Raw genomic sequence first — 1,123,759 nt, 5'->3', positions numbered from 1 at the left:
GAAAAATCTGCTATACGTGTGAGACATGGTACCCTTATTTTGCACCTGCAGGTCTCCTGATCAGTGCTTGAAGGTCACTGTGACCTGGCAACTGGCAACAATTTTGGCACTGCACCAACGAACTACTGCAGGGGTCAGCAAACTTTTTCAGCAAACTTTTTTCACCACTGTCCCTCAGACCTTGTGGGGAGCCAGACTATATTTTGAAGGGAAAAAATGAACCAATTCCTATACCCCACAAATAACCCAGAGATGCACTTTAATTAAAAGGACACATTCTACTCATGTAAAAACATGCTGATTCCTGGACCGTCCACGGGCCGGATTGAGAAGGCGATTGAGCTGGATCCGGCCCACAGGCCTTAGTTTGCCTACCCATGAACTACTGCAGTAGTTCTGGAGTCCCACTAACAGGTAAAGGTAAAGGTAAAGGTAAATTACAACAAGCAATTATTTATGGATTGAGTGGAAGACTAAACCCCAGGAAAGTTCTTTAAACTTAATTAAACTGGATTTTGGTTCAACAACATTCCTAAAACAATAGTGCCACCTGCAGCTGGCCTGGTACAATTATCCTGGCTTTCCCAGCTATTCACCTATTATCCATTTATGTAAAATTACAAATAAACTTAAAACCCTGCTAATGTATTAACCTGTGTACATTGCTTCTGTATATATGCACTAAACATCTTCCACTCTTCCTTAAATTCATATAGGTGATATAAATATACATATTTAACAATGGATATGCAGCATGTTGACAAATACAGTGGTGCCTCCAGTTGTGCACGGGATCTGTTCTGGGGCTCTGGTCAGATCCTGAGGAATTCGCAACCAGAGGTGCCGCTTCTGTGCATGTGTGCGGCGCGGTAGAGCGCTTCTGGGTTTGCCACTTCGCATCCTGAAGGGTACGCAACCAGAGGTGTGCGTATCCAGAGGTACCACTGTAATGGAACCAGAGAAGGGACTAGAGGAAAGTAAATTTGTTTTGTTTTTGCATTGTTTTTTGTTTTTGGAAAATCAATAAAATATTATTTTTTTTAAAAAAAAGACAAGTGTTTGCCAGAATGATGCGGAGAGCAAGAAAGATCACAGTTACGTCTTTACTCCACAGACGAGCAGAGTCCCTACAGCTTGACTCTATAAAACCTGCCCCACTATTGAAATGCTTTGCTATATCTGCTATATATGCAGATGTTGGTTCTCTAAGAACCTCCATTTCAGCTATAATCTGCTGCTGTTAGGTTATTAAGTAATCTGGATGTACTTGGATTTCTGCAATTTTTAAAAATTGGATTCTTTTTTAAAGCTGCTAGGTCTTTCAGAACTGTCCTATTATTTCTAGCAAGGTAGATTCTATACAGAGAAAGCTTGCATGCTGCAGAGTGGTCTGTTGACAAGACATGCATGTGGTTTGTATTTTTCTTCACTAATGAGCTTATTGGTAGGCAACTATTTGCCAGCTCCACTACTGCATCTTGGGGATAAGAATACTGGACTATCTCACAAAGTTGTAAGAATCATTTAGAGCTCCTTAAATTCTTTACGGATTATTTTGGTAGAAAATGCATTTTCTCTTATTTTTGCTTTTTATACCAGTTATGAGTGTTTTATTTCTTTTTTCTCCGGAATCTGTTTGCTAAGAGTTTTGATTCCTCCCCCCCCCCAATTCGTATTTTTTGTTTTAAATGTAACAGCTGTATCATTTTCTCTGCTTCTATAGTTTCTAATTCTTTCCATTTTATTTGTAGCTTTTTAAATATGCCCTTTGATCCTCTTCCTCTGTGTAGTTGTTCTAAAAAGGAGATTTCCTGTTCTAATTGATATTTTCTCTCTCCATTTTGTGTTATTTGTTTAATTTTATCTGAATATAAGCACCACTCATGACTGTCTTCATAGTTTCCCCAAAACAAACTGGAGCTTATTCCTCCAGTATTATTTTCTTTAAAGAAATTTGCTAGTGTTTTTGTAAACTTTACCCTAATCAGCTGATTTGGGCTGAAGTACCACACTGGAGCAAAGTCAAATTTTGCACAGACTGGTGCATGTTCTGCTATTTTAATGTCTCCTGTCTGTGTCCCTTGCACTGCATTCAGAAGTGAGGCAGAAGTTAAATCTAGATTGTGAGCTGAAAACTGGAGCCACATGTGAGTGACTCGTTTCCCCTGGGTTCATGTGTCTCTCAGCATATGTCTCTTAATCCCCACTCTTGCAGCAGTCTTGAGAGTTTCAGCAGCTATCTACCTTCTTAAAGTTCCAGTGCACGTTTCTTTTTCTAAGCAGAATCAGCCAAATGCTTATGATAATCCTTTTATGTTCCAATTAAGTTCACTGTCAATTATTAAATCCCTTACACAACAAACAACACAAGCAACACGATGACAGTATACTAGATAGCACTGCAATTCTTATTGCATAATATGCATAATTAGTACAACAAAAACAAAATTATTAAATCCCTAGCAGCTCTGCCCAAAGTTATTTTGCAAGAAACTGACCACTATTTGGTACATAGACAGATGCCAATTAAAAATCCCTTCAACAAATGCAAGTCTTCCATTTACATCTCTCAGCGCTTTAGTAGTTTGGAAATTAAATAATGTGTGTATTAATATGCCTATACCTCCTCCTTAGCTTGAACCTCTTGCTCTGAACCTTTGTCCCACCCATGACTGAATAAAACATATTTTTTCCAATCGGCTTTGTGTGTTTCTGGCAGGAAAAATATTTGTGGGTCCCTTTTATAAAGAAATGCTGCTGTCTTAGTCCATTTTATCAGGTTTTCCAAGCCCTTCACATTTAAAGCAATTGCATTTATACCTGTACTCATTCATGCAAATAATCACTACTTTTCTCGGCCAATCCATATCTCCCATGTACTGTATATTAGTCTGTTTGTGTTCATTGGTTGGATCTCCAACAGGTCTACTTAAGTTCTAAGCCATGGAACCTTCATAAAACATTCAATAAATAGTTCGGTATGTGCCCAGCAGAGGGCACTCCAGCACCGTCAATGGAATAGAGCAGCAGTTTCAAACTTCTTTTTCTGGGCCATATTTTCAGAATAAAAATATGCTGGCACCAGACTGTTGCTGTTTTATTGGTAAGAAATGCATTGGAAAACACAACCAGGATTGTCCTCAGTATCTCTTGATGCTTTTGCTCTCATTTTGAAAAGATATCTATCCATATTCTGCAACACACACACACACACACACACACACCCATAGAGAGAGAGAGAGAGAGAGAGAGAGAGAGAGAGAGAGAAAGAACACCCATATGCACTATATTTATACACTGAAATGTTTAAATGTTTCTCCGATTGTCCTTGAATCTTCCCATGACACATGCTATCCTCTCTTTCCACACCAGTGCACACAGTGTAATAAGAAAATCTATTTGAAACATCTTAGATAAAAGCGGGGGGCATATTGAAATGGAACATTAGTTTTCAAATACAGCTGTACCTTGGTTCTCGAACAGAATCTGTTCTGGAAGTCTGTTTGACTTCTGAAAACCAAGGCGCGGCTTCCAGTTGGCTGCAGGAGCTTCCTGCACTCAATCAGAAGCTGCGTAAGCCGCGTTGGACATTCAGGTTCCAATGAACATTTGCAAACCGGAACACTCACTTCCGGGACTGTGGCGTTCGGGAGCCGAAATATTCAAGCTGCAAGGCATTCCAGAACCAAGGTACGACTGGGTACCTTCTTTGAGATTGCATTTTTAGTCCTTTCTGCTCTGATTGCTTTGTTTCTGTGGAGAAGCAGCTTTTCTTTGTCAACAACATTATGTCATTAAACAGTTCTATTTTGATGTCCATTCATTTTATGTCAGTTTCTCTCTGAAGTGTGGGTGTTCCCACTTCTGCCCCATGGCCCATTGATGGTCTTTCAGCTATGCTGTACATTTTCCTCCTGGGGTATATACCCAGCCTCTGTTTTTCACATGTGGTGGATGATCCCTCAGGTATACCTATTTTGGGAAAAAGTCTTTCATGAAATGGGACTCGTAACGCAAGCACCTTGATTCTAAAATAGCAATATTGCCTGTATTGGGTGTGTGTGTGTGTGTGTGTGTGCGCGCAGAAGGTTAATGGCCCAACCAATGACCGCAGCACAATTGTCTGTAGCTGGGGACTGGAGAACGTTAAATATAAATTTATTTGAGATTTGTGGTTGGCACAAATCTGCAGCCCAGCTTTGACAGACAAGTTAACTGACAGGGTATGTGGATACGGAAACCAACAAAAGGACAAGGCACCCCATGTCTGCAAAAAATGCTTTGACTTCGTTTCATACAGTATTCTTTTACTGCAATAGGCTAGGAGTTCCAAAGTGCAGGTGCTGCCACACTAAATAGTGCAGTACAGTGCAGGTATTATGTGGAATCTGTAGTAGTGCTTGAAACTACTGAGGGGAAGTTTTCCTTATTGTGATTTCACCATACTCTGTATTATTTGAAAAGGAAAACACTTATTCTTGCTTCTAAATAAGCAGGGTGGTAGAAGAGCCTGCGCAGCAGCAATCTCCTCGCCTACATCATGATCAGTGGGACTTATTCCCTAGGGGGCGATGCATAAGATTGGCTGCAATCCTATGCACCCCTTGCATCCAGCTTGTGCCCCAGGAATCTGCACAAACCTGCACCAGAGAACTGTAGAGTTGGAAGGGACCCCCAAGGGTCATCCAGCCACCCCCTGGCAATGCAGGAATCTCAACTAGACCATCCCTGACCGATGGCCATCCAGCCTCTGTTTAAAACCTCCAAGGAAGGCGAGGCCACCTCCTCCCGAGGGAGTCCTTTCCACTGTCGAACACAGCTCTTCCCGCCAGAAAGCTCTTCCTGATGTTCAGATGCTGAATCTCCTTTCCTGTGACTTTGAATCCGCTGGTTCGAGTCCTCACCCTCCGGAGCAGGAGAAAAGAAACATGCTCCGTGCTCCGACAAAAACAAACCACCTGCATGGCGATGCGTTTACTTGCGAGCAAGCGCCTTTCCTTGCGGAATAAAACGTGGTCAGTTAAGACACTTCTGCAAACCTGTCAATTGACCGCTGTTATTATGGTCACTTTAGGGTTGCCATACAGTGGTACCTCGGGTTAAGAACTGGAGGTCCGTTCTTAACCTGAAACTGTTTCTGTTCTCATCCTGAAGTAAAGTTCTTAACCCGAGGTACTATTTCTAGGTTAGTGGAGTCTGTAAACTGAAGCGTCTGTAACCCGAGGAACCACTGTATATGGAAGAGCAAAATAATAATATACCGTATATATATATATATTTAAAAAGAGGACCTTGCGCCGGCTATTCAAAGCGAATAAATTCAATTTGTCTCAATTTGTTACTCCCCCTTTAAAAAAAAAAAAGGGCACGTAGCAACCTTTAATTATTATTGCAAGTGAGTAGCAGCCCTCGGAGGGGGCTTTTACTCGCGAGCGCAGCATAGGATCGGGTCCGCACGGAAACTGAGTGGGTGGGTGGGACACCTCTACCTACGGGCAATAAATAGCAATCAGCGCTGGGCGTCCGAGGGGCTCCTGGCTTCGCTCGGCTTTCCAGCGGCGAGGCAACGTCCCTTTGACAAGCCAGGAGGAGAAGGAGGAGAAGAAGGAGGCTTCGGGGCTCCGGCAAGCAGAGGCAGCAGAGGCTCCCCAGCTCCCCCGCGGGCAGCGGGGCCCGGCGCGCTCCGCCCCGGGGAGGCCGGAGCAAGAGGCCGCGAGGAGCCGGTTTGGGGGCGGCGGCGGCGGCGGGAGAGGCGGCGGAGGCCTCCGGTAAGAGGGGGAAGCCAGCCGCGGGTCCGGCTTCGCCCTCCGCCAGCGACTAGGCCTCTCCCCGGGAGGAGGGTCGGGAGGGATGCTGGTGGGGGACGCCATGCAGCGGAGCGGGGGGCTCGGCAGTCGCCCTTCGAGGCCTGTCCTGGGAGGCGGGGGCGGCCAGGGGAGGGAGGGGGCGAAGCGCTAAGGACCGGCGGGGGCGGGGGGGTGGAATGGGGCTGGATGGACTATGGGGGAGCGCTGGCCGGCCTCTGCCCCCCGGGGGTGGGTTTTGACGCGGAGAGGGTTTCGGGGCTGTAGCTATGGGCTTCGCCGGGAGCACCTGTGGGGCGGGGAAGAAGGGGGAGGTGGGCCGGGGTCGTCGGCGTGGTTGGGGGAGGGAGGCCTGATGGCCGGAATCGTCCCTAGGAAGCCGTGGACGGTCTTGGTCCCCTGCCGCCGCCCGCTGGGGTGGTCTAGGGGTGCAGGGGGTGGGTGGCTTGGGGGGTGGTCTAGGGCTTTAGGGGGTGGGTGGCGTGAATGCATGGCTTGGGAGTGGTCTAGGGGTGCAGGCGGTGGGTGGCTTGGGGGGTGGTCTAGGTCTTTAGGGGGTGGGTGGCCTGACTGCATGGCTTGGGGGTGGTCTAGGGGTGCAGGGGGTGGGTGGCTAGGGTGCACGGCTTGGGGGGTGGTCTAGGGGTGCAGGGGGTGGGTGACTTCGGGGGTGGTCTAGGTCTTTAGGGGGTGGGTAGCCTGACTGCATGGCTTGGGGGTGGTCTAGGGGTACAGGGGGTGGGTGGCTTGACTGCATGGCTTGGGGGTGGTCTAGGTCTTTAGGGGGTGGGTGCCTTGGCTTCATGGCTTGGGTGCCTTGGCTTCATGGCTTGGGGGGTGGTCTAGGGATGCAGGGGGTGGGTGGCTTGGGGTGGTCTAGGGCTTTAGGTGGTGGGTGGCGTGACTGCATGGCTTGGGGGTTGTCTAGGGCTTTAGGGGGTGGGTGGTCTGACTGCATGGCTTGGGGGTGGTCTAGGGCTTTAGGTGGTGGGGGCCTTGGCTTCATGGCTTGGGGGGTGGTCTAGGGGTGCAGGGGGTGGGTGGCTTGGGGGTGGTCTAGGGCTTTAGGGGGTGGGTGGCGTGACTGCATGGCTTGGGGGTGGTCTAGGGGTGCAGGGGGTGGGAGGCTAGGGTGCACGGCTTGGGGGGTGGTCTAGGGGTGCAGGGGGTGGGTGACTTCGGGGGTGGTCTAGGTCTTTAGGGGGTGGGTGGCCTGACTGCATGGCTTGGGGGTGGTCTAGGGGTACAGGGGGTGGGTGGCTTGACTTCATAGCTTGGGTGCCTTGGCTTCATGGCTTGGGGGGTGGTCTAGGGATGCAGGGGGTGGGTGGCTTGGGGTGGTCTAGGGCTTTAGGTGGTGGGTGGCCTGACTGCATGGCTTGGGGGTTGGTCTAGGGCTTTAGGGGGTGGGTGGCGTGACTGCATGGCTTGGTGGTGGTCTAGGGCTTTAGGGGGTGGGTGGCCTGACTGCATGGCTTGGGGGTGGTCTAGGGCTTTAGGTGGTGGGGGCCTTGGCTTCATGGCTTGGGGGGTGGTCTAGGGGTGCAGGGGGTGGGTGGCTTGGGGGGTGGTCTAGGGCTTTAGGGGTTGGGTGGCCTGACTGCATGGCTTGGGGCGTGGTCTAGGGCTTTAGGTGGTGGATGGCCTGACTGCATGGCTTGGGGGTGGTCTAGGGCTTTAGGGGGTGGGTGGCATGACTGCATGGCTTGGGGGTGGTCTAGGGGTACAGGGGGTGGGTGGCTTGGGGGTGGTGGTCTAGGGCTTTATGGGTTGGGTGGCCTGACTGCATGGCTTGGGGTGGTGGTCTAGGGCTTTAGGGGGTGGGTGGCCTGACTGCATGGCTTGGGGGGGTGGTCTAGCGGTGCAGGGGGTGGGTGGCTTGGGGGTGGTCTAGGGCTTTAGGGGGTGGGTGGCGTGACTGCATGGCTTGGGGGTGGTCTAGGGGTGCAGGGGGTGGGTGGCTTGGGGTGGTCTAGGGCTTTAGGGGGTTGGGTGGCCTGACTGCATGGCTTGGGGGGGTCTAGGGGTGCAGGGGGTGGGTGGCTTGGGGTGGTCTAGGGCTTTAGGGGTTGGGTGGCCTGTCTGCATGGCTTTGGGGGTGGTCTAGGGGTGCAGGGGGTGGGTGGCTTGGGGTGGTCTAGGGCTTTAGGGGGTGGGTGGCCTGACTGCATGGCTTGGGGGTGGTCTAGAAGTGCAGGGGGTGGGTGGCCTGACTGCATGGCTTGGGGGTGGTCTAGGAGTGCAGGGGGTGGGTGGCTTGGGGTGGTCTAGGGCTTTAGGCGGTGGGTGGCCTGACTGCATGGCTTGGGGGTTGGTCTAGGGCTTTAGGGGGTGGGTGGCGTGACTGCATGGCTTGGGGGTGGTCTAGGGCTTTAGGGGGTGGGTGGCCTGACTGCATGGCTTGGGGGTGGTCTAGGGCTTTAGGTGGTGGGGGCCTTGGCTTCATGGCTTGGGGGGTGGTCTAGGGGTGCAGGGGGTGAGTGGCTTGGGGGGTGGTCTAGGGCTTTAGGGGTTGGGTGGCCTGACTGCATGGCTTGGGGCGTGGTCTAGGGCTTTAGGTGGTGGATGGCCTGACTGCATGGCTTGGGGGTGGTCTAGGGCTTTAGGGGGTGGGTGGCATGACTGCATGGCTTGGGGGTGGTCTAGGGGTACAGGGGGTGGGTGGCTTGGGGGTGGTCTAGGGCTTTAGGGGTTGGGTGGCCTGACTGGTCTAGGGGTGGTCTAGGGGTACAGGGGGTGGGTGGCTTGGGGGGGGTGGTCTAGGGCTTTATGGGTTGGGTGGCCTGACTGCATGGCTTGGGGTGGTGGTCTAGGGCTTTAGGGGGTGGGTGGCCTGACTGCATGGCTTGGGGGGGTGGTCTAGCGGTGCAGGGGGTGGGTGGCTTGGGGGTGGTCTAGGGCTTTAGGGGGTGGGTGGCGTGACTGCATGGCTTGGGGGTGGTCTAGGAGTGCAGGGGGTGGGTGGCTTGGGGTGGTCTAGGGCTTTAGGGGGTTGGGTGGCCTGACTGCATGGCTTGGGGGGGGTCTAGGGGTGCAGGGGGTGGGTGGCCTGACTGCATGGCTTGGGGTGGTCTAGAAGTGCAGGGGGTGGGTGGCCTGACTGCATGGCTTGGGGGTGGTCTAGGAGTGCAGGGGGTGGGTGGCCTGACTGCGTGGCTTGGGGGGTGGTCTAGGGGTGCAGGGGTGGGTGGCCTGACTGCGTGGCTTGGGGGTGGTCTAAGGCTTTAGGTGGTGGGTGGCTTGGGGGGTGGTCTAGGGGTGCAGGGGGTGGGTGGCTAGGGTGCATTGCTTGGGGGTGGCCTAGGGGTGCAGGGGGTGGGTGGCTAGGGTGCATGGCTTGGGGGTGGCCTAGGGCTTTAGGGGGTGGGTGGCCTGACTGCATGGCTTGGGGGTGGTCTAGGGCTATAGGGGGTGGGTGGCCTGACTGCATGGCTTGGGGGTGGCCTAGGGGTACAGGGGGTGGGTGGCTAGGGTGCATGGCTTGGGGGGTGGTCTAGGGCTATAGGGGGTGGGTGGCCTGACTGCATGGCTTGGGGGTGGTCTAGGGGTGCAGGGGGTGGGTGGCCTGACTGCATGGCTTGGGGTGGTCTAGGGGTGCAGGGGTAGGTAGCTGGGGTGCTTGTGGGGCTGCATGGCTTGGGGAAATAGTTCTAGGGCTGCAGGGGGTGGCTGAGGTCTTAGCATGGGCATAGCTAAGAGGGACAGGGGCAAATTGCCACCCAACAAGTAAATAAAAATAACTAAGTGGGGTTCTGCCCCCCAACATGAAGCCTGCCCCCGTAACGTGAAGCCTGTTTCCCCTAACACACCCTGGCTACACCCATGGGTCCTAGTGGTGCTGAATGGCTGGGTGCTAGTTGGGGATGCAGGGGTGGGTGGGGGAAACCCCTGTTTTGGCAGAAGAAGGGGGCATGAGGCATGGCTGCCAGAGGTGCTCTCTGGGGTGTTCAAAGAAGGCTGGGGGAAGAAGCAGGAGGAGTGGGAAGGGCTGGCATCACTGAGCCCTGTGGGAGTGGAAGAAGGGTGCTAAGTGTTGGCTCTCAGTGAGGCATAAGCAAGGTCTGAAGGTGCCTGGGACTAAGTACTGGGTTGTGTTTGAAAAGCAAGAGGGGATTTTAAGCTCTGCAGGGTTGCAGGAACAAGGGAACTATCCCCGTTGGGGTGGGGGTGTTGGTTGTCTACATGGCTTCAGAAAAGTCCCTGTAGTGGAGAAGAAGGTGGGCACGAGGGGCTCTGTGGCTTGTGCCAAGAAATCTCCCTGTGGGTTGCAGGAGCCCATGGGCTGCTCCCTCATGGAGTGGGGCTGGGCTGCAGGTGGCGAGTGGCAGTGTGGGCAGCTGCATGGAGATAGGGAAAAGCCTGTGGGGAGGAAGTAGAGAGCATCATAGCTTTCCTCACACATTCTAGAGAATATTGGCTGTGTTGGGTAAGGTTGGGGCAAGGAAAGAAGCATGTTCCTTAGCAGTGGAGAGGGTTTGCCTATGGTGGTGGTGTTTTGTATGGGTAAAGGAACCCTATGGGATGGAAGAAAGGGGATAGTGGGAAGTATAATGGGGTTAGCACTCTGTGGGGCATAAGCAAGGCTCTGCGTGCGGATGGTTGCCTGACACAGGGGTCTGGTTCGCTGAGTGGGTTTATGTGTGGGGGTCTTTAGAGGCTCTGGAAGCCCTTTTTTGGGCAAGAAGGGTTTGCGAGGTTCAGCTCTCTCTGGACCATGTGAGGAAGGCTCTGTGTGGGGCTGGGTTGTGGGATACTATTTATGGCATTTATGGCTCTTCAGCCAACTCAGGGTGGCATTCACTTGGCTCCCGTTTTATCCCCACAACAGCTCTGAAGCAAGTTAGACTGGGAGATTGTCCCATGACCACCCAGTGAACTACATGGCTGCGTGGGGATTTGAACTCTGGTCTCCCCAGCCCTAGTCTTCACACTGTACAGCCACTACACCACAATTGCAGCAAAGGCCTTTCCTTAAGGAGATGAGTGGGCCGTGGTAGTAGAGAGGGTTATTTGTTGCCCTAGAGGTGTGAAAGAAGGATCAATGTGCAAGCCATAGGAGAGTGGAGTGGGCCAGCACTCTGTGGGGTGTGAGACATTATTGGGATTGGGCTGTGGGGATTAGAGGCCTCTGGAATGGACTGTGCTGCTTTCTGAATTGGCTCAGGGAGTCATGGGCGTTGGGGGGCGGGGGAAGCACGTCGAATAACTTTAGGGTCTGTCAGCTCTGTGGTGCAGGAAGCTGAGGACCTGTGGAGTGGTCTATGGCAACATTACTGTGTATAATTTAAAGAGGGACTTGTTGCTGTATGAAAGAAGAGCAAGAAAGCCGTTTGGGCCTAGGGAAATAGTTGAAGCCTGCTCACAACTTGGGCTTGGCCGTGTAGGGTGTGTTTACCTCTGCATGTGTTATTGGAGCTGTATGTGAGAAGGACCGCATGTGCAGTGTGTGTATGTTTGGGTGCATGTGCTTCAAGATGAGGATGTACTGAGAGGCCCACTGATTAGAAGTGTTTGGGTCACATATATGTAATGTGGAAATGCTTCAGGGTGGATTGAAGGAAAAAGAGCTCAGGGCAATACCTGGGGGAAGGTGTTATTTGGGGGTGGGCTTAGGAAGTAGCAGCTTATCCAAAGGGGAACATATATGTGGATGAGGAAGAAGAGGTGTTGTGAAGTCCAGTATTGAAAGCTGAGGGTAGTGGAGGTCTCATTTTATGGATAATAATAATAATAATAATAATAATAATAATTTGAACCCCACCCATCTGGCTGGGTTTCCCCAGCCACTCTGGGCGGCTTCCACAGAGACCAAAAATACACTAAAATATCACAGATTAAAAACTTCCCTGAACAGGGCTGCCTTAAGATGTCTTCTGAATGTCAGATAGTTGTTTTTCTCTTTGACATCTGATGGGAGGGTGTTCCACAGGGCAGGCGCCACTACGGAGAAAGCCCTCTGCCCGGTTCCCTGTAGCTTTGCTTCTTGCAATGAGGGAACCGCCAGAAGGCCCACAGAGCTGGACCTCAGCGTCCGGGCAGAACGATGGGGGTGGAGACGCTCCTTCAGGTATACTGGACCGAGGCCGTTTAGACTCAGGTATACTGGGCCGAGGCCGAATGGACTCAATTTGTGGGAACTGTGTTTTACAATTTACTCTAGTGCCTTTCTGTGGCATATACACCAGAGGGAGCTATGTCCCCTTTTAGATATGAATTGAAGGAAGCAGATGATTGAAGACTGCATATCTAGATTGAAAGGAGGGATGGATTTATATGCTATGGGAAGCAGGAACTGCTATCTCCAAGTATTGGTAGGGTCTAGGAAGAGCCAATGTTAGGCTTGGATTGAGGAGAAGTGTCAAATTTCTGCTTGACTATGCTTGATCACATAATAGAGTGAACTTGGTTGATCATAAATTGGCATAATATTGGCCTAACTGCCATGACCCCACAATATTTCCAGTGTGTGTTTTAGTCTTTTTTGCCTCACCGAGACCCAGGGGAGATAAAAGGGTAAAAATAAAACCAAATAGCTCCTTGGATAATTTTATTATCTTTAAAAATCCTTCAATAGGTAACTAACAAAAACACACTAAGAACAGCAAAATTCACAAGAACAGCACTCAAAATTCAGAGTAGATAGGACCAGTAAAATCAGTTTAAAAGCCTGGAATAATAAGGTATTTGATGGTCCCAAAATAATTTCAGAATAGGTGAAAAGCAAGCCTTTCCACAGATGGTCTGCCACAAGCAGGGCACAGTTGCTGAGAATACGGTACTCTTCCTGCTTGCAGAAGAAAGGGCATCATGTCATCCTATCATATCAACAAATGTAATTATATTTTGACAGTGATGGGTCCCTGTATAAGGGATGAGAAGGGTGGTTAGGAGGAAGAGGAGCATGAGGGTGTTTCTGTCTTGTCTTTTTCTAAGGCTAAAGTAATATAAAGTACAGTTATGTAAAAACAGTATGCCATCCTTGAAGATGCACAGAGTTGGGTGGACAGATTCTGGAGAAGGGACTGTGAAGATGGAAGCAAAATAGGATGCCTGTGTTTAGGAAGAAGGGGTTGAATTATGTTACAACCCACACTGCAGCATGACAATACTAGTGCAAGTCTACTGCTAACCGCTAAAAGGTCAGTTGCATCACCATGCAGTGTGAATGTGGTTGCAGCTGGACCATTATGGTGCAGGTTGTATATATCTTTCACTATAATCTTCTGCTCAGCCATAAATTCCTCTCCGGTGTCTACCATCATGCAGTATTATTGAAGATAGGAACAAATTTCTTTTTGATTTGCTTCATAAAACTTCCTCTTCTGTTTGTGGAACGAAAGTCCTAACAGTCCAAGTTTACCAATGGGAACCAAGATACAGGCAGATGAGCCTGCTACTGTAGTTGAGGTTTTTTCCAGCATCATTGGACACTTACCAGGCTATCGAGAAGTTATTTATATGTGCTACACTCCAGTTCTCTTCTGTGTGATTTTAATTTTTAAGATAGGATGCTTTCTGGTTATTGTTGTTTTAAAGTATGGCATAGGACATTATATAGCCCATTTCAGCGTTGTGTTTGAACTTCATTGGGTGTATGTATTTTACTGGGATGTTTATTAAGAAGCAAGATAAGCAGCAGCACATGTGGGTGTACACCTGTGATCAGGTGTTTTTTTAAAGGATGGGAACAGGTGATGGCTTTACCAGCAGCTGCATTTTATTATTTGCTCCAGTTTCCCTTGAGTCTTGCAATTTGGACCCTGACATCTCAGAAGAGAGCTGGCAAGGATTTGCCAGTATACTTTCCTAACACATTAATATAGCAGACTGAGGAGTATTTTGTTATGCTCTGACTTGAATACAAAAAATAAATAAATCTGCTGAGAACTTTGGCATTTTAGGAGAGAATGCAAACTATACAAATTGGAATATCATAATTTCTAGTGCAGAGCTTAAAGACAAACTAGAAGACTGAGAAGGGAAACACACTACAGTGTGGAGGAATGGAATTCATGACTTGTATTCTGAAAAGCCAGAAAATCTCAAGATAAAAAAAAATTAACTGGATTATATTGCCTTTCGAAGTAAACTGCATTCCAAGGTGTGTAATTAATTATTGCATGGAGTGTGAGGAACAGATTTCCCTAAGTTATGTTAAACTAAACTTGGAGTGTAGACATCTTATGCACTTGACCTTTGTTATAAATGAAGCAGTAAATACACATATACAGTGTGTGTATCTTGCCTTGAAACTTGACATAGTTGTGAGTGAATTGTGGAAGCATTTATTTGCCATGTTAATGGAAACTAGTTCATGCATGTAACACAGAAACTGCATTGCTTGACTTGACTGTGGGTTCTCTAAGAAGACAGAATGGTTTTTGATTACTGCAGATGCTCTTTAAAAGCAATAGTTATTTTATTTTTAACAGAAAAGAATGTTTGACTTGTGCAGTTTACATGTTCTCATGTATTGGAAATAGCTTAGTTAAGTCTAGAGACTTTTCCTAAAGTACCCATTTGCTAGAATTACTAAGCAGTGTTTATAGATATTTGTAGATGTGTAAAGTTTCAGAAAGCAGTTTTTGTGTAGTTTGTTTTAGACTTCGTTAAAATATTTTTATACCATTTCCCCATCAGTTCAATTTTAATTTTAAAGAGAGCTTGGATACATTAGCTGCAATTCTTTCATGGCTATTAGAGCTTGAAGGGTGTAGTCCTGATTACACTTGCTAGGGAGTAAGACCAGTGGAATTCATATCTGTGTAAACATAGTTTGCAACGTGCCACGAGTGTGTATTTTATCTCACTTGGTTTCTTGGTTATCTTACTGGGTTTCTTTCAAATTGGTTCTTGGTTGGCATTCTGTGACATGCTTAGTGATTTATCCAGGAGTGGTGTGTATTTCAGCTGCAAATGCTTTTTTTGTATCTGCATAGTTTTTCATGTGTGTGCGTATTGCTGGGAGTTTGGATTTAATTTCAGACTCTTCCGTAGTTCAATAAGAGATCCTATTGGGACTGTGTGTTGTATTTAACACTCCTCACAGTGTGTATTATATCTCTTCCCTACCAACACTTTAGGATGATTGTATGCCATTTCTAAGATGACTGTATATCATTTTAAAGATATTTTGTGCTTTTAGAAGATAACCTTTAAAACAGCAAACAAGCAAGGTTGCAATCGCAGTGAGCTCCATTGAAATAAAAGGCCCTTCATTCAAAGTAAATTTGCAAAGATAGGGTCATTCTGCAAGAGCAAACAGTTTTAGGTCTAAATGTGCCTCTAATTTTAATTCAGAAAATAGTGTACTTGTCAGAAATTTGGAAAACAGGTCCAGCTTGAAAGAGGTGTGTTTAATGTCACCTTGCATTGTTTGCATGGTGCAAGCAGCTGACCCTAGTAACTATTTAGAATATAAAGGAGCATTCTTTATTTGCTCTTTATCATAACTGCTCCTCTTTAATTGTTTTTCTAAAGGACCTCTGGACATCATGAATCACACTGTAGTATATGATACCTCAGAAACTGTGGAGTTCTGTGCTTTTCATCGACTATATCTTATGCCAGTAGTGAAAATGACAATCTGTATAGTGCTTCCAGAACCCACCGGACCTACCTACATAGTCCCAAAGTGGGAAGTGATTGAAAAGCTGAAGAAAATGGTTTGTCCAGACCGGTTCGCCAGTGTTAAGGTTACCAAGAACACTAAGGGTTTCATTCTGTGTGAGGGAGAGGCAGACACCAATCGCGTGTTTTGTAGGCTGAAGGAAAAGCTTCATGGCAAGATGATAAACCTCAGTGGCTTCAAAGATGATTTGCAAGTGGTTGTCATGGAGCCACCTTCCAATCCGCCAGCTCCTGAGGAGTTGGAACCCACTAGAGAATTGCCAGAGGAAGACTTAGCAGAGCAAAGCAAGGATAGTCCTGGTTGCATCTATTTGGAAGGATTGCCATGCAAATGGTTTGCAGTGAAAGGCTCAGGTAGTGAATCACCAAGGGAAGATATCTTGAGAGCAGTGTTTGAAAATTTTGGGAAGATCAAGAACATAGATATCCCTATGCTTGACCCTTATAGGGAAGAAGTGGTGGGAGGACGCATGAATAATTTGACTTTGCGTTCCCTTTTGAACCTGCGGACATTTGAAGCTTTTGTCCAGTACCAGGAGTCCACATCTTGTTCAAAAGCTATGGAGACATTTAAGGGAATGAAGCTGGTGTTTAAAGGGGATGATGGAAAAGCTCTTGCATGTTACATCAAGGTAAGAAGTATTGCTTAGGAGTAGCTATTTTTAGTCTATTGCTGTAAAAACTTCCAAGTCTTATGCCACCTGAAAGGCTGGCAGTTTTATTTTGGCATAGGCATTATGAACTATTTTCTACCATAGGTGGAAGTGCCTAGTGATGTGGAATCTAGTCCCATGAAAGGATATGCTGAATTAAATTTTTCATGCATCTGATGGTGGGAGTCATTTTCCACAATTAATCTGCCACCCTTTCAGGTGGCACCAGAGTTTTTGTGTTGTGCCAGGGATGGGGAACCTGTGGATCTCCAAGGCTGCTGGGCTACAGCTTTTGTCATCCTTGACCATTAGCCATATTGGCACAAAGTTGATGGGAGCTCCAATTCAACAACCTCTGGAAACCACATTCTTTAGGAAACAGGAGTCCTTCCGTTCGTGGAAGAATCTTGCAGAAGCCAGCACTAATGGAAGAGGAGGTGAAGAGATGTTTGCCTATCTCTCCTACAACCTCCTATACCCACTTCCATGCTGTTGCAAGGGGTCTCACAACTCACTGGAGCAGAACTGAAGAGCACAATTCACCCCCCCCCCCGCCGCCGCTGCCATATGGTTTTGACAGGTTTGGTCTTCTTTATATGGGGCATCTGCTTCCATATACAGAAACTTTGAATGATTACTCACAACTTCCTAAAAAATATACATTTTTCTGGGGCTACCTAACTGGAATATCTTTTAGCATTATTTGCATGTTTGGTCTTTAATGGGTATACAATTGCAGCTTTGAAAATAATTTCACTTTGTTCACCTCTTAAATTACTTGGATTTGATTTTATTAAATGTATGTAGCCTAGTCACACGGACACCTTTTAGTTCTTTTCATTTTCAGCACTGTGGTTTTTAATATGGGAGAGGTTTGAAAGATGCCCAATTCTCATTTTAAAATTGAGGGCAAATAACAGCTGGTTTTCAGAGCCTTAGGGATATCCCATGGGTACCTTCACATGACACCTGTATTCTGTTTACACCCTATCCCAACTGAACCTTTAAACTGCCTTTATAATTCCAATCCCCAGCTCCAAAAATAGAAGCTTGCAGTGTGGCATAGGGACCAGGTGGGAAGTGTTTGTGTTCATGCTGGGTTACAATCACAAGCAGTTATTTCTCAGTAGCACAAGTTCCTTTACTTGAGCATGAGTCTCCCTGCCACCCCTATGTCATCTGTGTTGGACTGCATAGCAAAGGCCTTCTTTCTGGTATGGAGATAGTTGAGCCAAAGTGGTTTAGGGAATGTCCCGATGCTGTTAAAGCTCCCTGTGTTCTATTTGAGATCTTGAAATTGGCTCTGGAGACCTTGTAGATTTTGTATGCTTGAGTGAGCGATACTACAATTTGTACTTCTTTGATTTTTAAACAGGTGACGTCTGATACTACTGATCATTTCAGTGATACTGCTGTAAATCAGAGAAACCTGGAAAAAACAACTCTGCAAAAACTAGAGAGAGCGCGAAAGAGGAACGAAGACAGAGGGGGAAAAGGGATTGAAAGGTGAGGAATCTCTGTGGCTTTTTCTTTTTTCTCTTAAAGAGAAGATTGAGCATACCCTGTTAGTGGGGAAACTGAGATAAGAGGATTGTTTTTTGTGGCTGTGGGGGCTCCATACCTTTTCTTTGCATAATGGCAGCTGACATTGTGTACCAAAATCAGCTGGACCTTGTGACTTACCTAAGTTTATGCAAGGAGAGAAAATCTGCGTACTTTCCCTTTTTTAGCCATTTTATTAGTTATGCATAATTCAGATTTTGTTTAGTTATTGGGATATCTATGTGAGATAATGGAAAATTTGCCCCCCAAGTACTTGAAATCTTTTCCAGACACCTTTCTGCCTCCCGAGATTTCAGCAGGCATTTATACATAATATGCTCCTTGCCATGAGGGCTAGAAACATTTCTTTTAAAACAAACAAATGAAAGTTGAGTCTTGGGAAATTAATTTGTTTACCTGGTACTAAATTGTGTGCTCCTGTAGCATTCAAATAACCATGATTATTTTACTGTCTTCCCTAAAGTACATTTCAGTGAAACTGATAAAGCTGAAGGACTTTTAACAGAAGGCTGCAAACATCAAAACACTGTTTCTCACTTCATGTTTTATCTGCAGCTGTTAATAGTGTTACAAGCCATCCCAATCTCCGATCAGCATGAGATTCCAGGGGTTCCGGGTGCTTAACCCAGGGTTTGTGTTTTCTTTTGGAAATGAGGCACAGTGGGGACTGTATGTCTTTAGGATATATGGTTTATTTACACATATATGCAGCCTGAACCTACGATGGAGGGGTTCACAGCATTAACACCCCAAGAGAGTGACCATAGCCATAGCCTTAGATTTAGTAGACACCAAACATTGTGCTCTGCCTCTCTAGCTTTCTAGCCTGCAGCTTTACTTCTAGATTATCACTCCTAAACTCTGCCTTCCACAGACACCCCCCCCTTTGCTCTCCTTACTAGGAGGCTAGCTTGGTTTGAGTAGTTTTGAACATTTGCTAGTTCCAGGGATTAGAAGAGTCTGGCATCCACAAACTCAGAACAGTATCTGTAGGTGTAAACTTGATAGTAAAGACATCTAGATTACTGGAGAAAACTAGCAAGATATAAGCAGTCCAACTTTTGGCCATGGGATTACTATCTGGTTACTAATTTCATGTCCTGCTATTCAAAACATGTTTCTATCAGGTAATAATAATAATAATAATAATAATAATAATAATAATAATATAATGATCTATACCCCACCCATCCGGCTGGGTTTCCTCAGCCACACTGGGCGGCTCCAAACATAATATTAAAAACACATACAAAAATCAAACATTAAAAACTTCCCTATACAAGGCTGCCTTCATACGTCTTCTAAAAGTCAGATAGTTGTTTATTTCCTTGACATCTGATGGGAGGGCGTTCCACAGGGCAGGAGCCACTACCGGGAAGGCCCTCTGCCTGGTTCCCTGTAGCTTTGCTTCTTGCAGAGAGGGAACCACCAGAAGGCCCTCAAAACTGGACCTCAGTGTCCTGGCTGAACGATGCGGGTGGAGACGCTCCTTCAGGTAGCTGTTATTGGGCGACTGAAAATCCAGCAGACTCCAAATTCTGCCATTTTACTGTTCAAAGACTTCCTGATTCTGCCAAGGGGAACAAAAAAGGAGTTTAAAAAGGATATTTTTGCCATTTTAGCTGTTGGTTATATAGCTGCATGAATTTTTCCATAGATGCTTAGTTCTTTTCTATTAGTTCAGAGTTGCCTCCTCATGGTAATTAACAAATAGAAACTTGCCTTCAGTGAAAGGGCAATATGTCCTTTGCTTTACGTTAATAGATAACAAGTGACGGTTCTGTATGAGGATGAACCTTAGGCGCATAGTTGCAAAAGACCTTTTTTTGCAGTTTGTTTTATCAATTGCTGAAATTCTGTATAACAGCATTATGCCTACACTGAAGTTAGATCAATTTTTGTGAGAGAATATAATATAATTTGGTTTTTAGGTTTTGCTGCTGAGTTCAAAGATAAATGTGTGTCACTACTTGTTTTCTCAACCTTCCTTAGCTCTCCAGAGGGCTTCTTCAATGCCAGATTACATCTGAGCACATATGTTCTTATTCTGCAGGGAGCCTTGGGCTCCACCTTCTTTGTTGCATTCAGAACAAAAGTTGTTATGCCAAAAGACTGAAATAGTAACACTAGATTTACGAAACTCTCAACAAATTCAGCTTTTGCAAGACTTTATTTCACCCCTCCCCTTTTTAAAGACTATTTAGCAATTAGGATATAAAATGCAGACCCTCAGGCCCAGGGATTTCCTGTTACAGGTAATTTGCAACGTATGCTCATTAAACTTGTGTGCGTTTAGCTTTATGAGGTAGGAAAAAAAAAATTAACAAAGGCAGGGCAGAAAATGGGTGAGTGTCTGGGGAAAAAAAGACTTGGGCAAGCCCAGTTGCAATGTGTTTTGACTACACACAATTTTGGCTTTAGGTGCTATCCCTGGTACATAGCTCCTCCATACATTGAGAGCCACCAGTATGTACAGAAGTCTGAGTTGGCTGCGCACCAAAATTGTTTCCTAAAAAATCAACAAGGATTTTACAAAATATTTTTTCTCATCAGGAATCGTTCTGGCCTATAGAACCCTTACAAAATCCTTTCTGCAATGCTTCTCAGGCTTTATGAGAACTCTGGCACACTTTCTCCGAATTAAATTTGGAGAGACGTGCTTCATTCATGCTCCTGGAAAAGGTCTACGTTTATACTATGTACGTTACAATTCACCTGCCTTTAGAAGGGCCCTCCTAGCTAGAAGACGGCAAGGTCAGAGCAGTGATTCATGCACAGACACAACAGACCTCTCAGACCAGGACGTTCTATGTTACTCCATGAGGAGTGGTAGAATGATCCATTTACATCCAGTGACAGGTTAGGAGGAGGAAAGATCAGAGTAGTGACTCACACATATACCAGAAGCATCCTCTTCTGTGGCTGGGTACTTTTGAACTCACAGGAGCATTATATATGCTCATGTGACATACTAGCAGTTTTCACACAGCACAGAGTTTGGGAATTAGCTGCTCTGTTCAGTCTGTAGTAGGGCTCAGCAACTTACAAGGTCAGAACTGCTTAGATCTGCATTCTGTATCTTGAGACCATTTTTGTGGCCTGTGGAGACATAGAAATGTTGACTGGAGGTTAGGAACAATGATTAAATTGAAAGCAAAGTGGTCTGTAGCTCTGACTGTAAAAAAGAAGAGCCGAGGTCAGCAAATGCACAAGGCTTCCAGACGAGTGTCTTATTTCTTTTCTTGAGCTGGGGAAGGTGAAAGTGTTTGTATATAATCTGTTAGCTTTCATAGTGCATCTGAGCACTCCCTGAGTAGTAATAATGATGCCTGTTCAGGAGTGATGGGGAATAATCCTAGCGTTTGGCATCATTATAATGAAGCCAGTGAAGGGCGGAAGAAAGTTGTTAGGTTATCAGTATTGCAGGTATGAACACACTAACAGTGCAGCAGGAATGAAGGAACATTAACGACATGTAGAAACTATTCTGTAAGAATTGGGGAGAAAAGTTTAAGATGGGTTTCTTAGCTTTTTTAAAAACAAATATAAGTGAACATGCTATACAGTGGTACCTTGGGGTACAGATGCTTCAGGTTACAGACTCCGCTAACCCAGAAATAGTACCTCAGGTTAAGAACTTCACTTCAGGATGAGAACAGAAATCGTGTGGCGGTGGTAGCGGGAGTCCCCATTAGCTAAAGTGGTACCTCCGGTTAAGAACAGTTTCGGGTTAACAACTGACCTCCAGAATGAATTAAGTTCTTAACCCAGGGTACCACTGTACTAGATTTTTATTTACTAATCATTTCGTAAAATTTATACAGTGGTGCCTCGCAAGACGAAAAGAATCCGTTCCGCGAGTCTCTTCGTCTAGCGGTTTTTTCGTCTTGCGAAGCAAGCCCATTGGCGGCTTAGCGGCTTAGCGGCTTTTAGCGGCTTATTGGCTTAGCGGATAAGCAGATAAGCAGCTTAGCGGCTTAGAAAAAGGGGGGGAAAGGAAAAAACCCCGCAGGAACTCGCAAGACATTTTCGTCTTGCGAAGCAAGCCCATAGAAGCGCCTCCAAAACGGAAAACCCTTTCGTCTAGCGTGTTTTCCGTCTTGCGAGGCATTCATCTTGCGGGGCACCACTGTAGACCGCTTGATTGTAAAAAAACCAAAAACTTCAAAGAGGTTTACCAAAAGATAAAACAACCCAAAAATACTTATCCCGAAGCTACTTCAACCCAAGGTATGACTGTATTGATGTAACCAACACATGAACTACTGTGGCAAGGCTTTCCCAGTCCAGGAATGGCCACAGCTGATGAACCAGCTGTAGTTGGTAAAGGGCGTTGCCAGCTGCTGAGGCTACCTGGGCCTCCAGTGATGTAGGTGGATCTGGAAGCACCTCAGTCTGTGAACCTTCTCCTTCAGGGACAGTGCAACCTCATCCATGGTAGGAACTGACCAATTTCTCAGACAAGGGAGCTGCTCACCCACAGTGCCTCTGTTTTGCCAGGATCCAAGCTCAGCTTGTTTGTCTTCATCCATTTCGCTATTGCCCAGGGATTGCTCAGGTTCATTGTATTGGCATCAGAAATGTATTCAGTGCAAATTATCCTTGCTTTTCAATCAGTCCAGAAGAACCACATCACTAATCTAAAATAGCAAAAGCAGTGGCGGATCTAAGCTTCAGGGACCCTAATCTTGGAGGGTCCCCAGAAACGAGTTTATCCACACATGTACAGTGGTACCTCGAGTTAAGTACTTAATTCGTTCTGGAGGTCTGTTCTTAACCTGAAACTGTTCTTAACCTGAAGCACCACTTTAGCTAATGGGGCCTCCTGCTGCCGCCGCCACACCGCCGGAGCATGATTTCTGTTCTTATCCTGAAGCAAAGTTCTTATCCAGAAGCACTATTTCTGGGTTAGCGGAGTCTGTAACCTGAAGCGTATGTAACCCAAGGTACCACTGTATATAGCATTCCTCCCATAACTCAAAAACTATAAGGCATAGGATTATTTTTTTTCACACCAGTGATTTTGACATGTGAGATAATCTGTCCAGTATAGTAATTTTAATCAAAATCTGAGATGTAGCAGTTAACATTTTTAAGTGTGTGTGTGTGTGTGTGTGTGTGTATGGTGATCTGCCACGGAATACCCCGTTGCAGATAACAGTGGGTACCCAGACCTTGTTGCCGATTGTGTAGGGGCCCGCATAACAGTTCAAAATGTAGGTGTGCCACTGAGCAAAAGTGCCACACCGTTGAAGGACCGGGTGCAGGCACAGGGTTGTGAGACTAGGTTCATTATTGTCATGATAAACCATGGTTTATGGCAGTGTTTGAAATAGCTCATGTAACTTTAGATGCAGTACTGGGAAATGTTAGGACCAGAAGATGTTTCAAGAGAGAGCTGCCCTGAGGTTATCTTCAAACATTTTGCATCTCCTTAGAATGTGTGAAGTATATATGTTTACATTCCAAAACACAAATTTGTAGGAAGTGTTCTCTCTTGTGTCCAAACAGATTTCAAGGGTGGAAGCCCTTCCTGTTACCTCCTTATCTTCCCTTCTACCTTGCAAGGGTTAAAACTGTAAAATTATTTCCCTCCCGCACCTAAATTGTCCCATATCAATAATTGCCTAGAAAACGACGCAATGATGAAGAAAAGAAAACTGGAGAAGGAAAGAGGAAGTATAAGCACAAGAGACATGGGCAAAGGAAGATAGATTGGGATACAAAACGCCCAAAAAAGCAGCGGAAGGTAACAGATGCGGAAGATTTATGGACAGAGAAGATGCCCAATTGGGAAGAGAAGAAACACGATTTAGCTCAGAAAAGAGAGGAGTCCATGAGGCTGCTTTCCCTGCTCTTAAACAAAGTAAAAGTAAGGATATAATTTTCAAAATATTCTAAGGGTGGTTTTTTTAATGTTTTTTTAAAAATATATGTAATAAGTTGTGGACAACTGTAGGCATATATGATAGCAGAGTTCGCCACAAGTGGGCAGTAGGTTTCTCAGTTTCCACATCCAAGGCACACCACATTTTGAGGCACTGAACTGGGTGCACTGGGAGATTTACATGTTGACTTTGAGAATGAAGCGATTTAAGTAAAGCAAGATGTAAGGCTTTTGATAACTTCTTCTTTTCATCCTGTGATAAAAGATCATACAAATGCTTGTTGGTGGAAGTTCTCTTTTCATATAGGAAATTGCTGTGAATTATTGAGGTGGGGCTGAAACTTGCTTTCTTGTGTGGGGTGATTATTTTAGTAGAACGACTCCAAAGTTATCATTAAAAAAGCGAAAGCAAATAAACCGGCAATTTGACTATTGCCTATGGCAAGTGACTTTCATTAATAATTATTTTTCCTCTGAAAACAGGAAAATCAAGCTGGCTTGTATCTTAAAGGCTATGATTTGTGCAGCTTTGTGAGCCTTTTAAGATGTGGTTTGAAGTGAATTGGCATTTAAAAAACAAAAAACACAGGTTTCCTTTCTGGAAAAATTGAACCGCCTCAAACAGCAGAGACATGAAGTCTTAAGTGTGTTTCCCAAGCAGTGTATTTTGGGTCTTGCTAAGACTGGCAGGGAGGGAGGCAGATTTCACCCATGAGGTACAACCCACAGGAAGGTTATGCATAAGTCCCTTTTTATGGGGGTGGGGACGAGCTGTTAAAACACAACAATGCTTTTATGCAGCTTTTGCATTTTAGTAGAATCACTAGGACAAAGTAATCCATCCATGTTGTCCTCCAACTGCTCTTGGACTCCAACTCCTGCAATCCCAGGCCATTTGACATGATAGGAGTTGTAGTCCAAGAGCTTCTGGCCACACACCAGGTGCATTCTGGCTTGTTTGACCTGGGTGGGTGGATGCCATTTGGATTTCCTGTCTTAGGCACTGAAGAGTCTTTGACTAGCCCAAATTGTACATAAAATCATTTATCATTAGGCTTTGCTGATTTACCCGTATTTGCTTTCTGCTCAAGTCCCTTGTTCTGTTGCGCTATAATTCTTTCTTTTATTCCCCCCCTCCAGGACGTTGCACAAGCATCCGAGCAAATAGGGGGCCCTCTGCTGAATCTTGAAATCAAAAGGGAGAATTGCTCCTTTGCATCTCAGATACAGAATGCACCAAAGGAACAAGTAAACTGCCTTGGGCAACAAGAGTCGAAGAATAAGAGAGAATCCAAGTGTCAGTCAGCTCAGTTGGCGGATGCTTTTATTGAGGAGAAGCAGCAGCAGCAGCAGCACATTCCATTTAAGTTGCCTCCATTACCTGATCCGTTTTGGAGAAATACTTTGAACAGGCCAGTCGCTGAAACCATCACCACCTACGTAACACACAGCCCCCATGACAGCCGCTCGTTTGGGTGCTCCCCTAAAGATTCCAGGGAGAGAGAATTCAGGAAGCCCAAAGCATATGAAACTGATGAATTCACACATTATTTACTCAACTACTATCAAACCCCAGAATATGCACGGGACTTTCCAAGGGTGGATAACCCAGCGAGTAAGTCTCAGTGGCAGAGGGTGGTGTATTTCAATAAGGACAGCTTCCAGATTAACCTGCAGAACAAAGATAGGCAGTGCATGACGGATTTGATTTGTGTACCAAATACCCAAGAGAAAAGCTCCAGACGTAGTGATAACTGGGAAGTAATGGATGAGGAACCCGAGGTTATGCCAAAAAGACAGGCATGTGCTAGGGCGTTTGCCAAAAATTATCGGGGCAAAGATCTGTCAAATGAGGCTCAAGAAGGAACGCTGCGTGGTAAATTGAATAGTCGTGTCCTAGTAAGTGCAGCTCATGATAGAAAATCTCAAGTAGAAGACACTGAAATGGTGGCTATGGCCTCACACAAGCTAGTTGGCCGTGTGAATAAATTGAAGGATGTATTGGAAGAGATCAGCAGTGATTCTGAATCCTTCAGTGAGGCACTTAATGAGTCACGAAGCAAAAAAGAAAGAAAAAATGGTGGTGGCTGCAAGGTGTCACCCTTCGGTCAGAAAATGGTGAGAGATTTGTCGATTTCTGTCCAAAATGATTGTTGTGGTGCTCAAGGTATTGAATGCAGCAAACACAGTTTCTTCTCACGCTCTGAGTACTGTGAATCAGCAAGGCACTCCAAGCTAAAGCTTAGGACAACATACAAAAGAACCAGCAGCAAAGTAAGGGGTGAAGAACAAAGAGTCAAATGGACATCTAGTGATGAGGAGAGGGAAGCTGATCGGAAAAACAACAGAAAGAGATATTCCGGAAACAATTTGTCTGATGATGAACCACAGTTCTTTAAAGCAAACCATTGTGAAGAGATGGAGTCTCTTGGCAAGATGTCCCATCACAAAATGAAATGTAAAACTCATCACACCATTCCAGGGGCAGTAAAAGCAAAAGATGCCACCCATTCGGGCGGGTCTCCTTTTCAAGAAGCTCACCCAAAGGCAGATAAGGGGAATGTAGACATTAATAAGACCGGTGAGAATGGGTGCCAAATAAATGAAAAGCAGAGAATTTTCAAGGCTAGCGCAAGAAGAGTGGTGTCAGGGCAGGAAGGAGAGGTGAGAGAATTGGTGAGATGGTGAAACAAGCGAGTGGGTGGAATAGGATGGGGGCAGCTTTCAGTTTTTGGAAGCCCTTTTTGGCGTTAATGAGCAGCTCCTGCAACGGGGACATTCTTCACTCCAGGAGGTTTTGCTGCAACTCCTGGTTTTCAGGGGACTTGCTGTTAAGAAAATAGGTGGAAACAGATTCCTGAAGGATGCCCTTTGTTTCCTGTCAAAACAATTCAATCCATATGCAGAGACAGTCTGTGGAGAACTTGGAAGAAGATGCTAACTTGGTTGGTCTTGGGGGGTGATGGGGGTGGTTCTTGAAAGCTCAAATTAGGCCCTCTTAAGGACTTAAAAATAAATCACATTTGGTGATTTGGGTGCTCTGCTTGGGCTGCTGTGCATGCTGGCAGAGCACGAAAGGGCAGACACAGCTTGGCAAAAACTGGTCAACAGATTCAACATCTGTACTAATGACCAATTTTTTTTTTTTATTAAAAAAAGTTACTGCAGTGCATGATTGAAGCCATGTTGAATGGTCTACTCAGAATCTGAGCCAAGTGAAGTGAATGGTCCCTGCCGATTTCGGAGGGAGCCACAGAATATGAAAATGCTCCCTAGTAACTGTACAGTTAAAGGAGTTAGTTGAACAAATTGTTTAATTTATAAGATTAAAAAATGAAAGTGCCTCCTCAGTGATGTCAGAAAGGGGATGGTGTGAGAGATGAAACATTTATCCAAAAGGCAGAGAAGGAACGTGTTTATAATTTACTGCAGACGTGGAAATTTGAGATACTCAAGCTTTTTTTTTAATTATTATTATTTATTTTGCAAGAAGCCTTTTATTTATTTAGAAAGATTTATATGCCACTTAATCAGAAAACTCTGCAATTAGCATAGCTTAATCCAGCATTGGGCAGTATATGCTGTGTGCCAGATTCTGCTTCTCAGTCCAGACCCTTTTTGTGGCAGGTCCCTTTGGGTTTATTGGAATGGTTTGAGTAGAATAACAGGTGCCCTGGTTTGAATGGCTATTCCCTTTAATTCTGCCTAAATCTTCTGCCCTTTATTATCCAGCTGAGGGCAAAGTTACACAGGACACAGGAGAGCCATTATCAGATTTCCTGCCATTCATTTTTTCTTTTCTTTTTTCTTTTGAAAGAGCAGTTTTCAGGGTGCTCGGATGGCAATCATAGTAGTGGAGCTGGGAGGAAGTGTTTAGCCCTTCCTACCCCAGTCACTTTACTAATAATAAGTAACTCCCTACTAGCGTCAGGGTAAGGTGGAAATGTGGGCATGATAGAGGTAAGGTTGGGCCCATATCTTATGCCCACCTTATATATATATATATATATATTTGGGGTGGTGGTGATGGTAAATGCATAAATGGAGAGCGAGGTAAACATTCCATTCCCAGCTGTTTATTTCCCCCTCCTGTGCACCCAGCAATTTTTCCTTGCTTACCAGGATTTGGGAAGATAGTGGGAAGCTCCCAGAGCCTGGTAAACAGCCCTTGCCTTGTATGGGGGGGGGGGGAGGGACAGTTCTGGGGGTTCCTGACCACACAACTTTGCTTTTGTGCATGGGCACCTGGAACAGAACCCTTGCTTTAAGTGGCGGGCCAGTTGTATCTGTTTTTCCCCCCTGCCATGGGACAGAAGTCAATGGCAGGAGGGGACTATAGGTGGGAGGAAACAGCAGGGAAAGGGAGAGCTTAGCACCCCTAGAGCCCAGCATCCCTGCGCCAGTCAAAGCAGGATGCACCAAGGTTGCTTTAAAGTGTCTTTTTCTTTTTTCTTTTTGTCTTTTTTTAAAAAACAAACTCGTATCAGGAGACCAGGAACTCACACAGAGTTTGGCCCCCAAGTTAATTTATTTTGAAGAATAGGTGGGGCTTGAGAGGGGAGAGCTAAATTAAAATCATGGTTGATGTTGTGTGAGAACCAATGAAATTTCCCCCAGTCCTCTCCTAAATGTCACAGAATTAATTTCATTTCATTTCAAAAGACAGAATTAATTTCATTTCATTTCAAAAGACAGAATTAATTTCATTTTCATTTCAAAAGACAGAACTAGAAAGCAAGAAGTCCATATTTTCACATGTACTTCACAGGCTAGGGGTGCTGTACTTTGTATTCGATGGATCTGCTGAACAGGGAATGCTTTGAGCAGTGAAAAAGGGGTATGAAATCTACTTAAGTGCTGGTTGGTATTTTGTTCCTTGAGTAAGTGACCTTCTAAGCATAGCTATGTAGTCTGAGCCCATAGAAATTATTCTGTTCAGTTATTGCTTATAATTTTATGAAACATGGAACGGGCAAAACAAAGACCGTCAAGGACTACAACCTGGAACCATTCTACTGACAAGAATAGGCAGTTCCGAGGGCTGCAAGCTAGGTTGTCGCTTGTTGCACCAGATAGTCACAGCTGTAAGAAGAGGAACAAATTATAGTTTGAGTTTTTGCTTATACTTTTAATATGCTTTATTTATTTCATGTCATGGTAATTTTCATGTGAATAAGCGTTCCCTAGCATACCATCCATGTTTGTTAACCTCTGCTCCAATAAAGTAGTAATGAAGCAATGTATGCTGATATATTCTGTGCTTAGATATATGTTTTGCGTCAGGCTCATGGGTGGTGGCAATTTCCGCAGTCCTCTAAGTTTGTCTTTTCTTTAACGCTAACCTAGTTTGCAAAAATTGAATGGATTTCCCAATGCAGCCAACAAATGTTTATTTAATCTGAAAGTAATATTTTGCACTTGGGTTTTATTTATTCAGTTAGATCATTTAGTGCTCTTCGGCCCATGGCTCCCAGAGTGGTTCACATACAATCAAACTAACACGGTGCCACTGTAGCCTTATAATCTAGGGGGGTGGGAGAAAGGACACACAAGGGGAAAGGGACAGGGAGGGAAGGAAGAGGAAAGTAAAAAACCAAAACTCAAGCACCAATTTCTAAACAGGTGTGCTGTAATGACCAGCTGGCACAGTAAAAGGGTCTTCCGCAAAGCCAATGAAATGAACCGTGCTTCCTACCTCTTCCACGGAGGCAACCTGATGGGATGGAATGGCTACCCCCAAATGGCAGTTAAGGGGAGAGGACAGTTGAGGGGTTCCATTTCCCCCTCTGGATCTTCACCACCCTGCAGTGAATAATACATTTTACATGTGTGTGCATGTTTTTAGTACACGGTTTGTACACATTTCATTTTATGACGGCAAGCATGATATGCAGTGCTGGGGAAACAGGCCTTCCTGCATGGTAATCAAGAGGGGCTTGTGGTATCATCATAACCCTGCAGCTCATATCATCTGTTGGAGGTTGCTGATCCTCTGCAAAGGGCGAAAAGTGGCAAAGTGCTCTCAGCGTAGGTCCCTTGGAAGCATTGCTGAACATCTTACTTTATTTTATTCTGCCACAAACCAGCATAACCTAAATAAATAGCATAACAGTATGAATCTAAGCGAACAATTATTGAATAAATGGGAGCAAGAACCAATTGTAGATTAAAACATACATAGAATATTTGATTAAGCATAAATAACGGGTGAATAAATAATAATAATAATAATAATAATTTATTTATACCCCGCCCATCTGGCTGAGTTTCCCCAGGCACTCTGGGCGGCTCCCAATCAAGTGTTAAAAACAGTACAGCATTACATATTAAAAACTTCCCTTAAGATGTCTTCTGAATGTCAGGTGGTAGTTTATCTCTTTGACATCTGATGGGAGGGCGTTCCACAGGGCGGGCGCCACTACCGAGAAGGCCCTCTGTCTGGTTCCCTGTAGCCTCACTTCTCGCAATGAGGGAACCGCCAGAAGGCCCTCGACGCTTGATCTCAGTGTCCGGGCTGAATGATGGGGGTGGAGACGCTCCTTCAGGTATACTGGACCGAGGGCCGTTTAGGGCTTTAAAGGTCAGCACCAACACTTTGAATTGTGCTCGGAAACGTACTGGGAGCCAATGCAGATCTCTTAGAACCGGTGTTATGTGGTCCCGGCGGCCACTCCCAGTCACCAGTCTAGCTGCCGCATTCTGGATTAATTGCAGTTTCCGGGTCACCTTCAAAGGTAGCCCCACATAGAGCGTGTTGCAGTAGTCCAAGCGGGAGATAACTAGAGCATGCACCACACTGGCGAGACAGTAGGGTCTTAGCCTGCGTGCCAGGTGGAGCTGGTAGACAGCCCTGGACACAGAGTTAACCTGCACCTCCATGGACAGCTGTGAGTCCAAAATGACTCCCAGGCTGCGCACCTGGTCCTTCAGGGGCACAGTTACCCCATTCAGGACCAGGGAGTCCTCCACAGCCGCTCGCCTCCTGTCCCCCAAAAACAGTACTTCTGTCTTGTCAGGATTCAACCTCAATCTGTTAGCCGCCATTCATCCTCCAACCACCTCCAGGCACTCACATAGGACCTTCACCGCCTTCACTGGTTCTGATTTAAAGGAAAGGTAGAGCTGGGTGTCATCTGCATACTGATGAACACCCAGCCCAAACCCCCTGATGATCTCTCCCAGCGGCTTCATATAGATATTAAAAAGCATGGGGGAGAGGACGGAACCCTGAGGCACCCCAGAAGTGAGAGCCCAGGGGTCTGAACACTCATCCCCCAACACCACTTTCTGGACACGGCCCTGGAGAAAGGAGCGGAACCACCGTATAACAGTGCCCCCAGCTCCCAGCCCCTTTAGATGGTCCAGAAAGATGTTATGGTCAATGGTGTCAAAGGCTGCTGAGAGATCCAGCAGAACTAGGAAACAGCTCTCACCTTTGTCCCTAGCCCACTGGAGATCATCGACCAGTGCAACCAAGGCAGTTTCAGTCCCATGGTGAGGCCTGAATCCTGATTGGAAGGGATCCAAATGGTCCGCATCCTCCAGGCGTGCTTGGAGTTGTTCGGCAACCACCCGCTCAATCACCTTGCCCAAGAATGGTAGATTTGAGACTGGGTGATAGTTGGCCAAATTGGCCGGGTCTAAAGATGTTTTTTTAAGAAGCGGTTTAATGACCGCCTCTTTCAGCGGGTCTGGGAAGGCTCCCTCACAGAGGGAAGCATTCACCACCCCGCAGAGCCCATCGCCCAGCCCTTCCTGGCTCGCTTTTATCAGCCAGGATGGGCAAGGATCAAGTAGACAGGTGGTCAGTTTCACTTGTCCAAGCAGCCTGTCCACATCCTCGGAGGTAACAGATTGGAATTGATCCCATGTAACAGGACCAGACAGAACTCTAGCACTCTCCCGCCCTGTCCCTGCTCCCACGGTGGAGTCTACCTCCTTCTGAATCTGAGCGACTTTATCTGCAAAAAACTTTGCAAAAGCATTGCAGGAGATCTTGGGGTCCCTACCAGGCCCCGGTGGAAAAAGTCTCCTGCTGCTGTTTTCTGCAGATGCAATGGAGGTGGCGAAGAAGGCCCTCTTCGCTGTTGCCATTGCCACTTGGTAGGCTCAACGTTGAGCTCTAGCCCGTGTCCGGTCTGATTCAGAATGAGTTTTCCGCCACCGGCGCGCTAGCCATCTCAATGATTGTTTCATCACCCTCAGCTCCGGGGGAAACCACGGGGCTGTCCGGGCTCCATGCAATCGGAGAGGGCGCTTCGGAGCCAGACAGTCAATAGGCCTGGTTAACTCCGCATTCCAGTGTGCCACCAGGGAATCAGCTGAAAGGCCATCAACTTGGGATAAAACATCCTCTACCACTCTCTAGAAGCCAATTGGATCCATTAAGTGGCGGGGGCGGACCATCCAAATCGGTCCTACCTCCCTGCAGAGGGGAAGGGTCGCAGAGAAGTCCAGTTGCACCAGGAAGTGATCTGACTGTGGCACTTCTTTTGTTTCGCTTTTAGTTAGTGTCAGATCACCAACATCCGTAAACACCAAGTCTAAGGCATGTCCGCGGCTATGAGTTGGGCCAAACTTATTCAGAGACAGCCCCATGGAGGCCATGCTTTCCACGAAGTCCCGAGTGGCCCCTTGTAAGGTCGTGTCGGCATGGATGTTAAAATCCCCCAGGACAACCAAGCTGGGTGTCTCCAGGAGAACATCCGCCACGACCTGAAGCAGCTCGGGCAGGGAATCCTTGGTGCAGCGGGGAGGTCGGTACACCAATAGGAATCCTGTACTGCCCCTATCGCCCAACTTCCAGAACATGCACTCAGAGAACTGGGTTTTCCCAATAGGACGCCTGGTGCAAACTAATGACTTCCTAAAAATCACTGCAACCCCCCCCTCCCCGCCCACAAGGCCTGGGTTGCTGTGCGTAAGAGAAACCTGGTGGACAAGCAGCGGCAAGGACAGGCCCATCTGCTTCATCCAACCAGGTCTCTGTCACACATGCCAGGTCAAATCCTCCATCCACAATCAGGTCTTGGATGGCAGTGGTTTTATTCATCATTGACCTGGCATTGCACAGCAAAACTTTCAGGTCATGTGGGTTTCCCTTGCTGATTCCTGTATCCCTGGAGGCAGGGATAGTCCTCAAACAACGACTAAACCTGCCTCCTCGGTAATGACATGGCCTGGTCTTAGCATAACTCCTCCTCCTGCCCGTGATCACTGAGATTGGGTGTCCCAATACACCCCCCCCTGTGGAACCTGCCCCAGCCATTCTATTGGCTGAGGCCCATTCCGGGCAGCCCTTCCCCTTCCCCTTAAAAAGCAAATTACAAACTATATAATAACTTAACAGAATAATAAAAATAAAAACAAAGCAAGAAACAATAGTGCTCAAATTAAACTACTCCCCACCCTGACAAAATGCTTATCCGACCCCAAGAAAAATTAAAATAATAAAATAATATGATATTATAAAAAACAACCACCACCATTTAAGGTGCTGCAAATTAAAAGCGCTTAAAACATTTAAAACCATTTTTGTCCCTTGCTGCAGGTAGCTGCTCAGGCCTCTAAACTTTAGTGGTGAGTGCAGGCCCAGCCCCCTAGGCCCGATGGCGTTGGCAAGAGAGGGAGCGGTCTACCCAGCACTCACGCAGGCAGCAGCAGCAGCAGCAGTGTCCCGGAGGCCTTGATGGAGGCCCTCAAGCTGTGGCGGTGAGTGCAGGCCCCAAAAACTATTAAGAATTAAAAAGACCAGTTAAAACAGCTTTATGGGGTGGTGCTTCAGTGATACAGATCTAACAATATGGGCCTTCATTTTAGGACTGATTTGTAGCATAGACCATCCTTCGACGAGTATCTATCATGACAGCGCAGAATCTTGCGCCTGAATATATGACTTCTGGGCTTTCATCCTGTAGTAATAGGGAAATTTTGTGCTGTTCTGAATGCCCTGGGAATTTATATAGGATGGGCTGGATAAACCTGGCTCCAATGTCTATATAATACTGGCAATAAAGAAGGGCATGCTCCATTGTTTCCTGTTGCTCAGAGCCCATGGGCATTTCCTCCCCTCGTAAGGTATCTTCTTGTAACGGCCTTCCTGGACTGCTGAAGGGAGGGCTGGACAACGGGCCAAGGTGAAAGACCTTCGCTGTTTTGGTATTTCGAGGTTAGCTATGTATGGCATTTGGGAAGTCAAGTATCTTCTAGTTTCACTAATTAGAAATTTTGGGGACCTGGCTAGGTCTACCTGTCTATTGCTGAACATCAAATCTCCATGGAAGTACGCCACAACTGAAGTTGCGTTTTATAAGAGCCTCCTAAGAGAAGGCTGTGTGCTTCTATGCTCCACACAGCTTTTGCTAATGCTCTGATTCGAACAAAGACGTAGCTCTTGCATCTTAAAATGAAATGCCAATACAGTGGTACCTCAGGTTACATGCACTTCAGGTTACATACGCTTCAGACTCCACTAACCCAGAAATAGTGCTTCAGGTTAAGAACTTTGCTTCAGGATGAGAACAGAAATCGTGCTCCGGCGGCGCAGCAGCAGGAGCCCTATTAGCTAAAGTGGTGCTTCAGGTTAAGAACAGTTTCAGGTTAAGAACGGACCTCCGGAACGAATTAAGTACTTAACCCGAGGTACCACTGTATGGCTTTTTCATGGCCCTTAACACCAAATGAAGCCATGGGGCATCTGAGATGTCACCCTTGGATTGAATTTAGGAGCTGGGTTTGTGTGCTCCTCCACATAGAAAGAAAAGATTGAATGGTTCAGGGGAGTATTCCATGTTTCGGTGAATGCAGAAGCTCCTTGGTTCGGTCATTCACTTCTGTGGGGAGGACAAGTAAAATCACCCCACTGGTAAAGGTAAAGGGACCCCTGACCATTAGGTACAGTCGCGGACGACTCTGGGGTTGCAGCGCTCATTTCGCTTTATTGGCCAAGGGAGCTGGCGTACGGCTTCCGGATCACGTGGCCAGCATGACTAAGACGCTTCTGGCGAACCAGAGCAGCGCACGGAAACGCCGTTTACCTTCCCGCCGGAGCGGTACCTATTTATCTACTTGCACTTTGACATGCTTTCGAACTGCTAGGTGGGCAGGAGCAGGGACCGAGCAATGGGAGCTCACCCTGTCATAGGGATTCGAACCACCAACCTTCTGATCGGCAAGTCCTAGGCTCTGTGGTTTAACCCACAGCGCCACCTGCAGCCTCACCCACTGATAATCCCAGCCAATTTCCCTCCAGGGAAATTGCTCCCCAAACCTCCAGAGATAAAAAGCAAATACTTCTTCATATGGCACTGCAGAAGATAACTTTAGCTAGCAGCTCCCTTATTTAATCGCTCGGGAGTGTCAGTTTCTACACAAAACTGTGCTGAACTATTTCCCTGCTTTTTATGTGCTGCCAGAATTTCTATATATATATATATAGAAAAAACACTGGCTAGGTTGCCAAAAGATAAGACATGTGCAAAGTAACCTTGCAGATGTTTTCTAGGATGCTTTGTCAAATGTATTTTTAAAGCAAGTGTGAATACGTGTTCTGATTCAAGCTTGTACTGCTTGGGGGAAATCTGTCTTACGAAAAATAAAAAATATTTATGTAAATTTGTTTAAATGCTAGTTCCTGATGATTATTGGCAAGCAACAACCAACATAGTGTATTGTTTTGAAATTAAGGTGGTTCTAATGGCCAGGCAGTTGAGAAATGGCAAGAAAAGTGAGAAACCTTTACAAGGAGGGAGAAAGAATATTAAGTTTACCATCATCTACTGCAGGTTTTTGCTCCTCTTGCTTGCACCCATATCATCTGGAGGTGCTAAACCAGCCACATAAAATTCGATTGCTACGTTCTAGCTTTGTGTTCGTCCCATGAACTGAGAATTGATTCATAGGCCAGACTTTTCAGTAGCAGAAGGGCTTATAGAAAGGAGGGAAGATGGCTGTTCCACGACAGGCAAAACTAGTGCTAGAATAATTTAATGCTTGGCCTTTGCCCCATCAAGAATGGGCCTTGGGCTCAGCTGCCTGATTTGCTCACAAAAACAGGCTGGGCCTGAGGCAATAGGAAGGTTTGGTTCTCTGTTGCAATTACCATGTTTCAAAACCGCCAGTGTTGAATTTCCAAAAAGAAGTGTCTGGGTTAAAATGTTCCTGTGACCTCTGTGCCTTTTCAGTACGCAATTGAAAGTCTTAGTTTTTATTTCTTTATTAAATTTGTATACCACCCTTCACCCACTGATCTCGGGGCAGTTCACAGCATGTTAACAGGGTTTTTTCATGTTAATCATTTGTTGATGTAAGAAGCTAGTGTAAAAGGTAAAGGGACCCCTGACCATTAGGTCCAGTCGTGACCGACTCTGGGGTTGTGGCGCTCATCTTGCTTTATTGGCTGAGGGAGCTGGCGTACAGCTTCCGGGTCATGTGGCCAGCATGACTAAGCTGCTTCTGGCGAGCCAGAGCAGCACACGGAAATGCCGTTTACCTTCCCACCACAGCGATACCTATTTATCTACTTGCACTTAACATGCTTTCAAACTGCTAGGTGGGCAGGAGCTGGGACCAAAGAACGGGAGCTCACCCCGGGACTAGCTAAACTAAACTAAACTTGGAATCTGGAAAAGGTGCCAGGAATCCCAAATCAGTTTGATGCAAGTGCCCTTTGGCCACACGAGTGACCAGGCAAAGTTTGGGAAGAGCCTGAATTGCAGTGGTGGACAGGTTTTAATTCCATCCCTCCTCTACCTTATCCACTCTGGAAGTGGCCTATGCCATAACACTGTGTCTTCTTGCTGAACCCCAGTGTGTAGGCTTGCTGTGGCTGTCATGTGGCAATTGGAAAGCCCACTGTACATACTCAGAAACATTCTTTGTCACCTGTTCTAGAAGCAGAGAGAAGGGGTGTAGCTAAGGGGCAGAACGCTTGCTCTGCATTCAGAAAGCGGCAGGTTCAACCCTGGGCATCTGCAAGTAGGGCTGAGAAATTCCCCACCTGAAACCTTGGAGACCTGGTGCAGTCAGCATGGATGTTATTGTGCGAGGCAAACCAATGTGCTGACTTGATAGGAGGAACGTTCTGAACTAAGCCTTGGCTTTGTGGTTGAAGAACCTAATTAAATTGTGAACATTGCACACAACATGGTTTGACACAACTTTGCTTGGAAAATGTATTGCAAGTGTCTTTTATTTATTTATTTATTCTCCAGCAGCAACATTCTAGCTACCAGCTGGTACCGTGGGGATTTTGAGCTCTTCAGTTTGCCACTGCTTACATAAATATGAAAGAATCCCTGTCCCAGTGGCATAGAGATTGGTTATGTAAAACCTAGTTTCAGACAGTTAAAAAAAGGTGGATTGAGATCCATAGAGATTTATAGAACTTCCTTAGTTGGAAGGTGTGAAGTTACTGGGAGATGCAAGGATAACAGAGCAGTTATTATTATTATTATTATTATTATTATTATTATTATTATTTGTATATCGCCCTATACCCACAGGTCTCAGGGTGGTTACAACATAAAACCACAATATAAATATAAATAAAAATACATAAGAATAAAAACTCAATAAAACCCCCTCCCAAGCACATTTAAAAAGGGCATTGGAAGTCAATCAGCCAAAGGCCTGATTAAAGAGGAATGTCTTTGCCTGGCGCCTGAAGTTACCACCCTCCAGACTTCTCAAGGAGGAGGCACATGAAGAAGGGCCTCAGATGATGATCTCAGGGTCTGGGTAGGTTCATATGGAAAGAGGCAGTTCTTGAGGGGCATTGTGGTCCTGAGCCATCTAAGGCTTTATAGGCCAAAAGCAGCACTTTTTATTGGGCCTAGAAATTAATTGGTAGCCATTGCAGCCAGACCAGGATCAGTGTAATATGCTCAAACCTGCTCCGGTGAGCAACCTGGAAGGCACTCCAAGCCACTGAGGCCACCTGAGCCTCAAGTGACAGTAAAGGATCCAGGAGAACCCCCAAGTTACATAGGTAAAGGACCCCTGGATGGGCTAATCTCTGCTTTCAGGCCGAGGGAGCCGGCATTTGTCCACTGACAGCTTTTCCAGGTCATGCTGCTAGCACAGGGGTAGGCCCAATGGTCTTCTCAATCCAGCCTGCAGACAGTCTGGGAATCAGAGTGTTTTCACATGAGTAGAATGTGTCCTTTTATTTAAAATGCATCTCTGGGTTATTTGTGGGGCATAGGAATTTGTTCATATTTCCCCCCCAAAAAATATAGTTCAGCTCACCACATGGTCTGAGGGACAGTGGACCGGCCCATGGCTGAAAAAGGTTGCTGACCCCTGTGCTAGCATGACTAAACTGCTTCTGGTGCACGGAACACTGTGACGAATGCCAGAGTGCACAAAAACGCTGTTTACCTTCCTGCCATAGTGGAACCTATTTATCTACTTGCGCTGGTATGTCTTCAAACTGCTAGGTTGGCAGGAGCTGGGACAAAACAATGGGAGCGCATCCTATTGTGTGGCTTTGAATTGCCAACCTCACGATCAGCAAGCCCAAGAGGCTTGGTGGTTTAGACCACAGCACCACCAGCATCCCTGCTCCAAGCTACATACCTGCTCCTTCAGACGAAGTGTAAACCCTTTGAGAGCAAGCCACCTCCCACCCATCTGGCCTAGGGAACCACCCACGAACAGTGCCTTAGTCTTATCTGGATTGAGCTTCAGTTTGTTGGATCCCATCCAGTCCATTATAGAGGCAAGACACCATGCAATTCCATGATACATTATTACAGAAACTACTTTCAACCTATAGAAATTAAGAGAAAAGCACTATATATAGCATGTGCAAGTTTCTTTGTGTTGTCTAATTTCCTATCTCTGAACTTTTTAGTAGTTCAAAAGGAGTCTAAAGGTACAAAGCCAAAAAATGGGTGGTCGAATTATTACCCTAAAATAGTTATAAATCTAGTCATAACCTTTGGAATTCTAACTGAAAGCCTACTACCCTACTTGAATGTGCTACATTGGAGAAAAATTCAAGTGCAGTTCAAACTTGATGTGAATTCATATTTTTTAATTGGGTGAAAACTTAATTTTCAGGGGAGATTTAAAATAATTCCTGCTTTCCTAAGTGTTTGGGGGAAAATACTGTTGCCTGAAAAATAGAGTTCTTAAAATACAGTACAGTGGTACTTCAGGTTACATATGCTTCAGGTTACAGACTCCGCTAACCCAGAAATAGTACCTTGGGTTAAGAGCTTTGCTTCAGGATGAGAACAGAAATGGCGCAGCAGCAGCAGGAGGCCCCATTAGCTAAAGTGGTAGCTCAGGTTAAGAACAGTTTCAGGTTAAGAACGGACCTCCAGAATGAATTAAGTTCTTAACCCAAGGTACCACTGTACTTAAAAGTATTAGCCATGAGTGTATGCAAGTATGTTATTAACCATTTTATCACTGATCTGGTTGCTGCCCTGGGCCAGCCTAAATCTGTGTTGATAGCAGGGGTTAGGCCTCAAAAATATTTCCTTAAATGATGCTTTGCCACTCAATGGTGCCCAAAATCTTCTGCTTAGTGGCTTCAGTTGACTCTTGTAAATAGAATAAGAATACCTTAGTTGTGTGAACAAACCAGTACATTGGAGAGAGGGCTTGTGTTGTATGTGTTATAGAAAGTTATGTTTCTTGCCCTTCCACAGGGCTGTTCTTACCCAATTTCTTATATTGTGTTGAAAAGCTGTGAAGTAGCTTCAGCCTTGCTCTACTGAATGTGTGAAGACTGAAATAAATATCTGATTAGAAACCCACTGCTTATTTCATGAGGAGCATTGGAAGGCACACAAGTGAGAGATTCCATTATAAACACTTCCATTTCCTGTGACCCAGGAGTGCTAATTACTGCTGGTTAGTTTTCAATCAGACAATGAGGCGCCAACTTTTAAGGAAGATTTTATTTTGCCATTGAGAAAACAAATGCATGTGTCTTGAGTTGGAAACACCCCCCCAAGAGACACAGCAGTACAATTAAACATCATTTAGTGTACTATCAGTTAACCTTCCAGGGGTAGGTCATGATATACTTCACCCAACAAGTGACAAAAAAATCTAACAAAATCTTGCATTAGAAACTGAGAATATCCAGCAGCAGCTGAACTTTTGTTCTTTATCATACTGGAAATTCAAAGAGACACCACTTATTGCTTTGTATAAAGAATGCAGGAAAGAAACTAAGTCATGTAAAAAATAAAACACATTGGTACAATAACCTTAATCCAATCAGTCCCACTGTTGGGGTTATCTAAATGGGTCTGTGTGCTTGTTGTTTCAAGCTATTTACCCATAGTAAGGCCAATCCTAATTTCATTTTTGTCTTCTGCACTTTGCAAGGGTTCTGTGGTACAGAGTCAGCTCATACAGGGCACAGAAGCTGAGAGCACCTTGCAGCTGTACAGTAATGGTGAGCCAAGCATCTTTGAAGTAATGGTTGTCTAATCCTTAAGCACTGTAATCAGTGTATGCTGGTGAGCTTCCAAAGAACCTCTCAGCTAAGGATGCAGTTCAGGCTTCACAAAATCAAATTTTAAGCCATACATGAACTATGGCTATCTAATCTAGGCTCCACAACATACACTAACATCAAGGAAGATATTCCTCAGACCTAAACAAGTCTTTCTGCAGGTTTTGAAGCTGTTGTTTTCCCATTTGTCTGAGGCTGCATTGGTGGATTTTTTCCAGGTCCAGTGTTCATGGATCCTGCTTGCTCCCAGACCGTTCTAATGAAATCTGATGCAGGGGCTTTCGCCATTGGGTTGACCCAGCAAAGGCAGATGTTTATATATACCCCATATTTGGAGCAATACATCACTAAGGAACCATATAATAGCCCCTACTCCCAAATATTAACAGTAATCAAGATTCTGAGTAAACCATACAGAAGCAACTTGCAGTAGACATAAATCGAGAATATGTGCCCGAATATGGGTTATGGTGGAGCTGTAGTTAATAAATAGAGGTCAGATTTTTTTAAAAAAATAACAACATTGCTGCTGTAAAGGAATGGAAAGCTTTTTGATCCCCTTCGATTCACCATGAATACAGGAAAGGGAGAAAAACTCTACCTTAACAAATACCTGCTATCTACCAAGCTGGAGGCCTTTTGGGAAGCACCATTAAATGTATGGAAACTGCACAGCATCAAGACTTGGGTGGCTGCCCCCTTTATTTACCAAAGAACTGGGTTCTGTTGTAACCCCACTGCCAGATTTGTATCACATTATCTTTAAGAAGTTTAGTGCTGACTTGGCAAGGTTATGTAGGAATGTAGATTTAAATGTATTTAATTAAAGATAATTCACATACTATTTCTAAAACCAGAACTGGTGTTTAGACTGAGAGAAAATCGGAATGCAAGATTTTAAAAAAAACAACCCATAACAATTTCAAGATCGTTCTCCACTAATCATCCTTCCGAGCCTGAGCATCCTTAGGTTTCTCTTCTTCTTGGGCTTTCTCTTCTTCTTGGGGTTTTCCTCCTTCTTGGGGTTTTCCTTCTTCATCATCTGAATATACAGTGTGCTCTTCCCCATCCTTCAGCAGCTTGCCCACATAATGGTATTTAACTGAATGAAGACCAAAGAAAAATACTTTAGTAAACATCCACAAACTTTGGGTACCAACACTTTTGTTGGGAGGCAGTTGTGGTGACGCTTTAAATGTAAGGTTAGAACATCCTTGATACCAATAGTGAAGTCAACAGAAACCCGTTCTGTTTAGATTCTGCAACAGGAAAATTTGGATTGTGTGTGCCAAGAAGATGACAAGTTTTTATGCAAATACCTGCAGAAAATTTCCATGGGTTTGCATTAAAATAGCTCCTCTGTCTTGCAGCAGCAATCCTAACTGCACTTCCCAAAGAACCAATTCCATTCAACTTCAACCTGTGGCATTCTGGATGATGTAGGACTCACAAACTCCAGTTAGCCTCAGCCAGCAGAACCAAGGGTCGGGAATGAGCGCTGTAGTCCCAACTTCATCCAGAAGGCCAACGGTTCCTCAAACCTGTCTTCAGGGATTTGCTTCTGAGTAAAGATGCTTGGAATCGTGCTATGTATGGAATTGTACTAATAGCACTGTTTTTAGTTAATGCTAATGTAAAACAAATTCATCTGGAAAACAATGGCCAACTCGTTTAGGAAAAAAGTGAGACGGGTTCAATCTCCAATCCATAATCAGTTATTGACCAATATGATATCGTGGGAGGGTGTAAAAGATTAAAAGTTTTGGGGCAACAACATTTGAAATACTTACATTCGAACTGTTGTTCCCAGTCGCTCAGGGTCTCTCTCTGGGTGGCATCAAGATCAGAAAGATCATCATGTCCCTCCTTCAGAATCTCTCTATCCAGGCAGAAGGTGGCAAGGCCTCTGGATGCATCCCTTCCACCAAAAATCCCATAAGGACCATCTTCAGAGAAAAAGAGTGAGATATTAGAATGCTGATACCTGCCTGACCATAAGGGGTTGATAACAAGGTCAAGTACACATGACATGCCAAATGCCGGCACTCACATCCCCTCCCATTTGGCCTCTAAGCTTCTGACATGAGTACTTAAAACAGGTGTTCATAATTACCCAGAAACCTGGCTTTTGACCACTTGTGACTAAGTGAAGCCTCCTGGGTGCCCGGATGGCACCAGACACCTCCATCTGGGGATCATTGGATCTGGACTGTTTCTACACATTAGGAACACACCCTGTAGAATTCTACCAGCTGTATTTTATCTGCACAGCCAGAATGCATTTCTGGAACCAAAATGCTTTTTTTTTTTTCTGAGCAGGAGCACTCACCATTAAGAAAAAGAGGTCAGGATAGGCCAATATATATGTGTGTGTGTTGCTAATATGTAGAAACAGTTCTCCCTCCAGCCAGAATGGCTGCTGGTCAGGGACCTGTGGGAGGCTAGTGGTTCCATATTCCTGGTCTGCACCAAAACTTAGAATTAAATGCAGCTCCCCATCTCTCTTCCTAGGGGAAGTCTTGAGTTAGCAGCACAGGCATTATGGGCAAGGTCACCCCCACCCACTGTATATGCAATTCTGGCAGGCTTCTCTATGGACTTTAGACAATAAAGATGTAAATCAGTAACTTTCCTAGTTCATCACTCCCTGATTTCTCTGAACTGTTGCTGGAACACCATAATTTTATTTTAAAATTTCTGTACAATCAAAATCTGTGGGTTTAAAAAAAAAAATATTGGGAGGAGGGGGGAATCCCCCTCAATTTCCCCAACATAGATTCACTTTCATCATGAGGTCTAGAAACATACGTTAAGATTGGATTATAAATTCCAGGCTCTGAAGCCGCCTGGTAGGAATTACTGAGACACTTTCAAGAAGAGTATGATCTATGCTTGGGGAGGGAATGGGTGTGTGTGTGTGTGTGAGAGAGAGAGTGTGCGAAAGAGAAGTAAACAACAACAACAGACAACAGGCAGCATATTGTGAATAAGGAACAAGGAGTAGCAGAAAGAAACTATGCAAAAAGTAGGCCATATGAAACTGTTGCCAAACAATATTTGCCAAACAACATTTAGGGACATAGAAAGTTTTGGCAGGCGAAAGATTAAAGTGCTTGCTGACCAGGAGCAAAAAGGTATGAGTGGAGATTACTTTGAAGCCATTCCAAGCTTCAGTGGCATGTTGCATCTGAGTTCACTGGAGACTTCAGATCTCCTATCAGTTATGGTGGACATTCTGGCAGTTGCTCTCAGTCTAACCTACCTTGCAGGCTTGTTGAGAGGATTAAATAGGAGGAACTCCAAAGTATGCAGCTCTGATAAAGCACCCATGGCTACCTCACTGTAAATCAGCAATAGGAGGGGGACGATTTGTGGTGAAGTGATTGGGGGAGAGGTATGGATGAGGTTAAGAGGGTGCTTCAGCTCCCAACCCCCACACCTGCTGCTTGTATTGGAACTTTTATTTTGGAAATAAAATCCTTTCTTACTTCCATGCAACAACAACAAAACAGTTTGTTGCCATTTTGTTAACATTCATTTGCCTGCAAAAGTCTAGTTAGGCCCCAGGCTCTTGCAGAAAGAGCGGGCCACAATTAATCATAATCATCCATCTATCTTCCACAGTTGAATAAAAAACAAAAGTTGTGGAAGAGCCATGGTATATGTTTAGCTAGCTACACAAAGGGCTCTGTATAGATCCTGCGACTGCACACTCTGGCCTTTCGACTTGCCCAACATCTGGGTTGAGAGAGAATGGAGAAAGTTTGAGGAGAAGCTTCTGGGTCTTGTGCAACCACAGGGATTGCATGCCAAGCAAAGCTCACCTTGAGAGGGGCTAGAAAGACAATAGGCCAGAGTGGTCACCTCCCTCCCCCTTTCAGTGCCTGGGGTATAATCCCCTCTACAGAACAAGACTGGCTGGTTAGGCAGGGAAACAAGAGGGAAGGGAACTGGGCAGAGTCTCTCCTTACATCTGAAAGGCTGTTTCAGTGTACCTCTTCCCAGTGTTCCCAGTACCTGAGCCTTTTAATCTAAAGATGAGGAAGACTTTAGTCTTGTTGGATCTACCAGTGAAGAGCCAGGCACACAACACACATAGCATTATTGAAAAAAGCAAGGTGGTGCCTTGAACCGGGTGCCTCCCTAGTGCATTCCAAGCCTAGGAATTTGTTTCCAGCACCGGAACTGAATTGAGCGCACAATACTTTCACAATAAACGCCTGCTCCTTACCAATAAGCCCCCCCCCCCATTTCTGCAGCTTAGTTGCAGTCTACAACAACAGGTGGGCAGAAGGTAGATCAGGCTATATTAACATCTCTGGATGGAATTGCAGATATTCCATACCAATCTGCAAATCACCCAGAGATATTAATACAGCCTGATCTATCTTCTGCCCACCTCTTGTACCTGACACCAATCCAGATGCTAACCTTTCATATGTGTACTCAACATGATTTCCTTCAAATTTCTACCTGCCTCTCACATTCTGTGTTTCTCTTTCCACTGCCCTGGAAACCCGTTTTGCAGAGTCACACAAAACTTGGTCTTGTGAAACAGCACACCAGTTCTAAGCTTCAGGCACAACTTTAATGTGGGGACCATGGCAAACAAATCTCTGGAGTCCTAAAGGGCTTTGGCTGCTAATTTAAAATGAAACAAAGAAGCAACTGAACATCACCCACTTCACAATCATCTCTCAGCTTCTATTTCCCATCACAACTGGGGCAGAGCTTCACAACTGCTCCCTACTGCAAGTCAGGTGTGCACACCTTCCCTCTCCCAGGCCCCCCACCCATGCTTTTTGCACAGAAAGCCCGCTGCAGGTCAAGAATAGACTGTACTGGCCTAGGTGGGCAGACAGTATCACAGTTGAATAATGCTCTCCAACCAACAAAAGCACTCAAATGAGGGGATGGAACAAAGAATAGCTTACAGAGAGGCATTTGGCCTCCACGTTCCTTGCCCCTATTGTAAAGCAATGTTTCCCAAACTTGGGTCTCCAACTGTTTAGGGTCTCCAGCTCTCACCATCCCTAGCTACCAAGACCAGTGGTCAGGAATGATGGGGACTGTAGTCCAAAAACAGCTGGAGACCCAGGTTTGGGAAACTGCTCTAAAGTGCCATGTAAATTGATGACAATGTAATAACAGTACATAAATATTTTCTCCACTCCTGTCACAACAGTTTACCGTAAATCCCTCTCTCACACAGTTTCAATCAGGATGGCTGATCAATTGGAAAATGGTCAACTATTTAATTCATATTTATACACAGTGAGAAAGTAGATGGCGCAACACATTATAGAGCCCCAACGAAACAGCTGACCCACAAATCATTAGAGGTGCCATCAAAGCATGAGATTACCCAATTTTAATCACTATTTACAGGTGCAGCAGTTTTTTACTTAGCAAATGGGTCAGGATTTTAGGCACTGACACCAAACCACAACACCTAACTCAGAATTAAGATGGTGAAAAGAGAAAATAAATTCTTCAAATGCAAACCTGTAGCAGAAGCCTGGATTTAAACTATACATTCTTGGGAGGGTGGAAATGAACAAATGCTGCCATTGTACTAGTTATTCCAGATTGATATAAAGTGCTGATCAGCACGGAGGCAAATACCCCGATCCAACGAAAGCTTACTCGAGAGCAAATATTAACTGCTCAGTAAGTCTAGACATGGCCTATGGCAGCCCTGTAGCTTGGCTATTACCCAATTCCCTCTTGAGTAAGCGACACTGAAATCTGTGGAACTTTCTTCCGAGCAAACACAAGCAGGTTCAAGCCTCGCAAACCTCAACCTAGACCCAACAGCATTCTGCTTCGAAAATATCATCCCAGCTACATATATATATTTTTTTAAAAACCCGAATTCGACTGCAAAGCGAGACACACTTCCCCGCGAGCAAAAGCCCCGCCAGGCAACTCCACGGGGCTAACCTCTAGAGTAGACCTCTCAGCAAACACGTACAGGCAACACTTGCCAGTTTAAGTGGCTTTTCCGGCAAACGACTAATTGCTCTCTTACAATATAAGAAATACTGGCTTGTTTGGAAAGACTCTACTGAATCAATTTCCAACGCTAGCCCAAAGTGGCCTTGCCGGGAGGTAAAGCAAACTGACTCAACAGGCAGACTGACCCGGAGCGTGCCATGCAAGATTGCACAATTCGCAACCACCACGCCGCCACCCTCCTCCTCCCCCCCCCCCAACGAACTTCTGCCTGCCCCGCTCCCCCGCCCCCCCCCCCGCTGTAACTGGGAACGGAAAGGGCGCAACAAAAATATCATACCCGGCCCGTAAAACTTCCTGGCGCGGGACACGTCGAAGACCTTCCCGTTAATGGCCATGAGGATACGCTCGTTCTGGACGCCGTCGAAGGGGCGCAGCTCTTCCAGAGTAAAGTCGCGGCGCTTGAGCTTCGGCAGGGGCGGCCCGTCTTCGTCGTCTCTTTTCTGGATGGGTTGGGACCGATCCCCCCGGATTATCTTGTAGAGCAAGTAGCAGCAAAGGCCCAGCAGCATCAGGTTGAGCGGGGAGCTCAGGATCGCCATAAGCAGACCCGGGTCATCGGCCTCTACGTTCTCGTTGCCCGCCGCTGCCGCTGCCGCCGCCTCGTCTTGAGTCATCCTGGCTGGTACTTTTGCGCTCGCCGTGGGTATCCGGGATCTGTAGCCGGTGGTCTCTCGGTTAGCTCCTGGGGTAGCTCCTGGCTTAGAAAGATCCAAGGCAAGAATCCAAAGGAACAGGACTCGGAACAGGCCAGGCGAGCGAATATAAAGAGGAAGAGGAGGTGGAGCCGGGGCGGGCGCAGGATGAGCTGGGATCCAATGTACGGAGAAGTGGGAGGCGCGCAGCCGGAGACGGGGTGGAGACTGAAGCGCCGCCGCGCTTCGGAAAAGTGTTCGCAGGTGGGCGGGAGAGGAGAGAGGGACCCGATCCCTATGCAACTCAGGCCGGTTTTAGAACAAATTGCCTCGATCAGTGACAAAAAAGACTTCTCTGGCTTATCCAACAATTACATCAGGCCAGGAGTGCCGATTTGAATTGAATATTTGCACACACATACACCCCCCCCGCGTAATTAATCCTATGACGCAGTGCACGCACTCCATTGAATGGCAGTGCCCTTTAACTTTGTCGGAGCCTGGGGTCCTCAAATATTTAATTGGGAGGCCAAATACACCTGTGCTCCTAGAAGCTGGCTCCTATGCATAAGGCATAGGATTACAATTACAATATGCTCTTTCACAGGCAATTCCTATTAAAAGCGGATTAAAGCAAGGATATATATTGGCACCATTCTTACTTAATTTTTATATCAACAATTGCATTCCTGATATGGCATCCCATGTTTTGCAAAGTGTGAAGTGCTCATTCCATTATACAGTATACTGATAACCAGTGCTTTTTTCTGGCGGGACATTGGGGGGTATGCATACCCCTAAACATTTTGTAAATCGAAGTTTGGCCTCATTGAGAGGCAGTATTTCAAAATGAGTAGGAAAATGTTGTTGTTTAGTCGTTTAGTCGTGTCCGACTCTTTGTGACCCACTGGACCAGAGCACGCCAGGCACTCCTGTCTTCCACTGCCTCCCGCAGTTTGGTCAAACTCATGCTAGTAGCTTCGAGAACACTGTCCAACCATCTTGACCTTTGTCGTCCCCTTCTCCTTGTGCCCTCCATCTTTCCCAACATCAGGGCCTTTTCCAGGGAGTCTTGTCTTCTCATGAGGTGGCCAAAGTATTGGAGCCTCAGCTTCAGGATCTGTCCTTCCAGTGAGCACAGGGGCGAACGAAGGCATCGTGACACCTGGGGAGGGGCGTCGCTACGTAGGCCGCATATGCAGCCTTGCTACATACGACGCATGCACTGTATGTAGCGATGCTGCACATGCACTGTACATAGCGGTTTGCCCCCAGCGCCACTCCAGCGCCATATGGACAGTGCTGGGATCCTCTGCTCATGGCTGCAGCCGCAAACAGAGGATCCTCTACATGTGGCTGTACAGTAGTGCCGATGGAAGGATCCCACCGCCGTCCATATGGACTCAAGCAGCACTGGCAGCAAAGCGCTATGTCCTCTGCTCGCAGCTGCAGCTGCAAATGGGATATCCTCCACATACACCTGCAGTGGCGCAATGGTTGCTCGTGATGCCATGGCGGGGCGAGCCCCCACGGGGTGCCTTCTTGTCACCCCCCCCCCGACATGGCACCCAGGGCGCAGCCGCCCCCGCCCCCCCCTCCATTGCGATGCCACTGAGTGAGCACTCAGGGCTGATTTCCTTCAGAATGGAGAGGTTTGATCTTCTTGCAGTCCATGGGACTCTCAAGAGTCTCCTCCAGCACCATAATTCAAAAGCATCAATTCTTTGGCGATCAGCCTTCTTTATGGTCCAGATCTCACGTCCATACATCACTTTTTAAATACCTTTTAAATACTTTTTTAAAAAATACTTTTTTAATACTTGGATTTGTTGCTGTGTAGATATCCCTTTTAAATAGGAAGAAAGCTTTTAAGTCCTTAAGTGGTGAGGGGAGAGACTTCATCAGGCAAGGCCTTCTTCCACCTGCCTTGCCCCACCCTCCAGTCTCTGCTTCTCAGTTTGTATTGTATTATTTTATGCACTGTGGCTTACTGTTGTTTTATTGATTGTAGTTTAGAAATTATTTATTGTAATTGTTAATAGTGTATTTCTGTTTAATTTTTATATGCTCATATTTAATATTATTCTATACTAGTCTAATGGTTGTTGAATGTTACTTTATTTGATGTAGGTTGCTTGTTTTAAAGTTATGTTTTATTATTACATTTTTGTATTGCATTAGATTGTTATAAGGTGTACATTCTTTGTTTCTTCAGCTTGTAAACCGCCTTGGGTATTGTAAGATAGAAAGATGGTATACAAATTAAAAGTGATGATGATGACAACTACTGGGAAAACCATAGCTTTAACTATACAGACCTTTGCTGGCAAGGTGATGTCTCTGCTTTTTAAGATGCTGTCTAGGTTTGTCATTGCTTTTCTCCCAAGAAGCAGGCATCTTTTAATTTTGTGACTGCTGTCCCCTAAACATTTTTTTTTAGGAAAAAAGCACTGCTGATAACCTAGTTTTGCTTTCTTTGAATAAAATTGGACTTAGAAGGATGCTAGTTAAATCCAGGCACATGGGTGTAGCTAGGATTTATCGGGGGGGGGGGGGAGGCAGAGCCTCAGTTAGTTAAGTATGTTTTATTGATTTACTATGCCCATGTTTGAGGGACGTGGGTGGTGCTGTGGTCTAAACCACAGAGCCTAGGGCTTGCTGATCAGAAGGTCAGTGGTTTGAATCCCCGCAATGGGGTGAGCTCCAGTTGCTCGGTCCCAGCTCCTGTCCACCTAGCAGTTTGAAAGCATGTCAAAGTGCAAGTAGATAAATAGGTACCGCTCCAGCGGGAAGGTAAACAGCGTTTCTGTGCGCTGCTCTGGTTCGCAAGAAGCGGCTTAGTCATGCTGGCCACATGACCCAGAAGCTGGGCCAGAAGCTGCAGACAAACGCTGGCTCCCTCGGCCAAAAAAGCGAGATGAGTGCCGCAACCCCAGAGTCACCTGCGACTGGACCTAACACTCCTTACACCCATGTTTGGGCAACTGTGTAAAAAGGAACAGCTAAAAGTAAATTATACCAAATATTACCAAAAGTATATTTGGTAAGAGGGTTCCTAAGTCCAGGTGGCCATTAGATGGTCATATACACGAACAAGTAAAAGGTAAAGGGGACCCCTGACCATTAGGTCCAGTCGTGGCCGACTCTGGGGTTGCAGTGCTCATCTTGCTTTACTGGCCGAGGGAGCTGGCGTACAGCTTCCAGGTCATGTGGCCAGCATGACTAGGCCGCTTCTGGCAAACCAGACCAGCGCATGGAAATGCCGTTTACCTTCCCGCCGGAGCAGTACCTATTTATCTACTTGCACTTTGACGTGCTTTCGAACTGCTAGGTTGCCAGGAGCAGGAACCGAGCAATGGGAGCTCACCGCCAACCTTCTGATCGGCAAGTCCTAGGCTCTGTGGTTTAACCCACAGCGCCACCCGCGTCCCTCATGAACAAGTACATATGTTTAAAAATCTAGGATTACTTATCATTGAAATCCAATTTGTTTGATGGTTTGGTTGGCATCCACCTGTCTTGGGGGATAACGGAGGAGTGGGCCTTTGGGGGTGAAGTCAAACTATTGGAGAGTTACAGCAACTGCTGCAGTGCATAGCTATGGGTCTGGGGGCAGGGCAGGGGGTTGGCTTGCCAGGTTTCTTGCCCTGGGTGAAGCCTCCATTGAGGCTTCCATCCTGTGTGTGTAGGCAAATGTGCATGGGATATGTTCCAAACTGGGTCTTTGACCCAGATGAAAGAAAGCCTAGTTTTGCCCCTACCTGCTGTGGCTGTACAGACCAATACGGGAGAGCAGGGGTTAAACTAGGTTTTATGTCCCTTGGGTCAAAGGCCCATGAACATGCATTTGCGCGCACACACACACACACACACACACACACAGAGAGAGAGAGAGAGAGAGAGGCTGGGAACCTCAGTGGTGCCACTCTGGAGGTTTCACCCAGGGCAAAGACCCCTGGCTAGGAGCCCCCAACCCCACCCATAGCAATGGCACTGCATGAGAGACATGTTTTGTTGCAGCTGGAGCAGATGAAAGCATCCGGTTGTGCTACTGCAGATACACCATTGCATTTCTTCTCTCTGTGTTCCTCCCAGCAGTCATTTCTCCTCTGGTCACTGCTGTGGATGCAAGACCTGACTGTCTGTCTCCAGGCACTCCGGTTGTCTTGCAAGGAATCATGTCACGTTTGCAGACATCTTTGTAGCACAGCATTGAACTGCCAACAGGTCTAGTGCTTGAAGCCAGCTTCCCTGGGGTTCCTGCCATCTTCCCTTCTGCAGATACCCAAGGACATAACACAATCCCTGGCAGGCAACCAATGCGCCAGCCAAGACAGAACACCCCTTATCACTGCTCATTGCTCTACTAGATACTCTCAAATCAAGGACAACCACTCACGGCCCCATTATCTGGAGACGCTTCCTTTTCCACAGTTATGCAGGGCTTTTGTTGAACTTAGGTTTCAGCAGATGCCTTCGGCATACTTGGAGGGGGAGAAACTTTGGAAATAGGACCAGAAATGCACCTATGGATGTAACTAGGTTGAGGACATCATGCACTATTTGTTGATTTGCCCATTATATACGATGACCAGAGTTGTTGTTTTCAGATTAATCCCCTCTCAGATTAATCCCCCAAGGAAGTGATCGTTGAACTCTTAGACAATAAATACATACAAATTACACATCTGGTAGCCAAATTTGCTCTGGCAGCTAAGAAGCTTTGCTTCAGTTGTGTTAATGCATTGTGATTTCAAAATTTTATGCTGTGGAATTTTACATATATGTTGCCTGATTCTAAATGAATGTCTTGCTTTTTGCCCTGTGGTGTTGTGAAGACCAATGGCTGTATACAATAAGTTTGATTGACTGATTGATCTACACATGCACACCATCCCCTAGGAGGAAGTCCCATCGAGTTAAACAAGACTCAAAGCATCCTATTAATTCCCCCCACATTCTCCATCCTGGACATAAGCTAACTTCTGCATAAGCTTTGTGTAAGCAAATTGGGATTGAATGCTCAATAAGCAGGTTGGAGGAGCTCTGGAATAATCAATATGGGGGCCCTACACTGCAATATTTTTTTTGCTAAGAACCCACTTGCTACAAACATAGCTCCATAAGAAAGTAGTCCATGAAACCCAAGGCTGGACCACACATGAGACAGATGGAGGCACATGCCTTGGGCAGCAGAATCCCATAGGAGGAGGGTGGGCCTGCCACCACCATTGGAAAATCACTGGTGGCAGCTACCAGTGAGATCTCTCAGAGCTTGCCTGAGATCTTGCTGTTGCTGCTACTTCTCACTTATCCCATGCAGGGGGAGTGTCCTGCTGGTCTCCTGCTACTGCCACTAGAGAAACAAGGAGAAGCAACTATGGCTTCCAAGTTCCAGCGAGATTTTGTGGACTTCTCACGAGATCTCGCCAGCACTTGGACCCTGAAGCCACATGCAATGCCGGATTTAGGGTGGTGTGGGCAGTTCCCCCGCACAGGGCGCAAAGTAATAATAGTAATCTTTTTTTAAAAAAAGCCTATATTTATTCTGGTACCTACTGAGAAGATCCAGTAAAAAAGCAACTGTACTAAAATAAATTATTGTGAAAATAAGAATATTGTGGTGTGTGCGCACCATATTTTGTCTTCATTCAGGATGCCATATTACCAACACCCATCCCTGCCCATGCAACCCTGGTCAGTGAAGTTGTAGCGGCAGGAATACTTCACCTTCCATTCTGCCTCAAGTGATGAAAAGGGATGGGCTGCTACTGAAAAGAGAACAGCGAAAGGACAGTTTGTTCATTTAGAGGTACTGCATGCGTGGAAGTTTCTTTTGAGCTCTTCCCAGCAGTTGTTGGCATGCATCTGTCTTTAATTTTTATTTATTTATTTATTTATTTATTTATTTATTTATACCCCACCCATCTGGCTGGGTTTCCCCAGCCACTTTGGGCGGCTTCCAACAAAACACTAATATACAATAACCTATTCAACATTAAAAGCTTCCCTAAACAGGGCTGCCTTCAGATGTCTTCTAAAAGTTTGGTAGTTATTTTTATCTTTGACATCTGGTGGGAGGGCGTTCCACAGGGTGTGTGCCACTACTGAGAAGACCCTCTGCCTGGTTCCCTGTAACTTGGCTTCTCGCAGCGAGGGAACTGCCAGAAGGCCCTCAGCGCTGGACCTCAGTGTCCAGGTAGAAAGATGGAGGTGGAGACGCTCCTTCAGGTATATTGGACCGAGGCCATTTAGGGCTTTAAAGGTCAGCACCAACACTTTGAATTGTAATCGGAAACGTACTGGGAGCCAGTGTAGGTCTTTCAAGACAGGTGTTATATGGTCTCAGCAGCCACTCCCAGTCAACAGTCTTGCTGCCGCATTCTGGATTAGTTGTAGTTTCCGGGTCACTTTCAAAGGTAGCCCCACATAGAGCGCATTGCAGTAGTCCAAGCAAGAGATAACTAGAGCATGCACCACTCTGGCGAGACAGTCCATGGGCAGATAGGGTCTTGGCCTGCGTAGCAGATGGAGCTGATAAACAGCTGCCCTGGACACAGAACTGACCTGCGCCTCCATGGACAGCTGTGAGTCCAGAATGACTCCCAGACTGTGCACATGGTCCTTCATGGGCACAGTTACCCCATTCAGGACCAGGGAATCCTCCACACCTGCCCGCCTCCTGTCCCCCCAAAACAGTACTTCTGTCTTGTCAGGATTCAACCTCAAATCTGTTAGCCTCCATCCAAGAGACAATGGAGTGTGCTTCTCGGGTCAAGTCAAACCACTGTGCTAGTAACACGGAAGTGACCTTCCTGGGGCTCAAGCCTAGGCAGTGTGCATGGATGTCCTAGGTTGCCAAGGTGACAGGACCCCACTTTGGGCCTTGCTGATGTTGTCCAAAGGAAAGCAGAGCAATGTTTGGCACCAGATTGGCTGTGGGGGTTGCCGGAAAGAGGCATACAAGATGCCATTTAAATACTTTAGGGCAGAAATTTTCAACTTTTTTGTGTCTACAGCTCCCTTGACCAACTACATTCTTTCTTCGCCCCCCCCCCCCGTGGGGCTCAGGAGCCCAGTTATATCACCCCTTGCTTGCAGAGCTGGCAGCCTCTCACCCTCCCTTGTGGAGGGTTCCCTCAGCCTCCTCTCCTCCTCTGCCCTCTCCTTGGGAGTCCTTTGGGCAGCTGCTGCTGCTGCCCTGGGTCTCTGAGCTGCCCCCCCTGCCCCAAAGAGAAGTGCCCCCTCACACTGCCCCACAGGGGTATGGGACTTTTTTGTCCATTCCCAACAGCAAGGGCTGGTGGGCTGGGCTCCCATGCCCGCTTGCTTGCTCACTCCGAGGCTACCTCAGCTTCTGGCAACCAGCACCCCCTGAACAGCCCCAAAGGCACCATTAACATGTGAGCTTGTAGCCAGGGCTTCAACAGCTGTGCTAGAGACAGAGACCTGAGAGGGCATCAGAGGAGGGAGGGAAGGAAAGAGGGACAGAGGCCAGTGTTGTCTGCAACACCCGTGACCATCATTCAAGGCACCCCAGGCTGCCATGGCACACTGGTTGAAAACCACTGTCTTGGGGACTCCACTCCAGATTTGTGTAGGGTTTACTCTTTTGCCTTTTCTTCTCCCAAAGATATTCCACATGGCAGCAAGTTTTAGGATCAGAGTTTTCCTTCTCCTAGATGGGCTACCTTCCCAGGCTGACAAGTCCCACCTGCCCCTCACTTCCCTCTACAGCACAAGCAGAAACCACCTTCTTGACTATTGGACCTACTATTGGTCCTAGCCCCTCAGCATGCAGGGAAGTCCCTAACTCGCCGAGGGTTTGACTACCCTCAACTGGTTTAGCTGGCCAGTCGAAGCTGTTTGTGATGGCCTGGGATTTGGACTCAGAGGCTGAACCTGAGGAATCCCAGCCTGCACAGGAGTCCCCGCCTCCAGAACCAGCTGAGTCGGGGCTGGGGCCTGAGCCTGAGCCTGAAGGGTCCTCACCTGTGCTGGGTCCTCAGGTGCAGGCACCAGCTGAGTCTGCTCTGGCTCCTGAGGTGATGGAGGGCCCATTGCCTGCAGGTGCTCCACTCTCAGCCCTGTCAGGGGAAGCTGAGGTTGCCTCTGGGTCCGGTAACCCCCCAGCCTCTCCTGAGCTGCAGAGGCTCAGGGCAGAGAGGCAGAGGGAACTAAGTTCCCTCAGGAGGAGTGCTCGCCTCCAGGCCAGGAGAGGCGAGTCACCAGAGCATCGGGGCCACTGTTGTGGCTGCTGTCACAAGCTGATAGCTTCTAAGAGCCACAGGTGAGAACTAAGCGCAGGGTGGGGAGTGAGATATTTGCTCTCCAGTCATGAAATGCTTCTTCTCTTCAGCAGCCCCACAACCAGTCAGTGGTGGCCATTGGGGGAGGGGGAGAAGTGCTGTGGGGTAGGTAGGTTTGTTTTCAGCCTTTAAACCCTACACCATTTTGCCAATGGGGGAGGGAGCTTATAAAAACCAATTCCATTATTATTTTATTACTTAATACACTTGAATCCCCTTCCAGGCTTTCTTCCTAGTTGGGATCCAGCTAAGGCAGCCCTTGACCTCTGCCTACAAAGAGATGACGCAAGGAGAAAAGGAGATTGCAGGAACAGAGATGCAAGCTGAAGCCAGTTGTTATTGTTATGACTACTTTAAGTCATCAGTATCAACTGTGGTTCCAGCGGCTTTGCCCAAGGTAAAGAACAGCTATACCCCTGAAAGAGTCTTTGCACACAGATTCAAAACCCCCAGAGCAGACCCAAAAGCAAAGCTGGTGACCATGCTAAGGCCTGGCCTGGAGGGAAAGCACAGATCTCTCCCCTCCCCCCCATACATTTTATTAGTTTTACAAATAAAAAATACAAGTAAACACACATCAATAAAGTCATTCTGTACGTGGAGATTCTCTGAATCTTGCAACTTTCCCCCATCCCGTCCATGGAATCTTGTTTTAAACATCTGCAATTGCATATTAGTCCATACTCCAGTTTTTATATCAAACCATATTATCCATAATGTTTTTTACACTACAAGTGAGTCAAAATCCTGCTCTTGTTTCCATCTGCTTGCAGTGGTCTCCTAAATAACTTATAAAATTTTCCCATTCTTTTATAAAGTTTTTATCCTCTTGGTTTCTGAGTTTTCCAGTCAGCTTTGCCATCTCAGCATAGTCCATCAACTTTGGCATTCTTCTCTGGTAGGGACTATCATCTTTCCAGCTCTGGGCCAATAACATCCACACAGCTGTTGTTCCATACACGGGGGTGGAGGAAGGGGTATGTGGTAGGAGTGGGCCGCCCCGAGTGTCACAACTGAGAGGGGGTGACAAAATGCCGGGCGGCACTCACCACGGGGCCTGCAGCGCATCTGAGCCATGCATATCTTCTGGCAGAGATGTGGTGGCTTGGGCACACGCAGGCTCCCCACTGCCCAAGCGGTCCGCCTGCTGCCTCCCTCCCAGCTGTAGGGCGGCTGAGTGGGAGGAGGCAGGTAGACTCCTCGGAGGCCCCGTGGAGTGTCCTGCCCCAGGTCGCCCCACCCCCGCGGGCAGCTGGCCCCGCCCCTGGGCACGTGTGCCACCCAAGGCGCCCAATTGGCTTGCTCTGTCACTGTCCATACATGAAAAGTCTTTTCTGCTCCTTCAGAATGTCAGTACAGTCATACCCCGGGTCAAATATGCTTCAGGCTGAGCACTTTCGGGTTGTACTTCGCGGCAACCCAGAAGTAATGGAACGCATTACTTCCAGGTTTCGCCACTCGCGCAGGCACAGGCGCTCAAAATGACGTCATGCACATGCACAGAAGCGGTAAATCACTGCATGCGCAGATGCGGGTTGTGTTCGCTTCAGGATGCGAACGGGGATCCGGAACATACCAGAGGTACCACTGTACCTGTTGTTGTTTAGTCATTTAGTCGTGTCCGACTCTTCATGACCCCCTGGACCAGAGCACGCCAGGCACTCCTGTCTTCCACTGCCTCCCGCAAACTCATGCTGGTAGCTTTGAGAACACTGTCCCACCATCTCGTCCTCTGTCGTCCCCTTCTCCTTGTGCCCTCCATCTTTCTCAACATCGGGGTCTTTTCCAGGGAGTCTTCTCTTCTCATAAGGTGGCCGAAGTATTGGAGCCTCAGCTTCAGGATCTGTCCTTCCAGTGAGCACTCAGGGCTGATTTCCTTAGGAATGGAGAGGTTTGATCTTCTTGCAGTCCATGGGACTCTCAAGAGTCTCCTCCAGCACCATAATTCAAAAGCATCAATTCTTCGGCAATCACCTGTAATTCCTAATAAAAATGCTTCTGGTTTGAAAAGCACAGATTATGGAAGAGACACATGATGTTTTTGAAGAAAAGGAAGGAGGAGTGGTAACTTTGCAGATGTCAAGGGAGAGTTACAATTTGGGGCCTGACATGCAGACAACAAAGGAGAATAAAAATTCGAGGTGGAAAGTTTAGACTGAGCTGGAAATTATAAATCTGAGAGTGGAGCACCTCATAAGCACTAATTTTAAACACGAAGGGTCAACTGGAAAAAACATGGATCTTGTTGGGTCAGAGCCCCTCCGAGCCTTGGGGCTTAACCTAAAGGACTATCCAAGAGGCCAGCAGAGAGGAACTGAGGATGACTTGAGAGCCTTGGACGTGAGATCTCCAGGCTAAACAGTATTGATTGATAAACACTTATTGGGGACCAAAACCGGGAAAGGGAGGGGATGGAGTTTGGTAATCCAAATGGTACATAATTATTAATTACTTTGTTTTAACTTGTTTTGTTATTTGTATGGAAGCTGGGAAAGCCGTGGAAGGAAAAAATTGATCGACTTTAAGAAATATGTTAAAGAATAAGAAGTGATGTATAAGATATTTAAGATTAGATAAGTTAAAATTGGTTTTAGAATGGTTAAAATAAAATGAAAATAAGGGATGCAAAAGTAATTTAATGGAAGAAAGAGGAAAGGTAAAACAACAGTATGTAAAAAATTATTAAGTGAAGGTTGAGAAATAAGTAATAAGGATTTGCAGGATTAATAACTTGAATGGGAATACAAGAAGGGGAGGAGTGAGGAGGTCTGAGAAAGAAGTTATATGAAAATAAGTAACTGAAATTTGATTTGTTTTTAATTGTCTTTTTAAAAGTTTTTTGTATTTTTTGTTATTTTTTCTTTTTCTTTTTTTGTGTCTATGTTTATTATTGAAAATGCTAATAAATATTCATTTAAAAAAGAAAAGAAAAGCACAGATCGTAGCCCCAGCTGAGATGATGTGCCTGTGGCTTAACCCCACCTGGTTCCAGAGACACTGGGCAGCGTGCCTTTTGGTAGCCTGTCTTGTTGATGCCCCCTCCTAGGCTTAACTATCAGTATCAATAGCTTTCCAAGGGTGGCCATGCTGCTCTGGAGCAGAAGCATACCTAGGTTCCTTTGCACCCTTGCAAGGAGCTGTACTAGTGCCTCCAACCCAGGAGAGCCACAAAACAGAAACTCTGCTTTTTGTTGCCTTTCGTGCTCCTCCAGTGACTTCTTCCTCGGTCACTGGGTTCGAGTCTGCTCTGCTTTGCCTCCCGTCCTCCTCCTCCTCCGCCTCCATTGGTCTGTCTGTCTGCCTGCCTGCCTGCCTACCTTCATCCCTCCCAGCCAACTGCAGCTGGAGTGGAGAGGCCCAGTTTTTGCACCCCCTAAGCCAGCAACCTTGGCAAGGGCCAACCTGGACAGCTCCTAGGTTGCTCTGGAGCACCCATGCCTCTGGAAGAAACTAGACTTTAGGGATATTAAACTGGAGGCTCACAGACCAAGCTGCCTAGGGTGGAGGGTCTCAGGCAGGGGTCAGTGCTGGTGGGAACTGGTGGGATATTGCACCCCTGGCAGTGGGCCTGGGAGGCCAGGTGCTTATGCCAGGCAAGAGAGTGCACTGGTGACAGCCACTCGGTGGATTGATCTAGTGCATGCGGCAGCCATATTTTGCACCAATGCCAGCAGTTGAGAACACAAGACCAAAGCCTTGTGTTTCCCAATGCATTAGAAATACCAATGTTGCAATCACATTGCTGCTGCTTTTTCGTTTGCCTAACCAAGAACAGGTATGACAAGGTGCCTCTTAAAATTAGGATGAAGCAAGTAAACAAGGGGATTTACAAGCACCTTCTTCTTATCAATAAATTTGGATATGGATCTCCTTCCTCTTTTTCCACAACACCGGTTGTTCTAGTTTAGCTAAATGGGTTTCTCTAGTACCAAGAAACTCACCTTTCTTATTCTCAATTTTTTTAATTGGTGTTCCAAATTTATAACAAATATAACACACAAAAAAGAAAAACATTACAATATTAAAAAGAAAAACGAACATATAAACACCTATCCTTTCTAAAAAGCCAATTTATTCATTGTTAAGTGACTTCCTCAAATCCCCCCAACTGAATTTCAATGGATCTCCAATATCCACTTTCTCATAAAATTAACTCATTCAAATTGCTCTCTTCATTCCTTTTCATAATATTCTGAATCCAAAATGTTATACAATTAAACATACTTTAATCCTAAGCCAATTTGGTACTTACAAGTAGTTCTACTTATATTATATTAGAATATCTAGCTAAATAATCTTTAAATTTCTTCCAATCTTCTTGGTATACCTCCTCTTTCTGATCGCGGATTCTTCCAGTCAGGTCGGCCAGCTCCAGGAAGTCCAACATCTCCACCTGCCATTCTTCCACTGTTGGTATTTCTTGCAATTTCCAATTTTTGGCTAACAAAATTCTTGCTGCAGTTGTGGCATACAAAAAGAAAGGAACTCACCTTTCTTATCTCTTTTGTTTATTTCTTTACTTGCAGATTTATATATTCACCTAAAAGGCTCTCAGGGCAGCTTGCAAAAGCCACTACCAATGCTATCTCTGCCCTCAGGCTTGCAGTCTGAAGAAAAAGGCATGACACACAAGGAAAAAAGAATGGGAAGGAGGCAGGAAAAACAAGCACAAGTTCACAGAGGTCACAATACAGTGTGAACTGACATTCAAGCAGTATCTTTTAAAATACTTTATACTGTAAACCACCCTGTGCTCTTCCGATGAAGGGCAGTATATAAATTCCCTCACACCATGGGTGCCAACATTTATTGGGGGGAGCAGGTAACCTGTCCCCTGCATAATTGATCACATGATGCGGTACACACCATTTGAATGGCAATACCCTTCAACTGGGACGTGGGTGGCGCTGTGGGTTAAGCCATAGAGCCTAGGACTTGCCGATCAGAAGGTCGGCGGTTCAAATCCCCGCGGCGGGGTGAGCTCCCGTTGCTCGGTCCCTGCTCCTGCCAACCTAGCAGTTCAAAAGCACGCAGTGCAAGTAGATAAATAGGTACCACTCCAGCGGGAAGGTAAACGGCGTTTCCATGCGCTGCTCTGGTTCGCCAGAAGTGGCTTAGTCATGCTGGCCACATGACCTGGAAGCTGTACACCGGCTCCCTCGGCCAATAAAGCGAGATGAGCGCCACAACTCCAGAGTCGGTCACGACTGGACCTAATGGTCAGGGGTCCTTTTACCCTTCAACTTGGGGGGGGGGCGCTGCTGTGAAAGACACAGCAACTCGGGTGCTCTGAGCCCAGCGGCACTCACAAAAGCAGTTTTGGGCCGGCACATGCCTGCTGCATTGTTCTCAGCTGCCCTCCTCCAACAGCTCATGACGCCCTGTGAGCCCAGCACCATTTTTGTGAGTCTTGCAAAGCAACACAGGGCTTGCAGGATGCCGTGAGTGCAGCCTTCAAAGCTGGCCGGCCGATGGGCTGATGGTGGTCATAGCGGCGGTGCGCCCTGCCCCACAACTGTGTGTACCCAGGCACACACATGCCAGCCCCAGGCACGGGCAGTGGTTCTCAAGCTTCGCCCACCCTCTGGGCCACACTTTCAGAATAAAAAAATTGCTCTCACCAAATTTTTAATTGATAAAGAAATACATTAGAAAACAAAAAGAAACAACTCGTAGCTGTGCTTGATTTATAACACAGAAAACAACTACTTTATAATATGATCCTGGAACACCCAGAAAGCAGATGGATAGATAATTTATTATGGTCGGAGATCAGCTTAACACCCAGAAAGCATAAAACAGTGCAGTTACATAAGAACACTCCCAAAGTATAATTAATAAACAAGCCTCTTACATATGTACCTTAAATATGTATACAAACTCAATGGGAGGCATGAGCTTGCTATTGCCAGGTAACCTCATTTATATATCAGGTCCAATTTGAGACTAACAAACTCTCATCTCCTCATCAACACAGTGAAAAGCCTTTCTCTTTTCTGATCTTTCGTATTTGTCAGAGTTGAAAATCCCTCTTCACAACAATATGTCATGGAGAACTGTAGAAGAATAGCCAGTGATCTTGAAGAGACATGTGGATACTGTTTCTGTTTGTATATCCAGTGAAATTAGATTGATACTATACTGTGATACACTTTACTGAACTGCTTAAATGTTTCTTTGATTGTCCTTGAATCTTCCCAGCACACTTGCCATCCTCTCCTGCCACACATGTAAAAGCCATAATCATGCATTAATGAAACTTAAGCATGCAGGTTATATGAGACTCATCTATTGCAATTATTTGCATGTTTTAAACAGATTTTACATATGTATATCGTTTTAATTCTATTAATATTTAATTGCTTTTTCATGATAGCTTTTTCTATGCTCGAGTTCCGTCAGGGGAAAAGGTGGAGTTTAATAAATAAAGATAAAAGATAATGAAAATATATAATAATGCCCCCTGTAATGTCCTCTTCATGGGGTATTTTTTCCTGTGATCTCCAATCTCAACACCTTTGACTTCCTAAAAAAAGTTCAACAACTTTGGCTGCCCCCCCCCCATCCTGGCTATACCCATGCTTCACATAGTAAAAGACAGAGCTATAGCCATATGTTTATTTTGTCACACCAAGAATAAAGGTAACTATGTTAACACATCAGAAGAACTCTAAAATCCATATTAGGGCAGTGCCTTTATTAGGCCTATGTAAATGCCATGAAATAGTGTGAAAAATAGTCTGAGTCTTAAAATTATTGTTGCAATTCTAGTCCCATCTTTTACCATAAGGGGAAGAAGTACTTCCACAAATGTTCACCATGGAAGAATTAATTCAAGACTATAAAACAAAGGTAGACAAAATAAAAGAATCACTGAAGTCTACACACCTAACTGCAGCTATTTATTATCACTTTCATTATCATGTATTAGCCTACTTTCATCCAAGGGTCACAGAGCAAATTACAGAATAAAAGCACAACAATGGATAACACAGTGGCTTGATGAGTCAGTGTGTCTGGCTTTTAACCAAAACATTGGTGGTTTGAGCCCACACAGGCATGGCTGTGGGCAGGATTTGTGCATTGCAGGGCCTAAAACTAGATGACCCTTGGGGTTTCTTTCAACTCTATGATTCTCTGAAAAACAAAAGAATGACACACACACACACACACACACTCCAACACATTAAAAAACAACAACCCCTTGGATTGTTTAATTAGCCAAAAGTCTGGGAGAAGAGGAATATTTTCACCTGGTGCCTAAATGCATGTGATGAAGGTGTCAGACAAGACTCCTTGGGGTGAACATTCCACAAACACAGAACTGATGCCGAAAAGGCCTGTTCTCTAGCTGCTACCTCCCCAGGTGTCTCACAGAGGGGGCATACAAAAAAGAGTTTCAGATGTTAAGTCACAGTGTCCAGGCTGATTCATATGGAGAGAGGCAGTCCTTGAGGTATTGCAGTCCTGAGCCATTTACCGTATTTTTCGCCCCATAGGACGCACCGGCCCATAGGACGTACCTAGTTTTTTTGGGGGGGAAATAAAGAGAAAAAAATTATTTCCCCCCCAGGTGCGGGGCTGGGGCAGGGGGAGCCCAGTTTCCCCCGACCCCCGACCCCAGAACAGGCTGCTATCTGCTAGCCGTGGGAGAGCCGCGTGACTTCGTGCGGCTCTCCCACGGCTAGCGGAGCGCTGCGCGAAGCCTGAAGGTTGGGGGTGCTGAGCTCAGAGCGCCCCAAGCTTCAGGGTGCCAGCAAGGTCTCCGCTAGCCATGGGAGAGGTGCGTCTCCCACGGCTTGCGGATAGCTTCCTGAAGCCTGGAGAGCGAGAGGGGTTGGTGCGCACTGACCCCCTCGCTCTCCAGGCTTCAGCGAAAGCCTGCATTTACCCCATAGGAAACACACACATTTCCCCTTCATTTTTGGAGGGGAAAAAGTGCGTCCAATAGGGCGAAAAATACGGTAAGTCTTCATAGGTCAAAACCAGCACTTTGAATCAAGTATGCTGCCTTGCCCCTGCAAGAGCAGGTGCCCAGTGCTCTGGCAACCTCAAAGTCAGATTACTGCAATGTGTTTGAGGTGAAGCTGCCTCTGAGGACGGTTTGGAAACTTCAACTGGTGCAAAATTTGGTGGCCAGGTTGTTCCAGGTCCAAAATACAAGACAGATTTTACATATGTATATAGTTTTAATTCTATTTATATTTCATTGCTTTTTCATGATAGCTTTTTCTATGCTTGAGTTCCGTCAGGGAAAAAAGCAGAGTTTAATAAATGTAAAATATAATAAATATATATAATAATGCCCCCTGTAATGTCCTCTTCACTGGGTATTTTTTCCCTGTGATCTCCAAGCACAACAACTTTGACTTCCTAAAAAAAGGTAACTATGTTAACACTTAAGAAGAACTCTAAAATCCGTATTAGACATTGTTGTCATTTAGTCATTTAGTCGTGTCCGACACTTCGTGACCCCCTGGACCAGAGCACGCCAGGCACTTCTGTCTTCCACTGCCTCCCACAGTTTGGTCGAACTCATGCTGGTAGCTTCGAGAACACTGTCCAACCATCTTGTCCTCCGTCATCCCCTTCTCCTTGTGCCCTCCATCTTTCCCAACATCAGGGTCTTTTCCAGGGAGTCTTCTCTTCTCATGAGGTGGCCAAAGTATTGGAGCCTCAGCTTCGCGATCTGTCCTTCCAGTGAGCACTCGGGGCTGATTTCCTTAAGAATGGATAGGCTTGATCTTCTTGCAGTCCATGGGACTCTCAAGAGTCTCCTCCTATTAAGTAGTGGGTGGACATAGCAGACGACACAGAGATTTCTCCAAGTAGTTCTTTATAAGTAAGCTGGAACTGAACTGAACAGTGAACAGCTCAGCTGGCCTACTTTTATAGGCAGCTGGCATTCAATATATCGTAACAACAACAGCCCAGGGTTTCCTGCCTAAATTAACTTACGTGGACCTGTGAAAACTATATACACAATCCCCCCTGGTGACCAAGCTGAGAACTTCAATACATAATACCCCTCCCCACCAAGATAAGGCATTCTTTACAATCATAGTGGTTCCATTACATACAGCACTACCCTTATTGATTCAGTAAGGCACATAAGCATATCAATTCCAATTTTACAAATTTGCAGGCATAACTGTTTCACTATCAACTATATTGTCCGTAAGACTCACGATCACATATTAATTGACCCTATTCACCATACAGCAATTACATGTGCAGTTTGTCCGGTGAACATAGTCTTTTAAATAAGCTGGGAGCTTGGAAACCCTGATGGACCGCCGAGGGCCAACACCAGAGTTTGGGTGGCCGCCCAATTCTGGCTGCGACTGTGGTGTGACCAAATGTGGCGTTGAGCCTGAGTTCCCTGGCTCCACTGCTGTCGAAGGAACCGCCATGAGCGGACTTGGCGGACGGTCAGGGATGGCAGTGGTCCAAGTCTCTGGAGAGCCAGGCAGACCCACCAAAATGGCTCGGCTCGGCTCCACGCCCGCAGGTTGTAAGGAAGATGTAGGTGGAGCCTTGCCTTCCATTAGCGTCCGCTCTGGAGCTTGTGCCACAGTTGGGGGCATAGCGGTAGTGTCCAAATCCCCAACCCTGTGCCTTAGCTGGTCTATGTGCTGGCACCACAAGCGTCCATTCTTGAGTGCCACCTGGTACGAATGACTCCCACTTCGTGACAACCCAGAACCGGCCGACGCCTACCATGGGGATGTCGTTTCCCTGGTAGTCTCTCAAATGTATGCAGTGTGCATCAAGTTGCCTCTTGGACAGCTTGGGCACGAGTCTTTTGATGGTGCTCCAGGATACAACGGACAAGGCAGACCCAGTGTCAATCTCCATGTCACACGGAGCTCCTCTGATGAGCAAGGTGACGTGTAGCTTGTGACACATAGGCGAGTTGGTTTGGCTAATCGTGAATCCGGATGAGCAGTGGCAGTTGGTGAGGGCGAAACAGCTTCTGCTGGTGGACCGGAGTGAAGACTTGGACTTGTGAGACGGTGAAGAGGGCGTGTCGGACTGAGCTGATCAGTAGACCTTAGCAATGTGGCCCCTTCTGGAGCATCGCCAACAGATGGCGTCTCTGAATTGACACTTGATACGGGAATGATTGCCTCCACACCCAGCACATTCTGATCTGTCCTTGGACCTCTGTTTGAACTTCCCGCATTCCCGCTTCGTCTGATGCACATCTTTGCCTTCGCTGGGGGGCGCCTCGTTACTGCTGGCCTCCTTGTGGTGAACTGGAATTGGCTTCTCAGCAGGATGTGGGCTGCTGTCTTTGCGAATCTCCTGGGTGGAGAGTTCAGCAGCTTCTGAGGCCGCAGCCTCCTCGATGGTCTTCTGCAGTGTGAGGTCTGGCTTGGCGAGAAGACGCTGCTGCAGATGATTGTTGGAAACCCCCTAGACCAGGCAATCCATCAGGGCATCGTCTAAGTCTTGGAACTCACAGTGCAGTGCGGCCTTTCAGAGGGCAGCGATGTAGCGGTTGATCAACTCCCCCTCTGCCTGGTCCCAGTGGTAGAACGCATGGCGGACAGCAATTTTGGACGGCTTTGGAGCGTAGTGGTTTTTTAGCTTCTCTTTTAGCACGTCCCACGGCACTGCCTGGACGGCGCGACCAAAACTCGGGCTGTCTCGAACACTTCGGGTCCACAGAGGCTGAGGAATAGGCCCCACTTATGCTCCTCTGACCCTTTCATCAGCTTGTTTGCTTGGAGGTAGCAGGCAAACCGAGCGAGGTATGAGTCCCATGATTCAGAGGCTGGTGGGCGATGGATGGAACACACTGCTCTAGCCAGTACGGTCAGCTCTGAATTGGGTTCTGTTCAGTGATGTCGCTCAGTATTTTAGCTCAGTGATTCCACTCAGTGAGTGTTCGAATCTGGTTGTGCTCTGATGTCCATCCAATCCCACCTTCGTCGCCAGTATAAAGTAGTGGGTGGACATAGCAGATGACACAGAGATTTCTGCAAGTAGTTATTTATAAGTAAGTTGGAACTGAACTGAACAGCAAACAGCTCAGCTGGCCTGCTTTTATAGGTAGCTAGCTGTCAACATTGTAACAACAACAGCCCAGGGTTTCCCGCCTAAATTAACTTACGTGGACCTGAGTGAAAACTATATACACAACCCCCCCTGGTGGCCAGGGTGAGAACTTCAATACAGAACACCTCCAGCACCATAATTCAAAAGCATCAATTCTTCGGCGATCAGCTTTCTTTATCGTCCAGCTCTCACTTCCATACATCACTACTGGGAAAACCATGGCTTTAACTATACTTGGGTTCCAACTATACTTTTGTTGGAAAGGTGTTGTCTCTGCTTTTTAAGATGCTGTCTAGGTTTGCCATCGCTTTTCTCCCAAGAAGCAGGCGTCTTTTAATTTCGTGACTGCTTTCACCATCTGCAGTGATCATGGAACCCAAGAAAGTAAAATCTCTCACTGCCTCCATTTCTTCCCCTTCTATTTGCCAGGAGGTGACCAAATAGACCAGTGGCCATGATCTTAGTTTTTTTGATGTTGAGCTTCAGACCATATTTTGCGCTCTCCTCTTTCACCCTCATTAAAAGGTTCTTTAATTCCTCCTCACTTTCTGCCATCAAAGTTGTGTCATCTGCATATCTGAGGTTGTTGATATTTCTTCCGGCAATCTTAATTACGGTTTGGGATTAATCCAGTCCAGCCTTTCGCATGATGAATTCTGCTTATAAGTTAAATAAGCAGGGAGACAATATACAGCCTTGTACTCCTTTCTCAATTTTGAACCAATCAGTTGTTCCATATCCAGTTCTAACTGTAGCTTCTTGTCCCACATAGAGATTTCTCAGGAGACAGATGAGGTGATCAGGCACTCCCATTTCTTTAAGAACTTGCCATAGTTTGCTGTGGTCGACACAGTCAAAGGCTTTTGCATAGTCAATGAAGTAGAAGTAGATGTTTTTCTGGAACTCTCTAGCTTTCTCCATAATCCAGTGCATGTTTGCAATTTGGTCTCTGGTTCCTCTGCCCCTTCGAAATCCAGCTTGCACTTCTGAGAGTTCTCGGTCCACATACTGCTTAAGCCTGCTTTGTATAATTTTAAATATAACTTTGCTAGCGTGTGAAATGAGTGTAATTGTGTAGTAGTTGGAGCATTCTTTGGCACTGCCCTTCTTTGGGATTGGGATGTACATTGACATTCTCCAGTCCTCTGGCCACGGCTGAGTTTTCCAAACTTGCTGGCATATTGAGTGTAGCACCTTAACAGCATTTAGGGCTGTGTAAATGCCATGAAATAGTGTGAAAAATAGTCTGAGTCTTAAAATTATTGTTGCAATTCTAGTTCCATCTTTTACCATAAGGGGGAGTGCTTGCACAAATGTTCACCATGGAAGAGTTCCTTCCATCAGCTTGGGCTGGTGGCCCAGCTACGCCCCTATCTGGACAGGAATAGCCTAACTACTTTTGCCTATGCTCTGGTAACCTCTCAGTTAGATTACTGCAATGTGTTAGAGGTGAAGCTGCCTCTGAAGACAGTTCAAAAACTTCAGCTGGTGCAGAATTTGGTGGCCAGGTTGTTCCAGGACCACAATACCTCAAGAAATGCCCCTCTCCCTGTGAACCTACCAGGACCCTGTCATTATCATCTGGGGCCCTGCTCTGTGTGTCTCCTTCACAAGATGTCTGGAATGCGGCAACATGGAAACATGTGGCTCCCTTTGTGGGTCCCCATGTCACTCGAGGCTCAGGTGGCCTCAGTAGCCCAGCATGCTTTCCATCAGCTTGCGCTGGTGGCCCAACTACACCCCTATTTGGACACGGAAAGCCTAACTACTGTTGTCTATGTTCTGGTAACGTCAAAGTTAGATTACTGCAATGCGTTATACATAGGGCTGCCTCTGAAGGCGGTTCAGAAACTTCAGCTAGTGCTGGATTTAACAACCAGGTTGCTCACTAGAGCAAGAGGGTTTGAACATATTACACCAATCCTGGTCCGACTGCATGGGCTACCAATGAATTTCTGGGCCCAATTCAAAGTGCTGGTTTTGACCTATAAAGCCTTAAATGGCTCAGGACCGCAATACCTCAAGGACTGCCTCTTTCCATCTGAAGCAACCCAGATCCTGAGACCATAATCTGAGGCCCTCCTTTGTGTGCCTCCTCCTCTTTGCAGTGGCTCCCCGTCTGTGGAATGCTCTCCCCAGGGAAGTTCACCTATTATACACCTTTAGGCGCCAGGCAAAAATGTTCCCTTTTAACCAGGCATTTGGCTGATTTGAGTGACATCCAATGCCCTTTTAAAATGTTGGGAGTTTTTTTTTTGGGGGGGGGAGTATTGGGTTGCTGTTTTTATTTTTATTATATATTTTGTGGTCCTATATTTTGATTTTGTTCTGTGAACTGCCCTGAGACCTTGATGCATTGCAGTGATGTTGAGGTTATCAGAACATAGACATAGTGTCAGGGAACTGACATCGGAGCCAGAAGTGGAGGCAGGGCTCCCAAGCGATGCCGGAGAAGGGCCAAGCAGGGAGAGAGGGAACTCATCGGCTGGGGAAGGAAATCAGCATAACACCAGGGATAAAGGGGGGCGGTTGGGGGAATCGGAGAGGGGTCTCCAGGACTCTTTGCTGGAGACCAGCGGGGAGAGCACAGGTCCTCCTCTGCCCACACTCACCCTGCGCAGAAGACTTCCGCGCAGGGAAAGTAGGCGTAGACTTGGCGTCAAAGAGCTTTTGTGCTGGAAGAAGTTTAAGAAACGCCCACTGCTAGCGACTGAACAGCCACGATTCTGCTAGCGACTGAACAGCCACGAAGTGAAGGGCTGTCCAGTCAGGAAAGGTTTAACCAGGCTACCTAGCCAGGTGTGGTGGCAACTTACGCACGAGCAACCCCCATACATTCATTACACCAATCCGTCAGTCACTGACGTTGCTTGTGCACAGCGACAGGCAGGCAGCACCATGAGTCAAACCGGAGGAGCTGGTGCCACGGAGCAAGCAGCTGGAGTGCAAAATCTGGTGGAGAGGAACCGGGATTTGGAACAGCATGTGGCTCTGCTGACGGCGTGGCTAGACGAAAGGCGGACTCAGGATGCACAGGTCAGACCCACCTCCGTCGCAAGGAAGGTACCGGGACTGGTACACAAGTTTGGGGGGAAGACCCAGGACTATAACACGTTCCGAACGGAAATAGAGTACGCTTTGGAACTGCAGCATAATGACTTTGCTGATGATGGGGAAAGGGTAGCCTATATTATTGGGCATCTACAGGATGGGGCCCGGGAATGTGTTAGGCCCCTAATGGCGATGCAAAATGCTGCCTTGAAGGACCTTAGGGATTTTTTTAGCGCGATGGACGCAATGTATTCCAGTCAAGTGGAGCAAGATGTGACTCGACGGCAATTGATGGGGTGCAAGCAGGGGAGCCAAGCAGGGGAGCCAATGGTCGTGCTTTGCCATGCTGATCCACCGGCTCGGGTGGGATCTGGACTCTGAGCCCATTAAAATGTTGTTTGAGGAGGGGTTGTCCCCAACGGTGAAGGACGAGCTTTACCGCGCACCCCGCCCGCAGTCGATGGATCAGCTGATCAAGGCTGTGCTTGCGATTGGAGTATGACAGGAAGCGCGGGCTCAGGAGAAGCGCGAAGGGAGAGGGGAACGTTGCCATGACTACCGCATTCCTGAAATGCCGAAGCAGCCTTCCCAGCTGGCTGAGCCAATGGAAATAGATGGCGCGCGTGTGCGTGAGGTTTCTAACTCCAGTGAAGGTCACAAGACGGAGGGAAAGGATTGGAAAACCTCCAAGAAGTGTTTCCTCTGCCAATGGCCAGGATATTTTGCCAGGGTCTGCCCTCAAAGAAAGGCATGGCAAGGGATGGTGGGAGCCGCTGGCTGTGAGGAGGAGGGGGAGAAGGGGCAGGAACAGGGAAACGCCAGCGCTTGGCTGCCATTCAGCGGGCACAGCAGCCAGGCCAGCAACCAATAGAAGTGCCCCAGCCAGACCCCCCCAAGGCAGCTATAGCCATAGAAGTGGTGCTAGAACTCCCGAATGGGCACCCAGTCAAGGTGAAGGGGCTACTGGATTCAGGCAGCTCCTGCAATTTCTTCAGCAAGGACTTCGCTCTGGAGCACCAACTCCACCTGCTGCCCCTAGATTGCCCCTTGCAAGTGACCACCATCGATGGCAGAGAACTTTTGGGAGGGGAAGTGACGCACCAGACCCCACCAATGAGAATGAGGGTTTCCAGGCATACGGAAACCATTGCCTTTCACGTAGCCTCACTGGCAGGACCCCCAATAATATTAGGGATGAGCTGGCTGGCACTACAAGATCCAGTAGTGGCATGGCATCAGCGGACAGTCACCTTTGGATCAGCTCACTGCTTGGAACACTGTCGGGGGGGGGGGAACCCAAGGATGACCGTGGCCAGGGTGGCTGGGATGGCGGTGGAGCCTAAAGGGGAGGTGCCACCACAGTATGCTGACCTGCAGGAGGTCTTCAGTGACAAGGAGGTGGATAGACTACCTCCCCATAGGCCCTTTGACTGCCAAATCAACTTACTCTCAGGGGCTCAGCTGCCGGTGGGTAAACTGTATGCCATGTCTGACCGGGAAATGCAGGAGTTGAGGGAATTTATTGACAAGAACCTGAAAAGAGGTTTCATAAGAGAATCAAAGGCGGTGGGGGGCAGTCCGGTGTTCTTTGTGGACAAAAAGGACACTAATCAGCCCAGATTGGTCGTAGATTTCAGGGCCTCGAACCTTGTTTCAGAACCCGTGACCTTCCCAATGCCCAGGATTGATGACATTTTAACACGGGTGAGGCAGGGAAAAATTTTCACCAAGCTGGACCTCAGGGGAGCGTACAATTTGATTAGAATGAGGGAGGGGGACGAATGGAAAACCACCATGTTCACCCCTCTGGGGGCCTTTGAGTACTTAGTTATGCCATTTGGATTACAGTCGGGCTCCGCCTGTTTTCAAGTTTTCATGCACCACGTGTTGGGGTCCCTGCTGTACAAGAGCTGCGTAGCCTTTTTGGACGACGTCTTAATCTATTCGGACAATGAGAAGCAACATGTCAGAGACGTCAGGGAAGTGCTAAAGAGACTGCAGAAGCACCAGTTGTGGGTCAAGCTGGAAAAATGCCAATTTCATGCCAGAGAAGTCAAGTTTCTGGAGTACAAGTTGTCAGACAAGGGCCTAGCTATGGACCCCAGCAAGGTGCAAGCGGTGCTGGAATGGAAGACCCCCAAAACCCAGAAGGACGTGCAGAGGTTCCTAGGGTTCAGTAACTTCTACCGGAAGTTCATCAGGAACTTCGCCCACTTGACAGCGCCCATCACAGATTGTCTCAGTAGCAAAAAGAAGTTCGTCTGGACAGAAAGTGCCCAGCAATCCTTTGAAAGGCTGAAGAAGGTGTTCGCTTCAGAAGAGCAGCTCCTACACGTGGATCTGCAGAAGGCAATGAGGCTGGAGACCGATGCGTCAGACCGGGCCATCGGGGCGGTACTGTTGCAGCTGGGGCCCCAGCAGAGCTGGAGGCCGTGCGCCTTTTTCTCGAGGAAGCTGAGCAAGTCGGAGCAAAACTACACGGTGTATGACCGCGAACTGCTTGCAATTTATGCAGCATTTCAACGATGGAGACATCTGCTAATAGGAGCGCAGCACAAGATCCAGGTGTGTACGGATCACAAGAACTTGGAATACTGGAGGACTGCGCGAGTACTCAACCAGAGACAGATTCGATGGGCACAGGAGTTCTCCAAGTTTTTCTTCGAGATCCGGTACGTGCCGGGAGAAGAGAACGTAAGAGCAGATGCTCTCTCCCGGAAGCCGGAGTACATGGAAGGAGAGGGCCCGCCGGAAGTCAGACACGTGTTCTCCGAGGACCGATGGGTGTGTGGGGGAGTGTTGGTTGGGAGACGAGAACTAGCCGGGCTTACTAGAAACGACGAATTCGCTCAAACAAAAATCAGGGAACTCCGGGATGGAAGGGAAAACCAGGGAGGGTTTGAGGAAAAGGAAGGGGTACTGTACTACAAGGGAGCGCTGTATGTATCGGGGGAGACCTTGAGGGGAAGGGTACTCAAACAACTCCACGACAACCCAACAGCGGGGCATTTTGGTCAACACCAAACCATGTTGCTGGTCACCAGGCAGTTCTGGTGGCCAAGGGTAAGGGAAGATGTACGGGAATATGTACGGGGGTGCGACCACTGCCAGAGGGCAAAGGGGGAGAGGGCTGCACCCGCAGGGTTACTGGAACCCGTACCCACGCCAGGAAGACCCTGGGAGGTGGTATCCATAGATTTTATGACAGATTTGCCCAAGTCAAGGGGGAAGACAGCAGTCATGGTAGTAGTCGATCTGCTAACAAAAATGTGCCATTTCATAGCTTGCTCACATGCGGTAACGGCTGAGGAAACTGCCAGGTTGTTTGTAGATCACATCTTCAGGCTGCATGGGGCTCCCTCGAGGGTCATCTCAGATCGCGGGAAACAATTTACTTCCTGGTTCTGGAGGAAGCTAATGGGTTTGCTGCAGGTCGAGGTAGGCTTCTCGACGGCGAGACACCCGGAAACCAATGGGCAAACAGAAAGAGCGAACAGTATACTCCAGCAATACCTACGCTGCTACGTCCGCGAGAGACAGAACGATTGGGTAGAGAAACTAGCGCTGGCTGAATTTGCGTACAATAATGCTGAACATGTGTCCACAGGAATGAGCCCGTTCATGGCCAATTATGGGTGTCACTCCAGGGCCTTCCCGGGGAAGGGGGAGGAAGGGTGGAGCGTACCTGTGGCAGAGCAGTTTGTGGAAGAAATGGAGGCCTTGCACCAGCAACTTAAGATGAACTTGGAAAGGGCCAAGGAAATTTACAAGAGGCAGGCAGACAAGCACCGTCGGGAAGGGGAGACCATACGGGTGGGAGACCGGGTGTGGTTGTCAACCCAAGGGTTACCTTTTAAGGGAGGGTGCAAGAAGTTGCGGCCCAGGTGGCTGGGACCTTTTGAGGTAACACAGCAGGTGAACCCCGTGGCATTCAAGCTCAAGTTGCCTGACAGCATGAAAATATACCCGGTGTTCCATAGGTCCCTACTCTCACCGTACAGGGAGGGGCGGGAATTCCTTGGACGAGGGAAAGAAGTCACCACGCACCCGCAGGTAGAGGAGAGGGAACACCACAACCAAGCCACGGAAATACTCGATTCCAGATGGCGAGGGCGCCAGGTGGAGTACTTGGTAGCCTGGGAGGGAGAACCCAAGTCAGAAAACACGTGGGTTCCAGCGGAGGCCATCAATGATGGGTATCTTGTGGAGGAGTTCCACCGCCTGTTCCCAGATAAACCTAAACCACTAGCGAGATTCTGGGAGGAGCAATTTGGAACCATGGAGGATGAAGAAGATTTTGTGGGTTTTCCTGCCTCCGAAGAGGAGGGAGGAGAGGCGTCAGAGGAAGAGGAATCAGACTGGGAGGGCCACCACGCGGGAGGAAGTTGGAGTGGGTGGGAAGCAGATTTTGAATCCTCAGGGGATGACGACAGCTCCTTCCGGGGATTCCCAGCATCCTCGGCCAAGGAAAGGGACGAAGTTGGGTCAAATGGGCGGGCCGGAGGTGGAGGGGGTCCTGGGGGGGAGGTGGATGTCAGGGAACTGACATTGGAGCCAGAAGTGGAGGCAGGGCTCACAAGCGATGCCGGAGAAGGGCCAAGCAGGGAGAGAGGGAACTCATCGGCTAGGGAAGGAAATCAGCATAACACCAGGGATAAAGGGGGGCGGTTGGGGGAATCGGAGAGGGGTCTCCAGGACTCTTCGCTGGAGACCAGCGGGGAGAGCACAGGTCCTCCTCTGCCCACACTCACCCTGCGCAGAAGACTTCCGCGCAGGGAGAGTAGGAGGAGACTTGGCGTCAAAGAGCTTCTGTGCTGGAAGAAGTTTAAGAAACGCCCACTGACGGATTCTGCTAGCGACTGAACAGCCACGAAGTGAAGGGCTGTCCAGTCAGGAAAGGTTTAACCAGGCTACCTAGCCAGGTGTGGTGGCAACTTACGCACGAGCAACCCCCATACATTCATTGCACATAGTAATTAGGTTATCCCTGTTTTTCCTTCCAAAATCTCCTATAGCGTGTAATTCCTTCCTTGTCACACATTTTTCTGGGTGACTAGAGTCACTTTTTTTGCAGGGGGGGATTAGGGCATGTACCAGAAATCTAGGTTTGCACAATTAAAGCGGATTCAAGAGCTACATTGCCTTAGTGCAACAAATCCATTAAAAAGAAAAGATACAGGACTTTTGTTAGGACTTGTGGTGAGGAAATGCATTGAAAGGTGTGAGATGAACAAATGGTTCACAAAGAATGTGCAAGCAAATCAAGATGAACAAACTGTGTCATATAACTTCCCACCCCAAACAAATGTTAAATAAAGATCAAATACAGTCTAACTACTGCACACGTTTTGTGCAAGACAAAGGTGTACCTAGGCTTGATTGCACCCTTGGCAAGGAGATGTATCAGTGCCTCTGGGGTCTGGAGAGATCATGGATCAGAAACTAAAAAAGTTTGCTTTCTGTCGCCTTTTGCACACCCCCAGCGACTTTCTCTGCAGTCACCAGAGTCAGGTCTGTTCTGCCTCCCCTCCTCTTCCTGTTGGTCCATCTGCCTGCCTGCCTTTCTGCCTTCCTCATTTCCTCAGCTCACCTGCTTCCCTTCTGCCTCCTTCATCCCTTCCCTCTTTCTTCCTTTTTCATTCTCCTGCAGCTCTCACCTGCTCTCGCTGTCTTCCTTCCCTCTGAGCCATGCTCCACTCACACTTCTAATAGTGCTGCTGACCGACTTGGGAGTGGGCTCTGCAACAGTCCATGCCAGCAACCCGGAGGTTCCCAGAGGCACCTTTGTGCCTCACCTGGCCGCCCAGAGCAGTGGAAGAGTAGCCCGGGGACTGGGTGGATGGGTGGGTGGGCTCCTAGCACTCTGAGCCAGAGCTCAGAAGTGTGATTTTAGTGTGCCCTGCCCCCTTGGTAGGGTCCAACCTAGCCAACCCCTAGGTACAACCTTGGTTCAAGCAAACCAGGATGAATGCTAAAAAAACTGGCCACTAGAGGACCCTTCTGTTTATTATGCACTGCAAATTAAATGCCCCCTGCTGTGATGCAAGAGCTTCGCTTGCGGAGAAACAATTAATTGACTTTTCTGGAATCTATGGTTTTGTTGATTAGTCGTGTCCAACTCTTCGTGACCCCATGGACCAGAGCACGCCAGGCACTTCTGTCTTCCACTGCCTCCCGCAGCTTGGTCAAACTCATGCTGGTAGCTTCGAGAACACTGTCCCACCATCTCATCCTCTGTCGTCCCCTTCTCCTTGTGCCCTTCATCTTTCCCAACATCAGGGTGTTTTCCAGGGAGTCTTCTCTTCTCATGAGGTGTCCAAAGTATTGGAGCCTCAGCTTCACGATCTGTCCTTCCAGTGAACGCTCAGCGCTGATTTCCTTCAGAATGGATCGGTTTGATCTTCTTGCAGTCCATGGGACTCTCAAGAGTCTCCTTCAGCACCATAATTCAAAAGCATCAGTTCTTCGGCAATCAGGCTTCTTTATGGTCCAGCTCTCACTTCCATACACCACTACTGGGAAAACCACAGCTTTAACTATACGGACCTTTGTCGGCAAGGTGATGTCTCCGCTTTTTAAGATGCTGTCTAGGTTTGTCATTGCTTTGTCTTCTAATTTTGTTGCTGCTGTCACCATCTGCAGTGATCATGGAGCCCAAGAAAGTAAAATCTCTCACTGCCTCCAATTCTTCCCCTTCTATCTGCCAGGAGGTGATGGGACCAGTGGCCATGATCTTAGTTTTTTTGATGTTGAGCTTCAGACCATATTTTGCACTCTCCACTTTCATCCTCATTAAGAGGTCTTTAATTCCTCCTCACTGTCTGCCGTCAAAGTTGTGTCATTGGCATATCTGAGGTTGTTGAACCTATGGTAGCCATCCATTGCTAAGGATGATGGGTAATTTTTGCCTTCACAGCAGCATGATCTCCAAGGACTTTATTCTTTCTCAGGCCTGGGAAGGTAGAAATAAGTTTGTTTGCCCCGTTATCGGGCAGGTGGCTTTTTGGGCAGGGTCCGGGCCTCCCTAGTAAACAAGCCTATTGCAGGCTGGACTGTCTTCCTTTCACCAAATGGGCCAATGGCAGCAGGAGTTAGGAAGCGTTCCCTTGGGCACAGGACCAACTGACCGGTTGCGTTCCTTGGAGCTGCACCCAGGGGAAGTTTAAATGCTCAGCTTGCAGGGCCATTCGGCACCTCTCTCACTGTGCCAGTTCTCCCACCCACCTACACTCATATTACGGTTTTTTCTCGGATGGTCCAATTTTGCTATGGACAATGTCAGTTGACTCATTGTGAGGGACCAGGCAGGAATCCCTTCCCCCCTTGGCTAATTGGAACCACCATTTGGGTTTTCATCTACCTCAGAGCAAATCGTCACAACTTCATAAGGCAGATAGGCATTGGGTAAGCCTAGTCTTGGTTGGAGGGGAGATTGTAACCTCCGCCTGCCCCTCCATGGATAAGGGTATCCTGTTAAAATGACCCGGGAGGAGTTGCTCCTGTCTGATACCCAGATGGGGGCTAGGGCCATAACACTCCTCCAACAGGGACCGCTTGGGGGATGCCCCAGTTTGACGTAGGTCATAGGGTGTGTGTCCCGCACATCAGCTTCACCCTTAGAAACACTCCCAGTGTCTAAAGCGTACTGACTCCTCCTTGACTGGAAAGTCAAGGAGGAGGAGGTAACAGCGGCCATGGTGAGGTGGTCACAAGATTTTCGCCATTCTATAACTATGTTCCAATGGGAAAATTTGTGGAAGAACAATTGGAAATTCACAAAGTGTTATACTACTAGAGATAATTTTCTAAAAATGCAACACCGATGGTGCTTAACACCCTGGAAACTTTTAGAAATGTATAAAAGTGTCCCAAGTAATTGTTGGAGATGTGGAGATAATTCAGGAACTTTCTACCACATGTGATGGTTATGTAAGAAAATACAGGTACAGTCATACCTCAGGTTGAATGTGCTTCAGGTTGAGCGTTTTCAAGTTACGCACCGTGGCAACCTGGAAGTAACAGAGAGCGTTACTTCCGGGTTTCACCGCTCACGCATAGCACAGATGCGCAGTCGCGTCTTACGTTTTATTCAGGATGTGAATGGGGCTCTGGAACGGACCCCGTTCGCATCCAGAGGTACCACTGTATTCTGGGAGAGTACTCACTCAGAACTGCAAAAAATGCTAAATATCTCTTTTAATAAAAAAACAGAGGCCTATCTCCTGGGAATTACCGATTTGGATATTCTGCAAAAAATGAAGAGTATCTTTTTATATGCTACGGCTGCAGCAAGAGTTCTCATCACAGCAAAATGGAAGAATATTGAAATTCCCTCTATACATGAATAGATCCAAAAGCTGACAGAATATGCCATATTAGATGATCTATCAGAAAAAATAAAGAATAAACCAAAACAGGAATTTGTTTCAAAATGAGAGGTTTTCAAAGACTATTTGAAATATAATTACAGTAGTTTAAATTCTGTTGCAGCATTTGAGGAATTTCAGTAAAGCTGCAAGTTAGACATGAAAGTTAAGATATATTGAGAAAAAGTTAAATTATGATAAAAGTGTGTATTAGCAATAAGTTATATAAAATTAAAATAAGGAATAGAAGGGAGGTTGGGTCTATAGTGTTAAGACCAATTTATGTTTTATTGTTTGTTAAGAAAACTTTGTGTTTATTGTTATTCTTGTGTGTAATTTTGTATTTAAAAATTTTAAATACAATTTGTTGTATTGATTAAAAAAAAGAAAAAGAAAGAAACACTCCCAGTGGACAGGCGGAGTTACATACGCTGTTACTTACCACAATTCCCATGGCCAAACTTCACATCTGTAACCAATAAAGTTGTGGCCTTATTTGATCCCAAAAACCAATATGCCATGTGTTGTCTAGTTATTCACACCTTAGGGAACAGGGTGGTCATGGGGCCTCAATATGCAAATGTTGCCCTCCCTAGTCCAAAACCACACTCAGCAAAAGATATAGAAAAGGCGATGGTATCCTATTTTAGAGTCCTCCTTCTGCCTTGACCAGAGATGCAGATTACTGGCTAGTGTAGGATTCTGTCAGCTATTCCTCAGCACCTAGAAGAGTGCCAAAATTTTGCTACACTTGAACTGGAGAAGGCGACGAAATATGGGAAATAAGAATTTGAAAAGTGAGGCTTTTTGAAAACCAGTTATTATATTTTGCTGTGAACAGGAAATGCTCCAGGCTCTGATATGAAAAAAAATGTGTGCCTACAAGTAAACTGCAGTGTTTGTGCTCTCTACATTGGATTGAGATGATGAAAAAATTGTAGGTCATGAGAAGTGGGCATTTTGGGTTGCGGGAGGGAAGGCAGCTGTCATATTTTTATACTTATGGGATGCAAAGGCATATGGTGTCCCAGGTATAAGGTCTCAGCAGGTTGCAGTTTTTGGTTAATCCACAGAACTGGCGCACATGCACGCGCGCGCGCGCGCGCACACACACACACACACACACACACACACACACAAAGTTCTGTTTAACAGTGCGACAGACTTCCATGAAAGGTGGTGGACTCTCTCCTTCCTTGGAGCTTTTTAAGCAGAGGTTGGATGCACAGCTGTCATGTGTGATTTAGCTGACATTCCTGCATGACAGGTGGTTGGACTAGATGACACTTGGGTTCCTTTCCTACTCTACAGTTCTATGATTCTGAATTTATATTATTTTAGTTACAGATAGGTAGCCATGTTGGTCTGCCATAGTCAAAACAAAAAATTCCTTCCAGTAGCACCTTAAAGACCAACTAAGTTAGTTCTAGGTATGAGCTTTCGTGTGCATGCACACTTCTTCAGATACACTGAAACAGAAGTCACCAGACCCTTCTATATAGTGAGAAGGTGGGGAGGGGAAACTTCCGTTTCAGTGTATCTGAAGAAGTGTGCATGCACACGAAAGCTCATACCAAGAACTGACTTAGTTGGTCTTTAAGGTGCTACTGGAAGGAATTTGTTTTGTTTTGACTATGGCAGACCAACACGGCTACCTATCTGTAACTGTGTTATTAGTGTTATTGTGGTTTTCGTTGTATATATTTTTTTGGTTGTTGTTTGTATTGAAAAAATGATTAAATAAATTTTTAAAAAATATATTGATAAAAGAAGGAGGATTTGGGATACCAGACTTAGAATTATATCACCAAGCATATCTACTGTCAGGTACACAATTCTGGAGCTACTTTGGAATATTCCTTTGTAGCACCTGTAGAAAGATGGGTGGCACTTGGGTCTAAATATATGAAAACTCAAGAAGCTATTGAAACAATAACATCAGTTTGAACGATATGGCACCACATGCAACAAAAAATATAAAATTGACCTTTTCTCCCATGACAAAATGACTTTGTGGGGAAACCAGTCTTTAAAAACTGCTTCCTTCCAGTAGCACCTTAAAGACCAACTAAGTCAGTTCTTGGTATGAGCTTTCGTGTGCATGCACACTTCTTCAGATACACTGAAACAGAAGTTTCCAGACCATTCTATATAGTGAGAAGGTGGGGAGGGGTATTACTCAGAAGGGTGGTGGGAATGGGTGATTGGCAGATAGCTGTGATGAGCCTGTTGACGACTCTTAACGACTGCAATAGGTCTTACAGGAAAAAGCAAGGGGTGAAAAGGTGAAAGATGGCTTTGTCATGTATAATGAGATAAGAATCCAAGGTCTTTGTTCAGACCAGGTTTCTCCATTGTTTTGAGTTTGGTGATAAGTTGTAATTCAGCAGCTTCTCTTTCCAGTCTATTTCTGAAATTCCTTTGTAGTAAAACAGCTACTTTGAGATCTTGTATAGAATGTCCTGGGAGATTGAAATGTTCCCCTACTGGTTTCTCTGTCTTGTGATTCCTGATGTCCGATTTATGTCCGTTTATTCTTTGGCGTAAGGTCTGGCCTGTTTGTCCAATATAGAGAGCTGAAGGACACTGTTGGCATTTTATGGCATACACAATGTTAGACGATGAGCAATTAAATAGTCCCGAGATGGTATGTGTGATGTTGTTGGGGCCAGTAATGGTGTTGTCCGGGTGTATGTGGCAGCAAAGTTGGCATCTGGGTTTATTGCAGGCTCTGGTGCCAGTGTCCGTGTTAGGTCTGGTTGTAGTATTATTGTGGGTTAGGAGTTGTTTAAGACTGGGTGGCTGTCTGTAGGCAATGAAAGGTCTTCCTCCCAGAGCTTGAGAAAGAGAACTGTCATTGTCCAGGAGAGGTTGTAGATCTCTGATGATGCGTTGTACTGTTTTAACTTGGGAGCTGTATGTGATGACTAGAGGTGTTCTGTTATTTTCTTTTTTGGGTCTGTCTTGCAGCAAGTTCTCTCTGGGTATCAGTCTGGCTCTGTTGATCTGTTGTCTAACTTCATCTGTTGGGTATTTTAGTTCTAAAAAGGTTTGCTGTAGATCTCTTAGGTGAGAGTCTCTGTCTGTAGAATTGGAACAGATGCGGCTGTAACGTAGTGCCTGGCTATATACAATGGACTGTTTGGTATGTTTGGGATGGTAGCTAGAGGCATGTAGATATGTTTGTCGGTCAGTTGGTTTACGGTATAAGGTGGTGTCTATGTGCCCATCCTGTATTTTTATAGTAGTGTCCAAAAAATGTATTTCTTGCATAGATTGATTCATTGTTAGGTTGATTGTGGGGTGAAAATCATTGAATTTCTGGTGGAAGGTGTCCAGGGTCTGTTGACCATGTGTCCAGATGATAAAAATATCGTCAATGTATCGCAGGTACAAGAGAGGTTTGAGTGGGTAGGAGTTTAGGAAACGTTGTTCTAAATCTGCCATGAAGATGTTGGCATACTGTGGAGCCATGCGGGTGCCCATTGCTGTGCCGCTGATCTGAAGGAACAGGTCATCACCGAATTTGAAGTTGTTGTGGGTAAGGACAAATTGGCAGAGTTTGGTGGCAAAGTCCGCTGTGGTTTTATCTGAAATGGTGTTCCTTATAGCTTGTAAACCATCGTTGTGTGGGATGTTGGTATACAGAGATTCCACATCCATAGTAGCTAGTATAGTATTGTTGGGAAGATTATTTAAAGATTGTATTTTCCTCAGAAAATCTGTGGTGTCACGTACATAGCTGGGAGCACTGATGGCATATGGTTTCAGAACAGAGTCCATATAACCGGAGACACCCACTGTAATAGTGCCAATACCTGAAATGATGGGGCGTCCTGGATTTCCTGGTTTGTGTATTTTAGGTAGAAGATAGAAAGTTCCTGGTCGAGGTTCTGTTGGTGTGTTAGTGAGGATCTGTTCTTGGATGTGTGGGGGTAGCTCCTTAACAATCTTGTTCAGTTTTTTTTTGTATTCTTGTGTGGGGTCTGAGTCCAATTTTATGTAAAAGGCGGTATTGGAAAGTTGTCTGGCATTGGCACTATTACAGTGGGTGTCTCCGGCTATATGGACTCTGTTCTGAAACCATATGCCATCAGTGCTCCCAGCTATGTACGTGACACCACAGATTTTCTGAGGAAAATACAATCTTTAAATAATCTTCCCAACAATACTATACTAGCTACTATGGATGTGGAATCTCTGTATACCAACATCCCACACAACGATGGTTTACAAGCTATAAGGAACACCATTTCAGATAAAACCACAGCGGACTTTGCCACCAAACTCTGCCAATTTGTCCTTACCCACAACAACTTCAAATTCGGTGATGACCTGTTCCTTCAGATCAGCGGCACAGCAATGGGCACCCGCATGGCTCCACAGTATGCCAACATCTTCATGGCAGATTTAGAACAACGTTTCCTAAACTCCTACCCACTCAAACCTCTCTTGTACCTGCGATACATTGACGATATTTTTATCATCTGGACACATGGTCAACAGACCCTGGACACCTTCCACCAGAAATTCAATGATTTTCACCCCACAATCAACCTAACAATGAATCAATCTATGCAAGAAATACATTTTTTGGACACTACTATAAAAATACAGGATGGGCACATAGACACCACCTTATACCGTAAACCAACTGACCGACAAACATATCTACATGCCTCTAGCTACCATCCCAAACATACCAAACAGTCCATTGTATATAGCCAGGCACTACGTTACAGCCGCATCTGTTCCAATTCTACAGACAGAGACTCTCACCTAAGAGATCTACAGCAAACCTTTTTAGAACTAAAATACCCAACAGATGAAGTTAGACAACAGATCAACAGAGCCAGACTGATACCCAGAGAGAACTTGCTGCAAGACAGACCCAAAAAAGAAAATAACAGAACACCTCTAGTCATCACATACAGCTCCCAAGTTAAAACAGTACAACGCATCATCAGAGATCTACAACCTCTCCTGGACAATGACAGTTCTCTTTCTCAAGCTCTGGGAGGAAGACCTTTCATTGCCTACAGACAGCCACCCAGTCTTAAACAACTCCTAACCCACAATAATACTACAACCAGACCTAACACGGACACTGGCACCAGAGCCTGCAATAAACCCAGATGCCAACTTTGCTGCCACATACACCCGGACAACACCATTACTGGCCCCAACAACATCACACATACCATCTCGGGACTATTTAATTGCTCATCGTCTAACATTGTGTATGCCATAAAATGCCAACAGTGTCCTTCAGCTCTCTATATTGGACAAACAGGCCAGACCTTACGCCAAAGAATAAACGGACATAAATCGGACATCAGGAATCACAAGACAGAGAAACCAGTAGGGGAACATTTCAATCTCCCAGGACATTCTATACAAGATCTCAAAGTAGCTGTTTTACTACAAAGGAATTTCAGAAATAGACTGGAAAGAGAAGCTGCTGAATTACAACTTATCACCAAACTCAAAACAATGGAGAAACCTGGTCTGAACAAAGACCTTGGATTCTTATCTCATTATACATGACAAAGCCATCTTTCACCTTTTCACCCCTTGCTTTTTCCTGTAAGACCTATTGCAGTCGTTAAGAGTCGTCAACAGGCTCATCACAGCTATCTGCCAATCACCCATTCCCACCACCCTTCTGAGTAATACCCCTCCCCACCTTCTCACTATATAGAATGGTCTGGAAACTTCTGTTTCAGTGTATCTGAAGAAGTGTGCATGCACACGAAAGCTCATACCAAGAACTGACTTAGTTGGTCTTTAAGGTGCTACTGGAAGGAATTTGTTTTGTTTTGACTATGGCAGACCAACACGGCTACCTATCTGTAACTTTAAAAACTGCGAAAGAAATGGTTGTATGGAAGAGGTGGATGAATTTGGGTATATTAACATTACACCAACTGATAAATGAAGAGGACAAATTTAATACATATTCCGTTTTAAGAGACAAATACAGATTACCTACAAATGCTCAATGGCAATATCTCCAGATAAAACACTTGCTAACCACCATCTACGGCAGTTGATTAATTCTTACACACACAAAAAACAAAAACAAAAAAACAAAAAACCGGCCATCAACCTATATACCGTAAATCTTTGTTACTAGCAAACCAATGTGATATACAGGTATTGAGGGAGGAATGGAATAAAGAACTAGAGATCTCAATTTTGACCACACAGTGGGAAACTGTTTTAAATGCCCTAACAAGGGCATCCCTGGACCTTAAATTGAGGCTCATACAACAAAAAATAATATTTAGAATATACTGGATACCATTACGTCTGATTAAAAAAGGGCTATCTAAGGTATCTAACTGTTGGAGATGCAATAGGGATAATGCTTCTTGTAAAACATGTTTTTTTCATTGTCCTATATTGAAAGATTTTTGGCAGAAGGTAACTGAAACTATCAACAGAACTGTACGGAACAACCTTACATGTATACAGCAAAATATCCTTTTGAATTATATGCCCAGCACATGGAACCTTACAAAAGGACTGTATGAGTGAACTCTCCATGCCCTTATCATGAGGAAAAGACTGATACTGATGAATTGGAAAAATAAAAATGCGGGTCCCTTCTTCAATTGGATTGAAGACATACAAACTCACAACATATGAACAATTTGCATATAAACGCAGACTTGCCACAGGCAAATTCAATGATATTTGGAATTCATTCTTACAAATACTGTAATAGGTTAAGATCTGGTGAAGTAGGACCCAGAAATGGAAAGAAGACAAAGTTGCAACACAAGAAGAGTGGCAGATGAAGATGATGGACTATGCCCAAATGGCAAAATTAACCGGGAGACTCAGAGACCAGGAGGAGAAGAAGTTCAAGAAAGAATGGGAGAAATTTATAGTGTATTTAAAAGAGCATTGCAAACAATTAAAAACTTTGGCAGGATAAGAGTAATAATTGTACAGTGGTACCTCAGGTTACATACGCTTCAGGTTACATACGCTTCAGGTTACATACGCTTCAAGTTACATACTCCGCTAACCCAGAAATATTACCTCAGGTTAAGAACTTTGCTTCAGGATGAGAACAGAAATCATGCTCTGGTGGCGCGGCGGCAGCAGGAGGCCCCATTAGCTAAAGTGGTGGTTCAGGTTAAGAACAGTTTCAGGTTAAGAGTTACGAATTAACTTCTTAACCTGAGGTACCACTGTAATATAAAATAATACAAAGGAAAAGAAAATAATATTAATAATAATTTAGAAAAATTGGATAAGCTGAATGAAAATAGGGAATGTAATGGAAACCAGAGAAGGGTGGTGGGAAGTCAAAGGATCCAGAGAATCTTACATGTAATGGTGAATGATATGTTTTGATGGAAATTATATTTGTAAAAATTAATAAAAATATTTGCACAAGGAAAAAGATCTGGTGAAGTACAATAACAACTTTGTAAAATACCTTGGTTCTCGAACTTAATCCATTCCAGGAGTCCGTTCGACTCCCAAAACCATTCAAAAACCAAGGCGTGGCTTCCAATTGGCTGCAGGAGCTTCCTGCACTCAAGTGGAAGCCACGTCGGACGTTCGGCTTCTGAAAAACATTCGTAAACTGGAACACTTACTTCCGGGTTTGCAGCATTCAGGAGCCGATTTGTTTGACAGCTAAGCCGTTTCAGAACCAAGGTACCACTGTATACAGTTTCGCCCCCCCCCTTATTTTCAATTCTACATTGGTTCTGTTTCTCTTTTTCTGTTTCTCTCTTTTCTTTTTGTCTCACCATGTTTAGTGCACATATAATTATGTACTTTTTTTTACTTTCAATAAAGATGTCTCGGGGAAAAAATGAATGAAAACATTAATATTAATAAAACTAATAATAAAGAAGTTAGGGAGAAGGGCTGTAGCTCAGTGGTAGAGCATCTGCTTTGCATACAGAAGGTGCCAGGTTCAATCCTCCTGCATCTCCAAAAAGGGCTGGAAAAGGCTGTGGTCCGAAACCCTGGAGAGCTGCTGCCATTCAGTGTAGACAGCACTAAACTAGATGGACCAATGGCCTGACTCTGCATATGGCAGCTTCCTTTGTTCCCAACTTTTCATTAGGCAAATTGTGAATGGTCCAGAACTACCACTTCCAGTAGGGTAGCCTAAATCTCTTTGCATGCCTACCTGGCAGTAAGACCCATTGTCTTTAATGAGGGTTGTTCCCAAGTAAGATTGTAGCCTTGGTCTGTCGCAGCAAGGAGAACAAAGAGTCTTTAAGATGCCACGTAATATTGCACCTTAGCTGTTTTTCCAGAACAACCAGTAGATAAAAGCATAGGATTATAAAAGACTTTTTGGGCCATTCTTTGCCAACCCTCCAGATGTTCTGGACCACAACTCCCATCAGCCCTGGGACCTGTAGCCCAGAATATCAGGAGGCCAAATAAACGGGCAAAGGCTATGCAGGTCCCCTAGTCTAGAGCTAAAGCATCTCCAGCAGATAAGCTGACCAGCCCCTGCTTGAAAATCCCCATCTTGGTTCACAGGGGACCTCTGTCTCTGAGAACCTGCACTGGTGGACTCCAGTTCCCATCAGCCCCAGTATAATCTGTATTACACAATATATGGAGGACACCAGGATGGTGAAGGTGGCCTTTACTTCAGAACTGGGGAACCTGTGACCCTCCAGATACTGATGGACTGGAACTGCTATCAGCACCAACCAGCACTGTCACAGGTCAGGAAGGATGGGAGTTGCAGTCCAGCAATACTATGAAACTAAGTTTAAACTTCAGGCCCCTAATCCCAGATGGGCCCCAGAAACCTTAGTCCACATTGCTTAGAAATTTGAGGTCAATTTGAGCTGCATTACTTTTTTTTGGTATATATTTCAACAATCCCAAAGCTCGAGAGTCAGTAGCACAGATGTTGTAAAAGTGTGGTGATCTGTTGTGGAACAACCCCATTGAGAAAGAGAACAATGGTTACCCAGACCTCGTTGCTGGTTGCAAAGGGGTCTCCATGACAGTTCAAGCCTCAAAGCCCCCAAAATGTACGTCCACTACTGACCAAAGCTAAGACTTCATGCATCTGATGAGGAGGCTTCTAGTCCATGGAAGCTGATGCCACAACACAGCAGTGCTCAACTTATTTGCAGGGAGTGGGGAAGATAGGAGTGCTCTTAACACTTTGTTGGGGGAACCTGTGGCCCTTTAGATTTTGCTGGAATACAGCTTCTGTCATCCCTGACCATTGGCTTTGCTGGCTGGGGTTGTGGGGGCTGGAGACTGGAGTCCAGCAAGGGCCTTAGCTCAGTGGCAGAGCATTGCATGTGTAGGTCTCATGTTCAATCCCTGCTGTCTCCAGGTAGCACTAGAGGTGTCCCTCATCTGAAACCCTGGAAAGCTAATTCCAGCCTACGTAATACTGAGTGAGATGGACCAATGGTCTGACTATGTATAAAGCACCTTCCTATCTTCTTAACATGCCTCTGCCTTCATGATATCCAGAAGCCTCGCACTACCTTGGTTGACCACAAACTTGACATGAGCCAACAGTGTGACGCGGCAGCTAAAAAAGCCAATGCAATTCTGGGCTGCATCAATAGGAGTATTGCATCTAGATCAAGGGAAGTAATAGTGCCACTGTATTCTGCTCTGGTCAGACCTCACCTGGAGTACTGTGTCCAGTTCTGGGCACCACAGTTCAAGAAGGACACTGACAAACTGGAACGTGTCCAGAGGAGGGCAACCAAAATGGTCAAAGGCCTGGAAACGATGCCTTATGAGGAACGGCTAAGGGAGCTGGGCATGTTTAGCCTGGAGAAGAGGAGGTTAAGGGGTGATATGATAGCCATGTTCAAATATATAAAAGGATGTCACATAGAGGAGGGAGAAAGGTTGTTTTCTGCTGCTCCAGAGAAGCGGACACGGAGCAATGGTTCCAAACTACAAGAAAAAAGATTCCACCTAAACATTAGGAAGAACTTCCTGACAGTAAGAGCTGTTCAACAGTGGAATTTGCTGCCAAGGAGTGTGGTGGAGTCTCCTTCTTTGGAGGTCTTTAAGCAGAGGCTTGACAACCATATGTCAGGAGTGCTCTGATGGTGTTTCCTGCTTGGCAGGGGGTTGGACTCAATGGCCCTTGTGGTCTCTTCCAACTCTATGATTCTATGATTCTATGATTCTACCTTGACTTGTGCCTTGTTGACAGTGGCGGACCAAAGTTTTGAGGCCCTGAAGCTTGAACTGTCACAGGGGCCCCTTTGCAACAAGCAATGAGGTCTGGGTAACCACTGTTCTTTGCTTCATTGGGGGTTGTTCCATGACAGATTGTTGGCATCTGTCTGTCTCGGGAGACGATAGAGGAGTGCACCTTTGGGAATGAGGTCAAACTGCTGGAAGATTGCAGCACCTCCTGTGGCTGATGTAGGAGAGATATGTTTTGTGAAGACCAACATCCTGGGTCAGGACATTGCCAGCACATCATCATTGGTGACCACACGCTTGAGGTGGTAGACAAATTTGTCTACCTAGGCTCCACCATAACCACCAGCTTTTCCATTGATGCTGAGCTGGACAACCGTTTTGGCAAGGCAGCTATGGCAATGGCTGACCTCTCCAAAAGGGCATGGGAGAATGTGATGCTAACATCCAATAGTGTGGCACCAACTTGAATAAAATATTGGCAGGGGTGTTGCCCTGCCTCTCACTAGAAGTTCACTGGAAGGAAGGAGGGAGAGGGAGGCTGGAGCCAAGCAAGCCCAGCCCTGGATGAGGACCTCTAGTCAGGCAGAGGTTGTGCCACCTTCCTCCTTCACCTGGTATTTCCAAGACCCAGGCAGCCAGACTCCAGGCACGGGAGGCGGTGCTGCCCTGGCTGGTGTTGGTGGTGAGAGACTGAGCCAGAGGCTTGCTGGGGGACGATGGCAGGTCCAACTCATGCACCGCCCCTTCCTCTTCCTGCCTGGTTGCCAGCAGGTGGCAGCGGAGGCCAATTTCCCTCTGTGACGTGTGTGTGTGTGTGTGTGTGTGTGTGTGTGTCTGCTCATGGGGGGGGCAGGACCAGGCCACGCCTCTGGAGGGTAAGAGAGGAGGGAGAACACTCCGGGAGAGAGGCAGACAGGTAGGTGATTGGATGTCTTACTTGCACTTTCATGCTACGGTGGCAAAGGAAAAAGTACATCAAGAACTCAGGCCAATGTAAGTTTCAATAGTGGGAGTGATCCCTACTCACAAATCAATAGTCAATAGTAACAAAAACTAATCCATTCAAAAGTATGTATTCTGACAAGGATTACAAACTCAAATAGAGATTACAAACTCAAATTCATAAAGATATGTATAACACAATAATTCATTTCAAAGATTTTCTCTTTTTCACTCGACAATAATGTTGATCCTTACAATTTATCAGCTTGCATATGGAGACTCTGTTTCAATCATAGATAAAAAGTCAGAAGTCAATTATGGATTAGAAACCAGGACAGGGCCCTGTTTCGATGTTTGCCTTCATCAGCTGGAAGTATCAAATATTACATGAAAATACATTTAAATTCTAAATTATCATAAATTATAAAACAGCCCTGTCCTGCTTTCTAATCCATAATTGAGTAGGGACCACTCCCACTATTGAAACTTACATTGGCCTGAGTTCTTGGCGTACATTTTTCTTGGTATATTTAATAACAAGAACTCCAACTTATTTAATGGTGGCAAAGGAGGGTGGGTGGCTCACCAATTTGAGGGTAGTGAAGGGGTGTGTGCCCCTTAAAGTTGGAACCTATGGAAGGTCCACTAAGCTTGCTTGTTGAGCCCACTGCCTTGCAAAAGTGAGTCGTGGGCAACTTACAACCGTCAGGAGCAATGCCACAATGGCTTCCACTTCAGAAGGATTTTGGGTACACTGGCAGAGGAAGAGGAATGTGGGGGGAGAGCACCGCCCCTGGCAGCGTGATCCCGGTGGGGTGCCATCGCTGCTGCCCCCCACCTGTGCTGGGTTCCATGCCGCCGCAGGCAGCATGCCCCGCCCTCAGGAAGCACACCCTGCCCTTGCAGGTGGCGCGCCCTGCCTCTAGGATGTGCGCCAGCCCCGCCTCCGCCTGCTCTCTGCCCCCCCCCCAGTGCCGGAGCATGAAGCTCTGCCACTGTTTGGGTATCACATGGCAGGACAGAGTTTCTTTTAAAAAATATATATTTTATTTTCAATTTTTTCTAATAATAACAATTTTCTTATACATAGATATCAAACCCAAATTTACACTGACCTCCCCATTTCCATTCCCCTCTTATTATTTTCATTGTATTTTCCCCCCACTTGATTTCCAATTATTTCCATTATTTTTCCACTTGATCTCCAATTATTTTTCACAGCTGATTCTGCATTCATTTCATAAATGGTACAACAGTCATGCTAATGTTTCCCCATTCTTGCAGTGTTCTTTAAAATAATCTATAAAGTTTTTTCCAATCTTGACTAAATTTTCCTTCATCTTGGTGCCTGATCTTCACGGTTAGTTTTGCCATTTCGGCATAGTCTATCATCTTAGTCCTCCATTCTTCTTTCGTTGGTATACTTTCTTCCTTCCACTTCTGGGCAAGTAACATTCTAGCAGCTGTGGTCGCGTACATAAACAATTACTTTTGCTTATTTGGTACTCCATCTCCTAATTTTCCTAGTAAAAACAGCTTTCCCCATTATACAAGTGGTATATTATACCCTATATCTTGTGCCCGGTGTATCATTACACCTTAACCTCTTCATCTTTCGTCTCCCATTCTGACAGTAGTTTGTACAGGTGAAACCTCGAAAAATCCCCAAATCTCTTTTCTGATGAGAGCAGCTTTTACATCTCACTTGGAAACGAAGGACCCAGAGTCTGGAGGAAGACTGGGGAGGCACACAATGCCAGATGCTTGAAGTCCAGTGTGAAGATTCCACAGTCTGTGTTGATTTGGGGAAGCCATGTCATCAGCTGGTGTTGGTCCACTGTGCTTCATTAAGTCCAGGGTCAACGCAGCCGTCTACCAGGAGATTTTGGAGCACTTTATGCTCCCTTCCACAGATGAGCTTTATGGGGCGGCTGACTTCATTTTCCAGCAAGACTTTGGCACCTGCCCACACTGCCAAAAGTACCAAAACCTGGTTCAATGCCCATGGGATTACTGTGCTTGATTGGCCAGCAAACTCGCCTGACCTGAGCCCCACAGAGAATCTATGGGGCATTGCCAAGAGAAAGATGAGAGACATGAGACCGAGCAATGCAGAAGAGCTGAAGGCTGCTATTGAAGCTTCCTGGTCTTCCATAACACCTCAGCAGTGCCACAGGCTGATAGCATCCATGCCATGCCACATTGAGGCAGTAAGTGATGCAAAAGCGGCCCAAACCAAGTACTGAGTACATATGCATGCTTCTACTTCTCAGAGGTCCAATATTGCTCTATTTGCAGTCCTTGTTTTGCTGTTTTCAGTTAATATTCTGAGATTGTTATTTTGGGGTTTTCATCAGCTGTACGCCATGATCATCACAATTATAACAAATAAAGGCTTGACATATCTCGCTTTGCATGTCATGAGTCTATCTCATATATTAGTTTCACCTTTTAAGTTGAATTGCTGAAATAAATGAACTTTCCCACGATATTCTAATTTTTTGAGTTTCACCTGTACATTTTTGATAACAATTTCTCATTGTTTTCCAATAATTCCTTTTCGAACTCCTTCCCAAAGCCCGTCCCTTTATCGCATCTGAATATGTCAATTAACTGATCATATTGTAACCAATCTGTTAACAGAAATTCCATTTCATTATATTCTTTCACCCTTAATTGATTTTCTGATTCTATTAACAGATCTTTACATGTTGCCTAGCAGGGGCGCCGACTTATAAAAAATATTGGGGGGGCCCATACCGGGGTCCTGCCCCGGGAAGTTTTCTAAATTTTAGATGAAAATTAGTGAGTTTTAAAGTTTTTAAAAAGTATTTTAGAGTCATGTGATCAACATTAGAACCCCGAAAACTCGACTCTCTATAACTCCACACTCCGGGAAACTCGACAAGCCTGAAACACTTTTTGGCTTTGAAAAAAGAAACAAAACATAAACACGCACGGTATTTTCGTAAAAAGCTAATTTAATTTACAGTAACAATTATGCTTATAGACTATTACAGAGCAGTGAATATATAGCTCTGAAAAGACTGAAATGATATTTAAATAAATCCTAAACTATCATTAAAAGAATAAAACATAAAATATTGCTGTCGCACAGTAATAGCACTTTGATTAATAAGTGAAATAGCTAATTTAAGCTTACTTTGAATAAGGCTGAGGGTTCATTAAATAAAAATAATATCTCAAAGTTAATGCTTTAATACAGTTAATAAAGTTAATACAGTATGCCTAATACTGTATGTAAATACTGTAATACTGTATGTAAATAACGGGCTTTAATTGGGTCTTACACCCTAAAAATATTTAAGTATTTGAAAATAACTAATACAGTACTATAGTAATATAGAAATACAGTACTAAACTAGTACTAATATTTCGAAACTGAAAATTTAACATTCTGTATGTATTTAATTCTCTATTTTATAAAGATTTTTAATATCTGACAGTGAGTTTGGAGTAGCCCAATGCAAAAATCCTGAGGATCCATGTGGATCCGTGCTTTGTAACCACGTTTTTGCACCACTGTGACCCTAGGCAACAGTGGGTGCGTGATTTTTTTGGTGCAAGATGTAGCCATGAACATGCTATGTGATCTGATGGTGAATTTGGGGTGACCCAATGCAAAAATCCTGAGGATCCATGTGGATCCGTGCTTTGCAACCACGTTTTTGCACCATTGTGGCCCCAGGCCACAGTGGGTGCGTGATTTTTTTGGTGCAGGCTGTAGCCATGGACATGCTATGTTATCTGATGGTGAATTTGGGGTGACCCAGTGCAAAGATCCTGTGGATCCATGCTTTGTAACTACGTTTTTGCACCATTGCAGCCCCAGGCAACAGTGGGTGCGTGATTTTTTTGGTACAGACTGTAGCCATGGACATGTAATGTGATCTGATGGTGAATTTGGGGTGACCCAATGCAAAAATCCTGAGGATCCATGGGGATCCGTGCTTTGTCACCACGTTTTAAATGGGGAGGGAAGGAAAAACACAGAAGGGACAAGAAGCACAAGAGGGGTGTGCGGAGAAGCAGCTGGCTAAGAATGCAGGGGAGGAGTTTAACGGGGTGGGGGGGGAAAGGAAGGCAAAAGTCCCCCCCCCAAGCCAGCCCTCTCTCTCTCTCCCACCTGCATGTTTTACGGCTGTCTGCGAGTCCCTAGAGCACGGAGAGGAGGAGGTGGTGGGCTGGAGCCTGCACGCAGTGTGACTAGGAAAGAATTAGAAGGAAGGACTCGATCCTTTCCTTAACCCTCTGCTTGCCAGGAGGGCAGGGGATTCCCTGCTCTTTGTTGAGTTTGAGCAAACGCAGCAACAGAAGCGGGTGGGCAGTAAGACCCTGAGGCAGAATGCAGGAAAGCAGCAGCTTCCGCCTTCCCTCCGCCCGACCGCCCGATCTTATTTTTGCCTGATTTTTGCCTATTTTTGCCCCTGCGCTCCGGCGAGTCAGCTCCAGGGACCACACATTCGCTCAATAACACGCACAGACATTTCCCCTTACTTTTTAGGAGAAAAAATCTGCGTGTTATAGAGCGAAATTTACGGTAATAATTTTCTTAAATTATTGGGGGGGCTGAGCCCCCCCAAACGATTTTTTGAGGGGGCTCAGGCCCCCTCAGGCCCCATGGAGTCGGCGCCTATGTTGCCTAGTATCCTTTCATATTTACTTTTTTCAGAGATATCGCTTCCAATGGGGAAAGCCACCAAGGTGTCTTACATTCTAACAAATTTTTATATTTATCCCATACTTGAGAAATTGATTTCCTTATAATGTGGCTCTGGAATCCCTGGTGCACCTTTGTTTTCCCATACCGTAAATAGGCTTGCCAACCAAATCTATTATCGTCTCGGTAGGACAGAGATGTGCTTTCCCAAGCTCACGTTCCCAGCATGATCACACTCCTGTTTCAGCGATGTCTATGCTGGGTTGGTCATGCCCACAGAATAGAAGATGGAAGGATCCTTGATGACATGTTCTATAGGGAGCTGTCTTTAGGCACCAGGCCTTGGGCAGACCAACAGCATTGCAGAGATGCCTGCAAACATGACATGAAGGCATGGCAGATCACCACATTGTTTTGTTTTAAGCTAGGAATACATCTCAGATTTTGCTTTAAAATTGTGTACCATGACACTCCACCTTTACAACATCTGTGCTACTGAGAGTGTTGAAATATATAGAGAAAAAGAGAAAAATAAATACCAAACTTTTAGAAGACATCTGAAGGCAGCCCTGTTTAGGGAAGCTTTTAATGTTTAATAGGTTATTGTATTTTAGTGTTTTGTTGGAAGCCGCCCAGAGTGGCTGGGGAAACCCAACCAGAGGGGCGGGGTATACATTTTTGTTATTATTATTATAGAACAAAAAACTAATCAATTTGAGTTGTGCGAATCAAATTGTGTCTACTGGACCCAAATCTTTCAAGCAGTGTGGACTGAAGTTGCTTTTGGGGCCCATCCAGGATTAGGAGCCCTGAAGCTTAAGCTTTCTTAGTTTCATAGTAGCTTCACCCCTGCCCAGAGAAGACACTTTGGTGCTGCTAACACATCAAAAACAACATGGGAATGACCAGTCTCTGCAGCCACAGCAGGTGCTGTGATTCTCCAGCAGTTTGACTTCACCCCTAGAGGCATACTCCATTGTCTCTAGAGACAGCCAGCAACACAACCCCTGACTCCCTCCAGCTTTTGTCAAATCTCCCACTCCCAGGTTTCTAACAACAGCAGCTAAGGAGGGCTGTCATGAAAGATAAGTCACTCCCTGTCCCCTTGGCTTTGGGTACTTTGAGCACCCACTGCCTTGCTAGTTTTCCAGATGCCTCCAGTTCTCCACCACTGCCACCCTTGTCTGTTCATTTCTTCCCTTTCTGTGACCTGGAAGCCCCTCCTTGCACTTCCTGATCCGAAAACCCTGTAACGCTTTAGAGAAAGAGAAAAGCACTCTGCACATGGTCAAGTATGCTCTTGCCTATTTTTTCAAATCTGAGCGTGGGTGAAGGGAGGGGAAGAGAGAGGGAACCCAAGCCTGCTGCAGGATACGCAGGAGCCTGGGTGGTATGAAACGAATGAAGCTTAAGTTTCAGGACTCCTAATCCAGGAGGGTCCCCAGAAGAGACCTTAGTCCACATTGCTTTAAAAAATGAGTCCCGTGTACGCAATTTGAGTCGCATGGCTCAAATTGATTTTTTGTCGCATGTATTTCAACAATCCCAAAGTTTGAGAGTATGTAAGCACAGATGTTGTAATGGTTACAACCCCATTGAAGAAGATAACAGTGGTTACCCAGACCTCGTTGCTGGTTATGAAGGGGCCCCCATGAGAGTGCAAGCTTCAGGGTCCCCAAAATGTAGGTCCGCCACTGAGAAGGGGGAGGAAGGGGCGGCAGGCAGGCAGGCAGGCAGGGTGGGTGCGTGGGTGGGTCTCGGCGCCTGGTTGCCGCTCCGCCCGCTGAGCGGCTGGGGAGGCCGATGGGCGGCGACTTGCTTGCTTGGAGAGGCAGGGCTGGGTAGCAGAGAGGGCGGAGCTCGGAGAACCACAGAAGGTGCCGCGGGAGGGCAGGACGCACCTGGGGAGACCCACTGGATGTAAGTAGCGCCGGCACCGGGGCAGGGAGGGGAGGAGCGCGCTAGAGAGGAATTTGGATCAGTGGCTTCGGCGGGGGAGAGGGCTTGGCTGGAATAAGCCTGGATTCAGGGGAGGCAAAAGCCTCATGCAGCAAAAGGGACCGGGTCCTCCCTTGCGACGCCGGGGGTGCGGGAGACGATCTGCTTATTCTTTGCCCCCAGGAAAGAAATGGGGGTGGGGTTCTTGATGGCGCGCCGGGCACAGCGCTGCCCCCGCACCTTTCTTCTCTCTCTCTCTCTCTCTCTCTCTCTTACGCCGCGGAAAGCTCAGGGCAGGAGGGTGTTGCAACCGCGGGAAGAATGGGTGTGGGAATAAGGCAATGTTCTAAACAAGGGTTTTATTGGGGGCGGAATCCTACTTGGAAGTACCCCCTCTGATCGCGATGCCCCGCCCCTCCAACCCCTGAAAAGTTTGAGGTCGCGTGCTCTGCTTCTTCTGAGGGAGGTGTACACGATCCCGGACACGAGAGGTCCCTTTTCTTCAGTATCCCAGAGCTCGCTGGACCCTAGTGGATCCTGGCACACATTTTGAATTTCGCGTGTGACTGGATCGCAGCTGTCATTAGTGTGCTTGCGTACGTGCGCGACTGTATTTTAGTTCGTATTCTTCCAGACTTTAAAATACAACTCATCACAGGCCCTCAGGAAAGTGTGCAACTCTTAAATCAGAGATAGGGAATGAATGGCCTGCCAGATGTTACTGGACTACAACGCCCATTGTCCCTGGCCATTGGCCTTGCTGGCGGGGGCTGATGGGAGTTGGAGTCCAACAACATCTCGGGAGGGCAGAGCTTTCGCTGCCTTTGCCCTAACAGCTTAACTGAATGCACGCACGTTAATAATTGTGAATGGAATGAGAAGTGTATAGCAGATTCAGGGAGAGATTGGGAGCAGTCTGATCGAACTCCTGGCATTCTAAATGTTCTTGACTCCCTGGTTCTCATTCTCAAAGTGGTCCTTTGGGAGATTTGGGTGCTGACCCGCCCTTTAGAATGAAGGAATGAGCGCTTTCTCCTGAGCTCCCGGCTTATCTGACAATGTTGTGATTGTACGAACACGAAGTGCTTCTCTTAAGAGCCTGAAATCTCTTGCGTGATGGCATTGGGGGCATGCACCCCCTCCCAGCCTTTAGAATTTAATCTTTGAGGGAGGCACCGCTAATGCAGCCCGGGGATGTCAGTACTCAAGATGTCAAAAGGCTCCATCTGTCTATTTTAAGAATACGGGGAGGCGGAGGGATTAGCTAGGCTGGCTAGTTAGACAGCCAAGCGTTCCACCATATGCTTTCTAATTTTCCTTCTTTCTCCCTCCACCCCATTTCTCTCTCTCATGTGCGTGAGTTTGGTTGCCCTTGGGGGATGGTTGCTCTTAATTTATAAGCACAATTTGAGCCACTAATTGAAGATCCTTAGTTATTCTAGTTGCACTCAATTCAGTGTCACTTCCCCATACTGTATTTCCCTTCCTAAACCTTCACCTGAGAGGTTCAAAAGTACAGTATTCTGTTGTTGTTTCTATTGCTGGACATATTTTAGCAGGAGGGGTGGGAGCGGAGATCTGTTTTATTATTAGCATTTACGATAGCAGGCTCCCGCACTCCCCATCTACAGTTCTTATAGGAATATCATTATAGCAGCTATTTCTGCATGGCTACCATATATTTCAATAATTCCACACAAGCTTATTTATGCTGGTATTTATGCGCTTTCCTACAGGTAAGATCAAAACACTTGCTTGCATTAGGGCATGGGTGTGGAACTCCCGAGCAATTGGTGGACTGCAACTCCCATCATCCTTGACTGCTGGCCCTGCTGACTGGGGCTGCTGGGAGTTGGAGTTCAAAAGCAGCTGGAGGATCACAGTGTTACAAACCCAGTTTGGGGTGGAAATGCACAAGTTGGTGCTAGTGCTTCTGCTTACAGTGGTACCTCAGGTTACAGACACTTCAGGTTACAGACTCCACTAACCTAGAAATAGTACCTCGGGTTAAGAACTTTACCTCAGGATGAGAACAGAAATTGTGCTCTGGTGGCGTGGCAGCAGCGGGAGGCCCCATTAGCTAAAGTGGTGCTTCCGGTTAAGAGCAGTTTCAGGTTAAGTACGGACCTCCAGAATGAATTAGGTTCTTAACCCGAGGTACCACTGTATTAGGGCTGCCAACTTACTAAAGCAATTTAAAAAATAAAATAAAAAGGTGCATTTTAATCATGGCAACAGGTTCCTTGCCCTTGCATGATGGACTGTACAATCACAGGACATGTTGTAGATAGCTTTCCCAGAAGAACTCACATTCTTCTGGAATAATTAAGGTTATTCCAGGAACAAATACATTGAAAAGTGCTTTCTTTTGATATAGCTGTTTTTGGTGGAGGGAAATGACCTGACCTGCTTGGTTATTGGGAAATAACCTGACTTTGCATTTAGGGATGGGGAACCTGCAGCATTTCCAGATATTGGTAAACGTCAGCTTCCCAGAGGGACTTGGGGGTCCAGCACTATGAAACTGCACCAAGCGATATTTTATTTTATTTATACCCACTCTTCCTTTTCCTCTCTTTTTAAAAAAACAATATTTTATTAAAGCAATATATTAAATAAACTAAGTAACATAACAAACAAACAAGATACACACTGTTATTGCTAACATGGGCAATTTTAACTTGGAGCAGTTTGATTTTTACTGTCTCTCTGGATGGACAGTAACAGCTTTCGTTTGTTTTAATTTGTTATGCTTGTATGAATCATTGCCATTAATAATAATAGTAATTGCATTGCACTTCTCCTTTACTCCTCTGTTAGCTGCCCTGGAAACATAAATTCAAACTACATTTTGTAAATGTTTAGGGCTCTGGAGTGCAGGGAAGGCAAGTGGTGCTGCTTCATTTCTTGAATTTCCTTCCCATCCATTTATTTGTTTAGGTTTTCTTAGCACTGGAAACCACTGTGTGAATGGAAAGCAATAATTTTAGACTCTGGTTGCTTTTGCCAGCACCTTGGCACTGTCTAATGAGCACAAATTCCACTCCACAGAACAGGGGTGAAGACACAACCTCCAGATGCTACCAACGTCCAGCCCTGCTGGGTGCGGCTGATGAGAGCTGGAGACCCTCAGCTTTTGGAGGGCCACAGGTTCCCCACCCCAGCACTAAATTGTGATTGACATCCATCTGTCTTGAGAGACAATAGAGTGCACCTACAGGGGTGAAGTCAAAACTCTGTGTGGGCAGCACTGAAGTGATACCCCTGGGGTGCAAACCTGGGCAGTGTCTATGGTGGTCCTGGGATGCCCAGACAACAATATCCTGCTTTTTGCTTCACTGCTGTGGTCCAAAGGAAAGGAAAGCAATGCATTTGGCACCAGCTTGGTTACAGGAGTTGCCAGAACGAAGCGTACGAAGCACCATCCAACTGCCTTAGGGACTCCACTCTGGATTTGTGTAGGGTTTACTCCTTCGCCTTTTCTTCTCCTGAAGATCTCCTGCAAGGCAGCGGAGGGTTAGGATCAGAGCTTTCCTTCTCCTAGATGGGCTCCCTTCCCAGGTTGACAAGCCCCATCTACCACTTCTTGAAATACTTTGTACACTGGAGCAAATAGCATATTTTCTACTTCTTTACGCATAGCGACCTCTGGATATTTCGTTATCCTAGCAAATAAACGTTTTCACATCTCCAATCAATCTCTGCCTGATGCTTAATTGCATTTTTAAATCTGGTGAACATAATCTAATACATGGTTTTAATGGGAGAAAATACACAGGGCCCCGGTCAATAGGCCTGATCTTCTGCCTCTTTCCTTGCCTCCTACTGGAGGATTGCTGCTAATCTTTGTCTTTCTAGCACAGCCGCTTGGTTAGGCTCTGTGGTTAGCCTCCGTATCATTAGTTTCATAATGTGGGCATCAAATGATGCAAAAGAAGAGCAAGCACAGGGTAGAAGCTGCATCTCCTGATTTCTCTTGGGGTTGCATGAAAATGTTACCCTGCAAAAAAATTTCAAGGGAAAGATGTGCTTTCAGGAAGCAAACAAACCTACTTTTGTAACAACTTGCATTTTTCTCTCTGCTCATTTGCAGCTCTGGTGAGGTACTTTTAATATTTCTCTCTCCCCAAAATTCTGCACAGCAAAGAGACCTGCATAACCTACTCAGCATCCATGCCACTTGACTTCATCTTCATCTTCAAATTACCTGCAATTAGGGATGGAAGGATCTGTCAATTCCGGTTCTCTCAGTTTCTCGTTTTTCAAATCTTAAATTCAGTTCTCCACATTTCTGCAGCAATTTATGAACATGTGGTAGTTTGTTTGTTTTTTAAATCCTCATGGAAATTCTTCAACATTCTTGTGCGAATGTCTTTTAATAAACACATTTTTGTATGCAGTTTTGACAGATTCACACATTTTTGCAAGCAAATTCTCGTTTAATATAATGGATTTCTGTGTTATTTTCACTAGCATAATCATTTTTATGCACACTTTTATCTAATATATGCCTTTCAGGTGGTAAACATTGTTTGGAGGAGTGCAGCACAAAATTTAAATAAATATAAATTTCAGTAGATGAGTGTGCTTTGCTTCTTGGATGATTTCAAAAAGTGCAAATTTGATAGAGTCACCTTTAAATGCAAACTAAATCAAATTTCTCCCTTATCCCATGAAAAAGCTACAAGTAAATTGTGTAGGTATTCTGTAGGTACTCTTCTTTCTTCATTGCTTTTCACCTCTTTCTAGTACACCTCCCCACTAACATACGCATTTTGCACGCCCTTTATAAATGCAGTATACCTACTTTTGTGTGCATATTTTGGGACAGAAAATCTGGAGAAATGTGTGATCCAACTACTAGTACTGCTGTGACCCACAAGCAGCTTTGGAAAAGTCAAATCAGGTTGATCTGCTGGAAATAAAGTGGACAAATTCTTCCTACTCTCCCTGGTATTTTGCACCTGAGTTCCTGAACCCGCCTTCAAAGATGCCACTGCCCCTTAACATCTGTTTACTCCACTTCAAAATGCAAAGTATGAAACTGTTTGGATTGTTCCTATGACCCTACACTGCAGGACTCTGTACACCTTAAGAGCTTGAAATGAATGCATCAAGATCGTTCCCCCCTGCTGTGGTTCAAGAGATGTTCTCACGGTGTTATACACATCAGAGCAGGGTTGTCTTCCGCCAGTGCTCAGGACCTGCTTGGTTTCTTTGCCACTGTAGCCCCATCTCCAGAACTCCTATTCATGAAGCTGTCATCTGCACATGTGTGCACATTTCTAAATGCACAATGGGTATCTCAAACGTACACACCTGATTTCAGTACAAAGTGAATGTGGCTTTAAGCTTTATAGTCTGATTGATGCTGGTTTGAGAGAGAGAGAGAAAATGCACCAAACAGCATTATTTTTCAGGAAACTGCAGGACTGTTTTGGTTTGTGGCTATCGTAAATGCAGCTTCAAGAACTAGCAGTGGGAATGCACTGGCTGAGGAGTAAAGTGTGTAATTTGTACACAGCCTAGGCTACTTATTAGAAGAATGCAGCAAGCCAGGCAGAGATCCTTTGCATGTTGCTAACACGTACAGATTTGAGCTCAGCTTTCACACCAGATGTTCCTCTTATTAACAGTATTCGTCCTCAACTTCACTTGATAAACCTGGGTTTTGTCTGAGCTTGCCTGTCTTCTTCCCTGAGGAATTGTAGAGCAGGAAAGCAACTCCTTGTAAGGCGTTTTTATTTTTTATTTTAATCTCTCTTTTTTTTTTTTGGTGTGCTTGCCTGCAGAGCTTCTTCTTTGATGGTGCTCCTCTGTGTTGGTTCCACCCCTCTTCCCCCAGTGAGTTGCAGCTGGGCAGGTTGCCAAGCATAGAATTGTCACTCTACTTCCAGACGGAATGAGACAATGCTCCTGACCATTCTGTGCCTCCAGTGGCTGCCTTGGTTTGGGTATCTGCACCAAGTGATACTTCTTAGGACTGATGTCGAAGATGGAGCAACCCCCAGTGAGGAACAGCTAAACCTTTTGTTTGGCTGAGACAAATAGTCCTGTAATGAAAAATTCTGTAGCGTCGCATCAAGTGAAGAGCCCCCCCCCTCTTGATTTTTCACTATTGGGTGGCTATTTACTTAACAAAATTTGCATGCCGCTCAGCCATACATAAGCTTCCAGGAAGTGGTTTCTAAACAATATGAAGTATGCATTAAAATTGACATTAAAAACAGCTTATAACAAAAAGCAAAATGAATAAAATCAACAGTTAGAAGTATGCATTTCTAAGCCAAAATTACAGGCTATTTGTCTTTACTGGTCTGAGTAGGTTCACCTAAACTGAAACTGTATTAGCAGGTGCTGAAGAGAATACAGGGGAAGCACCAGGATAATGTCAGTGGGCAGGGAGTTCCAAAGTGTAGGAGCCATCACACTAAAATATCAGCCACTTACAAGTGTGGAATGAACATTCTTAAAAATGCCAGTTCTGCAGCTCTAAGTGTTTCATTGGGCATATGTAGTGTCAGCTGATGTTTCTGTAGCTACCTGAAGCTGCTTGCTCTAATGGCTGCTGATGGCTAGGCTAGGAGATGCTGTTTCACTCGCGTTGATGGCTCAGGTGGCTACTGAGGAATGATGTGCCCCGCAAAATGAGGTCTGGGAAAGCAGTTGAGAATTGCAATATTGCTAGCACAGGAGGCAGAGAGTTCAGTTGTGCTTGTAGTCGGAAGGAGGAATCCAGAATGTAGCAGCTAGCCTGGTGTCTGGGATTGGTTGACCAGTCCTGAAATACCTACATTGGCTCCCAGTATGTTTCTGAGTACACTTCATTTTTTTTTTTAATAATATTTATTAAATTTTGTTTGACAATAAATATATATAAAAACATATCAATTTCAGATATCATCATTTCATAAACATCCTTGGACTTCCTCACGCCTCTTGTTCCTACTCTCTAGACTCATAGGTTTTACCAGCAAATTATTAACTTAATTTAGTTTATCTAATTAAAATTTCCCAATATTCAAATCTCAAATTTAATCTTTTAGATTTCTTTTGTCAAAGGTTAATTATAGGATACCATTTATCCACAATTTATCTTATTTTTCAGTTACATTGACTTTTATACATAAAGGTTATTAATTTGTTAGAGCCTTGATGTTACAGATCTTACATTTTTCTTAACATTCATACAGTTTACAATGCTTTTGCAGATAGTCTTTAAACTTCTTCCAGTTCTCCTCCTCCAATTCTTCTCCCTGGTCTCGGATTCTGCCAGTCATCTCATCCAGTTCCATATAGTCCATCAGTTGCATCTGCCATTCTTCCAGTGTGGGCAAGTCTTGAGTTTTCCAGCCTTTAGCAATAAGTATCCTTGCTGCTGTTGTAGCATACATAAAAAAGGTTCGGTCCTTCTTTTGCACACTCTGGCCGACAATGCCGAGGAGGAAGGCCTCTGGTTTCTTAAGAAAGGTATACTTAAATACCTTTTTCAGCTCGTTATATATCATTTCCCAGAAAGCCTTCACTCTAGGGCACGTCCACCAGAGGTGAAAGAATGTTCCTTCAGCCTCTTTACACTTCCAACATTTATTATTATCAGGCAAATGATATATCTTTGCAAGCTTGACTGGGGTCATGTACCACCTGTATATCATTTTCATAATGTTTTCTTTCAAGGTATTACATGCCGTAAATTTCATACCGGTGGTCCATAACTTTTCCCAGTCAGCAAACATGATGTTGTACCCTATGTCCTGTGCCCATTTTATCATAGCTGATTTGACCGTTTCATCCTGTGTATTCCATTTTAGCAGCAAGTTATACATTCTTGAAAGTATCTTAGAGCTGGGTTCTAACAGTTCTGTTTCTAACTTTGATTTTTCCACCTGAAATCCTATCTTTTTGTCCAACTTAAAGACTTCTTTAATCTGAGCATAATGTAACCAATCTCGCACTTTATCTTTTATTTTCTCCATACTCTGCAACCTCCAGTTATCTCCATCTTTTTCTATTATTTCCCAATATTTCGGCCATTTGGCCTCCATATTGAGTCTTTTCGGGGCCTTAGCCTCCATTGGTGATAGCCACCTTGGTGTTTCTGAGTACACTTCAAAGTGTTGGTGCTGACCTTTAAAGGACCTAAATTGGTCCTTGACCAAGAATACCTGGGCCAAAATATTGGGAAATATTAGAAAAAGATGGAAATAATTGGAAATTGCAGAGTTTGGAGAAAATGAAGGATAAAGTGTGAGACTGGTTACATTACGCTCAGATTAAAGAAGTGTTTAAAAATGACAAAAAGTTAGGGTTCCAGGTGGAGAAATCGAAGTTGGAAACAGAGCTGTTAGAACCTAAGGCTAAAGTACTTTCAAGAATGTATAACTTGCTGTTGAAATGGAATACACAAGACGAAATGGTTAAATCGGCTATGATAAAATGGGCACAGGATATTGGGCATAACATTATGTTTGAGGACTGGGAAAGGTTGTGGACCACTGGGCTGAACTTTACTGCATGTAATGCTTTAAAGGAAAATGTAATGAAAATGATATACAGATGGTACATGACCCCAGTTAAACTTGCCAAAATATACCATTTGTCTGATAATAAATGTTGGAAATGTAAAGAAAATGAAGGAACATTCTTTCACCTCTGGTGGACCTGCCCTAAAGTGAAGGTCTTCTGGGAAATGATATATAATGAGCTGAAAAAGGTATTTAAGTATACTTTCACTAAGAAACCAGAGGCCTTCCTTCTGGGTATTGTCGGCCAGAAGGTGTTAAAGAAGGATAGAACATTCTTTATGTATGCAACAACGGTAGCAAGGATACTCATCGCTAAGAACTGGAAAACTCAAGATCTACCCACACTGGAAGAATGGCAGATGCAGGTGATGGACTATATGCAACTGGCGGAGATGACTGGCAGAATTCGAGACCTGGGAGAAGAAAGGATTGAAGAAGATTGGAAGAAATTTAAGATTTATCTACAAAAATATTGTGATTTAGAGGAATGTTAATAAGGATGCTTGGTTATAAATAATTGGCCATCACTAAATTGGATTGGAAATTGATGATAAATGAGATTAAGAGAAACAAAAATTTGTTGGAGAATTGTTACATTATATTGAATTGAGTGGTTATAAATTTGCAAATAAGATGATAATTTGCTTGAAAAAATCTATTAACGATGTAAGTGGGAGCGGGAGACGTGAGGAAGTCCAAAGAAGTTATGAAATTTTGTTAAAACAAAGCAATGCTGTTTATTATCTTTGTATTTCTTTTACAAAAAACCCTAATAAATATTTTATAAAAATAATAATAATAATAATAATAAAAAGACCAAGAATACCTGAAGGAGCGTCTCCACCCCCATCGTTGAGCCCAGACACTGAGATCCAGTTCCAAAGGCCTTCTGGTAGTTCTCTCACTGTGAGAAGTGAAGCTACAGGGAACCAGGCAGAGGGCCTGCAGTGGCACCGATCAGATGTCAAGGAGATTAGTAACCATACAGTCAAACCTCAGTTGCCGAATATAATCTGTTCCATTCATCTTCGGAAACATTTGACAACCGAGGCATGGCTTCCGATTGGTTGCAAGAGCTTCCTGCACTCAAGTGGAAGCCGCATTGGACATTTAGCTTCCAAAAAATGTTTGAAAACCAGAGCATTACATTCCAGATTTTCAGCGTTTGGGAGCCGAAATGTTTGAAAACGGGGCCATTCAGGAACTGAGGTTTGCCTTTAGAAGACATCTGAAGGCAGCCCTGTATAGGGAAGCTTTTTCAGATTTAATGTTTTCTTCTGTTTGTATATATGTTGGAAGCTAGAGTGGCAGGGGCAGCCCAGTCAGTAGGGTGTCGTAAACTTATCATCATCATTATTATTTGTTAAAGAGGAGGACTATGTAGATGCTGTTTGTTTTGGGGGAAAGTGATACTGAGTCACAGAGTAGTGCTGTCCGAGTGCCTGTGTTCTCCCTCCATGCTCAACTCATATATATTTGTAAATATATAGATATGGGTGGGTTGGGGACTACTCTTAAGCATCCAGTGCTTTTTCCTTCTAAGGAAATGGAGCAAACCCATTATCATTGCAATTTTTACTGCTAAGAAGAGGAGGCGGGGAGGTTGTGAATGAAACTGGATCGTGTCAAACCAACAGGCGCAATGGCAATTCAAAAACCCTTTGCTTGAAATTGTAGGAGGGGAGAGTGCTCTTACATTTAGGTACTCTCTGCAGTGGCGTAGCGTGGGGGGTGCAGGGGGGGCCGGGCGCACCGGGCGCAACATCTGGGGGTTAGGGGTAGGGGTAGCGTTAGGGGGCGCAAATCCACGGGTTAGGGGGCGCAAATTATTTGCCTTGCCCCGGGTGCTGACAACCCACGCTACGCCACTGACTCTCTGTTCATCAGGTTCCCATGGGCACGTGAAAGCCACTGTAAGAACATGATGCTGAACTAGATGGGCCATTGGCCTGATCCAGTTGACACGTCTTATGGTCTTAACTGGGTGAATATTCAGCCTATGCCAGCTGAGTTATATGTGGCATGAAAACGTTTGCTGTGCCTGTGTAATAGCCCTAGTTGTAGGAGAGGACCTAGCTACGGAGACTGTAAAAGCAGAATATGGAAAAATGAGAGGAGATGTACTATTTGGGGCATGCTGTTATATTTGACAAGGAGCAATATGGATCTCATTATGAAGATCTTTCATCTCCCACCCCACCTCACTGCCCCATCGTCATTATGCAAAGCCTTCTAAAGCTTAGGAAAAAGTATAACAGCATTTCTCTCTGGCTTCAATTTCCCCAGCACTAGGCAATCCAATCAATAATTTTTTTGGTCATTGGTTTAGCAAGGAGAATGAATTGGTCCTGCTGCTAAATTTTAAACTCAGTTTTGTTTTGAGTTTTCCCTCTCTTTTTGATGAGGTTTCCCCTCTTAACCATTTCCTGCATTTATTGCAGTTGACAGCTTTTCCCATTCAAATGCCTGAAACGTTTTAGTTTGGAGCTCAAGTTCCAAGCTGGCATACAGAATGTAATCCTTGGGAAATCAGTTCTGAGCGATATTAAATTGTACAATTTCAGTTTTGATCTCAGCCTCTCTTTTTCTGGGCTTACTCTGTTGGATCAAACTGGGGAAGGAATTTCTATCTCACTCCCTGAATTTACTGGTATTTATTGTATCTATATACAGTGGTGCCCCGCAAGACGAACGCCTCGCAAGACGGAAAACCCTCTAGACGAAAGGGTTTTCCGTTTTGGAGGCGCTTCGCAAGACGAATTTCCCTATGGGCTTGCTTCGCAAGACGACAGCCCATAGGGAAATCTCCGGGACAGTGGGGAAGCGCAGCTCGTCTTCCCCGCTGTCCTCGGACCTCCTCCGAAGCCTGGCGGCGGGGCGGGGACACCTCCTCCCGCCGCCGGGCTTCGGAAGGATGCCCCGATGCCGGGCGGCGAGGCGGGAACGCCTCCCCCCGCCGCCCGGCTTCGGGGCATCGTCCCGATGCCGGGCGGCGGGGCGAGAAAGCCTCCCCCCGCCGCCTGGCATCGGAACGATGTCCCGAAGCCGGGCGGCGGGGCCGCGAAGCCTGGGCGCACTGGCAACTCTCCGCAAGGAGCGCTCCCGCTGCTTGCGGAGAGGTCCGCGAAGCCTGTCCTGGACCTCTTCTGAAGGCAGGCGGGGGGCAAAAGTCTTTGTCCCCCCTGCTTGCCTTCCCGGGAGACTTTAAAGCGCCCGGACAGCGGAGAAGTCCTCCGCTGTCCCGGGCGATTTTAAAATGCCGCCCGCCAGAAGAGGTCGGGGGAAGGCGGTTTCCATAGGAACGCATTAATTGATTTTCAATGCATTCCTATGGAAAACCGTGCATCGCAAGACGAAAAACTCGCAAGACGAAGAGACTTGCGGAACGAATTAATTTCGTCTTGCGAGGCACCACTGTACCGCCCTATACCCAGAGATCTTAGGGTAGTTCACAGAAAGATCATAATATATAAAATCAAAATAAAATCAATAACCCCCCCCAAAGAGCCACATTTTAAAAGGGCATAGTATGTAAATCAGATCAACCAAAGGCCTTAAAAAGGAACGTTTTTCCCTGGCACTGAAAAGTGTATAATGAAGGCGCCAGGCAAACTTCCCTGGGGAGAGCATTCCATGAACGGGGAGCCACTGCAGAGAAGGCCCGTTCTCAGTTGCCACCCTCCGGACCTCTCAAGGAGGAGGCACATGAAGCAGGACCTCAGAAGATGATCTCAGGGTGTGGGTAGTTTCATATGGAAAGAGGCGGTCCTTGAGCTATTGTGGTCCTGAGCCATTTAAGACTTTATAGGTCAAAACCAGCACTTTGAATTGGGCCCGGAAACTAAATGGTAGCCAGTGTAGTCAGACCAGGATCGGTGTAATATGCTCAAACTGTCTTGCTCTGATGAGCAACCTGACAGCTGAATTCTGCACCAGCTGAAATTTCCAAACCGTCCTCAGAGGCAGCCCCACGTATAACACATTGCAGTAATCTAACCTTGAGGTTACCAGAGCATAGAGAACAGTAGTTAGGCTATCCCTGTCCAGACAGGGGCATAGCTGGGCCACCAGCCAAAGCTGATGGAAGGTGCTCTGGACCACTGAGGCCACATGAGCCTCAAGCGACAGCAAAGGATCCAGGAGGACCCCCAAGCTGTGAACCTGCTGCTTCAGGGGAAGTGTAACCCCATCAAGAACAGGTGATCTCCCAGCCATCTGGTCTAGGGAACCAGCCCAGTCTAATCTGGATTGAGCTTCAGTTTGTTGGCTCTCATCCAGTCCATTACTGAGGCAAGAATCTGGTCCAGCACTTTACTGTCCACTTCCACCTGCAGATGTAAAGGAGAACTAGAGCTGAGTGTCATCGGCATACTGCTGACAACGTACTCCAGACCTCTGGATAACCCCACCCAGTGATTTCATGTAGAGGTTAAGCAACATGGGGGATAGGATTGAGCCCTGCAGAACCCCACATTGAAGGTTCCATGGAGCTGAATGCACTCCCCAAGTAACACCCTCTGGGGACGACCATCTAATTAGGACTGGAACCACCGCAAAGTGGTGCCACCCACCCCCAGTTCAGAGTCACTCAAGAAGGATACCATGGTTGATGGTATTGAAAGCCGCTGAGAGGTTGAGAGCAATTAACAGGGACATGTTTCCCTTGTCTCTCTCTCGACACACGTAATCATACAGGGCGACCAAAGCAGTTTCTGTGCCAAAACCAGGCCTAAACCCCGTTCCAGGAAATCAGTTTCTTTCAAAAGTGCCTGGATCTGGTCTGTGACCACTCACTCCAGAACCTTGCTCAGGAAAGGGGGATAAGCAACTGGCTGGTAGTTAGTTAGGTTTTCTGAATCCAGGGAAGGTTTCTTAAGGAGTGGTTTTACCACTGCCTCCTTCAGACAGGCAGGGACCACCCTCTCTCATAAAGAGGCACCGATCACCTCCCTGGCCCAGCCAACTGTTCCCTTCCTGCTGGTTTTCGTGTGGCGAGTTCCCGCCCCCCCCAGTGGAAATAATGACACATGACACAATTATTAAGGTTAATGGGCTAAATAAGGCCACAACTTTTATTGGTTACAGGTGATGAGCGCTATTGGCTTAGGCATTGGTCCTAACCGACTATATCCAACTTCAGCCCGTCCGCTAGAAGTCTGGGAAGGGTTAACCACCAGTAGGGGGAGTCCTGCTGATGCACATCAACTAGGAACTCCCCCACTACCACCGCTAGGGGGCATGCCTTAGGCCCTCACCTCCCCAGGCTTTGGACAGGGCCACCCCCCCCAGAATCCTTTACCAGACTACCCTTCAATATGCGGGGCAGGTGATGGCGTAACCTCCCCTCTTCCATCTGCAGAGCGATACCAATGCCTAACTGCCAATACCAAGAAAGTTGTGATGATTTGCTATGAGGTAGGCAAAAACCAAGTGGCTGGTGCCAATTTGCCAAGTGTAAAAATTCCTACCAGGCCCCTCAACGGCAACCAACCATGGTCCATAGCAAGGTCAAAGAACGAAGACCTTAAAGGGCAGGAGGGTGGGAAAAGCAGGAACAGTTGGTAAGCGGCAAAGAGGGAGATCCCCGACTGCATCCTGCTTTAAATAAGGCAGGCCACACCCCCAGAGCCAGCTGATTGGCTGGCCAAGAGGTGACGCAGCCAGAAATCTCCCCAATTGCGCGCGTGTGGTGGGGCTGTGAAGCCTGCAACTCCACCTCCTCCGAAGCGCAGAAGTGGCTTTATCAGCCAAGAGGGGCAGGGGTCTAGAGCGTAAGTGGTTGCCCTGACTGATCCAAGCACCTTGTCCACATCCTTGAGCCTTACCAGCTGAAATTCATCTAACACAACAGGACTAGACTATGCTCTGGACGCGCCATGAGATTCATCTGCTATAACAGCAGAGTCAAGGTCTTGGCGGATGCAAGCAATTTCATCCTCAAAATGCTTTGCAAACAAGTCACAGTGCAACCTGGAAAAGCTCTGCCAGACGACATAATGAAGAGTTGTTAAGGGTTGTTAGATGCTGTTCACAAGTTCAGTATGTTCAACAGCCATTATGCTCCTTGAAGAAAAATTTCTTAGCCCCTAGCCATCAAAAGCACCTGAGCAAGCAGCTTCAGCAAACTGCAGATCAGTTGATGACTGCTGTTCATTAGCAATCAACCAAGTGGAACAAACAAACAAGATGATAATCTCTTCATGGAGGCAGACAACATCACAGCATTTTCATTGCACCAGGGATGGGGAACCTGTAGCTTTCCAGTTTCTAATAGGCTGCAACTTCCACCATCCCAGACCATTGACCATGCTGGCCAGAGCTGATGGGAGTTGCAGTCCAACAACTTCTCAAGGGCCACAGGTTCCTCATTCCTAATTTACAGAACTATTTGTCGCAGTGATACAAAAAAAAGCATAGCTGAGTTCATTGGTACTTGCTTCTGGCTGAAATAGAAACCTTCAGTCCTCTGCAAACTTGCATGGGAGTAAGGGCTGTTGAACATGGTGGGAGTTAAGGTCGTAGTGGATAGCTTGATAAAGACATCGACCTAGTATGCAGCAGCTGTGAAACAGTCAGGAAAGGAACTGAAAATAAAAGTGACCGTATCTTGATGCTGTTATACAATTCTATGGTGTAAATGCATTTGGAATACTGTTGGAATACTGTTCTGGCCACCTCTCCTCCAAAAGGATATTGCAGGGTTGGGGGGAAACCCAGTACAGTGGTACCTTGGGTTAAGTACTTAATTCGTTCCAGAGGTCCGTTCTTAACCTGAAACTGTTATTAACCTGAAGCACCACTTTAGCTAATGGGGCCTCCTGCTGCTGCCGCGCCGCCGCAGCACAATTTCTGTTCTCATCCTGAAGCAAAGTTCTTAACCTGAAGCACTATTTCTGGGTTAGTGGAGTCTGTAACCTGAAGCGTATGTAACCCGAGGTACCACTGTAAAGGGCAGACAAAATGATTGAAGTGGTGGAGCAATTCCCCTATGAGGAAAGGGTGCAGCATTTGAGATTTTTTTTTATGTTTATGGAAAAGGTGAGTAGGTGCTGGCATGACGGAAACCAATAAAATTCTAAATAGCATGAAGAAGGTAAAGATAAGTCTCCCCCCCTATAATAACAATATAACTTTTTGACATCCAATGAAGCTAAATGCTCAGGACAGATAAATAGCAGGTATTTCTTCACACAGCACATAAACTGTGGAACTTGCTTCTGCAGGAGGCAGCAATAGTCGGTCCCCAATTGAGATGGCCGTAAAAGAGGATTGGACAAATTCATGGAGGGTAAGGCTAGCAATAGCCCTGAGTGCTCACTGGAAGGAGCACCTGAAGCTGAGGCTCCAATACTTTGGCCACCTCATGAGAAGAGAAGACTCCCTGGAAAACACCCTGATGTTGGGAAAGATGGAGAAGGGGATGACAGAGGATGGGATGGTGGGACAGTGTTCTCGAAGCTACTAGCATGAGTTTGACCAAACTGCGGGAGGCAGTGGAAGACAGGAGTGCCTGGCGTGCTCTGGTCCATGGGGTCACGAAGAGTCGGACACGACTAAACGACTAAACAACAACAACAAAGGCTAGCAATAACTATTAGCCACAAGAGCTGTGCCTTGCCTTCATGGCTGGAGGCAGTAGTGCTTCTGAATACCAGTGGCAGGAAGCCACAGGAGCATAGCTGTCAACGTTTCCCTTTTTCAAAGGGAAATTTCCTTATTCCGAACAGGATTCCTAGCAAGAAAAGGGAAAAGTTGACAGCTATGCATAGGAGGGGAGAGGTCTCTTGGGCTCGAATCCTGCTTGCAATTGCCAGTTCCCCACAGGCATCTGGTTGGCCACTGTGAGAACAAGACCCTGGACTAGAAGGGCCTGATCCACAGGCTCCAACTTCTGAGTAAACATGCATTGGATTTTTAATCAACATTTACCAACCCAGTTCTCCCAGATGTCCTGGATTATTTACTCTCATCAGCTCCAGCTAGTTCAGCTGTGCTTGTTGGGGCTGATGCAGGGTGGTTGTTACCCAAAACACCTGGAGGGAAAATAGTTTGCTGAAGATTGGTTTTATTGACTTCATTTTCAGTGTTTTTTATTTATTGGCATAGAGGTTTTTGTCAATTTGGTGGTACAGTTGTACCTTGGTTTTCAAACAACCTAGTTCTTGAACGTTTTGGCTTCCGAACGCTGCAAATCCAGAAGTGACTGTTCTGGTTTGCAAACTATTTTTGGAAGCTGAACATCTGATGGGGCTTCCATGGCTTCCAATTGGCTGCAGGAGCTTCCCGCAGCCAATCAGAAGCCGCACTTTGATTTCTGAAAGTTCTGGAAGTTGAACAGACTTCTGGAGCATATTTTGTTTGACTACCAAGGTACGACTCTATATAAATCTTGTCAAGTAAAATATAACGGGGATCTCATTTTTTTTAATAATAAAAAAATAGCTGTAGGGAATAAGCTACACTGTTGCATTGCTGAGAGAAATTACTTTCCTCAACAACTGGCTATGCAGCATGCTAGAAAGGATGTCCCTTGCTGTATAATTTAGACTCCTAATGGCTAGAGGAAATAACTTCTCCATTGCTGCTATTAACCTGTTGACACTGTTTTCTGTTCTGCTTCTTTTGGGTGCCCCAACATTTCACAACAGCCTATTTTCTGAAATCACTCCAATAGCAGGGATAGGCAACCATCGCCCCTCCAGATGTTGCAGCTCCCATCATTATAGCTGTCAACACTTCCCTTTCTTTAAGGGAAATTCCCTTATTCTGAATAGGATTCCTCGCAAGAAAAGGGAAAAGTTGACAGCTATGCCCATTATCCCTGATCATTGGTTCTGCTGGCTAATGCTGATGGGACTTGCAGTCCAGAAGCATGGGGGGGGGCGGTGCCACAGGCTCCCCATTTTTGCCATATAGAAAGCTGCCTTGCACTGAGTCAGGGCTGTTGGTCCATTTAGCTAAGGATTTGCCCTGGCAGGCAGTAGTTCTTCAGGGCTGCAGCCAGGAGCCTTTCCTGCCCCTTTGCTTGGGATAGAATTTGGGACCCTCTGCGAACAAACGCTCCTTTTTCTTAACAGGATTGCAGCTTGCTAGTTTGCCCCATCCTTTTTCGTACGTCGTGTTTCAAGTGTGTGTTCTTCTTTAATAGTCGGCAGAGTCCCTTATTAGCCATGGGCGGGGTGGGGGGGGGGAGAGAAAGAGGCGGAGAGATAAACAGATGGTATTTAGGGCTCGAGATGCTGTGGTTTTGTAGAGTTTGAGAGAGACAGAGACAGGAGAGGGGAGAGTTAACAATTCTTACCCATGTATGGAACAAGCACAACCTTCTTTGAATCCTGTTAAGCAGAGCCCGTGGGCCTCAGATCAGGAACTTTATCTGGCTAGTAATCTATAGGCACGCTGGCTTTCGAGTTGGTGTGAGGGAAAGCCGGATGCTAAGTGCTTAGTTCTGATAGAAGGAAGCATCGCTATATGCACGTGAGGAGTTATTAAATATATACTCACACTGACTGTGTATGAGATACCATGGCTGCGTTCTACAGCTGTCTGAACTTTAAAAGGTAAGTGACTTTAATTATTCTTCGCTTCCCACCTCCTTCCCCCATATTTCTTTTGCAGCGTGGAGACTTTTGCAAACACTTCTTTTTCTTCCTTTAATCATTGTATGATATTGTATGCAAGAACAGGGACCGCTTATCAATTGTTTTAGGTTGTAAGCCTGCAGGCAGAATCTGTTGGTTTTTTTTAAAAAAAATTGCTCTGTGTAAATGTCCAGGTCTTAGGTGTTTAAGAAAGACCATTCTTTTTTCACATGCAAAGGATGAAGCACCAAATGAATTATCTGGCTTTCCTGAAAGTGTAACTTTTGATATAGAAATGGATAATGGTAATTAAGGTTGCAAATGTACCTTGGGGTGGTGTGAGATAGTGGGAGATGCTTCTGCATAAATATGAACTGAATCACTGCAATCCTGTTAAGTTACCTGGAAGTAAGCCTCATTGAATTGAAGTGAACTTACTTCCGAGTAGACGTTTTTAACAATGCAAAGTGGGATTTCCAGTATGAAAGTGTGTGTGCTTTTATTGTTTCTATAGTGTTTTTAAATGTGCATTATTAGTTAGAGAAGATGCTTTCAGGTGTGCTAAGTTGTTTGTGAAGTTGAAAGCAGGAAAATATGTCAGTGTGTCAAGTTCTTGGAAACTAGTTGGATTTAAAACACTAAATGGAATTGAAGATGAGAGTGTTCCACTTGCAGAAAAAAATGAAGGTTTTTTTAAAAAAAAAATTTAAAAATGAGTGTGATATTATAAAGCAACATCTTTGCAGTTTTAAAACAAATAGGTTCTTATTTGTTTTGATTAATTGCTCTGTGGCTGGAATCCATGCAGCAAATTGCAAAAGGGAAGAAGAATGGAACAAAGCAGGGTTATGTCTTTGTTGTTCTTCTTTTTTATTAAGTTATGGTCCATTAATTTTAATATGTACTTGTCAATCACTGAAATTAGTCATTTAAGAATGTGTACTACTTCCAGTGTAGTATCAGAAGAGGTGTACCAGCTTCTGGGAATTGCAAGTTTGGAGAGTGCTGTTGCATCCATGTCTGCCTTAAGGATTTCCCATGGACATCTATGAAAATAGGATACATGGAGTTTTGGTGTGACCCAGCAGGAGTCGCTTTATGTTCTACAGAAAGCAGCTTTGCCAGTCCTATACATGGTGCATTGCTGAGCAGAGGGCCTGCAAAGTGCCTTTTGCTGTGGTGCCCAGGTGTCCAACTCCAGTGGCTGTTGGGTACATGGGAAGCACTGTGGAAGGGAGTTTGATGGACAGGTGGTTGGCCTGCACAGCTTTGAGAGGTTAGCAAACCTTCACTCCTTTCAAACCATGGGTTATGAAGCTGGCTTTTTTCAGCAAACCATAGTTAAGGTTAGTTGCGCCATTGGGGTGGCAGAGACCCCAAAAAAATTTCAAGGAGGGGCCCGGGCCCCCTCAAAATTCCCTGGCGGTCATGTGCACATGCCACAGGGTGTCACACATGCAAGCTGTGGGGTGTGCACACAACACATCAGCAAACCCTGTGGCGCATGCAATTGACTTGCCCCACAGTGTGTGCATGTGGTGCGAGCATGCTGTGGAACACACTTATGTCATGTGTGCATGCCCCTCAGTGTGCACACACAATGTGCTGACGTCACATGGCCCCAGCCACCTCAATCACAGGGGCAAGGCAGTGTGCATGCTTAAGGTGAACTACAGTTTGTCAAGTCTGTATGCAACACTAAATTGCAGCTGATCAGAAATGGTAATGAAAGCTTCTGATGTCTTCCTTTTCAGGTGTGCTAAAGGAGGATAATTAAAGAAGGGGACATGCAAGGCTCACCTAGACACCTTCTAGTCACTCCAAACCAGTGGTGGCAAACCTATGGCATGTGTGCCAGAGAGGGCACTCAGAGCCCTCTCTGTGGGCACACGCGCTGTTGCCCCAGGGCAGTAGCTTCCCAGCCGGGGGTGGGAGAGGAGGAGAGGAGGGCTCTTGCATGCTGTCCAAAGCCTGCGGCACCAGGGCCTGGCAAGTAAGCGAGGGGCTGAGCAGGCATTGACTTTTAATGCGCCAGGGCCTCCCACCAGTCTGTTTTTCCTACTTGGGAGTAGAGATGGGAAGGCCTGGAAGAAAAAAAACAACCAGGAAAATTGGGGGGAGGAGAGAAACCAGGGTTTTGTGCCTGGTCCCCCCCCCCAATTTTCCCGGTTTCTTTCCAGGCCTTCCAGCACCCCCACTTTGGAGCTGGCTGCCGATTGACACCAGGCAGGTGCTCTCACTGTACCTTTTCTGGCAACTGCTCAAAACATTTTGGTTAGGGCCAGCCCACCTGGACAGGTAGAAGCTGCATGCCATTTACGGTACTTCCTTTTAACCACTGCTGACTTTAATCATCTTTTGAATACTCTTAAATACCTGCTTTTAACTGTTTTATCAATCATTTTAATATTCTGTTGTATATTTCTGTAAACTGTTTAGAAAGCTCTCTTACCATCATGCGATGTATAATATATAATAACAAATTCAATTAAACACACACACACACACACACTCCTTTTGCATTCAAACAGAGTTTGAGCCTTAGTGCAACATAATAATAATTTATAATAATAATAATTTATTATTTATACCCCGCCCATCTGGCAGCTTCCATAGAAACCAAAAATACAGTAAAATATCACACGTTAAAAATTTCCCTGAACAGGGCTGCCTTAAGATGTCTTCTGAATGTCAGGTAGTTGTTCATCGCTTTGACATCTGCTGGAAGGGCGTTCCACAGGGCGGGCGCCACTACCGAGAAGGCCCTCTGCCTGGTTCCCTGTAACTTGGCTTCTCGCAATGAGGGAACCGCCAGAAGGCCCTCGGAGCTGGACCTCAGTGTCCGGGCAGAACGATGGGGGTGGAGACGCTCCTTCAGGTATACTGGACCGAGGCCGTTTAGGGCTTTAAAGGTCAGGACCAACACTTTGAATTGTGCTCGGAAACGGACTGGGAGCCAATGTAGGTCTTTCAAGATACTATTCAGTAACTGGATGTTGGTTACTTCTGGGCCTGGCATGCAAAAAATTTGCCTTATGCTTTGCCCCGGCTGTCCTCAAGTAGAGATGGAAAGGCCTGGGGGGAAAATTGGTAAAATTGAGGGGGGGGGGACAGGTATCCATCCCACCCCACCCACGTTTTCCCCCAAAGCAGTTTTTTAAAACTCCATGAGAAAAATAAGAAAGAGGAAGAGCAAGAAGAAATGGAAAATGATAGCATTACAGTGGTACCTTGGGTTACATATGCTTCAGGTTACAGACTCTGCAAACCCAGAAATAGTACCTCGGGTTAAGAACTTTGCTTCAGGATGAGAACAGAAATTGTGCTCCGGCAGCGTGGCAGCAGCAAGAGGCCCCATTAGCTAAAGTGGTGCTTCAGGTTAAGAACAGTTTCAGGTTAAGAACGGACTTCCGGAACGAATTTAGTATTTAACCCGAGGCACCACTGTAGTTCAGAAAATGAGATAGAATGAACCGCATGTATATGTTGTGTCTTCTGGTTTTGTTTTTTTAAAAAGCACTGCTCAAAGGGTAGACTTTCTATGGAGCTTAAATATTGAGGCGGACCTTAACTTTATGTGCTGTTGGTGCTAAGGGGCAAATCTGATTATTTTTTATGTTTATGGTTTCTTGCTTTTTTTGTTGCTTTTGAGGGAAAGGGGGTGGCTACCCATTTTATTGCAAGCAATACTTTTATCTACACTCTGTTTCACGCAGTTTGTAAAACTACTCCACCCTGAACGTTTTTTTCCAATTTTTTCAATTTTTCCATTTCCCCCCGGGAAAAAACAGGGCAAAAACCTTTTTTCCCCCTCATGGCTTCAAAATTTCCAGAAATTTTACATCTTTACTTGGGAGTAAGTCACCCTGAGTTCAGCAGGGCTTAACTCCCAAGTCAGTAAGCATATAAAGACTGGCAACCTAAGACTGGGTTTACAAGTTCGCTGTGCTTTCCGGCGGAAGCCAACAGAGAAATCCATTCCGTGGAGGCTGCGATCAAATGGCAGCCAAAGAAATGGCAAAATATAATAATATATATTATTTATACCCCGCACATCTGTCTGGGTTTATTTTATTTTTTTAAATATTTATTTGTATGGGCGCACGCAGACAATCATTACTATCTTATATTAAAAATTGGGAGATGGTGGCTCTTAGTACAGCCCTCCAGTGTACAATAGTGGCCAAAATTGTGGAACCTTCTGGAAAAAATGTATTTCCGAGGTTTGATGGTTCATAACACCACTTTGTTTTGGAGTAATACCAGTGCTTTTTTTTCTGTGGTGATGCAGGGGGGTGCATACCCCCAAACATTTTGTGAATTTAATGGGCGAAGAAATTCACTGTATTTATTTTCCCCAATTTGAACTGTATTTATTTTCCCCCGGTGGCAATTTTCTTGAGTCAAAATGACAGTACCCCTAAACATTTATTTTTTTTTTTTAGAAAAAAAGCACTGAATTATACTATAAAATTATATATCAATGGAAAGATAATTTAATGAAGAATGTAATGCAGTAACTTTTAGGAAGCATTATTTATTACAGCAGCAGTCATAAAGAAGAAACGTGAAACGCACAGAAAAAACGAGAGACACAGGTTAAATTGCCGTGTTGGCACTTTGCGATAAGTGGGTTTTGGGTTGCAGTTTGGGCACTTGGTCTCTAAAAGGTTCGTCATCACTGCTCTAAACCATGGCAATAAATATTGTTTATTATGGCATCTGAATGCAGCCCATCTCTTGGTTGTGACCTGGGAAACCTAGTTGTAATTAGGAATGGGTGAATCTGCCAGTTTCAGTTTCCCATACTTTATCATTTTCCCCATATTAAATTCAGTTTGTCGCATTTCCACTTCAGTAGTCCTCATGAAAATTTGTCAGCGTTTTCACGAGCATTGCTTTTAATATATACGTTTTTGTACGCAGTTTTCCCTAATGTAACACATCTTTGCAAAGCAATTCCCCCAACATAAATGCATTTGTGTGTGCGTTATCATTAATATATGCTTTTGTATGCACACTTTCCCTAATATACACATTATTGCACAAATTGGGTTTTTGTTTGTTTGTTGTTTGTTGGAAAACTAAATCACAAAATTCAGAGAAATGAAAAATTTAAAGGATAGTTGTGTTGTAAATAACTATACAACTTTTGGAAGACCCCTTAAGACAGCCCTGTACAGGGAGGTTTTTTATGTTTGATGTTTTATTGGGCTTTTATATTTGTTGGAAGCTGCCCAGAGTGGCCGGGGCAAGCCAGTCAGATGGGTGGGGTACAAATAAGAAAATTATTTTAATAATAATAATAATAATAATAATAATAATAATAATAATAAAAATTTGGTTTGTGTATTGTTTTGGTAAGTGTGAATCTGATTCACATTAAATTGCAATCCAAACTGAATATCTGCGCCCCTCCCGCATCCCTAGGTGTGGTCGCTGGTCTGTGAGATCTCAATCAGAATGCCAAAATAGGTAAGATGAAACTTTTAATTTGACCACTCTGGCGTTGTAGTGTGTGTGTGCATGGACACACACTCTCTCACACTCTTTAGGGTTGTATTGTACTCATTTCACAGAACATCTTCCTTCTGCATGGCAAGGGGTGCTGTATAACTCTGAACTTTGCCTATGCCAACAAAAAACTCTGCTGTACTTATTTCTTTCTCTCTCTCTTTTCTTTCCCCATATCGTCTGCCTTTCTGGAGCTCAGAGTGCAAATTAAATCCGTGTTGTTTGCAAAAGTGGTGTAATTTTGATTCTCAAGGTTTGCTGTTTCTTAGAGAAGTAGGTTATCAATGACTGCTAACCCCGAGGACTAGGTTCTGCCTCCAGTGGCAGAGATTAGAGTACAGTACCAAGTTCTGAAAACCATGGTGAGGGGAGAGTTCTATTGCACTCAGGTCCTGCTTGTGTGCTTTCCATAGACTTCTTGCTGACCACTGTTAAAATAGGATATTTGGCAAATTGGTTCTAGAACCACAGATTCTTCTTTGGGGGGGGGGGGTTCTTCCACCCAAAAACAATCTTGATTGAAACTTAACTTATATACATAATAACCAAAATTCCCAATGATTCCCTCACATAAAATATAATATCTAAATTGCAACAGCTGCATAATTATGCACTTAATTATAAAATGCAGCACTCACCCTCTACTTCCCTCCATAGCAATTCAACTTCTTTATATTTCTTTCTACCTTTCCCCCCTTGCATTCTGTAATAATTTTTTTTTGTTAAATTCTGATTTTTCCTTTTCTTTATTGGTTTTGTTATTGCTTACATTTTTTATTCTAAGCCTATTAGCATGTCATTTTTTAGAACAATATTTTGACAATATTTTGGACAATCGCTATTTAGCACCATTACATTACAAAACAATAGGAAATTATTATCGAAAATTTACACTCTGTTATTGGACTATGATTTGATGGATGAAGAAGTAAAAGAAACAATGGTCAAATGGGCACAAGATATCGACCACGCTTTATATTTAGAACAGTGGGAGAAACTCTGGCGTGATGATATTTGCTTTACCGCCTGCTATATGATAAGGAAAATTTTGTTAAAATGTTTTACAGGTGGTATTTAACACCACTTAAACTCACCAAAATTTATAAATTAAAATCCAACCTTTGTTGGAAATGTAACAAAGAACCTGGAATAATAATTCATATGTGTTGGGGTTGCAAGGAAATAAAGAAGTTTTGGGGAATAATCCAGGAGGAACTTAAGAAAATGCTTTAAAAAACCTTGATAAAAAATCACGAAGCTTATCTGTTAGGGTTGGTTAGCAAAGACATAGTACATATGAAAAAAAAAATTTTTTTATATGCAAGAACAGCTGCCAGGGTAGTGATTGCCACTAAATGGAAATCCCAGGACACGCCAACAAAGGAAGAGTGGATTTGTAAATTGAGTATATAGAATGGGCAAAATTAACTTCAATTATAAGATATCAATCAAATCAAAAGTTAAGAATGGAGTGGAAGTATTTCGAAGATTTTATGTCAAAATATAGAACCACAGCTTCTTATTATATTCTAGCATGTCAGAAGCTACACAAAATATTTGGCATGCAAACCTTTGGGCAGACTTGAGATTGGACACCCCTAAAAATGTGCCATAAATTATATTTAGTTCTCCTCTCCTGTGCCTCAATCCTTTTCTCCTTATCTCAAACTGGCAGCGCCGTCCTATTGCTAGTGCAAAGTGAGAACATAAGAAGACCTTCATAGACCGCAGTATGGTCAGGGAAATCCAGTCACATAATTTTTGTTGCATCAGTTACTAAATATGGAGGTGATCATTATTATATTGGAGTTTATGGATTGGGAACCTCAAGGCTAGATTGCTGCAATGCACTGTATATGTAGGGCTGCCCTTGGGCCTCATTCGGGAGGTCCAGCTGGTGCACAATGTGGTGATCAGACTATTGATACTTACTTTATTTATTTCTTTACACCATTTCTAGAGCACACACACTCTCTCTGTGCAATGTGCAGAAAACTTTAGGCAAGAACAGACCACTTAAGCGACAAATATTACACAAATACAGAGCTAACTTATAAGAATGTTACATTAATACGGTACAAAGCATAAACAGATATCCTGCAGCAGAAGGAAGGAAAGAGGGAGAGAAGGCAGCTGGCTGGAAGAGGCATCGTGGGGAGAGGCAATGGAACTCAAATATATGCTTTATTAACAACAGTGCAGTAACTCCCCCTTACATCTCAGACCAGCCAGTACGGAGAAATTATCTTAGTGCTCTAGATAGTATACCCTGTGGGTGTGAGCTTAATCTGTTTTCCGTCTGTTTTGATGCCATGTGCACAACTGCATGCAAGGCTTAACATCTGCACATGTACTCGTTCTAGAAGGCAACACTTTATGCTTGGTAATTGTTTCAAAACATTTCAGTAAAGTTTGTAACAACAACAACAACAACAACAACAACAACAACAACAACAACAACAACAACAACAACAACAACAACTGGTTAACATCAGGCCACCTATCTACCTTGCAAAAAGCAGCTGCCCGTGAGAGGCTTTTGTCGGTGGGAGTTTATTTTCTTTTTCTTTTTCATGTCCAAAGATCTTTATTGAAACTTAACATATATACATAATAACCAAAATTCCCTTCTCTTGCGGGGGGCCCAATTAGTGCCATTGCCTTCTGTTAAGAGTTTGGGTGCAATCCTTGACGCCTCCCTTTCCATGGAAGCGCAGGTTACAGCAACAGCCAAGGCGACGTTTTTCCACCTTCGCCGCATCAAACAGTTGGTCCCTTACCTTTCCTGCCCCGACCTGTCCACAGTGATCCATGCGACGGTCATCTCCAGGCTTGACTACTGTAATTCGCTCTATGCAGGGCTGCCCTTGAAGCTGTCCCAGAAACTCCAGCGGGTGCAGAATGCTGCAGCGAGGCTCCTCACAGGATCTCTGCCATGGGAGCATATTCACCCAGTGCTTTTCAAGCTGCACTGGCTCCCGGTAGAGTACAGGGTCAGATTTAAGGTGCTGCTTTTGACCTTTAAAGCCCTTCACGGCCTAGGACCCTCGTACCTACGGGACTGCCTCTCCCGGTATGCCCCACGGAGAGCCTCAAGGTCCATAGATAGCAACACCCTAGTGGTCCCGGGCCCTAAGGAAGTTAGATTGGCTTCAACCAGAGCCAGGGCCTTTTCAACACTGGCTCCGGCCTGGTGGAACGCTCTGCCTCATGAGACCAGGGCCCTGCAGGATCTGATTTCTTTCCACAGGGCCTGTAAGACAGAGTTGTTCCGCCTGGCCTTTGGCTTGGAGCCAATTTGATTCCCTCCCTCTCTTTCTTTTTTCTTTTCCTTTCTCCTCCTGCGATGAGGCTACATTTTAATATTTTAATGTTAATTGTTGTATTTTGTTTTTAAGTTGTATTCATTCAACTTGCTTTTATTATTGCTTGTTAGCCGCCCTGAGCCCGGCCTTGGCTGGAGAGGGTGGGGTATAAATAAAAATTATTATTATTATTATTATTATTATTAATAGGGCTAGACCCTACTGAGCCCACAGACCGTTAGTCTGATTAGCTGCAGCTGTTCAGAACTCTCCCCAAATCAGCCCACCTGAAAAGGAGTTGCCTCTTTGGGCCACCCACTTTATTGTTTCATTGGACATTGTTATGTGTGTGGTGTCCCTTTCCCTAGAAGGTTTATGTTTTCCTCTAGACCAGGGTTTCCCAAACTTGGGTCTCCTGCTGTTTTTGTACTACAGTTCTCATCATCCATGGCTACTGGATCTGCTAGCTAGGACTGATGGCATTTGTAGTCCCCAAACAGCTGGAGACCCAAGTTTGGGAAACACACCTGTAGGTCATTTCTTGGGTGAGAGGCTGGATGTGGTCTGGACTAGTGGAAGTGGTTTCATATTCCTGAAGTGCACAGAACTGTGGCCCTTCCCAGGTGTGAGGCAGAAGGGAATGTGGAGTTTTTTTTGTCCCAGGTGAGAGCTGGTGTGTGAGTCACGCCCATTTCTTATTTTTGTAAATTTCTCCTTGTGGATGTTCCCCTGACACAGTCCTCTGCTGCTTGTCTGTGTTCCTAAGGTAGGTCATGGATGTTGTATGTCTGGGTCAGGGGGGTGGATGGGAGCTGGACTGCCAACCTTGTGGTGACAGGTTGGTGGGCATTCTCTGTGGTGGCCCCTAAGTTGTGGAACTTCCTCCACATCTGACACCTTCATTATACAGCTTCTGCAGGATGCTGAAGACAAATCTCTGTATCCTAGCTTTTGATACTTGAGGTGTAAATTCATAGGACCCACCTTATTTTTATGATTGTATGTTGTTTTAAGCTACTTTTTTGAATGATGTGTTTTAATTTTGTAACCTGCCCTGGGACTTTGGGTGCAAAGGGTGGATAATAAATAAGTATAATCCCAGTTCAATCAGTGAGATCAATGGCAAGAGTGTTGTTGGTCATTCCCCAAGCTGGTGAGGCTCATTTGACAAGAACAAGAAACTGAGCCTTTAGTGTCATGGGCCCATTATTGTCAAATCTCTCTGCCAATAGAGATTCATTGGGCGCCTTCTGTGCCAGATTTCAAACGCCGCTGAAAACTTTTCTATTCAGTCAGGCTTATGCTGGCAATTAAGAATAGGTCTCTCCGTAACAGCTGATATCTGGTTCTAACTTTTTAATACGGTTTTAATTCTATGGCACTGTATTTTATTTTATTTTTTAAAAATCAGTAGTGATATCAAAACATTTAAAGTAAATAAGTAAGTAAATACAGTATTACTGTCCTGTGTTATCCTGCAGAACACAGTTATTTTTTTCCAGATCAGAAAGGCAGGCAACACGGTCGTACCTTGGTTCCCAAACGCTGAAAACCCGGAAATGTTCGGTATACAAATGTTTTTCGGAAGCCAAACATCTGATACGGTTGTCTGCTCTTTGGGGTGGTGGTGGTGGGGCGCCTGCACCAATCAGAAGCTGTGCCTTGGTTTTTGAACATTTCAGAAGTCAAACAGACTTCTGGAATGGAATAAGTTTGGTGCTTTTGTTTTTGCTATTTATTTTGCGTTTTTGTTTTTGAGACTTTTTCTGTTAATTTTTATCATCTACAATACTGTCTTATTTATTTTATAGTACAGTATATTGATTATTGCTTTTATTTTATGGATCAGTGGTCTCGTTAGATAGTAAAATTCATGTTAAATTGCTGTTTTACGGGTTGTTTTTAAAAGTCTGGAATGGATTAATCTGTTTTGCATTACTTTCCATGGGAAAGTGCGCCTTGGTTTTGGAATGCTTTGTTTTTGGAACGGACTACCAGAATGGATGGGACGCAGGTGGCACTGTGGGTTAAACCACAGAGCATAGGACTTGCCGATCAGAAGGTCGGCGGTTCGAATCCCCGTGATGGGGTGAGCTCCTGTTGCTCGGTCCCTGCTCCTTCCAACCTAGCAGTTCAAAAGCACGTCAAAGTGCAAGTAGATAAATAGGTACCGCTCCGGCTGGAAGGTAAACGGCGTTTCCATGCATTGCTCTGGTTTGCCAGAAGTGGCTTAGTCATGCTGGCCACATGACCCGGCAGCTGTACGCCGGCTCCTTGCCAATAAAGCGAGATGAGCGCCGCAACCCCAGAGTCGTCCGCAACTGAACCTAATGGTCAGGGGTCCCTTTACCTTTACCTTACCAGAACGCATTAAGTTTGAGAACCAAGGTACCACTGGTTGGATGGTCTAAGCAAACACGGGGGAAATGAGGTGTGGCCCACTGGCTTGATGTAGAAGCTCCCCTGTTCAATTCCTGACATCCCCAGTTACCTGGTTTGGGTAGCAGATCTCAGCAAAGCCTTCACTTGGCGAGCCACTACCAATCAGAGTAGATCACACTGGGCTACTGTTGTGGACCAGTGGTTATAGCTCAGTATGGCCTTCCTCAACCTGGGGCTTTCCAGATGTCGCTGAATGACAACTCTCATTGTTCCTGACCATTGGCTGTGCTAGCTGGGGCAGATGGGTATTGAGGTCAAAAAACATGTGGTGATTACCAGGTTGAGGAAAGTTGGCTTGAGGCATCTTCCTATGCATCCTCCCAGGGGTAAGGAGTGGCTATTAAAAGCAGCGCATAAGCAGGCACTAAATGCCTCCCTCTCCCATGAATATGTGTGCAGCTTACTTTGCAACTAGATTCCAGCCCCCCAACCCCTGGTAAGTTGACTGAAGAGAGTTTGTTGGCAATGCAAGAACTGAAACCACAATGCCTGCCTTTCATTTACAATCTAGAGGCTCAAGGATGGGGAGCTGGGTTTTTTTCCCCCAGGGGTGGGGGAAATTAGTTTTTGTTTTGGCTTGGAGATTAAATGTTTATGGCAAGTGTCCCTCCAGGAATGACTGCCAAAAGTGTACCCTTCCATATTGGAATTCCCTGACCATGAAACATCTGCATTGAATACACTTGGAATCAAGTCTGCCAGCAAGGGATGGAAGGGGAATTCAATTTTGTCTAAACTGCCTCCTGTTCCCCATTGGAGCTGGGTTGTTTTTTTTTTTTAACCTACCAATTGAAGCATAATTGACTCTTTTTCTTAGAACCTCAGAGTCTTTCCTGGTATTTTGAAAAGAAAAGAAAAAACACCAAGCATTTTTAGACTTAAGCTCTGACCTAACACCAGAAATACAATACCATAACTTCCTTGTAATGGGTAGAGGTGGGAGAGAAAAGCTGTTGGGAGAGGGGGCAGAACTGTGCTGATTTTCAGTTTCTTTTTCTTTTTTTTAAAGAAAGAAACTCCAATGTGGCTTTTGTACAGGGGAGCAATGGGTGGGTGGAGTGTCTCAGGTAAGTTCCTGAACCAACAGGGCAATAAAGCCCCAGGAACATAATTACCTTATACGGAGTCAGAGCACTGGTCCCTCTACCTGAGCATTGTCTGTACTGACTAGCTGTGGCTCTCTAGGATTTTGGGTGGGGGGGGGGTCTTTCCCAGCCCAACCTGGAGATACTGGAGATTGAACCAGGAATCTCCTGCATGTAAAAGCAAAAACACCACCATAGACTTAGGATCCTTCCCCAGCTGTGGTGCATTAAAAAAAAAAATCTTGGGTGGTGGAACTGGATGTTTGGTGCATGGGACCCGCTTCTCAACGAAGAAGCAAGAAGAACCTCAAAATGCTGTTTTTAAAAAGGAGTATTTTATGAAGTAGCAAAATCTCCTCTTAAAATAGTGTAGCACTTCTTCAGGGAGAAGAACAGGAACAGCGAAATCAAAAATAAATAGAGGCTGTTATAGACATACCCACTGGTTATAATTGAAGGAGCCATCCTTTAAAAAACAAGCACATCTTAATACAACAAACCTAACTAAATCCAAACACAGCTGCAGCCAGAGGAAAAGAACACATGGTATCCTACCAAATCTAAAGGCCTGTGCATTTTTTTATTTAAAAAGCCATTGTTGTTGTTGACCATCTTGCTGTATGAAAAAAGGGGAGGGAATTTAAACATCTATATGAAACCGCTGGAGAGATCATCCGGGGGTTTGGGCTGGGTGTTCACCATTATACTCAGCTCTACCTCTCCTTTAAATCAGAACCGGTGAAGGCAGTGAAGGTCCTGTGTGAGTGCCTGGAGGCAGTTGGAGGATGGATGGCAGTTAACAGATTGAGGTTGAATCCTGACAAGACAGAAGTACTGTTTCTGGGGGACAGGGGATGGGGAGTCCTGAATGGGGTAGCTGTGCCCCTGAAGGACCAGGAGCGTAGCCTGAGGGTCATTTTGGACTCATAGCTGTCCATGGAGGCACAGGTCAATTCTGCCTACCTGTTCCACCTGGTACAATGGCTGAGACCTTACCTGCCTGTGCACTGTCTTGCCAGAGTGGTGCATGCTCTGGTTATCTCCTGCTTGGCATAATCAGACTTCCAGGACACATTCCAGTCAGGGAAAGACACATTTGAGGGCAGGCCAGTGAGGGGTGTAGCTTGGGGAGGGCTGGATAGTTGCATTTGCCCCCCTCTGCCTGAGTTTCCCTAACTCCTGAGACAAGGGAACTAAAGGTGTCCTCAGCCCACACATCAGAGCTGGTCATAGGTGTGTGTGGCTGATAGCATACATCAGTGTGCTGACACGTAGTGTGTGGAGTGTGGTTTTCATCTAGCTTCTCACCTGTGCTTGACCTAGAGCAGCAGTGGTGATCCTGCAGCATTCCAGGTGTCTGTGGACTCCCAATGCCCCTCTACCACAGTCAGCATGGTGATTGGTCAGGGCTGTTGGAAGTTGTAGTTCAGCAACATTTGGACAACTACAGGCTCACCAACCCTGGTTCGGAGGATGGATGTGCTGCAGCAGGGAAGGTATAGGGCAATGGGCCTTCTTTCTCCTCCCTGCCCAGGCACTGGATTCCTTCTGGAGACAGAACAGGTTTCTTCTGACTGGGAGATGCCCCTGTGCATGTGGAATAGCTAGTGGAGATGCTCCTTCATCCCCAGCCACATTGAGCATTCTGGGTTACCTACGGTGCCCAGATTGTGTGAACTCACCAGAAGTTCAGAGTGACCAAGTGACAGGAGCCCAACTGCGTCTCTTTAGGATGTGTATTCGTTTATGACATTTGGGTTGCCTTGAATGCCTGTGTCGGGTGATTTCTATTACAGAGGCAGTGCCGTATAGGTGGGGAGAAATCGAGGCAGCATGAAATTCAAGACCTGTGGCTCAAAGAGGCGTTTGTTCCCTTGGCTTGACTGCTACGTAGCAAACCATTTATTTTCGTTTCTTTCACCAAAGAGACTTGCCTTGTCTTTCATTCCCTTTGGCTTCCCCAGCTAAGCCTGTGTAATTGTTTGAAAAGCATTTCCTCCTGTTACATTTTTTTAAAGGGGGAAACCCACGAAACCAGCTGTTTTCTATTAGATTTTGTTTTACTTGCGCATGAACACACACACACACAACTCTCTTCAGCAATAAAAGGCACTGCAGTAAAGCCTGTTCAATGTGAATGGCGGGAAAATCACACACACTTCTCCATACAGATGTACTTACTACTATTCCTCCTCCTCCTCCTAATACATTAATGTGTAATTGTATTTAATCAAATTCCTTTCTTAATGCTATTATTATCTTATTATATTTGTGATACTTAAGAGAGAGCTTGGCATCTTAGACCTACCTCAGCTCTGAATGTGACCTATAGCTTGGAATGTGTGTATTCTTTAGTTACATGAGAACGTGGGGCGGGGGGGGGGACACTGGGGAAGCTGTGTGCCACCAGATGTTTTGGACTACAACTCCCATCAGCCCCAGGTAAAATGGCCAATGGCCACGGTTGATGGGGCTTGGAGTCCAGCAATATCTGGGGGGGGGGGGGACAGAATCTCTGACTCCTGTCTAGGATGTCAGAATAAGTGCAGAATTGAACTTCTTCAGCTGTCCTCTTTACATACACACAAGTTTTCAAGCAACTTTCTGGCCCTTTGATTGCAAATATATGCTTGAAAGTGTATACATGGTTTGCAACCTGTAATTGATTAATTGGTTATATTAATTGATTCTAAAACCTTCTTTTAACTGATTAAAAGATTAACTGGATTATCAGTCAGCACATTTCAAAAAAGTTCATTATTTTTAATACAATACTTATATAAAGGGTTGTATCAAGTGTTTGTCCTCCTTACTGTAGACCTATTGATGGGCATGACTTAGGCCCATTAATTTCAAGTAAAACTTAGTTGGCTGCAACTCAAAAACTGTAACTGCTAGGTACCATCTTAAAAGAAGGCACACCCTTCCCCCCCCTTTACTTCCTTACATGAACATGCCCAAAACATTTAAAGATTCTCCATTCCTGGAATAAAATTAGGATCCACTTGCTAGCTCACCAGCGATACCTGGCAGAATTCAGGAGAATGAGGAAAAGGCAGGGGCTGCCCAGGATGCAGCACTGAACCTTGTTATCAGAGCTGAAGCCTGTCTGGACCTCTGCCGTCAACTGCATAGAAATGCAAGAAAGGAAGCAGATGGTGGGTTGCGGAGGAGAGTGTTTTGCAAGCTAAGCAAGTCTGCAACCCTTCTGACTTCTCTGGTATGTGGGCATGATGGAAGGGCAGTCCGTTGGTTGCACTGCAGAACTGGGATTTTTGCAGCCCCGAACTGAGGGACCCTATAATAAAGCACATCAGTTTAGAAAGATAGTTACATGAGGGAGCTCTGTGGCTTTATCTATCTTTTCATTCCCCCGCGCCATTGGATCAGATCTGCCCCCAGTTTCCACTGCTATCATCTGGTGGGACTTGAGCCTAGTCCTTTAATGAACCCAGTAGTTAGGTTAGCCAGAAACCTCTCCACTTTGAAGAAGAATTGTTTATTATACAGTCACAATAAATTTTTGTACAGAAACAGAATATGTGTCACAACAATGGGAAAACAAATACTTCTAAATATGCAGCCAAATCAGATGTGGACAGCAAGGATAAGTTCCTATTTTAGTCCCTGCTCCAAGGGGGGTTAGACACAGTCCTGTTTCTTTTAAATTTATTTCTAAATGACCTGGCTTCTTATATGCATATTGTTGATTCTCATGCTCTGTCTTCACATCTGCTGTTTTCTGCTGTTGCTGCTGTATTTCCATTTATTGAGTGATAGCTCATATTCTCCGTTATGTAGATCCTTTAACCCCTTGGCACAGAGGTGGGGGTTTTTTAAGTCTAAAAAAAAGCCATAGAGTCTGATCTGTGAGATTCTTTTGCCCACGGGAAAGAAAAAAAATTAAACATTCTAAGCATTTACTGTTTCTTCCCCCTCTTAATGCGAACGTTGATCCCAACTTCCTGAAAAGTGGTACATGTCCTCTTGAGAAGCAAGGCTGTTTGTTGTTTTTGGCTGGAGAATGGGGTGTTATTGAAAAGTGAGGGAAAGACCATTTAGCTCCTGTGCAAACATATCTGTGAAATAACCCAACCCCCCCCTCCCCGGTTTGGTATGCACAGAGTGGTTCTGTAGGACTGCATCAGAGACAATGTTTTCCTTCTTTGCTGGGCGTGAAACTATATCCCAGTCTATCATGAGTACTTCAGAGTGTGTTCACATCTAAAGTAATCTTTCGTTTTATCATTGGAAATTTCAGAGAGACTGTCATGGCGACTGGAGTTTATGAGATAGAGCCATGTGAGGTTGAAGAGACAGAGGAAGAATGTTCAAGTAAGTAAATATATTGCACTTTTGATGGCTGCTTTGAAGATGTCCTGATCTATGGGTTGGCAATGTAAGCTGAAACTCTGGCAAGGGTCTACTTTCTCTCTCTCCCCCCCCCCCCCGCCTCCTAGAGTAGCCTTACTGAACTGTGGTCCTCTAGGTAATTTTGGGCTACCACTCCTATCACATTTGACTATTGGCCATGATGGCTGGTGCTGATGAGAGTTGTAGTCCAAAAACAGACATGGATGCCACTCTGTGGGGGAAGGCTGTTCTAGAATGGCCCTCATGAACAGCAACAGAGGCCTGAATGGCAGCATGGAACAATGGCTGGCTGACTGCTGTCCAAAAATGTTTTTCAAAGTAGCAGCTAGGGATGGGGGAGCAATTTGATTCAGTTCCCATTGAAAGGTGTATCTTATCAAATTTGCACTTTCCAAAACTATATGAGAACTGAAAAGCAGCCATTGTTCAAAATTCACGCTTATCCAAATGTTGTGCTGCAGTGCCCCGTATCAACCAGCATTTTTTCAAAAATGTGAGTATATGGGGAAAGTGTGCATGAAAAGCAAATTCTCAAATGCATTGTATGAATTAGGAGAAGTTTCTTGCAAAAATACGTATATTAGTCAAAACCGCATACGAAGATACGTTTCTTAGGAGGGATTCACAATAAAATGCTAGTAAACTTTCACTAAAACTTTAAAAAATTGCAGATTGCTGCATAAGCGTTGGGAACTGGATTTAAGACGGGGGGAAAGCTGAAAATGAGAGAACTGAAATAAAACAACAACACCTGAAATTGACAGATCCTTCCATCCCTAGTAGTAGGGTCTAAAATTTCCTGTCTAAAATCCTTTGGGGCAGGCTGCAAATGAGCCTCCCCCAGAAGTTGTCCCTATAGTCTAGGTGCCACCATCTGTGTTTTGCTTTCTCGCATGCACTGCACACACCAAACTATGGACTGTGTAGGGTTGTCCTTAAGATATCCTGATGTTACACTGTTTATGGAAGCCTTTAACACTGAATTCCTGGCAACTCCAAAACACAAACATGTTCAGCGATGAACAAAAGCGGATCCTGCAAAGTCTACTGCTTTACCAGTTTCCCTGTCTCTTAGATCAAGATGCCTAATCACTATCTGCATCAAACTACGTGGCTTAAGTCATGTTAAGTATGTTGGCTGTGGCTGACATCTCTCTCCCACAGAGCAAGGCAGAGAGAGAGGGCAGGTAGCAGCCTGGAGTCATTGTTCACTCCACAAAGCAGTTACTGTGCAAGCCACTCTGCAGCTCATGGTGGCACTATCTTGCCCCTGCCATGCATGCTGGCACGAGGCGGAGAGAAAACATTGCTGACAAAATGATTAGCTGGCGGGGAGGGGAGGAGATGAATTCCCATTGAAGTGATGCTTTTGTTTTCGAAGGAACCCACCAGCTGTGAGGATTTTTAAAATGTCAGGTGCCCCTGTTTAGTCAAATAATAGAATATGTGTTGAGCCAGGTTCTGGTCATCTCATGACTTCTTTGCATCAAAGATATGTGCAATGCAGCTGGGAAAAATTCTCATCTTAGAGGGAAAGAATGGGGGCGGCGACGGCATGGAATTATGTGTAATAATCTACACATTTAACAAATGTATGAGTTAATTGTTAGAGGAACAGCACAATGCTTTCCAGGCATGTGAAGGAGTGTAAGTTTTCTCCAAAATCAGACAGATCCATATTTGCTGCCGATTGAAAAAAATCGAAACTTTTGCTTTTGCCACTAGCCTTTAAAAAGCCACCACTGCTAATTAAGGAAGCAGCTGAACTAGTTTCGTGCATTGTTAATATGTGGTATTTTAGCATAATCTTGGGTATTGTTCTTGAAATCTTCAGTTGGAGTGGAGGCTATAAATGGCTTTTCCATCACATTATTATTATTTCCTCCAGGGCTGCTAACAGCAATCAAACAAATAAAATCAAAGTGAATAAACTACAGCTCTCATCAGCACCACCAAACATTGCTAGTAGCCAGGGAAGTTGAACTGTAGCTCAGCTACATCTGGAGTGCCAAAGTTTCCCAACACTTGTTTTAATTGCTGTGGGTATTACAGTGTTGGGTCTTTAAGCTGTACGCTGCCTTGCTATATTTCTTACGAAAGTGCCATTTATAAACAAACAATATTTTAAACCAATGCAGTATAATAAGAATGAAGTAATAAAATACAATGGGCATGGGTGGTTAAACCACAGAGCCTAGGACTTGCCGATCAGAAGGTCAGCGGTTCGAATCCCTGCGACGGGGTGAGCTTCCATTGTTTGGTCCCAGCTCCTGCCAACCTAGCAGTTCGAAAGCACGTCAAAGTGCAAGTAGATAAATAGGTACCGCTCCGGCGGGAAGGTAAATGGCATTTCCGTGCGCTGCTCTGGTTCGCCAGAAGCAGCTTAGTCATGCTGGCCACATGACCCGGAAGCTGTACACTGGCTCCCTCAGCCAATAAAACAAGATGAGCGCCGCAACCCCAGAGTCGGTCACGACTGGACCTAATGGTCAGGAGTCCCTTTACCTTTACCTTTAATAAAATACAATACAGCAGGCAGCCATTAGTTGGACATACTGTTGTCTTCCATTTTCTCACAGTCATAACGCCAGAGAGGTTTCCCCCCTTCATGCCAACTGCTTTGACGTGACACTTTTAAAATTTTCTTTGTGCAGAGAAGAAGAGATCAAGGTTTCAGACTTTTAAGAACTTTTTCTCCAAGAAGAAGAAAAACAAGGAGCAGCTGTCCTCCCTGGGAGAAATAAAATTAAAACCAAGTCAATCCAGTAGTGATGTCAGCATCCGAAACCTTGATTCCTGCATACTCCATTTGCCAATAGAGCCTGGGTAAGGCAGTGCAATCGTCTTGTAGCAACAGGTTAAAAGCAAGAATTGTCCCACAGCAAGCTACACATTTCATTCATGCTGGTGCACAAACAAATCCCAGTGCTGCAGCTGGAATGCCAGGAATTTCCTCTTTTCCATTTGCAGCGTGCCTCAAAACAGCTAGTGCAGTAAAAAACACACCCTCTGGACTGTTTTAGCTCACAGAAGCGCTGAGAGATGGGATTTGACCGTCTGTTGTCTAAAATCCACCCAGACAGCACCAGTTAGCATGGGTGCTGCAGGTGGGTTCGTCAATATTTTATTGTTATCATATGGTACCTGAAATATTATCATGGCCCGAGCAGCTATTTCATACCACGATTGTGGGAGGAACATGACCTTATCCCTCCACCTCCAATATGCAGACAGTGGCAACACTCTGCAACTAATAAAAAAGGATCTCTATAGTCAAATCTTGAACTTGCAGCAGTCCAAAATACAGAGCGCAGATGTGCACAGTATTATTGACTAATACAAGGTATTATTTTAGGCCACATTTCCACGAAGAACGAAGTCCCCAAGGCTGCTTTGTATTGTGTTTTGCTGTATGCAGCAGTGAACACAGGAAACACGGAGTTGGAATGGGTCACCAAAGGTCCTCTAGTCTGACCGCCTTGCCAATGCAGGACAGTCTGGCAGGCCAGTGTGAGAGCAGAATACTGGACAAGAAAGCTCTGACTCAACAGAGATCTTCTTACATGCTTATTTGCTTCTCTAGCCTCTGCTCTTAAAAACCTCTAGCAAAGGAGAGTCCACCACATTCCAAGGAGGCCTGCTCCTCTGAGCAGTGGAAACTACTCCATTAGGATGAATGGTGCACTGCTCCACCAACCTCACTCTGACCCCCACCTTCCTGTCTTCTTACTAACAAGCAAGACAGTAGATGGCACTGTGTGTCAGCTTTCGCCTCCTCGTTAGTCTCAATGGTGCCCTTGCAGAATTCAACAGGGAGGAGGATGAGAACAAAACCAGGAAGAGTTGGCTGTGCCTGTTGTTGGGTCTTGCTTCACCTACTGTTGGGCTTCCTGCTTTCTGCCCCAACCCTCCCAATGGGCACCATGACTGCCATGGATTCAAACCACTGATCTTTCTAGCCCAGCAATGGCTGTTCTCCAGGGTCTCCTACAAAGGACTTTCACAGCCTCTGATTATTTATCTGGCTCTTCTATAGGCACTAAACTAAGGGTCCTGCCCTGCTTTCTATGTTACTATGGTTTTTATGGTTAAGCCACCTTGGCTGCTACTTGTAGAAGCACAGCAACTAAGTTTTCTTAAGTATATATAAAATAAGAGTTATAATAAATAAAGTACTTTTGGTGGCAGATCCACCCAACCAGGTGCCCTCTAGATGCTGTTGGACACCAAATCCCATCAGCCCAACAAGTAGGAGCAATAGTCAGGCATGATGGGAGATGTAGTTCAGCAATATCGGGGGCTCCAGCTTGGGAAAGCTGGAGTTACTCTCTAAGACCCAGGAAGCCTCTTTCTCAGCTTAGCTTTGAATACTCTGAGTGCCTTTTTAAGCTGTTATTTCTTAGCCTTGGTGCCCTGTGCATGGTATGTAGGAAAGACAGCCCTACCTTACAGGACTGTTGTAAAAATTAGTATGTGTATGTGGAGAATGTAAGGCAGAGATGGGAGCCATCCAGACGTTGTTGGACTCAAATTCCCATCAGCCCCATAAACCCTTGCCAGCAAAGACAGTGGCTAAGGATGCTGGGAGTTGGAGTTCAGCATCATCTGGAGAGTCATAGCTTCCCCGCCTGTGACTTAAAGAAACAACATTTTTTAAAAGGCGTTAAAATATAGTTTTTTAAAAAGTCTGAACTGCCTCTTTTTCCCATTTCAGATCCAAAGGGAACATGGGAAACAAAGCCTTATCTCATGACAGTGTTTTCACAGTGTCCTCTCCAGAAACCTTTCCAGGGGTGAAAGCTTTGCAGGTAAGAGGGCCTTCACCTCTCCAGAGGGTTGTGGTTTCTTGGTTCAGTTGAGGATTCTCCAGGATCCCCCTTTCCTTCCAGCACAGTTCTGTCACTGAGAACCAGATGCTGCCACTGTAAGTGAGATCATATGAACTCACCAAGGAGGAGCATGTTTTTCAATGCATGGTGGCCTCATAAGGCGAGAGAATCTCGCAAGTGAGCTCACTCAGTCTTGTTGGGACACCTCCCCACCCCCCTTCAGTCTTCCATCTCTTTCTTTTATCATGTATCTTGGGAAAATAACTTCTGGGCCCATGCTTGCTGCCGAGCCTGTGCCATTATTAGTAAGAGACACTGTCGCCATGTTTTAGGATGGGAGCATGGTAAATTAAAGCCTTTCAGCATAGCAAAAGTGACTTCCTTTTCCAAGTCAGAACTCATTCTTTGAGTGGCTGTGGATATATGCAAATTCCACATGAGGATGTGCATCAAGACATTTGTCTGAATGAAGATATTGTACAGCCACCGTTCGCTCATTTCTGCCCCTTCCTTTTTCGTGTGTGTGTTCTCTGAATGAGCACATTTTTCATTGGGTTGATACAAATGCCACAGATTTCAGAGCTCAGGCCAATTTTTTTTAAAAAAATAATATTTATTAAAGTTTCAAAAATTACAGAAAGAAAAAGTAAAAATACCACATTAAACAAAAACAAAACAACACATCGCAATATATAAAAAAGAAAAAAACAGAGAAATAAAACCCATTAAACAAAAACGAAAACACAAAGAAAAATACATCAGATCTCCTCATTACTAATCTTTCATTAGCTTATTTCCTTGACCTCCTCACACCTCCCTTTTTTGTATTCTAGGTCAATTATCCATTTCAGCAAATCCTTTCCCTCTTTTAAAATTTTTGTCCTGTAAATTCTCTTAATATAATGTAACTTTACTTTTCCTCCTTTCACCAGTTAACAGTCAGTTATTCCCAAATCCTTTATATCATTCTTGCTAAAATCATATAATATTATTCCAACATACTTCTAACAGATATTAATTTTACAATGTTTCTGTAAATAGTCTTTAAATTTCCTCCAATCTTCCTCCACCGACTCTTCTCCCTGGTCTCGGATTCCATATAGTCCATCACCTTCATCTGCCATTCTTCCCGGGTGGGTAAATCTTGTGTCTTCCAATACTTTGCAATAAGTATTCTTGCTGCTGTTGTAGCATACATAAATAAAGTTCTGTCCTTCTTTGGCACCAATTGGCCGACCATGCCCAGGAGAAAGGCCTCTGGTTTCTTCAGAAAGGTATATTTAAATACCTTTTTCATTTCATTATAGATCATCTCCCAGAAGGTCTTAATCCTTGGGCACGTCCACCAAAGGTGAAAGAATGTACCTACGGTCTCTTTACATTTCCAACATTTATTATCGGGCAGATGATAGATTTTTGCAAGCTTGACTGGTGTCATGTACCACCTGCATATCATTTTCATTATATTCTCTCTTAAGGCATTACATGCCCAGAGCTCAGGCCAATTGACACTGCTTTAGAGAGACCACACAGCAGGACTCAGTTACCCACCAGGAGTTCTTTGAAGTGCTGGAGATCAACTTTTGGAACGTTTCTCCCCTGTCTCCATGTTCCATGAAATGTGCATGTTATTATTATTATTACAAGCTATGCCCAATACAATTGTAACCATAAGGAACTCGTTTCTTGCCCTCCATATCCGATAAAAACTGAAGTTATTGGTTTTTGCAACCAGCATCACATTCTGAAGTTTGGTCACTTCCAGGTGACCTGTTTATTGAGATTTGTTTGCTGGGAGGTTAGATGATGTTGTACTGAGCAAATGTTATCCCACACTTCCCATTGCATTTCCCCAGTAGTTTCCTTATTGTAAAAAGTCCAGCCTTGTGGTGGAAGTGGATTTGACATGTACGAGCTGCAAGTCAACCTCAGTGGTGCAACCTGAATTTGCCAGGATGTACTTGATCCAATAGGAATATTATTATGTTTGGGTCCTCCAAGGTCTGTCCCATCCTGTTGCCCACAAAGCTAGCCTGCTGTCCTCAGGTACAGTGGAGGAGGATACTATCATTGCCAGTGTTGAAGAGCAATTAAACTCTCAGGACAGCTGGTTGAATGCATATAGAGCTGTGGAAATGAAGAGTACCATCCTGTCCTAGGCTTCGGGTAGCAAACTCTCTTGGGCTGGCCCAGGTTGCAATGTAAGGGTAGAATGGAAACCAGAGCAACCTTAGCAGCATTGTACTTACCAAGAGGGCTGCACCTCCTAGTTAAAAAAAATGTTTGACGACTCCTGTGTACTTTTATTCCTTCCTTTCCTTCCACCCAAACAGCTTCAGTTACAGCCTAACCTCGTGTTTCGATCGCCACCGCTTGTTATCCCCAGCAAGAGAATGGAAGAAGTGGGTGGCATTTTGGAAGACGATGGCTTACCCAGAAGTCCTAAGGGAATTTCCACCCTCCATGATGTTCTGATTTGTTCTGCAAACAAGGTATGTGCTGTGCCCTTTTGAACACAAGGGATAATAGAGAATAGCACTTTGGGGGCACTTTTCCCTCACACTATTAATGTTCTTGAGGTGTGGGGAGAGGGAGTGGGGTATCCTGCTGGCCCCTGTCCTGGCTATCCAGGCATTGCAGAATGTGAGGCAGAATGTCCTTCTCTATACATGTAGGCTCCTGCGTGGTGTGTGTGTGTATGTTCCAGTCACTGGGAATGATCAGCTTTCATGCATTAGGGCAGGCTGTTTCCAACAGGGGATGAGGACATACAGTGCCACACTCACAGCCCTGCTCTCTCCTTCACACATTTTAAATTGTACTATTGCATTTATATTACCACTTTCCTCCAAGTAGCTCAAGGCATAGTACATTGTTCTCCCTCCCCTTCCATCCCTGCTTTATCCTCACAACAGCCCTGTGAAGTAGCTTACGCTAACAGAGAATAACTGGCCCAAGAGCACGCCATGAGCTTTATGGCTGGGTGGGGATTTAAACCTTGGTCTGCAGTGTTTTAACCATGGCACCACTGTTTAATCATGTGAAGGATAATGCCCGAATAGGTCTATTATATCATGAGGTGTGGTGCCTCTGCCATTTGGCAGGCAACAGCAAATGTTTCACTACACGTTTCATTTCCTTTTCCTCCATTCCAGCTTTATTTAATATTAATTTGGACAAATCCTGATAGTTCTCCAAATCTTTATGGTCATGGTGGTTTCCCTCCCCACCCCTTTTTAACCCAGTCCTCAAATCAAGAAAAGAAAAGAAAAGAGAAAAGAGAAGAAAAGTGTGTGTGTGTGTGTGTTAAAGGGTAAAAGTAAAGGACCCCTGGACAGTTAAGTCCAGTGCTCATCTTGCTTTTCAGGCTGAGAGAGCTGGCATTTGTCCACAGACAGCTTTCTGGGTCATGTGGCCAGCAGGACTAAACTGCTATTGGTGCACATATACATGTATATGAATAAGGGAGGGGAGCAGGGTTTGAAACTCCCATTGTTCTTGGCGCATTTTGCGAAAGGGAATTTCATTAGCGCGAGCAGTTTCTGAGCTCTGGGCGTAGTACTGCGCCTAAGATTTCAGATTAAAACTGCAGAGTGGAAGGAAAGGAGGACCTTTTTCTGCCTCCCCACTTCCGGTTACTCTCTGAAGGCTGGAGAAGAGACGCTCTTAAGAATATAAGGGGGGTGGGCAGGGGAAGGATTAGACCATGTGAAAAATGAACATAATATTTCAGCTGCAGTTCATTCATTTTCAGCTTTGTATTCTTGTTATAAAAAAGTGTGCTTAAACATTCCATTGTTGTGCCATAGCTTAGGTTTAAGGTGCCATTTAGCTCCTAGCTTTCATATTCCAGTTTCTGACACTGGTGGGGAGAAAGACATTGGTCTGCTGGAGCCCTTCTTATTTTACAAAGTGGTGGCACTGAAATGCATACCGAGTGTTCTTGAAGCATGGAAGAAACATAGGGTTGTATTCAACGAAGTCCTACTCGGAGTAGAATCACTGAAATTAATGACCTGAAGTTAGACCTTATCTGCACTATCCATTTAAAGCAGTATCATACCATTTTAAACAGTTCCTACAGAGAATCCTGGGATTCATAGTTTCTAGAGGGTGCTTGAGTGTTGCCAGGAGACCTTATTTCCCTGACAGAGCCACAATGCTCAGAGTGGTTTCACGGTCAATCCCTCTTCACAGGGAACTCTTCCCATGGAAAACCACCCATAGAAATTGCAGCTTGCAGCTTGTGGTTTTAAGGCCCCTGTTCCTCTTTACTTTTATTTTTATGCGAATCTGATTTGGAGACGTCTCATGAAGCCAAAACAGAGAAAACTCTCAGGAGAGCCCTGCTGAACCAGACCAAATGACTGTCTAGTCTTGCATCCTCTTTTACACAGTGGCAAGCTAGATGCCTCTGGGATGGCCAGAAGCAGGGCATGGGGGCAAGGGTCCTCTCCCGCTGCTGTTGTTGCATAGCAACAGAGGTCCGCTGCCTCTGCTGCTGGAGGCCATAGCTAGCTATCATGATTAAGAACTTTAAGGAGACTTGGCTAAAGCTTTCCAGTGCACCCCAAAGCTTTGGAAGCAGCAGTTTATTGAAAACACTTGCTAGAACTTAGAAACCAAACATAACTTTGCACTGAAACGTAACAACTTTGTCCTTGCTCTGCGCAGGCCCTTTCCTGAAGAGCACTGGAGGGGTTCAACTCACCCCTCAGCTATGAAGTCCCCTGGATGCTGCCCGCTGTCTTTCAGCCTAGCCTACCTTACAGGGTTACTGTTGAGGATAAAATGGAAAGCGGGAGAAGGTTATATGCAGTGCTTCTTTCCTGGGGGGGGTGGGGGGTGCAGGGGTACACATACCCCTAAACATTTTGTGAATCTAAGTTTGGCCTCATTGAGGGGCAGTATTTCAATATGAGTAGGAAAATGAGGGTACCCCTAAACATTTTTTTTAGGGGAAAAGAGCACTGCGTGTATATCACCTTGAGCTCCTTGAAGAAAAGGTGGGATATACAGTGGTACCTCAGGTTAGAGACACTTCAGGTTACAGACTCCGCTAACCCAGAAATAGTACCTCGGGTTAAGAACTTTGCTTCAGGATGAGAACAGAAATCGTGCGGCAGCAGCAGCGGGAGGCCTCATTAGCTAAAGTGGTGCTTCAGGTTAAGAACAGTTTCAGGTTAAGAACAGACCTCCGAAATGAATTAAGTTCTTAACCCGAGGTACCACTGTAATAGCAACAAGTACAACCCCATCTGTCCTAGTGCAGCTATTTTGGCAGTGCAAGGATAGTTGCCGGCAATATTGTCATAAATGCATGAGAGATGGATGCTGTGTTGACATTCCTCCCCCCACCCCCGATTTCCCCCACCCCCTTTGTGTTTTCTCATAACTGTCCTTTTTATGTGCCATCCTGGAGAACGCTATACCAGCACCATGCTTCCCTGACTTATCCCTTTCCCTTGTTTTATCCTGCAGTCCTCAATCCCTGCCCAGCGCTATAACTCTTTGAGTTTAGGTGGCACAGACAGTGAAGATGACCAGGTAAATAGCCATTTTTCCAGCTGCTGCTGAAGCGGCAGCCTTTTGTACTTTTCCTGCGGTGGCAGAATTCAATCCCACACAGGACCAGACAGACCCCGTTCCTCCATAGCTTCACATGGGTCTGAACGACCTGTCCTTTTTTATTATTATTTCTGCCTTCGGGGGTGGGGCTAATTGTAAACTGAGCTGTAGAAATAAATGGTGCTTTGGTTTAATTGGTTGTTTTATGTATAAGGCTTGTTCTGGGTGATTGCCATGTCTGTGCTGGCTTTGCTTTTTCTTCTTCTTTTAGTAGCATTATGAAATAGGTCTTTTAAATGGGACTCTGGGAACTGTAGCTCTTTGAAGGGAATAGGGATCTGCTATAATTCTCAGCACCCTGAACAAACTTACAATTCCTAGGATTCAGGGGGGCGGGGGGGGCGGAGCCACAGCTGTTTAAAATTGTGTGGTGTTGATTTAAATGTAGAGTATAGCACAGATGGGACCTACCTTGTGCACACCAGGCCAATGTCCGACCTAAGTTCAGCCTGTGAGTTTTGTAGGGATTGGAATCCTTAACTTTCAAAGTGTGTAGTGCAGCAATCTCTATCAATAATATTATACTCACTTGATTGGACAACAGCCTACTTCAGTGCAGTAATTTTCCCAGGTCTAAAGGTGGAATCTTACCTACTTATAATGTTTGTTACGTGCTTATACATCTGAGTATTTTAGCTTCTGAACCCATCTAGGCCAAATTGTTGTTGTTGTTTTTAGCACAATAATCACATGTATAGGGGAGACCTGAAACCTATTAAACTTGTCTGTCTGCATTTTTCAGGTCACCTCAGAATCCGCCTCCAGACCCCTTAGCCCACAACCCTCTGCAGTTGTTGGGAGTCCTACCTTGCCATACTGCCACTTGCTTCCTGTTGATTTCAGCCGTCCACCCATTCTGCTGGGCTGCCTCGACACCTCAGCAGCCAAGCACAAGATTGCAATAAACCCACGAAAGCAGAAAGCCTTCACTCACAAAAAACAAGCTATTTCAGTAAGTGCCTTCTGGAGGTTGGAAGAAATTCTCTCTTATGAGCCTTCCTGTTTGTTACGATATTCACACAGGACTCTGCTCCAAGAATGTTCTTGCCCAGATCTCGTCAACGCTTGCAGCAGAGTGAGGCATCAGAATGCTGAGCTGACAGCAAGGACTGTACTACTTTGAGTTACTGATGGGGGAGCATTGCATTTTGAATTGTTGCCTTTTTTATTAATTGCAAGAAGAAAACTAGCCTCACAAGGAATGGGATGGGCTAGTTTTCTTCTTGTAGGTTGGTAGATTACTTTTTTAAAAAAAGATATGAGGGATGATCCAATTCCTTCCTGGTTCTTTTGGAAGAGATACTTCCTTATGGTTTTTTGTAGTCTGTAATTTTTGTAGTCTTCCAGGCTTTGGGAAGGGTAGGTGTTAGATTCATGCCATTTTATCCATTCGACTTTGCCACATTTTATTGGTCTATTGTCGTAAGCTGCCTTGAGGTCGAGGGGTGTGTTAAAACAAACGTGTTTCCTTTACCTATGGTTCCATCAACACTGTTCTCTTTGGATCTTGTACAGAAGCTCTTGAAGAATAAAAGTTTGATGCAAAACAAAGGAATCATTTCCCCCTTTCACTTTCCATTCTAAGTTCCCAACAGCGCCTTTCAATATTACATTGTGAAATTGGTTGGCTGCCTTAAAAAGGCAGGCAGCTGATCAACCCCCAACCCCCTTTTTGTTGGTTGAAAGCCCTTTTTGTTTATGTTCAGTTTAAAAAATGGAATCTGTGCCCTCTGCAAATTGTCTGAACTGTCTTTCTCTTTCACGATAGGTAAAAGAGGTGGCAAAACAGCAAGGCCTTCTCAAACCCAGAGAAGGAAAACCAGACCATGAAAAATTACTTGAAGAAGATGGTAGAAAAAAGGAGGGCTTGGCAGGTAATGGCCTCCGTGTGTGTGTGTGTGTGTGTGTGTATGCGTGCGCGTGCAAGAGTGTGATCATGCATGTGCCAGCACATGTGGGAGAGTGTGAGGAAGAGTGTTGAGGTTTGTATTGGTTCTGTAGACCACAGACCTATGGAAGAACACATTGTTTGCAATGCAAAAGGTCCCAGGTTCACTTACCAGCATCTCCAGATAGGGATGGGAAAGACTTCTGTGTGAAACCCTGCAGAGCCAAAAGCAGCTGGTACCTCCCACCATTCCTCTGCATCCAGCCAGCCCATGACATGGACCAATGATCTGACTCTGCTTCTTGTGTTCTTTAACCATCTTCTTCTCTCCTCCTTTCTTACTTAGGCCTATCAATCCAGAATACCAGTAACTTAAATGGGAGTCAAACTAATGATGCATTATCCATGACAAGGGCCTCTGATGATTTGCATTATTCTTGGAATGCTGGCTCTGGTGCTGAGGAGAATTGCAGATTAGAATCTGAGAACCAGAACCGTATGGAAACAGATCTCCAGGCTTCTGTAACAGTGTCCTGTCCAAATCCACTGTCCTCTCTAACAAAGCACAAAGAAGAAGAGATGGAGGAGGAAGGGGTGAAAACAACTGGGCAACCAACTGATAACGTCATGTCGAACTCACAGAGCTCCGTGAAAGAGATCATTGAGAAATTTGAACCTTTGCAGCCTGAAACAGAAAATATTAGATGCTTAGATGCTGCCTTGCCTGGGAATAGCATGGATAAGGACCCTGATGCAGCAGAAGAGTGTCACAACATACCTTGCCTACAACCTTTAGATCAAAAAGCAAAAGACTCCATTGATGGCAGTGATGCAATACATATTTATAAAGCAGAAGATAGACTTGGTGACAGGGACAGCTCGGTCACGCTTCAGGAAGACCCTGCACTGCACGGTCCACAGTTTTCTGCATCCACTATGGAGGCTCCCACAGAAGCAGAGAAGGCCGTAGACTCAGCCCTTGAAAAACACCAGATACCCAAAGAAGTTACAGGAGGACATTCTGCAGATATGGAAATTCAACTGTGCAAAGGCCACACAAAGCCAACAGCCTTTCCACAGGGAGGACCAGCCATATCAGATTCCCAAGTAGATGAGCTTCCACTTCACAGTGCCGTGGGTGAGAAACCTATCCACCCAAATGAACCTTATTGTTCTGATTTGAACAGCAGCCAAGGCGGGCAAGAGGATGCCAGCTTTAGAAACCTGAGCAACCCTTCTCTGGTAGGTATGTCCTCTGCAGGATCCCCCAAGGTTGCTCCTAAAAGTAGCTGTTCTGATGACGAGGCTGGAGACTTACCAGGAAATGTGAAAATGGAAGAAAGCAAAGGTCCAGATGAGATTGCCAAGGCCCACCCAAAGTCCACTTCTGCTAGGCCTGCCAGGTTCACCATTGCATCAGCCTGGCAGAGGTCTCTTTCGGGGGGTTCGAGTTCCATGGATAGTTCCTGCCCTGGAAGCACCCCTTCTTCACCCATAAGACCAGAGTTGTTTGAAGGAATGCCCCAGTTGGATGCAGCCACAGAGGGATATATAGTAAGGAGCCCAGAGTGTCTTGACAAGGGTAATGGGACTGTTGGCACCAACTTAAATTCTGCAAATGAATGGCCAAAAGAAAATATGCTTGACCGTGAGAACCCATTTGGGGTTAAGCTGAGGAGAACACCCTCTCTATTGAAATACCGAACCCAGCAGAAGCATCACGAGCCTGCAAAGCAACTGGCATCTGTGGTTCCAGGAACCTCTTCTACTTTGGTCAAAGAAGATCTGATGCCATCAAGTTCTGGGAAGCCTCCCCAAAATCTGACAGGTGGCACTCAAGCTTCGGTTCCAAAACCCATCTTCCAAAAGGAGAACCACCCCATCAAAGCCATCAAACCTGACGAAGATGAAGCCAAGCAGCAGATAGGCAAGCTCTCAGGTATTTGTGTTATTATACAAGCCAGCTGCTTTAGAGGCATCTGCTTGTTGGCTGCTTGGTAATGCATGGATGCTCAGGAGAGTGCTACATGTTATGGCAGATGTGGGGAAACAGCTGTGTTTCATGCTGCAAACATCTGCATGTCGCCCAACAGATGATGCTGGAATCCAGCTTCCATTGGCCTGAGCCAGCATAGCTAGTGCTCATGTACGATGGGAGTTGTGGTTCAACAAGTTGTCTGTATTTGGTGTACATAATTACTTTTATTTCTTAATGTGTAGATTGCATTTATGCCAAAATTCCACCCCTGTATATACATTCAGAAAACCACGTTTTTATACAGGTTCTGTGGGCTTGGCTGCACTATGAACACAGTGGACTTTTAAATTGTTATTTTTGTGCATATATACAATTTCAAGTTCACAGAACGGGACATAATAAACCAATAAAAACATTTGAGTTTACTTTCATTCATTCCAAAAACCCATCAGTCAGATACATAAGCACTACGTCAGTTAGAAATAGATCATCTGAACCATAGCTTGAACAGTTTTTGCAGTTTTTAGGATGCATTTTGACATTTGAGACTTTGAATAACTGTAATGCAGGGTTTGCTATTCAGCTGTGCATTGACATGATTTGAATTCCTCTTCTTGGAATGATGCACTTTGCAGAGTCTGGATCAATAAAAGGGTGTTGAATAACTTTTCTTTTTTACAAACTGTGTGTGTGTGTGTGTGTGTGTGGACTTGAACAGACTTACTAAGGATTAATAATATACCTCTATTTCCATGGGCAGTAGCTTTGTCATATCAGCCACCCTCTGGTCTGCCACTGCTGCTGTTGAATGCTAAGTCAGTGCTGAATTCTAAGACCTCCCTTACCACAGAATCTGATTGTGGATGAGGAGGCTGAACTAGTCTGTATCACTGAGACCTGGGTGAGCAGGGTGCAGTTGGTCTCAACCAGCTTGTACCCACCTGGGTACTCAGGGCAGCATCAGGGCATGAAACAGTTGAGTTAGGGTCATCCAGAGTTTTGGAGTTTTCTTTTACATCTGCTGGTGTTGCAGTAGATGTGCTGGACTGTTGTTTTTCCTCTGTAATGGATTGGATGATAGTCAACAAACTGAAGCTCAATCCAGATAAGATGGAGGCACTGTTAGTGGGCGGTTCTCCAGACCTGCTCTTAATGGGGGTTCACTCCTACCCATTAAGGTTCAGGTACATAGCTTTAGGGTTCTTCTGGATCCATTGCTGTCACTTGAGGCTCAGGTGGCCTCAGTGGCCTGGAGTGCCTTCTATCAGCTTTAGTTGGTGGCCCAGCTTCACTCCTTTCTGGATAGGGATAGCCTATACTGTTGTCTATGCTCTATTGGTTAGATTACTGCAATGAAGCTGCCTCTGAAGACAGCTCAGAAACTTCAGCTGGTAGCCAGGTTGTTCCAGGACCACAATACCTCAAGGACTGCCTCTCTCCCTATGAACTGACCCGGACCCTGTCATTATCATCTGGGGCCCTGCTCTGTGTAGCTCCTTCACAAGAGGTCTGGAATGCGGCAAAATGGGAACATGTGGCTCCCCATTTATGGAATACTGTCCCCAGAGAGGCTTACCTGGGGCCACCTTTACATATCTTTAGGTGTCAAGCAAAAACTTTCCTCTTCACCCAGGCCTTTCACTGATTAAACAATCTACAGCCTTTTAAAGTGTTGGTGGGCGGCAGCGGGGGTATTGTTTTGTTTCTTATTATGTCATGTATTTTGTGTTTTTATGTTATGTATTTTGTGTTTTTATACTGTGACCCTTGGATGAAGGGAAATATATACAATTGATAAATAATAATAATCTTACATATTTGCGATTGTGCCTGTCCGTGTGTGGATTAAGTGTATGTGATCGTGTGATTGCAGTCCCCAAACAGATTTTTTTACCAAGGCTGCATGGCGCTCTGCATGCGTCAGGTGCACCGGGAGGGAGGCCAGTGTGAAAGTTTGATCAGTTTCTCTCCAATCCCTAGGGAAAACCCCGGCCTCACATCTGGAAAGCACATCCTCTGAACCAGCATGGATTCTGATGGCAAAACTAAAGCAGAAAGGCTTCCAGGGTCACCCTCTTGCGAAAGAACAGAAATGCGAGGATAAAACCTCTGCCAAAACTGAACAAGGAGGGGAGAAGCGCAGCAGCATTTCTCAGCAGGAAAAGGTAGGTGCACACTGACCCTTGTTCATATCATTTAGCGGGATAGTTTTGCAGGAAGCTCTCCGTTGGTATACTCGGAGATTGACTGATAGTTTTATTTCTGATTTTAATTTTCAGTAATTGTGCACCTTGAGTACGTGTGTGTGTGTGTGTGTTGTTATGTAGAAAGCTGCTTCATCAGGTCAGACTGTTTGTCCATCTAGCCCGTATTGCCTACTCTGACTGGCAGTGGCTCTTCGGCTTTCAAGCAGGATTCTTCCAATCCAGGGCCAGCACCAAGGGCAGGTGTTACTGGGCTCTTTTCAAGGCCCTGGCCCCTGACCACTGCCACACTCTGCATACAGACTTACCTTCCTGCTCCTCTTTGCGGTCACTGCCTGTGTTCACCTTCTGTATCTGAACATACGGGCAGTGATGAGCGAAGGGACACGGCTGCACCATCCACAGGCCTTAATAGGTGGTTGTCTGGAGCAAGGAATGGGCAGCAGTGCCTCAGAGAGCAAGAGAGGAGACAAAGAGGTGTCCAAAGAAGCACCTCTGCGGAACCTAGAACCAGCATTGTTCCCATCATCTGCTACTTAAGTACCCCTTCAGCTTTGGCTACCAGGGATTAAACTGCCTATGCTCTGCCACTGAGCCATGGCCACTCTCACTAATACGTTTGGATATCAGGATTTATTTTTTTAAGAGCCTAACTCTCCAAAACTTGACTTCAATATTGTGACAGTTGCAGGGAAGGAAGCACATCCTGCTTCGTTTAGACATGGTCTCTGGGTTTGTGTGTAGGGTACTTCGTGTTGGTGTCATGTGAACAATTGGTTAATTGTACACAGTGCTTGGGCTCTTGAGTTGAGGAGCACATCCCACACGTCTTGATGTTCTGAGATAATGCTTCCAGGTGCACTGGGTTACCATAGTAACACCAGTGGAGGTCGAGCATATGACTTCCTGAGAGCTTCACCCTCTCCTCAGTATAATAGTCTCTAGGGCAGGGTTCCCTAAACTTGGGTCTCCATTTGTTTTTGGACTGCAGCTCCCATTATCCCTAGCTAGCAGGACCAGTGGTCAGGGGATGATGGGAACTATAGTCCCAAAACAGCAGGAGGAGACCCACGTTTGGGAAACCTTGTTCCAGGGCATTGTGTTCATTATGTATGTCCTGATGTCTGTGTCCTGACGCATGTCCTGATGCTACCCTGTTTCCTGTCGGGGGCTGACTCTGAATCTGTGAGAGTCAGCAGAAGAGGCTGTGGGTCTGCAACCTTGGAAAACGACTGTTAGTCAGTGGATGGAACAAAAGTCTTTCTCAGTATAAGTCACTTTCTTATGTTTCTATGACTGTTGTGGGAGTACTTTATGCACAGAAACTGTTCATGGCTCAGCCAAGCCATTCATCTTTCAGATGGAACAGTCCTGCCGTGGTAAATCTTTGTTTAGGAAGCCAGAAGCCAGTGCCAAGTCTGCACTCCCCTTTGATGCTTCAACCCTGGTCTGTATAAATCAAAGTTACTTTTCATGTCTTTCGTCTCCGGGGTCTGATATATTGGACAAAAGTGGGAACTGAGCCTGTAATTAAGGCTTGATGAAGTTAGCCTGGCTCTTAAAAACGTTTATGTACGTGTTTTTCAAATGCTGCTCAGTTTTAGATTTTTATAGTTTCTAATTTGCATGTAAGTTTAGTGATAGGATTTTGATGGTGACTTGCAAAGTGGCATACAAGCTGCAATGTAGGAAGAATCCCTCTGGATCATAGCTGTCAACCTTCCCTTTTTTTGAGGGAAATTCCCTTATTCCAGCGCTGTTTCCCGCTGCTTCCTGCTGCTATCCCGGATTGTTAGATATCCTGTAGACTGTCCCCGGGACAGGTGAGGCTGCTGATCCCTTATTTTCGAGGCTGCTGATCCCTTATTTTCAAATCTGAAGGTTGACAGCTATGCTCTGGATTTGGTTTGCTTACTAGGCACTTAAACAAGGATTTGACTGTGGCTTAGAGTCCTGATTAATACACTGACATTAAACCAGAGTTCCCTATTTCAGTAGTAATTAGGATGCAATTGCAATGGGAGGAAGGGAAAAGGAGTGCCTGGGCCTGAAGCTCACTCCCAACTTTCTAAACCACTGTTTGTTAAACTGGAAAAACCATTGGGTGAAATCCAACACTAGTCATATGTTACTGATTGAAGTCAATGGACTTAAGTCACTCAAGCTTCATCTGCTCTGCAGTGCATGAATTGCATTCTTCTTTTTTGCCTTATAGCAAACAAATTTTACCAGTGAGAATATATTGAAGAAGACCAGTGCTCCTCAAGTACGTACACTTGAGAGTAAAGTCCCATTGAAGATGGCTCCATCAGCTATAAAAGGTATTAAAAACTGGAAAAAAGAACAGGAGTGGTTATTTAACCTTCCCCCATTGAGCTCAACTAATGTGGAAGGGATGTTTAAACTTTGATATAGCACTGTGCTTGGATGGAAATAGCAGCTATTTTTGGATATATTGCAGGATGATGCATGCATGCAATTCTTCCATGGGCAGTGAAAAACTTCAGGGGCAGTCTTCACTGAGACTTGGGTTCATTTTGAAGAAGATTCCTGCATAGTGGGAGGTTAGCCTAGACAACCTTTAATCAGCCAGGACATATAATAATAATAATAATAATAATAATAATAATAATAATAATAATAATTTATTATTTATACCCCGCCCATCTGGCTGGGCCTCCTCAGCCACTCTGGGCGGCTTCCATAAAAACCAAAAATACAGTAAAATCACATGTTAAAAACTTCCCTGAACAGGGCTGCCTTAAGATGTCTTCTGAATGTCAGGTAGTTGTTTATCGCTTTGACATCTGCTGGAAGGGCGTTCCACAGGGCGGGTGCCACTACCGAGAAGGCCCTCTGCCTGGTTCCCTGTAGCTTTGCTTCTCGCAATGAGGGAACCGCCAGAAGGCCCTCGGCGCTGGACCTCAGCATCCGGGCAGAATGATGGGGGTGGAGACGCTCCTTCAGGTATACTGGACCGAGGCCGTTTAGGGCTTTAAAGGTCAGCACCAACACTTTGAATTGTGCTCGGAAACATACTGGGAGCCAATGTAGGTCTTTCAAGACCGGTGTTATATGGTCTCGGCGGCCACTCCCAGTCACCAGTCTAGCTGCCGCATTCTGGATTAGTTGTAGTTTCCGAGTCACCTTCAAAGGTAGCCCCACGTAGAGTGCATTGCAGTAGTCCAAGCAGGAGATAACCAGAGCATGCACCACTCTGGCGAGACAGTCAGATAGGGTCTCAGCCTACGTACCAGATGGAGCTGGTAAACAGCTGCCCTGGACACAGATTTGACCTGTGCTTCCATGGACAGCTGTGAGTCCAAAATGACTCCCAGGCTGCGCACCTGGTCCTTCAGGGGCACAGTTACCCCATTCAGGACCAGGGAATCCTCCACACCTGCCCGCCTCCTGTCCCCCAAAAACAGTACTTCTGTCTTGTCAGGATTCAACCTCAATCTGTTAGCCGCCATCCATCCTCCAACCGCCTCCAGACACTCACACAGAACCTTCACCGCCTTCACTGGTTCTGATTTAAAAGAGAGGTAGAGCTGGGTATCATCTGCATACTGCTGAACAACCAGCCCAAACCTCCTGATGATCTCTCCCAGCGGCTGCATGTAAATGTTGAAAAGCATGGGGGAGAGGACAGAACCCTGAGGCACCCCACAAGTGAGAGCCCAGGGGTCTGAACACTCATCCCCCACCACCACTTTCTGAACACGGCCCAGGAGGAAGGAGCGGAACCACTGTATGACAGTGCCCCCAGCTCCCAGCCCCTCAAGACGGTCCAGAAGGATGTTATGGTCGATTGTATCAAACGCCGCTGAGAGATCCAGCAGAACTAGGAAACAGCTCTCACCTTTGTCCCTAGCCCACCTTTGTCCCTAGCCCGCCGGACATCAACCAGTGCGACCAAGGGAGTTTCAGTCCCATGATGAGGCCTGAATCCCGACTGGAAGGGATCCAAATGGTCCGCTTCTTCCAGGTGTGCCTGGAGTTGTTCAGCAACCGCTCGCTCAATCACCTTGCCTAAGAATGGAAGATTTGAGACTGGGCGATAGTTGGCCATCATGGCCGCATCTAAAGATGGTTTTTTAAGAAGCGGTTTAATAACCGCCTCTTTCAGCGGGTCTGGGAAGGCTCCCTCACGGAGGGAAGCATTCACCACCCCACGAAGCCCATCGCCCAGTCCTTCCCGGCTAGCTTTTATAAGCCAGGATGGGCAAGGATCCAGGAGACAGGTGGTTGGTTTCACTCGTCCAAGCAGCCTGTCCACATCCTCGGAGGTAACAGATTGGAATTGATCCCAATCAACTTGACTAGACAGAACTCTAGCACTCTCCCACCCCGGTCCTGCTCCCACGGTGGAGTCTACTTCTTCCCGAATCTGAGCGATTTTATCTGCAAAAAACTTTGCAAAATCATTCCAGGAGAACTGGGCCCCAATGTTGCAGGTGGTTCCGCTAAATTGTGAACCACCTGAAAAAGTCTCCTGCTGCTGTTTTCTGCAGATGCAATAGAGGTGGTGAAGAAATTCTTCGCCGTCGCTATCGCCACTTGGTAGGCTCGACGTTGAGCTCTAACCTGTGTCCGGTCAGATTCGGAATGAGTTATCCGCCACTGGTGCTCTAGCCGTCTCAACGATTGTTTCATTGCCCTCAGATCCGTGGAAAACCACGGGGCTGTCCGGGCTCCATGCAATCGGAGAGGGCGCTTTGGAGCCAAACAGTCAATAGCCCTGGTTATCTCCACATTCCAGCGGGCCACCAGGGAATCAGCTGAAAGGCCATCAACATGGGATAAAGCATCCCCTACCACTCTCTGGAAACCATTTGGATCCATTAAGTGGCGGGGGCGGACCATCCGAATTGGTCCCACCTCCCTGCAGAGGGGATGGGTCGCAGAGAAGTCCAGTTGCACCAGGAAGTGATCTGACCATGGCACTTCTTTCATTTCGCTTTTAATTAGTGTCAGATCACCAACATCCATAGAGGTAAACACCAGGTCCAAGGCATGTCCGCGGCTATGGGTTGGGCCAGACTTATGCAGGGACAGCCCCATGGTGGCCATGCTTTCCACAAAGTCCCGAGTGGCTCCTTGTAAGGTCGTGTCGGCATGGATGTTAAAATCCCCTAGGACAACCAAGCTGGGTGTCTCCAGGAGAACATCCGCCACGACCTGAAGCAGCTCGGGCAGGGAATCCTTGGTGTAGCGGGGAGGTCGGTACACCAAAAGGAATCCTGTACTGCCCCATTGCCCAACTTCCAGAACATGCACTCGGAAAACTGGGTCTTCCCAATAGGACTTATTTACAAACAAACAAGCAGAGCACAGGTGGAGGTACAGTGTTGACAGTTCTTCCAGGAAAGTAGATCCACTACCTCCCCTTCAACATGTTTTCCATCCTTCCAGCAGAATTTCACTTCTCTTTGTGAATTTAGAAAACTGCCTTTTACTTAATCAGGCCATGGATCTATCAAATTTGGTGCTGTCTACCCTGATAGGCAGGGACACGGGTGGCGCTGTGGGTAAAACCTCTGCGCCTAGGACTTGCTGATCGTCAGGTCGGCGGTTCGAATCCCCGCGGCGGGATGCACTCTCGTTGCTCGGTCCCAGCGCCTGCCAGTCTAGCAGTTCGAAAGCACCCCCAGGTGCAAGTAGATAAATAGGGACCACTTACTAGCGGGAAGGTAAACGGTGTTCTGTGTGCTGCGCTGGCTCGCCAGATGCAGCTTGTCACACTGGCCACGTGACCCGGAAGTGTCTTCGGACAGCGCTGGCTCCCGGCCTCTTAAACAATATGGGCGCGCAACCCCAGAGTCGGACACGACTGGCACGTACGGGCAGGGGTACCTTTACCTTACCCTGATAGGCAGCAGCCATCCAGGACTTTAGGCAGAGTCTCTCCCAAGGATTGCCAGGGATTGAAGCTGGGACCTTCTGCATACAAAGTAGATGAGCTGTAGCTCTTCTTCCCCTTCTTACTCTGCCTTAACCACAGTTTATTGAAGCACAGCGACACAGGCACCACAGGCACCATCCCTTAATTGAGGAAGACAATAATTCCTGCACACTTTACAGGATCAGGAAGCCATCCCCTAACCAAGGGACGGGGAACCTGCAGCCCTCCAGGTGCTGTTGGAATCCAGTTCCCACCATCCTTGACCATTGGGCATGCTGGCTGGGGCTGATGGGCCACCTCTGGAGGGCCACAGCTTCTCGCTTATTGTTTTAAGCCAGTGTTTCTCAAACTTGGGTTCCCAGCAGTTGTTGGGCTACAATTTGCACCATCCCTAACCGCTCATCCTGCTAGCTAGGGATTGCATCCTCATTAAGCAAAACTTTCCCGGGTAGCATGAGACCTTTTACAGTCTGGCCCAAAGGAGGTAGCAAAACTGATTAGAGCTCACTGTGACTTGTTGACAAAGCATTTTGAAGAATAAATCACTTGCATCTGCTGAGAACTCATCTCCAGTGTTACGCAGTTTAATCTCAAGGGGGTTACATGGCACTGCTTTGTCCTGTTGGATGAGTTTCAGTAAGGCCCAAGGACACAGACATAGCGCTTGGATCGGTCAGAGCGACCGCCTGTTCTCTGAACCTCGGCCCTCTTGGCTGATAAAAACTAGCAGGGAGGAGACAGCTGGCTCGTCCAAGGAGGTGATTAATGTTTTCTTGTGAGGAAGTGGTTCGTGCTTGCTTGAAGGATGCAGCGATAAGACCACTGCTTAAGAAACCCTCCCTGGATTCAAAAAATCTGAGCAATTTCCTGTCTGTTGTCAATCTCTCCTTCTTGGGCAAGGTTCTTAAGCGGGTGGTGAAGGACCAGATCCTTGCTTTCTCAGAGGAAACTGATTTTCTAGATCCACTTCAACTGGAGTTTAGGCCCAATTTTGACACAGAAAGTGCTTAGGTTGCTCTGTATATTGATTTTTGTCAGGAGAGAGACAGGAGAATTAATTCTCCTTGACCTCTCAGCAGCTTTTGATGGCATCAACCATAGAATCCTTCTGTAGCAACTGTCCAAGCTGGGGGGTGGGTGGCATGTTTTGTGGTGGTTCCGTCCTACTTGGGTGGTTGTTTCCAAAGGGTGATGCTTGGGGTGTGCTCTTCAGCCCCATAGAGCCTACTTAATGTCCTCCTTTTCTCCCCAGCAACATCTGTTAGAACAAAGCCTCAGGAAGCCCCTCAAATGGAAAAGGAAACGAGGCCATTGCCAAGCCTACCAATGTCATCATGCAGTCCTGCTGAGCCACCTTGGCTTTCTCTGGCCAGGAAAAAGGCCAAAGCATGGAGTGAAATGCCTCAGATTGTTCAGTAGCCATTCAGAAGAACTGTCTACACTGCCAATAGCTGCATTAATAGCATATACTAATGTCTTCACTGTGATCATTTATTGAGGGTTTGGAGGGATGATAGGAAGCACTGGTGAATGGGGGGGGGGGTTATTTCTACCACACATTTAATACGAGAGTAACCATTGGAATTATTAACACACTGGTTGCTTTTCACTGTAAGACAATAATTGCTCCAGGAATCTTTGGCCATATGTTACAGTATCAGTGTTAAGGTCAAAGACTCTGCTGAGAAGGACCTTGAAGGTGGTTACACATTTCCCATTAAAAAAAAAGCCACCTGAGACACAGTATTCCTGCACTGTGTGGAAAATATTGTGCTGGTATTTCTGGCTTTTCTGTTTTCTGCCAAAAAGACAGAAACCCTAAGCAGGCCCTGGATTGCCAGTGGCTGATGGTGAAGCTACAAAGATGGTGGCTGTGTTCTGTTCTTCAAATAGTGAACTTAGTTTCCTAACAGCAAGTGCAACATCAGTGCCTGCTTTGATAGTAACCAAAGACATCTCTCACACACAGACTTCCTATTGTATGGGAGATATGGTTGTGCAAGGAGACTGATTGTACCGATTTTCCAGATGTTTAGAGTCATTCCAAAGTACTTGTCGCTCAATGGAAGAGGTACCCAATGTGGTGCTCTCAAGATGCTGGACTACAACTCAATCCACCCTGGCAAGTGGGACCATTGGTAAAGGATGTTGGAAGTTGTAGTCCTAGCATCATCTGGAGGTCATCATATTGACTGCCCTTGTGTGAAGACCCAATGGCAATTCATGGTAACCCTTTCAACTCCATTTCCCCCAAACATCTACTGCTGCCCAGCCTAGTTTTTACCTATACAGGCAGCAGAATAGCAGCCATGACTTCGAGGTGTGTTTATTTGTGGAAAAGGGCACAACTGGATAGTGCTGCTCTTGGCAATGGATGATTGCCAGTAAAATAGCACTTGATTCAACCATTCAGGAATGTCCGCATGCCTGTCCAGAACTGTCTGCAAATACAACAAATCTAGTTTAATATTTTTTTCAGGCTTTGGCATAGATGTCTGAACCAGTTATGAAAGAGCATACGTAACACCAAGCAGAGTTGAGTTTTCTGGCTGAGCATACTTGGAATCTGAATCTGCTGCAGCCCCTTAGATCTTCCAAAGCATCTTGTCGCTGGCGATGGATGATGTGCATAGGTTGTTTCTGTTCCCTTCCAAGGAAAACAGGAAGCCTTATAGTTGCTCAGGTCTTCCCCTGTTCCTTATGACCCTTTTGAGCCCCAGTCCAAGAAACTGGCTGTGAAATTCTAACTTGGGATCAACCTCCGATACCAGACTTTGCTAACCTGGTGCCCTTCAGAAGTTTTGAACTACATCTCCCATCAGCTCCAGTTAGCACATGCTGGCTAAGACTGATGGGGCTTGTAGTTCAAAACACCTGGAAGGCACCAGGTTGACAAAGGCTGCTCTACACATAATGATGTCTTCCTTTTGCACTAGGTATTTAAAGCAGTATCATACCACTTTAAACAGCGGTGGCTTCCCCCAAAGAATCCTGGTAACTTTGCCATGGGTACTGAGAGTTGACCCCTGTTCCCATCACAGTGCTACAGTTCCCAATCAATCCTTCTTCCCAAGGAATGCTAGGAATTGTAGCTCTCTGAGGGTTTCCTAACAACTCTCAGTGCCCTGAACAAACCACATATTTCGGGATTCTTTGGGGGAAGCCAAGACGGTTTAAAGTGGTATGATACTACTTTAATAGTATAGTGCTGGTGGGCTATTGTCTTGGAATGCTGTCCTGCCATTCCTGTCCCCTTCTTCTATGTAAAGGATACACAAATCAATACATTCCTGGTTTCTGTTCAGTTCTTTATTCTTTATTCTTTAAAAAAAAAAAAAAAGAAATGTCTCTTTTGAAATGTATGGAATTTATATATGTTTTTGTAATCCTTGCCTTTCTGGAGCACATTTTCTTTTTTTGTATTTTGTTCCCACACTTTGTTTACTATTAAATTCTTTTGTCACAATTGACTTTTGGTTTGTTGTGGTGGCAGGGAGAAACACATTTTAAAAGAAGACAACACCTTTAAATATCCAAGATATTTAATATCCAACACGTTTAAATATCCACTTTCAACTGCCTCTCTCACCCATTTGCTAAACCAAAGGCACACATGCTGTTTATAGCATTAAATAGATGGCGATGTGGGACGCGGGTGGCACTGTGGGACGCGGGTGGCGCTGTGGTCTAAACCACAGAGCCTCAGGCTTGTCGATCAGAAGGTCAGCAGTTCAAATCCCTGCGACGGGGTGAGCTCCCGTTGCTCGATCCCAGGTCCTGCCAACCTAGCACTTCGAAAGCACGTCAAAGTGCAAGTAGATAAATAGGCACCGCTCTGGCGGGAAGGTAAACAGCGTTTCCGTGTGCTGCTCTGGTTCGCCAGAAGCGGCTTAGTCATGCTGGCCACATGACCCAGAAGCTGTCTGCGGACAAACTCTGGCTCCCTCGGCCAATAAAGTGAGATGAACGCCGCAACCCCAGAGTCGTCCATGACTGAACCTAACGGTCAGGGGTCCCTTTACTTTTACCTTTTAGATCTACAGTGGTACCTCGGGTTACATACGCTTGAGGTTACATATGCTTCAGGTTACAGACTGCTAACCCAGAAATAGTGCTTCAGGTTAAGAACTTTGCTTCAGGTTGAGAACAGAAATCATGCTCTGGCGGCGCGGCGGCAGTGGGAGGCCACATTAGCTAAAGTGGTGTTTCAAGTTAAGTACAGACCTCCGGAACGAATTAAGTACTTAACCTGAGGTACCATTGTATATTTATGCTTCGAAAGTTTTCACTTGGGTTCCTCCCCTTTGCCTGCCAGTAGAGGGCAATAGGACACCATTTTGGAAAAGTTTTTTATTATTTCGTTTTATAATGGCAATCAACACTTTTTTAATACAATTAATTTTTCATTGTGGATTCCTGTTCTAGGAAGATAAAAAAAAATCCCTAAATCAGCTTGTTCTATTTCATGTGTGGCCCTGGTTTGGTTTATATAGTTGTACAGTGGTACCTCGGGTTAAGAACTTAATTCGTTCTGGAGGTCCGTTCTCAACCTGAAACTGTTCTTAACCTGAAGCACCACTTTAGCTAATGGGGCCTCCCACTGCTGCCCCACCACCGCACAATTTCTGTTCTCATCCTGAAGCAAAGTTCTTAACCCAAGGTACTATTTCTGGGTTAGCGGAGTATGTAACCTGAAGCATCTGTAACCTGAGGTACCACTGTAGTTAAGGCTGCAATCCCATGAATCTGTTAAGTCACGTTGGATTCACTAGGAATTACTTTAGGCTGCAATCCTTTGCACGTTTTCCTGGGAGGAAGTTCTGCTAAGAAGTGTGTGGAGTATTAGGGGAAGAGGAGTACCTCTGGTGGGGGAAATGTTGTACTCCTTCTGAGGTAGCTTGTCCATCTTTCGCCCCCACCCTGTGCTCAGAGCTCACCTGTGGCCCCTAGAAACTGTCAGCATGACAACACTGCAACATTGACAGTGGCCACACCACAGGAAAAGCTTTGACTGGCTGATTAAACCAAGTGAGGGCAGCTGATGGGTCTCAAACCCTCAGTGAATTAGGCACTTCCCCTGCATATGAAGAGAGGCTCTGGTGAATTGAGCTGACAAGGCCAATAGTGGGTCCAATGGTCAAGAAGGTTTCTGCACGTGCTGAGGAGGGAAGTGAGGGGCAGATGGGACTCGTCAACCTGGGAAAGGACCATTTTCGGATTATCTGAGAAAATATTACAGTCAAATGAAATCACAGGCAGGACTTGAGGAATGATAAAGGAATGTAATGTAGGGTATATGTTTTGGAGACATACTACTTTTACGGCAGTAGATGAATGATTTGAATTGAAACGTCACGGAATAAAGGGTGGGAAGGCAAAAGTATAAGGGAATATTGTACTGAAATTGATCTGAATTTGTTAAATGGTTTAAAAACTCATAAAATTTTATTAAAGCAAAAAAGGAAATGGTCCCCCCCCAAAATAATAATCCTTTTGAGTAGACATGCTTAGGATTGCGATTGTTAGTCCCAGCGGAAGTAGTGAGACTTCTTTCCAAGTAAACATGCATTGGTTTGTGCTGTAGGGCTACTATCTGCACACCTATCACAGAACTCTCTAGTATTTATGGCGAAATATGCAATAGCTTCAGACAGTAAGCCTTATGAACATCTGTACAGGACTGTGGATTGCATGTCCAACTGAAAGCAATGGAAGAAATTAAGTTGACCAGCTGGCATCAGTGGTGGAGCTTCATGCTCCGGCACGGGGGGGGGGGTGGAGAGCAGGCGGGGGGGTGGCCTGGCATGCATCCTGGGGGCAGGATGCACTGCCTGCAGGGGCGTGGCATGTGTCCTTGGGGCTGGGCGTCCCGCCCAAGTTGTGAGGCTGCTGCTCCAATCAGCCCTGACCATCGACCATGCTGACTGAAGCTGATAGGAGCTGCTATCCAATGACAAGGAGCTTGGACCATATGATACTTGTGGCCTGCTCTACAATTCTATGAGTCTATGAACAAAAAAAATCCAGAGAACAACAGGTTCCCCATCCCTACATCTGAGACTTGTTAACCCCTCCCACATCAGCATCATCTTTTAAAATTTTAAATTATTCAGCTGGATTATCATCACTTCCACTGGCCTTGTTATTAGCAGTGCCCATTTGACTTCACTCTCCAGGATGTCTGGCTCAAGGCCAGCAACCACACCTGGGGTGTATGAGACATCCATATCTTTCTGGTATAATTCCTCTGTGTATTCTTGCCACCTCTTCTTGACGTCTTCTGCTTCTGTTAGGTCCTTACCACTTTTGTCCTTTATTATGGTAATCTTTGTACAAAATGTTCCTGTCAGTTAGGAGATGATGTTCTAAGCTTGGACCTTGTAGCTCAAAGAGAATGCCTGCCTGAGGAGCTTCAAGGCCACTGACTAAATCCCTCACAGAAATAAAACAATGCACATCTCAGATCCATGGGGCCTTGACATTTCTGCATGGAACTCAGTGTACAGTGGAACCTTGGGTTGCAAACATGATCCGTGCGGGAGGCACGTTCTCAACCCGCACTGTTTGCAACCTGCAGCACTGTGTTTGTGCATGCGCGGGTTGCGATTTGGTACTTCTGTGCATGCGCAAAGCGCGATTTGGTGCTTCTGTGCGTGCTCAAGTACCGAAACCCAGAAGTAACCCGTTCCAGTACTTCCGGGTTTGGCGTGGTGCGCAACCCAAAATCGCGTAACTTGAAGCGTCTGTAGCCCGAGGTACCACTGTACTGTATGGAACTCCTGCATGGAACTCTGTTCACTGCGTTGCAGTGAATGGTGCTTACTTCTGAGTAGGGGTGGAAAGACCTGACAATTTTGTTTCTTACAGATTATCATCCCACCCACGCCCCACCACTGTTTCAGATTCAGTTTTCCACATTCTACAGCAATTTGCAATGTATTAGGAGAAATTTTAGTGCAAATTTTTGTATGCCGTTTTGACTAATGTATGCTATTTTTGCAAGCGATTTCTCCTAATACTATGCATGTTTTTGTATGTGATTTTCACTAATATAGTTATGCACACTTTCCTCTAATATATTATTTTTTTGTAAAAATTGTTTGGTTGAAGAGCTGTCTTAAAAATCTGGGTAAATGTGAATTTGATAGATTCACCTTTAAATGCAAACTGAATCAAATTTATTCCCCATCACTGCTACTAAGTAGACCTAGATGGGATTGTACTCTTGTTCATTCACCTTACTTCACATTTATTGACATGTTTTAAAATATATTCATTTTTTTTAAAGTTTTCCTCCCAACTTTCATTGCAAATGTTGGGAGAGAATCCACTAATCTCTTGTCCCCAGCTTTCATTAAATCTTTGAACTTTTAGACTTTTGCAAATTGACAACTGATTTCTAGCGATTTGGGTGGCTATGGAAGGAGATGAGATCTGACCTAGAAAACACGAAACAGCAGCTGCAAACTGACATTGGCTGCAAACTATTGCAACAAACAATATAGGTGATGAAGGGAAATAAGCTGCTCTGAAAAGGTGTGAGGAACTGCAGCGAAAGTAGGCTAAATATTATACTACATAGTAATAGAGTCTATTACACAGAATGAGCGGAACAAAGCAGAACATTCATAATGCAGGGATTATGGCTGAAAAGGAATACCGCTGTAACTTAACCCTTAGGAAAGAGCATTAGGCCTTTGAATTCTCCAGGGGAAAATATTGGAAAGCTGAGAAACAGAAAGCATATTGCTAATGTTTTATGTCTCTTTATGTAGAGTTAGATTATTCTGCTGGAACCTGAAACCCCTGATGTTACAAGGGGTATATTTTCATTCACTTTCCTTTCCCTGTCCCATTAAAAGCCAAGCCTTCAGTATTTGGTTGTACAGAACCACTCTCTAAGGCAGAATAGCCAGTTTTGCTGTTGTCATCATGCAGAGTGTAAGTTGACTTGCTTGTTGCAGGTGACCTCTTGCAAAGCTTACCTTAGTTAGCAAGGGTGACCTACTGCCCTCCCACTGCTTCTGGACTTTAAACCCCATTGACCATGGGGAGTCCATCAAGAGGTTTTCCATCCTGTCCTAAAGACTAAAATAATCCAACTCTTTCTCCAATTCTAAACCAGTTCCATGGTTCTGGGGAGCAGGAAAAAATGGTTCAGTTTCAAATTCTGCTGTTACAGGTCTACGGCTGAATAAGTGCAAGACAATATTGCCTTTTGAAACCTCTGTGTGTACACAGCTTTCTTGAAGCATTACCTTTCTTTTCCTCATAGCTCTGGTGTTGTTTATCTTGCAAATTTGGTTTCCAACTAGCTACGGAAAGTTATTTGTGGAGGCAGCCATGACTAAGATTGGATATTTATTTGTTACCTTATTTCAGGGGGGACACACGCAGACTTTTTAAAAAAATCCTTATTTTGATCTAGGACTCTGTAACTTTTAGTTACAGAGGCTGTGGTGAAGACTGCAGGGCCTGCTCCCTTCCAAGGTCTTTTCCAACTGGCTCAGGCCCTCATTTGGAACAAACTTTTGGGAAAGTGAGGGAGGTTGTTCTGCTATTGCTTCCCTGTTCCAAGTGGCTAATGAGTTTTAAAATGCCCTTAAGCAGTCGGTGGCATTTTAAATTTTTCTTTCTTTTTCTCCTTTTTTGCTTTGTTGGGGGTGGGTGGGTGGGATGGATATCTGGTTGGGGATTAATTTTAGTATAATTGTTCTGTTTTTGTTTTTTGTTGTTTTATTGGTTGTTGTATAGTTTGTGTCTTGACCAGATGGATACTGGAATCAGCAAGGGAAACCCACATGACCTGAAGGTGTTGCTGTGTAATGCCAGGGCAATGATTCATAAGACCACTGCCATCCACGACCTGATTGTGGATGGAGGACTTGACCTGGCATGTGTAACAGAGACTTGGTTGGATAAAGCAGATGGGCCTGTCTTAGCTGCTGCTTGTCCACCAGGTTTCTCTTACGCACAGCAACCCAGGTCGTGTGGGCGGGGAGGGGGGGTTGCAGTGATTTTTAGGAAGTCATTAGTCTGCACCAGGCGTCCTATTGGGAAGACCCAGTTCTGGAAGTTGGGCAATAGGGGCAGTACAGGATTGCTTTTGGTGTACCGACCTCCCCGCTGCACCAAGGATTGCCTGCCCGAGCTGCTTCAGGCCGTGGCAGATGTTCTCCTAGAGACACCTAGTTTGGTTGTCCTAGGGGATTTTAACATCCATGCCGACACGACCTTACAAGGGGCCGCTCAGGACTTCGTGGAAAGCATGGCCTCCATGGGGCTGTCCCTGAATAAGTTTGGCCCAACTCATAGTCATGGACATGCCTTAGCCCGGGTGTTCACCTCTAGTGACGTGGGTGATCTGACACTAAGTAAAAGTGAAACAAAAGAAGTGCCATGGTCAGATCACTTCTTGGTGCAACTGGACTTCTCCGCGACCCTTCCCCTCTGCAGGGGGGTGGGACCAATTCGGATAGTCAACCCCTACCACTTAATGGATCCAAATGGTTTCCAGAGAGTGGTAGGGGATGCTTTATCCCATGTTGATGGCCTTTCAGCTGATTCCCTGGTGGCCCGCTGGAATGCGGAGTTAACCAGGGCTATCGACTGTCTGGCTCCGAAGCGCCCTCTCCGATTGCATGGAGCCTGGACAGCCCCATGGTTTTCTTCAGAGCTGAGGACGATGAAACAATCGCTGAGACGGCTAGAGCGTCGGTGGCAGAAAACTCATTCCTAATCTGACCTGACAAGGGTTAGAGCTCAACGTTGAGCCTACCAAGTGGCGATAGCGACAGTGAAGAAGACTTTATTCAACGTCTCTATTGCATCTGCAGAAAATAGTAGCAGGAGACTCTTTCAGGTGGTCCGCAATTTAATGGAACCACCTTTACCACCGGGGCCTTGTAAAGACCCCAAGATCTCCTGCAACGATTTTGCAAAGTTTTTTGCAGTCACTCATATTTGGAAGGAGGTAGACACCACCGTGGGAGCAGGGCTGGGGCGGGAGAGTGCTAGAGCCCTGTCTGGTCAAGTTGCATGGAGTCAATTTCAATCCGTTACCCCCGAGGATGTGGACAGTCTGCTTGGACGTGTGAAACCAACCATCTGTCTCCTTGATCCTTGCCCTTCCTGGCTAATAAAAGCAAGCCGGGAAGGGCTGGGCGATGGGCTCTGCGGGGTGGTGAATGCTTCCCTCTGTGAGGGAACATTCCCAGATCTGCTGAAATAGGCGGTCATTAAACAGCTTCTTTAAAAAAACACATCTTTAGACCCGGCCAGTATGGCCAACTATCGCCCAGTCTCAAATCTTCCATTCTTGGGCAAGGTGCTTGAGCGGGTGGTTGCTGAACAACTCCAGGCATGCCTGGAGGATGCGGACCATTTGGATCCCTTCCAATCGGGATTCAGGCCTCAACATGGGACTGAAACTGCCTTGGTCGCACTGGTTGATGATCTCCGGTGGGCTAGGGACAAAGGTGGGCTAGGGACAAAGGTGAGAGCTGTTTCCTAGTTCTGCTGGATCTCTGAAGCCGCCCAGAGTGGCTGGGGTACAAATAATAAATTATTATTATTATTATTATCATTATTATTATTATTATTATTATTACCCCGGTTATGTAACTGGGCCACAATGCAACAACATGTAGTTCTAATGAACCCCCCCCCGAACTCCATGAGTTCAGAAAGGTGTTATCTGTCAAGTTGGTACAGCAGCAATAGCTTTCCTGGCTTTGTTATGCAGGTATGCATAAAGAAAAGGGAGCTTTAGGCTGGAGAGAGCAGAAGTTTAGACAGGTTAGTAGGTCTTTGAGTACAGCAACCTCAGCCAACCTTGGTGCCTCTGGATGTTTTGAACTGCAGTGCCCATCAGTCCCAGCCAGCACTGATGGGATTTATAGACTCATAGAATCCTAGAACTGTAGAGTTGGAAGGGACCTCGAGGGTCATCTAGTCAAACCGCCCCCCCCCCCCCCCCGCAATCCCAACAACATTATACATGACACATGGCCATCCAACCTCTGCTTAAAAATCTCCAAGGGAGGGGACTCCACAACCTCCCAAGGGAGTCCGTTCCACTATCAAACAGCTCTTACGTTCACAAAGTTCTTCCTGTTTAGTCAGAATCTCATTTTTTCTAACTTGAAGCCAATGGTTTGAGTCCTACACTCCAGAGCAGGAGAAAATAAGCATGCTTCATCTTCCATGTGATAACCATTTAGATATTTGAAGATTATTATCATAACTCTTCTCAGTCTCCTCTTTTCCAAGCCATACATACCCAGCTCGTTGAACCTTTCCTCATAAGGCTTGGTTTCCTTGGTGGCCCTCATTTGCAAACATTCCAGCTTGTCAATAGCCTTCTTATAATGTGGCGGCCAGGTGTTGTCTGACGAAGGCAGAATAGAGTGGTACTATTACTTCCCTTGACCTTAACACTCTACTTCTGTTGATGCAGCCTAGAATAGCATTAGATTTTTTTTGCCACTGATAAAGCCAGTGGGAGCAGTATCTCAATCTGTTAAGCTTATGGTCTAAGACCCCCTCGATCCTTTTTACATTTCTGCAGATGGTTCTTCCTTGCCTAAATGTAAAACTTTGCATTTGTCCCTGTTGAAATGAATTTTGTTAGTTTGGGCCCAGTTCTCCAATCTGTGAAGGTCATCTTGAATTCCATTTCTATCTTCTGTGGCATTAGATACCCCTCCCAGTTTGGTGTCATTTTCAATTTTCCTGAGCATCCCCCCAGCTCCCTCATCCAGAACTCTGCAGCACCCCACTTGTCACTTGTCCCCAGGATGACAAGGGACCTTTGGTTCGGTCAGTCAGCCAGCTACAAATCCACAGTTACCTTGTCCAGCCCAATTTTACCACCCTCTCTGTAAGACTATAATGGGGGACATTTGTCAAAAGCCTTAATGAAAACAAATACACTACGTCCACAGTATTCCCCTGATCCACCAAGCTTGTAACTTTGATTTTAAAAAAAAGGCTTGTGAATTGTATTGGTGAGAGGATAGTTGGAGAACCTCAGGCCTGTGGGCCAAATGTGGCTCTCCAAAATTCTCTGTTAAGCCCTCAGGACTCTCCCTAGGCCATGTCTCCTCATCTCCTCAGGCCACACCTTTCATTGGTCCCCCTCAAGTGCTTTTACCTGGCTGGAGTGGGTCTGTGCAAGGATAATACCTGGCTGGAGAAACATGTCCTTGCGTATATCTGATTTTATATCTGAATGTACACCACCCACTTTTGTCTTGTTCCCACCTACCGATAACCCTAAATACACTGGTTTATGATCTTAGGCCATTTTCTCTCAGACTAAACCTACATCATAGGGTTCTTGAGAGGACAGATTTGAGGTGGGTTAGAGGAATGGGAAGAACCCTATGTGATGACTTGGAGGAAAGGTGAGCTATAAAATAGATGCATACATTAAAAGCTAGACTGTACTATGAGAAGTGTGGGTTTAGCTAGCCCTGAGCTAATCTGTGCCTCACTTTATACCTATCAAAGGTGTGTGTGTGTTTTCACTCTCCAGGTATTGGGTGTCAGATTTCTGTTGCAGAAACAGAATGTGTGACTACGCCCCAGTCAATAAGCTAAGTAATAATGTGCAACCTTCTGTTACAAAACAACACAATGACATCCCATATCAGTTAAGCCACCAACACACGTTAGTCAACAAACAATTTTTTTATTAGCAAATCACAGATCACCAAAGCTTTGATGCAAAATGACATAAGAACACATACAGATTTTTTTTTTTTTAACTAGACTATGAAATACATTTATAACATGACAAATCAGAATGCACTGGGGAAAAAATTCCTAATCAAACCTAACAGAAAGAGGTAGCTGAACCATGATAAGAATTTATACTTAATTTCACTTCAAGTTCATTGTAGTGCAAACTTTTGCTTGTTTATTAATTCATTCATTTTTAAAGAATGCTGTACAAAGTGATGTAATTTCGCAATTTCACAGGAGGTTGGCTACCTTGGGGCGGCTTAATTTCTGGCATCAGAAACATTTTATTGTTAATGCAGGGCTAAGACAACCGAGACCCTCCAGATGTTGTTGGATTGCAACGCCCATTGCCCATACTGACTGGGGCTAATGGGAGTTTCATTCCAGCAACATCTGGAAGGCCAGTGGTTCCTCACCCCTGGTTTAATGGGATTGCTGAGGAGCAGCAACTTAACCTATTTGAACTTTGGCCTGTTCTACACATGCAGACTAGCTGAGTTGTTGAGAGTACTGCAATAGTAAAATGGGCACTCCTTCCATCTCTGATATTTAAATGCGACTGCTGCGGCATATATAGCTAGAGCAGTACAAACCACACGAAAGAATGAAGCTTCAGTAGGCTTAAAAATACCAACACCTTAAAATCTGCAGAACAACAATAAATCTTTACAAAAAGCCCTAAAAGGGGCGGTGCAGTGTGTGTGTGTGTGTGTGTGTGTGTGTGTGTGTAAAAGATGTAGGATTAAGTATGTTCAGTGACCAATGCTGAAAAAAAAGGGAAAGGGAAAGGGAAATGGAGTGGACATGGAAATGAACAGGAAATGTTAATGCTGCAACATTTTGTTGCATGCCCCACCTGTACTACTACAAACTACAGGTGAGGTGCCATTTTAAAAAATATACATTTCATTAAACAAACCAACATAACTCATTGCATGTAGAAATCTTATACAGCAGAAACTGGGTTGGGATAAAACTTACTCCCTCAGCCAATAGGCTAGTTTTCTACTTGCAGGGAGTTCCTAAACCAACCAACCCTTAAAGGAGCATTCACACATGGTGCAGTGCAACTCAGGAACAATCTGCCACCTTGTTCTGCTGTTTGTGTAGACTAGGCCGAAGCCTTGACAGAAAACATTTCAAAGCATAAAACACTGGTTTTGCTACACTACGGCTTTGTAAACCTTTTCGTTGCTCAAAATTTACTCTCAAACGAATTTTCAAAATCTTCTTCAAAAAGTAGTATATGGCTCATGAAGTCTGAGAAGCTCATAAATAGCAACTAACAAAAGTATTCAGGCACTTCAAATCCAGGAGTTAAGTCATTCTTGTCGTATGAAAACTTCAAAGTTTAAAGGAACAACAGACATCGACCTTGCCAATGCCTGTCCAAGTTTTGTGGTCTCTAGGAGACTGTACGTCAAAACATCCTGAAAAACCAAGAGAGAAACTGAGACAGATCAGTCTACTAAGTATCACAACTGCATATTATTAGATTTCAGGTTTAAAAAGTCTCTGCTGATTAATTGTATGACTTTTTAAGGCCCACTCAGGAATTCCACTGGCACTACCCAACAGACGGAATTCTAACAAGAACCCCCTGGTCCTCCTCTTCATTATTGCAACAGACCAGTTCACACTGGTGGTGAAGAGGAGTACATCCCATGGCTGCTTGCTCACTGATTAGCCCCTGCCTGAACAGCACACAGGTGTGAGCAAGTGATGAGGAAAGGGAGAAGCAGAAGCAACAGCAACAGGTTGCTATGGTGATGAGGAGGCAGACTCACTCATTTGAGGGAGGCCTTTGACAAGCGCCCCCCCCTTAAAACCCCCATCGAACTGGCTTTTGTTAGTCTTGTTAGTGGGTAAAGGGCTGCAGCCCAAAGCTACACTCTTGTATACACTTTCCTGGGAGCCCCACTGAACACACAGCTGGCCCTACTTCTGAATAAACATGAATAGGACTGCACTGCTAGAGCTGCAAAACTTTGCACAGGAATTAAAAACAACCATTCTAAAAATAAACATATCATCTCTCCCCCCCAGACCGCCTCAAAATACTGTACATGTGTGGCGGCAGGCAGCATCTCAGCAGGGCGAGAGAAAGAGGCACCCACCACATGAGGATTTTGAAGTCCGTGTATATATTTAAAAAAATTCATTTTTTTAAAAAAAAGTTCTTTAAATATCTGCAGCCCACTCCATCAGGGTCATCCTCAAAATCCAGTAAAACCTTTTTCAAAACAGTTTCATTTAACGGATTAATTTAAATATTGAATCGTTGATATTCTACCAATCTGGCTAAGTACCATAGGCTTAATATGTATTGCATGCTTAAGATTTCCCCCCAGATATAGCATCTCCTCTGACTTGGACTATATTGAAAGATGGCCTGAAGGGGGTCTCTACCAATTAGGGCAAACTGTAGAGGTGCAGAACTGTAAAAAATCATGATGGCAGTGGCATCATGAGTCCCCTTATTCAGCCATTCTCAATGTCACTCAGAGAGAAAGCAACAATTCAGTGTTTCCACCCACAAGAAAAGCTGTTGTCCACATTTCTTTTACACACCCTTAATGGACCTGCACCAAATTCTTATGTTACCAATATGGCAACCTTCCTAGTAACCAGTGGTTACCAGTGGTTTAACAAAAAATAGAAAAGATTTGGGCAAGACCCATCCAGAGAAGATAAATATAACTCATTGCAGGCCAAATTTTCCATTACTGGTTACATAAATTTATTCAGCTCTGCTATATGCAAACTGCCATTGTCCACCTTCCAGAAAGGTCTTCTACCTGAGGAGGTGAGTATGGGCGCACACAACCAAACCACACAATTGCAGTGTTGCTTTGCTCCCTATTTGTGACTGCATATATTTAATGAGTTGCTTCACAGTACAGTTTTGGTCTCGACACATCTTTGGTTTCTTTCAGGCAAATGCGCACACAAAATTCTGGCCACTTTTGAATGAGATCATTTCCGTTACTGTTTTTCTTTTTCTTTTTTACACTATCACTTGGAGTGGTTGGGAGGGAAACCGGCACAAAAATCCACAGGTGGGAGAAAAGTCTCTGAGGACCTAGTGCTATATAATGCCTGGAGTTACATAGTGCAACAAGTGAGGAAATGCATCAACCAAAAGAAAAGAAAGACAGGTTTGCATAAAGTACAACATGCCGATTTACATATGGATGCACATTTGGAAATAATAATAATAACAACAACAATAATAATTCATTAAACTGAACTTCCATCTTCAAATAGAGCTCTTCAAATGCAGAGAACTGTCCTCCAAAATAGAACACAATGGAGATTTATGTAGAAAGCAGTGAGTCAGATTAGTAGCGTAAACAACTTTGACTTTTTTCATGGGCATTTTCCTCAATTGCTTTCCACAATTGCTAGAGCACAGCCAATGAGGCGGCGGAGGTGGAGATTACATCCTCTGCCCCAGTTCCCAAGTCTGTTGTAAGCTACAGATCTGTAAGTACTTGGGGAAAGGACTTTTCTAATGGTGGCAGTACTGCTCTGGAATTGCATCCCCATTTAGGTCCACCATATATCTCTTTAAGTGTCATAGGGTTGCCCCTTCTTCGAGGAGTCATTTATGTAATAGTGCATTAGTGGCAGATTTACACTAGGCTGTCCACATGTCAGGCCCTTTTTTCATCTGGAACTCACTGGAACTCAGTTCTGGCACCTCTCAGGTGGGCGTCATTGCCATAGTAAGAGAATAAGGGAGGCATTCATGGTGAGTTCTGGCACCTCTTTTTCTAGAAAAATAGCACTGTCGTATGCTGTTCTGCAACAGTTGTTCTGGGATGCTCCTGCAATATTATTGTTCTATTGCTATTTAGAAGGGTAAAGGTAAAAGACTGACTCTGGGGTTGCGGCGCTCTTCTCACTTTATTGGCCGAGGGAGCTGGCGTACAGCTTCCGGGTCATGTGGCCAGCGTGACTAAGCTGCTTCTGGAGAACCAGAGCAGCGCACGGAAACGCCATTTACTTTCCCGCCAGAGTGGTACCTATTTATCTACTTGCACTTCGTGCTTTCGAACTGCTAGATGGCACAAACAGTACTGAAATCAGAATCAAGTAGAATCACCCTGATACCATCAAGAGCACAAATCGTCATGAATGCAGAATAAAAGGAATGTCTGTAGGGATCCATGTTCATTCTGCCAGGCTTTCAGCTATTATGAACTGTTTTTGATTGCTATACCCCGCATTTAAGTCTTCTCCTTTGATCACATGTATATGTATATATAGATCTCATGATACCTTGGCACCATCTTGTTTTCAATCACTGCCTACCTTTGATATTTTTATTTCATATTTTTGTAAACTGCCTTGAGCACTCCAGTAGAAAATAAACAGATTTTTTTAAAAAATAAAATAAATAAATCTGGCAATGCAATCGGTAGGAGTACAAATATTAAATAAGACACTTCACCTGGTTTTAAGGACAGGTTTTCATCATGAGTCTGGAGGAGGGGAGCAGTGCGTGGTGGCAGCAGCATTTCAACCTCATTCTTTGAAGTTTTAAAAGGGTCAATGTTTCTGCACGTTAACGTCCACCACAGTAGTTTTCAGCCCCAGAAAAACTCAATCTCCCCTCTCCCCTCCACCACGCCCCCCAAAATTTATAAAACTGCAATGCATTTCCATTTGCAATGCAGACCTCATGTAAGCACATTTCAGAGAACTGCAGCAAAACCTGTCCAGAAATACATTAGGAGGCATCCAGACCACCACCAGCCTCACAGTACAGTTAAGATAAAAGATACATGCTTTTAAAAAGTGATGTTGTTATCACATTATCCAAATAAAAACAATGCAGTTTTGCAGCAACTGGGAGCCAGAGGAAGCAGGTGTCAGAAAAGCAACAAAGGAAAGGGAATGTAGGAGGCTGCCTTAGAACAGAGTCAGATCAATGGTCCGGCCAGCTGAGTATCATCTACGCTGACTGGAAGTGACTCTGTGGATTCAGGCAGGGGTCTCTCCCAGTCCTAACTGGAGATGCCAGGGATTGAACTGGTGGCCTTCTGCATACAGGCAGATGTTCTACCACTGAGCAATGACTGTTCTCCAATTTAGGAATACATTCCCAAGGAGAGTACGGTAAATTGAGAATTACCAATGGGAGAAGTAACACTGATAAAGCCAGTGGGAGCAGTATCTCAATCTGTTACTCTCCTGTTGGCAATGCACATAATCTTCCTATGTGTAAAGTTCTTTGTGTCCTGTTGCTGCCATCCAACCTGTCCCCAGTATAAAGGCTACCAAAGAAATGCTGTAAAAGAGTCTCTTCAAAGTGGTCTGCAGCTGTGTTGTGAACAGCCACCTAAGAGCTCAGCTTGGCAAAGCCACAACATTCATTTAGATCAGAAAAATAACAGCCATCCCAAGGCAAACTGTCACAGCAAGCTTCTCTAAACAACAATATGAAGGACAATGTGTTATGTACACCTTGTTCCCCTGTCCCTGATCATTCTTCCTTTGACCCTCACTGCTGTCCTTGAACATCCTTTTAACAAATTAAATGTCAAAACAGGATTTGTCCAGATGTTATCTGATTCCTGGTACCAGGTACAGATAATTCTGTACTCAAAGAAAGAATTGTAAGTACTATTTTTGGTGTGTTTTTTTAAAAGAGAGAGAGAGAGAGAAATCCATCGAAGCATACTTTGACACATCTTCAAAAATTAGAGGGTTGGATCCAGACTTCAGTGGCAACCCAAACCCCACATTCCTAGATGTAAGTCCTATTGAATTCAATGCAACTTACTACTAAGTGGACTTGGTTAGGGTGGTGCTGTTAGTCATGCTTTGAACAGACCCATCTAAATTAATCTTAGGTTAGTCATCATGATAATGTCACATTCATGTCAATGGGTCTACCCTAAGTATGACAAAGTCTGGATCCAACCCATTGTATCAGTGCCATTTAGACCTTCCACAAAATGTAAAAGCAAACTAGTTATCAAGCATGAGACTGTGTATTATTAATACTCCCACCCCCACCTTCATATTCATTATTAAAAACACTATAAGATAGTAAAGCAGCCAGACCTCTATGAAGAATACACACAGTCTTAGGCTATGATCCTAAACACACTTTCTAGGGGAGTAAGCTAATCACCACTGAATGTAGCAGGATTTACATTAGAGGATCATGCTGTGAATTTGCAACTGAAAACCAAATAAACATTTTTAGTCCAAAATAATACTAATAATATCCATCAAAAACTTGTGAATACTGTTAATATACAGATTTTTTTTTTAAAAAAACCCACACCAAACCAGAACCCTTTGGAATATGCCTTGAAATAAAACAGCACGATGGCTAGTTATTTCAGCTTCACATTAAACCAGAAATATTTCAATGCATCTGTTCCCAGATAAAATAAAATAAAAATTTGGACAAACCTTTAAAAAAATTGTTTATAGCAAAAAAGAAAAAAGAAAAGAAGTTCACATCTGTTTTGTTCACTTTCATTATGCATATATGTAGAAAGATATCTATATATTTATGGAAACATTGGTAATTCTTTTTGAACTGAAGAACCAACTCAACAACATTAAGGCTGCAGCCCTTCAGCGTGGTGACATGGAAGTGAAGACCTGTCACGCTTTTCAGGACTTACTTCTGAGTAGAACGTGCTTGGGATCGTGCTGCATGCTCCCCGCACAGTATCTATAGTTTTTGCTGTGTTGATGTTAGAGCCATTTCTCGCTCCAAAAAATCATTCTCTGTTAACACATCATTGCAACTAGTTAAAGGGCTCTTCCACCGATGAATCGTAACCTTGCAGATCTTGCTTCAGCTGGCGAAGAGACAATGAGATGTAATAGCAGGAGAGAAAGCTCAAGAAGTCATCAGTGTAAGGAAACAGCAGAGAGACGCTCAAGTATTCTAACAGGATTCACAGGATCTCTTACGCCACTTATCCTCATGGTCCCGGGTTGGCCATAAAGTCAAGAATGCGCTTGATGCCGAGGAGACGGTCTTTCAGGGATGTCATGGCAAGAAATGGGAGCTGGGCTCTGCTCTCAAGAGGAAAGACAGCAAGGATCCACCAGCACCAGGCAGGGCCATTGGGGTTGCACTGCAAGGAAGAGCAAGCATTATTGTTAACAGCCATGGTTAATAATTGGAGAAAGTGGCAGGATGGAACCCCGTATTCAGGAACCGCCAACCTAATTGTAACATCTTAAATTAAAAGGCAACGTACCGTATTTTTCGCTCTATAGGACACACTTTTCCCCCTCCAAAAATTAAGGGGAAATGTGTGTGTGCGTCCTATGGAGCGAATGCAGGCTCCTTGGCTTCAGCGATAGTAACGCGAAGCCTACCAAGCGCAGAGGGAGCGCTCCCTCCGCGCTCCGGAGGCTTCATGTTGCTTTCGCTGAAGCCTGGAGAGCAAGAGGGATAGCCGCCTGAAGTCTTTGGAGCACAGTGTGAGTTACCGCTGCGCTCCGCAGGCTTCAGGTTCCTTTTGCTGAAGCTGGGAGAGCAAGACTGTCCGCGCAGCCTGTCCGCTGCTCTTTGGGGCAGTGGGGGCGGTTGAATAAGATTCCCCCCCCTTGATTTCCCCCTCTAAAAACTAGGTGCGCCTTATGGTCTGGTGCACCTTATGAAGCGAAAAATATGGTATATGACAATATGAATAAGCTTAATATAATTAAATAACTGAAATTATACCCAAGGTAAAATACACACAAAAATGCAAGGATGGCGTGCAAAGCATCACTCTGTTCTAAACAGTGCACTCCAAGGGTAAGGAATAGAGGAAGCTGCCTTATACCAAGCCAGACCATTAGTTCATCTAGTTTGGTGCTGTCTACATGGGCTGGCAGAAGCTCTCCAGGTTTCCAAGGTTTTCACACGCCCAGGCCTGCCTGGAGACGCCTGGGATTGAACTGGGCGAATTGAGTGAGCTCAAATTCTTGGCCCTGCCAGAGTGTTACATCCTGTACCTACCTGTGGATCTGAATCCTTGGCAGGCATTGGACCAAAGTGACCGAGGATACGACCCTTGAGCCCTGCACCAAGGGCATCAAACCACTTGTAGGCCTCGTCATATACAGACTCGTGAAGGAGCATCAGCTCAGCACATTCTGCTCCTTGCACCTGGAATCATAGAGTTGTAGAGTTGGAAGGGGGACACAAGGGTCATCTAGTCCAACCCTCTACAATGCAGGAATCTTTTGCCCAACGTGGGGCTTGAACCCACAATCCTAAGATTAAATCTTATGCTCTACCAAACTGAGCTATCCCAGGAGGTATCACCAGGGAGCGTCAGGGGGGAAAACAGTTTTAGAGGGATTCTAAGAAAGAAACCCAGGCACCTGGATTAGTTGTCAAGATTGTAGGCTGGATTTGAGATGCTCAAGTCAAGGCATTCCTCACTGAAGCTGGCCTATCTCGCAGGGTTGTTGCAAGAATAAAATAGTATACCACAATCAGCTCCTTGGAGGAAGGGGGGCTATGAATTGATACTGGTAATAAATAATTGATATTAAGCAGCTGCCTTTACTGTACTGTTTTTGACACCTGCTATTATTTATTTATTTATTTATTTATTTATTTATTTATTTATTTATTTATTATTTGTTATTTGTTATTTGTTATTTGTTATTTGTTATTTGTTATTTGTTATTTGTTATTTGTTATTTGTTATTTGTTATTTATTATTATTTATTATTATTATGCAAGGCTACCCAGACATGTGAATTTGACATGTAGTTTTATTTTATATATGTTTATCTTTGAACCTGCTGGTTTTATTTTTAAAAAATATTCCACCCAACTTACCTTACCTGGTAATTTTAATGTACATATTTATGTAAACCAGGTAGGTTTTGATGAAGCAGTATATAAATCCTGTTAAATTAAATTAAATTAAAGCAGTAAGAAAGCATGGATATGTCAGGAACCCAGAATGCAGTGGTGGCCACGACACTGAATCAATAGCCGCAGGTCCACTGGCTGAGGGGCTTGACTGGCTTTCTGGCTCTGAGCCAGATACTGGGGCCCACTGAACCAGAGAGAGGTAGGCAGGAGACCACTGAACATCAGGACTCCACAAATTAGGGTCTGCAGAGCCAAGGCCATGACAGACACCTTCCCTGAGCCTAAGAAACAAAGTAGTCCTGTTACTATCTTGTCGGTCCTATGGTCAAGGGAGGGCACAAGACCACATCCCTACTATGCATCAGAGAATCGTAGAGTTGGAGGGGACCCCAAGGGTCATCTAGTCCAACCCCCTGCACGAATCTCAGCTAAAGCATCCATGACAGATGGCCATCCAACCACTGCTTAAAAACCTCCAAGGAAGGAGAGTCTACCACCTCCTGAGGGAGAACGTTCATGGCTCCCTGCAAAGAATTCTAGGAGCTGTAGTCCTTTAAAGCAGTGCTCCCCAACCTTTTTATCGCCGCGGACCGGTAAATGTTTGATAATTTTTCCATGGCCCGCTTGTTTTGAGCTAAGTCCCCCCGTCTGTGCACTTACCTCATGGCAGCTTCTCCTCAGACCCCGCGTCTCTGACCTCGAGTCCTCAGTCCTCCTGTGGCGCCTCCTCCTCGGCCAATGGCGTGAGGTTTGCCTTTCGGCCAATCAGGAAGCGGGAGGACCTGCTCCCTGATTGGCCAGGAGGAGCATTAGTGTAACAATAGCGAATTTTCATTCGCTATTGTCACACAATGGGTGGGCTTGAGAGGGCGCAATGCTCTGCGCCTCGGCCGCCCGCCACAGTGAAATGATTTGAAGTTCCTCGGGCGGCCCAGTGCCAATTGATCCACGGACCGGTACCGGGCCGCGGCCCGGGGGTTGGGGAACACTGCTTTAAGGGGTCTGGGAGTTGTCTGGAGACACCATAGAGCTCTAGTTTCCAGAGTGGTTTAACAACAATTCCTGTTCCCAGGGAACTCTGGAAGCTGTAGCTCTGGCACATCGAGTCAATGCTCACCTTCTGATCTTCTATGTACTCAATGTCTGCGGTGTTGTATCCATCGCGTTGGCCATGCTTCAACACCTTGAACCTCCTCTTGCCAATACTGTCAACCACAGATCGGCCGTCAGCAAAGAACTGAACATTTTTTATCTCCAGCATACAGCCATAATCTGCAAATCTGTTAGCCAGAAAGGACAAGATAAAGAAACAAGAGTTACTCTTTTCTGGCCGCAGTTTCCACAGGTCAGTGGTGAAGACATTCAGCAGTCTACTTCAGACTTGCTCAGCTTGGTGTCCTTCCAGACATTTTAGGATTTACCCCCAGCCAGATGGAGCTCGTGGTCCACAGAACCATAGGAAGCTGTCTAATCAGACCATTGATCCATCTCACTCAGTATTGCCTACAGCAGGGGTTGGGAACCTCAGGCCCAAAGGCCAAATGTGGCTCTCCAAGCCTCTCTATTTGGCCCTCATGACTCTCTCCACACCACATGCCTCATTGGCCCAGCGTTGCAACCTCATTGAGTGTTGATACCTGTCAGGGCTGGGTACCAGGAGCAGGTCTGTAATAACTCACACAGCATCAGTGTGAGCTATTAAAGGGAAAAAAACAGCTCAGGAGGCTAGGCCTAGTGAGCACAGCTGATGGATCTTGCCCCTATATGGGAGTGGCAAGGACTGAAGGTCCCTGCCTTCCCACAGCTAATTCTCCTCCCGGGTTCTTCCAAGGAGCCTGAGCCTTCCTCACCTTCTGTATCTTTGCTCTGCCCTCTTCATACCTCTGTGGGTACTGGGCAACCAAGATGGAGGGGAGCTGGTCGCAGCAGGAAAGGGAGATTACTTGGCTTCTTCTCTGCCTCTTGGCCCCCCTCCTCTACAGCCTCCTCTTCTGCCTCAGATTCTGTACCGCTCTCTGCCCCAGCCTCTTCCTGCTCACTAAACCCTGTTGCGTCTTCAGCTTCCAACACCTCCTCCCTGCACTCTGCCCCTCTTCTCTCTCTGTCCATTTATCTTTGCCCCACCATCACTCCGCAGGCTCTGAGCCATCTTCCCTTGGGGGTTCCTCAGCTGGTTTCTCCCACCATTCCTCTGTGCCCAACCAGTCCATGACAATGACTGGCTGGAATGTGCCCTTGAATTTTGATAACGCCTCTTGCTTCCCTGGGTGGAGGAAAGAGTGAGTGTGCGCCCAAACTACCCTGTTGTACAAAGGCAAAATGTTCACTAGTTGCTCCACCCACGTTTTCCTCTGGTACTACCCACCACTGGTTCAGCCCCTGCTGGGAAGAGAATGTGGCCCCTAGGCTCAAGCAGCTTATTCCCCTCTGGTCTATGCCAACTGGGAGGAGGTCCCCAGGTATTCAGAGAAGAGCCCCTCTTAGCCCTACCTGGATATGGAGGAAAATGGTGCACTTCCACTGGGCAGTGACCCTTCCTCCCCCTCCCCCCCGTCCAAAACATCTGGAGGGACTCATGTTGGGCAAAGCTGGTCTAGCAGCACATAACAGCATCATGCTCTCTGTCACTCACCCTCTGACAGGGTCCCCAAGGCACATCCCAAACTGCTTGGTGCCAGTTTCCATACATCTGCGGATCATCAGGCGGTAGCATGGTTCAAAGATGTGCAGCGGGCAAGGGACGGTCGGATAGGCCATCGTGCAGACAAAGATGGGGACATTCTTATTCAAGCTGCAGGACAAACCTTTGGGTTAAAACTCTGAATATGCCACACTTGCTCACAATGCAAAACACAAGAGAGGCAGGATGTGGAAGAGGGGCAAATATTAAACTGACAGAGAGGGCGGCGATCAACTCAGAATATTGTTTGTTTCTTCGTATCATACTAGAAGAGCAAGCCCGCAGTTCCTGGTTTTTTGTATCGTTTTGCTAATCTACTAGATTTTTTGCCGTCGTCTGCATTCATATGTGGGGTTTACAGTGGTTGCATATGCTTCAGGTTACTTACTCCGCTAACCCAGAAATAGTACTGTACTTTGCTTCAGGATGAGAACAGAAATCGTGCTATGGAGGTGCGGCAGCAGCGGGAGGCCCCATTAGCTAAAATGGTGCTTCAGGTTAAGAACAGTTTCCGGTTAAGAACGGACCTCCGGAACGAATTACCGTAAGTACGTAACCAGAGGTACCACTGTATTGTGTTAGTTTTTCCTGGCGCTTCTATCTCGGTTTCTAACATCCCTTTTATGCTGCAGTATCTGTTGTGTTATGGGACTGTGGCTTTTTGATCAATATACTGCAATGGAACACTAGTTTTTAAATGGTGAGAAAGAAGTGTATGCTGGGATGCCGCTTCATATTTAGTCACACACAACTCCTGCTATTTTCCAAGTTAACAGGGTGGCAAGCTGATTTTCTCTCTCTCTGGAAACAATGAACACGGAATGGGTACTAAACTACCACTAGATTCCCAGGTGGTTTGTTGTTTTTTTAATGTTGTGGGAAAGATCATAGCCATATTCAGGCCACACCATGCATTTAAAGCAGTATTATACTACTTTTAATGGTCATGGCTTCCCCCAAAGGAATCTAGGACTTGTAGTTTAAGAGTGCTAAGAGTTGTTAGGTGACCCCTATTCCCCTCACAGAGCTACAGTTTTCAGAGAAACTCTGGTAATTTTAGTTCTGTGAGGAGAATAGGTGGTCTCCTAACAACTCTCAGCACTCTTGGCAAACCACACCTCCAAGGATTCTTTGGGGAAAGCCATGTTTGCTTAAATCCAAGAACAGGGTCCTCTCAGAGAAAAACAGACTTCATTCTTAATGAATCCTTGCTCCTGGCCTGCGAGTGCTCCAATTGGAGAATAGCCTTTACCAAAGGTGTCATGAGTTTTGAAGACACTTGAACTCAGGAGGCAAGAGAGAAATGGGCTAAGAGGAAGGCACGCTTGGCAAATCCACGCTGTGATCCACTCCCACCAGGAAACCAATGTCCCCACAGTGGAAGGACGTGTGGATCCAGAATTGGCCTCCACAGTCACTTACGGACTCACTGTTAAGACTGTGCTCATGGAAGACAATCTTACTCAGCTACGAGTGATAGCCAACACTCCCCAAGGGTGGTGGTGGGAAATGTTTTAACACCTCCCAGATTTTTTTTTGGGGGGGGGGAAGCCATGATTGCCTAAAGTAGCAGCACAGTGTTTTAAATGTATGGTTTGCATGTGGCCTATCAGGTAAGGAAATGTAAACAAAATGTTCTTCTTTGAATAATAGGTTTGGAATTGCCCAAGAAAGATGTTAGATTGTTTTTGTATGCCACAACTGCTGCTAGAATTTTGCTGGCTAAAAACTGGAAAATACAAGAAGTGCCAACAGTGGAGGAATGGCAGATGAAGATGATGGACTTTTGGGAGCTAGCCCACCTGACCGGAAGAGTCCGCAACCAGGAGGAGGAGGAACGCCAGGAGGAATGGGCAAAATTTAAAGACTACTTAGCTAAATATGCTAAGATAACTAAAACAGAAATACTTGCAAGTACCAGACTGGCCTAGGATTTAAATATGTGATGTTATAGAACAATCTGTTTAAAGTTAAAATGAAAAGAAAGAAAGATGTTAATTGACTAAGTAAATTTTATGCGAAAATGGTTTTGGAAAACCGTTACAATGATATACATAGAAACTCAGCCAGGGGGATTTGAGGAAGTCACCCAACAATGTTAACGAAAATGGAACTATTACAGTTAGGATCTATGTCTGTCTGTCTGTGTGTCTGTGTGTCTGTGTGTCTGTCTGTCTGTCTGTCTGTTTCCTTTTTCCTTTTTTATGTTTGTTATAAATTTGGAAAATCAATAAAAAAAAATGGGGGGGGGGGAGGAAATGTAAAGAAAATGGAATAAATGTTGTCTGAATGCAGCCATACAGCAAAACCCAACCAGTGCAACCCCAGCTATCTTGATAGCTAGGGATGGGTAGGTCCAGACTCCTGCACAACCCAACAATTTCCAACAGAGAAGGCTCTTCCCCGCTGCCCAGCTAAAAAGAGTAGGCAAGGCTCCCCCGGGGGGTTGGTGCATCACATACAGTGTAATCAGTGAGTACATCAGCCATATGAAACCCACGCACAGCTGTACACATTGCTGAACCTCTCCAGCAGCGCATGGAGGGTTATTCAAAACTAGCCCCCCCCCCCCCGCAATTGCTTGTCCTTCCCCAAACACCTGTTTATGATCTGTTGGGCACAGAGGATTATCTTTTCAAAGTACTGATGACGAGAGAATCAAGGTCGCAGCTTGTGATCCCTTATCTTGTACCAGGATGGCACATCGTGTTCCTACCCTTTCCACTCAACTGAACAGAGAAGGGGAGCTTGCAAATACAGACTTCTGCACAGAGATGTTGCAGGAGATAGGGTACCAAAGCCTGCTTGGTGTGAGAGTTCTGAGCAGTGCTTTTTTCTGTGGGGATGCAAGCGTATGAATACCCCTAAACATTTTGTGAATCTTTGTACTTTTTACAGATAGGTAGCCGTGTTGGTCTGCCATAGTCAAAACAAAACAAATTCCTTCCAGTAGCACCTTAAAGACCAACTAAGTCAGTTCTTGGTATGAGCTTTCGTGTGCATGCACACGAAGAAGTGTATCTGAAGAATACACTTTGTACACTATGTATCTGAAGAAGTGTGCATGCACACGAAAGCTCATACCAAGAACTGACTTAGTTGGTCTTTAAGGTGCTACTGGAAGGAATTTGTTTTGTTTTGACTTTGTACTTTTGTCCATTTATTGTATTTATTTTTCCCGATCTGAACTATAAAATGGTGATTTTTTTTGAGTCAAAATGAGAGTACCTCTAAACATTTTTTAATTAAAAAACCCCACTGCTTCTGAGAATGCTAAAAGCTTATGTGAATCCCCTCTGGAACCAGAGAGAGGTTCAAGAGAAGACTGATAGGCTTTATTATTATTGTTGTTGTTGTTGTTGCTGTATTATTATTATTACCAGCCCATCTGGTTGGGTTTCCCCAGCCAATCTGGGTGGCTCACAGCACATTTCCGAAAATACTAAAACATCAAACATTGAAAACTTCCCTAAACAGAGCTGCTTTCAGATGTCTTCTAAAAGTCAGCTAGTTGTTTATTTCCTTGACATCTGAAGGGAGGGTGCCACTACCGAGAAGTGCCAGTTTTGCCTTGGTTCTGCTGCCACCATCTACCTGCTCCTGCCACTGCCTGCTCTGCCCCATCCAGCATGGCAGAGATTAGGAACTGCCATCAGCGCCACAAGGTCTCATGCGATTTTGGGAGAAATCCTGCCCCAAATGGACGCAATCTTGCCCAAAATCAGCACAGATAGAGTTGGCACTTTGCCTGTGGGTGTGCTTCCCCGGGGGCTTCTGCTGCCTGAAGTAGCAGGCTCACCTTGCCTAATGGTTGAGCTGGTTCTGAAGGAGGCAACAGTCGGAAAATTCTCCTAAGCCTTTGCCTCCAGGTGAAAAAGTTTTATTGCTTTGCTGGACTTTGCTCGCATAAACCCCAACAACACCTTGGGCACAAATGAATTCTACCCCAGCTGACAGGATAATTAAGAAACAAAACTTTCAGGTCAAACCTTAAGTCATAAACACTTACGGTTGTAGCCACTCAAGAGCAGACCTATTGAAATTAACGGACCTGGGTCTATTAATTTCAGTGGGTTTACTGTAAGCAAGAATTAGCTAGCTATAACCCTTATCCATGAATCTACAGTGGTACCTCAGGTTAAGTACTTAATTCGTTCCAGAGGTTTGTTCTTAACCTGAAACTGTTCTTAACCTGAAGCACCACTTTAGCTAATGGGGCCTCCTGCTGCTGCTGCTGCTGCTGCTGCTGCTGCTGCGCCGCCGGAGCCCGATTTCTGTTCTTATCCTGAAGCAAAGTTCTTAACCTGAAGCACTATTTCTGGGTTAGTGGAGTCTGTAACCCTAAGTGTATGTAACCTGAAGCATATGTAACCTGAGCTACCATTGTATTTAAAAATGATTATACAGAACTATTGCAAACATTTGTTACATGAAACCATTTTTTGGTAGGTTGATAGCTGAGTGTATTTGAGGTAAGATTCTGATTCCTTCCCCCAATGCACTGGGTCAGTTCTGCGTCAACGGAATAACTTTCTGACACCTTTCATAACTCTTCACTCCTGGAGGGTTAACTATTGGGAAGGGAGGTGGAAGAGGGGAAATCCACTTGGAGGGGACTGGGGAAAAGACATATGACATACTTGGAAAGTTCAGCAATTTCCTCTTCATGAAGCCTCCTTCTTTCTGTGAGTTGCTCAGGAAGGTACTTTGCTATTAAGTCTTCCACCAGCACTGTCTTACAGTGTTTTCTCATTGCCAAACACTGGAACAGAAAACAGGGATTCCTCTCAGGCTTGGTTTAGAAATGTTCAGGATTCCGTTAGAGCAGCTTCCCCTGTTAAAATCTTCAGCTTCATCTGATTCCCCCCCGCCCTTTAGCTAACAGACTGCTGACAAGCCTTTAGTGGGGGCACCCTGAGTGCCTCTGAAACTGCCCTGCCTTGTATGGAGCCCTTTCAAGGGTGTATGGAATAAAATGTGACAAGCAAATAATAGTGCCATTAACGTGTCTGAATCAATAGGTTCTGGGGCTGAAGCCCAATATGCTAAATTCTACTAGTGGGAGGGGATTTCCAGGTGGGCGGAGTTATGAATACGAAAGTTTGCAAAGAAACCATGCTCACCAACCAAGCATTGCTACCTGCTCTATACCTGACAGCAAGTGTGGGGCAGGCAAAGATGGGGTTGGGCTAAGGCAGGTGGGGGGGGGGGCGTTCCACACAGTGCTTTGCATGCCCTGAACATGGTAAGGGTTTTTATACCTAGCAGGGAACCTAAAACATACAAAATGTTATTTGCTCACACCAGTATTTCTAAGCATCAGGAAAAGGTAAAGGGACCCCTGACCATTAGCTCCAGTCGCGAACGACTCTGGGGTTGCGACGCTCATCTCACTTTACTGGCTGAGGGAGCCTGCGTACAGCTTCTGGGTCATATGGCCAGCATGACTAAGCTGCTTCTGGTGAACCAGAGCAACACATGGAAACGCTGTTTACCTTCCCACCGGAGCGGTACCTTTTTATCTACTTGCACTTTTTGACGTGCTTTCGAAATGCTAGGTTGGCAGGAGAGGGACCGAGCAACAGGAGCTCACCCCGTCGTGGGGATTCAAACCACCGATCTTCTGATCGATAAGCCCTAGGCTCTGTGGTTTAGACCACAGCGCCAACCGCATCCCATTTAGCATTGGGGTAGACTTGTATAAGCATGAATGTCCAGGAGGATACCATGGTATCAAATGTCAACAAAGGATCAAGCGGCAGGAGCAAAGTCACACCCCCTCTTTGTCCTGCTCTCTGCAAAGGTCATCCATCAGGGCAACCAAGGGTGACTCAGTTCTGTGGCCAGGCCTGAACCCAGATTGGAATGGATCCAAATAATCCATGTCCTCAAATAATGCCTGCAGCTGCCTCACTACAGACTTCTCCACCACCTTCCCCCCAAAACGGGGTATTGGCAACTGGTCAATAGCTGTTCCAATCCCTAGGGTCCAGAGCCAGTTTCTTTAGAAGCAGCAGGGACCACCCCCTCATTGCAGTGAAGCATTAACCACTGGACCCAACCAGTTACCCTCCTTCTGCTGTATTTCATAAGCCAAGAGGGGCAGGGGTTGAGGGGGCATGAGCAGAATGCCTAACATGGGCTATGGCAAAAGGAGCATTTCAATACAGGAACTCAGGAAGCTGCCTATTCCAGAGGGAAATTCCTAGCCCTACATGGAGATAGAGGAATTTGAACCTGGGATCTCCTGCATGGAAACCAGTTGTTCTGCCCATTGCGATAGAGTCCTTCCAGTTTCACGACTCATTTCAGTCCCTAACCCACCCCAGGTGCATGCCAATATTTAGAGAAACATCAGTGACAAGACACAAGCAACACAGGCTCACCTCTGAGAGACCCTCTTTGCACAGGGGGCAATTTGGTTTGTGATCCAAACATCTTTCAAGGCATTTCAGGCAGAAGGTATGTCCACAAGGGGTGGTGACAGGTTCGTAGAAGACCCTGGTACGGAAAAATCAGGAGAGGAAAGAAAAGCAATACAATCTTTTAGCAGGAATAATGGAAGGCATGGGAATTCACAGCAGTTGACACCCATGAACAATCAATGTGGCAAGGGTGAAGTTCCAAACATCCCAAGGACCAAAAACATCAGGAGTGTTACAAGTAGAACAGCAACAGAATGTCGCTGTGTGAGGTCTTCCTATCCAGAGTTTCAGCCAGCCAGCCTTACCCTTTTGGAGGATACTCCACTCAGTTTCCTCATTTTTCTTGTCTAAATCAGTCAGAATGCCTTGATCATTGAGCATACTCAGTCCTCATTGGGCTGACTGAGGTGTCCCTTCCTTAATTTTTTATTTCTTTCCAAATCCTGGGATTTCCCTGAACCTACTGATGTCCCTTTGTTTGTGTTATATAGTCAATAGTCACATATTGACTATATAAGGATCCACAGAGAGAATGAGTTCCTTTAATAGTGGAAAAGCTGATCTGTATAGGGTTTCCTTGTTACGTGTGTGCATATGTGTAACTATGAAATCATATAAGTAGAAATCTATTTTATGTGTCTAGGGCCCCACATGCACTATACAGTTAAAAGCAATATCATGGAGATCCCTGGGAACAGTGGTTTGTAAAGGATGCTGAGAGTTGCTAGGAGGCCTCTATTCCCTTCACAGAGCTCCAATTCCCAGAGTGGTTTCACAACCAATCCTTCTTCCCAGGGCACTGTGAAAACTGTAGCTCTGCAAGGGAAATAGGGGTCTCCTAACAACTCTCAGCACCTTTTACAAACTACAGTCTCAGGCTGCTTTGGGGAAAGCCATGACTCAGCTGAAAGTTGTTATAGATTGGGGGCCTGAAATGTTAATACGGTGGTGGTGGCTGAAAGTTTTAATATTTGGGGTGGGCCTGAAAGTCCTCTCCTCCAGCAACTTGTCACTTCCAGCAGAGCAGCCAAAATTACAGTGGACGCTCGTGTTGCGAACGTGATCCGTGCGGAATGCAAGTTTGCAACCCGCAGCAGCGCGTCTGCACATGCGCGGGTTGCGATTTGGCGCTTCTGCGCATGTGCAACCACCAAAACCCGGAAGTAACTCGTTCTGGTACTTCCGGGTTTCGGAGGTCCATAACCTGAAAAAACGCAACCTGAAGCGTCTTTAACCCGAGGTATGACTGTATTCTATTAGCTCACCTGGAACAAGGGTGAGGATTCTAGCATCTGAGTTCAAAGTGGTTCAGGGTACGAGTCTGAATGTGTTTTAAGGAGAAGGATCAGGGGAGAGGATTAAAAAGCAGCCTCGCAGAAATTCTGTCCAATTACCTAGGTGTGCTGCAGGTGTTTATGCAGGTTTCTTGGTCTGTCCCTGACTCACTCCCTGGATGTGGGTCAACTACATTACTTAGTTGGGCGGGCAAACTGGGTTAATAACAGCTTGGGCCGGTTGGAGATGAGATCACTGGGTTACTGGTTCATGGAAATACAGTATGCAGATTTCGTTGAATTTCCTTATGGGCAATTATGACAAGCTCTACAAGTTAATGTAAAAAGACTCAGACCCATGCCAAATCAGTTGCATGGATTTCCAGCAATTTAGGCAACCTATCACCTGCCTAGCAACCTGAACAATTGTTTCTAGGTGTTCATGCTTACATTCCTTTTCATTCCCTCTCCTGAAGAATTTGAATGCCACCCTCCAGCTTTCAGGGTTATGTTGGCACCACCATCAACCATGGTTAGCACTAAGCAGGTTCCAGAATTGGTTTCAAGTGGGTTTCTATTCCTGAGTTAACACTGCACCTTGGTTTGCATCTGTCACAAAGGATAGATCTCCTGCTTCCACCATTTCTCTAAGCCGGTCTGTCACCTATTTCCTGCCAGTTCTGTTCAAATGCAAAAGGTGACTTGGGTTCCCCATATGGGAGGTGTGACATATCTGACAAACTGACTGTGGCTGTCACTGGTCAGAAAGAGCCAGGGGTTGCTCCCTCCAAGGAGAGGAGAGAAAGCCTTTAAAAGCTGAGCTGCAGCTATGGTCCCTCTTACCATTAGGGATCCAGGCTGGATCTGACCATCCTTGCTGCCTACTTGTAAGTAGACCAAAAATTCTGTCCTGTGGCGAATAGGCTAGGATTAGTCCAGCTATACAGCCAAAGCACTTTGATTTATTTTGCATTCTGTTTGACCTGTTGCCTGCTTTCCCCCACCATTTATTTCTTTTTTCTTTTTTTAAAAATAATTTTTATTAAAGATTTTCTTGGATTAAAAAAATTATGTACATTGTCTCCTTTTTCAAGACTCATTTATTTCTGATAAAGTTTCATAATCCGACTGTTGATGTGTGTGTGGCTGCCAGTCCCAGCACTCTAGAATCCCTAGATGCTTGGAATCCAGTTACTGAAAGGTTAGGCTCAGAGTCATAAGAGATCAGCATATTCTTCCACCCCTGGAAGAGACTTGGGGGAGCATGGTCTGCCTTTATGCTCTGAATAAACTATAATGGAGCTGTCTGGGAAATGCAAGGTGAGTTTGTCTTGGAGTTCCTGGGCTTTGGGAAATTGAGGGGGTCTACCAGGGAAATGAGCAAGCTGCTTTGATCTCAGGAATGGGATAAGGCTGGAAACCAGCCCTGCTTTCCCCAAGCAAGTTGTGAGGCGGTTAGGCTGATGAGTGGAACGTCCACTGGCTTCGACCCTATTTAAGAAGTACCGGCATCCCCCCCCCCCCGACTTACATGGGGGTTACGTTCTGGGCCCCTGCATGCCTAAGTGGAATTGTGTAAAGTGGGGAGCACCCTCTAAAAAGCCTCTAAAAGCCTAAATCCACACCAAAATATCTGGAGGACACGTGGGAAAGCGGTAGCTGCTGCTGTGCAACCCTGCACATCAGCTGTTAGGCAGGGAGGCTGGGCAGCCTAAACAGAGCCCTGCTGTGCCTCTGGTCTCTTTGGGGTTTCCTCCACCCTCCTCTGCAGACTCTGGGGAGAGTCTCCTCATGAGCCACAAGGAACCTCTGGCCCTCCAGAAGTTGCTGAATGCCAGCTCCCATCAGCCCCAGCAAGCACGGAGAAGGACTAGGGATGATGGGAGTTGTAGTCAATCAACATCTGCAGACTGAAAAGTTCCCTGCACCTATTCTAGACAAGAAGATAGTAATGGTTACCTCATGCACAATGAACACTCCATATCTGATGGTTCCACAAATCCAAACAGAGAACTCTTCCCAGCACCGGATCCTTTCCCCTTACTTGCATCTGTTAAAAATGGGAGGGGGGGCAGGACAAAGAAGGGGGGAAACCAAACACACACATTACAGAACTGGAAGGAGCATATATTGGAGTTAAAAGTGTGCACTTGGCCACAGATGTGTAAACGCCAAAGAATCGAAATTGGTGACTTAACAATCGTCTCTCCCACAAGAACCCACCATTTGCACCTCACATTTTTGGGCATCACAATCGTGTTTGCAGGTTCAAAGGTCTAACATTTGTAGGTGCTTAATACAAAAGTTTTATAGTTTAGAGAAAAGTGTTGTGTTTAGGGGGGCATTTAATCTACACGTACTTTATGCAGAACATACAGTGGTAGAATTCTGGATGGTGCCACTTCAGAGACCAGGGATTTTAGAATCCTCCAGCGCCTTGGCAATTTTTTTAAAAAATAATGAACAAGACTTTCCTACATGTAGTTTCTCTCGCTTTCTGATGGGCTTATTTTTTACATGTACAGGGTGGTGGTTTTTTTAATGCGAAGATGTAGTGAACCCTGGCATATGCAATGTGAAGTGGTACAATCTACCACCTCTTTCTGCACATCATGTAGCCTGGCTACACGTAACATTTCCAAAAAGGTACATATTCAGATTTTATAACTGAATTTAAATTTAGGCTCTTCCCTCTATTTGAAGACATCCTGATTTGTATCAAATGCTAGTCCTACTTAGAGTAGACCTACTGAAAGTAATGAACATCACTAGTGGAGGTCCATTTATTTCATTTTTAAAAATAGATTTTATTGATACATCAGAACAACAACAAAACAGAAAAAACAAATGTTTTGTTTTATACATTCTAGCTATTTTTGAAGGTGTTAGATACCACCTATAGAACATATTGATTTGATTTTCCCTTAATGCCCTGCAAGTAAAACTTTGTTGGATACAACCACCCTCTGTTTGAAAGGTTCTCAGGTCCAAGCCCAATTTAAATAAAGAAACTTCAGAAGGGATGAGGGTCTGGAAATGGCCTATCAGCAGTCAGCATCTGGATGGAAGACTAAGTAGGTACTCAGGTGACCTCCTCAGTCTTCCCACACTATGGTGAGGTGTACTGTATTGCTATTTAAATTAAAGTAACATTTTAAAAATGCATCTAGCCATATAAATTAGAAAGTGCAAACTTCTCAAAAATTATAAGCCATCCTTTTTTTTTTTTTTTTGGCATTGCTACTTTAAGGTAAAGTATAAAGGGACCCTTGACCATTAGGTCCAGTCGTGGCCGACTCTGGGGTTGTGGCGCTCATCTCGCTTTATTGGCCGAGGGAGCTGGTGTACAGCTTCCGGGTCAGTGCTAAAATAGATTCTTTTTTCATTTTTTAAAGAAAGCTTACCCCTTTTCATAATTTTGCTAGGTGGGTCGGTGTTTGGGGCCTCATCAGAGCAGTATTTTCTCTTTAGAAGACTGCACTGATCAGATATAAGGGTGGCTGATTCAGTTTCTGAAGAGGCGTGACTACCTTTCTTGCTCTCTGCCACTGGGGTGGACTTTTCTAAGCCACTGCGGTCAGCTGCTTTCTGATCTTCACGGCGAGCAGCGCACATTTCCATATTTTCCTGTGCAAAGAAAAAGGTTATTCTTTAGAACTACTGGTCCCCAGAGATGGTGTTCTTCACAAGACCTTCACAGATATCCTCAAAGCGCACCTGCACAGAACATGGAACACCTCTGTTAACAATCTTTTTACCTTGCATCCTTGACAAACTACAATTCCCAGGATTCTTTGGGATAAGCTGTGATTGGTTAAAGCAGTATGATACTGATTTAAATGTAGAATGCAGATGAGGCCCAAGAAATAACAAAGAACAGGGTTCTATCAGAGAAGAGAGCAGGCTTCATTCAACTCCCTGCTAACCACGGGCAGCAGGGACATATTTTAACTCCCATTCTCATGGTGTTTCTCCCATATAGTGGCTTTTAAAATTTTTCTCATGCTTCTACATAAAATCTGGAGTTTGTATGTGACTAAGTTATAGTAGACCTTTAGTTAGTCCTGTCTATTAATGGTCCCTATGTTAGTCAGGCCCATTAACTTTAATGCGTCTGCTGGGAGTAGGACTACTATTGGCAGAGCATGAGATTCTTAATCTACAGGCTGTGGATTCAAGCCCCTCGTTGAGTGAAAGATCACTTCATTGCAGGGGGGTTGGACAAGATGAACCTCATGGTCCCTTCCAACCCTACGATTCTGTGATTCTAGGTGGGACTCACAACAAAATGGTGCCGTGCAGAATGTTCCTGCTCAGGGTTCCTGCCAGCTAGTCACACCTTTTCCCAAGACAATCTGTACCAATCTATTCCCCTCTCTGCAGTTTTCCATTTAACCCACCAACCTGAACACTTTTCTGGGTCCACTTAGCATGCTCAGCCTTCACTAAGATGCTTTTTGGGAGTCTCTTCTCCACCTTTGGTTTTTTTTGTACTTCAGCAAACATTGCAATTCCCCCAAGCTTGTCCATATCTCCCTCTTTGGCATGGATACTAGACACAGCCATTTGGACTGTGCAAGGATCTGCATTTGGAGAATGAGTTTGCTATGTAGGATGCTTTGGCAATGATGCTGTGTTTTAGGAACCTCTTCCCTGCACCATGATGAAAGAGCAACTCTGTCCCAAAGCTACCTTGGCCGGTTTCAGAGATGGCCACCAGAGACAAAACAGGTCCAATACATTTTGGCAACTGAGGCAGACCCCAAAATGGCAGCCCCTGCCCTCCAGGGAAGAAGGCGTCAGCAAAGACCTACATCAGGAACAAGCTGGGGGAGAAAGATTGACATTGGGATCTGCTGCCTGAGGCAGTCACTTCACCTTGCCTCATGAGCGGGCCAGCCCTGATCAGAGGTGACTACCAGAGAATGGGGAAGGGGGGGGGCTTTTGTTTCCAAGGAATAGTACTTAATGCTGGAAGGGAGACTCCATAAATCAAACTGCCTCTCAACTCAAGCCCTAAAATGCAATTCGGTGCTTCAAAGCAATCAAATCACCCTGCAGAAAAAGCTACACATCCCCCAAAACCAGGCTTAAGGTTGCAGTCATCCCTAATTCTAAATAGAACTTCTGCAACATCCTGTACAGCATCTTGCTCACAATTTGTCTTGAGACAACTGAAGCAGGATGAGCAACAGATGCCTTCAATAGAAAAACAATCCTTCTGCAAAAGTAACAGACTTGGGTAATCTTTTGTATTATGACGCCCTATGCGTGGCCAAAATTTTGCATCCCCAATGGATCTTCTCAATTATGGATCTTCTTAATTTTGCACCCCCTCGGTGCACTTTTTTTTTGGGGGGGGGGACTGACTGCACAGCACTAAACCCGGTGCTGAAAGTACAGATAATACACTGGGTGCAACACTAAGCAGTAAAGGGTTGCATTCCCTGCCAGGGCCACAACCAGAAGTGGGTGAAGCAATGAATGTAAAGTTTACCTTTATGCAATAGGCTAGCTTCTATACCCACCCACCCACTCACCCCTCTCTCAGTCCTATATCCAGACAAGCAAGAAGCATAATCAGAGTTCAACAACATGTTCCAGCCAGGCAAAAACACTCAAGGAAGGTTTGAAGCAGGGCTGGTGAGCGGTGTGGCCTGGGCAGAGTACCAAGGGCCAGACAGAGAAGGCAAATACAATGGCTGTTCTATCTCACCAGCCCAAATACACAAGATCAGTTCTTTGCAGCCCAGTAAATCCATACAAAGCCTATTCTGAAATCATATATCACACTTTCTGGTCAAGTTCTTGAAAGGAGAACTTATAAAAAAATAAAAAACATTGCACACATGTCCAGCTTTGACATTTCCCAGAAGCACTTGGCTGTGGCGGGACTTGGGTACTATGACACCCCTCATTCATCTTACTGCCTTCCCAAAGGCAGGTAATGACCCCCCCCCCTTAGGAAGGGGGCACAAGGATTTTGACAGGGTCCTAGAGCCCTCCCCCTCCTTACAAAGCTGGGAAAGCACAAACCAGGCTTTGGGAAGGAGGCGGGAGGCCTAGGACCATTTGGGTCTAATCTATCAGCCAGACTCTTAAGTTGTAAGAAATAAGACCCAGTTTAATGAGTCTTCAATCCCAACCTTTCTGCCAAGGTTTTCCCTAATGACTGGCTGCAATTCTCAGAGAACTCCATGAGCGTCTTGTTAATAAAACTAGAACCCCCATGTGCCTTGCTAATAAAATCTCAGGGTGGTCAGCAGCATGCACTCATGCATCAGGCCAATGACCCTACACACTCACCCAACAGCAAACTGCGCAACCACCTCCCCTCCACAACCAAATATTAACATACAAGGACAGTATCACAGACAAGTGTTACCTTGATCAAACTTTGTAGGCTATGGATGGTGCCTTCAGATGGTGCTGAACTTAAAAGGTTCCCTTTTAATTTAGGGTGACGGGATACCAGCTGCAGGATATCAGGCATGCGTTCCTGAGCATCCCTCGGGACACGCGAAATTAAATTAAGTAGAAGCTATGATATAAAACAAACACACACACACACTTCATTACTTAATTTGAACACATAAAGTCTTGCGTTCAGTTCCTGGCATTTCCACTTCTGAGGACTAGGCCACATCCACGCTATAAATTTAATGCACATTTGATTTAACACACATTTAAAGCACATGGCTTGCCCTAAAGAATCCAGGGAAATGTAGTTTCCCTCTCACAGAGCTACGATTCCCAGCACCCTTAACAAACCGCAGTTCCTATAATTCTTGAGCATGAAATATGCTTTAAATGTATGAAGCGGATGTGGCAGCAGGTGATGGGAAAGCTCTGCAGGGCCTCCAGAGAGCCATTGTCAGTCATGGCCGTCAATACAAGGCTATCTGGGACAAGGATCTTATTTAGTGTAAGCTAGCAACAGATGTTGAGGCTTGGGGTATTCAGGAGAGAAGTGCTCTTTAAGCTTCCCTGAGGAACAGTTAAGCTATGAAAAGCACACACACAAAAGGCTGCTGCAATGCAAACTCATCTTGTCAATGCCAACAGGTTGATAGTCATACACTTCCTGTTTAATAGACAGACTCCTAACAAAACAAAACAAAACAATTTTCAGTCATCTGGGTTTGACCACAGGGCAGGGCAGATTTGACTTGTGTTCTACCCACACCATTAAAAATTTAAACGCCTGCATCCTAACCTGTCTTTCAAAGGGAAGAGGCGAGCATACCTGGGGTTATCCTACTTTTATCTACACAACCACATTGTGGGGTGGGTTAAGCTAGAGCACATTCCCTGTCTCTTGGGATAAGCATTAGAACATAGTTCAAAGCTACGCGAAGTGGGCAGGAATCTAAACCCAAGGTTCAACAGGAGGGGCCAAGCCTGTGCATCCCATCTCTGAATGAAACCCAACAGAGGTAAGCATCAAGTTTAATCCTCTGCACCAAAGCAAGATTTGCTGTGTGCTTTTACATTCCAAAACGGGATCATCATACATTCAGAGAGAGAGAGAGCCAACAGATTCACAAAGATGTGAAAACCACTGGTTAAGTGCCAGCATCAAAAGAATGCTGATTCATCTGAAAACTATTAACTGCAAGCTATCTCAGCATAAAAATAAAATCAGAGACTGGAAAATTCTGCTGCTTTATTTCCTGGGCTCCTAAAAAAATCCAAGGCTTGCTTCTGTTGCCTTTTTGGCAGCTACCAGAAGCCATCCCCTCTTTCAACAAGACTTTTAAGTAGGGAGCTTTCAAAGTCTGCACCTGTAATGGAATTCTTTTAAATATATTTTATTGCATGTACATTTGCTGCCCTGGGCTCCTTTGGATAATAATCATTAGCCCTTTCCCTCTCCAGTCAAAAGGATCAGGTAGCAACAGGAAGATTCCTTTGCCCAAAGAGCAGCTGCTGGTCTGCATAGACAACGCTGAGCTAGATCAGGGTTTCCCAAATTGTTTTTGGACTACAACCCCCATCATCCCTAGCTAGCAAGGCCAGTGATCAGCTGAAGACCCAAGTTTGGGAAACACTGGGCTAGACAGACAAATACTCTGATCTGGTATGAGGTTGCTTCCTACGTTTTTGTTTCTTAGAGGCAATCCCTTTTTTCCACCCTCTACATTAGGGATAGGGAGCCCAGTTCCTCCAGAGGTTGTAAGGACTACAACTCCCATCTACCTTGACCACTATCCAAGTTAGAGTCCAGCAACATCTGGAGGGCCATTTATCCCCTACCTGCAGTTTTGCATTCTCATCTCATGAGACTAAGAAGCTAACGCCAACCATTGGCATCAATATTGCATTGCATGGGCCCAGTGAAGTTTGCCGCAACCCTCCCCACTTGAATTGCACAGTGGAAGCCTCATGCACACTGTGTGGTGTGACCAAGTCACAGGGCAGTACGGGTTTCTCTTGGCTGAGATGTCTCCCAACTCCTTTCCCCTATATTCCTGAACAAACAGCATTTGTGAAACCCGGAGGCAATATTCTGAATTGAGCAAGGGCTAGAGGGCCAGAAACTTATTTGCTTCCATATTACCTAAGGCCCAAGCCAAAGGGCTCTTTAACCTCCTCCCCACACTTTATTTCAGGGCTGGGGAACCTGTGCCCCTCCAGATGCCTCTCCCCAACCAGCACGGCCAATGGTCATGGTTGATGGGAGTCTGACCATATCATAGGCTCCCCACCCCTACCTCCCCTACCTGCAGCTCATTTTTCTGAATGCCAATTGCTCAAGATACTCAAGCAGCAAATCCTACCAGAGCCTCTAGTTATTTACACTGGAGAAGGAGGTGACTTAAAGAGCCCTTGAGAGCAAAGGTATATACAGTACTGTAATAAACAGGCATTGAATATGGAACAGAGACTTTTCCCAGTCTCCACACTGGAATTCCAAGGTAGAAGGGAGGTCAGGTTGCTTCCCTAAACTTTACCATGCTCACTGAACACAACCCACTTCTTAGGCTGATGGCAATTCTAAACTAAGCAACCAGCTAGGATGAGCTCAGCTTCATGGGTTCAGTCTGAGCGCTTCTGAAATAAGAGTGTCACAACTGCCCAAACAGCCTTAGTGAAGAATCAGACAAGTTCACTGTGCTGTGCTCTGAGGACAGTCATCCAATTCACCCAAAGGCTACTTTTATCATTAAATGCAGCCTCCTTCACACAATGCACTGTCACCAATGCAACTTTGGAAAATGAACGTTATCAGTTCATTGCAGCGTTGTGCTGAGGAACAGCACTGAAATGAGACACACCAGTACAAAAACAGCACATGGCACAATGACAGCACATAAGGCAATGGTTTGTCAGGGAGGTAGGGGGAAAGGGACATGCCAAGATACAAAAGTTGGCATATATATATGGTATATATATGGTATATATATATATATATATATATACCATATATATATATATATATGTATGTATGTATTTCACCTTACCAAGAAAAGGAAGTTAATTTTAAAACCAGTTGCAAAATTGCTCCAGGGGCTGCCAAGAAGAAAAGAAGAAGTGGCGGGTTGGTGACATCAGAGTCACTAGCCAACTGGCAGCCTTCCTCCCCACAGCCAGCTTTCCCCAGTTCAGGGCAGCCTTCCTCCCCACAGCCAGCTTTCCCCAGTTCAGCCTGAATCATGCCAAAAACCTTGTGCAACTGGTTTTTCAAAGTTCATCCCAGGGAGGAAAATTGTGTGCATTTGATGGCACCAACATCACCATAATTAAGCTATCTCTACCCCTTTTTAAATCTTACAACATGATGACATGACTTGGCTTAGAGGTTTAATATGACAGCTGACAAAAAGTGGGCTAAAAATCATGATTATGGCTGTTTTTTATTTATACAATGGCATTAGGGAGATGGATGCAGAGGACAGACACAGGAACAATATGCAATTACTTTAGAAACCCATGGGCAATATACGTGAGGCATGAGAACTATGGGGTTATGCTAAGTACTTCTAAGGGAAAGGTGGGTTTTGAAGAAGAAGCTGATGGGGGAAAGGTGGAGTCATGTAGGGCAACCAGGATACAAGTTACAAGTACTGTAAGGGGAACTTGCAAAGGGAGAAAGTCACAAAGATCCATACCAACTTCACCACCAATCCCCGAAGCAGTTTTTAAAAGTATTATTGATGAAGTGGTAGGGATCAAAGCTGAAGTGAACACCCTACATTTTAAAAAGTGAGCATGGTGCAAAAGGGGCAAGACCGATGGCTGAACAAACATCTGATTTGCTATTTTGCCTGCCTGTCATGTGCACTGCGAAGGACTCGGTGTGACCTCTCCATCACAGCACCACCGATGTGCTTGGCAGCTTCATATGGCAACAACATGGTGACAGTTCCCTGCTCCAAAATAACTTACATAAGGTTCACCCAGACAATACAATAGTGGAGAGCATAATGAAGCACAACCACATCCCATAAACTGATAAACTGGTAAGCTACAGGTTGGCTTCTTTCTTAAAATAGGAGATGGTGCTACGGTTAGAGATGTGGACATCAGATAAAAAGATACATAGGACTCACCCTTTGAGCTTCTGATCTGGCCATTTTGTTCCCAGAATCCAAGGCAAGGGAGAATAAAAAGGCGTGAAAAGCTTCTTCTGTTTTCCCAAGTTTAACAAGGGCTTGTCCCTTCCGTAAGTGACCCTGCAAGAAGGAAGGGAGTCATCACTGCCTTTTCCTAGGCTCACCTAACAACTTAAACATATGCAGTAAAAACACAGGAAATTGCCTTGTATAGAGTCAGACCATTGTTTAGTTCATCAAGTTTAGTATTGTTTACATGGACTGGCAAGGGCTCTCCAGAGTTCCAGAGAGGGAGTCTCTCTTGGCCGTACCTGGAGACTCTGGGAATTGAACTTGGAACCTTCCGCATGTGAAGCAAAAGCTCTGCCACCCAGTTACAGCCCTTCCTGTGCTTCTGGGGATACAGCAGAGAAGACCTATAGTTTGTGCACCAGCATCTTGAAGGCGGCAGGTTCACCAGCCCTGTTACACCACAAAAGCCGATAAACATTTTCATACTGAGGGCCACATTCCTTCTGAGGAGTCTTCTGGAGGCCACATGACAGTGGTGGGCAAGGCCAGAGGCAAAATCATGCATACACAAAGCATTATCAGAGATCAAGGAGAAATTTCAGCCAAGCAAAACCACTCAAGGAGGGTGAGGGCTGGGAAGAGGAGGTGTAGCCTATGGAGAATCCTGACAGACGGACAAAGATATCTAATGAGCTGCATTTGCCCATGAGCCTCAGATTCCTCACCGCTGCCATACTAGGTCATCTGTAGTGAGCAAAATTACCTCCAAGTGGCTAGGCAAGGAGGAATATTTTGTAAACGTAGCTGATAACTTGATTTTTTCTTTCAGGCCACCAATTTGCCAGAAACTACCAAAACGTTGGGGGACGCGGGTGGCGCTGTGGGTTAAACCACAGAGCCTAGGACTTGCCGATCAGAAGGTCGGCGGTTCGAATCCCCACGACTGGGTGAGCTCCCGTTGCTCAGTCCCTGCTCCTGCCAACCTAGCAGTTTGAAAGCACGTCAAAGTGCAAGTAGATAAATAGGTACCACTCCAGCGGGAAGGTAAACGGCATTTTCGTGCACTGCTCCAGTTCGCCAGAAGCGGCTTAGTCATGCTGGCCATATGTACGCCGGCTCCCTTGGCCAATAAAGCGAGATGAGCGCCGCAACCCCAGAGTCGGTCACGACTGGACCTAGTGGTCAGGGGTCCCTTTACCTTTACCTTTACCAAAACGTTTGTGGACTAGTAACTTGCATGGAGTTTATATCTCAGAAGTTACCACTGCCTATTTCCCATCACAAATTTAACTGCGCACAATCTGCTGGCCTGTTTGAGGAATTTCCAGTTGGCCATAAATCAGAGACATTTATTTCTACTGTGACACGGACAGTGACGATTTGCTCAGTTAAATAAAAAAGATGTGAATCTGAAACCAGAACTCACCTTTATCCACGTTGGCTGGAGATTACAGGCCATTTCTGCATCTTTCAGAGCTTCTTCCCAACAGTTCAAAAGTGAGTTAACCTGGGACCGGTTGCTATATGACAAATGATCACTGGGCTCTGGAAGTAATGGAAACATTGACTCAGTACAACTATTAACAAGAACTATAGGCACTTCTCATGTATACAGTATCCTTCATAATCACTTCGTCTCCGGTACGTCTAGGAAGCATCCATTATTTAAGTTTTAAATTAACTGGAGCTCTCAGGAACTGGTGTTATAAGAGCCATCATGTTTGTCTTACACAAGCTCTTCAGGAGTTTCATAAACACAGGTGATGACAAAGCTATAAGATCACACAGTTTCTATAAATCAATGGGGAGGAAATGAAGGTTCTGTTATTTCTACAAAAGGGTGGATCAAAACAGGCTACCTTAGCAGACAGTGACGTTTAAAACATGAATTTCCTGATTTTTAAAATAGTGTTTTTCATAGTGTGTTCTATGCAAAATAAACTTTACATAAGGGTGACAGGAACCAGTGCTCCCCTCCCTCTGTTTGCAATGCTCAGAGGCAGGTGCTGCTGCTAATGCAGTTGAAACAACAGCATCCACATAAAATGCAGAATCATAGAGTTGTTTTATTATTATTATTTATGCTTTTCAGGTTTATACATCTCACTAATTTTACAATCATTTTAACATTTCAAAACTTGACTTCCTTCCCCCTTTCTGCAGTTCCTTCAATTTATTTTTAATATCTTCCACATATCCAAATTAACTTAATTTGCTCATTTATTCATCTACTTTAAATATGTACTCTTATGAAACTGCAGGTTATTACAATAATCCCACCAACGTTCTTTATCTGTTTGCAATTTATCTATAAATATTTAATGAACCATTTGCATTCTTTTAGAAAAAGTTTGTTATCTTGATTTCTTATTCTTTCGGTAAATTTCACCATTTCTGCATACTCCGTACATTTTTGTATCCATTCTTCCTTTGATGGGATTTCTGCATCTTTCCATTTTGAGGGCAAGTAACATTCTTGTCGCTGTAGTAGCATACAAGAATAAAAAAACCCAGAAGCTTTTCTTTTGGGAATTGTAGGGACAGAACTACTTAAACTGCACAGAATTGTAGAGTTGAAAGGGGCCCCAAGGGTCATCTAGTCCAACCCCCTGCAATGAAGGCAGTTGCCTAATAGGTACATCTAGGCTACTGGTTCTTTTAGCTCAACGTTGACTATGCTGATCAGGGCCAGATTTAGGTTTGATGAGGCCTAAGCGTGGGTGGCGCGGGACGCGGGTGGTGCTGTGGGTAAAACCTCAGTGCCTAGGACTTGCTGATCGTATGGTCGGCGGTTCGAATCCCTGCGGCGGGGTGAGCTCCCGTCGTTCGGTCCCAGCTCCTGCCCACCTAGCAGTTCGAAAGCACTCTTAAGTGCAAGTAGATAAATAGGGACTGCTTCCTAGTGGGAAGGTAAACGGCGTTTCCGTGTGCTGCGCTGGTGCTGGCTCGCCAGCTGCAGCTTCATCACGCTGGCCACATGACCCGGAAGTGTCTTCGGACGGCGCCGGCTCACGGCCTATAGAGCGAGATGAGCACGCAACCCTAGAGTCGGACATGACTGGCCCTGATGGGCAGGGGTACCTTTACCTTTAAGCGTGGGTGGTGCTGTGGTCTAAACCACAGAGCCTAGGACTTGCCGATCAGAAGGTCGGCGGTTCGAATCCCCACGACAGGGTGAGCTCCCGTTGCTTGGTCCCTGCTCCTGCCAACCTAGCAGTTTGAAAGCACGTCCAAGTGCAAGTAGATAAATAGGTACCGCTCTGGCGGGAAGGTAAATGGCGTTTCCGTGCGCTGCTCTGGTTTCGTCAGAAGCGGCTTAGTCATGCTGGTCACATGACATGGAAAAACTGTCTGTGGATAAACATCAGCTCCCTCGTCCAGTAATAATAATAATAATAATAATAATAATAATAATAATAATAATAAATAAAATTTTATTTATACCCCGCCCTCCCCAGCCAAGACCGGGCTCAGGGCGGCTAACAACCAATAATAAAAACAAGTTGATTTAAATACAATTTAAAAGATTAAGATACAACATTAAAATAATTCGGGAGCAATCTCTTCATAGGAGGAGAAAGGAAAAAGAAAGAGGGGGAGGGAATCAAACTGATTCTGAGCTAAAGGCCAGGTGGAACAACTCTGTCTTACAGGCCCTGCGGAAAGAGATCAGATCCCGCAGGGCCCTGGTTTCAAGAGACAGAGCATTCCACCAGGCCGGGCCTGTGTTGAGAAGGCCCTGGCTCTGGTTGAGGCTAATCTAACTTCCTTAGGGCCCGGGACCTCTAGGGTGTTGCTATCCGTGGGGCATACCAGGAGAGGCGGTCCCGTAGGTACGAGGGTCCTAGGCCGTGAAGGGCTTTAAAAGTCAAAACCAGCACCTTAAATCTGACCCTGTACTCCACCAGGAGCCAATGCAGCTGGAAAAGCACTGGGTGAATATGCTCCCATGGCAGAGATCCTGTGAGGAGCCTCGCTGCAGCATTCTGCGCCCGCTGGAGTTTCTGGGACAGCTTCAAGGGCAGCCCCGCATAGAGCGAATTACAGTAGTCAAGCCTGAAGGTGACCATCGCATGGATCACTGTGGACAGGTCGGGGTGGGAAAGGTAAGGGACCGACTGTTTGATGTGGCGAAGGTGGAAAAATGTCGCCTTGGCTGTTGTTGTAATCTGCGCCTCCATGGAAAGGGAGGCGTCAAGGATTACACCCAAACTCTTAACAGAAGGCAGTGGCACTAATTGGGCCCCTGCAAGAGAAGGGAGTTGGTCCCTCATCCCCATACCATCCCGACCCAGCCAGAGGACCTCTGTCTTTGAAGGATTTAGTTTCAATCGGCTCCCACGAAACCATCCAGCCACAGCTTCCAAACATCTGGTCAGTGTGTCAGGGATTGAGTTGGTATGGCCATCCATCAGCAGATAGAGCTGAGTGTCATCAGCATATTGGTGACAACCCAGCCCAAAGCTCCGGATAATCTGGGCAAGGGGGCGCATAAAGATGTTAAAAAGCATCGGGGAGAGGATTGCGCCCTGCGGCACTCCACACACCAAGGGGTAGCACGACGACAACTCCCTCCCTAGTGCCACCCTCTGTTCCCAACCAGAGATAAAAGAGCATAGCCATTTATGGGCTATGCCCTGTATCCCCACATCGGCAAGGTGGTGGTCCAAAAGATCATGATCGACCATGTCAAAGGCTGCTGACAAATCTAAGAGAATCAGCAGTCCCGACCTGCCTCAATCCAGTTGTCTGTGGAGATCTTCTGTTAGGGCGACTGGAGCTGTCTCGGTTCCAAAACCAGGACAGAATCCGGACTGAAATTGATCTAAAGCCGATGTTTCCTCCAGAAACCTGCCAAGCTGTTCAGCAACTGCTCTCTCAATTACCTTACCCAGATATGGGAGATTTGAAACTGGGTGATAATTGGATAGATCTAAAGGATCTTGTGAAGTTTTCTTTAAGAGCCGACACACCATTGCTTCCTTCAGCTCCCCTGGGAATGTCCCTGTGTTAAGGGACAAATTGATAATTTCAACCAGGGGTGTCCGCGCGATATCTGGGCACGTAAAGCGAGTTGAGCCCCGCAACCCTAGAGTCATCCGCAACTGGACTTAACTGTCAGGGGTCTCTTTACCTTTAAGCTACTGAAGGTAATGGGGCCCTTTCTATGTCCAGCAACAAATTGCCGCTGCTTTTTGTGTTGAATATATGCAATATGGTAATTTATGGACCTAATATGTATCTAAAGCCATTTGCACATAACAAAATATGCGCAGTGGTGCCTCAGGTTAAGAACTTAATCAGTTCTGGAGGTCCGTTCTTAACCTGAAACTGTTCTTAACCTGAAGCACCACTTTAGTTAATGGGGCCTCCCGCTGCCGCCACGCGATTTCTGTTCTCATCCTGAAGCAAAGTTCTTAACCCGAGGTACTATTTCTGGGTTAGCGGAGTCTGTAACCTGAAGCGTCTGTAACCTGAAGCGCCTGTAACCCGAGGTACCACTGTACACCACAGGAGCCTACACAACCCAAAACACTGTTGCTGTATGTAGGTTTTTGTTTTTTTAAAATCTTATATTTTGGAAATGTACATCCAGTTTTTTCCCCTTTAAATTTTTTTTGGGCCCCCAAGTGAGTGGGGTCCTTAACCAAAGCTTGTTTAGCTTATACATAAATCTGGCACTGAGCTGATTGACAATGTCTCACTGGAATCTCAGGCAGGGTTCTCTCCTCGCCATACTCAGAGATGCCAAGGATTGAACCCAGGACCTTCCACACACAAAGCAGATGCTCTAACATCTTCCTTAAAAAAGAAACCAGTTTTGAAAGGATGAGGGAGACCAACTAGTGGACACAGGAAGTTGTTATATACCAGGTCAGATTACAGTGGTACCTAGGGTTACATTTGCTTCAGGTTACATACGCTTCAGGTTACAGACTCCGCTAACCGAGAAATAGTACCTCGGGTTAAGAATTTTGCTTCAGGGTGAGAACAAAAATCATGCTCTGGTGGCGCGGCAGCAGCAGGAGGTCCCATTAACTAAAGTGGTGCTTCAGGTTAAGAACAGTTTCAGGTTAAGAAGGGACCTCCGAAACGAATTAAGTACATAAGCAGAGGTACCACTGTACTGAGCTAAAATACTTGTGTCAAATGCAGGGTCAAATTATGACTGTATGATATTATGGCTGTATGATATTGTGATGATATATGGCTGTATGAACGATGGCATGATATTATGGTTACATGGTATGGTTGCATGATTTGATTATATGATATTATGATTTTCACTACAGATGATGCTCTATGGCTCAACATTTTTTTTTCTAAACACAACAAAAACTTCATGGCATCCCAAGATTTTTCCTTTCATCTTTAAAAGGTGCCACAAAGAACCTCTCTCTCTCTCTCTCTCTCTCTCTCTTGGCTGCAAAATACTTAACACAGCTACCACTCTGGAAGTTATGCAATAGTTTGCCAAAAGAAACAAATATTTTTTTTTAAAAAAAGCCAGCAGTATTCAGCTACAGCAAAGGTAAATCAAGATTCTTTATGGAAAAGCTTCCACAATTTCTGAAATCACTGACACTGACCCCTTCGATTTGGCACAATCAATACTTTCTTAAAAAGGCATTTCACTCAATTCAACAGTGTCTATTAATCCTAGCTTGCATGCTGCTTTAAAGAGAAATGCGTGGGGCGGCGGCGACGGCGCGCGCGCGGGGGGGGATCCTTTGCAGACAAAAAGCCACTGTTCACATCTAGAAATAAAATCTAATTCCAGTGAGCAAGAGACCACAGCAGTGAGTCATTGGCAATTTAACTAAATATGATCAGCCCGCCAGTGGGATGCTTTGGAAAACGCGACCTGTGCTTCGTTATACAACTATTCCATAGGAAGGGGGCAGGGAATTAAGACCGGGCTACTAAGCTTACGCAACATACTGTTCTCCTGACCTACTTTCACTTCGGACGGAATCGACAAGACTTTGGTGAGGATGCAAAGGTGAGGGTTTGCCTGATGGACAAGACACAGCCAGGGTGTGCGTGGTCCAGGGACTTACGTGATCTCCTGTCATTTCCTCTACTTTAAAAAAAGCTTTTTTAAAAAAAAACAAACGACGACGACGACAACAACAACGACAACAACTTTGTTTATAGGGCAGCTCAGCATGCTGCAAAGCACCGTGCAGCTTACAGATCGATATTTGTAGCTATACATATAAATCAGCATATGTACATTTTAGTCATGCTGAACCTTTCAAGACCTTGCAGGCTACACCCCTCGGAGGGGGGTGGGTACTTAGATCCCCTTGTACAGTGGTACCTCGGGTTAAGTACTTAATTCGTTCCGGAGGTCCGTTCTTAACCTGAAGCACCATTTTAGCTAATGGGGCCTCCCGCTGCCGCCACGCTGCCATCGCGCGATTTCTCTTCTCGTCCTGAAGCAAAGTTCTTAACCCGAGGTAATATTTCTGGGTTAGCGGAGTCTGTAACCAGAAGCGTATGTAACCCGAGGTACTACTGTATTTCGTGGCCGGCAGTATAAGCTGACCAAGATATTCTGGTTGAAACCCATCACATTAACTGATACCGTCAGCATCCCAGAGGAAACACACCTGTCTTCTTTTAATACACTTTGGCTTTATACAAAGATTAGAGGCGGCTAGAAGCATACTGGTGATAAGACTACCTTGAAGGTCTGAATCAGTGTTACTAAGCTGTAATTTATCATGTTTGTATTTACCTTCTATTCCATCCTGCCAACAGGCAAGAAGAGCTTTCTTACATGGCAGGTGTAGATGTGGGGTACATTGGTTGTATGAATGCGCACTCTCACCAGGTAGGACACTATGCACAAGCAGTTACACTGATCTGCCCTGGATAACATACACGGCAAACAGAGCCCTTGTTTAGGCACTCGCAATAGTGACCCAACACCAATACTAAATCTGTCAAAACGAGCTGGGATTGGAGTACAATAAACTCAGATTCATAACAATCGGTGCACATCTTCTGTATAACTTCTTTTTTACTGATCTGCTGCTATACCTTTACACACACACACACACACACACACACACACCCCAGCAGCAGCTCTACATATTGCCAAGAGTGTACCAGTTGAATTTCTGCCTGTCAGGATACAAGACAGGGCCGGAGAGCAGGGCCAGTTTAACAAATAACAGCAGCTGGCCACCTCACCTCTGTGTCCCTCAGAAAAGTTTAAGTTGCTGCAAGGAGAACGGAAAACGTCAAAGGAGTGACAAGGAGCTAGTTCACACGTGCATATTAATTTCTAGGAAACGGAAACTTCCTGTGGTAGCTTGCACATGTGCACGAGTCACCAGAGAGATAAAAACACGGAGAAAAGTTTCAACCCCACCCCCCTACCCCGCCAAGAATACCACTTTCCCCCATCAAAGCGAGGAAACTCACACGCTCATTTGAGAGTCAGCAAGAAAGGAAGGGAATAACGCGTTCTACGCTCACGGGTGAACAGGCTAGCAGAAATACAACCCCACAGGTCCCTGGTTAAGCGAGAGGAAGAGACAGAAAAGAAAAGAAAAGAAAAGGTGACGCTGAGTAATCCACTGCCCACCTCACCTACGGAGCGCATCGCAAGGTAATTTACCTAATCGGATTGCTTCGTTGTACTTCTGAAGGGCAGCCTGAAAATTCTTCTCCTTATATAAGAGATTCCCTTCACACCGGAGCTGCGACGCCTTCACTCTTTCAGGAAAGCATTTGGCCAACAGGTTGCTGAGGACGACATTTATCCGGAGCCGGGGCAGAGCGCCCTTGCCCTGTGGACAGATGCTGCATCCTGCCGCCTGGCCCCTTTCCTTCTCCAGGCACTTTTTGCAAAAAGTGTGGCCGCAGAGCAACGAGACAGGCTCGTAGAGAAAACCTTGGCATTTGTGGCAGCCGAAGACCTCCCATTCACGTACCGGCGCCGAGCTGCTTTTCAATCGGATGCTGCGCGCCATGCAATCCACCAGCTCGCCCATTTGCTCCGCGCGCAGCAGCCGAGTGTTGCCCGACGCCAGCTGACAGAGCCGAAGGACTTCGGGAAGCTGCCCGCTCTGCGCCAGCCACCGTTCTGCCCTCTGGAGCATCCCCTGCCACTCGGGCGGGCGCATCGTGGTCTCTGGCTGCCGCGAGGACGCAGAGAGGGCGACGGAAGCCGAGGAAGAAGAGCGCTCCGAACCGCGCGCCTGGAGAGCCTCGGCATCCAAGCTTAGAGCTGGTAGCTTTTGCTCCTCCTGCCGCTGCGGGGAGCCCATGACTGGGCAGACTGCTTGAGCGGAGGCGGTGGGTGGCCTCTGCTCGGGAGGGCGGGCACGCTGCTCAAGTGGCGCCGCGGAGCACGACAAGCTGGAGGAGGCAGAGGCAGCGTCTACACCGCGCTGTTGCTGCTGCCCGTCTGTTTCTGTGGAAGCGCCTGCCCCTCCATTCTGCCGGCTTCCCTCCCCAGACACGCCCCTCATGAAAGTACCTCATCTATGCAAAATACTTATGTAAAAATCAAAAGGCCAATGTGATTGTCTGCCTCGCTTTCCTTCTCTCCACCCCGCCCTCCTCCCGCTGCAGCCGCTCATTGGGCAGCGGCGTGCGGGATGGTTACAAAACCCAGGCAGTTTTATAATGTGTTGTTGCTGCGAGCGAGTTGCAGGACGAGGGAAGCGCTTGGAGTTTGGGTTCACCTCCTCGTTTCAGTTAGCTCGCCGAAGCAACCCCACAACACGGGTGGGCAAACAGGGGCAGGATTCAGCCTGCCGTTCGTTTCTAACAAGAGCTCCCCAAGATCCCATCCACGGAAGCCCCATACGAAAGAAATGCACTGTGTCCACACGTTGCACTGTACACGGTGAGGTGTCTCTGCGTGTGTTCAAGTGTTTGTGCACATGCTGATTTGTACAGGTCAGCTACTCATGCGCACAGTAACTCGGACTGGACATTCAGGTCTTGCTTTGGAGGTTTCCAAAGGGACCTGGTTGGGCACCGTGAGAACAGGATGCTGGACTAGATGGGCCATTCGCCTGATCCAGCAGGCTCGTGTTATTTGGATTAGCAGAACTGCAAACCTATGCATCCAGTTTAGTTTACCTAGGAGTAAGCTGCATCAAACTCTCTCAGGTGGTCCTTCTGTCCTTGGGGACTTGCATGCTTTCATTCCCGAGACTGACAACATTCCCTTCCCTTACAGAAGCAGGTCTGCAAACATTCCAGTAGCTTCATCCCCTGAGCACACCAGGTTAGCCAGTTGATAGGCAGCTAGGCTTCCCCACTGTAAGTGCATCATATTACAGTGAACTGCTCAACTTTACCCTTAAGTGTGCTTCGGTGTGTTTACAGTATACACATTGACTTTGCATCTCAGTTGACCCATTTAATGTAATTTTGACTGCAGAGCTACAGTTTGGTGAATTATGCCTCAAATAGCTGAGAGAGGCACATTTAAAGTGACTAAGGTTTAGATTTCAAAACAAACAGCAAAAATGTGTCACTGCTGCAAGCATATCTTCATTCAGAGATCAAGTGGCCAATTGCCTCTCACAGTGGGAATCACTCTTACGATGAAGGGTATTGAAAATAGCAACAGGTGGCCATCAAAGCAAGAGCCAGGAAGAAAAACTGATAATGCAATTATGAAAAGATGAGTGAAAAAGGGGGTCAGACTTTCTCAGTTTGTAAATAAGCTCTCAGAATAAAAAAAAAAAGGGGCATGAACAACTTTTACACATCTCCCTATAATAGGCTTGTTAAGTGTTATGTGGCTCAGCACGGCTCACAGCTCAACTAGACTTGCCGAAAGGGAGGGCTCAGATGATGATAAAATGGAGGCAGGATGTGGTGGTACTTGGGGAAGAGCGACAGCTCAGTGCCAGAGGTAGCAAATTCAATCCTCAGCATTCCCAGGTAGTGTCACGGACTAGCTGGATGCAGGTGAGTGGTGCGAGGAACTAGCTGGGGAATTCCTAAGGGAAGAAGGTTCAGAACCCAGGGATTGGTGGTGGGACAACAATGAGTGGTCAGAGGGAGAAGAGGGAGCAGCCTGGGAAGAGGAAGTGTTGGAAGCTGAAGAGGTAACAGGGCTTAGTGGCCTGGAGAAGTCTGTGGCAGAGAAAAGCTCAGAAGGCAAAAGCTGAAGCAGGTTAGGAAGGAGGCCAAGAGGCAGAGACGAGTCTGGCTGGTGAAGAGCCACGGGTGTCTCCCTCTCCTGCCGCAACCCCCCTACCTTCTGGTCTCAAAAAACCATTGAAGGTATGAAGAGGAAGGAGCAAAGACAGGCACCACAACCGAGTCTCAGATTGCCTGGGGAAGACCCAGGGGAGGAGGAGACTTAATAATAATAATAATAATAATTTATTATTTATACCCCGCCCTCCCCAGCCAAGGCCGGGCTCAGAGCGGCTTACAAGCAATAATAAAAACAAGATGAATGATTACAAACTTAAAAACAAAAATAAAATACAACATTAAAATAATGGAACTTTAAAATATTAAAATGTAGCCTCATCACAGGAGGAGAAGGAAAAGAAGGGGGGAAAGGAAAGAAAAAGAAAAAAAAGAGAGGGGGAAAAAAAGAGAGAGGGAGGGAGGGAATCAAATTGGCTCCAAGCCAAAGGCCAGGCAGAACAACTCTGTCTTACAGGCCCTGCGGAAAGAAATCAGATCCTGCAGGGCCCTGGTCTCATGAGGCAGAGCGTTCCACCAGGTCGGAGCCAGAGTTGAAAAGGCCCTGGCTCTGGTCGAAGCCAATCTAACTTCCTTAGGGCCCGGGACCACTAGGGTGTTGTTATTTATGGACCTTGAGGCTCTCCGTGGGGCATACCAGGAGAGGCGGTCCCGTAGGTACGAGGGTCCTAGGCCGTGAAGGGATTTAAAGGTCAAAAGCAGCACCTTAAATCTGACCCTGTACTCCACTGGGAGCCAGTGCAGCTTGAAAAGCACTGGGTGAATATGCTCCCATGGCAGAGACCCTGTGAGGAGCCTCGCTGCAGCATTCTGTACCCGCTGGAGTTTCTGGGACAGCTTCAAGGGCAGCCCTGCATAGAGCAAATTACAGTAGTCAAACCTGGAGATGACCGTTGCATGGATCACTGTGGCCAAGTCAGGGCGGGAAAGGTAAGGGACCAACTGCTTGATGCGGCGAAGGTGGAAAAATGTCGCCTTGGCTGTTGCTGTAACCTGCGCCTCCATGGAAAGGGAGGCGTCAAGGATTACACCCAAACTCTTAACGGAAGGCAATGGCACTAATTGGGCTCCCGCAAGAGAAGGGAGTTGGTCCCTCATCCCCATGCCATCCCGACCTAGCCATAGGACCTCTGTCTTCGAAGGATTTAGTTTCAATCGGCTCCCACGAAACCATCCAGCCACAGCTTCCAAGCATCTGGTCAGTGTGTTCGGGGTCGAGTCGGTGTGGCCATCCATCAGCAGATAGAGCTGAGTGCCATCAGCATATTGGTGACAGCCCAGCCCAAAGCTCCGGATAATCTGGGCAAGGGGGCGCATAAAGATGTTAAAAAGCATCGGGGAGAGAATTGCGCCCTGCGGCACTCCACACACCAAGGAGTGGCGCGATGACATTTCCCTCTCTAGTGCCACCCTCTGTCCCCGACCAGAGATAAAAGAGCACAGCCAGTTACGGGCTATGCCCTGTATCCCCACGTCTGCAAGGCGGTGGTCCAGAAGATCATGATCGACCATGTCAAAGGCTGCTAACAAATCTAAAAGGATCAATCCAGTTGTCTACGGAGATCATCTGTTAAGGCAACCAGAGCCGTCTCCGTCCCAAAACCAGGACGGAAACCGGACTGAAATGGATCTAATGCCGATGTTTCCTCCAGAAACCTACCAAGCTGTTCAGCAACCGCTCTCTCAATTACCTTACCCAGGTATGGAAGATTTGAAACTGGGCGGTAATTGGATAGGTCTAAGGGATCTAATGAAGTTTTTTTTAAGAGTGGACACACTACTGCTTCCTTCAGTTCCCCTGGGAATGTCCCCGTGTCAAGGGACAAATTGATAATTTCAACCAGGGGGGTCCGCACAACATCTGGACACTCCCTAATCAGCCAAGACGGGCATGGATCAAGGAGGCAGGTGGTGGGCCTACCAACTTGGAGGAATCTATCCACATCAGTAGGGAGTATCCGATCGAAATGGTCCAACATTGGACCTGAAGTCAGTCGAGGGGCCTCCAGTTCAGTCACTGTATCTAAATTGGCAGGGAGGTCACGGCGGAGCAATAGGACTTTATCCGCAAAAAAACTCACAAATGCCTCACAGCTGTGGGTCGAATTTGTGCTTAAATTTGATTGTCCTCCTAAGGACGTTATTGACCTAATTATTCTAAAAAGTTGTGCCGGGCAAGAGCTAGCGGATGCAATGGAAGCTGCAAAGTAAGATTTCTTAGCAGCTTTCATAGCCATCTCATAGGCTTTCATAAGCGTCCTATAAGATGTTCTTGAGGCTCTGTCACGAGTCCGTCGCCATACTCGCTCTAGCCGTCTGAGATCCCGCTTCATTTTCCGGAGCTCCTCAGTAAACCAAGGGGCCCGGTTTCGACGGGGTCGCAGAGGGCGCTTAGGCGCGATCTCATCAATGGCTGCCAAGAGCCGGTTATTCCAGTCCTCAACAAGGTCATCTAATGAGTCGCCAGGAGGAGCAGGGTTCCGCAAGGCTTGTCGGAATCTATCAGGATCCATCAGTTTTCGCGGACGAGCCCAAATAGGTTCGCCACCCGAGCCGGGGAGGAGCGGGAAGTCAATCTTGGCTTTCAGAGCGTAGTGATCAGACCATGGCACATCCACAGCAGGGAGCATGATCACATCTATGCCAGCCCCAAAGATCAGATCCAGCGTGTGGCCTGCTTGATGAGTAGGGCCCAAAACAACCTGGGAGAGCCCTAGTGTTGCCATGGAAGTCACTAGGTCCAGAGCCTGTGAGGAGGGAGCGGCATCGGCATGGACGTTGAAGTCTCCCAAAACCAGTAGGTTTGGGAACTCCAAGGCCCAGCCTGCCACCACCTCCAGCAGGTCTGACAGGGTGGCTGCAGGTGTGCTGGGTGGTCGGTACACCAGCCAGACAGCCAAGCTCTCCTTGGTGCCCCACACGAGACCAACACATTCAATGCCGGAGATTGTCGGTGATGGCAGAGCTCTGAAAGAGCAATCCTCCCGGAATAACAACGCTACTCCTCCCCCCCCGACCCACAGTCTGCGATTGATGGAGGACAGAGAAACCTGGGGGTGTTATCTCATGTAGGGAGACTACTTCGCCTTCCCGTACCCAGGTCTCCGTCACGCAAGCCAGGTCAATCCCCTGCGAGACAAAAAAGTCACGCATGGTAGCGGTTTTGTTGCCTATGGACCTGGCATTGCACAGCACCAGTGACAGAGGTGTGTAATCCTTGCTCTTTCTACCCTCATCCCTTGGGATGGGGCATAGATTGGAAGGGGTTTGAGGATCACTGCATCTCGAAACCCTTCGCCGATAGAGATATCTAGCCCCACCGCCATTCCTCCCTAGCCCTTCAATTGTGGAAATCCCAGATCCCATACTAGCCTCCCCAATAGATGGGTAACATCCCCTCAATAACAAGTCATCATTAAGCAATGATGGGAGAATTGCAGAGTTGGGGGGGACCCCAAGGGTCCCCTGGTCCAATCCCCTGCAATGCAGCAATCTCAACTAGATCACACATGACAGATGGCCACTCAACATCTGCTTAAGAACCTCCAAGAAACGGGAGTCCACTACCTCCTGTGGGAATCTGTTCCACTATTGAACAGCTGCTTTGCTCAGCAGCTATTATATAATAGGCAATTGCTTAACTGCTCACAATGAAAAAAATAGTAGCTGGAGATGAAAGCGGAGGGGCTACATAAATTAAATGAGTGCTGAATATTTAAGATATCAAATAAGTATGGCTCTCAGCAGTCAGCAATGTTGACTGGGATTAGCAATGGGTGAACCTGATTGTTTTGGTTTCTCTCAGTTCATTTTTCCAATCTTGAGTTCAGTTCTCCACATTAGTTTGCAATTTTGGGGTTGTTTCTTTTTTAAAAAAACACAAGTTCTCATGAAAATTCACTAGCATTTCAGCATGGCTCTCTCTTTATACATGCAGTTGTATGCAATATGGCGTCATTTTTGCAATAGAGTGCATATAATGCATAATATGCATTTTTGCATGTTATTTCACCTATTTGCATTTTATGCACATTACCCTGCTTTGTAAACATTACTTGGCTGGAGAACTGTGTTGCAAAATTCAGATACGTGCAAGTTTCAAAGGACGGCTATGTTTCGGTTCGTGCATTGTTTCAGAAAATGTCTATTAGGTGGGCTCTTTTAAATGCAGACAGAATCAAATTATCTATTGCATCTCTGTGATACTTCAATTTGAACTCTACCCTCTACATCAGGCATGGCCAAACTTGGCCCTCCAGCTGTTTTCGGACTACAACTCCCACCATCCCTAGATAACAGGACCAGTGGTCAGGGATGATGGGAGTTGTAGTCCCAAAACAGCTGGAGGGCCAAGTTTGGCCATCATTGCTCTATAAACAGGCTCTTCTTTGGACACTGCCCATCTTTTATTGCTTCCCCCTCTTGCGAACCTCATGTACTTGCTTTTCCAAACAGTGTCCCATGCAGTGACAAGTAGGTTCCCTGGGGCAGGGACCTGTGTTTTGCTTATGTCACATTTGTTGTTGTTGATGAGAGGTGCATTATTTTGGGAATAATCTGTTGGCTGCATTATGCTGGTGGCGGTACACAGGACTTAAGTATTATGGGTGGGGCAGAGCCCAAAAACTTACACCCCTTTCACCTCTCTCTTTCTGATACCACTCCGTTCACCCCACCCTATTTCTGACACCCTTTCTCCTTGCCCAGGGGAGGTTCAGATTGCTCTTGCCAGCTGTCTCAACTGACCACTTGCTTTTGCAATTAGGCTAGCAGCCTCAGGGGTGCAAGTTGCCCACTCCTGTTTTAAAGTGTCATGTAGGCACTGATGATACTACAGAATTTGGCCCCCCAAGAAGGAGTGGTGGGAAGCAGCTTGGACTGGTTGTTGCAATGATTAGAAAAATTCATGGACGATAAAGCTTTCAGTGGTTACTAGCCGCAAGGGCCGTGTTCTACCTCCATTGTCGGAGGCAATACATCTCTGAATATATTGCCTCCGATGATGTATCCAGAGCGCTGTTGTTCTCAGATTCTGCTTGCAGGCTTCCCAGAGGCATTTAGCTTGCTTCTGTGAAAAGAGGGGTCTCCTTCTTTGGAGGTCTTTAAGCAGAGGCTTGACAACCATATGTCAGGAGTGCTCTGATGGTGTTTCCTGCTTGGCAGGGGGTTGGACTCGATGGCCCTTGTGGTCTCTTCCAACTCTATGATTCTATGACTAGATGGGGCCTGATTCAGCAGGCTCTTCTTTCCCCTCTGAATGTATATATTGCTCACTTGAACAGAAGAAGTTTAGATAACTGGGTCCATAGCTCCATCAGTAGAGCATGAAACTCTTAATCTAAGGATCATGGATTTGAGCCCCACATTGGGCAAAATATCCCTGCACTGCAGGTTGTTGGAGTGGATGATCCTTGTGGCCCCTTCCAACTCTATGCCAAGGATCCTGTGCAACAGCGACACCACGGCCTGGCCAACAGTCCCCCCCAGTTCCCCACAATAATTAATAAAGGCTTGACCGTTAAGAAAGAAGGGCATTTTTGCTGGGCAGGTTTAATTCAAACCCATCCAACCTCCTTTGGGGAAGGTTCTCAGGTAGGGTGGAAGCAGAAAGAACTTGCCCATGCAAAGACCACCTGGTGGAAACCCTTGCACATATGATTTTCAATTGTGAACTATATGCTGATCTCCATCAGCAATTTCTGGATCAACTCTGTATCCCCAAATGGAAACCAGAGTCAGAGGTCATACATTTTCTATTACTGGGGAATGATCAGGAGCTCACCAAGTTAGTGGCTAAATATCTCTATTTGTTTTTTTGTTGTTGAAATACACTGCAGACGCCTGATCTCCCTGGAGACCAAGAGATGTGACGATAGACTGCTCTGCCTCCTCCTTTCTTTTAGCAAATGTTTTGCACCACTGGGGAAGTGGTAATTCTGTATTGATTTGTTTTGGATGTTGTATGTGATGCCAATAAAGGTTTTACGATACGATACGATACGATATGATAAAGGCCTTGAGTGGAGTTACACAGTTTAGGGATACTTCCCTGCTACTGCTTCTTCAACAAACTTCAAGTCTCTTATACTTTCATTGTACGCAGCACAATGCCAACTGCAATTCTTCTTTAAGCAAACAAGCAAGCACACGTGCACACACGCACTCACGCAAGCAAACAAACAAACTGAATTTCATTCCTGACAAATTTCCCTGTTTTTCAGCTAAAGGTCATCTGAAAGGCTACAACACCTTTCCCCACCTGTTTTTCTATGTTGCCGGTAGAGCAGGTTGTGAGCAGATCTCTCACAAACCCTTAGAAATAATTAGTGAGATGAATCAGCACTCTTTCAGAAAGGGCTTTTTCACATCTATAGGGACAGCTATTTTTAAAACATTTCAATGAATCACGCAAAAGGGCTTATCCAACGAGGATAATGCTATCTTTATGTGTAAAACTTAAAGGAAAAATAACAACAATCTAACAGCTGCTTCTAATACACAGGAGAAAAAATATTTACAGCCACATTATCAGAAGGGTGACGTTGCAATACATGTGATTACAAAACAGAAGCAACTTCTTTTTGATGGTGTTTCTTGTGTGGTTCTCCTAATGTCTTCAAGCCCCAATAATTTAATCAGAAAGGGTTCAGTCCTGAATTTTCAGAACACTCCTTTTCTCCAGGTCATTCATCTCCTTCAGGATCAGAGCAACATTGTACCTTAATTCTTGGAATTTTCCAGCTGGCACCTGGAACATAAAAATACCCAGAAAGGTCAGGGTACAACATCTCCTTCTGAGAATATATAATAGGCTTGTAGGAGGCCCCTGAATTCTGAACCTATTTAGAGGACAAGTCACCAGAGGAGAAATCCGACAGATCACCTGAACATTATGTCCCCCAAATTGAAATGATCTAATTAATTGCATTTTTGCAAATAGAGTCCACAGATCTTAACTAGCCCACAAAAAATTCCTGCCCAACATCACTACAAAGGGAGACAGTGACTTTCATTTCCTAGCCACTTTGAGCCTACTTCAATTCCGTACCCATGCATCTGGGAGTAAGCGCTTCGGAACTCAGTGGATTTACTCCCAAGTATTTATTTACAAATTGCAAAGCTTTCTTACCTGCCCTTCACTGTAAGGTCTGAGGGCAAGTTATGACAATATGCAATTACAGAAAATGAAATTATAAGAGCAAGTCAACAGCATGACAATGATAAAACACATAAATCCATTCCAAACGCAACAGAACAGTATAAATTCAGCAAAAGGGGCAGGTCACACAAAACACACTACTTTAATCGTCAAAGGCCAGGGGCAAAACGGTGAGATGTCAGCATCTGTCAGAAGCTGCATAACGACGGTGCCAGATAGGAAGGCAGATGTACAGTTTAGAGGCTGCCACAGAGAATGCCTTTTCCCAGGCTGTCACTCCCTGCAATTCTGAGGATGAGGGATCTCCCAAGAGTTCTCTCCTCTGCAGATAATAATAACGTTCAACCAGTATGCATGTACAGGATTGTGCCATTAAGTCTGTCATCAAAACTGATTATAAACAGCAGATCTAACTGTTAGATTTATTAGTAGCAGCCTTGCACTTGTTACTCAGGAACTCAAAGATACCAAAATATCAGGGCAGTTTTGAAGTCAGCGGTTAAAATCAGTTTTGAAACATTTAGCTTGCCATCTTGATTGAAAATGGCACACTGCTATATCCAAACATAGGTGAAAACCTGCTCCTCAGGAATAATCACCCAAAATGTGCTAATGATATCTTAAAAGGTGTCCGAATGCACAACTTTCCAAAATACTTTTTAAAAAACAAACAAACCCAAATGCATTGAAAAACATTGGGGAAAAACTTCTTTCATGTTGCTTTGATGGAACAACCTCCTGAAAACACCCAGAACAAAACAAACAAGCTGGTTGCATAACTTTGTATAAAGAAAAGCCGCTGTTTCAGCAACTTCTGTGTTTTCCCCACCTCCTGGAGAGTACAGGATCCGACCTGGCCACTTAGCACATGAGTGTGCTGACTTAGAAAAATGTGATAGCTCAGGATCAATTTCTCTTTCAGCCTGCCAACAGCACTAAGGATTTTCGTCATCTATTTACCAAATCCCTTCATTAGATTCATGAACTAAATGAGAGATAATTTGTGGAAATGACTGCTTATCTCCCTGCTGCCAAACATACAGCTCAGTAGGTAGAGCACGTGACTCTTAATGTAAGGGCTGTGGGTTTGAGCCCCACATCAGGCAAGAGTCCTGCATTGCAGAGGGTTGGACTAGAAGACCCTCAGGGTCCCTTCCAACCCTACAATTCTATGATTCTATACCAGGGTCTCCCAAACTTGCATCTCCAGCTGTTTTAGGACTACAGTCCCCACCATCCCTGACCACTGGTCCAGCTAGCTAAGTATGATGGGAGTGGTAGTCCAAAAAACAGCGGGAGACCCAGGTTTAAGACACACTGTTTGATACCAATTCACCTCTCACATCACACACTTTGTACTCCAGATTAAGCTTTGTAGGATCTACATCAGTGCTGGGAAACATGTGGCCCTCCAGATGTTGCTAGACTTCAATTCCCATCATCCCTGAATGCTGGGGGTGTGTGTGCTGCTGATAGGGGCTGGATTCCAACAACATCTGGAAGGCCACAGGCTACCCAGCCCTGATCTACATTATGGATTTTCAAATCAAATTTAGGCAAAAAGGAGAACTTGCTCTCTGGAGAATCATTTCTTGTCCACACCACAACAACTGCATTCCACATTAATTTCTGCAGAGCTACAATACTGCCCACTCAGTTCCATGTTGCCCCCACCTTCCAAAAAGGAATGGGGGAGAACTTAAGAGCCCTAATGGACCTGGCTAAAAGCCCACCCAGTTCAGTATCCAGCTCTCACAAAGGCCACCAGAAGCCTGGGAGTCCATCAGCAGGACATGGGGGCAACCCAATGTTCTCTGCTTGCAGTTTCCAGCAACTGGTATACATGGGCTTGCTAAAACTTGTTGCTTAAACACGAAGGCAGCTTTGCAGGAACCACTCTGAGAAAGAGGTGTGAACCACTAGCAGGGCCCTCCTTTCAAGAAGGCACCATTTGTGTGAGCAAGCACCTCTCCATGGCCGCCGCACTTTACAACCCTGCAATTCTTTGCAAAAGCAGAGTGGCGGCCCTAGAAAGGTTTGAAGACCAAAGCTTAGTGTGAATTTACAAGGCCGTGCACCATAGCTCACTGGGCAGAGCATCTGCTTTGCATCTAGAAGGCTTCAGGTTCCATCTCTGACATCTCCAGGTAAGGCTAGGAGACAACTCTGGAGAGCTGTTGTCAGCCAGTATGCACGGCTAGATGTACCAGTGGTCTGACTTGGTATAAGTGAGCTTCCTACACTCCTAACTATATCTTGCATCTCAAAAGTTCATTAGTTATTGGCATATTTAGACAGCTAAGCTGATTAAAGTCTGTTCAGCGGCAGCAGACAATGCCAGGAAAAGCCAGCGTGGCTCCCCTCCCAATGCTGTTGAACTCCCCTAAAACCCCAGCCAACATGGCCAACAGGAACTGCTCTTGGCATCAGTCTGTCTCAAGAGGCAATGGAGTGAGCCTCCTCTCTGGGATGCAAGCCTAGGCAGTGTGTATGGAGGTCCTGGGCTACCCAGACAACAAGACTCTCCTATCAGCCTTCTTGGTGTGGCCCAAAGGAAATCTGAGCAATACTTTTGGCACCACCTTGGCTGCAGCAGTCTCCGGAAGGAGGAATACAAGGCGCCATCCAACCGTCTTAGGGACTCCACTCTGGATTTGTGTTGGGTTTACTCCTGAGCCTTTTCTTCTCCCAAAGATGTCCCACAAAGCAGCAGGGCTGGATTTTCCCTTGGGGTTTACTCCCGAAGCCTTTCTCACGAATGAGTATAGCAGAGGTTTAGGACCAGAGTTTTCCTTCTCCTAGATGAGCTACCTTCCCAGGCTGACAAACCCCATCTGCCCCTCACCTCCTTCAACAGCTTATACAGAAGACTACCATCTTGACCATTGGACCCACTACTGGTCTCTTCATCTCAATCTGCTAGAGCCTGTCTTCGCATGCAGGGGAATTCCCTAATTCACCAAGGGTCTGAGACCCATTGGCTACCCTCACTTAGTTTACCCAGCTAGTTGAAGCAGTTTTCTGAGTTGTGATTGCTGTCACATGCTGACAGTTTCTAGGAGCCACAGGCGAGAGCTGAGTGCAGGGTGGGGACCAAAGGTGGACAAGCTATCGCAGAAAGAGCATGATGTGTCCCCCGCCAGGGGTGCTACCTTTCCCCTAATACCCCATACACTCCTCAGAAATGGTTGACCAACAACATATGGAGGACCCACACTGACACTTTGTGCTGAATTTGTTCTGAGATGATGAGCTGTGGCTTTTGGAGGAGAATGTTTTTATTAAACAATGCCTGACACACTACAAATAAATTATTTCCTATTATATAGGAATATAATTCTGGTATATTCTGCATTTCCTTTTTGGATGAAATGACCAGGAGATGGTCGCAACAACAAATACACTTTGTTTGATTGACTGACTGACTGATGGATGTTCGTAAGTGGCAGGCTTAAGTGTAGTTTCAAGGGAATCTTAAATATTTTAATTTATTTTTTAAAATGCAATTAAATGTAAGCTGGATAAACCATTAAGGTGAATGCATAAGAAGTGAACTCCTATGAAGATCTGCTCAGAAGGAAGTACCTTAAGCTCAATGGGACTTACTCCCAGGTAAGTGTTTATAGGATTGCAACCTAAATGTATGGGAAACAGTAAACACATGAAGCTGCCTTATATGAAGTCAGACCTGTGGGAGTTCAGAACTTAACTGGTTAAGTGTTCTGAGCTGTGCGTCACTTTCTGACGTCAGCTATGGAAGCTGGGAGGAGTCTGGGAGGAGACTGTACTGTTGTTGTTCTCTCTGTGTGTCTTGAGAGAGACGGACATGGCTGCAAGCAGTGATGGACAAATGTTTGAATAAAAGCTGTAAATAGACGAATCTGTCTGTGTATGCTTGCATGGAGCAAGGGAGAAAAAGACTGTTTTACACCGCTGTATGCTACTCTGCTAAGCCGTGGCCAAAGAGACAGCAGACTTTGTTGCGCAGCGGAAGCGTGCTGGGCCCATAACCTATGCGGAAATCGATCTCTGAGCTTGATCGATGGAGCCGCGATCTCAGACAGCTTTACGATCCCAATCAGTCATTCGCAGCGTCCGGCACGCTTCTTTCTCAGCTGCGCAACAGCTGAGTGGTCTATCTAGTTCAGTATTGTCTACACTGACTGGCAGCAGCTCTCCAAGGTGTCAGATGGATGACATTCCCAGCCCTATCTGGAACTGGACCTGAGACAACTGGCATGCTCTATCACTGAGCCAGAGCCCATTCAGTTGGATATTTCAGACTTGTTTGCTTTTCATGTTTCTCTCTGAATCCAGAAGAGCAAGAGATGTATATTTCCATGTTTTCGCCCATCAAGCTCAGCCCTTGTTGGGGTCTCCTTCTTGGAGTTTTCCCTAAAGCACACAACCCTTATGCTTCGGCACTGTTGTTTTAACCTCTTAAACCACAGCACTCACTCAATGAATATTGGAAATAGAGATAATGTAATGCACTCTGAGAGCTTTAATTTGTTTTGCAGCCCAGGTCACCCTGTGCCTGATTCTTAAGAGCAGTCTTTCAGAGAACTCCATACAAATCCATGAATATAAATTGCTTCCAAAGGCTTTCTAAAATTCCTAGTAAACAGCTATTCACTGTTGTACGAAGAATATAAAGCGAGCCCACTCTTATTTAGCAATGGCAGTACTTACTTCAAAGCGATGAGCTGACCCGTCAGAGAGCTTCAGTTGCATTAAAATGGATGGCTGCAAAGCCCGAGCCAATGAGCTGAAATCAATCACATTATTACCATTAGAGTTGCTAGGGGAACAAGGAAGACTTGGACATGAGTCCTTTTCATGTAGTGCAAAACAACAACAACAACAACAACAACAACAACAACAACAACAACAACAACAACAACAAAACCCCACAGGCAGTATCTGCTACATTCCAGGGGAATGTGTGCCTTTAAGCTGGACAGGAAACCAGATCCAATTAATGGCCACAACAGCTGGACTCTACATGTAAGCAAATGTGGGTATATGTGTAAAAAATACAATGCAAATTATCTTAAGATATAACCACTATATGAAAAACACAGGTGTCAGGGTTGTCTTAAGCATATGCGGCACTGGGGTGCAAAGACCTGCCCGGCGGCCCCCCCCCCAGCCCAGCGCAACAAACAAGCCCGAGGCATTGGCAACTGAGCAAAGCCAGGCGCCTCGTGGTATGAGCAGCATGCGCTGGGCAGGCCTCTCCACAGCCCTACACCAATCCCAGGCATACAGGAGGGTGGAGCCAGCCAGCCACTTCAGCGCCTTCCTGGCTTGCTCGCCCCCGAACTCACAGTGCAGAGCTGCCCACAGCAGAAGAGCCTGCGGCGGCGCTCTGACGGGTGGCCACTTCCCCAGACTCCAACTCTCGGGCCCCAGACTCTCGGCCTGGTGCCCCTGAGAGCCTGGCTCCTGGGTGCCCCGCACCCTTGGCGCCTATGGTTAAGACAGCCCTGACAGGTGTTCTTTAAACCATGCACTCTTGGAGGAAACTGATTTTATAGAACCATTTCAATGAAAGTCTAGGCCCATTTTGGCACAGAAACTGCTTTTTTCATAGGCCTTTGGCTAATTAAACACTCTACAGCCTTTTAAACCGTGTGTGTGTGCGCACATGTGTTATTGTTTTGTTTATTGTTAGGCTATGTATTTTTGTGTTTTTATACTGCAAACCGCCTTGTGATACTCTGAGGAAGAGCAGCATATAAGATTTAATAAATAAATAAAATAATTGACGAGCTCTCCACAGTTTAAAGCATGAAACAAGATGTATTCCTGGAGACTATGGTAACGTGCTTAAATAATCATTATTGCTGGTATCGTTTTATTGTTTCTTGTGGCTTCATCATTCATATACTCCCCCCCCCAATGAAAGAAAAACTTCTGGGGCTGCCCTATCAAAGGCTCAAACAGCTGGACCACTAACACAGTATATTACCTACTGTGACAGGCAACTGCTCTCTTAAGATCTCGGGAGCAAGCCTTTTCTTCTTTCTATCAGAGAAGTTTTTCACTGGAGATGCAAAGGACTGATCTAAGGTCCTTCCAACAAGCCAAAAAAGGTTCCATAACATTATAATCTATCCCATTGTATGATGTCAGCTGCTTTCAACCTGGTATTATGCCCCTCTCTAAATTCCTTAATTCCCCTAATGCTGGTCCCAGCTAAGTCCCACTCAGAGCAGAACCACTGAAATTAATGTGCATGACTAATTTTGCCCCATTAATTTCAATGGGCCCAGGTTTGGTTGAATGCAACCTACTCCCCCCCCCTCTCTCTCTCTCTCCTAGCATTGGGATTCATTTCTGAAACTGTTATGAGCATTAGCATTCCTCAGTAAGGATGCACTCTCAGCAAACTAGCACGCAGGAAGTCAACAGGGTGGCAGGGGAGAGCAGTTTTCCACTACAGTGGTACCTCGGGTTAAGTACTTAATTCGTTCCGGGGGTCCGTTCTTAACCTGAAACTGTTCTTAACCTGAAGCACCACTTTAGCTAATGGGGCCTCCCACTGCCGCCGCGCCGCCGGAGCACGATTTCTGTTCTCATCCTGAAGCAAAGTTCTTAACCTTTCTGGGTTAGCGGAGTCTGTAACCTGAAGAGTATGTAACCTGAAGCATATGTAACCTGAGGTACCACTGCGTTTCTCATTTGCGGAAAATTTTTCCATTCCTGAAAATACACTGTTTCATAAAGCTAATTAGAAACAGGATGATTGCATGATGATATCACTCAAACTGGGCAGTTTCAAAAACAGTAATTCACTCTCTGCTACCCTGCAAAGCAGCTGAAGGCCACCATCCCCTTACCTAATACACGACCCTGGAAGCAACCTTGAGTCATTATTGTTTGTTCAAGGTTTTCTAGCTAGATGAGAACATCCCTGCCTTAGGTGTCCCTGCTGCTTTGTTTTTAACATAATCCTTAGTTGTTTTTATGGCTATGCTTGGAAACCACCTTGAGCCTGATATGAAAGACAATCTGTAAAATAAATTAATGAATTTGTTTTTGCAAAAGGGGGCGGCAGGGGAGTTGAAAGGTGTTAAAACTGAAGGAGTTTAAATTTGATTTGATTTGAAACCAAAAGCACACATAATTCAAACATGGAAAATTAGATCTAAATAGAGTTAGGGCATGTGGGGAAACGTTCTGATTAAAAGTTATCAAAACAACAACAGCAACCCCAAATCCGCTGAAAAAGAAAACAATCTCTCTGAAAACTGGACAAGGACATTATAGCAACCAAACTGAGGGAAGGGCCTTTCTGGAGCCAGCCTTGTTGAACCCCCCCCCCCCCCCAGAAGTAGAAAATGAATCACTGTGTGTGCCATTCTGCCAGCCAGTTGGCCTCTACCAAAATTAGAAAAGAAACCAGCAGATGCCAAGAGCTCTATGGCCAAGAATGAACTCTCCCCGTGCCTGTAGGCGAGGCTGTTGCCTGAGGATAAACAGGAAGTTTCTGGGGGAGCTGGTAAGGGATGGAAACCAAGAAGGAAGAAAACCCAAAAATGGAACCCACGTTCTCCAAGGAAGGACTGTTTACACCTCCCAAAACAACTAAGGTGAAGAATATTTAGCTATGTGTTCTCTAGTCTTTCGTTGGTGCGCAATATATAATAAAAGCCACTGTTATGATAGTACTGTTGACTCCAAATAAATAGAGGGATCCAGCTCCCTCAACAGCTCCTGTCAGGTCAGGTTTCTCTACCTAAAACATGTTCAGCAGATTACCGTGTTTTTCGCCCTATAGGACGCACTTTTCCCCCTCCAAAAATGAAGGGGAAATGTGTGTGCGTCCTATGGGGTGAATGCAGGCTTTTGCTGAAGCCTGGAGAGCGAGAAGGGTCAGTGCGCACCGACCCCTCTCGCTCTCCAGGCTTCAGGAAGCTATCCGCAAGCCGTGGGAGAGCTGCATGAAGTCGCGCATCTCTCCCACGGCATGTGGAGAGCTGCGTGCACCCCAAAGCCTGGGGGCGCGCTGAGCTCAGCGTCCCCCAGGCTTTGGGCTTCGCGCAGCTCTCCCACGGCTTGCGGATAGCAGCCTGTTCTGGGGGCTGGGGTCAGGGGAAGCTCGGGCTTCCCCCGCCCCAGCCCCGTGCCTGGGGGGGAAAAATTCTTTATCCCCCCCCAAAAAAAACTAGGTGCGTCCTATGGGCCGGTGCACCCTATGGGCCGAAAAATACGGTACCTTGAGACACTGACTACCCAGCAACTACATAGAGCCTTTGTTGAACCAAGGTTCCAACAGATGCCTTCAGCATACTTAGAAGGGAGACACCCAGGAATTCCCAATATGGAACGCAAATGCATTTATGGATGCAATCAGGTCGAGGGTATCATGCAATACCTGCTGATTTGCCCCTTATATACCGTATTTTTCGCTCTATAAGACACACATTTCCCCCTCCAAAAATTAAGGGGAAATGTGTGTGCATCCTATGGAGCGAATGCAGGCTCCTTGGCTTCAGCGATAGTAACGCGAAGCCTCCGAAGCGCAGTGGGAGTGCTCCCGCCGAGCTCCAGAGGCTTTGCGTTGCTTTCGCTGAAGCCTGGGAGAGCGAGAGGGCTCGGTGCGCACCGACCCCTCTTGGTCTCCAGGCCTCGAAGATAGCTGCCTGAAGACTCTGGAGCGCAGCGGGAGCTCCCACTGCGCTCCAGAGGCTTCAGGTTCCTTTTGCTGAAGCGTAGGTGCCCCTTCAGCTAAGGTGAAGCACCCCTTCAGCAAAGCGGGAGGAGAAATGGAAGGGGCTCCATTTCTCCTGCCGCTTCGCTGAAGGGGCGCTACGCAGAGAGGGGGAGAATTATTTTTTCTTGTTCTCCCCCTCTAATACAAGGAGCTGCCTATGGTCGGGTGCGTCCTATAGAGCGGGGAAAAAACCCGGTACAATGCACGGACAACTTTTTTTTAATCTCCTCTTCTCAGGCTGATCCCCCTCAGGAAGTGACAGTCGAACGCTTAGGCTTAGCTGATAAAAGATCTACAAATTACAAACCTGGTAGCCAAATTTGCTCTGTTCCCGTTATGTTAATGCTTCCTAATTTTAAATATTTATGCTGTAAACTTTTTATGCTGCAAACTTTTATAGGTTATGTCGTGTGATTTCAGAGTCTTGCTCCTGCTTTTGTAAAGGCCTTTGGCTATACACAATAAATGGATTGATTGATTGATTGATTGACTGATTTTCAGCGGACCAGCCTCCCTACTTCCCTGTCTGCTACGGCTTGGAAAACTACCAACTATGAGAATGTCAGACTGTCAATTGGCAACAAGAACATGCTCTTGTTCTTCTGGCCTCCTTGGGTTTACATCTGTCCTGGTGGTTAGGCTTTTCCTAAATGTGCTTGAGAAGATGCTTATTTTTTAAGAATGTGGCAGCTCTGCTGGGTGAAACCAAAGGCCTGCCCAGTCCAGCATTCTGTTCTCACAGAGGCCACCCTGAGGCCTATGGGAAGCCTGCAAGAAGGACACTCTCTTTCTCATGACCCCCAGCTACTGGAGTTAACACATAATCTTCATGCTCATGTTTTCCTAACCAGGTGGGACCTGGCTGAGGGGAGATTTGAGTTTGGGGGGGGGGCACTTTCCCATCTACCCAAACTGAGCCAGCCTCCACAGACACCCACTGAAAATTCAGGTATGGGCTTCATATATCCTGTACCTGGTAGAAATGGCCACATCTACCCTCCACTTGAAGTCTTCGATTCTAGGCAGCTTACTAGCTTGCTTCTGAATGGCCTCTTCAAGAGCAGGTTGCCTGTTGGTGAGAAAAAATAAACGACACTCAAGAAAGCGGGAGCGAGACTCTTCAGGGCAGTGGCACAATGGAACCTTTGTACCCCAAGGGCCATATTGCCTTCTGGACGATTTTCCAGGGGGCCACACCCAGCAGTGGGCAGGATCAGAGGCAAAAGCAGCTTGAGAGGCAAAAGCAAATTTTACCTTTGTATACCAAGCTAACTTTCTGCACACACTCACTTAGCTCTCTGCCCCCTTCATTCAGGCAAGCAAGAGAAATAGCCAAAGTTTAAGGGCAAATTCCAGCCAGGCAAAAACACTCAAGGAGGGTGTGCAGCAAGACACTGGTGTGGCATAGGGAGGGAGTGTTGCACAAGGTAGGTGTGTGGCCTGGAGAGAATCCCAAGGGCCAGACAGAGAGGTTGGGAGGGCCACATTTGGCCCCAGGGCCAAAGTTCACCAACATTACTCCAGAGGCAATGAACTGGGAAGACTGGAGTATGACTTCAGTGAATAATCTAAAGTGTAAGGTATACTGCCATGACTAAGGAACATAGGCCAGTATCAGTGTCTGGGATATTAAGGGGGTTCTCTTGGTACTTCCACCACCCACAGGAAAGGGCATTCTCTGTGGTAACCCCCTAATTCCCCCTCCTTAAAGTCTTTCCAAGACAGAACCAATAAACTTTCTGATGAATGGCTTGTTCAGAAATACCGTATTTTTTGCTCCATAACACTCACTTTTTTCCTCCTAGAAAGTAAGGGGAAATGTCTGTGCGTGTTATGGAGCGAATGCCTATGGATGGTGGAGGGATCTGCTGCAGTCGTGAGCAAAGGATCCATGGTTCCCCTTCCTTCCCTCCTCCGTGGCTCGCTTTGCTCGCTTTGAAACAGCAAAGCGGGAGAAGAGCCACTGAGTGGGGAGAAGAGAGGGACAGAGAGCCTGGTTACAAAGCACGGATCCCTTTCCTTGTTGGGTCGGATCGCTGCTATAAAGATGAATGTATTGCCAAAAATGTTGTTTTTGTTTCAAACTTTACAGATTGTGGACAAGATGGACTGTTTCAAGAGGTGGCAAAGAGATATTTCTAAATTTGTCTGGCAGGGCAAAAAGCCCAGAATAAAATTTAAAATATTGACTGATGCTAAAGAAAGAGGGGGGTTTGCCCTGCCGGACATGAAGTTGTACTATGAATCAGCAGCATTCTGCTGGTTGAAAGATTGGCTACTTCTTGAGAACACTGACATTTTGGACTTGAAAGGGTTCAATAATGCTTTTGGGTGGCATGCATATTTGTGGTACGACAAGGTAAAAGTTAATAGAGCATTCAAAAATCATATTGTCAGGAAAGCTGTGTTTAATGTCTGGAAAAGATATAAAGACCTATTGGAAAACAAGACCCCAAGGTGGTTATCACCTATGGAGGCTAAGGCTTTGAAAAAACTCAATATGGAGGCCAAGTGGCCGAAATATTGGGAGATACTAGAACAAGATCGAGACACATTGAGATTGCAGAGTTTTGAGAAACTAAAAGATAAAGTGCGAGATTGGTTACATTACCATCAAATTAGAGAGGCCTTTAACTTGGATAAAAAAATCGGCTTCCAGGTGGAAAAATCGAAATTAGAAACAGAATTGTTAAAACCTAAAACTAAGATATTTTCGAGAATGTACAACTTGCTGTTAAAATGGAATACTCAGGATGAAACAGTTAAATCAGCCATGACTAAATGGGCACAGGACATTGGTCATAACATTATGTTTGCTGACTGGGAAAAGTTGTGGACCACCGATATGAAGTTTACGGCATGTAATGCCTTAAGAGAAAATATTATGAAAATGATCTATAGGTGGTACATGACCCCAGTCAAGCTTGCAAAAATTTATCACCTGCCTGACAATAAATGCTGGAAATGTAAAGAAACTGAGGGAACATTCTTTCACCTTTGGTGGACATGCCCAAATGATCTATCATGAACTAAAGAAGGTATTTAAAAATACTGTTCCGAAGAAACCAGAGGCCTTCCTTCTGGGCATTGTCGGCCAATTGGTGCCAAAGAAAGATAGAACATTCTTTATGTATGCAACAACCGCAGCAAGAATACTCATCGCAAAGTATTGGAAGACACAAGATTTGCCCACTCTGGAAGAATGGCAGATGCAAGTGATAGACTATATGGAACTGGCAGAAATGACTGGCAGAATCCGAGACCTGGGAGAAGAGTCGGTGGAAGAGGACTGGAAGAAGTTCAAAGAATACCTACAAAAACATTGTAAAATGTTTGAATGTTAAAATGATGTTGGATATAAAGATAATATGGCATTAGTGACATGGTAAAAAGAAAAATGCAAAAATGTTTTAAAAGAAAAGGGTGTAAAGGCCAGAGTAATATTATGTCGAAATTAAACAAAATGATATAAGGGATTAAGGTATAAAGAACATGTAAAAATGGATTTTAAAAGAAAGGGAAAATCGAAGACATAATAGGTTGAAATGTATAATATTGAGTAAGATTTGAAAGAGGGTAAGGATCTGCTGAATCTGATTGTGTAAAGGGGAACACAGGAAAGGGAGACGTGAGGAAGTCAGGAAAGAGGGTTATAAAGATAAGAATCAAAAAACTAATTTATTTTATTTTCTGTACTTTCTTATTTTTTTGTCATATGTTCTTTACTGTGTTTTTTATAGTTCTGTTGTATTATGTGGTTTCTTATTGTATGTCTTTTTTGTTTTGTTTGACTGTGATATTTGTTTTATCATATAAAATCAAAATAAATATCTTTAAAAAAAAAAATACAAAGCACAGATCCACATGGATCCTCAGGACTTTTGCACTGGGTCACCCCAAATTCACCATCAGATCACATAGCATGTCCATGGCTACAGCTTGCAGCAAAAAAACCATGCACCCACTGTTGCCTGGGGCCGCAGTGGTGCAAAAACGTGGTTACAAAGCATGGATCCACATGGATCCTTAGGATTTTTGCATTGGGCCACCCCAAACTTACCGTCAGATCACATGTCTGTGGCCACAGCATGAACCACAAAAATCATACATCCACTGTTTCGTTTAGAATATTTTTTTTTCTTGTTTTCCTCCTCTAAAAACTATGTGTGTGTTATGGTCGGGTGCGTGTTATAGAGCGAAAAATACGGTATATTAAATGAAAGAATAAGACCTTGTGGAGAGAAATATAGGTTAGGGAATGATGCAAATCTCAAGAAAGGGAAAGGGAAAGACTGAAAATCTGCAAACTTACCTGTTTCCAAAGACTACAGTGGCAAAGTCCACAATGAAATCTTCTGGAATCCTTAAAATAAAAGAGCAAATTGAGGCAAACGGCACACGAACCCCACTATGAAGTATGTCCTCCGCCCAGTTATTAAAGGAAGAAAAGATAGTAGCTTACTGGATGTGGGATTGCTTTTTAGGAAGTCCCCCATAAGGAAAGCCAGCACAACAACCTTGTGGTCAAACTATACCAGCGTCTTGGACAGCTGATTTTGTTATCACAAACGCTTCTCCGATGTTTTAATCCTCTAATGTTCAATTTCTGTTTTGAATTCTGTATACTGTATTTTGTAAGTTCGTTTGGGCCCCAGGTGGTGAAAAGTGGGGTATACATTTTTTAAAAAGGTGAGTAAATGGAACAGGAAAGTTTCCCTAGCCGAATGAAAACCTCACCCAGAACTTCAAGGAAGGAGAGGAGGTGAGAGGTGAAGGGGTTGGGGAGCCAACAGTGATGGCGGCAGGAAGAAGAGACTGTGGCTCAGTCTCCACTATACGTTTAAAGTGGTATCATATCAATTTAAACAGCCATAGTTTCCTCCAATGCGGGTGGTGCTGTGGGTTAAACCACTGAGCCTAGGACTTGCCGATCAGAAGGCTGGCGGTTTGAATCCCCGCGACGGGGTGAGCTCCCGTTGCTCGGTCCCTGCTCCTGCCAACCTAGCACTTCGAAAGCACGTCAAAGTGCAAGTAGATAAATAGGTACCGCTCTGGCGGGAAGGTAAACGGTGTTTCCGTGCACTGCTCTGGTTCGCCAGAAGTGGCTTAGTCATGCTGGCCACATGACCCGGAAGCTGTACGCCGGCTCCCTCGGCCAATAAAGCGAGATGAGCGCCGCAACCCCAGAGTCGGCCACGACTGGACCTAAGGGTCAGGGGTCCCTTTACCTTTACCTTAGTTTCCCCCAAAGAATCCTGGGAACTGGCATTTAGGAAACCCCTATCCCGCACACAGAGCTACAACTCCCAGAGTGGTTTAACAATCAATCCCTCTTGCCAAGGAACTCTGAGTATTGTAGCCCTAGGCAGGTTAAGGGGTGGGTGTGTCTCTGAACAACATTCAGCACCCTTAACAAACTACAGTATCCAGGATTCTTTGGGGGAAAGCCATGGTTGTATAAAGTGGTATGATACAGCATTAATGCAACAGCGCCGATGCATTTTTAAACCCCAGCCAAATCTTGGCCAGCAGGTCTCGAGTTATCTCTCATTTTCTCTCTCTTGCTATGTCCAATGACAGGATGCTTCAAATGCAGCCTCTGCAGCACTTTAGTGCTTATGCAAAGCCTCTGCTCTACACCACCCGGCAGAGATTTTGACTAAGTCCACGTAACAAATGGCATATTTTGCTTGCTAATTAGAACAAGCGATCACACCCAGACAATACAGGCGGATTCTGCTTGTTATATCACCGTCCTTTGAAAACAGAAGGAAATGTTTTAAAAGTAGGACAGGGCGTCTCATTCAGAAATACCAACTGTCTTGCTATTAACAACAACAATAAAAAGTTTGTGTGTGTGTGTGAGGGAAGGCATTAGTGGGTAATTACATGCATGCGAGAAAGATATAATTTAGAAGAACAGATAGAGGCCCATCTCTTCTATATAACATGCACTCAGCACCACATAAAAAAAAAAGGACATGTTATACAACATCAGGGTGATTCTCCTGGCTTTCAATGAGCTCATTAGTAAACTATTACATGCAAAATTCCATCTGAGTGGGACGACAGGGCAATGCTTCTCTCCTAAGCACCAATAATCTCTTTTGTGATAGTTGGGGGTGGGGAGAAGAAGCTGCCAGCCATATTTCATCAGCTGATTTGTAATATTAACAGGCTACTGAATTAGTCTGCCTGAAAGCTGAGATGAAGCAGAGACCAAGCACACTTCTACACTATACAGCCAAAGCGTTACGATACCATTTTAACCAGGCATGGCTTCACCCAAAGCATCGTGGGAACTGTAGTTAGTTAAGGATGCTGCTAGGATGCCCCTATTTCCCTCACACAGCTAAACTTTAGAGACTTCCCTGGGATAAGGGACTGATTATTAAAGCACTCTGGGAATTGTGGCTATGTGAGGGGAATGTGTGTATGTGTGTGGGGGGGGGGGGTTTCCTGACCCTCTGTGCCCTTAGAGCAAACTACAGCTACCAGGATGCTTGTTTAAAATGATATCATAGTGATTTAAGTTTACATAATAAATGGGGCCCACGCTTAAAGTTTTATTTATTTATTGTATTTTATATTCTGCCTTTAGGGACGTGGGTGGTGCTGTGGGTTAAACCACAGAGCCTAGGGCTTGTCGATCAGAAGGTTGGTGGTTCGAATCCCTGCGATGGGGTGAGCTCCCGTTGCTCGGTCCCTGCTCCTGCCAACCTGACAGTTCGAAAGGACGTCAAAGTGCAAGCAGATAAATAGGTACCGCTCCAGCGGGAAGGTAAATGGTGTTCCCGTGCGCTGCTCTGGTTCGCCAGAAGCAGCTTAATCATGCTGGCCACATGACCTGGAAGCTGTCTGTGGACAAACACCAGCTCCCTCGGCCAATAAAGCAAGATGAGTGCCGCAACCCCAGAGTCGGTCATGACTGGACCTAATGGTCAGGGGTCCCTTTACCTTTGCCTTTATATACTGCCTTTATTTTCCAGGCATCTCAAAGGTGGTCATATGGTTCTCCTCCCCCCACCCATTTATTCCTCACAACGACCCTGTGAGGTGGGTTAGGTGAAGAGATGGTGACTGGTCGAAGGTCACCCAGGGAGCTTCATAGCTGAGTGGGGATTCGAACCCTGCTCTCCCAGGTCCTACTCTTGACCATTGCGCTTTGTGTTTCAGCTGGTTGGAGTAAGCCTAGCAGCCTACAACTGAAACCTGAAATCTGTCAAGTTCTTTGACTGCCAGAACCACTTCCTGTGTGTGCTGCTCTCTCCCTCTTTCTCTATGTGTACGTCTAACTGTGGCCTAACGATATGTCTTTCTTAGCTCCTGCTAACGCTGAGTGATCAACTGTTTGTGTAATTTTAAGAAAACCTGCCCCATTTCCAAGCCCTCACTATTCTCTCTTTGCAGAGGGCAGTGGAGCAGAAAAGTCTTATGCCCCCTCCATGCGCTCTGGAATGTAGGTGCTGCCTGTTGACATCACACACACTTGACCAGCCCCGCTCATGATATCTATGTGTTTCAGAATGGGCATCCGTAGTTTAGGTTCCCATGAGCTGACTGCGGTCCAAAATGCCTTGAAGCCCATGCCTCAAGGATGCTGGAGGCTGGGCCAACAGGGCATCCCCCAACCACTGCTCCCATCAATGTGTGGAGCCCTGCTTCATCCAAGTAACACATGAAGGGCTCTATGGCAGGGGTGAGGAGCTTCAAGCCTGCAGGTATAATGTGGCCCTCCAAGCCTCTCCATCTGCCCCCCAGGAGTCTTTCCAGGTCACTGTCCCTGCGCTGTGCCACTCTCAGGTATGCATTCCTAGCTGGAAAGTATTTCTCAACCGTGATAATGCTTCTTGCTTTCCTGGTGGGAGAGAGGGAGGTGGAAGTATTTGTGTATGCCACATGGAGAAAGAGAGAGCAGAAATTCAGTCTACCGTACAAAAGGTATGAGTCACACCTGTTGCTCCAACTACTTTTGCATCTGGTATCACCCACCACGGGGATGCAGTCCCTCTCCCCCCAGAAGTCTAGTTCTTCTTGGGCTGGGGAAAAAAGTTTCCCACCCCTTGCTTTTCAGAAACCACTTATGCATCATGTTTGACACAAGCAACTGGCAGATTGACCAAGAAACAGGCATACCTGAGCTCCTGTAGGTCTTCTTTAAAAACCTGCAAAACGAAAAGACAAGGAGAGTTCAAGGAGAGTTTCTGCAAGAACGAGGGTGGGTGCCCCTCAGACGTCTGGGAAACTGGAAAGGGATCCAGAAGACAGTGAAACTGCCCCCACCCGGCAACTGATGCATCCAAACCTCAGGGTGAGAGTATGCCAAGTCTGGGTGACCCAAGATAGGCAGCTTTCATGAGTGGCTGACACCACACACCTGACCAGTTGAAACCGTTCCCGGGGTGTGGCCTCTGTTGCATGCTGACAGCGTCTAGGAGCCAGAGGTCAGAGCTGAGAGCAGCATGGGGAGCAAAGGTGGACAAACTGCCCCAGAAAAAGGAGTATGTGTCCCCTGCCAGAGCTAGCTCAGTACTGTCTACACTGACACGCAGCAGCTCTCTAGGATTTTAGGCAGAATAATTCCCCTGCCCTAACCTGGGAAATGGGACACGGGTGGCGCTGTGGGTTAACCCACAGAGCCTAGGACTTGCCGATCAGAAGGTTCGATTCTCCGTGACAGGGTGAGCTCCTGTTGCTCGGTCCCTGCTCCTGCCCACCTAGCAGTTTGAAAGCACATCAAAGTGCAAGTAGATAAATAGGTACCGCTCCAGCGGGAAGGTAAACGGCGTTTCCGTGTGCTGCTCTGGTTCGCCAGAAGCGGCTTAGTCATGCTGGCCACATGACCCGGAAGCTGTCTGCAGACAAACGCCGGCTCCCTCGGCCAATAAAGCGAGATGAGTGCCGCAACCCCAGAGTCGGCCACGACTGGGCCTAATGGTCAGGGGTCCCTTTACCTTTAACCTGGGAAATAGCAGTACAGTCATACCTCTGGTTACGTCCGCTTCATGTTCTTTCAGGATACGTCCCGCAGCGACCCGGAAGTACCGGAAATGGTTACTTCCGGGTTTCACTGCTCGCACATGCGCAGACGCGCAAAATGGCACGCGCAGAAGTGGCAAATCGTGACCCGCACAGACGCGGGCTTCGTTCTGCTCATGTTGCGAACGGGGCTCTGGAATGGATCCTGTTCGCAACCAGGGGTACCACTGTAATTGAACCTGAGACCTCCTACACGCGAAGCAATTGCTTTACGACTGAGCTAAAACATCTGGAGGGTCACAGGTTCCCCATCCCTTTTTTGGAGCTACCATCTTGCTCGTCTCACAGTTTAGCACATACATAGTTTTTATTGAGGAATGTGTATGCCTTCTACTCACTTCTTGCTTCAGAGACGATGTGGGCAGCCTCAAGGCCTCTCGCAGGAGAGTATACATTCCAGAGATGAGGACAGCAAGCTGTTCATCTGATAGTTTTGCATTCTCGGCAATCACTTTTACCAGTTCTTTGCAGTCTTTTCCTTCTAAGGCGCTGACAGTGACTGTTTGGCAAAATAACGATAAAGGTTAAGTTATCAACTTTGGCAGAGTCCCGCAAGTACAAGCACATAATTTCACCATGATCAAAAGCCCCTGGGAAAAGACTAGCGACTTTGCAACAGCAGCAGCATCTAGGGATCTGACACCATCTAGTCGTGCTTTAAAGGGGGAGGTTTGTGCACAAAACAGGGGAGGGAAATTTAAATGGGAAAGAACAGCATACAAACTTCAGAAGAGCCCTCTTGAATCTGGCCAATGGCCAATCTAGTCCAGCATGCTGTTCTCACAGTGGCCATCCCCAGATGCCTGCCAACTGGACCTGAGCAGAACACCACTCTCCCACTTGTCACTCTCAGCAACTGACATTCAGAGGCAAACTACCTTGAACAGTGGAGGCAGAACATAACCATGTGGTTTAGCTGTAAATAACTTTCGGAAGAGTCTCATTCAGTGTTTTTTTTCTTAAAAAAATGTTTAGGGATACAGTGGTACCTCGGGTTAAGAACTTAATTTTTTCTGGAGGTCTGTCCTTAACATGAAACTGTTCTTAACCTGAAGCACCACTTTAGCTAATGGGGCCTCCCGCTGCTGCTGCCGCATGATTTCTGTTCTCATCCTGAAGCAAAGTTCTTAACCCAAGGTACTATTTCTGTGCTAGCAGAGTCTGTAACCTGAAGTGTATGTAACCTGAAGCGTATGTAACCCAAGGTACAACTGTACTCTAATTTTGACTCAAGAAAACCACCATTTTACAGTCATACCTTGGGTTACAGACGCTTCAGGTTATGTTTTTTCGGGTTGCAGACCGCCAAAACCTGGAAGTATCGGAATGGGTTACTTCAGGGTTTCAGTGGTCGTGAATGCGCAGAAGCTCTAAATCACGCTTTGTGCATGCGCAGACGTGCTGAATCGCAACCTGTGCATGCACAGATGCGCCGCTGCGGGTTGCGGATGCTTCGGGTTGCGAACGTGCATCCTGCACGGATCACGTTCGCAATCGAAGCATCCACTGTATAGTTCAAATTGGAGGAAATAAATACAGCAAATGGACAAAAGTAAAAAGATTCACAAAATGTTTAGGGACATGTGTACCCCTGTGTCTCCCCAGAAAAAAAAGCACTGGTCCCATTTATTCCCACTACTGTGGATAACTGCTCCCTCTAAGAGCAAATGCTTCTGCTGAGTGCCAACAGGATTAAAACCAAAACCTGGAAACTGAGAAACAAGAGAGGTATCCATATACTCAGGGAAACACCAAGGTTTGCAAAGTACAAAAGAAAAAGGGTGAAAAATCCTAAACACACTTCAGTGAGGGGGCAACCATTTTACACCCCCAAACCCCACCCCCAAAAATTCAGCCTAATGAGGACTGAGCATACTTTATGACCACAGAATGTTAGGGGTGTACAGGGGCAGGGAATGGAATCAGTGTTCGAAATTAGCCAGGTGCCAGGCACATTTTGCACCTGGCTTTTGACCACTTGCGACCAAGTGAAGATTCCTGGGCGCCAGTATGGCACCTGACAGCTCCACCACCTGGAGGTGCATGCCTGGGAATCATTGGATCTGGACTGTTTTCACACACTAATACTCGATACTGCAGAATTCTATGTTATATTTTATTTACACCAGTGGTTTCAACCAGTGTGCTGTGAAGCCCTTGAAGGATGGTCATGGGTGACGCAAGCAACACTGGCCTCTGGCCCTCTTTCCCATCCTCCCTCCTCTGATGCCCTTTTGCATCTCTGCCCCCGCCCCCAGCTTGCACAGCTGTTTGTTCCAGCAGCCCTGGCTACAAGCTCCCCAGGTGAACGGTGCCTCCGGGGCTGGCCAGGGGGTGCTGGTTGCCAGGAGATGAGCAAGCAAGCAAGTGGGTAAGAGAGCCCAGCCAGCTAGTCCACCAACTCTTGCTGTTGGGAATGGACAGACAAGTGGGAGACCAGGCAGGCAGGCAGGCACTGTGCTGGCTTTTCTTGTGCTTGCTGTGTGCAAGTCCTGCCTGGGAGCTGAGTGCTTGGTGCTGAAGGGGAGCCAGTCTGTCTTGGCAGTGCCTGCTGCCGCCACTGCTGCCTCCCGAGGTAAGGTGCTGGCCTCACGTTCACCTTTGCCCACTCTCCATTAGGCCACTAAGGCTGGGGGCATCCTCTGCCAGGCCCCTGTGGGCAGTGCGAGGAGGCACCTCTCTTTGGGGCTGGGTGGGGGGTAGCTCAAGAACCAGGGGCAACAGCAGCGGCTGCCCGGAGGACTCCCAAGGAGAGGGGAGGGGAGGCTGGGGTAACTCTACAAGGGAGGGTGAGAGGCTGCCAGCTCTGCAGGCAAGAGGTGACATAACTGGGCTCCTGAGCCCCACAGGTGTAAGGCAGAAAGAATGCAGTTGGTCAAGGGAGCCGTGGATTCAAAAGGGTTGAAAACCTCTGCTTTACACAATCAGAATGAATTTCTGCAGCCAAAATGCTTTTTCTGTGCAGCCTGGGCAGTATACAATATGCAGTATACAATAAAAAGAAAAAACAACAACCCAATAGCCCCCCCCCCAACAACAAAAACAGCAACACATTTTAAAAGGGCATACTATGTAAATTGATCAACCAAAGGCCTGGTTAAAAAGGAACACTTTTGCCGGGTGCCTAAAGGTGTATAATGAAGGTGCCAGGTGAACTTCCGTGGGAAGAGCATTCCACAGACGGGGAGCCACTGCAGAGAAGGCCCCTTACCGTGTTGCCACCCTCTGGACTTCATGTGGAGGAGGCACACAAAGGAGGGTCCCAGAAGATGATCTCAGGGTGTGGGTATAGGATTGAGTCCTGCGGAACCCCACAATGAAGGTCCACAAGGCTGAAAAGCATTCCCCAAGTAATTAATTCTTCCGTGGTGAACATTTGTGCAAGCTCTCCCCCTTATGGTAAAAAATGGAACTAGAATTGCAACAATAATTTTAAGACTCAACTATTTTTAAGCACGTCAAAGTGCAAGTAGATACCACTCCGGCGAGAAGATAAACAGCGTTTCCGTCCGCTGCTCTGGTTCACCAGAAGTGGCTTAGTCATGCTGGCCACATGACCCGGAAGCTGTACGCCGGTTTCCTCGTCCAATAAAGCGAGATGAGCGCCGCCACCCCAGAGTCGTCCTTTACCTTTTTTATTTTTCGCACTATTTCGTGGCATTTACACAGGCCTAGTAAAGGGACTGTCCTAATACGGATTTTAGAATTCTTCAAAAGTGTGACAAAAATCTTCTTGGTGTGACAAAATAAACGTGTGCCTATAGCACGGGGGGGGGGGCAGCCAAAGTTCATGATTTTTTTATAGGATGTCTATGTTGTTGAGCTTGGAGATCACAGGGAAAAATACCTGTGAAGAGGGCATTACAGGGGGCATTATTATATAGTTTAATTATCTTTTATATTTATATATTTAATTGCACCTTTTCCCCTGAGGGAACTCAAGCACAGAAAAAGCTATCATTAAAAAGCAATGAAATATTAATAGAATTAAAACTATATACATATGTAAAATCTGTTTTGTATTTTGGTCCTGGGACAACCTGGCCACCAAATTTTGCACCACTTGGAGTTACCAAAGCATCCTCAGAGGCAACTTCACCTCTAACACATTGCAGTAATCTAACCAAGAGGTTACCAGAGCATAGACAACAATCGTCAGGCCATCCCTGTCCAGACAGGGGCATAGCTGGGCCACCAGCCAAAGCTGATGGAAGGCGCTCTGGGCTACTGAGGCCACCTGAGCCTTGAGTCACAGCAAAGGAACCAAGAGGCCCCCCAAGCTGTGAACCTGCTTCTTCAGGGGAAGTGTAACCCCATCAAGAGCAGGCGACCTTCCAGCCATCGGGTCTAGGGAACCAACCACTAACAGTGTCCCAGTCTAATCTGGATTGAGCTTCAGTTTGTTGGCTCTCATCCAGTCCATTACTGAGGCAAGACCCTGGTCCAGCACTTCCACTGTCTCACCTGCAGATGTAAAGGAGCACTAGAGCTGAGTGACATCAGCATACTGCTGACAACGTACTCCAAACCTGCAGATAACCCCACCCAGTGGTTTCATGTAGAGGTTAAGCAACATGGGGGACAGGACTGAGCCCTGAGGAACCCCACATTGAACGTTCCATGGGGCTGAAAAGCATTCCCCAAGTACAGTGGTACCTCTGGTTACAGACACTTCAGGTTACAGACTCTGCTAACCCAGAAACAGTACCTCGGGTTAAGAACTTTGCTTCAGGATGAGAACAGAAATTGTGCAGCGGCGGTGCAGCAGCAGCGGGAGGCCCCATTAGCTAAAGTGGTACCTCAGGTTAAGAACAGTCTCGGGTTAAGAACGGACCTCCATAACGAATTAAATTCTTAACCCGAGGTACCACTGTAATTACCTGTAATTCTTCCGTGGTGAACATTTGTGCAAGCACTCCCCCTTATGGTAAAAAATGGAACTAGAATTGCAACAATAATTTTAAGATTCAACTATTTTTAAGCACATCAAAGTACAGTGGTACCTCGGATTACAGATGCTTAAGGTTACAGACACTTCTGATTACAGACTCCGCTAACCCAGAAATAGTACCTCGGGTTAAGAACTTTGCTTCAGGATGAGAACAGAAATCACGCGGTGGCAGCGGGCGGCACCGGGAGGACCCATTAGCTAAAGTGGTGCCTTGGGTTAAGAACACTTTCAGGTTAAGAATGGACCTCCAGAACGGATTGCATTCTTAACCTCAGGTACCACTATACTAGCAGATAAATAAATACCACTCCGGAAGGAAGGTAAACGGTGTTCCCGTGCGCTGCTCTGGTTTTAGCCAGAAGCGGCTTAGTCATGCTGGCCACATGACCCAGAAATACTGTCTGTGGACAAACGCCGGCTTCCTCGGCCCATAGAGCGAGATGAGCGCTGCAACCCCAGAGTCGTTTGCGACTGGACTTAACTGTCAGGGGTCCTCTACCTTTTTTATTTTTCACACTATTTCATGGCATTTATAGAGGCCGAGTAAAGGTACTGTCCAAATACGGATTTTAGAATTCTTCAAAAGTGTTAACCTATATTCTTGGTGTGACAAAATAAATGTGTGGCTACAGCTCTGTCTTTCACTTTCCTGGGTATAGCCAGGATTTTTGTGGGGGTGAGGGGTGGGGAGCCAAGTTGCTGAATTTTTCTTAGGATATCAAAGTTGTTGAGCTTGGAGAAAATACCTGTGAAGAGGACATTACACATGGCATTATTATATAGTTTCATTATCTTTTATATTTATATATTTAATTGCACCTTTTCCCTTGAGGGAACTCAAGCACAGAAAAAGCTATCATTAAAAAGCAATGAAATATTTATAGAATTAAAACTATATACATATGTAAAATCTGTTTGTATTTTGGTCCTGGAACAACCTGGCCACCAAATTCTGCACCAATTGAAGTTTCCAAACCGTCCTGAGAGGCAGCCCCACGTATAACGCATTGCAGTAATCTAACCAAGAGGTTACCAGAGCATAGAGAAGAGTAGTTAGCCTATCCCTGTCCAGATAGGGGCATAGCTGGGCCACCAGCCAAAGCTGATGGAAAGCGCTCTGGGCCACTGAGGCCACAAGTGCCTTGAGCGACAGCAAAGGATCCAGGAGTGCTCCCAAGCTATGACCCTGCTTCTTCAGAGGAAGTGTAACCCCATCAAGAGCAGGCGACCTTCCAGCCATCCGGTCTAGGGAACCAACCACTAACAGTGCTTCAGTCTAATCTGGATTGAGCTTCAGTTTGTTGTCTCTCATCTAGTCCATTACTGAGGCAAGACCCTGGTCCAGCACTTCCACTGTCTCACCTGCAGATGTAAAGGAGAAATAGAGCTGAGTGACATCAGCATACTGCGACAACGCACTCCAAACCTCCAGATAACCCCACCTAGTGATTTCATGTAGATGTTAAGCAACATGGGGGACAGGACTGAGCCCTGCGGAACCCCACATTGAACGTTCCATGGGGCTGAAAAGCATTCCCCAAGTACAGTGGTACCTCTGGTTACAGACACTTCAGGTTACAGACTCTGCTAACCCAGAAACAGTACCTCGGGTTAAGAACTTTGCTTCAGGATGAGAACAGAAATTGTGCAGCGGCGGTGCAGCAGCAGCGGGAGGCCCCATTAGCTAAAGTGGTACCTCAGGTTAAGAACAGTCTCGGGTTAAGAACGGACCTCCATAACGAATTAAATTCTTAACCCGAGGTACCACTGTAATTACTGTAATTCTTCCGTGGAGAACATTTGTGCAAGCACTCCCCCTTATGGTAAAAAATGGAACTAGAATTGCAACAATAATTTTAAGACTCAACTATTTTTAAGCACATCAAAGTACAGTGGTACCTCGGATTACAGACGCTTCAGGTTACAGACACTTCTGATTACAGACTCCGCTAACCCAGAAATAGTACCTCGGGTTAAGAACTTTGCTTCAGGATGAGAACAGAATTCGCGTTCCGGAGCCCCTTTTGCAACCAGAGCAGAAGGCAACCCGCATCTGTGCGTCTCTGGGTCGCAATTCACCGCTTCTGTGCCTGTGTGTGATGTCATTCTGAGCATCTACGCATGCACGAATGGCAAAACCCAGAAGTAACCCGTTCCGGTACTTCCGTGTCACCGCGGGACGCAACCTGAAAAGATTTAACTGAAGTGCATTTAACCCGAGGTATGACTGTAATTAATTCTTCGATGGTGGACATTTGTGCAAGGACTCCCCCTTATGGTAAAAAATAGAACTAGAATTGCAACAATAATTTTAAGACTCAACTATTTTTAAGCACATCGAAGTACTAGTAGATAAATAAGTACGGTATATGTGGACTGTCCCTGGATCAACTGACTTTTCTTCCTTAAATTCTCAAAGCTCTTAACTTGGCTTAAGACTGTCCTATTATGTAGCCAGATGTTCAAACGAGAATCAGTCACAGTCATTCCATTGAATATGAGAGGCACCTGTGTTTAGGCTCATTATTCCAGGACTTCTAACAAGTTCCCACGCAACCCACAAGCCAATCCTAAAGAGACTATATCACACCACCACTGGAAGAAAACAACTTCAAATCAGGAACCAGCATAGTAACCAGGCAAGAAAGTATCTGCCAATTATGGTTCTTGCAGTTTCTCATTTTTCCAATCTTAAATGCAGTTCTCCACATAATGCAGGAATTTGAATTAAAACAAAATTCATGAAAATGCATCAGTACTTTAGTGTGAAGTTTCCCTTATAAACACATTTTTACATGCAGTCTTGACTTAGGTACACATGTTGGTAAGTAACTTCCCCAAATGTAATGCAGTTTTGTATGTTATTTTTACCAATATATCCATTTTGATGCACGCTTCTTCAATTGAAAGAAGTGCAACTCACTATTTTAATTACAAAGCAGATTTCATTTCATTTCATTTCATTTCATTTATTTATTGAATGAATTTATATACCGCCCTATACCTGGGGGTCTCAGGGCAGTTCAAGGAATAAAATCAAGATATAAAACCACAAAATATATAATAAAAAGAAAAACAACAACTCAATAGCGCCCCCCCACAAAAACCCCATTTTAAAAGGGCACAGTATGTAAATCAGATCAATCAAAGGACTAGTTTAAAAGGAACGTTTTTGCCTGGCGCCTAAAGGTGTATAATAAAGGCAGCAGGTGAACTTCCCTGGGGAGAGCATTCCACAGACGGGGAGCCACTGCAGAGAAGGCCCTGTTCTCATGTTGCCACCCTCTAGACCTCTCGAGGAGGAGGCACACGAAGGAGGACCTCAGAAGATGATCTCAGGGTTTGGGTAGGTTCAGATGGAAAGAGGCGGTCCTGAGCCATTTAAGACTTTATAGATCAAAACCAGCACTTTGAATTGGGCCCGGAAACTAAATGGTAGCCAGTGTAGTCGGACCAAGATCGGTGTAATATGCTCAAACTATCTTGCTCTGATGAGCAACTTGACAGCTGAATTCTGCACCAGCTGAAATTTCCAAACCGTCCTGAGAGGCAGCCCCACGTATAACGCATTGCAGTAATCTAACCTTGAGGTTACCAGAGCATAGAGAACAGTAGTTAGGCTATCCCTGTCCAGACAGGGGCATAGCTGGGCCACCAGCCAAAGCTGATGGAAGGCGCTCTGGGCCACTGAGGCCACCTGAGCCTTGAGTCACAGCAAAGGAACCAGGAGGCCCCCCAAGCTGTGAACCTGCTTCTTCAAGGGAAGTGTAACCCCATCAAGAGCAGGCGACCTTCCAGCCATCAGGTCTAGGGAACCACCCACTAACAGTGCTTCAGTCTTATCTGGATTGAGCTTCAGTTTGTTGGCTCTCATCCAGTCCATTACTGAGGCAAGACCCTGGTCTGGTCCAGCACTTCCACTGTCTCACCTGCAGATGTAAAGGAGAACTAGAGCTGAGTGTCATCAGCATACTGCGACAACGTGCTCCAAACCTCCAGATAACCCCACCCAGTGGTTTCATGTAGATGTTAAACAACATGAGGGACAGGACTGAGCCCTGCGGAACCCCACGTTGAAGGTTCCATGGGGCTGAAAAGCATTCCCCAAGAAATTAATTCTTCCATGGTGAACATTTGTGCAAGCACTCCCCCTTATGGTAAAAAATGGAACTAGAATTGCAACAATAATTTTAAGACTCAACTATTTTTAAGCACATCAAAGTACAGTGGTACCTAGGATTACAGACGCTTCAGGTTACAGACACTTCAGGTTACAGACTCTGCTAACCCAGAAATAGTACCTCGGGTTAAGAACTTTGCTTCAGGATGAGAACAGAAATCGTGTGATGGCGGCACAGTGGCAGTGGGAGGCCCCATTAGCTAAAGTGGCACCTCAGGTTAAGAACAGAGACAGATTAAGAATGGACCTCCAGAACGAATTAAATTCTTAACCTCACGTACCACTGTACTAGCAGATAAATAGGTACCGCTCCAGCAGGAAGGTAAACGGTGTTTCCGTGCACTATTCTGGCTTCACCAGAAGTGGCTTACTCATGCTGGCAACATGACCTGGAAAAACTGTCTGAGGACAAACGCCGGCTCCCTTGGCCAGTAAAGTGAGATGAGCGCCGCAACCCCAGAGTCGTTTACGCCTGGACTTAACTCTCACAGGTCCTCTAACTTTTTTATTTTTCACTCTATTTAATGCTTTTACGTAGGCTGAGTAAAGGGACTGTCTGAATACGGATTTTAGAATGAATTTCTGCAGCCAAATTGCCTTTTTTGTGCAGCCTGGGCAGGGGCACTCACCATAAAGAAAAAGAGGTCGGAATAGGCCAATATATATGTGGACTGTCCCTGGATCAACTGACTTTTCTTCCTTAAATTCTCAAAGCTCTTAACTTGGCTTAAGACTGTCCTATTATCTAGCCAGATGTTTAACTGAGAATCAGTCACAGTCATTCCACTGAATATGAGAGGCACCTGTGTTTAGGCTCATTATTCCAGGACTTCTAACAAGTTCATACGCAACCCACAAGCCAATCCTAAAGAGACTATATCACACCACCACTGGAAAAAAACAACTTCAAATCAGGAACCAGCATAGTATCCAGGCAAGAAAGGATCTGCCAATTATGGTTTTTGCAGTTTCTCATTTTTCCCATCTTAAATGCAGTTCTCCACATTTTGCAGGAATTTGCATTAAAACAAAACTCATGAAAATGCATCAGTACTTTAGTGTGAAGTTTCCCTCATAAACACATTTTTACATGCAGTCTTGACGTATGTACACATGTTTGCAAGCAACTTCCCCAAATGTAATGCAGTTTTGTATGTTATTTTTACCAATATATCCATTTTGATGCACACTTCTTCAATTGAAATAAGTGCAACTCACTATTTTAATTACAAAGCAGATTTCATTTTATTTCATTCATTTATTCATTTATTGAATGAATTTATATACTGCCCTATACCTGGGGGTCTCAGGGCAGTTCAAGGAATAAAATCAAGATATAAAACCACAAAATATATAATAAAAAGAAAAACAACAACTCAATAGTGCGCCCCCCCAAAAAAACACACATTTTAAAAGGGCACAGTATGTAAATCAGATCAATCAAAGGACTAGTTTAAAAGGAATGTTTTTGCCTGGCGCCTAAAGGTGTATAATGAAGGTGCCAGGCAAACTTCCCTGGGCAGAGCATTCCGCAGACGGGGAGCCACTGCAGAGAAGGCCCTGTTCTCATGTTGCCACCCTCCAGACCTCTCGAGGAGGAGGCACACGAAGGAGGGCCTCAGATTATGATATAAGGGTGTGGGATATAAGGGTTCATATGGAGAGAGGTGGACCTTGAGGTATTGTGGTCCTGAGCCGCTGAAGGCTTTATAGGTCAAAACGAGCACTTTGAATCTGGCCTGGAAACCCATTGGTAGCCAGTGCAGTCAGACCACTATTGGTGTAATATATTCAAACCGTCTTGCTCCAGTGAACAACCTAGCCGCTGTTATCTGCACCAGCTGAAGTTTCCAAATCATCCTCAGAGGCAGCTTCATCTCTAACACATTGCAGTAATCTAACCAAGAGGTTACCAGAGCATAGACAACAGTAGTTAGCCTATCCCTGTCCAGATAGGGGCATAGCTGGGCCACCATTCAAAGCTGAGCCTCACAAAGGAACCAGGAGGCCCCCCAAGCTGTGAACCTGCTCCTTCAGGGGAAGTGTAACCCCATCAAGAGCAGGCGACCTTCCAGCCATCAGGTCTAGGGAACCAACCACTAACAGTGCTTCAGTCTAATCTGGATTGAGCTTCAGTTTGTTGGCTCTCATCCAGTCCATTACTGAGGCAAGAATCTGGTCTAGCACTTTACTGTCCACTTCCACCTGCAGATGTAAAGGAGAAATAGAGCTGAGTGACATCGGCATACTGCTGACAACGTACTCCAGACCTCTGGATAACCCCACCCAGTGATTTCATGTAGAGGTTAAGCAACATGGGGGATAGGATTGAGCCCTGCAGAACCCCACATTGAAAGTTTCACAGGGCTGAAAAGCATTCCTCATGTAATTAATTTTTCCATGGTGAACATTTGTGCAAGCACTCCCCCTTATGGTACAAAATGGATCTAGAATTGCAACAATAATTTTAAGACTCAACTACAGTGGTACCTCAGGTTACATACGCTTCAGGTTAAAGACTCCTCTAACCCAGAAATAGTGCTTCAGGTTAAAAACTTTGCTTCAGGATGAGAACAGAAATCGGGCTCCGGCGGCGTGGCAGCAGCAGGAGGCCCCATTAGCTAAAGTGGTGCTTCAGGTTAAGAACAGTTTCAGGTTAAGTATGGACCTCCGGAACGAATTAAGTACTTAACCTGAGGTACCACCGTATTTTTAAGCACATCAAAGTACAGTGGTACCTCGGATTACAGATGCTTCAGGTTACAGACACTTCAGGTTACAGACTCCGCTAACCCAGAAATAGTGCCTCGGGTTAAGAACTTTGCTACAGGATGAGAACAGAAATTGCGCAATGGCGGCGCAGCGGTAGCGGGAGGCCCCATTAGCTAAAGTGGTACCTCAGGTTAAGAACAGTTACAGGTTAAGAATAAACCTCCAAAATGAATTTCGTTCTTAACCTCAGGTACCACTGTACTAGCAGATAAATAAGTACCGCTCCGGTGGGAAGGTAAACAGTGTTCCCATGTGCTGCTCTGGTTTCGCCAGAAGCGGCTTAGTCATGCTGGCCACATGACCCGGAAAAATGTCTGGACATAGAGCGAGATGAGCGCCGCAACCCCAGAGTCGTTCGCGATTGGACTTAACTGTCAGAGGTCCTCTACCTTTTTTATTTTTCACACTATTTTATGGCATTTACACAGGCCGAGTAAAGGGACTGTCCGAATACGGATTTTAGAATTCTTCTAAAGTGTTAACCTTTTATCTTGGTGTGGCAAAATAAACGTGTGGCTATAGCTCTGTCTTTCACTTTCCTGGGTATAGCCAGGATTTTTGTGGGTGGGTGGGAGCCAAAGTTGCTGAATTTTTTTTAGGATATCAAAGTTGTTGAGACTGGAGATCACAGGGAAAAATACCTGTGAAGAGGACATTATAGAGGGCATTATTATAGTTTCATAATCTTTTACATTTATTTATTAAACTGCACCTTTTCCCCTGATGGAACTCAAGCACAGAAAAGCTATCATTAAAAAGCAATGAAATATTTATAGAATTAAAACGATATACATATGTAAAATCTGTTTTGTATTTTGCTCCTGGAACAACCTGGCCACCAAATTCTGCACCAGTTGGAGTTACCAAAGCGTCCTCAGAGGCAACTTCACCTCTAACACATTGCAGTAATCTAACCGAGAGGTTACCAGAGCACGGACAACAGTAGTTAGCCTATCCCTGTTCAGATAGGGGCATTGCTGGGCCACCATTCAAAGCTGATGGAAGGCGCTCTGGGTCACTGAGGCCACCTGAGCCTCACAAAGGATCCAGGAGGCACCCCAAGCTGTGAACCTGCTCCTTCAGGGGAAGTGTAACCCCATCAAGAGCAGGCGACCTTCCAGCCATCCCGTCTAGGGAACCACCCACTAACAGTGCTTCAATCTAATCTGGATTGAGCTTCAGTTTGTTGGCTCTCATCCAGTCCATTACCGAGGCAAGACCCTGGTCCAGCACTTCCACTGTCTCACCTGCAGATGTAAATGAGAAATAGAGCTGAGTGTCATCAGCATACTGCTGTCAACATACTCCAAACCTCCGGAGCCGCCTTTGCAACCTGAGCAGAATGCAACCCGCGTCTGCGCGTCACAATTCACTGCTTCTGTGCCTGTGTGTGATGTCATTTTGAGCATCTGTGCATGCGCGATCGGCGAAACCCAGAAGTAACCCGTTCCGGTACTTCTGGGTCGCCGCGGGACGCAACCTGAAAAGATTTAACCCCAAGTGTCTTTAATCTGACTGTAATTAATTCGTCCATTGTGAACATTTGTGCAAGCACTCCCCCTTATGGAAAAAATGGAGCTAGAATTGCAACAATAATTTTAAGACTCAACTATTTTTAAGCACATCAGAGTACTAACAGATAAATAGGTATTGGTCCGGCGGGAAGGTACCGTATTTTCCGCCTTATAGGACGCACTGTCCCATAAGGCGCACCTAGTTTTTTTGGGGGGAAATAAAGGGGAAAAAAATATTCCCCCCAGGTGCAGGGCTGGGGCAGGGGAGGCCCGAGCTTCCCCCGCCCCAGCCCCCAAACAGGCAGCTCTCTGCAAGCCGTGGGAGCCCAGCGCTGGCTCCCGCTGCTTGCGGAGAGGTCCGCGAAGCCTGGAGGCGCTGAGCTCAGCGCGCACAGTCTTCTGCATGCAGGCAACTCTCCGCAAGCAGCGGGAGCACTCCCGCTGCTTGTGGAGAGGTCCGCGAAGCCTGCAGAGCGAGAGGGGTTGGTGCTCTCGCTCTCCCGGCTTCAGCGAAAGCCTGCATTCGCCCCATAGGACGCACACACATTTCCCCTTCATTTTTGGAGGGGAAAAAGTGCGTCCTATAGGGAGAAAAATACGGTAAATGGCATTTCCGTGCGCTGCTTTGGTTTCGTCAGATGCGGCTTAGTCATGCTGGCCACATAACCTGAAAAAACTGTCTGCGTACAAACACCAGCTCCCTCAGCCAGTAAAGAGAGATAAGCACCGCAACCCCAGAGTCGTTCACGACTGGACTTAACTGTCAGGGGTCCTTTACCTTTTTTATTTTTCACACTATTCCATGGCATTTACACAGGCCTAGTAAAGGGACTGTCCGAATACGGATTTTAGAATTCTTCTAAAGTGTTAACCTTTATTCTTGGTGTGACAAAATAAACGTGTGGCTATAGCTCTGTCTTTCACTTTCCTGGGTATAGCCAGGATTTGGGGGGGGGGCGGGGGCAGCCAAAGTTGCTGAATTTTTTTTTAGGATATCAAAGTTGTTGAGCTTGGAGATCACAGGGGAAAATATCTGTGAAGAGGACATTACAGGGGGCATTATTATATAGTTTTATTATCTTTTATATTTATTTATTAAATTGCACCTTTTCCCCTGACGGAATTCAAGAACAGAAAAAGCTATCATTGAAAAGCAATGAAATATTCATAATGTTTATTTCATTGCTTTTCAATGATAGCTTTTTCTGTTCTTGAATGGCTGACTGGGAACAGTTATGGACCACAGGTATGAAGTTTACGGCATGTAATGCCTTAAGAGAGAATATAATGAAAATGATTTACAGGTGGTACATGACACCAGTCAAGCTTGCAAAATTTTATCATCTGCCCGATAATAAATGTTGGAAATGTAAAGAGATTGAAGGTACATTCTTTCACCTTTGGTGGACGTGCCCAAAGATTAAGACCTTCTGGGAGATGATCTATAATGAAATGAAAAAGGTATTTAAATATACCTTCCAGAAGAAACCAGAGGCCTTTCTCTTGGGCATGGTCGGCCAATTGGTGCTAAAGGAGGGTAGAACTTTCTTTATGTACGCCACAACAGCAGCAAGAATACTTATCGCAAAGTATTGGAAAACACAAGATCTACCCACCCGGGAAGAATGGCAGACGAAGGTGATGGAGTACATGGAACTGGCTGAGATGACTGGCAGAATCCGAGACCAAGGAGAAGAGTCAGTGGAAGAAGATTGGAAAAAATTTAAAGTTTATCTTCAGAAATATTGTAAAATTAAGGAATGTTAGAAAGATGTTGGAATAGAATTATGTGGTTTTAGCAGAAAAGATATAAAGGATTAAGTAAAAATGAATTGGTGAAAGAAGAGAATGCAAAATCACAATATATTAAGATAAATTATTAAGATAAAAACAAAGCTGGAAAGGATTTGCTGAAATATCTAACTGAATTAGAATACAAAAACGGGAGGTGTGAGGAGGTCAAGGAAGTAAGTGAATGAAAGCAAGTGATGTAAAGGTTTGATCTGGTTTTTTTTTAATTGTTTATATTTTTCTGTCTTTTTTATTTTTATTTTTTTATTTTTTATTTTTTCTCTTTGTAATCTTTAAAATTTGAATAAATATTATAAAAAAAGAAAAGCAATGAAATATTAATAGAATTAAAACTATATACATATGTAAAATCTGTCTTGTATTTTGGTCCTGGAACAAGCTGGCCACCAAATTCTGCACCAGTTGAAGTTTCCAAACCGTCTTCAGAGGTAGCCTCACCTCTAACACATTGCAGTAATCTAACCGAGAGGTTACCAGAGCATAGACAACCGCATCAAGAGCAGGCGATCTCTCCCAGCCATCTGGTCTAGGGAACCACCCACTAACAGTGTCCCAGTCTAATCTGGATTGAGCTTCAGTTTGTTGGGTCTCATCCAGTCCATTACTGAGGCAAGACCCTGGTCCAGCACTTCCACTGTCTCACCTGCAGATGCAAAGGAGCACTAGAGCTGAGTGTCATCAGCATACTGCTGACAACGTACTCCAAACCTCCGGATAACCCCACCCAGTGGTTTCATGTAGAGGTTAAACAACATGGGGGACAGGACTGAGCCCTGCAGAACCCCACATTGAATTTCCACACGGTTGAAAAGCATTCCCCAAGTAACACCCTCTGCGAACAACCATCTAATTAGGACTGGAACCACCGCAAAGCGGTGCCACCCAGCCCCAGTTCAGAGTCACTCCAGAAGGATACCATGGTTGATGGTATTGAAAGCCGCTGAGAGGTTGAGAGCAATTAACAGGGACATGTTTCCCTTGTCTCTCTCTTGACAAAGATCATCATACAGGGCAGTTTCTGTACCAAAACCAGGCCAAACCCTGTTCCAGAAAATCAGTTTCTTCCAAAAGTGCCTGGATCTGGTGTGTGACTACTCACTCCAGAACCTTGCCCAGGAAAGGGGGCTAAGCAACTGGCCGGCACATTGCAACAAACGGAAACATGCAAGTAAAATTATACCACCCAGTTTATAAGAAGTGTAAGAAACTGTTTTAATGGCAAAACTGATTAACAATATTTCCTGTGGCCATCACATTAACTAGTCAGTTTCACATCGCAGCGCTGGAAGCAATCCGCAAGAAACTTAAGCAGTTAAGATAGAAGCACAAAAGCAAGATGTCCTGCTGTCAAGAGCAACTGATGGGAGCGTGAGGAAAGGGCCACGCAGAGCCTACGACCAAGCTCAGTTCAGGATCGCTGGAAGGAGGTTAAGCTAACCAGCGCCTAAGCAGGATAAGCTCTCAAAGGCGAGAACTCGTTCCCTGCGGGCACTGATTCCCACCCCTCTACCTGTCCTGCCGGCAAAGCGTTTGTTTACCTTTGAGGAGTTTGCGAAAGGTTTCCTTGTCCAGCTCCCGAACGCTCCTGGCCATCGCTTCCACCTCTGCGGGTATCCGAGCCCCCAGAAAGCTGACCCTGCTGAGGTTAGTCTCGAGTCCCGAGTGCTGGTAATGGGGTAACAGGGCCTTCGCAATCGCAGCCATGGCAGCAGGAGCCCCCTCTGCAAGGCTTTGCAAAAGCGAAAGAAGAAAAAAAATGCAGGCCCGGCTGTCAAGTCACGTGACTCTCCTCTTCCCGGGGAACGTTCTATTTCATTCGAGCGCCCCCTAATGGCGCAAAGTCCGAAATGAAGGATGGGAGAAAGCTTGTTCTGGAGCGCAGAATTTGAACCAATGGCAAGGCAGGAGATTCCGACGAAACGTCATCAGGAATAACTTTCTGACAGTGAGAGCTGTTTGACGGTGCAACAGACTCCCACGAGAGGAGGTGGCCTCTGCTTCCTTGTAGGTTGGATGGCCGTCTGTCCTGGATGCTTTAGTTGAGATCCCTGCATTGCGCGGGGTTAGACTACAGGACCTTTGGTGTCCCTTCCGACTTTATGATTCTGTGATTCTATGAATTTGACTGTCTTCGGGAAGTAAAGGGTAAAAGCTCGCGCCCCGACAAAGAGCATCCGTCTGTATACTTGTAAATCCATCGTTTGATGACTGCAACAGGAATAGCGTCCTGTGAGGCAGGAATAGGACACTCCGCAAATAATGCACAGATATAACAGGCTTACCCAACCTGGCGCCCTCCAGATATTTTAAATTTGTTTGCATCAGTTTGTTTAAAATGCTGCAGATTAATCACAGCCAGTTTTTGTCATTTTCTTTAAAAAAAAACCCTAAGCATTGCTAAAAATAAAGTACCAATTCTTACATTATGGTGTGAGATAACGGTTACGTAATATTCAGGTGGAAAGGGTGCTTCTAGTGTGGTCCATTCAGCTAGCTGCTTGTTAGAGGAATCAAGAAATGTGTGAACCCGGACCCGTCTATGTATGTAAACAGTTATCAACATTAGCTCAAATTGAACAGTCACCGTTCTAGGCACACGTAACAGTACTTTGCATCTGCACCTGTGAATTGAATAAACAAGTCAGGACGACAAATAAGAATAGTAATCATCATTCATAATTATATGATTTGGCTATAATGGCTAGGTTTGCAAATTATGTCCCGTCACAGCAACATACTTTTATAATAAATTGCTCTGCGCCATTAACTTTTATAGACAAGAAGTCAAGGAGGAAGAGGTAAAATCAGTTATGGTCCATTGGGCCCGGGACATTGGACATATATATATATGTCATATATATATATATATATATATATATATATATATATATATATATATATATATGTGAAAGGCTTCGGAGAGAAAACATAATGAAAATGCTGTACCGATGGTATCTGCCCCCCGGCCAAACTGGCCAAGATGTAGAAAAAAAGCTCTGACGTTTGCTGGAGATGCAAAAAAGCGGTTGCAAATGTGATGGGACTGTGTGAAGATAAGATCATTTTGGGACATAATATCCAATGAACTCAAAAAGATCTTTAAATTTTCGTTAAAAAAACAACACCCTGAAGCCTTTTTGTTAGGCATTATGTCCATTGATATACAACCCTCCGCCCCAGAACCCTCATGCGTACGCAACCACAGCGGCGAGGATTTTAATAGCAAAAAATTGGAAATGTGATGTAATCCCCGCAATAGCTGATTGGCAAACAAGGAAGATAGAATATTCAGAACTTGCAAGATGACTGGGAGAATAAGAGGAATCTCTAACCAGAAATTTAGTAAAGATTGGATAATGTTCAAAGAATATCTTTAAAAGTACTGCAATAACACAAATCTCCTGACAGATTCGGATTGAATCTTGAAGTTCAATGAAATTATAGAGTAAAATCCCCCCCCCCATAATTAACTGAGAAGAATAATAAATATGAAGTGCGTATACACTAGTAAGGTATAAAAAGCACAATGAGGTGAATCGGAAGTTAAAGGGTATGTAATGTCGGATGAGGTGTTTTATGTAAATTGTTTTGTAATAAAGAATCTTCTTAAAACGAAAAAAAAAAAAAGCTTTTATAGATACAAACCACACTCATCTAATAATGTTATATGCCTGTACTTATTAATTTTTAACTTGCTGATAAAGCCTGCAGTCCAGATCCACTTAACTGCAAACAAGTTCACTTGAAAGATAGAGGTCTTACTTCTGAGCAGATAGGTAGCCGTGTTGGTCTGCCATGGTCAAAACAAAATAAAATAAAATAAGGAAGGAATTTTTTTATTTTGTTTTTACTTCTGAGCAGGCATATATAGGATCGCAGTGAAAGATAAATGCATATTTGTATGCACAGGTGAGCCGTAGCGGGAATTTACGCCAGCAACACAGGCTGTGTACACGTTACTGCTTACTGTGGCTCCAGTGCGCTCCCACTGCTGTTGTTTAAAGTCTAATGCACACGGCATTAGCCACAATCCATAAGTATACTGTAGTTTATTTCAAAATACTCCTCTTTGATACGCTTTTCCTCAAACCATTTTCCATCAGATCCCATCAGTTTTTAAGCTGCGATGTGTACCTTCGAGACCGGCTTTGCCACGTGCGAGGGAGAAAGTTTCGTTGAGTGGGAATTTGATGCAGGAAAACAAATCCAGTAATGTACACTGGGTGAAGACATCCCCGCTCCCTCTTTGGTGTGCCCACTGGGGTTGCCGCCGGATGCAGGGTTGCCCTGTACAGTATTTAAATGTGAAATGCTACGTCCCTTATTGATACAGTTTTGTCCTGCATTTCTGGTCTCCTCTATGTTTCTCTTTCTCTCTCTGCCAAGTTAGGGACGTGTGTTTTAAAGGGTGTGGGAAAGGACATGTCTTTAAGCTCTGGGTACCCAGGGACAGGCAGATGTACAAATTCAGGTGTAAGTGTGCGCCCAGGTGTGCAGCGACTTCCAGAAGGGCTGTCCTGCTGGGCTGCAAATAGGTCGTAACGGATTTCTTCAGCACCAGAAGAAAATGAAAACGAAAATCGCCCCCGCTTCGCCCTGTGTCATGCCAGAACAAAGGCTGCACCCCTAGTACAGCTTTGTTTAAAAACAAAACAAAAAACCCATTTGAAACGCAGTGTGTGGAGGGGAGGGAATCACTTCGTTTGCAGCATTTTAAGTCGCTAATGAGCGTGTAGCTGTATTTATTCATTTATTTGTATATAGAATTATGTTCCTCTTTGTACTAGCCTGGGCAATGGCGGAAATGTAAATCCTCCTCGGTTTATTAATTTATTATTCTCAAACTGTTTGCTCACAATCTAGCTGCTCTAGACGACCCCAGATTCAGTTCCTGGGAATCTGTGGATAGAATTGGGCGAGGCACTGCCGTTCCCCTCCCCACCCCACCCGCCCTTCAAAAATGGCGGCGAACGCCTAGGAAAGGCGGGAGGCGCGCAAAGCAGGGAAGGCTGCTCTCGAGTAGACTCTGAGAAAGGTCTTCTTTCGCCCTCTTCACGCCGCACCTCTTGCAAAGTTTCTTCTTGTGTCTGGAGGCCGGTTGAATCAGGCACGACCCCTTTCTATTAGTAACCAATTTACCCGGGACTAGCCTGGTTCCCCCCCGCACCCCAGTCCACTGTATACTGATGCTAAGCCGCCTGGACACCCGCTCCCTCAAGGCTTGCAATTTGCCCTTAACCTGTAATCGGGATGTATGGCATTTCTACATAGCCAAGAAAATGCTTAAGAGTTTACAAAGCGACAAGTGGGGAAGGAAACTTAATTGCAATTTGTGCTCGGTAGTGGAATTGTCCCCTGCTTGCAACTAGCTATCGGAAATGGACAGTAAAGGAATGCAAAATCTTCCACTTAAATGATATTTACAAGGACCTGCATCTGCTTAAAGTACGTTGGAATGCAGGTCACTAACCCTTCCATTCCCGGGGAACGTTCTATTACAAAAACTATTACAAAAACAGGTTGCCCATTTTGGGTCCAGAAGACCCAAAATGGGCAACCTATTGTCTCATTAGTTTTTTTAATTAAAATACGTAGTTAATTAAAATACATAGCATTCTAGTTTACTAAGCAGATAATTGTAAAGAAGTGAATTAGTCATAGTTAGGTGAACCAATTTTTTTTTATATTTTTCCCCCATCAATGCAGTTGCACCCAGTGCAAAATAGTAATAGATATGCAAGATATGCAACAACCCCAAACTCCAAAGTCAAACCCCAAAGTCATTAACTCTGCAGATAATAAACTCTCCCTTTCTTCTCCTGTAGGTGAGCACTAATTCTGCTAACAATGCAGTAAGCCAAACATTCAAAGCTCACAGAATTTGTCAGCAGGAATTATAGTAATGTCACTGCATATGTCCTCTTGCTTCATGTCAATAGCTCGCATATTTGCAAGCTCCAACAAACAGTAGAATGTTCCTCCTACTTCCTTGCAGCCCATATTATGTGTTAGTTCAAAAAAGCTGATGGTTTTATTTCCAGTTGTGGCAACTTTCTGCTGAAGAATACGGAGCAATTGCTGAGGGGTCTTGTTCCATTCGTGTTCCTCTTCTTCATCCTCGGTTGATTGAATTTCCCCCATTTCACCTAAGAGCTGCGCCTCTGGAGTTGTCTGCAATGGCACCAAAGTCTTCATCCTCGCTTCTGTAGCAGCAACCGCTTGCTCCACATTGTACGGAGGCGAGGCTTTGGAAGCGGTTTCCTGGTAGCTACAGGAGGGCTGCTCCTCATCTGGCACTTCTCGATTTGTCTTTCTCACTTTCTTTTTCGGTTCGGAGGATGGAAGCATTTCGGTACTCTTGAAACCCTTTGTCACACTCGGCTCCCCTCCTGCCCTCTTTTTGGTAGCTGCCACTGCTGCTGCCGCCTCCTCCTCTGTAGCCACAGTTGGTTTATTCGCAGGTGACGGAGGGAGGTCCACCATGGCCACTTCACTTTCCAAAGGAGCAGCTCCTTGGGCACCCAACATGCTTCCTTCGTCCTCGTCAAAAAGCCCTGCAAAGGGGATCAAGCCATGGTCGCCCTCTCCGAAAATGTCACTCAAGTCGTCCTCACAGTCCATGAGGGAACTTTCATCTCTCGGGTTGACGATAAAGCAGTCTATGATGCTGTCATCTCTCATTAACTCGTTGATAGTTCCCATGTCAACACCAAATATATTTGCCTCATACACAGGGATGTTCTCCGTGTTCTCTTCCATCGTAACGCTGCTTTGGTGCCAGCAACGGCGCCTCAAATTTGGAGATTTCTGATAAGGTGGTAGCGTTGTGTCTTTGTCCCAAGGCTACCCAGCGCGTTATGAGCCTCTTCAACAAAGCACGTAGCCTTTTTATTGCAAACCAGAGTAGCACCCAGCAACAGCTGTGCTGAAGCCTCCAAACCAGGAGAGATAATTTGCTTCCCACGCCTCTCTTGTTTGCAACAGCCTGCAGCTAGCCAGACCGAGGTTAGTGCCCTCTTATTTTTTACAATAAATTGAGCATCCGTGGCTCTAAATTTGCAGCCATCTAGTCCTTCAAATACTCTCGCGGAAACCATGCTCTCCCAAATTTCGCTCTATTTTTAAAAACTCTAGTTTCAACGCCCACTTGAGCTCGCTGCACCCCTTGCCATTGCCCGCCTCCAGGGCAGGGGGCGCTGCAGGGAGAGAGATGGGGGGGGCGGGGAGACGGGCTTTCTTCTTTCTTCCCCCTCCCCCCTCCTAGGCAGGCGCGCAGCTCAGCAAGGAAGCTGGCGATAGAGGCTTCCGGTCCGAGCGGCCGCTGGATCTCTGACAGGAAGGCTCCGTTTGGAAGCCGGCAGTGATCGCGGAGGAGAATCGCTTTTTTTTTTTTTCTTCTTCCCGTTATGGCGGCTCGGCTGAGCCTTCCCGTCGCGGGGCCCGCGGGCGCCTGAGGGACGCGTAGGCCCCGCTGCCTCCGCCATGGCCGGCGAGGAGCCGCAGAAGTTCCTGGCCCCCGACGAGCCCAGCGCCCTCCTCTTCTCCGCGCCGCCCCGCGCGCACGGTGCTGGCGGCGGCCTCGGCTTGTGCGACGAGGGGTCCGCCTGCCTGGACGTCAGCGACTTCGGCTGCCACCTCTCCTCCTGCCACCGCACGGACCCTCTGCGCCGCCTCCACGCCCACAGGCGAGAACGGGGGGGGGGCGAAGGGTGTGTGTGTGGGGGGGGGGAGTGTGTCTCAGGTGGTCTTGTGGGCCCCCGATGGAGCGGCGGCCCCGTCCCCCGCCTACCTCGCAGGGTTGTTGTGGAGGCTGGGAAGAAATGGAGTGGGAGAGCTCGAAGGGACACCAAAGGGCCGTCGATATGGGTGTGAGGGGCTGCGGATCATGCTCGCCCCGAATAGTTTCTCTCCCCCCCCCCCAGCTTTAAAAGCCTCTTAACTGCGTGTGAAGCTGTGGGGGAAAGTTAGACGTTTCCTTGTGGGAAGCCCGAATGCCTATTGTAACACCTTCCCTATCTGGAAGAATGAATCGAGGGGGTTATCTTTTGATATCTTCTTCTGCTTCAACATCTAAAGGGCCTCCATAATAATGATAATAATAAATTCTTCTGTAGTATTTAATAATGTAACATTTTCAGTAGAAGCCCCTGTTTTTTGTTTTTATTGATTTCCCATTGGGAAGAATGCAGGTAGGAGAATTCTCTCCACGGGATATTTAAATCCTGCACCCCAAAAGTCTCAGAGCAACACAAATTAATGGCGAGAGGCGGTGAGGGGATTGGTACCAGTCGCATCCGCATTGTGCATTGAAAAGCACATGGTGTTTGGGTACAAGGAGGATAAGAAGACCGCTGTGGGTGAGGGGACTGTATGGGCTTTAAAAAAAAGTTTTCTTAATAAAACTAAGGAGAGACGGGACTAAATACTAACATATTGGCTTCAATACACTGATGTGGTTGAGGCCGAGTAGAAGCTAGGTAGGTTTGCCACTTCTTTTTTTAATAACCTGCTTGGCATGCAGAAAATTAATAAGCAGAGCTGTTCCCATTGCTGATATATCTGTGCGAGGGAAAGTGTCACTTGTTCAATTTTTTTATTTGCAGTACTGCTGTTCAGGGCAGAGGATCAGGGCTAGAAGAGAAGGTGGCAACCCTTGCAGTGGGTAGAGATGGCAGCTTCTTTTCTAGCAGGGCTCCTGTGCCCTTAACATATTCCCACGGAAGCCTTTTACACTGTTAATATTTGCACACTAAGCAAGTTTCTGAAATATGTTTCCTGACAAGCAGAAATTCAAGAAGTTCATTTCTTTTTTTTGTAGCAGAGTGAAGCCTGCCCTGTCTTGTATCTGCCTGTCATGTACAGGTGGAACTCAAAAAATTAGAATATCATGGAAAAGTTCATTTATTTCAGTAATTCAACTTAAAAGGTGAAACTAATATATGAGATAGACTCATGACATGCAAAGTGAGATATGTCAAGCCTTTATTTGTTATAATTGTGATGATTATGGCACACAGCTGATGAAAACCCCAAATTAACAATCTCTGAAAATTAGAATATTAAATGAAATCAGCCAAACAAGGATTGTAAATAGAGCAGTATTGGACCTCTGAGAAGTAGAAGCATGCATATGTACTCAGCACTTGGTTTGGTCCCCTTTTGCATCAATTACTGCCTCAATGCAGCGTGGCATGGATGCTATCAGCCTGTGGCACTGCTGAGGTGTTATGGAAGACCAGGATGCTTCAATAACAGCCTTCAGCTCTTCTGCATTGCTCGGTCTCATGTCTCTCATCTTTCTCTTGGCAATGCCCCATAGATTCTCTATGGGGTTCAGGTCAGGTGCGTTTGCTGGCCAATCAAGCACAGTAATCCCATGGGCATTGAACCAGGTTTTGGTACTTTAGTTAGCATCCCCATAAAGCTCGTCTGCGGAAGAAAGCACGAAGTGCTCTAAAATCTCCTGCCAGAAGTATCAAAACCTAGTTCGCCTGATCTGAACCCCATAGAGAATCTATGCGGCATTGCCAAGAGAAAGATGAGAGACATGAGACTGAGCAATGCAGAAGAGCTGAAGGCTGTTATCCTGGTCTTCCATAACACCTCAGCAGTGCCACAGGCTGATAGCATCCATGCCATGCTGCATTGAGGCAGTAATTGATGCTAAAGGGGCCCAAACCAAGTACTGAGTACATATGCACGCTTCTACTTCTCAGAGGTCCAGTATTGCTCTATTTGCAATCCTTGTTTTGCTGATTTCATTTAATATTCTAATTTTCTGAGATTGTTAATTTGGGGTTTTCATCAGCTGTATGCCATGATCATCACAATTATAACAAATAAAAGCTTGACATATCTCGCTTTGCATGTCATGAGTCTATCTCCTATATTAGTTTCACTTTTTAAGCTGAATTACTGAAATAAATGAACTTTTCCATGATATTATAATTTTTCAAGTTTCACCTGTAGGTACAGAACCCCTGATAGAGAAAATAAACAATGGTAAACTTCAGAAGGGTTCATGGCAGCCATAGAAATCAGTGAGACATTATTCCTGCTTTTTTGCCTGTTGGATCCCTGAAGCAGTTTGAAACACAAAAATTGCAAGATAAATACTTACAACAATAAAGCATTATACAATACTCAGGAATTTGCTTGGAGGGGGGGTTCTTGATTTTTTTTTTTTGTATCTTTATTTTAGGTCTGATTATGATTTATGTGGAAATTTTTCAATTTGGTCATGAATTTTTGATGTTTTATTATTTATGACTACTTTTCTTTGTAGTTGAGCAACCCCCCCCCCATTTTGCAAGCCACCATGAGCATGGTTTGAATTATGGAAAGGCTGCATACAAATAAAATGGTGTATGAATGTAAACAATTTCAATTTACAGTTATTAACACATCTGGATGCAGCAGCATATTGAAACCTAAAGTTTTGTCTGTGAAGTTCATTTGAAAAAGAGGTGCATTTACTTCTTTTCTGAAGCCTGGAAAGCTGCTAAGCTTGTGGACTTCTGCTGGGATAATGGAGTTTATAGATGGGGTACCATTGCTTAAGAAATATTAACTCGAGGTCTAACTTAGGGCTTATTTTGTCATCCTTCGAGGTTGTTGTCTGGCTCACTGTGAGCTGAACATGAACAATCCCTAATCTGCCATGTACCCTTTGTTGCCCCATAACTGGTGCATATTTTGAATGGCTGCTTTGAAGCTCGATGCAAGATATGGGGGACACACAACTTGCTTACTGCATGTTATTGTGCACTCAAGGTCTTAAGCAGATACCTGTCAACAGCTGTTCATCCTGGTGCTTATGTTAGTTGGCTTTTAATTCCAAGTAAGCTAGCAACATTGAATGTTACTGAAATACTAAGGTCAAACGTGACTGCCTTTCTGTTTTGCAGGTGGAACTTGACTTCATGTGGCACGAGTGTAGCCAGCTCTGAATGCAGTGAAGAACTGTTTTCCTCTGTCTCTGTCGGTGACCAGGATGACTGCTTCTCACTTTTGGATGATCAGGACCTGACATCTTTTGATTTGTTCCCGGAGGGTAGTGTCTGCAGCGATGTCTCTTCTTCCATTAGTACATATTGGGACTGGTCAGACAGTGAATTTGAATGGCAGGTAAAAATGCTTTTATAGGCTGTCCCATGCATTAATAAACTGCCGTGGTCTGTATAACAACATTGAAAGCACTGTGTTTCCAGCTAGACAGTAGCCATAAGTCAATGCTACTTTTCCTAACACAGTTGGTTCTCATGTAGGTGTGTTTAGGATTGAAGCCTTAATTTTCCGTATTTAATTCTAGTGTTTTAGTTTGTTGCTGAATGTTGGACTGCATTGCTTCATTCTGAAATTGATCGGATATATGTATTTTTTTGTCTATAAGTTGCCTGGCAGTGACATTGCAAGTGGAAGTGATGTGCTTTCTGACATCATACCCAGTATATCAAGCTCTCCCTGCATGCTCCCAAAAAAGAAAAACAAGCACAGGAATCTTGATGAGCTTCCATGGAGTGCAATGACTAACGATGAACAGGTAAAACCTTTTTGAATTTGGAGACTGCATGCTTGTAAACAAATTTTTAAGGGCTAAATTATTCATAGCAGATAAAACTCTGGTTTGTAACAGTAAGTGCTAATTTTCTTAATTATATAGAGGAGGTTAATTTCTCAAGTTTTATTTTTCTGTGGTGTTATTCAAGGTATCTTGAGTTGTGGAAGAGCTGACATTTATACCCTGCCTCCGTCTAATAAAAATGTTTTAAAAGCCCCCCAAAGGCCATCCATAATAGACTAAATAGAGAATAAAGCATAACTAGCAGATAGCAACTGGTAGGAAAGAATTGGGGAGGATAGACAGTAAGGCTTGGCTTGTTGTCTAAAGAGAGCAGAGATGATGCTACCCAAATTTCTCTGAGGAGGGCAATCCAGAGGCAGGAGGCTTCAACCAAGAAATCCCTGTCCTCTCACAACACATCTCCCCTTGAATGTGGGATTCTCAGTGAGCATCATTGGTAACTAACTACCTGTTCCATTGTTTTCTTAGGTGGAATATATTGAATATCTGAGTCGCAAAGTCAGCATGGAGATGGGGCTTCGAGAGCAGCTTGACATCATTAAAATTATTGATCCCACAGCTCAGATTTCTCCTACAGACAATGAGTTTATTATCGAACTAAATTGCCTCACTGATGAAAAGCTGAAACAGGTATGTGAAACTGAGCTTGAGATTCTTTTTAAACCAATTATTTGTCTTATTCTGGTATGCATGATCTTGCTGCATACTTCTATAAACAGTAACAATTAGTTGTTAATTTAAGGGCAACTGAAAGACTTAATGCATTTTATTTTGGAATGAGCTCTCATAAGGTAAAGCCCTCTTTGTTGGGCCCTTCAAGAGTAAGAATACATAATTCTACAATTGTGTCAGGGTTGTTCCATCCCTTTCGTTCTCCATCAGATTTTTGTTGTTACTCATATGTGTTTACTTGAAAACATTTCCACCGTACCTTACTTAATAAAGAGATACTTTATCTCTTTTGAAGGTAGTGGCCTGTGGATATCCTCGTCTATCAGCATACTCTCTGGAGATGGGGATCCTTGAATATCCTGGTCCCAGGCTACTTAGGGCTTTAAAGTATATTGAAAAGGAGGGGAAGTCATTGGTGTTGGTGGGTGAGCATCTACTCTTGGGTTTTCCTTTCTTTCTGCAGCAGAGTTCCTTTTACAGAAAAGTTTTCCGCATCTTTTACTTCTTTACAGCAGCAGCATTGCAGCTCTTAGTGAAATTCCCATTCCATTACAGGAATAAACACCATTTGGTTCTGTTTCTCAGAGCCTTTATTGTTTACAAAACTTTACACTGGTCATTTAATAAAGAAAACAAATAAAGCAACATAATCTTTTTCTCTTTTAGCTATCCAGCCAGAGACCTAATGCTGAATCCTTCACATACTCATTTACACTGACCCAGACTTAGTTGAGCACCTGCTGCTGGGGAAATTTTCTGTTCAAGACCATTTTCAAAAGTTTCTTCTAGAATATTCCAGCCATTGGACCTGGTAAAGCACCTGTGTGTCTAGTAGGGTTCCCCGTGTAGTTGCTTTTAAAACCAATTGAAGTTTCTGAACAATCTTCATATAGCATCATGTGGACCATACAGCACTAATTCAGGCCCCATCTGCAGTAGATATTCAAAGCAGTATCATACAACTTTAAACAGTCATGGCTTTCCCCCAAAGAATCCTGGGAGCTGTGGGGTTTTGTTTTTTAAGGGTGCTGAGAATTATTAGGGGATTCCTGTTCCCCTCATAGAGATGCAGTTCCCAGACTTTCTTGGGGAGAAAGATTGATTGCTTAACCACCTAGGAATTTTAGTTCTGTGAGGGGAACAGGAGTTTTCCTAATAATTCTCAGCACCCTTAACTAACCGCAGTGCTCAGGATTCTTTGGCCAGAAGCCATGATTAAATTGGTATAATAGTGCTTTGGATCGAAACAAAATAAAAAAATTCCTTCCAGTAGCACCATAGAGACCAACTAAGTTTGTTATTGGTATGAGCTTTCGTGTGCATGCACACTTCAGCCCATACCAATAATAAACTTAGTTGGTCCCTAAGGTGCTACTGGAAGGAGTTTTTTTTTATTTTGTTTCGACTACAGCAGACCAACACTGCTACCCACCTGTAACTAGTGCTTTGGATGTTATTGTGTGGATGTGGCCTCAGTCTTTTGAAGGCCAGGTGTACCCAAGCACTTGCCACTTCGACTCTTCGCCTTGACTTCTTTCTTTGTGTGTTTAGGTCAGAAATTATATCAAGGAGCATGGCCCCCGGCAGCGGTCTGCAAGGGAGAACTGGAAGCGAAGCAGCTACAGTTGTGGCAGTGCCAGTGGAGTGAGCGGTGCCAGCGCCAGCAGCAGCAGCGCCAGCATGGTCAGCTCAGCGAGCAGTAGTGGTTCCAGCATTGGCAACTCTGGTTCAAACTCCAGCGCTAACATGAGCCGGGCTCACAGCGACAGCAACTTATCTGCAAGTGCTGCAGAGCGAATCAGGGATTCAAAAGTAAAGCTTCAGATTCAGATGGACTTTTAAAAAACCTTATTAGTATACTTTGAATCATTGCAGTTAAAATGTAAATGCATTTACATGTTGCAAAAGCTCAATGAATGTTATTTTTTGAGGATTCCGGAGAAAAGGGTATCCCACCTTTCCTGTAGGTAACTTGCAGCTTAATGAGCTCTAGCGCTCTTTTATTTTGCCATCAGATTTGAAAGTATGGAATAAGAGCTAAAACAGCTTAAGCAAACAAGTTCAGTATTTGTTAGCATTGTGGACAATTGAACTTTGAAAGATTAGCACTTTCAGTATAGCACCATCAATTTCAATTACTCATATTTCTTCAGGAAAGCCATAGGATACTCCTGACCCCAAAGGGAAACTAGCTGTTAACTTTGGATTGTAGTCAAAGAAAATGTCATTAAGATTTCTCTTTTTTGTTTTCTTTTTAAATTTTTATATCTATACAATCAAAGGTGAAGGAAAGCAGCCATTCCCAAGTCGAGTCACGTTTTGAACCGTAGAAAGCAATGAATATGGTCTTATGTCGTTAAATTTATAGCTCCAAAAAAGAAATTGTTGGTTTTTTGGATTTATATACTACCCTTCCTCCTCAAGATGCCCAGGGCAGGAAACATATATGCAACATAAAAAAAGAAAACAAAACAAAAACATTCTAAAACAGTTTAAAACATTAGGAAACCAAAAAAATTCCTTCCAGTAGCACCTTAAAGACCAACTAAGTCAGTTCTTGGTATGAGCTTTCGTGTGCATGCACACTTCTTCAGATACACTGAAACAGAAGTTTCCAGACCTTTCTATATAGTGAGAAGGTGGGGAGGGGTATTACTCAGAAGGGTGGTAGGAATGGGTGATTGGCAGATAGCTGTGATGAGCCTGTTGACGACTCTTAACGACTGCAATAGGTCTTACAGGAGGAAGCAAGGGGTGAAAAGGTGAAAAATGGCTTTGTCATGTATACACGAAAGCTCATACCAAGAACTGACTTAGTTGGTCTTTAAGGTGCTACTGGAAGGAATTTTTTTGTTTTGACTATGGCAGACCAACACGGCTACCTATCTGTATTAGGAAACCAGTTACAGTTACATTATTCCATCCCATTACAGGATTGCCAGAAACAAATATTCTTCAGCCACCAAATGTCTGGGCAAACAGGAATGTTTTCAAATTCCTCCTGAAAATTAATAACGGTAGAGACAAATGTGCCTCACTAGGGAGGCATTCCAAAACCAGGGAGCCACCACTGAAAAGGTCCTGTCACCCATCTTGCTATAAATCTGCTTTCATGCAGATTTCTGTAAAGAGTCCTTTCTCATTGAACTTTGTGTAGGGAGGATAGAGTTGGCATATCTCTGTGGGTGGAGCCTTCCAGCATCATCAGATTATTGCCATATGTAACTGGATATTACGAGGCATGTAGAAGAGGGTTCCTTTCTTCCTCTTCCATCCCAGTAAAAGATGCTTACCTGAAAATACTGGATTAGTTTTTGGCTGTATACACAACATCTGTTTAAAGCACATCTCCCCACCCTAGTTGGAACTGTGGTTTAGAGCTATGATGCTCAGTATCCTTAACAAACTACAGTTCCCATAATTCTTGGGGGAGGGGTGCTTTAAATGTATTGTATGTACAAAGTCCTAGTTAAATATGTGCCTTGTTTTACAGTGGTGTGTACAGTTTTGTGTAGAGACTGGGATTGACTTTGGCCATTTCCTTTATTTTGACAGAAACGTTCTAAACAGCGCAAGCTTCAGCAAAAGGCTCTGCGCAAGAGACAACTGAAAGAGCAACGGCAGGCTCGAAAGGAGAGACTGAGTGGTTTGTTCCTTAATGAAGAGGTTCTTTCTTTAAAAGTCACTGAGGACGACCATGAAAGAGATGTGGATGTCTTGATGTGACAGGGGTGATTTTTTATTTTATTTTAAATCAGTGTTCTTTCTAAGCCTTAAGCCTATTATATTGTTTACATATACTTTTACCAAAATTTGGATTGGAGCTGGGACTAGTTAGCCTGTGTCCCTCATCTATAGTTTAAAAGCAAAAAAAAAAAAGGCATGTGATAAGAGATTAAGAGGATACTTTTAAAAAAAGAAAAGAAACTAAGGCTAATTTATTTTGCATTCAATTATCTGTGAGTACTTTACTGAAAAGTTTGCATTTCGTTTGTAATTCCGCCTTAACCAGATAGATATAATAGTTGTTCTTTGGGTAAGAGTATTTCCCCCTCTACCTGCTTTTTGGCCTGAATGGCTTAATGTTATTTTCTTTAAAAAAAACAAAAAAACTGCAACTCCATTAATAGTTACTGGGTGACATGTTCTCCCAGTGGACGTGGCAGGATTGCCCTTCCTTCTCCTCCCCCCGTGCCCTCCCCATTTGCTCTGAAGGATCCCTCAGTTTTTGCAGAGCAGATTTTGGGAATGTTGGGGAGGGCTACAAGGGCAAGTCCTGTTTGCACAAGCAAGACACTACAGTTTGACGTCGCACATTTTTGTTCCTACTGCAATCATATCAAGGCTTTAAGGCTACACAAAATCATTTTTAGATTTATTGAAATAATTATTATTTACTTTTTATTTTGCCCTATGCCCATAGAACTCAGGGCGGTTCACAACATAAAATTACAATAAAAAAAGAATACATAATAAAAACAAAGAAAGAAAGCCCAATAATCCTCCCATGGCTTCATTTACTGCAGGGACTGGGGAACCTTTTAAGCCAAATGCACCCCATGACTAATGTATATGTGGCCCACAAGGGACTATTGAACCTGTGTTTCTGCTTGCCAGGGAATTCAAAACCAGGCAGGCAGAAAGTGCTTGCAAGTGCCTGTCAGGCCATGAAATATGGCTACATATAGCCGGGTGGGTCATTCATGGTGTGAAGGCCTGATGTGGTGTTACAAAGCAATAGGACAATCTGGTGAAGAAAACTTCTAGAAACAAATTCACATTTCCTCCCTCTAGATACATGTGTCTATATGTTCCAAATCACTGTAGTGTCATGTGCCTTAAAATTTATTTGAGACCTTTTCTTTAAAGTGAAGGTTTTGAGGAGAACATTGCAAAATTGAAATTAAGCAGATAACATTTTACTGATGTTTCAAAAAGATAATAATGTTTATTTTTCAAAGCCCTGTTCAGCTTTTTGGGGGGAAAAGGCAACGGTTGAGAGATTTCCATCCTGACCTTATGTTTTTGCATAAAACCACATATTTCTTTATTCAGCTTCATGGTTAAAGTGATCTCATTTGGTTAATATTTATGAGTGGCTTCATGCTATAACAGAGTTAAGCAGATGTGTTTAAAAGACCCGTTTCACATCTTCATTACTACTGCCTCTACATTGTTTAGCTTTCATAGCGTGAATCTGTGGTAGATGCACTAAATTCAGCGTTATGTGCATACTCCGATACCAGCTAGGAAGCACCTTCTTCCATTTCCGACTAACCTCTGTTTATTTCACTTGAAGTGTTTTCGAACTGGTTAGCGTAAGCTACCGTTTGTCTAAAGAAGCTAACTCAAAGGTTGGTTTCTGATCTTGGCTCTTTTGCATAAACCATGGTTAAAAGCAACCGTAGTTCCCAACTCAGGTGAATGTGGCAAACTCTGGTTAGCTTAAAACTGAAGTGGATGTTACTGATCTCTGTACGGCCACACAGGATAAAGAGATAGAAATGGGGAGCAGGTTCATGCATGTAATGCTAAGCTGTAGTTTAATGTTTCTGAATCACATCTAACTTTTAGGAACTGATGATACTGTGGGTGAATTTCAAGTAGTTACAAGTGTTGGACATTCACTAGATAAAGGGATTTCTGCTTTAAAAGCGGTTCTTAATGATGTGATACTCCTGGCTCTAATTCTAAAAAGTTTCTACTAAAGTCTTGTTTCATTAGGCAATCACACATAACACACACACATACCCCTCCCCCAAAGCAGGAAACATTTATTATGAAGTAGCTCATAGCTCACAGGTAAATACTTTGGAGTAAATAGGATAAGACCACAGCCAAAGCTCATCATTATGACAATTTTTATGAGTGTTTGATCTATTTTGCCTCCCTCCTAGATCTTGATTTTTGTAGCTGAATGGTTGCATAATACTTTATAGTTTCCCTTTAAACCCCCACCCCCATTAATCTCCATTTTATTGAGCACATAATGTACTGTGTTTAAGGTGCTTCTCTGTCTAAACTGAACACACTGGTCACTCAGTGAACATTCATTTTGAATTAAACTAGCATTGTAAGTGCAGATGAAACTATAGCTGAGCCCCCACCCCATTCATACACACTTGTTATAGAATGGAAGCAAGTTGGGGGGTCTGCTTGGTAGACTTTTGTCTGGGTCCTATTTATCTTGAATGCTTTACAAGAAGCATAAATAATTTAACTAGTGCAAGTGAGCAAATACACAATTCACCTTCTTTGGAATTGCTGATCTCACAAAGCTTAGAAGGAGCACTGAAAACTTGATTGGAAAAAAGTTGTTCTCTTAGCCTAATAAGATCTGTTTTACATCTTGTTCTTGCATCTGCATTGGTTTCATTTTCCGATAGAAATGTTTTGACTGAAATAAAGCAGTGACATTTGTGTAAGGCAGGATATAGGATGCTATACCCTGGTTCTGTTCAAAATGCTCACTGAAGTTGGCGATCTCAACATTTAAGATGATCTTGTGGTTCGCAATAAGTTTTTGTTTTGTTTTTTCTGTATGTTGGTCAAAGAAAACCATAGAGAATTTCTCACACAAATATTACATCAGATTGTATATATGACTTAAAAACCCCTTAAGGCTTGTAGAAAATCTTATAGGACATTAGCCAAATTTCTTACTAATGCTGAAATAAAAGGACCTATTAGCGCTCATATTTTCCCCACCCCCTTGGCACACCTGCCTTCTAAATATTAGCATGCTGTTGACTTTCTTCCTTTTTGCAAACAGGTTTTCCCAGTAGATCAGATTCTCATCACTTATCTGGAAACCTTAACTTGTGGGTGACTAGCCTGTGGCCCTCCATATGCTGTTGGGCTGCAACTCCGCTGATCCCTCAGGCTGATGGGAGGTGAAGTCCAACTACACCTGGTGGTTGCACAGTTTAGCCACTTCAACATGTTTCATCTTGGATCAGTAGTATTATACTCCCTGTGTCTTGCAGATTATTTTGGATTATTATTTGTCATGTTGGCCAAAATCAGTGCAGCAGGGGGGCAATTAACATTATAACCTGAGCTGTTATCAGATCATGTGCATCATACTGGATCAGAATGCATTGTGTGTGTGTGTGATGGTTTGTGACCGGGGGTGGGGGGAGATTAGGGAGATGCAGGGAGCATCAAATATGTTCAGAAACATGGTTGAGAGTTGCTTTGTAAGGGCCAATGGCATTGGCATTCTGAGGATGTGTGCTTCATAACCAAAGCAAAGAAGATGTTTACCTTTGGCAATATACTTCAGATGGTCTTAAATACAAATAGATATATTAAATCTGGACTATTTTCCAGGTTCTCTGCAAAAGCGTATTGTATGCTGAAATGCACATGTACATACAACTGTTTGCTGTACATTCTGTATCTGCTCACTATGATGTTTGTGGAAAACTCTGTTCTTTCTTTATTTTTTGATGTTGTGAAGGTTTTTCCCAATAGGGTACTGTTTTACTTTTCTCCCCCTTAAGCCCTTAATTGTACTTTAAATTAGTGGATATGATAGTTTGGAATAATATTAAAAAGAAACATAATAATGCAACTATATGTGTTCAGTGCCATACTTGGATTGTTCCTACAGATAAATGGATTATGTGTACTATACGGTCATTGCATATGGTGCTTTGCAGAGTGAGTCAGGAAACACAGATAGATCCCTGTTCTCAAGAAGCTTACAACTTGATTCCTATCAAGTCAGACCACTGATTTACCAAGTTCAGTGTCATCATGGACTGGTAGCAGCTTTACAGTGTTTCTGCAGCGCTCTTCCTATTGTCTTTAATTGCAACACCTTTTCCCAGGGACAGGGACTGGTGGAAATGACAGAATTGGTATGTCAGCATGGGCCCTCCTCAGCCTCGACATCTACCCAACAGTACCAACTACTTAATGCTGCCAGAAGGAATTTTTAAAAACGTGCTGTACAGTGGTACCTCGGGTTACATACGCTTCAGGTTACAGACTCCGCTAACCCAGAAATAGTGCTTCAGGTTAAGAACTTTGCTTCAGGAGGAGAGCAGAAATTGTGCTTCGGCGGCGCGGCAGCAGCAGCGGGAGACCCCATTAGCTAAAGTGGTGCTTCAGGTTAAGAACAGTTTCAGGTTAAGTACCACTGTACTGTTTTCCTCTTAATTTGCTTGCAAGCACCTTTAGTTTCCACTAGAGGGCATGCTGCAACCACACAAATAGTAAGCCCTTGGTTTAAAAAGCAAAAGTTATTGCTATGTATCAAGTAGGTGCAGATAAAAAATTTCTGGAATGCAAAACCACTCAGAGCAGAATTTTAGACACATAAAAAGGTGTTTGCCTGTTTGCTTTCTCCATGAGAATGTCGAAGGTAAAGTAAATCAGTTTACATTAACAGATGATAAAATGCATATGTGATGGCTTTTGCACGTGTGCAGGGACATACTTGTGTGGACCATCCTTTAGATATCAAATGGTATGTGTATTAGCATAAGGATCCTTGGAAGATGATACTGGGCAGCTTCTGTAAGTAAAGGTTAAATGGTGTTTTTAAATATGTTCTAGCAAAATGAGATCATGCTCTACTGGTGGCATCTAATTAACATGCCAAATGTGAAGTCTGAAAGACAACTAGATCTGGAGGCCATTTAGGTCAGCACTCTGCCAGATAGTGTCCAGTAGCTCCTGTCTTAAGACCAGTTCCCAAACTCACCGCACCTGCTGGACCACTTACAAATTGGTTACTGATTTTATTATTATCATTATCATTGCCTATTGTAGCAATTGTAATGCACTGTGCTCAATGGCTCAAGGTTTTTAATTGTATTTTTATTGAGTATTACTTTTTTATTGTGTTGTAATTTGAACGCCATAGAATAAAAATTGTAATACGGAGCAATAAGTCTTATACAATGTATAAGATAAAAAGAGGCAATACAAATACAAAGAATCAATATGGATGTTTAATGTGGACATGTTGTGGATCACCTGAATGAAGCTTTTGGGCCACAGATCACAGTTTAGGAACCCCTTTCTAAAGATAGAGCACCATCTTAGTTTCCTGGTGCTTTCCAAAATACGGGTACGATAGCCTAAAAGAGGCACAGTGAAACATTAGAGAAGGGGGCAAGGGAAGACTATGTCATCATTTCAATTACACATGTTTAGGCTGAGTTGCAATAAGAACCAAGGATTAGGCACTAGGTTAGCATCTCCCAAATTATTGACCCCCCTTGGGGTTGATGGGACACTGCAGGAGTTGAGTAAGGACATGAAGCAGTTACTCTGTCACTGAGATGCAGCCGTTCAAAGGAAACCTATTTTAAACGACGAGGGAGAATGATCAGTGGATATAGGAAGCTGTCACAAACCAGGTCTCCACCTGTCTCAGTACTGTCTACTCTGGGGCTGTTTTTAAGCACATAGCTTCCTGCACTGAACACAGCTATATTTCCCAGCATCCACAACAAACCACAGTTCCCAGAATTCTTTGGGGGTGAGCCATGTGCTTTAACTGTGTATGCAGACTGGGAGAGCCTGGGAGTAGCTTTCCAGGGTTTCGGGCAGAGCTCTTTCCTGCCACTTGCTGCCTCATCCTAATTGGAGATGCCAGGGACTGAATCCGAGACCTATTTTCCATTCAAAGCATGTGCACGAATACTGGCTCTCTCAGTTGGACAAACCCATGTTTAGGTGTGTATGTCCACCCACCTTAATGGCTTAAAAGAATCAGTGCTAGTTGCATCTTGGGAAGAGAGAGAATTATGTAGCCAGGGTGCCACTATCACCAAGAAGACCCATTGCCACATGGTGAATTTCAGCTGCCCACGGTAGAGCTGCAAGGACCTCCCCACAAGATCTCATGGACAGATCTTTAAGGGAGAAGACACACTCCTTTAGGTATCCAAACCTTGTGTTGTTTAAGGACTTTATAAGCCAACGTAAGAACCCTGAATTTGGCTCAGTAGTGGATTGGCAGTCAGCATGCTCCTTTCAGAACGGATGTTCTGTGTAATTCTTAGGACAAATCCACTTCCTTCTTTCCAAACCAGTAGATCTGGGGAAAAGGGAAAAAAAACCAACCAGTTGAAAGGAACCAGCTGTGTTTCGTCCAGCTGCAAAACAGTCGATCATAATGCCCTAGAACAAATCCACTCACTGACCGATAAAACTATTTGCAGACTGATAAAATGAGTAATTTATGGTGCTGAATACCTTGTTGGTGAATGTATTAAAATTCTGAAATATATCTGTCTGCCTGGAAATTACAGTTAATGCAATTCCATATAATGCTTGAATTCATTTATATATTTGCACAGCATGCTACCAGATAAAAAGTGCCAAAATGTGTATAAGGAGGTCATCACTTGAGCTTAATTGCACACAAATTTCCGGCAGACTGTGATGTTTAAGACCAACAACAACAGCCCGAGAGCGAGAATTAATGCATTAGCCCATAAATGGAGAGCTTATACTTGCATGACAAGGGCCACATCGTCTCTAAAGGAGCTTAGTAACATTGATTTGTGATTAATCATTTTACTTAATGACTCATCTGTGATCACAGTGCAAGGAAAATGTCATGTTTGCTTAGTTGCATTAAGTCCATTTATCTTACGTTCATCCAGCCTATGTTGGGCTGTCAATATGCTTCGGCTATACAGTTGTGAAAGATGGATGTTGGGGTGTTTGTTAATGTGGATATTGGACACCCTACCTCTTCTTTCCAATGTGCCTTCCATTGTCCAACTGTAATCACATGGTACACACCAATGTAGCACTGCTGCTCTCTTCTCTATAGATAACTGAATGGGAATGGGTTACAAGCTTGTATCTGTTTAATGCCAGTCCTACCATTTGGCAGAGAGAAGCAAGCAATTCTTTCTGCAGATGCTGGGGGACAGTGGTGGTGGGTAATCCCTCTGGCTGTTCCTCCTGAGTTTTTTTTAGTCATCCCCTTCTGTTGCAGTGCAGTTCACTCCTAAACTAGCTTGCTGCTTCAGGTGCAGAAGAGGATGCTATCCCACCACTTGTGTTGATGTAAGATTCAAATGCCCATCCAAATGGTTTTTGTACATGGAAGGGGGAGGAGGCACCACCTTGTCCTTCACCTTAGGAAGCAAAATGTCCTGGGCTGGCCCCATGTGCATCTCTTTCCTTCATCATGGTTTAGTATGAATGCGTGTTCCAATCCAACCATGGTTAAGATCAACCAGAGAAGGGGCAGGGCATGCATGCTAGAGAAGAAGGAGGGAGAAGTCTGCAGGCCTCTCTTGAGGAGCACTTAATTGTTACTAAGAGTGAGTTCTTCCGTCTGCTGTTAAGTATGCACATTCCTCAGAGATTCTGTAGCAGCTTCCTACAGAGCTTGGCATAGAACTGGACTTGGTTTGCATCTCTATCGAATGATTTCATGCACAGAAATTTATCCTTTTATGATCTAATACTGTGGTTCCCAATTAGGCATCCGGGGACTCCTGGGGGTCCGCAGAATGCACCCTGGGGGTCCGTGACACCATCCCCTGCTGGGGGACTCACTTATCTTGTTAATTGCACAGTGAAAGCCTTCCATGGACCACCCCAGCCTCTGCTTGCGACCAATGCCTGCTTGCTTGCATATGCAGTTATTTTTACATACAGAAGTGTGTTGGCTGTCAAGGATGAAAATACTGAAGTGATTCTTTGAGTTATGTGATGAAGTATGACTTTTTCTGAAAATTTCCATGTGATCAGTTGAACGACTTTGTTTTTTTTTTTTTTATAATAATTTTTATTAATTTTACAACATAAACAAAAAACAAACAAACATAATGCGACTTCCCCAAACCTCCCCTTCACTGCATCCAAATTTCAAAATTTTTAGCAATTCTTCATCCCATTTTTATATTTAATTCTCTTTAAAAAGAGTTTCTGCTTTATAAATTTCGATTTTTAGCTGTAATTCTTTGTGTCCAATCCCCTGACATCTTAACATTCCGAAATTTTACAACAATTTTTAAGATAGATTTTAAATTTTTTCCAGTCCTCCTCCACTGTCTCTTTCCTCTGGTCACGGATTCTGCCGGTCATCTCTGCCAGTCCCATAAATTCAGTCACCTTGGTCTGCCATTCTTCCAGAGTAGGTAATTCTTCAGTCTTCCAATACTTCGCCAAAAGGATTCTTGCTGCTGTTGTTGCGTACATAAAAAAGGTCCTATCTTTCTTTGGTACCAATTGGCCGACCATGCCCAGGAGAAAAGCCTCCGGTTTCTTTACAAATGTCCACTTAAGGATTTTCTTAATTTCATTATAGATCATTTCCCAGTAGGCCTTAATCTTTGGGCAGGTCCACCAAAGGTGATAAAAGGTTCCTTCACATTCATTACACTTCCAGCAATTGTTATTGGGCAAATGATATATCTTTGCAAGCTTGACTGGGGTCATGTACCACCTATAGATCATTTTCATTATGTTCTCTTTCAGGGCACTACATGCCGTAAATTTAATACCTGTGGTCCATAACTGCTCCCAGTCAGCAAACATAATATCATGACCAATATCTTGTGCCCACTTAATCATGGCTGATTTAACCGTTTCATCTTGTGTGTTCCATTTTAGCAGCAGATTATACATTCTAGACAAATTCTTAGTATTGGGTTCTAGCAATTCTGTTTCTAACTTTGACCTCTCCTTCTGAAATCCTAGTTTTCTGTCCTGCTTAAAAGTTTCATTAATCTGGTAGTAATGTAACCAATCTCGGACTTTAGGTTTCAATTTCTCAAAACTCTGTAGTTTCAACTTTTCACCATCATATTCTATAATTTCACAATATTTTGGCCAGTCTGTATCCATGTTCAATCTTTTTACCGCCTTAGCTTCCATTGGTGACAGCCACCTGGGGGTTTTACTTTCAAACAAATCTTTATATCGATTCCATACATTATACAATGCTTTCCTAATAATATGATTTTTAAAATTTCTATGTACCTTTACCTTGTCATACCATAAATATGCATGCCAACCAAAACTATTATCATAACCTTCCAAGTCCAGAATGTCTGTATTCTCAAGAAGTAGCCATGGTTTCAGCCAGCAAAAAGCTGCTGCTTCATAATAAAGTTTTAAGTCCGGCAGGGCAAAGCCCCCTCTATCCTTTGCATCAGTCAAAATCTTAAATTTAATTCTGGGTTTTTTGCCCTGCCAGACAAATTTGGATATATCTTTCTGCCACTTCTTGAAACAGTCCATCTTATCTAAAATTTGCAATGTCTGGAACAAAAACAACAATCTCGGCAATACATTCATCTTAATTACAGCAATTCGGCCTAACAAGGAAAGTCTCAATCTTGACCATATATCGAAATCTTTCTTCACTTCAGCCCAGCATTTCTCATAGTTATCTTTAAATAGGTTCACATTCTTAGATGTTAAATTCACCCCCAGATATTTTACCTTTTTAGTAATTTCCAAACCAGTTTCTCTTTGAAAACTGTCTTTTTCCCCCACCGTAAGATTTTTTTCCAACACCTTTGTCTTGTGTTTATTCAATTTAAAACCTGCTACCTGACCAAATATTTCAATAAGTTCCAGAACTCTTTTTGTACTAGTTTCTGGCTGTTGTAATGTCAAAACTAAGTCATCTGCAAATGCTCTTAGCTTATAATGTTTAGTTCCGACCTGTATACCTTTAACCAGCTGGTCTCTTCTAATCATATTAAGGAAAACCTCCAGTACCGATATAAACAATAGAGGGGAAATTGGGCATCCCTGTCGTGTCCCTTTCTCTATTGGAATTTCATCCATAACCATACCATTTACAATAAGTTTGGCCTTTTGCTCAGAATAAATTGCACTTATACCATTTTCAAAGTTCTTGCCTACCCCCATTCCTTGGAGATTCCTCTTCATAAAGCTCCAACAAATATTGTCAAAGGCTTTCTCTGCATCCACAAAAATCAAAACAGCTTTTCTATTTATATCAGTTTCCAAAAGTTCTAGAATATCTATAATATTCCTCACATTGTCTGACAATTGCCTGCCTGGTAGAAAGCCTGTTTGGTCCCTGTGAATCTCCTCTAACAAAACCTTTTTGAATCTTTTTGCTAGAATGTCTGCAAAAATTTTATAATCCACATTCAAAAGTGATATAGGGCGGTAATTCTTAACTTGATGTTTCTCAGTTTCTGTCTTTGGTATAAGTGAGATGAATGCTTCCTTCCACGATTCGGGAGCCTTTTTCCCCTCCAAAATTTGATTGCAGACTTCTTTCAGTGGTTGTATTAACCAATCCTTCAATACTTTATAATATCTCGCAGTTAGTCCATCTGGTCCTGGTGATTTTCCCAACTTCATATCCTGGATGGCACTCTCTATTTCTTGATCTGTAATTTTCTCATTTAAACTCCTTCTGTTGTTTTCAGAGATTTTTGATAGTCCGTATTTTCCAATAAATTCTTCTATCTCCTGTTCATTTTTTGGCCCTTGTTTGTATAATTTCTTAAAGAAACTTTGAAAACAATTACTTATCTCATTTGGTTTATTAATAGACTTCCCATCTACTTCGAGTGATGTCACTGTATTCAGTTTTTGTCTCTTTTTCAGTTGCCAAGACAGTAGCTTCCCACATTTATCTGCAGACTCAAAAGTCTTTTGTCTCATTTGTTTAATTTTCCATTCTATTTCCTGGTTCATCAATTCCATATATTGTGTTTGATAAAATTTTATTTCTCTTAATATCTCCTGGGATTTAGGCTTAGATCTCAGTTTCTTCTCTCCTTCTTTTATTAGATTCCAAATTTTCTCTTTCTTCTCATTCTGTTTTTTCCTCTTTATTGAATTCTGTTGTATTAGGAAGCCACGCATCACGGCTTTACTTGCGTCCCAAATGATTCTTTTTTCTGTGTCTGATCTCAAATTGATCTCGAAGTAGTCTTTAAGTGTTTTTTGGGCCTTTTTGCAAATTTCCTCATCTCCAAAGAGGGTGTCATTCATTCTCCATCTAAAGGTTCCAGCTGTTGTCAGTTTCATTTCCATCTTGACAGCATTGTGGTCAGAGCAGGTCTTTGGGCAGATTTCTGTTTTTTTAACCTTTGATGCCAGATTACTAGAAATCCATATTTGATCAATTCTAGTCCATGTCATTTTTGCTTCAGAGAAGAAGGTCCCCTCCCTTTCCAGAGGGTTCCTAGTTCTCCAAATATCAATCAGATCCATAGTGTCAGTCAGGTCAAAAAAAGTCTTTGGTAGTCTTCCATCATTAGATATTGTTTGTCTTTGGGCCTTATCCATATTTGTAGAGACGACTCCATTCATGTCACCCATCATTATAATTTTAAAGTCCAAAAAGTCCATTAAAGTCTCATGCAACTTCTTGAAGAATTCAGCCTTCCCCTCATTTGGTGCATAAACTCCAACAATCAATATTTTTTCTCCATGAATTTGGATTTCCACTGCCAGGTATCTTCCTTGGTCATCCTTAAAGATCAATTTTGGTTCAAATTTTTCCTTGACATAGATCACAACTCCTCTTTTCTTGACTCTATCTGATGATATAAATTCTTGTCCTAATCTCTTGTTTGTTAAAAGTTTTCTATGTATCCTGGCAATGTGGGTTTCTTGTAAACAGATTACATCTAGATGTTCCTTCTTTAATAAATGAAATACTTGGCCCCTTTTTCGAGGGTGGTTCAAGCCATTGCAGTTCCAACTGAAGAGTTGCAGAGACATTTTGGTTACTGAGTAGATCTTCCACCGACTGCACCAAGTTGTTGTTCCTCCTCGGTCGGTGCTCGGTTCAGTCCAAAAGATAGATTTGAGATGTCCGGTACTTCCTCCTCACTGACAGTTCCTTTCTGGAGATCCTCTTGATTTCTTTCCAAAAAAAACTCTTTATCCTGGTTTGTTTTTATTTTAATTTTCTTCCCTTTGAAGCTAAAGGACAGCCCTTGTGGAAATTCCCACCTGAATGGGATATTATTCTTCTTAAGTAGATCAACTAGTTCTTTAAATTGAGATCTAACCTCCAAAAAATATTTAGGAATATCCTTGAAGATTTGAATCTGAGAATTTTTAATGACCAAGGCCTTCTGGAAGTGTAGGTTCAATATTTTGTCTCTTTGTTCCTTTGATCCTAAGGTAATTAAACAATCTCTTGGCTTCTTCCCTTGCTTCCTGCCAATCCGAAAGGCTGAAGTTATCATAAATTCATCTTCCTCTCCATCTAGCTCATCATTCCAGAAGTCTTGAAATTTATCTGTGAGGAATTCCCCAAGCTTGTCCTCTTCCTCTTCTGGAACCAGTCTTAATTTCAGATTCTTACTTTTCCTTTCCAGTTCTAGTAGGGCTAGTGCTGAATCATGTTCATGTACTTTTTTTACAATAGGCGCAAACTTTCCTTTGGTTTCTTCAGCAGTGGACCTAGCACTCTCAGCTATTCTCCTTGTTTCCGTAGATTCTTGAACCAAACGGTTTATAGAATCTGTATTAGATGAAATTATTGTTGTATTCAGGTCTAGTCTTGTTGTCAACTCCGTCAGTTTCTTAGAGTTCTCTGTAGACTGTTTGGTAAGTTCTGCAGATTGCTTAGTGAGTACTTCTAGTGACTGATTTATTTTAAGCAGGGCCTGTGTCATTGACTCCATTGATGCTGCTGTTATTTTTTCTTGTGCAGCTGCTGCTCCTGATAAGGAGCCTCTTTTTTGAGCTTGTTTTTGAGCCTGCTTTGTTTTACTTCTTGTTGAAATCTCTTCTGGCGGGTTGCTCATAACTCAAGGTCATTCACACAGGAAAGTTGCAAGTGGAAAATCCCACTGGATACACCGTAATGTAACTAAAGCCCTCTAGAGGAGGAAATTGTAACCATCCAGAGGCACCCAGAACAAAGAAACAGAAAGTCCAAAGGCAAAAGTCCCGTTAAAAGTCTTTAGTTTGTAGCACTTTACTGTTAGAATTGTAATCCACCAAAGTCCCGAGTATGTTTCAAAATAAGTCTTATTTTGTGGCCGCTGTCCTTTGACAGCTCACTTGACAGTTCCTTTTTTCAGGCGATCGCTGCTCCGGCAGCCTGGCCAGAAGTATCGGCAGCAGAGGTTTTTTATTCCTTATCCCTTTCTTTTGCAGGTTAAATTAGTTCTGTTTCCTCCCCCCCTTCTCCTGCACAACAGGGGGGAGATCCTTTCAATGTCTGGTTTAATAAGAGTTAAAAGGAAAGTCCATTTAAACACAGCTTAATCTTTTCATTGCTCCGTTAATCATGCAGCTCCGGGAGGCTGACTTCCTTAATTTTTGCCTTCCCGTTTTCAGCCAAATCTTCTGAATTTTTTAAGTCCCGTTTTACTTTTGCGATCTTACTCACGGGTATTGTTGTTGCCAATCGTTGATTTCAGAAAGGAATCGGCGCTCTCCGTTAATGGCGACGCGGCTTCACTCCGTAAGCTGGGTAGCGATCCTCAGCACCGCGCTCACCCCGATGCCGCTCCGGAGCCTTTAAAAAGGCTCTTTCACGATGCCGGGGGGGCGCAAAGGTGCCCACCGAATCTCCTTGCTCACAGGCTTCAGCGCCTGTGATTTTAGGGGTCCCCCGCTTGCCGTAGCGGGTAAGACCCGAACTTACGGAGCAGTCCTGCCTCGGAGCTCGAGGCTAGGACCGCCATCAAACGCTGGCGCCGACCGGAAGTCCAGTTGAACGACTTTGTGTGGTTGTGTATGGTAGCCTACTTAGCAGATGTTTTCACATACTTGAAGACTACTTCAAGGTAGTGATGTGAATATTTTCTACGCTGAAGATAAGATTGAGGCAGTGATTAAAAAAATAAGGTTATGGGCAAGCTGAGTAGAAGGTGGAAGCCTCATTAACATCCCAACACTGGAGACCACTGACAAAGAATTGATACCAGAAGATTACTTTCCTGCACCAAATCCTGAAAACTCATGGATAAGGAATCCTTTTGAATGTGGTGATGTACAACTAACAGCTCTGTCTGCAGAAGAGCAATAGGCACTTGTTGACGTAACTTGTGACGGTTCATTGAAATCATTTTTCAAAGAATGTGGACTGGACCAATTCTGGGTGAAGGTTTTCGCTGATTATAAGAAGTTAGGTGAGAAAGCTTTGAAATGTCTAGTTCCCTTTTGTTCCACATATCTTTGTGAACAAACATTTCAATAGTTTGTTATATGAAGAACAAGCACAGAAATCGGCTTGATGTTGAACCAGATTTGGGGTGGTGGTGGTTGGGGAAACCAGGAAAGTTTCCCATAAATTACCCCTCCTCCAGATTTCTCAGAGTCCAAAGCTAAAAGTCAAGAAAGTTATGGTCCCAAGTGGTGGTGATGAAACCAGGACAGTTTTCAAGCTTGCCCTAAGATAGCTTCCTGAGCGGCCTGAAATGGGCAACAGCATGCACCAGCCTTTTGGCTTGGAATTCCCTGAGCATGAAAAGATGTACATTGAGGTGGGGATAAAGATTTTCCCTTTTTCTTTTTTGTTACCTGTGTGTGGGAAACCATAGCAGGTGAAATGACAGTGCTTCTGTGCCCATTGGCCTCGGGGAGGAGGAGAGGCAAGGGGTTGTGTTTTACTGAGACTGTTATGTACTGAAGTTCTCACCCTGGGCCAGCAGGGGGATACTGTAGATAGTTATGCAAATGAAGGATCGAAAATGACGTTCAGTGATTGGATAGTTTGTATGCAAATGAAGGATCAAAAGTGATGTTCGGTGATTGGCTAGTTACAGAAAATGGTTACTGTTGCATTCTAGTGGAGCTCTATATAAGCAGGCTGACTGAGCTCCTCAGTTCAGTTCTGTTCCAGCTTACAAATAAAGAGCTGCTTTAGAAGAATCGCTGTGTGGTCTGATATGTTCGCCCACAACTTAACAGAGACCACCACCACAGCTGCCGCTTCCACTTTGAGGGGTTGGGCCGGCCTCAGGCAGATTCTTTTGGGGGATGAAGAAGGGCTGCAGGAGGGAGCACTTGGCGGGAATGAAGATGGCTGCCGCTTCAACCTTGGTGCCAGGCATGTTGAACCAGATTTTAGAACAAAAGTAGGAAGTATTGAACCGGATGTGGAAGGGGATTGTTCAGGACAAAAAGAGAAATGATTTCTCCCATCACATTTAGGTTTAATGTGTTTTTAACATTTTGTTGGGAGCCACCCAGAGTGGCTGGGGCAACACAGCCAGATGGTGGCAGATATAGATATAGATAGGGTTTTTTTTCAACCAGAACTTGCTGGAACTGAGTTCCGGCACCTCTTAGGTACGTTCCAGCACCTTTTTTGCTTGGGGCTGTGTGCTGGCGGTTGTGGTGATCACACAGGGTCCCCGGATGTTTAACGGTCTATTGATCCCTGTGCCACCACTGTGCTCGCTTCCCCGCTCCCACCAACTCGTTACTCTCAGGTAAAACACCAGACCGTTGTTAAAATTGAACCAAATAAACAAGTTTATTTTATAAACATCAACAAGTTTATGGTTTTTCAGATAATATTCCTGTCAGTTTCTTAACTTTAGTTTCTTTACTGGCCTATACCTTCCTAATACCTTCTGACTGATTATCTCAACTGTTTGACTGACTCCTCTTAACAGATTCTCTTACTCTCTCACACCAAACTAGCCCAACCCACAGACTTCTCTTCTCTGTCTCTTCTAACTCCAGACTGTCTTCTCAACCACCCTAACTCTAACTCTCCCAAAACCCCTCTGTGCTTAAACCTTATACACAGTTAACTCTGCTCCCTTGGGTTCCCATTGGTTAGTCATTTTACAATAAGTTAACCCTTTCCTTATGAACCCAGTATGATGTCACACACCTAGGAGGGCAAACGCCACAGCGGTCAATTCCCAAATGCCATAAATATTCCCAAATGCCATGTATAAACAACCCAGAACCAAAACACTGAAGGGCCTTCACTTTGCCCCAGTGCCAGGCTCTCCCCTCAAGCTATCCAGGAACGCTATTTTAGGAAGGTACCGTACAAGGAGAGGAAGTGCCCCCGTGGCTCAGGGCAACTAGAAACTACTGAACATGTCTTCTTCCACTGCCAGTATTATACAGACATACAAGTCAGGTTCATCCTGCCAATAGTACACAAATTCCCTGGACGGACAGAGCAACTCTATACTTCCTTGCTACTTCAAGATGCAAACCCAGACATAATATACTAAGCCAGATTTTGTGCTGCTGTGATGGTTTGGGTCATGCACTAGACCTAAACACAAGGCTCAGTCGCAAGACCCGTTCCCTCTCTCACACCCTCCCTTCTATAGTTGCTTTTGCATCTGCTTGCTCTTAACCCTCTAGCTGATTTTCAGTCTCTCTCACGCATTCCCCCTCCTTTGAGTCACCCCATTCACCCGTTTTATCTGTTCTGTTTCCTAAATTACTGTTTATTACTGACCGTAATAAAGATGATGATGATGATGAAGCTCAACAACTTTGGCTGCTCCCCCTACAAAGAGCTCAACAACTTTGGGTGGGTGCTCCCATAAAAACAGCTCAGCAAGTTGCACTACCTCTTTTTCTAGAAAAAAGAGAGCCCTGGATCTAGAATAAGGTTTAGTAGCTGCTTGACATGTCATAATTTGTTCACTTGTACTATACGTTAATAAAATTCAATTTATTTCTGCTCCCCCAACTAAATCTTCATCATTTTTTGCGCAGTAATATCAAAAATTTCATGGTTTGTTTTTTTAGTACAGTGGTACCTCTGTTTTCAAATGTCTCGGAAGTCTAATGTTTTGGTTTTTGAGCACCAAAAACCTAGAAGTAAATGCTTCGGTTTTCGAACGTTTCAGAAGTTGAGCGGTCTTCCGGAACTGATTACATTTGAAAACCAAGGTACCACTGTATACCTAAAATCCTTTGCTTATTAAGGGCTACCCCACATTCCCCAAATTGCTTTGAACAATTTAGAGTTATCAACATTAGCAAAAGTAGAGGGGTGCGTGGCTTGGCTTTTGAAAAATAGGGGGTCCTCAATAATTAGCCGATTGGGAACCACTGAAATTCATTTGGGCAGGACTGCATCTGAATGAGATGGAAATATTGGTTGGAAAGCGTGCAAGAACAGAGATAGCTAAGACTCAGTGGCAGAGCATCTGTTTTGCATGCAGAAGGTCCCAGGTTCAATCCCTAGCATATCCAGGTAATGTGGGGGAAACCTTTGCCTGAAATGCTGGGAAGCCACTGTTAGTGTGTATACTATGCTGAACTAGATGGACCCAGCAATCTGGCTCTATATAAGGTGGCTTCCTAGGTTCTGCTTCCTGTGTTCCTGTTGATAGAACCCATTCCTGAGACTGCAAGTTGTTGCTTTCACAAAGAAAAGGGCAAAGAGTTTATTGCACTCTGCTTTCCAGATGGCAGGACAAGCTTGTTGAAGCAAAGGTCCAGGTCTGAGTCTGGTCAGTGATGTCTCAATGTGTGACTGACTGCCTAGGAAACTCATGTATGCTGCCTTGGGTTCTGTGAGAACTTGGGGCCATCCGATGAAGCCCAATGTTGGAAGATCGTGACATTCCAAAAAAAAGCACTTCTTCACAGAAGTAAATATTTATATTCCACTTTTTAGTAGAGTTTCAAGGATGGGTGACGCAGTTACAACTACAGTGGTAGCTTGGTTCTCGAACGACTTGGCTCCTGAACAAGTCAGCTCCTGAATGCCACAAACCCAGAAGTGAGTGTTCTGGTTTGCAAATGTTTTTTGGAAGCCGAACGTCCGATGGGGCTACCGCAGCTTCCAATTGAGTGCAGGAAGCTCCTGCAGGCAATTGGAAGCTGTGCCTTGGTTTTTGAATTGTTTGGGGAGTCGAACGGACTCCCGGAATGGATCAAGCTTGAGAACCAAGGTACCACTGTACACAAAATAAAATAAACTGGCAACTAAGTCATTCCCATTGAAACAAATGGCTTTAAGTTCCGTACATCCTTTGCTCTCAATGGGTCTTTTTATTTAGTTATGAGATTTCTTACATACCCTTCACCATAAGGCTCCAGGGCTGGTTAAAACAACTTAAAAGAAAACTCTGTATGGCAAACACTGGATATCTCCCTATAAATATGTAATTTTCTCCCTTAAAAAGGCAAAAATCCTTAGTGGCAGTGTATAAAAAAGATCAAATGGAGTATAAAAAGATTTTTGCCAGATGCCGAAATGACACTGGGCATGGAACTCTTTCTTCACAATCATGGCACGGCCACTGCTCCCAGGTGCCTTGGATGGTGGAGAAATCTATGGAAGGGCCTTTACTGACTGATCTTTCGGATGTCCTTGTCACAAACTGTGTTTTGATTTAAGAAACAAACAAAACCAGTATATTCTACTGAGCCTGGAAACAGATGTGGACCTGGGGCAGTTGACAAAGTGTTAACTGATTATAAATGTCTCAACAGCAATCAAACAACTGTATTCTAAATCAACTGCTGTTTCCAAACCAGCCTTGGCCAACCTGGTGCTATCCACATGTTTTGGGCTACTACTCCAATCTGGCAGGGACTCATGCTAGTTGCAGTCCAAAAAACTGGGGAGCAGGCGGTTGTTGAAGACTGGTCCAAACAATATTCAAAGGCAGTCCCATGCCCAACTTATTACAGCAGTCTAATAATCACTGGGCAACAATTTTTTACTTTTTGAATGTTGTCTAGATTTCTACAACTGCTTTAGGGTATTTTTGCACTGCTGAATCAGGAAATGGCATCCGTTTCTCTCCACCAGGTCAGGTTTTTGTGCTATGTTGATTTGAAAAAAACCAGATCTTGTGACAAAATCGCTTACATTTTTGTGGCACTATCAGCTGATTTTCATCAACACATATCATCCTAAATATGTTTTTAAGAGAAAATAATGTTTTTCCAACAACATATATTGATTACCTGATAGAAACATTGATTACTGTAAACTTCCTGATGGAATCTCTCCCCCTGCTCGTCACTCATTGAACCCAGGTTCTCAGGAAACCGGTCCATATGTGAAAATAGGTAGTGCATCTTGACGCTCATGTTGCAGCCCAGGTTTCTGAAAGCAGTCAGCATGTTGTTGACAAGTTCTGCGTAGTTTGTGGCCTTATTGTTGCCAAGAAAGTTCTTCACTACCAGAACAAATGCCTTCCACGCTTCCAGTTCCACTTCGTTCATTGAGTTTCCGAACTCTGGATCTCTGATGAGCTGACGGATCTGAGGACCATCAAATATGCCAGCTTTCAACTTCTCCATGGTCAATCCTGGAAAAGCCTGGCACAAGTAAGTGAAGCAGTCACCATCCTTGTCCAGAGCCTTGGCGAACTGCTCGATTAAGCTGAGCTTGATGTGCAGCGGTGGGAAGAGTATTCTGTCTCTGTCCACCAGAGAGTCGTTGATGACGTTCCTTTTTCTGCAAGGCACCAATTCCTCCCGCACAGGCCAGTCCTTCTTCGTGTAATGCTGAGCACGGTCCCTACTATCCCACATGCACAGAAAACATGGGTACTTGGTGAAGCCAGACTGTTGTCCCAACAAAAAGTTCACCATCTTCAGGTCAACACAAATAAACCACTTATGCTGATCATAACCAATTTTATCCAGCACATACTTCACCGCTTCATAGATCTCCTTCAATGTACTTGAGTGAGCCAGGGGTATAGAGGCAAACTGGTTGCCGTTGTGTAGCAGAACACATTTCAGTGATCGCTTGCTGCTGTCAATGGACAGTCTCCAATCTTTGGGTTCGTATTGTGGCACTCCAAGCTTGAGCAGAAGCTGTGCAATATCTGCACAGTACACCAAGTCCTTCTCTTCCGAGAAAAAACGGAGGTACTCTTGATGCCTGTTGCAGAAGAAGCTGATGCGAGCACTGTCAGAGAGGAGGTTTTTTTCCTTCAATCTGGATGCCAACAGTTCGGCAGAGTCCTTTGACAAGCTGAGGTCACAAACTAGATCATTCAACTCCTTTTGGGAAAATGGATGTGGAGCATCATCTTCAAGAACTTCTTCTTCTGCAACACTGGAGGCATCTTTGTCACTAATGTCAGGAAGTTCTCCGAAGATAGGCACTATAATTTCATCACACAGAGCTACAGGACGATGTGCTGATTGAAGATCAGGATACTTGAGGCTGCTCCGGTTCTTTCTGTTGATCCCAGTCACATCAACAGCGCAGAAGTAGCAGTCAGTGACATGGTTTGTTGGCTCCCTCCAAACCATGGGAATTTCAAAGTTCAGACTCCTCTTGCCATTAGTCCACCCACGTAGAGTCTCGGTGCATGCCTTGCACACCATGTGTGGCGCCCAAACTTTATCCTGGTCACCAAGTTTAATACCAAAATAAGCATGGTAAGCAACTTTATGGTTTGCCGCACCAATTTATGGAAGGTTTCGAGGTTTTATGACTTCAAACTGATCCCTTTTCAACATAATCACCCAGAACTATCGGACCTGAATACTTCTTGTCATTAAAATAATCATTTCCAATCAAAACAATTATTCGACATGGCATTTTACCCCCACCAACTTCTCCTAAAATGCTCCACACAAGCGTACATGTGAACAAAAACGTAAAAAAATGACATGTGGCCATAGCTCAAAAACTTGACCTGATTGAGCAAAACCAATGTGATTTTTGGATTCAGCACATCAGATTCATCCTAAATCAACTGAAAAAATGCAGACAACAAATTTGTTGTTGACCAGTGTAATGCATGCATGGTTTCAATACACATTCCTCATCCAACTTGTCCCTTTGCTCTAGATTAGAATGTCTTTAATTGAGCAACAGCTCCTGTTTTAAGCCATTAACAATTATACTTAAAAAAAAAAAAAAGTTTGGTATTCTGCTTTCTGGCTATTTTGGCTTTGGCACATGCTTTAAAAAAACAAAACAAAACAATGAATAGTTCAGTTCTCCATGTCTGTCTGAAGCTTTTTCTTGGGAACAAAATTCTAAATATTTTGTTTTTCCTTCCTGAGTGGATGCTGATCCAAGGAATTTTGAGCAACGGTAATCTCTTAACAATTCAAACCAATAGCATGAGACTTTACAGTTGCTTACAACAACGTATGTAGCGAACATGATTGCAGCAATTTAGAAGACAATGTAGTAATCTGAAATTCCTTGAGTTGTTAGATACTAATGCTTTTTTTTGCCATAGCATCAGCTTGGCTTCTAGCTAGGAGGTGAAGGACAAAGAGACTTGCCGTTTTTATTTGCTTTCCCCTAAATGGAAGGTTTTCAGGGGGTGGGAAATGACAATCTGTAATTTTAACTTTGTTTAAGTTAGTAAAATCTGTCTTGTAAATGTCTAGTTACCAATACATATCTTCAAGGGGTTTCTTTGAAGATTAAGCATTACTGTTTATATTTCACCTTAGATCACAAGCATCAGCTTAGCATGGAACATTGTTCTTCTGAGAGAAGGAATGTCATGAAAAAGAAACAGTGGTCAGGAGTGTCCTGCGATATTTTGCTCTTTGTGGTGAGAACTCCCATCCCACATACTGAATCTTCCCTAACTATCAGTTGAACCTTATCTGAACACACAGCACCCACTACTGAATATGAAGCAGGGATATTAGATACTTCTGTTGTCAATAGAAGGAGAAATTACCAAAATTTGCATGTTTGTTTGAGGTCAGGAACGAAAATCATGCAAGTGGAGATGAATGGTATTTGTTATCACTGCCCCCTCCCCCAGTCTGCAATTGTTATGCAAATAATTACATTATTTTTTGAATTGTTTTTGACATTTCCTTTCCACTGAAATACATCAAGTAATTAATTATGATAATTAAAGCATAGTGAGATAAATAGGATAGGTTTCAGCATAAACTAAACTGTAGCAAATGGAAACAGAGAGTGCAAAGGACAAAGCATGGGATGGAAATGGATGCATCATATGCCTAATTTGAAGGCAGCAGGCTAGCTTAGTAGGTGTAGAGAAGGATAGTTTAGGGTATTCAGGTGGGATGGTGAAGGACTGCAGACACTCATTGCAGAATCTGGTTCAAGACAGAAGAAGAACTGGGCCCAAACTAACAAAATGAATTTCAATAGTAGTACAGGTGAAAAGGGACGCGGGTGGTGCTGTGGGTCCACAGAGCCTAGGACTTGCCGATCAGAAGGTCGGCGGTTCGAATCCCCGCAACAGGGTGAGCTCCCGTTGCTCGGTCCCTGCTCCTGCCAACCTAGCAGTTTGAAAGCACGTCAAAGTGCAAGTAAATAGGCACCACTCCGGCGGGAAGGTAAACGGCATTTCCGTGCGCTGCTCTGGTTCGCCAGAAGCGGCTTAGTCATGCTGGCCACATGACCCGGAAGCTGTATGCCGGCTCCCTCGGCCAATAAAGCGAGATGAGCGCCGCAACCCCAGAGTCAGTCACGACTGGACCTAAATGGTCCCTTTACCTTTACAGGTGAAAAGGATCTGTGGGTCTTAGTAGACCACAAGCTTAACATGAGTCAACATGTGTAATGCAGCAGCAAAAAAGGTGATGCTATTCTAGGCTTCAGAGAAGCATTGTGTCCCGATCAAGGGAAGTAATAGTTCTGCTCTATTCTGCTTTGATCATACCCCACCTGGAGTCCTGTGTCCTGCGGGACCTGCATTTATTGTCAAAATACTGTACAAAATACAAGAACTTTCACCTAATATATGCCAGGCATATATATGCATGGCATAGCCCCAACTCTGCTGACATGTGATGAAGAGAATGCTTGCAGCAACGGGGCACTTAAATACCTTTCCTGCCTGTTTATCTCCTGTCCTCCAAAAGCCCGCTTCCAGTCCTATCTGCTTTGCTCAGCCAAGCTCCTTTCAATCTGGAGAGGAAAACATGTAGCAGTAAGATTCATTTGTGAACAATAACAGCAACTTAAGTAATTCCAGATACTCACCCAACCACAGAGCCACCCATAAAAAGGTAAAGGTAAAGGACCCCTGACAGTTAAGTCCAGTCGCAGATGACTCTGGGGTTGCGGCGCTCATCTGCTTTACAGGTCGAGGGAGCCGGCGTTTGTCTGCAGACAGTTTTTCCAGGTCATGTGGCCAGCATGACTAAGTAGCTTCTGGAGAAACCAGAGCAGCGCACAGAAATGCCATTTACCTTCCCACCACACCGGTACCTATTTATCTACTTGCACTTTGACGTGCTTTCAAACTGCTAGGTTGGCAGGAGCAGGGACAGAGCAACAGGAGCTCACCCCGTTGTGGGGAATCAAACTGCTGACCTTCTGATCGGCAAGCCCAAGAGGCTCAGTGGTTTAGACCACAGCGCCACCCACGTCCCTTAGAGCCTCCCCTACCATTAGTCAAAGGAAGGCATCTGCCTAAATTGGCAGATTTTCCTTGGGTGTTCCTCCTAAGACCTCCTTGCTGTACCCCTCTGTTGGCTGGATAGAGTTGTATATGCTACATGACATTTCCTGCCCGCTGAAAAAAACTTCTCTTATAAGTTCTATGGATCTCGGAAGCCTGCTCCATAGTGACTCAGAGCAGGGCTTTTAGTGTGATGGCTCCTGTTTTGTGGAAGAGCATTTCCATCAAGTTACAACTATCTCTGTTTTCTGGAAACAACAGAAGACATTTTTTTGTTCCGAAACACTTTAGCTCTACCATGAAAGCTACTCTGAATTGTTTTTAGATCTGCTACTTCTTCCTGTGTTGTTTCTAAACCCTTTTAGCAGTTTTTACTGCATGTTGTACAGCTCCTGTGGGTGATGAATAAACAAACTAACTACTGCCACCAATAATATTTTTAATTTTTTAAAATAATTTTTATTGAATTTTCAAATTTTACATTTGAAATTAAACATCTTTTATTATACCAAACATTCATTGACTTCCCTCTCTCCCCTTACAAGGTTTGTTTGACCTATCCAGCATTCCTGCATATTTTAATATATCCATCTAATTCAATTTACCTTTCTTACAACACTTCAAAATATGTTATTTTTTCTAAGTGTTTGTTGAAATTTTGTGGTGGTTATATCTTCACCTGCAACCTGAACGACCAGGTGCGCAGCCTGGGAGTCATTTTGGACTCAGCTGTCCATGGAGGCACAGGTCAAATCTGTATCCAGGGCAGCTGTATACCAGCTCCATCTGGTACGCAGGCTGAGACCCTATCTGCCTGCAGACTGTCTCGCCAGAGTGGTGCATGCTCTGGTTATCTTTCACTTGGACTACTGCAATGCGCTCTATGTGGGGCTACCTTTGAAGGTGACCCGGAAACTACAACTAATCCAGAATGCAGCATCTAGACTGGTGACTGGGAGTGGCTGCCGAGACCACATAACACCAGTCTTGAAAGACCTACATTGGCTCCCAGTACGTTTCCGAGCACAATTCAAAGTGTTGGTGCTGACCTTTAAAGCCCTTAATGGTCTCAGCCCAGTATATCTGAAGGAGCATCTTCACCCCCATCGTTCTACCCAGACACTGAGGTCCAGCACCAAGGGCCTTCTGGCGGTTACCTCACTGTGAGAAGACAAGTTACAGGAAACCAGGCAGAGGGCCTTCTCAGTAGTGGCACCGCCCTGTGGAACACCTTCCATCAGATGTCAACTACCAGACTTTTAGAAGACATCAGAAGGCAGCCCTGTTTAGGGAAGCTTTTAATGTTTGATGTATTACATTATTCTAATATTTTTTTGGGAAGCCGCCCAGAGTGGCTGGGGAAGTTCAGCCAGATGGGCGGGGTATAAATAAATAAATAAATAAATAAATAATAATAATAATAATAAATAATAATAATAATAATAAAAATAATAAAAATAATAAAAATATTATTATTATTATTATTATTATTATTATTATTATTATTATTATTATTACTATTGTATTTTATTCTAGAATCCTACTTCCGTCATTCTTGCCTATTGGGCAAGCTTTTATATATGGTGGTTGAAAGTGGTAATTAGGCAAAAGATGTTCCTGGCACTAGGGTGAAATCTGAATCCTGGCTTCAGAGTGCTACATAAAAGCTAACTTGTAGAAACTGTCTTCAAATTACCGCTGTTTTTTATCCTCATTAATTTGCTTTGTCAGAATAAAATGGACTTGACAGCACGATTGTCTGACAAGAGCTGAAAAGCAGCATTTGCTGTAAGTAATTTAAATTGAACTCTATTACCATTTACGGATTTATTCTGTTTAGAATCAATAAGGGGATGGGGGGGAGGGAAAGAATCACTAGCTTTAAAGCTAATGCCAATCATTTTTGGTTCAGTAGCTCTTTATATCCTATTTGCCCGCCCCGTCCACCTAAATTTAGTAATTTGTCATCTGGGGAGAGAGACAAGACTGAAGTTCCATCTAACAGATTCTGATGGAAGTCTCTGTATATTTTCAATTAAAAACAAGGGCTGGGATCGAAAGGGCCACTGTGTGACTTGACCTGCAATGTGCCCAAGGGGACTTTAAGGCCATGATCCGTGAACAGCACAGCAGCTCCCCATGTTACACGGGAACCCACTTTTTGAAATGTGTAGAACTCTTGAAAGCAATTTGGAAGTTGGCAGGAGGGTCAAAGAGGACAAGTCGAAGATACCACTGGGTCTGCCTAAGCTCCCAGGTTGTGTGCCTCATGTAGCTCTTTTTCTTTTTTTTTAAAAAAAGATATTCATTAGAGTTTCCAATTTAATACAAAAAACCAACAAAAAACAAAAATGCACAAAACATAACAAAGATGCAAAAACACACAATTAAAAAAACAAAACAAATATAATTTCCATTACTTATTTCCATTACCTTGTTTCCCAGACCTCCTCTCACCTCCCCCTTTTGTATTCCAGTTCAAATTCTTAACTCAACAAATCCTTATTGTAACTTACTATAACTTATTTTAACTTATTGCTCAACCTTTGCATTACAGCTAGTAACCGCTTAATTTCTGTCCAACATCATTCTAACATTCATTAATTTTACAATATTTCTGCAAATAATCTTTAAATTTCTTCCAATTCTCTTCCGCCGACTCTTTTCCCTGGTCTCGGATTCTGCCAGTCATTTCTGCCACATGTAGCTCTTTTTCGATCCTGCCACCTATGAAGGCACTGGACCAGTGATCAAAGTAACTTGGAAAGAAAGGCATCCGGAGCAGGCTAGGGACTCAGCTACATTAGTAAAGAGACAGTGATTTGAACGTGCTATAAACATCCAACACCAGATGGTGCCAGAGAGCAGGAAATTTTAAAACATGATTTTCCATAGAGATTTTCCCCCTTTTGGTTATAAACAGGGTTGCTTTACATCTGGAATTTCTCAGACTTAGCCGGGGTTTGGGCATCTGAAACAGTATCCAGTTGGAAACTGATGAAATGTCCGGGAAAATCTGGATGTTTGGCAGCCCATGTCAGAAGTGTAGAAATTGGCAGTAATTGCCATTAAGAATAGCTCAAAACTTAAAAAAGAAAAAGAATTTGCAAAAAAAGTTCAAAAACTTTGGCAAAAAAAGTTTTGTTTCCAGATTTTCACTTTTTTTATATTTCACCCCTAGTTATAAAGAGCTAGTTTCTGACTTATTTATAGTGATTTTTTTTCTGTGTCTACATCCACCCTGGGCAACAGAGGTGGGAAAGGGAAAGATGGAAACAGACAAGTAGGTGTTTAGAACTTCTTATGTTCTTATGAAAGATGCTGTTATTAGGCAGTGGGGTGGTGATGCAAATATTGGAGTTATTCCCAATAACAGTTAAATCTATGCTTAGCTTCTGTACTGGGTATCCAAAAGGATTCTGATGGAAAGTATATGCTGTGGTTATAAGCAGATACTTAAATGCTAAGCCAGTGGGCTTCTTACTGACCACAGGACGATTAGCAATAGCTCAACAATGGAATAACCATGCTGAAATACCCCTGAACAAATGGGAAAATAATATCTGGGATACAGCAATGTCTGAGTGTCCCACCAGACACCGGAGGGCAACTGAAGGCATAACAAAGAGAGACACCATCCAAGAAATGTGGACCCCTTCCTTTAACCATGTTAATGGCCAAAACCAAGACCTTGTTATACCAGCTGCTCTAACTGATAGGTTTGAACACTGAATGTGTGAGCTTGTGTCTAAAGTCAATGGAGAGAACAAACACCATTTAGATGTACTGCTGGATAAGTGTTTAATGGTTCTTGCATTTGTATTTGCTTAAAAAACAGTAAATATTTGTGGGTTTTTATTTTTAAAAAAAGTTTGGTGAGAGCTATTCAAAAAAGGAAAAGGGAAAGGGGGGGGAGGGGGAAAAGAAACCCTGGCAGGGAGATAGGACAGAGCATATAAATTAATCCCTAGGGCCAGCTGTGAGGAATCTTTGGCCTTCTGGAAGTTGCTGGATTGCAACTCTTAGAAATGTACAGTTGGGAGGGACCAGGGCTTTTTTTCAGCTTCCAGAACTCAGTTCTGGCATCTCTCACTATTCCCATTCTAAGAGAATGAGGGAGGTGTGCATGGTGAGCTCCAGCAACTCTTTTTCTAGAAAAAATAGCACAGAGTACAACTCCCTGCAATGAAGGTATCTTGTGCCCAACATGGGGCTCCAACCCAAAACCTTGAGATAAAGAGTCTCATGCTCTGTCGACCCATCATCCCTGGTCATTGGCCATGCTTGCTAGTGCTGATCGGAGTTTTAGTCCAGCAACATCTGTAGGACCTAAGGTATTATTCAGAGGCATCATGGGTAGCACAGAGCCATCATAGTAGCCACAGGTTGCCTTTCCCACTATGGAGTTAGAGAATCTCCTCTTTAAAGCCATCTAAGTGGGTGGCGCTGTAGGTTAAACCACAGAGCCTAGGACTTGCCGATCAGAAGGTCGGTGGTTCGAATCCCCGCGATGGGGTGAGCTCCCGTTGCTCGGTCCCTGCTCCTGCCCACCTAGCAGTTCGAAAGCACGTCAAAGTGCAAGTAGATAAATAGGTATCACTCTGGCGGGAAGGTAAACGGCGTTTCCGTGCGCTGCTCTGGTCCGCCAGAAGCGGCTTAGTCATGCTGGCCACATGACCCAGAAGCCAATAAAGCAAGATGAATGCTGTAACCCCAGAGTCGGCCATGACTGGACCTAATGGTCAGGGGTCCCTTTACCCTTTACCTTTAAGCTTGTGGTGATGGCCACATTCTGTGGTAGTCAGTTTAATTAAACTGTTCCTCAGGGGGCACTTGAGGCCCAGTTCAGATGTACTGAGAAATCAAGGGGTCCTACTGCATGAACAGGCCACTTCTAATTCATAAGAAATTATGAAGCCTGATGCTTGAGACCAATGGTATCCTGTTCTCAGTAGCCAACCAGATGCCTATGAGAAAACCACATGCAAGACCTGAACACAACCTGGCAGATGCAGCTGATGGACTATATGCAACTGGCGGAGATGACTGGCAGAATTCGAGACCTGGGAGAAGAAAGGATTGAAGAAGATTGGAAGAAATTTAAGATTTATCTACAAAAATATTGTGATTTAGAGGAATGCCAATAAGGATGCTTGGTTATAAATAATTGGCCATCACTAAATTGGATCGGAAATTGACGATAAATGAGATTAAGAGAAACAAAAATTTGTTGGAGAATTGTTACACTATATTGAATTGAGTGGTTATAAATTTGCAAATAAGATGATAATTTGCTTGAAAAAATTTATTAACGATGTAAGTGGGAGCAGGAGACGTGAGGAAGTCCAAAGAAGTTATGAAATTTTGTTAAAACAAAGCAATGCTGTTTATTATCTTTGTATTTCTTTTATTAAAAACCCTAATAAATATTTTATATATATAAAAAAAGACCTGAACACAACAGCTCTCTCACCACCAGTGATCCACAGAAACTGGCATTCAGAGGTACAACATAGCCCCCAGGGAAAGTAGCCATTGATCATGTTATCGTCCGTGATTTTGTCTAAACCTCTTTTAAAGCAATGCAAGCAGCTGGCCATCTGCTTCTTATAGGATTCTCCCCATACCTGCCTATTGGATTGGGGCAGCCTTGCCACAACAACCATCCATTATACTTCTAAATCCATAGTAGGCCTAAACTGGGTTGGTTCCACCTTTGTGCATCAATCATCCATTATAAGCATGAATCCAGGACAGGCCTTTCTGCCTATTGCCTCAAGTAGCTGGTTTTGGTTGTCATGAAAGGGCAGCAAAATTGAATGATTATTGGCGTTTTACTGCCAGGGAGAGATGGAACCACTTGTGAGCTGTCTGGCCCTGAGTGCTACTCACTCCGAAGTGAGTAAGGGCAGTTATGGGGTGCCATTTGCTGCTCCACGTCAGGCAGCAAAATGTCTAGGGCTGGGAATGTATAATTTGTTTAGTTTTCCATGAAACAAGCTGGGTCCTCCTTTTTAACTCCCAGCCGTCTTCTGTCTAAATGCCACAAGCACAGCATGCATTCAAAGTGCTCGTATGCTTCTTGAAAACAGTCATAGCTTCCACCAAAGAATCCCGGGAAATGTCATTTGTTGAGGGTGCTGAGAGTTCGCAGACAGCCCCTCACAGAGCTACAATTCCCAGCACCTTTAACAAACTACAGTTCCTGGGATTCATTGGGTGAAACTATGACTGTTGAAGTGGTCTAAGAGTCATTTAAACGTATGGTGCAGAGAGGTGACCTAAAATTTCCTTTGGTGGTTAACTTTTCCAAGCAAGTCCTTTAAAACACACACCAAAACACACATCCAGCACGTGGATTAAACTTTCCTTCTATTTCAAATGGGCTCTAAGAGCGAATATAATATTTTTCCCCCCTTGTGTGTGCTGTGAACAACTATAAAAAAAAGCACATCAAAGGTTTGAATAACGGGTAGCTGTATATTTTGTAATGCATGCCTATTGAATTTCCATTTTGTTACTCTATTTAAAGGGGGGTATTATCATGCCCCATTTCCTGCCAGCCACTTCTATTTGTCTGCACGGCAGGGAGGCAGGACACTTTTAGGTCCAAAAGAAATTATCTCTCAGTAAATTACTCCTAACTCCATTACGGAATACTAAATGCTGTTCCTCCTGTTTGCTGTACCTGAGCAGCGCAAAGAGATAACATTGCAATTTATTTATTTGGTTTGTCATCTCTGCCTAGGTGACACGATGGGCCCATTTGAGCACGGGAAGGTGATAAACTAACAGCTGCATTAGATCTGCAATGGAGAGTAAAGTTTACTTTGATTATGTAGTAAGTGTCAAGATGTACAGTGGTCCATGTCACTTTGACGGCTCTCCTAACGTATAATGGCTTGCCTTTTTCACAGTTGATTGGACACTAATTTTTGTCTAATAAGAGGGCTATCAATCGAAAGTGACTTCAAAAGTAGCCAGAGTTCTTTATCCTCCCCAAAGGGAAACCATTCGTGAAATTATTTTACAATTTGTTTAGATTGCTGCTTGTATTTATTTCCCCCCTCACCCTTAAAGCTTCTGGTTTGTTCAAAACAGCCTTTGTGTTTTGCAGCAATCTCCACTGGATTTGCAGCACTGTGTGAGGCCTTCCTATGTCAAAATAGCTTTCTGAAGGCTGTCTATCGATATATCAGGGGCTGTGGAACCTTAGGCCTGTGGGGGGCACTTTCTGTCTGGCCTCTGGATTCTCTTCAAGCGCATGAGCACTGGTCACCCTCCTCAAATGCTTTTCCCTGGCTGGAATTTGTCTCAATGGAATCGTGACAATGCCTCTGGCTTGCATAGATGAAGAAGCTTCTGACTTCTGCTTGTCTGGAATGTAGCCTACTGTACAAAGGTAATATTTGTTGCTTTGTTCAGTTGTTGCTTCTTTATAACAATCCTGTGAGGAAGGTTAGGCTGAGAGGTTGCACTTGGTTCAAGGCGACAGATGTTGATTATTATATGACATCTATGTTTGTGGCGAGATCAAACATGGGAGAAGCTTCCCCACGTCCCTATTTTCATCAGAGAAATGTTGGAGGGTATGCAACTGGAGCAATACGATCTTTCAGGTATATTGGGCCCAAGCTTTATCAGGCTTTAGATACCACAACCAGCCCTTTGAACTTGGCTGAAAATGACTTCCTACAGACTCCTCCTCTACATGAGTACAGTGGTACCTCGGGTTAAGAACTTAATTTATTCTGGAGGTGCATTCTTAACCTGAAACTGATCTTAACCTGAAGCATCACTGTAGCTAATGGGGCTTCCCGTTGCCGCCATGCGACCTCCGTGCAATTTCTGTTCTCATCCTGAAGCAAAGTTCTTAAACCGAGGTACTATTTCTGGGTTAGCGGAGTCTGTAACCTGAAGCGTCTGTAACCTGAGGTACCACTGTAATTAGGTTTTTTAAAAAAGTTATTTTACATATTTACCCAACTTGTCTGCTCATAGAGCACTCAAAGTAGTTAGCAATACAGAGCGCAACACAGTTAAAAACAAACGAGCATTAAAACAAAAACACCAATTTATGAAAAACACAATCAAAAGGAAGCAGCTCAAGAATAAAATAGTTTTAGGAACATAGAAAGCTGCTACATAACTGAATCTGACCGTTGATCCATCTAGCTTAGTATTGTCTGCATTGACTGCACTGGCTCTCCTGGGCTTCAGGCAGGAGGCTTCTGAACCTGACATGGATAGCTCAATTAGCACTGGCGTAGCTAAGGGGTGCGTGGAGGGCGCACTGCTCCAGGTGGCACCTGTTTTTAGGGGGGTGACACCACAGCCATGGCTTGCAACCTGCTCTGGCTCAGGCATTGCTTCCTTGCCAGTGCATCAAGAAGCCACCAAGCTCTTCCTCCAGCGTGCATAATCTGGGCCATGCAATAAACCTCCAACTACAACCTTAGTGAGCCTCCTCTCCCCACCCTACTCTACAGGGAAAAAAAGATGAACCAGAGAGAGAAAGAGAGTGAGAGTGAGTTGTACTTGGATGTGGAAAACAAGTACCTACCCCACTAGTTCCTCCAAGCTCCGCCTGTCATTTATTGATGCACTTTGGATTGGCCCAGCAGGACTATCTGAGGTTGCCTTGCAAAAAGCTTGTTAGCTTGGAGGAAAAGTCTTGAGCTTGATTGGGAGCGGGAGGGATGGGGGTGTCCTTGGGGGTTTCGCTTCCAGGATGAATCTATCTAGCACTCCCAAGCAAAAAACAAAAACAAAATGCAGAGTTAGGAGGAGGAAGATGAAAGAGGCTTGTTTGATGGTCCTTTGTCAATAACACATTCTGCTTCCTAGCAAAGCCAGGGACTTTAGACTGAAAGCTGGGAAGGAGAGGACAGGAAAGGGGTGGGCAGGTGTGTCGTGCTTTTGCTCTGTATCGATCCAGAGCAGGCCTCAACGTATAGCTTGCAGAGTAAAAAGCTTAAATACGTTGCAGGGTTCCCAAAAAATAACTCTGAGGCAATCCGCTTAATTCAGCAGAGCTTTTTACTACTGATTGCAAATGAGCATAATGGTAACAAATCCATACATCTTCAGGATTGGCACAGTCCTTAAGAATCCAGTTGCAGCAGACTTAACTTAACAGGACTAAAATCTTAGCACTTAAACATACTACAGTCGTATCTTGGTTCTCGAACGCCTTGGTACTCGTACATTTTTGCTCCCAAATGCCAAAAACCCAGAAGTAAGTGTTCTGGTTTTCGAACATTTTTTGGAAGCCGAACGTCCAACACGGCTTCTGCTTGAGTGCAGGAAGCTCCTGCAGCCAATCGGAAGCCGTGCCTTGGTTTTTGAATAGTTTCAGGAGTTGAACGGACTTCTGGAGCAGATTATGTTCGAGAACCAAGGTATGACTTTATGTACAAAACACCACACCAGAAGGAAAGAGAGACAGAGAATGAAACCCAGGCTCCTTCTGACCTTTTATTACAGGACACAATGACCTTGAGAGAAAGAGGTAACAGAACCGGTTTGAACCAGCTGTTCATCTTTTCTGAAGGAATAACTCAAACATCAAGGACATGGGTGGAGCCTAGGACTTGCTGATCAGAAGGTCAGCGGTTCAAATCCCCATGGCAGGGTGAGCTCCCATTGCTCCTGCCAACTTAGCAGTTTGAAAGCACGTCAAAGTGCAAGTAGATAAATAGGTACCGCTCCGGCGGGAAGGTAAATGACGTTTCCATGCGCTGCTCTGGTTTGCCAGAAGCAGCTTAGTCACGCTGGTCACATGACCCGGAAGCTGTACGTCAGCTCCCTCGGCCAGTAAAGCGAGATGAGCGCTACAAACCCAGAGTCGGCCACGAATGGACCTAATGGTCAGGGGTCCCTTTACCTTTAACTCAAACATCATGAACCTTCTGCTTGTTTCCAGGCAGAATAGGAACTTACTAATGAGCTTGAAACTTCCAGCTTGCACCAGCTTGGCATCAGCCAGAGAAGCTTCCAGAACCTTCTTGAATTAATTAGAATTGGTTTACTTTCTGTACCAAATAATGCAAACCTGACAAGGTGAGCAAGGTGAGCAGCCTCTTTAATAATGCAGATGCAGGTGAATTGGGAGTTGGCAGGGATGTAGCATCTTTCCCCATTGCTTCCCTTGAAATGTGAGCCAAGGAGCAGGACTTGGAAGGTTGTGTCCTCCCATAGCACATGCACAAATTGGGGAGAAATGCTCTGCATAGTTTAAATCTTTTCCAAGAACTCTGTTCCTCTAAGGAGCTTGCTGTACTTAGTGAATCATATGAAAGAAATGATGAGCATGTTTTTGTGCATGTGACATAGATATAATATACAGGCTTTCACAGGAAGACTAGCAATTATACCCAAATACTTACTGAAGTTATTTAGTCTTTTGCAACAAATATTCTTGATACTGGCGCTTTGGTTGGTAAACAAGTGTTGTCATCCAGATGTGAGGACTGGCGATGGACACCTCTCTCTGCTATTCTCATGTCAAAAGTGTCAGATTCACTCCGAAACATATATGTCCCATGTTTTGTGATGGTTGTGTGCTTTGGATGCCCATGTGCACATGGGAGATGAGCAAACTGGAGGCATATATGATTTTGTCCGTCCCCTGTTTAAGTACTGTTTAAGCTTTGGGTAGACCTAGAAAGGAGGTTTCATTTGGTCACAGCGAACACCCAATGCAAGCGTATTAAATCGCCACACCAACACAATATGTGCGTGTCAAGATGTGCAGTAGGGAAGCAGGGGCGCGTTTTGAAAAAGTATGACCAGGCCAAGCTGGGATAGATCAGTTGGAATTAAAGTTTTACTTCAAAAAATAAGCATAGTGTTTTCTTTCCCTATACAATGGTACCTTGGATTACAGACACTTCAGGTTACATATGCTTCAGGTTACAGACTCCGCTAACCCAGAAATAGTACCTCGGGTTAAGAACTTTGCTTCAGGATGAGAACAGAAATTGCGCGGCGGCGGCAGTGGGAGGCCCCATTAGCTAAAGTGGTACCTCAAGTTAAGAACAGTTTCAGGTTAAGTACGGACCTCTGGAACGAATTAAGTTCTTAACCCGAGGTACCACTGTACATCATGTCGTTTTTGTAGTATTTGTCTGTGGTTGAAGCAAAAGAAAAAAAGTCCGTTCGACTTCCAAAATGTTCAGTAACCAAAGTGCGGCTTCTGATTGGCTGCAGGAAGCTTCTGCAGCCTATCAGAAGCCGCGGAAGCCACGCTTGGATGTTCAGCTTCTGAAAATTGTTTGAAAACCAGAACACTCACTTCCGGGTTTTGATTGTTCGGGAGCCGAAACGTATGAGTTCCAAGGCATTCAGCAACCAAGGTATGACTGTACAAGTAAAGTGAAGAAGAGCAGGAGTCTGTGGTGAAAGGGAACAGAGTTCCTTCCCACCCCTTGGAAAGGAGGGAAAAAGAAGGGCAGTTGGAGCGGAGGGGAGGTCTGTGGCCAACTAGTGGGCCTCCTGGATGAGGAACAGTGAGATGAGCAGCAAAGTCAGTGACCGCCCTGAGCGGTGAAATCCTTAGGTACACCACTAATTAGCGAGTGGTGCTGATAACACCAAGGTGGCAGGTTTGATTCCGTGTGGGACAGTTGCATATTCCTGTATTGCAGGGGGTTGGACTAGATGATCCCCAGAGTCCCTTCCAACTCTGGAATTCTGTGAAATGTTGGCAATTGAACCTGATATCTTTTGTGTGCAAATCAGCTGCTTAGTTACTGCTCTTCCCTGAGCCTAGAAGCAGAATAAAAATCTACCAGTATTAAAATGTTTTCAACCTCAGTATAAAAAATTGCCCAAAGGGGAAGAGGGACTGACAAATGATGATATTTCAGAGTAATGGAGCAGCCACTTAAAAGGTCCTGGCTCTCATAGTAACTTGCCTAGCAACTTGGGATGACAGCACTGAGACCAAGGCATCTGAGGGAGACACAGGTGTAAATGAAGACATTCTTCTATGATGTTACAGCACAGGAAGTGTAGGACAAAGGGGTAGGGGAGAAATTTGATTCAGTTTGCATTTAAAGTGAAATGTATCAAATTCATTTGATACATAACAATATGAGAACCAATCCACAGACATCCTTCGAAATTTGCACATCTGAATTTTACGATGCAGTTCTCAAACCAAATATTATTCACGAAAGCAATATATGGGGTGTGTGTGTTTGAATAAAATATGAAACTGTCAGTGAACATATCATACAAAAAATGCACTATATTAGGAGAAATTGTTGGCAAAAATATGTACATTAGTCAAAACTGCATATAAAAAGGAAAAAGTCATACTAAAATGCTGGAGAATTTCCATGAGGTTTTTTTTTTTAAAAAAATTGCAGATTGCTGCAGAAATGTGGAGAAGTGAATTTCAGATAGAAAAGATTAGAAACTGAGAGAACTGAAAATGACAGGTCTTTCCATCCCTAGTAGGTCACCCAAGATGGACCCAGGCAGTCATCATCATCATATCATCATCATATCATCATCATATCATCATCATATTGTCATCATCATCATCATCATCATCATTTTACTTTCCTCTCCACAAATCTTCTTTCTGGGAAGACAATGTCAAAATGGTGGTAATATTTTTTATAAAAATGCGTTGTTTTAAAAACGCATGCCATGATAACATTTTTGTTTGTTTACGTTTTTATTTAATTTTTAGAATGTAACAACAAAAGTTAACAATCAATAAACAAAACGAAAAACCATGTCCATTTGGAGCTAACAAAAGCTTCAAGTCCCTTCATGTCCTCCTTTGGGGTAGACAGTTTTGGCAATGTTCTTTTTATAAAAATGTGGTGTCATTTTGAAAACACGCTTCAACAAAGCAAATGAGTATTTGGCGTATTGGCTCTGTTTGCACGTAGCTCCATCCATGGCTTTGGACAAAGGCACAATTTCCCGATGGGAGTTTATTTATTTATTGCATTTATACCCCATCAATGGGAACTAAATGCAACTCACTCACCCTGGATGCAGCCCCTGGAGTGTTTCTACCTTGCTTAACGACATATTAAATACAGTAAAGCAACACACCATTGTGGAAGGGGCAGAGCATGTAGAAGGTCCCAGGTTCAATCCCCAGTATGTCCTAGTAAAGCTCAGGATGTCCTGCACTTGAAATCCCAGAGAGCTGCTGCCAGTCAGTGTCAACAGTACTGAGCTAGATGAATCAGTGGTCTGTTTTGGTATAAGGAAGCTTCTTATGTTTCCAAGGGGAAGCAAGCTGCATAACAGCTTTCTCCAAAGCCACACTCACACCATGCATTTAAATGATGCCACTTTAAATGTGACTTTCCCAAAAGAAGTCTGGGAGCTGTAGTTTGTTATGGGTGCTGTTAGGAGGCCCCTATTCCCCCCCCCCCATGGAGGTACAGTTCCCAGAGGGGAATGGTTGTTAAAGAGCGTTGCCACCTGAGTGAATAGACAAGATGTTCCCTCCCAAGTTTACATACAGAACTCAGTTTGATGGGCAACCTGAAATCTTGCAGACAGCAACTTGTCTGCAAAGGTGGCTGTGCCTCAGATTCATAGAACACGGGAACATAGGGCCATAGGAAGCTGCAGAGTCAGATCATTGGTCCATCTAGCTCAGCATTGTCTACACTGACTGGCAGAAGCTGTCAAGGATATCAGACAGGGATCTCTATCCGCTCTACCTGGAGATGTTGGTGTTCAAACAGGAAACCTTCTGCAGATAAAGCACAAGTTCTGTCCCTGAGCTATGGCCCACCCAGTATCAATGCAAATTGAATGATGCACAGGGCACAAACCCCTTGCTTCTTCAGTTTCAAGTAGGGGGCAGAAAAGGTAAGGAAGATTTTTCTCTGACCACTTCTTGGCTGCTTGGCTTTGGGTACAGTTTTCCACCTGGAGTCCTGCGCTTCCACAGCCCCACTCCTCACGCCTTCGTTTTCTTGAAAATAAAGCTAGAATAATGCCATCCTTTCTTGACTTCTGCCACAAACATTAATCCTGTGATTTTGATCAGCACCAAATAGGACCACAGATAAGGCACTGTCTGGATTGGCTTCTGTGAAACTAGAAAACTGAAATTATTCGGTTTAATTGTGTGTGAAAGTCAACTTTTGTCAAAAGTCTCTCGCGGCAACTGGATGCTTACAAAAATGCAATATATTACTTTTCTTTAGAAGATTACCTAAATACATTTTACCAACAAGCCTTTTTTAAAACTAGATGAAACTGTAATTCAAGCTGTCTCACAGTCTTCTGCTTTAGTTCACAATAATGTCACTAGGCTGCTCATTCCAAACACTGTTAAGTTGTGTGTGTGTTTTGTCTCCCCAACCCCAACCCTTATTTTTATCGGCTATATCAAGTACTTTTGTCCTCATTTTCTAAAGATCGTGACTGTTAGGACAACTTTTTTTTTTAAAAAAATGGATTTTTCTTCCTTACATTCAGTGTATGTTTCTAATGCCAGTATTTTGATGCTTGGTTCATTGCTGAGCAGACTTGTGATTTTGACCCCACCACTTTTCATTATATCGATTTTTTTGCTCACATCTTTACATGAAAGTAAGGATTGAATAAGCAGGATTTTCTTTGGTGAGATGGATGTGTCGAAAGTTGGTTGGAAAGGGGGGTAAAATTGTTGTCAGAAAAGCTCAATTTTTCATTGAAGTTTATTTAGCTTCACTTTTTTTAAAACAACAACAACAACAACCAGGGCCATCTTTACCCGAGGGTGCAAGGGGTGTGGGGCACCCAGGTGCTGAATTCTGCAAGCGCCAGGCGCCCGCTGCTGAAGCCATCTAAGCTCTTAACTATCTACCTGTTATGAAATAATAAATAATTTTCAAAGCCAGCTGCTGCTGCCTCCTCCACCCTGGCCACTTTCTCCTCCCCTCCCCGGAGTCCCGCCCTGCATGGAGAGGCGTTGGCACGGCTGCTGTGTCCCTCTTCTTCTCCTTCCTGCTCCTGGGGAGCTTTTAAAAGTGCCTGGATGTGAAGCTGCTTGCCTTTGCAGAGCTCAGGTGCCCGGTTCTTGAGGGGCAACAGCAGTGGGACTTGGAAGAGCAGGCCGCCGCCACCATGGCCTCGCCTGCAACTGTGGAGAAGTATATCTTGGGTGTAGACGTGGGCAGCACTAAATCTGGGGGTGCTGGGCGGATCTTTGCACCCAGGCGGAGCATGTTAAAGACGGCCCTCACAACAACACTATTTTTTATTCCAGGGGTTCCCAAACTGTGGTATGCAGACCAGCAGTGATCCTTAAGCACCATTGGTGTGGTCTGTGTGTCTGTGCATTTATTCATCATCATCATCAATAATATTTATATACCACTTAATATGCAAAATCCCTAAACACAGCAAGATAATGGAAAAATAAAAACATACAATATATGCAACATTTAAAACCAAAAATACAAAGAAATACATCAGTAAAAACAGAGAAGCCATAAAAAACAATCAATTAAATATAAATAAACAATAAAGTGGTGTGGTGAATTTTATGAGCCAGGGAATGCCTGCTCAAATGGATGGGTCTTTTAGCAGGTTTTTAAAGCTTGCTGTTGTTTCTTCCTCATGAGCAGCATGTGAAAAGGCATTCCAGAGACTCCACGGAACTCTGACCATGGGCCACGTTGACTGGGGCAGACCGGAGCCCAAATGCAGGTGGAATGCCAACGGTTCCCCATCCCTGGTTTAAAGATAAATTCTAGACCAGGATTTGTGACTGAAGACTGGAGATGGCTCATCCATTGCATTAAATATCCGTACTGGTTTTAGTTGTGTGCAATTATTTGGAATTCAAATTGCAATTCAAAAAAGCATGGTATGCAATAAATTAGGGAACATTGTTGGTAGGTTTTGTATCACCGCCCATCTGTCACAAGTGCTTTAGTTGAGATTCCTGTGTTGCGTGGGGTTGGACTAGATGACTACTGGGTCCCTTCAAACTCCACAATTCTTTGAGGACAATCTTTTTTTCAAGAGTTATCAGGGGATAGTCCTCTTTTTATTTGAAGGGGTGTACCTTGGGTTACAGATGATTCAGGCTGTGCGGTTTTGGGTTGTGCACCGTGCAGAACCCAGAAGTACTGGAACAGGTTACTTCCGGGTTTCGGCACTTGCACATGCGTGGAAGCGTTAAATTGTGCTTTGCGTATGCGCAGAAGTGCTGAATCATGACCCGCACATGCGCAGGCACGGCGCTGCAGGTTGCCAACGCTGCGGATTGCGAACGTGCTTCCCATACGGATCACGTTCGCAACCCAAGCGCAGTGGCGTAGCGTGGGTTGTCAGCACCCGGGGCAAGGCAAGTAATTTGCGCCCCCTAACCCATGGATTTGCGCCCCCTAACCTGTGGATTTGCGCCCCCTAACCCTAACCCCCAGATGTTGCGCCCGGTGTGGCTGGCTCCCCCTGCACCCCCCACGCTACGCCACTGCCCAAGCGTCCACTGTATAGTTAAATATATGAATCACTGGGGGGGGGGGCAGGACCTTGAAGTGGCATCTTGAAGTTTGCATCTTGACAGGCATACTGTTTCCTCTATTTTGAGCAGATGTACCGTATACCTATTTAAATTCTATACATTGGATTGTATCCAACTGTTATTCACATTTGGAGTAGACCCATTCAGTTTAATGAACATCCCCAACTCAGGCCTATTAAGCTGAATGGGTCTGTGGTGAGCATGGCTAACACTGGACACAACCCCATTATTTCCATGTTTTCATAAATATCAGGATACAGTCATACCTCAGGTTGCGAACACTGCAGGTTGCGCGTTTTCGTGTTATGGACCGTGCCAAACCTGGAAGTACCAGAACGGGTTACTTCCAGGTTTTGGCACTCGCACATGCACAGAAGCTTTAAATCATGCTTTGCACATGTGCAGAAGCGCCGCATCATGTCACGTGTGTGCACAGATGTGGTGCTGCAGGTTGTGAACGCTGCGGGCTGCGAATGTGCCTCCCGCACGGATCATGTTCACAACCCGAGGTATGACTGTATTGGAATTCTATGGAAATCTCTGTCCTCTTTCTGGGCATACATCTGCGCCTCTCTCTCTGTTTTGCAATGTGCAAATAGCCTGCCAGTCGAAATGCTAGGCTGAGCCCTTTTCCCTGGCATGCCTTCTATCTCCTATCCCTATCCCTGGCATGCATAACCCTATCTCTGGCATGCATACAACCGTATCCCTTCCTGCTCACCTGTAGCTGGAAATGATGCAGTGCAGGAAAAACTGCACCTCTTGATTCTGTGGGTTGGAGAAAACCAATGGCAGGAGCAGTGGAGGTCTGGTTGCTGCTGTTGTATGGTGTAAGTCAATTCTTTTTCTTGGAGGCGGCACACGTTCTATGGAACTCTTTTCTAAGGGACATAGGCTAAGCCCCCCCACCTATCAAAAAGCAGTATAGACTGTCCTTTTCTACCAGGCTTTAGAGAGAGAGTGGCTAAACAAGATTGACCTCTTCTAAATTGGTCTTTGGCCTTTGTTTTGAAACTGCATTTTCCAGGGTAATCTAATCATGCTTTAATTGATGTTCAGCCCAGAGACTTTTAAATGCTAAAATTAATGAATAAATAGATTTGATTCCATATATTTAGGGGGAAAGGAAACTCAGAAATTACAAGAAAGCCCACTAATGACACAGTTTTCATTGGTAACATTTTTTAAAGAAGGATTAGGAGAAAATTAAAACCAGTAACACCTAAGAATTCTGTAAAAGTTTCCTGCAAATCGTTTTACTTGGGGGATACAAACTTAGCAACATATTCAAGACTTGTCCACACTTTGCTTGTCCTGCATTTAGGAAGCACAAGTCGAAGCAGCTTTCTATGTGACCTGGCATTTTCCCTGGGAAAACCTGCTCTTTACTGCTGAACTGGAGCCAATGTCAATCCATTGAAAACTCAATTTGTGTTTGTTCCGGTTCAGTGGTAAGCAGGTTTCATGGACTGCTGGCCATAGAAACATGGTGGGAGGCACCAGCTGGGGAACCCTGAAGGAATGAAGGCTGGGGATTGGGGGGTGGGATGACAATGAGTAGTCATAAGGAGAAGAGGGAGAGGACTGGGAGGAGGTGTCAGAAGCTAAAGAGGCAACAGGGTTTAGGGAGCAGGGTGAGTCCAGAATCAGAATCAGAGGCAGAAGCAGGAGAGGAGGGAAGTCCAGAGGCAGAGATGAGCCAGGCTGGTGAAGAAGCCAGGATGTATCCCCTTCTTGCTGCAACAAGCTCCGCTCCCCCTTGATCTTTGAGGACCAGAAGAGGTATGAGGAAGGGACAGGTGTGTTGGCACGGACAGGTGTATTGACATAGTTTCTGATTGCTTGAGACGGACCCAGGGGAAGAGGAGATTTCGGCAGCTGTGGGGAGACAGGGCTCTTTTGCCTACTCAACCGCCTCATAGAGGCAAGACCTACCAGTACAAGTTGCTGTGCTCACTAGGCCTGGCCTCCTGAGCAGACCTTCTTTAATCTAAAAAAGAGTTAACTTATTCTGTGTGATTTATTGCTGGCTGGCTCGCTGACAGTGGATTTTCCTGGGGGAAAGTAGTGAGACAAATGTAACTGTGGATGACCTATAAAGTCTTGTGCACCCCAAACCAGAAAAGCTACACCACTGTAAAGATCTGTTGAAGCGTTCTACATTTATTTGAGATGCTGGAGTTGCAGCTAATGGTGCTCCTACTCAGAGTAGACCCACTGAAGTTAATAGGCATCACTAACTAAGGTCCATCAATGTCATTGGGTCTCCTGTGTGCAGGACTTAGGACTATACAGCTACAAATAAAACATTTTAAATGTGTTGTAAAGTGCAATATAGGTGACACTAGATGGCGACAGGGAGCTATGCCAAATTCAATGTATTTTTCAAAACATTTTTTAAGCATTTACACAGCATTTTTTTTAAAAAATGTGTGTAGAATTCCACTTTAGTTGAGCACAGCCCTTTGTTTCTCAATTGTAGAGTTCTGATGATGCGTTATTAAATAACTAAAATAATGTTAGCCCTCCTACTGAAATGTAGGAGACATAAATGCAAAAATGAAATAAAAGTTGCTTTGCAATCCAAATCCAGCTAGTGGACTAACAATTGGCAATCCTTTCAACAGGTTGGACTAGGACACATACAGTGGTACCTTGGGTTACAGACGCTTCAGGTTACAGACTCTACTAACCCAGAAATAGTACCTCGGGTTAAGAACTTTACTTCAGGATGAGAACAGAAATCGCGCAGCAGCAGCAGGAGGCCCCATTAGCTAAAGTGGTACCTCAGGTTAAGAACAGTTTCAGGTTAAGAATGGACCTCTAGAATGAATTAAGTTCTTAACCCAAGGTACCACTGTAAATTAAAAGCCCATATATCCTTGGGGGGGGGGTTGAATGCGAAAGAAAGGGAAACCACACCCACCCAAAATTCATTTTGGGCAGACCACTTTGCAAGGTGGTCACTTACATGTAACAGCAACCCGCATTGAAAGGATTCCTCGTGCATTCCCTATCAAAACAATTATGGCAACTTTAAGTGAATTAAGTAATTTTGTATGCCGTTGTGGCTCAGTCTGCCCCTGCTCCTATTCAGTGTCCTCCTTCAGCACTTTGGTCCCACGGATTGTTAAAGGCAGGTGCATCCCTGCAGCTCACAAAACGAAGACAAAAAGCCCTTGGTAGAAAGTCTTTTATCTCCATCTGTATCTGAATCTTAAGAGTCCCTTTTCCAATTACTGCACTAATTGTTTAAGAGATTGCTAGAATAAAAAAAGAAGAAGTTTGAATTGCTAATCTGTTTTTTAAAGGGACTTAACGGGCTCAGAACCTGAGCTACATACTTCTTAAATTAATTTTCTTCATGAATACTTCCTTTCTCAATGCAGATTTGTGAGTTTGAACACCCTACTGTGCTACTGCTTTTGTCTCCTCTTCAAACACCTGGCTTATTATTCACACATTCACTCCTTCTCCCTCTTCCATCTCTCTTTCTCTCCCTTCCACCTCTCTTTGCCATGCACCTCCCTCTCTCCTCACATGCAATGATTTCATAATTTACCTTTTGGAAATAATATGTGTTCAGGGATATGGGGGTGATTGGTTTCTGGGAAAGGATCAAGCACGTCCATTCTGCAGTCACCCATCTCTCCAGCTAAACCTGAAGGGTTGCTGTGCAAGCGCAGTCACAAACCATAATGTCATGCCAGTGTTTCACATGGTTAGGAATGGAGTAGGGATGAGTGGGAAATCCAGTTCCATTCACATTTAAAGCCAAATCTATCAAATCTGCACTTTTTGGAACAACGTGAGAATGGAAACACAACCATTTGAAATTCGCACTTATGCAAATTTTGCAATGCAGTTCTGCAACAAATTTTTGCAAACAAGAAGAAGAATCATATATTACTGGAATGAATAGAGAATAGTGAGAGCAACATAAAAAGCATAATATTATAAATAGAGAATAGTGAGAGCAACATAAAAAGCATAATATTAGGATAAAATGCCTGCAAAATGTATATATTAGTCAAGACTGCATACAAGAAATTGGCACTAAAATGTAGAATAATTTTCATAGAATCATAGAACTGAAGGGGGACTCCAAGTGTCATCTAGTTCAGCCCTCTGCAATGCAAGATGATGATGATGATGATGATGATGATGATGATTTTTTGGGGGTACTCAAGGGTATGCAATACCGGCACTTCTTTCCCCCCCAAATGTTCTCCCAAAAGTGTGGCATTTACTGTAACAACTACATGGTGAGTACCTCCCCCCCCTTAAAAAACATCCTCCTCCTCCTCTTCCTCTTCCTCTTCCTCCTCCTCCTCCTCCTCCTCTTCTTCTTCTTCTTCTTCATCATCATCATCTTCTGTAAACTGCTGCAGAAATTTTGAGAATTTAAGAGTGGAATTTAAACTGAATTTAAGACTAGAAAAATGAGAAACATAGAGAACGGAAATGGACAGATTCATCAATCCCTTTATATAGTTAAGATTGCCAAACATTTAGGCCCAGAACAGGTTCAGTCAAAGGTGCAGAGCAGGTGTTTGCCTGTGGATGAATCAGTTTTGATTCTTTCACTTTCTAATTTCTCCTGTCTTAAATTCATCTATCCATATATCTGCAGCAATTTGTGAAGTCATGAAAAGTCTTCAGTACTTTAGTGTGAATTTCTCCCAATTAAGCACATTTTAATATGCAGTTTTTACTATTGTACACCTTGTTTCAAGCAACATCCCCAAATATAATACCTTTTTGTATGTTATTTTCACAAGGCTGTTCATTCTTATGCACACTAACCCTTAATGTATATGCATTTCTCTGAACATTGGCTGAAGAACTGTACTGTAAAGTTTAGATTAGTGCATATTTCGAAGGATGGCTATGTTATGGTTCTTATATCATTTCATAAAGTGAAAATCTGATAAATTCAGCTTTAAATGCAAGCAGAATCTGATTTCTCCTCCACACCTAACCCTCTGCTATTTAGATTGGTGTGTGTGTGTGTGTGTGTGTGTGTGTGTGTTTGCACTCTGGTGTGTGTGAGACTGTGGGGTGACTATGACTGGGAAGGATTGCAACACGGCAATGGGCTCTTTGCACCAGAGCCAGAAAAGCTCCCATCAGTATGACTTTTTGTCACAGTTTCCGGGTTAAAGCACAGAGCCTAGGATTTGCTGATCAGAAGGTCGGTGGTTCGAATCCCCGTGATGGGGTGAGCTCCCATTGCTCAGTCCCAGCTCCTGCCAACCTAGCAGTTCAAAAGCATGCCAATGCAAGTAGATAAATAGGTACCGCTCCGGCGGGAAGGTAAACAGCGTTTCTGTGTGCTGCTCTGGTTTCGCCAGAAGCGCCTTAGTCATGCTGGCCACATGACCCGGAAGCTGTACGCCGGCTCCCTCGGCCAATATATCCTTTGAGTTGAGCGCCGCAACCCCAGAGTCACCCATGACTGGACCTAATGGTGAGGGGTCCCTTTACCTTTACCATTACCTAAATCACTGGTAGCTGACATGATACTCTCCAGATGTTGCTGGACTACAACTCCCATCAGGCCAGCCAGCACTGGCAATGGCCAGGGGTGATAGGAGTTGCAGTTGAACTATATCAAAATGTCAGCATAAATGTCTTCAGCACATGGTGGAAGCAACTCAATGACGATGCTGGACAAATCTCTGTGTGGAGGGAATTCCTGTCAGAAATGACCATCATTCCCCACAATTCTGAGGATGGTGGGACTATCAAGAGTGACCCACCTGCTGATCTTAACAGTTGAGAGGGAAAGAGTGGGGCTTTCAGATATAGCCTCCTAACAATTTTGCACCCAGGGCACTCCCCCGTGCCTCCCCACGCTATGGCCCTGTTCCTGACCCATCTGCCAACTTGGGTTACTCATTGTGGGCACTTTGGTTCCTATTATTTTTTAATCAAACAGAAGTCATTTGAGGATTTGTATAGCACAGGGCTGGGAAACTCCTGAACTTTCTGATGTTGCTGAACTACAACTCCCATTATCCCTCTTGTGTTGGTGGGCCAGTGGGAACTGTAGTCCAGCAACAGTCGGAAGGCACCATTCACAGGAAAGCTGGCATAGCACTTTTTGAAGCCTGCAGTTCTCAGTAAAGTTCCTGGGATTCAAATTCTATTGAGTTCCTTGGCATTAACGAATACACAGGTTTGTGATTCAGCTATGCCTGTTTGTTTATTCATTATATCTTATATCTTAGCTTTCATCCAGCGTGACATGCATTATTCTCCTCTCCCCATCTTATCCTCACAAGCCTGTGAAGTAGGTGAGGCTGAAAAATAGTACCTGGCCCATCTAGTGAGTGTGTCCCCCTCCCCCCCAGTTGTAGCTTCTTTAAGAATGTAGTTATGGACCTGAGGCTTACAAGGCAAAGCTTTTTCCTTTGGCTTTCTTCTTTGGACACCGAGAACTGAAAGCCTTCTGCATAAGGCATCAGCCATGCTGTCAGAATTTCCACCCCACCATTGGTATTTTCTCACTGGCCAAGTGGTAAGCTTGAAGGAGCATGTGATGGTTAGACCTTGGGTGTGAAGCTTTTCCTTTGCCCTGCTTACTCTTTTTGGGCTGGGTAAATGACTCTGAGCTCCTAGCAGTCTAAAACCCAAGAGGATAGGTTAACTAGGGCTGGTTTTTCTCTGAGATGTGTCACAGGGTACCCCAACCGTGTCTTCAACAAGTTAAAAGTGATAACAGGATGTTCTGGGCAATTGTATCATCCTCCCTTCTATGGCTTTGATTATCAATTCCAAAGCATTAGTAGTGAAAAAGTTTTCCTCTTAAAAGGCATTGGGAACAGAGAACGAATCCTTGAAAAGCAAAGCTGAAAATCTGCAATGGGGAAAAACAGAGCAGTATGTGCCTTGGTTTTGTTAAGAAAGGTCTTCAAATCGGTTGCAGCTACGTCGGTGCCTGCTAGAGGATTTCACCCCAAACTGCTGCTTTCTAGGGGGCTTGCCTTATCTGACACTCAAAACGCTTCTCCTCCATTACCCAGTTATCCTTACCACACCCCTATAAAGTATGCCCCTATTGCAGATGGGGAGCTAAGCCCAAGAAGGAATGGCTTTCATGGTGTGTTCATGGCATTTGTGGCCGTGTTTATGAGATACAACCTTACTCAGCTACAAGTGATCGCTAAAGAGAATGTGGAATCTGACCTTCCAGAACCATAGTGCACACTTGCAACCAACCCTATTAATGAATAGTCTTAAATCTTGGAAGTTCTCTGTCAAGGTGTGGAGCGCAAGGATTTGGCAGTTGGCATTGGATGATAAGTTAACTCAAGAATGCAGATGGACCAGAGGTGAAACCTGAAAATACATTTTTTCTGGAAGTTTGGCTTTGGTTTATTTCCCATGCCAAAATGAGGGGAAGACACGTCATCTGCCACTGGGTCATCTTTCTCTCTGGACTGACTCCACAAAGCCACCTAGGTCCTTGGACAAACTCATGTAGCTAATTAATTTTTTCTCTCCTCCTGGCTCAGTGCTTCCTTTGGTATCTGAGATGGTAACCTGAGATGGTTCAAGCTATGTTGTATTTTGCTACTGTTCTGTTTTTTGTTTCTATTACAGTGGTACCTCAGGTTACATACGCTTCAGGTTACAGACGCCACTAACCCAGAAATAGTGCTTCAGGTTAAGAACTTAGCTTCAGGATGAGAACAGAAATCGTGCTCCAGTGGTGCGGCAGCGGCAGGAGGCCCCATTAGCTAAAGTGATGCTTCAGGTTAAGAACAGTTTCAGGTTAAGTACGGCTCTCCGGAATGAATTAAGTACTTAACCTGGGGTACCACTGTATAACTAAAAAAAAAAGTTCAGCAGAAATCTATTTGAAAAACAACAGAGTGGGGAAGGAAACCCATAGTGCAACCCTGTGAATGAAGTAATTCCTAATTGTATACCTTGGTGCTTACTCCCAGCTAAGCGTGCACAGAGCTGCGGCCTTATGTACTAGTACAGGGGTAGCCTTTGGGAGCTGTAGCCTAATACCTAGAGGGCAGAGAAGGCTCCCCTGTGCTGTGGGTGCATGCATGCGTGATTCCCTGTGAACTCTGAAACAAAGGACCCACAGTTAAAAAATAAATAAATCCAAACTACATCCATTCTACTTTTAGGATTTTATTATAATTGTTCATTGTATGTAACAAGTCAATGTTATATCTAAGGATTTTTTTTTTAATGCCGCAGCTGCGACAATAGATGCAACGTATTAAGTTATCATAACATATCAGCATTCTGATTTGCTACAAGCAGGAAAATGCATTTTGACAGCAAATATCATCTATCATGAGGTGTGCCCTGCAGCTGGATCCGTTTAGGCTCAGAACAGAGTGCAAGTCTGCCAAATGAAGGCGGTTAACGAAGATCCTCATTGGCATTAGCAAAAGTGGGCCCAGGGATTTTTTGGGCGTGTTCTTCTGCTTTAAGTCTCAGATCTGCAATGCTTGAATCTCTCCTTTCAGCTGAGGTGGGCTCAGCAACGGCCGTTGCAACGGACTCCGCTGGGGGTTCAGGTGCGTTCATTGAAGCCAAAGCAGTCGTCCGAAAGGGGGTTAACCCACCAAACCCACCAAAATAGCTATATTCATTGGGGAAGAAAGAGAAGGTCAATATCAATTACTTTAAGGGACAACATGTTGCTACAAAGGAGAACAGAAGGGCACCAGACAAAAGGTAGATTTGCTCCAAATCTCTTTTCTTTTAAGAGTGTTCCGTCCTGCTTTGCCTATAGTCTGGGGTGGCTTATTATGAGCAAATAATTTGATATATATGTCAAACTGCAAAATCTGCAATACCTTTGTCACGAACAACCAAAGTGTCGTGAAATAATGAGTAAGCTTTAGAGTCTTTCATAACTCCTTGTCAAGCAAGATGTTACACATATTGAGCAGACAAGGAACAATAATAACTGCCCCCCACCCAAAGTACTAAACTCTTGTGGCTGTTAGGCTCATTTTCCAGGTGGAGGTTGCAGGCCAAGTTAAGTCCATGGTGCTACAGATGATGGGGATGATGATTTAATAAAAGGTTTATTTTAAAAGCTAGCATAAACAGTGGTGGTGCCATAAAAATAGGGGTTCATTGAAGAAACAAGGAACATTTTCGTGTGTGGTTTGGGAGAAGTTTGTCTCACGTTAGGAGTTTTGGAAGAGGAATAACAGTGTATTTTGCTCCCAAGCTCCAACTTTACATATGCTTATATCTGAATTAAATCCTATTGATTTTGATGGAGTTAACTTTTCAGGTAGCAAGCTTTGAACTACAGCCTTATTTTAATTTCCAGTTTGTGACCCAGTTATAATTTGTATGAGGAAAGTGTAACCACATGGACCATAGCTGAGGGAGGGGAGTTACAGGTCTGGGGGTGTGCTTGGTTCCCTGCCCACCCCCCACCCCCTCTGGTCCTGCTGAGGAACATAAGGCCCTTTAAAAAGATCAGTTGCATGAATGGTGCCTCATCTTGCTGGGCACTGATATGCTGGCAATTGCGTGAAAGGCTTTGGAAAAAGTAAAATGTAGGCAAGAGAGGGCCTGGTCTGGGTTGGGATCCTGGTGTGGGTGCTAAGGAAATTTAACCCATTGCTGTCTGCTGTGACCCCAATCTGGACTGGGCTTCCCAAGCTACACTATTTGCAAAAAACAAAACAAAACCCCCCTTCAATTTGCTCTCTTTTTTTTGGAACAAATACCAGGGATAGAGGGGTGACTTCAACAGGGTAAGGAAGAGTTAAAGCCCAATATTCTCCATGTTATTTTCCCGGTCTGGATTTCCCCTATCCTTGACATTTATGTCTAGCATTTGCAGCTACTGCCACTGTCTCTTCACTCGATCTCTCCCGTTTGGCTCCAGTTTGCAGAGCCACCTAGTGGGAAAAGAGGCATGATGAACGTAATGAAAACTGCTCCTTCCCCTTGCTCCTGCCTGACATGGATCATTGGCTACGAGGGGACAGAAACATCAGCAAATAGCCAATGTGGAGGAACAGCAGAATGGGGGGTGGGGGGCTCTTTGAGCTGGTAGTAGCTCCTTGGCTGGGATGTGAGTCTTGGCTGCTGCCCAGTGATGTTGATCCTTGGTGCCAGCCTGGCTTATTACTTCCTTGGGTACCAAGCCCACTTTTGTGTGCTCCGTGTCACTTGACTCCTTCCTGAAAAGAGCTTCTAACATTCTCCCATGGTGGGAACATACACGCCTCCACGTATTTATTTGATGGGGAAGTCCATTTCAATCTGATAGGGATTACTTCTGAGATATAGGATTACACTGTTAATCTTATGTCTTTTATTGGGGGAAAAACTACTTTAAATACTGTTAGAATCTTTTATTGATGCTCTAAGGATTATAGAATCTTTGCAGAAGCAGCTCAAAAAACGCACTGCCATTGTCCAAGGATGTCTGCTGTAAAAGGACCATCCAGAACAGTATTTTTTATGTTGTTAATCTATAACGATTAGTGTTATATATTAGTGCCATGCTCGGTCCCTGCATCCCTCATGTTTGTCCTGACAGGAGTTCAGATCTGCTACCAATTTGTGATTGTAGATACTTGTACATCCTGTTTCGTAATGGCCATTGTACCACTGACAAATGAAACGAGTCAAAGGATACTACTATAAGCTGTCTGGCATGATTGGCAAGTAAATAAATAAAATGAGTTAGGCTCTTGATCTAAAGAACTTCAAACAAACAAACAAACAAACAAACAAACAAACAAACAAACAAACAAACAAAGTCCAGGAAGCCAAATGGGGCTCTTTTTTCAAAAGCAACGCTGTTCTCCACCTGCTTTTGAAACAGGGTGGTTTGGAGGCAACCTTCAAGCTGTTCAAAGGAGCAGGGAGCCATATTCCAGTGGACTAATAAAAGTACCTTCACAAGTTTACACCGCTACCCTCTGGAGCTCAGCATAGGACAGGGCACCCAATTTTGAAGAACTTTGTTGCCTAAGATGGCAACCGGAGCCCATGAAAGCTTATGCCACAATAAATTTATTAGGTCTTTACGATACCACAACACTTTTTTTACTTATACTTCTGGTTCTTATTTCGACTTATGGCATTATCTTGCTGGGTTTTTAATGTTTAACATTAGTTGTAAGTAACTGAACTTTCTTTCTCTTTCTTTTTACTGAACTGATAACAATTGATGTACTTCTTATGGACATAGAAAGCTGCCTTAGGCAGAATAGGACCATTGGTCCATCAAGCTCCGTATTGCTTGCACTGAATGTCTGCATTTCTCCAACGTTTCAGACAGGGAATCTTTACCAGCCCTACCTGGGGATTGCAAGGATTGAGCCTGTGACCTTCCGCATGCATAACAGCCTGACTCTCTAAAGCAGAGGTTTTCAACCTTTTTGTGTCCACGGCTCCCTTGACCAACTACATTCTTTCTGCCTCAACCCTGTGGGACTCTGGAGCCTAGTTATGTCACCCCTTGCCTGCAGAGCTGGCAGCCTCCCACCCACCCTTTTAGAGTTCCCCCAGCCTCCTCTCCCCTCTCCTTGGGAGTCCTCTAGGCAACCACTCCACCACCCCTGCCCCAAAGAGAGGTGCCTCCTCACACTGCCCCACAGGGGCCTGGGAAGAAAATGCCCCCAGCCTTAGTGGCCCAACAGAGACTGGCCAGAGGTGAACGTGAGGCCAGCACCTTACCTTGGGAGGCAGCAGTGGGCACTGCTGACCCTGCATGGCAGACTGGCTCCCCTTCAGCACCAGGCACTCAGCTCCCAGGCAGGCAGGCCTTCCACACAGCAAACATAAGAAAGGCCAGCACAGTGCCTGCCTGCCTGGCCTCCCACTGGTCTGTCCATTCCCAACAGCAAGGGCTGGAGGACTAGCTGGCTGGGCTCCCTCCTCTGCTTGCTTGCTTGCTTACTTATCTCCTGTCAACCAGCACCCCCTGGCCAGCCACAGAGGCATCATTCACCTGGGGAGCTTATAGCTGGTGCTGCTGCAACAAACAGCTGTGCAAGCCTCTGGAAAGCAGAGACACGAGAGGGCATCAGAGGACGGAGAGATGGAAAGAGGGACAGAGGCCAGTGTTGCCTGCAGTACCCATGACTATCATTCAAGGCACCCCAGGGTGCCATGGCACACTGGGTAAAAACCACTGCTGAAGGAGTTTAAGACCAGTAAGGTTGCTTAGTCCTTATAGGCAGGGTATCGGCCTAGGACACAAATTTACATATGCTAATCTATACATATAGATGCAAATCTAGACTGACTTTGAAAAGTATAAAAAATAATTATTGTCTTATCTATTTGATATTAACAAAAAAAATTTAAAAAACAAGGGTAGAAGTGGGAGAACGAGGGCTCTATGCAAAAGGCTCCTTTGCAGCGCCTCTGTTTAAGACACAGCAAAGCCCACTGAAATCAGGATACTTAAAAGCATGCCTCACTCTGTGCAGGATCCGGCAGTCAGATGTGCATTCTCCCATTTTAATCTCAATATGCAACCTTCAAATTGATTGGATTCTTACCTTCCAAACTGGGGGCTCATGACTGGATTCTGGAATACGGATGCCCAGGTGAGGCCAAAGGGAGTGAAGCCTGGTGGGCAGAAAGGTGGAGCCATAGCTGGCATAACCATGGGTGGAAATGGCACTGATCTTCTCCATATGGAGTCGAGGATAGGTGTTTCACCGAATGGCATATCCAAGTACACACCCAAGGGATGTGTCACAGCCAGGTTCGGATTTCTCCTTAAAATTTGAGATTTCTCTCGTTTCCTCCACTTTGCCCGTCGATTCTGAAACCAAACCTTCAGAGAGAGAGAGAGATTTGCAGTGCATTAGCAATGGTCACCACTTCTATTTACACTTCCATTATTGTCCCATCATTATTATTGACTCAGTGCAATCCTTGAGATATCTGTTAAGAGTTCACTCTCATTTGAGTCCAGTGGGACTTGTTGCCAGGCAAGTGTGTACAGGATTGCAGCCTAAAGCCCAGAAATATTATAATGGACCAATGGTTTTCTACCCGTCACCAAGGGCTGTGACCCACTTTTTATTTCCTTTTCTTGCCATTTCCTGTATATCTGTCAGGAGATGGGGAACCTGTGCCCCTCCAGATGTTGCTGGACTCCAACTTCCATCAGCCCCAGCCAGCAAATGGTTAGGGATGATAGGAACTGGAGTCCAAGAACATTTGGAGGTTTCTCGTCCTTGCTCTAGAGCAATCCCCCTTCTTCTTACCTTCTGTTCCCCGAAGACTGCAATAATGCCAGCGATGAAAGCCATGTTAGGGCTGTGTACATGCCATACATTTGAATCACATTCAGACCACACAGCTTCCCCCCACCCCAAAGAATCCAAGGAACTGCCTATGAATGCTGTTAATGCAAATGCACCACTCTTTGGGAATCAATAACAAAACCAGAGCCTATGACCCTAGGAGCAGAGAAACATGTACACATGGAAAAGATGTGAAGGTCAGAACAGAGACAAAGCACAGCTGAATGGCTTGGGGATTGTTATTATTTCTTTAGTGTCACTGATGAATATTGTTGCACCTGGTTTTTTTACAGGGAGCTGTAGCTAGAGGAAAGAGGGCAATCCAGTCATATGGGTGGGGTATTATTCTTATTCTTATTCTTATTCTTATTCTTATTCTTATTCTTATTCTTAATATCCCCTAAAGCCATGCTATCTAAAGTACTGGCAGTAAAGGAGAACCTTCAGTAGACAGGGAATCATAACCATCATGATAATAGTAGGTTTCCCGTATTCCCCAAAGTGAAAATCCAGGCAGAGTTGTTGAGTTTTTTTGGGTGGGGAGGGGGACATCTTTTTTGGGAACACCCACCCCCCATTTGGGGGCTTTTCTTTGATTTTTAAAATATTCTTTTTTAAAAAAAAAAAAAGCGATCAGCTTGCCATACAACCTGGGCATTTTCCAGCAATTCCTGGAGTTAATAATAATAATAATAATAATAATAATAATAATAATTCTCCCTGATAGGGACTCAAGGAATCTTACATAGAAATATGAGAACCCCTAAAAACAGAGAAATAAGAGAAAGTTCAATTTAAAGTGATCAAGATTTGGCTTCAGTTGGGTTTGGGTTTTAAACAAAAAAGATCAGTTTTGAAGTGTAAACTACCAAAGTGTTTATTAAATCTAAATCGGGGATGGGGTATTTCAGGCCTGGGCGGCTGAATGTGGCCCTCAACACCCAGTGACTGGCCCTCAGAACTATCTCCAGGTCACAGCTTCTCCTAGGCTGCATACTCCCTCTGCAAGTTATTCCCAGAGTGCTTTAACAATCAATCCCTGTTCCCAGGGAACTCTGTGAATTGTAGCTCTGTGAGGGGAATTGGGATGTCCTAACAATTCTCAGCGCACCTTTGACAAACTACAGCTCCCAGGATTCTTTGGGGGAAGCCATGACTGTTTAAAGGGGTAGTATACCACACTGAGAGATTTTACTTTCTTGGGCTCCATGATCACTGCAGATGGTGACAGCAGTCATGAAATTAAAAGACACCTGCTTCTTGGGAGAAAAGCAATGACAAACCTAGACAGCATCTTAAAAAGCAGAGACATCACCTTGCCGACAAAGGTCCGTATAGTTAAAGCTATGGTTTTCGCAGTAGTGATGTATGGAAGTGAGAGCTGGACCATAAAGAAGGCTGATCGCCGAAGAATTGATGCTTTTGAATTATGGTGCTGGAGGAGACTCTTGAGAGTCCCCTGGACTGCAAGAAGATCAAACCTATCAATTCTTAAGGAAATCAGCCCTGAGTGCTCACTGGAAGGACAGATCCTGAAGCTGAGGCTCCAATACTTTGGCCACAACATGAGAAGAGAAGACAGAGGACGAGATGGTTGGACAGTGTTCTTGAAGCTACTAGCATGAGTTTGACCAAACTGCGGGAGGTAGTGGAAGACAGGAGTGCCTGGTGTTCTCTGGTCCATGGGGTCACGAAGAGTCGGACACAACTAAACGACTAAACAACAACAAATACCACTTTAAGCAGGGGTCAGCAAAGTTTTTCAGCAGGGGGCTGGTCCACTGTCCCTCAGACCTTGTGAGGGGCTGGACTATCTTTTTTTTTTGGGGGGGGGGGAATGAACAAATTCCTATGCCCCCAAAATAACCCAGAGATGCATTTTAAATAAAAGTACACTTTCTACTCATGTAAAAACACCAGGCAATTGGGTTGGATCCGGCCCCCAAGCCTTAGTTTGCCTACCCTTGGCTTTAAGTGAACAGTGAAGATGGGGCCTTAGTTGAACCAACAACAACTTTTCTGTAACGGAGTCATTGATGTGTCAGCAAAGGAGAAAGGAGGTAGGGGGAATGGGGGGCTGAGCATGAGCCAATGCTGTGATGAGGGATTGAGGTAAGCAGTGCTATTTCTCTAGAAAAAGAGGGGCGAGAACTCGCCATGATACGATACGATAATCTTTATTGTCCTTGTCCCATACAGAACAACAAAACTGGAAAAAAAAATCTACATGAGACATTCAAAACCAACAAGCCTGCTATCCCAGCTATCCCAGCCTGGTTAGCCCGCTAAAAACTCTGATACCCCATTTTTAAGATACAATATACTCCCATAGAGACTCCTTACACTGTGTTTAAAACCAAACCAAATCTTATAATGGCAATGGCGTGCAGTTCCGGTGAGTTCCAGCTGGGGGGGGGGCAGAAAAAGCTCTGGAGATAAGGCTGGTTTGTACCCAGTTCCCACCCCCATTCCATTCTGAAGACAAGCAAAAGAGTAGTAACATCCAGATTTGGCATAGTGATTGATTCACTTTTCTATTTCTCACATTCAGAGTCAGACTTTGATTTACCTAGCACTATAAAATATGTTCTCGAAGCTACAAACATGACTTTGACCAAACTGCGGGAGGCAGTGTAAGACAGGAGTGCCTGGCGTGCTCTGGTCCATGGGGTCACGAAGAGTCGGACACGACTAAATGACTAAACAACAACAACAACAAATAAAATATGCATATGTAATAAGGTAAAAGGTAAAGGACCCCTGGACGGTTAAGGCCAGTCAAAGGTGACTATGGGGTTGTGGCGCTCATCTTGCTTTCAGGCTGAGGGAGCCGGTGTTTGTCCACAGACAGCTTTCTGGGTCACATGGCCAGCATGACTAAGCCACTTCTGGTGCAACAGGACACTGTGACGAGTGCCAGAGCACACGGAAACATAACAACAATAACAATAACAATACATTTATTATTTGTATCCTGCCCACCTGACTGGGTTGCCCCAGCGACTCTGGGCAGCTTACCTGAAGTAGCTGTATCTTACCTGAACTCTGGATTCCTTAAGGTCCAGGCTCTTTGCAAGTGCCTCCCTGCCAATGGAGAAAAAAAATGCATTTTGAACATGATTATTACAGCATTCTGTATACAGTGCTACCAGTGGGCCTGCTTTATATGAGGGCAATGTCTCAGCCCCAAGGAGCTTACAATCTATAGTATAATTCAACACAGGGGAAGAACTTAGGGAAGGGATACAGGTGGAGGAAGGCATTTAAAGCACATCAGATCCCCCTCAAGAATCATCAGAAGCATAGTTTGCTAAGGGTGCTGGGAACTGCAGCTCTGTGGGAGTTAAACTACAGTTCCCAGGATTCTTTTGGAGAAGTCACATGCTTTAAATGTGTGGTGTGTTCATGAATACAAGATCTGCTAAAGCAGAGGCTGGAGTTCCATCGCAACTGGAATTGGATGGTGGGGGGCAAGGTCCATTGCCCTGTGGTAGACCCTCTGCAGGTGGTGCCTGGTTTGATCCCTCACTAGGGAAAGTAAAGATCCTTGAATAAAATCACTACCAGTCAGAGATGACAAAACTGAGTAAGACAGACCAATGGGCTCACATAATAAATAATAATAATAATAATAATAGCAGCAACAACAGTAATCATTTTATTTATACACTGCTCATTGGGCTGGGTTGCTGCAGCCACTCTGGGCGGCTTCCAACACATATAAAAAATAATAAAATGTCAAACATCCAAAGATTTCCAACGCAGGACTGCCTTCTAGTGTCCTCTAAAAGTCGTACAGTTCTTTATCTGGTGGGAGGGCATTTCACAGTGTGCCACTACCGAGAAGGCCATCTGCCTTGTTCCCTGTAACTCCACTTCTTGGAATGAAGGAACTGCCAGAAGGCCATCATTGTCTGAGCTGAATGATGTGGGTGGAGATTTCCCTTCAGGTATACTGAGCCAAGGCCGTTTATGGCTTTAAAGGTCAGCAACAACACTTTGAATTGTGCTCGGAAACATACAGTGAAGCTCTGTGAAGGTCCTTTAGGACTGGTGTTATATGGTTTTGGTGGCCACTCCCAGTCACCAGGCTAGCTGCCGCTTTCTGGATTACCGTATTTTTCACTCTATGATGCACTTTTTCCTCTCCAAAAAGTAAGGGGAAATGTGTGTGTGTCTTATGGAGTGAATGCAGGCTCCATGGCTTCAGCAATAACAACGCAAAGCCTCCGAAGTGCAGAGGGAGTGTTCCATCCGTGCTCCAGAGGCTTCGCATTGCTTTCGCGGAAGCCTGGAGAGCAAGAGGGATTGGTGCACACCGACTCTCCTGGCTTTAGCCAGGAACTCCCGCTGCACTTTGGAGGATTCGCGTTGCTTTCGCTGAAGCCAGGAGAGTGAGAGGGATCGGTGCGCACCGATCCCTCTTGCTCTCCTGGCTTTGCATCACTGGAGAGGCGCTGCGCAGCTTTCCCTCTTTGCGCAGCGCCCCTTCAGCGAAGCAGGAGGAGAAATGGAAGGGGCTCCATTTCTCCTGCCACTTTGCTGAAGGGGCGCTGCGTAGAGAGGGAGAGAATTTTTTCCCCTTGTTCTCCCCCTCTAAAACTAGGTGCATCCTATGGTTGGGTGCGTCCTATAGAGCAAAAAAATACGGTAGTTGTAGTTTCCATGTCACCTTCATAGGTAGCCCCATGCAGTGGTGGAGCTTCATGCTCTGGCACTGGGGGGTGGAGAGCAGGCGGGGGCGGGGTTGGTGCGCGTCCCGGTGGTGTGGCAAGCTGCCTGCGGTGGCGTGGGGGGGGGGCAGCCATGATGGCACCCCACCAGGATCGATCTGCAGAGGGCGGTGCGCTCCCCCCGCACTCCTCTTCCTCCACCAGTGGCCCCATGTAAGGTGTGCTGCAGTAGTCCAAGCAGGAGATAACCAGAGCATGCACCACTCACCCCCAATATCACTTTCTGGACACAGCCTAGGAGGAAGGAGCAGAACCACTGCATAACAGTACCCCCGGCTCCCAACTCCTCTAGGTGATCTAGAAGGATACCATGGTCAGTGGTATTAAAAGCTGCTGAGAGATCCAGCAGAACCAGGGAACAGCTTCTACCAGGCTAGGTGTCTCCAGGAGAACATCTACCACAACCTGAAGCAGCTTGGGCAGGGAAACATGCACTCAGAAAACTGGGTCTGGTGCAAGCTAATGACTTCCTAAAACCACCGCTGTGTGTAAGAGAAACCTGAGGATCACTGTGGCATTTTTTGGGCGGGCTGACTCCCTCTTTGAAAATATTGGGGGTCCATGGTCCATCCCTCCCTCCACCTCCAGATGGCACCTCTAGTTATGCTTTATATAATTGTTTCATTGCTTGTTTTAGTTACGGATTTTTAAGGCCACAGTGTCAGCATCTGTGTGTCTGGATAGGCTCACCTAAACATAAATGTTTTAAGCAGGTGCTGAAAGAAAAAGCATACAGCAAAGGCAGCTGGTTGCCTGACATCAGTAGGCAGGGAGTTCCAAAGTGTAGGTGCTACCACACTAAAAGACCAATTTGTTACAGGTGTGGAATGAGTGACATGCACCAACTATAATGGTTGGCTGGCTTGCACCTGATAACCAATTGCTGAACAAGGTACACTGTGAGGTGGAGTGGAGAGCAACAGAGAGGCATTAGCGGGATGAGCTGGGGAATGAGTGATGCAATAAACAACCTTGACATATAAAACATAGGGAACTGTCCTATACTGTTCATCCACCTTGCCTACTATTTTTGGCTCTAACCAGTTCTAACTGGCATCCCCATCACATCTCTAAATCCTTTTACAGTGGTACCTCAGGTTAAGAACTTAATAATAATAAAAAGAACAGACCTCCAGAATTAATTTTTATTATTGATACAGAAAGAAAAAAAAAACCACAAATACCAAATTTGCACACAGGAATAACCATAGACACATTATTTTCTTAACAAACAATAAAACATAAATTGGTCTTAACACTAAAGACCCAACCTCCCGTCTATTCCATATTTTGATTTCATATTACTTATTGCCAATACACACTTTTATCACAATTAAACTTTCCCTTGAAATATCTAACTGGCATCCCCATCACATCTCTAAATCATTTTACAGTGGTACCTCAGGTTAAGAACTTAATTCATTCTGGAGGTCCGTTCTTAACCTGAAACTGTTCTTAACCTGAAGCACCACTTTAGCTAATGGGGCCTTCCGCTGCCGCCACGCCACCACCACACAATTTTTGTTCTCATCCTGAAGCAAAGTTCTTAACCCGAGGTACTATTTCTGGGTTAGTGGAGTCTGTAACCTGAAGTGTCTTTAACCTGAAGTGTCTGTAACCAGAGGTACCACAGTAACTGGAAATGCCAGGAATTGAACCTGGAACCTTTGCATTTTCACAACAATTTCTTTTTGTACAGTTTTTTTAAATTTTAAAAATTGGATCTTCTCGGTAGCTACCTGTATAGATACAGTGGTACCTTGGGTTACTTACGCTTCAGGTTACAGACTCCGCTAACCCAGAAATAGTACCTCGGGTAAAGAACTTTGCTTCAGGATGAGAACAGAAATCGTGCGACGGCAGCACAGTGGCAGCAGGAGGCCCCATTAGCTAAAGTGGTGCTTCAGGTTAAGAACAGTCTCAGGTTAAGAACGGACCTCTGGAACGAATTAAGTTCTTAACCCAAGGTACCACTGTATAGGCATTATTATTATTATTATTATTATTATTATTATTATTATTATTATTATGTTTGCATGCCCTCTCGACTCTTCACCCTGAGCAAGGGAACCACCCATACCGGCCTAAATCCGGCGCTGCCCCAGCGTCTCCGAGTAGGAGATGGGAACGCTCCGTCTGAAACCCTGGCGAGAGGCTGCTAGCGCCGACAATATAGACCGCAAAGCCAGACTTAGAAAAGACCAGCAGCATACTTTTGAAGCACGTGGCTCTCCTCCCCCCAATCTTGGGCACTTTCCTTTAAGGATGAAACTACAGTCCCAACGCGGTATTTAGACGGATAGTGCAGATGGGGACACACCTGTCCTTCCCGCTACGGAAGGCGCACCTAGCCTACCTGGTGCCCACGTCGGGGTAGTGGGACGTGCGGAAGGCGCGCTCCAGTTCATCCAGCTGGGAGTCGCTGAAGGTTGTCCGGTAGCGGCGCTTCCTCGGTGGCGCGGGCCCAGGAGCCTCGACGGCGTTGCGGGCTGCGTTCTGCGCTGGGATGTTTGGAGCGCCTCTCCCTCCAGCTTCCTCTCCTCCCTTCCCCTGGTCCGCGCCGCTCCCCGCCGGGAGTTCTGGGGCCATTTTTTCCGCCATCGGATGGGCCTGGGGTGGGTTCGGCGGCTCGACGGGGTCTCCGGCTTGCAGGAGGGGAAAAGGAGAACTTTTGTGAGTGGAGGGGTAGAGGCGAGGTAAGAATCGCGTCCGTGCCTGCCCTTGGAGAGTCACTACGGAGAGTGAAACGGGCGTCAGGATCGCCGCAACCCCCCCTCCCGCCGCAGCTCCGTTTACTTGGAAGTAAAGCCTCGGGGAGTTCCGCGGGATATAAGAAAGGCTAGTTAACCCCCCCACGGCAAATAGGCAAGTAAAGTAAAATTTAGGCTTGGAACTAAAAGTGATGTATGCCAGTCAGGGCAGGATATAGGACAGTTTTTGGTGTGTTTAAAGTCTGCGCAAACCCCGACAACACCGAATAAAGTAAGGCTGAAGCCTCACTTGCGCTTACGTAAGGTATGGGGGACGCGGGGGTAAAGTTCTGTTTTGATGGAGTAACTTGGCTGCAAAGATGTTTAGGATTTGCGTTTAGGGCTGCGGCGATAACGGCTGAGCCTAAACAGGTGCAGGTGGAGATGAGCGAATAGGTTTTGCCCCCTCCCCCCCGCCGAGATCAGAATTCTAGCAACTTTCCCACCCTGGAGTTCTCTGCCTGCAACGCTGGACATAACCCGCCCCCCCCCGACTCAGTCCCCCTGGGCCCAATGGCATTCCTGGGGTCTCCCTAAAACCCCTCTTCTCCATCTTGATGGACGGGGCAAGTTAGAAGAAGGGCGCCCCAGTCACTGATCACCCCGGTACCGTATCCTTTTCCTCCGCCGCCGCCGCTCACCGTGGTGTCCCGCGTCGGGGCTCCGGCTGCCTAGGATGCTGTCGATGAAGTAAGAGGTGAGCGAGTGTCGGGCGGGGGCAGCGGAGGAGCCGGCGCTCTCCATAGTTACTAGCCGCCCATCGCACGACGCCGAGTTTTATTGGAGCGGACAACGCCCGTATTATATTTCATGGGCGGGCGCGGCAATGTCCCTGGGCAGGTACTTGGCCTCTGGGGGGGTGGGGTGGGGTGGGGTGGGGGTGCGAGGCCGCCCCTGGGAAGAAGAACGCGAATAGCAACCGCTTCCTGATAATGTAGCATCCAGCCCGAGGTGTAGTCTACTAGCCAGATGAGTTGAGTTGCTTTTTATCCCAAGGGTGGCTTGACAGACTCGAAAGTTCTGTCGGAGAAACTATTACTGTAAAGGGTGCCTACTTCCCAGGCGGTCCGATTCTAGAATCTCGACCATCTTTCTCTGGAGACGATGGATGGGGTGCACCTGAGCAAGGATAAAAACAGAGAATTTCCGACCCCTCTATCCCTATTCTCCATGATTTTGGCATATGTCCTATTTTTTTTCTTAAGAGGTTAAAAAGTATCTTGATATGGCTACAGTTACAGAAGACGCTGCTTTACGGAGAGTCAAGGCGTCTCGGTGTTGCCCCACAGAAGGGCATCAGCTTTGTGGGATTTTGGACAAGGTTCTCTCCCAGCCCCACCTGGGACTTTCTGCGTACAGATGAGCACCTGTACTGCATTTCATGCAATGCACAATTAAGTCGAAACACCCATTTTGTTGACTTTTATTTGTTTTTTTATTCTGCTCCTCTCTACCGAAATAATAATCGCGTACAGTAACGCAATGTAGTTCTATCAACAGCATAAACATGGTGTTCCAAATCATTCATATATATATATATATAGAGAGAGAGTGTGTGTTTAATATTGTTATTTTGTATAATATTATTTCATATTTAAAACTTTCTGCATTACTGCTTCAGGTTTTCATTTTGTAAACTGCTTTGAGAAGGTTTCTTCTTCTTTTTTTATGACCCCCCAAGATGGTATTTAAACAATACTTTAAATAAATAAATGAGTGCCCTGCAATTTCTGAAGTTCATCACCAGACTTTGCAAAATTGCAAGACAGCAAGGATGCTAGAACTTTAATTAAAATTAAATCTAATGAAATGGATATGAGAGTGAAATATTTTTTCATTCTTTACGATGGTTTCTTACAGCCTTTGCCCTCTAACCTTTCACTCTGTTGCAAGGGTGCTAACTTGAATAAAATATTTTTTGGGGGGGCAGGTAACCCCACCCTGCATAACTAATCACAAGACACAGTGCACACACACCATTTGAATGACAATGCCTCTAAACTTTGGGGGTCCATGGCCCCTTCAATTATTTTATGGGGGGAGGGCAAAGGGACCTCAGCCCCTAGGAGTTGGCTCCTAGGTTCTGTTGAATATGCTCCCACCCTCTACGCCCACACACATCTGCATTCCTGGGCTTGATGCTAGAGAAAGCACTTCCTATTGCTCAAATTCTGCCCCAGTTTCAACATGAAAAGCTGATGGAGGTAATCCTATGCACAGCTACACAGGTGGTGTGTCAGCCCATTTGATTTCAGTGGGGTTTGTTGTTGTTTAGTTGTTTAGTTGTTTAGTTGTGTCCGACTCTTCGTGACCCCATGCACTAGAGCACGCCAGGCACTCCTGTCTTCCACTGCCTCCCGCAGTTTGGTCAAACTCATGCTGGCAGCTTCGAGAACACTGTCCCACCATCTCGTCCTCTGTCTCCCCTTCTCCTTGTGCCCTCCATCTTTCCCAACATCAGGGTCTTTTCCAGAGAGTCTTCTCTTTTCATGAGGTGGCCAAAGTCTTGGAGCCTCAGCTTCAGGATCTGTCCTTCCAGTGAGCACTCAGGGCTGATTTCCTTCAGAATGGATAGGTTTGATCTTACAGTCCATGGGACTCTCAAGAGTCTCCTCCAGCGCCATAATTCAGGCTACACTCCTAGTAGTGCAGGAAGAAGCCCAGGACCCCACTCCAAAATGAGTAGAAGGGTCCCTATACACAGCAAGGTGGGTGAACCACTTTTTTTGGCAAGTGTATCCAGAAACGTGTTTCCTGCGCTGAATGATACCTGCATTTCAAGGGTTTCCAGCTTTACAATTCTACGATTCTATCATCCTTTTCAGAAGTGGCACTAACTTTGTGGCACCTTCTGGAAGTAATATGGAAAATCCTTTTACTGGATTCCTTTCAGGTCTTCCAGAATTCTTTGGCTAATGTTCTCTGGTTATTTTTCAGCTGTCTTTGGATCCTGACTTTACAGTGGTGCCTCAGGTTAAGAACTTAATTCGTTCCAGAGGTCAGTTCTTTTAAAAAAAAAAAAAAAAAAATTATTAAGAGTTTAAAGATTACAAAAAGAAAGAAAAAAATTTAAAACAAATCAATATAATACAATACAAAAACAAAAACACTACGTAAAACATTAAATTAACAAAACAAAACAAAAACAATTAAAAACACTTCCAATATTTTCAATCTTAGCTTTCATTCACTTGTTTCATTGACTTCCTCACGCCTCCCTTTTTGTATTCCACTTCAATTAACTGTTTCAGCAATTCCTTTCCATCTTCCTCTGTTTTCTGTCCTGTAATTAATCTTAACATATTCTAACTTTGTTTTCCCCCCTTTAATACATTAACAATCTATCTGTACCTAGTTCCTTATAACATTTCTGCCAAAGCCATATAACTTCATTCCACCATTTTTCTAAATCTCATTAATTTTACAATATTTCTGTAAATAATCTTTAAATTTTTCCCAATCTTCTTCCACTGACTCTTCTCCCTGGTCTCAGATTCTGCCAGTCATTTCCGCCAATTCCATATAGTCCATCAGCTTCATCGGCCATTCTTCCCGGGTGGGTAAATCTTGTGTCTTCCAATACTTCGCGATGAGTATTCTTGCTGCTGTTGTTGCATACATAAAGAAAGTTCTGTCTTTCTTTAGCACCAATTGGCCGACCATGCCCAGGAGAAAGGCCTCTGGTTTCTTCAGAAAGGTATATTTAAATACCTTTTTCATTTCATTATAAATCATCTCCCAGAATGTCTTAATCCTTGGGCATGTCTACCAAAGGTGAAAGAATGTACCTTCAGTCTCATTACATTTCCAACATTTATTTTCAGGCAAATGGTAAATTTTTGCAAGCTTGACTGGTGTCATGTACCACCTGTATATCATTTTCATTAAATTCTCTCTTAGGGCATTACATGCCGTAAATTTCATACCTGTGGTCCATAACTGTTCCCAGTCAGCCATCATAATGTTATGTCCAACATCTTGTGCCCATTTAATCATAGCAGATTTCACCGTTTCGTCCTGAGTGTTCCATTTCAACAGCAAGTTATACATTCTTGACAGAGTCTTAATTTTGGGATCTAACAATTCTGTTTCCAATTTTGATTTTTCCACCTGGAAGCCAACCTTTTTATCCAAGTTATATGCCTCCATTATTTGGTAATAATGGAGCCAATCTCGCACTTTGTTTTTTAATTTTTCAAAACTCTGCAGTTTTACTCTGTCTCCATCTTGTTCCAAAATTTCCCAATATTTCGGCCATTTGGCCTCCATATTGAGTTTTTTCTGTGCCTTCGCTTCCATTGGTGACAACCATCTTGGGGTTTTATTTTCTAACAAATCCTTATATCTTATCCAAACATTAAACAATGCTTTTCTAACAATATGGTTTTTAAACGCTTTATGTGCTTTTACCTTATCATACCACAGATATGCATGCCAACCAAATACATTGTTAAAACCTTCTAAGTCTAACACATCAGTATTTTCAAGAAGCAGCCATTCTCTCAGCCAGCAAAAAGCAGCTGATTCATAGTAAAGTTTAAGGTCTGGCAGGGCAAATCCACCTCTTTCCTTAGCATCAGTTAATATCTTAAATTTTATTCGAGGCTTCTTGCCCTGCCAGACAAATCTGGAAATATCTCTCTGCCACTTCTTGAAACAATCTGTCTTATCCAAAATTTGCAAAGTTTGAAACAAAAACAACATCCTTGGCAATACATTCATTTTTATCGCAGCAATTCGACCTAACAATGATAACTTCAAATTTGACCATATTTCTAAGTCCCTTTTCACTTCAATCCAACATTTTTCATAGTTATCCTTAAACAAGTTCACATTCTTAGCAGTCATGTTAACCCCTAAATATCTTACTTTCTTAACCAATGTTAATCCTGTCTCCTCCTGGAACAGAGGTCAGTTCTTAACCTGAAACTGTTCTTAACCTGAGCTACCACTTTAGCTAATGGGGCCTCCTGCTGCCACCAGAGCACGATTTCTGTTCTCCTCCTGAAGCAAAGTTCTTAACCTGAGTTACTGTTTCTGGGTTAGCGGAGTCTGTAACCTGAAGAGTATGTAACCTGAAGCATATGTAACCCGAGGTACCACTGTAATGTAATTTAGTATATGAGTTATTCTACTGTTGTATGTAGTTTCCAGCCAGCCATTACCTTTTGCAGCTTTTATATTTTAATGTTTTATTGTTGTTTTATTAGCGAACTTGGTTTGATTTGTGTGTGTGTGTAAAACTTTGGGTCTACCTTTGAGGGAGAAAGGGGGGATAAATATTCAGAATTTATATCCCCCCCTCCATTTTTCATTAAGGCATCAAGGTGTTAGACGTGTACACAATTTTTCAAAGTGCCAAAGTCCAGGAAAGAGACAACAGGAGACAGTGAACCAGCTGCCCAGGAAGTAAGTCCATTTACTACACCTGCTTTACCACAAATGTATGTCCAGGTGGCTGAAGAAAGTACCTGATGAAGAAGCCAAACCGAGGAAATATGAATCTGGGAGGTTCACCTTTAAATGCAACCTGAATCCGGATTCTCTCCAAGTCCTGAAAGACTAGCACTAATGAAGATCAGGTTTACACAAGCCTGATCCAGAGCTTTGGATTTCCCTGAAGCACATTTCTAAAGAAAGAAAATTCTAGAGAAAGTGATTTCCTGCAGTTAATCAGGCAGTGGCATTTTCCACCTGCCTTGCCCCACCCTCCAGTCCTAGCAGCTTTCCCCAGACAATGATTTTGAGAATAGCAGAGTTTTTTGGTTTTTTAAAAAAACAAAGCTGTGAGTCTTTATTTCTCAATTTGATCCTTTTACATAGCATTCCATGTTTGTGGTGTTTTATGCATCATGACTTGCTGTTATTTTTTATTGATTTTAGTTTGTTGCTGTTGTTTAGTCATTTAGTTGTGTCCGACTCTTCATGACCCAATGGACCAGAGCTCGCCAGGCACTCCTGTCTTCCACTGCCTCCCACACTTTGGTCAGACTCATGTTGGTAGCTTTGAGAACACTGTCCAACCATCTCGTCCTCTGTCGTCCCCTTCTCCTTGTACCCTCCATCTTTCCCAACATCAGGGTATTTTCCAGGGAGTCGAGTCTTCTCATGAAGTGGCCAAAGTACTGGAGTGTCAGCTTCAGGATGTGTCATTCCATAGTAGTTCTTTATTTTAACTGAAAAGTGTAAACTGTTTAATTATATTTTGCCGATACTTTATTTTACTGTTTACTATGAGATGGTTGGATAGTGTCTTCGAAGTTACAAACATGAGTCTGACCAAACTGCAGGAGGCAGTGGAAGACAGAAGTGCCTGGCGTGCTCTGGTCCATGGGGTCACGAAGAGTCGGACACGACTAAATGACTAAACAACAACAATTATATTCTAATGGATTATTGAATATTGCTTTATTTGATATAAGTTGTTCATTGTAAAGTTATTGTAACTTTTTTGTATTGGTACTAACTGTTATTATGTGTGTGATCTCTGTTGTCTGTTTTGTTGTTTCTTTAGCTTGTAAACCACTTTGTGTGTAGTAATATAGAAAGGCGGTATAAAAATTAAAAGTGAAATGAAATGAGTAACTATCCATAAACAACTAAAAACGGCAGATAAGCCTTAACTTGTTTCCTGAAGCTTTCAAAGGTCAATAGTTTCCCATGTGAGATGTTCAGAGAAGACTAGAAAAGAGTTGCCAGAAATATAAACAAACACATTTAATAAGTGCACATTTATTAGGAGTCATACTGCCAATGAGGTCTTAGTTTCAGGTTAAGGAGTTCAAGTTTTCAGCCTGATTCTAAAAATGTTCACTCTGAAGTGAGATTCTAGTGCCAGTTCCTTAGAGGCAGTAGAGCTGCAGTTAAGAGTCTTTTCAGAAATCCTTTTTATTACTCATTCATGATGATTTGTGCACTCTGTGGTATTGGAGTGGTTATACACTATCCCACTTTCAATAGCATTTACCCCTGCATAAGTTTTGGCTTTTGCCTCTTCATTTCCAATCAGCGTGTGTCCTGCAACTTCCTGCTGAGATCTTTGCAAATTTTTATATCACAAATGTTCCCATTTATTCCCCCCCTCCCCACTTTTGTTGCGCTATAATGCAAGGGGGCCTCTCCAAATGGTAATACAGTGGTACCTCGGGTTACAGACACTTCAGGTTACATACGCTTCAGTTTACAGACTCTGCTAACCCAGAAATAGTACCTCGGGTTAAGAACTTTGCTTCAGGATGAGAACAGAAATCGTGCTCTGGCGGTGCGGCGGCAGCGGGAGGTCCCATTAGCTAAAGTGGTGCTTCAGGTTGAGAACAGTTTCAGGTTAAGAACGGATCTCCGGAACGAATTAAGTACTTAACCCGAGGTACCACTGTAATGCAATAACATGGGAGGAAGCATTGTAGGACAACTTATAAAGCAGATCTCCTTCTTTTTGTCTATTATGCTTCTACCATTCTGCTTCACTGGATGACCAGGGGATTCCAGTATTATGAAAGAAGAATGGAATTATCTCTCTATCCCCTTCACATCATTCACTATTTTATATACCCCACTCACCCACCTTTCCCCCTAAACTAAGAAGTTCCAACCTTTCCTTTCCTTTAATTTTTTTATTATTACTATGTTGTAACTTTTCCTCATAGGTGAGTTGTTCCAGCAAGTTGATTATTTGGGTTGTTCTTTTCAGAAACGTTCCCTACAGTATCCTTTTTTAAGGTACCGTAATCACAACAGATGCGGGTGGCGCTGTGGTCGAAACCACTGAGTCTCTTGGACTTGCCGATCAGAAGGTCGGCGGTTCGAATCCCCACGACGGGGTGAGCTCCTGTTGCTCGGTCCCAGCTCCTGCCAACCTAGCAGTTCGAAAGCACGCCAAAAAGTGCAAGTAGATAAATAGGTATTGCTCCGGCAGGAAGATAAACCGTGTTTCCATGCGCTGCTCTGGTTTCGGTGTTCCGTTGCACCAGAAGTGGCTTAGTTATGCTGGCCACATGACCCGGAAAACTGTCTGTGGACAAACACCGGCTCCCTTGGCCTGTAAAGCGAGATGAGCGCCGCAACCCCAGAGTCGTCTGCGACTGGACTTAACTGTCAGGGTCCTTTACCTTTTACCTTTTTAATCACAACAGAATGTGATTGCACCATAAATGTGTATAACAGTATTATAATACTGTTTGTGTTTTTATTTTCAACCTCTTTCCTATTTATCCCTAACATGGAATTTGCCTTTTTGACAGGTACCACACACTGAGTTGACATTTTCTTTGAGCTATCCACTGCGACTCCAAACTCTGCTTTCTGGACAGTTGTGGTAAGTTGAGACCCCATAATTATATCAGTTTAAGTGTACTGGTTGTTGAAATAAAAAAATAACAATGTTAGGGGAATCCAGCCAGAGCTTAGACCAGTTCTAAGGTGGACTTTACTGAAGAATCAAGAGTCGATGTTACACACCAGCCAAGGAAAATGTGAACAAATTAACTTTTATTTTATTTTTATTCCAGCAATGTAACAAGAGGCATAAAACAGCACTCAACAAGTTATATAACTCCTTCCCAACTACCACGTTCGCAACCCGCAGCGTCTGCACATGCGTGGGTTGCGATTCGGCTCTTCTGCACATGCACGAAGCGTGATTTAGTGCTTCTGTGCATGCGCAACCACCAAAACCCGGAAGTAACCCGTTCCGGTACTTCCAGGTTTTGGCGGTCCATAACCCGGAAAAACACAACCTGAAGCGTCTGTAACCCGAGGTATGACAGTATTCACCACACAAAGAAACACAAAAAATCAAGTCATAATGTTTAGTGCCCTCTGGAAATTTCAATAGGTTACATGCTTTTAGCCATGGGTAGGCAAACTAAGGCCCAGGGCCTGGATCTGGCCCAATCGCCTTCTAAGTCCGGCCCACAGACGGTCCGGGAATCAGCATGTTTTTACATGAGTAGAATGTGTGCTTTTAATTTAAAATGCATCTCTGGGTTATTTGTGGGGCATTGGAATTTGTTCATCCCTCCCAAAAATATAGTCCAGCCCCCCACAAGGTCTGAGGGACAGTGGACCGCCCCCCTGCTGAAAAAGTTTGCTGACCCCTGCTAGCCTTCCTATTTCAATACTGGAAATAATCATTATGTGAGCTCTTTGCTGTTCCTGCCTTCCCAATGCACATACTAATATACTCAGATATCAGGTTCAAATTCCAGCTGACCTGTAGAGCTCACATGGTCACCTTGAGCCAATTACAATTGCTCAGCCTAACCTACCTCACAAGATTGTTTTGAGGAAGAAATGTGCGAGGGAAGGGATTATGTACATCACCTTTGACAGACAAATGGAATGAAATAAAATTTTAGCTGTAACCTGCATTGAGTCCCTGTCAGGGGAAAGACGGACAACAACAACAACAACAAGTCCTATTGACCTCAATGGGATTTACTTCTGAGTAAAAATGCTTAGGATTGCAGTGTGTAGGAATGCAGTCTTTACCCAGTTACCTGGGAGTAAGCTGCATTGAGTTAAATGGGACTTTAACTCTGAGTAGACATGCAGAAGCTTGCAGTGTAAGGCTCATAAAATTGTTGGAAGTTGGAAGGGAACACAAAGGTAATCTAGTTCAACTCCCTACAATGCAGGAATATTTTTGCCTAACATGGGCAAAATACATATATACATAGCCCAGCATGCTTTCCTTTTCAGCATAAATAATTATCCATGGAATTTGTGTTTTCATTGAGGGTGAGTTGCTGCAGGATTAGTCATAGAATCATCAAACAGTAGATCTGGAAGGGACTCCAAGGACTGCCATATTTCAAAAAGTGAAAATCCGGACACAAAAGTTGAGCAAACTTTTTGGCAAAGTTTAGCCTTTTTTTGGGGGGGGGGCTGGGGGGCAAAAAAGAAATAGAGCTATTTTTAAGGAAATTCACCAAAAAACACTTCCAACATGGGTTACCATACACCTGGATTTCCCCAGACATTTTTACCAATTTTCAGAAATTCTGCCCAGACGCTATTTCCAACGGATGAATCCCAGGTATGTCTGGGAAAACACACACAGTCCTGGGGCCTAGTTATGGCTGTGTGGGTGCAGCTTTCAAGAAAACAGCTCTTAACATGTTCAAATGGCACTTGGGGGAACTGTGGTCCCATAGCGGCAGAAGGGATGGGGGACCTTTACAACCTGGGCTAAGAAGTAGCAAGTCCTCCTGCAAATCAGATGTCAGCCACGTGGTTTTTCTACCCATAGACCAGTGCTTTCCAACATGGGGACAATATTCCAAGAGGGCCACAGGTGAAAATCGCATAAATGGGGGACCATGGCATGGGACCGGGGGACCACAGAGGAAAGTGAAAAGTGAAGAAAATAGAGAAGAGACTGAGAAAAAACAAAACAAAAAACAGAGAAGCGAATTAAATAGAAAACAGAGACCTAGATGGAACAGAGAAGTGACCGTGCTTCCCAGTGGATGCATTGCCATGTGCACTCTGCCGCAACGTCGCTTCTGTTTCCTTCTCCCACTGCATGCACCAAGCCATCTGCATCTCATTTGTCATGGACAAGGTATGTGGCTGCAGCAGTGTTAGTGTGTGGGGTGCTATTCTGTTTACAATCAAATAAATGATATAGCTACCTTTCGGTAGGAAAGGGATGCCACAGGATGGAATCAAGGTTGGAAGGGGGCCACAGCTGGAAAAAAAGGTTGATAAACACTGCCACAGACACATGGGAGGGACCTCTTTCATACCCTCCCAACATTTCTCCAATGAAAATAGGGACATCCTAAGGAAAAGTTGGAAATCAGAAACCGAAGACGGCTTCTCTAAATCAGGGACGTCCCTGGAAAATTGGGACACTTGGAGGCTCTGCTCTTTGCCATAGCTATACTTGGGGTTAGGGTTGACTGAGTGGTGCAGAAACCTGGCTGGTCAGAGAAAAGGATATTGATAGAAATGTCTCCATGAACCTCTGGAAGTTCACAGAAGCACAAAATGACCGTGAGAAATGAAAGAATGTGTAACTTTAAGGTGTAGATGTTTTTCTTATCTTTTTAAGAAAATTGCTTGACATTTGGAAGGCAAAACGGTGGACCAGCATTAAGTCCGGTTAAATCTGGTGGGATGTTCACTTCTCGGACTGAGGTCTTCCCCAACCGGATGACCGTGCTGGGAGTTAGAATCTAAAATATTTGGAGGGCACCAGGTCTGGGAATGCTGGCTAGTTAGCCAGTATTTTTATCTCACTTATTTGTCCACTAAAAATGCTTCAAGGGCAGAGAAGTATTATTCGACAGATGCTTCTCTTCAAAACAATTCTCTCTCAGATTTCCAGTGGTGTTTAGTCAGAATAGTTGGGGAGGGGGGAGAGACAATTCATCCCTCCCTTGTTTGTGTTTTGAAAATATTTTATATGTGTTATAAAGCGTGGGGAACATTTGGCCATCCAGATGCTGCTGCTGAACTACAACTCCCATCTTCTCTGGCCACTGCTATTCTCGCTGGGACTGAAGGGAGCTGTAGTTTATAGCAACATATGGAGGACACATCTGGTTTATTTGTACAGTACTAGCCCAGTCTTGCCGAGAGCTTCAGCATGTCTCTAATTCAAAGCATTGGGCCTAGTGACCTGATTTTAGGGTGCTGTTGAGTCTAGTTAAGGGGTCAGCAAACTTTTTCAGCAGGGGGCTGGTCCACTGTCCCTCAGACCTTGTTGGGGGTTGGACAATATTTTTTTGGGGGGTAAATGATGCAAGAGCACCACGAGCCCAGGTGGCTGCTTACCTGTGTCTTGCGAGCATCAGGGGCTGGTGGCGGCGCAGAGCATGAAAGGGCACCAGAGAGGGGCTGCTTAAAATGGTGGTCACTCGAGCGCTGCTGCTGCTGGCACCAACAAAGCCCAGCCCCCTTCCTCCTCTAGGCAGGGCAGGGAGAAGCCAGGAGGAGGGAGGGAGGAGGTGCTGCTGCCGCCGCCACCATGGGAGGGAGAGGGAAAGAATGTGCGCGCTGGTGATTCATGCAGCAATTCCCAGACCATTCGCAGGCTGGATCCAGAAGGCAATTGGGCCTGATCCGGCCCATGGCCCTTAGTTTGCCTACCCATGGTCTAGTTGTTTATATGGCTGTAGAAGTGGTGTTTTTGTGTGTTTTGAGTAGGAGCGATTGTCAATGTTGTTATGAAATTGTCATGATGTTTATGAGAACAGAAACTGCCAGGAAAGTGAACCCACACTCCCTCTTGTGGAAAACATGGATACTGGAGCATGATTTGGGAACATAGGATACAAAATCAAAACATTGGTCTGTTTAGCTCACTGGTGTCTATGCTCACTGGCAATGGCTCTCCAGAGTTTCAGACTGGATGTCCCCATCTTATGTGGAGATGTTGAACGTCAGACCTACTGTATGAAAACCATGTTCTCTAGCACAAAGCTATGGTCCTTTTCCTTAACTTAAATAAATGACATGGCCAGGCTGGTAATACAGAAGTTGGGACGCTCTGGCCCTCCTGTTGTTGTTAGTTGACCATTGCAGAGCTGCAGTGACTATCATCCTCCACAAACTACAGTTCCCAGGATTCTCTCTGTGTGTAGAAACTCATGTGTTTTAAAAGTGTGGGTGAACGCAACCGTTCTCTTGTGCCTTTTCTAGTAGCTTGTTGTGCAGATACTTCAAAGTAAAGCTTTTCACAGCATGGGGATGGGATTGTCCAGGACGCAGCAAAGGGACGAACTTTATGTTGCATGTAAATGCCCTGGCACTTTAGTGCTTATTTCTCCTAACATACTCATTTTTGAAAAGCAGTTTCCCATAATATAGTGTACTTTTGTATGTTCCTTTTACTAATCTATGCATATTTATGCACACTCTACCCCCCCATATATGGACTTGGACTTGGCTGGAGAACTGCATTGCAAAACTCAGGGAAGTATTAATTTTGAGGGCTATCTTGTGTTTTGGAAAGAGAAGCACGGACCTCCCGCCTGTACATAGCTTTAATGTGTTATCTGAGAAATTTTGTGGAAGTAACTCTCAGATAATCATTGTCCTTCAATTCAGCCAGAAGCATTCCTTTTGGGTCAACATGGCACCACACCAGCTGCAACCACACTAGCTGCCCTCACAAGAATGGTCACGGTGAAATAATTAAAACTGCATCATTAAAACACATGAGCTTTTTTGCACCTAATCAAAATAAAACAAGCTAAAACAAATCACGGAGCATTTTAGCCTTCTCCCTATCTGTGTTTCAGGCTGTTTATTATTTTTTTTCCCTCCTTTGTCTCCCTCCCCAATTTTTTTATTGCTTTTCACATTTATCACATAAAAAAGAAACAAGAAAAGGAAAAACATTACAATACACAAAAACAAAGAAAAATACATAAAAAAGAATTTTTACTTCCAAATCCTAATTTCATTGCATTGATAACTGACTTCCTCAAATCCCCTCTAACTGAATTACATTATATCACCTGTTTATCACAGTTCTCCAAATTCATTTTTCTAACAATATTAACTTCTTTCATTTTCTAACTTCTTCTCCTTTATTAATATTCTCATCCTTAATATTTATTAACAACATATTCTTATTCTACCCCTAAGCCTAATTATTACTTCCAATAAATTTCTCTTTATATTATGTTACAATATTTAGCCAAATATTCTTTAAGATTCTTCCTGTCCTCTGGTGTCTCCTCTTCTTTCTGGTTGCGGATTCTTCCAGTCACGTTGGCCAGCTCCAAAAACTCCAACATCTTCATCTGCCATTCTTCTATTGTTGGTATCTCTTGCAATTTCCAATTTTTAGCTAATAAAAGTCTTGTCGCTGTAGTGGCATACAAAAACAGTCTAACATCTTTTTTGGGCAATTCCAATCCTATTATTCCCAGTAGAAAGGCTTCTGGTTTTTAATAAATGTATTTTTCAACATGTTTTTAACTCATTATATATCTTTCCCCATAAGTCTTTCACCTTAGGACACGTCCACCACATATGATAGAAAGTACCTTCTTTTTCTTTGCATTTCCAGCATAAATTATCATTTGTAGTTTCAGGCTGTTTATTACTTGGTAAAGTGTGACTTATGTAGTGTTACCTTTAAATGCAAACTGAATTGAATTCCCATTCCCATTTGTTTAATTATTGTAGTGAAAAGCAGCTTTAGGCAATGGGGTGTGTGTGCCAGGTCTCATTTATTTTATTTTCTCACATGACTATCACTCTGCTTTATATTTTTAAAGGGGGGGGGGAATCTCAAAGTGGTTTACAACTTAACTTAAAGCATCGAATAGAATATTACAAAATGAAGGTCAAATGCACAATTAAGGGACCATAATTAACAGAAAAAACAAATGGTAGTGAACATAGGCTAGGAAACTGTTGGATATTCTGGGAGCGGGGGGGGGGGGGTCTAGACTAATCTTCCTTGTTTGGCTCTGCTGGACCAAGGCTGTGGGGTCTTTGCGAACTAGTAACCCTGTTTGTGGGCACATAACAAATTATGCAAGCTTGAACTTAGCTGCTTTAGGCTGAAGAATGCATTCCAACAAGTGGAAGATTTCATCCTATCTATTCCATTCTTCATTCCCTATCCCCCTGCTTGCCACAAGTTTTCATTTTGTCCCACTACAGTCAGCATTCCATGGTCACTGAGCATGCTTAGTTCTCATTGGGCTGTTTTGGGGGTCTCCCATATGGTTTCGGTACTTCTGAAAACTTTGGGGTTACTTCGAGCATGCTGATACAGCCATATTGTGCATAGGTCCTGCTGTTTTGGTTACACAAGCTACTCACAGCTCTTGTCGGCAGTAGAGGGGGAAATTCCAAGTTGAAATACGACATTGCTACCAACTCCCATAAGCTGTTGATTGTGTAGTATTATTGAGCATTAGCCATTCTTGAAGTCTGCAGTGTTGAAGTGGGAAAAATCTGAAAGCATCTTGGTTTGTGATCTGCCTTTCTTTAAAAAGCACAATCCAGTAGGATCTGGAATATTTCATCTGGAACAGTAGAACACGACCTTGAAAGAAAAGTGAAATGTATGTATACCTCACTTTTCTCTCTGTGCAGCACCCAAGGCAGTATAAACTAAAGCAGATACAACAAGGTGCAATAAATATAGATATGAAAAAGTATTATATAAGCAACCCTATGAAAAAAAAAGCACTGAAAACACTTAAAGCCACTTAAAAGTGTGTGCATGCACACACAGAGAAGTACAACACCCACCTTCACAAGACCCTGCTGCAACAGAGTGGCCAAAGGTCTCTTGGGATACAAAAAGTACCTGCTGGTGAAACAAAAGCAGAAGGGGAATAGAAAGCAGACACTCCTGTGGATGGGATGGGAGTTTCACATTCTGGGAGCAGCCACCGAGAAGGCCCTTGTCAAACGTGTCTGTGGTGGGTGCTAGGAAAAGGGCTCCTCATAATAGGTCCTTCAGATATATATATATTGTGTGTTACACTAGGCTTGCTGTTTACAAGCTGTTATAAATTAGTTGGCTCCTCAGAATGATCTTCCAAAAGAAGAATATTGTAGATCATAGTTTTCAGCAAAGGAATGTTTTGATTTGTATGTTAAACCCCTCCCATGCTCTCGTTGACTTGTGTGGAAGGTCCAAGCTGACAAGCATCTGAGCGGACAAATGTTGCAATTACTCTGAAATGGGAAGAAGAGGTGCAAAATCTTCTTTTTAATGAGAGCCTAAAAGTGTGTCCAGAAACATCTCTTTGGAGATTAATTAGATTTTTTGGGGGTTGGTGGGTTACTTGGTGTCTGTCTTCTCTATAATTCTGCATGTATTCTGATCTGCAATGCAATCTTAACCATATCTATTTAAAAGTCCTGTTGACCTATGTAGGGCTTGTTTCCATGTAAATGGGGTTAAAACTGCGATAATGTTTTTTAGCTAGGAGCAGTGCTTTCCCCCCGGGGGGTACTCAAGGGTACGCAGTACTGACACTTCTTTTTGTTGTTGTTAAAAAGTGTGACACTTACTGTAACAACCTATTTTTCTAGAAATAGAAAAATAATCTGGACTAAATATTAATGTAACTAGTTCAATTTATGTGGCATCCTCCAAAGAACATAGGGATGTCCCATTCCATAATGATAATTTTACTATTCATACTATTTTACTATTTATGGCTTTGAGTACAGTGGTACCTTGGCTCTCAAACTTAATCCATTCCGGAAGTCTGTTCCAAAACCAAAGTGTTCCAAAACCAAGGTGCGCTTTCCCATAGAAAGTAATGCAAAATGGATTAATTCATTCCAGACTTTTAAAAACAACCCCTAAAACAGCCATTTAACATGAATTTTACTATCTAACAAGACCATTGATCCATAAAATGAAAGCAATAAACAATGTGCTACAGTCACAATCAATCAATCAGTAGCTGAACTGGGTTCCACACAGTCACAAAAACAAAACAAAAAAGAGCCACAAAAACAAAACTGCAAAATAAATACCAAAAACAAACAGACCTCAGCGTAACACTCAAAATGGAGCACGTTTGGCTTCTAAAAAACATTCACAAACTGGAACACTTACTTCCAGGTTTGCAGTGTTTAAGTTCCAAGTTGCTGGAGTACCAAGGCGTTTGAAAACCAAGGTACCACCTTACTGGCAATCTAGCCCTTTTAAAACATCCCCAACAGGTTAGAGAGTTTGCATGTCACACTTTATCTTTTACAATAATGTGTGTCCACTTTCTCCTCTTTAACTTCTTTGTGGTCTAAAGAGGTCCCACTGGAGAGCTGAGACAGAAGGGAAGGTATTTAATGGCATTTCAAATGCCTGCAGCCTTTCATCTGGGAAAAAAGTGTCGAAGAAAAGCAAATACATTTCCTTCTAATTAATGCATGTGTTACTTTAGACATCCCCCCCCCTAGGTTAACTCCTTCCTCAAAAAGTTGAGACAAGATTACTCTCTCCCCCCCCCCCCCGCAGTTCTCTCAGCATGGAGAACCATGTTGCTGTCTCTCCCTTTCATCTCTAATCATTTTGTAAATTAGGGTTGCCATATTTCAAAAAAGGAAAGCTTTTCTTTTGGCAAAGTTGTTGGCAAGATCTCAAAAAAGAATAGGTTTTCAAGCTATTTTTAAGGAAATTCTCCAAAATCTACACTTCCGACATGAGTTGCCATATGTCCAGATTTTCCAGGACATTTTAAGCGATTCTGCATGGACGCTGTTTCCGATGGCTGAATCTGGGCTACGGTGAGGTAAAGGGAAACAGACCCCTGACTGTTAGGTCCAGTCGCAGACGACTCTGGGGTTATGGCGCTCATCTTGCTTTATTGGCCGAGGGAGCTGACATACAGCTTCTGGGTCATTTGGCCAGCATGACTAAGCCGCTTCTGGTGAACCAGAGCAACTGCCCTGTGTAAATAGTTCCTGCCAAGACAAATCTGCTCCTGCATGAATGATGTCTTTGAATTCCAGAAATCGTAAATTAATTATCATTCCATCCTAACTCACCCAAACTGCAAGCTGTCCTAGCAGAAAGTCTCCTAATTTCTTCATAAGAGCTGTGCAGGACAGTGGTTGAAAAACTGTGGCCCAACAGTCGCTGGACTACAATACCCATCAACCTCAGCCAAAATAGCCTACAGTCAGGGATAACGGGAGTTGTAGTTCACCAACCATTGGCACCAACTATTGGCGCTGAGGAATATTTCTTGCTTAATGAGTTTTTAGAGACTGTGTGACAGCAGCAGCCATCATACAAATCCTTACCCTTACCCTAAGTCAATTTGCTGGTTGCCTAGCAACCAACATACCTTGAGAAAACCCAAGGGCTGCTTGGTTTATAAACCTAGAATCAAAAAGGGCTGAAATGAATGTATCTACTCTCCAACATTTCTCCAATGAAAATAGGGACATCCCATTCCATAATGATAATTTTGCTATTTATACCCCACACATCTTACTGGGTTGGCCCAGCCACACCGGGCAGCTTCCAACATATATAAAAACAGAATAAAACATTAAACCTAAAAAAACTTTGGACAGCTCAGCGGTTGGATAACTTAATACCCTCCAACATACCCTCCAACATTCATACCCTTCAACATTTCTCCAATGAAAATAGGAACATCCTAAGGAAAAGGGACGTGAGTGGTGGGACGTGGGTGGTGCTGTGGGTTAAACGACAGAGCCTAGGACTTGTTGATCAGAAGGTCGGCAGTTTGAATCCCTGTGACGGGGTGAGCTCCCGTTGCTCAGTCCCTGCTCCTGCCAACCTAGCAGTTCAAAAGCACGTCAAGGTGCAAGTAGATAAATAGGTACCGCTCCAGTGGGAAGGTAAACAGCGTTTCTGTGTGCTGCTCTGGTTCGCCAGAAGTGCCTTAGTCATGCTGGCCACATGACCCGGAAGCTGTACGCCGGCTCCCTCGGCCAATAAAGTGAGTTGAGCGCCGCAACCCCAGAGTCAGTCACGACTGGACCTAATGGTCAGGGGTCCCTTTACCTTTACCTTTTTTCGAAAAGCGGGACATTCTGGGATCAAATAAAAAACTGGGACGGCTTCTCTAAATCAGGGACGTCCCTGGAAAACAGGGACACTTGGAAGGTCTGTGTATGTGGACATAGGCAGGTGAGCAGAAATCTGCTTGATTGCTCAACGCGCACTTAGCTATTATTTAGGTGGTGGCATAACTGCTACTTTGCAGGGCCTTTGCTCATATAGGAAGCTTGTTGCCCTGATCTGTATTTATTGGAAAGCAAGCTGCCTTGAAGCATTTTGGATGTGACTTCTGCAATTTATAAGTGCATTAAAGCTTCTCTTGTTATTCCACTTTTTTTTTTAAATAAAATAAAAGCTTCTTTGAATGCAGCAGAATGTCATTTAACAGCTTGTAGACACTATAAATCCTTGACCACAGCTGCCTCCTGGGCTCGCCAAGTGATTTGTCAGGCTGCTTTGGCGGTTATGTTGCTTCAAACAGAAAGAAGCGGAAAGATGTTCAATCTCCAATGAAAGCCAATTGAGCTTCAAATGAATTGTGGGTGGTGCTAAGGAGCAGGAAGGGAGAGTAGTTGGTTGTTTCCTTGTGAGTAACAAGGTTGGCTAACAATTTGGTTTCTCAATGGCCAGAAGCCATTCTGTCTTGTGTGTGTATGCACATACAATACTAGGCCTTGTTTGTCTTGGCTTTAAAACTATCATGTTTATGTGTGCTATTGTTTTAAACTGTTTTTATATTCATAATTTTTAAAAATATGTATCAGTGTTCTTGTATATGCAGTTTTATGTTAACTGTTTTATATGTGTTGAAAATTGCTTTGATTGCCACATGGGAATTAAATGATAATTATAACAGCAAGTAAATAACAACATAATGGTCACAGTGAACTGTTTTAAAAATTTGGCACAAAGACCATTCCTGCTAGCCCTGATGAATGGGCAATTTTGCAAGGCTAGTAGGCTGTATAACTCCTCTTCATAATTGCCATGCGAGACATGTAAGGGAGTTGCTGTGATGCAGTCAAAACATGTGTGACTTGTACATACCATCCAACATTTCTCCGATGAAAATAGGGACGCCCCATCCCATAATGATAATTTTGCTATTTATACCTCAGACACCTGACTAGGTTGCCCCAGCTACTCTGGGCAGCTTCCAACATACAGTGGTACCTCGGGTTACATACGCTTCAGGTTACATACACTTCAGGTTACAGACTCCGCTAACCCAGAAATAGTGCTTCAGGTTACGAACTTTGCTTCAGGATGAGAACAGAAATTGTGTTCTGGCTGTGCGGTAGCAGCAGGAGGCCCTATTAGTTAAAGTGGTGCTTCAGGTTAAGAACAGTTTCAGGTTAAGAATGGACCTCCGGAACAAATTAAGTACTTAACCCGAGGTACCACTGTATATAAAAACATACTAAAACATTAAGCATTTAAGAAACCTTCCCTATACACAGTGGTACCTTGGGTTAAGAACTTATTTTGGAAAGAAACAATGAGCCTGGTTTTGGATGTAAGGCTATGCTGAACCATGTATTATTTCCTGCAGCAGAAGGGATGAGGAGGAAAAACAAATGTAGATTTTTACCTTTGAACAATAGGCAAGTCTGTCTCTACACACACACTGCTCTCTGTCCAGGCAGGCAAAAAAAGGTGTGGCCAAGGACACATTCCAGCATCAAAAATACTTGGGGGGAGGGACAGCAAAGGGGGTGCTATTGAGGAGAGACCCCAAGGGTGAGGTGGATAGGCTTGGAGAACTGTGTACTCCCAGGCCTGAGATTGCACAATGATGTGAAAACAAGGCTTCTGTTTCTCTTCCGACCCATATTAATAGAACTGGATTGCTTGATAAATTGCAAATTTAGTTTCCCACTGCAGATGTTTACGAGGGTTGGAGACATAACAATAATATTTTAGGAGAATTTGAAAGTGGTTCTCTTCACAGGAATCACTGCTAAGCGCACACATAGCTGATCTATCTGGATGGGTCGTTCCACGCCCCCCCCCCCGCCCCGATGTGTTATTTTGACCAAAGATAATTCCAAGACATAAAAAACATGTTTAATCTTCGGGTGGGAGGTAGTGGACTTGGCGTTCTCTGCTGTGTGTTTCTCTAAGCTGCTCTGAAAAACATATTTTCCTAGAAAGGAATTAAAATAAAAGTGGATGGGAACCATCAATAAACAAGAGCGTATGGAGAGCACATGCACACTACCTATATGATACCACTTTAAACTGTCATGTTTTCCCTCAAAGAATTCTGGGAGTTGTGGCTTGTTAAGGGTGCCAAGAAGGGTGCTGAGAACTACAATTTCCTGAGTTTCCTATGAAGGTGGATAGATTGTTAAGCCAGTATGAGAACTGTAGCTCCGGCAATAAGGGTCTTTTGACGACCCTAAGCACACTTGTCAAATTACAGCCCCCCAAATTATTTGGGGGAAGCCAAGACTGCTTAAAATGGTATCACAGTGCTTTAAATGCATGCTGTGAAATGTATAGCCAGAGAGAGACACATTCTCTAGAGCAAAGCTTTCCAAATTTTTGGTGACATGACACACTTTTTAGACATGCATCATTTCGCGACACAGTGATTCAGCTTTACTAGCAAACTGGAGGTTAAACTAACCCCTTTCCAGCTCCGGGAGAAGAGCAGGGAGCATTTGCACAACACACCTACACACTGCAGCAGATACACAGCTTGGAAAGCTCTGCTCTATAGAGCCAGCATATTCAATTGCCTTTCACCAAATCATGAGATAACAGAACTGTTTATTTAGAACAGTGGTTCCCAAAGTGGGTGTTACTGCCACCTGAGGGGGATTCCCTAGGGGGCACTAAAAGGCGAAGGGGCAGCAGGGGGTGGGCACAGGTGGGGTAAATGACTATCAGGCTTTGAAAAGCTGGCATCAGTGGATCAAGTTCATCAATTTTGTTGAATCAATTAAACATAATACAGTTGTACCTTGGATCTCAAATGCCTTGCGACTCAAACGTTTTGGCTCCTGAATGCTGCAAACCCAGAAGTGAGTGTTCCGGTTTGCAAGCGTTCTTTGGAACCCAAACATCCGACCTAGCTTCTGATTGAATGCAGAAGGCTCCTGCAGTCAATTGGAAGCCGTGCCTTGGTTGTTGAACATTTTTGGAAGTCAAACAGACTTCTGGAATGGATTCCATTTGACAACCAAGGTATGACTGTAGTTTTAACTGGATTTTTTTTTAAGCATTTATTAATTTTCTAATAAGAACATCCAATTAACATATCAAATCAAATCCAATAAAAATAAAAAAGTCCAATGTCTTCCAAATTGTAATAATTTTTTGTTTTGGCTTCCCACGGTCTGAATTCTGAAGCACTTTCAACATCATAGTCCTGCCTCTCATCATCATCAATGTTTTTCATAATTCCATATCACGATTTTATTTAACTGGATTTTTAATAAATGCAATTAATTGTTGCTATTTTGAATTTTATTGTGTTATTATCTTTCTTAGTGGGTTGTGCAAGCTGCTATTCTGAATTCTTTTTATAGGGTAGGGATGGATTTATGGAACTAAGGTGGCGGTGGGCTGCAGAAGTTTGGGAACTACTGATTTAGAACATGTTTGGGCTGTTTCTCCGATAGGTTCAAAGCAGCTTACAAGTACATAGGTATAAAAGCCATGCTTAAGAGCTCATGAATAACTGCGAAATACATGACTGTTACAAAGGGAGATTTAATAACTTCCCTCCAAAGAGAGGCTGTGGAAGATATTGTCAGACTGAATAAGCATATTCTTGATTAATCGGGTCATTTGCAGGGCTGGCAGAGAATCAGGGGTGCAATAAATCAAAGACAATATTTTTTAACAGCTCTCTGCAATTTGAAGCCTTAATTGTATAACTCTCTTGTCGGAGCTAATCTGGGGACTGTTTTTCTCCCCTTAACCAATGTGACATTCTTTGAGAAACCTTGAGAGGGCTGGGTAGGTGAAATTAATGAGGATGTGTGTGGGGAATGTTGTGAGTAGTAGTATGTTTTTGTGTGTGAGAAGCAGCATTTTCTAGGCTTCTGACAGCAGACACACTCACTTTTTTACTCAGTTAAATTTAGAGGCACAGCTTTAATCTTATGTCACATCTTTACTGTACTTTTGTGGGACAACCAGGTTCATGTAGCCAATATGCTTAAGCCTAATTAATGCATGAAGGAGTTGATGTCATAGAGAAAGCTGTTCTGCCAGGCTTATCTCACATTGTGAAGGACACTAGGTAATCAAGCCTTTGTTCACCTACCAGAGAAGCTCAGTGTGTGAAGGTTTTGAGCTGGTTGCTGCAGCTCAGACCGCATGGCTTGGAGGAGGACCTGGAAAGAGAGCTAGCATGTGTGGCCTTGCATTCTCTCTCTCTCTGTCACACACACAATTGTAATTCTATGCACATTTAAAGCACACAGCTTTCCCCAAATAATCCTGGGAACTGAACTGCAGCTTTTTGAGGGGTTAAATTACAGCTCACAGTATTCATTTGGGGAAGCCATGTTGTTTACAGGTACAGTGTGGCACCCTAAAAAGGTTGTATTTGCAAATACACATATCCTACAGTTATGCTTGTTAGGACAGCAGAAATGGCTGCAGAACCCTGTGAAGCATATCCTCTGGATGTGCTATGCAATGTGTGAAATGGACGTAGAAGGGACATGGAATATCATAACATTTGGAGGCCCTGTGCTATAATCCAAAATCAAGAATTTCCTCATTCCCCCCCCCCTCTCTCTCTCTGTGTGTATGTCTGTGTCTGCCTGCCTGTCTCACAGAATGCTCAGGTGTGCTTCTCTTTGATCTGACTGTGTGCGAAAAGGCCCTCTGCATGATGCTGATCCAAGCCTTAATTTTGTGCCAGTTATTTAAATGCTGAAGCAGTCAAACTGCCTTGCCTTTACACTGCATCTTGCCTAAAAGAAATGTGTTAACAGAACAACCATGGTGAGCTTTTCCCATAAATACTGGGGGCTGCCACTAGATGTCACTGCCTTTCTGCAGCTTGTGCTGCTCTAGAGAAAGTGCTGATATGTAAAGATGGACCTACCACAGTGCCATATATAGACATATTTCCCCCCCTCCCTCTTCCCTACCTGCTTGGGGAATGCCTGAGAATGTTGGCTTTATCACTGCAGGCAGGAGAGTGACCCTCCCTTTTTGTGCTGATAAATCACCCTATTGGGCTAGACAGTTTTTTGGTGGAGGACTCAATAGCTGGGCTGCCACAGGTCCCAGTTAAAGGCTTGCTGGAACTAATATTGTTAGTTTATAACCCATCTTTTTAAAAAATCTGAACCAGGTTTTAAAAATCTGGGTTCTTTGGTGCAGAAATGTACCTGGAATGGGCTCAGGTTTTTTTTTTAGTTTTTTTTTTGTGTGTAGCAACAATCCAGGTTAAGGGGAGGGATGGTGTCAGAGGAGGGGCAAGGCAGGTAGGGGTCATGACACAGATATGCGGTAGATGTGCAGGTACTAACCCCTTCTCTAGCCAGAGGAATTGGGCTGCTCCTGTAGTTAGCCCTTAGCCCCACAGGTGTTGCTTTTCTTTTTTAAAAAAATCTTTTGATTAACAGTTTCAAAACAAATATTTTGTAAACACATTAACAGAAAAACAAATTGGAAGGCATAGGGCATTTTCTGTACAGCAGTTTAAAAGCTTTTTCTTTTCTTTTGTTAACAAATACATAATGACTGATTAGTGCCTGCCATTTTTTAAGAGTAGATGGGGGGGGTGTTGAGAGAGGAAGGACATGAGATAAAAAGAGAAGACCTGAGACTACTTGAATTGCTGAGATTCTACCAGGTGTGGTAACTTTTTTCATTCTAGGAGCCATTTTTTCAATTTGATTGATTAAAGGAATGTAGTTTAGTTTAAATAATTTAGATTTTTTTTAAAAAAATAAAAAAATAGCAATCCAGACTCTCAGGCAGGGAAAAGATTTGTAGCAGATTAGAATTCATGCCATTTTACTGGTCTGAAGGACCAATATTGAGAAACATCAGCTGGGATTTGTCAAAATTAATCCCTAGGTTTGCCACTTGTTCAAAGCACTTGAGCTCTTTCTGTCCTTGCAGGATGGCTGTTTTTGGTTTGGTTATCATCATTATAATGACAACTGCATAAAGATTTAACAGATGTTCGCTCTGTTGTCGTCGCCCCCTCCGGAACACGTGTATTAGATTATTATTATGAGGGAGAGGGCAAAGAGTAGAGGAGAAAGTGGAAAACCTTGTTTAATAATAATAATAATTTATTATTTTTACTCCGCCCATCTGGTTGGGCTTCCCCTGCCACTCTGGGCGGCTTCCAACAAAGATTAAAAATACATTAAAATGTCACACATTAAAAACATACCTGAACAGGGCTGCCTTCAGATGTCTTCTAAATGTCAGGTACTGTAGTTGTTTATCTCTTTGACATCTGATGGGAGGGTGCTCCACAGGGCGGGCACCACTACCAAAAAGGCCCTCTGCCTGGTTCCCTGTAGCTTTGCTTCTCGCAGTGAGGGAACCACCAGAAGGCCCTCGGCACTGGACCTCAGTGTCTGGGCAGAACGATGGGGGTGGAGATGCTCCTTCAGATATACTGGGCCGAGGCCGTTTAGGGCTTTAAAGGTTAGCACCAACACTTTGAATTGTGCTCGGAAAGGTACTGGGAGCCAATGTAGGTCTTTCAGGACCAATGTTATATGGTCTCGGTGGCTGCCCCCAGTCACCAGTCTAGTTGCCGCATTCTGGATTAGTTGTAGTTTCCGGGTCACATTCAAAGGTAGCCCCACGTAGAGCGCATTGCAGTAGTCCAAGCGGGAGATAACTAGAGCATGCACCACTCTGGCGAGACAGTCTGCGGGCAGGTAGGGTCTCAGCCTGTGTACCAGATGGAGCTGGTAGACAGCTGCCCTGGATACAGAATTTACCTGTACCTCCATGCACAACTGTGAGTCCAAAGTGACTCCCAGGCTTAGTTTACTACCACACTGAATTTCCATAGGTATTGATTCAGTAGAGTTTGTGCAAACAATAGCAGTGTTTTTGCTGTAGAGTTGAGCAATGTCCTTAAGTAAATCTAGAACCTAGTTTGAGTACAGTGGTATCTCTGGATATGAACGGAATCCATTCCGGAGCCCCGTTCGTATCCTGAAAGGAATGAAAGACATGTCTGTGCATGCGCAGGTCACGTTTCGCTGCTTCCGTGCATGCACATGATGTCATTTTGGGCATCTGCGCATGTGCGAGCGGCGAAACATGGAAGTAACATGTTCCGTTACTTTTGGGTCGCTGCGCAGCGCAACCCAAAATGCTCAACCTGAAGCGTATTCATCCCAAGGTATGACTGTATCTCCACAACTTTTAATAAAAAGGGTCATTCCAAACAGTCAAATGCTTTATAAGCATCTAGAGGCAAAACAGCCAAAGGAGATTTAGAATGTGTGTCCAAATAAACCACAATTAATATTAGGACCGGGTCTGAAATATTTATTTTGGGCAGGGCTTTTTGTCAGCCTGAACTCACTGGAACTCAGTTCCGGCACCTCTCAGGTCGGCGCCATTGCCATTATAAGAGAATGAGGGAGGCGTTTACGGTGAGTTCCAGCACCTCTTCTTCTAGAAAAATAACATTGCTTTTGGGTATGAACCCTGTTTGATCAGGGTCTGCAATTTGAGCAGTAATACAATTTAGTCAGCATTCCAATATGGGTGTAAATAATTTCTGATCTTGGTTCAGGAGGGAGTTGGGATGGTACAACCCTCCTACTCACATCCCCCCCCCCAGGCTGCTCCCTCACTATTCTGGGTGGCCAAGCAATACACACAGGTTCCTCTGGGCACCCTGGTGGAGGAGCACAAGAGAAGGGGTGGTGGTCCCGATACTGCTCCTTGGCAAGGATGCAAGAGAGCCTAGATATGTCTCTGCATTCTCATCTGTGGAGTATCAGAGGAAGCTTGAGAGTTGGGTAGAGGGAGCTGCTGTAATTATAGGCATCCCATCCCCCGCTACCAAGCATCTGACCATGATGAGTGGGAAATTCTGCTAGTTTACTGCTGGCCTCGCTTCCCAATAGTCTCTCTGCCTTCAGCAGCCATGTCCCTGTGCTGACCCATGACTGGTCCAATATCGTGGGTGGGAAATTTGAATTTCCAAGGCTGCCAGCTAGGTAAATACACTTCCCAATGGCTGCCAGAGCTGGCACATGCTGTGTCACAGAAGATGGTGGTAGAGAGGACACTGGGCTGCACACAGTCACCATTGGAGCAGTGAGTGGATATTATGCATAGCCAGACCATTGGACCATATTGCAACTGAAATCACCAGTGTATTTCCTTGACAGGCGTTGGGGGAAAGGGGAGAGGAGAAAAAGCATAGTGATAACTAAAACAGCAATGAGACCCACAGTGCTTTTGTTTTTGGCTAGGTCAAAAAAAAGTACAGCACAGGGCTACCTGCTTAATGCGAAATAGGGAACTGCTCATCTATCACCAGATACTGCCTGGTGCTGATCGTGGCTTGGCCCTGCTTAAGGAATCTCACATTCGGTTTTGGAGCGCATGCAGAGCTGTTTTCTTCTGTCACCTGGGATTTGGGCTCTCTAGTCCAAGGAGCTATATTTGGCGAGTGTTTTTTGCAGTCTTAGCTGCTTCAGCGAAGCATTGCTTCCAGGGCCGTCAGTGGTGTCTTAATGCTGTTCCTTTCCAGCAGGCTGCACTTGGCTTTTTGCAAGACCTTATTGAGAAAGCACTACAGTGGCAAAGAAGAGTCTGCTGAGCAGAGACAGTATTAAGAAATATTTAGCACCCATATATGCTATTCTTGTGTCTTGCCTTCACAGTGGTTGATGGGCGTTACTCAAACCAGCTGTTGGTAAGGATGGACAAATTGGTCAGTTTCAGATTTTCTCACTTTCTCATTTTTTCCAATTTTGAATTTGCTTTTCACATCAGTTTGTGATTCCTGCCCCCCTTGAAGAGGTAATCACACCCATGGCTTGCATGGCTGCAGGGTTGACCAAGGCTGAATGCAACCCCTGGACAAAGAGAGAGAGAAAGAGAAGAGGTTAACGTCCTTGCTCTAAATCACCAGCTCTTTGAAGTGTGGCTGGAAACAAATGGCTGCCTTGCGTGTTTGGTCCAGCTTTTGCTTGTAAAGCTGACAGCCACGAACCTTGATTCTCATGGCATCATCCCGAGTGGAAATGCTCCCCTCTGATGCCTGCTTGATTGCCATTTGCATTGACCACAAGACAGGGTTTTTGCTGGCCCGCATGCCTGAATCTCTGTCAGAACCGCTCTCTTGTACCATGCTGGGAAGGCGGTGATCTGTCATTTTCTGTCAGTTCCCTTTTTTCTTCTTCTTTTCCCCCTGTGGTCCCTTTGGGAGCGTCAAGGCGAGTAATTCATTTAGCTTGTTTTAGGAAATGTCATTTTGCTATGCCGATAAATTAGCTTGGCTGCAGTATCTCACTGAGCCTCGCAGCTTGCTTTTCCTACAGCAAACTCCTACATGTTCAGGACTTGAATTTTTTATTATTATTTGCTTGAACATCTTGCATCATATTTTATGCATATATATTTTTTCTGTTAGTCCTTTTAGCTTTGCGCTCCTGTTTGCAGCCAGGGCTTCTCATGGGTGATGCTTCCTGCCTCCCGTGCTCTCCTTGTTGCTTCCTTGATGCCCTGCCTCTTTTAATGCCCCACTTTCTTTTTTGGGCATGGTTTTGCTTATTGCATAGTTCCCTTTCCTTCATGCCAGGAATAAATTCTCAGAAATAACACAGATTACTCCAAAGTTGAATATACATCCTGTTTCGCACCCTGCACTTAGGCCCACTAAATCATCATGCTTCTTCATTCAGTGTACAAAGTAATGAATGGCATTTGCTGGTTAGCTTTAAAATTCATGAAGGAAAAGGCAATTGGTGTAGTGGCTAAGTTCTACCTCTGCTGTCAGAGGCAGAACGCTCAGGAATACCAGTTCAGGAGAATTACAAGTGAGGAGAAGAGAGCTATTGTTCTCAGGTCCTGCTTTTGGCGCTTCCCTGAAGAGGCATCTACTGTGAGCTATAGGATGCTGGACTAGATATGCCCTTGACCCAGCAAGCTCTTATTATGTTGCCTCACGTGATGGATGCTAGTTAAATGAGGCACCAACATGGCTCCTGCCAAATGTTTTGTTGGTTGAAGGAGGTATGTTTAGCCTGGAAAAGAGGACAGCGATAGGAGATATGATAGCCATCCTCAAATATCTGAAGGGCTGTCCTATGGAAGGTGGAGCAAGCTTGTTTTCTCCTGCTCTGGAGGGTTAGGCCTGAACCAATGGCTCCAAGTTACAAGAAAGCAGATTCTGACTAAACATCAGGAATAACTTTCTGACAGTAAGAGCTGTTGGTCATTGGAATGGTCTCTCTCTGGAGGTTGTGGACTCTCTTTCCTTGGAGGTTTTGTTGGATAGCTATCTGCTATGGATGCTTTAGTTGAGAGTCCTGGAATCCTGGGGGTTGGACTAGATGACCCTTGGGGCCCCTTCCAACTCCACAATTCTATGATGCTTTGACTCTAGCTCCCATTTTTGGCCATGCTGGCTGATCCAGCTACATCTGAAGGGAACCATGTTGGCTACCTGCGGATTAGACAAATTTTTGGAAAAAGGTATTGATAGGTATTAGCCGTTATTAATAACTTGCTGTCATCAATATTAGTGGGGTCTTGGGGCAGAAACATTTGTTCTGAGTGGCTGGGCTACCCTGCTCTAAACAAAGTAAGCCCCTCCATCCGTGCTATACATTGAAAACAGTATCACATTGCATTAAACAGGCATGGCTTCTCCCCCCCCAATAATACTGGGAACAGCTGTGTGTTAAGGGCGCTGAGAGCTGTTAGGAGACCCTTCATCCTCTCACAGAGCTACAATTTCCATAGTGGTGTAACAATCAAAACCCTCTTCCCAGGGAATTCTGGGAATTGTAGCTCTGGGAGGGGAATAGGGGGTCTCTCTAATGCAATCCTGTGCCATATTAATTTGTCAGTAGTTTATTGTCCTCCACTGTAGTAACTTTTGTCCAAGGGTGGTCTATCAGTAGTAGCCACTAGGAAGGAAGTCCCACTTTAAGTGAAGCAAACCACACCCAAACACCTCTTAGATGTCCAGCCTATAAGCTTATAAATGCCACAATCACAGTTTGATTTTTTTTTTTTGTCCTATGGGAAGAGGGACAGGCTGTGGACCGCCCCTCCACTGTGAAAGAAAACCCAATTCTAGATCCAGAACATGATATGTTTTGTTCATTGGGGCCTTAAAAATACTTGACAAAACATTTGTCCTTGTTCTAGAGAAAAATGAACAAAGCTGAACAGAAGCCAAGAGACAACAGGTGGATGGGACAGACAGGGTGAGCAAGAGCCAAAAAACAACAACACATGAGACAATGCGGGTCCATTTGATACACCAACTGCCTGGCCGTATGTTGGAAAGCAGAAGATGAGATGAATGCTCTGAAGCATTTTGAGAGATAATGGAAAGCAGCACCCTGTGAATACAGTGGCATGAGGAAACATGTTTCAGCAGCCTACATAAGGTTTCTTGTTGGGTGGACTCCATCCTTTGGTGGACCCCTGGTTGCAGCTGTCTAGAATCTGGGGCTACTTGATGGCTAGCCAAGGCCTTGTCCCTCGGTCCTTTGGCAGTGTTGGATTTCAGGTGGATTATGTACCTTTGAGCCTGCTTTTTTTTTTGTTCATGGTGGTGAATGATTGACAACAAAGTGACAAACTAATCATGCACAGGACTGCGCAGTAAACTCCTTAAGTGGATCATTGGGTACTGCAACGTGCAGGGCTGTGCAGAGAACATGCTTGCAAATCGTCAGTATCCACAATTGCCATTTCGTCGGGCTGCTGGGGATAGATGGTAAGGCCTAGGGTGCTTTGTCCTGGATCTTAGGCAAGTCAATCAAGAAAGTGCCTTTTGGGGGGCATTTTTGTAAAAGAATAGCTCAGCAACTTTTGGGGTGTCCTGGTGTTTACTTTTTGAAATATGGCAACCCTAGTAAAGACTCCCCATCTCCTCTCCAGAAAGGCCAACAACTTTTGGCTCCCCTTCCTCCTCCTTGAAAACTTTCAGCTCTCCTTACAATAACTTTGTAACTAAGAAGTAACACCTGAGTTTTATTCCCTCCTGCCCTTCTACCTCCTCTTCCATTTGTGTCTTGCCCTTTTTAGTTCATAAGACTGAAGGAAGGGACCTTCTTGCTTGTTATGATCTGTAAGCTGCTTTGGGAGAGCAAGCTAAAAATTCTTTAAATAGCAACATTGACAATGAATGGAGCAAGTGTGAGAATTCCTCAGGCAAGCTGTTTAGTGGTGGCACCATTCCACATGTGACTCTTCTGTGCATGGCTTGTATAAAGACTTGGGCTAGGCTGGGATGTTGTCATGAAGTAGGGAAAGTGTATGCAGAAGAGGTGTGCGTGTCTGCATTTCATACTTCCTGGAGGACCACTCAAATGGAAAGTCATGCATCTCTCCCACAGTGAAATGTACAAGTGTATCAATGGAAGGATGACACGCCATGGGGAAAACAAATACCTTTCTTCTTTGGTTGTTACACCAAACAGGGATCCCATTGTTCCTATGAGTAATTTTGTTTCTACCCTGTTTTACACTCCTTTGAACCTTCCTTCGCAAAATCAGTTTCTTTTACGATGTCCCTGCCATCAAACAGTACCGTTATTAGGACCAACCAAAATATCATAAAATGGTGGGCAAGCTTTTTGAGACCTTTTGAGTCTGGGTGTTAGGCAAAATGGAGTGGTCATAGAATCATAGAATCATAGAGTTGGAAGAGACCACAAGGGCCATCGAGTCCAACCCCCTGCCAAGCAGGAAACACCATCAGGGCACTCCTGACATATGGTTGTCAAGCCTCTGCTTAAAGACCTCCAAAGAAGGAGACTCCACCACACTCCTTGGCAGCAAATTCCACTGTCGAACAGCTCTTACTGTCAGGAAGTTCTTCCTAATGTTTAGGTGGAATCTTCTTTCTTGTAGTTTGGAACCATTGCTCCGTGTCCGCTTCTCTGGAGCAGCAGAAAACAACCTTTCTCCCTCCTCTATGTGACATCCTTTTATATATTTGAACATGGCTATCATATCACCCCTTAACCTCCTCTTCTCCAGGCTAAACATGCCCAGCTCCCTTAGCCATTCCTCATAAGGCATCGTTTCCAGGCCTTTGACCATTTTGGTTGCCCTCCTCTGGACACGTTCCAGTTTGTCAGTGTCCTTCTTGAACTGTGGTGCCCAGAACTGGACACAGTACTCCAGGTGAGGTCTGACCAGAGCAGAATACAGTGGCCCTATTACTTCCCTTGATCTAGATGCAATACTCCTATTGATGCAGCCCAGAATTGCATTGGCTTTTTAAGCTGCCGCGTCACACTGTTGGCTCATGTCAAGTTTGTGGTCAACCAAGACTCCTAGATCCTTTTCACGTGTACGGCTCTCAAGCCAGGTGTCACCCATCTTGTATTTGTGCCTCTCATTTTTTTTGCCCAAGTGCAATACTTTACATTTCTCCCTGTTAAAATTCATCTTGTTTGTTTGGGCCCAGTTCTCTAATCTGTCAAGGTCGTTTGAAGTGTGATCCTGTCCTCTGGGGTGTTAGCCACCCCTCCCAGTTTGGTGTCATCTGCAGATTTGATCAGGATGCCCTTGAGTCCATCATCCAAGTCATTGATAAAGATGTTGAATAAGACCGGGCCCAAGACAGAACCCTGTGGCACTCCACTAGTCACTCTTCTCCAGGATGAAGAGGAACCATTGATGAGCACCCTTTGGGTTCGGTCAGTCAGCCAGTTACAAATCCAGTGAGTGGTAGCATAGTCAAGTCCGCATTTTACCAGCTTCTTTACAAGAATATCATGGGGCACCTTGTCAAATGCCTTGCTGAAATCAAGGTAGGCTACATCCACTGCGTTCCCTTCATCTACCAGGCTTGTAATTCTGTCAAAAAACGAGATCAGGTTAGTCTGACATGACTTATTTTTCAGAAATCCATGCTGACTATTGGTGATCACAGTATTCCTTTCTAGGTGCTCACAGACTGTTTGCTTAATGATCTGCTCCAGAATCTTCCCTGGTATTGATGTCAGACTGACTGGGCGGTAATTATTTGGGTCCTCTCTTTCCCCCTTTTTGAAAATAGGGACAACATTTGCCCTCCTCCAGTCTTCCAGGACTTCGCCTGTTCTCCAGGAATTCTCAAAGATGACTGCCAGTGGTTCTGAGATCACATCTGCCAGTTCTTTTAATACTCTTGGATGCAGTTCATCTGGCCCTGGAGACTTGAATACATCTAAACTAGCCAAGTATTCTTGTACTATCTCCTTAGTTATTCTGGGCTGTGTTTCCTCTGCTGAATCATTTGCTCCAAATTCTTCAGGTCGGGCATTGTTTTCTTTATCGGAGAAGACAAAGAAGGCATTGAGGAGTTCAGCCCTTTCTGTGTCCCCTGTTTGCATTTCACCATCTTCTCCTCTGAGTGACCCCACTGTTTCTTTGTTCTTCCTTTTGCTACGAACATACCCATAAAAGCCTTTTTTGTTGCTTTTAACCTCTCTAGCAAGCCTGAGTTCATTCTGTGCTTTAGCTTTTCTGACTTTGTGTCTACACGTGCTGGCTATTTGTTTGAATTCCTCTTTGGTGGTTTCCCCCCTTTTCCATTTTTTGTACACATCCTTTTTTAATCTTAACTCAGTTAAAAGTTCTTTAGATAGCCACCCTGGCTTCTTTAGGCACCTTCCATGTTTCCGTCTCATTGGTATTGCCTGAAGTTGTGCTTTTACTACCTCCCTCTTAACAAACTCCCAGCCATCATGAACTCCCTTTCCTTTTAGTATTACTGTCCATGGGATCTCACCCAGCACTTCCCTAAGTTTTATGAAGTCGCCTTTCTTAAAGTCAAGAAATTGAGTCCTAGTATGCTTGGTTGCTCCTTTCCGCTGTATAGTAAACTTCAGAAGAGCATGATCACTTGCGCCTAATGATCCTTCCACTTCTACCCCACTAACCAGGTCATCAACATTGGTTAGGACCAGATCTAAAATGGCTGTTCCTCTTGTTGCTTCTCCCACTTTCTGGACAATGAAGTTGTCTGCAAGGCCAGTGAGGAATCTGTTTGACCTTATGCTCTTGGCTGAGTTTGACATCCAGCAAATATCCGGGTAATTGAAGTCCCCCATTACTACTATCTCCCTTCCTTTTGCATGCTTGGCCATCTGTTCCAGGAAGGCATCATCTATGTCCTCCGTTTGGCTTGGGGATCTATAGTAAACTCCCACAATGAGGTCACTTTTATTCTTCTCTCCCTTAATTTTGACCCAAATGCTCTCACTTTGGCTTTGAGGTTCTAAATCTTGGATCTCTTCACAGGTATACACATCCCTGACATATAACGCCACTCCTCCTCCTTTCTTGTCTGGTCTGTTTCTCTGAAATAGAGTGTATCCCTCCATTATTACATTCCAGTCGTGGTGATGAGGAAGACATAGGATCATGGCGGGTCATTGGTCTGTCAAGTTCTGCCTTATATATACTGACTGCAGAGGCTTTCTGAATGTTTCAAACAGGAGTATTGAACCTGGCAACTTCTGTGTGCAGAGCACGTGCTCTACCATAGAGCTACAGGGCAAGGAAAAAGCCAGCATGATGTGAAAGGCATGAAGTCTGCAGATGTAACAGCTTAAGATGGAATCCTGGAGGAGTTTTGCAGATTTAATGGGATTAGTTGCTGCTAGTTGTTAACAGGTTTCAGGTTGCACCTGCGGCTACTGGGATAAAGAAACAATCATAGCTAATCCTCATTTTCTCTAAAACAAATAAAATAAAAATTAATGGCTAGAAGAAAATGAAAGCATGTTTCCTTATAAAAAAGTATTTTTATATTTTTGCTCTTCCCCCGTTTCATGGATCAACATAACCATCTGAGGGCCACATGTGGGGAACCACCATAGTGGTGGTTTTGCAGCTAAATTTTGTGGCATGCAATTGGTGCAGTAATAGCGCACTGGTGATGGATTCATACTGGGCCATCTACACATCATTTTGATTTGATTGTATCGTATATTATTGTATGATATGATATATGATTGCATGATATGTGATTTGATTGCATGATATAATATCATATGATATGATATATGATTGCATGATATGTGATTTGATTGCATGATATAATATCATATGATATAATTGAATGGTATATGATGTGATTGTTTGGTTTTATTTTGATTTCATTTGTAGCAAAGATCATGTATATCTGTCCTCATACTATCATTTCATCTGCAAATTTCATGAGCATCCTCTTAATACCTTCATCCAAGTCATTTATAAAGATGCTGAACAACAATTGGCCCAGGACAGAACCTTGTGGTAACCCGTGTATCACATTTCCCCAGAATGACGAGGAGCTATTAGTGAGCACTTTTTGGTTCGGTCAGTCAACCAGCTACAAATCTACCTTACAAGTTACCTTGTCCAGTCCACATTTTACCAGCTACTCCTCAAGCATATCATGGGGGACTTTGTCAAAAGCCTTACTGAAAACCAGAAACATTATGTCCACAGCATTCCCCTGATCCACCAGGCTTGTAGTTCCATAAAAAAATAAAGAAATGAGATTCATTTGGCATTACTTGTTTTTGAGTAATTACCACATCCTTTTCTAAGTGCTTGCTGACTCAAAGATAATAGACAAAGACTCTGAAATTACATCCACAAGCTCCTTTAATACTTTTGGATGCAGCTCATCAGGGCCTGGAGATTTGAATTCATTTAAAATAGCTAGGTGTCCCCTTACCGCCTCTTTCTCTTCTTGGGCTGCAGATCCTTCCTTACAACCTGTTACCACCAGGTTGGGCATTGCTTTTCTTTTGGGTAAAGACAGAGCCAAAGTAGGTGTTGAGTACTGCCTTTTCTCTGTCACCCAATAGCATTTCTCCACCTTCTCCATGCAGAGGACCTACCACTTGCTTGTTCTTCCTCTTGCTTCGAACCTATAAAAAGGACATCTGGAAATACCCTTGATGTGACATTAAATAGGTCTTTAAATTGATAGTGATGAGGGATTCTCCTGATTTTCCTCAGGGCTCTAGCAGGGAACAAAAATATTAAATTCCCTCTTCCACACCCTGATCTCATTAATTATCAGCCCCTCCAGCTGATGCCAGTCTGCATTTAAAGACAGACAAACCTGCATGTTAAATGGAAAGATGCATCTGATGGTTTAGTTTGGCAGCATTTTTATTTTTTATTTTGCATTACAGTGTTTTGCTTGTTGCAGGGAACTGCGTGGCTGTTCTACCTGAAAACAAGATTGTGGTCACTGTTGTGCTGACATTTGTCATATAAACGTATCAGAAATAATGAATTGAAGACTGGAGCTTTTATGTCATGCAGCAGCAAAAAGCGTTCCTTTAACCATTTATTGAGTGCACCACAAACTTCAGCTATGGCCTTGCTGTTGAATGTCTGGAAACTTCAGCTGGCACAAAATCAGTGGCCAGGTTGCTCACTGGGGTAGGATGGTTTGAACAATTCTGGCCCAATTTTGCTGGCTACCAATCAGTTTCTGGGCACAATTCAAAGTGCTGGTTTTGACCTATAAAGCTTTAAATGACTCAGGACTGCAATACCTCAAGGACCGCCTCTCCCCATATGAGCCAAGCCAGACCCTGCAATCATCCTCTGAGGCCCTTCTTCACGTGCCTCCTTCATGAGAGACCTAGAGAGTGGAGACTCATGAATGGGCCTCTCTGTGGTGGTTTCCCACTTGTGGAATGTTTTCCCTATCTTTAGGTGCCAGGCAAAAGCTTTCCTCTGTAACTAGGCCTGTGGCCTTTCAGAAGTAGGAAGGATACTTTTAATGTATTTCTATTTCCTCTTGATTTTTACTGTTTCTATGTGGAGGTTTTTTTGTCAGTTTGTTTGGTTGTAAGCCACGATGGGTTGCCTGAGGCAAGATAATGTGACTAACAAATCATCATCAGGAGAAGCAGGCTTAGCATAAAGTTGCCTTCTTCAACCCATTTCCGCCCTCATACTCCAGTTTCCACCAGCCCCATGTGGCATAGCCATGCTGGCTGAGACTGATGGAAGCTGGAGCCCCCAAAGTCTGGGTGCCACCAGGTTGGAGAAGGCTGGCACAGAGCAACGTTTCAGCTTGTCTGTATAATAGGATTTCCATAAATTTCTTTTCGCAATGTAGACTTCAAAAAGTGCTCTCTTTAGCTAAACATATCACATTTGCCTGGTTGGTTCTTGAAGAAGATAGCCCTCAGGCAGGGCAAACAGTTTGTGGTGGTAATTAGGAAATGAACAGACTGTAATAAAGATGTCGAGTGTGAACATGACGGCTCTTCTCCTGTTATTTTTGTGGCAGAAGGGAGGTGAAAGGGCTGGTAAGGCTGCAGTAATGTGCAGAGTGGGCTGTGGATCCTCTATCTGCTTTCTTATGTGCATTTGGGCTGTTTATTTGGAATAGGATATGCACCCAAGTATGCCTGATTCATGCCAAGTCTGCATCAAACCCATTGACCACCTGCATTATTCCAGACACTATTCCTCAGTGTTTCGGGCTTAGCACTCTTCCTAGATTTGTACCCATGGAATCCATGGTCATAGGTAGAATACCACATTAATGGTGGCTGGGGAACAGCAGCAGAAGCTTAACTGCTATAGGACGTAGGGTGCTGGACCAGGTGAGCTCTTGATCTGGTGCAGTAGGGCTCTTCTTATGTCCTTGGGGGTTCATATTCCACAGAATAAAAGCATCCCCTCCAACATTCTTGGGACCAAAATTGGGGTGCTCCTTTTTTGGTCCTGAGTTCTCTTGCATGCACAAAAGCATGAGACCAAAAGGCACTCATTTTTTTGGTCTTGCAAGACCAAAAAAAACAAGTGACTTTCATTCCGGTGCTCTGGCGCAACCCAACTGACACACGTCAGAGTCCTTGGATGAAAAACAAGCATCTTCCAGTCTGGTTTTCATATGACCCAGCTGCTGTGCGCCAGAGTGAGTGTCTTTTGGTCTGGCATCTCTGGTGCGAGGACTCATGCCAGAAAATGGGACATTCCGGAATCCAATCAGAAGCTGGGATTGGCTTATGTGATTCCAGGATGTCCCACTTAAAATGGGACAGTTGAGGATTTTGCAATAGATAGGCCAATGGCCCACCTGAATGTAAGGCATCTTCATATAAAATGATGTATACAGGACTTTCAGGGTCTTACAGATTGGGCTCCTCTTCTTTAGATGGTAATATGTTTTACCTCACTTGTTTAAAAATGTGAAAAGCCAATCCAGCTGCATTGGGGGGGGGGCACTTCTGCTCCTTCTGTTGAGTGGGACCCATGATGTCTGCCCCCGCAATTGGACAGGTGAGGCCATTACAAAATCAGCATGGTGGGCATGGCCCAAGCAAGGAAAGAAACCTCTCTCTTGCCTTTTAACTTTTTCAGGAATTGTTACTTTCATACTCACTGTAGCACTTAAAGCTAAGTGGGCACTTGGGAATTTCATGCACAGATGGTGCCTTTAAGAGGTATGCACACACATTGGAGGGGGAACAATAGGGGCAGGGATGTTTTTCTGCTGCTTGCAACATTTTTATAGGATTGGGATATAATTGGTGAATGCTTGACAGCCATGTGGCTGTGTGTAATGAGGCAGGTCAGTGCTGTGATGTAGAGGATTGCAAGCTGACTTGCATGCTTTCTGCAGAAGAGCAGCATGAAGTTGGAAAGGGTCAAGCAAATCGGGCAAGTGCTGCTTTGCCAGGCTTATCCAACATATGCCAACCCACCCGGTTGACCAAGAGTATTGTTATGTGCTCAGAATGTTCACAATCAAGATTGAGCCTGTTAAACAGCAGGCGCCTTAAATAAACAAACAAGCAAATGTGCCAAGCTTTTGTCGTCTTCCAATTCATGATATTAACTCCTTCATTAACTGATTGATGGCACAAAAGCAGAACTGTTGCTTCGACTTTCAAAGATATAGCTTCACTCATAAGGACTAGAATATTTTTTGGAAAAGTGAAAGTAGAATGACACAGAATTCTACCATGATGTAGTGTAATTCTACATCCTTGATGTAGTGGATCCTGCCAGCCTAGAAGTTTGAAAGCACGCCAGTGCAAATAGATAAATAGGTACTGCTGCAGTGGGAAGGAAAACTGCTTTTCCATGCTCTCTGGCGTCCGTCACGGTGTCCCGTTGCACCAGAAGTGGTTTAGTCCTGCTGGCCACATGACCTGGAAAGCTGTCTGTGGACAAACACAGCTCCCTCAGCCTGAAAGCGAGATGAGTGCCACAACCCCATAGTCACCTTTGACTGGAGTTAATCGTCCAGGGGTCCTTTACCTTTGCTTCTAGATATTGAGGATTGTAGCCATTGAAAGACAGGTTGTATTCCAATACTTTTTCTTTATTTCTGCAACTTAAGTACTATTCATAAAACAAAATAACATTAGAATCACATTGACACAATGAGGGGTGTTCTACAAACTGGGGGAACTGGAGGAATAAAAATGAAGATCTTCATTTCCTCAGGCTTATGACCTAAGGCCTGAATCTAGCAAAAGTCTGTGATAGCTCAACTGGTAAAGCATAAGACTCTTAAACTCAGGATTGTGGGTCTGAGCCCCACATTGGGCAAAAGATACCTGTATAGTATGGGGATGGACTAGATGACCCTTGTGGTACCTTCCAATGCTGCAACTGAAAGCAATGGAACATGAGTTTCTTTTGTTCTATTGATTTCAGCGGGACTTACACTGCAGTCCTATGCATATTTATTCAGAAGGATGTCCCACTACACAGTGGTACCTCCGGTTGCAGATGGGACCCGTTCCGGAGCTCCAGTCAGATCCCGAGGTTTCCGCAACCAGAGGGACCGCTTCTGCGCACATGCATGGCGCGATAGAGTGCTTCTGCGCCTGCGTGCATGGCGAAACCCCGGAAGTATACTTACAGGTTTGCTGTTTATGCATCCTGAAGGGATACGTAAGCAGAGATACGATTGTATTCAATGGGGCTGATTCCCTGATAAGTTTGCATAGTTTGCAATCTTATTCACAACTGACTTTAGATGAATTGGGGCCAGAGATACAGGTCCCTTCCAGATGGCCTGTTTGCTGAGCCTTCATCACAATTCATTTACACAACATTTGCTTAGAATCATACACCAGCCCACTATTAATGAGCATTTGTTTTGATTTGTTTCTGGGGAAGTTATATGAGGTTGCCTTGAGCGGGAATTACCCATTGCTTATCTAGTGCATTTCCCAATCTCTTTCCTTACAGCAAAAAGTCTGATTTTTTTAATGGAGGGGTAGCTTTGTTGCGCAAGAGCCCAAATCCACTTTAGCTGCACAACTTGAATTTGGTCTTATGTTGTTGAATGCCACCAGCAGGAGAGGGACGGTCTGAAAATGCACAATGGGAGAGAAGTATAGGGCAAGTTAGAGTAGGGTGATCATTTTGTGAATGACGGAATAAGAGGTGAGTTTTTGACAGGCATTTGGACACAGAATGAAGTTCTCTTGGGGAAGCAACCCCTTTTCTGCTTTCTGTCCTGTGGCTTATGAATGGGGGTCAGGCTGATCTTCCCCTGCTGGAACTTTCTGGTTGGGAGGGAGCCACGGGGCAGCTGAACCCATCCTTTACGAAAGCTCTGAGGAAATACTACAATATCTTATTGAAAACTGCTGAAGTGTTATTGTGACCTTCACCCCATTCCCTCTACAACCCCCTTGGGGCAGATGCTCCAAGGACATCCTAGGTGGTTATAAAGCAATGGTTTTAATAGCCTGCTTGAGCTGGCTTCTGTAATGGAGTGTTGTTGCTTTTATATATATAAAAAACCCGGAATAGCATAGCATGGCTTACCATAACCATGCAATTTATAAATGAGGAGCCTGGGATCGCAGTGAAACACAATCCATCCTTGGGGGGAAATTAATATTTTTAAAATGATTTCTCTTGCATATGCAAACATGTTCAATGCACGCTTAGGAACGCGGGCGCTTTTCTGCCAATTGCTCATTCCGGAATTCCAATGGCATCTTTGCATTAATGAGAGCTCTGTAGTTCTGCAAAGACAGGATGGGATGTGCTCCATAGCTATTTCTACTCCCTCTTTGATGGCTATAAGGAATGAATGGATATAGGACAGACTGTTAGAAATGCTCTAGCTTATCACTATTCCTTCTAATAATATCCTATCAATCATTACTAACAAATGCCAATGAGGTGCCCAGCCACCTTAATGAGTGGGTGACGTCTGCCAGCTCTTTATTACCTAGGTTAAATGTGACACAGTCGTTTGTTGAGCAATTTCTGCTGGAGAAAATAGTTTTTGGGCAACCATAAAAGATGGGAAAATGGAGATAGGCAGCAGTGGAGGCCTGGCAGAGTTATGCAGACTGCAAGTGCACAAGCCATTAATTCTGCACTACTTTACATAAAAGCATTGGAAATGAAGTTTAACTATTACACAGAGAGTGAACATTCTGAAATATTTTTGTTGGGGTGGGGGAGCAGAAAAAGCTTTGTTCTAGAGTTCAGCTCTAGCATCTGTCAGCCAATTGTTCAAAATGCTGCACAACCCATTTTTAAAAAAAAAAAATATTTTAAAATGAAAATTAGGTTCAAAGGCTGGGGATTTTTTTTGAGCGCTGCAGAAGGAGTAACACAGAACTCAGTCTAATAAAGCCTCTCAGGTGTCATGACCTGGGAACCTTGCAGTGTGCTTCAGAGACCTTTGCTGAGGATAAGCTTCAGGTTGCCTCCTTAGTAAGGTTATCAGATATTTTTCAATGAATCTGGGGACACTTTTCAACTTCAATGGATTTTGTATGGGGACTCATTTGTAAATCCAGGGACTGTCCCTGGGAAACGGGGACGTCTGGTAACCTTACTTAGGGTGAGGAGAACCATTAGTACCCCCCCACCCCCGGATCCATTTCAATCAGGGTTTCATTACAGAAACTCCTTTTGTCACTCCCTATGATGATGTCTCTTGGGAGAGAGACAGAGGAAATGTGTCCCTGTTAATTTTCTTCTACCTCTCAGTGGCTTTCGATACCACCAACCATGGTACAGTGGAACCTCGGGTTGTGAATGTGATCTGTGTGGGTGGCACATTCACAACCTGCAGTGCTGAGTCTGCATACACGCATGATGTGATGCACCGCTTCTGCACATGTGCAAAGCACGATCTAGTGCTTCTGCGCATGCCAGAGGGCCGAAACCCGGAAGTAACCCGTACCGGTACTTCTGGGTCTCAGCGCATCCGTAACCTGAAAATGCATAACCCGAAGTGTCTGTAACCTGAGGTACCACTGTATCTTTCTGGGGCAGCTGGCTGAGTTAGGGATTGGTGGCACTGCTCTGTGGTGGTTCCAGTCCTGCTTGGATGGTCGTTTTCAGAGAATAATGCTTGGGGAGTGCTCTTTGGCCCCATGAAGCATTCAGTGTGGGGTTCCTCAGGGTTCAATTTTATCCCTTATGCAGTTTAACATCTACATGAAACTGCTGAGTGGGGTCATCCAGAGTTTTGCAGTACAGTGGTACCTCTGGTTAAGAACTTTATTTGTTTTGGAGGTCCGTTCTTAGCCTGAAACTGTTCTTAACCTGAGGTACCGCTTTAGCTAATGGGGCCTCCCACTGCTGCTGCGTGATTTCTGTTCTTATCCTGAAGCAAAGTTCTTAACCCAAGGTACTATTTCTGGGTTAGCGGAGTCTGTAACCTCAAGCGTCTGTAACCCGAGGTACCACTGTATGTGGTCAGCAATATGCGGATGACACACAGCTCTACATCTCCTTTACATCTGCTGGTGTGGCGGTGGAAGTGCTGGACCAGGGATGAGAGCCAACAAATCAGCGCTCAATCCTGATAAGGCTGAGGCACTGTTAGTGGGTGGTTTTCTGGACAAGATGGCTGGGGGATTACCTGCTCTTGATGGGGTTATACTTACTCTGAAGGAGCAGGTTCATAGCTTGGGGGCACTCCTAGATCCTTTGCTGTTGCGTGAGGCTCAGGTGGCCTCAGTGGCCCAGAGCGCCTTCCATCAGCTTTGGCTGGTGGCCCAGCTATGCCCCTATCTGGACAGGGATAGCCTAATTCTGTTGTTGTTGTTGATGTTGTTGTTGTTGATGAATGATGATTTTATTTTTACCCTGCCCATCTGACTGGGTTGCCCCAGCTACTCTGGGCAGCTTCCAACAGATATAAAAACACAATTGTCAGGGGCTCAGGAGCAGAGGCACAGGGGAGAGAGGAAATGGAGAGCGAAGGGGAAGAATCTGAGGGCAGCGTAGGGGAGTATGACAGTGGCCCGAGAGATTCCATGAGCTTCTCCAGTGAATCAGAAGATTCCCAGAGGGGGGCGCCGATGGCCAGGGCAAGGGGGGTCCCAGGGGGGACGCACCAGAAGCAAGGGGCCAGCGGGGACTCCCGAAGCAGCAGCGGGGGATCAGGACCAGCTCCCCCACCAGAGCGTAGTGGGGGGGAAGAGTCCCATGTATCGGGGCCAGCGTCTCCTCCAGCAGGGAGAGAAGATGAGTCACGGCTGACCACGCCTCTATTGGAGAGTGAGGGAACGGAGGGGGAGTCAGGTCCAGCTAGCCTCCCCGAAGGGGGAAGCAGTGACAGGAGCAGTGTAACGGTCAGGAGGAGGGTTGCCGGCTGGGCGCGGGCGCCAAGTTCGAATGTACAGGCGCGCGGGACAGCAGAAAACCCGGATTGGGAACCAGGTCCTAAAGCCCGCCGGAGGCAGGGGGAAGACTCAGGGGACTCAACGTCAGAAGAGTCTAGAAAGGGCAAGACCCCAGCGGACAGGCGGACCCAGAGGAGGAAAGAGCAAAGGAAGAGGTGGAGCAAGGCTAGAGTCTTAAACTGGTGTCTGGGGGGAGGAGATTCAGACGGAGCTTCAGCGGTCTAGAGTTTGAGACGTAGAGCTGCTCGCCGCGGATTTGAAATCGAAACTGAACTTCAATAAAGACTTTTGTATATAACAACGAACTGGCGTTGGTCCTTTGTGAGCTGGGACCTCGGGCAGCTCTGACAACAATGAAACACCAAATATTAAACACTTCCCTATACAGGGCTGCTTTCAGTAACCTTTAGGTTAGATTACTGCAATGTGTTATATGTAGGGCTGTCTCTGAAGATGGTTCACAGATCCTGCATCCTATCCCTATGGCTGCATGATGAGACAGAGTCTGTTTCTCGGGTTGGAGGAAGTGATAAGGATTTTCTTCCTATTGCTAGCCTTCCTGCCTGGGCAAGCAGAGGATCTCACAGGCAGACCTCACAGGCAACTCACCTTGCAAACATGGAATTTCATATTTTGACTCGAGCATCGTTTCCCCACAATACTTATTCAGGCAACACTCTCATGGGACCAGACAAACACCAGCCATACCTAGGGCGTCAGTCACTAACATGATGTAAGCTGTCATCTGCTAACAATGCCTGTCTGCCATTTAGACATGCTAAAAATAGATCAATCTCTTTGACAGAGAATAAATGGATGCAAATCATACATAAGAAATGATAACAGAGGGAAACCAACGGAGGAGCATTTCATTTTCCCAGGATGTTCTGTTGCAGACATTAAAGTGGCTGTACTCTTAAAAAAGCATTTCAAAGGGGAATGCTTAACATAAAGCTGCCAGATTGGAATTCATTGCCACATTTTACAATGTGGAACTTGGTATCAACAAGTCTTGGGAGCTGCTAGTTTTTGTTGTAGAAAGTAATTGTTCTTAGGTGTTTGTTTACACAATTAATATTGCTACTGTTATTAATTGCCAATGGCCGCTAGTCCCTAGTAGATCACATTGATGCTGATCGTATCTAACATTCATATAAGGCAGGGATGCGCGCATGCACAGGATCCTCTGAATGATATTGGGTTCCTCACTCCCAATGGCCTGGGGGTGATAGAAGTTGCTGTCGAATAACATCTGGACAGGTTCCTTATCCCTATGTTAAGCAGCTTCTGTATTAGTTTGAGTTCTGCATAGGACTATGACACATTGTCTTCCACCTTCTGAATTGTTTGACCTTTCACACAGGTCAGCATGAAAGACCCAGGGCTCCATTGTGAGTGAAGTTAACTCTTTATTCAAGGAAATGGCATATAGCTCAGCAACCCTTTCCAGTAGGTCCCTACTGGGACTGAAGGTCCATGCCTTCCACCCTTTCTAAGGTTCCTTCTCTCCTGGATGTTTTCCAACTGGTCTCAAACTGTACCTGCACACCTCTGTCCTCTGTTCTGCCTTCCTTGTTATCTTGTGCGTTCTTGAAGATGGGGGAGGGGGCACGGGAGCTTGTTGCAGCCAGAGAGGGAGACTCCCTGGATTCTTCAGTTGCCCCCTGACAGTTGTCCTCTCCTCTGTTTCAGCCTCGGAGTCTAAACTGCTGCCACCGGCTCTTCCTGCTCACTAAACCCTGTTGCCCCTTCGGCATCCAGGCCCTCCTCCCAGTCTTCTTCCTCTGATCTCTCCTTGGTGTGCCAGCATCAATCCCCAGGGAGCCTTCCTTCTCTGGGGGTTCCCCAGCTGGTGCCTCCCACTACTCCTCTTTGTCCAGCCAGTCCCTAACAAATACTGAACTAGATTGTCCAAATGCCTTGTGCTTGGTATAAGGCAAATTCTTATGTTCCTATTTCTCTTATTTCTACTCCATGTTCTGTAGATCACACATTGAGACAGGAGGCTGTCCTTTTTATGCACTGTGTCTGCACTGTCTAGGTTGCCCTGTCATCATTAGTCAAAGTGATGGGTTAGGGTTTATTTTTTGTGGGGGATGCTCAATTTAAAGACCTCAAATTATAGCCTAAAGTTAAATTAAAATCTCCATGTGAAATGGTTAGCGTGTGTCTCTGTGCGGGTTAGCTTCTCAGGGTTACTCAGATTCCTTTATTTTGGAAACAGGTTGGCATACATATTAATGAGACCCAGGTGTTAATGCCATGCTGTTTTCTTTCTTCTTTTTAAAAAACCTTTACATTAAAATCAGTGGTTTGCTGCTAGAAATATTTCTTTGGGAAATTATACAGCTTTGCTTCCAGGCACTGCAGTTTCAGATCCATCCAGTGTTGCCCTTCTTCCAAGTCTTGGGCAGGCAATGTAAATCTTATTCAGAGGAGCGTCCCAAGGGAACCCAATGGCTCCCCAGCAATATCTGGGTACCTTAAGGCCATTTTACTGCTTCCAATGCACACAACATCAGAAGGGGGCATGGAGTGTTTACAGGGTGACCAATGGCCTCCTGGCCACACTTGTCAGGGGTGGGGGAGGGTACAAAAATCTAGAGAATGGAAGATCATACTGGTAGCCTGAAACATTTGTCCCTGTCTTACAACATTATTACTTAGGGCTGGCCCAAGACATTTTGACACCTGAGGTGAACCAAAGCATGTCTCCCCCAACACTGGCCAACCATGAAGATGTTGACACCAGGAACAAGGGAGGGCATCAAGTCAACCTTACCCAGTGGCTTAAATGGGAATCAAAGGCCATTGTGTGTGTTTGTGGGGAAAGGTCCCTGCTCTGAATCACACCAGGTGAATGCAGATCCCAGGAGACCCGCCCCCCCCCCCAGAGGGCAGCCTCTGCTGTTTCCTCCCTATGGGTGGGAGGAGACCAACAGCACCTCCTATTTGCAAAGAGGCCTCTGTGGGGGGCGGCTGTTGTGAAGGTGGGAGATTTGGCCTCTGAGGAGTGTGCGGCAGCTTGGAGGCTGGCTCCTGTGGATTTCGCCGCCCAAGGCAGTTGCCTCACCTTGCCTCATGCATGAGCTGGCCCAGGTATGACTCCTCCTCCTCAATGGAGGCTCATCAGACAGGGGAATTAGGGCATTGCCCCACCACCCTCAGTCTGCCCTCATTCCATGTCCCACTGTCAGCTTCCTCTTCCTGCGGCATCACCTAGCAACTTTCAGCACCCATTGAGAAACTATGGCTCCCAGGATTCTTTGGCAAAAATCATGATTTTTTGAAGTGGTATGATACTTCTTTAAAGGCACAGTGCATATTGGGCCAATATGACTAATACAGGTAAAAGGTAAGCTGAATTAAAGCCACACTATTGTTGCAATGTGGAATTCTTCTGATAATGCATTTTCCCTGCTGAAGGCTCCTCAAATACCACAAATAAATCTTTTGTACATATCAGTGCTCTGAGGGTTAATGGAAAACTGTGTTTTTGCAACCCAACAGGATGTCCTTTGTCTCTTGGTGGCAGCCTTGGGTTGTCACAATTGTGTTGCCCTCCAATAAGTCTGAGGGCATTTTTAAATTTTTGATGTTCTGTGTCATTTGAGTTAAACACAAAGGTTACAGACGACATGGAAACAGCCAGTTCTCTACCAGAAACACCACAGAAAACCTCTTGCCTTGCTTCTTTCCCCTTTTCTGTCTTTGATTTTTTTTATATAAAAAAAATACATTGCTTCATAAAGTAAGATGAGAACTTTATGACCTATGCTAGAAGGTAAGCTTTTATTTACTTAGCTTATTTAGATATCTAGAAAAACATAAAAGGGGATGAAAAATAGTGGCTAAATACTGCAGAAGTGTACACGGACACACAACAACTGCAAGGACCGGTAAATTCCTTAGGAAAAATATTCCTCTAGAGGAATTGCATGTGAATATTTTGGAATGTTGAGTCTGTAGTCAGTGAAAAACCTGCCATGGTCCCATAATAGCTTGTAGCACAGACTAGGGTAGAGTTTTCATTTGGAAGGCTTCGCCAAATGACTATTATGAAACATGGAGCAAGAATTATCTGCAACAAAATGTTGCGGTGTATCTTCATTCTTCATCTTGCAACTTCAGTGGTCCTATACATTGTTATAGCCAGCTGTTCCTGCAGTGCAGTGACCCCCCCCCCCGTTTTCTTGTATGTCTTTTCCAACTGACACACAACTTTTCCTCACTGAGTGTTCTGAGTCTCCCTCCCCATTAGGCTGTTCTTATGGTTCTTCCATAACTTTAGTTCTTTAAAACTCTACTTCTGCAGACCTTCTTCCTGCTTCTCAGATGGCATTATTATTATTCATTGTTTGTTTGTTTTTTTATACCCCACCAATTCTCTGATGGGACTCCAGGTGGCTTACAGATAAAAACAAGAACTGCTAAAAACATAGGAAAGAAATACTAAAAAACCCCAATTAAACATTAATAGAATTAAAAATATATAATACAGTGGTGCCCCGCAAGACGAATGCCTTGCAAGACGAAAAACCTGCTAGACGAAAGGGTTTTCCGTTTTGGAGGTGCTTTGCAAGACAAATTTCCCTATGGGCTTGCTTCGCAAGACAAAAATGTCTTGCGAGTTTTCCCGACTTTTTTCCCTCCCCCCCCTTTTTCTAAGCCGCTAAGCCGCTTATCCGCTAAGCCGCTAAAAGCCGCTAAGCCGCTAATAGCGCTAATCCTCTAAGCCGCTAATGGGCTTGCTTCGCAAGACGAAAAAACTGCTAGACGAAGAGACTCACGGAACGGATTCTTTTCATCTTGCGAGGCACCACTGTATAAACATGTCTGTTTAACACATACCACTACTTACAATAAAAACAGCATGACACTAGCCCTTTAATTAAAAGCAGTCAGTTCCCAAAAGCCTGCTGGGACAAGAAGGTAATTCACCTGCTGACAGCAGGACAACAAGGAGGGAGCCAATCTAGATTCTCCAGGGAGGGAGTTCCAGAGTCTGGGAGCAGCCAATGAGAAGGCCCAGCTGCCCTGTTTAGTTTCCATTTCTTCTGACACACACCTGATGAGTTCAAAACTTGTTGAAGGACAAACCTCAAGACTGATGCACTGAACATTTGAATTGCTGATACAAACCCAGAAAACTGCACACGTTTTCTGAACCTTTCTCTCAGTCAGTTTACTGGGCAGTTTACATTACGCTAACTTCTAGATCTCTGTATTTTTTGCATCTAGCTTGGTCACCTGCATAATATCCCTGGGAATAAGAGCCAAGCTAACCCCAATAAATACAGAGCATGAACCGTTTTGTTAGGTTGATAGATTCAAGCAAAGCAATAGGTTCGGCTGACTGAATTTACATAAGGGGTGAAAGCTAAGGCATGTATATTTATGCGCAAAGCTTTTGATTTTTCACTCTGGAATTGCCCAGAGTGCTCTGCACAAAGCACCCTAAGGGAAAGACTGGGGCGGTTGTAAAAATAGCTTGCATTCTCCTCCTCCCTCTCCAAAGTCTACTTGTCACAGAAATATTATGTGTGTTTTTTCCTCCAGAAAAAATTACTTCATCTACAGATTTTAAGGATGAACAAATGAGCCAAATGTCGTGTTAGTTCCTACTTAGCAAGGTCCCTTTGTGAGTGACAGGGAAGGGTTAGGCAGCTGAGATAATTGCCCATAAGTCTTAAATGATTGCCAGAAACAAATGCTCACATAGTTTGCCAGTGGGTGAGTTAAAGACAGCCATGCGTTACCCTTCATTCTGCTAGGGATATTTTGCATGTGGTGCTCCCCCTCCCAGTAAACAAGGGTAATTATAATTTTATTTGTCTTTCATCTTGTTTTTGTAAGCCACTCTGGTTCAGCTTTACTAAAGGGTGGCACCGAAATATTTAAAATCAATAAAAATAAGAAGCAGCCTGATAGCAAGTCACATTATTTCTCTGTGAAGCTCAGTATAGCCTATTCTGTCTTGGCTGGTAATGGCTCTCTAGCCAGTGTGGTCCCGTGGTCAGAGTGTTGGACTAGGACCTGGAAGACCAGGGTTCAAATCCCATGGGCAAGTCACTGCCTTGCAGCCTAACATACCCCATAGGTAATGTATGTTTTATTGGTTTCATGCAAAAGCAAATACAACAACAATAATAAACAAATAGCACTCAGGTCCCTTTTAAGTCAAAGTTCATTAGTCATGAGTCATAGTCAAAGTTCATTAGTCATGAGTCATTTGTTTCCAGTATGAAAGTTAACATTTATATAAAATATTTGTTGGCTAAGCATGTCTTTCCAGAGTGATCCATGTGTAAGCAGGTGGTTGGCAATTCTGTCCCTCCATTGCAGCAAACATTATCAATCGATACCAGTACACATGAAAACTATCAGTTTGATTAGTATCATACATGCCTTCCTTTATCCAGCCTGTCATTCCATCAAAGCAACACACCATAGCTGTTGGTAACAAATTTCAAACATATTAGAAATGAGGGCTTTCCAAAATCTTGCAGTAATGAATTTTGCAGCAGTCAGAATAAATATAGGCAAATCCTTAAACAATAGAACAAGATTTTCCTCACTGAATATGGAAAGTAGAGCTAATAATCATAGAATTGTAGAGTTGGGATCACAAGGGTCCAATCCCCTGCAATGCAGGGATCTTTCACTCAACATGGGGCTTGAAGCCACAACCCTGAGCTAGCCATTTGAGGGCTTGGTATAATCTGTTAATTTGTTATTGCATGAACTTCCTCAGAAAGCTTCTTCCCAAATACAGTGGTGCCCCGCAAGACGAACGCCTTGCAAGACGGAAAACCCGCTAGACGAAAGGGTTTTCCGTTTTGGAGGCGCTTCGCAAAACGAATTTCCCTATGGGCTTGCTTCGCAAGACGAAATGTCTTGCGAGTTCCTGCGGGTTTTCTCCCCTTTCCCCCCCTTTTCCTAAGCCGCTAAACCGCTTATCAGCTGATCCTCTGATAAGCCGCTTATCAGCTGATCCGCTAAAAGCCGCTAAACCGCTAATAGCGCTAATCCGCTAAGCTGTCAATGGGCTTGCTTTGCAAGACGAAAAAACCGCTAGACGAAGAGCCTCACGGAACGGATTAATTTTGTCTTGCGAGGCACCACTGTACTTTGATGCCTAGGCAATCCCACCACCTATGGAGGCATATTCCTGCCTCCCCACACAACCTCCAACACAAAGCAGAGTTTGACCTGGGGGGACACAGGTACCAGTGACGAATGTACAAAGTAGATCTGTTGCACTAGGATCGCAGAGCACTTCCCCCCACTTTAATGGAACAAGCCTAAATTTCCAGTATGTGCCCAGAGCCCTTCTGACAGTATGGCAGGCAACCTCATGCATGGCCCTGGGAGGCTGCACCAGAAGAAAGAAAACAGAATCCCATCTCAGTTGAAATGGCTTGGTGCATTGATCTGTTTTCTTGGGAATATTTTGCAATGAAAATTTCTTTGCAGGCTGCATGGCAAGGAAGTAACAGATGGAGCAGCCACACGGTAGCAGGGACATTGTAAAAGTGTTAAGAAAAATTAAAACAACAACAACAACAACCAAAATGCCTGTTGCAAAGCAAAAACTTTGGAATAGTGTCTCTCTTTTCTCTACCCCCCCTGACAAATTTCAGTTGTTAGGCAAGTCTTTGAAGGTCAGTTAATCTAATGGTCATTCATTTAACTAATATTTTAAAGCAAACTGTTATAATACAAACATGGTACGTGCATGGATATGCATACAGTTGCTAAAGTTCTTGGAGTCACAAAGTTCTTGAAGGATATAGATCTAGATATTGATATAGATGGGATGCGGGTGGCGCTGTGGGTTAAACCACAGAGCCTAGGGCTTGCCGATCAGAAGGTTGGTGGTTCGAATCCCCGCGACGGGGTGAGCTCCCATTGCTTGGTCCCTGCTCCTGCCAACCTAGCAGTTCAAAAGCACATCAAAGTGCAAATAGATAAATAGGTACTGCTTCAGCGGGAAGGTAAACGGCGTTTCCGTGCGCTGCTTTGGTTCGCCAGAAGCGGCTTAATCATGCTGGCCACATGACCCGGAAGCTGTACGCCGGCTCCCTCGGCCAATAAAGCGAAATGAGCGCCACATCCCCAGAGTCGGCCACGACTGGACCTAATGGTCAGGGGTCCCTTTACCTTTATTGATATAGATATAAATTTGGATAATGTTATCATGATGTAGAATAGACTGGTTTATACATGTAAAGATTTTCTAGGCATAGATATGGGAACAGAGCTCAAGGCTCAGTGGTGGAGCATCTGCTTTGCATGTATAAGGTCCCAGGTTCAATCCCCGGCAGCTCCAGATGAGGCTCTTAATCTCATGGTCAAGGGTTTGAGCCCCACATTGGACAATGCATTCCTGCATTGCAGATGGTTGGACTAAATGACCCTCATATTCCCTTTAAACTCTGCAGTTCTGTGATTTGAACCCTACTGTAGCCCATAAGCTCAGAAAGGGTATGGAAGATGAGAGAGGGGTGGAGTGGAGCATTTAAGGCCTTATGTTCTTATACTCACTCCACAATAAATATAAATAAAATAAAAGAGGATCAGAGATAAAATATCACATTTGATTTAAATATATTTGTTTATGCTACAATATAGGTTGTTCTGGAAGCTATCAGCATGAGTCTGACCAAACTGTGGGAGGCAGTGGAAGACAGGAATGCCTGGCGTGCTGTGGTCCAGGGGGTCACGAAGAGTCGGACACGACTAAACAGCAACAACAATACAGGTAAGGAGAAAGAATTCACTTTGCAACTTCCTTTTATATTGCAATGTAGATCAGATCATCAGAAGACATTAGTATCAATAAAAAAAGTAGTTAAACTTACTATTTACTTTTTAAAAAGAGACTTTTTGGCCTGTTTGTGAAAATTTTTGAATCACAGCATGGAAATTAATTGTTCTGGAATGTTTGCTTCAACACTTAGCCTGGCCAAATCCACAAGATGTTCCTGAGACTTTGTAGACTTTAAATAATTCTTAATTAGCTAAAATTTGTTAAATGACCTCTCTCCAGGAGCAACTATTGCTGGAATAGTATTTTTAAATTAACACAAGCATTTGAAAACAGGTCACCGTTTCTATACTTTGTTAACAAGTTCAACAGATGTAATGGCTTTAACTGTGTACTTGCAAAATTTGATTTATGTACAGAAGGTAGATGTTGCATTTCTGTTCCAAAACCATCACCATTAAGGGCAGCTGGATATTGCTCTGATAAAGATAAAACTTTTTCTCTCCACATCACTTTCAGACATGGTATGTTTCCACATGAAATCTTCCCCTCCCCCTGCCAACTGCTTAACAACATTGAAGTGGACATCTAATTATGCTATAACATTGGCTACCATAACAAAAAACACAGTTTCTGAAGTAGGCCTCTTCTGGAGTATTAGATCTGTGCCAGCTAATTTTTTTTACCACACAGCTGACATTAACACACAGGCAAAAGATGTCACAAATAATAAAACTCCATGGAATTCATTTTTAGTTTTGGTCAAATTTAGTTCTAGGAGGTCTTCCAGTGCTAATTTAATGTCAGTCAAGTGAGCTGCAAGGGCTTTACACATTCAACACGTTACACATTTGATCATCTGGATTCAGATAATGAACCTGAAGCTGCCCTCTCCTTTTCTGAGACTCCTGGACACCTAGCACATGTTCCTGAAGGATGGGATCCCACCTGGAGAGCAGTTCAATGAGTCCTAAAAAGCTTCTGTTGTTTGAATAATGAATTTGATGAAATGAACTAGTAAAATGCTAGGTCACATTCTTCCAAGAAGAGTACCACATTGGTGGTGCTCTTTAAAAGATTGTACCGTTTCACAGCTTCAGTTTTGATTGACGCTTCTAAGATCATGTCAGCTCCTGTCACACACAGCAGGTGCCTTCCTAAGTTCTCACCATTCTCTGTGACTATTGCCTTTTTCATGTTTTGGGTTCCTGTAGAAAAGTTCCTGCCACTTCCTATTAGATTCCCAGCAGTCAGCAGATACCAGTGCAGACTTTGAAACAGAAGTGCTAGTCTTGACTGTCTTGTGCCAAAACAATTGACATGGAAAGCAATATAAAACTTGTTTCTGTCGACTCCAGACAAGCCACTCTCTTACATTAGTGCTTTGAAATGTTAGCATGCTTTCTGGGAAAACTTGATTGCAGATGTCTTTTGGGAATGTTTTAGACAGAAGGAAGTCACCGTTCGCAATATACTTTTTGAGATGGAAACCTGGTTGTGGTACATCCAGTGTCCATCCCTACATTATTATTACTCCTCTTATCTTCCAAATTCACTTCCATATGTGTTTGTATGCCTGCTTCTTTCTGTTTTCCCTTTCCATTTTCTGCATCTGCCCCTTCACCAAAATATTGTGCATGATTACCCAAATAAACTGCTACTTATTTGTGGATGAGGTTTCTAATAGTTTCTTCTTGCTCCAATTCTAAAGGGGAGTTCAATGAAAAAAAATTTTTTTTGAAGCTGCACTTAATCCAAATGGAAAGAGCATTTGTTGACTCTTTCCTTCATTTTTCTTGTCTTTTTTCTCTCTTGGGCTCATGCTTTATGAGAATACATTTTGGAGAGATTATTTATAAAATAATATTTTTACATCTGAAGAAAGGAAAAATGGCGTTAAGATAAAATATGTATTATATACTAATAATTTAGTGGTAGTAGAAGTAGTGGTAACAGTGGTAGTACACAAGTCGTCATATTTCCATACTTTAGTGGTCAAAATAATACCAAATCCAGTACATTAGTACCAAATGTGGCAACACTGCTGAAGTGGTTGCCATGGTGATATAGAAAAAAATGGGAAAGAGGTGGAGTAAATATGACCCCACTTATCCATTTAAGGGTTAAATCATGCTGATGCAATGATTCAGAGATGAAAGTAAATAATTGTTCATTATACCTCTACACTATATAATATAGACCACAACTACTATGAATTATGATAAAACTATGTAGCCTTACACGAAATGAGCACCCTAGTATTCAAAATGCAGTGGTGTGTTTGGGAATACTTCTAAGTTTAGACGAGCCAACTACATGACAATTTGCTCCTAAACCAGGAGTGGAAAATCCTGAGAGGTCTGGGGTTTCTTTTGCCCACTATTTCCAACTGCAGTGTATTTAAGTAAAGGTAAAGGGACCCCTGACCATTAGGTCCAGTCGTGGCCGACTCTGGGGTTGCGACAATCATCTCGCTTTATTGGCCGAGGGAGCCGGTGTACAGCTTCCGGGTCATGTGACCAGCATGACTAAGCCGCTTCTGGCGAACCAGAGCAGCGCACGGAAATGCCGTTTACCTTCCCGCCGGAGCGGTACCTATTTATCTACTTGCACTTTGACGTGCTTTCGAACTGCTAGGTTGGCAGGAGCAGGGATCGAGCAACGGGAGCTCACCCCGTCGCGGGGATTTGAACTGCCAACGTTCTGATCAGCAAGTCCTAGGCTCTGTGGTTTAACCCACAGTGCCACCCGCGTCCCTCACAGTTTATTTATATGAGACAAAATTGAGGGGCTGTATTTGCAGTGACACTGCTGGGATGGGACCAAGGAGCAGTCACCTCTTGCCCTTTGCTTTCTTGCTGATGGGAGGTGCTGTAGTAGATTGCTTCTCCCTCCACCCACACCCAATCAAAGGGACTGTGGTGAGGAGGAGGAGGAGGGTGCACTCTAGGAGGAAGGCCCACTGCGAGCATCTTGGTCAAGGGGGCAGCACATCAAACCCTAGAATTGGCACTGCTCATGGAAATGTGGACTTTTTCTTTTGCTAAAGAAAGCCTAGAGATTGATAGGGAGTGCCCCAAGGATCAATGCAATATCCAGGCAGAGGAAAATTGAAAATGATTGCTTGTCACAAGTGTCCAAGGAATCAATTATGTGTCTAAGTCACTTGCTCAAAGGACACGAAGAGCACTTTTTCTTTCATTTTGTTAAAATAGGATAGCCCACTAGATAGATTACTGCGTTTTTATTCTTCAGGAGGAGGGCAAGAAGTGAAAGCTGAATCAGGCTTCCTGCCCTTTCCACTTCCCAGGAAGGGGAAGGTCTCAGTGGCTTGTGAGACTGGAAGAGATGAATAGAAGGAAGCAATTTTTCAGAACTGGTCCCATAAACAGATGGCCCAGTAAGCAGCAAATGGAGAGTAGCACATACACATATCAGCACAATGGTGTCACAAGAGGTTCTAGGCTGAACTTAGCCGGAAGCAGAGAATGAGAGGTCAGAGACCAAGATGAGAGCTCCAAGCCAAAGTGGTTGTAACAAGGATACAAGAAAAGGAAGGCTCCTCCAGGCCACCTGTTCATTTATCCTGATTTGTTTGCACAAGCTTGTGTGGAGGTATATGAATTGGAACAAAGCCATCCATCCATACTTATCATTAACTTTGCTATGAAACAATCACTGCCCACCTTATGCTCTTGACTGGTGAGAACAATTAAGAGGGGCTTCATACATGGGCATGGGGGGCAGGCTTCAAGCTGGGGGGGGGGCAGAACCTCAGTTAAGTATTTTTATTGCCCCCCCTTCCCCTTGACTGTACCCATGGTTTCATATCTTCCATCACAGTCTCCATCATGCCATGCTTGACAGGTGTATTCTGACAATTCTCCAAGGTAGATAGCACAGAGCAGGTGGTCCTGAGGAAGTGCATCTTTTGATACCCATCTTCCAGACAAAGAATTCAGAGTGGAAGCTTAGGCTTGACTTCTCTGCATATAAAATGCAAGATAGTCATTGTCTACCCTGCAGTATTGTTACACAGATGACTTGGAATGAGATTGTGAAGCACTTGTGCTGTGGAATTGTGATTGGTGCTTTAATCTCACCCCAGACAGTGGTGGTGGTGGTGGGAATCTTCTCGCTCAAAATAAAAATAAAAATGGAACCCTTTTGACCTTATTCTGAGAGAAATGTTTGGCAGTGATACTTTGATGGCAGGCTCGAATAGTTTTGGCTGCCTCTTTCCCAGAGATCAAAGACCGTCACATGATGACCATAATAAGTTTCACACTGAGATTTAAGTTGCGGCTTTTAATAAATCTGCCAGAAGAGATAGCAAGCAGGTTTCCCCTGCAAAAAGAAGAATGGGTGTGGGGTGGTATGGGGGGGGGGGAAAGGGTTTTCTCAGTGTTTCTTCTCTGCCACAATGATTAGTTTGCAACACCTGATAATAATCAGATGAGTCACTTTAGAACCCTTCAGTTCTCTCCCTCTCTTTTTTCTAGGAGAGGAAATGAAATAAAGAGTGGCAATTGTTAATGCACATACCTCTCATGTCTAAGGGAGAGGAAGAGAGATTCTCAAGCTCCCATCTGTTCCTGGAGATATTCTCAGTAACAACTTCACTTAAGCCCTAATGCAGGGGAAAATATTCAGTGCAATTGTCAGATGGCATATCTGTGAATGGACTTTGAGCAGCCCGTGTTCTTTTTTGGGGGCATCTGTGTGTGAACGATGTGTCTTCATTATCATCAGAACAAAAAGAGCCATGATACTAAAATGTAGGATGCTGCTTTATACCATTGATCCATTTAGTTCAGTATTACCTTAAGGCAGCCCTGTTCAGGGAAGTTTTTAACGTGTGATATTTTACTGTATTTTTGGTTTTTATGGAAGCCGCCCAGAGTGGCTGGGGAGGCCCAGCCAGATGGGCGGGGTATAAATAATTTATTATTATTATTATTATTATTATTATTATTATTATTATTATTACCTACACCGACCAGCAGTGGCTGTCCAGGATTTCAGACAGAAATCTTTCCCAGGTCTACCTGGAGATGCTGGGTGATAAACCTAAGACCTTCTGCATGCAAAGGAGATGTTCCTTCACTGACATTCCAAAAGAAGCAAGGCTGTATTCCCAGTAAGCCTCCAGATAGACCACTGTAGGGATTACTCAAGTTTTTAGGGCTTCCTGTTTGAAGTAGGGACTGTATAACCTAAAAGAGGCTGGTGCAACTGTTGAAGGCATCAAAGAGCAATGCCCAGGAGTTGAAAGGGAGGCTAAGACCTATGAAGGCATCTAAGGCAGCTTTGCTGAGAGGAAGAAGGCCAAGGACCTTGAATATTGTCAGTGGTGGTAGGTGTGATAGACCTGTCCCCATTTAGGCAGCCAAGCTGCTTGCCCAACTAGCCTCCCCATCCCCAACTTTCCTGTTTACCTTGATGAACTCAATGATGGAGGCATTTCTATGGGAAGGGCCATCTATAATATTGGAGCTGCAGCTGGAAAGACTTTGTCTTTTGTTCTCACATGCCACACATCTCAGTTGGCAGAGAACCTGGAGAAGAATCTTGTATGCTGACTAAAGCCATTCTTCTCCTTCCTCCAAGAATAAAATTATTATTTTATTTATATCCCACCGATCCCTTGGCTCTGAGCTGGGGATTCCCTAGGGGGTTCCCTAGCTAGTGCCTCCCACCAGTCCTCAGCATCCAGCCAGCCCATGACATCTGCAGACACAGTGCTCAGCAGTCATGATTCAGGAGTTCAGGAGCAAAGCAAGAAGTTCAGAGTTTTAGATTCAACAAAGTTGTCCCAAGAAGTCCCCACCCAGCACAGCTTTCAAATATGAGATGCGGTGCGTTCACTTGGAAGACTCTGAAGGTCTGCTCCCTCTCTTGTTTAGGCTCCTATCTGGTCATTGGTTCCCCTGTTCAGCCACCCACCTCAGCTGATCAAAGTCATCTTCAGCCTTCATTGAGGCTCTCTGCTTCATAGGAAGGTTAGAGGGGAAAGCCAGCATTCTTGTTACTCATTCATTGAAGTTGAAGTGGAAAGGGGAGACCCCTCCCCACTCCTCCAATTCAAGTTCTTCCAACTCAGGCTTCACTCTGGTTCCTCTTTGTCTCCTTCCTCCTTCTGTGTAAGAAGGACCTGATCCCACTAGTGCTGTGTGGTTCATGACACTTTGGCCCGATCCAGCAGGCTCTTCTGTATAAGCCATGTTCATAGACTTATGTATTTGAGGAGGGCCCAAGACATCAAGAGAACAAGATGGGTAAAGCATCTCAGATACCTTTGCCTAAGATTTGGGAGACCTATTGCCTGCCAAAGTAGGCAAAACTGGTTGGGCAAGATACTTTGACTGACAGTCTGATTCAGTCTCAGGCAGTTTCATATGCTAATTTCACAGCAATGTGGAAATTGATGAGATGGAGAAAAGGAAACTGTTAAAGCTTCATTTTATTTTTTTATTTGGGGAGAAAATCACTTTAGATTAGAAGGTGATGTTGTCAGCTTTAAAGAGGTCAGCTAACAAAATTGATTTTTTTCTTTTTGGGGAAAAAAATATGGTTCTCTAATCTTTCATATTTAGAAGGCAGTGAAATCCTGCCTTGTGGTTGTAATGTGCTTCTTCTTTCTTTGTCAGAAGGAAAAGAGAGAAAACATTTGCCTGCTGGTGCTTCCTTTGAGCTTCTGCACTTATTAGCCCTCTGAATAAATATGCAGCATGCTTTCATTACCAGTCAAGAGAGTTTGGACTCCCCCCCCCCACTCCTCTCCCCGCTTCTCCATCAAATGTGATTATTTCCCACCCTCTAGCTGTTAGGGAGATGTTGCTTAAGTGCGCTTTTGCCTGGTGATCAAAACACGAGCCAAGCCTTGTGATGTTTGGACATGCTAGTCAGCACCCAATTCATTTATCTTTTGGGTTTCTGACAGATGCTAAGTAATAGCAGCTGTACAGTGAGATTTTTCTTTAGCAATCCACACGTAACAGTGCTTAGGGGCGTGGAGGGTTGATGCAGAATACATTGTGTTATGTGCTGTGAATTTGTTATAGAAACAGAAAAGAAGTAACTCCAAAACTGAATGTCTAAGGCAGGAGTCAGTGAGATAGGGGAGGAGAGGAGTATTCCAGAACTTTTTTCCAGGGCAAGAGCAATGACATAATCTGCTAGAGCACTAAGATAATTAACCAACAAAGAGTGAATGAGGTAAAAGCAAGGCTTTCATATTTTAGGACTGTTTGTGATAGATTATGGGTGCTTTCAGGGTGGGATTTATACTAGCTAATGAAAGCTGCACAGTTATAGTTGTCTGGGAGGTCTTGGCAACCAACCTGCTTCCCCAAAAGGTCAGAAGTTTTGAGATGAGAAAAGTGATGAGAAAATGAACTGGAAAAGCGTGGGATGACACTTGCTTTGATGCACCACTGTCTTATCTCCCTACAAAGAAAACAGAATGAATGCTCATTAAATAGCCAACATCATCTGATCTCCCTGCACACGTCAGGATGAATGCTCAATAAACAGGTCCTCTTGAAGCAATCTAGGAAAGAGGAAGTTGGAGAATAAGGTCAGATACAACTCTTCATTAGATTGTATCCAACTAAGGCTGGATCTAGACACATTAACAAAAGTGTTTCAGAAAATTGCAATGTAAACCTCAAAGTGGGAAATCACATTGGTGAAAGACAGAACTCCACATTGTGCTAGTATTGGACTGCACTGGGTTTGTGTGGTCAGAGATAATCTATGCCCTATAGGTTGGCGGTGCAGTGGTGCTTACCTGACCTGTTACCAGCGCTGCTGCAAATTACTGAGAGGGTGAGGTTGGCATATTGCAGATTCACTGCTGAAGGAACCAGATTAGCTCCGCTGGTGTGTTTGCACTGCCATGACCCCACCACTGCCTCTCCCTCTCCTCTCTCCTTATCAGTAATTTGCAGTGACAATGGTGGCAGGAGGTCCGGTAAGTGCTGCCCCTCACTACTGAAACCAGTCATGTCTAGTACCCATTGGGTTTGGTAGGGCAGAAGGCAGGGAGCCCAAAAGTATGTGGAGACAGAGCCAATGACAGGCAGAGCTAACAAATTCTATGCTTGCAGTGGCAGACAGAGGCAATGAAGGAAGCAGAAGCTGACAGACAGTGCTGCCCCCTGGACTAGCTGTAAGTAAGCAGGTAGGGAATTGGCTAAGAGCAGGCAGAGTTAAGGGGGGCAGTGCTCCATTTGCCCTAACAGATTAGCCTTCACTGGCACAAACTTATAATTTACAAGGATGTGGCCTTAAAGCACACAGAGTTTCCATGCATATTTGGGATAGAGCTGCAAGGTTCTAGTATTATCTTTCAACTTGCAGCTTTCCTTTCACCCCTTCTCCCCAGCATCTTTAACCACCAGCTTTTTCCCTGCCTGCTTTCTTCCCCCTTTTTCTCCAGCTGGATTCTGAGACCTGTAAAAAGCTCAGAAAATGCTTTTTAGGAATTGGAAAGGAAGATGTATGCCCCTTTTCTTCTGTCCACCATTTACTCCACTCCCCACCCGCAAATTGGCCCTAAAATGGATGCAAAAACATATCCAGAGACTCGCTGAGCTGGCTTCTCCTGCCTTGCAGTATTCTTTCCTGAACGCTCAGCTTTCCTTTAAAAGAAAAACCTAAGTCTCTAGTTCTCATAGTTACAGAGATAGAAGGGAAGATGTGAATACCATATTCTTCCATTGAGAAAGAAACCTGCTCCTGTTTGCCAGTACTTGGAGAAATGAGTGCAAATGACACTACTTTTTAATTTCATTAAATTAATAAAACATATTTTTAAATGACAACTTTATTAATATTATTTAATAAATTACACAACATCATAACATTAGATTAATTGTATTTGGACTGTTTCACATTGATTTAGGACGCCTGTTTGCAGATTTCCCAACTGCTAAATTGCTGGCTGTGGGCTTTGATTTCTCTTTAGTTAATGCATTTGAAGATTATTTAATAGTTCAATTTTCTTAATGATGCTGAAGGTGAATTAACATTATCTGGCATAAAAGTCCTTGCAAATCTCAAATACCTACTATGCATGAGTTTAATAGTCTGTCCCTGAGGATATGAACCTAAGAAATTTAATATCTAAGGCTGGAATCCAGTTGTTAAAAAAACACCCTCTTCTAGTAGAAATATTTTATACACCTAAAACAACTGATATTTCCAGAATTGGGGGTGGGGGGGAGAAAAGGTGGCAATGCAGTTTGTGGCCAGATCACAGAGCTGTCATTTTAAACCCTCAGCCAAGCACATTAATTATACTAATCTATGCTATTAAGTAGTCCTGAGGAATTGTGATTAGGTTTTAAGTCATGATCATTGGAGGTCTATATAAGACAATGAGTCTTTATTGTTTTATGAGGAAAGTGAGCATAAAAGGGAATGATCTGCTGTGATGATGTATATGGTGTGAAATGGCTCATTAAAAGTTAAGTTGCCCAACGCTTATTCATACTGGGAAACTATTCAATTGATGGTTGCCGCTTGGAAGGGGTGTGCTGCAGTAGGTGTAAGACATGGGCTGGAAACTGCAGTCCTTCAAATAATGTTTGACATCATCAGCCCTGGCTAGTAAGGCCAATGGTCAGGGCCAGTGGGAGTTGCAGTCACAAGTGGGCACACAGTCAGGCCTTCTGATGAAGATCCAGCATTGCAGTGGCAGATTCAGAAGTGCAGGGTCTCTTCATAAGAGTCATAACCATTCTAAAGTAATACAGTCTTCTAAGATTATGCAATAATTTTATAATTATACAATGATTATATTGATTAGGGATGCCTTTTTGGTGTTGGCATTAAAGACTTATTATCCTATAAGTATCCACAACATCACAGAAGTCATTCAAGGCCTGCCATTGATGTCATGTTATTACAATGTTCCTTAAGGTATATTTTTGTACATACAATACGATAATCTTTATTGTCATTGTCCCATACAGAACAACGAAATTGAAAAAAAATCTACACCAGACATTCAAAAACCAACAAGCCTGCTATCCCAGCCTGGTTAACCCCCTAAAAACTCTGATACCCCATAATTAAATACAATATACTCCCACAGAGACTACCTTACACTGCGTTTAAAACCAAAATCATATTTTGATAAAAACTGTTTCTCAGGCGGCTGGTCCTATTCTTTAAAGAATGTCCCATTCTTTAATAAATGTCTGTTCACTATGACCTCTCAGTTTCCCTGTCATTTTTGCCAACTTGGCGTATTCTAACGGTTTACTTTGCCACTCCAGTTTAGTCGGGATCTTTTCGCCTTTCCAGTTTGTAGCGATTAATATTCTTGCAGCTACTGTGGCGTACAAGAATACCCCCCCCCTGCTTTTTTTAGGTATATCTGTGCCTAGTATCCCCAGGAGGAAGACTTCTGGTTTGTTTGTTTCTTTAAAGGAGATCTTAAACATCCTTTTGAGCTCTTTATAAATTACATTGCAAAATTCCTTTATTTTCTTACAGGTCCACCACATATGTAAGCTTGTGGTCCATTCTGAGCTGTGGACACTGTGCTTCAGTAGTCTGTGGCTTGTCAGATTGTGCAGAGCCTCTCCTTTTTAATGCATTTATTTAACAAGTAGCCCAGTGACAAAGGTTGCAAAATCCCATGACCTCCCCCATTAGCTTCTGTTTAACCTCTCTCTTCATCTGCTGCTCACCTTTGTGAAAAGCATCCTACCTTCTGACTCTACCTATTGATGAAAGACAAGTGCATCATAGATACAGAGCATGTGGTTACCAAATGTTAGTAATGGTGGTGCTGTGAAGCTTTGGAGATGAAACTGTTTACCTGGGTGAGGTGGCACAGCAGTGGGCCAAAGGTGCTAGGAGATCCAACCTGCAACCACTGTGAAGCCCACAATGTTTCCTGACAATATCTGACAATATCTTTCTCTGCTTGCAGCATATGTGAGGGATGAATTCTGAAGTTGCTCTAAGAGGATGGTGACAGTTATCCTGTTTTATGCTTTAAGCACAGATCAAAGGGCCACTGGGTCTACTTTCAACTGCCTTTAGGAAAAATCCTCCTGCTGGTTCTGAGTTCTAGTTTAACCCCCAGCAGTTGTAAAAGCAAACACACAGTGGCTGGACAATTACTATAGCTTCACACACATGATGACACGACTCTCCATACCGGAGAGAAATGTGCCTGCTCTTGAGAAGAGGTGCTTTAAATATACATTTTACTCTGACAATAGGCTGGAGGAATCCTTTAATGTTTCTATGGCTGCCGTTGATCTTTTCACTGCTGTCAGGGTCGCTTTTTTGGCACCAGATGTTCCATATGAGATACTCACCATGTGCCTTTCCTGCACTTTGGGGAAAAGAACATTTGTCGAATACTAAAATAGTTTGAACCATGATTTGTATAATCTAATCTGGTCTTCAGAAATTGTCAAGTCCTGAGAGGGTCTCCTTCTCCTCCTTCTCCTTCTTAACATCCAGGTTTGAAACTGATTAAATAGTCACAATTACTTGGAAAAGCAGCTGCCTCCTATTTTGAATGGAGACAGGTATGTGCCATCTATTGAGCTTGTGCAAACAGAATCCCCCACTCCCATAGAAGTGCATGCTTACAAGCACAGTCTTCTCATTTGGGATGAGAGGTATGCAAATGACTGGTCCTATCCTGCTCATTTAAGGGTAGAGTGAAGGGTGTGTGCATCTGGTGCTGGGACAACATCTTAGCTACTCCTTATATGTGAGGATCCCTGCTGTAGTGTACCCTGAACTCTCGTCTATTGTCTACTGACTTCTAATATAAAGTTTTCAGGTTTCCTTTAGTGAAGACGTTTCCCTGTGTCCAAGGATGGGAGGAACATAGAAGGATGACTTATGATGCATTTTATTATTTATAATCAGAGCATATTGTAAAATATAGTTACAGTAGTACCTCGGGTTAAGTACTTAATTCGTTCCGGAGGTCCGTACTTAACCTGAAACTGTTCTTAACCTGAAGCACCACTTTAGCTAATGGGGCCTCCCACTGCCGCCATGCTGCCGGAGCACAATTTCTGTTCTCATCCTGAAGCAAAGTTCTTAACACGATGTAATATTTCTGGGTTAGCGGAGTCTGTAACCTGAAGCGTATGTAACCTGAAGCGTATGTAACCTGAAGCGTATGTAACCTGAAGCGTATGTAACCTGAGGTACCACTGTACTGACTCATACTTGTGTGCATGAAAGAGTTAACCTGAGCCCCGAGCTCATTACCAGAGTGGGTAATGTGTGGCTTAGCAGCCTCAGCAGTGCAGCCATGGCAAGTGAACCAAATCTCTCTAAAAGGAGATTTTATAGCCTGCATCTTTGCTAACCCAAAGATTGCACGGTCATTTTTGTAAAGAAACCATGCCCTTTTCTTTTAAAGTCATTTGGGGCCTTTCCCCTCTTTGTTTTAATGCCAGTGGGTGGCAAGTTCTAGAAAATATGTGAGTCAAACCTTCACTTATTTGCAAAATTATGTGTCTGTGATTTATTCTAGCCTAAGATTTTTTGTGGGAAATGTTTGTTTAAAGGTGGATGGGGGCAGATGTAAAGTCTAACTAAGGTCCAATGTGCTTGATAGCAATCACTATTGTGCTAAATAAAAAAATTCCTTCCAGTAGCACCTTAAAGACCAACTGAGTTAGTTCTAGGTATGAGCTTTCGTGTGCATGCACACTTCTTCAGATACACTGAAACAGAAGTCAACACTGAAACAGAATGCCAACAGTGTCCTTCAGCTCTCTATATTGGACAAACAGGCCAGACCTTACGCCAAAGAATAAACGGACATAAATCCGACATCAGGAACCACAAGACAGAAAAACCAGTAGGAGAACACTTCAATCTCCCAGGACATTCTATACAAGATCTCAAAGTAGCTGTTCTATTACAAAGGAATTTCAGAAATAGACTGGAAAGAGAAGCTGCTGAATTGCAACTTATCACCAAACTTAAAACTATGGAGAGACCTGGTTTGAACAAAGACATTGGATTCTTATCTCATTATACATGACAAAGCCATTTTTCACCTTCTCACCCCTTGCTTTTTCCTGTTAGACCTATTGCAGTCGTTAAGAGTCGTCAACAGGCTCATCGCAGCTATCTGCCAATCACCCATTCCCACCACCCTTCTGAGTAATACCCCTCCCCACCTTCTCACTATATAGAAAGGTCCGGTGACTTCTGTTTCAGTGTATCTGAAGAAGTGTGCATGCACACGAAAGCTCATACCTAGAACTAACTCAGTTGGTCTTTAAGGTGCTACTGGAAGGAATTTTTTTATTTTGTTTTGACCATGGCAGACCAACACGGCTACCTATCTGTAACTGGAACTATTGTGCTAACTCAGCGGCACGAGAGCAAAGGAGTTCTTCTCCAAACCTCTCTCCCCAACAGACCATTGGTGCATCTCACTCAGTATTGTCTGCTCTGACTGGTAGTGGCTCCTGAGGAGTTCAGACAGGGAGTCTCTCTTAGTCCTATCTGGAGGTCCTGGGGATTGAACCTGGGACCTTCTGCATGCAAGGCAGATGCCCTACCACTGAGCCATGCCCCTTTCTCTAAAGGAGCTAGGTCAACATCAGGGCTGGGGAAACTGAGGTAACAGGTCCCTCTAGTTAGCCCTTGAGACTCTTCCAAAGCCATACCCTCTCCACATCCATGCTGCTTACCAGTCCTGCTCAAATATGTTATGTTAACCTGGCTGGAATGTATCCCTGAACTCTGGCAAAAGTGCTTCTTGCTTGCTAGAGGAAGATGTGTAACTTTACAAAGATACAACTCACACTTGTTACTCTGCCTACTTTTGCCTCTGGCTTCACCCATCACTACCATTTGGCCCCCTGGAAGGTTTTCCAGAATGGAATGTGTCCCTCAGGCTGAAAAGGGTTCCTTGTCCTGTGATACATCAATCACGCTGACTCCCAACTTTTTAAACAGATGAGACATGGAAAAAGGATTGACCCTTCCCAGTGTTTCTCAAACTTGGTTCTCTAGCTGTTTTTGGACTACAACTCCCATCATCCCTTGCTAGCAAGACCAGTAGTCAGGGAGATGGTAGTCCAAAAACAGCTGGAAATCCAAGTTTTGGAGACATTCCTGTACCTAATCAGTCAACTTCTGTAGCCATTAATATGACACAAGTGGAACCATGACAATCCCCCTCCACCCACAGTTTTGCTTCCCTTCCCCAACAGCCAGGCAGCATTCCATAATCTCAGAGCAAACCTGGACTTTACTGGGCTAGTTTTGGGGTTCTCTCCAAATTTTTGTTTCCTCACTAAAGATTCCAGCCCCCCCCTACTTCTGCAAACCTTGGTGCTCCCCTGATCCTCCTGATACCACCTTCTGTAGCGATGATGCTGTTTGACTCCAAATGGATTCACTCTCACCTCTGAAATTCAGAAATAGAAAGGACAATATCAGATCATGATTCAATAGATGTCTGTGCGCTAGCAGCTGTGGGTCTCAAGGAGATCTTAATTCTCAGCTGCAATGAATTTCTCTCTTTTACCAGGCCAATTCATTGTGTCAGTCTCTTTTCAAGTGGGAAGTCAACTGCAAAGTGCACCTTTAAAAAGTAATGCTTGCGATGCAACGGCTGGAGAACAAACACCTTCATGAAATAGATCACTAACTTTAACCACCTGACTAATTAAGCAGATAGTTGCAAAATGGGAGCTGAGTTGAATGGAGAAATGACACACAGAGGTTTCCGAATTGGTGTGTGTGTGTGTAGGACTGAGAGTGTCAGTGCACAAGTTTGTATATCTGCAATCTCCCAAGGGCCTCCTTGGCTTACACACTTGATAGGATCTCTCATTTTTAATTGGTCCCGTTCAATAGTGTTTAATTGCGTGATCAATAATATGCCTGATGTAACAGCACACCTTGTCAATACTCATCCACTGCAATCCCACTGATCTATGGGAAATCAATAGGGATAACCAGGAGTTCTATGATGGGGGGGGGAATACAATGGCCTATGGTCATCATGGGGTAAGTACTATAATGGCAGTTAGATTATCTTTTTTTAAAGGCTTGTTTGCTTGCTAATGGTAAGTAATGATCAATTGATACTTCCTCTGTGGTCGTTAATAGCTAGAAGGTCTTTCATCAACAGCCCATGACAGTTGGTGGCTACCACATGCCAGGCAGGATGGGATGCTGACACAAAACCCTACGCTGACACAATAGCAATAGAATGAAAGAACATTGGGGTATGGATAGCTCAGTTGGTTAGAGCATGGTGCTGAGAACACCAAGGTTGCAGGTTCAATCTCCCTATGGGACAACTGCATATTCCTGTATTGCAGGGGGTTAGATGATCCTCAAAGTCCCTTTCTCTCCTGTCTTCCACCCCAGCTACAAGATGTCTGTGACCGTAGTGTCTCATACTGAACATGTCTGTGACCGTAGTGTCTCATACTGAACATAAACAAAAGGTGGAAAAAGAGTCTTATGAATCAAAGATGAAGACGCTATATGTACTTTTTCTTGTTTTGTTGCACAAGAAAAATCTTTAATAAAACCTAATAAAAACAAAAAGCAAAGAGGAAGGTAGGACTGAATTTTCCAGCTAAGGAAGAAGAAGCCTGAACCAGACAGTTCCAAGTGGGTGTGACTTGCTTTTGGGTGGAAGTGATTATCATGAGGAGCAATGAGGACTGGGGTGGGGAAACTGGTACAATCTATGTCACCTGAATCACCAGCAGATAAGCACGATTTAGTGCCTTTACCAAGACTCCTGAACCAGAACCCCAGAGGAAGTTCCTCCTAAACCCAACTCTCCCTGATCTCCCTGTGCCATGTGTCCCCCATCCAGTGTCTGCTCATTGACCAGGCATAAGCAGGGGTGAACGAAGGCGGGGCATCGCTACGTAGGGCGCATGTGCGGCATCACTACGTACAACACATGCACTGTACGTAGCGTACCGCACATGTGCTGTACATAGCAGTTTGCCACCGCTGCTGCTCCAGCGCCGTATGGACGGTGCCGGGATCCCTCCGTCGCCACTACAGCAGCGAACGGAGGATCCTCCACATGCAGTTGCGGTGGCGTGATGGCTGCTTGTGCTGCTGCGAGCCCCTGTGGGTGCCTTCTTGTCACCCCCCCCCAGACATGGCACCTGGGGCGCCCCGACCCCCTGTTACAATGTCACTGGGCATTGGGTCAGTGGTGAAGCTGCATGCTCCGCTACTGGGGCGGAGAGCAAGTGGGGGCATGACACACATCCCGGGGGCATGGTACGCCACCCACGAGGGCGTAGTGCGCTGCCCGCAGGGGCATGGTGCACGTTCTGGGGGTGTGATGTGCCGCCTGTGGGGGCGTGGCATGCAGCACATGGGGGGATGCGCGGCTCGTGTCCGGGGGGGGGGGAGGCTGCTGCAGTGGCACCCTACTGGAATAGTACTGCTGGGGTGGTCCGCTCCCTCTGCACTCCTATTCCTCCGCCGGTGCATGAGGTAGCAGAGAGTGATTCATGCTCCAGATAAAGGTCTGACCTTTTAATGATTCAGCAAGGGGCCAGAGACTGGAGAGGGATAAGGCAGGGATAACCCCCAGATGTTTTGGAATACCACTCCCACCATCGCACACCATTGGCAATGCTGTCTGGGGCTGATGGGAGTTAGAGCTGACATCTAGAGGTCTATCCCTGGAATAACGCATCAGCTGTAGATGGGACTTTGTTGGAGCAAATTGCTTGCCGCCATGATCTGCCTGAAGCCATATGCCCTGCACTCCCTCTTTCAAAAATTGTTTACGTGTGAATCCTTCATGACCCTTGCCCTCCAAAATTACCTCCAATATACTGTAGGGTTGCCATATGTCTGGAATTTCCTGGACCTATCCAGAATATCTGTCTCCGGACATTGCTCAAAAAGAGCTTTTTTATTTTTTTCCTCCACAACTTTTCTGTCTGGGTTTTCACTGTTTGAAATATGGCAACCCTAATATACTGCCCGCCTCCTTGATCCAGTTTCTCTCTAGCAAACTGGACTATCAATATGATTTCTCTGGTTATCTGTACCTTGGTGTATAAGCCTGTCCCACTACCCTCTGCACAACACATATAAAACACAAAATAAAAGTTTTTACTTGCTAATGTAAAAACCTAATTTCAGTCGAACGATTGGGTGGGGAGGTCGTTCAGGAAGATTCCACTTGCTCAGCATGTGTGGTCTTTGAAATAAGAGATTAAAAAACAATGCAAGAAAGTTACAGATAGGTAGCCGTGTTGGTCTGCCATAGTCAAAACAAAAAAAATTCCTTCCAGTAGCACCTTAAAGACCAACTAAGTCAGTTCTTGGTATGAGCTTTCGTGTGCATGCACACTTCTTCAGAAGAAGTGTGCATGCACACGAAAGCTCATACCAAGAACTGACTTAGTTGGTCTTTAAGGTGCTACTGGAAGGAATTTTTTTTGTTTTGAATGCAAGAAAGGACAGAGAAAAGGAAGCACTGTTCCATGCATTTTCTATATTATGGAGAATTCAGCTCCTGAGGGGCATTAGAAATTTCTTACACTGTCTCAGTTGTTTATTTATGTCTTTTGTGGTATCCTTTAGAGTAGCACATTAGTCAGAGCTGTTGTGCCACAGCTAGAGTGAAGTTTCACTATATAAAACTGTAGGGAATCCATCTGCATTGTTTTCGTTTTCATAAATGACACTAATGTCTCAATTAGGCCCATGAGACTGATTTCTTGAAGCCATGCCCACCTCTCTCACATCTGATATGTGATTTCAGGTGTAGAGCAGGTATAGGGATGGCAGGTTTCCATTCCCTTCTAACATGAATCGCCCCCCCCTTAAATTCCACATTTCGTAGCAATTTGCGTTTTTTTTAATCGTTGTGAAAATTCACCAGCATTTTAGTATGAGTTTCTTTCCTAAATACATTTTTATGTCCTGTTTTGACAAACGTACAGATTTCTGCAAGAAATTTCCGTGAACAAGCTACTTTTTTGTATGTTATGTTTTCACTAATGCCTTCTTTTTATTTACAGATAGGTAGCCGTGTTGGTCTGCCATAGTCAAAACAAAACAAATTCCTTCCAGTAGCACCTTAAAGACCAACTAAGTCAGTTCTTGGTATGAGCTTTCGTGTGCATGCACACTTCTTCAGATACCTATCTGAAGAAGTGTGCATGCACACGAAAGCTCATACCAAGAACTGACTTAGTTGGTCTTTAAGGTGCTACTGGAAGGAATTTGTTTTGTTTTGCCTTCTTTTTATGCATGTCTTCATCCAATATATGCAAGTACTCCACAAAATTCAGTAAAGTCCAGTTTTTGAAGGAGAGTTATGTTTGGGTACACATATTGTTTTGGGAAATGCAAATTTGATAGGTTTAGCCAGCAGTTTTCTTCTAGAAAAAAAGGTGCCGGTACTCACCATGAAGTTGTTATAGTAACTACCACACTTTTAACCAGTGCTGCTGCTGCTGCTGCTGCTGCTGCTGCTCCTCCTCCTCCTCCTCCTCCTCCTCCTCCTCCTCTTCTTCTTCTTCTTCTTCTTCCTCCTCCTCCTCCTCCTCCTCCTCCTCCTCCTCTTCCTCTTCCTCTTCCTCTTCCTCTTCCTCTTCCTCTTCCTCTTCTTCAAAGGGTCTGGTACTTCATCCCCTTGAGTACCCCCAGAGAAAAGCACTGGATTTAGCTTTAAATGCAAACTGAATCAGATTTCTCCCTCACCCTGAGGCAGGTAAAAGACTTGACTGCTTAGGAAGAATTGGAAGCTTAGAGTTAGCTCCTAATCATTCCTTTTCAAGTGAGGAGGAGAACAGTCGCAGCCACACATTCAAGGGCATTGGGTTTTCCAAACCCCTGACCATTGTCTGCTCACTGGTGCTTGTGTGTGAAGTGGTTTGATCCCAAACTACACATGGTATTGAAAATGGGTTACCTGATTGCTGGGTGGGCCACTCCACCCACCTGGTGAAGTTGACCTATGGGTGGGTGGATGGATAAGATAACAATCCAGTCCAACATCTGGATGTGGTTCCCCTCTCCTGTCATACCAAATAGCAACATGTAGCTCTACAGAACATTTTAAGGAGCAAAACTGTTTTGAGAATACTGAGTGAGGCTTGAGTTGGATGGCCCCTTTCCCTGGTTTGGCTTTAATGTTCTGTAATACAAACACAACCAATCTTCGTATTATAGGTGAAGAAGTACAGATAATCCATAAATGGCTTGCAAAATGCTGGGTGGCAGCGCTGCTGCTACCATGCCACCATTAGGGGATCTGATAACGACACGCCAAATTCTGTAATTAAGCGACTATAGCGTCTTGTAATGCTGTTATGTTTCGTCTTAGTCATTCCAAATAGAATTAATTATGAGCTAATTAAAAAGCCCTCCTGCCTCCCTTTCAAAAATAACTCCGCTGTTTTAGCTATTCGCAGATAGCCATAAATCTTAGCTCTATTTAAAGAGGGGGAATTGATTGCTGTTCTAATACTTATTGAACACCTATAACAGATGTTTAAATCTCTCCAAGCCTAGCATAATTAAAATCGTAAATCCACACTCGTTTGACAAGAACGTTAGCAGGAATCAAAGGTGTAAATAAGCAAGTGGAGTGAGGAGGCATTATTTTGCTTGGTGTGGTGATCAAAGTGTCTATGATATTCCCCATTCAGCTGGATGTCCTGTGGATTCTCATCCTTAGGAATGGAGGGGTTCTCCTGTCACTTGTGTGGAAGAGAAACTTGTCTCATCACCTCAGATCATTCTGGCCTAGTTGAGGTAACCCTCAAATGTTTCTGTAAAAGTGTGTGTGTTTCACTAGAGTGAGGGGGAAGCCAGTGAGGGAGGGTGAAGATCTCTTACTGGGGTGGGTGTTTCTACCCCTGCTTCTTCTCCCCTGATTATTTCAGCTGACACAGGATACAGTTTCCACAGGATGAATGGGAAAAGAAAAGGCAATAAAAAACAAAACCCATGCATTAGAAAATAAAGGGGTGAAGGATGCAGCAGTGATGGGGTTAATTCTGTGTCTGGTAGGAGGAAGGGTGAAGAAGTGAATGGGAAATCAGGAATGCCACAAAAGATGCCTCTAGCTTGCGAGTCTGTCCAGCCGGCCAATAGGAAGCAGGCTGGTGAGCGCTGGAGGAATTGCAGTGCAGGTTTCCCCACCCAGTATTCTGGCCCAGCAAGCTAGTAGCAAGCAGGCTGGTTATGCCGCTGATGCATTGTCCAGAAAAAGGAAAGCAGGCTGGAGCTGTGGAGAAGGACCCACCAAGAATAATTCTTGATAAAGGTAAAAGTACAGGTAAAGCAACCCTGGATGGTTAAGTCCAATTGAATTTGACTTTGGGGTGCGGTGCTCATCTCTGATTCCAGGCCAAGGGAGCTGACGTTTGTCCACAAACAGATTTTCTAGGTCACGTGGCCAGCATGACTAAACTGCTTGTAGTCACATAGCAAGCGATAGTTGATCTGATTGTCTGTGAGATAGCTCCTTTGACCAACTTTGGACAATGTTAACAATGTTGTTTGGATAACATACTAAGCCATAGTTAGCCAAGGCTTAGAAATAGAAATACTTTATTGTCACTGTACCACTTGTTTACAGTGAGCTTAAATGAATCCCCCCCCCCACAATTTCTCAGTCCTTGTTACACTCTGTGTGCTGTCGTACAACCACCAACCCTGAAAGTCAGCTGCAATGTTGCTGCCTTCCATTCAGCAGCTTAGCGTATTATCAAAACAAGGGCATTGAATCAATGGTCAATGACCATCAGTCTCAGTACTGAATACAATGATTGGCAGCGACTCCCCAGGATTTCATGTAGGAGTCTCTCCAGCCCATCCTGGATATACCAGGAACTGAACCTGGGACCTTCTATATGCAAGGCATATGCTCTACCACTAAGCTACGGTCCTTCCCAGACTTCCCCCTTGTGTTCTCTCTTGCAACTCTTGTGATTCCCAGCTTGACTTCATTCTTGAGATTCTTGCCATTGCTGTCTTTGCTTTTCTTCATTTTTGTGGATTTCAGGCACTTTTTAGTACTCCCTTTTCTTTAACTAACAAGGGCCTGTCCCTGTACTAATGAAGGGAATCTGCAAGCTCTCCCTGGCCCCCCTCCGCCCAAATGCCCGTGGTGTGTTCTCTTTCAAAGTATGTCTTCCTGTCAAGGGAATTCAGCCAACAATCTCCTTTGTGAATAATTGCCTCTTGCCTGTCAACGTGGGGTTACAGATATGTTCATTTTGGGAAAACACTGCCGAGAGTTCTTTCTTCCCCGCTAGGCATGCATTATTATACAGATGTTCCGAAGATAATTCAGCAGAAACTTATCCTTGATGAAGAACCTGACATAAATGCTCGGGGAAGGGATGTAAAACATCTGCTTTGCATACAGAAGGTCCCAGGTGCAGCCCTCAGTATCTCCAGGTAGGAATGGGAAATACTCACTGCCTGAAACCTAGGGGAACTGCTTCCAAGCAGTGTAGGATGTACTGCACTAGAGCAGTACATGTGAAAAGGATCTAGGAGTCTTGGTTGACCACAAACTTGACATGAGCCAACAGTGTGACGCGGCAGCTTAAAAAGCCAATGCAATTCTGGGCTGCATCAATAGGAGTATTGCATCTAGATCAAGGGAAGTAATAGTGCCACTGTATTCTGCTCTGGTCAGACCTCACCTGGAGTACTGTGTCCAGTTCTGGGCACCACAGTTCAAGAAGGACACTGACAAACTGGAACGTGTCCAGAGGAGGGCAACCAAAATGGTCAAAGGCCTGGAAACGATGCCTTATGAGGAACGGCTAAGGAAGCTGGGCATGTTTAGCCTGGAGAAGAGGAGGTTAAGGGGTGATATGATAGCCATGTTCAAATATATAAAAGGATGTCACATACAGGAGGGAGAAAGGTTGTTTTCTGCTGCTCCAGAGAAGTGGACACGGAGCAATGGATCCAAACTACAAGAAAGAAGATTCCACCTAAACATTAGGAAGAACTTCCTGACAGTAAGAGCTGTTCGACAGTGGAATTTGCTGCCAAGGAATGTGGTGGAGTCTCCTTCTTTGGAGGTCTTTAAGCAGAGGCTTGACAACCATATGTCAGGAGTGCTCTGATGGTGTTTCCTGCTTGGCAGGGGGTTGGACTCGATGGCCCTTGTGGTCTCTTCCAACTCTTCTATGATTCTATGACCAATGGCTCATTTTAAGGCATCTTTTTATGTTGCATTAGTTTGAGATCAGGGTATCTCTACATAGTAACTTATGTTGGTTTTATACCACCTTGACATGCCATGGCTTCTCATATTGCCTGGAGCTACTGGGCCATGCACCCCCAAACACCTGGAGGGTAACAGGGTGATGAATGCTGATGCAAAGGTGCTCTACTCTCATAATTAATCCAAAGGAGGAGGTGGGAATTCTCAGTTAGAGATTGTTGGACTTCCCCAGCTCCACTCCCAAAGGTGCTCTTGTGAAGGCAAATGACTGTTACAGCGGTGTTGATCTGTAGAGAGTCTGTGTGGTGCAATGGTTAGAGCAGGGATAGCCAACATAGTAATCTCTGAATGTTTTGGATTTCAACTCCCATCAACCCTACCCAGCATGACCCAGTCATCCAGGATGATGGGAGTTTTAGCCTGCAACATCTAGAGGATACCCCTGGGTTAAAATGTCAGAGCTGGACAGAGTTAAAATCTTCACTTAGCCGTGAAGCTCAGTGGGTGACCTTGGGCCAGTCAATGTTGCCCATCTTAACCTACCTCCAAGGGTCATTGTGAAGATAAAATGGTGAGCATCACCTTCAGCTCTCTGGAGAAAAGGTGGGTTTTAAAATGTAATAAATAACATGACTGAGTAGAGTTATCTACATTTACCCTAGATCACTAGCCACATCTTATTTATTTATTAGCACCTCTTTAGCCATGGCTGTCAGAGCAGCTTACAAGTAAAAGCACATGAATATAGCAAATTTCAACAAAATAACAAACCCCAGTGGTCATCAAAGCACACAAGACTAAGATGCCTGTGCAAATGAAAAGTTATTCATTTGGAACTGGCAGAAAAATAAGATTGATGCCAGTCAAACTATTCTTGGAAGGAAGCCACAAAAGCAGAGGGCCACCACTGAGAAGGCTTTATTTGGTGAAAATGCTTTGAAGTAGTGATGGAGGAGAAATGCATTTTAACCCCACCTTAAAACCGGATATATCCAGTTCACACTTTCCAAAACCAATATGCAAACTGTAACCTTTGAATTTTGCACTTATCCAAATTTTGTGATGCAGTTCTCCAGCCAAACTGTGTTTACCAAAAAAATAATATATTACGGGAAAGTGTGAATAAAAATGGAGATATTAATGGAAATACTGTACAAAAACTCATTATGACAGGGAACAATTCTTGCAAAAATGTGCACTTTACTCAAAACAACATATAAAAATGTGGTTTTTTAAATAGAAATTTTAGGAAAATTCTCATGAGGAATCCTGCACTGTTCCTCCCCAATAGGAGACACACAGTTTTATCTTGTAGAAGCTGAAACATCTGAACAATGCACTTTGAGGACACATTCCCAATTAAAGGGGGATATGCTTTAAAAGTGTGCATTTTAAAGAGCTTCATTTGGGCTTATTACTTCAAGGTGACCTTACTGCATCATTATTTGGAATGTAGCTCCAGGAGACCTTTATTAAGACTTTCATTTTGGAAAATGAAAATTTCATGTGCTGTACAAAGGTTTGCAGAAATAGCATGCCTTATTCTGGCTACAAGAAAAATACACTGGGTGATGTAATTTAATGAATCTGAAATATAATGACTCCTCTGATATGAGCATAGGAATAATGATGTTGAAATTAGGAAAGCTTCAGTGACTTCCAACGCATAACCAGTTTTTGCCGCAGATGAGGAAAACTGATTTTAATTTTTGTCTTAAACTAACATTTTTCTGTGATAAATGGGTAATGGGATCGATCTAATGGGGAATGAACTTCTCTTCTTGCCATAATTCTTCATCTTGGCTTTGCCAACCACCCACTGATTACTCTTACAGCTCCTTTTGCTCAAAGAGCAAACTCAGTCTCGGGTTCTTCAAGATTAACTACAGTTCCAAAAGATAGAGCCAGTTTTAAAAGTTTATGGCTCGTTTCATAATGTCTTGTAAATCAGACTTTGCTTCTCTCCCTTTTTTTAATTATGCCAACTGGAAACTAGCAGCCAAGGCCAAGCATTGGAATAAGTTTATAGCAGGATAATTGTTTTAAAGCCTATTATGGCCTCTCCATTATTAAACATGATGTGGTTATGAACACGAACTTAACTGCCCATTTATGGAATTGCATTAGGACTCTGTTCAGTTATTTCAGATGCATTAATGCGACTCTTGGACGGCAGGGCGGAAACATGGAAGGGTCCAAACCACTGTGAGAGATCAAAGTGAACTGGGGCAGAAGGGAAGAGTTGCGAAACTGGCTTGAGTGGGAGGCAAAACAGCTGTGCCTTTCATTTGGACCCAACGGCAGCTAGAACAACAACAAAAAGAACAGAGAAGAATATAAGGCAGATCGGGGGCGGGTGGGGGGGGGGGAAGCAAAGTGTTAGGCGGCTAGCAACATTAAATAACATCTATGGCCCAACTGGGGAATGGGTGAACATGTCAATTTCAGTTTCTCTGAATTTCTCATTTTTCCAGTCTTCTGCTCCATTCTCTACATTTCCAAATGAGTTGGTGGATGATGATGATGATTAAAAGGCCTTGTGAAAAGTTTTGCTTAATACATACAGTTTGCAAAGCATTTTCCCGAAATATCATTTAAAAAAATGTATGGTATTTTCAGTAATATACTCATGCTTATACACACTTTACACTAGTGAATACTTTTTTGTACACATTGCTTGGCTGGGTAATTGCATTGCAAAATTAAGAGAAGTGTGGATTTCAATGGATGGCTGTATTTCCATTTGTGTGTTGTTTCAGAACATGTGAATTAGGTAGGTTTCCCTTTAAATTTGAACTGAATCAAATTTCTCTCCTCTCAGAGGAGAGGCCCAGGCACTTTTTGTACCATGCGTGCCCATACAATTTCTGTCCAGCAGGGAGATAACTATACATAAGAGATTCTGTACAATACACTGGATATGTACCTGCTGGCCCTCTACTTGCTTACCTGTTGTTGATATTTATCAAATTTCTTGAGAGGTTGGGATTTCTTATATCAGAAAAGGGCAGAGGAAATAATCTGCCATGGTCTGATCTGGACACCTGACTTACCTGTTACCTTGACACTGTTGCTGGGGGTGGGGCTGAGATGCTTCATCAACTGGGTCCCTCCACTTGCTTGCAGAGTTGGTTTCCTTGCTAAGTTGCCTGAAGCAACCTTTCCCCCACCCTCAAAGAAAACTCCAGTGATGACTGAACATGCTTAGTGTCACAGTGTCCTGCAAGAGGGCTTGGCTGGCTGACTGGATGGCTGAACAGGAGTACTCCATGCTGTAACAGTCTGCTGTAGTCCCAACTATTGTAATACTGACTGAATTTCTATGTTATTTAAGACACGTCTTATATACCACTTAATCACCAATATTTCTAAGCAGTGCACAGTGGTACTTTGGTTTATGAACTTAATCTGTCCCAGAAGTCTGGTCTTAAAGCAAAGCGGTCTTAAACCAAGGTGTGCTTTCCCATAGAAAGTAATGGGAAACGGATTAATCCGTTCCAGACCATGAAAAACAACCCCTAAAACAGCAATTTAACATGAATTTTACTATCTAATGAGACCATTGATCCAAAAAATGAAAGCAATAGACCAGACTGCCATCTACTACCCAATATAAAAACCCTTACCCTGCCCACTCTGTCCTGTGCCCTGTGAGGGAATGCCATGGCAGCCACTTCTGGAGCCAAGCTGTCTCTTGCTCTGCAGGGGAAGCACAACAATAAGAGTCTCTCTCTGTCTTCCCCGCACACAGAGAAGTCCCCAGAAACCAGATGCGTTTTCACACTTACAGCCCAGCGCTTATTACCACTCGAGCAATATGGGTTTACTCTGTCACACACATAACTGCAGCATCAAGGACCCCTTCTCTGCTTCTGGGTGATGCTGCTGCAGCTGGCTCTGAATGAGGGAAGGCTGTGCCGACAAAACGGAAGTGTACCCTCGAATGGAGTATGTTTGCAATCTGAAAACCAAATGCAAACTGGAACACACATATCTGCTTTTGAAGTGTTCGTAACCCAAAAAGTTCACTGGCTACGCTGTTTGTAACCTGAGGTACTACGGTACATTAGAAACAAATCACAAAAGAAAATGAAGCAATAAAACAACAAAACTTTATAATAAAACCACACACTATCTAAACATGCCTGCTGGAACAAGAAAGTCTTAGTCATGTGCCTGAAGTTCAGCAAGGTTTCCTGGGCCCAAGTTAAGTATAAATTAATGCAGCAGTCTTGAACTCAGCACAGTAACATATGGGTAGCCAGTTCAAGCTTTTAAGCAATGGAATTATGTGCTGATGTGTATGTTCATTGAATTCTGGTATATGCAACGGACACCTATCTTTTCCAGGAGACTTTCAGAATCTTACAGTGCCTTCTACACTGAGGTCAGAAAGAGATTTCCTGTATTGACAGAAATCAACGTGGAATGGCATGAGAATGAATTATAGTGAATCATTAAAGAAGCACTTAGGAATGTGGCTGAAAGTCACATTCTAAAGCAAATCAAAGCAAAAAAACCTGATGGGGCAGCCTTGGGTGTCAGGAAGACCTCGGATAAGGTATTAAGGAAGTTAAACCAAAAGGTCTCCATGTTCGAAGGCATTTAATGGAGTATGACTTGCTCAGCAGAGAGGCTGGGGAGACCTTGGAATAAGATACAGCAGCATACATTAAGGGAATCTGTAGGACAAAGGTTTAAAGATAACTACAGGCTTTATAAAACAGAAAAATCACTTCTGCTGATCATAAAAAATGGTTGCAGCCTCCCTCCAAAGCAAAAGCAATAGTCTTGGCAAGAGACGAACAGCCGATTATTATTATGAAAAACATTATGTTGGCGCAGCAAAATGCATTAATGGCCAAATGTCAACATGAAGCTGGCTATAGCTTAGTGCCCCTTTCCACAGAGTAAAAAAATGGAATTGTTCTTCATTTGTTGTATGAAAAATGGAGAGACCATTGGTGCAAACCATGTAAACTCTGGAAAGCAACAAATGGTGGTTTCAAAAGCATAAGAAGCACTTGCATTAAAAAACAGTGGGAATGTTCTGGGTTTGACACAAGAGGTGGCGGCGGGTGGGTTGAAGATTAACAATGCACAAACCATTTTGCTAAAAAAAGGGAGCAACTTTCTAAAGTTTTAAGGGAAAGTAGGTTTATGGGGTTAAGGTGGATTAAAGTGCTCTGCAACAAATCAATTAACAAACAAACAAGAGACATGCTTTGGAAAGTGTGGAATGAACGACTGGTTAACAGGAAGACATATTGACACCTTGAAAACAAATAAGAACAAATGCTAAATAAAGACCAGATACAGTCTAAACTCCACATAAGCTTTGTGAAGCAAATCAGGATGAATGTTAAATAAACAGGTGCTGGAGAATGGAGTACTAGCAGCATGAGGAGCACTGATCTTGGCCAGAGGCATCAACTTCTCAGAAAGATTGTGGGGGCTTGACACCACGTGCACAAGGGAAAGATGGGGGGAAGGCACCCCTGGCCAGTGGTGGCGGCAGCAGCAGCTGCCAGCCATTGATGCCTCACTGTTCCTAGCTCTGCATTTGCCCTCCTCTATCCTCTGAACAATGCACCTCCAGCTCCCTAAAAAACACACATTGTGGGGCTCAAAGTGGCTCAGCCCCCAGAGTTGTTATCTATGATCTTGGCTGGCTTAGGAGAATGGCAAGAAGGAGGTTAAAGGTAATAGTAGCATGGGGAGCAGCAAAGTCCTTCTGATTGGGAGCAGGCTAGGGAAGGCTGAATCCATCAGCTGAGCATTTGGAAATATATCACTGACCTGGTATAAAGTAGCTCCCTTTGGCCACTACAGCATCTTGTGATAATGAATTCCATAATTATGCAATGAGTTAAAAATAATTTCTTGGGAAGAAGCCAGCCTTATCATTCATGCAGTTAAACCAGACTAACACCACAATGTACAAAAAGCAAAACAAAAGCACAGTGGAGAAGAATTTGTGGTTGAATAAATGTCGCGCTGGAAGACACAGGAAAATGAAGAATTCAAGCTAAGTATATTGTCTGATACGAATTGAAACTAATGGAGAAAAATAAGTATGGAGCTGTGAATATAAATGTAAACATGCGAAATTAGATGAAAACAAGTGCACTGAATTCAAATATTAGCCCAAATTCAAATATTACAGCCTCCCCCCCCAATCATATGCAGTTTATTTTCATGGTGAGACACTGGAGCTTTCAAATCTCAGCTGTGCAGTGTAAACTCTACACTGAAATTTGGGGAAATTATGTTTGAATTTGGGAAAATCATTCGTTCTCTTCAGGCATTTGTTCCTGAATAAATGATAAGGGGCTGTGTGAATGTATGGTACTAGTTGATTCCACAGGTGTGGCCAATTAGGGTTCCTGTTTCCATGTTGGAAAACCTTTGCACTATGAAGGTTCCCCCTTCAATCCCAGCTGATTGCGTGTTGGTTGGAAGAGTTGCTGGTAAGTGCACCACCACCAAGTGGTCAGAGTGAGCCCTGTGAGTTCCTGCAGGCCCTTTCATATGTTCAGAAGCAAATGCCTAAGAAGGGTTCTTATTGAATCTATGAAAGTGTGCTTTTCTCTCTCTCATGTGAGTATTAAAAGGAACAGTGTTGAGAAGTCAGTTTTCCTTTGTTCATGAAATATGCAGAAGCTTTCAACTGCATTGGTCATAAAGTGACGAGTGTTGGGAACTGCTTCAAAAAGGGATTTTCAGGACACATCACAGAACTGATTTGACGTCCGCTGTGATTATTCAGTGGCCGTAAGAACGTTTGGCATCATGCTGCAGCAAAATAGATTCAGAGGATCCAGGCCAAGATATCTGAGCAGGAATTATCTTGCTGTCTAACAACGATGCATAGATGAAAGGGTGGGGGTGGCAGTGCAAATTTGGAAAGACTTATTGGTTGATACTGCATTTCATACTTCTTACAGTGTGGGGATCCTGCTGTGCTGTTTTGTAAGGCCACAGAATATGCTCCTATATAAAGCAGGGATGGGGAATCTCTGGTCCTCCAGATTGACTGGCTCCAACTCCTATCACAGCCAACACAGCCAGTGTCTAAGGATGATAGGAGCAGTAGTCCAGCCACATTTTATGGAGCTTCCTTTCAGCTGAGGTCAGACAAGCTCCCTCCCCACAGAATTCCCAGCACCTACTGAATACTTCGTTTTTATTCCAGCATGAATTTTAATTATAGTTTTAGTTGTGGCTTTTTGGCATTATATCTTTGTAAGCCACTTAGAGATAATTGTAGACAAGTGCTATATAAATTGTTGACGCAAATAAATAAAAGCATCTGATGGGCCTCATGTTCCCCATTACTGGTAGAGAGGCGTGAAAGGCCTCTGCTGCACCAGGAAGAGCTTTTGCGGGCATTAGGCTTTAAAACAAATCACAGGAAGACTGGGGAACCTTCTAATTTTATTTTATTTTAAGCTCAAGGGTCAAATTCCCTTCTGTGCAACCCTTTGGAGGACATGCAGTGACAAAAATGATCAGGGCAATAAATGTGAGTTTTACCTTTGTACAATAGTGTCAGGGTCTGATTGGAAGAACCAGCTGGAGAAAAGGGAAGAAGGTTCAGAGACTGGGGACTGGTGGTGGGGTGACAATGAGTGGTCGGAGGGAGAAGACTGGGAAGAGAAGGTGTTGGAAGCTGAAGAAGTAATAGGGCTTAGTTAGCCGGGATGGTCTGCTGCAGAGAGAAGTCCACAATCAGAGGCAGAAACTGAAGCAGGAGGGGGGGAGGACAAGAGGCAGAGGGGACTCAGGCTGGCGAAGTGTCATGGATGTCTCTCCCTCCTGCTGTGCAAAGCTCCCCTCCCACCTGGTCTCTGAGAACCAGGAGAGGCATGAAGAGAGTGGAGGAGAAGTTGGCTTCATGCAGGCACAGTCTGAGATTGCTTGGGGAAAGCCCTGGGGAGGAGGGAACTTGGACAGCTGTGGGGAGGGGGAACCTTCAGTCTCTGCAACTGCTTCATAGGGGCAAGACCTACTGAAGAAGAGTTGCTGTGCTCATTAGGTCTGGCACTCCTGTGCAGATCGTTTCTTCTAATAAAGAGTTAACTCCACTTACCTCGTGTGATTTACTGCTGGCTTGCTCTTGACAAATAGTGCCCCTCTCCCTACCAGCAAGTGAGAAGCATTATTAGCCAGGCAAAAATACCCAAGGAGAGTACAAAGTTGGGGTCATGAGAGGTGTGACCTGGGGAGAGCCATAAGGGCCAGACAGAGAAGTCTGTGGAGCTGCATTTCGCCCCTGGGCCTGACGTCCTCCACCCCATGCTATAAACACTTATCTGAGAGCATTGAACTCAGTGGGACTTACTTCTGAGTAGACATAGATTGAATCAAGTATTTGGATGCCTTTATTTTTAGTCATTATATTATTTATTTATTGCATTTTATATTTCACATTTCCCCCCAAAGAGCTAAAGATGGTACACATGGTTCTCACCCTCCCCATTTATTCCCACAACAACCCTGTGAGGTAGGTTAGGCTGAGAGGTAGTGACTGGCCCAAGGCCCCCCCTGTGAGCTTTGTGACTGTGTGGGGATTTGAACCCTGGTTTCCCAGCTCCTAGTCCAACACTCTAACCATCACACCACATGGGCTCTCAAATATGTCACACATGTAGCCAAATATGTCCTGATGAAGACCATAGGATGCTTCCAGACTGAGGCTGCTGTCTTAACTCCACTTACCTGTGACTAAGCCCTACTGAATTTAACAGGTGTTACTTCTGAGTAGACATGGTTTAAATTGCACTGTAAATTGTTTGCACTTGAAATCAATGCAACTTAAATTAGCCATAACTAACTATTCACATTGATTGCAATGGGCACATAAATGCCAGCCATGTATCCCTTCAGATGTGCTGGGATTCTTAATCTTAGAATAAATTCTCTGTTGCACTTTCCTTGATTCGTACTGAGCAACGCCGTCCTGTTTCGCTCCATTAAAAAAGATGTCAGGAGGTAATTGTGTGGCATTGGATGTGAGCAAGATCAATATAAGGGAGTTAAAATGAATGGGGAAGTTGGATAACAGGTTAAGGACTAAACCGCAAATAAATTTACTAATGAGCAAATCCTGCTGAACACAGTGGTTCTTACTTCAGAGTAAAATGTACAGTCAGGCTGCAATCCTACCCACAGTTACTTCGTTTAACTCCATAGGACTTAATTTTGGTGTTAACATGCTTGGGATTGTACTGTGTGCTTGAAAATTGGGTTCGATGGCTGGTTTTGAAGCAGTGTATATGCTTTGGATGTGCTGATAGCATTAAGCTCTGTGGGGAAGGGGTGAGGGTCAGTGGATGCTCAGGGGGAGGGTGACTGAAAAACATCAGTATGGTTGTCCGTATGGTTTTTCTCTCTCTCTCTCTCTCTCTCTCTCTCTCTCTCTCTCTCTCTGTGTGTGTGTGTGTTTGTGTTTGCTCTTTAAACTCAGTAAAATTGTCCAGAACTCAACTGGATGACAAGATCTTTTATTTGGAGAGAGTGATATTTCATAGAATCATAGAGGATCATATTGTTCAGTGTTTCCCAAACTTGGGTCTCCAACTGTTTTGGTACTACAATCGCCATCACCCCTGACCACTGGCCCTGCTAGTTAGGAGTGATGGGAGTTGTAGTCAAACAACACTTGGGAGACCCAAGTTTGGGAAAACCCTTATCTAGTCCAACCCCCTGCAATGCAGGAATACGCAACTGCAATGTAGGAATATGGGGGGGGGGGTTTCGAACCTGCAATCTTGGCATTACCAGCACCATGTTCTAACCAACTGAGATATCCAGGCTTGGGGTCTTATTTTATTTTAACAATCAGCTTTAGCTTTTTAAAAAAATATAAATTCTCTTTTTATAGTTTTTTTTTATTCAAAATTATAACAAGACATATTATCCAAAAACATATCATCCTTGTTCCCCCCCCCAATTTTCCTCCCTCCCCCCTCCCACACAAACCCCTCCCCCCACCCCACTCCACCCCGACTTCCCTCAGTTCCAGTCTTTGGTTTCTCTAAGAATGCTGTTTTCTGCATGTTACAAAGTTGTATAGATCCTCAAACTATTTAGCTGATTATTATCAATAAAAAGTTTGTGAATGTTTATTCAAAACCTGCCAAGGAGTCCAGTTTGCTTTGTTGCGTCTTCATATACTTTGTAAAGGGTTCCCATTCATCCTTAAAGTCACAGTTATCCTTGTCCCGTAGCTTATATGTCAATTTTGCCAGTTCTGCATAGTCCCATCAATTTTTGTTGCCATGATTCTTTAGTTGGGGCTTCTTCAGTCTTCCATCCTTGTGCTACCAGAACTTTTGTGGCCGTTGTCGCATACATGAAGATGTTTTTCAACTTTTTTGGCAGGTCTTTTCTCAGCATAGAAAAGAAACAGTGATGAGTTTTGTTTTGTTTTGAAGTGGGCATATTGTTCAGTGGGAGATGGCATGTTTTGCAGGCAAGATACAGCTGTAGATGGTGGAGCATGTGGTGTGGACCTCCACACCTGCAGTGGTAGAGTGTATATGTTCAGTTCTGGGATGCTCAGTGTCCAGCTGCTCCAAGGTATCAGCCAACAGAGCTAAGGACGGCACCCATCCAAGAAGCTGAAGAACTGCTACCAATCAGAGGAGACAATTTGGGTTAAATCTATTGCTGTCTAATCAATGGTGGCTGGCTACTAATGGACCTGGTGGGGCTGGCAAGGGAAGTAACTGGAAATGGAGTCATTTTGCCCTAGTTTTCTCCCTGTCCTACGCCCTTGCAGTGGTACTGTGGGTACTTAATAAAAGCAGTAATAAAACTACAGTGGTACCTCGGGTTACATATGCTTCAGGTTACAGACTCCACTAACCCAGAAATAGTGCTTCAGGTTAAGAACTTTGCTTCAGGATGAGAACAGAAATCATGCTCCGGCGGCGTGGTGGCAGCAGGAGGCCCCATTAGCTAAAGTGGTGCTTCAGGTTAAGAACAGTTTCAGGTTAAGTACGGACCTCTGGAACGAATTAAGTACTTAACCCAAGGTACCACTGTACAGGTAGAGCTCTGCCCCACCTTTCCTCTGTGGATGGGCAAATCTGTCAATTTTGGTTTCTCTCAGATTCATATTTTCCCATTCTTATTTTTTAAAATCCTTTAGACTTTATTATGAAGTTAAAAATAACTCCCAATAAGAAATATGAAATAAGATATATGAAAAAGAAGAGGAAAACCCCCAGTACACACACAAAACCAGCCATTACCTCATAAAATAAAGTACGTTCTCAAGAGACTACACAGTGAATTAGATGTTACAGCAAAAACTGACTTGGTTCAGAAAGAATACAAAGCAAATGTTATAAATACCAAATAAAGGCATAATTCATTGGTATTTCCCACCCCTGTGTTTGGCCTGTCATACAAGTAACAAATAGCTGCCAAATGGAGACAAAATCCAAAGGTTGAGCTACACTCTGAAATATGTACCCTTAATTTATAATTCAATTTCTTAGTAATGAGAATAAACATTCCTTTATTGAATCAAATATTTAAAGAAATATTTAAATCAAATATTTAAAGAAAAACCCGAGGACTCCTTCCAGCTCTTTGATATGGTCTAATGAGCAGCTATAATAGAATTTTTAGAAGTGGTTTACACATTAAGTCTGTATTGGACTCATTAGAATTGATAAAATATACAGTTTGGGGTTTAAAGGCACCAGCACATTTATTATTTCAGAAATCTTAAGCCTAACCTATCTCACAGTGTTGTTGTGAAGATAAAACAGGGAGCGGGAAAACCATGTATGTTACCTTGAACTCCCTGGAGGAAAGGTGGGATTTTAAAAAAACCCAAGTAACTAAGTTATGGATGTGTGGAATTTACCAGAATTAGATGACAATGCAATGGAGCACAGGCTCAAATAAGCTTGAAGGAAACGTGTCACTTTATTTATTTATTTTTGTACAAAATCTGAATTCTTCTCTCTGCCAAATAACAAAGTTGACATTGAAGCAGATTTGACAAAGGCACAATTCCTTAAGTACAAACAAAACGAAACAAGGCACTGGGGCACATCTGATGTGTACTATCTTTGCAATATCTCTTTGTTATCTTTTGGTGTTAGTGTAAGGGGAGGAAAAATGATTGTAGATTTAACTTTGCCTTTTAATATAGCTATTTCCAACACTGATTAAATCTTCTCCCATGCTTGACATCATCTTTTGGGATTTCACCCATGCATAACATTTAGTCTGTAATCCTACAGCATTGTGTCATACTTGACAGCTCAAAAAGCCTGTGAGAATTGGATAGTATAAGTGTTTAATGTGACAAAATAATGGAAGATCCAAATGATATATGGCAATATAAAAGCAATTTAACTACCAAAGGAAAATAGATATGGCTTTTCTTTCATGGTTTCATTTTTAATACAACGTGGGCTACACTCTGAGTTCAGTTACTCTGATGTAAATCCCTCCCATTAGAAATACTGCATATTTTAATATGAAGCAGAAGTCCCCTAAGACCAATGGACAGAGAAATGTTTGCACTGTTATGAGGGGGCCCACTATCAAGATCCTTATGTCTTGTCTTTGTAAGATCAGCCTCTCATAAGACCTAACTTTTTGGTTAGGTTACAGCAAGAATGGCTGACTTTAAATAAGACACGATTATGGGACGCGGGTGGCGCTGTGGGTTAAACCACAGAGCCTAGGGCTTGCTGATCAGAAGGTCGGTGGTTTGAATCCCCGCGACAGGGTGAGCTCCCGTTGCTCGGTCCCAGCTCCTGCCAACCTAACAGTTCGAAAGCACGTCAAAGTGCAAGTAGATAAATAGGTACCGCTCTGGTGGGAAGGTAAACGGTGTTTCCGTGCGCTGCTCTGGTTCACCAGAAGCGGCTTAGTCATGCTGGCCACATGACCCGGAAGCTGTATGCTGGCTCCCTTGGTCAGTAAAGTGAGATGAGCACGCAACCTCAGAGTTGTCCGCGACTGGACCTAATGGTCAGGGGTCCCTTTACCTTTTTATGAAACAGGGTCTTTAATCCAGGACTTTGAGATCTGTTTAAGTTTAGCTTTGCACTGCTTACCTTTGTGGCTGCTTTCTTCCCACCTACTCAACCTATATGTTTGTCAAGAAACAAATATTGCAATAAACACCCCACACCCCACAAGCCCCCAGTACTCCATCCTGAACAGGAAGTGACCCTGTAAGATGTTCCTGAAACTTTGGATCGACTGGTGAAGTGGAAAGTACAAAAGCATATTAATCTTTGCTTACTGTTCCTCATCTTGATTTCAGAGTGAAACCAACTATCATTAAGATCATAAACAGAATAGTTAGCTGTACTCTAGACAGATGGGTACTTGCAATATAGGCAGAAGGAAGTGATATAATTATGTGGAGGTGCTTCAGGTAAACATTACTTGCAGATGGCTGAAAAATACCAAGTGGTTCTCATCTGCTGAAAATAGTGCTAGTCTTTTTGGCTCTGGGCAACTCATTTTATATTTAAACTTATAACTTTACTTTCATGGTGGTGTTTTTGAATATATATATTTGAAAATAGGGCTTATCATGAGGTAAAATTGAGGTAGGGAACCTCAGGCCCAGGAGCCAAATGTGGCCCTCTAGACCGTTCTGTATGGCCCTCAAAACTGTCCCCAGGCCATGTTCCTCCCTGACCAATATTTGCACTCCAAGAGTTTTTACCGGGCCGGAATGAGTCATTGAAATCAGACAATGTCTCCCATTTGTCTGGATGGAGGACAGGGAAGGCTCTGTGCGGGTGTGTATAAATTTTGCAAAAAGGCAACATTTTCATTTTCTGCCTTGTGTACCGTTTTGCCTCTGCTTTTATCCACCATTGGCATGTGACTCTCAGAAGATTACCCAGAAGGGAATATGGCCCTTGGGCTGGAAAAGGTTCTTCATCCTTGCTCAAAAAGAACACCGTTCTCTCTTGATGTCCCCACCCCTCCTTCCTCATATGACATCCTTAGAAGAATGAGAGCATCTGTGTCTGGTAGGGTGGAAGGCAAGGAGGCCAACGGGAGGTGGAACCAGAGTTAATGTCAGGTGGAGCTAGAGGCAATGATAGTTCTCGGTTTGTCCCTATGCTCCTCCCTGCTGAGTTCTACAAGGGCAGCGCTGAGACTAAGGAAGAGGAAGCTGATAGGCAGTACGATGTGAATTGTAGACTGGCTGTAATCGGAAAGTCAGGCAGGTGTGGGCTGCCTGAGGGGAGACTGGGGTTGGTTGGGCAATGCCCCATTATATACAGCTGCCTCTGAAGGCAGTTCAGAAAATTCAGCTGGTGCAGAATTTGGTGGCCAGGTTGATTATTAGGGGCAAGATGGGTTGAGCATATTACACCGATCCTGGCCTGACCATACTGGCTGCCGATTAGTTTCTGGGCCCAGTTCAATAGGTTATGACCAAGGGTAGGCAACCTAAGGCCCAATTGCATTCTCAATCCAGCCCGCAGGCGGTCCGGGAATCAGCGTGTTTTTACATGAGTAGAATGTGTGCTTTTATTTAAAATCCATCTCTGGGTTATTTGTGGGGCATAAGAATTCGTTCATATTTTTTTCCAAAATATAGTCCGGCCCCACACATGGTCTGAGGGACGGTGGACCGGCTTATGGCTGAAAAAGGTTGCTGACCCCTGGTTATGACCTACAAAGCCTTAAATGGCTCAGGTCTGCAATGCCTCAAGGACTGCCTCTTTCCATATGAACCTACTCAGGTCCTGACATCATGCTCTGGCATCCTTCTTCATGTGTCTCCTCCATGAAAGGTCTGGAGGGTGGCAACATGAGAACAGGGCCTTCTCTGCAGTGGCTCGCTGTCTGTGGAATGCTCTCCCTAGGGATGTTTGCCTGGCACCTTCCTTATACACCTTTAGGCGCCAGGTGAAAACATTTCTCTTCAACCAGACTGGGCTGATTGACACTCAATGCCCTTTTAAATGTGTGTGGGAGTAGGGATTTTTGTTTCGTGTTTTTTTTCTTATTTGATTATGTATTTTGTGATTTTTATATTGTAATTTTATGTTGCGAACCGTCCTGAGATCTATGGATAAAGGGTGGTACACATATTTAATTAATAATAAATAATAATAATTTGCCTTAATGGCTTAGCCTCCATTGGCTGCTGGTCTTACAGCAATGTGAGTTTACCCTTTCTACCCTTTAAATAGCACTGCTGAGGATGAACCTGGGAATACTCAACCTGCAAAACATTTACCGCTCAGCTACAACCTGCTACCCATAGCGTGATCACTTTAAGAAGCAATCAAGAACCCACTTATCAGCTGTTCGTTTATTTTAATAGGACTACTCAGAAGTAAATGGAGTCTTAATTGCAGGCTCTTAGTCGCAAGCAATTTTGTCAATAATGAAGCCATCAGTCCATAGAGCCAAAACACTCCACATATTGTGCATTAATCACTTTTATGGTACACTGAGGGATTGGATAACATTGCAGAATTTGAAAAAGGTGGACACAGTCAATAGTCATAAGCCTTTGAGAAATCAATGAGGAGGAAAAAAAAAATACAACCAAAGGCTATCCCTGCTCACCCCTGCATTTTGGCAAAACAAGATGCTTATGCAGTGAATGGGCTCCTGTTTTTTGTTTGACACCCCCCCACCCCCGCTCTTGAATTGTTCCTCAGATTTCAGTAAGTATGAGTTGGAAATGATGGCAATCTTCAAGAGGAGGAGGGGTGTAGTTACAAGATCAAGACCAGGCTTCCTCAACCTCGGCCTTCCAGATGTTTTTGGCCTAAAACTCCCATGATCCCTAGTTAGCAGGACCAGTGGTCAGGGATGATGGGAATTGTAGTCTCAAAACATCTGGAGGGCCGAGGTTGAGGAAGCCTGATCAAAACCAACAGTGTCTGGTTTAAAAAAAAAGTAAAATAAAGAACTTATTCCATTAGGTAAACTCAGAGCTGTGCTTGCTGCAATGAGCCTGGAATATAGCATGGGTAAAAGACAGGAAAAGCAATAGCTGCATACACTTCCACAGCTTCAGAACTTTTAAGTGGGCAGGGCAGGATTTCTGGGTAGTGACCTGGCAGCCACATGGGCCATTCGCATACAGAGTCAAGCCTTTCCCCATGCTAGCCTAGCTAGGTCTTGGCAGGGAACATCCCTGTGACTGTTTCTGCACTGTTTCTGTTAACATCTAAGTCCTCCAGATGTTGTTAGATCTCAAGTACCACCATCCCCGATCATTGACCATGCTGGGTATATGGGATAACCAGCTTCATATAACCAACATGCTTAATTAGTGCATGAAGGGGTTAAGACCATAGAGTAAGCTGTCCTGCTAGGCTTAGCTCACTCTGGGATGGATTAGGCAATCAAGCCTTTGTCTCCCTGCTCCAGTCTACCTGACAAACTCAGCATGTTAGGAAGTCTCAGCTGGTTGCTCCAAGTTCAAACTACATGGCTCTCAGAAGCCGCTCTTGAGTTCCTATGCCAATAAGTAAGGCACTTTGGAACAAAATTAAGTTTTACTGCCTGTGCTGCCATTCTGATTGATGTATGGAAAAACACAGGAACCTGACATTTGGAGAGTTTGTTAAGTAAACCATTTTTAACTTACTAAATGTCTGATCTTTTGCTATGTTAGGGGAAGAGGGGACTATTTTGGAACTCACTTGGAAATACATTTTTCAAAGGTCTAACAGCCTATATTTCCATGCTTCACTTTGCCGCATATTATGGCGAGTTTAAATTTCTGCTGGGGTTCTGTCATCAATGAATACTTGCCCCAAACTTGGATCTGGTCATCCAGTGAATTCTCCTTTCTATACCTACTTTTAACTTGCCACCAGCAGGCTGGTGAGGGTTTGAGTCCAGATTCCCCGTCCCTGGTCTTGGAGAATTACTGATCATGCAACATCATCATCATGTGTTTCTTAGCAAAATCTCTTAAATAAGACAGATGGAGTTCAGACAGAAAATAAATCCTGATAACTTTTCACTTAGGAAACTGAATAAAAACAGTGCATAATTAGAGGAGAAAGAAATGGAGAGGCTTTGTGTTTCTTACTTTATTTATAAGCAGAGAGACATTCAACAGAAACATACTGAGGAAAAACTTCACCCAAACTGCACGACACATGCTACTTCACTTAACTAACTTCACTGTCTGGTTCCTAAGCAATAACTCCACCCCTCTGATCCTTTGGCTAGTTGACTTTACCACTAACAAAACTAACCTGTAAGTGGTACATTGAATTATCTCTGCACTGTACTTCCAGCAGTGTTTCCCAGTCTCTGCCACTCCACATTGGCTGTTATTACTGGGGAGACAAACTCAGAGTAAGACAATGTTATGTGCCAAGTTTAAAAACAGCCATAGCATCTTGGAACTGTAGTTAGCTAAGAATGCTGAATGTTTTCTGGTGGCCTTTTTCCTTCCACAACTCCAGTTCTCAGATCTTAATAATCACTTGGTCTTCCCAGTGAATTTTGGAAATTGTAGTTCTGCGAGGGGAATAAGGGTCTCCTAACAACTCTCAGCACCCTTAACAAACTACATTTCCCAGGCTTCTTGGGGGAGAAGCCATGCCTGTTTAAAGTGGTATAAGACTGCTTGAAATCTATGCAGATGGGGGCCTAAGTTTTGCTTCTTTTCATTGGCTGGGTAAAAGGTATTTATATAACACAGTGTATGGGCTTCAACCCGTAATGAATATTTTGTCAATATAGCTGCTTATTGAAAAAAGAAAAGAAAAGCAGACTAGAGCTTATTTACAGGAGAGTATTAAATATGTCCATGTCAGCAGCTCTCAATGTTTTGCATTCCACAATACCCATGAGATTTAACTAATGAACTTCCTATGAACTAGTGGCAATTATTATACCTGACAACTACCACCTTGGTATGCACCAAATTCCTCCCAGTCAGCATTCAGTTTCAAGGTTCCTAACATGACAGTAGGAAAAGAAAATGTACAGAAATCTATAGTTGGGGTGTGGGGGTGGAATTTCTGTTATAAAAATCTGCTCTGAATTATCCAGGTCATTGGTTCTTCTCAAAGGGTTTTAATCTTATCAGACTCAAAAGTTGTTACATATAAAGGACGATCTGTGCCACGGATCTGAACTGGTTTAACAGCCACTGTTTTCTCAGCTTCAGCTCCCCAACTGCAATGTGAATGATACTGACCTTCCATTCAGACATGCTGCAATAATTTCTGTGATACTGTGCATCACGAAGCATGGCGAACAATGCATATGCCTCACACCATTCCCTATGTTACTTAAGTTGGGTGTCCTGAGCATAGATAGCTTGGTGTTCCCTTTTTGTCATTCTGCTAAGTGGCTCAAAGTCTTCCTTACTAGGAGCTGTCCAGCAAGTCTAAGATCTCGCAGTTGATAATAGCGGAGCTGTCCAACAGGAAGCACAACAAGATCAAATGTTGCTTCAACACTGGTTAGGTTTCATCTGAGCAGCATTATAATGAATACTGCTGCCCCACAAACATCTGTCCTGTCATTCAGGTCCTGATTCAAAGCACATGAGGAGACGAATCAACCATCCTCCTCATGACCACGACTCAGGGAAAGTTGACCTTATTCTTCCAGCACTGATGGATTTATGCAGAACCCAAGTAAGCTGCAGTTTAGGGTCCCAGCTTATGAGGGCCCTCTAAATTTCTAATTTTCAAGGTGATGAATGACTCTTGAGAGTTTGCCACATTTTAAACAATACATTTTGTTTAACAAATGTATACCCCACTGTTCGCACTTTTTCTCAAAGCAGCTTACAAAGAACAAATAAAGAGTACAGTGTATAAGATTTGAAACATAGATTAAAACATCAGAAAATAAATCTCCTATGAAACTTCTTTGGAACTCCTGGTGCCTGATAAAAGCATTTTTATTTAGGAAAGTCTATCCGGATGTGTAGAATACCGACATATGTTTTAATCTGATTTTTGGTTTATTGCTGATTTTAATTAATTTTTGAATGGTTTAAATTGTTATTTTTTTAACTTTTTATGGATTCTATTGTTATGTTTTTTTTGTAAAACACTTTGAGGCTTTTTAAAATTATCAGGCAGTATATGAATCTTGTGAAATAAATAAATATTTATAAAAAGAAAGAGGTATTTATATTTTCAGAGAGCGAGAGTGAGATACCATCAGGAATGCAAAAGGTTTATACAGTGTAAATGAAGGGAAAGCTGTATAAGTGGTAAAATAGAGGAGATGAATCTATATGCAGTTCTGCTAAAGAAAGAGGAAAGAATAGCAAGTGACAGAGGGGGGAAAACATACCCCTTCCTTTCACCAGGCACTAAATACAGGTCAAGGAAGAGTGACATAGACATTTAGGCAAATAAATCAACTGAGGAGAAAATGGAAGATTGGAAATAGGCAAAGTAGAAGAAAAAGTCAACTGTATTGGCATACAAACAATCAAAATAAATAACCATGTTGAAACTTTTTGCTCAGAATAAACTGAGGCCCTGTTTGCACAATGCATTGAAAGCAGTATCATTCCATTTTAAACAGCCATAGCTGTTCCCAAAGAATTCTGGGAACTGTGCAAAGCTGTAGAGTGGTTTAACAATCAATTCCTCTTCCCTGGGCTCGCTGGGAAATGTACCGTATTTTTCCTTCTATAACACGCAGATTTTTTCTCCTAAAAAGGAAGGGGAAATGTCTGTGCGTGTTATTGAGCGAATGTGTGGTCCCTGGAGCCAAATGGCGCGAGGGGAGGCAAAAAAAATCAGGCAAAAAATCAAATCGCACGTCTCGGAGAAGGAAAACCTGAAAAGAGGAAGCGGCTGCTTTCTTGCATTCTGCCTCAGGGTCTTACTGCCCACCCACTTCTGTTTCCTTGCTGTGTTTGCTCAAATGGAACAAAGAGCAGGGAAAGCCCCTCCCCTCCAGGCAAGCAGAGGGGAAAGCAGAGTGTTGTCTCTGTGCTCCGTGCTGCTGAAAACATGCAGGAGGGAGAGAGAGAGAGAGAGCGCGAGCGCGAGCTGGCTGGCTTGGGTGGGTAGGTGAGGGAAAACTTTTGCCTTCCTTTCCTCCTTCCCGTTATACCCCTCTCCTGCATTCTTAGCCAGCTGCTTCTCTGCACACCCCTCTCGTGCTCCTTGTCCGTTCTGTGTTTTTCCTTCCCTCCCCACTTAAAATGTGGTTTAAAAGCATGGATCCACATGGATCCTCAGGATTTTTGCATTGGGTCACCCCAAATTCACCATCAGATCACATAGCATGTCCATGGCTACAGCCTGCCCCCCAAAAATCACGCACCCACTGTTGCCTGGGGCTACAATGGTGCAAAAACGTGGTTAAAAAGCATGGATCTACATGGATCCTCAGGATCTTTGCATTGGGTCACCCCAAATTCACCATCAGATCACATGTCTGTGGCCACAGCATGAAGCACAAAAATGATACATCCACTGTTTCATTCAGAATGTTTTTTCCCTTGTTTTCCTCCTCTAAAAACGATGTGTGTGTTATGGTCAGGTGCGTGTTATAGAGCGAAAAATATGGTAGTTCTTAGAGGGGGATAGGGGATTTCCTAACAACTCTCAGCACCCTTAACAAACCACAGTAGGGAGCCATAATCATTTGAAGTGGCATGGTGCTGCTTTCACTGTGTAGTGCAGATGGGTCCTGGAAGTATTAAGATGGCTTTGATCCAGGAAGCTGAGCAGGAAGATACCAAATGTACCAAGTACGTATGTGGGCTGGCACACGTGAATGAACAAAGTAGAATAGTGGAAGTCTTTGTGAAAGAAATAAAAGATTTTGGAAAACCAATTTTTAAAAATATAAAGGGGGGAAAAGCTGAACAGATACGTGTTCCATTGAGCAGAATGTAAGAAACGATAAAATAGAAAATAGCAGTGTGACAGAGTTCATTGAGAGCGCTGTCGGAATGTGCCTCTCTGTGTTAACATGAATAATGAGAAGAAATGAAGTTCTTCAGAGAGCAAAGCACACCATCCACTTTGATAGAGGAAATTTGATCCGTTTCTCTCACTCTTACTCAATGAAACACTTCAAGAACTAGAAAAGAGTGGTGACCTTTGCACAACATGCTGTCACGGTGGGAAACTCATTTGAGTGCAAAACCTCTGAACTGCATTTTTAACAGCATTTTTTTAGATCAGGGCAGAAGTGTGGGGACCCATTCCAGTTCAAGGGCCACATTTCCTTTGGGTACACCCAAAGGAACATCGACATCAGCAAAATTCAGGTGAAGCAACAGGTGTGATATTTTACCTGTGTACAGTAGAATCATAGAACCATAGAACTGTCGAGCTGGAAGATACCCACAAGGAGAATCTAGTCCAACCCCCTGCAGTGCAAGAATATCAACTAAAGCATCCAATCTCTGCTTAAAAACCTGAATGGAATATGGCAATATGAGATGGGAGGAGAGTTACAGAAACCTTTTGCATAGTTGGAATGTAACCTGCGTTCGATAGGGACAAACAGTGCCAGATTTACGTATAAGCTAAACAAGCTATAGCTTAGGGCCCCACACACTTGGGTGGGGCCCCCAAAAAAAATTAAAGGGGAAAAAAACCACTGGATGTACATTTCCACAATATAAGATAAAAAACAAATAAAATAAAACCTACATACAGCAACAGTGTTTTGTGTTGTGTAGGCTCTTATGATGTAAGTAATGGGCCGCACCTGCTAGCCTGCTCCCTAAAATATCACTGGTTTGCTCATTTCCATATATAGGGTGCCTATATTCTGCATGACCTGGTTGCATAGCAACATGTGCAAATGGATTTAAATACCTATTAGGTCCATAAATTACCATATAGCATATATTCAACACAAAAACCAGCGACAATTTGTTGTTGACAAAGGATAGCTGGACATATAATGGGCCCCATTACCTTCAGTAGCTCAGGGCCTCATCAAACCTAAATCCGGCCCTGGGGACAAATGTAAAGTTCTGCACTTGTTGTTGTTTAGTCGTTTAGTCGTGTCCGACTCTTCGTGACCCCATGGACCAGAGCACGCCAGGCTCTGCACTTAGGAAGAACCAAATGCACAAATATAGGATGGGGTGTGTCTGGCTTGGCAGTAGTACATGTGAAAAGGTTCTAGGGGTCTTAGTGGATGACAAATTTAATGTGAATCAGCAGTGTGATGAAGCAGCAAAAAAAGCAAATGCTATTCTAGGCTGCATCAACAGAAGTAGAGTGGCCAGATCAAGGGAAGTAATAGTCCCACTCTATTCTGCCTTAGTCAGACCACACCTGGAGTTCTGTGTCAAGTTCTGGGTGCCACAATTTAAGAAGGATATTGAAATGCTGGATTGTGTGCAGAGGTGGGCAACCAAGATTATCATGGGTCTGGAAACCAAGCCTGATGAGGAACGGTTGAAGGAGCTGGGTATGTTTGGCCTGGAAAAGAATAGACTGAGAGGAGATATGATAGCCATCTTCAAATATCTGGAAGGTTGTCACATGGAAGATGGAGCAGGTTTGTTTTCTCCTGCTCCGGAGGGTAGGATTTGAACCAGTGGCTTCAAGTTACCACAAGAAAGGATACAACTTGAAGTGACAAATATGTTTACCAATGGGTCACGACCAAACCCATTGATGGGCAATACTTAGCTTGAACTACTGTAGCTTTCTTGGTTTCTTCTTCCAGTGGTGCCACACTTTTGTTCAGATCAAAGCCAAAATGAACACATATTTTTAGGGCATGTGCAGAGTTCCAGCAGAACTGAGCTTCTCGGTAATGACTCCTCATCCCAATATTTCCACATTTACTCTGACTCATTCAGTAAAGAAATTAATGAACATGACTAATTTACAACCATTAATTTCAGTGAGTTGCTTGCATTCAACTAAGTTCTACTCCTAATAAACCCATTGAAGTTAATGGATCCAAGCCAGCCATGTCTATTAATTTCCATAAGTCTATTTGGAATAGAACTAACATTGGATACAATCCATTGGGTCTACTCTGAGAAAATTGTAGCTGTATGCAACCCTTCATCTTGAAATGAAGCAAAGGTGAGGACTTAATACAGAGGGGTTTTTATTTTTTAAAAAAAGAATAATCCATTTTTGGTAGTGAGCCTCTCATTTCATGCATAATGTAGCTGTCTCTTACGGCAAAGTATAATCACAGAGGTATTTCTGATTTATTAGAAAAAGCTTAAAATTTGCCTAATGATAGTGCTTTATCAGGTCATTTAAAATTAAAATATAAATCAAAGGTATCATTAAGTATAATTTCACTTTGCTGTATATTTTTGAACTTCCAGGGGATGTTCTATGCTGGTACCTCTAATAGCTTAATTCAGCTAAAAAGTGGCTTTTCGCAAGCGACTTGATACATAATTTAAAGCAAGTCACTTCTATGCCATAATTGTGCCACGAGAAATGAACACCCAGCTCCAGTGTCAAATATTATACATGGTTACTAAAACTGCCAGTATTCTGGTATAAAGAGAGAGAGAGAAAAAAAAACTGATCATATGAAGATAGCCAACTCACAAGGCCTTTCTAATTAGTTGAAAGATTTATACAGATACTAAACATTGGCTGTTTTATTGATTTTCTTCTGACTCACTCTGGTTCTACAATATTTTTTGCTCATTTGTTGTATACAGGAGAATCTTTCTGTGATCACCAATGTGACACTCCTGGAATTGCTAAAGTGCTCTTTTAAAAAAAGATCTATATTTTTCATGTCCTTCAACTTGTCTGAATTTAAAAGGCTCCCTGTTACATGGAGGGCTGGAGTCACACATTGCGGCTCGTATCCCAACTGAGAGCAGACCCATTGAAATTAATAGACATGATTAACTTAGGTCCATTAATTTCAGCTTGAGTAAAAATAGACCTGCTTTTATTTTTCTATTTGTTTCTATTTAGAATAGTCACATATTCACAGGAGAAGAGGGCAACAGTTAATTAACAGATCTCAGTTCTAAAGTTTCTACCAGAGTTTCATCTGCACTTCTATCTTTTTTCCATTGTTTTGTCTCAGGGAGAATTTATGAAACACAAGACTCAGTTACATTAGTCAAGAAACAGTGTTTTGAATGTTATAAACATGCAACACCAGATGGCGCAAGAGAACACAAAAAAATTCTAAAAGATTTTTCCATAGTGCCTCCTCCTTTATTATAACGATTTGATTTCTGGCTCATTTATAGCATTCCCCCCCCCCATGTGTAGATCCACCCACAGACTTCAGGGACTCTTGATATGTGAGGGGTCTCTTTTAGTGGATTGAATGCTTGTTTACTTGGGAATACATGCCACCAGCGGATCCTTACATTCAAATACATATGCATAATGACTGCTTTTTAATGCTGCAATGTAATTGTGCACTGGATTCAGCTGAGGTCAGAGTGCTGTACCAAAGATCTGAGGGGATCTAGGCATTGCTTGAGCTGGGTTCAGTTACCTCTGGATTGCTGCAGGCTGGTTGGATGGGACAGAGGGATCTGGGGCTGATGGGTGGTGCTGGTGGGTGGAGGAGATGAAGACATCAGATACTTTGGCTCCCAGTATGTTTCCGAGCACAATTCAAAGTGTTGGTGCTGACCTTTAAAGCCCTAAACGGCTTCGGCCCAGTATACCTGAAGGAGTGTCTCCACCCCTGTTGTTCAGCCCACTGAGATCCAGCACCGAGGGCCTTCTGGTGGTTCCCTCACTGCGAGAAGTGAGGTTACAGGGAACCAGACAGAGGGCCTTCTCGGTAGTGCCACCTACCCTGTGGAACACCCTCCCTTCAGATGTCAAGGAAATAAGCAGCTATCTGACTTTCAGAAGACATCTGAAGGCAGCCCTGTTTAGGGAAGCTCTTAATATTTGACGAATTATTGTATTTTAATATTTTACTGGAAGCCACCCAGAGTGGCTAAGGAAACCCAGTCAGATGGGCGGAGTATAAATAAATAAATTATTATTATTATTATTATTATTATTATTATTATTATTAGACATGTGAACAGACTGAAAGTCACACCTGAGTGGCTGTGACTTCCTGGGACAAGGTAGAAGTTCCCACCTGCCTGCTTCCTGCTGGACCTCTCATTCCTGCCTGATTCCCCAAGCCCTGAAGCAGTGCCATGCAGAGTAGAATGCTTGGCTTTCCACAAGGGGCTTCCTTGGAGGGAACTGTTCAATGAGTAGCATCCTGCAGAATTAAACCCTACAGCTCTCATCGCAAGGGGTACAAGTGCCAGGCTATTTTGCACCCTAGGCTATTTGTACCGCCGGCCCCAAATGACTAGCTTTGATTTTCAAACATAGACATATGGGGTGTGTGTGTGTGTCTGAAAAGCACAAAACTTGAAACTGCAAAATTTATTTTAAATAGCAATAATAAGTAATAGAACAATCTTTGGTTATTCCCCCCTCAAATACAAAATAAAAAAAACTGAAAAAGAAATATTAAAATCATTTTGAATAGTCTTGTGAACTGTGATATTTAAAATCAAATCTCTTAAAAATTTCAGTTTCAGGCACATCAAAATCTCACTTGCATGCCTCTTCCTATGCAAATTCTTGTCACACCTGCCGCCTGCAAGGTAATCCTTGGTCACTTGTAGATGAATTTAAATCAGTTTCCTTAGTCTGTGGTAGCTTGCTTGCAAGACTGGCTTAAAAAAAGATGTTGTTTAATATGACTAACATTAGGTGCCCAGTCCAGAATAATTTAGTTGTATTTGGCTGAGTTTGCATGTGCTAAAAATTTCTACTTTATAGCAGAATCTGTGTAAATTCATTTGGCTAGAAACTGTATAAGCTCATTTTTGGATATCTTTTCCTAGGTAGTGAACCAGTGTTTATTGATCTTTAAATCTGTGCAAATGTTCAGTGTAGTGTAGTGGTTAAGAGTGGTAGACTCGTAATCTGGTGAACCAGGTTCGCTTCCCCGCTCCTCCACATGCAGCTGCTGGGTGACCTTGGGCTAGTCACACTTCTTTGAAGTCTCTCAGCCCCACTCACCTCACAGAGTGTTTCTTGTGGGGGAGGAAGGGAAAGGAGAATGTTAGCCGCTTTGAGACTCCTTCGGGTAGTGATAAGGCGGGATATCAAATCCAAACTCTTCTCTTCTTCTTCATTCATGAAGAAGGAATGCCAAGCTTTGCATGCCAAGAACTCTGACCAAAGCAAACAAGTGTTCCAAGATTTTCATCGTTCCTTAGATAAGCACAATTCAAGTTCTCTCCAGGTCTGATAGTTTTCTAAATGGTCAGTATTCCTCTCATTTGAATACAGAATTGTTCCAATGTTCTTCCAGACTTTTGAACCTGTTTCTTGTAGGGATCATGCATTATTTTTATTTTTTAGTGAACATCTTGCCACACAAAGAAAATATCTTTTGAAGTTTAATATATCAACCACTGACAGCACACTTCTTCACCATTTGCTAGTCTCCTCTTGTAATGGAGAATTTTTTGATATATATATTTTAAGTCTTGGGGGAAGCCATGCGATGCATCCTGCTGTGGCCCATGTTGCATTACAAGCTATTGCAATCATTGCAATAGTTCGGCTAGTTAGCAGAGTCACTGTAATTCAAGACAGGCACAATGCCATCTTCTTTTGCAAGACTTTGCAGTACTCTCCATTTTCTTGACATCCTCTTTTTTCCTCTCTGTGTTTTCTAGAAATGTCTCCAGTTTGTGAAACTTCTGTCTTCGAGTTTCTATCATTTGTAGTAGAAGCACCATGTTCAGCTCCCTCATTGCTAGTTTCAGCAAGAGTGTAGCCCTAGTCTTGTTCTTCAGTTGTGTACAAAGGTATTTCAGGAAGAACCCCTCTGGCTTTCCTTGCTCCTTAGCTTTTTTCTGCCTTTCGTTTGCAGTACTGAGCTCCAGATGGTCATTTTTTTAATCAGCCATAGCTCACTAGTAAAATGAATACCATTTTCTAAATAAGAGTAAGAAGTGATCATAAGATTTAAAATTAGGTGCATTTTCACTGTGTGTGTGTGTAAAATGTAACTTCCAATAAACTCAACAATCTATTTATTTTATACATACATAAAAACAATTCTAATGTGTGAATTACTTCAAAAATGATGAAATTCTTCAAAATATAAAAGGTATGCATTATCGAAATGTGTAAAGGTAAAAGTAAAGGGACCCCTGGGGGAGGCAGAGCCCAGAGTCATCGATAGCCCTCTCCTCTCGGAGCTGGTCCAGTCCTCTTCCGCAGCCCTGTTCAGGGAAGTTTTTAATCTGTGATATTTAAGTGTATTTTTGGTTTTTATGGAAGCCGCCCAGAGTAGCTGGGGAAACCCAGCCAGATGGGCGGGGTACAAATAATAAATTATTATTATTATTATTATTATTATTATTATTATTATTATTATTATTATTATTATTATTAGGTCCAGTTGCGGATGACTCTGGGGTTGCAGCACTCATCTTGCTTTATTGGCCAAGGGAGCCGGCGTACAGCTTTCAGGTCATGTGGCCAGCATGACCAAGCCGCTTCTGGCGAACCAGAGCAGCACATGGAAACGCCATTTACCTTCCTGCACTTTGACGTGCTTTTGAACTGCTAGGTTGGCAGGAGCAGGGACCAAGTACTGGGAGCTCACCCCGTCACGGGGATTCGAACCGCTGACCTTCTAATTGGCAAGTCCTAGGCTCTATGGTTTAACCCACAGCACCACCTGTGTCCCTTGCATGTTTACTTGGAAGTAAAGGACCCCTGGACAATTGAGTCCAGTAAAAGGCAACTATGGGGTGCAGCACTCGTCTTGCTTTTCAGGCTGAGGGAGCCAGTGTTTGTCCACAGACAGCTTTTCCAGGTCATGTGGCCAGCATTACTAAACCAGAGGACCGGGCGAGTGCCAGACTGCATGGAAATGCCATTTACGTACCTTCCAGCCACAGTGGTACTTATTTATCCACTTGCACTGGCATGCTTTCGAACTGCTAGGTAGGCAGGAGCTGGGACAGAGCAACGGGAGCTCATCCCATTGAGGGGATTCAAACTGCTGACCTTCTGATTGGCAAGCCCAAGAGGCTCAGTGGTTTAGACCACAGCACCACCCATGTCCCTAGACTTGGAAGTACATGCCAATGAACTCAGTGGATCCTTATTTCCAAGTATGTATGCTTAGGATTGGTCTGCAAAGTTGCATACCCAGACATGTTTACTTGGGAGTGCAGCAAATTTCATTCAAAGGACCTAACTTCTGTTTAAATCAGCATAGGGGTTGGGGTGGCTACAGGGGTGGCCATAGCTGGTTCCCCGCTGTGCCTGGAAGGGTAGAAAGGAAGGAAAGTCATCAGTAGATGGAGCCAAAGCCAGAGACAAGCAAGCCCAACGAATTCCAGTTTTGATCTCTTCCTCCTCTCTGATGGGTCCTACAATGGTCAACGCTAAGGAGGTGGAAGCTGACAGGCAATGCTTGGTCTGTATGTAAGGGAGAAGGCAGGCAGGTGGCGGCTGGCTGGGGGGCAGTGGCCCATTTGCTTTAACGGACCAGTCTTCACCAGCCAACTGTGTATCAAAAGCAGAATTTACAGAACCAAAATACTTGGACATATGCAAAGGTGGACAGGGCTTTTGCGTTTATAATAGGTGTGTGGAAGAGGAAAGTTCAACAGGCATGACAAACAACACCTGCCAAAGCGTCCCTCTTAATAGGTGTGTACCTATTAAAAGTGCAAAAGCATATTCCTCTTTTGCATCTGGTTGCCCCACTTTGACATTCAACCTAAATGTTACTGTCTGATAGTCGCTCTTATATAAAAAAAGGGGGGGAGAGAAAAGGATGGTTGCATTGGGGAAGAGAGATGGGGAATTTCCCTTTTTGATTCCTATCCAAGCTCCGGATTGGCACAAGCTACAGTACTAAGGCAACGCGGACGCAAAACGCTTAGGTGTACGAAATCCTGGAAGCGCATTATCTCTACTCTGCCCACCAGGCGGCGGTGCAGCGACGCAGCTCTTTTGCTGATCCCTCCGAAAGGTAAGTAAGCGAAATGACATTTTGCCTTGTGAATGGAGGGGGCGGGTGGAGAGCGGGTTTTCTTTAAAAACAAACAAACAAAATAAAAAAAACCCAGAACCTCTAGGAGGGACGATTTCCTCCCCCACCCTCGGTCTCTCTAATGAAAAGAGGACAGACTTGCTCGCAGCTATTTCGTTTCTCCATCTCCCCTGCAATACCCTTGTCTGGGGAGAGGTAGTTCAAGAGTTTGCGGGAGCAGTTGGATAGGATTTTTTGGAGCACTTCCGAATAGGAATCTGATATGCCCAGTACCACTTGGGACAGAGAGAGAGAGAGAGAGAGAGAGAGAGAGAGAGAGAGAGAGAGAACGCGAACTGAACTCTTTATTATATTCTGCGCCTACTAATAGGATTTTTCTAAAGCTCCCTTCTTTCTTGGGGGCAACTTTCCCCCTCTAGGTGTCTTCGTCGTTTGCCAAAAAACAAAACGCAAAAAGCAAACAAACAAACAAAAGCAAAAACCCAAATCAACCAGAGGACCTAAACGTGTGTAGACAGCAAACCTTCCTATTTCGATTCTGCAAAGCGCGGCGGGGGTGGCGGCGGGAGCAGGGGAGGGGGTTGGAAAGAAGAGACGGATCCAGGGCTCCTGAGTCCTGCTGGATTGACAGATGCCCAGGGAAGGTGAAGCAAGTTTCCTTCCACCCGTGGATGTGTCGTCAAGCCAATCGCGTGACCAGAGCCTGTTCAGGTGAAGGGAGAAGGCAAGGCAAAAAAGGGAGGACTCCGCGTGGTTTCAGAGGCACTTCTGGGGTTTGCTGAGTCCGGAGGTGTCTCCTTTCCTTCTCACGGCTAGCTCGAGCCACTGAAGAAGGGGGAACAACAACAACACGCTGCTTCAACCCAGAGAGGACTCTATCTCTCTCTCTCTCTCTCCTGGCATGCTAGGGATGTGAGCCTGTGTTTCCTTAGGGAGCGGGGACATCCGGATACTACTTCTAGTGGATTGTTGCAAAGAGTACGGGGATGGAGCGCCACTACCTGTGAGGTCCCCGCTGTGTGGGTTGTAGGTAAGATGTGTTGCATGGCTTTCGTCTCTCCCTCTCTCTCTCTCTCTCTCTCTCTCTCTCTCTCTCTCTCTCTGTGTGTGTTTTATGGGCTTTTCTGCATGTGGCTCATTCTCTCTGGGCTTCCCAAACTCTTCTTCAGACACAAGGCGCAAAGGTGGAACTAAGCCCCCTGGGAACTGTGAGCTTTGCCTCCCTTCCCGGCCCCCGTTTTCCACCCAAGGGCTCAGCCTGTGTGGAAAAAAACCACAAACCTCAGCACCCCTGAGAATGCGCAGAGTGCTTTCCTTTTATTCCCGAGTCCTCCAGACCTGCCTCTTACACCTGAAAGCAAGAGTACTGTATATGTGGTTACAAAGCAGGCTAGGTACTGCCTGTCACATTCCGTCTCTCTCTTTTTGTAGGGACGTTATTAACTGCACCCTCATCTGTTGTTGGGAAGTAGATTGAATCACTGCACGACCAAATGCCGTATACTTTTGCTCTTGCCTCCGTTGGTCAGTTTTAGCGTTAAATGGCCCAAACGTGCTTTGGTTTCCGGCTGCCTGGCAGCAGGGGTTGGTGGTGGTGGTCCTGTGCTTTGGACAGCTGGGTCGCAAGCAGATGGTTAATTATTGGAGCTTGTTCCAGGACCATACCTGAATGCTGTGGAGAGCTTCACCTGCCGAATTTCTGCTTGATACACAGGTGTTGAAAAGGAGCAGGAACCCTGTTGCAGAGGGCGGCGGGGGGGGGGGGGAAAGACTTGGCAGTCCTAGTGGAGGTGAATAATCACCTGGAAAGCCCCCTGATGTTCACCACCATATATTTAAGTAGTTCACTTTTGGAGTGTGACCCTCTGTCTCGCTTATCAATTTCCTTCCACTGAGCTCTTCTGTGTTGCATGGACTAAATGCAGGGTGCATTTTTTAAAAGCATGCCACATGTGTTTTGTGCAGCCTCAGCTCACCCTTAATATTACTGGAAGTCTGTTGAATGTTTCCTGGATTCCAAAGTGCATATATATATATATTCCTCTCTATTCCCCCCCCCCACTTGAAATTTTGAACTTGCTAAGACAGATTTTCTGTATACGCTCAAGCTCCCCTGGGGATGGATTTTATGGGTTTATCCTACTGCTTAAGGGAATGGAGAGTGGTGAGAGTGACCTCTGTGGACATATAGTTCACTCCTTTTGATCAGACTTAGCCTGTATCGTCTTGGACAACATTCTCCCAGCTGATTTCATAGATCCTGCCAGTCCCCCCTGCCCCCCGAAGATACATAGATGCTGCTCATGAAATAATAATCTAATTCCACACACACACGCACACCCCCTCAACATTTATCCAAACATGGCTTCCAGGATACTGTAAATAATAATTCCAGACATTAATGCAATATTAAAATAATAATGATCAAAATGAGATCAATATCAGATCTATCCAGCCTACTAAAACATTGCAGGGAATCTGAAAACTTGGGCATTTTAGACCTACTGAGCCCTAAAATGCTTATGTTTCTGGTTTTTTGTTTTTTTGCAGGGCAGGGTGGGTGGGGGAATAAATGGCTTTTATATTGATCTGTGATTCTTTGGCTCCAGTAGGATGGTTGCAGACAAACTGTATTGTAGTGGGGTAGTAGTCTGGGTCCATTCCGATAGACCCAGAAACTCCCTCCCTGTAAAAAAAAGGAGAGTTTGTCAACAGAGAAGTTAAGTAAACCAGCAACTGGCACTGTCAATGAGTCTCTTGCCCAGGGGATGGCAGGCTGGTGCGAGAACATTGATTTCTGCCTTGCGATAACTTCTTTGATTAGGAGCCTGCCTGGCTGCAGACTCTGGTGTTTGAAAACACCAGTTCTAACTTTTGCTGCTGGCTGATCCATCAGAGAGGTAAGTGGAGGTAGGAAGCAATACTTGGGAGAGAATCTGTAGAGAGTGTGAATCTCCTGGCAGAAGAGGAGGGGAAGGACTTGTCGATTTCTGATCCGTATCAAAGCCAGGTGAAGGAATTGGAAGTGTATGTAGTTGTGAGGGTGGCATAGTTGTGAAGAGAGCAGGGCTGGGGAACCTGTGGCCTGTCACTGGGGCTCCCAACTCTCACCAGCCTGTCAGCTGATTGCTAGTGGACCATCTGGGGTGCTGGGAGTTGAACTACAACATATGGATGGTCAAAGGTTCCCCATCCATGAGTGTCAAGGTTTGGACTGGGGAGATTTCAGCTGCATTCAGACCCCCATTTTCTGTGCCCACACCATGTTCCCATTGCTGGATTTTTAACCCATGTTAATCCAGCACTTTTAAAAAAATAAAGTGCTACTGTTTGATGTGTTGTTGCTCAAACGTGCTTAGATTCAGCTGGAATCCTTAAGCCATTCTTAATTCACATCTAGCCAAGTTTGTGGACACACTTTGCACAGGGTAAAGACATCCCCGATGTGTCAACGCCCCTGGTGTGTCCGCAAACAGAAAAGGACTGACTCCAATGAAGTTGTGCTGATGTGAACAGCTTTATGTGTGGGTGTGGGAAGAGTTGCGAAATGAACTGGGGAAAGAAACCTTCAGCTTCACTGCCCTCTAAGGTGGTGATGTGAACACACCCTTTGCTTCAAAATTCCTGAAGCTGATGAGAGCCTTGTCCTACCTTGCAGGCTTGGTTATGAATAAATTGGGTGTCAGGGAGAGACACCTATGCCATATTGAGTAAGGATGAGATAAAATGAAATAAAACATTTGTGTGCTGTGATGTGTTGAAAGGCAGGTTTGTGTGAAAAGTGAAACTAAAGATTGCAATGCAATTAGCCTGAAAGAACTGGTTAGTGTAGTGGTAAGAGAGAAAACTGCTAGTTCAAAATTACACCTCCTCATTCATGAGGTGACTTCAAGCAATCCTTTCTTACTGGGTTGTGGTGCATTACTGTACTATCATTGCTGTAATAAATGATGTGAAATGCTTGGAAACAGTATATGGGCTTATGCTATATAAATACAAGTGTGCCTATATAGCACAAATGCTTGAACAAGTACTCATTACAGTTTTAGTCCTTTCCACTGTGTATAAGATTTGCAGAAGATCTTCACACTTCAATATGGAGATATTATAATTTCTGTAAACTGCTAAGCATAACCAATGCCTGACCTCTTCAGCTGGTTCTGTCTAATGGTTTGGAAGCAGAATTACGGTATTCTTACGGCATGAACTAAAATAAGGTTACCAATTTTTTTTCAATGAATCCAGAGACACTTTTCAACTTCAATTGATTTTGTATGTGGACTGATTTGTAAATCTGGGGACTGTCCCTGGGAAACGGGGACGTCTGGTAACCTTAAACTAAAAATGGCTGAAGGGATATAATCCTCCTCCTTTGTTTCCCCTTCTTACTGAAGCTGCTTCCCAAGTCAGGGGTGGCACCTTCCAGATGTTGTTGATGACAACTCTGATCATAATTGACCACTGGCCATACTGACTAGGGCTGATGGGAGCCCACAATATTTGGAGAAAACCACACTGACTGCTGTTCTCTTTCATAGATATCCTTTCAAATCCCATCAGCTCTTTGAATTGTACAGTGCAACTCTATACATGTCCAATCAGACGTAAGTCCTATTGAGTTCAATGAGATGTACTCCCAGGTAACTGCAGATGGGATTGCAGTTGTAATCTTTTAAATCCAAAGCTATAAATGGAATGAAGCTTAATTTCATGGAACCATAGAATATAAAACTCCCTGGGAGCAGGGATATTTCTTTTGCCTGCAGTACTCTGCAAAGTGCTAGGAGCAGTGATAGGTCTGTGTAGAGGACATTGTATTTGTGTCTTTTTTTGAATTCTATATTATTGCATCCCTTTCGATCACCGACACCCCATTTTGAAGCTGAAAGTATACCAATATTTCCGCCTTAGAGCCACAGAGGGTCATGGTGAAGGGGCATTTTGCTAAAATTAAAAATTCTATGTGCAAAACATGTCACTAGCTCAGTGCTTGGCGGGGGGTGGGTTGGTATGAAAATGGCATTAATCATATGTAGGGTTTCCCCCCTTCAGTAGAATATATTTGGTCTTTGAGTAACGTCCCTGAAGTTTTTATGTTTTAAAATGTTGTGGGATGCTAAATCTTTTAACGTTTGCTAAACTCCCTTTTAAAAGCAGTAATGGAAAGCCATGCCTGGTACCCTTAGCGGGGTGTGGGTGTGGGTAGGCAGATCTGTAGTGACACAGGGATTCCTTTTTTCTCTTCTACATCAGTTCACATTCTTTCCTGGGGGGCAGGGGGAGATCAGTATGAAAACTCACCAGCAATTTCTCCTAACAGACAGGTTTGTCTGTAATTTTGTTTAATGTTCACATTTTGGACCAGCTGCTTAATGTAATGCATTTTTTCTATGTTTTCAGTAATATGTGTACCTCTGTACACACTTTGTCCTAGGCTGTATGTTTTTGTACAAGTTTTGTATATGCTGCTTGGCTGGAGAATAGCATCACAGAAAGATGGCTGTGTTTCAGTTTTCAGAGCATTTTGGAAAGTGTGAATTGTTTTCATTTATCTATTCATTTTCTATACTTCATCTGAGGATCACAGGGAGGTTTACAATATAAAAACACATAAAACTACAAAACATAGTAACAATCAAAATTACACCTGTCAGCTGGGGGGGGGGGGAGAGGGTGGCTGTGGTGTGGCGTAGGCTGCGGTGGTGGGTACCCATCCAGCTTTGGCCTGTCTGGGGGAGGAGAAGAAGGAAGAAGGGAGAAGGGAGAAGGGAGAAGGGAGAAGGAAGAAGGAAGAAGGAAGAAGGAAGGAGGAGGAGGAGGAGGAGGAGGAGGAGGAGGAGGGTTTGGATTTGATATCCTGCTTTATCACTACCCTAAGGAGTCTCAAAGCGGCTAACATTCTCCTTTCCCTTCCTCCCCCACAACAAACACTCTGTGAGGTGAGTGGGGCTGAGAGACTTCAAAGAAGTGTGACTGGCCCAAGGTCACCCAGCAGCTGCATGTGGAGAAGCGGGGAAGCGAACCTGGTTCACCAGATTACGAGTCTGCTGCTCTTAACCACTACACCACACTGAACATTTGCACAGATTTAAAGATCAAGAAACACTGGTTCACTACCTAGGAAAAGATATCCAAAAATGAGCTTATACAGTTTCTAGCCAAATGAATTTACACAGATTCTGCTATAAAGTAGCAGAGGTGAGTAGGGCTGAGAGACTTCAGAGAAGTGTGACTGGCCCAAGGTCACCCAGCAGCTGCATGTGGAGGAGCAGAGATGCGAACCCGGTTCCCCAGATTATGAGCCCATTTCTTTTAACCACTACACTACACTGGCTCCATCTGGGGTTCTTGCCTACCTCGAAGCAACCATCACAACTTGGTGGTGATGGGGTGGATCCTTATAGTCTAGTTGGATGGTGGAATTGGAATCTCCACCAGTCCAAGGAATTAGGGTATCTTCTTAAAGGGATCCAAGCTGCAGGTGCTTCTGTCCACCAAGCTGATCTCAGGCATGGTTGCCCTGCTTTAGTGTGTGTCACAGGGTGATCTGTAACCTTGGTTAACCCCGCCAAGATAGTGAACCAGCAGATGGCTTGGTTGATTGAGGATACACACCCAGTATCTTGTGCCAAGACTTGGTGACATCTGTAGTCAATAAAGTTGTGGCCTGTTTAAATCCCAACTGGTGGTTCTGTGTTTATTGCAGTATTTGTCACTGTATCACTGAAAAATGGTGTCACAAGACCAGCCATGTGCTGCTTTCTTGGATACTGCCTTCCCCCATTCACACCTGCAGGTCAACTTTGACCTGTAGGCAGACCCACCCACCTGTCAGTCACCTGATGTCATGGTGTGGTGTGTGGGGAGATATAAAGATCTGAACCACTGGGCCAAAAATTTCCCCTGCACCTGATCTGGAAGGCCGTTGTTTCTCCACCCCTTGATCTAGGCTACCTTATCTTGATTGGCACCAGCATTCCAAGGTATTTGCGAACCTTAAAACAAAGCTGAGGATAACTTGGGACTGTTCTCTGTGTGTGTGCATGTGCAAAGCATGTGCTCTTTTTCTGAGCTACAATCCTGTGATATTGCTTGCAGCTATCTCAATTTTCTGCGAGCAGCTGAGGTGTCTGTTCGATGAGGTGGCTGAGAATACAAGGACGACAGCTTGCTTCTTCTTCTATTTTCTTCTTTTTTTTTTGTTAATAGTGGAACAGACTAGTCTCTTATGTTTTCCTGTAATAAATCTGTGTGTGTGTTTTCAAGAAGAAGCCAGACAGCTGGTGTGTTGGGATTCACACTGACAAGGCTTGCTTGAGGAGGGTGGGGGGAGGTGCTGGGTGACGAAAGCCACGTGGTCCCGGGAAAGATCACAGATCAACACTCTTGAGGCTGAACCGTATTTTTGTTGACGTACATGAGCAAAAGGCAAGAAGCCTGCATCTCCAACTGTACATTCCTCCGTGAATTCATATATCACTCTTTCTTTCTTTCTCTTTCTTTCTTTCTTTCTTTCTTTCTTTTTTGATAGGGGAAAGTATGTATGTAATAAGCGAAAAATTGGAGTAAATACTGGAACTATATTGGAATAAATGCTTAATGTGATTGGCGGGGTCAGAACAAATACTACCAGCGTGTGAATTTAGGTCTATAGATTAAAAATCAAATACGTAATGGAAGCAGATATTCGATACTTACCAAAAGGATGGAAGGAAGTCCAGGAGGCGGTTTCTGTGGTTTTTTTTTTTTAAAAATCTTTTACTGTTTTGTGAAATAGCCAGATTAATTTATCTTTGTATAGTTAGAGAGAGGAAAAAGTTGGCTTGTATATCTTGACTCTTTTTTTGTTACAATTTTTTCTTTTGTATTTGGTTGTATGTTTGTTATGTGCATAACCTTAATAAAAATGTATTTGGGAAAGTATGTATGTAATAAGCAAGTGGGTTCTCACTTGCTCTCTGCATCGCACTGAGATTAACAGGCTAGACACAGAGCAACTGTGTGGGCCAGGTGAAAACTTGTCCTCTGAATAGGACTATTGTGCAGGAATAATCTTACAATTAACACAGATAAATGCTCACACACAGATGGAAGATTGTAGCGTTTGACCTGATCTTGTAAGGTTCTGAGAGTATTTTCTTCTAATTTAAAGAACCACTGTTTATTAACACTCTGACAACATAAGAACAAAATGACAGTGGATTTGAGCATCACATGATGAGGTTAACCACTGATGTATACCATGGATAGGACATCTTTCCCCCACACCTAGGGGCCTTGTTCTAGCTCTCAGAGCTGCTGCCTCTCTTACTCTCTCTCTGGCCCACCCAATTTAAAAAACCTTTATTATAAGGCTGCCGGCTATGTTACTAAGTGCATTATTGGTGAGACCCTAGCGACACACCATCTTAATTTGCTTAAAGGCCTACACATAAATTAGCATGTGCACATTTACATAATTTTATTTATTTAGACAATTTATACACCACTTAATTTTTTGAAGAAAATCTCTAAGCAGTTTTACAACCTCCTAAAAATACCGCAATAATAATAAAAACTGCAGTCAACATTCCACATTTTCGAGAATTGCGGGCAACCATTAGCCAAGAGAGACTCTCAAACATCGGATATAAACCGCAACAGCTAACATAATACCTACAAGCCGATCCAAAATATGTATAGCAGAGACCAACCAAACATGCAAATATACAAGCATGCATGTAACAGCAGCACTCTCACATTTGCAGCTATCAGGAACCTGAGCTCTTGAGATAATGCTTGAGTGTCCAGCAATGCCATTGGTCAGGGCAGGAAAACAGTGTCCTGCAGCTGCCCCATGTGGCGAACTGTTGGAACTGCAGCTTGGAACTTGGAACTTTTTCAGCTCTGTCTCCTCTTCTTTTGCTCCCAGCTCACCCCCTGTCATCTGTTTGCTGTCAATCCTTGGAGCTGGGTTTCCTTTCTCAGGGTTCTTCCAGGCTGCAGCTCCAATCCCACACAAGTGAATGGAGTAATGGGAAGAGGGGCTGCAATGAAGGCAACCATGGGCTTTTACTAGGGCTTTTATGGTTGAAAATAAATTATAGTCTTATTTTTTAAAATATTAATCTGTATATGAATGAAACATTCTAAAGAACCATAGAGTTGGAGGGGACCCCAAGGGTCCTCTAGTCCAACCCCCTGCAATGCAGGAATCTCAGCTAAAGCATCCATGACAGATGGCCATCCAACCCCTGCTTACAAACCTCCAAGGAAGGAAAGGCCACCACCTCTTGTGGGAGTCTGTTCCACTGGCAAATAGCTCTGACTGTCAGAAAATTTTTCCATTTCTTTTTTAGTGAGGCACAAGTTGAAGCTGGCACCAGCTGTTGGGAACTGCTGGCCACAACCTTATGTGGCAAGCAGTGTTACTACAGATTCTCAGGCAAGAATTTAATGGACTGGGTCCACCCAGGCTGCCCATTGGCTCCTCTTGGGCAGGAAGGAGTATAAGAAGACTTTGTGTCCCAGGGGTACTTTGCTCTAGTTCCTCTTTGCATGTTCAGACCCAGAAACCCCCCCCCTAAATAAATTCACATTTGACTCAAATTTTAGTTTTGGTTTTTGGCAGAATTTAGGCCACAACTTTATCATTTACAGAAAAGTGAGTAGTTGCATAGGCTCTGGTTTGACTAGCTCCCTGCACCCTTGTAGGTAGCGCTGACCCAGAGCTCTATCATAGGTCAGCCAAGGGTGAACACCTGAGGCAGGTGAAAAGCCTGGGAACAGACTCTGTTCACTCCCCAGATGCTCCCCTGGACTCAGGCATGGGCACAACCCCCTTTTGGGGGTTGACTAAACCAACTTGAGCTCCTGGATTTCTTTAATGGAATACCCTTCACATAGGGATGGCGAGACTGTTCTCCCATCCCTATCACATGAACCAGTGCCTATCTGCAACCTGCAATGTGGCAGGTGAAACCCAAATGGCTACAGCCAATCAGCCAAGTGGGGAAAATTCCTGCTGTACCCCTGTCCCAATGACAGATGACACACGATGGCATAGCAAGGACAATTGCAAATAATAATAATAATAATAATAATAATAATAATTTATTATTTGTACCCCGCCCATCTGGCTGGGTTTCCCCAGCCACTCTGGGCGGCTTCCATAAAAACCAGAAATACACTAAAATATCACAGATTAAAAACTTCCCTGAACAGGGCTGCCTTAAGATGTCTTCTGAATGTCAGGTAGTTATTTATCGCTTTGACATCTGATGGGAGGGCGTTCCACAAGGCGGGTGCCACTACCGAGAAGGCCCTCTGCCTTGCAAAATGCCCTAAAAATAGGGAGAGGTGGGCAGTTGTTCCGAATGCACGCACCAAAAGAGGAAGCTCTAGGTTACGTGCATGGGCATAAATAGGTCCTTCGAACCATTTGGCCAGATTGCACCCATCTACGAGGGACCTACCAATCTGGTGTTGTGGTTATCCAATAGACCCACCCACAACCAGGAGGTCAGTCTCCAGGTCTCACCGCAACACATGCCCTCTTTCAGGGAGGGCACAATTTGCTTGCTTTCCCTCTGATCCTAATTTTTCTTCAGTACTGACTTTTCTTACGCCTCTTAGCTCCCGGCTCCTGACTCACCTTCGACCTCTGCCCATGGCCCAACTCTACCACCAACCTGGAAGAAGCACGCCTCCCTGTGGCACGAGGGAAAAGTGCTTTTTCTAAGACTGCCTTTGCCACTTGTGGTTTTTGGCAGTTCATTTTCAGTCAAAAGGCTTTTCATTGGTTAATTTTTTTTAAATAAATTGCTTGGACACCTTCTGTTGAGTAAGCAGCATATAAATCATTAAAATAAAATTTAAAATGGATTATTCTGTTGGAACTGCGTTCATGCATAAGAGCTGCATTGTTAATTAAGAGCATTGACTGTTCTGAATAAATATATACAGAATTGTGTGGTAAATAGGGCAGCTTGTGGGAGGAAAACAACAACCCTATTTCATCAGAGCTTATGGGTCATTGGGGTTTAGGAATGGGGGCAGAAATTTGATTCAGTTAGCACTTAAAGTGAGAGCTGCCTAATCCACACTTTCAGAAACAATATGTGAACCAAAGTACAGCCATTCTTCAAAATTTGCCCTCCACAAAATTCTACAGTGCAGTTCTCTAGCCAAATAATGTATACAAAAATGCATGTACTAGAGTAAAGCATGCATAAAAATGGATTTGTTGGTGAAAATAGCAATGCTTAGGAAACTTGCTTCATGAAAAATGTGCATGTTGGGTGAAACTGAATACAAAAATGCATATATTTGAGTAAATCAACATTAAAATTCTGCTGAATTTCCCAGACTTAAAATCACAAACTGATGTGAGGTTGTGCTAAGCTTGGAAAAATGAGATCCCAAATGGGAGACCAAATGTTTGGTCTCTGCTACATTTATTGAACTATGAGCAGCAGAAATAATTGTTGTATTATGGTTATGCTATAACAGAATGAAGATAGGATGCAGCGAGATAGAATTTAAACAAAACACTGCAGAAAATGAGATGGGAAGTCGATAAAACACAATAAAATGTTATGTATTGGAATTTTATGTGAAAATTGTGGAAATTTAATAAAATAGATTTTTTTTTTAAAAAAAAAGGTTGACACAATGAGAAACTGGGAGAAACTGAAAATGACAAAACCACCCATTCCTAATGAGGTCAGAGACAGAGGAGGTGAGGGCTACCATGGGGAATAAATGAGTGGGGGGAGAGAAGAGGGTGGACAGTGACTTTGCTGAAAATGTTTGTCTAATTACCTTGGTGACCCAAAGTCGCACAGCGAAATAATCCAAAATAAATTCTTACTTGCCAATGTGCAAGGAAAGTGCCATGTCTGTTGGAGGAAGCCAAGCTCGATGCTCTGCTGGTGAAAGGCACAGACGTTCTTTTCCTTTGATCTTTTGGGTTGCTTTTTATGCTGTCAAGCTTCAGGTGTTTGTTAAACAGGGCCTGTGATGTGTAAGTCTGTAACGTGACATTTCAGAAGCATGTGTGTGAAACTAGAAACACAGCTGCCGGTGGGGGAGGGGGGATGGCGTTGGGATTTGTTTTTTAAAAATGGTGTCATGGTGCACCTGAGATGTCTGTGGAGCAGAGGAGCTGATGAAAGGAAGATCCTCGTTAAACAGCAAAGTTAGTGTGCTAAGAATAATCAGAACAGAAATTGCTATCTATGGTATTTGCAAACTGTTGAAAGCATTTGGGGGAACAGACCCTCAATTTAGAAATAAATAAATAAATAAATAAATAAGTAAATAGCTAGCACTGTCTTCCCTCTGCAGTTCAAGGAGGCAAGACCACCTCCCCCCCCCCCGACTGGTTGTAGGCAGGCAGGTGAGGGATGGCTGACAGCATACAGGGGTTGGTGGAGCAGTGTCCCAGTGGATCAGCTGCCACTGGGTCTACTTTGAATATGACTTGGTCCAATGCAACCCATTAGAATTACTTTGCTATAACAGAGCAAGGTATATGTTTGCCCAGCATCTTGCTTTACTGGATTAGAGTGTCTGTGGTCCAGCATTCTTCTTCAGAGGCCAACTGGAAACCTCTTGCAAGCAGGGTATGAAAGCCATGCCCATATTTTTAGTTTGCTGTATCTGCTGTTTGCCCAGTAACTTAGGACTCCAGTTCTCTGGATGCTGTGTAACAAAAATAGGCTAAAACAGAAGATTAATCTTATGCCATCAAAGAAATACTGAAATCCCATAAAACAAAGACAAGGAAGGAAAGCAATTCCGTGAGTTGAGAATGGAGAATTAAAGCAACCTTGTCAGATCAGACACGGGGCTTTAGCTCAGGGCTAACACAACTGCTTTGCATGCAGATTCGCAGCGGCATCTCTAGGTAGGGCTGGGAATGACTCCTGGCTGAACCCCTAGGGATCCACAGCCAGTCAGGGTAGACAATACTACTGAGCTACTGGACTACTGGACCAATTGCCTGACTGAGTAAAAGTCAGCTCCCTATCCTGACTGCCATAAAAGCAGTTATTAAAATGCTGGCTTCAGTATTTAAATATTGTTTGCTAAAAGGCGTAGGAGAACAAAGAATAGAATTTACCAGGCACTGGAAAAGCATTCATGTGGCTGTAAGCATCTGTAATGAAGGCTGTACAGAGGGGAATTCAGTGCTAGGCCTACTCAGAGTAGACACATTGCAGCCCATGGGCATGACTAATGTAAATTTCTTAATTTCAGTCAGGCTACTCTGAGTGGGACTCAGATGAATACTACCCACAACCTCTGGACATGGAGGTTCAGTGTGATAATCATATCTAATAGACATTGATAGAACATCTGTTCCATGAACATGTGGAAAATGTAAACCAGTGCTACTGCTGCTGCAGTGTGTGCTAATACCATTTTACAGCCTAAGGCATAGGTCCCACTGAGCCATTGGTAGTGTGGGAAGCAGGGTTGGCTCAAGCTGACTTGGAGCTGAGATTGTGGGTAAGGCTAGCATGGAGCGGAAGGGTGATAATCTGCTAAGTCCCACCCCTGAGTCAGATTTCTCAGCTGTGACACTCTCTCGGGTGGCTCTGATGTTTCTGTGAGAAATTACAGTCAAGCATAACTAGCAAGCACAGGGATAGTTAATGCATGATATTGGACTCAGCTAGGTCACGCCCCTCACCTGGAAGAAAATAAGTTTCCTGCTTTTTGTTCTCTTTCACAATGTAAACTCATGGAAATAGGACATGCAGTTTCATGGGGGCCTGCTACGGCATTTCCCAGCCTGCTGGGTCCCATAGCTGTCAACGTTTCCCTTTTTTTGAAGGGAAATTCCCTTATTCCGAATAGGATTCCTCGCAAGAAAAGGGAAAAGTTGACAGCTTTGCTGGGTCCATGCCTGGGATTGTCAGCCAGCAACTCTTTCACCTCCTTCCACTCCTCATCCTAATCCAACCAAACTCCTCAGGCATCTGCTCAGAGCTCATTACTTGGCTAAGTGTTTTGAGAGCTTGTTAAGCTGCACTTTGCAGAGTCAGGCCAGTGGCTAATCTTGTTCTCACAGTGGCCAACCAGAGGCCCATGGGAAAGTTGCAAGTAAAGTCCAAGCAAGAGTGCACTCTCCCTCCTGTGGTTTCCAGCCACTGGTGTTCAGAGGCATGACTGCTTTTGACTGTGGCTAATGGTCACTGATAAACTTTACTTCCATTACTTTGCCTAATTCTCTTTTAAAACCACCCAAGCTGGTAGCTATCACTGCCTTCTGCAGGAGGGAGTTCCAAAGTTGAACTATGTGCTTTCTTTTGTCTCTCCTGAGCTTCATTGGTTGTCCCTGAGTTCTCTGTCCACTTCCTTCATGCCACACATAAGCTTATGAGCTCCTATCACGTTATCACTTGCCTTTTCCTTAAATTAAAGGTAAAGGGACCCCTGACCGTTGGGTCCAGTCACGGACGACTCTGGGGTTGCAGCGCTCATCTCACTTTATTGGCCGAGGGAGCCGGCGTACAGCTTCCGGGCCATGTGGCCAGCATGACTAAGCCACTTCTGGTGAACCAGAGCAGCGCACGGAAACGCCATTTACCTTCCCACCGGAGCGGTACCTATTTATCTACTTGCACTTTGACGTCCTTTCGAACTGCTAGGTTGGCAGGAGCAGGGACCGAGCAACGGGAGCTCACCCCATCGCGGGGATTCGAACCGCCGACCTTCTAATCAGCAAGTCCTAGGCTCTGTGGTTTAACCCACAGCACCACCCGCGTCCCACAAATTCCTTAAATTAAATTCCTTAAATTAAAATTCCTTAAATTAAAATGTCCCAAATGTTGCAACCTTTCCTGATAGAGGGATTGCTCCTTCCCCTTGATCATTTGGGTTGCTCTTTTCTGAACTCTACAGTTTCCAACTCTACAATATCCTGTTCAAGTTAATTGGCTGAAGAACTGTATTGCAAAATCTGGAGAATTATGAATTTCCTAGGATGGCTGTGTTTCAGTTGGTGTGTTTAGGAAATTGTGAATTAGGTAGGTTTGCCTATAAATGCAAATTGAATCAAATTTCCCCTCTGCCCCTACCCACTGATGTTCCATACAGTTGTATGGAAGGAAGGCTACTGTGGTTTACACATTTCTGTGGCTAATACCTTCACTAATTGGAGCAACTTTCTGACATCTCACACTTCCAGTTGGTATCGGGTTTATGAATGCATGAAGTTCAAATAATTGAAAATTGTGTAGGGGCTTGTACTGCTATTTTTAAAAAAATATTAATATCATACAGCACTGTAACTTAAATGGTTTCTCTCTCTCCCTCTTCCAATTTGTAAATGCACTAAAAATGGGCCTATAACTGTTCTCTGTCCAACATTACATAGAAATATCTAGGATAAAACCAGACTTTGCAGTTTTGCAATGATATTAAATGTGCTGTTAACATCAGGAACAAGACTGTCAAAAATAGCAATAATTTTAATGGGATTTTAAAAAATTATTTTAAGGAACACTTGAAATATTCCCTAATAAGGCTTGAACAGGGCTTTACCCTGATAAAAGAAATTCTGTTGTACTGCTGGACTATAGTACTGTTCCATATATGTACCATTTTTTATATTGAGGTTTCACATTATTTTTTGAGGTGGAACTGTAATTGGATTTAGCAATGAAATACGGATCTCTTTGCCATTTCCAGGGGTGAAGAACCTGTGTCCCCCCCCCCCCGCAAGATGTTTAGCTCCAACTCCCTTCATCCCTGACCATAGCAGCTAATTCCAAGGGGCCATAACATAATTGTAGGAGCTAGACACCCATAATGTCAATCAGCAAAGCCAGAGAGAGCCAGCCCGCCTCTGCAGCACTGCCTCTGAGAGAGAAGCAGTTCAGCTCCACCCTCCATCTTTCTGCCTCCGAGTCTGAGCCCCTCCCCACAGAAAAGGGTGCCTTGCTGCCTGTGGAGAGGAGGAGGAAGAGGAGCCAGCAGCACCAGCCACCGCACAGAACACAGACGTGATACATCACACACACAAGCCTGCATGTAGTGTGTGTGACATCCCAAGCACAATATGCAACATCACATCACATTTTGGGGGGAGTCCCAAAAGGTGATGTTGTGTGTTGTGCATGTGACATCATACGCACAATGTCCAGGTGTGTGCATGTGAGGTCTTACGTCTGCATTACGGTGGCGGGAACCCACAATCCTGAAGGCAAGATGATGCCCCTGCCCCTGACTATTGACTCTGCTTCTTGGGAGTGATGGGAGTGCAGGGACATCTGGAAGACCACAGGATCAGGGAGTCAAATGTTCTTTTTTATAATAATTTTTATTACATTTTCTGTTTTACAATTTCAGATAAACATTTTACAAACTTTAAAGTATCCAATAACTTCCCTTCTTCTCTTTCCATGGTTCATTTTACATATCCTACATCCCTGCATTTTCTACTATAACCATTCAAATCAATTTTCCACTTTTACACCCAAAAATTATTTACTCTCTTGAATTTATCTTAACGCTGCCAGCATTTTCAACTGTACACAGTTATTTTCCACATACTCAATAAATGTTTTCCAATCTTCTTTAAATGTATGTTCTTCTTGCTCTCTTATTCTATCAGTGGCGGAGCTTCATGCTCTGGCACTGGGGGGCAGAGAGCAAGCAGAGGTGTGGCTGGTGTGCGTCCCGGGGGGCACGGCACACTGCCTGTGGGGGCATGGCGCCCAGCACGGGCGGGGGGGGCAGCCAGGATCATGCTGCCAGGGCCGGTGCGCTCCCCCTGCCCCCCTCTTCCTCCACCACTGTATTCTATGTGTTAAATCTCCAAGTTGTGCATATTCTGTCAATTTAAGTTGCCAATCCTCTTTAGTTGGGACCTTGCTCACGTTCCTTTTTGGGCTAACAAAAAACGGGCCACAGTTGTTGCATACATAAATAAGCTTTTCTGACACCTGGGATATCAGTCTTGGTGATCTCCAGCAAAAAGGGCTCTGTTTTTTTTTTGGGGGGGGAAAGTAATTTCTTCACTTCATTATAAATCATTTTCCAATATACTTTTACTTTTTTACAGGTCCATCACATGTGAAAGAACATTCCCTCCACCTCGTTACACTTCCAACACTTATCTGATTCTGTCTTGTAAATCTTAGCCAACCTACTCAGTGTTAAGTACTATCTATGAATCATTTTCAAATAGTTTTCTTTCAAGACTGTAAAGCTGCACTGGGCACAAGACATAGGGTATAACATACCATTTGAATCATGGGAAAAACTGTGGAAAGAGAATTTAATATTTATGGCATGCAGTTCACTAAAAGAAAATTATATGAAAATGATGTATAGATGGTATTTAACGCCGTTAAAACTTACTAGGATGTATAAAAATTCATCTCACCTATGTTGGAAATGTAAAGATAAAGAAGGTATGTTTTTTCATATGTGGTGGATGTGTAAAAAGGTGAGGGGCTTCTGGGAAATGATATACAATGAAATGAAAAAAATGTTTAAAAATACGTTTGTTAAAAATCCAGAGGCCTTTTACTAGGAATACTAGGAGATGTTTAAAGTGCCAAAGAAGCAAAAGAGACTATTTATGTATGCGACCACAGCTGCCAGAATGCTACTTGCCCAGAAGTGGAAAGAAGAGAACGTCCCAACGAAAGAAGAATGGACAAATAAGATGATAGACTGTGCCGAAATGGCTAAATTAACCGTGAAGGTCAGGCACCAAGATGAAGGAAAACTTAATCAAGAATGGAATTTTTTTAATAGATCACTTTAAAGAGCACTGTAAAAACATGGAAACACTAGCAGGATTGTTGTAACATTTATGAACTGAAGGTAAAATTAGGATGTGAAAAAGAATTTGAAATTAAGTGAAGAAAAATAATTAGATGCAAGGGAAATAAAAGGGGGGAAAGGGAAATCGGGGGGTGTCAATCAATGTAAATTTGGAGGTGATATGTTAAGAAAAAATGTTATTAGAAAAATCGGAAATATATATTTTTTTAAATCAAATATTCTTTCAATTAATAACATGCTGTAAATTTCAAAGTTTCTCCCAGAGGTTAAGATCTATATTGTGTCCTATATCTATTGCCCAGTGTGTCATTGAAGCTTTAAGAAGCTTGTCTTTGTTTCCCATTCTAATAATAATTGTTTCCCATTCCCATTCTAATTATACATTTTAGACAAAAGTTTTTCTCTGTTTTGCAAGAGTCCCCCCCCCCCGAATTGTGAGCTTTGGTTCAAAAAAGCATTCTGTCTATTTAATTTAAACATATCGTGTATATTGTGATATTACAACTAGTCCATAACTTGGCTCCTTAAGTTTTCCATTGGTTTCAGTTTGGGTCCCCCCCCCCTAAAATCCAGCAGTTCCCTGTAATTGACCATTGTCTGTCCATATTGACTCTTTTAATTGCAATTGCTTCAATGGGAAATAGCCATAAAGGTGTTTTTCTTTCCAGCTGATTTTTATATTTCTCTGAAACTCTGTGCAGATTCTTCCTAAGAATGTGGTTTATAAAACTCTTACAGATTTTTTTTGCCTTCCCATACCAAAGGCATGTGTGCCAGCCAATTTTTAAATCATGACCCTCTAAATCAGCCTTTCTCAACCTGTGGGTCCCCAGATGTTGTTGGACTGCAACTCCCATCACCCCTAGCTAGGAAGGCCAGAGCTCAGGGATGATGGGAGTTGTAGTCCAAGAACATCTGGGGACCCACAGGTTGAGAACCACTGCTCTAAATCTAGGATGTCTGCATTGTCTGATGTTCAGACTGAAATAGCTTTGCTTTCCCTTGCACAATCAACCCCGTTGGTTGCTTTTTGTTTCTGGCCAGAAAGGGCCCAGGGATTACTCAATCTTCCTGATGTTAAAGTAGCTGGATGCAGAAGAGGACCTGACTCCTGTTAGGGCTATGCTCCAGGTTCTGCTGAAGTCCAAACTGAGCCAGGCCAAATCTGGGTGGTTTTGAGATCCACCCAACTTGTTTGGAGACAGTTTCGGATTAGGCCAGCTGAGGTCTGGGTGTCTTGGAGTGTGTTAAAGCACAAACTGGCTGCCACATCTGATGGAGCAGAGAAAGAAACAAGAGCACAGAATGGTGTGGGTGCGCACCCCCAGCACTTGCCCTACCAGTATAGGGGAAAATGCACCTACATCAGTTACAGAGAGAAGCTCTTTGCACCTCTCCTTTGTTCAGAACAGAAAGGAAGTTGGATGTCCAATCCTGTCATCTAATGAAATTGTCTTCCTGACATCACTGTGAACAATGTCATTTAGCGGCAACACACTGCCCCCTTATTTTGTTTGCAGAGGTCATGTGTATTTATTCAGGTTGAGTGAATGTACCGCAATGGCTCTTTAAGTGCTGCCCATGCATTAGGAGAAAGCCTGCTGCAGGTCTGTGCTAAGAGTCCTGTCATAGACTTGGGTATAACCCTGTTCAGTTAATCTGTTGCATTATAAACACCTAGGTGCACCCTGAATCTGCAGTGAAGGTTCCCTGGATAGTGCATGTTAAAATGTGATCATATAATGTAATGTATATTCATAGCTATGCTTTCATGGCAGAGAGGAGGGGGATCTTGACACTGGGCTGACTTCCTCAGCAGCAGGCACATACTTGTCACCTCTAGTTCAGCTTTCGCTTTCTCACTTTCCCTTCTAAAGTCAGGGGTAAGGCTTTCATTGAGCGTAATGCAGCTGGATTGCACCCTAAAGCCACATAACACAAAGCCTTGGGATATTACTCTGCTTAGCTGTGATTCTGTTGTCACGTGATTATTTTATTTTATTTTTTGCAATTCCTTAACTGCAGGAAACCAACAGTGAAATCTGTTGCATCCAATAAATTAATCTCCATCACATTATAATGTGTAGCCTTAATTACAGGTACGTGTCAGTGTTGCTAAGCGTCAGTCCCCAGTATTTGTTAATGTTATTACAACATATATATGTAAATGTCAGGCTTGCTGGAGGCGAAAGAGGAACGGAGGTGTCAAACCATTCCAAAATCAAACTCTTTTTTACCCAGGCATAGCAGCATCATGGGATTCTTAGTGCATTTATTGACTGGCGGAGGGAGGCAATCATTCAAAATCACAGTGACATGTTGAGAACTGAAACCAGGCAGGGTTAAATTATTTTCGTTTATTTCTGACAAGTACTTTTTTGAAAAAACAACTAATTTGCAAGAAATTTTGCTAACCTCATTCTGAGATGTGTGCTTTAAAAGACTGTTTAGAAATTGTTTTTGCAGACTTCCTTGTAAAGTTTTTCTTTCTGGTGTGTGTGAGAGAGATTGCCCCAATTTTTATTTCACTTCTGAAAAATGCACACCTCATTTTAAAGACAGAGGATCATTATTTTCCAAATCTGAGGTTCTGGAGTTTAACAGCACTGGGATGGTGTGGTGGACAGAGTGTTGGACAAAGACCTCACCAGCCATGATGCTGAGATGTTGACTCTGGTCCAGTCACTAACTCCCAGTCTAACTCACTTTACACAAAACAAAATAAAAAAATTCCTTCCAGTAGCACCTTAAAGACCAACTAAGTTAGTTCTAGGTATGAGCTTTCATGTGCATGCACACTTTTTCAGATACCATGTGCATGCACACGAAAGCTCATACCTAGAACTAACTTAGTTGGTCTTTAAGGTGCTACTGGAAGGAATTTTTTTATTTTGTTTTGACTATGGCAGACCAACACGGCTACCTATCTATCACTTTACACAATAAAAGTCTTATTGCTTAGATTAAATTCTAACACTTGCTGGATTCAGGGATTAGAGGGTTCTGGCACCCACAAACTCATACCATTATACTGCAGACTTTAATTGGCCTGCCATGCCTAATATTTCTACAAATAAGAATGTGTGTGTGTGTGTGTGTGTGTAGTGTGTCATAATGCTTATTCTAGAATCTAGAAGGAATACCTGGACAGTGGCACTCTTCCTCTCTTTTGGCTGAACTACTATTAGGGTCTTGAAAATGGCCATCTTTAGCTTTAAAAAACATCATCCTTGGGGCCCCAGTCCACATTCTGGATCAAGGCCCCATACCAGTTTTCTGTTAAAAATTACTCCCACCCCAGCTTCTTTGCACCAACTGATGCCATTTGGCTCCTTGTTGAATACACATTGTTTCTAAGCAAATGCACATAGGATTTTATTTGTAGGCACGCATTCCTATGAACACTTGCTTTGGAGTATGAAAGCCATATGTTCTACTTAACAGAGAACAGCCCTCTATTTGAAGGACAGCTCAGTCCAAGTCTAGTTTAAAGTTAAAGAACCCTAAGGAGAGGGGGGACAGGAGGGGCTTTGAAGTTGCCCATCAATAGCGGCAACAACTCTGGGCAGCTGAGCACAGGTCACCTGGTCACATTAAATGATACTACTTTTCCCAAAAGCTTAGCATATGCAAATCTCTTTTGGTGAAGTATAAGGGGCTGCCCTTCTGTTCCAGAGTATAGGATCGTCTTGCATCATGTGCCTGGCGAAAAGCGATTCTGTAACGATGCTTAATGGGTACTTGTATTTTGGCAGTACTATATGAAATGTCCCCACTGAGTGTGTCTTTTCTAGTAGAAGGTGGGATTCTGGGATGGCTACTGAGATACCCTTCTAGCTAGGATGGGGATTACAAGAGCTTTGGGGGGGAGCTCCTTTTTAAACAAGTATGCTTTCTGCACATTTAGGTACTTAGTGGTGGGACGACAGGAAGAGGAGACGAGGTCGCATTCCTAACCCATTTTCCTGCATTTCTAACCCCATTTAACAAATGTGGTAGCAATGACTTCTCAGTAGATCTAAGTACATGTCCAACGTGGTGTAGACCCATTGATATTAATTGGCTTTTACTATTAATTGATTGATTGATTGATTATATTTTATCCAACTTTTTCTCTCTCCAAGGAGCTCCTCATTTAATCTGTAAAACAACTTATGATGTAGGTTAGGCTGAGAGGCAGCGACTGGCCTAAGGTCACAGGCTTTATGGCTGAGTGGGGATTGGGGTCCCAGTTTCCTATGTCCTAGTTTGACACTGTACACCATACTTACTCTCCAAGGACTGAATTTCAGTGGGTCTACTCAGAGTATGCTGGATACAACCCTAACTTAGTCCATTTGAACTTAATAGGACTCAATTCTGATCAGACATTTATATGATCGTGCTGTAATACACTATGGAAGTTACCTGTCTCTATCTGAAGAGAGCAAAGCGGGGAAAGTAATTTGCAAAGCTACACTTGAAAATCATCCTAGCATAACATCATCATTACAATTATCTGTCATAAGATTTAGTTCAATTACTTTAAGGGAAAAAAATCGCTCTCTTGTCAAGATGGCCCTTCTTGTACTGGGATTTGATACTCCGAGGAAAGGTTAAGAACTCCCCCCCCCCCCAGCATACTAATTCCTTCATTAACCATTGTCGGACAGCTTTCACATCTCATAATTTTCCCAGTTTCCTTTTGGTTCTCTAGTGCTCTAACCCCAGGGAACCAGAAAGCATTGAGTGCTCAAGGGAACAAAAACTTCAGGAATACGAAGCGCTGCATATTTATAGCCCATAATATGGAAGGGAAGAAAGAATCTTTAAAATGTACATGGTAATTTTGAAATAATTGAATAAGCAGAGTAATCGCTATCATGTAAGTGATTATACACAGCCTTTTACATTCGCTTTGCAGAGTGGTATGCTGGTACTAAGATGCTCAGGGTGGGAAAGAGGGGGGTGGAGTGGAAGTTGTCTTATAATAAAGCTTCCATTTGAAATGTTGATTGGGAGTGGGAAGAAAGATGCAGCAGACACCCCTCTTTTCTGGGAACACGGCATTCTTTCTAAGTGGTTACCCATGTTCTCATTCTTTGAGTCCAGTGGGATGCCCGGGGGCAGAGGAATCTTCTTTAGACCAAGTCAGACCAATGGCCCATCCATCCAGCTCAGTATTGTCCACACCAGGCATGGGAAATATATGGCCTTCCAGATCTTGACAAACAACAACTCCCATCCCTGGCCATTGGCAATGCTCAGGGGTGCCCAGTGTCATCAACATAGCATGATATCACCCCTGGAAGTGATGTCAGATGCTCTGTGAGGTCTAGGATGCCAATTTCAAGGCCCTTGGACATCGTGTCCAAGGCCCCCTGAGGCCTCAGGACCTGGAAGTCACATCCAAAGCCCCACAGAGCAGGTACTGAACACCCACAACAAAATTTTGTGGGTGCTCGGGCCCCCAGGGCTCCCTGGAGTTGGTGCCTGAGGCTATTCTCCTGTCAGCCTTTGCAAGCACAGCCAGTGGCCATAGGTGATTTATTTATTTATTTATTTATTTATTTATTGAATTTATATACCGCCCTATACCTGGAGGTCTCAGGGTGGCTGTAGTTCAGCAACATCTGGAGGACCAAAGTTTCTCACACATGGTCTGCACTGACTGGTAGTGGCTCTCCAGAATTTCAGTTAGGGTTCTCGTCAAGCCTTACCTGGAGATAACTGGTATTCAACCTGGAACCTTCTGCATGCATAGCCAATTGTCCATTGCTGAACTACAGCCCTTTCCCTCTAGCCTTATAGCAGGGAACAACCTGTGGTGTTCCAGATGTTGTTGGACTCCAAATCCCATCATCCCTGGGTCCATGTTGGCTGGGGGTGGCTTCTGGAGTCCAACAACATCTGGAGGGCTCACAGTCCTTGCTCAACAGCATGGGGAGGAGTCACATCTCTGGTCCCTTGGTCTAAAGATACACAGGACCTCCACCTTGCTTAAGCAAGTCTGGGCAGTGCCTGGAAAGGTGGCTGTCATGCTCAACCCTGAGCTGGTTACAGACATGGCATCCTCAATGATGAGTCAGATACTCCACAGGTTGAAGACTGTGAGGAAATGAAGAGCCTCTGCAGCCTTCAGAGGAGAAGTTGAAGCCATCCCACAGCCCCTGAGAATACTGGTGCACAAAGATTCTGGTCCTGACTAAAGAACATCAACATAGCATATATCTAAGTATCCAAAGTCATGATGCTACTCAGGAGTAAAGGGTGTACTTGTGAATAATGGGTCCATTTATGACTAAGCAATCACTGGAACTCATTCACTCCCAACAACTGTGATCTAGGAGGCCTGATTATACAAGATTTTCCTCTAGAGTCATCCACTTGCTGGAGGAGAAAACCCAGGTCTCTGACTCCTTGCATCTGATTCCTAGTTTTGGTCCTTGGTTGTGTTGTAATCTGCTGAGTCCCCTATTGACTGTGGACTATTGCCTGATTCTGTCACATCACCAGTGCTGAAGCAGCATTGTGAGAGGTGTCTACTTGCCATTCACTTCAAGCATCCAAATGCCTTAGGCAATTGAATGTTATGCAGAACCAGATGCCCGTGACTAGCTTCTGAGTCTGCACTGTCAGTTGCATGATGGTGACTTCTTCTGGACTATAGGAACTATTCATCGTGTTAAAAAGTGGGTATCCTCAATTTGGGCCCAGGGGCGGAGGAAGAGGGGTGCAGTGGGTGCGGTGGGTGTGGTCCACACCGGGTGTCACCACTGAGGTGGGTGACAAAATGCCAGGCAGCACTCACTGCAGGTCTGCAGCATGCCCAAGCCACATGTCTCTCTTGGGAGAGCTGCAGTGGCTTGGGCACATGCAGGCTCCACGCTGCCCAAACTGTCCGCCCGCTGACTCCCCACCACCTGTAGGGTGGCTGAGTGGGAGGAGGCAGGCAGACTCCGGAGGCCCTGAGGTGTGCCCCGCCCCTAAGGGTGGCTTGCCCCACCCCTGGGTGCGCCGCCCCAAGTGTCTGAGCGGCTTCCTCTGCCGCTGGTTGGGCCAACCTGAAATTTCTGGGAACAAATCTTCCATTGTTCACTTGTCTCTCTCATTTCTTCTCTGTTTCTGCTGTGGAGAAGTTTAGGTTGTACACTCATGCATTGCAGAGTACCATGGGCGTCAATAGTGCAATATAAGTAATGATGCTTCCTGAAGCCAGTTCTATTTCTGTCCCTTGTTGTTCAGGAAACTATTTTTCCCCCTTTTTCTTTTTAAGAAGAGGTGTGTTTGGTGATTACTCCTACATCTGTGAAACTCCTTCTCAGTTGTCTCATCTAAGTGCAAAGCACCGTGTTTTGAGGTAGGATCTCATAGACATGATTAAGGAGGCGTTGGGATAATTTTAACTCTATAGACATGATGGATATACAATTTATGCTGTTCATTTTTGTAGGCTGCAGTGTTAGTGTTGTTAACAAGCAGAGGCAGTTTAGAAATGAGCAAACCCAAGAGAGTGGCTAACTGCAGGTGTTAAAATCCTGAGTAAGATATTGAAGGTGTCTTGACCCAATACAAATATGTCCTTTTCCAGAGGATTTGCAAAATAGGGGATCTAAAAGCAATACAGTGGTACCTCATGTTAAGTACTTAATTCGTTCCTGAGGTCCATTCTTAACCTGAAACTGTTCTTAACCTGAAGCACCACTTTAGCTAATGGGGCCTCCTGCTGCCGCCGCGCCGCCGGAGCACAAATTCTGTTCTCATCCTGAAGCAAAGTTCTTAACCTGAAGCACTATTTCTGGTTCAGCAGAGTCTGTAACCTGAAGCGTATGTAACCTGAAGCGTATGTAACCTGAGGTACCATTGTACTGTATATTGATTGCATGTACAACTGGAAGGCAGGAAAGCACTGCGGTGAGTGAGCAGTGGTGAAGTGTGGGCAGATAGAGTTGTATGTCCCAAAGGGATAGGGGAGAAATTTGGTCCAGTTCACATTTTAATGTGAAACCCTCTAATTTGCACTTCCTGGAACAATGTATGAACTAGAAGGCAGCAGCTGTCCTTCTGAATTCACCCTTCTCTGAATTTTGCAGTGAGGTTCTCCAACCAAACAATGTTTTTAGAAACGTATTTATTGTGGGAATGCATGCTTAAAAATGCATATATTCATGAAAGTAACATAGAAAAATGCATTATATTGCAGAAAACTGCTTGCAAATTTGTGTTTATTAGGGAAAATTGCATACAATAATTTGTATAGTAGGAGAAATTTGCACTACTGTACCGATGTATTTTCATGAATATTTTTTTCCATTGCACATTAATATGGAAATGTGGAGAACTGAATTTAAGACTGGGGGGGGGGGGGGGAGAAAAACAGAGAATGGGCTGAGTCACTACCGAAGGGCTACTGATGTAAAAGCAAAGTGAGGGAGGGATCGCTCCATCTTTCACTTGAGCACAGATTCAGACTTGTAACAGTGCGATCCTAGCCATGCCTACTCAGAAGTAAGTCCTGCTGAATTTCTTGGGGTTTATCTCAAGTGAGTAGGGTTAGCGTGGCTGCTTAAATAACTAGCTTCAGCCATTGTACCAGAGAGGAAGCTTTAGTGGACATATTTTAATAGCTTTAGTTTCAATGTGATTTTTTTTTTTGGGGGGGGGACTTTACACCACTTAGAGATCTTTGAAATATTAATCATAGAATTGGAAGGGACCATAAACATCATCTAGTCCAATGCCCTGCAATGCAGGAATCCACCTGGGACTCAAAACCATGATTCTGAGATTAAGAGTCTCATGCTCTACTGATAAGTGCATTTAAGTAATAATAGAGAGGAATAAATGTATTGACTAGATATTTGTATGTGTGTGTGTCTTTGGGTGGCTACAAAAGAGAAAAATAATCACCCGAAAGGGAACAAAGGCACCAATTTGCATATTCTAATAGCTATAGATGTCAATTTAAGAGTAACTATAATTTAAATGAAGGGACACGGGTGGCGCTGTCGGTTAAACCACAGAGCCTAGGGCTTGCCAATCAGAAGGTCGGCGGTTCAAGTCCCCACGACGGGGTGAGCTCCCGTTGCTGGGTCCCTGCTCCTGCCAACCTAGCAGTTCAAAAGCATGTCAAAGTGCAAGTAGATAAATAGGTACCGCTCCGGCGGGAAGGTAAACGGCGTTTCCGTGCGCTGCTCTGGTTCACCAGAAGCAGCTTAGCAGTGCTGGCCACATGACCCGGAAGCTGTACGCCGGCTCCCTCGGCCAATAAAGCAAGATGAGCGCTGCAACCCCAGAGTTGGCCACGACTGGACCTAATGGTCAGGGGTCCCTTTACCTTTATAACTTAAATAAAAATGCATCCTGTTGTAGTGGGTAAGGCTTCGAGAAGATCTGCTGTCTCAAGTGGTCATCTAATTGCTAACTGCAGACAGGAAACTTCAAAGACCCAAGTCTGCTCTCTTTTCTTAGTTTTTTTTTTTTTAATAATAAAAACATGTCAACCAGATTTGGACCCAAACAACCCTTCAAGCATGAGGCTGCCCTCTGCAAAACTGATCACATGGACACTCAGTATGTGTGGTGCTTGGATAAGGACCTTATATATTATGTTTGTATTTCAGCTGCCAAAGGGACTCCAAGATGAAGCCGTCCATCTTTTTGTTCCTTGTGAGTTGCAGTGTATTCAGCGCTGATGTGAAGCTGGTGTCGAAGAGAAATTCGGGTAAGTTCCAGAAAGCTGCTTCCAGTAACCTTGTTGAGCCATTCTGCTGTGCATTCTTTAGCTGTATAGTAAGGGTTTGCTGAGGCTTGCCTATGCACATGAAGGACAAAATTCAGCAAAGGGTGGTTCTTTAAAATATAGTCAGTGTTCTGCTATAAGTATTAGGTTTAAAAAGAAGGTGTTATTTTAAAAGTCTTAAATGGTGACAACTAATAGAGGTGCTGTTATTTCAGTGTCCTCAATACTAACAATAACTGAATGACTGATTCATTGAATTTTATATTCCTTTTGGAAGAAATGCTAAAGAGCTTTGTTAAGTGGGGCTCTTTGCAAAGTGCTTCTTTTTCTTCAAAAAGCACCTTCGTTTCTTTACAAAAAGGTGTTTGGCAAAATAGCTCACATCTAAGCAGATGTAGTTCCACAGCAGCTGCTAGGAATGCACTTTCAGATGTAGTGTATCAGTTGCAAATGTTATTGTCAGATATAGAGTGCTTTGGACCAAGGGATATGTGAGTGTTGGAAACAATCAGGGTTATTATTGTTTTATTTATAGAAAAATAATTGTATACTGCTATGTCATTTAGAAAAAAAATATTGAAGTGTTTTAAAGTAATGAAATATAAAACCACACAATAAAACTATTAAAAAGTTATTAAAAAGTTAAAGACAGACATAAGTGACAAGCCTGTGTCATTTGTTGATTTAATGAAAGAGCAGAATCTGCATCAAATCTGGCACAGAAACGTTTCGTAACCCCAAATAACTATACTGTTATTTTAAAATACTTAAAGTACTATGGAAATTTTAATTCATTTTTGAACACCACTATTGCTGGGAAAATGTTCTTTCTAGAACAGGGGTCACCAATCCTTTTCAACTAGTGGGCACATTTTGAATCTTCAGTGAGTGCTGGGGTTGCTAGTCACAAGATGGCTGCCACAGAGGGAGCATAGCATAACACAAAATGGCTGCAAAGGCAAATGTCGTATAACATGGAAAAAGAAGAAGAAGAAGAAGAGAGAACCACCCCCAATAAGCTTCTGCCTTTTATAGGAAGTCAACTAGGTCCTTATCATAGAGTTCACAGACATAAGCACTGATGCTATTGGTGTTGCTTTCTGTCAGGGACTGGTGGGACGCTGATGAGCATGCTCTGGGGGATGGAGGGCTGGAGTCTGACTCAGGAGAGCGGGTCAGTGATTTCTGGGGACCTGTACCAGTCAGGAAGCAAGAATCAGAGGCAGGGGAAGCTTCAGAGCTGAAGAGTGGAGCACAGGATGGGTTGGAAGCACAGGATGGGTTGCACCACTGCCTCCCAGAATCAGGAGGGGGTTGAAAAGGGAGTTTTTGTGCAGACACAGTCTCTGGCTGCATGCGTGTAACCCGTTGAGGAAGGTACATAAACTGGTGCAGGGGGAGTGGCCCCATGTTGCTGCAACTGCTCCATAGAGCGTGGATCTGCGAATTGCTGCCTGTGATGCTAGATTGGTGTGCGTAAATATCCAGAACTGTAGAAGCGACTGTATTATCTTTGTCAATAAATACTTACCTATCTGCCATCTGCATTCCTTTGGCTGGGAAGCACCCTTGACACTATCATAGAATTGTAGAGTTGGAAGGGACCATGAGGGTCATCTAGTCCAACACCCTGCAGTGCAGGAATCTTTTTGGCCAATGTGAGACTCAAACCCACAACCTGCTCTACCAACTGAGCTATATCTAACAACAAGAGGAAGCATTCCTCCATACTAGGAAAAATATTCCTCCATACCAGGAAAAACACTACTCTCATTTTACATAAATTGCTTAGAAGGTACCGGCACATTTTGCTTCATAACTTTCTTTTGTTCTTTCTAGAAGGGCTAGGCACTTACTTTTTTTTTTTAATGCAAGTTCAGAGTCTAGGGCACTTGCCCAGGAGAAACCTTCATGGGCAACATGCTCTCCACAGGCACTGGGTTGGTGACCTCTGTTCTAGGAAGACACCTCGGCAGTGGACCCCAATGTTTTCTGGAATGCTTCTCCACATAAAGGCCTACACAGAGCCTTAGATCATCGGAGGCCCTTCTCTGTGTGCTTTGTCTGAGGGAGTGTTGGAGGATGAAGGGGGAAGGCCTTTTCAGTTGTGGCTTCCTGTTTGTGGAATGTCATCGCTAGCAAGGTCCATCTAACACCTTTACTGACATTTTGTTTGGTGCCCGATTAGAACTATTATTTTCATGGACTATGATGGTGATTATGTCTGCTGTTAGTGTGCTGCTGAAGCTTTCTGCTGCTGCTATTGGGGTGGGTGTTACTTTCTGAATCTTTCATGAAATGGCATGTTTTATGTGAATGTGTTTTACTTGTGTCTATGTCTAAAATACGTTGCGAGTTGTTTGAAGAACTACGTAATTAACAAGTGACTAACAAGCTTAATCATAATAATATACATTTTTGCTAATGTATTTTTTTATAACAATACTTTGATGGCCAAGGAAATGCAACAACCATTTTTAAGCATCCCTTGTGAAATTTGCCCATGTGTAATATAATGGTTTGCTAGAATACAAGTGATTTCTTGTTCGGGATTCTTCTTTCTCCAGTATTAAAGGCTTGATCTTGCCAACCTCTATAGAAAATATTTGGTGCTAAGATAGTTGTGCTTTGTTTAACGCAAGAGTAAAATAGTTACATATTGCACGATGCTAAAGTAAGCAAATTATGAAAGTAGTTCAAACCCCTTTCCTTAATGCTGCTTAGATGTGTGTGGGGTGCTTCTTTTGTTGGAATTGTGCAAGTGTAAGTGTGTGTGCATGTGTGCTACTTGGTAGTGAATTCATATTGCCTATGAGTAGCAATTTAGCAAGTAACATATAGCACAATCAGAGCTCTGATCTCTTAATAATATGCGAGTACCCCAAAATCAGTTGCACCAAGCATTCCTGTGCAATGCTTGGAAATCTCAAAGATTTTTTTTGAGTGTATAACAGAAAAGCCCACTTGCTCTGAATCCCACTTTTGCTGCTAGTCCTTTCACTTTCCCCAATGGGAAAGAAGCCTTGTCTTATTAGATCGTAGAAGTTTACAAATATGCAGTGTCCTTTCTTACAAGAATTATGGAACTGGTTGATTTCTACTTACAGAAGGGAGAGGACTAGCCAATGCAAGGTGTGTATCCCACCTTGAGTCTTACTCAGATGACAAGGAGGCTGGACCTAACTTTAAATAGGATAATACTTTTTGAGTGTGTGCATTTCAAGTTTCTTTCATTTTACAATCTTGCCCCATGCTTCATGGGCCTGTCCTGGAAGACTTGTCTCCCATCCTCTTGAAATGGAATTCCTCTCCTAACTTGATCCTTACTAAGAGTTCAGTTGTGTTGGCAAAACCTGAACTCTGTAAGATGTGCAACTTGGCTAGAGTTGTATCTCTATATAAGTACTGACCTTATTTCAAGGTGCCTTACAGAAGAGTAAATAATGTCTTTTCTCCCTGGTGGTGCAGGTTGAAAGGAACCCCCACCCCTTTATGTATCTCTAACATTGCATTTCACAAGCAAATACATGCTTTCGCTACTATCTCTGAGCCCAAGCTCTGCATAAAGGAAAGTTTCATATGTGTAATAGGTGACATCTTGGGTCTATTGATCAATGCAGACTTCCTCACAACTTTTTTTAAAGAGTTGCCACCTGAAGCAAAGCTATTGATGTTTCTTTCGATAATGTCATGTGCTAAATGGATTTTCTATGTTTCTCAGATTTTAAGGCTGCTCCTTGAAGCATAACTAGTGACTGTGTCCTTTTCAAAAGAAGGATGTCGCACATAGAGCCTTGTCTCCAAATTGCTCAGTGGCACGCGCTGGGAGGATTTGCTCTAATTTGCCATGTTGAGGCTTGTATTGGGGAGAAACGAACACCTAGGAAAACTGTTCAGAGGATACAATTTTGCAACAAGCTAAAAGGATGGAATCAATCATCTTCCCCAGTAAAGGAATACACTTATCAAGCCACATTTGTGTTCTTCAGTCTGAAGCTTAAAGGGTGACATTCAACTAAATTTTACTCGGGGATAGAACCATCAAAATTAATGAATATAACTATGTTAGATCCATTAATTTCAGTAGGCCTATTCTGAGTTAAGCTTAGCTGAATGCCACCTAATATATATTTACATGCAAATGTTTGTAAATATTTTTAACCTATAGTTAAAAGTTACAGGATTTCAGCAGGAAGCTATGGGACATGCACCAATGCACAGCCTGAAACTTTTGCAGGTGCAAACAGTATTGGATTGTGGAGACTTCTGGGGAGGAAATGGCGGATTGGCTGTCTTTCTATCAGCTCTCCACTGACAGAAGATAATTACGTGGTGATCGATGGTAATCAGGCTGAAGTTCTGACTATCAAATCACTCTGTGATAAAGAGTGATCGAGTGAGTAACCTCAAATGCTCTGATCAAAGCTGTTTTCTGCTGTTGGCACCTGGGGGGATTAGAGGGGGCCTAAAATGAGCTGGTGAGCCGAGGGACTGACATTGCATCCAAACACCACATAAGATCCCTTTGATTTGCACCCTCTCTTTCTTAAACACCTTTGAGACAAGATAACTCTGTGACGTTGAGAGAAATGAAATTTCACAATCGGAAATCTTGCTGTTCTCTGCTGTCTGCACCTAGGGGTTCAGAAGGGGTTGGAATGAGCTGGCAAGCAGAGGACCTGACATGGTGCCCAAGCACTACAAGAAAAAACTGTCTTAGAGAGATTTATCTGTCTGCTGGTGAAAATCTATAGTTGGATATCCTGCAAAAACTACCTTTTGTCGCTAAGAATAATAAAGGAAAATTGGTTGTTAAAGTGTCTAAGCAAGAGCAGAAAACTGGATTTAGGGTTGGCAATAAAGATTAAATAGGTGAGGTGACCCCTTGTGTGAAAAATATCTATTTCTTCTTTTTAAAAAAATGGCGCTGATAAACTGAAAGTAAATTACTCTCTATTATGCCAATAAAGGCTGAATGAATGAATTACTTTCAATCTTACTTTGACTGTGACGGTATTCTTAAAGTGGAACAACAGAAACTCTCAGTATGGCAAAGGTATTTTGAATCTTTCGGTGACTATTGGGATTGTTCAGCAGTTGAAGGCTGAGCAATGAAAAGTGATCAGATCAACATTTGATAAATCAGAGAGAGATGAAATGGAAAATGGAGATGGAGACTATCTAGAGACTTGAGACCAAATTGATGAAAAACTGGCAGAACTGGATGGGGAACAGTAAAATGGGAGACAGCACATGGTGAAATGGAAGTGCCTTCCATTCAAGAGTTTAGAGGAGAATGAGAGGATGGAATCATAGATGCAGAGAAAGAGATGATGGAAATGAGAGGGGGGAAACTTTGGAAAAACTTCAAATGTAGCATTCTGCATATGATTTGGAGTGAATTCAGAGAACACTGCTATTAAATTCATGAAACTATCTCTGGAAAAAGACTGGGGGGAAACAAAAGTGGGAGGTCTTAGAGGAGGAGATCAGGGTACTATCGTAAACACAACAGAAAATGAAAAACAAAAGGAAGTGGATTTTGAGCATATAGAATTGAGCTCATATAATGAAAAAAATGACCCCCCCACTCAATATGTGATCACAGTGGAGAGATTTTAACATGAATGAAAGAATTTATTACTACCCAGTATGGATGAATGGCGGTGGGAATTAATGAAGGCAAAGTTAATTACCAATAATAATAACAATTTGGGAATCCCTCTTGGACTTTTTGTGGGGAAAGAGAAATTAATGATTCTGAGACACTGACTCAAAAGAAATGTTGTTTAACAGAAAGTGGAGAAGGTAGCTATTAACATGGACTGAATGTCTTAAATAATCTTTTTTTTTATGTAACCGCAGATGGAAAACTGGAAGTCTTTTGTTATCCATCTCTAATGTTTCTTTTCCTCTTGTCTTTTTGCATATCTTCTTCTTTTCTTTTTTTGTTCTCTCTCTCTCTCTCTCTCTCTCTCTCTCCTTTTTGTTTTGTTTTTTGGAGCCCTGTGTTTGTTAAGGTCCATGGATTAAGGTCCATGGATTAAGTATTCATGAGAATGGTGGATGGAGGGCCTTGTGTGGGAGACAGGAAGTGTTGGTCTCCTAGGGTGAGATGCTGGGAGGGGCTGCTACCTTCTGCATGTGGTGGGGGCTGAAAATTGCCTCCAGAAGAGGACTCTGTATTCTACTTGTTCTGCTTGTAGTTTTTGTAGCTGTTTCCTTATTGTATGGCGAAATTCTTTAATAATAAAAAAAAGTTATTAAAACAAAAACAAACAAAAAATTCTGGAATTCTGTAGCTGTTTTTAAAATTTACATTAGTTTTCTGTATCTTACTGTAGTGTTAAAAAACTTTAATAAAAATATTAACATACGAAAGAAAGAAAGAAAGAAAGAAAGAAAGAAAGGAAGGAAGAAAGAAACTGGAATTGCGGGTATCACCCAACACTAGCATGAGCAGGGCAAACCACAAAATGTTGTTTCCCCCACCAGGGAAGAAGGGGGGAATGGAGATCCACATCAGGAACAAGGTGGGGAATAAAGATATACATGGTGAACAAGAGGGTAAATGAAAAAATACATTGGGAACAAGTGAGAGGAATCAAATCAACCTTGCTCAATGGTTGAACTGGGAATCAAAGGCTGTTTGGGGTGGGGGTGGGGCCCACTGTGAACCATGACAAGCGGGTGCAGACCCCAGGTGATCCCTCTGCCAGGGGTGGGGAGAGGAGGCCAGCAGTATGGCCTGTATGCTGAGAGCTCACTGAGGATGGAGGCACTGGGATGGGGGCTGCAAGGAGGTGATAGATCCAGCCTCCAAGCAATGTGTCACAGCTGTTGCTGCTACTTGGACAATAGTAGTAGTGGGCATTGCATTCCTTGGAGACCAGATCTGCTGCCCTGTATATCCTGTCACCCGAGCTGGTTGCCTCACTCTGCCTCCTGAGTGGACCAGCCCTGCTCATGAGTACAAATGAATGCACAATATAAAACATGTCTGGAAGGGCCTAGAATTGGCTAGCTTGCCCCAAGCGGTTGCCTGTACATTGTGGCCAGTTGTCACTCGGTAAAGGATCCTTAACATTCATCCAGTATCATGTAACCCACAGGTAACTAAAGAGGCGCCTTCAAGATGCTGTTATATTACAGTTTCCTTAATCCCTGACCATGGATCATGCTGTTGGGGCTGACGGTAGTCGGAGTCAAACAGCATCTGGAGTTAAACACTGCCTACCCTCTCTGTAACCCATGTGTTGACAAAAAATATCTGTAGAGTGCTGAGCAGCCGTGGTATTTCTGGCAGATTCAACAGCCTCTGGCTGGCTATGGAAAATAAATGGATGACTTCACCGGAACACAACAGGGTGCTTTCCTACTGCTTTGTCACGAGAGGGATGAACAGTGTAAAGGCGGTCTTTGTTGACCAATGACAAAATTGGGAAACAGGGGAGTCTTTATTGGGTGACGATGTGTTAAGCAGGCCAGAATGGGTTTCTGTTTTCTCTCATGATGTATGGTGTGGCTGAGATTAATTAATTTGATGAACTCCTAAATACTTAGCGTCAGACGGTTGTTTATAAAATTGCCATGGGCATTGGTGCTTCCATTGCCAAAATTGCACCACCTGTGCACAGGAGAGCATATCATTAGAATGAGAGCAGGATGGACCCCCAAGGCTTGCAGGTGTACAAAAGCACTTTTTAATAATGACCAAAAAAAGAAAAAAAGAAAAAAGAGGAGCGGGGAATCCCCCCTCCCAAATAGCTCAGTGAGGGCTGAGTGTGCTCAATTGCCACTGAACGTTAACCGACTCCTTGGGAGCTGGGTGGGGAAAAGGGTAAGGGGGATGAAAAGAAGCAGCTGGAATTCAGGGTACTCTGTACTGCAACATTTTGTTGCTGCTCCCACTTGCACATAAGTAAAACAGAGTTCATAAGCCACCCTGTGGGTCTCTAAGTGGCCTAGGCATGGACAACTTTTTTCCTCTTTTCTTTTGCTTCTTATGTTGCTTCTTATGAAGAAAAACAACACCCAGGAACATACTGTGAAGAACTGGTTTTCCAAGCTGGTGGCTTGGAAGTTTGAGTCTTATCACCACAGGGACCACCAACCTCTTGAGGCCTGTGGGCCCATTGGTACACCAAGAAAGCTGTTGTGGGCAACGCACGCACGCACGCACGCATGCGCGTGCGCGCACACACACAGCAGCTAAGCACATACTGCAACCTATTCTAGTGGCTACAATGGAATGTTTCTTACAAGCCTATTCTTGATGTATATGGAGGAAATTCTGTGGCTAGTAGGGAAGGCACCTGTGGTTGCATATGCAGCTGCAGGTACCACACTGATGACCACTGTACTTCCAGGTCACAGCCTGACCTATGGCATGTGGTGCCTCCATATAAATACGTGGAACCCTCGCCCCTATATTTAGCATGACAGTATCTATGCTTTGGAACTCTCTGCTTTTTGACATCAGGCAGGTGCCTTCCCTGTCCTGTTTTCAGTGCTGTCCTGGACTGGTTGGACGCAGGGGAATGGTGGGAGGCACCAGCTGGGGAACCCCCATGGGAAGAAGGCTCAGAGTCCAGGGAGTGGTGGTGGGGACAACAAACAGTGGTCTCAGGGAGAAGAGGGAGAAGGTGAGGAAGAGGAGGTGTTGGTAACAGAGGTAAACAGTTTAGTGAGCTGGAAGAGGCTGGGGCAGGGCACAGTTCAGACTGTGAGACAGAAGTGGGGCCAAGAGACAGGCAGGCTGCTGAAGAAGCCAGGGAGTCTGGCTCCTGCTGCTGCATTATCATGTGACTGAGGGCACAGCAATGTGTTTGGTTTGGAGAAGGCATGGTGGGGCAGGAGAGGCTGCAATGCAGCCCTCAGGGAAGTTGGCTCTTCTTAGGCTTTCCCCTTCCACACAAATACACTCGAAAACCACATTGATTTGTATGTGTCTGCTTAACTATGCACTTTATTTGGATGTGTAAGAGGATTCTTGAGTACAGATGAAGGGGGCAAGTGCACTGTTGCCATTTGCAGGTGCTTTTAAACTTCTGCTTCAAGAAATGAATGCCATATATGCAATGGTCACAGTTTGACAATATCTTAGTAATTATTCCTGCTTGGCATGTTAACTCTTAGTGTTTTCAAAATGATTGAGAGCCTCCAATGAATGGCTTGGCCTACAAGCAATTTTCACCAGGAAAAGCAGAGTTCTGATTTATCTAGGGTGGGGAAAATTGGCCTTTCACATGCTAGCTTAATTTTTTTTTAAATAAAAAAAAGTATTTTACTGTGAATGCTTTATGCACCGACCGTAATATTATTTAAAGCTAATCTGGGAATTAAGCAGTGGGAGACATGAAACACTTTCTTTTTAAGATTCATGTAATTCTTCAAAGCCACTCTGGGTTCTTGAACAAATAATTAAATATGTTTATAGGAATGTTAACAATACCTCCCCAAGATCCTAAGCAGAAATCTCTGTAGTCAATAAAGTGGAACAACTCAGTTTAAGCTCTTGCTGATTAAATGTGGTGGTGGACCTTTATTTCTCTGCAGAAAGTAAACACTGCTTCCACTTTCCACTTGGCTCATTGCTAGCACAATTCTGTCTTGGTTGCATTTGAAGCCTCAGGGTACACTTGTACTACAAATAAAACACACATGCACTCAGTCCCTGAGATCCCATCTTTAGTGTGTAAACCCTTGCAAAGGTTTGACAAATGTCACCTGTCCTATTTAGGTTAGGGTTGAGTTTCCAGTCAGCACTGAACCAGTGATCTTTGGAGCTTAAAATATAAGGTCTCTCTCAAGAGGCATAAGGTCAGGAAGCTGCATCTTCATCAGGCTCTTGGGTCTATTGAGCAGCAAAGTGAACTCATTATTAAATCAGAAGGGTGTCATCTTAATGCGTCACCCCAAAAAGAAAATGCATTCGTTAAAAGAAGAACAGAAGAGCATGCAGATTTACATATGCTAATTTATAGATGCAAATTAAGAAATAATTTCTGTAATTTAAAGAGAAATGGGGCACCTCTTGCTGTCACTGTCAGACCCTCTAAGTGTCCCTATTTGCCAGAGACAGTCCTGGATTTACAGCCGTCCTGGTTTCTGATTTGATCCCAGAATGTCCCAGTTTTCCTTAGGACGTCTCTGTTTTCATTGGAGAAATGTTGGAGGGTGTGGAGATATTCAACCCCCCAAGCCATCTGAAGCCAGCCCTGTATAGGGAATGTTTTTTGATGTTTAATGTTTTATTATGTTTTTATATATGTTGGAAGCTGCCCAGAGTGCCTGAAGCAACCCAGTCAGATGGGTGGGGTATAAATGTTGTAATAATAATAATAATAATAATAATAATAGAATAGGATGACTCTATTTTCATTGGAGAAGTGCTGGAACGTATGCACTGTTGATGAGCAGCTTCAGGGCCTCTCCTATTCTGCCTTCTTTGAGCTTTCCCCTTTGAACTGGACTAGGACTGGACAGCCATTGCAATTGAGGGCTGTCCTCTGCAAATCAGGAACATGTGGCTGCCCTGTCAGTCAGTCTTTCCTTACAATGCAGCCTCCAGAACATTCAGTTGCCACATGATAGTCCAGTTTGCATTTCAATATAACCTAACATGTTGTGCAATTAAGCTTCTTTCCCTGCAGATCTTCAGACCTTGGGGAATGCTTTGTTCTGATTTGATGGGCCAGAGAAGACTCAGACTGAGACAATTCATGTTTGTTTTAAGGGATGCAGTGGGTTGGTCTGCAGATGTAACTGGACTCCAAGCCACAGCGAGTGTGTTCAGTGGGAGGGATGATAGGAGTTTTAGTCCAGCAAAATCTGGAGGGCTGAAGATCTCCCACTCCTGCAAATTAGGAAGGTGCCTTACATTGAGTCAGGCCTCTTGGGCCATCCTAGCTCAGCACTGTTTGCATTGACATGCAGTAGCTCTCTAGGGTTACAGACAGGGGTATTCTCAACTCTACCTTGGGATGCTGGGTATTGAACCATGGACCTTCAGCTTAATGGGATGAACATGGAAGAACAGTGCAGTTATTGGACTATAATATCTCTATTCAAAATGACATCTGTAATTTTTAGGCAAATCTGAGGCCTTCAGTGAAAAAAACTCCCTCCAGAATGGAACTTCTATGTAGGTCAACGCAACTCTTATTAACAGTGACTCAGCAACCCAGTACTTAAAGACTTTCACTCTTCCTTTAGGAATGATCAAATCTGCTCATTACTGCTCTGCTTTACTTTTTGTCGGAAATGTTTTGGCCCAACATTAAACAGTTCTCTGCATTTGGCAAACCAGAGCACAGCCACCAGATTCACTAGAACCAGTGAATGGCTCAAGAAGACCTGGGATTAATTCATTTGTTTTGTTTAATAGAATTAGATTAGTTTGGGGTTGGGGAACCTGCGGCCATCCAAATGTTGCACTCCAACTCCTATCAGTCCAAACCATTGACCCTTTGGAGTTGGAGTCCAGCAACATCTGGATGGCCACAGGTTCTCCATCCCAGAATTTTGTATCCCACCTTTGCTCCACCATGAAACTCAAATAAGGATTATCCACACTTACTTTTGCCCCACTCTTTCCTGGCACTGGTCTTTGCTTTAAAGCTCCATGTCCGAGCACTATTCTTTTTTTTGCCCCAGAGCTTCCCCCACAAAAACCTGCTCTTTAAATCTGAAATGCAACAAATGGCAATAGGAGTTTTCTGCAAATTTCTGTTTTTTCTGATTGAGCTTTAAAGAGTGGGTTTTTGTGGGGGAAAGTGTGCTTGGACACGCCTGGACACAGAGCTTTAAAGCATGCACTATGCCTTGAAAGTATGGAGGAGAGGTAAGTATTATTAAACCCTAAGTGTGGTGGTGTCCCATCCAGTCACTAACCACCCCTAGACCTGCTTAGGTCCAGCATCACCTGATTTCAGACCCTGGTGCAATCTTTGGGTTTGAGACACAAAGAAACCCATCATTACACATGGCTACAGTATAAGACTGCTCACCTTTGTGGTTGTGGCCAGCCATCTGGGCTCTCACCGTGATCCAGCTCAAGGGTGGGGAGTTGATGTCCCCCTCACACCAATCACTGGCTGTGTCTGGCTCACCCGGCCACTCTATGCCAGCATGGGGTGTGGCCGTGGGTGTTTTAAACCATGGCACGGCTGGGGGGCTACCCTCTCCCAACCCACCTGCCTTCTTTTTAAGCTTTGGTATAACACGACCTTGCTATGGACAAATGTCAGCCGCCTTATTGGGACTGGATAGGAGTTTTTCCACTTGGTGAATTGGCACCAGCCATTTGGTTTTCACCTACCTTATAGCAATTGTCACAACTTTGTAAAGTTAGGCATTGGGTAAGCCTTTGTTTAAGGGAGGGGAGGTTGTAGCCTCTGCCTGCCCCTCCTCGTTAAGGGTATCCTGTTAAAGGGATTGGGGTGTGTGGATCCTGCCTGGAGTCCAAACATGGGCTAGGGCCATGCCACGACCCCAATGGGGACTGCTCGGGGTGCCCCTATTTGATGTAAGTCTTAGGGCTTCCCCTTCTGGTGGTTTACCCTTAATTCGACTCCCTGCAGACAGGCGGGAGTCAAGATATAGCCTTGCTTCAACCAATGCCTAAGCCAAACTGCTCACATCTGCAGCCAATAAAGTTGTGGCATGTTTTAGCCAATTAACCTAAATACTTGCGTTTCTGTGTTATTAATCAATAAGGAACTGCGGGGCATGGGGCCTTGGCACGCAATATATAGTTTATCCCCCTGCTTTTAGCTGTGTCTTGGACCAGTTAAAGGGGGTATGTACATATTTGACCTGAAGAGAGCAGCTTATTTTGACATTGATTTTATTACTTAAGTTGGCATCAACTTAATTGTGAACAAGGTCATGGCTGCTTTGCTATAGGTGACCTTAAAACAAGGTGTGTACTTCAACTGTTCTTTTGCAGATTTTTTTTTTTAAAGCTAAGGAGTAAACTCTATACAAATCCAGAGTGGAGTCCCTAAGGCAATTGGATGGTGCCATGTACGTCTCCTTCCAGCAACTCCTGCAGCCAAGCTAGTGCCAAATGTATTGCTCTGCTTTCCTCTGGATCACATCCATGAGGCTGAGAGGGTGTCTTGTAGTCTGGGCAGCCCAGGACCTCCAGACACACTGCCCAGGCTTTTGCCCTGGGGGAGGTCACTTTGGAGCAGTTTGACCCTGGAGCTGCACTCCACTGTCTCTTAAAACAGATGGATGCCAACAGCATCTGAAGAACATGGATGCTCTAGAAATTTTGTAGCAATTTTTAAAGTTCATCCTCTTGTACTTGTTCCCTTTGTTTCATTCTTCTGCTGTGTGTCACAGCCCCCCAGAAGACATCATTCCTTCCCTAGCAACTCTTTATTCCTCCATGGAGATACCAATGTGACATTTTGAGAACAGTGAATCTATACACAACTTCTCCCCCTTCTCTCCTCCTCTCAACAAATATTTCCTCTTTTTTTTCAGATGGTTTCTTTGTGCAAAGTAGCCTTGTTCGTTCAGGGTTTGGCTTATACTGGGCAATGAATGTTCTTGCTTGAGATTCTGGTCACGAAATCTAATAACCCTCTAAATTAGTCACCATTAAACAGAATCATGGCTTAGTTTGCTTTCTTTTTGCATCATCCCATACCAGATTGATGATGTTTTTAAGAGCACATCCTTAAGGGGCTATTAGTTTATGCAAAAATAAAATTCCCTCTTCTAGATCTAAAAATATTTCCTAACAACCTAAACAAAATTTAAGGAGTTGAAAATTACCTTTTAGAGCTCCCTGTTGGAAGGCACAGCACGAGTACTAAATTATCCCCATAATTACACCAGTAATAATGCACAACCTTCATGCACACAATAAGACCCTTAAAGGAGATCTGACTTTTACAAGTATATTATACCTTAGTGTGCCTAATGCAAGACAACCCCAACAACCGGAATGAGATGCTCTTTCACTGCAAAACAGAAAAATATATTTAAGTAAATATATTTCTTATATATATGAATGAGAGACACCTGGTTTCTTCTGCTTCTTTTACCTGTAAACTATTTTTGACAGCAGCTAGGACTTAAGGGTTCCAATATTGTACAGAAGTGGCAGTTTTTGTGGGAGCAACATCTGGGTGTGTGTTTAGTAGGTTTGATCAAACGGCTGGCTTGTTGTGATTCTGTTGTGAATGCAACCTCACATTCTGAAGAGGTGGTTGGATTTTCACAGTGCTGTGTTCTGACTGGGGTTCTAGGAGAGGCCTGTGCTTCAGAGGAAGTACTTCAGTAGCAAATAGGAATGATGGAGAAATTCAACTCATTTCATATTTAAAGGCAAACTTTAAATGGAAAGGTGAACTTACCCAAATCGTACAGACGTCCTTCAGAATTTATATTCCTTTGAATTTTGCAATGCAATTCCCAAGCTAGGTTGTTGGCATCCAACTGTCTCTAGAAGCAATGGAGTGTGCCTCCAGGGGTGAAGTCAAACTGCTGTGTTAGCAGCACCAAAGTGACCTCCCTGGGGCACAAGCCTGGACAGATGTGCATGGGGGTCCTGAGCTGCCCAGATGACAAGACCCCCTCTCAGACTCACAGATGTGGACCAAATAAAAGCAGAGCAATACATTTGGCACCAGCATGGCTGCAGGAGTTGCTGGAAGGAGGCGTACAAGGTGCCATCCAACTGCCTTAGGGACTCCACTCTGGATTTTGTGTAGGGTTTACTCCTTAGACTTTTCTTCTCCCAAAGATGTCCCACAAGGCAGAGGAGGTTTAGGATCAGAGTTTTTCTTCTCCTAGACGGGCTACCTACCCAGGTTGATGAGACCCATCTGCCCCAGCCAAGTAATGTGGACACAAATGCATATTATCAGTGCAAAGTGTGCATATAAATGCATTTATTAGTGAAACAAACATCAATAATGCACTAGGCTGGGGGAAATTACTTGCAAATAGTTTATATAAGCAGAACGACATACAGAAATGTGTTTATTAGGAGAAATTTGTTATAAAATGCTGATGAAAGAAGATCACAAATTGCTGCGGTAATGTGGAGAACTGAATTTAAGCCTGAACAAATGGGAAACACAGAGAAGTGAAACTGACAGATTTGTCCATCTCTAGTAGTAGCAAATGTAGGTTTAGCACAACCTGGGGTAAGGCTGCACTGGGTGGTGTTGGGCTGGTCTTCTGGGGCTAATGGGCACTGCTTCCCCAACCTCAGTCTGCCTCCAGCCTGCCAGCTATCTTACTTATAAGCAGTCCAGGAGATGGACCTAGCTCTCCTCCTCTTCCATAGACTTAATGTTGCCTTTCTAGGACTCTGCAGGGAGAAGAATATCAACAAAACTAAAATTAGTTGGCACTGTCTGTCATTAGCTCTGTCTCCACCTACCATTGACCTGTGTGTCTTCTGCCCCACCAACTCCAGTTGAAGAAGCTGCTCTATTAGCTTCCTGGCGGGTGGGTCACTGTTGCTTACTGGGAGGAGAGGTGGTAGGGACTTTGGTGCTGTGCAAGCACATCAGCAGGAGTGCCAGATTGGCTCCACCAGAGCTGACCTCTGGGCCACCTTGCCCTTGCCCTCGGTTAAGCAACAGTGTCCCTCCTGCTGGGAGGCTAACATAACAGCTCCACCCCAACCAGCAAGTTGCTATTGCTTCCTGATATACATTGTGCTCTTGCCACCCACTTTGTAAAAAACAAACTCCTGCCAACTTATGTCTCAAATAGGTATGTGGGCTGAGAACAGCGGAAAGTTTCTAGGTTTCAGTTAACGAAACATTGTTAAAACATGCAATTATAATTGGTGCTTAAGCATTTTATAATATGGCTTCTTAATACCACTTGCTAGCAAAGGCTGTATATAAACCAACGCAATCCATGGTTTAACATGCCTGAAGATTAACATCGTTAAAAGCAGTGGCTAATTTGACATCAGAGAATTTCTTTAGTAATTATGGGCTTGCTTGTATTTTACTGAACTTGGCTACTGTTCAGTAAATTTGAATGTCCAAAACTACAGCTGATTCCAATTATTCAGCAGTTAATTGCTGTGTAACTCACACTGTCCTATGGCAGAGCTTAATTCCCTTCTTAATACTTTTTTGTAAGAGGTATTACTCTTTTCTAATTGTGGCTCCTTGCTTCTCTAGTTCACCTTAGGGTCGTCGTCCCCCCCTCGTGAATTGATGCTGGAATTAAATTCCTGTTTATATAGGCACCCTCACTTGGTGGTAGCCATAGAAGGAACAGTAGTTTTGAGAAAGTAATAATGACTTAAAGGGTATTTGCAACCTGTGGATTAAAATGCTGCAGAAATGTGCCTGGTTAGAGAGTAAAATAATACGTGGAATATCAAGCAAGGGATATATAGGCTGTAAATATATCTGAACTGAGCTTACTTAAAAACAATTATTTGCTTAGCTTTCCACTTTCCAAGTCTTGGCTGCTACAGAGAACAAAGTTAAATCCAAGATCAGAAAGTCCTCTCCCGTCTACATCCCAGTTTAATTGCTTTTTCTGTAAGGAAATTACATCTTTGTGGAATCTTGTGACTTTTGTGTCTTTGAATATGAGGCAAGATTTCTGACTTTTTGTAGAGCAAGTTCATCTTGTGGTTCTGTTTTATGAAGTTGTGGAGGGCGAGCTGTGGTTTTGTGGCTTGTGTCAGCCAGATCTGTGTAGGGATTGCAGGGGGGTGCAGCATCCGGAGGTGCCACCATGGATTGGCTACTGGATGGTGTCTGTAATCCATGGTGGCACCTCCGGATGCTGCACCCCCCTGCAATCCCTACACAGATCTGGCTGACACAAGCCACAAAACCACAGCTCGCCCCTATACACGAAGCCAAGCCAGAGCACAACTAAGTACAGTACAGCCATCTTCTCAGGAAAACTCTTCACAAAGTTCAAGAGGTCAAGACACAAAGACTTTAACAACTAATCCACACCTAATGACCCACCTAAGTGGTACTCAGGATATCACTCAAGAAATCACTCAAGATATCTCTCAAGTAATTAAGGAACAAAAGAAGAAAAGGCACACTAGCCTGGGAACTTCCTCTCTGCCCAGAACATTGGAGGCTATACACCACACCCCCTCTACAGTATTTATAGGAACTCAAACACTGAGATCCTGCTCTGTTCCAGTAACAAGAAGCCGAAAGCACCAGCCTGAAGATGACGAGTGAGACCTCGTCGAAACGTCGCCTAGACACCCCAACTTTTACACAGGAAGACACCCGAGGACACCAAAACCTGCAAACATATATATATATATATATATATATATATATATATATATATATATATATTATAATATACACACACACCTTACGTTTTTAGCTGTGAAGCCATGTTAAATAAAAGTCATTTATGGCAATTTCACACAGGGCAAAGGTAAAACTCAAGAGCCCCCCCCCCCATTACTACTGTTCTGTAGTAATGCATGATAGTTAGTAATCTGTACAGTTAAATATTCATTCATAAGCTGTTACAGTAATTAAATCCTACTGCAAAGGGAAGTGTTAAAGAGTCTCTGGAGGGGATGTATCACACACCAAATGTAATCTTGCAAATTAACAAAGCTTTTCAGTTATTTAGTGGTGTTGCTGTGCTAATCTCCTCCCTGTGTTAATCTTAAGAGCACATTTCTCCTTTTAAGCTGTTGTGAGCTCTTTGAAGAGCAGATGGGAGAAATGAGATGATCCATACTTCTCAGTTGAATTTTAGGATGGCCATGAATATTGCCATCCAGCAAGAGGATGTCAGAGAGAGCAGAAAACACGGGCAGTTTCTCCATATCCTCACTGGCTCAAAGGTGCAATTAAAAAAACATCATTTCCTATCCTTTCCTTTCCAACATAGGATGCTGACTTGTACTGAGCCAGATCAATGATTCACTGTACATACCATCAACATCTCTCCAGGATTTCAGACAGGGGACAATCCCAGCCCTATCTGGAGATACCAGGGATTGAATCTGGGACTTTCTGCATACAAAGTGGATAACAACAAAACAACAACAACAACAACAACTTATTATGCTTTACCACTGAGCTATGAGCCCTCCCCAACATTAATCCTTGTGCAGCATTAGATCTATGCTTACACTAACAATGGTTACCTTTTGAATCACTGTTCAAAACTGTCTTACAAACACAGTTGTTGTGAAGGGTCATTTGGCCTATTTCTAGGCTCTAACTCAGGGGCATTCAACTTCCAAACATTGTAAGAGTTGTTGAGTTTTTTTTAGGGAGCCAAAGTTGTTGAGGTTTTTTGTGAGTGTTTTGCTGGGGGTTCAAAGATCACGATTGACCTGTTGGACAGCCCTGCTCTTACTGGATTGTTGCAGGCTGTGTTTCTTGAATCCTGTTGCCTTTTAGATCTGACCTTCCTTTACATCCCACCACTCTTTGCACTAGTGTTTGTGTGTGTAATCTGTCCATCATCTATCTATCTATCTATCTATCTATCTATCTATCTATCTATCATCTATGTATATCATCTATCTATCATCTATCATCTATCATCTATCATCTGTCATCTATCTATCATCTATCTATCTATCATCTATCTATCATCTATCATCATCTATCTATATCTATCATCTCTATCTATCTATCTATCTATCTATCTATCATCTATCTATCTATCATCTATCTATATCTATCTATCTATCTATATCTATCTATCTATATCTATCTATCTGTATCTATCTATCTATCTATCTCTATCTATCTATCTATCTATCTATCTATCATCTATCTATCTATCTATCATATCTATCTATCTATCTATCTATCTATCTATCTATCATCTATCTATCTATCTATCATCTATATCATCTATCCAGTGCTATTTTTCTAGAAAAAGAGGTGCTGGAACTCATCATGAACCCTCGTTTTCTTAGAATGGCAATGGCGCACACCTGAGAGGTGCCAGAACTAAGTCCCAGTGAGTTCCAGCTGAAAAAAGCCCTGTATCTATCCATCCATCCATCCATCCATCCATCCATCCACCTGTCAGTTGAGGACCACATTCTATGCATCTGATGAAATGGGACTCTAGTCCACAAAAACTGATACTAGAATAAAAACAGGTGGCTGTTGTTTTTCACCCTTTGCCTAACATAGAAATAATTGCAGTAGATGGCATTTGGCTATATGTCATGTGTCCTTTGAGGGTCTGCTTGGGGTTGGCAGGACAGTTGGTGGTCGTGGGTCTTTGTGAAGGCTTGGGCTATGAGCAGTTGCTTGATGGTGCTGACTCTCTGGCACTGGGCCATGTTGCTTATCCCTGAGTAACCAACCCCTAGATATCATGCATGAGGAGAAGCTTCCTTTCCAAAGAGTGGCTCTGGATTGCATATTGAGGTGGTGTACCTTCAGCTCTCCAGATGGTGCTGGACTACATTTCCCATCAACCTTAACTATTGGTTACACTGCCTGGTGTTGATGGGAAATACAGTTAAGAAACATCCAGAGGGCCAAAGTTTCCACATCCCTTATGAAATATACTCGGAGTTGAGAGTGGATTTCATGCTCTTTATTCAGCTCATAGTGGTGAGGAGGAATGGAAGTTCCCCCAGAATGTCTGCTTTATATACATTATTTACACAATGGGCCCCACGTGATTGGCTAATTCCGGGATTCTGCTGTAGGCCAATCAGGTTGTGGATTCACTTCCACCTGGAGGTGGATTGGGTGGCTCCTGTGGACCATTCGGACTGCTGCATTTTGGATCCTTTTGTTCTAGGACCAATCAGATTGCTGCATTCTGAATCCTATTGTGCTAGGACCAATCAGACTGCTGCATTTTGGATCCTATTCAATTCAGTACATAACACCTTAAATATAGTAAAGAGACCACACCAGAGGTATGCTGATAGCCACTTCCAGCTTTGGATTTTCCGTTTTTGTCATCTTATTCCACCAAGATGATGGTGTTTCAAGAAACGGAACTGTTTCAAGAAATGGAAAATCTGTCTATATTTTATCCAGGAGGCAAGTCATTGTTGTTTCTTTGGCCTGTCCCAAACTGAAGGCTGAATTAGAATTTAATGTGGAGGGGTGTTGTTTTTTATAGTGTAAATTGCATCAGCTGTAGTGCATGTGTGTGTGAGAGAGAGGAGGATGGAGGATGGAGGATGGAGGAAGGAGGGAGGGAAGGGAGGAAGGAAGGAAAAGAAAAATGTTGTATGCAGAAGGTCCTAGATTTAATCCCCAGTTAGGTTTTGGAGAGAACACTCCCAAAAACCATGGAGAGCTACTGCCAGTCAGTGTAGTCAATACTGAACTAGATGGACTGATGGACTGACACAGCATAAGGTTCCTGTGGAAGGTTGCTTTAACTGGTGTTTTGAGGGAAAATCTTCCTTCATAAACTGGTACTAGGAGGAAATCTTCTGTTGGTGTTAATAACCCCCCCCCCCGGCCACAAGCAGTGGTGATGGGTCCATGTTGCGACTGGCAGGGTGGGAGGCAGAGAGACTAACAGTAAGTGGAGCCAGAGCCAGTGATTTCAGGAGGCAACTACTCCTTGTTTCCTCCTCCTCCTGAGTTCTGAGAGCAAGAGTTTGACTGAAGATAGTCTGGGTTGGTTGAAAGTGGGGGAAAAAAGGCAGGCAGGTGTGGGCAGGGTGAGGTGGTAGGGCAGCACCCCTTACATCTTAAAGGAGCTTAAAGGCAAATTCAAAAGGGGCATTTTCCTCAGGATTTTAGCACAAAAGGAAAGAGTGAAACCTCCTCCCCCCATGCAAGCTGTGATCTAAGTTTCTCACAGGTGATTATGGAAAATTTTATTTTGAAGCCTGCACTTCAAACGCACTTTAAATGCAAAGATGCATCTAACTAGATCCTCAATCAAAAATGGCTCCTTCCACATCTCCTGCATTGGATAGCTGCATGGTCTGTCATGTAGCTAGAGGAGCCTTTGGATAGAACTTAGAAGCTGAAGGCAAAGGTGTGTTCTGCCATGGAAGGTGCTGTAAAACTCCTGAAATCCAGAGCATGGGTAGAGAATTGCAGTATCTGTGGCCCCCCAAATAGAAAAAACACTGCAATGCCAACCAGCCAGCCAGTGAGGGTAAACATCTGAAGGCTTGGCTAAAGCAGTAAAAAAAGCTGACGGTATGAAAGATCTGACAATGCAGGGAAGGCACTCTTTGCACTGATGTGAAAAGTGCAAGGGTCATAGAAGCTCCATAATCTCAGGCTCCCTCTTTCGTTGCAGTTGTCTTTTCAAGCTGTGCTTCATTGCTTGGGCATAGCAATGCTCCGGTAGAGAGCTTGGCCTGTGCTATTTACTGAATGTCTGGAAAAGAGGAGAACCAGAAAGGTGAAATTATATCTCTTTCTGAGTTAACAAAGATACTTAGGGTAGCTAGTAAGCACGCTGGAAGACTTGCTTATTAGCAGCCATCTGAAGGTCTGATCCCTTATGCCAGTGATGGGCAGAGTCAGCAGTAAAAAGAGTGCAGGGCAATGGATGCACCTTTGTACAGGATGCACAGGAGGTTTCATTCAAGCCATGCAAAAGGCAAAGATCCATGCAGGACAGCAAGCAGGAAGCATTATCACAGTTCAGGGTGCTTGAAAGGGCTTGGAACAGAGCCTGTTCCATTCTAAGATAAGTTCCAAGCTAAGATTGTAGCTTAGGGAGAAGAGATGTGGCCTTGGAAGGAGGTGTGGACTCAGAAGTGTGCCAAGGACCAAATTGAGAGGCCTGGGGGACCACGTTTGGCCTACAGGTCTGAGGTCTCCCATTCCCTGATTTAAAGCATCTTATAGATGACTTTCATCTATCAGGAGAAATAAACATCTTTGCCAAAAATCTGGGACAGACAGTTCAGACAGAATGCAAACTGGTCCATCTGCTATTGCTTGATTGGGGGGAAATGTCATCAATGTGTTGCATATTCCCAGGGAGTGACATGCTGACTGGTCTTCTATCATTTTAAAATGGTTGTGAAAGGGAGCTGGCAGATATTGTGGAACCTGCCAGTCTTGACTGCTTGTAAATTCAATTAGTGTGCAAAACAAGCAGCTTTGGAGGATATACCTAAACTTAATTAGTCAGCAACCTGGGATTGTTAGCACACCCATTCAGATAATGCATTTTTAAAAAAGGAACTTGAAAACAGCAGGTGCTAAATATGTGGCCTTAGTGGTGTATATAGTGCTGCACGCCATACCAATATCTGAATGGTGTGGAATTTCAAGGATTCCCAGGCATAGGTTTCAATTTCCTTGGAATAAGGAACAGCAGAGACTGTGGTGCCTCAATGATCTGTGGTTTATTTACACATGTATACAACCTGAGCCAACAATGTAGGGGCTCACAGCTTTGGCCATCACTCATAGCCGAGTAAGATTGTCTTCCATGAACATGACCTTAACAGTGAGTATGTAAGTGACTTTGGAGGGCAGTTCTGGATCCACATGCCCTTCCACAGTGGGGACATAGGTTTCTGGGTGGGAGTTGATCACAGTGAGGGTTTGCCAAATGTGCCTTCCTCTTAGCATGTTTCTCCCTTTTGTCCTGAATTCGAGTGTCTTCAAAGTCCATGACACCTTTGGTAAAGGCTGTTCTCCATTGGAGCGCTTGCAGGCCAGTGTTTCCTGGTTGTTGGCGTTTATACTACATTTTTAAAGATTTGCCTTGAGAGAGTCTTTAAACCTCTTTTGTTGACCACCAGCATTACATTTTCCATTTTTAAGTTTGGAAAAGAGTAGTTGCTTTGGAAGACAATTATCAGGCATCCGTACAACATGACCAGTCCAACGAAGTTGATGTTGAAGAATCATTGCTTTGACACTGGTGATCTTTGCTTCTCCCAGTACACTGGCATTAGTTCGCCTGTCTTCTCAAGTGATGTGTAAAATTTTCCAGAGACACCATTGATGGAATCTTTCAAGGAGTTGGAGATAGCATTTATAAGTGGTTCATGTTTCACAAGCATACAGTAAAGATGGTAGTACAGTAGCTTTGTAAACAAACATTTAAGTTTTATTGCAAATGTCCCAGTCCTCAAACACTGTGGACTTCAATTGGGAGAAAGTTGCACTTGCAGATCTCAGACAATGCTGGATTTCAGCATCAATGTCGGCCCTTGTGAAAAGATAACTGCCCAGGTAGGAGAAGTGATCGACACTTTCCAAAGTTACACCACTGAGTTGGATTTGTGGCACTGCCACAAAAGGGGTTGTTTTGTGCTTATTGGTGCAGCACTTTGGGTTTTTTTGGGATGTTGAGTGATAGGCCAAGCTTTTTGTAAGCTTCTACAAATAGATTTAGGATGGTTTGGAGGTTATCCTCTGAGTGTGCACACACTACATTGTCATCAGTATACTGAAGCTCTATGATGGAAGTTACGGTAAACTTACTCTTTGCTTTCAGCCTACTCAGATTAAAGAACTTTTCATCAGTTTGATATATGATTTCTACTCCAGTGGGGAGTTTCCCTTTGACAAAGTGTAGGATCATGGCAATGAAAATAATAAATAGAGTCAGGGCGATAACACAACTGTGTTTTAACACCTGATCCCACTGTGAATGGTTCACTTTGAAAACCATTGTTATCTGCGATTGCTGCTATCATATAATCATGGAGGAGTTGAAGGATGTTCACAAATTTATTTGGGCAGCCAATTTTCAGAAGGACAGGCCACAGGGCGTTACGATTTACAATGTGGAAGGCCTTAGTCAGATCAAAAACACCATATACAGGGGTTGGTTTTGCTCTCTGCATTTTTCTTGAAGCTGTTGAGCGGTGAAAACCATGTCTTGTAGGTTTATTGTTGCTCAATCAATTGGCTACTCTTTCTTCCCTTTAGCTCTCGTGCTTCAGGATTCTATGCTTCTGTGAAACCAGTCTTCAACTTGCCCCACAAAGCTATTCCTGGCCTTAGTTTTAGGCTTTAATTCCAGCTGGACTGACAGCTTTCCCTTCCCTCATACTTGATACTGAGAGCTTTGTTCTATAAGCACCCAGAATGTCTGAAAATTTTGTGCTACTTCAGCAACTCAGGCAATTGGTGTCAAAGGCCTCACTTCTTCTGCAAGCACAAGAAAATATTGATTGCCCACTTGGCATTCTCTTTCAAATGGGTGTGACGTTGGCCACTGTATTAACTGCGGGCAGAAACCTGATTAGAAGCAAGTGTTACCATATGCAAATTGAGATGAATAGCTTGGCAGGTTATTGCTATTCATTGCCTATTACATGAAAAGCAAAGGCAGGACAAGGATAAATGTAACTGTGATAAAGATATCTATGCTCAAATCATTTTAGCGAGCAGCAGCAATTGTAGCAATCCTGGCAAGCATTAAATTATTTTTCCAAGTTTATTTTCTTGCATTACTTGCAACGGTCCAGAGGTACACAATCTGGATGGTTATCATAGGATAGTGAATGCATGACCTTTTTATAAATCAATGCTTGGGAAAGGACTGGGAAGTTGTGGTCCTCTGGATATTGTCAGACTTCAGCCCCATCAACCTCAGCAATCATGGCTAATGGTCGGGATGACTGAAGTTGTAGTCCAATTTTATCTGCAGGGCCTCCGCTTCCTTATTGCTATCAGGTCTTTGCTTAACACACTGCTGTCATTTTCCTTGCTTAGTCTGTTTATTTCCTTTTTGATAAGCTCCAAAGACTGAGTATTGCAGCATCTTATGGGCGAATTTGGCTTAGTGGTTGACAGTGGTGACATCACTGACTTGGTGGGAATTTGTGTCCAACAACATCTGGATGCACAACATTGGCTCCACCTGGTTTAGAAGAAGCCAGTGGCTGCAGAAGACCCATGGTCACTTTTGATTCACTAGATGCAGCACTTGGGGAGAGGGCTTTATTCTTACACTACATACATTAGACTATAAAGCTCTTTATGTTGCTCCAGGACAGTGCTGTGACAGCGCCTTAGCAGCAAGGCTGCTAACCATGGTCCTGACTCAGTGGCTTTGTCCAGGGTCCTGGTCTTGTCTAGATTTCCCTCCTAATTCAGAACCCTTGGGCCTACTAGTCTCCAACGGCTTGGGTCACCATCTTCTCCTGTCTTTGGTGGACATCACTATTGTGGCTGTATGGTACAACTCAAATTGTTTTTCAGGATGCAGCAGAACAGTCATGCGTTTTAATTTTAGTTAATGTGTTCCTTTTGCTACCTGCTGCAAGAAAGAGGGAGAAAGAGTGCAGATTCCCTTTAAATCCTGCAAGTGATCTGAGGCAGCCCTTGTCATTTCTCTTGTCAGGGGAAGTTAATCAAACACACTGACCTCGTGCAATGTAAGCTGACTTCTGCCACATTTTGTTATTGGCATTACTGAAAGACTTTGAGGGGCAGGCAGTTGGGAGTGCTCTGTAGCTTGAGCCCCAACCTCCCCACTAGAAGCAGATGGTGAATGTTCTGCTACAACCTCGTCACTTTCAGCTGTCTTGGTGGTTTGGTTGGTTTGGAGTTAACTGCTGCAGCTACTTGCAGGGAGTTAGGTATACGAGCAAGCAACTCCAGTTCCTCTAGCACAGCTTTTCCCAACTTGATGCCCTTCAGATATAGGTTTTACTAGAACTCGCACCAGTTCTGGCCAGCATGGCCAATGGTCAGGGATAAATTGAGTTGTAATCCAATGACAAATGGAAGCTACCAGTCTGCTCTAACATTTACAAAGCTGGTTCAGCCAAACACACACATTTACATCCCTTGATTTCTCTGTGCTATGATTCCTTTAGCAGCTGATGACTGGCAGTTAAATGTGTAAATGGACTCTGTGGAATAGTGTTGTGCTTTGAAGTGATAGGAAGCAAGGTGAAAGGTGCAAGATGTGTGATGGCTCAGACCCAGTGTGGTGTGCTGGTTAGAGGTTTTAAGACAGCAAGACCCTGGATCCTCAACTAACCATGAAACTCACTGGCTGACCTTGGGCCACACACTTGCACACCTGTTAAAGGAATCAAAGCACTTGACGGTAAAAGAGGTTGAGGGAAAGAGAAGAAGTGCCAAGTACTTTGCCTTGTGTGCCTTGCAGGGTAGGTGAAACATAAATATAACAGAGATATTTAAAACCCACATGTTACTTGTATCATTTGATATTGCAGACATCAAGGTATGACCATGTGCGCTTGAACCAATCTGTTTCCTATTGTTCTGAATGGTGCATCCTCTGATTTGTGGAGGTTCTCAAAACACTGCACTTATCCAGGCATTCTGTGTAGCTTCTATGTGCAGAGAAAAGGAGCAGCGGGATTATGCTGATGCTAATGTTGGGGTGTTTGGGGTATTTTGTTTTGGAGGGGGCTGTTGCTTCTTTTGAACCTTATTTTAGATCTTGTTGTGATTTATGTGGAAATTGTTCAGTTTGGCTATGTATTTATTTATGTATTATTTATTGTTTATGACTGCTTTTGCTGTGTTGTAGTTACGTATTTTTCATGTTGAAAGCCCCCTTGGGCATGGTTTGAACTGTGGAAAGGTGGCATACAAATAAAATTATGTATGTATGTATCTAATATTTTCACTGAACATGCCCCTTGGACATTTGCTTATTGGCACAGACACCTGCATTGGAAAGCCTGTACACATTATCTTCCACTTGTAAAAGTGAGCAAGCATGGAGTACTAACATAATACTGAGAGGGTGCTCTGCGTTGTGATCAGTTATGATCAATTTTGCTTACTTGTGTGGATTCCTATCCCACCCTCCTTCACTCAAATAATCCTAGGGTGGTTACAGATAGGTAGCCGTGTTGGTCTGCCATAGTCAAAACAAAACAAATTCCTTCCAGTAGCACCTTAAAGACCAACTACGTCAGTTCTTGGTATGAGCTTTCGTGTGCATGCACACTTCTTCAGATACACACTGTGTATCTTCACATGTGTATCTGAAGAAGTGTGCATGCACACGAAAGCTCATACCAAGAACTGACTTAGTTGGTCTTTAAGGTGCTACTGGAAGGAATTTGTTTTGTTTTAATTCTAGGGTGGATCACATAATGAAATCAGAGCATACAATCCACAACAACCAAAACATTGATATGCAGCAATAAGCATCTAATAAGCAAATTTTTTTAGATTTGCAGCAAGAATACCAAACCCTACCCATAACAATGTATCACTACTGGCCTTCCCGGTGTTATGTCTACAGCTGTTCTTCTCTTCAGGTTTATGGGCTGCCAAAGCAGTGTACAATAAAACTAAAATGAAACTCAGTAAAAGCAACAGCAAAGTAACCATGGCATAAAACACATACAGATTGGTAGAAGACAGTCTAAAGCTTACAAACCCAGAGATTTAAGAACTTCATTTGTTTTATTACATATGTATATAATATTTATTTGTAATACATACAACTGAAAATAAAATTAACAGGTAAGTATCCAAGGGGGCAGGGACATGGGTGGAGCTGTGGTCTAAACCACAGAGCCTAGGGCTTGCTGATCAGAAGGTCAGTGGTTCGAATCCCCGCAATGGAGTGAGCGCCCGTTGCTCGGTCCCTGCTCCTGCCAACCTAGCAGTTTGAAAGCATGTCAAAGTGCAAGTAGATAAATAGGTACCACTCTGGCAGGAAGGTAAACGGCATTTCCGCACGCTGCTCTGGTTCACCAGAAGCGGCTTAGTCATGCTGGCCACATGACCTGGAAGCCGTCTGTGGACAACGCCAGCTCCCTCGGCCACTAAAGCGAGATGAACACCGCAACCCCAGAGTCGTCAGTGACAGGACCTAACAGTCAGGGGTCCCTTTACCTTTTACCCAAGGGGGTAACAATAACTCATATTTAAGCTGTGATGGTCCACGGCCCTTGCAACTTTACAGCTTGTAGTCACAGTTTTATTAAGTAAACATGTGTCTCCCTCCTCTTTTGTATTCAGGGCACTATTTTTTAATTTGTGATGAATACCTAGAAATGTCACTCATCTTGTTCAGGTGTACTTCCAGGGCTGTGAGTTTTAAATGGTAATGGGATTTGTATCTACCCACTTATGAATGCTTTCCAATTTGTCTCTCTCCTCCTGTTTCACTTTCAAATAGAACTGGCATTATTTCCTATGAGTGCATTCCATTATTTATCATAAAGCTTGCTTGTGCTTTTTTAATTGGTTTTTGGTTTTCTTCAATCTCACTGTAATAATTTGATTTTTGTCTCCAATATTCAGTCAGGCTTACCATATGTTGAACATCATTTACACTTTTTTCTTTTCTTTTAAAGCTACTTGCTGTGGTTGTGTTTTAAAAAAATAAAAACAAACTTTCTGGATACTGTTAGAGCTTTCTCAGTAAGGGCTTCCTAACCATCTGCTGCCCTCTGAATCTTGTGCTAATGTAGACATCTGCAGTTCTGACCCCAGGGTTATTAAGCAGCCAGGTCCAGTTGAATGCCCTTGTGCGTGGCTCTCCAGCGTTCAGCATCTTGGACAAGGAATTGCTTTAGCTGCAACAAATGCCATTAGGTTGTACGTGGCCGGAGAATATATGGGAGCATACTGGTCATTCCAGGAATGCAGATTGGGTCATAGCAATCTGGGGAATATAACCCTCTCAATTAGCTGTAAATTCAGATGGACACCGAGTGAGATTGACAGCCTCATTGGCAGTCCCTGGAATCCGCCTTGTGGAATGTATCCTCTGTACCAACAAATACTTGATATTTAACAAAATTGTTTGCAATGAACCAGGCTGTCCTTTGAAATTCCAAGGTCGCCCTCCATCTTGTTAGGTTGGCCTGAAGGGGATTGCACCCAGAAGAATACTTCTAGTTTTCTCATCTTGCTGCAATTACATATAAGTTATATGCAGTAAGAGATGGCTTGCTGAACTTGGAAATCTACCAGGAGCTTGACGGACAGGTGGTGGTGGGGGACGGGACTTTAGTCTCCAGAGTGTAATTCTATGATTCTAACATCTGGAATGGATGCATCTCCATAAAACAGGCTTCCTGCCATCAAACAAATGGTAGGATAAGTGCATATTAAGTTACGAGGTTCAGAGAGACATTTTCCAGGAATGCCGGTCTCTCTGTAGCAGGAGAGGCAGGCTGGCATTATGCTTTAAAAGGCATTTTTCAACTTGAAGACAACCCCTGTCTGAAAAGCAAAACACTCAGGGAATCTAGGTTGTTTAGTCATACAGTCTTGGTAACTCTGTCACCCTGACTATGGGCTGTCTTTTATTATACATGCAGGTTCAATTTACTCATTGATTGCAGCATCAAGTAGTGACCTGATGGTAGTTGAAATGCAGTGCTTTTGAATGGAGTAAGTTCAGACATTCAGTTTGAAGTAATCAGTTGTCAGGAAATGAAGGGATGTAAGAAGCTACCCTACAATTCTTTGTGAAATGGTGAACTCTACCCAAGATAGAGAAGAAACCTTTCTTTGCTTACATGATCACTTATGATGAATGAGAAATAAGCCCAGGGCCCTTAAGTTTCCCATAGTTTGTTGACTTACAGTACATCACCTTCCAGTTCTGCTTTGCCTGTGCAAACAAATTTGAAGCAACTGAAGGGGGGGGTATCCGAAGTTAAATTTTAAACAAATCCAATGAGATCAAACTAGGTGCAACAAGCAAGTCTACTGTGGGCCCAGTCTCACTGCTTTGAGGCTTTGGAGCTGTAAGACCATGCTGGATCAGAATAATAGCCCATATAGTTCAGTCTTCTCACAGTGGTGAACCAGATGCCAGCAGGACCTCAGCACAACAGCACTCTCCACTCCTGTGGTTTTCAGTAACTGGTATTCAAAAGCATTGCTGACTGTGGAGCCAGTCAGATTGTGTCAATGTGGAACTGCAGAAGAAGCATTGGGCTACATCAGAATGTGCACATTAGCCCATTCACTAATGACTGTCTATTACTGTCCGCACCATGGTAGAACTCTGTCCTGGCTACCTGCTTTTGCTATGGATATCCTAATAATAGGGAATTGCCCTATTCTGCATCAGACCATTGGTCCATTTAACTCAGTATTGTCTACATTGACTGGCAGCATCTCATTAGGGTTCCAGGCAGGGGCCTCTACCAGTTCTACCTGGAGAAGGTGGGGATTGAACTTGGGACCTTCTACATACAAAGCTCTTCCACTTAGCTACAACTGTTCCCTATGACAATGTCCACTGAAGCTCAGTGCTTACTCTGTAAGAACTTAAGCATTGTCTGGTACAACAGACAGGCCCTTCATTCTTTGTAGTTCTGTGCAGATCAGCAACCTGGTCTTGCTCCTTTAAATAGGTATTTATAAACCGCCTGATATCTGAAAAATATTGTGGCTGTGTACTAAGAATAAATGCCAATCAAATCCAAGGTTAAAACAGTAAGTTTTGTGTACTTATATGCCACCTTTCTACAGTGAACTGCACTTAAGTGGCTTACAACATATGCCCACTTAGCATCAAAGTATAAAACCTATTTACATAACATATCAATAAATAATATCCACAATCTTATCCTGAAAGAAGAGCCTGGTTGAATAAAAAGGTAATTTAGGAGGTACCTAAAAGAATGAATTGTAAGTACCATCCTAATTTCCAGGGCGAATGTATTCCAAAGTTTGGAACTAGTACAAAATAACAGCAGCAGCAGCAGCAGCAGCAGCAGTAACAACAACAACAACAACTTGCTTCTCATAGAGAGCAAGGAGCAAGATGGGAACTAGAAATATATATAGAAATACTCTCAAGGTCAAGATTTCCAGAAAATCCCAACATTCTTCCTCTCTTGATGATGGCTCTGAGTTTGAGATCAGCGCATGAGAGATCTGCTTCATCAACCTGGTACACCTTAGTGATTGATGGAGTACAACTTCCATTGTCCCTGACCAGTGGCTTTGTTGGCTGGGGCTGATGGCAGTCAGAGGGCAGTCAGAGTCCCCAAGATCAGGAGGACACCAAATTGTGGGAGGCAGTTTGGGCAATACTTTGGCATGCTTCTTCAATGTTGGAGAGGAATTGGGAAACTGAGGTGCTGCCTTTTCAGCCAAGGACAAGGTACATTATTCCTGCAGTTGTCCCCCCCCCCCAATCTGGACTTCACATGTGGGGTGACTGTAGAGAAAACCATGCAAAGAACAGTAGTTACAGGTAAGTGCAACAAGATACTCTCTACAATAGTCCATTGTCCATAAGGGCAAAAAAAAAAGAAAAGAAAAGGTCTCACTGTTGTGGATTTTCATCCTTAAAGTTCAACGCTGGAGATGGTTGTTTGTTGTCCCCCTGAGGTAGGAAAAGTCCCCTGAGTCCATTCTTGGCGCATCTCATGAACTTGGTTGCTCATTTTTCATTAAGCAGTTCCTTGATTAGATAAAAATAAAAGTTGTTTGAGCATTCATTTCTGCTGTGATGCATAACAAATTTATGCAGATTTGGGTAAGACTAATCTGCATGTGAAATAGAACAGTGTGATTACTAACCGAAGTGCACCTGTATTGAAGATTCACCGGGCACAGATTAATGGGCAGAACAAAGTTTAACCAAGTGCAGAGCTCTGTGAAGTTTGACTGAATTAATGAGAAGGATCAGAATGAAATGCTTCCTGAAAGCAGTGGTGCAGCCTCCCCAGATGTTCTGACATATTGCATGAGCAAAACTTCCTCTCCTGTTGTTCATCATGATTTGTTACGAGTCTTTTATTTTCATGTTCCGGAAGTACTCCCAGCAAATAGGTTGGTCAGTTAGCCATGAAGCAGGCTAAATGTCCTGCCAAGTGTGCTCCCACACCCCCAAAATTAAAGTGCCAATAGTTTATATCCAATGCAGTGCTAGGTTAAAGTCACTTAGATTTAAAGAATTGTAGAGTTGGGTCATGCAGTCCAACCCTCTGCAATGCAGGAATCTTTTTGTCTGACATGGGACTCGAACCCACAACCCTAAGATTAAGAGTCCCTTGCTGTACTGACTGAGCTATCTGGGAAGTAGTTCTATTGTGTACTTGTTCTCCTGGCCAAATGTTTTGTGCCAGTGTAAAATGTTGTTTTGCAAGGGACGTGGGTGGCACTGTGGGTTAAACCACAGAGCCTAGGACTTGCTGATCAGAAAGTCGGTGGTTCGAATCCCCACGACGGGGTGAGCTCCCGTTGCTTGGTCCCTGCTCCTGCCAACCTAGCAGTTCAAAAGCACATCAAAGTGCAAGTAGATAAATAGGTACCGCTCCGGCGAGAAGGTAAACGGTGTTTCCGTGCGCTGCTCTGGTTCGCCAGAAGCGGCTTAGTCATGCTGGCCACATGACCCGGAAGCTGTACACCGGCTCCCTCGGCCAATAAAGCGAGATGAGCAGGGCAGCCCCAGAGTCGGTCACGACTGGACCTAATGGTCAGGGGTCCCTTTACCTTTACCTTTACATAAGGAGGTTCCTGGTAACTTAGTTGAACAGGAGATTGTGTAATCTGTTGCACATGTACTGCTTGGTTGTAAGAAAAGAAGTCGTTCTTACAGACAGATAATGCTGTTTATAGCCCTTAAGATGGATGTAAGACCTATTCACTGGCTTTATTGACTTTAAATGGGCATTAGGCAAAGTTGTGGATATCAGTAGCTATTAATCATAATGAGTGAGACCTGCAGCAAAATGCTGCAATGTCTGGAATGCTCTGTTCACTGTTTTAGGCATCCCCTCTTATATTAAACTCCATTACATTACTTTCCCTTCTCCCCAATAGCCAGCCAACGTTCTGTGGCCAGTGAGCATGCTCAGTCTTAATTGGACAGTTTTTGTGGTTCCATTTATTCCCCCCACCCCCACTTTAATGCTTGTACTTCTGCAAACCTTGGTGTGACTCAGCTGATATCTCCCACTTGAGCACACATGATGTGTGTGTTGGCAACAACAACAAAACTGATAGCTTGAGCAGCAGGCATACAGGGGGAAATTGGTATATACAATTTCCAGCCACCATTTTGTGTGCGCAGTAGCTGTCAGTTCCCTGCCACAATACCCTGAAAAGGTGCTAGGTCTTAGGCAATGTAGGGGATGTCAGATGGGGGGGCCAGGCTGCTAACACAGTTGCAACTGCTGCCACTTGAAGTGCCAACATGGGAACAACACTTAGGGGAAAAGAAAGAAGCTGTGGTATTGAAGGAAATGAGTTTGGAATGGGCATTCAGGAAGTGTGAAGACTGTTGGATATAACTAAGTTTCGTTCTGCACAGCCTTCACTAACCTGGTGCCTTCCAGATACCCTGTGCCAAAACAGAAAAAAATACCCTCCTGCAAGTCCTCTTCCTTTTTTCATCTATAGATGTAAATTTTCTTTCCCCCCCTTTTCTTTTTTTAAAACACCAGTATAAATACAGCCCTACATTTCATGCTTAAAGAGCTGCAAAAATAGCAAGAGGTTGACAAGATCTATGAGAGTGGGAAGGGGCTGGGATCTTGCACTCAACACCCAACCTGGCAGCATCCATTTTGCAAATTGTAATGAGCAGGACATGTCAGCACCCTCATTTTGACATTCTTGGATGCTGTCACTTGGCGCCGCAGTGTTAAGTGGTTTTGATTATTTGATGTCAGCTTGTTTTAGGTAACAAGTGACTCCGGCATTTACATTTAGTTATTTAAATGTGCAGAGCCAGGCTCTGAACACTACCTATTAGCACATTTTTGCCATTGACCAGTTGCTGGTATGCCTCAGTAGCAATGGTACGATGGGCAAAATGGCATGAAACTGGAGGTCAGTCTCACTTCCCAAGAACTGGTGGTCACTGAAGAGAAAACTACCACTCCAATCATTCTCAGTTAGGGAGGAATGTCCATCATAAGTCTTAATTTGCAGGGTCTTCTATTCTGAATAATTCATAGATAACAATTTTACGTCATGTGGAACCAGGTCCATTAGGGTGAGTGGGGCAAAGGCCCACCAATCTCAGTCTGCCCTCAGCAAGCCCCCACCTGTGGAAAGGGCCACAGCTTAGTGCAAGAGCATCTGCTTTGGACTCAGAAGGTCCCAGGTTCTATCCCTAGTATCTTCGGATAGGTTGGGGATTATCCTCTGCCTGAAACCCTGCAGAACCACTGTTAGTCAGAATAGATGATACTGAGCTGGTCCAACTTGATATAAGGCAGCTTCTTCTACTTATTATCAGTATTGCCATTGCACAGCTCTGCAGAGAGGCAGATGGGGTTGAAACTAGACAGCCCCTGTCTCTCATTGGCTCTGCCTCTATCTACTACTGAGCTCTCTGTCTTCTGCCTTACCATTCCTAAGAGGCATCCGCCACTGCCATTTTTTTTCATGTTGTTCTCAACATCGCTTAATATTTTTCATTAGACCATTATAAAAACCCTGCTCCCTTAAGGCACAACACTGTCTTTGTCTACTTAGAAGTTAATTCCTATTGAGTTCAGTGGACTTGGTCCCAAGTGGGCACAGGATAATAATTCTGTGCATACTGTACTCCCTAGGTGCTCCTCATGCAAGAAACTTCCTTTCCAAATACGTAAGCCCTCCTTCATTAAGTCCTTCAAACCTTAGTTTTTCTATGCAGCCTAGCAGAGTGGCTAGGGAAACTCAGCCACATGAGTGGGGTATAAATAATAAAATTATTATTATTATTAATTATTATTATACCCCATAAAGCTCACCCTTGAAACTAAACGGTCCATTCTGCATAACATAGGAATTGGGTCTTTGGTGTGGTGGCACCTGCTCACTGGATTGCCCTTCTAGTGCATATCAGACAGGGGTTGTCCATATTGCATTTTCAGTGCTTCTCCAAGTCCTTTCTACCCCCACCCCCCGCATGCCTTTTAAGTGGAGATCTTTCTCCCAGTCCACATCTGTATTGGATTTGGAATCAGTTTTCCATACAACATGGCTTCTGTTCTTATATATAAATATTATTAATAACAACAACAGATCACACGCCATCTAACATAAAGACAATGTTTTAGTTTTCCATAGGTTCTAGATATGTGTTACAGTTGTTGACAGAGGGTATTGCATTTCTGTATTATTAGCATGCCACACTGCACAGAAATTGCTTGCTTCTCCTACACCTCTCACCAGTCTAATTTCATGTGTTAGCTTTTCTACTATCACCACCTTCCAGACATTTATGGGCCATAAAGTCAAGTTCAGATTTTCCAGAGATTTCCATGTTTGAGCTGTGGACAGTGCATCTGCCCTAAAAAGAAAGGGTATTAATGCAAGGGTTTAAATAGTGAGATTAGAAGCTTTCAATAAGGACAATCATATCAGTCTAGATGTGGGCATTATCTGTCATTCAAAATCACAAGAACTTCCTTCTGTATTGTTTCCCAAAATTTTACAGCCATAGGACTGGGACACCATGAATGAAAATAGGTTCTCCTTTGTCCACAGTTACGCCATCAAAATGAGAAGGTGCACTGCTCAAAGTGGGTGTTGTTCAAATAAGTTATACTCAGAGCAGACCCATTACAATTCATGGACATTACACAATTAGGTCTATTAATCTTAACAGGTTTTCTTTGAGTAAGACTTAGCTGAATACCACCAAATACTTTTAAAAATCATTATATTTGCTTCTTGTTGTGAAATTCCTTTGAAATATTTTATGGGAAGTGAATGATAAATGTCATTAAATAAATATACTTTTTATTTTCTTACATCCATCCTTTCCTATATTTCTCTCCCCACTCCTTTCCCTTCGACTTTGATCTTCCTCACTGCTATGTTGATTGTTCTACTAAGGCCAGTGTTTCAGCTTGCCAGACAGAATGGTCCCTCCTTTCTTCTGGGGTGTCCTCCCAAGCATATCGAACCAATTTGGGAGGGTGCCAAGGGCAGGAGAGTGGGGAAAGCCCTGTTGCATAAGCAGAAGTCCATGTTTGGGCTTCCACTAACTGGACTTATTAGTTGCACCTTAAGAGTGCAAGCTCCTTGTGTGCAGGGACTTGTCTTTTTTTGCACATAAGACTCTGCATAGTGCCATGCATATTATGTCATTGTATAAATATTATATATTTCCAGTACTATTCCCCTACCATATGTGCTCCAGTAACTAATAAAGAAGGAAAACATTTATTCAATAATTCAACTGGAACATGCAGAGCACTTTTCTCCCTGTAAAGCCCATCTGCTTGCCAATTTCATCCATTTCAGCAATTTCTAGGACTTCCTTCAAATAAATTTGAAGCAGCTGGCCTTTTTTCCAGTGTTTGGCTAAGAAGGGTCCTCACCACCACCAATACATTCCTTGCTGCCATAGGATAGAAAACTTAGGCTGCAAGCCAATAGCTGTTTCAAACATTGCTTTATGTGTGCACTTGACTCTGCAAACCAAGCACACTGTCACATGAGTTACCAGAAGACTGGAGGGAACAGTTATATTGGTTAGCTGCAGCTGCTGATCTCTAAGGTCTTGAACTGTGGATGTTCACTAAAGAAGTAATGCACTTGCCCAAGCATTATTTTTACTGGAAGAATAAGAAATCAGGATAACAAACTTTTTAATAAAGGAATGGAAATGGCATATTGAATATTTACAAATAATTTGCAAACAGATAAAAACATTGGCAGGACCAGTGGCGGAGCTTCATGCTCCGGCACTGGGGGGGGGGCAGAGAGCAGGTGGGGCTGGGGCTGGCATGTGTCCTAGGGGTGTGGCACGCTGCCCACATGGTGCCCAGCGCAGGTTGAGGGGCAGCCGTGATGGCACCCCACTTGGATCGCGCTGCTGGGGGTGGTGCACTCCCCCCCACACTCCTCTTCCTCCGCCACTGGGCAGAACTATTGTAATAACCTCCAGTTACTATAAAATATTGTAAACATTGGCATTGGCTGGACTATTGTAATAACCTCCAGCACTATAAAATATAGATATATGAAAATAGATGAAGAAAATAATGATTTAATATAACTTAGAATATGCAGAGAATGGTGATAAAAAATTTAATGAACCGCGGAAAGCGGAGGAAGGAAGTTGAATTTTGAAATGTTTGATTTACTGCTAAACTACCACTGAAATGTATATAAATGAAAATCATAAATAAAATATATAAAGAACCCCGCCTTGAAGCCATCTTGGTTCCATTTGTATCCACAGTACTACCATTCCATACTAAGCTAGGGCTGCTTGAGGAATCTTTTTTTAAAAAAAACATAATTTCTATTAACAGGCCAGTCATATCACATTATTTCAATTCACATTAGTTTCCAATTATACAGCCAAATTTTTCAATTTTTGTTGGGGGTACCCATACATCAAGCTCCGAACGAGGATCCAAACATGACTTCTATTACTGCTTTAATTAAACAGTTCTATCCAGTTCTATCCAGATAGTCTCTTTATTACTTTCTTCATCTTCTTATTGTTGTCATATATTCCTTTCTTTGCGATCTCTGATAATCTTCACAAGCAGGTTAGAGCAAACATCGTCTGTGTGGGTTTTACACACTCCACAAGTCATATCTCGGGACAGCCGCCGTTCCCTTCCTCCTTCAAAGATTTATCTTCGGTCTGCCCTTTAGTTTCCCCAGGCTTGTAAAATATCTCATAGAGGGCTCTGCCAGGTTAAAATCAAATTCAATCATCATTTACATTCCAATGAGTCCTGGTTCTCCTCCCCCCGTCTTTCTTAAACAAGCCTGTCTTGTGAGACGCCATTTTAAACTGCGTCATAGAATTTTCCATTCTCCGATATTTACCAATCCTCTCTTCATTCATCATTAATTCATCCCACACAGTTTTTAAATTCCTGCTTATGATAAATAAAATACGGCGATTCTTCTTCTTTCTTTGGGGTGGAGGGTTATTAATACTCACATAGGACAAAGAAAAGAAAAGTTTTTTCCTCCACCCCCCTTCTTCTCTCCAAACATACCAATCTCTTAATGGCGCTTCATCGCTTGATTTATTTGTCCTCTCCCGCCGCTCTGATCCCAGAGATCCATTAATCAGCAGCCTTATCTCTCGAACTTTGCTTGATGTATGTGCTTCAGCTCCTTTCCAATTATATATTTCCAATTATATCTCCAATTATATTTCCGAGCTAAAGCGAACCAGCACACGCAGATTGGAGATGGCGTCCGGGAAGAGCCGACCTCACCGAGGGCTGTGCCAAGTGACTGGCACCCCCTTCTTTCGATTCCGGGGGTGCATTATGGACACCACTGGCAAGACTGTCCCCCCATCTCCTTGGGGGGTCGGGAAGACTGCATACTTCCCATAGCAGCCTCTTAATTACCTCGTGTGGGTCGGAGAGATTTTATTGTCGGCCATCTTCCAATGCGCCACCTGGTGCCCCCCCGGGTTGCTTGAGGAATCTAGGACTGATGCACACCTCCCACATCATTCTTCGCCAGCCTGATACCAAGTGGTATAACATGGGTTCCTAGCGCCCAGGACCACATGGAGCAGGTGGGAGAGAAACAGATGGAGTGTGCATGCACTTTCAAATTCCTGATGGTGTCCACATCACCCAGGAGATAATAGCCACAGAGATAAGAAAAGAAGAGTCATTCTGTTTTCTGGAGAGGTCACTTCCTGCTTGGTATGGAGAAGCTATTTTCAATGGAGCCCAGTGACGGAAGTGTGCAGCTGTATTGAGGCAGCACTGGCTGTTGAAATTTTGCGCCTCTAACAATTTTACACCTGGAGCAACTGCTCCTGTGGGCCCCTCATGCTATGCCCCTGCTGATGCCCTCCATATGCTTTGTACTCCAGCTTCGGCCAGCACAGCATTGTTGGTTGGATGCTTGAGGAAATAATATAACCTACCATTAAGTGACGGACTTCTGTCCATTTGGTGTCATGGATGTTATTGGTTTATATTTGGCAGTCCTACAGTTTTGTCCTACTGATCTTCGGTAAGCCAAAGACAAGGCAGCTATATCTTCCCAAGGTTCTTGAAGACAACGCGAAGATTGATTTCTAAGCTGACGGGTCTTGCTGTTGTTGGAGGAAGACAAATGGCCTCCTTTTGTGTAGTACTGCATCAGATGCTGTGCCTCATAGGATCCAGCATATCCAGGATGTGCCTTCATTTGTTAATGAATAAAAAAAAGAAATGAAATGAATGGCTCCTGTTGTTTCATTCATTATTCAATAAGAAATGGGTGACATTGAAGCAAATGAGTTTGGAATGGGCATCTATGAATTTCTTAACTTTATTTTAATTTATCCTAGCAGCAGCCAGGTCAGTTGTGAGGTTATTGGGGGCGGGGGGGGGGGGAGAGAGAGAGAGAGAAAGAGAAAGAGAAAGAGAAAGAGAAAGACACTAAAGTTACAGGCAGCAGAAGAGCCACCTAATTTTCCATTTAAAAATACAGTCATACCTCGGGTTACAGACGCTTCAGGTTGCGGGTTTTTTTGGGTTGCGGACCGCCAAAATCTGGAAGTACTGGAATGGGTTACTTCCGGGTTTGCCACTCGTGCATGCGCAGAAGCGCAAACTACTCCATGTGCATGCGCAGACACGGCGCTTTGCCCTGTGTCCTTTTCGGCTAGTGGCCAGGGCTCCGGATTGGATCCCGGTCGCAAAACAAGGTACGACTGTATAATGAAGTTGCCGCGTGAGCCTCACTGGGAGAATATTCCACAAATGGGGACCCACCACAGAAAAGTCCTATCCTCGTGTTACCACCCTCTGTGCCTCTTGTGGAAGAAGGGCCTCCAATGGTGATCACAGAGTTCATGTTGGTTTATATGGGGAGAAGCGGTCCTTGAGGTATTGTGGTCCCATTTAAGGCTTTATAGATCAAAACCAGCACTTTGAATTGGGCCCGTAAACTTTGGCGGCCTGTGCACTCGGACCAAGACTGCCATTATACGCTCAAGCCATCTTGTCCCAGTGAGCAAACTAGCTGCTGAATTCTGCACCAGCTGAAGTTTTTGAACCATCTGTAGAGGCAGCCCCATGTATAGCACCCAATGGCATTCTGCTATTTAGCTACTTCCCCAGGTGCATTCTGTTGTGACATATAGGAAGAGTACTCAGACCAGCTAATACACATGTCAATCAAAACACAGCTTCATAACAGCTGAAGCTGATTTTCTTCCACCGCAACGGATGCAGCTTCATGTCTTGCATTTAGATCCTTGCATGGCACGGCAATGAATTGTGTATTGGAAGATTGCTAAAGAACATGTCACAGTGAATTATGAAGACAAGCATTTGAAATGGAGTATTTGGGGAACAGATTTCCCAGCAGAAATGCAAATATCAATTTTGTGGGCTTGATATTTGATCCCTGAAATTGGTGTCTGACCTCTGAAATCTGATATCAAGGTGTTTAAAAAACAAAACAAAACAAAAAAGTCCCCATGGAGAAATACATTATTGGAAGACTCACCTATTACCCCCATGTATTTACTTTCTTTATTCAGATGGTTCTGTGGAGTTTCATCAATCCAAATGTTGCCTTTCTCCAAGTTTTTAAAGTTTTGCCTTGATAAATGGAGATTATATATATATGTATGTGTGTGTGTATATATATATGTGTGTGTGTGTGTGTGTGTGTGTGTGTGTGTGTGTGTATATATATATATATATATATATATATATATATTTATATAATGCATCCTATTTTAGAACCCCATAGCAGACCTCTGAACTGGATGATCTGTGTTCTCTCCATCTTCGAACAAGCACAGTAATGTATATATATATATGGGGATTTCACAGAGGAAGGACTCTATCTCAGTGGTAGAACCTGGTGGGACAATTTTGCTCTAGGAAGTAGCAGCAGTCAGAGACCATCAGTGGAGGAGGGGAGCTGTTCTTCCGGCCCTCCTCCACAGCTGCTGGAGTCCATCCTCCTCTTTTTACACCTTTGTCTAGCAAAGGTAAGCCTGCCCAACCACACCCTGCTGACTGACTGACTGAGAGTGCACCTGGGCTCAATCTACCAGGGGTTGTCTTCCATGTGTTTTGGGAGACAATGGAAGAGGGTGCCTTTGGTCAAGCTGTTGGAAGTTTGCAGCAGCTTCCAACAGCTTGACCTCACTCCCAAAGGGATTAGGGGCTGTTTCAATACCTGGGCTGATGAGGGTGCCATGGCTATCCCCATAACATCATTTATCTAGGGATGGCCTTGCCCTTATTGTTTAAAATGTTTTATATCTTTTTAACTGCTTTTTAACTTGTGTGTTTTTAAATTTGGGATTTTTGTTGCTTTTTAAATTAAAGGACATAAACGAGTAGCCAGGGATATCAGCCAGCCTAATGGTTGCCATCTATTTGATTTGAATTAATTTCATAATGAAATGATTTTAGAATGTTGTACTATTTTATTGTCGTTAGCTGCCCTGAGCCCGGCTTTGGCTGGGGAGGGCGGGATATAAATAATAATAATAATAATAATAATAATAATAATAATAATAATAATTATTATTATCAGGGGACCCCAGTCTCAGTGGTTCTGGGCAGGTATAGTTTGGAGGGTGGGGCAGGTCTAGTAAGGGGCAAATGCAATTAGTGATTGTGCCATGTTCCAGCCCTTCCTCTAAGCCAAGGAATTGTGGTTGTCCTATCAGCCAATCCTTGGGTCTGTGGCTGTTGCTTCTGAATGCCAGGTCAATTTTGAGTAAGTCCATCTTCATCCATGATCTGATTGTGGGCGAGGAAGCTGTTCTGATCCATATCACTTTTACTTTAGTGGTTGAGCGGGGCAGAGTTGGTCTCCTTTGGCAGGAAGAGCAGGATACAAATTTAATAATTAAATACATAAATAAGTGTTATTAGTATACTCACTGAAGCTGGTTTCCACTACCTGTTTTGTTTAGCTTAGGTGCAGTATACCTATATTTTTCCTTAAAAAAAAGAATCACCTTTTCAATTCATGGAATTAGTGAGAGTATTAGATGGGTGATCTGAGGCCCACCTTCTTGGACTTGGCACCAGGGTTAAGTGGAGGTACACTTTGAAAGCCTGCAGTGACTGCTAGACTATCCCAGATGCATGTCAATGGAGATGGCTGGCTTTGGTGTTTTCATTCAAAGTTGAAGTGTTGCTGGAAGTTCACCTCAAAAGGGAGGCACAACAAGGTGGTAAGACATTTGCTTTCACAAAAGGCAGCACAGGTAGTAATTTAACAGAGTAATTTAAAGCTAATTGCCAAGTGGCCTCTTGGCTGGATAATTGAAGAAGCAAAGAAATTTATACACAACCAATACTTTTGCCTCATTATGCATGCTAATTGTGACACCAGCATTGTGGCCCAAGTGATCGTAATAAGTGTATACAAGCCTTCAACATCCCAAGGTCTCAACTCTTTTTGAAGGTGGTTCTGCCAGCTTTCCTGCCCCCCTCCGCAAATTGCTTTATTAGAATTTGAGTTTATCTCTTGAGCACTAGAAGTGCATTCAAAAAATAGAGGGGCGCAGAATATGTTCCTGGTCTTTCTTGATATCCTGACATGTCCTCATTTTAAAAAAAATTAAAATAGGGCTCTTGCTGTATATCATTGGGCAAAGTATATTCAGAATTGGCTATGTAAAACAAGCGTCATCCCTGTGGTGCTTTTGGTCACCACACTCTCTGCCAGTGCCTGCAAAAGGTCTTAATAAGTATCCTCTGAAAAAGCAACCACACAATGTGTAAAAATCTGTTTGCATTGTCTACTCTGTTCCTGTTTATTCTGGAGCAGCCTTTCCTGTACTGAACATGCCCCCTGAAACATGTCCATATTTCACTGAATGTCAGGACTGGACAGAGGAAGGATGCCTCTGTGAGCTGCTGTGGAAGTGTCTGATGTAGATGCCTTTTCTCAATTGGTGGGGTAGCTGATGGGCAAGCAAACCCACACTATTTTGTGGTCTTGTTTCTTTTTCTACTCCATTAGATGTGGCAGCCATTTTGTGTTACAGCATACACACCCCATGGCAGCCATTTTGTGACTGGTGCCCACAGTAAAGGTAAAGGGACCCCTGACCATTAGGCCCAGTCATGGCCGACTCTGGGGTTGTGGCGCTCATCTCGCTTTATTGGCCGAGGGAGCCGGCGTTTGTCCACAGACATGGGACTGTCCGGGTCATGTGGCTAGCAGAGTACTTTCTCCAAATTGCACATGTGCCTACCAGTCCCAAAGTGTTGGTAATCCCTGGTGTGAGGTGTCTCAAAACCCACCTTTTTCATAAGACCTTTGGCTCAATTCCTAGTCTTCAGTCACCAGTGCTTTATAATATATGCCTTTTGTATGATGCCTGCTGGCTCATAGGCAGTAGCTCTGAGCACTTCTGCAGGTGATTGTGCATGGGTGGATGAGCACCCGGACTGGACTCGATATTACACAAGAGGAATCAGCCACAGAAGGACTATCATGCAAAAGGAAAACAAGCCCCAGAGCTGATCTGGTTCTGTCTAGCTTTGTATACTCCAGAATGACATACCCTCCAACTGCCCCAAAGTAATGGGGTCTTCATGAAAACTCTTAAGCCATCACAGCTCCCCACATTGTCATGCAGAGTCCTGAATTCCTGAGGCCTTCCCTTCAGTACCATGTTTCAAGGTGTTACTGGAAGTTCAGATCTGTGTGTCCCACCACATTTTTTAGATCTATACCTACCATTCCACCCCTTCAATATGGCACCACTTCCTGTTTTTATGGGGGCAGGGAAATGTCTGGGTCACTTGAATGCCCATCGTTTTCCTGCTCATCAGTTGGTTGGTCTGCCATAAAGAAAGTGGTGAGTGGGGGAACAAAGAGGGTAGGGCCTGCCCATGAGGGGAGCAAAGGGGGCTTAGGTGCTAAAGAGTGACTGTTATGTTCGCTTGGCTCCAGCTTGCTTTGTTCAGCCACTGCTTCTGCGTTCTTGCCCCCAGCCTCTGAGGAGGAAGAGACATGGGGCGGGCTGTAGAACATGCCCCTGTTTTCATATGAGGAATGTTGGAGGGTATGCAACAGATTTTTCCACTTGGAAGCATGTCTCTTTGATAGTGGGGAGTAGATATGTTAGGGGTGAAGGGGAAATTCATTTTGTTTGCATTTAAAGTGAACCAGCTTAATTCACCAGCCCTAGACCTGAATGCAGACCAGAATGCAGCTATCAATCGCATTGCACGCTACTCTAAATTTTGTGGTGCTCTTATGGTTCCAAAAGCAAAATGCATGCTTTAGTGGGAAATGCATTGAAAACCATACAAAATGCATAGTTAAGGGGAAAGCATATATGGTTTTAATGCAAACCTTTCATTTCATTTTATTTTTAAAATAATGGGCCTATGATTCATTGCACATGTGAATACGTCATGGAATGAAAATAGGCCAAATATGTAGGCTCCTAGCACATGCTGTGGATTTTTGACATGGATCAGTGTGGGGACAAAACAAGATTTTGAACAAAAGCAGGGGCAATTAAAAAAGAAAAGAAAAAAACATTCTTAGCATCTCAAGACGTTTGTAGTGGAATGGTACAAGCATTGATTAAGAATGATGAGTTAAATGTGGAGAGAGGATATTTATGTAGTGAGAGAGAATGGGACATTTCCCCATTGCCAGAAATGCTTAATGGTATGCTAATGAACTGAGTCGGCCGGAGGGTATGGAAAGGGCAAAATGGGAGATGATTGCTCGCATTATGAGGCAGCAGGTAGGTCAGTGGGCATTTGAAGTCACAGTCAGGATTTCCATTCAAATAGCTGAATAAATGAGGCACTTGTGGAAAAGGCAAATGAGGCACTCTCGGAAGGCAAATTGTTTCTGCGGTTCTAATGAAAATCTGAGGTGCAGAGGCCTTTTTCAGGGAGAATCAGAGGCTTACTCTTGAAGAATGCAAGGATTCAAATAAAGACAAAGGGGGGTTGGAAATCTGGGAAGAAATTAGGCAGCTTGTTATGTTCCTGTTGGGTTCCTGATGGGGCACTTCACAGCGCCCTTGTTAAAAGTCCCTGGAAGAGTGCAAAGAAGATATTGCATTGATAATCCCTGGGAGAAAGTTGTGCACTCACTGCTGCCTCCATCCAAGAAGAGATTGCCAGTTCAAGTGATTAAAAGTAATGACTCGGGTCTTTGAAGAGAGAAAGAAAGGTGTGATTGACTTCACAAACCCGTGGTTGTTTTTTTAAGTTAGTTGTTTAAATGCATTTTCAGACTTCTGGATATGTTGAGTGATCTTTTGTTTTGCGGGGGGCTGTGAGGATGTAGGTTGTGATCTTTTGCTGGGTGCTGTGGGGTATAAATTGGCTGCAGGTAAAGTATGGCTTACTGGCTCCTTATATCATAAGGGGGTTAGGTTGGAGGAGAGATCTTCAGGAAGGATGAGCAGGGATAGCACGATAATCCAGAATCCTTCTCATCTTGGTCACCATGTGACCCCTGAGTCAATCTTGGGCCACTGCCCATGCCCAGATTTGCTGCCTTCATTCAAGGTTAACTTGTTGCTGAGTGAGGCCACTGCTCCAGTATTTTGCTACCAGAAATGAAAGAGTAGATTCCAGTTCCCTGTCCCATGTATCAGGACTGCAAAACCTTTTCCATCTGGTGTGATGCATCCTTAGGCCACTCAATGGATCCAAAGGCCATTTTGACAGGTGGGTGTGGATCCAAAGGCTGCCTAACCTGTCAATCATCTGACACCATTGTGATGCCAGGTCACATGCTTACCTCTACACTTGCTATCTTAAATCATACTGTGTGAGCACAGGTATTGGGATTTGCAGGTATTTACTATGCAGATATTATTCAGGCAAGGAGAAACATCTTATCTGCCCCATCTGCCCTGGCATAAAGTGTAGGGCAGATCAATGTGGCTTGGGGAAATTTCGTTGTGGGCCTAGTTAGGATCCCTGCTGGCCTGATTGGGGCCATGGGATGGATTGATTAGACGTCAAGAAATATGTTGGGATATGACCAAAACTGAAACCTTGCTGTAGACCTACAGGCCTGAGTGCTTTTTAAATTTGTTAACATATGTAAGATGCTGACACATAAACATACAGCAGAATGGAAGAAAGACTTGAATAGAGAGATTCCAAGAGTGGTTTGGCAGTTTTCACTTCACAAGAGTTCCAGTTTTTCTGTTGCAATATATTAGAGGGAGAATTGCATGGAGATGGCAGTTCAGTGGCACTGGGCCGTGTGGAAAAGGAAATAAATAAGTAAGCGGGGGGAAGCAAAGGGAAGTGGTGTGTGTGTCAGGCTCCAAAAGTTGACCCCCCCCCCCACAGTACATGGTGATCCTGTAAAAAAAGGGGGCAGATACTTTGGAAAATGGTAAAAGACATGTTAAAATCCAAGCAGTCTTTTATCTGCTGTTATCCTTACTGAATAATGTATGAGGGCAATAGCTGAAGGAGGCTCCCTTGGACTGGTCTACTCCCTGAGCATAAAAGGGGAACTTCAAATGCTCTCTTCACCTTAATTGTCAAGGGCTTCCCCATCCACCCCTTTTTACACACACACACACACACACACACACACACACACATTCAGTTGGTTCTCTTGATGGAAAGGGAATTTTTAATGGTCATCAGTCAGCTGCTGGTTCTCAGGGGCAGAGAGAAACTTTTTACCTGCTGACTGCCTGGCCTTGGTTTTGTAGGGGCAGGGGGTTGTCATCGCAAACTGAATGTGTTCTAATTGTCTTCTTTCTCATTACAACTTGTGATAGTGGGAGAGGCATTGGGCTCAGTTCTTAAATGGGAGGGCTAAGGGAGGGGCAGTCTGCGTCACCGTAAGGAGAGATCCCCTTAAGGGATCTTGGAGGGCAGAGGCTGACAGGCCTGCCAGTGGGGCTCAGCAGAAGTGGTTTATGCCACCACAGACACCAACATTAGTCAAATTGCACTGTGGGTTGACAGTGCATTGACCAGCACTTAGGGTGCCCAGTCAGTAGATCCATACTCCATGCCTATGCCAAACATTGTTTGTAATCAGTAAAGTCGTGGCCTTCTTTTACCATAACAACTTACTAGAATTTGCATATGATGGGCGCAGAGGAATAAGTGTAAAATCTGCTGTTGCATTCTTCACAGGTGTAGGCAATTCTTCCATGAATTGTGTTATTCAGTTGAATGAGAGATCTATCTACATGGTGCAATTGTTAATTCATATTTGAACCACAGCCAACACATATCAAGGTCTTGCTTTCAATAAGAGGAGACACTTTGGTATTGGAATTTGACTATTTCCACTTGTTTTGTTCCCCTTCATTTCCTCCTCACACCAAAAGAGAATAGTGATTTATGATTTAACATCTAAATGTCTTGTGACTGTTCGTTCAATTATTGTGAAGACATTGAATGAGCTATGCGTTACGATATGAGCAAACAAGAATCATGCAGATGAACACTTATTTTAGGCTGCTTCCTTTGATCTTTATCAAACCCCTGGCGTATGCACTTTTTGCCACTGACCCTGGTCCTGAGAGCAACTTTATTGCTCATCCTACAATAATATCAAGAGCTTTAACTAGAGAAAGTTCTGTTCCACCTGGATCGATCCAGACGGACCACTAATTGTAATATACTATATATTGCTAATATTTTGTTACTGACATTGGCAAGATATTTTTCATAGGTTTCCCAATGAAAAGAAAGTCATAGTGAGCAGTATTTCTGTAACATGTTTGAGTAGGTGTCACCTCTGTGGGGACCAGACCTGGGAAACTCTTGCAATCAAGAAACAAGTTAATTCTTCTTTTATTATTTTGCTGCCATCAATGTGCCTCAAATGGATGCCATTGGGACAAACTAGAAACCATGCAAGTGATCTGAAACTGAATATCGCCTGTGTCTTTTATATTGCTTGGAACTAAACTGCAGTGGTGATTTTATGCTTTTAAAAACTGATTTAAATTGTTCTCTTGAGGTTGGTACATGTGGGCAGTGGGGGCATGTAAACGTTGCTTTAGGCTACTACCTGAGAGGAAGTCCCAACTGAGTAGGGTGGCACTGTAAGTAGACTTATTTGTGAGGTTGCCCCTCTAAGAGATTTAAATTCATGGTGACATTGGGGCATTGTTATGAGCAACTCATGCCATTGCTATCTTCTTTATTAGAAAGAAGAGTGAAGTGTGGTTTAATGGGAAAGCTTTTCCATTGCAGAAACTTGATTGAAACCCCGAGTTAGTCACAGATTTGTAACTTTAGTATTCCTTCCCAATGTGATAGGCAAATGCTAAAGAGGCAGAGTGAATGAGTGAGGCTTCAAGTTAGTTTTCACAGCCAAAGTTCTATGCAAACGATGCTAAAAGTTGTGTGTAGGAAGGCTGTGTTAAAATAACCTTTGCACAAATGCTATTGAATAACAAATTGAGCTTATTTTCTTTAGAATGGATTGAAGGCATCTCTTAAGTAAAAGGATGGGGAGTGGATCTTGTAAAACTTTGCAGTGAATTTTGAAATATATTGATGCTCCCTCAGATATGGAATTACAGATAAGGTCGCTTTCAGGAAATTTAACAGCTTGGATGCAGATTTCAGAAGGAGAAAGGTTTCAGAAAAGAGAAGGCAAGAATCTTAACAAAGGTTCACAGATATATTTATGATGTAAAGTGCAAGAAAGTTGTATTTTAAGAATCTCCTTTGTGGTTAATCACAATAATAGTAGCAGTAAATAAACACAGGGCAGTCACTCCCCTCTTTTAAGGAAATACATTTTGCTTTCAATATGCCCACTTAGCACACAGGTCATGTAACTGTTTAAAATAATGGTCACTCAGCCTGCAGTTCTAAACACAATTACTGTATGGTCCTAACCATGCCACTCAGAAGTCAGTCATACTGAATTCAATAGGGCTTACTCCCCAGTAAGGGAGGTTAGGACTGCATTTAATTCGTGTTAGGTTTTCCATTTTATTTGACCAAAGTACTAATATAAGCTGTTGGCTCTTCAGTTAATGAGATTGTAGGCTTGATTCACACATGGATACATATCAGTTGGTTGACAGCTGGTAACCAGCACCTGGCTGTGTAAATGGGCTTTGTTGGAAACAAGGGCAGAGTATGGTGTTGGTATTGCCAGTCTCCTGCTGCTTTTGCTTATCTGCTGCCTACAAGGAGAGGGAGCAATTGGGGAGGAGGCTTGGCACCCTTGGTTCTCTTTCTCTGAGAAGTGTGGGGGGGGCGTGTTTGGCTTCAGAGGGAAAGACAAGCAAATGGGCAACAGTGGTGAGGAAGAGGTAAGTGTAAAGAGGAAGGGGGGCACACTGAGGTTATCTGTCAGCTACTAGTCATGTTGGCTAAGTTCTACCTCCAATGTTGGAGGCAGCATGCCTTTGAATGCCTGTTACTGGGCATTGCAAGTGGCTGTAACTCAGTCGGTAGAGCATGAGATTCTCAGGGTTGTGAGTTTGAGCCCTACATCGGGCAAAAAGATATTTGCATTGCAGGTGGGGGTTTGGACTAAATGACCATTGTGGTCCCTTCCAATTATACAGTTCTATGATTCTGTAAATCTATGATTTCATACATTGATTTCCATCACTGGGTGCATGAATCACTAAGTGATTAACAATCTGTGATTAATCAGCCTTTAGTTAGTGGCAGAAGCCATGCGATGTTGCTTAGATATCATTTTTAGCAGTCTTTATAATATGTTAAATATTGTTATAATATAATGAATACTGGTAACAACTAGACACACTCTCAGTGCTAATTAGCGAGATCAGTTGTGTATGTTACACAAATTAGCTATCCTACAAATTAGTTGGTGTGCAATAGCACTGAATTGCATTATTTCCATTTTGAAAGTAATAGTCACAATTTGCAATTTGAAAGAGTTGCAGCACAAGCGGTCTAGGTTGACAAAATGTTTGCATAATTTGAGTAATGAATAAATTAGAGAACAGTATGATCTGTGTGTAAACATTAGGCAAACAGAAAAATTAATCAGCTCCTTTTGTTAGGAGTAACTCACTCTATACCAGGGAAAGCAGGGAAGGAATCCTGTGAACTGTTGTGTTTCTCTGAGTCATTTTAAATAGTTGCCATGCTGAATTCATGACTGGTTGCCACCTTAAGATGTGTGGCAGAGTTTTAATCTGGTGTCCTCCAGAGGTTTTGGACTACAGTTCCCATCATCCAGGACCTTGGTCATCCCAACTGGAACTGCTGGGAAATGTAATCCAAAATATCTGGAGGGCATATCCCTAAACAGCATGTCCTTTTGTTGTTTAGAAACCTGTGTCTTCTGCGGAGGGGAGTAATGAATAGATTAAGGGTGAGATTCATTTGGAGTTTGGAGCAATAGTTGTGATGTATTAGGTGCATTTTGGAAAAGATGGACTTGTACAGAATTAGATGTTCTAATCATGAGATTAGATCAAATGTTGGATTTTGGGGACATTGCAAATGCCAGAGGATGAAACAAATCTGTGCTCTTATCCAGCTCCTTTGTCATTGCAATGGGGCTTCTGCTGATTCCAGTGAACTGTATGCTGTCTTGACCTTCAAAGCCCTTCATGGCTTGGACCCTCAGAACCTGAAAGATTGCCTTTTCACACAAATACCTACCTGTGCCTTTGAGATAATCATCGAAGGCTCTTTTCTGTGTACCTCTGCCACATGGGTTCCGTTGGGCAGCCACATGCGAAACAGTTTTTTCAAAAGCCACCTCCCAACATTAATGCATTTCTAGCACAAAGCAAAGGGTTTTAAAAAACAAACAACTTACCTATATTTATTTATTTATTATGGTGGCTTAGTACTGTATTAGTTTTGTGAGCACTGTGTGTGTGTGTGTGTGTGTGTGCGCGCGCTTTAAATTTGATTTACCGTAATGCTGCAGAACTCGGTAACTCTGCTTTCTGTTTTTCAAGTCGTCTTTTTGGATTTAGAAATGTGTTTATTTGCTGCACTTTATTGTATTTTTATGGTAATTGGGATGGTTTTAACGTGGGTCTTGTTTCTGCAAGCCACCCAGAAAACTTCTGTTATAGAGTAGCCTGTAAAAAAATATGTATAAATAAATAAAATAAAAATTGTGTTCTGCTAGTTTGCATGGGTGTGCAGTGATGCCATTTGGATACAAAATTGCTTTACACCAACTCTGCTTAGGATCAGAAGTTTCCTTGCAAAAGGGACAAAGATTTTAAAAAGTTTCCAAGCTTTGCTTTGTAGAAATGAGAGAGATGAGTTGAAACCCTCCTGAGGAATGTTGCTAATCTTATTGAAATTATTTAAACTTTTCTTTCAAACAAACAGGAACGTCCTCGCCTCTTGAGGTTTAGCTGGTACCATCAATGTCAGACTTTTGATGCTGGTTCTTCTCCAAGACTTTTAGTCAGGAGTTGTGACCTTGATGCATCTGTTTTAAACTGGTTACGGTTACTGCTGTATTTTAATAATGGGTGTGTGTTGTGTTTGATAATTGTTAACTGATTATTTTAATTCTTTTTTTGCATGTATTACAAATGTCTTGCATTGTTGCCTCTTCTGGGATCTGATGAAAGGCAGGGTACAAAGTCAATTATTAAATGCCACCTGTTAGCTGCAAACTCACTTTTTGGGCCTTGCACAAGCTCTTGGCCTCAGCACTCCCATCTGCATGGTCAGGATTGTGGAACTCAGATGATGTGTATAAAGTAATTTACTGATTGCTTGCTATTCATATTCAGTTATATGAATTTGTCCTATACCTAGTCAGATCACTGGCATTGTTTCTTCTGTCTAGCAGTGGATCACTAGGCCTCAGGCAGAGGTCATTCTCCCAGCTCTGCTACCTGGGATCCTTGACCTGGAGATGCTGGAGATGGAAATAGAGGCTTTTCTGCATGCAGAGCATGTGTTCTGCCATGCCCCCTCTATCTGCTTGCCACCAGGGATTGATCAGCTTTTTTTTAGCTGCAGAGGTTACTTAGCCAGCGATGTCAAAGTGTAATGACAGAAAGTCTTGAAATCAATGTTCTCTTATTTAGCAAATTGATCTCTGAACCACTACAAAAATATATTGAGGATTAATAGCCATAGGGTCATCTGCTGCTTATCTCTTAAAGATAAACTCTGTTTTATTGCCACCTCCACACTTTGGGGAAATGGCTGCTTAAGCCTTGTTTGGGCAATTCATCTAAGCCAGTGTTCCTCAAATGTCTGATAAGTGAGGGCCATTTTTTTTCTGAATTAAAGTTGGAAGTACACTTCTTTCTTAGATCCTGAAAGATTTACTTTAAGTTTTATGAAATAGCAAGAAGGCCTACTGTTCTGATTTGTCTGTAGCTTGTATTCACAATTCAGGGATGGAATGCAGGCATGGCAGAGAAGACCTGCAAAACAGACCATTGGATTCAGCACTATGGACAGCTCCCAGCAAGCCATTTGCACACCTTCCTTGACATTCTTTCTGTGGCTCCCCTGTGGGGAAACATGCTCTGAGGCTCAAAAGTCCAGTTATGTCACCCCTTGCCTGCAGAGCTGGCAGCCTCTCACCCCTTTTCAAACACCTTCCATTGTAGAGTACAGTGGTTCCTCAGGTTAAGAACTTAATTCATTCCGGAGGTATGTTCTTAACCTGAAACTGTTCTTAACCTGAGACACCACTTTAGCTAATGGGGCCTCCTGCTGCTGCCGCACGATTTCTGTTCTCATCCTGAAGCAAGGTTCTTAACCCAATCAAATCTTGCAGGATAAGGATACTCATACGACCCTGAATGTGGCTAGGTTCCTGGTCGCTGTCCTTACCCAAAAGCGACGCCAAGGAGCACTACAAGCTAACTAAGGCGTAGTATGCCATTCTATTTTATAGTATTTTATTGTTATAGTGGTGTTTTAGCGGCTGTTTTTTTCCCACGTGCACAAGCTGTTATTTATGTGTTGTTTTTACCTGTATGGGCCTATGGCCGTAATAAATATTGTTGTTGTGATAACCCAAGGTGCTATTTCTGGGTTAGCAGAGTCTGTAATCTGACACGTCTGTAACCTGAAGCATCTGTAACTCGAGGTACCACTGTATTCCCTCAGCCTCCTATCCTCTCTTCTTCTCTCCTCTCCCCTCTCCTGGGAGTCCTCCGGGCAGCTGCTGAAGTCACCCCTGGTCTCTGAACCACCAGCCCAAAGAGAGGATGTGCCTCCTCACATTGCGTCACAGGTGCCTGGGGGGAGGATGCCCCAGCCTTAGTGGCCCAACAGAGACTGACCAAAGGTGGGTGTGAGGCCAGCACTTTCCTCACCTTGGGAGGCAGGAGTGGCAGCAGCGGGTGCCACCAGGCCTGCAAGGCAGAAAGGCTCCCCTTCAGTGCTGGGTACTCAGTTCTCAATCAGGCATTATACACAGCAAGCAAAAGGAAGACCAGTGCAGCGCCTGCTTGCCTGCCTGGCCTCCCACTTGTCCATCCATTTCCAACAGTAAGGGCTGGTGGACCACCTGGCTGGGCTCCCTCACCCACTTGTTTGCTTACTTTAAGGTCACCTCAGCTCCCATCAGCCAGCATCCCCATGCTAGCTCCAGAGGCACTATTTGGCACAAACAGCCAGGAAAGCTTTGGGAGACAGAGACATTTCAAAGGGGAACTGTGTTTCAGTCTGCATTAGTTCAGAAACTATGAATCTGGGATGTTCTTAAAATGGTGACTAAAACAAACCCTCCCTTCACATCTCTAGTGCTCCCTGTGCTGTTCAGTGGTTGTAGTAATATAGGAAGTACTAAACTCCTCAAGCTCTTAGAAAAGTCCCCAAGGGTTATCTAGTTCTGCTGTCTTCCAGGGTTAGAGTGAGGATCCTAGTTCAGTTTCCCAGTCAGGTACACAGCAGTTTTGGATTTGGCTGACTTATCTTCCTCTTTTGAGTTTGAAGCTTGGGCTACTACACCCACCTTCAACAGGGCTTGCCCTCCATACATCTGCCTGAGTCACCATTTTGAGCCCTGACCCACTTCTCTGCATACCCACTTCTCTGCAGGTAGTTAATTCTTCTGCATGACCTTGTACTTAGAGTGGTTGAATGATCTACTGCTGCATGATGTAGAGATGCTGCAGAATTGTTTATGAGCAAGAAGGCAAGGCCAGAACAGTGGGTGGGTGAATCACACAGAGAGGCAACAGATGACCTCCTCTGTTGCACAGGATTTACAAGGAGCCCTTAATTATATAATGACTGTATTCCTCATGGTGTGCAATTTGGGAATTAATTGTTTTAAGCTTTGCTGAAACCGTGCCTACAGTAGCTGTCAGTGATACAAAGTTATCCTCTCCTTTGATGCCTTTTGATAAAAGTGTCCTAATTATCCCCCGTGTACTTTTTTTGGAAACTCTGTATGATTTTTCTCTTTTGCTTTTCATAAAAACATTTGTTTTGTATTGATTTGATTTGTTTTTGTTTGCTAACTCCCCTGCTGTTTTGGTGGACATGTTGACTGCAGCTTCCCATTGTGTGAAACTAACCATGCAGCCAGTTGGCTGAGGCACCACTAGAAGCAAACCTGCCTCCCCTGCAACTGGGTATCTGATTGCTGCAGTCCATCAAATGTGTGTGATAATTGGTTTCTTCTATAGTCTTTTGAGGATAGCAAAACTCAATTAACATGTTTGCATGTTTAGGGGTTTCACCTCTCAAATAGGCAGCTGAATCTGAAAATGACTTAAACACAAAGCAAGGGATTTAACGAAACAATGGATGCACATTCTTGGCAAAGCATTTGTGTCTCATTATGATTAGAATAAATCCTTTCATGCCTACTGCAGTAATACATTTGGATGTTTTTTTCTTTTTTAAAATACCAGATATAGTGATGACATTCTGATCAAATTATATCTTGGCTGAAAATGGGTAACTTGCTTTTCTTCTTCTTCTTAGAAAATGGAAGTTGAGATTCCTGAGTATTTTTATTCTCTGCCTTGTACCAAATTATATACCTGCAAGTCCAGCCCCATCATTAGGCAGGGTAAGGCAGCTGCCTCAGGCAGCACACATTGGGTGTCATGAAACTCAGCAAATTGATAGTTATTTAATTTGACAAGATTAAATTTGAGAAGATTAAACAGGCACTTGTGGGATTTGTAGCCTCAGGTTTAATGCACCTTGATTTGTTGTGGGGACAGGGTGAATTTTTCCCCTGCTCTGCCTCAGGCAGCAAAATGCCTTGGACTGGCCCTGTCCACTTGATTGATACAGAATAATCCTGACCACCTAATCCAGGGATCTACCCACAATATACATTTAAAGCACACTTACACCACTTTAATCAGTTATAGCTTCCTCAAAAGGGACCTGTAGTTTGTTAAGAGTGATGAGAGTTCTTTGAGACTCTCATTTCCCCCACAGAGCTACAATTTCCAGGGTTCCCAAGGAAGAAGAATTTACTATTATATTCTGGGAATTGTAGCTATGTGAGAAGAATAGCTTTTCCCTCCAGCTAATCTACTGAGTCGAACCTTTCCTTTAAGATATTCATTGCCACCACCTACTACCACCACCCAGTTCTTCCTCCTGGGACAACACTAGCATTCTTTGGCATTTATCTTGCCATATGAAATTGTCAAGCCAGTTCTGCCAACTTTTTAGTTTGTGAAGGGACATAAATGAGGAGAGAGGCTTTTGAGCCTGGATTTTGAAGAACCTTTTCAACCTGAGGACCTTCTTGGCAAACGTGCAGGGCCCTGTAGGGGCCAGAAAGAGAAATACCTGGAGAACCATATCTTGCCCCTGGGCCTGGGTTCCTCTCCTCTGCTGTAACCCAACTGTTGCTCTGGCAGCCTTAAAACACTTATGGAATTTTAAGTCTTAATTCAGTGGCGTTGTTCTGCATGTGACATTTCTAAAAGCTTTGCCGGTTATTCAATTTCATATTCTTATTAGAAGACAAGAATAGGTTTTTTTATTTAAAAATTGCATTTGAAGATACTAAGAATAAACCACTCTGTGGCTCTTTTCAAATCTGTTGTCCTGAAAGGGTTATTGCGAGTGAAGTTTCTTTTAGAATGAACTCAGGAGGCTTGCCTTCTGCCTGCTCTTTCCCTTTTATCTCCGCAGCTCGTATGTCTGTGGTACATAGCCATTAATTTACCAATTTTGAAAGGATTTTTATCTAATAAAAAGAGCAGCACCTAAGAGCCCACACTTCATTTCAGACACAAAGATGTAGTTATGACAACATAATCTCAAGCGCCTGTAATAGAGCTTAGAGGTTCACTCGAGAGGAACTGAAAGGAAGCCTCTCTGTAGAGATGGTGAAACCTGGAAGCTCTTTTGCGTATTCCTTGCTGCAATATATTACCAACCCGTTTGCTTCTTTGGAAGATGGAGAGGCATTTGAAAAGACTCTCCCCCCGCCCTCTCTTTCACACTCTTTCTGTCAGCTTCTGAGGGATTAATGTTGCAGACATTCTATATCTGTTCAGGGGAAAAGCAGAATCCTCCTGTCTTGCCTCACAATGTTGAATACAGGATGATGTAAACCAAGGGACAGAATCAGTGCACATGGGGACTGATAGGGCAGAAGGCTGGGAGGCCAACAGTAGGTGGAGCCAGAGCCAATAATATGTGGAGATGGAGCTAATGGCAGGTGGGACCAACTAATTGACATCCCCCTGCCTGCTGATTTCTACAAAATAGACTAAAGAGGAAGTTGACAGTCAGAGCCAAACCCTAGACTAGTAAACAGAAATGCAGGTGGGTGAGGGCTTGGTGGGGACTGATGGAGGTTGATGAGGCAGTGCTCCATTCACCCTAATGAACCAGCCTCCACCAGACAGAATACACATCCTGGGCAAGACAATATAACATAAGCAGAAACCCTTGACATTCTATTGCAAATCACCCAAATACCTTCCTTCTCCACACCCCTGCAGTGGGGTTCCAAGAAAAGTCCCTGATGTAGAATATAAACAATTGGCCCATTTAGTCCAGCATTCTGTTCTTACAGTGGCCAGACAGATGTCTCATGGGAAGCTGACAAGCAAGACCTTGAGCACAACAGCACTCTTCCCTTTTGTGATTCTCAGCAACCAATATACAGAGGCATACTGCCTCCAACTCTGGAAGTAGAACATGGTTAGTTGCCGCAGAAGGCTAGAATAAATTAGCTTCCATTAAGGATTATCTGTTTTGGTTTCGAATATTTCTCTTTCTCTCTGTGTGTGTTCACACTAATAGTGTTGCGGGGGCTGGAGTCTTCCTCAAGTTCAGCCAAACAACAAGCAGTATCATCAGCTAAGTGGCATTATACAGAGATAACAACAAAATAATAGAAATTCTGGAGAAAGCTGTATTTCTCTCCGTGTGTTACGTATGCACATCTTTTGAAATATGACAGGGTGGTAGCTGAATGTGTTTGACAGCTTACACTTGCTCATCTTTTGAAATTAGCTGAGTGTTCCGTTTCAAGCTAGATCTCTTTGCCCATTCATCAGGCCTAGTAGGGGTTGCCAATTAGCACCTCTGCTAATTCTGACACAATGACACCATGTGCCAGAAGTGCTGCAGGCAGGCTTGCCAATGCCTCAGCACTCATCTTTCTGTACTTCTCACAGGAGTTTGTCACTCCGATGTCTCTGCATGCCAGAGACAATACCCTGCAGACCGAGCTTGGTGAGCCATTAACAAACATTATGAGTGCTTCTGCTTGCAGCCTTAGGTTCTTCCACTGTATCATTTTGATTATATGTATGCCTTGCAGTTAAGCATATTCTGTTACTCCTGCGTGTGGGTCTACCTCCCCCACCCACCGCTAGTTTGGTAGTGTGGTCCCAGTGGTCCCCTGGAATAGAGAGTTATATAAAGCATGGTGCATTGGCTATTCAGGTTTCTGCCGAGCCATGAACCTTCCTTGGTAGCCTTTGACAAGCTGCATCCTCTCTGGAAGTGTTCAGCAGAGCTAAAGGAAAAGGCATGCTCCAAAGAGGCTGCTGGTTGGGTTCTGTTTGAATCCATGAAGTGCCACTCTCAGTCAGCGTAGACTGAAGTAGCAAACATGATACCTTCCAGATGTTAATGAACTCCAAATCCCTTCCATCCCAGCAAGTATGGTTAATGGTCAAGGAGGATGGGTGTCTTAGTCCAGTAACATTTTGAAGCCTCTATGTTGGCTAATTCTGCTGTACACAATACTGAGGTCAACTGACCAATGGTCCAAATTAGTATGATATGGTGTAATATTCCATTACCAGTCAGATGCCATCTCTGTTTTATTTTCAGGGGCTATAAATCATAGCTGTCAACTTTTCCCTTTTCTTGCGAGGAATCCTATTCTGAATAAGGGAATTTCCCTTAAAAAAAGGAAAACGTTGACAGCTATGTATCAAATGGCTTCCTTTTTAAAAAATGAAGCCTTCCAAGTGGATATTTTTATTCTAGTCTGTACTTCTATTGATTTTGAAGGAGTTTAAAACAAATCAAATCAAATGAAGTTGTTTTATATATGTTCCTATCAGCTGCAATCCTAATATTCTTTACCTGGGAGCCTACCCCATTGAATTTAAGAGGATTTACTTCTAAGTGTAACATGCCTCAGACTGCATTGCTAGTATTTTAAAGCAGTTCTGAAGTATGTCGATCTCCCCCTCACCCCTTCTCCATACATTTGGACAACACAGCCATTGTGCAATAGAGAAATTGCAGTCCCCACTGACCAGATCTTTGGAGGCTGTGCATTGTACCAGTTTTCCCAGAATCTGCACTGACTTTCTTCTGTGGAAAGAAAGGGTTTCATCTAGAGTCTTGTCCTGCTGAAATAATGTGGGTGGATCACCCCTGAGGCGCCAAATAGTAATCAAAAGACAGTCTCTCATAGAGCACATTGCAGTAGTCTAGCCTGGAGGTTCACAAAGGCCTTAGTGGTTAATTTTCTCTCTCCTGGATTTTCTCTTTGTACACCGAATCTAGCTGAGGGGAATGTTAGTGCTTTATATATCAGAGCTCTTTGCATCTTCAATAATGTATGATGTTCTATTATTTCTGGTCTTGTGTGTTCAGAAGCGATCACTATCATTTCATATATATATATGTGTGTGTGTGTGTGTGTGTGTGTGTGTGTGTATTCATATGAAATATATAGAGTGAGAAGAGGAAGGATTGGGATGAGGCAATGGAAAAGGAGTTCAAACACAATACCGAAAAAGTTAAAATAAGATAAATTGTGCACTCATGATGTCTTGTAGTCAAAGCTTGGCAGCAGTGTTGCATCTTGTGTGTAGTCTTCAAAGGTGGTTATATGCTCAGCAAGGGAACTGTGCTTGCTGTGGATATGCTATTGGGGAATTGTGTCTCCTGCAAGTGAGCACACTGGATGGTGAAGGAATCAATTTGAAATGGACTTTTACAAGGAATTTGGTGGTTCTGACCTGACTGAATTTTGCCCACGTTGGACCACATTGCAAACACCCTCTTATGTGCAAGTTCATAGTCATTACTTTTAAGAAACTAAACAATAAAAAAATCACATGGGAGCAAAGGAAGCTGCCTTATACAGACTCTGATGTTTGGTCCATCTAACTCAGATTTGTATAAATTGATCGGCGGCAGCTCTCCAGGATTTTTCAGATGCCATAGCTCAATGGTAGAACATTTCCTGTGAATGAAGAAAGCTCCAGGTTCAATCCCTAGCATCTCCAGATAGGGCTAAGAGCAGCGTTCGAAACCCCCATTGTTCTAGGCACATCTTGCGACAGAGAATTTCAGTAATGTGAGCAGTTTCTGAGCTCTGGGAGCAGTACTGCCCCTAAGATTTCAGATTAAAGCTGCCACTGCTGGAACAAAAGGAGGACCTTTTTTTTTGCCTTCCACTTGCAGCCAATCTCTGAGGACTGGAGAAGGGACCCTCATAAGAATATTAGGGGGTGGGCAGGGGAAGTATGGCTTTTTTTTTTTTCAGTCTTCAGATGAGGACTAGACCATTTGAAAAATGAACGTAAGATTTTAGCTGCAGTTCATTCATTTTCAGCTTTGCATTCTTGTTATAAAAAAGCACACCTAGACATTCCATTTCAGCACCCATAACCCAGGTTTAAGGTGCCATTTAGCTCCTGGCTTTCATACCTCAGTTTCTAACACTGGCTAAGAGCACCCCCCTTTCTGAAACCTTGGAGAGCAACTGACCAATTGTTTGATTCAGGATAAGGCTATGTTCCTATGGCCTATAGGAAGATGACTGGCTTGGCAGTTGAATCTGATTTCAACACCGGAAACAGGGTAGCATCATCTAGCACACTTGACGGCAGCAGGTCACTTTAGGGTAGTTTGCATGGCACACAAACAGCTGTCTTCCAACAGAGGGAGATGGTGAGGGATACCCCTAATGGTGGAGTCAGCCCTGTGCAGCAGAAAAAAGAGAGATGCTACCATTATCAACATCTTCATTTTACAGAGTTGGGGAAAAAAGGAGACCAGTGGACCTCTTTCACTACTGAGGAAACTACATCCACTGGCCAGCTAAACTGTCCTGAATTCAAGGTGTATGTTTTCCCCTTTGTGGATGAGGCAGCATGCAGCACTGAGCCCTTTCAAGCATTCAAGCACATTCCATGAAAGGTTTTAAGGGTCTAATTAATTTTTCAAAACAGGCCTAAGGCTGCTCTTCTACCTTAGCCTATGGCAACAACGGGGAACCTCAGGCTCTCCAGATGTTGCTGGCCTTCAACTCCCATCAGCTGCAGCCAGCATGGCCGTGGTTGGGGATGATGGGAGCTCCTATACAAAAACAGCTGGGGAGGTTCACCGTTTCCCCATCTCTAACCATGAGAAGTTGGGGGGGGGGGGAGTTGCAGATTCAAGACCAAATATGCTTCCAGGAACAGGATGGTTTGTGACAAAGCGAGCCCTTTGTTACATTGGATGAAAATGAAATTTTAGGCCAGCAGTTTCTGAATGGCTGGTAATAATGTCTCCGGCAAGCTTTCTGCATGTGTGAAATTTTACAATGCCAACCACTTTCCCCCCATCTTGCCTTTTTAATACCTCACGATCCCTATTCAGCATGGAACTTCTGGTTGCTTTTGTGTCACAGTCTAATCTGACTTTCTTTCTTTTTTGTTGAAACCCAGCCTTTTCTTCTTCTTTTTATTCTCACTTTACCATGGCCAGATGATATATTATTGGGACTGGGATGGCAACTCTTCATTGTGCAGGGTATCTCCAATATGACAGCTCTGCATCTTCAATGTCAGCTTCACTGCTTCTGAGTTGTAGTAGATTTACAGATTCTATTATACCTCTATTGAACAGCTCTTAATCTGGTCAGAGGAAGGGGGAGGGGGAGGATCATGCTACAAGCAGCACATTTTATCCCTCACCTTTAATATTGGAATGGATTTTTGGCAAGGTTGTACAATTGCATTAGAAATATTTGAATACTGGGCATTTTCTTCTTTAAAAAATATATGAGAGTTTGGAGTGTCAACACTGCAAATTCTAGACAGGATTCATTCTTTTCACACTTCATGTTGTGTTTTTGATGGTCAGGTGGAAAAAGAGCACAGAGCTTGTGCACCTTTAAGCATTGTGCAGAAGACAGAATTCCAACAGGGCTAGCAGCTTCAAGGTAGAGGACTGTTCCCTGTAAAGTAGGCCATGAGGTCACCCTACTGGAGCTAATGAACATGCCCTTATTGGACTCCTAGGTTTTTGCATTCTTCTTCTTATTTTTAATAGGCTTTGTACTTCTGCAAATATTGGGGTTCTCCTGAGAATGTCAATACCTCTCTTGTTTGTCAGTAGTCCTGTTTTGGCTCCCTTTCTGCTGGCACTCACCACCTGATTTTGCAAATGGAAAGGGTGATGCTGTTTGTGTGCCACACTTTCCTAAGTGCTCCAAATGTTATGCATACTATGTGTTTCAGTAATTCTTACAGGAGGCCTGCAAAGCAAGCTGGTGTCCAGTCCCCTGCTCTGATGTACCATATTTTTCGCTCTATAAGACGCACTTTTCCCCTCCTAAAAAGTAAGGGGAAATGTGTGTGCGTCTTATGGAGCGTATGCAGGCAGGAGGCTCTGCTCAGTGCTCCCTTTAAAGAGACCCTTGGAGCGTGTGTGCAGCTCTTGGGGGCTTTTCCTCGAGGAGGGAGAAGGGCTGCTCTTCTCCCTCCTTGGGGAAAAGCCCCCAAGAGCTGCACACACACTCCGCATTCTTTTTAAAGGGACCGCGGCTCTTAGGGGAGCCTTAGGCACCAGCCCTATTTCAGCACCAGCCCAAAAATCTTAAAGATCCCCAGTCTATTTAAATGTGAACTTCGAAGGCCTGACAATTGGGAACTGCAACAGAATGTTGCAGAATGTTGCAGTGCGGAGTACTCCTCTTTATGTTTCTGGGCACTCCGTTCTATAACTCCTCCCACCTCCAGTAGCTAGCCAGCATTATATTCTCACCAACCCCAACCCCCTTTTCACTGTTTTCACTGTGTTAGGACCAGCACTTGGAGAACTGAATTTGCTGTTAATATATATGACAATAGGTTTTTTTATGCTGCTGTTTTTTACCAGCTGCTTTTAATTTTAATTTTATTGTGCTTTCACTGCATTATTGTGTTTTTATTGCTCCCTTTTTGCTAGTCACCCTGGTAAAGCATGCGTGTAAAAGGCAAGGTGTAAATGCTGAAAACGAGAATATAAATATGAATAAATAAATGAATACAGGAAGCAGCCTTATACGGAGTCAGGCCATTGGTTTGTCTAGCACAGTATTGGTTACACAAGTGTTTCTCAAACCTGGGTCCCCAGCTGCTGTTGGACTACAACTCCCATCATCCCTGACCACTCGTCTTGCTAGCTAGGGATGATGGGAGTTGTAATCCAACAACAGTTGGTAACACTGGGCTACACAGCAAGAGCAGCTCTCAAGGGTTTCCTGCATGGGTCTCCATGCTGGGGACTGAACCTGGGCCCTTCTGCATGCAGAGCAGATGGTCTACTACGGAGCATCTTTGTTTTCTACCAGGGGATCCTATTGGACTCCAGACCCCATCATCTCTAGCCAACATGGTCAGTTACGAAGGATCAGGACTGTAGTTCAACAACATCTGGAGATACCCTCCTACCAAGTCAAACCATTGGTCCATCTACCCCACTATTAACTACTCTATTTGACAGCAAATTTCCAAGTTCTGAGGCAGATCTTTCCCATCACCTATTACCATCGGATTCCCAGTCACCCTAAATTTGAGGTGGTAGGGATTGAACCTGAGAACTTTTGCATGCAAAGCATGAGCTCCACTATTAAGCTATGGTTCTTCTCAAGTTATGGCTTGCTCAGGGCCACCTGGTAATTCAAGACTGGGATTAGATGTGAACTATAGGCTTCCTGGCTCACAGCTAGTTCTCTTAAAAGAGCAGCTTAATGATGCTCTCAACTCAATGAACTTTTCATTATCTTTTCATTATAAAGATGTATAATGTTCTTTTAATTTTCTCTTCCTTCTCTGTTGCTTCTCCCTGTCTCAACGCTTCCTACCCTATTGCCTTGTCTAAATTAATTTGCGGGCCTGTGGGGGGTGTGTGTGTGGAGAACATCATCCTACCCTATATTTGAATAATTGCAGCAACCTACTCTGAGCCCTAGGGATAGCGTGGGCTATAAATCAGCATAAATATTTTTTTGGCAACCTTCTACAATTCCGCACTAGTCTTTATCACTATGTCCTTTTTTAAAACAACAACAAAAACATCCCCATTCACTTGTACAACGTAGATTTCCTTTTTTTTATTTTTTTAAAGAAGCCAACTCAGACAATTAGTTTACAATATACAAAGGAAGTATACTTGATATATAGATTTGCGTGTGTTTTATTTCCTACTCAAGAATCCATGCTTTGTTGTTATATAACACGGTTGTGTTTTGTGTGTTGGCATGCCAGGACTAGTTAGCATAGTGCAGAGGGTAGGTTTCTTGGCTGCGAGGAGGCGGAGGCATTATAGAGGGTAGCAAGAGGGCAGGCTAGAATCATAGCAACCTTTGCTGCATGGATGATGAGCTCTGAATGTGAAAGGATTGGTTTTGTTCTGCTACTCCGATTCCTCTCCCCTCCCCACCTGCCATTCTGACCTTGTATCTCCCTCCAGATTCACACTTTTGACTACCTTCCTTTCTCTTCCCCCTCATCTCCTCAATTGATCCCCTGCTGTTAGTGCTTTGAATGCCATTGACTTTATATTGTGGCTCTTCCTACAGCTCAGCAATTCTAGCTAGAAACTGTCTTGCCACTCCTCCTGCCTCTTATCTGGTCTCCTGTAAATGTTTTGTAGATTTATTTGCTTGGATATTTTAAGGGTGCCTTTCAGGGCAAGGCAGCCTACTTGTGTGTTTGTGTTGTATACATATTTCAAGAAAATCCCACAATTCAGAACAATAAGTAACGTAAACTCAACATCCAGCCAAGCAGTCCCTAAAACTAATCAAGCCAGTAAGAGCACAATTTGAAACCAGCTAGAAAACAAATGAACACCCATTAAAATAATGGGTCTGAAAGACCCTTTGGAAGCCAATAGGTCTTTGAACCCCATTTAAAAGCCAGAATGAATGGGGCTCGCTTTATATTTCCTGGGAGGCCATTTCACAAATGTGGGGCCACCACAGAAAAATACCCTGTCTCTTTTGCCTGCTAGTGTAACATAATTTATTGGTGGGTTGGAGAGCAGGACTTATGGTGATGATCTTAGGGCTTGGGCAAATTCAAATGGGTGCAGGTAATTTGTAAGAAAAATGCCAAGAAAACCCTAAAAAAAGCAAAACAGGTTCTGCGAGCCAATGGGGAGAAGTATTAGAAAATCAAGCTTGCTGCTGGGAAATCCAGGTAACAGGTGGGATGAACAGCAAAATGAACAGTGTATTTTTGCTTCACAAGGAAGGGGTCATATTTAGAATTTCAACCAGTTATTCCCTCTAAGCAAACATTTCACACACACACCATTTCCAGATTCCCCACTCACAAATACACTCAATACTCTATGGCAGAGATTTTCAACCTTTTTGTGTCCACGGCTCCCTTGACCAACTGCGTTCTTTCTGTGGCACTCGTGTGGACTAAATTCTAAACACTTTAAAACACTTAATTATAAAAGCAGCATAAAATACAGTATAAAAACATGAGTAACAATAAAATTCAAAAATCAATTAGATAATCCCCAGGGCTAGCTGGCTGAACTGGTCCTACTTGGGCCAGAGGAGAATTAGCTGAGGGGTCTCAGAGCGGGTGATCTTCATAAAAGAGGAGGGGGAGAGAAGAGAAGGGAAATAAAAGTTCAGGCTGAATTCAAATTAAAGGCCATGTAAAAAGAAAAGCATGTAAACTGGGAGAAACTTGAGTGAAAATGCTGATGAACTTTGATGAGGACCTTAAAAAAAAAAGTTTGCAAACCAGTGTGGAAACGTGGAGAACTACATTTAAGAATGGTAAAATGAGAAACTGAGAGAAACTGAAATTGACAGATTCGTTCATCCTTACACTCTACCACTGCTTCTGGGTACATGCACACTGTTGGAGCACATTATCTTTTTTTTCCAGAAGAGAGAGAGGAGGGGGAATGGGACCAGAAGAGCACAGATGCAGAATAAGAAACTATCCAAATTGGTTTTGTAATCTTTGGAAGGAAGGTGGTGGTGGAATGACAAAAATACGGTTGCTCTTCTTCATGTACAGATGTAGGTCATGAAATTCCTAATCAGCTTACATTTTGTATCCACACATTGCAGGAAAGTAATCCTACTTAGCTGCAGCCCTTTATGGGGTTTGGAGGCCTTTCAGAAAGCAACAATCCCTCCTGACCTTTAAATACAACATGAGGATTGCTGATTTGTTTAATGTGTGTAGAAAGAACCCATATGTGTATATATTTATGTATACATTGACAGGCAAAGTAGCTTTCCTTAGCTCGCAAAAGGGGCCTAAACTCTCACTTCAAAGCCTGTGAAACAGCTTTTCTAATTATGCACCGTTTTCTCAGTGAGGCTGTTTCTACACAATTTTAGGGTTCTTATTGCAGAAAGCCTATATATATGTAACCCTAGAATGTGCAGTTTTACCATTTTTAATATAGCTAATAGCTTCACCACTTGTGCGTGTTGAGAGGGATAAGAATTCAAAGTTAGAGTGAGAAAACAAGTTTCAGAGGTGTTTCCCCCCGCCTTCAACAAATGTTGTATTTCATCCTGGATAAAGGGAACAAGTCTTCAACCCTATGCACAGTTTTCTAAAAGAAAGCATAGAATGAAGGCTGTTGGGTTGGCTTTCAAATGCTCCATGTGCTGAGGACTACTTCAAGTCTATTCTTTTAGCACTGCAAGGGTTGCTCATCCATCCTTTTGTGATGTACAACTCTTCATCTAACCCTCCCTTTACCTTTCATCAGTCCAGTCCCCCATCCATCTAACCAGCTATGCGCTCCAAAGCACAATCATCTAGCTATCAATTCACTCTGCCATCCCCCTCCATCCGCCCATTATCTCCAATGCATGCAAGTGTCTATGGTTTGCTCATTCATCTCTGCACAGCCCTCTGTCTATCTTCCCCTTCCCCTTCCTTTATGCATTAATCCTCCTATTCCTTTCACACAAAGTGAAAGATGACCGTTACTTTTGCCCTGGCACATTTTTCTTGCTAAGTTATGAACTATTGGCCTCTGTTGGCACCAGCTTTAGACAGCTTGGCCCTTGAAAGAAACTTTGGGCCCTTGGTCAAGGAAGCAAATAGGGATTCCTCCTTTCAATAGTTCTTGCCTGCCATAATAGGATTCTTGGAACAAGATCTATCAGAGTTGTCTGACACCTGTTTTACTTCTTCATTTCCCTTTACAACTTGAATTTCTGCTTTTAAATGCAAGGGCTGTTAGCTGATGAGCTGCTTGTGTGTGTATCCTCCAAAGGTGGAGGCAATGCTGAGGAAGGTGCCCATAGAATTTTGTCACCCACAAGCCAAAATGTGCCTTTTTGACTAGATCACAGTTTATTTCTATAGCTGGGTGAGTCCTGCTCATGACAATACTTGGAGGTGGGAGATTCTGAGACTCTACCTCTCTTTCAAATCAGAACCAGTGAAGGCGGTGAGGGTCCTGTGTGAGTGTCTGGAGGCGGTTGGAAGATGGATGGCAGCCAACAGATTGAGGTTGAATCCTGACAAGACAGAAGTACTGTTTTGGGGGGACAGTAGGCAGGCAGGTGTGGAGGACTCCCTGGTCCTGAATGGCGTAACTGTGCCCCTGAAGGACCAGGTGCACAGCCTGGAAGTCATTTTGGACTTGCAGCTGTCCATGGCGGCACAGGTCAATTTTGTGTCCTGGGCAGCTGTTTACCAGCTCCATCTAATATGCAGGCTGAGACCCTATCTGCCCATAGGCTGTCTTGCCAGGTAGCTCTATTTATCTCCTGCTTGGACTACTGCAATGCGCTCTATGTGGGGCTACCTTTGAAGGTGACCCAGAAACTAAAACTAATCCAGAATGTGGCAGGTGGACTGGTGACTGGGAGCGGCCACTGAGACCACATAACACCGGTCTTGAAAGATGTACATTGGCACCCAGTATGTTTCCGAGCACAATTCAAAGTGTTGGTGCTGACCTTTAAAGCCATAAACGGCCTCGGTCCTGTATACCTGAAGGAGCGTCTTCACCCCCATCTTTCAGACCGGACACTGAGGTCCAGCGCCAAGGGCCTTCTGGCGGTTCCCTCACTGCGAGAAGCAAAGTTACAGGGGACCAGGCAGAGGGCCTTCTTGGTAGTGGTGCCCGCCCTGTGGAATGCCCTCCCACCAGATGTCAAAGAAAAAACAACTACCTGACTTTTAGAAGACATCTGAAGGCAGCCCTGTTTAGGGAAGCTGTTAATATCTGAAGGACTATTGTATTTTAATATGTTTTGGAAGCCGCCCAGAGTGGCTAGAAAAACCCAGTCAGATGGGCGGAGTATAAATATAATGTTGTTGTTGTTGTTGTTGTTGTCATATAGTGACTGGCTCAAGGCTACCCAATGAAATTCATGGAACATAGTTCTTCTTCAGCTGTGGAAATTCTAAGCACTATGTACCTAGCAGCACTGCAAGAGGTTTTTCAATGCTTAGGCAACCATTGCATATGGGTCAGATCTGGCTTGTGGATATGATTGCAAGGTGAATCACAACCCACCTTCTAATTGTTTGATTTATTTTATTCTTCATTCATTGGCATTATAATAATTTCATTCATGCTTCACTCGTAGTAAATTCATTTTTGCCACCCATCATTTCCCCCCTTTTGTTTTCATTTATATTAATGAGCAACTCAGTTGGTCTTCCAGTGCCTGCAAGTTCAGTATTTCCTATCAACATAGGATAGCATTTTCTAGCACTCGCAATACTTCAGGTGTGCCAGATGGCAAAGCGAGGAAGAGGGAAGGAGGGCAGTCTGTCCATTTATGCACTACCAAAGAAGGCTCTTTTGTTTATTCATGTGCCTAAAAGTGGATTTAGGGCAGCGTGACCAGTTCTACCACACTGGGCACTGAGTCTTGGGGGAACATCAGGGTGTCCCAACTTTGACATAGTAAATTGAGCAGGACAGAAGGCCAGAGGTGGGTGGAGCGCTGAAATTTGGATTTGCGCAGGGAGACCCAGAAATTCGAAAGACCAAAGGTAAGGTGTAAGAAGGTGCAAGATTCCTCTGACTCTAACACCCCCTTTGACACAATCATTACATGTGAAAGGAGGAAATCTGTGATGGACCTAATGTGGTGGCTGCCATTTTGTTTAAATACATTTACCCTTTTACAACAACCTTTTCTGGTGACAGACCAGTTCTGATGCCATTATTGGAGCCATTCAGGAATGTTTTTGCAGCAGTCTTTTGTTGAAATCAGTACTGTGTGCAATAAGAAGAGGCTTATCTCCACTTAAGAGTCCCACTTTCAAACACTGAGTGTTTGAGATTAGAGTAAGTTCCAGGAAATGGTACCATTATGAATACATATTTAAAAGTCATTTCCACAGACTTGGGGGAAAAAATCATTATTGCAATCACACTGCTTCTATTCTTAATAATAACTGGGGGAAATTGAATGACGAAAATGCCAACTGATATTTAAACCACCTCTTATTATTAAATCAGAGTTCCCTGAGATAAAAATCACTTAATTAAGCAGCTTTCTGTTTGCTAAGCCCCCAGATCAGTATTCAATAGAAGGGAGGTAAATAATAATGCTCTTGTGGATTCAAATACCAGCCATTGTATTCATCTTATGGAATATATTACAGTAACTATCACTTTTTAATATAGTGCTTCTTGGTGCCTGTAAATTGATCTATTTCACAATTGTAGGGTGGGCTGTTTGCCTAAGCAAAAGCTGTAAGTAATGGAGGGAAGGTGGAAAATCTGAAATGTATTCATTAGTAAACTGTTTAGCTTCCATTTTGTAGGGTTGCCATATGTCTGGAATTCCCCAGACATGTCCAGAATACTGCAGTCAGAAGCAGTGTCTGGGCAGTAATCCGGGGGGGGGGGGGGGGATGCCCGGGGAAATCCAGACGTATGGCAGCCTATGTGGGCAGTGACGTTTTTGTTGAATTTCCATAAAAACAGCTCAAAAACAGCATTTTTAAAATAGCTATTTTGCCAAAAAAGTTCTGTCTGGATTTTCACTGTTTGAAATATGGCAACCCTGACATGTTGTCTCTTTCAAGTTGTTTGATATAGGTATTTGAGAATTTAAAACAGGTGCGAGGAACCTGTGGGAGGGCTGGATCAGGCTGGATTTCCAAACTGAATTAGGCTTAGTCAGACTGACCTGGAATTTGACTGAGTTGGGGCAGTCCTGGATTGCCCCAGGACAGTTTGAGTCTACCTGGATTGATCCAGGATGCTCAGAAATGGGGACAGTCTGAAAATAATAAGACTAAATGCACCATGGTAATTGAGAAACGGGTGCCACTGTGGCAGAGAGCCAATTATTTGTACCCAAGCTGTGAAATAAACTGAGCATTATTATTTATTTATTCCGGCTCACACCTGCATATTGCTTCCTCTGTATCTGACAAATACATGGACTGTGTCCCATGAGAAGAATCCTATTTTATGTATGGGGATATAAAAGGGTTTTTGTTGTTGTGTGAATGGGCACCATCACAAAAAAACCCATTGCTTGCAGTTGCAGGCACCGAGTAACTAAACCAGCTCTATGCCCCCTCTTACCCAGTATTCGGATATGGCTGTAGGAGAGAATAGCTGCAACCACCCAGATACATTATCACCTGGAAAGGACAGTGAGACTTTTTGTGGGGTCAGTTTTTAATCTACCACAAACAATAAGTGATCGTGAATTTCCAAATTAAACAATAAGCAAGGCAGGGGTTCAAAAACTTTTCTGTCTCACACTGCATTCATCCAGGAGTAATCTGTTACTAGTAGTGGGTGGCACCAAAGCCAGCGGTGGGCATATTCAGGGCCAAAAAGGGATGTGTCACTTTTCTTTTCTTTTTTACTTAAGAATGTAAGAGGAGCTTGATTGGCAAAAGGCCATTGAAACTGGCATCCTTTTCCCACAGTGGCCAACCAGATGCTCATGGAAATCTTGCAAACCATTCTTGAGTGTAGGGATGCCAGAAGGTTCTGATGAAATTGGAAACAGGAGCAGAAATTGCTGGTGTTTGCTTATTCATCTTGTGTCTGGAACAGAAACCGATCCAGCTGGAACAGAAACCAATCCAGCAGATATGATCAGTATTCACTGCTGTTATTGTTGCTTTCAGTCCACAAATAATATATAATTGATTTCTTCCTCCCCCCCCCCAACTTCATTTGCATTGTGTTTCCTTTGCACTGAAATAAATAGGGTGGAATAATCTAACGACAACAAAATGACATGATTTCTTTATTTAATTAATTAGACGAAATACATAAATTATGCAATTTTGCCACAGCAGATAATGAGATGAGTAGCTTAGCTTTTGACAGAAGCTGAACTGCAGTGCAACACAAACAATGCTGCATGCAATGACTACCGGGCAGAATGAAAAAAAACAAAACTTTGCCTTCTTACATATCAACTTGAGTGAAATAGTGCTATCACCACTGTTGATTCTCAGCAGCACTTTGTCCCTTCCTTGCACCCCTTTCATTCATTTCTCTCATCATCCTCATCATATTAGGCCAGATGTCATGGGTGCCTCAATGCCATCAAGATTGCATGTGGTTTGGCAATCCCAGATGGAAAAGGAGGAAGGAGAAGAAGTGGAGAGGGCTTGAAGGTTAGCACCCAGACATGGAGGATGTGGGATGGTGAATGCAGGATGGAGGATCTCCTCTTGTGACTCTAGATTTTGCAGAGTCTCATTGGAGTGGGGGGGTGGGGAGTGTTGAACCAAAGGTGAGCTGTTCTGGAAGCTCTGCAAACGTCATCTTGGTAGTCCAGATAACGCCACAATTAACTGGTAGTTTTTGTAGCAATGAGCTCATATATTAGCTTGCTTTGATATAGGCTAATTGGCTTGCTTCAATGTTACCCTTATTTGTGGGCTTGGGGAGCTGGGCTCTGAGCCCAAAATGGGGAACTATTTGTAATATTTGGGTATTGACCACATATGCACTCATCTGGTCAGGTGAAGTGACATATGCTGCTTTGTGTTTAAAGAATGTACCGGTATGAATGTTTGTGTTGGCATGGACAAGCTACCTCCTTCCTGCAGTATCTACCTTTCTTTAATAAAGCACTAGAACTGATCTCTCTGGCATTTTTGAGATCCTTCTTTGGTATCCCTGCACCCAACCACTCTCATGAGTCCTCCTTTGGACCTGCGGTTCAGAACACATGGACATCAACCAGCTAGTGGGAAGGGATGAGGAGGAGGAGCTATTGACAAAGATGGATCAGAAGGGCAGGACATAGTGTTGCCAGTCAGAACCAGTTGCTTCCTCTGGAGGTACAATCAGATGCACCAGCCCTGATGGAGTGGACATCTGAATATGTGACAATCTCATAGTCTTGTGAGTGAGCTTGTCCTCCCTTCTCTTTGAAAGCATGGGAGGAAGGGTTTGGTGGCTGTTAAGGCATCTTCACTGCTTCTGTCCAGTTCTGGGTATCCTGCCTTGAAACCATGTCTTTTGGATCCTGTGCTGGCTGCTGAGCCTGCACCATTACTACCCAGAACAAAGAACTCTTCTTTACACTCCTGAGTAATTCTCACTATCATTGACTTGTGGGATGGAGGCCTGGCACCAGAGATCACATGAGCTGGACTGTTGGCCACCAGTTGCCCACCTCTCAAGTCAGGGAACCTCCTCATCTGTGCTGGAAGTTTGGAAGGTGGCATGTAGAGACTTGGGCTCAGAGATTTTCTTATGAACTGAGATAGTTTAAGAAGGGATAACTTGACAGAAAAAAGAATGCATTCCTCCCACCTACTCTGCACAGCTGTTTCATGTGCCAAATAATAGCAATTAAGCAACTGAGAGGAAGCAAGGTATACATTCTCCTACAAGTGAATCGTCTTTGTTATGCTGCCCCCCCTCCCTAGCTCTTCTTTTCACGGTCAAGGCAACAAAGAAACGACTGATACTGGCAGAGCTGAACAAATACATCAAGAGATGCCTATGCCAAGGGCACAGTGATGAGCTGTTTTTATTCCCATCTCTACGATGCCTTCCCTGTAATAGATAGCGTGTCAGAAGCTTCCTCAAACGCTGTACTGAATGAGAAATAAATTAGACGTAAGATCAGAAGGAAACATGTCTTCTGTTGCCTTTGCTAGTTCCAAGATCATGGCTCCTGTCTTTCTGTGTTCTTGCCTAGGCTGTATCACTGAGAGTGAAGAGGGCCAACTAATATATTCAGCAAAATTAATGTCCTAGCTCAGTGGTAGAAGAACTGCTTTACATGCAGAAGTACCCAGGTTGAAACCGCAGCATCTCCAGGTTGGGAATGCCCCCTGGGCAGCTGTGTGGACAATGAAGTAGGTGGACCAAAGGCCTGACTCAGTATAAAATAGCTTCCTATATTCCTGCTATACTATTTCATACCGGAGGCTGAATTGCATATTTTAATGTACACAAAGCAAAAACAAACACCCCTCCCTTGTGCATTAGAGAAAGGCCATAGCTCAGTGAGTAGAGCACATGAAAAGGATCTTGTGTAACAGCTGATGTGAGAGGATCCTTCCTAGTTGACACCCTGGAAAGTCACTGACAGTCACTATGCTAGACAGACCAACAGTCTGACCTGTGGTATGGCAGCCTCCTGTGTTTCTGGAGGAATAGGCAGGATCTTCATTCCTTAAACCCTAGTTTTCCATAAGCAGGGAGGCTTAAAACAGGCTGTATTGATGCCTCTGTCTTTAAATCCCTGACAATCTAATTCCTCACTCTGGCTTATGAGATTTCACCAAGGCAGTGTTGGGAGAAGTGAGGAGGACATGAAGTTATTTCAAGCATATTTTCACAACCATAAGTGCCAGGAACTTGAAGCTGAATTCTGCACTGATTCTGCTGTTTTCCCTGTGCCTCTATGGAACTGTGGTGCATATGCACACTCCTGTTTTGGCACCCTAATCCATTGGCTTCGTGTAGCAAATATTTAAGGAAAGCGACCAAAGCCCTTCAGATGTTATACATCTGCTTTGGGTGGATGGTAGCAGAAGAACTGGCAAAGCTCCTCTTTTCCCTCTGAATCAGGAAAGTGTTTTTTTTTTTTTTTTTAAAAAAAAACACTTTCCTTTTCAATGTGTGCATGCGTACAAGCAGTTTTTCCATTAGGGATAAGGTATGCAGAGATACTGATTAGCACTGTGGTTTATTGCAGCATGAGCTGCTTTTATGCATGGTTGGCCACATAGCTTAAGATAATAAAATAGGTATTTGGTGCTCATGTGATTGGAGTGGATGTTTGTGCATTATTATTTTTTTTCACAGACAATGTGTAACTTAATAGAAGGGTGGTGGATATTTGTGCATCCTTCAGGGACCATTTGCTTTCTAGAGATGAACAGTGCTCATATTGCACTTGTGATGTCAGATGATGCAGAGACAGTAGGGATGCATCAAAGCTGCAGTTGTTGGCCTTATTGGATTACTGAACATTTTCGTGTGTCCTTTTGTAGGTGTTTTTTTTTTTGCAGGGAATCAGATGTTCTGGTACTGCAAATCGCTTCTTCCAAATTGCTTCTTTCGAAAACAACACCAATCTTGCAGGTCTACATGAATACATTTGTGCATTGTCCACTAAGACTCTGAACCAGTGGTGTGCAGTCCATGGACCAGAGGGACTAGCCTAGCTCCCTCCAGGCTCCCTCCTCCCCCCGCCTTCTTTCTCCTCCTCCAGCCCTCCTTGAACCTTACTTGCTTAGCGTCTTTCTTCCTTTAGCCACTCTACTCTACTTTCCCACTTTGCCTGCATCTTGAAAAACGCAGCTCTTGTGGCCACATTTGGAGCTTCTAGATTTTAAAGTCCTTCGGTTCCAATTGCGTTTGGAGGACAGAGTGATGCAGCTGGAACCCCTTCCCCACACAAAAGCAGGTTGAAGGAGGAGATATCTTTGCAACCATTGCAAAACACAGTGGATTGGAGTGGGCAGCTGGACTTGCAGGCCAATACTCTTCATGTTTACCCCTTGGGTTCAATAGCACTTCCCTCCCTCTAGGTCACAGCCTGGATCAATGGGGAGCAGTTCCTTTGCTTTATGGCTCCTGTTTATTTTATTTCCAAAGAAAATAACATGTAGGCATGTTTCTACTGCACAGTGAGTCATGTGTCCTCATGGTGGCTTAAACATTAAATCCTATACAATACAAATTCACAATCATGAGCACGAGAAAGAAAAAAAAAAGCAAACAAACCACCCAATCTGTATATAAAATTATATACAGAAAACCTCCCAGCACACCCACCCATGGGGCTCTACCAATGGAGTGAGGAAGCTGCTTGTTTTGGGAATATTTTCCCCACACTGCCTTTTGTCTTAGTCTGCAAGGTGAGATAGCCATGGCAGCTGGAAGTGCAGTGCTGTAAAGACTGGTCTACTAGGGTGAACGTGGCATTGTCCCACAAATCTTGGCCGGCTCTCCCATAGCCCTGACCTGCCAGCCTTCTTTACTTGCACCCAGCCCAGCGGGTCACACTCTGGCTGCCAGTTTCCGCCTCCTTAGTCTCAGTGTTGCCTCTTGTAAAGAGGATGATGGGGGCAAAGCTAGAATTATTGAGCTCTGACTATCATTGGCTGTGGCTCCACCAACAGATCGACTCTCTCCCTTCTGCTCCACCAGTCCCAATGAGGACCAGCCACCAATGACTGAAAGGATTGTGCGTTGTTCTTTCTGTGCCACAGCAACAACAAAAAAGAATACTGCATTTTAGCACAAAAATGTGGAGCTCAGAATGCAAGCAGCTGCCATCTGTTCACACCCATATCAGGTTACAATAAAAAGGGATCATTGCTCTGAACAGCTGTCATCTGCCTGGTCACAAATCTGCGTATCTTCCTATCTGCTGCCCCCATCTTAGAGTTTTCCACAACGTTTACCTCCACTGCCCAGCACTGTCATGCTAACCTAGTTTCGTTGCACTTTTAGCAACAAATGCCGCCCCCCTCTTGCTGCCTTTTCACTGGGTTTTGTTCAAAATGAATGCTGCCCCCTTTGAATTGCAGCATCAGTATAGAATGGTGACCTGTGTTCTGAGGCCCAACCAATTAATTGGGCATGGGGAAGTTTAGCGCATGGGAAGTTGTGCTGCCTCTTGCAATTACAGTTGGGGGAGAAATTAAGTCAAATCAGATTTCAATGCAAATCTACCTCATTTGCATTTCTGGAAACTATATGCAGACTGAACCATGGCTATACTTCAAAATGTGAAGTTCTCTTAATTTTGTGATGTAGTTATCCACCCCCACCCCCCCGGAATAAATGCCCCAAACTGCATATATTAGGAGAAAGTGTACATTGAGAATACATATATTAGTGAAAAATATTCTTGAAAAAATGTGTTTATCAGGACAAATGTATGCTAAAGTGCCAACAATTTTCTTTTTTGAAAAATTGCAAACTGATGCAGAAATGAGAACTTAATTTCAGATTCCAAAAATGAGAAACTGAGAAGAAACCAAAAAGGACAGATTTGTCCCTCTCTCCTTGCCATATCCAGAGGTTGGGGCAGAGGGTACTGGTGCACTTTCCATAGCAATGAATTGGTCATGTGATTCCTTCGTCCTGTGAGCTATTATAAGAAGGGGAAGATGATATTTTGTAGATCCAAAGGTGGCTAACATGTGACCCCCCCCCCAGAGGTTCTTAGGCTCTAGCTCCCATTGGCCTTTACTGCTGGTCACTGTGACTGGGGCTGATGGAAGATGGATCCCAATGACACGTGGAGACTCACAGGTCAGCCACCCCTGCCATAGCCAAGCATTGACAAGCAGGATAAAACTGTCCTTCTGAACCATGGCTGAAGCCCAGCCCATAGATCATTGCCACTCATTCACAGCAATTGTTGAATAACACATGAATTAGCCTTTAATCGATCTGCAGCTTCTTACTTCTGCTGCCCGTTCCTACTTACAGGAAGGGCTGTCAGCTATTGATAACCTTGTTTTGTCAATACTAGCAATTTAGCAACAGAGCGGCTGCCTTGTTTCTTCCCCATAAGCTGACGGCCCTTCTCTTGCCCTCAAGTCCATCTATTTATGCCGAGTTGAGCTTTCTAGTTACTATGTGCATACATAGAGGGCAAGTGAAGAGATAGCAAGAGCAAGGAGGAAGATGAGGACAATGGCCAGAAGCTCCAGGCAGGAGACGCTTGCCTGGAGTGCAATGCCAGCTTTCTGGCAGTAGGGTCTTTGCTGCTTACCAAGGGGAGGTTGGTACCAGCAAGAGCACCAGATTGGCTCAGCTGGTGCACCCACACTGCGCTGACCTGCCTGCTACCTGGCTCCTTCCCCTGTCTCTCCCAGTCAGCAGCAGCAACCCCAATACCAGGGAGCTGGCATTTTGGCTCCACCCCACTGAGCAAGTTGCTTCTAGGTGTGTGTACATCCTCAAATGGGATGTGACCCTCAGCAGGTGCCTGATGCTGATGCACAGTTAGCTTCCTTGACACGCTGCATTTTTAGTGTTTTAGTGGAGAAGAGTTGAGCACATTTTCCATGATCCAGGCCTTGCTTCCCTATCCAACAGGTATACAGTACTTCATCCACAGGGTCATAGGAAGCTGCCTTAGATTGAGCCAGACCATTAATCCATTGAGTTCAGTATTGTCTATGCTGACTAGCAGTGGCTCTCTAGGATGTGAGACAGGAGCCTCTCCCTGATCTACCTAGAGATGCTGAGGATTAACTTGGGGCTCTCCATGTGGGAAGCAGATGCTGTGGCCTAGCAGGATGGTAATATTTTCAGCGGCACAGGTTAGAACTGGAGTTAACAGGAGAAGCAGAGAAAGATTGGGGAAACTAAGAAAACGCGAGAGGAAGTGGAAGATAAAGGGAATCATGGAAGGAGAGGAAGGGAAGTCCGCCAATAACTGTATTTTTAAAATGTAATATAATAAGTAATATGTAATATTCTTTTTCCTATTTCCTATTACATTCGGGGTGTGTGTGTGTTTTCTTGTGTCGAAATATATCAGAAATGTAAATTATATATATATATATATATATATATATATATGGAAAGTCAGTGATCTGCCACTGAGTTATGGCCCATAGCAAAGATTAACCCTTGCAATGCATTAAATCTATTTATATTCTAACTACACTTGGCTTCAAAATCAGGGTTCAAAGCTGTGTTGCAAACTATCACTTAAAAGCTAACCACGGTTGCTGCAAAGAGTCACTGGGCATACATTTAGGCTCAAATTGAACTGTCACAGGCTTTGTTCCTTGAATTCCGTTGCCATTTAGCTCTGACCTTTACATCCCACCCACCTTTGTACTAGTGTGTATGTGTGTGTCTGTGTACATGTGTGTGTGTGTGTGTGTGTGTACATGTGTGTGTGCGTGTGTGTGCGTGCGTGCACACACACCTGTCAATTGAGTATTGCACTCCATGCATCTGATGAAATGGATTCTGGCAGAAGAAGGATTGAGTGCACAGATGAGTCAGGATTTCCCAGCAGGAAGAAGCAGAGGGCTGGGGATTGACAACAGGGCATTTTGACCAGAGTGGCAATTGAAGAGTGATGCCATTTCTGCGTTAGTCTTTGTTCTATCTCCTTTTTAGTTTTCAAGATGTTAAATTAGGGGTGTGAGCATTGCCTTAGATCCTGAGATAAAGCTCACTTAAATGGAAGTTCATGGAAGGAACTTGTGCTCTCCCCACACCCTGCTCCACAGCCATCTGTGCCCTTGAAAACCCACTCTAGAGGTTCTGATGGCCAATTTGGTATGGGACACAGAGGTTTCCTGAGGAATGGGGAATTGCTCCAAATCATGTTTTGGTCCTAGTATAAGTTTGCTTAAGGAAGATCAACGAAATAAAAGTTTATCACTCCTTTGTCTTCTGTGTCCCATTCAGCATGTTTTGAGAGCCCAACTTACCTCCCAGAAAGGCTTCTCAGGGGACTGTAGAAGGGAGGGGCAAACAACTTTACTTCTGTAAGCTAACCAATTGTAGGATTTATTTTTACAATGTTGTGCATTGTTGTGTGTGTGTGTGTGTATAGATAGATAGATAGATAGATAGATAGATAGATAGATAGATAGATTTAAAAATTGTGCATTGACTTTTTGTAATTCTTTTTGTAATGCTGATTTGTAATTCTTAGGGTTTTTTCCTGAATTGTTGTTGCTGTTCATTAGATATACTGTGAGCTGCTTTGGACACAAACCTTATTGGAAAGCGCCAGGCAAATAAAAAAGAAATTAAATGAATGGACATATGAGTTTGTGTGGAATTTCGGAAAGAGGCCCAAAAAAGTATTCCATGGCTCAAGGACACTAGAGATGAGAAAATGACACATTGGAGATTCAGCTTCCAGTTTTCCACTGTCTTAACTCTTGACAGTGACCCAAAATTTAAATTCAGCCTGGCTAGCTGTGGCCAAGTTGTCCACTGCCTCATTGCTCTTTATCTGTTTGATTTTTAAAAAATGAAAGCCGAGTTGTTGCTGCTGCTCTTTCCCTTCTTCTGGGCTGCAGATGCTCTAGGAATGTTCCTGTCACTGTGGCTTCTGTAGACCCGAAGGGGGAAAAGACTCCAGCAGCTGTGACTGCATCTTCTCAGTCTGATTGGGTCTGCTTCTTTTTGGCTACTGCTAAATCTGAAACCAAGAGATTCCTTTCCTACAGCTGCCTCCCTGGACTGTCTCTATACCAAATTTCCTTCCGTCGCCCCCTCTCTCTCTGTCACAACTTACTTCCAAAGTTCACACACCACTCAGTTTTCTTTCCTTCTTCACATGTTATTATTATGAAATTTACATGCCAGAATGGCTTTTACATGGTTTGCAAGTATTAAAAATCAATCATAAAATATCAACACATAATTAAAATACACAATAAAGCAAGCCCGTTAAAAAGCGTAACAATCAAAAGAACAATTCAAACAATTCAATCAGGAAGTTCAGGTGAATGCTTGCCTGGCAAATAATGCACTGTGTTTTTTTCCCTCGCCATTAAATGCATTTTTATTCACACTTTACCCAAGTAAATTTTGGTAGAAAACAATAGTTAGCTACAGAACTGCAATGTAAAAAGAAGTCTGAAGGATGGCAGTAGTATGAATTTGGGGTGGTGTACCTGCGTGAAGATGCTTCCTAAATTTTCATGATTGAATCATGGGGAGGGGAAGACGAAAGCATGCATGTGCAGAAAGGGTAGGGGAGTAGTGACAGTCACTGTTGTGTCACACCACACCTACTGGTGTGAACGAAATATAGCACTGCATGCTGGTATATCAGTCAAAAAGCCATGGTTCCATAACACAGCAGGTGCTGCAGTATGAAAGGGATGTTGAGATACTGGTACAGAAACACTAGCATAATATTCAGGAAAACAAATGCAATAGCTACCACGTGTGAATGCACCATAAGTCCTACTCAGAGCAGACCTGCTGAAGTTCATGGACCAAAGATTCAGGAAGGTAGCCGTGTTGGTCTGACATGGTCGAAATAAATAAATAAAAACTAAGAAATTGTCCAGTAGCACCTTAGAGACCAACTAAGTTTGTTCTTGGTATAAGCTTTTGTGTCCATGCACACTGCTTCAGATACCAAAGTTATTGGTATCTGAAGAAGTGTGCATGCACACGAAAAGTTAGGTCATGCCTGTTAAATGTTTTTATTGATAAATGGTTTGAGGATGCTTTATGGGAAGTGATTGATTGATTGATTGATTGATTACAGAATTTGCTGCCATGAGATGTGGTAATATCCACTGCCACCTTAGGAAATTAATTACTTGATTGATGCCATACTGTGCCAGTGGATATAATCACGTCTCATGGCTGCAAATTATATAAGTTACCTACTATATTTTGTCATTTCATCAGAGGCTGGATCTGGCCCGTAGGCCTCAAGTTAGCCACCCATGGTTTCTCTGGCTTTAGTTCTCCTCAGGACATTTTTAGATTCTGTGAACTGCAGATTTTATTTTTTATTTTTTTCAAAGCTGAAAAATTACATGGTAAGCATGTATGCTCTCATTATCCTATTAGATTTCACACTTCAAGAAGAGGTTCCACCTTCTGAACTGTTTTCCCCTCTGGAGAATTGCTTTTGAACAGTGGCACTTTGATAAGAATTTTGCCTCTAAGGAATATGTGAGCAAAAATTCCCACCTCGACATTTGAGTAGGTGTTTTCAGTCCTATTAATCCTGCCCCGCCTCCCCCCTCCCCGCTTGGAATCTGTCAGTTTCCCTATGAAAGCACTTGTTGTTGTCAATTCTTTTTATTCTTTGAGGTTTCCTCCACTAAACGTGTCTCCTGAAATGATGGCATGGAGCTGGCTCTTTGAGAGAAGTTTAGTAGTTAAAAAGGCAAGCAACTTTTCTGGAAAAGAAAAGATTTTAATAAGGTCCCCAGATCCCCAATTAGCTCTCTTTTAAAAACACACTCATCAGTTCTGACCACCAATTGCATTAGGCCTTCTCTGAAAATAATTAATAGTACAACACCGAAGTCATTTTCCAAGGTAAATAGAAGTTTAAGGCTGGGCAGAATAATTACAAGGAAAGCTGCCACTAGCTTCCTTGGTTAGTAAGAAATTAAATGTGGCTTGAAAGCTTGGCCAACTTTTTCAGGGCCGTGATTGATGTTTCTAAATTGCTTTAATCTTGTCAGGTCTCACTGACATCACAGCAGAGTGAAATCTCATACTTGTCTACTCAGAAGTAAGACCCACATGTTTCAGGGAAACTTCCAGGTAAGTGTTTATAGGATTGCAGCATTTACCACTCGTTTAAGCCTGCCATTAAAACATATGACCTGGGAGCCACTGTGGTGTAGTGGTTAAGAGCAGTAGTCTCGTAGATTTCCGGGTCGGCGCCATCGCCGAATGGCGGACTCCCTCCGAGCTCCGGAGGGAGCCTGCACGGCAGGGGCTGGGTCCTACCGCACCGGCGATGCGGGGACCCTTAAAAACCACGGCCACGGGGGCCGTGGACATGGAGACTCGGCTGACACCATTAGCGCCCTCCCGACTCGTGAAGGAGCCTTTTTAAAGGCTACGGATCGGGTGCCGGGGAGAAGCGTGGTGTTTTGAGTCCTCTGCTATCCCTGCCGTGCGAAGCCGCATGCCATTCGGCGGAGAGCGCTGGCTTCTTCCTTTGAAAATTCGGACCTAAAAGAATAACCTGTAAGTAATTGGAACTTGGACTAAAAAGAGGGACAAAAATTTTAAAAATTTCGGAGCGAGCGGGGGAGGCGCAAAAAAGGAAGTCAGCCACCCCCTCCATTGTAGAAGGGTCAAAGCAAAGGATCTGATAACTAAGATCGGAGTAACATCATTTTGGCAAGTTTTTAACCTCACGAGTGAAGAATATGAGATTGAGCTGGAGGAGGAAAGTAGAATTCGGACTTAAAAACAACCCCCCCTGGAACCCCGGGAGCGATCGATGACGGAGTTTGGAGAGGAGAAAGGCAAGTTTTGACAGCTGTCAAAGAGCTGTCAAAGCGGAAAATAAGATAGAGACTATGTTACAAGGACTTTGCTGGTTATATTTGTTATAAATTGGATACAAATTGTTTTAAATAAGGATTACAAAGTTACTAGGGCTAATGGATGCGATCTGGAAGAGAACTCAGTTTCTGCAATCCACCTAGAGGAGCCGAGGGACATTACAAGTTTTAGCTGGAAATTGGAACTGAACTGTTTATCTCCTGGGAAACTGCAGAAATGGAACATTATTATGACTACAGAGGCCACTACACCGAAGAAGACAATGGAATCATCTGTTGTGGAATGAAAGGAACTTGACGTAATGTTTTGTTTCTGAATAACAAGCCTCTGTAAAGGAACTAACTTTTGGAATTAGGACATTTGTGCAGGAAAACAGGGACAGAAAGAAATAGAAAGAGGAGTGTGATCAATAAGAACAACAAAATAACAAGAATTGGACCAAGTTAAAAGTGGGGACATTTGGGACATCCAGATTTGACAAGCTTAAGGATTATAATTTGGAGTTTTTCACTCCTGGATATAAAAATCTGGATGGAAAAAATGGGCCTCTCTTTGAGACAGAATCCTTCCATGATTGGACATTCGAAACTAAAGAGGACTGGCAAAGGACTATGATTTAGAGAGACGTGGAAATATCGGACATTGAGGAACATTGGGAACGCAACCGGGAAAAGGGGGGGTGGGAAATGTGGAATCCTTAAAGGCGTAAACTATGTTTTATTTAGGCTATATACATCTACATGGTATTCTAAAGTGGGGAACTCGTGGTGGGAATAAGCCGATTTTAGGGGAATGGAAAATAATGTGTTTTTTTTTTTTTAAAAAAAAATTGGGTTAAGGATAACAAGTTTGAATTGAGGAGAAGAACTTGTTGAGATCATTTGAGAGATTTGGAATACAAGGGGGGGAGGGAAGGGGAAGTCCTGAAAGGATGTAATTGGAAAAAGATTTGAAATTGGATGTTTTATTAATTTGTAATTAATTGGAAAATTTTAATAAATATTATTAAAAAAAAAAAAAAAATAAGAGCAGTAGTCTCGTAATCTGGGGAACCGGGTTCACGTCTCCGCTCCTCCACATGCAGCTGCTGGGTGACCTTGGGCCAGTCACACTTCTCTTGAGTCTCTCAGCCCCACTCACCTCACAGAATGTTTGTTGTGGGGGAGGAAGGGAAAGGAAAATGTTAGCTGCTTTGAGACTCCTGAAGGGGAGTGAAAGGCGGGATATCAAATCCAAACTCTTCTTCTTCTTCCTCCTCCTCCTAACTGTTCTAGCTATCATCAGGGTTGGCTCCACCATTAGACTGAGTGAGGCAAGTACCTTAGGCAACAAATGCAGTGGTGGCAGGCTGGAGGCGCATTCCAGCTGTTCCTTCTGAGCCTCCTCACAATTCTCTGCTGAAATATCAGAACTATGTGCTACAGGCCTGCCACCCCCCCCCCTAAAATATCCTACTATCCTCAGGTGCACCGGAGGACACCATTGCCATTGTTGGAATAAGATGCAACAGCCAGACCATTTGGCTTCTGTACATATCATTGGGTGGGGTGGAATCTCATCCTTTTCCTCGGGAAGCAAAACGTCTTGGTCACATAGTAACCTGGCTGCAAACCTAGCTGGAAGTTATGTTAGGGCCTCTGGGTAAACAGTTGCACACCTCATAATAATAGAATCCAGGCCCATCTAATGATGGTGAATGCTGGGAAATTCATGTCAGAGAAGAGGACAATCTTCTTTACATAGCACATAAACTATGGACAATATATGCTGATGGCCACCAATTTGAACAGTATTGAGGACATTAGACAAATTCATGGAGGATTAGGCCATAAGTGGCTACTAGACATGATGGATAACTATTAGCTCCCTGCTCAGAGGCAGTGTGGTGGGGATCACTACTGGAAGAACACTATTCCACTCATGTAGCATCTAGAGAACTATGCTGAAGAACAGGGTACTTGACAAGATGTTGGACTTCTTTGGACTGATCCAGCAGGGCTCTCCTTATGTGAATAGTAGTATTTGGAGAATGTGCTCTTAAGATCCGAGAGGCTGTTGTTCTTTAGCCCTAAGATGTGCATGTAACTCCACAGCTCCTATTGCAGAGCTCTCATGTTGAAAAAGACATTATGGGGCTGAACCCCATCGAACCTAGTAGGAAATGCATTACCAAGGGAATTCAGACAAATGCATGAAATTAAAATTCAGATAAGGATTAAGCAGTTTAGGCAGAAATAGTTGTTTCCTACTACAGCATTTATATTACAGAAGTCTGCAAACCCTTAAGTCAAATTTGTTTTTTCAGAGTTCCTTTCCTGTCTCCAGGCATCAGAAAACCCATCTGCCTCTTTTGACTTTTGGCCGATACCATTTGTTGCAGCTCTTCCTTTGCTGTTGCCAACTAATGCTTACTCCTTTTATAGTCTTTTGGACATCTAGATATATCTGTGCTTTTCTCACAGTCACATTGCCTTCTGGGTTTTTTAGTCTCAACAGTAATGTCCAATGTGGCAGAATAAGGTGATGCAGCATTGCTAACTTGGCTTCTCTATATGGAAATCACAATCAGTAACTGAGCTGGAGAAAGGCAAGGCAGTGACGAGGTCAGCAAGGTGTTGCAGCAGCAGTGGAGTTCACCCAAAGCTTCTGCTGCTGCACCCTCACCGTGCTGCCCTCCCTGTCCCCTGTTCCCTTTTGGATACTGGCAGTGACTTCCATACTGGGAGGCCAGGTGAGCTGGGCTGCCGTACCCTGATCCATCCCAGCTGTTGTTGAGTCTCAAAGCTGGATGAATGGAGGAGAAACCAAACAGATATTTTAAATCGAAACAGACTCCAAGGCACATTTTAAATAGAGATGCTTATCGCTTCATGACATCTACAAAATATGCCTCTTCAAGAAAAGTGTATTTTTAGTACTGTGCCATACCTCTCCTTCAGGTTCTCAAATGATTCCTTACCTTGTGGAGAGAAACTTTTATATCTATTTATTTTTTGCCTCATTTTAAGGGCACTTTAGAAATGCTCATTAAAGCATCTTATAAAACAATTACAATTAAAAACATACCTCTATCCAATGATCTCAAGGTTGCCAGAAACAGTATTCTTTAGCCACCAGATCCCTGAGTAAACAGGAATGTTTTCAAATACCTCCTGAAAGTTAATTTTCACATGCAAGAATGGTTGGGTGAAAGGAAGAGGAAGGAGAATTTTTTGGCAGGCATACGACTAGTTATTTCTGAAAAGAGCTTCCTTCAGGCCAATGTTCTGGAGTTCCTTCTTTTGTACAGCATCCTTGACAGGCCATAACAATTTGAATATCCAGACATTTATAGATGGGTGTCACTCGCAAGAGAGAGGTTTGAATTCCCCAGAACCCTGGCAAAAACTAATGCTAATAATATGATTTGTTTTCAGTCCCCCCCACCCCCCGCTTCCCGCCAGGTCCAAACCATCAGTCTCATCAATCTGCTCTCCCACCCTTACAGGCAGATTTCTTTCACAAAGCCATATGAATAAATAACATGCGGGAGTGCTGTCAACTCTTGGTATACACAAACACTTCATTTTCACCTCTTATTGATTTTGGCCTTGCTGGTTTGTGTAGCTCCATGGACTTCACAACTTCAAATATGCATCTGTCCTGGCAGACTAGTCGTCAATCAAAGAAAGGTTAATTTGACTCCCTTGACGTTTTTATCACTGGGACCTTTTTTAAAAATGCGAGTATACAACAATTTTCATTTGGGACTCAAATTTTCAAAGCCTCTGAGAATATCTGGAGGACTTTTATATTTTTTTGTAGTCAAAGGTGTGATGGCACTTAGAATGATGTACTCATTCAAGAGGCATGAAAGAGTTTTTGGGAAATTTGATCTTGCTCAAAGTAATTTATTAGCGCAAAAAATGCTTAGGCTCTCTTTCCCCTCCTCACATATCTGATAATCTATACCACCTTTTAAAAAAAGTCACCAGAAAGTTCAAGCACAGCACAATCTTTCACACTTTCTGAAAAGGTGAAGGAAATCTCCTGACCTTTGCATTTCCAGTAAGAATTAAGTTACAGAAGATTTACCACAGTTGTGAGTTTTTAAAGCTACATTTCCACTGTATGATTTCTTCTGTATGTCCCAAACTCGGATTTCGTAGTTTTGCAGCTTCAGGGAGATGCAAATATCCTGAATCATTTTTTCAGCACTGTCCTGATTAAACCCATTCTTCCCTTTCTCTAGCTTAACATATGGAGTTAACACATGCACTGATGGCAGCGTCACATGATCTTTGGACATTTGCAGTCTTTTGTCATGTGGTCTCTCACCTGGTCTTTCACTTGTTAGGGGCAGGATCACTTGAACTCTTATTGTAGCTTTCCCCTGCCAAAAGTAAATCCTCCATGAGCACAAAGGGGAGGCCCAAACTGGATGTGACATTCAGTTGTGCATATTCTTCCTTTCTGTTTCCTTCCTGGTAAGCAGCCACACAGGCTGTTTTCTTGAGTGGAGGACTGGTGTCAACCAGAGCTGGTCTATTAAAGCCAACACAGCACTGCCCCACCAACTTTCACCTGCCTCTATCTGCCAGCTTTCTTTCTTACAACCAGTACAGGGGCAGTACTGTCTGCCAGCTTCCTCCTCTCCAGCCTCAGTGTTGCCTTTGAAGAACTCAACAGGGAGGCGGATAGGGGAAAATATAGTGGTTCTGGCTGTCATCAACTGTGATGCTGCTTTTGTGAATAAAAAGTATATGGGGAAATATAGAGCAGCCCAGGCTTTTAAAAATAAATCTTGGAATTCCTTGCTCACTCTGCCATCATTCTGCACAGTTTGGTGAATGGCCACAAAGATCTGTGCCTTCTCTGTGGTGGCACTGTGGTTCTGAAATATCCTCCTGGTCGAGATTTGGCAGGCTTCCTGTTAGATAGAAATTCAAAACAATTCTCTCTCTCTCTCTCTCTCTCTCTCTCTCTCTGTGTGTGTGTGTGTGTGTGCATACATATATATTGCTGCAGCTTGAAACTGGGTTTAAATTGATTTTAAACCTGATTTGCTGCTTTTAAGTTGCATTGCTCTTAATTTTGCATTTCATGACATTTTCTTTTTTGATGGAGGTCATGGTTGGTGATTTCTGACAAAAGTGCAGATAAAAGGTGAACAAATCATGGTTTATACAACCGGTGAATTGCAAATAACCAACATTACCCAAGGTCAAATGAGATGTTATAATTCTATTTGCTCTATTCCAAATGAACTACAGTTACAATGCTAGCAGTCCCAAGGAGTGCTAATTGTGGGTAAATAATGACATTTTAATGCTGATTGCTCTCTAATAGACCCTATTATCCCTCCCCCCCAAACAAATGCTAGTTTGTGCCAGATGTTCCCTTAGTAATGGAATCTCTTACTTATTTAACATGGCTGTGAGGCAGAACTGATCTTTTTTTAAAGTCTTATCTATTCTTGCTATTAATTTTAAGTGTTTAAAAATACTTTGCAAAGAGTATTGGAAATCAGTGGGGTGAGACATTTAGATACAAAAGACACCTGCATCTTACTTAGTGATTCTATTCATATGTCATACCAAATCGCATTTTGACATTTCATGAATGGTCCAAGAATGAGCTCCAAGCTTCAGTCCTGTGCTCACTTATCTGTAAGGAAGCCTCACTGAATGAAACTGACTTCCGAGCAGACATGTAGAGGATTGCACCAGCAAATAACGGCTTGTGTTTGTCTGCAAACTAAAATCAGATCCTGATTTACCATCCTAGTTTTCAGGGCAACTGCAGGCTGCAGATTGCCTGTTCAGATGTAATGTCAAGCTATAGTTTCCTGCAAACCAGAACGTAACTAATTTATCAGAGAACATGAGGGGAAGGGTCGGGGAAGGAGCATGCAAAGGAGCAGGGATGATTCATTCATGTAGTGTCAAGCCTGTAGGATAACCAGCCTCATATAACATGCTTAATGCCATAGAGTAAGCATATAAAACATATAATGCACACAATTTTAAAAACGAATCAGGAAATAAGATTGCTAGAGCAGCATTCATATGTGGGGGCTCCTGAAGTAGACCTGATGTATGAATTTTTGCACGGACAGTACCTGCCTTTCTACTGGGAGAGAATTTCCATATGACCATTAAATCCAGAACCTACATCTGATTCAGCCACTGAGTCGTTCATTTGAAAGAGCTAAAAAATTGATGGTGTGTGGTGTAAGGTGTCCTGAATACTAGTGAAGTCTGAAGGGGAGATAGCTATATGACTCCGCTTACATATTCCGGTTGGGGTGGTGGTGGGGTGGGCATGCATATCTCAAAATGATTAAGGTACTCCCAGACTACCCAGAAACATGGATTTTAATTCCCCACATAATTCCTCACCTCATTCTTAGAAAATTGGAACATGCAGCATTTTATAGCTAGTTAAACTTTAGCCCATGGGTAGGATTTCATTATAGGGGCCAGCACTACAGCACAATCTGAAGAATTGGTGAATTACAGGGATTAGGGACAGATTATGGAATCATAGAATTGTAGAGTTGGAAGGGACCATAAGGATAATCTAGCCCAGCCTCCTGCAATGCAGGAATCTCTTGCCTGACATGGTACATGCACCCATGACCCTGAGATTAAGAGTCTTATTCTCCACCAACCGAGATCTATCAATTCTTGTTTCTTCCGGTTTCTCATCTTTACAATCTTAAATTCAGTTCTTCACATTCCTGCAGCAATTTGCATTCTTTTAAAGAAAACGTTCCCATAAACATTCTTTGGCATTTTACTGCAAATTTCACATAATATACGATTCTGGGCTATATCCAACATTAGTCTGACTTAGAGTAGATCAGCTGAAATTTGTGGTTGCTACTAATTTAGGTTGATTTCAGTGGGGCTACTTTGAGCAGGACTAGTTAAAACTCCTTGTATGCAGTTTTAACATTGCAAGAAACTTTCCCTAATAAAATTACATTATATTATGTGTTGTGTGCATATGTATTTTATTGCACACTTTCCCTCAATATTTGCATTTTTGTACATCTTTATTGGTTGGAGAACTGCATCGGAAAATTCAGTTTGGAATTTCAACAGATAATTGTGTTCTGGTTTGAAAAGAGTGAATTAGTATCTCATTAAATTGCAAACAATATTGAATTTCCTGCTTATCCCTGATGGGGATTCCATTTTTGCCTCATGCACACTTGAATCAGGCTGAGGGCTGGGAGGATGGGACACTCAAGGTGGCAAAATACAAGTTTCATCGATGTGTAAATCAATAAGCTTAGATCTCCGAAAGTTGCTGAGAGCAGTAAATGTTTCATGCTTTTTAAAAACAAAACAAAACGAAAACCAATTTATATAGCACCCTACAGACAAAGGGCCACAATCCAGGGAACTACATTAAGCACAACCTTTCATGTTGTTTTCCCTTCCTCTCTCAATTTATTTCCTGTCCTGTCAAGCAGACATCTTTCCCAGAATGACAACAAAATACATCGTTGCACCTTTCCAGAAAATGAGTTGCGTGCTAACCATGTTTACTCAGAAGCAAGGGCCTATTGAATTTCATGGAGTTTACTCTTTGCAAAGTGAAGTTAAGATTGCAGCCCTGCTGGATCTATTTCTGTGGTAGCTCAGAAATGAAAATTGGTCTCCTCTCCACCTCTTGACCTGATCTCATTTACCACTGCAATTGGTCTGATAAAGAAAGAATTTTGCATTCTTCTAAGATGTGTGATCTATTCAGTTTGTGACACTAGATGGTTTGGCTTCTTTCCCCCTCCTCCTCCTTGCCTTTTAGTCAATTTCATTACTCAGCAGAAAGAGGCTTTGAACTTGGGAGGATTGTCATACTAATCGCAGTGCAAAAACACACATACATAACAGTGGAGATTCTGTCACAAAGCCCAAGGCTGCATTTGATGAAAGTGTTTGTGGTGCAATCCTGTACAGTCATACCTCTTGTTACGTTCAGTTCAGGTTACATCTTTTCAGGTTGTGTCCCGCGCCGACCCGGAAGTACCAGAAAGGGTTACTTCCGGGTTTCGCTGCTCGCGCATGCACAGACACGCAAAATGACGTCACACACATGGGCAGAAGCAGCGAATCGTGACTTTCGCATGCACGGACATGGGTTGCATTCCTTTCAGGTTGTGAACAGGGCTCCGGAACTCTTGATTCTGAATAGGGATTGGGTAGAAGTTCAATCCATCTCACATTTAAAAGCAAATCCACCTAACTGGTACTTGCCCAAGCCATGTGCGAACTGAAGCACATATGCCCATTGAAAAACACCACCCTTCTTTGGATTTTGCTGTGCAGTGAAGCATGCAAAATTGCATGTAGTAGGTATGTGAATAAAAATGCATATGTGGGTGAAAATAACACACAACAATGCATTATACAGTACCGGGATAAGCTGCCTTAGAAAAATGTGCATTGGGCAAAATTGCATACAGACATGCATGAATATTAAGAGAAATTTGCTCTGAAATGCTGACGAATCTTCTTTTTTTGAGGGAGTAAGTGGTGATGTAGACGTGGCTGTGGGGAGGGGGCAGAGAGACTGAGTTGTCTTTAGTGAGAGTGTGAATAGTTGATTTACTGTGCCTGCATGCACTGCAGTGTGGTGATCCAATTTGCCCCAGTAAGTGCTGAGTGGAGCTGGCTGGGAAGCATCTGGGCTGCCCCAAATAGAATTGTGGCAGATTTGGATTAATTTTGGACTAGGCACATACTCTGGATGTTCTTGTGCCTGATCCACCATGATTTTCTAATCTGACTACAACTCTGGAATTTTAGCTGCTGGTCCTGCAGGGCTAAAAAGATGGTCAGATGGAACCTTTCCCCAGCAAACCCAACTTTGCAGCAGTACATTGCCAACCTCGAAGGGGCGTATTAACCTTTTGTACATATGTGTTGTGGAGGGGGAGAGAGCTAGCATTTCAAAGAGCAAGAAGTATATTGATGGTGGTTTTTTCAGTGACCTTGTAAAGTCCTGCATTATTAAAGTGTCTCTCATGGAGCACAACCTACATTTCTGAGCTGTGCAACACTGACATGGTGGGAAAAAAGAGAAACCATGTGAACTGTATTCATACAACAATTTCAGGCCAGTTTTTTAAGTGTCATTTAAGGAGGATAGACTTTCCCCATCACTCCCCCAATGCATGAGCACCTTAGCAGATTTTATTGCCCTAATAAGGATAAGCGAGGGGTGTGTTTGTGTGTGTGAGCGGTGAATTCATAATGAAAATAGGTGGTTGCCAGGAGCCTTGTAAATGTTCACAGATCCTTAAATAATTGAAATATAGTAGTATATGCCCTCCTGAGATTTACAAAGCAATCTAAGCAAAATAGAGTTATGTGTCTGGCTTTAAAATAAAGGTCATGACTAAAGACCAGTCTCCTATTACTTTTGTTACTACCACAGAAATGAATCTCATATGAGGCTGCCCTACAAATTGAGTCAGACCATTGTTCCCTCTAGTCTCCTGCTGTTTACTTTAACTGGCAGCAGCTTTCCAAAGGCTCAGGTAAAAACTAAAATAAAAATCTTTTCCAGTTCTCTTACCAAAAAATCCTTTGAATTGTCAGTGGCAGGGCTTGAACTTAGAACCACAGATTTGAAGTGGTGGTCCTTGTGGACCAGATTTGGGGAGATTGTGTGTCCATCTTGCAGTGCCAGATTTGGGGCACTGTGGGTGGTTCCCCTGCCAAGGGGGCACAAAACAACCACCACCTGTATTTATATGGGTACCTACTGAGAAGATCCATAAAAGGCAACTCTACCAAAAGGAATCATTGTGAAAATAATAAATATTGGGGTGGGGGAGGGTGTGCCACATTTTGTCCTTACTCAGAGCACCATATTGGCAAAGTCCATCCCTGCATCTAGCATACCCTCCAAGTGTTCCGATTTTCCAGGAACAGTCCTGGAATCATGAAAGACATCCTGGCTTCTTATCCGATCCCAGAATGTCTCTGCTTCCCTGCTAGTGCTGCCACCGCTGAGCTCAGGAAGGAGGATGAGCTGTCAATTCTCCCAAGTGTTGCCTCTCCAGGGCCTCTCCATGGCTACTGACTTCCTCCCTTGGGCAGCTCGTGGCAGCTGCTAGGGAGCAGGTGAGGAGCTGCAGAGGCCTGCTAGCTCTGAGGCGCAGGCAGAGGGCAGGGCCACTCTGGGAGGGAAGGAAGGGGGAGTGGAGTCGAGTGCAAGGAGACTTATTTAAATTTTTTTTAGTAAGAAAAGTATATGCTTTGTACGTCTGTGTCTGATTTTGCCCCTTTCTAAAATTTCCTTTATCAGTGTGTGCTTTTCTGTTTTCAAATTTACCAAAGAATGAAATAAAATAAATTCAGGATTAAGGGGTTTTCTCAGGATGGTGGAGGGCTTGTGTGCTGTGTCCCATTGGTATAGTGGTGGCGGCACTCGCCCTTCTTCTGATAGGAAATGCTCTAGTGGGGGTGGGTGACAAAAATGGGGAGTTGAGGAGGCTCAGTTGGGCAGGGGGACTGAGATTTGCCCCTGTTTCATCTGATGAATGTTGGAGAATATGAATGTTGGAGCATATGTGCTGACCTTTAAAGCCCTAAATGGCCTCGGTCCAGTATACCTGAAGGAGCGTCTCCACCCCCATCGTTCAGTCCAGACACAAGGTCCAGCTCTGAGGGCCTTCTGGTGGTTCCCTCACTGCGAGAACTGAAGTTACAGGGAACCAGGCAGAGGGCCTTCTCGGTAGTGGCACCCGCCCTCCCACCAAATGTCAAAGACATGAACAACTACCAGACTTTTAGAAGACATCTGAAGGCAGCCCTGTTTAGGGAAGCTTTTAATGTTTAATAGATTATTGTATTTTAATATTCTGTTGAAAGCCGCCCAGAGTGGCTGGGGAAACCCAGCCAGATGGGTGGTGTATAAATAAATAAATAAATAAATAAATAAATAAATAATTATGATGTTATCTAGTTAGGGGGCAAGCAGAAAGTGAGCATGGATCTCCGGCAGCTGTCTGGGTGAAGACCAGTTTATGACTCCCTGAGGTCTAGCAACAGCAATGACTAAATGGCATCCTTGTGTTTCGCCTGGTGTTTGCTGAACTGCAGCCCCAGCAAGCATGGCCAATGACCAGGAATGATTGGAGCTCTAGTTTCGCAACACTTGGTAGACTAAAGTCTGCCCACATCTGTGGCATTCTACAGATCATGGCAACCTGTCCATAATTATTAGCATATGCCTGCTCTCCTCAGCCACCTGTTTCTCACAGCCTAGTCCAACCTCCTGCTTGAACTGGGGAACACAGAGCTATAGCATGGTGCTTAAAGATCTTCAGCTAGGGAGAGCTCACCCTGGCCCACACCAGCTAATGAGTTCTATTATTAAACTATTCTTAGCATCAATAGATGTCTCCTAATGCTCAACTAAAATATATCAGAAGCATATTGCACCTCTTCTAGGTTTTCCATGTATATTTGCTCAAGAAGCTCAACAACTTTGTCAAAAAAAAGCTGAACAATTTTTCTGTCCGAATTTTCACTGTTTGAAATATGGCAACCCTGACCTATTCCTTCCCTCTGGGCAGGGGCAGAGAACAAGATTCTGGCCTATTCTGTATGACAGCCCTTCAGATATTTGAAGAGTGCTATCACGTCCCCCTCACCCCACCCCTGGTCTTCACCTGTTTCCTTCAACCTTTACTTAAACCACATTGTTTTTCGCAACCCTGGCCCTTTTTTTGGGGGGGGGGGGCTCCTGTGTTTAAAGTTGGTGCTCTGCAACTGAGCTGCTTTTTCTTTGCTTTTGGAAGGGGGCCATATAAGCATTCAGTCTCTTAAGAGACTGAAAACCTGCAGTCAGTGATGGGGAACCACGTTTGATTTCTTGAGGGCCACATTTCCTTCTTGACAACCTTCCATGGGCCACACTGCCAGTAGGAGGCGGGGACAGAGGCAGAAATGGGTGGAGCAACAAATGTGGATTTGATTTTTGTACAGTAGGCTGGTTTCTGCACACACACGTAAACCTCTCTATCCTCCATCCAGCCAAGGAAGAGGCAATATCAGAGTTTAAAGGCACATTCCAAACAGAACCACCTGCTACCTTCCTCATCCTCCTTCTGGGGAAGCTCAGGTAAAGGGAAAAGACACAGCTCCATTAACCCTTCCAAACAATGCTCCTTGCTGGAGAGAAGACATGCAAAGAGGGGCTGCATCTCCTGCTGCCTTCTTCCTTTCTCTTCCCCCTCCCCTGAAAGGGAGGGAGACCACCACCAGCCATCCAACACTGGAGAGAGTGGCCATGGGGCATGCAGGAGGCTCTGCCAACATAAACAGCTTTGCAGAGCCCACAATCCTCCCTATGTCCTCCCACCGGCTCAGAGGGCGCTCAGTCCCCATCCCTTTTGCGAAGATCTGCTTGGAGAAATGACAGAGTGTATGTTGCCAAACTACCAGTGGGGACAAAACAACCCAGACATTTTGGTAGGGTTGCAAAATTAGAACACTTCTGGAAACAGTTGCCATACATGGTTTTATAGACTTTTTGGGACATATGGCATGGCAGCCCTCCAGAAACATTTGAGGAGGGTGCAAAAGTGGAGCCATAAAGAGTGTCTGTGAGAGAGTGAAAAGCAGGCTATGTGGCCAGGAGAGTCTCAAGCCTATTAAATCATCACAACAACCCAGTGATGTAGGTTAGGCTAAGAGACAGTAACTGGCCTAAGATCAGCTTCATGGCTTAGTGGTGATTTAAACCCGGCCCTTCCAGGTCCTTAGCCCACCACTCTAACTGCTGCAGCACAATGGCTGTCTACTGGTACCGTAACACCACACTGGCTCCCCACATTGTGAGCTACTCCCCCTGAGAGTCCCAGGCCTCTTTTTTGTGGCCAGCTCTCTTAATTATTTTATTTTAGCCGATTTTGGCTTAAGTTCTCTAGATTTCTTTCTTTCTACTTTGTTGTGTTAGCTCTCTGCTTTCTGCTTTGTTGTGTCTTGTACTTTGTGTCCTGTATCTTATTGTTGCGTTTTAATTATTGCAAGCCACCCCTGGGGCCTGCTTTGGCTGAGAGGTGAGATAAACATCCTCACATAAACAACTACATTCCTGACATTCTTCAGGCAGGTGAGACGCTAGCTAGCATTTCGGTGCTTCGCATCTGAAAGGCTTCTACTACAATTGTGTTGGCAGCTTTAAAAAAAGATTTCATTACAAAACTGCTGCTTGGAAACAAAACCGAATGACCCCAAGGAAAAGGCAGGAATGCGACAGCTTGAGAGGAAAGTTGTCTGGATTTTCACAAATACAAGATGGGGGGGAAATGATATCGGCAATGGGGAGCGAAGCTGTGGTGCAAGGAACCTTATCCTGTACTTGTCAGTAAGTTCCAGTGACTTCAAATTGCGGGAGTCAATGCAGCTCTGAAAAGCCAGGGATTTCCAGAACATGAGGCAGTAGTTTACACTAATCCCTCTTTTTCAAAGGAAGCATTTTCCCTTTTACTTCTAGGAGATAGACCCATCCCCCCCTTTGTCTCTCTCCCTCCCCCCCGCCCGGCACGAGTTTCTACCCAATCATACTTTTCTTGCAGTTTTCTTTGAAGTGATCTTCACCTTTCTGTGTCTAGCACAAAACATTAGCAAATGGCACACATGTATTTTGTTTGAAAGATACCAGGGCATTTTCCCTCTTGACCTGAATCTCCTGTTGTAATTGCTGTTCTAACTGTCACACTGCTTTATCAGGATTGCCTTAATAATAATAATAATAATATTGGGTATTTTAATTATGGTGGTTTATATTTTAATGTTTTTTTTTTTGACATGAGATTGTTTTATTGTGTACTTTTTTATTTATAAAAAAGTGTATTTTACCAACTGTTGTACAGCAGGCTTTTAGGTTTTCTAAACCGCTTAGAAGCCATCTGAGCTGTATATTAATTCATTAAATAATAATCAAATTTTATTAGGGAAATAATGCTGTGTTCTACATGTGTGCTGAATAAAGATGGCTGCTTGAGGGATCAGCCTGTCAGACAGCAGGTAAGTTTCAGCATCTCAATCTAAGTATCTCCAAATTACAACTCACCGCCTGAAAAACAGAACACTTTATAATGCTGCTAATTTATTGGGAATTACAGTACACTGCCTTAGGAGCACATAATCAATGTGTAAAGGTGGGTTAAGGTTTTATTTGAATAATTAAATAGAAGAGATCAATGCTGCCCTGGCTGGGCTCTGAGCTCTTGGGTAATTAAGTAACAGCCACCTCTTAACAGGCTGGTTTAGTGACAGAAGCTGTGGAGTCATCTCAACAGAAGGCTGGGCTTGGGTGGAGCCAAGATAGTATTTTGGTACCTTTGGTACCAAGTATTTTGGTACCTCGGGAAGTATAGAAATTTATGCTAAAGCGAATTTCCCTCTCTTGGGCACTCTGGACCACCCAGAGTCAGAAAGAAGGAGAAAATTGATTCAGTTCTCATTTAAAAGTGAGCCTATCTAATCCACACTTTCCTGAACAATATGAATCTGAACATTGTTCAAAATGTGTACTTCATTGAAATTTGTGATGCAAAATTTTCCAGCTAATATGTACAAAAATGCCCAAATCAGAGTAAAACTGCACGTATCAGTGAAAATGACATACAACAATGCATTATATTAGTGAAAAGTGCTTTGTAAAAATGTGTTTATTAGGCAAAATAGCATAGAAAAATGTGCCTGCTATGAGAAATTTGCACTAAAGTGCTGTTGAGTTTTCACGAGGACTTTACAAAAATATACATGTCTGATGTGGACATGTGGAGAACTGAATTTAAGACTGGAAAAATGAGAAATGCAGAGAATGTGAAATTGACAGACTCACCCACCCCTTACAGCTAGTGGGGAAAAAATACCAAAAGTGTTGGCTCAGCTCTACCAGAAATATGCCAAATGCTTTGACAATCTCTGAAATGTAGAAGAAATGTAAAATTTGCAAGAAAAACAAGTTGCAAACTTGTATGCAAAGTTGTTTTCCTTGGTGTGAAATTTTCCTTGGTGTTTTCTTTTTCTTCTTGGTGTTGCATTTTCTTTTTTCTCGCTCTCTCTTTGATATAAAATGACCTTTAGCCCCGAATACAGGATGTCTCTAAAGATTAACAGTTGGTTACTATTCACTGATGGAATTAATCACTTGCAATGTGTTTGCCTCGGTTGTCTGTTCAGTGCAGACAGACTCGGAGGAGGGGATAAAAATAGGATGTTTTTGCCTTCTCGCCATCTGGATTGGATTGCTGTGCTAGATCGTAACCTTTCTGCGAGTGTAAGATGAAGTAACTGCTGCTTATTTTACCCAGTTATATGTTGTGAACATGGCCAATGTGGGATATACACAGTGTTGCATAGACATGGTAGTAATGGTGAAATGACTGGTCTATTTCTGACCTATGTCAATTTCACATGTGTTCCTTTGGTCATATGGAAGGGCCATAGCTCAGTATTAGATATTCTGCTCTGCATGCAGAAGGTTCCAGGTTCAGTTCTTGACATCTCCAGGTAGGACTGGGAATGTTCCCTGTCTGAAATGCTGAAGAGCTGCTGGTAGTCAGTATGGATAATACAGTGGTACTTCTGGTTGCCAATGGGATCCGTTCCGGAGGCCCATTCGCAACATGAAAAGAGCGCAACCCGCAGCGGCGTGTCTGCACACGCTCGGGTTGTGATTTGCCACTTCTGCATGTGCGTGTGACGTCATTTTGTGCTTCTACGCATGCACGAGTGGCGAAACCCAGAAGTAACCCTTTTTGGTACTTCTGGGTCGCCACGGGACGTAACCTGAAAGAATGTAAGATGAAGCGGACGTAACATGAGGTATGACTGTATCTAGATGGATTAATGATCTAATGGTCTAAGTTCAAGGCAGCTTCTTAAGGTAAAGGTAAAGGGACCCCTGACCATTAGGTCCAGTTGTGGCCGACTCTGGGGTTGCAGCGCTCATCTCGCTTTATTGGCTGAGGGAGCCGGCGTACAGCTTCCGGGTCATGTGGCCAGCATGACTAAGCTGCTTCTGGCGAACCAGAGCAGTGCACGGAAACGCCGTTTACTGGAGCGGTACCTATTTATCTACTTGCACTGCATGCTTTCAAACTGCTAGGTTGGAAGGAGCAGGGACCAAGCAATGGGAGCTCACCCCATCATGGGGATTCGAACCATCGACTCTCTGATCGGCAAGTTCTAGGCTCTGTGGTTTAACCCACAGCACCACCCGTGTCCCTTCTTAGCTTCCTAGGTTTCCTTTATAAGTCCATTCCATCCATTACTCAATGGTCTCAAGATCTTACTGTCCTTTCTGCATTTGAATGCATATCTCAGAATTGTTTAACCTGGGTTTGAAAATCTGTTTGGATATACAGTATGGACTGCCTGTGTTAATACATATTATAAATTAGGATTGATGGCTCATGCTTAATGTGGGCTGGCATAGTTTCTTTCTCCTGCCATTGTTGTTGTTGTTATTGTTGTTGTTGTTATTATTATTATTTAATGGATCTCTTCAGAGCTCACCCAGGACTGAACAGTGGGACCTGACTGAAGAGTCCTTTCATAGGTCAGAATATACCTGGAGTGGTTTCTCCATAACATGATACAGTGGTGCCCCGCAAGACGAACGCCTCGCAAGACGGAAAACCCGCTAGACGAAAGGGTTTTCCGTTTTGGAGGCGCTTCACAAAACGAATTTCCCTATGGGCTTGCTTTGCAAGACGAAAATGTCTTGCGAGTTCCTGCATTGTTTTTTTCCTTCCCCCCCTTTTTCTAAGCCGCTAAGCCGCTTATCAGCTGATCTGCTAAGCCGCTAAGCCGCTAAAAGCCACTAAAAGCCGCTAAGCCGCTAATAGCGTTAATCCGCTAAGCCGTCAATGGGCTTGCTTCGCAAGACAAAAAAACCACTAGACGAAGAGAATTGCAGAACGGATTCTTTTCGTCTTGCGAGGCACCACTGTAATGATGAGAAAATAATTTTGTGACTAACTAGGAACTGATGTGAGTAGATAAATTGAATTTCTGTATATCCCTCTGGTAGCAAATTCCTGTTCTGAAAACATGCTAATAGCTCTTAATGGACTGGCCAGCAGTGGTAGTGCTTTAAGGGTGTGTTCTTAGATGATTTGTTCTGAATTAGGCCAAAAGGGAAACATGTACATACCCAGGGTTCTCATGCAGTTATGTGAGGCTGGTGAGAGGTGATCCCGTTGAGGCTAACAGCTATGAGCTTAAGCTTTCTTGCTGTGGCCTTTTCTTGCTTTGCCAGGTTTTTCTAGGCAAAGCGAGAACAGCTAGAATTTAAGCACTTAGAGTAGGAAGCTCAAAAGGCCAGCAAGACTGAGTAATTCAATAACAAAGAGGATATTTGAGTAAGTAGTCCATAATGGGCATTCTTGAACTTGGCACCTTAGTTGGTTGCCTGCCATTAAATTCAGCTATCTTCCTTTATTTATTACATTTTTATATCACCCTGAGTTCCCTGGTGGTTTACATACCATTAAAAATACAATTAAAATTTTAAGGTGTAATGAAATATTAAAACCAAATATAAATAAATCAAAACAGCTAAAACCAGCAACGATGACAACTGCTGAAAACAATTTAAAACTAGTATAAAACCAGGGGGGAATAAGTTAGTGCAAAGTTATGAAAGCACTAGAGTAAATGAATCAATTGTAAAAAAAGAAAGAAAGAAAAAGGCCTGAGAGAATGAAATATCTGGTGCCTCAAAGACTATAGCATAGGTGCAAAGTGAACCTATCTGGGGAACGCAATTCATAAGCAGGGTGCCACCACTAAAAGACCCTTCCTTTGAGTGTTCCCTGCCTGATTTCACTTATAGAGATGAGGGAGAAATTTGAGCCTGACAATATCTTCTTTCGGCTCTGTGTTGGGTCTTCTGAGGGAAGTGCATTCTGGGATCATTTTTTTCGGGGGGGGGGGGAACCCCGCAGCCTATGAAACTAGAAAAAAGAACCTTGATTGTCCTATATTTCTACACATCTTCTTTTAGCTGTAGGTCTGAGCATATTTATTTCAAATGACACACTAAGGACTTATCCACACATACCTTTCCTCTGTGCTTTCAAGGTATAGTCAGCACTTTCAAGGTCCATGCCTAAGTGCCTTCCCCACCCACTCTGGAGCTTTTCCCACAAAAAAACTGCTCTTTAAAGCTGTATTGGAGCAAAAGGCAAACCACAGAAAACCCGATGCAGCTTTAAAGAACAGATTTTTGTGGGGAAAGCTCCAGAGCAATAATAATAATAATAATAATAATAATAATAATAATAATAATAATAATAATAATACCAAGCTTTAAAGTGCAGAGCTGTACCTGGAAAGAGAAGGGCAAAAGATAAGTGTGGATAAGCCTTGAGTGCAACAGACAGCAAGAAAATACGTTAGGACTTGACCTCTTGGTTGCAAAATCAAGGCACCAATTTGTATTTAATCTTGATTTGCATGTGTTGTCTTAGATAGGCATTGGACTGTAAGTAAATTTCAAATGTGTGTGTGTGTTTTTTTAAAGAGACATTTAGTTCGAAAGTCAACATGATGAAGAGTCTGTTTAAGAGAGAATGCTCTCTTCCTATGTTCTGGATCAATAAATTAAACAAATTAATTAAGTCAAGTTATCAAGGCTGTTGTGCAGAAAAGCCAGCAGAGCCATCCATTTATCAGGGGGTGGAGACTCTATGGGAATATAAAACAATCTCATAAGGTCTAAAAATGAGCAGGTATGCAGAATGCCTAAGCAATGCCCATCATCTGATTCCAAATGATATAAAGAGTGAGTAGGATAAATTGGTTAGCCCAAATAATTACTTGAGTTTGGAGACTGAGCTTTCTGTTGCAAAGAGTTACCCAATTTATTCCTAAATTCTTCCATTTCTTGGCATAAATTATATTCATATAAACAAACATATGCAGACACTCATGTACATAGTAGAACTGCATGGGTTTTAGTTGATTGGTACGTTGATTATATTTGCCTCTAGTTCTTAGATAACTGTAGGAACTGTTTGACAGTGGAGTGGACTGTCTTGGAAGTTTGTGTATTCTCCTTGACTGGCAGTATTTAAGTAGAAGCTGCAGAAATGGTCATCTGGATTCCTCCCCAGGAGATAAGACTATAGGGGAAGAGCTGAATGCCTGTAACTGGAAAATTAATCTTTCCCACCCCAAGTCTATCACCAAATGAACGGAACCTGTCTAGGTAATGCCATCCATATAAGTGGGAACTCTGTGCATATGACAAGTGTTTCTCCTTCAAATGAACACAAAATCCAGCCAGTGGAGGCTGTTGCATTAGGGTGAATAGGGGCATTGTTTAACCAACATCAGTCTGCCCTCATCCAATCCACCTGCCTACTTCGCTACTTGCAACCAACCGAAGGAGTGGCACTTTCTGTCAACTCCTTCCACCTTAGTTGAGACAAAGGAGTTGAGACTGTGGGCTCTATCCAGCCTCATATAACCAACATCTTTACTCCAATTAATGCATGGAGGGGTTAATACCATAGAGTATGCTGTCCTGCTAAGCTTAGCTAGATCACACCACCTTACTGTTGGAGGAAGGGTTACCTAATCATGTAAACCCTGCCAGTAAGGATGTCTAAACTTAGATGCTCCAAGCTTAGATCATGTGGCTTTAGCAAGCCATCTTTGTGTTTCTATACAAATGATTCAGAAACATCATGGAACCTAAGTTACGCTGCCGTTCTTTTATTGCTGCTGTATGGAAAAGCACATAAATCTGATCTTTGAAGAGTGTGTAAGTAAACCATTTTTAACTTAGCAAAGGGGTGGTGGCTCTCTATGCAAAGAAAAGTGGGAAGCAACTTAGACGGGGATATTTTAAATGGTTGATAGCCTATTTTCCCCACATTTGCTGTATGTTTTGTGATTGTAAATCTCTGATGGGGCACCCTCACCAAAGACTACTTGCCCAAAACCTGTATCTAGGCATCTAGGGAATTCTCGCTCTTTATTATACCTAATATCTATTTTCCCATTTTAACTAAAATACAAAAACCAACAGAGACTAAGGTGTTGCCCTTGTCGAACTCAGCAGGGAGGAGGATGGGAACCAAAGTACCATCAGCTGGCTCTGCCTGTCATTGGCTTTGGCACCACGTATTTATGGTTTCTCTGCCTTTCGCCATACCAGTCCCAATGGACACCAGTCATCAACGGATCCAGCAATGGGGCACGAGGTATTTGCTTCCCTTCTCTCTGATACCAGCTTCTTTCTTTGGCAGCAACCACACACATCCTGCTATATCTAGTTCCCATCTTCCTTTCAGGCAAGAAAGGGTATGGCAGCGATAGGGCAGCCACTTGTTAATTCCTGACTTGGAGGACATTTCTCTAAGGGAGATGGCATGTTTACTGCAAACAGCAAACGAAGTGAGAGGAAGGACTAGGTGACCTGCACCACCAAGAGAGGATGTTGCAGCACAGTGCCATGTAGCCACACATAAATATTATTTATCGGCCTTCTTAAGCAGCTACAATGTATTTGCAGCAGCAATAGAGAATTTCCATGCAGCCCTTCGCATACAGAAAAAGCATACTCACTATTAATCTCCATGCGAGGAGAGGTGTTTCTCAGAACGAAGCATCCAGCACAGAAGAAGCCTCCCGACCTTTTTTGGCAAGTGTATTTTGCAACATGTCATTGATGCCATTAATAGTGCATTACTGTTGGGTCCACATTATTCCACTTTATTAGTTGTTCTGTGATGCTTCACCAGTGCTACTGCATTATTGTCATTCGTAGGTGGACCCTACTGCTGCTGTGCAAGAAAAGTAAATAAATCAGAACTACACACACACACAAACACAAACACAAACATTACAGGATTTATTATTCCTGCATTGCAGGGCGTTGGACTAGATGACTCCTATGATCCTTTCCAAATCTACAATTCTATTATTTCAATAGGGCGTTATGGGACATCCACCGTTCATAAATGAAGCAATATGTCCACCCCAAATCTTTTGCCTGTGCAGACTGTTTCAATAGTGGGATAAGGTATAACCACCACCCTGATACCAGCATGAGCACAAATGATCATGAATGCACAATAGACAGGATGTCTAGTCTAGGCAATTACAGGTGACCTTCTGCGGTTATGCAAACCACTTACAGTGGTACCTCCGGTTACAAACTTAATCCGTTCTGGAGGTCTATTCTTAAGCCGAAACCGTTCATAACCCGAGGCGCGCTTTCGCTAATGGTGCCTCCCGCTGCTGCTGCACAACTTCTGCTCGCACCCCGGAGCAAAGTTCACAACAAGGGGCATCTATTTCTGGGTTAGTGGAGCTCGTAATCTGCAGTGTTCACAATGAGGACGGTACGTAACATGAGGTTCAACTATACATTAATTTGGGGGTGGGGATGATGCAGTCTATAAAATTTTGTTGAGCAAACAAATAAAAAGACACATGGATGAATGAATCTGTCAGCTTCTGTTTCTGTTTCTCATTATTAATGCACACTTTCTCCCCTAATGAATGCATTTTTGTAATAATTTGTTTGAGAGCTTGTATCAGAAAATTTGGAGAAGGGCAAATTTGGAAGGCTCATTGTATTTCTGTTTTCTTGTGTTCTTTGAGGAACTTCAAATTAGGCAGCTTCATATGAAAACATAGTGGTTCCTTCTCTTCCCTATGAGTTGGCAGACAGGCAGCTGTACTCCAGGTTCTCAGGCAGAAGTCTTTCCCACTCTCTGCTCCCTGATCCTTTTAAATAATAAATAAATGAAAAATAAATAAATAGGAGGTGCCAGGGACACATCCCTGTAACTGCACCTTGCAAAGTTCTGCCACTGGACTGAGGTTGCTGATAGGGTCATCTCATTTTCAGTCCTTCTGCTCCTTTTGGTTTCTTTGTCTCTGGCTCCTGCAGGCCTTGTGGTCAGCATACAGCTGAACTGGAGATATAAGACATGAGTTTTATTTTAATGCAAGTTTCTCCTGGTGTCTCATCTGCATAGGACCAGCTATAAGATTTTGTGTCATCTCATTCTCCATGCATGGTGGTGGATGGCTGTGCTACGTGAGTCTGCAGGTTTTTTGTTTTTTGTTTACAAGGCAGGAGCGTGGTTTAGTTTTTGCCTTCCTGTTTAGCACAAAAGAGCCATCTTATTGCTTTTGGTTTGGTGCAGCTTCTACATTTTCACGGGAAGTAGCATGCCTGGTGGGGCAGTGCCACTACACTCATTCCTGGCAGATAAGGTGGGCAGAGGTGCGATGGTGGAGAGGTTAGCATGGTGCAAACACACGGGTGGAGGCATGGAGCCAATCCCTTGCTCCTGCTAGTGTATTTGCACCATGCTACCTGCGCTGTGGGTTAAACCACAGAGCCTAGGACTTGCCGATCAGAAGGTCGGCGGTTCGAATCCCCGCAACAGGGTGAGCTCCCGTTGCTCGGTCCCTGCTCCTGCCAACCTAGCAGTTCGAAAGCATGTCAAAGTGCAAGTAGATAAATAGGTACCACTCCAGCGGGAAGGTAAACAGCGTTTCCGTGAGCTGCTCTGGTTCTCCAGAAGCGGCTTAATCATGCTGGCCACATGACCCGGAAGCTGTACGCCGGCTCCCTCGGCCAATAAAGCGAGATGAGCGCTGCAACCCCAGAGTCGGTCACGACTGGACCTAATGGTCAGGGGTCCCTTTACCTTTACCTTACCTGTCATCCTTGCCTCCCCTCCCTTCTCCTTCACAGTAAGCAACAGCAACCTACCTGTTGGAAAGTTATTGTGATTATGCTGCCCCATCTGGTGAGCTGTTTCTGCTTTTTAATTTCACACATGCACTGGTGGGGGGGGGGGCTTAAGTGACAGTCACCTTTTTCCAGGAAAGAGGTTATGACAATTTATCTAGTACCGTATTTTTCGCCCTATAGGACGCACTTTTTCCCCTCCAAAAATGAAGGGGAAATGCGTGTGCGTCCTATGGGGCGAATGCAGGCTTTCGCTGAAGCCGGGAGAGCGAGAGGGGTCGGTGCGCACCGACCCCTCTCGCTCTCCAGGCTTCAGAAAGCTATCCACAAGCCTTGCAAGCCTGGCGGGAGGTCCCGTGGGCTCGGGCAGCAGCCTGCAGCCCACAAGCTCGGGGGACAGCGGGGAGGCGCAGCGCCGCCACCCCGCTATTCCCTGACCTGGTCTGGAGGCTGGGGGGGGGGGGAGAGAAGCAAACTTGCTTCTCCCCCCAACCAGCCCCACAAGCTTGGGGGATAGCGGGGAGGCAGAGCGCCGCCACCCCGCTATTCCCTGACCTGATCTGGGGGCTGGCGGGGGGGGAGAAGCAAGCTTGCTTCTCCCCCCCACCAGCCCCACAAGCTCGGGGGGAGCGCTGCCACCCTGCTATTCCCGGACCCTGTCTGGAGGCTAGCGGGGGGGGGGGAGAAGCAAGCTTGCTTCTCCCCATCACCAGCCCCACCAGCTCGGGGACAGCAGGGCAAGCTGCTGCCCCACGGAGGCTAGTGAAGCTGTCCCTGAAGGTAGAAGAGGGAGACGGAGTGCTCCGTCTCCCTCTTCTAGCTTGGGGATGGCTGCGCAAACCTGGGCGGGAAAAAAATTTTTCCCCTTGATTTCCCCCCCAAAAAACTAGGTGCGTCCTATGGGCCGGTGCGTCCTATAGGGCGAAAAATACGGTATATTAGTTTATCTTTTCTTTTTACAAAGTGTTTCTACAAAATATCCAGAACTGCTTATCAAACATTTTAAATCCACAGCATAGTATAAAACATGCTGTTAGCTAAGTCTCTTAAATAATGCAGACCAAGTTCAGAGAGAAAAGAAATCCTGATAACTCTTTACTGCGGAAACTGAGCAAAAAATGCTGTGTAATTTGAGGAGGAAGAGGTTAATCTCTTAATCTCAGGGTCATGGGTTTGAGCCCCACATTGGGCATAAGATTCCTGCATTGCAGGGGGTTGGACTAGATGACCCTCATGGTCCCTTCCAACTCTACAATTCTATGGTTCTACATCTGGCCTTGTAAATAGCAAGGAGACACTCAACCAAACACAAAAAGGAAAACTCCCTGAGACCTACACAACCGACAGAGCACATGCTCTGATGTCGTAGACATCATGCCACTCTACCTGGTTGCTAAGCAGTACCTCTACACCACCTCTTTGTTAGCTGAGTTGCCAATAACAGAATTAGCCCTTGAGTTACAGAATGAATAATCCCTGCTGTTGCACTTCCAGCAGGCCCAAGTCAGGGAACATCTCCCCGATTGAAGAGGTACCACACTGTATTGCCTAAGGCTGTGCATGGCACCCTCACTCTGCCTTGTGGCCCCAATACCCCCCCCCCCAGATCAGATTCTCAGCCATGGGTCAGACTAGGGACTCCCTGCCCCAACCTGGAACCACCCCCAAAGTATATGGGGTGGGCAAAAGGTTTTTAAAATCATATTTTTAGCATATGATTGGGAGGGCAGCAGGGGAAGGAGGAGAGACTACATTTCCTTTCCCCCTTCCGGACCTGCAGGATGTTGCTCTTTGCATCTACAGAAGCTGATCTGGAAGCTGTAGCAACCAGCACTTCACAGGATAAAATTCTCTGATTACCCACTGAATGTTTCTCCTTCTTGCCCACATGTCTGCCTCTCCTTCCAATGCCTCACCCCCTGACAACCCTAGATTGCACTGGGTTGCAGACCCCAACCTGTGGTGACCTCAGCTATCTCAGCCTGATTCGAATGATACCTGGATTCCCCCGAACTCAGCCTGAATTCATTTGAGCTTTAGCTGAATTGAATGCACACACAGCCCTAGGATTGGCCATTGCTTGTTATGCTACATACTCTTAGTCTTAAGAAGGGAGAGAAGGATGCACTGGGGCCCACTGTGAAGTTAAGTCCATGCCCCACGGCTGTATCTGACGGCCATAAAAACTACTGTTTGTTACAAGTTACTTTGAGTGCCATTGTGTTTGTTGATAGGAACAGGTTGAACAATGAAGTCTTAGATGCCGAGTTTCTCCTAGCTAGCCCTGAGATGACAAGGATATAATAAAGAGTGTAATAGTGCTGTTTTTCAGGGTGCTGATGTAGACCAGAGTTTGCATGCACTTCCATTTCTCAGAGGCAATATTTTTTATTTTTAGTTTCCAGTGGCATCATTTTCTACCTTTTTTATTGCTAGCTAGCATTTCATTTCAGGAAAGGTTATTAACAATCTCTTAAGACTTATAGTGCATTTTCAAGTTTCTGATTCTACCTGACCTGTAATTAATATTGGGGGGTTTTCATTTTGTGATTAATATTTAGCTTTGGCGACAAATCGCAAACAAACTTTTGAAAAAGGGAGATTTATTCCTGCCTTTTGCCTGCTTTCCCTCCCCTTTTACTTCACAAATAAATGGAATGTTCCCTTAATCATTTGTCATTTGAGAATTTTTGCCAGTTTTAATTCAGTAAAAAGTAGCAGTCATTTCTCATATTTATCTGCAAATTGCATTGACTCTGCCTGCAGTCATATTAGGTGGTAATGATTTATAGGTCCTCTAATAATTTATCTGATTATGCAAGTTACGTTCCATTTTTTTAAAAAGAGCTATTGAATTAATGCTCATGGGCATGGGGCAAAGAGAAATAAGTCCCAGGGACTCTGCTAGCTTTGTGGTTTAGCTTTGCCTATGCGATACATTAATTTAGTTGTATGTATGAATCAGACTGGCCATTTATTATGGGAGTGGAATACAATCTGACTGTGGAAGAAATCAAAGAAACTGTGGATTGGTTCCATATCACCTAATGTTATGCTAAAATCTGCCCTCAAAATTCTTTTGAGGGTTCTTCCCCCTCCCCCATTAAATAAGCTTCTGTTTTTCTTTCTCATTCACAGGGCACTTAAGAATTTGTTTTAGAATACCCTTATATTTCTGGCATGTGCAAGATTAACATTAGGTGTGAGGTGGCCAAGGGCGATGGCGGTGATTTGTGTTTACATTAAACATTTGTCTGATGGTCTGCAGCCTCCCTGGCTGCCTGTGTTTTCTGATCTGAAAAAGCCCCAGGGGAGGAGTTACCTCATGATATGTTCACCTGGGCTTTAACTGAGGTGCAGTAAGCCAGAGAGGTTGGTTGCTGAATATCTGCAATGCGTATGCTTGCAGATTTTGCTTTTAAGGGAAATCCTTCCTTTTATCAGTCAGGGGCATGGTAGGCAGTCTCCCCAGTTTCCTTCACTTAAGTCCAGTTGAGGATAACATGGGCTTTTCAGGAAGTGCAGGCACCCAGGAAGACTGGGAAGAATGCAAGTGACTGGAGGGATTACTGATAATTTTCGAATGCAATTTCTAATAATAAATATTATTCATTATTATTTCATTATTAATTTTTCAAAACCTGCTCTTCATTCCAATATCCCAGGGTGGGTTACAACAATTTAAAACTCAACCTTAAAAACAGTTCAAAATGACTTACAGTCACAAACAATTGGGTGGATCCTAAAAATATACACCTCAGATGTCAAAGCTAGGGTGAAGAGGTGCATTTAGTGGAGACTGATGAAGAATGGACTCTAAAAATGCTTAACTAACATTGGCTCCTTGTGCATAGGATTGCTCCCAAAGAAACTGATATGTGTTCTAAACTGTGCATGCAATGATGCACACAAAATACATGGTGTGTGTGGGTGGGTGTGGGTGTGTTAATGGAATAATGGAGATTTTCCATGGCATTGATTCAGCAAGAGCAAGTAACGCAGAATGCCAAAATTCACAGAGAAATTTGCCTGGGGATGATTTCAGGAGCATCTTGGGGTATGGTAGTGGTACATGGTGTGGTTGAACTCATTCTTCAGAAATGCAGGACAAAAGGTGGTGTTTGTTGAAGTATTGCTCTGCTGTGCTTACTAAGTTCACACTTGATGAATTTTTTTGTGGGCTCCCTCTGTTTGGGCATGATCAAGTGCAAGATTCATTGGGTGTGAAATTAGTTTTAGGGGTATGGGAAGCATCTTAGCAGTTCTATAATGCTTTGCAGATCTAATGTGGTCTTATTGAATGGATCTGGCTCCTGAAATATCACTGAACTAGATTCTCAGTGAATCCTAAATAACTTTTCTATTTGACCCCCCAAAAAAACCATCAAATAATTTTACAGCTAAAATCGAGATTATAAGGTCTTCTCTTTCAATATTACTATCTCCACTTGTGCTGATGACCACAGAAATGTGGATTCTTTTGCTGCTGAGAGGTATTATTATTGTTTTAGGCAGTTTAAATGACTAGTAACACCTGTTCTTCACGCAGGATGTGGGATCCAGGAGGTACAGTGCGGTACATTAGATGCTGATGAGAACGGCCAGTTGTACAATCAAACATCTGTCAGATTTAAGGACTTTGGGGTCCTGCTGTGCTCAGGTCCTGCTTTGGAGCTTCCCATGGGCATCTATTTGGCCACTGTGAGAAGAGGATGCTGACTAGATGAAACATTTGTATGATCTAAGAGGGCTCTAATGTTCTTAAGGGTTGATGCTGGTGATACCGTTGGAGCAGAGTTAACTGATGTTTTCACTTTTGCAAAAGATGATGCTATCAGTGAATATCCTCATTACTCAGTAGGAATCAACACCTCTGGTTCAGAACCCACACTTACTCTATGAAGTGGAGATGAGCCTTCCGATGAAGTTTTTGAAGTCCAGTTGTTGTTGCTTTAATAAAACAACAACTTTGTGCATCAGAGAAATGAAGCCTGTCTCTTTCTTGTTCTGCAGGGATGAAGTCATTCCTAAGTCACTTGAGACATCTTAAGAGCCCTCTTAGGATTGGGCTATAATTGGTAACCGGAGTTGTACCATTGGCACTTCTGTTAGGTCTCCAAGAATTGAAACTAACTAGAGGGCCTCAGATTAATATTGATTCCCAGATTTCATGTTCTTAGTTCCTGCTAATTGTTTAGCAGAGGCTGAGCCCAGCTCTGCTTTTCTATCCTGCTCCATAGTTTCTATACCATTTATATACTGAATTCTCAGTTACAATTCCCAGACTGATTCATGATATTGTCTTTTTCTCTTTGCCTCCACTGCATGCATGCATGCAAGCACACACACACATATATAACAGGAGGAATTCAACATAGTGATAAGCAGATCAATCCAGTTTCTGCCTGCCTGATGGAACAATTTGCCCTCTCCTCCCCCTGCATGCTGTTCTGGGGGATTCTTCTGATACCCACATGAGCCAATTGTGGGGTGTAGTGGAGGGAAAGAGAGGGTGGAAAAAGTCCTGTTGCGCTAGTGGAAGTCCTTGCATGTGGGACTAGTTAGCTGAATCCAGAATCCATTGACAGTTCACTGCTCATCTGACTCTCCTACCTACACTGCACTGTCTTCAGATAGGATGCCTTCAGTCCCAGCTAATCATTGCCGTGCTTGGGCCCGAAAGTGAATCATGCAATCTGCAGGTGGGCCTGGGGGGGAATGTTGCCTTTAGTTGAGAAGCATCTGTTTAAATGGAGTAGATCAGGGCTGGGAAACCCAAGGACTTCCTAATGTTTTTGGACTACAAGCTCCCATCACTTCTGACCATGGACCATGCTGGTTGGGGCTGATGAAATCTTGAATCCAATAACATCTGGAGAGCTGCAGGTTATTCACCCTTGTGTTTGTGGTTTGATGGGTTGTTTGTTTAATCCAGCAGGGCTTGTATAGTATATCTGTGTTTTAGGGAGTGGGTAAGTGGGAGGTGAATGTGGTGCCACAAACTGAAAAATACATTACGAGGGGCTCAAACTCCTGAGGTTACAACTCTCACTTTCAGTCAGGGCTGGGGAACCTGTGACCTCCAGATGTTAGCAGACTCTTGACTACTCTCAACCCCAGCTAGCATGGCTGAGTCAGGATGATGGGAGTTGTAGTCCACTAACATCTGGAGGGCTACAGCTTTCTTGCCCCTGATTTAAATAATCTCTCCTCTTTCCCCATTCACTCATGTTGCTTGTTTCAGAAGATTCTCGCTACTTTTGGAAAGATGCCAATGAGACCATTCCTCTGCTCTGTGGAATAATATTTCCCCTCCTTTACCTTTCTTGCAAGAGGGATGTTTTTGCTTTTTGATAGATTTACATATTAAAGGCAGATGTGTACTCAGAAGCATCTGTCAAAGCTGCTGAAGCACAAAGCCTCTTTTGCATCAATATTTAGTTTACAGTGATGTGATTCCACTTAATTTTTTTTACATGATACCAGTTTGTGTCCTGGCCAGTGCTATGTACAGCCTGCAGAGGCCACTAGCAAATAATAAATGCCCACCTTTCATTTTTTGCTTTTTAAAAAAACACTTCATTAGTGTGCAAACTCTGGAATTCACTTCCACAAGATATAGTGATGGCTGCCAGCTATGATGGCTTTAAAAGATATTTCGTGGAGGGTAAGGCAAACAGTAGCTTCCTAGCCATAATGGCTATGTCCTTGGAGGCAGGATGATTCTCATTACCCATTGCTGGGAATCACAAGAGAAGAGAGAACTGTTGTCCTCAGGTCCTGCTTGCAGGTACCCCATCTGGTTGGTCACCATGAGAAAAGGATGCTGGACTAGTAGGCCTTTGAGCTAATCTGGTAGGGCTATTCTTATGTTCCCATATCATCTTATGGGAACAGGTACACATTCATGTACCATCCAAGTGATGAGCTAAAGTTAGAATGGGCCATCTTTTCCCTGTTGAGTGCCCCATTCCTTCAGGGGCAATGTGTCTCAGATTAGAAATCCCAGTCCCCATCAGAGCAGCTGTAAACCCCACTGTCTGGGTCTGCCATATAAGTCTGGTCACCCGTTTTGGTGTGGCAGCGGCTCCACTGGGGCCTCAATGAGGGAGCCATGGCTTCAGTACCCTTCCTATCAGAGCCGGATCCTAGCCTGCACACTGCTTTGGCAAATGGGGATGCAGACTGGGGCTTGAGCCGTGCCAGGGGGTGTAGCCATGGAGCTTGAAGGCTTCCATTGGCTCCGCCTCTTGGCCATTTAAGCAGCCAGCAGCTGGGGCACTACCTGTTTGTTCCTTGGTCAGGTTTCCCCACCCGTCCACTCTCGGTTTAAGCTGATAGTAAATGACTTTGCTGTGGCTACCATTCTTTAAGGGGCCAGGTAGGAATTTGCTCACTGGGCTAATTGACAGTGACCCAGTGGTTTTTCCTACCTCATAGCAATTGCTACAACTGGTTGAGCATTGGGGCAATCCTTTGTCTTAGATGGAGGGGAGGTTTTAGTCTCCAACTGCCCCTCTAAACGCTGTGGTATCCTGTTAAAGGGATCTGGGGGAAGTGGTCGTGTCCACGTACCCAGGTGGGGACAGGGCCTAAAGCACTCCCCCCAGTCAGTGGTCCCTGCGGGGGTCACCCTATTTGATGTAAGTCTTAGTGACCCCCCCTAAATGGATTGAGCATGCATCACTTCCAGCAGATGGGCCAAAATTATTTTTTATTGCCCCATGCCCAAGCCAAAACTCTTTCATCTGTATTCAATAAAGTTGTGGCCTGTTTTGATCCAAAATGATCTTATTGGTCTCTTATTTATATGGGTTGGGGTATGGAGAGCACAATGCCTGGGCCTGTAAGAATGCAGAGCACAAAACATCAACAGTGTCCTGTGCCAACAAGATCTGGCAAGAGGGAAGGATTGCACAGGAAAGAAGAAACTTTTGATTGGATGAAAGAATAAGGCAGCTTCAGAAGGCCACCTAAAAATAGGTCAGGGCTGCATGTTGCCCAGTTGTGAGCTAAAGGCTCCCATTAACTCAGAATTACTCACCTTTGACAAAGGCTGCCCATTGTGCCTCTTTACAAGCCATGCTTCCTTCCCACCAGGCTCTTCTAAGGCTGGATGATTCAGCCCTTATCTCTGTCTCAGGTAGGATCAGATCATTCCATTACTACTGATGCAGAGGCACACAGAATTACCCACCCTTGGGGGAAGTTGCCCACCATGGTTTTGGACATGGTCTCCTTCTCATCAGGTGGCATGATCACACGGGCACTCAAGGGGTAGACTCTCATGGGGAAAGGAAACTCATTCTCCTACACTTTATAAAATTAAACCAGTAGGGGTGCAGCAGTGGAAATGCACCTCCAGTTTTAATTCAGCAAAAAAAGGGGGGCTTCTGCCATTGGACATTTGGGAAATGGTAATCACAGGGTTGCTATGGAGTTGAGGATCTGGTCCTTCAATGATGACTGAGCTGGTTTGAAACATAAAAAAATATATATCCCCTCCAATGCTTAAGCAGGTTTTTTCACACTTCTACATAAAATGTGTGCTTCGCCATGGCAGCTGACTGAATCTCTGGTGTTTGCATGAATACACAGCAAATAAACATGGCTTTTTTGGTGACTGTAGGGTTGGAAGTAAGATTCGGGTATTGGAGGTTTTCCCCCCATATCTAAATCAAAATGCTATATTCACTCCCTGAATGTGCAATGGATGGACTGTTGATTATTCTTGAAAAGCGTTTTAGTGCATCTGTATTTGCTGTTTAATTTGTTGCAACTCTTTTATTTCTCATTTTCTTTCAAATGAGAGAAAATTAATACAAAGGAGAAAATACTTGTTCCTCTCAAATATTTAGTTTCTTTTCTCCACTGGGGATTCTAAAATAAACACCCAGCAATCTGAATTTAAATAGCAAGGTATCAGTCTGGCTGTTTCAGTTGGCTGTTGTTACTCATGAGGATACGGTTACAGTAGATTATATGGGGATACCTGAGTCTTCTGTTTTACATTTTCAATCAGCGTATTATAGATGAACTGTGAAAATTGGAGATAGCTTTTTATGATAATTGGAAGATGTTTTCCTTGAAGTATGGAAGGCCCTTGAGAGAACTCAAATTGCTTGTCTGTAATTTTGTTATAAGCTCCACTGGTATTTGTTTAACATAGAGCTTGAATAAATTTATTTTATTTATTTTGCATTTCTCCATCCAAAGCAATTTTTTAAAAATATACCCAACAATCAGAAGGTTTGTTTGTTTGCTTGTTTGTTTAAAATAAGACTAGCTGAAGCCCTTTCATAGAATTGTAGAGCTGGAAGGGACCCCGGGAGCCATCTAGTCCAACCCCCTGCAATGCAGGAATCCTGCCCACAGCCATCCTTGGGTGGTCTTGAACCACCAACCTTCTGGTTAATAGCCAGACGCACTGATCCACTGTGCCACAGCCATGGGGTTATCCAACTGAAATGATAACCTGAGGCTGGGGGCAGAGGGGAGAAGCGATGTGATGGCTCAGTCTTGGGATCAGCAAACAAGTTAAGATTGCGGCAAGGCTGTGGCTCAGTGGCAGATTATCTGCTTTTTATGCAGGACAACTTAGGTTCAATCCCCAGCACCTCCAGGTACAGTCCGCTGTGTGAAACTCTGGATAACCTCTGGCAGTCAGTGTTGACAGTGCTGACCAATAAACTGGCTTGTTGTAAGGGAGCTTCCTGTGTTCCTAAGCGTTGTCCCTACTTCATCACTGTCCTTGAATCGTAGAATTGTAGAGATGGAAGGGACCCCAAGGATCTTCTTGTCGAACCCTCTGCAATGCAGGAATCTCAGCTAAACATCTATGACAGATGGCCTTCCAACCTCTGAAGTGCAGTGTTTTACCTTTGTCATATAGAGGAATGAATAACAGTCATCCTGTTCCTCTGTGAGAGTGCTGTTACAGGCATGTCGCCTCTGGATGGTTACCCTTGTGGGAATCATAGAATTATAGAATTGTAGAGTTGGAAGGGACCACGAGGAGCATGTAGTCCAACCCCCTGTGATGCAGGCAGGAATGTTTCGCCCAACGTGGGGCTAGAACCCACAGCCCTGAGATTAAGAGTCTCATGCTCTGCCGACTGAGCTATGTGGCCCGTGGGCTTCAATAGGTTCCTTATCCCTGCCAGAGCTTATTTCCTATTCCAACCTCCCTTGCACAACAGTCAGAATCAGGAAGAATATCTCCAAACTTTCCTGTGTTATTTATAATATTTTGTAAAACAACAACAACAATCCTTCCTCCCTTCTCTCTTCCCACACAAGTCTCTGTGGATTTCAATTATTGCTGGTTTTAGTATATTTTCTGTGATAGGAATGTTATGTAAACCTCCCTGGATATTAACAGCAGAAAAGTGGGAATTAAAGTTTTAAATAAATGAAGGAATGTTAGCCATGCATCTAACACCACCTGCATTATTTGGTGTGTGCTCTTCATTCCATGGATCCCACAGTGGGCATCGTACAGCATATGTAGCTTAAAGCAGCTCTGTAGATAGATGCACACTTCAGTGAATATATTTGCTTGTGGGAAAGATGATAGTTGTGAGCAGGGAATGTTGGGTCTTCTTGAAGCCCTGAATTGTGTTTACTATGTAGGGCAGCAGGGAAGCGTGCATAGGGCGCAATCTTGTTCTGTGATCCGTACTTTGCTGCTCTTAACCCATTTCCCCAGGCTTCTTCTTCTTCCCCAGCTTGCTTCATCCTGACAGTGAGCCCTTCTCATCACACAGAGAAGTAAGATTCACATAGTGAGTCAGTGCCATATGGAGGAAGTCTGGATGTGAACTTTTGACTTCCTCTCCAACCCCTTCATTCAAGTCATGCTGGTTTGGGAACAATGAAGGAAAACATAAAAAAAAAATACAACATGATTTCTTGGCCCAGGAGGAACTTTCTGGCCTCAGTTGATGGGGCAATAATTGGAAAAGTTCCCAATCCCTGCTTTTTCACACATTACCCCGGTTAACCTTCAGATTCTATCAAGCAAGACAATTTCTGATTTCTGAACTTCTGACAGCACTTGTTGCTGGGTAAGTAATAATTTGGTGCATCTGACAGACTGGGTCAAAGAGCTTTCTCTGCTGCAGAAGTTTTGTTTGGTGGGAAGGGACCCAGGCAACCATATTCTGTAAACTCTTAAGAGTGTTCTCATTGAAACCCTGTGAGGTATCAGAAGATTAACAATACATCCCACAAACTGAAGATTAGAAATTGATGGATCATGACAAAGGACCATCTAGTCCAGCATCCTGATCTCGCAGTGGCCAACCAAATGCCTGTGCAAAGTCCTCAGGCAGAACCTGAGTATCACAACACTCTCCCCATCTGCAGTCTCTAGCAACTGGCATTCAGAGTCACACTGCCTCTAACAGTGGAGGTAAAAAAAGGTAAAGGTAACAGTTAAGTCCAGTCACCTATGACTCTGAGGTTGTGGTGCTCATCTCGCTTTACTGGCCAAGGGAGCTGACGTTTGTCCACAGACAGTTTTTCCAGGTCATGTGGCCAGCATGACTAAGCCGCTTCTGGTGAACCAGAGCAGCGCACGGAAATGCCGTCTGCCTTTCTGCCAGAACGGTACCTATATATCTACTTGCACTTTGACGTGCTTTCGAACTGCTAGGTGGGCAGGAGCAGGGACCAAGCAACAGGAGGTCAGCCCATCATGGGGATTCGAACCTCCGATCTTCCGATCGGCAAGCCCTAGGCTCAGTGGTTTAGACCACAGCACCACCCGCGTCCCCCAACAGTGGAAGTAGAACATAGTTATTGTGGCTAGTCGCCATTGATGGCTGTATCCTCCATCTATTTGTGATTGTCACTAAATTGGGCAGCTTTGAAAAAGGATTGGATACATTGATGGAGGAAAGGACTATCAATGGCTACCAACCATGATAACCATGCTCTGTGTTCATGGTTGGAAGGAGTAAATTCTTCTGAATACCAGCTTCTGAAAACCATGGAACCCGGGGAGAGTGCTCCTGTGCTTGTAGGTTTCCCACAGGCATCTGGTTGACCACTGTGAAAACAGGATGCTTCACTAGATGGGTCAGTGACCTGATTCAGCAAGCTATGGAACCCCAGCCAGCAACCTAGATGCTATGTTTTGTACTGGCTGAAGTTTCTAAATCAGCTTCAAAGGCAGCCCCACATAGAGTGCATTGCTGTAGTCCATTCTGGATGTTACCAGAGCATAAAATACAGCAACTAAGTAATCCAGCTAGACCTAATGGTTACAGGACGGCCAAGGCTGTACATTAAATGCAGGGAACCATCTTGTTATTCAGGCAATAAATGTTGGGTTGACACAGCTTCCAAGTTAGTTTGTGGTTTTTTGCTTTACTTTCAAGGAACTAGTTCTCCACTATATTTTTCTCTAGCATATATTATCTTTTCAGTCTGTCCACTTCAAGCAGATACCCCCCCCCCCGTTATGTGAAAACAAAGCAACGCGGGTGTACGCCCACATCACACCTCTCCATGCAGATCCTATTGTTGCAAGCAGAATCGCTCCCTTGAGTAGTAATTTCCCTTCGGCATCTTGTTCATAGCAAGTTGATGAGAATGCCGGGAAATATTCTGCCTACTTAAAATTGTAAGAGCCTTCTTGAAAGGCCCTACAGTAAAGTAAAATAAAGCAGTAAAGTCAAGGGCTAAAGTGATGTTTAAAAATTAAACACAAAAATGGGCCTACAGTCTGCATTACCAAAGAGGTTTTAAAAATTAAACTATGTACTGCATTTAATGCTTATGATCAAATGGTGTGTGTGCATTGAGGGGAGTGCAATAAGTCTGCATTAAAGAAATCTCAGGTCCCTCTGTAATTAAGTACAGAAAAGCTGTGTGTGTGCTGTTGTTTTTTTTAAAAAAACCCACCCAGTTTCCCCCTCCTAAGTCAGGGTTAATTAAATTGCTAAAAACACCATGGCACATACAATTTAAAGTTTCTTCTCAATGTGATTTATTTTATTTTATGTGCTGCTTAATGGTGTCTTATTAAAAAAAACTTGATAAACTTACACAGAATAAAATACAAAAGGCAAAACAGTAAGGCATCTTCAGTTATGCAAACACATGGTTGCCTCACAAGGAAAACCCTGAGTGCTACCCCCTTGGGCACTTAGCGAGTTAACAGGTTGTTGGATGTGCCTATGCGAAATTGTATGATTATTAGGAATGAACTAGAAATTTGATTTTGTTTTCATTTTAATGAGAGCTACCCATTCCTCGAACCAATATGTGAACTGAAACACAGCTATCCTTTGAATTTTTGCATTGAAGTCTTATACTGAACAAAATGCATGTATCTGGGTAAAAAGTGAAAAAAAAACCATCAACCCCAGATAGCACATATTTTGGGAAATTGCTTGGAAAAAAATGCATATACTGCTTTAGGGGAATTGCTTGCATAAATGTGTATATTACTGGTAGTCAAAACTGCAAAATGTGTTTATTAAGATAAATTCATACTAAAATGCTACTGAATTGCCCGTTGCCATGGAAATGTGGAGAATGGAATTTGAGATTGGAAAAATGTCCCATAATAATTATAGGACATATGAAACTGCAGTAAACTGAGGCGGAAAGTGGATCTTTCTCTACTGAGGACATTTTTGTTTAGGAAGGCTTTCCCCGAGGCAAAACCCAGTGTTTTATGGAAGATCAATTATATATTTGATGAAATTGTTTCAGTTTCTAAAAAGGGTTTGTATGGGTGGAATTTAGAGTTTGCATTTCTGTGTTTTATTCTGTTTTCATAATGTACACAATTTTGATGGCTTTTTATGCTGTGAAGCACTCTAAAAATCTTAGAAGAAGAAGAGCAACAACAACAACATTGGCCCATCCAGCATACACTGATTTAGCAGGAGTTGTCCATAGTTTCAAACAGGGGACTTTTCAGACACAAGATTTCCCCATCCGGGAAGAATGGCAGATGAAGCTGATGGACTATATGGAATTGGCGGAAATGTCTGGCAGAATCTGAGACCAGGGAGAAGAGTCGGTGGAAGAAGATTGGAAAAAAATTAAAGATTATTTACAGAAATATTGTAAAATTAATGAGCTTTAGAAAAATGGTGGAATGAAGTTATATGGCTTTGGCAGAAATGTTATAAGGAACTAGGTACAGATAGATTGTTAATGTATTAAAAGGGAAAAAAAACAAGGTTAGAATATGTTAAGATTAATTACAGGACAGAAAACAGAGGAAGATGGAAAGGAATTGCTGAAACAGTTAATTGAAGTGGAATACAAAAAGGGAGGCGTGAGGAAGTCAATGAAACAAGTGAATGAAAGCTAAGCTTGAAAATATTGGAAGTGTTTTTAATTGTTCTTGTTTTGTTTTGTTAATTCAATGTTCTATGTAGTGTTTTTGTTTTTGTTTTTGTATTGTATTATATTGATTTGTTTAATTCTTTTTTTTTCTTTTTGTAATCTTTAAACTCTTAATAAATATTATTTTAAAAAAAGAAACAAACAGGGGATTTTTCCAGCCACACCTTGAGAGGCCAGAGATTAAATCTGGGACCTTGTATGTACAAATCAATGCTCTCTTTTGTTGAGTTGTGGTCCCATTTTAGTATAGGTAACTGAGGACCATATATACATACATATATACATACATACCCCTTCTGCCTAGCTGTGCTGACTTCTAGGCTTATTGGGTGGGTTGGGGACCTAGAAAAATCACACTCAGCATAGGTCCTTAACCTGAGCAAATGGACAATTTTCTCACACCAACTCTGACCTTCTTGGGTGCTTTGGGCAAGAATGACTGCTCTTTTGCCAGTCAGAGTCTCAGCAGATGCCCCTGTGGGGCTGGCTCTGCTGAGACACTGGTCAGAAAATGGAGGCCAGAATAAGCTAGGCTTTGGAGCACATTCCAAGCAAGGGAAAGTAAATGTGTGGACCTTTTGAGTTCAGAAAAAAAGGTATGGGATGGGATGGGGGGTAGAGAGACATATATAATTAGGCATGGCATTCAGAAAGTGAACAAAGAAATTTATATGCCACTTATGTGATAAAGGACCATACCTGCCCTGTACCTAAGTAGCCAGCATGGAGCTGTTGGACTCCAATTCCCATCAGCTCCAACTAGCATTGCTAATGGTAAATCATTATACAAACTGTAGTACAACAACATCTGCTGTATCAAAACTTGAGGATAGCCATTTAAAGTTATGGCGTTAAATTCAGGCCAAACAAAAGAAAGTAGTTGTATTTAGGTATTTGGTTAGCCACTTTCAGAGGAAGGATGCCAGATCTTCATTTTTATTCAGCAAGATTATTATTGGGTTTGGGACCTTCTGAGCTGAAGTTCTTATGGGTTTTGGACCTTCTGAGCTGCAGGCATCAAGTCTGTAACACCCATAAGCAGGACTGGTGCTCATGGCAAATTTCCATCCTTTCTGGTGGAGTGCGGTCTCTGCTCTGCCAGTTTTGGTGAACAATTAAATAGGCTGCTGTGATCAGCTAAAACCCCAACCATCTTAGCTTTGTCCTGGGCAATGTGGAGTTGCTAGTCTCACAGCTTTCAAGGAGCTTGGGCGAACACCTAGAATTGGGTGGTTTCCTTGACTTCTTTGCTGAATCAGGTTTCTTTTGTACTGCTGAATATACAGATTTATAAGAGCATTGGAACTTGGTTAATGAAAAATAATAACGATGGTGTTAAATGTAATGTCAAGGGCATTTTTAAATGAAATGTAGATCCCTCCCAATTAGTTAAAAGGGAGGAAATAAGCAGCTTAAAAGGTTGCAGTCTCTGACAATTCCACCTATAAGCTTCAATAGGGAATCCAATTGTTTGTTGGGTTTTAGTCAGATTTCTCTCTCTCTCTCTCTCTCTCTCTCTCTCTCTGTGTGTGTGTGTGAGAGAGAGAGAGAGAGAGAGAGAGAGAGAGAGAGAGAACACATTACAGAGTTTGCTTGCATAATAGTGTTATTACCCACAGTCTAATTTCTGGTAGAAGAAGGGAAAAACATAATTTATACCTTCCTGTTTAAAGTCTTGCTCCCTTAACACAGTGATTTCAGGAAATAAAGAAAGATGGAAACACTTTCATTTTGGGATTTCATTTTGCTGTTAGAAATCACTGGATTACAGTTCCCATCATTTCTAACTGTTGGTCATGCTATCTGGGACTGACAGGAATTGGAGTCTCAATAAAATCTGGAGGACCACAGCTTCCGTATCCCAGCTTTAATTTTGTTGAAGTTAGAGGTGACATGGTCTCCACGACCCCTATTCTTAATGAAGCTGGGTCAGTAATAACATCTCAACTAGGAGACAGTCCATGTAATAGAACAATGTGTTATGCATGATACAGTTCCCCCCCTTCCCCCTCTCCTTCACCACCACTTGTACCTGTTCAGTTGGTATAGTGCCCATTGTATGTAGCATTATGTGCATTTCAGTTGTTGCTTATGGTTGCATTCAGTATTCTCACAGTGTTGTGTGTGAAGTACTGGAACTCATTTTTCAAATTCCCACCAAACTCACCAGGTGACCTTGATCCATTGACACTCTCTCAGCCTAATCCACCACAGAGGATGGTTATGAGAATGGCAAGGTCAGGGGGACAAGCATGTATATTACCGTGAGCAACTTGGAGGAAGGGTGACATCAAAATGTAGCAAAAAATTTAAAGACACTCCTATATTTTTTTTTTTGGGGGGGGTATAATAAGTTACCCTGGGAAACTATGGTTGCATTTCTTTGAACATGTTTCTGACAGCAAAGGGTACAACATCTCCATAAGCATTTGAAATTGCACTAATATCCTGGCCACTTATGCCTTTCTTGACACAAATACGATCTGAAACCTTCTTGAATAGCTCATGACCGATTTATGTTGGACGTCATGATTGTGATCAGCATTGTGGGGAATGGTATTGACGTTATAAAGCTCAGCAGAAATCACAGTATCCTTCTTGGTCGTTTAGTGTGGTTTTCTAGATCGTAAGCAATGATGCTGAAGGAAATGAATCCTTGGTTCCTCCTTAAAAACACAACAAATGCTTTTCGCCCAGCAATGTTCTACCGGCCCTTGCTAGCTGTTCTAATGAAAGAAAAATCCTCTATCCTTGCAAACTGAAGCTCTGCCTCAGTTCATGGTCAAATGCTAATGAGCAAGAGTGAATGCATTGCCCTTAAATAGCCGGCTCTGAAATATCTGAGTGCTAAATTGCGCACAAAGTAGCTGCCCTTCTCTTACGGCACTGCAGAATGCATGAGCATGAATCAGTGGCTTGTTTCCCAAAGGAGAGGATGCCACAGAGCATCAACATTCCACAAGCATCAACACTCCACAAGTTCTGAGACATATCTCACTCCAGATCCCCTGCTTTTGTGTCAATGTTGTACAGATTGTGACTCTACAGCAGGAATGGATAAACTGTAGCCACACAGATGTCCCAACTCCATCAACCCTGAATATTGGCTGTGCTGGCTGGGACTGATGGGAGTTGGAGTCTGACAACATCTGGACAGGGGGCAGTTTGTTTTTGTGTATATACAGCACCTAGCATGTATTGGGAGCTTTTGTAAGTAATGCATAATTATGGTGGTTCAAAATTTACCGTAGGAATGGGCAGAAGGTAGATCAGGATCCACTGGGTGATTTGCAGTAGATCTGCAAGGATTTATGACTCCGAGTTATTCAACAGCAGCAGCAGCAGCAACAAAGCAGCCCACTAAAATGAAATGAAGAAAGCTTGGAGGTGAAACTTTGGTCGCACCTGCACCAGAGGTGGATTTAGGAGAGCATGATTGGTTCGGTCACAACTTGGGGGTGCTGCAGGGGGTGTCACAACTATGATGTAGAATGGAAAGTGAGTGCTGGGGGGAATTTTAGCACCACACAGGGTGTTGTACCACAAGGTCCTCCACTGCCTGCACTATACATTTAAAGCAGTATCATGGCTTTTTAAATTTCTCCCAAAGAATCCTGGAAACTGTGGTTTGCCACAAGTGCTGAGAGTTGTTAGAAGATCCCTCTTCCTCTCACAGAGCCACTATTCCCAGAGTACGATTGACTGTTAAGCCCCTCTGAAAACTGTGCAAGGTCTTCTAACAACTTACTCCTAGGTAAACGGGGTTAGAATTGCCATCCAAGTCAAGCCTTTACTTTCTTCCCTAGATTTTATTTACAATATATCTTCATTCCTCCTTGTCAAGACAATCCCAGAGTGGGCCATGTTAAAATCAATACAAAGCACATATTAATGCAACAGCCTAAAGTCAACAGGATGATCCGCAATTCAGCAGAGGCCTCCAAATGCCTGGGTAAAATAAATGAGTCATCAGCGCAACAGAGCCCAGTGCTGGCCATATCTGTGAGGGGAAGAAATCCCATGATCGGGGCACTGGTTCTGAGAAAGCCCACGCTCACATTGCCACATACCAAATTTTGGTCAACTGTGGCCTAGACAAGAGGGCTTCCCCATAGTCTTGATGCATAGGCTGGGCTATATAAGAGATGGCATTCCATCAGGTAGCTAAGCTCCCAAGCTATATATAGGGCTTTATAAATTGACTACTGGGGAGTGCCAGTAGAAACCCAGAACCCCAGGAATATCACACCACTCAGAGATTGGGACGTGGTATGCAGCAATAGCAACAACAACGAAATGGAATTGCCTTATGGGCCAGCTTAATGCTTCCAGCTTTGGACATCCTTACAGTATGTGGTACAACTGAGAGAATATTACCTTCCCTTTCCTTAATCTGTATTTTGAAGGCTGTTCTGTATACTAAACAAAACAAATCCCAGTCTTGCATATTGTTTTCTGGAAGATTAATTACTGGAATAAACTTTCCTGCACATTCTGTTTCATTTTCTTTATGCAACGTTTTGGCAGGAGGCAGGTCTTCAGGTGCAGCTTAAAAAGCATCTTCTGAGGACAGGCTTCTGCCATTATGTTTTGGAGCTGCTCCTTCCTTCATGCTCAGTTTGATGTTGCTGTTTCAAAAGAAATGGCTGATTTCAGCTCTTCCACTCTGGGTGTCACTGCATGCTCTCAAATAGTGACATGAAGGCAGGTCACCAGGTTTTTATATGCACAAGATGAAGAGGAGGGGGGGAAATCAATTTTAATCCCCACAAGTGGGGACTGTCAATGCAGAAGGTCACTACCGATTAGCAATTGCTTTGTTGTGGTCGTGGAGTTTGGATGAGGGATCTAGTGGGGATATAAAAAGACATGAGCTTTGAACAAGACTTGTGCTGCCTCACCGCTTTGGTACATTGTTAAAGGACAGTAATCTATTCTCTCAAAAAAGCTGTGGTGCACAGGTTGATTATCTCTGTGGGTGGGATTTCTTTTGCATTTAAGCTTCTGTAAATACCAGCAGTATGGGGAGGAATAAATGCATCCATGTAGACTGGAAATATGTGCAGTATTGATTACTGTGTACATGCAAGTAGTGCATCATGTTCACAGTCCATCTTCTATGAGTGAAAAAACAGTTGCCAGTTTGGTTAGGAATAAGCCTTGGATTGGTGTACATAGTCCACATTCCAGGAGAGAATGGAAACTGGCTGAGATGGTTGTTTGGATTGGATTACAGAGGAAGCACAGTGGTGTTTGAAGAAGGGTGCAGAATAGCAACACACTGAGTAAGAACTGAGAATATAAGTAGGCAAGGAATTGAAGAAAGGAGGGAATAATTATCAAGTAAGGAAGAGCATAGCAAGAGGAGGCAGGAAACTGACCAGGACGGGATAGAAAGAAAGGCAGAGAAGCCAGCAACAAAAAAGTATGGAAATGCAGAGGGTGGTAGTGGCGGCTTGGCTAGTTGCTTCTCTTTACAACAATCTCAGTGGACTAGGAGGGGAGCAGCAAATCTTGATGCCAGGTAGCAGTCAGTGGCATGAGATTTGGTTCAAGAATTTGGAAGATTCTTGAACTGCTGGATCTTTTTCACAGACTCTTTTTCACTGGTCCAGGGAGTGCAGTGGCTGCTGACCTTTTGGAGGCAATTTATTTATTTAAACTATCATGTACTGCATAATTACTAGTGTTTCTAAGTGGTATGCACAAAAAATAATAATAAAAAAAACCACATGGTGGATAAGATAATTTAAAAGTAGTAATAAACAGAAAAGGTCCTTGAAGAGACGGCTGAAACAGAAGGGTCTTCAACAAGTGCCTTAAGTTCCACATGGAAGGGGCCTATCTGATCTTAGTTTGGAGGGGGTTCCATGAAATCATTCCAAAATGCTGATAGCACAGCTCCTGGGGCATATGAGCCATTTATCTGAGTCATGTGGGACTACTAACAGAGACTCCCCCCCAGATATTTTAGTGATCAGGCAGTGATATAAGGGATCAGGAGGCCCTTAAAATATCTTGGACCCACATTGTTAAGGGTTTTGCAAATTACTACAGGAACCTTGTACTTTGCCCATTAACATATGCACAGCCCGTGCAAGCTTTTAAGCACTAGAGTTATGTGCTGGCGGTCATCTGCCCCCACCAGCTGTTTAGCCACAGTATTTTCGGGCCAGGTCCAAGGGTAGCCCCATGTAGAACCCTGCATATGTATAGATGCAAATTTAGGTTGACTTTCAGAGGAAGTCTGCTCTAAAAGCCAAAAACATTTGTTTTGTGTGTGTTAAAGGAGCAAGAAATCCATGGCTAGGGTGGCAGGTCCCCTGGATCTGCTAGAGAGCAACACCCTTGGTTCTTGTTCTGTGGGTACTTGAATAAGTGGCTGTGGGTTAGATCTGCTCCTGCAGATATATCACAGCCACTGCATAGCTTAATACATTTAAGTTCAAATGACTGGTGGGTAATTACGTCCCTTTGAGTTGACTGCAGCAAATGGCATCCACTTGCATTGGAACAATCTGTGTTTGGGGGAAATAGATTTGCTTTTTTTTGTATTGAATCAGGGCTCTTTGCTTTGCTGCAATAGCTTGACCCCACTAATCAACAGTGCCCTTTTCAGCTCCTGCTTGTCTCCTCTATTTAATTTTTGCTTGGAAATCACCCTATTAGGGGGATACTTGCAGCCCTGGAGGAGGAGGGGATGCAGCTGGGGATGGAGGGAGGGAAGAATGATCTATCTAAATAAAACTGTGTGTTTGCCTGTAATATTGACGTTTATAAGATTAATAGTTGTGAAGGACATCTTCAAAAAAAATAAAAAAATAAATCACCCTGCACCGTTGTTGGAAGTTATATTTTACTTGGGGAATGGACAGATGCTGAGCATTTATATATCAGCGGACATGGAACTGGTATCTGATGGAAGCAGCAGGTAGCAAACTAATTAGTCAGCTCTCATTAGTTAAACGGCTTGATAATTGCTTTTGGAAGTCCAGGGTTGTCTAAAGAGAAACTGAATGGAAGTCATACAAAGCCAAAAATGGCATGCACAAGAACAGTAAGAACTTTATGGTCCTGAGAGTATATTTATGTCCCTAAGAACAGTTCTACTGGATGAGGACTACAGGCTCACCTACAACAGGCTTTTGCTTTCAACAGTGGGCAGCAAAATCAGGGTTGGTGCCAGGTCCTTGGCATAGCATTGCTGATGGACACAGACCACCCCTGTGAACTGCTCTCCCAGTAGACCCAACATGACAGCTACTGCTTCCGATAGGTGGCAGCACTCAGTTGGCTGTCACTCCATCCCATATTTACCTGGCTTTGTGAAGGCAGCACAAAGACTGGGGGGGAGGGGCTGACAGATTTTGGCCTTGTACAGAGTGCTATAGTACCACAGGTCTGACACTGCCTGGAGGCAGGTGACTGGGAAGATCATAAACCCTATGAAGGCAGGAATCCTCTATGGCTGTTTCTCCCCAGCATCTGAGACTTGAAGATATAACCCTTTTAAGATGGAGGTTCCGCTGTGCTACCAAGGCTAATGGGTACCAGTAGGCTTAGCCGCCATGAATGGACCCAGATCCCTTCTTAAAAGCCATGTAAACTGGTGGCCATCAATGCAGCCCTGGAAGCAACAGTTCACCAGCTAATTACATGCTGTGTGAAGACACACACTTATATCTTCCCTGGAGGTCAGTTCCATTGGGTGACCAAGACTCTCTCTTGGAAGCATGAATCTTGGAAGCTAATCTATGGAATTTGCTTCCATAAGATGTAATGATGACCACCAAGTCATGGAGAATGAGGCTTGCAATGGCTACTAGTTACAATGGCTATGTTCTGTCTCCGCAGTCTGAATACCAGTTGCTGGGAATGGCAAGTGGGGTGAGAGCTGTTGCACTCAGATCCTCCTCCCGAGCTTCCTTTGGCATCTGGTTGGCCACTGTAAGAACAGGATGCTGGACTGGATTAACTGAAAACAGGTTTCTCTCCAACTGCTCTCTTGCCCACTCTCTTCTCATGCAGAATCAAAATGTCTTTCTGTTTGGGAAAGGCTGTAGCTCAGTGCTTCAATCCCTGGAGTGGTTAAATTGGGAAGGACTCCTTGCCTGAAACCCTGACAAGCCCCTGCTAGTCAGTGCAGACAACACTGAATAGATGGGCCAATGATCTGACTCTGTTTAAGGCAGCTCTCTGTGCTCCTAAGCAGACAGAAGCATATTCTGTCCCTGAAAACAATTTGTCAAACCTCCCCGCCCCCAGTAATTCTGAGTATAAATATTTATTAGAGTTTTTAAATACAAATGCACCAATAATAAACAATCTTACTTCTATCACAACGTAGTTTCATCACTTCTTAGGACTCCCTCACGTCTCCCGCTCCCATTTACATCGTTAAAAGGTTTTTCCAAGCAAATTATCAACTTGTTTACGATCTTATATTCTCTCATTTAAGTATAATCTAGCAATTCTCCATAAAATTTATGTTTTCTTTAATCTCACTTATCATCAAATTCAAAATCTAATTTAGTGGTGGCCAATTTTTTATAATCTAGCATCCTTCTTAACATTCAACCAAATTACAATGTTTTTGTAAATACATCTTAAATTTCTTCCAGTCTTCCTCAATCCTCTCTTCTCCCAGGTCTCGGATTCTGCCAGTCATCTCGGCCAGTTGCATATAGTCCATCAGCTGCATCTGCCACTCTTCCAGTGTGGGTAGATCTTGAGTTTTCCAGTTTTTTGCGATGAGTATCCTTGCTGCCGTTGTTGCATACATAAAAAATGTTCGGTCCTTCTTTAGCCCCCAGTAATTCTGACATCTATGCCTCTCTTCAATGTCTGTTGCTGGTCCTGAGCGCAGCAAAATGTATCGGGTCATTTTCTTCACACAGCACCTATTTAATGTGGCACTTTTTGTCTGAAAAAAATAGGGACATGGGATGTTGCCCCTAAAGAGTCTGTGATATAAATGGCTCAAGGATGAAGGCGAAGGAGGCAAGGGTTTTTCCTCAAGGGACAAAAATTAAGAAGCCTGGTCTCAAAATACAATTTCCCCCCTCAGGAAGTACATGCTTAATTGGGTGTGTGGGGAGTTGGTGTGTGAACTAAGGATGTCACATCTTCCTCAAACCGATCGATCATTCCCTTAGGAGACTGGACCCTCTATCAGCCAATGGATAGCCTAATGTAGATGGAACTCTTTTCATTAAAATGTTACAGCTTCATAATTTCTGAAGTACAGTACCTATTTTTAAAAGGTCAGGTCCTTGGTTGACTAAGACAATCACACACACCCCTACACCTCAGAATGTCCTGTTGAAACCAGTTAGGGTATTGTGGAGGGGATTACTTATGGATAGACATGTCTAGTGTTGCACAGTTAGACAGTTTAAAGCAAAATAATTCAGAGAAGGTTGCCTGACTGTCCAAAATTAAACATGTTGTGCATATAGTTTAGAAACAGCTCTAGTCTGTAGGTTCACATTGGTGCGAATCAAGGTGACAAAATCCACCCCAAGAGAACAATTCATTATTGCTTATAAGCTGATGGAAAGGTGTTACCCTAGAGCCAAGTTTGATTAGAAAATATTCTTGCACCCAGTTAATCATCTTATCTTATAAATAGTATACTGCAGTTCAGGCCACTCTCCTCTTCATTTTGATGGTGGAAGGTCAGTGAGTCACGTATTAAAAAGCTCTTTAAACCACCTGTACTTGAGAATTAAATTATTATTCTAGTTTAAACTCAGCAGCTTGTGTGTGTGTGTGTGTGTGTGTGTGTGTCTGCCCCAACCCAGTGATTCTACAATAGCTCACAAAGATGATTAGGTTTTAAATGCCAGTTATTTCATACTCATCCTGGAGGTCTTGGAGAAAACAAGATGGAATAAGCAGGCATGTAAATACACTATCATTTTGTAAATGATCAAAATGGCTTGGAGATTTGTAGCTATTCAGCTGAGTGTGAGTCGCAATTCTGAGGCCAACATTGGAAATCTATGCATATTCTTGTAGAAGTAGAATTTCACAGCAGTTTTGTAAACTGCTTAGAGGTCTTTTGTTTAAAATTACTTAAATAAATATCTTTTAAAAAATAAAAGTCCTCATGAAAATTCACCAGCATTTTAGTGTGAATTTTTCCTAATAAAGATATTTTTTTTGCAGTGTGTGTGTGTGTATGATCAGTTTTCTCTAATATAATGCATTTTAGTATACTATTTTCACTAACGTATTTTTAACACACATACAGTGGTACCTCGGGTTACAAACACTTCAGGTTACAAACACTTCGGGTTATGTATAAACTCTGCTAACTCAGAAATAGTACCTCGGGTTGTGAACTTTGAGAATTGAAATTGCACACCGGCAGCACAGCAGCAGCGGGAGGCCCCATTAGCTAAAGTGGTACCTCAGGTTAAGAACAGTTTCGGGTTAAAAACGGACCTCTGGAACGAATTAAATAACCCGAGATACCACTGTATTCCCTTAATATATGCATTTTCACACACATTATTCAGTTGGAGAAGGGCATATTTTGAAGGATAGTTATGTTTCAGTTTATGTATTAGTTCAAGAAGTGTGGATTAGGTTGTTTTTCATTAAGATGCAAATAAAAACAAAATTCGTCCCTCCATCCCTTCAGACAATAAAAAAAAAAAATACTTGGCAAGAGATTTATACAGTTGTGCATGAGATGGATCCAGTGGACAGCAATATATTTTTCTCCTCTTATAATGCTAGAACATGGGTTTGGAAATTGCATGAATGTTTGGAAACTTCATGAAACAAGCTGTTGGAGGCAGTGTGCCTCTGGGGAATCACAAGAGGAAAGTGCTCTTGTACGCAAGGGTCCTGTTTTCGGGCTTCCTGCAGGAATCTGGTTGGTCTCTGTGAAAACAGGATGCCGAGTCTTTGGCCTGTTCCATGATCATCCATACAAAACTTAGAATACAGATAATTTCCCAGATTTGTATGTTACATATTTGAATACGTTAGTGCCTCCAAGATCCCTGCTTTCAGTTACCGTATTTTTTGCTCTATAAGACTCACTTTTTCCCTCCTAAAAAGTAAGGGGAAATGTGAATGCATAGAGTGAATGCAGGCTGCGCAGCTATCCCAGAAGCCAGAACAGCAAGAGGGATCGCTGCTTTCGCTGCGCTGCGATCCCTCTTGCTGTTCTGGCTTCTGGGATTCAGAATATTTTTTTTCTTGTTTTCCTCCTCCAAAAACTAGGTGCGTCTTATGGTCTGGTGCATCTTACAGAACGAAAAATACGGCACTTGAAGTTTTCCAACTAATACTTTTGCATCCTGCTCCATCACCATAAGCAAGAAGCATCTCACTGGAGTTAAATAGTTGACCAAACTATTAAGAGGCTGAAGATTAATCAATGAAAACTTCATTAATTTGGAGGAAGAAACAGTATGCATACAAATTTAAAAAACACACAAGTGTTTATTTTTCTCCATGTGCTTGGGAGTCTCTGCATTCTGGGCACAAAGCAGAGCACTATGGCTGTCCGTTATAGGTAGTAATAAATCTTGTTTGTGTCCTCATATTACTGATGAAAGAGCAGTAGTGTGGAAGCTACCATAGTTTCCCTTCCCCACCATTCTTGGATAATAAAGGAAGGTTAAAGGAGGTATTTATCTCTCTCCCCAACCCGTGTCTCTTGTGCTTTCAGGGCAAACATTTCTCATTACGATTTTTATTGCTGTTGGTGTTTCACCTTTCTGGGTTCTTTTTTAAAAAAAATCTGTCTTGACCACAGGTAAGGAGATATATATATTGCTGGCAGATTAACTGGCAGTTTCTTTGGGCAGCAATTTCCTCACTCATTCTAGTGTCCCTATCAAACATTTTCATCAATTGTCACTAAGACGGAATTGACAGGATCCCTTTTGTAAACGTTTGTAAGCTTGCTGTTCACCTTACTCCTCTGTGCAAATAAGACCACCTTCTAAGTTGCAATTCCCCTCGTTTTTCTCCACCCCAGCCCTTCGGAAGGATTATTGTTTTATTTACTTTTCTCACATGGGCAATTTTTTGCTCAGTTAAAATAAATAACAGCATTCCTGTCAACTTAATACTTTCCCTCCATCCCATATTCTTTTGGATTGAACCAGAGCAGTGGTTTTCAAATAAAAACAGATGAAGACCCAAATATCTGCTTTAAGATTAGCCAGATTGCTAACAATCATGTCTGGGTTAATGAAATGCAAAAAGGTCCCCACATCACTTCCATCCTAGACACCTTTGAGCCCAGTGATAACCTGTTATATTTTAAATGTTTTAGCTGCTTTGGTAGCTCTTAAAATGAAACCATCTGAGTGTCTGAAGGGGTAGAGAGAGTAGGGGACCTCCCCACCACTTAGAACAGCAAGCAGTTGCTTTGAGAGTCTTAATGAGACTTTATTTTGCTGTAGGCACATAAAAAGCTATAAAGAGGCTCATACTTTCGAGGAACTGGCGTTTGCAAATGCGTTACTGTTTTATCATCATCGCTGCCAACATCTGAAGGGCACTATTACTGCAAAGCAAACTTTAACAGAGTGCCTACTTTTCCTTCCCTCTCTTAATTAGCAAAACATCACATCCTGAAATATTTGTTAATGCCAATTAAGACTTCCCAGTGTGGCAGCTCTCGTGCTTGCGCTCCTGAGGTATTGGTCTGTTAATCACAATGGAACGGCATGGCAACAGGGGAATGGTGTCTTGTCAGTCAGACCTGGCTTGGGAAAGGACTGTAGCTCAGTGGAAGAGCAGGTGCTTTGGTTTTTTTTTTATTTGTAATTTTCACTTATCTGCATTTCAATAGTTTTACAGTCGTTTTAACAAAACTTGACTTCCTTCCTCCTCTTTCTGCGGTTCCTTAAATTTATATTTATCATTTCCTGCATACTCTAAGTTAACGTAACTTATTCTTTTATTCATCTACTTTAACTATTTACTCTTATGAAACTTCAGGTTATTTCAATAATCCTGCCAATGTCCTTATCTGTTGACAATTTATTTGTACATAATCAATAAACCATTTCCATTCTTTTATAAAAAGTTTGTTGTCTTGATTTCTTATTTTCCAGTAACTTTAGCCATTTCTGCACAGTCCATGAGTTTTTGTATCCAGTCTTCTTTCATTGGGACTCTTTCTTTCCATTTTTGGGCAAATAACATTCTTGCCACTATAGTCACATGCATCAATAAATTTCTATACTGTTTAGGTAGTTCTACCCCTATAATTCCCAGAAGGAACATTTTTTTTACAAATGTTAACATCTTTTTCAATTCATTATATATCATTTCCCAGTTACAGATAGGTAGCCGTGTTGGTCTGCCATAGTCAAAACAAAATAAAAAAAATTCCTTCCAGTAGCACCTTAAAAACCAACTAAGTTAGTTCTTGGTATGAGCTTTCGTGTGCATGCACACTTCTTCAGATACACTGAAACAGAAGTCACCAGACCCTTCTATATAGTGAGAAGGTGGGGAGGGGTATTACTCAGAAGGGTGGTGGGAATGGGTGATTGGCAGATAGCTGTGATGAGCCTGTTGACGACTCTTAACGACTGCAATAGGTCTTACAGGAAAAAGCAAGGGGTGAAAAGGTGAAAAATGGCTTTGTCATGTATAATGAGATAAGAATCCAATGTCTTTGTTCAGACCAGGTTTCTCCATGGTTTTGAGTTTGGTAATAAGTTGCAATTCAGCAGCTTCGCTTTCCAGTCTATTTCTGAAATTCCTTTGTAATAGAACAGCTACTTTGAGATCTTGTATAGAATGTCCTGGGAGATTGAAGTGTTCTCCTACTGGTTTCTCTGTCTTGTGATTCCTGATGTCCGATTTATGTCCGTTTATTCTTTGGCGTAAGGTTTGGCCTGTTTGTCCAATATAGAGAGCTGAAGGACACTGTTGGCATTTGATGGCATACACAATGTTAGACGATGAGCAATTAAATAGTCCTGAGATGGTATGTGTGATGTTGTTGGGGCCAGTAATGGTGTTGTCCGGGTGTATGTGGCAGGGAGGTTGGAACGAAGCTAAGTGGTTTTAGCAATAAGGTGGTTAAGGGGTACGTAAAAATGGATTGTTAACATGTAAAAATGTAAAGCTATAATATATTACGATAAAGTATCAAGATAAATGCAAACAGGGTAAGGATTTGCTGAAACAACAATTGAACAACAATTGAACAAGAACAATTGAACTAGAATACAAAAGAGGGAGGTGTGAAGAAGTCAGGGAAATAAGTAAAAGAAAGATAAGATATGGAAAGATTGAAATGTTTTTAATTGTTTTTTTTACTTTTTCTGTATTTTGTATTTTTTGTTTTCTTTTTCTTCTTTCATTTTTGTAATTCTTTTGAAACTTTAAGAATAGGTCTGGGATAAATTGTGTTTGCTGTGCCCGTATTTTACACAGGTTGTATATGTATATGATGTTTGTTTGTTTGTTGCTGTGTTATGCCTAATAAAGGATTTTGAATTGAATTAATAAATATTATTATAAAAAAAGGTGAACAGGTTGTACATGAACGAGCCAGAGTGTGCATATTGAAAATTAAGCAGCTGAAATAGTGTATGTGACAGAGTTTGTGGTCAGCAATGCTACACCACATGTCAGGCTTCAAGGGGTAAAATACAGTTCCCAGAATATATATTTTTTTGGGGGGGGAGAGATCTGCTTTGAATTTGCTTTAAATGCATGGTATGTATGCACCCTTACATATGGAAACTGGAAGGATGAACACCCACCATCAATTATACAATGAGCCAAGGACCTTACTGCCTTTGCTACTTTTGAATTGTTTTTCCCCCTGATAAACATCAATTTCATTTGTATATATATCAGAGCATCTGGATGGCAAATATTGACTTACATGTTTAAACCAAGGTGGATATACTAATGGTCATTGTATTATTAATGTGAACTGATGTTTTCCTTGGCTTTTTATTTTCTTTTTTCTTGTCTTTCCTTTTGTTTGTTTGTTAAACTTGCTATAAAATTGAATAAGAAAAAGTTAAATAGAAATATATTACCTCTTTAGAAGACCTTGTGTTCTGTCCTAGTGACGCCCCCCCCCCCATTAATGTACTGTATTATTGTAAGGTCCATCCTACTGTCCCTTCCTGTGTTCATTTATTTCTTTATTTGCTGTTAAACTAGGCAGACTTTCAAAGAGAGGGCTGTCCTCAGTACAGAAGGACACTGCACCACCCTGGCTATCAATATTTAGAAATGGCAAAGTAGGGATCAAACTGGGGGCGGCTGTGTCTGAAGTGGCTTGGCATCAGGCAATGCAAAACATCTCCAGTACATGAGAACAGTTGGAGCGTTAGCAGTTTCTGATGGTGTAAATCTAATTCTCTTGACCAACCTGCTTGGCAGATTGTATCTGTATTGCAGTTTGCTTATCAGCTTCCCCACCCCCTTTGATTCCTTCAGTTTCAGCCAGTCGGCTAATTAAGAGCAAATGTTCATTTCAGTCAGGTAAATAAAGGGATGGCTTCTGAACTGATAATTAAATGGCTTTTTAGAGTGGGCCAAGGGTTTTAATGGGAGACCAGGGAGCTCTTAAGTTTCCTTTGTTTACTTCAGCCAACTGAATAGTATTTTAATGAAAGCAGAGGACAGAGGAGGCTGTTTGATAAAGCCAGGCCTTTTTTTTAAAAAAAGAAAAATGTGGTAATGCATGGGCTAAAATCATTTGCCTGTGTGTTGTTATATGTGGTCAAATTGGGTCCATGACTGTCATTGGTGTAGCATCAGTCCATCACTGTGGTGCTGGCTGAAGCCACAAATCTGTGACATGCTATCACAGGGCCTGGTTCCAGCATCTCCTGATGTCCAGTTCCTTCTGTCCTACAGAATGGGAATGATGCTGCCATTAGGGTGACTACTTCTTCATCACCAGGGGGAAAAGGACAAACGTAGACACAGATGTGCATAATAGTTGTATGTCTGGCTGCATACCTTTATATTTTATAATTTAAATTAAAATACAAGCCGTCTCACAATATTGGAGATAATTTGATCCACGTGGCTGCTCAATCTGATGTCCGGGTGCAAAAAGTTGATGGGCAAATTTAAGGCCTCTTCCCTCCCTTCTTCTTCTGGGTCTTTATTTTTAAAACTGGACTCGGACTGGAATCTCTCCAAGCAAAGGGCATTTTCATATAGAGGACTGTAAAGTTTGACACACGGCAAAGGCCCATGTAATCCAGCATCCTGTTCTCACAGTGGCCCACCAGGTGGTTTTAGAGCACACCTTGCATGGAGGTGGCCCCAAATCCAATTCCAAGCATGTCCAGTTAAAAAGATCAGGCCACATTATCCAGTTTAGAGAGCAACTGCCCATTAGAGCACTGCACTAGGTGGTATTATCTGACCTTATGTAAGATGTCTGTTAAGAAAATTACTTGATTACTGGATTCACATTAGCCCTATTCAGGCATTATTCACCAACCTGAGTCCTCCAGATGTTTTTGACTACAACTCCCATTAGGCCCAGTCAGGCTGCAGTCTAAAGTTGTAGTCAAAAATATTTTGAGACCCGTAGGATGGTGATGGATGCAATATGCTATCTGCTTTAAAAGCAACTTGTGTTGGGGACATTGTGATGCATGCCCTCTTAATCCCTGGAGGTTTCATGTTTGATCTTTGTGTGAAAACACAGGTGTCAGAAGCTAGCTTCTGAGGGTGCATTCAGACATGGGGAATATTGCATTAGTTTCCCTGATAATAATGCTGGTTCTTCTGTCCTGTTTCAATGTTCCTTTCATACTGCAGTATCTGCTGCTTTGTGGAATTGTGTGTGTGTGTGTGTGTTGTTGTTGTTGTTGTTGTTTTTTAAGCAATATACTGGCATGCCAGGCAAAATTTCATTCACAGCAGAGGGTGTGGTCATGTGACACAGCAACAAACATCATTCAACAACAGCACTACTCCCCCACCCTTTCTGCACATGCATGTTTCTGTTCCCCCATGAAAATGGAAAGAAAGAATTGTATGCCAGTATTCCATCCAAGTTTTGTTGCTTTATTCCTGCAATTTTCTGGATTATTTGGGTTGCAAACAGGTTTTTTTTTTTTAAGCGATTAACATGGAAATGAGTGCCAAACTTCAACTATATTCTGCTAGGTTTTGAGAAGTGGCTTTCACATCATGTGAAGGATATATATAAAGTGGAAATCAACAGTTAGATAAATGTCAGGGAAACAGAACAAACTGCCGTGTGAATGCAGCCTGAGTGTGTTCCATGCAGTTTGGAACCTTGATAACCCAAGGTTCCTGACTATGGGTAGGATTGTCAATGCATTCAGCTGGACACATTGAAGAAGCCCCTTTTGGACTGTTGTAATTGAAAGCATCCCTGGCAGAGATAGGAACGTTGGGGGCTTGGGCAGGGGGGTGCGGACTTATAGTTTTAACATGATGCCTAAAATAAGTGCTGCAAATCCTTTTTCCTGCCATGAAGTGACACTGTGCTGTTCCCTTGTTGGAGAAATCTATCTGCAAACCCAGCATTCTGGATCAATCTGCACTCTGGATGCAAACTGAATTGATGGAAGTACAGCAGTCTTGACTTGCTGATTCAGAGTGTATGGTCTGAATGTATGTGTGTTCACTGCGAGTCTGAGCGAAAACACTTTAACCTAAGCTAAAGGGAGGTGGCTCTGGCATGTTTTCTTTGCATGGAGATGCATAATGCATAGGATCCTGGCTGGTAACCCTTAATACAGTTGGGCCTTGACCTGGTTTTTCTCCAGATGGAACAGCAGCATGAATGTTTAATACAGTAGTGTATGATGGCAGCGGAACAAAGCAAAATGCGAAATGAACTATAGGAATCTAACCACAGCACACAGCTCTGGAATAACATCTGTGTGTGCGTGCGCATATGTGATGATATCTTGCCAGTGCCATGTTTGCATAAAGGGATTTGTGCATGATGTGGTCTATGCCTTAAGGAGGAGAAACAAAGCCTTGGTTGTGGCAGAAAGGATAGATGACTTCTAAATTCATATCAGAATTATTCTCCCATTCTAGGTCTGAGGCACTGCTAATGTTTTCTGAGGCCCCGAGAATGGAGCATTGAGCCTGACCTTAGTTCAGTGCACCTGGCTGTTAACCGCAAAGTTGGTGGTTCGAGCCCACCCAGGGAAGGCTGTGGGCAGAATTCCTACATTGCAAAGGGTTGCATTAGATGGCCTAATTAGATGTGCCTCCTTACGGGTACTGCTAGTGGAAATGAGCATTTGCTGCTTGCTTCTCTGGATATTTGTGGCTCTTCAAAAGGTTGCACATTTCTTATTTTTCAATTAATCTGAAAACAATCTCCCCCAACATTGTTTTTGTTATGCATTATTGCAGATGCATTGCCACTTATCATTGATCAGAGTCTGGAAAGGAAAATTGTAGAACAGGTTTGAGTGACATTGTTCCATGCCAAGAATTTCCACGATTCTTTCTGGATAATGGAAGGGTGGCCATCTCTCCCCCCCCCCCCAAATAGCAATCTGACTAAGCCGTAGCAAAGGTGAGAGGAAGCAACTGAACAGTGCCATTGCTGTCCCCTTTTGCATAGGTGCATAGGTCTATTTTGATCCTCTGAACTGTTCTTCTTTCATGTGGAAGGCATTTGTAAATGAAAGGAAAGAAAAGCAAGCCCTGCTTTGGAGCCATGGCTCTTTTTGCTAAAACGTCACCTTAGATCAGAGCTGTTTAGCTTTCCGAAACCTTTGTAGCCTGTGTTTGGAGGCATTGACACTGCAGCAAAGCCAAGAGGATCTAGATTGTTACTGAGCAAGATAAATGTTGTTATGATGTCTGGTGCATATGTGGAGGAAGGGTCTGAATGTTCCACAGTTTTTGGGAGGGAAGGGGCTGCCATGTATCTCCCTGTATTGATACATTGCACATTTCTGATGAAGTCCTGGCTAGATGCTCTCTATGTTGCAACAGTTAACTGCATGTCCACTTGTTATCTTGGGCTTATGCACTTTGTCCACTTGTGTGCTACTTTATGGCAGGCATGGGCTGATTTCTACCCTGGAAGCTCTGCTTATTATTTGCTGGATTCCTTGTGATTCACTGATGTGCGGTAAATTTACAGTTCATGACTGCAGGCTCAGGACTTGAGTTAAATGATCCTGAGTATTCACTCTTGCTTAGGAACAACAGTGCAATGCCAAATGAAACCAAGTTCTGCCTAGGCCTTGTGTTCTCACAATTTCTTTGTAAGAAATTCCAACATCGACTAGACCCATCACTACTGCTTGGCAGTAGGGGAAGCCCATCAGGAGGCTTCCCTGACAGATGGAGGGGGCCTACTTGAGAACACTTTGTCCCTGGAGTTGCCATTGTGGAGAAGAGCAGGTTTTTGAACTAGAACCTGTGACTCTCTAGACATTGCTAAACTACAGCTCCCACCACCCCTGACCATTGGCCATGCTGGCTGGGGCTAATGAGAACAAGAGTCCACCAACATGTGGAGGGCCACAACTTCACCACACCTGAACTAGATGTCACTTATCCCTTCCAGTGTTTACTTCTCTCTTCCAGAATATATCATTCGCTGGTTCTCATCCCTCCATATCAGATATCTGCGTGATCAAGACTAGCCAGTGGTTGCAGTCCCGTGGGTAGCTCTGAGTGGCTTGCTCCAACAAAGCTTCAAGATCAATTGAGGTCTTGTGAATCCTTTCTTCCCATCCCCATGCCCAAGCTCTTTGGTCGAAAGAGCTCATTCCTGGTGCAAATGATGAGCACTTCGTTGTTTTTCTCTGCCTTCCCATTTGCTGAAACCTCCACCTTTGGGCAGGCATGATAGTGCAGGAGGCACTCCACTCCTCTGGTGCAGTGGCAGACCTTGGGCTCTCAGATTTCAGGGGCACCCTGTGTGGAGCCAAAATTCAGCACCTCTCACCTTCAATTTTACATTACAGTTGCAGCACCTCCAAGTGTCTGCATCCAGTGTGACCAAACCAGTCACGCTTTCCTAAATCCACCTCTGTCTGGTGAGCCAGGCTTCTTTAGAGGCAGCTTCTGTGAAGGTCCTCTGCAGGCTCCAGCCCACTGGTTTTAAGTCACAAGGGCTCTGAATCAGAGCATTCTGAGCTCTGTGAACTACATACTAGAATCAGGAGACTGGCTCAGTTCCCCAGCTGAACTCTCTTCCTTCTCCAAGCTTGAGGCCCATGCTATGACAGGAGGTCTTCTGCCTCTCAGTGATACTTGTGAAGCACCGGTGAGCATTACACTGGGCAGATGTGGGTCCTGTTTTCAATGCAGTGGATTTTTCCCCCTTTGAAAGGGTTTGAGGTGTCACTTGCAATTATGTGTAAGCTGGTGCCAGTAGCCTGTGAGTATTGTACCAAATGTAAAAGTACAAGCTATTCTGAATAATGTATTATTTATTGTGCATTAAGTTATTAATAGAGCTAGCAGTCTAACATTGCTGAGGACAAACTTCAGTTGGGGGGCTAAATATTACTATAAAGTGTAGGAGTTGCCAGGTTAATGTTTGCTTTCTGTTTCAACCCATTCCTAACCCTCACCCCACAACAAGCTGAATGCATGTTCTGATTTTTTTTTTTTTGCAAGATTCTTTTCTCAGTTCTTTTGGGAAATAAAGAGGGGGAAATCAACATTCACATGCTGTATTTATTCCTGGCAAAGACTGCTTTTCTGTGGATGGGCTCTCAAAGTTGGTGTAATAACATTATTTTAAACAGAAATACAATCCCTTCCATCATAATGGCAAAGACTGTGACCTGTGAGCTTCCTCACTGCTATCCAGCTGCTGTAGGTGGGCATCTTAAAGTTGTCCCACCCCACTCCACCCCAGCCCACTCTCCCTTCTTAGAATTTTTTTTCTTAAGCTTTAAGTCAAACATGAACTGGACAGCCCTTCAGATAGAGGACTCACTTATCTGATGGCATGTCTCCCATCCACATCTGCAGGCTACATCAAGCTAACATTTTCATTTGTGTGGAGAGAAAAAGATTTGATTACAGAATAAAAAAAATAAATTGCTTTTTCTGATAAACTTATTTTGACTCGTGTGTGTGTGTGTGTGTGTGTGTGTGTGTGTGTTTTTAAAGCTGCTGCAAAAGAAATACTTTCTCTTGGGTCAGAAAATTGTTGGAATCCACTGTATGTTTTCTTAGCTATCAATAAAATGTAAAAAGGAGAAGAGCGGAATCCGCTCTTGAGTGCTCAGGATGGGTGAGGTACAAATCTAAAGTAAAGAGCAGAATGTTCATGCCATTCTCCATTCAGTTGTGTGAATAGAGAAACAGGGCTGCCTTTGCCAGTATCTGGAAGCTAATTGCTTGTGGATGTGAATTCCTCACACAACAGCACAGTTTACTGAATAAAGGTAAACAAGAATTGCCTTCCATGTATGCATGTAAATAATAAAATCTCAAAAAAGGATATTGCAGAGTTGGAAAAGGTTCAGTCAAGAGCAATCAATTTTTTCCAGAAGATGGAGCAACTCCCCTATGAGGAAAGGTTGCACCATTTAGGACAGTGTTTAGTTTGGAGAAAAGGCAAGTAGGAGGTGCCATGACGGAAATATATTGAGCTATGCACAACATGGAGAAAGTGGGTAGAGAAAAGTTTAGTTCCTCTCTCATTGCACTTGAACTCATGGGCATCTGGTGAAACTCAATGTTGGATGATTCCCGACAGAAGAAAACCATTATTCATGCAATTTGTTGTTGTTTAGTCATTTAGTCGTGTCCGACTCTTCATGACCCCATGGACCAGAGCACGCCAGGCACTCCTGTCTTCCACTGCCTCCCGCAGTTTGGTCAAACTCATGCTGGTAGCTTCGAGAACACTATCCAACCATCTCGTCCTCTGTCGTCCCCTTCTCCTTGTGCCCTCCATCTTTCCCAACATCAGGGTCTTTTCCAGGGAGGCTTCTCTTCTCATGCGGTGGCCAAAGTATTGGAGCCTCAGCTTCAGGATCTGTCCTTCCAGTGAGCACTCAGGGCTGATTTTCTTCAGAATGGATAGGTTTGATCTTCTTGCAGTCCATGGGACTCTCAAGAGTCTCCTCCAGCACCATAATTCAAAAGCATCAATTCTTTGGGAGTCAGCCTTCTTTATGGTCTAGCTCTCACTTCCATACATCACTACTGGGAAAACCATAGCTTTAACTGTACGGACCTTTGTCGGCAAGGTGATGTCTTTGCTAGCATAAGTTAAATTGTGGAACATACTTCCACAAGAGGCAGTGATTCCCACCAACCTTGCTGGCTTTAAAAGAGAATTAGACAAATTTATGGAGGGCAAGGCTACTGGCTATGCTTGCTAGTTTCCATCTCCGCTGCATATGTGCCGGCTCCAGGGGGCTGAGGCTCTTTGGACCCCCCTCAATCTTTTATTTTGAGGGGGGCGGGCTCCCCTATGGTTGAGGTTGAATGCAGAGCCGGACATGGAGTGACATCAGGATGTTGTGTTGCACCTCCTCAATATTCTTTGGCAGATGATGCCTCTGTTCTACTGTCAGATGCAATATGCGTGTGAATACTAGTGGCCGGAAATGGCAGGTAAACTGAGTGCTTTTGCACTCGTGTCCAGTTTGTAGGCTTCCTACAGGCCTCTGGTTGGCCACTGTGAGAACCGGATGCTGGAGCAGATTGGCAACTGGCCTCATCTCGTGTTCTTAATTATGGTTTTAAATCCACTGCTTTGGCAAGATGTCCTACTCTGCTTTTCTGATTATTTGCTTGCACATCAACAGTACTGGCTTTCAGGTTATATTGATATCAATACAGTGTACACATAACCCTCCCCCCACAATTAATGTCTTACAAGGATTAGATGCTCTATGAAATTCACAATTCTGTTGCAACAGGGCTTCCTTGTGATGGAGTCATTTCTGTGTTTTTCTGCCCTCTGGGATTCTGATCTTCCAGGCTGCCGTTTAGCTCATTCTAATTACCTTAATAAAGATTCCTCTTCTGTGCTGATTAGTAAGCTGTTTCCTTGTTAAGCAAAGTGATAGCACACAAATGCTATCTGGATGTCTAAGGCCACTCAGCTTGACTGATCATTTCAAGGCAGTGTATCATATTATGTGCTACATCTTTGTACATCAAGATGCAGATTGTAGAACATCTCTATATATGCTTTCTAAGTGGGAAGGTATGATTCATTCATAAGCAAGGCCAACAGTTTTAACAAATTAGTATTAGCTTGCTGTTAAGTGCCAATAACCAGACCTTCTGCATATCGTAATCACTCAGAATTGGTAGCTTATTTGAGCTAACAGGGAATACTAATAGCAATAAGCATAACAACAACAACAAAAATCATAATAATTTTTCTATATAGCCCTCCATCCAAGGATAAGAGGGCAGTTTACAATATAAAATACAAAAGTACATAACATAGTACGTAATGAACAAAAATAATATCTCCCTCCCCCAACAGTTTAAAAGGCCATAGATTGTTCAGTTAGCCAAAGGCCTAGAAGAAGAGGGATGCTTTTGTATAGAACCTAAATATATGTAGGGGACGCGGGTGGCGCTGTGGGTTAAACCACAGAGCCTAGGGCTTGCCGATCAGAAGGTCGGCGGTTTGAATCCCCACAACGGGGTGAGCTCCCGTTGCTCGGTCCCTTCTCCTGCCAACCTAGCAGTTCGAAAGCACCTCAAAGTGCAAGTAGATAAATAGGTACCGCTCCGGCGGGAAGGTAAACGGCGTTTCCGTGCACTGCTCTGGTTCGCCAGAAGCGGCTTAGTCCTGCTGGCCACATGACCTGGAAGCCTCAGAGGATGATTGCAGGGTCTGGGTAAATTCATATGGGGAGAGGTGTCCTTGAGGTATTATATGAAAGGACATCAGTCAGAAGTGTTGACACCAGAGGAAAGAAACTAGTGAATAAGATGAAAAGAAGTTGCTCGTGGTAGTGCAGCTGCTTGTTGTTCAGTGGATAGTGATATGGGGAAAAATCTACAGTATCAGAAAATGAAACAAGAGCGGAAATTTCCACATTTGGCAAGTCAAGAACAGAAATCTTGCAAGTGAATCAGCCTGGTATCAGGTATCATTAGCTGTTTTTAGTCCACAAATGTCACACACAAGCCATGTACTATCTGCACTATTTTAGACATTTCCTTTCCATTGTAATGCATTGACATTTATTCGTTTTGGCCACGGCGGATAGTGAGATGAATAAAACAGATTTTAGCAGAAGCTGAACTGTAGCAGAATGGAAACTGTTCTGATAGTGAGGAAGTCAGGGCAAGACAGAAATGTCGGCCTCCTTACAGCCTTTGTAGTGGGACACTCAGCTTTACACATACCATGCCAGTGTTGAAAGATCTGCACTGGCTGCTTCATCCACCCACATGAAACATAGGAGCTGCCATTGGTACATTAGGTGAGTACTGGCTACACTGGCAACGGGTCTTCAGGATATACAGGTGAAACTCGGAAAATTAAAATATCATGGAAAAGTTCATTTATTTCAGTCATTCAACTTAAAAGGTGAAACTAATATATGAGATAGACTCATGACATGCAAAGTGAGATATGTCAAGCCTTTATTATAATTGTGATGATCATATCTCAAATATTAGTTTCACCTTTTAAGTTGAATTACTGAAATAAATGAACTTTTCCACGATATTCTAATTTTCCGAGTTTCACCTGTAATATAGAAGTTTTCCCCAGCTCTGCTGTCTGAGATACTTTCACTGGAGATGCCAGGGATTTTGATCCCCTGACCCTTCTGATTGCAAAACACATGCCCTAGCACCGAACTATTTGTTTGGTTCCACCCAAAGGCTCCACAGTGCAATGAAACAGTTCATGGAGAAAGACCACTGAATATTGTTTTCACCTTATGTGATGTTTCTATGTGCTGGTTTTTGCGGATGAAAATACAGCGCGTCTGAAATATTTATAAGTGTGATAAACAAATTTAAGGCAGGGAAGCATCCTCCTATTTATGCCCCCTCCCACGCGCTTGTATATCAGTTATGCTAATAAATAGCGCTTGTCTTCACAGAGGTTTTATTAGTTGCTATAAACAGTGCGGCTTGGGGTTTCTTTTTATTTAGCTTTTTTTGTTTTTGTTTCGAAGACAGAGAGAGGCATCCTTGTTATCTTGTTATTGGTGACCTTCCTGCTGCAGCTGATGTGACTGATGACATAATAGGTAATGGGGAGAGATGGTGCATTAATATTTAATCAGGACAGAGAGGTTTATTATGGAAACATGTAAAACGCTCTCACAGCTGTCGTTTGTAATGACTGCTGGAGTCAAAAAGGTATGTGCACACTTGTCTACGGGATTAAGTTTGGAACACTAGGGAGGATGACAAAAAGTTAAAGCAACTCAGTGGACCAATTTTCTCCTTTTTCTTCTTCTTTGGTGATAATTCGTAGCCAAGTAAGATTGTCTTCCATAAACACGGTTTTAACAATGAGTCTGTAAGTGGCTGTGGAGGCCAATTCTGGATCCACACGTCCTTCCACAGTGGGGACACTGGTTTCCAGACGGGAGTTGATCATGGGGAGGGTTTGCCAAGTGTGCCTTCCTCTTAGCACATTCTTCCTTGCATCCTGAGTTCCTTGCTCTAATATCCCAAATGTTCCATCCACTTAAGAAGAGTAGCCACATAGACCTGTTCATCCACCACTGCAACCAGCTCTGTCACCCACCTCTCACTCCTGGCCAGACAACAGTGTTAGTGGTCATATGGAGAAGGCGGAACAGCAACTCCCACTGCCTGCTTGCTCATTAGCTCTCTATCTGACCAGTAAGCAGGTGGTTTGGAATTATAAGGAAGATGAGTAGCAGAGGCTGGTGAGCTAGAATCATGGAAGGAGAGGAGGCCATGAAAGGCACCCGGGGCGGCAGGGAGGAGAATGCCATCTGCAAAAGTTCTCTCATATTAAGAATTTCCTTGCAAGTACTAGTATTAACAGGAAGAAAAGGTCTAGCTCCAAGTGGGACTAGATTTCTACTTTAAGAGACAATATTGCATATACTGGGCCAAGTTCAAGATGTTACCATTGATATATAAAATCCTTAAGAACTTGGGACCAATTTACTTGCAGCATTACTCCATATGTGCTCGCTCAGCCACTTAATGCAGACCCAGGTCACCAGTCCTGAGCTTCCACAGCTGCTGTCTGCCATGAAACACCATTGGAAGAACTCGCAGCAGCAGCAGCAGCAGCAGCAGCAGCAGCAAATATGTTCTATGCTTATGATAATATTTTATTCCCTTGCTAATTATGCTGCTTTAAATGTTTGTTTTACATTTTTATTCCTTTAGTAGCATTTTCTCTTGAAACATTTCAAGGTTTTGTTTTTTGTTTTTTAAACTTTGCTGTGTTAAATGTGCATCCTATACCTGCCCTTCTTTGTACCGTAATGTTTTATTTCAAAATCGTAAAGATAATATTTTAGTTTCCTGTTACTTTTGTTGCTTTTGAATGTATACTTTATACTTGACCTTTTTCTGTAATGCTTTATACTGGATTGTTTTATTTTATGTTTCAATGTAGGCTGTCAACATCTTTTGAGATTTTCTTCTTTAAATTATAAAGTGGTATAGAAGTGAATGTATAATAGTACAGTGCCAGTGGAGCACCCACCTGCAGAGAGACAGGGCTACTCCCAGTGTCTGACAGCACCACGGCAGAGGGAAGGGTCAGAGAAAGGTTCCAACTGCTATGGGGAGGGAAGTGGGAATGGAGAGGGAGGTGGGGCTCAAGGCTTTCGTTTTGGAGATGGGTGAGGTGAGAGAGCAAGTTGAGGACCCTCACCCCACTATCAGGCTGCCCCGGTTCCAGCAGAATCCTCCACATCCCACTGGAGCCCTCTCTCAGCCCTCTATTCTGCATCATCTTGACTTGGCTATTACAAACCTGTGAGATTTCTGATTGTGATGATTGATCTGTCCACCTATAGACAACATTTCCTAACAGCAGTTCCTGATCTCTCAATAGTATGACCAAGGCTGCCTTCATGTGACAGTTTACTCCATTTATCCCAACACTTTCCTAACTGTTAGTTTCCAAATAATTTCTGAGCCTTGATACAGCGCGAAAACCACTTCCGTAAAGCTAATGGAATATAGTGCTTGTTAAGCACTCATTTCTGCTTTGTTTGATTTTTCTTTTTTAAATCTGTTTCCAGCCCCCTTAAGCTGGAAAATCACAGGAGTAAAGTGATGAAATTTAGGGCGGTGTACTTGCTCAAGGTTCTTTCCTGCCACTTTCAGGGGGGGACAGAAGTAGGCATATGCAGAGAGGGTGGTTGACTAGCAATGTTGTCCAGTGACGGTCATTGTGCCACACCACACCCACTGGTGTAAATGAAATGTAGCGCAACATGATGGTATATCCATCAGAAAGCCACAGTTCCATGGCACAACTGCAGCATGAAAGAAGCATTAGAAAAATGGGACGGAAGCACTAGCTTAGTAATCCTTCTGGCGGTTCCCTCGCTACGAGAAGCCAAGTTACAGGGAACCAGGCAGAGGGCCTTCTCGGTAGTGGCACCACCCTGTGGAACACCCTCCCACCAGATGTCAAAGAGAAAAACAACTACCAGACTTTTTGAAGACATCTGAAGGCAGCCCTGTTTATGGAAGCTTTTAATGTTTAATAGGTTATTGTAGTTTAGTGTTCTGTTGGAAGCTGCCCAGAGTGGCTGGGGAAACCCAGCCAGATGGGCAGGGAATAAATAATAAATTATTATTATTATTATTATTATCCGGCAAGCAATATTCCCCACATCTGAATATACCCCACAATATAGAACACAGGGCAGGGCTATGTAAATGAAGCGGTGGGACTATGCAGATTCGGTCTGTATTGGTTCTCACATAAGTTTTGTGAGAGGTGGCAAATTAGCAGGAGCTCCTGAAGTGTACAGGTCCTATGTCTCCATTTACCCATCCATGGGTGCAGGATCCTGGGGGCCCAAGGCACCATGGGTCCCACGAATCTTTTCTTTTTCTTTTTCTGAAGGATCCAGGCCTCCTCAATGTTCAGTGTGCACGGCGTCAGGACGTTATGCAGCATTGCCCGCGAGCCCCCTCAATCCTCCAGAGAAGATGGCACCTCTGTGCCCATCATGCCAGCTACAAGCATTTTGCTGGTTTCACACTATGCAGATATGTTAGGGGCAGAGGAGTGTGCTGTGCGCCAGGTTAGACTCTTTGTCCATCTAGTGCATCATTGTCTGACTGGCAGCAGTTTTCTAGGATCTCAAATAGAAGGGATCTTTCCCATCAGCTGCTACCCGATCCTTTTAAGTAGAGAGGCCAGTGTAGTGGCGACTAGGCCTATTGGGGCTGGTGGTGCAGAAAGCAGGGAGGCCAATGGCAGGTGGAGTCAGAGTCAATGACAAGCACAGCCAGAGCCAATGAGAAGCAGAACCAACTAATCCTAAATTTTGTCCTCATCCTCCTCTCTACTGAGCTCTGCAAGGGCAATGCAAGAAGGAGGTAGCTGAGACCTCCTAGACTGGATATACCTAGACTGGTATATACCCCCTAGACTGGATATAGCCAGGGGGCCGAGGTTGGGGGGGCAGTGCCCCATTTGCTTTGATTGACCAGCCTTTACTGACCAGGGACTGAATATAGGATCTTCTGCATGCAAAGCAGATGCTTTTATTACTGAGCTATGGTTACATGTGACACAATGGGTCTGTGTCCAGCTGTTAACCAGAAGGTTGGTGGTTTGAGCTCACCCAGGGACGGCTGTGGGTAGGATTTCTCCAGTGCAGGGGCTTCAACTATATGACCCTTGGGGTCCCTTGCAACTCTACAAGTCTATGAAATGTTCCATATAATAAATAAAAGAGCTTTACTCTTCCAAGCTCTTTCCCTGCATCTCCAGGATGTGAAGAGGAAAAAGACCAAAAAAAAAAAAAAAAGTTATGAAATCCCCCCCCCCTCCATGTCCCCTATAGGAAAGGGTTTGTTTTGTGGAGGGGGTGTGGCCTACTCTGATTTGAGTACATGGCTTCTCTAGCTTCTCCTTTCACCATGCTTAGTCTCTGTTTCTTCTTTCACTCCCACCCCTTTGGTTTTTAAAAAGAGGCTTGATGACAAACTATGAGGGATGCTGTTGCAATGGGTTTCCTGCATCAGGGGCCGGACTATTTGATATTTGGACATACCTTTCAACTCCAGGCTATTCCAAGGATTGCCATTCTTTCTGGGCCACTGGTCACACTTGAAGTTACGTGCAAGTACAGTGAGCATCCGTCACAAAATATCTGCCATGGTGTTGTGGCATAACACAAAAGAGCTGCCACACCTAAGCAAAGGGGCATGGGAAAAGATAGGAACACAACATGGCGTAGCCATGCCCCTCCACATCAGTACCCACAATCCACAGAAAGCACAGGCACTTACATTACACCCATGCTATGTATCTTTGCACCTCTCCTCTGTTCAGACTAGATAGGCTATGCCTCCAGTGCTGACATTCAATGAAACGTGAGCATGCAGCAGGGCGTATGATCAGTGTAGGAGAAGCCAAGCCACCACAAACAGGAACTGAGCAGGAACAACAACCAATACCTTGTGCACTGTGAAGTTTTAAAGGGATATTTACGGAGGCTTTTGAAGGGCTCGTTTTGGAGGGCATTTGATTGCCTATGACCATAGATTCATGACTCCTGATCTGTTCCCTGACCCCAGCTCTGTAGCCATCATATCACTTTTCTAAAAGCTCCCCCCCCACTTGTTTCTTCCTTGCAGTTCGTGCTATGTAGCCTCCCCTTATGTTGCCCCTGAAAGTTCACTCAGGGTTGACTCTGGGGACATGCCAGAAATCATGTCACTCTTGGTTGTGCCTCTGCTGGTTGCAGCTATCCTTACTGAAGTCTAAGCTCCCAGGGGTGAGTGAATCCTCTTACACTCCAGTAATGCTGAGTATACAAAATCATTTAGTTTACTACCATTTGCATTTTGCTCATCAAAAAGAAAGTAGCACCCCCCCACACACATACTCCCACCAAAAATAATAATTAAAAAATGCATTATACAAAATAACTTGGCAGAGATGAGGCAACAGTACATCTGATTCCAGAATGGTTCTTCTGCCCTCTGGAAACCTAGTCAGGTATATTTATGCATGCATGACAAGGGTTAATCAGTTTCCCACAGTTTGGTTATTAAAAAGGGTTCTCCCTGACCACTAGCCATCTGCTAGGGTGCAGAATTCTTTCCTTCAGGGAAGTGTGCCTTAACGAATTTTTGACATCACCGTCGCATCGGCTCAGCATTTTCCTGTCATCTTTCGGTTCCGATTAACTTTTTCTGAATTGACAGCTGCCATCAGAATTGCTGAGGTGGCAATCTGGAGTGTGTGCTCAATGGAGCAAGGTTAAAGCTTTTCCCCTCTTGTTTGCCACATGGCAGAAAAGCAGGGGCAGAGAGAGAGTGGCAGGCTGAGCTTTTGCCAAACCATCCCCTGCCCCACAAGGAAAACTGATGTATACTCCTTTGGGTGTTAGTATTTACAAATTAAGTAGCAATTCCCTCCAATGTGTTCTTTTTAAAAACTACATGAAATGCTTCACTTCTTTCTAAAACTCAAGTCTTAGTTTATTGGCAGAAGCGGACAAAGACTGTACGTACGGTGTGCTAAAAACTAATAATAATTGGTCAAAATTCTGCATCAGTGCTGGCCATCTTTTGTAACTATGTAAATGTGCATGTTGTTTCCTGTCTTGTATAACCTATTATGTATGTTTTTATCTAAAGGAAAACTATTTTGCATAATTTATTTCACTTCTAGTAGTCATAGAGAGGTTCAAAGGTCTATCTATATGCTTCCCCACAGTGATGGATAAATTCACTGAGGTGCTGAGATCTGAGATTTGTTTGGTATTGCCCACTGCAATCATAAAAACTAGATTTATTAAAGGCGTAATTTTTTAGAAAGGAAAGCAGCAGCAGCAAGCTGAGATATTTAGGAAACTGGTTTCTGCAACCAATACCACATTCTGCAGTGTTCTATGCTTCAGGAGGACCGTGTTATACACACAGTCCTGGGTCCTGTCTGTGTAGAAAGGACTGAGAATGAAATTCCAGTCCCTTTAGAAATCCACTGAACATGGCTCAATGGGCTAGCTTCTCCATTGCATTGTTGTAACCCACCCTGAGACCTGCTGGAAATAAATTGTGGTTTTGCTTTGAATACAGTGTGGACATCTCTGAACTTTCCTCGGGAGAAGAAATCAGTTTCTAGCAAAACTGTAAAATATAAAAGAACTATCTGTCTTGCAGGGGATTGGGATGAAATGACCCTCAGGGTTCCTTCCAGCTCCACAATGCTATGATTCTATGAAAGCTGGCACCTAGTCTGAAACTAGGATCTGTAGGGTTGGATGAATAGGGAAAAAAAACATAGCAGGATGGCAGCAGGCAGGTATTTGGGCATGGACATATGAACTGGATGGGTGGAGAGATATAGGCAGTCACTACAGGAAACCTGCAGGAAGGCTGGCAAGCAGCCTTTGGCTCAAAGCCAAAGCCATGGGTTTTTCTGTGCTGTGGCAGAGCTCAAGTAGGGAAGGCAAGTGTTTTCTGCTCAAGGCAACCTTAGGGGGCACTGCATGCTAGTTGTGGACAGGGCAGGGGCAAAAAACACACTTTTGCCCCTGCCCTGTCCACTACTAGCATGCAGTAACAGATGTGGCAATTGCACTTACTTTAGTTCTGTAGGCTGAATTACAATTAAGCAAAAGCCATAGGGAAGCAGGAACCTGATTTGGACCATTGGTCCACCTTGCTCAGCATTGGCTGCACTGACTTAAAGTGACTCTCCAGAGATTCAGGCAAGAGTGTCCCCCTAGCCTTGCCTGGAGATGCTGAGGATTGAACCTGGAGTCTTCTGCATGCTTGTGCATAAATTCCCACCCCACCTCTTGCATTTACAGCATATAGGTGCATAGCCAACCTCCATTCAGGCAAGCAAGAGGAAGCATCACATATCAATGAGGCATTCCAGTCATGCAAAATCACTTGAGGAGGGTGTGGAGCAGGGATAATAAGGGGCGTGGCTTGGGGAAAGAGGGTGTGGCTTGTGAAGAGCCTTGAGGACTTGCTAGAGAGGGATGGAGGGCTACATTCAACCCCTAGGTCTGATCTGCCTTAAGAGTTTCAGTAGCAGAATGTGGATCCTGAGTGGTCCTCCACTGTCACTTCCAGGCTCAAGCTGAAGCTCTGCTTCTACAGATGCTAGTTTCAGACTAGGTGCCAGCTTTCATAGAATCATAGAATTGTAGAGTTGGAAGGAACCCCAAGGGTGATTAGAACTCTTAACTGGGCAGTAGTACTAGCAGTATGGTGAATGATATACCTGGCTGTCCAGTCTTAGTGTCTTTGAGATACTTTTCAGTCATTTCCATCATACTTGATTCATTCCTGTTGATTCTCTACCTTGCCATCACACAAATGATTTATGGTACTGGCAATAGTAGGGGAATGGTTTGGCTTGAGTTTTCCCTCAGGCACCATGCTTTACAAGGGCTTTTCCCACATGAGGCATGAGGCTTGCCTAAACCTCAGTGTTAATAATACGGCAGAAGCAGAATGCAAAGGTGAAACAGTCTTCAAATTGGCATGCTTTCGCAATGGCATTTGTGACACGTGGCCTCCATTATTAGAAGCCATTTTCCTCCTGCAGTTTGTGCATTTTTGGAAAGCACTTAGCCCAAAGGTGAAAAATGCTCCATTATGCAGTTTTGGGAAACTATCAAGGAATCCTAAAATGAAATAAAGCACATTGAAAAGTACCCCCTCTCCCAGGTTCCTGACCTAGTTTGTTAGATACACTGTTTCCTACAAAATTTACTAGATAACAGCTGAATTCACATCATTATAGTTAAAAGCTGTATCAGCATATCCTTTATAAAGTATCCCTTTCTCTCAACCTTCCCCAGACAGGTCTCAAGTTATTTTCCCCTACAATGATCCTCTGACATTCCCTAAGCCTTTGTGCACAGTGACCTGTTTATTGCTGCTTTGAGACACTAAGATGACTTCTTTTTCTTTGGGACCAGTTCTCATTTCTGATCTGGTTCTTTTTATCACATATAGGGCAGAGCTTTCCAAACTGTGTGTCGTGACATGTTAGTGTGTCGGCTGCAGTGTGTAGGTGTGTCGCGCAAATGCTTCCTGCGCTCCTCCCGGGACTGAAAAGGGGTTAGTTTGACCTCCAGTTTGCTAGTAAAACTGAATTACTGTGTTGTGAAATGATGCATGCCCAAAAAGTGTGTCACCAACATGAGAAGTTTGAAAAGCTCTGACATAGGGAATGAAAAGCAGTCAAAAGTGAAATATTTCAATTTTTAGTGATTTTGCGAATGTTTGAGAAAGGGTGCTTGACAAAGCCAACCCTACTATTAGGCAAGGTGAGAAAGCTACATGAGGCAGCAGATATGGAGGGATGCTAGACATAGCTGCATGTGCCAAATGGTTGCCTTGTGCCTTCTAAGCTAGCCCGCTTAGGACATAGTGTGGAATGGTAGCACTTGGCTGACCTCCCCACAGCTGAGTTGCTTCTGTTTCCTGAGAGGGAAATGGGGAGGGGCAAAGTTGTGGGGAAGTCAGCATGGTGCAAATACCAATCCAGTGCTCTTGCCACTGTGTTTGCAGTGCACCATCCTCCCCACTGCCTTGCCTTCCCCTTCTCCTTCTTGGAAAGCAGCACGGACTCATTCGTTAGGAAGTCAGGTGAGCCCCACCAGCCCAGCTTGCTGTCTACTAGCAGGTGAAATGGAGGGTGCCGCCAATGCTGAAGTAAGGATTAAATGCCAATCTAGTTCGTGTTTGCACATGGGGTGGAGGGGGAGGTTGTCAGAGTGAAAGATGCCTCTGTTGCAAGCATTGATGTCTTCGGCATTGTCCACTAAGTAGGTAGTCATGGCGATGTTGCTCATTATTTCGTGTGAATAATTATGGTTTGCTGTTGACTTTCCTAATAGCTCTGAGTAACACATTGATTTATTTGATTGATTAAATCAATGGCTAAGAAAGCTTGGGTTATAGTATTTTGGACTCCTCTGTGTGCTTCTGAAATTAATTGAGCTGAAGCCTGTGGCTGGACTGCAGGAGGCAATTTACTGACCCACTCACTGTAGTGTTTGTGTGTGCCTCTGATTGTTCTTGCTTTTTCAGATATAGTCTTCTGTGAGCTTGTGGAAAATGCATTCTGTCCCTTTGCTCCAGTATAACTCTATCCCCATCACCATGAGCACTGTCAGTGGGACATCCAGGAAGCTTGAGCCCCATAACGTTTTGCTGCGCCCCCCTGGTTCTGATTGGGCATTGTGAGAGCAGGAGGCTGGGATAGACGGACCCTTGGCATAACCAAGCAAGGCTCTTTTTAGGTTCTTAACATTAGCTATCTTTTTACCTTCAGTATTCAAGATGTTTTCTTATTGTAGTCTGATTATTGTGCCTTGGCTGGTGGTGCTTGTTTCTTGCCAAGCCAGACAACGTGTTCTCTTGCCAGCTTCTTTTTCTGTCCAATGTGTGCTTGCTATTGAATGTACAGATGTTTTTAAATCACATTTCAGCATGTTGTCTAATTTTTATGGCACGTCATTACAGTAACTATCCTGATGAAAATGAAAGAGGAAATTGGTTTGGCTTCAAAAATCAATGAGCCATTAAATGGGGGACAGTAGTTGGAATAGGAATTTAGGATATTTAATTAGCTTGGCAGTGCAGTTGCCTATTCCCTGTTTCCTTAAAAATATCAAGCATGTGTACTGATATTTTTGTGGGATTTGGACGTGACACCTTCATTTTTATTTTTATAAGGGGTCATCCATCACTGGAGCATAGGAAGATATAAAGATGCCATGCTCTGAGGGCCTAACCACACTTCCATTTCTCTCACATCTACCCCCCTCCCACTTGAAGATCAGTAGTGCCATAAGTTTTGTCCAGGAATCCTGTTATTCATGCCACACTGCAATGTTTTAAGGAGGCATCCCTGAAAACATTTGATATTCCATCCACTGCTGTTCCACTGTTCCTCTTTCTCTGCCCCCTTGTGGTTCAGCTTAGCTGCACATGCACAAGCACTTAATATCATGTTGTCACTTCTCCGGAAACCCCAAGAGGGGAGTCCAACAAGGTAAAGGTAAAGGGACCCCCTGACCATTAGGTCCAGTTGTGACCGACTCTGGGGTTGCAGCGCTCATCTCGCTTTATTGGCCGAGGGAGCCAGCATACAGCTTCCAAGTCATGTGGCCAGCATGACTAAGCCGCTTCTGGCGAACCAGAGCAGCTCACGGAAACCTTCCCGCCAGAGCGGTACCTATTTATCTACTTGCACTTTGACGTGCTTTCGAACTGCTAGGTGGGCGAGAGCAGGGACCAAGCAATGGGAGCTCACCCCGTTGTGGGGATTTGAACTGCTGACCTTCTGATCGGCAAGTCCTAGGCTCTGTTGTTTAACCCACAGCGTCACCCATGTCCCTTATAGCCAAGGGACGAGGGTGCAATTTGGACAGTGTACATTCATCCGAAGTCATTCCTAACTTTTGCCTTGTGGTCACACATCTGACACACATTGGGCACTGGAAAGGAAAAGTGCTTTCACTCACTTATACGTGGTTGAACACAATGCCTATATGACTGCTAAAGGGGGACACATTAAAAAATAGTGTGGGGCAGAGGACTGGGAGTGCACAGCAACGTGCTCTGGAGACAACTGGCAAATTTTACTCATGGCGTGGGCAGAAAGAGCCCAGGAAAGGATCAGATCAGAAGGGGAACAAATTTCTATTTGGGTTTTAAGGGGTTTTTCATTTGTTCTGATACAGCAGTAAAAAGCGTGTCTTTTTGTTTTTTTTAAATGTTTCTTTGTTGGGATATAAATGAAAAGCTTTTGGGCTAGTGTTGCTGATCCAGTGCAAATTCTAAGGAACCACAGTACAACTGGAAGTGTGTGTCAGACTACTGTTCCAACTAGACTCACTGACAATTCCTCTATTGGGTTTCAGACAAAGGATAGTCCCAGTTCTACCTGGAGATTGAACCTGGGAACCTCCGCATGTGGATCAGATGCTTTGCCACTGAGCTAAGACAAAGGGAATGGTCCCCTGCATTGCACTGGCTACTCAGTTTGTCTATAGACTGTAAGGTTCTTTGTTCTGCACATAACTTTTAATCATTTAAGTGACATATGAATTTTACTGAAAGTCAGTTGGGCTTGTCTACCATTGTTGCTCTTAAAAATCCCACCAACTGAGTTCAGTGCAATTATGCAATGGAAACACATTAGTATCTCCTGCTGCAATTATTAAGTGTGATTACCCTGGCTTGCCTTGGGTTGCTGTGTAGTTTACTTTTTATTTTTCACCCAGGGCATGTCTTTCTGAATCTAGGTGATTCTCTTTGTATGCTTTTTGCATGATGACAGCTGCATAATGGAGGCAGGAGAAGAGCAGGAGCCTGAATTGAAGGGTTATTTTCTAGTCTAGAAAAGAAAATTGCGATAGAAAATTGCATATGTTGTAGAACTACTCTGTATCCTTGCCAAATCAAGGCTTCTTGCTTTCCCTCATTTGTCATGGTGTATTTTTGGGTGTTTTTTTCCCAGCATGGATTCAGCTGGCCCAGACTCTGCTGGACTTCCCAGTAGGATGATGTAGGCATTTTCAGCCTGAAGCAGTCCCATTGTCAGGACAGCTTTGGCTGATACTCATTGTGAAATTCTTTTCTGTTAATTTAATCAGGAGCACTGGAAAGAAATCAGTGCCCCAGGCATGATCTCACAGTGGCCTCTAATACCAATTTAAGTCATTTCCAACTGGTAGATGAAAGAGGCTACTGACATACAGCTTTTCCTCCCCCTTCCCATTTATTAAACTGTTCTCTTAAACCTCAAAGTGAGGTCAATTCTGCAGCTCCTGTGCATTTACACTGATGTGCCAGCTTCTGTGCAAGTCAGATACAGTACCTGCCCACAGCCTACACATATATGGATATAACTAGAGGCTGTTGCCCTGCTCATGTTGCTCATCAGCTTCATGCTGCTCTGTGACTTCATGCAAACCCAGGACTGTGATACAGTAGTACATATCCTCCAATGGGAGCTGAGTGGTGACAGCCTTACATTTTTATGTATATTGGAAGACACAGTGCTTTTTCTGGGGGTACACAGGGGTACGTATACACGTTTTGTGATCTTTGTACTTTTGTTCATTTACTGTATTTATTTTTCCTGATTTGAACTATAAAATGATGATTTCATTGAGTCAAAATGTGAGGACCCCATAACATATATATATATATATATATATATATATATATATATATATAGCACTGGGAAGACATAATAATTACTTTTCTGGATCAAACCAAGATGCATCTAGATCAAAATCATTTTGCCTTTATATACATATCTAATTCACACTTTTTGAAAGAAGATGCAAACTGAAATACAGCCATCCTTCAAAATTCACACTTCTTCAGATTTTGCACTGTAGTCAGGTAACATGTACAAAAATGCATAGTGTAAAGTGTGCATATAAATTCATATTTTATTGGAAATGCTGTACAAAATTGCATTATATTAGCAAAAATTGCTTTGTAGAAATGTGATTATTAGGCAAAATTGCATACAAAAAATGTGTTATGTGTTAGAAGATGTATCAGGAGAAATTCACACTAAAATGCTATTGAATTTTCATAAGGACTTTCTTTTTCTTTTTTAAATGCAAACATATCTGAAAATGTGGAGAACTGAACGTAAGTTTAGGAAAAGGAGAAACTGAGAGCAACCAACATTGACATTTTTGGCCATCCCTATTGTAGGCAAACTTTCCATTTCCAGCAGTGGCCCAGCCAGATGGAATTTTCTGCCCCAAGAATCTGCCTTATGATGATTCAAATCATTGGTTTACCTAGCTCAGTACTGCTGACACTGACTGGCAGCATCTCTCCAGCATTTCAGACAGGGACTCTTCCAGCCTTACCTCTAGGTTGAAACTGCAACCTGCTGAATGCAAAGTAGATGCTCTGCCACTGATCTAGGACTGTTATCTGAGGGGCCATAGCTCCATGACAGAAAGTCTGATGTGCAGGCAGAAAATTGTTTTTGCATATTTTTGCATATTATTTTCACTAATATATACATTTTATGCACAGCTCATTTACCCTAGTATATACATTTTTCTTCACATTACTTGCCCAGAGAATTAAACTTGCACTTGCTTGCACTGCAAAACGTGGGAAAATGTTAATTTTGAAGGATGGTCCATGTATTGTTCTGGAAAGTGTAGATTAGATTGGTACACTTTAAAATGCAATCTGAATCTAATACCTCCCCCATCCCTATTGTTATGATCCAGCAGGGCTCTATTTATTCCCTTGTGATTTCTCAGTGGGCTTTAGTGGTTGCCTAGATGGAATCTGATGCAGATTCTTTTTTGGGTTAGGGTGCCTCATGGACATGTTGGCTTTTGCAACTTTCGGGCAACCCATCTCCTTTCCCATTTCTCACCTCCTGATGTTGCAGGAAGCCTTGTGTCTTGTTGTGAGTGGAGTGTGTGATTTAGCCAAGCATTCTTAACTTTGGAGACTGTGAAAGTAAAAAGAATAGGATTTTGGTAGCTTTTAGTGTGCTTGAAATGTTTTCCTTTTTTTGTACAGCGGTACCTCGGGTTACAGACGCTTCGGGTTACAAACTCCACTAACCAGAAAGTGGTTGCTCCAGGTTAAGGACTTTGCCCCAGGATAAGAATGGAAATCAGACGACAGCGGTGCAGCGGCAGCGGGAGGCCCCATTAGCGAAAGCACGCCTCGGGTTAAGAACCGTTTCAGGTTAAGAACAGACCTCTGGAATGAATTAAGTTCTTAACCTGAGCTACCACTGTAAATGGAAATGATATTGCAATAAAGAAACACTGATAAACTTTTTCTTATGGAACTGGAGAATCAGTCGCCCTGTTTTTTTGTTTTTGTTTTTTACAAAGTGCTCAGTGTCTCTGTAGCCTCCTTCCATTTCAGCTGAATTTGTGAGTAAGCAGCACTTCCAAAAGATTAGGCCATTTGCCTGTTTCCATCAGCCTGTTAAAATGCATATTAGATCTCCCTTTAAATTATTTAAAGGAAAGGTGAATCAGAGGATGAATTCAGCAAGTAGTACTCATTCCTCACTGTGCAAAGGAAGAACTGTTTTGGGGCATTTTTGCCAAAGTTTCAGGAGGATGGAAAAGCAAAACATGTTCAAGTAGCAGAAACTAATGGCTGAATCACCCCAAGAATTTTGAGCAGAGATTTCATAAACTGTGTGCCTCAAGGAGAAAATAAATTCAGTGGACCATCTACCCACAGAAGAGGCTGCATGATTCTACTTAGCACCCACCCACTGGATGGGGAATTCTACCTTGAGATATCACTGGAGTAGTCAATCACTCCTAAAGTGGAGGCTAGTCCATCAGCATCAATGTCACCCCTTAACTGCCTGTTTTCTGAGTTATCCACAGGATGACAATGGCGGTCAGCCTCCTGCTACTTCGTTTTGGTGTGGCGTTTTTAGGACTCTGCAGTGAGGAGGATAGGGACAAAACTAGAATTAGTTGGTTCTGCCTGGTATTGGTTCTAGCTCCATTGGCCGTTCATCTACTTAATTTGTAGGCCAACTCTAATGGCCCCAGACAGCACTGGTGATGATCTAATAGAATTGCCACCCACAGAAGAGGGTGATCATTGAATCTCTTTAGGTTTGTTCACACGTTACAATGAAGACAAGCACAAGCTTGTGCACATGCCCCAAGTGTTTGTACAGAGGTGTGTATAATTGTACAGCATAATTGTTGTCAGCTATTGTGTGCGCACATTCAAGACTGCACGCTTGTTGGATGTTACATGTGAATAACTGCGAGTATACAGCTCAGCTATTTGGGTGCACAGATGCACACTCATTTAAACACCCTTTTTGTGATTCTGGGTTCTAAAGCTGCCTCTTTCCAGTTAAGAGATGTGTCCACAGAAGAGTGACTCTTTCAGAATATAAGGAGTGGGCTCTACCCACAAAGGGTAATTCTTATTCTTAAGAAGCCTTTAAGCAAATTTCCAGGGAAGGGAGTGTATGAATGGCGAGGAACCTATGGTTTTAGTTGCGAGGAGGTGGCAACTTTGCTCTGAAATGTTTGAGAAACATTGATTTTGGATTTACTGAAGGTTTATGCATGTATTTATTTAAAGCATTTGCAGCTTCCCTTTTATATAAACAGCTCTAGAGGGCTAACAACACTCATTCGTAGCCCAAGGAAACCAAAGGACATTGCAGGTGAAGTTCTATGGCATGTCCTAATTGGTATTCTATGTGAAGGAATCCATCCATAAGCATAATTATTAAGATGAAAATAGAGTTAAGTACTGCTTTTTGGTATTTAATGAATCACAGCACTCCTAAGCAAGCCTTCTGCTTTGTTGTTGTGTGCAAATGGAAAACATACCTTTAGGGACTCTTCCTCAATTTGAACAAAAGGCCGGGAGTGACACAAACACTCAGGCTGCTACAAGTGCTGGCACAAAGTATTCCCATGAGGGCTGCCTTATGAGTCAGCACCCCATGGCAGGTGCCCAAGGCGGCACTTTTGCTGTAGCAGCAGATGGACGTGGCTTCCCCCTCTTGCAAAAAACGCCAGTGTGTATGTGTGCCTCTATTGCTCAAAGATAGCAGAGCAGAGGGACGGAAGGACAGAAGTATTTGCTATAAGGAAGGATCAAGCAAGGGACAAGGGGTGGTAGAAGGAGAAGGAGAGATGTGTGGAATGTAACTAGAGGAAGGTGACCAAGATGATGAAGCTGGGCTATGGAGACCAAGTCTTAGGAAGGAGGACTAAAGGAACTGGATATGTTTTTAGCTTTGGAAAAGAGGCACTAAATGGGTATTGAGAAGCATCTTTAAATATATTTAGCATCATTTCTGTTGTATGTACTGTGCTAGTGTGTGTTACACACACACACAATCTCAGTCACTCACACACATTTATCTATTGTAAACTGCTTCAAGATCTCCAGTTAGTCTATAAATGACAATAATGATGCTGCTGCTCTTTGGATGAAGGACAGTATACAAATTCAACTAACAACAACAACAACAACAATTCAAAAGCCATTTAGTCCTATGCAGAGGCAATAAAGCACTGCATTTGCAAGCAGGATTGCAGTGGTGGAAATTCCAGAAATATATATATATTCAGCTCGCTGCTGTCCACTTGACGCTGTTAAGCTGGCCATCAACAATTAAAAATCATTTAATAACCACTTTGATGCATGCTCTTTAGAGTGATTCATTTCACCTTCATTTCACTTTCACAATTCTTTCCCTCCCCACCTCTCTCTCCTCTCTTTTTAATAATCTCTAAATGGAATCGTAGGAAACTGATTGAAGATAAATGTCAGAAAAGATATAATGAGCTCCTAACAAGTGTGTGGCTCTATTTGCTGTGCACTCAAAAGTCTATTGGAGCAAAGTTTTCTTAAAAGCTTTGAGTCAAATTGAACTTGCTTCCATTTTTAGAACGCTCTTAACTTTTTCTTTAGGAGAGAGGGAGGTAGATGTTAATGGATAAAAGGATTTTATTTTTATACAATAGTTTTCAGAGTGGGCTCACTTATGGGCATTTGTGAGCATTGTCAAACTTTAATTATTTGACTTTTCTGGCCAGCAAGACCTTGTATTGGTGGTGCAAATAGATCCCTAGGGAACGGAGTGAAGAAAGGGATGGACCATGGAATGTAGTCCAGTTAGCGGCTTTTGCAGTTACTGGCTGAGATGCACCAAGTCAGAGTGGGTTCTTTCCACATGAAGAAGGATGTGAAGGACCACCCCACTACTCTCTGTGCATCTGTCCTCGGTGGGTATAGGATCAGCAACCCAGTTAGCAGGGCTTGCTGGTTGGAGAATGATTGGGAGACAAGCCTGCAGCCAGACAAGACTTGCCAATTCTCCTCCCTGCAGTGTGGCCTGATAAAACAGATAAGGAACATCTGGAGAGAGATTCACTGGTTGACAGTGTGGCTTCAGAGTTCCTTATAACTGAGGAGGAAGGAAATGGATAGGGCAGAAAGGATCTGCCAGAAGTTCTGGTTGAGCCAAAGCTCAGCATGAGAGAGGGTCTAGAAGGAATTTGAGGGACTGACAGGCCACAGGGGAAAGTGGCACTCCAACAATTTGCTGCTGAAGTATATGGGGTAGTGTATGATATAACATCCTGTCCCCAACAAAGAACTGTAATCTGAACAACCCAGTGGTTGTGGCTGTGCAGGAAGAGAGGTTCTGGGGACACGCACACAAACACATTTTTTGTGTAAGTATTTCCTTACATATCTAGGTCTTGAAGCAGCAGTTACAGTAACAAAATGAAGGCAGGTTTATAAAAGCTATCTAAGTTACAAAAGTACAAATATCTAATTTCAAAATGGTGTCTGAGCTGCAGAACTCAGACACAAATGTGTGGTCAGCTTGGAGGCATGATGAAGAAAGTGAGACCTAGATAGGAAGAAAGTACAGTGGTACCGTTCTGGAGCCCCGTTCGCATCCTGAAGTGAACGTAACACGCGACTGCGCATCTGCACGTGCGCAGGCCACGTTTTGCCGCTTCCGTGCATGCGTGTGACGTCATTTTGAGCATCTGCACATGCACAAGTGGCAAAACCCAGAAGTAATGCACTCTGTTACTTCCGGGTCGCCGCAGAGCGCAACCCAAAAATGCTTAACCTGAAGTGTATTCATCCCAAGGTATGTGTAGTATTATAGCTTCCTCCTAAGGCAGATAAAGGAAGTGATCTCACAGAGTTCTCTCTAGCAAATTTTACAAGGAAAGCTCTTTGAGCCTCAGACTCTTCATGTGCCTATCTAGCAAAACATGAATTGTTGGCTTTGACTGTAATAATGTCCCACACTGATGAGGGTGTGAGGCCTTGGCAGGTTCTCAAGGGCCTGATAGAGAGGTCTGGAGGGCCAGATTTGGTCTCTAACTCTTGTGCTAACTGTTCATCTGTACTTCTAGAAGTTTCACTGGCTGCTAGCCCACTATTGCCTCTTCCTGCTTCCAGACTCCTTGCTAGCCAACTGCACCAACTTCTGGCTACCTGCAGCCTCTCTAGCTGCTGCAACCTTTCCCTGCCAGTACTCAGCATATCTTTAAGTTTTATGGAAAGTCTTGCTGTTTCCATTGAACTTGGCTGGCCTTTTAGCATGGCCCCATCCTACTTTACACCAGCTGAGGATCGGCCACAGGAGCCCTTTTCCCCAAATGGTCGCTGTCATCATTTTTGTCATTGTTCTGCCTTTGATGATGTTTTTCCGCAGTGACATTAAAAAACAACAAGAAGAAGTTTTTGCCAATTTATTTACTCACTGTGTCTGGTGGGGATTATATAAGATACTTTCAGCCGGGATGTTGTCTTTTCCCTTACTATCTCCAAAACAGGATGGCTTTTGATCTTTCTTGATTGTTACTTGTGTTCAGTGAAGCAAATGGAACTGTCTAGTGGTTATGTGCCGAGCAGGGGAGTTAAATAGAAATATTTAGATGGGGGTAGGTAGAATTGAAAAACAGCTTGGAAGAAAAGTTGCAGGCTGTTTACAGTTGAAGAAGCAAAACATCTCATTGTATGTGTGCTTGATAGGTGGCATAACTTAAGGCCACCTTGATAAGTGTCGTATCACGGTATGTCTAATATGGCCATTGCAATATCATAACACCCACATTATTCAAAAAGCACACTCATAAATGCTGAGAGGTTGTAGCAGGAAATGAAATCCAGAAAGGTACGGTAGATTAAACACCATGTGAACTGCCCTGAAATTAAAAGATAAAGGGCAGTATGCTTATTTAATAAAATTTAATAAAATTATTGTATATTCCCAAGAGTACTAAGTTTGACTGTAATTGTTCTGATGGCCTGTGAGCCTTCAACATCTCTTACCTGGCAACCACTGTGGAGCTTCTTTCTTTGTTTCACTCTCCCTTTTCCTTACTCCCTGACATGTGAAACTGTGCTATGATACCTTTGCAGGCACCAGCACCCAGTGGTGGCTGGGACTGATGTTGTGTAAGGTAGGAGGCCAACAGTAGGTGGGGCTAGAGCCAATGTGCTCCATCCTCCTCCTAAGTTCTACAAAGTTCTACAAAGACAACACAGGGACTGAGGAGGAGCATGTGGACAGCCAGTGCCACCCCTTGGACTAGTAAGGAGGCAAGTGGGGGCTTCCTGAAAATAGACTAAGGTTGGTGGGCCAGCGGTTATAGCTGTGTTCTCTCCACACTGTTGGAGAGAGTATCAGCCCTAGAGTCAGAGCATTTTTTGTGTGGGGGAAGCACAGGGTGCCAACCAATTCCCCATTCTCCAGAGGGAGAAGATGCAAAGGCCAACCCAAGGAAAGGGAAAGACAGGGGCCTTTCCCACCCCCATACAGAAAGTGTGTTAACTTGACATTTACTAGGGCTGCCACATGTATGGAATTTCCCAAACATTACTGGGATTTCAAAGGTGGAATTGATGTCCGGGGAGAATTTATGAAAGGTGGCACTTTCTCCTGGATCTTAGGCAAGTCAACAGAAAAATCATGGTTTGGGGGGGGCAATTTTGTAAAGGAAAAGCTTGACAACTTTGGGGTGTCCTGGTTTTTACTTAATGAAATATGGCAACCCTACGTTTACATAGCCCTTTATATAAGTTAACAGAAGAATAAGTATGTATGATAGGAATGAAATGACTGGCATTTTTTTGTTTCCTAAGAAAGGAATGTTAAGGATACAGCAAACAAGGCGATACCAAAACATGCACCAAAAGTTTCTTTTTCTTGCCACGTAAACATTACTGAAACATAAACCATGTTTGTGAAACCCTCTTGATTTTTCAAATGCCTTCTTCTAGTCTTTGAAACCTCTCAAAGTAAAGACATCTTATTTTTACATATTTGGCTGGAGGTTTAGACAAGAATAGACAGAAACTGTATCAGCTGGTAGAGAATATTCTAACCATTCATAATTTTGAAACCATTCTTGTTGGAAATTACAACCCCACACTGTTTTCCGGGTATGAATGAAGTTAAATCTGTTGAATTGTCTCACCCCTTACGAGAGATCCTCAGGAATACCAGTCTCAAAAGTTTAATTTTGCCTTTAGCTCCAGTTCTCTTTCACCTGTGGTCTGTCCCTGCATTCTGATTCATCACGAACTGAATTACTTTGGTAATGACAGTGAGCTTCTGAGGTTGGTTTTGATGCTGGGTTAGTTACCTCAGGTTTAAATTCCACTTGAAAAACAAACTCGTCTATATTCCAAGTTTAGGGAAGGACATGTGGATAGCAACTGGAATTTTTTTAACTGGTTGCTGAGTCGATTTTTATGTCTAGAAACCCTAAAAAGGTCTCATGTTGAGCTGCAAAGATTAGGAAAATAAAAAATAGGCCTTTGTTACAGCCTAGGTTTCTAGTCTGTCAGCTATCCATAGTGTGCACAGCAGTGTTTCTGTTCCCCTACAGCTGTTTTCATCTTTCCCCATCAAGTACTTAAGAAAGAGAAGAAAAATAGCCACTATAATTTAAATGTAGTGAGTGTTTCAAAAGAGTAACAGGTAAATAGTAGGGTTGTCCCCCCCCCCGATCACTTTAACTCTTTATCTCACCTTTTAGCAGTAACCCCACAATGCTGCTCTGCTAATTGTAATAACTGCAGAATAAACAAACTCTTCTCGCTGCAGGCAAACAAGCATGTATCTTGATTGCAGGTTGCATTGAGAGCAAAAACTGAAACTGAAAAGCAGAGCAAAGGAAGGTTGAATGGGTGGAGTCTTAACTCTAGCCCATAATACAAAGTTCTAAAATTTAACTCTACAGGCTGTGTGTTCCCCCCCCCCCCAGGATCACTAAATTATTAGAGGGTGATTGTGATCACGAAAAATCCACCCTCTGTCAGGGAAAGTACTGAGTGAGCAGACTTTTGGAGGATCTCCCAAATGAAGTTTTGTAGGGCCCTATTCTAAAATTGTTCCCCCCCCCACACACATACATATTTGTTGTTGTTTAGTCATGTCTGATTCTTTGTGATCTTCCACTGCCTCCCGCAGCTTGGTCAAACTCATAGTTTCGAGAACACTGCCCAACCACTTTGTCCTCTGTCGTCCCCTTCTCCTTGTGCCCCTTCTCCTTCTTTCCCAACATCAGGGTCTTTTCCAGGGAGTCTTCTCTTCTCATGAGGTGGCCAGTGTATTGGAGCCTTACCTTCACGATCTGTCCATCCATATATATATATATATATATATATATATATATATATATATATCAGGAACAATTTTAGAATACACATACACATATAGACACTGGGCAAAGTCTAGGAGTATTCCTCTGAATACCAGCTGTTGGCCGTCCAAGGTGGGGGCAGAACTGTTGCACTGAGGTCCTCTTTGTGGACTTCCCATAGGCATCTGGTTGACCACTGCAAGAAGAGGATGCTGGTCTGGGGGCCCCTTTGGCCTAATCCAGCAGGGGTCTTCTTATGTTGTTGCTGTTTTTACAATTATTATTACACTTTTTCCCCTGACACGACTCAAGGCATCTTACCTATACAAATAAAGGTACCCCTGCCCGTACGGGCCAGTCTTGACAGACTCTAGGGTTGTGTGCTCATCTCACTCTAGAGGCCGGGAGCCAGCGCTGTCTGCAGACACTTCCGGGTCACGTGGCCAGTGTGACGAAGCTGCTCTGGCGAACCGGCACCAGAGCAGCACACGGAAACGCTGTTTACCTTCCCCCTATAAAGCGGTACCTATTTACCTACTTGCACTTAAGGGTGCTTTCAAACTGCTAGGTGGGCAGGAGCTGGGACCGAACGATGGGAGCTCACCCTGCCGCGGGGATTCGAACCGCCGACCATGCGATCGGCAACTCCTAGGTGCTGAGGTTTTACCCACAGCGCCACCCGCGTCCCACCTATACAAATAAGAACCGCTAAAAGCATAGAAAAAACAACCATTGAAAATCATTATGTTGTTATGAATGAGGAGCAAGATGCCATAAGTAAGTTGTTTAACAGACATGCAGTTCCAAAAGCAATATACGCGTATCTTCTTTTGCATCTAAGAATCCTGAATATGCAATACCATGTGAGGGAACACATACAAATCAGATGGTTATACTCAGTGCTATTTTTCTAGAAAAAGAGATGCCGGAACTCACCATTAATGCCTCCCTTGTTCTCGCAGAATTGTAATGGCGCCTGCCTGAGAGGTGCTGAAACGGAGTTCCAGTGAGTTCCAACTGGAAAAAAAAAGTATTGGTTATGCTGAGATATCTTTAGCACATTCCCAGATTGGTTCTGCATTCTTGGGGAAGTATTATTTGGTACCCTTGTTTCACACACATGCGCTGCCACCAAACTGAAATTTCATTGCAATGACATTGAGATATAAATAAAATGGGGTCATAGGGACTGGAACGACCTTCCCAAGTGTAGCCTGTGGGCTTTTCTGCACGAGATCTTGAGTACTTAAAAGCATGACATTTTGGCACTTGAACTCAAAGGACAAAGGGCTGGTTATCATCAAGGCTTCCCACATAATAATGAACCCAGGCACAGAATGCTTCTGCTCTCATTGGCAGAAAGACCCTGAAGTAGGGGAGAATCATAGAATCATAGAATTGTAGAGCTAGAAGGCACCCTGAGGGTCATCTAGTCCAACCCCCTGCAATGCAGGAATTCTGCCCACAGCCATCCTTGGGTGGGCTTGAACCGCCAACCTTCTGGCTAATAGCCAGGCACACTGACCCATTGTGCCACAGCTGTGAGTGTGCGAAGTGGAGTAAAAGGCCTTTGTAAATGTAAAACCAGAACAAAGTATTTGTGCAGATGTCTTTTTCTGCTTTAGGCTGGTTGGGCCTTCAGACGGTCATTTCCAAAATAAGATCTGGAGTAGGAGTTCTTGAGCCCCAAATCCACTGTAGTCACTGGCGGAGGAAGAGGAGTGGGGGGGGGGGAGCGCACCATCCCCGGCAGCGCGATCCCCAGGGTGCCATTGCAGCTGCCCCCCACCTGCGTTGGGTGCCCCACCCCCAGAACACGCACCCCACCACAGCCCCACCCCACCTGTTCTCTGCCACCCGGAGCTGGAGCATGAAGCTCCGCCACTGACTGTAGTCTGTTGCTAGAACCATATCTGGGATCGGTAATGCTGTAAGCAGGAATCCCTGCTCTGCTAATTAGGCAAACACAGGAGGAAAAAGGCTGCATACCTGGCCTGACCAGCCCGAAGCCTTGTCCTGCTTGCTAAGCAAATGAGGTGATGTTCAGGACTGGCACCAGTACATGCCATCCTTGAGTAGTTGCAGAACCCCAATGCTGATGCCTGTCATGGACCCTTAATTCCCTGCCCCACCGGCACTCTGCAGAGTGCCAACTGCCTAGGTCTAGTCATCATTTTAACTCACCACAATGCTCCAATCTAGCATAAATTTACAGCATGGCTAGACCCAGTACTACTCTGCCACCAGAACCGGGAACAGTCACCAGGCTACCAGAGTACACTTTGCCCAGAGCCACCTCAACATGGATAAGGCAAGAACATATGCAACTGCCTTGCACCAAGTTAGACCATCGATCCACTTAACTCACTATTATCTGAGGTGCCTGGCTGAGGCTCTCCATATTTCAGGTGGATGTCTCTCCCACACAGGGATGGAAGCTTGGTGCTTCTGCGTGCAAAGTAGATGCTCTGCTGACTGAGCTGTAGCCCTTTCCCGAGGTGCATGAAGAGGTTCTGAAGTCTAAGCACTGTCAGTCCTAAGCAGTAGCTTAGTCCATGAGATGCCTAGTTCAACATGGCAAATCCTGGTAACTTCCACAGAAGCCCTTTTCTCTGGGGAAGGTCCATAGCTTAGTGCCAGAGAATCTGCTTTACATGTAGACTATCCCACGTTCAATCCCTGCTGTCTCCCTGCTGCGACAGACCCCTGTCTGAAACCCCAAGGAGCTGTCTTATACCGAGTCAGACTATTGGTCTATCTAGCTCAGTATTTTCTACCTTGTCTGTCAGTTGTTTTCCAGGGTTTCAGACAGGGGCTTATCCAGTCCTACCTAGAGATGTTGGAGGTGGCATCTGGGACCTTCTGCATGCAAAGCAGATATTCTGCCACTGCGCCCCTTCCTTGAAAGCAGATTCTCAGCAGTGAAAGCAACCACATAGACATCTGGCCGTGCCATGATGGCAGTGCTAAGATGAAGTAGCAAAAATAAATAAATAAACAACCCCTTTAAGTGTAGATGAGTTACACATGATCTAATAGAGCAGTGGTTCTCTTCTGGGTTGCAGACCACTTTGAGAATCTAATGAAAGCTATGGGGCCCCCTTCCTTGAAAAATATACACAAACATTTGTCTACAATTTATTTTATTGCATTGGAAAAATCATTTATATCTGCACCTGGTTCATGATCCTTCTGAGGCCCACAGGTTAAGAACCCCAGTAGTATTAGATATGTGGTTATGTAGGAGATGTTTTCTTCTGTACCAGTTTTCTTCTGTACCAGTACAACTCAATCAATTTCTTGGAAAGTGAACTGGAAGTTACTCAACTTTTCTGTTTCATCACATCAACAACTTTCCACATCATATCCTATTAGAATCAGGTTGAATTAGTGTTAGTTGTCATCATTAAGGTATGAAAGACTGATCACATTAGAAAGTGTCAGACTGCATTAGTTGAAGCAAATGCTGAAACAATAAGATTGAGGGAGGGGGGTGTATCACTCATTGCAGTGTTGAGCCTCATTAGTTCAAGACACCAGCATAATAAGATGGGAATAGTTGAGAGGGGAGATCACTCTCTCCACTGGAAGCAGAAGTCCTCCTTTTGAATGTAGGAATGAGATCTTCGGGTCTGGTCAAGATCAGGACAGTATGCCAGAGTATGAGAGAGGGAGAGAGAGAACTGATCTCCTGAACCTCAAGGATCTGGATCCCTCTACTACTCATTGAAAAAGAAGGTGGTTTCTGCACGTGCTGTAGAAGGAAGCAAGGGGCAGATGGGGCTTGTCAACCTGGGAAGGGAACCCATCTATGAGAAGGAAAACTCTGATCCTAAACCTGTGGTCTTTGTTGGAAGCCGCACAGAGTGGCTGGGGAAACCCAGCCAAATGGGCGGAGTACAAATAATAAATTTTATTATTATTATTATTATACTCATTCAGGAGAAATGCTTTGGGATCAAACCCTGAGGAAAAATGCATACCCGCTGCTTTACAGAACATCTTCAAGAGAAGAAGGGACAAAGCAGTAAACCCTACACAAATCCAGAGTGGGGTCCCTAAAATGGTTGGACAGCATCTTATAAGCCTCCTTCTGGCAACTCCTGCAGCCCACTTGGTGTCAAATATATATTGCTCTGCTTTCTTTTCGACCACATCAGCGAGGCTGAGACTTGTTGTCTGGGCAACCCAGGGATCTTCTTACACACTGCCCAGGCTTGCGTCACAGAGAGGTCACTTTGGTGCTGCTAACTCAGCAAAAACAATACGGGAAGCAGCGGTTGGAAGTTACTGGTCTCTGTAGACACAACAGGTGCTGTGATTCTCCAGTGGTTTGACTTCATCTCAAGAGGTGCACTCCATTTCTCTTGAGATAGAGAGATGACAACAATGCAGTGCATTGGAAGCAGGAGTCCTTACTTCAAATTTTGGAAACTGGGCAGTTGGTGTTGGAACTGGAACTGCATGGATCATTCAATTTGTAAATTAAGGGTTAATTCTGTTGGCGTTACAGTCAGCCAGTTGTGTGGGTGGGTGTTGCTTAGGAACCAGGCAGAGTGGCATGATATTCAGTGAGGTAGCATGTGCTCTGGCTGTGTAGTTCTGAAGGAGTTCTTCCTCTGTACGCTTAGTTGAATGTCTCCCTGCTATGTACAAGGCTCTCTGTTCCTTTCTTCTCAGATTATACACTGTGTTTTGTTCAGCCTCCCAAGTAGAATGGCACAAATACTTTTCTCTCTGGACTCCATCCATAATCTTTAAGTGATTTTGCCAGCAGTAGAAACAAATTTTCAAGGAAGGCCTGGTCAATATCAGAAGAAAAGGCCAGAGGATGGGAGCCTTGATCTCCTAAGCTTCTAGGATCTGGGTTCCTCTTCCAATGATTGGAAGCAGGATTCCTGATTTCAAATTTAGGATGGGGATTTGGGCAGTAGAAATGAGATCTTGGGACTTGATCAAAACTGGGACAGTGTGCCAGAATATGGAGTTGTTGATCTCTTGAACCTCAAGGATCTAGATCTTTCTCCCATTCTTCAATTATAAATCCAATTCTTTGGTAATCAGTAACAATACAGAGTTGGAAAGCAAAATGCCTGAAGACTGGTTCACATTTGTAGACATATCACTCACTGTTTCCATAGGTGAATGTTGCAACTGAAAAGTGAGATCATGTGAAAGTTCTGCTGACCTGTGTGGTGGCCTGTCCAAGTCACCATTAGATGCTGCATCCTCAACAGAGAAACTTTCATGTGTTACCTTGCCCAGAGGTAATCCTGGATTAGGTGGACAGCATACTTCACAGTTTTGAAGTTTTTGTCAGATGGGGTTAGAACAAGAATGGGGAAACTGTAGCCTTCCATATATGCTGGATTCTGAATCCCATCATCCTTGAATATTGGGCTATGCTGGCTGGGGCTGATGGGAGCTGGAGTCCAACAACATATGGAGAACCCCCAGCTCCCCATCCCCAAGCACATTAACCATGGGTTGGCTGGAATCTGAAACAGAGAAGAAAAGGCCACCTGTAAAAGGTGGGTAGGGGGGCGGGTTGTGCAAGCAGTACTAAACTGCATTAAAAAGGTAAAGGGGATTTCAAGGGGATTTCCTTCCATGGAAAAACTTCTTCTGAACTGAACATGGAGAGCTTTTGCATCTGGAGTCTAACAGCATCTGGAGGGCGCAGTTTCTCCATCCCTGGGTTAGAAAGAAGGAATCTGAAGCTCTGGTGGGAGACTAGCTTAAGAAACTTCGGTTCGGCTATTGCTTCACAAAGGCTGCGTAGTTTAGTGGGTGGATAGAAAATTGTCATTGGGAGATAGGGACAAGTGAGCATTTTAAAAAATGTATGTGGTGTGTTACGGGAGCTGTCACGAACCCTACAATTATGTGTGATGATCTTGCCTTTCAGAAGATCAGGATGGAACAGTGACAATTGAATAGTTAATGGCTATTTAATAATGAAACCCTTTTGTTAATCTTCAGTAAATGCAGCACACACACGTAAGCAGATTATGTAAAAAAAATAATGCTTTTTTAAAACCACTAAATCCCACTTTAGGGAGGAAAAGCTTTTAATACGCTGGTTAAAGAGTCTAGTCATGCTAGATTAGCATTGTTATACATGAATAATAAAAATAGCCAGGCCTGATTAATGTCACTTAAAGTTTCTTAAAATGAGCAATATAACTCTTTGAATTAAGCAGCTTGAACTGCAGCTAAGGATTCCTGGGGAATGATTTGTATTAAAAAGTTAAGACCTTCACTTCTTTTTCTAAAGGGAAACCTATCATCCATGCAGGAATTGCATACCATTCACTTGAAAGCATGAAAGGGAAGGCACTTCACAGGCCATAAAGCGCAATAAAAGAAGATCTAAAATTGACTTTCATGTTAAACAGATTACTTACGTTTTTTTCCTTCCAGAAAGGGACAGGTATGGGGAACCTTCCTTGACTCTTTATCACCATCCAGACCTATAGTTACCTCTTTCAACCGATAGCTTCATTTTCTACCAAGTGTTCATAAACCAATCACTGTGTTTCAGAATTCCCTTTCTTATTGGTGGGCAAAAAATGAGAAGACCATTTCACTATATTTCTTAAGAATCCCACCCCCAGCCATTTATCTTGAGTATGGGACTCACCACTGGCAGTGGCACAGCTTCTTACTGTTTCACCCTACTCCCCAGGTTGTGTGTGTGTGTGTGTGTGTTGCAAGCAATTGCAGCAGCAACTGTGTCAGCAGCTTTCCCCCTTTCTTCATCTTCCACAATGCCCAGGACATGGCGTCGTTCTGGGGGTACCCATAACAAATATCTGAAAATATTTTGAGAAAACTATGCAAAGCAGTCATCTTTTTCAAGATGCATGAGGCACAGGAAAATCCCTGTTGTTTTCTCAGAAAAATCTCCATGGAGAAATTGTGGTTCTGCTCTACTGCAAATGCAGCTCTGCTTGGTTGTAGGTAGATACCAGGTAGAAGAACCATACCATCAGCCAGGAAACAGGTCAAAGAGATCAAGAAAGGGAAAGTGCCATGAGTGGGAACAAGCTAGAGCTGGGAAAGACTATCATTGCCCAGGCAAAAGGCCGAGCTTAAACTTGTAGCCTTCACAGCCCTTCATGCTGAGGGATAACACAAGAAACTTATGCATCTGGGAAACTGTCTGATACCCACCCCTGCTGCTGTGTGGATCATATTCACTGTTTACGGACAAGTTCAGGGAGGTGTTCAATAAACCAAGGACTTCACGATAGCACTGGAGCTGTTCCACAATGAAATCATTAAAAGCTGAACTGGATGACATTAGGATACTGGAAATAATGAGGCAAGACACAAGGTATGGGGCAAAACTAGGACCACTTTATTAAATATAGCATCAGAACATAATGACATATGCAACTGCACGGGGGAAATGAAAACTGTGAGTAGTAAATATCCCCAATAGTTGATATTTCGTTGTTGTTTAGTCTTTTAGTCGTGTCCGACTCTTCGTGACCCCATGGACCAGAGCACGCCAGGCCCTCCTGTCTTCCACTGCCTCCTGCAGCTTGGTCAAACTCATGTTCGTAGCTTCGAGAACACTGTCCAACCATCTCGTCCTCTGTCGTCCCCTTCTCCTTGTGCCCTCAATCTTTACCAACATCAGGGTCTTTTCCAGGGAGTCTTCTCTTCTCATGAGGTGGCCAAAGTATTGGAGCCTCAGCTTCAGGATCTGTCCTTCCAGTGAGCACTCAGGGCTGATTTCCTTAAGAATGGGTAGGTTTGATCTTCTTGCAGTCCAGGGGACTCTCAAGAGTCTCCTCCAGCACCAGAATTCAAAAGCATCAATTCTTCGGCGATCTGCCTTCTTTATGGTCCAGCTCTCACTTCCATACATCACTACTGGGAAAACCATAGCTTTAACTATACGGACCTTTGTCCGCAAGGTGATGTCTCTGCTTTTTAAGTTGATATTAATATCCCCTTAAGTTGAAGAGGGAGGTATGCCTGATTCACACCCTCTAGGGCATGGGTAGGCAAACTAAGGCCCGGGGGCCACATCCAGCCTAATTGCCTTCTAAATCCGGCCCACGGATGGTCCAGGAATCAGCGTGTTTTTACATAAGTAGAATGTGTCCTTTTATTTAAAATGCATCTCTGGGTTATTTGTGGGGCATAAGAATTCATTTATTCCCCCCCAAATATAGTCTGGTCCCCCACAAGGTCTGAGGGACAGTGGACCAGCCCCCTGCTGAAAAAGTTTGCTGACCCCTGCTCTAGGGGCTGCAAAATCCCAAGTCAGTGACACATGTTAACCTCAAAAGTGATCCATACCCTGCCCCATGGGTCACAAAGCCTAATGTGCAAGTTTCTGGCCCCACTGTTCACCTCAAACATGCTGCAGGGTAGTCACCATCTGTTTGAACCTCTTTCCTTCCCAGCACACCTCCAAGGGACCCATGGGAATTAAACCAAACTACCTAATTATCCAGCATCCACTCATAAGTGCTCCTACTCCAGTGTGGAACAGGCAAAAGAATCCCCCTCTATAGACCAGTAATAGAAAAATATAAAAATAAGCCAACTGCTTACTTGGTCCAAACTGTGGCAACCAGTTAAACTCATACTGCATACTGACTGAGTGCTCAGAAAGGAGGAGGAGGTGGGTGACCTGGACTTAAATATCCTCTCTCCACCTCTCTCCTATGCTGGAACTTGCCAGCTTCATAGACCAGAAGTGGCTTCATGCCAGTTTCCCAGGCCCCTCACAAAGGCACTCTTACCTAAGCCCTTTTTGAAGCTGGACACAGGAGCAATCTTGGCATCAGTGATTGCTAGTTATCAAAGACTTCTTCTGGTGTTTTCCTGAAAATGCAAAAGTTAAATGTCTAAAGGTGCAACAAGCCCTGCCCCCATCTGTGTGAGCTTAAGATGAAGGGGGCTTCTTCATGCATTCTACTAAACATGTATCAAGAGTTCCTGAACTCTTGGTGGGTTCTAAATCTCATCCAGTTCTCAATTTGTCACCGCTAGAGAACTTGCTAGCAGTGCTAGGAACCTACTCCCTACAATATGAGATTAAAGGCAAGGGTCAAGGGTCATCACTGAGATGGGGAACCTGTGGCCAACAACAGCTCCTGGGAAGCCATAGGTTTCCCATCTCTGGGATAAGGGTTAAACGTGTACCCTGCCTCTCACAACAAATCCAGTGTCTAGAGGTAGAAGCAAGTTTTGCCCATGACCCAGACCAGAGCATTTACTAAGATAGTCTGCCTAGATCTGTTTGGGGTACAGAGAGAGTTTGTATCATGGTCAATCTAGAGTGTGAAGGGATGTTGCAAGAGTGGGGCAGGATGTTGACAACTGTCTTCAGTCAAGAATGATTGTGGAACCATTATTTCCAACACAATTGTGTAGAAGTATTTTTTTTTTTTTAAGAATAGAGCCTTTAATCTACCCATTTACTTTCACTCCCGCTACTGCACTGAATTAGCTTTATTCTCATGAGAATTCTGCAAGCAATCTATTGGGTTAAGCTTACATTGGGTGTTTGTGCTTTTGGCCAGGACTTAGAGCAGAAAATAGGAAAATGAGGCAATTCTTCACTGTATTTCCATGCTTGCCAAACCCATTAAGTATTTATAATCTCTTACACAGAATTCCTTCTTAGTCAATCTGTAGTTCTGGTTGTGGGCTGGGGAGACTTGGGGAGATTTAGGAATAAACTGAGGAAGAAGACAGAGCCAGTTTATACAATCAGCTTGCATAAACTGTCTCTTGGGCACATCAGAAACTGCCTCCTGCTGAAATGGACCACTGGTCCTTCTAACTCAGTATTGTCTACCACTGTAGACTGGCAGTAGCTCTCCATGAATTCAGACAGCCCTGCCTGGAGTTGTTGCAGAGCAACCCTGTGACTTCCTTCATGCAAAAGCTCTACCACTGAGTTTCGGCCTCTCTCATGGCTGCATCACTTCAGTATGTAGCTGGAGAGATCTCAAGATCATATGCTCCCACATATATGTCTGTGTTTTAATAAAGCTCCCTGCCAATGGGAAACATATTGTGTTCAGGTCAGCCCAGAATGCTGTGTTTGTAGGTAAAGACTTATTTTCATGCTCCCTGATGGAATCCCCCAAGTGTTACATTTCACTTGAGTCTGGGGCGTATTATAAACTGGCCCTCCACGAGCCATGCTTTGGAGCTGCCTCCTACAGACACAATCTGTCCTGTTGTGGTAGGTCAGCAGAAGACCCAGAACAACGCCCTCTCAAACTTCCATTATATGCATTACATAAAGCAAAAGCTACTCCCATGGACAGTTTAGAGCAGGGAACTTCTGGCCCTCCAGATGCTGTAGGACTTCCTTGACAACTGGCCACAATGGCTGGGACTGATGGGGGGGGCACTGGTTCCTCAACTCTGGTTTAGGGAGGAAAATCCCCACAATGTGTTTCACTTACATTTTCAGGAAGTAGTGACATCTGAACAATCCTGAAGGCTCTCACAGCTGCACTTGAAAATATAGCTTGGGGCGCTGGATAAGGCTTCCCGAGCTGGGAGTTAGCTACCTCTGCTTTCATATGAGTTGATGCTGTTGCTAATTCTGAATTCCTCTGCTGGTTATTTTATTTGTTGATGTGTTAAAAGCTTGCCTTTGCTTTTCTGAAAGGAAACAACCTCTGACAGCCACCCCCCCCCCAATGCCTTGGAACATTTTTTTAAAGGAAGTTAGTTGCAAATTGTCCAATCCCAGAAGTCTTACTGTCCAGCTCTGTTTTCCTGATATTATTGATTCTAAAGCTTTGGAGCAAGAGAGAGAGTCTTGCCTGAAAGTCTTTGCTGGCCAAATGCCTAACAGCTTGAAATAGTTTCCTATGGGGATCTTAAATTGGAAAGTCAGCTCAGACTTGAATGCAGTAGGTGGCCCTGGGCAAGTCACTGCCTTTCTGCTTCATTGTCCCTGCCCCTAAAATGGGTATAGTTGCCATCTTTCTTGCCCAAGAAGGTTTAACATCTACATGGAGCAGCTAAGTGGGGTCATCTGGAGTTTTGGAGTAAGTTGTCATCAGTAGGCTGATGACATGCTGGACTGATGTCTTGCCTCCATAACATACTGGATAAGAGCCAACAAAATGAAGGATTTGATGGCAAAGAAATGTGGAAGCTTTCATTCTGCATGTAACTCTCAATCCAACAAAGCTTTTAGAAGTCATTCAAACTTAAGGTGAAAAAGCACAGCTTTTTAGCACAGATGACAACACAAATGGTTCTAATCAATGGTAATAAGCTATGGCTTAGAATGCAGTTTCCCAGCTGCTGTAGTGTGGAGCTGGTGTGGTGTAATAGTGCAGAGACTGAGTTGTCAACTGGAAATCTTACCTTTGCCATTAGGTGACTTAAGAGAAACCATCATGTCTCACCCTCAATCTCCTGCCTGCAATATCAGGATTAATAAACTGACTTAGACCAATACATTCTATCTGAGAAATTGAACATGACTAGGAATTTATAGAGCAGGAAGTCATATGTGATTGGTTCCCTGTATCCAACTGGCAGTGACACAGCACATCAGGGTTGGGAACTTGGTATCCCTCCAGATGTTGCTTGAGTCCTTCAGCTCCCAACACCTCCAGCAGTCAGAATGGCCCATGGTAAGGGATGATGGGAGTTGTAATCCAGCAACATTTGGGGAAGGGGCACAGGTTTCCCATTCCTGCCCTAGAATGCTGGCATTCCTAAAAAAAACCCTGCTGCCCCATATGGGTCTTTGCTACTTGGGCCAGCCTTTAAACCAAAGGATCCTAATAACTAGACAGTTCCATCACTTATTAGATGTCTAGGAACCAGTCTAGCTGATAAGATGCTTGCCTGAAACACTGTGTGTTGCCTGATGGTGGAATGCCTTATTTTAAAAGACAGGTACTTGTACCCTTGGTGCATATGCCCCTCTTTCACATTTCCAAACACTCAGATGCATTTTGGCCTTCCAGCCCTTTCCCCATTCTCTCAGCACTTTTGTATGAAATGAGTGTGCTTCATACAGTGTCAGAGTGAATACAAGAAAATCAATAAGCAATTTGTGTGATAATTAATTAGGGTGCCAGAGTGAATTATGGCTCCTTCCCCTCCTGATTTGGGTCAGAGTCCCATTTGATTTAGGAAGTTGTCCATTTTTCAATTATAGTTTGTTGGGTACTTTTTTGGGGAGGGAAAGAAAATATGACCAGAGAAGAAGACTGGCAGGTGGAAAATCATGTTATACAAAAATGCATGACATGGTAAGCTGACCATGTCAGCTACAACGTCCTGGATTAATTCTATGCCACAGGAAATTCACTGTATCAGTGCATATCAGAGATCAAAAGGCTAGGGCTGCCATCCAGCAAAGCTGTTGTGCATGAATAAAACTGGATGTGTACATGGAAATCGTTACCTGCTGTGCCCTTGGTTGGCTTGATCCAGGGATTGGAAAATCTTGTGTTTCTGGGGGAGGAACTATGTTGCTGGAATGCTGACATTTTTCATGGTGACTGAGCTGAAATGCATCTAATTTTTTATTCTTTTTTTGAGGGGAGGAGAATATAAAAATGCTTCCCATTTTCTCTAGTCAGGTGCATTTTGGTTGTTTTGATCCCATTTCTGTGTTCCTCTTACTGTTCTAGGCACTGCAGGAAGAAGCCTTATCTATTATCAGATCATTGGCCCCTCTAGCTCTGTATTATCTGCTCTCATGACAGCAGCTTCCTGGGATCACAGGCATCAATTTTTCCCAGCCCTTGAATTGAACCCCGCACATTTTCCCCTGCAAAATGATGGCCCTTCCTTGTCTTTGTCTACATGATGTCTGTGTTCTGTCTCAGATGTGTTATGCCTCTGAGTATCAGTTACTGGGAATATCGGATGGGCTGAATGTATCTGGTCAGCTATTGTGAGAACTGGATATTGGACTATACGAGCCATTGGTCTGATCCAGCAGGTTTGTCTCATGTATATTAAAGACAGGCACCAGGATGAGGTCAGTGAGATTCATAGTTTGCACAACAACATCTGCATCTGTATATAAGGAGATTTCTTGTCCTGGGTGTGGGAATGATAGAGGGTTGGTGCCCAATCACTATTATTTGTATTGGAATCTGGGTGAATGCTGTTGCAACATTTCACATGTTGAGAAGCCTGCATGCCCATATTGGAATTGGAATTCATTCTGAATCTGAAAGGCAATAGTAACAACAAAGGAGAAATGGAACCTACTATTTCTGGCCATAATGATATCACCATACCTCTTCGGTTAAGTATGGTGTGTATGTGGACTCAATAAATTGTCTCAACTGCTATGTGCCATACCCTAGCATGGCTTTTGCTTCTCCTTGCTTTTATTAGTCCTTAGGTGGTGCAGTGGGTTAGTGTGTCTTGTCGTTAATCAGAAGGCTGGTGGTTCAAGCCTACCCAGGGTCCTTCCCAACTCTACAGTTCTATCATTCTATGATCTACCTATAGGCATAAACAGGTCTCCACAGGAACAAGAGTAGAAGCGGCTCTGCTGTGAATATGGTGGATGATTGCCTGTGTTATTTTGGATGAAAACCAACATTGCTGAATTACATTAACACTCAAACCTGCCAGTTCTGCTGTTTTACACATGTTCTACCTCCCTGCCATATATTGTTACCCATCCAGAGGACATCATTAATTTGGCAGTGTGCGAAAGATGTAAATTAATATAATGCCAAATTGCAATAAGTGAATCTGCTTTTAGCTTTTCCTCTTGCAAGCTTAATTCCCAGGGATGGCTGGTACCCACTGGAACTGGCAGAGAATAAGTCAGGGAGACCAATTACAGTCAGAATCAATGGAATCTAGATTTGCCGCCGTCTTCCTCTCATAAGAGTTCTGCAAGGGCCAAACTGCAAGGGCCAAACAGACTAAAGAGGAGGAAGCTGAAAGCCCATGCTGCTTGCTGTACTGTGAATAAGAAGGCAAGCAAGTGGAGGCAGACTGAAGTTGATGGAAGGCCTAGCCCCCAGTGGCCTAGCCTCCACTATCAGTGCCTCATAAAAGAAACATTAATTTTTTTTTGGTGGCCCTTTGCAATGTCTTTTTGTGGAGAAAAGTAATTAGCAAGAGATAAAAAGGGTGGAGCTTAAGAACCAATGCAGCTTGCAGTCGAAGGAAGCTAGAGTTGCTCTCACACTGTTACATGATATTTTGGTTGTGTGGTTCATGGAAATAGTGACTTGACTTTATACCAGTGCCTTGTCAAATGAGTACATAGATTGTTAGCTCAGTCCCCCTTGGGGGTAGACAGCTTGGGAAACTGTCTCCTTGCAATCTTTGAATCTGATTTGCTGCTATTAGTTCATGTATGTATTTGAGCAGTTTCCCAATAGTGCAAAATCTCATCAGAATAACAGGATTTGCCATAGCCCAAACAGACATGTAGTTTCTCTTGTAACCTTCTATACTCCCACAAGAATAGAATTCCAGAATATTAGGCACTTAAAAAAAGAAAGCAAAGAAAATGCTAACTCTGTGCAGGTGCTCATAACTCTGACATTTGTAGACCAGAGGAACACAAGGGTATGTAAGGTGTGTGAGAACAGTCACATAACTTCTCTCAGTTCTGGCACAACCTATCATTAGGTCAGAAAGGAAAACCTTGCACTCAGTCTTGGATAACAGCAGCGTGTGACCAAAGGTGCAGACAATCAGTAGCAAATTCACTCTTGAAAACATCAGATCGAAGTGGTAAGAACAGAAAGGCCATAATTATTTTGCATCCCATCTCTGCATTAATCTATGAATTCTTTTTAAAAAAATAATAATATAAAACCTGTATTTATACATATTTTTTCGCAGTGTAAGCATTTCAAAATGTATTTGGTTCTAAAATATGCACAGGATTCATAGGGTGAGACGGGCCCAGTGCTGTTTTCCTGAGAGAGATGGCACATCAAGAAAAACAAGGAGAGGTGATGTCTTAGTCAGAGCGGGCAGGAATTCCTGCAGGGATTCTTGTATGTATTCTTTGCCTCTTCTTAAAAGCTTGGTGGGTAGGCAGGAAAACCCATGGGAACAAGTTTGCAGTGCCTAGGCATTCTTGGAACTCCTGTTACTAACCTCAGGCTTGTGAATCTCAGCCCTTGGTCCAGGACTAGATTTATTGTTGCTACTCCTTTTTCTTGTAAGGCACCTGGATGAGCTTGTGTCTTTAACACAATAAGAGCCTACTGAATCAGGCCAGTGGCCCATCCAGTCCAACATCCTGTTCTCACAGTAGCCTGTTGGATCACATGCGCAGCGAAAGTGATGCCGAACCCAGTTCCATCTAAATCATCCATCAGAGGTTGATTGATTGATCCAACATGGCCAACCAGATTCCTGTGGGAAACCAGCAAGCAGGTTTCAAGTACAAGAGCTCTCTCCCCTCCTGTTCTTTCCAGCAACTGATATTCAGAAGAATTACTGCCTCTAGTTGTGGTGACAGAGCATTTCTTTCCTTTCATCTAAGTGCACTTGTCATTGGTTTGGGGCAAGTGCTAGGACAGGAGAGCCACTGCCAGTCAGTGTAGAGAATAATGTAGAACATAATGGGCTAGATGAACCAGAAGCAGCTTCTTAAGTTTGCTTGTGGCTCTTTGCATGGCGGCTTGGACCAACTTATTGACTTTATTATGTACTTATTCTGTGATGTACAGCTACTGTCCCATCACTATTAGCAATGGCAAGAATTAGCAGATTCTACTGGAGGTTCTTCAGCTCCTTCTCCAATAAATGATATCAAGGTCCTCTGTTGGCATCAGCGATGAAAACATTGCCTTTCTGTGTCCCTTTGTAAAACTTGGTGGTGTTGCATCAAAGAGCTAAATACACCCTGCTAGTCTTCTAAAGATAACGGTCTGCCCTTTTAACCTGAGAAGAGGCAAGACAGAAGCACTGTAGTGTTAGCTACTTGTGTTTAATGAAGAATGCTGGTTGCAATACAAAAAAAATCTGTGTGTGTGTGTGTTCAGTGATGACCTGGGAATGTAAGAGCCCAGGGCACTGCAACAATGTGTTGCTATTTTTAAGGATGGCTGGGTGACAGGTAAAACCCATTAATTTGCGCTCCTATAGGGGTTGATGGAAGATTAGATTACTTTTCGATGCTTTTTCCTCCCTAAAGGATTTTAGTAAGGTGAGGGAGAGAAACCAGGGTGGCTTTTTTATTATCGATTCAAAAATGCTTTAGCGGACTCTTTTTCAAACTGGAGTACTGTGGGGATCTTTTCAATGTGGAGGTTAAAGAGATGGTGTACAAAAATATGTTTAAATGAGGGCTTATCTATGCCACCATGAACTTAGCTTGCTGTTGCACCAGTTTGACTGTTACGGCTTCTTCTAAAGAACCTTGGCAATTATAGTCTGGCTAGTATTCCTTGCTGATGATCCCCAAAACTATAAATGAAAATGCTTCCCAACCAAATAATTCAGGTTAAACCCATTTTAACTCTGTAGTGGTGATGCAGCTTAAGTAAACACTACCATAGGTCTTGCAGCTCTGCTTGGGAAAGCATGCTATAAGGGACTTTGGGTGTGAGCCTCTTGAGCAGGACCGGCCCACACAGGAAGCAAGGTGAGGGAACTGCCTTGGGTGGCAGGATCCACAGGGGCAGCACATCCAGCCTCCAAGGAACGCATTGCCCATGGCTGCTGCTGCTGCTGTCACAGTTGTTGTTGTTGTTTACTCATTTAGTCGTGTCCAACTCTTCGAGACCCCATGGACTAGAGCATGCCAGGCACTCCTGTCTTCTGCAGTGACAAATACACCATGCTCTTTGGAGACTGTTCAGCAGCTCCCACCCACCCCCATACCACTTCTGCAGTGGCCTCTTGGTGTCTAGGAGGCACTTCTGGTCTGCTCCCAATGCTAAGGATTAAATGGCAGGGGCTCCCTTCTGGGATCTCCTGGGGTCTGCACCTTCAAGGCATGAGTCAGAGTGCCCCCCAACCCTCCCAGCCTTTGATTCCCACTTGAACCATTGGATAAGGTTGATTTGAATCCCCTCTCTACTTGTTCCCAGTGTATATCTTCACTCCCTGTTTCTTCCCTGGTATTGGAGGGCACCATGTTGTAGTTAGCCTCGGGTGCCAAATGTCATGAGCTGGACCTGCTCTTGAGCAGCAGCCACACCTCACACCCCACCCCATGCTGCACGACAACCTGCTTGCCTGCTTGTGAAACAGAAGGTGGCCCAAACAGCTGTTTGTGATAAAGAAGGGCCTGGTACTGATAGATAGAAAGAAAAATCCCTACAGCTATGACCAGTCCCTTGGAAGCACCCAATGAAGGAATCTTTGGACCTTGGCCAAGTTATGTCCGAAAGAAGTCTTTCTGTTCTACTGTATTTAGGATGGGGGATGAATTCTATTCAGTTTGCATTTGAAGGCAAATCTATCAAATTTACACTTTCCTAAACAATGTGGAACCAAAACACAGTCACCCTGAAATTTGTTCTTGTATTGAATTTGTGATGTAGTTCTCCAACCAAACAACATTTACAAAAATGCATGTTAGGGTAAATTATGCATAAAAATAATTATATTCAAGGGGAGAAACATACAAAATACATTATGTTCAGGAAAACTTTGCAAAATAATAATAATACAGTAGTCAGAAATGCATTCAAAAATTGTTTATAAGGTGAATTCACACCAAAGTGCTGATTAATTTTGATAAGGAATTAAAAAAAAAAAATGCATAGTGCTGAAGAAATGTGGAGAGCTGAATATAAGATTGGAAAAATGAGAAACCAAGATGTCTGAAATCATCAGATCTTTTCAGCCCTGATAGTAATATGGTGTCTCAATCCAGAGGTTCCTCTGTTTTTTTTGTCTTCCATGCTGTCCTTTTCCATTGGATAGCTATACTCCTTTTTCCTCTAAGGCTCAGCTCCTCAAACAGTGGCTCATCTTGTAGTCATCCTTCCTGACTCCAGCCTTCATTAACAAAACCTTTTATAATTTCCATGTCTTATGGTCTTTGAAGGTAGCTTTGATGGCGCTGAGGTTGTGCTTTTTTAGTGTATTTTCTTCTGCAGCAGCCAGATGTTTAAAAATACAATGCAAACATGCTAGCCATTTTTAAAGAACCTTTCAAGACAAGCATCTCTTGCGATCCACATTAGACAGGTTCAGCAGGTTTTGTTTTCTGAAAGCAAATTGTGTTTGGCAGGAATTGGCTTGGAGCCACTAAGAATTTGAGTGACGCGGTAACCTGATTTTCAGAACCATTCGAGGAAAATGCTTCTGAGCCTCCAGTAAATAAATAAAAGTGAAGGGTCCTCTTGTACAAGTCAAAAATTCTGTGGCTTTTCTGAAAACAGAGGTATTTCATCAGTTTAAGGCAGGAGTGGGAAGACTTCTTTTCCATCGAGGGACCTTATGACAGAGGTGGGTGAGGCTAGAGTAATAAATGGGCAGGGCAATTTCAAAAGACGGCAGATTCCTCCTTCTTTCTCTGTTGCACACTTTCTGCCCACTTCCCTCCAGTGCTTGGAATGAACTTATTTGGTTTAATGAGCTTCACTGAATTAGGTTTTTTTTTTAAAAAAATAAATAAATCTCTGAACTGCACCCAAAAGATGCTCCCAAAGTTACCAGGTAAACTGAATGTGAATGAAGTCCTTTTGGGGGTAGAACTTTGAATGATTTTCTTAAAGGAATCTTTGAAATAAAGGCTTTGCCCATAAAACCCCCAATCCAGATTTCATTTTTGCAAAGTTTCATGCGACCAGTTGTTGATGGCATTGTGCATGTGTGTGTTTATACCACTGAGAGATAGCCATGTTCATGTATCCAATCTGAATTGCAGGCAGCCTGTGTTTCTCCTTCTCTGCCAAACCTCCATATTCAGTCATTGATTTCCCTCCTTTACAGAAAATAAATTGTATGGAATCAGACACAATGAAAGTTCAAAATAATTGCCCACACCAATGGAGCAGCAGTTTCTGCATCAGATTACAGTGGTATCTATTGTTTAAGGTCAGATAGAGTCAGCAGACAGACCATCCAAAGCTCCTCCATTATACATTTTCCTTCGCTCAGTTTCAACACAGTCAGTTCAAGTTAATGCAACATGAATTGTGCACTGCAACTATTTCAGCAAGAACATTTCAAATGTCAAAGGTACTCCTTTAAAGTTATCTTGAGTACACTGTGCTTCAGTGGCATATTTTGTGAAACATGCATAGAACTTTAGCAAAATGCTTTAAAAATAACATCTAAAATAAATAAATTGGGGGAGTTCTTGCTGCGCTTTATCACATCAGGCTGAAAGTGGTGGTAGAGGATTGCACCCCAAGTATATTTTCTACATGTGGGGATGTGCATGCATGTGAATGTGATCCTTGTTTTGTTTCAATGGATAATTCCATTGAAAGCAGAAGCAGGAATAGCTTTCACTTATTTGTCCCATGTCCAGTATGGAAATCCATCCAGTGAATATGATCAGTATTTATTCCTTTTGGTGTTGTTACTTTTTTCAGTTTGCAGTTGATTGGTATCTGATCACCCACCCACACAATTTGCATTACATTCTCTTTTAATTGAAATAAATGGGGTAGAATAATGTAATGACAAGGTATCTGTACCACAGTGGACAGTGAGATGAATAATGTAGGTGTTTTGTCAGAAGCCAAACCGCAGCAGAACAGAAAATGTGGCAAATACAGGGCAGAATAGAAAATTGCATCTTCTTCCATCCCTTTGGTGCAAATGGGTCAGTTCGTCTGGCTGTTAACCAGAAGGTTGGTGGTTCAAGCCCACCCAGGAACGACTGTGGGCAGAATTCCTGCATTGCAGGGAGTTGGACTAACCTTCCAACTCTACATGATTCAGTGATTCTACTCACCACCATCACATCCTGCAGACATGTTCTAAAGCAGAGATGAGGAACCTCAGAGATGAGGGCCAAAGGTACCCACCAGGCTTCCCTATTCGTCCTTCAGGACTTTCCACAGATCCTCCTCAGGCCATGCTTCTCACTGGCGCTGGATTCCCCTGAGTACTTTTGCCTGGCTGGATTGTGTTTTTGAACTGGGATAATGCCTCTTGCTTGTCTGCATGGAGGATGCAGAGAGATGTACTTGTCCACCCTCTCTTGCCTCTGGCCACACCCACTTTTGCCACTGTTCCTGCCCACTCTTGGAAAGTTGACCAAGAGGGAATGTGGCCCCTGGGCTGAAAAAGGTTTGACACACGTGCCCCAAATATTCAATGGCTGTCAAGGAACCATCTTCTGGATTGCTTGATGATGATGGGGGCAAGATCTTTCTGCAACAATGAGCCTTCACGGTTGGTGTCTGGACCACACGAAACATGCCTCCATGGGGACTGAAGCAGCTGTTAAAGATAACCAGCAAGAAAGACGGGTGAAGAGGCTGCTTGTTTGGGGGAGGAACTGGTGCTGCTTTGCACCACTGGCCTTCAGCTGGTGGGTCAGGATCCACTATTGGGTCACAGCTGGATCTTAGGTGGGCTGCAACAGTAGCACTACCACTATACAAATACATGGTAAAATTTATGAAATGGGCCAGTAAATGCATGTTCAGGCTAAAGGTGGGCCTTTAACCCAAACAAGTCTGAAAAGGATGGAGACTACCAATGTATACCATATATATGTGTGTTACATAAGCAAAGTATTGCTTAGAAAGACCATAAACTAGTGGACATTTTCATCACTTGTTGGAAGTGACTAGGGATGGATGAATGTGTCAATTTCGGTTTTTCAATCCCCCGCGCCCCCCAGTCTTCAATTTGGTGGTTCAGGAACTGCAAATGACAGAGGTTCAAATTAAAATGCAAACTTAACCAATTTCCCCCACATCTCTAGAAGCATGTAGCAATATAATCTCTCTTGCCCTTTCCAAAGTCTATTTGAAATCAGACTATTCCCCCAATGATGGCAGCAGCAGCTCCTTGTTGACAAATGCACTTTAAGGAAAACTGCCTTCAACCTCCTCCTTTTTGAGAGAGAGTAATTGCCAAGGAATTTCAGAAACTGTTCACTTTCAAGATTGCATTTGTCTCTGGAGAGTAATTGTGTACAGTTGTATATTCTTGAAGCAGTATTTACAATCCTTTTTAGAACTTGCTGTTCAGTGAAGGCTTACGTCTGTCACATTTCATTATTGTGCAGGCACGTGCTTAACACCTTTTTTCACATCAAAACATCGCTATGCCAAAGCATCCACTAGCACAGTGCTGCTGCATGATGGAAACTTTGGCTGGATCTAGACACATCAAAGAAGCGTTTCAGTTAAAAGCATTGTAAATTTAAACAGGGAAAACAAGTAGGGAAAAACGGGACTCCACGTAGCCATCTGGTGGCACAATATTATATTGCACATACAACGCATATAAATCGCTTTTTCTTTACTAGCTCAGTCCTTTGTCTTTGTTTAATAAAAACACAACAAACAACAGTTCATTCAGATCTAGTTACTTTCTTGAGTTTTGACATATCTATGTTGTGTCAAACAATTGATTTGAAGAATTGTTTAATACTGATAAAGTGACCAAGCGGCCCTTTTTTTGTTAAGGACATAGCTTCCTAGTATGTCTAAACTAGCTGCTGCAACTGCTTTTTGGGGGTTCATTTAGGAACCCTTGGGTTGAAGGAGATCTGGACCTCAGCTTAGTAGTCTAATCTTAGGCTCAGGTTCTGCTCAAACATTCCACATTTCTGAGTCATTCCTTGCTCTCCAGTTGGTGTGTACCAGATTTTGAGTAAAGTCAGGCAGTCCTTGGAGATTTTTATTTTATTTTTTAGAAAACAGATTTAAGGTAAAAGGATTTTATTGTATTAAAAAAACACTTTGAAATTAGTTTAGAATACACGACTTTCTTATTGCTGCTGATCAAATGCACAATGACTTCTCTATATTTTTTTAACTTGAAAGAGGCATGGATTCCTTCAAAACTAGAGAGAATAAGCTTCCCCCTTTCCCCAGCCTTTCAAAACAGAGCACTGTTGTATCGCTAAACCAGCCTGCCTCTGTGCAATCATCTGTCTGCTCCTGGGACCTGACACAATTACTGCTGAGAACAAGGAAGCTGGAAGGACGCTGGTAGTTTTGTTGGTGAGGAGGGGATGGATGAAGTTTGTTCAAAAATATATTTCTTAAAACTTTCCTTGTGATGCGGTGCAACTTTTGACTCTGAATTCAGAAGTGTGCTCCATGTATGGATGGGGGAGAAATCCGTTTCAGGTCACACTTGAAAACAAACCTGTTAAGTTTACACTTTTTGTAACAATATGTGAACCAAAGCACATCCACGGTTAAAAAATTACACTTCTCTAAATTTTACAGTGCAGTTCTCTGACCTGGTAATGTGCACAAAAACACATACCAGGGTAACAGCTGCATAAAATAATAGTGTAAGTAATGTGCAAAACGGCATTACTTTTAGAAAAATTGCTTTGCAAAAAGGGATATATTAGCAAAAATTGCATACATAAAAGAGTTTGTGCTGGGAGGAATTCGCACTAAAGTGACAATGAATTTTCACGAGGACTTAAAAAGAAATCCACAAACAGATGTGCAGATGTGGAGATTGCAAAAAATGAGAAACTGCAAGGATCAAAAAATGACAGATTTCCTTATACCTAGTACGCAACTTCCAGGAGATGCTGATGTACTATTGATAAAAGTGGTTTTATTTTTTTAATTGCAACAGTCCCCAAAGGACTATAAAATGTCTTCCACCTAAGATGTGCTTGTACAGCACTAAGGATCCAGCTATTTCACAGTCCATGGTGTTTTGTACTTTGCTGTTTTGCATGGGTGCCAACTTGAATAAAATACTGGGGGGGGGGGAGGAGGTAAGTCCCACCCACATAATAGATCAGAAGACGTGGTGCATGCACACCATTTGAATGCAATGCCCATCAACTTTGGAGGGGCCCAGCACCCTCAAATATTTTATTGGGGGAAGCGAAGGGACCACAGCTGCTAGGAGTTGGTTCTTACGCTGTTGTATTTTTTAATTTGGGGGTTTTCACTAACGAAAATATCACCGGGGATCAGTTCGACCCCAATTAAAGTAAATAGGAGTGAAACACTATGCTTCTACGGTAATAGGGCTCTAACTGACCCCAACAAACTAAATATTTCATTTATTTTGATGCATAGGGAGAAAGAGGGTTACCCACTCAGTATTCCCCCCACCTCGCTTAATTCAGAAACTCAGCTGTTTAGACAGTATGACAGCCTGCTTCTACTGAGCCAGCGTAGCTCAGTGCTGTTTTTAACTGACTGGCAGCAGGTCTTGTGGGTTGAAGGCAGGGATATTTCCAAACCTCCTCTTTATATGTAAGGGCATTTGCCTTTCACAAGCTAAGTGTGCTTTGCTTTGTGCTACAGCCCTGCTGCTTTTCAGTTAAATTGTGTGGGTAAAAGGATCTGGGGCCTCCGAGACTCCATGACAGCATTCCCTTAGTTGGCTCTCCAGATGTTGCTGGCCTCTAACTCCCATCAGCTCAATGCAGTGTAGTCAAAGGATGATGGGCTCTGTAGTCCAATAATATCTGGAGGGTATATGACTGGAGAAAGCTGCCTAGTAGGAAAGAACATAGTGGAGAACACTGGACACCATCGTTATATAGATGTAGCCCTGCACTGTAAACCATAATTCTTAACAGAATGTCATCTATAATATTATTTTATTCGTAAACCTATATATGTGGGTTGCCTTTTAGGACACTGTCCTCACAAGGCAGCTTATAATTTGTCTTTCTCTCACACCTCACCACCCCCAAAAAGCAGCCAACATTTCATTACAGTAAAGGCTACAGACAATATTCAATTACAACTTCATTTTCTCATTTCATATCACAAAATATTGAAGTGAGTGTCAGAGGTTCCCTTGTAGAGGTAAAATGGTAAGAAACGGTCACCACCTTTGAAGAAAATCACCAATGTAAGAGAAATCACTTGCCTCTCAAAATCTTGTTCATAAGTAAAATTTCCGAGAACTTGTTAAAATGTTCTTTAATGGGTGGTGAGGGGCGGGGAACTATTGCAGACTCAAGAGGAGCAACTCACCCTGTGATTACTTTGCCCTCTGGATGCTGTTAGACTGCAGCTCCCTTCATCCCTGGCCTTGTTGACTAGGACTAATGGGAAGTAGAATCCAACAACATCTGGAGGTTATCGTGTTAGCTACCCCTGCATTGAAAGAGTCCCGGCCAACCTTAGTACATGTGCACCTTAAGTGGTAGTAAGTTCCTCTCTCCCCACATTGTTTGCAGCAATGTAAACTACTGATTTTCAATATTTGATTAGTAAAGTGTTTTTTCTTTCTTTAGCAGGATTAGGGCAATTAAAAAGACTGAGTAGCAGTTAAATGAAGTGTCACAGTCAATACCTAGGATTCTAACATGAGTGAACAGAAGGAAGTTCATGAAAGGCAAGTTTCTCATTTTTCCTTCTCCACTGTACCATCTACACAGTTTTCACCAGAGGGATCTTCCTGAATCATGTTGGATGGGGCATACATGGCCCCTGGGCAAGGAGGTATCTCCCAAAATGAGGTTGGAGGTACCTTTTCCTTTTTGATTGATCATTCCCTTGCAACCCAGCCCTGAACACATGGAGAGGTATTTCAGAGTACTTAGCAAGGGTAAGGGAATGGAAACTTTTCCTTCTTTCACTTCCTCAGGATCCGAACCCATGATCAAAATTGTGATGACGGCTGACATTCACATACAGATGCTGATAATCCCAGGCAAATGTCATGATTGTCAGTCATATATCCCCACTTGTTGGACAAATACTAGTGAATGATGACAGTCACACTTAGGTGACTATCAAAACCCATTGATTTATTTATACTTGTGGGGCATTCATACAGAGAAGATTGCAAAGATATGAATTCTGGCATTCACCAATTTGGGGATATTTGCCATAATGTAAATGTTCAAGAATGAGCAAGATTCCTGATCCTGGATTTATCCATAAACAAAGCTTCCTTTGATAAATCCTCTTGCACATTCCAAGTCCATATGCTGTCCTGGTAATGCTATAATTAAGCCAAAGAGTCATGTCAAAACGGCCTTTTCCATCTGTTGTGTGATCTGCTCAGGGACCAATTCAGAAAGAGTGACAACTGACCTGAAAAAAAAGAGAGACACTTCATTCATTTTACAAGAGTTGTTGTTTAGGTCCACCTCTTCTTTTTCAAATGAACAGGAGAAGCATTCCAAGTCAATAAAATAACTGTTGTCCCCCCATCTGACCGACACATTCTGAAATCTGCTGTGTTGTTCCTTGAAAATGTTGTGTCTTAGAGAGAAGGCACAAAGGTCCACTCATGCACAACATACAAACACATTATGAAACATTTTAATTTTCCCCTTACGTAAAGTACAAAAACCATGGGAAGAATTAAAATTAGCAGCAGACGGTCTGTACCCCCCCAAAAAAACCCCCACTCTCTTTCATTAGTAAGATCACATCCCAAATCTGCTTGCTGTTCTCTGCTAAGTCTGAGAATGTTTGGTCTAAAGAACTGACGTGCAGGACACCAAGAACTCGGCCTGTATTTATAATACTAATTGATTTCATTTATTTTCCCTCCCCGGAGCATTTTTCACTGTCAGCCTTGCCATTATCTTAATGTTGTTGTTTCCAATAAACACTCTGAAAAGTCGTTTTAAAGGCAGGGGGTCTTTGAGCACAGATGTGTCAGGTGTATCGGCCTGCTCTCCTCCGAGACAGTGAGATTGGCTAGAGGAAACCCCATGGAATGTTGCTTCTGAAAGAGCCATGGTTTAGCCATCTGTTTGAATCTCTGCTACCTGGAGAAAGTCTGTCTCATGCTTGGTCCCATGACGGCATGGAGTTATATAGCAGAGGCGCTTACCGTTGGGTAATGTGAAACACGAGAGTGTTTGGAACCAGAGGCAATCTTTCAAAGGTCATTATCTTTTAACAGGGAGATAACAAGGTTTTTCTGTTGCTGTGTACATTGGAGGGGCTGAGTTTCTGCACCAAAATATTTGCAAACAGATGGGGCTCCTGTGGGCAGCAGGATAGTGCTGCTGTTGGGTTTCACCTAAAGGGCAATCAAATTCCAGGTGAGTTTAGAAGTGCCAGCACCATCTGATGGAGTTGAGGAGGTGATAAAAGTGGGTGGATAACTGTGTGATTCTAAGCACATTAACATGGAAACATGTCCTAATGATTCCCTGGAGCTTAGTCCCAAGGAAGTACATATAGGATTGTAGCTGAAAATGAGCTGAATATACTGTGGAGTGGAGGAGAGCAAATTTTGAATACTGCAGAGGTGATACTGGAATCCATTTGGACAAATAGGGTTGAATTTGGAGGTCACCAGCTGGTGAACTTCTAAGGAATGTTGAAGAGGTTCAATTTGGCTGTAATGAAATATGTCAGACTTTAGGGAGGTTTACACAACCCTCCACCACACACACATTGATAGCATCTGTGTCAGAGGTGGCTTGTAAGAGCCATGCAGTCTGAATTTGGAGCAACCAGCTCAGACCTCACACATTGAGCTTCCCTAGTTAACTGGGCAAAATATTTTTTCCTATTGGAGATTTTTGAGAACAATGTATTATTTTTGGCATTTTTCCTTGCCACCAACCAAGAGTATCTCTGGGTCTTCATTGAGCTAGAGTCTCTCCTCCCACCCATACATCACTATGCTCAAGAAGACCTTATCTGTGTGGACAGTGAGGAAGCATTCCTAATATATTTGGCTGCTGTATGGACTCTTTCAATATGCATAGGTGTGCATGCATGTGTGAATCACCAAATTAAGTTTTCAGCAAGACTTAGGCCCGATTCGTACATAACTGGGAAATCATTGTTTGTGCTCTGACTACAACCCTGGTTTGCAAACCAGGATGAAACCATGGTTTACCAGCTTTGTTTCTAGTCAGAGCTTGAATCACAGCTTCCTGGTAAGGGTGTAACAGGGAACTTCAGTTTAACAAACCTTAGATAGATTGCATTAAGGGGTGAGACTGGAGGGAGGGCACTTTTTCTTGATCTTGGGTGTATTCACACCTGGGGTCTAATTAGTTTCACTGATTATAATGGTAGTACTTCTGTTCTGATAGAGTTGCTTGCTGTTCTGTCTGTGGAACTTATATAGTCAGAGTGGTCCAGTGCAAGAATGTCTTCGATTTTTGCTAGGGATTTTATTTGATCTAGTGCCAGAACTTTTTTGTCCTCAAATCCTTTGAGGATATGTAACAATAGTAGTATAAATGGCTATCACTTCTCCCTCTTCTGGTGGTAGGCTACTTGCATAATTATCTTCTCCCATGCAACCTTAGATTGTGACCTGCTGCTTCTCATTCTGTTATACATATGACTAGTTTCATGGAAAGCAGAATCCTCTGACATTTCCCCAGCAAATTTATTATCATATTTTGCTAGAACACACGTTGAAATAAAGCAAGATAAACATGTTGTCTTGGAGCCAATTGTGGTTGGGATTGTACAATGCAACTCTGTCACTGAACCTCGAAATGTGATAAAGTCAGTGATGATGATGGTACTTTTTTCCATTTTGCTTTAACATGTTTGTGAAGTTGATCTGAATCTCTACATCAATATTAAAATAAGTCATGCAGTAGGGTTGGCCATACTTTTAGCATGGGGTCAGTGGCTTAAGATATCCAACCCATAAATGTTGCTGGAGACTCAAGGCCACTACTTTAAAATGCATATTCTTGTTGAGTTTTCTCTCAGGCTACAGTCTTATACTAGCCACACTGAACTCAACAGGACTTACTCCTGAGTAGACTTGTTATTTATTTATCTATCTGTCTATCACCCTCCAAATCAATGTACAAAACACAATAGCAACAGCTGGAGCCAGTTAAAAGCAGCACAGAAAAATAACAGCAGAGCGGTTTTAAGAAACAATACAAACTAGTCACCCATGGCAGAGACCTATTCATCCAACTAGGGGAAAAAATGTCAGAACAAAAATGTCATGGTTTCCAGAAAGTGCAGCTAGTGGTTGCCTCTTTTATCTTGACAGGAACAGAGTCAGACCCACTATAAGCCTTGCTCCAAGGTACTGTGAATGGGCTTCTGAGATCCTTGCAGGGTTGTGCTGTTAATTGTCAAGCAATACAGCACCATGTGACACAGTTTCATCAAAGCATACATTTCCCTGTCCCTGTCCTTGAAAGGCATTGGTGGAGAAATGCATATTGTGATGGTGTCACTGATCTGGTGGATTGAGTGGATGAGACCAATAGTGGGTCCAGTGATCAAGAAGGCAGTTTCTCCGCCTTCTGTAAAGGGAAGTGAAGGTCAGACAGGGCTCGTTAACTTGGGAAGGTAGCCCATCTAGGAGAAGGAAATCTCTTATCCTAAACCTCCGTTGTCTTGTGGGATATCTACACAAATCCAGAGTGGAGTCCCTAAGGCAGTTGGATGGCACCTTGTATGCTATTGTCCGGCAACTCCTGCAGCCAAGCTGGTGCCAAACATCTTGCTCTGCTGTCCTTTGGACTACATCAGAGGGGGGGTCATTATCTGGGTTGCCAAGGATCTCCATACATGCTGCCCAAGCTTGCACTTTGGTGCTGCTAATGCAGCAGTTTTACTTCACCCCAGGGGGCTCACTCCATTGTCTCTCGACTGAAGGATTCCATTTGTGCCAGCATCCTTGTATATAGTTTCAGCCTTGGCCAAAGAGCTATTAAACTATAGTAGATTGGGGTACTTTAGCCTCTCTATTTTAGGTTTTGGATATTATTGAAATAGCAGCCGATGCCACATAATCTACCTCCTTCAGCAATCTAGACTCCAGTGTGCAATCTCCTTTGTATTCATGACACCTGCCCTTTCATGGTGTCAGCATTTTCCCACTCTCTACAAAGACAGTCTTTCTTTAGGTCATTTAAAACCAAATTGAAAAGCCGCAACACCACCAGCTCTGACCCAGACTGTATCTGACCTCTTTTCTGCCCCCCTTCCCCCCCCCCACATTCACAGAGAGCCATTTTTGCTGACTTGCTGCATAAGCTCTTTGCAATGATTTTCACCGTCCCTTAAATGTGCATTGCTTGGCTAGGTTTTTTGTCCATACAGCAGTGCACAAGAAGAAAATTCAGGCCATTCATGAGTGGCCTACCTTTGTCCACCCCAACTATTGTGCCATGCCATTATACAACTCAATCTTCTCCCTTCCTTTCTCTCTCAATTACAGATTCTCTCAGTTCTCATTTTCCCAATGTTAAGTTCAGTTTTCTATATCAGTGTCCTTTTTTAAAAAAACACCGCAACTTGTGAAAATTCATTAGCATCTTAGTGCGAATCTTCTCTAGTACACACATTTTTGTATACAATTTTGTCTAATGTAGTTGCAGAACAGTTTTCCTGAATATAATTCACTGACACACAGGGACTTCAAGCCTGCTTGGTCACCATTTCCCCACATGCCTGAAGGCAAGACCACCCACCTGTCAGTCACCCAGCAGCATGAAGCCATCAGATGGTTGACAGGTGGGTAATCCTACCCATTTGTCAAAGTTTGCTCCTGGAATGAGCATGGAGATCTGGTCTGCTGGGGCAAAAAGGTTTCTCGCCCCTGCTGTAAATGCTTTAGAAATCCAAAGTGCATAACTGGGTCATTGTCTACTGACTACTGCCCTTTGTGAAGTGAAGTGAAGTGTACAACTATAGCTTCTTATTGAGGGTCCTTCCTGGCTCTGGTGAAGCTTGGGTCTATCCATGAAGCTGAAAATTTCATCCTTTTGGGCAGGAAAGGAGTATAAAAGGGCTTCTTGTCTCCATGGTGAGCAAACAAGTTCTACTTGAGCTGTGGCATATCTAGTATTCTTGGTCTTCCACCCTAATCCTGATGGCTCCTTTAACCCTGATTGTTGGCTCCTGTCTCCTGACCTGCTCCAGTCTGTTGCCCATCACCCAGCCCAGACACATGCCATGATATAAAACAGGGATAATGAACCTTTTATCAGACTGAGGGCAACATTTCTTTTCATTGGGCAATCTTCTAGTCTGGGCAACCATGCCAGTGTCAGGCAAGGCCAGAGGCAAAGTGGGTGGAACAATGAATGTACATTTTCAATTTTGTACTAGTTTCTACACACCACCCCCATCCTCCATCCAGGCAACCAAGGGGCATAAGCAGTGTTTAAAGACACTTTGCAGCGAGACAAAAACACTCAGGGAAGGTGTGAAGAAGGGTTTTTGAGTGGGGCGGCCGAGGAGGGGGGTGGCCTGGGGAAAGTCCTGAGCGCCAGATTCAGAGGTCTGAGATTCCCTACCACTAATCTAAATCAATAACTGATGTAACATTAAGGACTAGACCTCTCTCTCACACACTTCTGTAATTCCGTTTCTTTTTGACTGAAACCATGGACAAGTTTTCAATGAATGCCGTGAAGATGATGTCAAACCTCCAGGGGGCAGCTAAAATTGGTTCAGGCCCTCATTTGCCTCAGGTTACTATCTCCCCACAGCCACCCCCCAATGGCTGTTATGCAAGAGACTTGTTTTTCAGATCTATCACTAGCTTCTCTCTTGGCTCCATAACACTTCACTCAGGCCCTGTTACTTAAGCTCTGCCTACCTAGAGAAAGTGGTAGGCTGCTTCCCTCCCTTTCGACTCCACCAATATGGAAGACCTTTGCCAGGGGTTATACGGCAGTGCCCCACTACTTCAATGAAGTATTAAACAGAATTGTTTCCACATCATGACGACCTGCCAGAAAGCTTTAGTTCAACTTTCAGAGCAGGATTTTTGAATCCTGAGTCACTTGACCTTCAGGATGTTGTGGAAAGGATGCTTGTGCTTTTATTATCAAAGCAGTTTTGCCCAGCGGAATCAGGAAAGGATTAATGGTAGGCAGGAAAGATACATTTCTCCCTTAAAAAGAAAGGGGGGGGTATGTCAGGAATAGCCAAAGTGGTGCCCAGTAGATGTTGCTGAACTTCCATCAGCCAACATCGCCAATGGTCAAGGATGATGGAAATCAAGCAACATCAGTTTTGCCCAACGGAATCAGGCAAGGATTAGTGGTAGGCAGGAAAGATACATTTCTCCCTAAAAAAGAAAGGGTGTGTGTGTGTCAGGAATAGCCAAAGTGGTGCCCAGTAGATGTTGCTGAACTTCCATCAGCCAACATAGCCAATGGTCAAGGATGATGGAAATCAAGCAACATCTGCAGGGCACCATGTCCATCATCACCATCATGAGTTTATTTATATGCCACTTTTTCATGTTAGAGCCACGTAGGCTACCCCTGTTGGATGTGGTGCAGAGGGAAGAGGCACTCGGGTACACTCGCACTGGTCCTCAGAGGGCTAAGCTGGCTAGGGGGCCCTGCCAGGGACTGGCTGCTTTTCTGTTTGAGTTTATAACTTTATTCTAACAAAACTCCCACCCTGAGCCTCAGACAAGCTCTGCACAGGCCTGGTACAGACACACTGTCAGGGACTGGGCAGAGGAGGAAGACACTGGAGATGGGGTGATTTCAAGGGCTGGGCAGGGGAGGAGAAGTGGTGGAGACTGCCTCCCCATCTTGACCCTTCCAGGGAGGAGGAAGACAGTACAGTGGACGCTCAGGTTGCGAACGTGATCCCTGCAGGATGCACGTTCACAACCTACAGCGTTCGCAACCTGCAGTGGTGCATCTGCGCATACGTGAGTTGCAATTCGGCACTTCTGCACGTGCACAAAGCACAATTTAGCGCTTCTGCGCATGTGTGACCGCTGAACCTGGAAGTAATCCGTTCTGATACTTCCGGGTTTTGGCAGTCTGTAACCCGAAAAAAACGCAAACTGAAGCGTCTGTAACCTGAGGTACACCTGTATAGATTTATAACAGTGGTTTGTGGGAAGTCACAGCTCAGAGGCAGAAGAGGGGAAAAGTTGGGAAATAATGGGAGAGGAGGAGCAGGCAGAGCCGGAGCAGCAGCTGGCTGACACGTTGTCACTAGAAAGCATTACAGAACCTCCATCTCCCAGAACCTGGCAAGCCTTAAAAGTAGGACAGCAAAGAGCTCAAAGACAGAGGGCACTTAGAGGCACCTGTAGAGGAGGTGATGATGATGATGAATGAGGAAGTAGAGATGGGGGAGTGGAGATTCACTCAGGACAATGCCATTATTCAAGAGACTGGGTTCTATAGCCTCTCTCTGTAAAGTTTGAAATTAAAAATAATGGTAAGAAACTTTTTCTTGTCTTTATACTTTCCTGGGCAACCAGCAGGCGCTGACAGCATTCTGACACACACCTAATAAGAGTGTAGGAGTTAGGAAGTGCAACAAACCTTGATATCCTGGAGCCTGGCCCCACTGGGTCCTGACAGGTTATCCCATTTTATCTTCAGAGAGGGAGACAGAAAGAGACTTGCCCAAGCCCCCATCATTGCAGGGGTGCTGACTTGGGCCCCACATTGTGTGCGCCCAGCATACGCACTTTGCGCCGCAATGTGATGACATCATAACATGATGTGACAACATCATGTGACACTGTGATGTCATGTTTTTATGCCGTGGTGCGCATGTTCCGGCATTGTGGCAGCGATTGGACTGGGGCCTTAGCCTCCACCATGGGGCCTTGTGGAGGAGACCCAGCCCCTGGTCCAGTCGCCACCACAGCACCAGAGCATCAGAGGTGAGCATCAGGGCAAGGGCAGTGGGAAGGGGCTGTGGCAGCTGCTATTGTGGGGAGGTATGCAGAGCTGGGCCAGAGGCCGTGCAACCACAGGCACCCACAGCAAAAATAAAAATGTGGAAATCTGAGCACTCGGAGTCCTGGGGAATTGGTGCCTATGCCTCATTGTGTTATATGACTGGGCATTTATTTTGCCCCCAAACAATGGTTGAACACTCTTTGTCTACTGTTTTTTAAAATACGTTTTGGTCAAAGAGGATGCTTAGCTTCCTACATCAACTCATGTGGCTTTATCAAGTGATATCATAGGCTGACTGAATTATTTTGTTCTTTTCTTTATGCTTGACTGGTTGATAACCTCAGCATTGGTTCCCTCATGGCTTTAAAAGGTAAAGGTAAAGGGACCCCTGACCATTAGGTCCAGTTGTGACTGACTCTGGGGTTGCGGCGCTCATCTCACTCTATTGGCTGAGGGAGCCGGCGTATAGCTTCCAGGTCATTTGACCAGCATGACTAAGCCACTTCTGGCGAACCAGAGCAGCACACGGAAACACTGTGTACCTTCCTGCTGGAGTGGTACCTATTTATCTACTTGCACTTTGACGTGCTTTTGAACTGCTAGGTTGGCAGGAGCAGGGACCGAGCAACGGGAGCTCACCCCGCCGCGTGGATTCAAACTGCTGACCTTCTGATCGGCAAGTCCTAGGCTCTATGGTTTAACCCACAGCGCCACCCGCGTCCTTTAGTGAGTGTTTATTTGTGTGTTTTGGATTGTATATTTGTGGGAGATGTAACCAAATCACAGAATCATAGAATTGTAGAGTCAGAAGTCACCACGAGGGTAATCTCTTCCAACCCCCTGCAATGCAGGAATCTTTTGCCCAATGCAGGGATTGAACGCATAGCCCTGAGATTAAGAGTCTCATACTCTACCAACGGTGCTACCCTAACATGCGTATAGGTGTAAATGCTCTTAATGTTGCTTTGTGTGATTTTCTTTGATATGGGAGGTCTTCGTGAACTGTTTTTGGAAAGCACTCTTTGTGTACTACAACTTTAGCACTGAGCTGAAATGGGAGGAGTGTTTTTTCATGCCCCCATAAAAAAGCCCATTTATTTTGGCGAATTTTTGTGGAGTGAAACTAGTGGGGGTGGGGTGCTACCATATTTTCCGCTCTATAGGACACACTTTTTCCCCTCCAAAAATGATGGGGAAATGTGTGTGCATCCTATGGAGCGAATGCAGGCTCCTTGGCTTCAGCGATAGCAACGTGAAGCCTCCAAAGCGCAGAGGGAGTGCTCCCTCCGCGCTCCGGAGGCTTCGCGTTGCTTTCGCTGAAGCCTGGAGAGTGAGAGGGGTCGCTGCACGCCGACCCCTCTCACTCTCCAGGCTTCAGGGATAGCCGCCTGAAGCCTTTGGAACACAGCGGGAACTCGTGCTGCGCTTCGAAGGCTTCGGGTTCCTTTTGCTGAAGCCGGGAGAGCAAGATTCTCCTGGCTTCAACAGAGAGGGAGAGCTGCGCAGCACCCCTTGAGCAAAGTGGGAGGAGAAATGGAAGGGGCTGCTGCTTCGCTGAAGGGGTGCTGAGCAGAGAGGGGGAGAATTATTTTTTCTTGTTCTCCCCCTCTAAAACAAGGTGCGTCCTATAGAGCGAAAAATACGATAATCTCAGGAAGAGGAGGAGTGCATTGTGCTTTGCATAGCTCTGGAGGTCACCATTCTTAAAGTGACTCCCACAGTTGTTTTAAGAATGGTAAACTGTTTGGTGGAGACCCTCTGTCATTCAGAGCAGACAACACCAAGGTAGATAGGCCAGTGTTTTGATCTGGTATAAGGCTGCTAACTGTGATCCGAAGCAGTGGGCATAGCTCCGAAGTGCAAGCCAGCAGCTTTCCTTGAATTAGCCAGTGATCAGACTTTGGCTGAGCTGCAGGGGTGAATCCTCTTTTGTGAAAGTTTAAGTGCTGCATGCTTAAATGGGAGCTGCTTCGAAAAATCTAGGAATAACAAATAAACCCGTTAGGGGCAAGTCCTTTCTATTGGCTTCCAGCAATGCTTAATGGCTATTGTGGGATTTAACGGAGCCGAGGCAAGCAGAAGTCAATTAAACTTTAATCAGTCACGACTGGTGTCTTATTTATTTTTTTCCTGTGCAATGACATTGAAACAGCCCTTTGGCAAGCAGCCTATGGCAATGGCTCTTTCAGTCTTTTCTCTCCATCTTGCAGAACATCAAGTTCGCCTTTTTAAAAAAAAAAAAGAAAAAAGAAAACTCCATTTCCTGCCCGTGCCCTTCAATATCACTTATCCTCTTTACAAATCTTCCCCTGTTCTCAAATCAAAGCATCCTGTTTATTCTTCCTGACCAAAGGAGGGCTGCCTACTCATTAGTAATTTTTTGTCATTTCTGCTAGATAGTCCTAAAAATTCAGCGGGACAATTTTCTTATTGTGCAAACCTCCTCTGAGGAAAATCAGTGGAGGAGTTTGCCCCTTCTTCCACATCACATCCTATGATGTAGCGTTAGGAGGAAGGAAGCTTGACCAATTCTAGCACTGAGTGGAAAACCCTCCCCCTACTATTTCATGGGTCTATTAGAAGGAAGTGAAGAAGGGCATTTTTTGGTGATTTCATAGTGGAATAGGATAGGTTTCCCTGACCTATAAAGTGTTGTGTCAAAGAGGTACAGCACCCAGTGGCGTAGCGTGGGTTGTCAGCACCCGGGGCAAGGCAAGTAATTTGCGCCCCCTAACCTGTGGAGAGTGAGTGAGCCAGGTAGGGGCAGAGAGCTGCAAGTGCGAGCGCACGCCCCCCAGATGTTGCGCCCGGTGCGGCCGGCCCCCCCCCTGCACCCCCCACGCTACGCCACTGACAGCACCTGCTTTGCACAAGAAAGTTTTCTGGTTGGAGAACCCTGGAATGGAGAACCCCAGGAATGGAGAACCCCAGGAATGGAGAACCCTGCCTGGTATCCTGGAAAGTCACTGCCAGACCTTGCAGACAATGCTTAGCAAGATGGACCAATGACCTGAGTCAAAAGAAGGCAGTTTCCTATATTCCTATGTGTAGCTTTACATAAAGCTGTTGGCAAGGCATGCATGTAAGGCTGTCATTTTCTTCCCACAGTGCTTTGGAAGATCGTTAGGTCCAGGGCATTATGTAGGGTTCAAAACTATTATTATTATTTCTTTAATTTGTATGCCACCCTTCATCTGAAGATCACAGAGCTGTTCACAACAAGTGACTGCCAGGCTGGCAAGAGAGCCAATACTGTTGCCACTCTGGGAAGGGAAGGGAAAGGAAAGGAAAGGAAAGGAAAGGAAAGGAAAGGAAAGGAAAGGAAAGGAAAGGAAAGGAAAGGAAAGGAACTATGCTACAATCGCTGCCAATGGCAAGCACCACCCATGATAAGTTCTTGGATAATTTTTCCTCCCCCTGGAGATATTTGGTGGGTTCCCGATCCATTTCACCACCTAGCAATAGGGTGGATAATTTTAAGTGGTCCTTTGTGCCTGTCTCTAATCTAAACCCTTACTAATTTCATCAGCTAATGTTTAAGCAGAAGTTGAATCGTGCAGCTCAAAACTTGCTCTGCTGTTGCCAATATGACCAAATTTTTCTGTGGACATTATAAAGGTCAGCCAAAAGTGTTCAGCCACAGAAAAAGAACTCTCAATGAAACACTAACGGGAGGAATTTAGTTCCGCTTCTCTTCTATGAAGTTACCATAGCTGACACAAATGACTGCAGGATGCGATTATAATAGGGCAGTAAAACCAATTTGATGAGGCTTATTAATTTCTTGTTACCAAGACATACACACACACAAACTTTTGATTTTTTGTAAAATGGCATATACAGATTGGGCCTGGTATCCTCTGCATGGCTGTGAAAAGTGAGAAAATGTGGTAGATCGCTCAGGAAAAAAAAAGGATCAGATTGAATGTTGATTGGCATGCTGTACACTTTATATTCCATGAGATGTTTTTCCCATTGGGCAAGGGTATCAGAGTTAGAGTGCAAACACAGCAAATTCTACCTAGAGCAGCTGGCAATTATTTCTGTTGTCATTAAAATTTTACGTTACTTCTGCTCCTTTAGAGAAATGTGAAAGTTCAGATATAGATAGACAGACATAGTTTTTTAAGTTGTTGGTTTTTTTAACAGAGCAAGACCTATAGCTCAGTCAGTGGTGGAGCAAGCTGATCGGGCACCTGGGGTGGCACGTGTGCCCTGTGCCCAGGGGAAGGGCCAGATGCCTGCAGGGGTGGAGTCAGCTGCCCATGGGGCGGACCCAGCCAGGGCAGGCACTCCATGGGGTCTCCAAGGAGTCTACCTGCCTCCTCCCACACAGCCGCCCTACAGCTAGCGGGGAGGCAGTGGGCACCCAAGCCACCATGTCACTCCCAGGAGAGATGCGTGGCTCGGATGCGCTGCAGGCCCTGCGATGAGTGCCACCCAGCATTTTGTTACCCCCCTCAGTGGTGACACCTGGAGCAACCCACCCCCATCACACCCCCTTCTTCTGCCCCTGAGCTCAGTGATAGAGCATTTATTTTGTATGCAGAATATCTCCAGGCAGGGCAGAAAGAGACACATTCCTGAAATCCTGGTATGTCTGTGAAGCACAGTTAAATTTTGAATCTTTTAGAATTCAGATTCTAATGCAATAAAATGCAACATAAGAAATAAAAGAAGCAGTAAAAATACAATTAAAAACCATACAACAATACTAGATAGCTCTGTTGGTTAGAGCACAGGTTTTCAACCTTTCTGAGTCTATGGCCCCCTTGACCAACTTCTACATTACTTCTGCATCACCACTGTGGGGCTCAGGAACCCAGTTATGTCACCCCTTGCCTGCAGAGATAGAAGCCTCTCACTCTTTTTTTAAATCCTTCCTTGTGGAAGGTTCCCTCAGACTCCTCTCTTCTCCCCTCTTTGTGGGAGTCCTCCGGGCAGCCGCTGCTGCTGCCTCTGGTTCTTGAGCTACCACACCCCCAGCCCCAAAGAGAGGTGCCTCCTCACACTGCCCCATAGGGGCCTGGGAAGAGGATGCTTGCAGTCTTAGCGGCCCAATGAAGACTGGCCAAAGGTCTTACTGGCCAGCACCTTACCTTGGGAGGCAGCAGTGGCAGCAGCGGATGCTGCAGGGCCTGCATGGCAGACTGTCTCCCCTTCGGCACCAGGCACTTGACTCCCAGGCAGGCCTTGCACACAGCAAGCACAAGAAAGGCCAGCGCAGTGCCTGCCTGCCTGGTCTCCCACTTGTCTGTCTATTCCCAAAAGCAAGGGTTGGTGGACTAGCTGGCTGGGCTCCCTTACCCACTTGCTTGATTACTCTGAGGCTGCCTCAGGAAAAAGGGACAGAGGCCAGTGTTGCCTGTGGCTCCCCTGAGTATCCTTCAAGGTGCCCCAGGGTACCATGGCACACTGGTTGAAATCCAGTGGGTTAGAGCATGGTGCTGATAATGCCAAGGTTGCAGGTTTGATCCCCATATGGGACAGCTCCATCTTCATGCATTGTAGGGGGTTGGAATAGATGATCCTCAGGGTCCCTTCCAACTCTATAATTCTATTATTACAGTTGCTACAACAGGTGGGAAAAAACCCCATGTTGTGTTTCTGCCAAACACTTCAGCAATTTTTAAGTGGTTCATGGGGGCAGGCAATTTGGGGACCACTGCTCTGGGCAGTCGTGTTAAATAATATGATTTATTTAATGGGAAAATAAAGCCCTGGATTGCGGGTGGCACTGTGGTCTAAACCACTGAGCCTCTTGGGTTTGCTGATTGGAAGGTCGGCTGTTTGAATCCCCGTGACAGGGTGAGCTCCCGTTGCTTGGTTCCAGCTCCTGCCAATCTAGCAGTTCGAAAGCACATCAAAGTGCAAGTAGATAAATAGGTACCGCTCTGGTGGGAAGGTAAACGGTGTTTCCATGCGCTGCTCTGGTTTCGGTGTTCTGTTGCACCAGAAGCGGCTTAGTCATGCTGGCCACATGACCCGGAAAAACTGCGGACAATGCCAGCTCCCTTGGCCTGTAAAACGAGATGAGCACCATACTGGCAGAATCTGAGACCAGGGAGAAGAGTCGGTGGAAGAAGATTGGAAAAAATTTAAAGTTTATCTACAGAAATATTGTAAAATTAAGGAATGTTAGAAGGATGTTGGAATGAAGCTATGTGGTTTTAGCAGAAATGTTATAAAGGATTAAGTAAAAATGGATTGGTAATTAGTGAAAGAGGAGAATGTAAAATTATAGTATATCAAGATAAATTTTTAGGATAAAAACAAAGATGGAAAGGATTTGCTGAAATATCTAATTGAACTAGAATACAAAAAAGGGAGGTGTGAGGAGGTCAAGGAAATAAGCAAAGGAAAGAAAGTTATGTAAAGGTTGGGTTTGTGTGTTGTTGGGTTTTTTGTTTGTTTGTTTTTGTGCTTTGTCTGTTTAACCTTTTCTACTTTTTTTTCTGTAACCTTCAAAATTTTAATAAAATCTATTATATTAAAAAAAAAAAACCCGAGATGAGCGCCGCAACCCGAGTGGTCTGCAACTGGACTTAACTATCAGGGGTCCTTTACCTTTACCTTTTTAAAGCCCTGGTGCCATTTGCTGCTTGAGGAAGCCAACATTCTGTTACAAATGGCATCACAACCTTCATGCAACTGACTCCTGTCCAGATGACACTCTTTGTGTTGAACACCAAAGGCCAGGCATGTTCTCCGCCTGGTATGTTAAAAGACAGCAAAGGCAGCTGACAGTGACATTACACTAGTCAGAATAGTCCAATACTCAGGGCTTGTAGGGTACCTGTCACAGCGCATTGTTTGGAGGATGGAGAAATGTCGTATTAGCATAGCTGGTTCCCCTTCTTCCCCTGCCCTTCCGGTGTGTCTGTGTTAACCAAGCTCAGTTGACAACACCTTCAGTGGATTGGTTTTATCTAACAAAAGGAAAGCACAGCTGAAAGTGCACCCTTAACAGACGTGGAGTTTCATTAGCATGTTAATCTTGCTACCTACAAATAGCATATGTATTTCATCTCCCTTGAAGTAAGTGACATAATCTTTTCCGCTTGGATGTTACAAATATCTTGTTTAAAGGGGGAAAAAGAAAAAGAAATAGAGCCAAGAAGAAGAGATTACTTGTTCATGTAGCATGCTAACAATAAGTAGAGTTTCTGCTTTGAGCATTCAAAGAACAAAAGGGGATTGGGCTTGGCCATGAGCACATTATTTGATTGCTTACAGCAGAACGTGTATTCTGCTCAGGGCTGAGGGGGTTGTTGACAAAGTACAGTGTAGTGAGCCCTATTTCAGCAATGGTGGTCCTCCTGAGGTTGTGGGAGGCCTATGTAGGATTGACTTGGTGGGACGGGCAGCTCCAAGTAGCAACCATTTCTTCCTTCTGCAAAGGAGTTCTGAGACATTTTCAGAAACAAAGATAGTGGCTACCTGAAACTGACAGGAGTGGGGAGGAGGAGGAGGAGGAGGAGGAGGAGGACTCTACTAGGATCTTGCTTCCTCAGCAGCTACCCAAGGATGACACCTGCTGTTTCTGACCCTGTCTCTGTTGAATTCCATTGTCTTTGGGGCAAGGTGAAATGATAGAAATAACCTGTGATAGATCATGCACAGATATAACACACTTGAGTGAAGGTGGTGTAAGTGCATGTGTGAACAAGCCGATGGGGAATGAATCAAACAAGGTCACATCCACAACTCACAACACATTTAAAACACATTTATAACACTTTAACCATAACGGTTTCCTCCAAAGAATACTGAGAACAGTAGTTTGTACCTCACAGAGTTAGAATTCTTAGCAAACAAAAGTTCTTAGGATTCTTTTGGGGGAAGCCAAGTGCTTTAAGTGTAGATGTGACCTAAGTCAAACCAATCCAGTAGAAGATTTAATGGCAGATGATTCATTCTCTCTCTCTCTCTCTCTCTCTCTCTCTCTCTCTCCCTTTTCCAACCTAGTAACCAAATATTTTGGACTACAGCCCTCATCAACCCCAGATACAGTGGTACCTTGGGTTAAGTACTTAATTCATTCCGGAGGTCCGTTCTTAACCTGAAACTGTTCTTAACCTGAAGCACCACTTTAGCTAATGGGGCCTCCTGCTGCCGCCGCGCCGCCAGAGCCCGATTTCCGTTCTTATCCTGAAGCAAAGTTCTTAACCTGAAGCTCTATTTCTGGGTTGGTGGAGTCTGTAACCTGAAGCGTATGTAACCTGAAGCGTATGTAACCTGAAGCGTATGTAACCTGAGGTACCACTGTAGTTTGACAGTTCCAGGTTCTGAGTCAGGCCCAGTGGTCATCATGAGTGGCTTGAGTTTGGATCTAGCATCTCTGCCTCTGGCCCTGACTGATCCAGCTGACTTCTTGTCCAGATTAGGGTCAGAGTCCATCATGCTTCCTGGGCTTGGGGTCATGTCAACTCAAAACTTCCATGTCTTGCCTAGAAACTGCATAGATTCCCATTGACTCTGCCATGTTTGGCACCCATAATGAAGTGTGGTCATGACGCTCATTTCTGTTGCCCTGGGAAACAACAAGCTTGGATGAAGTGGAAATAATGGAATGAAAATTGCATTCTCTAGGAATGAATCTTAATTGTGATGTATAGATTGCATTTATGAGACCAAGAACTGCAACTGGTGGAGTGCAGTAGAGATGGGAGAGAGAACAGTTGGAGGAAATATCACTTACCCATTGACATTTTCCTCTTAGAGCCAACTTATCAATTCAACTATTTTTTTTAGTGGCCGTGGGTTCAAATTCTGGCTTTGGTCCCATGTAATCACATTTGCTGCAGGTTTTTGCTAGGCAGGGAATCATATCTGTGCTCAGTCAGGCTCTGGCATCTAATTTACTGTCTCTGCTTAATGCAACCAGGCAGATATTTATCAAACTAAGGAGTACGGTTTGGTTTCCCATGTTTATGAGTCCCAGGGCTGAGTGGAAAGTGAGCCATTAACTTCAAGAAAGAAGCTATATGTTGTACGGAGTGTTGCATTGCAGTAGCTTTTCTGGTCTTAGATTTCATTTGTGCCCAAAATCCAATTAAGAAAACGGTTCCTGGGTGATTAGGCACTTTAAGAACGTGCAGTTAAATGGTCTGAAATATGTAAATAACTTCTGCGTATTTTGTTGTGCTGCATATCCTTATTTAAAATTAATCGCTAATACAGTTCATGCAAAATCCGGACGAATCTCATTCTTTTTCATTAAATTGCCCTTTTAAAATCGATAATGTTTTCTTTAAAGGAAAGCTTTGGCTGTTACCAATTTAAATCTCATTAACTTTTGGCTTTACAGTCCAAGGTTCAGTTTGAGTTGTGTTGTTTGTGGAGATCTGAAGCAGCACACCACACACAATTCTATTGAACAAGATGCAGGAATACTGCTGCTAAGTAAATATTAGTTTGCTCTGCAATCCTCTGCCTGTCTACTCAAAGAGACTTACTCCCAGGCAAGGGAACTTGGCAAGGATTTCTTATGAGTGGACATGCATAAGATTGCACTGCTGGAGTGTTAGAAAGTAGGGTTTTGAAGGGCTTCCTTTTAACTTAGTTTGACATCTTAAGTTGGCTGAAAACTTAAGTCCAAACCATAAAATCCAGTTCAAAATCTTCATGGGTGCTTGGAGAGGCACATCCAAGAAAGGAGCGTACTGGAGATAAGAGAATGGTTGGTTCTACCACTGCTGTCACCTGCTGACAGCTTCTAGGAGCCACAGGTGAGAGCTGAGTGCCAGGTGAGGACCAAAGGTGGACAAACTACCCCAGAAGGAGCACAAGGTGTCCCCCACAAAAAGTACTACCTCCCCTAACACCCCATACACCCCAGCTTCCAATATTACAGGATAATTATTTAGCAAAACATACGTATCACTTAATGAAAAACAATAAGCAGTTTACCAGGTGAAGGTAGCCGATGGGTCTCAAACCCTTGGTGAGTTAGGGACTTGTCTATCCTCTGCATACAAAAACAGGCTTTGGCAGATTGAGCGGATGAGACCAATAGTGGGTCCAATGGTCAAGAGGGTGGTTTTTTCACATGCTGTAGAGGGAAGTGAGGGGCAGATGGGGCTCATCAACCTGGGAAGGGAGCCCAGCTAGGAGAAGGAAAATTCTGATCCTAAACCTCCAGTGCCTTTGTGGGATATCTTTGGGAACCTACACAAATCTGGAATGGAGTCTCTAAGACGGCACATTGTGTGTCTCCTTCTGGCAGCTTCTGCAGCTAAGCTGGTGCCAAACATATTGCTCTACTTTCCTTTGGACCACCTCAGTGAGACCAAGAAGGGAGGAAGTGTCTTGTCATCTGCACAGCCCAGGGCCTCCATACGGACTGTCCAGGCTTACACTCTGGGAAGGTCACTGCTAATACAACAGTTCGACTTCACCTTCAGAGGCGCAATCCATTTTGTCTCTCAAGATGGGCAGATGCCAACAGGTCCTACTATTAGTCAGAATGAGACAACTGTATCAGGCTTCAGGTTCTTGGGTGCGTACCTGTGGGGATGCAGCAGTGGCAGCTCCCATGGCCATTATTCCTAAGACCCTCCCCCCACCATTTGCAGACTTTTTCAGTGGTGTTTCAAATATACACAATTTCACTTGTGTGGTGCCCTGGAATGTAACCACCATGTAAATTGAGAGTTGCCTGTATATCATGGATTGAACATGTGACTTTCCCATAGCTGTCAACTTTTCCCTTTTCTTGCAAGGAATCCTATTCGGAATAAGCAAATTTTCCTTTAAAATGGGGGGGGGGGAACGTTGACAGCTAAGGACCTTCTGTAAGCAGAGCAGATGTTTTTTCACTAAGCTAGGGCCCTGGAGGAATTTGGGTTTCAATGTATATATAAACTCCCCACCCCATCACATAAGGGGCAAGGAACAACCCCTTCTCTGAAGGGGTCTTGTAACAGAACCACAGTGTAAGTGGATCACACAAGGGAGCCGCAAAAACAATGTGGTTGGTCAAGGGAGCCATGGACTCAAAAAAGGTTGAAAATCACTGACATAAGGGACAGGGTAATGTTTTAAATCTTTAAAATGTTGGCCTCCCCAATGAAAATTCTAGCAACTAGTTAAGAAGCATCACTATTGCTCCAGAATGAAAAATTGGCATCCTTAGCTGCTGATTGGCAATGCTAGGCCTCTGAAACTAAACCTACATCTGCTACAAACTTTTCTTTGCCCCTTAGTCCCCCACAAGTTCCTTACAATCTTTTTTTTTTTGTTTTGACAGGATAGCTGTCATGAAATTGGCATATTTACTTTTAACTGCACATGCACACATGCACAGATGTGTGTGTGTGAGAGAGAGAGCGAGTGTGTAAAAATTGCTATTTTAAGCTCTCATCTCTTCACAAATGAGCTTATATTTCCTGACACTGATTACTTTAGGCATACTGATCCATCTGAAAGAAGGAAAGAAAGAGGAAAGCTTCAGTTCTTATCACCTTTGATGACATTTTAAAAAAAGTTTTTGGCCTTAAACTAGCAAAATATTACATTGTAATGGGCTACGGTGCCTTAGGCGGGCTGTCATGGAGACTGAAGATTTAGCAAGGCTTTTCAAAAAAGTTGGCTGGAGGGGGAGTTTTGCCACTCTATTATTTGCCTTGCATAAACATTAAGACACCACAACTGCTGGTTGCTTTCAATTACATGGACTCCTGTGCCTCTTAAAAGAGATTAAGATGAGATTTGGGGAAGCATCAGAGAATTCTTAAAACTGACAGCCCTGACACAGCTTGATTTCCGATTAGGCAGGATCTGACATAAGTACATTTGCAAAGGGAATTCTTTTCAAAGTCATCATGTTGGAGGCATTTTGCAATGAAGACATCATAATAATGGCTTTAATATGTAAATCGTAATAATTGCATTTATTACACTGTCAAGACCAAGCTGAAATATCCATTTCTTTCATAAGAGGCAGAGGAGAAATAAAGTGGTGCTGGCTTTCATGTCTCTCTTAATTTGGTTGAAAAATAATAATTTTGATAATACAGTGGTACCTTGGGTTAAGAACTTAATTCATTCCGGAGGTCCGTACTTAACCTGAAACTGTTCTTAACCTGAGGCACCACTTTAGCTAAGGGTGCCTCCTGCCGCTGCCGCACCACCAGAGCACGATTTCTGTTCTCATCCTGAAGCAAAGTTCTTAACCCGAGGTACTATTTCTGGGTTAGTGGAGTCTGTAACCTGAAGCGTATGTAACCCAAGGTACCACTGTATCGGGGACAGCAGTGGGTTTTTAAAACTAGAACCATGAAGTTGCTTTGTGTCTCCTAGATCAGAATTACATTGACAGACCACTCCTCCATGGTGGGACAAACTGTCTCATGATGATAGCTTTGGGTCGGAGGGTGGGAACTTTTTTTCAGCCAAAGGACTATATTTGCATCTGGGCCAACTTCTGGGGACCACATGACAAAGGATGTCTGGATCCAGATGCAAAATTGGGTGAAGCAATCCTTAATTTTGTAGAGTAAAATACACTAGTTTCAACACACACCCACTACACCCACTGTATCACCCATCCAGACATGCAAGAGGGATGGTCACAGTTCAAACACACATTGAGGAGTGGGGGGGGGGGCTGAGATTAAGAAGCATGACCTGGAGATTGTGGCTCGGGAGCAGGTGTGGCTTGGGAAGAGTTCGGAGGACCAAGCAGAGAGGCATGGAGGGCCTTGCTTTAGGAATACCAAGAAGAAAGTGAAGTTGTTTCTGGGGAACAACAGGATTGTTTCCCTTAAACCCTGCTCATGAGCTTTCTGCAGACCTCTGGATAGCCACTGTGGGAACAGAGTGCTACTGTATGTATTTACACTGGCCCACTGTCAACAGTGTTCCCAGAATCAAAGGGTGCTATGCAGTTAGTGTCCTGCCACTTTTGGAATGAACCTGTCTGCAGAACAGGGAGGGAAGCAATTCAGTGACTCTCTGGACCAATTTTGTTTTTTGTTTTTATAATATTTTTTATTGAGTTTACATTATTTTTACCATAATCACAATCCCTTAAAATCATAACATCACCTATAATCTTGCTCAAACTGAGCCTCGACTTCCCCCCTCCCATTACTTGGCTTTCATAAATATTCACTTACAACTTAACATTTCTATATCAACCTATTTACCTTCTTTCATGCTTATAAAATTTACCTTATTAATTGTAAAGAGATTCCAAAAATTAGCATTACAAAATATTTTAACTCAAACCTGCAAACATTTTCAAAGGTTTACAATGTTCTCTCATATATTGTATAAATTTACTCCCCTCTCTGGACCAATTTTGGGGAGGACGGGGTGTCCTTGCTAGCTGGGGCAGGCGGAAGAAGAATTACCCCAAATAACTCCCTTCCTTCTCATATATGCCTTGTGTCATTACTCTTGCTATTATGGTGACTGCTACTGGTGCTACTGGCCAGCCAACCAGTCACTGCCCTGTCCTCTCCCCATCCAACAGCTGTTCCCTGGACCACCAGTGTATTGGAGGGACAGCATTATTCCTAAAGAACTGTCTTGTCTATGCCTTCATCTGAAGAAGGGTCCTTCCTCAAAGGAACAAACTGTGGTTGATGTGGTCCTGGAGAGCCCCTTAGGCTGGTATTCACCAACCAGATGAATGGACTGCAGATGTTTTGGACTGCAGCTCTGATCAGTCCCCATCACAGCCCACGTTGGTTGGTTGTTGATGATAGTTGCAGTCCAACAGTATCCGGAGGGCACCCAGACTGGGGAAGGCTATATTAAGGGTCTGGAGCAGCCTTTGCTGACCCAATGGCCTCAAGTTGTTGTAGATTACAGCTCCCATCAGCCCCAGCTAGCTAATTAGGATAATTGGGGCTGTAGTCTAAAACACCAGGAAGGTCCCAGATTGCCAAAGGCTGGCTTAAGCCTTTAAAAGTCAACAGCTACACTTTAAAATTGATCCTAGACATGAACTAGTAAGAGATGTAGTTGATGTAGTATTAGTATAATCTGTTCTGGTAGTCTTGCTCATGCCTGAATTCTGAACAAATACATTTAGAACCAGAGAGCAGTTACAGAGTTTTCTGTAGGGTATTTTGGAACAACATTTCTTTTCCAATCCTTTCATTGCTATTTTTCAAAATAGAATCAATGTGAATTAATATACCCATGACTGACGCTTGCTGATCAAACAATAATCATGCTTCCTTTTCTTTTCTTTTCTTTTTAAACCAAACAAACACTGAAGTTCCTTTTTTATTTGAAAGTGTCTTTTCTGGTGTAATGAAATGCGTACTTATATGTTCTCATCACAGAAGCCATTTATATTCTCCAGTGTGCATGCAGCTAATGAATTGAAATGAGAGAAGAAATGACAAACCTTAGTCTCAAGAAAGGGTCAACACCTTTTCAAGCAAAGGTCCTCCAGTCATTTGAGTGGAAATGTTAATTGGCTCACTGCAGTTGAAATTAGCTCTACCAGATGTTGGGATGGGATGGCATAAAACAGAGAGGGAAAGAAACTGTTCAGTGAGTAATGGCTGGCAGTAAAGAAGAGGGGCTGTGATCTTGTGTGCAACTGAGTTGCTTCAATCCCATTGATATCAATGGAGCTTTAGCAACATTGTACATGGCCTATCAACCTCTGATTTGTGATAGATGAGTATGTGGATTTTGATCTTTCTTCGTATCTTATTTTCCCGATCTTAAATTTAGCTTGGCTAATTTCTGCATTGTTTTGGTTTTCTCCGTTATAAAGGTTGCATGGAAATCTGCATGCATGTTCATGCACATTGTCCCTACTTTATACACACTTTTGTAAGTAGTAATTTCAATCAAATCAGTGTATTGGATGCACACTATTTTCACCAACATTGGCATTTTTATGCACCATTTCACTTAATATATGCATTTTGGTTGGAGAACTGCATTCCAAATTTTGGAGAAGTGCTAATTTTGAAGGCTAGCTGCATTATGGGTTGGGTATTGTGTATATTAGTTCAGGGACTGAAAATTGGATAGGTTTCATTAAAATGTGAACCAGATACATTTCCCCCTTTCATTTCTTCCTCTAAGAAATACTGTCAGTGGTTCTTGACTTAAGAATAGTGCTTGATGGGACCAAACAGCCACCTGGTAATTCAGCATCCTGTTTCCATGAATCTCCCATCTCAGGAGAGACCACTGGTCCATCTAGCTCAGTCTTGTCTACACTGACTGGCAGTGACTTCCTAGGGTTTCAGATGGGGAGTCTCTTCCAGCTCAACCTGCTATTCCATAGATTGAACCTGGGACATTCTGCATGCAAAGCAGATGCTCTACTGCTGAACCACAGGTCTTTCCCTGTAAAATAATGCATTTAACAGTTGCTCCATCACTGAACTATGTCCCTTCTCCTATCCTCCAAAGAAGCCCACAGTCAGGGCAATAGCTCTCTATAGTTGTAGTCCCCTAGGAACTGGTATTCCATGACATATTGTGTCTGAACAACATAGGCTCTGTTTTGCCACTATAGATTTGGAATGATCTAGCAGAGCTCTTGTCTTCTTACAGTTTACCCAACTGTAGTCCTGCAGTGGTGCAGGTCTGCAAGAATTGAGACTTCTCATATTCATCTGTTTCATCTCTTTGCTCTGTGAAAATAGAACTTGTACGTCGTAGTCTCCTCTGTTCCTGAATGTCAGCTATCCTAGGCCACCCACCCATACACATTAATAATTGTGCTACCTGTACATCTTTCCTGATGTGTTGAGAGAAAGAAATAATCTTTTCCTCACTCAGAATGGCTGATATATTTTTTAAAGGCCTATTGTTTTCTGTCAGAATAAATATTTGATTCTGAGGTTTGCAGTGTGTGCCAGGTGTGGAAAACACATTCCTTTCAAGTGGCAAACCTTGTGCTGAGAAGGTTCATTTGGGGGTAGCCTGTATCTGGGAACATCTTTTGGTTACCACATGGAAAAGATGGTGGAAAGCACACTAGATGGTGCATTCTCATCTTGGGCAATCTTTAACCTGCCAGTTTTCATTTGCTTTCCTCTCCATCAGTTGAATCTTCTTGGACATCCCTACCCACTCCCAACCCTGGTAAAAAGCTGCCATCAGAACTGTCATGTTGCCTGGCAGACATGCTGGGTTCTACTTTTTGATAGAGCCCTGTCTAGTAGAACTCAGTGAAGTCTCCTGCTGCAGCTTTTATTTCTGAAGTGAAAGGTCTACATGTGTAGTGGCATAAAAATGTGGAATGCTCGCCCCAGAGAGGCTTGCCTGGTGCCTTCATTACTTATCTTTAGGTGGCAGGCACAAACTTTCTTCTGCTGTCAGGCTTTTGACTAATTATACAATCTATGACCTTTTAAACTGGGGTGGGGGGGGGGATAAGGATTGTTTTTGTTCATTACTATGTTGTGTATTTTTGTGTTTTTATATTGTAAACCCACCCTGTTATCCTCAGATAAAGGATGGTATGGAAATTAAATTAAGGTAATCAGATAAATAAGAAGCCACATCAAAATTCAGTCTCTCTCACTCTGAATTGTCTATGTCAACCTTCTCCAATGTGGTGCCCTCCCAGTGTTTTGGACCACATCTCCCATAATCTCCAGCCTACATGGCCAATGGTCAAGGATGAATGCTAGCCAAAGGAATGCTGGCCAAAAAAATCTGGAAAACACTAGGTTGGAGAAGGCTGGTCCACATTGACCATATGTGGTTTTACAGGGTTTTTATAAGAAGGCATTTCCTAGCCCTACCCAAAGATGCTGATGACTGAGCCTGGGACCATCTAAATATGAAGTATGTGGTCTGCAGCTGAGATATGTCCTGTGCACCTTCAAGACCATTTAGCTCATCTTGTCAAAACCCTTCAATCTTCCATTGAAATTCTTCAAGTTATCATTGTCCTCATTAATTGACCTGCAATTCAGGGTTGCACATGCTGGGGCATGTGGCACAGAACTTCTCTCCATCTTTTGAAGACCACATGCCCAGAACTCTGGGAAAGCACCTCCCCCCTCTGTGTGTGTGGCCAAGTCTCTCTCAACACAAATACAAATGGAATCAGAATTCGAGCTCAGTTTCTGGGCTAGGACTAAGCTCATCCTTAGCTGAGGAGAGGTGCATGCTCACTAGGTTGCTGTTGTCTCCACCCCCTGATTTGCCCACTCTGCAGATTTGTTGCAGATTTCCTGTGCACAAGTTAATGCATTTATCATTTGTTGTTGCTTAGTCGCTTAGTCGTGTCCGACTCTTCGTGACCCCATGGACCACAGCATGCCACGCACTCCTGTCTTCCACTGCCTCCTGCAGTTTGGTCAGACTCAAGACTTCAACAACACTGTCCAACCATCTCGTCATCTGTCGTCCCCTTCTCCTTGTGCCCTCAATCTTTCCCAGCATCAGGGTCTTCCAGGGTTTTTTATCATAGAATCATTAAATTGTAGAGTTGAAGGGACAATCTAGCCCAAACCCCTGCAATGCAGGAATCTTTTACCCAATGTGGGGCTTGAATCCACAACTCTGAGATTAAGAGTCCCATGCTCTAGTGACTGAGCTAGATTTGCTTCAGTGCAATGCATCTTGCCTGTTATTTCAGGTGTGGGCACAAATGTCCACAGTATTAATTTTTGCATTTACTATCTGTTCGAACTTGCTATTTTAGGGCTCTGTAGCCTTTGGAAAACTCAAAAGCAGTTTCCAGCTTTTATGTGACAGATGTGCATGTGTTGTGATGCAAAAGTCATGGCTCATGATGGACACCTTCTATTAGAGGAGATCTGGAACTATTTTAGAAGTATTTGCAATACTCTTGCGAAGCATATAGGACTAGTCTTCCTTGGATCCATGCCACTGAAGAATATTGATTTATTTCAGTGTTTCTTTGCTCAATAAGGACTAAAACTTACTGCAGTAGAAGCCACTTGCTGTGGCCTGGTCCAGTCAATTTCACAGCACATGTATGAGAGTAGAAAAAGCAGCTGCAATTAGTAACTAGGTAACAGAGGGCGGGGAATCAAATGCACAAGCTTTTCTTTCAGACATTACAAGCTCTCTTATGCTCTAATACCAAACTGCAACTTGTCATGCTAATCCTAAAAGGGACACATTAGGAATCAGTCTAGTTGAATGGGTTTTTTCAAAGTATGGCAAGCTTGCTTGACAACTTGCCTAGCAGCCTCTTCACAGAGCCCTTGATTTAAACAAAAGCACAATTCTCATCTGCTGCTGTGTCCTTCTAGACACACTGAGCACTGCATCCTTAACAGGGTATTTCTGGGTCCAGCTGGGTCACTGTCAAATAGGCAGTGTGGGGTATATTTTCAGCTTTGTATGTGACCAAATAATGCACTTCTAAATCACACCACTCCAACAACATGGGTTATTTGGGCAATATGGTGCTATAAAACCACTATGGTGTGCTTGCTTTACTTATCCTCTCACTCAAGACAAACTTTCTGACAGTTTACATGTGCTCTTTCATCCAACTCTAATCACAAAAAAGTCATTGTGCTTGATAACAGCAGAGAGGCCAATGTGCTTCAGTCTTTTCCCTCAGAATTATTGTCTGCTTCAGAGCAAAATGCAATTTAAAATGAGAAGAGGGTCAGAATCATGGGCAGCTTTTAATTGATCAAAATATGAAATATTATCAAATGGTACCTTATTAAAACATGTCTAGTGGATGAGACTCAGAAAGGAGTATACATTTTCCGTTCTCTTCCGCTCCCCCTTTCATCTGTTCCTTTTCACTGGCAAGATAGTTTGGCTATGTTAATGCGTCTCCTGATGGAATATGCCAGACTCATGTACAGAATTGCTGCTTAGGTGGCCTTTTAATAGATATGTTCCCTTTCTTTGCTTTCCGCCATATCCTTGGAGGAGCAACATAACAATTGACTGCTCTTCCCTCATTTTCATTGATGACTATTTAACTACAGTAGAATCCAAAGTGTGGAGCTGTTTTTCATCATCACCCATCATAAAATGCACAGATTTCTCTATACAGATGTGCTTTTCACTCAGAAGAGCTGAGTGCTGGAACAAGAGCGCTTCACATAGAATAGAGTAACCTTTTTTCAGCCTGAGGGTCATGGACTGATTGGTGGGAGGAACCAGTTGGGGAACCAACAAGGGAAGAAGGTTCAGAGCCCAGGGAGTGGTAGTCGGACAACAGTGAGTGGCCACAGGGAGTAGAGGGGAAAGACTGGGAAGAGGAGGTGTTGGAAGTTGAAGGGGTAACAGGGCTCAGTGAGCCAGGAGAGTCTGTGGTAGAGAGAAGTCCAGAATCAGGGGCAGAAGCAGAAGCGGGGGGTGGAGGGAGGCCAAGAGGCAGAGAGGAGTCTGGCTGGTGAAGAGTCATAGGTGTCTCCCCTTTCTGCTGAAACAAGCTCTCTCCCCTCCCCCTTGTCTCCCAAAACCAGAAGAGGCATGAAAAGGGCAGAGAAGAGATTGGCTGCATATCTCTGATTGCTTGGGGAAAGTCCTGTAGAGAAAGGGTCTTAGACAGCTGTGGGGAGGTGGGAGCTTTCAGTCTTGGGAACTGATATGGGGCAAGACTTATTGGAGATGAACTGCTCTGCTCATTAGACCTGGCACTCCACCAAGTCTGTGGAGATAGTATTTTTGCTAATAAAGAGTTAACTCCAACTTTGAAAGATGTGATTTACTGCCTGCTCAGTGTTTGACACTGAGGGCCACAGTCGCTTCTTCAAAGCTTCCAGGGGCTATGAGCTAGAGGCAAAAGTGAGCAAGGTACTAGATGTAAAAATTACCTTTCTATAGTTGGGAGCATCCTTGAAGTCACTCATAAATAGCCGCCACCTGTACTGAGCAGGCAGGCACACAGTCACCTAGTCACAGTCCTCCCCACCACAGTGAGCTGCATTATATTTCTATTTAAATTAAAATAACATATGCAGATGAATTAGCATATACAAATTGTATGCAGATCTGTGTCCTCTCTCTCTCTCTCTCTCTCTGATGCCATAAGTGACCCCCCTAGTTTGTAAATAAGCATTGGTACCTAAAAGGAACAGGGTACATTGGGAGCCCTGCAAAATTTTGCTTTCAAGCTGGGTGCAAAAAATAAATAAAAAAATTGCTTAAATTACAACTAAACCACTCTTTCTTTCTTCTACATGGTGCAGAACATTAATTTCTTCCCTACCTAGGCTGATTGTAGGTTTATCATAGGCCCCAACCTTAATAGGCTGCCAGTGAGCAATCAGCTAGAAAGTGGTGTTTGTTTCATAGCCTTTACAATATTGTGTGGTTGAAATCAGAACTGGGTGTTTTTGACCTTGATGCTTACTGAAATCTTGGGGTGAGCTTTTTTCCTTTGGTATAGTTAATTATATGCAACATATGCAATCATTTGCACTATGCTTTGCAACAAAGGTTGGGACGCGGGCGGCACTATGGGTTAAACCACAGAGCCTTGGGATGGCTGATCAGAAGGTTGGTGGTTCAAATCCCTGCGGTGGGTGAGCTCCCGTTGCTCGGTCCCTGCTCCTGCCTACCTAGCAGTTTGAAAGCACATCAAAAGTGCAATTACAGTGGTACCTTGGGTTACATACGCTTCAGGTTACATACGCTTCAGGTTACACACTCTGCTAACCCAGAAATAGAGCTTCAGGTTAAGAACTTTGCTCCAGGATAAGAACAGAAATTGGGCTCCAGTGGCGCTGCAGCAGTGGGAGGCCCCATTAGCTAAAGTGGTGCTTCAGGTTAAGAACAGTTTCAGGTTAAGAACAGACCTCCGGAACGAATTAAGTACTTAACCTGAAGTACCACTGTAGATAAATAGGTACTGCTCCAGCGGGAAGGTAAATGGCATTTCCGTGCACTGCTCTGGTTCACCAGAAGTGGCTTCATCATGCTGGCCACATGACCCGAAAGCTGTACGCCGGCTCCCTCGGCCAATTAAGCGAGATGAGTGCTGCAACCCTGGGGTCGGTCATGACTGGACCTAATGGTCAGGGTTCCCTTTACCTTTGCCTTGCACCAAAGGCTATCAAGCACTTTGAAGACTGCCATGCAAATAGCCCCCTACTGGGCTTAGGGAACAATTTGTGACCTCATCCACAAAGGGTGCCCTCAAATGAAGCACTTTTCAGCTTGTCCACAGAAGGGACTGGCAGGGAAGGGAAAGAGATGCTCAGTTTTGGGATGGAGTCCCTGGACGGAGTTTTGGGGGTGAGGCTTTGCTCCTCTCAGCTACGTTCTGGGTAGCACCTGTCCACAGAACTGAATAGAAACCACTGAGGACAGAGCCAGCTTATATTTGGATATAGCACTGCCTTTGCTGGTTCCAGTACTTGAGGTGCAATCTTAGGTATATTTCCTTGGAGGAAGCCCCTAAACTGGAAGCAATATAGAAATTAACTGTGTATTGTTTCAGGTATTACATTTTCCCTCCCTCTTTTTTCTAAAAAGGTTATCTACCCCTGGTTTACAACATCTCAGTATTCTAGACTGCTCAAAAGCAACAGAAACAGGAATGTCAAGATTTTGCTTTACTTAGCTTTTCTCCTAGTAAAGATATCGGACAGGGGCAGGGAGCCTGTGCCCCTCCATATGTTGCTGGACTACAACTCCCATCAGCCTCAGTCAGCATGGCCAATGGTGGCTTGCAGTCAAACAACATCTGGAGAGCCATAAGCTTCACCATCTTAGCACTACAACATGAGATAAGCAAATACAGTAAAGAAGTGACCAGGAATAATTTGAATACCATGCCAAGGAGATTCAGGACAGGCAAAAGAGAGGGTACAATACTTCTTCAAACAGCACAAACTATGGAGTCTATCTACCAAAAGATTGGACAAATTTATGGGGGATAACGATATCAACAGATGCTAATGATAATGACTGTATATTGCCTCTACTAGTTTTTGGGACTCACAGGTAGGAGATCATGAGTAATGAGAGTGCTTGCTGTGCTCATTAGTAACAGGCAGAATGGTAGGGTGCTACCTGCCTTCCAGTCAAGCATATTGCTGCTGCTTATCAGGAGGCAGAGGGGAATGAAGAGGGCAACATCAAGGTCAGTGTGGTGCAAATGGACCAGCAGAGTCCATCCTGTGGACCTGCTGGTGTGTTTGCACCGTGCCAACCCTATTGGTGCCTCACCCTTGGTAAGCAGCAGCAATGCAAGCAACCAGAGATTTGGTGGCCAGTGGTGCACCACCTCACTGTGTGTTACAGGCACTCAAATCACATTGTGGGCTTCCCATAGGCAAATTGTGGACTAGAGGGGCCTTTGATCAGAATTCAGTGGGGCTTTTCTTAGGATCTTGTGCTCTAGGATCCAAGCTGTTATTTCAGGTTTGGGCATACCAAACAACATTGTTTACATTTTGTCATTTGAACCACAGACTGCCCCACCTTCTCTGCAATTGCAGAAATTGTTATTGAAACTTTCTTTCTGTGGTTCTTCCTGTGGTGTGAAGGGCTGTTCTTTGAGAAACCTGAGCCCAAAGATTCCTTGGGTCTTTTGAATTAGTCCTGTAGTTTTGGGACATATGTGTGTAGGTATATGAATACACTTATATGTGCCTGTGTATAGTCCTTGTTCCCTTGATTTTATTTATTACATTTGTATCCCTCTTTCCTCTGAAAATCTCAAGGCAGTGTAGCCCACCCATCCTGGTTTTCCCTATCAACAACCCTGTGAGGTAGGTTAGATTGAGAGTTCACACAGCGAGCTTCGTGGCTGAGTGGCAATTTGAACCTGGATCTTCTCAGCTGGAGTGTAACAAGCTAACCACTACACCCCATGCTGGCTCTCACCTTTTGTGATAGCTCAGTCAGTGGAGCATGAAACACTTAATCTTGGAGTCATGGTTTTGAGCCCTATGTTGGGCAAAGAATACATGCATTGCAAGGGGGTTGGACTACATGCCCCCACCCGGACCCTTCCAACTCTACAGTTCCATGTTTAAGTCTGTAGACTTTTACAGCAAAATTCCTACTCAGCTGGTGCCCATTTGGATGGGTGGGGTAGAAATCTGAGAAGTCAATGATAGATGGGAGCTGAAGCCAATCTCAGGCACAGTCAACTGTGTCCAGCATGAGGTCTTGCTGTTGAGGCACCTTTGGTCTCCTGGCTTCCCTACACAGCGAGTTGCTGGCATTTCAAAGAATGTGAAGGGAGTGATAACAAGCAGAGGGCTTGGCCCAGTGCAAAACATAGTGGTTAGAGTGTTGGATTGGTTCCACCACCGGATGCTGTACCAGATCAAGCTCCTTGCACCTCTCCCCTCTCCTCTTAGTAATCCACTGGGTTGGGAAGCCAGGAGAACCTTACCAGCTGTTCCTGGTTTTGTCTCCATTCTCCATTCTCCAAACTTCTCAGGGAGCAAGCTGAGGTTGGTGGAGCACTGCCCCATTTCCCCAATTGCACCAGATTCAACTGTTCCTACTGGAAACAAGGAACAGCATGAAGTGATTTGATGGGGCATGCTTGCAATATACGGGAGCATATGCAACAGTAAAATAGCATGAGTTGTGTAACTTTTTTTCATTTTCATTTTTACGTTGAGCTTAAAAATTCTGACACGTCTAACAGTCCCACAATTATGAATTGCTTCGGGTGACAGTTGCTTACAAAAAGTGTTACAGGCAGATTTGGAATGTAAAGATTATTCATATGACAGCAAGCAGAGAGACAAATTACTTAGTGATTGTGTACACGCTCTCTTATAATTGCTCATAAATTATTATGGTTCATGCTAAAATGCACCCAGAATCTCTAGACCACTGGATTTATTTAAAATATGAACCACAGCAAATCATTTGAAATGTGGCGTACTGCAGTACATGTTGTACAATTATTGCAGATAGAGAAATATATACTCTGGCTTGCCAGCAGTGAAGTTCATTGACAATCCATTGTCGGATTTCAAGATTTCCTTTTCATCTGAAACTTGGAGCATGATTAGTTGCTTGATATAAGGGCTATATTCTGAGGGCTTCTGCACGTTAACAGCAGGATCTGATGCATGTCTACTTCCAAGTCCCATTGAGTTCAATGCAATTTACTCTCAAGTAAGTGTGTATAAGGCGAATGTGTTATCCTAAGGGCCCCTTCAGAGAACTTCATTGTGTTCAGTGTGGCTGGCCAACATTGCTGCACTGCTCCCATCTGCTTGTGCTGCTGCTGATGATGATGACCACCACTCTGCTCTCTCCCTCCTTCCCTCTCATGTCTGCCTGAAGGAGGCAATGTAGGAAGAGGAAGTGAACAGTTGGAGGTGAGTAGCTGTGGAGGCAACACAGCCCCTGCCTACCCACCTCAGGCAATGCAACGCCTTGTGCTGGTCCTGATGCACACCAGAATGGAGGACCTATGGCCCTCGAAAGCAAATGCCATTGACACAGGCTTTACATACAAGTATTCCTTACTTGGAGATGTGACCTCCTGCATACATATCCTGTGCTATACCACCCTCTGAGTTTGGCAGCCAGACACTACACCCTGTAACAGTGTGCTTCATTATTTACTTCCTTTTATTTATTTATTGCATTCTATGTTAGTCTTCTTTGTGGTACATGGGGTTCCCGAGGCAAGTCTCCCTTCACTGACCAGACCAAGGCTCCGTGTGCACTAACTGGTTTGTAGCAAAAAATGTAGTTTTTCTCAATGCAGAATCATGCTCATCCTCAACATGCTGTTTTCAATCTGGGTTGATTCTAGATCCTGAAACCAGAGTAGATTGTGGTTGCTTGATATGCATTTGAAACCACTCCCTTTGATTGGTATCAAGGGCGCTTCCCAGCCAAAGGAATGCACATGGCAGATAGTTAAGTATTTATTGTCAAAGGTAACACTCATGGTCGCTTCTACAGCTCTGGATATCTATGCACACCAATACAACTGCTAGGCAGCTATTGCTAGGTCTGTGCTCTATGAAACAGTTGCAGCAATTGGGGACCATTCCCCTTCCAATGGTTTATATATCTTCTCCCAATGGGCTGTGTACATGTAGCCAAAGACTGTTTCTGTGTGGAAACTTCCTCTGCTCCTCCCTTTTCAATCCCCTCCTGGTTCTGGGAGGTAGTGGTTCAGGAGAGGGTGGGGAAGCACCTGGCTCTTCACTTGCCTGACCTGACTCTTCCTCTTCTCCACCCTCCAGCTCTGAAACTTCCCCTGCTTCTGATTCTTGCCTCCTGGCTGGTATGGGTCCCCAGAAAGTACTACATGTCTCTCCTGAGTCGGACTCCAGCCCCGCTGCCCCCTGGGGCACACTCATCAGCACCCTGGTAGTTCCTGACAATTAGGTTATCTACACCTTTTCCTCCTTGCACATGCCCCAGGAGAATAAATAAGAAAGTAGCAGTTGTTATTGGGCAGGTGTGGATCAACTCCCATTGCTGGAAATGCCCTCATCTGTTTTCATATGTCCTCACTGCAAGGTAATGCAGAATTAATCTGCAAAGAGCTATTATTTTAAGAATGAAACCAATTTCTCAAGAAGCACTTTTTGGTGGCAAAAATGCAGTAGATCTAGGCTGTGTGTGCACTACCTAGAAGAAACAATTTCCAAAGATTCTGGAATAAAATGTCATGGGCACACATCCCAGGAGTTGGCTTGTATGGAAATAGGTTGGTATAGACATAATCTGAAAGAAGCTGCATGGTGTAATTATTAATGTCTCTAATCAGAACAAGGTTGACCCAAACTCAAATGGCTTTGGGACAGTCTCAACCCAACCTACTTCATAGGATTGTTGTGGGAATAAAACAATGAGGAAAAGAAACAAGACAGACCATCCTTAAAGGAAGGCAGGATAAAATGATGGCAAGATTACCATTAACACACCTATGTCACATAGCTATTGTGAGGATGAAATGCTGCATAGGAACATGGAAAGTTGCCTTACATTGGGCCTTCTAGCTTAGTATTGTCTACACTGACTGACAGCAGCTCCCTAGAGTTTCAGACTAAGACTCTTTCCAAGCCTTACTTGGAGATGTCTGACATTGGATCTGGGACCTTCTAGATGAAAAGCAAATGATGTCCCCCTATGCTAAGGACTTTGGGATATACTACTCTTACCTCCTTGAAAGAAGGGCAGGAGAAAATGGTGGTACGCTTGCTTTGATGCACCTACCTTACTAGGATGTGAGAATAAAATTGTAGGGAGGAGAGATCCAGCTATACCACCCTTACCTCCTTGAAGGAAGGGTGAGATAGAATGATAGTAGCATATGAAACTCCATTTTTGTAGCCCCCATCATGTTTAAAATAATAGCATGGGGAATTTTTCAGATAAAACTCACGGTTTTTGTGCTCCAATGACTGGTAGTTCAGTTACTATGTTGGGTGGGAGGGAATCTTACTTTACAGCATAAGCTTTAGAGAGCTTGACCTAGATTTGAGCCCATGCACAGCTACGAAAAGAAGAAACATTCTTGATGTGGCTTTCGATGAGAGAAAATGACACGGGCGCGGGGGGCGGGGAGTCATCTTCTGTTTGATTAGCCTCTCTTCAATGATTATGATTTAGTCCAAGCTCATTTCAAGTCCCCCCACCCTTCCCCTAAATGTCATCAAATGTTACGTACCCTGTTATAAATAGTCTTCAGTCAGTTTCTCAGAACATGTTGCTCTTTGTAATTATCTCCTTGGAGCTCGTTGAAGACTTAGCCAGGCAACAAATGAAAGAGCTCCAAGCCAGGCAGAAACAATGAAGAATCATGGCTTACATACATTGCTCCCTTTCAACAGAGACATCCACATCCTTTAATTATTCCCATCATTAACTGCTGTGCTTGGTACAAAATTGTAATAATATTTGGACCCAGCTGAAGAAAAAGACAGACTTGTCAGTGTGGAAATGTATTATGTCACTTTTTTAAAAAAAAGAAAAAGAAAGAGGAAAAAAATTCCCAATTTGCCCCAGGATGTCTCTGGAGTTGTTACATATTCAGTAATATGGTATAATTCTGGGTTAGCCAATGTGGCTCCCTCCAGATGTTGAGGTTATGTCACCTTCCACATATGTCTCTGGGCAATGTGCACAATATAATAAAAACAGTATAAAACAGCACAGGAAATAACAGCAAATGAATGTAAAAATCAATTCAAAGTGGGCACTCATGGCAGAAAAATATCTATCCAACCGAGAAAGCTTATTGAAACAAAAATGTCTTCACCTGTCATATCTCAACTGGAACACTGCTCCACAGAGCAGGAGCAGCCACACTAAAAGACCTGCTCCAACTTACCGTACTTCGGATCTCTTTGGGACCGCTAGGAAAAAGTCTCCTGCATACTGCAGTAATCTGCTGGGTATATAAGGGATAAGGCAGTTCCTCAAGTAATGCTTTGGACTATGACTCCCATTAGCCCCAACTAGCATTACCAGTGGCCAGGGATGAAGGGAATTGTAGTCCAAAACATCTGGAGGGCAACACAGTGGCTTACCTTGGAACAGTTTTTAATGATGAAAATTCTCCAGTATGAAGTACTTGTGGTACCTGTTTTTCTACAATTGTGGTCTGGCAACTCCTGCAGCCCAGCGAGCACCAAACATATTGCTCTGCTTTCCTCTGGACCACATCAGTGAAGCTGAGAGGTGAGTCTTGTCGTCTGGGAAACCCAGAACCTCCATACACACTGTCCAGGCTTGCACCCAAGGGAGGTCACTTTGATGCTGCTAATGCAGCAAAAACAACATGGGAAGCAGCAGTTATGAGTTACCAGTCTCTGCAGCCACAGCGGGAACTGTGATTCTCCAGCAGTTTAGATTCACCCCGGGATCTACACTCTATTGTCTCTTGAGTCAGACAGATGCCAACAACCAATTGGTCCTGATGTAAAGCACACACACCTTGAAACCATATTCATGTGCATATAAGCAGCTGCCTTATACTAGTTTGGACCATTGATCTACCTAATGCATTATATCTACAATGACTGGTAGTAGATGTCCAAGGTTTCAGACAGGGGTCTTACGCAGCTATACCTGGGGGTGCATAGGGATTGAACCCGAGACCTTCTACATATATGACATGAGCTCTACCTCTGAATTTTGGTCCTTCCTAACAATGCCAAATTCCATCCCAGGGGAAATAACAGCTTGAGGTAGCGAGAGAGATTTCCATTGGAGCCATAGCATGGCAGGGAATATACAGTATTAAACTTTCTTTTTTGCACAGAATGCTCTTGGTCTTGATTGCCACTACACTGCCCCCCACATGCCTGCTGTTTTCAAAAAATAAAACCCCAAACTCATAAAATGCAATCTTCCATTTTATGTATTGGCTAGTTGGCCCTGTCTGAAAGAGGCTCTTTAGATTCTCAAGCAGAGAGCATGCTTTTCTAGCTGTGCTCCCTAACATACTAGCCAGTGTGGTATAGTGAATTGAGTGTTAGACTAAGATCTGGGAAACCAGGGTTCAAATCCCCACCAGTAGCAGGGCCAGGGGGGCCAGGGGGGCACTGGGTGGCACATGTGCTGCAGGGCCCTAGAGTCACTGCCCCTTCCGGGTGCTTGGCTTGTGCAGGGCTATCTCTGAAAAAAAGCTCAGCAATTTTGGGTGCCCTAGGGGCTGGTGGCAGTTGCTATGCCGGTGGTCCCCACTCAGCTATGAAGCTCACTGGGTGACCTTGTGCCAATCACTCACTCTCAGCCTAACCTACAGTGTTGTTGTGATGATAAAAAGGAGAGGAAGAGGACAATATTGAACTCCTTGAAGGAAAGGTTGGATAGAAATGTAAACTACGGTAGATTCTGGATCCCCTTCATGCAGAGTATATCTTCTACCATTGAGCTCTGCCATCTCCCTATTGGAGGGGTGGATCTTGGTATGTCATCTCTGTCCTTGCCCATTGCTGTGCACCTGGCATGGCTGGGAAGAGGTAGAAAGGGCATAGCTGCCCATTATGGCTATGTGAAGCCCCTCTTCATCCTGCTCTTTTTGAGCAGATGGTTACAATCATGGCTTTTGTCCTATTTCTACCCAAGAGTCTAAGCTTGATGAGGATTGCGGAAGAAGTCCATTATCATGACAATCAAGCCTATGAATGGTGAAATAACATGAAAACGATGGATTGTTCTTGATCTCTCACTTTGAAAGCAACAACAAGGATGCTTTCAGTACAAGCACTGCCCTAAATGTCAAATCAAGCAGACTTTGTTTACACAAACCAAAGCCACGTGTACCATTCAACCAAGGACAGGGATGAATATAGACTGCCTGTTTTCTTGGTCTAAAGGGTTAGCTGTATTTGATTTCTTAGGGCAACCTTAAGATCCACTTTTAATAAGCTGTTCAAACAAGCAACCTCTAAGCAATGAAAGATAAATGTTCAGCCCTTGTTAAGGTCACTCTGAGGTCCTTTTTATTATTTAATCTAATTTGCTTCATATCTATGCTTATTCACCATCTTATGATGCCATGAAACAAGTTGTGATTGTTTAACCATCAGATGCATAATGCAGAGAATATTCAGAAAGGTTATTCCCTGAGGAAGCAGGGTTAAGCTCCATGCAAATTGTTCTGCTGATACAGTTTGCAGTTGTAACATAGGAATCTGCCCTACACAGAGTATTGGTCTATATCAGTGTTTCCCAAACTTGAGGTCTCTAGCTGTTTTTGGACTACAGTTCCCTGACCAGCAGTCCTGCTAGCCAGGGTTAATGGGAGTTGTAGTCCAAAAACAGCTGGAGACCCAAGTTTGGGAAGCACTGATTTGGTCTAATACTGACCACACAATGAATAGTAGCATGGCCCCAGTATTTCTTTTTAAAAAAATAATATTTATTACTTTTTAAAAAGGAAAAAGAGAGAAAAGAGAGAGAGAAAAAGAACAAGAACAAGAAAAAATAAAACAATACAATGCAATATATAAACCATACAAAACACAACCTCAACACATCACCCAACACAATGAACTAAACAAAACAAAACAAAAACAATTTAAAAACATACATCATACCTTTTCCATATTCTAACTTTCATTCCCTTATATCATCGACCTCCTCTCACTTCTCTCTTTGTATTCCACTTCCATTAATTGTTTTAGCAATTCCTTTCCATCTTTCTCCATTTTCTATCATATAAATGTCTTAACGTATTTTTAATCTTATTTCCATTAAAATTAGTATACTTATTTAAGCTTAACTCCTTATAGCATTTCTACTAAGGCCATAAAAATTCATTCCAACATTTTCCTGTCACTCATTAATTTTACAATATTTCTATATATAGACTTTAAATCTTCCAATCTTCTTCCACCATCTCCTCTCCCCGGTCTCGGGCTCTGACAGACACTTCCGTCCACTCCATACAGTCCATCAACCTGGAGATCTTATGTCCGAGGCTCTTAACTCTTTTCCACATCCCTTCTGCAGTTCTTCATATTCTTTGATGCTAAAGAGCAGATCTCGAGGAAACTCCAATCCAATGACACCTCCACTCCCTCTCGACAGGTCAGCCAAATTTCCACAATTAAAGCTAGGATCCATAAAGTATTTCAGGGCATATTTCAAAATTCCTCCAACTCCAAAGGCCCCCCGAACTCCAATCTCCTCCTGACCCAAGTCCATATTCCAAAAGTCAGTTAATCCCTGCATAGAGAGATCTTTCCAACTTTCCTTTTCCAGTCCAGGCCAGGCTCCGATCTTCAGAGTCTGACTTTTTCTAGTTTCAGTCATAAAGGGCCTCAACTTATAGTCTTCGATTTGCCTCTGTAAGACTAAGGCTCCCCCTTGTATTGCTTTAGGTTTGACAACAGCAACTTTCTCCTTCTTCTTTTCAGCAATTTGTCCTGCTAAAATAGATTCCTGTGTCAAATCCTGAATAATTTCTGTATTGGTGCTCACTTTTGGTCCCAAAATGTCAGTTTTAGTAATCATAACATCCAATTTTTTATGAAGCTGTTCCAGCAAATAGTTTATCTTGCATGGCCCCAGTATTTCAGACTTGAGTCTTTCCCAGTCCTACCCTGATATGTCAGAAATTAACCTGTGAACTCTGGCCTTAGCTCCACCCATTCATATCCAGGAGCATCCATGTTTTTGTCAGTGCAATATTACAGGATTATAATGAAAATGTATCTACTTATTAAGGAGGACAGACAGCGTGGCTAGGTTTTTCAGGGTCTGCATTTTAATACTTCAGTTACGTTTTCTGAAAAAGAGGATTTGGTGTGTCATTAACGCCAAGAACATTTTTTTTAATTTTATTTTATTTTACACATGACTCTTGCGTTAGTTTTCAGATCATGCCTGCTGCCTCTTGAACTTAACCTGTCTTGAAACCTTACATGACAAAGGTTTACAAATGGAAATTTAGCTGAACCATGCAAAATGCATTTGAAATATGGTTCACTTGCTCAGTTCAAGTGACCACACTGTAATTAAATTTGAGATGCTGTGATTTGGAAATTAGTCTTCTAAGCCTGGATTTGAAGGGATTTGAGAGGAGCTTAAAGTAACTAAAGAAAAATAATTAAGAGCTAGAGAGAACTGTCAAAGAGGGCTGGGATTTTGGTAAGTGATGGATTTAGGAGAATCTTTGTACGCCAACAGTGCAATCATAACCAGTGGTACTGGCCACCCCAATTTCTGCTGAGTGGGGCATGAGATTCCAAGGCGTCTCGGCACTCAACCAGGGTCGATATTCCTTTGGGGAAGATAAGGCACAGAGGAGTCTGCAGTGTCTTTGAGATATTATTTATTTAGACACATTTACAGCAAAATCTTCAGTGGAGAGAGATTTCTTCAAAGCAGCCCAGCACTGGATTCCAGACATCTCCATGTCTCTCTCCCAGCCTGCCTTCAGCCAGTCTGCCAAAAAGGCTTTGGCTTTCACAGCAGTTCATCAAGCCCATCTCTAAATTTGAAAGGGACACATTTTTACTGTGTGACATCACGCCCACTGTTACCTCCATCTCCCAACTCTGCTGTTTACCCAGGGTTCAGGCAGTGCATCATTGACTGGCCACTGTCCAGCAATTACACCTTGATGGCCCTTCTCCTTAGGCCAGGCATGAATAAAATATACATTTAAAGCAGTGTACAACAACAGCTTAAAGATTAAAATCTAAGATAAACTGGCTGTGATCTACCCATTGGATTGATCAAAGTTGTTGAGCTTTTTGGGGGGAGCCTGATGCAATTAGCTAGTTCTGACTATTCATCTTTTCCCATTACAATAATTTGTAATAATAATTTATTATTTATACCCCACCCATCTGGCCAGGCCTCCCCAGCCACTCAGCATTATGAGCTGAGGTTTTTGTTTTTTTTGGGGGGAGGGGGGTCTGACAGAAAGACAGAGGGAGGAAGTCAGCCTGCTGGTGAGGGAAGCAAGGAGTTCTTGCCTTTTGCTCAGAAGAATCTGGAAGCTCATGATGCTTGACATGCTCTTAGATGCAAGTGAGCTACTGCTGCATTCATGAAGCCATAAGCCCCCCACAGGGTAATTGTAGATAATACATTTGCAATGCAGGGATGAGGGAAACTGTGGGCTTCCAGAGGTGGTGGACTCCATCCTCTGATAGCCAAGCATGGCTAGTGGTCAGGGATGATGCAGTAGCTCAGCAGTATCAGAAGGGTCCCTGGTGCTTCATCCCTGGAGAAGGGTAGGAAACGGGCTGCAGTGACTTGGGCTGCAACTCTCTCTCTCACTCACTCACTCTCTCTCTGCCTCAACTATTTTTTATCTCCGCTGTTAAAGAAGGGAATGAACGGGCTGTTAAATGTAGCAAAATCACTTGAACTGAGAAGTGCTGCAATGAAACAAACTACCCTAAAATACTACGGGGGGAGGGGATGTCGTAAGAAACCAGAATGGCTTTTTCCCAGTTGTTGGCACCTGCCTACAATGGAGACAATGGAGTATGCCTCGGGGGGGGGGGGAGGAAGTGAAACTGCTGGAAAAATCACAACACCTTCTGTGACTGTGGAGACTGGTAACTTGTAACTGCTGCCTCTCACATGGACATCCTGGGCTGCCCAGATGACAAGACCCACTTCTTGGCCTTGCTGATGCAGTCCAAAGGAAAGTAGATGTTTGGCACCAGCTTAGTTGCAGGAGTTGCCAGATCACAATGGTATAAAAATGGCTTCCACAAGTACTTCACACTGGAGAACTCTTATCATCAAAAACTATTCCAGGGTAAGCCAATGAGCTGCCCTCCAAATGTTTTGAACTAAAATTCCCATAATACCTGGCTACTGCTAATGTTGGTTGGAGCTGATGGGAATGACCTCACTCCCTTCACTCCCCCCCCCTTTCTATATGGGAGACCAACTGACTGAGGGAGCAGGGTTAAGTTCCATGCAAACTACAGTATACAGTTGTAACATAGGAATTTGCCCTACACAGAGTATTGATCTATCTTGGTGTTTTCCAATTTTGGATCTCCAGCTGTTTTTGGGCTATAACTCCCAGGACCAGTGGTTGGGTGATGGGAGCCATAGTCCAAAAACTGCTGGAGATCTAAGTTTGGGAAACGCAGGTGACCCAGATCTTGTTTTCATAAAAAGAGGAAGTGGCACCATATTAAGTGGAAGGAGGGAAGGGAGGGAGGCATAGATCTAAGAAATGTGTTAGAGAGACACACACATCTGAGCTTCCAGTAACACATTGAAACACTGTACTGAAGGCCCTTTGGGAATTTGGGACTCTGTGCTGAAAAAGTGAGAAGCTTTGATGGCTTACTGGTTTTTTGTGACGATCCTGGTGTTTTGGGGGCAGTTGGAGGGTATGAGATGCACTCTCACTTTCACTGAGCTGTAGCCCTGCCCCAAAGAGTTCCTCCCACATTGCCTGGAATTTCTCAGGTGGGCCTGGGAAAGAGCCACATTTCAGTTCCCATTTCAGTGGTACTCATGTCACCATGAAAGCACAAGAAGGGGCCTCCGGGTGGGAACGAAAACTAGCTAAATGACTAAGGTATTGCATGAAACACAAAAAGTTAGCCTCTTCCTCTTTTCTGCCAAAATTATAAATGTTCTCTGCGGAATCTCTCAAGTCCTTGTACACTCAAGTACGTATCTTAATTGGTTTCTAATAAATGCCTTGCAGGGTTGCCTTCAAGTCAAAATTAAACATGGTGTGGATTTTGTCTCCACCACTAATCAGTATTTTACACAAAACATAGCTCACTAAAAATAGGAAAAAGAAAGTGGAAGAGGTGGTTCTGAGAACAGATGCCATTCTAGGTGTTTTTTTTTCTATTGGAAGAAAATTGCAATCACTAAACTGGTCAATTGGGTCAAGTGGTTGAGGTGAAAGCTCTAGAATTATTAATTAAGGATGGTGCATCTTGGCAGCAGGAATGAAAGAAACATAGAAAAGGGAATGGGAACATGTGAAGCCACCAATGCCCTCTAATAATTACCTAGAGTGTTTATGTCAAAATGGGTAATGTAAACCATCACTTTTTAATTAGTCTCATGTCTTATCATGGAGTGGTAAATAGCATTGTTTCAACTGTTATTTCTTTAGGGATGAGATTAATTTATATCAGTTTCCTAAGTGGTTTTGTGTTTCCATTTTCCATGTTTTACTGGTAGGACTGCCAACAGGTAGGGAACAATGGTTTGGATCCAATGTTAGTCCTACTCAGAGCAGACCCACTGAAACTAATGGGCATATATCTAGCTTAGATATATTAATTTCAATGGGTTCTGTCCTATTAGAGACTTTGAAACTTTCACACACTTACACCCACACTCACACACAAACTCACACACACTCACACACACACATATTGTATATATACTTATTCTTTTTGTTTGCAGTGGATGGTTGCATCGACTGGTTAGTGGATCTCAAGAAATACATGGCTTTGGCAGGTGAGCCCGTTCGAGTGAAATGCGCCCTTTTCTACAGCTACATCAGGACCAACTACAGCATGGCTCAAAGCACAGGCCTTCGTCTTATGTGGTACAAAAACAAAGGAGACTTGGAAGAACCCATTATCTTCTCTGAAGTCAGAATGAGCAAAGACGAAGACTCCATATGGTTTCATGCAGCAGAGGTTCAAGACAGTGGTTTCTACACCTGCGTGCTAAGGTGTGTATCATGCTAAACTATAATTGCAGGTTTAATGCATTTTGAAATGGTGCTTTGATTTAAGATTCAGAGCTGTGGGGAATTTGAACCACATTTTCTGAAACACGGTGCAATAGCTTCACCAGTCTGGTTCCAGATGTTTTGAACTCCAGCTTTCAAGCCCGAGCCTAATAATAATAATAATAATAATAATAATAATAATAATAATTCACTTATTAATCACCTTCCATGGAAGCATCTCTAGATGATGTACAATAGAAATAGATAAAAACAGCAGAAATATTTAAAAAGCAAAGCATTGTAGACATGCATGGCAGAAACCCACTCTTCTAGCTGGGAAAGCGTGTAAGAACAGAAATGTCTTCAGTTGTTTCTGGAAAGTGCAGATAGCCAGGATCTCAACAATAGTGCTATTCCACAGAACAGGGGCAGTCATACTAAAAGTCCTGCTCTGAGTTGATGTGAAGTGGGTTTCTGTTGCCCATATAAAACTGCTTATGTATGCATCATAGAAACAGCTAATCTGTATTGCTTCTCATTTTCCTTTCTTTCTTTGGGAATCCTGATTAATTTTATATTTAAGATAGCATTGTCAATGTAGCAAAAAGAAGAAGGGGATAAAGGGTCTCTGCTGCAAGGATCTTACTATTACAATCTAAATTTTAATGGTTGGGAAGGAAGAGGTGGAGGCATGCAAAACAAGTAGTAGAGAGCAGAGGAATGGGAGAGAACCATGAGGGATAGGTGTGAACCCGTGCTGTACACGGTGTATTTACAAATAATCACACCCGGTACTATTCATACCATTCATAATAATTACACCCACTTCTGTTGGATACCTACTTTAGGTAGCACAACTGAGTAAAGCAAGCCTTACAAAATAGCAGATTCAACAAAACTAGCTCTCAGAGTAACATCTTTGCAGATTGATTGGCACCAGGGATAAGGAATATGTTGCAGCTCCCAACATCCCTGACCATTGACCGTGATGGCTAGTGATGATGGGAACTGGAGTTGAACAACCTCTGGAGCCCTGCAGGTTCCCCATCATTGATTTAGACATACAGTCCTTTCCGTTTCTGCTTTTCAGGCATAACCAACATTTCTTATGTAGCTAAAATAGCACCATTCTATGGCAACTACAGAGGAAACAGAGAATTGGGAAACCCATTATATTAGCTGCAAGTGGGAGTGGGACAGGTGACATTGGTAGACATTTTCCTGTATTTCTGCAAAGCCAGGAGGTGAGGGGAATATCTCTGTGGCAGGAGGTGAATCTCAAGTGGTCACAGAGATGTCCCCTCACACCTCTGACAAAGCTTACTTGAGCACCCGACCAAAAAAAAAGTCATTCTACACTTGGTTTGTGTGTGTGTGTATGCATTTTGAAATACATCATTGATGCAATGGTAACGTATTAGTGATGGTTGTGGGCCCAGGTGCAGTGAGCCTGCCAGCGGCGCCAGGGGTGTGGGGTGAACAAGACACGAAGGATGAAATAATCATGGGACAAACTTCTTTGGATTAAAGAGGCCAAGACTTTATTGGTTACAAATGTCCGTAGGCTTTGGCGTAGGCATTGGGTGTGTATCCTGAAACATCTAGCCCGACTGCTAGTTGATAGATCAGAAGGGTCAATCCTGGGTTGAGGATCATCCTATCAAATCAGGCCATTGTGTGTGTGTGAGAGAGAGAAGGGGGGTTGCTATGGCCCTTCAGCCCCTGTCTGGGTGACTGGGCAGAAGCATGGCCACCTGGACCCCTTTAATGGAGTACGCAGGTCCCCTGGAGTGGGAGTGGGGTGGGTTTCCTGATTCCCACCCTCCGCTTTGGCTAAGGATCCAACACAATGCCTTAACCACCAACAAGCTGTGACAATTGCTATGAGGGATGTGCCAGCCAAAATACCCTCACAAGAAAAGCAAACAAGCAGACCCAGGGTGGAAAGACTTGTCAGCTGTCACAAAGGGGAGAAAGCTATGACATTCATACATGGGGACCATGTATATGGCTCTGAGGTGGGTGGGTGGGGGGAATTTCAGAAGAGACATACTTCTGCATATCTCTGGATATTCTCTGTGACTGTCACAACACTACGAACATTTGCTGTTAGATTAAAGTTTGTTTTCTGACTCCAAGAGGGCTTTCTCTTCCTGTATGCACACTGCTGGTTGTTGTTTTTTCATAGTGTGTCTGGTCTACAAAATGTTGTGGCCTGTGTGCAGTGTGTTGCTAGGTACCACCACTAAAGATTGGTCCTACTGCACACATGCACCAGCTATGCTCCATGGGTCTGCCTTATGTTCTGTGCATGAAGAACAGCTTTCTTTTCCTCATTCTTGTTTGGGTGAAAAATGAAATTTTGGAAGTACATAATCAGGCAGGCTTTTGCACATACACAGTCTGTTGTAAAAACAAAAACAAAAAAACAGCTCCTCCCCTATCCTTTCAAGTTGCTTCAAGGCAATGGTGACCAGCACTTATGGATGGGGGGAAATTGAATTCAGTTTGCATTTAACAGGAAACCTACTTAATCCACACTTTCTGAAACAAGGTGTGAATAGCCAGACAACCATCCTTTGAAATTTGCAGTATTCCGAAATTTGCAATACAGTACTCCTGCCAAGTAATGTGTATCAAAAATGCATATGCAAGGGCAAATAGAGTACATAAAACTGCAAATATTAACATGCTAAACTGGGATATAAAGGTAAAGGTAAAGGGACCCCTGACCATTAGGTCCAGTCATGGCCGACTCCGGGGTTGCAGCGCTCATCTCGCTTTATTGGCCGAGGGAGCTGGCGTACAGCTTCCGGGTCATGTGGCTAGCATGACTAAGCCGCTTCTGGCAAACCAGAGCAGCACACGGAAATGCTGTTTACCTTCCCGCCAGAATGATACCTATTTATCTACTTGCACTTTGATGTGCTTTGGAACTGCTAGGTTGGCAGGAGCAGGGACCGAGCAACGGGAGCTCGCCCCGTCGTGGAGATTCGAACCGCCGACCTTCTGATCAGCAAGTCCTAGGCTCTGTAGTTTAACCCACAGTGCCACCCGCTGGGGTATAGTGCTTGGTAAAAATCTGTCTGTTTTGCATATAAAAATGTGTATATTTGAATAAATTAGCACCAAAGTGCTGATTAGTTTTTTATGTAAGGCGTTTTAAAAATGGCAAACTGATGTGGAAATGTTGAGAACTGAGCTTAAGTTTGGAAAAATGATAAATCAAGAAAAAGAGAAACTGAGTCAGCTATCCTTACCTCTTGTGCATGCACTGCCACTGCCGGTCTCAAATCAGTCCAACATTGCTTTGTGACTTCAAGTCGATGGGTTTGATCTCACACTCAAAATGATGTATTTCAGAGCTTTGCTGAATAGGGGCCATTTAACAAGCAGAGGAGTACCTCTCCTAAACACACATTTACATTGGGGACCAAGGAGGTCATGCGATCTTCTTTTAAAATGAATGAGTTTGCCTTTAAGTTCACCCAGGAGAACTTTAAAATGCAAAGAGGTCTGAACGTGCTTCCAGCCCAAACTGCCTCTGCTCCAAGGGCAGAGAGACTGACAAGCAAACAAATGGAACAGTCTGGGTCATGACTCTGATATGCCATTGCCTGACCTGTGTCCATTACTGCGTCTCCCATGGCCCCCTGATGGGATAGCATTTAATAGGATTGGCTATTGTATTAAAATGTTAAACTTGAAGTGCTATAAGCAGTGGATTTGATGCATAATTGAGTATTTCAGTGATTGTAAAATAGTTCCCTCCCATTAAGTTGGTGGAGCTTAGGTACCTCACTGCTTCCTGCGCCAAAATGGCAGCTTGCTGCAAGAGGGAGACTTTATGTAACTGGCTTTATTTGACAGCCCTGCAGCATTGCTGCTAAAGGATGGCTGGTGAGTGGTACTTCAGGTTCCCACCGAACCAGAATCAGGTGACATTAAAAGCCAATAGGGCAACTTTCCCCACCCTAGTGCCCACCAGATGTTTTGAACTACAACTCCTACCATCCCCAACCATTGGCCAAGTTGTCTAAGGCTCATGGGAGCTGTAGCTCAAAACTTTTGGAGGGCATCAGCTACAAAGCTGATGACTTGTATGTTTCTCAGGTTGGGGCAGTTTTTGGACACTTGCCTTTTGCAGGTGAATGGACACTTGCAAGCCACATGGCTGTATGTAACATGAGTAAGAGAGCCATGTAATGAAATCTAGAGGGCTACAGTTGCCTCCCAGCATCTGAGGCCTTAAGCTCTGAGGAATCTGTGTTTCCCACTAGGACTTTTTCTGATTATCCTGGAGTTCCTGCCACCTATACAAACTGTCTGAGCACAACAGTGACCTTGCCTGAAAACTTCCATTATTCAGGATCTGTATGGATATCATCATTATCATCATCATCATCATCATCATCATCATCATCATTACGTACAATTATATAATTGACCATTAATAATAATTTTGTTCAAGCCAGGACTTTTTATACAGGGAGGAATTTTTTATTCTTTCCCCTTTCCCATTTTTTAAAAAAAGAAATGTCTGAGTACTCCATTTCTTGGCATTATTTCTTGTAATTATACATAAGACCACATTTCTTGCTTCAATGCATTTATCTATCTCTTTTTTTGTCCCCTTTCCAGAATTTGGCAATGTGCTCTTATTTTCTTTGTTTATCAAATTGCAGGTGGCTTGAAATAGTGGAGGATTCAGTTAACAGTAATTCATTTTCATTTCATTAAATGTGTGTGTGTTGGGGGGTTAATAATGTATTAGCCCCTGGATGCCCATGCCACTGATCTCATAATTCCAGACAGATATAGATATGTAGATATATGCACACAACATACTTCTCTTCTGAGTAAGCAGATGTTTACATTTGTACTTAATAGACTGCTCTTGTCTGCTGGCTTTCTTCACAGCAGAGAGGGCTATATTGCTAGGTACCCAGGTCCAAATGCTGGTGAAATTAACCCCCTACAGCTAGAATATTTGGAGCAAATGAAGCTATAGTTACAAAGAAGGGTTGTAGCCCAGTATTACAGCAGATGTGTGTGCCTGTCAGTAATCACACATTTCAAAGTTGGCATTAACACTTTATTAGCAAAATTACAATCTCCACAGACTTGGTGGAGTGTCAGGCTTATTGAGCAGAGCAGCTCATTCCCAGTGTACTCCATGAAAAGCAGTTGCCAAGAATGGAAGTCCCTGACTCCTCATAGCTGTCTAGGTCTCCTCGTCTCCAGGGTTTTTTCCATGCAATCAGGGCCTAAGCCTACAAGAAGCCAACCTCTCCTCCACCTTTTTCATGCCTCTTCTGGTTCTGGGAGACAGGGGAGGAGGGGAGCCTGTTGCAGCAGGAGGCTGCAGACTCTTCACCAGCCAGAACTCTTCATCTCTGCCTCTTGGCCTCCTTCATCCCACTTTCCTGCTTCAGCTTCTGCCTTGATTCTGGGCTTCTCTCTGCTACAGACTCCCACAGCTAACTAAGCCCTATAACATCTTCAGGTTCTAACACCTCCTCTTCCCAGTTTTTCCCCTTCTCCCCTGATCACTCATTTTTGTCCGACCACCAATCCCTAGGCTCAGAGCCTTCTTCCCATGACGGTTCGCCAGATGGTTCCTCCAACCATTCCTCTGTGCCCAACCAGTCCATGACATCATGTTTTGCATGAAAAAGGTCTCAGACTCTTATCTCTGGCCACCTGCTTGTAAGGTTAGAAAAGATGCCTGTCCTGTCTGAAACCTGGAGAGACACTGTCAGTCCTTATGGACTAGGGAGGTGGGGGGCTTTTTCAGCACAATGACTGCATATCCTCATGAGCAACTTTTCAGAGATTATGTGTTAGTAGTGGGCAAGGCCAGAGGCAAAAGTATGTGGAGCGAGGTATGAAATTCTTGCCTTTATAAATTAGGCTACATTCCAGTCACCAGATGCCAGACACTTCTCCATCCAATAGAGAGACAGAGAGAAAGAAAAGAGGGAGAGTGTGGGAGCGAGGTGGACTCTGGCCATTCCTTCTTCAGCCACACATCTTTCCATCCAGGCAAACAAAAAGCACAGTTTAAAGACAGGTTTCAGCCAGGCGAAATCACCCAAGAAGAGGGTGGAGTAGGGCCAGTGAGAGGCATGGCCTGAGAAGAGTCCTGAGGATCAGACAGACAGCCCTGGAGGACCACATTTGGCTCTTGGGGCTGAGATTCCCCATCCCTGGGATAGACTGCAGTGAGCCAGACAAGCCAATGGTTTGACTAGGTTCAGAGCCTGTGCTGATGGCCCCTGAAATCCCTCGTTATGTGTCTTTATCTTTAACTCATCAGACATTCAAATAGAGGACTAACACAGGACACACAACCACTCTACTAACACAACCTAAAGGTCCTCAGCCACCATAGCTGAAGTCCTAATGACCCTGACAGTGATTCGTTTCTGTCATGATGCTAGAAGGAAGTGTGACGATTGTGATCTGAACATAATTCACCCTGGCTTCCAATTCATGTCTCCCAACCATCCGCGTGATGTTGTGTCACCCAACACGAACCACAGTTAAGAGACACAGCTTGGGTACCTTGACATTTCTGAGCAGAGTATAGAAAGTAATGCATTCTGCAGCGTGTCGGTATGCTATTAATCTTCCTCTGCCTGCTGATGCTACCGTAGTTTAAGACTGTCAGCGTTTCCATTACAAGGCCTCATTTTTCAAGAACTTAACAAATCAGCTGCAAATATTCCGCTCTGGATTGAAACATTTCAGGCAAAAGCACCAGGAAATAAACTATCTGCCACCATAATTGGTTGAAATAAAACATAAATCCAAAATCCGTGATGGCTAAAACTCATCAGCACAAATTGTCTGTGGATGCATGTTCTGGCAACTTCATAGTAGCCTGGAGATTTCCAGGCACTTTTAGTATTATTAATAATAAATAATTTTGTAAAATTCTTTATATAAATTTTGCATATTTAAACTAATTTTACACATATTGATCAGCTGATGAAGCCACATGATTTGCAAATTCAGCATTAGCAAACTACAGGCTGTTGTATTACCACACAACTCAACTGAAGGACTTTGGAATTCACTAGGGATGAAAGAATCTGCTAATTTCTGTTTCTTTCAGTTTCTCATTTTTATAATGTTAAATTCAGTTCTCCACATTAGGTTGTGATTTTTTTAAAAAAGAAATAAAGATTGCACCTTTGCCTAAAATACGGATTCTGCTATTTTTATTAGCAGATATAAAAGTTCAGTTTATGCTGGTCGGCACTGATCACCATCCAGAGTCCTGAGTGAATCTGCTTAGGGGACAAAAACAAAGATGTAAAATTTGCTCTCCTGAAAGGAAGGAAAACCACAGCTTCAGCTAAGAACAAAGCTGATTTGCTGCTAACCTCAGCCCCAGAGGGAGTTGCTAGATAGTACTCCTTGCAGTTTGTAATAACATCACACTTCATTGCCATTGGGTGCAGACTGTGGGGAAAACAACCACCACCACCACCACTGATTCTTTTGCCATGCCTTGTGATTCTCACACCTGGATTGCATTTGCAGCAAAGGCTGCTGTGCATGGTGATTGCTTCCTGACACATTTGCAAATATGGCTGCCAATTTTTATGCTAGGTAAGACATTAGAAGTCAGGGACCCTCCCTCCGTTGCTGGGGGGGGAGAGGCCAAAAGAGAGCACCAATCTGCACAGAATTTTTGTATGCCAATTTATAGATGAGTTTGGAAATCATGACTTTAATTGGGATGGAGATCCAGAGGCCCTCTGGATGTTGTTGGGACCCCAACCCCTTTGAATCCCTGGCAACATGGACAATGGACAGGGATGATGGGCACTGTAGTTCAGCAATGTCTGGAGGACCACAGGTTTCCTATCCCTGGGCCATATTTAATAGGAACACAATAGTGTGGCCAGGCTGTCTGGGTGCCTGTTTAGTATGTGGGGAAAGCAGGGACTCTCACAGACCTCTTCCTTGCCCAACTGCTGTGCTACAGCCCTGCAGTGCTGCCAGTTGGCTCTCATTAATTTTGGAAATTAAACCAGTTACACACATATCGATCAGCTGATGAATTCACATGATTTCCCCAGCAACTTAATTATATAGCTTTGGGCAGTGCAAGAGCCTCAAATGTTGCTGAGGGCTGCAAAAAAAATGTGCATATATGTTGTGTCATACGCAAATTTGCACCCTCTTTCACTGGAGTGAACTAGCTGGATTTGACTAGCTGGATTTCTGCCATGCTTGCAGGTAGAAGAGCTCCGTTTCCCCCTCAATGGCAACCCCAAACAATACAAAGGTATTGAGTTTTATGAGTTGTCAACCAGTTTTATTACTGTGGATTTTTCACCAGTTGATTTTAGGCTGGTAATGCTACATTTGGTGCAACAGAAGGTATGGCAATTTATTGTGGAGGATGAGGGAAGGATTTAAGATTTGCAACAACCAAAGTTCAGGTGTGCATACTTGGATAAAGAGGTCATTAAATTGTTCAAAACTTTAAAAGTGTGAGCAGGTAGATGCACGGGGTCTGGAAACAATAGAGCAGTGCTCTTTCTGCCCCCCTCTCAGCATGAGCTGATGTGGTAGAGTGTCCTCCTTAACATTTTTTTATTCCCTTTAAACAACAAAGACAGGCTTAAAGCAGTAGTTGAGTTCCAGCTGGCAGCCCATTTGCTACCTTTGTACTCTAAATGCCTGAATGAGTGTGACTCTTGTGACATGACACAGAATATTTCCCAGGAGCACTATCAGGTGTTTTTGTTTTGTTTTTAAGTGTGTTTTGGGGGTGGGGGCAGGAAATGCCAGCCTCAGTCACCAGCCATGATTAGGGGTTGGCAAGAAATTCATTTCTTTTTTCTTTTTTTTATTAACATATAAAACACATACATACACATTTACACAATACACGTACACAACACACTACCTAATTTTCATAACATAAAACATACCTACATTACTCTATATAATACCTACCTATACTATACATATCAACATACTTACACACCTACCCCATATGGACACCCACCCAGTGACTTGACTTCCAGCTGTTCTTGTTATGCTACTTTATTTTTCCAACTAGCTTAAACACATTTCATTATTTCTTTAATCTCTTCTTGTATCTTAACTTTACTCTCCTTTCACTCTAATCATTTTCTGGATTCACTCAGTATCTGTCAGAAATTCTACTTTTTCCACATAATTTTTGATGTACAGTGGTACCTCTAGATATGAACGGGATCCGTTCCGGAGCCCTGTTCGCATCCTGAAGTAAACGTAAGACACAGCTGCGCGGGTCGCATTTCGCCGCTTCCGCGCATGCGTGTGATGTCATTTTGAACGTCTGCGCATGTGTGAGCAGTGAAACCCAGAAATAACACGCTCTGTTACTTCCGGGTCGCCACAGAGCGCAACCCGAAAATATTCATCCTGAAGCTACTTCAACCCAAGGTATGACTGTATTCCTTAAAGATAGCCCACTCCTTATTCACTTTTTGTACCATATCTCCTTTTATCCTCCCTGTTAGTTCGGCAATATGGAAGTATTGCATCACTTTAGATAACCAGTCTGTTTTAGTTGGGAGGCTGCTGCTTTTCCAATTTTGGGCAATCAATAACCTTGCCGCCATAGTTGCATACATAAATATTGGCAAGAAATTCATTTCAGTTCACATCTTCATATGAACTAACTTCATATGTGCTTTCTGAAGCAATACACAAACCAGAATGCAGTGATCCATTGAAATGCACACTTCTTCAAGTTTTGTGGTGCACTTCTCTGTTCAAACAAAATGTGTGCAAAAATGCATGTATTAGGGGACAGTGGGCACACTAAGATGCTGATAAATTTCCACAAGGCCTTTTCAAAAATGCAAACTGATGCATGAATGTGGCAAACTGAGCTTAAGATCGGGGAAAAACAAGAAACTTGGGTGTTCTTCCCTATAGGAGATTTGTTAGGGTTCCTCCCACCATATTACTTACTTTGAGGCTCCCATGTACATACAGATGCCTCCGTTTTTGTGGAGTAGGTCTACTTTAACTGCAAAGCTATCAAGCATATCTTGCCCAAGTTCAGTATTAGAGCAGATCCTCTGAGTCCCTATTTTCCAAGGACAGTCCTGGATTTACAGAAGCTGTCCTGGTTTCTGATTTGATCCCAGAATGTCCTGCTCTTCCTTAAGTAAAGGTAAAGGAACCCCTGACCATTAGCTCCAGTCACGGACGACTCTGAGGTTGCGGTGCTTATCTCGCTTTGTTGGCCGAGGGAGCCGGCGTACAGCTTCCGGGTCATGTGGCCAGCATGACTAAGCCGCTTCTGCGAACCAGCGCAGCGCATGGAAACACCGTTTACCTTCCCGCCAGAGCAGTTCCTATTTATCTACTTGCACTTTGACATGCTTTTGAACTGCTAGGTTGGCAGGAGCAGGGACCGAGCAACGGGAGCTCACCCATCACGGGAATTCGAACCACTGACTTTCTGATCGGCAAGCCCTAGGTTCTGTGGTTTAGACCACAGCGCCACCCACATCTCTCTTAGGCTGTCCCTATTTTCATCAGAGAAATATTGGAAGGCATGGAGTTATCTTACCCCCAAGCCATCTGAATGCAGCCCTGTATATGGAAGTTTTTTTTTATGTTTAATGTTTTATAATGTTTTTGTGTCAGACCCTCCAAGTGTCCCTATTTTCCAGAGACAGTCCCAGATTTACAGAAGCCGGTTTCTGATATGATCCCAGAATATCCTGCTTTTCCTTAGGATGTCCCTATTTTCATCAGAGAAATGTTGGAACATATGGGGCCATCTCTATTTTCATCAAATAAATTTTGGAGGGTTTGTTAGAGGGAGGGCCTATTAACCTGTTCAGGCCCTCACAATATCAAGCGGATGTGAGAGCCCTGCTGGATCAGCCAAGGGTTCATTTCATCCAGTGTGTTGCTTCCCACAGCAATCGGCTCCAGGAATTCCACACAGAAGGTTTGAAGGCTATAGCCCTCCTGTACCTGGTATTCAGAGGCAAATACGTATTCTAATATCAGGATCCAAATTTATCTAGCATTTTATTAAAGCTTAGGCACTGCAGTGTGTGTGTGTGTGTGTGTGTGTGAGTGTGCGTGTGTGTATTATTATATAAAAATCCATTTCATCAAAGATAGAAAACCAACAAGGAATCCTCCCCTGTCCTTTCTGTTGCCTTGGTAAGAATTATATTCCTGATAACTGAACCATGGAAATGCCTCTGGGGGATCCGATGTCAAAACCAACATTCATGCTAAACTTTTATATTCGCCTGTAGTGACATTTCTCTGATTACATTTAACCTGATTGGTCAGTGGGAGATTTCCTTAGGATTCTAGAGCATGCACCCCAGTGATTGTGTTGGCAATTTGAGTCCCCCCCCCCCCCGCCTCCATGATAAACTTGAATTCCAACAATGGGAGGCAGAGAGTGTGACAGAACCATATGGTGCGGTAAGTGAAGAGTGCACGAAACCCTGTCGAGAAAGAGGGAGCAATGCCAAAGGATTAAGGTGGGTTGCAATAAAGGCATCAAAAATATATGTGCTATTTTGCTGTTTTATAAGACAGGGAATTTACATGCTGACTCATCTGGATTATTGGTGCAGGGGGAGGAATTGGAGGTGTTGCACAGAAGAACACTAGTGATTGCACTAAAACGTGGTAGCTCAATGAGCAGAATCATATTAGAAAGATAATAAGCAATGGCAGTTGTGGTGGCTACCCATTGCAACCGGTGAAGTGGAAGGCAGAGAGGCTAAGCATAAGTGGAGTTTAGCAACAATTCATGCTGAACTTGTATATTTGCAGTAGTGGCATTTTCTGCAATAGGCAGCACCAACTAATTTGAGTTCAGTCCCCATCCTCCTTCCTGCTCAGGCAATACTGAATGAAGGAGGAGGAATCTGACCATCACTTAAGATAAACAATGGTCATAGCTGTCAACCTTCCCCTTTTTTGCGGGAAATTCCCTTATTCCAGCACCATTTCCCGCTGCTTCCTGCTGCTATCCCTGATTGTTAGCAATCCCGTAGACTGTCCCCGGGACAGGTGAGGCTGCTGATCCCTTATTTTCAAATCTGAAAGTTGACAGCTATGACAGTGGTACCTCTGGTTAAGAACTTAATTCGTTCTGGAGGTCCGTTCTTAACCTGAAACTGTTCTTAACCTGAAGCACCCCTTTAGCTAATGGGGCCTCCTGCTGCTCCTGTGCCGCCGGAGCACGATTTCTGTTCTCATCCTGAAGCAAAGTTCTTAACCCGAGGTACTATTTTTGGGTTAGCGGAGTCTGTAACCTGAAGCATCTGTAACCTGAAGCGTCTGTAACCCGAGGTACCACTGTATTGTGAACACAGGAATAATATAACACTTGAACAGAACTAGTTGTGGACCAGAGACTTAGGCTGCATCTGCACTACGCATTTAAAGCATTATCATACCACATTGAGCAGATGTGGGTTCTCCCAAAGAATTATGGGTGCTGTAGTTTGCTAAGGGTGCAGAGAGTGGATAGGAGATCCCCCATTCCCACAACAGAGCTGCAGTTACCTGAGTTCCCTGGGAAGAAAGATTGTCTGTGAAACTACTCTGAAAATGGCAACTCTACGAGGGGAACAAATGCCTCTGAACAATTTTTAGCACCCTTAATAAACTACAGCTCCCAGAATTCTTTTGACTTTTTTAAAGTGGTATGATAGTGCTCTAAATGTATGGTGTGAATGTGGTAATGACCAGCCTTCAAAACCATATAAACTGATAGTGAGGCATATAAAGTTGTGGTTTTGATAGTTTATGAGCTCCTGCATTAATGCCTCCACCAAGGGGCTTAGGCAATAAGGAGCTGAAAATTATTTTCCAGATGCTAACATGTTATATACTTTTTGTTCAATATTAATCATGGTCATTATCACAGCATTACCACAATGCTGGGTTAGATGACCCCATGGGCTGGGCAAGTAAATTTATTCTGAAGTTCTAATTGCAATTTTTTAAAGATGATAAACTAAAAAATGAAAATGGATTGTGTTTGATCCTTCCACCCACAAACCAAAACTTTCAGAATTGCACACACATTTTCAGCAAATGCACATCCTTTTTGTGCAGACAAGTGTCAGCCTTTGGAAGGCAACACAATGGGAATCAGGATAGTTGGCAGAATGACACGTTGGAATAACCAAAAGCTCCTTTATAAGATCAACCTTCAAGTACCTTGTCTGATTTCTTAGCAGAGACTAGGATAGTCGTGTGCCTTCAAAATCTGATAGTAATGAACCTCATTCTTTCAAGCAGAATTGGGTGTTCTCTAATGTGTTTAGGTCTTCATTTATTTGAGCTGAAGTTCCCTACCTCCACTTTGGAACAACCTTCCAAAGTATAGTGTCTGTTCTTACTGAGGTCATTTCTTCACACCTAAAGGAGATTGGGGTCCTTTTTTTTGTCAGCCACCCACATAAGTGAACACATTAGCCATGCAAGAACATCTTCTTCACTTTTTTTGTTGTTGTTCTGTGAGTGCAAATCCATTTCTTTCCTTGACCCCAGACCACTGCAAATAACACCCAGCAAAAGCTATGAGAGTCTAATGAAAACAAATATAAAGCAATGATTCCTTTCCCCAAGAGAACAAATAAAATAACCTTTTATTTAAGCAAAATGAGGAGAGAGGTTGTAATAATAAGGATAACAGCAGCCACCCAACACGTACTTTCAAGGAAATCCATTGGTTCCAAAACTAAAAGTAACTGGAGCAGGGGGAGAAAACCATGCCTTTTGAGAGGCATCATATTATCTATTTATTTTTAGAAAAGCAGTGAGAGAACAATAATAAGACAAGGTTTAGAAGCATACAGTAGAATCCTAGGATTGGGAGGGACCTCAGTGATCTTCTAGTCCAAACCCCTACTGATGTAGGAGGTTCACTACTCTAGCACTTGCCATAAACCATGTGGTGGTGTCCTGGAGGGATTGGTCAGATCAGGAAGAAAGATAGGAGGAGCTCAGGAAGTTAGAACTAGATGACCCAGGGGAGGGTCCCAGTAGGCTTGGGAAGGCAACACTGGAGCCTCAAGAAACATCAAAGCTAGAGTTACTAATGTGTTAAGCAGTCACCATTAGCCAGGACCCCACCAACTGCATTTTTAGTTTCAGAGTTTCAGAAGACAGAACCTCAGACAGGTTTTTCCCAGCCCTACCTAGAGATGCCTAGAATTTGACCTGGAACTTCTCCCTGCAAAGCAAGTTCTGTACCACTGAGCTATTGCCCTTTCCTGCTTAAAAAAAAATCCAGGCAACCTGGATGTTAGGACTTAGGAGGGTCTGGTGGATTCCAATTGGCTTGTAGGAAGTTGCCTTGCACTGTTAGGCCATTGGTCCTTCGTCCTTCCCAATATCCGACCAACTGATGGGCTACGTTGGTTATATTGATGCATCCGTTCCTCCACCCCCAACTGCCCTATATTTATTCATACTTTTGCATGTCAAAATTCATCCCAGCAATCCTCTGTCTTGAGCCAGAATGGGATGCCCTTGAGAACTGTACTCATGGGAATGCCCAAGCACATTCCCATTTGGTTACTTTGCTGATCATGGGTAATAGCACATATACTGGACACTTCCTATTTCTGAAGTGTGCGCCCTATTAATCCCCTCTTGTCACCCCCTGGCAGTGTACACAGTGTTTTGCTAATCAGACAGTCAGTTTTCTCAACCTTGCCCACCCTTAATTGTAACTAATGAGGGGAGTTGTGCGTTTTTAGGTCCTTGTTCCACAGAGCACTTTAAATAGAAACTGCCATGGGCAGTGTTGAAAATATGAGCTAAATAATGCAAGATTGTTAGCAGAAAAATATGGCGCTATTAAATTAGACCAAATGCTCATTTTTTTAAAAAAAAAAAACCAACCCTCTCATGAACTCCTTATTTACCCAGACTTCCAATCTGTTTGACCTTTCTTTTTGTAATCAGAAAGATCCATAATCATCCAGGTAAGTTAATTGTTATCAAATGCTCCAAGTCTGCTGATTATATAAATAATGAATTTGAATTATGACGCACGGGCAGCTGGAAAACGTGGATTTTCCTCCGAAAGACTTCTGAAAGTATCTCTCTGGGGCATGTTCTGGGGAAAACTGACTTCTAGCCAAGTATGGCCAATAGCAGGATGCCTAGGAGACCTGAGACAGTTCTCAAGGATAGCGGGAGTTAATCCAGCACAGGCTGAGACTCCACCTGCACTTCAGTTTTAAAGTAGGATCATACCCCTATAAAGTGACATGGCTTTCCTGAAAGAAAATTGGGAAATGCAGCAGACCCTCCAAGTTCTCCAAATTTTCCAATTTTCCAGGGACAGTCCTGGTTTCTGACTTGATCCTGGGACATGCCACTTTTCCTTAAAGGTAAAGGGACCCCTGACCATTAGGTCCAGTCGTGACCGACTCTGGGGTTGCGGCGCTCATCTCGCTTTATTGGCCGAGGGAGCCGGCGTACAGCTTCTGGGTCATGTGGCCAGCATGACTAAGCGCTTCTGGCGAACCAGAGCAGCGCATGGAAACGCCATTTACCTTCCCGCTGGAGTGGTACCTATTTATCTACTTGCACTTTGACTTGCTTTTGAACTGCTAGGTTGGCAGGAGCAGGGACCGAGCAACGGGAGCTCACCCCGTCGCGGGGATTCGAACCGCCGACCTTCTGATCGGCAAGTCCTAGGGTCTGTGGTTTAACCCACAGCGCCACCCACGTCCCCACTTTTCCTTAGAACGTCCCTATTTCCATCAGAGAAATATTGGACAGTATGTTAGGACATCCCAGCTTTCATCAGATAAATGTATGGTGTAGTTTGTTAAGAGTGCTGAGAGTTGTTAGGGGACCCCCATTTCCCTCACAGTGGCCCCTAGCAAGAGAGATTGTGTGTGGAAACCCCTCTGAGAACTGTTGTCATGAAAACAAAATTCAGCAGCATGAAAGTAGCATAGAGTTGAGCCAGCAGAAAACACCAAATTAACTAACGGCCTGTTAAAAATTCCAAGTCTTTATCAACTGCCCGAAGCATTGTTGTGATGGGCCATGGCAGGCCTCACTCAGCAAGGAATTCCATAGGGGAGGTGTAATAATGGTAGGGGCTCCACCCCTTTTTATTAGCCTCGCCTCTTGTGGTTGAAGAATTTGGAGCAATGCCCCAGCTGTCAATCAGAACATGTGAGGAGGAGAATATAGGAAAAAGTGGTTCCTGAGATAACTGGGCCCCAAGACCTCAATGGCTTTAAATCTTAAGACCTCCACTCTGGATTAGCCCAGAAACAAATCAGCAGCAAGGAGAATTGTTTTAGGCAGTAAGTTCTGAGTGGGAGGATGGGGGCACAGCATTTGTGCTATGGTGTTGCTCCACCGGTACTATGGATAGAAGGATCTGGCAGTTTCAGTTTTCTCAATTTCTCATTTTTCTGACCATAAATTCAGTACTCTGTACTTCTGCAGCAATTAGATTTTAAAAAAAAAATATAAAAAAAATCCTTATGAAAATGCTTTAGCATTTAGTGGGTATTTTTTCCCTGATAAATACAGTTTTGTATGTGGTTTTGACTAATGTACAGTCTTTGCAAGCAATTTTCTTCTCATATAATGCACTTTTGTATGCTGTTTTTACTAACATGGTCACTTTTAGTTACACTTTCACCTAATAGATGCATGTTTGTAAACACTGGTTGGTTGGAAAACTGCATTGCAAAATTTGGACAAATGCATATTTGGAACGATGACAGTTTTGGTTCTCATGTTGCTTTGGAAAAGTATGAATTGCCTGGATTTGCCTTTAAATCCAGACTGAATTGAATTTTTCCTCCATCCCTAACCCCCTACTTAGACTCTGAAGTGATAGAATCCTATCTACCACCTCAGGATATCTTTGATTTCATTCTGCTGTGAGTGTAAGGCTGCACCAAACTCCCAATAAATTCAGTGAGACTTAGCAGTTTAATTACACATGCCTATGATTGAGTTTTTGGTGACCAGCCTTCTCTTCCAAAGATTCAGTGACAATTTTGCGTTTCTTTAGGGATGTATATTTATTCCTCCGTCCTACAACATAGTAAAGAAAGTTGTTGTAAATAAGACACATTAAAACTTGAAATTATAAATAGGCAGGCTAGTGGTGATCTACCAGCCCAGGAAAACCCCTCGCCTCCAGCTCAACTGCCGGATCCCGGGGGGGGGGGGGGGCGTTGTTGCCATCCTGCAACAGCATTCAACCTGGAGGTAAGCATCATTTTTCAAAATTGCACCTGAGGCTCCTATTACTCCCCTGTGTCATTCCAGTGCCCCCCCTCCAGTGCCACTTTGGGAAATGCTGAGTGGAATTCACTCCAGCAGGTGATGGTCAAAAAACCTTTAAAAGAGGATTAGACAAATTCATGGGGCGGGGTGGGGTGTGTGTTAAGGCTATAAATGGCTACAACTGTAATGACGATGCTCCACTTCCATTGTCAGAAGCAGTGAATACCAGTTGCTGACAGTCCCAAGTGACAGCTGTTGCACTCAAGTCCTCTTTGTGGTCTTCCTTATAGGCATTTAGTTGGCCACTGTGAGAGCAGGATGTTGGCCTTTTGGCCCAATCCAACAGGTCTCTTCTCCTGTTTTTATATTGTCTTTTATAAGCCCTTTTCCTCTGGCCACAGAAATAATTTTGAAACACTGATTCGTGTGTGTGTGTGTGTGTGTGTGTGTGTGAATATATAGTTGCAACATGGTGTACCGATCATCAGGATCTGGCATCTCCTATTGTGGCAAATTCCTCCCAAGGGTTTCTCTTTGATGGTTTGTAACCATCCAACATGTCAGTCTTATTCCAAACCCCTTTGGCTTTGGTGTACCCAATTAAAGTGACAAAAAGAGGCATGATGGGGAAATACAGTCCTCATTAAGAGATCTGTCATCCTTTGTACTCTGCTCTTAAAGGGCTGTGTTTCCTATCATGCCTAATGAAACTCAGAATGTGACAGATTGGGTTGCAACATTCCTGTGCGGTCTGTAAATACTTGATGATAACACCATAATAAGTAGCAGTGTGAGCTGTTTTAACGGTGTTTGTCTAGCGCAGTGAAAGGTGAGCATTTTAAACCTACTTTCCCACCCTTAATATTTCATCTTACGATTTCAAACAGCGGTGGCTAGCTTGTGCCTCTTGAGACGCTGCTGGACACCAAATAAAATCAGGTCCAGCCAGCATAGCCAATGGGCAGGGATGATGGGAGTTGTAGTCCAACAACATCAGGGAGGGGGTTGTCATCTTGATGGGGTGGGTGTGAATAATTGCGTGGACAGGTGGAGTCCCCAGATCCCGCGTGGTCCCCCCCCGTCATGTGGAATAACGACTCAAGACAACATGCTATGGGATTAAATTGGCCACAACTACAACCTTCAGGTATCCCACCTGAGGGAAGGCAAAGCCAAGCCTATGCTGTTGGAGCCACTCCAGATCTAGGGGCTGCATGCGTCCACGCAAAGGGCGCCCCCCGTTTTAAGCAGGGAGCGGTCATTATGGAAGGCTAAAAAACGAAAACAGCTGGTTTTTTATGGGCATGGGTTTCTGAGGAAGCAAAACAGCACCCAAGGCTTAGAGACTGTGTTATTTCATTTTTTTGTTCTAGTCTATAATGACTGTATATAATATGGATATCTCACCATGGGTTGGTTCTAAAACTAAGGCTATGTATACATCATAGTGGCTTTTCAAGTCACATGTGTACACTTCTGTACACACCTGAGAGGGGGTGGGGATGTCTTCACCCAATGCCCATTACCTGATTTTGTGCCCCACACCGAACTCTAGTTCACTGAAGCTGTTATCTGTGCATACGTAATGGCTGTGTGAAATGTACACGCCTCTGCTTAAGCATGCTTCCGTTTTCATATTGGATGGCAGCTGGTTTCAAGGAAAGTGCATCAAACAGGAGTATTTCTCAAGAAGCTACAGGATACCCATGGCTTGTGGCTGATGTCCTTTGCATTTGACTTCAGACACCAGCAGAGGGTGCATGCTGGGGCAGGAATAAAATGGGTAATGTGTACACAGCCCGAGTTACTTGAACATGGGTTCCATTGAAATAAATGGTATAAATTAGTCATAACTTTATAGTTTCAATGAACATGAAGTTTGTTCAACCTGGTCTGTATCTACCACACAATATTTCTTGGTAATAGTATTTCTGAATATCATATATCCTAGTAATTAGTCACTCCCCCTCAAGCATAGGTGATAACATCTGAATGCAGTTACCTTGCTAGAGGGTTTGTCCATTTACATTGGTATTGCCTTCCCCAGCTTGGAGCCATTCATATATTTTTGGACAACTCCCATCAGCCCCAGCCATCATTACCAATGGTCAGAGAAGAAGGGAATTGTTGTCCAAAACATCTAGAGGGCACCAGGTTGAGGAAGCTTGTCTCCTTTGAGCGGCAGCAGTTCTCCAGGGTCTCAGGAAGGGTCTTTCCGATCACCTACCTACTGGATCTTTGTAAATTTCTTCAGAGTAGAAATGTGTACGATTATATCAATGTGTTCCAAGATGTCATAAGCGCTGTAGAGATATCCTAGAAGAGGTAGTCAGACCAAGAGGAAGTTGTAGGAAGAGCTCAGAGAGCTAGAGCAGCCTTTCTCAACCTTGGGTCCCTAGATGTTGTTGGACTATAACTCCCATCATTCCTAGCCACCATGGCCAGTGGTCAGGAATGATGGGAGTTTTAGTTCAAGAACATATGGGGACCCAAAGTTGAGAAAGGATGAGCTAGAGCCTGATGATCCCAGAGTGGTTCTTGTTATCCACTTGAAATGAATTATTTGTTCTGTTGTAATCCTTTGTTTTCTTCTGAACCCTGTAGCCTTTGGCATAATTTATACAACAGTTTGTATGAAATTATAGTGGAAGACCTGTCAAAGTGGTAGTGTTTTTATCTCCTCCTCATCTTGTTTCTCATATGTTTTAATTTCTGAATGCTGCTAGGATTTTTAAAGTATTTTTATCTGTGTTTTATAAGAAGGTATATCACCTTTATATTGTAGTCAATTTTAACATCCTGATTTTCCTTCATTGCTTTGTGTGAATGAAGCAGCAAAGCATCTAAACATTCTCTATTATTATTAAAATGATTATTATTATAGCATTACTAACGTTACCCTTTGTTGTTTCTCTGCAGAAATTCAACATATTGCATGAAGGTGTCGATGTCCTTGACAGTTGCAGAAAATGAATCTGGGCTTTGCTACAACAGCACAATTCGCTACTTAGAAAAATCAGAAATCACTAGAACAAAGATAATTTCCTGCCCAGATATTGAGGATTATAAAACAGGAAACCAAGAACCAGATGTAATATGGTACAAGGTAATACAGCAATAGGTTTTGTCTTTTTGTTAATGCACTCCAATTTACAGCGAATTTCTTCACCATGACCAGGCTGGAAAGACTTTTGTAGTGCAGAGGGAATAAAGAAGTTCCATTAATGCTAGTGGGATTCATGCTGGGTTATGTCTAGTCCTTGTGGTCACTTTCTAAATGTGGTATTTTATGGGTTCAAGAGCATCTTTAGTAGCAAAGAAGTTTACTTCCAGTCCTGGAAGCTTCACCATTCTCCTACAACTGAGCTGCAAGGAAGAGGGAATTCTGAGGTTGGTGTGCGAGAAGAAAAACCTAGCAATATTTATATATTTTTTGAAGACTTCTATGTTGCTTTTCATTTGCAAAAGGAAATAGCAAAGCCATCCACACAATAATATAATACAGAATCATCAGTAATATCATCACTCAATGACCACAGACACTGAGTATTAATAACAATTAAGGGTGAGGGAAAGCTTGGGTAGACATGAATGGCTTCAATTTATTTGATTAGTAGGGGGTTTTTGGTCTATAACTTTCCTTTCCTGGCAGTCAAAGGTGGCAAAGGGAAAGAAAAAAACTCACGCACATCCAGAATGCATAAAACACCAAGTGCTCATCATAAAATGCAAACAGTTTTAAATATGAACGAGGCTTGTTAAAAGCAACAGCAGAACACACTCACAGTAAAGGGAGTTGCAGAGTAAAAGCTAAAGGTAAATGTCCCCTGGATGGTTAAGTGCAGTCGAAGGCGACTATGGGGTTGCGGTGCTGATCTCACTTTCAGGCCAAGGGAGCCCGCGTCTGTCCACAGACTGCTTTCCAGATCATGTGGCCAGCAGGACTTTTGGCACAACGGGAAACCGTGACGGAAGCCAGAGCACACAGAAATGCTGTTTACCTCCCTGCCACCTATTTATCTACTTGCACTGGTGTGCTTTTGAACTGCTAGGTTGGCAGGAGCTGGGACAGAGCAACAGGAGTTCACCCCCTCACGGGGATTTGAGCCACTGACCTTCTGATCGGCAAGCCCAATAGGCTCAGTGGTTGACCCTTTAGTTGCAGAGTAGAAGCACTACTGGTAAAAGTTAAAAGCCTTTCTTAAAAAGAATAAAAAGGGCATTTGCCACACAGTAGACTACCAGTAAAGTGGGGGCAAGGTGGGTCCTGTTCAGGAGGGAGGCCCACAAAGAAGTGGAACTCTTGAAATTTGCACTTTTAATTGGCCAACATTGGTGGGCTAACTACTTTATTAATGCTGTGGTCCTAACCCCATTTTCCCCACTGAAATCAATAGGATTTAGGCCCTATCTGCCCTGTACTTTTAAAACAGCATCATACCACTTTAAACAGTCATGGCTTTCCTCAAAGAATCCTGGGCGCTGTGATTTTATTTTATTTTATTTATATACTGCCCTATACCTGCAGGTCTCAGGGTGGATCACAAGATAAAATTACAATATAAAAACACAAAACACATAATCAAAATATAAACAGAAACAAGATGGATAACCTCCCACCCCAACACATGAAAAGTTCAAAGCAATTAAAAACAGTTTTAAAAAATAAAATAAAACACACAATTAAAAAGCAATTTAAAAGAATGTAAACAGTACTCTCTGCTGGGCAGCAACAGCCCTTTTGTAGTTTGTCAGGCCCCACCCTAGGCCTGGCAGAGACAGGCAGGAGTAGGACCCTCAGGATCTCAGCAGGTGTAGTTTGTTGAGGGAACTGAGAGTTGTTAAAAGGTAAAGGTAAAGGGACCCCTGATCATTAGGTCCAGTCGTGGCTGACTCTGGGGTTGCGGCACTCATCTTGCTTTATTGGCCAAGGTAGCCGGCGTACAGCTTCCGGGTCATGTGGCCAGCATGACTAAGCTGCTTCTGGCGAACCAGAGCAGTGCACGGAAACGCTGTTTACCTTCCCGCTGGAGCGGTACCTATTTATCTATTTGCACTTTGACGTGCTTTTGAACTGCTAGATTGGCAGGAGCTGGGATCGAGCAACGGGAGCTCACCCCGTCGTGGGGATTCGAACCTCTGACCTTCTGATCGGCAAGTCCTAGGCTCTGTGGTTTAACCCACAGCGCCACCCACATCCCGCTGAGAGTTGTTAGGAGATTCCTAATCCCCCCACAGACCTACAGTTCTCAGAGTTCCCTGGGAAGAGGGATTGAGTGTTAAACTAGTCTGGGAATTATAGCTCTGTGAGTGAGGGTAATTGGGATCCCCTAACAACAAATAAGCACATTTTGGTATGCAAGCTTTGACAGCTCTACCCATTTTTTAAAGCAATTTCCCATAATATATTTTTATGCTGCTTTCACTAACATAATCATTTTTATGCACACTTTCTCATAGGATATTTTATTTTGTAAACATTAGGCAGTTGAAGAACTTCATCGCAAAATTTGAGTAACCGCAAACTTCAAAGCATGACTGTATTTCAATTCTCATATTGTTTCAGATAATAAGATATTTACATCATTGTCATTTGTACTAGATAGGCACCTATACCTACTAGATTGGAATTTCATGATAAGCTTGAAGTACTGCAGCTTGTGAATTTCCTTTAGTCATGGGCTGATCCACCTCCTTTCTTCATTTTCCTTCTTTCTCATTAATTTCATCTAGCCTTCCTTCCTTCCTTCCTTCCTTCCTTCCTTCCTTCCTTCCTTCCTTCCTTCCTTCCTTCCTTCCTGTTAGGATTAGCCAGCATAGTGCCCTTCAGAGACTGCTAGACTACAACTTCCATCAGCCCCAGCTAGCATAGTGATTTGTCAGAGATAATGAGTATTGTAATCAAACAACACCTGGAGGCCACCAAACACTTTTCTAGTTCTTGGGGGGGGGGGGAGTTATTGCAAAAAATTAAAAGTAATACAAATTTGCATTTATATATATTTATAAAAATAATGGAATGCCACACAAGGCAAGAAATTTCTTTACTAGACATAAATTGGAATGTCAAGCAGGGAGTTTCCATCAGTCCAGCACCACTTTGTTTGAGTATAGCTGCCAATGTGAAATTGGGCAATTTGAGTTCCATCTCATCAGCCTCACTGTGTTCGGTTTGTGCACAAATAATTTATTTGGAACTGGGATGACATGCAGGGAGCCATGATATGTCAGAAGAGAGCAGGGAGCCCAGTGATGCTCTGTCAGTCTGTTTTTTCATTCACAAGATCCCTGCATATTTCAACGAAGGCTGACAAAAGCATGCACTGTGACATGGGGCAAGGATAAACGAGATCTTCTTCTTCTCTTGTATCTTGTCAGCTATTAAGGCAGCTTTACCCCCAAACGTCTGGAGAAATTTATACAAGCTGGTCCAGTTAAAGAGGAAACTGTAAGACGGAGCAACCATCTCCCTGTGCATTAAAGAGGAAGAAGAGTCCCATCCATGGACTGTGGTGTAGTCAGTGGAGGCTGGGACCTATTGGGGGTAGAAGGGCAGAAAGCAGGGAGAGCCAACCACTTCTGGTTTTGCTCCCAAACTCTTCCCTACTGAGTTTTATAAAAAAAAATGCTGAGACAAAGGAGGGAGATGACTGGAAAGTTGGGGGCTAGCTGAGGACAGGCTGAGCTTGGTGGGAGCAATGCCTCATTCATCCTAATGGACCAGCCTCCACTGGTTGTGGCTATGTAAGGTTGTATTTAACTAAGTATTTAACTAAGTAACCCCGCTGAAATTAATGGACCTAAGTTACAGGTGAAACTCGGAAAATTAGAATATCGTGGAAAAGTTCATTTATTTCAGTAATTCAACTTAAAAAGTGAAACTAATATATGAGATATGATCATCACAATTAAAACAAATAAAGGCTTGACATATCTCGCTTTGCATGTCATGAGTCTACCTCGTATATTAGTTTCACCTTTTAAGTTGAATTACTGAAAGAAATGAACTTTTCCACGATACTCTAATTTTCCGAGTTTCACCTGTAGTCATTTTCATTCATTCATTCCAATGAGGCTAACATTGGCTACAGCTCATGATTTTAGAGGTCTTAGTAGAAGGTCCCCTTGTTAGACTTCTATTCATTACAGGGGTGAGGAACTTTAAGCTCACGGCCAAACATGTCCCCAGCTTCTCTACCTGGCCCTTGGGACCCTTCCCAGGTCAAGCTCCCCTGAATCCCTCCTTGTGTGTTTCTGTCTGGCTGCAATGTACGCTTGAACACTGATAATGCCTTTTATTTGCGTTGATGAAAGGCAGAGAAGGGTGTGTGTAGAAACTAGTCTGCTGTACAAAGGTAAATTTGCAAATCATGGAATCTTAGAGTTGGAAGGTACCCCTAGAGTCATCTAGTCCAACCCCCTGCAATGCAGGAATTTGTTGCTCTTCCCACGTTTGTCTCCAGATCTGCCCACTATTGCCAAGAAGGGAATGTGGTTCCCAGGCTGAAAAGGGTTCTGCATCCTTGGTGTATTACTTCACTTAAAAATTAGTTGTGTTTCTGTCTGCTGTGTGAGTCCCTGAGCTACTGCTCCAATGATGTGCCTGGACGGTGCCATTGTGGTTCATCATGCCGAATGCCCAAGCCAGTCATAGATTACAGCTGAGTGCATTTTGGAAATATAAGAGCAGTGGGGCTTTGAGTTGGATAAGGTCTTCAAAAACACTTGTATACCGCAATTTCATTTTAACCCAAGTCAAAGTTATTTTTCAATAAATTCTTTACTCACCAACCCCAACCCCTTAAGTGTGGTCTGTAAGGTCCAGCTGGTGCAGAATGGACCAGACAGACTGCTGGTGGGGGTATCTGGTCAACAACCTGTGATACCATTGTGCAAAGCATCGGTACTGACTGTCCACTTACTGCTGAGCCAGCTTCAAGGTCCTTGTGCTAATTTATAAAGCCATGAAAAGCGGAGGTCCAGAGTGCCTTAGGGACTATCCAAACACTTAAATTCCAGCTCGACCACCAAGATAATCTATAGGAGCATCACTAGTTGTCTCCTGAGTTGGTGAGGCTCATCTGACATTGATAGGAAATCAGGTCTCTAGTGTAATTGGTCCACTCCAATAGATTTTCAGCGCATGTCTTCTTGAAAAATTGCTGAAAATTGCTCTATGCTGCCTGCCTTACACAGTCAATTAATAATAATAAAAATCCTATAATAGTTAGCTGGTGATCTATGATTTTAAAACTTCATGTTGTTTTAATTGTTGTAAACTACTTTTATGTTTGTTTTTTCAAAATTGCGATGTACAAGTATCTTTATACATAAATACTAAGTAAATATTGTTAACCTACATAGTGCAGATGGGGAGACTGAAGCTAACAGAGAATGGCTTACCTGAAGCAGTGCCCTTTAACCTTGAATCCTCAGTTGCTGTCAGACTACAACTCCCATCAGACCCAACCAACTGAGCCAATGGTCAGGAACAACAAGTGTTGTAGTCTGACAACATATGGTGACCCCAGATTTAAGAACACTGGCCTAAGTGAGTTGATGGCAGAGGCCAGATTCAAACCAGCAGCTTTCTTATTAGTAGGTTGGTCGCTTTGCCACTGCACTACACCAGCTCTCCGAACTCTTTCCTCTTTCATTATTAGTGTGCCCCACATAAGTTATACCACATCTGCCTGATGGGTGACAGCTAACTATTAAGCTGTCACATTGATTAAATTGAGCAGAATTGATATTGTACATCAAAAAGAGCAATGTGGCAACAAGACATTAAAAAAAGAGAAGGAGGAAGAAAACGATTGCTGTGTGGGGAAGGGAACACATCAGACTATCCCCTGGGTTCCTATATTTTATGCATGTTGAAATTGTGAATTTACCCCAGTGGGTCTTGCAATGGCAGAACAAACCCTGCAGTTTGGGTTCTTTGACAGTGGCAATTAAAACTCTTGAGGTTCACAGCCACACATTAAGTTATCTTGCACAGTGTTGAATCACTGGTCTCAGTACTGTCCACAACAGGAATTCACAGTCCTACTACCCCCAGGTCCCCCTTGTGATAGGTGGGAAATGCTGAGGCCTGCCAGTCACAAAATGGCGACACATGGAGGCAGAGTTTGGCATAATCAACTGGAAATTACTGGCATCACTCACAGTGCTTTCCTTGTTGTAAAGAGTTCCATAGCTCAGTTTTCCTCAGGCTAAGTGCAGACATTTGCTCTCAAGGTATCATGACTAAGCCTCCACATTTTAGACAAAAGGTGCTGATCCAGTGGCTCGAAGTGAGGAAGGCCTTTCTTTTTATATTTTCCCCTTCCCACTCCTGCATTACTCTCAAAGTGTTTTTTTATTTTACCCATCTCCTGTAATTTCTTCTGCCATTCTCCTTTCATACTCGGCTTGTACTTTATTTGCAGAAGTCCACACCAAATGACCAATTTCTTTCATTCTTCTGGTCCTTTTGCATTCACCTTCTCTAACAGCTTTCCTTTCTTATCTCTTTTATTTATATCCCTAGATTATTTAACACTATAATAATTCTGCTGCTGATAAATATTTACCTTTTACCTCTCTGTCTAATTTCTTTCAACACATAACCCCTGGCCCTTTCTCTCAGAGAACGGAGACCTTCTGAAATTGGATGACTATCTGCTATGGATGCTTTCATTGAGATTCCTGCATTGCAGGGGGATGGACTAGATTCCAACTCTACAATTCTCTGATTCTAAGATCTGTATGTTGGATCAATCCATCAACCTCTGATGGATGATTTAGTAGGATCAGGTCCAGCATCACTTTCTCTGTACGTGTGTGCCAGTATCCATACTCAGCAGAGTTACAACTCAACGCAGCTCCTTCTTTGGAAGCATCTTTGGGGTTGAAGGTACACACAGTAGGTGATAAACATACATGGATGCCATAAAGATTCAGTAGAGGTTTACTTGACAGGCAGAAAAACATATTGGTAGCAAATATATACAGGCATTTGTCACTGACATGCTTAGAGACTGTCTCAAGGCAAATCTAAAAAAATGTAGTATAAACACTGACAACTGGGAAACACTGGCCTGCGAGTGCTCCAGCTGGAGAACAGCCTTTACCAAAGGTGTCATGGGCTTTGAAGACTCTTGAACTCAGGATGCAAGGGAGAAACGAGCTAAGAAGAAGGCATGCTTGGCAAATCCACACCATGATCAACTCCAATGTCCCCACTGTGGAAGGACGTGTGGATCCAGAATTGGCCTCCACAGTCACTTACAGACTCATTGTTAAAACCGTGTTTATGGAAGACAATCTTACTTGGCTACGAGTGATCACCAAAGAAGAAGAAGAAACTTAGAGTCCAACAAGAGTCCAAGACTCTCTGCTTCTCTCACTGCAAGATGCAAGCAAGAGACTCACAAGAATCTACACAGAACCATTGTTATCAGTGCTTCCTGTTGCACTGCGCATTTCTAAAGAACAGTTCCCACAGAAAACGTCCTAGCATAGGCAAAACCTTCTCAGCCTTCTGTTGCTTCTTGAAACTTTTCTGTTCTTCTCTGTTTCTGGAACAAATGATTCTCTCACAGAAGAATATCTAACACTCTATCTCCAGACCACCTTTGCTCAGCATGCAAGGAGTTGCTAGTTCTGCTGTTGGTGGAGAAAGCAACTGAAGATACACTAGGCATGGGCAGACTCACCTGAAAATGGCTCAAAACCCATTGGTGGTTCTTGTCCCAAACAGTGAAACACTGGTCTACACTGACTGGCAATGGCTCTCTAGGCTTTCAGGGGTCATTTCCAGCCCTACCTAGAGATGCACAGGATTGAACTTGGGACCTTCTGCATTCAAAACAAATGCTTTGCCACTGAGCCATGGACTTTCCCCAATATCTGTATTCGTCTTATGCAGAGATGACTTCTTGCCATTTGAAGTATCAGTCTAGAAGGGGAAAAGCCCAGTCCACAGTACTTAACACATGATTGTGTTTATACATCCAAACATTTGCTCCAGGCGGAATACTTTCCATCAAAACCCTTATATTTAACCATAGTGTAAGTTTTCTTTATTATGGAAATGTTGCCCGTGAAATGGCTCTCTTAAGGATTTGCACAATTATGGTCTTTGTTACTGTTTCCGTAGCGCCATTAGGCCTAAAGGATTGTTGTGACAACATGGATTGAGTGCAGGAGTCAATATGTAATTGAATGAGCAAGGCTTAAATAGAAAAGCTGTTCTCCTCTGAGGGGTGGGAATGGGAGTGGGGGGATGAGAGATGGGAAGTGGGGGTGGAATTTAGGCAGCAATATGTGATCTGTCTTTCGGGTCTTCTCTTATTATTGAAGATAGACAAGAAAATTTGAAAGAAAACCTATCAGACTGGCAGGTGAAGGGCAGGGAGTCATTAACATGACTTTTGTGAAACAAGTATAGAAGAGGTATTAGCAATTTCAAGGCAGAGAAGGTGTAGCTACAATAACAAACATATCAATTATTCAAAAAGTTTGATGTTGGGTTTGCCAGCCGGTCCATAATTGATGGGCCCAAATGATAAAACTAAGTGCTTTGAAAGGTAACCAGATTGTGGGTCTGAAAAGCTGATAAACTACAGGCGACGACCGTTTTAGGTGTGTCCAATTGATGTCCGGCCACCAATGCGCAAGTCCATTTGGAGCTAGATGGAGGCAAAGCAGGGGAGGAGCCAGGGACGGGGCGTAACGGGGCATACAGTAAGAGGATGGGGCACACTTATAAGTGCTTTGCCAACACATGTGGGAGGCTGGGAATGAACCCTATACAAATACAAAAAAAGAAGAAGTGCCCATAAGGCCTGCCAATGTCAGGGCAGTTTAGGGGATGAACCTAAGAGCCTTCTGGATCAGGTCAATGACCCAACTAGTCCAGCTTCTAGAATCATAGCATTATATATATATATATATATATATGCTTTCGTAGATTTTCACGGGTACAGGAATGCAGGTTTTGGTGTCCTCGGGTGTCTTCCCGTGTAAAAGTTGGGGTGTCTAGGCGACGTTTCGACGAGGTCTCACTCGTCATCTTCAGGCTGGTGCTTTCGGCTTCTTGTTACTGGAACAGAGCAGGATCTCAGTGTTTGAGTTCCTATAAATACTGTAGAGGGGGTGTGGTGTATAGCCTCCAATGTTCTGGGCAGAGAGGAAGCTCCCAGGCTAGTGTGCCTTTTCTTCTTTTGTTCCTTAATTACTTGAGAGATATCTTGAGTGATTTCTTGAGTGATATCCTGAGTACCACTTAGGTGGGTCATTAGGTGTGGATTAGTTGTTAAAGTCTTTGTGTCTTGACCTCTTGAACTTTGTGAAGAGTTTTCTTGAGAAGATGGCTGTACTGTACTTAGTTGTGCTCTGGCTTGGCTTCGTGTATAGGGGCGAGCTGTGGTTTTGTGGCTTGTGTCAGCCAGATCTGTGTAGGGATTGCAGGGGGGTGCAGCATCCGGAGGTGCCACCATGGATTGGCTACTGGATGGTGTCTGTAATTCATCTGTGGAGAGGGTCTGGGTTTGGGTCTGGTGTGGTTGATTGGTGTTGGCGTTCTGTGTGCCTCTGGATCTGGTGTCAGTTTTTGTGGGGAGGGCTAATTTCCAGATGTCTGGCAAGCGGGATGTGTCGTCACGCTTGTTCATGTTGTGAGGGTGTTTCTCTATCTCGATGGCTTCCATGATTATTCTCTTGTGGTGATGTTCCGTGTTAAAGAGCAATTTGGAATCTGCAAAATTAATTTCGTGTCCTGTTTCTTTCATGTGTTGGAAAAGAGAGGAAGTTTTTTCTTCTTTTTTGACGGCATTCTTGTGTTCTGCGATACGTGCATTTATTCGTCTATTTGTTTGTCCAATGTACGTGGCTGGGCAGACTTTGCAGGGTATTTCATAGATCCCTTGGTTTTCCAACTGGATTTTATCCTTGGGGTTTCCGAGGATATTGGCTATTTTTTGGTTGGTGCAAAAGGCTGTTTTGATATTGTGTTTATGGAGGATTTTGCTAATTTTATCTGTAGTGCCCTTGATATAAGGAAGGAGGGCCATGCCATTGTTTTCTTCTGTGTCTTGGTTTTTGGGGGGTGTTTCCTTTTGGATTAGCTTCGTAATCCTGTTTTGCTGGTATCCATTGGCAATTAACACGTTTGAGAGATTCTGTAACTCAGTTGTCAAGTGGTCTTTGTCAGCCAGGCGTTTGGTTCTGGAGATGAGAGTCTTGGCTACGGAGTTTATTTGTGCAGGGTGGTGGTGTGATTGTGCATGTAAGTAGCGGTTGGTGTGTGTTTTTTTCCGGTAGATAGTGTGTCCTAGGGAGCCATCAGGTTTTTTGTAGATTAGGACGTCAAGGAAGGGAAGTTGGTTGTTGGCTTCTATTTCCATAGTGAATTGTATTGGAGGCTATACACCACACCCCCTCTACAGTATTTATAGGAACTCAAACACTGAGATCCTGCTCTGTTCCAGTAACAAGAAGCCGAAAGCACCAGCCTGAAGATGACGAGTGAGACCTCGTCGAAACGTCGCCTAGACACCCCAACTTTTACACGGGAAGACACCCGAGGACACCAAAACCTGCATATATATATATATATATATATATATATATATATATATATATATCCAATATTCAATATTCAATATTCAATATTTGATAATAGAATAATAATAATAGAATTAAACAATTAGACTAGAATTGTTATTAATAATAATAATAATAGAATTAAATAATTAGAATAGAATTAAATAATAGAATTTAATAATAGAATTGTGGAGTTAGAAGGGATCTCAAGGGTCATGTAGTCCAACCTCCTGCAATGCAGGAATCACAGCTGACAGATGACCATCTAACTCTTTTTAAAAACCTTCAGTGAAGGAGACTCCACCACCTTCTGCCTATGACATCCATTCTTACTGTCACAGAGTTCTTCCTAAGGTTTAGTTGGAATCTCCTTTCTTGTAACTTGAAGCCATTGGTTTCAGTCCTCTCCTCTAGAGCAGCAAAAAGCAAGCTGCCACATGACAGCCCTTCAGATATTTTGATATGATTTATCATATCTCCTCTCAGTCTCCTATTTTTCAGGCTAAACATACCCAACTCCCCCAACCATTCCTCATAAGGCTTGGTTTCCAGACCCTTGATCATCTTGGTCATCATCCTCTGTACACATTCCAGGTTGTCATTATCTTTATTAAACTATGGTGCCCAAAGCGGGACACAGTACTCCAGGTGGGATCTGAGCAAGGCAGAACAGAGTACCCGCTATTACTTTCCTTGATCTGGATGCTCTGTTTTATGCAACATTACTTTACCATGCCAAGTTAAGACTCTGTGGGTTTTTTTTGTGTGTGTGTGTGTGTGTTTTTGCAGGAGTGCAAGCCAAAAATGTGGAGAAATCTAGTAGTTCAGAAAGAGAACACTCTACTAATACAAGATGTTCAGGAAGAAGATGGTGGGAATTATACTTGTGAGCTAAAATTTGAAGGAAAGCTGATACGACGAACAACTGAGTTCAAAGTTACAGGTAAGAATCTTTTGGGGTGAAATTGAAGGGAAAGAGCATGAAATGTAGGAGGTCAGAAAAATTGATGCTTAGAATGATTTTTTAGAACTTTTTTTTTTAACCCTGCCTTATCTTACATTCTAAAGTGGCACTACAGACATCAACAGAACATCAAACAAACAGACATCAACAGAACATCATACAATATATTTGCAGCCCATCTGCGCAAATCACCTGTGCAAAAGTACAAGGTAACTCAAAAGTCAGCTAGTAGAGCAGAAAATTACCATTAGTTAGAAGATAACCTCTCTGAAAGAGGTAGAGCTCATCAGGGCACCTTTCACATAAAAATGCAGCCTGGGAATCCATGCCCCTACCATTTGCAAATATTTTATCAACATAAGAACATAGCAAGAGCCGTGCTGGATAAGACCAAAGGACCACCTGGTCCATAAGAACTAGCACTGGTGCATGTCCATATTTTGAAGGTGCTGATGTTGAAATTAAAAGTTCTCACTACTCATAAGGATTCCTGTTCAGCAAAACCCCTCCACTGTTGCTGCCCAATATTGCATATATCTGGGTTTTTTGTTTGTTTGTTGTTTGGCTCTCACAAGCAGTCTGATGCTGAATGTAGCTTATTATGGAGCTAACTCCAGATTTTGGTGGAGCTGCAAGCACCAAGATCCCAGTGTGTTTTGGTGGGATCTCTGGCACTTGAATTCCCTATTCATTGATCCTTGTGTAAACAATCAGTGAGCCCTGAAAGACAGGAACGTGCAGGAAGCTGCCTTGTACCAAGTCTGAGGACTCCATTTCCAGAAGCTGCTGTTCCACCATTTTTTTGCAGTTGGAAGAGACTGTACAGCATTTTGAGCTTGTTAAAGCATGTGCCTAAAGCTAATAAAACCATATGTGTTCATATGCAGTTTGGGGTGTCTCATTGGTGGGAAGTATTCAAATGTTATACTTGGCTCTTCATATCCAACCTACTGTGTTAGACTTAGGACCAATGAGAATGGTTCAAGTCTGCCTGAGCAGCTTCCCTTGGTAAACCACTGAGCAAGATCTTGTTTTTTCACCTGTCTTTTTTTGGGGGTGGGGGGTAATTCATGTGTGATCTGAAGGCATGTGACACACCCACCTTCCTATGTCTAGAGCAGGTGTTCCAATGATCCACCTTGGTTACATTATTGAAATGCATAGCTTGTTTTCCCATCTACCTTCAGAAAACTACAAATGGAATACTTGTTTTCATAAATTCTCACACTGAATTCTTATGACATTGCTGCTGGGCAGGAAGTTCCCTTTGCCCCAACTTTCACTCTAGTTTTGCAGAAGACAATGTCCCATCCCCATTGCTGCCTCATGTTGGTCTTCTTTCAAATGCCAATTTAAACTGCCCAGTTACTTCTGAAATTTGTGTGTGCAACAATCAGTTGCTCTGGCCATGACAAATTATTCCACTCAATTACATCAATTGAATGCTTCTGCTTGAACTCCCTGTTCATTTAATCTCTCTTAAATCTCATTAATTCCCTAATTTTCAAATTGTGCCTGCTGTTATTGGGAGGGAATTTGCCGTGGTAGTTGTTCCGTATTGGATGCCCTTCTCAACTGGAGCAATCTGCCTGAATTTCATTTCAGCCAAAGACAAATGGTGTGGAAGTGCCACTTTCCAGTTTGGATGACACACCAAAGCAAGCATATCTCCTTCAACCCCAGCATCTTTCTCATGCTGTTATATCAAAGTAAACTCCCCAGTCAGACTTAGATCAAAAGAATGGAGACCAGTGGACCCCATGAAGATTCTCATTAGCAGATAGCACCTAGACCAGGGGCCAGGAAGCATTTTCAGCAGGGGGCCAGTCCACCGTCCCTCAGACCATGTGGTGGTCAGGACTTTTTTTTTTAAAAAAAAATGAACGAATTCCTGTGCCCCACAAACCCAGAGATGCATTTAAATCAAAGGACACATTCTACTCATGTAAAAACATGCTGATTCCCAGACCATCTATGGGCCGGATTGAGAAGGCAATTGGGCCGCATCCAGCCCCTGGGCCTTAGGTTGCCTACCCCTGACCTAGACAGACGAGGCACACAGATCACCTAGTCAGACTCTTCCATACTGAGATGCGAGGTATTATATATCCATTTAAATTATACTTCTTCCTGAGGGAGCCTAGGTCAGCAAATACACCAGTAATAAAGAGCACATTTTAGAAAGTGTTCTAAAAACAGTCACAAACATTCTAAAAACAGTTTTAAAACATTCCCTTGAGCAGTAATTTGAGGAAAACACCCATCAGGCTCCACCTCATGAACCTGACTCACCCCAGCTTTCACCCACAGGATGCTGGAAGCCCTATGAGTTGACAGGATGTAATTGCAAGCATTTGCTCTACCATATTTCTTATAAAGGTACAAAATGCTTACCATTTTGATTTTTCTGAAAGAAAGCTGCTTCCATTACCAACAGAGAAATAGGTCAAGTGATGACACAGATGGCAGAGAAACGACCATGGCATTCTTTGCAGCTGGGATTTGCACCATCCATATCTTATTTTCAAGTGCTATGTAGGATGTGCCCCCGCCCCCCAATATTTCACAGATCTGTCTTTTGTGCAGATGGCAGCAATTTGCATGAAATTTGAATAAGCTAATTTATTGTCTAGGTGCAAAACTAGAAATGACTACTGTGATTTAAAAAGAAATGCAATACATCTCACCACAGTGAGGAAGGTTGTGCCCTTGTGTCCTGTGCCCCTACTTAGTCTAGAGTCTAGATGCTCCCTGTTGGTGGGTAGCTTCAAGGCTGCCCCCACTCTCCCTACTGATAGTTTTTTATCTTGGCCAGGCAGCTCCTCAGATACAGGATTGTCCTTGGACAGATGACTATTCTCCCTGATGTAGGGGGCATGGCCACCTTAAATATCTCTTTTCTCCCCCAAAAAGAATGGCTACCAAAGCCACATCCTCCCTAGCTCCCTCAACATCCCCAAAGCCTTCCTCCTACCCATCAGTTTGACATTAAATTGGCAAGAACAGCTTCCTATTAAGGGAAAATATTGAATGGGGAGTTTGAATTGAAGCACCACTTTAGCTAATGGGGCCTCTTGCTGCTGCCATGCCGCCATTGTGCGATTTCTGTTCTCAACCTGAAGCAAAGTTCTTAACCTGAGTACTATTTCTGGGTTAGTGGAGTCTGTAACCTGAAGCATCTGTAACCTGAAGCGTCTTTAACCGTAGGTACCACTGTATTTTTCTCATGTATGGGTAGTGCCTTCTGAACTGAAGCGCACATGTGCTGCAGCTGCATGCAATCACATCAGGTGGTTGTGAGTATGTGAAGAAGAGATGCCTGGTGAATTGTGGTCTTCTGAATATGTGAAGCAACTCCATTGAGAAACAATGTGAAATTGTGCAAGGCTATTCTATAGTTCTGTTTCTGGTATCAGAACTGTGACAGTATCACTTTTACTACCACTATTACTTTCTGCCTTTCCTGCAAGGAGCTCAAGGAGGCATACATGCATCTCTCCCTCTCCATGATATCCTCCCAACCACATAGGTTAGATGGGGAGATGGCGACTGGTCCAAAATCTCCCAGTGAGCTTCAAGGCTGAATGGGGATTTGAAGCCTGGTCTCCCAGATCGTAGTTCAGCATTCTAGCCACTACACCACACCAACTTTGCTTGATCTCACAATCACTGTTTGGTGCTGAGTATGCCCAGGGGACGTGGGTGGCGCTGTGGGCTAAACCACAGAGCCTAGGACTTGCCAATCAGAAGGTTGGCGGTTCGAATCGCTGTGACGGGGTGAGCTCCCATTGCTCGGTCCCTGCTCCTGCCAACCTAGCAGTTCAAAAGCACGTCAAAGTGCAAGTAGATAAATAGGTACCGCTCCAGCCGGAAGGTAAACGGCGTTTCCATGCACTGCTCTGTTTTTCCACAAGCGGCTTAGTCATGCTGGCCTCATGACTTGGAAGCTGTACGCCGGCTCCCTCGGCCTATAGAGCGAGATGAGCGTGCAACCCCAGGGTCGGTCACGACTGGACCTAATGGTCAGGGGTGCCTTTACCTTTACCTTATGCCCAGGTGAACCAGCCCCATAGAACTGGGATAGGGAACCTGTGGCTCTCTGGGTGCTGTTGAATCACATCTCCCATCATGCCTGATCACTGGCCATGCTGGTTGGGGCTGATGAGAGTCCAACAACCCCTGGAGGTCCTCAGGTTCTCCATCCCTGCTGTAGCAGAAGAAATGGAACCACTCCGCCATTCCCTATGCAACAGGCAGGTAGGTAGGCAAAGTTACCCATCTTCATCAAGATAATATACTGCCTGCAAGATGGGCAGGTAAATTAGCAGGGTAAGCAGTTGTGTTCATTTGCAGGTAATGATGGACTTCAAAACGAAGAGAGAGAAATATACAACCTCAGCATATCAAAGTTATTGAGAAGAAAATGTGTCAGTGTTCTGGATGATTCAATAAAAGCTGCTCTTTAATTTTTGGTACCCAAGTCAATAAAGATAAGAGATGTGCCTGTTGACTGAGTAGGAGCTGTTTGTATGCTCGTTGATGTGAAATGATTCCAAAAGACAAATGGAGGGGGGTATTATGCCAGATTTCCCTTAGAAGTACTGTAAAAGACGCAATGAGAAATGTAGCAATATGCTGCAGTCTATGAATTATATATCACCCAGCTACTCCGAGTGCTTTGCTTTACAGCTTCTCAAGCTGCCTGCCTGTATTGTGAACATGCAAAGTAATTAGAATGGCAAATAATGTTCTCTTTTATCATACTGTGATGGGTTCCTCCATCACTTTCTTTAGTCAACTTAATTCCCTTTCTCTCATGTCTTAAATCAGCAGATGTTAGAGCTTTGCACAAATGGACTCTTGCACAAATTCTCCACCCTGTTTGTGGGAAGGGTAAATTGGGGGGAGGTGTTCACTGAATTTCTCTAGGGCAAGGACAAAAGGTATAAATGAGTCCTATGTTCTACCTCTAGCTGCTGGAAAAGTTAGGAGAATGATGTTGTGCTTATGGCCCGCTTGTGGGCTTCCTAGGGGAATTGGGTTGACTACTCTAAGTATAGGATGGATCCATCAGCTTCTTCTTATTTTCTCTGAGAAGCTCTTGGAGCTGAGGCTTACCATTACTGTTGCCAGTGGCACAGTATTATTTCTTTTGCCCTAATTTCTTCTTCAGTGGTGGCAGCCCAAGTGACATCTTTGCTAGAAAACCGGCCACCATTCTGCATCCTCCACAACACCCCAGACCTACTATTGTTCTGGGTCAGTATGGGTGGAAAATAGCAGTGCCCACCCACCCCAATAATGGTGGAGAATAGTGGAACAAAATTCTGCAAAAGTTATTTTCTTACTAGGGTGGGGGAAAGAAAATTTCAGGGGGGGGGGGGCACTTCTGAAAAATGCCATATCAGATGTAGTTTGTAACTTGGGTGGAATCTACACACATATAAAACATTTTGAAAATACATTGAATTTTCCATGAGGCTCAACATCAAGTGTCACATTGTATAGTGCACTTAAAATACACTTAAAACATTTTATTTGCAGCTGTATAGCTGAGTCCTTGGTGACTTAGTCACACACACAGGTTCAACAGCTCCTGACAATGCAGCAGGTCAGACTTCCAGTTCGGCTCCTAAGACCTAATTTTCAGTGATATGATCAATCTCTTAAGTGGAGCATAGCAGCAGAGCCTCTGTGTAGTAGTGGGTGCCCTGCATGGACAGGACATTGGACTAGATGACCTTTGAGGTTCCTCCCAATTCTATGTTTCTAGGCTGCTCCACTGCAGACTACAGATAATTATGACTGAAAGTTGCATGCTCCTCAATATAAAGAAAAGCTCTGTACATAGCATGTCAGGAAAAATAGGCTGGATAAGAACTCTTCTCTCTGGCTTGCTAATTTTCTGTCTGCAGGGATGGCGATGATTTTGTATAAAGAGTATCCAGTCGTGATAACCTCCCCCTGCAGTCTGAAGTATTATAGCCCAGAGCCAGGTTTACCATTTCAGTGAGAAGTAGATCTCACTTAGCCTAAACCTGGAGTCTGGCATATGAGATGTGACAGGATCAGAGCACTAGTTGGTATCGCTGCAGGCAACTGTTGTTTCCCCATGATCCTCCCCAACATGCAGATGCTAATAAATTACAGATGCTGGCTTTGTCCTTTGCAATTTTAAAGATGAAAGGACAGGTGAAAAACACACAAGCACATTTAATCTCCTTGAGTTGCGGGCATTTCTCAGGTGCTTTGCCGATATGCTTGGTTGACATATGGATATGCTTTGTTTGTTCTGTATTTGCATGCTGGCGATGAATCACATCTATGTTTCTTGGGACATAGAAATGTGCCTTGAACAGAGCCAGGGCTTTGGGTGCATCTAGTTCAGTACTGTCTACACCGCCTGGCAGTAACTCTCTGGGGTTGCAGGCAGGGAGTTTTCCCCAGCCCTGCCTGGAGATAGCATGGGATCAAAACTGGGACCTTGTGCATGCAAAGCAGTGCAGATGACCTTTTGCTATCTGACAGATGTGATCTGTAAACTTTCTGCAGTTTGGTGCAAATTCTGCTGCACCGATGGGAGCTGATGGGAGGCCAACCCCCACCTGGAAGGGCTCAGATTCCCCAACCCTGGACTACGGTATCTGCCACACCATAGGTGATGTCTTAATTGTTATACCTACTAAACAAGAAGGGATGGAAGCTAAAGGGAGTTGCAGGATGGGTCCTGGGTATGAACCAGGTAGCCAAGGAACCAGGAGAAGCTCAAGTGGCGAAAAAATAATCACATTCGTCATTATCAGCATCATCAGTGAATGTGAAATTGTGGATCATGAAGTGTTTTATAAGCATGAAGGAATCGGATTGGCTCTCCCCTCGCCCCTCAGATTATGCTCTTCATCTCACAGATTCAATAATTCATGCCCCAGGCCATTAAAATGATTGATTCTATAAGCTGATAGTACTCTGTATTTCCGCTGGAAAAGAAGAATTTGATATAGGGTTGTGGGACTGCACAGGTACTTTAAAAAAGCTAGCAGGGCATGGAAGCTCCTCCATTCTACTGGCCAACCCTGTTCCCACAACCCCCTTACTAAATTTCCTTAACCAAGGCTTGCCCAGTCAAAGGGTTCCGAATTAATAGTATCCTCCTTCATAGCTTTCATTTGTTCCAGTGGCTTAACCATGATGGCTGTTTTACCTTTATTGTTGGAGGCAGGAAATGCCTCTGAACACCAGTTGCTGTGAACCACAGGTGGGGAGAGTGCTCTTGCACTCAGCTCCTGCATCTGGTTGGCCACTGTCAGAACAGGATGCTGGACTAGGTGGGCCTTTGCTCAGATCCAGCAGGGGTCTTCTTCGGTTCATTGCCCGTAAGTGCATCCTGGGTCTGGCTCAAGGAAACTTTGGAGACTCTGCAGATAAATCCATTTCAATTAAGTGAGGTCTAGAAATATTGTAAATTGTTTTGTTGTAGTTGTTGTTTAGTCATTTAGTCGTGTCCGACTCTTCGTGATCCCATGGACGTGCACACCAGGCACTCCTGTCTTCCACTGCCTCCCGCAGTTTAGTCAAACTCATGTTAGTAGCTTCAAGAACACTATCCAACCATCTCGTCCTCTGTCGTCCCCTTCTCCTTGTGCCCTCAATCTTTCCCAACATCAGGGTCTTTTCCAGGGAGTCTTCTCTTCTCATGAGGTGGCCAAAGTACTGGAACCTCAGCTTCAGGATCTGTCCTTCCAGTGAGCACTCAGGGCTGGTTTCCTTAATAATGAATAGGTTTGATCTTCTTGCAGTCCATGGGACTCTCAAGTGTCTCCTCCAGCACCATAATTCAAAAGCATCAATTCTTCGGCGATCAGCTTTCTTTATGGTCCAGCTCTCACTTCCATACATCACTACTGGGAAAACCACAGCTTTAACTATACAGACCTTTGAAAATTTTCCTTTTCCCTCCAAAGGAAATGGGTAGACATGTGATGAGGAAGAGAGGAAGGGAAATGAAAGAAAACATTTGATCTTCGACACCCTCTGAAGTTTCTGACTGGCTGCCATTTTTTTTACACCCCTATCAGCTCAGGATAGACTACTTAATATTTAAAACTATGCTACTTTCCCCAAACCTCTAAATAGCTTTATTTGCTTCCTTGCTCTGCCTGTGTTCTAGCTGCTACAGATGTTGCTGTCACATTTAATAAAGAGTTTGTAAGGCTTAAATATTATACTGCTGTAGTGCGCGAGGTCCCCCCCCCCCCCCGCTTCCCCTGGCAGTATGTCTTTGGCATAGGAAAGAAGAAGGCTTTGCTTATTAGGATGAGGCGTCTCTACTGCTAGGGCCACTGACACTGGTGTTTCATCTCTAGATGACAAAGAAGCCACAATAATTCATCTCCTTACATCTCAAGGTCATCAGGAGGGGAACCTTCACATGCTCCAGTCTCTGGAGTAATGAAGCATTGGCAACTTGTCATCCTGTTCAAATATCCCAATGTGGTTGGTGAGATACCCAAGCATTCCTAGACCGGTATTTTCCCAACCTGGTGCAAAGCCCAGACATTTTAGGACAATTGGGCCTATAAGCGCCAATCAATCTGGTGATTACATGCATGATGTTGTGGGTATTGAATAATAATTAATAGGAAAAGGATTCAAGTCCAACTTGATTTTTACCAACCAATATTTGCCTTTAGATATTGTTCTTACATAGATATCTTGTCATGTTGTAAGCTGCCTTGAGCATTGTTTTAACTAGGGAAAGGCGGTGTAATGGTTCTAGGGGGTTGCTCATGCGTAAGTTGCCACCACTCCTGGCTTGGTTGCCTGGTTGAACCCTTTCTGTCTGGACAGCCCTGCACTACGTGGCTGTCTCAGTCACTGGCAGAATCCGTCAGTGGGCGTTTCTTAAACTTCTTCCAGCAAAAAAGTTCTTTGACGCCAAGTCTCCTCCTACTCTCCCTGCGCGGAAGACTTCCGCGCAGGGAGGGTGTGGGCAGCGGAGTACCTGTGCTCTCCCCACTAGTCTCCGTTAAAGAGTCCTGGAGCCTTTTCTCCGATTCCCCCATCTGCCCCCCTTCTCTCCTGGTGTTACGCTGATTTCCTTCCCCAGCAGCTGGGCTGCCTCTCTCCCTGCTGGGACCCTCTCCGGCATCCCTCTGGAGCCTTTCCTCCGCCTCTGTCTCTGATGGCAGTTCCCTGACAGGCGGCATACAAATAAAATGATGATGATGATGATGATGATGATGAGATGGGGGAGAAATTCCATTCAGTTTTCATTTAAATGCAAACCTATCTAGCCTGCTGTCATAGGTGCAGCAAGGGCCAGAAAGACACAGAAATAAACACAGGAGATAGGTATTTTGAGTTGAAATAGGCCACAAATTTTATTGGTTACGCATGCAAGTAGGGTATGGCCAATGCAGTGGGTATGAATCTGGTATGAAGCAGCCTGCCATAAGGAAGGGTGAGCATGAGCTGGGCTGCGACTGAGCAGCAGGCTCTGCTCCCTCAGAGCCCCAAGTGACTGGGAACGTCCACTTTATAAAAACAATGCACAAGCTGAAACATATCCATCCATCAAAATCCACACTTCTCTGAATTTTGAATTTCAATTCTCCAGCTAAGTAATGTGTACAAATATTAGGGTAAAGCGTTCACGAAAAAGGAATATATTGGCAGAAGTAATAAACATTGCATGAGAGGGGATTGCTTTGCAAAAGAAGTGTCTATCTGGCAATATTGAATACAAAAAAATATGCATATTAGGAAAAATCTGTGCTAAAATAGCCCACAAACTGATGTGGAAATGTGGAGAACAGCACTGAAGACTGGGAAAGTGAGTAACGGAGGGATACTGAAATTGACAGGTTTGCCCATCCCTGTTGAGACTTGCGAGCATTGCTTCTTTTCTCTATGCTTGATTATTGTACAGTAATGACTGACAGAACAATGTGTTATGAACAAAACATAGGGGAAACACAGGCTTTTGGAATACGATTTATTTGTGAGTTTTCATTGGCTGCAATTGCCTCTGTGCTTTATGGTTTTGCTGGGGATGTATTTTAAAATTGTTGTTTAACTTAGAACCACATTAGAATCCATCTTTTATGAAGGGTGCTATATAAATATTTTAAATGAATAAATGCAGCCCCATTGAAGAGTAGCCTTGCATTTGAGCCCGTGTGAGATCTTCTTATCTCTGGTACCTTAAGCATCCAAATGAAAAGTGATGAAATATTATAAGGGAAAGCCTGGCTAAAGCATGTTTTGAGGGGATGGATCAATAAGACACCTTACTAGAAATAAAAAAGGTTGATTTAAACAAAGAAAGAGGTCACATTATGTATCACATTTATTTTCTGCTAACTGCAATGGGTTGTCCTTTTGCCCAAATCATATTCTGAGTTGCAGAGGGAAGAAAATGTAGCTACTTCCATTTTGACAAAATGACTGCATTTCAAGAATATTATCAATCTCACTTTCAGACACTTTGCAGAACATGACCATGTTTTAAATTGGAGCATTCCAGGCTTTTTTTCTTGGAGGTCATGCCAATTACTGTTTCTTCATGTTCACCCTTTGATGGCAAGCTTGGCTAAGACCTGCCTGATAGATTGGTATTATGAGAGTAAAGGAAATGAATTCAGGATGTTATATAGAGTTCACAGATGCCGAGAATTAAAGCTTCTATCAAGGAACCGCTGGGGAAGTGTTTGCGTCAGTTTTCACCCTGAACATGAAGTCTTAGTCAGACTCTTGATTCCCATCAGCTCCGGTCATCATGGCCCGTGGTCATGCATGATGGAGGATGTAGTCCATGCTTTTAAAACTCATTAGAATCTTAATGCAATTAATGGATTGAAGCGGTAATTGGTAGATTTTGACCACTGGTTCTCGTGTTCAGTCTTTCGTCCTAATGTGGCTATAATCCTTTTCTGAGCTTTTTGCCAAAGTGGAGAAGTTGCATGATCATCATTATCATTTAATTTATGTACCGTTTATATGCCAAAATGACATCTAAGCAGTTTACAGTTATAAAATCAATTATAAAAACCATACATAATTAAATTGCACAATAAATCTATTCCACTCAAACATCCATAATTAAAATTCACCATAGAACAATATGGTTAGCATAATAAACGTAATATCACAATTCATTTCAACCTCATCTTCCATTTTATAGCATGCAAGATATGCTCAGTAAGGTCCTCCTTGGCCCCCAAGGCAGCCATTAATGTCCCACAGATCAGGAAAAGGGCAATAAATGCTTCAGCCACTTGGTATTCAGCCAAGAAAATGCTGGGCTACAGCTCTCATTGTCTCTGACTATTGGCCATACTGGCTGGGGCTGATGGGACTTTATACTCCAAAACATCTGGAGTGCAGCTGTTTGGGCAGGTTGGAGAAGGATGAAATTTGTGGGCTACCAATGTGTGTTGGTGTTGCAGAATTTTTTTCCTGCCATGGTTTCTTCCAAAGAATCCTGGAATTTCTTTGGAATGCTGAGGATTCTCTGTTCCAGTTTCCTAGCCCAGTTGATAAGCCATAAGGTTCCTTTGAAAGAGGTGACGGTGGTGTAGCGCCTTGGGCTGAGACAAGAGGAAATCCAATACCCCCATTAATCCATGTTTTGGGTAACCCTGGGCTAGTCAATGGCTCAGTTCAGGCATACACATGAACACACAAGCATGTGAGTACAGTACTTACAGTGGAAACCGAAACTCTTTCAGTCCTCCCCTAGCCTACTTTGTGTTGTGCTAACTGTAGCTAAGCCTTAGTGCTATGCCTTAACCTCGGCTGACAATTTGTCTTCCCCAGAAAAAACATGGGTGGCGAGCCAAGAACAAACATTGGCTGAAAGTGGGGCAAATCATGTGTATGGGCTCTGGTGAAATGCTAAGACAAACCATGGCTTAGCTTTTGGATATTTCAGCAGCAGGATGACCAGTCGCAAAGCAGTCACAATTTTATACTGCTGAGTACCCTTAGTGTTATGTGTGAATTGCATCCATCTCTCTCAGCCTAACCTACCTCATAGGGTTGTTGTGGGGAGAGAACATGGTATGTATTGGGGCAGGGGGAGAACCAATGCACATTACCCTGAGGTAAGTGTAATTAAGAAATACATTAAGCCTATAGTGTTTACAGGTTTAATATCACCTCGTTGAAGTAATATATGAAATAAGCTGCTTCTAATTTAGCTTTAACTTCCATTTTGCATGATTCTGCTGTCACTGTAGAATAAGAAAAGAAGAGCAAAAAAAATAAAATAAAAAAATCAGAGAACAAATACTTCTTGTAGTCTCCACGGACCTTTCTTGCTAATTATTAACAACATCAAATGCTGTTTTGTCAAAAAACCTGCTCAGTGCATAGGGCTTTGGAGAGGGGTTGTACTTAGCTGATGAATTATAGAAGGTAAATAGCCATCCTAAAAATATTTTGCTACATGTGGGGATTGGTGTTTCTCTTTCATTACAATAACAGAGCCGTTGTTGCAGTTTTCAGGAGGCTCTGAGGTCACACAGGGTTTTTTTTGCTGTCAGTGGCTCCAAAATAATCTAACAGAGAAGGGAGAACAATGGGTAACAGAGAAATTTGTCAGAACCACATCACTAGAACGGCCAGTGAAATTGAGTCCCATGCCTTGAAACAGAATCAGTTTGCAAGCTGTTCCAGTTAGGGCCCCTCCAGACTGGTGGGGGGGGGGGTTGGGAGGAGGGGAGTGCATTCTGCACTATGTCACGATAATAAGGCATTAGTGGTGAATTTACACTGGTCTTCCACAAACCATTCCACTTCATTAGCTGTTCTGCAATGCTTATCCAAGAGCGGTACTCTTGCGCTATACCACGGCAAAAGTGGGACAATCCTCTCCAGCCCCAGAACATTTGAGGGATGAAAAGCTAAAGGACTGGAAACAAAGCAGCAGGACCACCCTAAAACTCTAGCAGGCTCAAACAGTGTTGAAACTGGGATTGTTTATAACCGCCCCAGCCAGTACCATCATGAGCACAAACCACAATGAATCTACTACTACAATTTTTTAGAAAGTTGTTAGTTTTTCTGTTTACTCTGCATTTGGGCACTTCTTAAGATACTGCTTTTTTAAAATATTGAAATTTTGAAATATCAATGAGATTGTCTAGGTTTGAAGACATTTGGACACCATTTTGAATCAAGATGGCAGACTGAACCTTTTGAAACTGCACTGATTTAAACTTTAAAGTTTTGCATGATAGTTGCTGAGACCAAGGAGCAGATTTCATCTGTGTTCGGATACAAATGGATGCCCCACAGTTGGCTCCAGACAATCCATCGGAGCAATGTCCTTTGCTTGCTGCTCAAAGCTGCCTTGCATCCAGTCTCCACAGGGAGCTGGACAGGGTTCTGATCTCCTGTAGTGTCCCAGCTTTCTGGCAACTACAATAATTATGAAGGATACATCCTAGTGACAGATGAGTCACAGCACTGGAGATCAGTCTGGAACTGCTGATATACATGTAGGACTGTCCCCTGTGGTGAACCACTGAACTTCAGGTGTCAGCATCCTTACTGAAGAACCTTCTAGAATCACTCTGGGAGCTTCTTCAGACTGAACATTGGATCTTTCTAGGCATGAAGGAGTAGATAAGAACTTCCTTTTGCAGGTGAGCCTTGCTTAAGTGGCGAAGCCTTCCTAACCTAGGGTGTTTTTCTGTATTCTGACTAGCCTCTGGTCCTGACTTGCTCTTTGGTAAGAACAAGTTGACCTCTATTCCATGTCCCTCTGTTTACAGTCCTAAGCATGTCCAATAATAGTGCAATCATGCTGGATTTATACTGGACCACGCACACATCATTCCACTTTATTACTTAGTATACTTTGAGTAGGAGTGGCATTGGATTCAGTGTTTACAATCCTAACCATGTCAGTGCAATCCTAGCCATGTCTACTCAGAATAAGGTCCTATCGAATTCCGTGGGGCTTACGGCTGGTAAGTAGGATTAGGAGTGCACCCTAATTAGTTACAGTGTAGGAAATTGCTTTTCCATGGTAGACCTTACTCTCTGGAAAAGCCTGCCAAAAGGGATCTGCTAAGCAGCCTCTGTGTATAACTCAGTTTTTGCACATTGATAAAGCAACTAATTCTGTGTATATGGGAAAGCATCAAAAACACTTTAGAGTGCAAGTGAAAGCATTTGGAGGGGGGAGGGAGTACATTATACCAAGTGTGTATACCAAAATGGCTGATTGTGTTGACATCTCAGTAAGTGTTTCCACGTACCACTGGCTTCCACATCTGACCCAGTAGACCAAATCATATTTAAAGTAGAACCATGCAAATTGCTATCTTGTTAATCCTGGGGTTGCCACGATATTTTGGTGGCTGATCTTCAGGCAAAACATCTGAGAAATTTGATTAAAGCAGGGGCATTTTTCAGCTTGAAGGCCACATCCCCTTCCGTACAACCGGGGGGGGGGGGGCACATGCCTGGGGCAGACATGGTTAGAGGCAAAAATTGATGGGGAAATGAGTGCAAATCGTACTTTTGTGCAGTAGATTCGCTTCTGCACACATTCTCTATCTTCCATCCAGGAATGCAAAAGGCATTATGGAAGTTTAAGGACACATTCCAGACAGGCAAAAAAGTCTCAAGGAGGATGCATAGTGGGGCCAGTCAGATGTGTGGCCTAGGAGGAAAGCCAAGTCAAGTCCTTAGAGTGAGGTAGGAAGACCAGGAGAACCACATTTGACCTGAATTTCCCCACCCCAGTTTAAAGGAAACTAGAAGTCTGGTAAAAATGTCAAGTTGTCTGTGCAACCTGAAAAAGAACATGGGATATGTAGGGTTGCCAGCACATTTTGCTGCTTAGAAGCAAAAGAGTGTCCTTGGGTAGCTGCTCTCATTTGGGGTCATTCAGGAGTGCTTGCCACTGGTCCATAAATGGTCCATTTGAGTCGAAGAAGGTTTACTTGCATAACACTGTGCAGGTCCTCCCAAAATTGAGACAGCCTAGCCTGAATTTCCACTTCCTGATTACAGATTTCAGTCGTCAGGAGTTACTAACTCTCCCTCTTCAAGGTCCGTGGCATAGTCTACCCAAGTGTGAAGTCTTAAAACAGATCTGCTTTAGAGCTAACCAAGCATTATAAAAAGTTCCTGAAAAATTGAAGAGATGAGGGGGGTGGGGAACAGCTTGCGTGTTGCTGGCTGGATTTTTTTTGGTTTTGTTTGCTAGTTTGTTTGGGTGTTGTTGTTAGATAAAGATTGTTAAAATACAAGACAAAATCCCTCATATCCTTTCGTTCTGCAGGAAAGAAAGAGCTGTGCCTGCAATAAATAAAACATGGCAATAAGTCAAGTCAGAGTTCTGCAAGGCAATTGGTTTCTGCGGCCTCTGTGGGTGCTTGCACCTTGCTTGATGCTTGTGAGCTGACTTTGTCAAAAAGCATTGTTGCTAAGGTGAGATGTGAGCTGTGTTATTGACATGTGTGGCAGGGGGCTCATTTGTGCATGCAAGTAATGCATGCTAGATAGGATGGCCAGCCTAAGATGCCTACATAAAGTGGCCATTCTAAGAATCACATGAAAGACGCTGGGAAGAGCATCCTGACACACATCCTATCAGCATCCTCCTCACCTGCACGCATTGGAGGTCTGCAGTGGGGAAGCTTTTTATACTCATTTAGGCTCCTCATGCAATTTAGAAAACTAAGAGATAAGGATTCCATGCTGTGAGGGGAATCTACACGAGTCTCAAAAGGTGACTCACTTATTCCTTTAATTTCGTTAACTGATTTATAAACTGTTTCACAGCCTGAAGCCATAGAAGTGGTGTGCATCAAGAATTGAATGAGTTGAAGTCATCCCTCCCAACTCATGGAGAGTCCTTGTCTATTTCCCCACTTCAGGGACACTTTGCATTGGAGCTGTTGCTTCAACAATAAGACAGCTCAGGCTGAGCGCTTAAGCCTCACCCTTTCCTGGCATTCAGGTGCTCCCATAAAGTTTCCCCTACTTCCAAAAAGCCTCAAGTGCATCAGCTGGGGGTCTGCTTGGCTCACCAACTCCTCTGCTGCTTGGTGGCTCTGGGGGTGTCTAGGTACAGAGTGGCTCCTTAGGCTCACTGGTGGTGGGGAACTTTCCTGGTGGGCTCTGCTTCTCCTCTGAAAAGGCCCAGGTTTGAGGACTGAGCATGGCTGACTCCAACACTGTTGGAGATGGCATTGGGGGTGGAACTAGCACCCTCTACTCTGCATCCTCTATTAGGATGCCTAAACTGGGCTATCCTTAAAAGTATTCCTTGGTAACAGAATGGCACAGAGCCCAGTGTATTCCAATTAGCTAAGTACTGCAGACCCCCTCTTTTCCAAAAGCCAAACCATGTACTTTTGAAAAATTTGATATCTCTATGGTACTTTTTGTTATTTGAATTGTGCTGCGGACCCCCTGGGTGGGTTATGCGGAACCCCTGGGGTCCACAGACCACCAATTGGGAACCAAGGTCTAGAGAACTCATGATGCCTTGTTCCCAGATGTAGATTGGGAATGTGGCACTAGTGCCATAAATATTATTTTTTTATTTTTCTTATGGATGTAATATTGTTGGATGGAAGGGGGTTTAGAGGAGTCGCATAGAAGAGGAAAATAGGAAATGACAACAGTCCCTGATCTTTCAAATATAAACTGAAGAAGTAATCATAATGCGAGGGATAGCCTATAAAAAGCTAGAAATAACCAAGACCGATCTGTATTCAAAACAGGCTTGTCTGGTTATAATTTGGTATTGTTTTGACGGTGCTCTGCAATTCCTTGTGTGGGTATTTTAAACCTGTGCTGAAGGGAGCAAGTTTATGGGCAGGAAAGAAGACAACATTTTGGAATAAGAATAATAGCAGCTGAGACCCAAACAGTAAAATTGTAGGGTGAGACTGTTCAAGTCTTAAGCTTTTATCTGTGTGCCTGGTTTCAGATGAAAAAACTTCAGACCTCTCATCTCAGTGAAAGTCAGATGTTGGATCTGCCAATTTGGGTGAGGTTGGGGAATGCACATGTCTCCAGGGATACAAATCAGGTGAAGTTGGGTATTGGTATAGTAAGGCAATTGTCTTCTCCAACCTGGTGACCTTTGAGTGTCTATGACTACACATGTGGTCATGCTGGCTGGGGCTGAGAGTGCTATTTCTGATGGGAGTTGTAGTCCAAAACAACCAAAGGCTGGCTGGGGGTGGATTTCTGTGGCTGCCTGTGTGATCTGGCAGGAGGAAGAGCTGAACAACCTGCTGAACTCATTGTGTCATTGTGTCATGAACTCATTGTGCCATCTGTGTTGTTTTATCCAAGATCAGGTTTGTACATGTGGGCATAGGAACCATTGCTAGAAAATTTTAAAAGATGGTAAGATTGGGGTGTGAATGCTGGGTAAAGGTAAAGGGACCCCAGACCATTAGGTCCAGTCATGGCCGACTCTGGGGTTGCAGTGCTCATCTCTTCTATTGGCCGAGGGAGAAGGTGTACAGCTTCCAGGTCATGTGGCCAGCATGACTTAGCCGCTTCTGGCGAACCAGAGCAGCGCACGGAAACGCCGTTTACCTTCCCACCTGAGCGGTACCTATTTATCTACTTGGACTTTGACATGCTTTTGAACTGCTAGGTTGGCAGGAGCAGGGACCGAGCAACGGGAGCTCACCCCGTCGTGGGGATTTGAACCGCCAACCTTCTGATCGGCAAGTCCTAGGCTCTGTGGTTTAACTGCGAATGCTGGGTAGGGTAGGGTAAATGGAGCCAGAAGAATTTTGGAGAATTGCCTTAATGATTCTTGGAAGGTGAACGACTACGTTCTTTCTTAGGGAAACTACAGGGAAGTGGCCCACAGTGACTAGGGAATAGTCGGAGACTACTCTGATAAGTGAATGCCATCCTCCCTCTTTCCCTCCCTCTCTCTGACATCATAAGAAGAACCTTCTGGATCAGCCCAGTGCCTCATCTAATCCAGTATCCTGTTCTCATGGTGATCACCAGATGCCTGTAAGCAGGACCTGAGTACAGGAGCCATCTCCCCTCCTGTGGCTTCCAGTGACTGGTATTCAGAAGCATCACTGCCTCCAGCCATGAGGCAGAGCACAGCCATCATGGCTGGTAACATGCACACACAAACTTCAGCTAAGGATAGTGTAATCTACAAGTCTGTGAAGAAAGCAAAACACGGACCACGGAAAGAGACAGAGTGTTGAGTTTTGACTCTGTAACTGGCAATCTTTGGGAGCTAGCTGTCTCTGTCCTCTGGAGATCTGATATGGCAGCTGTGGGCTTTGGACTGTCAACTGGAGGGTGTAAGACAGTCTTCTTTTACCTGCTGGTCACCAAATTCTCATTGGGCTACAATCCCCATAATCCTTGTCCAAGTACCTTGGAAGGCACCAGACTTGGAAAAGCAGGTTTAAGGTGTTCATCCACCTATGCTCAACCTGTGTATCTGTAATTTCTTTATTTATTATGTTTAGATGGCTGACTGCATAACAAGGTCACAAAGCAAAACACAACATTCAAATGCAGTATAAAGCAGCAGAAACTATAGCTAGTCTCACATATAGCTAGAAACTAGTCTCATAACACTAGAACCTGTATGGACATCCAGTGAAGCTGATTTCTGGAAGATTCAAGATAGATAAAAAAAAGTATTTCTTCACATAGTGCAAGGAAAAACCGTGAAAATTGCTGCCACAGGAGGCAGTGATGGCCATCAACTTAGAAGAGGACTGGGTGCCTTGAAAGGCCTTCATGACCAGTGATCATGTGGGCACTATTGTGGTGGCCCTCAGCTTAGATCAAAGTAAGCATAATGGAGGTGGTACAGTCTAGCTCAAATTTCACATGGAAAAAGTTTGTGCAATGAGCTCTTGCATGGAAGCACAATCATGCCAAACCAGCACATATGTGTCACATGGTTATTATTATTATTGTCAATGATTATCTTTGCATGAAGGGTGGTATATAATAATTTGTTGCTTTGTTGGCATCGGTCTGTCTTGTGCACCTCCAGGGGTAAAGTCAGACTGTTGCATTAGCAGCACCGAAGTGACCTCCCTGGGCCAACTTAGTCGTGTTCATTAATTTCAGTGGGGCTACTCCGAGAAGGAGAGACATGGGTGGCGCTGTGGGTTAAACCACAGAGCCTAGGGCTTGCTGATCAGAAGGTTGGCAGTTCGAATCCCCACGACGGGGTGAGCTCCTGTTGCTCAGTCCCTGCTCCTGCCAACCTAGTAGTTCAAAAGCATGTCAAAGTGCAAGTAGATAAATAGGAACCGCTCTGGCGGGAAGGTAAACAGCGTTTTCGTGCACTGCTCTGGTTCGCCAGAAGCAGCTTAGTCATGCTGGCCACATGACCTGGAAGCTGTATGCTGGCTCCCTCGGCCAATAAAGCGAGATGAGCGCTGCAACCCCAGAGTCGGCCACGATTGGACCTAACAGTCAGGGGTCCCTTTACCTTTACCTTTAGTCCTACCCCTAGTATCCATTTTTTTGAAATGCCATTAACCCTCCATGGACCTCCTTCCAAAGGGAGCCTTCCAGTGGTAGGTGATTCACCACTGGAACTTCTCACTGCTCAAAGAAGTGCAATGGTATTTACTTTTCCTGTGGATGTCTGCATATTTATTTATTTTTAAACTGCTTTGGTTTGCAAATTCAGGCACTGAACACAAACGAAGCAGTGTTTCCCATTTCCATAACAAAATCATGCTCCCCCACACATCGTGCTGCCTCCCCAGAATCCCTGTCTTATTAACAATGTGGCTTCTCAGAGTAGGCTGTGCCGAAGGTGACATCTGCACAGTTCAACAACGTAAGGGATTTTGAGCAGAGAAAGAAAAGGGACTGGTGAGAGATAACACCAAGGTTACAAAAGGATGCATTAATGGTCTGACTATAAAGGAACTTCATCCTCATGCAGAGTAAAGCAAAGAAAGGGGGGTGGGGTGGAGAAAAGGTAGCTGCAGTTTCTGCACCTTGAACCTAAGGTGAGCAGTTTCCGAAATGACAATGGAATCCTCTGACAACCATCAGTGTTTTGTATCACTGGCCAAATGGCTTAGGCGTGGTATTTTTAATGGGGTGTGGGCGGTTGTGAAAGAGTGGCTTTTCATCTTTCGCTAGAAAAGAATCCAGGATCAGCACTAATGAACCTGACCTGGATTTCTGAGTTATTATTAGATGATCCCTGATCTTGAAGAAACCCAGTACCTTGATGAAGCTGTGTGGTCTGGAGGTGGAATAGGGCCCTGGATTTAAGTCCCCATGGGGCAGACTGGAGCAAAACCTGCTGGTTCAAACCTACCTGCCCCAGGGGCAGGGGCAGCACTCCAACTGGCCTGCCTCTGGCCAATTGCACAGACTGGCCAGGGTCCACTTCCTGAGCCCAGGTGAAGCCAAAGAGGATTCACCCAAGCCTGAAAAATATCCTCGTCTCAAGCACGGCGGCTGAATCCAGGGATGGCGTTGTCACTGTCCTGCAAATTATAACACACAATAATTAAATTCAACAATAAAAAACATTTTTTTCATTGTTTACTTGCTTATTAAATGTACATTGCCACCCATCTATAAATGCTCCTCAAACTGCTCACAAACAAGGCAATATTTAAAGAATCATACATAATGATGTACATAATCATACAATTATAGAAGTGTAGAGTAGTAAGGGACCCAAGGGTCATCTAATCCAACCCCTTGCAATGCAGGAATCTCAGCATAGACAACTTGCCTTGCAACAGTGAAAACCTAAATTGTTTACTTCTTGGGTTTAAAACACAATTAGGAAGCTTTGGTGGTGGGGCGGGACATAGAGAAGGTGCTAGGCAAGACTCTCTGGGGAGGCTATTCCATAACAAGGGTGCCTTTACTGAAAAGGCCCTGTCTTTAGGTAGGCAGCTACCTTACTTCATTCACTTGGACGGAGTCCTAGAATCCAGGCCTCTGGAGAATATCTTAATGTTTGGGGAGGCAAATTCCCAATTCTTCTTTTGCCAGTGGTGTGAATCTGCTGACTTCACTAGGATTATTCCTGACATGGCAGGAGAAATGGAAGAAGGCAAATGTTTGCTTGTATCAATTGGAAAAATGGAAATGATTATGCAACAATACCTATCATTTTTGTCTGAAGAATTTATCTTAAATGGTATGCATGTTCCTTCTATAATTAACATACACACACAGCTTTTACTGAAGATGTAATTACTTTTCAGACTTACAAGTTTTATTTTCTTTCTTTTTTTAAAAAAAGGTCATCTGCTGACTTTCTTTTAACACGAGACACATAATCATCTGTTCAAAACAATTATGCCAGATTCCAGTTGATCTGACAAACGTCTTCTAGCCTTTCAGCATATAATTAGCATGTACAATTTATCTGCCTTGCTTTTGTATGGGGGAAATAGACCTATTGTCTGCTGTGGCACTTTTCGCTTTTGTTAGGCCTTCATTACAAACAGCAGGAAAAGTTAAGATGGATTAATCTAATCTGGGCTGCAATACACTTGAGGGGGGGGGGAGTAGGCAGGGGAAGCCTGATGCAAAAGGACCCAGAAGGATAAGGGCCTACTTAAACATTGCTGTCCTTTAGCAATATAAAAGGTAAAGCTAAAGGACCCCTGGATGGTTAAGTCTAGTCAAAGGCAACTATGGGGTTGCAGTGCTCATCTTGCTTTCAGGCCGAGGGAGCCGGTGTTTGTGCACAGACAGCTTTCTGGGTCATGTGGCCAGCAGGACTAAACCGCTTCTGGAACAATGGAACACCATGATGCAGGCCAGAGTGCACAGAAATGCCGTTTACCTTCCCGTCACAACGGTACCTGTTTATCTACTTGCACTGGAGTGCTTTCGAACTGCTAGGTTGGCAGGAGCTGGGACAGAGCAACGGAAACTCAATCCTTCTCGGAGATTTGAACCGCCAACCTTCTGATCGGCAAGCCCAAGAGGCTCAGTTGTTTAGACACCAGCACCACTTGTGTCCCTTCCTATACCAAGGATGGGGAGCCTGAGGTCTGCATTCCCTTGTGGGCACCCTCCAGGGGTTGCATGTATGGAGGGAAGGCAGAGGCGAAAGTGAGTGGAGCAACAAATGTAAACCTTACATTTGTTCACCAGCTAGGCCATACCTTTCTCTGATGAAAACAGGGATGGCCTATTCTATTATTATTATTATTAATTATATATACCCCACCCATCAGACTGGGTTTCCCCAGCTACTCTGGGCAGCTTCTAACATATATAAAAACATAATAAAACATTTAAAATTAAAGAAAAACACTACCCTATACAGGGCTGCCTTCAAATGTCTTCTCAAGGTTGTATAGTTACTTATCTCCTTAGCTGAGGGGTTGCATAACTCCATACCCTCCAACAGTTCTCCAGTGAAAATAGGGACATCCTAAGGAAAAGCGGGACATTCCAGGATCAAATCAGAAACTGGGGTGGCTTCTGTAAATCCAGGACTGTTCCTGGAAAATAGGGACACTTGGAGGGTCTGGTTTCTTACTGGAATGAGAAAAAAATGAGCTGGTTAAAGCATCAGTGGCCCACTGGGCAATGGATATATGATACAATATAGAATTTAACCTCTGGGAGAAACTTTGGAAGAATGATTTGAAATTCACCGCATGCTACACACTGAAAGAGAACTATAGGAAAATGATTCATAGATGGTATTTAACTCTGAGTAGATTGGCTAAGATGTACAATTTGGAATCGGACTTGCGTTGGAAATGTAAAGAAGCAGAGGGAAATTTTTTCATATGTGGTGGGCATGCAAAAAAGATAAATAATAATGGGAAATGATATATAATGAGATGAAAAAATGTTTAAAATAACTTTCCCAAAAAACCCCAGAGGCATTTCTACCAGGAATTGTTCAGACAGAGGTTCCCAGGAGTCAGAAACAATTACCGTATTTTTTGCTCTATAAGATGCACCAGACCACAAGACACACCTAGTTTTTGGAGAAGGAAAACAAGAAAAAAATATTCTGAATCTCAGAAGCCAGAACAGCAAGAGGGATCGCTGCACAGTGAAAGCAGCAATCCCTCTGCTGTTCTGGCTTCTGTGATAGCTGTGCAGCCTGCATTCACTCCATAAGACGCACATACATTTCCCCTTACTTTTTAGGAGGGAAAAAGTGAGTCTTATAGAGCAAAAAAATACGGTATTTATGTATGCAACAGCAGCAGCTTGGATTTTGTTAGCCCAAAAGTGGAAAGTGAGAGAGGTCCCTAGTAACGAGGACTGGCAACTTAAGATGATAAAATATGCAGAGTTAGCGGGTCTAACAAGTAGAATAAGAGAACAAGAAGAAGAGGTATTTAAAGAGAAGTGGAATTTTTGTTGTTGAGTATATTGAAAATAATTGTGCACAGTTAAATGGCTGGCAGTATTAAAGTAATTCAATAATATAACATATTTTGAAGTGATGTGAGAAAGGTAAATTGAATTAGATGAATATATTAAAATATGCAGGAATGCTGGATAAGTTAAATGAACCTTGGAAGGGGAGGGAGGGAAGTCAATGAATATTTGGTATAATAAAATATGTTTAATTTGAAATGGAGGGTCTGGTTTCTATGCATAGGGTTCTCTATTCTCCAAGAGGGATATCACAGCTCAAGGTCACATTCTAAACAGGCCTTTGGATTGCAAAACAGGGTCAGGGAGGGATGTGGCCTGGGGTGGGTCCCAAGGGCCGCATAGAGAGACCTGGAGGGCTACATTTGGCCCCAAGCCCGAGATTCGCCCACTCCCATCCTATACATGCTGTCCAGAAACCTCATTCATGTGACAGAATTTGGTGCTTATTTTTAAAAAAGAAGAAATCAAATTAAAATGAATGTTTGACATCTTTTGTAATAACCTTTGTGAGCAGAAGCATCACCAAAAGGGTTTGCTTATCCAGCTACTCGGTTCACGCCACCTGGCACCTATTTTTAACAGAGTTAGGACAGACACAAGGATATACAGGCATCCCCCAACTTAGGCGCGTTCTACACACACATGACCGCATATATGTGTGGTGCCGAGAAATAAATATATAAATCAAATCATACTAGGAAATGGCGTGAGGGAGCTGGATAATCCTTGTGGCTCGCAAGGAGACCCTGGAGTCTGAAGAAGATGTTGAAGAGGGCAGAGGAAGCCCCAAAGATACCGTGGAAGCAGCAGGGTTTTGTTTAGGCTGCTCAGTCTCCCCGCCTAACAGCTAATGTGTGGGGCAGTGCAGCAGCCACTTTCCCATGCATCCTCCTGCCTCCAGCTAGAACCAGAGCTTCAGTTCTAGATATTTTGGTCTGGAATGGAGAGAGAGCAAGAGAGAAGGTTGGAAAGCAGAGGAAATAGGCTTTTAGAGGCTTTTTAGAGGGTGTCACCCACTTTATGCAATTTCACTTATGCCTGTGGGTGCCTGGAACATAACCCCCACATAATTGTGGGGACACCTATATTTAAATTGTAACTTCACAGACAAGATTCAAACTGCAACACACATTGGGCTCAGTGTGTTCAGATTTCAGGGCACATCCCCTTCCAGGATTGGGTTTTTCACATTGCAGATGACTTGTGCACAGACCTGGGTGCACTGTCCCTGTGAGCTGGTTTGGCCCAGCACTTTGGTGACTTGGGCCAGCTTGATGGGTTGCACGCAGATTGTATCCATGGAAGAGACAAAGACAGGAGGGTGGTTCAAAGCAGGATTCATGGCAGATAGGTTCCTCTAGCACCAGGGTCACCCAACAAAGTACTCCTTCATGCAATTCACTCTCACAAGCTGTAGTGACAGCTGTCAACCTGGATGGCTTTAAAAGAGGATTAGGGACATTCATGAACAATAAGGCTATCAGTGGCTACTAGTCACCATAGCTATGTTCTGCCACCACTGTCAAGAGTATTCAGTATACCTCTGATTACCAGATGCCAGGAATGGAAAGTGGAGAGACTGCTACTTGCAGACTTCCTTAGGCAGCTGGTTCACTGAGAACTAGGTGGGCCACTGACTTAATTCAGCAAGACTCTTTATTTCCTTAACTGTGACTTTTGACCATGATAGCATACAAATTCAGCCCAGATTTATCCTTCAGGATGACCCAAAAGCCACAGTTGCTGCTCACTTAGTCCACTAGACCTAGCTAGTCTAGCATTATTTCCCAACGATATCAAGAGGTGATGTTCCTGCCCTGTTGTCTTCAGGGCCTGGTATTCAGAGTTGACAGGACTATTTTATATTTTTATTTTACAGAAAAAAAGAGGTGCTGAAACTCACCATGAACGCTTCCCTTATTCTCTTAGAATGGCAATGGTGCCCACCTGAGAGGTGCCAGAACTGAGTTCCAGAGAGTTCTGGCTAAAAAATAAATCCCTGGCTGTTGCAGTATTTCTTAATCCCCATAAGATTGTGATTTCAGCCCTCACAAAAGAGGGGGAAGAGAGAAATAGGGTGGCTGTTGCCATTAGGGATGTCAGAGAATTCTGATGAAAAAAGGAAATGTGAGTGGAAATTGCTGATGTTCACTTATTCATCTCACGCTTGGAATGGAAATTAATACAGTGAATATGATCGGTATTTGCTGCTGTTCTTGCTTTCAGCCTGCAAATGATACATAATTGGTTACTATGTTTCCTTTGCACTGAAATAAATGGGGTGGAATAATGTAATGGCAATGTAAGTTCTGTCATATTGACATGCTTTTGGGCAGAAGACAAACTGAAGTGGAATGGAAACAGTGCTGTATGTGGCAAAAACAAAGTGCTATGGAAAGCAATGGCTTCTTGCATCTCTAGTTGCCACTAAGTGCAAGGAGAACCACTATATCCATCAACATTTCACAAACAAAAATAGGGGCATGCTTGCAGCATCCCCATTCTTGTACCAAGGATCACAAGCTGAAAGCCCTGCTCTGTTTAATATCTATTCATTTAGGCAATAAAATCCAACAGCTTCAATTGAAAAGCCTAGAGGATATTCGTTATTTTGGCTAAAAGGTTTGCTAGGGAAAAATAATGGTTGTCCTGCACTTTGTGAAATTGCAAGTTGTGGGGGCTTGGCATTCCTTAGTTTAAATAAAATATAATGTGCAGTACCAGAAGCAAATTCCACATCTCTGGCAGGCTGTGTAGGTAAATAAATACAGTCAAGGAAAGTATTAGGGAGAAATCCCAAGCAAATGGGTAACATGGGTGAACTGTTAAGGAGAGTCATCATTCTCCTGATTTATAGCCCAGTGCTGTGCTTTTTACATTAGCTCTGGCAGAAAAGCACAGGTGCTTGTTTGGCTGAAATAGTGTTCTGTCCTTGGTGAAGAGGGCAGAATTAAACATCTGGTAGGCTTGGGCCCCAGAAATTGCCATGTTCAGACATTTTGCCTGTGATGTCAATTCTGGGTATGCGTGCATGGCTGAGGAGGAGAATCTGAATGGAGAACAGCATACATGTAGACAGTAAGCGTAGGAAACCTTCCAAGGACCACATTCCCTTCTGGGCAAATTTCTAGGCACTACATGTGAGTGATGAATAGGGCTAGAAGCAAAAATAAGAAAAGCACCAAAGGTGAAATGTACCTTTCTTTTACCTAGGCTACTTTCCTTACATTCAGACATTCTTCTCTATCGTCTACCTAGATAAGTAAGCATTATCAGAGTTTAAAGAAAAATCTCAGCTGGGCAAATGCTCAGGGAGGTGCGTCACCTGAAGAGAGTCCTGAGCACCAGAGGGCTCCTGGTCCAAAAGTTCCCCGTCCCTAAGTCAGAGAGCCATGGTTTGATACACTGTAAGATTTCCACTAGACCAAATCGCTGCTTTTGAATTATGTTTTAAAATGTGTTGCTGAATTAATTAACATGCTTTTTAGTTCATTAAATAGGTTTTAGGCTGGAATCCTAACTCCACTTACCTGGGAGTAAGCCCCACTGAATTCAATAGGACTTAGACATGGTTAGGACTGCACTGTTAAGAGAGTTAATTGATCTGGCTTTGCAAGCAGACCCGCAAGCAAACTCTGGATCAGACCAGGATTGTTGTTGTTTAGTCGTTTAGTTGTGTCCGACTCTTCGTGACCCCATGGACCAGAGCACGCCAGGCACTCCTGTCTTCCACTGCCTCCTGCAGCTTGGTCAAACTCAAGTTCATAGCTTCGAGAACACTGTCCAACCATTTCGTCCTCTGTCACCCCCTTCTCCTTGAGATGGCCAAAGTATTGGAGCCTCAGCTTCAGGATCTGTCCTTCCAGTGAGCACTCAGGCCTGATTTCCTTAAGAATGGATACGTTTGATCTTCTTGCAGTCCATGGGACTCTCAAGAGTCTCCTCCAGCACCATAATTCAAAAGCATCAATTCTTCGGCCACCAGCCTTCTTTATGGTCCAGCTCTCACTTCCATACATCACTACTGGGAAAACCATAGCTTTAACTATATGGACCTTTGTCAGCAAGGTGATGTCTCTGCTTTTTAAGATGCTGTCTAGGTTTGTCATTGCTTTTCTCCCAAGAAACAGGCGTCTTTTAATTTCGTGACTGCTGTCACCACCTGCAGTGATCATGGAACCCATGAAAGTAAAATCTCTCACTGCCTCCATTTCTTTCCCTTCTATTTGTCAGGAGGTGATGGGATGGGACCAGTGGCCATGATCTTAGTTTTTTTGATGTTGAGCTTCAGACCATATTTTACGCTCTCTTCTTTCACCATCATTAAAAGGTTCTTTAATTCCTCCTCACTTTCTGCCATCAAGGCTTTGTCATCTGCATATCTGAGGCTGTTTCTTCTGGCAATCTTAATTCCGTCTTGGGATTCATCCTATACAGCCTTTCACATGATGAATTCTGCATATAAGTTAAATAAACAGGGAGACAATATACAACCTTGTCGTACTCCTTTCCCAATTTTGAACCAATCAGTTGTTCCATATCCAGTTCTATCTGTAGCTTCTTGTCCCACACAGAGATTTCTCCGTTCTTCCTCAGTAGCATGTTGGACACCTTCCAACCTGAGGGGCTCATCTTCCAGCGTCATAACTTTTTTAAAAAAATAATTTTTATTAACCAACCAACCAATCAAATCAAATCAAATCACATCACATAAATTCCGAATTACAAAGCTGAATTGTAATTTTTTTGTTGGGGGGACCCATATTTCAAGTTACGAAGGGGATTTCAATCATCTTCTTGCTGCTGCGTTAATATCCACAAATCTGTCCAAATAATGTTTATAATTCTATCCAGTCCTATCTTGCTGTTCCCACATCTCGTCTTGTTCGTATATTTTTCTTTTTTTCTTTATGATCTCTTCTGATAATCTCCTTAAGCAGGTAAACACCAGTTGTAATACTGTGTGAATTTTTCCGTTCGTCCAATCATCATGTCGAGATGGTTTCCATATATCATCACTTTCATAAATAAAAGCACTCTTTCCATCATTAGTCTCACAAATCTGTCACCTTCTTTAGTCCCTCTGAGGAGGCTCACCCACAATATGAAAACAGCTCTGTTCCTCCTCCCAGACATAAGTCTTTCGACAGAACTTGCCAAAATGGCGACACTATTTTTTGCTGCGTCATTCCAAAGCTCTTATACTTTCCACGATCTCCTTAAAACATGCTTTGGTTAGAAAATTATCTCCACAGAGTCTTAAATCCTCAGCTTAAGTCATTTAAACGGCATTTCTGACTTGTGACTTGTGGGGGGGGGGGATTCTTGGTTAATCATATAGAGGAAAGAAAGAAAATCCCCCCCCCCCATCCAGTCCCGTTGCCGAACATACCGAGCCTTGGTGTGTCTTCTCATGATTTATTCCTGTTCCTCCGACCCGTCTTGTTTCTCAGAGATCTCTTCAGCTAGCAGTCTTTACTCCCCCTTCTTCCTTGAAATATGTGCATTAGCTTCCTCCTAATTGTTTCTTTTGAAGTTGCTGCAGCTAGAGGTGTGAATCAGAGACAGCGTCCAGGAGCGCCGAAGTCCGCACAAGGGCTTTCTGCCTAGTGCCCCCACCCCCTCAAATTCAGTGGTAGTATAGGGCACAGCAGGCAAGGGCAGTCCCCCCCCACACGCTTGGGGGGGCGGGAGGCTGTTTACTCCCATCACAGCCTCTTAATTACCTCGTGTGGGTCGGAGAGATGTTATTGTCAGCCATCTTCCAATGCACCCCTAGTGGCTCCCTCCAGCGTCATAACTTTTATATGCCTGTTGTCTTTGTCCATGGAGTTTTCTTGGCAGGGATACTGGAGTGGCTTGCTGGTTCCTGCTCCAGGTAGATCATGTTTGGTCAAAACTCTCCACTATGACCTATCCGTCTTGGGTGGCCCTGCAGGGATTAGAACCTGGCAATGCAGATAATGCTGCCAGTTTTTGAACCACAGAACACTAGCATATGAGTGTACTGAAATTCCAGTTTGAGAATGCTGGATATCACCAACCTATCCACTGGCTGGCCCCTCCCTACTGCAGTACATTATCAAACCAATGCAATTACTCATGTGATCCAATTGAGAACTCCCTCTTAAAAGGAGCAGGAAGTTACAGGGCAGGCTAGAAACACCATCAACTCCTTTCTGAGCTCATAACACCCAAGTATTCAAGAAGTGAAAAGTAAATGGAGGCTCAAGGTAAGTATGCGTCAAGATCTAATAATGCTGCATGCTTAATATGCAGCTCAGTAACTACAGCAAATCTTCCAACACTTTTAATCTTGCTTGCTGTACTGGTTTGGAAGGATGATCCAGAATGTGAAGCAGCTCCTTAATTAGGGGGAACATTCAGTTTCCTTGTAGCAATGTGATGTGTGTTTGCAGGGAGGGGTGTGTGTTAAAAAATCATTTTGCTTACTGCAGCTTCCTCCCAGCCCTTCATTGCTATTTTGCTGTCTTTAATACCTCCTGATTGCATCTTGTTATCATCTTGTCCTGATTTGCTTTGTAGCTTGTTACATAAAACAGGCTCTAATCTTTCAGCAATTAGTTTCTTATTAAAGTCAATTGAGATTTCTACCAATTGAGAAAGGGAGCTTCTGTTTGTGATTAGAAATCAGTCATGGCAGAAGTGTGTGTGTGTGTGTGTGTGTGTGTGTGTGTGTGTGTGTGTGTGTCAAGATGACACTTTCATGGAGGATAGGACTATCAATGGCTACTCGTCTTGATTACCATGTTCCAACTCCACTGTCAGATCCAGTACATATCTGTATACCAGTTGCTGGCAATCACAATTGGGGAGAATGCTTCTGGGCTTCCTATAGTCTTCTGGTAGGCCACTGTGAGACCAGAATGCTGGACTAGATGGGCTTGTTGTGTGTTCTTATGATAACTGAGGCTACTTTAGCATTTCTCCATACACTCAGCTTGGCCTCAGCTGCTTATGGGAGCTAACCACTATAGCAGGACAAAGACACATGAACAAAGAGATGTAGAGCTGAGGAACATCTGCAGCATGGCAGAATATGGTGTTTGAGCTATAGCTCTGTGGCAGAGCCAGTTGTTTTGGGTGTAGAAGGTCCCAGGATTGATCTCCACTTAAAACGCCCCCAAAGAGCTAGCCTGGGAACTTTGAGAACTGCTACCAGTAGGGATTTCATAAGTTAGTGCATTCCTTAACCAGCTGATAAACTAATACGTAGGCAATTAGTGATCTGTATTTCTTAAATCATAATCTAATCTGGAGGTAATTACGCTAAACAGTTTAAAACAAAATAGGATATAATAAAATAGATACAACACGCCGAAACAATGCAGCCAGAAAATCAGAATGAAGGGTGCAAGGAATCCCAGCCACCATCATTTGAGAACATAGGAAGGGTCTGCTGGATCAGGCCTAAATCCAGCCTCACCCTGCAGCCTATTTGCATGGTGACTGACCAGATGCCCGTTATGGGAAGCCCACAAGCTGGACCCAAGTGCAACAGCAGCTCTCCCCTCATGTGGTTTCCAGCAAGTGGTGTTCAGAAGCATGCAGTCTCTGACCATGGAGTCAGAGCATTGCTTCTGCCATGGATAGCAGCCACTGATAGACAGAGGAATTCTGTCTTTATGGGTTATGATCGGGACAGTGCTTCTCCAAAGGATGCAGCACAGTTCTTGGCTAAAAAAACATGTCAAAATGTGTTCTTAAATCCTTATGATGATTATTAAATTTCTATTCTGCCCTTCCTTTCAGAGGAGTCCAGGGTGGCAAACACCAAAATGGTGAAGTGATGCAATTTAAAATAAGATAAAAACAATTAAAAATATTACAAGCACCTAAAATGTGTAAATCTCAAAAAACTGCATATAAAAATGACATGTAAAAATGCATATTCTGAAAAATATCACTTTTAGGAAATGATATGTTTTTAATGAGAAAATATGTTTTAAAATATGTATTATAATGTGGATTTTCATGCCTTAAAAAAAACAAAAATGCATGTGCATGGAAAAGTAAAACAGACTAGAAGTGGGCTGATTGGTCTATACCCAGCTGCCGGGCAAAGTGAACAATGCTGAACTAGATGGATCATTACCTAACTGTATAAGGCTGAAATTCAGAACCCCACTTTTGTAGCAGGCAGCTCCATTGATATGAATGGGAGTTGCTCCTTTCTGAGCAGCCATGCAATTATCTTCGTATTTTCTTTCACGCTGTGGTTAAGGTATCCTTTTGTACATGGTCAGCTGCATTTACTCAGAGTAATGCCTATACTCACAACCTTAGGGGATATAAGCACTTCCTTCAGATGTGATTTAGCAATTTTCCCAGTGAACAAAAGCAGTAGCAGAGGGGGCTGTACTTAAGAGAGCTATGGCATCACCATTATTGCAGCTGGAACACACTGGGTTTAAATCACAAGCCATTTGAGCAATCTCAAAAAAAAATATGCTAGTCCATTTAGGCATATATGTGTAAGGCAATAGGCATTTATCGAAAGAAACTTTCAGCTTTAATCATGGGGATCAAATTATGTTCTCAAAGGCTACCCAGGGTAAAATATATAGCATTACATCCCACTTTATCTAGTTATCTATCCATCCATCCATCTCTTTAATCTGTGCATTGTATTGTAGGTCTAATGGTCTGGAACTGTGGCAGAGTCATTCAGCTTTTAAATCAAACTTCTTGTAAAGCATTAACCATTTCTTATCAGCAATATCAGTTGCCCAACAGCTGGCTAAAAACAGAAATGCATATGAATGGACACACACATCTTTACCCATTTTGTTTCTGCTGTGATAGCTTGAATATGACAGAGCGAAAGCATGACAAAAGCTTCGGAGCATTTCATTATTTGGATAATCAAGGAAATGCCGTATCTGGATAATGTGTGAGATAATATGTATTATCACACATATTTTTTACATTGGAGCCTCAGAGTGATCTGTGATGCAGATGTAAAGAGACCAGGAGGTATCTTAACAGTGAAATATTTTAAAAGGCATAAATTACATGTTAGTGAGTTATGAGCCTTAACCTCTATAGTTGAGATAATATATTTATTTCCATTAGCAAAACAGCATCCATAAATCAGCATTGACAAGCCATGGTATTCTCAGACTCATAGATTTAATACCTGTAGTTATGCTCTGTGTGTGTGTGTGTGTGTGTGTGTGTGTGTGTTGGTGTTTCACAGCATTTTTGCTTGCCCTGAAAACTTTTGCTGCCAAGGAGTCTTGGAATTTACAAATATCTCAGTACCGTGAATGTGAGAACTTTGAAACATTTGTAAATATGGGGTGGGGGGAATTCACTTCTACTAGGTACCAGCAATGCTCATATGCACTCAGGGCCAACCCTACCATTAAGCAAAGGGAGGCAGCTGCTTCAGGCAGTGAATGGTCAGTGCATGGGGGAAACAGAGCTTGCCATTCTCTGTGTTGGAGAATAGAGCTATTTGTGCTATGTTCACTGCTCTGTGACCTTAACGCTAGCTTGCTGCCCTCAGATGCTGTGGAAGACACTGTCTGCCCCATCACCAGTGTTGAATTCAGTCCAGTAAGCTTCTGTTTATGGAATGATTTTTGAACTTTTTGAATTTTGAATTGTGTGTTTATTTTTTCCTGTTGTAAGCCGTCTTGAGCATGCTTGTAATAAGTTTGTAAATCGTGGAGGAGTCAGTCTTTTGCAGCCAACTGAACGGTGTATCCATCAGCTTTTTTTGTAAACTGCATAGAAGTCTTCTTGTGATCGTGTGATATATAACTTTTGTTAAATAAATACATACATTTAAGTTTAACAAAATGTTTGTGACACATAACCAATGAGGTGGCCTCCAAGGGTTGTTGGACTCCAACTCCCCAGCCAGTGGCGGAGGAACCCTCTCCATCACCCAGTGTGGGATGGCAAGGGGTGGGGCGAACTGCCCGGTGATGCATGCGTGACATCCGTACAGACTGCGCACACGTGTGTGGCAGCCCATACAGACACCCATACGGATGGATGCTGTGTGGATGTAGTGCAAGCGGCGCCCACACTGACTGCATGTGCACCCTCTGCTGCTCTACAGCTGGGGGGAGGCAGCGGGCCATCTTGTCACCCCCCAGCCAGCCGGGTCCATCATCAAACATGGTAGGACTTGGATTCCAGCAGCAACTAGAGGGCAACACACTGGCTATCCCTGAACTATAGCTCCAGTGCCTTAACAACAGCAGCAGCAGCAGCAAACAAATCAAGGCTGTTTGCAGGAAGAATCCTGGCTAATCAGACAGAATGTAAGCAGAATATGATGATGTCACATTGACTGAATGAGAACTAGAACTGGCTTGTAACATCACAAAGACAAGTCGGTGAAAGAGCAGTTCATAACATCATGCTAGAAAACAAATGAATAATATTCTAATCAGAAGAGTCTTTCATTTTTCTCCTTCTAGTCCTGAAGAGACTGCAAAAGATGTTTTTTAAAGCTATTTTCTAGAACAATTTTTTTTGGGAGGGGTTGCAGTTATTGACAGCATTCCTATCGTAACAGCTGGTGTTTAATTATAATGTCTAAAAATAATTAATATCATTTCTGTAAGCAGAGGGTAGATGGTGACCCCCATACCATGTCTATTGGGTTTGATTATTATTATTTTTTGCAGAATTTATTCCAGAGCCTATATTTATCTACCATATTGTGCCCCCTATTAATGCCTTTGCAGTGTTGTATGCTCACAGATTAAATCAAGTCATGATGTGCTTATGTGAAATATATAGATTAATAAAGAATATGTGGTGTTTACTACTCTCCAGGAAATAAATGGTTTCAACAGCTTTCACATCTCACTTCAATTCTCCATAATTTAACGTATTTTGCAGACTCTGTGGGATAATATTTCTAGCGGAGTTTATTTATTTCCTTGTTATTTTTTCCCAACACAGAGATTTCTTTCAAATATAGAGGGCTTCCCTCAGGTTTTAAGTGGAGTTTCATGAATGAATGAAAATGCATCAAGAAATCTGTCTGTAAATAGCATGTGCCACACATTCACACTGAGATATGACTTCCCATCTTAGCATGAGTTGATACGTTAATATTAAGTGAAAATAAGGGGTAAAAAGAAAGGCATGTTTACTTCCTTTGAAATTCATAAGACTTTTGCCTAAGAATGCACATCACAAATTCCTTTTCACTTTTCCCCCTCCATGAAATTTCAGTGGCAACTTGATGAAACACTCTGCCATGTTGGAGTATTCTTCCATTAAAAATGGCCCTTCTGTCAAAATACTGTTCAGTTTAGGAGACGTTCATTAAACATGGCTTGTATCCCATGTTGGTCATACACAGAGTAGACACACCGGAATTAAAGGACATGTTTTTCAGTTGGTCTACTCTAAGAACCAGTGAGTGCTCACTGGAAGGACAGATCGTGAAGCTGAGGCTCCAATACTTTGGCCACCTCATGAGAAGAGAAGACTCCCTGGAAAAGACCCTGATGTTGGGAAAGATGGAGGGCACAAGGAGAAGGGGACGACAGAGGACGAGATGGTTGGACAGTGTTCTTGAAGCTACAAACATAAGTCTGACCAAACTGCGGGAGGCAGTGGAAGACAGAAGTGCCTGGCGTACTCTTGTCCATGGGGTCATGAAGAGTCGGACATGACTAAACGACTAAGCAACAACAACAACAGCACTCTAAGAACATATGAAGAGCCTGCTGGATTAGGCCAATGGCCCATTTAGTGTAGTCCCCCATCCTCACAGTGGCCAACCAGACACCTGCAGGAAACATGCAAGCAGGGCTGGAGCCCAGGAGTTCTTTCCCCTCCTGTGGTTTCCAGCAACTGGTATTCAGACTGCTGCTTTCGACTGTGGAAGACAGAGCATAGCTATTGTGACTCTCCAAATGTGGTCACTCCATAGATTTGTATATCAGCAGTTTTATTTTCAATTCCATTCCTAATGATCCCGAGCATGGAATTCACCTTTTTTTCACAGCTGCCACTCACTGGGTCAACGTAGTCCTCAAGCCTATCCACTGAAAATCCAAGACCTTGGTCCTAGTCAGTTACTGCCAGTCTGAACCCCATGAGCGTATAGGGGAGAGTAGTTTGGCAGTAATCCTGTGGTTATCTAGGACTTAACCATGAACTTCAACTTTAGCAAGTGCCTGGATGCTTTGACATAGTAGGCTGAAGTGCCATTTCAAAACTAGTTATGGTTAGTGGAAGTATCTTAGTTTCCTGGGAAGAGGGTTTGTCATGGCTTTCCCTTCTGTGAGAGGAAATAGGGGCGTCCTAACAACTCTTAACACACTTCCCAGGATCCTTTGAGGAAAGCCATGACTGTTTAAAGTGGCACAATTATTTTAAAAGTATGGTGAATTAAAAAACATTGGCTTTGATTGGCTTCTGTCCCCCTCCCAATAACTTGTTTACAAGCAGAATTATTCTAAAATATTAAGAATTTGCTATAATGTTTTCTTTGTAAAAACAAAAACAAAAAGCAGGAATTATGGGGCATCCACGCTCTGTTTATTAAAGGAATTTGACAATATTATTTTCCTGGTCTCTCATGCAAGCAAATGACATTTTGAGATATTATGTTTTGAAATGTAGGACGCTTACCTCCTCGTTTCCCCTTCAATTCTGTTAAAATCAATAATATCTTTATGTTAATCATGTCTTATTCTGGGTTCAGTGAAACCTGTTTTATGAGGTTTGCGATGATACCCTACTCTTAGAGACAAGCTTGATTTATATAAAAGTACACAGAATCAGACAGTTTATGGAACGATTTGGGATGAGCACCGAAAGTAAGTGCGTCCCACTACAGATGGATGATCCATTAATCATCTTCTTTTTTTTAGTATTGTTCAGTGATTATGCTTAGGGGAATCTCTGAGGACACGTTTTGCTATCTCTAAGTGTCAATAATGGATTTATTTGTTCTGTTTGCACTGCAGTCCATGGGAGCATGATTAAGGCATTTTGTTACTTGCTTTTAAATCTTACCTTGCTAAGTGAGGCTGGTTTCACACTGAAGTGGGGAACCTTTTGCCCTTCAGATGATGCTACCTACAACTCTCATCATCCCTGACCACTGGCCATACTGGCTGGGACTTGTAGTCCATCAACATCTGAAGATGCAAGGGCTTGTCTCTTGCTCCTTCTTACTTTGGGAGCTGAGTGGGGCCTGGGCCCAGTGGTGCTGGAGCAGGATTGGTAGGGTTTGTCAGAGAAGGAGCAGAAGGACCCTGAGACGGGAGATGGGGAAAGTTCAGGTAATGACATGAACTGCATCCTGGGCCACGTATTGCTAGACATCCTCACAAGGGATGAGGAAGTTTGCATTGATATTTGTGTGCTTATCCACACTCACTGTACAAATCCAGGGTTGGTGCTATCATGAGGCAAACTCAAACAACTGTCTAAAATGGTGGTGGAAAATTTAGGCCCTTCTGGGTGGGGAGCTCATTCACTTGCTCCCTTAGTTTCTGGCCTTCATTATAACTACTCCCAACACCACCCAGCACTACCTCTGGTGAGGTTTCCAGCCCTCCGCCCCTTGCTGCTGAGGAGGTCATTCCTCAGAGACAAGCCATTATGGATGAAGTGGCCAGGAAAGTGTCAGTGCTGCTGCTACAGTTTTCCACAGTGGGTAGAAATGCTGTTTTACACAGTCATTGTACCTGTGGTGGCACTGCAGGCACTCCCCAGTCACCTCACACAGAATGCCTTGCTCTGAGGAAGGACCTTCTCCCTTGGTCCTTCAGAGGCAGGGAGAAGGGGACGGGATAAAAAGTGGGTTGAAGGAGAATAGGAAGGTGGGAGGGGGAAGATGAAAAGCAGGAGTGGGGTGAGGGAGTCAGAGCCACTCTTAAATCCAGCCTGTGTGACCCTATGGCAGGGGTGAATAACCAAATTTCCCTGCAGATGTTCTATCCAAAATGTTCCAGGTTCCAAGTTCCATCAGCCCTAGCTAGCACGGCTAACAGGTAATGGATGATGGAAGCTGTAGTCCAACAACAGTTTCCCTTTCTCTATCCTAGGGTGTCAGCACCTGTCTTCTGCAAGTTTATAAGCATAACATTATTTTCTTCAGTAATCATAAGTTATAGATACTCATCAGGAACAATGGTACCATCTGAAGGGCCACAATTCCCCACCTATGTATTAAAGTGATGTTAGCAGGTTCACCATCCTCAAATTTTATTGCAGCTTTGAAGCAGCCATTACAACAACCCTTCACTAGTTAAGTAGCAGAGAGCTTCCGAGCTTTTCTCACAAGTTTTCATGTCCAAGGGTTAAATGTAAATGCAGACTCACCTTTATGTTGGAAGTGCCTCTCTGTTTATAATTAAGCATAAAGCCCCCAGCCCCATCTGTCAACTAGAAGGCTTGTTTGCATATCACCTTAATGGGCAAGAAGGCCTGTTATGTAAATTGGTTGATATCTCAAAGGCACAAGGTTAAAATTCATAAAAGGAGTGTATTAACTACAGCTATGGATGGGGCTCTTGAATTAAAAAGAAATGATATAAATTGAAACAATCATTCACTTGAGCTGAACAAATCTTAACTCTGGCATATAGAGAGGATGTTGGAGTCTCTGATCACCAAAACTGTGGTTCATGGTTCCGGATATGAGAGAGGAAGAAAATCCTCTCTGTTCCTCTCCACTTTTTCCAAGTCCACAGTATTCAAAATATGGACTGCCACAGGGTCTGTGGACTTTGCAATGGACTTTGACCTGGAAAATTTGAGTTAGTTGATGGAGCATTGAAATTCTGGAATGAGCAAACCTTTGAAATGGGCAATCAAGCTTCACACCAACTTTTTTATTTTTAAAAAGACACGTTCATATACAGTACTGTAACTACTTAAAAGGCACCAGATTCCATCTTTGTGTGCCAGAAGCAGTTTCAGAAGAGCCATGCTAAGTGTGATGGTAGTAGGCAAAATGTGCCAATGATTCCTTACTGGGTAACAACTTTACAAATCTGATGTTTCTGCAGATTCAGCTGCTTTGGAGCAGTAACATTTCCAACTGAAGGGGAAATGCTGGATCAGTAAATGAAATCTTTAAAAAGGAACAAAAGCATATGTTTCATGTTATCAGATTGGATTTTCCTCCTGCTGCCTGTTCATAACTAGTATTTCACTTGCATCAGGATTAAATTCCTTTTGTTGCACTGGATGCCTGTCCAAGAGGCTTTGGCCAAGGAGAAAATACTTGCAAGTAGATGTTTAATTCTGATAAATCATTTTGTTGGAGATGATACATCAGATCCCCCCAATCGGCTTTTCTTTGCATCACACAGAAGCAAAAGATGTTATCCTATTGAGAATGACAGCAAGAGAAGTTTTGCATTTCCTGAGCGGTCCCCCTCCCCCAATCATCTCTCATTTGATTTTTCTTTTCTTTTCCTGTGCCAGATGTTGCATTAAGGGCTGTTAAAGCCAAGAGTGTTGAAAGAATGTAGCACATTTAAAGAAATTGCGGTAATGTACTGACTGAAACGGGCTTTGTGCTTTTTCCGTTCTTCAGTTTCTGGTATCAGCGCATTTGGGGGAGATAATGTGGAACCTTCCTTGCATTAAAAGATTGGCATTCACAAGGCAACATGTAAGTGTTAGATCATAAAAGATGAAGAAGGGAGAAAACTTAGGCAATTCATAAGAACTTTCTTGCTTGGTCAGGCAAATGTCCATCCACATCCAAATTCTCTGGGATGTAAGCAAGGCACAAAGACCCTTCTCCTGTTGTCCAAAAGGAGAAGGGGGGGTCATTCCCATAGGGATATAGCCCTAGACAAGGTGACATTGACATTCTCAGGTGTGTTTTTTATTTTATTTTATTTTATTTTATTATTTTATTTTATTATTTTATTTTATTTTATTTTATTTTATTTTATTTTATTTATTTTATTTATTTTATTATTAACAACATTTTGCATGCTGTCCTGTCACATGAAGATCTCTGGGCAGCTTATTGGAAATTTAAGTATTGAACCAGTTCAAAATACAGAGCAAGACATAAACCCAAGAAATCAAAACAACCCAAATACAACAACAAAACAAAGCCACAAAGTTAAAACACAGATCCTTAAAAAATAAAATAAAAGAGAGGACCAATTTTGGCTAATTAGGTAAAAGGCCTGGTTTAGGTAAAACAGTCTCTGCCTGGCTGAAAGAACCGCAATGATGGTACCAGGTGAACCTATCTGGGAAGGGAGCTAAGTACCAAAAAGGTCCTCTTCTGCCTTCCTACAGTGGAGGCACCCAGAATAGGTGACCTTAAGTTTGGGATAGGTACATATGAGAGGGTGTCTTCTATTTAACCAATGCTGGACGTGCAACAGCAGGGATAATTCAGTTTGCTACTTAAGGGTTAATTCTGTTAGTGTTAAAGTCAGTGAGCCAGAGGGATGGGTGGATGTGTTGCTTAGCAACCAGGCAGAGTAACATGATCTTCCGTGAGGCAACATGTGCTCTGATTGGCTGTGTAGTTTAGAGGGAGTTTTCCTATGTATGTTTAGCTGAATATGTCCCTCCCTGCTAGGCACAAAGCATGACTCAAGAAAGACAAAACCACTCTGTTTAGACTTCCTAAAATCCTACATTGTTTCTGTTCAGTTTTCTATTTTCACTCTGGATTCCAACTACATTATTTAAGCGATATTCCTAAAAATCTGGTCCCAAATTGTTTAGCACTTTAAAATTAGCACTTTACATTGGACCTGGAAACAGACTAAGAGTTGGTGCATGTATGCACTGTTCCTCTAATGATTTTGTTAAAAAAAAAGAAATAAAAAATGGTGGCCTCCTGTAAAGTTCCATGTTGTTTGATCACATTTTTTTATTTTGGAGGGGAACAATATATGAGGAAAACAAGACATTTCCAGCTGTCTACATTTTGGAGTTTTAGTTCATTTTACATTTTTTCCTTTCTACTACTTCTTCTCCTCCAGATTTACTATGGTGGCAAAAAGGTTAATTTCTTTTCTGTTCCTGGATCTGATGATGGATTGTTGCAGAGCACACTTGGAACCAGTTTCCATTCTAAATAATAGGCCCTGGTAGTTCTCAAAAATGGACAATGTACTTTTTGTTATCTCTCGTGAGGGACGTAAAATTAATGAAGAAGTCAACAGAGAGGTGCTGTTTTGCTCTGTTTCCACCAAACTGCTCCAGAGCCTGTTAGAAATAATATAATCCATTTTCTGCAACTATATGGTGTCATTTTGTCAATTAGATCTGCCTAAAATCTGAACCAAGTGCTTCTCTACAAACTTGTCTCAGCAAATTAAATAGAACTCAGATTACTGCTATGGTTTCAGTTTTAGGATTAAAATATCAATTTTGATAGTTTGGAAATATTTTTAGCAAAGAATTTTTGATACTGCCGATATTCATCTACTGTATTAAAACCATTGCGGTTTCTGTTGCATGCTTTTGTTTGGTATAAATCTTTCTCCCATGTTCCCCCCATGTTTCCTGAACCAGTCATGTGGGTGATCCAACACAATCAGGGCTGAGAGTTGTTAGGAAACCCCATTTCCTCACAGATATACAATTCCCCGAGTTCCCTGGGAAGAGGAATTGATTGTTAAACCACTTGGGAAGCTGAGGGGAATAGGGGTCTCCTGGCAACTTTCAGCCACGGTTGTTCAAAGTGCTATGATACTGCTTTAAATGTATTGTGCAGGTGGGGCCTTAGATTGCATATGCCAGCCAGCTAGCTTTCAGTCTGATTTCTCAGCTGATCCACCTTCAAATATTTCAGAGGTTAGCAAGTTTGAATAAATTCACTGCATTAAAAGAGGGCAGATGTACAGTCTGGGAAGCTTTCCAAATCTGGGGTTATCATTATCCATTTAAAACAAAAGCAAAAACCTGAGGGAACTCTAGTGTAAGGGACAGGTGGAAAGTTGTGCATTTAAAAAGTGTATCCACCTACATGGAGGTAACCATACCACCAAGTTTCAAAAGTGTGATCACACATCTTTTATGATGAAAGCACATTATATTCAGCTTTAAAAGTGGGGAAAGAACTCAAATCAACCCTTTGACCCAGTGGCGTAGCGTGGGGGGTGCAGGGGGGGCCGGCCGCACCGGGCGCAACATCTGGGGTTAGGACAAATCCACAGGTTAGGGGGCGCAAATCCATGGGTTAGGGGGCGCAAATCCACAGGTTAGGGGGCGCAAATTACTTGCCTTGCCCCGGGTGCTGACAACCCACGCTACGCCACTGCTTTGACCTATGTCTTCCTTTCATGCATGATAGAGCAGCCTCTTTGATCTTTTCACCTTCGCTGGTGAATTTCCTCTTCTGTCGTTCCCACCTGCTCAGTTGTGCCCTAGCTGAGCTTCTCAGCTATTCTTTAGGAGGCCCGTGTTGACCTACCTGGGTTCTTCCAACCAACTTTGAGAACATAAGATCCCTGGTGGATGAGGCCAAATGTTCACCTAGTCCAGCACCCTGTTCTCACAGTGGCCAACCAGATGCAAGCAGGACCTGAGTGAGACAACCCTCTCCCTACCTCTGGTTCCCAGCAACTGACATTAGAGACATCCTACTTAACCATCATAGTTGTAGCCAAAGATAGCCTTATTCTTCATGACTGCCTGTTTCAGGCAGGAATCCCTTGGATGTGGTCTCATTATTTTTTTTTTAAAAAAAAGCTTAATCCAGTGGAATATGCTAGCGCCCCATGGTGACCTACATGCCAGCCTATCAGCATGACATCTTTAAGTCCTTGGTTCTACTGTAGCAGCATTCACCTTTTCTCTAACAATACTCCATTTGGGCCACTCTATAGCAAATTAGGGAGTGGTGCCAAGCAGCTGATGGCAACTTTACTACGCTTTGGAGCAATTGCACAGCTTTTGTTCTGCTGGGGAATCTGTGGCCCTCCAGTTGATGATGGACTCCAAGTCCAATCGTCCCCAGGTGGGATGGTGGGAGTTGAACCCTGGCAACATCTGGAGGGCCACTAGTTCCCTATTCCTATTGTTTTGTATAATCAGCAAGCTTGGCCACCTCATTGCTTGCTCCTAACTCTAGGTTGTTTATGAACAAGCTAAAAAATAGAAGTCCCAGTATCCTTGAGGGACTCCATTTTTTTTACATCCCTCCATCTGGAGAACTGTCCCTTTATTCCTGCTCTCCACTTCCTGCAACTTAATCAGCTCCTGATCCACAAAACAACCTCTCCTCTTATTCCTTGACTGTTAAGCTTACTCAGTAGTCTTTGGTGAGTTACTTTGTCAATGCTTTTTGAAAGTCCAAGTATACTATGTTAACCAAACCACCTCTCCCTATATGCTTGTTGACACTCTGAAATAACTCTTAAGATTTGTGAGGCAGAACTTGCCCTTGCAGAAGCCATGCTGTCTCTGCTTCAGTAAGGTTTGTTCTTCTGTATGCTTATTTTACCTTACTCAAACTCACCAGTAACAATATCTAAGTTTAGAATAGTGTAAAGGCTAAAGGACTTCTGCCACTACCCTATTTGTCCACCCCCTTTCTCTTCCTATAATTTCAGTCCATTTCCCACTGTGGGCCTGCAGGCACAGTATTGCATATTTAAAATGGATTGTTTAGCACGTAGTGATTGTAGGCCCTTTATAAATAAACTAGAGGAAGATGGTGGTCTCACTATAGAGTTTCTCCCTCTCCCCTTTCCCCACCCACCGTTTCTGGCACAGACTTTGGCCAAGATGCTGTTGGGATGAGAAAACATTGAGGGCAGTTTACGGCCTCAAGTGCCTCTTGGAAGGCACAAGAGTTGAGAGCTCAGCTCTTCCTCATCACTAGGCAAACAGGCCCTGTACTGTAGGGTACCTTGGGGGAATGAAAAGCATCTTAAAAATGTATAGACCAATGTACAGACAGGGATTGCAATCTGGGTTATAATTAATGACTTCAATGCCTATCCAAGCAAAGACAACCGTATTTCATGCTTCAAGGCTCAAGCTGGTTGCCTGTGAGATATTGGGGGCAGGGGATTTGGAAAGAAGAGAACACACACACCCTTCCCATCTCTCCTTGCTGAGCCAGGTGCAGATGTGTTGTGTTAGAGAATCAGTTTTGCCATCCTGAGCACTTCAGAGATTGGTCAGTTTTGCTCAGAGGAGGGAATTCTTGGCTGCATGGATCACTGGTGCTGCACTTGGCAAATTCGGCATTACTTAACAAACACTTGGCTTTTCTGCTCTGTCCATGACTTTGCTAAATGAGGTCCTTTTAATCTAACCTCTGGGAGCAGACTAATTCTGCCTCCTTCACTTGAAGTTGAAGTAAACAGGAATACCCATGCCAAGTAATTTATCCGAATGCTGTAGGCATTGTTGTGTTACTGGAGCCTCGTTTCCAAGCCCTAAGTGCTTAAGTTTTGGAATGTTGCTCCAACTTTGATTAAAATAAGCTTCAAACAAGGGAAGGGAGTAGACAGGAGAGGGATGGCTTTCTTTCGATGGAAGACTATGTGCATGACTGATATTTAAAATAAACTTTAAAAGAGAGGAACATATTGCTTGGCTAAAATGTATAGAGAAGAGTAGCTCAATGTCATGCAGCAAAAAGGGCACTGCAGCTAGGATGTGCCACATTAACGAATTTCATTGCAGGAAAGTCTGACAGTGTGTCTGGACACAGTTTACAAGTCTCTGAACAGATGAGTTATCAAATATGTGAGTTGGCCTTGCAGCTGAACTTTGCAGCTCAGGATGCTCCTGCTCAGGGCTCCAGTCAGTCATTTTCCCTTTCAGCTCCATTTTGTTCCCATGGTTTTCCATTCCACACAAACGCTCCCATCAAGTGATCATGTTCAGTTTTCACTGGGCTGTTTTGGAATGTACCCCTTCTCATGTCTCCACTTTAAAGTCTGCCTGCTGATATCTCTTCTGCATGGGTGGCGCTGTTATGACCACATAAGTATCCACACTTCACCAGGGTGGTTTTGCTATTGGCATACAGTGTAATGCATATTACATGTATTCACACTGTGGGAAATAAACAGAAATTGTCAGTTGCCATCGATGAAGATCAGGTTAAGTTTGCTTCAGTGTGTGTGGACTCAATGAATTCCTCATACACAGATCATGTAAACTCCCAAAATCAGCTGACCCCAGGCTGATGTCCTCAAGTGTTTCTTGATGACAACTTGCATAAGCCCAGGGGTGTAACATGGGGAGGGCCAGGGGGCTGTGGCCTTGGGCACAGATTTTTGAAGGAGCACAAGGGTTTGCAACCAACTGCCCCCATAACAGGCTCCCTCATCAAGAGATACAAGGGGGCAAGCCAAACCATGCCTGGCCTGGGCTGGGCCTTCAGGGTGGCATCTCCTTCTCCTTGTGAGCAGCGAAGGGATGCTCAAAGGCACCCCATCCTTGGGCCACTGACGAGGGAGGGGGTGGGCACCACAGTAGCTGCCACTGCCCACCAAAGAGAGGCAAGTGGGTCTGTCAGCCTCCTCCTCCTTCACGAATGGGGCAGCATAGCCCTCAGACCTGCCCTTCTCACGGGGTGGCTTCAAGCCTCTTTCCCTCCCTTCATTTTGCCTCATTCTGTACATGCTGCCCGGTCTCCTTCATCTCCTGTCAGACTGCTACAACTCAGCGGTGACGTCTTGATCTGGCACAGCCATCCTTCCTCTGGCACCCTGACCCTGGCAACCTGTGCTACTTCACTGCATTAGCCCCAGCCAGCATGGCCAATGGTCAGGGACAGTGGGAGTTGTGACCCAATAACATCTCGATGGCGCCATGTTAGGGAAGGCTGCTTTGGAAGGGTGCAGCGCTGATTGGTTGGGTGTAGAAAGGAATCTGGTTATGAATCGTGCATATCACAGACCTTGAAAATCTTCAGTTGTTGCTCCGGTTGACAAATAGAGACATTTGATGCAATGACAGGTGATATAGTGTGCCATATTTCTCTTTCTATTGCTGCTTAAATTGTATATTTAGTGAATTATTTTTGATTGATGATAGCTTTGGAGGTACTCACCAGGGGGAGAAAAAAGATGGCATATTTTAACTATATTAATGGTTTGAGACCTAAGCTGAGCACCATATATTTTTGTAATCCGTCAGGAGCAAAGCTGCAATTTATACAAATGGATTCTGTCTATCTTTAGCCTCAGCAAGTCTGACAAAGAGATGTCACTGGGAGTAATGTTTCTCATCATTCATAGATGCAGAAGCCAGAGGCTACATTGATACGAAATCGCTTTGGAGTTTCTTGATTCCTAGAATAAAAAAAATAATGTTGATAATAACAATAACAACAATATCAGTATCTGTTGCCATCAGTTGCCTACATTGTTTTTCAAGGCAACAGCAAAGCAAAACCCCGTCTGTTTTTTTTTTTTCCAGAAGAGTAAGAAAATCCCCAACCACGTCAATTTGCAAACAGCAGGGGCTGTGCCAATTAAAGGCTGAAAAGCAGGGCAAGGCTTTTGCCTGCAAAGGTTCTGAACTCCTCAGCCTAAAACCTGCAACACTGAAATGACGGCCTGACAGTCCCGTCAAAGGGAGAGATACTTGTGGCACTTAGCCGTATGGCGTGTTAGTTCAGTTCCCTTTATGGTACTTTGGTAATGAGGTGTGAAAACTCTACAGAGAAGTGCTGAAGATGAGGCTTGGGTTTTGTTTTTGTTTTTACTTTGCAGAAATGATAAAATAAAATTCTTCTTGTTTGCATCAGTCAGAGAAGTGCTCAGCCCCAAGGATCACTGGAGTTTGCACCCGTCAGAAATTAGGGCACAACCAACCCAGCAGCAGAATACGTTTCACACTGCTGCACATAAGAGTCTATGTGTGTGCATGCCCAGCAACCAGATATCTTTCACTGCCAGCTTGGTAGGTGCCAGTTGCAGAAAGAAGGGACCCAGATTCTGCTTGTACATTATGCTTGCTGACAGATGTAATATGAATAGATCCAGTTCTCGTGTGTGTGTGTGTGTGTGTGTGTGTGTGTGTGTGTGTATGACTTCATGGATAGTATGTTGTCTTGGCTATAAACAGTAACATCTGCAGGGAGGGGCATAGCTGAGGGGTAGGGCATACACTTTGCATACAGAAGCACCTATATTTAAGGTTCCCAAAATTTACACAGACAACTCCCCCACTTGTGCACGGTCCAGTCACACGCAACCATGTATATGTGCAGCACCAGGAAATGGCAGTTGTAGGTGGTGGAGTGGCACTGCAGTGCTAACCTGCCCCCCCCCCCAGCAGCAGAGTTGCTACTGCTTACCAGGAGGGAGAGTGGAAGGGGCAAGGCAGTCAGGAGACTGGCACCATGCAAATGCACCAGCAGAAGCCGCGACAATTAAACTGCCCTGAAACTGATCAAAGTTTGTAGTGTAGCTATACCTATTCAGTTCTTCAGGGTCTGTCAAGCATCCTCTCTCTCCCCCCCCCCCGCCCCCGGCTTGGTTTTACAAGGTGCAGCACTCTTGAGATACTGGTTAGCTCAGTTGGTTAGAGTGTGGTACTGATATTGCCATGGTCGTGGGTTCAGTCCCCATTGGACCCTTGAGGTCCCTTCCAACTCTACTATTCTATGATTTTATGAGACAAAAGAGAAGGAAAGTGATAGCCACTGAACTGGCTGTAAGCAAGTAGGAAGGCTGGCTGAGGGGAAACTGAGGTTGCTGAGGCAGTGCCCTCATGGGCCACCCTCTGCTATAAGCATGCATTGATTTCTAGAACATCATAGCAATGTATTGTGGTGCTTTCTCTCTCCTCCCCCAGTCTTGTTATAAAATACCTCATTCCTACTGGGGGATATTTTTTGAGTCTTGTTTAAGAGAGTAGCATTGCCCCGATACCTGTTGAGATGCAGATTAGAGACAAGCTTACTCAGACATCGCACACTCTATCTGGAAGAAACCAACCAAGCCCGCAAGCAGCTTTCTTTGAACAGAAAGCCTTAGCTGGATGTTCTTTGATTAAAATAACTCTTGACACTGCGAGGAAGGCAGAAGACAGGCGTGAGACACTCCTCCTCCAAGAGCACCAGCCCTGCCCTTAAGGGGAAGCCCAAGTGGCAGATCATGTATTCTGCTTGATCCCAGGAATCCTCAAGGATTTCATATGGTCTACATGTTTAAGTTACTTGATCTAATTTGCAGTTCCTGGGCTAAATACATAGACCAGAACAAGGTAATCCTTCATTTTTCCCACTTCTCTAAATTTTCCTGCTTCTTTTTTGTTGTTGTTGCAAAAAAACAGTTTTAGGTTAATATGCATGGGGGGTGAGGAAATAAATACATACTTGCAATGGTTCTAGGGGTTGCTCGTGCGTAAGCCGGTGCTTATGTCCCCGGCTGGGTGCAAACACCTGGCTGGGTTGCCAAAGTGAACCTGTGGCTGACTCAATCGCTGGCAGAATCCGTCAGTGGGCGTTTCTTAAACTTCTTCCAGCAAAGAAGCTCTTTGACGCCTAGTCTCCTCCTACTCTCTCTGCGCAAAAGCCTCTGCGCAAGGAGGGTGTGGGCAATGGAGGACCCCTACTCTCCCTGCTGGTCCCAGGCAAGGAGTCATGGGACCGCCTCGCCGCTTCCCCCATCTGCCCCCCTTCTCCACTGGTGCTACGCTGATTCTCTTCCCCAGAAGATGGGCTGCTTCTCCCGATCCCTGGACGCTCTCTGGAATCCCTCTGGCTTTTGCTCTCTCCCTCCGGCACTGATGGCAGTTCCCTGACAATACTAGGGGACAAAATGCATGTGTGTGTGTTGTGTATGTGAACATACATACATACACACAATTTTTTGACAAAAAAAGTTGCAGATTGATGCAGACACTGCATTGGGACAGACTTATGAATGACGATATGTGAAAGGGAAAGGAACTTAAAATAGACCAGTCTTTCCATCACTGCTCGATATAGTAAGGTTTCTTGGGGCAACCCCCCCCCCAACTCCTCATGGCGGGTATGCTATTTAAAATCTACCATTATCAGTGCACCCAAGCTGTATAGGAGTTATTGTACATTTTTATTGGGCCAGAAATAGGAGTCACAGTTGTCACCTATTCAGCCTTTTAAAGAAGCCCACAAAAGTTATAGTCACGGGCAAGGGGTGCAGTGCTAGCCTACTGAAGACAAGAAGAGGTAGAGTGGAGAGCTCCATCTTTCCATCAGCTTGCCTAAGGGTTTCTGTCCTCTGGTAGATTTTCAGCTCCTATGCTGGGCACACAGGTATGTTAGATCCCTCTATCCCTGCTCTGCCATTCCTCTCAGTCACCTTCATAGAATTCCTTGTTGCCTATGGCTGGGCAGCACCATGTTGCTTCATCTTTTATGTGCAAAGCTGGTCATCATCTACATGTACTCCAGTGTTTCACAGGTGGAAACAGAGACCTGCTTGTAACTAATGGTGAGCAAATCTGGTAATTCCAGTTTCTCCCGGTTTCTCATTTTTAAAACTCTTGAATCCATTTCTCCTCATTCCACATACAGCTAACATACACATTTTTGTAGGCAAATTTGCCTAATATTTCTGCAAACAATTTCCCTTGAGATAATGCACCTTTGTATGTTTTCTCTAAGGTATGCATTCTTATGCACACTTCCAGCTAATATGTGCACATTATTTGGCTGGAGAACCGCATTGCAAAACTCAGAGAAGTGCAAATCTGAATGGATATCTGTGTTCCAGGAAGTGTTCCAGGATTTCCCCTCAGATGTGAACTGAACTGAATTTCTCCCCCATCCATAATTGCAACACCCATATTCTCATACGAAATAACACCATCTGATTCCCCAGCCCAGCCCTGACAAACATTAGTTACATCCATGTTTATGGGCTGCAGTGTGTTTATTTTATTATGCAGTCTGTTTATTTATTTAAAAGTTCATCCTAAAGAAAAAAGGTTGAATTTTCTTGCTTTGCTGGAGGTCCCCCTCCCTGCAAAGTACCTTCATCTGGTTTGGCATGTACAAAGAATTGCTCTCTGAAGGCTTAAGCCCTAATGAGAAGTGCTTATGGGAGTGTTTAATCTGACTTTGTTTGGGATTTAGAGAGTGAGCATCCTGCTGCTTTGGTTGAGCTGAGCTGAGCTTATCCAAAGAATGCAACACGGAGCTGATATAACTTATCAAGTGCCCAAGTCTCAACTTTGTGGTTTTTGTTTGTTCTAGCCTAAAACACACCTGCAGAGTGCAGAGAGCATGAATAACACCAGCTGCAAATTTGGAATGGTATTCCAATCTAAATGTGCTTTCAGGAGCCTTAGACCAGAATTATGGATAGATGGGAGTGTTGTTCATTGCAGAGTTGGTTTCAGAAGTTGACTTTCTGGGAACCTGCTGCAGCTCCAAAGGGGGGAGGCTCATTCCGCCAATGGAGGCAAAGGCCATGAAAAAACTTAACATGGAGACCAATTGGCCAAGGTACTGGGAAATTTTGAAGCAGGAGGGTGATAAATTGAAATTGCAGAGTTATGAAAAACTGAAAGACAAGGTGTGGGATTGGCTACATTATTTTCAAGTAAGAGAGGCTTATAATCTAGATAAAAAGATTGGCTTCCAGGTGGAAAAATCAGTTAGAAACTGAATTGTTAGAACCCAATGCTAAGATACTATCAAGAATGTATAATCTGCTGTTGAAATGGAATACTGTGGATGAGACAGTGAAATCTACTATGATTAAATGGGCACAAGATGTTGGACATAACATTATGTTTGCTGACTGGGAACAGTTATGGACCACCGGAATTAAATTTACGGCATGTAACGCCTTAAGGGAGAATATTATGAAAATGATGTATAGGTGGTACATGACCCCAGTCAAGCTTGCTAAAATCTACCATTTGCCCGATAACAAATGCTGGAAATGTAAAGAAACTGAAGGTACATTCTTTCACCTTTGGTGGACATGCCCAAGGATTAAGGCTTTCTGGGAGATGATATATAATGAACTAAAAAAGGTACTTAAGTACACTTTCCCTAAGAAACCAGAGGCCTTTCTCCTGGGCATGGTCGGCCAATTGGTGCCAAAGAAGGATAGAACTTTCGTTTTGTATGCCACAGCAGCAGCAAGAATTCTGGTTGCAAAGCATTGGAAGACACAAGATTTACCCACCTTGGAAGAATGGCAGATGCAAGTAATGGACTACATGAAAATGGCAGAAATGACTGGCAGAATACGAGATCAAGGAGAAGAGCAGGTGGAAGAAGATTGGAAGAAGTTTAAAAACTATCTACAAAAACATTGCAAAATCTTTGAATGTTGAGGACATTGAAATGAGAAGAAGAGGTTCAAGTGATTAAGATAAATAAAAATATGAAAGAAGGGATAGATATTGGATGAAAATTTGAATAATATAATATTTGAAGGAATTTTCAAAGGATAAAACTAATATAAATGAATTTGCTAAATTAAATTTGAAGTGGAATACAAGAAAGGAGGGCGGGTGGAAGTCAAGAAAATAAGACTATGAAGGATATGAATTTGAAAAGAGTCCTTTTCCCCCCCCTTTTTTTCTTTTTTTATGTTAAGTGTTTGTACTTTTGTATTTTTGTATTTTTGTGGTTTTGTATCTTTCTTGTGTTTTTTCTATTTATTGTTTATAATCTTTTTATTGTGAAAATTTAATAAAATATCATTAAAAAAAAAAAACAAAGGGGGGAGGATCATTCCATCCCTAGAGCACTGTCCTCCTGGCTGCTGTATAGAGGAAGGTGCCTTATACAGAGTGAGATCATTGGTCCATTTAGCTCACCACTGTCTACTCTGCCCAGCAGTGGCTCTCCAGGGTTTCAGGTAGAGGACATTCCCAACCCTACTTGGAGATGTCAGGGATTGAACCTGAGACCTTCTGCATGAAAAGCAGATACCGTACCACTGAGCTACAGATCATCGTTACAAAAGTCTTCTTTACAGACAAGTGTGAGAGGGCTTTCTCCTGTGTCATTCCTATATTGTGGAATGCATTCCCTGTGGAGCTATGGTCCAGTTCCCACCCTCTTTTTCTCAGCTTTTAGAAAAGGTGTCAAAACACACACACACACTTAAAGACCTTTAAAATAAGTATAGTGCTATTGCTGCTGGTGCTAATGTTTCTAACCAAGCTTTATTGCCTTGATGTTTATAGGACAACCTTTTTTTAGTGTTGTGATGCATACTTTCTCGATTGGTTTGCAGAAAGTTGGTTTCAAAGTTTCAATGCATAATGAAACCCACAATGTATGGGCAGGCAAAAAGCTCAGAAACGGGGGGTTGGAGAGAGGGAGGGGGTGGCTTAATCAGCCAGGGATCCATTGGCTCATGAGACAACTGCACTGCCATCATGTGATGGCATGGGGCACAATTCAAGCTGGTGCAGTGATCAGCCTGCACCTCCCCACAAGTGCCGCTGTGCCCTCCCCCTGCTCTGTTAAGCCCCAGCAGGCAACAGCTGGGGTTAGGATTGCACCCTAAGACTTCAAAATCCACTCATAATTGTCATTTATGTAAGAGGTGTCTGTAAGAAGTGGTCTTATTGGTCATAGAATGTTAATTGAATGCAGATTTTCCATGCTCTAGTTGTCAGGTTGGCATGAATGATAGTCTTCATTTGCATGCAAAGTCTCCTGCTCTCCCTTCAAGATGGATGGTGGACCCTTGCTTCATCTGTCACCACTTTGCTTTGTTTTTCCCCCTTTTTAGTAAGATGAAAAGAATTTGGGGAGGGGGGAATTAAGAATATATATCCTTGAAATGAAGGATAACATCAAAACAGGTTGCTCAACACAAAGTCCAAAGTGTTTAGAGTAGAGATGAAATGGTGCGTCTACTGTGTAAAACATCTTTTTAGTTCATTAACTGAAGTGAAATTTTGATTCTAACATCAATGAATCATTTTTACAGTGAAAAAGTAGAATCTGTGTGTGTGTGTGTGTGCAACAGTTTAGGAGAACTTAATCATGTCTGATGTAAGCTTCCTGTATGTTTTTTTGCCAGACAAGATCAGAACCTAAGCTAATCTATACAATTAAGCTCGTTTTTAAACACTTTTAATTAATTCCCTTTGGTTTCACTGCGAAAGAAGCTGCAATCCTTAAAACAATAATTACTTCATAGGAATGTACTGCATGCATCACCCCTCAAAAAAGAAAAGAAAAAAGAATCATAAAAAATATTGTTGATCACTTCAGGATGCCTCATGGAAACTGAGCCAGGAAGGTGATTAATGCCTCCTTGCAAGAGGAGGTGGTCTGTGTGCTTGAAAGAGGCAGTGGTAAGACCACTCCTTAAGAAACCTTCCCTGGACTCAGAATACCCAAGTAACTACCAGCCAGTTGCTAATCTTCTTGGGCAAGGTTCTTGAGCTGGTGGTCATGGACCAGATCCAGGTGCCCTTGGAGTAAACAGATTTTCTAGATCCATTTCAACTGGGGTTTAGGCCTAGTTTTGGCATAGAAACTGCTCTAGTCACCCTGTATGATGACTTCTTTCAGGAGAGAGACAGAGGAAATGTGTCCCTGTTAATTCTTCTTGATCTCTCATTGGCCTTTGATTCTTTCAACCATGGTATCCTTCTGCAGCAGTCTGAGTTACGGGTGTGTACCACTTTGTGGTGGTTCCAGTCCTCCTTGGATAGTCGTTTTCAGAGGATGATGCTTAGAGGGTCAGCCCTGTGGAGCCTTCAATGTGGGGTTCAATTCTATCCCCCATGCTGTTTAGCATCTACATGAAATCATTGAGGGGGTCACCCAGAGTTTTGGAGTACATTGTCAGCAATATGCTGATGACACACAGCTCTGCTTCCCCATGACAACTGCAAATGTGTCACTAGAACTGCTGGACTGATCTGCTGGTCTTGCTTCAGTAATGGACTGAATAAGAGCCAGTAAACTTAAGCTCAATCCAGATAAGATTGGGGCACGGTTAGTGGGTGGTTCCCTAAACCTGGTGGATGTGAAGTTGCCTGCTTTTGATGGGGTTACATTCCTTCCGAAGAAGCTAGTGGGTACTTCTGGATCCACTGCTGTTGCTTGAGGCTCAGGTGGCCTCGGTGGGAGTGCCTTCCATCAACTTTGGCTGGTGGCCCAAGCACACCCCTATCTGGACAGGGATAACCTATTTCTGTTGTCTGCACTCCGGCAACCTTCAGCGTGTTGTGTGGAGGGCTGACTTTGAAGATGGTTTGGAAACATCAGCTAGGGTGGAATTCAGCAGCCAGGTTGCTCCCTGGGGCAAGATGGCTTGAGCATATAACACTAATATTACACTGTTCCTGAAGAGAAGAGATGGGGGATGGGGGACAAAAAGGAAGAACATGAATGAAAAGGATCCCAGAGCAGCTGTACCTCAATGGCAATAAAGAGGAATTTTGAGGGGAAATTTAAGCTTGACTTCCCCAATTATTTCAAGGGCAGGGAACCTTTTTTTCCCCAATCCAAGGGCTGCATTCCACTGTGTGCAACCTTCTGGAGACCACATGCAAGTAATAGGCACAGCCAGAGACAGAGTGTTAGAGGCTGCATATCAGCCATGCAAAAGTAAGTGGTTTTTACACACATACACCCTTTCATCCACGCAGGCAAGAGGCATTATCATAATTTAAGGATACAATCTAGCCAGCCAGAAACACACTGAGACCACAAACAAGACTGGAGAGGGGTACAGGCTGGGGAGGTGGAACTTTGGAGGGCTGGTGGTGGAGAGTATGGCTTGGAGACAGTCCCAAGGGCCTTATAGTGGTCTGGAAGGGGGCATTTGAGCCTTTGGCCTGGGACTCCCCTCCCTGACCTACATACAAGCCACAGGAAAGGGTGAAAAATGTTTCTCCTCAAATGATAGCGTTTTCCCCCCTGCATGAGTCAATAGAAATATGCAATTCTATGCAATAAAGCCAGGAGGAGCAGGCTGTTCACCCCCCCCCCCCCACACACATTGTTCTAAACCAAAGATGAGGAGTATTGCAAACCCAATGCAGCAGTGAAAGCTAAGAAAGATGCAAGTTTTGTTTCAAGTTACAACAATAAAATATAGTGTTTTCTGAAAACCACATGAGAGGACAGTGCTGTTGTGCTGTCTGGATTGCAGGCTTTTCATATGTATCTAGAGGGGCTACAGGTATGATCAGCAGGACTCTTCTTGCAATCTTATGTTCATAAGAAGCAGAATCAGTCTAGGAATCCCTTACTGACAAACGGATGCGTAGCTAATAACATAAGAAGAGCCTACTGTTCTCTGGGCATTAGTCCCTGTTCTCAGAGTAGCCAACCAGATGCCTGATGTGTGTACCCAGTCTCCACATAGGGAAGGGGAAAAACATAGCCAATCTAGGAGATCCCCTGCATTTATTTATTTGCTCAGCGACATAGCAGGAGATTTTCAGCCAAGCTGCCTCTCCAACACAAGGAGAAGAAACTGAAAGTTTAATGCAAAGTTAGCAAGACGTGCTGGAACAGGGAATCTAAAATCGAGAATCATTATGCTCTCCGGTTGTTGCCGACAAGTGATGGATTTCCTACTTGAATAAAAAAATTCAAATAGAACAGAACTATGTCACAGGATAATGATGTCTCCCTTGCTCCCAGCTGAATGCTGAGACATTTTATGGAAAATAAGTGTGAGATGTTTATTTTCAAAGCCGGAGACATTTATCCTCTGACAGCACTGTGTTATAGTGACTTTATTTCAGCTCTTTCAAATGACGGATGCAGGCGTAATCATTTTGTCAGGTTGATATTGCTGTGTTAGTAAAGGAAAGGCAGTTCAATCTCCTGAATGCCAAATTGCTACCAGATTAGTCAGAAATGCAACAATGGTGCCTTTTTTTTTTGTTTTTTTTTGTGTGTTTCCCAAATGAACCACTTTGGATGACTCTTACCTTTTTCCATATTAATTTCCATGCAGGAGTCTCAGATTTTAAAATAAATTTAAATGTCAAAGTGGTGTTGAGGTTCCAGGGGTTCAGACAAATATCCTTCGAATGAGGTGACCGTGGGGGGGGGGCAGATTGTGGAGTTTGTGTGATATATGGTTTCACTGATATCTATCATCGATCAGGGTTCAAAATTAGCAGGGGGCCTAAAGATTCTCCATTTGCGAGCACCTTAAAAAGTCTGGGTGCCATTTTTATATATATATTTTTGCGCCTGGCTGACACTCAAGGATGACTGAAATGAATGTGCTTTGAAGCCTTGAAGTACATCATAAGGATAGCCAATATGTTAAGAAGTCTAACAATAAAGAGAAGAGTGTTTTGAAAACTGAAGCATGGTGCCAATAATTTTTATTGTAAACACCAAATTAGACATGTATTAATAATTTGTGCTAAAATGTGATATTAATAATGGGTCACTTATGTGAATTGTGTATTAATTCATGCCCATCAAAATAATAAATAAAAAGTGTTGCTGACCCCCCCCCATTGGTGACCAGACATTCTGTTTTGAGGCCCATAAGCCAGATCCCAGAAGCCATTTGGCTCCTAACTTTTCTATCCCACTTTTCTAACTGTACTCTCTATCTATCTATCATCTATCTATCTATCATCATCATCTACCTATCTACCTACTACCTACCTACCTACCTACCTACCTACCTACCTACCTACCTATTATCTATCTAATCATCTATCATCCACCTATCTACCTCTCTACCTACCTACCTATCTAGCTAATCTAATCATCTATCATCTATTGGTTGAGCACAGATGGAGACACATCATAGCTCCAAATTAACTGCTCCCGGTCAGATTCATAGGGAACATGCTAGCATCATCCAGTTCTTGCAGAGAACCAGTATAGCCTCCTCTCTGTCTCTCATGGTATCTTCCCAAAGCTACACAACCAAAAAACAAATTTGCAGAGAGCAGTGACAGTCAGTGGGGAAGGAAAGGGATCCTCCTCCCAGAGAGAAATCTCCAGCCATTTGCCTACTCTGTGCTAAGTCCTGCCTTTCAAACCCATCAGTTCCACCCCTCCAAATGAAAGAGAATATGCTGGGCTGTACTTGCCCAACTAGCTTGCCCACTCTAGCAACAGTGATGACTGGTGAGAAGTGGGATTGGTAGGGAGGAAAGCAGGGAGACCAACAGTAGATTGCGCTAGAACCAATGGCAAGGAAAGGCAGCTTATTCTAGTTTCGACCCCAACTCCTTCCTTGATGAGTTCTACAAAGGCAACACTGGGGAACTTAAAGAGGAGGAAGCTGATAGCCAGTTCCACAACCTGGTCTTGTTCTAAGAAGATAGGCAGGTGGGATCTGGCTGAAGGCAGCTTGATGTTAGTGGGGCAAAGCCCCGTTTGCCCTAATTAAACAACCTTCATTAGTCTAGCAGTTTAAAGGCTTGGGGCAGGGTGGTCATTCAGGTCAAATCCCCACCCATATCTATACAAATATCATTCTGATACTGAAAATAATTCCCCTCCCTTCCTATTTTATCCTCACGATAACCATGTGAAGTGTTACTATAGGTATATCTCCATAAATAGCCCAGGGGCTGCTTAGCAGGGGAAAGGATTTCTGTGAAGGGGTGGAACAGAGTTCTCCAAAGCTCAAGCAGCACCAGTGCTGGTCATTTCTGGAGCACTTGAAGGAGCTGGGAATGTTTAGCCTGGAAAAGAGGAGACTAAGAGGAGATATGGTAGCCATCTTCAGATATCTTAAGGACTGTCACATGGAGGAGGGAACAAGCTTGTTTTCTTCTGCTTTAGTGGGTAGAACCTGAACCAATGGCTTCAAGTGGCAAGAAAGGAGATTCCAACTAAACATATGTAAAAATTTTCTGACAGATAGAGCTGTTTGGCAGTGGAACAGACTCCCACGAGAGGTGGTGGACTCTCCTTCCTTGAAAGTTTGTAAGCAGAGGTTGGGTGGCCATCTGTCATGGATGCTTTAGTTGAGATTCCCGCATTGCAGGGGGTTAGACTAGATGATCCTTGGGGTCCCTTCCAACTCCATGATTCTATTATTCATTAAACATTTTAGTGAAGCAGGCCAAACCATCCAATAAAGCAAAAATAATAGTACAAATACAAATACTTTAAAAAAAGCAGTGCAGGATATCTGGAAGAGACTTGAATCAGATAAGCAGAGTACTTAAAACCATTAGAAAAGCCAAATTTCATGTTGTGTCATGGAGAGGGAGTGTTGTGTGTCTATATTTGTTGTTTTATATATGATAACATCCCATCAACATGCATTATTTTTTCTGCTAGTGCTAAACTCCACTTATGTTTATATCAGAGTACAAGTTGCAAGTCCCATTATGTTTTCCATTTTGCAGCCACCAGCTGATTGTTCCATAGTAAACAAATCTGTGATAAAGTTGGAATAGGCTATTTGAGTATTTCTTGACAAACCACGGTCCAGAATTAAAATAAGGTAAAGGTAAAAGTGGGACGCAGGTGGCGCTGTGGGTTAAACCACAGAGCCTAGGACTTGCCGATCAGAAGGTTGGCGGTTCGAATCCCCACGATGAGGTGAGCTCCCGTTGCTCGGTCCCTGCTCCTGCCAACCTAACAGTTTGAAAGCACGTCAAAGTGCAAGTAGATAAATAGGTACCACTCCGGCGGGAAGGTAAACGGCATTTCTGTGTGCTGCTCTGGTTTGCCAGAAGCGGCTTAGTCATGCTGGCCACATGACCCGGAAGCTGTACGCCGGTTCCCTCAGCCAGTAAAGCGAGATGAGTGCCGCAACCCCAGAGTCGGCCACAACTAATGGTTAGGGGTCCCTTTACCTTTAAAGGTAAAGGTAAAGGACCCCTGGATGGTTAAGTCCAGTCAAAGGCAACTATGGGGTTGCTGTGCTTATCTCGCTTTCAGGTGGCCGAGGGAGCCAGCATTTGTCCACAGACAGCTTTCCAGGACTAAACCACTTTTGTGCAACGGAACACCATGACGGAAACCAGAGCACACGGAAAAACCATTTACCTTCCCGCCACAGTGGTACCTATTTATCTACTTGCACTGGTGTGCTTTCGAACTGCTAGGTTGGCAGGAGTTGGGACAGAGCAACGGGAGCTCACTCCGTCACAGGAATTCAAACTGCTGACCTTCCAATCGGCAAGCCCAAGAGGCTTGGTCGTTTAGACCACAGCACCACCCCTAGGAATTTCATAGAACACTATAGGAAGGATACCGTATTTGTGCCTAACTCTCAGGCAAGGGCTTTATTACTGCTGCTTTCGAACTAGTATGTGGGGCTGCCTCTGAATACAGTTCAGAAACTTCAACTGCTGCAGAATTCCACATCCAGGTTGCTCACCAGGGCAAGACAGTCTGAGCATATTACACCAATCCTGGCACAACTGTACTGGCTGCCAAGCAGTTTCCAGGCCCAATTCAAAAATAGCAAGTAAAATAAATCATGCTTAACAATAACAAGGACACCACGCTAAAAATCAACTAACTTCAGCAAACCAGACAAGTTCTCCTACAATCAAGTGGTATATAGAAGTTGTTGAATAACTCTGTAAAAATAAATAGAAGCCATTGGACCTCCCCTAAAAGAATCAGGGTGCAGATATGCTTCGTATATCAACACTGATACATGCTCAGCTGTTGAGCGGAATCCATGTGTCAGTAGTATGTGGCCCCCTTGGATGAAGAAGTTTCCCCTCCCCTGCTCTTAACTGAGGATGCAAGAGGCTGAACTTAGGTCTTCCTACATACAGTTCATATATTCTGTCATTGTACTATATGACTCTTTTAACTGAAGAGTATTTTAACCAAGGCAAACTTTTGCTCTGCCACTGTGGCACAGTCTCTCTCTGAGTCTGATACAAGCTGTAGTATGGCTGGCTTTCCACTGTTTATATGGGAATGCCTCTTGGCAGTGGGGAGACCTACCTGGCTTTCCCCCAGAATAATTTCCCCGGTCTTAGTGCAGACTGCTCATTAGAGGGCATAGACTTCTCTTGTGCAAAAGTGCCCTGATTTGGAATTAGGCTGAGCCCTGTGCACACAATTTCAGATCTAAGAGTGACAATGAATGCTGCAAGTCTCTTTCTTGTCACACTAGGCTGGTGGGAGCATCTGGGGCAGACTCAGCCTAAGGCTGAATGCTACATATCTGTTCTTAATGCTTTACTTGCCCTGGGCAGTACACCTGCCTGGTGCAACTTGTCAGAGCTTATTTTATGCAAGCAGTAAAGAAGCCCTTGCCTGAGCATTAGGCACAGATAGTCTACCTTAGGTCATCTTTATCCTTGCAGAGTAGAAAGAAAGGGCATCACTTTTTCCAAGGCCTCATCTGCACTATACATTTAAAGCACTATAGTTCCACTTTAGCCATGTTGTTGTTGTTTAGTTGTTTAGTCGTGTCCAACTCTTTGTGACCCCATGGACCAGAGCACGCCAGGCACTCCTGTCTGCCACTGCCTCCCACAGTTTGGTCAAATTCATGCTGGTAGCTTCAAGAACACTATCCAACTATCTCATCTTCTGTCGTCCCCTTTTCCTTGTGCCCTCCATTTTCCCCAACATCAGGGTCTTTTCCAGGGAGTCTTCTCTTCTAATGAGGTGGCCAAAGTATTGGAGCCTCAGCTTCAGGATCTGTCCTTCCAGTGAGCACTCAGGCCTGATTTCCTTAAGAATCTGAAGAATCCTGTGTATCTGAAGAAGTGTGCATGCACACGAAAGCTCATACCTAGAACTAACTCAGTTGGTCTTTAAGGTGCTACTGGAAGGAATTTTTTTTATTTTCCTTAAGAATGGATACGTTTGATCTTCTTGCAGTCCATGGGACTCTCAAGAGTCTCCTCCAGCACCATAATTCAAAAGCATCAATTCTTCGGCGATCAGCCTTCTTTATGGTCCAGCTCTGACTTCCATACATCACTACTGGGAAAACCATAGCTTTAACTATACAGACCTTTGTCGGCAAGGTGATGTCCCTACTTTTTAAGATACTGTCTAGATTTGTCATTGCTTTTCTCTCAAGAAGCAGGCGTCTTTAGCTATAGCTTCACCTAAATCATTCTGGGAACTGTAGTTTGTTTTGGGTACTAAGCTTGGTTATGAAACCTCCATTCCCCTCACTGAGCCACAATTCCCAGAGGAGTTAGCAGTCAATTACTCCTCCCCAGGAATTCTGAAAACTGTATCTGTGAGGGGAACAGGGTCCCCCCAAAGGTTACATAAATAGTTGTGCTCTTTTCTGCATTGTTTTTGACATTTCCATTCTACTGCAATGCATTGAAATTGATTGTGTAGTTCATTACTTAATTAATTATGTTGGCTTCAGCCATAAGAAATAATGAGACAAGCAAAGTAGGTTTTAGCAGAAGCCAAACTGCAGCAGGACAGAAACAGGGCAGATTGCACCTGCTTACCAGGCCCATGCAGAGCTTGTGAGGCATGAGGTGGGAGTCTTGTTCTTGGCATGACAGTGTAAGTCCGGCAGGATCCTGACAGGGCTCTCCCGCTAGTTTAGCAATCCAAGGCCAGGGGCCAGTGCACTTGGCTGCCCCTTCCATGCCTTCTCCTTACATCCCTATTCCCAAGCAATATCTGCCATAAAATTGCTGTGTATTGAAGAGGATTATGGGAAAAGCTCTAAGGTGCACACGCACTTCATGCAGAACATTACAGAGGTCTTTTAGGCCCCAATGCCATACTGTGCAAACTGAGTATGTGTCAGAGGAATACTTTCGTGCAGTTGCAGTTTTCATGAAAGCTTGCAGATTGATGGGAAAGTTGCCTTTCAGGGAAGTTTACCTGGCATGACTAATTGAAGTAAGCTTCTGGAAAACAAAAATGCTCCCAACATCACATTTTGAAAACACTGCTCTAATTCAAGGAAACCAAAAGACATACTTAGATCTTGACTAGCCATCAGCACCACCACCACTTCCTCTACAGTAGCAAACTTAGTTCACTGTGTGCTGATTCGGACAGAACTAGAGCAGAAATGGGGCCACCATTTTTCACATGTACTACTGGTAAACCAGGTGTCCCACATCTTATGTTTGTGCAGCCAGTTCTTCCTGCCTAAATGCAGGAAAACATTTGTCCCTATTGAAATTCATTCTGTTAGTTTGGGCCCAGTTCTCCAATCTGCCAAGGTCACATTGAATCCCAATTCTGTCTTCGGCAGCATTAGTTTCCTTTCCCAGTGGATTATCTAATTCCCAAGGGCTTCCCCTCGCCCCCAACCCAGTAACATGCATAAAATTATTACTTTCCCTCTGTGTTCTGTTCGGTTAGTTTGCTTCCCTTGTCAGTCACAAGAGTATCGTACTGCATAAGATTCGTACTGAAATGTTATCTGGGAGGTTGTGTATTTGAGCTGGACATGAACATAGAATTAACTTCAGAGATGAATTAATTTCTGCAAAAAAAATCTTGGCAAGCCATGATTTTGCCCCCAGCGGATGCTATTCAAATGTACAAGATCTGCTGTCAAGATGGATGCCAGCCTCCTGAATAACTAGTAGGAGAAGCCTTCTGCTGATTAATGGGGAGACAGTGCCAGAGTTTTTGGTTAGAGGAAGGAAGTTGGCATTTCTTTGTAAAGATGGAAGGAAATGAAACATTTTCTTCAGCTCACCCACCCACCCCATGCTGCTGCTGATCCTCATAATTTAGCAATCCTTCATTTTCAATGCTTGCCATGAGGCCCAGCTCAATTTTCAACAGCAAAATGACAATCTATTTTTATTTATTCTATTTAACCAGATTTATATATCACTTAATAAAAATAAATCTCAAAGTGCTTTGCATAAAATAATATAAAATATTCATAAGAAAATACCAATAAAATCAAGAGACATTAAAAAGAAGTAGACATAGGAAAGTTATCAAAATATAGAAACTATCAACATTTTTTTAAAAAAACAACAACAGCAAATATCCATAATAAATCTACTCACAGTACCTACAGATATCAATTATTCATTACAGCTTGCGTTGCCAGTTGTTATCACAATAAGCAGAGTACTGGAAATTAAGTTTTACCTCTCCCTCAGAAAGAAATTAACTGTTTTGCCAAGGGTTCAAAGTTGTGCTAATTAGTGTGTATTTTGCCACACACTGAAAATACATGAGCCCAAGGACTGCAATTTGACTCAGCTGAACTCAGTGGGAGCCTTACGGCCTGATGCATAATGTGCAAATTATTCCATATTTCTCCTTCCTACAAAAAACTGCAGATCCCATTTTGTATTATGGATTACTTATGGGTGAGCTCCCCTTTGCTTACACAACAAGTACAGGAGTTCCCCTACTTATGCAGGGGTTATGTTATCAGGCTTCACATCCATACATGAAATCATGTGAAGTGTGGAGGGCGCTCTTGACAGAGGCTGGGAAGTGCCTTTTTCTCTGCGAATCCTGTCCGTTCCAGTCCCTTTCCCCAAGCAGCAAGGCACCTTGCGCATGCACACGCACCCTGCCTGCTTCTGGTGAATGGAAAGTTGAGCTGGGGGATGGTCAGTGGGACAGTGGCTGGGTAGCTCCCAGCACCCAGTGCTGCTGCAGGACCTCTCAGTGCCCTCCCTGTTAGTCTTGGAAGTTGCTTGAGATGGTTTATTTTTATCTAGTTTCTCCCCCACCCACCAGAAATAATGCTGCTGCCTGTTTGTGGGGAGGCTGATGGCAATCGGAGGGTAGAAGGACCCTAGGAACAAAATTGACAGGTAGGTGGGTGGAAGAATGGAGCAACACCCCCCATGCAATGTTTCTGCTGGCCAGGAAGAAGAAACCCATGGAGGGTGATTGAATGGGGGTGGTGAGACACTTGGAGCAGCTGTACAAGCTGTTTTCCCCTGCTCTCCAGCTCTCTCCAGCTCTTTTGTGCCATTTTGGTGCCATTTCTTGGTTCAAATCATTTATTTATTTCACAGTGATGCATGTAAATGCAGTCACATGTGAATGGGATACACATTAAGTGTGTGGGGGGGATGCCTGTAGTAAATTTTCAACCTTTCCTGGAGATTTTTTCGCAGGGAAAACTTGAATCCATTACAGTGGTACCCCAGGTTACAGACGCTTCAGGTTACATACGCTTCAGGTTACAGACTCCGCTAACCCGAAATAGTACCTCAGGTTAAGAACTTTGCTTCAGGATGAGAACAGAAATTGTGTGGCGGCAATGCAGTGGCAGCAGCAGGAGGCTCCATTAGCTAAAGTGGTACTTCAGGTTAAGAACAGATCACCAGAATGAATTAAGTTCTTAACCCGAGGTACCACTGTATAATATTTCTTACCACCGCTTCAGCAGAAACACCTATGGAGAGTTACCACAACAGAATATGCACAATTTTAACCAATAAAACCATTGGGTGGGTTCATCTAATGAGCCCCATTGATGGAAACCTTGTGAAAGGGTTTCCACTTGTGTAATGAAGCTTTCTCACACCCCCAATCCTTTCCTGCACATCCCCCAATGCTCCCAAAATTGGCTGGGGGGAGGGTGTTGGTAAAACCCCCAGAACATGATGCAAGGGGATGAGAGATGGAATTGTTCTGCCTGACAAGCTGCAATACATGCTCAGATGGAATGTCTGTCATAGTGCAATTCTACCTATTACAATTATTACAGAGCAAGTCCTGGAACACAGGACTGTAAATTCAGCAAGATGTGGGATCATACAAAACAAAATACCTTAACTGTCATAGGGCAGGGGAATGAGGTGCCTCTTCAGCATATGGCAAAAGGTGGGTACAGCTCTAGGAATAATTACTAGCCATGGTATTTTGACTTAGGGTCCAACAACACCTTAAGTTCCACAGGTCGTCCCCCCCACCTTTGTTTGAAGGACACCATAAGCATGCCCATTACCCCCCAGAGACAGCACGTTGCAGAAGATCAATAACAGCAGCTAAATTGCCTTTTAGGGAATCTGATCCACCATTACCAATCAGCACAAAGATAAAGCCCCCTCATAAGCTGTTAGGACGAAACAGCTAACCTTTGTGTGCTATTTCCAACCTTGAAAATAGTCTCTGAATTCATTCAGCCATGGGTTACTTATTTCACGTATCTGTTTGGTTCAGTGACCACTTGCTCCCTGAAAGTGTTTTATGCCGTTCATGAAAGCAATGTTTAAAATGCCTAAAGAGATCAGTGTGAATTCCAGCAGGCCGTGTATAGCAAAGCGGTTTTCAGAGTCCCAAGCCTACAAATGTTATGTACTCAACAGAACCATGCAACTCCTTCCTTGCCTAATATTTATATCTATTTTTCTGGCTCAATCATATCACTACCGGGCCAACTGAGAAAGCTTGACATTTTTTGGCAAACATCCACCACTAACTCATTTCCAGAGCCAGAAAATGCATTTGGGTCTCCTGATAGCTGTCTTTGGATTTTGCTGCCAGATAAACTCTGCTGTACAGTTTCCCCCAAGAAAATAGTTGAAAGCAAAATGAAAATGATGCTAAGTTTAAGAGACTATAGAAGGGTGGGATTCATCTTGTGTGTGTTTTTTCCCTTCTAAGTGAGATATCATGATCCATATTTCACTATACTCTATGTATTGTCTCCATACTAAGGAAGGGAGGAAATCAGGCATTTCCAGTCAAGCACTATTGAAATAATATTTATCTACAGTATTTATAAAACTATCCATACATCACCCAGAGTATAAAGGTAAAGGGACCCCTGACCATTAGGTCCAGTTGTGGCCGACTCTGGGGTTGCACTTTACTGGCCAAGGGAGCCGGCGTACAGCTTCCGGGTCATGTGGCCAGCATGACTAAGCCACTTCTAGCGAACCAGAGCAGCGCACGGAAATGCTGTTTACCTTCCCGCCGGAGCGGTACCTATTTATCTACTTGCACTTGCTTTCGAACTGCTAGGTTGGCAGGAGCAGGGACCGAGCAACGGGAGCTCACCCCATCACGGGGATTCAAACCGCCGACCTTCTGATCGGCAAGCCCTAGGCTCTGTGGTTTAACCCACAGCGGCACCCGCGTTCCCAACACCCAGAGAATAAAACACAGCAAATACAAAACAGTTATTAAAATGGCTGGGCACTGGGGGAAAAAATTAAATAAATAAATAAAAATTAAGCAGCTCCATATGAGCTGTTGGCATAATGAAGTATTTCACCTAAAGGTGAAAAGGAAGGGTATCTGCCCAATCTCTGTTCCACAGGTTGTGTCTAGCAGCAGCCCTGCGGATGATGTGGTATCAGCCTGGGACATAAGGGTTCAGGTGGTATTCTGAGTTGTTCAAGGCTCGGAGGAGGCCATTTTGGTGATTTTTTTTGGGGGGGGGGAGGGAAGTAAAATGGAAATGGTAGCAGTGGATTAACAATCTTAAAATGAACACACACATCCTCTTTAATATTTGCCATGTTCTGCCTGGCAAAAGGCAGGTCTCTTTGCCTCTGCATGTTTTTTTGCATTTGGGAAATAGGTCTACAATTCTTTTAATAGTCCCAGCATTACTGCAATTGCTCTGAGCAAACCTGAGGGGGTGGAGGTTGTCACCTGCTATTCATCTGAATTGCAGATAGAGAAATAATATTTCCACATCATTTTATAGTGATACCTAATGCATTTCCTCCTTTGGGTCCTCATGAGCACCAGGAGTAGTCGCTTGTTTAATGATGGGGCTTCTGTGTAGCCTGCTCTTAATTGGCTTCTCTAAATTGCTTGTGGGGAATGATTTTTTTTTAAGAACTAGGGGGAAAACAATATAATAACTTTTAGTTTATCAAAGCCTCGCCACATATTTTAACCGTACGGACTTTTAGTTGCCCCTGTCAATAGGTGCAGAAAAATGGGACCACTTTATTCTATGAAGTTATGCAGAGAATTACAGAAACTGCTGTTGTGCATTCCTGCTAAATAATAGATGTTTCTTAAGGGAGCAGACAAATACCAGTTTAGGAGTTTTCCCCCTACTACTTCTTCTTTTTTTTTTTTAAATAAAAACAGAAAACCTTTGAGGTTTTTTGCTCTGCCAGCGGAGTAGCAATAAGACATTCATAGGCCAAGCTTGAAGTGGACACAAAAGGATTCCTTCCAAAATTAAATGCCTGTGTCATTTTGGCAAATCAATGTTGAAGTTAACCATTTGGAATAAAATAAGGAGTGTTAAAGGGATGTGGGTGGCACTGTGGGTTAAACCACTGAGCCTAGTACTTGCTGATCGGAAGGTCAGTGGTTTGAATCCCCGTGACGAGGGGAGTTCCCGTTGCACGGTCCCAGCTCCTGCCCACCTAGCAGTTCAAAAGCACATCAAAGTGCATGTCAAAGTACAAGTAGATAAATAGGCACCACTCTGGCGGGAATGTAAATGGCGTTTCCCTGCACTGCTCTGGTTGAGCGCCGCAACCCCAGAGTCAGTCACGACTGGAACTAATGGTCAGGGATCCCTTTACCTTTACCTTTAAGGAGTGTTAAAAGGGTATAATTAATAATGCCTCTCCTGAGTCTGGGGGGAATTTACAACCCCTGAAAGCTGTTTTGGGCTTACCCAGGATCCTAACCGTGCTCTCAGGTTTCAAATATGTTTTGAACAATGCTGTTCAGGATTTCAGACAGGGGACAGCCCTGCCCAGAGCCGTCAGTAATCTAACATGGGATCTTCTGCCTGCTAAGCAGTTGTTCTTCCCTTCCCCTCGTGCTACTGTATTAGTGTGGACCTCCATTTTGTCAAATTCTCTCACCTCACTGTACCCAGGCCTGACGGTTGCACCGAAAAGAAAACACAGCAATCACACTACCCTGTGATACTACCTCATATCTAAGTTTGGAGAGGTAAAAGGAGAGACCTGAGGAAGAACACTCATTTGTTCAACAACAAACAGCAATTTGTGGCCAGTTACTGATAGGGAGAAATGCCTACACCCTTCCTTAGGGCAGTCCTCTGTTTGAAAGTGTTCCCAAGTCTGAGGTTTAAAACTCTTAAGGGTTCATTCACACAGACATATATATACACGGCAGGTTCTGGAGCTACTTCATGTATGAGTTCAGTCTCTTAATGGAGCTACTTTTCTTCAGAATGGAGCATACTAGGATTCAAGACTTTCTAGCGTAGGTCAGGACCTCGATATCAGAATGAGGGATAACGGCTCCTTCTGCCCATTGCAGAACGACAGCTCATTACGTTCTTTAGGATGGATGTCAATGGTCCTTGTGTCTTCTGCTGTCCTTTCACAATAGCACCCTACTGTTTCACCATGTTGCAGATTGCCTCTTCTCCAAGAGTTCCTGCAAAAGGAAAAAGCTGTACAAAAATTACAGGGGAGGGTGGGAAACACCATGCAAACTTATCAGGAATTGGTTGCCTTTAGCAGTAAGCCATACCCCAGCTTCAAGTGCTCAAGAAAGGAAAATAAGTACACATAGAATCTTTGCAGTCAGCCAAAACCAAAGAGCAAAAGATTTCTCCTGAAGAGTTTGCTTTAGATAAAATGGTTGCTATTAGGTTATACATAATTTTATGCACTTCTGGTTCAAAGGTACTTGACTTTTATGCCCCAAGTTTTCAGGAGAAGAATGATCGTGTAAGGGGAAGTGAAGTTCAAGCAATATCAAATGAATGCACACACACATGCACACAAAGATACACACACACACACACACACACACACACACACACACACACACATATATATGTACATGCATGTTTTGTTTCTGCTTGTGTTGCTTACCACCTACAGCAAACCTCACCCCTTTATCAACCCACCGACTCCTAGACTTTGTGAAACCTTACATGCTAATCCAAAGTGGGGAACCTTTATAGCTCCCACCCTGTGGTCCAGCTTCAACTGATGGGCACAGCAACTCACAAATCAATTGCAAAAAAAAAGTATATTAGTCAAAACTACATACAAAAATGCATTTATTAGGAGAAATTTGCCCCCCAAATGCTGATGAATTTTCCTGAGGATTTTTTTAAAAGAAGAATTGTAAATTGTTCTGGAAAATTAGAGAATGGAATATAAGATGGGGGGGCATAAGAAACTCTGAGAGCCAAAATTGACAGATTTGTCCAGGTACTTCTATCTCCTAAGCTCCTTCATTTTATACTAGATTGAAGGATTCCCCCCTATTTTCACCCTACTCCTCATCCAAACTTTAAATAATAAGTCAGGCCTTGAGCTCTAACATCAAATCAAATCCGTTTATTGTGAGGACCATGCCTGTGCACAAAAATCAACACTACAGTAGTTAAAAATATTAAAATTCATACTATGCCAACAAAACCTTCTTCCCACAAGATAGAAAAGGAGGGAAAACAAGCAGCGAGTTAAACAGACTGTGAAGGGGTCTTTACATTGTCATCTATAAATCTTTCCCTGGCTTTCATGGCCTTCATCACAAAGACTGCTACCACATGGGTAATGCGTGGGTTTGCATCAACTAACAAAAATTTTACTCTATCTTCAGGACTGGTTATAGAGTTGGGTATAATTTGCAGCAATGCGTCTCTAAACCCCGAGTAAATGGGGCAATAGAGGAAGTAATGTGTAAGATCCTCTTTAATTTTCATATGGCAAGGACATAAACGATGTTCTACTGGGGTTTTTGTGTATCTACCGGTCAGGTAGGCAGTTGGCAATGTTTGAAACCGTGCCATAGTGAAAGCTCTCTGAAGGATGGGATCGGTGATATCCACCAAGTAGTTGGCACAGATTTTGACTGCTTTTACTCGGGGGAACCAGTACGAAAACCCTGAGTTTTTTATCTTGGTGGAGTCCAAAAAGGCGTCTTTTTCAAAGATCCATTCCCGAACTTTATCAGGGCTCCACAATTTGAGAGTGTTAAACTCAGGTAGGTTGTATCTGGATAGAATGTCTAGTAGGCTTTTATGCCAAGTGGTATTATTTTGTAATGATATAAAGGCTTGTTTAGCCAATAAGGTGTTCGGGGCATCTCTGAGGTTGGTGAAAAAGCGCAGGAATCTTAAGTGGGCCCTGGCAGACACAGAAGGTAATCCTACTTCCACTCTTAGGAGAGCTGCCGGAGTACTCTGAGGGAGGCCTAGAATTCTTCTGAGATAAAAATTTTGGAAGATTTCAAGCCGTTCTAACAGCTTCTGATTCCAACCCCAGAGTTCTACTCCGTATAACATCTGTGGAATCACTTTTCCAACAAAATTTTTAGTGCCGGGATCACCAGTTGCCCTCCCCTCGAATAAAAGAAACTGAGCAGAGCACCAGTTGCCCTACGTGTTAGAAGTGCTACAGTCTTGAAGTGGGCAAGCCAGCTAGATGTGGCTTGGAAAGTGATACCAAGATATTTAAAAAGGAGACATTATTCAATTTTGTGTTCATCTAGAGACCATCTAAATGTATGTCGAGCTCTAGTAAACACCACAATTTTTGTTTTATCATAATTTATCTTTAGAGAGTTTTGGGAACAATAAGCTGCGAGCCCCTCCAGCATGCTGAGTAGACCCCTTCGAGTGAGTGCCATGACCGCCATGTCATCAGCATACAGCAGTATATTCAGGTGTTTGCCTTCCAGGGCAGGAGCTGATGACTTATACTTTGCCATATGTTGGACAATGTCGTTTATATAGAAATTAAAGAGGAACGGTGCTAACAAACAGCCCTGTTTAATCCCTTTCCCCAGTGGCAGAGGGTCAGTATAGTTGCCTGACATCCCAGTTCTGATTTTAACTGTGGTGTCTGTATGTAACTCTCTAAGTATTTTGAGAAGTCGTCTATCAATATCTGTGTCATATAGTTTTTGCCATAATTTGTCCCTACAGACTGAGTCAAAGGCGGATGTGAGATCTACAAAAGCCACAAAAAGTTTGCTCTTATGTGTCTTTGTATACTTATCTATCATTGTCTGTAATACCAAACAGTGGCCTATTGTGCTATGGCCCTTTCTAAACCCTGCCTGTTCCGGATTAAGCAAGTTAGAATGGTCAGCCCAGTCAACCAATTTGTTTAGCAGGTGGCAAGTACAGAGTTTATACACAATGTCCAGGAGACTTATGGGGCGATAGTTTGAGGGGTCTTGGGGATCTCCCTTCTTATAGATGGGGGCTACCAGGCTCAGTTTCCAATTTTCTGGGATTTTGCATGTATCATTTATTGCCGTAAAAAGTTGGGCCAAAAAAACAGCCCACCACTGGGCATTTAGTTTAAGCACCTCAGGAGGAATCATATCTTCACCGGGAGCTTTGCCATTCTTGAGTGTTTTAATTAGCTGTAAACATTCTGATTCGGTAACAGGATCCCAGCCCATAAATAGATCGTTTTTAATAGGAGGAAACTGGCTCGGTTTAGCAATGTTTGAGGTTGTATATAGCCGGGGGAAATGTTGGTACCATAAGTTAGATGAAATACTATGGGTTACAGTTTTCCCTTTGGGTGAGACTCCCTGAGCAATTATTTCCCAGAACTTTTTATCGTCCCACAATTTGATCGCCTGGCCAGAGAGTGGGTGAGTGGGTCAAAAGTGGGTGGAACATGGTCACCAAGAGGTGCCAGCCCTTGAGCTCTAAAAGGCACGGCACAAAGGGGAAAAGGATTAGGAGAGAGGAGTGTGGAAAGAAAACTCTTGCTACCCATTGTTGCTCCCACTGTAGGTGGGACACAGAGCAGGGTCTTTGCATCAGATCTTAGGAAGCAGCCAAGTTGATATGGGAGTTGGCAGTGCTGGTCCTAAGCCATTCAGGGCTTTAAAACCATTCACCAGTATCTTGAATTGTGCCCTAGATTGAACACTCTGCGTGGCCAGAGCCAATTTTAAGTCACATAAATTAGTCCTTAGTATCTATGCTGAAGCAAATTAGGATTTGAGAATTGTGCTACGATCCATCCCACAGCTTTTGAAAATTCTCAACAGAGATAGCACCATATATGATTAGGTAGCAATGACAGCTCTTCCTTCTTCCTCTAATAGCATTCAGAGGTCCTGAGTGTGTTAGCAAAAGAAATTGATTATTAGGTTCCTGCCATCAACTTTCTGCTCCTCAGCTATTCCAAAAGTAATTTAATTGTTTCAGTGGGCTGGATGTTTCCTAGGGGCCCACTGTCACTTTTGAGTTTGGAATGAGGTGCCTTGCGCCAATTCCATTCTTACAAATGGAATTTCCCATTTTGCTCTAATAAAATTGTACGTGTAAGCAACATAAGTCTTAGGAGATCCACTCGTGATTATTCTGGCTGGGAAAACAGAACTTTTCATCCGAATGTATCCTGCTTGTATGTAGGGAAGTAGATAACTGAAAATCTGCTCTGAAAGTCTGATATGAATACTGGAATGTTATTTTATTAGAAGTGGATTGGGGAAGGTAGAACTTCTATAGGTCTGCACCTTAGCTTGGTGAGGTGATTATAATTCCAAGGGTCTAGATCTGCCACTTGAATTTTCTGGGTTCAGGCAGGGGCTTTGGGCAGAGATTGCACAGAATGCTTATCACTGTCATCTCCACGTAGGACTGGCAATGCACCCTCTTTGAAACCCTGTAAAGCCAGGGGTTGATCTCTTACCTGTTTTTGGAAGCAGGTATCTATGCTAGCCAAATACCTTCCCTTTAACTTAGAGAAAAGGCAAGCAAGAGGAGGCATGGTAGACATTTATTGAATTATACATGGCATGGAGAAAGTGGAAAGTTTTTCTCCCTCTCTCATAACACTAGAACTCATGAACATCCACTGAAGTTGAATGTTGGAAGATTTATGTCAGATAAAAGAAAGTATTTCTCCATGCAGCAGATAGTTAAACTATGGAACTACTTTCCCCAGGAGGCAGTGATGGCCAACAACTTGGATGGCTTTAAAAGAAGATTAGACAAATACCTGAAGGAGAGGGCTATCAATGGCTACTTGCCATGATGGCTATATGCTCTGCTTCCACAGTTGGAGGCAGCAATGGTTCCAAATAGCTGCGCTGGAAACCATAGAAGGGGAGAGGGCTCCTGCAGTCATATGAGAGCCAGCATGGTCTAGTGGTTAAGAGGGTAGTCTTGTAATCTGGTGAACCGGGTTCACGTCTCCGCTCCTCCACATGCAGCTGCTGGGTGACCTTGGGCCAGTCACACTTCTTTGAAGTCTCTCAACCTCACTCACCTCACAGAGTGTTTGTTGTGGGGGAGGAAGGGAAGGAGAATTTTAGCCACTTTGAGACTCCTTAGGGTAGTGATAAAGCAGGATATCAAATCCAAACTCTTCTTCTCTTCTTCATATTCTGCTTCCTGGTTTCCCACAGGCATCTGGTTGGCCACTATGAGAACACGATGCTGCACTAGATGGACCATTGGCCTGATCCAGCAGGCTATTTTCATGTTCCCATTTCATCCCTTCAGGCTGATTGGCTCCTAGGGAGACAGAGAGCAAGGAAGTGGGGAGACCAGAAAAAATGGGGGAAGGGAAGGAGTTTTGAGAAGGGGTTATAATAGTAATAATAATAATACACCCATCTGGCCGGGTTCCCCCAGCTACTCTGGGCAACTTACTATGTGAAAACATAGTAAAACATTAAAAACTTCCTGATACAGGGCTGCCTTCAAGTGTCTTCTGAAAGTTATGTAGTCCTTTATCTCCTTGACATCTGAAGGGAGGGTGTTCCACAGGGAGGGTGCCACTACTGAGAAGGCCCTCTGCCTGGTTCCCTGTAACTTTGCTTCTCATAGTGAGGGAACCAGCAGAAGAACCTCAGAGGAGGACCTCAGTGTCCGGGCTGAGCAATGGGAGTGGAGACACTCCTTCAGATATACTGGGCCAAGGCCATTTAGAAATGATGGAAGCAGATGGAAGGAGATAGTAAGGGAAGAAGAGAACTTGAGCTATACAAAATAAAAAATGCTTTATATAGGGAAATTGCTTGGGGGGGCAGTATATGCCATTCTAAACTCTACAGAGGGTGGTGAATACAGCACATGATATGGGCTGTCCCTTGAGTCCGCTAGATGACATCACAAGGGATCGTTGCCTTAGGAGATCAAGAAAAATTCTCAGGGATGACTCACACCCCGGCCATCACCTCTTTAATCTTCTACCCTCAGGCAGGAGATATAGAAGTATAATCAGCCATACCAACAGGCTAAAAAATAGCTTCTATCTGTGGGCTGTTAGGCTGTTGAACGGAAAATAACATAGTAAAATTGACTTGCAAGGTGGTGTGTTGTTTAATAAGAGATTAAGTGTTGGCGGGGAGGGAGGCTCGTTTAATTTCATTGTACACAGGTTGCACAATGACAATAAAGGTGTTGTTGTTATACAGAAATACAATTGGGGGAAATTGCACTAAACTGCTGGCAAATTTTCATGAGGATTTTTTTAAAAGCAAATTGTTGCACAAATGTGAAGAACTGAATTTAAGATTTTAAAAAATAGAAACCTGAAGAAGTTAAATTAACAGATTTGTCCAATCTTAGCTGCCCACATGGGCTTATTTAGGGGGAAAGGCCATAGCTCAGTGGTTGGGCATCTACTTCCCATGCCAAAGGTCTCAGCTTCCATTGCCAGCATCTCTAGGCAGGGTTAGGAGAAGCCCCTATCTGAAATTCTGGGGAGCAACTGCCAGGCAGTGTCAGAAATACTAAGCTGGGTGGACCAATGGTCTGACTCAGCATGAGGCAGATTTCTATGTCCCTATATTCCTGCTGCAGTCTGACACTACCAAAATAATAAATATAATAAATGTTTGTTGCACCAAGACTACAAAAATGCAGCCATTTGTGACAGCTGTTTTCCTTATTCTGCCATTTGTCTGAAGTTTTCTTCATCCCTCTTTTGTCTCATTTTTCTCTTCTAGCCTTAGTCACTAAGAGGCCTCCTCAGCCTATGTACCCTATGGAGAACCAGACGAGCATGATAGATGTCCAGCTGGGTAAGTTGCATTTTGGGGGGGATAACAGTCTGGAGAAAATGAATAAAGCCAGAAAAGTTTATTGCCGGCATTACTACATGCAAGTCAATTTGCAGTGCTCTCATTTATAAGGGTGGAATTTATTGCCACAACAGCTGCAGAAAATGGGTTTGCGTAGTGTCAAGGAACTCTGCTAACTGGCTATTTAAGACAACGGGCCTGTGGGTCCTTGGAGAAGATGATGGATGGTGTCACAGGTGTCTGAAATGGCACATGTAACAGCCTGTTCTTACTGTGCATGGAGCAAACATGCTTGTAAAATGATGTATTCTTAACAGTACTCAGGGTAGGGGCATGATAGACAATTATTCAGTTATGGAAAAAGTGGAGAGAGAGAAAGATGGGTTTTCCTTTCTCTCCCATATCACTAGTAAGTAAGTCATCTAAAGAAAATATTTTGCAGGAGAACCAGGACAGACAAAAGATTGGGCTTCTTCATACAATGCACAGTGGAGTTAATGACAGGAGAAGGGAACTTTTCCCAACCCAACATTCCACGGGTCACATACTGGGGTTGGGTGAGACCAGGGGCCAAAGTTGGTGGGTAACAAGGCAAAAGTGGGCAGCCCTTGAGGATGTGAAGCAGCCCCAGGGAGCAATGTAGCCCAGGAGGAGGCTGAACCCCCTAGTGCTCTGTTGCATAAAACTCCCTCAGAATGACACAACCAATGAGGGCACACCCTACCTCAGCTAACATCATGTCACTCTGTTAGGTTGCTAAGCAACACCTCCGCCTGTCTTCCTCTTGGTAGGCTTCAACACTAACAGAAGTAACTCTTGAGTTAGGAACAGAATGATCCCTGCTGCTGTACTTGGAACAAGGAACATACAAAATAAATGGAATCTAAGCAGGCTCTTCAGTAAGTCCAACTAGTTATCTGACCTAATTGCAGTCTCTAGACTTCAGATAATACCTAAAGTTGGCTTTGTTCTTACTAAGAAGCATTTTCTTCCATTCCTTTATATGATGACAAAGATCAAAACAATCCTGTCAAACTGAGACAGAAACTGAAAGCTGGAGTTGCTTTTCACATATTTTCTCTCCCCAGCTCCCATTTTACGGTGCTCGAAATTTAGAATAAGATTTCAAGAGAGCTACAAAATGAAGAAGATTCTCCAAATCATATTAATTTCCTTTTGCCATGCTAAGGCAGACAATAAGTTAATCCCAAGAGGACAGCCAATCTCACATTCATAAGTTCTGTCTCACAGTTATTTTAGAAAGATCACATAGTCCTTTGACAATAGACACATTACTGCAAACTCATTTTGCCTTGGTAAGACAGGAAAGAGTATTAACAGATGTGTGATTGTCAGGGTGCTCCATCCTACAGGATCTCAGTGGGTGTAACAATATGAAAAGTATTACTAGGCAGACTTGGTCACAACAGGTGGCAACTGTGGGCAGTTGTTGGGGCCAGTTGAGGCAGATTTATTAGAGTAAATGGGGCATTGCCCACCAATTTCAGTCTGCTTTCCACCTGTACTTATAATCAGTCCAGAGAGTGGCACTGGCTGTCAACTAACTCTTCAAGAATTCAGCAGGGAGGATGATGGAGACAAACTCGAATTAGCTCTGCCTGTCATTGGCTCTGGCTCCACTTACCACTGGACTCCTTTGTATGCCCAATCAGTCTCAAAGGACAAAATCTACCACTGGTTGGGGACCCAGCAAAGATGCACTCTTCCATTGACTCCCGAGACAGACGGGTGCCAACCAACCAGCCTTGGTAACACCCTTTCCATTTCTCCTATGCTTGAGCTAACCTAAGACAATGAGTGGCTTTATACCATCAGGCCATTGGTCCATATAACTCAGTGCTGACCACAATGACTGCCCAGCAGCTCACCTGGGTTTCAGACAGAGATGTCTCCCAGCCCTTCCTGGGGAAGCTGGGGATTGAACCTGGAATCTTCCATGTGAAAAGCTGATGCTCTGCCACTGGAACAGCTTTTCTGTTCCTGGTGGCTTCTGCCCAACCATTTCACCTGTTCTTCTGCTTTGCATTCACTACATTTGTGGGTTTTTGTTTTTGTTTAGTCTTGTCTATGATTTTATTGCCACTGCCATCACTATGGATGATAAATTTGATTGATTAAAAGCGCATTCCTCTATGTACCATTTGAACTTATTTTACTTTGTAAAGCATCTTAGTCTTATCTGAAGTAAACATCCTTCTCTTCTGCATTTGTTAACACTTTCACATTCTTAGAATTGAGGTTTTTTAAAAATTCAGCCTTTGTTTCATTGACCAGCATTTGGTCTGACATACTGAGCAATTCCCAGAATTTTATTCACCCATTTGTTCCATTTATTAATAACTTCCTGCAAAACATATCAGAAAACTTAATGCTAAAAATGTAAACTAATTTTAAAAAATAAAAGAATTTCCAATATACGAACAATTCTGCTAACTTCCCCAAGCTATTTTCCTATAGATAAAATATTTAGATAGTCCATTATTCGTTTGGAAAGTTCCTTAAAGTGTGCTTAAATCAAAGCATCAGCCTTGATTGATTTGCTCAAAGCTTGCAGTCCTAAAGATCTGATTCCATTATGGACATGGCTGGGCTCTCCAACACTTTGATAAGGAGGTGAAAGATTTCCTTTGGAGCCTAGTTGGAGCCAGGGAAAATTCATTGCTGAGTGTAGCAGCATTGGGATCAATCCTGCTCTTACCAATTCATTAGTATTTGTTCCCAGTAAAAATGTAAAAACAGCTCTGTTGGCTTAGATCAAAGGTAACCCAGAAGGAGGGTATCTTAAACTCCCCAGTATCTATTGTCACACTTCAAAGAGGGCTATGGGGTTTGCTAACAATTAAATATATTCAGTGCTTTTTTTCTTAAAAAAAATATATTTAGGGGTACTCTCATTTTCCTCCTCATATTGAAATATGGCCCCTCAATGAGGCCAAACTTAGATTCACAAAATGTTTAGGGGTATGCATACACCTGCACCCCCCCCCCAGAAAAAAGCACTGAATATATTTATTCCAGTAACACTCAGGAGCACTTATAGACTGTTCACGGAAAACTGTGACTTCACCGCTACCTTCTTTCAGGGTAATGAGCTGTAGTACAAGTTCTCTATTCTAAGAGAACTTGCATGTGTAGTGGTTAGAACAGCCTTTCTCAACCTTGGGTCCCCAATATCCCTAGCCAGCAGGACCAGTGGTCAGGGATCATGGGAGCTGTAGTCCAACAACATCTGGGAACCCAAGGTTGAGAAAGGCTGGGTTAGAGTGTTGGACTATAGGGAAATGAGGGTTCAAATCCTCACTCAGCCATTAATATGACTTTGGGCCAGTTACTGCCCTTGAGTCTAACCTACCTCATATGGTTGTTGTGAGGATAATATGGAGAAAGGGAGAACCATGTATGTCACTTTAATCAAATGGGTAATGATGATGATTATTGATGCTGGTGGTGACAGGTGGTTCTTCTCTGACTGGGGCACAGCCCCAGAGAATGATTCCAGTGGCGTAGCGTGGGGGGTGCAGGGGGGGCCGGCCGCACCGGGCGCAACATGGGGGGGGGGGCGCACGCACTCGCAGCTCTCTGCCCCTACTAAAATCCACGGGTTAGGGGGTGCAAATTACTTGCCTTGCCCCGGGTGCTGACAACCCATGCTATGCCACTGAATGATTCCTCAAGGTCCCTACGCCTTGTATTTCTCCAGAATATCCACCTATTGCTTCTCCCTCAACAGTTCCAGATTCATGTAGCCATGCTTCCCAGGTCAGGACATCTGACATTCATTGACTGAGTTTCCCCAGAAAGAAGGGCACCTTCTTCTGCCAGGGGAAAAACCTGGAACAAGCTCCCTTCCTGGCAAACAAGGGAGCTCTGCAGAAGTGAGAGGGGGAAATTGCTTCAGTTTGCATTTCAATGTGAACATACCTGTCTTCACACCTCCCAAAATAGTACATGAACTGATACACAAGCATCCTTCAAAACTGCAGTGAAAGTCTCCAATCAGAAAATGTGCATGTAGTGCATATATTGAGGGGAAGTCTGCATGAAAATCCACATAATACTGCATGACGTTAGGAGACCCTGATTACAAAAATGTGTATATCGATGAGACAAAACTTCAAAATCCAAAAGCAAGCAGCAGGCCGGGGAGAGGGGGAGGGCAGCTGCATGCACTTGTCTCAGGCCTTGGAGGACCAGGGGCCCCATTAGGGACTGCCTGCTTTTTCTGTTTGTGTTTATAACTTTATTATAGCAAGACTCCCACCCTGGGCCTCAAACAAGCTCTGCATGGGCCTGGCAAGCCCCCATTGTGGCAGTTGAGCTTTGCTGGGTCAAAAGACTAAAGGCCCTTCTAATCCCACACCCAATCCAGGGTATATTGCTACTGAGAAATGCTTGTCTTTCCCCCACATAACTTTGAAGTAGTACCTGGAATGTGGTTATATCAGTATCACAGCCCCTATTGTATAGAACCAGTGGTGTCAATGATGGTGAGAAACATGTATCCTTTCTGCCTGAAGTCATTTAAAGGTTAACACACACAGGTCCCTGGGAAGCTCCCAGAAAACTGGCAGACTTGACTTGATTATGGGGGCGGAGGGGAGAGAAGTCTATTGGTGGAAAAGTTTTCCCATTGCCAACGCAATAGGTTTTCTGTTTTACATTAATGAATGCACTTGAACGATTTGCAATTCAACCTGTTTTCAGAAAACAACAAATAGAAAATGATATCGGCTGAAATGTATTTCTTGCTCATGGCTAGGCTTTGAGAACTTGCCAACGTTCATTTTTATGAGGTGTTATTTGAGGCATTGCTGCGGGTGGGGTGGAGGTTTGCATTTAGGTGCTAGAGGGAGGAACAGAAATTAAAACTGGGTTAAGTTTGCATCCCATTCTCACCCTTATTAGAAAAAGAAAAGAAAAGAAAAGATCCAACTTTTGAAATGGATTCACACTGTGACTTTTATGGTCTTTTTGCTGGGCTTGTCATGAGAATGAGTTATTAGAATGTGAATGGCTCATATACTCTGTAAATTACAGGATAGTAACATTCTGCTGTGCTATTTTGACCTTTTCAACATTCTGCAATTTGCTAGGCTGTGCCATTCAGCATTTTCCCTTGTTTACAGCTTTGCTAAATGGACGAGAAGTGGCAGAACAGGCAGCCAATCAAAATATACAGTATTGGTAAAGGTCAAGATCGTGCATCATGCTACTTTCCCCACAGTTGGCTATCAAAGATTAGGGCATCTAGATTAGCTTAATGGGCTTCTTTTTATGAGAGTGGAAGGGAGGGGGGAAATGGGATTTCCTAATTGGTTTCAATAGGGCAACAATAGAGCATTAATAATGAGAAAGTGTTAATTAAATTCCCCTAGAGTATAACAATATGGTGCTGGGTTCCTTAGGCAGAAAAGTCACACGATTGGGTGCTGCCAGCAGGTGATCTAACTTGGGTAACTTGGTCATCTTTGCCACCCTGTCAGTTTTACCATACAGCGAGGGCATCAATGCGCTTAAATGGTAATCTACATTGGCACTTTGTGTAGCGCAAGGATTGTCAACGAGAGTTGGCACATTTGGAATTCTGAGAAAGTGCTGTGGGTGCCAGTCACAAAATGGCTGTCCTATGGCCTAGCTTCAATTTTAGTCAGCAGCAGTTGACACAAATCCACATGCCCTTCTCTATCTTCCATCCAGGCAGGTGAGAGGCATTATCAGAGTTCAAGGGCGCATTCCAGCCAAACAAAAACACTCAAGGAGGATGTCAAGGAAGTCAGGTGAGGGGTATGACTGAATAGGTGTGCAGCCTAAAGAGATTTTCTTGAGGGCCAGACAGAGAGGGCCTGGGCCTGAGGTCCACCACCCTGCACCAGAGCAATGCAGCCAGAGCACTGTAAGAAATTAGAGCTGGCAGTACTTCTTGAACATAGTGATGGGATGGAAACTTGATTCATTTATTTAGAAACATTTACATACTGATAAATACTTCCAAAAAGCTCTGAGCAGGAAACCTACCCAAAGTCACACTTCCTGTAACAAATACATGAACGGAAACATAGCCACCTTTCAGCATCTGCACTTCTCCAAATTTTGCACTTCAGTTTTCCAGCCAAGTAATGTGCAAAACTAGGGCAAAATGTTCATAAAAATGCATAACTAGGGCAAAATGTTCATAAAAATGCACATGTTAGTGAAAATAACATGCAAAGAAATGGATTCTATTGGGGAACATTGCTTTGCAAAAAAATGTGCACTTTAGGCAAAAGTGTGTGTATTAGGAGCAATCTGTACTAAATGTTGATGAAATTTCATGAGGACTTGCATACTTATCTAGAAATACAGAGAACGGAACATAAGACTGGAAAAATGAGAAACTGGAAGAAACCAGGATTGACAGATAAAACCATTCCTACCTGCTCAGTGCAAAACAGAGGGCTTGAGGGCAATGCTGGAGCACTGTGTGCTAACAGCTTTGTGCTAATGTCATGTGCTGATGTTGGGCATGGACAGGAACTGTGGGCAGAGAGGTCACAATGCATCTCTATGTGCAAAGTTCATAGATGGCCATTGTGGCTTTGGGGGGGAATCCTTGTAAAGTACTGACCCTCATTTTGCTTCCCCCTCCAATAGAGATCTATTTGGCCAGCATGTAAATAAATATCAGTTTAATTTTAGCAGCGCTCCAGCCTAACAGTTTACTTCAAGGGACTCCAATTATGTGGCTCGCAAATGTTGCTGCATGCTTTACTGCTCAAGCTTCCTCCGATTCTCTGCTAACTCAAAGCATTTTCCATCCTTCACTGCCCAAGCTGAATAGTTTATGGGTACAGAATTTACATATATTACAGCCATCCATGATTAAGCTACAAATTATAGTTCACTGATCCGGAGACAATGACTAGAGCTGGGTGAATAATTAATTAACAACAGGTAATTTATTCAGTGGATTTCAGCCTTCTTCTCTGTTCGCGAATTGGACATGTAGAGACAGAACGGGGTTTTCTGCAGTGTATTCAAATGATTTTGGTAAATAAGTCTGCCTATCCAGCCCAGCCCTTGCCTGACTCCTGGCAAACATTCATTATATCTAATCCAGAAATTGGATGTTCTGATGGGAACTTTCAGCCTTCCTCTAAGGTCTGCTTCCCTTTCATGATTGATGGGTCTAGGCCCTTAAAAACAGAGAGATGTTTTATATAAGGTGTTCTAATGAATTTGCTCATTCAGCTTTAGATTCTACAAATACAGGGGTGGGGCTACCCGCTTCTAGGCAGGACTTGTTGCTGTGTTTGGACAGGAACAGTAACATGATGATGCTACTGGTCCTTAGGCTCTATATCAGGGTAGGAAAGTTCAGACTTCTGGGGGATACCCAGGCCTAACCTTCTGGACCCCTGGAGTCATCCTAGGCCATACAACATACAACTCTCATGTATTTTTTAATTCTTTTTTCAGGCTGCTTGGAGTGTATGCAAAGCATACACTCAGACTTTTTTACATCTTTAAGTTTCATTCTGGTGGGTACCTTATGCCCAGGCAGGGCCAACCCACCCATGCAGCAAGGTGAGGCTGCAGCCTTGGGTGGCGAGAGGCACAGGGACAGCAGATCTGGCCTCCAAGCTTCAAGTTAGAAGAAAGGAGATTAGGCTAAACACCAGGAAGAGCTTTCTGACGGTCAGAGCCGTTTGACAGCAGAACAGACTCCCTCAGAAGTTGGTGGACTCTCCTTCCTTGGAGGGTTTAAAGCAGAGGTTGGGTAATCATGGATGCTTTAGCTGAGATTCCTTCATAGCAGGGGGTTGTACTAGATGACTCTTGGAGTCCCTTCCAGCTCTACAGTTCTGTGATTCTATGAATGCATCACCTACCGTTGCTACTGCTGCCACAGTGGCAGCAACGGCTGTGGTGCACTCCTTGGAGGCTGGATCTGTCTCCTCTTTGGCACCCAATCCCTCCTCCCAACTCTAGGGAAGAAGAAGAAGAAGAGTTTGGATTTGATATCCCGCCTTTCACTCCCTTTAAGGAGTCTCAAAGCGGCTAACATTCTCCTTTCCCTTCCTCCCCCACAACAAACACTCTGTGAGGTGAGTGGGGCTGAGAGACTTCACAGAAGTGTGACTGGCCCAAGGTCACCCAGCAGCTGCATGTGGAGGAGCGGAGACGCGAACCCGGTTCCCCAGATTAGGAGACTACCGCTCTTAACCACTACACCACACTGGCTGTAGGGAAGAAATGGTGGGAGCTCCCCTTTAATTCCCAATTGATTTGATTCCCTCCTTGTTCCCGTAGATCTTTATTGCCTCCATTGTTCCAGATGTAGATATTCACTCACCCCCTTCTTCTCTGGTGGGGGAGCACCCATTTTGTGTTTCTCAGGTGCCAAAATGTATCATGTCCCAGGCTATTTTCTGCCTTTTTGCCATCTCTTGTGGGGGCTGGTATTCTCATTGCCAAATGGCCTTGATTAGCAGTAGACAGTATGGAAACTGACAAGAGCATTCTCCCTGGGCATGCTATTTTTTCATTAGATGACTACATTTGCAAAGAGATGCTAGGATGACAGATGTGTTGATTTGTGCCCCGAATCCACATGCTTAATTTACATGATAACTGATACCTGGAGAGGGTGGTGGTAGTGAGGAAAGCAGGCACTTGACAAGAGATAGCCAATATGTGATTGGCTTATCATCACCTCCCAGCTTGACTCTTGTTGGTAGTTAATCGTTTGGCGTGATAAGAGGAAATGATCAGTGATTACTGATAGGCTATAATAGCAGCTTCTTTCTAAAAGATAAGGATGGAAAACTATGGCAACTGGAAATGGAAGTGGAATATTGTTATATTATATAAACACCGCAAAGAAATTCATGGGGGGGGGGTTAGCCTGGAAGTTGTGAGGTTGGACTGGATCAGTATTATGGCTGACACTTATTTATAGTTAAAATTGGGGAATCTCTATTAGACTTCTTGGATGGGAAGGAAAAGTAATGAATCTGTGCTGCCTGGACTGAACACTGGGAAAACATCAGCAGAAGGAGGAATAAATGGATATTAACCTGGACTGAATATCGGGCTGTTATGAGAAATGTTTGCTGGCACAACTGATGGATGGATAGTTAGAGAACACATCTTTTTTCTGAATGGGGCAAAAGTTAAAGACATATCTGTGAGAGAGGACCTTGTATTCTTCTATCTCTCTTCTCTTTATTATTCTTTGCGTAGATTAGCTTGTCTAATAGCAGGTTAGACAACCTTTAGGTTGTCAAATGATAAGTGTAAATGATAAGTGCTTCTAGGTGTTCTGCTACCTCTGCTCCGTAAGCCTGCAGGTGGTAAACATCACACATCTCATAGTAGCAATGCTGCTGAAAGTAGTGATATAAGAAACACTTCCCTTCCCTCCTGTTCCCCTCCCTCAAGAACAAACAGATCTTACTGTGGAACACCACAGTTTTTTATGGGACATTGGTGAATGCCTCTTATTTCTGAGCACTGTAAATGCAACAGGGCCTCCTTTTTATGAATTTTTGATCCAGGAACCTTACCCTTTGTACATAGCACTGTTGACAACATATACTTTGTTGGGGGTGTGTGTTTTGTTTTTTGGAAATCATAGATGATCTTTTTTTTAAAAAAAGGAAAGAAAAGAAAATCAAAGGCATCTGACTTTTTAGAAGACAATAATGGGTGATTATGAGATTTAAAAAGGGAGAAATAGAACAGCTGGCTAAGTCTATCATTTTTATTTGTTTTACTTCTTTCCACTACATTCTTGATTGAAATCACCAGTTTTCAGCACTAAAGCTGATTGTTTTGAACCTAATTTAGATCCTGATTCAAATCAGAATGAGACACAAGGGTAACTGTAGTAGATGCCCCGTGTAATTCAAACAGCTCAGCAGAAAGCTATGTCTCTGGTCTCAGCGCACCTGTTTTGTGCAGAAACAGGCAAATCTGGCCAACCCTTGGTTTGTGCCTGAGAATAGCTTGGGTCACTGGACAGTTTTAACTTTTTGGCATCAGCTCCAGCAATTCCTCCCTAGTGTTAAAAATCTTAGCTTCACCAACAAAATGCCTCTTTGCATTTCCCCTCCCCAGTTTGTTCTGAAAGGAGACTAAAGTCTGGCTCACAAATGTGTGTCCATTGCTGATTTACTCAACATCTGATGACTGTTGTCCATACAGTGGTACCTCGGGTTAAGAACTTAATTTGTTCCGGAGGTCCGTTCTTAACCTGAAACTGTTCTTAACCTGAAGCACCACTTTAGCTAATGGGGCCTCCCGCTGCCGCCGCACTGCTGACATGCAATTTCTGTTCTCATCCTGAAGCAAAGTTCTTAACCCGAGGTACTATTTCTGGGTTAGCGGAGTCTGTAACCTGAAGCGTCTGTAACCACTGTATATGTAAAGTATCTTTGTTCCAAATTATTATTTATGGGTTGACATATCTGTCTCTAGTGATGTCTATGTGTTGGCTTATCCAGACATTCAATTTTTTGTGGATTGGCACAGAGTCCTGATTAAAAATGGTATGATACTTTGGAAGATTCAATTTCTGATCTGAAAATTAACCAGAAACCACCAATTCTATCTGGCTAGCTTTCCCCAAGGGCTTTCTTTTTTGGGGGGGGAATGATAAAAAGCTAGAAATGTGATGCACCCCAGTGAAAGCAAGTGAGAACACCTGTATTTAGATGTGTACTTTGACATGCTTCCCAGAAGTAATGGATAGCAGCCATGCTTCAATCTGCATGTTGATGCACATCCCACGGAAAGTCAATGGAGAGGCAGGCTCTCCATTGAAATATGTATCCTACTGAAAATAATCCCACATTAGGATGCACATCCAATTTCCAGCAATTTCCAAGATTTCCTATAACATGGATGTGGATATCCAAGACTATGGGGTAGAAAAGTGGGAACCTCTGTGGAAGTAAAGGGCCAGATTTCACACACAAATAATCCTCGTATTTGTTTCTGATTGTACTCATTGCAGAACACACTGTCTTGTTGATCTGTTGTGTATGCAATGGTATGAAAACTCATAAACATCTCCTGGCTTACTTTTCAAGTGCTCTTAATCTTTTTCCAAAAGCAAACTGTAGCCAACAGTTTGATCCTTGTGTACATAATGCCTCTGTAGCTAGTAAGGTCACCAAAATAGGCAGAGAATAGCAAGGGAAGCACATTAATAAATGATGCAGAAGTATCAGAGGGGAAAACTACATTTAAATATTCCCTCTTTTTTCTTTTTCTTTTTTTGAAAAGGTAGTGCTTGCTGGGGATTCGGGGGGATGTGTCTCGCACGAAGACACATATCAAGTGTCTAGATAATAAGTGACACAGCAGAGAAGGGATTTGGCGAGCGTCGCCTCTACTCTCTGTGCACTGAGCAAAGATTTTTCATTTCATCCATCATTCACAGCTCACTGCAGTGCTTCCAAAAGTCACTTAAACTTATCCTGCCTAGGAAACTATGGGATGGAGAGAAGCCAAGAAATCCGTACTGTGTTCCCTCTTATCACACTAAGTCTGTTACAAGCTGGCTTGGAGTCATGATTGTTAGCAGGATTGATACGTATTGACAAATGAATGCCGTGTTCCAAGTCTAGGCAATGTCTGCTGCGTTTTCCCTTATCCCTGAAATAAATGGTGTTGCATTTCCCCCTGAAAGTTCCAGCTGTAGCCTTTTATAAAAAGAGACTTTGTAAGCACTGACAACTTGATGCTAGACATTGAACAAAAGAAAATTGGAGGGTTTTTGTTTTTTAAAAAAGTATCTTCCTGGACACCTTCCTAAACTCTGAGGAAATGGAAAAGTTTATGTACGGTGTTTTTTAAATAACCCCCCCCTCAAAGTTCCTGTCAATCAAATATATAGAAAGTAGGGGGCTGGGTTGACACTTGCTGTCCTCCTTTCCCCACTGTTCCATGTATCCGTTGGGTCAATACAACACCATGGACAGTTCCACACAAGCAACTTGCTTCTCTTTCTCCTCCTTGCCAAGCTCAACTCCCTTGGTCTGGATACTGTGGTTTATAAAGGTCCAGCCATGGCCTGAAGATGAGCTTTTATTTACCTTTCTCTGGACTCCCACCTGATGAGCTCCCTGCATAGTTGGGCAGGCATAGCGATACAGGATGCCCTCCATTCATCTCCTGAGTCAGGCTGGGAGGATGGCATCTGTCAGAGTCCTGGTTTGGGATCTCCAGAACACCAGGCTCAAGATCTCTTGGCTTTGAACCATCAGCATTAGGGACCTAGTTCACTTCTGCAGCTGGTGGTTCAGCAGCCTTGTGCTCAGCTGGCTCTTCTTCCTCCTAGTCTCAGCTCAAGGCCAGGACCATGAAGCCAACTTCCAGCTAGTTCATTATCTTCTCCAACTGGCAGTAGGTCACCAGAGTTTCAGATATGGGACTTTTCCAGCCTTACCTGAAGATGTTAGGGTTGAAGCTTCGACCTTCTGTGTGCTCTAACATGAAGTTACCTGATTGTCAGGGCTTGTTCATTGTTGTTGTTTCATGGCGTGACAGATGCATAAGTATGTGTTACTATGAATCCCTAGAGCCTGGAAGGAGCATAAGTTTGTTTTCATTGCCGGTGAAGACTGAGGTCACCCATCATAGATATGACAGCTGTTCATACTGAAATGCAGTGGTCCAAGTGGTCGCAGTACTAGACCAGTGTTAGTCAATGGTCAGGGATGATGGGAGTTGTACTCCAGCAACATCGGGAGACTTGAGGTTGAAGAACTCTGCACTAAACAGCATTCCCAATAGGCTGTGGGTTGGCATCTCTTTTCAGAAACCCACCTCCAACCTCTACAGCTCCAAATGTATATCTCATTCATTTGGTCAGGGGATACAGCAGCTGGGTGCCTGGTGCCCATATTTATCACATTCTACAAAACCTGAAATACTGCACCTCACTCCCCATCCCCCAAAAAGGATTCTTGGAATGACAGGACCATCACTGTTGACCAGTGGTGAATGCAGAAAATCCTTGCATCCATGAAGCAATTACAAGCAGATTCTCTTTTTCAAAACAAACAAACAAGTAAAACAAAAAACAAAGCCATTGCAAGGCAAGATATTGTAAAGTAAGAAGAGAACAAACAAGAGATTTTAGAAAAGTGCCATAGTGCGGGTGGGAAGGGAAGAACTCTATGCGATCCTTCCTTTGAAAATAAGGATGTTATATAACACCGCCTCTATTTTGTTTTGTAAAATAGTGGTAGTTACATAATTTCGTTCTCAGTTTCTATACTTTGTGAACAAATTCCTTTACAGACAGCTGAAGCAAACACGTGCAAATGCTTGGGGTGGGAAATCCTGAAGTGGCAACACAGAAGCCCCCCCCCCCCCAGCAGCCTTTGTTTCAGCAAGGCAGCAAGAGCAGCCAATATGGCGTGGCCAAGTTCAATGATTATATTTCATATAATTGCTGTTGCACATCTGATGAATCCTGTTGCAGTGAAGAAAGTCAATCCTTGGGGACCTATTATTCTTGGCATGGACCAGATGTCTGGAACTAATCCTCCTGTTTGCTGTTTCATTATCCTGTAACATAGATTGATCCCTACTGAATTACCTAAGGAGAAATAGAGTTGAAGGAGCAAAGTTCACAGCTAGAGCTATAATGGGAAATATGGACCATCACAGTTTTCTCTTCTTATTTCTGTTTCGTATGCTTGCCTATGATTTTCAGACCCCTTAACACTCACAACTAGTCAAATGACTCCTGCTTCCTTAAGCAACTACATACCTCAGTGTCCCCCATGCTTGGAACTCTCCCTCTGAGGAGTTTGGTGGTTCCACCTCATTCTTGTCCTTCAAGGCCCTCCTCAAAATTCAGGAAATCCAACTGCATAATCCTTTAGTTTTCCATGAAACTTGAATATTGATTATTTGTTTTTAATGTTATTTCCTTGAGTTTGTATCTCATCTTTCTTCAGTCATGGAACCTAAGATGGCATACAAGTAGTTTGAAGGTATATGTGATCACTCATCCAGGCACTGAGCAGGCTCAGACCTGCTTGGCTTTGGCAAGTTGGTGGCCTTGTGTGCCTTCAGACCATACTCTGAATGTGTTGACTTACATTCAACCATTGTTACATTTCATCTCTCCTTCCATCCTTCCTTCCTCCTTCCCTCCCTCCCTCCCTCCCTTGCAAACATTTAGACTTTAGACAACAACCTACCATCTTTCTTTCTGTCTATGCTACTCTATAAAACTCATATTCTGTTCCCTTTTTCACATGTGGGCTGAACACTTGGAAGCTGTGGAGGTTGGCCCATTAGGGCATCCAAAGCACTGCTCCACCAGCATCCAGTTTTCTTCAACCAGCCCTGACCTACTTGCCTTCTTACTATCAGTCATGGGGGTGGTCCTGGCTGTTTGCTGCCTTCTCTTCAATCTCAGGGTAGATACACACCATGCATTCAATGCACATTTAAAGCACATAACTTTTCCTACAGAAATACTTAGAACTGCAGATTCCCATTCACAGATTCCTATGTCCCAGGTCCCTTAACAAACTACAGTTCCCAGGATTCTTTGAGGGGGCCATGTGCTTTGAATGTGTGTTGAATGTACTTGAAAAGTGGTGTGGGTGTGCCCACAGCTTTGGTTTTGTATAACTTAGCAGGAAGGAGCATGGAGACAAACCTGGGGACAAATGGCTCTGCCTGCTTTAGCACCTCCTGCTATTGATCTCCCCATTTTCCTCTCAGCCAGTCCCCACAGGCACCAGCCACCACTGCACAGAAAGTCCAGGAGATTGCACATTCTGTCCCTGCTCCCAATGTCCACACATTCATCGGTTCTGTGTCATAGCCTACAGATGTGTGGTGATAAGATGTGGGAGCAGTGGGTGCAATTCCCCTACCCTCCAAGTATACAGCATATGTGGTGACCATGTGAAAAGGGCTAGCAATGGTGATAAATAAAACAATCAATAATCATGATACTATCAACTATCATTATATCTTCCATGTTATGCAGCCCATGTGATTAGACCCATAATGCAGAAACCTATATACACACACTCAGATGTAAGCCCTGTTGGGACTTATTTCAGTTAGGTGAGTGTGTGTACCAAAGATGGGGAACCTGTGACCTTCCCAATCATGTTGGCCTCCAGCTCCCAATAGCCAACATGGCCAATGGTCAGGGATAACGGGAGTTGAAGTCTAGCAACAACTAGAGGCACACAAGTTCCTTGAGACTGGGTGGCATTTGATGCTAGTTCTGTTCATGCTAGTAGAACCAGTGAAGTTAATGGACATGAATAACTTAGGTTCATTAATTTCAATGGGTAGAACTTCTCTGAGTACAACTTAGTTTAATACAACCCATTATTTCCAAAATGCCCAAGGTGAAAACTGCTTAAGCTAGTTTCATGCTAACCAGAAAGCAGGAATTTGGTACACATGTAACTGAAGGTATCTTGAAACTTAGGGTTAGAGTGGACTTCCCCAAATGGCTATAGCTGCCCTTTGGGGTTGACTGCTACTCAAACAGCTTGGATTGCCTCTAAATGAAAGAGCAGCATGGGGTTGGAATGTTGAACCATGGGATAAATGTGTCCAGAAACATGTGGAAGGCCACAGTTCCGCATCCCTGGTGTATAGCATCTCAGGATAAATGTGCAAAACAGTGGCCAAATATATACCATGCATGAATCATTGCTGATGAGAGCATGGCCTTCCATTGTAGTGTAGCAATGTGAACTCTGGCCAGCTGCCTGTTATTTCTACAAACAGGACAAGCAAAGTTTTAGCATCTCACCCAACTGCAGTGGCACTTCCTCCAGCAGGACCAAAGGAGTCTTAAACTGCGTATTAATCATTATCAGCCAGGCTCAGCATAACACTTACTCAGCATGAGCCTCAGGTATGGATTATTACATAAATATAAACACTTTTCACAGTTGGGAAGGGGAAGAAATGCTAGCAAGTGCATGAAGCAGATAATTTTACCTAAAATGGAACCTAGCGCGCGCGCACGCACACACACACACACACACACGGCTATAACATTAAACAGGGCTGGGGAACCTTTGGCCCTCCAAAGGTTGCTGGATTTCCAATTCCATCTGCCACAACTAGTGTGGCCAGTGATCAGGGATGATGGGAGTTGTAGTCCAGCAACATCCGGAGGGCCAAATGTTTCCCAGCCCTGCATCTGACAGAGTGTGTCCCCTGCTTCTGGCGGCAGATGTTGGGAAAAGCTGCAGCAGCCCCCTGGCTATTTATTCTTCCTAAGCCCCTTGGCTCTATACTTCTGTTGGAGGGTCAGAGCTATGTGTGCCAGGTAAGTTGTCTTGCACCCCACAATTAGACTGTTGCCCCTGGATGTGGTGGAGAACATCCCATTAGCAATGTTGAAATTATATTCAACTGCCCCTCCAGTCCTAGGGGTCGGGGAAGAAATTTGATTCAACTCATTTTAAAGGCAAACCTAGGTTACAACCAAAACAGTACGAGAACTAAAACCTAGCTATTCTTCAAAATTGAGTTTTGCAGTGCAGTTCTCCTGCCAAAAAAGAAGCAGCAGCATATGCTGGGGTAAAATGTCCACAAAAGTGCATAAATTAGTGAAAACAACATAGAAAACCACGTTATATTAAAGTAAACTTGTTCATCAGAATGTGTATATCAGACAAAATGACATATGAAAATATGTATACTAGGAGAAATACTAAAATGCAGACGGGTTTTCATGAGGAACACACACACACACACACCTATTTCTCTTTTTCTCTCATCTTGAACTGCTTTAGGGCTTGCTCACATCCTGTGCAGCCATTGCCCAAGTAGTTTTCTCAGATTGTTTGTGTTAGAGTCTCTGCAAAAAGCCTCCTGAAAGATTCATGGCCACCTACATGTCTAAACAAAAGCAGATAAAGTTCTGTCTTACTGATGCTATATTAATTCCTGTCGCAAGATATAGTTTTCGTTCCATTTCCCTTCTCAAGATAAAGGGTTAGCCACAATTGCTTTCAAAATGCTTCCTTTGGGGTCAATTCCATGGCTGCCCCTGAGTTTCTGTAAGCATTTGCACATGCAATCTGAAACACCACTATACTGCAGTAGTAAAAATATTTCTCTGTAGTGCTCCCTGTGTGCTAACCCCTATTATCAGGAGCTACCAGAGATGAAGCTGAAAGCCACCAGCTTGGTTCATGGCTGACCAATGTGGTAAACTATGAGAGCTAAGCTGCAGGAGCTCCACAGACAATAGAAGAAGAAGAGGAGTTTGGATTTGATATCCCACTTTATCACTACCCTAAGGAGTCTCAAAGCGGCTAACATTCTCATTTCCCTTCCTCCCCCACAACAAACACTCTGTGAGGTGAGTGGGGCTGAGAGACTTTAGAGAAGTGTGACTGGCCCAAGGTCACCCAGCAGCTGCATGTGGAGCAGCGGAGACACGAATCCGGTTCACCAGATTATGAGTCTACCGCTCTTAACCACTACACCACAGCACAGAATGTTCCCAAGTATTGGATTCATTCTTCCTGTACAGGCTTTCTGCTACAGGAGGGAGGGAAGTTTGCCTGGGCAATGATAGCTTTTCAAAGCTCTGGTTTATTCTGACTCTAGGTGTGTTCCTCAGCTCAACCCCTTAGCTTTAATGGCTGACTTTTGGTCCCACCCTCCTGGTTCTGAGCTTCTGACTCCCACTGAACAGTTGTGTGTGGTTTAACTCTGCCACCTGTTCCCTTTGCTGTAAGGGCATTGCTAGGTACTTCAGGGCATGGGCCCATGTCATAAATTTGCACTGAATTTGCATATGATTATTTACGTGCACAGACAAATTTAGGCTTCTTAAAGCACAAGAGCACTCTCCTCATCTGAGGTTTCCAAAAGCTGGTATTTAGGAGCATTTTTGTCTCTGACCATAGAGGCAGAGCATAGCCATATAGTATTTCCCTCTTCCTGTTGATTTAGAGACCACCAGTCCTTAAGAGTAGAGCCTTTGCCTTAATTTTTTTTTTCATACAGAAAATTAAGCAGATAATGAGTAAGCAATTCCACACTGTGTGGTTTTGGCAGACAGTGGATAAAAGTTGCATTATATTTGCGTGACAGCTGAGAAATTGGCTTTATCAGTTGTCAATAGTCCCCACCCCACCCCCAGTGGAGAGTGAAGCAACTTGGTTCTGATTCAAAGGCTGAGCTGGTTGTCTTTGATATCCTAGATAAATGCTTGGATAGTTACTTTTTAATTGCTTCATTGCCAGAAGTTTTCAATGAAGCCATAAAAGGGGGGGGGGGGAGATCAGCCTAATTGCCTCAAGATGGATATGTAACGCATAAATTTCTTGTTTAATGGAACTGGTAATAGACCACCTGTTTTAGTTGCCTTTTCCCCATTCAGCGCATGAATTAATAGTTCTCTCATATGTGCACTGAGCAAAATTGCAATTGCACACTTGAAAATTCAGTGAATTTCTACCACCCCCTATATATATTTTTCTACACTTCATCTAGGGACATTCAATCTTATTCCCGGATTGGTTCCAAACTCATTACACTTGCTTTTAAAAAATAATCAATTCATGCATGGTGCTTATTCCATTTCCATGGTCAGTCAGTCACTAAGCCTTGTTTTTGGACCACGGTGAAAATCTGAACATGCTCAGTAGATAATTTGCATAGTGAGTAAACAGATAGATAGGTGCGAATGCAAACAGGGACAGTTCCCATCAATGGACGTGGGCTGACATGGGGGTCTGGAAGCTGAGTTTCTAGGGATGAAATAATGCCTTATATAAAAGCTTGAGCTACAGAGCCAGGTGGGTCAGTAGCTGGAGCCAAAGCTTCTTGAAGTTCAACATGAAACCTTGTTGTCTAAAGCTTGGCTTAATTTTGTGAGCTAGCTGGATGGATCTGTGTGTGTTCAGGCCTGGCGGTCCTCTTCAGACACGACAGAGAACTGGTATGTGTAGTACTGCTTTCTGCCAGGGTTGGGCAAAAATAGACACCATTTTATAACCCAGTATGCGAGCCATAGGGATGCGGGTGGCGCTGTGGGTAAAACCTCAGTGCCTAGGACTTGCCGATCGCATGGTGGGTGGTTCGAATCCCCGCGGTGGGGTGAGCTCCCATCGTTCGGTCCCAGCTCCTGCCCACCTAGCAGTTTGAAAGCACAATTAAGTGCAAGTAGATAAATAGGTACCGCCTATTTATAGGAAGGTAAACGGTAAACGGCGTTTCTGTGTGCTGCTCTGGTGCTGGTTCGCCAGAGCAGCTTCGTCACGCTGGCCACATGACCCGGAAGTGTCTGCGGACAGCGCTGGCTCCCGGCCTCTAGAGTGAGATGAGCGCACAACCCTAGAGTCTGTCAAGACTGGCCCGTATGGGCAGGGGTACCTTTACCTTTATGCGAGCCATAGGGACGTGGGTGGTGCTGTGGGTTAAACCACAGAACCTAGGACTTGCCAATCAGAAGGCGGCAGTTCGAATCCCCTCGATGGAGTGAGCTCCCATTGCTCGGTCCCTGCTCCTGCCAACCTAGCAGTTCGAAAGCACCTCAAAGTGCAAGTAGATAAATAGGTACCTCTCCAGCAGGAAGGTAAATGGTGTTTCCGTGCGCTGCTCTGGTTTGCCAGAAGTGGCTTAGTCATGCTGGCCACATGACCCGGAAGCTGTACGCCGGCTCCCTCGGCCAATAAAGCGAGATGAGCGCCGCAACCCCAGAGTTGTCCATGACTGGACCTAATGGTCAGGGGTCCCTTTACCTTTACCTTTATGCGAGCCATAAAAGGAGGGGGAATTTTGTCTATTCGAAAGCAAGGAGTTTAACATTCACAGTCATTCCTCCCAGTTCCCCACTGCCTTGGGATGCCATTTTGTTTCCTCAGAATGAGAACCATAGTCAAGGGCACAAATCCCTTACCTTGAGAAAAGACTTGCCTGTGCCAGGGATAGGAATGTATGGCCATCCAGATGTTGTTGGATTCAAACTCCCATCAGCGCCAGCCATCAGGACCAATGGTACAGTAGGATGGGACTTGTAGCTGTTCTGAGGAATTAGAACATTCACCCTAACCCTTATTCTTAAAACAAACCGGGTTGTATCCAACTCATACTCAGAAGAAATTAATGAACCTATGTTTGGTCCTATATGCAACATTACATTCAAAGCACTTTAAACAACCACGACTTCCCCCCAAAGAATCCTGAGAATTGTGATATGTAAAGTGTGTTGAGAGTTGTTAAGAAAACCCCTATTCCCCTCACAGAGTTCCCTGGGGAGAGGAATTAACTGCTTGACTGATAAACTACCCTTGGAACTGTAGCTCTGTGAGGGGAATAGGAGTCTCCTAACAACTGCCAGCACCCTTAACAAACTACAGTTCCCAGGATTCTTTGGCTTGACTGTTTGAAGTGGCATAGTACTGTACCAGGTGGCACTGTGGTCTAAACCACAGAGCCTAGGCGGGAAGATAAACGGCGTTTCTGTGTGCTGCTCTGGTTTGCCAGAAGTGGCTTAGTCATGCTGGCCACATGACCCAGAAAAAACTATCTGCGGACAAACGGCTCCCTCGGCCTGTAAGGCGAGATGAGTGCTGCAACCCCAGAGTCGTGTGCAACTGGACCTGATGGTCAGGGGTCCCTTTACCCTTTACCTTTAACAACTGCCAGCACCCTTAACAAACTACAGTTCCCAGGATTCTTTGGGAGAAGCCATGACTGTTTGAAGTGGCATAATACTGTTCTGAATGTATAGTGCAGATGGAGCCCAAGTCATGTCTGTTGATTTCAGTGGGTCTACTCTGACTATGACCAACACACATTTGATACAATACACTGTTTTGGGGGAGGTTGGGCTCCCTGCTGCCCAATATTGCAGTGTGTTTGCTGCAGCTTCATATGTGCGTGCACATCCACCCACCCCAAAAACTGAACTAAGGTGCCTCCTATGGATTATTTTGCTCAAAGAGCTTAGGGGTCTGCTTGCATGTGTACACAGGCACATACGCATGCCATAAATGGCACAATAAAGATTTTGGTATACTTTGATTATATAACCGCCTTTTATAATGGGTGCCGATAATCTCTCTATCCGTCAGCTTTGCAGTGCGCAACATTATAGTTGATGATCATCTACAAAGCTGAGCATATGGTCCTAAAAGGGTTCCAAATGATTTTTACGTTTTCAGCTTTATGATGATCCATTTGATACTTAGAAGCCGGCAGCATAAGGCACTTAATTCTCCTCCCCGTTCCCTTGTGAGCAATATTAAAACAATTCAGAGCAGCGCATATTTCAGCTGTCTTTTAAGGATGAGTTATGGCTGGGCTTGCCTCACAGGGAGGAGGCTTTTGAGGGGATTTCTGAGCCAAATGTGCTTTGTGAGTGGGGATTTGGAAAATACATATATAAATAGTTAAAGTTTATGAGGGTTTTAGATATAACTCGCACACCATTTGTTTAATCCTGAAATGCATCTTTAATTATGGGATCAGTAATGAATCCGTAGGGAGGGAGTTCCTGGGAATTACTGGCTGCCAAGCGGAAAGGGGTGCAGCACATACTAGTATCAAGGGAATTACTAGTACTAGAGGGTGTTAGTAGCAAGGGAAGTAACAGCTACCTGGGGAAGGGAATAGAGGAAACTCTTAATTTCCGTTCTCTCAATTTTTCCAGTATTAAACTGCATTCTCCACCTTTCTGCAGCAATTTGTGCATTTTAGTTAAAATAATCCCCATGAAAATGCATCAGCTTTTTAGTTTGGATTTCTCTGAATAAACATGTTTTTGTATGTTTCTCCCACTAATATGTGCATTTATATGCACACTTTAAACACACACACACACACACACACACAGGCGATCTGCACTGCAAAATTCAGAGAAAGGGATTTATGGAAGATACATCTTTTCTCTCTCTGGCATAACAATCTGTCAAGGCCAAAACTCTTTTTTAGTGCTGGGCTGAAAACATTGCTCCCCCACTCTAAACACACACACACACATTTATGAGATATGTGCCCCCACACTCTGCAAAGGATTTTCAGCCACTTTCACAGAACGGGAGAAATAATAATATACGGACAATATTTTTATAACACTATACTGTATCATAATTCATAAACAGAAGACATATAATATGTGCATGGAGTCACAAACTAATCAGAATCAGATATGAACCAGAATGGCTAAATATGAGGCTATCTGGTTCAGATCATTTGAGATCTGTAACATGGCATACAGAAATGTATGCTATTAGAGAGAAATTGTTCGAAAAATGCATAAGCTGGTCAAAATTGCATATAAAAATATTAGTAGATGTTCACACAAAAATGTGCATGAGTTTTCCTGCAGACTTTTAAGAAAGAAAATGTCAAATGGAGCAAACCAGACATAGCATTGGGAATATGAGAACCTGAGAGCATTGAAGATTGACAGAGTCATTCACCCCTAGTGGGAAGCTTAAATAATGTTCCTTGTGTTGTGAAGAAAGGTGTGCAGCTTTGGGGTAAGGAGGTGTACTTTCAGACCGCCAAAATACTACTCTAAAATTGCTAACGTTCCTCTTTCATGTGCTATATCAATCATCAGACTTTCTGGGCCCTGTGACCAGTTTGCTTTCTCAGTTTTTAGATGCCAACAGCCTCTAAAACCCAACAATTACCAGTAAACATTCAAGTGTAAGCTAATTCCCAATGCATTTCAAAAATGCCAGTGTTTCCTAAGGGCAAAAAATTAAAATTCAGAAGCAATCTTCTCATCTGATTTGTCATTTTCCATGTATTACACCAAGGTAAATAAATTAATTAATGCACTAATCCACTAAGTATGGAAATAATAGAGCTGCTAAAAAAAAAAAAAAAAACATATTCAAGATGCATTGGGAATTAGCCCAGCAATAAATGATTTGTGCAATAAATGATTGCCTGCATCTCTTGCTTCCTGCTTCTCTCTCCCTCTCCCTCCCTCTGATGTGAAGCGCTCCCAGTTTTCTTTAGTTTTCCAGTTTTTAGGTTGTAACATTTTGGCTGCCAGTAATAGGTTCTCAGCCAATGTTTGATGTTCTTTGACAACTGAATCTTTAAAGAAGCCAGGCTAAAAATATTTCTGGCTCAAACAGAATTCTATATCCCAAAGTCTTCCCCCCACCCACCCACAATCAAACATGAGAAGGTTGGTGACTCATTTTGCTTGTAGTGGAAAGCCCAGGATCTCATACAAAGAATTTTCCCTGCTCCTCTCTTGGTGGAGACAGGCAGGCTTTCAGTAGTCTGATGTCTGGGCAGTATCAACACAGGAGAAAGTTTGCTATCACGGTGGGTGGATTAATATAATCACAGACCGAGGTGAGGCTTAGTCATTCAAAAACAAAGATTACACAGATCTAACCTATCATTTCTTATGAACATTATTCATTTTATGATGCATTACAGTTCGGAGGGTGGGAATGAGCAAATTCTCCCAAGCCAGGAATTGCTGGAGCAGTTTGCAAAAGCAATCCTCAGTGCTCCAGCCTATAGCTAAGTCCCAATGTATCATGGCCAACCAAATGTTACTCAGAGTAGGCCCACTGGAATTAATGGACCAAAGTGAGTAATGCTTGCTAATTTGAGTTATACTTCTCCAAGTATGACAAACAATGGATACAAGCCATTGATTTCAATGAAACGTGCTTCCAGCTGTGTATCACAGAAGTGGGCAACCTATGATCCAAACGTCTCATTTCATGAAAAGGGGTGGAGGAGACCAGGAAGGGGGGGAAACACATGAAGAGGCCTGCTGAATAAGGTCAAGGGCCCATGTGGTCCAGCACTCTGTTCCCACAATGGCCAACCATACCTGTGGGAAGCTAGAATGCAGAACCTTAAGCCCTCCTGTTTTTATTAAGGCATGACAATATATATTTCATAACAAAAGGCTAAAATAAGGAATTTAATTTTTTAAAATTTAATTATTATTTAATTGTCCCAGCAGTGCTCTTTATAGAACCAGCCTTATTTGTTAAGATAGCTGTGAGGCCTGCCTAACTAGAAGCAACTTCTCACTTTCCAGGGGCAAAGTTATCACCCAGGTAGGATGTATTGATCTCTGGCAGTAGCAGTGGTTTTGGGTCCTGCTGGGTGTCCAACATTTTTCCAAGTATGCTGTGTGCTGACCGCAGACCTGATCAGTCCTGGCTCAGTATACTTGGGCTAGTTTCAGGCAAGAGTCTTTCGCGGCCCTGCCTGCAGATGCTGGGGACTGAACCTGAGATCTTCTGCAAGCAAAAGCTCTGCTCTTCCACTGAGCTACAATCTTCCCCATGAGAACAGCCCCAAACAGAATGAATTATAGCAGTGGTATAATTAGAGTTCAGTGGTAGGCCTAAAAACTGGTGGCAAAGCCTTTCTTTGTCCAGGAGAGGATAAATCTGGAGCATTAGGCATAGCTTCTCCCTTCCTCCTCCTCAGAGAATGTGGTTAACGCGAGTGAAAATGATTAGAGTTGAATGATTTGCTTACTGATATTCACACACAGAAATGCATTTGTAGAAGTGGCCTGTATATTTCTAGACTGTTCAAGCTTATTTGCCCCCCTGCCCGCTGCCTGCAGTACCCAACTGTTTTTATCTCCAGTGGCACTGAATCTTATTTCCATCTACAGTTTGGGTACTATGAGCAACAGCTGCAGCAGCGGCATTAATGCAGCCCAGAAGGCTTTGGTGCTGTCACTACTAATGGGATCTGTGATAGAAGCCACCTTGGCTTCATCAGAATGGCAGGAGCTCCTGCTGCTGGCAGGACCCTTGCAAATAATAAATGGGGCCATAGTCACAGGGAAGAAGGTAACCCTGGAGTTAAGGAAAAGCATGGCAGAGGGAGAGGAGGGTGATTCTGCCTGGGTAGAGATACTGGGAAATCTTTCCTTCTTAAACAGGGACATTTCTGCACCTTAAGCTTGATTCACACATTGCTTTTCACTAAGTTTTGCAACTGAAGAAGTCATTTGGGTTTTTGCTTTACTTATGTAAGTGGGGAAATGGCATGTGAAATAGAAATGTCATTGCTCACATTTGCTCAGAGGGCCCATACCTTTGCCTTCTGTGATGTCACCTGTAGCTACTGTTTTTGTGAAAGCTACAGGTGGGTGGTAAAGTTGGGTAATATTGCAGGAAGTTGGGGTGGGAGTTGTAATGTATTTATCTTTACCTGGAAATGTACACTCAACTCTGATAAAACTAAGCCTCCTAAGCATTTAAAGGTAAAGGGACCCCTGACCGTTAGGTCCAGTCATGGACAACTCTGGGGTTGCGGCGCACATCTCGCTTTATTGGCAGAGGGAGCCAGTGTACAGCTTCCGGGTCATGTGACCAGCATGACTAAGCTGCTTCTGGTGAACCAGAGCAGTGCACGGAAACGCCGTTTACTTTCCCGCCGGAGCGATACCTATTTATCTACTTGCACTTTGAGATGCTTTCAAGCTGCTAGGTTGGCAGGAGCAGGGACCGAGCTAAGTAAATACTCATAAGTAAAGACATTACTTCTGGTAAATGTGTCACCATAGCTGCTAGGCTAGAGGGAAGTTAAAATTTGTGTCCCAGGCTTTTTAGACTCATCTGAAACCCAAGGGGTGTGGTGATTGCCAGATGTGCTCCACCCCCCCCCCCGGCAGCTCTCCCACCCCACTAACAGCTCTCAGAAGTTTCTTTGTGTTGGGAATAAAAGCAACAAGACTTGTCGTTAGTCACCTGAACCAGTAGGGGGCAATAGAGCAAAAGGCAACCTCCTTAATGATGCCTTCTCTTTTAGTATTACTTGTTGGCACAGTGTATTATTATTATTTTTCTGGCTTTTACTTTCCTCCTTAGTTACAGTGTGAGCTAGCTGTAGGAGCTTGTGTGTTCTAGTGCCTCCACTTTGGCCACGTTAAATGCCTGTATTCAGAATAGCTTTGCTTGCTGTGGGTAATAGACCTGTAAGTTTTCTTTGTCTTTCAACTAGCAGTCTTAACAGACTGTTTCTTTCTGCACTATATTTACCAAATTCTTAACAGTCCAAAAGGAAACACAGTCCTTGGAATGGTAAGGTTTCCTCACGTAGGCAGAAGTGAGTTTAGAAAGGCTCCCCAAATTCATATAAACTTAGGAATATCAGCAGCTGGTATGTAACATAATCAACACATCCTTCTGCCAGTAGACCTTCCATTACCAGGTCCTAGCAAACAGCAATTACCTTAATCGCAGGAGCTCTTGTGCAGGGGAAATGGGCTCCAGTGTAGCCCAGGTAAGACTAAGTTCCCTAGGGATGGCTGACAGTGAATCCAAGAAAGCTTGCTATTGCTGGCACAGCCCGAGTCAAGTCAGGAAGGATGGAAATCTCACTTTCTTACTGCATTATTATAAAGTGCAAGGGGGGAGGGAGGAATGTTAGCAGTGATTTTCAGCTCTTGCTTTTGTACAGATTGTCCCAGTTAGACTTTGTCTGAAATTCTTTGGCATTCACTTACACTATGTGCCTGTCACATTTCTAATTGGATAAGGCGCCATGTCATCTAACCCTATTACATGGCATAAAAGAAGTTAGAGCTTCTCCATATAACCCTAAGCACCACCATCTGCCTTCTAAGCCCTTTAGAAATTGGAGTTACATTATCAGATATGAATAGTGACAAATTATGACAGAAGGAAAAAGGAAATGAAGCAGTTGCTCACTCGGAGGTAAACTACAATGCATATATCAGAGAAGAATAAATTGCAAACCAGGCCTGAACCACTCTTAATATGCTCAGCCACAGGGAGGAGGGATGGCAATGAAGATGAAGAGGAGCAGCAAGCAGAAGGACCGGGAGGAAAATAGGGAAGGGTGCAGGCAAGGAGATAGGCTAGAGGAGGAAAAGAAAGCCAGAGAGCCTGGTTGTTGCCCAAGCAAAGACCAAGGTGGGGCCTGGAAGGATTAGTCACAAGGCCAAGTCAACTGGAATCAACAGGTGACCAGGATGGTCTCAGAAGAGCCACTGATCAAATTACAGAGTCCCTGTAATTTGCACAGGTGTTTGCAAAGGTGCCCTAGGACTCTTTCTTTTCTGATGCCTCCCCCTAGCTACTGTTTTAAAAAGAATATAGTGGCCATGATTTGAATAAACCTGAGAGAACGTTAAAACTGTCTTGCTGTGTTAGACCAGAGGTTCATTTAGTCCAGCATCCTATTCTCAAGTGACCAACCAGAAGCCCACAAGCAGAACCTGAACACAGCAGTACCCTTCCCACATGTGACTCCCAGCAAGTGGCCCAAGTGTCTCCAGCAGTAGAGGGAGAAACATAGCCATTATATCTAATAGGAGGTGAGAACTGTGGATTTCTTAAAGGGGCCCCTGACTCTCCCTCCATAATTCAAGCACTGGGTGGGACCTTGCTGAGACTTGCTAGGGCAATATGTTGTGGAGTTCCCTAGTCTTCTTTGGATGGCAGGGTAGTAGTAGTAGTAGAATCATAGAATCATAGAATCATAGAGTTGGAAGAGACCACAAGGGCCATCGAGTCCAACCCCCTGCCAAGCAGGAAACACTATCAGAGCACTCCTGACATATGGTTGTCAAGCCTCTGCTTAAAGACCTCCAAAGAAGGAGACTCCACCACACTCCTTGGCAGCAAATTCCACTGTCAAACAGCTCTTACTGTCAGGAAATTCTAGTAGTAGTAGTAGTAGTAGTAGTAGTAGTAGTAGGAAGAAGAAGAAGAAGAAGAAGAAGAAGAAGAAGAAGAAGAAGAAGAATCTAATGCTAGTTCCACGCAGAGTAAATTCACTGAAATTAATGAACCTGGGTTTGTTGTATCTATTAGTTTCAACGGGACTAACGTTGGCTACAACCCAATAGTAATAATAATATGTTGACTCTGCAGCCTTGAGTAGCATGCAAACCACAAGCTTCCCAGTTCAGTCTTTCTCCAGCTGTTCCTCTTGGTCTCTCTCCCTCTGCCTCAAAAATGTTCATTTTTCATGGTTCCAAGCCAATGGCTTTGAAATGGCATTTAGAAGTAAGTTGGGCAGTTTTCTTCAATTAAATGCTTCTCTGAAAGTCACTTACCGACTCCACTAAAACGTATAGCCGCAGTGGAGAATACTGAGGGTGCTCTAGAGCATTTGCTCTTCAAATGGTGGGTCTGGACCCAATATTAGGTCATGTCCTTATCTAAGGTTGCACAAATAGATGGCAAAAAAAGCTGAGAGATGGGTCTCCAAATGTGTGATACTGTGAAAGGTATGTCCCAGGTCTGAATTGGTTGAAGACTGCTGCACTAGGGTGTGCCCTCCATGCATACATAATAACAGCGTGTGACCCAATCCCTACCCCCTCAACAGAGAGAATGCATCTTGGAACATTTCCCAGAATCCTCAGTGATGAGCAGCTCTTCAGCAAAGGCTTCAGACATCCCATACATTAAAAGTGCATTGTTTCCCCCCACATAATCCTGGGAACTCTACCCATAAATGAGCTGCAATTCCGTGCACCCTTAAAAACTACAGTTCCCAGGATTTGAAGGAGGGCATGTGCTTCAAGTGTATGCTATGTATGCAGCCTGAGGTGGTTCAAAATCCCTGTTGTAAGAAGATGAGAATCATTCAAACAATCTCACTTAGCTCTTTTCCAATATAATTCATAATGAATTCATTAGGACTCAGACTGAAAATGTTATTCCCCTTGGCATCGCTTTTTAAAAACTGAAATATCTTTGGGGCATGAATATAGTGTGTCTGTCTGTGTCTTCTTGGTTCTCTGGCTTTCAAGTAATGAGTGCTATAAAGGGGGCTTTTGTGTTGATCTGGATCTGTTAGGAATAGACTGTGACACTGGTATAAATAGTTGTTAGACTTTCAAAGAAAATTGCTGCACTATTTCATTCCAAGTGTTGAGTTTCTAATAATTGATGCCAGGGGGGGAAAATTGAAGAGACATCTTGAGAGGGGAAGAGGCAGATCCTGTCACATATCGAAAGCTGTTCTTCTCTATTTAACAAGATTCTAAAATTGCAACCTGTCCAATGGATTGTGACAATGAATGAGAAACAAAGCCCATGAAACTGATAACTCCTCACATCTGCAATCCTATATCCACTTTCCTGGGAATAAGCCTCATTAAACTAAATGGAACTTACCTATGAGTAAACATGCACGTAGATGGTCCTGACAGATTCCATATAGAGCTTCATCTCCTGGGTAACATAAGTCCTGGTCCCCCTCCTTAGTCTTAATTACAAACCAATAAACCAGAGAATTAATCTGTGGAAAACTTAAGTGCATGGAGGTACTGGTTATTCTGAGGCAAGGTTCACTCACAAAGTTGTTACCCTTTATGGTGAATAGTGTACATTAGCCTTTCCCCACCTAGTGGACAACCACTCCCATCAGCTCCAGCTACCATGGCTCATAATAAGGAATTATGAAAATTATAGTCCAACGACTTCTGGATGACATCCTGTTAGGGAGGCCTTGCTTACACTGCTTATCTCCACTTGTGTTCATGGCATACCTTCATAGGGACACTCCCAGAATTACAAATGCCATCCCAGCTTCTGATTTGATCCCAAATTGTCCCTATTTCCCTCACCAAGCTCTGGGAGGAGGATGAGCTGGCACTTGTCCCAAGCAGTGGCAGCGAGGAAGCATCCCTTTGCCTCTCCATGACCACTCCTTCTGGCCTTCTCCCTTGGGCAGCTTTTCACAGCTGCTGGAGAATGGGCCAGGAGGAGGAAGAGTCTACAGCTGCCAAGGCACAGCCCTGTGTGATGCACTGGCTCTGAGGTGAAGGTAGAGGGCTGGGGACCAGAGTGCATGGAGTATTGATTTTTTTGTGGGGGGGGGGAATGCTTTGAGTGTCTGCATCTAATCTTGCCCCTTTCTATTAAAAAATATTGGTGTGTTTTTTCTGTTTCTAAATCTACCAAAGAATAAAATAAAATCAGGATGAAGGGGTTTTCTCAGAACGGTGGAGGACGTGTGTGCTGTGTTCCATTGGTGTGGTAGTGGTGGCACTTTCCCTTCTTCTTATAGGAAATGCTAAAGGAGGGCAGACCCTCCAAGTTTCCCTATTTTCCAGGGATGATGTAGAGAAGCCGTATCAGTTTCTGATTTGATCCCAGAATGTCCCACTTTTTCCTTAAGATGCCCCTATTTTCATCAGAGAAATGTTGGAGGTTATGGAGTTATCCGACTCATGAGCCGTCTGAAGACAATCCTGCATAAGGAAGTGTTTTTTAAAAAATGTTTAATTTTTTAAATGTTTTTATATATGTTGGAAGCTGCCCTGTGTGTTGGGGGACAACCCAGTAAGATGTGTTGGGTACAAATAGTAAAATTATCATTATGTAATGGGACGTCCCTGTTTTCACCAGAGAAATGTTGGAAGGTATGGAGGGTATGACAAAAAATGGGGAATTGAGAAGGTCAGTTTGGTGGGGGGGGAGTGAGAAATGTCTCTGTTTTCATCTGAGGATGTCATGGGGCAGGGGGAATGGAAGCAAAGGAGGATTCAGATGGAAATGTTGTTGTTGTTTAGTCGTTTAGTCATGTCTGACGTCTGACTCTTCATGACCCCATGGACCAGAGCACACCAGGCACTCCTGTCTTCCACAGCCTCCCGCAGTTTGGTCAAACTCATGCGGGTAGCTTCGAGAACACTATCCAACCATCTCATCCTCTGTTGTCCCCTTCTCCTTGTGCCCTCCATCTTTCCCAATATCAGGGTCTTTTCCAGGGAGTCTTATCTTCTCATGAGGTGGCCAAAGTATTGGAGCCTCAGCTTCAGGATCTGTCCTTCCAGTGAGCACTCAGGGCTGATTTCCTTCAGAATGGATAGGTTTGATCTTTTTGCAGTCCATGGGACTCTCAAGAGAGAGATGGAAACATTACTACTTTTCAAAGAAGAATTGTCATATATCTACATATGGCAGCTGCTGGAGCCACATTGCCCAAGCACTGACCTATCAGAGTCCTCTCCCTCTCCCTCTCTCTTTTTTTAAGCCAGGTGGCCGAATCTGGGAGTTGGCATTTTATTTTTATTTTATTCGACAAGATTTAGATACTGCTTAAAGATAATTTAAAATATCTCTCAGAGCAACTTACATATAATAGTATAGAATGGTCATACAACCAACAGATCTTAAAAACATGTAAATGCTCTCAAAATATAGATATAGGCAGCCATTCAACATCACATTCTTCCCATTGCTCCATCAGCACAAGCATTTCAGATTGACTGATGGAACAGTCCCATTGGAAGAACCCCTGAGCCAATTGGGGGTGGGGGTGGTGCACGAGTGAAAAGGATGTGGGGAGTCCTGTTGTGCTAGTGGGCGCCTACTTTGTTGAAAGTGGACCAAAGTCAACAGTTTTAAAAACCAAGATATGCAAGGTTGCGTAGGCTTGCCTAAACAAAATGTTTCTTTTTAGTTTCCCACAATGCCACAGAGTGGTACTATGCTGGAGGCACTGCATTGTAGGAAATTAGAATTTCCTTTGAAGAAACACCTGTGGGTTTTGCGCCCATTATATGTGTTGAACATTGTGAATGCTGACTATCTGCACTTGATTTTTTTAAAAAACCCACCACAATTCCATTTGCCTTTGTTCAATGACCTTGAAATAGCTGAAAAGCAAATTAACTGTATCATGTCTTATTCCACTTCTTCAAACTCCTCTTATTTCCATCTATCCACCTACTTAACTAGCAAGAACAGGAAAGCCAGCTTGCAACAGTAATATTTATGAGGAAAATAATTGAAAGGGGAGAATAATTCAAGGCCTGCTTCCAAGATAATTCACGTTACTTATTTTCCCCAGCGTGGCTGGGAAAAGGCAGCCAGATGGGCGGGATATAAATAATAAAATTGTTGATGTTGTTGTTTTCTTAATAGAAGGCCTCTTGCCCCTCTGTATACATCAGGGCTGGGGAGCCTTGGCCGTCCAGATATTGCTGGACTCCAATTCCCATCAGTCCCAGCCAGCATGGCCAATGATCAGGGATGATTGGGGTTATAGTCCAACAACATCTGGAAGGGAAAACGTCCCACAGCCCTACCATACACTGACAACTGTAAGGAGAGAAGTGGTTGCAGGCGGGTTTCATGTACAGTCATATCAATATAATCTGGGACATATTTTTAGTATATGGATTAGACAGTTGAATCATTCAATCTGCTGTCCAAATTAAGTACGGGAAATCTTTGGCCCTCCAGAAGCTGATGAACTGCAGCTCCTATCAGCCCCTGCAATGGCCAAGGATGATGGGAGTTGTAGTTCAGCAGCATTTGGAAGGTGTGGATTAATGCAAAAAAGGTCCCTTTCAATATGTGGACTGAGAACTATCATCTCTTAATACAGCAGTCGGAGATAATTATTACAAAGTAATGGCAAGATGGTATATAACCATGGTTGTGATAAAAGATACATAACGGCTCCTCCTAAATCGTAGGAAGTGTAAGATCCAAACTGGGGATCCGTAGTGCATCTAATAGGGGTGCCCAGTAGCAGACACCCCCAACCTGGTGTCCTGAACACGCTGTCTGTGGTTGATGGGAGTTGTAGTCCAAGATATCTGTAGGGAACCAGGCTGGGGAAGGCTTCTGAACAGCAAGATAATGGAGCATAGTCATATCAATATCACTGAGAAAATACCAGGGGGTGAAATTCTGCTAGGCTCTCATATCTGCCTCTTAAAGTATGGCATTCCTATAAAGCAGGGGTGGCTAACTTTCCCCTCCCCAAATCTGGGGTCCTGATCTCCTCAAGCAATATTTTCTGGTCCCTCCAAGACCTTAGGAAGTTTAACAATGCAGGCAAGAAAAGAAAAGAAAACTAGATATTGTGCTGGGATTTCTTGTTGTGTGTGCCCAGTGTGCTTGCATGTGAGAATGTGTGTGCAAGAGTGTCAAGAGTGCCACTCCCAATGTTTGGCTGTACAGTGGTACCTCAGGTTACATACACTTCAGGTTACATATGTTGGTTTCTGCTCTCTTCACTGTGCAGCGAAAGTGCTTGTCACGAGACAGGTGTTTACATTCCATAGTCAATTGCTGTTGGGTTTTCCCACGGGAAAGGGAGACTGGATGTGACGTACACTGGTTTCCTGTTTTTTTTTCCACTGTTCTTTGCAGTTCAGTGTGTGTGGTTGTTCTCTCCGTGCTTTAGAGGAGAGAGGATGCTTTTCTCTGCTCCGGCAGAGGCAAGATGTTTTTCTGTAACATACCAGCTTTGAAGTGTAAATAAAGCAATATAGAGTATGTGGCACGTACTCCTCATCCTTCCGCTGTGCACGGGACACTGCATATCACCAACAACATATGCTTCAGGTTACACACTCCACTAACCCAGAAATAGTGCCTCAGGTTAAGAACTTTGCTTCAGGATAAGAACAGAAATCGGGCTCCGGCGGCACGGCGGCAGCAGGAGGCCCCATTAGCTAAAGTGGTGCTTCAGGTTAAGAACAGTTTCAGGTTAAGAACGGACCTCCAGAAGAAATTAAGTACTTAACCCGAGGTACCACTATAATCACTTGCTGCCTAATGTTAGGGCCGGCCTTGACCATAGCAGATAAACCTATCAGTGGCTCCTGTTTAGGATGGCATTGTTCTGAAGATGTTCTATGCCTCTGAATACCAGTTGCAGGGAATCACCAATTGGAGAGAGCGCTGTTGCCCTCAGGTCCTGCTTGTAGGCTTCCCATGGGCACCTGGCTGGCTACTGTGAGCGCAGAGTGCTGAACTAAATGGGCATGGCCTGATCCACTAGGGCTCTTCTTACATTCTTATGTACATACTTTCACTACATCACCCTGTGACTGTCCATGCCAGACTTACTCTCAGTGACTAATAAACATGACCCCATGCATGCCTACTCAGAATAAATTTCCACTGTTCTTGATGGTACTCTCTTCCATCAATGGCTAGGATTGCAGCCTCGGGGCAATTGCTAGACCACTGTCCTAGTCAATTAAAGGCAAATAAGGTTAAAATGAGAGTACCTCTAACCCCAATAAGTACTCAAGTGATAAAGCAAGGGAAGACATTTACATAATAGATTAGAGAAACAATTGCCAGGAATGTTTAATCAGCATGATTGGTCCTACTCAAATGAGACCTGAATGGCATTTCAAGGTACCTTCAAGTCCTAAAAATGCCATGATTGAATTAATTATCTCTTGAGTGCATTTGTTTAATTATTTTTTTAAAAAACTCGTTTTGTTAACTGAGAGCCAAAGGCAAAATATCCTGGACATTCGGCAAAATATAGAACTGTAGTTCGTGTTTGACAGTTTGGAATAATGAAGATTATCATGCTAAGTGTCTGAATGATATGCTGATTGATTAAACTTGGGGCAAGTAATCTTTTTCACCCCAAGGGCCACATGATATTCTGGGCAAGCTTTCAAGGGCCTCATGCCAGCGGTGGGCAGAGTTACAGGCCAAATGGGCAGGGCAATAAACGTGAAGGCTATCTTTGTTGAATAGGTTAATTTCTATACATACTCTCACACCCCTATCTATCCTCTATCCATGCAACCAAGAAGCATGGTCACGCTTCAAATAAATATTGCAGCCAGGCAGAATCATTCAGGATGTGGTGCAGGGCCATTGAGGGGTGTGGTCTGAAAAAGAGCTTCAAGGGCCAGATAGTGACATGTGGAGAGATAAATTTGGTCCCCAGACCTGAGAATCCCCATTCAAGCTAATCAAACACAGTGCAACAAGAGTGGATTTCTTGTAGTTTTCTTTCTTCAGAACCCTTTCTGAGCTTGCAGACTATATGAGCAAACTACCACTAAAAATTCCATTGGTCCCAAAAGAAAGCAGCTATTAAACAGAGCTAGTCTGCATTAGCGGTAGCAATACAGATAAGGCTGGAATACAACTCCACTCATTCCTGGCTATCGACTATGCTGACTGTGACTGATGAGAGTTATAGTGCAACAACATCTGGGGGAGCATCACATTAACTACCCTTGGTTTACATAATTAAATAAACATTCCCTGGCTCTGGAGTGGCTTGGGACTTCATGGCTGCCGCGGCAACCATGGGGCTGTTCTAACATGTCATCAGCCCAACGAATGTGGCAGGCCACACTCTGGACCTGGTGCAGAATTCAACAGCCAAGATGGTGCAGGGTGCAAGATGGTTTGAGCATGTTACACCAATCCTGGCCCAACTGCACTAACTGCCAATCAGTTTCCTGGCCCAGATCAAAGTGTTGGTTTTGACCCTTAAAGCCTTAAACAGCTGAAGACTGCAATACCACCTCTTTCCATACGAACTGGCCTGGACCCTGTGATCATCTGAGTGCTTCTTTGAATGCCTCCTCCACAAGAGGTCTGTAGGGTAGCAACATGAGAACAGGCCTTTTCTGTGGTGGCTCCCTATTTGTGGATGGCTCCCCCCAGGGAGGTTTGCCTGGCACCTTCATTACATATCTTTAGGTGCCAGGAAAAAACATTCCTCTATAACCAGGCCTTTGGCTCCTTAATTGTGTTTGTAGGAGGGGACTTATTCATTTGTTTTTGTTTTTTGGTCGTGTATTTTGTGTTCTCATTTTGTATTTTTATGTTGCACACTGCCCTGTAATCTTTGGATACTTTGCAGTATACAAATGTTTATTATTATTATTATTATTATTATTATTATTATTATTATTATTATTATCCAGGAGGAGTTAAACATAACCTAGGGAATGCTTGGTGAAGTGTGCCCTCTCTTCTTCAAAAAATTGGTACAATTTGCATTTAAAGGCAAACATACCTAATTTGCACCTTCCAAAACAATTTGTGAACCAAAACACAGCAATCTGTCAAAATGTTCCCTTCTCCAAATTTTGGGTTGCAGTTTTCTAGCCAAGTAATCGACACAAAAATGCATCTATTAGGGAGAAGTGTGCATGAGGACGCAAATATTGATGAAAATAATGTACCAATATGTGTTATGCTTTGTAAGATGTGGAAATTGCTTTGTAAAACTGTTTATAATATGCAAAATTGCATAGAAACATGTACATAGTTGGAGAAAGTTGCACTAAAACACTGATTTTTTTATTGAGGGCCTTTAAAAAATAAACTGATGTGGAAATGTGGAGAACTGAACTTTAGAATGGAAAAATGAGAAACTGAGAGAAACCAAAACTGGCATATTCACCCATCCCTTAATTTACATTTTAACCATGGATCAAGGTTTTATTCCATAATGATAAGCCAAGTTTGCTTCTTGGGTTCACATCCCTGGTTTGTTCAAGTGAACTATGAATGGTAACCCATTATCTGTTGTTTCCTGTGACCTGCAAATACATGAACTGTGTGACTCCACTGAAAAAGACTCTCCTCCCTGCAAGAGAGGGGAGTGGTTGTGGCTGGGAGCCGGACTCCGCCTCAAGCAGGGGGCGTTGGCCCCCGGCCTCCCACTCACCTGGCTGGCGCCCACGCCCTCGGCCAGGCACCCAACCAGGTGCCTTCAAGGGGGGCGTGTACAGCAGCCTAAATTGCTGCGGCGCCAGCCTCCAGCCCTCACTTTTTGTCGTCCTGTCGCGAACGGCTAGGTGTGGCCATCGCCTGCTCCTTCAATTTTTGGGTATTCCATTAAAGGAATCCGGTGGTCGTGTATTCTGTCCGATGCCTGCGTGGCGGGAGGCCATGGCACGACCCTCGGTGACATCAGGGGAGAGCTTATAATTGGATTAGCATCAACAGGCTCCACCTACTGGTGAATAAACCCCCCTTGTTTTTTAGACTCACCCCTCTCCGAGTGGGTGGAGTCAGCTGATGTAATCCAATGCCTAAGCCAATACCTTTTCACTTGCTGTAATCAATAAAGTTGTGGTCTTTTCTTACCCATTAACCTTATATCACGTGTCCTTGTGTTTCATTCCACTGTGCGGGGTACGGGTCCTCGAACCACAAGCATTGTTTTTGAGATACCGTAAACCTGCAGTGTGATGGTGAATCATCCTTCACATTGCAGTACTTCAGTCCTTGATATTATAGTCATCATGTTGTGGACATGCATTTCTGAGCCACTCCTTAGGGAGCTAGGTTGCAAGGATATTGCACAGCCGACAGTCAGACCAAATGTATATTTTTATGCTTGTATCTTTCAGCAATACTGAAGTTGTTCCAGGGGTTATGAAATCTGGTGAGGAGGGTTTCTTGGGTTAAGCACTGAGATTTCCAAGGTGTTTAGTCACCCTTGTTTGCTTGTTATATTGGGTCACCATCTTGTCTCTTTTTGTGTTTGTGATTGCCAGTTAAGCCCATTTTACCTGGATAGCTAAGTCCAGAAGCTCATCTTCCAAAGAGCTCTTGTGCCAAAATGGCACAAAACCAGGACTGAGGGCGGGCTGTGGCTTCGTGGTCATTTAAACAAACTCCACAACTCTGTGTTGGAGTTAATCCTAAACTGGATTTATCTGCCTTTACAAAAGCACAATTTTCCTCCCATGGATGCACAACACCATTTCTCTGGCCTGCCTCCAACTTCGGTATCATTGTGATCCAGACCACATTTGTCTAAAAGAACTTTTTGGAATAGGTAGGCTGACTGTTGCATGCCACAGATAAGAATGCCCCATATTCCTTCTGTCCTCAGCACATTGTAATGTAGACATTTCTTTTCCTTTTCTCCCTTTCTCCCCTTCCGTCCCTCCCTCCTCAAACACATGCACCCACAGACGTCATGCACAGGTCCTAATTCAGCTGCAGTTGGGCAATCAAAACATTGTTAATGTGTGATGACTAGTTGGTGCAAGCTTGTGGTTGCCTTTCATCCTGCTCTTAAGAATGCATTGTGGAAACGAATATTTGAGAATGAGGTGAACATTATTAGGTACATAATAACTAGCAGATCTGTGGTTTGTACCGAAATCCAAGAGGCAATATGCAGGACATTTGGGGAAGCCGGGTCCTATTCTTCAAGCAAGCGATTGGGGAAGGGGTTCTGTCCAGGCATCTCCAGTTTTAAAGGTTCTGGTAGCAGATGACTAGGAAGGCATTTCTCTGTTTGAGGCTTTGGAGAGCTGCTGCCTGAATAGACAACACCCCACAAAGAATACAGAGAATTGTAGTATGTTAAGGGTGCTGAGAGTTGTTAGGAGGTCATTAATAAATGACAGTTCCCATGATTCTTGGGGGAAGCCATGATGCTTAAAGTAGTGTATGAGTGCTTTAAATTTATGGAGCGGATGTGGCATAATAGCCTGGCCTAATACAATGCATTTTCCCATGTTCCTAACCTTCCTAAAACCCTCTCTGCCAATCCTGCTCATTATTCAAGGTCTCACCTGATCCAAAGTCACTTTTCCATACATCTCCTCAATTTAGTGGACATCTCTTTTAGTCCATTCATAGTGGATTCATTTCTTAAACTTTAATGCAATGCAATGTACAGTACTCTTGTAAAGTAGACTTGTCAGATTCTTCTGCATGACTGCGACAACTTCACTTTATTGTCTTAATAAATGAAATAATGAAATCTAATTAACTGAATCTTGAGGACAGTTTCTTAAGAATCGCACACCTGATTACATGCCCCAAAGGCTGCAACCTCTGCAACCCTGATTTCCTATCTGTTTAAAGAGGCCCTTGAATGGGAGGTCAAATCTATGCTGCCCATTAGCCTGTCTTGAAAATTATGACTTCATGGGTCCATAAGCCTGGGATGTGGTTTGATTTCTCTGCATTCAGTTACCAGCTATACTAACAAGGAGAGCTTCCATTTGAAAGTGAAATAAGGTTTTGCTTTGGCTGTTACCAATCTTTGTGATGAAGGACATTTTGATTGGTAGTAGCAGGTTATTAGCAGCAGTAGTATTATTATTAATATAGAAGGCGGCCTTATACTGAGTCAGACCCATTGATTGATCTAGCTTAGTATTGTCTGCACTGGCTGGCAGCTACTCTGCAGGTTTTTAGGCAGAAGCCTTACCTTCATTTCCAATAATAAGCACTTGGGAGGGAAACAGGATGAGGAATAAAATGTATTTATTTTATTTCACATTCATTTTATACTACTTAATCACTGTAAATAAAACCTCTAAGCGGTTTACAATCAAAATAGCAATTACATTGGTGACAGCAATACCAAACAGCTTGGCCTCCCTTGGCCTGGGAGCAAACCAAAGAGAAAAAGGCTCTCCCTCACATCTGTTCCTCTACACCTTCTGAGAGCTGATTGGCTCCCAGGGGAGGACTTAGTCATAGCATGGCAGAGCAACATCCCGAACCAGGAGGCTATCAGTCACATCCAAACCTAACGCATTTCCTTCACCCCTGCACATACAACAAATTGGGCCGCCCAGTTAAATAGGGACCACAGTACTGGGTTGTAAATTTAAATATGCATGCAGATAAGAATTTGGCACCCTGTTGTAGCAGCTCTCTTCTCTTTTCTTGCTGAAACAGAGACATGAGTGGATGACCCACTCCTGCTATAGGTAAGCCACAACAGAAATGCTACAGAGACTTAACAAGCAGAGACCAAAACACATTTCTTCTATTTGTAATGCTAGCTTTAAAATCCTTGGTTTGGTAATAACTGAGCAAATCAGATGACCTCCTGGTTTAGTCAGCATGGCTTTCTGTGCTTCCCCCTCCCCCTCCCCCAAAAGGCCCCCTGTGTGGTTTTAGGAAAAAAATAAGTATGATTCAGCCACTTTTACTGGGGTAAATTATAAAAAGCAGTTTTATCATTTATTCTGCTGCATCTAACATTTTTGTATTCATCTCCATCGTATGCTGGTGTTATTAGGATATCTTTCAGGCTGCGTCACACAAATAGATTCAGGAGAAAAAAACCTGTGCTCTCTGACTTTTGCAGTGAAAATGAGCAGGATCACAGCCATCTCTGTATATAGATGTGTTATTCTGAACTGGGTTTTCAAATGGAAATCAGTGTAGCAAATCCCAATTCACTTTGTGTCAAATAGTGTTTTCTGGTTAGGGCAAGTCAGGCAAAGACTGGTCAATTTACAATCAAGGAAGAAGTCAGGACCATGGACAGCTAATGTTGTCTCACCAGGGAGCTGAGTACTCTCCTGCTTATGATCCCAAGCAACTGGTATTCAGAGAGGCATGCTGCCTCTGTTCCTGGAGGTTATAGTCACCATGACCAGTAGCTATCAATAGTCTTATCCTCCATGAATATGTGTAATCCCTTTTCAAAGCCATCTGTGTTGAAGACTGTCACCACATTGTGTAGTAATGAATTTATCTATGTTTTGTGTGAAGAAATACTTGCTTTCATCTGCTTGGAATCTCCTCTTATTGGTGGCCTAGTATTGTTTGCTCTCTCACTAGGAGCTGATCTCCAAACTCCCTGGTGGAAGTCTTTTTCAGCTCTACTGACTAATATCTCCTTTAAAGTAGGGATGTTAGGGATTGAACCTGAGACCTTCTGCATGCAAAGCTATGACCTTTCCCAAAGAAAAGGGCACCCACATAAAACCATCTCCGGCAGAGGCAAGATCTGAGCAAGGAATTGATTGGTTCACAGCTCAGCCTCTTAGCTACTTCTCTCCAGTAGCTCATCAAAGAAGCTGACTTGACCACAGACAATGCTCAGTGCTCCAGGAAGAAGCAAATGTCTATGTGAATGTTTGAAGCGACTTTTTGATCCAAGCTTGAATTTAATGAGCATCAGCTTTCAATGTGTTATAAATCTGAGACACGTTATAAACCCCTTGGAAAATTGTCATTTTTACCTGAGATGTTTTGCAGCCCGCTAAACTCCTAAGCTGGAGATTACAGGCTGACCCTGAAGGACAAGATAACACATCAAAGAACAACTGATCTTTATAGCTGTCTGGCAGCATCCCACAGCTAGAGTGGCACCTATGCTCCCCTTGAAAGTGTTGTCAGATGTCAAGCAAGGAAGAGAGACGTCCAGAAAAAAACAGCAGAGGCTTGAAAGGGGCACAGGTTATTTGATTTTTAGAATGTACTGATCCCCAATATTTCTCTTTGCCCCCCCTTGCCCCCCTCGCAAAAGGGCATCATAGATTTACTTAAGAACCATGTCAATACAAAAGGCTGAATGTTACTCATTCTAACCTGACCCTTTCTGATAATGAGAGCAGCCCAGAAAGATTTAAGAACCTCTTGGAGACAGGAGATCCCTAAGAAACCACATCTGTCAGGTGTCCTTCTCACAGGGTTTCAGCCTGCCACCCATCCCCATTTCTAGGACACTCCATTCTCTCCTTCCTGCCTCCCCTTCCCCACCAGCAAATTATTGGCTACTGAACATGCTCAGTCCTCACTGAGCTGTTTGAGGACAGGGAAGGTTGCCCAATGCAATGCAATCAATCAATATTCTTGTGCTTTTGCAAACTTTGGGTTTCCCTCAAGCATAACAATACCATCTCTTGTTTTTTACTTGCCACACTGTGGCAACAATTCTATTGGCATTCACCAGCTGAGTTTGTTAATAGAAGGAGTGATTTATTTAGGTATTTCTTCAACCCTGCTATGCACACATATCAGTTTTCTTGATAACCATTACCTCCTGTTTAAAGTTCCTGGTGGCAATAAAGGAGCATTTTCCTTCAGTGCCTCTAGTTTCCATAAGGCAGCTCTTGAAACACATGAATGCCACTGTTCTGACTGAGATCGCAGGAGAGTTTGATCTTCCTGTTTCTTTGAATGGAGTTGCAAGGTTATCCGCCAATTTCTGGTCCCGCATCACAACTGGCCTGTGGCTTTCTTGACCCAGAGTGTTGCCGAGAGCTGCCAGCAGCATGTATAATTCATGGCACAAGGACTCCAACAATGGCACCTTTCCCGCTCACACACGCAAACAGATGGAGCAGTGCATGGGGCCGTGAAGCCGCCACTAGTGTGCGCCAAGGCTGCGGTGCTGTTGCCAGATAGCACCAGAAGCAGAACAGATGAGAGAAAGAATAAAGGAACAGAATTCTTGTGTGCGAAGGTTATTGCATTTGTCAACTCCAGGGCTACTGAGGTGCATTGAGAGCCAGAGAAAGATTAAAGTCTCTTGAACACCTCAACGTTTTGTTATTGTTTGCCCTTTCCTGGAAATGTATTGGAACATGAGGAACCTGCCTTATGCTGAGGCAGACCCCTAGCCCATCTCACATAGCATTCAAATTCTCTGGTCTTGCCGTGGGTCTCTAAGGTTTCAGACTGCCCTAACCAGAGATGGCGATGATTTATTTATATGCTGCCCATCTGACTGGGTTACCTCCACCATTCAGGGTAGCTCCCAACAAAAACCAGTAAAAACACAATACAACATCAACTACTAAAATTTTCCCTGAACAGGGCTGCCTTCAGATTCTTTTTAAAAATCACATAGTTGTTTATCTGTTTGACATCTGCTTGACGCCCGCAATCCCACCTCCTCTGCAGGGCGGAAGTGACTTTAGCATTATTATTGATATACAGTCGTACCTCTGGATGTGAACCCCTCTGGTTCCGGAGCCCCCTTCGCATCCTGAAGCGAACATAACCCACATCTGCATGTGCGTGGGTCACGATCCGCCGCTTCCGTGCATGCGCGTGATGTCATTTTGAGCATCTGCTCATGCGCGAGCGACGAAACCTGGAAGTAACCTGAAAACGCTCAACCCGAAGCTACTTCAACCTGAGGTATGACTGTATATTTATTTATACCCTGATTTTTTCCCTGATGGAACTCCAGGCAGCTTCTAGATAAAAACAAGAACCACTGAAAACACAGAAAAACCTATCATTTATAAAGCACCCAAACATTAATAGAAATAATGCTATATGCATCTATAAAATCTGTTTAATTCATACCAATTATTACCATAAAGACAGCATGGCACCAGCCCTTTCATTAAAAGCAGTTAGTTCCCAAAAGCCTGTTGGAACATGAAAGTCTTCAGCTGCTGCCAGAAGGACAGGAAGGAGGGAGCCAGTCTAGCTGTTCTAGAGAGGGAGTTCCAGAGCTTGGGAGCAGCAGCCATGCAAGCAAAAACATACAAATGAAAGCTCCCTCAGAACTACACAGCCAATCAGAGCACGTAGTGTATCATTGAAACTCATGCCACTCTGCCTCTAGGCTAGTTGACTTTAACACTAACAGAATTAACCCTTATGTTGCAAATGGAATGATCCCTGCTGTTGCATTTCCAGCTTGCTGTACTACACTATGCTCTGCAAAGAGATGGTGGTGGTGGCAGGGACACAAAGCAAGCTTCAGGATTCGCTAGCCCAAGTTTGCCTATACTTGCATGTTCAGTCATAAAGGAATGCAATATCAGAATATTTCTTTGGGCATGCTTCGAGGAGCAGGGGAGCCGCTTTTGCGCAGGCATTTGTGCATATAATACTATCACATGGACATACTGTGCAGGTCTTTCTCATGCATTCTGCATCCCACTGAGGCAAAGAGCACTGATCCGATTAGAAAGATCCATGCAATTGGCACCACCCACATGGTCATAGTGTTCTCATGCGCACACCCCTGGAGCATGAAATCACACTGCATGGAAGTGACTCCCTCATGCTGCTCCGAGCAGGTGCGAAGAAGGCCTAATTGCCCATGGAATTGACTTTGAAAGCTGGATCAGTTTGCACAAAAAAGGGCCTGAAGTTCAATAGGGTAACAAGACAAATTGAAAGAATTCTGGACTAACTTCCCTGCTATTGTCCAGCAGTGAATTGCCCCCTTTGATGTGTATAATTTAGAAGTCCTGTGTGTTGTAGCAAGGCAATTGTTGCTCAAAATGACTGCCTTTTAATCATACAATTTTCTCAGTCGCTTTTTTGGAGCTTGCTCGTAATTCATTGCAATTTGCGCTTGGCACAGTGCTCCAGAGCTGTGTTTCTAAATTGGAAAGAGCTTTGAAATTCACCCTCAGCCTATTTGTCTATTTGATTTGCATCATTAGATTTGTTTGTGTTAACATTTGGGCTAAATTCTCCCCTCTGATCAATGAATGCATGTCTCTGATAAGGAGCAGGAATGAAACATTCGCTCAGCTATGCCGTGTGTGCAAACTCCCTTTGCTTTGAGCAGAGACCTCTTTCCTGATGCAAAATAATATTAATAGAAAACTAAATTCCACAGGGATGACCGAAAGAATCGCATATCCATTGCTCGGAAACCATAGCAGATTCCCAGTAAGAGTTATATATGTTCTGCAGTTACCTTTAAATTGTACATCAGATGGGTTATATTAACTGCTCTTGAAGAGCTGGTGATGGAGCTGCTTCTGATGATACATATGTGGAAGAAAGGATATAAGAAATAAATGCCTGAGGAGGTACATTTCTCACCTGGTTTACACACTTGGTGGTGACAGCATTCAGCAGTACCGCAGAGAAGCAACATGGCTCAGTGGTAGAGCGTCTGTTTTTCATACAGAAGGTCCCAGGTTCAATCCCCAGCCTATCCAGGCAGGACTGGGAAAGAACCTGGTTTGAAATCCTGGAAAGATGCTGCCAGTCAGTGTAGACAATACTGAGCTTGATGGACCAATGATCTGACACTGTATAAGGCAACTTACTAGGTTCCTGTGCTCCTATATCTGAAAATTCTCCCCAAATTACTCCCCACTGATAGCTTGCCCTCGCAACATGTCACAGATGACAATAGCAACATACTTGTCACATCTCTCTTCATATGCCAAAATTCCTCCCAGGGCCAGCATCAGCAGCTGGCATCCTTTTTAGTAGCTGGCTGTGTCCACTGCCATCTCTAGCCCTGATCCTCAAACCAATGGCTTGGTCAAGAAGGTCACCTGCCATTTTAATGGAAATATGACCTATGTGGGCCACTCCATCTCCACTGTGCTGTCATATCCCTAGTCTCCTCCAGCTTTCCTATCCATTGCTCAGCAGTCAGTCAGTGAACTGTCCCATACACAGGGGCTGAAGACAAGAATATATGGGAAACAGGTTCAGAAAGTGACAATAGCCCCCAGATCTAAAGCATAAGAAGAGCCTCCTGCATCTAGTCTAGGTTTACCAGACATCCCTGGTTCCTGGGGACACTCCCCAGATTTGCAGATCTATCCCCGGACAAATTCCATCCCCAGAATGCCCCCAGATTTGCAAATCAGTCCCCGGGAAACGTGGCAGCAGCAGCCTCAGCAGCCCAAAGCCAGTCTGTTATCGCAGTTGGGTCTGGCTGGCTTCAGGAGCTGCTTGCTGCCCACTGCCGTGGCGCCTGCCATTTTTCCTGCGCTACGGCAGCGAGCAGCTCCTGAAGCCAGCCAGAGCCAACTGCACTACCAGGCCGGCCCCTCCTGGGCAATGGCCGCCTGCCCATGACTCCCGAGCCTCCCCTGATCTGTCAAAACAAAGGGGCAAGTGGATCAGGGAAGGTTCAGGAGTCACGGGCAGGCAGCGCGTCGTTGCCCAGTTTTTAAAAAAACTCTGCGCATTTATGTTTCACAGGGTGCGAAAGAAGGGCTTTGCACCTTTATACAATATGCATGTGTGCTTGGGCCCAGGGTCTTTTGCCTCACTATCCCCACTACTGACTCCCTGTTGCTACTCAGCTTTTTAAAAAAAGTGTCCCTGGATTCGTTAAAAAAAATGTGGTAACCATAATCTAGTCCATCTAGTTGCACCTAGCCCAGCATCCTGTTTTCACAGATACCAACCGTATTCCCTAACAAGAAGCCCACAAGCAGGTTCTTAGTGCACTTTCCCTGCTTGTGTTTCCCAGCAACTGGTATTCAAAGGTATACTGCCTCTGATAGTGGAGGTAGGACTTGGTCCTCATAGCTAGTAGGAGCCATTAGTAGTCTTACCCACTATGAATTTGTCGAATCCTCTTTTAAAGCCATCCAATTTTATGGCCATTGCTACTTGAAAAAGCAGCAGACCCAAAGGTATATTCATTTTAGAACTTATTTATAGCTGCCACTGTCCAAGAGAGTGTTAATGCTAGCATCATATTGGAAGAAAGCCAGGATATTAAAAACAAAACAAACAAACTGTCTGAACATAGTATGGCATTTTTAATTGACTCTAATGTTTGTGGGTAGATGACATATAAAACTCTGAGCCTCACAAAGCTCTTTGTCAAGCTGAAAAGTACAAAGAGCATCATGTTATTAAAACAAGCAATATATAGAGAAGTGAAGTTAATAAGGGAAGCATTCTAATATCTGGAAAAGACTGCTCCTCAGTTCTGACCAAATGAATCTATGAAGCATTCAGTTAAACATAAAGTATGCTGGTTTGCATCATTCCTTGACTAAGAACTAAAGTAAGACAATATTTTCTGTCCCCAATCTGCATTCAGATGTAAAGATGCTGCCCTTATTAACTTCATTTCTCCATAAATTTTGAAAGCGGTATTGCTTCCATGACCTTGTTATAATTAGCTTGTTAATGAGCTATTGCCTGCTAATCCATATAATTCTTCTGACAGGCAGACAGCCCAAGAGATTAACAAAGTTTGACCAATATCTCAGACTCACTGGTAAAGCTTCTTCAGCTTCTGACAGCAATATATAGATCTCTGTCTTAGATTAATGCAATCTATTATGTGCATAAACCTCAAATGTAGAGCTGAAATGCAATTCCATCGTTTATGTCCTTTTTGTAAAGAGGGGATTGCCACCTTCTTTCATTCAGCCCCAGTTTCAATCTGACATTGTAGTACAGTGCTAGTAAATCTGGAATTTATTAGTACAGGCATCTCCTGATTTAGATGTGTCTGGATGACATGTAATTGTGCACATACACTCAGCAGTGAAACTGGAAGTAGCCCAAAAAAGTCACAGAGAAGGGTGTGGTGGGGCAGAGCAGGCTTATGCTTGCTCCAGTGATGCACACAAGGGGTCCAGAATGGAACCCCCACACAAAATGAGGATTGCCTGTAGTGAGTAAATAGAATACTGGAAGATCCTGCAGTCACAAACATATGTTCCTTGCTGCGGGAATTTATATATATAAACATTTATAAACCACACAGGCGGTAAATATCTTTAAAAATGTAATACTATAATAAAATGGAAATAAAGTCAGACATATCAATAAGAGCTAGTTGGGAAAAGAAATCTCAGGTTCTAAAGGCTTGTCTGAATAATACAGTTTTCAGAAGATCTTTAAAGCCAGGTATAACTCCTGCCAAACCTCTATCAGCAGAAGTTGTGTCCACTAAAGGCTTGGTCCCTGGTAAATGCCTGTCAAACCTCAGATGTGTGGAATACCAGTAGAAGTGGCCCATCAGAAAACCTCAGTGATCCTGTTTGAGCATAAGAAAGCAGGCAGTCTTTAAGGTACTTTGGACCAGAGTTGTTTAGGTGCTTTGTGAACTAACATAAGAACCTCAGGAAAGGTAGATTCAGATATGTGAACTGCAGTGTCAAGAGAACTGAGATTGGTATTGGATGCCACCAAGCTGAACCCTTTTCTCAGTGCAGGATCTAGAGTGCAGATTCAACCACATTATCCTTGGCAGGTGGTCATTTAGCCTCTGTTCAATGTCTCCAGCAAAGCAGAACCTACCACCTTCCAAGGCACTGCCATCCTTGACCCACTGTCAAACAGCTCTTAAAATTAGGAAATTCCTCCTAATCTTTGCCAAGATTGGCTTCCCCCCAAATTCCCACCCACTGGTTCTAGTACTCTGGAGCAACAGAGAACAAGTCTACTCATCTTCTGCACAACAGCACTCTGATATATTGAGCACAGCTATCAAGTCTTTCCTTAAATCTTCTCCAGATTAAATATGCCCAGTTCTTTCAACTGTTTCTGATAGGCCTTGGTTTCCAAATATGAATACAGTGGTACCTCAGGTTAAGTACTTAATTCGTTCCGGAGGTCCGTACTTAACCTGAAAATGTTCTTAACCTGAAGCACCACTGTAGCTAATGGGGCCTCCCGCTGCCCCCGCCACACAATTTCTGTTCTCATCCTGAAGCAAAGTTCTTAACCTGAAGCACTATTTCTGGGTTAGCGAAGTCTGTAACCTGAAGCGTATGTAACCTGAGGTACCACTATAACTGAATTTAGACTGGAAATATTAGAAACTGAGAGGACCGAAATTGACAAATCCTTGGTTACTCTAATATAAAAGTAGCTCAACAAATTTTTGATCTTTGACATTTTGGAAATAGAGGATTCTGAATACCCTATTTCAGGGTTGTGGAACCTCTGCCTCTCCAAGTTGTTGTAGGACTACAACTCCTATCTTCTCTGGCCATTGGTCATGCTGGCTGGGACTGATGGGAGTTGGACTCCAATAACATCAGGAGGGCCACAGGTCCTCCAGGTTCTGGGTGCTTGCAGACTGGGTGGTCTGAGAGCATCCTCTAAATATTCAGAGTGTACAATGAACTGCTGAGTAGAGCTGGATGAAACGCTATTGGCTCTTTTTTGTCACCTAATCCCTCCTGGGTAGGGGCCTGCAGTTCCACTCTCTGACCATCTCCAGTGGTGGCACTGCAGAGCAAACAAATCAGCTTTGCAGAAGGAGCCATGTACAAATGCCACATGGACAAACTAGGGCTTAGTTAGTCCTTGACGCAGGTGGACTCTGGTGTGTGGGGAGGCAGACAATGCATCGTGTTCTCCAGTGCCTGTGAAACAGCTCACTGCATGTGGCAACTGCCACATAGACACAGCATTTAGCAGCTGGCCACTAGTGGCTGAGCTCCATGAAGAGACCTTACAAGAGGAGCACCCAGGGGAAAAAAGAGTTCTCTGTGGAGCGCTGGGACGCAGCTGAGAGACCAGTTTGAGAAAGTGATGCTAAGCACATAGCAGCTGTCAGATGGCAGGCAGATCAGCAGGAGTGTGTATCCCTGCTGGAAGTAGTTTGTCATCACCCATTTAGTTGCTGAATATTTTAAACGACATGCAGATTTCCTTGAATGCTAGATAGCAGCATTCCTTCACCAGATAGAGGTAAGGGCAACAAACGTGAATTCGCTAATGGCATCCAGTAGGTAAACTACGTTTTCCTAATGCAATTACACTATCAGACCTGAGCACGGGATAAATGAACTTCCTTGTCTCCCCGGTGGGGACAGCTTGATGAATGTGAGGTTCACTCCAGATGGCCGCTGGAATCCAAAGTGCACCTCTTGGATAAATATGCCATTAATCTTACTGCAAACTACTTCTCTGCTGGAAATATCAGTACCCAAAGAAGCTGCAAAACCCAGAACTGTGAGAAGTGTAGGAGATGAGCACATTGGTGCTAGATGCATCACGTTCACCTTTGCTACTCTTTGTTTAACCAATTGTTGTGATGATACGCATAAGGAGCAATTCACATACAATTTGCATCTTCATCTGACAAAAGTGACTGTTGGAAATTTGGGTGCAACTTATTTTGCAGAAGAATTTTTTTTCCTTTGTGGGTTAAAACAGGGATGTCCAGATTCCCTGACTATCCCTGCATCTTTAATTTCTTGAGGTAACCTCTCTGTCTCTTTGATGTTTAGACTGATAGATCTCAGGTGTATTCCTAGCAATTTCAACCTGCTCCTTGTAACAGGAGGTGCAAGGGGTTGAAGGTGGTTTGTGCTGTATTTCTAGCAATGCCTGAGGGGTTCAGTTTCTGTGCATTCTGCTACAAGCTCTCCTGATAAGTTCTGATTCGTACATTATTCCAGGAGAACAATAGCTGTTCTTTGGGTTTTACACTTGTCTAAAATTTGCTATTGGTAGTAGTAGTAGTGTGTGTGTGTGTGTGTGTGTGTGTGTGTGTGTTTATTATTTATTTCATTGATGAATTGCTTTTCCTATGAGGCATCTCAAGCAATTTACTATATATAGAGATATATACATAGTAAAACTATTGCATATGTAAAAACAAAAACAAGAAATACCTATAAAGCAATTGAAAACCACAACATCAGTTACATTTATAAAATCAATTTCAAATCTAATGCGGATACCAACCAAGATAGCACTTGTTGAAAGAGGAAAGTCTTCAAAATGCACCTGAAAGGCAATAGAGACAGTGCTTGTTTGATATGTAACAGAGGGGAGTTCCATAGATAGGCATCACCACACTAAAGGCCATGTTCCAATATTGTGTGGAATTGACCTCAGCACTGGATGCTATATGCAAAATGCCCTCTCTTGCAGAACACAGTGATCAGTTTGGTATATAGGGGGTGAGATGCTATTTTACATACACAGTTTATCAGTACAGTTCTTACTGCCCCAAACATACCAAAATACATATTTTAATGTTTGTTTGTTATATATATATATATATATATATATATATATATATACACACACACCCCCTCTATTTGAAGATCACAGTGCGATTTATAGCATAAAAATACAAAAGGAAAATACAAAATACATTTTTAAAAAGCCAAACAAACAAACAGAAAAAAACAGTATCTCCTTCCCACATTTAAAAGGTCCCAGATTCTTTAATCAGACAAAGGCCTGGTTATAGAGAAATGTTTTTCATTTGGCACCTAAAGATATGTAATGAAGGCACCTGGTGAGCCTCCTTGGGGAGAGCATTCCACAAGTGGGGGGCCACCCCAGAAAAGACCCATTCTTGTGTTGAAACCCTCTGGACCTCTAGTGTAGGAGGCACATGGAAGAAGGCCTCATATGATGATCACAGGGTCCAGGTCAGTTCATACTGAGAGAGGCGGTCCTTGATGTATTGCGGTCCTGAGCCATTTACAGCTTTACAGGTCAAAACCAGCACTTTGAATCGGGCCCAGAAACTAATTGGCACCTGGTCCAGGATTGATATTGTATACTCAAACTGCCTTGCCCCAGTGGGCAACCTGGCTGCTGAATTTTGCACGAGCTGAAGTTTATGAACTGTCTTCAGAGGGAGCTCCATGTATAACACATTAATCTAACCTAGAGAATACCAGAGTACAGACAACAGAAGTTAGGTTATCCCTGTCGAGATACAAGTCCAGCTGGGCTACCAGCTAAAGTTGATCATATATTTTAGGCATGCATACAGTGAGAGGAACTACATAATTGAACACACATTTTGTGATAAATTATTTTCCAGGCAGATTATGTTGTTGTTTTAAAAGGCAGATTAATGCAGTAATGGGATGAAACACAATTATGAATGGAGAATTTTTTTTAAAAAAAAAAAGGCGAGAAATAGATTGATCCCTTCAGATCTACCTACCACTGATTTATGGCCACTTTGACGTCTCTTACTTCATGCGATTTCTATGCAGCCATTTTATACTGAAATCCACACCAAGAACAGCCGAGTGAATGTTACTTATTTTTTCCCATAGATTTATACCCTGCGCTTTCTCCCAGTGGGAGCCCAGAACAGCTAACCATATAAGTTTCAGTAATAACAAGAAAACCACACTAAAAATACCAATAAAAGCATACGAACTAGCCAGTATAATTAGTACTGAATTTATTGACACTACAAGGATATGCATTACATTTCACTGCAAATCCACAGAAGTTGAGAATCATAGAGTGGATCAGAAGAATCTGGGAAATTGCTCTCTCTTTGGAATAAAACATATTTTGGTAGTAGTCAGCTGCAATTCTCAAGCCAATACATTTCTAGAAAAAAGGTCTCTCTTCATCAGTTTATGGGGCACTATTAATTACAAGATAAAAACCAGCCATGTATTTAATCCTCATTGTTATAAACCACCTACTTTGTATTAATAATGTACTATACCTTCACAGTGTTAGTTATGGTTGTTGTAAGTTACAAATTATGTATTGTGTACTGTACATTATCATGACTGTTGTTTATCATCAATTGTTTGTTAAAAATGTTTCCAAGGTGGCCAGGGGACATCGGTGTGGAGGTAGAGAGAGAAAGCAAAAAGCAAAACAACAACAACATTTAAAACTACACAGCACCAACTAGTTTACCACTGAAAAAGTGAAAAAGACATAAACATATGATTGTATATAACCTGCAGAAAGAATAAAACCAATCATTATGAATGTCTGATGGAATAGTAGGAGTTTTAAGGCCCATCTAAAAATGATGATGAGGGCCAGGCTTAATGTATTTCCCCAGGGACATGGTTCCACAATAATGGGTGGAATCTAAACACTTATTTTTTAAAAAATACATTGAATTTTCCATAAAGCTCACTATTGCCATCTAGTGTCACATTGTATATTACACATAAAACACACATAAAACATTTTATTTACAGCTGTATAGCTGAGTCTGGTGTCACCAGTGAATACCCTGACATTGGCACCTGTCAATCTGATCTTAACTAATGGCAGGCTAGAAAACAGGACCTCTAACATTGATCCTGCAATTTTGTACTTGCTTAACCAAGTGTAATTTCTACTGAATTCAGTGGGGCTTACTTTTGAGCAGACTGCAGATGAAAAATGCGGGCTTTCTTGAAGAGGCTTCTGTTGGCCCAGTGAGCTCTCCCTGGTCCTGAAATCTAAGAAACTATCTGAAACTGGCTCCATCACTTGAGAATGATACCCTGCTCTTTGTTTCCTGTTATTTTCCTGACATTTACCCCCATCGTAAGACCTTGCCTAGTTTTCAACCTGGGCAAAAGGCAAACAGACAGAATTCTTAGTTAATTTTTTTTATTGGTTTGTGATGAGCAGACAGTACTGTTAAAAAGAGGTAAGGAATGCAAAGGCCCATTTGCGTGGACAGGCAGAGTCCCCCTGACCCCAGGCAAACCTGAGCGGAATAATGACTCAGGACAACGTGCTATGGGATTAAAATTGGCCACAACTTTATTAAGTTTCAGATGTAGGGAGACCTTGGCTCAGGCATTGGCCATTTATCCTTCTCAGTCCCCAGCCGGGGATCTGGGAGACTTCAGGGTTATCCAGAATGTGTGGGGATTGGGCTGGCTCTGGAGGGCATATGTTCAAACAGAGAGCCCACCCTCCGTTTCACCGCCGTTTGGAGGGGAGAGCAATGACAACCTCTTGGCGTATGGCCAGTGCCTCCCCTCAAGACCCCTTTAACGGGGCAACCTGAGATCGCTGCTACAAGGGGGGTGTGGGTCACTGCTTCACACACACACATATACCCCCCCCCCATTTAGGGAAGATAGACTAAAGAATTCCGCCCAAGGCCTGAAACCGCCAAAGTTGTGACGTTTTGCTACAGGAAAGGCAAAACCTGACAATACAGGAAAATTCCTTTCAGGCCCTTCAACAGTGACCCTGATGTAGCAGCGCCCGTGTACCTGTGGAGAAGAGGTTAACCTGCAAAAAAAAGGCTTAACTGAGGGAGGGGAGGGTGGGAGAAGCTCTGGAGCCAATTGCCACTTCACAGGTAAGATTCACCTTCTGTTGTGTGGGCAGGATGGTCCCTCCCCTTGCCTGGCCAATCCCCTGGCAACGCTTCCCCAGGCGGGATTGGGCGATTGGCTGAGGTAGGCAGAGACCTCCAGGTATCCAGCCTGGGGAGGGTGAAGCCAGCCCGAACTACCAGGAGTCACATTGGGATCGGGGGGGCTGCAGGCGACCATGCAAAAGGCGTCCCCCATTTGATGTGGGAAGCTGTCGTTGCTGTTAATCCTGAAATAAATTGAAGTTAAGTCTCCTTCACCTGAGATGCTAGTGTTTAGGAATCACTGTACTTGAAAATATGGGGTAATTTCCTTTAAACAAAGTTTTCTCAAAGGCTGAGAGGTGCAGGCCCTGTTGCTTGTTAGCACAACAGTACATGCAATGTCAGTTTAGTTCCCCCTAAGATCTTGATGTTGAAGTAAGAAGCGGCTTTTAAAAGGCATTAATGAGGTGGAAGCAGGTCAGCATAGCTCATTAAATGTGCTCTTCTGGTCAGGAACAATTGCCGGTGCGACTTGCAATGATGGTTTCAGCATACTTTTATGAACTGAGGAATTGCAAATGAGTCACAAAATTGTAGTGAATGGAAAGGGGAATGTTTGCCTTTAATTTTTGAAATTATCTATGAATATTAAATGGATTTTATTTTTTCTATAGATTGCCTTGTATAAGGCAGTATTTTGTTATACATGGTTTTGGTTGTGCTTTTCGTCACTTATAGCAGAGGTGGAGAACTTCTGGTCTGTGAGCTGATTTTGGCCCACAGAACCATTTCCCCCAAATCACACCTGCCCACTCATCAGCTGATTGGCAGAAGGACAGGGTTTCATTCTGCAATGGCTGTGTGTCTTAATCCCAGCAGGGCACTGGATCGCACAGCCAAGGCAGCAGGATTGAACCTTTGTCCAACTGATGAGCAATTATTACAGCACTCCTCAATGGAGTTATTTGAAGCCCCTCATGCAATTTGTCTATGAATGTTAAGAGCCACCACCACCCACCAACTTGCAGGAGCTGTTGAACACAAGCTGTTTGAAACACCTGCCTCCACACCTCTCCTTTAAGTGAGTGGGCAGTGGCAGCAACAACTTGGGGGTCTTCCCCCGCATATCTATCAAGATTTCAAACAGAGGCAGAAAAAGCTAAGTTATTTGTAAGAATCTCTGTCCCCAAGGGAAAACCTGAATGATGGTGAGCACTCTTTCAGGGTGTTTGTGTGTCTCCTCTCTTCTCTTGATGCACCATCTCCCTGGGAGACATCACTAGCCATACCAGCTCCTGTGAACTCTCCCTTGCTGTCCTGGCAAGTTGGGCTGCTGGGATGCCCTCCACCACATCCTCCATAGGCTGGGGGTTTCCCACCAGGCACATCCAGGAGCAGAGTGGGGCGTTGCTTCATAGTTCTCATCTCTGTTGCCCCCAGCCAGGTCCTCATCATCAGATACCTCCCATTCCTGGTCTGAATCAGGGCTCAGAGGGAGTCGGGACACATGGGATATTCACATGGGTTGAACATACTGCTTAGCCACCCCTAACCATATGGTGGGTGAAGAGGAGCCATAGAGCTTCATGATGGGGCTAAATGTGTGGCCCCAAATGTGTCCTCCCAAATGTGCTAGTAACCCCTTTGTGTCCTCCCAAATGTGCTAGTAACAGTTGAAATGAGACTATAATAGGATTAACAAAGGACCCTACTGGGGCCTTCTTACTGTACCACTACACACAGCAAGAGGTCTGCCATTAAAACCAACAGCTTCTAGGCCATTCCCTTTGCTCAGAACACAACTTTCTGCCTGAAGAAAATATATTGTTAAGCATGAGTGCATGCCAGAAAGATCAGTCTGGTTCCCTGCAGTCTGCCAGTCTGTGATCGGCACCTCGAGAAATCTGCACACAACTTTCTGAAATGTACTCACCGAGTCACATCACTGAGTGCTTAATCTCTAGGAAAGTTAACTTTCCCAGCACAGGCAGGAGTCTTGCAACAAGATTCTTGCCTGGTGTATCCCCCAGGTGCTTATTATGCCTTCTGCTCCTGTTGTAAGCAGGACTAAGGAAGGGGCTCTTTCCACTGGGAGCCCTTTTGATGTCAGGTGTTGTTGCTTTCTCCAAATGGATCAGAAGTGCAAAGGCACAGCTTGCTTAGCACAGCTCAACAAAGATGTTGGTAGGCTTCAATCAAAGAGCTTGCCAATCCTAACACAGGGATGCATGAACTCTGTTATTAGACAGTTCTTTTTGGCCTTTGAAATCCTGTATCAACAAGAGGGTATGGTGCTGGTTGGTGTAGAAACAACAAAATGAAGACAAAGAATTCAACAGCCAAAAGTTGTGAGTACATGATTTATTGCACCATTAAAATTAGAACAATCCACCAGTGCTCCAGCACCGCAAAAATATGTTTCCTACATGCAATTAGCAAATTAGCATACTAGATTTTCAGTGTAAGCCAGTGGCCAGGATATGGCCACATTTAATTCATGGTTATGGATTTATTTGCTCAGTGAATTGTGCGTGCCAATTAATGACTAGTCCACCTGATTCCAAAAAATAGGCTTTAAAAGTTGGTTTTGACCAGGGACTTCTTCAATGATGGTGTCCCAGTTATGGAACTTCCTCCTCCAAGGAAGCATGTCAGGCATTCATCCTGCTCTCATTTAAATACCAGACTAAAACCTGGGTATTTGCTCATACTTTTAAACTACTTCTGAAATACTGGTAAGACACTGGTAGTTGTCCTGGGTGATTTCACTTGGGGGCATTTGGAGCACCTTTCATGTTGCTTGTGTTTTGTTTTGCTATGGTCAACTGCCCTAGGATATGTGTCCCACACAAATGTTCTCAATAAATAAATGGTCCCAAACCAATCCAGCCCACAGCCCAATATCTTGCCTCAAGAATAAAAGCTTCACGCATGCTTCTGAAATGCAGGCTCAGAGTGTGGCTCAGGTCCCAAGTGGGTGGGGGGGGAGTTCCAACTCTCTAGAACTCACCCCCTCCCTCAATTGCAGACTCTGGGCTCATGTGAAGCCTTTCTTGTTTAGGCAAGATTTTGAGCTATAGTACAGAGTTGTTTTTATACCATTTGTTTGGAGATGGAGAAAGTGCAAGGACCATCCCAGAGACCTAACATTTCTGAATTAACGGTATGCAGAGTCAAGCAACCTCAACTGACATTAATGATTTGGGAGGTCCCTGGGAGAGGTTTTCAGTATGGAGGGTAGATTGCAGAACAGAAAAAAAATGACACAATTGGAGACATGACACAGTCTGGGAGGAGCCTAGCAACACAATCATGCCTGAAGATTTGTGAAGAAGGAAGGGCAGGAGGACCACAACAACCACAAGGCCAGGGGATAAGAAGAGTTCAAAATAGGTGGGAACTGGTAGGTAGATTTCTAGGGAGCTGTGGGATCAAGAAGGACTAGAACGGGGCAGCATGATCAATGGTCAGGGATAATGGGAACTACAGTATAACATCTGGAAGGCATCACATTGGCTGCCACTGGGCTAAAATCTATAAGAACAGATGAGGTGTAGGCTGTTGATTAGCCTTTTGGAACTCCAGTGCCAACTCTTTGGGCACATGGAAGCACTGGAGTAAGGACAAATCAGCCCCCAGGTCCAGGGCTGTCATGGAGTGAAGGTACCACTCCATCCCACCAACTCTGAGGTTGTCAGCAATCATTGCTTCAGCACATCTGGCAGCAAGGAAGCAATTTGGTAATTTCATTGACAGTATCCCACAACAACCACCAAAACACTGAGAAATGTAGAATTCTTTTTATTATTTTTAAAAACCCGTTCAGTGCTTCAAATGTCGTGGCTGGGATTACTTGAGACATCAAGAAACACAGAATATGTCTTGCTGGCAGTTATACATGGGTTGTGTGCTTAATTTCTATGCACCTGACACCGTGCACCTTTCACTACATCAAAGGACGCTGTCAGGATACTTGTGGCTTCAGAGGGATATTGATCCTCATTTCTGCAGTGGCGGGTAATTACTGCATTGCTTTCCCAACTTCTTAAACATCCTTTCAAACTATTCCTTTCCTGGCATTGAGACCTTGATCAGACATTGAGTTTTGAAGCTGCCAGCTGTTCAGAACAATGAGAAGAAAACATCTGAAAAGAACAGTGGTTGGCACTTGAAGGAAAGGTTGTTCGCCGCATGGGACGTCTGGCAGGTCCAATAAAATAAGCATTTCCACTGTGCCATGTCAGTGTTGCCTCTAAAGCTACGGTGTGCATTTTCTAAGCGGTTCAGGGAAATATGCTCATGTTCCATGAATAAAAAATGGAAGGGAGAGAAACTGTCCTGCAATGCTGAGGAATTGTGCATTCCCCCCAAATTTCCAGGCATCTTTCCCAAAACTCTTTTGTTAATATGCAGATAGCTCTGTGTGTGCTGTGTGCTGTCAAAAGTCACTGCTGCAGATGCCAATTCAAAGAAGAATTGAAAAGAGTGGAATGGGAGTCTTGTACAATTCAGTATTCAACTTCAGAGAGAAAAAGGTGTTGCAAGTACTAACCAGCAGGAATCAAGGAGAGATTTGGTTTGGTTTTCATGTTAAAATGAACCTATTTAATTCATAAATGTGGGTGGAACTGTGGTCTAAACCACTGAGCCTCTTGGGCTTGCCAATCAGAAGGTCGGCAGTTCAAATCCCTACGAAAGAGTGAGCTCCTGCTGTTCTGTCCCAGTTCCTACCAACCTAGAAGTTCAAAAGCACGCCAGTGCAAGTAGATAAATAGGTACCACTGCGGCAGGAAGGTAAATGGCATTTCCATTCACTTTGGTTTCTGTCACAGTGTTCTGTTGCGTCAGAAGCGGTTTAGTCATGCTGGCCACATGACCCAGAAAGCTGTCTGTGGACAAACGCTGGCTCCCTCAGCCTGAAAACGAGATGAGCGCCACAACCCCATAGTCACCATTTAATTCACACCTCCTGAAACAATATGCCAACACAGCTGTCCTTCAAAATGAGCATATCTCTAAATTTTTATGGTGCAGTCCTCCAGCCAAAATAATGTGTACAAGATTGCAGATATAAAACAAAATACATACATAACATGCAGAAATGCATTGTATAAGGCGAAATGGTTTGCAAGAATGTGTATATTAGGACAGATAGCATACAAAAATGTATATATATTCAGATGAATGCATACTAAAACCCTAATGATTTTTTTGTGATAACTTTTCAAGAAATATTTGCAAACTGATGTGGAAATCTGGAAAATTGAATTTAAGATTGGAAAAGTGAAAAACCAGAATAATGAGCTACCCTCAAATAATTATGTTACTTGTTAAGGCTGCTGGAAGTTGCTACGAGGCCTCTAATCCCCTCCCAGAGCTACAACTCACAGAGTTCTCTGGAAAAATGGACTGATTGTTAAACAACTCCTGGAATTGTAGCTCTGTGGGGAGAATAGGGGGTCTCCTAACAACTCTCATGAGCCTTACCAAACTTCAGCTCCCAGAATTCTTTGGGTATCACAGTGCTTTAAATGTATGTTGTGAATATGGCTATCGTCTATTTTTACAGTTTAATGATAGGCTTATTGATCTTACATAAGCCGCTCTGGGAGCCTTGTCAGCTGAAGAGTGGGGTAAAAAAATGTCTCAAACAAACAAATGTTCATAATAACACTGGCACTGCCTTTTAAAATTTAAACAGCTTATTGATTCATTTACATAGAAAAGACACACACACAATGAGAAGAAAGCCTTCACAGTAAGAAAAAAAATTCAATAAACCAAATTTCATAACACTGCAATGATTAAGATAAATACTGAGATATAAAAGATAATATTGAATTAGATTAAGGAGGAGAAGCATCTAACGGATTCTTTACAGTGCAATTCATCACACTGAACAAAGGGAAGCTAATAAAGTTCAAAACAATCACTTACCTTGGGCAGATTGTCTTTGTTTCATACGTAGTATGTTAATTTAATTATTTTTGTCACACCGTACTTTCCTGAGCCATTCATCTATCAGGAAAATCAATGGACCTCACCGGTGTCGAGCAATAATTCATTTTGTGGTAATAATTAAATTCATTAGCAGCGCTATACAGCAGTCAGGGCTTCCCAGTTATGGAGCACATTTGCTCAGGTGCAGCATTATCTACAAACACATATATTATGCACATTGTACCCACATCCAAAAGAGAGTTGCAACATTTAAAGGGTGGGGTTCCTGCTCTTTACAACTGGAAAACGTTTTTAATTAGGCCATCAACGGCCCAGGAGGGGGGAGGTGTGCATGCCGCTGAGTTTAAGCCACCAACTGCCCATCTGCCATGATGTAAGCCATCTAGTCTTCAGCTGACGCCACCAATGGCTATTCATCACACTCAGTTAGATGGAGGGGTGAGACAAGGCCCCTTCTATCAGTTTATCTGGAACGAGCTGCTATTTTGGTTCCTTCCCTCTCAGAAATGCCTCTTGGAATAACCATGCCATCTTATTATTAGATAACTTGATCAGAACCGTAATACTGTACCTCAAGGACTGCCTCTGCCCATATGAACCAACCCAGACCATGCAATAATCACCTCCTCCACCTAAGGCCTTTAGCACAGCAACACAAGAACGGGCCCTTTCTACAGTGGCTCTCCATTTGAGGAATGCTGTCCTTAGTCAGGCTCACCTGGCACCTTCATTACATACCTTTAGGTGCCAGGCAAAAATGTTTTCTTATAACCAGGTCTTTGGCTGATTTAACATTCTATGGACTTTTACGTGTGGATGTGGTTATAGGAGTGGTTTTGGTTGGTTGGTTTTTGTTTGTTTGTTGTTATACATTTTGTCAATCGGTAGACCATGAAACTCTTAATCTCTGGGTTGTGGGTTCATGTCCCATGTTGGGCACAAAGATTCCTGCATTGCAGGGGGTTGGACTAGATGACCCACATGGTCCCTTCCAACTCTACAATTTTATGATTCTATGAGAGCCCTCTGTGACCTTCAGATGAAGGGTGTATATCAATTTAAATAAATAAATAAATAAATAAATAAATAAATAATGATGATGATGTTTAAACAATTCTCAAATTGGGGGAAGGAAGCTTCTCTGTGGCAACCCAGGAGCATGTCTCTGCATGCAGAAGGCAAACTGTAAGTTAAAGGTAAAGGGACCCCTGACCATTAGGTCCAGTCGTGGCCGACTCTGGGGTTGCGGCGCTCATCTCGCTTTATTGGCTGAGGGAGCTGCGTACAGCTTCCGGGTCATGTGGCCAGCATGACTAAGCCGCTTCTGGCGAACCAGAGCAGCGCCCGGAAACGCCATTTACCTTCCCGTCGGAGCGGTACCTATTTATCTACTCACACTTTGAGGTGCTTTCAAACTGCTAGGTTGGCAGGAGCAGGGACTGAGCAACGGGAGCTCACCCCGTCGTGGGGATTCGAACCTCCAACCTTCTGATTGGCAAGTCCTAGGCTCTGTGGTTTAACCCACAGCGCCACCCGCATCCAAGGCAAACTGTATTTACTAGTAAATAAAGAGGGTTGGTAAGGGCTAAAGATCCTGGATAGCTGCAGGACCATCTGATAGTAAGTATGCCCACATCATGCCTTCAACACTTTGCACCGATGCAACCCAAAATAGTGTTTTAAGCATGGGGGAAACCTTGAGAAAATACATACAAAGCAGTTTTTTAAAAAAGAAAAAGAAAAGAGTCATTGGAAATGCTTACTAAAACAGAAAAGATTCAACAGCAGTGAAAATGGCTCAATTTTCCATTTGAATCATATTGGTGTACAGGGGGCCGTATCCTGCGGTGTAGCCACCTACTGCTTTATACATTTCTAAGCCCTATTCCCCACCTCAAATTGGCCATCAAATTGGCTCCGGCATGCACTTTTATCCTCTTCTGAATTATACCATTTTGACAACCAGTGCAACTTCGTGGGGCTTCGCTCACATCCATTTCTGTTATGCTGCTTGGTGTGGATGTGGGTCTGCATGAAAGAGAACTATCAAGCCCTGTGTTTGCAGAAGAGAGGCATTTCTCTGCTATTCCACCAACACGAATGCTTCTGCCTCATCACTCTTGCTTTGTGTTAACAGCCCAGCATCCTACAGAGCATCTCTTGAATACAGAAATCAAATGTACTCCTGGAAGCTCAGGTCTCTCTCATCTATGAAAAATAGACATAGAAGGGAGGGAAGATGTTCTCACAGAGGGTACAGATCACTGAAAACAAGGTGGCAGAATCCCTGCCCTCAGGCTTACAACGTGAAAGGCTCGACATGAAAGGAAAATGGATTGTGGGGGGGTGGTAGAGAAAGAAACAAACTCAGGAACCAGTTCCTCATTGCAAGTTGGCATGGAAGAGAAATACAATTCAGTTCGCAGGCGAACATATCAAATGTGTACTTTCCAAAACAGTATATGTGAACTGAAACAGAGCCATCCTTTGAAGTTCACATTTTTTCTGAATTTTGGAGAAAGTGTTCGTTCAAATGCATGTATTAGTGAAAAGAACTTGTTTTGCAAAAATGTGTATAAAGGCAAAATTGCTTACAAGTAGAAAAAAATGACAGGAAAATGCTGTTGAGTTTTCATGAAGTTTTTTTTTTTTAATCACAAACTGATAGGGAACTGTGTAGAACTTAATTTAAGACTGTAGAAAAGACAAACCAAATCTGATAGATTTTTCCATCCATACTTGCAAGCTGTGATGGGAATATTCCAAGGACAGGAGGAGCCAGAAGTTGCTGATCTCTCAGGAGAGCTATTACAGTGACCCTGCTTCCTTTCTTACAGCCTGATGGAATGGCTGCTATCAGAAGGCAGTTGACCTCTGGCAAACTCCTTTTTCCTTCCCCTGAGTCTCCTGGAGATCAACAATACTTTTTAAGTTACAGATAGGTAGCCGTGTTGGTCTGCCATAGTCAAAACAAAATAAAAAAATTCCTTCCAGTAGCACCTTAAAGACCAACTAAGTCAGTTCTTGGTATGAGCTTTCGTGTGCATGCACACTTCTTCAGATACACTGAAACAGAAGTCACCAGACCCTTCTATATAGTGAGAAGGTGGGGAGGGGTATTACTCAGAAGGGTGGTGGGAATGGGTGATTGGCAGATAGCTGTGATGAGCCTGCTGACGACTCTTAACGACTGCAATAGGTCTTACAGGAAAAGGCAAGGGGTGAGAAGGTGAAAAATGGCTACAGCTATACAAGATCTCAAAGTAGCTGTTCTACAGCTATACAAGATCTCAAAGTAGCTGTTCTATTACAAAGGAATTTCAGAAATAGACTGGAAAGAGAAGCTGCTGAATTGCAACTTATTACCAAACTTAAAACCATGGAGAGACCTGGTCTGAACAAAGACATTGGATTCTTATCTCATTATACATGACAAAGCCATTTTTCACCTTCTCACCCCTTGCTTTTTCCTGTAAGACCTATTGCAGTCGTTAAGAGTCGTCAACAGGCTCATCACAGCTATCTGCCAATCACCCATTCCCACCACCCTTCTGAGTAATACCCCTCCCCACCTTCTCACTATATAGAAGGGTCTGGTGATTTCTGTTTCAGTGTATCTGAAGAAGTGTGCATGCACACGAAAGCTCATACCAAGAACTAACTTAGTTGGTCTTTAAGGTGCTACTGGAAGGAATTTTTTTATTTGGTAATACTTTTTAAGGGACTCGAGTTAGTATGATGTCTAACTGGAAATTGCGTGTTCAGGAATAGTATGCTGTTGAATGTCAGGTCTCAAGGAAGCAACATAAAGAGAGATCTATTGCCTTCAAGCCTTGCCTGTAGGACATAGGAAGCTGCCTTATATCCACACCCACACACATTGTGCTTCCTTTGCACTGAAAGGTATGGGGCTGAAAAACATAATAACAATATAGATTCAGGCAGGTAGCCATGTTGCTCTGACACAATAAATAATTAAAAAAAAAATTGTCCAGTAGCACCTTAGAGACCGACTAGATTTGTTCTGGGTATAAACTTTTGTGTGTGTATCTGAAGAAGTGTGCAAGCTTATACCCAGAACAAACCTAGTCGGTCTCTAAGGTACTACTGGACAATTTCTTATTTTTTTAATTTATAATAACAATGTAGTTTGTGTAATTAATTACCTAAGTTACGTAACTTCACCACAACAGGCAGCGAGACTAATAATGTAGGTTTTGGCAAAAGGCAAACTGCAGTGGAAGAGAAACAGTGCTGCATTCAATGAGAACAGGACAGAATGGAATGTTTTGCCTTCTGACAGATATTACCTGCTCTGGGGAGATGGGAGTGCAGAAATGAGCACTCACACTATATTGTGGGTGCCTTTTGCGGGATCGCGTGTGGTGCTACCGTTCCCAGGGAACCTGCTAGTAGAAGGGGGCTGGCCTGCTTCTCAGTGTATTATTCAGAGGTTCAAGCCCAGCCTCAGCTTTAAGTTTCGTTTCCTGGGAAGTGGGGCCAGACCCATTATAAGTAGGGGGAGGAGCCGGTATTAGCCAGGCAGTCGGCTCTGGAGATTCACCCTCCCTACCCTCCCTTTGTTAATTTTTCTTGTTTACAAGTTAACTTTTTCTTCCTGTTTAGCAGGCGCTGCTATGGTCTTTGACTGGTTGCTGTTGAAGGACTGGGAAGAAATTTTCCTGCACTGGCAGGTTTTGTCTTCCCCGTAGCAGTTCGTCACAGCTTTGGCAGTTATGGCCTTGGGTGGAATCCTTTAGTCTTTTCTTCCCTATAATGGGGGGGGGGGTTTGAAGTGGTGACCCACACCCCTGCGGTGGCGATTCCAAGGCCCCTTCTTAAAGGGGTTACATAAATGGGTGTCACTGGCCCAATTGAACTACCCTGCGTGCGGGGATATGGGCTGGGCTGCCTGCCTACACTTGCATCTCGCAGAGTTACCCCCATATCCCATTTACCCTGATGTGCCCCAGTTCCCCCCGGCTGGGGGGCTGAGGGGGATACACACCCAAGGCCTAAGCCAAGGTCTTCCTACATTCAGAGGTTTAATGAAGTTGTGGCCTAATTTTAATTCCATAACGTTGTCAAAGTCTTTATTTCCTTTTCCCTGGGGGCTGGGGCTGTCTCTCCTGGTCATGCAATGGTAGCAGACTCTTCATGATTCCCTCTTCCTTCCATGTTTGCAGATGACCCTTCTGATGCTCTTGAGATGCAGATTTCCTCCCCTCACCCCACTTCTGTTATGTTTGAAATGGATAAGCTGATTTGTTCTGTATGAGTAGCCTATGGTAGTTGCTGAGATAACATCGCTTGGAGACACAGGTTGAGAGAAGAAAAAACGCATTTCAGAAACTGAAACAGCAAGGTTACATTGGTTACTTGTGGTCTAGAGAAAAGAAACCTGCACCTCTGTACTCATGCATCCTTTAAGAATGTGCAGAGGGCATTAAAAGGCTACACTGCCCATTTCCCTTTTGGAAAGTGAGGTCTGTGCACACAAGCTTTTCATCTTTGTGTGTCTTAGCAGAGGTGGGTGGCATGATCCACAGGAGAGAAATCCAAGCCTTAAAGAGCAGGTGACCCTTAGCCTGTGACCTTTATGGCATGCCCATGCAACAGTTTCCTTTCGCTCAGTTTGAACACAAGTTAAAATGAAAGAGTGAGTAGCCTTCCTTTATAAAAACAGTTCATGGACTCAGGGCTAGATGGCTTGAGATGCCTGGTTAACCTCAAAATTGGAGTGCCTGGAAATAACATCAAATCCATGAACCACTTCCTTATTTTAACACAGGGTGTTTGCCAGCCTCACTATTCTCTCCTCAGGAGTATTACATCCAAGTAGTTTAGGATCAAGTAACAATAAGGTTCACACTGACAAGCCAGAGAGTTTTTTTAATATCCCATGGCAAAACAGAAACATAATCTTAAGCAATGGGGGGGGGGAGGTTTATTAGAGGAAAGCAGGTCATAATATGAGGAAGATAAGAGAGAGAGAGAGAGAGAGAGAGAGAGAGAGAATGTAACATAGCTTAAAATGCTGGTGTAAAACTCTGTTTGAGTTATCACAGGAAACTTCAAATTACTGCAGAGTTGCCACTACTGAAAGTAGGTAGACATTGCTGCACTTGTTCAGATAGTATATCTGAATTCTGCTCTCTTCTGGATAGTCCAAGCTTTTAAACTGATGCCACAAGATTGTAAATAGCAGCTATTTTATAGTGTACTTAATCAGTTACAGACCTCTGTAGCTATTGCACATTTGCTCACAATGAATAGAATGGTTGTTTGACTGTAAGCACAAAATTATATTGAAAGCTTGCAGGGTGGTCCCGCTACATTATGTAAAGTTATCCTCCTGATTGTTCCAATTTAGCCCTTATTGGTTTCTTTATGGCACTTGGATTACATTTGTGCTTCAGCTTTCCCCCTCTCCATTAGTAATCCCCACTTATTAGAAATATTTGAATAAAAGTCATGCCTGATGCTCAAGCCCACTATTAAACTTTCATATTGTTTTTTTCATATCCATCTTACAATTCCTTCCCCATAAATAATGAGACTCATACTATGCAGTGAAATTCTGAAGAGTGGTTTTGCTGAGAGAAGGGGTGGGGGTCATCCAAAACGCAAAAACCTTGTGCAGCATAATGCTTCCTAAAAATGGCATGCATGAATGTTGGATAATATTAATATTTGGACTCGTGGGTACAGCAGACACACACAGAGAGAGTATTAAATCCTTTTTTTATTATTCTGCATTTTTCACAGAGGCCTGGTGCTGTTTGCTCTTCCTCTTCTTTGAAACGACACCTTGCTATCACCTCTGTCAGCAGCCAGGGGCACACATACCCACACACCAGCCTGCTTGCTAAGAGATCCCTGGCCTCTATGAAAACTATTCAAGTCTGCTTCTGAACAGGAATGTGAGGTGGGGGAAAGTGACACCACACTAGCTGAATTTTTGCCTGTCTTACACAGAAGCCTGGACAGAAAAACAAAGAACAGTAGGTCCTGAGCACACAGAGGCATATCTAGGCTCCCTTGCACCCTTGGCAAGGAGCTGTGTCTTTTTTTAAAAAAATATAAATTTTTATTAAGGTTTTAAAGATTACAGAAAAAAAAGAAATAATAACAATCAAGAAAAAACAGAAAAAAACAATACATATAAAAAAAATCATCAAAAACCATAAAACAGAAGAAAAAAGATAAAAAAACAAGTCAAACCTGTACATCACTTGCTTACATTCCCTTATTTCCTTGACCTCCTCACGCCTCCCATTTTTGTATTCTGATTCAATTTGTTATTTCAGCAAATCCTTCCAACCTTATTTTTATCTTAATAATTTGTCTTAATATACTATAATTTTACATTCTCTCTTTCACCAACTCATTTTTACTTAATCCTTTATGTCATTCCCACTAAAACCACATAATTTTCTTTTCCCAACATCTTTCTAACAATCCTTAATTTTGCAATATTTTTGAAGATAAACTTTGAATTTTTTCCAGTCTTCTTCCACCAACTCTTCTCCTTGGTCCCGGATTCTGCCAGTCATCTCAGCCAGTTCCATGTACTCCATCACCTTCATCTGCCATTCTTCTTTCTGGCTTGTTCTGCAATCTCAGAATTGTACAAAGAGGGCAATTTCAGCCTTCCTCAACTCTGCCTGACAAGCTGTGACCACTGAAATTCCTTCTTCCTCAGACTTGTCATTCTGTTCTTCCTTATATCCAGCCATTCCTCAGCCACCATCACTGCCCATTTTGCACACTACAATTCTGGGGCTGTTGTGCCTTTTAAAAAACATGGTTCAAGTGTAAATTTCCCCAGAAATCTCAAGCCTGAGGGTTAGTTTTGGGGGAAGGGTTTTGGCTCTGTGGTAGAGCCAATGCTTTGCATTGCAAAGGGTTGTAAGCACAACCCCCAGCATCTTCAAGTAGTAATGGAGAAGACCCTGCCTGAAACATTGGAGAGTCACTGCCAATCGTTGTAGAAAATGCTGAGCTTGATGGACCAAATGGTCTGACATTGCCATCAGTAGACATGGCTAACTTAGGTCCATTAATTTCAATGGGTCTACTCTGAGTGCATTGGATGCAACATTATTATTGTTGATGATGATGATGATAATTATAGTCGTTTGTTACCTAAAAGGCATTCCTTTTAGGAATTTTAAATGATGATATTCCAAAAGACAAAACTAAATTTTTCTTATACGCAACGTCTGCAGCAAGAATCCTAGTGGCTAAATACTGGAAAGGGAATCACTTACCCACTAGGGGAGAGTGGCTATGTAAGCTCTCAGAATACTTAGAATTAGCCAAATTGACAGACATAATAAGACAAAAACCATAAAGTGAAGTAAAAAAAGAATGGGAGTGCCTAAATGAATACCTCAAAAGTCAAGGTTTGAGGGCAGGAATCTGGCTGAGTCTGGAATAACCTTGTGAAGTGAAAGGATATGAAAGAAGGATTTATATCTAGATGTTAGGATAGAGATGATAAAGAAAACAGGAAAACAGGAAGACACAATGAGAGATAAAGGAGGTGCTGTGGGATTGGTGGAAGTAAATGTGTTGTTGTTGTTTTAGTGTTTATAATGTTAACTTGTGAGATATGGATTTTTTTGTTTTTGTTGTTGTTGCTTTCTTTAGTTATCGAATGTTGATTTTTGTGTGTTGTGTATTGTTATTTTTTGATATATTTCGTGTTGTTGTTGTTGTGTGGAAAATACTAATAATTTTTTTTTAAAGTTTTCCAAGCAAATTACATTTAGAAGCATAAATATATTACACCACAGGGTGCAATGTAGCATAACACTGTTTCCTATTTATTTTTATTTCATAAAATTTATACACTGCTTGATTGTAAATAAAATAAAATAAAACCCTGAAGCAGTTAACAAAAGATGAAACAGTAAAATCAATAGAAATTACAACTTAAAACATACAAAACTTAAAATACTAAAACAGATTGCCTCTACTTTCTAAGCATATGGATGGACTTGCCTAAACAGGGATGTTTTTATCAGGTGCCAAAAAGAGTACAGTGAAGGTGCCTGCTTGATCTTAATAAGCAGGGAGTCCCAAAGTGCAAGTGATGCCACACTAAACGATGGAGTTCTTACAAATGCAGAACAGGAATGATGTGTCATCTGTAGCCGTTCCAATTCCACCGATTGAGTCAAGTGGGCACATGTGAGATAAGGTGATCTCGTAGGCAAACTGGTCCCAAGTTGTTAAAAGTTTTATATACTAATAGTAACACCTTGAAGCTGGCCCCATAGCAAGTTGGTAACCAATACAAATCTCTTGAGCACAGATGTGATGTGCTGACAAGGCCTCACTCATGTGTTGACATCATGCTTCAGTGACTAACTGCAGCTTCCAGATTAAGCACAAGGGAAGCCCCACATAGAACTCAATGCAGCAATCCAGCCTTGGAGAAACCAGTGCATGAACTACTGTGGCAAAGCTTTCCCACTCCAAGAATGGCCAAAGCTGTCAAACCAACCACAGTTAGTAAACGTAAGTTCTAACCAGCGAGGCTACCTGAGCCTCCAGTGACACAGCTGGATCTGGGAGCACCTCAGTATGTGAACCTGATCCTTCGGGGGAGTGCAACCCCACCCAGGGTAGGTGACTGACCAATTTCTTAGACACAGGAGCTACTCACTCAAAGTGCCTCTGTCATGGCAGCCTTTTCCGCCCTCATCCATTTCACCACTTCGTCCAGGCAGCAACCCAGGGACTGCATAGCCTCTCCTGATTCAGGTGTTATGGAGAAATAGAACCGAGTGTCCTCAGCATGCTGATGGCACCCTGCTCCGGAACTCCTAATAACCACTCCCAATGGCTTCATGTATGTTATTCTATCTTCTCTGCCAGCATCTCTTGCCTAGCTTTGCACCTGTCTTTTCCCTTCATCCTCTACTCTGGAGAGGAGGGATCTGCAACCCTCAAGATGTTGCTGGACAAAACTCCCATTACCCCAGACTACCATATATGCTGACTGAGGCTGATGGGGCTTGAAGTCCATCAACATCTGGAAGCCATGTGTTCTGCATACTTGAACTATTGTTTCCGAAGAACACCATTGGTCCCTTGGGAGGCTCCTTCTGTCCCTTTTTAATGCAAAGCATTTATGAGTTATGTGGCTCAGCAGAATGTGTGTTATTGTTCACAACCCTTCCCTACCCCCCTTTACTATTTTTTTTAAAAAAAACCCAGTTCTTTGCTAACATCCCTTCCCTTAATGTACACTACCCAATGGCCTATGTTCCCAAAGCACAGGCAGATCAATTTAGACATTGCCATCAGACAACACCTGTTTTAATGGATCAAATGGCTTTCCAAAATGGAACCAAGGGTTCGCACAGAGGTCTCTGAAACAAAGGGTGGGGTGGGGGTGGGTAATACCGCATTGCCTTTGTGCTCTGCCTCGGGTTCTTGCTTTCTTTTCAGATTCTTAACTCTTTTATGCTGATATTTGAGTTGCTGGCACTCAATGCTAAACTAAAGACAAAGGCTGCATAGCAGAGAGATTTGCAAGTTCAGACACTGTGGCTTTGTCCATTGGCTCTTGTGGCACAACGTTGGGTTGAGTCAGGGCTAGGGCAATAGAAGGGCTACCTACACATTTGTGCCACCAGCGCCCGAAAGAAGGCCATGGCCAGGTTTGTTCTGCAGACATTAGCAGATGTTGCTTCTTGTCTCCATGTCACCAGCTGATTGCTGAAGACTGATGGTAACCCTACTGTGGAAGCAGAACTCTTGGTGAGGGAAATGAAGGTTACAGTGAACATGCAGGGACAGGCCAGGGTGAAACTAAATAGCACTGGTGGAATAGAAATGTACTGGTACTTGGTCAAGAGAGGATCAAGGGCTGTCTTTGTTGGATGGGTTAACAGCTGTAGATGAGTATGTGGATGTTGTATACTCAACTGGTAAGATGTGCTAAGTACTTTCCTGATAAAGCCCCTCCTGGATAAGCTGGGGGTGGTCTGTGCCACATTACTACAGAAGCCAATTTTGGCCAGCATGACTGGCTCTGTCGCACAGGGCAGAGCCTAGGGGATGCTGCAGGGCTTCACAACTATGACATAGTGAATTGAACAGAAAGGTAGGCAAGAGGCTGAATGTTGGGCTTGCACAGGGTGCAACTGAAAGTTGAAAGTCCAAAGTCTGCCCTTGCATTGCTATACTGGCTGTGACCATTTCACACAGCAGTTCTGTCCCTGGTCCCCTGCATGCATCAGCAGAGCATGCATAAGTGCACCCTCCCTATCCCTACTATGCCCCCATTCTGCATTCTTCCAGGTCCAGAAGGACCTGAACATCAGCAATCATGCATCAGTTGGACGCACCTAAAATAGTTGCCACCCGTTTAACAAAAACACCAGCCCTATATAGGCAACCAGTCAATATAGAATTGTAGAGCTGGAAGGGACCATGAGGGTCATCTGCAATGATGGAGGGGATTGATTAGATCTCTACCTATTCTCCTCACCTGTCCTGACCTCAAGATATGCAGCTGAATATCTGAACACACAAGCACAACTTGTCCATTAATAGGCTCTCTCTGTACAGTTGGGAACAGGCATGGTGCTTGATAGGGATTTCAAGCCATGTTCATGTATCTGCTTCGTTCACATTATTATGCTTGGTGTGGAGAAAGTGGTTAGAGAAAAGCTTTTTTCTCCCTCATTAGAACCCAGGACTATCAATGATAAGGTGTGGGAAGGAGGTTATTTTTTTGTTTGCTTTTTCTTGTTTTTATCATGTATTTGTGGTTTTATATTGTATTTTTATGCTGGGAACTGCCCTGAGATCTGCAGATGAAGGGTGGTATACAAATTTTAATGATGATGATGATGATAAAAAGCTGAGTGTTGGGAGGTTTGGGACAGGCAAAGGAACGAACTCCTTTGCACAATGCAGAATTAAACTATGGAACTCGCTCCCACAGGAGACAGCGATTGCCACTTTCTTGGATGGCTTTAAAAAAAGGATTTGATGAATTCATAGAGGATAAGGCTATCAAGGGCTATTAACCGCGATGGTTATGTTCTACCTTTGCTGTCTGAGGTAGTATGCTCTGAATACCAGTTGCTGGAAGGATGGGAGGTAGAGTAGCAGACATGATTCCAGTCTCTCTCTCTCTCTCTCTCTCTCTCTCTCTCTCTCTCACACACACACACACACACACACACACACACGAAGATTTATACAAGGCTGCATTGACGCATCAGCCATTATTGTTGAAGTTGTTTGTTGCTTCTTCTCCCCTTCTGCCTTCAACAATCACCAACTGTGGCTCCGACTATACTTGATGCTTCTGCATTGATTACTTTCACTTTAAGCCAATTCTGAGTCAAATCCCTCTCTGCGGTGACCTTCTGGGCATGCTGAGATGAAGGGCCGGGCTGACAACTTAATTGAAGCCAAAGGCTGCCTCAGACACAAGGATCTCAGATGGGTTTTCTTTTCTTCTTCTTTTTCTTGCCTGAGATGTGCCTGGCATCATTCCATCAACAGATTTTCCAGAGAGAATGACCGCTCCCCGCTTAAAACGGGGGGCGCCCTTTGCGTGGACGCATGCAGCCCTGGATCTGGAGTGGCCCCATCAGCATAGGCTTTGCCTTCCCTCAGGTGGGATACCTGGAGGTCCCCGCCTACCCCAGTGAGTTGTCCAATCCCACCTGGGGGAAGCGTTGCCAGGGAAACCAGGCCAGGTAGGGGGAGGGATTACCTGCCCACACACACACTGGATAACCCTGAAGCTCCCTAGGTCCCCGGCTGGGGACTGGGGAGGGAGAACGCCCAATGCCTGAGCCAAGGTCTACCCACATTTGAAATTTAATAAAGTTGTGGCCAATTTAATCCCATAGCACGTTGTCTAGAGTCGTTATTCCATATGATGGGGGGGGACCACTCGGGATCTGGGGACTCCACCTGTCCACGCAAAGAAGATTCCTGCACACATTCTTAGGAACAGAAGAAGATGCTTTGTCAAACCATTGGTTCATCTAGCACAGTGCCATCTACTCTGACTGTCAGCAGCTCAGCAAGATTTCAGGCAGAAGACATTCTTAGTCCTACCTGGAAATGCTGGGTGTTGAAATTTGTGAAACAGATGCTCTACCACTGTGCTATGGTCCTTGTGCAAGGCTGGCTCCAGACTTTCAGCTACCTGAGGCAAACAAGAAGATGGTGTCTTCCTTCCCATTCAACATAAAATAAAATAAAAAGGCAACCAGATATAACTAGAAAACCTGCCTTTAAAGGAGAGGCATGTTTGTTACTTGAAACCCGGAAGAGGGAAGAAGGTAGCACAATGAATGCAATAGAAGAAACCAGGCAAGGAGAAAACAACCTCCCAGCCAGTCTCCTGCCATTCCACTCCACCCCAGCCATCCACCAAGTCTCAGGTGCACCATCTTGGGTTGTGACTAGTCAACAAGAGCAACCTCTGCTTGGGTTCAAGTGCAGACCATCAGATCAGAAACAATGTGTTAACATAATTGTCTGGATGCTTGGCAGAAGCAAATGGCAGCCTTAACTTGGCGGTATGATTATTTGATTGGCTAGAGCATGTCAGGGCATGAGGATGAATTTTCTCCCTTTGCACATCTCATTCTGAAGGGCTTGTTACTGCTTTGAAAATCAGTGCTCGAAAATCCCATGCTCCAAGTGGCACTCATAGTAAATATCACACACAGACACACACACATGTGCACATACACACTGACACACACTTCTGGATGAAAGGCAGCCTTACATGTGTCTACATCTCCCTGGGCTGCAAGTAGAGTTGAGCTGAAAATTTCTGAGAATTTCCTCTCCCCCACCCTTCACAAAAATACAATAATTTTTCCACCGTTTTTGGTAGGGTAGTCACCATTCTTCCTCTACGACACCCAAGAGTGTGCTGGGCATTGTGGGGGATGCAGAACTTAATTGCTGCTAATATCGCAGCAGCAGGAGGGGGGTTAAAAAAGGCAGCATGCTTCAAAATAGCAGTGGCTGGAAATTGCAGGTGAGCAGAGCTCTGTTTCACTCAGATCCTGGGTACAAAAATCATCAACATCATCATTGTTATAATTTTATTATTTGTACCCCACCCGTCTGGTTGGGTTTTCCAAGCCACTCTGGGAGGCTTCCAAGAGACTTCTCAAAGGCATCTGGTTGGAGAGGCCCACACCCAAAAAATGGTTTCTTCTCTCCCTGGAAAAGCAGTCAATCAAATTGTTTATCTACTTATATCATTTATGTCCCATGCTTTTTCTCCAAAGAGCTCCAGGTGGCTACATGGTGCTTCCCCCCTACCCTACCCCTCATTTAATGCCCACAATAACCCTGTTATTAGGATGAGAGGCAGTGACTGATCCAAAGTGAACTGCATGGCAGGATTTGAACCCTGGTCTCCCAGATCCTATCTTGACATACTAAACACAACACCACACCAGCTGTCTCTCAGGCTGGTTTTTTTGACAAACAAGGTAGAGCTCTTGGAGTGGTCATTTTCACTCCACACTGGCTGCTAAACAACCTAATCCATCATTATGTGCTCATTCTTAAAAATGTTGAAAACATGTTCTGTGGTGTTCAAGGCATGACCGTCAAATCCTTCTCTTAAATCCATGAGCTGGTACACTTTGATAAGGTGGCACTGTAGCAAAGCAAGTAGCTAGAATGTGCCACCCTGCCAATGTGCCACTCTACTTCTGTATCTTTCCAGCGGTCTGTGGCTAACCTACAACCCCATGCAATCTGCACCTTTTTGGCTGGCTCACAGTGGTGGTGGTGGTGGTGGAAGCTAGCTCTGTTGTATCAAAGGGGAGAAGACAGATTAACTGCACGTTCTCTTCAGATGCTCATCAAGTGATGGCTTTGCTCCAAAGGATGTGTGTGTCACCCTTCCAGTGGAGTAACATTTTGAGAGCACAATCTCATCTTGCACTTGTATGACTCCTCTGCAACATTAAATTGATCCTACTTCTTTCCTCTCACATGTCACACACTTTGGGGGCTACAAAACTGGATGGTTGTTTCACACATTGCATCTTTTTAGGGGCACGCCTAAGACAGACTTGTACCAGAGCATCTGAAGCAACTTTCTCAGGGTTGAGAGTCACATGTGTTTACCTACACAGGTGTTATAAATCACCAGGAGACCTTGGTGGTAACAATTTATAGTCCAACTTTTCTCCAATGAGATCAAGAGGGTTTGCATGATTCTCTCCCCACCTCCATATTATCCTCACAACAATCCTATAAGAGGCTGAGAGCTGGTGACTGGCCCAGGGGAATTTGAACCCTGACCTCCAGGTCTTAGTCCAACAGAGGAAGAGCCTTACTGACTCAGGTCAGTAGTCCAGTTAGTCCAGCATCCTGTTCTCACACTAGCCAGCCATATTCCCATGAGAAGCTGACATGCAGGACCTGAGTGCAATAGCATGTTCCTGAACTGCTCTGGCTCTCTTCTCTGAGATGGTTGGTAGGGCAGGAGACTCCTAATCTCAGGATTGTGTGTTCGAGACCCACATTAGGCAAAAGATTCCTGCATTGTTTCAGGGTATTGGATTAGATAACCCTCATGGTCCTTTCTAACTCTACAGTTGTATCTCACACAAGATTTTTTTTAAGGCCCGGGAGCTTTTAAGGGCTCCCCTCCCCACTGTATGCACACAAAATAATGTGTTGCTAAGCCACCAAGCAGTGCAGGTCAAAGCAGGACAAGCAAGCACAAGCTATTTTGCATTTTCTTTCTCTTGCCAAGAACTTGTGCATGCCTATTGTTAGAGCTGATGCTTTAAAGTGTGTGCATGTGTGTGAATTAACATGCAAGCAAATGTACAGGTTTGTAACTTAATAACCCATTGTATACTGGCAGGTTATTCTTCATGCTCAACTGCCAAAAGTACCATTTTGCATGGTGTTAACTCAAATGTTGTTTGAACTACGGACTAACTTTCAGTGGCTGCTTTTATAGTACTGCTTGGCTGAGTTTGGGGAGAGGAATGGAGCCACTGAACATCTTGCAGAAATATTCTTAAGTGTTGCTAAACTGATTTAACAAGGCCGGAAGGCAGAGGAGCAAAACTATTTCATAGAAAAGTGCCTTTATTAGGGCCAATCGCAGTGTGGAACTGGCCTCTTCAGTTCATCAGTTTTCAGGGAAATTCCTTCTCCACTCCTTGTGGCAGAGAAAAGTTGGATCACATACACCCACAGGTGAAATCTCACTCCATGGCACTGTGCGGAGTTGGATGAAGTAGCCTTAGCCCCTACACTCTGGTCTGCAGTATGGGGGGGGGATAATATTGCCCTACCTTACCTTAGTTCTTGTAAAGCAGAAGTTTTCAACCTTTTTGAGTCCACAGCCCCCTTGACCAACTACATTCTTTCTGCAACACCTCTGTAGGGCTCAGGAGCCCAGTTATGTCACCCCTTGCCTACAGAGCTGGCAGCCTCTCACCCTTATTTGAACACCCTCCCTTGTGAAAGCTTTCCCCAGCCTCCTCTCCTCTCCTTGGGAGTCTTCCGGGCAGCCACCGCCCCTGGTCACTGAGATGCTGCCCCTGCACCAAAGAGAGGTCCTCTATTGCTCTGCCCCACAGGGAACTGGGAAGAGAACGCCTTCAGCCTTAGTGGCCTGACAGAGACTGGCCAGAGGTGAATGTGAGGCTAGCACCTTACTCACCTTGGGAGGCAGCAGTGGCAGCAGTGGGCACTGCCTGGCCTGCATGGTGGAAAGGCTCCCCTTCAGCACCCCTTCAGCTCCCAGGCAGGCCTTGCACACAGCAAGTACAAGAAAAGCCAATGCAATGCCTGCCTCCCACTTGTCTGTCCATTCCCAACAGCAAGTGTTGGTGGACTAGCTGGGTGGGCTCCCTCCCCCGCTTGCTTGCTTACTCCAAGGCCATCTCATCTTCTGGCAACCAGCACCCCCTGGTCAGCCCCAGAGGCATCATTCGCATGGGGAGCTTGTAGCCAGGGCTGCTGCAACAAACAGCTGTGCAAGCTGGGGGGGAGGGGCAGAGTTGAAAGAGGGACAGAGGCCAGTGTTGCTTGCAGTACCCATGACCATCTTCCAGGGGTTTCACAGCACACTGGTTGAAAACCACTGTCTTGCCTTATAAAGCTGCTCTATATAATTATACCCATTATATGTGCTAATTATAAATTATTAAACTACAACTTCTCATCTGCTGTTGTACTTCAAATCATGCATTTTAACATTTTAACATAACCATGAGGTTTGTTTTTTTCAAATATTCTGAAAAATATTCCCATTCTTCAAGAATTTTTTCTTCATTCTGTTCTTTAACTCTCAGTGTTAGTCTAGCCATCTATTCCATCATCTTCACGAGCCATTCTTCTTTTTTTATTGGGATGCCCTCTTCTTTCCCAGAACTATTGTTATCTCTATGCAAATATAGGGTGATTTAATCCATTTATTAACTGACAAAAATGTGTACAATTAATTGACTAGCATTTCTATACAGCAATAAAACAACAACAGCAATAATGTGTGTGTTTTTAATGGCAATAGCAAAAAACATTTTTGTATAGCAAAACAGCGTCTATTTTGCAGAGCAGAAATCATCTGTCTACACTTGTGATTAGTGGGGTCCCTTTTACATGCAGCTCTCTAAACCTGCTGAGCAGAGAAGCAGCTTTCACATCCTTTCTCTCAGCATCTTGGATGTTCTTAGATTGCAAGGGCACCCTCTAGTGTTAAATATCTGCCACACTTTATCGTTCTAAACTCAAGTGGATCTTTGGCAAAAAAAAAAAATATCTATATGTGCTCATGGTGCAGTGCAGAGTGAAATAAGCAAGAGGCAGGTTCTTAGCTCCTAGGGGCTTGCAGCCTAGACTGGGTGGCAAGGAGGAAGGTTAATCAAGGGAGTGGAACTATGATAAGGTAAGAGTTGCAAGCTCTGAATGTAAGCAAAGGTCATTTCCAGCTGATCTGGTTTTTGGCCATTCATCCTAATGTGTTTGCACAAAGCTTGCAGGGAAGTTATATGATGTCTCATCAAGCAATTGTTATCCCACACTTTCCAGTGCTTTTTCTTGTTGCTTTACCCATTGAATACAAAAGGTGGGGGGGGGGAGCTGTTTGTTGCAGAGGAGCACCAGACCAATTTTAAATGTACAACTTGAATTTGCTGAAATGTGATTGAATCCAACATCAAAATTAGTAACCACCTGGAAGCACCATTAATTTCAGAATGTAAGGAATTAGAACTAAGTGTTTTTTCAGTGTGGATTGTGATGAAAGGATATGTTGACCTGCAAACGTCAAAATTTTACCACCACCTCACTTTTTGCAAATGTTGAATTGTGGCATCCTTGGTTTCATTTGCTTTGCTTCTTTAGTTGCTGAGTTCCATGGCTTATATTTTGAAATATACTGTCTTTTGCTTAAGGATCAGCAGCTTTTAGCTGACATTGGGCCCATAGTTTATCATTGAAATGAGCTGCATGGAAATTGATATTCAACATAGAAGCCAAAAGTTTAACTGTAGGACAATTCCTTTATTAGGACCAAGTAAATAAAAATGTTTCTCTAGTAAAAAGCCACAAGAGCATCAGAAAGCATTTGAAACCTCATCTGCACTAGACATTTAAAGCACAATCATACCACTTTAAACAGTCATGACTTCCCTAAAATATCTTGGGAATTGTGGTTCATCAAGGGTGCTGAAAGTTCTTAGCAGATCCCTATTTCCCTCTCAGAGCTCCAATCCTGAGTTCCCTAAGAAAAGGGATCGACTATTTTAAAAACTCTGGAAATTGTAGCTGTGTAGGGGGGGGGATAGGGGTTTCCTCCAGTGCTTTTTTTTTTTTTTTTTTTTTTTTTGCTGGATATTGAGCAAAAATAAATGGGGATGCAGTGGAGGAGGGGGGGTATTGCTGCACTGGGTGGGGGAAATTCCTCATTTGCAGATTGTTGTAAAAAGGGCTGGGGCAGGGGGCATAGTTGTAGGGTACAGCACAAATTCAAACCTTGCTTCATTCCTCAGGCCTGAGGTTCTCCACCCTGTTCTGTGCCAAATGCTTAAGTATTTGAAAATTACCTGGCATCACTTGTCAAAAGGATGACAATAGAAAAGAATACCTGGTCAGCCTTCCAGAGATTGTCGCTTTTTTTAATGGGTGATGTCAGTTAGCAATAGTTAAGCTACAGATGTGATAAGTGATATAATATTTATAGGATGGATCATTTCAAACTCTGCTTTGAGCCTTAGCAAAGACTGTTACGAAATCAGCAGAGGTTATTTTGCCTGCATCCAAGACCTGGCAATTCGATGGCACTCCTTTTTTCTTCCTGTTTCTTTATGAACAATGTCATCATGCGCTGCGCAAAAAGTCACACAAACTCACCGAGCAAGTGCCCCAGCAAAGCACGCATAATGCAATCAAGTTATCAGAAGTCATTTTAGCTAGTGAGGAGGCCCTTCATGATCTTATCAGCAGGGAGTTTGAAACAAACAGGCCTGATTGACAGAACAGAAGAAGGAAAGCTAAAGAAGACTTTTCCAGCTTGGGAACTGAGGGCCTTTCATGTAACAAGGTGACCCCACTTTAAAGTGGAGAATTAATGACGTTCTAACACTCTACTCAGCCCACCTTTCCTTTTTGCCACTTGAAATATCCTATTAAATGTTAATGCGTCAGGAATGTGCCGACTCTGCTCCCATTTTTCCTCCAGTGCATCTTTAAACTATTGGACTACACTTCTGATGGCCAAAAGGGACATCGATCTGAGACAAAGATGCTGTATGCATTCTGCAGGCCTTTGATGCTTAATTAGATAAACCAAGGGAGATATTAAAAGGAAAGTAATTAAAACCAGAGTGCTGCGAAGTGCTTTCCTCTAATACACAGTGCAATTAAACTGCATGTGAAACCTTGGACAATGCCCCAAGAGCCAGGGAAGAGGACCTTTGTCGAAGCAGCATTTCCCAATTTTCAAATTGCCCCCATGGGGCGCACCCCAAAGATTGTGCATGATGTATGTGCTCTTTTCCCCCCACCCCCCCCATCTCCACCTCTGTTGAGCACAGAGGCAGAAGCTACTCTGCACAGGAAGTAATCTTCTTGCATAGCAACAAAGAAAAGAAAAGAGCTTCCTCTCTTGTTCTGTTCAATCCTAAGCACCACCAACAGCTTCCTGTCTGAAGCATGGAGTTGCTTTGATTTAACCCTCTTGAAAGTGCAACAGCAGGGATCATTATGTTTGTAACTTAAGGGTTACAGAACATCAGCTAACCTAGGGTGGGATTAGAGGTTGTTTTAGGGTAGTGCAACTGGTGCAATCACATTGGGCACCACCCTTCAGGGGGTGCCAAAACACAGGGTGCTTTGAGAGCACAAGGGCCACCACTGGTGGGGTACTGCTTAGCAACCAGGCAATTCCATGATATTTGCCAAGTAAGCACATGCCCTGATTGACTGTACAGTTCTGAGGGAGTCTCCTTCTGTTTATTTGGTTAAATGTCATTCTGCTATGTACAAGGACTGGCTTAAGAAAGGCAAAGGTCCTCTGTCTTTCCAGATACCATACACCAGGTTTTGTTCAGTTTTGATCTGTAAAGTGTTATCAGGATTTCTTTTCTCTCTGGATTTCAGCTGCATTATTTAAGTGCCTTTGCCCACAAATCCCAGAGTGTTTGAGGAGTAATGAAAAATTCACAGAAAACTGGGAAGTCTTGGATGAACCCTACTAGACCTAGTAATCAGCTAATTCCACCTCTGTTCCAACCGGTTCCCTCTTCCAGCTTTCAACTGATAAAGTTCCATCCACCAGCCCATTCCATGTTCATTCCAGGTTCCCCGAAATTTTCAACATTCCTTACTCCAATAAATTTCATCCCCAGTTGCCTCCACTCACGAACCCCAAACATGGTTCAGCACACAAGTATTAAAAACTTGATAGGTTTTCTTATAAAGTATTTTCAATGCAGTCTACAGCTGAACCAGAAAGTCCATTTGAAACCAGCAATATCACCTCCAGATGAAGATGAGTAGGATTCATCTGCTCACTCCCCTTGCCCTAAATACTTTAAATTCAGCACTTAATAAACATTTCAGGAAGTGAATTTCCATGCCGGATTGCAAATCTGTCTGCTTAGCAAATGGGGTGAATTATTCCTACTGCATTTTGGTTTTAAACATTTATTATTATTATTATTATTATTATTATTATTATTATTATTTCTTCTAACAGTCTGAATCCCTTCAGGAAATGTTCTCTGCTTTGTAGAAATTAGACATCTCCTTGGAATATTTCCATTTCCTCTCATTGAATTCTTGGTTTAAAAAAAGAAACCTTGGTGGGTCAGTTAATAGGAAACATGCAGCCCAAGCTGTTTGACTAGTACCTCCCAGTGTGATCTACTGTAGAAAGGGCAGATGCTGTCAATATTGATTGACCACAACTCAGGGCTTTTCTTCCTTTCTCACATTGCTATAAGTGCCTCTCCCTATAAAAATCAAAGAAGAGCTGTGCATACACTCATGAGCACATGTTAAACATTTCTAAAAAGCATATTAATTGGCACAGCTCCATACAAAATTACTTAGAAGGAAATTGCACCGTGTTCAAGGGAGCTTTCACCCAAGTAGTTGTGCACAAAAGTGCAACCTTATAGAGATGCCCTCTGTTACATCAAGGCAGACTGGAACAAAAGCTTAGGGTTCACCAGCACTTACGTTTGCTCTGCATTTCTAGGAACAGGTCCGGACTTCCCAGGTCAAGGTCTGACAGCATCCCCACCCTTCCATCAAAAATTTGCTCTTTATCACTAAATTGGAGCAATTGGCAATCTGCAGGAAACTCAGTATGTAATTTACTCCAATTCAGCAGTAATGATTGAGTTTTCCTGTGGAAAGCAATGAGGCAAACCAAAAATGCTTGGATACAGACTGGGAAAGAGTGGACCTCTGCCTAGAAAGCATGGGGCAAAAGAATGGGGCATGCATGAGCCAATTGATGGGGTTAATGTTGTGGAGAAGTGTCACAAAATTTCTATCCTCAGGCCACGCGCGCGCACACACACACACACACACACACACAGAGCTACATCAAATGCAGCCCTCCAAGCTTCTCTGTCTGATCCTCAGGACTCTCCTCAGGTCACAGCCTCTGCCTAGTCCCACTGACCCTGTTTCATACATTCCTTGAGTGGTTTTGCCTGGCTGGAATGTGTCCTTGAACTCTGGTAATGCCTCTTGTTTCCCTGGATGGAAGACAGTGAGGGATGTGTATTTGTAGAAGCCTGCTGTACAAAGGCCCCATCCATCATTTACATGCAGCCCCCAGAAGGCTGCTGAGAAAGGAATGCAGCCCTCAGACTTGGCCCTCCAGATGTTTGGGGACTACAACTCTCATCATCCCTGACCACTGGTCCTGTCAGCTAGGGATGATGGGAGTTGTAGTTCCCACACATCTGGAGGGCCAAGTTTGCCTATGCCTGCCTCAGGCTAAAATAAAGTTTCATTGGTTTTAAGGAAAACTCATCAGTGCTCAATCCCAAAACAGATTTTTTTTTATTTTAAAAAATCTCTTTGACAAAGAAATGTATAGACCATTGTGCTCTCATCCTTACAACCATCCATCTAACTTTCCTTGTTCTGCGTCTTTTCTCAGGTCAACCACTAACAGTTGCCTGCAAAGCATTTTTTGGGTTCAGTGGAGAGTCTGGTCCAATGATCTACTGGACACGAGGAGAGAGATTTATTGAAGAGCTCGAAAATCACATTAAAGAAGGGGAAATCAGGTACATGGCACCACTCCAAAATTAAAAACAACAACAACAACAACCATGTATCTCAAAACTGTGTACTTAGCAGGCTGCTTGTGTTGAACAGAGAACCATTACCTAGTCTAGCTGTTGGTTGATAGATGGCTAACTCCTTGGCATCATTTGGGCTTGTGCTTCCTTCTTGTTCCTGAAGAAACTGTAGAGATTCTGCAAAGATGTCTCTGGAGTCCCTTGTACCGTCAGTGACAGGCTGCCCTTCTCCCTCCTCGGGGAAAAGCCTGCAAGTGCTGCACACATGCTCCACGCGGCTCATGAAAGGGAGCACTGAGCAGAGCCTGGGATGCCTACAGGCTCTGCTCAGTGCTCCCTTTAAAGATTTTTTTTTCTTGCATTCCCCCTCTAAAAACTAGGTGCGTCTTATGGTCAGGTGCATCTTATGGAGCGAAAAATACGGTAAATATATTGCAGCAGTGTACAGGGGGTGGGGGTGGATTAGTCTTGTAAGACCGCTGGTTGAAAGAAATAAAGAAAACTTCAGGCCTTGAGTATAGGTCTTGTATGCTGCCAAAGATGGAGTCAAGAAGTTAAAAACAGCACACGCTGGCACATACATACTGACTTGAACAAACTAAACTTGGAGAAGAAGCAGGAAGCAAAGCCTTAAAGGAAGTAATCTACTCTACCAGCAAGTAGTTACTGAAAGAGAAGGAATCAAGGAAGTGGGGGAAGAGGTTGCCTTTCTGTCTATCAGCTCCCACTGGTACAGGTAACTTACTACAAGCCTTGTTGTAAGGAGCACTTATTCACTCTTAGATGGAGGAAGTGAAGGAATGCTAAGAAGGAAGAGAGCAGTCTGTAAGGAGACTGCCCCCTATCCCAAGCTGTGTTGAGAGCCTGGGGGTGTCTGAGAAGTGCTATGGGCACTAGTATTATGCTTTCCCCCAGCTGAATCATCTGCTCCTTGAAGAAAACCCCAGACACAGTGCAATACCCCTTCTTTTTAGCCACACGCCTCTTTCTTTCTTTGGCTTCCTAACTGTTAAAGTAACAGTAAAAACCAGCAACCTGTCTTACCAGTAGCACAGAGGGAAGAAGTCTGACTCTTTAAGAGAAAAGCTCAGCCCATATTGCCATCATCCAGCAAGATGTGGGATAACTCCGAGGTCTTTCCCTGACATGGTGGGGTCCACCTGATCCACTGCTGAAAGGAATGACTGATTGGGAGGGGTGGGGGGAGCATGGAAGAGGGAAGAATGAAATCTCCTTGCCAGGTGGGTTTTTAAGAGCTGTAATAAAAACATTGTGTAAATCGAACTGGTCCTCTTAAACAAGGAATAATAGTCTTTAAGCCTGCCTGGAGGGTTGTGAATTGTGTCTGATTGGGAAGCAACCCGCAATGAATTTCAATACTGCCGCTTCTGCTGTAACAGAGGAAAATTGTTCAGTTTTGAATTTTACTGCATATAAATCACCCTATCAGTTGCTAATTTTTCTCTTTCTTTGGTTGAGCCCATAAAACAGTGTACAAATTTCTCAAGAGGCTTTCCCAGAAACTATTAAATTGTCTATCCATCTCTGGTCCCCTACCCACCCCCTTGCACACCATGTTTCCTGTTTATTTTATTTTAAGATAAGAAAAAATGAGATTCATACTGGGTTGCATGAAGAGTGAGGGTGGAGGCACATTGAATTAAACCCTTATTTTACCCCTCCTTGATTAATTTACCTCTTTGCACTCTCACCCACATGAGATAATGAGGGGGATAGTGAAACCTCCAACAGCGTGAGGAATTATAGGAAGGAGCAAAGCGACAAAGTGAGAACACTTATCACTGCTGTTACATAGATGGTTTGTTCGATTCTGAGAAGAGGCCACGCTTCCATGGGAAGCTTTCAGGTGCAAGCAGAAAATCTGCAGTCTAAGTGTACTGTACCAAAATCTGTATGACTCAGTCGTGGGGTGGGGGGAGGTATCAAAGTTGTAAAAGGCCTTGAGTTTAAATTTGATACAGTTGTAAATGTGGCACTCTGTCGTTGCTAGTCATATATGAAACCAGGTCTCGTCAACATCTCCATAACTGGCTCAGATACAAAGAACACCATCCCAAGCAGGGGCAGAGGAAGAGGGCAGTGGGGGTGGGTCGCTCCAGGTGTCACCACTGAGGGGGCTGACAAAATGCCGGGCGGCACTCACTGCGGGACCTGCAGTGTGCCCAAGCCACGCATCTGTCCTGGGTGTGACGCGGTGGCTTGGGCACCCGCAGGCTCCGTGCTGCCCCAAACAGTCCGCCCACTGCCTCCCCCCCAGCTGTAGGGCGGCTGAGTGGGAGGAGGCAGGCAGACTCCTCAGAGGCCCCACAGAGCGTCCTGCCCCAGCTGACCCCACCCCATGGGCGGCTGGCCCTGCCCCTGGGCACAGGGCACACATAACACCCCAGGCACCCGATTGGCTTGCTCCACCGCTGTTCCCGAGGCTTGTGTTTCAAGGGCTGGTCCTGCTATTCATGCATTTGTAAACTCAAGACCTGATTAAGGGCCACAGTGCAGCAGGCCAGTGTTACCAAGGGAGGAGATTGACACCTGTGTATTGCAGTAAGAAAGACATGACACTAGCTTGGGATCAAAGTGGCCAAAACTTTATTGATTGCAGATGTAAGCTGGATTTTGGAATTGGCACAGAGCAAACCTATTGCTGGTGAATATCTCCATCCGGGGCAATCCTGGCAAATGGACACCATCCGTTGATGCATATCTAATGGGGAAGTCCCACCAGGATGCCATTTAGGGATGTTCTACAGGCCAGCAGCCTACCTCTGGGCTTTCAGACAGAACCCTATCCATGGACCCCTTTACTGGGGTACCCAAGTAGTCTGGGGTACCAGATTAAGGATACAACCCAATGTCTTTTTCTGCCAAATGTTGTGTCAAGAAGCACAACAGTTTTGTGTGAAATGTTGTCATAATTTATGATATAACCCCAAGAGGAATTCAGCATAGGGTTACAGCAATCCTTCCATTAGCACAAGCACTTCTGATTGCCAGACAGAATGATCTCCCTTCTTCTCTCCCCACTGTTTTTGGGGATTCTACCAACCTCCCAGCACTGGGTAGGGCATATGGAAGGAGGCAGAAAGCCCTACTGCTCAAACAGACGTTATTGTGGGGCTTCCACAAATGGGAATCATTAGCTGAATCTGGCCCACTGTTTGTGTGTGTTTTCCAATTCCACAATCATAATTCAGGATATACATGGGAGTTGATGTTCTGAAGATCACATTCTTAGATCACAGCAGTTTCCCCCAGCATATTTGTGGGAAAGGGTCACTGCATAACTAAAAGAGGAAGCTGCCTTATATCAGGTCAGACTATATCTTATCCTAGCCCAGTATCATCTACTCTGACTGGTAGCAGCTGTCCAGGATCTGAAACAGTCATCACTCCCACCAGATGTTGCCAGGCTCCAACTCCCATAAGCCCAAGCCAGCATGACCCATGGACAGGGGTGATAGGAATTATACTTCAGAAACATCTGGTGGGCCACAGGCCTGTTTTAACCGGAAATGGCAAGGACTGAACCTTCTGCATGAAAGCATGTTATTGCCCTTCTTTTTCATCTACCTCTTTTCCTTGACCCACTTTCCCCTCCACCACAAGATAATTTTTGCACTCATACTATAATGCAATCCAGAGGAAGTTGGGGGGAGGGAGAGGGAGAGAGAGAGAGAGAGATGCTTTGTGAATAAATCCAATCCATCTTCAGTTTCCCTGCCAATGTGAGCCTGACAATCTTCTAAAAATGATTCTTTCTCTTAGGCTTCTCAAAGAGCATCTTGGAGAAAAAATAGTGGAGTTGGCATTAATCTTTGACGTTGTGAAGGAGCCAGATCTGGCCAATTATACATGCCACGTAGAAAACAGAAATGGACGGAAACGTGCAAGCATCATTCTGCGTAAAAGAGGTATTTGGGGGGGGGGTGTTACTCATTTTTCTGTTTTGTGGCCACACCATGATTTTGGAAGAAACTAAGCTGGTGACTCTCCCACCACAGTATTTGCAAACTAATATCTCCAGTGATTTCTTCTAGACCTCTACTGCCCAACAAATAAAATACACAAATTTATTTTCTACTCTTGAGCCGTTATATACTCCTTTGCCATCTTGCTTACCTCCCAGTCTTCTCCATCTCATTTTCTCAACATTCGCAGCTACTCCTTAAGCAGAAATGGGGAAGACATTTGACCCACTTCTTATTTTGATGAAAACCTGTTCCTTCCCCCCAATTTTTCAACTTATTCCACCAGTAGAACTTGCCATCATGGCACAGTGGTATTTCCTACTGTCAAGATACCTGTATGACTCTGGGCATCGACCAAGCTACAGAATCCCTACACATTACAGTGGTACCTTGGGTTAAGAACTTAATTCGTACCAGAGGTCCGTTCTCAACCTGAAACGGTTCTTAACCTGAAGTGTGCTTTTGCTAATGGGGTCTCCCACTGGAGCACAATTTCTGTTCTTATCCTGGGGCAAAGTGCTTAACCTGGAGCAACCACTTCCTAGTTAGCGGAGTTTGTAACCCAAAGCGTCTGTAACCCGAGATACCACTGTCCAAAGAATTTTGAAGAACTATAGCAAATGAGAATACAGGGACCTCTAAAATGTGCAAGAAGCTTAACCAGCTGTCAACCCATCAAAATTTAGCACTGTTAAAAGTGCATCAAACCCCTTATAAAATCATTCACATACTTATCAGGTCATCTTCAGAGGCCCTTCTCTGAGTACTCCTGGACTTTACACTTCCACACACAGCACAGCTTCCCAACATGCCAGACTTTCCTTTAACCATTCCCAGGTCACTCACGCTTGTTAATATCATTTATCCAACAGGGTGGAAGGAGGAGGCTCAGAAGGTGTCTGTTTCTGAGTGATAAGCTTTGATTTACAAAGGAACTGGCATGTTCACAAGCATCTAAGTAAACAGGCTGCCTCTACTAAGGTAGCTGCTTATAGGCTGCCAAATAAAGAGGAAATGCATCACCCAAACAGAGGATTAAAGAGGACAGAGATTTGCATAAATTGTGCATATGCTAACTTACATGTAGAGATGCAAATTGGCCATTGTGTCTGCTCAACAACTGTATTGCAATCTTACTGTTTCTGGGCCGCTTCACAGCCCCTTATGTTTTTTTCTTAAGCGTTAAACTGGACTTGGATAGAGGACTCTGTATAGTGTCCTCTAAATAGTGAAGCATATGGGCACTCTAATCTCACAGGGTGGGGTGGAGAGAACAGACCTCAGAAATATGGATCAAGTGAAGCATATTCTAAAGCAGGGGTAAGGAACTTGTGGCCCTCCAGCTGTTACTGCACTACAGAGCCCATCATCCCTCATTACTGGCCATGCTGGTTGGGTTGATGGCTGTTGGAGTCCTACAGCATCAAGGGAGCAACAGGTTTTCCCCACCCCTGTTTGGAATATAGATGGGTGAGTTGTTGGCATATGTCTTGAGAGACAATGGAGTGTGCTTCTGAGGGTGAAGCCAAACCACTACATGCAGCCTGGGATTTGCAATAATTAAGGATATGGAAATACCAGATTATGGTTGTGTGTAGGTATTTGACTGAGGCTACAATGCAACGTAGTTTGTGTGATTTTTATATTGTTGAACCACTGAATCAATATTTTACCTAGACCATACATGCATTTTAAAATTGCCATGAGAACTTTGAAATTTGCTGGTAGCTCTAGCTAAGATCGTACCTCAAAGAGGGCCACAAATGCTGGCCAGCTAAGGTGATGCTGATGTTTCTTTTCCAGGTACAGACTTTCCCCGGACTCTGACGATTTCAGAGTTCCTCCCAGCAATTCAGCCACCTGTTTGTGACTCATTGCACTCAGTGCTGGGTGATCGCACACATCCAGCACTTGCTCCCCAAAGACTTGAAGTCATAATAAACCAAATGATTGTATCATGGTGTTCATATTCTATACCCCGCGGTCAGCAACCCTTCTAGCATCTTTCACAGGACTTGGTTGTTGTTATTAAACTGGTTTTGTCAATTTATAAAAATGATTTTTCTACCTAGTCTCTGCTTCCATGCTGCCTGAACATACTTTTTTGCTGGGGTCATGCAGAGCAGCCACTTCTGCTGTTGCCCATCTACCTTGTCACAGTTCCACTCCATACAGAACAAGGAAATTGGTTAAGACTTCCATGAGGAGAAGGAGAAAATAATCTTAGGAGCTAGCTGCATGATATATGCCTATAGATGTAACTGAGCTCCAACATTATTGTTGCTGTTAAAATTAAAAGCTGTTTCAGGGAAGAATTTTGAGGGGCACAATAGTAGAGGGGAGGAGTGCTTAACCCTTTGCCAAGCCACCCATTCTGCCAATTGCTTCCCCCCACCCCTAATTGTCTTACCACAACTGCCACAAGATTTCAAAACCATGTATGCTTCAGGAAATATATGCAGGGTGTAGTTAGTCTCTTATGAACATTTTCTCCCTAATGCAGAAAAAAATAATAACTCTAACTACTCTATAAACATCTTACAAGAGGAAAGACTTGTCTTTCAGTTCAAGAGTACAGGCTGATTTGCTCCGCCAGTTCCTGACAAGTTACACATTGCAGATTAAAAGGAAGTAAGACATCAGTGTCAGTTTAGCACTTGCGCTTGAGAATGTCTGCTTCATGCAAGACAAGAGTGAAGTGTTTTTTGGGGGACTTCATATTCTAAGCAGGAATCTACCTTTGCATTTTAATCATCTGGTGTTCGGCTCAGTGCTTATCCTGTACACTAAAATATTGAAACCACCTTAGTGTTCCAAATAATATATTACTTCTAGAAGTCTGCTGGCAAAAGAACTGTTGGTAATTCAAATCAGTGTTTAGAATTCATTGTGAACCTCTCAGCTTTTTGCTCCCCACAAGGTGGCTAAAGGAAGCAGTTGCTCTGTCTGCAGTGTCTTCCAGATGTGTCGGACCATCATCCTTGACCATTAGCTGTGTTGGGTGGGGATGATGGGAGTTGTATTCCATCTGGAGCAGCCTTTCTCAAACTTGGGATCCACTGATGTTATTGAACTACAACTCCTGTCATTCCTGACCACTGGCCATGATGGCTAGGAATGATGGGAGTAGTAGTCCAACAAGATCTAAGGACCCAAGGTTGAGAAAGGCTGATCTAGAGGGTTCTAGGTTAGTAAGGCCAAAGCTCCCTTGGGTGAGAGTTAATGTGTTACTGTCCAGTCAATAAGTATTGCATTGTTCACCCATATCCCTAAGAACTGGAAATACAGTATCAGAAGTGCCATGGCTCCATGGTAGAACATCTGGCCTGCATGCAGAATATCCCTGGTTTAATCCCCAGCATCTCCAGGTAGGCTTTCCTGTTCTGAAAGCTTGGATAGCTACTGTCAGTCAGTGTATACAGTACTGAGCTAGAGGGACCAATGATTTGACTCAGTATAAGGAAACTTTTTGTGTTACTTTTTACTACTTAGAAATAAGATGAGAGAATATGGGATTACTCCAGGATTTTTATCCTAGAGACATATTTTCTTTTCTTCTTTTTCTGACTAAAAACAAAGCAAAACAATTTATCAGTGTTTTGTTTTGTTTTGTTTTTGTAACAACTTGAGCAGATACAACAACCCCTCCCCACAAAAAAAAAATCTGCTTTCCTCACTTCCCCATGACCACAAAGCAGTCTTTTATAACAGGCGTATCTTTTCAATGTTTTGCTCAAGTTGCTGAAAGCAGCATAGCATCTTTTACATGCTGGAAGGGTGTCTGACTCAACTGCTCTAGGAAGGTTTATACAAGGCTCCTAGATGGTTTTAGGGATGCTTGTACACCATTAGCTTCTTATTGACCATCAGACATTAAGAACGTAGGAAGAGCCCTGGTGGGTGAGGACAAGGTCCCATCTAATCCAGTCCCCTGTTCTCACAGTGGCCGACCGTATGGGAAGTTCAAAAGCAGGACTTGAGCACAGCAGCGCTCTCCCAGCATGAAAATTCCAGCAACTGGTATTTAGAGAGCAGGGGATGGGAGTACAAATTTGAAGAGTAGTTCTGAACCGCAGGGCTCAGAGGAGGGCTTGTGGGGGTGGTTGGGTGCAGGGATGCCAAAGAAAGGTGTGAGAAACACCAGAGAGATCAGTTCTAGTGCTTAATTAAAGAAAGGTGTAGATTTGCAGCATATCAGCCTGCCAGGTATCCCAGCCTTTATGGGATGGACATCACAGAGATGGCTTATCCATGCCCAAACATTATTTATACACAAAGCAGCATATGTCACTTTGACCTGGACTCCCCATCACTTCACCTGACCAGATGAGGGCATAGGTGGCAAATGGCCAAATCTTACAGATAGTTCCCCCTTTCTTTGCTCAGAACCCAGCACCCCACAGATAAGGGTAACATCAAAGCAAGCCAATTAGCCTATATCAAAGCAAGTGAACATATATGAGCTCATTGTTACAACAACTGCTAATTAATTGTGGGGTTATCTGGACTACCAAGATGGTGATTGTAGAGCTTCTGGAACAGTTCACTTTTGGTTCATCACAAGGATCAAAGCAGGTCATGGGTTGGAACTGCTAGACTTTCCCACTGCCTGCACTTTCATACCCTTCAACATTTCTCCAATAGGGACGTCTCATTCTATAATGGTAATTTTACTATTTATACCCCACACATCTTGCTGGGTTGCCCCTGTCACTCTGGGCAACTTGCAACATCTATAAAAACATAATTAAACATTAAACATAAAAAACTTCCCTATACAGGATTGCCTTCAGATGGCTCAGAGGTCAGATAACTCCATACCCTCCAGCCTTTCTCCAGTGAAAATAGTGACATCCTAAGGAAAAGCGGGACATTCTGGGATCAAATCAGAAACTGGGACAACTTCCCTAAATCAGGGACATCCCAGGAAAATAGGGATACTTGGAGGGTCTGCACTATTTCTCTTATCCCAGTTTCAATACCAGACATGATCCCAGCTGGCCGGAAAGCTATCTAGTGTCTAGACATGGCTAAATGGAGGTTCAGCACACACAATTCACCCATGTGTCCCTGTGGCCTTTAAACTACAAGCTCTGCTCCATTTTAAATGTGAATGGCATCTACCACTGTCACAGGGCCCATACTAACTGTACATTTCAAGCAGTATCATACCACTTTAAACAGCCATGGCTTCCCTCAAGGAATCCTGGGAATCGTTTGTCAAGAGTACTGAGAGTTCGGAGACCCCTAGTTCCCACACCCCCCTACGATTTCCAGAGTGGTTTAATAGTCTATCCCTCTCCTCAAGGAACTCTAGAAATTGCCCTGTTCCAGAATATTCTGTTCCCTTTCTCCCCTGAGGAATCCCTCAAGTCTGCTTGATATTGCCATTTTGGCAAGAGAATGAGTCCACTATTTGTTTGTTTGCTTGCTTGCTTTCCTCTTCCTCTTCCTTCTCCATTCCCCTTTTCCTTTTATATCATGCTTTATAAGCCTGTTTGTGTTGCTTTTATTGGCAAATGAGCTGCTCTGGGATCTCTTTGGCTAAAGAGCAAGCTGTAGATACTTTAAATGGATGAATGAATATATTGGGCTGGCCAACATACAGATGTTGTTGGACTTTTATATCATACCAATAGTCAGAAATGCTTCAAGTTTTAATTCAATGACATTTGGAGAACATGTTGGCTGCCCCTAATATATATGAAGCTGCCAGGTTCCTTATAGCCTTTCTGATAAACCTACCTGCCAAGTTCTAATTCCCTTTTAATGCCATTTAAGCTAAAGTCCAACACTGCATCTTGTGGCAGCAGGTTCCATGGATTAATAACACATTGCATGTTGTCCTTTCTTTAATTTGAAATTGCCCAGTCACATCAGAAAGCTTTAGGGGGGAAATATAGCCAGTGGGTTTGATCCATGGCTGGGCTCCAGAAACAATTACCACGAGGAAGCCTTTCTATCTCTTTGTTCTGCTGTTCCCTGATACCGTGATATAAACAAATACTTTCAGACGTAAATTACAGAAGCAGGATAAGTTGCAAGGGGAAAAGTTGACTCCTGAACTTTCTGGGTAAACTTTAAGGCGACGTTGATGGTGTATAAACCGATTGCATCGCCTGTGCTTTTGGAAAGCTTCACGTTGCCTCTTTTCATTCGTTACATCGCCAGAGTTTTATGCCTTTTCCAATGCTTATTTATCATAGCAATAAATATCTGCACTGACAGAGGGTGTAAATTAATACATCTTCTTGGAAGTATCTCTCATAGTATTAGACAGGCTCCTCGTGATTTTTAATGGCTGGGTGAACTGAAAAGCAAGGTTAAGAGCATCGGGTGCCTGTGCTATATTTGAAACGGCATCTCAGTCCGTTAAGAAGTGCTTCTCAGTGCCATTCAGATATGGTCATAGTGAATCATGTTGATGTTTGGCAATTGGTGTTGGAAACTAGAGGTGGACTGGCCTTAAAAATCTACTTTTTATGGTTTCTTTTAGGGGCTAGTTTGAAGATGTCATCTGCCTTTTGGAATAATCATCCCACGCTGGGCACTGTCTTTAGGCACTGGTTTTAGTAGCATTGTGTACTATAATGAAATGTCTCATCTACTTTTGCATTATTGTTACTTTTTGGTGTGCATTGGGGTGCATCTGGTTTGTAGTGCTAATTTGAAGTCAATGGGTGGGATACTTTCTCCACTGGCAAAATGTTTTGACCCAGCAGAATGTTGTTGCGCAAGAGAATGCATAATAAGCAGGTTGCTGGTAACTTCGTAGCAAAGTAAATCGTGCCATCTGTTGCACAACAAATTTCCACCAGCATAATGTTTGTGCTTCATTCCTCTGGAGGGCAGTGTCGTGGACATTTTCATGAATAACCAGATGCACAAATAGCCGGATGCACAAATATACAACACCTGGCTTGCCAGCAGTACATGTGAAAATAGGATGTCTTAGCAGACCACAAGCGGAACATGAGTCAACAGTGTGATGCAGCAGCAAAAAATCCTAATGCTATTCTAAGCTGCATCAACAGAAGCATAGTGACCAGATCAAGGGAGTAACAGTACCACTTTATTTTGCCTTGGTAGACCAGACATGGAATACTGTGTCCAGCTTTGGGGAGGAGGTGTGAGGGCTCTGACAGAGTCCTCCTGCCCATTTCCCAAGACCAGAAAAGTGATTTCCCAGCTTTGGGAAGGAGATAGGAGGGCTCTAGGACCCCGCCAGAGCCTTGCACCTCCTTCTCAAATCCTGGAATAAGGCCAGCCCTGAAAGAGCGGGTGGGAAGACATCAAATGGACTTGCACAGGACAGCATATTACCAAGGTCCACCCCTGAGGGTAACCAAGATGATGATGGGTCTGGAAACCAAGTGGGGTGGGGTGTTAAACAGCTGTAGAATGTTGAAATAGGGGTGGAATGGATCAGTGACTGGGACATGTGTGAAACAAAATGGAATGAGAATACAGTGGACGCTCAGGTTGCAAACGTGATCCGTGCAGGAGGCACGTTTGCAACCCACAGCGTTCGCAAACCGCAGCGCCGCATCTGCGCATGTGTGGGTTGCGATTCAGTGCTTCTGCGCATGCGCGACCAGCGAAGTAACCCGTTTTGGTACTTCCAGGTTATGGTAAGTCCGTAACCCGAAAAAATGCAACCTGAAGCATCTGTAACCCAAGGTATGACTGTATACTTATCCACACCATCCCTATTGACTCAGCATAATGAGCTGACACTGTGCAGCAATGAAATCGCCGCAAAAATAGAGGCTGTCAACCAGGATATGCACAGGAATGTGTAACCAAAAATGGAAATGGGGTTGTTGTTGTTGTTGTGGCCATCTGCATATATACTAAGGAATGTACATTCAGAATGCATCCTATTGCTCTCAATGGGATTTATGCTTGAAAATCACATTCTGATGCAACAAGGCTCATCCTAGAGAGGCAAGGGCAATGCAGCTTCATTTGCCCTCACTGTTGTCGCCACATGTCCAAATCATCATTGGTTCCATGATGTCGTCACATTCACCAGTTGATCCCTGATTGACTAAGGTTGAAGTTACAAAGAATGGTGCTGAGGCGGCAGCCATTGAGCAGAACTATCACTGCAAGTGGGTGTGAGAAAAAACAGCAGCTCAAAAAGCAGAAGGTAGAGATTGGTGGGGTTTGGGGGTCCAACAAGAGCACCCCTTTTGCCTCAGAAATATGCATGGGTGAAAAATAGATACAGCTCTACTTAAAACTTGCATTTTCCTGGCGTCACGATGTACATGTGCTATGATGTGAAGAACTGACCTCAGATTGCTCAATAAATGTGTACTTGCAATGGCTTAAATTTATTTAAAGCTTAATAGCCTAAACCTGACTTAGCTTAAAGACCACCTCTTCTGATGTGTCCAGTTGTGATTTCTAAGATCCACCAGGAGCCCCCACTTCATGATATAATCCTTGTGTCAGATGCAGACCGTAAAGGCACAAAGACAGGTATTCTTGGTGGCTTCCCTCAGTTATGGAACTCCATTCTCCTGTAGACTCACTCATGTCTAAGCCTGAGCACCTTTCATAAGCATTGCAACACTTCCTTGTCTGGACTGACCTTTGGAGACTATGGTTAAGTCAGGAAAGGAGTGGGGGATTTCAGCTGAATTGTATTCCATTGTGCTAGGGATCCCCCACCCTCCCAGAAGCTTTAGAGCAGGGGTAGGCAACTTAAGACCCATGGGCTGGATGTGGCCCAATCGCCTTCTCAATCCGGCCCATGGACAGTCCGGGAATCAGCATGTTTTTACATGAGTAGAATATGTGCTTTTATTTAAAATGCATCTTTGGGTTATTTGTGGGGCACAGGAATTTGTTCATTTCCCAAAAAAAAATATAGTCCAGCCCACCACATTGTCTGAGGCATGGTGGACCGGCCCACGGCTGAAAAAGGTTGCTGACCCCTGCTTTAGGGATTTGGTGGGTTATAAATCAAATAAACAAAGACCATGAATGCTGCCCTAGGCTTCATGGAGGAAGGGCATGATAGAAAGGCAAACAATAGCAGCAGAAACAACCTTCCATTTTCTAGCCCATCCATCTTTTCCCTGCTTTATTCTAGATCTGATATCAAAAATCGAACTTGCCGGAGGTTTGGGAGCCATCCTTCTTGTGCTGGTTTTACTTATAACGATCTACAAATGCTACAACATAGAACTGATGCTATGTTACAGACAGATGTTTGGAGGTGACGAAGCAATGGATGGTAAGTGCACTTCCAAAAAACTATGACAAATGTTGTTGTTTTCTGTTGAGCATCCAGAATGCTGAATAGCTACTGTCTCCTTTGGAATGGAGAATAGATGTGAAATGTACTAAGGGCTTTGGGAGAGATTGATTAACAACAACAACAACAACAACAACAACAACAACAACAACAACAGGCAGGCACAATCCGCTGGGAAGTTTGTCTGCAGACGCACCGTTGACATTAACAGGAGTTGTGAAAAGCATGGTATTAGCAATCAAATAATAATCACAATATATTTAGTTAAACTCCTTATGTACCACTTAACTGCAGTAGTCTCTATTGCAAAGGTACAATACAAAAAAAGAAAATCAGTTAAAACTATGGCATCAAACTTCAATTAAAATGCCTGCTGGAATATTTTTTTAAAAAATGCATTCAATAGGTGTTGGAACTTCAGCGGGGGGGGGGGGGATGACTGACTGACATCAACTGGCAGGGAGTTCCACAAGACTGGACCCACAATACTGAGCACACAGCTCTCGGTAGATAAGAGGTGTGCATCTGAGCCATTGCGGGGCACTAACAGTAACTTCCCTGAATACCCCAGTGATAGGGTTGGGATGAAAGATGTCCCTCAAGGTATATTGCTTAGATAGGTCCCTTAGGTATAACACTTAGATAGAATATAAACAAGAATAATTTAAATGCACAACAGAATAGTTCCATCAAAATATTCTGCAATTAAGATGTGCAGTGAAACAAGCTCATTAAAACAGCACACAGCAGTTGAAACAGGAGGTTCAGGTCAGGAAATCAGTCGGAACAGGCGTTTCTTCGGATGCGGCCAGTAATCCTTGGGGGAAACTCCATTGTCTCAAACTCCTTGGGGAAAATTGGTGTCTGACATGCTGCATAGCAGCAGCCACACACTAAGCAGGGGCAGCAGCAGCAACTAAGTAAGTGGATGGGAGAGGAAAGGTGATGGATTCTGCTGGTTTGAGGTTGGCTGGACAGGCAAAAGGGAAGAGGATTGGAAACTGAGTGGCCCAGCCTGTCATCTGCCTCTTCCTTAGTCTCTGTGTTGCCCTTGTAGAACTCAGCAGGGAGGAGGATGAGGGCAAGGGATAGCTCAGTTGGTTAGAGTGTGGTGCTGATAACACCAAGGTCATGGGTTTTATCCCCATAAGGGACAGCTGCATATTCCTGCATTGCAGGTGGTTGGACTAGAGGCCCCCTTACAACTCTATGACAAAACTAGAATTAGTTGGCACTGTGTACCCTTGACTTTGGCTCCCTTCCTTCTGCTCTACTAGTCCCAAGGGGCACAAGCCACTACTGCTAAAAAGGTAAAGGACCCCTGACCATTAGGTCCAGTCACAGACGACTCTGGGGTCGCAGCACTCATCTCACTTTACTGGCCGAGGAAGCCGGCATACAGCTTCCGGGTCATGTTGCCAGCATGACTAAACCGCTTCTAGCGAACCAGAGCAGTGCAGGGAAACGCCGTTTACCTTCCCACCGGAGCGGTACCTATTTATCTACTTGCACTTTGATGTGCTTTTGAACTGCTAGATTCGAACCACCAACCTTTTGATCGGCAAGCCCTGGGCTCTGTGGTTTACACCACAGCACCACCCACTACTGGCACCATGCATCTAATTGCACGACAGGGTGGGATATTCTTCCTATAAACCAGAGTTTCCATCATCCATTTCCTGCATCACACTCCATTGTTTACCAGGAAAGCGAAAGACTTTCACGCTCCTTGGGGGTTTGAAAGCTGATTTCCTGTTGCTAAGCGAACCATGCCAGGATCCAACCTCGGCCTATCCATCATCTAGCCTTGCTCTCATATTGAAATATGCCAACCCTGCTAGAACCAGTAACAGCTCACTGGAACACCTTGTTTTCTTCAATAGGAAGAGCAGGGGAATCAATTCTCTAGCTGAGAAAAGAAATGCCTGCACTTTCCCTGATTCTCCTCACAAGTCTCAGCCAGATCCGCCTGATGAAAATCTGGGTAATCACCATACTTTGGGAGACACATATGAGTGGCTATTTAGCCTCCCTTTTTTTTACACAAATTATTCTTTTAGATTTGCTGCTAATGATTTCTTATCCTCCATCCCCAGTTGTTGCTGTTGTTGATGATTGTTCATAATAATAATAATAATAATAATAATTTTTATTTATACCTCACGCTCCCCGGCCAGAACCGGGCTCAGGGCAGCTAACAACAGTAAAATTACAGTAAAATCATAATAGGGGAAAAACCCCAATTTAAAATACAGGTTAAAATGCAATTAAAAATGCAGCCTCATTTTAAAAGTAGCCCATAGATCAAAACCATAAGGGGAGGGAAACATAAGGGTCAGACTGAGTCCAAACCAAAGGTCGGGCGGAAGAGCTCTGTCTTGCAGGCCCTGCAGAAAGATGTCAAGTCCCGCAAGGCCCTAGTCTCTTGTGACAGAGCGTTCCACCAAGTCGGAGTCAGTACTGAAAAGACCCTGGCCCTAGTTGAGACCAATCTAACCACCTTGAGACTTGGGACCTCCAAAATATTGTCATATGTGGACCTTAAGGTCCTCTGCAGGGCATACCAGGAGAGGCGGTCCCGTAGGTACATTGGTCCTAGGCAGCATTCTGGGCATTCTGTACTTTTATCTTCACTGGATTAACTGTTCGATTTTTCATTTTCTGTTAATAATGGTAGCTTCTCACAAACACTTATCAGAACCTCCTGTCTCAGCCATGTCTTTGCCCCCAGCAGACCTGAAAAGTGATATAAAGCTTTGTGCCTCTGCATTAAAAGCTCCAGTAAATAAATCCATTCAATATAGGTATACATTAAGCCAGTTGCATATACAATGTAATTGTGCGTTAATACAGGCAATGAAATTGCTTAGGTCTGCTGGTTTCATTTACAAAGTTCCCAGTCCTTTGAAACTTGCTACGAATGTTGGATGTAGAAGTACAGGGGTGGAGAAGAAATACAGGTTGATGCTTGACATTCATTGACAACTTATCAATATTTAATATATTTAATACAAACTGACAGTACATAATATGTGAACAGTTCCAGGTTCATTCTCCAGCAGCATCTCCAGGGAGAGCTGGGAGAGACCCCTGTCTGAAACCCAGAAGAGCTGCTGGCAGTCAGTGTGGAGAATACTGAGTTTGGTGGGCCAGTGATCTGACTTGGCACAAGGCAGCTGCCTATATTGCTAGCTAGCACCGGACCCAGGCATTCTTCATTATCTCACTGGTACAAGGACATAACTCACCAGTACAAGGGTATTTTTCCTTTCTTTTTCTTTCTTAAAAGTGATTTGTGGTTTTATTTACAGACAACAAGGAATACGATGCCTATCTCTCTTACACAAAAGTGGATCCAGACACACTGGACTGCGACAACAGTGAAGAGGAACAATTTGCCCTTGAAATCTTGCCAGATGTTCTGGAGAAGCATTACGGTTACAAACTCTTCATTCCGGATAGGGACCTGATCCCTACTGGGAGTAAGTACCTGTCACCTTGGGGTATGAGACTACCTGTGCAATTCTGCTAAGCAGGGCTGGCCCAAGACATTTTGCTGCTGAAGACAAAACTACTGGCTCCCCAGCACTGCCAGTTCCACTGTGTGCCTGCCCTTGTGTGCCCCCCACCAGTGGCAGAAGGAGGAGGCCAACAAGTGCAGGGCACGTTCAAGGGAGGTCAGATCTGCAGCTGCTCCCAGCTGTCTGGAGTCTGCCACCCTGAGACAACTGCTCACCTCGGGCATAGGCCAGCCATGCTACAAAAAAAGTGCATGCTGATTCATAAGCTTCCGCTTCCTTTTTGTATGGCCCTCTCCAAAACGAAATACAAAGTCCCAACAACAATGAGGCATGACTGGTGAGCTTTACAAAAGGGGTAGCTGCTGGACTCAGCTTTAACCCAAGGCCAGGGAATCTGTGGCTCTCAGAAGTTGTTGGACTGCAACTCCCATCACCCCTGCTCATTCATTGGCCATACTAGCTAGGGTTGATGTGGGAGCTGGAATCCAACAACAATTGGAAAGGCACAGGTTCTACACAACCTGCTGTCAAAGCTAAAATGTAGAGACTCTGGGTCAGAAAAAGGTTACTTGGTAAGGAAGGAAATTCTGGAGAAGACAATCTCCTGGTGACTGGCCATGCCAGCTCTAGGTTTTGGAGGGCCCTGTGGAACGAGGTAACCCATGAGCTTATCTCCTCTTCACTGGTCTCCTCGCTGCCTTTGGGCCCAAGCTGCACACCTGCCCAGTGAGAAAGTGTAAAGTCTGCCACTCATTGCTGTCCCTGCCTCTTCGCCTGCCCCTCTCTCTGCATGCAAGCTTGGTTGGTGACCAGCACAGCAAAGAGAAGAAGCAGAGCCTGGAGACTCTGGGAGCTGACAGTGGGCCCTTTGCAGAGGTGTGGATCTTGGAAGGTGCCCAATGATGTCAACCTCTGAAATCAGTTCTGTCAACTAGAATTACAGTGCCAAGGTCTAGCAAAAATGCAGCTCTTACCGGTATTTGCTTTTGCTTTTACATTTGTCACATTCACTTTTTTGTTTGTTTGTGGCATTTATACCCTGTCCTTTAGCTGAGGAAGCACCTTCTAAATATCAATAGTAAGATGGTCCCTGCCTCTGGCTCGCAATCTAAAAAAGCCATGGCACACAGGAAAGGCGGAATGAGCGGGAGGGAGAAGCTCAGACACAAGTTCTTAAGAGTTCCAGTCCTGATAACACAGAGCAGGTGCCAGGCCATTATATTTTCTACAATCATGTTACACCAGAAAGAAAAAGCAGGCAATTAGACCCTGTGAATTTTTGTGGTATCAGAATGGCTTCCATCCACTAACCCTTCTACTGTGCAAATAAATGTCCCTTTCCTTTACATCTTTTGCATTTAATTTCCACTGACACTAAGACATAGTGATCAGGTTTTCTCCTTAGGATGAAAGTTTTAAACTAGGATTTAAAGTGTGTTTTCAAGGGAATCTGGTTAGTGCTGTTGCAGAAGTAATATGCACCATTGTTCGTTTTAATACTGGAAACTGTGGAGGATTTGCATGAGGGAAAATATGTGTGGGGCTTATAACAACATAGCAAACTTCCTAACCATAGTTAGGCAATTGAGAATATTCTATCTGCACACTGCCTGTGATAACAATTATAAAATGCAAACAGACATTAAAAAGAATTAACAACAGGAGAAATCACCCCCAAACATTTGTTAGTATTAAAGGGTATGTTTTAACGGCTTAGCCAAAGATTTTATTACTTTATTATTTGCGAATACCCTTTCTCTAAATTTCATTGGGTAGATTAATTTGATGAAGGTAGTAGTAGCACTGATCCTAATTAACCCCAGATGAATAGGAAGTTGAGCTGTTTGTCCCTGGAACTTAGCAACCAATGGATTTTGGCACAAATAGCATGCAGAAAACAGGTTGTCTTTCTGCCTTTTCTATAGCATTCAAATTAAGTTAACAACATGATTTTGGGAGCCAAGGGAAGAGAAGTGTTACAACCTGTTCTGCCATTGTTCAAGTGAACACTGATGTGCATGCCATTGTGCAAGACTAGCCCATTACCTGCTTGGGAAATGCTACTAAATTCATTCAGGACTAGAGTTCTCATGGCCTATGGACCACATTCAGGCCTCCAGAGTAATTTCATTTGGCTCTTGGTGGCTCTGCCAAATCAGGTTGCATTTTTTTAAAAAAAGAGAGTTTTGCAGACATGTTTTCTTGTAAGGGTGGAAACCAGGCACCATATGTATTGCATACCAGGGGCTGCCACCCCTGCTCACTCCATTAGCCAATTCTGCCTACCCCTTTGCCCTTCCCACACACCTGATCAAAACCTCCTCCCTTTACACTTCATCTACTCCTCAAATATCCCCAACAGCTTGTCCCAAGCTCCTCCTGCCCCAGGCACCACACCCATTTAAAGGAGCAGAGTGGTGCTTCACACAGCAGCTTGCTAAACCACTGTGTGAAGCACCTTGTCGTCGTCTCCCCACCTTGCTGCAGAAACATTTAATGAAGGGAAGTAGATTGTATGTATGTATGTACATTTTTATTGTATTGGTATCCCATTCATATTTTGGAATGGTGAAAGGCCATTGCCCCTGTGCCTATGTAGCGGGTCTTTCAAACTCATCCTCAGTCCCTGTCACATACTATGATAGGGATGAGAAATCTGGTGCCTCCCAGGGTGATAGGACTCCAATTCCCATCAGCCCCAGTCAGCATGGCCCAATAGCAAAAGGTGGTAGGAATTGTGGTCAAGCAATGATGTGATCCAGAAGAGAGTTGGACAGATCTCTTTTGGTTCCCTCAGTTTCTCATTTTTCCAATTGTAAATTCAATTCTCCACATTTCTACTGCAATTTGCAGCTTTTCTTAGGGGAAAAAACTCCTCGTGCAAATTTATCAGCATTTTAGTGAATTGTCTCCTAATATACACATTTGCATATGCACTTAGACTAATGTACACACTGCCCCCTAAGAAGTGCGTCACAAAATTTAGAGGCATGCGACTTCAGAGGATGCCCATGGTTCAGTTTTCAAATCGTGTTTGAAAAGGTGGATTAGTAGGTCCACCTTTAAATACAAACTGAATCAAATTTCTTCCCCAAATCTACCATGTGTCCTTCAGATGTTCCTGAACTTCACACCCCATCTTCACTTGCCAGCATCCATGATAGTCCAGGATAATGGGAGATGTAGTGCAATAGCATCTGGAGAGCCAGCAGTTACCTGTCCCTGATGCAGCCCAACAGTCCTATCCTGCGTGGCCAATGTTCAAGGATGAGGAGAACTGTAGTCTAGCAACATCCAGAGAGGCACTTGTTCCTCATTATTGGTGTACTGCTGTTCTGAACCACAGGACCAAAGGAGGACTTGTCAGAAACCTTGGGTGCAGGGATACCAAAGAAGGATGTCGAAAACTCCAGATTGATCAGTTCTAGTGCTTTATTAAAAGAAGGTGTAGACTTACAGCAGATCAGCTTGCCAGGTCTCCCAGCCTTTACAGACAGGGGACAGACACTGCAGCAAGGAGATGGCTTGTTCTCATCGAAGCAAACATGTACACATCCTTTATGAACAAAGCAACATACGCCACTTTGGCCTAGATTTCCCATCACTTCACCTGACCAGATGAGGGCATAGGTGGAAAACACCCAAATCTTACAGATAGTTTCCCCTTTTTGGGTTCAGAGCCCAGCACCTCAAGCCCACAGATAAGATTAACATCAAAGCAAGCCAATTAGCCTATATCAAAGCAAGTGAATATAAACATATCTGAGCTCATTGTTACAGCAACTACCAATTAATTGTGGGGTTATTTTGAGTAGCACGATGGTGGTTGCAGAGCCTCCAGAACAGTTCACCTTTGGTTCATCACAACTGCTTATCTACACGCAGACACATAACAAGTTCAAACACACGTGAGGTATGACTATACACTCCATGAAGCCAATTATGGGAACAATTATTTTTTGTTTCATGTACAGCTGCTGTTTTTCCCAGGCGTAATTTGTTTTTGTTTTTTAAGGAGTGAGCAGAATCAAAGTATTTTAAGTCACAATTATTATTATTTTCTATGAAGAGAACAAATGCTTCAAATGAATTGGTATCCTTGCAGGTGCCTCTCTCTAGACGGGATGGCATTTTCCTTTGTGTCCACCTGTCATTCAGGCACTGCAGCAAAGACTCATCAGCATAATTTCAGAGAGTCATTAACCATCATCAGAAATATACACTACCTGAGGACGTCAGCTCTCATTGCTAAGCATTGAGTGATATATCCTGTCACTTCCCTCCCTTGCAACTGGGACGATTCATGGTTTTTGAAAGGATTTTGATTCTTTCATGCAGAACGGAAGGAATGCTTAATCTCCACCAAATGATGACAATGCAGAATATGAATTTGAAGGCAGGCTGCTTTGGGTTTCTTAAAAAAAAAAATTTTAAAGAAAAACCCTGAGTTTGCAGTAAATAGACCCCTTATTTCTAGTTGGGAAATAAAACTTCCTTTCTAAGTCAATACCTGAGGTGCCTACACAGTTATTCATGGAGGACAGGCCAATGATTAGGTAAGTAGAACCTCCACATTCAGAGCAGTATGCCTTTTGATACCTGATGCTGAGGGCAAACAATGCTACTCTCTCTTTTAAAAAAGAACAGAAAAAAGAATCATAGAATCATAGAGTTGGAAGAGACCACAAGGGCCATCGAGTCCAACCCCCTGCCAAGCAGGAAACACCATCAGAGCACTCCTGACATATGGTTGTCAAGCCTCTGCTTAAAGACCTCCAAAGAAGGAAACTCCACCACACTCCTTGGCAGCAAATTCCACTGTCGAACAGCTCTTACTGTCAGGAAGTTCTTCCTAATGTTTAGGTGGAATCTTCTTTCTTGTAGTTTGGATCCATTGCTCCGTGTCCACTTCTCTGGAGCAGCAGAAAACAACCTTTCTCCCTCCTGTATGTGACATCCTTTTATATATTTGAACATGGCTATCATATCACCCCTTAACCTCCTCTTCTCCAGGCTAAACATGCCCAGCTCCCTTAGCCGTTCCTCATAAGGCATCGTTTCCAGGCCTTTGACCATTTTGGTTGCCCTCCTCTGGACACCTTCCAGTTTGTCAGTGTCCTTCTTGAACTGTGGTGCCCAGAACTGGACACAGTACTCCAGGTGAGGTCTGACCAGAGCAGAATACAGTGGCACTATTACTTCCCTTGATCTAGATGCTATACTCCTATTGATGCAACCCAGAATTGCATTGGCTTATTTAGCTGCCGCGTCACACTGTTGGCTCATGTCAAGTTTGTGGTCAACCAAGACTCCTAGATCCTTTTCACATGTACTGCTCTCAAGCCATGTGTCACCCATCTTGTATTTGTGCCTCTCATTTTTTTTGCCCAAGTGCAATACTTTACATTTCTCCCTGTTAAAATTCATCTTGTTTGTTTGGGCCCAGTTCTCTAATCTGTCAAGGTCGTTTTGAAGTGTGATCCTGTCCTCTGGGGTGTTAGCCACCCCTCCCAGTTTGGTGTCATCTGCAAATTTGATCAGGATGCCCTTGAGTCTATCATCCAAGTCGTTGATAAAGATGTTGAATAAGACCGGGCCCAAGACAGAATCCTGTGGCACCCCACTAGTCACTCTTCTCCAGGATGAAGAGGAACCATTGATGAGCACCCTTTGGGTTCGGTCAGTCAGCCAGTTACAAATCCACTGAGTGGTAGCATAGTCAAGACCGCATTTTACCAGCTTCTTTACAAGAATATCATGGGGCAGCTTGTCAAATGCCTTGCTGAAATCAAGGTAGGCTACTTCCACTGCGTTCCCTTCATCTACCAGGCTTGTAATTCTGTCAAAAAACGAGATCAGGTTAGTCTGACATGACTTATTTTTCAGAAATCCATGCTGACTATTGGTGATCACAGCATTCCTTTCTAGGAGCTCACAGACTGTTTGCTTAATGATCTGCTCCAGAATCTTCCCTGGTATTGATGTCAGACTGACTGGGAGGTAATTATTTGGGTCCTCTCTTTTCCCCTTTTTGAAAATAGGGACAACATTTGCCCTCCTCCAGTCTGCCGGGACTTCGCCTGTTCTCCAGGAATTCTCAAAGATGACTGCCAGTGGTTCTGAGATCACATCTGCCAGTTCTTTTAATACTCTTGGATGCAGTTCATCTGGCCCTGGAGATTTGAATACATCTAGACTAGCCAAGTATTCTTGTACTATCTCCTTAGTTATTCTGGGCTGTGTTTCCTCTGCTGAATCATTTGCTCCAAATTCTTCAGGTCGGGCATTGTTTTCTTTATTGGAGAAGACTGAGGCAAAGAAGGCATTGAGGAGTTCAGCCCTTTTTGTGTCCCCTGTTTGCATTTCACCATCTTCTCCTCTGAGTGACCCCACTGTTTCTTTGTTCTTCCTTTTGCTATGAACATACCCATAAAAGCCTTTTTTGTTGCTTTTAACCTCTCTAGCAAGCCTGAGTTCAGTGGGTTTTATGACTCCTTGCAGTCGTTCAGTTACATCTTGGATCTTAGCCCCGGGGAGATAGCACACTTCCCGAGACATCTTGTCAGGCCCACAGATCACTGCTTCTGTTCCCCTCAGTAGGGAATCCCCTATCACCACTACATGCCTCCTCTTAGGTCTGGTCGGGGTTCTTCCATGAGCTGTCCGTTCCAAGGTCGCCTGCACATTCCCTGAGGACTTACTTTGCTGCTCATGTTCATATACCTGATCGACTGTAATGAGGGAGAGATCCTCAAATGGAGTCTGCTCTTCATCTTCCATGCTAGGGGAGAGGACCTCAAAGCGATTGTGTATTTCTAAACAATCAGAGCGAACCCTGGGCCTCCTACTTCTTTGAGTCACGTTTCTCCATATATCTGGCTCCTGTGTTGGTGAACTAGCCTCCTTCTCAGGGGAGTCCCCTGTCTCCTCCTTGGTGGAGACGGTGTGCTCTGTTGCTTCCAAGAAGAGCTCCAGCTCTCTAATTCTTTGGAGCGTAGCTACACGTTCCTCCAGTTGCTGGACTTTGTCTTCTAAGAGGGCAATCAACATGCAATTGCTGCAGGTAAAGCTGCCTGCAACCTTTGGCAAGATGGCAAACATTGAGCAGGAACCGCAGGCGACTGCAGCTGTTCCCTCACCCTCCATCTTGAGAACGTGTCATTGGGGGTGGCTACAGCGGTCCTCCATCATAAAAAGCGTGAAGACAGGACAAATAACTCCCCCCCCCAAAAAAAACCTAGGTCTCCCCCAACAAACGTTTGAGACTAGCTCCCCTAAATCTAAAAGATGGAGCAAACTGCCACAGCTAATCACCTGCCTCAACAGAAACCCTGCCCCCTCTGACCTTTGCACAGGGGGAGCAGCTAATCAGCCACAAAGAAACACACACCAGAAAACCCTTTTTGCTCCTTCTTCAGCTGCTGCCCTGCAAGCTCTGATAAGCTCCTCCCACAGCTAATCACCTGCCTCAACAGAAACCCTGCCCCCTCTGACCCTTGCACAGGGAGAGCAGCTAATCAGCCACAAAGAAACACACACACAAGAAGACCCTTTTTGCTTGACTTGCCCACTAAGATGAAAGACAGGAAAAGGCTGGTGCACTGGTCCTTTTCTAAAGCTGCCGTGATCTGTAAAAACAGGCATTGCCATCTTGCTCCCACCAATGACTTAATTCTTTCTCACAAAGGAAAGGTTAAGCTTGTCGGATTGTGCCTTTAGGTCTGGCCTCAAAAGCCAGCCAGAGCTTCCTCCTGTTGCTCTTTGCAAGCCTGTGGATTTGGCCAGGGTGACAAAAGACAGGGCATTGGGTTCCACCTGCTGGAAAGATGCTCAGCAAGAAGGGGAAGAGCAGTGAAAGTAAGCTATCAGTTCTGACTGCAGTGCCAGCCCTGGGGAAAGGCCTGCTGAGCCTAAGCCTTTAATGCCTTGGTTGTCTCAGTGTCCAGTAACATTTTTCTTGTTTGCATAGATGTGTACACATTGGAAGCAGACTGCATGGCTGTAGCCACCACAGCACAAAATCTTGATCTGCAGAATGTGCTGGTGGTGAATCTACACCTTCAGGGCTTGCACGGGACACTGCGCCACCTGAGGTGCTTCACTGCTGCCCTTTTATTTATATTGCATTTTTGTTCTGCCTTTTCCTCTAAGAAGCTCCTAGTGGGTGGGGTGCATGTGTCTATCTTCTCCATTCTATCCTCACAACAACCCTGTGAGGTAGGTTAGGCTGAGCCTCATGGTTGAGTAGGGATCTGAGCCCCTGTCTCCCAGGTCCTCTTAACACCAGTTCTCTCTCTCCACCTGCTGCCACCATCTTCTGCCACTGCTTCCCCACCACCAGCCAGCTGCCACTCACCCACCAATTGCCACCTCCCAGGAACCCCAGGACCACACTTTCCTATCAGGGCTGCACTCTGAGGAAGGCACTGTGAGTCAGGTGACCTCAGACAGCAGCTGTGCCACAGCTGTCCTCGGGAACAGGAACCAGCAGATGTGGTGGTGATGAGAAAAGGCAGCTTTGCAGGTGGGAAATTTGGTTGGGGAGATGCTATCCACACACCCTCTTGATCTGCCACCTGAGCCACACAGTTCATTCTGGCTCACTATGGGGCTGCTCCTGATCCCTACCAAAAATGAATCTCAGTGCTGTCAAATAATTGGTCATAATTTCACTTAAGGGTCAAAGTCAGTCTTATTTTATTTTATTTTATTTGGTATGTTTATAGACTACCCTCTACAGTATAAAGTATTCTTGCATCTTTTTTAATAGCACAGATAATGAACTGGTGGTCCTCCAGATCTTGTTGTATTGCAACTCCTGTGAGCCCCACTAAGCATGGCCAATGACCAGTTATGGTGGGAGTTGTAGCTCAGCAACTTCTGGAATGGCAAAACTTCCTGAGAACTGCCATAAATTTTATGCCATGGCAAGGAATACCCTTTCCATTTTGCTTATCCCCAGCAACTGGTATTCAGAGGTATCCCATTTCTGAATATGGAGGTTCTGTTTAACTGTCATGGTTTATGATTACTGATGGACATGCATGATCATACGTGATCATTTTGGAAGACACGCACTGGAAAGAAAACTCTATGAGGAAAGAGGCATGGTGGTTGTTCGCCATTTAATTTTTGGAGCCTTCTGGACAAGTGACCATCTCCACATCTTGCAGCAACAAATTACTAATGGTTTTTATTTTCCTTCCAGTAGCACCTTAAAGACCAACTGAGTTAGTTCTAGGTATGAGCTTTCGTGTGCATGCACACTTCACACGAAAGCTCATACCTAGAACTAACTCAGTTGGTCTTTAAGGTGCTACTGGAAGGAATTTTTTTATTTTGTTTTGACCATGGCAGACCAACACGGCTACCTATCTGTAACTGGTTTTTATTTTGTTTTTTATAAAGGTGGAGAAAATGTTAAAATGGCTTATGGATCTTCATAAATTTAGGAAAGTGTAAGCATGTGTTGTGTTTTTATACTGCTGATGGTACTAACATACCTTTTGTCAAATTGTTCTTTAGGGCAACATATATCCCAGCATAGGCACTGAATTCAAGGGGCCGAGGAACTGTGGGCCTCCTCAATGGGGGTTTGGGGGGGCAGGGCCCCCCATTTTTGGAGCCAGGCACAGAGCGACATCAGGACGATGTGTGACATTGCACACGTAACATCAGGATGTTATACATGTGATGTCAGGACATTGCGTCGGGCACCCTCAGTGTGCTTCAGAAGATGGCGCCTCTGAATCCCAGTCCATTTATTAGCTACATTCAGTAATTAATCTGTTTGTATCTGATCTGGAAAGGGGTTAGCACATGAAAAAATTGCTTACATAGAGTCCAAATCTCCATGCCAATACCTTCAATTTTAACAACATTCTACTCCCACTCCTATATGCAGTGTTTGTTCAGAACCTGGTGGAGTACAATCCTCTCCAAAGTGATAATTGTGCTCCCAAGAGCTTGTTCATACTGTCCTTGCCCCCATAAGAACAGAATGGTCTATTGCAGCCCACTTGATTTTGCTTACTACAAAGCAGCTCGAGATGCACTTGTGCTTTAGCATCAGACACATTGCTGGAAGTGTTTTCCCTCTGCACAGCTTCATAAATATGTGATAGAACACCAGTGTAGCTGAGTTTTCCTATTTACTTCAACTGGGGAGCCAGCTCCATTGAAGTGAGTGGGAAACTTTGTCACACAGGTTTTCCAAGTACAGGTTGGAGCAGCTGCAAGAAATCACCAGTGTGCTTGTGTACTGTATAGGAATCCCCCCCCCCCCGTGTAATAGTGGTGGCTCTTCAAAGTCCAAGATCAGAGATGGAAAATAAAGGATCTGGGCTGTTCTGAAATTTAGCAAGCAGTCTAATGGAAATTTGATTCCACTTTCAATTGGCACCAGAAAAGATGCATTTATATCACAGATGAAACTGTGGCTCATCTATATCTAAAGCTAACCCAATAAGTGTGGACAAGCTTTCAACCATGATGTGCATTTTTAATATTGGTTGGTTGGTTGGTTGGTTGGTTGGTTGGTTGGTTGCATTTATATCCCAATGAGCTTAGGGTGATGTATATTGTTCTCCTCCTCCTCATTTAATCCCCACAACAACCCATGAGATAGGCTAGGCTAAGAGGCAATTACAAGCCTGTGGTCACCCAGTGAGTTTCATGGCAAGTGGGGATTCATGGCAAGTGGTCTCCCAGATCCTAGTCCAACACTCTAACCACTACACCACATTAATTCTGATTGATCCATCTGTGATCAACCCTTTCCACCCCCCGCTTTGTTCAACTATGTTTATTCCTGCGCCTTTGCTAAGAAAATAGGCCCTGTTTCTGTGCTGCAGTTTGTCCAGTACCCTGGGAAGATGTCAGAGAAGGGGGTGGTCAGTAAGGGTGAGAATTTATCCTTAATCTCTTGTGTCCCAGTGAGGCATTAAATAAGGCTTGCAAGCTTCTAGCACCATGTTGTTCTTTTGGGGAGGAAAGCAAAGCAGGTGCACATGTATCTACGTGGGCAATTTGTGCTGCATCTTAACATGTGGTTGTGTTACTCTCCACTTCATACAAAGTGTATGTAATGCAGTTTGAAGGCAGTGCTTCAATGGCAAGCTGATATTTGCACTGGAATGGACCTTAAAATTCAGTGGAATCATTAGGGCTTTCACCAGAGTTTTGATAGGCTCACTGGTTCCCTCTCCCATCCTTCTTTGTGATAAGAATATAATAAAAAGAATTGAATATTGATGTACATTTGATCCTATGAATCAAGATGATGATGCAGCAGTTAAGAGTCTTCTACACCAATAATTTGACAAAACAGTGGTATGAAGCAGGAGTGGGGAACCTTTGTCCTTCCAGACGTGGTTGGACTATAACTCCCATCACCCTGTGTCATTGGCCATGTGGAATGTGGCTGATGGGAGCCACAACATCTTGAAGCCCACAGGTATCCCTGAGGCTTGCTCCTACTAGCCCATAAAACCACCAAACCATTTATTATCATGATCATTATTTGCTGAACCGCACAGCCAAAACTGTATGTGGGATGAGTTCCACCTGGAACAACCCCTACAATGTGCTCTTTCTTCTGCAGGCTCTTCTTCCAACTGGTGCCCCTATCTTCCAATGGAAGGAGAGTTGAAAGAAGTAAGTAGAGAAGGACTTTGGCTAGTCCTCCTCTCCACCAGGGGGCATGGGTGAAATGGGAGGGGATTGTCTGCCCAACTCTTCTTGTCTGCCCTCCTGCCAAAGAGGTATCTATGGGGACAGCAAGTCACTAGTACAGTGAAGCTGTCTGGATCATGGCGGGGGGAATTATTTGACATTTGGAAAATATATTTGCCATGTGCTTTATAACAACAACAACATGAAACAAAACTGATTCAGTATGTTGGCTCTAAGGATCCATTTCCTGTCATATTTACAATCCAATGGAGGGCAACAATCAGGCTGGGCAATGGCTGGCTCTTAATTCATACATAACCCAACTTTGTTTCCATGCAGTTTTATTGCTATTATGAGAACCTAAATGGATGCAGAACTTTTGAGGCCTTATTTTGAATAAATTTCACAATATATGGAAATAATATAGGGTGCAATTTTATTTTTTTTAAAACCCCACCTGTTTTTCGTCCCTCCTCTGGCCTGGAAACCAAGTCCTAATCAGAATAATTCTTGTTATTATTCATTTATTATTTATTAGATTTGTACTTCCGTTCATCCAAAGATCACAGGGTGGTTTACAACATAAAAATACAAAATGAAATCCCAAGGTATATAACCAAAACAAAAACAAACCAGTAACCCACAAACAGATTTAAAAGACCAGACAAAACTCTGGTTATAGAGAGCTGTTTTCACCTGGTGCCTAAAGGTATGTAGTGAATGCACCAGGCAAGCCTCCCTGGGAAGAGAATTCCACAAATGGGGACCCACTGCAGAAAAGGCTGTTCTTGTGTTGCCACCCTCTGGAACTCTCATGAAGGTAGCACATGAAGAACGGCCTCAGATGATGTTTTCAGGGTCTATGTTGGTTTATATTGAGAAAGGTGGTCTTTGATGTATAGCAGCCCTAAGACATTTAAGGCTTTATAGGGCAAATCCATCACTTTGAATTGGGGCACTTTGACTGGCGGCCAGTGCAGTGGGGCCAGGATTGGTGTCATGTGCTCAGACTTTCTTGTCTCAGTGAGTGACCTAGCCACTGAATTCTGAACCAGCTGGAGTTTCTGAACCATCTTCAGAGGCAGCCTCACATATAACACAGTGCGGTTATCTAATCTAGAGGTTACCAGAGCGTAGACAACAGAAGTTAGGCTATCCCTATCTAGATAAGGACATAGTTGGGCCACCAGCCAAAGCTGATGGAAGGCCACCGAGGTCACCTGAACCTCATGCAGTTGCAAAGGATCCAGCAGTATCCCCAAGCTATGTACTTGCACAGAGGGAATGTATCCCCATCAAGAGTAGGACACCTCCCACCCATCCTGTCTAGGGAACAGTGTTACCTGGAATGAACTTCAGTTTGTTGGCTTTCATATAGTCCATATGTGGCAAGACAACAGCCTGACAATAGTAAGGTTACTAGATTTTTTTCAATGAATCCAGGAACACTTATTGTTCGCTATGTACATGTGAACACTGAGAAAGCTGTAAATCCGGGGACTGTCCCCAGAAAATGGGGACGTCTGGTGACCTTAGACAACTGTCCATATGTGGCAAGACTCACCAGTTCTTAAATACTTACACTACTTGCCTCTTAACTGCTGGGCCCAATTCAAATTGCTGATGTTTACCTTTAAAGCCCTGAAAAGCTTGGGACCCAAATAGCTGGAGTACAGTGCATGTTCCCATACTGTCCTTCACCATTAGTACCTTAAGATCTTAATTAAGGCCCTTCCCTGAGTGGTGTGGCTTGCTTGGAAGTGCTCTTCCTTTAGAGCTTTAGTTGGCCTTGCTGTGACAAGCTCTTCAACACCAGTTTAATACTTTGTTTGCTTACACAAGTGGACTGTGTTTATCTTTCTCCCAACATATGTCATCAAACAAGACGGCCCAAGCAGTTTCTGTGTCAAAATCAAGCCTATTGAAATCAAACCCATTGAAATGAAAGGGACCTAAGTTAGTAATGTCCATTAATTTCAGTGGGTGTACTCTTGAGTATGACTGGCATCAAGTACCAGCCTATACTTTTGTGGGGTAGGGCTAGGAATCTCTAATAAAATTCTCTGTCTGCCCACTGATTCTATGATTCTATGAATATATCTGCAGTTTAAACATAGGAACAGAAACATTGGAAGACATTGTTCCACTTTGCTTAGTGTTGTCTACACTGACTGGCAGCAGCTCTCCAGGGTTTCAGCCTGCAATCTCTCCAAGCCCCGCCTGAAAATGTTGAGAATTGAACCTGGGACCCTCTGTGTGAAAGGCAGGTGCTTTACCACTGAGCTATGGCCCTTCCCCGATATGACCTGAGTCAATAAGTCTGAGTTCCAAAACTCTGTGCAGTGGAAGGGAGTGATTGTCTTATCAATAGTAATCGGGGAGGAAAAATTAATATTTTGAGTCTTTGGTTAACTGGCTCTCTCTTTGTCCTTCAATCTCTTTCTTATTGAAAAGAATAGATTTGGACAGTATCACTGGATCATCATAAACAGCAAATTCCCCATTGTGGCCTATCCTAGGCAAGAGCAGTTCATAAAATATCTATAAAATGCCACCTGCATTTGTATGGCCAGATAATTCCTCCCTGAACCCATCTCCAGTATAAATGCACACACCTTAAAACATTCTTATCTTATGTGTCAGAAGCATTTCCAAAAATGGTTGCCTGAGCTGGCATTTCAAAATTCTCATTTGACTTACAATAAATATGCTTTACCAGCATTATATTGATATGTCAGCAAAGCAATGTGTACTCCTGTGCTTTTTCTTAAAAAAAGCAAATTAAATTGAAACTGTGCACCAAGAAAAACTAGAAAAAATAAACTTTATATTTCCAAACAAATAAATTTTGCAAATGTATATATTTTTTCCTTTGTTTGCATAATTTATTCTGTAGTTCCTGGTCATGCAGGGAGGAGCAATGAAGCAGAAGTGGTGTCGTGATCCTGAGCTTGTAGGAAGACTAGAAAATGGAAAGGGGTGGACCTTTTTCAACCTGAGGGCCACATTCCCTACTGACTGACCTTCCAGGGGCCACAAGCCAGTGGTGGGTGGGGCTAGAAATGAAAGTGAGCAGGGCAATAAATGTAAATTTTATTTTCGGCAGTCAGCTAGTTTGTACACACACACCTTTATCATCCATCCAGACAAGCAATTCTAGCCAGGTAAAACACTCAAGGTGTGTTACCTAGAAAGGAAACAGAGCAGGGTCAGTAGTGTGACTGGGGAAAGTTGTGGTCTAAGGAAAGTTCTGAGGGCTAGCAGGCTTATAGAGCCACATTTGAATTTGAGGCACAGCTGGCTACGGAGCCAGAGGCCTAAATTCCTGGGACCCATATCTTAGGGGAAGCTAGCAGATGGTGGAATAAGTGCCAGAGATGGGGTACCAACGTTCAGGCAAAGCCCAGAGCTTACATGGAACATTTTAGAGCCTTCCCAAGCCAAAGGAGACAAACCTGCAGCCTGGGGAGTGAGGGGTGGGAGAGGAAGGCATCCTCTTCCAGGCTGTTCTTCAGTCTGCAGCCCTGATCAGCTCAGTGCAAGAGGCAGCAGGTTGAAAGCTTCCTGATTATAATCATGGTGGCTCTCAACTTGTGGCCAGCTCTCCAAACTGGGCCCCAGAAAACTGCCAAGAGAGAGCCAGGAAGAAGGACTCAGAAGTGACAATCCAGGGGTTAGACCCAGTAAGTACCTTGCTGTGGTTGAAGCAAAAGCAGAAGAGTCTGGTCTATTTGCATAAATGGGGCACTGCCCTACCAGTTTGTTCTCCGCCAGCCCTCCTCCTTATGGATGGCCCTGGGGTGGTGGTGCTTGTCAGCTTCTTCCTCCTTAATCCATGTAGAACTCAGCAGAGAGGAAGGTGGTGTCAAAAGTAGAATTAGTTGTTTCATGCACTAATTGTGCAGGAGTCTTAATGCTGTGCAATAGAGGAATCCAATTCAACAGCTGTGCTAGTGGTAACTTGTTGTGAAACACATTGCACAGTCTATTGTGGAACAAAGTTACCAGCAATCTGCTTGTGTATTTCATTGCACAACAGCATTCCACTGGCTCAAAATGTTTCTCCATCAGAACGAGTATACCACTACGTGACATCACCTCATTGGATACAACACAAAGTACATGCACTAGTAAATTATGATTTTCTGTGATTCCCATGCACATGTCCATGGCCTGTTTGGAGATGTGCATTTGCTCTTCGCATTTGAGGCATTTTACTGCAACAAATACATGTAAACCACTAGGATATCTGTGAAGCAAGAGATGACTGATCTACCTGGGCAGAAGCTCATGCCTTCTCCACAGGATATGTGAAAACAGAGAATGCTTAAGACATAGAGAAGGCACAGTCATCTCCTGAGAAGTGCTCTTGGATAATCTAGAAAGACCGTAGAGCTGACCAAGGTATAAGGGAGCGGTTAAGTAAAAGTAAAGGTACCCCTGCCCGTACGGGCTAGTCATGTCCGACTCTAGGGTTGTGCGCCCATCTCACTTAAGAGGCCGGGGGCCAGCGCTGTCCGGAGACACTTCCGGGTCACGTGGCCAGCGTGACGAAGCTGCTCTGGCGAGCCAGCACCAGCGCAGCACATGGAAACGCCGTTTACCTTCCCACTATAAAGCGGTACCTATTTATCTACTTGCACTTAGGAGTGCTTTCGAACTGCTAGGTGGGCAGGTGCAAGTCCTAGGCACTGAGGTTTTACCCACAGCGCCACCCACGTCCCCAAGGGAGTGGTTACCCTCTACTTAAATCGCAAGGCTAAATTTTTTCATTGTTACTTTGGTGCGGTGTATATTTTTCTCTATTTTACTGTCTTTCTGCTTCTTCCTGTTTACAGCATACCTTGACGATCTCTCCAGATGCATAGAACAAAGCCGAAGACTCATTATCATCCTAACTCCGGATTACGTTCTCAGGAGAGGGTGGAGTATTTTTGAGATGGAAAACAGACTGCATAACATGCTTGTCAGTGGAGATATCAAAGTGATTTTCATTGAATGCCCTGAATTAAAAAGCAAAGTGAATTACCAGGAAGTGGAATCTTTAAAGCACACTATTAAACTTTCCTCAGTCATCAAGTGGAATGGTCCAAAAAGCAACAAACTGAATTCAAAGTTTTGGAAGACCTTGCTCTATGAAATGCCTGCAAAGAAAAAAGAGGTTTTATCTCGGCGCCAGGTCCTAGATTCTGCTGAACAGGGACTCTTTGGGGATCTTCAGGCGGTGCCTTCCATTGCCGTGACAGACACCTCTGCTTCCTTGGTTGCATCTCAGGCCGACTTGACCGATTACCAACAACCAGATCCAGTGCAAACCAGACATTACTGCAGAGGATATGAGTATGACATGCAGTCTGCAACCTTGCCGTTAGCCACCATAAGCAGTAATCACCACACTTACTGTAACATACCCCTGACGCTATTCAATGGACAGCTGCCGCTTAATAGCAGCATGAAAGAAACACAGGAATTCCATAGGAACAACCCCCTGCTACCATTGTCAACAAGGGAGCTTAGCTTCACCAGCGATATATGGTAGCAAAGATATAAGCATTTTGAAACTGATTTATTGAGCATCAGTGAGACAAATTATTAAAAGGACCTTGAACCCATATAACATCAGGTGCCAAAATATTTTGCCAAGTCACAAGTAACACACTTTTTGTACTTGAACCTCTTTGTTTACATTTCAAAAATTATTAGCAAGTGGTGGAGGAACCTACTTTTGTAGTTCACAAATAAGTTCATATCTTTTAATGTACAGTTTTAATGCTTCTTTATATGAAATATATATATATATGAGGGCATTGGAGAGTATTTTGAAGTAGAGTTTACAGCCTGACAATGGAGTGACATTTAATGCTATATGTGATAGTCCGTATTTATATATTAGTAATTCAGAGATATAAATGGATTTTTTTTTAAATAGAAAGAGCATAGGTAGGTAAGAATAACAACACAGTTTGAAAATTTGAAACATAACAAGCTACAATGAATTATTGTATTTTCAAATCATGCCTGGAGGACACATTCCTGTAAAGGAAATATTTTAGGACATCTTTCTTATAAGATAATCACCAATACGTTTTGGAAGGTGGGCCAGGTGAATGAACATTTGCAGGTGATAGCCTCTAGTTTTCATTCAGCAAATCCTACGCTTGGAGAACACGTTGTCCACTTCACTTCCTCCATCATTTCATCCTCAAGATATTTCTCGATTCAACTCAGTGGCTGCCATTGTGTTTTTCTTAAAGAAATTAGGACATTTAACAAAAGTTTTGTTTCTGTAGGGTTTTTTTCTTTTAAACTTGTTTAAACTGGCTTTGCAGGTTTTTAAGAACTTTCTCCCTTTTGCATTTTATGTACCAATGGTATTGTCTTGTTAACCAGCTGCCGATTGGAACATTTCTTAGACTTCTTGACCTTGTAAAATTTGTATTAATGGTAATGTAAGTTTTGCACAGGAATATTATTATTCCCCCCTCCCTCTGTTTTCCAGATTTAAAGGTGTAACAGCTTACAAATTGACATTTGACAGAGAATGTCAACAATAGAAAGAAAAAAATACAGCAATACTCACAAACAAAAGTGCTGCATTGTTCAGGTTACCAGTGGTATAACTTGAGTCATATTGATAATCATCTAAAACAGAAGGAGAATTTGCATCCCTTGGGTACAATGCTGTAAAAGATTCATTCTGAGCAAGTCCCATTGTATTGCTGTCAGTGGGCTACTTAGGATCAGTGGTGGCTGGTGCCCATTGAGATTGTTGGGGTGGAAGAAAAGAAGATGGATTGCAGGTGAAACCAGAGCCAGTGACTGGCCACCTCCTGACTGGGTGCCTGTAAAAAGGCAGGCAGGCAGGTGCTAACTGAGGGCAGACAGGTTGGTGAGGCAATGCCCCTTTTGCCCCCATGGACCAGTCACCACTGGTTCTTTTTTTTTTTTTTACAAGAGCAACGTGGTTGCTGTTCCATTGTGGCTCCATCCCATGCCACTTCAATAATGTTATGAGGAGTTTCATCACAGGGGAAGGACGGACAATGTGGCTGCATCCTGCAACGGTATCGCCTGTTCTCGGCAGTGTGCAGACTCAGAGTGTCCTCATGCTAGGAACCCTTAGGAGTGGTGGAGCTGACAGTTTCAGTTTCTCTCAGCTTCAGATATTTCCAATCATAAGTTCAATTCTCCACACTTTTACAAGTTTCTTTTTTAAATCTTCCTGAAAACCCATCAGCTGCTTAGTGCAATTTTGCATTAGTATACACATTTTTGCAGAACACCCCGCCGCCGCTCCCACCGCCAATATGTATGCTTCTCCTTTTTGTATGTTATTTTATTAATATATGTGTTTCTACCCACATTTTATCCTGGTATGTGTGTTTTTGTACAAGCCAAATCTTGGCTGGAAAACTGCATTGCAAAACACAAGAGAAGTGCCCATTTCAAAGGATGGTAGTGTATTAGGTTCACATATTGTTTCAGAAAATGCAAATTAGGTCGGTTCACCTGTAAATACAAACTGAATAAACTTTTGTCCCCCATTCCTACCTGTCCCACGTGATTTCTCCCACTCACACATGATAGGCTGTAGAAGGCAATGATATTAAGTATTCCAAGATTGGATAACTTCCCCCAACACCATCTTGCTTTGCACTGAGCACTTAAGAATCTCAGAGCTGGCATGAGAGAATTATCCATCTCTCTTCACTTCTGGTTATCCGAGTTAACATGTTGCCCAAACAAAGACTGCACACCTAATTCTTTTTCTTTTAATTTGGCCCTTGTAAACCACTATTTTGTCCCTGTTTCCTGCCACTGTGGGATGTCTTGTTCCAATAAGTTTGTGTGAGTCACTAACATGATCACTCTTGAGGATTTAGAAGTTCTCTAGAAGTTCAGCCTTTAAATGAGTGCTTATGGTGGATGCACCCTGATTCTAGCCTGCATGCAAAGAAATACATATGTACAAATACTAAGGCATAGTTACATCAGCAGAGTATGTCCTGCAGCAGCGGAGGTATGTTTTGAATTGTTGATATAACATATTTAGTATAGGACGTTGGGTAGGGCAATGGTGCTTACCTGACCAAGCAAGTGGGTCACTGCTGCGTACAAGGAGGGAGAGGGACAACATGGTAGGGAGGTCAGCGCTGTGCAACACAATTGTTCTCTTCAGTATGATTGCACAACGCTAACATCTCTACCACCTTGCCCCTCCCACTTGCCCAGTAAGCAGCAATTAATTTGCTACCAGGACAGGAAAATGCTGCTGCCCCACCATCTGCTACTGCTACTGCTAAACCAAACATACACCTCATTGGACAGGGCTACTGTAGGGTTAAGTAACACAGCAGACCAGAACCTTTAGCAATGTGTGAAAAAAAACAGCATAGCAGCCTACAAAACAATTGCTAGCTTAAGAATTAGGATATTTCAGGTGTGTCGCTATTTTCATCTGAGAAGTGTTGGAGGATATGAATTATGGATTAATTTAATAAATTTATGAATCAAAACAATACGAATTAATTGCCCTTACCTTGCCTGAAGGTGGGGCTCAGCAGATCTTGGCTTGCCTTGGTAGCCGGTCAATCTTTGTTCTCACCATGACCCTGATGAGTCTCCAAAGTAAGGAGACAGGGTCTTCTGACGCTGACCTGAGCTCTACTCCCATCACAACTGTAGTGGGATGGGTGCTCATCACCATTACACTAACCTTTAGGCCAGAGGTGGGGAAGCTTGATAGCCTGAGGACGGCATTCCCTTCTGGAAAATCTTCCAGAGCACCTATGCCAGTGGCAAAAGTGGGCAGAGCAATGAATGTTAATGTAACTTTTGTATAGCAGGATAACTTACACACACACACACCCCTCTGTCCTTCTTCCATGGAAGCAGCCAAGCAAAAACTATTGTGTGAAGTTGTGGAGCAGAGCCACATACCCTCCAACATTACTTTAATGAAAATCAGCATGAGTGTCTCTTGGCGCTGCAGCGCAAATCAGCTTGCGTGGAGGAACAGCTCTTTTGCTCCGTTAATGTAAGAGCTGGCATTTACCAGATACTAACTTTGTGTCCTGTATGTTTAATGCACCATCTTGTATGCATCTCCTAGTTGGCAAAAGTAGAACTTATATTGATGTCCTTGGTTGGGTGGTGTGCATATGCTGCAATGAATTCCATGCTCATCGTGCATGCTTAGTTTCTGCAGAGAACTATCAATACTTACCAGAAAGAACTACTGTCACATTGAAAACTGAATTCCCCTGTGTTGACAGAATGGTTCACATTCTGAGATCCCCCTCCCCTGTGCAAGTATGTGCCTACTTTGCAAAGCCAGCTGGGGAGTTTCCTGTTTGGAAAGGAAGTAACAATGGGATGCAAACCTGGCATTTTTGGTCAGTGTGTGCACTTTTACATACATGTACACAGGAACATAGGGAGCTGGCCAATACTGAATCACAATGTATAGCTCAGTATTGTCTACACTAACTGGAAGTGACTCTCCAATGCTTCCTCTTACAGAGCTAAAATTTTCCAGAGTGGCTTAACAATAAATCTCTCTCCCCAGGGAACTCTTGGATCTGTAGCTCTCTGCGGGGAATAGGGGTCTCCTAACAACTCTCAGCACCCTTAGCAAACTACAGCTCCCAGGAGTTTTGGGGGGAAACCATAACTGTTGAAAGTGGTATCATAGTGCAGATGGGGCCAAGCAATAGATTCAGTTGATAGCTTCCATATAACTATAGAATGGCATAGAAAGCACTTGCGGCATCTACTTAGGGACAAGAGAGAAGTTTGATAACAACATAAAGAGAACTCACCAAACACTTTCTGAAAAGATTCTCTAACCACAAGAATGCCAAAAATAAATAAATAGTGAAAATAACATACAAAAAGGCATCCTATGGAAGGGGGAATTGTGCCTGCTAATTGTTTTTGCCAGGCATTATTGTGTACAAAAATACATATAAACAGAGAAATGTGCATGGAATTGCAAAATGGAAATGCACAATAATATGCATGCAAGTTGTTGTAGGGTTTGCGGGTGGGGGTGTAAGGCCGAGCATTTAAGAATAGGATGACCTGAACTTAAGGTTGGGGAAATGAAACATGAAGAGAAACCAAAAGGGACAGATTTATCCAGCTCAGCATCTCTTACTTGGTTTAGCAAACATAACTGTGCTGCCTATATCCAAACACATATCAGGCATACAAAAGCTTGGAAATGCATGCCTGGAGCTGCAGAAGACAGCCCTCCATGGCATTCCAGTTGTTTTCACACTTTTTTGCTTTGGACAAGACATTTGCTTCTTGCCAATTTAGTGAGGAAGTTTATCACCTTGTTAAGCTGCCTCTGTAAGAGTTGGCATGGGCAGCAGTCACAAAATGAATGGCCCAGCGTAACACTGGCAGAGGAAGAGGCATGCGGGAGGAGTGCACCGCCCCTTGCAGCGCAATCCCGGTGGGGTGCCATCGCAGCTACTCCCATGCCCATGCTGGGCGCCACGCCCCCCAGGATGCATGCCATGCCCCTACAGGCAGCGCGACATGTCCCCGGGACACGCACCAGCCCCACCCCCGCCTGTTCTCCGCCCCCCAGTGCCAGAGCATGAAGCTCCGCCACTGCACAAAATGACTGCCATGTCTAAAAGAGCAGTAAATGAGACAGAAGCACAAACTGCTGTGGTATCTCCACCACCACCCTCAACAGTGGTGAAGAAACACTCCATCAGCCACTGCTTACAGGGAGAAGCTCTTTGCCCGTCTCCTCACATCAGAACAGACACAATGGTGGGTGTCCAGTCCTGGGGTTATCGAATGAAATTTGGTCATGTTTTATCAGGGGGGTTCAAGCAGGAAGAACAAGCAGTCACATGTGCTCTGTGGATTTTTAAGGGGATATTTAGTAAGACCTTTCAAAGGCATCATAGGCTGTACTGGGAGGCAAACTGGCACCCTTGGGTGCATGTTGTCTACCCCATCCTAGGTTACGAAGCTGGCCTTGTGACACTGGCCAGCACACCAGTGAGCCAAGGTGCACATGATACAGAATGGCCAGTCAGAGTTCACCCATCACTTGCTTGAGAGGGAGAGGGAGATTTGTGGTGGCAGCCAGAAACCTGCCTGAAGATGGAACATGGCAGATGGGCTTCAAATAGGACATCTCCCTTCATGTGCTTTAGCAATCCTAGGATTAGGGGAGAGGGAGCTTCCTGGTGCCAAGTTCCCTCTGCTGAAACTCTTCTACTCAACTGCAAAAGGTACAGGGGCCCAGCCCTCTCTTGCATCCTGTCTCAGATGCTTCTATTTTGCAGGCTGTATTGACGAGTAAATGTATAAGTCACTGCCACTAAGTAAATAGCGGTCTGAATCCCCTTTGAAATGGTTTCAAGTGGCTTTTTCCATCACCCACCTATTAAAATATTAAACAAGTGCAGTGTATGCTGTGAAGAGCAAATCAATCTGCTGTCCCAAGATACATAAGAACTGACCCCAATAATCCATCCACTCAAGTCCTGTGCTCCTCTGTAGCTACTTTCCTGTAATCCTTAAAATATCTTTTCAAATGCTATTCACTTCTCCTGTTGCTAGAATTGTTGGAAGTTTCCCCCTCCACTCCCTGTTTCCTGTCTGCTATGCATTCATTTTATCCCAACACAAAACTATGAAATTAATTTATTACACAGCACAGAACTCTTAACCTTTGTAGTCAAACTCCCAAGGCACACTAGGTTGCATAATATATTTTTCTATGGAGAGTCAAAGAGATCATTATGCCATTATTACCCCTATATCACAAGGGAGAAATGAGATTTTCAAAAATTTCACTGTTGTGGTTTTTTTTTAAGAATCTTACTCCCCAAAATGTATTTACACTGGTTTATGTTCTTGTAAATGGGAAAATGTGCAGCTTATAATGACTGGGAGAGATGAGGAACTCTCTATGAAAAGAGCTGTATATGGTTAAATGAAACTGTGTTTTTCATTCATTTTCATTTCCGCACTGTTTAAGCTCTGGTTCATTCACAAGGAACATGGAGCACTATATTGAGCATGAAAATAGACGCAAGGACTTCTGCTTTGTTAATCAATTATTTTATTCTATTTTGCAATGATCAGAATGTGAGCATCCTGTATTTCAGGAGCCGTGGCCATGATCCATTAAGTTGACCTTCAATCGCAAAGTATATTTTGCCAATGTTTGGTATAGTTGGGGGAGAAATTCTGCTCCGTTTCCATTTAAAGGTGGCTCTATCAAATTCACACTTTTTTAAACGGGATGAGAACCGAAACACAGCCATCCTTCAAAATTTGCATTATGTGATGTTTGTGATGCAGTCTGCCAACCAATAAATGTTTATGAAAAAGAAATGCATTTATTGGAGAAAGGGTGCACAAAATGGAATGTTTTCATGAAAAAAATATACAAAAATTGCTCGTGAAAAATGTGCACATTGGTCAAAACTGCAGATAAACATGTGTATATTAGGGGCAATTCAGACTAAAATGCTGATGGGTTTTCATGACAATTCTTCTTTTTTAATCACAAATTGCTCTAGAAATGTGAAGAGCTGAATTTATGATGGGAAAATGAGAAATGGAAAGAACTGAAATTGCCTGATCCATCCATTTCCTACTGTACAGTGATCTCTTTGAATATAGTTTTCCTTTACCATTTTCACTAAGTGTTATGATTGTCTTCTGTATCTCTGTATCTCTATACCTTTGATCTAGATAACATCAGAGACTTCAAAGTTGTGTATTGCATAATTCAACAATGTACAGTGGTACCTCTGGTTATGAAATTAATTCGTTCTGGAGGTCCGTTCTTATCCTAAAACCGTTCTTAACCTGAAGCACCACTTTAGCTAATGGGGCCTCCTGCTGCTGCCACGCCAGCAGCGCATTATTTCTGCTCTCATCATGGGGTACAGTTCTTAACCCGAGGTAATATTTCCGGGTTAGCAAAGTCTGTAACCCAAGGTGTTTGTAACCTGAGGTACCACTGTATACATAACTTGGAATCTTGGCATGACACTTCCCCTTTTGCTTTTGAGGGTGGGGAGGACTTTTCTTCCTCTCAAAATGGCTCCATGACATTCACTTGGCAAGGACTCTCTTAACCAAATGGAAGGTTATGGGCATGACTTACCAGCCATTTAAACTAAAATATGATTACATCTCCCCCCCACCCACCCAATTGGTAGCGACATAGCACAGAGGTTTTGCATACTCTTGGATCCTGCAAGAGAATCTCGGGTTAAAAGGCTTGCATAGCAACTAGTGAGGAAAAGACACTACAACACAGGTCACATTCACCCATGGGCAATCTCCAGAACCACATTCTAGCAGTGGGCAAGGCTAGAGGCAAACGTTGGCAAAGAACGACATGTCAATTCTACCTTTGTACAATAGCCAAGTTTCTACACTCACTAACACACCTTTCCCTTTCCAGGCTTATCAATCCAATGCCATAGTCAAGCCAGGCAAAAACACTTGAGAAGGGTGCTAAACAGAAATGGTGAGGGTTGTAGCCTGGGCAAAGTCCTGAGAGCCAGCTACAGAGGCTTAGCCTCCCAGCCTGAGGTCTCATGTGCCCTGCCGGGCCTGTGCAGAGTGGGCTGGGAGACAGCTGGGTACACTTGCTCCAGGCCTCAGAGGGGTTAACCAACTGGGGGACCCCACCAGGGACTGGCCACTTCTCTCTTTCTTTTTTTAAGTTCATAGTTTCATTCTAACAAGATTCCTGCCCTGGGCCTTGGACAAGCTCTGCAGGAGGCAAATACTTTGACCTGGTATGAAGCAGCTTCATATGCATTTGAGAACCTATGGGTGATATCCAACTAAGTCATACTCAGAGTAGACACGCTGTAATCAATGCACCTACTGTAACACTGAATGTCACCCATTGTTTTCCAGCATGGGAAATGGCAGAACACCTATTTTCAAGGTTGATTTATATAGCTGTATATTCAATTCCTTGTCATACTGATATTTTTTTTTTTCATTTTCATTTGCTTTAAGCTTACCATAGGTAATCCTGTTAATTATCCTCATAATATTTCCAGGTTCCTTTGGGTGCAAGACAGATAGATATTTTATTATTCATAGAAGGTGGATTCTAAAATTCACCAAGTGTGCAGAAATACACTGTAAACAAAAAATCCCTCACAAGAGGGATTGGGATTTCAGTGTTCTTCAGCTGTCCTGGCAGAGTTGCACTGTCACCCACTTCGCAGAATTCATTTAATGGACAATTGTCTCTACTAACTCCTCAGAAATGTTAGCTCCCATAGATTTTCAAACATGGCATTGCCAGAGCCAATCACTAAAATGAATGGTGAGAATACAGGGCTTTTGAATATTTTATAAGTGATGGAGAAAATTGCACAATACTTTACAGAGGAAACATGAAAAGAGATGGGAGAGTGCAGTAATTCATTGTGTTCCTACAAACAAGTGAGGAATGTTGATTTTGTTTTCCTTGCTGTTGAGGAACACTTAACCTTCCTTCCCTTTCTTCATTAAGCGTTGGGCTGAAGTACCAATTTGAGTCCAATGTTTAGACGACAGTGAAAAATGCCAGGTTTCTCATGCACACATAATTACAAGAAAGGAGCATTTAATATTCACAAAGACAGTGATGTAACATTCATTCAACCTGCTTGAAGACAATTAAAGCAGAGTTTAATGGGATCATTTTGAAGGGAAAACTCAAAATATTTGAAGCCAATCAGAAGTTCCCTCTTTCTCTCTCTCTCTTTCTCTCCCCTCAAGCCATTTATGATTTAAATTGTAAAGTGGGAAACCTGCCAATAAAAGCAGATAACAAGCTGCCAGCATTTTATTGCATTGCAATATAGCCAAGCTGGAATATAAATAAGTGTTTTACAAAGGTAGTGGGATCAGGAGATAATCAGATTAGGAAATTTAGGTGGTGAAAGGTTACCACAATTTAAAATAGAACCTAGTGCTTGCACCAGTATTTAGCATATAAAGATTTATGTGACTTAGAAATAAAAATATGGGGAAATATGCTTTTGCATCCAGTTGCAAGTGAGTAGGCCAGCTAATAAAACAAGGGCATTTTTATCAAGTGGTTTGGGCAAGTCATGCTCTCTTAGCTTAATAACCACCTCAGAGGGGCTCTCTGAGGCTAAACCGTTCCTGTGAATTCTATGGAGGAAGGAATGAACTACATCCAAGGATGTCTCCAAGTTCAATGACACTCTGTGAAAAGTACTCTCTGACAGCTGCTTTGGATAAGCTTTGGGTAGGTAGCACAGCTCAGTGGTACAGCATGCACTTTTGCATGCAGGTGATCCCCAGGTCAGTTCCACAAATTTCCAGGTAAGCCTGGGAGAGAACCCAGTCTGAAACCCTGGAGAACCGCCACCAGTCAATGGAATTGGTGTAAGGCATGTTTCCCTTGGATATACCTGGCGGCAGCAGTTCACCAAGGTTGACTAGAAGGTGCTGTTTTAATTTATCACTATGACCTGGACTGTCCAGTTTGTGTGTGTGTGTGTGTTTTTTTAAAAGTAAATTGTGGTTCACAGACCCAGCCACCGGGAGAGCAGGGAATCATCAGGGCTCGTGAGTTCTCCTATACCCCCGGCAGCCAGTCGTGCTACCGGGGAAGAATTTGGGGGTAGAAGTCATAAGCCCCCTCAGAAGAAGAAGCAATGCTCTGTCTCCAGGCTTGAAGGTACCATGCTTCCAAATACCAGTTGCTGGAAACCACAGAAGGGGAAAGCTACTGACTCACATGTGTGCATGAAAGGGTTAAACTGAGCTCTGAGCCCAAGTTACCATGGATGGGACAAAGCAGGCTCTCAGCAACCTTTGATTCTCTCCTCCCCCCACTCTGTTGTGCTTTCTCCAAGAAGCTGAAGCCAAACACGGCTCCCAGCTCATGTAGAAAAGCAAGTGAATGAATCTCTCTAAAATGAGATTTCTACTGCCTGCATCTTTGCAAAAACACAAAGACTGCATGATTCTTTTGTAAGGAAACCCAAGTTATTTCTTGTTATGTCGATTGGAACCTTTTCCTTCTTTATTTTACTGCCAGTGGATGGAGATTTGTTTGCTGTAACTTCTGAAATTCTGTGAGTAAAATCTTCACTTATTTGAACAGCTAAGTGTCTGTAATTTACTCTAGCCTAAGTATTTTCATGGGGAACATTTCTTTAAAGGTGGATGGTGGCAGATGTAAATCTAACCAAGTTTTAGTATGCTTGGAGCAATTGCCACTGTGTTAACTCTGCTATGAAAGAGTAAGAATATATTTTCCAAATCACTCTCTCTAACTGTTTGGGGCCCAAGCAGTATGTAGATTGTTGAGAGAAATGGTTTCCCTTTTGAGTTTTGAGTTTTGTTTTGAGACTTCTTTTTGCTCTTTTGTTCTTGCTTAGGAGGTTAGAGACCCATCCCCCCTTTCACTTTTCTTTTCCCCATCCACCAGCTTTGTGTCCCAATTTAGGCTAATCTAGTCTCTATACACTTTTAAAATATATTTTTTCAGCATTGTTTTTTGTTTTTTCAGTTTTGGTTGGATTTTTTTGTGCATTTTGGAGTAACTTGTATTTTTACCAAAGCATCCCAGAATCCAATGAGTAGGCGTAGCTTCACCCCTGCAAAGCTTACTAACTCCACATATGCCCAATGGAAAATGAGATTGGAGAGCCTGTTAAAGGGGCATTAAAATGCATTAAGAATTCCCAGACCCACATATGATGAGGAAGCATGCAAATATGTTAGGGAAAGTTATTTTGCCATGAGGATCATTGCACAAAGCTTAGAGCAGGGTTTCCCAAACTTGGGTCTCCTTCTGCTTATGGACTACAAATCCCACCATCCCTGGCCACTGGTCTTGCTAGCTAGGGATGATGGGAGTTGTAGTCCAAAAAAAGGTGGACACCCAAGCTTTGGAAACCCTGGCTTAGAGAATCCATGCATGTTGTTGTTGTGGCTGCTGTTGCTATTATTAATTAATTATCTATACCCCACCTTTTTCCCTGTTGGGACTAAACAATGTGAATCCGCAGATGAGGCTTTAAGGAAACTGGAATTTGCATTTGGCATTTTTAGGAAGTGGTTTCAGCCCAGATGGGTGAAGGAACTTCTTGGGCCAGGACTAAATTCCAAAACAGACTATGGCAGTCTTTAACAGTCTAGAAGCCACAAATTGGAACATTGTGATTGCTAAGGGTGAATGCAATGTAGATCCAAGGCAAGAGATCCAGCACTTTAAGATGCAGAGTAAAGATGCAGATCCAAGAGGCAATAATGTGGTTGATGTTTTACATGTTCCAAGTCTGATCTGCAATAGGCTAAATGTTTCTGCATTGAACAAGAAAGGGTTTGCAGTGCACTTTGAGAAGGGCAAATGCCAAGTTGAAGATGATGCTTTATATGCTGAAACAAACTTAACTACAGTGGTACCTCGGGTTAAGTACTTAATTCGTTCCAGAGGTCCGTTCTTAACATGAAACTGTTCTTAACCTGAAGCAACACTTTAGCTAATGGGGACTCCCGCTGCTGCCACGCCACCAGAGCACAATTTCTGTTCTCATCCTGAAGCAAAATTCTTAACCCGAGGTACTATTTCTGGGTTAGCAGAGTCTGTAACCTGAAGCATATGTAACCCGAGGTACCACTGTAATGGCATCTATGAAGCAAATCACTTGACAAGAGGTAGCAGGTGTTTCTCATACCCAGCAGAAGGATGAAGCCACCCTGGAGCTCTAGCATAGCATGGAGTGGGAATGCTGTAAAGGAACTCCAGAGCAACTGGCAAATGGTCTTCAGGTAACACCTGGCTCATATGACACAGCTAATTGTGAAAATTACATTTTACAGAAAAGTTGCAAGCCAAGTTTTTACCCATGCACTGATAAGAGAAGCACCCATGTGCTTGCGATGAAATATAGTGAAGTGTGTGGCCCATTCCATGTCCTCTCACTGGGAGGAATTAAGTATGTTCTAATCTTTCTGCATGATCATTCAAGGTATCGCACAGCCTACATCCTAAAAGGGAAACTTTTGACAAGCTCAGAGACTGTTGCAAAGGTGAGCAACAAGTTTGAGAAGAAACTGAATGCCCTTCCGATGCTTCTAATGAAATGCAACGGTATCTGAATCAGCAAGGGGTCACACACATAAGGACTGTTGCTCATCAACCCTAACAGAACTTGATAGCTAAGAGGAAGTGTGGGTCTCTCATAGAAATGACTGACTGCATGCTAAGACACATGTGGTGTGATGTAAAAGTATATCTGCAGAACAGACAGCCAATCAATGAATGAACACACACACACACACATACCATATTAACTGTGGCATATGCATATTTGGTAGCATTTCCTATGCTTCTATACCTCACCAAAACAGACACAAGCTTGATCCCAGAGCAGAAAGGACTATAATGATTGGGTATGAAAAAGGCAATAAAGGCTTCAAGGACTTAAATACAGGCAAGGTCAGCATAAGACATGTACATAGAGTTTCAAAGAACTAAACAAAGCTGGCAGAGCTGGAACTATCATAGACTGTCCCAGTAATCCAGAGGAAGAATATCAGATGCAAATAGACTTGTCCAAGACCCATTCCAAGAGAATGCAACTTAAACACAAAGACATTAAGACTGCATTTCTCAAAGGAGATCTACATGCTACAGCCAAAAGATTTTACCAAACCAAATCAAGCCTATCTAGGATACAAACTGCAAAAGGGACTATATAGACTGAAACAAGCTGCTAGAGCTTGGAATGACAAATTGAGTGGCCTGATCGAGCAGCTACGTTACACACAAAGCAATGGAGACAAATGCCTATACAGTATAAAGAAAAATGGACATTTTTGCTACATTCTGTGTTACATTGACAACCTGATTTGTGCATGTGCTTGAAAAGATTACACAGAACTTGTGAACTATTTAAATAAACAAGTGGAAATCAAATAGCTAGGGAATGTGAATTTCTACTTTGAGGTTCACACAGAAAAAAAGTGAGATAGATCTTCTCTTCTGAACCAGAGACAGAAGATCATAGATCTACCAAACACCCTTGGACTGAAAGACACTAAACCAGTACATACACCCATGACCACGGACTTTGTAAAGGGGAAGGATGAATCCACATTGTTGCCAGACAACACTGAGTACAGATCAGCCCTAGGGAAGCTCCTGTACTTAACTACAACTGTAGACCAAGCATTGCAGACACAGTGGGAATCTTATGCCGAAAGACAGGTTCTCTCAGTGAAAGAGATTGGACAGCCAGCACACTGACCAAACCTCTACCTAGAGACAGCTTTGAGAACCTGCAGGTCAAAGATTTTAAAGATTTTCTTCAAAAACCAAATCCCTGCTTGGATTTGTTTCAATTAACTTCTGCAAATTGATACATGATTAGAAAAAAGATAATTAAAAAGATAATTAAAAAGAATTACAAAGAGAGATAATAAGTAGACAAATGGAAACAGATTACTAAAGTTGATATTAGACCCCCCCCCCCATAGAGGACGAAGGAAGTCAACAAAGAAAATGGATATGAAATTTGATTACATTTATCACTTATTTTTAAGATATGTGTTTATTTTAATCATTATTTTCTTTTTCTTCTTTTTTCTTTTTGTTAATATTGTTAAGATTGGTTTTTTTCTGTTTTCTGTATTAACATATTTTTATTATGATTTTTTTCACTTTTTAAGTTTAATTGTTATGTTTGTATGTCAAGTTTATCTGTCAGCATATAAATAAAAAAATTAAAGACAGAAAAAAGAAGAAAAGAGGTCAAGATGGGATTTGGGAGTTCTTAACATGTTATATTTTGTATATCTATGCATGTGCATCTATGCATCAGAGAAGGGCAATTATTGTAATATACAGTTACTGGCTTACACTTGTGTGCATGAAATGGTTAACCTGAGCCCTGAGCTCAAGTGACCATGGGTGCAACATAGCAGGCTCCCAGCAGCCTTTGATTCCCACCCCCCTCTCTCCTGCTTCCTTGAAGCTGCAGCCAAGCATGGCTCCCAGCTCATGTAGAAAACCAAGTGCATGAATCTCTCTTAAAGGAGATTTTTACAGCCTGTTTCTTTGCTAACACAAAAAACTGCATGATTCTTCTGTAAGGAAACCAAGTCATTTGGAACATTTTCTTCTTTGCTTTACTGCCAGCCAATGGAGACTTGTTTGCTGTAACTTCTGAAACTCTGTGAGTAAAGCATACACTTATTTGCAAAGTCAAGTGTCTGATTTATTCTAGCCTAAGTATTTTCATGGGGAACAATTGCTTAAAGGTGAATGAGGGCAGATGTACATCTAACAAAGTTTTAATGTGCTTGGAGCAATATCCATTCAGCTAACTGTGCTACAAGAGAGTAAGAATCTCTCTTCCAAACCTCTCTCTCCAACAAAGTGTTCTTGGAGTTTTGTATGCAGGCTTTCCATAGGCATTTTGTTGGCTACTGTAAGAGTAGGATGCTGGACTAGATGGGCCATTAGCCTGATCCAGCAGGTTGCTATTCTGTTCTAAAGCAGGAGGGTCCCTAGATACAGCAGGCAGCGACCTTTCCAATAGGTAGAGTGAGGTCTGCCTCAAGCAGCAGATCCAGGAGAATGGCAAGACGTTGGATCACAGAGCTGGGAGTGGCCTGCCCTGTGCTATGCCTGGCTCTCAGTCTCAGTAGAAGATGCTGCCCAGTGTTGAACTGGTCCATCAGCCAGTTCAGTTTGCTTCTGTACATGGAATGGGAGGCAGTGCCATCTTTTCCTTTGAGGCAGCGCAGAGTCTTCGGCTGCCTGTCTCAGGAGGTCTGGGTTACAACATCTTTGTTTAAGTGAAGTAATGCACATCACCATCTAAAGATGGCCAAGGGTGTAAAATTTATCCAGGGTCTAAAATTACCTGCAATGCTCCCTCATCTCTCTCAAGGCCATTGATGGGGAACATTCAAGCTGCCAGATGTTGAACTCCTGCTCCCATAAGCACCAGCCTGCATGGCCAATGGTCAGGTATGATTGGAGAGATATATGTGATTCTTCCTTTCCATCTACTGGCATCCTTCTTATATTAACCCATTCATCCATTTCTCACTTATTTGCTGGGCTGTCTGTGGTTATTTTGGAAAAACTTTTTAGCTCATATCATGGCCTGTAACTGTTGCTATCTCTGTGGGCCTTCCTCAGGAGTCTTCCCCAGGCCCTGTCCTTTATAGACTCGTAGCTGTGATAGAGAGGCCCTGAGATAGTGTCATTTTTCTTTTGTCCCAAAGCTGCCGCTGGTCAAGCAGGTTTGGTGTATTTTTGAAAGAGCACCAAATACCCTGCCCACCCACACAACTGCAAAAGCTGTTTTCCAGATGTGAAGGTGTGATGCCCACAACAACATGAACTCTCTCTTTCAAAATGTCTTCAGGGAAAGGGGAACAGCCAGCCCCCATGCAGTTCATATAAAGTATTGTGGCATTGTCACAAATTAAAGGTAAAGGTAAAGGTAAAGGTAAAGGTAAAGGGACTCCTGACCATTAGGTCCAGTCGTGGCTGACTCTGGGGTTGCGGCACTCATCTCGCTTTATTGGCCGAGGGAGCCGGCGTACAGCTTCCGGGTCATGTGGCCAGAGTGATTAAGCCACTTCTGGCGAACCAGAGCAGCGCACAGAAACGCCGTTTACCTTCCCGCCAGAGCCGTACCTATTTATCTACTTGCACTTTGACGTGCTTTCAAACTGCTAGGTTGGCAGGAGCAGGGACCAAGCAACAGGAGGTCACCCCGTCACGGGGATTCGAACCGCCAACCTTCTGATCAGCAAGTCCTAGGCTCTGTGGTTTAACCCACACTGCCACCCACGTCCTGTCACGAATTACTTCAATATTATTTAATGTTTAACTGCTACCCTTGACAGCCAACATATTCTGCCATTCTTTGGAAGTCTGGTGTGCTAACGTTGCAGGAGATTTTCCAAGACACAAAGCAGCAGCTGTTGTTGTTCTTTATTTTCCTTCAATTCAGGGCATTGTCACATTGTTAAGCAAAAGACTGAGGTCTTCAAAGTTGCATCAAGGACTGAGTTGCCTGTTGTTATTTTGCACATCCAGATGGCTGCGAAACACCTTCAGCCACAAACTATTGGACAGGGAAAGTGGAGAAAATAGAATATTGTTACAACAGCGTCTCCTGACATACAACGCTGGCACAGACCAGAGTCATATGGTACAACTGGGTGTGGGAACGTTACCAAAAATCTGCAAGAATCAGCAATATAAGCTGCAAAAGACATAACTGTTGCAAAAGCCTGCTCGAATAACCTTTGGGCTCACTCATCATTTCCCTACTGGGCAGTCAAAACGATGTGTTTCAGAAAGAATATATGCTCTCTGTCCCTTCCCACCTCCAGAGAGCAAAGAAAAGTCTATAGATCAGATCCAGAGATCTTGCTGAACCCAGCAAAGTCAGTTTCCTTTTCCAAATGGGCAGGTGAGTTACAGGCACTGAAGGGAGCCTAGGACTTGCCTTTCTTGGAGGAATGAGGTTACAAGCATAGGCCAAGTGGCCACTGGAGTCATTATAGCACAGCAGAGAGAGAAAACTTGTGATTTTGGGAGGCAGGTTCTAGGTACAGTATATATGTGGAATCATAAAATCAGCTGGACTATTTCAGACCACATATCAGCCATCAAAACTTGGGGGGGTTTATTGAGAGGGCAACTGTGCCCATGTACATAGGATTCCTCCAGACAACCCATTTATTAAGCATTCGTCCTGATTTGCTTGCACAAAACTTGCATGGAACTTTGATTATATTCCACTTTTATCAGAATCAAAGGAACCTTCCCAAAGATCTTTAGGTGAGTTGGAGGACTGTTTACTGGTCTTTGGGAGGAACATGCAAGAGCTCCAGTAAGTGAAGCTCTTTCCATGGCAGGTTTCCCCCACTCTCCATTTATTTATTTTCCAACCCCCACCCCCAATGCAAAGCTGTAAAGTGAGAATAAGTTGCGGCCCCACCGTACAAGTCATTTGCAATTTGTGTGCATTCAGCTTTATGCATTTTACCGAAAAAATAAAAAACAATAAAAATGGGTAGGTGTCCAGTGGGGCAGATAACATGGACAATCTCATCTGCCATTGCACTTACATTGGCATTGTTTGATCACAGTCTCTTGGGAGTTGGCCACCCCTGTCATAGATGAAGTGATGTGAAGCAGCCACTTCCTTGAGGATAAGCCCTTGTGGAGTTTGTTCTTTTCCACTCTGGGCCCTTGAGGGAAAGCCCTTGCAGAGCCTCACACCTCTTGCATCATGGGGTGGTAGCAGGGCATTTCACCTCAGGCACCAAAACACCTTGAGCTGTCGCCATTTAGATGCCAGCAGTACCTTATGCAGCTGTGCCCCACAGTTTTTACACCCACTGCAATTTTGCCTTCCATTGCACTTCTTGCAAGGCCAGAAGCACCTGCAGATCCAGCTTCTGGAACAGCAGTGTCATTGGTCTTCTGCTTGGTTTGAGCCATGCAAATAACAGAGATATCTTCAAAACGAACAAGCATAAAATCAGAAGAAACAATAAACTGCAAAGTAAACAGACTTGTGCTTTTGTGCACATATCATACGATCAAAGTTTTCATATGAGCACTAAACTAAAGGGGAAATCTTTAAATAATAATAATAATAAACTTAGATCACATCAGCAACACTGAGAACTGGAAGTGCACTTTCCAGAAGCTGAAAAGACAACTGAAAAAATTATCTTTGAGGGATAGACCATTTGTGGCATCCATCTGTCTCAAGAGACAATGGAAGAATGTGCCTTCAAAGCCAAAAGGAATCCCATTCTGGAGCTATTTTTGGAAGGGTTTAGGAAGTGGGGCAAATCTCTCTACAGGTTTTCCCTGGGACTCATAAAACCTGATTCAGCTGCTGGCATCCAGGCTTTAATCAGAGCAAACAGCAGAGGGGATGGGGGGGGGGACACATTTCACACCTGAAATAAGAAAAGATGTCAGTAAGTGTGGATGAGCCCTAAAATAAACAGCTAAGAAAATGGTAGGATTCCTCTGGCTACAAAGAGGAAATGAGTGATTAAAGGGCTGATCTCGATCATGCCAGTGGTTTGTAGGGAATGGGTTCAGGAAATGACTAATTAAAGGGCTAACGTCAGTAAGGCCAGTGGCTGGGACAAACTGAAGTCATTTTAATCCTCTCCAAATGGGGAATACCTTTATTGATCGAAGGCTGCAATCCCAAGCATTTTCAAGGGCCAAATGGGGCTTACTTTTGAGCAAACACACCCCAGATCTCCTGCCTGGCTTCTGTGGCCCCGGGGGTGGGGTGGGAGTTTCAGGAGCTGCCCAGGAGCCCAAACAACCAGGTCCCATGGTCGGAATTTCAGGGGTGCTGGCAGTGTACTTGATTTGATACACCCAGGGTCCAAGTTCCAAGTGTGGGAAGGGCCGAACTGACAGGTCTATAAAAAAATGTTGCAAAAAGGAAGAAGCACTTGCTAAACTCTCAACTTTACTCTTGTTTCTCTGCTTTAATAAATATCACTGGAGGGGGTAATGTCAGCTGGCACCTTTCTGGGTGTCTCTCCTCCCAAGATCAAACTCCCTGAATTGCAGACTGCCAGTGCTGCCTTCTCCACCCACTCTGGTATTCTATTAAGGAGCTTCCCTTTAGACTGATAGTTCCTAAGGCCAATCTCCAAAGTCTTCCAGGTAAGTTCAATCCACAGTAAAGTCAGGAAATGCAGGGCAAGTGATGCAGAGCAGCAGAGCATCACCAGCCTAGACCACTCCTCCCGCCAAGTGCATCAATAGCACATGATCAGTCCACGGTGGGCAAACTGGCACTACAATTGCATTCATCTTGCCCATTTTAGGATATGTGCTGCTGAAGCGAGCACACTGCAATTGTATTCATAGTCAGAAAAATTGCCACAGACTGGATCTTTGAAAAGATCGGAACACAGAAAGGAAATAATAGGCATGCAATAATTTAGCAGCAGCGATGTCCAGATTCTTTGCAACAACTGAATGAATAGATGGATGAATGAATGATCTCAATTCCAAAGCAAATAGCTAAGTTGGCAATAGACCTAGTCAATCTCTGCGATGTTTTGTGCTAGAAACGCCACATGGGTGAATCATCCATTGTCTTCACAATGCGACATGATAAAGCTACCCTGAGTCATTATGATCCAACAGAATGGGAATGCCATCCCCCCCCCAATAGTTGGGTGTGAAGGAGGGATGAAGCAGCTCCCCTATGAAAAAAGGATACATCTGGGGCTTTTTTTTCTAGTTCAGAGCTAAGGCAAGGAATATGAGACATTATAGAGGTATACAGAATCACACATAATGTGGAGAAAGTGCAGAAAGAAAAGTTTTTATTCTCTCATAACACTAGAACTAGATCGCGGGTGGTGCTGTGGGTTAAACCACAGAGCCTAGGACTTGCCGATCAGAAGGTCGGCGGTTTGAATCCCCGCAACGGGGTGAGCTCCCATTGCTCGGTCCCTGCTCCTGCCAACCTAGCAGTTCGAAAGCACATCAAAGTGCAAGTAGATAAATAGGTACCGCTCCGGCGGGAAGGTAAACGGCGTTTCCATGCGCTGCTCTGGTTCACCAGAAGCGGCTTGCAGTCATGCTGGCCACATGACCCGGAAGCTGTACACCAGCTCCCTCAGCCAGTAAAGCAAGATGAGCGCCACAACCCCAGAGTCAGTCACGACTGGACCTAATGGTCAGGGGTCCCTTTACCTTTTTAACACTAGAACTTAGGGACATTCCATGAAGTTGAATGTTGAAAAAATAGGACAGGCAAAAGTTCAGACAACACATAGTTAAACTGTGGAAATGGCTCTGACAAGAGATAAAGATGGCCAACTTGGATGGCTTAAAAAAAAGAATTAGACAACTTCATGGAGGATAAGGCTAACAATGGCTCATGGTCACGAAGGCTATCTTCTACCTCCACTGTTGGGGGCAGTATGCCTCTGAATACCATTTGCAGAGAGTCCCAAGTAGGCTGAGTGCTGTTGTGCTGAGGTCCTCCTTACTGGCTTCCCATAGGTGTCTGGTTGGACGGATGCTGCATTAGATGAACCTCTGGCCTGATCCTGCAGGCTCTTCTTGTGTGCAGACCTCCACCGCAGTCCTTTTCAGCTCTAAAATTCCTTATGATCCAACAACCTTTGTATCCAAATATATGCCGCTGGCGTTTCAGATTTGCATCAAATAACTCAAACTGCGCATTGATTCGCAGCTGGGCTGTGGTTTGTTTTTCTCCAGCAGGCCTCACTGCTGGCCTCTGTTCTGAAAGCAAAAGTGATTTGTAATGGATTGTAATAGAAAACATCAAGCTGAGACAGCCAAGAAAGAGGTCAGAGAGGACTCATACAACCATACCTCCCAGGGGCTTAGTAACAACTGGCAAAATTCATTTCATTAAGTCTATCCAGTGGGGACTTGGCTCAAGTCAGCCCTAATAGGATTTTTAAATTTTTTTAAAAAAAAAGAAAAATGTGCACAGGCCTTTTGCCTCCAAATCAGTGGTTTCTTCCATCCTGCCAAGCAGAACAATGGAATAAGAGCCCAAAGTAATTACTATCTAATGGTTTTGGGGGGAAAGGAGTTGTTGATCTCAGTTCAGTCCCTTGTGGAAAGGTGTCTGAATCCTTTCCACTTGCCTTGCCAATGAAAGAGTGGCTAGATCTGGCACATGAACTGGAGCATCATTGGCTATTTGTAGGTTGGAATGAGGGATAATTATTAGGAATTATTAGGATGCCAGAGGAATCTCATTTGTTTGATTTACTCGTTCACTTACCTACTTATTTTTACATTTGTATCTCATCTTTCCTCCCAAAGGAGCAGAGGGCGGCAAACACCAAAATGTTTAAGCAATGCTGAAATCTGAAAACATATTTAAAACATTTAAAAATATATTTTTAAAAAAGCATAGTTAAAACCATTTAGAATATCTAAAAACATTTGAAAGCATCTAATCTTAATGTCCACAGTATATACTGTTATTGCTGTTATGGTTGGGTGGAACTTTCTTAATCTGGTTCATGTCCCTTGCTTGCACATGAGTAGTTCATTCAATCAAATACTATACTGGCCTGAATATAAACCTCACTTTTTTTTTTCAAATTCTGACCATGAAAAGTTAAAATGCAGCTTAAATTTGTGACCTTACAAAAATTGGCTTTACGGTATCGCTGTTGAAACAGACATACAGTAAAATGGAACAGGTGTGAGTGCCTGCAGAATTTTAAGCGAGCGGCTTGTATTCAGGTATTGTCTTCTTTTTTTTTTTCCTTGAATTTTAAAGGTGTGGCTTATATTCGGGTGCGGCTTATATTCAGGCCAATACAGTACTTAAAATCTTAGTATACCAAGGGCATTGTACAGGGAAAGAGATGGCTTCACTCATAGCTATACAAGAGCAGCAACAAAACAGTAAATAGGAGCTGACCATACTCAGAAAAGTCTGTAGACATGTAAACTGATCTCTGTGTCTGTGTTCTGATCTGGGCACAATTTCAGATGTAGTCTGGGGAGGTTAACTCCAAATTCTTGTGTGATTCTCCCCATCCCTAAATTAATTGTTATAACCCTCCCTTCCAAAAACTCTGTGAAGTGTAGGTTTCTGACAGGGCCAACCAAAGACATTTTGGAACTTGAGGCAAAACCTGAAAAGGTTTCTTCCCCACATTTCACATACAGATGCCAAGCAGATTGGTACTAGAATTTTACTTAAGTATTGGCAATGGGACAGGGACCTCCATTGCACAGGGGAGCAGCAGCCTAGCTTAGAGCATGCAAAGCAGATCATGTGGCCCCTACAGTTCTATCCTCTTATTCCTCCATTTATTTCTATACTGCTTTCTATATTTATTCCTAAGACACCCTCCTGCTCTGCAACCCTCAGCATCAACAGTTTGAGGCAGTCACCTCACTCTGCCTAATGATAGAAATGGCACTGTTTGCTGGGAATTCTCTATTAGAGATATCTAGACCACTTCACAAACCCCAGGATCATTGGAGAGCAGGAATTGCTGTTAAGCAGGTATTAAGGTTGTGTGGTGTAGATATGACCTTGAGAGTTGTCCCTGCATCCCTGGTTGCCCTTGAGCTCAGTGGAGGCAAGTGAAAATCCATGAGAATTGGGGAAGTGGTGGTGGTGGTGGTGGTGGGGAGAGGGAATGATTGCTAAACAAGCCACTGAACTTTCTTCACAGCAGTGTAAAGGGAAAACCCACAGCTGCTATATACTGTAAGTTAAGCAGAATATCATCTGTCCAAGCAGACATGCCATTGCAAAACAATAATCAGTCTCTGTAGGGTAAACCTCAAACCAACCCCCGTCCTAAAAAGTACAGTAAAAGGTAACTATTTCAGAGCTAACCCAAGTGGTGTTTCTGCACTGGCCTCCATTTCATCATTTTTTAAAAGTGGGAAGTGTCTTAGAAGTAACCACCACAGAATAAGAAGAAAGAGAAAGGAAACAGATATTGTGTGAGAGAGTGAGAAAGTGGGGGAGGGGGCAGTCATGCACATTTAGTAAATAGAATATATTGACCTTTTCAAGATGGATTAAGGTAGAGGTATGGAATCTTTATCCTATAAAGTTTCCAAGGACCCGCAAGAAAAGTCAATCAGTCTGTAGCTGATTGTGGGCAGAGGCAGGTCCAGTGATGAGCAGTATGATCAGCAAGCCAAGTCGGTATGCAGAGGATTGAAGCTTTTCAACATCTGGAGGGCAGCACCTATGGATAGCTATCAATGGCTATTAGCCAGGAAATGTAACTGGAACCTCAGTGTATACCTCTGAACTTTGACCCTCTGGATGCTGTTGGACTACAACTTCCATCTGCCCTAGCCAGCATGGCCAATGGTCAGGAATGATGGAATTAAAAGTTCAATAACATCTGGAGGACCACAGGGTCCTCACCCTTGCATAGGGTCTGCAACAAAACACAGGAAACAGAAATAAGCCTAATTATTGAGTAAAGACATCTGCGATAATATGTGTGCTTCTTACAAGAACTCTAAGCATGCTTGCTCAAAAATACTTTTGATGAGCTCCATTGGCAGGTTTCCCCTTTAATGTATGTTTTTTAAAAATAATATTCTGCTTAGTAATGCGCTTCTTGCAAAGTTATCCTGCTTCAAGGAAGACTGAATTCAAATTAAACTGAAATGTCATTTAGATGGTCATGGGCAAATCCAAACAGGCCTAAAACCCATAGAAACATAGAATTGTAGAGTTGGAAGGGATGCAAAGGGTCATCTAGTCTAATGTCCTGGAAAGCAGGAATCTCAACTAATATCTAAAATAAGAGAAAGAGATGGGAAAATCTGTCAATTTCCATTTCCCCCCATTTCTCATTTTCTAATTGTAAGTTGAGTTCTCCACATTTCCACATCAGTTTGCAATCCTTTTTCTTAGGTCAACATGAAAATTAACCAGCATTTATGTGTATGTTTCTCCTAATAGGTACATTTTGGTCTGCAATCTTGCCTAATATGTGCATGTTTATAAAGCAATTTCCCTAATATAATGCGTTTGTTGGCATTATTTTTACTTACGTACATATGAATTTCTATGCATTCTTACGTATATGCATTTTTGTACACATTACTTGGCTGGAGACTTGCACTGCAAAATTCAGTGAAGTGCAAATTTCAAATGATGGCTGTGTTTGGTGTGTGTATTATTTTGGAAAGCACAAATCAAGTAGGTCCACCTTTAAACGTGACCTGCATCCAATTTCCCACCCATCCCTAATAGTAATAGGTAATGCTGCAAACAACCTCAGACTGATATTTGCTGTACTGGAGGGGAAGTCCTGTAGAGTCACCAGACATGCATTTCAATCATTAACTTGCTGAGGAGCAGCTCTTCCTGCCTTGTCTGGCCATTCAGGAACTGGTGAGAGAGGAAGTTGCTCATTTATCATCTCCTTTTGGATATCCTGTGTATCCTTACATCCAGGATCTAGCAGAAGAAAAATATGTTTGTTTTTTAAACAGCTTGCTCAACAATTATTACTGAATCTGTGATTGTGCTATTTCCTCACTCCAAGATATGTTCTAAGATGCAGGAAATTCTAGAATCACATGTGGTTTTGAAGTTCAGGTGGTGTACACCCTATTGAAGCACTTTTGAAACACATTCTTTTCCTCAAAGAAATTTGGACACTGTAGTTTACCCTGCAGAGTCACAATCCCTAGCAACCTTTACCAAACTACAGTGCCCCAATTTCTTTGAGGGAATGTGCTTTAGAGGAATAGGCTGTACACATTATTGTACCTGTGTACAGTCTTTACCTGTGTACTTTCTGCTTGAATTCTCTGTGAGCCGAATATATTAAAGGCCAATGCACCTGTTGCATTTTTAGATGTACACACAAGAACTGGCAAGAAAAGCATAAACACAACATATTGTTGCTATTATTTACATTTCATAGAGCTGTGGCTGACAGCACATGGTTCCCTTGAATTCCCTTGAATTGCTTTATGTGCACGTAGAACATACTTTGTGGTATATGGTGTGTAAAGGGTTAAAAGGAGACTGACTGCAAACATTGGTTCTCCCAGTGGGTGGGATTTATGTTGTGTGCACATGTGTTTTTCAGCCCTCTGCCAGTTCAGTTCTGAGCAAGCGGGCCTTAGTGCTAGTCCTGTTTAATTGCCTGTCTAATGAAGCAACTGTTCCACGGGTCTCCTGAGTCTGCAGAAGTGCATGGTTTAAGGAAGGTGTGCAACTGTGTGAGTGGATGCACAAAAGGGACACACTTAAGAATATTACACACTTAACATCCAGCTCTTAAGCCAGGGATGTGGAACCAGTGGCCTCCCAGATGCCTCGGTCCTGTATACCTGAAGGAGCGTCTCCACCCCCATCGTTCTGCCAGGACACTGAGGTTGAGCGCCAAGGGCCTTCTGGCGGTTCCCTCATCGCAAGAAGTGAGGTTACAGGGAACCAGGCAGAGGGCCTTCTCGGTAGTGGCGCCCGCCCTGTGGAACGCCCTCCCTTCAGATGTGAAGGAAATAAGCAGCTATCCTATCTTTAAAAGACATCTGAAGGCAGCCCTGTTTAGGGAAGTTTTTAATATTTAATGCTGTACTGTTTTTAACATTTGATTGGGAGCTGCCCAGAGTGGCTGGGGAAACTCAGCCAGATGGGCGGGGTATAAATAATAAATTTTGTTGTTGTTGTTGTTGTTGTTGTTGTTGTTGTTGTTGTTGGATTCCAACTTCTTTCAGACCCAGCCACCATGGCCTATGGTCAGGGATGAAGGGAGTTATAGAGCCACAGATTCCCCATCTCTTAAACATTTGTTTAAAAGTCTGAATGGTTTCCACCCCCCTATTCTTGGGGTTTTACACTAAGCATTTTGGAGCTTCAAGGTGCACATGCCTGCAGATCTACACAGGACTGGCACCATTATTGCAAATCCAGCCACTCCAAAACCACTGTGAGATCATGAGAATTATGACGGGTGCTTCTAACATTCATGGTGGGTTCTTCATCCTGTTTCAGGCAGGAGAGAATTAATCGGGCTGCTCTTTTAACTCTGTAGAGACAGAAATATTTGGTTACATGTCAGCTGGCGTGACACACTCTGTGCCTGTGTGACCAATATGTGAGAATGTGTCTGCAGGAACATGCAGGATTGGAGATGACAATCCACCCAACAGAAGAGGACCACAATATTTCCTTTTAGATTGCCTAATGCAGGGTTTTTCTAGCAGCTGATTGAACTTGTGTGTGAATTACAGAACTGTGGGTGGCAGCTTCTCAGTGAAGAATTTTCTGGGCTGACTCCACCCACCCAAGCTGACCATTGAATCCGTATACCCCAGAAGGGAGGAAATAGTCCCAAAGACCTGCTCCGACCATAATGCGCTGAAGATGGATATGACACTATTGCCAACCGGCTCCTTTAGATGGAAGATGAATGATAGCTTGTTTAGAGATCAGGAGATTCTCAAGAAGGCCCAAAAAACCTTGAAGGATTATTTTGAAATAAATATGAACACTACGGTGGAAAAAAGAACTATCTGGGACGCAAGCAAAGCTGTGATGAGGGGGTTCTTGATACAACAGAACACTGTAAAGAAAAGAACACAAAATGAAAGGAAAGATAAGATTTTGCAGAAAATTAAAGAATTGGAGAAGAAATTAAGATCAAACCCGAAGTCACAGCCGATTCTGAGAGAAATTAAACTATATCAAGCCCAATATTCTAAATTGATAAACCAAGAAATAGAATGGAAGATTAAATTAATGAAACAAAAAACTTTTGAATCGGCAAATAAATGTGGAAAACTGCTAGCTTGGCAGTTGAAGAAGAGACAGAAATTAAATACAGTTACAAACCTAGAAATTGAAGGAAGAAATATCCAGAACCCCATGGAAATTAGAAAGTGCTTCCAGAGATACTTTAAAAAATTATACACTCAAGGGCCGCAAGATGAGGTTGAGATTAAACAATTTCTGGAAAGAAATGGATTAACAAAGTTGTCACAAAAAAACAGATTAATCCTGAACAACAAAATAACACAACAAGAGATTGAACAAGCTATCCAGAACATGCAACTGGGCAAATCTCCAGGGCCAGACGGTTTGACCTCCAAGTATTATAAGACATTAAAAGACTATCTGACCCAACCAATGATGGAGGTCTGTAATGAAATTATGGAAGGGAAGAAGGCGCCGGAATCGTGGAAGGAAGCCTTTATCACATTGATACCAAAATCTGAAGCTGAAAAGACACAACTCAAAAACTATCGTCCCATCTCCCTTTTGAATGTGGATTACAAAATATTTGCAGACATTTTGGCAAGTAGATTCAAAAGAGTGCTTAATGAAGTAATTCATAAAGACCAGGCAGGCTTTCTCCCAGGTAGACATATGTTTGCAAATACTAGGAACATTATTGACGTTTTGGAACTTTTGCAAACAGACATAAATACAAAAGCAGTGTTAATTTTCATAGATGCGGAGAAGGCCTTTGACAATATTTCTTGGAAATTTATGAAGGGAAATTTGAATGAAATGGGAGTGGGACGGGGGTTTGAGAATGGGATTGACGCAATATATTCAGAACAAAAGGCCAAACTGATAGTTAACAATGTGGTTACAGAAGAGTTCAAAATTGAAAAAGGAACACGACAAGGCTGCCCGATTTCCCCTTTGTTATTCATTTCGGTTCTGGAGGTGCTCTTGAACTTGATCAGAGGGGACCGGTTGGTGGAAGGGATTCAGGTCGGAGCGAAACAATACAAATTGAAAGCTTTTGCAGATGACCTAGTTTTGACTCTGCAGGAGCCAGAATCTAGTACGAAAAGAGTATTACAACTGATACAGGATTTTGGTCGGGTGGCAGGATTTAAATTAAATAAACAGAAAACTAAAGTGTTGGGGAAAAATTTGACAGATACAGAGTCGGAAAGGTTTCAGAGAGAAACAGAACTAACTATGGTTAAAAAAGTAAAATACCTAGGGGTAAACATAACAGCAAAAAACCTGAGTCTATTTAAGGACAATTATGAAAAATGTTGGTCTGAAATTAAGAGAGACTTGGATAGTTGGACAAAATTGAAGCTTTCTTTGTTAGGCCGAATTGCTGCTATTAAGATGAATGTATTGCCAAAAATGTTGTTTTTGTTTCAAACATTACAGATTGTGGACAAAACGGAGTGCTTCCGGAAGTGGCAGAAAGATATATCTAAATTTGTCTGGCAGGGCAAAAAGCCCAGAATTAAGTTTAAGATATTAACAGATGCGAAAGAAAGAGGTGGCTTTGCCCTGCCAGACTTAAAGTTGTACTATGAAGCCGCAGCTTTCTGTTGGCTAAAAGATTGGCTACTTCTCGAAGACACTGACGTGCTGGACTTGGAAGGTTTTAACAATGCTTTTGGTTGGCATGCATACTTATGGTATGACAAAGTTAAGATCAATAAGGCCTTTAAGAACCATATTGTCAGGAAAGCACTGTTCAATGTCTGGACGAAATATAAAGACTTATTGGAAAACAAAACTCCAAGGTGGCTCTCACCTCTGGAGGCTAAGGCCCTAAAAAGACCCAATATGGAGGCCAAATGGCCAAAATATTGGGAATTATTAGAAAAAGATGGAGACAATTGGAAATTGCAGAGTTTGGAGAAAATGAAGGATAAGGTGCGAGACTGGTTACATTATGCTCAGATTAAAGAAGTTTTTAAAAATGATAAAAAGTTAGGGTTCCAGGTGGAGAAATCGAAGTTAGAAACAGAATTGTTAGAACCCAAAACCAAGGTACTATCTAGAATGTATAACTTGCTGCTAAAATGGAACACACAAGACGAAATGGTTAAATCGGCTATGATAAAATGGGCACAGGATATTGGGCATAACATTATGTTTGAGGACTGGGAAAGGTTGTGGACCACTGGGTTGAACTTCACTGCATGTAATGCTCTGAAGGAAAATGTTATGAAAATGATATACAGATGGTACATGACCCCAGTTAAACTTGCCAAAATATACCATTCGTCTGACAATAAATGTTGGAAATGTAAAGAAAATGAAGGAACATTCTTCCACCTCTGGTGGACATGCCCTAAGGTGAAGGCCTTCTGGGAAATGATATACAATGAGCTGAAAAAGGTATTTAAGTATACCTTCACCAAGAAACCAGAGGCCTTCCTTCTGGGTATTGTCGGCCAGAAGGTGTTAAAGAAGGATCGAACATTTTTCATGTATGCAACAACGGCAGCAAGGATTCTCATCGCAAAAAATTGGAAAACTCAAGATTTACCCACACTGGAAGAGTGGCAGATGCAGCTGATGGACTATATGCAACTGGCCGAGATGACTGGCAGAATCCGAGACCTGGGAGAAGAAAAGATGGAGGAAGACTGGGAGAAATTCAAGATGTATCTACAAAAACATTGTAATTTGTTTGAATGTTAAGAAGGATGCTAGATTATAAAAAACTGGCCACCACTAAACTAGATTTAAATTTGATGATAAGTGAGACTAAAGAAAATATAAAAACTTTATTGGAAAAAGTGTTAAATTATATTGGAATGTGTGGACATGAGATTGTAAACAAGTTGATAATTTGTTTGGAAAAATTCTTTTTTTTTAATGATGTAAATGGGAGAGGGGGACGTGAGGGAGTCCAAAGAAGTGAAGAATTTGTTGTTATAAAAGTAAGATTGTTTGATGTGTGCATTTATATTTTAAAAAACCTTAATAAATATTTATAAAAAAAAAAAAAACAGAAGGGAGGAAATAGTCTTCCTTTCCTAGTGAAGCTTTGTCTGAGCAGCAAGGTATATTAGAGCTGTGCTGGGTTTTGGCTCTTTCTTCTGGTTTGTCCATTCATCCATCCATCCAGTCTTAAGCAGGGCTGGTTTGTTCTCACTAGGTATAGGAAGGTGGAAAGCAGAGAGACCACAGTAGGTGGAGCCTGGAGCCAATGGCAGGCAGAGCCAGCAGCAGAGAGAGAGCAACGCCCTTACTGGTTTTAAGAAAAAATACAGGCAGCTGGAGACTGGCTGAGGACAGACTGGACAATGGGGCAGTTGCACTAATGGACCAGGCTGCACTTGTATTAGGGCTTGACTTGTTCTAGCCTACAGCCCATGTTCCAACCCACCTGGATGAGTTAAGGATGGATGTGAATTGGGGCTGAAGTTCCAAGGAAGGCCTCACTGGGTAAACCTTCAGTACAGAACCAAGGAGAAGCTGTAATGGGGTGATTCTGCCTAGCCACTTTTTTAATTACACTATTTTAAATTGTGTTTTATTAAAATAAATTAAACACCTTTTCAAAATTAAAAATGAAACTCCCTGTCCATAGGTATTAGGCATTTGTGTTCATTGCAGTTTGTGATGCCCACTAAAAAGTTTTTTTTAAGGCAAACCCACACAAACGTGTAACTCTTTTTGTACATTTTTTTTAATCTATTGATTTTATTTACATTTTGATCACTTTATTGATTACAGTTTTTGAGCCTTGCTTTCACTGCTGTTTTAATCAACATTCTACACTGTTTTATGTAAACTGATTAGAGATTTTTTAAAAAATAGGTGGTATCTAAAGCTTGTTAAATTAATGAATTCAATAATAACCTGTTGGTATATTAATATTATGAGTGACTTTTGTACTCTTTTTCCAGGCATATTTTGGAATGGAAGACTCCCATAAATCCTTAAGACTTTTCTCATGCTCAGTGGTGTATATGCATGAATGAAGAGAGGCTATCCATGACTACTAGCCATGATGGCTGTACTTTGTCTCCATAGCCAGAGGCAGAAATGCTTCTGAATACCACTTGTTGGAAACCACAGGAAGGAAAAGTGCCCATGTGCTCAGGTCCTGCTTTGGGGCTCCTCATAGGCATCTGTTTGGCCACTGTAGGAGCAGGAACCTGAACTATGTGAACCATTTGCCTGATCCAACAGGCTCTTTTTTACGTTCTTACTGCAGGGTAGCGAGGGGGCAAATATATTCCTGCCTTAATAGTGGTAACAACATTCCACATCAGTTGGATTTTTTAAAACCCCTCCCCCAAAACTCATCAGGAAAATTTGCCAGCATTTTATCGCAAATTTGTCCCAGTATACACATTTTGTACACAGCTTTGTTCAATATACCCATCTTTGGAAAGCAATGTTCTCTAACACAATGCGTGTTTACCCTAGTGTCATCATCATTATCATCAATTACCTGTCCTTCACCCTAAGGTCCTAGGGCAGCTTGCAACATTAAAAACAACAGCAACAAAATTTGTAATTAAAAACAATTTAAAACAGCATTTTTGTGCACATTAGTTGGCTGGTTAACTTCATTGCTACATTCAAAGAAGTGCAGATTTCAAAAGGACGGCTATGTTTGCTCTTCACATTGTTTTGGAAACTCTGAATTGGGTAGCTTTGCCTTTAAGTACAAACTGAACTGGATTTCTCTTCCTTCTCTACCACCAACCACCACCACCCCTGCCAATCCTTGGGCAAAATCACATTTCCTCTGCTGAACGAAGCAAAGTTCCTCTTCTCACTTCCCTTTTCCATGCAAGCATCCTTTAGCTTTAAAGTAGGGTTTATTGAATCCCCCCCCCTTTTTTTTACCAGCCGTCATGCAATGGGGGTTGGCAAATCTATTTCCAGCATTCTGCATTTCTGTAAAAATGATTCATCATGGGTTTTGCCTACTTGTTTTTGACTGCCCCTGCTCTTAACCTTTAACAGAGGCTGGAGAAACAGAAATTCAATGTGGGCCAAGTTCTGGCTATTACTTTAACAACATTTGGGGTAGGAGGGGCATCTTTGCTTGCTAAATTTTTGCATTGGCTGAGCCCTGTCCAATACAGGCAAGCAAGAGGTACTGCAGCAGTTCAAGGGCACAGCTCCAGCCACGCAAAAGGTATCCATGGACAGTGGCGTAGCGTGGGGGGTGCAGGGGGGGCCGGCCGCACCGGGTGCAACATCTGGGGGCTAGGGTTAGGGGGCGCAAATCCATGGGTTAGGGGGTCAAATCCATGGGTTAGGGGGCACAAATTACTTGCCTTGCCCCGGGTGCTGACAACCCACGCTACGCCACTGTTCATGGAGAGTGTAGAATAGGGACAGTGGGAGGTTGCTTGGGGAGTTTCCTGAAGTCCTGGAGGGGTTCATTCAGCCCCCAGGCTTGTGGTTCACTGTCCCTAAGTCAAAACTACCTGCATGGTGAAGGTGAAGGTGAAGGTGAAGGTGAAGGTGAAGGTGAAGGTGAAGGTGAAGGTAAAGGTAAAGGTAAAGGTAAAGGTAAAGGTAAAGGTAAAGGTAAAGGTAAAGGGACCCCTGACCATTAGGTCCAGTGGTGACCGACTCTGGGGTTGCGGCGCTCATCTCGCTTTATTGGCCAAGGGAGCCGGCATACAGCTTCCGGGTCATGTGGCCAGCATGACTAAGCCGCTTCTAGTGAACCAGGAAACGCCATTTACCTTCCCGCCAGAGTGGTACCTATTTATCTACTTGCACTTTGACGTGCTTTCGAACAGCCAGGTTGGCAGGAGCAGGGACCGAGCAACGGGAGCTCACCCCGTCGCAGGGATTCGAACTGCCGACCTTCTGATCGGCAAGTCCTAGGCTCTGTGGTTTAACCCACAGCATCTGGAAGGCAAAGAGAACATGAATCAAAAATTGGCCTCACCATAGAAACCTAGGAAGCTACCAGGACAGATGATTTTTCCATATACCCCAGTATTATTTTATTTTTATTCTGACTGGAAGCAGTTCTCCAGGGTCTCAGGTAGAAGACAACCATTCCCATGACGTGCTTTACTACAGTGACTTTCCCGTGTATATATTATTATTGTTTATTACAGTTCTGGCTGCAATCCTATGCATACTTACTTGGCAGGAAGTCTCTTTGGCCTCAGTGGTATTTACTTTTATGGGCCCCTGCACACTGGGTTTTTTCTGTTTGTTTTTGTTTGCAGCAGGAGTGTATACTGTAACATGTCTTTGACACAGTAATAGTGCATTCGTCATGAATTTATACTAGACCATGCACACATCAGTTGATATTATTAGTTATTGCTAATATTGATGCTTCCCCAATGTTGTTGCATTATTGCCATCTATGGGGAGGGGAGTCTTGCACTATAGGGCAACAAAAGCAAGACACGAACTTAAGCTGAACATTAGTGGTATGGCAAATCACTGGATTTCAGCAGAAAGTAAGGGGACATGCCCCGACTGGGAATGAACCAGTATGCTAGACCCAAAGGTTTCACAGGCACAAACGGTAATGAACGCTGAATCCCATATAACCACCCTGATACACATCATGAATGCAAATAATCACAGTGTCAGGAAGAGCCCTGAGTAAAACTTGTTTGCATGTTCCCATACTGGAAGAAAATCTGAACCAAGATCAGGGGTGCCAACTTCAATAAAATATTTTTGGGGGAGGGTGGCCGATAAGGCCCACCTGGCATAATCAATCAAAAGACATGGCACACGCACACCATTTGAATGGCAATGCCCATCAACTTGGGGGGGGGGACTCCCTCAAATATTTCACTGGAGGGGCCAAAGGGACCTCAGCTTTCCTGGAAGGTGCCCTGGCGATCCTCAAAGGGAAGCACAAGGTGCGTTCTTCTGAGGATTGCCACGAAATGAGGTGGGGAGCGCCAGCGGCTCCTTGCTTCCTCTCTGTCTCTTTCCTTTAAAAAAACACACAACCAGACATCATCATCATCATCATCATCATCATCATCATTATTATCTCAGTGAAGACCTTGGAAAATAAATACAATCCAGGTGGTTAAGAAAGCCCAACAGAGACTCTATCTCCTCAGAGTATTGCGGAAGAATGATGTCAATCAACCTCTGATGATCTCCTTCTACCGGTCAACAAGAGAAAGTGTCCTTTTATACTGCATCACGGTGTGGTACGCTGGTTTGACATCATCTGATAGGAAGTGCCTACAAAGGGTGCTGAATACAGCACAAGATATTATGGGCTTCCCGTGAATCTGCTGGATGAAATAGAGGAAGAACGTTGCCTCAGGAGAGTGAGGAAAATTCTTAGGGATGATTCACACCCTGGCCGGCACTTTCTTGATCTCCTGCCCTCAGGCAGAAGATATAGAAACATGATTAGTCGCACCAACAGAGTAAAGAACAGCTTCTATCCATGGGCTGCTGAATGAAAAGAAAACAACAGGCAACTGACTTTCGGGTTTGGTGGGTGTGCCTCAGTAAACAAGGGGAATTAAGACTAAGAGAGCTGAGTGGGGGGTGCTCGTGTAATCTCACTGTATACAAGTTTTACAAGTGACAAATAAGTATTTAAATTTCAATTATTATACATACAGTAAAAAAATGAACATTAACAACAACAACAACAACAACCAGAACAGAAACACAGTAAAGCAAAGCTTTCCAAACTGTGTGTTGTGGCACATTAGTGTGTCAGCTGCAGTGTATAGGTCTGTCACGAGAACTCTCTCTGTGCTCCTCCCGGGGCTGGAAAGGGGCTAGTTTAATCTCCGGTTTGCTAATAAAACTGAATTACAGTGTCACAAAATGATGCATGTCTAAAAAGATTGTCACCAACATGAAAAGTTTGGAAAGCTCTGCAGTAAAGCACAACACAAATCAAGCATAAACCAGCCACAGCAGGAGAAACCAAAATTAGCACTCAAAGACCTGACCTTAGAAAAGAGCTGTGGAACAAGGGAGCCACTATAGACAAGGCCCTTCCTTATGTAGTCACCCTCCAGCACCTTGTTTGGAAAGAAATTGAGCTTAAAGAAGAACCTCTGAAGATGGCCTGAAGGTCCAGCCACATCTAATGAGACATTTGCAGAGGAATTATCTTCCACTGAATTCCAGTAAGGAAGAGGCAGGGAATCTTTTTTCAGTCCTAGGGCTGCAGTCCTCATGGCTAACTTTCCATGTGTCACCTGCCAAAGGTTGATGGGCCAGAGGCAAAAGTATGTGGGCAGAGCGTGGCCCTCAGAGAGCCAGTGTGGTATAATAATAATAATAATAATAATAATAATAATAATAATAATAAATTTTATTTATATCCTGCCCTCCCCAGCCGAAGCCGGGCTCAGGGCAGCTAACAACACTAAAATAGTGCAACATTCTAAAAACATTATAAAAATTAATTAACATCAAAATTGATGGCAACCATAAACTAAAGTTCTGTAAAGGTTGCCAAAGGAGGGAGTCAGGCTGTGCCCTGACCAAAGGCCTGGTGGAACAGCTCTGTTTTGCAGGCCCTGCGGAAAGATGTCAAGTCCTGCAGGGCCCTTGTCTCTTCTGACAGAGCGTTCCACCAGGTTGGAGCCGCAGCTGAAAAAGCCCTGGCTCTAGTTGAGGCCAGCCTAACCTCTCTGTGGCCTGGGACCTTCAAGATGTTTTTATTTGAAGATCGTAAGTTTCTCTGTGGGGTATACCAGGAGAGGCGGTCCCGTAGGTACGAGGGTCCTAGGCCGTATAGGGCTTTGAAGGTTAAAACCAGCACCTTAAACCTGATCCTGTACTCCACCGGGAGCCAGTGCAGCTGGTATAGCACCGGATGAATGTGATCTCGCAGCGAAGACCCCATAAGGAGTCTTGCCGCGGCATTCTGCACCCGCTGGAGTTTCTGGGTCAGTCTCAAGGGCAGCCCCACGTAGAGCGAGTTACAATAATCCAGTCTGGAGGTGACCGTCGCGTGGATCACAGTGGCTAGGTCAGGGCAAGAGAGGTAAGGAGCCAACTGCTTAGCTTGGCGGAGATGAAAAAATGCCGCCTTTGTTATAGCTGCAATCTGCGCCTCCATGGAGAGGGAGGTATCGAAGATTACACCCAAACTCTTAACGGACGGTGCTGGCACTAATTGCACTCCCGCAAGAGATGGGAGTTGCCCCCTCAATCCCATATCATCCCGTCCCAGCCAAAGGACCTCTGGCTTCGAAGGATTTAACTTCAACCGACTCCCACGTAACCATCCAGCCACAGCTTCCAAGCATCTGATCAGTGTGTCTGGGGCCGAGTCAGGATGGCCATCCATCAACAGATAGAGTTGGGTGTCATCAGCATACTGATGACAGCCCAGCCCAAAACTCCGGACAAGCTGGGCGAGGGGGCGCATAAAGATGTTAAAAAGCATTGGGGAGAGTATCGCACCCTGGGGCACGCCACACACCAAGGAGTGGCGCGATGACAATTCTCCCCCAAGCGCCACCCTCTGTCCCCGACCAGAGAGAAACGTGTAGTGGTTAAGAGCGGTAGTCTCATAATCTGGGGAACCAGGTTCGCGTCTCCGCTCCTCCACATGCAGCTGCTGGGTGACCTTGGGCCAGTCACACTTCTTTGAAGTCTCTCAGCCCCACTCACCTCACAGAGTGTTTGTTGTGGAGGAGGAAGGGAAAGGAGAATGTTAGCCGCTTTGAGACTCCTTAAAGGGAGTGAAAGGCGGGATATCAAATCCAAACTCTTCTTCTTCTTGGTAGCTCAGGTGGTGGTAGTGGCCTAGATGGCCACTTGGTGGCTCTGAAATGGTAAAATTCCCTCCCCACAGCAGTGCACCTGACTTCTTCACTATACAGCTTTTGTATAGTGAAGACAAACCTCTTTGAGACCTGAGAAGTATGTTTTCAGTACCCACTCTTATTACTGTGATTATAATCTGCTTCATTTATAATTTTAAACTGTAAATTGTTGTAACTCATCCTGGGACCTGCTGGTGAAGGATGAGGAAATAATAATAATAATAATAATAATAATAATAATAATAATAATTCCAATGACCTCCCTGTTTTAGGATTACAGCTTCTCTTTTTAGCATCTTCTTTTAATATTTATAACTTTTCTTGCTATAGTTTTGAACATGGGGCTTCTTATCATTTCTCTCCTCTTCTAAATAAGTCTGGAGTTGTTGTTGTTTCTCTTTTATTTTTTTAAAGTGGGTTTCTTCTTTTGCTGGTTCATCTGTGGTGCTACTTGCTAGAACAAAGATGGTGTGGGGGGGGGTATGAAAATCCACCCTGACCAGTGCTGCTGCTTTTTTTAAAAAATAAATAAATTAAAGTTTTCTTGGTTTACAAAGGTATGCGCAATGTCTCTTATTTCAAGTTACATTTTCCATAGGTCGGTTTCATTTGTTGAGACATTAGGGTTACATTAGGAAGAAAAAAGGGGGGGAGGTGGAGGGGGCCATGGTGGGTGAGGGTGGGGTCGGGATGTGTGGGTTTTTGTATGTGTGGGTTTTTGTGTCAGTGTCGTTTGTGCAGGTTTTATTGAGCACGCTGTGTGTGTGTGTGTGTGTGTGTGTGTGTGTGTGTGTGTGTGTGCAGGGTGACAGTGCGGGATTTCTTTGAAGTCCGGAGAAGCCTCTTGGAATCTCTTTTAAGGAAATTGCTTCATGATTTATTGCAGCATTCTGTCCCACAGCTGTTTGGATCCGCAGCCACAACCATGTGTGTTAATAGAGAGCTGACACACACTTCGTGACTCAGGCTCAAGCCTCTCGCTAAAATCACAACATGGAAGAAAAACTGTGGCTTGCAGGGGATCTGATGTGCTGAGTCAGTTCATACAGACTGAACCCGAAGGCACCGGGCAGGCATGCCTCAACAAGTAGGTGTCTCCTTCAGGCCTTCCAAACCCATGGTGGTTGCTATCTTAGGAGAGGCAGCCTCAGTCACAGAGCAGAGAATGCCTCTTCTCAGCATTGTAAGAGACATGCTGAGGCTGCAGGCCCACCATAATATGTAAAGCACATTCCCTCCCACCCACAAGGAATAATGGGAATTATAGTTTGTTAAGGGTGCTGGGAATTGTAGCTCAATGAGACAAACTATTTCCCAGGATTCTGTAGGGGGGGTGTCATGCAGCCCCTAGTGATGGCCACCAATTTAGATGGCTTTAAAAGAGGATGAGACAAGCATGTGGAAGCTAAGGGCACCCAATATCATAGAATCTTAGGAAAGTAGAGTTGGAAGGGTCCCTGGGGTCATCTAGTCCAACCCCGTGGAATGCAGGAATATGCAGCTGTCCCATATGGGGATTGAACCTGCAACCTTGGCATTTTTAGCACCACTCTCTAACCAACTGAGTGAGTGCTGAGTGAAATGCACTCTGTGCTTGCCCAGGGGGCAATTTTGTGGATTCTCGTTCTGTAAGTTCCAAGGCTAGGCCCCTGCAGTGGAAACATCTGAGGAACCTTACTGTAAAAAGCCCCGTAGAAGGAAAATTGTAGGTTTTAGAAAGGGGGTGGTGAAGCTATGGTGCTTGTGTCAGCTTTGCCTGTTGTATACATTTGAGTGCTATGTAGAAACAGGCCAAGCAGAACCTCCACTGGTTACAGTCTTCTTTGCAGGCTTTAGTGGTTAGCATGCTGAAATTATGGCAGGGCGAGCTGAGTCACTGGGTGGCTGTGAGCCTGCAGCTTCTACTTACCCTGCCTCACAAAGTGCTTGTGAAGACAGAAGGTAAGAACAGCCTTGCTATCTTTGGAATAAACTTGGGAAATAAAATTGCAATTAACAACAACAACTAATCTGTCAAACAGGGAGGATGCTTTATACATTTAGTCCACTGCAAATCTCCTGCTAGACCAAATCTGCCAGTCCTTAAGGCATGGGTTGGGCACCTGGGGCATGCATATCCCACCTTTCCCCCCAAATGAGCTCAATGTGGTGTACATGGTTTGTCCACTCCTCACTGAATCCTGACAGCAATGTGGTGAGGCTGAGTGGCAGTGGCTGATCTAAAGTCACTCCCAATAGGCTTTATGGCAGAGTGGGGATTTGAACACTGTTTCTCCCAGGTCCTAGCCTGGCACTTCAATACCTGGCTAGGGTGTGTTTAGTTTTTTCAATTTTCACATTCCAAAGATGAGGGGTGCTAAAAAGTTGTGACATGACTTGGAAAAGTTATTTTGGTTTGCTTCGTTTAAAAAGTGTGCAATGTTGCATAGAAATCATTAGAAACGATTGCCAAGGACTTGCAGCTATATTATATATTAATATATTATTATTATTATTATTATTATTAATCATTACCTGACATTTTCAGAAGGTAAAATTAAAGTTTTTTGGGTTTTCCAAAAGCCAATGTGCTTCTTCCATCAAACACAGACCTACCAAGCTAAATATTGTCCAATAAAAAAAAAAATAGATTTGAATTGCTCACATCCAAATTTGCAAATTTGCAAAAATCAAGTTTCACCAGCTAAAATGACGGCCCTTGATACACGGTTCATCCTTCACCATTGCTCTTCTTTGCTTTACGGCTCAACAACATCTGGAGAGCCACACTCCCCCATCCCCCAACTATCTGGTTCTGGGTGTCGGTGGGTATGGGAAAACGCACTCTTTCTGTCCCCTTTGGGCAGTGGCAGAAGGAGCCAGAATACCCGACCTGTTTCCTGCAGCACGGACACCCCATGTGCCCCCTCTTCCCGCCAGATCCAGCTGTTGCATCAATCTCCCCACTATCACCCGCCTTCAACTCTCCAGCTCAGTCCGGCTGAGCCCATCCTCCGCGGCACGTCACTTCCTTGCAAACTTTCCCGAGAATATGCCCGTGCAAAAGTTGTTTGTCTTCAAAGGCTGGAGGCTGTGGGGCTGTTTCCTCGCCCTCTGACTGCGGGGGGCGGGGGAAGAGAAGGACCTTTCTCTCTCTCACCCCCCTTTCCTTTCCATTCTCGCTTTTCCCCCTCGGATTTGCATGTCAGGTTTCCTGTGTTTGTCACCAAGAGACGAACGGCTAGTATGGACAGGCTGCCTGGCAAGGGCTGAGCCACCGGGACCGTTAGACTGGCAAGGGAAGGAGAGAAATAAATAAAAAGAAGAAGAAGAAGAAGAAGAAGAAGAAGAAGAAGAAGAAGAAGAAGAAGAAGAAGAAGAAGAAGAAGAAGAAGCAGCAGCAGCAGCAGCAGCAGCAGCAGCGGCGGCGGAGGAGAGAAATAAATAGAAGAAGAAGAAAGAAGAAAGAAGGAAGAAGGAAGAAGAACAAGAAGAAGAAGAGGCGGAGGAGATTGAGAGCCGATCAAGTCCTCAACCCCAGCAAGCATCCCGTGCCCGGGGACTTCCTCTACAACCCTCTCTTTTTCTTAGCAACTGCAGCTGCGTCCCCAACGGCTCTCCGTGCCCCAGGAGCGCTTGGCAAGCGCAGCGCAGAGACCCGCCGCTACCGCATCGTTAAGAAGTCATGGCCAGCGACTACACGGCGAGGAGCCTGGACAGCATCGACCTGTCTGCGCTCAGGGTAAGTGCCTATGTCCTGGCTGGGAAGGGAGAGACGAGCTGGAACGTGGGAGCCATGGGGAGATACATGGCACAGCTCAGCGGCAGACCTTGCATGCGGAAAGTCCTGGGTGCCTACCCCGCATGGCATCTCTAGGTAGGGGCTTGGACAGACCCCTTGCCTGAAACCCTTAAGAGCCCGCTGCCTGTCAGTGCGGCCACTAATGAACTAGATGGACCCAACGGTCTGAGATTTCTGTGTTCTTAGAGGGCTTACAGCTGGCTCCTTCATAAGCCTCCAGAGGGGGCTGGCGGCAGCAAAAAGATGTCACTTCCCAGATGTCACTTTTGCTCTTCAGGGAGAAGTGGTCTTGCAAGGACCTCTTGGTGTAATCTGGCAGCTCAGCTCTTACAAAGCATGCTTTGGGTCTCTTAGTTGGCGGCATGGCGTTGGATGCAGGCTAAGTTGAAACAAACAAGTTAGCCATGACTTAAGACCTCAGCGAGAACTACGTGTAACTAACTTAGTCTCAATCCAGTTTGCCGGTATTATCAGTTCTATTTTTCTCTTAGAAAGTCTCTTAGAATGGTAATGGCGCCCACATGAAAGGTGCTCCAACTGAGTTATTGTGAGTTCTGGCTGAATAAAATAAAAATAAATTGGGTATTATTATTATTATTATTATTATTATTATTATTAGGGCTTGAAGAGCTTTGCATGCATTGGACTGGATATTAACAGCATATGCCTATATATAAGTCTACTCAGAAGTAATACCTGCTGAGTTCAGTGGAGCTGACTCACTGGTGAATGGTTTCAGGATTGCAACCTGTTGCAAGTTGTTGTTATTTATTCAGCTTATCAGTTGCATTACATTAAATTCTCAAAGCAGTCTACAAAATGAAATAAGTTGTACATTATACCGGTAACAGATAGGTAGCCGTGTTGGTCTGCCATGGTCAAAACAAAATAAAAAAATTCCTTCCAGTAGCACCTTAAAGACCAACTGAGTTAGTTCTAGGTATGAGCTTTAGTGTGCATGCACACTTCTTCAGATATCTGAAGAAGTGTGCATGCACACGAAAGCTCATACCTAGAACTAACTCAGTTGGTCTTTAAGGTGCTACTGGAAGGAATTTTTTTATTTTATTATACCGGTATATATGTATTAAAGTAATAAAACAATGAAAACAATGCCTCCATAACCTACCCCTCAACATAGACTAGTTCAGCACAGCAATGAAATTTATATACAAAGGCCTGGGAGAACCAGAATGTCTTTGCCTGCTGCTAGAAAGATTTTGACATTGGTATCACAAGCCTTCATTGACGGGGGTGGGGGGGACTACTGAGAAGACCCATTTCCTTGTCAGGATTCTCCTAGCAATTTGTGGAGGGACCCACACAGAAACCGGCACAGAGGGAAAGCGCAAAGATTACCTCAGGCTCCAAGTTGTACCTAGTTTATATTGAAATCAGTGGGATTTGAGCTAAGACATGATTGAGTTTCTCTCGGTATGAATTCAGCCCCTCACCTCAGCCTTGGAAAGCAAGGATTCTTGCTCAGGGTCCAATCACTTGCATCTCCAGTTAAAAGGTCCAGGAGACTGAACCCTGTACTCTGACAACCTGAACCTCCTTACACCCTGGCAAGCAGCTGCCAGTCAGAGTAGACAATACTAAGTTTGATGGGCTTATGGTGTGACCTGGTTTAAGGAAGCCATCTTCCTGCCACCTTATTGCAAATGAGCTGTGCATGCTCTGAGAGGCGCTGGGGGGACCTGTGCGGAGGCATCTGCAGTTAAGTTGACTGCATGTTTTAAATGCTTTTTCTTAAAAACTTCACAACAGCCCTGAAAGGTAGGGCTCTATGTTTGTGATTATTTTCCCTGTTGTATCTGGGATGGAGTAGGGAGATGAAACTTGGATAAAGCGCCTGTTATAAACTCAGAAGAGGCAAAACGAGCTATGATAATTTTTTGCCCTTTCACACAAACATTATCTCAGTGATCTGTACAGTAGCCCTGAAATGTAGCCTGTGTGGTTATCCCAATAGGCAACTGGAGCAGGTGCAGTGTGTAGACTGGGAAATCCAACACATTGATTTTCTTGGGTGCAGTTAGAGTGCTGGTACATGCCACTGGGCTCTTGACCAGTTTTGGGAACCCAAGCAATTGCCCAACCTTGCTTCCTTCTTGAGCCCATTCTGCAGATTCAGGGGGCTGAGGCAACATTAGCATGCCATATCCCATCTGATGTACAGTACTAATAGCTGGGGTCAGACATGAATCTGGTACATTCCAGTTCTCATCATGGCTCAATGCAAATATATTTAATTATATTTTAAAAAGCTTTCAGCCATAGATTCTAGAATTCATATGGTCAAAGCAGCTCATGCAGGTGTTGCTTTTCTAATGCTTTCAAGTACAGTATCTTATAAATTAGTCCAAAACTTTTATCCTCTTGTCACAGATGATGGTGGGGGTGGGACTGAGGTTGAGAAGTAGTGACTTGCTGGTAATACATAACAGACGCTTCCGATTGTGCACCCCAGGACTCCTTCTCCAGCTCTTGGGGTGCTCCAGAGGCCACACCCAATATCCAGGCCATGGCCCTCACTGCCATGCACCATGCCCTCCCCCAATTGTTTTTGCTCAACTGGAATATGTCCTGGGACGATACCAGTAGTTTGCCAGGTTGGCGGATGGAGATGTTTGGTGTATGCGTGGCTGGATTGCCACCTACTGTACAAAGGCAAGAGGCACAACTGTTGCTCCTCCTACTTTTGCCTCTAGCGCCACTCACTTTTTGCCTAAGCCCCACCACCAGCACTGCTTGCAGGCACGCCTTTCACCACCTCTTCTCTGAAGCTTTGAACTCTCAAAGTTAAGCAGACTTAGCCAACACATTTTGGTGTGTATGTCTTTAAAGGCTTTGGGCTGCCTCCAGCTAAGTTCCACACCATGTAGACCATTCAAAATTATGCTATTATTATTTATTGTTTATTCGATTTACATACCACCCTATATCAGAAGATCCCAGGGCAGTGTACAACATTGAAAACATATTTTGTGGACCATAATAAAAATAAAAAAACAGAATGCAAAGCATAACACTAGACAGCATAATAAGATATAACATAACATAACAGCATAACACTAGACAGCATAATAAGAAAATAATCACAATAGCAGCCTTGCCACCACCTTTAACAGGCCATAGATTATTTCATGGCCAAAGGCCTGGGTGAAGAGGAATGTTTTTTGCCTGGTGCCTAAAAAAACATATAAAGCCTCTCTGGGGAGAGCATTCACAGATGGGGAGCCACCACAGAAAAGGTCTGTTCTCGTGTTGCCACCCTCCAGACCTCTTGGGGATGCAGGACATAGAGAAGGGCCTCGTATGACAAGTGCAAAAAAGGCTTAAGCTAGTTGTGTTAATAATCTCAATAGGTGTCCTCTGAGAATGAGTAACACAGGATAGGTTCCTGCTCTTCAGTTGTGTGAGGGGAAAATCTCTGGCCCTCCAGATGAGCCTGAACTACAACTCCCATTAAACACACCAAGCCAGGAGCCAAGGGTGACAGCAACATCGTAGTTGGGCAACCAATCTCCCCCAAACTGCTGTGCTTTTGAAAGATATTCAGGGGTCCTGTTATATTGAAGGTGAGCCTTGCCAGTATGTTTGAAGAGCTCATCGGCCCTCCCCACCCCTGATCTTTTGGCAGGAGAATAGCGACTTTGTATTTGTTTTAAAAAAACACACTAGAAAACAGACTTCAGTTGCTCTGCAGCTCCAGAGCAGTTTCTAGATGGGGTCCACCCAAAGTTTAGTCCTTCCCTTTATTTATTCAACCAATCCCTGGCCAAAAGCACTGAGAAGGGTGGTGGCCAGGGAACCGTTGGGTTTGTAAGAGAGGTTTGCTTTCCCTCCTTATCATCGGCAAACATGAGTTTGCAGAGTTTTGTTTTGTGTTTTTTTTTACATATATATAAAAAGAAAACCTGGCTGAAGTTCTGCTTAGTCCTGTGATTTGAATGCATATCAAGTCGTTCCCAGGACTGGGATGGGCAAGGGGTTTCCGTCATAAAGGGATTCCAATAAGCATCACCCCATGGGTGAAAAGAAAAAAACTGGTCATATGAATGCACCCTGCAATGTGGAACCACCATAACTCTTGCTGTGTTTTGTTCATCATGTTAAATAAAAAGATTCCAACACACATCTTGCAGACTTTTCCAGCCAGGAAGAAACATCTGGTACATCTAGTACAAAGTCCATCACTTCAGTTAAATTTTGTTAGAGATGTGTGTGTGTGTATGTATGTATATACATATGGCGTGTGGTGCTGTGGTCTAAACCACAAAGCTGAGGGCTTGCCGATCAGAAGGTCGGTGGTTCGAATCCCCGCAATGGGGTGAGCTCCCGTTGCTCGGTCCGTGCTCCTGCCAACCTAGCAGTTTGAAAGCACGTCAAAGTGCAAGTAGATAAATAGGTACGGCTCTGGCGGGAAGGTAAACGGCGTTTCCGTGCACTGCTCTGGTTCACCAGAAGCGGCTTAGTTATTCTGGCCAAATGACCCGGAAGCTGTCTGCAGACAAACACTGGCTCCCTTGGCCTACAGAGCGAGATGAGTGTGCAACCCCAGAGTCGTGGATGACCTAACGGTCAGGGGTACCTTTACCTTATGTATATATTTATAACCTCCAGAGTCCAATTCCTTGATTTCTGGCTATATAATTTATCACTCTTGTTAATTTCTTCTGGAGGAGATCGCTGGAGGTTTCTGTGAAATAGGATTAATTTTGCAGGTCGTTTTTCCAGCACCTGTCCTTGCAATCTGTATGTTTGCAGCTGATCCCCTTGAAGCTTTTTTTTGCACAATCTGTCCAAGTTTGATTCCACTGCTGTTTCGCTTTTTGCACAGTATTTCCACCCGTCTCTTCTAGGTGGCTTCAGTCCAGCTAGAGTTTGCTGCAAAACTAATGACATCAGTTCTTTAGTCATATGCTTGCTGAGAAGTCCCATTAACCCAATAGGGCTTACTTCTGAAAAGACCCATATAGGTGTGCACGGCATGACTGCAATCTTAAGGATGCTTAACTAGGGCAGGCATAAGGAACCTCAGGTCCCAGGCCTCTCTATCTGGTCCTCAGGACTCTCCATTTCTCCCCAGGCCAGGCACATCCCCAGTTTTGCTTTGCAGCATCCTTGAATGTGTTTGCATTGCTGGAAATGTATCCTGGAACTCTAATTATGTTTCTTTGCTTGCCTTTATGAAGAATTTTCCACTTCATCTGTATCATCCACAGCATCTGGAGGGAAGGAGGCTAGCTTAGGAGGGCACACACTCCTCTGTTCTGCAGGACTTTGCCCCTGCTCCCCAGTTAAACTTTCAGCTATGCATGAGCATATTTCACCAATGTGCTGGTGAGGGTGTGGGGAGAGGCAGCTATAGGTACTTGTGGTGGACGTGCCTGAAGGTGGCCAATTTTGGGGAGTGAGTGTTTCATGAGATAAGTACAATTACACATCAGCATGTCACAAAGACCTCAGAACTTGCATTACTGAATCTGTAATTAAACAAGAATCAGGACTTGGTGGGTGTGCTACTAATTGGATTTCTCTTAACTGTTGCATGTATGGTTATACCCACATTTTGGAAGGACTTAAAAGGTGTAAACTTAAATGCTTGATGCAATAGAGTATGGCATATTGCCCTCACTGCTAAATTGACTCACAAATTAAGAATGGCAAGTGCATCAAAGTACAAAGATAACTTTGCAGGAGAATGGCGAAGCTTCATTTGGTTTACAAATTCTCCAGGAAACTGAAGACCACTTCCCATGGCTTAGACTAATTTGTGGATCATTTAATAAGTGTGTGTTTTATAGATGTGTACTATTATAAGTTGTGGTGCATACAGGAACACGGATTGGCATAATGTGTTTTGTGGGTCTCTGGGGAACAAGGTCTCTGAAACAAGGTTGTTGTGAGGATAATATGCAGAAGGAGAGAATCATGGATGCCAATTTGAGCTTCTTGGAGAAAAGGTGGATTTTAAGTGTAAATAGCAGCTAGTGGATGGATGCTTGAGTGCCATTCTCTTGAACCATTCCCATCCTCCTGTGCCAGCACCTGACAATGGCGATGCTTCATTTTTGCTGACCTAGGCTATCTAGCTGTCTTGGGTAGTCAAGACAGTGTTGGGAAAGGTTCCTGGCCAACATAGCAGGCAAGCACACACTGGTCTGTCCATGTGACAGATGCTGGCAGAATTTGTCTGAGCAGGCACAAGGTGGAGCAACGTGAGAAGGAGCAAGGTATTGGAGGTAAGTGATCCTTCTGCACTCAGGTGAAAGATGCTGTCCTATTTCCAGCGCTGAAGTAAGATTGAACTGTCAGTCTAAATCAGGGGTCAGCAAACTTTTTCAGCAGGGGGACGGTCCACTGTCCCTCAGACCTTGGAGGTGCAGACTATATATTTTTTGGGGGGGGGCGTGAATAAATTCCTATGCCCCACAAATAACCCAGAGGTGCATTTTAAATAAAAGGACACATTCTACTCATGTAAAAACATGCTGATTTCCAGACCATCCACGGCCCGGCGATTGGGCCAGATCTGGCCCCCGGGCCTTAGTTTGCTTACTCATGGTCTAATCAGCTTCAGTATGGAAGGGGTGTCCTTTTACCCATCATGGAAGGACCCATCCTAATTTGGGCCTTCAGTTTATGTTCTACCACTTGGACATAGTTCCTTCACTAAGAAAGGAACCGAAGTTCTCACAGTACACAGGAATTCCATCTCCTGTTTGCAAAGAGGCCAGCTCTCACTCATCATAAGCAAGTCACTGCGCACAAGCCTGCTTGAAAATGGAGATGACTTTTTGCCATCCGTTGGCCCTTGTGTTACAGACGGCAGACACCTTATGCTGGGCTCTGACTTTAGTCCTTGGATCTGTCCTTGTTCTGATTGGAGCACTCTGTGGTCTATTACAGCTTAGCCTTCCAACCAGGCCAAGTTCCTAATTGTCTCAGAGCTGGACGTGTCTTTGATATAGAGCTTCCTCTCCAACAGCATTTGGTATTCCAGGGTCTGTATGGCCCCTTGCTATCCAGCTACTGCCAAGTTTGCTACATTTCCTTTGGCAGATGCCAAAATCCTGACCCAAACATTAATCACTTTGAGGTTAATTACTGTAATGCACTGTACCATATGCTGCTCTTCTTGCTTCGTCTTCATCATTGGATGAGGGGTCCAAAAGGCTGGAGCAAGGCAGCTGACCTGGATGCCACGAAAGCTAACTTGCCATATTCATGCTCCTCTGTAAAACTGTAAGACAGAAATCTGTGCAGGAAACCAGAGCATACTGTGTTTCCTTTATATTTAAACCAGGTGGAAGCCAAGACTTTGCAGTTTTGGTTTTGTTTTCTTTATGCTTGAAAGCATGAGAAATTGATTTTAAAAATAAATAAATAAAATCCTATTATTAACTTGTTTGTTTTTGGATTGTCCAATCTGTCCATCGGATCTTAGGGGGCTTACAATAAAATGCAAATAAACTCAACAATATTAAAAGGGGAAACAACCCACTTTCTCTTTTGTAAAGAGTACCCTGCACCTCCCAAATAATCTGTCAAGTTAAATAATTAGATGTAATCAGGATGCTCTTATTTTTTAGGATAAAACAGCTAAGTATTTTCTCTCTGACTTGAAGGTTATTGCTGTTCCAAAACTCTTTTACTGGTAAACTTTCTTGTATATAAAATGAACAATGGAACGTCAAGGGTTTCTTGCACATTAGTGTAGACCAGGGGTCAGCAAACTTTTTCAGCAAGGGGCCAGTCCACTGTCCCTCAGACCTTGTGGGAGGCCAGACAATATTTTTGGGGGGGAAATGATGCAAGAGCACCACGAGTCCAGGTGGCTGCTTACCTGTGTCTTGCAAGTGGCAGGAGCTGGTGGCGGGAAGATGATGAGCGGTGCGCGAAAGTGCTCTGGAGAGGGGCTGCTTAAAATGGCGGTCACTCGAGCACTGCTGCTGCTGGCACCAACAAAGCCCAGCCCCCTTCCTCCTCTAGGCAGGGTGGGGAGAAGCCAGGAGGAGGGAGGGAGGAGGTGCTGCTGCTGCCGCCGCCGCCATGGGAGGGAGAGGGAAAGAATGTGCGCGCTAGTGATCCATGCGGCAATTCCTGGACCGTCCGTGGGTCGGATGCAGAAGGCAATTGGGCCTGATCCAGCCTTAGTTTACCTACCCATTGTTTAGACTTTGCAAGATAATAGCTGGAAATCAACCACATCAGGACAAAAGCACATTTTTAGTTATCAAGATTGTCCTTTTGGCTTTGCTGTCTTGCTGAAATGTAAGCATTCAAGTACCCAAACTGTTTTTGGATAGTTTTCTTTTACTTTCAAGCTGGTGACCTTGACAGAAGCAGCAGGTAGATCCAACTTCTAAATTCAGGAGGTGATATTTAAACTAAGGTTACCAGACGTCCCCGTTTCCCGGGGACAGTCCCCGGATTTACAAATCAGTCCCCATACAAAATCCATTGAAGTTGAAAAGCGTCCCCAGACTCATTGAAAAAGATCTGGTAGCCTTAATTTAAACAATCCTCTTTTGCAGTCTCAAATGAAGCAACATTTGCTGGTCAAGTTTTTAGGCACTGCCCTTTGAAACCCCAGAGTACAGTATTTGTACTGCAACAATTTGGCACTGGCTCCTCTGTGATTTTGGACAGGCTTCCCCATGATCTTCCTTCCAAACTTTTTGTTTTTAGAAAACTGGGTTGCCTGCCTTTGGCTTGGGTGAGGTTGAGCACAGTTTAATTTTCTGTTCTCTCCATGCTTTACAAGAATAGCTGTGGCTCCCTTACACTGGCATTTCCACATTCCAGGACCTGCTTTGGCCCACATGGCTTTTAACATAGCTACGTCATTAACTCTTTGGAGGAAATGCTTCCTTCACCCCAATGAATTTGAAAAAGGCAGGCTTCCCCAACCTGTCACCCTCCAGATGTTGCTGGACTACAACTCCCATCACCCCTGACCATGGGCCATGCAAGCATCTGGATGGCACCAGAATAGGACTGCAATAGAACACATCTACCGTGTGTGCATATGTGCCCAACTGGCTATGGTGCAGGTCCCATTCATTTCAAATAATCTTGTGCAGGAGACCTTCCAAATAAGTTGTACCCCTAATTCTTCATAATCCAAGAGATGGAATCATATAGGAGAAAATAGCTTGGTTCTTTAAGTAAAATTAATCAACGTGTTTCTTGATTGTTATTTTTTTCAGGATCCAGCAGGGATATTTGAACTAGTACAAGTTGTTGGAAATGGGACGTACGGGCAAGTCTATAAGGTAATGAACAAAACTCAATATATTTCATGGCATATTGACAAAACTGAAATCCTGGACATAATGGCTATACTCAGACATTACACCAAACCTTGGTCTGGCAAGCCAACCTGCTTACAAACCATAGTTCATGAGGGCTTCCTTAGTCCAGATCTGAAACCATGTTTCAAAGCTGGTTTTAAAGCCACCATTTGTGCTAGGGGTGGTTTGCTTATCTTTCTGAATTCACAGACACACCACTGCTGTGCATCATGAGCTGCTGCACCTTGGGGACAGGAGTGAACTTATGAAGGTGAGCTCTGAGCCGAGGAAAAATAATAATTAAACAGATACATCAAAACCATGGTTTAATAATAATAATAATAATAATAATAATAATAATAATAATAATAAATTTTATTTATATCCCGCCCTCCCCAGCCGAAGCTGGGCTCAGGGCGGCTAACAACAATCAAAATAATCCAACGATTCTAAAAACATTTCATTATAAAAAATTAATTAAAATCAAATTTATGGCAACCAATAAGCAAAATTCTGTGCAGATTGCCAGAGGAGGGGGGTCAGGCTGTGCCCTGACCAAAGGCCTGGCGGAACAGCTCTGTCTTGCAGGCCCTGCGGAAAGATGTCAAGTCCCTGGTCTCTTGTGACAGAGCATTCCACCAGATTGGAGCCGCGGCCGAAAAGGCCCTGGCTCTAGTTGAGGCCAGCCTAACCTCTCTGTGGCCTGGGATCTTCAAGATGTTTTTATTTGCAGACCGTAAGTTCCTCTGTGGGACATACCAGGAGAGGCGGTCCCGTAGGTACGAGGGTCCTAGGCCATATAGGGCTTTAAAGGTTAAAACCAGCACCTTAAATCTGATCCTGTACTCCACCGGGAGCCAGTGCAGCTGGTATAGTACCAGGTGAATGCGATCTCGCAGCGAAGACCCCATAAGGAGTCTCGCCGCGGCATTCTGCACCTGCTGGAGTTTCTGGGTCAGTCTCAAGGGCAGCCCCACGTAGAGCGAGTTACAATAATCCAGTCTGGAGGTGACCGTCACGTGGATCACAGTGGCTAGGTCAGGGCGAGAGAGATAAGGAGCCAACTGCTTAGCTTGGTGGAGATAAAAAATGCTGCCTTTGTTATAGCTGTAATCTGCGCCTCCATAGAGAGGGAGGTATCGAAGATTACACCCAAACTCTTAACAGACGGTGCTGGCACTAATTGCACCCCCGCAAGAGATGGGAGTTGCCCCCTCAATCCCATATCGCCCCATCCCAGCCAGAGGACCTCTGTCTTCAAAGGATTTAACTTCAACCGGCTCCCACGTAACCATCCAGCCACAGCTTCCAGACATCTGGTCAGTGTGTCTGGGGCCGAGTCAGGATGGCCATCCATCAACAGATAGAGTTGGGTGTCATCGGCATACTGATGGCAACCCAGCCCAAAACTCCGGACAAGCTGGGCGAGGGGGCGCATAAAGATGTTAAAAAGCATCGGGGAGAGAATCGCACCCTGAGGCACTCCACACACCAAGGAGTGGCCCGATGACAATTCTCCCCCAAGCGCCACCCTCTGTCCCCGACCAGAGAGGAACGAGCGCAGCCATTGAAGGGCTGTGCCCTGAATCCCAACATTGGCAAGGCGGTGGTCCAGGAGTTTGTGCCTGCTATATGTTTGTAAATTCAAACCATGGTGTGGGTTCTAAATATCACAAACCACAATTTGGAGTAAAGTCTGAATTGAGTCAATGGCCCATGGGTAAACCCTATTTAATGGTGGCCTGTGGATGTGGCACTCACTCTTGCTGCACTCCTCCTTTCTCACCAGCAAGAGCAACAAACCATGGCCTTTGGCTTAGCATTCCTTATGAACCAGAAGTCATGATTGGCTTTGCATGATTGGTAAGCCAAGACCAAACTTTGGCTTAGCATTATGTCTGAACTGGGGATTGTGGCTTGTTTTACTCCAAACAAGCCATAGTCCTCAGTTCAGTCATAATGCCAAGCTAGAGATTATGGTTTGTTATGCCTGCTGGCTAGAATGTTGTTGAGCAAAGCAGGAACATTCTGTGCATTCATGGTAAACTGTTAACTGTGTTTTCCTGCAAGGTGTCATGTAACTGATTTCCATCTGATCCACAACAAAGCTGTTGTGTGCACTGCTGGTTTCATTGTCATTTCCTCCCCACTTCTTTGATTGGTAGGTGATCTTTCACCCTGGCTGTTTGGTTGTTCATTCTCTGCTAGTCCCGGTCTCGTGACTTTCCTTCCAGGCTCCTTTACAGTTGGGAGACAAATCAAGTGAGCAGGCATGTCATGATGAGAATGCATTTTTATCCCTGATAGATGCTTGCCAGTGGACTAAAAAAAACCCACAACAACTTGGAACATTGTCTTTTGAGGGTGTGGTGTTGTTGCTGCTGTTGACATTGCATTGTTTTCTCTCCGTTTCTGTTATGAACTGTGAGCAATTTAAAATTAATTGCAGATTAGCTTGGCCGCACAACAACACTGGACAAACCCTCCTTTGGGCAGAAAGAAGCAGCTTAGACTGGACAGTTCTTCAACTAGAGGGTGCCTTCAAATAGAGGAGTGTCCTGTTTGAAGCAGGCAGACTTTTACGGTTAGCATGGCAAGACCCGTCCTTTGATCCTGGGGAGGAAAGACTTGAGCTCTTGGTTTTTTGTTTCTGAAACGACTTTCTTTCCCCCGCTTATGGTGTTTCTGGGGCTGTGTAAAAGCAGCCAACTAAGAGACTAGCCTTTCTCTGGAGCAGAGAAATAAATAAATAAAACTATCTTTTTGTTTGGGCAGCGGTGGGGGGGGGGGAGAGAAATATGGGCAGAGTGCAATGGATCGCATGGCCTTGTTAAATTATGAAGTGTGAAAGCAGCTTGTGTGCCGTGCAGAAAGCCTGAGCAGATTGGAGCGCCAGAGGCAATTACTGGAAGGCTAAATTTAAGAAACATGTACGCCCAAGAGCAAAAAGAATGGGGGGGAGGAGCAGGCTGGAAGGACAAATGCATTGGGCTGTGGCCTTGAGCCTTAAACTTCTTGCATGCCTCCCCTAGATACCATTACCAACTGCCAGGTATATTTTCCACCCACTTTGCATTTTGACCTTCAGTGTTGAGTACTTTCTTGAATAAATCCAGTATTTTGAGGGCTTAGAAAATGGTTTCATTTGACCTTGTGCTGTGATGGAATCATTAGACTCCACCCTTTTGACTTGGCATCCTCTCTAGGCTCCTCCCATATATTCATTCACTCAGGAGAGAGCTGTGGCTCAGTGGTAAAGCATCTGTCTTGCATGCAGAAGGTCCTCAAGTCAATCTCTGACATATCAGGTTCAGGCTGGGAAAGATTCTGCATCTGAAATTCCCAAGAGCTGCTGTCATTCAATTCAGATAATACTGAACTAGATGGACTAATGGTCTGATTCAGCATAAGACAGAGTTGCATGTTCTTTTGCCTGATCTCCTGCTTTTACTCATGAGCCAGGTATTTTTTAAAGGATGCAGGTGGCACTGAGGTCTAAACCACCGAGCCTCTTTGGCTTTCTGATTGGAAAGTCAGCAATTCGAATCCACGCAATGCAGTGAGCTCCCATTGCTCTGTCCCAGCTCCTGCCAACCTAGCAGTTCAAAAGCACACCAGTGCAAGTAGATCAATAGGTAGCACTGTGGTGGGACGGTAAATGCCGTTTCCGTGTGCTCTGGTTTCCGTCACGGTGTCCCGTTGTGCCAGAAGCAGTTTAGTCCTGCTGCCCACATGAGCCGGAAAGCTGTCTGTGGACAAACACCGGCTCCCTCAGCCTGAAGCAAGATGAGCGCCACACCCTATGGTTGCCTTAGACTGGACTTAATTGTCCAGGAGTCTTTTACTTTTTTATTTTTAAAAACTGCAGTTGGCTATTCTGTCCCAAGTCAGATACTGTGCATCTTCCTCTCCAAAGTGGTTTTTCTTTACCATGACTGAAGAAAGCTTTCCCAAGCTCACAATGGAAAAGACAGCTTTGTTTCCTATTAAAGTGTGGTGGCGTATGGAGAGGAATCCATTTTATGCAAATGAAAGGGGTGGGGCTATGCAAATAGAAGAGGCTACTTTTAATAGTCACTGTAGTCCCCAAGCGCAGAGAGAAGGTTTAGCTTGCACCCTTGTGTCTGTGAGAGTGCCCCTTTGCTCTTGCACAGAGAAACATTAAATACTGCACTTGTGACTACTGTTTTGGGGAGGGCAAAAATCTTCTGTCCAGCCTTGACCACAAGGGGCAGAAATATATGTCTTGCTGCACAGAGACTTATTGTAATCCCTGAAATCTTTGCAATAAACAAATACTTCTTCAGGGCTGGTGCAATACCACTTCCTCCTCCTTCCTCTCCCAACAACACGTCCTTCAGTCTCCTTCCCCCTCCCCACTCCATCCTTCTCTCCACTGCTGCCTCGTCTGCCCTGCACTCCTCTCTTTTCCTGCCTATTGATCTCATATGGTCTCAGCTTTGCTTTTTTGGAAAGCGTTTGATCTCAGGGTTAAGTCCTGTGGGTGAGGTGGCTCAGAGAGTGCCTACACTAACACCACTGTGGCCCCTCCAGACACCATTTTCAATGCACATTCATGATGGTTCCTGCTCATGGTGCTATTGGGGCAGTCATACACGATCATGCTTTGAATACCGTTTGCACCTGTGAAGTTTACCAATAATGTTTCTGATTTATTTTTGCCCTGCTTTTGTTGTGCGGCAATAATTGCCACGTTCACACCATGCATTTAAAGTACTGTGATACCACTTGTCATGCCTTCCCCCAAGGAACCCTGGGAACTGTAGTTTGTTAAGGGTGCTGAGAGTTTTTAGGCAGTCCCCATTCCTTTCACAGACTACAGTTCTCAGAGTGGTCTAACAACCAATCCCTCTTCATGAGGAACTCTGAGAATTGTAGCTCTGTGAGGGGAATATGGGACTCCTAACAACTCTCAGCACCCTTAATAAACTACTTCTTTCTTCTTTGGTGATCACTCATAGCCAAGTAAGGTTGTCTTCCATTGACATGGTTGGTGTGTCTATACATGACTGTCATATTCTGTATTCTGGATCCACATGCCCTTCCACAGTGGGGACGTAGGTTTTTGGGCAGGAGTTGATCACAGTGAGGGTTTACCAAGAGCCTTCCTCTTAGCATGTTTCTCCCTTTCATCCTGCATTTGTGCTTCTTCAAAGTCCATGATGTCTTTGGTGAAAGCTACTCTCCAATTGTAGCACTTGCAGGCCATGATGATTGTTTGGAGTGGTATCATAGTGCTTTAAAAGATGGTGTAAATGTGGCTAATGCAGTAGCTTGGGGAAGCACCACAGAACAGCTATTCTATCAGAATAGACCCACCATGGTTGCATCAAGAACCTTTTGTACTCATAATAAAACGCCTGCATGGAGGGGCCCTAAGTAGCATTTTAATGTCAATGTCAGTCCATCTTTCTGGCCCTGTCTTCTGGGTCCCTTCAGCTTTCCAAAAACTTTATCAGGTATGTTACCTGAGATCTGCTTTAAAGTGGAGATGTCAGGAATCAAACCAGGCACTCCCTTGCAAACAAAGTGTAGGTTTGGCCACAGAGCTGCAAGCACTTCTGCAACTGAGCACTCCAACTGAGGACAGCTGTGGAGTTACCAAGAGGGACAGTAGGAGACGACTGGCTGATTTATGCCACTCAGTGACCTTTAGGAGAAAACAAAAGTTAGATGGCTCCTTTACATTGCTTTGGTCAAAAGCCCCCGTCAACCATCCAATCGGTGTTCTAAAAGTTTTAAACCATTGTCTGGTAGCCTGAAAATGGCTCCCAAAGCAACAATTCAAATAAACCTCCTAATGATCCTGGAGAAAAAGGGAGGGCAGGTTTCTCATATGGAGTTGAAGTAAGGGGTTCTTATTTTAGACATCCAGTGAAGCTCAATGTTGTAAGATTCAGAACAGACAAAAGGAAGTAGCACAGAGCTGAACTATGGAATTTGCTCATACACAAGAGCTGCTCGTAATGACCGCCAACTTGAATGGCTTTAGAGGATTAGACAAATTCATGGAGGCCAAGAGCACCTGTGGATTCTAGCCACAATGGCAGCTCAAAGAAAGTCATGGTGGTGGGGTTGATTGTCTCCTTCCCTCCCAAACCCAGTAGTAGGTAAAATGTTTGCCCAATCCTGATTTATTTATTTTTTTAGCGTTTGTTTGTTTCCCCCATAGACATAAATGGTACATCACAGTTTTAGGTCTTCCTTTGCAGATGGCCACACTAATTGTCCTAGCATGTGTCAAACCCTGAATACAAGGGCTTTCCTCTTCAAGCATAGTTATTAACAGCTTTTAAAGACTGTGTGTGTGTGTGTGTGTGTGTGTGTGTGTGTGTGTGTGTTTTCTTTCCTTTCCCAACAATGTCTAGGACCAGTAGACGGAAACAACTTAGAGGAAACCGCACACACACAGAGAGAGAGAGGAAACCATGTAGCATTTCCGCTCCTTTGGTTTGCTGGAAGTGGTTCTTACTCTTTCCTTGCCAACACATCCAGAAACTATATAATCAGAAGGCCCTTTATGTGGCCTATTAATGGCACATATCCTATTGCAGCAGAGGGTCTCAATCCCACCACAGTCACTGGGGAAAGATCAGCATAGGGCTCTTCGGACTCCCACAGAGTCCTATGGATATAGCCACTTTACCATTTGGCATCCTTTTTGTGGTGGAAGAGGACAGCTTTATTTCCCATCAAATCCACAGAACCCTGTTTATTCCACAAGCCAGAAAAGAAACCGTTACGCACAGGGAGAGCAGTATAAGATAGCTTTGTGGGCGGGACCCAATGCACTCGTTCTGTTAGCACAAGGATTCATGCTTGTGCGTTGGAACTCTCCTCCCCCTGCATGTACAATGCATCCTCCCCAAATCTGGAGCTTTCCGGGAGTTCCCAGGGAGGAGGCAGAAGTTCCATAATTGTACAGGGACGAAATCCTTGCCCTAACGGAATGAGTCACTTAAAACTACCCTGTGTGTGATCCAACCAAAGCCACAGGACACTCCTCTGCAGGTTTACTCAGAAGCAAGTCCCGAGTTAAATGAAGGTTACTCCTCCCAGGTAAATTTGAGTTCAGTACTGCAGCTTTTAGTGTCTTTAACCAAAATTAATTAAACCCATTGCAGATGGTGGGACTTAGAATCATAGAGTTGGAAGGGACCCCCAAGGACCATCTAGTCCAACCCCCTGCAATGCAGGAATCTCAGCTAAAGCAACCAAGACAGGTGGCCACCCAGCCTCTGCTTAAAAAATCTCCAAGGAAGGATATCTTGTTCTTCATCTTAATCTTGTTTTGCCTGTGCCTGTTTGCTGTTCAGCATGCTCACAAGCTTAGTTTGCTCCATCTACCTTAGTTATGTCTACACGGACTGGCAGCAGGGTTTCAGGCAGAAGTCTTCCCTACTGCTCCTTGGAAATGCTGTTGATTGAATGAGGGATCTTCTAGAGGAAAAGCAGATGCAATGTACTTTTCCAACATAGGACTCAGTCTGAGACCCTGGAAACTGCAACTGCTCCCCACTGGTTATCTGCAGCATCATGCAAGGTGCCACCTGTTGTGGCTGAAGATGCACTTTTCTCATAGTAACATAACAAGACCTTGCTGGGTCAGGCCAATGGCTCATCTAGTCTAGTATCCTATTCTCAACAGTGGGCAACCAAATGCCTCTGAGAACCCTGCAAGGAGGACCAGGGCACAACAGCATTCTTCCCCACCTGCAATTCCCAGCATCGGGTATTCAGAAGCATATTGTCTCTCATGGAGAACGTAGAACAGTGCCATGCCAATCTCACTATAAATTGGTCCCTGGCTCCATGCTTTATGACCAAAGCCACACACAAGATATATGTTCAAGTTTAATCAGCCCTTCATTGACTTCTGCTTGGCTTGCAAAATAACAACACGTTATTTTGCCCTGGGGGGGTGGGGGCGGGAGGGAATCCACATATATTGCTTATATCATCACTCAGGAACTTGATTTGTTCCTTACAACTGCATCTTGAGTAGCACTTAAGTAATTTAGTCAGAGAAGGGGTAGTTCTTTTTAGAGAAAATCATATGATAAAATACTTTTTTCTCTCTAGTTTCTTTTCTTTTTTCTTTTTTCTTTTTTTTTAAAAAAAGCAATGCATTCTTTTGATGCCAGAAAGATTCTGGCTCTGTTGAGTAAAATTTTATGAGGGTTTCTCTTCTGTTGTTTTCTTTAAAAGAAACTTGGGATTTTAAATGGAAAAAACAACAATGAATAAACAATTTACAGATCATTTCTGCTACGCTGCATTTGCTCAGACATCTTGCTTTTATAACTTTGTTCTTGAGAACATTCACCCCAAAATATATAAGGAAAGACACATTTATAAAATAAATTTACTGTTAATTTAGATAACAGACTCCATGATTTATTTACGTGCAGTGTCCACACATGTAGTTTGCAGTGAGCCTGACAATTTTTTAAAAAAAGAATAAGCTGAAAGAGAAATAGCATTCCTTTAATGTTTGCCCTTTCCATCTTAACATAAAAGATTTATTAAATCTGTTCAAGCAGTCCATTTGCAAAAAAGAAAGGCCAAATTGCTTCTGCAGATAAGTGATCACAAAAATGCAATTATTTAAGGTAGAGATTTGGGGGGCGGGATTGCAGTTCACATCTGGATAGCAAGGTAGGAAAGTAGATGGAAGATGTCACAAACCTTCATATTTCCCCATTCAGTGGGTGCTTTTAAAGCCAAGGTGGGGAATTTTTGACCCAAGCCCAGATGGGAGTTGCAGCTCAGCAATGTCTCAGTGGCCAAGGATCCCCCAACTCAATTCAAAGCAACATCTCCCAGCCTGGCACCCTCCAGATGTTTTGGGCTACAACTCTCATCAGCCCCCAGAGTGCTGGGCAGAGCTGGTGGGAGTTGTAGTTCAAAACATCCAGAAGGCAGCAGTTGGTGAAGACTGGCTTCCGAATCTTCAAATCAGTCTCCAGGTTGCAAGTTTTACTTTCGCCTTGCAAAATCTGGGGAAGTCATTTTGTTGTTTGGACCAAGAAACGTGCATCCCAAGTATGTGATTTATTGTCTCGGCAAAGCTTGTGTTCCTTGTTTGTGTTCCTTTCATGCTGCCAGAAAGAGCAGCATTCTCTCTCTCTCCCTCTCTCTTTCTCTTCTTGTTTAGTCATTAGGTCAGGCTGCTGCCATTGTATATTTAGCTGTTTTCTTGGAACTGCCCAGTCAGCTGTTTTTCCTCTTGAGAATTCTAATTGCCTTAAGCAGAAGTTGCTGGGGTGGGTGCATGGCTGAGTGGCAGGCAGTGGCAGCCAAACCACTCTACTCATTTCATTTCAGCTGCTCATCTATTTCTTTCTGCTGGGAATTAGAGCTGTGTGTACCATGTCCTCTGCCTTGCTAATCTCTGAACGATCCTGCTGCCCCCAGGTGCAGTGGTATATACTGTCCTGCAGCCATTGTTAGAGCAAGGTTCAGTTCTCAGTATAGTATTCTTCTGTACGGACGTGTCCACATCATACATTTAAAACACATTTAACACACTCTTTGGGGGCAGGAACAGAGAATCATAGGCTTGTGGAGTTGGAAGGGTCTAGTCCAGTGTTTCCCAAACTTGGGTCTCCAGCTGTTTATGAACTACAGTTCCCATCATCTCTGACCACTGGTCCTGGTAGCTAGGGATGATGGGAGTTGTAGTCCAACAACAGCTGGAGACACAAGTTTGGGGAACACTGGTCTAGTCCAACACCCTGCAATGCAGGAATCTCAACTAGATCATACATGACAGATGACCATCCAACCTCTATTTAAAAACCTCCAAGGAAGGAGAGTCCACCACCTTCTGAGGGAGTCTGCTCTCCTATCAAAAAGCTCTTGCTGCCAGAAAGTTCTTACCAATGTTTAGTCAGAATCTCCTTTCTTGTAACTTGAAGCCTCTGGGGCAAGAGAAAACAAGCTTGCTTCATCCTCCATGTGACAGCCCTCCACTCAGATATCTCCTTTATGTCAGGCTAAACATACCCAGCTCCCTCAACCGTTCCTCATAAGACTTGGTTTCTAAACGCCTTGATAATATCTAATAATAATAATAATAATAATAATAATAATAATAATAATAATAATAATTTATACCCCGCCCTTCTGGCTGGGCTTCCCCAGCCACTCTGGGCAGCTTCCAACAGAATATTAAAATACAATAACCTATTAAACATTAAAAGCTTCCCTAAACAGGGCTGCCTTCAGATGTCTTCTAAAAGTCTGGTGGTTGTTTTTCTCTTTGACATCTCATGGGAGGGCGTTCCACAGGGCTGGTGCCACTACCGAGAAGGCCCTCTGCCTGGTTCCCTGTAACTTGGTTTCTCACAACGAGGGAACCGCCAGAAGGCCCTTGGCACACTGAACACACTTTTGAAGAACATGGTCTCCCCCCAAAGAATCCCAATAACTGTAGTTTACCTGTTTGGGTCTATTACTTCATAATAAAGAGAGTTACAATTCCTAGCCAACTATAGCTCCCAGGATTCCCTTGGGAAAGCCAAGTGCTTTGAAAGGGCTTTAAATTTATGATGTCTATAAGCCCTGCTGCTGCTTAGCTTTAGCAGGGCAGTGGAATTACAACCTTTGTGCTAGGACCATTTCAAGAAAGCTTGTTTGGGAGAGCTTCCAACTGGGTTATGCTCCACATTCAGTTTATAGATGGGTTTTCCATCGGAGACAGCGAAATGTCATGGGCTGTCCCTATTTAATCATTATCAGAATTAAAACACCACTGATTTTAGTGGGTGTGGCTATTTAACAACCTCTCTTCAGCCTTTAAAAAAACAGCCTTTTAAAACTGAAATGCTAAATCAAATATACTGACAGATGTATAGTTGATGTGGCAGCAAGCACATGATAGAGGCCGTCCCCCACTGCTACCCCATGCAAAGTGTCATTATGAGCATTTTGGTGCTGGTGATGTTTTGAATCTTCTATTCATTCCACTCCTTCCTCTTCATACTTCCTTCTGCTTGTGCTTTCCCCCCTCTCTCTCTTTTCAAGAAACCTTAAGCAAAGGACACATTCTGCATTTCCACTTCTACAATGGAAGGAAATGCTTTGGGGCCCAGATGTTGCAGCTCTAGACGCTGTTAAGCTGCTTAAACTTCACCGAAGGTCAATACAAGTTATGCATCTCACACACAGAAAGAACAGCACAGGGATTGCCACCTTCCCCACAGGTCTCTCCTCTGTGCCAAAACACACTGCTAGGCACGTAGCATCAGGGCCAGGCTGCCCTTTTACCTGGGACTATCCTCTTTCCATGCGATGCGGGTGGAGCTGGGGGTTAAACCACAGAGCCTAGGACTTGCCGATCAGAAGGTCGGCGGTTCGAATCCCCACAACGGGGTGAGCTCCCGTTGCTCGGTCCCTGCTCCTGCCAACCTAGCAGTTCGAAAGCACGTCAAAGTGCAAGTAGATAAATAGGTACCACTCCGGTGGGAAGGTAAACAGTGTTTCCGTGCACTGCTCTGTTTCACCAGAAGCAGCTTAGTCATGCTGGCCCCATGACCCGGAAGCTGTATGCCGGCTCCCTCGGCCAATAAAGCAAGATGAGTGTCGCAACTCCAGAGTTGTCCACAACAGGACCTAATGGTCAGGGGTCCCTTTACCTTTTTATCCTCTTTCCATAGGGCAAGGCAGGCCAGGGGGCAAATGCAGACATCCCAAGGAGGAGGAGGAGGGGAGTGTGAAGAAAGCAGCCTGGTGTACCCTGGAAAAATTTGCATTGATTGATCCACCCACTTTTGCCTCTGGCCCCACCCACTACTGGCATGTGGCCTCTGGAAAGTTGCCCTTAAAGGAATGTGGTCTTCCTGCCCCTAGAGCATCAACACCCATTTCTTTAAGGTTAAACATCCTCAGGCAAGCACAAGAGACAATAGGAAAGCCCTCATAAGCCAGTGTTTGTTGCTGCCTTGGGTTGTATTCTTATGTGGGAAATGCTGGCTATTTCAATATGTTAGAGTGAAATGTGTTGTAATCCCTGAATGTTAAAATGTGTGTGGGGGGGAGAGAGAGAGAAGGAGGGAATTTAGCATTCAGGGGGATATTTTATGACACTAGGCCACCTGGTAGTCCCTCTTTATACAATGTCATTACAAAGATGCAAACTGCAACACCTAATGCAAAACAAGTTTCGTGGTTCCTCTGCCTATTGTTGGGGGAGGCGGATACAGCATCACCAAAAGCAATTCCTCTAATTTCATAGTATAAGTCTCCTCTGTCAACTCTTTCCATCTTCAGTTGTGGTCATATGTACTGTCTCATACAGTGTGTGTGGGGAAACCAAAATCATAGTTGGGGAGAATTCCTTCCTGTGTCCTATTAAAATGCCATGGCATTCTTAATACTTAGCCAAGCTTGGTGGTAGGTTCCTTCTTCTTCGGGTTTGGTCGCTTACCCTACTGTGTACTTCTGACCAAGTCATTTTTTTACACCCCTTCCCATTTTTTTCCATGCTGCATCTGCTCCTGCCTTGCCTAAATGCACTCAGTCTTCACAAACCTGTAAAGTTCTGAATACTGACGTGCTTCTGACACGATGGCAATGTGAGAAAAGCAGCCCTAGTTGACTTGTAGGATGGGTGACTCATGTTAATTGTTGAGAAGCAGGCCAGAATCTGCTTTGAAACAGTTTTTAGCAGCTTGAACTTTGCTGTGCTCATTTGCTAAATTTAAACCAGATTATCTCTTTGGGATACAACTGTGTCAAACTTTGGCTTCTTACAGTTTTGGGACTGACATTTTCAGTCTCTCCACAGTTCGTGATTTACAATGTCTATTATGGATCACTCAGTTCTATAGTAATAGCATAGTAAGATTATGAAGGACGGCACTGTGGTCTAAACCACTGAGCCTCTTGGAATCTTGCTGATTGGAAGGTTGGCGGTTTGAATCCCCGTGACAGGGTAAACTTCCATTGTTCTGTCCCAGCTCCTGCCAACCTAGCAGTTCGAAAGCATGCCAATGCAAGTAGATAAATAGATACTGCCGCTGTGGCGGGAAGGTAAACAGTGTTTCCATGCGCTCTGGTTTCTGTCACAGTGTTCTGTTGCACCAGAAGTGATTTAGTCCTGCTGGCTACATGACCCAGAAAGCTGTCTGTGGACAAATGCCGGCTCTCTCGGCCTGAAGCGAGATGAGCACCGCACCCTATGATCGCCTTTGACTGGACTTAACCATCCAGGGGTCCTTTAAGATTATGAATATAGGAAGCAGCCTTATAATTGTCAGACCACTGGTCCATCTAGCTCAGTATTGTTAGTGTTAGAAACTGAGATATGAAAGCTAGGAGCTAGCTAGGAGCTTAAACCTAAGTTATGGGCACAACAATGGAATTTCTAAGCACGCTTTTTTATAACAAGAATACGAAGCTGAAGATGAATGAACTGCAGCTGAAATACTATGTTCATTTTTCACATGGTCTAATCCTTCCCCTGCCCACCCACCTAATATTCATAAGAGGGTCTCTTCTCCAGTCTTCAGAGAATAGCTGGAAGCAGGGAGGCAGAAAAAGGTCCTCCTTTCCTTCCACTCTGCAGTTTTAATCTGAAATCTTAGGTGCGGTACTGTTCCCAGAGTTCAGAAACTGCTCGTGCTAATGAAATTCCCTGTCGCAAAATGCACCCGAACAATGAGAATTTTGAACACTATTGTCCACACTGGCTAGCAGCAGCTCTCCAGGATGCCAGATGGGGAGTTTTTTTTCCAGTTCTACCTGGATCTGCCAGGGATTGAACCCTGGCAGAACATCACTGAGCTAAGGCCCTTTCCCTAACTGAAACCACCTGTTATAATTACAAACTTTACCTGTGCTTTGCATCCGTGAAGTGATGGTATAAACACAATCTCTCTGTTCTGATTTGATTATGCTGAATCAAGAAAGCAAAGAACACACAAACAATAGGAGCCTGCCTTTGGGAGTTTATAATACCAGCATATCTCTTTCTCCCTCTCCCTCCTTCCCAGGCTCTCTTAGGAGGTGATTAAAACAAAAGGGACAGTCCTTCATCAGAACTGCATAAACCCATCAAGGACTCATCTGGGTACTTTATGGTGAAAGATCCTTGCTAATTAACTGCCACGGAGTGATGGATTTTCACCCCCAGCCCAGCTGTCACAATGGGCGATGTGAATCATTTGCTCTGGGTTTAAAATGGTGTGATCCTTGAGAAATGGGCCATTTATTGCAATGGAAGCCTGGTGTGTGTGTGTGTGTGTTCAAAGAAAAAGAATATTAACCATTTCAAGTTCCAGGGAAAATAGCCAGGGAAAGTTTGGGCTTTAAATGAGGGTGCCAGCCTGTCTGGAAGGGCTTCGTACTATACTGTGAAGTTTTCAATGCCTGGAAACATTTGCAAACAATGGCTTTCCATAAAGGAGCAGGAGCTGTGGTAGGAAGCAATGTGGAGGTGAGTGGCATTGGCTGGGTACAAAATAAGCGCAGATCTCCTCTGTCTCAGACAGTTTGCTGCTTGGGGCAAAAGTATGGTGCTGCCCATTTTCCATTCTAGATACAGAAGTCATACATACAGGATGGCAGTGGAATCTCAGGTCACATGCACACCTCACACTGAAATCACTGTTATACCACTTTAAAAGTCATGGCCCTCCACCCCACCCCCCACAAAAAACAACAACAACCCATGGTGACTGTAGTTTGCTAAGGGTGCTGTGAATTGTAGTTCTGAGAGGCATCTAACTATTCTAATCACCCTTAGAAGTGACAGTTCCCATGACTTTCAAAATGGTACCTTAGTACTTTAAATCTATGGTGTTGATGTGTCCATTACACAGCACCAGTGAAGTGTTAGCATCTTCCCCTGCACCTGAAGTAGCAGTCTAGTTTAGGGTGGCCAGGACAGGTCATGGGAACTTAAAATCAGCAAGGGGTCTACTGCCATGCACCTCCCCCGCCCCCAGCATCTGCTTCCTGAGGCAGTCACCTCACTTAGCCCAATGGTAGGAGTAGCTCTGCTACAGACAGCCACACTGATAAGTATGTGCGTGTGAGGAGATTCATAGAAATAATGTTTCCCATCTCCTCTTTCTCTCTGCATCCCCCAGGAAGCCTCTCCAAAGCATTACAATGAGGAATGGGGCATGGAGGGTTGCTGGTGGAAGGGCGTTAGCACCCAAAATTGGTCAGAAGCTTTGGTGGTGGTGTCAGGGTGCTGAACACTTTTTGGGTGTTGGAATCCTAGGAAACATTCAGTCTCACTGTCAATGGAAGCTTGTTCTGTGCGGCCTGTCTGCATGTGGGATGCAGTATTTACGTGGACCTGATATTCCATCTTTGCCATTGCTGGGGACCCAACAGCCACAGACTCTACTGCCCTGGACAGCTGCTGCCTGTCAGAACAGACAACACTGCACTAGATGGACAAAGTAGATTGACCTGGTATCAGACAGTTTCCTGAGTTCTTGGAATTTGGAGTATACTGGTTTTTCAGACTCCTTACTTATCTGAACAATCTGCCAATCAGAGCACTGTCTGCTACTCTGACTTAGAGGTGGGCGGGGGAGGCTGTATTTTTATTTATTTATAAATATATTCATATACTGTTCTATCATGAAAAATATATCACGGCTGTTTACAACAATATAAAAGCGTGAAACCAGACAATGAAATCATAAAAGGTTAAAAACTAGATAAAAGGAAATTAAAAACAAACATCAGTACAGTGGTACCTTGGGTTAAGAATTTAATTCATTCTGGAGGTCCATTCTTAACCTGAAACTGTTCTTAACCTGAAGCACCACTTTAGCTAATGGGGCCTCCCACTGCCGCTGCGCCACCGCCACGTGATTTCTGTTCTCATCCTGAAGCAAAGTTATTAACCCGAGGTACTATTTCTGGGTTAGCAGAGTCTGTAACCTGAAGTGTATGTAACCTGAAGTGTCTGTAACCCAAGGTACCACTGTAGATCCATTGTGGGGGGTGCATTCTTAACTAGCTGCATAGTCCTGGAGGAATAGAAACATTTTCAGCAGGCTTTTAAAAGTTGGCACAGAAGGTGCCCACTGAATCTCTATTGGCAGGGAGTTCCACAGGGCTGGGCCAATGACACTAAAAGCTTGATTTCTCAATGTTGTCAAATGAGCCTTGCCAACTTGGGGGATGACCAATGACACTCCTGCAAATGAACTCAGTGATATATAAGGTTTCAGGCAATCCCTGAGATATCCTGGACCCAAATTGTCAGGGCTTTATAAATCAATACAAGAACCTTGAACCCAGCTCATGCAAGCAAGACCTGATTGCAACAGCAGCTCTCCTCTTCAGTGGTTTCCAGCAGCTGTCATTCAGAAGCATAACTGATTATGGAGGCAGATCATAGGCATCATGGCTGTTCCCCTTTGACAGCCTTTACCTCCAGAAATCTGTCTAATCTTCTTTCAGTATCACCCAAAGGACAGGACGTAGGCAGATGTAGGGTGAGGGTTTCACATCCTCACTTTCAGCTTCTGCTAGCCATGTCATGGACTATCATCCTAGAAGTTTTTGTGACCACTGTCAGGTGCTGTACAAATGACTTTCGCTCAGCTGAGCAGTTTTAAAATTGTGTCTGCTGAAAAATTGGTGCTTTGATTCAGTGGCTTACACAGGTCATTAATCTGCATAATTATGCCAGCATTGTGTGCTTATTTGCCTGTATTGTGTTCTTATTGCCTTCCCAGGGTCGCCATGTGAAGACTGGGCAGCTTGCAGCAATCAAGGTTATGAATGTGACGGAGGTGAGCAGAGAGACCACCAGGCTTTTCTGGAAGTGGTGAGGGGGTTCTATGGAAAAGAAGCAGTTTCTAGCTTTCTGTTACACTCTAGCTTGAAGAAGAAATGGAACAGAAGGTTGTTTAGGGGTGGCAACATCTGGCAATTTCAGTTTCTCTTGGTTCCTCCAGCCTTGGTTTTCCAGCCTTAAATTTAAGCTCCCCAAGTTTAACAGCTTATGGGTTTGTTTGTTTGTTTGTTTGTTTGTTTGCTGGCTTGCTGGCTTGTTTTTAAGTTCTCGTGAAAATTCCTAAGATTTTAGTTTAAGTTTCTCCTAATATATTCATTTTATACATATAATATATTCATTTTTATATAATATATATATAATATATAATATATAATATATAATATATAATATATAATATATAATATATAATATATAATATATAATATTCATTTTTATACATTTCTGCAAAGCAATCTTTTCCTAATATAATGCATCTCTGTTTGCCATTTTCACAAATATATGCATTTATATGCATGCTTATAACTCTAGCATAGCCATTTTTTAACTGCCCAGAGAACTGAGAGTTGTTAGGAGTTTACTGGTTAATACTACAAGTTACAAGAGGGGCGTTATAAGGGACCCGTCCCTGAGTGTTAAAATTATGGCTTCTTTATGGGAGAAAATGATCTGCTTGTATAAATACAGTTCTTTGCACCACACATCCCTTTTCCAAAGGCAACTGAGGATGGTTATATAGGCAGCTGGTCCAATTTTCAATCATGCTTGTGCAATTGGGGCATGGCAGTCGATGATGCTTAGTTGTGTATATTTTTCTGGTCTATAATAATGAAGCAATGGAGCCTCTTCCTACTTATTTCTGGGTGATTATCTGTTTCCAGAGATAGCAAATAGAAGATTTCCTGTCAGTTCACTCCAGCCCCTGCTGCGTTTTCATAACATCACTGCCCCCTGCATATACCAGCTGTTTGCTCTGTGAAATCTAGGCCACTGTAGACAGGCCGGCAACCCACAAGTTGTTGATGCAAATACATCTTTCAATTCCCCACCCCACCAGTTGTTTAAAAGAAGAAAGAGGTGGGGGGGACAGTTTTTATTTGCTGCCGCCCAGCTTGCAAATTGGTGTGGCAGGACTACAAATCTGAGTGGATACGTTGGGCTCCCTACTACCAGCTAGATGGTTGACCCAGTGTTGGCTTCTCTGACTGGTGGTAGCTGTCAAAGGTTTTGTACTGGAGTTTTTGAATTACTGGACTATGAATTACCATGATTGACCTGGGAGGGAGAAATCTGACCAATTGGGACCCCCTGCTGCATCATCAGTTCCCTGCTCAGGGACCTTTTGCATTGCTTTGCCAAAACAAGTTATGCTCTCACTCTTGATTAGGCGACACGGCTGCTTTTCTAATCATAATGCCAAGGTCTCCGTGAGCCATTATCAAAAGCAGCAGAAATGCAAACTGATCAGCTTGTACAGGGGAGACAGACATTGCACATCGTCATCCGTTTCGATCCATCACGGCTGTTCTTGTGTGTGCACAAAACATACCATAACTGCTGAGTGTGGTCCACATTGCAGGCCTAGCAGGGCCCAGATCAACACCTGGGATCTTCTGGGTACAAGGCTCTGTCACTGAGGTGCTGCCATTGAAAAAGGCCTTTTCTTTCCTTTCCTTTTTTTTGCACCCTCGGCTTTTAAAGTGGCTGTGAAGTGTAGTTTGCTCTGTTTGAAGGACTCTGGCAGCTTAGTGGCTCTGGGTCCCCCTTCATTTTTAAGCTTTGATCTTGAGCCACTTCATTGTAAACTGCTCAGGCAGCAGGATGCTGTGGTGATCACCCTGGGACGATTTGCCCATCTGTCAGGAAGAGCTGCTTCAGTGTCGAGCTTTTGGGAGGGGCCTGGGAACTTTCAGTCTGCTGCATTGGATATGAGAGTCAGTGTGGTTTTTGCAAGCATCTCCCCAGCGCCCGCACTTCCTGTTATCTGACAGAATTAACTGGGCAGGGCGCTTTTTCGACAAGATCAAAGTCTCGGTTGCATTCTTCTTTTTGAGGGGAAACGGATATAACGAAGGCAGCTGCCAGACACTCTAGTTCATTCGGCTCTTGTTCCTTTGTGTTCCTCCATTCATAATGCCAGATAAGTACTGCAAACTAATTGTAAATTCACACAGTGGATTTCAAGGCTGCTATTCAACTGATGGGCTGGGACCCACCAGTGGATCGTAGCCTGATTCAAGGTGGGTTGCAACAGGAGCACTCCCACCATGCAAATGTATAGTAGAAGATTAAGAGATGGGTCTTCAAAGGCATATTTGGACCCTAAATGGGTCTGGGGCCTGAAAAGATTGAAGGTGCCTGCTTTTTATTGTATGCATTATGTCAATAAGAGCGGCTCTGTAAGATACCCAAGATTAGTAGCCCTAAAAGTGTAGTTGGAGGTTGCGTTTGAAATAACGGTGGCACAATAGCTCAGTTGTTCAGTACACTCTTTCCATGTGAAAGTCCCCAGGTTAAGTTTCCAGCAACTCCATGTAGGGAAGGAAAAACAGCCGTCGCATGTTGTAGAACATCCTTCCTCAATCTTGGGTCATCAGATATTGTTGGGCCACACATCCCACCACCCTTGACCACTCTGGCAATGAAGGATGAGGGTGTTAGGAGTTGAAGTCTAGCAGTATCTGGAGACCCAAGATTGCTGACTCCTGGTGTAAACAATACCAAGCAAGATGGAACTATGGTTTGCCTCCAAATAGCTTCATATGGGTGTCTTTTTGTGGGGGGGGGAGCATTTTAATGCTGCGACTGTAGTCCATTTCACAACACTGATGCACAATTTGCATGCACAGTTTATCCCTTCCATATAAACGTGCAAGCATCTAAGTAGGATCAGCTACATTGTTTGTTGAATCTGTGGTAGATTTTCACGCCTGTTTTTTTTTTTTTTTACAAGAACGTTAACACAGCAATGGCTTCGCAGTGAATGGGTGCCAGGTTTTCAAGTGAAGACCAGCTGCTTTGTACTATTTTGCAGAAAGCTGAGCTGATAGCCTGTGACAGGTACCCCTCTGAGCCCTGTGCTCCAGGTGGTTGTTGGGTAGCCTTCTTCCAAATCTAAATCCAGCCCACCTAGTGAGTTTATGGTGGATGCGAAGCACAGCTTTTGCTTCTTGAAAAATTGGGGAAAGATTTATAATGCTTTGTAATGCCTTTGGAAAGTGCTCGGAAACTTCAGCTTTGGGAGCATGCAGCTCCCTTTTTACAACAGCTCTATGGGCTGGCTACCTGTCTGTTTCCGAGCACAATTCAAAGTGCCATTTATGACCTATAAAGCCCTATATGACTTAAGTCCAAACAGTCTGAAAGTCTAAGCTGTCTGAAAGACTGTACAGTCATACCTCGGGTTGAATATGCTTCATGTTGAGCGCATTCGAGTTGCGCTCTGCGGCAACCCGGAAGTAACGGAGTGCGTTACTTCCGTGTTTCGCCGCTTGCGCATACGCAGACGGTCAAAATGACGACACGCACATGCGCAGAAGCTGTGAAAAGCAACGTGCATGTGCGCAGATGTGCCATCGCTAGTTACATTTGCTTCTGGATGCGAACGGGGCTCTGGAACAGATCCCGTTCACATCCCGAGGTACCACTGTACTGTATTCCCAGGTTCTAATACCTTCAGGGAAGGCCCTCCTTTCAGTTCCGCCACCCACAGCCACACTGTGGAGAGGGCCTTCTCGGTGGCTGCTCCCAGACTTTGGAACTCCCTCCCTAGAGAAGCTAGACTGGCTCGCTCATTGTTGTCCTGCTGTCAGGCTAAGACCGTCTTGTTCCAACGTGGTTTTAAGAACTGACTGTTTTCAGACCTTCCAAGTGTCCCTATTTTCCAGGAACTTCCCTGATTTAGAGAAATCATCCCAGTTTCTGATTTGATCCTGGAATGTCCCACTTTTCCTTAAGACGTCTCTATTTTCATTGGAGAAATATTGGAGGGTATGGAGTTATCTGACCTCTGAGCTGTCTGAAGACAATCCTCTATAGAGAAGTTTTTTTAGAAAAAATTGTTTAATGTTTTATTATGTTTTTATGTATGTTGGAAGCTGCCCAGAATGGCTGGGGCAACCCAGTAAGATGTGTGATGTAGAAATAGTAAAATTATCATTATGGAATGGGACGCCCCTATTTTCAGCGGAAAAATGTTGGAGAGTATGTGCTTTTAATGAGGGGTCTGGTGCTATGCTGTTTTTGTGGTGATTATATTTTTTAACAGTATATTCTGAGTTGGCACCTGTCTGTCTCAGGAGACAATGCGTTCTGAACTGCAGGCCCAAAGGAAGGCTCATGGGAGTGGTTGGGTGCAGGTATACCAGAAAAAGGCTCTCAAAAAAAGTAGCACCTACAAAAAGGTGTAGACTTACAGGAAATTACCCTGCCAGGTTTACAAAAGGACACTGTGGTAAGGAGATATCTTGTCCTTACACCTAAGCAACATTTATAAGTACTTTAGAAAACAAAGCAGCACCTGACCAGATGAGGGCATGTGGCAAATACCCAAATCTTGCACATTGTTCCCTGTTCTGGGCTCAGAGCCCAACACCCCAAGCCCCCAAATAAGGATAACTTCAAAGCAAGCTAATTAGCCGGTATGAAAGCGAACACATATAAACATATATGAGCTCATTGCTACAACAGCTACCAATTAATTGTGGGGTTATCTTGACTACCAAGATGGCAGTTGCAGAGCTTCCAGAACAGTTCACCTTTGGTTCAGCACACAATGGAAGAATGTACCTTTGGGGGTAAAGTCAAACATTTGGAGATTTCCAGCATCTGCTGTAGTTTTTGTAACCAATACGGGTGAGACATGTTTTGTTGCAGCTGGGGCAGATGAAGGTGTCTGGCCATTCTGCTGCAGAGGCACCTTGGTGCTTCTTCTCTCTGTGCACCTCCCAGTGCTCATTCCTCCTCTGGTCCTCCTCCTCTCTGTGCTCCTCTGTCTTCAGGCACCGTGATCATCTGCAAGGGCTTTCCACATGGTGGAATTAATGTTGCCAGTTAATGTTGTCATGTGATAGATAGATGATAGATAGATAGATAGATAGATAGATAGATAGATAGATAGATATGTTTAATTGCTTTTTACTATTTGGGGTTTTTTTTGTCTGTTTTTAGCTGTCTTTCTTTATCTGTAAGACGCCTTGTGTCCCCGTCAGGGGAAAAGGCGGGGTATGAATAAATATATACTAATAATAATACTTATAGAGGAGGTCATCGGAAATGAAGTTAGCCATAATGTGAATGTCTTTCTTTTGAGGTTAAAGGCATGTGCTTTGCACCTTAGGTCTGGGTGGGTTTCAGATAGGTTTCTGAATGTAAACATCAACCCAAGAAATAACACATGTCAAGCAAGCAACATCTCCTTCGCATGTCAGAGCTGCTTTGAACAACAGTTTGCTCAAAGCCGGCTCTGCCGTAGGGCAAAATGAGGCAGTGGCCTCAGAAAACTGATTCTGAAAGAGCAGAGAGCATACAGTTCAGATTAATGGACCTAAGTGAGGCATATCCATTAATGGGTGTAATTTGAGAAGGGCCAGCATTGAAAAGAGCCCAGTATTATTTACTGCCAGGGAGGTGGGGAGGTGCTTGTAGGATTTTCTGCTTCAAGGTTACAGAGTAACTTGGCTACCCTTGGGCAATATGTACCACCATGATGTGTGAGGTGTAAAATACCATTTGGTTCTCTCCCTCAGACAGCAAAATGCCTTGGATTGGTCCTGCTGCTGTTTACAGGCTAGATACTACCTAAGCAAATTCTGGGTGCTTTGATCCTCATTGCATTGGAGAGCAATTTCCATCAGCATCATGACATATGGAAGTAGTGCATTTAACATCATTGAAATATACTCGGAGTCGAGAGTGGATTTCATGCTCTTTATTCAGCTCATAGTGGTGAGGAGGAATGGAAGTTCCCCAGAATGTCTGCTTTATATACATTATTTACACAATGGGCCCCACGTGATTGGCTAATTCCAGGATTCTCCTGTAGGCCAATCAGGTTGCGGATTCACTTCCACCTGGAGCTGGATTGGGTGGCTCCTGTGGACCAATCAGACTGCTGCATCCTGGATCCTATTGTTCTAGGACCAATCGGACTGCTGCATTTTGGATCCTATTCAACTCAGTACATAACAGTCATGTGCAACTAAGCCCTTAGCAGTTGGTGGACCTGTTTGCCAAGCACTTGTCCAGTCTCGTTTTAAGGCTCTCCAAGCTTGTGGCAGTGAGTTCCACAAACACTGCCTTGAGTAGACTTTCTTCACTGGGCTCGGGTCAGGCTTCTGAGAACTCTCGCTGTAAATTGATGCCCCTGTAATCTCCCCACCATTCTTTTTGCCCAAGGATGAAGAAGAGGAAATCAAACTGGAAATAAACATGTTGAAGAAATATTCCCATCACAGGAACATTGCAACATATTATGGAGCATTTGTAAAGAAAAGTCCTGTGGGTCAGGATGACCAGCTGTGGGTAGGTATCCAGTTTTCTCTTTGTGCATCTTTAAAGGTCCCTGTTTAATCAGTTACTCTCGGTGCCCATTTAGGGAATAGAGGTTTCCCCCCATTGAGCTCCTTTATATCCTCTCTTTTTCTCTCTCCCTCTCCCCTCTTCATTCCTTGCTTCCTGAACTAAGGGAGTAATACGGTGTCACACTTTCCCCAACATTCTGTCAGGGCAAGCATTTCAGAACAATTCCCTTCCCCTTCCACTGCACTGGTAGAAGCTTCCACTACTGGGACCAGTTAGTAGAATCAGGGTGTAGAAGAATTTCCGAAAATTCCTTTACATACCCAACTGCTCATTGCACTCTGCAAATATCATCTTATCAGGAAGTCTGTTCCGCAAGAAATGAGAATCAAGCCTTTGGTGTGGTGGCACCTACCATTTGAAACATATCATACAGGAACCATTTCTATTATTTTTGGCACCCATTGAAGACTTTCCTCTTTCAACAAGCCTTCTAAGTGGAGATTGTTATCCTATTATTTATTTTTATTTCTATCTATTGCATTTATATATCACCTTTATCTTCAAAGGAACTCAAGGTGTTGTGCATGGCTCTCTCCCCCCCCCCCCCATTTCACCCTCACAACAACCCTGTGAGGTAGGTTAGGCTCAGAGATGGTGACTGGCCCAAGGTCACCCAGAGAGCTTCATGGTTTGAGTACAGGTTCGAACCCTGCTCTCCCAGGTCCTACTCCAGCACTCTAACCATTAGGCCACACTGGTTTGCACTGCACCAGCCTCCCCATTGGCTGACCTTTCCACCTCGCAGCAAGCAGCAGCAATGTGGCCAAGCAGCAGTCACAGGTGAGCAGAGGCACTCCACATTTTCTGCTACTGCTTATAAGGAGAATGAGGAGTGGATGAACCATGCTTGTTCTGGGAAGGCAAGCACTTCCCTTTTTCCTCTATTCACAAGGGACACCAGTGCATAGATCAGGAAGCTTTTTGGCTTATCCTGCCTGCAGTTTAGTATTTGGGAGACATGGGCTAATATTTTGTTAGGGAGGATCATACATTAGTGCAGAACATGGGACTCATTGGCCTTCAGGTCTTCTCCATGCCTGTAACTTTGTGGCTGCATAGGGAGATCAGCCATGGTTATCGACCATCTGGAAGCCGACTGATGGCCACTGTAATTGCCGTTTTGCACAGTTGTCCATGAAATTAGCAGTTGTGACCAGAGCAAAGGAATCTAATAGATGCAAATGTTGACTGTGGCATTAGAAGGTGCTTTAGTTATATATACATATTTTAAAAGGTTATTACAGGCAAGATGGAAACAACGGGAACATTAGCAACTTAATGCAGTGTGTGTCTGCATGAGTATGTTTGTTTTTAATATCGTTGACCAGCAGCCATTCCATCAGGCTGTAGCAGAGAGAGAGGCAAGGCAATTTCAATGGCTCTCCCAAGGCGCCTGCTCCATCTGGTTCTTTCTGTCCTCAGCTGTCATCTAGCAACAGCCATTTCTTCAGGCAGATGGAAAGCAAGATCTCACCATCAGCTTGGCTGAGAGACCAGCTTCATTTGGTCCCTCCTCTTCTCTCTGAACATTTCCATTCCAGATGGTCTTTATAAGAGCTGCTATAGAGCTTTTACGAACTGGGGTCTGAATATGTGTGTTTTCCTCTTCCCTCCTCATCCTTTCTTCTTTATGTGTTGTGTCTTTTAGATTGCAAGCAGGAACTGGCTTGTGTGTGTTTCTTTTAACTGATATTAGACAAGTCACTTTGGGAGCTCTTGTGGCTAAAAGGCATGGTAAAAAAATTGCTGCTGATGAATAAATAAACCTGGTAAATGTGCTGAAAATAATTGCCAATTAGTTTACAGGGTTTGTTTTGTGTGCTTGATTGGTACCTGTGGCAAAAGTGATACTTAAAGACCAAGTGGATGACACTCCAAAATTAAGAACTGGTCAAATTCTAGTATTAACAGGAGCTTAAAGATGCTCTTCTTCCATCCTTGAACAGTCACTTTCTAAAGCAGATCCAGCCCATTCATTATTTGAGATGGCATGGAATAACAACATAGTGGTCCCCACCCTTTTGCCAGCCATTAGATTCGCCTGGCAAGTGCTAGGAACACAGTAATTATTCAACCATACATGGACAGGAAGCTAACATGCACTCAGTTCAGATGGCATGCCCAAACCACAGTTTGTCTCCCAGGGGCAGTGATTGTTTATTTTCTAAATGTATTAGACACTCAGTAGCTATTGCTCTCTGGGCATATGAGAAAACAGTAAAAACAGGATAAAACCACAAAACCCAACAGCATACAATATTGAAGCCATGGCAGGTAAACCAATTGACACTGGTCAAACCTTAAGCAAATTGCTTTAAATTAAAGTAATGACCGCTCCCCACATTAAATGGGGGGCGCCCTTTGTGTGGTCGCGCACAGTCCCCTGGACCCTATGTGGCACCATTAGCTCAGGCTTGGCTTCGCCTCCCCCCAGGTGGGATACCTGGAGGTCTCCGCCTACCTCAGCCATTTGCCCAATCCCACCTGGAAAGACGTTGCCAAGGTGATCAGGCCAGGTAGTGGGAGGGACCACCTGCCCACACAATAGGGGGAGGATCTTACCAATAAATAAATAAAATGTTGCATTTAACTGCAGCCAGGTAAATAATAATGTACCTGTTACTTAAATTTCTTCTTTTCAGCAATAAATAACTGTGCTTTTGCTCTTCCCCAGCTGGTGATGGAATATTGTGGAGCTGGTTCTGTGACAGATTTGGTGAAGAAGACAAAAGGAAACTGTTTCAAAGAAGACTGGATTGCATATATATGCAGAGAAGTTCTCAGGGTAGGAGTCACCTCCATGAAAGACAGAAGCAAAAATTAATTTTTGTTTGAGTCAGACTTGGGATGGCATGCATATGACACCATCACACGTACTAAGTGTAAACTCAAGAGCTGTGCTATGATGACTTTGCCTATGGAGCTACTGGAAAATGAGGAAGTTATCAGCAACTCTTCAGGGGAATTCTGATGTTTTCAGAAGCAGGAAAGAGAGGAGAAAGTGGGGATTCCATGTAGCCCAGTGAGCTTTCTCTTTGGCAATGGAATGGCAGTCTGTGAGGAGATGAGGCAGAAGCCAGACAGTATGTTAGAAGAGCAACTGGCCCCATGCATGGAGGTAGCACCCTTTCTTAAAATTAAACCTCAGAGAACTGCAATGTTGAAATATACTCAGAGTCAAGTGTGGATTCCATGCTCTTTATTCAGCTCATAGTGCAAGGAATGGAAGTTCCCCCAAAATGTCTGCTTTATATACATTATTTACACAATGGGCCCCGCGTGATTGGCTAATTCCGGGATTCTCCTGTAGGCCAATCAGGTTGCGGATTCACTTCCACCTGGAGCTGGATTGGGTGGCTCCTGCGAACCAATCAGACTGCTGCATCATGGATCCTATTGTTCTGGGACCAATTAGACTTCTGCATTCTGAATCCTATTGTTCTAGGACCAATCAGACTGCTGCTTTTTGGATCCTATTCAACTCAGTACATAACAAACATCCTACCTAGCAACCTAAATTTTGCTTCTAGAATCTGTATTTTTCAACGTAAGTGGTGCCAGCATGTGCCATGGGTGCTGTCATCTCCCTGAGTTATTGGTCCTCTTGCTGAGGATTGTGGGCTTCCCATCAGAGCATCTGGCGCTGGACACTGTGAGAACAGGATGCTGAACTAAATGGGCCTTGGCTTGATCCAGCAGGGCTGTTCTTATGTTTTTAGGTCCTTATCCTTAGCCTATCTAGACAGCGCACAATGTCAACAGTATTGGGCAAGTCACCATACAGTCAACTGCATTGCAATATGTTCTTTATTACAAGGACCTCCCTCCCACTACCCACCCCAGATGATTATCTTTAGATGATGAATGAATGAGGCAGTGGGAGAGGTCATTTCCTCACCCAAGATACGAGCTTTGTTGTCTAGTTTGAATAGAAGCAGGAAGGGGCAAGATAGCTCAGTGTGGTTTTTTTTTTTATCTTCCAGGGATTAGCACACTTACATGCTCACCATGTTATCCACCGAGACATTAAAGGGCAGAATGTGCTCCTGACAGAAAATGCTGAAGTGAAGCTGGGTATGTGTTCCTTGTCTTTTTTGATGGGGACTGTTATGTGCTACTGAATGCATCCCTTGCTGCTACAACGCACAACGAGTAGCGAAGCTTCAGAGGTAACTGTAGTGTTGTAAATAGGGACACTTGAAGGATTTCACATTTGTGAATTTTGAGGCAAGCAGACCCTGATCCACAGCCCCCAGACTCAGAATGGGGCTCAGAATGTAATCAGGTTCCTCACATCTCTGAATTCTGTAGTGCAGTTCTCAGCTCGAAAAGCCTTTTTAAAAGCGCTAAGGTGCACACATTAAGAAATGCATACATTGAAATAAAATACATATACAGTGGTACCTCTGGTTACGTACTTAATTCGTTCCGGAGGTCCGTTCTTAACCTGAAACTGTTCTTAACCTGAAGCACCACTTTAGCTAATGGGACCTCCCGCTGCTGCCATGCGATTTCTGTTCTCATCCTGAAGCAAAGTTCTTAACCCAAGGTACTATTTCTGGTTTAGCGGAGTCTGTAACCTGAAGCATATGTAACCTGAAGCATATGTAACCCAAGGTACCACTGTATAAATATGATTTTGCATATCCACTCATTGAAATTTGATAATACAGTGGTGCCTCGCAAGACGAAAATAATCCGTTCCGCGAGTCTCTTCGTCTAGCGGTTTTTTCGTCTTGCGAAGCATCCCTATTAGCGGCTTAGCGGCTTAGCGCTATTAGCGGCTTAGCGGCTATTAGCGGCTAAGCGGCTATTAGCAGCTTAGCGGCTTAGAAAAAGGGGGGGGGAGGGAAAAAAACTCGCAAGACTCGCAAGCCCATAGGGAAATTCGTCTTGCGAAGCGCCTCGAAAAACGGAAAACCCTTTTGTCTAGCGGGTTTTTCATCTTGCGAGGCATTCGTCTTGCAGGGCACCACTGTATAAGATTAACTAAGACAAACAGGGCAGAATGGATTTGTGAATGTATGCCAGCAAAATGGATGTGGCCTGGAAAGAGACAGATCCACCCATCCCTTGTCACGAAGATACAGAATTATTGAGAATTATATTTTTTTAGGGGGGGTGGTACCTTTCCCTTTAATTTTTCTTTCCTTCTTTGTAATACACACTTGGAAGCTTTCTCATCAAGTGAAGAAAATCACCTGTAGCTCCTTCAGTGAGACTAGAGATGGAGCCTGAAGTGTGATTTAAGGAGTTGTTAAACCTTTGTCCTCAGGGTTTGCTCACATATGCATGCCCATAATTTGACAACATAATTTGACAGCTTGACTATAATTTGACACCCACAGTATCAAGTGTTGTAGGCAGCACAAGTGATCAAAGTAGCTCAAACACCACAGATAGAATATTTAGTCTTAGCTCAGATGGAGTGCATGTTGCACGGGCTCAGCTCAGGGACAACAGGAACCCATGGCTTCCCATGGTGAGAATAATATGTGGCGGCACTTGCAACATATGAACAGATTGCTTATAGCCGCAGACTTTGTATAGATAAATATATTTATATTTGGAATAAGTTTATACAGAACATAGTAAGTTATTAATAATCATATATGTATTAGCATTTATAAGAATCATGTATAAATTAGCACATATTGAACTTGGTTCTTCTTTTTTCACTTTATTTTGTACACACACACACACACACACACACAGCAAACCTTCAAGCTTACATGCTTCCCTCTCTGCCTTGTTTGTGCCTGTGAGGAGATTGGAAGCATCAATTTACAATTTTAACCAAGCCACAGTTCCTTGTGATGCCCTAAATCAAAGGACTGTTTGATTTAATTATAGCTAGTGAGAACAAGCCAGGATCACACCATGGTTTCTAATCCTGGCTTGCTCTTGAACGTTAAGCAAGCCATAGTTCCCCAAGGTTGGACATTATGGGGAACTTTGGTTAACTTAAAATCAGAAGCTCCTCTTCCTTGATAGTACAAATCAGGAGAGAGGGAATGCACTATCTTAAGGCTTGCCATTGTTTCTTGCCATAGTGGGAAACCATGGCTTTCCATTACTGTACATCTAAATGAAGCCTATATCTGCATATGTTCAGCCATTGTCTGTCCTTCTAACTGATTAATTAGATGTATTATATACACATAAATGTGTGGGCGAGAAAAGCATTAGTTTTGAAGGGGGGAAATGCATTTTTACTTTTCACAATGATGCCTACATATGCATAGCAGGCACCATCTCTAAAGAGATACTCCCTCATGTGCAAAAGAAGGATGCCTCTTCAAAGGAGGGCATTTGAAGAGGCATTCTCACCCTTCAAAAACATGCAAGAAGCATCATTGTGTGATGAAGAACTAGGAGTGTCCATTCAAAGAGGGTGTTTGAAAAGTGATTCCCTCCTGCCTAAGAGAAGAGGAATGCCTCTTCTTAGAATGTGGAGTTATAAGTACTTACATTTCTAAAAAGCATTAACATTTTTTTTAAAAAAAAACAAACACCTTCCTGATTCACTTGGACCAAGTTTTTAATCAGTCTCAATTAAATGGGCTATATCCAATTTTCATTTTCAGCTAATGCAAGTTTTATTGTTGTGCAAGAGCAGAATCCAATGCAATAGCTGCATTGCAATAGCTGCACTGTCAGAAACTGGTGCAACAGATTGTGCAATCTTTTTCACAACATAGTACCAGAAACCTGCTTAGGTTGGTTGTGCAATGGTGTTTCACTAGTGCAAAACATTTCACCAGCAGAACAAGCATATCGCTGAATGACTTTTGACTTAGCAGTACATTGGGCATGAGACAATGTAATCGCTTGATCAACTGAGCATTTTGTCCCCCCTCATCACCTCAAGCACAATGTTTTGACTGGATTCAGTTCATGCATTCAGCTGCACGTCACCAGGAGCATATGAGGGCCCTTCCCTGTGGTCGTGCTCTGCTTTTTTGCAACCAGCTGTGTGGTTCCACGCACCCCTCGCTTGCTTCATTGCTTGTGCCTGCTTGGCTTTTGCAGTGGATTTTGGAGTGAGTGCCCAACTAGACAGGACAATTGGCAGAAGGAACACATTCATTGGGACCCCCTACTGGATGGCACCGGAGGTCATTGCTTGTGATGAAAACCCAGAGTCAACATATGACTACAGAGTAAGTCCTGTTGCTGCTGGCTGACCTCCTGCCCACCTCCTCTCCAAGCACTTTGGCCAAAACATGCTTTGTTCTCACTTCTTTCTTTGCTCTGGAAACAAAGATGTTTGTTTTTTTCCTCCACTTCTTGAAATCAACCACTGTGATCTGCACCACAACAGTCTTCCACCTCATAAATATTGCCTTATGTACTCTTCTGTATCCAGCCCTCCTTTGTCCCCTACACCGCCTTCCAGACCACGGCTATTTCTTCCACAGCATCCCTTCTGTATCTAAAGTCAGCTCCCTGTTTTTTGTTTTGATCACATCACACCTTGTTGTTTTCTCCCTCTGTTTTCTTGCTCAGTTCTGATTCCCCTTCAGTCACTTTGCTCTCACTTAAAACCTTGGCCAATGAACAGAATAAGCAGGTGTTTTGTTGCTGTAATAGACAGAGTTTGGATGAGAGGGAAAAGGAAGGAGAAGACCCCTTGGAGTATAACATTTTAAGACTTACGACAGTTGGGAAGTGACAGTTGACAATTGGGAGAGGATGGAAGTGGTTTGCTTGGGTGGGAATGGGTTTAGGAAATTAGTAGCTCTGATCCTGTTCATCAGAGATATCAGTTTTCCTGAGAATTTATTTGTATTGTTCTTAATTAAACACTCTGTCTGGGGTTAAGCCTAAGTAATTGCCAGTGAAAGTAGGCTTAAAAGGATTGAACAGCTATCCCTATATCTGAAGAAGTGTGCATGCACACGAAAGCTTATACCCAGAACAAACTTAGTTGGTCTCTAAGGTGCTACTGGACAATTTTTTGATATTTTTTTTTAACCTATCCCTATACCCATACATTGGTAGGTATGGGAGAGGATTGATTTAGTTTGCACTTAAAGTTGATCCCACCTAATTTGCACTTTCTGAAACGATTCAGAAACCAAAGCACAGCCATCCTTTGGAATCTGCACTTCTCTGAAATTTGCAGTGCAGTTCTCCAGAAAGGTGAAGTGTACAAAAATGGATGCACTAAAGCAGAGTGTGCATACATGAATGAAAATAACATAAATAGATGCATTGTATTAGGAAAAATTGATCCGCAAAAATGTGCATATTAGGCAAAATTGCATTCATAAATGTATTTATTAGAAGAAATTTGCACTAAAATGCTGATGAATTTTCATGAGGACCTTTGAAAAAAATGCAGACTGATGTGTAAATGTGGTTAATTTAACTTAAGATTGGAAAGATGAGAAAAAGAGAAAGTGAAATCAGCACATTTGCCCATCCCTATGCAATGGTTGAGTTGCATTCAACTTGGTAGGCCCTAAGTGGTGCCAACCTGCTCTCTACTGTCCCTTTATGTTTATGCATTGTCTGTTTTCCTTTAGAGTGACTTGTGGTCACTGGGAATCACAGCTATCGAGATGGCCGAAGGGGCTCCTCGTAAGTTTAGTTTTGTTTTGCCTTCTATAACATGTTCAGTCTTAATGTCAGTGCCCTTGTTGAATGTAGAACATTGGCTGAATATGTGTATTTCCAAGTTTACATAGCCTCCAGTAAATTGTCCTTGTGGTTACTAAACCAAATAATAGATTTGTTTGTAACTAGAGGTAAACACACACATAGCAGCAGCAGCACTGTTGCTCAAAGCAAGGGACTTTTTGCTACTCATTCATGCAGCCAATTTCCACCCAACCCTTTTGAAGCCATTCTGTGATGGAAAACCAATGCAACATCAGTGGTGGACTAGGGTACTAAGGCACCCTATGCAAGGCCCAAACTCCCCCCTCCCACTGGCAGCCCTAACACTGCCATCCCAAAGATGGGTAAGGAGGTGTCTGGCTTTGGGAGGGAGGCACATAGGCTCTAGGAGGGTCCCAGAGTCCCCCTACCTCCTTCCCCAAGCTGGGAAAGTGCTAACTAGGCTTTGGGAATGAGATGGAAGGACTCTAAACCCCTTTCAGAGCCTCATACCTCCTTCCCAAAGCCCAGCACACAGCCCTAAATCCACCCCTGGCAACATACTTGCCTGTTCCACAAATCTCATTCTCCCACCCACCCCTCCCAGAGCTGTGAAGGCTGTGGTTTTCCATGATAAATGATACACAGAATCTTACAAAATAACAAGACTCCAGCCAATGAAGTAAAATGCAGAAAGTAAGAACTGGAAATGCATTTGGCTTGCTAGAAGAGCCAAGCATGTAGCAAGAGGAAGGGCTGGCTCACATATGCATGTTCATCACATGATAGCTATAACATCTAGTGAAGACTTGGGACAACATGGATCAAGCAGCACAGTGATGATTTTCACATCATGTCACACAGTCAGAAACTCAAGCCTTATAAGTTTTGCCAGCCACCTTGCTGCCATCAATCGCTAGTTAAGGCATGCGAGTTGCTCATGAAATGTTGTATGCTGTTTGTTAGCTCACGAGGAACTTGCATTTGTCTGAAGGTGACATCACAGCTAGAACAACATAGATAGCATTTTCAGATTGCCTTGTACACAATAGACCACACTTACTCATACCTAAAGCAGGCCCATTGAAATCAATGGGACTTGTGAGTCATGACTAACCTAAACCCCGTTGGTGCTGTTGCAAGTACAATTAAGTCTGGATCCAACCCAGTGCTTTTAAGCAAGGTCTGTTCACATGTTCTCATCAAGCATGCAATGCAATCAAATATAGAGAAATCAAATGATGGCAGGATTGGGAGAGCCAGGCTGAAGGTATCCATTTTAACAGATTTGCATATGCATGCTTGTTCTTCCTCTTCTTCTTGCAGCATTGTGTGACATGCATCCCATGAGGGCTCTGTTTCTCATTCCACGAAACCCTCCCCCAAAACTGAAATCCAGAAAATGGTAAGAGGCTTCCCTTAAATGGCAAATGTTAAGAACATAAGAAGAGCCTGCTGAATCAGGCCAGTGGTCCATCAAGTCTAGCTTCCTGTTTCCACAGGGACCAACCTGCATCATGGACATGAGCGCAACAGCACTCTGCCCACCTGTGGTTTCCATCAACATATTGCCTCTGATAGTAGAGGTATTGTATAGCCATCATGGCTAGTGGTCATTGATATGCTGGCTTGGAGCATAATTTTGGCAGCTGTTTCGATTCAAACTATTGAAAGCTTTCTACGCATCCCAGATATTGTGATCGTATTGATTCCTTCCAAGCTCTTATCTGCACTGGAAGTTTTGTCCCTTGTTGCAACGGCCTCTGTGCAGACATGGTTTACATTAAAGCAGTGCAAGGGAGTGACTCAGGGGTATAGTACAGGACTGCCAATGTAGATGACCCTTTGCATGCAGAAGGCCCCAAGGTCAATCCCTGACATCTCCTGAGCAGGTAGCATGGGATGTAGTAGCAGACACCAATCTGATGCACACGCCTAAGCTCAGAAGTGAGATAGCTCCATGATAGGGGCACTTTCTGGTTGCCGCCAACTGAATTTCCAAAGGTTACAGTGCAACCAAGAGGGCCTCATCAGTCATTGCAATAGTGCAAGGCAGTAAGGAGGAAGAGTTCTTATTTAGGGATCCTGGTCCCAAACTGTTTAGGACTTTGTAGGTCAAAACCAAAGCCCAGCAGCTTATGGGCTGCCAATGCAACTCCTTTAGGAGCCATGTAATGCGCACATGATGGGAGATGCGATACAATAGTCCAGTTGCTGCATTTTGCACTAGCTGCAGCTTCTGGACAGCCTCAAGGGCAGCCCCGCATAGAGTGCCTTGCAGTAGTTTAGACTTGCTGAGATATTCTTCTAAACTGTTTGAGGAATTGCAAGGGAGAATTCCTGAGTGAAAAGAAGTCTTTAGGTTGTTGTTGTGTTTTTAGGTCAAAGAAATTTCTGAACTTTGTGGAGACCTGTTTGGTTAAGAATTACGTGCATCGCCCAGCAACAGATACCCTGCTTAAACATTCCTTTATCAGAGACATGCAGAATGAACGACAGGTGCGCATCTTGCTAAAAGACCATCTAGATAGGACCAGGAAGAAGAAAGGAGAGAAAGGTAAGGACTAAAGCTTAATAACTTGGGACCAGATTACCTATGGGATCGCCTTAGCAAACCTGTGCCAATTCAACCACTTCAGTTGGGAGAATTGGCACTGCTGCAGGGACTACATAATACCTGTTCCACATTTGTCAGAATGAGATTTTAGTGTGGTACTTTGGAACCCCCTGTCTCTTGAGATCAAGCAGGTGCCTACTAAAAACATTCTTGTTTAGACAAGCCTACCCAGGTGCTGAGGTAATTTTTATTTGTTTTGGTATTTTAGCTTTTGTATGTTTTAAAGCGGGGTTTTAATTTTTTCTTGACTTTACTGATTTATCTTTTGTAAAACGCTTTGAGGCTTTTTACAATCAAGAGGTGTGTCAATTTCATGAAATTAATTAACTGAATAAATACATTGCTGCCAGCTTCCTCCCTGTTAACCTTAGCAAAATTTTGCATGGAAGAGAACAAAGGAACATAAGAAGCGGCTTTATACTGAGAAGATCATTGGTCCATCTAGCTTAGTATTGTCTGCACTGAACGGCAGCAGCTCTCCGGAATTTCAGACAGGATTCTGTCCCAGCTTTACCTTCACACATTATGCTTTAACCAACTTGGGTTTGCCCCTGAATGTACATTCAGAAGGGAGCCTCAGTCAACTCTGGCTCCCTGATTAGCACACGACCTGATAGACAGTTTTGCAAATGTGATGGTTGCATCAAAGCATTCACATACTGCATTTTTAGCTGTGTGCCTGAAATAGCTTGTGTGTGAAGCTGTGTTTTTTTAACTGAAGTAGGACTTCACTGAGAGCTGACTATAGCTACATATACATATTAGTAAAAGATTGATTAGGCAATTAGGCGTTCACAAGACTTCATCATCATTACAGATCAGTAAGATAAAAAATCAGATAATATAGCATTTAAACAGAAAACAAGTGAATGCTCGTATGTTTAAAATGTTTGACAGTTTCCAGCGTTTGTTGCAATAAATGTGGGGGCAGATTGTAACACACAAAGCAGTCAAGTTTCCTAGCTAGATTTGGTTTTCCTTCTTCTTTCAGATGAAACAGAATATGAATACAGTGGAAGTGAGGAAGAAGCCGATGAGCTGAATGAAGATGAAGGAGAACCAAGGTTACATTTTGCATTTGTAGATAAGATCTGGGTTGCACCCAGGAGAGAGATGACTCCAAAGTTTGATCTGTACACTTCCAGAGCAGTTTTTGGAGTCATTTCCTTGTGATGCGTTCTTATTTTGGATAGAGCGGCAGAATTAAGTTGCTCTTTCCCATGCATGATTGCCTGCACAGGGGGCCTGGAAACTCTTCCCCTGGAAGAAGGAGCCACATAGGGCCAGTATCAGGAGTTGGCATGTTTGGGCACTCACTGAGGCCCATTGATAAGGCTACCATCTGGTCCACGCCTGCCACCACTCACAGTCCACGTCAGCCACGTCTGGTCACTATTTCTCTCTCTTCCCTGAAGGATACAGATGCAGTGAGCAGGGTTGGTTCACAGCAACCATATCTATCTCGCTCAGAGAAGAGGGAGCTACAGCTCCTCTTCTTCCTGAGAAAGGAAGACACAGAGTTTGTGACCCAACCAACCCCCTCAACCAAATAGGCCTACTCAGAAGTAAGCCCCAATGATTTGCCATGTTGAGGGAATTGCAGAAGAGTTGAGGAGGCTGGGGTTGTGCTTGCCAGACTTTAAAAGCTCACAGTGCAACTATGCCTACTTTGAAGCAAATCCCACTAAGTTAAATTACATTTACTACCAGGTAAGCAGTTTTAGGATTCTATGGAAATAGAGGAAGCAGCTCTTACTCCTAATAAACAAAATAATCATGCTGGATATCTTACTTCGGCTGCTAAAATTTGAGGGAAACTCCACTAGAGTTTGAAGCATTGACCTGGTGCTCCCCCTGTCCCTTGCCATCGAAATGGGATTCCATGAAAACTCTCATATATATATATATATATATATATATATATATATATCTGAATTGTCTCTTGTTCCCATTCGGTGTTTGCTGATGAATATAAAGTGTGAACAGATGCTAAAATTTGTTTTGGGAAGGCAACAGTGAAGTAAAATCTCCAGTGAACAAACAGATAATCAGCTTTAGCCTGGATTCTGAAGTGTTGTTAAAACAGAGGCATTGTAAATATAGAGGAGGGCTGGTGGGGAGAGAGATTCTGTGATTATTTTTTCCCTGGAACATTCTTCTTCTGTAAGCTAGGACAGCAAGCTTTCCCCCAGTGGCACTGTGTTTGCTCTGTCGCCTTAATATTATGGTTAGTCAAACAGATATTTCCTCTTTTTTTGGAAAAAAAATTAAGCTCCATTGTTAATCTCCCTGGTGAATCCACCCTCCGCCGCGAATTCCTGAGGCTTCAGCAAGAGAACAAAAGCCATTCCGAACCTCAGCGACAGCAGCAGATCCAGAAGCAGCAGCTTAAAGACCAGGAAAAGTACAAAAAGCAGCTCTCGGAAGAGAGGCAGAAACGGATTGTGGAACAAAAGCTGCAGAGGAAAAAGTTGGAGGATGTACGATTTGGATTCAGATTTGTTTGGTTTTTTTCCTGCATGACAGTAGTACTGCATTACAAATATCAAATAAGAAAGGAAGCCATGTTTCTTGTGTCCCCATCTGCACTCCATCTCAAGCATCATCATGATGCTCTAAACCAGTGTTTCCCAACCTTGTACCTCCAGCTGTTTTTGAACTACAACTCCCATCATCCCTGACTAGCGAGACCAGTGGCAAGGGATGATGGGAATTGTAGTCCAAAAACAGCTGGAGGCACAAGGTTGGGAAACACTGCTCTAAACAGCCATGGCTTCCCCTAAGGAATCCTGGGAACTGTAAACCAGAGTGGTTTAACAATTAGCCCCTCTTCCCAGGGAACTTGGGAATTGTAGTTCTGTAAAGGGGGAAAGAGGGACCTCCTAACAACTTCCAGACCTTTAAAAACTGCAGTTCCCATGATCCTTTGGAGGAAGCTGTGACCATTTTACACAATGCCTCTTTAAATGTACGGTGGAGGTGAGAAAGACAGAGGCAGGGGTGGCTGATCTCTGGCTCTCCAGATTCCAGGTAGAATACCATCAGCCCCAGCCAGTATGGCCAATAATCAAGTGTGATGGAAGTTCTAGTCCAACAATATCTGGAGGCCCACAGGTTCTCCACTGCTGGACAGAGGTAGCAGGGAATGCTGTTTTATGTGTATAAACTTTGTCTCAGTTTGGAGGGATGTGTGCAGAGCCATCCAAAATATAGGAAGCAAGTGCAGGTTACACTAGAGTAATTTGCCCCTATTCCAAACTCTGTTCTAGAGCAAGGCTACTGGTGGCTGAGGTAGGTCACTTACAGAACTGAACTCCTATCTTTATAAATGTTATTGTTAGTGCTCACACTTTTTGATGAGTGACAATGAACTAGTTTAAACTATCACATCTTGGTTTAACCAGCCAATGTATGAATGAATCTTGTGGCCCCAAATGTAGCCTACTTTGTGATGGAAGCAAATGAGCTAGGATCACTTCAGCTGACTACAGTTCACATGAACTGGGACAGTTTGGTTAATGAAGGTTATGAAGCCAACTTCAACCCAACACCTCCATATCCCAGCTTGTTTTGGAGCCAATAACCCTAGTTTCCCAGATCAGCTGAAACAGGAAACTTTGGTTGATGGAAGGCTTACTGGTGTATTTGCTTCCACCACAAAGGCAAGAGCAAAGGGTTCATTGGCATCTTGAGGTTCCCAGCGAAGCTGTTCTCTTTTGGGATACTTCAGGGCAATTTCTTTCAGACCACTTACTAGTTAGCTTGTCAACACAAGTTAATAAAGATGAGAAGACATTTCCAGCTTTTGTAGATTAGTAGCTATTGTAGAGCATGGGTCTCCTTGTTTTCAAAGCCATGTTTGCACAGAATTAGCCATAGCAGCAGTATGACTTTAATAACAATTCCTTTTATGAGCAATCTATGATGGGAGATGAAATGAAACCAATATTATTTCCTGGCATGTGTTTAGCACCAGAAGAGAGAAGAGCTTCGGAAGCATTTGGACTTCGAAAGGAGATGTCCAGAGATCAAGGCAGCTCAAAACAAAATGGAGAAGGATAAAGATGTCCTGCAAAGTCATGAAGATGAGTGGAGCAAAGTGGAAGGAGACAAGAAACTGGAAAATTATCAGGTGTGGATGTAGTTTTGCAGAAGAGAAAATCTCCACATTTTCTGTGGCAAATGTGAGATGTAAAGCCTGAAAGAAAAATGGAAAAGCAAAACCCTGTTCCTCTCCCAAGCGTTCAGAAGCAAATAGGGTGAACAGAAAAAAAAAGAGGAACCCAGGTGGTGGTGGTTTTCCAGGTTATTCCGTACGTTTCAGTCGCAGAGGGTAGCAAGACAGTTAGCATAAGTTTTAACTGAAGCTGAACTGTAGTGGAATGGAAGCAATGCTGATTGCAACAAACCCAGGGCAGGACAGAAATTGCTGCTTCCTCACATCCCTAGTTGTGGGTCCTACTTATTTGAATTCTACTAGGCACATGTCCTCCCTATGTCTACTCTGAGCCACCATTTTCTCATGGTTCCAAATGCCTGAATCAGACCCTGCACCTGATTCAGGCATTTGGACTCATCCTTAGAGGGAAGAGATGGTTCACCAGACCTAGCCAAAAGTCCATTGGGTTTATAAATTTTTGGGTTCCTCTTTCCTCACAGTGTTTTCTTGCTTCTTTCCCACCCTAGAAAAAAGTTGAAGAAGTGCATCATGGCAAGAAGCTTCATCGGACTCTTCCTAAAGATCAAACACAGCTGCTTTCTCTCCAACATGACCACAAGCAGAAGAATAAAGATCCCCCGAAGCTCCTCAGCCCCCAAACCCGTCTCCCATTGAACAGTGCAAACAAAGAGGTACATTGCAGCTCTCTGGGAATGGGTTGTTCTCTGGGTTGAAAATGATCTGCTTGGGCAGGTGGGTTTTTTAAAACATGCTCAAAATTTCACTTGGAGAAAAAGGAAGCCATTAGATTCTCTGTTTATCTAAGCCAGGAGTGGGGAACCTCAAGCTCAGGGGCCAAATATGGCCCTTGATGTTTTTCTGTATGGCCTTTGGGATACTCCCCAAGCCCTATGCATCTCTAGCTCTCCTCTGCACCTTCCTCACGTACTTTTAGCTTGAGCCATTATAATGCCCCTTGCATGTCAGTTTGGAGAATGTGTGTATGTGCACATTTGCAGCAACCTCTGACTTGGCTGGGACATAGCCTGTACAAAGGTAAGAATCGCATCCCTTACAGCACTCACATTTGCTTCTGGTTTGCCCACCACAGGCATACAACCCTCCCAGAAGGTTGCCTGGGAGAGACTCTGTCCCTTAGACTGGAAAAAAAGTTCCCCATCTCTGGTTTAAGCTATCACATGGTTGGTAACCATTTGCTTCTACTTCAAGGCTGCAGACAAATGGATTGTTGTTTGGGCTGTACAGAAATTCAACCAACAATTTGGTTTTCTTTTTTTAAAAAAAAAAAAAGCAGGTGCTTAAAAAAAGAAGAAGAAACCATTTGTAGGTAGCTAAGCTTGCCATTTTCTGCAAATACATGGAAGGCTCTAGGAGCCTGGATTCTAAGGGGTGAGGAAGAAGGACAGATATCTGGGTCTTGAGTTCCACAGGCGTCCTCTGAAGAAGCTAAAGGAAGCTGGTTAAAACCTTTAAACAAAAGCTAAGGAGTTTTGTTGCTTTCCTCATGGTTGTAGCCTTAGAGGGAACAACTGTAGAAATTCAGACCAGTGTGAATTCAACCACTTCAGTGTGAGCTGAAGTGACTGAATGCTCCTCCGTGCAAGAAATTTAAAAAATCTGCCTAGAAAAAACTAGCATGCCATGGAGAAGTGTTCTTGCCTAAGCCTATCCCTGATATGCTATATTTCTAAGTGCATGGAGTGTTTTGTGTGCACATAGAAGAGCATTCATCAGGCTGTAGCAGAGGGAGAGATAGGCCTGCAAAGAAACGAGCAGTTTTTACTTCTCCTCCCTTTGAATGCTTTCCATTCCAGCTTCTATGTTAACTTTTTTTCTCTTCCTTTTCCATTTATGTTGTGTTTTTTATATTAGGGACCAGTGGCAGGGCCCATGTTATTATTGATAATTGTTAGGTGCTCTGGAAGCCTTTTTTCAGATGAAGAGTAGGATTTTTTTTAAAAAAAAATGTTTTAAATAAGTAAACAAACATCAGCCCTGCCCATCCCAAGTAGTCTGAATTTTACAGCTGAGACAGAAATTTACCGCTTCACTGAGAACTAAGTGAACAATCTTATTGTACTCCCAGTTAGGGTAATAAATTTTTTAAAGTATACTTTCAATGCATACTGAAAGGTGGGTTGTGGGTTTTAATCATTGTTGATGTTTGTCAGTATGCATCCAAGGTGTGTGTTCAAGTGAATGAGTGCAGAATATATAAAGACGGGCATCTTGTCTAGATAATGCAGCTGACTGAGAGACACTATTCTTAGCCAGCAATAGGATTGAGAATGGCGAAACTCCTCTTTCATTAGATACTACAGATAGGTGGGAACTGAATTTGATGAATGGCTCAGCTTCCTTGCAGAAGTCATTTGGGTAGATGATGCTCAGGAATTTTGTGCACCTCCGGTTTGCTAGTAAACCTGAATGACTTTGGTGTGTCATGGAAACACTCCCCGTGCTCCTGCCAGGGCTGGAAAGAGGTTAGTTTAACCTCTGGTTTACTAGTAAAACTGAAATACTTCATCACAAAATGATGCACATCAAGAAAGTGGGTCATCCACATGAAAAGTTTGGAAAGCTCTGATCTACTCTCTGGTTAAAGGCCACTGGTGGTCTCTAGTTTGGGGGCTCCCCAAAATCATGAGTTCAGCAAAGAGTCAGTATAAATGACTTATTAGAGGTTGGTTGGGTAGTTGGGTAGTTCTAAGCCAGGCATAGGCAAACTCCAACCCTCCAGATGTTTGGGACTACAATTCCCATCTTCCTTGACCACTGGTCCTATTAGCTAAGGTTGATGGGAATTGTAGACCCAAACATCTGGAGGGTCGGAGTATGCCTATTCCTGTTCTAAGCTTTAGGGCAGGAGTGGCTAACCTTTGGCCCTTTAGATATTGCTGGATTGCAGTTCCCACAATCCCCCAGTCTGCAAGGCCAATGGTCAGTGATAGTAAGAGTTGGAAATACAGGCATAGCTTGAGGACTACAGGTTAGCCAATCCTGCTTTAAGGGATGGGAAATGCTGCTCTGCTTCATTGCTTCAACTTTCTCCTCTATTTTTTTTATATAAAAAAAATCTGTAGCCCGAGGGGAGGGAAACACACATCGCAAAATGCCAGCTCCAATATTCATCTGCGTCGCTGACATGTATTCCATAAATGACCTCTTTGTACTGGAATGAAACGCATTGTAAAATTTAGTCCATGCCATTACTGTTAAATTTTAATCGAAATGTACTGTTGTGGATTTCTGACATTAGCAGTTGTAGGCAGTGAGTCTCTGTTGGAAGTGTGCGGCATTAAAAGGAAGCAAATTGGGCCTGACATAAATACGCAGTTTCTCTTGCAAGTGCTGATTGTGCCTTGTGTGTTTCCAACGCTATGCCGCCACCATTGTGGTTCTGCCTGTTCAGTTCCTTTAATCCCATTTGGCACCATGTCGATTTTGCTCGGGGAGGGAGGGGAGTTGTTAGGATTCACAGGGACAAAATCATTGACTCAAACCATTTCCCCCCAGTGAAATAATAATTACTTCTTATCAAGATGGTTGTCATTTAGGTGAATCTCCTGGCGTTATATTAACAAGGAAGCTGTCGCCATCTGCTTGGAGGAAAGCATGGCAGCCTGCATGTCGAAAAATAAAATAAAATGTGGGCCTGCATTTTTGGGGGAGAGAAGTTGTTCAGTGACTATTTATATCATCTTTCTCCAGATGCATGGATGCATTCCTGTCTGGGTAACATTATGGGGGGGTCAGAGGCAAAAGTGGGTGTATGAACTAATGCAATTTTTTACTTTTGCACAGGAGGCTAGGTTCTGTGCACACTCACACATCGCTTTCTGTCCTCCATCCATTCAAGCTAGGGGCTTTATCAGAGTCCCTGGATACATTCCAGCTAGGTGGAAACGTTCAGAGGGCAAAGCAGAGCCATTGGGCGTTTGGGAAAGAAGGGGTGTGGAAAATCACAAGGGCAACATAGAGAAACCTTAAAGGCCACAGTCTGGCTTCAGGCCTTGTCTTTCAGGCTTCTCTGTCTAGCTCTTGGGCATATTATTATTATTATTATTATTATTATTATTATTATTATTATTCTCCGCCCATCTGGCTGAGTTTCCCCAGCCACTCTGGGTGGCTTCCAACAGAATATTGAAAACATGATAAAACATTAAACATTAAAAACTGGCTGCCTTCAGATGTCTTTTAAAAGTAGGATAGTTGCTTATTTCCTTGACATCTGATGGGAGGACATTCCATGGGGCGGGTGCCACTACCGAGAAGGCCCTCTGCCTGGTTTCCTGTAACCTCACTTCTTTCAGTGAGGGAACCGCCAGAAGGCCCCCGGCGCTGGACCTCAGTGTCTGGGCTGAACAATGGGGGTGGAGACGCTCCTTCAGGTATACAGGACCGAGGCCATTCAGGGCTATAAAGGTCAGCACCAACTGTGCCCAGAAATCTGCATCTCCTCCAAGCCACTTCTTCTTGGAGGCTAGACCCTCCAAGTGTCTCTATTTTCCAGGGACAGTCCTGGATTTACAAAGTTCATCCTGGTTTCTGATTCGATCCTGGAATGTCCCACTTTTCCTTAGGGCATCCCTGTTTTCTTTGGAGAAATGCTGGAGGATAGGCTGTTTTGCAGCCTTTGAGCCAAGGAGATAAGAATTCTACAACCTTTAGAATACATCGGAAGGCAGCCTTGTATAGTGTTTTTATAGATGCTGGAAGCCAGCCAGAGTGGCTGGGGCAACCCTACGAGATGGGTGGGGTATACATAATAAAGGGATGGTGATGACAAAGACATCCCTATTTTCGTCAGAGAAATGTTGGAGGGAATGTGAGGGGAACACACCCTGAGTGCTTTTGGATGGCTGAAATGTGTCCTTGAATAGCAATAAAGCCTCTTGCTGTGTACAAGGTGTGTACAAGTGTAGAAACAGATGGCATTTGACTGGCTGGAATGAAGCCTACTGTACAAAAGTAGGAGTCACACCCATTGCCCTGCTTCACCCATCAATGCCATGCAGCCTTCAGAAAGCTGAACATAAGAGAGTGAGGTGCTTGGACTGCAAAAGCTTTTCTACCCCTGTCTTAGCCAAGCCAAGGGCAGAAGCAAAAGCTATTCACCAGTTCCTGGATCCCCAACCCCATGTCTCACCCTTTAAGATGAGCATGGAAAAGCCTTTCAAGATGACTGCAAGGGAGAATCAGCGGGTGGAAGGAATATATCACTTTCCCCTGCCTGATGCTTCTCCACCTCATCCCCTTCATCCTTAGCCATTTCCCCATCATAAACACACACCCCAGTCAGCAGCAACACCAGAAAGGAAGGGTTATGCACTTCCACTTCCCCTCCAAACAGCTCCACCTCCAATCATGGTAGGTGCAGATACAGAACTGGGAATCCCATGATTGCTACTTAACTTCTAGTACTGATCTAGCAGTCCCTTTTGAATTGGCATCATTATAAAATAGGAGGAGGAGTTGTGGTAACTAGTGAAGAATGAATTTAAAACCGGGTTGAGGGGGTGAAGCCAGAAGAAAATGCACAGGGCAGTCTAGCTGAAGAAACTAGGGCTTTGTATCTGACAGGCATATGTCATAGCTGCAATATCAGAAGTAAGTAAATTTATTGTTTTGGCCTTAAGCCATAACAACAGTACTGTACTGAGCTACCAGGGCAAAATAAAATCCAAAAATGGCAGGGGCCTGCGCAGGTACATCATATATGGATTTGTCTGAACCATAGGTCATGGCGAAAACCATAATCTGATAAAATGGGTACAGGATGTCAAAACCCATACGGTCATCGATCATTAGAACAATTCACGACATGCCCATGGTGCGGGGAAGTCTCCGCTGTGAAGGCAAACAAAGCCACCATTTCATTTACATACCCATTGCTGTCGGATAGCCCTTGGAATTTTAACGTTGTTGATTTAACAGCAAATATAGAAAACGCAAGCAAGAAAATGTTGCAGATGTCTGCACCTTATCTCCTTATACACAGGGCAACTCAACAAAAACAGGGGTAAACAGACACCCATCTCATTGTTGAATTTGTTGAATATGTCTGTCTCTGTTGGTTTGTTTCCAGACTGAGAGCAAGCGTGAGAAGAGTGATGGTATCCAAACTGATCTCAACTGGGCAGCCGTTCTTGGGCATGATGCCACCTCACATGGTCGACTAGGTTCTGGAAGCAACTCCAGCCCATGTACTCCAGCTTTGCAAAGAGCAGTGGTGGCTCAGGTAGGAGATTCCCCGCTGAAGGTTTTTTACAGTTGTAGAGGTCTATGAGATGAGATGATCTGTCAATTTTTGTTTCTTTCACATTTCCACATCAGTTTCTCTCTCTCTCTCTCTCTCTCTCTCTCTCTCTCTCTCACACACACACACACACACACACACACACATAAAATCTTCAGGATAATTCATTAACATTTTAGTGTGAATTTATTCTACATTTTTCCAGGCATTGTTGCCTAATGTACACATTTTTGCAAAGCTATTTTTTCCAAATATAATGCATTTTTCTACATTGTTTTCAATATTCTATTAATTTAAATGCACACTTTATATGCATATGCTACTGTATGCACTTTTGTACATATTACTTGGCTGGGGAATTGCGCTGTAAAAATTGAAGAATTTTGTGGTTTGTTTTGCTTCTTGTTTTGGAAATAATTACCTTAGGTAAGTTTCCTTTAAATGTAAATGGAATCAAATTTCTCCCCTCTTCCTAGAGATGGTTTAGGCATGATGCAAAACCTTGGTTTGTTACCCTCTCCAAACAATATTTCTTCCCCAAACATATGTTTCAATTCTTCTTCTTTTAAAAAGGTCCTCTTTTCAATGGCGCAGTCCAGTTTCTCTGCCTTTATGTTTTCTGTGCTACAGAGAAGGAAATAAATCAGGTGATACAGGAGCACAGGAAGCTGCCTTGTACTGAATCAGATCATCTAGCTCACTATAATCTATATCAATTTCAGCTCTCTGGGATTTCAAACTAGGAGTATTTCCTGCATGGAGATGCCAGATATTGAACCAGTGACCTTCTGCATGCAAAGCAGATGTTGTTCCACTAAATCCCTTTCCAGAAATACAGCTGCCCTCTCCTGAAATTCGTGTCAGCTTCTGCAGTGGCCAAATGGAGAAGAAACCCTTCTAAATTTTTCTTTTTCTCTCCCCACTTTTGGCCTAGAACTCAGACAGAATTGGGCTGTGACAATCAATTGTTTGTTAATACTTCCATTTCCTGCTGAACGATAAGCAAGAGATACAAGGCAGGCCTAGCAAGGTCTGCTTAGATGACTGTTATTTGTGATGACATTAATGCCTGACTGGATAAATTCCGGGATATTATTCTTGCATGTTGCACAAAAAGCCTTGGCCCACTATATCTGCTGTATTTCCATTGGAAATATTTTATTGTGCATAATTCATAGTGCACAATAAATGTATCTTTGTGTTTGGCAGAGCGAGAACGAAGGAAGGTTCTCTTCCCAGAGGGCCAAGTTACAGAGGTCGTTGTGAGGGAGGTTGGGTAGGAGGGTCTGTCTCTGTTTGCTTGGGCTGTGGCTTCCCTGTGTCAGACTCTGCTCTCCATAAAGTTGGGGTTAGAAAACAGACAAGCAGCACTCATCAGTGAGCTGAGAAGCAGAAGAAGGGTTGTATCTCAGTGCTGGAGCATCTGTTTGCATGCAGGAGGCCCCAGGTAGGGCTTAGAGAGACTCCATCCTGAAACCCTGGACAGCGGCTGCCAGTCAGTGTAAGCAATATTGAACTAGCTAGACCAATGCTCTGACTCCATATAAGCTTGCTAATTGCATCTCAGACTGTAAACTACCTGACTTGGGAGCATAAGTAGGTGTTGAGGTTCCACCTGACCCACTTTAGTCCATCAGAATTAAGAAGTATCTTTGCTGGCACGGCTAAACTCCTGAAAGTTCCCTCATTTTTGGCCTGAGGTGGGTGGTGGCAGGCAAGTTGACCTGTTGCCTGATTATCTCCTGGGCCGCCAGTTCAAGAACCATTGTGGGCTTGTCTCCTGAAAATGGGATCTCAGCTTTTCTCAAGACACAGCCCCCCAGCGGAACAAGCAAAGCCCCCAAATGCTCATCCCGAGGAAGATCCTTTTGGGGTTCTTCCAGTGCTGTGAAGTGTTTTGAACACTTGAAGGTGCTAAAGCTTATGAACCAGTCCCTTGCATCTTTCATCCAAAGGACAGGATGATATTGTGAGGATGCTATGCAAAACATGCATGCACAAGCAGTCCACAGGAAGTTGCTATGTGGACGCGCTCTTCATTATCCTGCTGTGTCATTCATTGGAAGCAATGGCAATTGTCAGCCTCCTGAACTTCCCTCCTGGCTAAGTTTTATCTGACATCCCAGTAAAGGTCCGTATAGTTAAAGCTATGGTTTTCCCAGTAGTGATGTATGGAAGTGAGAGCTGGACCATAAAGAAGGCTGATCACCGAAGAATTGATGCTTTTGAATTATGGTGCTGGAGGAGACTCTTGAGAGTCCCATGGACTGCAAGAAGATCAAACCTATCCATTCTGAAGGAAATCAGCCCTGGGTGCTCACTGGAAGGACAGATCCTGAAGCTGAGGCTCCAATACTTTGGCCACCTCATGAGAAGAGAAGACTCCCCGGAAAAGACCCTGATGTTGGGAAAGATGGAGGGCACAAGGAGAAGGGGACGACAGAGGACAAGATGGTTGGACAGTGTTCTCGAACCTACCAGCATGAGTCTGACTAAATTGCGGGAGGCAGTGGAAGACAGGAGTGCCTGGCGTGCTCTGGTCCATGGGGTCATGAAGAGTTGGACACGACTAAACAACTAAACAACAACCCCTTGAATTGCTGGAAGGGCTCCCCCATTACACTACCTGCAAGTGGGGCAGTGAAACCGACAGCAATTTTCACTCAGCCCTTGTTTCGTAACTCATCAAATTGCTGCTTGCTGGATGCTTCATGGGCTGTTCCCAGATGCCACTCAACTTGCCCATCCAGGTCACCAAGGTAGTTATTGGCAGCACGAACTTTCAAGCATGCAAGCAGCTCCTTCTGCTGATTTCAGTTGTTCCTTTGGAACGGCTTACAGTTCGGAAAATGCTTTAAGCCTTTTGCTGACTCAGGCTCTGGGAAAATGACAGGCATCTTGATAACAGGCTTGATAACGCCTACCTTCTCATACCAGGGTTAGCTGCTTTTTGAGAACAGCTTGACACTACAAACTAGTCTGGTTAAATAAATACTATCATTAGTTGCAATCATACTGGACAAAAAAAGAGGAAAACAAGTCTTTTTAAGTACCGTATTATTAGATGCCATTCCTGCTGAAAAAGCTATTTGCTGGAAAAGGTAAAATATTTGCCAAGAACTGAGATAAAACAGCTGAACACCTTGCTGGATGAGGAGGCATGAGCAGAAGTTTGTAGTAACAGATCTCTCTCTCCCCCCTCCTGCCCCACTTAGCATTGCAGCAAGCGCAGGGTAGTAAAGAGTCACATTTCTACCATCAGCTCTCTGCTATGTTTCTTCTGGAACACAGGTGAAGGAACGACTTCAAGGACCTACAGTACTTTCATGAGCACACATGGAATCTTTTCCTGAAAAAACACCACAAGGGCAAGGGGGGGGACACTTTGCCCTTGTGCTATTTTTCCAGGGACAGACGCCTCCCCCAGCTCTTTGCTGGAGGAAAGGCACAGGATGCTTCCGGTCCGTCTCTATTTTCTGGCAAGAATTCAATCACATACTGGCAAATTCAGGGTACCCTGTTCAAGTTGATTTGGAGCTCTTGTGCAGTGAGCCCAGTTCTCCCCACCCCAAACCAGAGGTGGTTTTTTTTGTTTTTGTTTTTTGCAATAAGGAAACTGACAGGATATGCACTAGAAAGTGTGGGGCAACTTTTGCTTGACACAAGGTCACCTAGCCTCCAAACAAACAAATCAGAATTAATGCCCAGTAAATAGCTGGCATTGTCCAGCCACCCAGCAAACAAAACAGGATGAACTCACAAGGAGCAGGTAGTTTGGAAGTGGCCAGAAATACTCCCATCATTTCCCCAAGAGGGGGTAAATGTCTCAGGTAAGGGGGAGAGAATTTCAAGAGCTATACAGTCTGAACGAAAATGGGCTTTAGAAGCCCCTCTAACTTCCCAGCAGTGTTCCACTTAAAAGCAGAGCAAACTTCCCCAAAGAACTGTGGGGCTACATGCAATTTGTAGTTTTGTCTTCACTTCCCTATGGACGTCTAGCAGCCACACAGCACATTTTCTCAAAAATGAATCCCTTTGGAGTCCCAGCAGAACTTACTCCAAATTAAACGTACATTGCATTGCAGACTTTGAAATCCCTAGTTACTTTGTTTGTTTGTTTGTTTCCAAATTGGTTTAGTTGTGTGATTCCTTGCAAGGTTATCTTGGGAGGATTGAGACAGACGCTGCATATTGAAACTGGAATGTCTTGAGTGTGCTTAGGACTCTAGCTTCTGCCGAATTATTCACACAGGTGTTTTCTTTTTTAAAAAAGAAGAAGAACACACACCCCACAGAAGGGCTTTTTATTTTTTGCTAGTAGCATTATCATTCATTTAAACTCTTTTTTTATTCTTGCAAAAATTGCCAGGGTATCTTTAAGAGCTACAGGGGATCGGGGGGGGGGGGTTGCATCTTCATAAAAAATATTTTATTCTTTTGCATTTGAAGGAGTGAGTTTGAAGCACAGCAGTTATCAGCGCACTGTGACCCTGAATCGGTTGTGACTCAGAGGAGGGAAATGTCTGCTAATGAATAAAGAATACCCCTTTTGAGAGCTCCGCTCCTTCTCAGCATGTGATATCTGACAGAATAGCAGAACAAGATGGTATAGCTCTGGGCATCCCTCTCCTTATTTCTGTCAGGGCCACATCAGGATATAGGAACTGTATGAACCAGGTTCACAGCAGCAGTGGCAAAGGGAACACAAAGGCAGCACTGGGTCTCCTGGAGCGAAGCCATAGGGGGCCTTTAGAGATTCAGATCTTGGACTTCCCTGAGTTGTTGGGTTGTGCTGTTCCAAGGGCTGTGGTGTCTGTCAGAGACTTGGGTTTCAGCCCATCACATGAGCATAAGAAAAGCTATGCAGGATCAGGGCCGTGGCCCATCTAGTCCTGCAGCCTTTTTCTCAGCACTCTCCTGTACTGCAGTTTCCAACTGGAGGATACCATACCCTCTACCATTCCTCAGACAAAAATAGGGACATGTCTCACTCCCCGCTGACTGACCCTCCTCGACCCCCTCCCATTTTTGCCCCCCACAGAGCATTTCCTATCAGAAGAAGGGTGAGTGCCACCAATGGGACACAGTGAACATACCCTCCACCATCCTGAGATGGATCCCAATTTTATTTTATTCTTTGGTATATTTCCAAAAAGAAAAACATACACTAATAAATAAATTTATTATTTAATTTATAATCAAATTTTATTTATAATCGCCGAAGAATTGATGCTTTTGAATTCTGGTGCTGGTGGAGACTCTTGGGAGTCCCATGAACTGCAAGAAGATCAAACCTATCCATTCTGAAGGAAATCAGCCCTGAGGGCTCACTGGAAGGACAGATCCTGAAGCTGAGGCTCCAAGACTTTGGCCACCTCATGAGAAGAGAAGACTCCCTGGAAAAGACCCTGATGTTGGGAAAGATGGCAGGCACAAGGAGAATGGGACGACAGAGGACGAGATGGTTGGATAGTGTTGTCAAAGCTACCAACATGAGTCTGACCAAAGTGTGGGAGGCCGTGGAAGACAGGAGTGCCTGGCGTGCTCTGGTCCATGGGGTCACGAAGAGTTGGACACGACTAAACGACTAAACAACAACAACAATAAATACATTTTAGAAAGAGCTGGCACATAGTGTGGGGTTGGGCTGTGGAGATGGCAGCCTTTTCTCCTCCCCACCCCCTGCTCTCTAGCAACTGCTATGAGCTGTCCTATAAGCTTCAAGCTAAAAGTCGTTCACTTCCAGGGGTTTGAACTGGAGAAGACATCCTGGCTTTTGGTACACACACACAAACACAGTGCCTGAAACCCAGCCCCTGTATATCAGCCCACTCAAGAGGGCTGTCCTAGCAGCACATACCATCAAAAAATGCAGCCAGACCGTGGTCCTCATATTACCATTTATTTCTGGAATCCAGGAATGTTGATTGACATCTCTTGAACAGATTCTTTTTTGCTCTTCTCCTTTGAAGTATCTAAATCATGTACATGGCCCCATCACCCGATGGATGCATGGATTTCAAAGTGGTCCTTTTTCATGCTGAGCCAGAAGCCTGGCATCTCAAGCCCTGCTTGAGGGTGTGTTGTATAAAAGACTTCTATGTGGTAGGAAGACAAGACTTCTCTTGCTGTTGTTTTGCAATTGCATGCTATATTTTCCCCACCCTACCCCTGACTGTATTTAAGTATAAAGTAGTTTTTAAACCAAGGCTGAGGAATAAGCTGTAAGTTGTAAGGCAGAGGTAGTTTCAGGATGCTGTCAGTGGCTCCTGGCTGGTTGCCCAAGAAAGTATAAAGACAAGGAAAAGTTTATTACCGTCCTTTTTTATTTCAATCTTTACAGAGAGAGGCTATAGAACCCAGCCTCTTGGATAATGTCATTGTCCTGAGTGAATCTCCACACCCCGTCCCTCCCACTTCCTTATTCATTATCATCATCTTCTATGGGTGCTCCTAAGTGTCCTCTGTCTTTGGGCTCTTTGCTCTCCTACTTTAAGGCTCACTGGGTTCGGGGAGATGGAGGGTCTGGAATGCTTTCTAATGACGACTTGTCAGCTGAGTGTTGTTCCAACTCTCCCATGATTTCCCAGCTTGTCCCCTCATCTGCCTCTGCGCTGCGACCTCCCTCAAACCCCTGTTGTAAATCTATACTCTCTTCCTCTTCCTCCTCCCTGGAAGGGTCAGGATGGGGAGGTGGTCTCCACCACTCCTCCTCTGCCCAGTCCCTGACAGGTAAGGAGGTTGCTTTCTCACTGTTGGACTCTGGCAGGCAGTCTCAAGCACCATATTTTCAGTGTCACCACATCTGCTGACCTGTCCTCTGTTGTGCTTAGACCAGGGGTCACCAACCCTCTCGGACCAGAGGACACATTTTGAATTTTGAGAGAGTGTCGGTGGTGCCAGTCACAAAATGGCTGCCATAGAGTGGGGAGTGGCATAACAAAATATCAGAGAGACAGCTACCAACAACAGCCTAATGCTTACCTTGGGAAGTAAGCTACATCCCAGTATCCCTGGCTGTGGAGATCACACAATATTCATTACACACAGAGAGATGTGCTATAAAATATACAAGGAAGCCAAATCACACTCGCTCACATTTCACAAAATCACTTAGAAGGTACCTCCACATTTTGCACCATAACTTTCTTCCTAGGGTGCCTGCCCAGTGACACCAGTCAAAGGTCTTCTATGCTATGACCCATGAAATCTGGCAATTTCAGTTTCTCTTTTCTCCAGCATTAAGTTCAGTTCTCCACATTTTCATATCAGTTTGTGATTAAAAAAGAAAGTCATAAAAATTCATTATCATTTTACCGCAAATTCTTCCTAATCTTTGTGTTTGTGTACAATTTTGCATAATACACAATTTGGTAAGGCAATCACCTCTAACACACTGGTTTTTTCTTGTTATTTTCAGTGCACATTTTTATGGACACTTCATGCATTTTTGTAGAACTGGAGAACTGGGTTGAAAAATTCAGATAGCTGTGACTCTTGAAACATGGCTGGGTTTTGTTTCTCATATTCCCCCCTACCAAGTGTAAATTAAGTGGATTCACCTTTCATTGTGATCTGAATCTAATTTCCTCCCCCATCCCTTGTTATAAGGTGGTTTAAAGCGGCCAATAAGAGTCTTACCGGCTCCATAAAGCCTCCAGCTATGGCCCATTTCCTCAGTTTGAGCAATGTATTGCTGCCTGCAAGCTATCCAAGCCTGCTCTGAGCTTGCTTTGTCCCTAAACTATCAGAAACGACCTTACAGTATTGCTCAGCAAAATGCTGTATTTGCTCTGTCAAAACTCCATCCTTTACCTATTAATGGTTAAGCATAAATGAGAGATTTCAGCGGTTGACGTATTGTGACAAATTGCACCTGCCCAAATCTCCCCAACTGCACCAATGTACAAAGCAGAGAAAGCCCAATATGGAAAGGTTTACCCTCTCAAGTCAGTCGGTGCAAAAACACTGGCAAAGGAGGCATGTTCTGGCTCTAAGAATTGAGCTGCCTCCAGAACACCAACGTGAAGCTCTTTTCTTTCAAATCTCCCCCATCATGTGAAGCTTTTTGTCTAAATCAGCCACAGTACAATCATGAATGTTGGTTTAGTAAATGCCAGAGCCTTCCAACTATGAGAACACCTACTACTGCTTGAACCCTGCATTCTGGTCCCTGAGGGATTGGCACTCCCGGCTACCATTTTTATTTTCCTGAAACCCATGTTTTGGTGAGATGGTGGCCATGGTTGTTTTTAAACCCACAATGATTAAAAAAAAAACCCCACAACCAATCAGGCATTATACTGTACTGCATTTCAGGGAACCTCCAACACAACCTTCTTGACTAAGGAGATCTTCCACTCAGATGCTTAGCTAGCAAGGGATGCTAGATTACATCCTGTTGAGTTTCTTCCAAACCCTGGTGCCTGCCCTGAAAGTAACCCCCTCAGAGATGGGGGACCTTTGGTGCTCTGGTTGATGCTGGGCCATCATTCGGTCTACACTGAGTAAAAACTATTTGGGTGCAACCTATGACAAATGAATTTGTTGTATGTTTCGTTTGTTTGAAGAGTGAAAACCTACGGGCTAGTCGAGATATGTATCACAGCAGTTCGTTGTCTGATGTGGCTGGCACCCCAGCGGGACCCAGTCAGGACGATGTCTTCTGGAGTATATGTGAAGAGCAACCTCCAAAGGTATTGGGAAATTCTTTGGATTGTCCATAGATTAATAAGAGTTTAAAAATATAAAACTTCTGTTCCCAAGTAAACCCAGTCCTTTGTCAGCTGTGGCTAACCTGTGACCTTCCAGATGTTGCTAGACTCCAACTCCCATCAGCCCCAGCTAACATGGCCAATGGTCAGAGATTATGGGAACTGAATTTTCATTTGTTGTGACTTTCCCTGGGATTGTATGGTGAAGGGTGGGCAATAAACTAAATTAATCATATCTGTTGTCACCCAGCAACATCTTGAGGACTACTGGTTGGCCAAAACTGTTCTATATGAAGAAATAGTAGGATTCTAAAGTTCATGAAGGTGATTAGTTTACTTTTTGTACACTAGCCAAGGCAAGGGACAAGCCTGTTTGTAGGATTAACATGGGCATCAGGCTTGTGACTATGAGAACAAGCAGATGGTCCTTTGGTTTAATCCAATTAAGATCTTCTTATGGAACCTTGAATTCCTACTCATTGCCCACTAGAAGTCCCTGTGCTTTTCCCCCCTTTTCCCTTTTAAATAAAACCAAACATTGCTCACATATTTTCCATTGGGGGTCTTCGGGACTAGGTTTTCTGAATATCAGTAAAATGATTGTGATGGGCTACATTTTTAATACTCTGTGCCTATACTGACTATAGGCAGGTGGCTATGCACTGTTTTATGCGTGTGTGTATATAAGAACAGTGAACAGGCATATTTCCTTTGATCCTTAAGGTTCCAGAAAGGACAACCTCAAAAAATTATACCAGAGATCATCTTGGTCAGCAGAGTTACCCATCAAGGTAAGCTCCTTGGTGATTCCTCCTTAAACTTACTTTGATATATATCTGTACAAATTCATTGCGGTGTAGCAGGCAGATGCCATCTATGAGCCATTTCCCCCCTGATCACTCCCCAGTGATCCTTAAAATAAATAAATCCATGGATAAGCCTCCTACATTGCTCCACCCTTGTGTACAGGTGCTGCTGCTGATCCAATAATGGTAGCTGCCAGTGAGAGTGGGAGAGGTAGAAAACATCAGTGTCCCTAAACCACTTGATAAAGACAGAAAGAGTTGAGAGGATTTTGATAGGGACTGGGTAGGTGGAAGAGAGAAGTGGATTCCCCCCCCCCCAACTCAGATTGCAATCCAAGCCAGAGAAGAATTGAGGGGTCATGAAGCTCATCTAATATTTGAGTCAAACATTACATGTCCCAAGAGGCCTATTTCCATGTCTGGGGAGTGGGGAAGTGTCCCTAATATTGTTGCATATTTTAAACGTGAATGCCATTCCAGGAATGCTATGTTTCCACCTGGATATTATAATAGCTACCGCCTAAGGATATTGTGAGCATTGGTTGGGCTGTTTTTAGAAGTGGCTTTGAGACCCTGGAACAATGTGCAGTGGGAGTTCTCATCGTCTGTTGTTGCTCCCCCCACACACACACACACTTTTCTGGTCTTTGTTCTCTATAGCACACAGCAACCATCCCTGGGGGGACCCGCAACGAAAACCAACAACAGCTGCTGCAACTCCAGCAGCAGCAGACAAAGGGAGTCGGCATCTCATCAGAACAAGCGATCGGCTTCAGGTAATCCACAGGTCACACTTTCTCTGTCCACACAAGCAATTATTGTGAGGCACTTCCATTCCCAATGGGACAGGGTATGATAGCAAGGCCATTCTATTCATAATATAATTTTGCTAAGCGCCTCTAGTTTGTTGATATATAGTTCTATATATAGTTTCAGCAACCTGCTATTTCTTTCTAGTATGAGGTGGTGCCTCATACTTGGGTCCACACAATGAAAGTGACTGTTAAGGGACAATATTTTTTTTTTTTTTGTATGTATAAATATTTATTTTGGTTTTATGTAATAAAACAGATATTACAATCGAACAAAACAACAGAAAAATACAATAAAAAACAACATAAAAAACACAGTGTAAAAACATATAACAGAAAAAGTAAAAAAGAACAAAAATTAAAGAAAAATTAGTTTTTTAATTCTTATCTTTATAACCCTCTTTCCTGACTTCCTCACATCTCCCTTTCCTGCGTTCCCCTTTACTCAATCAAATTTAGCAGCTCCTTACCCTTTTTCAAATCTTAGTCAATATTATACATTCCAACCTATTATGTCTTCTATTTCCCCTTTCTTTTTAAATACATTCTTACATATTCTTTGTAACTTAATCCCTTATATCCTTTGTTTAGTTTCGACATAATTTTACTCTGGTCTTACCCTTTTTTCCTAAAACATTTTTACATATTTCTTTTTACTATGTCACTGATGCCATATTATCTTTATATCCAACATCATTTTAACATTCAAACATTTTGCAATGTTTTTGGAGATATTCTTTGAACTTCTTCCAGTCCTCTTCCGCCGGCTCTTCTCCCAGGTCTCGGATTCTGCCAGTCATTTCTGCCAATTCCATATAGTCTATCACTTGCATCTGCCATTCTTCCAGAGTGGGCAAATCTTGTGTCTTCCAATACTTTGCGATGAGTATTCTTGCTGCGGTTGTTAGATACATAAAGAGTGTTCTATCTATCTTTAGCACCAATTGGCCGACAATGCCCAGAAGGAAGGCCTCTGGTTTCTTAGGAAAGGTATACTTAAATACCTTTTTTAGTTCATTATAGATCATTTCCCAGAAAGCCTTAACCTTTGGGCATGTCCACCAAAGGTGAAAGAATGTTCCCTCAGTTTCTTTACATTTCCAGCACTTGTTATCAGGCAGGTGATAAATTTTTGCAAGCTTGACTGGGGTCATGTACCACCTATAGATCATTTTCATAATATTTTCTCTTAAGGCATTACATGCCGTAAACTTCATATCGGTGGTCCACAACTTTTCCCAGTCAGCAAACATAATATTATGACCAATGTCCTGTGCCCATTTAATCATAGCCGATTTAACTGTTTCATCCTGAGTATTCCATTTTAACAGCAAGTTGTACATTCTCAAAAGTATCTTAGTTTTAGGTTCTAACAATTCTGTTTCTAATTTCGATTTTTCCACCTGGAAGCCTATTTTTTTATCCAAGTTAAAGGCCTCTCTAATTTGATAATAATGTAACCAATCTCGCACTTTATCTTTTAATTTCTCAAAACTCTGCAATTTCAATGTGTCTCGATCTTGTTCTAGTATCTCCCAATATTTCAGCCAATTGGCCTCCATATTGAGTTTTTTCAAAGCCTTAGCCTCCATAGGAGATAACCACCTTGGGGTCTTGTTTTCCAATAGGTCTTTATATCTTATCCAGACATTAAACACAGCTTTCCTGACAATATGGTTTTTGAATGCTCGATTAGCTTTTACCTTGTCGTACCACAGATATGCATGCCACCCAAAAGCATTATTGAACCCTTTCAAGTCCAAAATGTCAGTGTTCTCAAGAAGTAGCCAGTCTTTCAACCAGCAAAATGCTGCTGATTCATAGTACAACTTCATGTCTGGCAGGGCAACCCCCCCTCTTTCTTTAGCATCAGTCAATATTTTAAACTTTATTCTGGGCTTTTTGCCCTGCCAGACAAATTTAGAAATATCTCTTTGCCACTTCCTGAAACAATCCATCTTGTCCACAATCTGTAAAGTTTGGAACAAAAACAACATTTTTGGCAATACATTCATCTTTATAGCAGCGATCCGGCCTAACAAGGAAAGCTTCAATTTTGACCAAATTTCTAGATCTTTCTTGACTTCTATCCAACATTTCTCATAGTTATCTTTAAACAGGTTCAAATTTTTAGCCGTCATGTTGATCCCTAGATATTTCACTTTCTTAACCACGGTTAAATCTGTCTCCTTCTGAAACCTTTCTTTTTCTATTATTGTCATATTTTTCTCTAGGACCTTAGTTTTTTGTTTGTTCAATTTAAAACCTGCCACATGACCAAATTCTTGAATCAATTCTAACACCCTTTTCGTACTAGATTCTGGCTCCTGTAATGTCAACACCAAGTCATCTGCGAATGCCTTAAGTTTATATTGTTTGGCTCCGACCTTAATTCCTTGGATCAACCGGTCCCTTCTAATCATGTTCAAAAGCACCTCCAGGACCGAAATAAATAACAATGGAGAGATAGGGCATCCCTGTCGTGTTCCTTTTTCTATTCTGAATTCTTCTGACACCACATTATTAACTATCAATTTTGCTTTTTGTTCTGAATAGATTGCTTCTATACCATTTTCAAACCCCCGTCCCACTCCCATTCCCTTAAGATTTTTCTTCATAAAATTCCAAGAAATATTGTCAAAGGCCTTCTCCGCATCAATAAAAATTAAAACTGCTTTTGTATTAATATTCGTTTGCAATAGCTCCAAAATGTCAATAATGTTCCTTGTATTATCAGAAAGATGTCTGCCTGGAAGAAAGCCTGCCTGATCTTTATGTATCACTTCATTTAAAACTCTTTATAGTCTGTTGGCTAAAATATCTGCAAAAATTTTATAATCCAGATTTAAAAGGGATATGGGACGGTAGTTTTTAAGCTGTGTCTTTTCAAATTCAGATTTTGGTATTAATGTGATGAAAGCTTCTTTCCATGACTCCGGCGCCTTCTTTCCCTCCAGAATCTCGTTACACACCTCCTTTAATGGTTTAATTAAGTAGTCTTCCAAAGTCTTGTAATACTTGGAGGTTAATCCATGTTAAGGGACAAAATGAAGCACTTCTTCACACAGTTCATAGTCAAACAACAGGCTCAGCTCTCACAAGATGCAGCAGTGGCCACTGAGCCAGCCCTCCCTTGCATGCCTTGAGATTGGATCCTCTTATTTACATGTTTGATATGACTGATGAACTAATATCTCTCTCTCTGAAATTTTCTTTTTGGGACATCCAGGGTCATCCAGGCTAAACAGCCACCACCAGTCATACACGAAACCAGGAAATGCATCTCATCAGTTTCATATTTCAGTAGGTTTTATTTTTACTGTAAGCATGTTTTTCAACTATTGCAATTCTTCTTCATCTCCTTCTGAGGATTGTGTTTGTTGCCCTTTAAAGTAAAACACACCCTTAATTGATTGTATGGGTTTTTTTTGTCTTTTTAATAGATCAGTCAATGGGGCAGTGTGTGTGGTGTGTGTGTAAGTGTGTAACACAGATCAAAGGCAAGCAGCATACTTCATTTGTTTTTTGCCTCTCAGTTGGTGTTTTGAATATTCCAAGATTTAGATCATGAGGCTTTGACTACCATGCAGAGCAAATTAGATTTTATTTTTATTGCTGCAGTGACAAATTATCTTCAAAGAGGATTGCAGACAAGGGAACCTTTGAGCTATGTGCTTAAAATAAATATCTTGATAAGAATTAGCCACTCTCCCCTTCTAGAGGAAGCCAATCATGTGGACGTGTGGAGCTGCCTTACACCAAGTTAGCTCTGTAGTGTCTATGATTATTGGCACCAGTTTGCCAGAGTTTCCCAGACCCTCCTGGAGATGCCAAGGATTGAACCCAGGCACTTGATAATGCAAAGCATGCTCTCTGCCATTGTGCCCTATTAATTTAGGGTCACCCTACACATGGAAGGGGATGCGGGTGGCGCTGTGGGTTAAATCACAGAGCCTAGGACTTGCCGATCAGAAGGTTGGCGGTTCGAATCCCCGCAACGAGGTGAGCTCCCGTTGCTCAGTCCCTCTCCTGCCAACCTAGCAGTTTGAAAGCACGTCAAAGTGCAAGTAGATAAGTAGGTACTGCTCCGGCGGGAAGGTAAACGGCGTTTCCGTGTGCTGCTCTGGTTCACCAGAAGCGTCTTAGTCATGCTGGCCACATGACCCGGAAGCTGTACGCCAGCTCCCTCGGCCAATAAAGCGAGATGAGCACCGCAACCCCAGAGTCGGCCACGACTGGACCTAATGGTCAGGGGTCCCTTTACCTTTAACTTACACATGGAAGCAACAGACCTATTTGTTTAAATATGGATCTTCCACAGTCACCTATAAAGCAAGGGTTGGAGCAACTAGGTATTGATGTTTTTTGAGCAAAAAAGATGCCAAGCTCTTCATCCATAGCTGACCTCCCTGCAGCCAAATATTATTCCCCCTGCCTTGGTGGCCTCTAGTATTGTAAGGGAACCTGTCGGGGGGGGGGGGACAACGGGGGTGTGGGGAAGGCAGTGGGGTGATAAGCAGTGGGAACAGTAATGGTTTGGCTCACCTAACCTGTGCATTCATTTTGTTTAAAAACCGGGGAGGCACAAGCTATTTATATGTGATTGGCACAAGCTGAGTTTTAATAGGTCTACCACCATCGTGTGTAGCTTGAGCCACTGTGACTTTGCTCAGAATTACACCCCACTTAATCCAGTGGAGCTTTCTGTCCTGGGTTTAAAACTTCCTCCTGAGTGGATTATTCCCTGAGAAGCATCTGGTTCCACTGTGGCAGCCTTCCCCAACTTGGTTGAGGAAGGTTGCAGTATGATTCTAGAATGATCGCCCTTATTCTAGGACAACCTGAAAGAAAAAATAAACTGGGTTTCTCATATGAGGTGAGTTCCAGTGTGGACAGAAGCAATCAATCAAGTTCTTCTTCTTCTTCTTCTTTTTCCAGAGTCCACCCTTTTTTGGCAAGGGGAGAGATGGTGGCAGCTTGCTCCAGAAATCATCAGAATATTCATCCTCCAGTGATGAGGTGTGCAGCAGTGACGACGATGACAACGATGGCAATCAGATACGGTTGGCTTTCCTACTCTTTCCTCTGTCCATGCATTATAAATTGAAGATTAGTTAGATTTTCCATCTCCCCCCATTGTTGTATCAGAGCATAATGCAAGCATGAAGCGTAAAGAAACATCCCACAGGTGTTTATACGCATACAGTATGTATAAAAACATAAACACAAACACACTTCCATAATCCAGCAAAAGGTCAGAGACTTCATTAAAAAATACTATTTCATATTGTGTTTCCAGCAGTACAAATGGGCAGATATTTTCTTACATCTTGTTTTACCTATGCATTTTTTAAAAATCCATTTTTAATTATAAAAAATATCAAGTTGCCTGCCTTCCCTCATTCTGATCATGCTGCTTAATTTTATCTTATGAGCAAACCCCAACACCCTTTATATTCAGCCCGGGGTTTACAACTTATGGTAAGTGCCCATGATTTTTTAAGGTTATTGGATATTGCTACTCGAGCAACAGTTAGAATATGTATACTTATCCACTGGTGGGACCAGACCCTTTATATAGACAAATAATACATTTAATGCATCAACCAGAAGTTGATGCACTCTTATAATTTTAATTTCATTTATTATATACCCCTGGGGGGAAAAAATATACGAACTGTCTCCATAATGGTTGGTTGGAGTTAGTCTCATATTGCACTAGGAGAATCGACAAACTTCCATAAAAATTGGGTAAGTAAGGAGGGTAGTTTAGATGCACTTGTTGTTGTTATTATTTATTTATTTATTTATTTATTTATTTATTTATTTATACATACATACATACATACATACCCTGCCCTCCCCGGCCACAGCCGGCCTCAGGGCTGCTAACACCAGTAAAATAAAAACACAATGGGGGGGGGGGACCAATTTAAAATACAGGTTAAAATGCAATTTAAAATGCAGCCTCATTTTAAAAGTAGCCCACAGATCAAAACCGTAAGGGTATAAGGGTCAGACTGAGTCCAAACCAAAGGCCAGGCGGAACAGCTCTGTCTTGCAGGCCCTGCAGAAAGATGTCAAGTTCCGCAGGGCCCTAGTCTCTTGTGACAGAGCGTTCCACCAAGTCGGGGCCAGTACTGAAAAGGCCCTGGCCCTAGTTGAGACCAATCTAACCACCTTGCGACCTGGGACCTCCAAAATGTTGTCATTTGTGGACCTTAAGGTCCTCTGCGGGGCATACCAGGGGCATATCTCTGCAGGGTATTGTAGTTCCAATGTGCCCTATTCCAGTCTAAAGGCTTCTAGTTCTTTCAGTTTAGTGTTCCTGCAAAAACAAGGTGTTATATCATACCAGGAGGGTCCATGTGACTTTTATTCACATACCATCTGTCAACACTGACCACCAACAATCATTCCTAGCACAATTTTCGCATGACTGTTGGTCTCGGTGTGCTGCATCAAAAAACTAGAAAGCCCTAGGAAGAAACAATCCATATATTTGTGCTTCCCAGTAAAATGCCTGTTCACAACTTAAATGGTGAAAGAATGAGTGACACCGTCTGTGGTACGTGGTACACAAACACTTCCCAGCAACAAACATGGAAGGACTTATCCTTTTATGACCACGTTCATACATATTGCAGCCTCGAGACCTCCTGCAGAAGGCTGTGTTTACAGTCAGTGCTGGGTTTAAATTCATGCTGAGACCAATGCCCCACTTTCAGTGGGAATCTTTGCAGCTCTAGCTTGAATTCAAGCCTACACCTGTAAAGTTTCTTCCTTTGCATTCCCAATGTAAACAAAAGCTGGGGTTCATGGAATAATTGAGAGGCAGCTTCGAGTACATTCCCAATTCTTCCTTCCAAAGTCTTAATCACCTGGTGCCCTATGATGCCAGGTGATTGAAAAGTCAGTAGTCACATCTTTCTGGATCCAGTTTCCCACCCCTGGACCAAGAGAAACAAAAGATAATAACATTGTTCCGGTTCCTTTTGAAAGCCACTTTTGGTGGATAGGACTGTATATCTTTGGAGCAAATCCTGTTTAACTGCCATTGATCGCTGCCCAAATTGCCATGATTGTTTGAAAGCAGGCAAAGCCACTCCAGACTCCATGGGACTCAGGAAGCCCTCGATGTCTGATTTCACATCTCAACCATCCAAGATCAGAGGCGATTCATTTTGCATTTTTTAAGCTAGTGGTTTTATCCAACCTAAGTTAGCCATGTCTTTCAGTATGTCTACTCCGAGAAGATATTTGAATTTTTTTATTTAAAAAAACCATGAATAGTGGTATACAAATATTTGTATAAATCAATTAAAAAATTAATAGTAAAATGTGAATTTTACTCTTGATGGGCTTGGTGCTGTAGGGAATGAAAGAAAGGCAAGACACTTGTTCCTATTGAGTAACTTTATTTTATTTTTGTTTAGAATGCATATGGATTTTTCCTTTTGAGTTTTCCTTTCTTTCTTGCCTTCCCTACCCCATCTCTGTTCACTAATTGGCATTTGTTAATTAGGCAACTACCCAGCAATGGAATGATGGGTTTCTCAAGGGCAAGAGTTCCAGATGAGACTGAACCGAACCCTCGGAGTTCTGTAGTGGATCAGAAGGTAATTCAACCCCCCCCCCCATTTCAAAGGGGCATCCCTCTGTGCATAGAACTAGAGAGGTCAAATTCTGATTGCTAATATTGCAGCCATGCTGGTTGGCATCCATCTGTCTTTGGAGACAATGGAGGGTGAAGTCAAACTGTCAGAAGGTCATAGCGCCTGCACAGTAGCTGTAGACACTGATACAGGAGAGATATGTTTTGTTGCAGCTGGGGCAAATGAAGGCATCTGGTTGTGCTGATGCAGATGTGCCATGGCGTTTCTTCCCCCTTCGCCCCTTGCAGTGGTCATTCCTCCGCTGGTCACTACTAGAGGTGCACACCTTTTCTGTCTCCAGGCACTATGTTCATCTGCAAGGGATTCCCACATGGCGGGATTGATGTTGCCAGCTTTAATGTCACATTTGCAGACATCTTTGTAACGCAGAGTCAGTCTGCCAACGGACCTAGTGCCTGAAGCCAGCACCCCATAGAGCAGGCCCTTGGGGATCCTGCCATCTTCTGTGGTAATATTGCTAATATTACCCTTTGCAGGCATCATACATGGATAGAATGCTATAGAAACTGACCCTGGGAAAGTATTAAGGCAGAAAGATAGTGTCTGACCCAAGACAAATTGATGACTTCATTTGACCCATTCTAAAGTCCCACAGTCTCCCATGTAGTTTCTACTGACCCCTAATGTTCCAGGTGAGCTTTGCATCCCATAATAATTTGCAGGTGCTGTCCTCATTGGCTGGAAAGCAGGAACTGATACAGTCATACCTCGGGTTACAGGTGCTTTGGGTTGCGTGATTTCGGGTTGTGCACTGCACCAAACCCGGAAGTACCGGAACGGGTTACTTCCTGGTTTCGGTGCTTGCACATGCGCAGAAACGCTAAATCGTGCTTTGTGCATGCGCAGAAGCACCGAATCACAACCCGCGTGTGTTCAGACATGGCACTGCGGGTTGCGGACGCTGCAGGTTGCAAACGTGCTTCCCGCATGGATCACGTTCGCAACCCGAGCATTCCAGTTTTCTGCATGCTAGTCTGTACATTTGGATTCTACCCCTAATTACTCATACTTTGGAATGAACGTGCTAAACATGCTAGCCATATTTTATCCTTACATTTTATGAGAATTTGCTTTAAACCTTGTGTGAGCATGTATAGAAACTAGCCTTCTGAAATGTACGTCTGTTGCTCCACTCGCTTTTGACCCTAGCCCTTCACACCACTGGCGCGTGGCCCTCAGAAAGATGCTCAGAAGGAAGTGTATCCCTCAGGCTGAAATGTGTTTTCATCCCTGACTTGTGAAAACTGGAGTAATCAGATTGGAAATGTATTTTAAAAATTCATAGAATTGTAGTCCAAACCCCTGCAATGCAGAAATTCTAGAATTCTAGTCCAACCCCCTGCAATGCAGAAATATTTTTGCCCAACATGGGACTCAAACCCATGACCCTCAGAGTCTCAGAGGCAGATGATGTTCCAATGAAAACAGAGCAGCAGCCAGTTAAGGTGAATCCCTACAAGACAACCTAAGAAAGTATTCAGCCCACAGACCTATATAAATAGGAATTTGCCAGCCAGCAGAATGCCATTGTTGTCTTCCCTGGCCGATTCTGGGTCCCATGGAAAAGAAGGCAAGGTGGGTCAGAAGTTGTAGGACCACAGATAAGTCCAAGTGAGCAACTTGTTCCAGGAAGTCCCAGTTTGCTGGAAGCAGACTGAGGCCTTTTCAACCAGACTTACATCCTCCCCTTGTGGTGAAATCCAGAATCTGACTCCAGGACTTCAAAGCACCCCCCCCCCTGACATTATTAGTGACATCAGGTGACAGGCAGGTGTGTGGCCTCACTCACCTGTCAAATTTGGCCTGTGGAGGAAGAAAAAAGTTCCCCACCTATGGTCTAAATGTATGCTGTGGATGTGACCTAGGTCATAACCACTTATTGCAGAATATCTCAATTCTTCTAGAAGCACCAGTTTCTGAAACAAATTCTGTGGTTTTCAAGTAACCAGCCCTCCTCTGTAACTATCACTTAAGCTTGCTCTTCTGTTTAGCCATTGTTTGAGAGAGAGGTGGCTCTGTAACATTTGATTATAGGTTATGGACCCCACAAAGCTGAGTTTGTACCTACTTTGTAAATTTAAGGGGATTGTATTATTTCCTCAAATAATTGTAGGATTGGAGCTTGGTCAGCATGCCGAGAATTTGGTTAGTGATACTTTCCTTCCCCATCACAGCTCTACAATTTCCAGGGTTTCAAGAATGGCTATTAAGCCAATTTGGCTGTGATGTAGATAGGTCCTAAAGTCGGGGTGTGTGAAGATTGCCCAAGCCTTCAAAAGGCACCAGTGCATTGAAGCAGAGTTGGGAGCATGGCAAGGGGGTGAGGAGAGGAGAAGGCATACAAACCTTCTTCCCTTTCTTCTTCTTCTTCTTCCTCCTCCTCCCTGCTCCTATTCCAAGAGCTGAATCTGTAAGAAGGTTTGCAGAACTCGTAAGAGAGAAAGAATTGCAATTCATGTTTTACTTTTGTGGTTTCTTAATACTAAGCAGGAGGCAAAATGCTTCCTGGCCTCCTTCTCATTTCCACATTTTCCAATTAGCGATTTGGCTTTTGAAACATCAGGCTGTTCCTACTTAAGATTCACGGTTTGCCTGCAAACATACAGGCTGGCACCCACAGATGCTTAGCTCCAGTCCATTGTTTATCTCTTGTAGCAAACCACACAGAAGACTGGTTTCTATCTTTGGTGCCAGCCATAAAATACATCTCTGTGGGTTATTGCTTCAGCAGAGCTTAGAGGGGGAACGGCTGCGCAAAGGCTATCAGCATCCATCTTGGTTCTTAATGGGAGCCTCATCCTTCCCAGAACTGTCAGGCATTCAAACACTGAAGCCTTCACAGGCATTTGGAGCATTCCAGCTGTCATGGGACCAGAGGACTGGAAGAGGTCAGAGATCACCTACTGGCAGCCAGGTCCATAGCCACTCATTTCATGACATGCACTCGCCATAAACAATCCATGTGGCAGAGCATTGGAGTTCAGAACATAAGAAGAGGCCTGCTCCTATTGCACATCTTAATTTTAAAAAAGGGCTTTTTAATTAAAATAAGCTTGAACATTGTACATCCTCACAGGTGGCAGTAGGTTAATTACCTACCAGCTGCGCAATTGGCTCCGCATTTGTGCTCATGCACCTACACAGGGTTCTGCCCAACTTTGGGGGCCACAGGGAGGCTCACTGGGGCCTACCCTACAAGGCCTGCCACAGCCACAGGTAGGCCTGGGGGGGCCATTGTAGTCGCAGGACCTTATTATTAAGGTAAAGGTAAAGGGACCCCTGACCATTAGGTCCAGTCGTGGCCGACTCTGGGGTTGCGGCCCTCATCTCGCTTTATTGGCCGAGGAAGCCGGCATACAGCTTCCGGGTCATGTGGCCTGCATGAGTAAGCCGCTCAGAGAGAGCAGACACGCTGATGGAGGCACTATGTATAGACAGAAGCCTGGAAGCCAATGTAGGTCTTTCAGGACCGGTGTTATATGGTCTCGGTGGCCGCCCCCAGTCACCAGTCTAGCTGCCGCATTCTGGATTAGTTGTAGTTTCCGGGTCACATTCAAAGGTAGCCCCACGTAGAGCGCATGGCAGTAGTCCAAGCGGGAGATAACCAGAGCATGCACCACCTTGGCATGCACCACTACAGGCAGGGAGGGTCTCATCCTGCATACCAGATAGAGCTGATAAACAGTGGGGTGACAAAATGCAACTCAACGCTGCCTGTGGAACAGAGCAGGGTTGAGCTGCATTGCGACGCGTCCCCTTCCCAGCAATAGGCCAGGCTCTCCCCGCCCATGGGGGGGGGGCTTCCTTGCCTCATGAGCAGCAGCACATCTTTGAGTGCAGCCACACGCACACACTGAGGGGGGCAACATTTTGCGCGCCACCCGCCCGCAACTCCCAAGTCTACCCCAAGCCATCAGGATAAGGGGGCGAGCTGTGCTGCTTTGCCGGCGGTCTTCCCCCCTTCTCCCTTCATTTTGACAGCTCGGGGGAGTCACCCCAGAGGCTCGCCTTGGCACCATCATTACATGTTTCTTTGCCGAGGCCTTTGGCCATTAAATAATCACCAGTGGCCAACAGGCAGGTGCAAAATGCGCCTGGCTAATTTCAAATACTGGCATGAAGCTTCTGCCCACAAATCAGTTTTGCAAAATGCACAGTGACAACCAAGACAGGACTCTTTGTCAGCCACAAGAGAACACTTTTAATATAGACATCGACTTCATACAAGACATGTGGTTTTGGTTTGACTCGTGGTCTAGTTGTACATTTTCCAAGAAAAAAACCTCAAAAAAATCTTTTCATAAATTCACCGAAGTTTCCAGGTGGAATATTTCCTATAGGAGAAACAGATAGTTATCAGCACTACTTGCTTTCTTCAGAGAGTCTTTCCAAAGATGCATACATAACGTGGCCTGTGGGAGAAGAAGACTCATTTTAGCCCAGGTCTGTCCTCCTTTGCCCAAACCTGGAGCACTGCATTCCTTATCAGCTATAGCTCCGCCTTATCCATTTCTGTACTGCTTCCATGTTATTTTTATACTGGCTCTTGGAGGAACGCCTTGGTTTTAAAGTCAGAGAGTTGGTCTGGAAGTCTGGAGCAGGGTGTTCTCCCCGCTCCATGCAAATTCTCCCTTCTTCCTCTTACCTATTTTATTTGTGGAGAGGGGGCTTCAGCAGCAGCCACAGTGGTGCACACCCTGCAAGAAAGAAGGAATCCACAAATGTGTGAATGGTCTGTCACAGACGAAACGACCAGGGACGGGGCTTCAAGAAGTCGTTGCAGGAAGTCCCAGGTGAGCATAGGGCTCTTGGGCTCGAATCCTGTTTGTGGCCAGGGGCGTCCCGATGGGGGGCAGGGGAGCGGGCTGCCCCAGGTGCCATCCTGAAGGGGGGTGACATTCTGACATGCCCCCTCCCCGCACCCCCCAAACCCGCAAATGGCGAGCGGCAAAGCATAGAGCGGCAAAGCAATGAAATCCCCCTGTCCCCTTACCTGTGAGGCGAGAGGCCGTTGTCTCGGTTCCAGTCCCTCCCGGTATGTGGCGGCTCACAGGCTGAACCTTCTACTTGCTGCAAAACAAAGGGAGACATCATCTGACGCCTGGCTCCCAGCCACGCGAGCCCCAGTCTGGGGCAGGAGGGTGGGGACCTGGGAAGGGGGCATTTCATCCTACCTGATCTTATAAGCTGCCCCACCCTGAACTCCTCCGTGCGGGCGTCTGGGTTCCGTGCCGATCGGCCTGGCACAGAGGCAGCAGCCAAAGTCTCCCCCGGCTCTGGAATAACTCTTGAGGTGTTATTGATGCGGGGAAACCTTGGCTGCTGCTTCTGCACCAAGTACGGCCCGCATGGGGAACAGATGGTGAGGCAGGCGAGGATCCGGGGCCGGGAACCACCGTGATGGTCTGTTGTTCTTCGTCCCGGGAGCAGGCGCTGGAGCCTCATCCCTGGAGCCGTGGTCCTGTGGAGGAAGCAGGAAGCATCTGATGAGAAGGGGCAGGGGCGGATGAAAAACTACTGCCCCATTTTTGATGACCCCCCAAATGAAGTTCCACAAGGACCCCTTCCTTCTGTCCCAGTACCTGATGTTCACCACATTCGCCACGTCCCTCCAGGGATTTCGCCAGAATGAAATAGACATTGGGGAAAGGCTCCCTCCCTGCAAAGGAAATGGAGGAATCAGCAAGTGCCTGGATCCCAGTTGATAGCACCAGTCTGGCGCATGAGGGAGGGGGGACACGGGAAGGAAACATTTCTAAAATATGGGGCACTCAGTTGGCATTTCCACTTACCTGAAGTGGGAGCCTTTCCCCCCCCTCATTCTGGCGGGCCTCTCACCTAAGGAAGAAACAAGCTCTGTTAGTCAGATTGTTTGGAGGTTTTGGAACCAGATAAATATATAGATGATAATATTTATTATTATCATCTATATATTTAGACATATTTATGAGCCAATTTTGTGCCCCACCCCTCACCTGCGCCCCTGGCGGCGGACCACCTCATCACCCCCTAGCTAGGGCCCTGCTTGGACCACAGAGAAACCCTCTCCATAAAACTATAGGGATCTCTAAATCAGGCCTTCCTCCTCCACCCCCAAGATCACTGGGAAACACTTCCCCTGCCACACAAGGTCACAACATACCTCCGGATTTTGCTGGGTTTCCCTGCACCACTGGGCTGCTGCTGGTTCCACAAACCACGGCCCTGCAAAGGAAGAAGGATATTGTTCTCTCTAGGGGGGCAGAACAAGCAGCCCTACCAGGCTGCGCATGCCCACATCACCACAGGCTGCCAACCTGCTCCTGCCTGGGCGCCTGACCCCTGGCTTAGAAGGAGGGGGTGAGGGGCTGGGGCGAGATGGGACTGCAGCCCCCAACACAGCCCCTACCACACAAATTGCACTCATTTCACACGCTAGCAAAGTTATGCTTAAAATTCTACAAGGCAGGCTTAAGCCGTATGTGGACCAAGAACGAAAACAAAAATGAAAATCATTCCAATGAGAAGGAAATGCAAGAAGGGGAAGAAATGGAGGTAGTGAGAGATTTTACTTTCTTGGGCTCCATGATCACTGCAGATGGTGACAGCAGTCACGAAATTAAAAGACTCCTGCTTCTTGAGAGAAAAGCAATGACAAACCTGGACAGCATCTTAGAAAGCGGAGACATCACCTTGCCAACAAAGGTCTGTATAGTTAAAGCTATGGTTTTCTCAGTAGTGATGTATAGAAGTGAGAGCTGGACCATAAAGAAGGCTGATCGCCAAAGAATTGATGCTTTTGAATTATGGTCCTGGAGGAGACACTTGAGAGTCCCATGGACTGCAAGAAGATCAAACCTCTCCATTCTGAAGGAAATCAGCCCTGGGTGCTCACTGGAAGGACAAATCCGGAAGCTGAGACTCCAATACTTTGGCCACCTCATGACTCCCTGGAAAAGACCCTGGTGCTGGGAAAGATGGAGGGCACAAGGATGACAGAGGACGAGATGGTGGGACAGTGTTCTCGAAGCTACCAACATGAGTTTGACCAAACCGCGGGAGACAGTGGAACATAGGAGTGCCTGGCGTCCATGGGGTCACGAAGAGGCGGACACGACTAAACAACAACAAGTTGCTTTGGGAGACGATAATCAGGCATAGCCCAGTTCTGTGAAGCTTGGAGGGGGAGGTGAGGCATCTGGGTTTTAGCAGTGCAGTGGTACCTCGGGTTAAGAACTTAATTTGTTCTGGAGGTCCATTCTTAACCTGAAACTGTTCTTAACCTGAGGTACTACTTTAGCTAATGGGGCCTCCCGCTGCCGCCGCGCAATTTCTGTCCTCATCCTGAAGCAAAGTTCTTAACCTGAGGTACTATTTCTGTACAAGCCAAGCCCTGGCTCCATGGCTCACCTGAGTTAAGAGAATCCTCTTGCCTCCAAGTTGGGAGAGACCCCCTTTCTTCAGCACTGAACGGCCACATGCTGAGAGCAATGGCGGCTATGCTGCTGCTTCTAAGTCCAGCTGAGCTTCAGCCCCTCCCCCCATGCTCTCTTCTAGAATCAACCGCTCTCAACCGACTCTCACCTGCCCCCCCTTCAAACTCTTTCCAAGCCTCCTTCCATCTTCCATCTCCACCAGAATTCCACTCTCTCTCTTCCCCCTCCCTCCCTGCTTGACATTCCCTTTGGAATTGTAATAGCATCACCTCACATAATAATATTGCCACTCATCTCCTCTAGGCCTCCTACCTGGAGAATCCATCTTTCTCTACCAACTCTCACTGTCATCTGGCAGGCATCCCCCTTGCAGGGCACTATAAGGCTTGCTTGCAAAGCAGCACTTTGTGACATCAGCGGGCAAACAGGGGCCAGGCTGCTGGGTTGTCCGGCAGCTGAATGAAGAAAAATAAAACCAGGGGGGTCAAAGTGTGCTGGGATGAGACCACCGTGGGTAAGGCCAGGGAGGCTGCTGGGGTGTGTGGTTGTGCCTCCCCTTCTTCTGCATCTTGCTCCCCCGCCCGTTCCTTCAGCTGCTTGAGAGAATCATAGCATAGTCGAGTTGGAAGGGGTGCCAAGGGTCATCTAGTCCAACCCCCGGCAGTGCAAGGATCCTGCCCACTGCCAGCCCCTGGCTGGACTCCACACTCCACCTTCTTACCTGCTGGATGCACAGACCCCTTGCCATTCTGCATGGGGTGGGGAAAGGGGAGAGAGAGATGTTTTGCTCCCTGTCCCTCCGGACATGGATATGAGAGCCCTGTCAATATCTCAAGGGCGTCACAGGGTGGAAGCTTGTTTTCTCCTGCTCCAGAGGCACTCAGGACCTGAAGCCATGGCTTCAAGTGACCAGAAAGGAGATTCCAACTCCAGGAAGAACTTTCTGACAGCAAGAGCTGTTTGACAGTGGGAGGAAATCCCTCAGAAGGCGGTAAGACTCTCCTTCTTTGGAGGTTTTTCAGCAGAGCTTGGACGGCCATCTGCCATGGGTTCTTGAGCTGAGATTCCTGCATTGCAGGGGGTTGGACTAGATGACCCTTGGGGTTCCTCACAACTCAACAATTCTAAGATCCTCTGATTTAAAGTGCATCCAGTGAGCATTTAAAGCACATGACGTCCCCCAAATGATCCTGGGCATTGCAGATTCCCCCTCAGAGAGGCCAGTGTAGTGTAGTGCTTAAGAGCGGTGGACTCGTAATCTAGTGAACCGGGTTTGATTCCCCACTCCTCCACATGCAGCTGCTGGGTGACCTTGGGCTAGTCACACTTCTCTGAAGTCTCTCAGCCCCACTCACCTCACAGAGTGTTTGTTGTGGGGGAGGAAGGGAAAGGAGAATGTTAGCTGCTTTGAGACTCCTTAAGGGGAGTGAAAGGTGGGATATCAAATCCAAACTCTTCTTTTTCTCCTCCTCCTCCTCCTCCTCCTCCTCGACCTACAAATCCCAGAAGCCCTAACAAACTACAATTCCCAGGATCCTTTGGGGGAAGACACCTGCTTTTTAGAACAGAGAGGAGAACCTGCAGCTGGCTTCCCCCAGTTTCCTAGGAACCAGGAACGGGAAGCTCAAGTGCTTCTAAGAGGATGACTTCACAGAGCAGCGGGGATAAAATATTGCTCCAAAAGTTGGCTGCCTCCCCTGGATGTACATTTCCAAAATAGAAGATAAAAAACAAAATACAGCAAGAGTGTTTTGTGTTGTGCAGGCTCCTATTTGTTATGTGCAAACGGCTTTAGATACCTATGAGGTCCATAAATTACCATGTAGCATATATTCAACACAAAAAACAGTGGCAATTTGTTGTTGACAAAGGACAGCTGGGCATATAAAGGGCCCCATTACCTTCAGTAGCTTAGGGCCTCATCAAACCTAAATCCGGCTCTGCATTGGACGTTCGGCTTCCAAAGAACGTTCGCAAACCAGAACACTCACTTCTGGAGTTGCGGCAATTGGGAGCCAAAACGTTCGAGTCGCAAGGCGTTTGAGATCCAAGGTACAACCGTATGTTTTTTAAAAGTTTTTTTAAAAAAAAAAAATGCTTTCAGCTTTAGGTTTGTCTTTGCTGAATGAAATGGTCTTAAATAGATGCTGTGAGCTATCTTGAGCAGTTGTGGAGAGATTTTGAGTATTTCAAATAAACAAACGGCAGTGAGTGAAGCCATGAGAAGGATCAGTCCTGAGACCAAAAGACTCTGCAATACTCCCAAATTTATGTCAGGATAATACTTCCTAGGGCTGAGCCTTCAAATCTGCTCACATGTTGCAGTGCTAAACACATTGGCAATGAAATGTATTTTTAACCAATTCTATGCAGGAAAACCCCCAATAGTGAGCCTACCTACTCCTACCATCTGGAACTAAGGACCTGGGTTTTCAGATCAGAGGATAGGACTTCAGGTCTGGTTTCCACTTCTGCTCCTTTCCTTTTTTTCTTGTTGAAAACAGCATCTTCCAGTATTCCAGTTGCTGGTTGTGGTCCTACCCTGTCTTTTCTCCCCCACCTTTAGCACATCCTTTCTCAGTGGAGGAACCAGCTTCATGAGCCACAGTTATAAGCCGATTTATTACAAAACCGACTAAGAATTTGTTTTTAAACATAGTTCTCTGCTTGGAATGTAGGGATAAGTAGAGATGCTTTGAAAGTGAAGCAAAACTCAGCCGTTCTCCCAGCACTGAGGCTCAGCCTCATGGAGACTAATCCTGTACATAAGATTAATGTTGTCTGCTTCATGTTGCATTTGTGATGTTCTATCATGTCATTGTTATTTATTGTTTGTAAGCCAAATGGTCAGGGTTCCTTTACCAAGCCTCAGCACCACTGCCAAATAAAAAGGTCCTCCTCCTCCCAGCCACCTTTCTGGCTTCATCTTTGAAGAAAGGGGTTGTGGGTAGACCTTCCCTAGTAGAAGATCATAAGAGGTGCTCTTGCAAGGTGAAGCAATCTCTGAGATTGACCCTTCTTCTAGTTTTGATGCTGGCTTCTTAAAGAGACTCCACCTCATTACCCTGCTGCTGGAATGCTAATGCTTCTTTGGCTCTGTGTCATGGGGGCCTGAGAGGATGGATTAGATATCATTTGCGAAGTGCTTTGAAGATGAACTTCACTGTATAAACATGGAGCATTACTAGTGTCCTTTAAGCAGCTCCCATCCATCAGAATCCCATTTCCAGTGTCATTTTATTTTATTACATTTTTTCCTGATGCGCTGACATTCCTGCCATAATCGGATTTTCATTAGCTGTGATGTACTACAGAGATTTGGACTTCCAACATTCACCAGCATTTGTTACCATAAGTGTTACCACAAGTGAGCAGCGCTGCATGCTGGGAGGAAGGGAGGGGAGAATAGCTTGACTTTGGTCACAGAACAGCTCTTAAAAAGTTGTCGTTGTGTGCAGGGTTATGTTGCAGGAAAGCTCAGCTGCAGTTCTCAGGAACGATTCTGGGGCATGAGCAACCAAAACTATCTTCTCCCAGACCTGTTGCAACAGAGCCAGGTTTCGAATTGTTCAGCAAACCAGCTGAAAATTGCTCAGAACCACTTTCCGGAACCTCAGAGCCAGCCTATTCCCAACAAGGTAAATGTCACATATTATGACAATAAACAAACTGAAATGCAGTCCTTCTTTTGAGATTCAAACTTCTCTGAATTATATGAAGCAGTTCTCCAATCAAAAAAGTATACACACAAAAAATGCACATTGTAATGAAAATAACATACAAAACTACTAGGGGAAATGCCTTGCAAAAATGTGTAATAGGAGAAGTTGTGTGCAAAAATTCATATCTCAGGACAGTTGCGCTGGCTTGCCCCTGTGATTGAGAGGGACCAGCACCACCGATGTGCTGATGTCATCGCCTTGCAACATGCTCATGCTGTGTGTATATTCTGCATGACTTGCTGACATCATTCGCGCACACTGCCTGGCATATTATGCACATGCTGCGCAAGTTATGTGAGCATGTTGCACAACGTGACTATTGAGTTGTTGATGTTGTTGTTAGTTTTAGATGTCCAGCAATGTCTAAAATGTTGTACATTTTGAAGCCCTGTAATAAGGCAAAATCTGTTTTATCCTGAGGGGTGATAGATATTGGCCATTAGCATTCCATTGCATCTTGCCAGAAGTTTTGGTCTGCATTGCTATGGATCTGCAGGGAGGCTGTGCCAGTTACCTGAGGTTGTTATACGTTCCAAATTAAAGGAAAGCATTTATGCTCATTTACTTCAGTCTTCTCCTTTAAGCTGTTTTGGAAGGGAGATTTAAGAGTGAATCATGTGTGACTGTGTGGTGGTGAAGAGAAATTACCTGCCCTACACATTTTATTGCTGTATAATTTTTCTAGATGTGAAAGAACTAGATTTATTTACCCTTTGTTTTTGTTTTCCTTTCCAATGAAGCTTTAGAGTACAATCCACTGCTAATCATCCGGATTTCTAATAGTTAGATCCACTTCCACCTTTTAGAATCAGAGAATCACAGAAATGTAGAGTTAGGAAGCACCACAATGATCATCTAGTCTAAATGCAGGAATCAATTTGCCCAACATGGGACTTGAACCCATCACCTTGAGATTAAGAGCCACATGCTCTACCAACAGAGCTACCCCAGCTGGAACTTCCATTCCAGAGCCCTGATAAGTACCCAGTCTTACTGGATGTCTGGAAGGGGTTTCAGAGCAGAGAGCCAGACTCTACTGTTGACTCAACTAGGGCTCTGGTCAGATCTACTGCTCCTTCCCATATTACGCCAGTTTCTTCTTCACAGCCTAGGTGGCTTTCTACTATCATTGGCCGCAGAGTATCTTAGTGCAGCAACCCAGTAGAATGCAATGTACATAAGCTCTGCAGTGGTACCTCGGTTTATGAACAGCCCTGTTTACGAACTATTTGGGTTATGAACTTCCGCAAAACCAGAAGTCTATGAACTTTACCTCAGTCTAGGAATGGAATCCGAATGGTGGAAGGGCACTGGCGGTGGGAGACCTCATTAGGGAAAGCGCAGCTTCGGTTTAAGAACGGACTTCCGGAACAGATTAAGTTCATAAACCGAGGTACCACTGTAATTAAGTTGTGGTATCACTTTCAAAGCAAGGTTTTAGTTTCGTTTGGGGTTTTTTTAAGGAGGGTGTTGAAGTAGAACCATCCATCCCAGAGACAGCAGCCTTTCCCAACCTTGGGCCCCCAGATCTTGTTGGACTACAACTCCCATCATCCCTGACTGCTGGTTCTGCTGTCTTAAGAATGATGGGAGTTATAGTCCAACAGCATCTGGGGGTCCAAGGTTGGGAAAGGTCACCGTATAGTATACATGTAGTACCATCAATGCAGTCGGTTGTGATTAAGTTCCTTTGTTTCATCTTAATTTTTTTCCCCATTTTAGGCACCAAGCACTAACAACACCCCCTCAAAAAATAGTTCCTCATCTACGACATCATTCACATCATTCATAGATCCTAGGCTTCTACAAATGTCACCTCCTTCAAGTCCAACTGGGCCAAACTGTGGTTCTCGTGAGTACAGTTGCTTTAATTGCAGAACATGCCATATTTGCCTCTTTTGGAGGGAAGGAGTGAAATTGTGTCCTTCCTCCCCTCCTCCAGGTCTCACCGCAACACGTGCACTCTTCCTAGGAAGGAAATGCATACAAAAAGGTTATATCAGAACTGGACTTAATATTAGAAAGATGAGAAACTGGGAGAAACTGAAATTAACATAGTCACCCATCCGAATCTCTGTCTTAGCCTTACAAGGATCATGGCTTGCTCCACTCCAAGCAAGGGTGGACTTGGGTCTTTCAAATTTATGCATCACCCTGTGCAAGGCCAAAATTTGATGCCCCTCCACCTCCTGCCTGCTGTTCTGCTCGGTTCACTACATCATAGTTGCAATGCCCTGGAGAACTCCCTAGGCCCAGGGCCCAGGGCGGCAGAACTGGTCGCACTACTCTAATCCACCTCTGCTCCAAGCCAAACTTCGGTTTTGGCTTCCCATTCATGGTTTATTCAAGTGAACCACGAATGCTAAACCATTATGTATGGTTTTCCATGACCTGCAAATTCACCTGGTAGAAGGCGGACTCTAGTGACCTTCTCCCAGCAAGCAAGCACCTTATTTACTTAGATAATTCTTTGTTCTGTGGGCTGAATACACTGGTCTGTCGCATTTACTGGTGCCAATATGGAATGTCAATGCATAGGGAATACCATGCAAATAGTTGCTTCAAATGAATGATTTTTGTCAAGACTGACAAAACTCCCTGTACCCCACCTGCTCTGATCCTAAACATTATCAGGCTCCTTCCAGTAGTTGCTATTTGTATTTTTAAAATGTGCACATTAAATGCAAATGAATAGCATCACTTGTGGTCTGGCCCTTAGGTCACATCCACACCATAAATTTAAAGCAAATGCTCTCTCACAAAGCATCATTAACAAGCCACAGCTCCCTGGATTCCTTGGGGGAAGCAATATGCTTTAAATGTATATTGTGGATGTGACATATTCGATGTCATTCAAAAAGAGATTAGAAATCTTGCTTTCATGAGGGGCACACTTAGAGTGTGGGGCACAGTTGCTTCACAAGCCATATGTTGTGCAAAAAAAACATAACAATCGTTTTATAAAAAGCCTCTGCTTCTCTTCCCCAGCATCCAGTGTGAAACCAGAGCCCACCAGCAGGCAAAACGCAAGGAAAGGCTCTGTTGTCAACGTGAACCCCACCAATATCCGCCCACAGAGTGACAGCCCAGAAATCCGCAAATACAAAAAGAAGTTCAACTCTGAGATCTTGTGTTCCGCATTGTGGGGTAAGAAAGTTTATCTGAAGCAGGAATAGATGGCTTGCGATTCTGAGGTGCTTGGAGGCTTGTTCAGATCTTTAAAAATATAGGGGGAAGGGCCATAGCACCCTGGAAGAGCACTTACTTTGCATGATCATAGGTAGGACTGGGAAAGACCTTCACCTGAAACCCTGAAGAGCTGCTGCCAGTCAGTGTAGCCAATATTGCAGCAAGATGGACCAATAGCCTAACTCATTGCAAGGCAGCTTCCTATGTTGCTATTATTATTTGTTAGATTTATATACTGCTCTCCATCAAAGGGCCACAGGGTGGTTCACAGAATACAGTACCGGATAAAAACAAGAAGAAGAGTTTGGATTTGATATCCCGCCTTTCACTCCCCTTCAGGAGTCTCAAAGCGGCTAACATTCTCCTTTCCCTTCCTTCCCCACAACAAACACTCTGTGAGGTGAGCGGGGCTGAGAGACTTCAGAGAAGTGTGACTGGCCCAAGGTCACCCAGCAGCTGCATGTGGAGGAGCGGGAACGCGAACCCGGTTCCCCAGATTACGAGACTACCGCTCTTAACCACTACAGTGTGGTGTAGTGGTTAAGAGCGGTAGACTCATAATCTGGTGAACCAGGTTCACGTCCCTGCTCCTCCACATGCAGCTGCTGGGTGACCTTGGGCTAGTCTCTCAGCCCCACTCACCTCACAGAGTGTTTGTTGTGAGGGAGGAAGGGAAAGGAGAATGTTAGCCGCTTTGAGACTCCTTCGGGTAGTGATAAAGCGGGATATCAAATCCAAACTGCTCTTCTTCTTCTACACCACACTGGTTCTCGAGTAAATAATTAAAACACAACAGCAAAGCCATAACCTCCCCCTTCCCACAGACACATTTAAAATATTCATCAACCCAAGGCCTGGTTAAAAAGGAACGTTTTCGCCTGGCACCTAAAATATATATAATGAAGGTACCTGGCGAACCTCCCTGGGGAGGGTATCCCACAAACAGGGAGCCACCACAGAAAAAGCCTGTTCTCATGTTGCCACCTTCTGGACCTCTCATGGAAGAGGCACACAAAGAAGGGTGAACACAGAGTCCAGAACGGTTTATATGGGAGAGAGGCGGTCCTTGAGGTATTGCAGTCCTGTTTCTGTTCCCATTCAGTAAATTGCCCCGTTCCTGCTCAGCCTGATTGTTGGGGTGTCCTGGAATGCAGCTGGAGCACTTACTAGCAAGGCAAGATCAGGTTCAATACAAAGTGCACTAAAGCATCAGAGGAACTGTCCAAAAGGAGATGTTGCTCGAACAACAGCTAGGTAGCAACTGAGTTTTTGTAACCCAGTCTTACCCATTTCTGGAGCATCAGTAGGGACCTGGTCTAGAGTTTTTTGCTTCTTTCTGCCTCTCAAGTCATGCCCAGAGATGGGAGGTCTTGTGATACCAGTACATTTTCTGTCCTGGGCAGTAACTTGAGCCCATCACTTTCTGAAGTGGAGAACACTCTGCAACAGAAATCCTGGAAGGTGTGTTGGAAGGTTTGCAGGATCGCAGCCTTGTGGTGTGCACCAGTGCATCTCAGCTACCATTGGTCTTAGAATGTACTATGATCCTCAGTGCAATTCTCTGCCTCTGAGCTGGCCTTGACATGAAGCCCAGTTTCCTACATCTGAGTGTGATATACCGAAATGCTGGATGGACTGCACCGCCTGTCACTTAAAGATCCATCCTCATTATTGATGCCTTAGCTCCCCATCAGCTTTAATTTTCCATCTTCCTGACACCAGGCAGCACGACGACAAGCTCCATGGAGCTGATACAATATTTTACCCACACCTCCTGCCTTGATTCGAGCCTTAAATGAGAAACAAAATAAATGAATGAAATGCCGGAAGAAATTATCCCAGGAAATGTAGATTTACAGTTTACAGCTCTCTGGGTTTCATGTGATGTATGTTTGGAGGAGGCCAAGATTTTAAATTAAGAACAGAGCACCATAGCAAAGCTGGTAATGATATGTGTGCTGAGCTGGAGAGCGCTATGTTCTTACCAGCCCATTGCTAGCATTCCACTGCTTTTTCTCTCTTTTTTTGTGCTGCGTAATACCTTATGCCATCTCATTATTTCCGCCAGGAACACTTCGATAAGAAACCTTATCAAACATGGCAACCAAATGGAAGCCTCGCCTGTTGGGTGTCAGCTCAAATCCGCAGTCCCCTCAGCACTTCTGCTGGCTTGAAAACAATTTAACTGTAGACAGATATTTCAGGGTCTCACCCAGAGAAATTTTGCAAGTCTTGTTTAACTTCTTAGGATGTTTCTCGAGAGTGGGTACCCCACTCCAAGTGACATTTCATGACAAATCTATGGGAACTCAAAATTTTTTACCTTGCAATGGGCCCTGCTCTCCCCACTAAAGCTAACTGGCAGAGCAATCCTAACCCTGCCTACTCAGAAGTAAGTCCTATTGAAGTCAGTGGTACTTAATCCTAGGTACATAGGTTGGGATGACAGACATAAGCCTTAAATGCCACATATTGCCTGTTCCCCCAGGGTCTTGACTTAGGCCATCACTCTATGGATTATCACTGTGCGGTGACCCAAAAACTGGAATTTTATGTTGTTGTCTCTGCTCTGTGGAATGTCATTCATGAAGCATCGTCCATCAGTTGCCTCAGACATCTTGTGAAGGCATCTCTTTCTGCCTAGACTATTCCTGACCCATGAAATTGAACCCTGCTATTTCCAAAATCATCTCTTTACTTTTTAAAATCTGTTTTCATAGTGCCGTTTTGTAGCTTTTATGACACTTTGATTGTTTCATATCATTTTCACATGCCATTTGGAGATGTTTAGATAGTAAGTTGTTTGTTTAACAAAATTTACACACTGCTTGATTGTAAAAAAAACACAAAAGAACACCCTCAAAGATAAAACTATAAAATCAGGAAAAATGGCAATGCATTAAAGCATGCAAGAAGTTGAAATACTAAAACAGATTAAAATTCACACCAGCGTTTCTAAGAATTTGGGTAGGCTTATCTAAACATGAATATATATTTTTAGCAGGCGCCAAAAAGAGTACACTGAAGGCACCAGCTTGATCTCAATAGGCAGGGAGTTCCAAAGTGCAAGTGATGTCACACTCAATGAGTTCTTACAAATTATTTGGCACCTGCAGTAATGCCAATTCCACTGATCAGTCATTTGGGCGCATGTGGAGTAAGGCAGCATCATAGGTAAACTGGTCCCTATTAAATGCTTTTAGTAAAGGTAAAGGGACCCCTGACCATTAGGTCCAGTCATGACCGACTCTGGGGTTGCGGTGCTCATCTCGCTTTATTGGCCGAGGGAGCTGGCGTACAGCTTCCGAGTCATGTGGCCAGCATGACTAAGCCACTTCTGGCAAACCAGAGCAGCACACGGAAACGCCATTTACCTTCCCACCAGAGCGGTACCTATTTATCTACTTGCGCTTTGACATGCTTTCGAACTGCTAGGTTGGGAGGAGCAGGGACCGAGCAACGGGAGCTCACCTCGTCACGGGGATTTGAACCACCAACCTTCTGATTGGCAAGTCGTAGGCTCTGTGGTTTAACTCACAGCGCTACCCTTTTAGAGAAATGCAAATAACCTCCCCACCCCCCAAAAAAACCCCAACCCAAATTAAATAAATATAAACAAAAAACAAACGTAGACCCCCTGCAGGGTCAGAGCAGCAAACAATCTAGTCCAGCACCCTGATTCTAGTAGTGGCCAACCAGATGCCCACAAAGCAGGACCTGAGGGCAGATTGCTCCACCCCACATCTGCCCCACAGCAGGGGTTATTCCCTGGCATGCTACCTCTGAATGAAACTTTCGCTGAATATACTAATATAGCCAAAACCAGAATGCCCATGCACAACAGTGGGGCACCAGCAGGCTCAGGGGAACCCCAAGGTTCTAAATACTTTAGGAGGGGTAATCAAGGCTTGAACCTCTTGTAGAGTTCTCAGAGAATCAGTAGGGTAGCACTATTGTTTGCGGCAGCACATACTGAGTTGGCAAGTCACTGGAAAACAGGATTTATGGCCAAAGGGTAGCTAGATAATATCCAAGTCTTGGCCTTCTTTGAAAGGCTGACATATCACAGTAGTGTGATTAGAGGGACGGCAGAAAAATAGCAAACAGTAATTGGAGGGGTGGCAGAAAAATCACTAATCTGATGTGATTTGGATGCCTTTTCTGGCATATGTCAATAAGAATCAGAATTTACTAGAACCTCCAACAACTCGAGTCGTCAATCTGTGGACGGGTTATATTTTAAAAGTGCCCTCTTCCTGATGGACAAATGAGAGATTTACTAAGGGGAGGAAATGACTCAAATGGACAAAGAGTAGTTTGACTCACAATATGTGCATTGTAAGACCCATATGATAAGATGCCTCCGCTAGCTTAGTTCAGTTTTTGTTAACACTGCTTTTCTTGTTGTTATCGAAACCCAATCAAAATCATTTGGGGGCAGAGTGGAACAGCCCCCAAACAGTCTAATGAGGACTGAGCATACTCAGTGACCATGGAATGAATGTTCTCTGTTGAGATGGCAAGAAGAGGGGGGGGGGGGAGAGAATGGAGCTTTCTGGGAAAGGTCACAGCTGGCCAGCTGGCTGGCTGGCAGGCAACCTGAACAGGAACAGGCCACACTGCAACATGAAGGCCGTGCATGCACTCCCATTGAATCTGCATCCAGTGCACTCTCACTGCTGGTTTGGGAAGCGACATGCACACAACATTAGCTGCATCCATATCTGTCCTGCCATTTCAAGTTACAAGAAGGGAGATTCTGACTAGACAGCAGGAAGTAAGAGCTGTTCAGCAGTGGAACGGACTTCATCGGGAGGTTGTGGACACTCCTTCCTTGGGGGGTTTCAAGCAGAGGTTGGATGGCCATCTGCCATGGCTGCTTTAGCTGAGATTTAGTTGTTTAGGGAAGCTAAACAAGCTTTAGGGAAGCTATATTTTAATATTTTGTTGGAAGCCACCCAGAGTGGCTGGGGAAGCCCAGCCAGATGGGCAGGGTATAAATAATAAATTATTATTATTATTATTATTATTATTATTATTATTATTATTATCCCTGCATTGCAGGGGGTTGGACTAGATGACCCTCAGTGACCCCTTCCAACGATTCTCTGATGAGTATTAAATGCTGTGTTTTGATGCACTTCCCCACCAAAACCAGCTTCCACAGGAACTGAGAAAACCAACAGCCTAGCTGTGCTTAAAAGCAGTAATGTGTGCACAGGCCACGTTGCAGGTCCCACCTGTCTTGAGTAAGAGCTGTTGAATACCAATATAGTAACCAAAGTGCTGTTCCATCCATTCGCTCTCCAGTGAGGAAGTGGTCCAAATTGCCTTTAGATGGTTTATATTGTCAGGATTACTTGCGCTGATTTTGTTGTTCTTCCATATTTTAACAGGGGTGAATTTGCTTGTGGGGACTGAGAATGGATTGTGGCTTCTAGACAGAAGCGGCCAAGGAAGAGTTTACTCATTGATAACCAGGAGGCGGTTCCAACAGATGGATGTGCTCGAAGGACTCAACGTGCTAATTACCATCTCAGGTTTGTATGGTGCCTAGAACCATCTGACCTACAGTAGGACCAGAAGCAATTACAAAGAAGATTAGACTGCAAATTGAGTTGTAAAAACTCGTCGGCTCCTCCTGATGCTTACAATCCTTGTATCTAGGGCAGATGTGATTCAGGGTGTTTCATTGCCTGCTTAGTATGCAAAGTGGTTTGCAAGATTTATAGAGTACACCAGATACTTAAAACTAGTTTAAAGCTGGCTTCTGAGTCTAACAGCATCAATCTCTCTGTGTTTGTTTCTCTAATGTAGCTTCCATCCCTGCCCTGGAAGCTGATGGCAGCAACCATTAAATTATTCCTCCCAGAGCACAGGCTAGGCATGTATATGTCTGATATCAGTGTACTGAAATTATGGGTCACAGCCACCTTACCCTGGCCATTCCTGTTCGATCACTGGCATCATCTGAGGGAGTCCTGTTAGCACAACTCTCACCAACAAGAAGAGATGCCTTCAGTCTTATGAGTCTTACTCTTGTGGAACTCCTTGCCACTAGAAGTCAGACAGGCACCATGGCTGCTGAATTTTGGACGCCTGGTTAAAACTGTTTTATTTCAGGAGGGCTTTGCATCATGAGTACCTCTCCAATGCTTTAGAATCTTTTTGTTTGTTTGCATTTCTGAGGTTTTACATTTCTGAGGCTTTAAATTTCTGAAAGTTAATTTATGTTTTAAAATTTGCATCTTGTAGCTGCTTTGACACCTGGGCACTGGGAAGCACAATATACATTTTTAACATTAATAGTAATGATCATGATGGTGGTAGGTGTGGCCTAGGGTGGATGTGCACTCATGGTTTTTGATGCTAAAAATGAATTTCAAATATGGTTCTTACTCTTCCCTGACAGTTCTGATAACCATATTGCCATAGGAAGTTCTTTTCAAACATTAGTGATGTGCTGTTTAAATGTGGCACCAGAGGGCGCTGCAGATCTATCTCTATCCCAAAAAATACCTGGTAAACTTTGTGGGAACCGAAGCGAAGGAAGAAACCAAATGCCTTGACGTTTTAGAATGATATTTTTAATATTGTTCTAATAACGTTTAAAAGGTGGGTTTCGATCTAGCCCTAGACTCTCCACTAAAGTTTGCAAATTATATACAGTACTAACTTTTATGGGAACAAACTGTTAGTTAGAGTGTTCAGACTTCCACATTACGAACTGCTCTGTCAAAAGCATGGAAAGACAGGTATTAACCCCATCCAGGTGGTTTTTCATGATAAGACCCATAACTCTCCCGGGCAAAGTTATCTCCTATAGCTACAGGAGTGGCCATATTTTTTGTTGTTCTGAACAATGCTGAGGCACAAAGATTATGGCTTACGACCAAAAAAAGGGGGGGAACAACTCACTAAAACAGAATGCCCTCAACCTCTAAGACATGTTTTGAACCAACAAAATCAAAACAGAGTAAATAAGACTTGTTGAAAGATGAAGTAATGGGGCTTTACACACACACACACACACACACACACACACACATATGAGGGCCCATGCTCAATGCTTGCCAACTGAGGGCTACAAAGCACACTCTCATGTATGCATGCATGCACACACAACCCCACATGTGCGGCAGACGCACTCAGCACACAGGCAGACCACACAGCAACTGTTTACATCACCTTGGAAATAAATAAATAAATAAATACATAGCAACATGCCCTCTCTCTGCCCTGCCCACACATGATATAGGCCAATATACTATAAAAGGTAAAGGGACCCCTGACCATTAGGTCCAGTCGTGACTGACTCTGGGGTTGCGGCACTCATCTCGCTTTATTAGCCGAGGGAGCCGGCGTACAGCTTCCAGGTCATGTGGCCAGCATGACTAAGCCACTTCTGGCGAACCAGAGCAGCGCACGGAAATGCCGTTTACCTTCCCGCTGGAGTGGTACCTATTTATCTACTTGCACTTGACGTGCTTTCGAACTGCTAGGTTGGCAGGAGCAGGGACTGACCAACGGGAGCTCACCCCATTGCAGGGATTCAAACCGCCGACCTTCTGATCGGCAAGCCCTAGGCTCTGTGGTTTAACCCACAGCACCACCCACACACATGCACACAGACACATAGATGCATCACACATTACAGTTTAAACCACTCCACCCTGCCCAGTGCTGAGATGGGGCAATTTTAATCTCCACCACAGCACTGGGCTGCACATGAATACAAATCCAGGCTGAAGGTTCACCACCCCTCGCCTTACAGGGTGTGGAGTGAAGGAGCTACTACAAAGTAAACAAAGGAGATCCAACAAACAGATCTGGGGTGCAAAACAGATTGTTTGGAACGTCACCCTGAGCTGCAGTTGTGCTAGTGATACTAAGGAGTGGTGCCTTTCAGAAGGCTCGGCTCACACAACGAAAGCTTAACTGAACTAGGAACATATCTGAGGGCACAGATACACAAGTATTCGTTTATTTTTTACATACGTTCTCTCACCACAAGGTGGTGCTATTGCTTTTCTGTCTGACTGCGATGATCTGAGAACATAGATCCGTCACTGAGCATGAGCTTTGCACACAGAAAAACCCTGACTTCGCTGCCTGACATCTCTGCTAAAAATGATATTAGTCAAGTAGATATCAGAAAGACCTCTGCCCGAGTCTTTGCGGAAACAGCTGCAAGACAGAGGTTTGGTATGCACACCACAGATTTAAAGCACTCGGCTTCCGCTCTCCCTGCCCCTAAAAAACCCTGGGGACCGTACTTCGTTAATGGTGCTGGGAATTGCAACTCTGTGTGGGGCAAACCACAGTTCCCAGGATTTTGGGGGGAAGGAAGCTACATGTTTTAAATGTGTCCTAATGGAATGGTGCTTACACCGCCAGAATAGGCAATACAGTGGTACCTTGGGTTACCTATACTTCAGATTACATACGCTTCAGGTTACAGACTCCGCTAACCCAGAAATAGTACCTAGGGTTAAGAACTTTGCTTCAGGATGAGAACAAAAATCATGCTCTGGCGGCACGGCAGCAGCGGGAGGCCCCATTAGCTAAAGTGGTCTTCAGATTAAGCACAGTTTCAGGTTAAGAACAGACCTCCGGAATGAATTAAGTTCTTAACCCGAGGTACCACTATACTGGCTTGATATTAGGCATCTTTCCTCTTAGTTTAAGATATTACCAACCTCAAAACTACTTTCAGCCAAGTTGGTGGTGTGCTACAGCCTGGCACTCCACAGTCATGTAGAGAAATTAAGTTTTTAAGCAAAATTCCTTTTCTATTTCTGCTCCATTAAATTGGCAGGCAAAAAGAACAAGCTACGTGTCTACTATCTATCCTGGCTGAGGAATAAGATCTTGCGGAATGATCCAGATGTGGAAAAGCGACAAGGCTGGGTGTCTGTGGGTGACCTGGAAGGCTGCATACACTACAAAGTTGGTGAGTTTTCCATTTGTGGGCTGCTAATAGCCAATTTTAGCACAATATTTCTGTTGTTGTTGTTGTTGTTGTTAACTCTGATGCATTCTGTTTCACTTCAAGATCTTTAAAATAATGTTTTAGTTCCTGTTAATTCAGGAAGAGAAAAAGCTAAGGAGTAAACCCTGTGAAAATCTGGAGTGGTTGGGTGGTGTCTTGTACACCTCCTTCCAGCAAAATGGGCCTGTAGGATGGAGATTCCTCACCCCTTCTTTGAGGGCTTATTTGAACACACCAGATTCAGGGGTTGACACCACTGAGATAATATAGCTATTGTCTACATGAGCAAGATTTCTAAGGCCTTTTATTCAGATCCACATGCTGAAATAGGTTATTTGCGTGTGGAACATACAGACACTGTCAACTAGGAGCAATATCCCATTTTGCATTATCACTTCTTACCAGTTTTGATCCTAAATAGTTACATACAGAGGAAATGTTCTTTCATATGAGGTGGACTTGTAAAAGGGTAAAAGTGTATTGGGAAATGATCCATAAGGAATTGGGGGGGGGGGATGTTTAAAAGTACGGCGGTTTTTATTTATATATTTTTATTTTATTTTATTTTTGTTTGGGGTGGAATAAATGTTGAGTTGGGGTGGGGTTGAGTTTTATTTTAGTATAATTGTTTTTGGCTTTGTTTTTACTTTTACTATTTTGTTAGGCTACTGTATAGTTTGAATTTTGCTTTATAAGAGGAAAGGGCCAGGGCTACCTGGGAGTGAGCCTCAGCCAACAGAATGGCTGGGGCAGGTTCCACAGGGGCAGAAGCACCGGGTACCGATCTCAGTGATCACGGGCAGGAGGAGGAGCTATGCTAAGACCAGACCGTGTCATTACCGAGGAGGCAGGTTTAGTCGTTGTCTAAGGACTATCCCAGCCTTCGGATCTGGTCCTGACCAGAAGGATACTGGAATCATTGCTGTGCAATGCCAGGACAATGATGAATAAGACCACTGCCATCCACGACCTGATTGTGGATGGAGGACTTGACCTGGCATGTGTGACAGAGACCTGGTTGGATGAAGCAGATGGGCCTGTCCTTGCCGCTGCTTGCCCACCAGGTTTCTCTTACGCACAGCAACCCAGGTCATGTGGGCAGGGAGGGGGGGTTGCAGTGATTTTTAGGAAGTCATTAGTTTGCACAAGGCATCCTATTGGGAAGACCCAGTTCTCTGAGTGCATGTTCTGGAAGTTGGGCAATAGGGGCAGTACAGGATTCCTTTTGGTGTACCAACCTCCCCGCTGCACCAAGGATTCCCTGCCCGAGCTGCTTCAGGTCATGGCGGATGTTCTCCTGGTTGTCCTAGGGGATTTTAACATCCATGCCGACACGACCTTATAAGGGGCCACTCGGGACTTCATGGAAAGCATGGCCTCCGTGGGGCTGTCCCTGAATAAGTTTGGCCCAACTCATAGCCGCGGACATGCCTTGGACCTGGTGTTCACCTCTATAGATGTTGGTGATCTGACACTAACTAAAAGCGAAACAAAAGAAATGCCATGGTCAGATCACTTCCTGGTGCAACTGGACTTCTCTGCGACCCTTCCCCTCTGCAGGGAGGTGGGACCGATTCGGATGGTCCACCCCCGCCACTTAATGGATCCAAATGGTTTCCAGAGAGTGGTAGAGGATGTTTTATCCCAAGTTGATGGCCTTTCAGCTGATTCCCTGGTGGCCCGCTGGAATACGGAGTTAACTAGGCCTACTGACTGTCTGGCTCCGAAGCGCCCTCTCCGATTGCATGGAGCCCAGACAGCCCTGTGGTTTTCCATGGATCTGAGGGCAATGAAACAATCACTGAGATGGCTAGAGCGCCAGTGGCAGATAACTCATTCTGAAGCTGACAGGACATGGGGTAGTGCTCAACGTCGAGCCTACCAAGTGGCGATGGCAACGGCGAAGAGGACCTTCTTCACCGCCTCTATTGCATCTGCAGAAAACAGCAGCAGGAGACTCTTTCAGGTGGTTCGCAATCTATCAGAACCACCTTCGTCATCGGGGCCTGGTAGGGACCCCAAGATCTCCTGCAATGCTTTTGCAAAGTTTTTTGCAGATAAAGTCGCTCAGATTCGGTAGGAGGTAGACTTCACCATGGGAGCAGGGCCGGGAGAGTGCTAGAGTTCTGTCTGGTCCTGTTACATGGGATCAATTCCAATCTGTTACCTCCGAGGATGTGGACAGGCTGCTTGGACAAGTGAAACTGACCACCTGTCTACTTGATCCTTGCCCATCCTGGCTGATAAAAGCGAGCCAGGAAGGGCTGGGCGATGGGCTCTGCGGGGTGGTGAATGCTTCCCTCTGTGACGGAGCCTTCCCAGGCCCACTGAAAGAGGAGGTCATTAAACCGCTTCTAAAAAAAAAAAATTTAGACCCGGCCTATTTGGCCAACTATCACCCAGTCTCAAATCTTCCATTCTTGGGAAAGGTGATTGAGCGAGTGGTTGCTGAACAAAACTCCAAGCACGCCTGGAGGGTGCGGGCCATTTGGATCCCTTCCAGTCACCATGGGACTGAAACTGCCTTGGTTGCACTGGTCGATGATCTCCGGCAGGCTAGGGACAAAGGTGAGAGCTGTTTCCTAGTTTTGCTGGATCTCTCAGCGGCTTTTGATACCATCGACCATAACATCCTTCCGGACCATCTTGAGGGGCTGGGAGCTGGGGGCACTGTTATACAGTGGTTACGCTACTTTCTCCTGGGCCATGTCCAGAGAGTGGGGGGGATGAGTGTTCAGACCCCTGGGCTCTCACTTCTGGGGTGCCTCAGGGTTCCGTCCTCTCCCCCATGCTTTTTAATATCTATATGAAGCCGCTGGGAGAGATCATCAGGGGGTTTGGGATGCGGATGATACCCAGTTCTTCCTCTCTTTTAAATCAGAACCAGTGAAGGTGGTGAAGGTCCTGTGTGAGTGTCTGGAGGCGGTTGGAGGGTGGATGGCAGCTAACGGATTGAGGTTGAATCCTGACAAGACAGAAGTACTGTTCTTGGGGGATAGGCTGGTGTGGAGGACTCCTGATCCTGAATGGGGTAACTGTGCCCCTGAAGGACCATGTGCACAGCCTGGGAGTCATTTTGGATTCACAGCTGTCCATGGAAGTGCAGGTCAATTCTGTGTCCAGGGCAGCTGTTCACCAGCTCCATCTGGTACGCAGGCTGAGACCGTACCTGCCTGCAGACTGTCTTGCCAGAGTGGTGCATGCTCTATTTATCTCCCGCTTGGACTACTTCAATGCGCTGTACATGGGGCTACCTTTGAAGGTGACTCGGAAACTGCAATTAATCCAGAATGCAGCAGCTAGACTGGTGACTGGGAATGGCTGCCAAGACCATATAACACCAGTCCTGAAAGACCTACATTGGCTCCCAGTACATTTCCGAGCACAATTCAAAGTGTTGGTGCTGAACTTTAAAGCCCTAAACGGCCTCGGTCCTGTATACCTGAAGGAGCATCTCCACCCCCATCATCCAGCCCGGACACTGAGATCCAGCACCAAGGGCCTTCTGCCAGTTCCCTCACTGTGAGAAGTGAGGTTACAGGGAACCAGGCAGAGGGCCTTTTCGGTAGTGGTGCCTACCCAGTGGAACGCCCTTCCCACAGATGTCAAGGCAATAAACAACTACCGTATTTTTCCTTCTATAACACGCAGATTTTTTCTTCTAAAAAGGAAGGGGAAATGTCTGTGCGTGTTATAGAGCGAATGTGTGGTCCCTGGAGCCGAAAAATCATGCAAAAATCAAATCGCGGCGCTGCACGCTGCACGGAGAAGCGAAACCTGAAAAGAGGAAGCGGCTGCTTTCCTGCATTCTGCCTCAGGGTCTTACTGCCCACCCTCCTCTGTTTCGTTGCTGTGTTTGCTGAAACGGAACAAAGAGCAGGGAAAGCCCCTCCCCTCCAGGCAAGCTCCGGTGCTGCTGGGGGAGAGGGAGAGAGAGGGGGGAAGGGAGAGAGAGGGGGGAGGGGGAGGGAGAGAGGGGGGGAGGGCGAGAGAGGGGGAGGGAGGGAGGGGAGAGAGAGAGAGAGAGAGAGAGAGAGAGAGAGAGAGAGAGAGAGATGGCTGGCTTGGGTGGGGGGAAACTTTTGCCTTTCTTTCCTCCCTCCCGTTAAATCCCTCTCCTGCATTCTTAGCCAGCTGCTTCTCTGCACACCCCTCTAATGTCCCTTCTTTGTTTTTCCTTCGCTCCCCACTTAAAATGTGGTTACAAAGCATGGATCCACAGGGATTCTCAGGATCTTTGCATTGGGTCACCCCAAATTCACCATCAGATCACATAGCATGTCCATGGCTACAGCCTGCACCAAAAAAATCAGGCACCCACTGTTGCTTGGGGCTGCAGTGGTGCAAAAATGTGGTTTAAAAGCATGGATCCACAGGGATTCTCAGGATCCTTGCATTGGGTCACCCCAAATTCACCATCAGATCACATAGCATGTCCATGGCTACAGCCTGCACCAAAAAAATCACGCACCCACTGTTGCCTGGGGCTGCAATGGTGCAAAAATGTGGTTACAAAGCATGGATCCACAGGGATTCTCAGGATCTTTGCATTGGGTCACCCCAAATTCACCATCAGATCACATAGCATGTCCATGGCTACAGCCTGCCCCCCCAAAATCACGCACCCACTGTTGCCTGGGGCTGCAATGGTGCAAAAATGTGGTTAAAAAGCATGGATCCCCAGGGATTCTCAGGATCCTTGCATTGGGTCACCCCAAATTCACCATCAGATCACATAGCATGTCCATGGCTACAGCCTGCCCCCCCAAAATCACGCACCCACTGTTGCCTGGGGCTGCAATGGTGCAAAAATGTGGTTAAAAAGCATGGATCCACAGGAATTCTCAGGATTTTGGCATTGGGTCACCCCAAATTCACCATCAGATCACATAGCATGTCCATGGCTACAGCCTGCCCCCCCCAAATCACATACCCACTGTTGCCTGGGGCTGCAATGGTGCAAAAACGTGGTTACAAACCATGGATCCACATGGATCCTCAGGATCTTTGCATTGGGTCAGCCCAAATTCACCATCAGAGCACATAGCATGTCCATGGCTACAGCCTGCCCCAAAAAAATCACGCACCCACTGTTGCCTGGGGCTGCAATGGTGCAAAAACGTGGTTACAAACCATGGATGCACAGGGATTCTCAGGATTTTTGCATTGGGTCAGCCCAAATTCACCATCAGATCACATGTCTGTGGCCACAGCATGAAGCACAAAAATGATACATCCACTGTTTCATTCAGAATGTTTTTTCCCTTGTTTTCCTCCTCTAAAAACGATGTGCGTGTTATGGTCAGGTGCGTGTTATAGAGCGAAAAATACGGTATTTTAGTTTTAAAAGACAACTGAAGGCGGCCCTGTTTAGTGAAGTTTTTAATGTATGACACTATGGTTTTTAATATTCAGTTGGAAGCCACCAAGCGTGGCTTGGGAAACCAAGCCAGATGGGCAGGGTATAAATAATAAATTATTATTATTATTATTATTATTATTATTATTATTATTATTACTACTACTACTACTATTACTACTACTACTACTACTACTACTATTACTTTCCCCAAAAAATCCAGAGTCCTTTCTGTTGGGGATAATTGAGACTGAAATTCCCAGGTGTCTAAAAAGGTTGTTTATGTATGCTGCTACTGCAGCCTGTGTTTTGTTAGCCCAAAAATGGAAAACGAGTGAGGTTCCAACTAAAGAAGAATGGCAACTTAAGTTGACAGAATATGCACAACTCACAGATTTAACATATAGAATAAGAGAACAAGCAGAACATACGTTTAAAGAAGATTGGAATAAGTTTATGGGAAATAATTGTGCACAGCTGAAAACGCTGGCAGTATTAAGATAAATTAAACAGTGTAAACAAGTTTTGATGGATGCAATAATGAAATACTAAATGGTTTTGTTTTTGTAAAATATACAGATATTTATGATATGTAAAATGACCCATGGAAAGAGAAGAAGGGAAGTCATTGATATCTTAAGAATGTAAAATGAGTTGTTTTAAATTGTTCAACAGAAAACTTAATAAAATTATATACTAAATGGTTACATAACAATTCTGGTAGAGGGTTTATGACTGTCGTCTCATCTCTAATGTGAACCTGAGTGTATGGATAAATCGAAGACTGTGATTGGTCTCGGGACTGAAATATCAGGATAGATAACTATGTAAACATTCAAGCCATGTAAGATTATTGTAAGCCAAATTCATTATGTTCAGTCTGATATACGGACTTCTTATACAGGTCTACTTGCTTAAATGTCTGGGCTCTGGGTTTGTTGTCACCACCCCTCCCCCTCCCCCTTAGAACACGTTGTCTTGATTAGTTATTATTTAGCTTGTATCATTTGAATAGTGGTTGCTGTTGTTGTTGGAAAACTGAGTTTTTTTAAAACTTGTTCTTCGCACTTTCGCTGTGCAAAGAATGATTTAGAGAACCTTTCCCAATTTCTGTGCCTAGCTCATTAAAAAAAGAAAACTATTACTTTTCAGTGAAATACGAGAGGATCAAATTTCTTGTGATCGCTGTGAAAAACTCAGTTGAAGTCTACGCCTGGGCTCCTAAACCATATCACAAATTTATGGCATTCAAGGTAAGTAAATATGAAGAGATTCATACTTGCTTTCCATAGTATTCTCTACACATGTGCACCCAAAACACACACATGAACAGAGTTCTAATCATGTCCCTGTTTCATCCTGTAATGATAAAAGATCATTGTCTGACAATTACTGGACTCCCAGTGGCAAATAACCTATGGGGTGGCGCCCAAATATTTATGTTTGCTTATATTAGTTTCAGTAACCTAATTGAACTAAAGTTGCATAAATTTGCATATGAAAGGGAACACGAAGGCAATGTAACGGAAGGCAGGGGAACGCATGCCCATTCCAGGCTTTTGTTTCCTTCCTTATACAGTGGTGCCTCGCAAGACGAAATTAATCCGTTCCGTGAGGCTCTTCGTCTAGCGGCTTTTTCGTCTTGCGAAGCAAGCCCATTGACGGCTGAGCGGATTAGCACTATTACCGGTTTAGCGGCTTTTAGCAGCTTAGCGGATAAGCGGATAAGCGGATAAGCGGATAAGCGGCTTAGCGGCTTAGAAAAAGGGGGGGAAGGGAAAAAAACCCGCAGGAACTCGCAAGACATTTTCATCTTGCGAAGCAAGCCCATAGGAAATTCGTTTTGCGAAGCACCTCCAAAACGGAAAACCCTTTCGTCTAGCGGGTTTTTCGTCTTGCGAGGCATTCGTCTTGCGGGGCACCACTGTATAGTGTAACTGCTAAACCCAGGTAAGCCAAACATGGCAGAAACTAGGTTATCACCTAGTCTCAGGCATGTATTATGCTGCCTTTAACGCTGGACAGGAGTGCTTTCTTGGGGATTCAAGCCAAATACTTAGAATCATAGAGTTGGAAGACCCTTCTCTGCCTGAAATCCTGGGACTCAGCTACATTTAGTAAAGAAATAGTGATTTGAATGCGCTATAAACATGCAACACAAGATGGCGCCAGACAGCAGAAAATTTTAAAATGCAATTTTCTATAGAGATCTTTTTTTCTTTTTTTATAACTATCCTGTGTCTAGATCCACCTCCTGAGAGCCACTACCACCGGTTTAGATAGGAAAACAGACTAGCCTGGTAAAAGGCAGATATGTTCTGGTGCATTAAAATAGTTCTTTAAAAAATCAGAATAATCAGAATCTGCTGCCTTCTTCATTGACCAGAATGATTTATAATCTCATCATCTCATTGATTAATCAGGCAAAGGTTGCAGCACTTCCTAATTTGCACCATGGTATTAAACTGATTTCACTGCCCATTCCCTCTTTCCAGAGAAACTTGAGAACCATAGTTCTGTGAAGGTAGGCTAGAGATTTCAAACAAGAGGCTTTTCAGCATTTTACCAAATTACAGTCTTGAGGATTATTTGGGAGAAGCCATGACAGGAAAGTGGTCTAAGGCTGCTATAAATTTGTAGTGTAGAATGTGTTTGCCCAAACTCACTATTTCTCTCATTCATTTATTTTGATGTGGGGTTAGATAGGGAGCTTTATGGGGACATGAATTCAGCTCACATAACTTGGGCTATCTCATAGATATGTCATAGAATCATAGAGTTGGAAGGGACCCTGAGGCAGTGGCGTAGCGTGGGGGGTGCAGGGGGGGCCGGCCGCACCGGGCGCAACATCTGGGGTTAGGGCAAATCCACGGGTTAGGGGGCGCAAATCCACGGGTTAGGGGGCGCAAATTACTTGCCTTGCCCCGGGTGCTGACAACCCACGCTACGCCACTGCCCTGAGGTTCATCTAGTCCAACCCTCTGCAATGCACAAATATGTAGCTTTTCCTTATGGGGATCAAACCTCCAACCTTGGCATTGTAAGCACCGTGTTCTAACCAACTGAGGTATTCACCGTATCCTGTTCTCATAACTCATAGTCCAGGACTGCAGTCACTCTTCATGAAAAGGGATGCAGGTGGCGCTGTGGTCTAAACCACTGAGCCTCTTGGGCTTGCTGATCAGAAGGTCAGCGGTTCAAATCCCCTTGACGGAGTGAGCTCCTGTTGCTCTGTCCCAGCTCCTGCCAACCTGGCAGTTCAAAAGCACGCCATTGCAAGTAGATAAATAGGTACCACTGTGGCAGGAAGGTAAACATGTTTCTGTGTGCTTTGATTTCTGCCATGGTGTCCTGTTGCACCAGAAGCAGTTTAGTCATGCTGGCCACATGAACCAGAAAGCTGTCTGTGGACAAACGCTGGCTTCCTTGGCCTGAAAGTGAGATGAGCGCCGCAACCCCATAGTCGTCTTTGACTGGACTTAACCATCCAAAGGTCCTTTACCTTTACCTTACCTTTGTGAAAAGACAAAGGGAAATGCTAATCAGGACTCTTTTTGGTTACATGTTTAATTAACAGTAAGATGCACAGTGTCTGATTCTTCTCTTTACAGTCCTTCACTTCACTTCACCACAAACCACTGTTGGTTGACTTGACGGTTGAGAATGGACAGAGGTTAAAAGTGATCTATGGCTCACCGGTTGGATTTCATGCTATTGATGTGGACTCTGGCTCAGTGTATGACCTGTACCTTCCCACACATGTAAGATACATCATTCTTCAGGAATCATGACAGTTTGCAGGGGGGGTTTCTTCTTCAGCCTATACAGTTAAAGAGGGTCTCATCGCTATTAATGCCGTGATTATTATCATTATTTGAATATTTTTTTCTACTCCACATTTCCATCCACGTGGGTCCACAGAAGCCAGAAATTCTCATTTGTTTAACAAGATTTATTGCAATAAATGTAACGAAATCTCCAAGTCGTTTGCAATAAATATTAAAGCCCTCAAGTAGAAACAGTTAAGAACGAGAAATTTAAAAACATTTTAAAAGATAATTAAAATTAGCAGTAAAAGGTTCGAACAAGTTAATTTCTACGTGCCTGGATAGAAAAAAAAATTAACATCTAGTTTCCCTGTTGATTTTGGAACCATTCAAGATATACAGAAAATATACTTAAAGAAAAATATTTTAACATCTAGTATCCCTGTTGATTGTGGCACCATTCAAGATATACAGAGCTTTATAAATCTAAGTTGGTCCTCTCTGTGCATGCAGTTTGGGTATTGTTGTTGTTTAATTATTTGATTCATTTATTTATTTATTGGCCATTGCTTTTCTTCCAATATATTGGGGCAGCATACACAATTCTCCCCTTACCACTGACGCAGTTTTCTCCTCTCAACAACCCTGTGAAAGCTTAGGCTAAGAGATAGTGTCTGGCCCAAGATTTGGGTAGAGATTTAAGCCTAAGCTCCTCTGAACTTAGTACACCTACTCCATTTAATTAATAGAGTGCCATGAGCGAATAATGCTAATGATTTTGCACGGGAAAAATAGAACAGGGACTGGCCCAAAAGGACCTTGTACTCTAAGGCAGCCTGCTATCTTTTTTTCCCTCGTTCTTCTTTGGCGATCACTCGTAGCTGAGTAAGATTGTCTCCCATGAACACGGTTTTAACAGTGTGTCTGTAAGTAACCGTGGAGGCCAATTCTGGATCCACACGTCCTTCCACAGTGGGGACATTGGTTTATGGGCGGGAGTTGATCATGGTGAGGGTTTGCCAAACATGCCTTCCTCTTAGCATGTTTTTCCCTTTCGTCCTGAGTTCGAGTGTCTTCAAAGTCCATGACACTTTTGGTAAAGACTGTTCTCCAATTGGAGCTCTTGCAGGCCACTGTTTCCCAGTTGTCGGTGTTTATACTACATTTTTTTAGATGTGCCTTGAGAGAGTTTTTAAACCTCTTTTGTTGACCAACAGTATTACGCTTTCAATTTTTAAGTCCGGAATAGAGTAGTTGCTTGGAAGACGATAATCAGGCATCTAAACACCATGACCAGTCCAACAAAGTTGATGTTGAAGAATAATTGCTTTGACACTGGTGATCGTAATAATGTTGAAGAATAATTGCTTTGACACTGGTGATCTTTGCTGCTTCCAGTACACTGGCATTAGTTTGCCTATCTTCCCAAGTGATGTGTACATTTTTTTGGAGACACCATTGATGGAATCTTTCAAGGAGTTGGAGATGGCGTTTATAAGTAGTCCATGTTTCACAAGCATGCAGTAGAGTTGGCAGTACAGTAGCTTTGTAAACAAGCATTATGGTTTCCCTGCAAATGTCCTGGTCCTCAAACACTCTGCACTTCAATCAGGAGAAAGCTGCACTGGCAGAGCTCAGGTGATGCTGGATCTTGGCATCAATATCAGCCCTTGTGGAAAGATAACTGCCCAGGTAGGAGAAGTGACCGACACTTTCCAGCGTTACACCATCAAGTTGGATTTGTGGTGCTGCAGATTGGTTGTTTTGTGCTTGTTGGTGCAGCACTTTGGTTTTTGGGATGTTGAGAGATAGGCCAAGCTTTTCGTAAGCTTCTGCAAAGATATTTAGGATGGTTTGGAGATCATCCTCTGAGTGTGTACACTATATTGTCGTCAGCATACTAAAGCTCTCTGATAGAAGTTACGGTAACCTTACTCAGATTGAAAAGCTTTCCATCTGTTTGATATATAATTTCTACTCCGGTGGGGAGTTTCCATTTGACAATGTGTGGAATCATGGCAATGAAAATAATGAATAGAGTTGGGATGCTAACACAACCCTGTTAAACACCTGATCCTAATGTTAATGGTTCACTTTGAGAGCTGTTGTTATCTGCGATTGTTGCTTTTGTCAACACTCGTCATAGCTCTGGTAAGGAGCACATCCCGGCAATCTTCAGCTTGGACAATTACATAGACTAAGAGATGCCAGTGGTTCAACTGAGGGTGCCTCCATGATGTTTTAAATTTATTATTTTGTCAAAAGGGTGTGTTAATAAAAACAAGATTGTGCATTGCGCATATGGTTAATCCCCTAGTAAACCCAAGACATCCTGTTTTGTCTTGCTGTGATCTTGTACAATTTTGCACTGTGATTTCCCCCCCCCCAAAAAAAAAGTTTTGGGGAGGGGCACGATCTCACATGGGTCACCTTTTTTGAGGGGGCACAATCTCGCATAGGTCACGTGACTTACATGGGAGTGTGGCCCCAGAAGATGGTGTCCTGGTTTTTTGTTGCAACCTGTAGGAGGGTATGGCATGAATGAGTTTTGAGAAGAGTTTGTAAAGAGAGGATGAGAGGTGACACCACATTTTGAGCAGAAGGTGGTACAATGGCGAAGGAAAAATGTCACGAGGCCTCAGAAAAAATAAATGATGCTGGTCTCAGCAGCCTCCAATTTAATTAGAAATGTAGAGAAGCAATATTTCCCAGCTCAATGCCCTCAATATGAGAGCTCCCCATGGATGGTTGTGACTATTCTGCTCACTCGTCCACCATGAGACAGAGTGCACTAAAAATACACTTTACCCCCAAGAGTGCAGGAACTTAAATAAGTGTGTCATTCCTGCAGCTGCTGGGACTTGTTCCAGGAAAGGTCCGAATGTGAGAGGTTCGCTATATAATTTTCTTCAAAGAGGTTTCTGGAATCAGCATCCTAGGCTTCTTTTAAAGGCAACAGACTAGGTGTAGACATATCTGCGTCTGGCTCCCACTTTCTCTCTCTCTCTCTCTCTCTCTCTCTCTCTGTATGTATGTGTGTGTCTTTCGCATCAATTGGTCATGCAAGTAATACCAAGGCAACGCATCAAAATTGCTCTCCGGCTCTGGATACCTGTCCTGGTACTACGGATAGTGGCTGCAGAGACACCAGACTGCATGGATGGAATGGGTATACTCACTTTGGCAAGTAAAGCATCTGTGGTTCCTTTATGGGTCAAACATGGCATTGATGTGGTAGAGAAATGGATGTCCTTTGAGTTGCATGTGCCTTTGCATTTCATGAAAAGCAACAGGGGAGTTCTGGTGTTTGTTCTCCTTGTGAAAATGCTAATTGCATGGATCTTTCAGAATTGAATTAGATATTCAGGTTAATCCTATTCCTGGTACCGTAGACGGGGTAGGACTGTTTTCAGTATGCGTTTTTATCTCAAGGTTTCTTAAAACAAAGCACAGCCCTCTTTCATGTGCATGTACTACAAATCATTTCTCTCTCTCTCTCTCTCTCTCTCTCTCTCTCTCTCCCTATCTATCTCAGGAAGTGGGCTAGGGGTTTGAGATATTCTAAATTGCTTAAAGTTATTTGAATATTTTGCAGTATGAATCACCAGGTTTTTCTGAGAGTGAGTTGAATGCGTATATTTTATTCAACGCTAATTGCTTTTCCTTTGTATTTGTTTGTGTGTGTGTGTGTTTGACATGCTTTGAACATTAGCTTCTGAATGACCTTTGAGCAATATGTGCAGCCTCCCCCAACCTAGATGTTGTTGGGACTCCAGCTCCCATCAGCCCCATCTGCGTGGACAATAGTCAGGGGTGATGGAATTTGTAGCCAACATCTGGAGCAGACCCAAACAAACAGCACAGATAGAGGGGAATGTAAACATGGCTCTTTCTCTGGTTAGCAGACCTCTGAGGAGACATTTGCATGAGGGCCTTGATGCTGAGAAAAGGAGATTAACTGTACCCCCATTTAATGTACCTTCATTTAAGTGCTTCTTATCTGAACACTGCTATTTGCTTCAGGTGTGTGTAGGAGGCTGCTTGATTTCTCATCCCTTCCCTAGGTGGTTGAGATAGTTTCCCCACGCAGTAGCCAACTTGACTCGCAGATATATCGACCTTTGTGCAGTGCATCTTTTAAAGATAGCACAGAATTTTTTTGAGATAAAAGCTATCAGGGCCGAAGGCTAATATGAAATGGGAGCTGGCAATCTCCCCCTCCAAAGTGGAAGAAAGAGGTTGAATAATAGGAAATGGTGCTTAGAATAAAATAAATAGTGCTACACTGTGTATTGAGCTCGTGCTAAATATGACACCCAGACTAGTAAACTGTTTTGTAACAAATCCGCTCCACTTCCCAGTGGGGAGGAGTTGCGGTGGACCGCATGGCCACAAACTCCCCACGGGGGGCGGGGGACACTGTCCCCCGTCGCCTGGGGGATCCCAGCCACGTCAGAGCCCGGCCAGCCCCTGCCCCTCCATGTTTAAGGGTATTCCGTTAAAGGAATCTGGGGGTGTTGATCTAGTCTGAAGCCCGGCTGGGGGGCTAAGGCCTTGACATGACCCCAACGGGAACACCAGGGGGAGCTTGAGTTGGTTCACATAAACAGGGCTCCCCCTACCGGTGGCTTACCCTTACTGGGACTTCCTGTACAATGGGCAGGAGTCAGATATAATCAGGTCCAATCAATGCCTAAGCAAATACCGCTCACATTCTGTAATTTCAATAAACTGTGGCCAAAATTTGCCCAATAACATAAACCTAATACCCGTGTCCTTGTGTGAGTTATTCCCAACACGAGGGTGGCTGCGGGGTCTTGACACATAATGGGAGCTTTGCTGTGTTATTGCACTGTCTGCATATTTGCAAGTTTAGATGCTGAATTCTTTTAATATATGCAAACTATCCAGAGCTCTCTTGCAAATCCAAGTGAGTCGACTCTCCAAATCCTCCTTAGATCACTGTCACCACCCAAGTGGTTAGTTCTGGAAAGGAAACAATGTTGGTCAGATAATGTGAAATCCGCACACTGCCTAACAAATTCTAATCCAAGTTTTCCCCTCACTTTTTTGTAAAGCAGGAAGTATGTCTGCTATGCTGGTGAAAAACACTAAGAGAAAAGAAAAACAAAAGTTTATTCTTTGTCCATTCATATCTATATTTATCTGTATCTGTCTATATAGCTTTAATATTACTTTGTCAACTTAGACTTTGTTTTATGTGATTTAGTGTTTGGTTTCTAAAATTTTGCTTGCAAATATTTTAAAGAAGACAATCACTACGTTGAAGTATAATGCATAATCTTTTTCTATAATGCCGTTGTTAGTCTTACTGCGTTGAAATCGCTCTTTGCTCACAAGACACAGAATACAAAGTGAAATATTGGACTTGGACAGTGACTATTGTATGCTTTTTGATAGTTAAATATTTTTCCCCTTTAAATACTGGCAGTGGAGGTAGAAGATAGCCAGCGTGGTTAGTTGCCATTAATAGTCTTACCCTCAATAAATTTTCTTATTCTCTTTTGAAGCCATCCATGTTGGCTTTTCACTTGGTAGCTCAGTATTTCTTGCTATTTCTATGCTCTCTAGATCGCCAAATGGCAGCAGGAAGCATATAGACCTTTTTCAAGCAATTTTTTTTATTATTGTGGTTTCCCAGAATCTTCATTGGTTTTAATGCTTGGGCAGGATTTGTGGACTGCGGTTGCTAAAATGACAGTGTTTTCCATGATATAAATTTCAATAAAATGTTGTTTCAGATCCAAGGGAATATCCACCCTCATGCTGTTATCATACTCCCTAATACCAGTGGAATGGAACTACTTCTTACCTATGAAGATGAAGGGGTCTACATCAACATATATGGACGTTTCTCAAAGGAAAATGTTTTGCAGTGGGGAGAAATGCCAGCATCTGTAGGTAAGAATGAAAAGAACACAGCTGCCGGGAGGGAGGAAAAATGAAAACTAAGCAGGATCAGGCCCAAAGCCCATCTAATCCTGCATCTTGCTCTCACAGTGGCCAGCTGAATCATATGCCACTTGATCCTTAAACAACAACTACCTCAAAAAGAAGAAAACAATGAAGTTATCAGCAAAAGCAATTATCTAAAACAATCAAAACATAATAATTAAATCCAACAATAAACTGAAACCAGATTAAAACACATGTCAACATTCTACATAACTGGATAGGCTTGCCTAAACGAAAATGTTTTTAGCTGGTTCCCAAAAGAGGACAGTGAAGGTGTGTGCCTATTATTATTGTTGTTGTTGTTATTATTATTATTAAAATTATTAAAATACCACCCTTCAGCTGTCAATCTCAGGGTGGTTCACAACATATGGATGACTCTGAGTTCCAGTATTACAACAGAGGGAGAAAAACATTGCTTTGCTTTCTCCACTCCATAAGCCTCTGTTCAGTAAACTTCAATAAACCTCTGTTATGCTTCCTGTAAGTCACTGTTTTTCTAAACTAACAAAACAGAAAATTGAAAGGTGCCCCAGATCATCCTGCTCCTGTTGTCCGTACACTGGCTTTTCTGCTTGGGGAAAATGCACACGGCACCTGCTTGGAGAGCACTTATCTCCCTCTCATGTGAGAACTCGGGGACAACCAAAGAAGCTGAATGCTGGGACACTCCGGGTGGGCAAAAGAAACTCCTTCTTCATACAGTGTGCAGTTAAACTGTGGAGCTCACTCCCACAAGATATGATGGTGGCCACCAACTTTTTAAAACAGGATTAAACAAATACATTTATAATGATTTAAAAATAAAATTAAGAACATTTCCCATGAAACCAGAAGCTTTTCTTTTGGGAATGGTAAGAACATAAATCCCTTTTTTAAAAAAATCTGACAGGCATGAAACTTAGGGCATGTAAAGTCATGGTTGGCTACTGTGGGAATATCATGCTGGACTAAATGGAGCAATTGGACTGTGCACATAAAAGCCCAGTCATTCTCTGAAATAGCATCAGTCATCTGCACCAGGGCTGGATACTTGCTTGCAGGCATTGATAAGTCTCCCCCCCACCCTCAGGGGCCTACTATCACCAAGCCCCCATTAAAAATCCATTGCCAGAGTCATGTGGGAAAGCCATGTAAGAGCCAGAGGTGTCTGCACTGAAACCTGGTCCTGAGGAGCTGAGATGGGGAACCTGTGGCACTATGGATGTTGTTGTTTTTGAACTCCATTTTCCATTATTCCTGACTTAAGGGACAAGCTGACTTGAGCTAGTGGAAGCTGAGCTATGTACATGCTACACATTTAAAGCTCAGGCCTTATCCCCGAAGAATTCTGGGAACTGTAGTTCGTTAAGGGTGCTGGGAATTGTAATTTTGAGAGGGGGAAACCCACAGTTCCCATAACTCTTTAAATACTCTTTAAATATACTCTTTAAATACACAGGCCACAGGTTCTGTGTCCCTGCCATTCCGCTCTTTCTATTTCTGCCTCCCTTTCAGAGGGAGATACCGCCTCTCCTGGTATGTCCCACAGAGGACCTTACAGTCTTCAAACAAAAACATCTTGGGGGTCCCAGGCCACAGGGAGGTTAGGCTGGCCTCAACTAGAGTCAGGGCTTTTCGGCTGTGGCTCCGATCTGGTGGAACACTCTGTCACAAGAGACTAGGGCCCTGCGGGACTTGACATCTTTCCGTAGGGCCTGCAAGACAGAGCTGTTCCACCAGGCCTTTGGTCAGGGCGCAGCCTGACTCCCTCCTTTAGCAATCCTCACAGAACCTCTAGCCCAATGGTTGCCATTAATTTGATTGGAATTAATTTTATAATGAAATGATTTTAGAATGTTTTATCGTTTTACTGTTGTTAGCCGCTCTGAGCCCAGCTTCAGCTGGGGAGGGCAGGATATAAATTAAAAAAACAACAACAACAACCAGGCAAATGTGATTTCCTAAGGTTCAGGCATTAGCTTCCAAGCCCTGTCTCATACATGTTGCTTCCTCCACAAAGCTGCAGCCACATTGCATCAGCGGCATTTTGATTTTTTTTTAACCCCTGTGAACCAGAGTAGCTCAGAGTCTCCTTTAGTATGCCATCATTGCTTTAATGTTGCAAATTCTAGGGAAAATACCAAAGTTCTCATCTACTGGATCATACTGGTGGCTCCTGAATCCATGCCAAGATCACTCTGTTGCTCCCCACCCAATGCTCTAATGAGATTCTGTCAGTATTCTTGGAACTGTTTCCCAAATGAAATGGACCAATCTGCAGGCTGCGATCCACTTTCCAAAAGTTTCCCAGTGCAGTGCAAGCTGGTTTCTCCCCCAGCCCCATGCCACGGCCGACATTTCTAAGCAAACTCTGTGCTGTGGTATATTTCTCTAATTCACCTTGGCCTAAATTAGGAATATATGACAGTGTTTGTGGTGCAGCAGAGAAGAAAGGGAGGAAAACATGAAGACCCCCACTGCTGGGAACCGTAGTTTATCAAGGGTACTGAGAGCTTTTAGGAGACATCTAGTTCCCTCCCAGAGCTACAGTTCCCAGGGTTAAACCACTCTGGTAGGAATTGTTGCTTTGTGAGGGGAATAGAAGTGGTGTCTCCTAACAACTCTCAGCATCCTTAGAAGACTCTTTGAAGGACTCTTTAAAGTAGAAAGAAAAAACAAGAAGGTATTTTATTCCAGAAGTGTTTCAGACAGCATTTTTTCCCCTATAAGGAACATTTCCCAATTCAGTCCATCCTACATTGCTGACACTACCTGATGATAATGACTGAGAAAACAAACTTGTTTTTCACAGACAGATGGCTTTTGTTTCTGAAGTTATTTTACTCTAGTATCTGTTCCCACATAAAACACCCTCAAACTGATATGATGCAGCTGTGGCGTTCTAGTAGCAACATCCAATTAACTCACTCTGTGACCTTCTAGTACAATTAAAGAAACATTTCCTTCATTTCCAACTGAGTCTTCTGCTTAAATTGGTATGTTGCTTTAGTGGAACTAGGATGCTTACTAGGGTTTACTTCATAAACTGCTTAGAAGTCTAGGTTGGCATTAAGCTGCTAATTTATGATGATGGTGGTGGTGAGGGTGAATAAGAATAATAAATTTACCTATGCCCTTGGTATCACAGCATTATAAGTTTCCCCTCTCCTGCCTGGTACTGGTAGCCAACCGGCACTGAGGGGTCAGAACGGTCAGCCCACAACTGAGAGCTCCCTAAACCAGTGTTTCCCAACCTTGCGCCTCCAGCTGTTTTTGGACTACAATTCCCATCATCCCTTGCCACTGGTCTTGCTAGTCGCGGATGATGGGAGTTGTAGTTCAAAAACAGCTGGAGGCACAAGGTTGGGAAACACTGCCCTAAACCTCCTTTCTCTTACCAATGCCATATGCATTGTTCACCAGCCGGTCTCCCTCTGTCCCAGAAGGGGTTGGTGATAAACTAATGGCAGATGTGAGGACGAATGTGGTCCAATGCTTGCTTGCTCATCCCCACCTGATGACCATCTTCTGCCATATTGGTGGCTTCCCCCCCACCCCCAAATCACAAAACAAAAAAAATCTGGGTAGGCCCTAGTAGGCTTCAATATCACATGAAACAATATCTTTGAAGTTACTGTGGTTCTAAAGTATAGCCAAGGTTTTCCTGGAATTGATTTTGATATAAAGAATGCAGGCCCTCCAAGGGTCACTATTTTCCAGGGACAGGCCCAGATTTGCAGAGGCCGGTTTCTAGTTTGATCCTGGAATGTCCAGCTTTTCCTTAGGATGCCCCTATTTTCGTTGGAGGGTATGGAGTTATGCGACCCCCAAGCCAAGGAGATAAGTAACTTCTGTATACAACCTTTAGAAGACATCTGTAGGCAGCCCAGCACAGGGAAGGGTTGTTGCTTTTTCCATGCTTAATGTTTTATTATGTGTTTTTTTTAATAAGTTGGAAGCTACTCAGAGTGGCAATTCAGCCAGATGGGTAGAGTATAAATAATAACATCATCATCATCCTTATTATTATTAATTGAATAGGACATCCCTATGTTCATCGGAGAAATGTTGGAGGGTGTCATGGATCAACCAAATTCACTAGAATGTTGTGAGAATTAGTTCATTGTTGATTTTAACAGAGGGTTAAGACAAGACCATGGAGATAAGGTTGCCAATAGCAACTAATCATGAACCACAGCTGTGGACCACCTCCCATATTGGAAGTGGTACTCCTCTGAATACCAGTTTCTGGGAAATCACATTGCACTTCACTCCCATTTGCAGGCTTCCTATAACAATAACATAATAACATCAGGTTGGCCAATGTGAGAAGAAGATAGACAAGATCGGCTTCGGTCTTACCCAGCAGATCTCTTCTTAAGTTCCTTTGTTCAAAAAACAACAACAATGCAAAATGATGTGTTGTAAATTGCACCATTGACATTATTTAATGGGGTTTACTAGGCTTGACTAGGTTCCAACAAGAGAAATCTTTCTTTCCTTGTTTATTTGTGGTTAACTTTCTCAATAGCTTTGTCTTGCCCAGGGCCACCCAAAGTGACTTATAACCAAAGAGACAGACAATAAACCCTGTATAATAATAATAATAAACAATAATAATAATTTTATTATTTATACCCCGTCCACCGATCTGGCTGGGTTTCCTTACAGGATATATAAAACATGGTAAAGTATCAAACATTAAAAATTTCCAGATACAGGGCTGCCTTCAGGTGTCTTCTAAAAGTTGTATAATAATTTATCTCCTTAACATCTGATGGGAGGGCATTCCACAGGGAGGGTGCCACTGCCAAGAGGGCCTTCTGCTTGGTTCCATGTAACTTCACTTCTCACAGTGAGGGAACCAGCAGAAGACCCACAGAGGAGGACCTCGTGTCCGGGTTGGACAATGGGGGTGGAGACGCTCCTTAAGGCATACAGGTCTGAGGCTGTTTGGGGCTTTAATGGTAAGCACCAACATTTTGAATTGTGCTCGGAAATGTACTGGGAGCCAGTGAAGATCCTTTACGTGATCCCTATGGCCACTCCCAGTCACCAGTCTAGCTGCCGCATTCTGGATTAGTTGTAGTTTCCGAGTCACCTTCACAGGTAGCCCCATGTAGAGTGTATTGCAGTATTTTTTGTGGGGGCTGAAGCCCCCACAGCCCCTAGGCGTTAGCTCATATGGAGGAAGCACATGAAGAAGGGCCTCAGATGACGACTGCAAATCTTGGGTCACTGCATATGGGAAGAGAGAGTCTTTGAGATGTTGCCGCCCTGAGCCATTTAAAGGCTAAATTGTTCTTTTTGACAGATCCCCATAGCCACCCAATTGTCTTGTAGGAATATGGACTAGCTCTGAATTGCAACTAGCTGCTACTTACACAATGTTAGGAAGAAAAAGAAATGTCTAGGCCTTTGCAAAAATTAGTAAGGGATGAAATATAATTTATAGATGCAGGTCAAGGAAAACCCATCTTACTCATTTTAAGCTGACAGAAGGTATGTAGCCAATTTAGTAATTGGAATGAGGAAACTTGACTCCATAGGGAAATTAAAATTATAGAACTCCAGTATTTAATTTATTGACTATTCTAGAGGTGTACGACTAAAAGACAGGGCTTTGTCGGACAGGAAGAGAGGATGATATTTTAGAAACACAACATTCCCCTCTCAAATGGAAACAGAAGCTGAAAGTTTGAAATTTACCTTATCCAAACGTGGGACCTCTCAAAATCTACACTACAAGCATATATCCGTTTTATTCTAGTTATCGTAGTTAACTGTCATGGCTTCTATAATGTCTCTGGAATCCGTGGGAGAGTTTTTACTTTTCATTATCCTGGTTTGAGTCCTACTCTTCGGAGCAGGAGAAAACAAGCTTGCTCCACCCTCCATGTAACAACCCTCTAGATTTTTGAAGGTGGCTATCATATCTCCTCTTAGTCTCCTCTTCTTACTATCAGGAATAGCGGCATTCGTTAAGAAATCAAAACTGGTAATGAGTTTTAACAGTTAGAGCCAGTATAATATTGTAGTTAAAGGCATTGGATTAGGGTGGGGAAACTTGAAACTCACTGGGAAATCTTGGGACATTCACTGTCTCCCATCCACCTCACAGGATTGTAGCGAAGATAAAATAGTGGGAAGGGATATGATCATAGAATTGTAGAGTTGGAAGGGACCCCTAGGGTCATCTAGTCTAACCTTGTACAATGCAGGAATCTCAACGCATGGTTCCCCCCTCCAGTTTGAAACCATGCTTAGTTTTGCATATCCCTCTTATATTTTCTTAGCAATGTGGCTGAAAATACAAGTGGGCAGATAAATTTGGTTAAAATGTTCCATATTATTTTCTTGCAAAAAGAATGGAATGCACAGATTTACTTTAAGTAGAAATTTACAAATGCACAAAGGAAATAGAATTGTCCTAACAGGGTCATCACAGAGAAAGGCTATGGTTCAGTGGTAGCATGTCTGCCTTGCATACAGAAGATTCCAGGTTCATTCCTTGGCATCTGCTAGTAGAGCTAGGAATGTCCCCTGTCTGAAATCAAGAAGACGAAGAAGAAGAAGAAGAAGAAGAAGAAGAAGAAGAAGAAGAAGAAGAAGAAGAAGAAGAAGAGAAGCAGCAGCAGCAGCAGCAGCAGGGGAGTTTGGATTTGATATCCCGCCTTATCACTACCCGAAGGAGTCTCAAAGCGGCTAACATTCTCCTTTCCCTTCCTCCCCCACAACAAACACTCTGTGAAGTGAGTGGGGCTGAGAAACTTCAGATAAGTGTGACTAGCCCAAGGTCACCCAGCAGCTGCATGTGGAGGAGAAGGGAAGCAAACTCAGTTCACCAGATTACAAGTCTACCGCTCTTAACCACTGCACCATACAGTTTCTGCCAGTCAATGTAGGCACTTCTGAGCTGCACAGCCATTTGTCAGACCCAGTGTAAGGTGCTCCAAATGTCCAGAATTTTGTATGTGCTCCAAATGTCCAGAATTTTGTATCAGCAAAAACTGGAGTAATAGGCAACTAGATTGTATCTCACTTCATTGCAGGAGAATTGTAGTAAAAAACAAACCCACCCAGAAGTTTCTGGGTTAGAAATCCAGAATCTCTTGGTACGGAGACTGATTCTCAAGCATCTAACAACAGAGTTAGCTATATATTTATAGGAAGACCAAGCTACAACATGATACTTTAACAATAGATCAGGCAAGTTCAGACTTGCCCTGGAGGAAACACACATCCCGTGTTCTCTGGTTGCCAGCACACTTCTGAGGATGCTTTGTGGCTCTCTAGAAATGTCAGCTAACTATAGCCTTGTTCTGTAGAAATGGAAGAAACCTGGCCCAAACTGTTGCAGCCTCCCTGAGAATTATATTTAACCTGGAAAATTTAGTATAACACTGTGACACCTTTGCTCAAAGAATCCTGAGAGTTCTACTTGCTGAAGGCAATGAGAATTCAGTTAAAGATATAAGGGCTCCTCCACAATACCAGTGCAAACACATTTACTGTTCCACCTTGGGAGATGTTGTTACTGTACCTCTAAACCAGTTTCAAGTGTCCTGCCTAGGGCAATGAAGCAGGAGGTGAACCATGATTCATAATAGTTTCTCCACACACATGGGAGATGGGTAAGGAGAGGAATCTTGACCAACCCAAAATTCTGTTTGTTAGCATATAAAGCTCTGGCTGCATATTAAGGAAGGAAGCAATGCAAATGCCAACTCTTAATGAGCTGAGACATCCTCTGGACTCTCTTATTGGGAAAGTGCGATGCAGAGATAAATTCTGACAGACAGTCCATAGCCACACCCCTTCTAAGACTAGACAACAAGAACAAACCTTTGATCAATGCAGACATTATGGCTTCAATTCCAAGGCAGCTTCCCTGTCATACTTGCACACTGCTTTGCTTAACATTGGACCTGACGAAGAGTTCTGGTGAACTCAAATGTTTGAGGACCATTTTGAGATGTTTTGATTGGTCAGAATAAAGGCATTCTTGAAAATGAAGACATCAGTTATGAGTTATAAAGGGACCCGATGGTGCAGGCTCATTCTATGCAACTTGGCATTATTACTGTATTATTATTTTACATTAATCCCTGCTCACCTGGGGCTCCGGGGAGTGATGTTTGCCCCCCAGCCATAGCCCAGTTCCACTGCCATCTTCTTCCCGCATGACCATGCTGTAAGCGGATGCCTGGCAACTCCTACTTTAGCCACAGTGGCCTGGTAGGATGGCCTAATTTCAACGGGTCAATCAGCTTGTAGGTGGAGGGGACTAAACCAAGCTTGCAAATTTCCTCTGGTTTTTTTTATGGTTTGCCCCTTGCCACACTGCTGGCATCATGCAGCTGTGAAAGCAATGATAAAACAGAATAATTGCATGGCCAGCACAGTATGCCTGATTTTGGACACTATAAGCTACAATAACTGCATATCCCAGTATCGGGACAGACCTGGGCTTTTGGGTTGACATCAATGGACTCTGTGCTCCCATGAGCACTGTGAACCAATCAGAACCATGATTAATCTTAATTTCTCAGGTAACTTTTCACCCTCCACCCTGTCTGAACTTTCACTGGTCTACATAATTCATAGTTTCATATTCAACACATAATGCACAATTTGTATAGTTTAGTTATTTGTTTTATATTGCTTACCAAAAAAAATACCCCAACCACACAACATTCCCACATCCTTGACAAACTCCCTTTAAAAAAAAAACCCTAAGAATGATCTTCTTCTTCTTTTTGTCCCTCCCTGCCTTCTTTGTTTCTTCGTTTTACTCTACTAACATGCGCTCCTTTGTGTGTTTTTTAAGCCTACCTTCAATCGAACCAAGTTATGGGCTGGGGAGAGAAAGCTATTGAACTGCGCTCGGTGGAGACGGGAAGCCTGGAAGGTGTGTTTATGCACAAGAAAGCGCAGAAGCTGAAGTTTCTTTGTGAAAGGAACGATAAGGTACGTGTGCTAAACGCTGCAAGATCACACGCCAACGTAAGAAAAACAATTAGTTGTGTTGGTTCTCTTCTTCATGAGAGGCAGGGATCTACATCAGATTGGGGAGGGGGCTTGGGAGAGGATCAGCGATGTCAGGGCTGGAAGCTGCCAGTTGTTTACAGCTGCTGAGGGAGGGAGCTCTGCTCTCAGAAGGTATTGTTGGAGTACCTTTGCCTGCCTGAAAAATCCCTGCAAAGGGGAACCTATTGTTGGGCACAGGGCTGTCTTAAGCATATGTGGCACCGGGGTGCAAAGATCCACCCGGTGACCGCCCCCCGGTTGCCCAGTCCCAGGTGCACAGGAGGGCAGAGCCGGCCAGCCGCCTCAGTGTCTCGCTGGCTCAGTCGCCCCCCAACTCATGGCGCAGAGCCGTCCGCTGCAGAAGAGCCCGCCACAGCACTCTGACAGGCAGACAGGCTCTTCCCCAGACTCAACTCTCGGGCCCCAGACTCTCAGCCTGGTGCTCCTGAGAGCCTGGCGCCCGGGTGCCCCACACCTCTAGCACCTGTGGGTAAGACGGCCCTGGTTGGGCACTTTTCACTTTTCCAAGCAGTGAGATGTTGCCTGAGTTTGGCTTCTTTAGAAAGCCAAGATCGCTGCCAACCTCTTGGTGTTTTGTAATGTTTGGATTTATTCACACATGTACAGGCAGAGCACGAATAACTTAAGCACTCCTGCAAGTAGCAGATCCACTGCTTTTTGTGATCCTATCCCCAGATGTTTTCAGCTTACACCTCCCAACTCAGCTCTCTCTGAATCTCTCTCAAACTGGAGTTTTGTTTTGTTTTGTCTTTTGTTTTGTTTTGTCTTGTTTTAATATCCAAAAACTTGTTTCTGTTATTTTACACAAATACACTCAGGCTTGGGAAAGGCATCAAATTTCCTTTCCCTTTTTTAAAAAAATAAATAAAAATCAGAACATCTTGAGAAATTTCCCATTTTTAATGGGGTGTTGTTTGGTGGTGGTGTCATGTTATTTTAATTTATTATTTGCCCTTCTTTTCCCCCATGGTCCCAGGGGGGAACATCCAATCGCAAATGAATTGTAGGAGTGTTGTGTGTGCCTGATTATGGTATAATTTGTCTTTGCTTATGTTTAAATGTGCTGTGAATTGCATGGAGACCTTTGGGTAACAAGCAGCTAATAAGTCCAATCAATAATCAGTCAATAATATTCTTCTAGCCCTTTGATCTATTGAAAAGCCATCAACCACCATTAACACTCATTTGTCAATTGCTGAATCACAGCATTGGTCCATCAAGTCCAGCAGGGTCTAAGCCAGCTTTCTAGAAGCTGATGTCATAAGCTGTTGGGCTTCCAATTCCTATCAGGCCCAGACAGCCCTGTGGTCTGGGCAGACTACTCTGTTGCTGAAGATCCAGAAGTTGAACTTCAGAGCTATCTGTGCACATAACCATTTACTCCTACCAGTGGCTTTTGAATCCATCCTGTGCACACATGACGTTAGCCGCACTCCATATCTATCCTGTAGTTTCTTGAGAAAATTGCTGTTTCTTTTAAAACTGAGCCTACTGCCCACTTGAAACCATTGATAAATGGTTCTAAGTATCTTCTTTTCTGATGTGTGTGAATGGAGAATACATCATGCAGTGACAATTAATGTAGCCCTTTTACTAATAATCAGCATGACAAACAAAAGGAAGTGCTTCTGTGTAATTAACTTATGAGATTCATTACTTTGACGCCTTTAAAAAATGAATGAGGGAAAAAATAATAATTACAAAGATGCCTAGGACCAGTATTGGTCACTGAGTTCAATCTCCTTTTGCCGCAGCACACATCTTTATGCCAGATCCGGAGGACAAACTTTCATGTATTGCTTGTAAACACCAAGGTTCATTGGGCTTGCTGCTGTTAGATGCAGAACATTGGAGCTGGTGAAATTTGGTCTGATTCAACTAGACAGTTTTTGTATTTTTAAAACAGTAAAAGAAGTGCATATCTCTTTGAATTAACATGGTGTGTGTGTGTGTGTGTGTGTGTGTGTGTGTGTGTGTGTGTGTAGATGTATATGCCACATTCTCAGATATGGCTAAAATGTTCTTATCAACATAAAGTAACAATAGCTCCCCCCCCCCCCAATTTCTTCTCAAGGTGTTCTTTGCATCTGTGCAGTCTGGAGGCAGCAGTCAAATATACTTTATGACACTTGGCCAGAACATACTATTCAACTGGTAAATCACATCAGAATGAAATATCGTTTGATCTTTCCCACTGGATGTAAAAAGGAAGCCAGTTGCAGACGTTTCCATATTTTTCCACAAGGAGTAACAAGAACCCTACCATCAATATACCGTCCTTCAGCTGTGGAAAAGTTCGATTTTCTTTTCTTTTCACATAAATATTGTAATGTTGTTTTGCTAAATGTTTTATCTTTTCATTCTGGACAACAATATGTAGATATATGTCTTGCTGTGAGCTGGAAATCCACTTGATGTTAAATTGGTTTTGTATCCTTTTGCTCTTCTTGAAAAATCTTAGCCAGAAGTATTCATCTTCATCTCAGAACTTACAAGGGATAACTTTTACTTCTCTGCAAAAATGACTTATTGGATTCTTTTTTCAGTCGGGGCAAGTCCGGGAGAAGTCCCCAGTGATCTGTTACCTGTAAGTCATTTGGGACTGCTGGGTTCTCCTGGAGACATCCTGATTTTTATCACGTTTTGAAACCTTGTATACGTAATGACAGTACACTGCTATATACACTATTACTGTATAATGTATTTCTAATGATATTTTAAACAGCAATGTATTGCTTACAGACATGGGGTGTTTGTAGATGGATCCTACAAATCTTGCTTGCACTAGTGGTTTCAATAGAAATTGCTATTTATGTATAAGTCTGTAAATATGTTCTTTTCTCAACCCAAAGGAACAAGGGCCACAATTCACTGGGGACTTCTTGCTGAAAGGGGGGTGGTTCCTGCTCATTTCAGTGGGAGCTTAACACAGCAGAATTTGCCAGTTGATTAGCCTTTAAAAACAAGAAAACTCCTGATATGCATTGTGTATGAATTATGTCTGAGCAATAGTGACACACTGGTGTTTTTCCACCATGAAATTATATTCTCAGGGGTTTATATTTTGGGCTACTCTAGACTTCAGCTTTCAGGTTTACATGTGCAATTGTGACTTAGCTAAAGTTCATGCAATACTTTGAAAAATGCAAAGCACTATAAAAAGTACTACATACTATGATTATATAATAACTGAAAACTTGATACAAAATATTTTTTATCCAAGATAGATATACAGCAGTCTTTATTGGGGTGGGGGTGGAGGGGAATAGGAGGTTGGGGAAATTAAGTATTTTAAAGTTAATATAGAGATGTGCCAGAACAGAAGCTGCAAGGTTCACATAAGATGGCCTTCAGATGATGTTCAGTCAGATGTATTTTCAAAGGACACTGTGACTCGGTAACATATTTTATGTTTGTGTGTGGTTTCAGATTCCGTCCTTGGCATTATCTCAGCAGTATGACTGGAAAAAACTGGAGAGATAATGCTTGTCAAAACCATAAAATACTGCACTAGCTAGCCTGACTAAGGCAACTCCCTATGTACCTATGCAAAGCTATAACGATTTTAGTTAATTGCTAAAATATGCAGAACAGATATTGGAGTGCTCTGATCAGGTTGACTTCAGGTGTCTGAGAAAGTTCTTTGATTTTATTCTACAAGCTGAAGCGTTGACTGAGTGCAGCTAACTACACCAGATTAAGCAACTGCAAGGAAGCCAATGCTGAAGCGATATCCATTGTTAGAGTCTCCACCTTAAAGCGATGCCCCTTCTATTTCTTCCATCGTGTTTTACAAGAAGCGGAAACCTCCCGCTGTGATCTTTGCTTCATGAAATTACACGTTTGTTTGCTTTTTGCATCTGCTCCTATTGCACAATTTCACACTGTATCTTCCTCCCAGAATTTGATGGAGGAGATAGCCATTTTGAGGCCCTTGATGGAATGGCTAGGATAGTCAAAGGTTCACCCATCAGTTGGTTGGTTGGCCTTCTTGCTATTTGTGTCAGATTTGTATCAAGTCATTCTCTTTCTAGTCTGAACATTACTGACATAAGGAGATAGATAGATATATAGATATAGATATAGATATACACACACACACACACACACACACACATATATGAATGACCGGAAGTGGTTTGTGAGCTTATCTAATGATTTAAAATCTAATTATTTAAAAGGGCTCTTTGGTTTGCTACAGGATCCCACCCCTTGATGCGTCCCCTAGTCAACTGATTGCCAGCGAGTGGTAATTTCAAGCTGGGTAGCTGTCTGTGTGTTGACAATGGTATTCCATCAACTGCTTTTCTCAGTATTCCCAAGAATGGGCTGTAGGTCACTTGTGAAGTTGTGATTTGCTGCAGTACCTTTAACTTGCAGAAGGGGAGTCCAGTTGTGTTGTCACATAGTTTGTGTTCCTGCCTTTTGTGATTTCATAGAATCATAGAATTGTAGAATTGGAAGGGACCATGAGGGCCATCTAGTCTGACCCTCTGCAAGGCAGGACTCTTGTGCCCAACGTGGGGCTTGAACCCTTGACCGTGAGGTTAAGAGTCTCATGCTCTACTGACTGAGTTAATTGAGTCAGTCAGTCCACTATTCTAACTCAGTTGCTGAGACTCAAGAAAGGAGTTTATCCAAGATCATCCAGGTATTTTCCACGACATTTGGATGCAAAAAGATGCAAAAAGATGTCTCACAACTGTCGGGGGAACTGCCTCACACAGTTGTACACACACACACAAAAGTGAACTAAGGGAGACAGATCATCAAATGCCAAAAACCTCTAACTTCCTAAGATATTTAGCTGAACTTGCTTGCAATGGCCCTTGTTTGGTTGAAACTATCATCTGCAAATAAACCGCATGGAAATCAGTGTGGTACTTCGTGAAGAAAGGGCTTGAAATCTGTTTGCATCTTGTCAATTTCAGTCAAAGGACCAGCAGAGCTGCAAGTCACCCTGACATTCTGAAACCATCTTTTGCTTTCTCTTTTAGAAAACTACTTTAAGTTAACAAATGCTCATCACTGAAAGCCAAGTGTTCACCAGCACTTATCCAACTTGTTTTTATAATGCTTTTTTTAAAAAAAAAAAATGTGTTAAAATGAAAAGGGGAAATTTCAGTTGATTTAATATCATCAGTTGTAATTGGTATATAAAAGTTTCAGAGGCTTCAGGCATACATAATGAGATAAATGATTCCTCCACTTTGAGCTACGTGGCTGGGAAAGGGCCTTAGCTCTGTAGTTGGGCAATCGCTTTGCATACAAAAGGTTCTAGGTTCAATCTGCGAATTCTCCAGGTATGTTTAGGGCAAGACCCTTGTCTGTAACCCTGGAGAGCCATTCCCAGCCAGTGTTGATTAGCAGATGAACCATTGGTCTGACTTGATTTAATGCAGCTTCCTATGTAGCTCAGTCCGTTGGTTTGCTAACTTTTTTCTTTTCTTTTTTTATAAGAGTGTATCTATGGGATGGGCAAAGAGCAACAGCAGAATTTCCCTCCTGAATTACAGAATTATCAGTAGAGAAAATAGGATGGTATGGGGATGTGTGGCAAAGGGTATGTAGGGTATGTAGGGATGGTGGCTTTTCTCTCCCAAGTCTCTGATGGTTCAAAGTTCGCACAAAAAACAGCAGATATACAGGCTGCAAAAGGAGCTAACTCCTACAGGCAAAGGTCCCTTCAGCTCCCTCCATAAATTATTTGAGGGGGCCAGTCCTCCCCCCTCCCAGTTGATGGGCATTGCCATTCAAATGGTATGTGTGTGCTGTGTTCCGTGATTGATTTTGTGGGGTGGGGCTTACCTGCCACATGCCACCCAATATTTTTTTTAAGTTGCCACTTCTCCATGTTGCATTCACGTGTCACTGTAAGTTTTGGTTAATGGTTCATTGAGAACATGCAGATTGCTCGTGTTTTGCTCCCCTCCTTTTTGCAAGTGGGAGGGAAAAAAACTCCACAACCCTTGGCTGCGATTGCATCTGAACTAGGTATTGTGGTTGTTTGGCTCCAAGCAAACTACAGTGGTTATGCCAAGAGCAAACCTTGGCTTGCATATCAGGTTTTGCTTTAGGAAAAGCAAACCGTGAACCCTGAACTAAGCCAAGAATCATGGCTTTTTGCTCCCATGCACTAGCAAGACAGGAGCAATCTGTACAATCTGTACGCTCATGATAAATAGTTAATGATGGTTTATTGCAGGGATGGCCAGCATGGCACCCTACAGATGTTATTAGACTAAATATCTGACTGAATGCTGACTGTGGCTGATGGGAACTGTAGTCTGTGAGGTCTTGCAGAGAACACAAACTGGACATTACAGCTGCATCCCTACACACACTTACCAAGGAGGAAGCCCCACTGACCACAGCAGGACCAATGCCTGAGAAAACACATAGAATTGCAGTGTAAGAATATGTACTGTAATATTTATTATTAGTTTGCCGTGGGATAAGCAGTCTTTAGACATTATTCTTTTGCTGTGGGATTAACAAAAGCTAGGTGATAGGGGTCTGTTATTCCTAAGCATGGTAGATCAAAAAGCCGAGGTTTTTTCATAGTTCACACTTAATGCAACAGTTAGGAAGAGCAACGCTGTGAGAGTCAACCAATGCCAGTAGGGAGAAATGAATAAATGGTCAGGAAAGGTATGTGAAATGTCACTAAGAAGAAGAAAATAGAAAGGCGAATGTTGGTGAACTATCAGGTTGCTGAGTGATTCCATGCCCCGTTTCTTGCAAGCAAGTTTCAACTCCATTAGAGTTATTTTTGAGTAAAATTGCATACAAAAGGAACACAGGAAGCTACCTTAAACTCAGTTGGACCAATATGGGCTGCACTGATAGCTGGCAGAAATTCAGGGTTTCAGAGACACAACATTCCCAGTCCTCACCCAACAATTTTACCTTTTTCTAATGACTTTTTGCAGTTACTTGCATGGAAACATACTGAGAATTGATTAACAGGAAGACTTATGAAGACTTAAGGTCAATGGGAAGATTACAAGCAAGTGAAGCAGGATAACTGTTGATTATCATTATAACCTCCTAGCTACCAAATCAGAATGAATGTTCAATAGATACCAGGCATAATCTAGCCTCTGTGTAAGCAAGTCATGTAGGATACATGCACAGGGAGCCCTGAGAAGATTAACACAATCCTAGCTCAGAACTAAACCCTATTTAATTCAATGGGGTTAATTTTCAGGCCACCAGAGTTGGGATCGCAGCCTTAAAAACTCTGCTCTTGTTTGCTTGCTTGCTTGCTTGCTTGCTTGCTTGTTTTTCAAAAACAAATTTCAAGTGAAATAATTATTCAGGATAAAATGCTCTAGGGAGAGAATATAATTGTTAATAAGAATCCAGCAATACTGATGTGCTAGTCATTCCCACAACTGCTTTTCTTAAAAGAATTCTCCATATTTGTAATTTACTGTTGTAAAAAAAGTAATGAAAGCAATAAATTGTGCACTTACATTTATTTTGCAAGCTGCATTGTTCTAGCCCAAACCTGTGAATCCAGAAAGTGAAAACAATAAATGCTATGTACTGTATGTCATTGGGAATTTTGTTTATATACTAATTGTTCTTTAATGTCCAAATTGTATATTTGTAACAGCAAAAATAAAGCAATATTCTGAGCGGAAAACTGGATTTCTTTTAACCCTTACATTCTGGTGATAACTAATATAATGTCAAGTATAATTAGAGCAGCCCAGAACTAAGCACACCTGATTCAATTTTATTTCTGTTGGAAGAGCACAGTATTCAACATGCGCCAGTGCTTTGAAAAAACAATACAGAAATCACTCCCATTCTCCGAGTTGTACCAACTATCTCCAAGATTTAAAGGTCATTTCCTCCTCCTCAAAAGAATATGGGGAACGGTAGTTTACACTTCACAAATATGCAGTTCCCAGCACCCTTAACAAACCACTGCTCCAAGGATTCTTGGGGGGAAGCTATGTGCTTAAATGTATGGTGTATACTCAGATAAAACCATTAAAATTAAGAGTCTTAAATTAGTAATGTCCAGCTGGTGCAGAATCCAGCAGCCAGGTTGTTCACCAGGGCAAGATGGTTTGAGCACATTACATCAATCCTGGCCTGACTGCACTAAACAATGTGTTGTATGTAGTGCTTGCACTGAACACAGTTTGGAAACACCAGATGGTGCAGAATCCAGCAACCAGGTTGTTCACCAGGGCAAAGTGGTTTGAGCACATTACATCAATCCTGGCCTGACTGCCCTGGATGACAGTTACTTTCCAGGCCCAATTCAAAGTGCTGGTTTGACCTGCAAAGCCTTAACTGGTTCAGGTCTGCAATACCTCAAAGACCACCTCTCTCCACGTGAACCTGCCTGGACCCTGCTTTCATCCTCTGAGGACCTTCTTCATGAGCCTCCTTCATGAGAGGTCCAGAGGGTGGCAACATTGTGGGAATGTTCTGGGGTGCAGGAGAGGATATATTGACTAATTATATCCTTATCCAACTTGTACTAACAAGTTCCCAAAATATCAGCAGAGTTTATAGACATTCCCCTTTAAGTTCGCAACGGTAACGCTTGCACAGGTTCGCTAGAACCTCTATAATAATTACTCTGGTAATTTCCCCTTTGTTCCCTCTTAAAATACAAGACACGACACAGTCTTTATAAAAGTATAAAAGAGTTTACTCACGTTCTGTTCACAAGATGATCCCAGAAGGTAGGCAGGCTTAAAAAGGTTACATGCAGTTAGAATCTATCTTGTAGCAAGATAGTACTGTCCTCTCTTGGCTGGGAGCCAAGAGGGCATGTTGCTCCTTCAGAAGATGAAGATGGCAGAGAGGCAAGAGGCAAGAGGCAAGAGAGCAAGAGAGAGAGTGGCTGCCTGCCCTGTGCTTTTATCATTACCTGCACAGGTGAGGCCACACCCACCTCTGGTCACATGCGGAGGAAGTCCGTCCCCAGGAAGTTTACCTGCTTGCTGGACAGACATCCCTCCCCATGTTCTAACATGTACACTCTAGGAATGTTGTCATTGACTGCTCCTGTGTTTACATCCCACAAACATGAGAACAGATCTTTTCTGCAGTGGCTACACGCTTATGGAATGCTCTCCTCCAGGACACCTTCCTTATACACCTTTAGGTGCCAGGAAAAATCATTCCTCTTTAACCATAGCCTTTGGCTGATTAACATCCTATGTCTTTTAAAATGTGTTTGTGGGGTGGGGTATTGGTTTCTTTTTGTTTTGTATTTGGGTGAAGAGCAGCATTCAAATTAAATAAACCCCTAGCAAAGCAAATTTAGGAAGATTCTAAGCAGGGGAAGGTCATATTCCCTCCCAGGCATTCAAAGAACATGCATTAAGATCCTCCACAAGAATGGATCCTGCATCTTCTCCTATGTTCCACTTACTATGCCAGTGGAATAGGTCTCCTACTATTACTACCAATAGTAATTGAGAATAGTCGCTCTGCTTACCCTGTACACACTGGGACTGTACTCAGATATATCACAAAACGGCTCTCTTGCATGTAATAGCCTTTTTATTCCCGGTGTCTAGCATTTCCCCGTTTTTCTGCTCACAAATACATATAATACATATATCCAAATGAGGCAAAATACACCTGACTGGGCACCAAATCACCAAAACATAGTGAACCTGTAAAAAGATAGCTGCAGAAAACGTGCTTTGGTGTTATTTTGAAAAAGATTAACTCGGTTCATTTGTTTGTGGCCAGTAAAGGGAAAATTGGCGAAAAAAATAGTTTCAAGGCAATGTAAGGATACAAATGCCAGCTATGTAAAGGTCTTCTTTTTAATGTTGTGGATAGAATAATGTCTTAGATTTTTATTTTTAAAACATGCTTTTCTGTTTTTCTTATCAACGGCCGTTTAATATGTTGTACATAGTGTTCAAATTTGCTTAACTGACTTCAACGAAACGAAAAATTTTGTGCCACCTTTCAGAAATGATTCTAGAGCAGTTTGCAAAACTAAGATGAAACGCCAGGACGAAATGCAGGAAGCAACATCGTGTTTGGTTTGTGTGTGGGGTTTTTTAAAAAATATATATATATTAAATACACCTCCGTATAACTAAAAATTTGCCTTTAAAAACTAGTCAGTAGTTCAAGGACACAGAAACGGTTTTAAGCTCTTTCTCTTTTAAATCAGTGATCCCACGTGCTTCATGCTGTTGTGTCTAAAACATCCCTTTCTCATATTCCAGAGGAGACAGCTGAGCTAATCAGCAGCAAAAAGCGAAAGAACCTCGTGGAAACTGATTCGGGGCAAAGTTCCACCGAACTCCAGAAGGCTTACTTCTGATAAGATGTGTGCAAAAACAACTCAGAAGCAAGTCCCATAGTGTTCAGTGCTACTTACTCCCCAGTAACAGCACACTGCTGCCTTCTTGTGTGTGGTTTTATTTTATTTTAATTTCATTAGAATCACAGAACTGTAACAGAAGAACAAACGCGCCCAGGTTTTTTTCTTTTTCTGATAAAGCGCAACAGGCGCTCTCCACCGCGAATCCCCGCCCTCCCCCCGCCCCTCATCCCCTTCAGCATCATAAAAACTCCGCCTCGAGCCCGCTCATTGGACAGATTTGTTCGGGTTTTTTTCTCTCAATCCCGCTCGCTCTCAAAATCGGCAAGAAGTTCTCTCCTTGCGCTCTTGGACCTGCAGATAGACCGACAGCTACCTTCTCCGCCTTACTCGCCTAAAGTTGACTGGGCAGCTGTTGTGGGTCTGTGTGTGGCGGGCCAGAGAGTCTGATCATGGGGACATACAGCCCCGAAAGGGACGAGCTGGATGCCATTGCAAGTGATGAAGAAGAAGAAGTGCTGGAGCTATGGCTTGAAGACACTTCTTCCGAAACACACGAACGGAGGAGGAACATGGAAAACGGGACGGGTCGGCTCTCCTGGATACTCGTGGCGTGCTGCCGTGCTGCCGTGGTTCACGACCATGTGACCACCTTCGTAGCTGCTCCGCCGGTGACCGTGTTATCTCTGGAGAGGTATCTGAAGGATGCCACCCAGAAGACACGCGTCAGCTACATTTCTGCTAGCAATATATCCACGCGTGCCTCTTCCTACGGAGAAGTGGCCGCTCGTGCTGACACTCCTGGTCCTTCCACCGAGCAGCCCGATCCTTTCGCCAGGCAGGTGCGCCTTCGTGCCTCGTCCCTCATCAAGGCACCCAAGCGTACTGGCTTCCAGTACCTCTATGATATGACTATTTCCGACGGCGTGTACCGGGAGAGATGCTTTCTGGCCCCCGAGTTGAACCGCTTGGTGCAGACAAATACCCTTCGCTGTGGCCTGCGGGTGCAAATCACAGAGCTTTCGTGCGCTTTCGTTCAGAAGTTTGATAGCTGGGTTATGTGCATTGAACAGCTCGAAGTTCTTGGCGCGGCCAGTAGAAGTGATGCTGTCCGGGGTCAACAGCTTCCCGAACGCAGAAGGAAGCCGCCCGTGCCGCTGATGGGGAGGTGGAAGTATTATCTTCCACTGTGGAATAATGAAGATCCGTATGGGGACAGATGGCGGGGGAAAAAGGATCCAGAAGATGACTTTGCGGATGGTGAGTTGACTGCTGCAGGGTGGGTCATCAATAGTGGGTTGTTGGACGCATGGGACTAATGGGTAGGACAGTCTGGGATATACCGCTGTTGTTACTGGGTTCAATAAATTTGTCTCTTAGACTTAAGCACTGACAATCTATAGTCTGGCTTAATGTGAACAGTCAGATTCTGGGTTGAGAGCCTGGTTTGCAGGAGAAGCCCACAAGCTGAATTTGAGGGAATATGTTTGGTGTCGTGTATTGTCTTATTCAGGTATAGTTTGGTCCAACATGGTGGCTATTTAGGTGTGTTTTGTGTTGTGTGTCACTGCACTGGGACCCAAACTTGATAGTGTGCTTTTAATAATTTTATTATAATTTTATTATTTATACCCTAACGATCTGGCTGGGTTTCCCCAGCCACTCCGGGCGGCTTTTCGGTTCTAGGCTTTGAATAGGTACGGAATACGCATATTCTGGGTGTTAGGGTCATTAAGAGTCAAGATGCTCTCCTGCACAATTTTAGACGTGTGGTTTATGTACTTGTGCATTTGTGTTCACCTTGTGCACTTCATTCGTTTTATTTATGACACCTTGGAATTCTTGGGCTGCTTTCTTCTGAGACAGCACCAGAGCAACCTTTAGGAATAGCCAACTTGGCAGGACCAGTTTTTAAGATCAGCAGTGCTTGGTTATTTGTAACTTATCCCTTTGCCGCAATATGTTTTGTAGTACAGTAGTGGCAGTGCTGATGAAACCAACTATGTCACCTATACACTTTTGAATCTCTTTTTGCTTTCCTAGACTCTGCAGTTAAAACTCTGCGAGATTTGCAGAGAGACTTTGGCCACAAAATAGGCAATAAGATTAAAACTGGCACCCATCCTATTATCATTAAAATAACCCACAGGGGGAGACTTCAGTACTACGGAAAGCCCAGTCTGGCTGTTGATAAGCCGTACCAGGTAGGCTATCTACTGATCTTAACATGCTTACGTCTTGTTGTGCGTCCATTTAAATCTGCTATGCTGATTAAAACCTTAATTCTTATTTCTGAATCCTTCCTCTAAATAACAGCCATAATGAAATACAATTGTAAATGGTAATATAATTATATTTTGTTATGGCAGTTATTTAGAGTTCAGGCTTTGTTTTTGGTTTTTTAAAGTCAAAATGAACTGAGTTAAATGTATCTCCTTGTTTATTTCATTGTCTGTATCTTGAGAGTATCTTGTTGCTTTGATACAGGTAGAAATGGAAACAGTTCTATTGATGAATATACCACTGTGCTAATACATATTGTACTAATTTACAATTTACCTGTGAAATAACGGCTTGATTTTTGTGGAGCCTTATTCTGATTAGACTTTCTTCAATATCCTGAGCACACAAAAACGGCTTTCAAAGGCTTTTCAAAATTTCATAATGCTGAATCATGATGCCACTGCTAATGGAAATTTTTAAAAGTGTTCTTAATTCTGTTGAAACAACATGCAGACTGCAGAACACACTGCCCTACATGGCTCCCCATGAATCACTTACATTATTTATTTTTAACCCCTTTTAATGATGGTTTTTCCCAAGGACAAAAGATTCCTGCATTGCAGGGGGTTGGACTAGATGACCCTTGTGATCCCTTCCAACTCCTCAGTTCTATGATTCTGTGATTTTACATTACTCTTGTCTATAGCACACAAACTCAACTTTCACAAGCCCTTTTTCATTGCCCCCCCCCCTTGCTGTTTCTAGTGGCTGGAAGAAAACCTCACTTCCTGTTGTGTTGCCTTTCTTTTCACCTTTCGATTGCTAAACAGCAAGGTTTTTAATTTTTAATTTTTAATTTTTAATTTTTAATTTTTAATTTTTAATTTTTAATTTTTAATTTTTAATTTTTAATTTTTAATTTTTAATTTTTAATTTTTAATTTTTAATTTTTAATTTTTAATTTTTAATTTTTAATTAATTTTTATTTATTTTTTATTATTATTTTATTATTACCAAGCCATATGTTAAGCTTTCTGCTACCAGTTTTACACATCACTTTCTTTGCTACAACTTTATTTTCACTTGTTAGCCTTAGTTTATATGCCATTCCTGCATTGGAACAGGTGACCCTTTGGTTCTCTTCCCACTCTACAATTCTATGGTGGTTTTTAAAAAAATGTTTTTATTAAATATTTTCTTGGGTTACAGAAGTACATACAGCGTCTCTGCTTTCAGTTCAAAGAGTTCTTTCACACAGTTTGTTCATATTCAATGTGAGACACTGATGTTATATAGACAGTATAAATTTGGGGGGGAGAGGGAGGGAAGAAGAGGGGGTAGTAAACTTTCATTCTTCTACATAGTGTATGTATAAGGTTTTTGTTTCATTATTTGGGTAGGTTCTATTTCTATTCATTTATTGGTTTTTGTTGGCAGTGAAAGAGATTTATCTATAGATAAGTTTCAATGTGAGTTCCCTTCTTTTTGCTGAGATGAATTTAAAGGGTGGTTTAGACCACAGTTTAGTCCATTGGGTAGGTTTATTTTGTAACCTATGTCATGCTCCCATTGTTTTTTTGATTGAGATGGGGGGGGGGGTTGTAGGGTTATGGAGCAGTATTTTATATATTGTGGGTACCATGCCCTTGCCATGTACCTCTGCTGTTAGGAGAAGGTTTTCAGAAGTGGTCAAAGGCCTAATAACTGCTGCCCAGTGGCATAGCGTGGGGGGTGCAGGGGGGGCCGGCTGCACCGGGCGCAACATCTGGGGGTTAGGGTTAGGGGGCGCAAATCCACGGGTTAGGGGGCGCAAATTACTTGCCTTGCCCCGGGTGCTGACAACCCACACTACGCCACTGCTGCTGCCGTTTCTGCTGGGTTGTTTAAGAAGGCGTGCAGTTGGTGGTGTGTTAGCCAGGGTATTTGTGTATCCCCTAGTTTGTCTTGCATTTCTTGTGCAGGTTTGGGTTTGTTATTTTTGTAGAAGTCGGTATAACAATTCTCTGATTCTGTTATACTGACTCAAAAGTATAACAAAAAAGTAGCTTCTGTGTAACTTCCATGTTTAGATTTGCAGTGCTGCCTCCCAGCTCTGTTGTTCATTTGTTCAGAATGTGCCATTCTCAGCTTACTCAGAGAGGTCTCTGCAGCTCGGTGCAGGTGGGTGGGGCTGCTTCTGGCTCCTTTGGCATGACGTAGACCCAGGCTGGAAAGTGGGCAGGGTCTACCTGGAGAGCTGGGGATGAATTATTGCTGGCCTCCTGGGGTGTGGGAGGGAGGAGAGAGACTCCAGAGATGGCTGGAAGTGAATACTTCCAAATCCGTTCTGCTTCATTCATAAAGAGATACTTTAGGAGCATCTAAGGCAGGCTTTCCCAATCTCCCCTCTATAGTCTTTGCCTGAATTTTCCACCCATGCATATAATATGCATTCTCACCATTTGTGTTGTTCTCACACTGTTTGATTTTTTTTGGTGTAAGTGCATTGCTATAGATGGAGGTCAGTCACTGGATGCAGGCCCCAAGAAGGAATTTCGCCTGCACATTTATTGGCTGGGTCCTATGGGCTTTCTCCTACCTCATAGCAACTGTCACAACTTTCACATGGTGGATGAGGCATTGGGCTGAATCCTTAGTAGAGAGGGGCACCCTGCCTCAGCCCAGTGGAGGACCCCCATAAGGGATATTGGAGTGTGGTGCTTTCTGTTCAGAAGCCCAGTCGAGGGCTGACAGGCCAAGATGTTTCCTGCCAGGGACTAGATGAGCTCTTCCTGAAACAGTTCACACCATGGTGGACCTCAGTAATGGTTTGCCCAAGCTGTCCAATGACAGCTTGTTGAGCCAGCCAGCAAGCTGGCTGACCATGTGCCAAACCTGGTGCAATAAAGTTGCAGCCTAATTTAATCCAACTCCACTTTGTGTATGCCATTATTTTGACCACTACTGCACAGAACTTGGGCCCACATACAAGTCCCACTGAATGGGGTTTGCTACCGCGCAGATGTCCATAGGGTTGCCATCTGAGACTTTAAGCCTTCTGAATGGGGGAAGCATTGCTTCTGTTCCTATGCAGCACCTTATGCACAGCTGATAAACTGAGGAGGAGCATGCCATCAGAAAAGTACAGATTAGCCACAGGCATTTTGAAAGAGCAGTTCAACAATACTTTTCACTCTTCCACAGTGTTGCTGAGATCTTGTGGCTCATATTCTTAATCTCTTTTAGGCATCTTTCATTGTGGCTGATCGTTCTGGTTCTATGACCATGGTGCTGTGGAACGACTTGTGTTTTGAATGGTACAACAGTATGAACGTTGGCACTGTGTTGCTTCTTGAAAACTATGGTGTTAAAAGAAGCTGCCTTTCTAAAACACAGCAAACTCTTGGATCCATTGGCGTGAAGAAATTGTTCTCAATAGGTTAAGTATTTTGAATATTAATTGTTGTTCAACAATGTGTTGTTTTTTTGAGGTAGGTGGCAACGTATGTTTAGTTTCACTGACCATTTGAAAGCATATGGCTGTTCATTGATTATAACTGTATTAAGGCACATTGAAATCTATACCTAGTTCATGAAGGGGATACATTGACCACTTTGAGGGGAAAATAGCACTATTGTTTTTTAAAAAATCAACTGCCCCTAGAACAGAAAGTAAAATTTTACTGCCTTGGCTGCAGAACTAAGGTGTAAAAATGTGGGTTTTTTAATCATTTTGGTGTTTCCACCCCAAAAGTGTTAAAAGATGAAATTCCTTATTGTCCCAAGTCAACCACACCTTTCATCTGCTGTGTAATAGTAACTTTCAGCTGTTGTTCCTTAAATCCACAAAAGTCTTTGATACCCCCATCACGCCTTCTGTAACCAGTATGATTACCTTCAAATTATTTTGCTTTACATATGTATATATAATGCATTGGGGAGAAAGTGAGATGTTTCTTCAGGCTAGGAGGAAAGAGAAGTGCAAGTCACAATTTGTCAATTTAAGACATTTATTATTATTATTTACAAACATATTCTCAGTGGACTGATGAAACAAAGTTTCTTCTTTTTACACATCTTAAATAAGTCTGTGTAATCATGAAGAGATAACAAATAATATAGGGGAGAGGGAAAACGGCCAAATGAAATTAACAAGGAACAATGTAAATTAAATAATGAAAATTTCTGACAGAAGAATTGATCTTCCCACAGCATTCATGGAAAACTCATGAAATAATCTCCCAGATTTATAGTTCTTTTTGGAATGTAATTTTGTAATTAGCATGTAATTTTGTTTCAAAGTTCACTTTAAAATGTCATTATTTTATAACACCACATAAACAACAGATCAACGAATCTGGAGGGCCACAGGTGTCCCTCTCCTGTTGTGAGATCACACACAACTCTCTTTGTGTAACTTGAGAAGCACTGCTTCGCTCACTTGTTTAAAGAGTAATACTGAAAGTGAAACCTTGCTTGTGCCTTGGTACCATGTTGCTAAGACTAAGTGAAGTTTATGCATAACTATTTCAGCTGATATTTCAGATATCTGTATTGATTCAGAAATAGATATTAGGGCTTTGCAGCTCACAATGGGAAGACCCCCATTTTGTAAAAGACACTAGGTCGGTAGCCCTGACACTGGCTTTTCAAATACCTGTTGTTAAGTCCCACAAGCTACATAAAACAAAATACTTGGTCCCTCCTCTTAATCTAGAGAACTCCATAAACGTTTACAGTATGGAGCCATTCTTGGGTGTTAGCTAGATTCTTAACGTTCTGTTACTCCATTGAAGGGAGGGGGGAAACCATTTTTAATATTGAAGCTCTTTTGAAGAAATTCCAGTCTAACATTTCTCCGTCTTCAATCTTCAAACGCTATTCAGCCTGTATTTTGAATTTCTGCCATTAAGGATTCAGGCTTCTTCCCTTTGATATAACCACTCACATTATTTATTTATGGTTGATCTTGGAAGGCAAAACCGAGGGAGGCAGTTGTTAAATAGTTTCTTAGTGAGAAGACTGTCCAGAAAAGCTCCAAACATAGTGGCACTCTATCTGATTTTAAATCCCTTCTGCTACCCAAAGAAGTGAGTCTGGGGGATAACAGTGTTTGTTATGCATACAGGAGTAGCAGAACTACTTAGGCAGCCAGGATCTCAGTTGTTCAATGTGTGTTCTCACGGTTAATTTCTTTTTCTCCTAGAACTAACACTAAACGCCGGGCAAAGACCTCTAATTACCATCATTCCAAAAGACGACGTTAAAGTGGAATGGAGATTGCCCAACATTCAGTATCAGTTTATCACAAGGTTAGGCTTTTTATGCTCTCTTTTTTGGAGACAATGTGTTGTACCAATATACAAGGCAGGCATCAATAATGTAACAAAAGTGGGAAGGAGGAGGGAGGGGGAAAGTAACAGAGGAAAAAAAAGCTTTGTCATTAAGCATTATCTATTTATTATTGCATTTCTATCCTGCTTTTGCTACCAAAGTAGCAGCAAACGAGGCAGAAGAGCAATACAATTGAAAGTGAAATGCCGTATTTTCCTGTGTATAAGACTTTTTTTTTTTTTTTGCTAAAATTTTGTAGGCAAAAATGGGGGGGATCATCTTATACACAGGTAGTGAATGCAGTGGGGGGTGATTGGATGTGGCGAGCGGGTGGGCGAGTGAGGGATTGGCAGCTCAACAGCTCAAGAAATATTTATTTCTTAATTCAGGGTTCAAAAAAATAGGGGTCGTCTTGTACATGGGCGTGTCTTATACACAGAAAAATACGGTAAATAAAAACATTTAAAAGTTTTAATAGCATTTTAAAAGTTCAACTTGATCCTTATGGCTATTCACTTCAGGCTTCTCATGAACAGTATCTTGCATACATCAAATGCCTTGTTTAATAGGATTTTTAAAAAATAAAAAATAAAATTGAATGCCATTAAGGAAGGAGACTCAAACAGGGAAAGCATTCAATAAATGGGGAGCTGTCACCAAGAAGGCCCCGTTATGGGACAGTATCAACCATGTGTAACTCATTGGCAACAGGGGTGGCATTCTTCCAGGTACTTTGATCCCAAGCTGGTTAGGGCATTGCATGCTAGTACTGACACTGTGAGTTGGGCACAGTAGCTCACTGTTAGCTAGCGCATCACCCGCAGGACTACTTACACTTGGCCTTGTCAGGCTGCAGCAATCTGGGTGATGCACTCTGCACCAGCTGCAGCTTCCAGGATGTCTTAAAGGACAGACCCCTGAGCTGGTGGCACAAGAACTCTCAATACTGGACCAAAGCCCTCATGCCTTTCAGGAAAGATAAAACTAATCATGTTTGTGTGCCTCTTCCACGAATGGTCTTCCACGAATGAGAATGTGGTGGCTCCCTTTTTGTGGGATGTTCTCCCCAGGAAGGTTCACGTGGCACCTTCATTACATATATTTAGGCACCAGGAGAAAGCATCTCTCTTCATCAGGCCTTTGGCTGATAAGCATTCTATGTTTTTGTGGAAGCGGGGGTTATTGGTTCATTTTTGTTTTATTGTGATGTATTTTGTGTTCCCAGTTTGCATGTTTATGATGTGAACCACCCTGTGATCTTTGGATGAACAGCGTTATAAATATTTAAATAAATTAATGGGGATTATAATAATCCAGGTGGGAGGTCACTCAAGCACGGACAACTGAGGCCAGGCTTTGCCAGTCTAGGAAAAGTCATAGCTGATGAAGCAACTTACATATATTGGTCATCATCACTCCTTAATGCTTGGGAATCTGGTGAGCCATTGGAATCTGGAGCACTTCCAGACTATGAACCTGTTCCTCTAGAAGGAGTGCAGCCATGTTGTTCACCTAATTCCTAGATACGGGAACTGCTTACTCACGGCACTTCTGTCTTATCATGATTTAGGCTCAGTTTATTGGCTCCCATGAAGCCATTGTTTTCAGATACCAGTCCAACAACTTCAACAACCTGTCCAGATTCAGGTTAACTGGAGAGATGGAGCACTGTGTTCATAAACATGGTGATATTACTGTGTGCTGCAAATATCACTTGTACTTTTCTGTATTACAGATCCAAGCTGCTTGTCACACCATACATTGAACACTGTGATGTAGTTGGGCTTGTGAAATTTGTGGGGAGGACTCAGCGCACAAGGAAGACAGGTTATTTTTAAATATTTTTGTGCTAATGAACAATTAATTCAAAAATACTTTCTGAAAATGTTCAACATTTCTGTTGTCCTTACAGAGCATGGAGAAGACTTTTTGATCTATCGTTGGGTGCTGGTTGCTGATGGAACCTCAGATAAGAATCTCATCCTGCAATTGTTTTCTTCATCTCAGCCTGAAATATTTGAGAAAATTCACCCAAGTATTTGTTTTTTTTAAAAAAATATATCTGCATTTCTCCCACCCCAAATCTTGTAATACCTTTTTTCTTAAAAGTTTGCTTTAATTTTGGGTATTGGCAGACAATACCATTGCAGCTCCTTCTAAAGCCCCTGACAGAATAGTAGAAATGAAGAACTGAAACTTGCGCATCTTCGCGTGTGATGGTGCTCAGGCAGGTTTATATATATTTTCTCCCTTGTTTCTGAAGGGAGAACTACCATATTTTTCGCTCTATAAGACACACTTTTTTCCCTTCTAAAAAGTAAGGGGAAATATGTGTGCGTCTTATGGAACGAATGCAGGCTATGCAGCTATCGCCGAAGACAGGAGAGCAAGAGGGATCGGTGCGCACCGATCCCTCTTGCTCTCCTGGCTTCAGCGATAGCCATACAAAGCCTCCTGAGTGCAGCGGGAGCGCTCCTCCCTCTTCGCTCAAGAGGCTTTGTGTTGCTTTTGCTGGAGAGGCAATGCGCAGAGAGGGAGAGCTGCGCAGTGCCCCTTCAGCGAAGCGGGAGGAGAAACAGAGCCCCTTCCGTTTCTCCTCCCTCTTTGCTGGAGAGGTGCTGAGCAGAGAGGGAGAGAATTTTTTTTTCTTGTTCTCCTCCTCTAAAACTAGGTGCGTCTTATGGTTGGTGCATCTTATGGCGCAAAAAATACGGTATATATGAAGTGCTCTCTAGCATTTATCTATGAGTGGCTTAAACCTTTGGTGTAAATTTCATGGCCTTAAATCATAATCCAAAGAGTTATGTTTAGGTGTGTAGCAGGATTTGGGAATTTAGCAAGACTTTTGACCTTTTAAAAAATAAATAGCAAGTTAAAAGTCGGAGATGATGTGTAGGCTTGGGCCTGAGCAATATTGCAACAGACCAAGGGTCCATGTAGTCCAACAACATCCTGGGCCAATTAAATTCTATTCAGAGTAGATCCATTGAAATTAATGGACCTAAGTCAGTCATGCTCCTTCATTTCACTGCCTGCTCTGAGTAGACTGAGTACTGCATATGGCTAGCTACAGAGGACAGATAAATGCTTCTGCAAAGCCCACAATTAATCTGTAATCTTCCACCTCAGCTTCCTAGTTCTCTCCAAGCAGAAAATGTAATAAACTAGGATCTGGTGAGTACTATTTGAAACTGCAGGTGAGGGCTCATGTGCTGGAATACTATCTCTGCAGATACTATTGCTACACAAAAACACTCTTGCATCCACAAGATGCTTAGACTAGAACATCTCTGACATTTGATTTTCTATACAGAGAACTATTTTCAACACAAAGGAGGCATGCATGCAATCTAAAGTGATGCAAACCAGTAACTGGTTTTTCTCCTCATCTGCTGTTTGTGAGAACGACGACCAAGTCACATAGTTTTAACTGCTTGGTAGAACAAAAGTTTTAGTTTGGTTGAGCTAGGAATTGTAGGAAGTGCAATAATAATAATAATAATAATAATAATATAAATAACAATAAAAATGCTGCCATTTGTATCTTTTGCTTTAAAACCTGATAGTTCTGAGCATACATAAATACTGAATAGTATGTGTGAAATAAATAAATAAATGAAATGAAATAACATTTATGAAAAAAAAATGATGCATTCTTTCTCCATCTCCAGGGTCACTTTTCGTATGTACACACCTGAAGGTGATCCGAGAGATTGCAGGGAATGGCTCCTTTCCATCTTACCTGAGAACTACTAATGAAAGTGAAATGTTTATTTGTGGTAAATAAACCCTAATTTCATAATTAATACATGCAGTTTGTAACATACACCTTCAAGTGCTCATGTACATCTTAACCACATTTTTTTTGTTCCCCTTTTACCTTTGGGCTTCAGCCATTTTGTTTTTCATTTTTGATTGTATTTTATTTTATTTTCTTTTATTTGCTTTAAAGGCTTCCTCAGCCTCAGCCCTCCAGATGTTTTGAGACTACAATTCCCATCACCCCTGACCACTGGTCCTGCCAGCTAGGGATCATGGGAGTTGTAGGCCAAAAACATCTGGAGGGCTGAGGTTGAGGAAGCCTGGTCTCGTGTTAGGTCTGTATCTGTGGGATTCTAGCAAGAGTACTGCATCTCTGGTGTTGGAAATAAATCCAGGGTCACAGAGAAGTTGCAGAAGAATATTAAATCTCTGGTGAAATGGTGCACTACAATAACTTCATAGAATCATAGAACTGTAGAGTTGGAAGGGACCACAAGGGTCATCCAGTCCAACCCCCCTGCAATGCAGGAATCTTTTGCTTAAAGTGGGGCTTGAAGCCGCAACCTTAAGATTAAGAGTCTCATGCTCTACTGACTGAGCTATCCCACAGACTGGTCTGCGTGCAATGAGCCTCTTAGGCAGCTTAGAAACTGCTGCAATTCTTTCCTATCCCTACACGGTCTCTAGAATCCTCATCACCAACATTCCCAATACCATTTATTAATTCTATAATGTTCTTCATGGAGCCACCACCTCTTGAGTTCCCTTCCTGCTCTGCGATTCTATAATTCTATTGGCACAGTCACTTATAAAAAGTTGTTGCTTTAATATTTTTATACTTTTATTAGGCTTTTCACAGCCTTTTTTGTTTGTTTGTTTGTCTTAACAGAGTGGCACAGAGGCCAGCCATATGAAAATGAAGTCAGAGTAAGAAGCATTGCTCATTGGAGGAGAACTCAGGAGGGATCTTCTCATGCGAACGAAACTTTCATTGGCGGATATTATCCTTTGCCACCAGCCCCAAACACTTTTCTGAAGTGCTGTGAAACTGCTGCAGGTGTTGTGTTTTGTCCTCATTTTCATTCAGTCATGCTTGCCACTTGGCAATAGTCATGTTATTAAACGAAATATTTCTGTGCAGCTTTATTCACTTATTTGTACTTTTTAGTAAATGATCACAATGCTAAACAACAAACTATACCGGTAACAGTCATACACTAAACCAAAAGGTAGAGGAGGAATGGGGGATTTGTTTGGGAAGTTTATTGACGAAGAAGAAAAATATTAAACTATCAGAGCAAGCCAGTTAGCAGGGTTTTTAGACAAAGATTTCTATATAGTTTCCCCAGCTCTTTACATACATATGTGTGCACCACAATGTGGGGTAGAATTCAATAATATATATGTGAGTCAGTAAAATGAAATTATTCCAGTACAAGATTAAGATGAACACACACTTCTGATCTCAAGGCCCCCACATATCACATGTACCAAGGACTTGCAGTGCTGAAATAGCGGGTGAGCAGTGGGGACTTTTATTTCCTGTTTGTAGTCTAAGGGTGGCCAGTAATGAAAATCAATCAGAGGTTTATCTGTACCAATTTCAAAGCAATAATTTAACATTAAGTGCTTTTCCATTTGAATCTTTTTAATCCTACATTCATAATTTTTGGTAGTATTGTTTCTTTAAAACTAAGTTTATTTTTAGCCAAATTATAACAATTTCAATTATTTCCCAATTAATACAATTATTCAAATCAACTTCCAGTTAATACATTTTAGTTATAGTGGTTCACTGTTTGGGGATTGGATGCATTTCTGTTCAAAGCTAAGTTTTGGGGGATGATGATGATGATGATGATGATGATGATGATTATTTTGCAGTTGATCCAGTGTTGAAAACCGTCAATGAAATTGGGGAGGAGATTGGAAAACTGCACTACAGAGAGCACAAACGCATTGCTATTCGGGGGATAATTGGTGCTGTAAAATATGTCGACTTCACCAACGTATCTCCTGATGCCTCAGTTGAGGCACCAGTTCAGGCACCAGTTCAGGCGCCAGTTCAGGCTCCAGTTGAGGTACCAGTTGAGGCACCGGTTGAGGCACCGGTTGAGGCACCAGAACAGGTATGGTGCTTGAGAATTAACAGCATAAGTATTTGGATACTGTGTTTTACATTCCCCCCAAAAAAAATTTTAAAGAAGAAATAGAGTTTAAAAGGCTTAGCTTAGGTTTTTAAAGGTTTAATGTGGATGTTCCATTTTTTAAGAAAAAGAGTATTCAAACTGATATTTAAAACTTTCTAAATGTGAAAAAAGGTGGAAATGAATCGAGAAACTAAATGGGGGGGGTAGGCAAAATAATTTATTTAGTTGATCATATTTGAAAGACTGTAGATATCCTATAAACTAATCCCTATGGCTCTGATACTGGAGTTGAATCTAGATTAGGGTTTAAAATATAGTGGTACCTTGGGTTACAGACACTTCAGGTTACAGAAGCTTAGGGTTACAGACTCCACTAACCCAGAAATAGTACCTCGCGTTAAGAACTTTGCTTCAGGATGAGAACAGAAATCGCGTAGCGGTGGCAGCAGGAGGCCCATTAGCTAAAGTGGTACCTCAGGTTAAGAACAGTTTCAGGTTAAGAACGGATCTCCAGAACTAATTAATTTCTTAACCCGAGGTACCACTGTATATTTGAAGGACAATATAAGAAATGTAATTAACCTAATAGAGTGGAGGTAAAAAATGAAAAACAGGTCACACTAATCTTTTAAGATGCAGAGAAAGCCTATGATAATATTTCATTTATGATTAAGGTGTTAGAAAAAATGGAAACAGGTAATTATTTCCTAGCTGGAATTAAAGCTATCTGTTCTGCAAATATTTTAATAAACAATATTCTTTTAGACAAATGGCAAATAGAAAAAGGAACGAGACAAGGTTGTCCCTTATCTCCATTGCTGTTTATTATGACATTAGAAATATTGCTTCAGAATATAAGGAGAAATGGGGAAATTAAAAGTATTGAGGTGGGACATAGAGTCTATAAACTAAGGACATTTGCTGATGATGTGGTGTTGACATTGGAACAACCTTTGGAGAGCATTCCCAAAGCATTAGAAGAAATCAAAAGGTTTGGAGAAGTGGCAGGTTTTAGAATAAATTCAGATAAAACCAAAATGTTGGTTAAAATCATGGATGATCAGTCAAAAAAATTGTTAGAAAAGATGTCTGGTTGAAAATATATTTAAAAAGCCAGATATTTGGGATTCTGGCTGACAGAAAAAAATTCAATTTCTTTGAAAATAATTATGTTAAATTGTGGAAAGAGGTTAAGAAGGAGTTGGAGATATGGGAGAGAATGAAGCTTTCCCTGCTGGAAAGAATTTCAGCCATTAAAATTTATTGCCCAGGATGCAGTTTTTATTCCAATCAATCCCAATTGTAAACAATTCAGGCTGCTTTAAAGAATGGAAAAAAGATATTTCTAAATTTATCTGGCGGGGGGAAAGCCAAGAATTAAACATAAAATTATGATAGATATAAAAGAAAGAGGAGGCTTTGCTCCACCAGACCTGCAAATGTATTATGTTTGTGTTGGTTAAAAGAATGGATTACATTGGATAATGCAGACATGTAGATCTAGAGGGTCATGGCTTAAAATTTGGCTGGCTTGCATGCCTTTGGTATAGGAAGGTGAAAATTTATAAACGTTTTATGAACCATATTCTTAGAAAGAATCTGTATAGAGTTTGGGAGAAATATAAAAATCTGCTGGAAAGAAAAACACCTTATGGCTATCTCCTATCGAGGCTATTACAGTGGTACCTCAGGTTACATACACTTCAGGTTACATAAGCTTCAGGTTACAGACTCCACTAACCCAGAAATAGTGCTTCAGGTTAAGAACTTTGCTTCAGGATGAGAACAGAAATCGGGCTCCGGCGGTGCGGCAGCAGCAGGAGGCCCCATTAGCTAAAGTGGTGCTTCAGGTTAAGAACAGTTTCAGGTTAAGTACGGACCTCCGGAACGAATTAAGTACTTAACCTGAGGTACCACTGTACTATTAAGAGAGTTAATATGGATAGACAATGGGCGACCTACCTGGAATTGCTGCATTTCACGGGGGGAACCCAAATTGAAATCAATGGAAAACCTAAGGAGCCAAGTTACGGACTGTTTGCATGATATGTTACATGATATGTTTAAATTAGATAGACAGAATAGTCTAAAATGACTTGTTATTAGACTGCGAAACAAAAGACGAGCTAGTTAAAGCCTCAGTAACACACTGGGCAGTAGATAGAGGGCACAACATAGATTTCTAACCTCTGGGAGAAGCTTTGGGAAAGTGACTTGAAATTTACAGCATGTTACTCTTTGAAAGAGAACTATTTGAAAATGATTCATAGTTGGTCTCTAACTCCAAATAGGCTTGCTAAGATGTACAAGACAGAATCAGATAAGTGCTGGAAGTGTAAAGAGGTGGAGAGAATGTTCTTTCATATTTGGTGGACATTTTAAAAATGTAAAAGGGTTCTGGGAAATGACTTATAATGAACTGAAAAAACATGTTCAAAATAACTTTCCTTTCTGTTGGGGATGACTGAAATCCCTAGGTGTCAGAACAACTTCATATATATATATATATATATATGCAACAACTTCATATATATATTCATGTATATGTGAAGAATGGCTACTTAGAAGTTGCTGAATTCGTTGTTTTTGAATAATAAGGCAAAATATCTCCTGTTGTTCATTTTCTGCAGGTCAGCCAGGAACCTGCAGCAGGCACTTCTGCACAAACCTCCCAGCCACCCGAACAGCAACCTACAGGACCCAGAAAGTGTAAAGCGAAGAGAAAGAATAGGATTGTGGAGTAAGCTATTTCTCTAAAATGGAAATCCCTTTCTGTTTTTGTTGGCATTTGTCTATGTTAGGCCACAATCCTGGTTCTGTTGACTTCCCTCTGAGCAAGATTAGGCACACATAGCATGGGAATTGTGTACTTTTCAAATGAGCTGCATCAAAGTTCTAAAATGCCTTAGGTTATCATTTGCAAAGGAAATCACTTTTGCATTGCAATACCATGGCTGGCCTCCCTCTGTCTTGGGAGACACTGGAGGTGTGTTTTCCTTTGGGGGTGAAATCAAACCACGGGAGAGTTACAGTGATTGCTTTGGCTGTGGAGACCGATACGGTTGTTGCAGCTGGGACAGAGAAAGGCGTCTGGTTGTGCTGTTGCAAACGCACCATGGCAGATGCACCATGTTCCCACCGGTTAGATGTGAATAGATATTTGGGAAAGACCTTGCTAAATGAGGTAGTTAGATCTGGGCAGGAATAGGTTCAAAGCATCAGGCTTGCAATACCAAAGAGACCATTTAAATGATTGATTGATTGATTGATTGATTGATTGATTCAAAATAATTTATTTCACCTCTTTTTAGATGGCTCTTAACAATGAGTTAACTTTTTAATGTTTTGTGGGTGCATGTGAATATGTGCAGAATCCAATATAGCTTCTAGATAGGACTGTGGCTCCAGAAAGTGCCCTTGTGTGTCATACAATGCTACTTAACTTATCAATAGAAAACCAAAGCTGCCTACTAAATAAAATGTTGCCTGACTGATTATTCATACTTCACTAGTGCAGCAAGCAAGAAAATAGCACAAGTGGCAGATTCTCAGTAACTTCTTGATTTCATTGGATTTTCCCCGTTGCTCGGTCCCTGCTCTTGCCCACCTAGCAGTTCGAAAGCACGTCAAAGTGCAAGTAGATAAATAGGTAGGAAGGTAAACAGTGTTTCCCTGCGCTGCTCTGGTTCACCAGAAGCAGCTTAGTCATGCTGGCCACAAGACCCAGAAGCTGTCTGCGAACAAATGCCGGCTCCCTCAGCCTATAGAGCGAGATGAGCGCCGCAACTCCAGAGTCGTCCGCGACTAGACCAAACAGTCAGCGGTACCTTTACCTTTTATGCCTAATGCCAGTTGCCCTATCAATGTAGTAGCACAAACATGCCATCACGGCTGCTTCGAAGTTAAGAAAAAGGAGGTGGTGTCATGTCTGCTTTGGCCCTGATCATAAGACCTAAGTGACTGCTTTAGTCAGTAAAAATAAAATGCTGCAACCTGTCGAAATGGTGATTACTGGCAAAATGGCCAAGCAGCCCTATAATCCCCCAATGGCAACTCTACTCTTGGTTTTTATAGGTCGGATGAAGATGAGCAGGATGCATCGGCTCCAGCGCGAAAGAAGCGCAAGAGAAGTATGTGTCTTATTCCTTGAAACCTATCTGAGTGCTGGCCTTTTACATTGAAATAAGCAGCACCGGCAGCCTTAGCAAACTTAATATGCCTTCCTAACCTTTTACAGTAACGTTATATGTTGTTTAGTTAGTAAAATTCTAGCTAAAGTGTTGGTTTTTAATCCTGGCTTAGTTCCCTAATGCCAAACGGAGATGATGGAGGAGAGATAACCTTGCTGCTTCAACCAAACCTTTCATTTTAATTTCAGTGAATCTTCCTTCCGGAGGCCCATATGCTACAAGGTCTTATGTTACAAGGTCTTACCCTGTTATTGTGAATAGCAAGGTGATTTCAGTTACCGTAGCTAAATTGCATACGTGAATTATCTAGCTTGGATCTTCTACATTTCCTGCTGGCCACTGTTGCTGCCCCATTATGGAACCCTAGATTTTAATTCTAGAGAACAAGGCAGCTGATTTAGCTCTTCTGCGCATGCGCGACCACCAAAACCCAGAAGTAACCCATTCTGGGTTTGGCGGGTTCATAACCCAAAACAACCGCAACCTGAAGTGGCTGTAACCCGAGGTATGACTGTACTTATTTTAAAGAAAAAACAAAATGAAGAAGCCTCCATTTAAAAAATTAAATAAATGAAATAGGATTTCTATTTATTATACATGTAAACTCAGCAAATGCAGTGCATGGAAGAGAGTGAAATACACTGAGTGAAATAAACAAAAAATCCGTTCCGGAATAGTAATCCCTTTGCTGAACTTGGATTTTCTGAAAGTTTACAACTTGAAAAGTGCAGGAAATACTAGCTAATGCTACTTTGCATTTATTTTCTTTTGAAAATATATAATAAAAGCCTATATCTACTGTGCTGCTGTACTAATTCCACATGTACACTATTTGGGGAGGGTTTTTTCTGGTTTATTGAAAATCTAGAATAATATTATAGAAGTAAATGGAGATTAACAACACACTTACTATCTTCATATTAGGAGCTTCCAAAAAGAAGCACGGTTGGTCTGCAAAACGTTCACCAGGTTCCTGGGAAAGTAGCCTCTGGGATAAAATAAAAGACCGCTTGAAGCAGCACCTGCATTACAGCAGAGTTTTCCCCGAAAGCTTTCCATCAAAATTTAATTATGAAACTGGAGATTTTCTCATGCAACTGTGCAATCTCCAAGCAGCCAAATACAGATATGTGCCAAATAAAGAAGATCAGATTGAGTATGCCTGTCCTTATGAATACTATCAAGTGACTATTGTCGGTAAGTAACCACCATCTCTGCAAAACAAAATTCAGCATCCTATTGGGAAGTGCAGGGGCACGCAGGATCAACAACTCTGGCTCCCCCCAAAAATATGAAATAAAGTCAAACCATTTTTTCAGGCAAAAAAAATAAAAATCAATGTGGGGGGAGGAGTGACAAGAAATTTTCTGTACCCGGTACCACCTGACCTTGCTATGCCACTGGGGAAATGTTAACAGTTTTGTCTGGGTGTTGAAAGAATAATGGTTGTTGCACAGAGCTAAGAGAGAATGGATAATGTATCTAATAGTGTGGTTGTTTCTTTGTTAGAGCAAGAGGTCAGAGTTTGTGGGCATCTGGGTTCAAAGTTAACTTGGCGGTTTTGGACTGGTGTTTATCTCACAGTGTAACATACTCCACAGGTTTGCTTGGGGGATAAAATGGACAGAGCAGGGAGAAAAGATGGGATATAAAAACATAGTTAATGAAGAATAAATAGAGCAACTGTAAGGGGAATAGTCTAGGATCCAAAGAACCTGCTTTTACTTCTACACATTCGAGGGGAGGTGGATTTGTGTTCTTCAAATAGCAGGCCTCTCATACTGTATATGGTAAGTAATTGCTGAAACTCAGGAGTCCCCCCCCCAAAAAAAACAACTATTTGGACAGCAGCCATAGTATGCATTTTTCAAACTTGCAGCACTTGCTTCTTGAATACATAAATAATGTCCTCTGCATTTCCAAAGAAACCAGCCCTGCATTTTAGTGGAATGATTTTAGATAGATTGCAATTTCAAAATCATAGCAAATGCAGAACGGTGCAAAGATGTGGGGAGGAAACTGAACAAGGACACATTCATTTATATGCTTGCAAGAGGGCCCAAATGTGGAAGAACAAGAAGGTAGAATATCTGACTAGATGGCAGCATTTTCAATACAGGTGTTGAGCTTAAATTGCGTATTAAGGTGTGTGTGTGTTTAAAGAGCTTGGAATATGGATAGGGTGGGGTGGGGTGGAAGGGCAATGCACTCTTGTCCCATATTAAGAAGAGCACAATTTCCAAGTCTTGAAGCAGGGGGAGAGAGATTATCACTTCGCTTGACACCAGTAGTACATCATTCAGGGAACTTTGTTTGGTCCTAGAAGGATATTGTTGGAAATAATACAAAGAAAACCTGTGAGGGTATTAAAGTATGTAAATGGAAGAGCATGCCGATGAAACTTTGTGTGCGTAGTCAGTATGTTGGGTCATCAGCTGTTGGGGCATGAGCCAGAACTAAGTTACATCTCAACCTAAATTGGACTTGTTTAAGAGACAACTATGGGGGAGATGAACAGATCGATTTATGTCTATCATCTATCTATCTGAAGTATCTACCTACACAATGATTAGTGTTGTATGTTGGGGGGAATCAAATATACAGCTAAACAGTAGATTACTGAGGAATGCAATAGGTGGTTTTTTTGTATGTTTTCAGGGAAATGTCTGGGCCATTGCGAATCAAGATTCTGATGTTTAAGTTTGAAGTCTTTGGTTCAACTCTTTGTCAGGTTGCCATTAAAAGAGTAGACACTAGTATTTGGATGAGCGATTTCCCTGTGCTGAAAGGATTGTTAAAGACAACTAAATAGTTCTTTATGCTAGCTGATGGTAACAAAATATATCCATCTTTTGTACAGGAATGAATTGTGACACAGCTATAGATGTTGCCCTCCTGCCTGTGTGTTACCCTGAAAATTCAGGTTTACTTCAAGCAGCGGGCATGGAATGTGCTACGGTGGATTTGCCTAACACAACTGGGACCTCAAGTCAGAAGAAGATTGCCCATGCACTTTCTCGTAAGAACTTCTAGATGATATTGATGGTTTGCTTACATGCCCCCAAATAAGCAAGCGTAGTTGTAAATGAAGGTTTGCCACGTAACAGACCTTAATACAAAACCTTTATTTTAGAATTGCCTCCTGGATTGCTTGTTATCTAGTACGGTTTGCCTAGCCTTGTTGCAGTGTTAAACAGTATAGGTCTAAATGCATAGCTTCTTCCCTGAAGAAATAGCAACACTGTTAAATGGTGGCTCTTCTAAATTCCAACCATTTGCTAATTGGCAACTGTAAATAATTACAGTAAGCAATAAAGTGCACGAATGCTTCAATGAGCATATTTCTCTGCATGTGTTTGCCTGCAAAGGAACTGGTTTTGAATATTTGACCCACAACCTAATAGAAGATTGCAAATTATGCTTTTCTGTTTATTAGTGCCAGCTTTCCTTGTGTCGTGCTGTCTTCCCGGATATGTGAAACAAGAAGAAACTGGAAGCATTCTTTATTGTGTCAATCTTAGAATTTGTATCTTCAGAAACTAGAAGCCTACAGATATGCTGGGTGGCTGTTAGATAACACCCTAAACTCCAGTGTTAAAGTAATCTTCTGAAATGGAAGCAGTTGCTATTTATTTATTTATTTTGCTTCATGCTGAGTTAATAATTCCAAACAAGAGTGAAATTCCCCCCTTTTCTTCCTATTTATTTATTGGCCAAACACTGAAATGAGTTGAAATTCTGAAGATTTTATCCATGCTGTTGAGTAACCTGGATGAGGAGTATTCATCCAGATGTTTTTGTTCCCTGCTTTAGGCACAGGGGATTACCGTATTTTTTGCACCATAACACTCACTTTTTTCCTCCTAGAAAGTAAGAGGAAATGTCTGTGCGTGTTATGGAGGGAATGCCTACGGGTGGCATGCCTACGGATTTTCCTCCTCTAAAAACTACGTGTGTGTTATGGTCGGGTGCGTTTTATAGAGCGAAAAATAGGGGAGTTTTCTGTGAGAGTATTTTCCTTTGCCATCATGTTGGAAGCAGGAGGGATTGATTCTCTGCCTTCTCCACTCTGCTTTATTACCTGTTTTGGGCGTAACATTGATGATACTCCTGGGAACGTAACAACAAAGCAACTGTTAAGCATTTGTTTTTTAGTACTAACGTCCATATCTTTGTGTTTGCATACTAGGTGGTGGGCTGGTGAGAAAACCTGTGATCTGCATCCTGGATGTCTGCTCTTTGGGAGAAGACAAAGTTGAAGTCTTTCTTAACAAAGTGTATCTGGCCACAGAGTAATTTAACAAGACAGGTGGAACGTTCAACTTTGGGCCTTGGGAGAGCACAGTTTTCCATGTTGCTACACTTTGTTTTGCAAATCTGTATTGCATTTTACTGACAAGTGCAATATCGTACTGAAATATACTCAGAGTCGAGAGTGGATTTCATGCTCTTTATTCAGCTCATAGTGGTAAGGAGGGAATGAAAGTCCCCTCAAAGTATCTGGTTTATATACATTATTTACACAATGGGCTGCACATGATTGGCTAATTCCGGGATTCTCCTGTAGGCCAATCAGGTTGTGGATTCACTTCTATCTGGAGCTGGATTGGGTGGCTCCTGCCGACCAGTCATACTGCTGCATTGTTCTAGGACCAATCAGACTGCTGCAGTTTGGATCCTATTCAACTCAGTACATAACACGTACGAATACATTTACTTCAGAACTGCACATATGGTGGTGGGTTTTTCCTTGTATTAAGATTTTTTAGTAGTTTGCAGTAAGTGAGAGAAAACTAATTTAAATTTAAAGAAAACAGCTGGGAGGGTTCACAAATTAGTTTAATTATACAATGTATTAATTCTTAGTACTGGTCCCCCCCCCCTTTAGTATTAAGGTTTATACTTTTCATAGAAATATAAGATAGTTAAGGTAGATTTTAAAAAAATGTCTTATTGTTTCTTTTCTCAAATTGAAATTTTCAAATTATTAAATGATACTTAATACTTTCGATATTCATCTTTTCTGGACTTATCTGTATCTTCTATCTTTAATAAAATAAAATTTAGCATTAAATGCAGCAGTTTTGTTGTTATTAGCTTCCTTCTGTCTTGGGAGACAATGGAGGAGTGGGCCTTTGGGGGTGAAGTCAAACTGATGGAGAGTTACAGCGCCTGCTGTAGCTGTAGAGACCGACGTGGGAGAGACATGTTTTGTTGCAGCTGGGGCAGGTGAAGGCATCTGGTTGTGCTGATGCAGAGGCACCATGGCGTTCCTTCTCTCTGTGCTCCTCCCAGCAGTCATTTCTCCTCTGGTCACTGCTGTCTGGTCACTGACTGACTGTCCCCACTGAGATCATCTGCAAAGGATTCCCATACATCAGGGTTAATGGAGGAAATAACGGGGTGAGGTGGGGACAAGGAGCCTGGTACAATGCAAATGCAAATTATGTGCACTTTGGCTTGTTTCAGTTGGAATGAGGGTTTAAAGGGATAGGGGAGGGAATGCATGGCAGAAATTATTATTTTTTAAGAAGGGCTATCTTCCCACATTTCAAAATAAGGGAAGTAATGCACATTAGCATCTAAGGCACACACACATGCCTGACCCCCCCCCAAAAAAATATAGATTCAGAGTCTAGAGTTACCTAACAGAACCACAGGGGGGCAGGAGGGTGGACCCAAGTCTTGTTAACCTTCCTAAATACAGTGGTACATATGCTTCAGGTTACATACACTTCAGGTTACAGACTCCGCTAGCCCAGAAATAGTGCTTCAGCTTAAGAACTTTGCTTCAAGATGAGAACAGAAATTGTGCAGTGGCGGCACGGCGGCAGCTGGAGGCCCTATTAGCTAAAGTGGTGCTTCAGGTTAAGAACAGTTTCAAGTTAAGTACGGACCTCCAGAACGAATTAAGTACCTAACCCGAGGTACCACCGTACTGCATAAGGTGCATTCACCTTGTTTCGTGCTTGCCAGACCATAAGGCTATATACCATATTTTTTTGCTCCTTGAGACACACCTGACCATAAGACGCACCTAGTTTTTAGAGGAGGAAAGCAAGAAAAAAGCTCCCCATCCCAATTTGACAGAATGTGCGAGGGAGAAAGAACTCCCTCTGCCCTGGCTCCTGGCTGCTCTCATGTAAGTCACAGAGCCCCTCAGACAGATCGAACTCTAAAGAGTGTTCTAAAGCCCTCTTCCCCTGCCTCGCCTCTCCCCACCCCCTTGCGCGGGTGCCGCCAATAGGATGCTCACATGGGCGATGTGCCACGCCCCTGCCACTCCCGTAACCAAAGTCCCCAGCTCCGCCGCTGCCAGGGAACACACATTCGCTCCATAAGATGCACAGACATTTCCCCTTATTTTTTGGAGGGAAAAGTGCATCTTATGGAGCGAAAAATACAGTAGTTCATTCCGGTTTATCTTAGGCTTAATCTACCACGACTTCCGCCCCAAATTCAACCTGGTGGTCTTCTTTCAGTTGTAGCCACTTGATTTGTTGCTTGCTGGCGATTCCCCGAAGAAAAGCGGACGTTTCTGTCTCATTTGGAGTAGACAATGTGCAGGATGTAAAAGCCTCGTGTAGAACCTTTAACCCAAACCACTTTATAGCAAGCCCCTTTGTGGCAATGAAGGGGGGGTGGGGAGGGATGTGATTCAGTCTAGAGGAGAAAAGCGTCAGAAATATAGGTTTGTGTGCATGTGTGTGCGAAGGCTACTGACACAGGTTTCTGCACTATGGCTCTAGCATCAGGCAGCTTATTCCCCTGAGATAAGTACGGTACACTGAAATGGAGATGACGCAATGAAAGATCTAATGAAGCTGGAAGGAGTGGTGTTGCTTACCTGCCTCGGATTGAAATTTCAGACCGCTCGGAGAAGCAGCAGACTGACAACAACGGAAAGTACCTGCAAATGCTTTAAGGACCAAGCAATGAAGGAAGTGGGGGAAATCAGCTCTGCCTGCTTCCTGGTTCTTACTGGCCTGTTGGGAGCCGCACATGCTGTTGGGGTCAAAGCCAATGTGAGCTTGCTTTATTTCAACGCCTTTAACAACACCTCAGAGAGTGACAGGTGTGAATGCGGTCAGTTTGGGGTGGACTCTCCTGTGGCAGATGCGAGGGGGTTGGTGGTCATTCCCAATTCCACCAACCACCAAGCCTGCACTTGGAACACTGAGTTTGCTGCCACCGCATCGCCATGGGTTGCCCTGATCGCAAGAGGCAACTGCACTTTTTCGGAGAAGATCAACCGTGCAGCTGCGCAGGGTGCAGAAGCTGTTGTAATCTACAACTCCCCTTTGCGTGGTAACCGCACAGCTTCCATGGCACATCCCGGTAAGTCCTGTTATGATCAGTTCTCCATGCAGGAAATATTCTGTCTCGATAAACACATGCTTTCCATTTAGGAAAGTGCTGTTTTATTATCTCAGCATCTGTAACAGGAGCACATAAATTAGCATCTCCCAAATCAATCTGAAATGGTCGCTTCAGATAATAATTTAAAGGAGAAGACCCCCCTTTATCTGGGGTCTAAAAGATGGATCCCAAATAAGATTCAGCCAATGGATTCTGATTGGGGGTGGCAGGGAGATAACCTTCTGTTGTTGACCGTGTCTGCTTGAGCAACTCTGAGTGGATTCATAAATCACTGTGATTATTAACCATTTTTATGGCACTTGTAGTATGCAAGAGAAGTGGCCCCAATGTACACTTTCTTAGGGAAGTCCATTTGAACTCAGCAGGACTTACAAACTAATATGTATTCCTATTGAGATGGAGGTATTCTGCATTCTACCCCATTGCTCCTTACACTTTCAACGACCATGCGAAATTAGAACCCATTCTTACAGATGGGGAATTGAGGCTGAGATAGAACAGTCCCCAAGCTCACCCATTATGGAACTGCCATAAGAGCTCAGCTCCCTGCAGACCGAGTTTAACATTCTGTGTGCCTTCTGTCCTCTAAAAATAATAATACAGTAACCCCGCTATAGTATGATTTTATTTTTTTATTTTTTGTGGAAAGGCTGTGGCTTGGTGGTAGACTTTGCACACAGAATGTGCTAGTTTCAATCCTCAACATTTTCAGCTAGGGCTGGGGGAGAACCCTGCCTGAAACCCGGGAGAGAGCTGCTGCCAATCAGGGTGGACAGTATTGGGCTGGAGTAAAAGGCGGTTTCCTATGTCCTGAGTTCCACAGAGAACTAGATACTGTGAGTAATCCTGTATACCTTTGCACCCACAACTACAGAGGCACACCTCTCTCTCTCTTTGGGTGGTAGCCAGCAATGTGCATTTGGATCCCACAGAAATATATCTTAGCATAAATCCTTCTGTTGTTCAGGCTATGAGTGTTTATGTAGCTAAAATGGCATCACCCAGTTAATCCCCCATCCCACCCCAAACATATATATAAACAAATGATAAATCTACATGATGCTGACAAAAAGCCCTACACTATGCAACAGAATCAAAGAACAACAACCCCCATATAGATATATATATCTCTCCTCTCTTTTCCCCCAACCGCAAGATGTCTATTAGAAAAGTTTCTCTCACTACATGTAAGCGAACTGTGAAAAAGACTCTATGAATTGAAAGTGGAGACAAATGGTGTACTTTCCCGTGTTTGTTTGTTTTGTAGCACAAGAAAATTTTTAATGAAAACTATAAAAAAACGCATCACCCACACATAAGAGGGAGGGTGGGTATGAGCAGACCTGGGCAGACAAGGTTTGCAGAAGTAAAGGTAAAGGTAAAGGGACCCCTGACCATTTGGTCCAGTCATGGCCGACTCTGGGGTTGCGGCGCTCATCTCGCTTTATTGGCCGAGGGAGCCGGCGTACAGCTTCCGGGTCATGTGGCCAGCATGACTAAGCTGCTTCTGGCAAACCAGAGCAGCGCACGGAAATGCCGTTTACCTTCCCGCCAGAGCGGTACCTATTTATCTACTTGCACTTTGACGTGCTTTTGAACTGCTAGGTTGGCAGGAGCAGGTTTGCAGAATTACACACACCCCCAAAAAAGGGGGGGGGAAATAACCTTAAGGGTTTAGGGAGACCCAAAAGCAGTCCAATGGGGACTGTGTATCCTCAGCTGCAATAGAATGTTGACACACTGTTGGGAGCGGGGGAGGGCAGAAAATTGGCAAAGGGTGGGTGACAGGAAGAGGAAGCACTCCCATGTTGCAACATTTTGTTGCAGATTCGACTCGTTTCTCTCGGATAATCAAAAATTACAGACTGGAAATTCAGAAGCAACCCCATGAGATGAAAACACAGGAGACTCAGAGAGAGCTGAACCGCCTTTAAAAATAGAACACCTGTGTACTGCTGTACAGGATTAGTTCAAGGTTTGATGAAGCCTCCAAATTCCCAGTAACCTTCAGCGATAAAACATCAAGGGATTAACTGTATATAAAAGCACATATTGTTATGTGCGCCTGATGTCCATTTAATTTATTTTTCTGATACCAAAGGAGTCAGCTTGACACCTCCTGATGCGCAGGAACAAGAGATGAAGGTTGTAGATAAATCCCTTGTTGTTGATGAACAGCATCTGCTCACCACCTCCATAGGTTTCTGTTAAAGATCACTAGTCACAGATAGATCTACTTTTCATTAATCCATCTGTTCCTCTCCCAAGCCTGTTGAGCTGAAATCCGGTCCATTTTCATTCTGATGTAGCTTTCAGTAGGTCTTACTCTCAGATAAGCATATAGAGGGTTGCTGCCAAAATCAGCAGCCGCCACTCAGGACGGATCAGGTTATCAATTCAAGCTTCTCTCTGTTTTTCATTTTTTCCCAATCTTAAATTGTATTTGGCACATTTTAAAATCAATTTGTGATTGATTTATTTTTAAGTCCTCATAAAAATTCATCAACATTTCAGTGTACATTTTCCCCCTTATTGTGGCAAGCAATTTTTCCTAAAATAATACATTTTGTGTGTGTTCTTTTCACTGATATATTGTTATGAGTTAAGACTCCCTTAAATTTCTTGGTCCAGTAGGTGCTATAATTTGATTAAGGCTCGGAGTGCCAAAAGCTAATTAAGCTCAGCCTGTCTCTTGTGTGAAGTGACAACTTACCACATTTTTTTTTCCTGGTGAGGCAAAAAGTTACCTAGGTTCTTGCTTTGGCCTGAACTAATGGCACACAGTGGTTCGAATGTTGCACCAGGATTGTAGAGACCAGCATCAAATTTTTAGTCACCCATGAAGGTTAATTCTTTTGAATCAGTCACATTTCTCTTAGCCTTCGCCTACCTCACAGGGTTGTTGTGAGGATAAAATGGGAAGGAAGGTGTCATTTGCCACCTTAAACCCCTTGGAGAAAACATTTGTTTATCTATTTAAAGCATTTATATCATGGGTAGGCAAACAAAGGTCCAGGGGCCAGACCTGGCCCAATCGCCTTCTCAATCCGGCCTGCAGACAGTCCGAGAATCAGCATGTTTTTACATGAATAGAATGTGTCCTTTTATTTAAAATGCATCTCTGGGTTATTTGTGGGGCATAGAGATTTGTTCATTCCCCCCCCCCAAAAAAATATATAGTCCTACCCCCCCCCCCAAGGTCTGAGGGACAGTGGACTGGCCCCCTGCTGGAAAAGTTTGCTGAACCCTGATTTATATCATGCTGTTCGGCTGAAAAAGCCTTCCAGAGCTGCTTACATCCCTGCCTTTCATGCTTATAGTCCAAAAGGCATGAGACAAAAGGAAAAAATTAGGGGAAAGAACAGGAAAAGTAGCTGGAATGACCAGCTGTTAAAGAAGGAGAGGAAGATGTTTCGGCAGAGGTGATGGAGAGGGTCTGTATTCCCATCTCTCCCCCTCACCAGAAAAAATATACATCTAACTATCTTTTGTTCGCAGCCTGGGTGGCTGAATTTTATCAAAATGAAAAAGGCCGAGGACATTAAATGGCAGCTGCAGCTTGACCACTGAAGCTTCCAACGGCTGCTCTTGTTTTTATTTATTTTGCAAATGATGGCTTCCTGCATAAATGTTCCTTTATGACCTTGTGAAGTTGAACCATTTCTCCTTCCTTTCCCCCACCATCAGCTGCTATTCTGGCATCAGGGATCCTTGAGTATTGTTTGTGTGTATATACATGCCTGAATAATTTTCATCCGTTGCCTCTGACCCTCGTGCCCCTGTTTCTTGTCCATGCAAAACACAACCTCCCATTATGTGACCTGTCCAGCAGATTAAAAATGATGTTGGCTGGAGTTTCATCCATCCATTCTTTCATTTAAATAAAAAATAAAAACACTGGGTGGCAAAGGTACTGATTTTTTTGCAGAAGAGCATTTCCACACTGCTGTGGCTATTGGTCAGCTCTGAGGAAGGGGGCTGGAAAAGAAAAAAGCCATTGAGCTCCACCTGGCTCTCATAAATAAAGTAAGTTTTGACTTTCTCTTCCTTTGGTTTCTATCCTGGTACAATAGCGCCCTCAAGTGGTCACCTTTAGTTATGCAAATTAAACACACTTGCTAAAAACAAATAGGCCACAGTCATTGCATCCCAGTAATGAACATGCAAATAAGCATCACATTTGATCAGTCTTTTACGCTTGTGTATGTGGTTCAACAGAGGTAGAAGAAAAGAAAAAAATCAGCAATGGTTTTCCTTCACTCGTCTCTTCTCTGCTCCTCCACATCTGCTTAAGATCCTGGTAACTTTTACAAGATCACAATCCATCTGCTTGTCTTTTGCATCAAGATACCACCATGCTGAGTATGGATACTCTTGCTACAAAGTTCTTTCCTTGAATATTCAACCTCTCAGCCAATTTGAATTTGGAGCTGGGGAGGGGATGCTGGCAGGCTCTTTTTAATGCAGGGCATTGGGAGCAATGGCCTTGGGCCCTGGGGCCCCCACATGGAGAGGACTGCATCAACATGGGCACTGCTGGATTGTTAGCAACTGCTTTCCCCCCAGAATCCTACCAACCTGAGCTTCATCATTCAGATCACCGTATTTTTCCGTGTATAAGACTAGGGGTTTTTTTAACCACAAAATTAGGTTTAAAATTAGGGCTCGTCTTATACATGGGTAGTGCTGAGGGATGTTTCCTTAATTTGGAGTCCTCAAAAATAGGGGGCGGCTTATTCATGGCGGTGTCTTATAGACGGAAAAATACAGTAGGTAGGTGGCGTTCCTTTCCCATTACAGCATAAGCAGCTGATGGCAGTAGGCAAAGGCATCACTGATAGCAGCAGCCAGTGGTTTTCTTCTAGAAAAAGAAATGCCGGTACTGTGTACCCTTGAATACCCCCAGAAAGAATGAAAAAGCACTGGGAGCAGCCCAGTCAAACAAGAGGTTTACCTAGTGCTCTCCAGGCCTAGTGCTCCCTTCACTGCCACGTTCTGACTAGCAAGTAGATAGTAGAAGCATACTGAGAGGGGAGAAGAATGGGATGCTACAAGCAGGGGAAAGAGAGACTGATTGGAACTCTCTGCGATAGAGTGTGCCTCATTCTCTCAGGAGAAAGGGCATTCTCCACTGCTACTCTCCACAGAGTGTTCAACAATGTTTACAAGGACAGCGGTGCCAGAAAATGTCCTGTATGATGTATGTAACATATTGCTGTACAGTATTGAGTTGCTGTACACCTGTGGTTTTCCTCTTGTGCTTTTATACCCCCCCCCCCATTCCAAATGAAGTTTTGCTCAGTTCACGATGTCTCTTTGGTGAAAGTTGACCGTAAGAACTTTTCTGCATAGTGCTGCCAAACAACAAGCCCTGAGGATTTTCTGCTACACTTGAGCCAGGGATGGACTTCACAAATTCAGAGTGGAGTCCCTAAGATGGTTGGATGGTACCTTGTACGCCTCCTTCCGGCAACTCCTGCAGCCAAGCTGGTGCCAAATATTTTGCTCTGCTTTCCTTTGGACTACACCAGCAAGGTGGGGTGGGGGCCTTGTTGTCTGGGCAAGACCTCCAAATACACTGCCCAGCCTTGCACCCTGGGGAGGTGCACCCTGGCACAGCTTTTTGGAGAGGTGCACTCCATTGTCTCTTGAGACAGACGGATGCCAACAACAACTTGGGTGTTGTAAGACTTATGCTGATCCAGCAAATTACAAGCAGAACTTTGCTTTGCACAGATCTGATACATAGGGTAAAAGGAACCTACCGTTCCAGGTTGCCAGGCCAGCCTAGTGTGCCATTGAAGGTAGCGCGAGATAGAGGGAGAGGCAAACAGAAACCCCGGCTGGATCTACACTGACCCTTTTAATTCTATTAGAACGATATGCCTAAAACGTCATAGGGCATACTGGTAAATAAAAATGTTCCTTACCTGTTTCCTCTGCAACAATGCAGGTTCCCTTAGTGCTGGTTCCTGGTTGCTCTGCAGAGGTCTCTGGCATCACATTTTAATAACGTGTTATTAACGTTACAAGCAAAATGTAATACAGTCGTACTTTGGTTTGCAAATGCCTTGTGAGTCAAATCTTTTGGCCCCTGAATGTCGCAAACCCGGAAGTGAGTGTTCCGGTTTGCGAACGTTCTTTGGAACCCAAACGTCCAACATGGTTTCTGCAGCTTCCGATTGGCTGCATGAGCTTCCTGCAGCCAATCGGAAGCCACGCCTTGGTTTCCAAACGTTTTGGAAGTCGAATGGACTTCCAGAAGAGATTCCATTCAACTTCCTGGGTACCACTGTATGTCCAAATATGTAGTGGTAACCGTTTCTTAACCCTTCCTTAATGTTATAAACTACGAGCATAGTTCTGCTCCTACTTGCTTAGAGTCATGAAGTTTGGCTCATTGGTTCAAGGGGCTGATAGGGTATCTGGTTGCCTTGTAACTGAGTGGAACAGACTGACTACCTGCCCTTGGTTTTGGATCCCACTATTGCTGAGCCCCAAACCTTAGGGTATAAGCTGCTTGAAATAGGAGTTACCCTTTGCAATATACAGTGGTACCTCGGGTTACAGACGCTTCAGGTTACAGATGTTTCAGGTTACAGACTCCGCTAACCCAGAAATAGCACCTCGGGTTAAGAACTTTGCTTCAGGGTGAGAACAGAAATCATGCAGCGGCAGTGGCGGCGCGGCAGCAGCAGGAGGCCCCATTAGCTAAAGTGGTGCTTCAGGTTAAGAACAGTTTCAGGTTAAGAACGGACCTCCGGAACGAATTAAGTTCTTAACTTAACTTGTTATAACTCCATAGGAGCAGATCCACACATGGAATGCTACATCTGCATTGCAGAACGCATTGCTGCAAGGACATCAGCCACTAACACACTTCTGAGTTTAAAAAAAAGCAAAAATCCTGCAAAAAACTGGGGAGTAAAAACTCAGTACAGTGCATCCATTAGTTACAAGGGAGAACTGGTACTGAATCTTTAAATTGTGCTTCAGGCCATCTGCCTTATCTCAACCTTTTTCGGTGCAGGGGCTGCATTTCTGCACTGCTCGTCTTTGACGTTATCTTTTGTTTTGAAGACAGATGGCAAACTTTGCACTGTTGTCCTGAGAAGTTCTGTTTCTAATTATTTTATATTCCATTTTTAAAAAAAAAAAAAAAAAAGCTTCCAGATTATCAGATATATTTATGGCTGCTGTTATTTCCTGGGTTGCGTATTCTGACCTCATCTTCCTCAGCAATCTCAACTGCTTAGTCTCATATTGCACCATAATAAATACCAATGTCCTGTGCTCTGTTTTTCAAAGTGCAGTTTGATCCTGTGTGGAAAAACAGAACTTTAAAGCTGAGCCAATACAATCACACAGTGGACTTGCAGCAGACTGATAGATTTTTTCCTTGAATCCTGGTATCATTTCAGGGCAAACGCCTTCACAAATGGAAAAACAATAAATTGAGAGTTGATCATCAACACTTTTCAAATCTATCTATCTACTAAGACCTCTGGGTCCTTTTCACATATCAAACTGGTAAGCCAGGTGTCCCCCATCTTATATCTGTGCATCTGGTTATGATCCTGAACACATACTCGATTGCCCTGGATTTCATAATGTCATAGGGGTAAGCATTAATAAGAACCAAAGGGCAGCAAGTCCCAGTCTGATGTCTCATTTCTCCCTTGAATGCATCCTAGTAGATTGGCCAATGGCAGAGACATTTGTGAGAAGGAACAAAAAGGCAGGGAGTGTCTCATCTCTTATCTCTCAGCTGAAGCCAGGTCCATTGTTCCATTCATACAAGCTTCTTCCAGGGACAGGAAATCTGCTCACCATGGACTGAATTAAAAAATAAACTCTTGCACTAAGCACTCTTCTAAGTCACTCAGAGAACAGACGTATATTATTCAGTGGCCGATACAAATACAGTAAATAAACCACCAGTTTATGGCTCAGTGCATCATCCAAACTCAGGATTGGTCCTGTCTAATATAATCTGCTCTGGGAAAATGACTTTGGGGTAGGGAAAGGTTATGCTGCTTAGTAATTCCCCACCCCCACCCAGGCAACACACTGAACTGCTTTGCAGCTTGTCACTTACTTTTGTTTAAAGCTCTCTTATCAGATTGTACTCAGCTTGGAACCAGTTGGTTCTGCTCTCAAAACACAAGTGCTCTTTCCTCTTTACAAAGCATGCATGGTACTGCAAGTCACCAGCTGTTAAGACCTTATTGTGAAGAGTGCTCAAGGGAAAGCCTGCGCCCCTCTTTCTGTGCTTGCTCTCCTGTTTTCTACTTACTTTACCCCCCAGCAGCTTATTGAAAATACAGTACTTTTAAAATCAAGGATTTCTGAGTGGAGCTGCACTAGGTAAGAACATGAGGTATCTCAGAGTAGAATTCTCAAGCCCCCGCTTATTTTATACTCTCTCCCCTCATCCATTTCTCCAGCTATTGCAAACAACAACAATTTATTACTTGTAACCCACCCATCTGACTGTGTTGCCCCAGCCACTCTGGGCAGCTTACAATAAAATACACACACACACACACACACACACACACACACACACAAATACACCAGACATTAAAAGCTTCCCAATACAGTGTTGCCTTTAGGTGTCTTCTAAAAGTTATGTAGGTTTTTCTTTTATCTCCTTGACATCTGACAGGAGGGCATTTTCACAGGGCAGGCGCCACTACCAAGAAGGCCCTCTGTCTCGTTCCCTGAAACTTCACTTTTCACAATGAGGGAACCGCCAGAAGGACCTAGTATCTTATAAACTTCAAACCTTGTCTTGACCCCTTCATACTTTAGGGAATAAAGGGAGATGGGGAAACCCGACATTGCAGACCCAGAATGTTGCATGCAAATATTACAAAATGGTGAATATATATCTAAAGTGCATCCCTGGAATTTGGGTGATTTCCTCCCCTGTGTGGATTGCCTTTGTATCACATGCCCGTATTTAGTCAATTGCATTGCATATTGTGTGTGTGCATATTATATATAGCCCCATATTGACATGTCCAGACATGCCCCCCTCCCATTTGCAAACTTTCAGTTACTTGATGCTTCTGAGCTGTCCAGTCTACTGTGTCATTTCTTTGATCATGTGGGAGACCTAGAGCTCCACTCTTGTGTAATCGGCTCCCCAAAGGGGGAAGAGGGGAGGGAAACAAGACATTCTGATTCAGCCCCAGCGAACGGAAACTCTACCAGACTTGAGTGAAAGACCCTGATGAATCAACACATCCAGTCTTTCCATCCAAACATGTTTGGACACATGTCCTCTGGTAGTAAATCATAAATATCTCATCTCTCTACAGAAATTCCTCTCATTCTTGAACACTGCATTTTAATATAGTGTTATAGATGTACACAGTTCCTTGCAACCTAAGCAAAATAAACTCCCATCGCAGCCCCAAACTTTGACGCTGCTTGGCAGGGGGTTGGACTCGATGGCTCTTGTGGTCTCTTCCAACTCTATGATTCTATGAATTTAAAAGCAATGATAATGAGGGGTGAGTGGAAAACCAATTGAGCATATAGAAGGATATGGTCACATTGCCATTTACTCCCCATCCAGTGGGCTCCCACTGCTAATTTTTGAAACCCCATTAACAATGATAGCCACAATCCAAATCAATCCTGTAGCTTCTGTTGGATGGGTTTTCCTCTCAAAACAGCTTCAATTTCGATGTGTAGTAAAAGGTAATGTGAACAGGTCCTAACAGCCATGACACATGCTGTTGTTGGCATCTGTCTGTCTTGAGAGACAATGTAGTGCACAGTCAAACTAGCAGCCTCTCAGCGACCTCCCTGGGGTGCAAGCCTTGGCAGTGCGTCTGGAGGTCCTGGGCTGCCCCGACTACAAGACCCCACTTTCGGCCTCACTGCTGTGGTCCAAAGGAAAGCAGAGCAATATGTTTGGCACCAGCTTGGCTGCAGGAGTTGCTGGAAGGAGGCACACAAGGCACCATCCAGCCATCTTAGGGAATCCCCTCTGGATTTGTGTAGGGTTTACCCCTTTTCTTCTCTGGAAGATATTCTGCAAGGCAGCAGAGGTTTAGGATCAGAGTTTTCCTTCTCCTAGACAGGCTACTTTCTCAGGTTGATGAGCCCCATCTGCAGAAACCACATTCTTGACCATTGGACCCACTACTGGTAAATGCTGTGGGGATCAGCAACAGCTTCATGTTATAGTTGTGTGTTGCAAAGTCTGCTTCCTTAACCGCACATCATCATTGCACCACCAATCCTTTGGCTCTGAGCCTTCTACCCAGGGGGTTCCCTCGGGGGGGTTCCCCAGCTGATGCCTCCCACCTCTGCAGCCAGCCAGTCTGTGACAAGTAAGTATTGTAATGAGTCAGCAAATTTACCACTGGGTACTGCACTACATCTGCACAACTGAGAGTGCGGGGGTGGGAAGAGGCCATCTGCTATATAAGTCGATCAGGGAGCTTTTGATTGGTGCCAGGCTAAAGGAGAAGAGGAAGTGGTTCCTTTAACATACAGCTGCAGTGGCTGCACCTTTTCCTATACAAAATTTGAGCTGTGTGCCTCTGTCCACCTCCACACCTTAAAAAGATATTCATGGCTATACTTTTCACAGGACATAAGTCCTTGCGAATTGCCTTGAAACTCCTGTCCAGCCACTGTGCAGGTCACAGTGCTGTATTTTGGAGCTACAACCATAGGGCATAGAATTGTTTGTGCACCATTTTGCCAGGCTAACTTAGATCAGAGGATGGGACTATCGTGGCACTCGCTGTTCTGTTCTGTTCTATTTCTACTTGAAAGGGATTGGACTATGCTTCCTATTTCTTAAAGTGTGTGTTTGTGTTTGTGTGTGTGTGTGTGTGTGTGTGTGTGAGAGAGAGAGAGAGAGAGAGAGAGAGAGAGAGAGAGAGTGTCAAACCATTAACCATAACGTTAAAATAGGACTTGTCCACACCAGAGTATACTGTGTGTTTGCAGATGCTTGCATCCCAATTTAATTTGCATGGTCCACATGACTTTACCCTCAAACAACACCAGTCTTGATGCTGTCCCCCTTTAAATTCAGGTCTAAATAAATATAAATAAATAAATTTTTATTTATACCCCGCCCTTTCCGGCCAGGGCTGGGCTCAGGGCGGCTAACACCAAACATGAATTAAAATAAAACGTAATAGAAAAGAAAAGAAAAACAACAACAAACAAACAGTTAATTAAAATACGGCTTAAAATACAGCTTAAAATGCAGCCGCATTTTAGTAGTAGCCCATAAATCAAGACCATAAAGAGAGGAAACATCAGATATTCACCCGAGCCAGCTACCCATGCTGGTTCTGCATGCGCCAGGAAAAAAAAGCCAAGGGAAAATTTCTATACCAAATCCCATATAAGGGGTCAGAGTGAGTCTAAGCCGAAGGCCAGGTGGAACAGCTCCATCTTGCAGGCCCTGCAGAAAGATGTCAAATCCCACAGGGCCCTAGTCTCTTGTGACAGAGCGTTCCGCCATGTCGGGGCCAGGGCTGAAAAGGCCCTGGCCCTAGTTGAGACCAATCTAACCTCCTTATCCAGCACAGGGATAACCTAATAAAATGGGAAAGATTGGGGTCCAAATATCACCACTCCGCATCACAGACTAATAGTTACAGGGGTTTTTTTGAATGGGTAGATCATCCCTCACTTTCTGCTACTCCCCTTTCCACTCACTTATTCCTTAGTGCTTTCATTTCTTTACCAGCTGTGTTTGTAAGTATTTCCAGTGTGCTCCTGAGCAAAAGTGGCTATTGCTTCCTCTTTTGATCCCATAGTTTTGCACAAAAACCAGGGAATTGCATGAGCAAACCACATTTTAAAAATTCCTACGCCAAACATTGGCAGGAATCTGGAAACTGCATTCTGATCATTTGCAATGGCTTTCGTTTCTTTTTCTAGATTTGCTCCTAAATTCAGGAGGTGTCTGCATGAATGGAGGAGATTCTTTTGTTTCATCAGATTTGCCTAAAAACTTGCTGAGAATTTGCAGTTCCCTGGCTGTGTGCTTTTGCAGAATTCTTTTTTAAAAACAAGGGGTGTGCAGCTCTCTGCCCACATGTCTTGTCAGGACTTAATTGGCAATATAGAAACAGCACGTTACAAGGAAGGGCCAGCTGTTACAAATGGGAAAGATTAAAGTTCCTCCTCTTATGTGCAGGTGTGGACTATCAGGTCTAATCTGAAGAGAAAGGGAAAAAGACTAGCAGCTAATTAATGTTCAGAAGCGAACAATCTCTTCCCACGATCTTTTCCTCAATGGTAACAACTTTGCTCTTTGAAGCTGACTGAAAACTGTCTGAGATTATTATTTTTTTATTCAGTGAGGAATGGGTTCCTGTATAATTAACTCTAAAGACACTGTTGGGTTACCTACAAATAGTAATTTATGGCACTTTTACTCCCTCCTTTGCCAAAGGAAAACTACACAAATCAATTTCATTTATATAACCTCTTGCAATGTCAAACAAATTGAGAGCAAACTCTTCCATAGCATGCCTCCTTAAGAGGTTAACCACCACTCAACTGGTTTGCAGTGGATATGTCTTTGTCTCCACTGTGGAAAAAATCCTGCTGTTGTTTTTTCAACCCTGTTTTCATTAATTTGTGACATGCTCATCTACAGTGCCTTGCTCACAAACATTTCTTGGGCTTTCAAATCAAAATTCTCAGTAAACCCATTATTACTAAATGTACCTGGAAATACAATTAGACCAGCTTTACGAGGACAGTAAATTACCTTGTGGAAGCGGATTGTATAAGCCAGCCAAGGTCATTCATTGCAGTTTGATGCACAGCACCTTAATTAACAGATAGAAGCTGGAAATTAACTGCCAAGAGTTCAGAAAGAGCGAAAAGGAGACACATTAGCATGGAGCACATCTAATTGTTTTCTAGAAACATTAATTTGACTTGATAATAGCTTGAGCCAAAGGCTTCTTCCAAATAGTTTCTTAGCCCAGACCAGCTCTAAGTCAGCGCCAGCCCATACCCTCCAATATTTCTCCAATGAAAATAGGGACACCTCATTCCGTAATGATAATTTTACTATTTATACCCCACACATCTGACTGGGTTCCCCCAGCCACTCTGGGCAGCTTCCAACATTTATAAAAACATTAAATGTTTGTTTAAAAACTTCCCTAGACAGGATTTCCATTAGATGGCTTGGGGGTCCAATAACTCCATCCCCTCCAACATTTCTCCAATGAAAATGGGGACATCCTAAGGAAAAGTGAGACATTCCGGGATCAAATCAGAAACCGGGACGGCTTCTCTAAACCAGGGACATCCCTGGAAAATAGGGACACTTGCAGGCTCTGCCAGCCCATCCATTAGGGTCAGTGAGCTCAGGCAGCTGGCTGGGGACATTTGGAAGAGGGGGCAGATCTGGGGGGCCCAAGAGTGTGCTGCTCGCTGCCTCCTGCTCCTCTCCTCCCCCCCCACCTTAGTTTGGATCCAACCCATTATTCTTAGGCAGCAATTTTGCCATTAAAATGGTCAAAAGAATCACCAGGCTTTTCCTCCCCACAATCCCATGTGCATTCCCAGGACCAGTGATGGACCCTGAGGTTTCACATTTCAGTAGCAGTGCCCTGTGCAGTGCCCAAATTTGGTGTGCTCCCTGCCTCTTGCCTTCCATTCTGCATCATAGTTGTGGTGCCCATTGCAACCCAACCAGTCATGTGCCCCAAAATCTGCCTCTGCCAGAACAACGTTGAGCCTTACGAGTGAAGAAACTTGCATTGAAATGGGAGTGCTCAGTTTGGTGCTGTGGGTGGGAAGCCCAGTTTCAAATCCAGCCCCCCCCCCCCCCACAATATACTGGCTATCCTATACGTCAAGTCACTGTATTTCAGCCTAACATGCCCCTAAGACTTGATACGGTGCTTGAATCACCAGGGGTTGTATTCAGCATTAGTCACATGCAGAGTAGACCCATTTAAATTAATGGTCATGACTGTCTTAGACCCAATAACTTCAATGGGCCTACTGTTAGAACTTAGTTGGGTACAGTCCTGTGTGAGAGGCTGACTTGATCTCACTTCCTATGGGGACAGTCTCCTTAGCTGTTGTTGTTTTTTTAAGGCTAGGAAAGGGGTGCTTTTATTTAGCAGATTTATATCCTGCTTTTCTTCTATTGTGGCAGACAAGTTGGTTTTACAGGGATTTTTGGCAGTCTCTCATCTAGGCACCAACCTGACTCAGCCTTGCTTAGCAAAAGCGAAGTGTGTGCAGGCATATGCACTGCTGGGGTGCAAAGATCCGCCCAGCGCCCCCAAATTTAGTTGTGAGCGCCGTTGTTGAGTCTGACAAGTGCCGCTCTGTGAATGACAAGTGCCGTCGTTGAGTCAAGCACCGCCGTTGGGAATCACAAGCACTGTTGCTGGTGTGGCGCGTCTTTGGTAAATGAGCACACGAAGTCGAAAGTCCTTCAGTGAAACAGTAGGCATACATTTCGGTAATACCTAGGTATATATGTATTTTGTTTTTCTAGCCTGATCAATTTTTTTTTATTATTTCATAACAGGTAGATAGTTAAGAGCTTAGGCGGCTTCAGTGGCGGGCAGCAGGTGCCCCATGCCCCCCAGAAATCAACACCCGGGTGCCCTGCACCCCTTGCACCCCCAGGTAAAGATGGCCCTGAATGTGTACATCCTTTGAGGAAAATTTGAAAGGAGTTGGGGTTCAGGGATTGTTGATTTTATTAAGGCTGCTCCCTACTTTTGTCCTGCATATAATTTGTGCCCTAGGCTGATGTATAAGTAGTTGTAGTAAAATGCATACTGCCTGTGCAACTGCTACAGAAATTATTGATTACTGGTGGGTGGCAAAGTCCCCATCTGCTTGCTTCCTCGAGCACCAAGCTCCCTGTCCTGCTTGTGACCTGCTTAGTAAATATGTTTTCATGAATAGCTGGACACACGAGGAAGTGAGCTGACAATTCTTCCATTGCACAAGCCTTGCCCACATCTCTGTGCAAGAAACAGGTCACATCAATCAGTTTTCCTTCCATGCTCAGAGGTTCTCGATTCTCATTCATCTTATTGCAACAGGCAGGCATTTTCAATAGCAATTGGTTTACTTAAGTGTAACATAAGGAAGAAGATCTATTCATGATTGCGTGGGGGTTTTGGACTAGGTCACTGGGAGTTAGAACTGTTGTCAAATAGAGCCAGGAGCAACATAAGTTATCTGCCAGCAAATATAATTTCATGCTGGAATGAATGTTATCGGTTGGAATTTCCCTGCCCCATTTTTCCAGCACCATTAATGCAGCTCATCTTTGACTTTACCAAACAATCAGAGCAAACTTTCCAACAGTTTTTTCTTTTGAAGGCAGTGAGATTTCAGCCACAGGTCTCCATGACTTAAACATTTGTGGGATATCTGTTTGTCACCATAAAGTCTTTATAGCATGTGGCAGTCTTGATCTGTAGTATAGTAGGGTAGACAGCATTTATATTCTGATACTGGAGTTGTTGGTTGTTCCTGATATTGTATTTTATTTATTTGGCTGATTTAAAAGGTTATAGAGTTTCCAGTGTGGTTTATAAAAACAAGAAAGAAAACATCCAAGCTGTGCAATAAATCACAGCAAGGTTTTAAAAACACCCGAATATATTAAAAGGACTGGGATTATTAAAAGGATAGCAACATTAGTGCCAAGCAAGCCTCCTTGGGGCAGGAATTCCACAAAGAGGGAACCACCATTGAGAAGGCTCTCTCTCTCTCTGGTCACTATCCTGGAGGAGAGCCTCCAAATATTATATTAACATCCTGTGAGGTTGGTATGGTAGCAGATATTCCCCTAGGTTCTTAAGTCCTCCTAAGCACTTGGAATTGTGCTCAGAAATGGACTGGAAGGCAGTGAAGGTCATTCAATATCCATAATATACATTCCACTAATTGGTGCCAGTCAATAGCCTAGCAGCTGTACTTTGAACTAACTGCAGTTTCTGAGCAGTCTTTGACATATACATGGCATCAGTCAATTCTAGATGTCACCAAAACATGGATAGGATGATTATGAAGTGTAGCATAGTCCACAAACGCCTATCCCAAACAACATACGTATTAGTCTTTAAGCTACCAGATGACTCTTCGTTGGTTTTCCTGCAATACAAACACAACTGTTGTTGTTGTTGTTGTTTAGTCATTTAGTTGTGTCCGACTCTTCGTGACCCCATGAACCAGAGCACACCAGGCACTCCTGTCTTCCACTGCCACCCGCAGTTTGGTCAAACTCATGCTGGTAGCTTCGAGAACACTGTCCAACCATCCCGTCCTTTGTCGTCCCCTTCTCCTTGTGCCCTCCATCTTTCCCAACATCAGGGTCTTTTCCAGGGAGTCTTCTCTTCTCATGAGGTGGCCAAAGTATTGGAGCCTCAGCTTCACAATCTGTCCTTCCAATGAGCACACGGGGTTGATTTCCTTCAGAATGGATAGGTTTGATCTTCTTGCAGTCCATGGGACTCTCAAGAGTCTCCTCCAGCAACATAATTCAAAAGCATCAATTCTTCGGCGATCAGCCTTCTTTATGGTCCAGCTCTCACTTCCATACATCACTACAGGTAAAACCATAGCTTGAACTATACATACCTTTGTTCCCTTTCATGGATCACTGCCTTGCCTTGGCGAAGGGGCTTGAATAACTCAGAGAAGCTATGAGCTATGCCGTGCAGGGCTACCCAAGATGGACAGGTCATAGTGGAGAGTTTTGACCAAACGTGATCCACCTGGAGCAGGAACCGGCAAGCCACTCCAGTATCCCTGCCAAGAAAACTCCATGGGCAAAGACAACAGGCATACAAACACAACTGCGCTACTAGAAATTATTATTTTTTAATGTTATGCACATATTTTGTTTTCTGTTGAACTTTCAACAGTGCTTCATTTTAAATAGACAGCCACGCCACTGCGGTTCTCTCAAAATGTAATCAACAACCTTGGAGCACATTTTCTAAAGTCAATGAGACTGAGAAAGATGTAGGAGAACGTTTTAATGCATCGTGAAGTCTGCTACTGCACTGACAGTGAGCACAAGTGAGCAGCTGCCATATTTCTTGAGCTCTTTGCCAGCTTAGCATTGACTGGATCATATAAGTATCATCATATTTCAAGGACCAGAGCATCGAGAAGTGACTGGCACGCATGTGAGCGAGCCATCATAGCAGATCAGGCTGTAGTGCATGCTGCCACAGCAACAACACTTTCTCCAGTTTACAAGTGTGCACTTGGGTCCAAAATGGTTGGTGAGCAAATGATGCCCAAGCATGTAAAAACTGACTCTGTGCCATGTGTGGGGCAATAGTGAGCCACATCATCTGGGCACAGAGTAGACAGTTGTATGGTAACTTTGCACCAGCTTCAGCCAGTAATGTACATCTTGCATTTACAGCCCACCTCTATAAGGAGCTCAATGTAGTATACATGGTTCTCATCCTCTTCATTTAATGCCTGCAACCCTTGAAGAAGGTTAGGCTGGGAGGCACTGACATGCCGAGGACACTCTAATCCAGCATTTCTCAAATTTGGGTCCCTGGATGTTGTTGGACTACAATGACCATCATCCCTAGGTAGCAGGACCAGTGGACAGGGATGATGGTCACTGTAGTCCAACAACATCTGGCGACCCAAGTTTGAGAAAGGCTGCTGAATCACTACACCACACTTGCTTTCATGAATTGTCTCAGCGCTTGTGGCCTGAGACAATAACAGGATGCTAGGTGTGCTGTTTTGTGTAAACCATCAGCCTACAGTCGTTTGTTTGTTTTTTCCCTTCACAAATGTTTGCTGGGCTAAACTTGTACAGAAATTCTTCAATAAAATATCTAGATCAGGGTTTCCCCAAATTTGGTAGCCATCTTTTTTTGGATTACAAATCCCATCATCCCTAGCTAGCAGGACAGGTGGTCATGGATGATGGGGTGATGGAAACTGTAGCCCGAAAACAGCTGGAGACCCAAGTCTGGGGAAGCTGATCTACACGAGATGTGGTCAACCCCTAGCCCAAGGAGCCTGGTGTGGCCTCTCAAGCAATTTTTTTCTTCTCTTCCCCCCTCACAAAAAAGAATTCACTGATTTTGGCAGTGGTAGCAAAACCAAAATGCATTCAAGGTAGACACAGCACTGGAGCAGACAGAGAGGTTTATAGCTGATGGGGATACAAATTGTCCCTTCCCAAGTCAATCATTTGATAAGGGGGCGGGGAAGGAAATCTCTCAGATGATACACACTAATCAGCTGCAAAAAGCCTCAGTAATAAGGAAGTTAGTTACACTTTCATTCCCTTAAAAATAAGTGGAACTAAAGCTATGATTAGTTTCACCAGTTGATTTCACAGAACAAGTAGGTGCATTCAAGATTAGTAAATCATTGGAGATTCCTTCTGAGTACACACTTGAAATGTTGGCATAGCTACAGTGCAGTTCTATGTATTTTCCCCCTTACCTGCAAGTAAGTAGGACTAACCCCCATACTTACTCCACTGTTTATAAGAACTTAAGAGCAGCTTTGTTCACAGGTATAAATCTCCAGTTGGGAGATTGATTGGGTATCTAATTAATTTTTCATTAAGCAACAGGTCCCCCTACACTTCTGAAAAAGTGGCCTGTTTAGCAATTTGAGAGTAGCAATTTTAAGGAGGAACGTTTGTGGGGATGATAGGTTAAATTCTTCAGGGTAGCAAACTATTACAGTGGTACCTCTAGATGCGAACGGGATCCATTCCGGAGCCCCATTCACATCTAGAAGCAAATGTAACCCGTGTCCGCGCGTCTGTGTGTGCGCGGATCACGTTTCGGCACTTCTGCGCATGCACATGACATCATTTTGAGCATCTGCGCATGCGCAAGTGGCGAAATCCGGAAGTAACACGCTCCGTTACTTCCAGGTTGCCGCGGAGCACAACTCGAATGTGCTCATCCCGAAGCACATTCAACCCGAGATATGACTGTATATGACAAATTGCCTTATTTTAACTGTGTGGTGTATTTTGTTTTGTTTATATTTTACACACACGCACAATTTTGAAATGGCTTTGGCCAGACAAATGAATAAAGAAACAAACAAGCAATAACATGAAACAGTGACAATGCAATTCTATTCCCCTCCCCCTTACATGGGTAAGTGGGACTAACTCCCAAACCAGGTGAGCAAAGCACTGCAAGGCAACCTACATCTAACATAAATCAGTGGGACTTACTCTTGAGTAAATTGCTAAAACTTGGGCTGCTAAGACTGCAATCCTAGCCCCTACCTCCACCATAGCTGTCAACGTTTCCCTTTTTTAAAGGGAAATTCCCTCATTCCGAATAGGATTCCTTGCAAGAAAAAGGAAAAGTTGACAGCTATGACCCCCACCCTCAGGCTGAAGCATGTCGTTGCCCCACCCTCCCCGACTCGCCATTGGAACAACAGATGACAATCTTAAGAGCACACAGTTTATTATAATATTTTGTGTTATTGTAAATTCCTTAATTGTTCATTTTTAACTTTGTACAGTGGTACCTCGGGTTACATACGCTTCAGGTTACATACGCTTCAAGTTACAGACTCCGCTAACC

At 43.8% G+C, this 1,123,759-nt stretch overlaps 9 protein-coding genes and 2 long non-coding RNA genes across 20 annotated transcripts; 6 read left to right on the top strand and 5 right to left on the bottom strand.

The window, feature by feature from the left end:
- The first annotated feature begins 11,852 nt into the window (after positions 1-11,852).
- Positions 11,853-26,709, top strand: LOC309333931 (A-kinase anchor protein 17B-like). Its single transcript, XM_081847948.1, has 4 exons — positions 11,853-16,066; positions 17,463-17,593; positions 23,282-23,522; positions 24,678-26,709. The coding sequence occupies exons 1-4, from the start codon at positions 15,299-15,301 to the stop codon at positions 26,223-26,225; spliced, it is 2,688 nt and encodes an 895-aa protein (XP_081704074.1). The 5' UTR covers positions 11,853-15,298; the 3' UTR covers positions 26,226-26,709.
- Positions 26,710-39,433: 12,724 nt separating this feature from the next.
- PGRMC1 (progesterone receptor membrane component 1) lies at positions 39,434-46,790 on the bottom strand. The gene is made up of 3 exons (XM_081848422.1): positions 46,310-46,790; positions 41,805-41,960; positions 39,434-41,116 (listed from the first exon to the last, which is right to left on the bottom strand). Exons 1-3 carry the CDS (start codon positions 46,644-46,646, stop codon positions 40,953-40,955), a joined length of 657 nt encoding a protein of 218 aa, XP_081704548.1. The 5' UTR covers positions 46,647-46,790; the 3' UTR covers positions 39,434-40,952.
- A 66,206-nt stretch (positions 46,791-112,996) lies between these two features.
- Positions 112,997-155,928, top strand: LOC309333928 (uncharacterized protein). Its single transcript, XM_081847939.1, has 14 exons — positions 112,997-113,285; positions 118,737-118,781; positions 129,914-129,987; positions 132,681-132,852; positions 134,741-134,834; positions 137,189-137,347; positions 140,337-140,402; positions 141,226-141,435; positions 142,252-142,357; positions 142,718-144,310; positions 146,330-146,514; positions 147,914-148,000; positions 148,769-148,874; positions 153,711-155,928. Exons 1-14 carry the CDS (start codon positions 113,251-113,253, stop codon positions 153,875-153,877), a joined length of 3,099 nt encoding a protein of 1,032 aa, XP_081704065.1. The 5' UTR covers positions 112,997-113,250; the 3' UTR covers positions 153,878-155,928.
- Positions 155,929-171,638: 15,710 nt separating this feature from the next.
- On the bottom strand, positions 171,639-671,173 carry LONRF3 (LON peptidase N-terminal domain and ring finger 3). 3 transcript variants are annotated; one of them, XM_081847973.1, is made up of 13 exons: positions 671,003-671,173; positions 203,645-206,068; positions 196,439-196,557; positions 194,998-195,120; positions 190,830-190,985; positions 187,849-188,071; positions 186,404-186,494; positions 183,132-183,246; positions 181,386-181,507; positions 176,698-176,856; positions 175,183-175,345; positions 173,193-173,342; positions 171,639-172,317 (listed from the first exon to the last, which is right to left on the bottom strand). In XM_081847973.1, the coding sequence occupies exons 2-13, from the start codon at positions 204,498-204,500 to the stop codon at positions 172,162-172,164; spliced, it is 2,433 nt and encodes an 810-aa protein (XP_081704099.1). In that variant the 5' UTR covers positions 204,501-206,068; positions 671,003-671,173; the 3' UTR covers positions 171,639-172,161. The 3 variants fall into 3 exon arrangements, with proteins under 3 accessions (XP_081704099.1, XP_081704098.1, XP_081704100.1); XM_081847972.1 differs by lacking the exon at positions 671,003-671,173 and having other exon boundaries at positions 203,645-206,324; XM_081847974.1 differs by lacking the exon at positions 671,003-671,173 and having other exon boundaries at positions 187,975-188,071; positions 203,645-206,324.
- On the bottom strand, positions 212,630-248,144 carry COMMD5 (COMM domain containing 5). Its single transcript, XM_081848198.1, has 7 exons — positions 247,899-248,144; positions 231,470-231,630; positions 230,229-230,257; positions 226,405-226,455; positions 223,066-223,161; positions 218,063-218,138; positions 212,630-212,959 (listed from the first exon to the last, which is right to left on the bottom strand). Exons 1-7 carry the CDS (start codon positions 248,062-248,064, stop codon positions 212,858-212,860), a joined length of 681 nt encoding a protein of 226 aa, XP_081704324.1. The 5' UTR covers positions 248,065-248,144; the 3' UTR covers positions 212,630-212,857.
- On the top strand, positions 253,654-266,192 carry FAM199X (family with sequence similarity 199, X-linked). Its single transcript, XM_081848529.1, has 6 exons — positions 253,654-254,045; positions 257,268-257,487; positions 257,753-257,902; positions 258,413-258,574; positions 260,168-260,428; positions 262,172-266,192. The coding sequence occupies exons 1-6, from the start codon at positions 253,843-253,845 to the stop codon at positions 262,340-262,342; spliced, it is 1,167 nt and encodes a 388-aa protein (XP_081704655.1). The 5' UTR covers positions 253,654-253,842; the 3' UTR covers positions 262,343-266,192.
- IL1RAPL2 (interleukin 1 receptor accessory protein like 2) lies at positions 426,999-910,742 on the top strand. Of its 5 annotated transcripts, none has more exons than XM_081847998.1 (11): positions 426,999-427,420; positions 453,780-453,880; positions 686,562-686,835; positions 707,044-707,230; positions 718,504-718,657; positions 792,693-792,767; positions 874,606-874,735; positions 878,534-878,679; positions 887,840-887,983; positions 891,316-891,486; positions 908,037-910,742. In XM_081847998.1, exons 2-11 carry the CDS (start codon positions 453,799-453,801, stop codon positions 908,735-908,737), a joined length of 2,064 nt encoding a protein of 687 aa, XP_081704124.1. In that variant the 5' UTR covers positions 426,999-427,420; positions 453,780-453,798; the 3' UTR covers positions 908,738-910,742. The 5 variants fall into 5 exon arrangements, with proteins under 5 accessions (XP_081704124.1, XP_081704125.1, XP_081704123.1 ...); XM_081847999.1 differs by lacking the exon at positions 426,999-427,420 and adding an exon at positions 429,186-429,290; XM_081847997.1 differs by lacking the exon at positions 426,999-427,420 and adding an exon at positions 451,309-451,516.
- Positions 910,743-948,690: 37,948 nt separating this feature from the next.
- Positions 948,691-1,071,173, top strand: NRK (Nik related kinase). 4 transcript variants are annotated; one of them, XM_081847890.1, is made up of 31 exons: positions 948,691-948,968; positions 958,250-958,315; positions 975,064-975,120; positions 981,519-981,644; positions 984,379-984,489; positions 985,688-985,778; positions 988,737-988,867; positions 990,236-990,290; positions 991,635-991,713; positions 992,690-992,865; positions 993,917-993,989; positions 995,198-995,405; positions 996,896-997,057; positions 997,612-997,776; positions 1,003,197-1,003,349; positions 1,011,938-1,012,063; positions 1,012,805-1,012,872; positions 1,013,548-1,013,663; positions 1,016,929-1,017,002; positions 1,018,638-1,018,762; positions 1,021,225-1,021,318; positions 1,032,249-1,032,428; positions 1,034,235-1,034,364; positions 1,035,501-1,035,659; positions 1,041,098-1,041,241; positions 1,044,520-1,044,654; positions 1,051,205-1,051,305; positions 1,053,664-1,053,813; positions 1,059,582-1,059,741; positions 1,068,608-1,068,747; positions 1,070,903-1,071,173. In XM_081847890.1, exons 1-31 carry the CDS (start codon positions 948,912-948,914, stop codon positions 1,070,984-1,070,986), a joined length of 3,696 nt encoding a protein of 1,231 aa, XP_081704016.1. In that variant the 5' UTR covers positions 948,691-948,911; the 3' UTR covers positions 1,070,987-1,071,173. The 4 variants fall into 4 exon arrangements, with proteins under 4 accessions (XP_081704016.1, XP_081704017.1, XP_081704018.1 ...); XM_081847891.1 differs by lacking the exon at positions 1,032,249-1,032,428; XM_081847892.1 differs by lacking the exons at positions 948,691-948,968; positions 958,250-958,315; positions 975,064-975,120; positions 981,519-981,644 and adding an exon at positions 983,375-983,433.
- Positions 1,025,553-1,026,721, bottom strand: LOC309334086. The gene is made up of 3 exons (XR_014152858.1): positions 1,026,550-1,026,721; positions 1,026,369-1,026,445; positions 1,025,553-1,025,709 (listed from the first exon to the last, which is right to left on the bottom strand). It is a non-coding gene; the product is annotated as an uncharacterized lncRNA (long non-coding RNA).
- Positions 1,026,740-1,027,190, bottom strand: LOC309334103. Its single transcript, XR_014152877.1, has 3 exons — positions 1,027,168-1,027,190; positions 1,026,958-1,027,034; positions 1,026,740-1,026,836 (listed from the first exon to the last, which is right to left on the bottom strand). It is a non-coding gene; the product is annotated as an uncharacterized lncRNA (long non-coding RNA).
- A 7,782-nt stretch (positions 1,071,174-1,078,955) lies between the features above and the next one.
- RADX (RPA1 related single stranded DNA binding protein, X-linked) lies at positions 1,078,956-1,101,712 on the top strand. Its single transcript, XM_081847353.1, has 14 exons — positions 1,078,956-1,080,409; positions 1,081,193-1,081,353; positions 1,084,598-1,084,790; positions 1,086,558-1,086,663; positions 1,088,421-1,088,512; positions 1,088,598-1,088,720; positions 1,090,357-1,090,464; positions 1,091,337-1,091,504; positions 1,092,332-1,092,576; positions 1,095,228-1,095,337; positions 1,096,672-1,096,727; positions 1,097,712-1,097,984; positions 1,099,648-1,099,806; positions 1,100,977-1,101,712. Exons 1-14 carry the CDS (start codon positions 1,079,602-1,079,604, stop codon positions 1,101,081-1,101,083), a joined length of 2,709 nt encoding a protein of 902 aa, XP_081703479.1. The 5' UTR covers positions 1,078,956-1,079,601; the 3' UTR covers positions 1,101,084-1,101,712.
- The last annotated feature ends 22,047 nt before the right edge of the window (positions 1,101,713-1,123,759 follow it).

Source organism: Podarcis erhardii (genome assembly GCF_964252035.2).
Source record: "Podarcis erhardii genome assembly, chromosome: Z".
NCBI classification, from domain to species: domain Eukaryota; kingdom Metazoa; phylum Chordata; class Lepidosauria; order Squamata; family Lacertidae; genus Podarcis; species Podarcis erhardii.
This window is presented reverse-complemented; position numbering and strand designations above follow the sequence as displayed.

What these genes read in the sequence shown, in the direction of transcription:
- LOC309333931 (XM_081847948.1), top strand. Translation starts at nt 15,299, where the DNA reads ATGAATCACACTGTAGTATATGATACCTCAGAAACTGTGGAGTTCTGT. An exon ending in CTCTTGCATGTTACATCAAG is followed by an intron (nt 16,067 to 17,462) that starts GTAAGAAGTATT and finishes ATTTTTAAACAG; the next exon opens with GTGACGTCTGATACTACTGA. An exon ending in GGGGGAAAAGGGATTGAAAG is followed by an intron (nt 17,594 to 23,281) that starts GTGAGGAATCTC and finishes ATAATTGCCTAG; the next exon opens with AAAACGACGCAATGATGAAG.
- PGRMC1 (XM_081848422.1), bottom strand. Translation starts at nt 46,646, where the DNA reads ATGACTCAAGACGAGGCGGCGGCAGCGGCAGCGGCGGGCAACGAGAAC. An exon ending in CAGGAAGTTTTACGGGCCGG is followed by an intron (nt 41,961 to 46,309) that starts GTATGATATTTT and finishes TTTTCTCTGAAG; the next exon opens with ATGGTCCTTATGGGATTTTT. An exon ending in CTGGGAACAACAGTTCGAAT is followed by an intron (nt 41,117 to 41,804) that starts GTAAGTATTTCA and finishes GTCTTCATTCAG; the next exon opens with TTAAATACCATTATGTGGGC.
- LOC309333928 (XM_081847939.1), top strand. Translation starts at nt 113,251, where the DNA reads ATGGCTGCGTTCTACAGCTGTCTGAACTTTAAAAG. An exon ending in CAATCAGAATGCCAAAATAG is followed by an intron (nt 118,782 to 129,913) that starts GTAAGATGAAAC and finishes TGGAAATTTCAG; the next exon opens with AGAGACTGTCATGGCGACTG. An exon ending in CAGGGGTGAAAGCTTTGCAG is followed by an intron (nt 134,835 to 137,188) that starts GTAAGAGGGCCT and finishes CCACCCAAACAG; the next exon opens with CTTCAGTTACAGCCTAACCT.
- LONRF3 (XM_081847973.1), bottom strand. Translation starts at nt 204,500, where the DNA reads ATGAGGGGCGTGTCTGGGGAGGGAAGCCGGCAGAATGGAGGGGCAGGC. An exon ending in GCAAAGAGGGTCTCTCAGAG is followed by an intron (nt 181,508 to 183,131) that starts GTGAGCCTGTGT and finishes TTTCTGTTCCAG; the next exon opens with TGTTTGGCAATGAGAAAACA. An exon ending in CCAAGGATTCAGATCCACAG is followed by an intron (nt 172,318 to 173,192) that starts GTAGGTACAGGA and finishes TCTTCCTTGCAG; the next exon opens with TGCAACCCCAATGGCCCTGC.
- COMMD5 (XM_081848198.1), bottom strand. Translation starts at nt 248,064, where the DNA reads ATGGCTGCGATTGCGAAGGCCCTGTTACCCCATTACCAGCACTCGGGA. An exon ending in GAAGACCTACAGGAGCTCAG is followed by an intron (nt 226,456 to 230,228) that starts GTATGCCTGTTT and finishes TTTTATTTTAAG; the next exon opens with GATTCCAGAAGATTTCATTG. An exon ending in GGTCAGCTCATCGCTTTGAA is followed by an intron (nt 212,960 to 218,062) that starts GTAAGTACTGCC and finishes TTTATGTTCCAG; the next exon opens with GTGCCAGCTGGAAAATTCCA.
- FAM199X (XM_081848529.1), top strand. Translation starts at nt 253,843, where the DNA reads ATGGCCGGCGAGGAGCCGCAGAAGTTCCTGGCCCCCGACGAGCCCAGC. An exon ending in ACAGTGAATTTGAATGGCAG is followed by an intron (nt 257,488 to 257,752) that starts GTAAAAATGCTT and finishes TTTGTCTATAAG; the next exon opens with TTGCCTGGCAGTGACATTGC. An exon ending in AGCGAATCAGGGATTCAAAA is followed by an intron (nt 260,429 to 262,171) that starts GTAAAGCTTCAG and finishes TTATTTTGACAG; the next exon opens with AAACGTTCTAAACAGCGCAA.
- IL1RAPL2 (XM_081847997.1), top strand. Translation starts at nt 451,356, where the DNA reads ATGATGCTTCCTGAAGCCAGTTCTATTTCTGTCCCTTGTTGTTCAGGA. An exon ending in AACTGAGTTCAAAGTTACAG is followed by an intron (nt 718,658 to 792,692) that starts GTAAGAATCTTT and finishes TTTCTCTTCTAG; the next exon opens with CCTTAGTCACTAAGAGGCCT. An exon ending in CATGATAGATGTCCAGCTGG is followed by an intron (nt 792,768 to 874,605) that starts GTAAGTTGCATT and finishes GTCTTTTCTCAG; the next exon opens with GTCAACCACTAACAGTTGCC.
- NRK (XM_081847890.1), top strand. Translation starts at nt 948,912, where the DNA reads ATGGCCAGCGACTACACGGCGAGGAGCCTGGACAGCATCGACCTGTCT. An exon ending in CAGCAGAGTTACCCATCAAG is followed by an intron (nt 1,012,873 to 1,013,547) that starts GTAAGCTCCTTG and finishes TGTTCTCTATAG; the next exon opens with CACACAGCAACCATCCCTGG. An exon ending in ACCTGTACCTTCCCACACAT is followed by an intron (nt 1,053,814 to 1,059,581) that starts GTAAGATACATC and finishes ATGTTGTTTCAG; the next exon opens with ATCCAAGGGAATATCCACCC.
- RADX (XM_081847353.1), top strand. Translation starts at nt 1,079,602, where the DNA reads ATGGGGACATACAGCCCCGAAAGGGACGAGCTGGATGCCATTGCAAGT. An exon ending in CTATCAAGTGACTATTGTCG is followed by an intron (nt 1,097,985 to 1,099,647) that starts GTAAGTAACCAC and finishes TCTTTTGTACAG; the next exon opens with GAATGAATTGTGACACAGCT. An exon ending in GATTGCCCATGCACTTTCTC is followed by an intron (nt 1,099,807 to 1,100,976) that starts GTAAGAACTTCT and finishes TTTGCATACTAG; the next exon opens with GTGGTGGGCTGGTGAGAAAA.